The sequence below is a fragment of the Hemitrygon akajei genome, chromosome 23 (assembly GCF_048418815.1).
Source record: "Hemitrygon akajei chromosome 23, sHemAka1.3, whole genome shotgun sequence".
NCBI classification, from domain to species: Eukaryota; Metazoa; Chordata; class Chondrichthyes; order Myliobatiformes; family Dasyatidae; genus Hemitrygon; species Hemitrygon akajei.
In genome coordinates this window covers 27,253,065-28,406,497 of record NC_133146.1, presented here as the reverse complement: position 1 = coordinate 28,406,497, position 1,153,433 = coordinate 27,253,065, and the positions used below count along the sequence as shown (strand labels likewise).

Below are 1,153,433 nucleotides of genomic sequence, written 5' to 3'. Positions count from 1 at the left end.
TTCTTAAATAGTAAGGATGTCAAAGGTTACAGGGAGAAAGCAGGAGTGGGATAATAAACCATCCATGATGGAATGGCAGAGCAGACTTGATGGACCAAATGGCCTAATTCTGTTCCTATGTCTTATGGCCTTTTAGTCACAATGAAATCACATCAAAATCCAAGTCCGCCTTTCTATTGATATACAACAATCTCCTGGTCATAACATAAGTAATACAGACACTGGAAATCTGAAATAAACATGAGTTAGAGGCAGCTGTTCTTTACATAAATAAACAAATAGAGTATAACTATAAACAAAATATCCTTTATTGAAAACAGTCTCTGAACTAAACTGTTTCAGCACAATATTTCAAGTCATACCATGTGATACAAACCAGGTCTTAAACCACACACCCACTGTAGCAGTGTCTGTAGAGGGACAAACAGCTAACTGTTCAAGTCAATAGATTTTCAATAAGGTAGATGTCATTGACCTGAAATACAGTAACAGTGTAGTAATCCAGCATTCCAGTGTTGAAAAATCCTGATATGTTGGCACCTGGCTCACACACTGGTCTGGAATGTGAGTTGGTGATCTACAGTGGAAGTGGGTAGCCAGGGTTGTGAACTGTGGGAGGGCTGGGGTCCAGAACATCAGAATGAAAGAACGTGGGTAGGTTTGCAGCTGGAGTCAGGGTTCTGGAGTGCTCGTGACTGGCTGCTTCCTACTCAGAGTTCAGTGGAAAATTTATTAAACTATTGTGTAATATGTAAATTGAAGTGAAATATGATTTAAAAACATTTTTTTAGTAACATCCAGTAGTCTGGAAAATCTGCTAGTCTAGTCAGAACCAAAATCCTTGGGGATGCTGGATTATAGAAAATAGAACACATAGCACTACAGCACAGTACAGACCCTTCAGCCCATAATGTTGTGCTGACCTTTTAACCTACTCTAAGATCAATCTAACCCTTGCCTCCATTTTTCTATCACCCATATGCCTAGCTAAGAGTTTCTTAGAAGTCTCTAACGTATCTTGGACTACCACCATTCCTGGTAGGGGGTTCCAAGCACCCATCACCCTCTATGTAAAAAATATCTCTGACGTAGCACCTATACTTCCCTTCAATGACCTTATAATTATGCCCCTCGTACTAGCCACTTCTATCCTGATAAAAAGTCGCTGGTTATCCACTTGGATAGTTATCATCAGAACTATTTTTTACTTTTGCTGAGTCAAAAACATTGGGATCAAAAATGACAAATGACAAAATATGTCCTGATAGATAGAAATCTGAAAGATAAAGAAAAAATGGTAGAAAAACTCTGTGGATCAGATAGCTCTGATAGAGGGTTTTCAATTTAAGTATTAACTCTATCTCTCTTTCCTCAGATACTGCCTTTTTTTTGCTGGTTTTGTCTGATCTTCTGGTTTAAAATGGTGCTACTGAAGTTGTGCAGCGGCTTACTGGTAGATCAGAAGGCAAAAAATATGACTAAGAACATTAGTAATGACAGCTTTCCTGAAGTACATTATGGTCAAGTATCACTGCAAACAATGAAGAAGCAAGTGGAGGCAAAGCTGATTCGAAGTATGAGCCATACTGGTGTATCACAAAGCCGGAACGCAACGTGGTCAAGACACGGTTGCAAACAGAGTTGGTATCACTGTCGCTGTTGGAGTGAATGATTTGGAGAGGATTCGATGCAGAAGAGTTTCGATGCCCATCCACCTAACCTGGTTGTGAGGTTGGATCGCTACAAGTACTGAGCCAATTTGGTGAGAACATGCCAAATTTCTTTAGCCTTCTGAGGAAGTACAGATGTTGGTGTGCTTTCTTGGCCACAGTGTCCTTGTGCTTGAGCCAGAAAATAGTGTTGGCAATGTTTAAACCTCATAAATTGAAACTCTCAGCCCTCTTCTCCTCAGCACGATGGATGCAAACAGGCAACCAACCTGTGGAGTCCTGCCTCAGGTTAGTTCCCACTCAGTGACATATTTATCCAGATAAACAGCAGCCCCACATTCCTCACTAGTCATTCCAGATACTGACCTTTACCAACTTATCAATCATGTGACATCTCAGCTAGCTGCATTAACCAATAATGTTGATCTAACACAGTGTTGTACCTCTACACCTCCACTAATCCTATGACCCCAACCTGTCCACTTAGCCACTAATTGCACACCCACCTCAATCAGTCCCCAATCATTCATCAATCCACACCATCCTCAGCTGGTTGACAAATTCCTTTCCTCTTTCATCACTGATTCTCTCTGACCCAAATAACTATTAAACCCCTCTCACAACTAAAAATCACCCCAATGTTATCAGCACCCTCTGTTCTCGCAATCCCTGGCATGTGACTTTCATCCTAAACTCTAATCCATTCACCTTTAGATGGAGCCTAATACTTTTTCAATCCCTGATGCTTTCAAGAATCTTGAGCAATCCTGTGCAACTCCAAGACCAAACCTTAACTCTTGGACATCATCCTGAACAAAGCAATTCACTTAATTGGCACCTTATCCACCTTCCCAAATACTTATCTTCTCTGCCACACTGTCCACTATATAAGCTACCTACAAACTGCACTAAGTTTTATCTCAGCAATTTTAATAGTAACTCTTAAACCAAGGTTCCATACTAACAAGCCATCTGCATCTCCAAGTCATATATCATCTCAATTTGGAACTACATTGCTGTTCATTCATTGTCTGTGGGCTTAAGATCAGGAACTACCCACACTGTGGGAGCACCTTTACCAGAAAATAAGCCAAGAAGGTAGTTCACCACAACCACCTCAAGATTAGTTAGCGACAGGCAACAAAAACTGGCTTTACCAGTGATATTTAGTACTAATTACTTATGTCCCAAAAATGAACAATATAAATAAAATCACATTTCATTTGGCAGAGAATGAGAAGGTTGTGATCACATCATTATAGGAAGGATGTAGCTTTAATCAGGGTGCAGAGGAGATTTGAGGATGCTGCCTGAATTAGAGAGCATGTCTTATGAGGGTAGGTTCAGCAAGCTAGGGCTTTTCTTGTTGGAGTAAAGGAGGATCAAAGGAGACTTCACAGAGATGTACAAGATGATAAGAAGTATAACTTGAGTAGACAGCAAGAGACTTTTGCCCAGAGTGGAAATGGCTAAAACGAGGGAGCATAATTTTAAGGTGATTGGAGGAAAGTATAGGGAGGTATCAGAGGTAGATTCTTTATACAGAGTAATGGATGCATAGAAACATAGAAAATAGGTGCAGGAGTAGGCCATTCGGCCCTTCGAGCCTGCACCGCCATTCAGTATGACCATGGCTGATCATCCAACTCAGAACCCTGTACCTGCTTTCTCTCCATACCCCCCGATCCCTTTAGCCACAAGGGCCATATCTAACTTCCTCTTAAATATAGCCAATGAACCAGCCTCAACTGTTTCCTGTGGCAGAGAATTCCACAGATTCACCACTCTCTGTGTGAAGAAGTTTTTCCTCATCTCGGTCCTAAAAGGCTTCCCCTTTATCCTTAAACTGTGACCCCTCAATCTGGACTTCCCTAACATCGGAAACAATCTTCCTGCATCTAGCCTGTCCAATCCCTTTAGAATTTTATACATTTCAATAAGATCCCCCCTCAATCTTCTAAATTCCAGTGAGTATAAGCCTAGTCGATCCAGTCTTTCTTCATATGAAAGTCCTGCCATCCCAGGAATCAATCTGGTGAACCTTCTCTGTACTCCCTCTATGGCAAGAATGTCTTTCCTCAGATTAGGGGACCAAAACTGCACACAATATTCTAGGTGTGGTCTCACCAAGGCCTTGTACAACTGCAGTAGAACCTCCCTGCTCCTGTACTCAAATCCTTTTGCTATGAATGCCAACATACCATTTGCCTTTTTCACTGCCTGCATGCCCACCTTCAATGACTGGTGTACAATGACACCCAGGTCTCGTTGCATCCCCCCTTTTCCTAATCGGCCACCGTTCAGATAATAATCTGTTTTCCTGTTCTTGCAACCAAAGTGGATAACCTCACATTTATCCACATTAAATTGCATCTGCCATGAATTTTCCCACTCACCTAACCTATCCAAGTCACCCTGCATCCTCTTAGCATTCTCCTCACAGCTAACACTGCCACCCAGCTTCGTGTCATCCACAAACTTGGAGATGCTGCATTTAATTCCCTCGTCTAAATCATTAATATATATTGTAAACAACTGGGGTCCCAGCACTGAACCTTGCGGTACCCCACTAGTCACTGCCTGCCATTCTGAAAAGGTCCCGTTTACTCCCACTCTTTGCTTCCTGTCTGCCAACCAATTCTCTATCCACATCAATACCATACCCCCAATACCATGTGCTTTAAGTTTGCACACTTGCATGGTAAACAAACTGCCAGGGGTGGTGGCAGAGGCAGATACATTAGGGGCATTTGAGAAAATCTTAAATATGCATGTGGATGATAGAAAAATAGAGGACCATGTAGGAGGGAAGGGTTAGAGTAGGTTAAAAATCTAGCACAGAAATGTGGACCGAATGGCTTTTTCCATGTTCTATAGGTATAGAAACAGGAGTAGACCATACATGTCCATTCCACCATTAAATACTTTCATGGTTGATCATCTACCTCAATAGCATATCCTGCCTTTCCTCAGACCCCTTGATAGTTTTTGCATCTAGAAATTTCTCCTTAAAATTCCTCTTTAAATATTTTCAGCAATGTAGCCTTTGCAGCCCTTTGAGCTAATTTCACCTCATCAGAGTCCCAAATGTCTCGCTCTTTAACTGCACACATTACTTAAAATGTGGTCTCCTCAAGGCCCTGTGTAATTGTAGGAAGACGTTGTTAGTTCTGGAATTATAATACAGGCAGTAACAATGCACTGCAGGATTTGTACAGTACGTGTCCAGGACAGAGAAGCGGGCAGAAAACATCATTACAGACTCTATGCAGCCTGCAAAATGCCTTTTCCAAAAGCTCCCTTCTGGAAAGTGTTATAGTGCTTTTAAAACAAAAAATATTACTTCATGTCATCTTAAATGTTTCATCCAAGCAGTTAATCTAATCAAACTTCTAGATAGCCACTCCACCTCCTCTATCTATAGCTTCAGACACTGCACTGTAAACACTTTAAACCACTTTTTATAATACTGTTTTCATTGTAAATACATGATATTTATGTATTTATGCACATTTTATTCTATATGCGTACTTTAACCTCTAAGCTTATTTTTAATATATTTCTTTATTGTTGTAATTGTTAAATGTTGCTGTTTTTTGTTGCATGTTATGGAGCACATCACATCAAATTCCTAAATATGTAAATGAATATGGTGAATTAAGTTGTTCCTTGATCCTTGGTGCAGTCATTTTTTATCCTGCCTCCTCCTGACTCCCCCTGCTGGTACACTAGCACTAATGCAACCCAAGATGGACAAGAAATTTCAGAATATACCACGGAACCCATATTCTCTGTGTAATAACTAGTCTACACCACAGGTATACCAGTTTAGTGCAATATACTACACATATGTATCAGCTACTATGTGCAGAGTACTTTATTCTAGAAATATCATTAAGGCCATGAAACTGAACAGTGAAGATGATGTGCAATGAGATTTCGTAATTATAGAAAAGGTCTCAAACAATTGTTTCTTTCAAAAGAGATTGAGAAGGATTTACAAAAGACATTCAAAGTAGTGAAAAGTTTCAGAGGGCTAGCAGTAAAAGTTACATCTACTTTACAGCATACTGGTTCATAGTTAAGTTGAATATAGAGACAGCATTTGAAAAAGGTTACCACTTTCTCCTTTCTTGCTTGGCGAGGATAGATTTCACTGGTATATTGAAAATTACTGATTTTTCTAATGAGAATAAGCATACAGGTGTGGCTGTTTCACAGGTTGAAAAGTATTGATTACAAGGAACCCTTTGGCACAATAAAGCTGTAATAAAAGAAGCAAGTTGGAAGAGTTAAATAAGAGAACTGTGAAAACGTTAGGGTAAGGAATGGTTAACTTTGTACAACAAAAGCTTTAAATTAATTGGAATTCTTTCCCCCTAGATCTTCTCCAGTTCATTCAGCCTTTCAATCTGAACCTTTGTTAAACTTTCACTATGCTCCTTGATAACTGGAGACATTTTGTGCTGCCTTCACATGTGCCATCTTCTGAGTCCGTGAGGTGCTGTTCATTTTTCCTCATTATTCATTTTTGTCGCAGAGTAACATCAAGAAGCAGACCTAACAATAAAACGCATGCATGGCAGATGGAAAGGAAAGGACCATCCAACATAGAACATAGAACACTACAGCACAGAACTGGCCCCTTAGCCCATGATGTTCTGTAGACCTTTTAGTCTACTCTAAGATCAATCTAGCCCTTCTCTCTAACATAACCCTCCATCTTTCTACCATCCATGTACCTATTAAATGTTTCTTAAATGTCCGTAACGTATCTGCCTCTACCACCACCCTGGCAAGGCATTTCACGCACCTACCATTCTCTCAAGTTCGAGTTAAATTATCATTCAACCATACATGTATGTAGACAAATGAAACAGCATTTTTCCGGGGCCAAGACATAAAACATTACCAACAGCACACTGCACATAGCAGAAATAGCTCATACGGTTACAATTTCAGAAAAAAACATAGTCACAAAGAAAAAAAGCATAGCACAAGCAATGTCTCTTGCTCTTTAGAAGTTTGCAAAGATTCAGCATGACATCTAAAACTTGGATGACAATCTTAGATGTGTGTTGGAGAGTAGATTGACTGCTTGGATCATGGCCTGGTATGGAAACACAATTGGCCCTGAGTGGAAAAACCTACAAAAAGTAGTAGATACAGGCCAGTCCATTGCAAGGAAAACCTCTCCCCATCACTGAGAACATCTATGTGGATTACCTTTGCAGGAAAGCAGCATCCATCATCAAGGGCTCCCACCAACCAGGCCATACTTTCTTCTCACTGCTGCCATCAGGAGGTGCAGAAGCATCAGGACCCACACCACCAGGTACAGGAACAGTTATTATCCATCACTCATCAGGCTCTTGAATGAGAGGGAAACTTCACTCACCCCATCAATGAACAGTCCCACAATCTATGGATTCACTGTCAAGGACATTTCATCTCATGTTCTTGATATTTATTGCTTATTTATTTATTTTCCCTTTAGTATTTGCATAGTTTGTTGTCTTTTGCACAGTGGTTGTTTGTCCATCCTGTTGGGTGCAGTCTTTCATTGATTCTATTGTGTTTAGAGTCATAGAGAAGTACAAGCAAAGAAAAAGGCCCTTTGCTGAAAACCATTTAAACTGCCTACTCCTAATGATCTGCACTGGGACCATAGCCCTCCATATCCCTACTATCCAAACTTCTCTTAAACGTTGAAATCGAGCTCACATAGACCACTTGTGAGTGGCAGCTCATTCCACACTCAAGCCTCCTTGAATGAAGAAGCTTTCCCTCATATTCCCCTTAAACTTCTCACCTTTCACCCTTAAGCCATGACCTCTGGTTGTTGTCCCACCCAACCTCAGTTGGAAAAAGCCTGCTTACATTTACCCTATCCATTACTCTGTAATTTTGTATACTTCTATCAAATTCCCTTTCAATCTATGTTCTAAAGAATACAGCCATAACCTATTCAATGTCTTGTCATAACTCAGGTCCTTCAGACATCATTATAAATTTTCTCTGCACTCTTTCAACCTTGTTTACATCTTTCCTGTTGGTGTGAGACCAAAACAACTCAAAATACTCTAAGTCAGGCCTCACCAACATCTTACAGTAGTGCTAGAAAATATGTAGAATTTTCTCTATTTCTGCATAAATATGGCCTAAAATGTGATCAGATCTTCATGTAAGTCCTAAAACTAGATAAAGAGAACCCAATTAAATAAATAACACAGAACATTATACTTGTTAATTTATTTATTGAGAAAAATTATCCAATATTACATGTATTTGTTGGAAGAAGTCTAATGTCTTCTACAAAAGCTATTTAGAGTCAGGTGTTCTAATCAATGAGATGAGATCGGAGGTGTGGGTTGTAGAGGTGCCCTGCCCTGTAAAAAAGACACACAAAGTCAGGTTACTGACAGACCCTGCTCTTCTCAAGAAAGATCTGTTTATGTGCACCATGCTTTGATCAAAACAATTTTCAGAGGACCTCAGAAAAAGAATTGTAGAGATCCATTAAGCTAGAAAAGGCTACAAAAGTATTTCTAAAGACCTGAATGTTCATCAGTCCACAGTAAGAGAAATTGTCCACAAATGGAGGAAACTCAGTACTGTTGCTACTCTCCTTAGGAGTGGGCATCCTGCGAAGATCACACCAAGAGCACAACATGCAATGCTGACGGAGGTGAAAGAGAACCCAAGAGACACCAAAACACCTGCAGAAATCTCTAGAACTTGCTAAGGTCTCTGTTCATGTGTCCACTATAAGAAAGACACTAAACAAGAATGGTGTTCATGTTAGGACACAATGGAGGAAACCACTGCTCTCCAAAAAAAAAGCATTGCTGCACATCTTAAATTTGCAAAAGATCACCTGGATGTTTTACAACACTCCTGGGACAAAGTTCTGTAGATAGGTGAGATAAAAGTTGAACTTTTTGGCAGAAATGCATATTGCTATAGAGGAAAAAGGGCACCGTGTACCAACACCAAAACCTCATCCCAACTGTGAAGCATGGAAGAAGGAGCATAATGGTTTGGGCTGTTTTGCGGCCTCAGAGCCTGAAATACTTGCAATTATTGAGGGAACAATGAACTCAAATTGTATCAAGACATTTTACAGGAGAATGTCAGGGTAGCAGTCTGTCCCCTGAAGCCTAATAGAAGTTGGATAACGCAACAAGACAATGATCCGAAAGATGAATAAATCAACAACAGAATGGTTTAAAAAGAAGAAAATTTTTGGAATGGTCGAGTCAAAATCCTGACCTTAACCTATAGAAATGGTGTGGACGGACTTGAAGCAAACAGTTCATGCAAGGAAGCCCACCAACATCCCAGAGTTGAAGCAATGTTGTATTGAGGAATGGTCTAACATTCTTCCAAGCCGATGTGCAGAACTGATCAACGGTTACCGGAAATGCTTTGTTGAGGTTATTGCTATTAAAGGGGTCCACACCTGTTACTGAAAGCAAAGGTTCACATACTTTTTCCAACAAATCATCATAATATTAGATCATTTTTCTCAATAAATAAATGAACAAGTATAATGTTTTCTGTGTTATTTATTTAATTGGCTTCTCTTTGTCTAGTTTTAGGACCTAAATGAAGATCTGATCGCATTTTAGGTCATATTTATGCAGAAACAGGGAAAATTATACAGGGTTCACAAACTTTCTAGCCCCACTAAATACAACTTCAACATAACATCCCATCTTCTTTACTCAATGCATTGATTTATGAAGGCCAATGTGCCAAAAGCTTTCTTTATGACCCTATCTACTTGTGATGCTACTTTCAACGAATTCTGTACTTGTATTTCCAGATCCCTTTGGTCTACCACACTCACCACCCTACCGTTCACCATGTAAGACCTATCTTGGTTAGTCCTACTGAAGTGCAAAACCTTGCACGTCTGCATTAAATTCCATCTGTCATTTTTCAGCCCGTTTTTCCAGCTGATGCAGATCCCTCCACTAGTCACTGGCCTCCAGTCAGAGAGGAAACCCTCTACAACCACTCTCCAGTTTCTCCCACAAAGCCAGTGTCTAATCTAATACCTCGCCTTGAATGCTGAGCGACTGAACCTTCTTGACCGGCCTCCCATGGGGATCTCGTTAAAAGCCTTACTAAAGTCCATGTAGACAACATCCACTGCCTTGCCTTCATCCACTTTCCTGGTAACTTCTTTGAACAATGCTGACTACCTTTAATCAGTCCATGTTTATCCAAATTCTTCCAGTATATATCTGGTCCCTTAAAATACCTTCCAATAACTTTTCCACAACTGATGTCAGACTCCCTGGCCTATAATTTCCTAGTTTCTGTTTTTAAACAGTGGAATGACATTGGCTATCCTCCAATCCCCTAGTAGCTCTCCTGTCACTAAGGACGTTATAAATATCTCGGCTAGGGCCTTGGCAATTTCTGCACTTACCTTGTCGGGCCACGTGGATTTATCCTCCCTGATTTGCCTCAGAGTAGCAACCACCTCCTCCTCTGTGATCTGTACAGGGTCCACAAAGCTGATGCTTTGTACTCACTTTGTACCTGTCTCCTGAGTAAATACAGATGCAAAGAATGCATTTAAGATCTCCCCCATCTGTTTTGGTTCCACATGTTGATTACAATTCTGGCCTTCCAGAGGACCAATTTTGTCCCTGGCAATCCTTTTGCTCTTAACATAGCTATAGAATTCCTTAGGATTCTCCTTCACCTTGTCTACTAGGGCACTTCATGCCTTCCTTTAGCCTTTTTGATTTCTTTCTTTACTGTGATTTACTGCGTATGCTCCAAGAAAATGAATCTCAGAGTTGTATATGGTGACATATATGTATTTTGATGATAAATTTACTTAGAATTTTGGACTTTGAAGTCCCTGAGTGTCATGAATGTAGATTGTCCTGATCCACGTGTTCTTTCACCAAGTGAACACTAGAGAGCAGCACTGAGTGAACACCAGAGGGCAGCACTGACAGGAGGGGCCAACCCCCAACCCAAGTACAAATTCCAGTGTGACCAGCAGAGGCCCCTGCTCTCTCCCTCACCTTCCCTGGCCTAGTCCTTGGCACAACTGTGGTAACACTGCTCCCCGGCTGTTGATCTTGAACCAGTGAACCAGACTTGCACTATACTATATTACCAATGTTCAAAAGGGTCTTGAATTCGCAAAATAACCCCCGAGATAATCAGTCGATCTATTTGTTAGTTCACAAACTGTCTTGGCACAATGGTATACAGCAAGTCCAGGCAGCAACACAACAATGGTACACAATCAGTCCAGCTCCATAATTGTCGAGCAATTTGTTGATGGGATAGTCCTTGATGTTCTTAGTACCATGCTGTGATTTGAGATTTAAAAAAGACATACAAAATGAACAAATGCCCCTTTGACTGAACCCAGATTGGTTGTTGCATCCGAGCGTAAAATTTACCTCTGACATTCTGCCTTCCCCTACCTATCCACTTTAAAATTGTATCCCCTGGTATTAGTCATTTCAGTTCTGTGAAAAAGTCTAACTATCCACATGAAACCAAAAGATTGCAACTTTGAGAATAAAAGAATGAATGGAACAGCAAAGTGCAATAGGAGGTGTATGTACTGGGAAACTACATACATCCAGCCTGTGATTCTCTGTTCCTTTATCTTAATGGACAGAAGATATTGAGCAAGGCAGTTCAAATTTGTTTTTCGTTCTATTGGCCTACAATGGAATTGCTAAAGTAGATAACTTCTAAGCACTTACAGCACACAAGAGAGGCATTCAATTGTTCAATGGTTCCATTTAATTTCAGAGAATGTACACAATATGCACACCTGAAATTCTTGTTCCATGAAAACAGAAGAGTACCCTTAAGAATGAGTGACAGTAAAAAACATTAGAACCCCAAAGCCCCACCTACCTCCCCAGCAGCAAAACATCGACCCTCATCTCCCCTACGTCAGCAAAAAGCATCAACAACCTCCCACCCATCAAGCAAGCAATAGCAAAGCCCCCAAGAAAGACCATGATCTGCAGTACAACAAAAACTATTCATACACCTGACAATTCGACATACCACAGGCTCTCTCTCTCCAATAAAGGGGCAGATAGTGACAGGGGAGACAAAAACAAAACAACACACTGATTTATGATGTTAAGGTATGCTGCGTCAATCTCTGACTTGAGAATCAAAAACAAACTCTTCCCCAAATGAGAAAAAGTGAGAGAGAGTGATCTAAGGAGAGAGGCCTCCGACAGCTGATCCGCTGTTCCTGATATTCCGTTTTCTCTCGTAACGCTTCAGTCAGCAACACCGGCCAGGATTTGGCTCGTTCCCAGGGCCCCAAAGGCGTGCTTGTCATTCAGCAGTTTTTTCCCCCTAGTTCTAAATATCCAACTTTCCTACTAAATGTCATTTTCTTGTTGTTGTGACAAAAAAAGAGAGCAGAGCCAAAAATCAGGAAACAAAATGAGAAAGCAATGAGAAATAATTATGGCAATAGCTTATTGGTATAGAAAGATGGTATAAAGTTGCCTGTGTTGATTACATGTGAGTGACATCAGTATCCTAAATTGAGCACATGATTGTAGTGTATTTAATATTTCAGTAATAGTTAAGTAATGTTGTAAATATATTGTTTGATTAAACATTCTTTGTTTACATAATCCAAAGGTTATATGTAAAAAGTATATAAATGGCATACATCATTACACCACCATATCATACATGAACGCCACACTAAAAAAGGAACAATATCCTGGTCCTGTGTTTTCCTTTCAATTAATTTCTGAAGTTACAAAACATAATGGTAGTGACAAGGAAGCTTTAAAACAAACTTGAGATGACTACCTACCTATTGAAGTGCAGCACATTTCTTTCAGAAGAGGAGAGAGGTGCCCAAGTTTAAAATAAATGCAGAAAGTGGACAAAATTAACATGTGTACAGCCACAGGTTCATAAATGGTGAGTACCGGATGATAATAATAAAAATGGCAGAAATGGCTGGCTATGTAGGAAAGAAAAATGCATTTGATAACACAACGAATAACCAGATGACGTATACTGAACAAATTTAGCAAATGAAATAGTCAATGAAAAACGGGGGCCAGTGCTGCTGAGTTCAATGGGTGGAAAAGCATATAGTTTGCTTAGAAGTTTAACTACTCCAACCAAATCAGCCAAAATTAGCTTTGCTGATATTGTGAATACAGTGCAGGGATATTTAGACACAAAACCATTGTTGAACACAGAACATTTTAGCTTTCAAAAATGGAATCAATAGGAAGGGGAGTCTATTTCAGCTTACATGGCTGAAATGAAGAAATTGGCCGTACATTGTCAATTCCGTGATGGTCTTCATGATGCACTGAGAGATCACTCAGCTTGTGGAATCTTACAAGAAAGTATTCAAAAATGTCTCTGAAGCACAACTCACATATAAAAGAGCAGTTGAAATTGCTGTATTAATGGAAACAGCAGCCAGAGATGCAATTGAGTTGCAGTCAGGAATTAAAGTGAGTGTGAACAAAATTGCAACATCTAAACAGAAACTTGCCTGGCCAAACAAATTCTATTAGCATTGTGGCAGGGGCTCACATACACCAGACCAAAGGCGAAACTTGCAGAAAATATAACAAAGTAAAGACATATACAACAAGCATGTCTGGCAGACAAAAATAAATGGACTGCACAGTAAAGAAATAAAGATAAAAAGTCACGTGGCTATTTCAAAAAGAGCACTAAACTGCATGCTGTTGAAAAACTTGATAATGGTGAGTGTGATGCAGGACTGGGTAGCCTTGAGATTTAAAATGTGCAAATAAACAATATGGTTTACACCAGAAGTGAACAGCAAATTAATTAAAATGGCTTGGCTGTTTCAGTCATTCCACAAACTGAGTCTGAACAGCATTTCAAAGATAATAAACTGAAGCCTTCAAATATTCAACTAAGAACTTTACTAGGGAAAAGATAATTCCTGTGGTAATGAAATCCAACAACCAACAAGCTACATTAGGGCCAGTATTGTGGGAAACCACACTGGGGCCAGCATTGTGGGGTTGTGATTGGCTGAGACAGCTACAACTTGATTGGAGATCCATCTACCATTTGCATGTCACGTCCCCTGCAACAGTGTCAACTGAAAGTGAATTAAGAAAACTACTCGATGATGCCACAGCAGCGTTCAAGGGTGGTATTGAAAACTCAAATATATCAAGGGTAAAGTAGTGTGAAATGAAAATGCCACATCAAAATTTTACAAAGCCCATCCGATTCCTTATACCATCCGTGATAAAGTAGCTGGTGAGCTAGATCACATGGAGGATAAAGGAATTCCTTCCAAGTTTGAGTGGAGCCCTTCGGCAGCAAGTGGTAGTGGTCCCAGTAGTTAAGAAGGTTGTGACTATCAGTACCTGTGGTGATTTTAAGGTCACTATCAACCCTGTACTAAAAGTAGATCAACACCCTCTGCCCAGACAAAGGGATATCTTTGCAAATCTTTCTGGAGAAAAACATTTCAGCAAGGTGGACTTAGCTGAGGCCTACCTACAGATGGAGATGGAAGAGGAGTCCAAAATGTTTCTCATGATATCACTCACAAAAGACTTTATTGCTATAAGAGGCTTATTTTTGGAGTAGCATCTGAACCTGCACTCTGGCAGAAAGCTATGGGCCAGGTGCTAAAAGGCTGCCCATGCACTCAATGTTAGCTGGATGACATCATTGTTACTAGTGAGGATGACAAAGAACATCTCCAAAATCTAAAGACTGTGTTAAAAAGATTAGAAAATTATGGGCTCAGAGCTCGATGTGACCAGTGTAATCTGAGCATCACTTATTGTGGTCTCGCCATGGATACGCAAGTATTGCATAACTATGCTGAGAAAATTCAAGCAGTGGTAGATGCCCCAATGCCAAAGGACATTTCACAGTTGTGGTCCTTTTTATAATAGGTTCCTGCCAAACCTGGCTACTGTGCTCCACCCCTTGAACTCAATAACTACAGATCAGGAAGAAATGGAGAAAGAAAATGGTGACGTTTGAAACTATGCTCACACATCATGACCTACGTCGTCCAGTGAAGCTTACCTGTGATGTCTCGGCTTATGGTATAGGTGCAGTCGTCACGTTATAAGAAATGGAAGTAAACGCCCCAGAGCCTTTACATCATGTTTCCTTATCACGGCAGAGAAAAATTACACACAGGTTAACAGAAAGGCCTTGAGTCTGGCTTGGGTTGTAAAAAAATTTCAACCAGCATCTGTATGGGAGAGAGTTTACCCTCATTACTGATCATCAACCACTAGTGTCCATTTTCAATCCAGGGAAGGGTGCTCCACTAACAGCAGCAGTATGAATTTAGGGCTCTGTTTCTAGGAGGACACAACTACAAGATTCAATTTTTAGAGGACAATTAATAATCAAAATGCTGACGTATGTCCTATTTACCCTTGGAAAAGGAAATATCTGAAAAATTTACAAAAGAGGACACTTCTCTTGACATATTCTCTCTAACACAAACAAAGGTCTCCCTATTACAGCAGAGATGATCCAGAGGGAACCCAAAAAAGACCCCACACTGTCTCAGGACTACATGGCCATGCAATATGGCTGGAATGTGCAGAAGAAATTCCAGTTGCCCCATTATTACCAGCACTGGGATGAACTTGCCCTTGTGGAGGTTGCCTTATGTGGGGACTGAGAATTGTACCATCCATGTTGAGAGCTAAAGTGTTGGAGGAAATATATACTAGTCATTTAGGTGTGGTCAAAATGAAAGTATTGTCTCAAAGCTTTATCTGGTGACCTGGGATAGATCAGAAGATTGAGTAGTTTGCCATGTATTGTTTGGGATGCCAACACATCCAGAAGATGCCAAGAGCAGTGCCTCTCCATCCTTGGCAATCCTTGGCAGAGGATTCATGTGGATTTTGCCAGACTATTCATGAGCACAAATTTTTTGGTAGTAGTGCATGCAGCTACAAAGTGGCCAGAAGTGTCCCCAGTAGCCTCCACTACAGCATCGCACACTGTTGATGTGTTGAGAAGCCTCTTATCAACAACTTGTGCTCCATCCAGAACAGTAAGTCTGTGACAATGGACCACAGTTTCAGTCATTCCCGAAAATGAACGGAATAAAGACATACTACATCTGCATCCAGCTGTAAATGGCTTGACAGAAAAGTTTGCCCAGAGTATAAAAAATGCACTGCGAGCAATGTCAGCAGAACACACTACACTGAATCAGTAGCTTGCCAATTTCCTCTCCACATATCACAATTCAGCACACTCCAGAACCAACAACTCATCAGCTGTGCTGTTCCTGGGCTGTCCTTTGAGCTCCTTTGATCTCCTCAAATCCAATCTCAAAGGAAGTATGCAGGATAAGCAGCTGAGACAGTTTGAGGGTTCCTCAAATAAGGAGGTTCGATATTTCACTCCTGGACAAGTAGTCCTGGTGAGGGACTACACAGATGATCAAAAGTGAGTACTTGGAAAGATAAAGGACAGACTGGACTACTCTCTGACACAGTGGAGACTGTGCCTGATGTCATCTGGAAATGGCACATCAATTAATTGCGAAGAGAAGAGTCAATTGTTAGAGAAGAAAGGTCTGCAGAACTGTCAGAATCACTTCCTGCAACTCTTACAACCATCATGGAGGAGTTCTCAGGGGCTGGGATTGTTTCACAGCCACGGTCTCACCTGCTGAGAAGTGTGTCCCCTCTTGTCAAGAACGATGTTATCCCACAACAGTAAGAAATCCTCCACCGCAATTAAATCTTTAGGTCTGACTGGGGCACTTTAAAATTTATTGTTCTGTGGATGTCTATACAGTCAGAACTCTGACTGGGCCATTCAAGGACATCAACTTTCTTCATTTGAAGCTACTCCATTATTGTTCTGGCAGAATCCTTTCAGTTGTTGTCCTGCTGAAAGGTGAACTTCCTCACCAGTTATTTTTGGCAGAGGCTAACAGGTTTTTATCCAGGATCTCTCTGTATTTAGCAGCATTCAACTTCCCATCAATCCAGACCAGATTTCCAGTCCCTGCAGCTGAAAAGCATCTTGATAGTTTTACACCATGCACACTGCCTAGTGTTGAGGCCAGAAAGTTCCACTCTCGTCTCATCCAATCACAAGACCTTCTTCCACATCTTTACACTATCTTCTAAGTGACACTTTCCAAAGTCTTTACTGGCAAGGATATGTTATTTTTTAGCCAGGGTTTCTTCCTTGCTATGCTTACATAAATATAATTTTTCTGCAAGGCTTTAGAGATTCTGGAGCCATGAACTTCATCTCCAGTTGCAGCCACTGGCTTCTACAACTCACTCAGAGTGACTGTAGGCATCACAGTAGCCTCTCTTATAAGTGCCATTCTCCAGCGACTAAATTTAGAGGGTCGGCCTGACCAAAGCAGTGTTCATATTTTTTCCACTTTTTATTGATTGACTGCACTGAGCTCTAAGGTATGTTCAGTACCTGTGAGATGGTCTCTTACCTTTCCCCAAATTTGCGCTTCTCTGTTATCTTTTCCCTGACTTGTCTTAAGTACTCTTTTGTCTTCATTTTGGTTTGGTCTGTTTAAAACCTAACATGCAGTTGGCCCTTACAGAGAGAGAGCGTATTCATTCTTATGAATTCACTGAGCACAGCTGATCCTCCAATTTTCTACATCAACAAATTGGGTGGGTTGGTAAGGTAATATACAGTATTGCACCTGAGGAAAGAGAATTACAAAGGCGATGAACACTTTTTCAGCCTCACAATTTTGGTTTTTAAGTTTTAGTAAACTGTTATCAGGATTTGGAATTTTTCTGTTGATTTGATATGATGCACAAAGTTTTGTAGATTAGCTCAAAAGTCCTACTTCAATATGTTTTAAATTTAGAAGATGAGACAGTAAAATGTGAAAATAGTTGTGAGGGCTGAATACTTTTTCAAGGCACTGTACTACAGATCAATTGAGAGAGTAGGCAAATACATGGCAGATGGAGTTCGCTGTGGGAAAGTTATGTATTTTGCTGTCAGGAATCAAAAGGTAGGCTGTAACCTAAATGGAAAGAGATTACAGATGAGTGAAATACAGGAAGATCTAATATTTTTTTAGAGATACAGTATGGAACAGGCCCTTCTGGCTCAACAAGCTGTGCCTCCCAGCACCCCATCTATTTAACCCTAACCTAATTGCAGGATAATTTACAATGACCAATTAACCTACTAACTGGTACATCTTTGGACTGCGGGAGGAAACCAGAGCGCCTGGAGGAAACCCACAGGAAGAACATACAAATTATTTGCAGACGGCATCAGAATTAAACTCCAGTGCCAGTGTCCAGTGCCCCAAGCTGTAATAGTGTCGCTAGATTATTCTTCTGTGCAAATCACAAAACCTTAATTGGCACGTGCAGCAAGTAATTAGGAAGGCAGATAGTGCAAAGAGGTTGGAGTTTATAAATAGGCAAAAAATGTTACAATTATATGGAGTACTGATTAAGCCACACCTGTAGTACAGTTTTAGTCCCAATATTGGAGGCAGCCCAAAAGAGATTTACACAGTTAATTTCTGGGATGAGAGGCTTTTCCCTTAGCAGTGGCTAAAAAAGGAATTAGATTTATATTCTAGGGTGCAAGGAAGAATAGATATCAAGATGCTTTCATTAGTGGGGGAATTGTAAAGAAAGGGACATAGTTTACACAATTAGAATGCACTCACATCGGAGTTTCTGCTGGCAGTGTGGTGAGTGTCTTAAGTTCTCTACCCTAGAGAAATCTGATGGCTAAATCAATGGCGACATTTAAGGAGGAAGTAGATAAACTTTTGAAAGGTCAGGCAATTGAGTGCCAGCAGTTGAAGAGAAGATGAGACCTCAGTCACTTCAGCCATGAACATATTGAATGATGGTCAAGGTTTGAGGAGCTTTCTTCTGTTGCTACATTTTAATGTTCTTATGTTCCAACCAGAAGACCAGATAACCCTTACTAATTTGTCTTGGTGGAGTATCATGATAGCATAGCCATTAGTGTGATGCTATTACAGCTCAGGGTGTTCTGGAGGTCAGAGTTCAATTCCGGCACCATCTGTAAGAAGTTTGTACATTCTCCCTGCGAGCAAACGAGTTTCTTCCAGGTGCACCTATTTCCACCTGAGTTCAAAGATGTACTGGTTAATAGGTTAATTAGTCATTGTAAATTATCCTGTGATTAGGCTAGTGTTAAATAGGTGGATTGCTGGGCAGTGTGGCTTGTGCTGGAAGGGTCTGTTCTGTGCTGTGCCCCTGAATAAATAAATAAATAAATGGATTATGACATCCTCTGTAAAAAGTTTGTATGTTCTTCCCATAAGTGTGTGAGTTTCCTCCCACGTTCCAAAGACCATTAGACCGTAAGACATAGGAGCAGAATTAGGCCATCCAGCCGCTCCACCATTCAATCATGGCTGATCCTTTTTCTTCTCCTCCTCAACCCCAGTTCCCGGCCTTCTTCCTGTAACCTTTGATGCCATGTCCAATCAAGAACCTATCAATCTCTGCCTTAAAAAAAACCCAACAACTACCTGGCCTTCACAGCTGCATGTGGCAACAAATTCCACAAATTCACCACCCTTTGGCTAAAGAAATTTCCCTGCATCTCTGCTTTCAAAGGGCAATCTCTATCCTGAGGCTGTGCCCTCTTGTCCTAGACTCTCCCAGCATGGGAAACATCCTTTCCACATCTACTTGTGTCTTCCTTAGTGAAAACAGATCTAAAGTACTCATTAAATTCTTCTGCCATTTCTCTGTTTCCCATAACAATTTCACCCAATTCATTCTTCAAGGGCCCAACATTGTTCTTAACTATCTTCTTTCTCTTCACATACCTAAAAAAGCTTTTGCTATCCTCCTTTATATTCCTGACTAGCTTGCGTTCGTACCTCATTTTTTCTCCCCGTATTGCCTTTTTAGTTAAGTTCTGTTGTTCCTTAAAAATTTCCCAATCATCTGTCTTCCCACTCACCTTAGCTCTGTCATACTTCTTTTTTTTTAATGCTATGCAATCTCTGACTTCCTTTGTCAACCACTGTGGCCCCTTTCCCCCCTTTGAATCCTTCCTTCTCCGGGGGATGAACTGATTTTGCACCTTGTGCATTATTCCCAAGAATACCTGACATTGCTGTTCCACTGTCTTTTCTGCTAGGATATCCATCCATTTAACTTTGGCCAGCTCCTCCCTCATGGCTCCATAGTCTCCTTTGTTCAACTGCAACACTGACACCTCCGATCTGCCCTTATCCTTCTCAAATTGCAGATAAAAACTTATCATATTATGGTCACTACCTCCTAATGGCTCCTTTACTTCAAGATCGCTTATCAAATCCTGTTCATTACACAACACTAAATCCAGAATAGCCTTGTCCCTGGTCGGCTCTCGTACAAGCTGTTCCAAGAATGCATCCTGTAGGCACTCTACAAACTCCCTATCCTGGGGTGCAGCACCAACCTGATTCTCCCAGTTCACCTGCATGTTGAAATCCCCCATAACTACTGCGACATTACCTTTGCCACATGCCAATGTTAACTCCCTATTCAACTTGCACCCAATATCCATGCTACTGTTTGGGGGCCTGTAGACAACACCCATTAGGTCTTTTTGCCCTTACTGTTCCTCAGTTCTATCCACACAGACTCTACTTCTCCTGATCCTATGTCCCCCCTTGCAAAGGACTGAATCTCATTCCTCACCAACAGGGCCACCCCACCCCCTCTGCCCACATTTCTGTCCCTATGATAGCACGTATACCCTCGTACATTCATTTCCCAGGTCTGATCTCCCTGCAGCCATGTCTCCGTTATCCCAACAACATCATAGTTACCCATTCGCACCTGAGCTTCAAGCTCATCCGCTTTATTTCTGACACTTCGTGCATTCAGATATAGAATTTTTAGCCCATTTCTCCTCTCTCTGTTTAAATCGCTGCTTATTGTGCTTAACTCAGCCCCCTGAACTCCCATCGGGCTATACGCCCCTTGAATTTTGTTGTCCTTCCTAAATTTACTTATTCTTTCTGTACATTTAACTCCATGTTCCATCAGACCATCCCTCTGTACATGTGTCCTCCTTATCACTTGTTCCGCCTCACCTTTCTCTACTACACACTTAATATTCCGGAACTTTCCTCATATGATAACCCTTTCATTCCTGGAATCATCCTTGTGAACCTCCTCTGGACCCCCTCCAATGCCAGCACATCTTTTCTAAGATGAGGGGCCCAAAACTGTTCACAATACTCAAGGTGAGGCCTCACCAGTGCCTTATAAAGCCTCAGCATCACATCCTTGCTCTTGTATTCTAGACCTCTTGAAATGAATGCCAACATGGCATTTGCCAAGACATACTGGTTAATAGATTAATTGGTGAGTGTAAAATTCTCCTGTGATTAGGCTAGGGTGAAATAGGTGAGTTGCTAGACAGGGCAGCTCATTGAGTTGGAAGGGCCTGTTCTGCACTCTATCTCTAAAGAAAAAATAAAACTAAAATAAAGACTAGAAAAAAATTGGATTTAGATTCACTGGGGTACCATTGGTTTTGTGGATATGAGAGTATGAACAACGGGTGGGAAAGAAACACGGCCTTTAGTATGCAAGTTCTAACTTTCCTCTGCTGGCTTTACAGAAGTATTGACAAAATCCTTTCAGAAAGCTTTTTGTTGCTTCTTTTATTTTGTCTGCTTGAATTTCTATCACTCAGTAGAGCTTATGAAGAAAAACACTTAACCAAAGCTTGCTGTTAATTAAACATTGTCAAGAACTTGACCTACAACATTGCTGAAGTAGCCTGCTCAGTAAAGTTTTTATTACAATGTGCCTACTGCTCCACTATACACCCAAGTATAAAGGTACCATTGTTTTCACTGAGAATATTAGTACTTTAGAGCATATAAATCCAAACTACAGGCTCTTGTCCTGCATTATAAGCTTCTAGTATATGCATTCTGCATATTCTGCCCAGTGGCAAAAAGAACACCTGTTGGCTCACTACCACCATTTCCGTCTGTATGGGGCCAAGAACCCATTACAAAAATGGGACAACCTAGTTTATCAGAAAGTGCAGCTGAACTGAGCTTTTGGAGACTGATTGCATTTCAGTATAAATTGGCACTGCAAACTACTGAACTCGAGCCAAGTTTTATCTGTGGGACTTGGAAGGAGGCCAGTTTTGAGATGATATCATATTACTGTGTATTTTAGATATTGTGGATTATTTGCTTTCATTGCCAAAAATGTGATAATTCATAATTTACTGTGATGGGAAATGCTTTGAACTGAGTATTTTCCAGTATCCCAATTAAATCTCTGTAATAATACAACAGGAAAGCTTTCTTGAAAATGAAAGATGTCATTCTCAACACCAATCAAATAATACATACAAAGTATGTAGTACAACTGGATGTTACATAGAATGGAGTTAAACTTATACAGGAATTTGCTGAGGTCTTGGAACCTTTGATTCTATAATGACCACCAGAAGCTCTTTATGATTTCACTCATACCTGCCCTTACCTATATAAAAAAAAATCAATGTAGTAATTCTATTGAAATGAAATTAGTTGCATAAATTCTGGAGCACCACTGTTTCAAACATAAAACACCCCACAGAACAGATTTAAACATTTGCAAAGTGGTATATTAACACTCATCAAAATGAGCTTGGCTTTATATAATCAATACTGACCTATCTCTACATGTTCGACTTTCACTTACGGAGAGGAGGAGAAATATCTTTAGCTAGAGGGTGGTGAATCTGGAATTCATTGCTACAGATGGCTATGGAGGCCAAGTCATTGGGTATATTTAAAGCAGAGGTTGACAGTTCCTTAATTAGTAAGGGTATCAAAGGTTATGGGGAGAAAGCAGGAGAATGAGATTGAGAGGGAAAATAAATCAGCCATGATCAAATGGCAGAGCAGACTTGATGGGCCAAGTGTAATGTAGAGTTCTTGTAAATGTAAAGTTCTTGCTATTTCTACTATTATTTAAACTTCATATTTTTCTTCTAGTGCTACTAAAGATGTCTGAGTATCCTCAGTCTGTAGCCCTCACAACTAAAAATTTTATTTCAAAATTAAGTCTCGGCAGGCTAAAGCTGTTACAACACTGGGAGAAGTTCGAAAGGTTGGGAAATACCTTAATGCAAGGCAGATAGATACCTGATCAGCAAAGAGGTGGAAGATCACAATCAAGTCTGTCATGATCTAATTAAACAGTAGAATAGAGGGGCTACGTGGCCTAATGTTTGTGTTCGTATACTTGTTCTGAATAAATTTTGAGAAGATGCTCTGTGGAGGGAGTAATAGGTACCTAAGGGGAGAATAAATAAATATACCTGTACCAAATTGGAACTGGTCTGACAAAATTTTTTCATTGATTTTACATAAGGTTGCAAATTATAATAAACCTACTGGTAGTGATTTCCTCTTGTCCGTGGTTAAGATTTTCTTACTTCTTTTCATTGTTGTTGGAACCAGCTAGGAATGCAAAACCAGCTTAAGCTAATATGCTCTGGAATGGTTTAAAACCAGTCAAATGGCTTATTTTTAAACAAGAAGAAACTTCATTAGAATACAGAGGATATCGAGCTGGGCTGAGAAGTGGCAGATGGAGTTCAATCCAAAGGTGTGAAGTGATCTGCTTTGGAAGGTCAAACTTGAAGGCAGAGTACAAGGTTAGTGGCAGGATTCTTAACAGTGTGGAGGTTATGGGGGATCTTTGGGTCCATGTCCATGTCAAAGTTGCCATGTAAGTTGATAAGAAGGTTAAGAAGGCATGCAGCGTGTTGCCCTTCATTAATCAGGGAATTGAGTTCAAAAGCCACAAGGTAACGTTGCAGCTCTGTAAAACTCTGGTTAGACTAAACTTGGCGTGCGCTCTGAAAGAAAATCACCAAGCAGGGTATAAAACCAGTAACTTTTTTGTTGCTTTTGATTTCCAGAGAGATTAAAATTAGTTCTGAAGATTAAAATTCACATCTTATTATAGGAAGGATGTGGTAATTTTAGAGGCTGTAGAGGAGATTTACTAATATGCTGCCTAGGATAGAAGGCATGCCTTATGAGGAGAGGTAAGCAAGCTAAGGCTTTTCTCGTTAGAGCGAAGGAAGGTGAAAGGTGATGTGATAGAGATCTATAAAATGATAAGAAGCCCAGGTAGATTGGACAGCCAGCACATTTTTCCCAGGGCAGTAATGGCTGATATGAGAAGGCATAATTTTAAGGCGACTGGACTAAAGTATAGGGGTGGAGAATATCAGAGATAGGTTTATATAGAAGAAGTGGTAAGTGCATGGAATTTACTCCTGGGGTGATAGTAGAGGCAGGTGATGAGGAGGAGGCTTAGAGGAGTGAGGTAGATTGGATGGTTGAGTGGTGTCACAACAACAACCACCTTGCATTCAACTTCAGTAAGACCAAGGAATTGATTGTGGATTTCAGGAAGGGGAAGTTGAGGGAACATACACCAGTACGCATCAAGGATTCAGAAGTGGAAGGAGTGAGCAATGTCAAGTCCTGGGTGTCAACATCTCTGAAGATCTATCATGGGCCCAAAATATTGATGTAATTATGAATAAGGCACATCAGCGGCTATATTTTATTAGAAGTTTAAGATTTAATATGTCACCAAGACTTTAGCAAATTTCTACAGATGTACTGTGGAGAGCATTCTAACTTGACAAATTCTATTTGGTACGGAGGGGCCACTGCATACGATTGGGAAAAACTACAGAAGTTTGCAAACACAGCCAGCTCCATCATGGGTACTAGCCTTCCAAGCATTCAAACAGTGATGCTTCAAATAGGTGGCATCAATCATTAAGGATCCCCATCACCCAGGATGTGCTTTCTTCTTATTACTACCATCAAAGCAGAGGTACAGGAACCTGAAGCTACACAGCTTCTTCCCCACCACCATCGGATTTCTGAATGGACAGTGAACCAATCCATGAACATAACCTTTTTGCACTACTTATTTATTTTAATATATATATATATCTATATAAATATATATATATATATATATATATATATACACACACACACACACACACACATATATTTCTTATTGTAATTTAGAGTTTTTTATGTATTGCACTGCATTGCTACTGCAAAAACAACAAATTTCACAGCATATGTTAATGACATTAAACCTGATTCTGATTCTACACAGTAGGAACATTTAAGGGACTGTTTGATAGGCACATGGATGAAAGAAAGAGTGGAGGGAGGGAACAGTTAGATTGATCTTGGTGTAGGTTAAAATGTCAGCCTGGCATCATGGGCCACAAGGTCTGTATGTTCAATGTTTTACTTCTTACCTTCACAGGAATATGCTAACTCTGATCTCTTACAATTTCACTTATAAGCACCTCCTACCAATCAGATGCTACAGAAATTAGTCATCCTCCAATTTAAGATCTCAGCTCTAAGTCCAACCTTATCTTTTTTCAGAGCATCGCACAAAATGCTGGATGAACTCAATAGATCAGGTAGTATCTATGGAGGGAAATGGACAATTGATATCTTGAATCAAGACTCTGCATGTCATGTGATTAGACCTTTTCTTATTAATTGTATCCACAATTGTGGTGTAAGGTTTACTTCCCATTTATCAGCTATTGTTTGATCTTCTTGTGTGGTCATATAAACCATTTTATTATCATAATGTCTGCAAATACAATTAAACTGCATGTAAACATAGAAGTCCAATCCTCACTTCAGATTCAGATTTATTTATCAAATGTGCATACAGTAAAATGTATTATTTGTGTTAACAACCAACAAACTCAAAGATGTGCTGGGGATGGCCTACAGATGTTACCACACATTCTGGTGCCAACATGGTATGCCCACAATGCTTGGCAGAACAACAAAGAACACAACAAAACAGAACATACCAAGCAAAAAGGTGACAGTAGAACATACCAAGCAACAAAGCAAAACAAGTTCTATTCCTCCCCACTCAATGCACATAAACAGCCCTCTCACTCTGGGATTGGCCATCTTCTTTGGCTCTGACTTCTCCAGCAGACTCACAGAATTTGCCATTAAACTTTGACTTCTGGAATTCCGATCCTATGCTCCTGAGTTTATGATAAAGGTAGGTTCATTAATGAAGGAGCTGAAGACAGATTGTAAGAATAATAGGGTTAGTGGAAGATTTTAATTTCCCCAGTATTGACTGGGCTGCACTGAGTGCTGAGGGCATGAACATGGTGGGATTTGTGAAATGTCTCCAGGTAAGTTTCCTAAGTCAATATATAGAGGACCCTACTCGGGAGGGTGCAATACTGGACTATCTCTTAGGGGACAAGGCTGGGCACGAAACTCCAGTCAGGGAGCACTTTAGTTCTAGTGATCATAAGGTTTAAGACAACGATGAGAAAAAATAGGACAGACCTACAGGTTAGGATCCTGAACTGGAGCAGGGCTAGTGGTTTGGAGCCGCCACCAAGCAGGATAGAACCAGACTACAGCGCACAGTGAGGACTGCCGAGCGCATCATTGGAGCCTCCCTGCCCTCTATTGTGGACCTGTACTCTTCCAGGTTGAAGAAGAGGGCGGGGAACATCACAAAGGACTCCTCCCATCCTGCGCACGGACTGTTTGATCTGCTTCCGTCTGGTAGGCGCTTCAGATCCCTCCAGACTAAGACTAATAGGCACTGGAAAAGTTTTTTCCCTACTGCGGTCACTTTGCTGAACAGTTAACCGCCGGTTAACTGTCGGCTAACTATTACTTGGATTGCACTACCTGTATGTATAATCTATATTTTCATTTATATTTATCATTATTATTGTTATGAGCAGAGAGACAACATCTGCCGGAAGTAAATTCCTTGTATGTGCATAGGTACTTGGTGATTAAAGTCTGATTCTGATTCTGATTCTGATTATATGTGGACCTTGCAGAGGTCAACTGGGTGAGGCTGTTTGAAGGGAGAGGAACAAAAGGCAAATGGGAGGCTCTTAAGAGTGAGATATCAAGAGTCCAGGCAAAGTATGTCCAGTTTGTGTGAAGTGTAAACCAGGCTGATGAGAGATATTGATGCTCTGGACAAGAAAAATAAGGAACCATATAAAGAATTTAGGGGATTGTGAATGTATGAATCCTTGATAACTACTATAAAAATGATGAAGAATACTCTTAAGAGGGAAATCAGGAAGTGGATATGAAATGAATCCGGTGGGTAAGGTTAAAAATAATCATAAAAGGTTCTATAGTTATATCAAGAGTAAAAGGGTGGTTAGGGAGAGAGTAGGTCCCCTCAGTGATCAGCAGGGGTGTGTATGTCTCAAGCTACAAAACATGGGTGGGATTTTTAATGAATAATTCTACTCAGTGCTTAGAGGTGGATAAATCCCCAGGGCCTGAATGAGTGCATGCATGAACTTAATGGCAGGCTAGTGAAGAAATTCCAGAGGCCCTTGTGGAGACACTCACTTCATCATTAGGTTAAGTTCCATTTAAGTAGAATAGTAAGGACAAACCAGGAAACTACAGGCCGGTCAGCCTGATATCAGCAGTGGGGAAGTTACTAGAGGGAATTCTGAAGGACAAGATCAACCAGCATTTAGATAGACAGATCCTGATCAGGATTTAGTATGGCTTTGTGTGTGGGAAATTGTGTTTGATGAGAGGTAGCCAAAATGCATATGAGGGTAGGGCAGTGTATTTGAACTATTTGGACTCTAGCAAGGCCTTCAACAAAGTTTCACGAAGTAGCTGGTCTGGAACGTTTGGTCCCATGGAATCCAGGGAGAGCTAAGTCAGGTGGTTTCAAAATTGGCCCTTAGGTCAGAAGCAGAGGGGGTGTGATTGAAGACTGTTTCTTGGAATGGACGCTGGTGACAAGTGGTATGCCACAGGGGTTAGTGTTGGGGCTCTCGTTGTTCATACAAATGCATAAGGCTTGATAAGAAAATTTGCAGATGACACAAAATTAGGTGGTGGTGTTGATAATAAAGGTTATTGTAGATTAATTTGATCAGTTAGGGAAGTAGGCCGAGGAGTGGCAAATGGATTTCAATGCAAATAAGTGTGGGATGATGTATTTTAAAAAGTCAAGTTAGCATTGGACTTGTATTATGAATGGTAAGGTATTGGGGAGTTTAATAGAACAGGGAGGCCTAGGAGTACAAGTATATAGTTCATTGAAAATGGCATTTCAGGTAGACAAAGTGGTGAAAAAAGCATTTGGTACACTGGCTTCATCAGTCAGGGCTTTCAGTATAGAAGTTGGAACACGGTGTTGTAGTTGTACAAGTCATTAGTGAGGTCACACTTGGAGTCTATTGTTTTGGCCACCCTGTTATAGGAAAGGCACGGTCGAACTGGAAAGAGTACATAAAAGATTTACAAGGATGTTGCCAGGATGCAAGAGCCTGAGTTATAGAGAGAGGTTGGCCAGGCTAGATCTTAATTCCTTGGAATGTAAGAGAATGAGGAAAGACCTTATAGAACTGTTTAAGATTATGAGAGGCATAAATAAGGTGAATGGTAACAGTCTTTTCTCCAGGGTACGTGAGTCCAAAACTAGGGATATAGGTTTATGGTGAGAGGGGAAAGATTTAAAAGAGACACAAGGGGCAATTTTTTTCATGCAGAAGGTGCTGAGTATATGGAATGAGCTGCCAATGGAAGTCGTTAAGGCAGGTACAGCAGTGCCATTTAAGAAGCAGTTAGATGGGTACATGGAAGGGCAGGGCTTGGAGGGATATGGACTGAATGCTTGAAATTGGTACCAAGTGGGTGAGAACCAGAGCTGGCTGGAATGGGCCAGTTGGGCCAAAAGGCCTTTATCCATGTTGTATTGCTCTATAACTTTATAATTGGGCCTAGGACAGTGGCCTGCAAATGTCTTACAGCTACAGTATATCCAGAGGCCAAGACTATTGACCATCATAAACCACAATCATCTACTTTAGTGCTAAATATGTTGCCAGCCATTTGAGGATTTCCCTTTAATAATCACTTTAATTTTATTAAAGCTCTTAACACCAAGTACAGCCACTCTCATGCTGTCTCCTGAATTCCTGGGACTTTGCTCTTTTGTCCATTTTTTGGCCCTAGAAATCTGAAACTGAGTGGCGGTCAAAAGAAAATTGAGGATTACTGAGCAAATTATTGGTGAGTGACTCTTTGTTTCTGATTGAGAGTTTGGATAGAGAGGAAATTATCAACTGGTTTTGGATTTGTCCTGCTTCTTTTGAAAAGGATGAAATGTGAAGATGATAAACTGAAACAATATGGCTGGAAATACTGCTAACTCTGCATCACAAGTCATTACATTGTCTTCGTGATATAGGTGAGTGCATAGTCTTAGCTCTGTCCCACTATCCTGGTGTAGAGGTTAAAGTACAATGCTAGCAATCTCTGACTGGAATTCAATTCCCGCCACTGCCTGTAAGGAGTTTCTACATTCTCCAAGTGACCATGTGCATTTCCTTCCATGTTCCAAATGTGTATGGTTAGGGCTACTGAGTAGTGGGCATTCTATGTTGGCACTGGAAGTGTGGCAACACTTGTGGCTGCCCAGCATAATCGTGCTGATTTGATTTGTTGCATTTCATTGAATGCTTTGCTGTAGATGTGACAAATAAAGCTCATCTTTACTTTGCTGGAAGATGATAATGAAATGAAATAATATGACTAGAAATACTGCAAACTCTGCATCACAAGTCATTACATTGTCCCTATGATACCAGTTAGTGCATAGTCTTATCTCTGTCTCTTGTTTCTTGATCTAACATGGAGAAAATAAAATTAGATGAAGACTGGTTCTATGATGGTGAGATAGGTCATCCACATGGCACAAACAGCTTTAGCCTCATCTTTGTCTCTGCCACTCAAGCGGGCTACTTTGGTCATTTAAGCAATGTGCTGGGAAGTAATTCTTCCACAAATATTTTTAAGTTCTTTTTTTTTGTATCTAGCCAGTGAATAAATGATTCTAGGAGGTTAACTTGTAACTGAGATTACACATAACACTGTGGCTTAGGCTACATGGTCTATTCCCCTCTAATTTTCCTGAACTTCCTTCAACTGAGAAGAATTGTGCATCTAGATAGGGAAATTGAAATGTTTGGCTTAACATTTTTAATGAAAGAAGTTTGGATCTGTGGTTTAATTTACATGGGACATCAATAAAAAGAAAGTTAGTTACTCAGTTAGTTAGTTAGTTAGTTTGTTTGTTTGTCTGTTTGTCCATCGATCTATCTATCTATCTATCTATTTATTTATTTATTATTTAGAGATGCAGCATGGGAGCAGACCCTTCCAGACCAATGATCCCGCAATACACAATTATACCCATGTGGCCAATTAACCTCCTAACCCATATGTCTTTGGAATGTGGGAGAAAACCTCCTTAGAGACAGCAATGGGAATGGAACTCAGGTGACTAGCACTGTAATAGCATTACACTAATCACTGCGCTACCATTCTGCCCAGATAGACAGCAACTGAGGCCAGGATTGAATTCATGTCGCGGAGCCGTGAGGGAGCGCACTATTTTCCATACCACTGCTATGCATTGTCCCTCATTGATGAGTTTACAACCTAAGTACAGGCTATTCTATTCATAGACAGCACGGAAACGTGGCCCAACTCGCCCATGCTGACAATATCCCTCATAAGGAATAAGATGAAGGGAATTTGCATGAAAGATGGCATAAAATTAATTATTTAATTGCTCTGTTGCATATGTGTTTATTTTTGAGGATTTTTTGGATAATGTAGAATGAAATCTGTCCCTGTTAATTGAGTTGCTTTATTACTGTAACAGCATTTTTTTATGAGTTGAGACTTTAAAATAACCATTTAGAAATTAATTAATTAGATCAAAAATTCTGAAAGTGTAATGTGACAAACTAAATATAACTTTTTTTTGCATTTTGTCTTGTGATACATCCAATTAGGAAAAAGTGAAATAGTTTGCTCAGTATTTGTAATAAAGTTCACCTGGAATCTATTAATATATCTATCTGGATGAGTGATGAAAAATAATTATTTCTACACCCCACTCAAGAAAGGTTTTGAGGTATGCATGAGATTTAGCTAACAGTGAAAAACCATAATAGAATTTGAGAATCAGAGCTTTCTGAGCCAAGGAAATGAAACAATGCCACCTTGTGTTCACCAACATCAGGACAAATATTCCAATCAAATCAATCAAGCACTTTGCTCTGTCTACCATAAAAGGCCGGTTTTCCCAGTGGCCACACATTTTAATTCTATTTTCCCATTCCGACATGTTGATCTATGACATTCTCTATTTCCATGATGAGACTATTCTCAGGTTGAGGAGCAACTCCTCAAATTCTATCTGGACCTCCTCCAACTTGAAGGCCTGAACATCAATTTCTCTAACTTCTGGTAATTTCTTCCCCTCCTCCTTCTCTCCATTTTTCATTCCCCCTTCTGGCTACCCTCTTCCCACCTGTCCATCACCTCCCTCTGTGCCCTCTCCTCCTTCTCTTTTTCCTATGCTCCACACTTCTATCAGATTCCTTCTACTTCAGCCGCTTCTCATCCACCTATCACCTCTCAGCTTTTGACTTCATCTACCCTCCCCCATCCAACTACCTTCCCCCTCACCTGGTTTCCTCTATCACCTGCAAGCTTGTACACCTTTCTCTCCCCGTACCTTCTTATTCTGGCTTATTACCCTTTCTTTTCCAGTCCTGCTTAAGGGTTTCAGCTCAAAACTTCAACTGATGATTCCTCTCCATCGATGCTGTCTGACCTGCTTGGTTCCTTCAGTATTTCGTGAGCAGTGAAGAGTAAAGAACTAAGTCAAATCAATATTTGGTGTGATACCCTTTGCTTTTAAAACTATATAAATTCTCTTTGGTACACTGCCATGCAGCTCTATAAGAAAATTGGCTGGTAGGTTGTTTCAAACATCTTGGAGAACTTGCCACAGTTCTTCTACAGACTTTGGCTGTCTTGCATACCTCTGTCTCTTCAGCTAGGACTAGACAGACTCGAAGATGTTGAGAACTGGGCTCTGTGGAGGCCATACCATCTGTTGCAGAACTCGTTGTTCTTCTTTTCACTGAAGATAGTTCTTTATGACTTTGGGCCAAGTGTCTGGGGTCATTGTCCAGCTGTAGAAGGAAATTGTGATCAATCAGATGCCTCTGATGGTATTGCGTGATGGATGAGAATCTGCTTATACTTCTCAGCATTGAGGATTCCATTAATTCTGAGCAGATCACCAGCTCCATTTGCTGAAAAGCAGCCCCAAACCTCCAGGGAGCCTCCACCATGTTTCTCTAGCAGCTGCACACTCATCCATGTCACGTTCTCCAGCTCTTCTACAGCCAAACACTTTATTTAATTCTTCTCTTGCATCTAGCAAGTGAATAAATGGTTCTAGGTGGGCAGGGAGTGTTTCACTTGTAATTGAGATTACATATAACACTATGGCATAGGCTACATTGTCTACCCCTCCAATTTTTCTGAAGTTCCTTCAGCTGAGAAGAATTGTGCATTTGGATAGAGAAACTGAAATGTCTGGCTTAATGTTTTGAATGATAGGGGCAAACATTTCAAATTTTGACTCATCGTGTCAGAGAACTTGCTGCAATTGTTCAGCACCCCATTCCTTGTGTTTCAGTGTGTAGGTGAGTCTCTTGGTTTTGGTTCCGCTTTGTAGGAGTGCCGTTTTGGTAGCAAGTGCTCTGGAATGATGAGGCAAGATTTGAAATTTTTAGCTCAAACAGAAGGCAGTTGTCCATAGAAGAGCTGGAGAACGCTGCATGAATGAGTGTCAGCAGCCAACAGTGAAGAACAGTGGAGGATCCCTGCAGGTTTGGGGCTGCATTTTCGCAAAACAAGTAGGCAATCTGGTCAGAATTAATAGAATCCTCAATGATGAGAAGTACAGGCAGATTTTCATTCATCACGCAATACCATCAGGGAGTCATCTGATTGGTTCCAACTTCATTCTGCAGCAGGGCAATGATCCCAAACACACAGCCAATGTCATAAAAAGAACTATTTTCAGCAAAAAGAGCAAGGAGTTCTGCAACAGATGGTGTGGCCTCCACTGACCTCTGATCTCAACATCATCAAGGCTGTCTGGGATTACCTGGAGAGACAGAAGCAAGTGAGATAGCCAAAATCTGCAGAAGAACTTTGGCAAGTTCTCCAAGATGCTTGGAACAACCTACCAGACAATTTCTTACAGAGCTACATGTTAGTATCCCCAAAAGAATTCATGCAGTTTTAAAGGCAAAGGGTAGACACACCAAATATTGATTTGGTTTCGTTTTTCACTGTTCACTACTCTTTATAGAATTTTTTTTGATATTTAGGAATGTTTCATTTCATTACTTTTGAAAGCATCTTTGCTTTACAGAAGTTGTCTTACATGTGTCTAAGGTCTTAGCACAGTACTGTATATCCTCTACATAGAAAAACAATGCTTGACAAAGTCAGTGATAGAGAAATTGTATATAAGGCTGGATGGGTACATGGCCCTGCATGGGTGGCATGGTATGTTAGATTTTGATGATTTTATATCTTTCCCCATCCTGCCAATTGTGACCATTGAGAATCAGCCAAATCTAAAACCTGTGATACAAAATCCCATACCTATTTTGGTTCCCTTCTGCAATATATCTCAGGGAACGTGGCTTTCATTACAAAGCCCAACCAGCAGTTCTTAAAGCTAACGTGACACCCAAGAGAAAAGGACTGCTCTTCCTGCCAGTACAACTGTGGAGCACTGTCAGTCTGTGATCTCTCTGGATGGTTGACTTTGTCCATGGAGGCACCATAAGTTCTACCTGTATATAATGATTCATCATTCTAAGATCAAACTAGTGAGGTCATTAGTTTAGCTTTTTTAATTATACACGCCAGGCATTGTGCCTGTAGGGTGGCAATAGCCAATGGCTGTATTGCACTCAGAATCAGTAGGCATAAACAAGCATAAATTGTTAACTTTGATCCAACACCCAGCTTTTACCACCAAAGGTCAGAAGAAACTGGAGGATTTCCTATTGAGCAAGAGAAAACTCTGTACCTCTGCAGTGATTCTAAACCTCCTGATTGAGGACAGTGGTCAATTACTGGTATGCGCCCTTACGTAGGTGTCTTTAGCCCCCACAGATATACTTCATTACAGAGCATCATCCCCCTAGATGGCATGCACTGGTGATGTATTTCCTCCACAAGGAATTCTCAATGGCACGCAGTAATCTTGCTCTCTGTATGAGTTGCCTGTCTTTTACTGAGACCTTTTAGAGACATGGTCATCTCCAGTCAAAATGCTCCTCGCAGTGAGGTTCTCTGGATGCCCTGGTGCAGGACAAAGGGAAGGACTGGATGGTAGAGGAGTAAGCTTCATGGTTATAACTGCTGACAGTCCAGTTGTGACAGGTTTAGAAAGGGTCCATGTATATGGGGTAATTCTGTCTGAACCAGAATTCTAGGTGTTGTGCAATAAACCAGAATTGATTAGAGAGCTTAAGGTAAAAGAACCCTTAGGGGAAACTGATCATAATATGATAAAATTTACCCTGAAATTTGAGGAGAAGCTAAAGTCAGATGTATCAGTATTATAGTGGAGTAAGGAAAATTAGAGGCATGAGAGAGGAGTTGGCCAGAATTGACTGGCAAAGTACACTGGTAGGATGATGGCAGAGCAGCAATGGCTGGAATTTCTGGAAGCAATTTGGAAGGCACAGGATATATACATCCCAAAAAGGAAGAAGTATTCTAAAGGCAAGTTGACACAACCATGGCTAACAAGGGAAGTCAAAGCTAACATAAAAACCAAAGAGAGGGCATACAATAGAGCAAATATTAGTAGGAAGTTAGATGATGGGGAAGCTTTTAAATACTACAGAAGGTAACTGAAAAAGTAATTAAGAAGGTAAAGATGGAATATGAAAGTAAGCCAGTCAATAATATTTAAGAGGATACCAAAAGTTTCTTAGGATACATAAAGAGTGGATATTGAACCATTGGAAAACAATGCTGGAGAGGTGGTAATGGGGGACAAGGAAATGGCGGGCGAACTGAATAAGTATTTTGTATCAGTCTTCATGGTGCAAGACACTAGCAGTATGGTGGAAGTTCCAGGTGCCAGGGCTCTGTAAGTATGTAAAGTTACCATTACTAGGGAGAAGGTTCATGGGAAACTGAAGGTTCTGAAGGTAGATAAGTCACCTGGACCAGATGGTGTACACCCCATGGTTCTGAAAGAGGTGGCTGAAGAGATTGTGGAATTAGCAATGATCTTTCAAGAATCACTAGATTCTGGCATGGTTCTGCAAGACTGGAAAATTGCAAATGTCACTCAGCTCTTCAAGAAGAGAGAGAGGCAGATGAAAGGAAATTATAGGCCAGTTAGTCTGACCACAGTGGTGAGGATATGGTTTTGAGATATATGGAGGTTCATGATAAAGTAGGCCACAGTCAGCATGATTTCCTCGAGGGACAATCTTGCCTGACAAAAATTTGTTGGAATTCTTTGAAGAAATAACAGGCAGGATAGACAAAGAAGATTTGGTTGATGTTGTGTACTTGGATTTTTAGAAAGCGTTTTACAGGGTGCCACACCTTAACAAGCTACGAGCCCATAGTATTGAAGGAAAGACTCCAGCATGGATAAAGCAGTGGCTGATTGGCAGAAGGCAAAGAGTGGAAATAAAGGGAGCCTTTTCTGGCTGGTTGCCGGTGACTAGTGATATTCCACAGGGGTCTGTGTTGGGACTGATTCATTTTACCTTACATGTCAATAGTTTGGGTGGTCGAATTGATGGCTTTGTTGCAAAGTTTGCAGACGATACAAAGATAGATGGAGGGGCAGGTAGTTTTGAGGAAATAGAGGCCCTACAGAAAGGCTGAGATAGATTAGCAGAATGGGCAAAGAAGTGGTAGATGGAATACAGTGTTGGGAAATGTATGGTCATGCAACTTTGGTAAAAGAAAGGGCTGGTTATTTTCTAAATAGAGAGAAAATATTGAGGCACAGAGGGATTTGGGAGTCTTTGTGCAGGATTCCCTGAAGGCTAATTTGCAAATTGAGTCTGTGGTGAGGAAGGCAAATGCAATTGTAGCATTCATTTCAAGAGGACTGGAAGATAAAAGCAAGGATGTAATGTTGAGAGTTTATAAAGCACTGCTGAGGCTTCAGTTGGAGTATTGTGAGCAGTTTTGGGCTCCTTTTCTTAGAAAGAATGTGCTGAAACTGGAAAGCGTTCAAAGGAGGTTCACAAAAATGATTCCAGGATTAAACAGCTTGTCAAATGATGACCATCTGATGGGTTTGGGCCTGTATTTACTGGATTTCAGAAGAGTGAGGAGTGACCTCACTGAAACCTATCAAATGGTGAAAGGCCTTGTTAGAGTGGATGTGGAGAGGATGTTTCCTATGGTGGAAGAGTTTAAGACCAGAGAACACAGCCTCAGAATAGAGGGGTGTCCTTTTAGATGAGGAGGAATTTCTTTAGCCAGAGAGTAGTGAATCGGTGGAAATCGTTGCCACATACAGCTGTGGAGGCCAATTCTTTAGGTATATTTAAGGCGCAGAGGTTGATAGATTCCTGATTGGTCAGGGCATGAAGGGACACGTGGCGAAGGCAGTAAATTGGGGCTCAGGGGAAAAATGGATCAGCCAGATGAAATAGCAGAGCAGACTCGATGGACCAAATGCCTTAATTCTACTCCTATACCTTATGGTCTTAAAATGCTGGAGTAACTCAGTAGGTGAGGCAACATTTATGGAGAGGAATAGTCAAGATATTTTGAACAGAAACTTTTTATGAGGACACGTAAATTTCCTTGTAAATCTCTTCTACATCCTCTCCAGCTTGATGATGTCTTTTCTGTAACAGTATGACCACAACTGTACACAATACTTCAAGTACAGTCTCACCAATGACTTATTTGACTGCAACATAATGTCCATATTCCTAAAGTTGATGCCCTGACATGGGCTATCTATTGGAAATGCCCTCTGTGCTGTTCCCTACCACATGGGGAAGTTTCCTATATGGGCTGCTCCTGCATACCCTTCACCCTTGGCTGTTGTCCGAACTCCCCATGGTGGTCCATTCTGCTTTCTGGCAGCAACTTGGATCCTTCTTGGAGGTCTTTTTGCACTGGAGCCCTCCCATTTTATATTAGGGATCTGGACAGCAGGATGCTTCAAAGAGTAGCCCTATAGTCGTCCTAGATAACATTAAGATGGTTCATGAATTCTGGGCTCAGACTGCCATTTCTGTAGCCTGGAGGAGTTTGCCTTCCACATTTATATGTAACGTAAGAAGCAGCAATCCCTGCCTCAGCATTTGAAAGGACTTTTCCTTTGGTTCTGCTTGCACATCAGCCCCATAATCCTGATCTTTTCATATGAAGTGGTGAGGGAGGAGCATAGGTCAGAGGACTTCCTCATTGGACTTTTCCTGGGCTTATTCAGTATAGCCATTCACAGGACCAGGTTGTCAAGTATCTTAAGCAAAATACACAAAGTGCTGAAGGAACTCAGCAAGTCAAGCAATGGAGGGCAATAAGCAGTCGAAGTTCCAGGACAAGACCCTTCATCAGGACTCGTTTGAAAGAACTGTTCCTTAGGTCTGGTAGCACTTCAGCCCCACGATCCTGATCTTTTCATATCTGGTGCACTGGTAAGAGGACTTTCCCATTGGTCTCTTATCTCAGTTTGGGGCTCTTCTGCAAATTAATTTAAATTTGTGTTACCACCCAATGAACTATTTTCAAGTTTGTGCATGGACGATAACTGATGATGTGCTCATGTTAAATAATGGAACATGATGCTGAAGTCTTTTCCCTAGGGTAGGGGAGTCCAAAACAGAAAGCAGAGGTTTAAAATGCGATGGAGAAGATTTAGAACATAGAATGGTAGAGCAAAGAAACAGGTCCTTTGGCCCACAGTTGTACAGAACTAATTAAACTAGTAATTAAATACTGAACCAAACTAAATCTTTCTGCCTACACAATGACCATGTCCATATCTTGCACAATTGTGCCTATTGAAGAGCTTCTTGGATAACCTCCACCACCAACTGGCAACATATTCCAGGCACCTACCGCTCTCTGTTAAAAAAAAATTCCCTTCATATCACCTTTGACCTTGCCCTCTTTCACTTTAAATGCATGCCCTCTGGCATTAAACATTTCAATCATGAGAAAAAAGACACTGGTTGTCAACTCTATCCATGCCTCTCATAATCTTATAAACTTCTATCAGATTTGTCTAACCTCTCCTTATGGCACATGACCTCTAATTGCAGCATCCTGGTAAATCTCTTCTGCAACCTCTCCAAATATTTAGCATCCTTCTTATAACAGGGTGACCAGAATTGAAGGTCTCCAGACTAAAGTTCTGAAATTACCTTCAAAGATATCTCCGCTTTTCTATCCACCCTGAAGATCTGAATCTATGAACAGCTTTGTGATTACCTGTCCTAATATTTCCTCTTCTAGCCTGGTGTCAGTTTTCTTTGTCTGATCACACAACTTGGGATGTTTTAATTTGCTTGCTTAATTGATTAGCTGTCCGTCATATCCAATGATAACAGCTAGATTTGTGTAGTTCTTCTCATGATGTGAACTGCATGAAGAAACCTATGCAGGAGAGTTTTTAAAGTGGAAAAACCATTGCACTGGGGAAGTTTCACTCTCTCGACCCTGGAAGACTGGGTCTGGTAGTATGAGCCGTTGGATCCACTGTTGATCTTATCCACCCAGTCTGTCGGAACTGACTTCGCATACTAGGACAGGCATGTCCATCTCAGTAGGGTATGAGGCCTGCCAGCTACTCTATTTGGTTTAACCCGCCTGTCAACGTGGTGTGTCAGAGTGTGGCTGCTGTCACATGTAAGCAGTAACTTGGAGCCACAAGTTGATTTGCTTAAGGTACTGTATAAATGTACGGTAAGTTGTTCTGGTTATCGGTATTTTAAGGATTCTAGAATTTTACCAGGAATGCAAAGTCTAAAACAGACAATTTATTTGGAGGGATCACACTTGTCTTCAACCGTTAACTTTCACTATTTCAAATGCTGTACCATCTCCAATGACCTCATAATGATTCCCATCTGAAGTTTACAGAAATGTGCTTTTAATTGCAGAATTCTAGTGTGGTTTCACACTATACTTAGAGGAAAATTAGCTGCATTTATTTTAAATATGTAAGCTTTATTACATGTAAGTGGGACAGCTGGATTAAACTGCTTTCATTATCTACACATACTGAGTCCAAATTAAAACTCTGCATGATTAAATGATAAAGCTGAGAAGTTAAAATTAACCCAAATGCATTGTTGTAGGATTTCAAAAATCATTTTTACCGGCATTTATTACTTACGGTGGAAATGTTCAAAGTCTAGAAGTGACAAAATACGATATTTTGTTTTACACCAGAATTGAATATAAACCAGTACTTTCTGTAATTCAGATCATAAGTGCTGTAATGACCACTAATTCCTTATTTCCACTCTGACATGTGGTGTGCTCTCTCTAGCCCCTTTTAATCAGGGATTTACCTACAAATGTTAAAAATAAATCTAACATTGGGATATTGTAGCCTCTTTATCCTTCAGGTCTCAATACAGTATTAAGAGATTCCCATGTAATTTAGGATTGTTTTGAACTCAGCCAATTCTGTTGAGGGATTACTTGAACACATTGATGCAATGACAAACGGACTGTCTCTAAATGTTACTATTTTATCATTTTCACATTGCTGATTGTGGGATCTCACTGTACCATATCCATAATATTACATTAGTGACTAAAATATATTTTATGAAAATTAAATACTTTCAGCTGTCCTATTTTAAAAGGTGCCATAAAAAATATAAGACATAAATTCTTTCAATATTTCACCAATCTGTGACTACTTCAGTTAATATTTCAATTTTCTTACCCTATGAATCAACAAGATAAATATGTATCTATACTGATATAGCAGTATAGATTAAAACGGATATGACCAGTCCATGCACAGTCCATGAAATCAGTTCACCACACCTACTTTCCATCACAGAATTATCCTGCGCATTTAACTGCTAACACACACTATGATATTATTACATTGAAATATAGTATGTTAATGTTTTAGTTTATATGCAAACTTTAAATGAACTGAAAATTAATTCCAATTAAACTAAAGGTCATGTCTACAAACATACTGCACATGAAAAACTATTATTCTTAAGTCTCCCAGCAAAAAATATGTTCACTTACATCATGATGACTCCCAGAGGCAAATTAGTTATTTTTTTGCACAGCATGCAAGCTAAAACTATAGGCATAAAAATGTCTGCATTAATTAGTTTGCATATGTACAATTAGACATTGAAAGGAAGGAAAAATGTCTTATGAGACGATGGAATGATTTGAGAAAATGTTAATGTAAGTAGATATAAACTAGTTTGGATTGAGTTTCTTATCCAAAAAACAACCAGGAGGTTCAGGGAGTTTATCTAATTTTGTATTTCTAAAGTTAGAGGGAGTTTCAAAGTTAGAAACATAGAAAATAGGTGCAGGAGTAGGCCATTCGGCCCTTTGAGCCTGCACCGCCATTCAGTATGATCATGGCTGATCATCCAACTCAGAACCCTGTACCTGCTTTCTCTCCATACCCCCGATCCCTTTAGCCACAAGAGCCATATCTAACTTCCTCTTAAATGTAGCCAATGAACCGGCCTCAACTGTTTCCTGTGGCACAGAATTCCACAGATTCACCACTCACTGTGTGAAGAAGTTTTTCCTCATCTCGGTCCTAAAAGGCTTCCCCTTTATCCTTAAACTGTGACCACTCGTTCTGGACTTCCCCAACATCGGAAACAATCTTCCTGCATCTAGCCTGTCCAATCCCTTTAGAATTTTATACGTTTCAATAAGATCCCCCCTCAATCTTCTAAATTCCAGTGAGTATAAGCCTAGTCGATCCAGTCTTTCTTCATATGAAAGTCCTGCCATCCCAGGAATCAAACTGGTGAACCTTCTCTGTACTCTCTCTATGGCAAGAATGTCTTTCCTCAGATTAGAGGACCAAAACTGCACACAATATTCTAGGTACGGTCTCAATTTCAATTTCAGTGGGATTATTTCTGCTTTGAGAGGTTGGTTAATAGCTAGAATTAACTCCTGCCTGAGCAAAGGTCTGGAACTGAGGAAACTTCGCCATCTACAGCAGACGCAATCTCACTGGCATTCAATTCTGCTTTGGAGCACCTGGACAACCACAAGACATACATCAGGCTACTGTTTATCGAATACAGCTTGGTGTTCAACACCACCATTCCCCAGTACCAATAACCAAGTTTCTGGGCCTCCATAATTCTCACTGTAACTGGACCCTTGATTTCCTTTACTGGGAGATCACAATAATGTAGATCAGTAATAACATGTCCTGCTCACTATCAACACAGGACACAAGATCGTGCATAGTAGGAAAATTAGGCCATTTGGCCCATCAAATCTGTTCCACCATTTGATCATGGCAGATTTATTACTCTCTCTCATCCCCATTCTCCTATCTTCTCCCCATAACATTTGACACCCTCTCTAATAAAGTACCTGTCAATCTCCAATTTAAATATACCAAATGAATTGGCCTCTACAGATTCACCACCCTCTGGCTAAAGACATTCCTCCTCATTCTGTTCTAAGGTTCTATTCTGAGATTGTACCCTCTGATCCTAGACTCTCCCACTACTGGAAACATCCTCTACATGCCCATTCTATTCAGGCCTTTCAATATTCGGTAGGATTCAGTAAGATCCCTTTTCATTCTACTAAAATCCTCCAAGTACCGGCCTAGTGCTATCAAATAGTCCTCATATGTTAATACTTTCAATCCCTGGATCATTCTTGTAAACACCCTCTGGACCCTCTCCAATGCCAACACATCCTTTCTTAGATATGGAGCCTAAAACTGGTTCATAATATTCCAAATTTGTTCACACCAATGTGTTATAAAGCCCCAGCATTACATTTTTGCTTTTATGACCTAGACTTCTTGAAATAAACACTGACATTGCATTTACCTTCCTTACTACTGACTCAAACTGCAAGTTAACCTTTAGGAAATCCTGCACTAGGACTTGCAAGTCCCTTTGCACCTCTGATTTCTGAATTCATCCCCATTTAGAAAATGATTTATATGTTTATTCCTTCTGTGAATGTGCATGACCATACAAATCCCTACATTGTTTTCCATCTGCCAATTCTTTGCCCATTCTCTTAATCTGTTCAAGTCCTTCCTCTGGACCCTCTCCAATGAGGACTCCCTACTTCCTCAACATTACCTGCCCCTCCACCTATCTTTGCATCATCCACTAAATTGCCCACAAAGCCAATCAACTTTGGCCAGCTCACTTCTCATGCCACTGTAGCTAGCTTTACTCAACTGTGATACTGATACATCTAATTTGACCTTCTTCATTTTAAATTGTAGAGTGAATTCTATCATATTATGATCACTGCGTCCTAAGGGCTCCTTTACCTTAATCTCCCTAATCAAATCTGGTTCATCGCAAAACACCAAATCCAGAATTCCCTTTTCTCTAGTAAGCCTGACTACAAGCTCCTCTAAAGAAAAAAATTTTGTAGGCATTCTACAAATGTCTTCCCTTGGGATCCAGACTAGCTTACCTGCATATAGAAATCCCCCATGACCATTACAACACTGCATTTTCTCTTGCCTATTGTACTTAGTACACCACACCCTGATGACTGTGCAGAAGCCTATATAACTCTCATCAAGATCTTTGTACATTTGCAATTTCTTAACTCTACCCACAACAATACTACATTTTCTGATTAACGTCACTTCTTTCTAAGGATTTGATTTCATTTTTTACAAACAAAACCACCCCACCTCCTCTGCCCACCTGTCTGTCCTTTCAGAATGATGTATATCCTTGGATATACATTATTATCTCCCAGCTGAGATCTTCTTTCAGCCATGACTCTGTGATGTCCACAGCATCATACCCACCAATTTCTAACTGTGCGACAAATGGATCTACCTTATTCAAACCAAACACCTTCACTCACCTCCTTTTGTCACTACTCTTCTTTCCATGTTGCCTGAAGTTCAATTCTTACCCTTTTCTAAATACTTAGACTTTATCCTGAATACTTCAGTAACCTCTCCAGCACTCTCCTTCCCTTTTCCTTTGTCCATACTTTTCCAAGCTGTTGAATCCACCCCTCTGTTATTTAGTTTAAAGCGCTATACACCAGGATTCTGGTCCCAGGATGATTCAGGTGGAGCTTGTTTTATCGAAACAACCCCCTCCTTCTCTATTTAATGTTACCAATGTTCCAAGAATTCAAACCCATTTTTCCAACACCGATCACTGAGCCATATATTTAATTCTCTGATCTTATTAAGCCTGTGCCAATTTTCACGTGGCTCAGGCTTAATAAGATCAGCATGTATTTTTGATTCTGCATCTCAATTTATTTCCTAACTGCTCAAATTCCCTCAGCAGAATCTATTCCATAATTTGTACCCATATGGATTATGACAACTGAATCTTTTCCCTCCCACTCCAAATTCCTCTGAAGGTCAAATGAGATATTGTAGCAGTGTGCTACACGCAGCGCTGCAATAACGACATGGAGTCGGTGAGCTGCAGTTGCAAAAAAAGGTTTATTCAAACTTCGCGGCCTCGCTTTAAAGCCTTCCTGATCCCGCCCTCCCCAGGTGGGAATGCTGTAGGGGGCGCGTATTCACAGTCCAGTCCCGCTTTTCCCCTTGCTGGTGAAGCAGGCTTGGCGCCCTCTTTGGGACCGGCCTCAATGCCGGCACGCGCCGCTTTGTGAGCTGGTTCGAGTGCGCTGGGAAGTGAGTCGCCACATAACACCCCCCCCTAGAACCGGCGATGCACCCCCCAATTTCCACAGTCTGGGTCGGACTCTATTTGGGAGGTCTGCCTCTGTGCCGCGGTGCCTGAATCTCGACCGGATGCGCCAAGTCCACATGGGCCGGTTTGAGTCAGTCCACCGTGAAAACCTCCTCTTTCCCCCCAATGTCCAGCATGAATGTGGACCCGTTGTTTCTGATCACCGTAACCGGCCCCTCGTAGGGCCGCTGTAGCGGTGCCCAATGTCTGCCCCCCCGTACAAAAACGAACTTACAGTTTTGCAGGTCTTTGGGTACGCAGGTCGGGTTCTACCCATGCTGTGAAGTGGGTACGGGGGCCAGGTTACCGAGCCTCTCACGTAGTCTGTCCAGGACTGCTGCGGGTTCTTCCTCTTGCCCCCTTGGGGCTGGTATGAACTCTCCTGGTATGGCCAGGGGTGCGCCGTACACCAACTCGGCCGACGAAGTGTGCAGATCCTCTTTGGGTGCCGTGCAGATACCGAGCAGGACCCAGGGAAGCTTGTCCACCCAGTTAGGCCCTTTGAGGCGGGCCATGAGAGCCGACTTCAGGCGACGGTGGAAACGCGCCACTAGTCCGTTCGACTGTGGGTGGTAGGCAGTTGTGTGGTGCAGCTGTGTCCCCAAAAGGCTGGCCATGGCTGACCACAGGCTGGAGGTGAACTGGGCACCTCTGTCGGAGGTAATGTGGGCCGGTACACCAAAGCGAGATACCCAGGCGGCAATCAGTGCCCAGGCGCAAGATTCGGAGGTGGTGTCGGTGAGTAGGATCACCTCTGGCCAGCTTGTGAACTGGTCCACGATAGTGAGGAGGTGCTGCACTCCTCACGACACTGGCAGGGGGCCCACGATATCCACATGAATGTGGTCGAAACGCCGGTGGGTGGGGTGGAACTGCTGCGGCAGAGCTTTGGTGTGCCGCTGCACCTTGGCTGTTTGGCAGTGCATGCACGTTCTGGCCCATTCACTGACTTGCTTGTGGAGCCCGTGCCAAACGAACCTGTTGGAGACCATCCAGATGGTCGTCCTGATGGAGGAGTGCGCTAAGTTGTGAATGGAGTCAAAAACGTGCCGCTGCCAGGCTGCCGGGATGACGGGGTGGGGTTGGCCGGTGGTGACGTCACAGAGTAGGGTCCTCTCACCTGGGCCTACGGGGAGGTCCTGGAGCTGCAAACCGGAGACTGCGGTTCTGTAACTAGGGATCTCCTCGTCTGCCTGCTGCGCCTCCGCCAGTGCTTCATAGTCTACCCCCTGGGACAGGGCTAGGATGTTAGGGTGGGAGAGGGCGTCTGCCATGACATTGTCCTTTCCCGAAACATGCCGGACATCCATCGTGTATTCAGAGATGTAGGACAGATGTCGCTGCTGGCAGGACGACCAGGGGTCAGATGCTTTCGTGAACGCAAAGGTAAGCGGTTTGTGGTCCATGAACGCGGTGAAGGGCCTACCTTCTAAGAAGTACCTGAAATGCCGGATTGCCAGGTATAGCGCCAACAGTTCCCGGCCGAAAGCACTGTATTTGAGCTCAGGTGGTCGTAGGTGCTTGCTGAAAAACGCCAGGGATTGCCAGCGACCCTCGATGAGTTGTTCCAGCACTCCACCGACTGCTGTGTTGGATGCGTCCACTGTGAGGGTGGTAAGGATGTCCGTTCTGGGGTGCACTAGCATCCTGGCATTTGCCAAGGCTTCTTTGGTTTTAATGAAAGCGGCAGCGGACTCCTCGTCCCAGGTAATGTCCTTGCCCTTACCCGACATCAGGGCGATTCGGGCAGCTAAAGGGAGGAAGCGGTGGTAGAAATTCACCATACCCACGAATTCCTGAAGGCCTTTGATTGTGTTGGGTCAGGGGAAATGGAGGACCGCGTCTACCTTGGCGGGCAGAGGGGTTGCCCCGTCTTTAGTAATCCTGCGGCCCAGGAAGTCGATGGTGTCGAGCCCGAACTGGCATTTGGCCGGGTTGATTGTTAGACCGTATTCACTCAGTCGGGCGTAGAGTTGACGGAGGTGGGACACATGCTCCTGACGACTGCTGCTTGCTATGAGGATGTCGTCCAAATAGATGAAAGCGAAGTCCAGGTCGTGTCCCACTGTGTCCATTAATCGCTGGAACGTCTGTGCGGCATTCTTTAGGCCGAGCTGCATGCGGAGGAACTCGAAAAGGCCGAAAGGGGTGATGAGTGCCGTTTTGGGGACGTCGTCCGGATGCATCGGGATTTGATGGTATCTCCGGATGAGGTCTACCTTGGAGAAGATCCGTGCACCATGCAGGTTTGCTGCAAAGTCCTGAATGTGTGGCACAGGGTAGCGGTCCGGTGTTGTAGCCTCGTTCAGCCTGCGGTAGTCGCCGCATGGTCTCCAGCCCCCTGTTGCTTTGGGCACCATGTGCGGGGGGAGGCCCATGGGTTGTCAGACCGCCGTATGATCCCCAATTCCTCCATCCTCTTGAACACCTCCTTCGCCAGCCGGAGCTTGTCCGGGGGAAGACTTCGAGCACGGGCGTGGAGGGGTGGTCCTTGTGTTGGGATGTGGTGCTGTACGCCGTGTCGGGGCATGGCTGCCGTGAACTGCGGTGTCAGAACCGATGGGAAATCCACCAGGACTCTGGTGAAGTCATTGTCGGACAGCGTGATGGAGTCTAGGTGTGGGGCCGGCAACTGGGCTTCGCCCAGGGAGAACATTTAAAAGGTCTCGGCGTGGACCAGTCTCTTCCTGGGCAGGTCGACCAGTAGGCTGTGAGCTCACAAAAAATCCGCTCCCAGGAGCGGTTGGGCTACGGTGGCCAGTGTGAAATCCCACATGACCCGACTGGAGCCAAACTATAGCTGCACCGTACGGGTGCCGTAGGTCCTTACTGTGCTGCTGTTCGCGGCCCTCAGGGTGGGACCCTGTTCTCTGTTGCGGGTGTCGTAACTCTTCGGAGGTAGGACACTGATCTCAGCTCCAGTGTCGACCAAAAAGCGGCGTCCCGACTGCTTGTCCCAGACATACAGAAGGCTATCCCGATGGCCAGCCGCCGTAGCCATCAGTGGCGGCTGGCCCTGGCGTGTCCCGGGAGCTTGCAGGGCGGGCTACAGCGGCGGGCTTCTGCGCCCCACCGCTGGTGGTAGAAGCACCATTGTTCGTTGGTCTCCTCACCCCTGCCTCTGGGGTTAGCGGGCTCTGCGGCCGGGTCTGGTCTGGTTTGCTGCTGGGAGCGTGGCCTGGCGATCTGTGTGACGGACGTCCCACTCTCCTACTTGGCTTTCCACAGCACGTCCGCCCGGGCCGCCACCTTCCGGGGGTCGTTGAAATCTGCGTCGGACAGCAGCAAGCGTATGACCTCGGGCAGCTGCTCCAGGAATGCCTGCTCAAACATGAGGCAGGGCTTGTGACCTCCGGCCAGGGACAGCATCTCGTTCATCAAAGCTGACGATGGCCTGTCCCCCAAACCATCCAGGTGCAGTAAGTGGGCAGCTCGCTCGTGCCGTGAGAGTCCGAAAGTCCTTATGAGCAAGACTTTGAATTCTGTGTATTTGCCGTCCACTGGGGGCGATTGTATGAACTCCTCAACCTGGGCGGCTGTCTCCTGGTCGAGGGAGCTCACCACGTAGTAGTAACGTATGTCATCCGAGGTTATCTGCCGAATGTGGAATTGGGCTTCTGCTTGCTGGAACCATAGGTGAGGTCGTAGCATCCAGAAGCTTGGCAGTTTTAACGAAACTGCATGAACAAATGCAGCGTCGTTCATCTCCGGTCCAAATATCGTTTGGGCCATTGGGGTCACCAATTGTGGCGGTGTGCTACACGCAGCGCTGCAATAACGACACGGAGTCAGTGAGCTGCAGTTGCAAAAAAAGGTTTATTCAAACTTCGCAGCCTCGTTTAAAGCCTTCCTGATCCTGCCTTCCCTGGGTGGGAATGCTATAGGGGGCGTGTATTCACAGTCCCGTCCCGCGCACGGGCTTTTCCCCTTGCTGGTGAAGCAGGCTTGGCGCCCTCTTTGGGACCGGCCTCAATGCCGGCACGCGCCGCTTTGTGAGCTGGTTCGAGTGCGCTGGGAAGTGGGTCGCCACAATATCTCATATCCAGACAAATTATGCAGCCTTCAAGATTCTTGATCCTTGTGACAGAGATTTACATCTATTCCTTTTGCTAAACTATTCCCAATTACAACTACATTTTTCTTCTCTTCCCCCTCTTGAATGGCTCCCTGAACCATGGTACCATGTATTGATTGCTTAACCTTCCTATATCCCCTACTCTCATCCTCACAAGGAGCAACAATCTCAGACCAGTTGAGCAGGTTTAACAGCTGAGGCTCCTCCAGCACTACCTCATGGATTCCCTTACCTGCCTCACTCTCCGTCACACCCTCATGTCCCTGACCATAGACCAAATTTGATATAATAGGGGTGACTGCCTATCATAGTCACACCTACAATAGGGCAAGACAGCAGCCTGAGATGACTGCTGGAACAAGGAGTGAAAGGTAATGGACAGGTTGCTCCAGATAGGGCAGGGATACTGAGGTGGAGGTGGGAGATTCTGCCAGGTAGATTAAGAGGAAAAAAATGAAAGGTGGGGTGAGGAAAGGGAAGTGTGAAGATTGGAGATAGCTGTTAGACAGAGATACACAGGAAAAATAAAGTCCACCAGTATTGGAACCTGATAAGTAAAGGAGGTTGTAATGGAAACTATTAGGGGAGAGGAGTCTGGCAGATTCTGCATTTCAGGCTCAGAGTTCCATGTGGGCCAGTGAAACCCTAGGTACTGTCAAGAAATGTAGAGGGGACTTGACCCAAAAGCAGAGCAGTGGAAATGATTCTGTGGTGAATAATAACCTTAATAATAGACCACAAAATTTATGAAGGGCCACAAATCAAGAGAGAAAAGAAACTAAACACAACAGGCAACAATGTAAACCTTGGGCAGGGAGAATGAAAGCTAATAGGAACTGGTTGAGGATGGCTGGTTTGATGAGTGAATGAGGACTGTAGATGACAACTAGGGTTAAATAGGTTGTAGATAATGAGTTTGGAATAAATGGCAGGTAACTCCTTTTAGCTTGGTGGAGAGAGGGAGGTGCCTGTATGTGCAGGGTTGACAGGTACACAAATCAGCAAGACAGGAGTTCAAGGCCTAGAGCTTATGGTTCTCTTCCCAAATCCTCATTCATTGTCATTGACGAGCCCAAGGTTTGATACTGAAGGGTGATTGGAAGTCTGGAAGTGGAGGCCCAATGGCCAGAGCCCTGAGTCGGAGAACTCACTGGGGTAGTCAAAGCCTAATGTCAGTATTTCCACAAGTCCACTGGAGGCACCCTGCTCTGGGGCTGGAGGACAATGTATGTTATTTTGTGTCCTGTGTTCTGTGTTGTTCAGCTGAGCATTGTAGCCATACTATGTTGGTGCTGGAATGTGTGTCAACACTTGCAGGTTCATCCTTAGGTTGTGCTGGTTGTTAACACAAATAATGCATTTTCTGTTAAGTTTTGATGCACGAGATAAATAATCTGAATCTGAGATGGAATCAGAATCAAAACCAAATAGAAGTGGAGGAAAAGCCTCTAAGTGAACTCTGTGTGTAATGGATGCATGAAACCAGGATGGGGTGGGGGACGAAGACACGTGATAGGGACTGAGAATATGGGTGGGTCAGGGGAAAAATGAGGGGAGTGGAGGAGGATTGTTAGAAGAGAGGGGGTTTAAAGGGGGATAAAGTCAAAGTTCCTTTCCAGATGCTCCTAGTTGCAGTGTTAGCAGTCTCTTGTATCTTCTTTGTCTGCAAACATATTGTTTCTAAGTATCTCTACAGATGTCTTCTCCAGGTCCAATTGGTTCAGGAATACAAATACTTTCTTACAAGCAAAGAGCCAAGCAGAACTGGAATCAAAATCAGATTTATTATCATTGGAATATGATGTGAAAATTCTTATGTTGTAGCAGCAGCACAGTGCAGACAGCTAAAATCTATAAATTACAAAAATATTTAGTGCAAAAACCCCCCAAATAATTAGGTAATGATCATGGAACACTCAGAAATCTGACGGTGGAGGGGAACAAGCCATTTCTAACACACTGACCGTGGGTCTTCAGACTCCTCTACCTCCTCCCTGATGGTTTTAATGAGAATATGGCAGGTCTTAGATGGTGAGGATCCTTAGTGATGGATGCCACCTTCTTGAGACACTGCTTCTTGAAGATGGTCTCAGTGGTGGGAAGGTTTGTGCCAGTGATGGAGCTGGTTAAGTCTGTAACCCTCTGCAGCCTCTTTCGATCCTATGCACTGGAGGCCCCATCCAGGTTATGATGCAACCAGTCAGAAAGCCCTCCACCATACATCTACAGCCGGCTGGGTAGCCTCCAACCTGATGGCATGAACATTGACTTCTCTAACTTCCGTTAATGCCCCTCCTTCCCTTCTTACCCCATCCCTGACATACTTAGTTGTTTGTTTTTTCTCTCTCTCTGCCCATCACTCTGCCTGTTCTCCATCTCCCTCTGGTGCTCCCCTCCCCCTTTCTTTCTCCCTAGGCCTCCTGTCCCATGATCCTTTCCCTTCTCCAGCTCTGTATCACTTTTGCCAATCACCTTTCCAGCTCTTAGCTTCATCCCACCCCCTCCGGTCTTCTCCTATCATTTCGCATTTCCCCCTCCTCTTCCTACTTTCAAATCTCTTAGTATCTTTCCTTTCAGTTAGTCCTGACGAAGGGTCTCGGCCTGAAACGTCAACAGAGCTTCTCCCTATAGATGCTGCTTGGCCTGCTGTGTTCCACCAGCATTTTGTGTGTGTAGTCTCAACTAGTTGCTCCTGGCCTTCAGTTACCTTACTGTGTTAAGTATCTGTTCCCTTTTGTGACCCTCATGGCTTATTATTTTGCAGTTTATTATTAAAGTTATGGCTCACAGCTAAAGTCTCCACTGCTCTGCATTTGAGACATGCCACCTTTATATTTCCCGACAGGATGAGTGAGTCACTGACTGACCCAGCAGAGTTTGCTCGCCTAAAAGAAACTAGCAATTGCCATGACATGATCCAGAAGCAACAAGAAGCTATCGACCACCTGCTCACCACTCTCAACCAACTCTGCCTCTCATTACAGCAAATACTGCACCAGTCAACCTTCTCCCTTGGAGCTCCAGATTCCAATGCTCAAACATTTCGATGGATCCCCAACCCAATGCCACAACTTTCTGTCCCAGTGTGTCTTACACCTCAAGCTCCAGCCTTTTGTGTACTCTATGGACCAAGCCAAGGTTGCCTTCATCATCTATCTCTTGATTGAGCAAACTCTGACCTGGGCTGCTGTTAACTGGGACAAAAAAAAACACCATTTGCAAAAATTATGAGGAATTCAACACTTTCTTGACAATTCAGGAAGTGAAAGGGAGGCAGTATCAGGATCAGATACTTCATCTGCATTAAGGCTCATGCTCAGTACTGGATTGCACTGTGGAATTCATGACTGTCACAGTGGTGTGCAGCTGGAATGAGGAAGCATGCTGGCCCAATACCATCACAACATCTCAGAACACTTGAAAGACGAGATGCCCACTGACCTTGAAAGCCTCATCACTCTCACCCTCCATATTGACAAACGTCTTATGGAATGGCCCGGCAGATCATCAGCCAGACCCCCAGTTCCATTCACAACACATTTCAGGCTCCAGAATGCAGGCAGCCATGGAGAAACAACGTACACCTACTATGAAACAGCCAACCACCAACACATCAAATGCTCACTGCATCCAGGAAGTGGCACCATCAGATAGGGATGAGGGGCCTTCTATCTGGCAAGCACCCCTCAGCTCCTCATTTGAGTACTTTCTCTCATTCACTTTCTCTGTCCTCCTCCACACCCCGACAGCTCTATGCACATGAGGCTCTGCTAGATTGTGGCGCAGTAGGCAACTTTCTGGATCGGATTGTGTGTTGAGCTTGGACTCTCTACCAAACTTATTTCTCACTCCTTCTGTATCATGACCATTCTCGGGCATCCCTTGTGGCCTGGGAAGGTCAGATCGCACACACGGTCTGTGTACTTGAGTATTGGAGAGCATGGCAAGACCATCCAATTCCTCCTGATCGACTCACCCAACACTCCTCCCATCTTGGGTTACCCCTGACTCACTACTCATGACTCTCATTTCGTCTGATCATTGGGTTCACTGTCCAGTTGTGGGACCTACCTGCTGGACCACCTACCTGGATCCTCAGTTGGTGTTACCCTGTAAATCTATAGAGATGGAGGAAACCCTTGAGCTCACCAAACTCCCACAGGAATACTACAACCTTGCCTTCACCTTCAGTAAGAGAGAAGCCAGCTCCTTGCCACCTCACAGTCCACCTGACTATGAAATCAACCTCTTCCTGGGCACCAACCCTCCTGGAGCTCATCCATGCTCCCTCTCCCCTCCTGAGGCCCAAACAATGGACGACTACATTGTCAAAATGTTACAGCACAGCTTCATTTGACCATCCCTGTCCCCAGCCAGTGCAAGATTCTTGTCAAAAAGAAATTTAGGTGTCTTTTTCCCTGCATCAACTACCTTGGACTCAACAAGATAACTATAAAGAACTGCCACCTCTCCCCGTGATGGATAGTGCATTCAAAGCCCTCTAAGGGAGGGGTGCGGGGAGCAGATCTTCACCAAACTGGATCAACGAAGTGCTTACAACTTGATTCATATCTGCCAGGGGATGAGTGGAAGACAGCATATATAACACCCACAGACCACTATGAATACTCGGTGATGCCATTCAGACTTTCCAACAGTCCAGCTGTTTTCCGAGTCTTCATTAACAAAATCCTTTGAGACATGCTGCACAGGTATGTGTTGGTCTACTTTAATGACATCCTCATCTTCTCCAAGGACCTCCAAAGTCCACACCTTTCATATCCATTCAGTCCTTCAATGTCTCCTCAAAATCAAATTGTACTGCAAGTTAGAAAATTGCCAGTTCCACATCCCAGTCATTTTCTTTCTGTGTTACGTCCTTTCACCCTAAGGCATACTCATACACCCAGACAAAAGGCACACTACTATTGAATGGCCCCAACCACGTTCCCTCAGCTACAGCACTTCTTGGGCTTCTCCAACTTCTACCACTATTTCATCTGAAACTCCTCTCATCTCACTCACCAAGTCATTTACCTCACCTATTCAGCAGATCTCACATTCAAGGAACTCAAGAGATGCTTCCCCATTGCTCCAATTGTGCATCATCTGAACTCCTCTGGACTTCTGTGATAGAGGTGGATGCATCTGATGTGGACACTAGGGCCATCCTCTCCCAGCGAGGACCAGACGGGAAAACTTCTGCCTTTTTCTCACACAAGTTCAACTCTACACAGCACCATTATGGAGTAGGAGACAGGGAGCAACAAGCCATTAAACGGGCCTTGGAAGAATAGATGGGAAACACTGAGCCCTTCGTTATCTGGACTGGCCACCAGAATCTCATATCCATACAAAAGACCCGCCAACAAGAATTCAGTTATACTGGTGCCTAAGAAGAATGTGGTAACCTGCCTCAGTGACTATTGTCCAGTAACACCTTACAGTGTTTTGAGAGGTTTGTGATAAAAACATATCAATTCCTGCCTGACAAGCGACTTAGATCCACTCCAATTTGCCTCCTAGCATAACAAGTCCAAAGTAGACGCCATTTCATTGGCTCTTCACTCAACAGTGCTACATCTGGACAGCAAAGACGCATACATGAAGATGCACTTATGGACTACAGCTCGGCATTTACAACTATAATACCCTCAAAACTAATGAATAACCTTCAAGACCTTGACCTCAGTATGTACTTGTTTGATTGGATCCTTGATTTCCTTATTGCAGACCCCTCTCAGTTTAGATTGGCAAAACCTCCCCCACAATCTCCATCAGCACAGGTTTTGTGCACCACAAAGTTGTGTGCTTAGCCCCTTGCTCTATTTATTTTACACTTATGACTATGTGCTAAGCACAGCTTCAACGCCATATTTAAGTTTGCTGACAACACGACAGTTATAGGCCGAATCAAAGATGGTGACAAATCAGCATATAAGCGGGAAACTAAAAATCTGGCTAAGTGATATCACAACAGCAACCTCTTACTCAATACCAGCAAGACCAGAGATGATTATTGACTTCAGGAGAAGGAAACTGACAATCCATGAGGCAGTCCTCAACAGGGGTTCAGAGGTGGTGAAGGTCAACAACTTTAAATTCTACAGTGTTATCATTTCAGAGGACCTGTCCTAAGCTCATCATGTAAGTGCAATTACAAAGAAAGTACAGAACACCTCTATGTGAAATGGAAGAGATGCGGGTGAGGGCAGCATTGATGGTGGAGGAAGGGAAGTTCCTTTCTTTGAAGTAGGAAGACATCTCCTTAGTTAGCATCTCTATAATTTTGCACACATCTGTCCTCACTCCATCCTCCTACCACTTACCAAAGATAGTGTTCCTCTTGTCCTCACCTACCGTCCAACCAGCCTATGCGTCCAGCACATAAATCTCTGTAATTTCCACCATCTCCAATGGGATCCCACCGCTAAGCACAGCTTTCCATTCCTCCACTTTCTGCTTTCCACAGGGATCACTCCCTTGTACATTCATCTCTCCTCATGGATCTTCTTCTTGATACTTACCCTTGGAAGCTGCACCTGCTCCTACACCTCCTTCCTCACTACCATTCAGGGCCCCAAACAGTCCTTCCAAGCGAGACTACACTTTACCTGTGAATCTGTGGGAGTCATCTACTGTACCTGGTGCTCCCCGTGTGGCTCCTGTATATCGGTGAGACTCAAGGTAGATTAGGAAACTGCTTCACCGAGCACCTATACTCCATCCACCAGAAAAGGTGAGATCTCCCAGTAGCCATCCATTTCAATTCTACTTCCTTTCCCAATCTGAAATGTCAGTCCATGGCCTCTCCTACTGCTGCAATGAGGCCAAACTCAGGCTGGAGGAACAACACCTTATACTCCGTCTGGGCAGCCCCCAACCTGATGGCATGAACATCAATTTCTCAAGCTTCCAGTCCTGGCCCCATTCCCTCTTCTTCACCATTCCCCATTCCCATTTCCTTCTCTCACCTTATCTCCTTCCCTGCCCATCACCTCCTCCCCCTTCCCTTTCTTCTATGGCCTTCAATCCTCTCCTATCAGAATCCCCCTTCTCCAGCCCTTAATCTTTCACCAATTGACTTCCCAGCTCTTTACCTCACCCCTCCTCCCTCCTGGTTTCACATCACCTACTACCTTGTATTTCTTTCTCTGCACCCCGCCCCCAACCTTCTTACTCTGAACTCTTATCTTTTTTCTCCATTCCTGACAAAAGGTCTCAGTCCAAAACGCTGACTGTTTCCTCTTTTCCATAAAATGCTGCCTGGCCTGCTGAGTTCCTCCAGCACTTTGTGTGCGTTGTCCACAACCTATGGACTCACTTTCAAGGATCTCATGTTCTCAATATTTATTACTAATTTATTCTTTTCTTTATTTTTGTATTGCACAGTTTGTTGCCTTTTGCACATTGGTTTTCCAGCTGTTAGTGTGGTCTTTTATTGATTTGATTATGATTACTGGATTTATTGAGAATGCCCACAAGAAAATTAATCTCAGGATTGTATATTGTGACAGAACAGGTTGGCAAAGCTAATTCTCCTGCTAACTTTGCCTCTTTGTCCAGTTAGTCACTCCTCCTTGTTCTGTCCCTGGTCTAGATTCCCCAGTAGTTCACACACTTTGCCCTCTCATTCTGCAGTTCTTGGGAGTTCATCATTTGCACACCCCAACAATGAAACAATTGCTAGCTTGGCTAATCAAAACAATCCTTTCAGTTAATGTACTCTACTGGTTTTTAAACTCACAAAAATAAGGATTTGAGACACTGGCATTCCAAACGGCTTCATTTATTTTCACTTATATACTGTTACAATGGTTTCTAGACAGCAGAACAGCCCCAAAAGGCCTAAGGAATAGTTTGGGGCATCTTAAAGTAATGCCTAGGTTAGTGGGATCATGTGCATTACATCCTGTGCCGACAAATTTAAACCCTCAGTTTGGCTTTGCTGGGAGGTGTGGAAGTTGAATTTGACAGTTGATGAATGGGTATACAGTATTGTAAAGTTATCGACAAAGTTAATGTGAAAGCCTCTGTATATTTGTAAATTTTTGTACATGTTTGTGCTCTTTTATCTATCTGTAAATACTCTTCTTCTTCACAACTTTTGGGCAGCTTTTGCTCTTTTTCCCCCACCTGGAACTAAATAAAACCCCTTGCACTGACACGCTGTTGCAGCTTGCCATCTGCTTTATTTCCAACTGGTGACCCTGGTCAGGCACGCTTACCTACACCTCATAGCACGATGTGACATATATGGTGACATATATGTACTTTGATAATAAATTTTCTTTGAACTTTGAATTCATCCTGCATCACACTTGTTGGGCCCCATTCTTCGAGCAATTCAACTTCACCATCTCCTACTGATCCAGCTCCAAGTCCACTAAGCCAGACATTCTGCCACAACAGTTCAACCTAGCTTAAATGGAGATTGACCCTCAGCTCATCATTTCATTCTCCATGATCCTCTCCAATTGTCAGGGACCAGATCCTACAGCATGAGCCTGCTCCAGCCCACACCTCAGATAACTGCATGTACACAGTGGTCATGAACTTTGAGGCACTCTAGTGGGCCCAATCCTTACCCCTCTCTGGCTATCCAGATCCACACAGTCACTGCATTTTCTGCAGTGCCAGTTCTAATGGCCCACCACGATCACAGATGTACGTCAGTTCATTGCTACCTCCCCTCAGTGTGCGTAGTCAATTGCTCCAACCAGTGACCTCCTGTAGCTCCTACCAGTCCCTTGATACCCAGGGTCTCACTTCACCATGGATTTCATTATGGCTTTGCCACCTTCCAGTGGGGCCACAATGATCATGACAGTGGTGGACCAGTTCTCCAAGGTGGCACACTTCATTTCTCTCCGCAAACTTCCATTAGTTGCTGAGTCAGTGGGCCTGGCTCTCCAACATATTGTTCACCTTCACAGCTTTGCTCAGGGCATAGTGTCTGACTGGGGACCAATAATTTGTCTCCTGCTTCTGGTGAGCCTTCCACTCCCTCCTCCACACCTCAGTGAATTTGTCCTCTAGCTATCATCTGCAAGCCAACAGGCAGTCAGAAAGAGTCAACCAATAAGTGGAGCAGTTCCTATGATGCTTTCCCCTGGGACAAGCCGTCCCACAATTTACACACTTGTGTCACAAGTTATGTCACCATTTGAAATGCTTTATTGCTGTCAACCCGTTGTTTCCCAAGAGGAGCCGATGGTGGAGGTCCCGTCCACTAAGGCCCTTGTTTGCCACTGCTGGAATGCTTGGTAGAGTGCATGGAAGGCAATCCTAGCTACCAACTGCTCATACTGCTGGCAGGCCATCATTGGTGGCACCCGGCCAGACTGCTCCAACCTGGCTGTCCACCTAAGATCCACCCCTGAGTACTGACTCCTGCAAGCTCTCTCCCCTGTACCAATCTAGTCACCTACCATCTCAAGCTGCCACTGTCCCTCAGGATCACACCTACCTTCCACGTCTCCTGCCTCAAGCCCATTGTCCTTGGACCACTCAACCCACCTGAGCCTGCATCTTCAGAACCTAGAATGGTGGAAGGTGGTCAATGTACATGGTTTGCCAGTGATGGATTCACATCATTGTGGACAGGAAATGCAGTACCTGGTCGACTGGAGGAGAGTTCTTGCGTGCCGTCCAATTTCACCTTGGATTTATTGCGCAGAGGAATTCCACCAGACTGATCCAGATCACTGTAGGCCATCAGGTGCTGACCAAAGACGGGGGTGGGGGGGAGGGGGTGGTCCTGTCAGGCCTGCACAGGCAGCCACCTCCCAGTCTCCACCCAGCTAACTGGAACTAACAGAAATCACCTGCCACTTGTTTCCAATGACTTACCTGCAGCCTACTTAAACCCAGCTCTCATCCACAGCCTTTGTTCACTCATCGAACCAGTTGTTCCTAGCCTTCAGTTACCTTGTTGTGTTAAGTATCTGCTGTCTCTTGTTTTAAGCACAACCACCCCCTCCCCAAACCCCTGTGGCTTGTTATTTTGCAGTTTATTATTAAAGTTACTGCTCACTGATAAACTGTCTTAGCTGCTCTGTATTTGGGTCAAGCCTCCTCTACAGTTCCTGATATGTTGTCAATCAGTGATGGCATTCATGATGCTTACTGTAAGAGGCTTTACTACTACTTTAGATATGTTACTTTTGGTGTTTGGTAAGTGAATGAATCTCCAGGCAAATGAATAATATGAAAATGTGTTTTTTCACTATTGCACTCTCTGTTCTAAAACTCTCAAAGTCTGGTTGTCAAATTAAAATGTTCCCTTTTTGCTCATCCCACTTTCTCCAAACTCAGGGTGTAGCCTTGGGCACCCACATGGGGTCCAGCTATGCTTGCTTTTTTGTTGGCTACATGGCACAGTCCATGTTCCAAGAGTTTCCTGGAAATGCTCCCCAACTCTTTCTGCGCTACATTGATGACTGCATTATGGCTGCTTCTTGCACCCATGCTGAGCTTGTCAATCTCAGCAACTTTGCCTGCAACTTCAACTCTGCCTTTAAATTCATTTGTTCCACTTCAAACACCTCTCCTACCTTTCTCGATCTGTCTCCATTTCTGCAGATACAATGTCTTCCAATATCTTTCATAAACCTAGTGACTCTCACAGCAATCTTGACCATACCTCTTCCCTTTACTTTTAAAGTGAGCACTGGTTTTAGATTCCCCCACAGAAGCAAACATCATTTCCACATCCACCCTGTCAAGGGAATGTAAAAATACCATTCCCTTTTCTCTGTTCCTTCATCTTCACAGAATTTGCGCTCACGGGATGAGGATTTCCTATCTAGGAATGTCTTCTTTCTACAAAGAACAGGGTTTTCATCCCTTCACCAGTGATGCTGCCCTCACCCACATCTTCTCCATTTCCCCAGACATCTGTATTCATTCCATCTTTCTGTTGCCTTAACAATGCTAGAGTTCCTCTTATCCTCACCTACCACCTCATGAGGCTCCACATTAAAAAATAATTCTCCACAGCTTCCACCATTTCAATGAGACCCTACCACTAAACACATCTTTACCTCCCCCTCCCCCACCTTTCACTCTCTCTACAGGGATGGCTCTCTCCATGATTTGTTCATCTCTCCCCCAATAATTTCCTTATTGGCACTTATCCCTGCCAGTAGCAGAATGCACTACACCTGTCCATTCACTGCTCCCTCAACTCCATTCAGGGCCCCATACAAGCCTTCCAGGTGAGGCAACATGGTGTTAGCAAATCTGTTGGCATCATCTACTGCATCCAGTGCACCCGATGTGGCTTCTTCTACATTCCATCCAACTGGATAGCATGAACAACAATTTTTTCAACTTCCAGTAATATTTTCCCTTCCCTTTTCTTCATTCCACACTCTGGCTTCCTCTTACCCCTTCTCCTCAATTGTCTATCACTTCCCCATGGTGCCCCTCCTACATCCTTTTCTCCGATAGTCTACTCTCCTCTCCTATCAGATCCCTTCTTCTCCAGTACTTTACCTTTTCCACCTATCACTTCCAGCTTCTTACTTCATCCCTCCTCCCCCACCCACCTGGTTTCACCTATCACCTTCTAGCTACCCCCACATTCTTATTCTGATATCTTCCCCTTTCCTTTCCAATCCTGATAAAGAGTGGCCCAAAATACCACTGTTGGTTCATTTCCATGGATGCTGTCTGACCTGCTGAGTTCCTCCTGCGTTTTGTGTGTGATGCCCTGGATTTCCAGCATCTACAGAATCTCGTGTTTCTGAAAAATATCACTGCTTTGAAAACAAATAAAATATTGAGAGGAACCATTTAGTGCTTCAAGCCTCTTGTCACTTAACAATATAATGGCTGATCAAATTTAATCACTATTCAGCGTTCTTGATAACCCACTAATCTAGGTGCTCACCTATCTATAGTACCTCTGCCTTAAGCATATTCAAAATTCTGTTTCCACTACCCTTTAAGGAAGGGAGTCACAATGACTCAAGGCCTTCTGACAAGAAGTAATTTTATCTCTTTAATTGATGGCCCTTTACTCTTAAAGTGAGCACTGGTTTTAGATTCCCCCACAGAAGCAAACATCATTAGCACATCCACCCTGTCAAGACGCCTCAGGACCTGGTAATTTTCAGTAAAATCTCTTCTCAACCTTCTAAATTCCAGCTGTGGTGGCACAATAACATAATGCTAATACAGTATGAGCAACTTGGGGTTCAATTCTGTCACTGTCCATAAGGAGTTTGTACATACTCCTCATAACTGCGTGTGTTTCCTCTTGGTGCTCTGGTTTCCTCCAACATTCCAAAGTGACCACTTGGGGGTAATTGAGTGGTGTGGGCTTGTGGGCCAGAAGGGCCTGTTACTGTGATGTATCTCTAAATAAAATAGTCCATCCAAATCTTACTCATTTGATAATCTGCCCATTTCAGGTATTAGAATTGTACATCTTTTCTGAATTGCTTTCAGTGAATTAACATCCCTCCTTAAATAAGGTCAATACTGTGCATAGTGCTCCAGAAGTGGTCTCATCCATGTCCTATATACCTGGAGCAGCAAATTCTCTCTACATTTGTACTCATTCCTCTAGCAATACATGATAAGATGTTAATTTCTCTAATTACTTGCTGTACCTGATAGTAGCCTTCTGCAAGACACCAGGATTCCCAGATCTCTCCCCATTTCAGAACTTTGAAATCTCTCACAATATAGATAATATACTTCCTTTGAATTTTTCCTGACAAAATGGACAGTTTCACATTTTCTCACATTGTACTCCATTTGACAGATCTTTGCTCATTCACCTAATTTACCCCCCCCCCTTTTGTTCATGTCACAGTTTACTTTACACCCTGCAGTTACAGTATACCATGATATTCACAAATTTACAGGAATAAGGAAGACTTGGCTGTTGTATGAACATGGTATGCTAGAAGTTTGATTCTGTGCCACCTTTTCAATACCATGCAATATTTATCGAAATGAAGTTGACTACAAAAAGTAATTAGCACTTGGCTCACACAATGAGAAATTCAGTCACAGTCCTTCATGCAAGTGATCTGTTTCTGTGTGGAAGATGCTGGGTGGGCATCAACAACATTAATCTGCTTGCAAAAAATGACTAAGTTCTGGATATGGGAACCAACATTTAATATGTATTTATTTAGTGATATAGCACAGAGTAGGCCCTTCAAGCCACACTGCCCCAGCAACCCCCCCAAAAACCTGATTAACCCTAACCTAATCATGAGTCAATTTACAATGGCCAATTAATCTACCAGGTACATCTTTGGACTGTGGGAGGAAACTGGGGAACCCAGAGAAAACCCATACATTCCATGGGGAGGAATGGCACTAGAATTGAACTCTGAACTCTGGAATGCCTTGAGCTGCAACAGTATTATACTAACCGCTATGCTACTGTGGCACCTGAATTTAAGAGACAAAGCAAGTCATGGTACTGATATGGAGACCACCATGAATCTCATTTTAAGGATTTTTTAAAGGATTATATGGGTCGGCACAACATGGAGGGCTGAAGGGCCTGTACTGTGCTATAGTGTTCCATGGTTCTATGGTTCATCAATGATCTTAACATCTTCTACTTTCTAGGTAAGGTCCCTTCCTTGCTTCATTAGAAAGTTCTTTGTCTCTGCTACCTACCTACATTTCCATTTTCCAAATGTGACCATCTTTACTTGTTTCTGAACCTGAATTGCCTTTCAAAGGCAAAAAACCCCCCCAAAAATTAGTAACATGTACATCAAAACATGCAGTGAAATGTGTTGTTCGCATCAAATTAAATCAAAGAGAATTGTGCTGGGCACACATGTCACCACACTTGGTGCACCAATATAGCATGCCTACAACTCATTCACCTTAACTGTATAGCTTTGGAAAATGTGGGAGGAAACCAGGGTATACAGAGGAAACACGCTATTATGGGGAGAAAGTACAAACTTACAGACAGCTGCGGGAATTAAACCCCAACCTTCCCTGATTTTACAACCAGTGCAGTAAAATGTTGTGCTAACCACTATGCGACCATGCCACCCCTAGCAAGGCTCTTACTTGAGGAAGCATCAGTTCTTAATGATAACTTACCAAATGGTGCAAAATTTTGAATTTTCATATGATTTTAAAAGACAGTTGCACAATTGCACAGAGAGCCTGAGATTTGGAATTCCTTTAAGCATAATGCACTGCATATAATGTGCATTAGAAAATCATCCATCAGTGATTCTGCTAAAAACTACAAGCACCCCACACATTGCCAGTTCAACATGCATTTTCAAGTTAAATTTACAAGGTGAGAATTTCCAGCCTTATAAATCTTGTCACGTAGAGACACAAATCACTGAAGATGCAGGAATCTGGAACAACACACAAGATACTGAAGGAACTCAGTAGGTTAAGCAGCATTTGTGGAGAGAAATGAACAGACATTTTTGATCAAGACCTTCATCTGTACAGGTTTGGACTTTAGCTTGTGCTTACTTATTGATCGTCTGATTTTTAAAATAGTGGCGGCATAGCTCCATTCCACAGTTCACTATAGAAGTAGCTATACAAGGGCCAAATCAGTTCTAAAGCTCTCTTGCACATCTGTGTTGCAAGTTGAACCAGATGCCATTTTGGTCAGTGCATGAGCGAGTGCACATATTATACAATTGGGTAGTACATTAAATAGACATATTGTGACATCAATCCAAGCTGCCATTTTGAAACTCTGTCCTCCATCTGGCATCTCTTATGGCTTGCACATCTGTCCAACAGCTAAAAATACCCTCCCACCCTCACCTGCCCCAATCCAATCCTTTAAGATGCCATGCAAAACCTTGATTAAACCTCTGGTCATCTGCTTCTATATATTGTTGTTTACAGGTACATTGTCAATACTAATTTGGCTGCTGGCTGTGTGCCCAGGGACCCAAGTTTTTTGGGCACAGAGCTCAGAAAAAGCGACGCAATAGACTTTTTACACCATAAATCAGTGAGTTGCTTTGTTATGTCTGCCCACATTTTTTTCCCTCATTAGGGAGAGAGAAAGCCTGTGCTTTGTCGTATACTGGGTGAACGAGTAGTTTTTGGGGTACTGAAAGTCTGTGTCTTTATCGATGCTTTGCTGCACGCTTGAGTGCTCAGTGGGGGGGGGGGTGCTGATGTTTTTTTCTGGTTGGTTATTGCTTTGCTGCTGCTTATGTGTGGGAGGGGAGAGTTGGGAGGGGCTTTGAGGTTCTAACATTTAACTGTCATTCATACTTTGGGGCACTCCTCTGTTTTCGTGGATGTTTGTGAAGAAAAAGAATTTCAGAATGTATATTGTTTACATTTCTCTGACGTTAAATGTACCTATTGAAACCATCTGTAACAAAGGACTATTCAGCCCCTTGAATGTGTACTGCCATTCAAGTAAATCATGGCTGATCTGTCACTCACCTCCATTCACCTTGTCTTCGCACATATCCCAAGTGTCTGACATGAGGCTCGAACTGACAACTGTCTCATTCAAAATAAAAGGGCTCCCACTGAGTTGTTGCTTTAAGAAAATATTATCCAGTTAACTCTAAAGCACAACTCCATCATTTGTAGGTTTAACTTTACATTGGTGATACATTGATACAAGGGCTGGCAAGAGTTTTGTTATCAGAGCATTGTTCAAAGTCAAAGTCAGAATAAATTTATTGTCAAAGTGCATATATGTTACCATATACTACATTGAAATACATTTCCTTGCAGACATTTGCAGGAAAATAAAGAAATACAATAAATTTATGAAAAACTCTACATTGCAAAGACTGACAAACAACCAACGAGCAAAAGAAGACCATACTGCAGTGGACAGGAGTGCTCTACAGCAGGTAGTTAAAACTGCTGAACACATCACCAGCACCAGTCCACCTACTATCAAGAATATATAAACAGAAAGGTGCCAATTAAAAGCCAGCAATATCATGAAGGATTCCACCTACTCTGCCCATGGACTACTTGTCCCACTCCCATCAGGGAAGAAGCTCCGCGGCATTCATACCAAGACCACCAGACTCAAAAACAGCTACTTTCCCTCAAGCCATTAAGCTGATCAAAACCTTCACATATTAACTCACCCACCACCACTTCATAAACATCACTTAGAGTCTCTTTGATCAGTCTATTTATATAAGTTACTTGCACACTGTGTTTTATAGGATTGAGTTTATATATATATATATGTGTGTGTGTGTGTTTTTAAATTGTTTTCTTTATGCTGCATCGAGTAACAAGCATTTAATTCTTCTTCACACTTCTGTACTGAAGGAATGACAATAAACAATCCTCAATTTTGAAATTGTGCAAATAACAATATATAATACAGAGAACAGGATTTGTAGACTCAAGAGTTGTGCAGTCCTTGGAAGTAAGTCTCTAGGTTGTGGGATCCGTTCAGAGTTGTAGCACAGGGATGATGTTGGCAGTAGCTGGTAAAGTCAACACTCCTGTAAATACAAAGAGATCAGCGTCACTCAAACCTTTGGAGATATCAAGAAAATGACTGCTGCCTAGTTTACCAGAACAGGCAGTCTCATAATATTCCTCATGGAAGCTTAGCATGGAATAAGAGAGAGCAATTTTTTTGGTGATATGTTTCTCCTGAATCCAGAGTATTGTTAATACAACACATCTGACTCCAGAACTTGATGAAACAGTTTTACAGATAAGGAATGAAATCTTCACTCCTCTAATACGCAGCTCAACTGTCCCTCAAAATTAGGCTATGCATGTAGATGTTAATTTCCAGCTAGAAGTCATGACTCCTTCATTCTAATGCAATCCAAATACCAAGATTTAAGGAGAATGCACAGTGAGGGGAAGATCGTGCTTTTAATTATGTCTGATCTAAGTTGGAGACATGTCCCTTGTTTTTCAAAAAGACTACCAGTCAACGTTAAGATTCCCAACATTAAGCAGATTAAAATGGACCCCAAATACTTCTAAGATCTTACAATAACTGTTAAAGAATGGAAACTCCCAATAATAGTTATTTTCTAACTTTAAGTGAGGAATTCATTACTAAAGTTTATAAATCCCCATGGTGACATCACTACTCACTTGATCACATGACTCATTTACATGGTCATCTTCTCAGCTGGTTTCCCAGTGTTGAAATTAATAACTTTCCTTCCAGTTCTCTGGGTCAAGGGTAGATGATGAACCTATTGTGGAATCCACAGACTCTGCCACTGATGAGACAGACAATGCATGACAAATTGGATGGAAGGGTAGTGAGGGAGGAGGTGCATTCTCCCTATTGCCATTGTTGGTTTTTGCAGACTCCCAATGCAATAGGTTCTCTAAAACTCCTTCAAAAAGTATGACATACACCACAACTCAGAGAAAGTCTGCCTCATTACTGCTTAGAATGAAGGATGGCACTGGTAATGACCTGCTTTCCATTTTTAAAGAAAATGCGTGTAAACACTTTTAAAATTGAACATTCTTTACAGATTCAAGCTATTCACTAGTTTCCTTAGTTGATCTGTCCTCTCCATTTGTCTCCGATATGTTCCTTTCTGGAACCAAGTAACTTGTAAACACCTGACTTAATGTTGATCTTTAATTTTGGACTATATAATTGTGTAGCTACAGGTTTCCCCCACTATCCAAAGGTAGAGCGTTCCTATGAAACGGTTTGTAAGCCAGAATGTCGTAAAGTGAATAAGCAATTACCATTTATATGGGGAAAATTTGTGAGCATTCCCAGACCCAAAAAATAACCTACAAAATCATGCCAAATAACACATAAAACCTAAAATAACAGTAACATATAGTAAAAGCAGGAATGATACGATAAATACACAGCCTATATAAAGTAGAAGTACTTTGCTCCAGTAACCTTTAAGCTATGAAGCTGCCAAATCATACTAAATAAAACATAAAAATACACAGCCTATATAAAGTAGAAATAATGTATGTACAGTGTAGTTTCACTTACCAGAATAGGGAAGACAGCGAGCACACTGATGATGGTGTGTCACCCATGACTACCTTTAAGTTTCACTTTCACAACACTTTCATCACCATCATCCAGTGTCTTCTGTTTCAGCTTATTAAAAAGACTAACTGATTTCTTCTTAAGTATAACAGAACACCACGCTTTGTACACCCATCAATCTACTCAAGCAATAGACTTTCCATTTTATCCATTACTGGATGCTGACTAAAAAAGACTACTTTGCTACGAACAGAACCAACAGTAACATCGGCAGCTTTCATTATTCTTTCTCTCTGCGTGTAAATTGTGCAAATGGTGGATGCAGGCAAGTTCAACACACGGACAATGTCCTTACTTTGTTCACCATGATCAAAACGCTTAACTATGTCCCGTTTTACGCTAAGTGTAACACCCTTATGAGCTTGTTTAGGCTTTTCTGATACCTTAGAACTCATCTTGCTAACGAATGCACAAAACAAATCGAGATAAAGCACAGATGCTCACAGGCACGTATTTAAGCTTTGGCAGCTAGAATGCAATTCTCGGGGGGACCTTGGCTGCTCAGGGCGTGCGCTGCCTTTTTTCGTAAAAGCGAAAACACTCTTCAGCTAGCGAAAACAGATAACTAATGTAAGTCTTTCATAACAGCGAGCTGACGTAAAGTGAATGTTCAAAAAACGGGGGCCACCTGTATATAGGACCCCGGTCAGACCCCACTTGGAGTACTGTGCTCAGTTCTGGTCACCTCACTACAGGAAGGATGTGGAAGCCATAGAAAGGGTGCAAAGGAGATTACAAGGATGTTGCCTGGATTGGGGAGCATGCCTTATGAGAATAGGTTATGGGAACTCGACCTTTTCTTCTTGGAGCGACAGAGGATGAGGTGACCTGATACAAGGTGTTTAAGATGATGAGAGGCATTAATCGTGTCGATAGTCAAAGGCTTTTTCCCAGGGCTGAAATGGTTGCCACAAGAGGACACAGGTTTAAGGTGCTGGGAAGTAGGTACAGAGGAGATGTCAGCGGTAAGTTTTTATCTCAGAGAGTGGCGAGTGCACGAAATGGGCTGCTGGCAATGGTGGTGGAGGCAGATATGATAGGGTCTTTTAAGAGATTTTTGAATAGGTACATGAAGCTTAGAAAAATAGAGGGCTATGGGTAAACCTAGTAATTTCTAAGGTATGGACATGTTTGGCACAACTGTGGGCCGAAGGGCCTGTATTGTGCTGTAGGTTTTCTATGTTTCTATGATGAGCAGAGGTTAATGTCAGGAATTCATTGAATATTACACATGTATTCAGTGTTTCTGAGAATGTCTTGCTGAGATCTGATCTACATAGACCTTTTGACATGATTCCTATACAAACTATAAGACCATAAGATATAGAAGCAGATTTAGCCAATTTGGCCTGTAGACTCTGTTCCACCATTTCATCATGGCTGATCCATTTCCCTCTCAGCCCCAATCTCCTGCATTCTCCCCACAACCCTTCATGCTCTGAAAAATCAAGAATCTATCAACCTCTGCCTTAGATATACCCAATGACTTGGCCTCCACTGCCACCTGTGGCATCAAGTTTCACAGATCCACCACCCTTGGGGTAAAGAAATTCTTCCTCATCTCCATTCTAAATGGACGTCCTTCTATTCAGAAGCTATGTCCTCTGATCTGAAGACTTCCCCACCATAGGAAACATCCTCTCAACATCCACTCTATCAAGGCCGTTCAAGTTCAAGAAGATTCAATGAGATCCCCCTCTTTCTTCTTAATTCTAGTTAGTACAGTCCCAAAGCCATCAAACTCATATAAGCCCTTCAATCCCGGAATCATTTTTGTGAACCTCCTTTGAACCCTCTCCGGTGTTAGCACATCCTTTCCTAGATAAGGGGCCTTTCTTAGGGCTCACAATACTCCAAGTGAGGCCACACCAATGACTTATAAAGCCTAAACATTACATCCTTGCTTTTATATTCTAGTCATCTCAAAATGTATGCTAACATTGTATTTGCCTTCCTCACAACCAACTCAACCTGCAAATTAACCTTTAAGGAATCTTGTATGAGGACTCCTAAGTTCCTTTGCACCTCAGATTTTTGAATTTCTCTCCATTTAGAAAATAGTGTACACTTGTACTTCTACTACCAAAGTTCATGACCATACACTTCCCAACACTGTACTCCCTCTGTCACTCCTTTGCCCATCCTCCTAATCTGTCTAAATGCTTCTGCTTCCTCAAAACTATCTGCACCTATCTACACATCATCCACAAACTTGGCCACAAAGCTATCGATTCCATCATCCAAATCATTGACATATAAGATAAAAAGAAGTGATCTCAACACAGATCCCTGTGGAACACCACCAGTCACAGAGAGCCAATCAGAAAATTCTGGCTATTTAAACAACTAAATTGTTTATTAGACCACAGGTTTAGATAGTTTTATTCCAACGTTTATATTTCATGTTCTAATGACTCTCAGAGAATCATAATGTTTTTCCTTTTTAACCTTCATTGTGTTCTGCTTCAGATACTGTTTTTCATTTATCAAGCTCAATCATGAGCAAGGATGACATTTTTTAAAAGCTCTGCTGGAGCGAAAACAATGATGGAGTGTGGAGTCATACAGTATTTAGAAGCTAGAGTAACCCTGGAACACGTGCTCTTCAAGGGTTCATCATAGAAAGGTCTGACATTAATTCTGCTGCTAATCCATATGTAGCAAAAGTACACAACTCTAAAAGTGCATTCCGCTTTTATACAAATACTTTTATATTTGATTTCAATCCATTTTGAGGGTGCTTTGATGAGCACAATGAAATTATACCCTCTTTGATAAAAGTTGACATGGATTCACTGAAATGTTTGACACAACCATTTCTATAGTTTTAACAGTACATTAGATGGTATAACTCTGGAAACCATCTAAGATCAGAACATTATTGACCCAGAACATTCAGTCTAATGTGTTTATCCTGGTAAAAAAAAAGAACTCATTTTGTGTTGACAAGTACATTACCTCCTGTGATTCTTTATCAATCTTTGGCCGATATTCAAATCTACTGGTAATTGCTTTCTGTAGTAACAACCTACAGACCAATCTTAGTGTGCACACTGTGCAAGGCAGCAGCACATTACAGTAGGTCCATGTGCCTGTTTGCCCTAATGTTATTTAATGTATTTATTTTGTTTGTTTTTGTACTGTCTAGCAATGCTGCAAAATGACAATGGACATTAATCTGTTGAACAACATTTTTACCATCCTTCTGGCTCTCTGGATACTTTACTCCATCGAGTGCTTTGACTACAGAAGTGGAGGCAAAATCGTGTATATGAGGGACCAGCTACTTGCAGCCGGGAGCATCCTTTGCTTGACTTGCTGAAGCTTGATATTCTGGACGAGCTGAGACGGAAATACCGAGGCTGCAGATCGGGTAAAAAGTGGTACCACAAGAGATGGAGATATAAACCATATCTCCCATCTATCATCATGGGGAATGTAGGATTACTGGAAAATAAAATGGAGGAACTAAAGGTACTCACGAGGACACAGAATGAACATCAGGAATACTGTATTGTGTCTTTCACCGAGACATAGTTACACGAGCAAAGCCCAGATTCCAAAGCTACTGTGAATGGGTTTAGGATACAAGCAGACAGAGTTAATCTACCGCGCTGTAAGAGGAAGGGAGGTGGGCATGCTGTGTTTATGGGTAACAGATGGTGTAATCCTGGTCACATTTCTGTGAAAGAGCGAATCTGTGAAATCTGAGAGATCAAACTGCTTGCTGTGAGTTTGCGTCCATTTTAAGTACCACGTCAGTTCAGCCATGCCATATTGCTTGTTGTCTACATTCTGCCTTCCCGACACAGTCCCGATGCTATATGTGTGATGTCATACACACTACCACCCTGAGACTCCAGACTCAACACTCCAATGCGTTCGTTGAAGTATCAGGAGACTTCAACCATGTTTCTCTCTTGACAACCCTGCCCACCTTCAATCAGTTTGTCAAGTGTCATACAAGAGAAAATAAAACACTGGATCTCTTGCATGTAAATGTTAAAGATGCATACAGCTCCACAGCTCTCCCCCCACTTGGAAGATCAGATCACAACCTGGTTCACCTCATGCCCCTGTATAAGCCCAAAGTACAGCGACAGCTAGATACCACCAAAATAGTAAAGAAATAGTCTCCAGAGGCCATCGAGGCATTGAAGATCTGCTTTGAGGTTACTGACTGGAATGTGCTTTGTGAACCGTATGGGGAGGACATTAATAGACTTACTGATTACATCACTGGCTACATCAACTTCTGTGTGGACACTGTAATACCATCAAAGACTGTTTGCTGCTTCTCTAACAACAAACATGGGTCACCAGTGATCTAAAAGCTCTTCTCAAACATAAAATAGGGCCTTTAGATCAGGAGACTGGGAGAAATTGAAATGTGCAGAAGGAGCTAAAGAAGATCAAGGTGGTTAAAGAGGAATACAGGAGAGAGCTGGAGAACAAGCTTGGGCACAGTAGCACACAGGAGGTGTGGAGAGGCACTAAGAACTTCACCGGCTTCAATCAGCTTAGCTGTAGTGTCTCAGAAGGCAGCCATGAATGGTCTAATGAGTCAAACCAATTCTTCAATAGGTTTGACAATTGCCCTCCTGTTTAGACCCCTCTCAGCACACCAGTCCAGGTGCCAAGGTACCCAATACTCCCTCAGCACCAACGCCTCCCCTCCTCCCTCCTCCAATTCATTCCGTGTGTGCAACATAGGCTGCCATTGTCTACGTCCCCTCCTTGCCCTGTATCTACCATTCACACGTCCATATACCAACTGCTATTGTACCAATCTTCACCTCCCCCAGCCCCCACCTTCCATCAACTCCCCAGTCATCATGGACTCACCTTCACTACTGAGCAGGTGAGAAGGGCTCTGGGGAAACTCAGACATAACAAATCTTTGGGACTGGATGGCATGAACCCCAAGGTCCTGAAGGAGTGTGCTGAGCAGTTATGTAGAGTTCTCCAGTGCATTTTCATTCTCTGTCTCAGCCTGGAAAAGGTCCCAACTGTGTGGAAAACATTATGTGTGGTCCCAGTACCCAAGAAGAGCCATCTGAAAGTCTTGAATGACTACGGTCCAGTGGCCCTGACCTCACACATCACGAAGACCCTAGAGAGGCTGGTCTTGGCTCACCTCTGATCCCTGGTCAGACCAGCACTCAATCTCCTTCAGTTTGCCTACCAGGAGCACATTGGAGTCGACAATGCTGTCATCTATTCACTGAACAGAGCAGACTCCAATTTGGATAAGCAGGGCAGCACTGTGAGGATCATGTTTGTTTTTCCATTTCTCAAGTGCCTTGAATACCATTCAGCCCTCTTTGCTGGGGGAAAAGCTCCATTCAATGCAGAATGGCACTTCCATTTATATCCCCGATAATGGGCTACCTGACTGGCAGACCGCAGTATGTGCGGCTTCAGAGCTGTGTATCAAAGACGGCTATGAGCAGCACTGGGGCCCCAAAGGGGACTATATTGGTTCCCTTCTGTTTATCCCAGACTTGAGATACAACACTGAGTTATGTCATCTGCAGAACTTCTCTGATGACTCAGCAATAGCTGGGTGTATAAAGGGAGAATGGGAGGACGAATACAGGGCCCTGGTGGAGAACTTGGTCAAATGGTGCAAGCTGAATCATCTGCAGCTCAACATTATTAAGACAATGGAGAAGGTGATGGACTTTAAGAAGACTAAGCCTGAACTGCTCCCTGTTACTATTGACAGTGAGGACGTGGATGTGGTGAGGACCTACAAGTACCTGAGGGTGCACCTAGATGACAGACTTGAGTGGAGCACCAACACAGAGGCTGTGTACAAGAAGGACCAGAGTCACCTCTACTTACTGAGGAGATGGAGGTCCTCTGGAGTATTCGTACTCTCAGTCACTTCACGCCAAGGAAACCAGCATAAGCACCAGCCTGATGAGCCTACAAGGCTCGGGACAGACTTTAACTTTTAACCAGATCATACATATATCAATCTGATCAGAAAAATGGCCTAAACTGTAAATAATTATATCCAACCATTATGCAGTCTTACTAAACCAATCTGTCTATTATCACTTTCACCCACTCTGGTCCACTATAACTAAGGATAATTCAAAACACTGGCTATCATCTCATGAAGTCATCCCTGCCAATCTTTTACCCCAATAAGACTTGTTCTTTCCTGTTGGTAAAATTGTTGTCATAGCTATTCTTGCCCACAATAGAACAGTCCGAAATTAAGTCAATCAATTTCTGTTTTTATTCTACAGCTGCATGAAGATCACAATTTTATATTCTAAATCAAACCTGAGACATTTGGTGTGCAGTATAACTTCCAATATAACTCGGAGTCCTGCCATGTGCAGAAGTTCGCTAATGACACGGCCATAGTGGGGTGTGTCAGGAATGGACAGGAGGAGGAGTATAGGAAACTGATACAGGACTTTGTGATATGGTGCAACTCAAACTACCTGCGTCTCAATATCACCAAGACCAAGGAGATGGTGGTGGACTTTAGGAGATCTAGGCCTCATATGGAGCCAGTGATCATTAATGGAGAATGTGTGGAGCAGGTTAAGACCTACAAGTATCTGGGAGTACAGTTAGACGAGAAGCTAGACTGGACTGCCAACACAGATGCCTTGTGCAGGAAGGCACAGAGTCGACTGTACTTCCTTAGAAGGTTGGCGTCATTCAATGTCTGTAGTGAGATGCTGAAGATGTTCTATAGGTCAGTTGTGGAGAGCGCCCTCTTCTTTGTGGTGGCGTGTTGGGGAGGAAGCATTAAGAAGAGGGACGCCTCACGTCTTAATAAGCTGGTAAGGAAGGCGGGCTCTGTCGTGGGCAAAGTACTGGAGAGTTTAACATCGGTAGCTGAGCGAAGGGCGCTGAGTAGGCTACGGTCAATTATGGATAACTCTGAACATCCTCTACATAGCACCATCCAGAGACAGAGAAGCAGTTTCAGCGACAGGTTACTATCGATGCAATGCTCCTCAGACAGGATGAAGAGGTCAATACTCCCCAATGCCATTAGGCTTTACAATTCTACCGCCAGGACTTAAGAACTTTTTAAAAGCTATTATTAATGCTTTTTGAGATAGTGATTTAGATGCATATCATATTTTTTTACTGAGTTAAGTATTGTATGTAATTAGTTTTGCTACAACAAGTGTATGGGACATTGGAAAAAAAGTTGAATTTCCCCATGGGGATGAATAAAGTATCTATCTATCTATCTATCTATCAGTATTCTTGACTAAATTTTTGAGTATCTTGGACTACACATGACACACCTGTGAATACATGATACAAAAACTATTTAAAGCTGTTAGGATTTTGAATTCAAAGATGTATTCAGCTTTCTTATACAATGTCAAAGAAAGCCATTTAGTCCATTCAGTCTCAATTGACTCTCAAAGAAATTCCATCAGACCTATTTCCCACATGAAAATGAACCAAAGAATGCAGGGAAAACCCACATGGTTACAGGGTGAATGAACATGAAAATGCTAGATGTCAACAGAACCCTGATCTCTGAATCTGTGAGACAGTTGTATCATTGAGGTGCCCATAATCACTCATATTGGTTTCTCCCACTGTTCAATGCATATACTAAATTTATAGCCCTTCCCCCACTTCAAACATTTATGGGCTGAAGTATTCTTGCAACCTCTAAACTACCTTCAAATTAACTAGGTCTTTTGGGTGCTGACTTCTTGAAGCAACATTGTTTTCTCATGTTCTCTCAATGCCTGTATGTTTTCCATGCTGCCTCCTAATTCATGAGTATTATTGCCTATGAAAAGCAGAAAGAAAATAATCAATATGCCTTGTTGTAGACCTTAAGAGTGTATCTGAAGGCCATGTGCCTGAAACATTTTCTTTTTCCACTAAAATGGTAAAGTATTAATTCCTCATATGTTTGTGCTATTATTTTCATCTCGTTCCACTACCTACAGACTTATACCATCTTCTTTGCTTTAATTTTCCTTTAGAAATTGATTGTTGTAGCGTTAAGGATGACTGCTGTTGTTTCACAGTGATCAACAGCTGTCTGGAGCTCTTGCCATCTTACTTACATCTGACTCATGGGGTCTGTACAAAACACATTTATTGACCTTGCAAACTTCAAGATCCACTTCCTGCTGTTTTTACCATATTTACGAAAGGCTATGGAGATTTCAGAATCTGTAAGTTAAGGAAACTACCCTTAAAGATCCATACTGATTTTGTTTCCCTCCTTGCTGATGCATTTTATATTTTCCAATCCCTATTGTCAAATCTAACATATTTTGGGATAGACCTTGGATATCGCTGGAGACTTGGTAAGTTTACTAACAACAACAATTACAAGACACAGGAGCTTCAAATAATCATGTTTGTTCCAACTCTTAACAGCAAGGAACCTACTACATGTAATACTTACATCATACAGACTTTTAAGTGACATCATTACAACCTCCAAATGTTAACCTGCTCAGTTGAGGAAAAAACACAAGAGACACAGATTAACCTCTGAATTCGGTTTTTATTCAGTGGAGAGTTTGCAGCCACACGCACTCCGGGCGTATGGTAGCCAACTCCAAATTTTGGCAGCTTACAGAGGTCATATTTATACTCAAAAGTGGTGCTCCACATTCGCAAATATGGTTGCTGATTCAAATTCATCGTTTGATTGGCTATTGCATTGTTACTAAACGTGCAAAATACTCGGAATAGGTATAGACGCGAGAATCTCAGAATAGACACATAGCTCAGAGAATCCGTCAGACACATTGTTCTAGCAAGCAAGTGGTTACTTTTCTCTGTGGTTGCCGCATCCGACTACACTCTATTTTAGTTACCCGTTCCCTGTCCTCTTATACTTCCCTAGTCACATACCCCGACCCTAGTCATGTACACATATTAACTTGTTCCCTTTACTACACATACCCCTCACCACCTCCACATTCTCAATTCTCTCCTTTTATCATTTCAATGATAACTCTACAATATCGTGGAAATCCCCTCGTGCAGGTTCGAGGAGTTCGGTGGCCTCGACAGTTGCCCGTACTACCATCATTGGCTTAGCCGGCAGCAGGTCCCCTAGTGAGGCCATCATTCTGTTCAGGACACATTTGACAATGGCAATACAAACAAAAATCCCTATAATAGCCATCAGCGTGTAGATATCCCCCCAGCCCCCCCCATCCTGTTCCTTCCTTAACAGATCCTAACTGTTCATCTATTTTGTTCATATACCGTGTTATGTTGGCAGTAGCATCATCCAGCCCCATTATGCATTTGTTCTTTACGATAGCACAGAGCCCTCCCTCCCTGGCGAGGAGGTAATCAAGTGCATAGCGGTTTTGCATGGAGAAGAGCCGCAGTTGGTTAAGGCTGTAAATTATGAGTTTTAATGCTCCCCTGGTGGCATTCCCAAGGCTTGTGAGGCCACAGGCCAGATAGTTCCGATTGTGGGCCGCCAAAGTGGCTCCTGATGCTCCCAAAGAGAAAAACCCGGCTGCCCCGTATCCAGCCACCTGACCTGCGGTGAGGGTAGTCAGGACTTGGTAATCCGCACAAAATTTTTGGGAGACCTCTCTCTTGTACCTCCCAGACCGGCGGGGCAGAGGACCCCAAGTTCCAGGGCAAGAGACCGCAGTAGGGAGGAAGGTGCCATAGGCCACCGAGGAAGGGTATGGGTACTCCAGGAAGTTGGTGGCAGTGCCGTTATAGAAGAAAAAATACCCCGGAAGGGTATACATGGTCTCAGTGCAACCTTTACCCTTTAGGTTTTTGTTGTCGCTCCATTCTCCCGTACCAGCAGAAGTGTACACTCGTTTGGTACCCCTGTGATAGTCAGGTAGTGGGAATACATGATCACTGACTTGGAGGTGGGTACGGTTACCCTCCCCACAAAGGAGTCGCACCCCCTGGGTCAGGGGCTGGCACTTTGTCTCACTGCAAGAGCAAGATATCCCTAAGGGGTCCTTGGTGGAGTGACACTCCCTTTTCCTACAGGGTTTAGAGATGCAGGTGATGTTATTCGAGACATACACGTCTGAACATCCCCACCCTATTCCGAAGTAGCAGTTCTCATAGGCTCAGTCACCTTTCAGGGGTTTGGGATTGCCCTCCCACCAGAGGTCTTCTTGCATCCGTGGGAGGAGTCGAACGGCCTCTATATGATCTGACCGCTTAATGATGGACGGGGGAAATAGGCAGTCCGCAACAGGAACCTTGGAAGAGTCATAGGTGAGTTCCACCCTCTTTCCCTCGGGCAATGTTTCGCTGGCGGGGGCGCATCAGAAGGGTTGATCGGCACGATCCCAGTGTGGGAAAATGGTAAAGAGCGAGGAGACGCTAGTAGGGTGGGGGTAGCAAACAATGGTCGTAGTTCCATACAGTCGTTTGTGCGTGTTTTGGAAATAGTTCTGACTGATAAACCCCGAGGAAGGTCTTTCAAGGGTGGGGCCTTTGGGGAAACTTCAATCAAGTCTTTGTCTTGAAATGTCCCCCTTTGATCTTTCTAGGAGATTTGGTTCCTCGTCCAGAGCTTCCCATAAACACTTCCCCTGGTATAGCCAGCCTCCTAATTGACCCTCTGCCCAATTTCTCTTGTAGGTAAAGTCAAACCTGCAATTCTGGTACCGACAGGGAAGGGCCCAATAGGTTCTCTTGCCTAGGACCAGTTGGCGGTCCGGTTGTGTAAGTCTCCCGGTACAACAATTAACCCTAGTCACATTCCATTTCCCCAGTTGGCCTTCTCCATCATTGTCACATACCAGGACATCCTGATTGCAAAGGTGGTATATCCTACCTTCCTTCACTGGGTGGCATCGATAGATCCGTCCCTCGCCTTTTCCCTATATCCCACTACCCCTAAAAGAATATAGATAACCAATAGCATCCTACCTTCCATCACCAAAGTACAGTTTCAAGGATGTGGGCACCGCAAAGAAAAAAAATTTAACACACAACAGTTCAATCAAGTCCGTTTATCAGTCCTTTCATTTATCTGTAGTCTCTGGCGGGTCCGGGATCCAACGCTTGCAGTCGCTCAGATGGATCCAGCGTTCTTGTCCTTTCACTTTAACAGCTGAGGGGGTCTGCAGGAGGACCTGGTACGGTCCTTTCCACCAAGGTCCCAGCTTGGGTCGATCCCAGTTCCTTATCAGTACCCAATCTCCTGGTTCTGCTCCCTGCCACTCGCCTTCTCTGTCAGGGACAGGTCTTGAAGCTTCTTTCACCTGAATGTGTAGAGACTTAAGAGACAAAGTTAGATGCTTGAGATAACACTGCAATTCCTCACCCATCATTTGTAAATCTACTTGTACTGGCGGGGGGGCGGGGGGGGGGGGGTTTGGTCACTGCCCCATGGGGTTCTATTCGGGCGCCCGTAAACTATTTCAGCAGCAGTTAACCCGGTACCAGTTTGAGGTGTAATGCGCTTGTGATACAGTGCCAGGGGGAGGACTGTAAGCCAATTTAGTCCCATTTCAAGGGTCAATTTAGTTAGTTTGTCTGTCTCATTTTCAGGGAATTCTTTACACATTTTTCATAATGGCGTATTTGGTCCTGATTTATCCAGAGTCTGGCCCATTTTGGTAACTTACTCTTGCATTCACTTCAGTTTCCTGACCTTCGCGTGGCAGATTTCTGCTCTTAACAACCAGTCTAAGGCAGGATGCCGTTTCAGCTAGATGTCGGAACCAGACCTTAATCAAATCAATGTTGTATTTGTCCGGAGCCTCTAACCCCAAACTCCATGCAGGGACTCCAAACCCGCCTCCCAATCAGGGGACTCTAACCCCAAAGTCTATGCAGGGACTCTAACCCTCAAAAACCTCCTTGTAATTCTTACCTGCTATCCGTGTCTCCCAACTGAGTTTTTCTTTGTCCGTGGAGTCCTTAGGATGGTCAGCTGGAGCTGAAGGGGTTGGAATGGGGTGTCAGGAAGGGAGAGAGAGACCGAGAGAGATCTCTCGGAGGGCCCTTCTGTCTCAACCCACTCTTACCTTCCCGCTGATCTCTTACACCGACTCCCGAACTGCCAACCGTTTGGACTCCTGGCTGGCTCGCCAAATTGTTAATCTGCTCAGTTGAGGAAAGAACACAAGAGACACGAATTAACCTCTGAATTTGGTTTTTATTCAGTGGAGAGTTTGCAGCCACACGCACTCTGGGCGTATGGTAGCCAACTCCAAATTTTGGCAGTTTACAAAGGTCATATTTATACTCAAAAGTGGTGCTCCACATTCGCAAATATGGTTGCTGATTCAAATTCATCGTTTGATTGGCTATTGCATTGTTACTAAGCGCGCAAAATACTCGGAATAGGTATAGACGCGAGAATCTCAGAATAGACACATAGCTCAGAGAATCCGTCAGACACATTGTTCTAGCAAGCAAGTGGTTACTTTTCTCTGTAGTTGCCGCATCCGACTACACTCTATTTTAGTTCCCTGTTCCCTGTCCTCTTATACTTCCCTAGTCACATACCCCGACCCTAGTCACGTACACATATTAACTTGTTCCCTTTACTACACTTACCCCTCACACCCCCTCCACATTCTCACAAACACATAGCTTGTGTAGATAATGATGTAAAAATACGTCACTTTCTTCACTCATCTTCCAGTATGGTTTGAATAAGAACTTGTGCTATCTTCATCAGCTCTGATTCCTGAAATCTGCAAGAAAGCAACTGCAGTAGAGTAGAATGTTGACATCTATATTTTGTTGAATGCTATATAGATATCCAGATGTTTCGATAGATCAGGGGTTGTTTATTCTATACAGACCTTCCAAGTTGCATGTTCTTCATTTTGCTATTCAGAGTAGCTTCAGATGGAGAGCAGCTGCCACCAACCTCCCCTTACCTCCATCAATACTAGGTGCACAACAAAGAGGCAGAATGAATTACTGCTGAACGACCCTGAGAGCAACAAATTACGTATATAACAAGTTACTACAGATATCCAAGTGCCTCATCTACTTAAGTATATTTCCTCGTGGATGTAAAGGTTATATCCTAAATGAGTTTAGATAGGTCTAAAGTAAGGGAAACCTACTCTACCACTATTTTCTGCTTTAGAACAAACCGCACTGGTGAATGTAACAAGATGGAAAAACATCTTGTTTATTCGTTTTTTGGATACTGGCATAACAAAAAAGAAATCCACTATGCAGTTAGCCTAAATACCTAAATTCTGGTTAATGCAGGATTTTCATTCTCAGCATGCAAAATTATATAGATCAGTGTTTTTAAGGTGAAATTATAGTCAAAGTGTGGGTCCATTGATGCTGTTGTTACATTATCAATTGAACAGATGAACATTTCAAAAATATGAGGTCATGTGGCAGCAGTTTCATACCTTGGTTTCAGAGATTATATTAACCACAGTAATACAGAAAATGAAATTGTGCAGTAACAGTATGACCTTGACTTTGCAAAAACCTCTATAAATGACAGCCTGACGCAACACATTTTGTATCATTTAACATTCATCAATCCGGCTTTTGCAACTGAGCCAAATTATTCTCGAGAGTTTTCAGAATTGGTAATTACATACAGTAGAGAATATTTTAACTCTTTCTGTTTCATGTAACATAGGACAAATAAGATGCAACAGAATATTCACAGGGCAGTTGAGAATGTTCAAGCAAAGGGAAAATAAGAGGAGCCTACCCGTGTGTGGGGAAACAAGGGGTCATGCACATGCTTGCATATGCTCATGTGTTAGTGAACCTGGTCTCCAGTCACATTGTACTTCTTGCTATGGATCAGAAGTTTGCCCTGTCAAATCTCTGTGCCACTAGGTGCTTCAATATATTAAAAAAAAATCGCATACAGACATCTTCTACTCCTGAGATTATTACATAATCTGACTCTGAGGAACAGCTTAAGGAGAGGTGATTTTGTTCCAAGAGGAAGAAAAGACTTCTGTACAATGAAAGTATCTTGGTTCACATGCCATAATTTTACATGTGAACAGATTCTGGGAGATACTTTGAAAATGCTTGAGCCTTTTAACTACTATATTCACACTGATGAAATTTACATTCCACAAAATATCACGCTTCTTCAGTGGTGAACCACAGTGAAAGCCCTTCCTTGTACTGATTTTATTCTAATAATTCATATTTCAGGGCATTTGACAACATTTATTACTGATTCTTAAATCTCCTTAAAAAGCATTTATGGGCCACTTTACTGAACTTTTGTTGTCCTTCCAAAAAGGACTCTCACAATGGTTTTGATTAGTAAATTCCACAATTTAGAACCAGTGGTGATGGAAGAACAATGATATATTTCAAATTCAAATGGTGTATGACCTAATGGCACATTTGCAGCAGATGGTATCTATGTGCCTACTGTCTTAGTCTATTTTGATGATGGAGATTATGATCTTGCAAATGTCTTTGGGAGTAGACCATTTAAGTAATTGCATTGAATTTTATAGGTTGAACAGTTTGATAATTTATTCATTAGTTCTTAGAAGAATGAGGGGTAATCTTATAGAGAAATATAAAATCTTTAGGGCCATAGATAGAAGAAATGTGCAGTCTTTTTTCCCAAGTTTGGGGAACCAAGAACTAGAGGGCAAAGTGTAGAGTGAGGGGGAGAGATTTAATAGGAATGTGAGTGACTTTTTCTCTTCAGAGGGCGGTCTCTATATGGAATGAGCTGTTAGAGGACGTGGTTGAGCCAGGTACATTAACACCTTTTAATAGGCAGTTAGGAAAGGTTTATAAGGCAATGGGTTGAATGTAGGTAACTGGGACTAGCTTAAATGGGAATCTTGTTCAGCATTGACCAGTTGAGCTGAAAGGCCAGCTTCTGTGCTGGATAACTCTTGGTAAACAAAATGCAACCACTGTGCACTAGCAGTAGAGAGAACTGTTTAGTGTGTATAGGTGCCAAATAAGAATATGATTTGGTCTAGATTCACCTCAATGCAAATACAGCAAATTTTATTACAGTGGGGTTTTACAACAATCTTGTGCTAATCAATATTAAGTCTAGATTTCTGTACTTAAAGGTATTTATTTAATTACTAGAATTTAAGGTCCCTAGCTACCATGATGGGATTTGAATTCATGGTTTGAGATTATGCTGCAAATTGGGGAGTGGTTATAAATTAGTGGCTGTTTCATGAAACTCTGCAAAGGCTATGTATTCAGGCTAGCAGTGAACCTCATCTCTACAGGCTGAGCAGTCCAGGCATGAAGTGTGTGATTGAAGGTAGGTGACAGATTTCAAGCCTTAGGGGGAATAGCATGTTGGAAGGGTCAAGTTCTGGATGCTGCTCATGAATGACTTTTAGAGTCAAGTCTTTCTCATTTGATCCCTGCTCATAACATAGCGGAAGCATCACCTGAACATGAGTAAATATGTTCAAAACAGACTAAATGCCTTAAAACAATGCAGCTCAAATTTCATTATGGCCAAGCCAATAATTGGGTTCTAAACCAATGAATACTGCAAAAAAACAAAGTAATTGATAACCCTTTAAAATAATATGATAATCCCTTTACATTTTGTTATGATCTGACTTCTGCATGGCCCATGCTCTAATTGTATAGTTAACAAAATACTTAACAGGGTAAGTTTAAGTTGTGCTTTGGACAAAAATATAGTCACCATGGAAGGCTTTTCTTACGTTGTGCATATGCACAGAAAAGTGTGACTAAAACTCATTAAGCACTGCATGTGCTATAAAGTACTGGGTGATTAATGTAAATTAAAATTCAGCCTGTCAAGATACAAAAAATTAAATGTATGCAGTATGACTAAATTTTTAGGCTTGCCTTTTAAAAACATAACTTGATTCTTATATCCAGGAAGGCCCTAATAATACCCTGTGAGGCACTTAATTCCCCCCCCCCCCACCTGTGATTCCAAGAATTAATTCAGAGGCAATCTTTTGGCTATGTGAAGCTATGCCTTGTTATACGTACGGTTTTACAGGTATGTCAAATTCAGGGCTTACATTTTAATTGATCTCTTATGGATTTGCCTACAATTATTTCTTTGTCTTTTTTCTTTAAGATAGTAATAATGCCATTGCATCCTATGTTGTTTTAACAGACACATCCTAGGTTCAGCTATTAGCAGTTAGACTAGATTGGGAGGAAAGATAGGGCAAATGCACAGCAATCAATATAATCATCAGGAAGTCATAGCTTTCCTTTTCCTCGGTATGCTTTTTAAGTAGGTTGTTCAGTTGTAATCTTGTTTTACTACAATTAAAAGAGAGACATATAGCTATAGTCCCCCTGAGACATTCCTTACAAGTCATTGGGGATCTGAAATGTAATTTCCAATATAATGGAGATTGATCTATAATTTAAATGAGACAATGAATCAATATATTAGAACAATTTCACTGAAACAATACAATCCCATCTTTAAAAGGTGTAGAGCACATAGTGTTACGAACCCCGTAACTGGGTTACTTACCAGCAAAGATAGAGGTGTCCATTGGAGTCTGATGATACTATTTTTAATAGTATTTATTAGTAAAAATACACAAAAATAATATCAATGCAAATATACAGATAATATACGTCGTCAATACTAAACCTAAAAGTGCGGGTATAATAATAATCAATAAGAAATAAGCTCTATCATTGTCTAGGGGATAATGAATTGTCCGATGGAAATATAAAGTTCGTTTCAGTTTACACAGGCTGCCGTCGTTTGTTTGTCGCTGTGTTGCAATTGTTGGAGAGAGAGAGAGAAATAGAAGAATAACTTGCCGACTTTCCTTGGTATGATCTTGATCCGTATCCGTCCTTTAGCTAGACCGTTCCGTGGAGGACTCGCCACCCAGGCAAGGATGGACACACAAACAAGCCCCCCACCAGTCTCATACGTTTCTCCTGGTGTGTCTAAGGGGTGTTCCCCAGACCCGTCTTTTATCCTCACTCACGGGGTCTCAGATGTCAATCAGGTTGGGATGATGCAATCCCTCAACCAGACCACTCTGGTTGTCCCCTGAGGGGTTTCAATGAATAGTACAGTACTCAATACACAATTCCTTCTCCAAGAGACAATAGCATTAATCAGTGGTTCCGTTCCGCTTATGTCAGGAGACATTCCACCTGGTTGTGTATTCTGCGTCTCTCTCTCTCTCTCTCATTTCCTGACATGCTGTGTATCTCTCTCACTTCCTGGGTCTCAGACCCGAAATAATAGCGATCTTGCGATTCTCAAAAGGGGGGGGGGGCGACTTTGCACCCTTCGGCTCCTCAGAGTTGTTCCACATTCGTAACAATAGCAACAGCTGTACCTATCCACTTTATAAAACTTGCTTAAAAAGGAAGTAATTTCATTTCTTCTCTCTAAACCAATCAGTTGTTGTAGTTACAGAGTGCCTTGAAAAAGTATTCAGCCTGCACAACTATTTTCACATTTTACTGTCTTATTTTCTACATTTAAAACATATTGAATTAGGATTTTTGAGCTAATCTACAAAACACCATGCATCATGTCAAATAAAAAAAAATTCCAAAATCTGTCAACAATTTACTGAAATTTAAAAACCAAAAATGAGGCTGAAAAAGTACTCATCTCCCTTGTAATTACTATGCTAACTTTCCTCAGATGCAATAATGTACATTAACTTAACAACTCACCCAATTTGTTGATGTAGAAAATTGGTAGATCACCTGCTTTCAATTAATTCATAAGAATAAGTACTCCCTCTCTCAGTAAGATCCAACAGTATGGTAGATTTTCAACAGACCAAACCAAAATGAAGACAAAAGAGCATTCAAGAAAAGTTAGGGGAATGATAATAATGAGGCACAAATCTGGGGAAGGGTACAAGACCATCTCAAAGGCATTGAACATACCTTGTAGTTCAGTACAGTCCATCATCAAAAAGTGGATAAAGTATGAAACCACAGCCACACTACCAAGGTCAGGCCACCACTCTAAACTTATTCACCGGGGAAGATTAGCAATTGTAAAAGAAGCTACTGTGACACCAACTGCCAACTCTGAGTGAGCTGCAGAAGTCGGTGGCTGCAACTGGAGATGAGGTTCATGGTTCGACAATCTCTAAGGCCTTGCACAAAAAAGGTACTTATGGAAGAGTAGCAAAGAAGAAGCCCTGGTTTAAAAAAAAACATTTCTTTGCCCATAAAGACTTTGCAAAGTGTCATTTAGAAGATAATATAAAGATGTAGAAGAAGGTCTTGTGGTTGGACGAGATGAAAGTGAAACTCTTTGGCATCAACACTAAGCAGTAAGTGTGGTGTCAATCTAATACTGTGCATCAGCCAGGTAATACCATCCCTACTGGTAAAGTATGGTGAAGGTAGCATCATGCTATGGGGATGCTTTCCAGTAGCAGTGACTATAAATCTGGACAGGATTGATGGGAAGATGAACATTGCTAAACACAGAGATCCTTGATAAAATCCTGCTAGACTCTGCCAGACAGCTCTGCCAGAAGTTCATCTTTCAGCAGGACAATGACCCAAAGCACACTGCCAGTGCAACCATGGAGTGACTTCAAATTTTAAAAAAATTATGTCCTTGAGTGGCCCAGTCAGAGTCCTGATCTTAACCCAATCAAATATCTCTAACGAAAGACCTCAAGATTGCTGACAACCACTGCTCCCCAACTAACCTGGCACAGCTTGAGCAATTTTGCAAGGAGGAATAGGCAAATCCTGCTCCATCATGTTGTGCAAAGCTAATAGAGACTTATCTAAAAACATTACTCGCTCTAATAGCTGTGAGATGTGGTTCAACTAAGTACTGAGCAAAGGAGGATGAATACTTTTGAAATGCTGACATTTCACTTTTTGAATTTTAATTTTTCATGCTTTACAATTTTCCCTATTTTTGGGACTAACTGTCAAAAAAATGGAATGTGTGATTCACAAATAGAAATTCTCAGTTAAATTGATTAAAATCTCATAACACTCATTTATGTAAACGAATGGTTGAGGGTTGAATACTTTTATAAGGCACTGTACATTGAAACAGTATTCCGTCCACTATGCCACTAATTGATGGTTAACATTGTTTATTTGTTTAAAATTGAAGATTTATATTGTTTGTGTCTCAGTCATTCCTTTATTTTTTTTCCCAAATCCATTTTTTACTTCCTGGGTTACATGACAACAACATATTTTTCTTTCCCTTCCAAGTGTGGATTCCAATTCTTCAATACTTATTTTCTAAAATGATTGCTGCATGGCCATTGTGCTCATTGGCTTTAGGCAATGTGTCCAACATTGGCATCAAAATGGCTATAAATGTCTTCCAAGGCTTTAATGGAAATATTATCTCCATTGTTCAAACAACACTACTCAAACAGTATCATTACTTCAGTAAGATTTAAGGAATGACAAATTATACAGACAAGAAAAATCTATTATGTTAAGATTTCTCTTCTCAAAGTTATTTGTAAATTCTTTGGCCTGTTATTTCAGTATATGCTGGGAATTATTGTTCTTCAAAGGTATACTCAGTGGCCTCTTTATTAGGTACCTCCTGGCCACAGAGTATGGTTGTGGTCTTCTGGTGCTCTAGCCCATCCACTTTAAGGTTTGATGTGTTGTGCATTCAGAGATGCTCTTCTGCACATCACTATTGAACGTGTAGTACTGTTACCTTCCTGTCAGCTTAAACCAGTCTTGCCATTCATCTCCAACCTCTCTCATTAGCAAGGCATTTTCACCTACAGAACTGGTCTTGTGTATTTTTTCACACCACCCTCTATAAACTCTAGAGAATGTTGAGCGTGAAAATTGTAGGAGATCAGCAGTTTCTAAGACACTCAAATCTCCCTGTCTGGCACCAACAATCATTCCACTATCAGATACTTAGATCACATTTCTTTCCCTGTTTTAATGTTTGGTCTGAACAACAACTGAACCTCTTGACCATGTCTGCATACTTTTATGCATTGAGTTGCTGCCACATGATTGGCTGATTAGATACTTAAATTAATGAGCAGTTGTACAGATGAACTTAATAAAGTGGTAACTGAGTTAAGTAAATGCTACAACTTTTTACAAGGTTATCCTCTTTAGCTCTGTTGGTAGTACCTTTGTTTTTAAGCCATATAAGTATGGATTCAAGCCCCTTCTTATCAAGTTGATTTTTGGGAGAAAACATATAGATCAATATGGATCAACAAACAATCTCCTGGAAGAACTCAGTGGATTGAGCACCATTTGTGTGTGGAGGGGCTGGAGGGTAGAGGGAAGAATTGTTGTTATTGCAGGTCAAAACCCTGTTCTAGCCCTGATGCAGCAGTTTGACTGGAACACTGACACATCCTTTCATTCCACAGACCAACCTCTGGCAGATTGGTTGTTGTTCCAGATACTGTAATCTGTAGCCCCTTGTGTGTTCAGTGTCCACCAGATGGGTCAAATATTATGAACTGTATGTAGAAAATTGTCTTATCAAAATTGGGGGAATAAAACATTCTTGGAGTGATTCCAATTTGGCAGTACTGGAAAAATGGAGGTTTTTGATTGCAGTTTTCTGCAATTTGTTCATCGCTGACATTTTGAAAGATTAAAACAATCATGCACTTTGTGGGTAATTATGAACTAATTTGTGCTCCTGACTTCTATAAAAATTAGATTGCACCTGTTCACAACCCAAAAAATGAAGGTGAGATTTATCCCTTTAGTTACTTAGCAGATAAGTGATTATTGCATTAAATTAGAATTTATTGTCATATGAATTAGTGATATTTTGGAGTGCTGTATCGTTGAAGTGCAATGCCCCTGAGCCCAGAGTTCTAAATGTAATGCCTTTTCAAGAGGTTATTAAATCGATGCATGCCAAATAAATGACTTTTATCAATGAAGATATATCCATATATGTGATACAAAATAAATCGAATATTCAAATGACAGATAATCGAAGTGGAATTTGTATAGTGCAATTTATCTGTTGAATGTAATGAGATCAAATAAAATCATTTTCCAATAGGTCAGAGTTGTTCTCTGACAGTGCACTATATATTCACTTATCACATTCAATAGAAATACAGTTAATCATCTGTCTCCCCTAACTCGAAAGTAAAATAAATCAATTGTGTACAATTAAAAAGTAGCCACAAGGTTAATGCCATCATCTCAGAAATTAATATTGTATTCAAAGGTATGACTTTTCTTGTAATAAATGAAAATTTAAAGCTCGTCCATTTGCTTTAGACATTAATCTACAAGATTAAATAAAAATAGAACATAATTGCTTTTTGTTTCTGGTACACTGATGTGATGACGCAAACAGCAAGACTCACGTCAATACTTGGCAAACAGTCAAAATAGGCTGGCAGAACATTTGAAACCTGAACCCAGAGTGTTGTAAGCTGCATTTTTTTTTAGCAGTAGGCAGGTGTATCTAGCTTTTCATTGGGTTGAATTAAGATTATAGTTTTAATTTTATTTCACAATAATCCTTTGTTGTCAGCCACTAATACAATATTGAATGCAACAGCATCTTCCTCAAAACAAAAATCGTGAATGTCCTTGAGAAGAAACTCTCATCTTCACCAATCTCTGTCACATGATGCATCTATCCATGATGGAAATGGTAGAAGAATGCAGTTTTTGTAGAAGAGCCCCACCTTTACACTGAAGCTGCCCTCCATTGTATTGTGTAACAATACCATTGTGATCAATGTGATAAATTCAGAACAAATTTAGTGTTGTGGATCATTGTCCCAGCAGAATTGTACACTACCAGTCTGTCATGTCATTGTCTGGAATAACCCTTTTACTATTAATATCAAACCACAGAATCGACCCTATTTCAAAGAGGAATGTAGAAAAGCATACCAGCAGCAGTACCTGACTGACCTTAAAATAATATATCAACATGTTAAAGGTACTAAACACTACTGCATGCAACTTGAACAATAGAAGCAGCAAGTGATGGACTGAACTAATCAATCTGACACCATAATAAGAACATCTAGCCACAATTAACAGAGAGAAGTCTCCACATCTTCAGTCTTGATGATGAAACTCAGTGAAAAAGGTGATATGCATTTCCAACCATCTGCAGCAAAAGTTATGAGCCAGGACAAAATTATGGCAGTTCAACTAGCACAACATGTAAAGATTCCTAACCAATAACAGACTGGGCATCAACAATGACCAGAAACTTAATTGGACCAGCACATAAATATCGTTGCAATAGAACAGTTCAAGATTAGGCCATATTTGGAAAAAGTCTCACTTTTTAGATTTGCATAAACTTTCCAGTAGCTAGAAGGCATGTCAGAAATGTGATGGAATATTTTCATTTGTCTGGACAAGTGTAGCTCTTAACATTGAACCTGATATGGGCCACAGCAGTGGCATCCCATGATTACTTAGAAAATTAATTTTCTTCCTTTTCTTCTTTACTGTAGCCCCAGCGAACATAATTTTAAGGTGCACTGTGGTAAATTGCTAAAGCTTTATTGGAAAAAAAACTAGAAATCCTGCAACTGAGAACAGCAAGTACCTGAGAACTTTATCACCCTCAAATTTCCCTCCGAAACATTTAATATTTTGGACTTCAGGCTATCTTTCTTCCCCTTTGCTGATGCTGCACCAAATTCCTGGAACTCTACCAAATACACTATGGGAGACCCAACATCTTAACATCACCTTCTGAAGGGCAATTTGAAATGATGCATTTGTCAGTGACATGAGAATGAATAAAATAAACAAAAATACACATTTTCACTGCATTTCACAAATACAGACTATATTTAATGATCTCACAGCATTTGATTATCTGGTGTGAAGAACATGAGGACACTAAAATTTTAATTTAGTTCCAATAAAGGGGGAAAAACTATCCAAATATTGTTACAATAATCACACCTATATCGACACTCACAGTACCTTACAAAACAGTCACTTCAAAAGGTTCTCACAATTTCAGAGAATCTTACACATAACTTTCACAGCATTTCATGTACACACAGTGTTTCATAGTAGTTCATGTTTATGCACAGTCTCTCACATACACATGACCCACAATTCTGTTTCACACAATCATTTTAACTTCAACAGAATTTCACATATCTCTGGTTTTGTATCCATAGTTTCTTACTTGTGAGTGCATTCAAATTCAAATTATTTCAAATTTATATGAATCCACATGCAATTTTAATGACTGAATGAGCCTTTGTTCTCCATCTGGCATGTATAAACACGCACACTTAATCACAGAGGCAGAGTCATACAGCACAGAAGCAGGCCCTATGGCCCACTGTATCCAAATCCAAACATCAAATGTCCATCAATACTAATCCCATTTACCAGCACTTGATCTACATCTTGCATTTCAAGTGCTTATTTAGATGCTTTGAAAATGTTGTGTGAGTACCTGTCTCTATTTGATGCCACTCACAAAGTACCACTTGATGAGGATGGTGCTGGAATTGTTCTCTTTACTGCAGTGAAGGGTAACAAGAAACACAGGATCATATTCAAGTCATGAAGCATTTTATTGATGTAAATAAAGAAACAGTTCTGATAACCACAAAACATTAATTTAATGAAATTAGAACAGTGAGGGAGAGAGAGAGAGATGATAGTGCATCAGAATCAAGCTTATTATCACTGACAAATATCTTGAAATTTGTTGTTTTGCTGCAGCTATACAATGCAGTATATAGAATATTCTACAAATTACAATAAGAAATATATATTAAAAATTAAATAAGTAATGTCAAAAGAGAGCAAAATAAGTGTAGTATCCATAGTTTTTTTCATACTTCTGTATAGTAAAGTGAATTTCTGAACAAACATCCTTCATCAAAAGGTGATCAACACTCAGCACATTGGGGCTAATACCGCAATATTGTATAGCAATCCAGAAAGTACACACACTGAATTAGTTACATTTTTAAAACATACTTAGTGTTGTGATCTAGTATGTACTTCCTGGAAACAGATTCAATAAAAATTAGAAAAGGAAAGGTTATTGGATAATCACTTGACAGGGGGAAATAATTACAATTGTTGAGAATGAGCTGGAGATTGGGCCCAACTTGAGAGCTCTAATAAAGAAAGGGCACAGTTGCAATGGATTGAATGTTAAAAAAAATGGCGGCGTGACGGCAGCGCATGTGGCCATTCCAGGAATAAATATCAGTTATCTGTAAGTAGGGGCCGTGCATAATCCTGATTTGATGGGGACGGACGTGAGAAGCACGGAGGAACATCTGGTGAAATTTCTGACATGCCTGTTTCGCTGCTACTGTGCGATCGAGAAATCTCCGGAGAGGAAGGCCCCAAATCCTCAGCTTTGCCTGTTGCTTGGCGGCCGGTGCCGAGGTTGAAGCGCTCAGCACAGATGGTGCTTGGTGCTCGGTGTCGGAGGCTCGAAGTTTTTCGGATGGACTCAGAGTTGGCTGTGGTCGGACGCTTCCAGAGGCTGCATCAGGAAGCTTTGCGGCGCTGGAGGTTCACGGCAGGAAGAATTTTTCTTCCTTCTACCGTCTATGTGAGATGATGGACTATCAAGGACTTTGAGACCTTCATTTACCGTGTCCATGGTCTGCCCTTATCAAATTACGGCATTGATTTGCACTGTTGTAACTATATGTTATAATTATGTGGTTTTTGTAAGTTAGTCTTGGTCTGTCTTGTGTTTTTGTGATATCATACTGGAGGAACATTGTATCATTTCTTAATGCATGCATTACTAAATGACAATAAACGAGGACTGAGTGTCTTCACAATCTAAATCTAGATGTCTCCACCTGTGCTATAAATATAAGAAATTGCAATGTCATTGACTTCAGGTAAGTTATCAACAACATTTTGAATGGATAAAATAAGAGTAACAGTATCCATTTTTAAACTGCTTTGAATTGTGGTGATGGACCATGTTGTTTGCCAATAAAGAATACTGCCAGGGTAAGTTGAAGAACAGTGGGTGACGTGTGGTGAATAATTACTAGCTTAGATCAGTTGTTCTCCTGCATTGTTGATTCAACATAAGTCTACAAAGAAATAGCCACTGCTTCCTGGGAAATGGCACCAGGTTAGTTTAATTCTTCATCTAGTAAAGGTGTAAGGATTCAGTTTCTTCAGGATTTGTTACCAGTTCTTTATAGATCCATTTTTTCATTTTTTTGGAGATTGTAGAATTATTACTAATCAGCTTTTTAATAATCCTGACAATTCTGTTTTAACTTTTTTGTTGATTTCCTCATTGCATCCATCAGCATTAGTTTATTTTCTCTTTTTACTTGGCCCATTCATGTTTTTGACTCTCCCACGTACTGTTAAATCCTCCATTAAGATACTTAAAGAGATGGGAAAGGTTTTGCTGTGTATTATATTTGAAGCCCAGTGTGCTTTGTGATAAGAATGCATTATGTATTCTGAAGAAAGAATGGGCAAATCAAATAAATGCATTAGCAAACCAATTCACAGGAACAGAGCAAGGAATGAATTCATGGAGTGTCTGCAGCATGATTTTCTACTTTAGTATGCTGAGAAATATCTAGCATAAGACTATTTTAGATCTAGGAGTGTGCCATGAGAGTGGATTAATTAATAGTCTTGTAATTAAAGGACTTCATGGAAGAGTGATTATATACAATTCTATCTTATTATGAAGATTGAAAGTGATTTAGTTCAATAGTAATTATGATCCTAAATTTAAATAAAATACATTACTAAAGTATGAGACTTGGGTTGGATACAGATGATTGAAAAACTGCATTAAAAGATACGACAGTGAACAAACAATGGCTAATTAAAGAACAAATACATAGTTTACCAAATATGCCACAAGCTTCCAAAACTCTACAGGGTCCAAGAATGTTCAGTTTAAAACCATATTGGATCAAAGGAAATACCTATAATGCTAGCCATAAAGAGAACCGAGGATTTGGAAACTGTTGGAATTCAGCAAATGAGTATTAAAAACATTGTAAAAAGGGAAAAGAATAACCTAACAAAAACAGTAAAAAGGATAGCAAAATTGAATGTGGGTTCCTTACAGAATGAGATAGGAAAACTGGGAAACAAGGAACTGACAGAGAAATTTTTAAAAAAGGCAGCCTCAAGTTCAAGTTATTGTCATTCAATTGTACATATGTATTCTGTCCAACAATGTTCCTCCAGACCAAGGTACACAACACAGTAGATAGAACACACACACATAACACATAGTAATACTACCACAAATAAATTAACAAAAACTAAGGTGCATTTACAAGTTAAAAAGTAAATATTATTATGTTCTTGCTGTTTCAAGTGTGATAAGACCTGGGTAGGGAGGGGGAGTTCAGTAGTCACGGCCTGGGTAAGGAAGTTGATTCCCATCCCAACATTTTTAATGGTTCTCCTAATGCTACGGTATCTCCTGCCCAATGGTAGGGCATCAAAGAGATTGTTGAATGCATGAGTGGGACAACTGACAATGCTAAGGGTTCTGCATATGCAGTGCTCTTGATATAAAAAAAATCTCTGATGGGTGGAAGAGAGATTACAATGATCCACTCAGCAGTCCTTGCAATCCTTTATAGGGACCTGTGGTCAGATGCCTTGCAGTTCCTGTACCACACAATGATGCAGCTGGTCAAGACACTCTTGATAGTGTTCCCATAAAAATTGGTGGAAATAAGTGGGGGAGTCTCACTCACCTCAATCTCCTCAAGGAGTGGAGATGATGGTGTGCTTTCTTGACCAAAGGGGTTGTGACCAGGTCAGATGGTCCGTTATGTGCACTCCCAGAAACTTGGTACTCCTAATGCTCTATACAGAGAAGCTGTGTATGTGCAGTAAGGAGTGGTCAGCCTACACCTTCCAAAAGTGCATAATCATCTCTTTGGCTTTGACCATGTTGAGACTCAAGTTATTGAGCATGCACAATTCTACCAGTAGCTCTACCTCCCCTCTGTATGCCTTTTCATCATCATGGTTGACGATGTCAACCACTGTTGTCTCAACAGTATACGATGATTTTGTTTGAACTGGATCCAGCAGAGCAGTGATGCATCAACAGCAGACTGAGCATGTAGCCCTGGTGCTCAGCATGATGAGTCAAGAGATGTTTCTACCAACACTGACTGACTGTGCCTTTCTGTTAAAAAGTCCAGGATCCCATTTCAGAGAGGGTGTTGAGGTCCAACAAGGAGAGCATACCCACACGTTTCTGAGGGATAATCACATTAAAAGCCAAGCTGGTCAATAAACAGCATCCTGACACATGAGGCACTATTTGCCAGGTAGGACAGGAAGAAGTGGAGTGTAGAGGCTATGGCATCATCAGTGGCCCTTCCAGCCCCTCGAGCCACACCACCCCAGCAACCCCTGTTTTAACCCAAACCTAATCACGCCAATCTACCAGTCTTTGGACTATGGGAGGAAACTGGAGCACTCAGAAAACAAGACATGTATTCCATGGGGAGGACATACAGACTCCTACAGATAAACAACACAAAATACTCTGCAGATGCTGGGGTCAAAGCAACATGCACAACACGCTGGAGGAACTCAGCAGGTCGGGCAACATCTGTGGAAACGAACAGTCAATGTTTTGGACCGAGACCCTTCGTCAGGACTGAAGAGGGAGGGGGCAGGGGCCCTATAAAGAAGGTGGGGGGAGGGTGGAAAGAAGGCTTGTAGGTGTCAGGTGAAAAACCAGTAACAGGAAAGATCAAGGGGTGGGGGAGGGGAAGCAGTAGGGGAGGCTATGTATGAACATATCCGAATGGGAATGTGAAGCAGAGTTGGAGTGGTTGGCAACTGGGAGATCCTGTCTGTTGTGGCAGACGGAGCGGAGGTGCTCGACGAAGTGGTCCCCCAATCTGTGTCGGGTCTCACCGATGTAGAGAAGGCCGCACCAGGAGAACCAGATGCAATAGATGACCCTAACAGACTCACAAGTGAAATGTTGCCTCACCTGGAAGGACTGTTTGGGGCCCTGAATGGTGGTAAGAGAGGAGGTGTAGGAATAGGTGTAGCACTTATACTTGCAGGGATAAACGCTGGGTGGGAGATCCATGGGGAGGGTTGTGTGGACCAGGGAGTCGCGGAGGGAATGATCCCTGTGGAAAGCGGAGAGGGGTAGAGAGGGAAAGATGTGCTTTGTGGTGAGGTCCTGTTGAAGGTGGCGGAAGTTGCGGAGGATAATGTGCTGGATCCGGAGATGTCAAATGTCCTTTTTCTTTAAGGATTGTGGTTTCCTTCTGCCGTCATCAATGATGCCCTCACCCACATTTCCTCCATTTCCCACACTTCTGCCCTCACCCCATCCTCCCATCACCACAACAGGGACAGAGTTCCCCTTGTCCTCACCTACCACCCCACCAGTCTCCAGATCCAGCACATTATCCTCCGCAACTTCTGCCACCTTCAACAGGACCCGCAGGGATCGTTCCCTCCGCAACTCTCTAGTCCACACGTCCCTCCACACGGATCTCCCACCTGGCACTTATCCCTATAAGGGTAAGTGCTACACCTGTCCATACACCTCCTCTTTTATGACCATTCAGGGCCCCAAACAGACCTTCCAGGTGAGGCAACGCTTCCCTTGTGAGTCTGTTGGGGTTATCTATTGCATCTGGTGCTCCTGGTGCGGCCTCCTCTACATTGGTGAGACCCGATGCAGATTGAGGGACCGCTTCATCGAGCACCTCTGCTGCGTCCACCACAACAGACATGATCTCCCGGTTGCCACCCACTTCAATTCTGCTTCACATTCCCATTCGGATATGTCCCTACTTGGCCTCCTCTACTGCCATGATTAGGCTAAATTCAGGATGGAAGAGCAACACCTCATATAACGTCAGGGTAATGTCCACTCCCTTGGTACGAACATTGAATTCTCCAACTTCTGGTAATTCCTTCCCCTATCCCGGTTTCACTCTGCCTCCTCCTCTAGCTGCCTATCACCTCCCTCATGTTTCTGCCTCCTTCTACTACCCATAATGCTTTTCCCTTACATTCCTTCTTCACCTTTCCTGCCTATCCCCTCCCTGCTTCCCCTCCCCCACCCCTTGATCATTCCCCTTACTGGTCTTTCACTTGGCACCTACCGGCCTTCTTCTCACCCTCCCCCCACCTTCTTTATAGGGTCCCTGCCCTCTCCCTCTTCTGTCCTGGCGAAGGGTCTCGGCCTGAAACGTTGACTGTTCGTTTCCATGGATGCTGCCCAACCTGCTGAGTTCCTCCAGCGTGTTGTGCACGTTGCTTAGACTTCTACAGATGGTGTCAGAATTGAATTCCAATGCCTTGAGCTGGAATATTGTTGCACTAACTGCTACACTATCGTAGCTCCCATTCCAGTACATATATTGCCAAGAACATTTCTTCTCAACTTCAGTTAATGCAGGGGGCAGCTGGAATAAAATGAAATCATTTGTAGCACTACAACATTCAAAAGCAATTGAAAAAGCCATATTTAATCAGAAATCATCACTTGGTAATCCACTATGACAAAAAAACTCAACATTAATAACTGGCAACTGGTTTAAAAGGCAGACAGTAAAACAAAAATGTTTCATTTCTGGAAAGGTGATAAACTGATTTTGGCAGAGGTCACTTACTTTTGAGTGCATATTGAGCAAGCACCCTGTACAACAGCTTACTTATGCCCTGACCTTTGCATTTGTAGCACTACACCTTGTGAATACTTTGGCAAACAAAGTACATTTTTTTCTGCAAATAGGTCAAGCACAATTAAAATGCAAAAGAAAACATAACTTTGGTTTAGCTCACAGAATGGAACAGCAACATAATTCAGAAATCTGACTGAATTGATAATACCTGATGTACTTTACAAAACACCCATTAACTTGAAAATAAATTTTAAATAACTTTGTATACAAACTGAAGAATACCACAAAATTGATGCAAATCTTAGTCATGAAATGGTATACACTAAATGCTCAACATAAACTTGAAAATCAATATTGCTTTGTTTTTCCAATCCATATTCTTCCAATTACATTCCTACTAAACTGCAACAAAGGAACACCCAACCAGCACCCAACCAGCACCCAGAGCCACAAATGCACTTACCAAGTGAAGTAATGATTTACTTGTACTTCTTTTAATTCAGAATATTGTATCTTCCATTCTTAACGTAGGCTTTCCTATACTGGTGAGAACAAATGCACAGTCCCCAAATGTGATATCGAGCTTTAATTCTCCACACCACCTTGACTCTAATAATGTTCTAACAAAGCCCAATGCAAATTCAGTGGACAACACTTTAAACTTCTGCCCAAGTATATTTATAGCCTTTTGGGGGCTCACATCTAACAAAGTCAATTAAACAACATTGGCAGCTGTTGTTAACAGCATGTGTTAACTTTGGATAATTATTCCACATGAATAGGTCAGCTGGATTCTAGCTTTCCTACATTAAACTATTTTGTTATTTAAACTTTACTGCTTTCTACCCCATACACATTGATTGCCTTTTATTTAATGCTTGGTTGCATTTTTATACCACTTTAAAACTCAGCTCAAATGGTCTGCTGAGTACTTCCAGTGTTTTCCATTCTAATTTCAGATTCCATGATCTGCAGTATTTTGTTATTGCATTATATTTCAAGGTATATTTTAGTTCTGGGACATTTTTACATTTACAACTGCATAAAGATGAACCTACAAGTTTGAGTCATTATCCACACTGAAATCGGCCAGTAATTCATAAAACATGCTCGTGAAAACATTTTTTGCCAAATTGTTGAACAATGCTGGCCAATGAGAGCCATCAGTAATTATGCACATGGCCTTGATAATGTTAACAGAGAAAATGCTATATGATTATTCTATAATACAACAAAATCATTTCAAAAATGTAATAGGTTTTACTTATACTTGGCAATTCCATAAATTTAGCGTAACCATTTTCCAATTTTCCTGTACCAATCACACAACCGTCAAAGCCCAAACTGCAAACATTGCATTTTCTCTTACACCCACACTGACAGTGCAATGGGTATAAACTGATTTCACAAGGCTTTACAACTAGAGGGAAGACCTTGTTCTGTCAGCCTGGAGATTTAAACTGATCTGATCACTGCTTATCCTGTATTGAAATACTTAAAAGGGACAAAGCTAAAGGTCATGGGGAAGGGAAGGTAAAGGCAGCACTAATATAGAAACATAGAAAATAGGTGCAGGAATAGGCCCTTCGGCCCTTTGAGCCTGCACCGCCATTCAGTATGATCATGGATGATCATCAACTCAGAACCCTGTACCTGCTTTCTCTCCATACCCACTGATCCCTTTAGCCACAAGGGCCATATCTAACTTCCTCTTAAATATAGCCAATGAACCAGCCTCAACTGTTTCCTGTGGCAGAGAATTCCACAGATTCACCACTCTCTGTGTGAAGAAGTTTTTCCTCATCTTGGTCCTAAAAGGCTTCCCCTTTATCCTTAAACTGTGACCCCTCGTTCTGGACTTCCCCAACATCGGAAACAATCTTCCTGCATCTAGCCTGTCCAATCCCTTTAGAATTTTATACGTTTCAAAAAGATGCCCCCCTCAATCTTCTAAATTCCAGTGAGTATAAGCCTAGTCGATCCAGTCTTTCTTCATATGAAAGTCCTGCCATCCCAGGAATCAATCTGGTGAACCTTCTCTGTACTCCCTCTATGGCAAGAATGTCTTTCCTCCGATTAGGGGACCAAAACTGCACACAATATTCTAGGTGCGGTCTCACCAAGGCCTTGTACAACTGCAGTAGAACCTCCCTGCTCCTGTACTCAAATCCTTTTGCTATGAATGCCAACATACCATTTGCCTTTTTCACCACCTGCTGTACCTGCATTCCCACCTTCAATGACTGGTGTGCAATGACACCCAGGTCTCGTTGCATCTCCCCTTTTCCTAATCGGCCACCGTTCAGATAATAATCTGTTTTCCTGTTCTTACAAACAAAGTGGATAACCTCACATTTATCCACATTAAATTGCACCTGCCATGAATTTGCCCACTCACCTAACCTATCCAAGTCACCCTGCATCCTCTTAGCATCCTCCTCACAGCTAACACCGCCGCCCAGCTTCGTGTCATCCGCAAACTTGGAGATGCTGCATTTAATTCCCTCATCTAAATCATTAATATATATTGTAAACAACTGGGGTCCCAACACTGAGCCTTGCAGTACCCCACTAGTCACTGCCTGCCATTCTGAAAAGGTCCCATTTACTCCCACTCTTTGCTTCCTGTCTGCCAACCAATTCTCTATCCACATCAATACCATACCCCCAATACCGTGTGCTTTAAGTTTGCACACTAATCTCCTGTGTGGGACCTTGTCAAAAGCCTTTTGAAAATCTAAATATACCACATCCACTGGCTCTCCCCTATCCACTCTACTAGTTACATCTTCAAAAAATTCTATAAGATTCGTCAGACATGATTTTCCTTTCACAAATCCATGCTGACTTTGTCCGATGATTTCACCTCTTTCCAAATGTGCTGTTATCACATCTTTGATAACCGACTCTAGCATTTTCCCCACCACCGATGTCAGACTAACCGGTCTATAATTCCCCGGTTTCTCTCTCCCTCCTTTTTTAAAAAGTGGGGTTACATTAGCCACCCTCCAATCCTCAGGAACTAATCCAGAATCTAAGGAGTTTTGAAAAATTATCGCTAATGCATCCACTATTTCTTGGGCTACTTCCTTAAGCACTCTGGGATGCAGACCATCTGGCCCTGGGGATTTATCTGCCTTTAATCCCTTCAATTTACCTAACACCACTTCCCTACTAACATGTATTTCCCTCAGTTCCTCCATCTCACTAGACCCTCGGTCCCTTACTATTTCCGGAAGATTATTTATGTCCTCCTTAGTGAAGATAGAACCAAAGTAGTTATTCAATTGGTCTGCCATGTCTTTGTTCCCTATGATCAATTCACCTGTTTCTGACTGTAAAGAACCTACATTTGTCTTGACCAATCTTTTTCTTTTCTTTCTATAAAAGCTTTTACAGTCAGTTTTTATGTTCCCTGCCAGCTTTCTCTCATAATCTTTTTTCCCTTTCCTAATTAAGCCCTTTGTCCTCCTCTGCTGGTCTCTGAATTTCTCCCAGTCCTTAGGTGTGCCGCTTTTTTTGCTAATTTATATGTTTCTTCTTTGGACTTGATACTATCCCTAATTTCCCTTGTCAGCCATGGGTGCACTACCTTCCCTGGTTTATTCTTTTGCCAAACTGGGATGAACAATTGTTGTAGTTCATCCATGCGATCTTTAAATGCTTGCCATTGCATATCCACCGTCAACCCTTTAAGTATCATTTGCCAGTCTATCTTAGCTAATTCACATCTCATACCTTCAAAGTTACCCTTCTTTAAGTTCAGAACCTTTGTTTCTGAATTAACTATGTCATTCTCCATCTTAATGAAGAATTCCACCATATTATGGTCACTCTTACCCAAGGGGCCTCGCACGACAAGATTGCTAACTAACCCTTCCTCATTGCTCAATACCCAGTCTAGAATGGCCTGCACTCTAGTTGGTTCCTCGACATGTTGGTTCAGAAAACCATCCCGCATACATTCTAAGAAATCCTCTTCCTCAGCACCCTTACCAATTTGGTTCACCCAGTCTATATGTAGATTGAAGTCACCCATTATAACTACTGTTCCTTTATTGCACACATTTCTAATTTCTTGTTTAATGCCATCCCCAACCTCACTACTACTGTTAGGTGTCCTGTACACAACTCCCACCAGCGTTTTCTGCCCCTTAGTGTTATGCAGCTCTACCCATATCGATTCCACATCCTCCAGGCTAATGTCCTTCCTTTCTATTGCGTTAATCTCCTCTCTAATCAGCAATGCTACCCCACCTCCTTTTCTTTCCTGTCTATCCCTCGTGAATATTGAATATCCCTGGATGTTGAGCTCCCATCCTTGGTCACCCTGGAGCCATGTCTCTGTGATCCCAACTATATCATATTCATTAATAACTATCTGCACATTCAATTCATCCACCTTGTTACGAATGCTCCTCGCATTGACACATAAAGCCTTCAGGCTTGTTTTTACAACACTCTTAGCCCTTATACAATGATGTTGAAAAGTGGCTCTTTTTGCTTTTTGCCCTGGATTTGCCTGCCTGCCACTTTTACTTTTCACCTTACTACTTTTTGCTTCTACCCTCATTTTACACCTCTCTGTCTCTCTGCACTTATTCCCAACCCCCTGCCACATTAGTTTAAAGCCTCCTGAACAGCAGTAGCAGTAGGACACTGGTTCCAGTCCAGCCCAGGTGCAGACCGTCCTGTTTATACCGGTCCCACCTCCCCTAGAACTGGTTCCAATGCCCCAGAAATTTGAATCCCTCCCCCTTGCACCATTTTTCAAGCCACGTTTTCAACTGAAATATCCTCCTATTTCTACTCTGACTAGCACGTGGCACTGGTAGTAATCCAGAGATTATTACCTTTGTGGTCCTACTTTTTAGTTTATCTCCTAACTCCCTAAATTCACCTTGTAGGACCTCATCTTGTTTTTTACCTATATCATTGGTACCTATGTGCACCACGACCACTGGCTGTTCACCCTCCCATTCCAGAATATCCTGCAGCCGCTCAGAGACATCCTTGACCCTTGCACCAGGGAGGCAACATACCATCCTGGAGTCTCGTTTGCAGCCGCAGAAACGCCCATCTATTCCCCTTACAATCGAATCCCCTATCACTATAGCTCTCCCACTCCTTTTCCTTCCCTCCTGTGCCACAGAGCCACCCATGGTGCAATGAACTTGGCTGCTGCTGCCTTCCCCTGATGAGACATCTCCCCCAACAGTATCCAAAACAGTATATCTGTTTAGGAGGGAGATGACCTCAGGGGACTCCTGCACTACCTGCCTACCGCTATGCTGTCTAGTGGCCACCCTTTCCCTTTCTGCCTGTGTAGCCTTTACCTGCAGTGTGGACAACTCACTGAATGTGCTATTCACGACTTTCTCAGCATCGCGGATGCTCCAGTATGAATCCAATCGCAGCTCCAGACGCTCAATGCGGTCTGCCAGAAGCTGCAGTTGGACACATTTCCTGCGCACATAGTCGTCAGGGACACTGGAAGTATCCCTGATTTCCCACATGCTGCAGGATGAACAAACCACGGGGCCGATCTCAGCTGCCATGACCTACCCAATACTTGCCTCAACTTTTGAAACTTTCTCCTTTGAAATGACTTAATATTACTGAGTTGTTAAAGGAGTTACAGAAATGTAACAACAGTAGGAGGTAGACAGGCTCCACTGACCAATACAAATCCCCTTAAATCATATTACATTATGGGTCCTTTGCAAACTACTTACTAGACTTGTATGGACAGTAAAATGATAATTACTATATGTATGTCTCTGTCTGTCCTGAACCCTGCAGCCTTATATTTGAGCAATGGGTGAATTGAAAAGAGTCCAATGTAGCAGGAAGACAGGATTTAATGTAATCCATAACCAGTGACTCAAAGCATTTCATTCTTGTTGAGGTCAGTGCCACTGGATGGTGGTTGTTGAGGCAGGTTACTGTTGCCCTCTTTGGCATGGGGATGATGGTGGCTGCCTTGAAGCCTGATGGAACAGTGATCTGTTCCAGAGAGATGCTGAAGATGTCTTTTAGAACTTCTGTTAACTGGACTGCACAGTTCCTCAGCAGTGAACCAGGTACTCTTTACATATAACAAGATACCCAAATCTTCTGGAAATACTGGAAAACAAGGCCGGCAAAAATAAGAAACAAAAAGAAAAAAATCATCAGTAAAAATTGAAAACACACAAATGGATCTGCAACTTGATAGAAGGCCTTCAATAAAGTGCTGCAGACAGGATGAAGAAAAATACAGTGGTGTAGACTGGAGATTGGATAACAAACAAACCATACAGTAGGACTAAAAAAAATAATTTTCAGTTTGGAAGTTTGTACTATAGAGATGGGTGCTGAGGTAATCAAAATCTACATCAATAATCTAGAAAAGCGTAAGTAATGTTTGGTGTTAATATGAAGCTCCATGGCAATAGGTTTTGCAAGGATGCAGGGAGACTTTCAAGAGATATGGACAGGCTAGTTAATGGCCTAGAACATGGCAGATTGTACCTAATGTGAAAAAATATGAGGTAATTCACTTTGGTAGAAAAAAAAGTGTTTATTAAGTGGTGAAAGGTTATAAATAAGTAGTGTTCAAAATGGTCTCAATGTCCTTTTATTTAGAGTCAGAGTCATTCAAAGAGCGACAGGGCAAAGAAACCTGTTGGCCATCATCCATTTTAAACTAATTGTATATTAATCCCACTTTTTATTCTACCCATTTTCTCTTCAAGACTGCACTCTATCTAAACGCTAAGGATAATTTAGTGTGGCCAATTAACCAACCAACTGGCCCATTTTTGCGATGTGGGAAGATACTGGAACACCCAGAGGAAAACCGCAGTGTGATGGGAGAAGATGCATACTCTCCACAAACAGCATCCAAGGTCAAGACGGAACCAGGATCTCTGACACTGTCAAGTACACTCATACCGCGAAACTGCTGTGCCGCCCACTTTTAAAACAAATCACAAAATTAATGTTCCGGGGCAGTAAGCAATTAAACCGTTTGTTGGATTTTACAGCAAGAGAATTTGAGTGCAAATGCAAGGTTATGTTATTAAAATTATATAGACTCAGACCACACCCATAATACAGTATACAGGTCTGCTCTCCCTATTATAAAGAGTAACTGAGATTTACCAGATCAATTCCCAGGATAGGAGGGGCGGAGTTTTGAACTACAAAGAGAGATTAAGCAAATTGTCTCAGATGGAGTTAATCAAGAAAACATTAAAGGGTGAGATCAATATTTTGTTTTGATATTAAGGATTTCGAGTTAAAAAAAAAGTGGCACCTAGATAAAGATGCTACTTCACAATAAGCTGTAGGGGCTGAATGGAAGGATTAGGCTCTATGTTTGAAATGAAGCAAAGAGGATGCAGGATTTCGTGGCGGGAACAAGGTAGTGGTTCAGGCGGTCGTGGCTCACCAACTACCGATCCCTTTTCTCGACGTCTTTGTAAACGGTGTCAGATTGACCAACTCTGATCTATAATTGTGCGCTTAAGAAATCTGATCTAATCGAAGTAAACTAAGGGAACTTGCAGTTATTTCTGGCGTTGGTCGCTCGAGCAAGGTCGGACTCCTCGAGGCGGCAGCTGAGCCTGGCCGCGTGAACGGCCGCGACTCGCGAGACCCGGCGCCCCGTGCCGAGTCCGACCACGTGCGCGACACCCGGGGCTGCGAGGCGAGGCGAGGCGCGGCGAGGCCGCGAGCGGTAGGGAACGGGCGGCGGTTGGGGGGGGGGGGGCGGGAAGGGTGTTCCAGGGAGAAAGTCTCACTCAAGCTCGATGGGGAGTGTAGACCACTGGTATGTCTGGATGGAGAGACGGGTGCAAAACCTGAGGGGAGGGTGAGTGTGTAGTACATGCTTTTTAAGTATTTGTGGGTGATAAATACCTTGGGCGTGTTAATGAGGATGATGAGTGTGCAATACATGCTCTTAAGAGGTTTTGGGTGATGGGTGTGTCTCACAGGTACATGATTTCGATGTGCAACGTTCTAGGGGTTGCGGTCTGTTGGTGATACGTGTGCAATATGGCTTTAAACGTTTTTGGCTGATTAGTGTTTAACACTGGTACATGGTTTGAGATGTGAGTAGAGCACTTGAGGTCATTGTTCCTCCAGTAGATTATTTATTGATGTTGGAATTTTGTAGTTTTAGTTCTTATGTCTTCAGGGAAAGGGGGGGGGGGGAGATGGAGGTGACCCCCCTCCCCCTTTACTGATGTGATGTGTTAATAGAATGTTGGACATTAATGGCAGATGTTCGGGTTTTAATCTTGTGAGCTATTAACTGGGCAAGAAGAAAAGGGCAAGATTACAAGGTTGAATTTGTGGTGAAGAGGAGAAAAAATCCTAATCTGGTGGAGTAGAAAGTTCAAAAGAAAAACACAAAGCTCTAACTGGATGTGGTTAGAAGTGATTTAGGGTGAAATGCCTAATAGGCATGTTCTGACAGGTGGATGGGAGTGACAAAGAAAAAGCAAATTTGTTCTACACGTGTGAAAATTAGTTGCAGAGTTTTCACCGCAGCATCAAAGAATGTAGGATGTGAACCCTGCTCCACCGTCCTAGCATGTGGGATAAAGAGCTTTGGCCCCAAATTCTTGGTCAGTGTCTAATGGGATATTCATGTTGAATAGGTGTGAGTGACTGTTGCTGGGCCTGATGTGAAGTGATGCCTTGTGCTAAGGCTGATGAACGGTGGAATGTTGTACTGAATATGAAGCAGAGACAGTGAATTTGCATAGTACAGTGGGACAGAGGTCCTGATATATGGGAATGATGGAGAGTAAAAATATTATCCTGGAACAGATGAATCATAGAATCATCAAAAAATTTACAGCATTAAAGGCCATTGTATCCCTGCTAGCGGGTGGGGGTGGGGGGGAGTCATATCCTTTCTTGGGTAGAGACCAAAACAGTATATGATGCTGCAGGTGGGGTCTCATCAAGGTTCTATATAATTGTAGCAAGGTTTTCTTCCTCATGTATTTTGATCTTCTCATAATAAAGGCTAACAAACCACTCTCCCTCAATCACTTGCTACAAGAAAACAGACTACAGTGATTCGTATGCAAGTACACCTAGGTGGTCTGTTGGATATTAACACTATCCAGTACCTCACCATTTAATAAATTCTATACTCTTTGTTAAATGCACCAACATAGAAAACCTCACATTTTCCCACATCACCTATAACGTTATCATTCAGCCCTACACACTCACAAATTCTACCTAATACCATCATTCCTAATGATCCCCAATGCTTTCTAACATTTATGCTGTTTGCTACTAGTTGATATATACATGTGATGTTTTTCAGATTTCTTTACTGGAACAAAGTAATCCACACAGGTGGTCTAAAAGCTTCGGCGGGGGGAGGGGGGCCGAGATTCCAGACACCCAAAATTATTACTGTGGTGGCTGACTCTCTGAGTACACAAATATTCCAACTATTAATTGATCAACTATACCTGTGACCATGTTCGATGCACTAAGTGACAAAATCAGTCTGGTCTACAAACTTCCTTGAATTCAGTCACAATGGTGCAAATAACTTACTGTTGTCTGGTTTGATGCAGGCCAGTTAACATAATTCCATTGTCTTATGTTGATTACACGACCTCACTCTTGTTTATAACAAGAAGCTGAGTAAGGAATATTGGTTATATGTTAAGTTTGTCGGAAATGACTCTGACCCTTTGGAAAAATCACGCTGTTGTGCAAGTAAGCTGAGGTTAGCAATAAGCCTCTCAGACCCTGGAAATTGAATATTCATCACAATATAATATCTGCACCCTTCACATAAGTTGTTGAAGCCCTTTGTGAAAAAGAATGAGGAAGACAGACAAAAGTTTGATTAAGTACTGTGTAATTGTAAGTAGAGAGGAGAGATTGAGATTGTATTGTGACTGGACAAGGGACATTTTAAACTGGCTTGATGAAACACAGGATAGAGTATTCATTGAGATTAATTTTGCACCTAATAACATGCAAAAAAAGTAAAAAATTAAAAATTGCTTTTTCAACAATTATAATCACTATATAATTAGCCACACCATTTGTAAATTGAGACAGGGAATTGCAGGTTAGGGAGGTAAAAATGTAGTTGAAGATTGGTTTGGGGGAAAAGACAGTTATATTTCATGGACAATGGCAGTACTACTGGGATTAAAAGGCACTTTATCTTTAACTGTATATTCAGATAAGGCTCCAGCTCAGTTGGGCAGGGAGCAAGGTTATATTGAAAAGCATTAATATAATGTGGTCACAAAGACCTTAATCTAATAAATGAATGAGAATAATAGATTTTAAACTTAAAAGGGAATATTAGAATTTGTATTGTAGATACTGCAGTCAAAGGGAAATTAAAAGGTACAAAATAACAAAAAGGAATGAATAATAAAAATGCAAGTTAAAAATTAAAGTATGTGTTCTTTTTAAAAATAAAAAAGAATTTAAGGAAGACATTGCATCAATTGATTGGTGTATTTTTAACTTCGAGGGTACGGCCAAGTTTACGGCCGCAAAATGGCTGGACTGGGAACTTGGGGGCTAGGGTAGGATAGGCGAGGATATAATGGGGAATAAGCAGGCAGCAAGACTTCTATAGCTGGAATTTTTTTTTAAAGGATTTAAAAAAGGACCACCAAGTAGCAGCTGTGAAGTAATTTCTAATCCTTTAATTTAATTTCTAGTGTAAGTGAAAGGATTATGCAAGCATGTAATTTTAATGAGGGATTTTTAACTTTCATTTGTATTCTCTCAGTGACTCATACTTGTTATGAATTTTCGATGTTCAGAAATTGATTTTGCAATGTAAACTAATCTTGCATGACAAATGATTGAAAACAAGGAAATAGAATAGTGCTGCAAACTGTGTTTTGGCACCGTGGCATCCCTTACATGAAAGACCCATGTCTGTTGTGAAAAACAGTGTTCATTCAGTGTTGGCAGTGCCATTTGTTGCTTATGTGCAAATTCATGCTGTCCATCTTATGACAAATAACAAAAAGTGTAGCCAGCTTAGACCAATTGAAAATAAACCCGTACTACTTTAAGACCAAGTTCTCATTGACTGATATCTAAGTCATAACCTTTTTTTTGTTGGTATTTGAAGCAAGTGATTGGCAGAGCACAATCAAATAGCCAGGCTGATATTTTTGAGAAGCAGCAGTGGATGCTTTATACTACTCAGTAAATATATTCTCTACCCATAAAGCCTGCAGGTCTATTTTAAGTGAAAATAGGAGGAGGTTGGGTCTAATAATGTGAGGCATTTCATTACCCTTCACAAGTGTTCAGTAAATTATAATCAAAACTTGCTTCTACAAATATTTTTGGCAATACACCCCATCTCTCACCTATCCTACTCTCTGGATCTTGTAGATTTGCAATAAGGAATCAAATAACATCTCAACACTAACAATTATATTGATGAAGTGAGAATACAAATTATGTATGTTTCTTGCAAAATGGTCAAACTGGTAAGTTTATTTTATTGCATTGTAGTCACTTGCACTATCCAACATTCACATTTTCCCCTCGCATGTACCCAAAACTACTCCAGATCTCAAATCCACATCTTACAGCTTCCACACATTCCTAGCTAGTCATCCAAAGCAGGCAAATAGTAAGACACTTGATATACACTTTCCTGTCACTTGTAGAAGCTGCTACATTAGCAATTCTAGCAGTGGACTTATGTGATCAGGTCTTTGTGCATTGGTAATAAGTGGTGCAGCAGCACAAAGATTATTGAAGATGTTGGGATTCTCTGAATAAACCGTCTCAAATCTCACTTCCTCATTCCACAATCAATTCTAATTTGGAGACTGGATTTGATGTGATTATACAGTACTGTGCAAAAGTCTTAAGCTCATATCTATATCTAGGGGTGCTTAATACTTTTGTACGATACTGTGTTTGTCAACATGGAGCAGAGAGCGAGTTTGTAAATCTGGCAGGAGCAAAGGATGTTAGGAATGGCAAGGGTAGAGTGCTGCAGAAGGGGTATGGGGGAAGTGTGGCAGAGGAGGGTTGTTGGTGTGGGAATTGTTTGGAATCGAATGGCACAAACTAACGGAGATGGGAGTAGACTCTCACATGGTGGATTGGATAGTGGACTACTTGACAGATAGACCTCAGTATGTGCGGTTGGGAGACTGTAGGTCTGACACGGTGGTCAGCAGCACAGGAGCGCCGCAGGGAACCGTACTCTCTCCGGTCCTGTTCACCCTGTACACATCAGACTTCCAATATAACTCGGAGTCCTGCCATGTGCAGAAGTTCGCTGATGACACGGCCATAGTGGGGTGTGTCAGGAATGGACAGGAGGAGGAGTATAGGAAACTGATACAGGACTTTGCGATATGGTGCAACTCAAACTACCTGCATCTCAATATCACCAAGACCAAGGAGATGGTGGTGGACTTTAGGAGATCTAGGCCTCATATGGAGCCAGTGATCATTAATGGAGAATGTGTGGAGCAGGTTAAGACCTACAAGTATCTGGGAGTACAGTTAGATGAGAAGCTAGACTGGACTGCCAACACAGATGCCTTGTGCAGGAAGGCACAGAGTCGACTGTACTTCCTTAGAAGGTTGGCGTCATTCAATGTCTGTAGTGAGATGCTGAAGATGTTCTATAGGTCAGTTGTGGAGAGCGCCCTCTTCTTTGTGGTGGCGTGTTGGGGAGGAAGCATTAAGAAGAGGGACGCCTCACGTCTTAATAAGCTGGTAAGGAAGGCGGGCTCTGTCGTGGGCAAAGTACTGGAGAGTTTAACATCGGTAGCTGAGCGAAGGGCGCTGAGTAGGCTACGGTCAATTATGGAAAACTCTGAACATCCTCTACATAGCACCATCCAGAGACAGAGAAGCAGTTTCAGCGACAGGTTACTATCGATGCAATGCTCCTCAGACAGGATGAAGAGGTCAATACTCCCCAATGCCATTAGGCTTTACAATTCAACCGCCAGGACTTAAGAACTTTTTAAAAGCTATTATTAATGCTTTTTGAGATAGTGATTTAGATGCATATCATATTTTTCACTGAGTTAAGTATTGTATGTTATTAGTTTTGCTACAACAAGTGTATGGGACATTGGAAAAAAAGTTAAATTTCCCCATGGGGATGAATAAAGTATCTATCTATCTATCTATCTATCGATCTTTCCTGGTGTCTCAGGGCTGGGTTTGTCTGCACCAACACCACTTGCACGGTTCACAGGGCACTGAAAAATATGATAGGACAGTGGGTCTGGGAACACAGATCCATAATTACTTTAAAATGCATCACTGGTAGATAGGATCCTAAAGAAAGCTTTTGCCACATCGGCATATTGAGTACAAGAGTTGGTCCATTATGTTGAAGTTGTTTAAGATGTCGTTGAGGCCTAATTTGGAGTATTGTGTGTAGTTTTAGTCATGTATCTACAGGATAGATGTCACTAGGATTGAAAGAGTGCAGAAAAAAATCTGCAAGGATGTTGCCAGGACTTGAGGACCTGAATTATAGGCAAAGGTTGAATAGGTTAGGGCTTTATTCCCTAGGCATAGGAGAATGATGGGAGATTTCACAGAAGTATACAAAATTACAAGGGATATAAATAAGATAAATGCAAGCAGGCTTTTTCCACTGAGGTTGGGTGAGACTAGAACTAGAGGTCATTGGTTAAGGGTGAAAGGTGAAATGTTTAAGGAAAACATGAGGGGACGCTTCTTCATTGAGATGTTGGTATGAAATGAGCTGTCAGTGGAAGTGGTGGATATGGGTTCAATTTCAACATCTAAGAAAATTTTGAATCGAAATATGGGGGGAGGAGTATGGAGGCTGTGATCCAGGTGCAGATCAATTATTAATAGGCCTATTAATAGTTTGGTGTGGACAAGATGGGCAGGGAAGCTGTTTCTTTGCTATAGTGCTCTATGACTAAGAAAGCTGAATTTGCTGTAAACTATCAGCTGGCAGGCAGCATGTATGTGAAAGAAAATCTGACTTCACTTTACTTTTCTAATTTCTCATTCACTATTTTTCAGCCTGAAATGGTAACACTTCCTTTTTGCACAGCTGCGGCCTGATCTGCAGAGTGTTAACATTTTTCTGTTTGTATTATTCCCTATAAAACTGCTCAGAAATAAACCCAGAAAGAAGAATCAAGTTTAGGCAATTCAGCTCCTCGTACCTGATCAAGCATTCAAAAGGATCATGACTGATTGTTCTTAGCTTCGACTCACTTTCCCACACAAATGCTATAATCCTTCATTCCCATGCTGTCTGAAAATCTATAGATCTGTCCTGAATATAGTCATTAAATGAGCTTCTTCTGCCAGCTTGAGTGGTGAATTAAAATATCTCTAAAAGACAATTGGGATGCTGTCAGTTTTCTGTAGAGAAACCCCAAACTTTGTTACCTTTCCTCCCAACACTTATCTAGACACCCCTCCCCGCCCCTACCCTCCACAATCCTCTTGTGTTTACTTATTCTGTTATTCTCAACCCAAGGAAAATAACCGTTTTTCAGTAGAGAGCATTTGTCATTGACCTAATATAATAGTGGACAACATTTGGAGATGTAATTGAATTGCAAGCCTTAATCTGTAATAACTCAAATTGGGGGAAAAAAAGCTCTTCTCAACTTTTCAGCAGCAGGCAGAGGATTTTTTGCATGGTTATGGCAGCAGAATGTGGTAGATCTCAGTCACCATCTCTTGGAGTCCACATGGTAAATATTTGGTGTAAATATGGTAAGCTGCACATGAACACTTTTTTTTGTGAGATAGTCAGCACCCTTCTCTCTCTTCCTGCCTCTCCTAGCAGATCTGATTGTCTGCTCTTCCTCTCTTATCTTATTAGCTGTTCATGGAAATACCACCAAAGCACCCATCCATGCCCAGAAATGGAGTTGGAGAAAGGAATATAAATGGAATATTAAAGAGAATCCCTGTAGAGACACTGCAGAATAGACAGGATAATACCTTCATTGAATATTTCGCACAAGCACAACCCAATTCCATTTACCAGCATTCCTGGCGGTCTTAATCCAGAGAAATTTTGCATGCTAAATGCCAGTTTTCCCATATATGTCTAATTTGATTCTAGCTGGATCAATGTGCACCAATTTGTTAGAAATGACACAAAAACAGCATTGTATGCTGACATGAATTTACTGATTTCCATATGTTGTACTACATATGTGCATTTGTAACTTGCAGACAAGATTACAAATGTACTTGCACCTATATACCACTGGAGCGGTGGGGGTGGAGGTTCCAGAATGTAGGTGACATGATTAGTAAATTTGAACCTGACTCCAAGATTGATGGGACAGTGAAGAAGGTTGTCTCAGGTTGCAATAGATCTAAAGCAATTGGAAAAGTGAGCAAGGGAATGTCTGATAGAATTGAACTCAGACAAGTCCAAAATGATGATTTGTTGGCATGCTAAATAAAGCCAGGACTTAAAGATCCTGGAAGGTATTATTGAACAGCTAGACCTCGGGCTAGCAATACATATTTCACTGAAGGTGGCAACACAGATAGACTAAGTGGTGCTGCTTTCATTGTCAACGCCTTGGAACATCATGTTACAATTGTATAAATCACTGGTTAGGCTGTGCTTGAAATATTGTGTGTAGTTCCAGTTGCCGTTCAAACTATTCAGCCATGGAGGGTGCATAAAGGATTAACGGAAACATTTCTTGGACTGGATGGCTGAAGCAATAAGGAGAGATTTGGTGGGAACTATTGGAACTATTTTCCTTGGAGCAAAGTAGTCAGCACCTTCTAAAACTATAAAATTACAGATGGCAAGAGGGGTGATCTTATGGAGGTTTATAAAAGTTATGAGGGGCATAGTCAGGGTAGAAAGTTGGTGTTTTACCCAAGGTAGGGGAGTCTAAACTAGAGGATATATAGGTTTAAGGCGAGAGGAGAAAGACTCTTAAGGAGATCATATAGGCGGGTTTTTCACACAGTGGGTATATGGAATGAACTGCAGGAGAAGGTGGTAGAGACAAGTACAGTTATAATATTTAGAAGATATTTGGACAAGTACATGGATAGGAAAGATTTAGAGAGATATGGGCCAACAGGTCAACAGGATCTGCATAGGTAGGCATTTGGTTGGCATAGATGAGCTGAAGAAGCTGCTGTACTGTGCAACTCTTTGATTCTATATCCCAGATTTTTTTTTCATTGGCAAAGTGTGTACTCAAGGATCATTTTGGGATCACTAACTGTGTTTTAATGAGTTAGATGACAAGACAAATAATACTTATGCCTGGTCATAGCACAAAGACGGGGTAAGCAATGTGTATGGATGCATCAAATCACAAAAATGATATAAAATGATTAGGCAATTCTGTGGCAAATGGGGTTCACTTTTGACTTCTACAGAATACTTTCTAAATGGTTGAAACCTAGGAACAGCAGAGATCCAAAGAGAATTAAGATTTGCCTATATCAATAAAATAATCACAAAGGCTAATGGGAATGCTGCCTTAAAGATAGTAGCTACAGATTGTATTTGAGTGGTATGAACCCCATAACTTGGGAAGTATACATTGGTGTTTAAAGGCAAGGGTTTGACAGCATGCTAATAAACTACATTGAGGAACAAGGAGATTTTAGACAAACTCTGGGTATATTACCTACCATTTTAAGGTGTCATAGAGTCATACCACATGGAAACAGCTCTTCAGCTCAACTCACCCATGCCAACTGTAATGCCCAGAGAGTTAATCACATCTGCCCATGTTTGGCCCACACCCTCTGAACCGCTCCTGTCTAACTTAATCAAAGGTTTCAAGGGAGTCAGGGAATGATTGGTAGGTAAAAGAGAAACTCCCTAGTTGGGTGAATGGAGGACTAGGAACCATGGTCTTAAAATTAGATCTGTACCTTTAGAAACAAAGTTAAACAGCACAGAAAGAATATTAGAAGTTTGGAATTACTTTCACAAATTGCATTTGCTGTTAGATTAGTTCAGTTTTTGTTTGATTAGATTAATAGAGATTTGTGAACCATGGTGTTTAGAGGGAAACAGAGCAAAAGTGAGTTCAGGAGCTCAGTCACTAATCAGCCATAATTTATTTAAATGTTAGAAGAGGATTGAGGAGCCAAAGAGCTGACACTTGTCCTCTGTGCAAAGGCAGAAAGAGGCAGGGACTATAGGACTGTAAGAGTCCGACACCAAGGATTGAAGGATTTAAAAAAAACTAATCCTCTGTAGAGGTTGGGGAAGAAAAAGCTGAAAGGAGCCTTCCGCAGTAAACCAATTTCTGTAAGTTTCTTCTGATACTTTACGGAATGTCAGCACAAGCAATGAATGCGAACGCTTGGTGAATCAGTACAGCTCTGTAACTCTGCCCTCTGTAAAGGGCACTCGCGAGTAATCGCAGTGCAGAACGGGGATTGCCAGGTTGTTGTGGTCGCTGACCTGTCGTAACGAATTGAATTGTAGATTGAATATAAAGAAGGTATTTTAGAATTAGGCACACGAATAAGGTTTAGATTAATGAATGCAGCTTGAATCCTGCATTGTTAGCGTAGCTCTGGCGGTGTGTTGCTTTCCGTTTTGCTGATCGTTGCGGTTTCTCTCCCCTGCACAGTGGTATGAAATAGTTGAGTCTGGAACTGTCGGTGACGCTATTCCCCTTCCTCGCCAGTGAAAGCGCCCGAGCAAACTGTACCCGGCACTCAAGGTGAAGGCGGAGAACAAAAAAAAAATCCTCTCGTTAAACTGCAAAATGGATGCACATCTTGCTCACAGTATCAACAGTCCGACCAGCCCCTGTAATGACATGTTGAAAAATATAAGTAATTTGGAGGCCATACAACTGTGTGACAGAGAAGGTAAGGCTGATTATGGAGGAAATATTAAAAGCAGAGTATGGAAAGCTACCCTGTTGGCTAATGCCTGCGAGCGTTCATTGTCAAGTACATGGGATTTAAATTTTCTGGTGGATGTGCCAATTGCTCTGCTTCAGCCGTGTTCCACTGCTGAATGATAGCTGTTATTTCTGCACCGTGGAACTGAAGCGCATTCGTTTGTTATAGTATTCCGTTTGCCTATCTGATCAGTTTAATCATACAGCCTACTCCAACCTTCGTTATCCTTAAACCAAGAGTGCGTAATGGTTCGTCAGATCTGTAAAACTATTTGCAAGATATAACTAAAATTTGGTTATGTTTTCAGCACCATGGACAAGATAGGACAGGGTCGCTCTGTCCGTTGCAGTGGGTCGTCAAACAAAATAAATGCACTGTACTTGTCGGCTGTAGTACACAATGGTTGATTCAGTCAAGGCATTCAACTTGACTTGCCTTTTGTATTAATCAAATTGCTTGGGTTTCTGGAATAAAACACTCATCTGTGCATAAACGAATTGCTGAGATTAATGTTTAGTTGGTAACAGGCGATGTTTTTTGCCACATGGCTGGAATAATTGATGCTGAAGTTCCCTGAGTCACTGTCTTAAACAAATTAACCAAAGTGAATGAGCTTTTATTTTCCAATAGTCACACTGAAATATTGAAACATAACATTTCAAAAGATTTAAACCAATAATTGAAGTTTTCCTTGGAGCCATTTAATTCCATTAGTAGTTTTATTCTAAAGCTAGACTTGCCTATACAGTAGAATATTCTTAAATGCATTTTTGTTGTTTTCTAAATACAACAATATAAAATGGACCAAGTGTATTCATTATGTAAATGTGTTATGCTAAATTACATTTATTGAAATATTATAAATGTGAGTAGTTAACTGCATATTTTCACAAATAGGGAGGAAAAAAGAATATAACTTTAAAGAGCCTTAATATCAGAGAGATGTACGGCACAGAAACAGGCACTTCGGCCCATCTAGTCCATACCAAGCTATTTAAACTGCCTACTCCCATCGATCTGCACCAGGACCCTGGCCCTCCATACCCCTACCATCCATGTACCTATCCAAATATCTCTTAAATGTTGCAGTCGAGCTTTCATGCACCACTTGCACTGGCAGTTCATTCCACACTCTCCCGGCCCTCTAAGTGAAGAAGTTTCCCCTCGTGTTCCCCTTGAACTTTCCTCCTTTCACCTTTAAACCATGATGCCCAGTTGTCGTTCCACCAACCTCAGTGGAAAAAGCCTGCTTGCATTAACCCTCATAATTTTGTATACCTCTATCAAATCTCCTCTCAATCTTCTATGTTCCATGGAATAAAGTACTAACCTATTCAATCTTTCCATATAACTCAGGTCCTCCAGACATAGCAAAATCCTTGTAACTTTTCTCTGTACTCTTTCAACCTTAGTTACATCTTTCCTGTAGGTAGGTGACCAAAATTGTACACAATACTCCAAATTAGGCCTCACCAATGTCTTATACAACTTCAATGTAACATCTCATCTCCTGTACTCAATACTTTGATTTATGAGGGCCAAAGAGCCAAACATTTCCTTTATGACCCTATTAACCTGTGATGCCACGTTCAATGAATTGTAGATTGGTATTCCCAGATCCCTACCACACTCCTCAGTGCCCTACCATTCACTGTGTAAGCTGTGCCCTGGTTGGTCCTACAGAAGTGCAACACCTCACATTTGTCTGCATTAAGTTCCATCAGCCATTTTTCATCCCTTTTTCCAGCTGTTCCAGATCCTGCTCAAGTGTTGATAGACCTCCTCACTGTCCACTACACCCCCATTCTTGGTGTCATCTGCAAATTTGCCTACCCAGTTAACCACATTATCATCGAGATCATTGATACAGATGACAAACAACAGAACACGCACAAAATGCTGGAGGAACTCAGCAGTTCAGACAGCATTTGTGGAAAAGAGTAAGTAGTCGACTGTTTTATTCTTTTCTATAAATGCTGCCTGGCCTGTTGAATTCCTCCAGCATTTTGTGTGTGTTTTTTGGATTTCCAGCATCTGTAAATTTTCTGCCTTTATGCTACAAACAACAACGGACCCAGCATCGATCCTGCATCATTCCACTAGTCACAGGCCTCTAGATGGAGAGGCAACCATCTACTACCACTCTCTGGCTTCCCCCACTAAGCCTATGTCTAATCCAATTTTTGAATGCCAAGCGACTGAACATTCTTGACCAACCTTCCATGTGGAACCTTGTCAAATGCCTTGCTAAAGTCCATGTAGGCAACATCCACTGCCTTGCCTTCATCAACTTTCCTGGTAACTTCCTCAAAAAAGCTCTATAAGATTGGTTAGATTTGACTTACCAAGCGCAAAGCCATGCTGACTATCCCTGATCAGTCCCTATCTATCCAAATACTCATATATCTGGTCCCATAGAACACCCTTCCAATAACTCTCCCACTGTTGATGTCAGGCTTACTAGCTATAATTGCCTGATTTATTTTTACAGCTTTTCTGAAACAGTGGAAAAACATTGGCTATCCTCCAATCCACTGGTAGCTCGCCTGTCACTAAGGATGATTTAAATATCTCTTTTAGGGCCCCAGCAATTTCTGCACTTGCCTCCCATAGGTCCGAGGGAACACCTTGTCACATCCTGCGGATCTCTATTTTGCCTCGACAGCAAACATCTCCTCCTGTATAGTGTCCATAAAGTTGATGTGATTTGCCTTACTTCTGTACACCCTGTGTTTGTCTTCTGAGTAAGTACAGATGCAAAAAAATGCATTGAAGATTCCCACCCCCCTTCCTTTTGGCTGCATGCATGGATTACCATTTTGATCACCCAGGGGACCAAGCTTGTCCCTTGCAATTCCTTTGCTCTTAACATATCTACAGAATGTTGGCGCATGGCCTAGTGGATAAGGCATCGGTCTAGTGATCTGAAGGTCACTGGTTCGAGCCTCAGTTGAGGCAGCGTGTTGTGTCCTTGAGCAAAGCACTTAACAACACATTGCTCTGTGATGACACTGGTGCCAAGCTGCTTGGGTCCTAGTGCCCTTCCCTTGGACAACATCAGTGGTGTGGAGAGGGGAAGGCTTGCAGCTTGGGCACCTGCCGGTCTCCCATACAACCCTGCCCAGGCCTGCGCCCGGAAACCTTCCAAGGCACAAATCCATGGTCTTACGAGACTAATGGATGCCTATATATATCTGTAGAATCCCTGAGGAATTTCCTTTACCTTGTCTGCTAAGCAATCTCATGCCTTCTTTTAGCCCTCCTAATTTCTTTCTTAATTGTTCTCTTACATTTCTTATACTCCATAAGTACCACATTTGTTCCTACCTGCTCAGAGCAGCAATACACCTTTTTTTTCTTAACCAAAGCCTCAATATCTCTTGAAAACCAAGGTTCCCTACACCTGTTACTTTACCTTTTATTCTGACAGAACGCATACAATCTCTACTCTCAAAATTTCACTTTTGAAAACCTCCCACTTACCAAGTACACCTTTGCCAGAAAACGGCCTGTCCCAATCCTTTCTTGCCAGATCCTTTCTGATACCAACAAAATTGGCCTTTCTCCAGTTCACAATCTCAACCTGCAGATCAAACCTATCTTTTTGCATATTTTCTTTGAAACTAATGGCATTATGGTCACTATATATAAGGTGTTCTCCTACACAAACTTCTGTCACCTGCCCTGTCATATTCCCTAATATCAGATCTAGTATTGCACATTCTCTCATTGGGACTTCTATGTGCTGATTAAGAAAACTTTCCTGAACACATTTGACAAACTCTATTCCATCTAGTCCTTTTACAGTATGGGAGTCCAATCAATATGTGGAAAGTTTAAAATCACCTACTATAATGACCTTATGTTTCTTGCAACAGTCTGTGATTTCTCTACAAATTTGTTTCTTTAAATCATTCTGACTATTGGGTGGTCTATAATATATCCCTGTTAATGTGGCCATACCTTTCTTATTACTCTTCTCCACCTATAAGGCTTCACTAGATGAGTTCTCCAGTCTATCATGGCTTAGCACTGCCGTGACATTTTCCTTGACTGGTAATGCTACCCTTTCTCCTTTAATCCCTCCTACTCCGTCACGTATAAAACAACGGCATCTTGAAATATTGCACTGCCAGCCCAGCCCCTCCTGCAACCAAGTCTCACTAATGGCTACGATATCATAATTCCAGGTGTTGATCTATGCCCTCAGCTCATCTGCCTTTTCCACAGTATTTATTGCAATGAAATATATGCAGCTAAGGACGTTAGTCACACAATGCTCAACCTTATGATTTCTTACTTTCTCTGGGGTCTTAACTAAATCTTGACTCCTCAACCTCTCCACTATCTGTTCTGGCACTCTTGTTCCCATTCCTCTGCAACTCTAGTTTAACCCTCCCCCCCCCCCCACCACCCCAGTGCAGCACCTGCACACCTTCCTGCTGGGATAATAGTCCCTTCCAGTTCAGGTGCAAATCATCTCTTCCGTACAGGTCCCACTTTCCCTAGGAGAGAGACCACTCTCTAGGTGAATAGTTTTCTCCTCATATTCCCTCTAAATCTCTTGCCTTTACCTAAATACATATATGTTCTTTTGTTTTCTTCACCTTAATATGGGGAAAAGGATTCCCTCAGTCTAGTCAATCTATGTCCCTCATGATTTTATATTTGTCATTCCTGTGTCCTCTTAACCTTCTCCACTCCAGGTTAAAAAATGGCCTCTCCATTCCCTACTTGTAACTAAAATGCTCTAACTCTCTATTCTGTCTCTGTAACTAAAATTTTAGGCAACATCTTGGTAAATTCCCTCTGCACCCTCACAAGCATCATTACATCCTCACTTGAGTGATCAGAACTGCATGCAGTCCTCCAGCAGAAGTCTAACCAATGTTTAATGAAGTCAGATCACAACCAACCTGCTTTTGTATTCAATTCCCTAACCAATGAAGACCAGCATCCCATGCATTTATCTGCTCTGCCATCTTCAAAGTTCTTTGGACTTGTACACCAGCGTTCCTCTGTTCCCTAGACCCTATCATTTACAGTGTATTAGCTAGTGTCATCAATACTCATGAAAGCATTAATCAGGATTAAACTTCATCTGCCATTTATCAGCCCATTTCACCAACACACCAATATCACTAGACCACTCTTCACACTGCCAACAACACCATTAATCTTAGTGTAATCTGTGAATTTACCAATCATGTCACCTACATCCCCACCCAAATAATTCATGTATTATTACAGATGGCGAGGGTCCCAGCACCATTATCACTAGTCACAGACATCAATGACAAAAACATCCCCCTGCTATTATCCTTTGTTTTCTATTGCCAAGCCTGTTCTGGATCTAATGTGTCAAATGAACTTGAATCATGTGGTCATCATTTTTTTTGGACTAGTTTCCCATTTGCAACCTTCTTTTGGTATGACTGCTTCAAATAAGGCCACACTAAAGTACTCAGGAAAATACTCTATACCATTAGATTTTAATATCTGTGAAGTAATAGCATTGATACCATTTGCTTTCCTTACACACATTCTTATATACTTTCTGTGTAGTCTGGATCCTCAACAATACTTCAGGCTTTTCGTCTACAGCACTCCCAGTAAATGTGACAAATGGGGGGGAGGGAGACTCCAGTGATCCTCTCAGCAATTTTTACCATCCTCTGTAGTGTCTTAAGGTCTGATGCCATATAGCTTCCATGCCATTCAATGATGCAGCCAGTCAGGCCACTCTTGATGGAGCTCCTGGAGAAGGTTGTTATAATATGGGTAGGGAGCCTTGTACATCTCGATCTCCTGAGAAAGCGTAGATGCTACCGTGCTTTTATTACTAGTGAGGAGGTGTTGAGAGTCCAGGTTAGATTGTGTGTTCTGTGTACACTGAGGAACTTCATGCTCTTCACTCTCTCCATGGCAGAGCCATTGATGTGCAATGGAGAGTAGTTGAACTGTGCCTTCCTGAAGCTCACTATCATCTGCATGTATGTATTTACAGTTACTATAAAAAAGTATTCACCCACCCCCCAGAAATTTTCATGTTTCATTGTTTTACAACATTGAACCACAGTGGATTTAAATTTTTTTTTGACACCGATCAACAGCAAAAGACTCTTTCATGTCAAGGTGAAAAGAGATCTCTACAAAGTGATCTAAATTAATTACAAATATAAAACACAGAATAATTGAATGCATAAGTATTTACCCCCTTCAAGTCAATATTTAGTAGATGTATCTTTACAGCCTTGAGTCTCTGTGAATAGGTCTTTATCAGCTTTGCACATCTAAACACTGCAATTTTTCCCCATTCTTCTATACAAAACTGCCCAAGCTCTATCAGATTGCTTGGGAGTCATGAGTGAACAGCATTTTTCAAGTCCAGCTACAAATCCTCAATTGGATTGAGGTCTAGATTTTGACTTGCCACTCTAGGGCATTAACTTTATTGTTTTAAGCCATTCCTGTGTAGCTTTGGCTTTATATTTGGTGTAATTGTCTTGCTGGAAAACAAATAAGCTTCCCTGTATTTTGCTGCATTCATTTTACCTTGTACCTTCACAATCTTTCCAGGGCCTGCTGTAGTGAAGCATCTCTACAGCATGATGCAGCCACCACCATACTTCACAGTAGGGATGGTGAGTTTTAGGTGATGTGCAGTGTTTGGCTTATGTTAAATATAGCATTTAGTGTGATGACCAAAAAGCTCAATTTTGGTTTCATCAGACCACAGAACCACCTTCTAGCTGACTTCACAGTCTCTCACATAACTTCTGACAATCTCTAGCCAAGATTTCATGTGAGTATTTTTCAACAGTGGCTTTCTCTTTCCTGCTCTCCTATAAAGCTGCAACTGGTGAAGCACCTGGGCAAACAGTTGTTGTATACACAGTCTCTCCCATCCCAGCCACTGAAGCTTGTAACTCCTCCAGAGTTACCTACTATGTATGACTCAGCATTCCATGATTGGTATAGGAAGGGCATTAGACATTTTGAAGATCTTTTTATTGATAATCACTTCGCTTATTTTCAACAGCTCTCTGCTAAGTTCAATCTGCCCAATGCTCATTTTTTTAGTTATCTCCAAATTAGGCACTTTATTACTCCTTTAATTCCTAACTTCCCTGAAATGCCTGAGAAAAATGTTATGGACTTATTTCTTTCTATTAAACCACTAGGTAAAGGTTTAATATCATTTATTCATGATAAATTAGCAGCCTTACGATGTGGCCCTGTGGATAAAATTAAAATGGCATGGGAGCACGATCTAAATACCTCCCTATCTGATGAGACTTGGGACTCAATTCTCAAATCGGTTAATTCAACCTCTCTTTGTGCTCGCCATTACCTTTTACAGTTTAAGATTGTTCATAGAGCCCATATGTCTAAATCTAGTTTATCTCGATTTTACCCTAATATTAGTCCGCTTTGTGATAAATGTAAAAGGGGCGAGGCCTCTCTCATTCATATGTACTGGTTTTGTCCTAGCTTGGAGAAATTTTGGAAAGATGTCTTCATAATGTTATCATGTATTCTGAATCACCACCTAGAACCTAACCCTTTAATTGCTTTGTTCAGTTTCTGGGGCAAGACAGATTTACGTCTGAGTTCGACTAAGTGTCGAATATTATCTTTTGCCTCTCTCCTGGCTAGACGTTTAATCCTCCTTAGATGGAGAGATGTTGCCCCGCCCACGCATGCTCAATGGCTTAACGATATTATGGCCTGCTTAGACCTTGAAAAAATTCATTATTCAGTTCTTAATTCGGATTTAAAGTTCCATAAGGTCTGGGGACCTTTTATTGAGTACTTTCATAACCTTCCTCTTAACTAAGGTTTTTTTTTCGGTCCCTTGCTTTCAGCTCCTTTTTTTGTTGGTAGTAGGCATTAATATCTTCTGTTGCTAAGTGTATTTACAGTTTTGGGGGTTTGATTGTCCTGATTTATATTCCCTATATTGTGTTGTGGTTGGTCTGGAGTTTTTTTTTGTTTGTTGCGGGGCTTGGGGAGGATACTAATTTTACATGTCCTCAATTTGGGTGCTTTCTCAACTATCTTTGTATCATTATTATTGTATGTTTATTTTTGCACTGTATCAATGTTCTTCATTTCGATCTGGGGGTTTTGTCTCTGTAGTTATGTAGAAAATGTATAAAAAAAAACTAATAAAAAAACTCCTCCAGAGTTTTCATAGGTAGCTTGGTGGCCTCCCTCACTCGTCCTCTTCTTGCATGGTCACTCAGTTTTTGAGAACTGCCTGCTCTAGGCAGATTTACAGCTGTGCCATATGCTTTCCATTCTTGATGATTGACTAAACTGTACTCCAAGGGATAGATATTAAGTGACTTGGAAGTTTTCTTGTATCCATCTCCTGACTTGTGCTTTTCAATAACTCTTTCGCAGAGTTGCTCAGTGTGTTCTTTTGATTCCATGATGTAGTTTTTGCCAGGATACTGACTCAACAGCAGTTGGACCTTCCAGATACAGGTGTATTTTTACTATAATCATTTGAAACACCTTGATTGCACACAGTGATCTCAATTTAACTAACCACGTGACTTCTTAAAACTAATTGGCTGCACCAGTGATGATTTGGTGTGTCATATTAAAGGGGGTAAATACTTATGCAATCAATTATTTTGTAATTAATTCAGAAACATAGAAAATCTACAGCACAATACAGGCCCTTCGGCCCACAAAGCTGTGCTAAACATGTCCTTACCTTAGAAATTACCTAGGGTTACCCATAGCCCTCTATTTTTCTGAGCTCCATGTACCTGTCCAGGAATTTCGTAAAAGACCCTATCACATCTGCCTCCACCACCATCGCCAGCAGCTCATTCCACATACTCACCACTTTCTGCATTAAAACAACAGCAACTTAACCCTGACATCTCCTCTTTACCTACTTCCAAGCACCTTAAAACTGTGCCCTTTCATGCTAGCCATTTCAGCCCTGGGGAAAAAGCCTCTGACTATCCACACAATCGATGCCTCTCATCATCTTGTACACCTCTTTCAGGTCACCTCTCATCCTCCATCGCTCCAAGGAGAAAAGCCCAAGTTCACTCAACCTATTCTCACAAGGCATGCTCCCCAATCCAGGCAACATCCTTGTAAATCTCCTCTGCACCCTTTCTATGGTTTCCACATCCTTCCTATAGTGAGCCGACCAGAACTGAGCACAGTACTCCAAGTGGGGTCTGACCAGGGTCCTATATAGCTGCAACATTACCTCGTGGCTTCTAAACTCAATCCCACGATTGATGAAGGCCAATGCACCGTATGCTTTCTTAACGACAGAGTCAACCTGCGCAGCTTTGAGTGTCCTGTGGACTTGGACCCCAAGATCCCTCTTATCCTCCATGCTGCCAGGAGTCTTACCATTAATACTATATTCTGTCATCAAATTTGACCTACCATAATGAACCACCTCACACTTACCTAGGTTGAACTCCATCTGCCACTTCTCAGCCCAATTTTGCATCCTATCAATGTCCCGCTGTAACTTCTGGCAGCCCTCCACACTATCCACAACACCTCCAACCTTTGTGTCATCAGCAAATTTACTAACCCATCCTTCCACTTCTTCATCCAGGTCATTTATAAAAATCACGAAGAGTAGGGGTCCCAGATCAGATCCCTGAGGCACACCACTGGTGACTGACCTCCATGCAGAATACGATCTGTCTACAACCACTCTTTGCCTTCTGTGGGCAACCAGTTCTGGATCCACAAAGCAATATCCCCTTGGATTCCATGCCTCCTTACTTTCTCAATAAGCCTTGTATGGGTTACCTTGTCAAATGCCTTGCTGAAATCCATATACACTTTAGATTACTTTGACACAAGAGTCTTTTTCTGTTGATCAGCGTCAAAAAAAGGCAAATTAAATCCACTGTGATTCAATGTTGTTAAACAGTAAGCCATGAAGACTTCGCATGGGGGGGGGGGGCGGGGTTGGCTGCTTTTTAGAGGTACTGTATTTAGAGACACAGCATGGAATAGGCCCTTCTGGCCCCTTGAGCCACGCTGCCCAGCAACCCACTTTTTCAAACCTGGTATAATCATGAAACTATTTACAAAGACCTATTAACCTACTAACAGGTATATCTTTGGACTGTGGGAGGAAACACACGAGTATATAAACTTGCTTACAGAGGATGCTGGAATTGAACTCAGAACTCAGCTCCAAGTTGTAATAGTGTCGTGCTCACCGCTAAACTACCGTGGTGCCCTATTGCTTTTGTCTTGTCCACATTGAGACTCAGGTTGTTGTCCTCACACCATTTGACAAGCCTCTGCCAGCTCTCTGTATGCTAATTCATCATTATTGTTGATGAGGCCAGCCACTATAGTATCATCAGAAAATTTGATAATGCAGTTTGAACTGAACCTGGTAATACTGTCATGAGGCAGCAGCATGAACAGCAGTGGTTCAATTGAAGATTGCTGTTGCTTTTTTCTAAAAGTTCTTTTTGGCATGAAATGCTCTTTGACAACTCTACAAGCCTTGGTGTATCTTGCTAAGTTGCAATTTTGCTCTTCTAGCATTGACAACCCTTCAAATTTCTTCCAAGTTGCTGCTAATCATTTGGTTAGTGAATCTTTTTTCATGTTCTGGTCCTTAAACTTTTTTTCCCCACTTCTTGCAACTGCTTGTCCAGGACCATAAATTCTTTATTGCTTAGCTCTTATGCTTCAGATTTAAGTAAGTCGATGACATCATCCTTATTAACCTCAAGCTAAAGCTGAATACCCAGGGGCACCATTTTCTTCTTCACTTCTCCAACCATCTTCTTGAAAGGTCCTTGGAAACTGTGAAGCAAATGTTTTTTCCATACATCATTGATATTTTGTCCTGACCAAGCGTCTACAGTATTCTTCACTGCATTGTAGCTGTTGTATAACTTCAAAAACTCCCTTAATTATGCTTACTGCTCCTTCAGTTACTTTAATAACATGCAAAAATGTCTGGCAATTGCGAAATTGCAATTGCTCTTTGATCCATTTGCTGGAGAACTACTGTTTTGTTCCATGACAAGTACACAACCTTGACATTTGGGTGAGAATTAACCAAAATGCAGGATGCCTGACATCGTTATTGAGAACCAATGAAGTCATGAATGCCAAACTCGTAGAAGCATAGTATCACTTGATGTCAGGAAATGGTTGATTAACCAGTCTTCATGAAAGGTCATTGTCACCCAAGCCATTCTGCTGGACTTTAAGTTGACCAGAAGAAATGCATTCTGAATTCCTTTAAGAACCCAGGGTTTCTCAAACTGATAAACAACCACAGGCTTAAGTTTGCAATCTCCTGTTGCATTTCTGCTAAGTAATAGGACCTGTCTCTATTTTGCTGCTTAATGTCCTGGAACATTCAATCATGGCTGATTTATTTTCCCTGTCAACCCCATTCTCCTACCTTCTCTGCATAACTTTTGATGCCCTTGCTAATTAAGAACCTATTAACCTCCACCTCAAATATATCCAATGACTTGGTCTTCACGGCACTCTATTCCATAGATACAGTAAACTCTGGCTAAAGAAATTGCTCCTCATCTGTGTTCGAAAGGGACATCCTTGTATTCTGAGCCTGTGTCCTCTGGTCTGAGATTATTAGAAACATCCACTTCATGTCCATACTATCTAGGTCTCAGCATTGCATTCTTACTTTAAAATCCCTTTGCACTTCCAATTTCTGAATTTAGCCCCCATTTAGAAAATAGTTTATGCCTCTATTCCTTCGACCAAGTACGACAGTACACTTCCTATACTGTATTTCATCTGCCACTTTGTCCAGTCTGCAGACCTGTCCAAGATTTTCTGCAGACTTTCTGCTTCCTCAACACTAACTGCCCTTTCACCTATCTTTGTATCATCCATAAATTTGGCCATGAAGCCATCAATTCCATCATCTAGATCATAAGTTGAAAATTAATAGATCTAGCACCAATCCCTGCAGAACACCACTTCTCTTAGTTGCACTGCCATGTTCTTTGCTTTTGGGAGGCTTGATAATGTTAAAGTATTGTAAAAAATATTATACAGCACAGTATCTGTACAGTGTGTAAAGAATCACAAACATTGCTTTCAATATGGAATCTATTCCTTTGCTTTCACAGATGTTCTCTGACCTGCTGAGTTCCTCCAGGTCTCAACATGCCAGTCTCAGGTTGTGAGACTGGGGTGGTGAGAAACCCTCGTTTCCTATCAGATGCTCTCAGTTGCTCAGTGCAGATGGGAAAATGCCATTCATGGGAACTAACGTGTGAACATAAATTGGGCTTTTAATCTATGTATGCTTACTCATTCCTGTGGGATGAACATAAATAACCTGAGACTGACCTGGAAATCATTCACCATTTTCTTGCTCATTTAATTAATTTGCCTGTTTTCTCTGCCTACTGCTTGCTTCTTAGCCACACCTCATTTTCTCACCTAGCTATCTATAATCAGCAAGCTTGCAACTGCTACCCATGTAACCCTGTAAATTTTCATTTCCATGTATTCTTTCTTGAATCAGTCTCTTATATGATGGCATACCAAAGAGCCTTTTGAATGTCTAGACATACTGTACCAATAGCTCACTGTCAATTGCTAAATTCTCTCTGATCAGATTAGCTTGAAAGATTGTCTTTTATCCCTGTTTATTCACTTTCTGTCTGTTTTAAAGTTACTGGTATAACAATATATTTGTTAATATCAATTTTAATGTATTTATAATATATAACCATATAGCAATTAAAGCACGGAAACAGGCCACCTCGGCCCTTCTAGTCCGTGCTGAATGCTTACTCTCACCTAGTCCCACCTACCTGCACTTAGCCCATAACCCTCCATTCCTTTCCTGTCCATATACCTATCCAATTTTTTTTAAATGACAAAATCGAACCTGCCTCTACCACTTCTACTGGAAGCTCGTTCCACACAGCTACCACTCTCTGAGTAAAGAAGTTCCCCCTCGTGTTACCCCTAAACTTTTGCGCCTTAACTCTCAACTCATGTCCTCTGTTTGAATCTCCCCTACTCTCAATGGAAAAAGCCTATCCACATCAACTCTATCTATCCCCCTCATAAATTTAAATACTTCTATCAAGTCCCCCCTCAACCTTCTACGCTCCAAAGAATAAAGACCTAACTTGTTCAACCTTTCTCTGTAACTTGGGTGCTGAAACTCAGGTAACATTCTAGTAAATCTCCTATACTCTCTCTATTTTGTTGACATCTTTCCTATAGTTTGGTGACCAGAACTGTACACAATACTCCAAATTTGGCCTCACCAATGCCTTGTACAATTTTAACGTTACATTCCAACTCCTATACTCAATGCTCTGATTTATAAAGGCCAGTATACCAAAAGCAAATAGCATATAAACACAAAATGAAAATTAAACTTATTTAAACAATATATTAAAATTTAAAATGTTGATGCTTAATATCACTGAGTAGTGTGGAGGGACTGTCTAGAATCAGAAACAGATTTAATATCACTGGCATATGTTGTGAAATTTGTTAACGTTACAGCAGTAGTACAATGCAATACATGATAAGTATAAGGAAAAAAACTGAATTACAGTAAGTATGTGTGTGTATGTATGAATATATACATATACACAAAATAGTTAAGTTAAAGTAAGTAGTGCAAAAAAGACACAAATAAAAAATGTAGAGAGGTACTGTTCATGGCTTCAATGTCCACTCAGAAATTGCATGGCAGAGGGAAAGAAGCTGTTCCTGAATTGCTTTTGTCCCTCCTTCCCAACAGTAACAATGAAAAGAGGGCATGTCCTGGGTGGTGGGGGTCCTTAATGATGGACACTGCCTTCCCAAGGCACCGCTCCTTGAAGATGTCTTAGAGGCTAGTACCTATGATGCAGCTGACTAGTTAAACAAGTTTCTGAAACTTCGAACTTGTACAGTAGAGCAGTCCCCCGCCCCAAACCAGACAGTGATACAACCAAATCGCTTCAAACTCTTAATGAAGTATAGCCACTGTCTTGCCTTCTTTATAGCTGCATCAAATGTTGCGTCCTGCTTTGATCCTCAGTGATACTAGCACCAGGAATCTGAAATTACTCACTGTCTCCGCTTCTGATTCCTCTAAGGATTGGTTCGTTTTCCTTTGTCTTACTCTTTTTGAAGTCCACAATCAGCTCTTTGGTCTTGCTAAAGTTGAGTGCAAGGTTGTTGCTGTGACACCACTCAACTAACTGGTATATCTGGCTTCTGTACACCCTTTCATCACTACCAGAAATTCTGCAAACAATGGCTATATCATCAGCAAATCTGTAGATGGCATTTGAGCTATGCTTAGCCATACAGTCATGGGTGTAGAAAGAGTAGAGCAGTGAACTAGACACACATCCCTGAGATGCGCAAGGGGATTGAATTCTGATGGCGTTCTGAGAATTGGCATCTGGAAATAAAACAGTGGTCAGATTGATGAATCTTCAAGTTAATTGCAGTTGCTATTAAAGGTAATTGGTGTGCTAGGTTCAGATGGAGACATCAGAATAAGCTCAGAGCAGAGCTGGAGACCTGAATGATGCCTTTTGTAAGGTGGCTAGATTAATGGTGAGAAATAGCTTAGAAACCATTACAGAAAAATAAGTAAAATATATATTTGTAGACTTTCATTGGACTAGAGACCTTTCTAGTAAATTAGGAAAATTTTCAGACATTTACAAATTGAAATGAATATTCCCTGCATGAGTTTTGACAGTTATAAGCTTTTTTATGTAGTAGATTTTAAGGGTGAACTAAATATATTAGAAATTCCTTCAGTGTAAGTGTTCTGTAATCTTAAATAATTCATAAAATTTAATATATTGCTCTTACCACCTGCTACCCTTGTACACAAAGAATCTGCAAGTGAAGTTTGAACCCTGAAGCAGGTGTATTTTCCTAATCACATCAAAATGGTGCTTTGTGGCAATTGTAATAGCTTCTGCAATTAGTATATTTGCATCAAAGCAACAGTAGCCATTGGTGCACAATTAAATAACTCATGGTGTCATTAAACATTAAGGCGTAGTTTATACACTGGTACTCATTTAAATAATGTTGTGTATTCTGGACATTGGTTTTGAATATGCGTCAGAGTAAATATTAATGCATGATTTGCTATGACATATATACAAGTGACTTAAGATGAGATTGTTGAATGCTATTTTATATAGTGAAGAAAGTACATATAATTTTGAAGCTGCCTTGCTGTCTTTATATTACTATTTTTCTCTCCATTTAATAATGAAGGATTTTGTGAAAAATTTTTCACATGCTTAACAACCATTTGCACTGCCAGTTGTTAGCTTGAGTTCAATGGTCTGCAGTTTGGACTGCAGCCAAGCAGAACTCATTGTATTGCTTGACTGGAAAGTTAAGTTTCTTATTAGGAACTCTGAAAGTTCTTAGCTATTTGTATCAGCAGAACTGTCTCTCAGTACATACAAATTTTAAATGTTTTATAAATCTGCAGGGAAAACATATTCTCTAAATACTTGAGTGAACTTCATCTGGGATGTGAAATGTCCAAAGGAACTAACAAATCATCTTGACACATCGTAAGTCAGGTTTGATGAAGCAGTAGACTTCTATTGCATATGAAGATGGCTCTCTGTATTCATTATCAAGTTAAATTTTAGCTGCAAGTCCGCAGCTATGTTTTCGGATACAAACTATTTTGCTCTATTGCTAAATTCAGTTATTGATAAATCCAGTATGATCATAGAGGCCCTCAAACTGTGAGCTAACTAAGAAAACCAATAGCAAACCGAAGAACAATATTTAATATTCCACTTGGCTATCCTACAACCAATGGTAGGAGTATTGAATTTTCCAAATTGAAGTAATCCACACCCAGTGTCATCTTTTCACATTCATACTAGTTCACCCAGGTTATCTCTCCCTTTGTTCACCTTTTCTATCCTCATTGCTTAGACTCATTATCCTTTCCTCACTTGGTTCTATCTGCCCATCACCAGCATACCTACCTACCTGGGCTACCTATCTCTTGGCCTACTTTTCCTACCCCATCTGGTTCCATCTGAATATCATCCTCAAGCCTTTTTCTCTACCTTACCCCTCTCCCCCCCCAGCTCCATCTGCCCAATTGTTTTCCTCCTTTTCTGTTTCCATCTATCACCACCAGCCTTTATCTTAAACCTGCCTCTTCCATCCCCTCAGCTGGTTCAATCTGCCCATTATCCCCCACCACACTTGGTCCAACCTGTCACTTACAAGCCCTGTCTCATCTCTCCCTCTCACTTCTATATACTTGCTATCTTTCTTTTACACTCCCAAACTTAATGCAGGGACTTGATCCAAAATGTCAACCATTCTTTTGCTTCCACAGATACTGACTGGCCTGCTGAATTCCCCCAGCAGCTTAATGTTTGCTGATTTCAAAATTGTTTAAATACCAATGATGGGGAAAGTGGAAGGCCTGTTTTCAGTCATACTGATACCAATGTTCTACCAACTATGGAACTAGAGAAATAGAGAGGATTTAAAATTAAATAATGACAATAGATTGAAGTTATAAAGAAGTAGTGTATCAAAATGTAAAGACAAGGTTAAGGGAGAATAGTATTAGCATGAGAAATGATAAATTGATTATGACCTGAAAGGATAAAGAGTACAAATCTAATAACAATCCATTCAATAAGAAAATAGGACATACATAGAACAACACAAGTACATGTCCTTTGGCCACTATGTGTACAGCAACTTTGATGCTAGTCTAAACTAATCCCGTCTGAATCCTTGCCTATTCATGTGTCTGTCTAAATGTTGCTATATTCCTGCTTCTACCACCTCCCCTGGCATTGCATTTCAGGCACCTACCATTCTTCATGTTTAAAATAAAAAATCTTGCCTTCACCTTCAAATTTTCCTCCTCTCACCTGAAACCTATACCATCTAGTATTTTACATTGCCACCTTGAGGAAAAACAGATTCTGATTCTCTACTCTATTTATTCCTCTCAGTTTTTATATATATTTCTATCATGTTTTTCCTCTGCCACCAATGCTCCAGAGAAAACAATACAAGTTTGTGCAAACTCTATTTATCGTTAATTCACACAACATCCTTGTCAACCTCTTCTGCACCCTCTTCAAAGTCTCTACATCCTTCCTTTAGTGTTGCAATTGGAACTGCATACAAGACTCCAAATATGGCCTACCAAAATTTTATACAGCTACAAAATGATTTGCCAACTTTTATATTCCATGTTCCAACTGATAAAAGCAAGCATATTCCTTCTTTACTTGCTTTCCACTTGTATTACTACCTTCAGAGACCTATGGACTTGGACCCCAAGATTTTTCTGGACATCAAAGGTGCTAAGAGTCCTGTAGTCTCTCCTCTTATTTGGTTTCCCAAGATGCACAATTGCCAGGATTTAATTACATCTACCCTTTCTCTCTGCAAAGTTCCAACTGGACTATACCCTTCTGTATCCTTTGGCTTGGTTAATTATTATTGTACTGTATACTGAGATACAGTAATAAACTTCTGATTGCCTGTCATCCGTGCACATAATTTTATACTTAAGTACTTTGAGGTATGTTATGATCCCAGCCCCCTCCTTCCTGAGAATCGCAAGATCGCTATTAATTCGGGTCTTGGACCCAGGAAATGAGAGAGAATCCTCAGAAAGACAACACAACTGATTTGACCATTGTTTCTTGGAGACACCTTTGTGGATTGCGACCCTATGCTACGTGCCAGCTATCAGGGCTACGTGTACACCCTCGGGCAATGTGGGGTGGGGATTGTATCACCCCACCCTGATTGACAGCTACAACTCTGCAAGTCAAGATAAAAGAGGGGCTGCAGGAGGCAGTCCCCTAGCGACGCACCAGAAGGAGACACCATCGCTCATTGCTCCCGTGATAACGGGAAGCTATTCGGAAGCCACGTGTGGTCCATTTCCCCTGGCCCAGGAAACGGGTGGCTGATAACACTGAAAAGGACTTTGAACTAACAACGGGGAACCCACGTTCCCGATTCAACGGTTTGCGTCCTAAAGATTGGGCAAGTTTCTTTTCTCACCAAAAAAATCTCTCTCTCTCTCTCCAACAAGTGAAACCCAGCGGTCCCCAAAAGGCTAAAGCCTGTGTGAACTGGCGAGACTTTTATATTTCCATCGGACAATATTTTTACCCCTAGACAAAACGATAGAGCCACTTCTTATTGATGATTATTACTATACCCGCGCTTTAGATTGAGTATTGACGACGTAGATTATCTGAATGTTTGTATTAACCTTACTTTTGTGCCCCTTTATAAATAAAAACATTTAAAAATAGTACCATCAGACTTCAACGGACCTCTCTATCTTTGCTGGTAAGTGACCCAGTTACGGGGTTCATAACAGGTACTAAAAAGAATAGTGGTTGCAGAGAATGTTCAATGCAAGTAAACAAATAAGGTGCAAGGGCCTATGACAAGCAGGGTTGGAGATCAAAAATTTATCTCTAGTATATAAGTGATCCATTCAAGAGTATGGTATCAATGAGATAAAAGCTGTTGATAAGTACTTGAGTCTGTTGATAAGTGTTTTCAATCTTTTGTATCTTCTGTCCTACAGGAGAGGGAAGAAGAAATAATTCTAGTGTGTTATGAAGGGGCTGCCCTTCATTTATGTTGGCTGCTTTCTTGAGGCAACAGGAAATGGAGACAAAGTCAATGGAGGGAAGGCTGGTTTGCAACACAAGCTGGAGTATGTTCCCTGCAGCTTCTTGATGGCCTCGAGCAGAGCAGTTACCATATCAAATTGTGATACATCTAGATACAGTGCTTTCTATGGTGTATCTGTATGAATTGGAAAGAGTAAAAGAGAATGTGCCAAATTGATTTAACCTTCTGAAGAAGTAGAGGTGTTGGTATACTTTTTTGGCCATAGTATCAATGTGGCTGGACCAGGACAAATTGCTGGTAATGTTTACATCTTTTCTCACTATCCACATTTCCATCAATTGTCATGTCAGGCTAAAGGTTATATGAGACTACAGAAATTCTGAGCCAGTACACATTTAAGAATCAGGTGAAGCAAGTCAGCTACTTTAGTTCCTCGGTGTTTTCATTTCAGAAGATCTCACTTGAGTGCAGCACTTAAATGCCTCTTCTTTCTTAGAAGTTTGCAAAGGTTTGGCATGTCGTCTAAAACTTCAACAAACTTCTATAGATGTGTGGTGGTGAGCATATTGACTGGTTGCATCATGGCCTGGTATGGAAACACCCAATGCCCTTGAACAGAAAATACTACAAAAAGTAGTGGATACAGCCCAGTCTACCCCGGGTAAAGCCCTCCCATCCATTCAGCATATCTGCATGAAGCATTGTCGCAATAAAGCAGCAGTCATTATCAAGGACCCCCACCATCCTGGCCATACTATCTTCACACTGCTGCCATCACAAAGGTGGTACAGGAGCCTCAGGAGCCACACCACCAGGTTCAGGAACAGTTGTTATTTCTCAGTCATAAGGCTCTTGAACCAGAGGGCATAATTTCACTTGCCCCACCACTACACTGTACCCACATCCTACGGACTCACTTTCAATGACTCATCATCTCGTTCTTGATATATATTGCTTCTTTATGTATTACTATTTTTGCTTTCTTTTTATATTTGCAGAGCTTGCTGTCTTTTGCATATTGATTGTTTGTCTGTCCTGCAGGGTATGGTCTTCTGTTTACTGTGAATTGTTGTTGTTGTTGTTCCTGTCTGCACCTTGTGGCACATCAGGCGGCAACATTGCCATTTCTTTAGCATTTGTTTTTTTTTTGTGTGAGGCTGAGTTGCTAGCTCGACACTCAACCCAAGATAGATGGAAAAAGTGCAAAGAACAGGCCAGATTCAAACCCGGGACCACTTTCCTCGAAGTCTGGTGCAGATGCCACTACACCGCCAGCTGACTACTTTACTGTGAATGTCCACAAGAAAATGAATCTCAGGGTTGTATATGTACTTTGATAATGAATTTATTTTGAACTTTAAAAGGAGATGATAAAAGGCTCTGTATCAATGAAGAGAGAGTGCAAATAGAAATAAAACTATAATCTGATAGCCATTATAGAAATTTGGTTGGAGAGTGATATAGTTTGGAACCTAATTATTGAAAGGTGTTTCACATTTTGGATGGTCAAGAACCTCAGAAAAGCTTGAGGAGTGGCTGTTAATTAATCTTGGTCCTGGAGCAATAGAGATGAATGTCATAAGTTCAGTAAAGAGCATGTAGAAGTGGTTTGGATGGAGAAAAGAAATGTTAAAGGCAAGAAAAAGGTGAGATTTGATAGAGATATACAAAATGATGAGAGATGTAGATAAGCAAGATTTTTCCACTGAGGTTGGGTAAGACTAGAACTAGAGGTCATGGGTTAAAGTGAACTTCTTCACTCAGGGTAGTGAGAGTGTGGAATGAGCTACCAGCAGAAGTGGTGATTGGATGTTTGATTTCAATATTTAAAGTATGGATATGTACATGGATAGGAGGGGTATGGAAGGCTTTGGTCCAGGTACAGGTTGATGGTCTGAGCAGAATAAGTTCAGTAGGGACTAGATTGGCTGAAGGGCTTGTTTCTGTGCTGTAGTTCTCTATGATTCTATGGCAGTCATTTATTGTAATAGTGTACAATAGCCCTCACAGAAACTAGATGGTAAGTTAGAGTTCAAAGGAAGAAATAACGAGAATTGGTCAGAAAAATATAACCATAATCAAATGAGATTTAAAGTTACATATAAACTGAAAAAAGTCGGGCCAGCAAAAGAGAAATCTGTGTTTTTGGGATAGTTGCTCAGAACAACAGTCTGGAGCCAGCCACAGTGCAGGTTATACAAGACCTGTTATTGTGCAATGAGGTTCAAAGATCAACTTTATTTGCCATATACATTTATATCTTTTAGGATTTGCTGTTGTGTGCTAGTAGGACGTGCATCAAAAACCAACAATATTCATCAATTATAAAATATAAAGAATTATGTAAAAAAAAAGAGGTTAAGGAATGAATATGGAATAAAATGTGCCCAAATTCATAAATATCAGCATGTATTTACAATGTAAACAACATTATAAAAATGGTTTAAGGCATTTACAAAGCAGTGCATTGACAGGGATAAGAGATGGTGGGGTGGCTAACTAGAGTGGTTGATCAGATTAACTCCCTAGGGGATTAAACTTTTAAAATGCCATAATTTTTTTTTGTTTTAATAGCCCTATAGTGCTTCCAGTAGTGTGCTTTTTGGAAAACGTAGTTTACGGTATGGGTAAAGTCTGCAGTGATTTTTCCTGCCTGCTTCTTTGTTGTGGATACGTACAAGTTCTGCAGTGATGGTAGACTGCAGCCAATGACCTTTTCTGCTGACCTGGCAGTTTGCTGTAGTTTCTGTATACTGTGAGAGGATGTTGCACCAAACCTGAGAGTAATGGCTGTTGTGAGGATACGGGAACAGGCACAAAGAAAGCATTTGACAGGTTGAAATGAATCAATATTCTAATAAATAGTAAAGATAAAATTGTTTTCATAAGTGACTATTTATGGTTAATTTTGCTTTTAAACTTTTATCATAAGGTAATGATTACAGTATTTTTGCCTTTTTACATGCTTGGTAGCAATATCTACCCTCCCAGTTTTAATCGGACATACAAATCAGATTTGTGACAAGCGCACATATTGCCTCATTCCTTCATCTAATAGTGCACCCCACTCATTTGATTCTCCAGTTACCTTAATGGACAGCAAATTAGTGAGATTTTTAAAATGTGTTCTCAACATGAACCAACTGATTACATTTAATTAACATCAGGCCTTGAGGTTTGACAAGAGAATTAGGACAAAAAGACCTCCAATTCACTGATTGTGGCTGTATGCAATTTATTCCTCGTTACCTTAAAAGCTTGATTTTTAGTCTGCATTACATTTATACATTATATGCAGTTCTTATCTACATACCAAGCTTTGTTTTAAAAATGAATGTCTCCATTTCTGCAATAAATTTTCAATTGATTTAGTCATCTATTCTTCAGTCAGAACTGAATTGTGTTTTCAAAGCCTATTAGGAAATTTGCTATGAAAAAGGAAGTTGAATGTACTCTCATGGATAGGAAAAGTCTTCAAATAGGACTAGCTTGCATAGACATTTTAGTATGGTCTAGGTGGGTAGAAGGTCCTGTTTCCTTCAGATCATTCAGGTACGATCTCAGGAAAGCCATCTCATGGGCGAAGTGGCAATTCTGGACTAAACTTGAATCAGTGAAGGATGCTTGATAGCTTTAGCAGGGCTTGAATGCCTCTTATAAAATTAAATCAGGGTTTTGCTTCCAGATGAGCTCAATGCCTTTTATGCTTGCTTTGACCATCAAAATATGGAGGAGCCTTCACCAACTTCCACATCCCCGGTAACTTTGTGATTCTAGTCTCTGAACTTAATGTGAGAGCATCCTTCAGGAGTGTGAACCCACTATAAGCATCCGGTCCAGATGGAATACCTAGCTGAGTACAAAAGACCTGTGCAGATCAACTAGCTGAGTGTTCACCGATATCTTTAACCTCTTGCTTCGGCAGTCTGAGTGCTTCAATTAGGCCTCAATCATACCGGTGCCTAAGAAGAACAAGGTAACCTGCCTCAATGAGTATCATTCAGCAGCACTTGCATCCACAGAAATGGTGTTTTGAGAGGTTGGCAATGAAATACATTAATTCCTGCCTGAGAAGTGACTTGGATTCATTCCAATTTGCCTGCTAGCAAAACAGATCCACAGCAGATGCTATTTCATGGCTCTTCACTCAGGCCTGGAAATCTGGACTGCAAAGGTGCACACATCGGATGCTCTCTATTACTCCAGCTTGGCATTCAATACCATAATCCCCTCAAAACTAGTCAATGAGCTTCAAGACCATTGCCTCAGTACCTCCTTGTTCAATTGGTTCCTCGATGTCCTCACTTGCAGATTGGCAACAACATCTCTTCCACAATCTCCATCAGCACAGGTGCACCACGAGGTTGTGTGCTAAGCTCCCTGTTATACTCACTTTAGGCTTATGCACAGCTCCAATGCCATATTTAGTTTGCTGATGACACCACAGCCATTGGCCGAATCAGAATATAGCAGAGAGATTGAAAATATGGCTGAGTGGTGTCGGCAAGACCAAGGATCTGATTATTGACTTCAGGAGGAAACCGGAGCTCTATGAGCCAGTCCTCATTGGGGGATCTGAGATAAAGAGGGTCAGCAAATTTAAATTCCTTGGTGTTATCATTTCAGAGGACTTGTCTTGGGCCCAGCACAGAAGCACCTCTACTTCCTTAGACATTCGGGAAGGTTCAGCTTGACATCTACTACTTTGACAAATTTCTACAAATGTGTGGTGGAGAGTATATTGACCAGTTGCATCACAGCTTGGCATGGAAACACCAATGTCCTTGAATGGAAAATCCTACAAAAAAGTACTGGATGTGGTGCAGTCCATCACGGATGAAGCCCTCCTCTCCATTGAGCACATCTACATGGAATACTATTGCAGGACAGCATCATCCATCCTCAGAGACCCTCACCAACCAGGTTCAAGCTCTCTTCTTGCTACTACTACCAGAACGAAGGTACAGGAGCCTCGGGGCTCACACCAGTTTCAGGAACAGTTATTACCCCTCAACCATCAGGATTTTGAACTTCACCCAATTTTACTTGCCCCATCCAATGCCTCAACCTATGGATTCACTCTTCATCTATGTTCTCTATTAATTCTTATGTATTTATTTGTTTATTTTCTTGCCTCTTGCACATTTGTTCTTTGTCCATCTTATTGGGTACAGTCTTTCATTAATTCTTTTATGGTTCTTGGATTTATTGAGTATGTCCACAAGAAAACAAATTTCAGAGTTGTATAGGGTGGTATGTGTATTTTGATAATAAATTTACATTTGAACTTCAAACCTCCTGTATATATGATTTAGCTATAAGGCCAGGTGAGATGTGGGGTGAAATCTATCAAATCTCATAGAAACCTTCCAAATATAAAAAGGCCGAAATAGACTGGACATGGAGATGATGCTTCCAATAGTGAGATGGTCTAGAACCAGAAGGCATGACTTCAGAATAAAGGGATGTCTATTTAGAAAAGAGAGGAGAAGGAATTTCTTAAGTCTAATGGTGGTATATCTGTGGAATTCTTTGCCACAGTTGGCTGTGGAGGCTAGCCCATTGGGTATATTTAAAGTGGAGGTTGATAGGTTCTTGATTAGTAAGGGTGTCAAAGGTTGTGGGAAGAAGGTAGGAGAATGGGGTTGATGTGGAAGATCAAATGGTAGAGCTGACTCAGTGGGCTGAATGGCCTTATCGTACACTTATGTTTTATGTATGCTTCATTGGTGTCCTGCAGTAAGTGATTCACCTTCAACATCCCCAACTACAAGGCATATCAGGAAATCACAGCACGGTAGGGTATTGGCTTGGACAATGCTTTACAATGCTAGTGATCAGCAACTGGGGTTCAATTCATGCTGCTCTCTGTAAGGAGTTAGTATGTTTTCCTGTAACCATGTGGGTTGCTCCAGGTGCTCCTGTTTCTTCCCACATTCCAAAGATGTGCAGTTTGGTAAATTGTGATCATGCTATTTTGGCATTGGGAGCATGGCGATACTTGCAGGGTACCTCTAGCACATCCTCAGACTGTTGATCATTGATACGAACAATGCATTTCACTGTTTTTCAATTTATATGTGACAAATAAAGGTAGTTTTTAAAATCTTTATTGATGAACTATGACAGACTGTGTCCTGTCTTACAAAATGCATTACAGATACTCACCAAAGCTATTCTGTTAACATCTACCAAAGTGATACGAAGAATGGCATGGACCTATTCGGCAAACTGTGACCGTGCTGTCTCTTGTAGGTGCCTCTCCAAGTTTCACAGTGTTACAGCTTGGAAATGTAATTCAAGTTTATTGTCATGGGCATATATACCCAAGGTATAAATGTCATGAAAATTAGCTTTTTGACTTCCTTCCTCATGTTTGTGCCTATCGTATATCCTGGAACTCCCCACTTAACTGTATTTTTCAGATACCTACACCAGAAAGACTTCCATGGTTTAAGAAGGTGGCTCAACAACACCCCCTTCTTGTGGGCATATAGGGTTGGGATAAATGTCAGCCATCCCAATGATGTCTATATCCTGATCTAAATAATATAGTAATTTGAAATACTGAAAAAATCAGTTAAACGAGGCACAAATAAGAGAAAATCTGCAGATGATGGAAATCAAAGCAATACACACAAAATGCCAGAGGAACTGTGGAAAAGTGAACAGACGAAGTTTCAGACGGAGACCCTTCATCAGAGTCTCATTACATTTTGTGCGTGTTGGTTTAATTAAAAAGAGATGCTGATGTGTGGATAAGATGTTCACCAGTTCCTACAAATAGCATGAAAGAATGGATTATTTCAGATGAAGAGGTGTTATTTCAGGAAATAAGCCAAAATGGGATTTGGCTTGATCTGCAATCTAGTTTGCATGGTATGAGATTGTACAGTGTTTTAATGATGTGCCTAACATGCAAAGAGATCTAAGTATGAACAAAAAAATTTACACTTTTGAGGCCATGTATCGAGCATTATTAATCAATTTTCAAATATAAAGTGTGGTTTTGGATTCAAGCCTGGTAAAAAGATTTAAAAGGAGATTTAACATCACTGAAACAAAACAGTTAATTCAGAATAGGAGTTGCACAAACAGGAGAAAATTTGCTAATGACAGAAATTAAAGCAATGCACACAAAATGATGGAGGAACTCAGCAGTTCAGGCAGTATCTATGGAAAAGAGTAAACAGTTGACGTTTCGGGCAGAGACCTTTCATCAGGACTGGGGGAAAAAGATGAAGTTAGATCAAGAAGGTAGGGGATGGGAGGAAGAAGTACAGGGTGGTAGGTGATAGGTGAAACTGGGAGGGGGAAAGGTGATTCAGATTCTCAGCTCTTTACTTCATCCCTCTCCCTCTCTCAGTTTCACCAATCATATAATATAACCATATAACAATCACAGCACGGAAACAGGCCATTCCGGCCCTCCTAGTCCGTGCCGAACTCTTAATCTCACCTAGTCCCACCTACCCGCACTCAGCCCATAACCCTCCACTCCTTTCCTGTCCATATACCTATCCAATTTTACCTTAAATGACACAACTGAACTGGCCTCTACTACTTCTACAGGAAGCTCATTCCACACAGCTATCACTCTCTGAGTAAAGAAATACCCCCTCGTGTTTCCCTTAAACTTTTGCCCCCTAACTCTCAGATCATGTCCTCTCGTTTGAATCTCCCCTACTCTCAATGGAAACAGCCTATTCACGTCAACTCTATCTATCCCTCTCAAAATTTTAAATACCTCAATCAAATCCCTCCTCAACCTTCTACGCTCCAATGAATAGAGACCTAACTTGTTCAACCTTTCTCTGTAACTTAAGTGCTGAAACCCAGGTAACATCCTAGTAAATCGTCTCTGCACTCTCTCTAATTTATTGCTATCTTTCCTATAATTCGGTGACCAGAACTGTACACAATATTCCAAATCATCTACCACCTTGTACTTCCTCTCCTCCCTCCCACCTTCTTGCTCTAACTTATGTTATTTTTCGAGTTCTGGGGAACCGTCTTGGCCCAAAACGTTGATTGTTTATTCTTTTTCATAGATGCTGCCTGACCTGCTGAGTTCTCCAGCGTTTATGTGTGTTGTACAGAAGTGATTGAGTTCAAATAACAAAAATAAACATAATAATTCATGCAATTTTAATACTTAATTTGTATAGTAAATTATTATACATGCTAAAATACTAAATTAACACAGAAAGGTAACTAAAATAGAGCAAATTAAGTCCAACTGATAGCTTAATAATAAAAGACATTCAGCAACAGAGGTAAATATGTTGTTGCTACAAACTAATCATGGGGTTGAAAAAACATAAATTTTAGAATTACAAAACATAAATATGTGTAATTAATGAGATTGTCCTGGTTGACTATAATTGTAGTCGCTGTATATTCCTTAAATTAGTGCATGAGGAAGGTAAAAAGATTTATTTATTTCATTCTAGAAAATAGCCACGTGTACAGAAATAGCATATAGGTGAATGATTATGTGACATTTGGGAACTTCTGGAAATTAGCCTTATTCGGCTGTACATATACATAATACAATTAGAATGGCCAGAATGCTCTTCAAGAAGCAAAAGGTGGCCCAAGACAGTCAGCATCACCTATCCGACTAAAGAGTATTTCAATTCAACTTAAAAGAAACATGGAAACAGAAGTATAGATTCAGTTATTATGCCTTAGATCCTTCTGATGTGATTCATGGCACAGATTAAAACATAGGAGGGTCTGTGGAGAGTGTATCAGATGTTAAATTAGAAATGAATTTACTCCAATAAAGCAGGGGAGGATGATGAAGAAAATAGCAACCTAAAAATTAATTGATAAGAAATGAGATTACTACTATTGGCAAAAATTGACCAAATTTAGCAATTCTTCTTTAAAAAACCGAGGAACATAGAGACTTAGAACACTACAGCAAAGAAACAGGCCCTTCAGTTCACCTAGTCCATGCTGAATGATTCAGTAGTTCCATTTAATATAGAGAATGTACAGAATATACAACCTGAAATTCTCACTCTCCACGGATAACCTCCAGAAAAAAAAACCTAAAGGATGAATGACTGGGAAAAAAAAATCCCTAACCCCTTCCCACACACAAGCAGCAGCAAGCCCTCCCCCACTTATTCCAGCATAAAGCATCAGCATTCCCACCACCCACCATGCCAGCAACAGCAAAGCCCCAAATGAGAGACCATGATCTATAGTACATCAAAAACTAACTGTTCACTCCAACATTTGCGACATCCCACAGGTACTTTCTCTCTCACTAACGAGGGAGAGACGGATATCCTCCTTCCACAGCAATAGGGTAAACAACAGTTGCTATTTCGATGTCACAGTCAGTCTGAAACGTTGCTTTTTATTTTGAGTTCCCCAACTTGAGAATCAGCAGCAAACTCTCCCTCGCCATTGAGAGAGAGATCAATCAATTACTAAGTGCAGGACTCTCTGATAGACACTCTCGCTGTCTTCAATGTTCTGGTTCCCAGTATTTTTCAGTTCACGACACTGGCAATAATTTGTGCACAGTACCCCAAAGTCACCTGACTTCAAGGCAGACCTGGACATATTGAACCATGGCTGATTGGCGAACTCCAAGAATGGGAACACGCTGTCATGCAGAATCACAGTTTTGAGTGCGGCTGTAGATGAAAGATCTTGATAGGACACCAGTCACCCTGAAAAGGAAAATAGAGATATCAGAATAGGAAAAATTTAACTGTTTTGCTGATGAGCTGGGAGAAGTTACCCTCTGGTGTCATCTTTAGCTCCACCAGTCTGCCCAGTCCCTGCACCTGCCCATAGACCTCTGTACCCCTCCTATCTATGTACCTATCCAAATTCCTCTTAAATGTTAAAATTTAACAAATATCCCCCATTTCTGCTCGTTCTACACTCTCAACACCCTTGGGAGGGAGAAGTTCCTGCTCATGTTCCCCTTAAACATTTCACCTTCCACTCTTTAACTCATGATCTATTCTCACCCAACCACAATGGGGAAAATCCTGCTTGTATTTACCTTATCTATGCCTTCCATAATTTTGTATACCTCTATCAAATTTCACCTCAATCTCCTATGCTCTAGGGAATAAAGCCCTAAGCTTATTCAATCTTTCTCTATAACTCAGATCATCAGGGCCTGCAGCGTCCTTTTAAATCTTCTCTGCACTCTTTCAATCTTATTGATTTTTTTTTCTATAGTTAAGTGCCAATAAATGCACACAATACTCCAGATTGGGCCTCCCCAATGTACTATAACATCCCAATTCCTGTACTCAGTACTTTGATTTATGAAGGCCAATGTGTCCAAAGCTCTCTTTATGGCCCTATCCACCTGTCTTGCCACTTTCAAGGCGTTAAGGATCTGTATTCCCAGAGCCCTCTGTTCTACTGTACTTCTCAGAGCCCTACTGCTCACCATGTTTGTCCTCCCAAAAGTGTAACACCGTATATTTGTCTGCATTAAATTCCATCTGCCGTTTTCTCAGCCCATTTTTCTAGCTGGCCTAGATCCCGCTACAAACTTTGATATGTGACTAAATAAAAACTTTAAAATTATGGAAGGCTTGACATGATAGGTTTGAAGAAAGTTGTGATTTAATCCGAAATTAACAGACATAAATAAAAGTTATGTAATCCAATGCTGAAATAAAGATTAATTTTAAACACAAGTTTCTGCAGATGTTGGAAATCCAGTACAACACACACAAAATGCTGGAGGAACTCAGCAAGTCAGGCAACATCTATGGAGAAGAATAATCAGTCAAAGTTTCAGGCAAAGACCCTTCATCAGGACAATATTGGTAATATCATTGCAGTTGAATAAAGAATGCCAAGAAGGGTTACAATGAGTGCGACTAAGGAACAGCAAGGGCACTTAGAAGAGAATTGTTGCCTATATCTGTAGGTGTACAGGGGAAAGCTATAGAACAGATATATGTAGCATATTCATCACTAATGTGAGCGAAAAGATGGCAGATGCTGGCAATCTGCAGCAACACAAAATTTTTAGGAGCTTTCAGGTCAGGAAGCATCTAAGTAGGAAATAGACAATGAATGTGTTGGGTCGATATCTCTCATCAGGACTGAGGGAAAGAGAGTAAATGACCAGTATAAAAAAAAGTGAGGTTAAAAGGGTGGTGCAAAATCTTGCAGATACCAGGTAAAGAGGGTGATAGACAGGTGAGGGAAGGGGGACAGTATGTCCAGGTGAGAGGGTGATGGGGAAGGGGGGAGAGTCCTTGTCCCTCACCTGCCTATTCCCCCCACCTGGACATACCTACCACCCAGCAGCTCCTTCTCCTCCCCCTTCATCCATTACTGACCATCACCCTGTTTTCTTTCTGGTTCTGATGAAGCATCCCAACCTGAAACAAAGGCAGCCTATATCCCTCCATAGATGCTGTCTGACCCACTGAATTCCTCCAGCTTTTTGTGTGTTGTTCTAATCAGATATGTTTTTATGGAGACTAAGAATCTTAATAGCTTAACTGGTAAGGGAAACGAGTGCTTGAGAGTTTTCTATAACAATATATTTATGAACCTACAAGAGAATTTTTTTAAAAAATTGCCATGTAATAAATTGAATACAGATTTAAGTGAGTTAAATGTCAATTTTAATAGTCGTTAAACAAGTAGCATCTCACATTTAATCTATCTTGTCCCTACTCGCTATTTGGATCCCCAACTCTCTTTGTCTCTCTCTCTCTCTCTCTCTCTCTCTCTCTCTGTCTCTCTCCTCACAATCAGTTACTATAGTGCAGTGTATAATTAATGTGATAGTGAAAAATGATACTGATTTTATGTATTTTTTTCTTTTTTGGACGCATCTCAACAATAGATTCCCTTGTCTGAAACTAGGCAGCTGAGGCACAGGATTGGCAGTGGTCAGTTACATAACAGCAAAAACTCCATTTATTTTCAGTTGGGGCAAGTTAACAAGGTTAGTTATTGAACGCAGTGGAATTTAGGAGCACACACGTATGATCTGACTTCTTTTAAACAATGTTTGGAACTCTGAAAGAAATGTAGTTAGGGCTCCCAGTAAGTGACTGCCTGCAGGATCTAAGCTGTGAGAGTGAGTAGAATAATCTTTTTAATCCTTTATAAATGTGTGATTGTGTGTGTATGTCAATGGGAGCAAAAGAAATTAAAATGATACATTAATATGCCCTTGTTATTGTGTTCACTAACAATGATCAATTAACAGGCCAAGATAAAGGCTCTCTTTATTATCCCCCCTCTCTAGATATTGGCAGTATCAAAATAAGTTTAGATAAAAATAGAGTATTCTTGGGGCATATTGTGAATACTGATCATAAATGGCTAAATTTGATAAATTTAAGTAAAGGAATGCAAAATAAAATGATCTTAGTAAACTGAATTGGGTTTCATATTGTTTATAATAGACAAAGGATGACAGAATCTCTATCTGAGTTATTGTTTCTTAAATAATCCTTTGTCATCTGACACAAAAAGAGTTTTGAGGCAAGTAGAATTTTAGATCTAACTTGTTTTAAAAAAAAAGTGTTTGGAATCCAGGGAGATGAGTAAACTGGCAATGTAGTCAGGACCCACAGTGAGTGACATTTTGAGATCTAAGATGGGGCTGTGGTTAGAGTACTCTTAACATTTCATGTAAATGTGTGATTCTTTGTAAGCATTGGCAATGGGTGCAATTAAAGCAACTAAAAATTATATAGCAGTGTCCCCCTGTGATATGCCTGACCTCAACCCTGAAGACAAGATGTTGATTAGCTTTATCTCTTGGTAAGTTCAAATACATCTGGATCACTGGCATTTGTGGAAACAAAGTGGAAAATTGCTTTGTTGTGTCCTATGGAGAAATAGCAAGATGAAGCCCAAATTGATCTGTTAATGTCCCTTTATTCATAAACCAAATGATAGCACTTATTCACCCAATAACCTGCTCTTTGATACTCCATTTTGTTTCTGTTAAAGATGCTCATTCAGATTTCACAATGCTTGGTCCAAACTTGGACTAGAGTTGAAATCTAGAGTTCAAGAAATCTAGAGGTGACTGCTTTGATATCAAGGCAGCATTTGACCAGAGTGTGGCTACAAGGAAATCCAATAAAATTGAAGTCATTGTTAATGAGGAGGAAGATTCTACTTTTTGGAGAACTTGATTTTATTTTTGGTGAGTTATCACAGCTGCCTGGACCTTACTACAGAGATTTCTCAGGACAAAGTTCCTAACACCTGATTATTCAATCAATTTACCTCCATCATAAATTCAGAATGCCGGCCAGTGGTGTAGTGGCATCCATACCAGACCTTGAGGTGAGTGATCCCGACTTCATATCTAGCCTGCTCCTTGAACGTTTTCCATCTCTGCTGAGTTAAGCATTGAGCTAGCAACTCAGCCTTGTAAAAAAAATACAGACAAATGCTAAAGAAATGGCAAGCTTGCCACACAATGCGCCACAAGGCATGGAAAGAAACAACAATAAATTCAGAAATAAGTGTTCACTGTTAATTGAATGATATTCAGTTTCATTTTCTTTCCTTAAATATAATGAAGCTGTCTGCTTGTATGAGGAAATAGCTGGTCAACAATCACCTGATAACCGTTCAGTAGCATTTTAACCAGAGATGGAAAGCAATGACTTATTTTGAATGTGGAAGATCCTAGCAAACTTCCACTGGTATTAAATGTTAGTGCCATTATTAGATTGTTTAAATTCAATATCCTGGAGATTACCAAAGATGTAACAGGATGAGTAGATGATGGTGTGGTTATTAGGGGATCTGTGGTTGGAACTTCTGAAATGCATGACTGTCCCTAAACCTCTTCCACCTGCATTTCACTTTTTAACTATTGTTTGTCCCACCTCTTTGAATCACGTCTACAGATACGTCATTCAACAGGATGCTTGCAGCAGCCTGCCATAACTTCTTTGATAAAATGTCTCAAACATGAGACCTTCTGGATTTAGAGTTGTGTGTCACCTGGAACGTTACCATTTTCCAGGTTACACACTAACCCAACTTAGAAACATATGGCTGTTGCTGCATCATTGCTGTTTGCAAAAGTCATGGAAATCCCAAACCCAGAGTCACTGTAGTTGCACTTTCATAAACATTTAGAAAAGTGCTCTCCATCAACATTTCAACTGTATTTAGAATTGCACTGTAAACATCCCATTCTTTTAAAACAATATGGCTGTTTATTACAAATTGTGCTTCCTGCTTTGATTTTGTTTACAACGTTTTAACTTTTTCAGAGATTCTGTCTTTCAAAATGAGTTATTTTCCCATATACTATTTAAAAAGCATTAAAAGTAGAAAAAAAAGTGCATTGATAATTGAATGGATTATTGTTAGTTGTACTTGAATATAGCATGGATTTATTGTAGCACTAAATGGTAATGACTAAACTAACCAAGCTGGTTGATGGTGTTATAGGTGGAACTGAGAGGAAATTGAATTTAATTAATTAATGATGTACTGCATATTTTGAACTTTACAAGAATGTAAAGTTTGCCCTAAATGACTGGTGATCCAGGTTTCTTAACTACCAACTGATTGTACTTAATTATTCTGGCAAGACAGTACCTTGCAGCATTTGTAAAACAGCACAAGCATTAAGTCCTCTGCTGTGGTGTGTAAGGAAGCATTATTTAGCCATACTAATGTAACCCTGTTGCATATGAGTAATTATTTATTTTTCTAGCACAATACTTTATTCTGAATGGTAACTGAAAAAAAATGTTCAAAATATTGTACTGCAAAATTGTGAAGCAAGATAAATTATTACAGGTAGTCTCCAAGTTACAAACGTCTGACTTACGGACAACTCGTACTTACGAACCAAGGAAGGAGAATGCCGTCCACCATTTTAAGTTGTTGCCGTTGACACTGTGTTGAGTGTGTAACTTTGTATTTGGCTTAAATTTTTCTTAACAAGATTCACCCTGACCCCCCCCCCCCCCCCCCCCCGTTCCGGTCAGCTGGTGGCGCAGTGAGATCAGCGCCGGGCTTGAGAACAGAGGTTTCCGAGTTCGATCCAGTGACAGACCGCTCCCGTGCTGGGTTAATGTCGATCCAGTGACTCCCGTACCATCCATGCCGGGTTGATGTCGAACATGCAACTCGACCTCGTAAAAAAAAACAGTCACCTCCAGTTTAAATTCCCACACGGAATATTGTGGAGGATCAAATACAGTACCCAAACCCAGCACAGCACACACTTGTCCCATTTAACCTGACTTTCGGACCCGGGGAATTCAGCGCGGTGGTCCTTAGGACTCAGCAGACCTCGGGAGCTGGCGCAGGTCGGGACTCGCCACCCGCAGTGTTCCTGTTCCATTGATGGGAAGCGATCGCGATTGAAAATACAGTGGAAATAATAAAGCGTTTGGAAAGAGTTGAAACGCCATCGGTCATTGGAAAAGCGTTAGGCTACAGTCAGCCAACGATTGGAACAATTTTAAAGGATAAAGTGAGAATAGTGGAGCATGTGAAAGGCCCTGCCCCGATAAAAGCTACAATTATTACTAAGCAACGCAAGGTGTGGTGTATTTTATGAGTTTGTATTTGAAAGCAAGATTTTGGTGAACAATGTTTGCTGCTTGATTTTGCCAGTGCAAGTAATTAGATTGAGTTAAACTGCTGCAGGATCCTATAATGGGTTGGATTGTTTGATTTCTCTTGGCATTTTCTGCATTTATCAACTTGAATTAGAAGATTATAGCAGGGAGCTTAACATTCAAGGATACACATTGTATCAAAAGGACAGGCAGGTAGGAAGAAAGGGTGGGGTGGGTCTGTTGGTAAAAAAAAAGAATTAAATCCTTTGAAAGAGCTATAGAAGGTGTAGAATCTCTGCAATCCTTCCAGTAATGGTACTCCCACACTGATGTTGTGTAGGGTTTCAGGATTTTAGTGATAATGTAAACAAACACTAAATACATTTCCAAACAAAATGGTTTGTAGCCTGGAAAGAACCAGCAGGTGGTGATATTGCTATACTCTGGCTGTTCTTGAATTTTATGATTACAAGTTTGGAAAGTGCTGAAGAAATAAATATTGGTGATTACTGAAAATAAGTAAAGGCACTATTGAGTGGAAATATTGGTCTGTGTAAATCTATTAGTTGATTAGCAGAACAAGGCAGCATTTAAAATATATTGTGGAGAAACTTAAAGCACAAGGATAAAACAAAAACAAGAAACTGGTGTTAAAAAGAGAAGTTAAAATACCAGGCAAACCATAGATTGAAGCATTTGCAAAAATGTTCAGTGATGAAGAAAATTGGATATTGAAATACATTATGTCAACATTTAGCCATTAAGGTCATGGGTGTAATTGCACTTAGCTTCCATGGTACCAGAACTGTCAGAATGAATGAGTAGTAGAGGGAATGGATTCTGAGCAATGAAATTGTAAATGGATCATCGTCTCAGTAGAAATGGAAAACACTGAAAGATCATTTGATTTTTGTATTAAGAATATTAAAGGGATAATACTTCTTCCATTAAGTCCAGAACAGTAAAACTAGGAGTCAGTTTCAGAGGTGCAAATCCCTAAATAATCAATAGAATTATTTATATTGTGGTGAGTGAGTAGTAAATCAATGAAACAGACTCCCTGCAGAGAACATGGAAACAAACTTTGTTCATTCAAATGTAAATTGGATTGATCTTTTTAAGAAAATAATGTAAATAACAACATAAGAATACCTTGATTCCTGACCTAAGCACGAAGCCCTCGTATACCTTATGTCTAGATCTATTGTTCGTAGAGATTGATTGCCATAATTAATTGTATCATGGGACTAGCAGGATGATGGGAGCTGAACCAGCTGGACTGTGATCTGTTTTCACCAGTTTTATTATGTTGATGTGCTCATATGCTGTGAATAGTTGTTATAGACAGTACAGTTTGTAGAGAGTGTACTACAACATTTAACTTCTTTATGACTTGAGAGAAGAACTGTTCAATTGGGAACAGAAACACTGGGCTCATTACTGATGAATGTAAATTCTTTACTGCTTTTGTTATTTGATGACACAGCACCAAGAGGCTCCAGATGCTCTGTTTGAGGACTGCAGTAATGTTACTGCAGTAAGTCAGAAGCAAACATGTTTCTCCCCTTGGACTCTGAGAATGTATCAGTAAGTATGAATGTGATGTTTTTTTTTGTCAGAAATGATGAGGGCCTTTGACATTAGTCTAAACTGTATTCGTTCTTGCTTTTGAATTCTTCCATGAGACAGCTACTGAGCAGAATTCCATCTTGTGAATGGTCAGAACGTTCTCATTTTTGTCAGCTCTTTCATTACAGAAGATTTTTATTATTTACTACTATTGTAGACAGTAAGCAAATCACATGAAGTTTAGTTTCAGATTTTGCTGGTTGGTCTTGTAATGAAAGATTGAATTAATATTTTCTCTTACAGTACTTGGAAAGATCTTCCTTGGTTACTCTTTTTTTTCTGAAGTTAAATCACAATTTAGCTTCTTGTGTTTTCAAAGGTCATTAATCTGAAATTTGTTATGAAATTATTTAGTTAACCATGAATGATATAAGTTTTAGCATACATATTTGTTTTGCCAACATGAACCAGCTGCCAGCAGTCATCCGAGTAGTGCTTAGCTTGCTGATTAGAAGTACCTTGGGGTCCAGCAATGAAGATATGAATGACAGCAGGATCAAAAACAATGCAGAGGAGAAGGCCCATCTCCACAAGTTCCCTGACAGCCTTGACAACCCTGGCCCCCATCATTACTGGCTGTTAAAGCTTTTAAAAACTAAAAAAACACTGACATCAATTATAATTTAAAATATTAAAGGATTATTATAAAGATAGAAACAGGAGTAGACCATCTGGCCCCTTGCACATACTTAATTGAGAGTGCGGTTGATCTTTTACCTTAGTACCATTTACCTCTACTGGCCCCTTGTCCTTTGATTCCTTTCATCTTTAGAAATCAATTTATCACTTTGATTTGAATGCACTCAGCAACTGAGCTTTCACAATGTTGATGGGTGGAGAATTCCAAAGATTTATTAGACTCTGGGTGAAGAAGTTGCATCTCATTTCACGCAGAACACATAATTTATAAAGGAACTTCCTTTCTTTCCCCACAGTCCTACAATTACAATGGGGGCATATAAATATAGAGTAAATGGTAGGATTACAGGGGGATTTTGGAGAACATGTCCAATAGTCCCAGGAGGTATCAGAACAGGTTGAAAAGGTGATTAAGAAGGCAAATGGGATACATTCCTCAGGTAGGGTGTAGAATATTACAGTATGGAAGTCATGCTGGGAATGTGAAAACTTTGAGTTTGTTGCCAGAATGGGAGAATTATGTTATGAGGAGAAATTGTCTAGGTTTGATTTTTTTTGGAACAGGAAATGGAGTAATAGTGTATTTAAGTGTATGAAATTTAAGATCTAGAATGTATGACAGAAAGGGCCTATTTCTCTTGGGAGAGACATGAGATTGAAGTTGATGGAATTTGGAATCTGAATTGATAAACAATCTGCTGATTTAACACTCACTGGTCAAACAGCATCTGTGGTGGGGAGGAAGGAACTCAGGTCAAGACTGCTCAATTGTGGAAAAAGACTGGAGAGGCTAAGTCTATCTTCCTCAGAAACAGAAGAGGTCAAATAGGAACATGATTGAGGCATATAAAATAATGAGGAGTACAAATAGGTTGGACTGCAGATGTCTTTTCTCATATTAGAGATAAAATTAGAGGAAAGAGTTATAGTGAAGGGGAAGAAAATTAGAGGAGTCTTGAAGGGCCCTTTTATACACAAAGAATGTTGAATATCTGGAATGCACTTCCAAGTGGGTGGTGGAAACTGACAGCATTTAAGAATAGTCTGAAAAGCACTTAAATCTAAGCATTGAAGGCTCTGGGCCAAAAATCTGGAAGATGGGTTTAATATGGATGGATGGCCACTGGTTGGCATGGGACAAATGACTTGTTTCCATCCTATATAACTCTATATCTAAATATGTGAGTCCCACGCATTTTAATGCTTATGGGACATTTCTGAAGAGAATCAAAGTCATAATTGTACATTTTTTTTTTGTTTTTGACTCCTTGATCCACATTTGCCAATGTAAAAAATTAAATGTTTAATTGCCTCTGAAATGTTGTGAGACTTTTACACCGCCAGTAATCTCTACCAGTGTCATCGTTTTGAGGTATCTCACCGGTATTAAAAGAGACCATGTTTCTGATATAAACTGTGAAATTACAGATTACTGCAGAAAATTAGCATCTCTCTTGCATTGCCTTAAATGATAACTGAAAGCACAACATTGCATTTTGCTGTAATTCTGTTCACCCATCTGTCAACAATAATAGTTTATTTATTCATCCTTTATAACTTGCTAGTATGTGATTGCTACCTTAAAGTACTATATATAACTAAAATTGTTTCATTATTTTAACTAATGTTTGAAGGATTATTGAAAGGTTCTCCCCACTTCATTAGAACAGTGGGAGTCTATTGTCCTGCATTTCTGTCAGTAGGATAAGTTCTTTCAGCGAGTCAGTTTTTACCTCTTATCACTTTACATACCATAGCGTGCATATGAACATTTAAAAAATACTCTTACATTAAAGATTTTCATTGTTAAGTACTTGAAATTGTACATCATATCAAAAAGATATATGCAGATGAATCAGCAAAAACTTTAAAAATAACTATATAATCGGTACAGAGGTATCCAGTACCAACAAGAGCAGCATCATGTCATGTTTCTATGTGTGACTTTCTGGTAGCTGTTTGCAAAAGTGCAGTGAAGATGTGTTATAAGAATTCAATGTGAAATATTTAGAAACCAAATGCTATATGCAAGAATATTCATATACTCTGTTTATACTAGAATGTATGTTTCTTGATTCCTGTTTTGAATAAAGACCTGAGTTACATCTCTCCACCCTCCAAATGGAAGTCTATAAACTGTATTTCTCTTTTTATTTCCTTTCTTGGCTCCTCCTGCTCTTCTAGCCTATCAACTAAAGTCAAGAATGATGCAGCTATGATGGACATTTGGCTCTTTGCTCGTGTTAACTTTTTGATAGAAGTTATTTCTTCAATTTTGAGTATTCTGTTTCTCTAATTTCTACTGAGTCTGGTATTACTACTCTGTGTCATAATAGTCTGCTTTCATACAGAATTGAATTTTCCTTGGATAAATAGCTCTTAAACATAAGTGATTTTTTCTGATTCTACCAATACCTCTGACAGTGGGTTCCAGATACTGACTCTGTCTATATACAAAAACTTTTCCTGTCCAATCCCCTTTAAAATTAATCACTTTTCCCTCACCTTACATCATGTACTTTTGTTTTTAATACCCCTACTGTGGGAGAAAGATATTGGTTACTGACTCTATTTATGCCTCTTATGACTTTATAGTCTTTGATCAGATCTCTCCTCAGTTCTCCTCAGTCTCCTTCACTTCAGAGAAAACAAGTCCAGCCTGGAGAAGGGGAGAACTTCTGGTAAGATGGAGGCATGTTCGAATGCAGCAGCTTCTCTGGGGCCAACCAAAGGTGCACTTTTGGTTTTTAAAATGTTTTATATGATCGTAAGACTATACTGTACTCCAAGAACAATGGGTACAACAGGTCTATTGCATCAGTGATCTGTTCATTGTTCAGAGCTGCCAGTGAGGTGTCGAAGGAGCCAGCGGACAAGTTGGAGAAGGAGAAGCTGTTGGATGGCCAGGAGCAGGAGAAACCAGTGGAAGAGTCAGAGAATGGGAGCCGGCACTCAGCCAGGAGAAGGCGAAGCTGGTGGTCAAGTTGAAGAAGGTTTGGAGGAGCTGTCCTAGGTGCAGACTGTGCTGCTGCCTGCTACTCGAAGACATCAGCGTTGGTGCGCGAAAGTAGCATGCAGTGTAACCATGAGTGACTTTCTTGAACATTTCTCTTGCTATTGCAAGACCCTGTTGGATATTGATAATGTGAGATGCCGCCGGCCAGTGGAAAGACAGATGACAAGGCAGCAGCATGGCCTCAGTTGTAGCGAGGACAAGGTGTCACTCGGGCTTGCTTGCTGCTGCTGTCCAGGTGAGATGATGCTGAAGGGGTATAGTGTGGAGTCTGTGCTCAGTTGGGAGCTGGCCTCTCTCATCAGTGCTGCCCTCAATTTTCATGTCGCTCTGGGACTTGGACTATAACATGTTTTCTAGTGTAAGGATGTGTGCATTGTTTTTTTTCTCTCTGTATTTTGAATGTATGTTATGCACTTAGGCCCCAGAGGAACACTACCTTGTCTGACTTTATCCATGTATGGTCTGAATGATAATTAAACTTGATTTGATTTGAGCTCTCTCCTCATAACTAAAGTCCTCCAAGCACGTCAATATGCTGGTGAATCTCATCTGAACTGTGTCCAGTGTAGCCACGCCTTTCCTTTGTGTAATGGCCAGAACTGTACAAAATGCTCCCAAATGCAATATAACCAGTGTTTTGTAAAGTTGCAGTACAATGTCCCAACTGTTATATTTTATCCCATGAGCTCAAAGGCATGCATGACAAATGCCTTCTTCACCACCTATCCATCTGTGTTGCACTTTCTGGGAACTATGGACTTAGATGCCCCAGTCTCTGCTTATCAACAACCCTTAATGCCCTTCTATTTATTATATATGCCCTACCGTTATTTTACTTCCCAAAATGCATTATCTTACACATGTTGGAATTAAATTCAATCTGCCAACACTCTACTCACCTCTCTGACTGATCTATCCTGCTGTAGCTTTAGACAATATCATCATCTTAGGTGAAATCCACAAAATTACTAATCATCCCTCTTTCATTTGTATTTAAGTCGATAATATATACCATAGACAACAAGGGCTTCGCACCTTGCCTTGGATTTTATGTACCTTAATTTTCTGGTCCAGCCTACCATGCAGAATCTTGTCAAATTCCTTGTAGGAAAAACTACCGCAGCAAGGTAGACCCATCCAAGTATGTAACTGATATGGTCTTTAAAAATCTTGTTTCAGGATTTAAAGATCAACTTGAAAATATTCTGAACTGGTGACTTGAGAAAAGAATTTCCTAGTAGCTTCACATTTACTTTTAGTTAGAAATCTTTCCCAGGGATTTGGTTTACCGTCTCTTTGCACTAGAATTGAACACACTGATTTGCTGCATGTCATTAGGAATCAGAATTGATGGGTTTTGAGGAGAACAACCATTGTGTTAGAATGTTTCAGGATCATGCAAACACCTCTAAAACCAGCCAATCCATAGGGTACTTAGAAACAATAATAGGATTGGAAAGCGATCAACATAACTTTATGGAAAGGAAATTCTTTTTGATAGATCTGTTGGACTTTGTAGAGATTTAACTAGAAGGATAGGAATGAAATAGTTGGCATGGTGTATGTGAACTTTCAGGAGGCCTTTGGTAAGTTACCATTCATGGTATTATTAAGCAAAATTGGAATGTACAGTAATTGAAAGTAATATACCAGCATGAACTGAGGATTAGATAATGGACAAAAAACGTGAGAAGGACATAAATCATTTTCTGGGTTGGGAGGTTGTGATTGGTGGGATGCTACAGGAAATACTGCTGTGGTGCTAATTATTCACATTCTATATCAATGATTTGGAATGAGGAGATCGCAAGCAATATATTTAAACCTGAGAGTAATGGAAAGCCGGTGGTAATGTGGGTTGTGAGATGGATGTTGAGAAAATTTGGCAGGAAGTAAGCAGATTAAATGAATGTATAAACACATGGAAAATGGAATATAATGTGACAAAATGTAATGTCATTCACTTTGGTACAAAATAGAGGCAGTGAGTTTCTTTAAATGGTGAGAGCTTGAGTGGTACAGTTTATTGATATTCAGAGGGCCTAGACATCTTTGTAGACAAATCATGAAAAATGAATATGTTGATACAACAAGTACAGTGGAATCTGACTAATTGGGCCATTGGTTAATTAGGTCAGCTGCTTATTTTGGAAAATTCATAAAGAACTAAAACTAATCGAAAATAGATAGGATTCCCCTTGTTTATTTGGGACACTGCAGTGCTTAATTGGGACAGAAAACTGTTGCTGAACAACTTCTAACTAGCATCAGTCTCATACACTTGTGCGGCCATTAGACACTATGTTGTGCTTAGAGCAAACAGTTTTAAAATGGTGTCAGTTGTGTGTGTTTGTGTTCAAAAAGTAGTGATTTTTGTCACTGATGATTGGCAGAAAATAAGCAGTAAGACAATTTAGAATTATTTTGCTCACTGCAGTTTCAAGCACTCATGACTAGAGATGCCAGAAACAGCCAGGAGTGAAAATGAAACAATTGACCACTTCAGCAAGTTAGGAACTACAAAAAATTTGAAGGTATCAACCATCATCTTGAATGTTACAATGAAAATGAAGATTTGGAGGAAGCAATTGTCAAAAGCAGTCCATTACCTGCACAAGGTAACTACGATGATTTTGTTCATTTACAGTCAAACAAAAGAACATGGCAGCATATACTGGATGAATTCCTCCATTGCTAACTATTAGGAACTAATACACAGTTTTATAGTACTGTAGTAGTATTGGTAACATTCTAATTTCCTCTTTATTTCATTTAAATACATAATTTGTTACTCAGTTAAATGGTAGTTTGTCTTTTTTATACCTTTTAAACTATCGTCGTGAAACTTTGGCTAATTGGAACAGTCGCATAATTGGATCAAACTGTGCTGATCCCAACGTGTCCCAATTAACTGGAATCCACTGTTATTAGGAGGTTGTGTAGTATATTGGTCTTTCTCACAAAGATTATAAATGCCTCGGTAATCTAGTAGCCTGTTGATGAAGAATCTGGAATACTGTAAACAGATCTGGTCGTCTTTCCTGAGGAAGTTAATATTTGCGATTAAGAGTAGAGTAAAGAGTCACTGCATTGGTCCTTGGGATTTTGGGTTTGTCATATGAGGACAGGCCGACTTAAATGGAATTAAATTTTCTAGTTTGAATGAATAGGTGTAGTATTATTGAAATATAGTAGAGTATATGTCAGGATCATATTTAGCTTGACTGGGTGTCCAGAACCAGGAACCAAGGTCAAAAGATTGATTATTCAAGATGAGAAATGAATTTTTGTAATTAAAGAAAGTGGCTGACTAACAAGTTTTAGGTATTAAGGGATAAGGGGTTAATGTAAGCAAACAGTATCACAGTAAAAGCTCAGTCATAATCTTACTGAATGGATGAGCATCCATGAAAGGTCAAATGGCCTACAGTTGTTTCTGTTTGAGTTCTTATTATTCCTTTAGAATAAACAAACCACTTAATGCTGAATAAATTGTCAGGATTTCTTCACTTATTTAAGTAATGTATTTCTGGTCTAGCTGAAGCTATATTATACAGTCCTCCAATGGCTTTACATGATACAAAATGTAACAGTGGATCTCAAAGCATAAGCCCACAAGATTAAATTCAGCATGGTGATGTCTGTTTTAGTACAGTATGTAGCAGAGCCCAAATAATAAGTAGCCTATCATCAGTTATGCATCCTTCTGGAAGTTAATGAAATTATAATTTCAAGTGGGTTTAGACCGTAAGACATAGGAGCAGAATTAGGCTACTTGGCCCATCAAGTCTGCTCCGCCATTCCATCGTAGCTGATTTATTATCACTCTTAACCCCATTCTCTTGCCTTCTCCCCATAACCTTAGGAGCCCTGACTAATCAAGAAGTTATGAACATCCACTTTAAGTATCTCCATTGCCATCTGTGACAATGAATTCCACGGATTCACCACTTTCTGGCTAAAGAAATAGCTTCTCATCACTTCTAAATGAACTTTCTATTCTGTGGCTGTGCCCTTTGGTCCTGTACTCATTCATTGTAGGAAGCATCCTTTCTGCATTCATTCTTTCCAGGCCTTTCAATATTTGATAGGTTTCAATGAGATTTCCCCTCCTATTCTTCTAAAGTCCAGTGAATACAGGTCAAGAGCTATTAAATGCTGGTCAAATGTTAACCCTTTCATTCATGGAATCATTCTCATGAACCTCCTCTGGACCATCTCCAATGCCAGCACATCTTTTCTTAGATAATAGGCCCAAAACTGCCATAATTCTCCAAGTGTGATCTGACCAATGCCTTATAAAGCCTCAGCATCAAATCTTGCTCTTGTATTCTAGTCCTTTTGAAATCAGTGCTAATATTGTATTTGCCTTCCTTACCATGAACTCAACTTGCAAGTTAACCTTTAGGAAATGCTGCACAAGGACTCTCAAGTCTCTTTGTATGTCTAACTTTTGAATTTTCTCCCCATTTAGAAAATAGTCCACACCTTATTTCTTCTGTTGAAGTGCATGACCATACACTTACCTACACTATACTCCATCTGCTACTTCTTTGCCCATTCTCCCAATCTACTCAAGCCCTTCTGCAGACTCCCTGCTTTCTCAACACTACTTTCCCCTCCACCAATGTTTGTATTGTCTGCCAACTTGGCCACAAAGCCATCAATTCTATCATCAAAATCGTTGACGTATAACTTGAAAAGACCCCCACAGAACACCACTAATTATTTGCAGCCAACAGAATAGGCCCCCTTTATTCCAACTTTTTGCCTCCTGTTTGTCAGCCAATCTTCTATTCATGCTAGTATCTTTCATATTACACCTTGGGCTCTTGTTAAGCAGCCTCATGTCAAAAGCCTTCTGAAAATTTAAAATAAACAACATCAACCAATTATGCTTTGTCTATGTTGCTTGGTATTTTTTCAAAGAATTCCAACAGATTTGTCAAGCAAGATTTTCCCTTGAGGAAACCATGCTAACTAGTCTATTTTATCATGTGCCTGCAAGTACCTCAAAACCTCATCCTTTATAATGGACTTAAATATCTTCCCAACCACTGAAGTCAGGTTAACTGGCCTATAATTTCCTTTCTTCGGCCTCCCCCCACTTCTTAAAAAGTGGAATGACATTTGCAATTTTCCAGTCTTCCAGAACAATTTAAGAATTTATGATTCAGGAAAGAATATTACTAATACCTCCATAATCTCATCAGCTACCTCTTTGAGAATTCTGGGATGTAGTCCATTTGGTCCAGATGACTTGTCTACCTTGAAGCCCTTCAGTTTTCCAAGCACCTTCTCCTTAGTAATAACAACTGCACTCACTTCTGTCCCCTGACACACTTGAATTTCTGGCATACTACTAGTCTCTTCCATAGTGAAGTCTGATGGAAAATTCTTATTAAGTTTGTTCACCATTTCTTTATCTCCCATTACCTTTCCAACTTAATTTACCAGCAGTCCAATATCCACTCTCTCCTCTCTTTTACTCTTTATATATCTGAAAAAAATTGGTATATAATTTTTATTTGACTATTTGGTATACAATTTATAGTTGATATATAAGACCGTAGACATAGGAGAAGAATTAGGCCATTTAGCCCATTGAGTCTGCTCTGCTATTCCATAATAGCTGATCCTGGATCCCACTCAAACCCATACACCTGCCTTCTCACCATTTCCTTTGTTTCCTGATCAGTCAGGGCACCAATCAACTTCCGCCTTAAATATATGCATGGTCTTGGCCTCCACCGCAGTCTGTGGCAGAGCATTCCACAGTTTTACTTTTCTCTGCTTTAAAAAAAATCCTCCTTCCCTTTGTTCTGAAGGGTCGCCTCTCAATTCTGAGGTCAATACTCCCCAATGCCATTAGGCTTTACAATTCTACCGCCAGGACTTAAGAACTTTTTAAAAGCTATTATTAATGCTTTTTGAGATAGTGATTTAGATGCATATCATATTTTTTTTTTACTGAGTTAAGTATTGTATGCTCCAACAAGTGTATGGGACATTGGAAAAAAGTTGAATTTCCCCATGGGGATGAATAAAGTATCTATCTATCTATCTATCTATCTAGTTCTGGATACCCCCACCATAGGAGACATCCTCTCCACATCCATCCTCTCTAGTCCTTTCAACATTAGGTAGGTTTCAATGAGATCCCCCCACATTCTTCTAAATTCCAGTAAGGACAGGCCCAAAGCTGCCAAACAGTCCTCATGTTAACCCTTCCATTCCTGAAATCATATATTGTATGTTTTGAATTTCTGCCATTGTTGAATTATATCTCTACAATGCATGGGGTGGAGAAGCAAGCAAAATCAAAACTGTAAAATAAAGTAAGGTGTAGTGTGTACAGGTCAACGAGGTCTTTTTCTATAAAGAATTGTTACCCCTTGATAACGCACTCAGTGAAATGCAGTCTTAATGTCAAGTCAGAAACTCTTAATTCACTTCAGAAATTCAGCTGTTTGGAAGGTGTTTAAATTTAAAATATGATAAGGTCGTATCATCCTGACAAAACTCAAAATGGCCATTAATGAATAAGCTATGTGTAGGTGCCACTTTATGGTATGATTAATGATGCCATCTCTCATTTTGCTGGTGATTGAGGGTAACCATATTGTATGGTATTAGCGGGAATGAATTTATCTTACTTTTTATGACTCAAAAAGTTTGTTTAATTGTCATTCAACCATGCACATATTTACAGCCAAAAGAAAAGCTTTCCTCTGGGGCCAACGTGCAAAGCGCAGTACCAACAGTCACACACAGCACACTGCACATATGGCTCATATAATTAAGATAGCAGAAAAAACAGTTACAAAAAAAATTATATAGCTCAAGTCACCAAGGGGCATAGGCTGAAGATTGATGGTACTAGGACATTGTCTTGGAGCCACATTTCTGCAAGAACAAGCACGCAGCAGTTCCTTATCAGCCATAGACAAACACAATCCAGCTTGTATGTCATTGAGAAGAACGTTGAAGAGCTGCACCAACGGGAAGGGTCAGCCTCCAACCCGACAAGGACTTAAGCATGCACAGCACATCTCTGTTCTCTCCCACACTGCCTCTGGCCTCTCCTCCCCTGGACAGCTGCAACAGATGACGCTGTGGCATGAGGGCCTAGTCTGGCAAAAACTGAGGCCACACAGCTCCACCGTCATCCATCTCACCAATGAACTGGATTATTAATGTTCAACAGGGTCTTGCGATCATAAGTAAAACATCAAAGACAAACATTTGCACCATTTATTGGACTGTGTTCTTCCTCCATCTTCTGCCTCCGATACCTTCTTCCCAGGATGACTGCAGCAGGCAATGACATAGTATGCATCAAGCCCATGCTGAGTTCCATCACTGTCTAGGAATTCACTAGTGGAGTAGACCTGCAGTACTTAGTGATTTTAATATCCAGCAGTGTCATGTACAAAAAAAATGTAAAGGATGAATAATTTTACCATTGGTTGGACCCGGAGAGGCCGTTGCAACAAAACCTGCTGCCATCTTACCAGAAAACTATAGGTTGAGCACACTAGGACTTTTCTCTTTGGAGTGGAGGAGGATGGGAGATGACCTGACAGAGATGAACAGAATGATAAGAGGTATAGATAGAGTGGACAGCTAGAGACTTTTTTCCAGGGCAGGAAATAAAAAGGGACATCATTTTAAGGTGATTAGAGGAAAGTATAAATGGGATATCAGAAATAAGTTCTTTACACAGAGTGGTGAGCACTGTTCCCTCTAAACTGCTTAGGTGCATAACTACACAGTAACTGAAATGCTCCTGTGCAATTTTATGTTAATATGATTTTGAAATTATACTAATACAGTTTTGAAATCTATGTTGATATAATACCTGTAATTGTGTTTATGAATATAACCCATAAATTTTCTTATTAATAAATGTACTACAACCTTTACTTTGAAACATTTCAGAGCTTAAACATATTTACCTTGTTAGTGTTTCAACTTACTCTACTGTTACAAATTGTAACAATAACCACAGAATGGATGTCAGTAGCTGATTGTTATAAACCGTGAGCTTGCTGAACACTGTGACTGTTCTAGTCAAAACATTTTACTTTTGTCTTCTGTATTTGTTTTGACATGCATATTACAAAAATACATTTAAAGTGCCTTTTATAGTTTTCGGGTCCCGTAAAAATTACTGTGCTGACTCTGTAGAACACCTTGCCAGGGCTAATGGTAGAGGTGTAGGATTTTGCGAATAAAACATGTGAGATTCATTTCATGTGTTTAACAAAAGCCTTTTACTTCAATTATGAACAAATCAAAGACAGTTATCTTACACTGACATCATTACATCAGACCCCATCTGTTAAAGTGAACACAACAACTTGATTACGGTGTTTGTGAATTATGTAGAGTGGTTTCTATTATGAACAATCTGTGTTATATGTCACCCATTACATTACCCTACACAGGCCATCTCCCAGAATTCACCAAAACTGGCATCGTGAGTCTATCCGGAGCTCGTATGAGCCACCTGGATCGGGTCCTATATGCCTTGGTTGGAGTAACAGAGGATGCCTCTGACTCATCCAGAAGTGTACTGACACACATACAAGGGGTGATTGATAAGTTCGTGGCCCAAGGTAGAAAGAGTCAATTTTAGAAAACCTAGCACATTTATTTTTCAACATAGTTTCCTCCTACACGTACACACTTAGTCCAGTGTATGCGGAGCATACAGATCCCTTCTTTGTAGAAGTGGTCCACAGCAGGGGTGATTGATAAGTTCATGGCCTAAGGTAGAACAAGATGAGTTATACAGCTCTCATTGCATGCATGTGCATTTCAACTCTGATTATACAGAAAGTTTGAGGTTAATAACTCATCTCCTTGACGAAGTCCTGATGAAGGGTCTCGCCCCAAAACGTCGACTGTGCTTCTCCTTATAGATGCTGCCTGGCCTGCTGTGTTCCACCAGCATTTTGTGTGTGTTGTTTGAACTTCCAGCATCTTGCAGATTTCCTCGTGTTAGGTTTTCTAAAATTGACTCCTTCTACCTTAGGCCACAGATTTATCAATTACCCCTCATATGGGCATGTCACGAAGCCTAGGCTACGGTAGTGGAACCATCCAGGTCTAGCTGGGTGATTTAAGGCAATCTACAGAAATACATGCAGATTTGTTTGCCCTTCCTATCTACAATAAGTCTTTTCACCCTTTCCAAAATGCAGAATGGGCCATCATTGGGGTGCTTAAGGAGGTGTGGATGTACATCATGGCAGACAAAAATGAACAAGATAGAACATAGGTCAACTGAAACTGAAGAATGCTGTATGCCATGTTGAGAGGTAGGGATAGGTGTAAAAGAGTTGAGTTTACTGGGGAAAGCGGAACACTGTGGAGATGCCGACCAGGCAGTTGTGGCATCAGGAATAAAATCATCCAGAACCTGTAGCAGCTGCCCATACACCAACTCAGCTGTGGAGAACTGCAAGTCCTCTTTTGGAGCTATTCTGAGTCCCAGCAGGACCCAATCGTGCCAACACTCATCTGTCAGAAGGCTCTCAGAGTAACGGTGAAATCAGTCACACAGACTATTGAATTATGGATGATACACTTGGTGTGATGCAATTTGATGTTGTGGCCCAAAAGTCTGAGGTGAATTGGTGACTGCAGTCGGAAGAAATATCAGGTGCGGTGCTGAACCGAGTGACCCAGGTGTTGGTGAATGGGAATGCCCAAGCCACATCCACAGCCATCATCGACATTAGAGGGACAACCACTGGTCACTTGCTGGTACAATTCACCATGTTAAGGAGATGCGTGAAACTGCGGGAGGGAGGGGAGAGGCTCAACTAAATCCACGTTGATGTGGTCAAACCATTGCTCCGGGACTTTGAAAAGTGTCAATGGTGCCCGAGCATGATGGTTAATTTTTGCCCACTGACACACGACACAGTCAACACACCAGTCTTGCATGTCCTTCTTAAGGCCATGCCACACAAACTTTAAAGCAACCAGTTTCCATGAAGCCTTTCCACCCAGATACGATAGGCTGTGAATGGAGTTTAAAAAGAGTTTGCAGGCACTATGGAGTAAGGGTGACCATTTGTAATGTTGCACGAGAGAGGAACTCCCATGTTCCTGAATTTGACGTCGGCCTGCAGGCCCATGACTACTGTCCTGTAAGCCTGGACCACTGGGTCAATAGCTTGGTTTGATCCATGCCAGTATAGTCAATCCCGATGTGAATGGCATCGACGGTGGACCACAGCATTAATTTTCCTTTTGTGCTGTATGTCAGTTGTGAATTCTGAAATGTAGGTCAGGTGGCATTGGTGCCATGCACACCAAGGATCTGATGTGTTAGCCATTCTGTGTACAAGCCATTTGTGATCAACAAATGCTGTGAAACGCTGACCCTCCAGTAAGCAATGAAAATGGCAGCTGGCCAGATAGAGACCGAGAAACTCACAGTCAAGTATGCTGTACTTCCTCTCAGTGGGAGCAGAGCTGCTGGCTGAAGAAGAGGAGCAGTTGCCACATGCCTCCAACCAAATGCTTGTGGTTCGCACCCACAGCATAGTCTGAGCATCTGTAGTGATGCCTATAGGTGTGTTTGGGAGCAGGTACACCTGTAGGCTCGTGTTCGAAAGAGCTTGTTTGGACGATAACCACCATTGGGCTTAGGAACCATGCGGAGAGGTAAAGCCCAAGGGCTATTCTACCTGTGTACAATGCCAAGTATTTCTATATTTGCAAACTCAGTCTTTGCAATGGCCAGCTTTTCTGAGTCTAGTCTACATTCATTGGTGTGGATGGGTGAGCCAGTTGAGGAAATGTGGTGCTCGACCCCATGCTTTGTGACTGTGGTGGAAGATATGGGTTTAATGAGGTTTGGGAATTCACACAGCGGTCGATTGAATTCACATGTGGTAGCGCATACACTAGGGAGAGTTGAAGTGGGAAACTTACTGGGGTACAGGATAACAACCCAAAGTCCTTTGTGTCCAGAAGCCAGCAGTCCATAGGTGACCAGGAAATCTGCACCAGGTGAATGTGATTGTCCGAGCCACATCCAAAACAAAGCTTTGGCCAAGAATGGCTTAAAAACAACGAAGCTAATGTCCTGGAGTGGCCAAGTCAGAGTCTAGACCTCAATCCAATTGAGAATTTGTGGTTGGGCTTGAAAAGAGCTGTTCGCTTAAGATCCCTATGCAGTCTGACAGAGCTTGGGCAGTTTTATAAAGAAGAATGGGGAAAAATGCAGTGTTCGGATGTGCAAAGCTGATGGAGCTTCAAGGCTGTAATTGCTGCCAAAGGTGCATCTAGTAAATACTGACATGAAGGGTCTGAGTAATTAAGCAATCAATTATTTTGTGTTTAATGATTGTAATAAATTTAGACCAATTGTAGAAGTTTGTTTTCACTGACACAAAAGAGTTGTTTCTGTTGACTGGTATCAAAAAAATGCCAAATTAAATCTAAAACATGAAAGTTTCCAAGAGAGTGAATACTTTTTATAGGCACTGTATTTATTACATGCAGGCAGGTCTTCTAGTAGACTCACCACTCTGCTTGCAGTAAAATGACTTATCAATGCTACAAAGTAGTAAAATTTGGTATTGACCACAGTGATTTATCACTGGGCTTCCGCTTTTGCAAACCCCACAGTAATGTGCTGCTCCCAAAACTCTGGCAGTTTCAAATGATTGCATTGGTCAACATGTTGTTGAGTATCTCTGAAATCATCCAGGAGTCATCAATGTAAGAATTTGTGAATAAAACATGCAAGAATGATTTTATGTGCTTAACAAAAGCCAAAGCCCTTTACTTCATTATTACCAAACCAAAAGCAGTTGCCTTACACTGACATCATTATGTCAGACACTGTCTCATAAAGTGAATACCACAACTCAATGAAAGTGTTTGTGAATTATGTAGAATAGTTTGAGGATGGGGATATACACTCATTGGCCACTTTATTAGAGACAAAAGGTATCACTGAGCGTATTTCCGTATGTTCATGGTCTTCTGCTGCTGTGGCCCATCACCTTCAAGGTTCAACGTGTTATGCATTCAGACATGCTCTTCTGCGCACATATTATAAGTGGCTGTTTGAGTTACTGTTGCCTTCTTGTCAGCTTGAACCAATCTGGCCATTCTTCTCTGACCTCTCTTGTTAACAAGGTGTTTTTCCCACAGAACTGCTGTTCAATAAGTGATTTTTGTTTTTCACACCATTCTCTGTAAACTCTAGAGACTGTTGCATGTGAAAATCCCAGGAGAGCAGCAAAGATACTTGAGCCACTTTGGCTGACACCAACAATCATTCCATGGTTAAAGTCCCTGACATCTCATTTCTTCCCCATTCTGATGTTTTCTCTCTCTCTCTCTCTCTCTCTCCCTCCCTCTCCCTCCCTCTCCCTCCCTCTCTCCCTCCCTCCCTCTCTCCCTCCCTCTCTCCCTCCCTCTCTCTCTCTCTCTCTCGTGTTTTACGACAGTTGACACCCAGCTTAATGGTGCATTACCGCCACCTTCTGCTCCGGAATGCGCAATAGACTTATATTCTAAATCCCTTTACCCAATCACACACACACGCACATACCCTAACCTACACTTTATCCTCCCATCTTTGGCCATCCTAGTACCCTATTCCTGTTTATCTGTCATACCCTATAAAAAAAAACCTGTACCCCTTAAGAAAGCTAAAAATACCCTAACCTGTGCTCTTTCACCCATGCCCGGCAACCCTTTTAATGTGAATTCCTGCAATCCCCAATTCTCTTAGATTAGTTCTCATCATCTCTCTCTGTATCCCATACTTCCTGCAACTCAGAACTACATGTTCTACTGACTCCTCTTCCTGACATTCCTCACACAATCCTGTCTGGTGTTTCCCTATCATTTTCAATGTTTTGTTTAATGCACAGTGCCCCAGTCTTAACCTAGTCCACACAGTTTCCTCTCTTCTGTATCCACTGCTTACCCTAGTAGCTGTAACACTCTTTTGTATTTGATATAAATGACTCTCTTTCCCCTCTCTATCCCATCTTTCTTGCCACATTTGGTTGATTTTTTCCCCAGACTACACACTTAAACTCTACTGATACTAATGTGCATTTCTATATTTTCTTTCTTTAATGGCCTCTTTGCTAACTCATCCACCCTCTCGTTCCCCTTCACCCCTACATGTGCTGGAACCCATAGAAATTTTACCTGACCTCCCTGATTTGCAATTCTTGTGACTGACTGAAGGACTTCATAAAATACATCTTGCCGACTGTTTGAGTGAAAAGACCTTAAACTTGCTAGAACTGAGGATGAATCTGAGTATATCAACGCTTTGACTTGTCTAGCTTTCTCTACCCATCGCAACACAACCAACACTGCCAGCATCTCCACTGTATGATGTTCAGTCTGAACAACTGAACCTCTTGACAATGCTGTTATCTATTAATTTGCTGCCATATGATTGGTTGATTAGGTATTTGCATCAACTAGCAACAAGTGTACCTAATAAAATGACCACTATTTGGAGCCACCACCCCTGACTCACTGCTTACAGCTCTAACTTGTTAGCCATCCACTTACACAAGAGGATTTAGTGGGACTTGATTGGCTCCAAGAGACCCCTCCATATCACGGTATTCTGTAATGGTACCCCCACTTTCCCATTCAATCGCATATTATAAGCAGAAGTGCTGCAAAATGGATTTTCTTTTGTGTTAAAACCATTTTATCAGTGTGACCCACCACCATTATTTAACAGCTGATGCCAACGTTAAACTCTGGCATAGTCAAGGCTTATGCAAAAGAAGCAACTTTAGTACTTTGTGTAGTGTTCCCCCCCCCCCCCCCCCCGTTATAAGCTCTATAAGAATGTATTTTATTCTGTATCACATTCTGTGTCACAAAATTTTGCGTAGTGATTTGTGAACTCTGTAAGGGTGAGTTTGTATAACTAGAATGGCCATAATGCAGGCATTACCTGTATTGTATCATGGGCAAGATGCAACATAGTGGAGTTTTTACACTACACCATATATTAAACCAACAGCTTAAAAAGTAGATATTGTAAGATGGATAAGTACCTGAACTGCGACCTAGAAGTGTCTTGCCAATTTTTTGTGATTACATAAATGAGAATTGGTATATATTAATACTTCTACTTTTTGCACAGGAAACAAATCACAGGACAGTGGCATTGCAGAGATGGAAGAGCTCGCTGTTCCTCATAACATAAAAATAAGCAACATCACATGTGATTCTTTCAAAATCTCATGGAGCATGGATTCAAAATGTAAAGATCGTATTACGCATTACTTTATTGACCTGAACAAGAAAGAAACCAAGAATTCCAATAAATTCAAACACAAGGTAAAATTCTATTGTCAATTGTACATAGTTTTATGTTAAGGCCACTGTGCTTGTTTAATGTTTCATATACCAAAGCTTTTACCAAATAATTCTAAATATTCATTTCAGTGAAGTTAAATGTCATAGTCAGTTGACTATATAGTTACTCCTTTTAAAGGATAATTATTTTTCATTTCTACATAATTGAAACAGTATCTGCAAAGATTCTTATTATTCCTAATGCTGTGCCTTAAAGCATCTGATTCAAGGCAGTCCAAAGACATTAAAGAAAAGTGTTCCAAATATACTAAAGAAAAGTGGATCAAGAAATGAAGAGCCCTTGAACAATGTGGAATAATGGCAATATGGAAAAGGGAAAATGAAAGATTCCATTTAAGGGGCAAGAGTAGCCTTTAATTGAACAATGACTTCAAGAAGTAGTCTGAGTTGCCAAACAATAGCAATGATTGTGCATAGTGCGAGGCAAATATTAGACTTTTAAAGTGTGCTAAAAACAGTCCTCATAATATACAGAATAATTAGCCAAATTAAAATTAACTCCAATAGGCTTCGTGTTAAATGCTTAAGCTGTGATGCATAGTATCAAGGTGTGTATCGTGTTGGCATTTGCATTGTTACACAGGCCAAAAGGTTGTTCCGCCCACTTACTACTTCTAATATCTTTTTAATGAAATAAGCAATAGTCTGTGATGGAATGTTTTAAATTTCTGACATTTAAAGTATTAGTGTTTTTGATCATTTTTTTATTAGGTTGACTCAGTGCCTATTTTAAAACAAGATCTGAAAGGCCAATTCACTACAACAATTGCTCCATCAGCATGTAATTACATTTCTCATCAAATATAATAAATACATTACTTGAGACAGCTGTTAACAAAGCATCTGGGATGTTAGGCTGTAACTGCCTAACTCTTATTCGCAAGACAAAAAAAAAAGGACATCTTGGGTTCTGGTGGAATTGCTTTCTTTTTAGCTGCTTCATAATCAACAGACAATACTCAATAGGGATTGGGGTTAATCATAATGACACTGTAATGATAGTGTGCATCAGTTTTTCTGTGATTTCCATCTTCTTGCTGTCAATTAATTTCTCACTAAAGTAAGAAGATATAAGAATTTAGTTCCAGATGTACATGATCAGCTTTCAGGTATAGTAAGTCTACATCTGCACAGCAAAAAGCTTCCATTGCTTTTGAAAAACAGTTGGATAGGATACATGGATAGGAAAGATTCAGAGGATTTGGACCAAGTGCAAACAAGCACGATTAGCTCAGCACACACAAGTTGGGCCAAAGCGCCCATTTCTCTGACTTTTCATTCAGATTAAACCAGCCAACCTTTTGTTCTATAATGTTATTCCAGCTCATTTTTGCCACTTTTGCACTCTTCTGATATACATGTGAGTGCTTCACAGGATTGAGTGAGTTGTGTCACACATTGTAAAGTGCTACTTTGATTGAAGGCTGAGACAACTTTCAATATGATACTTAGCTCTTGCTAAGTTAAATAGAAAAGTTATATACTTAGTTAATTACTTTATTGTCACCAAACAATTGATACTAGAGCGTACAATCATCACAGTGATATTTGATTCTGCACTTCGCGCTCCCTGGAGTACAACTTGAAGTAAATATAATAAAAGAAATTAAATTATCAATCATAATTAGAAAATAGAAAAGGGAAAGTAAGGTAGTGCAAAAAGAAACCAAGAGACAGGTCCGGATATTTGGAAGATACAGCCCAGATCTGGGTCAGGATCTGGAACCCCAAGGAACTTAAAGCTTTTGACCTGTTCCAACTGCGCACCACCGATGTGCAAGTAGATGGGGTCGTGCAGTCCGCTACTCCTTCTGAAGTCAACAACCAATTTGTTTGTCTTGCTGATGTTGAGGGATAGGTTATTGTCTTTTCACCATGCCACTAGGTTCTTAATTTCCTCTCTGTACTCAGACTCATCATTACCCAAGATATGGCCTACAATTGTGGTGTCAACAGCAAACTTATATATTGAGTTCGATGGAAACTTGGCTACACAATCATGGGTGTACAGTGAGTACAGCAGGGGGCTGAGTACACAGCCTTGTGGGGCACCGGTGCTCAGAGTGATTTTACAGCCTGGGTCCTGTCTGTGAGGAAGTTGAAGATCCAGCTGCAGGTCTGAGTGCTAAGACCCAGGTTCTGGAGCTTAGGAATCAGTTTATTTGGAATGATGGTATTAAAGGCAGTGCTGCAGTCAATGAAAAGTATAAAAATATAGTCTTCAATTATATAGAAAAAATGGGACTTTCTTGCTTTAGGTCCCATGTAATCCAGGATGACAACACACAATGAAATTCTAGATACCTTGAGTTTCCATATTCACCACTGAATATATACGATACAAATAATCTTAAAGATATTCAATTCTGAATTCAATATTTTTGTAATTTGAATGCCTTAAAAAAAAGGTAGTTGTAATCATGAGTACTCTGGTGTTTGTATTATTAATGCTTCATTTGAGAGATCAGAATTTAATTTTGTGCTACAGGATGTTCCTACTAAATTGGTGGCAAAAGCAGTTCCTCTGCCAATGACAGTACGTGGTCACTGGTTCTTGAGTCCCAGAACAGAGTATACTGTAGCTGTTCAGACTGCTTCAAAGCAAGGTGATGGCGATTACACTGTGTCTGACTGGAGTGAAGTTGTGGAATTCTGTACTGCAGGTAAAATACTTGAATTTGAATTTCTCAAACATAATCCAACAATAATCCAACAAGGTGGTAAAATCAACTCATCAAGAATACTTCCAACGTGAGTTTACAGCCCTGATCTACCACTGCATCAATTATCAATGAGTGACAAGCAACAGTATATCTGCTCTCCAAACATTTCATGTGTGCTACATCTACTAACAATAGAAAAACTCCTGGACAATATATGTAAAGTTTTAATACCCACAGTTTTCTGGGAGTTGTTGTTGATTCTCAGATAGAAGGGAGATGTTATTATTTTCTTCAAAAATGATCATCTTGTGGATGATTCAGCAGTCAGTAGAGAAAATAATCTACTGTCGATTAGAAGAGTCATGGGATAATGAGGTGGCAATTAAGAAGTTGCAGAAGCAGAGTCAGAGTTATAAAGCACTACAGCACAGAAACAAGCTCTTCTCCCCTTTTAGTTCATGCCGAACTATTATTCTGCCTTGTCCCATCGACTCACACCCTGACCATACCCTTGCTGTCCATGTATCCAAATTTCAAAATTCAAAGTAAATTTATTATCAAAGTGTATATGTCACTATTGAGATTCATTGTCTTGTGGACATACTCAATAAATCCACACCCACGAGATGATTTCTCTTAAATAGTGAAGTCAAACCTGCATCCACACTTCTGCTGGCAGCTCATTCCTTACACTCTCACCACCCTCTGAGTGAAGTTGTTCCCCGGAAGTATTTCACCTTTCACCCTTAAGCTATGACCTCTAGTTCGAGCCTTGCGCAACCTCAGTAGAGAAAGCCTGCTTGCATTTGCCCTATTATACCCTAAATTACTGTTAATCTCTATCAATTCTCCCCTCATTCTCCTGTACTTCAGAGAATGAAGTCCTAACCTATTCCATTTTTCCCTATAATTCTGATCCTGAAGTCCTTGCAACATCCTTGTAAATTTACTGTGTACTGATTCAATCTTCTTGATAACTTTCCTTTAGATAGGTGACCAAAACTGCACATAATACTCCAAATTAGGCCTCACCAGCATCTTCAATGTAATATCCCAGCTCCTGTACCAAATACTTTCATTCATGAAGGCCAGTGTGCCAACAGCTCTCCATTTGACCCTCTCTTCCTATGACACACCAGCAAGGAATTATGAATCTGGATTCCCAGATCCCTCTGTTCTACTGCACTCCTCAATGCCCTACCATTCACTGTGTAAGTCCTGCCTTGGTTTGTCCTCCCAAAGTGCAACTGCATTAAATTCCATCAGCCATTTTTCCAGCTGGTTGTTAATCTAGAAAAAGAACAATGTCTAAAAAGTTTATAAAGGATAACATTGATCCAGTAAACAAATTGGAAGTTGACTCAGTAGCAACTAGATCATCAGCAAAACTGTTCAGTCAAGGAAAAACTACAGGCGATTGACTTTAAAACAGGAGTCAGCACATTATCAGAAACTTCAGAGCTTGTAAATGATGTAGCTGAAAGGAAGATACCAGTGCATTGTAATCCGTGAATCTATCCAACAGCAAAGGGAAGGAACATGTTTACATGATTCAGTCCCTTCTTTCAATAAAAGTGAAATATCAGGCCATGTCTGCAGAAGAGTCCATTACCCAGATATATCACATCGTCAGTTTGTTTTACCCAGATAACAAGTTGAAAATCTGTCCCTCTCTAAAGGTTAAATACAAAAATGTTCACTTAAATCTAGGTACTGATCTATTGCCATGTAAGTTTTATTGAGGAGCCCTGTTGGCCTATTTTACATTTTCCCTAAAATCCTAAGTTCTCATTTTAATAACAGCTATTTGAGTGTGCATGAAAATATTTGAGAAGAAAATTAAAGAAAACATTATGATTTTAGAACATAGCCATTCAGCCCACATTAACCATGTAACAATTACAGCAGGGAAACAGGCCATCTCGGCCCTTCTAGTCTGGGCCGAACGCTTACTCTCACCTAGTCCCACTTTGCACTCAGCCCATAACCCTCCATTCCTTTCCATATACCTATCCAATTTTTTTTTAAATGACAATATCAAACCTGCCTCTACCACTTCTACTAGTAGCTCGTTCCACACAGCTACCACTCTCTGAATAAAGAAGTTCCCCCTCGTGTTACCCCAAACTTTTGCCCCTTAACTCTCAACTCATGTCCTCTTGTTTGACTCTCCCCTACTCTCAGTGGAAAAAGCCTATCCACATCAACTCTATCTATCCCCCTCATAATTTTAAATACCTCTATCAAGTCCCCCCTCAACCTTCTATGTTCCAAAGAATAAAGACCTAACTTGTTCAACCTTTCTCTGTAACTTAATGTTGTGCCAAATCAAAGCAAATCAGAAGCACCCAAACACTAATGCCTCCTACCTACACCATGTCCGTATCCCTCCATCTTCCTTACACCCATGTGCTTATCCAAATGTTTCTTAAAAGCCTCCAGTGTATTTACTATACCACCATACCAGTCATGAATGATTCTGAGTAAAAAAAACTTAGCCCTCACATCCCCTTTGAACCTACCCTCTCTCAACCTTCAGTGCTTGCCCTGTGGTATTAGACATTTCAACCCTGGGAAACAGATACTCTCTGTCCACTCTATCTATGCCTCTCATAATCTTGTAAACCTCTATCAGATCTCCCCTTAGCCTTTGGTGCTCCAGAGAAAACACCCCAAGTTTATGCAGCCAGTTTTCCTGATATTTAAATGTAAGAGAAATGGTTTTGATTAAATTAGTTGTTTTGCAGTTTTGGGCCCTAAATTTAATATTTTACACATGTATTTGACAAAATAATATGTTCTTGTATAGGTATTTTAATATTTAAATTTGAGTTACTGTAACGCTATTAACAGAAAACTTTTTACTTTTCTGCAGACTATTCCAAGGTTCATCTAACACAGTTAATGGAAAAAGCCGAAGCAATTTCAGGACGGATGCTGAAGTTTTCAGTTTTCTATCGTAACCAACACAAAGAATACTTTGACTATATTCGGTAAGAACAAATCATAAGATGGACTACGTTGATTGTTGGTAAATTTAACACAAATTGCTGTTTATATGATAGATTTTTAAAATTTTTTAAAAACTAATAATCAAGATAATCTTAATTGATATTGGGAGAATACAAATATTTATGGCTATACAGTAAGCAAAGCAGTCATTATTTCTAGATACCCAAATTTGCCACTGATGGAGTTACCTAAAAGATTTATTCAATAAATACAAATGAATTTAGCTTTAAATGGATCCTGAAATTACTAAGTATCTGAAAGTGCTATAGGAAATCTTTAAATTGTTCTTAACTGTAAAACTTCTATATTTAGGACATCAAATGCTATGCAGAGGGAAACTGCAAATTGTTATAATTGGGAAAGTTTCTGTTATGGAGGTCTTAATAGCTACGACAATTAAAAACTCTCATAGTTGCCAAAAATACTATAACCCGGGATCCCAGGGAAGGAGGAATTAAATATCCAAGGTTAATTTATGTGAGCATGTAAATTATTTTCACCCTGCAGTTTAATATTAATCTGACCTTTTATTTTATAGACAACAGTGTGAATATGATTAGTAACCACCCCACATCAGTCACTTAATGGCTGCTAGCACCATTCTAACTCAGAGCAGGATTCACAGCCCCTAAATGCTTCATGCCAGGAGGGGACATGACAGGGACCTTTGCTGATGCTGTGGAGCATGGGAGAACTGTCTTAGTCCCAAATCAATCTAATGACATTAAAGGTTTGATTCCATTAGAAACAACTGCTTAGATTACATGTAATTTAGGTAGTGCTGTATTTTCTGGAGGGATTTCTGAAGCAAATATAAGCACTATTATATGAGGGAATCAAACTAGCGTAGCAGCTAGCAAAACACCATTACAGCTTTGGGCATGCATTGGAATTCTGATTTCAATTGTGATGTCCTCTGTAAGACAGTTTGTTCCTTCTTCCCATGTGTGCGTGGGTTTCCTCCAGGTGCTCCAGTTTCTTCCTACAGTCCAAAGACCTACCAGTTAGTCGGTTAATTGGTCATTGTAAATTGTCCTGTAATTAGGCTAGGGTTAAATAGGGTTGCTGGGCAGTGTGGCTCATTGGGCTGTAAAGGCCTGTTCTGTGCTGTATCTCTAAATAAATACTTCGCTCTCTCTCGGTTGTCCACAAGTACCTTTCCCAGTAGTATCATAAGGAATTTTAACCCAATTGTGGATTACTCAACAGTTGCTTCTCACACACACAGCATCCTTCAGTGCCAGTCCTGCTTTGCCCCAACACTCCTGCAATGTTCATAAGATCTTTCCTATTGCTAGACTGTTTAGAAGTTGCCGTAAACATGGTGTAATCAGTTATTAACCCACAGCTCTGTGATGTTATGTTAAGATCTCTAAATCTTCTGCATTTCCGTATGGCCAAGTACCTCTGTATTGTATGAACTCCTTGCTCAGGAAGCACCACTACTCTAGTATGTTTAACTTGGGCTCTGATACTTTTCTCCCTTTCAATTTCTAGAAACAATAAATCTCTTAGAGTTAAATAATTTCTATCTAGTGTTGATCTGCAGAGGAATAATTGCTTTTAATTCACCACGTGAGCCTCATGTTCTGATGTTTCTTCATCCAAAACCTGTTAGAGAACTCAGTCCTTGCTTTTTGGAAATTGCTACAAACATAGAAAATCAAATGGTAAAAATTGAGATGGTAATTTGATGCAGACTCTGTCTAGACCAAAGAATGCAAGGTTGATTCAAATTAAGTCTGAGGTTTAGGGAACTGATTGTACATATAGATTATATAACTGGAGGATAAGTTGTCTGAAGTCAATGTGACAGCTCAGTTCCTCATTAAGACAATTGAAAACGGATTCACTATCTGCAGGTGCAGTTTCAGTACAAATAGAGAAAAAGTGATTTTCAATGTAGTTTAGGATAGGAAAGGTTTAGAGGGTAAATAGACTAACTTAGATGGGAATCTTGATCAGCATGAACCAGTTCAGACAAAGGACTTATTTTGGAACTGTGTGATCTGAAAGATCACTAATGAACCATTATATACATAATGTCCTTCAGGAAATAAATGTGCCAAATTTACTCAAACTGTATGTGATTCCATTCGGGGACGGGTACTAAATACCGACCTTGCCAGCATTGCCAGGAAAATTGAATAAATTACAAAAGTTGAGTTAAGCTGCTTTGTCTTTGATTCACTTTACATTTTCTGACATCTTGCTGGCAGTGTAGTAAGCTACACGACTGTGTATTAAATAGTTCTGCATCCAAGTAGTTTTGATTGGTAAAATGATTAGACAGTGGCAAGAGGGTATAGTCTTTTCATTATCATCATTTTTTGCAGACACCTGTAACTCGAACTATGGAGAAGGTCTGCTATGTTCAATAAAAGATTCAGATGCAATTCTTTTCCAACAATTTAGTAAGAAAGAGCAAACAATTCAACAAATGAAAATAAACAATCTAAACATGTTATAGCGACTGCTCCATTCTTATGAAGGTTAAGTTATATTAATTACATAAAAATCACTTTCAGGGAGAAACACGGGGAAACAATGCAACCTTCTGCAAAAGATAACAGTGGTAGTCATGGTTCTCCCATCAGTGGGAAACTGGAAGGCATTTTCTTCAGCTGCAACACTGAGTTCAACACTGGAAAACCTCCACATGATTCACCTTATGGCAGGTATCGCTATCAGATCCCAGCTAGCAAACTCTTCAACGAAGACACAAACCTCTACTTTGGAGATTTTTATTGTATGTATACAGCTTATCACTATATCATCCTGGTTATTGCACCTGTGGGATCAGCAGGAGATGAATTCTGCAAGCAACGACTTCCTCAGCTAAATATCGCAGACAACAAATTCCTGACATGCACTGAGGAGGATGGTAGGCTGGTTTATCATCATGTTCAGGATGCCATTTTAGAAATAATCTACACTGACCCTGTGGATCTCTCTCTCGGTACCGTGGCTGAGATTAGTGGCCATCAGTTGATGAGTCTGTCCACAGCCAATGCTAAAAAAGATCCTAGCTGCAAGACCTGTAATATTAGTGTTGGCCGTTAACAGTGTACAATTACACACTCTTGACATTATTATAGTTTTCATTGTGTATTCCATTCTTCCCCTTGAAGCATATTATGCAGCTTTTCATCAAAAACTTACAGGTAGTTGTTTTATTTACTGAAATATGTAAATGTATGTTTCTTGTGAGATATTTGGTAAAAGTTGTTGCAAAGTTCTAAAAAAAGCTAATAAACACAAATTTCTGCTTTTGAAAGTTATGACAATGCTTTGCTATAATAGAAGATAATTAATGTTATGTGCTCTCTTGCAAAGCAAAGATATTAGATAAGTAGTGTTCTAAAAGAGATATTTAACAAGAATAAACTACCACCAAATGGAACAAGCATGAAGGTGTGTTTGCAGCATGACCTATCTTGCAGGAGAAATACAGTCTCTGACACTAATTACCAATAAAGTTAACAGTTTAAAAATATTTTAAATTGCTGTATTTGAAGAAAATAAACAATACAATAGAAAAATATTTGTATTTGTACTCTTCAAAGATTTACAGTGCAGTGTATGATTAACTATACATTTTGTAGTAATTTGACAGTTATGAAAAATTAAATGCTTGTAAAATGCAATTATTATCTCTTATTTATTACATTCCAACACTAACTTCATGTATATCATTAACTATTATTCTTCTTACAAACATAGCTATTGTTTGATAAATAGCTAACTGCAACAAAATACATATTGACATTGTGTTAAACAAACAATAATTTATGATTTCTTTCTTTAAAAAATGCATATACAATTTGTATTAGTGAACAGGGTTCCCAGAGAAAGGGATGGACGAATGTTTACTAAACAGCTTTTAAATTTTTATTAAGAATGGCAAATTATCATTGCATTTAAAACTTTCCTTACACATCAGATTTTTAAACTTATGTAATAAGTAACTTGAATTGTAGATTGTGGTTTAAATTGTACAACTGAAGCTGAATCATAACATTGCCAGTATGATTTTGAATAAATGCTTCCATCCAAGGATTAAATTTTGCTTTGTGGTGCTTCAGATAACCTGAACCAAGCAAGGAAATTCATGATTAGTCCCATTTGACAGAGAAATTCCAATTCAGCAATAAGTATTTTTGGTAGACTATTCACATATTATAAAGATTTAACTTCCCTCTACATTCATTTGACTTTGCAAATTAAATGCAAATCAAATTCAGTTCAAATAAACATTAAAAAGGCTTCAAACATATATTTGATACACATTGAATAGACATTGATAACTTTTGTATGGTAGCACCAACAGAATGATAAAAATTCCATTTCATGGTTTTGACACCTATAAGAGCAAAGAGGCACTTAGCTTTTTTTTAAAAAAAGCTAGTTTCAAGCCAATGAAAGACAAGGCTAAGGAAATTGTTTTGAAAGGATGTGTAAATAGGAATCAGCAAGACACTAAATTTAACCAATTTTATCTATGTGCATACAGCTCAGCTTTCGATAAAGCCAAGTGAAAAGGCGGTGCAACAGATGGCTTCATTGGAAGATTTAAAGCAAAGTTAAACAATAATTAAACATAAGAAAGAATCAAACACTGTCTGCCATTAGTTGGATCTACCTTCGCAAATTCTTTTTTTTACAATTTTCTTCTACATAAATCAGATTTCCATGCTAGTGAGGTTGACTGGCAGTAATCAATTTTTACCTTTAAAAATGTACTCAGACTGAAATGGGCAAAAATTTCTACCATGAATTTTGTTCCCATCATTTGTGTAAATAAAGCAATTTAAATATTTTAATAGTGAACTAAATAACATGATATCCTTTTTATGAGACTAATAGTTGGGTAGTGCAAACTACTGTTTTGGATATTTGATATTTTCTGAGCACTTGTTGAATGGGGGAGAATTTGGCTATAGGAGAAAAGGTAGATGCAATTTACTTTGATGTACATGAACTCATCTAATTATGTTTGAGTTTTGTTTATTAAAATAGAGTAATTTTAAATCCTTAATAGAAGAATTAATTTTAGTAGTTACTGAATCTTTTTGAAACTGAAGTGAGAGATATGTCCAAGTTCCTGACAACTAATAAGTCTGGAGACATAGGTTAACCAGATAAAAGAACAGTTCTGAGGTGGAAATCAGTTCTGAGGTCTAAACTGGACAACCCCCCTGCAAATTAATGGAAACCTGTAAAATGCATACAGTACTTGGAACCTGTTCCAGGCAAGGCCAGGTTTAGGAAGGAGGTAACTGCCTAGTTTGCTACTCAGCAGAAGAACCAGGATTGTTGATTATATGAAGATCAGTGATATATGTTCAAAACATTAGACATGGGATATGATTTATGCTGATGAACATGAAGTAAATATTGGGGTGACCCCAGTAAAAAGGGATAAGAATGCAAGGCTCAGCTAACGGTTTTACGTTCCTGCCATTAAATAATGGAATTCATTATCAAGATTACCTGTAAAACACTAACCTGAACAACAGACAGCTGAATTTTCGAAATTCTGTGACAAACTGGCGTACTAAGTGGATTGAAAAAACCTTGTTTCAATGGTTTATTTCCAAAAACCATTAGATAAAAACCTAAATGAAAAGTTGTGGCTTAAGGTAGCAACTTCCTAGGTGTAAAACTAGAAATTAGTGTGAAATTCCTGAAGAAGGAAACATTTGGAGAGGGACTTAAGTGTGGGTAATTGCTCTATTATAGGAATTATTATTTGCAACAGTGGCATTTTAAATTTATGATGCCTATTTGCAGTCAAATTAATGGATATTATGTAACCATGGAGAGCGGAACATGAGCCAACCAAGGAGCCAGCTTTAAAAAAAACATAAATCACTTGAGGTTCTTTGGAGTACTGTAATGAACTAAGATAGGGCAATGCAGTTAGCGCAACACTTTACAGCACCAGTCACCCGGGTTCAATTCCTGCCGTTGTCTATAAGGAGTTACTACGTTATCCACATGTCCGCATGGATTTCCTCCCACATTCCAAAGAAGGGGTCAGTATGTTAATTGGTCACATAGGTGCAATTGGATGGCACGATCTCATTGGACCAGAAGGGCCTATTACTGTCCAAATATGATTGTCCAAATGTCTTTCCTTGTCCACATAAATCTTGTGGAAAACCAGTACTTCAAAATGCAATGGTTGATTGAAGGGATTGATTGGGACATTTTCAATGCATCATACCATAATGCACAAAAAACTAATAAAGCACTGCAGGGATATTATGCATGCAGACATATTAAGAGTCTCAGAATATTACTACTTGTGAAAATTATGCAAGTTACAAAACTTTACAAATATTTTCAGTGTACTATCCAAAAATATAAATGAAAACACAGTTAATAGACGGTATAAAGATAAGGCAATCCCAGGTCATCAGTTGATCAAAAATGATTAAGGGAATTGCATCTTCACCGTGTTTTAAATGGTCTTGAGAAAAACGATTGTGTCCAGACAATTGTGAATTCACTTTGAATTTTTTTCCATTATCAAGCAATGATATTTGTATTTAAACCACAAACTACTTAGTATAATATAAATTGAAAATCAAAAAATATGAGTAATAGGCAGGCTTTTATAACTGTACATAACTCTTCAGTCCAGGTTGATACAAATAAAGTGCTATGGAGTCTCAAACAGAGACCATCGATAATTGTGTTTGTCCTAAACACATCTCCTGCCAAAAATGAATTCATATATTGTTTATCAATGTCAAAAAAGGTCTATTTAATAAAATTCTCAAAGCTAGCTGCTCAAAAATACTGGTGCATATTATAACACATTGTCTTCTGTAACAGTGACTTTGATTAGTTGCTCAACAACGTCTGTGTTCATTCTTGCTGTCACTGTTGGAGTATAGGGATATCAGTAATTAATAAGGTGCAGCCAAGAGTTTCCATGGCACAAACGCAAGCTTGAAACATCCAGGAGCTTTAGAGAGGTTTGGATAACTTCCTCTGTTTGTTGCAAGGACAAGAAAATAGTCTTCAAAGATTTTCTGTTTTCTAAGAACTCAGTAGAGTTTTTGAGCCATCAAGTTTCGTGATAAGAACCTCCAACAGTCGAAGCTTGGCTTTCATATGCTTGTACTCATTGTACTCTTCAGCCATTGGTATGCGATCTTCTTTCTGGACATTCCTACAGCAAAGGTTGGTGTACAATTTACTTTTTACAGAAAATATAGTACGGTTAATAGAAGTTCTAGAATGAGAGAGTGAATTTGCCATTACAATTTTCCCCAAGCACGGTTGCAGGTATCAGCTCTATTAAGCAAATAAGTCAAACAAAGTTAATACACCACTTCATTTGGAGTTAACCTAATTATTGGCCAGCATTCCAGAGGCTGGAATTCTAGAACAAATATACCAAAGATAAAACAATGTGCTGTTAATTCTTACCATCCCTTATGCAAGTTTTACTTACAGGCTGCTGTTGAATGATGATATTTCACAGGGATTGGTGTTGGGACCGCTTCTTTTTGTGTTATGTCAATAATTTGAATGATGGAATTGATGGCTTTGTAGCCAGGTTTGTGACAACACAAGATAGGTGGAGGGGCAGGCAGTGTTAAGGAAGCAGGGTGTCTGCAGTAAGACTTAGATAGATTAGGAGAATGGGCAAAGTAGTGGCAGATGGAATATAGTATATATAAAAAGTGTATGATCATGCACTTAAAGGTGCAGACGTTTCTAAACAGAGACAATTCAGAAATCAGGGGTGCAAATGGACTTGAGTCCTAGTGCAGGATTCCCTAAAGGTTAACTTGCAGGTTACGTTGGTGGGGTAAGGAAGACAAATGCAATATTAGCATTCATTTCAAGTTGAGTAGAATATAAGAGGAAGGATGTAATGCTGTGGCTTTATGAGGCATTGGTCAGCCCACACATCCAGTATTGTGTGCAGTTCTGGGCCCCTTCTCTAATAAAAGATGTGCTGGCATTGGACAGTGTCCAGAGGAGGTTCATAAAAATGATTCTGGGAATGAAACAATTTATGTCTGAGCAGCATTTGATGGCTCGGGGCGGGTACTCACTGGAGTTTAGCAGAGTGAGGGGGAATCTCTTTGAAACCTATTGAATACTCAAAGGCCTAGAGTGGATATTTCCTATAATGGGGGAGTCCAGGACCAGAGGCCACAGTCTCAGAATACAGGGACACCCCTTTAGAACAGAGATGAGGAGGAATTTATTTAGCCGAAGCGTGGTGAATCTGGAATTCTTTGCCACAGATAGCTCCGGAGGACACGTCATTAGGTATATTTAAAGTGGAGATTGATAGATTCTGGATTAGTAAGAGCATCAAAGAAGGCAGGAGAATCAGGTTGAGGGATAGTAAATCAGCTATGGTGGAATAGGCCGATTAGCCTAATTCTGCTCCTATATCATATGGTCTCATCTAGCTATTGAAACAGGAGAAAATGTTAAAACAGTTCCGTCTTTTCAGAAAATAATTTCTTTCTGGATTTGTAATTAGCATAATTTCTAATATAGTGACCTTGAAAATCATGCAGTTCAAACAAATAATTTATCCCTATCTATCCTGTCAGTTACTTTTGTTCATTGCAAGTGCACAGTTAAATGGAACTGCCTTGGCCTGGGGCAAGATATTGTCCTTCCAAATTTGTCTTGTTTCTGAATTATTTTTAAAATTTTGCTGGTCTTGACAGATTAGATGGAAAGATACAGGGTTGGCATGGAGTGGGAGGCATGTAGGGTTAAGGAAACATGATTGTTCCCAAATAGGGAAAGGAAACAACAGTAAGACAAATGTTGAGGACTAATGACAAAATGGTTGTGTAGCTGACATTTTCTATACCAGTAGAATGAGAGAAAGGAATGGGTGAAATTACTTCACTGATGCTTAAAAGATAATGGTCCTAAAAGACTTATATTCCTCTGTTAGGAGTATATCCTAGCAATAATGTGAGTGTATAAATAGGACTAAAGAAAAGGAGAAAGGTGCAAGTTGAGTGGTATGATACATGCGTGCCTGGTACAGAGTGGAGCAGCTTGTGTGTGCAAAGCATGTGCACATGTACTGCACAGGAGCAAAGCATTTTGTATCTTGAATAAAACTGATCACGGAATCCATTGATTAATTAGTAATTGCCAGCTTGTTTCATTGATAATACTTAATTAATAATATCCTCAAAATTTCCCTTCATTAAATGAATGATTTGACTGCTTTATTAGAAATACAAAATTGCACATTTAACTTCCTGGTCTAATTTACCTTCCTGTTTGTTTGTAGAATTGATCTTCGAACTCTCTGAGCGTTTTACGAAGTTTCTTTTTCTCTGCTTTAGTTTCACGAAGGTGTTCCAACAGTTCAGGCCTGTATGAATAATGAAAACATTTATGACATATGGCACCGCAGGTTGTGTAATTATGAATCTGCATAATTAATGACAGGGTGAAGGTACATAGTCCCCAATAAAGGAATGTTGTGCATTTACAAATCACTAAGGTTATCACAAAGTAGTCTTCAGTCAATAAAGCAATTTTCTAGTGATGTCATTTTTGTAAAATAGCAGGATAAACTACCAATTTGTGTACAGCAAGATTCCACAAACAGCAATGAGATAATAATTAGGTCTTTTCCTGTTTAGCGTTATTGGTTGAGAGAGAAATACTGCTCAAGGCCTCAAGAAGAACCACCTGAAACAAATATGCTGATCAGTGGTGTATGCTGTTTCCAGAGACAGCGAAACTGTTAGTACAGGTGCAGCCTATTTTACAAAGGTGGGGGGGGGGGTTATGGAGTTTTGTATTCTTATTCCTAGAAAACACAATTTTCCATATGACAAGACCATAATATCATCTGCACATGCATCAAGAAATTACAGTTGAAAAAATTGTTGATCTTTTCTGCCCCACCATAACTTCCAGGAGAGCAAATTTTATTCTGTACCTCAAATCTTTGGTTCGCGATTTATGAATTCTGTCAGGTCAAATTTCTGTAGTTGAATGACACTTCTGAGAATTTTTTAATAAATGATTTGGATGAGGAAGTGGAAGGGGTAGGTTAGTAAGTTTGCAGATGACACAAAAGTCGAAGGAGTTGTGAATAATGTAGAAAGTTGTCGTAGGTTACAACAGGCTATTGACAGGATGTAGAGCTGGGCAGAGAAGTGACAGATAGAAATCAACCCAGAAAAGTGTGAAGTAATTCATTTTGGAAGGTCAAATTTGAAGGCAGAATACAGGATTGATACCAGGATTCTTGGCAGTGTGAAGGGACAGAGGCATTCCATGTCTGTAGTTGCCGAGCAAGTTGATAGAGTTGTTAAGGTGTATGGTGTGATGGCCTTCTTTAGTCAGGGGATTGACATCAAGAGTTGCAAGGTAATGTTGCAGCTCTATAAAACCCTGATTAGAACACACTTGGAATATTGTGTTCAGTTCAAAAAGATAAATAAAATTACATACATGAAAGCCAACAGTCTGCTAAACTTCCAGCCGATAATGGCTTATACGAACTTAGCTGTGACAGAACAAAATTTGAGCACTAAATTCCCAGCAACCCATTAATCAACCCATTCAATGTAATTTGATTAGAACCATTCAAGTAAAACAGAGGCATTCAAAAGCTTCCGAACTCACATGGAGGCTTCATGCAAATTGGACAATGAACTTGTAAGCTGCCTTGTGTCCTTCTTTTCTTCCAGGGGGATAAATCCTGGCTCACAATCTTCATCTCGATGACCTACATTATCTACAAATTCTTGGAATGGAAAGTCAGCTGCTGGTCTGCAAGAGGTTTCATTGCCCTTCAGGATGGTTTCTTCATCAGAACCTTCTTCTTCCTACAGAAGTGAAATTACCGGCTTTATTTACATCCCACAATCATGCCATATAGAAGATAGCCAATAACTACACAACTTTAAAGTAAGATGACTGAAAGTCTTTACTTAGCATTGTTTATTGTGTTAGACAGTTAATGGCTACTGATAATTGGTATTCCATTGTCAGAACCCGCAGGGGTCATGTTGGGGTATTCTCAAAAATCAAAAATGATATGTAAAATGCTTAAAATCTAAAACAAAACCAGAAAATGTTAGAAATAGCAGGTTAGGCCGCATCTGTGGAAAAAGTAACATTTCATGTTGGAAACCCTTCATCAGAACTGAATAGGAGTAAAAAGCTGCTGAGGCAAAATGGGGGTGGAGGGGGGGAAGGTGATATCTCTCCACAGTTTACCAAGCTTTGTTCATCCCCTTCTCACTTCAGACAAAGAGTGTTCGAACTAAAACGTTAACTCTTTGTTTCCCACAGATGCGACCTATTCTGCTGAGTATTTCCAGTATTTTGTGCTATGGATGGGACTTTTGACTTAACTCAAATCTGACAGTTGATAAGAATCTCCTTGGATTGGAAGAATTCCATGTGTTCTAGTTAGAACTGGGCATAAACCCCAGCATATCACCAGCTGCACCACTCAAGTTCAAGAGGATTAGTGACATGTAGAATTAAAACATCATTCTGATGCATGAGAGGGATCTTGAGAGTCTGGCCTGGAGTTGTACTTGTTCCATTTATGTGGTATCATTCATTTATACCCAATTATCAGCTCAATCAAGCTGATACCTTTTGTGCCTAAAGGCTCCCAGAGAGGTTCCCATTATGCACACTCTGTAAACGTTTCATCCATTACTCAGCTCTCAACATGTTAAATCATTCCAACGTGCCCATCGTCTGGGTACTCACTGATCTACATCAATTCCAACCACAAACAATTTGCTGAAGAAACTTGGTGGGCTGAGCAGCACCTATGTGGGTGGGGTTCAAAGAAATTCGTTGCCTTCTCTTCCCATGCTGCTCAACCTACTAAGTTCCTCCAGAATTGTTGTTCTCGGTTCCAGAACTGTTGTTCTAAGTTCCAGAATCTCCAGTCTCATATGTTTCTGCTGATTCCAAGTTTGACTATTCTTATCTTTAAATTGTCCCTCTCTGCTGAGTGACCTTACCTTCCCTATCTTTGGAAACCCTACCGCCTATCAACCCTCTGAGATGCCATTTATTTTTCAATTCATACACCTACATGGTACCACAGTAACATGTTTTATATTTCAGCTTCAACCTTGGCCACTTCCTTCATCCATTACTGCTGAACATGCTTTCTGCCACTTAAGGCCCTTGCTTTGTGCTGTTCCCAAGAGTCTAATATTTGACCCAATGACATGCTTTTTCAATTATCATCAATAAAAAATATCTTTAAAAGCTTAGAAGCAAACATTATATGAACTTGTAATGTTGTTTGCATTAAAGCCTTTCTTGTTAGCCAGGTACACTATCCGTGGCAGAATAAAATGTCACATATACAAAGTACAATGGTTACGGAAATTGCTCCACTCAGCAATACTGATGTTCCTTGACTTTGCAACAAAAAAAAACATTCAATGATTCTTTATTCTTTCTTTATTCCTTGTAATTGTTGAATATTTTAATTTTTTTGTTGCATTGATCAACACTACAGCAAAATCCTAATACAGTGGATTCCAGTTAATAGGGCCATCAGTTAAGTGGGGCAGCACCTTACTTAGGACAACTTTTAAAGAACAAACACTTTGAGAAAATAGCCTTTATTTATTCGGGACATTATGCTACTTTGGGACAGGAGACTGTTGCCAAACACTTAGTAATTAGCATCAGTCACATGCACTTGTTGTGGCCATTACACACTACATCGTGCTTAGTTTTTAAATAGCACCAGTTACGCGAGTTTGTGTTCAAAAAGTAGTGTCACTGATAATTAGTGGGAAATAAGCAGTAAGATAATTCAGAATTGTTTTGCTCACTACATTTTCAAGCATTCAGGCTTGGAGATGCAAGAAACAGCCAGGAATGAAAATGAAACGATTTCACTACTTCAAGAAGTTTCGAACTATAAAGAATTTGAAGATTTCAAAGAATAATTTTTTTTGAATGTTACAATGAAAACAAGCATTTGGAAGGAGTATTCATTATAAGCATTGTTTGATGGCAGTCCACTGTCTGCACTAAGTGTCTGTGCTGAGTTAGTTCATTTACAGTCAAAAGACCACGGCTGCTGATAAACGGATGAATTCCTCCGTCGATAACCAATAGGAAATAATACTCAATTGTTAGTGGTCGAATTTGTTCTGTATTTCATTTAAATACTCAGTTAAATGATAGTTTGTCAGTTAAATGATAGTTTTTATACCTATTTATCTATTTCCATGAAACTTTGGCTAATTGGGGTAACTGCTTAATTGGGCCAAAATGTACTGGTCCCGATGTGTCCCAATTAACTAGAATCCCATGCACATGTAGATGTATATGGTGAATGAAGTTGACTCTTGATTGCTTTACTTACAATAGTGGGAATTGTAGCTACAGGTGAGAGAAGCTGCCGTATGCTTCGGTATCTGTCATAGAGTGGCTTCATGAGCAGTCTTTCTTGCTTCGATACCTATCCAAAATAAACACACAGAGGTTTGGCAAACTCAGATCTTCAGTAACTCTTCAACTAAGGAACACTACAACTTTATCAGTTGGTAGGGGGTAGTGCTCAGGAAGAAGGGGTTGAGACTCAGGATGGAGGAGGAGGAAAAGAGAAGGGTTAAGTAGGAATGGTGTACAAGGGGAGAAGGAGCATACGGAGAAATATATATATATATATGAGGAGGAGTTTTGTATAGAGGGAGGAGAAAGGGGACAGGGTTGGGATGGGAAGGAATTGAAGATAGTCTCAGTAGTGTTTGAGAAGTGGGGAAAGTGCAATGAACAAATGGTGTTCAGGATGGTGGCGAACAGCGGTATGTTTTGGGTTGGTGCTCAAGAGTAGAAGGAATTTGTACACCAAGGAAGGAAACGATTGCGGTGTTAAGTGGGAACACAGAATTAAATGGTGGAATGTATGCAGTAAAGGTGAAAATCAAAACAAAAACTGCAGATATCGGAATTCAGGGAAGAAAAGGAGACATTTTGGAGGTCAGGCATCATTTATCAAAAGAGAAGCAGAGTTAACATTCCAGATTGAAGACAGAGAGAGAGAGCAAATCAGCCTTAAGTTACAGAGAAGATGGGAGGGGTGAATAGGATGAAGGGAACACCTATGATAGGGATCAATAAGCAAGCTGCTGGATGAACTTGTCATCCAGAAGGGGAACGAAATTATCAACACCAGTCTCAAACATACCCTCCCACCTCCACCCTCCTCTCTAATGTCCCTCTCCATTCTCTATCCTAGCTCATTTACTACTCTTCTGAATGTATGATGAGTACAGCATTGACTTATGATACTCTTGATAAATCCAAGCAGGACATTCCCTGTCCTGCAGATGAGCATTTACCACATCCTTGCAGCTGTCACAACATCCTTGCAAATACCCTTACACACGGTTGACACTCCTGAGCCATGTGACTGCTTTCAAAGTCAAAATCGAGTTTATCATCTGCACATGTATGCACCAGAACAATTAAAAATCTACTTGCAGCGGCATCACAGGCATATCAATTATATGCAACTTTTACAAAAAACACAATTAGAACAATAAGTCCATCTTAGTGCAAAGTAGTCATTGTGTTGCTAAGTACCAAACATGAGTATGTGGGATATTCTGCCATGGGGAACAACATCTCATAATGGGTACTTTTATAATAGTTCTTCCTTAGGTAATGAATAAAGTATGAATAAACACAAGAGATTCTGAAGATGATAGAAATCCAAAGCAACACTCACACACACACAATGCCAGAGGAACTTAGGTCAGGCAGCATTTATGGAGAGGAATAAACAGTCGACATTTGGGACCAAGATCCTTCATCAGGACAGGAGAGGAAGGGGAAAGAAGCCAGAATAAGGTGGTGGGTGGAGGGGAAGGAGTGCAAGCTGGGAGGTGATAGTTGGAAGAGGCAAAGAACTGACTGGAGAGAAGACTGGACTGTGGAAGGAAGGGAAGGAGTAGGGACACCAGAGGAAGGTGATAGGCAGGTGAGGAGAAGAGAAGGGGTATGAGAGAATAGGGAATGAAAAGAGAGAGAAGGGAGAGGGGAGAAATGATGGCAAGCTTTAGAGAAATCAATGTTCATGCCATCAGACTGGAGGCTACTCAGACAGAATATGGATTCTTGTTCCTCCAACCTGAGCGTGGCCTCATTGTGGCAGCAGAAGAATGAGTAAATCTATTGGATTCAGGGTTTGCTGCAATGGAATCAGTAACAACTTCACCTTCAGTGCACATTGTAAACATCATGCCTGTCATCTATCCTTTCTTCCCACCCCCTTCTTTTTATTCTGGGTTCTTCCCCCTTCTCAGTCCTGAAGAAGGACCTCGACTCGAAACGTCGACTATTTGACCCTATCTAACCTCTGTTGTTCTTGTGTCATTTCCTGTGCTAGATACTGTCAATTGGTTTGGTCAGACTGTTAAAACAGCCATTGTTTTATTCAAAGTTGAAATACCTTAACATCTTCTGGAAGGCCAAGCATTTCCTGCTTTTCTTTCAACTTCTTCATCACTATTTGTACAGTCTCTTCCACTCTTGGCTTCTGTTGAAATTCTGAGGAATGCTGATTGTTCTCTTTGTCAGATAGAAGACTGGTTCGATGTCTATGCCGCCTATTATTCTCCTCCTCAGAGATCTTTAGTTTCAGTTCTATGAAACCAGACATAAAAATACTCACAATGAATAATAACATTTTACAAATAGTGCCTTAGTAAGTTATCCCAAACCACTTCAAAACAACATTATCAGACAAACATCGTTGTTATGACGTTCACCCTTGAAGATCTTTTGTAGAAACAACATATGCTGCTTTGCAAGATGATTTTGTACGTATGTTTCTGGTTGAATTGAAATTTTTAACTTTAAAGTAGTGTTTGATGAGACTAATAGATGAATGGTAAAGGTTACAAGCTAGTCAGGACCAGATGTCATCAGTCATTACTGTCTATTTCTATTACTGTCTGTGATAGTATCCTCTCACAATATACAAAAACTGCAGTAAACTGTCAGGTTAGCAGAAAAGGTCATTGGCTGCCATCTACCATCACTGCAGGCCTTGTATGTATCCAGGACAAAGATGCAGGCAAGAAAATTCATTGTGGACACTACCTACCCCACAAACAGCCTTTTCCAAAAGCTTCCTTCTGGAAAGCGTTATGGCTAGTAAAACAAAAACTTCATGCCACCTTAAAGTTCTTTCCCCCAGACAGTTAATCTGATCAACCATTCAAGTTATACCACCCCCATCCCCTCTATTTGTCCTCTGTCACTGCACTCCACTGTAAACACTTGAAACCACTTTTCATAATGCTGTTGACATTGTAAATACATGCTGCTATCCATATAGTTATGAACATTTTGTTCCATATCTATACTTTAACCCCTGATTTTATTTATATAGTCAGGGGTTAATAAATTCCACATGCATTTAGGTGTATATGGTGAATAAAATTAATCCTTGATTCTTGATGTGTTGATGAACCATCCCTGCTCCTTCTGCAGTTTGTTTGTTGAAGACCTGTTGGGATCAGGAACTGGAGCTGCAGCTCATTTGAGGTTGGCCTGTGGGCATGGATGACTCAGAGATTCAATTTATAGATGAGCCAGAATTTCTACTGTGATCCTGAATGACATTCTACCCAGAGCCAACTCTGCTAAAAATAGGTTAACTGATTTTCCAGCAAGTTTTCTGTTTGCAAAATGAAATGGTTTAACCCCATTGTCTCATGTTTTTCAGTATGGATCAAAATGCAATGAAACAGTTTATAAGGAAACTTTGTTTCTTTTTAATCTCCACTTCCCTGGTTTAAGCAAGGGGACTAGCAGAATGGCTGCAACTGGGAAAGTTGCCATTTGGCCCATCAATTCTAGGTCAGTACAAGTACAATCCAGCAAGATCCACTGTCTCCCCCTCCTCAAAGCTGCACACCTTCCTTGAACGCTACAATAGAATCTGCCTCCACTACTAACCACCTTAACTGAACCTGCAAACTTTAACCACTCACCGTGTCAAAATATTTTTCCTTATTTGGTTTTTGAACATTTGTCTTCAATCTTCATCTCCCAGTTGTTAAACCTCAGTCAGCCGTAACATGCTCTGTCTCCCCTGCCTGCACCCTTCACAACTTTAAACACTCATATCGGATTCCCTTCCTTTGTTCTGAGAATATGCATTCTCTCCAAAGCCTTTACATTCTAAATGTGACAGCAATCTGGACTCAACTCAACCTGTTACTGCAACAGTGGTTTATAAAGGCTCATCGTGACTTGAGTACCTTTGTGTTTTAGTTGTCAATTTATAAAGCCTAATTTCTCAAACTGCTCTGTTTCCAGTTACTTGGCTAACTTTCTATCCATGACACTACAATTTCTTTTATTCCATGACCTATAATATGGATCACATGCCCATTATGTGGGATCTTTGGAATTCTATATATACAATTAACCATATTTTCCTCAATGACCATCTCTCTTTCAAAAAAACTCTGAAAGATAATTTGCTTTAACAAATTGATCCTGGATTTCTCTGATCCATCCACACTTGTCCAAGTGACAGCTAACACTGTTCTTGATAGCTTCTCAAACTCCCCCATCACCAAGTTTAAAGTAACTGGTCTATAGTTACTGGGTCTGTACCTACACCTTCTCTTCGCACAAAGATATACCATTTGTGTCTTTCCTGTCCTCAGGCACTACTCTTGAATCTATATTTGCCTGGAAAGTTATGGTCAGGTCCTCTGTAAGTTTTCTTCCTCACTTCCCATAACAAGCTGTATCTATTCCATCTGGATAGATATCGTATCCATTACATGTGGCTAGTTTATCCAGTACCTCCACTTTAAATTTTTAGCTCTTCCAAAATTTCACTACAGCTTTCCTTAAGATTCTATCCTTGATGAAAACTGATGTGAAGTTTCAAATGGGTACTTCAGCCATGCCCTTGACTTGGTTTCCTTTTTGTCATTTCATCACTCTTTTCCTCACAAATTTTTTTATTCTTCTATAGGTTTATTTTATGTATAAGTTTCTATATTTAATGTAAGTTTTCATTGTACCTTTTCATTATGACAATAAAGTCAACATTGCAAGTTGATAGGATGGTTAAGAAGACATATCTTGTATTGGTCTTCATTAGGAACAATGAGGAAATGCCACAGCTCTATAAAACTCTGGTTAGACCACACAGAGTGTTTTGTTCAATTCTGGCTCTTCTTTCTGATCTATTTCACTTTATCTTCTTGGTGCTCTTCACAGTTCTAGTTTTAATTTCCCCACCCTGCTCATTCATGAACATTTCCCTCGAGTGTAACACAAATATATATCTATTATTACATTACAGTTTTGCCTGGCAAGTTTTGACTTCAGTTTTCTGGGCTTGATCTGTTCTCATCCCATTGAAAGTGGCATTTCTCCAACTGACTATACTTACCTTACCATCGCTATTCTAAACATTCTGATGTTATGAGTCCTGTGCCCTAGATGTTTCCCCAGTGATATTCCCTCCATTTGCAATTACTTGAATATTTTCCAGATCTAAGCAATTGTTCTGATCCATGAAGTTTGGCTGAACCCACTTCAGCAAAAGGCTCACTCCACGCCTGCTCTTTGCTCCTTGGGTGTTGTTATTCTAGTCTAATTGTTGACTATCAGTATGAGTATAAAGATTACACTATATATCAACCAAAACAATGTGTATATTGTATATGCATGGGCCAAAGTAGATTACTGAAGGAGAGTCTTTAACCTTTGGTACTTCAAGATCTAAAAACATCCAATAAATAACTAGATAGATTATCGCTCTGCTTTGGAGTGGAATATTTTGATAATGCAACAACAACAAACATAACCCAGATGATTTTGCTTTTTATGTGCTGTGTGACTAGTCAGCTTTCTCAAGTTTTTAAAAAAGATTTGGTACTAATGGTAATTTTCTAAGAATGGAATGTTTCATCGGTTTGCTGCTAAGATCTCTGCAGAAATTTGCTCTTGGTATAGTGTCACCTGGTGCCAGGTAAATAACCTCTTCCTAGAATGCCATAAGACAAAGGAGATGGTTATTGACTTCAGTAAAACCTGCACCACTCACATCCCCCTTCACGTCAGCGGCACAGCAGTGGAAACAGAGAACAACTTCAAATTCCTGAGAGTGCACATCTCGCACAATCTCTAACAGTCCCAGAACACATCTTTTACAGTCAGAAAGCTCACCAATGCCTTTACTTTCTGAGGAGGCTGAATAGAGTTGGACTATCCACATCAACACTCACAAGCTTCTACAGATGGACAGTGGAGAGGATCCTAACAAGCTGCATCACCGTGTTGTACTGGAAAGCACTGCTGCGGACAGGAGGGCTGTGCAGCAGGTAGCTAAAACTGTCAAACACATCACTGGCACCAGCCTGCCCACCAGCAAGGACATGTATACAGAAAGGTACTGGAAAACGGCCAGCTACATCATGAAGGATCCCACCCACCCTGCTCATGGGCTGTTTGTTCCACTCCCATCAAGGAAGAGGCTATGCAGCATCCATGCCAGGACCACCAGACTCAAAAACAGTTACTTCCCTGAAGTCGTCAGGCTGACCAACACCTTCACCCATTAACCCTGACGAGGGAAATTAGGGATAGTATCAAGTCCAAAGAAGAAACATATAGGGTAGCAAAAACAAAAGCGGCACACCTGAGGACTGGGAGAAATTCAGAGACCAGCAGAGGAGGACAAAGGGCTTAATTAGGAAAGGGAAAAAAGATTATGAAAGAAAGCTGGCAGGGAACATAAAAACTGACAGTAAAAGCGTTTATAGATACGTGAAAAGAAAAAGATTGGTCAAGACAAATGTAGGTCCTATACAGTCAGAAACAGGTGAATTGATCATAGGGAACAAAGACATGGCAGACCAATTGAATAACTACTTTGGTTCTGTCTTCACTAAGGAGGACATAAATAATCTTCCGGAAATAGTAAGGGACCGAGGGTCTAGTGAGATGGAGGAACTGAGGGAAATACATGTTAGTAGGGAAGTGGTGTTAGGTAAATTGAAGGGATTAAAGGCAGATAAATCCCCAGGGCCAGATGGTCTGCATCCCAGAGTGCTTAAAGAAGTAGCCCAAGAAATAGTGGATGCATTAGTGATAATTTTTCAAAACTCCTTAGATTCTGGATTAGTTCCTGAAGATTGGAGGGTGGCTAATGTAACCCCACTTTTTAAAAAAGGAGGGAGAGAGAAACCGGAGAATTATAGACCGGTTAGTCTGACATTGGTGGTGGGGAAAATGCTAGAGTCGGTTATCAAAGATGTGATAACAACACATTTGGAAAGAGGTGAAATCATTGGACAAAGTCAGCATGGATTTGTGAAAGGAAAATCATGTCTGATGAATCTTATAGAATTTTTTGAAGATGTAACTAGTAGAGTGGATGGGGGAGAGCCAGTGGATGGGGTATATTTAGATTTTCAAAAGGCTTTTGACAAGGTCCCACACAGGAGATTAGTGTGCAAACTTAAAGCACACGGTATTGGGGGTATGGTATTGATGTGGATAGAGAATTGGTTGGCAGACAGGAAGCAAAGAGTGGGAGTAAATGGGACCTTTTCAGAATGGCAGGCAGTGACTAGTGGGGTACCGCAAGGCTCAGTGCTGGGACCCCAGTTGTTTACAATATATATTAATGATTTAGACGAGGGAATTAAATGCAGCATCTCCAAGTTTGCGGATGACACGAAGTTGGGTGGCGGTGTTAGCTGTGAGGAGAATGCTAAGAGGATGCAGGGTGACTTGGATAGGTTAGGTGAGTGGGCAAATTCATGGCAGATGCAATTTAATGTGGATAAATGTGAGGTTATCCACTTTGGTTGCAAGAACAGGAAAACAGATTATTATCTGAACGGTGGCCGATTAGGAAAAGGGGAGATGCAATGAGTCATTGTACACCAGTCATTGAAGGTGGGAATGCAGGTACAGCAGGCGGTGAAAAAGGCAAATGGTATGTTGGCATTCATAGCAAAAGGATTTGAGTACAGGAGCAGGGAGGTTCTACTGCAGTTGTACAAGGCCTTGGTGAGACCGCACCTAGAATATTGTGTGCAGTTTTGGTCCCCTAATCTGAGGAAAGACATTCTTGCCATAGAGGGAGTACAGAGAAGGTTCACCAGATTGATTTCTGGGATGGCAGGACTTTCATATGAAGAAAGACTGGATCGACTAGGCTTATACTCACCGAAATTTAGAAGATTGAGAGGGGAATCTTTTTGAAATGTATAAAATTCTAAAGGGATTGGACAGGTTAGATGCAGAAAGATTGTTTCTGATGTTGGGGAAGTCCAGAACGAGGGATCACAGTTTAAGGATAAAGGGGAAGCCTTTTAGGACCAAGATGAGGAAAAACTTCTTCACACAGTGAGTGGTGAATCTGTGGAATTCTCTGCCACAGGAAACAGTTGAGGCTGGTTCATTGGCTATATTTAAGAGGAAGTTAGATATGGCTCTTGTGGCTAAAGGGATCGGGGGGTATGGAGAGAAAGCAGGTACAGGGTTCTGAGTTGGATGATCAGCCATGATCATACTGAATGGCGGTGCAGGCTCGAAGGGCCAAATGGCCTACTCCTACACCTATTTTCTATGTTTCTAACCCACCCCACCTACCCCCATCACCACTACATACACATCACCTAGAGTTAATTTATGTAGTCTATGTATATCATAGTTCCTTGTACATTGCATTTTATAGGATTACTTTTATATTTATATATATATTGTGCTCCTTCTATTTTTTCTATTGTGCTCTTTTTATTTATTGTTTAATAATGCTGCATCGGATCTGGAGTAACAATTATTTCGTTCTCCTTTACACTCGTGTCCTGAAGAATGACAACTAACAATCTGGAATCTTGATGCATTGAACCTCACCACTGAAAGTTACTAATTCACAATGAATTCACAAATTGCATGCAACCACACTGAGGCAGTAAACTTATGTACCTTTTAATTGCTTACGGGCCCTTGTTAGGTCATTCATCCACTTCAAGACTTCTGGATCAGCAACTTTATCACTATGGGAGGGCTAAAAACATAACAATTGGGAGTTATCCTACAATTCTTAATTACGTGCTCTATGTAATACACAGACTTCTTGTAACAGACTTAAGGACTGTTAAACATTTGCTGAAACATAGTGGAATTAGATAAATGACTGTAATGATTATGACTGTGTGGCTAAGCACAGCTCTAGTGCCATACTTAAATTTGCTGACAACACCATTGTCAGGGTTGGCCAAATCAAAGGTGGTGACCAATCAGCATATAGGAGGCAGAGTGAAAATCTGGCTGAGTGGTGCCATGACAACAGCCTCTCACTCAATGTCAGCACAACCAAAAAGCTGATTATTGCCTTCAGGAGGACAAAACTGAAGGTCTATGAGCCAGTCCTCATCAGGGCATCAGAGGTGGAGAGGATCAGCAAATTTAAATTCCTTGTCATTATCATTTCAGAGGTTCTATCCTGGGTCCAGTATATAAATGCCATTTCAAAGAGAGCACAGCAGCATCTCTACTTCCTTTGACGTTTGCAAAGATTCAGTATGTCATGTAAAACTTCCAATAGGTGGATTTAATGTCAGAGAAATATATACAATATACATCCTGAAATTCTTTTTTTTTGCATACATCCACGAAAACAGAGGAGTGCCCCAAACATTTATAAACTTCTTTCGCAGACCTTCATTGACTCTATAGGGTTATTTTTAGTATTTACTGTGAATTCCCATAAGAAAATGAACCTCAGGTTGTATATGCTGACCCTAAATTTGCTCTGAACTTTGGAAGGGATAATCTCACAAGTAGGACAAATTATATAAGTCTTTTAAAGAGGCAGCTTTTACACAATTTACCGAGAGGTCTTCTGTCTTACTTGATTCTACGATGTCAGAGCCTCATTAATTCTATTCAAGAAAAAATGTAAAGTTCTGCTTGTATTAAATTTCACCCTCAAATTCACCTTTTGGAAAATCAGATCTTCATGGAAATATTCTCAGGTCTGAATATCTCTCATAAGTGTGAAACATTACCCAAAGAGCAGGATAGTAACAAGATATAGGAATATAGAGACTCAAAAGTGTGCAGACAGTTTAATGTGGTTAAGTGTGAAGTTGCTTCTTTTTGAAAAATCACGGGAAACAGTATTAGTTTTGTGGTGCAACATTTAAATTTCTGTGGCTTGCTGAAAAAGCTGAAGACTAAACAGGCATACTGGATCCCTCGACTTCGAGGAAGCATGGAATTAAAAAAAGGCAGTAAATGGTGCTACACCTTTATATACTACGCCAGCAGGAGCACTACAGACAGTTGCGGGCACCAAAGTTTTAGAATGAAGTCAATGTGTTAGAAAGTACAGAGACAATTCAGAAGAACTCTACTGTACATTAATGATTTCAGTGATGCTGAGAGACAAGAGAAGCTGAGTTTATTGTCCTCAGAAGATTTGCCAAGGTTTTCGAAAACCCTGGAAGAGTTTGATACTGATTTGTTATGGGCAAACTAACGGAGGGATGATGAGAAGAGAACACAGATTTAAGATTAGCAAAAGCAGCAGCATAATACAAAGTTGATAGCAGGAAAGGACGTTGTTGATGGAATGGACCATGAACCCATAAACACTGCCTCACTTTTTGCACAACTTTTTTGAATATTTCTTATTGTAGCAAAGTAATTTCTTATGTATTGCACTGAACTTCAGCTGCAAAACAACAGATCTCACAACATAGGTCAGTGATAGTAAACCTGATTCTGATGATAACGGCACTGGGAGAAAGATACACAGTGAATGATAATAGCAGGAAATGCTCTATCTAAGTCAGTGCATTCAGTAATTGTTATCAAAAGTGAATTTAATAAATATTTAAGGGGAGAGATTTAAAGGTCTGAGGAAAAGAGCAGGGAATGTAAGCTCTGACAAAGAGTCAGTGAAAACATATTAAGTCAAACGGCCTCTTCCATCACTTTATCACTCTAAAACTTTGTGAGTGTGGCATCTGTTAGTCTCGCGAGACCATGGATCTGCGTCCTCTCCAGGGCACAGGCCTGGGCAAGTTTGTATGGAAGACCGGCAGTTGCCCATGCAGCGAGTCTCCCCTCTCCACGCCACTGATGTTGTCAAAGGGAAGGGCAAGGGCCGATACAGCTTGGCACCAGTGCTGTCGCAGGAGTTGCCAGAACGAGGTTGAAGGCAACGTCAGACTGCCTTAGGGACTCCAGCTCTGGATTTGTCCTCAGGGTTTATGTATTTTGTGTACTGATTTTCTTTCAATAGTCAGTAAAAAAAAGATTTTTGATCAGACTCATCTGTTTGAAAGCCACCAGTACTGGGTTTACACAAATACTTTGGGTATTGCATCCCCAAAATTATTATTAAATCTAATTTATTTTTAAAATCACATACCCGATATTTCTTCTCTTGCTCAAATTTTTCTTCATACTTCCGGATTTTCTTTCTCAGATTCTGGATCTGTTTGGTTAGTTGCATAACCAACACTGGACCATTTTCAGTCTCAGAATTAACTAATGAAGAGTTTCTTGGCCTTTAGAGAACAGTAAAATAAAGGGGAAATGCTTGGTCAGAGGTTAGGAGTACTCTTCGTGCATACTCAAATATCCTTGTCACCAATTTGCTCATAATCAAACAAAATAATAAACATCTTTTCAATATGTTCTGCATACAGGAGCAAACTCTGGTTTTTTTACAAATGATTACAGGACTCAGAATATTTTATTTTTAAGAGAGATACAGTCCTCTTAGCCCAATGAGCCTTTTCTGCCCAATTACACCCATGTGATCAATTAACCAATACCTTTGAACTGTGGGAGGAAACCGAAGCACCTGGAGGAAACCCATGTTGTCACAGGGAAAATGTACGAACTCCTAACAGACAGCAGCAGGAATTAAGCCCTAAATGTTGGCGCTGTAAAGTGTTATGCAAATGTGCCGCCCATTTGGTTTCAGTCGTTTAGAGGAGGCCACATTGTGTGCATTGAATGTAGTAGACCAGGATGGCAAAGGTGCCAGTGATCCTCTGCCTCATCTGGACAAAATGTTTAGTTCCTGGGGAAGGTGACACATCCTTTGGTTCCAATTAGACGTGCCAGGGAGGAGGGAAAGGTGAAGGGAATGAGGAGGGATGAGGGGACTAAGGAGTAGGAGATGGGGGAGGGGGGATGTGTGTCAGAAACAAAGGGGGGGGATTATGTGCTTGGTGGTAGAGCTGGCAGAGGATGATGTGATGGATGCAGAGAGGTGAAAGACAATGACCATGGAACAGAAAGGGACAAAGACTCAGCAGGCCAAGCTGCAGCTATACAAACAGGTCTGGGACCCTTCGTCAGAAGTGTTCCAACCAAGGGATACGGACCTGAAATGTTAACTGTTTTGTTCTTTATTGATTGGTGGGAAACTGAAGGCAAAGCTTTAATGATATTCAGGATGAAGCAGGAAGCTGCAACACAAGAATCACACAGAAACAATAGCAGTAGGTCCTTAGCATACTTTTGAGGACATACAGTGAGCGAGAGGAAGGAGTTTAAGGCTAGTAAGGGATGGCTGGCTAGCTATGTAAAGTGCTACAGCCTCAAGAACTTAAAGATCACGGGAGAAGCGGGATCGGCTGATGCCGAGGCGGCATCAGTGTTCCAAGAAGAGCTACAATGGTTGCGTCTGTACTGAACATGTACAGACTATTTTTTCTTGTCATTATTCCCTAAACAATAGTATAACAACTACTTACATAGCATTAACATTGTATTAGGTATTATAAGTAATCTAGAGATGATTTAAAGTATACGGGAGGATGTGCGTAGATTATATGCAAATACTATGCCATTTTATATAAGGGACTTGGGCGTACACATTTTTTGGTATCTGCGGGGGGGGGGGGGGGGTCCCGGAACCAATCACCCGCAGATAAGGAGGACCGACTGTATGTATAAATTTCTGGGCAGAGAATGGTAACTAGAAAACAAATTGCTTAAACATGGGGAGCACCCACAAAGGAAGAAACAGAAGCAATCGCTGCCTTCCAATGAGAACCAAATGGAACTGGAGAAAAAATTATCTACAAGGTCAAAGCAGCAGGTGAACATAATTGAGCAACATGCTCAACACAAATCCAACAGAAGCTCCAAGGGGTTGAATGTGCAACAATTCTATAAAAGAGTGTCACCAAAAGAGAAATGAGTCACTGCAAGAAATAAAACACATTCCAAAGGAGCAGGGAAGTGCTGGGAAAAAACCATTATGTTCATCAATGGAACTGCCAATGACCTTTAAAACAGAAAAACAATGCATTCTGGGAAAAGTGAGGTTGCGTCCACAATGTATTAACAAACTACTGGAATCCAAATGACCTTTGATCAACCATCTGTGAGGTATCTGGAGGTTGTGTGAGGATCATTCTGAATGGGTTTCCTGGAAACTGAGTGGAATAAGCTCAGACTTCTTTAAATCAGCTGACTTCACTAAAACTCTCAAACAAGTTTCAAACTAATGTTTCTATCTCCAGACTGTAAAAATAGAAAACTGAACGCGTGACGTGTCAAAGGCAGATTAAGCAGGTTGCTGACAGTGAGTTTACGTCAAAAGGAGGATTTCAAGCCAAGCAGGCCATGAGAAATGAGCTGAACAGACCTAAAGCTGCTCAGATGCTTGAGAAATCAGTGCTGGGATCAGTCATACTGCAGCCGAAAAGGTAGCTATCAACACCCACACTAGAGACAAGGCACAAGAAGAACTATCTAAATAGCAAACAAGAGAAAATCTGCAGGTGCTGGAAATCAAAGTAATACATACAAAATGCCGGAGGAACTCAATAGGTCAGGCAGCATCTATGGAAAAAAATAAACAGTTGACATTTTGGGCCAAGAGTCTTTATCAGGACTCAAAACTACTCAAGTGGATCAAGTTGAGAACAAGGAATCAGACGACTGCCAACATACTCATTGCCTGACAGGACTTGTAGGGTTGTAACCTAGGGCTATGACAGTCCACTGAGTTGTTATCTCAGGGGTTCTCCTTGCACTGCTTGCGGGTGGAGCAAGAAATAGATAGATAGATAGAAATAGGAATATACTGCAGTTTAATGAGTGGTTAAAGAGCTGGTGTGGGGTGGAGGGTGGTTGTTGGGCTTCAAGTAACATGGAACATTCAGGGGATGTGGAACCTATACAAGGATGGGTTCTATCTAAACTAGTGGACAACCAATACCCTCACAGAGAGCTTGCTAATGCTACTCAAGAGTGTTAAACAAGTGTGGCAGGGATTACTTTGCTTTGGCAAAATAAATAAAAATCAGAGTAAACTTATTATCGAACTACATGTATGTAGCCATATACTACCCTGAGATTAATTCTCTTGCAGGCATTTATAGGAAAATAAAGATACAATAGAATTTAAGAAAATCTATTCATAAAACAAAGACTGACAAGCACCAATATGATAAAGACAAGTTGTGCAAATAAAATAAATGAACGAATAAAGGAAGGGAAAAATGAATGAACAAAGAAACAAAATGGAGAACAAGTTGTAGAGTCCTTGAAAGTGAGTAAATAGGTTGTGAAATCAGTTCAGAGGTGAGGAATGTAAAGGAAGGAGAAAAACAGGGGATCAGGAGAGCTAAAAGGGGCCATGAAATGTCCTTGGCAAGTAGACTGAAAGAGAATCCTCGGGCATTTTATACTGTGCATAACTAAAAAGTAAGGTAACTAAGTCCCCAGGGCTTGATAGGATCTACCTCGGGTTATTGAGAGAGGCAAGAGAGGAAATTGCTGGCACCTTTGACAGAGATTTTGTATCTTCTTTAGTCACAGGTGAAGTCCTGAAAGAGTGGAGAATATCCAGTGTTGTTCCTTTGTTTAAGAAGGGAAATAGGATAAACATGGAAATTATAGGACGATGAGCCTTGCACCAGGGATCAGAGTCGGGATCAGGTTTATTATCACTGACATGGCATGAACTTTGTTTTGCAGCAGCAGTACAGTGTAATACATAAAAACTTTAGTGAGTTACAATAAGAAATACATGTATATAAATAAATACTGCAAGAAAAGGATCAAAATTGTGAGATCGTGTCCATGGATTTAGAAATCTGATGGTAGAGGGGAAGAAGCTGTCCCTAAAGTGCCTTCAGGCTCCTGTCACTCCTCCCTGATGGTAGTAACGAGAAGTTGTTATAAGTGGTCGGGAAGTTATTGAAGATTCTATGGGATAGGATTCACTGACAACTGGAAAAGCACTGGTTTATTAGGGATAGTATAAGAGTCAGTATTTGAAGGACAAACTGTACTTCTCATGGGGGGGGGGCAGTGTAAATGCTTCAGTCACAGAGTAACAAATTAGAAGGACTCTAGATCTATACAAGAGTAATCCAGCCATCCTCATGCCACTCCCTTCTCATCATAGGCCTGCAAATATATCCCTTTCACATGGTTATCAATACCCTTCTGAACACAAACATTTAATCTGCCACCAATGAAGCCCCTGGCTGAGCATACCAAATTCCACCAGGTAATTGGAAGGCTTATCAGATGTGGAGAGGTAGTCTTCATATTAAGCTGAGGATCTATGACTTAACTGTATGGTGCCAAAGAAGATTTCTCTTCAATATAGCATTACTACTCACAAACAATAATTGACAATTACTCAGGTGACAATTCCGACGATATGTAAGTGCTTTGACTCGATTTCATGGACGATCTGGTGCATACATTGTACAGTGCCTGACATATCATCTACCTAGATGAATTTATCAGGTCTCTTTCCAACTGCATGATTTTATGCTATAATTGCTAGATTAGAAATACAATTGGCAACAAATTGAAGGCATTTAATATGTTCCTAACTGTCCAAAAAGATTGATGAAATGATCGTATGTACCAGAACAATGAGAAAAACATTAATATTTAAATAAAGATTCTCTTTGTGTTCGACCCTTTTGGAAACTTCTATTTCACTGCCTGGTTTGGCACTACACTGGGAACAAATTGTGCCACTACTTAAACGACAAAATTATTTAAAAGAGCACTAGATTCAGATTGATTGTTTTCCAGCAAAACCCAACCTGAACACTGGTGAGTAAGTTACTGGTAAACAAGTGCTCTCCATTATTACACTGATGTCCAAGGGCAGACTGATGGAATTGATGTCTGGCCAGATGTCGAGCCCAGAGGTGGTGTAAGCTGATAAGTGTGGATGCAAGTTTTCACAGCAGACTTAAGGCAACGTTGAGGTACTAGAAGTCAGCGGTCTTTGTCATAACCTGCATATGTGATCCAAAGATCACTTCAGTATCAAGGTCACAAATAGTCTGTTTCATATACTTGCCAGGAAAATGTGGCTGAAAAATGATGGCTTCAGTGTTTATCCAATGTAGTTATCTGCTTATCCTATACAAGTGAGAAACAATAGATGCATCAGGAGAGTCTGTGGTTAGGTATAATTGGGTACTGCAGTACTGTCAGTATACAAGTGGAACCTCCAGTGGGTCTGGATGATATCTTAAGGCTGACGTGATTGATTGGTTGTCCATCGTTTGCAACAATGGCAGATTCGTGCAGTTCTGAAGTGCAAACATTTTTGCACTGGGGCAGTTCCACTCTGTCAACTGTGGAAGTCAGGGTCCAGTGGTACAAGTACTCATCACAACTGGAGAATTCCTTATACAAGGCTGGTATATATGGTTGAGAAGTAGAGGTGACCGAGAATGGTCCCGTAGGGGCAGGTGCAGGTCAATAAGATATTGCAGAATTTCTGGCTTGACGGAGCAGGTAACAGTGGGACCAGGTACATGAAGTAATGCTGGAGGATGGGGTAAACAATATCTACCATGAGTAGAAATAGATCTGGGAGAAAACAGCAAGTTCAAGAGACTGAGGTGAAAATATGGTTGGAGATGAGGCAGTAGTTGACAAGGACAGGGTTGTTTTTCAGGGGAGAAGTTGAAGAAGAGTTCAGAGAAAGAAATCAATGGAGGAAGTTGGGTCTGTTAGGTGATAGACAAAGTGGAGGCAATCGATGAGATATTCTCATTCTCAATAAGCCTGATTTTCTTAATTGAGAGTGAATAAAGGCGACGGAGCAGGCACCATGGTGACAACATGAAGTCCAAAAACCAAACTTTGCAGCAGAAATAGAACTCTTAGCTTTTTGAAGTTAAAGCCAAGGCTTTATACCAAGACATAGTTGATATCAAACACTGCTCATTCCCCACTCCGTATCCTGTAGATTATCAGATTTCTGCAACTTGGAAAGAAATGTAACCAACAATGCAAAACCAAACACATTCCAAAGCGTTTTTCCAGAAATGCAAAAATGCATAGATCTTTCAAGGTAGCATTTTCAGTAATAACAGCTTACTTACATACCAAGGTCTCACAATAAGCAGTATTATGACCAGATATTTTCTGAATCACCGTGGTGCAGAACAGATGGGACTGCTTGCACCCCCACTCTCACTTGGAACAGTGTTTAGTGGGGCAAGTGATTTAGCCCATGGTTTCCCAACTCAATCCAGCCCAAGGCAACTCTGGGCACCCAGCAATCCTTCAGTATTGCCCCTGGAGTCTCAACCCAGATTTGGGAATGGGAGCCGACCTCTGAGACTTCTGACTTGGGGACTAGTGTTTTACACACTGAGCCTTGAGACATAGGAGTAGAATTAAGCCATTTAGCCCATCAAATCTGCTCTGTCATTCCATCATGGCCGATTTATTATCCCTCTCAACCCCATTCTTCTGCCTTCTCCCCATAACCTTTGATTCCCCTACTCATCAAGAACTTATCAATCTTCACCCTAAATACACACAATGACTTCGCCTCCAAAGCCATCTGTGGCAATGAATTCCATAGATTCTCCACCTCTTGGCTAAAGAAATTCCTTCTCATCTCTGTTCTAAAGGGATGTCCTTGTATTCTGAAGCTGTGTCCTCTAATCCTAGACTCTCCTGTTACAAGAAAAATCCTCTCTACGTCAGCAAGGCCCTTCAGTATTCAATAGGTTTCAATGAGACCCCTTACATTTTACTAAGCTCCAGTGATATAGGTTCTGAGTCATCAAACACTCCTCATATGTTAACCCTTTCATTCCTGGGATCAAGTTCATACAAAATCATGCAGTTTAATTAGGATAGAGAGAAGGATATTTTGAGGCGGCACCCTCTGCTTCTTGACTCCCCCACTATAGGAAACATCCTCTCCATGTTCACTCTATCTAGGCCTTGTGAGCCTACTACCAAACACATCTTTACCTCTCCCCCACTCTCTGCTTTCCACAGGTCTCATTCCCTTGTCAATTCGTCCCTCCACAATAATTTCCCTCCTGGCACATACCCAGGCAAGCTACCAAAATGCTACACCAACAAGAGTAATCTGAGCAACACACACAAAATGCTAAAGGAACTCAGCAGGCCAGGCAGCATCTATGGAAAAGAGTACAGTTGATGTTTCGGACCAAGACCCTTCAGCAGGACCCTACACTTGCCCATTTACCTCCTCCCTTTCCTCAATTCAGGGCTCCAAAGTGTCCTTCCATCTGAGGTAGCAACTCACTTGCGAATGTTTTGGGGTAATCTACTGTATCCAATGCTCCGAATACAGCCTCCTCTACATTGGTAAAAATCCAATGTAAATTGGGGGACCGCTTTGTCGAGCACCTCAGCTCCATTCACCAAGATCAGAATATCCTGGTGGCCAATCATTTTAATTCCTATCCCCATCCCCATTCTGATGTCAGTCCATGGCTTCCTCTTTCAGCACAATGAGGCCATTCTCAGTTTGGATGAGCAGCACCATCCGGGTAGCTTCCAAACTGATGGCATGAACATCGATTTCTCCTTCTGGTAAAAACTTCCCTTCCCCTCTCCTCTTCTATTCCCCACTCTGGCAACTTACCTCTTCTACTCACCAGTCTATCACCTCCCCCTGGTGCATCTCCCTCATCCCTTTCGCTCATTAGTGCACTCTCCATTCCTATCAGATCCTTTCTTCTATAGCCCTTTACCTTTCCCATCCATCTGGCTTCACCTATCACCTTATAGCTAATCCTCCTTCCATCCCCCCCACCTGTTTATTCTGTCATCTTCCCCTTCCTTTCCAGTCACGAAGAAGGGTCTCAGCTCGAAGCATCGACTGTTTATTCATTTCCATAGATGCTACCTGACCTGCTGAGTTCCTCCAGCATTTTCTGTGTTGCTCTTCTTTTAATATTTGATAGGTTTCAATGAGATTCCACCCCCCCACCCCCAAACACATTTCCTGCTTGCTTTCTCAGAGTGGCTGATATATGAAAAGCCAAAACACGTCTTTTAAATTAGAGTTGCTTTGATAATGCTTATATTTGTAATGCATAAATTAATGTAATAAGCTTTAGCTGTCCTCACATGATAAAGAGCTGAGCACTTGGTGGGGATGGAGCAGCCTCTGTATCCAGTACAAATCTTTGACTCTTACTAAAACTGGAGCAGCGCGGCGATATCAGCGGATTGTCTCCTTCAGTGACATGATGCAGCAATCTGCCAGCCCCCAGTGATCGATGGGCTTCCCTTCCACTCTCTGGCTCACTCTGCCAGCTCTCAAAGGCTGGGATCGGCTCTGCAATGTTACAAAGACTGGGTTTAGTGCTCACTCTCTTATCAAGTCATTGGATTAATCATCACCATGCAGAGGGGCAAAAGCAGCAATGTGTCAGCAGTGTCAGTAATCATATGACACATCATGATTCAGAAATGCAATGATCACCATGTAATCCTGAACAAAATGCAAATTCCCAAGGTTACCTGGCATGCAAGTTACAAAATATTTACTGCTGAACACAACTATTCTTAATTTTGATGAAAGTGACTTTTTAACTTTTGACACTTGTGCTTATAGTTACAAAATGCAGAGCAGAGCTGAAAAGTGGTAGATGGAGTTCAACCTGGAAAAGTGTGAAGTAATTCATTTTGGAAGGTCACATTTGAAGACAGATTACAGGGTTAATGGTAGGATTCTTAGCAGTGTGGAGGAACAGAGAGATCTTGAGGCTCATGTGCGTAGATCCCTCAAAATTGTGCAACAAGTTAATAGTTGTTAAGAAAGCATGTGTTGTGTTGGCCTTCATTAGTCAGGGAATTGGGTTGAAGAATCATGAGGTAATGTTGCAACACTTTAAAACCCTAGTTAGATTTGGAATAGCGTGTTCAGTTGTGGTCACCTTATTATAGGAAGGATGTGGAAACTTTAGGGAGAGTGCAGCAATTTACCAGATTGAGGGAGCTAGAGCTTTTCTTTTTGGAGCAAAGGAGGATAGGAGGTGACTTGACGGAGGTGTACAAGATGATAAGAAATATAGATCAAATGGATAGCCAGAGGCTTTTTCCAAGGGCAGAAATGGCTAATACAAAGGGCATAATTTTAAGGTGATTGGAGGGTATGTCAGAGGTAGTTTGTTTTTTTAAACACAGAGAGTGGTTGGTGTGTGGAACTCCCTGTTAGGTGTGGTGGTAGAGGCAGATACATTAGGGGCATTTAAGAAACTCTGTTAGGCATTATAGGCACATGGATGAAAGAGAAGTGGAGTGGCACATAGGAGAAAATGGCTAGATTGACCTTTAAGTAAGTTATAAGGTCGGTACAACATCGTGAGCCGAAGGGTTGTATTGTGTTGTAGTGTTCAACATTCTATACAGCTGTTACCATCTAATTAGTAAGCACCAGTCTTGGATCAAAGTATGGCTCTCTCATCTTGCCATCAAAGTGCTTTGGGTTCAAGCCTCAGTCCAGGGTATGAGTCACACTATTATTTGACACAAGTTTGCAAAGAGGGTGAAGAGAAAGATGCAAGGGCCTGTGTCATGGTTCATCCTGAGCAGCTGTGTAACATAGGACTTTTTGATCTGAAGACAGAGGCCTACACCAGCCCCCACCCTCGCACTTTCTACTGAACTCTGATGAGGTGTTGGTTCAAATCCTGACAAGACCAGGTTTGTCAAGTCAAGTCACTTTTTATTGCCATTTTGACCATAACTGCTGGTACAGTACACAGTAAACACGAGACAACATTTTTCAGGACCATGGTGCTACATGTGTCTCATTCCGAAGGGATCCAGGATAAAGAACACAACAATGATTGATCCTAGATGAAGAGCTTGAAGTCCATCAACTCTCCCTCACCCAAGCTGTCTACCAAACTCTTGGATCTCACCTATCTTAAAATACCGCATGGCAACCAGTCTTGGGATATGGGATGAAAAGTCACCAGTCAAGAAGGTAAGAGGTAATTCAGGTAAATCATTACCAGCATTTGATTCATTTTAATATAATAAAATATATTAAAATTTAATTAGATGAAGTTTAAAATTTCATTTTATACTTCTTGTCTGTTTTAAACCTATGGATTCTTGTTAGAATTCCATGCCTACCATTTATATATCTGTTCCCCAAAGAAAACAGCAATATTCCATAATGAAATTCTATTGTAAATGAGGCAAGTTAGTAATTGCTAAAAGATGATCCAGCAGTTCATAGGGCTGGAGACATTTAATGAGGGGGTGAACAAGATATAGTTTGGAATATCATCCAAAAGGACCCAAAGCCAGTCATTGTAAGGAAATTTACATCTCGGTTCCAGCTGTAGGGGGATGGGTAAGGTTCTCCTGGAACAGAGGTACCAAAACAAAAAGTCACTCAAGTGCAGATGAGTTCTGTTCATGGTATTAGGCACATTCTCTTCTGTAAAGATGGGGAGACTGGAATGGATCCAAATGCCTTTAAGGCACCAAGGATACAGAGATCAGAAATGCCTTTAAGCTCAGACAATACACTTGTGCTATTGGTGATATTTCCTGGTCTGTGCTAAATTTAGCACTTTGAAAAACAAGCAGCAGGCAGTCGGTTACAACAGCCCAAGCCAACTCAATGAACTAATAGACACCAGGGACAGGGTGAGAAACTCAATCTCGTACTGGATTCAGGTCCAAACTATTAGACACTCCCCTCAGAACTTCAGCCAGAGCGAGGGTACTCCCTAAAGCCACATTTCTGTAACTTATTTTCTTTACAAATGGTTTAAACTAATTCTATCATGAGTAGTATTTCCACCAATTTCTGGTTTATAGGGGACTTTGTACAGAATCTTCATCTTAACTATCTATCCCAACCCCTCTGATTTTGAATCAGAATCAGAATTATTATCACTGACATAGTCACAAAATTTGTTGTTTTGTGGCAGCAGTACAAGGCAATACATAAAATAGGCTATAAATTACAATAAGAAAAAACATAGCTAAATAAAATAGTGAGGCAGTAGCTACAGGTTCATGGTCCATTCAGAAATCTGATGGAGGAGGGGAAAAAGCTGTTCCTAAAACTCTGAGTGTGTCTGTTCAGGTGCTTGTGCCTCCTCCCTGATGAGAATGAGAAGAGGCCACGTCCTGAGTGAGGGGATACCTAATGGTCCTTGCTGTTTTTTTGAGGCATCGCCTTTTTAATGCTTTCTTGAAGCTGGGGAAGCTAGTGTCCATCGTAGAACAGGCTGTGTTTACAACCCTCTGAAGCTTTATCCAAGTGACCCCTCCATAGCAGACAGTGAAACAACCAGTTAGGATGCTCTCCACAGTATATCTGTAGAAATTTGCTAGAGCCTTTGGTGACATACCAAGACTCCTCGATCTAATGAAATAAAGCTGTTGGCGTGCCTTCTTTGTAATTGTGTCCGCATTTTGGGCCAGGACATACCTTTCATTTAATTTTTTTTTAAACTTTAAAGATACAGTGCAGAATAGGCCCTTTGTGCCACGCTGTCCAGCAACCCCCGACTTAACCCTAACCTAATCATGGGACAATTTAACAATGAGCAATTTGCCTACTAACTGATACATCTTTGGACTGTGAAGGGAAACTGGAGCACCCGGAGAAAACACACACATTCCACAGGGAAGACATACAAACTCCAGATTGAATTCCAAATTCCGAGCCCCCCAAGCTATAATAGTGTCACGCTAACCGCTTTGTTACCATGGTGCTCAAAGATGTTAATAAAGGATGTTAACACCTATGAACTTGAAACTGTTCACCTTTTTCACTGCTAACCCCTCAATGAGGACTGGTGTGTGCTTCCTTGGCTTTCCCTTCCTGATTGACAGAAGCATGTAATCCCTGTAGGACCCTTTGCTCTTTTAAATATCCAAAGGTTTTATGATAATGGAGTACATTTGGTGTACCCATGCTGTAACATAGCTTTTGCCTTCTGTACCAGATTAAATATCAATTCTCAGTGCACTACTGAAGTACTCTTGAAATGATAATTCCCATCACTCACACCAGAGTCCTAAAAAACCTAATAGCTTTAGTTGCATAAATATTACATGAAGTCAACAAACACTAAATGCACTCTCTCCAATTGCAAGTGGAAGTCTACAATAAGATAATTCTTCTTTGTAGCCACAGGCTCCAAATAGGAAATACTGTCTCTCAAATTAACTTCCCTTCAAGTCATAAGGTAGTTCCCTGTGTATTTAGGTCACAGTATTATTTTTGAGCATTCTTTGTCCAATGTTCAGTCAGTCAAATAGCATCTATTCTTTCCTGTGCTTTAACTAACCATTTTGAAAGGAATGGGAAATTCTGGCTTCTTTTATCAAGGAATTTTATTTTCCTTTGAGAAGCTGAATGCTTCAAAAGAGTTTTGAAATAGAATTCCTGTCCTGCACAATGGATTACCTCAAAGCAGTGGAGAGACACTACCAATGTTGTCCCCACAAAGGCAGCACACAGAGACCAACATCAAAGAGGCGAGGCCCAAACCACACTCATCTACCACCGACAGGCACGCTGACCCCAGATTCCATTGGGGGACATAACCCTGAGCTTCCTCATAACACGAGATAACCGGACAGCCGAAGGAAGCGGTTCAAAGCCACCCAGCAAATGCGGAATATCGGCACCAATCCATAAGGATCCCTGACTTAACCACAAGAAAATGCAAAGTTGAACCCCAAATCTCTATGCCACAAGCACACAGAGGCACAGTGTAAATTTCGGATGTGCACTACCTCCGTCTACCCAGCCACCCGCACATCCCCATCCCCACCCCACCCCGCCCCGAGCATGATCTGAGGGTAACCACGATGGAATTAAGTCAGCCTCCTCCCCATGGAAATACCTAAGACAGTGATGCAATTGACAAAAGCCATTACCATGTCTGAGCCGAGTTTACAAATCTATCCAATGGGATAAAAACAGCCAATTTCAGTCAAAACTACGTGGTCATTATAACTCAATTAAGAAAAGAGGTCAATTTTAATCAGAGGTGACAATTTGAAAAAAAATCGCCGTACGTAAGGGAAATATCAGTGAACAAACCGCCACCATTCATTGATTGCGAGTGTTGTGTTTGGAATAAATGAGGTATTTCCTCACACGCAGTTCTCACTAGCTGTGACAAGCTGTTAAAAGCTGTTAATCGAAGCGTAATTAAAGGGCAGATCTCAGAAAAGCGCCTTTTAATTGAAAGTGTGAAAGCGTACTTACCGTCACTATCTCGCTGCTGATGCATTAATTTGAAATCAATAATAGGGGCAATGGTGGTGGTGTGCTCTGACAAAACAAAACAAAATGTACAAAATAAAATAGAATGCAGCAACATTATTTATAATAAAGATGGAAATTTAACATTCACTTTTATTATGGAAAATTAATTGAACGTAAAATGAAATGACAGTGGTTGTTTTATAGTAGTCTCTTAACAGGCGCGTTGCACAGCGAGTACAGGCTTTTCTGATTCACAGTTTACGGTTCGATCTTTAACTCTCTAGGATATCAGATATCTTACCGCCGCTGCTTCCTTCATCGGCTGCCCCATTTCGACCAATCTGGGGGGCTTGCTCCTTGCTACACTGCGCCGCAGATCTTTCCTCCGGGCTTGTCAGAAAAGATGAACACAGGTCGACGTCAAGCGTTTGCAGCTTCATCAAGGAGTTCTGCAGACAAAAGCAGAACATGATGCCATGAAACGATAGCACGCTCGCTAGCTCAGCCACCAGCTGCCTCAATGTCCCTTCAGCGAACAATATCGGTGCCAAGACCCTTGAACACTTATGTGACGGCCAGCGGCGCTGATCTGAACTTAAAGCCATCTAACCAGGATGACTAATAGGCTACCGTTTTGTTCTGGGCTCCGCAGTTGAAGCACATCTCGGATTATAGTTTAATCGTGACCCCAGTCCAGTGGCAACATTCATTCCGTCAGCAGCCCATAATTTGTTCGTCAGCCAATCTGACAAACCAGCGCGATAAAACTCTCCTTAATGGCCAGCCTCCGTGCGATAGTTTCACCCAGGCTGCTGACATCATCTCTGGTGACAATTTGCCCCTCCCAGTGCAGTTCATTCATAAAAGCGTAGATTGGGCGCAGTTAAGTCTCTGCGAATAAATAATTTGTAGAGTACGTATGCATGAAACGTTATCTTCCTGGGCAGAATTACCAGGCATTGTTTGAACTCAGGTTTAGCCCGCGTCAATTGCAAATGCCAGTCAGCAGAACATTTCCCCATTGAATTATAGCACATCAGAGGAAGCTGGTACACTTGCAACCGCTTGCCTTTCATTGTGCAAAAGACTCGGGTTACTACAGTAAAAATGTTCTTTTTTGAAAAAAATAAAAAACATTGGTTTGTCGGAAAGAAGCGAGTAACCATTCGACAAAATATATTACTGTAGTGTAAAGTGTTCTGAGCGTCGTGCGTGCTCCCGCTATCTTCAGCCTCTGGGTGGGTGTGGAGAACCTGCCGAGCAGAACGCATGTCAATGTGTACTACAGCACGTCTTCAAACTGGTACCCGCACCAGACCGCATTCCAAACAATTCCAGCCGGCATTTGTACTCAGCTTAGAGCGTGCTTACACGTTTGTCATCTTTGTAATAAAAGAGCTAATTAAATTGGAAATGAACAAAGGATTGGAGATACAGATTTAATATTTTACTATATAAGGTTTTCTGCAGGTGCTGGAAATCCAGAGCAACACATACATAAAAAAAACGCTGGGAGGAACTCAGCAGGTCAGGCAGCAACTGAGAGTCCTGACGAAAGTCGACTATTTATTCTTCTACACAGACCTGCTGAGCTCCTCCAGCGTTCTGTGCCTTTGGCCAATGTTCAAAAATCAGCACAAGGCAATGATAGGTCGGGTACCTCACTGAAAAGTAACCAGCAAATATTGACCACAATCTTTAAAGTGATTTTTAAATTGTATTTAATTGTTGGGTCTGATGAATTTGCAGAGGTTGGGCATTGCATTAGAACTGATTGTGCATGCACTGTTGAATTGTATCGTCATCCACCCAGTGGGGTGAATTTTTAATGGAAATCTTACAGCTGAAGCTTGCTACTGCTTGTAAAACATGGCTCCATTTATTACAACCAGTAACAATCCATTGATGTTGACTTTGAGGGAGAATGGGACTGCAAATTGGTTGATATCCAAGTAGGAGGTACATCACTATTAATAACAGCCAATATCTGTATCAATCCATCAATTTCCATTATAAGGTTCAAGATCGTTTAATGTCATTTCCAATACACTAGCATAAAAGAAACCAAAATAATTGTTCCAAATTCAATGCCACACAGAAACACAGTAAGATAATAAACAAAATAAAAAACAATACATACATCAGATTGCTTACATACTAGAATGATTGTATGTACATAAAGTGATACTAGGTACAGGAGTGTCTGTACATAAGGTTTTATACAAGAAAAATTTCAAAATTTAATGAATAGTGAGTGAATCATGCTAAATAAGCCACCCTCACTGGTCACAAACAATAGTCTTGTGGGGAAACAACTTTAAAGTGGAGTAGCTCCATAATGTGAAACACTCAACATACATACACTCAGTGGCCATTTTACTAGGTACACCTGCTTGTTAATGCAAATATCTAATCAGCCAATCATATGGCAGCAACTCAGTGCATAAAAGCAACATAGTCAAGAGTTTCAGACCAAACATTAGACTGGGGAAAAAAGTAATCTAAGTGATCTTGACTGTGGAGTAATTGTTGGTGCCAGTCGTGATGGTATGAGCAGTTCAGAAACTACTGATCTCTGGATTTTAACGCATAAGTCCCTAGAGTTTACACAAAAAGTTTTTCTATGACCAAAAATGCCTAGTTAATGAGAAAAGTCAGAGGAGAATGGCCAGACTGGTTCAAGCTCTCAGGAAAGCAACAGTAACTCAAATAACAACATATTACAACACTGGTGTGCAGTCAAGCATCTCTGAATAAACAACACATAAAACTGTGAAGTAGATTGGCTACAGTGTCAGAAGACCACAAATGAAGACCTTTACAGGAGGTACCTAATAAATTAGTCACCCAGTGTAATAACAATGTCTAACAATGTTGGTTAAATGTACATATTTTGTTTAAAACATGTGTACCTTGAACACAAAATAAAAGCAATAAAAGGCAATTCCCCAAATACAGATTCAAATGAATCACAAATGATTTCAGTCAAACAGTCACATTGTAATTGGCATTTGCAATATCAAAACAGATTGGCAATTTTCCAAGAAATTAAGTGCATAAACTGAGCGCCAGACTCAATTCACTCACTGAAATTAAATTTTACCCCTGCACGCAATAAAGCTCCTGTGCACAGCCTAATTCAGTTAAAATTATTATGGCTATAAACAGAATTAGAGTCACATTGCTGCAAAATTTAAAAAATCGTGAATGAGGTGAACAAAACTTTTTTGAGATCACTGATTGCATTATCAGTGCAATGTTTTTGTATGAATTCAAAATTTACAGAGAACTGATCTCTGGCATTTGTTGACATGTATTTAATCTTGCCTACAGAAAGTAGAATTATGCCCCTCAGAACTGTGTAAACTGTAGTTTTAGGAAGTTTCAGATTTGTGGCCCTGGAGGCTGCCCGACTTGCTGAACATCTCTAGCATTTTCTGTTTTTAAGGTTGAAAGGTTAAAGAGTCATATAGCACAGAAAGAGGCCCTCCAGTCCATTATGACCAAGATACCTATCTGCTCCAATCCCTTTTTCCCCACGTTTTGCTTATTTCTCTATTCCTGTCCTACCCATGTGTCTGTCTAATTTGTTTTTCAAATTCTGTAATTGTTCTTCCCTTTATCACATCTTCTTGCAGTTTGTTTTCCATGCCTACCACAGTGTGGGGAAACTTGCCATTCACATTACCTTCAAATATTACCCATCTCACCTTAAATCACCTCCAGATTAGACTATTCTATATGCTAGACTATCGTGGTAGGCACATAAAATGCCCTGCCAGGGGTGGTGGAAGAAGCAGATAAATTAGGGGCACTTGGATAAGAGAAAAATGGTTTATGTAGGAGTGAAGAATTAGAATGATCGTAGAGAGAGTTAAAAGTCTGCACAACATCATGAGCCAAAGGACCTGTACTGTGCTGTGGTGTTCTATGTTCTGCTTCGAGAACAAGTCTGTGACTATCCATCCTATCTCTGCTTCTCAGTTTAATTAAGCACCAAGGTGCTTGCTATGCAAGGATATAAAAGACAATTAGAAGTATTTAGTCACAATCCAATTCATAACTTGAGGCTAGACAGACAGACATACTTTATTGATCCCGAGGGAAATTGGGTTTTGTTACAGCCGCACCAACCAAGAATAGTGAAGAAATATAGCAATATAAAACCATAAATAATTAAATAATAACAAGTTAACCATGACAAATGGAAATAAGTCCAGGACCAGCCTATTGGCTCAGGGTGTCTGACACTCCAAGGGAGGAGTTGTAAAGTTTGATGGCCACAGGTAGGAATGACTTCCTATGACACTCAGTGTTACACTGAGCGGTCAAAGGACCAATTTTTTGTCCCAATAGTCAAGAAAAAAACTCATTTGTTATCTTTGAGTTGGCAAGATAGAGGAATAATATCACTGTCCGCTCTGGAGCTAGTTTATGTTGATTCTAATGCCCCTGGGCCTGAGACATCGATTTTGAATTAGCTGTAAACATTTTTTTTTGTTTCCCCCATTTAGAATGAACAACACAAGAGACAGACCATTTAACCACTATTGATGTATATACATCAATGTTTATCCTCCACATCAGCTTTCTCTAATTTCTCTTCACATAATTCAAACAAAATCTTCTATTACTTTCTCCCTTGTGGGTTTTATATATTTATAGCTTCCTCTTTAATGCATTTATGACTTGTGGATGAGAGTTCTAGATTTCAGCCATTCTGTGTAAAGTGGTTTCTTATGGATTTCCTATTGAATTGCAATTTCCAACTGTATTTATCCTTGGTTTGGGATTAAGTTGTTTTCTTTGCATCTTTCCCAAGTGATTATCTTTCATGGTTTTCATATTTACTAGAAGAGAACTTAAAATAATAAACCTTTTGCATTTTTTTTAGTGTCACCCGAAGTGAGTAAGCAACTGAGAACTCAGGTCCCACCTGAGATCTGAGTATGTCACCCAGTCTGTGAAAGTTATCAGAGGTGTCGCTTTTTGGTTGCATTGCCAAGCTGGTTAAATGCCCTTTGGATGTGCTTTCAGGTGGGTTAAACTATAGAGGTTCTTCTAGTAACCTGGTCAATAACTATGCTATACAAAAGAAAAAATCATCTTTCTTTGGTTTAGAATATTTTGACAAAGAAAATACCTTAAGAACCTGAAGTAGCCAATTGGATGGCTATTAAATCAAGGCCCTCCAAACACAAATGAGCAGGTTTCAGTTGTGTTGACAAGATCTTGCCTCAACATTGCTGGGTAGGAGGCAATGGGCCAGCTAAAGAACTCTCCCCTGTTGAATGTTGACTTTTAGGTTATTCCTTCAGCTGATGAATCAATTCAAACATGTTAACAGCATTCTTTGCATTGCCTGAACCACACAACTGAAAATCACTCTCATTGATATAGCCTCTTGGTTAGAAATAAATTGCCATCGACTGCCACCTCAATAAAAGCTTCAAAATTAAAGCATTCACCAGATCTTAGCACCATGTGTTTCAGACTTTGCAAAACCCAATGAGTGTATGAGGTGACAATAATCATCCTGCATCATTTGAGAGACTGTCCTGAAATGACCAGCAGACTTGGTCATTTGGCAGCCCAAAAGCTCTGGAATTCTTACCTCATTGTCTGTTAAACAATAGCTTTTATGAAAACGAAACGAACAAGCTCAATGATCAGACATCGTTTTCCTGAATGGTGATGTAAGGGATATGAAGGATATATAGAGCTGAAACAGGCCATATGGTCCAAACAGATGGGAATTGGATTATTATTGTGACATGCACCAAGATACAGTGAAAAAATTGTCTTGCGTATAGTTCATACAACTCAAGTGTTGCACAGTGCAGCAAGGTAGGAAAAAAGTGAAAGAATAATATGCAGAATAAAGTGCAATAGTGCTCCCACTACCTGTTAAATGCTCCCAATAACGTGCATCTCAAATAGCCTCTGACAATACTGTAAGTGCAGCTCCTGGCATTCAAGTTTGGTTTAGGTACGAAGCCCAGTGCAATAGTTCCTGCTGACAGGAGAAGGGGCAAATGCTGATTTCTAGCACATTAAAACCAGTTACTTTGGGCAGATGGAGTTCATCAGCCATGGTTGGCAGCTCATCTAGGAGAAGGAAAACTCTGATCTCAAACCTCTGCTGCCTTGAAGCTATACCCACTCATGGGGAAGGCTTTGGGAGTAAGCCCCAAGGATAAATCCAGAGCTGGAGTCCTTAAGGGAGTCCTACATTGAATTCAATGCTGACTGGCAACTCCTACAATGCCACCAGTGCCTTAGTATATTGGTCTCTGCCAATCCTTTGGATTCATCATCTGCATGGGCAACAACTTGATCTCCATATTGTACTGCCCTGTGTATCAACAACATAGACAGCAAGAATATGGTATTGATGGTTGACTCTGACCAAAGGAGGGCATCAAGTTTCCATCATCTGCTGATTTGTGTCCACAATTCTCTGTGCCTCGCGGTCACAGGCAGAGCAGTTGCCATGCCAAGCGATTATGCATTCAGATGGGATGCTTTCTATTGTGTGTCAACAGGAAAAGGCAAAACTTTTGTAGCCTCCTGGGAAAGTGGAGATGTTGGTGAGCTTTCTTGGTGTACAAGTGGTTGGACCAGCACAGGCTATTGGTAATGCTCACTCCTACGAGCTAAAAGCTCTCAACTTCAACAGCATTGATGTAGACAGGAGCATTTTCCACATCCCTCTTCCTAATCACAATGACCATCTCTTTTGTTTTGTTGGCATTATTGGAAATGTTGTTGCCTTTACACCATGTTACAATGGTCTCTATCTCTTTCTTGTACTCCGGTTCATCATTACTTGAGATGCAGCCCACTACCACGGCATCACCTGCAAACCTGTAAATGCAAGGGATGACCCTCTCCACCTTTTATCCCCTGACTAGGATTGGATCATGATGAACCTCTGGTTTCCTCGTCCTGAAGTCAATAATCAGCTAGTTGGTCTTGCTGATATTGAGTGAGAGGTGGTTGTTGTGGCACCACTCAGCCATATTTTCAATTCCTCCTCCTCTAAGCCGACTCATCACCACCTTTGATTTGGCCGGTGACAGTGGTGTCATTAGCAAACTTAAATATGGCACTGGAGCTGTGCTTAGCCACATACTTGTAAGTATAAAGTGAGTAGAGCATGGGGCTTAGCTCACAGCCTTCTGTTGCACTTGGGCTGATGGAGATTGTGGAGAGGATATTGCCACCAGTCAGAACAGACTGAGGTCTGCAAGTGAAGAAATCGGGGATCCAATTGCACAAGAAGGTATTGAGGCCAAGGCCTTGAAGCTTATTGATTAGTTTTGAGGGGATGATGATATTGAACGCTGAGTTGTAGTTGATAAAGAGCTTTAACTACTTGAGAAATAATCTAAAGTAATTTTATGGTTACAGTGAAGTTACCAATAGATTTCTGAAGACAACAATTATAAGGCACCTGTCCTTCATCTTTTAAATTAGATTTTTAATACTCCTAAGCTAATCAGTTTCATTTAGTATTCCATGCAGCTCATCTGAGTGACACTTTACCTCATAACTACATAATCTTAAACATTAGAAGGTCTGCAGATACCAGAAATCCAAAGAAACGCATTCAAAATGCTGGCAGAGCTCAGCAAGTCAGGCAGACTCTATGGAAATGAATAAACAATCGACATTTCACACCAAGACCCTTTTTCAATACTAGAAACAAAGGGGTGGATAGGAATGATAAAGGGATGGAGGGCAAGGAATCTGGTAGGAGAGGAGAGTGGACCATAGGAAAAAGGAAAGGAAGAGGTATCCAGGAGGAGGTGGTAGGCAGGTGAGAAGAGAAAAGAGGCCAGAGTGGGGAATAGAAGAGGAGGAGAATTTTTTTTTACTGGAAGGAGAAATCAATCTTCATGCCATCAGGTTGGAGGATACCCAGATGGAATACAAGTTTTTTCTCCTTCACCCTGAGGGTGTCTCATCTTGGCACGACAGAAGGCCGTGCACTGACATGTCGGAATGGGAATGGGAATCAGAATTAAAATGTTGGGCCACTGGAAAGTTCTGCTTTTGACGGATGGAGTAGAGGTGCTCAACAAAGCCATCCCCCAATTTACATCCGGTTTCACCTACGTAGAGGAGGCCACATCAGGAGCACCAGACATAGTAGATGACCCCAGCAGATTTGTAGGTGAAGTGTTGCCTCACCTGGAAGGGTTGTTTGGAGCCCCGAAGGGAGGAGAGGGAGAAGGTTAAATGGCAAGTGTAGAACTGAGGCCACTTGTCAGAATAAGTGTCGGGAGGGACATCAGTGGGGCGGAGTAAATGGACAGGGGAATCACAGAGGGAACGATCCCTGTGGAAAGTGGGGGTGGGGTGGAAGGGAGGAGGTAAAGATATGCTTGGTAGTAGGGTCCCATTGGAGATGGCAGTATTTGCGGAGGATGTGGAGGTTCATGGGGTGGTAGGTAAAGACAAGGGGGACTCTGCCCATATTTTTGCTTCCTCAACAGTGACAGAGTGTAGGTGTTCCCGAAATAGAGGAAAAGCTGTTGGGGCAGCATCCTGTTGTGTCAAGATGAGTGGCCAGAGGAACGGAAACCCCGTTCTTTGAAGAAAGAGGACATCTCTGGTGTCTTGGAAAGGAAGGCTGCATCCTGGGTAGGGAAGGAACTGAGAAAAGGAATAGCATTCTTACATGAGGCAGGGTGGGAAGAGGAAAAGTCAAGACTGTGGGAATCTGTTGGTTGACAGAGATTGAGAAAAGGGAGTGAAGCGTCAGAAATAGACCAAGTGAATTTAAGGGCAGGGTGGAATTTAGAGGATAAATTAATGAAATTGACAAGCTCTGCATAGGGGCTTGAAGTTGCACCAATGCAGCTGTGAAGGTAGCGGAGGAAGAGCTGGGGAGCATTACCGAGGAAGACTTGGAACTTGAATTGTGGCTAACAAAGAGGCAGGCATAGCTGGGGCCTACGCATGACTACCCCTCAAGTCTGGAGAAAGAGAGAGGAGCCAAAGCAAAAAATGTTGAAGTGAATGCCAGTTCTGCCGGATGGAGGAGGGTGGTGGTGGTTTGAAGAGGAGAGAGGAATGCTGAAGTTGATACGGTTGATGTCTCGTTAGCAATTCGAGATAAAAAGATCCGGTCAATTCCAACTCTAAGGGTAACCCACTTTCCCATTTATTTCCTGTAACCTCTCTCATATATGACCTTACTTTCCTTCCGCTCACTCACACCAGGAGTATTCCACTATCCAATAACCTACCATTGAGGTGTGAGAGGAACCATGTTCTTACAGGGAGAATGTCCAAATCCCACACAGACTGTAGAGGGGATCAGGACTGAAGTCGAGTCACCAAAGTTGTGAGGTAACGTTGCTAACTACTGTGTCACTCACTCATTTCCATAACCCAGAGAAGCAAAATAAAATTAAGCATTCCTCACATTGCAAATGAAAAGACAAATAGTGGACAGTACAAAACATTCATTCATTTTGTTTTCTACATCCGTTACATGTACATGAAAGCAAATGAAGTAATTTTCTTTATCCTTTCATCAGAGAAGGTTGTCATTAATGTGGGCTTTTTGCCAGTACAGCATATTGCTCATCCCTCTGATGGGATCGAGGGAGCACTATGCAGAATGCACCAGTGATCTGAAAAACAGTCTGAACTTTACATTCTAAAATGGCTTCTTAACAATTTGGAAGTGGTAAAGTACTGAATGATTTTAATGCTGGTGACCCACCTCACTGGAGTCTTGCTTGGTCCTCAAAGATTTTTGTTCCTCTACTACTGGTGACATGTTGCTCTTTCTGAAATGGAGATGAGGTTAAATTAATAATAAAAATACTGAACTGATTCCACAACTTATAGATTCATTTTCAAGGAATATACAACTCATGGTCTCAGTATTATGCACAGTATTTATTTGCACATTTTTTTCTTATTTTGCACATTGGTTGTTTGTCAGTCTTTGCTTTTGCATAATGTTTTTCATAAATTCTGTTGTATTTCTTTATTCCTATTAATGTCTGCAAGAAAGTAAATCTCGGGGTAACCTATGGTGACATACACATACTTTGATAAGTTTGCTTTGAATAGATTTGCTTTGAACTAATAAAGGGATAGCATTACTAATATGTTGTAGAATGCTGTGTACAACTGATGAACTGACAGATATTAATAGAAAGATATAAAGCCATGCATTGGAAGCACATCTACTAGAGGAATGTATGTAGGTTGATTTCTTGAAACACAAATAGAGGACTAATTTTCCAAGGCCTCAAGAGAGATAAGTTCAGGTCCACTGTGAAGTTAAGAGACACAGAGAATAGCCCTGAACTGGAGCTGGTTGTACCTGGAGTGGATCTCCTTCAGTTTGGTTGATAAAGCAAAGCTCAGTTTCTGACTGAACTACATGTACAAGATCCTTGGCCTCTACATTCCAGTAGCCTCAGGATTTCTGCAAGCTTCCCTCCCAGCTCCACGGTTGCAGCTGCACTCGGATGAACCCCAATTCATGGCTATTCTTCCAATCTCTTCCAACCACTAGAACATCCTATTGTAGCACTTTCAAATCTCAGGGTGACATCCAAAAGCAACAGGTTGAAAACTATTGTTAAAAGTGCTCTTCTGTTCAGCCAAGGTGGCATGCAGAGGGTGAGAAACATTGTTCAGAATTGCCAGGATTTTCCATAGGGTCCTTTATCCTACCACAGCCTCCGGTGTGTCCAGTTTGACTCCCATAACAGAGCCAGCCTTTCTAATCAGTTTATTGAGCCTGTTGGCATCACCCGTGTTGATGCTATTGCCCAAGCACACCACCGCATAGAAGATTGTACTGGCAACAACAGACTGGTAGAACATGTGAAGGAGAGGCCTGCAGACTCCAAAGGACCTCAGTCTCCTCAGGAAGTAGAGGTGACTCTGAACCTTCTTGTACACAGCCTCTGTGTTGGTGCTCCACTCAAGTCTGTCATCCAGGTGAAACCTCAGGTACTTGTCGGTCCTCACCACATCCACGTCATCACGATCAGTAGTAACAGAGAGCAGTGCAGATCCATCATCATCTCTTTTATCTTACTGATATTCAGCTGTATATGATTCAGCTTGCACCATTTGACAAAGTCCTCCACCAGGACCCTGTATTCATCCTCTCGTCTTCCCTTTATACAGCCAACTATTACTGAGTCATCAGAGAATTTCTGCAGATGACATGACTCAGTATTGTATCTAAAGTCCGAGGTGTACAGGGTAAACAGGAAGGGAGCCAATACAATCCCCTGTGGGGCCTCAGGGCTGCTTATAGCCATGTCTGAAGCCACACGTACTGTGGTCTGCCAGTCTGGTAGTCCATTATCCAGGATACAATGGAAGTATGAACCTGTAGTGAACGGAGCTTTTCCTCCAGGAATGAGGGCTGTATGGTATTGAAATATCAAAAAACATGATCCTGACCATGCAGCCCGGCTTATCCAGATTGGAGTAGGCTCTGATCAGCAGGTAGATGAACTAGCTAGGACTTTATCCCCTGAAGCATAGGTGAATGAAGAGAGATCTTACAGAACTAGACAAAATTATGAGAGATACAGATAAGATAAATAAATGCAGGCTTCCCCACACCTCCTCCCCCCAAGGCTGGATGAGACTAGAACTAGAGATCATAGGTTAAAGGTAAAAGGTGAAATATTTAAGGGGAACCTGAAGGGAAACTTTGACACTCAGTGGGGTGTGTGAGTATGGAACAAGCTGCCAGCAGAAATATTGAATGTGGGTTTGATTGCAACTTTTCAGAGAAGTTTAGATAAGAACATAGATGAGAGGGATATGGAGGGTTATGGTCTCGTGCAGGTAGATGAAACTAGGCAGAAAAACTTGCAAGGACTTGATGGGCCAAAGGCCTATTTCTGTGCTGTCGTGTTCTATCACTATGACATGTTTGGAGTTGTTTTATACATAGAGCATTTTTCCCATCTCTCTATGGTGTCATACACTGTGTGGGGTGGCGTGGTTTCATATAGCAGTTGTGCAATCACTGATCAGGGTTTGATTCCTGCTGCTGCCTGTAATGAACTCACGTATTCTCTCTGTGACCACATGGGTTTTCTCCAAATGCTCTGGTTTCCTCCCACATTCCAAAGATGCATGTGTTAGGGTTACTAGGTCACGGGGGAATGCTACATTGGCACTGGAAGCGTGGCAATACTTGCAGTCTGCCCCCAGCACAATCCTCGCTGATTTGATTTGACACAAATGACGCATTTCACTGCATGGTTTGATGTACATGTGACAAATAAAGCTAATCTCTGCTGAGAAGGAAGTTCAAGTTCAAAGTAAATTTATTATCAAAGTACACATACGTCACAATATACAAACCTGAGGTTCATTTTCTTGCGGGAATTCATAGTAAATACAATGAAATGGCAAAAACAAAGAAGCAAAATGATGATATCTAGATTACATAGATCCCCTGAAATTGATAACACTGAGGAATTTAAAGTTGCTGACCCTCTCCACCTCTGATCCCCTGATGAGGACTGTCTCCTGAAGTCAATAATCAGCTCCTTGGTCTTGCTGACATTGTTGTTCTTGTGGCACCACTCAGCCAGATTTTCAATCTCCCTCCTATATGCTGATTTGTCTCCATCTTTGACATGGCCAATGACAGTGATGCTGTCAGCAAACTAAAATGTGGGAGGGAGGCAGAAGGAAGGAACTTATAGGCCAGTTAGCCTGACTTCAGTGGTTGGGAAAATGCTGCAGTCCATTATTATGGATGAGGTTTCAGGGTACTTGGACTAAATAGGCCAAAATCAGCACAGTTTCCTTAGGGGGAATCTTGCCTGACAAATCTGTTGGAATTCTTTGAGGAAATAACAGGTAGGATGGACAAAGGAGATTCAGCAGATGCTGTTTACTTGGATTTTCAGAAGACCTTTGACAAGGTGCCATACATGAGGCTGGTTAACAAGATAAGAGCTCATGGCATTACAGCAAACATTCTAGCATGGATAGAAGATTGGCTGACTGGCAAGAGTGGGAATAAAGAGGGCTTTTCTGGTTGACCAGAGGTGTTCCACAGGGTGCTCCAAACTCTGCTATGGGTCTATGTTTGTTTTTAAAAAAACTTTTAAAGAAAGGTCACTGAACTAAAACATTGTTTGCTTCTCTGCAAGTCCAGATTGGGCCACCTACTTTACATTTTTTTGCAATTATTTGAGTTTTCTTGCAGCCCTTGGATGATGTTGTTTACAGTTTAAAAAGCTTTAAGTTATTAATTCAGAATAACATACCAAATTTCCTCAAACTCCTGATGAAATACAAAGATGTTTATGTGCTTCATCCAGCACTTACCACCAGACAATAGTAGAACAATACTTTACCAAGTCTAGACTTCATTTATATTTAGAAATAAACAAATGAATGTGTATAAGACAGATAATCGTGTCATAATTCTGGAGAAATCTGTGGGAGAGATGTCGGTTGCTATATTTTCTGCTTTACCACTGTTACGTGGTACAGTGATGTAAAGTGCTTTCAGAAATCCTGGCTCTGTCAAAAGCTTGAAAGTGTCTTTTAGAACATAGAAACATAGAAAACCTACAGTACAATACAGGCCCTTTGGTGCTGAAGATGTCCCTACCTTAGAACTACTGAGGCTTACCCAAAACCCTCTATTTTTCTAAGCTCCATGTATCCATCCAGGAGTCTCTTAAAAGACCCTATCATTTCCGCTGCCGGCAGCCCATTCCACGCACTCACCGTTCTCTGCATAAAAAAACTTACCCCTGACATCTCATCTGTACCTACTTCCAGCACCTTAAAACTATGCCCTCTCGTGTTAGCCATTTCAGCCCTGGGAAAAAGCCTCTGACTATCTACATGATCAATGCCACTCATTATCTTGTACACCTCTATCAGGTCACCTCTCATCCTCCGTCGCTCCGAGGAGAAAAGGCTGAGTTCACTCAACCTATTCTATTAAGGCATGCTCCCCAATCCAGGCAATATCCTTATAAATCTCCTCTGCACCCTTTCTATGGCTTCCACATCCTTCCTGTAGTGAGGCGACCAGAACTGAGCACCCTACTCCAAGTGGGGTCTGACTCGGGTCCTATCTAGCTGCAACATTACCTCTTGGCTCCTAAACCCAATCCTACAGTTGATGAAGGCCAATGCTCCGTATGCCGCCTTAACCACGGAGTTAACCTGTGTAGCAGCTTTGAGTATCCAATGGACTCGGACCCCAAGATCCCTCTGATCCTCCACACTGCCAAGAGTCTTGCCATTAATGCTATATTCTGCCATAATATTTGACCTACTAAAATGAACCACCTCATACTTATCTGGGTTGAACTCCATCTGCCACTTCTCAGCCCAGTTTTGCATCCTATCAATGTCCCGCTATAACCTCTGACAGCCCTGCACACTATCCACAACACCCCCAACCTTTGTGTCATCAGCAAATTTACTAACCCATCCCTCCACTCTCTCATCCAGGTCATTTATAAAAATCACAAAGAGTAGCGGTCCCAGAACAGATCCCTGAGGAAAGCCACTGGTCACCGACCTCCATGCAGACTATGACCCGTCTACAACCACTCTTTGCCTTCTGTGGGCAAGCCAGTTCTGGATCCACAAAGCAATGTCCCCTTGGATCCCATGCCTCCTTACTTTCTCAGTAAGCCTTGCATGGGGTACCTTGTCAAAGGCCTTGCTGAAATTCATATACACTACATCTACTGCTCTTCCTTCATCAATGTGTTTAGACACATCCTCAAAAAATTCAGTCGCCTCCCTCACTTCCCACAGTAGCCTGGGGTACATCCCGTCCAGTCCCAGTGACTTATCCAACTTAATGCTTTCTAAAAGCTCCAGCACATCCTCTTCCTTAATATCTACATGCTCAAGCTTTTCAGTCTGCTGCAAGTCATCCCTACAATGTCTGAGATCCTTTTCCGTAGCTTTTCTTCAGAGTTCATTAGATTGTTACATCTATTTCAATTATTAACTTGTGACAACTTCAAAGTTTAACAAGACAGGTGGTACGTTCTTAATTGAACACTGAATAAAATATGCTCAGCCTGCAGGATTGTTTTAAGCTCATTGCTTTTGCAATGGCTTCTTTGTGAGATCCACACCACAGGCATTAGTTGTTACCTAGCAACAAATAAGCTAATAACTAAAATAGTATTATTCTAATGAAACTCATCACCAAACTCTGGATCCTGGGAGTTAATGCCTCCCTTTGCACATGGATCTTGACATTCTAACCAACAGACCACAATCAGTAAGGGTAGACAAAAGTCACCGCGATTATTCTAAATACACAACATTGCACTTTCACCTCCCCTTAAGGCTGATTTATACTTGTGCATATGGGCTACGCCGCAGCCTACGCCATAGGCCTGATTTTCACTCCTGCGTAGGCTCTATGCCATAGCGAGCATGCGTTGGTGTGCGCCAAAACGCTAGTTGGCGATGGGGTTTCTATGCCACTGTGTTGAGTTTCTTCATGAGAGACATGGACGAGGAAATGCATTTCAAACATTTTCGCATGTTGGCAAGTAGATTTGAAGATTTGGTTCATCTATTTCACATCGGTGTACAGACATGGCAGAGAAGAAGCAACTGGAAATGCGTAGGAGGAAATGCGATGCTACCAAGTGGACCAATCACAGTTGTTGCAGTCTGCATCGCGGCGATATGTGAGTTGCTTTTTTGGGGAGGTGCACATCACCCTACGGCGTAGATACGGCGTAGGGTACATGGTACTTACTGTGTAGATGCGATGCAGAAGTATAAATCAGGCTTTACTCTACTCCCTATATTCTCTTAACTATGTGGCTGGATTCTGCCTCATCTGCCTGGATTAGTCTCATCTACAAGTTTGTAGGTTATAAAATCTCAGATAACCATGATTTGGAGTATAGAAATAAGATAGAGAGTGTAGTGACACAGGTGTCACAACAGCAATCTTTCTCTCAATGTCAACAACACAGAAGTGCTGACCATTGACTTGTTGAAAATGGATGGAGCATGTGGGAATGTTAAGCTGCTTAAGAGCTAAATGAAGAGTACTCTGTCACAGTTCATGCTTGTGCCTTGCAGCAAATTGAAATGCAATAGTAAATCAGTCTAGGGGCTTGCTGCAGGAAACCGAGTCTCTGATCCGATCAAAGTTCAAAGAAAGTGCTAAGTGAAATTTATTATCAGAGTACATATATGTCACCACGTACAACCCTGAGATTCCCTTTCTGCAGGGGTACTTAGTAAATCTACAGAACAATAACTGTAAACAGGATCTGTTAAACTGTAAACCTCAGGAAGTGTAAACAACTGCAAATGCAAATAATAAATAAATAGCAGTAAATGACAAGCATGAACTAATGAGATAAGAGTCCTTAAGTGAGTGCAATTAACCCCTTTTGTTCAAGAGCCAGATTGTTCTTGAACCTGGAGGTGAGAGTCCTGAGGGACTTGTACCTTCTATCTGATAGCAACAGCAAAAAAAGAACATGGCCTGGGTGGTGAGGGTCTTTGATGATGGATGCTGCGTTTCAGCAGCAGTATTTCATGAAGGTGTGCTCAATGGTTGGGAGGATTTTACCCATGATGCACTGGTCTGAATCCACCACCTTTTGTTGTATTTTCCACTCAAAGGCATTAGTGTTCCCTTACCAGGCCGTAATGCAGCCAGTCAGTTCACTTTCCACCACACATCTATAGAAGTTTGCCAGGACTTTTGATGACATGCTGAATCTCTGCAGACTCCTGAGGAAATAGAGGTCACTTATTTATATTGCTGGTATAGTCAGGTTTCAAGTCAATGAATGCGGAATGGCGGAGGATTTAGTGATGGTTAGAACTCTTGGAATGGGAAAGCAAGTTATGGAATGTGGCACTAACGTTACTTGGCATTGTAGGATTATAAACTGGAGAAAATCTACAGTTCCTGGAAATCAAAATAAAACACACAAAATGCTGAAGGAACTCAGGAGGCCAGACAGCATCTATGGAAGAGTAAAATATCGACATGTTGGGTCGAGACTTTTCACCAGGACTGGAAAAGAGAGCTGAGAAGTCAGAGACGGGTCATGGAGGCTCATCATTCCATGAAGAGCAACAGTCAAAGCAGCAGCTTGACATGTCTTCTCAAGGGAGAGTTTCAGGTTGGGTAATTAATGATGGGCTCTCCAGCAAAGCCCATGGCTAATGAATAAATAACTATTAAATCAATGTTCCTTTTAATGCTGAGAGACTAAAAGCAGCAGATATTTGAGGAATTTTTTAAACCACCTGCAGTATGTGATTTGAAATAGTTCTGTGAACAAAATCCTTCCAAGTCCCTGTGACTTGCAATGGGGGATTAGGAATCACCTTGTTCCCCAAATGCTCAATTAATGCCTCACAACAAAAGACTTTAATCAGTTGCGTGTGGTTCCACCACGGCCAACATTGTGATTCACTGTTACCAGAAATAGCTGTAAGAAAGAAGTGAAGAGTTTGCACTTGTTACTGGAATTTAGTAGCTCCACCGCTCAGTGATGTTCAACATTTAGAATAGTTAATATAACCAGTCAGAATCAGAATTAATATCATATTGTTGTGAAATTTGTTGTTATGTCAGCAGAACATTACAATCCATAATAATAATTTTTTTAACCTACAAATTGCAATAAGCACATATTAAAAATTATATTAAATAAGTTGTAAAAAAGAGAGCAAGAAAAAATTAGTGAGGTAGTATGCAGGAGTTCATTATTTATTCAGCAATCCTATGGCAGAGGGGATGTTTGCGAAGAAAAAGAATTTCAGGATGTATACTGTATACATTTCTCTGACATTAAATGTACCTATTGAAGAAGCTGTTTCTGAAATGTTAAGTGTGTGTCTTCAGGTTCCTGTACCTCCTCCTTGGTAGCAATGAGAAGACTGAATGTCCATTTGATGGGGGTCCATAATGATTGATGCCACCTTTCTGAGGCATCACCTTTTGTAGGTGCAAACACGAGGAAATCTGCAGATGCTGGAAATTCAAACAACACACGCAAAATGCTGGTAGAACACAGCAGGCCAGGCAGCATCTATAAGGAAAAGCACTGTCGATATTTCGGGCCGAGACCCTTCGTCAGGACTAACTGAAAGCAAAGATACTAAGAGATTTGAAAGTAGTGGGGGGAGGGGGGAATGCAAAATGACAGGAGAAGACTGGAGGGGGTGGGATGAAGCTAAGAGCTGGAAAGGTGATTGGCGAAAGTGATACAGAGCTGAAGAAGGGAAAGGATCATGGGACGGGAGGCCTCGGGAGAAAAAAAGGGGGAGGGGGAGCACCAGAGGGAGATGGAGAACAGGCAGAGTGATGGGCAGAGAGAGAAAAAAAAACAAACAACTAAATATTGTCAGGGATGGGGTAAGAAGGGGAGGAGGGGCATTAACGGAAGTTAGAGAAGTCAATGTTCATGCCATCAGGTTGGAGGCTACCCAGCCAGTATATAAGGTGTTGTTCCTCCAACCTGAGTGTGGCTTCATCTTGACAGTAGAGGCGGCCATGGATAGACATATCAGAATGGGAATGGGATGTGGAATTAAAATGTGTGGCCACTGGGAGAACCTGCTTTCTCTGGCGGACCGAGTGTAGGTGTTCAGCGAAACAGTCTCCCAGTCTGCGTCGGGTCTCACCAATATATAAAAGGCCACACCGGGAGCACCGGACGCAGTATACCACACCAGCCGACTCACAGGTGAAGTGTCACCTCACCTGGAAGGACTGTCTGGAGCCCTGAATGGTGGTGAGGGAGGAAGTGTAAGGGCAGGTGTAGCACTTGTTCCGCTTTCAAGGATAAGTGCCAGGAGGGAGATCGATGAGAAGGGATGGGGGGGAACGAGTGGACAAGGGAGTCACGTAGGGAGCAATCACTGCAGAAAGGGGGTGGAGGGAAAGATGTGCTTGGTAGTGGGATCCCGTTGGAGGTGGCGCAAGTTACGGAGAATTATACGTTGGACCTGGAGGCTGGTGGGGTGGTAGGTGAGGACAAGGGGAACCCTATCCCGAGTGGGGTGGCAGGCAGATGGGGTGCTTGATGCTGGGGAGGCTAGCACTCACGATGGAGCTGGCTGAGTTTAACACTTCCTGCAGCTTTTTCTGACCCTGTTCAGTGGTTGCTCCATACCAAGCACTGATACAATCAGTTACAATGCTCTCCACTGTACATCTGTAGAAGCTTGCGAGTGTTTTTGGTGACATACAAAGTCTCCTCAGATTCCAATGAAGTATAGCTGCTGTCATGCCTTCTTTGTAATTGCATCAATATATTGGGCCCAGGATAGATCTTCAGAGACGTTGACACCCAGGAACATGAAACTGCTCACCCTATCCATTCCATTGGTGATCTCTCGATGAACACTGGCGTGTGTTCCCTCGACTTCCCCTTCCTCAAGTCCGCAACCAATTCTTTGGTCTCAGTGATGTTGAGCGCAAGATTTTTGTTACAACACCACTCAAGCAGCTGATCTATCTCACTCCTGTGCACCTCCTTGTCACCATCTGAATTTCTGCCAACAATAGTAGTATTGGCAAATTTATGAGCTGTGCCTCACCACACAGTTGTGGGTGTTAGAGAGTACAGCAGTGAGCTAGGTACCTGATGACTTTTAGAAAGTCTGTAATACACCCAGCAATGTGACAACAGCCTTTCCACCCATATGGTCTTGCTTGAGAAGCCAGCTAGGATATCCTCCCTCAATGCTGAAGTAATGGATTACCTGACCAGAAGTGTAACAGCAATTCTTGTGCAACCCCTTGCTTTGCCTTATGTTTCCAAACCCCGTGAAAGCAAGAAAGAGGTCACTGGTTGGCCTTTGATAATCAGCTTTAAATGGGTGGCATGGTTGCTTGGTGGTTAACGTAATGCAGGGGTCCCCAACCTTTTTAATGCCACGGCCTAATACCATTAAGCAAGGGGTCCATGAACCACAGGTTGGGAACCCCTGGCCTAACGCTATTACAGGGTTCATCTGCAAGGAGTATGTATGCTCTCCCTGTGACCATACATGTGTATTCTCCGAGTACTCCTGCTTTTTCCCGTGTTCCAAAGATGCAAGGTTAGGATTAGTGATTTGTTGGAATGCTACATTGGTGCCTGAAGTGTGATGACATTGCAGGCTACCCAGCACTACCTCAAAATAACATTAAAAAATGCTGAAGGAACTCAGCAAATTAGGCAGCATCGATGGAGAGGAATAAACAGTCGACGCGTAGAGTCAAGACACTTCATTAGGGCTCACAATTTGACTTGACCCAACACATTTCATGGTATGTTTCAATGTACAAGTGACAATTACAGCTCATCTTTAAATTTAATCTTTTTCCTGACTATTCATTTCCCTCAGCAACTTACAAGATTTAAAATTTCTCAAACACGGGGTGCTTAACAATATAATGGATTGGTCAATATGGAAAGTATCACTGAATGTGTCATAAAGAAACGAGTACTGGTCCATTGCAACTCTGCTTGTATTTATCTGTATATGAACTACCTAGGCTGGTCTATCACTATACAGGAGCAACCAAATCTTACATCTACACTCCCAACCCCAACTACCCGTCAACAGTGCCAGAGAAAATCTGCCAGCAATATCCAAGGAATAATTGAGCACAATCAAAGAAATTTCCAAGCATAAACAATTATTTCATTCCTTTTCAACAGGACATCATTCACTGGCATGGTCATTTGAATTCCTAACAAGTTCAATTAACATAATGTCAGCAGCCAGAGAAATTTTCCCAGGGTGGAGATAGCTATTTCTGTGTATGGGGGGGGCAGGGCATAATTTAAGGTGGAAATATGTGGGGCAGAATGTCAGAGACAATGTTCCCTCTAATTTGTACAAAAATCTTGCGCTGTGCAACATTTTGCCCAGTGACAATATGTGCACACTGAATTTTATATATAGAGGTATTCTTTTTAACAGCTAGCAAAACACTGTCAATAAGAACTTTGATCTCCTCTGGGTTTGATTGCTTTCGCTCTCATTCATCTTCACTCACAAAACATACATAGCAGGCCAGTAGCAGGTAATAAAGGGTTTTCTTGCCGGAGCTTTTGCACACCATCCATATGTGATTTGCTTGTTCAATAACACTTTAAAAAGTCAAGTTTCCCAATATCATCCCACTTGAAAATTCTCCAGCAACATTTGCATCACGATAGTACATGCAGATAACACCAGATTCTGTATTGTACATAAATATTTCTCGTCGATGCACGTTCTTGACCTCACGAGCTCTCGGCGTAGCATTTTCTACTGTTTCATTAAGCTTCATGCCCTTTGCTTCTTTGGAATTTGACATAGTGAGTCAATAATTTCTTCAATTAAATCAGTATAAGTATGCCAGTTCTAAAACCTGCAGACAAATCATCGTAAACTCCACATTGTCAACATCGTCTGCACCAGAAACATGATTGTGTACAATGGTGAAATATACTTAACATGCCAACAAGGCAGAAGATGACAACCTTTTGTGTGCAGTTTAAATTCCTTTGTGTGCGTGCACACTTTAGAGGCAACATTGGTCAGAGGTAAGTTCTTTACACAGAGAGGGGTGGTGTTAGAAGCAGATACAATAGGGGCATTTAACTCTTAGATTGGCACGTGGTGATACAAAAGTTGGAGGGCCATGTGGGAGGAAAGGGTTAGATTGATCTTAGCCTAAAAAGTTCAGCACAACATATGGGTTGAAGGGTCTGTACTATGCCGTAATGTTCTGTTATATTATAAACAGTCAGTGCTACAGATTCAACGACTATTACATGCACAGCAGCAACTCATGATAAACACCACACACAAAATACTGGAGGAACTCAGCAGGTCAGACTTCAGCTATGGAGTGTTAATTTATCTGATTAGCAGGTTGTGCCTTCTAATTAATAGAATTGCCCAATTATTTTCCCAGCCTAATGGAATTTTCCCTGAATCAGAAGAATTTTGGAAAATTAGGACCAGCACATCAGCTACCTTAACAGGCGGAAAGAAACAAACTGGAGGAACTCAGCAGATCAAAGAGGATGTGGTAGCAAAGGGATGGATAATATTTCAGGTCAAAACTATCAGGATTAGAGTGCACATAGAACACTACAGCACAGAACAGACACTTTAGTTCATGATGTGTACCAGCCTTATAACCTGCTCTGAGATTAATCTTACCATTCCCTCCTACATAGCCCTCTACTTTTCTATCACCCATGTGCCTATCTAAGAATCTCTTAAATGTCCGTAGCGTATCTGCCTCTATCACCACCCTGGCACAGCATTCCACACATCCACCATTTTCTGTGTAAAAAACCTATCTCTGATATCCTTCCTACACTACCCTCCAATCACCATTAAATTATGCCCTTTGGTATAAGCCATTTCCTCCTTAGGAAAAAAACCTCTGGCTTTCCATTCTCTCTCTGTCTCTTACTATTTGTACACATCTATTAGGTCATTTCTCATTTGTCTTTGCTCCAAAGAGAAAAATCATAGCTCGCTGAACCCATCCTTATAAGACATACTCTCTAATCCAGGCAGAATCCTGGTAAATCGTCTCCGCACCCTCTCTAAAACTTCTACATCCTTCCAGTAAGGAAGCAACCAGAACTTTTCCAAGAATGGTCTGACCAGGGTTTGATAGAGCTACAACATAACCACATTACTCTTGAACTCAATTCCTCGATTAATGAAGGCCAACACACCATACACTTTCTTAACAACCCCATCTACTTGTGTAGAAACTTTGAGAGATCTATGGATGTGGATGCCAAGATCCCTCTGTTCCTCCACACTGCTAAGACTCCTGCCATTAACTCAGTATTCTGCCTTGTAGCAGGAACATAGACAGAATATAGAGAGACAAGTCTGGTAGTTGATAGGTGGACTCAGCCAGTGGAAGGATGATGACAGATTGAATTAGGTCAGAGGAAGATAGGAAAGAGAAACTAAGGGAGAAGAAATCCAGGAAAGGTTTCTATATATTCCTGTCAACCTAACAGCCTGTAACATACCTACAACAGTGTTCCCTTCGCTTTAGTGCAGTCTCTTCAACGCATCTGGCAACAGCTTTGTCAGTGTTCCCTCGATGGTCTGTCAGTGAAAGAGGTCCCCCCTCCATTCTCCTGCAGAATGAAAGACCATCAGTTTTTTAATGCCTGCCTTACCAAGCTTCACGATTCCAAGTCCACGCATTTCAATGTCCAAGTAGCATTTCTGGATGCACTCAAAGTGCAGGGACCAAGCTATGAGAATTGTTTCCGTGGATTGCTGACATGGCATGTCCCATCTGGATTGGAGCCAAACTGCTGTTGCTTCTCTGCTGACACGCAAAACAGAAACTTGCAGCATCTTGTTCTGTAATCGTTCAAAATTTCAGTGTACAAAAATGCTCTGCGTAACATTTAAAGTCACATCTTAATTCGGATCAGATTGACTCCTGAGGGTTTTGAATGCTGCGTAATGGCACACTCATTATTATCATCTCAGTATTATATATTTATTTATTTTTTTTGTATTTGCACAGTTTTTTTCCCTTTGTACTTTAATTGCTTGTCAGTCTTTGTGAGTAGTTTTTGATTCTGTATTTTTGTTCTATTGTGAATGCCTGCAAGAAAATGCATCTCAGGGTTGTATAGGGTGACATATATGTACTTTGATAATAAATTTGCTTTGAACTTCAATCTTCTTGAACATTATTCTCATATCCTTTCATTTCATTGGAGGAGGCTCTTCAGTCAATGTCATGTCTTTGAACTACCCCATTGTTCCTATTTCCCTTTTATTTCCTATTATCCAGTTGTCTCACATGGTCACTGATCTTCCTGATTTACCTCCAACAACAGTGAGGGTAATTTGCAGGAACCAATTCACCTACAATCTAAATAAGTGGATGCATGCTAGACGTTTAGAGGGCTATGGGACAAACATGAACAGATGGGATTTGACTGCTGGGACAAGTTGGGCAGAAGGGGCTATTTCTATGCTGTATGACTCTACCCAGCAGCAAGCCTTTGCGATGTGGGAGGAAACCAAAGCCATTTCCACCATCGGATTTCTGAATGGCCCATGAACATGACCTTGTTAAGAACATTAACACTACAATACAGTACAGGCCCTTTGGCCCATAATGCTGTACCAAACTTTTAACCCACTCTTAAGATCAATCCAACCCTTCCCTCCTACATAGCCCTCCATTTGTCTATCATCCACGTGCTTAAGAGTTTCTTAAGTGTCCCTGATGTATTTATAGAACATTTGTCTTTTGTGTATTTATTTTTGCAATTTATAATAATTTTATGTCTTTACACTGTAACCACAAAACCACAAATTTCATAATGTGTCAGTGATGATAAATCCAATACTGATTCACCTCTGCAAAATCCAGAGGGAGAATGTGAAAACTGCACACAGAGAGGACTGAACCCAGGTCACTGGAGCAGACTAGCTGCAGATCCACTCACAGTACTGCCTGTACTATAAAGATAACTTCATTTACCATATGTTCATCAAATCCTAGACTGAAATCCATCATTCATGTCAAATCAAATCAGTGAGGATTGTTCTAGGCAGTTCTCAAGTGTCATCACACCTCCAGTGCAGTCATAGTTTATCCATAATTCACTAACCCAAGCTGTACATCTTTGGACTGTGGGAAGAAACTGGAGCACCCAGAGGAAACCCACATGGTCAGAGAGAACGTACAAACTCCTTACAGACAGCAGCGGGAATCGAACCCTGATGTTACAACTGACACTGTGACCACTACACTGCACTGATACAATTTAATATGCTTTGAATAAATACTTCTTCTGTGTCAGTTAGACTTCTGTACAGGCCATACACAGAGGGAGAATGCTCAAAGAGCCATCAATGATCCACAGTTTTGAAGATTCTAACCACTAAGATGCAAGACACAGCATCCTTTCCTCCATTTCCTTTCAAGCAATAGTGAAGTCAAATTCCATGCTCCTAACAGCCGACATTACTAAAACCACCCCAGCCCCCAAAACTCCCCACATTTATATGTCATTCCCAACTCAGTGAGTCAACGACAATATCTTGAATACTGCTCCTACAACCTCAGGAACTTCGGCCTAAGAGGGATATTTTCTGTTCCAATCTTCTCGGTGAGCTGTCTCCTTGGTAATATCACTGCTTGACAAGAGTTGATGGGATCCTGGAGTGACTTATGGAAGAGTTGAGCCATTGGGAGAAAATTACTGTGACTAAACATTCTGAACACGAGAGGTGGCAAGTATCTCCAGTGTTCATGTGTTGCCTCCCAGGTCCAGGAAGTTGTCACTGAAGTTATAAGTATTCATTTTCTATCTCTCCCTCCATACAGAACATGGTACCTCAGCTCCCTTTTGTTCCCTCACCACTCAACTTTCTGTTATACATCACTTCCTTGTCTGGTCACATCTCCTCATACTCTCACCATGGAAGTCTTCAACTTTTCCTCGATCTGTTTAAGGCAGAATTCTTCTCTTAAGTAGCATCTCTCACAGCCCTTCATGAATTTGACACTCAACATCAGTCCATGTTACTTCTTGTTACTTCCTTGTTCAGTGAATGCACCATTAACAAAGACCGCATATACCTGCTACTCTGCTTTATCCAGCAACTCACTGACACTTACTCTCACTTCCTGCTACACTTCAGGAGGATACACTACATCATCAGAAATGGCAAGACTAGGGCTATCAAACAGTTTTGCTCTTCAGTCAGGTCAACCAGTACTGCAGAGCTGCTGGAGCTATGAAAATTGAGCATTTCAAGTCTAGACACCACATATTTTTATTTTTCCCAGAACTCAAGTACCCAAGTAATAGACAGATCACCTAGGTACCACAATAAATGGCACTGTGATTCATGCAATGTACCTCCAAGAGGACCACAACCTTAATGACCCGGAGAGCTATGTTGGCTGGAGTCAGGATTTGAGCTTTGGCTCTTGGTAGGGTCACCCATGCCAAACACGTCAAAGGGTAGAGGTCCACAGCAATGAAGAATCCTTCTATTTGGACAGAGATGGAGGACTGTCATTGCTGCCCTAAACACCAGCGGTGTAATGGGCAGTAAGTCGTGCAATGTTATAAGCTCAAAATACCATCCTAATTCCTGCCCCAATTTTCTTTATACTGGGGGGCTTAGCAACTTTAAAGGTGGCAGTGAAGACCCACAGGACAGCTCACCAAAGCGCAAGATCATCTCCCAATTTAACTGAGTACAGAGTTATTCACCACAAATTCAAACTCAGATTCCTTTTTTCATTCCAGTCCTGATGAAGGCCTGAAACATTGATACGACCTGACCTGCTGAGTTCCTCCAGCATTTTGAGTGTTGTCTTGGATTTCCAGCATCTGTGGAATCTCTTGGACTTGTCTCAGGTCACAGATTCTAGGTTCAAGCTATTGTTCTGCTTTAAGGTGATCTATAGAGCAAGAAGTCACTTGTCTTCTACAAATTTGTGGGGTTGACTCATCTGTGGAAGAACATACAGTTGCCATTTTGCCCTCATCAGCCACTTCAGAATCCACAAAGATATAAGTATACACAATGATCTTTCCTCCACACCCATCAGTGGTAATAAATTTTACAGTTTCACCATCCTCTTGTTAAAAAATAAATTCCTCCTCATATCTGTTTTAAAGGGACATCCTTCTACTCTGAGTCTGTACCTTCTGGTCCTAAACACCCTAAAGGTGTTATAGTTGAATGCACACAGTATATGGAATAAGGTAGATGAACTAGTGGCACAGTTACAGATTTGCATGTATGATGTTGTAGGCATCACTGAATCAAGGCTGAAAGAAGATTATAGCTGGGAGCTTAATACCCAAGGATAGACATTGTATTGAAAGGACGGGCAGGAAGGCAGAATAAGGATGTGGTCTACAAATTACAATGGGAGATGCATGCCAAAAGGGCAATGTTACAATTGTTATGGAGCATTTCAATATGTAGGTAGATTGGGAAAATCAGGTTGGTGCTGGAGTCCAGGAAGGGGAATTTCTAGAGTGCCTACGAGAATACTTTTTAGAGCTGCTTGTGATTGAGCCCACTCAGGGATTGGTTATTCTGGATTGGGTGTTGTGCAATGAACCAGAATTGATTAGAGAGCTTAAAGTAAAAAAAAATTGTTTGGGACAAGTGATCATAATATGTTCGAATTTACCCTGAAGTTTAGGGAGGAGAATTGAAGTCAGTATGACAATGGAATAAAGGGAATAAAGAGAGGGGTTGGCCAGAATTGATTGAAAAAGAACACAGGCAGGGATGATGGCAGAGCAGCAATGGCTGGAATTTCTGGAAGTAATTCGGAAGGCACAAGATATATACATTCTAAAGTAGTAGTAGTATTCCAAAGGAAATCTGACACAACCATGGCAAACAAGAGAAGTCAGAGCCAGCATAAAAGCCATAGAGAGGGCATTTAAAAGAACAAAAATTAGAGGGAAGTTGGAAGATTGGGAAGTTTTTAAAAACCAACAGAAGGCAACAAATAAAGTCATTAAGGTAAAGGTGGAATACAAAAGCAAGCCAGCTAATAACATTAAAGAGGATACCAAAAGTTTCTTCAGATACATAACGTGCAAGAGAGAGGTAAGGGTGGATATCATCTGCTGGAAAAGGATGCGGAGATGTAGTAATGGGGAACAAGGAGATGGCAGATGAACTAAATAAGTACATTGCATCAGTCTTCACTTTGGAAGACACTAGCAATATGCTGGAAGTTCCAGGTGGCAGGGGTCAAGAGGTCAGGAGTCCCACTCTTAAAGAAGGGAGAGGGAGAGAAGAAAGGAAACTATAGGCCAGTTAGTCTGACCACAGTGGTTGGAAAGATGTTGGAGTTGATTGTTAAGGTTTCAGGGTACTTGGAGGTACGTGATAAAATAGCCCGTAGTCAACATAGTTTTCTCAAGGGAAAATCTCGCCCGACATATCTGTAGGAATTCTTTGAAGAAATAACAAGCAGGATAGACAAAGGAGAATTGGTTAATGTTGTGTACTTGGATTTTCAGAAGGCCATTGACAAGGTGCCACACATGAGGCTACTTAGCAAGCTACAAACCCATGATATTACAGAAAAGATACTAGCATGGATAGAACATTGGCTGATTGGTAGGAGGCAAAGAGTGGAAATGAAGGGAGCCTTTTCTGGTTGGCTGCCAGTGACTAGTGGTGCTCCGCAGGGGTCTGTGTTGGGACCGATACTTTTTACGTTATATATCAGTTCTTTGGATGATGGAATTGATGGATTTGTTGCAAAGTTTGTAAACAATATGATGAATAGATGGAGGGTCAGGTAGTTTTGAGGATGTAAAGAGGCTACAGAAGGACTTAAGACATATCAGGAGAATGGGCAAAGAAATGGCAGATGGAATACAGTGTTGGGAAGTGTATGGTCATACACTTTGGTAGAAGAAATGAAAGGGTTGACTAAATGGAAAGAAAATACAAAAAAACTGAGGTACAAAGTAACTTGAGACTCCTTGTGCAGGATTCCCTAAAGGTTAATTTGCAGCTTGAGTCTGTGGTGAGGAAAATCAATGCAATGTTAACATTAATTTCAAGAAAGCTAGAAAATAAAAGCAAGGATGTAATGTTGAGGCTTTATAATGTACTGGTGACGCCTCACTTGGAGTGTTGTGAGCAGTTTTGGGCCCCTTATCTTAGAAAGGATGTACTGAAACTGGAGAGGATTCAAAGGAGGTTCACGAAAATTATTCCAGGATTGAATGGTTGGACATATGAAGAGTGATTGATGGCTCTGGGCCTGTATTCTCTAGAATTCAGAAGAATGAGGAGTGACCTCATTGAAACCTATCGAATGGTAAAAGACCTTGATGGAGTGGAGAGGATGTTTCCCATGATGGGAGACTCTAACTCCTTACACTCCCTCAGCTTCATTGGGCAGGCCAAGTAATTTTCATGTCCAACATCAGATGGACTCTTTATTCCAGCTCTGGGAAGAGATTAGCAGGAAGAGAGAGGAAAACATTCAAGAATATGCTTGAAGTTTCTCGGAAGAAACACAACACTGACCTGACTTCAATGACTGCTCAAAGCTGAGGAGCAATACTCAGAATGGTATTGAAAACCTCATGTCCATTCACCAGAAACCCTGCATAAGGGGTAGGAGGAGTGCACCAGATCAGCACCGCCCGCCCACCCACTCGCTCATGGAGCTTAAGCTGACCCATCTGTGGAAGGACATACAGTTCCTGCTTTAACCTCATTGACCACTTCAGATTCCACAAACTAAAAGTGAAAGGAAATCATCTTCCCTCCCAAGGGACCGCCTACGATAAAGAAAATATTGCACGTACAAGACTGAATTGACTGCGTCCTTGCAAGCAGAAAAATCACAGTCTTTAGATAATCCTCAATTTCACTTTTAAAGCAGAAGAGATAATGAACATTTTGATTCTGTGATTTGGAATTCTTCTGAAGAAAATATTTTAACTCCTAGCTTTCTCAATTTCTTTCTTCCCCACCCCCCCCACCTTTCTCCATTCTGGCTCCCCTCTTACCCCTTTCTCTTCTCCTCACCTAACCATTACTCCTCTCTCTGGAGCCCCTCCTCATTCCCTTTCTCCCACGGTCCACTCATCTCCTATAAGAATCCTTCTTCTTCAGCCCTTGACATCTTCCAGTTAGCCTCTCACTTCATTCACACCACCACCCCCACTAACCTGGCTTTACCTATCACCTACTTCTTCCCCTCCCCCACCTTCTTACTATGGCTTCTTCCTCCCTTTCCAGCCCTGACGAAGGGTCTCGGCCTGAAATGTGAATGACTTATTCCCTTCCACAGATGATGAGTTCTTCCAGCACTCTGTGTGTGTGTGTGTGTTCCTCTGGATTTCCAGCATCTGCAGAAACTCTAATAGTTTAATCCCTATAAGCATTACCAAGAAACTTTCTCAGATCATGAAAAATGGAACGATCTGCAGTGAGAATCTGCATTTAGTTTTCCGATCAAGCATTTTCACCCAAGCAAGCTAAAAGTTCAATTACTAATCCCAAGCTTTACATAATACCAAAGCTATCAGATGATTCCGATTGAATAAAAGACCAGCAGGATAACTCTGGGAGTTATCTGCCTTCCAACTTATTTTAGATGACCTTTGCATTTGAGTTGGATTCACATTATATTTTTAAATAAAACTACTCTAAAAATATCTCACTACTCACCCAACAGACCTTTTTCCTCTTTATGCCCCAGCCATGCTACAGGAACTGGTACTTGTGCCAATCTTTAATCCATACACCAAGACACACAAGAAGAAATCAAAAAAAGGGAACAATCATGAAGTTTTTTTAAAAATGTCATCATGGAGGAGTGGAGAACTTTAGAGGGAGTTCTCAAGCATGGGACTTGGCAGCTGTAACTTCAATAGTCTAAGATAACAGCAAAATTTAAAAAAAAGAACTGAAGGATGTGCAAAAGGCCATAGCTGGAAAAGCAACAATAGCCAAGAGCCTTTTAGGGTTGGAACAGATCACAGATGTGAAGAGGCTGTTTTACAAAGAGATTTAACAATAAAGTAATGAATTTTAAATTCAAACATTGTGAGAGCAGTGATATGGGTCAATGTGGAGTATAGCTGAAGTTGAATACTTATAAGAACAAGTTTTTAAAAAAACTTTGTATTAATGATCCAATATAAACAGAAATATCAATAACAAACACCAACAATATTTGGAAAAGTACACAATGCTAATGACAAATCATTGAGATCTTCTTTCACTTTGTTCCTATTGTCCAAAAGACAGCGACATACCAGAACCACCTTCAGCTAATTCAGTGACAGAGGATGGCAAGGGAATGCAGGGAAGAACTAGCTGAAGCCTGATTATGATCAACCAAATTGTTTGGAAACGAAAATCGTCCCAGAGGACAGGAGATACTAGCTGGGCAATCATCAGAATTCACAGACTTTGGCAGGGTCAGGAATAGGTGGCCAAGCTTGATATAAGTAAGAATGCTCAGGAACATTATTGCTGAAAAGTTGTGATGGGAAAAGCAAAAATTTAGGAAGAGAATTCCATATTTTATGGCTAAGGGGTGGCACAGTCACATAGCAATTAGCACAACAGTTTCCAGCACGGCTATAAGATCATGGATCATTCCTGCTGCTGCCTGTAAGGAGTTTGTATGTCTTGCGTTGTCTCTGGGTTCTTCTCTCCTTCCAGGTGACATACCAGTGAGCACCTCCTGCACCCTTTCTAGAGGCTCCATATAATTTCTTTAGTGGGGTAACCAGAACTGAGATGTGAGGCCACCATTTCCCACGTTAACATTATAGAATTTACCCTGCTGCTTGAGAGCAAGAAGCTAAAATCAGATGCATCAGTATTATAGTGGAGTAAAGGTCATTATATAGGGCTGAGCGAGGAACTGGCCAAGGTTGATTGATAGGGGACACTAATAGGGATCTTGGCAGAGCAGCAATGGCTAGAATTCCTGAGAGTAATTCAGAAGACGCCGGATCAGTTCAACCAAAAAAAAACATTCTCAAGGGAGGATAAGACAAACAGGGCTAGCAAGCAAAGTCAAATGCAGCATGAAAGCAAAGGGGAAGGCAAACAATATAACAACAAACAGTGGGAAGTTTTTAATGACCAACAGAAGACAATAAGGAGAGAAAAGATTTAATATAAAGGTAAGCTAGCAAATAATAAAAAAGAGGATACCAATAGTTTTTTCAGATATATATAAAAGCGTGGACATCAGACCATTGGAAAATGACGCTGGAGAGGTAGTAATGGGGAACAAAGAAATGGCAGACAAATTAAATATGTATTTTGCATCAGTCCTCACTGTGAAATAGACTAGCAACATGTCAGAAATTCAAGAGTATCAGGGGGCAAAAATGAATGCATTTGCTCTTACTGAGGAGAAGGTGCTTGGGAAGCTGAAAGGTCTAAGTTTAGATGAGTCATCTGGACAAGATGAACTACACCACAGTGTTCTGAAAGAGGTAGCTAAAGAGATTGAGAATGTAGTATAGTGATCTTTCAAGAATCACTAGATTCTAGAATGATCCAGAGACTGGAAAATCACAAATGTCACCCTGCACTTTAAGAAGGGTAGGAGGCAAAGGACATGAAACTATGGGAAGTTAGCCTGATTTCAGTGGTCGGCAAGATGTTGGAGTCCATTAGTAAGGGTGAGCTTTCAGGGTAGTTGGAGGTACATGATGCCAAAATCAGCATGATTTCCTTCAGGAAAAATCTTACCTGACAAATCTACTAAATTTGAATCTATTGAATTTGAATTTATTGAAATCTTTCTTGAGTTTTTTGAAGAGGTTACGAGGAAAGTTGACGAGGATAAAGTGGTGGATGTTGTCTATATGGACTTCAGAAAGGCCTTTGACAAGGTTCCGCATGGAAGGTTAGTTAGGAAGGTTCAATCATTAGGTATTAATATTGAAGTAGTAAAATGGATTCAACAGTGGCTGGATGGGAGATGTCAGAGAGTAGTGGTGGATAACTGTTTATCAGGTTGGAGGCCAGTGACTAGCGGTGTGCCTCAGGGATCTGTACTGGGTCATATACATTAATGATCTGGATGATGGGGTGGTAAATTGGATTAGTAAGTATGCAGATGATACTAAGGTAGGTGGCACCTTCTCCTCAGTAAGAGCAAATGCATTCATTTTTGCCCCGATACTCTTGAATTTCTGACATGTTGCTCATTTCACAGTGAGGACTGATGCAAAATACATATTTAATTTGTCTGCCATTTCTTTGTTCCCCATTACTACCTCTCCAGCGTCATTTTCCAATGGTCTGATGTCCACGCTTTTATATATATCTGAAAAAACTATTGGTATCCTCTTTTTTTATTATTTGCTAGCCTACCTTTATATTAATGCACAATTGGCATATTGTAATATGTTACATGGTTACTATTTTCTAAATGAGGAAGAATTCAGAAATCAAAGGTGCAAAGGGACTTGGGAGTCCTTGTGCAGGATTCCTGAAAGGTTAACTTGCAGACAGAGTCGTTTGCAAGGAAGGCAAATGCAATGTTAATATTAATTTCCAGTGGATTCGAATATAAAAGCAAGGATGGAATACTGAGGCTTTAAAATGCACCGGTCAGACTCTATTTGGAGCCCCGTATCTAAGAAAGGATACGAGAGGATCCAGAAGAGGTTTTTGAAAATGATCCTAGGAACAGGGGTTGCATCCCCTTAGACAGAAATGAGGAGGAATTTCTTTGGCCAGTAGGTCATGAATCTATGGAAGTTATTGCCCCAGGCTCCTGCTGAGGATAAGTCATTGGACATATTTAAAGTGATGGTTAATAGGTTCTTGATTAGTAAGGGTATCAGAGGTTATAGAGTGAAGATAAGAGAATGGGGTCAAAATAAACCAGCCATGCTCAAATAGCACAGCAAACCTAATAGGCCAGATGCCTAATTCTGCACCTCTGTTTTATGGTCTAATATCTGAGGTGTGAAATGTGCTTACAAGAAGTTTGAAAGGAATTTTATCATTGGCTTAATAATAGGAAGAACTAAGATTAGATTTCTTTCATCCAAGTTTCCAAACCAGACAATATTTAATACATGACTTAGTGAGAAAATAGGGTGTCAATTTTAATCTGGGACTTCAGGGTTAAAGTGAGAGTTGTAATTGCAAATGTAAATTATTTGGAAGATACTAGCAGTGAATTTCTTAGAGGCAAAAATATCAAAGAACAAACATGACTTTATAATTCACAAGTCTCGTCAAAGTCACTGGATGTGCTTAGGGTGCTCCATGTCTCATTATCAGTTAAAAGTCTGTGTAGCCAAAATGCAGAGCAAAATCATACAAACATTTGGATAAATTATTAATTGTAAAAATATGTCCTGGGATTTATTCCATCAACCTAATAAGGCTGATTGCACTCTAGTTTAACATCTTCAATGAGGTCAAGGCTTCTATTTGAAACTTCATGCTACAGCTGAAACAAACTAATGCAACAAACAAACTTCTATTTTCAGGAAAGCTTCAAGATATTCAATAACCGCAGTAGAACCACTTTAAGATCATTCAAGTTGTACATTCAGCTCAAACCCTTTCCATTATTTGCTTTCCCACCTTTTTCTACATAATCATTCTTGCTCAACAGGTATTTTCCCAAATTCCATTTAAATCATAATGTTTATCTTGTGGGAAAGCAATTTCATGTTGTAATGCTATGGTAAGCCCTTTTGGATCTTCGGTTTGAGATAATGAATCTATACTCTTTTAAAGTGATGTTAGCTGATGATAACCCAACAGTGTTTATTCTCCAAAGAGCAACATGTGGCAGAGATTCTCACACAACTTTCCTGAGTGCTGGTGAAGTCTGTTATAACCGTGATTTACCTCTAAGATTCTTCTCCAATCTGGAGCCATACAGAACATTAGCCCAAGATCTCTCTCTGCTTCTCAAATTGGTCAATTTTGAACTCTGAGAGCATGGATCAAATGACCAGAAAATGGTCAGCAATATTGATTCTCAGATATTTACACAGTATCTCACATTGTGCTGAATGAGAGTGGCTTTACAGAGGTATTGATCTGGAAGAGGCATGGATCTGAGCTTAATGATTTTTATTAATAAAGAAAACGTTAAAGGCCATTTGTTGGTTTAGCTGTGATCTGAAATTCTTATTGATGAATTTAATTCTCTGATGAGACTTCGGGAAAGCTTCTGAATCAGCTAAATTTACTACAGTTGGTTATGTTAGGCAACAAAGATAAGCAATTTCAGATATCTGACTCAGAAAGTGCACACTTAGAAGTGCAAACCTCAGCATCTGAATTCACAGGGAGAAAATGGGCTTCTCATTCCATTTGAGGCAGCTGAGATTTTATCTTGAGATGTAATTGCTGAATATGCAATTGGGAATCAAATCCAATTATAAGTCTAATTAGAAAGGCATGCTGACATTGATTTAAAATATATTGCTACATATTTCCAAATCACATTAGTCTAACATCTGCCTCTGCATTCCTGAATCTTGATGCAGCCCTGCCCATGTCTTAGGGCTGAGTTTTGGCCACTTTGGGCTTTGCCTTCATCTTGATTTTTTGCCTTCATGGGTATTTTCTGTGGGTTGTAAAGCACCTTATGCTGACAGACGTCTTACTATTGGAGATTCTCTGTGAAATGAAGAACACACTCCAGCAAGCATTCCAGAAGGAATGCAACAAGAGGTTTTAAGAATTTAAATGCACTTTGCTAAGTTGTTCTGAAAATCTTAAAGCGAGACAAGATAGATGGAATTCTGCAATGGGTCAAGCATAACTTGTAACCTCAATGCTGCCCCTTATGTAAAGGTTCTTTGAAAAAGTTGACAAAGGACCGATCCCCATAGTGATACAGAAAACTCAAAGCAATGGAAAGTTATCAAAGTAAACTATGCAAAGCCCTTGAAAAGCACTGACTGATGCCAGTGCACCACCACCACCGCCCCCCAGCCATTCATCGGACCCTAATTACATTCGAGTCAGCTTTATTAGGTGGGCAACATTATTTCAGCCCAACACCCAGTACCCAAAAAGACAGACATTCAAGATCCTTTATAAAAGTGATTTCTTGGGGGACAAAGTAAAGGACTCAAGAAAAAACAGAGACACCTCCTTCTCCCTTATTAGGGAGAGAGAGCCTATGTATGTCGAATGCCGGGTGAAACGCGAAGTCGTTGGGGGTAACTGCAAGTCTATGTCTTTGCTATTGCTTTGCTCATGCTTGAAGTGCTCGGTGGTGGGTGCTGATGCTTTTTTTTGCCAGTGGGGGCAGGGGGGAATCGTTGCTTGCTGCCGCTTACACGCAGAAGGGAGGGGAGCTGGGGGGGACTTTGGGGTTCTTATGTTTAACACTCATTCATTCTTTGGGGGCACTCCTCTGTTTTCGTGGATGGTTGCAGAGAAAAAGCATTTCAGGATGTATATTGTATACATTTCTCTGACATTAAGTTGGACCTTTGAACCTTTGAATTCAAAATCTCCTTGAAGAAATAAAGCCTCCTCACTAACTACTGGGAAGCTCTGACCCAGGACGAGAACACAGAACAATACATCACTGGAACAGGCGCTTTGGCACACAACATCGTGATGAATTAATTAAAGCAGAATCAGAATCAGGTTTATTATCACCGGCATGTGTCGTGAAATTTGTTAACTTAGTGGCAGTGTACTATGCAATACATGATAATATAGAAAGAAAAAAAATTAAATAACCAAGTAATTCAATTACAGTAAGTATATACTGTACGTATATTGAATAGATTAGAAGTACTATAACAGAAGTAATCTATATTTTAAAAAAAAGAGGGAAAAAAAAGTGAGGTGGCATTCATGGGTTCAATTTCCTTTTAGGAATCACATGGCAGAGGGAAAGAAGCTGTTCCCCAATCATTGAGCCCTCAGGCTTCTGTATCTCCTTTCCAATGAGAAGAGGGCATACTCTGGGTGGTGGGGGCCCCTTAATAATGGACGTCACCTTTCTGAGGCACTGCTCCTTGAAGATGCCTTGGATACAATGGAGGCTTGTATCCAACATGGAGCTGACTTATTTTACAACTTTCCATTGCTTCTTTTGGTCCTTTGCAGTAGCGCACACCCCTCCCCCTCTCAAACCAGACAGTGATGAGCCTCCACAGAACATCTGTAGAAGTTTTCAAGTGACAAACCAGATCTCTTCAAACACCGTTGCCGTTGTCTTGCCTTCTTTATAGCTGCATAAATATGTTGGGATCAGGTTAGATCCTCAGAGATCTTGACATCCAGGAACTTGAAATTGCTCACTCTTTCTATGAGGATTGGTTCAATTTCCCTCATCTTAATCTTCCTGAAGTCCACAATCAGCTCTTTCATCTTACTGACATTGAGTGCAAGGTTGTTGCTGTGACACCTCTCAAGTAGCTGTTATATCTCGCTCCTGTATGCACTCTCACCTCCATTTGCGATTCTACCAACAATGGTCGAATTATTAATCAAATAACCAACTGTTAACCCTTTCTGCCTGAAAAATGACCACATCCTCTCATTTCCAGAACATTTATGTGCCTATCTCTATGAGGCACGTGAATTCCTCCAATTGTTCCAACTGGAGAAAAACCATTCAAGACGGTACTGAGAGGCTTGAGTCAATGCATTAGGTACACACAAAAAACATGTCCGTACATATCCACTTCGTCAGGCGCTGCCTGCACAATCCACAGAAAAGCACATTCTTTCTGCATTGTGCTAAGAACCCATAGAGAGGAAATACCAAAGACAGAGATAGCAAGCACATAGTTTATTCAGTCTTTGTCTTGATACTGCCCACAGCACTTGGATTCTATATGAACTCATGGCAGATGCTTGTCCAACAAGTTGAATCATTTAAAGGTCAAAGTTCCTTTATATGGAAAATATTTCCTGCTCAGTAGCAGCAGCAGGACTAACTTTTAATGCCAGGCAATAATTTTACTCAAGGGAGCGTGTATGAATATAAATCTCTATTACTCACCAATTTCAGAGTTGGGATGGTAGTTACTATCACCACCTCTCATCACCCCTTGTCTAATTCCTGGCATCTTTGCTCGTTTGTCTGACTATAGTTTTTCATAAATTGTATTTCTTTATTTTCCTGTAAAATCTTGAAAGAAAATGAATCTCAAGGTAACATTTACACACTTGGAAAATAAATTTACTTTGACTTAATTTTTTTTTACTTAGCACCTACAAACAGATTATCTCAGTACCTTTCAAGGAAACTTGCTGTATCAAGTTTTTCTATAACAGTCTTTACATTGCAGAACTTCATTGGCTGAAAAAGTTGTGAAGGGTGCTAAGCAAATGCAATTTGTTTTTCTCACTGTAAAATAACCATCTTGTCAACTTACACTGACTATGGATTGTGTATATCTTTAATCATTGTGTATTAGAGGGTAGAAGCTGGACAAATGGCAAAGTGTGAGTACTTGTGCCATGTTCAAAGATCAAGGTAAATTTATTTACAAAGGATGTATAAGTCACTGTTTACTCTACCTTGAGATTCTTTTATTCTTGCAGGCATTCAGTTATTGAAGAATAAAGAAATACAATAAAATTTATGAAATACTATAAATAACAAAACGTCAGCCAATGGTGTAGCGGCATTTGCACCAAGGTGAGTGTTTCCAGATTTGAATCTGGCCAGCTCCTTGTACACTTTCCATCCGTGCTGGGTTAAGCGTCAAGCTGGCAACTTGGCCTCATAAATAAACATACACAAAATGCTTAAGAAAAGACAAGGTTGCCACTCAACATGCCACAAGGAGCGGAGAGAAACAACAACAACATAAATAACAAAGACTGACAAACAACCAATGTGCAAAAGGTGGCAAATTGTGCAAATAATAAAAACAAATAATACTGATTGTATGAATTGTAGTGTCCTTGAAAATGAGCCTAGATCGTGGAATTAGTTCAGAGTTGAGGAGAGTGAAGTTATCCATGCTGGTTCAGAAGCCTAATGGTTGAATGGTAATACCTGTTCATGAACCTGGTGGTGTGGGGCCCTGGGCTGGTGGTATTATATCATGCAATGATAGGACAGAAACTTTAAGTACCTGATGGTAAATGGGATTCAGGGTCTGCATGCAGGAGAAACTTATGACAGGAAAACAGAGGGAATATCCAGTATAGATCTGAAACTAGCACCAAGACATATTCTTACATTTCTCTGAACCTGCATCATGATCTTTTTGGTGCCGTGATTGTTACTGTTCCCTCACAGACAGAAAGAGAAGAGAAAGCCACGGTCCTGAATCTGGATCTTCCAAAAACTATCAGCCATACACTAATTAGCAGAGTTGCACAATGCTCTTCGAGCACACAAAAAAACTTGACTTCCAAGCCTTCATCAGAAAATGAAATAAATTCATCAAAATTCTAAGGCACTCACGCTAACTTTTGGATTGGTCCCATGACTGGAAACAGATGATGTGAGCTACTTGGAAGACTGAGTTTCTGAACTTGCACTGGCATAGTAACTGGGACCTAAGCAGCTAGTCAGCTTGATCATTCATTGCATATTTGCATATTGTAAGCCTATTGGCTTAGACAATTTAATGACCAGTAACTAATGGAATGATGTCATATTGGACTGACTGATCATCTGAGGGAGAAACTGCTGCCATCAGTATCACTGAATTAATTACAAATTATAAAATTATAGAACTCAATATTTTAACAATATTTAATTGCATACATCTCAGTCATGTCTTGTAATAGATATTATTACTTTTATACTTTACCTCAAAATGGAAAAAGATGCTAGATATTTCACTTTCTGGAAATTCATAGCAAATTGAACTAAAAAGACAAAGGAACAGGTCAGGCAGTAGCTATGGAGAGGAATAAACAGTTGATGTTTAAGATTGAGACCCTTCATCATGAGTACACAGCTGATTTATCTCCCAACTGTTCAGCAGTCGTCTCCATAGATGCTGCTTGACCTGCTGAGTTCTTTGGGCATTTTCTGTGTGTTACTCTAGATTTCAAGCATTGGCAGAATCTCATGTGTAAGCATAAAGGCAGGCTTGCTACCCACATTTTCAGTGTTCCCAGATCTGCCACAAACCCTGTACAATAATCACGAGCCTTTGTAATCTTAACCAAATAGAAAGAGGGAGAGCAAGAGAGCGAAGGGACTGCCTGAACACTGATGGTTCCTTTCAGCTTCTTGATTTTCAGGTTGACAATCATTATTGAATTGCCAAAACTTGCTGCTCCACCAATGTAATTTTGACACACCAATGCAATTAGCATAATCGAGGACCTGGAAAACACCAACATTAATTTGCTAAAAGTTGTGTTTTCCACAAGCACTAAAGAATGTAAAATATTTATTTGCACTATTATTGGTGTTAAAATATTTTGAGAGGAAATGCTTGCTTTGTGCAAGCCGCAAAGTTAAATTGCATTCCTCCCAAGTTAGAGTTAGCAATGATTTGATTCTCATTAATTGAAATTGAAGAGAGAAGCTCTACATTGTTTACTCAACATTGACCTTTTGTTCTGCTGACTGAGATACTTCCAACCCTGCTTAAAAATGGCAAGAGAACATGCAGTTCATTCCTACTCATATTGAGCTTTACAAAGTTGACAGCAGAGACAATGGTCTGGTCACAAACATTAAAGACAACTACAGTATCTGAAAGAAAGTGATCAAATTTCTTCAACTGAACAGTTGAACAGCTAGCCCAAACCAAAAGAACTCATGTGACATGACCTATTCAACATGCTAGAGTTGGAAGCAAGGTATCTTCGACCCTGCCCAAGGTGACGACATTGACTGGGGCTTTGTTGCAACAACAGAGGGCCCTGACTAGAAGGGTGCCTGACATTGTTCATCTGTTAATAATTTCCTGCAAAGTAAGCAAACCCAGCAGCTTATAGAAATAACCTGGATATACTTCAGCTTTAGTAAGGCTGGATGACAAGAAATGAAATGAAAGATAAAATGGACTTGCTTTGCAAAAGTTCCCAAGTACAAATATACACAGAGCTCAAAATGCAACGAGCATAACCATTTTAAACAAACGTGCTGAATGTTCCAACAGATAAAGCAGCAATAATGCATGTTAATTTTTTACTATGCATTGGTTTTCTCCGTCAGGATTATGTTTGCATTTAACCCCTGTTGTACTAAAATAGCTGAACTAGTAGCACAAGTCCTAGATTTTAACATGAGAAAGTTTGGAGACGTTGGAAATCCAAAGCAACATACACAAAATGCCCGAGGAACTCAACAAGTCAGGCAATGTCTATGGAAGTGAACCACCTTTTTATTCTTGCATCTTCCCCCTTCCTTCTCAGTCCTGAAGAAGGGTCTTAGCCCAAAACATTGACAGTTTATTCATTTCCATGCATGCTGCATGACCTGCTGAGTTCCTCCAGCATTTTGTGTGTACTGTCCTAGATTTAAATAGAGTTAATATCTAGTTGTATGGTTGGTGTATTAAAAACACTCAAAATCTCTATTGCGCTATTTTGAAGACGGCTGACATTTAAACCTCAACCTTCCAACCTAATGTTTCACTGCTTTTGCCAGTCTGACAAGCCACTCTGGCTGCTGGAGCAGATCTGTATCATTTGTTTTCTTAGCTCCAGAATAACATGAACCAAAACTGCAGCAATGTTAACTTTTGACGTGACAGCAAGGGGAAATAGTGGCTAGCCCATTTCTCTCAGATGAGTTTAACACAAATGCTCCAGCTTAAAGCAGTCAGAAATAAGGTGCTTCTTTGCACCTCCACATTTTCAGACCTCAACACTTACATTTGGATTTGAAATTAAATTAGATCATGCGTGAAAAAGCAAAAGGGAGGGAAAATTAACCCCAAATCCATCAATGTAGGATCAGGCATTTGGTAATGTGGAAGATTGGCGTTACGCTATTAGAATACAAGTCATCTTTTATTTAAAATTGCTTTTATTACAGTGATCCAGCACATTAACAGGCCCTTCTGGTCTAGGTTTCTTATAGAAAGTGGTGGGAATTGAACCAGGGTTACTGGCGTTGTAATAGCATTACACAATTGTGCTCCCTCTTGGGGCATCACCTCCAGGATAACAGAATCAGGGCAAGATAATGAGCTGTTAGCAAATTTTACTTGCATGCCTGAACACATCAAACACTGATCCGTAGAATCTTTGCATTCAGTATCAAAGGCGTAGATCTCATCCCTGCGAGCAGACAGCAGTTGAAAAAGTCACTTGCGGAGTTGCAGATCTCCAAGTTCAATTCAAAGTTTAATTGTCATGCAACCATACAAACAAATGAATACAGCGAAATGAAACAGTGTTCCTCTGGGGCGAAGGTGCAAAACAGAGTACCAACACTGCAGAATATAATTACAACAGCAGCAAAATCTACAGTCACAAAACCCTGAGTGTCATGGCTTGTAGACTGATGGTGCATGGGATGTTGTCCTGGTACAAAAAGTGACTCAAATCATTGGTAATGTACAGTCACTGGTTACATTAGGTAAAGGAGGCATTATCTAGGAAGTTGATTAAAATGTAAATATTCATTGGGGAACAACATAGATTTGTAATGATTTTGAAGTTCATGGAAAATAACTGGAGGGAAAAGAATGAAGTGACCACTAATAAACAACTTGGCAAACGAGGACATGCAGTTCATTTTTAACATGCCAGATTATTGGAGTATGATTATCACATAATTATTGATGCAAAAATCAATATTGTATGAAAACAGGATGGATCCTTGGGGAAAATTAAATACCTGGGGAAAATGCAGTAAAATAGATTTAGAATAGATCACTATTACAGTTCAGATGAAAGGGCATTCACTTGAAATATTAATCTGGGCCTCTTACCACAAATGAAACTTGGCCTTTGATTATCCTCAGCATTTAATTCCAATAGATGAGCACATTTGAAGAAATAGCACTGACAGATGGGCTGACTGGTCAACCTGTAACGATGAAACTTCCACAACAACCTTAAGCTTTAACCCTTGCTAGTAGCTTTAACTGTTCATTTGGATAAACTTTATCCTGACTGATGCAATTTCATAGCATATAATAACACTTTGTTAAAATGATTTCGCCTTACATAACTTACAAATGCAGCTTGCACTTTGACCAGTAAATATCCAAATAAATCACAGCAAATGCTCTATCCATGTAATATGTTTGTTCATTTGGTTACTTAAGGATTATTAATGTTCAAGGTTCTGAAGATAAAAGTTATCTACTCATTAATTCTTTCATTTATTAAGTGAGTGATAACATTTACTTTAAAACTCTTATCACTATGTTTGACCTCCAGGCTTTATTGGTATTCATTTCTTGAACACAGGCAATGAAACAGAAAGCTTTATTAACAGCACTAGGTTACTGTACTCAATTTCAGGCACAGGAAAACATTTGTACAAAATCCAACTTCAAAAATGCTCTTTTGAAGTTTTAATTTGATTCTATTAACACAAGTACTGTAATAATTCTCAACAACACAAGAGATCCCGCAGATGCTGGAAATGCAGAGCAACTAATTTTCAATTTGAAGTCTATCTCTCCTCGTCAACACCAAATCTCATGTTCAGAAATAGAGCCTAAGTAATTTATTTGAAACATCCATTTCATATTCCATTGAATTTTTACAGTCAAATGACTCATTTTAATACTGAACAAACTATGCAACTCCATTTACACTCAGAACTTCTCATATATTAACAGCAACCCTTCCATAGATTGGTTCTCCCTAACTTAGTAAGAACTGTAATACAGTACCAACAGCAAATCAAGCAAAATGCCGATACAGTCAACCTCAAGATCATTTTCCATGTCACGTTAGAATATTAATCAGCAGAAACTAGCAAACATAAAATGTGCAAGCATTTTAAAAAGTTCAGTGTTTAAAGAACTAAATTTCATCAGCACACCTGTCAGTTTGAGTTTTCATTTTTCACACATTCTCAACCTGCGAATGTCCTTTAAGATTAAATCCCTCCGCTGGCTTCTGATCTCTTCTGAGGCAAGCAAATTTGGGTTGGCTCATTTCCTGCTTCTCATTGACAGTTTCTATTTTTCCATGAGGGTATTTAAATAATCTTTTACATGAGGAGGTGTCACATGCAATGGGCACAAATAGATTTCCCTGCCAATGTTAAAATATTTTCAGGCTCTTCCAAACTTGGAAATAACATGATGTAAATTCTCAGTGTGATACATCAAAAAAATGGAATGCAACTTGGATTTAGTTGGCCATGTTTAGCAAGGGTTTTCGTTAAAGTATAAATGCCATCTCCAGTTCTGAATTTAAACAGGTAGAAGCTAAGATATCTTTAAGATTGAAATTGCATTCCACTTGCAAAATGGATTTATCTCACATGGAAGGACGTAGTTATCAAAATCAAGCCAGGACTCAACTTATTATGCATGTTCAACCTTGGAGTGCTGTGCTTAGATTTATGGTCTTTCCAGTTATAACATTTACCGATGCAGACCATCCGAGGTAATGCACAGGACTACTCTGCTCAGAGGTGCGAGAATCCTCCTTTCACACGTGTTAATTAATTAACCTGGTCCTATCAGCCCCATTCAAATAGGAAGTATCATGGAATCTTATATGAAAGGATTGACATGGTTACCCTTTAATTATCAGCTTAAGACAGTATGACATCCTTTTTCCATACTGCTGCTGTACAAGAGAAAATTATAGTACATGGTTCAGTACATGTAAAATCAGTTTCAAGGAGACTATAAGACATAGGAGCAGAATTAGGCCATCCAGCCAAGAGTCTGCTCCACCATTCCATCCCCGAAACGTCGACAGCGCTTCTCCCTATAGATGCTGCCTGGCCTGCTGTGTTCCACCAGCATTTTGTGTGTGTTGTTTGAACTTCCAGCATCTGCAGATTTCCTCGTGTTTGCTTTTTAATTCTGCTCCTATGTCATTATGATGTAAAAGTGGGCACACATCAGAAACAAGGTGGCAGAGGAAGCAGGAAACTGCAGAGTCAGTGGAAAGAACTTACAGAAGAATATGAGAATCAAAAGAATTATTGGAAATAACTATGTCAGGATGCAAGACTAGGTTGAGTGGTGTGTCAGATTCAGAATTAAAAAGGAAGCAGAGATTTTTGTCAAGCTCCACGGCATCCAGATATCCAACAAGTACAAGTTTGTAGAAGATTTGGTAGTGAAGTTGTCAGTCATACAAAGTTCAAAGTTAAAGTAAACATACAATCAAAGTACAAATATGTCAGCATATACAACCCTGAGATTAATTTTCTTGTGGGCATACTCAAATTATCCTCTTGTGGTTCAAGGGCCTGATGGAACGTTATAGAACTATAAGTTAGTATAACGATAGGTTATTTCTTCAGCAGTTTGATCGGGGCACGACTATGCAAGTGTGTGGACGTCAGCCAGTGAGAACAGCGAGAAGAGTTTAAAAGGAGAAGATTATTTCTTCAGCAGTTTGATCGGGGCACGACTATGCAAGTGAGTGGACGCCAGCCAGTGAGAACAACGAGAAGAGTTTAAAAAGAAGACAGCTTTATAGAGCGGGTGGATGAGTAGAGGGAGACAGAGTATGCGGGCTTTGGCTCAATGGGGCTTCAGCGATAACGGGTCAAGGCGAGGTAGGTAGCCTATGTAGAATAGGAAGTATGTGTGTGAGGCCAGTGTTCTGTGCTCAGTGTCAGATGTGGGAAGTCCTGGAGACTCCCGGCCTCCCGGATGGCCACATCTGCACCAGGTGCGTTGAGCTGCAGCTCCTTAGGAACTGCATTACGAACTGTAGATGCAGCTCGATGACCTTCGGCTGGTCAGGGAAAGTGAGGTGGTGATAGATAGGAGCTATAGGCAGGTAGTTACACCATGGCCTCGGGACATAGATAAGTGGGTAACAGTCAGGAGAGGGAAGGGTAATTTGTAGATACTAGAGAATACCCCAGTGGCTGTCCCCCTTAACAATAAATACTCCTGTTTGAGTACTGTTGGGGGGGGGATGGCCTACCTGGGGGAAGCAACAGTGGCTGCACTTCTGGCTCAGAAGGGTAGGGAAAGGAAGAGGATGGCAGCAGTGATAGGGGACTCTATAGTTAGGGGGTCAGACAGGCGATTCTGTGGATGCAGGAAAGAAGCATGGATGGTAGCTTGCCTCCCAGGTGCTAGGGTCCGGGATGTTTCTGATCACGTCCACGATATCTTGAAGTGGGAAGGAGAACAGCCAGAGGTCATGGTACATATTGGTACCAACGACGTAGGTAGGAAAAGGGAGGAGGTCCTGAAAACAGATTACAGGGAGTTAGGAAGGAAGTTGAGAAGCAGGACCTCAAAGGTAGTAATCTCAGGATTACTGCCTGTGCCATGCAATAGTGAGTATAGGAATAGAGTGAGGTGGAGGATAAATGCGTGGCTGAGGGATTGGAGCAGGGGGCAGGGATTCAGATTTCTGGATCATTGGGACCTCTTCTGGGGCAGGTGTGGCCTGTACAAAAAGGATGGGTTGCACTTGAATCCGAGGGGGATCAATATCCTGGTGGGGAGGTTTGCTAAGGCTGTTGGGGAGATTTTAAACTAGAATTGCTGGGGTGTGGGAACCGAACTGAAGTGACAGAGGAAGAGGTGGTTGGCTCACAAACAGAGAAAGCTTGGAGACAGTGTGAGAGAGAGGATCAGCAGGTGATAGAGAAGGGACATGCTTGGACTGATGGCTTGAGATGTGTCTATTTTAATGCGAGGAGTACCATGAACAAAGCGGCTGAGCTTAGAGCGTGGATCAGTACTTGGAGCTATGATCTTGTGGCCATTACAGAGCTTGGATGGCTCCGGGACAGGAATGGTTACTCAGAGTGCCAGGCTTTAGATGTTTCAGAAAGGACAGGGAGGGAGACAAAAGAGGTGGGGGGTGGCACTGTCAATCAGAGATAGTGTCACGGCTGCAGAAAAGGAGGAAGTCATGGTGGGGTTGTCTACTGAGTCTCTGTGGGTGGAAGTCAGGAACAGGAAGGGGTCAATAACTCTACTGAGTGTCTTTTATTGACCACCCAATAGTAACAGAGACATCAAGGAGCAGATAGGGAGACAGATTCTGGAAAGGTGTAATAAAAACAGGGTTGTTGTGGTGGGAGATTTTAATTTCCCAAATATCGACTGACATCTCCCCAGAACGAGGGGTTTAGATGGGATGGAGTTTGTTAGGTGTGTTCAGGAAGGCTTCTTGACACAATATGTAGATAATCCTACAAGAGGAGAGGCCATACTTGATCTAGTATTGGGAAACGAACCTGGTCAGGTGTCAGATCCCTCAGTGGGAGAGCATTTTGGAGATAGTGATCACTATTCTATCCCCTTTACCATAGCATTGGAGAGGGATAGGAACAGACAAGTTAGAAAAGTGTTTAATTGGAGTAAGGGGAAATAAGGCCATCAAACAGGAACTTGGAAGCATAAATTGGAAACAGATGTTCTCAAGGAAACATATGGAGGAAATGTGGCAAATGTTCAGGGGATATTTGCGTAGGGTTCTGCATAGGTATGTACCAATGAGACAGGGAAAGGATGGTAGGGTAGAGGAACCGTGGTGTACAAAGGCTGTTGTAAATCTAGTCAGGAAGAAAAGTAGATCTTATGAAAGGTTCAAAAAAATGGGTAATGCTAGAGATCTAGAAGATTATAAGGCCAGCAGGAAGGAGCTTAAGAATGAAAGTAGGAGAGCCAGAAGGGGCCATGAGAAGGCCTTGGTGAACAGGATTAAGGAAAACCCCAACACATTCCACAAGTATGTGAAGAGCAAGAGGACAAGACATGAGAGAATAGGACCAATCAAGTGTGACAGTGGAAAAGTGTGTACGGAACCGGAGGAGATAGCAGAGGTACTTAATGAATACTTTACTTCAGTATTCACTATGGAAAAGGATTTTGGCGATTGTAGGGAGGACTTACAGCAGACTGAAAAGCTTGAGCATGTATATATTAAGGAAGAGGATGTGCTGGAGCTTTTGGAAAGCATCAAGTTCGATAAGTCACCAGGACCAGATGAGACATACCCCAGGCTACTGTGGGAGGTGAAGGAGGAGATTGCTGAGTCTCTGGCGATGATCTTCACATCATCAATGGGAATGGGGGAGGTTCTGGAGGATTGGAGGGTTGCGAATGTTGTTCCCTCATTCAAGAAAGGAGTAGGGATAGCCCAGGAAATTATAGACCAGTGAGTCTTACTCCAGTGATTGGCAAGTTGATGGAGAAGATCCGGAGAGGCAGGATTTATGAACATTTAGAGAGGCATAATATGATTAGGAGTAGGCAGCATGGCTTTGTCAAAGGCAGGTCGTGCCTTATGAACCTGATTGAATTTTTTGAGGATGTGACTAAACACATTGATGAAGGAAGAGAAGTAGATGTAGTGTACATGTATTTGAGCAAGGCATTTGATAAGGTACCTAATGCAAGGCATTATTGAGAAAGTAAGGAGGCATGGGATCCAAGAGGACATTGCTTTGTGGATCCAGAACTGGCTTGCCCACAGAAGGAAAAGAGTGGTTGTAGACAGGTCATATACTGCATGGAGGTCAGTCACCAGTGGTGTGCCTCAGGGATCTGTTCTGGGACCGCTACTCTTTGTGATTTTTATAAATGACCTGGATGAGGGAGTGGAGGGATGGGTTAGTAAATTTGCTGATGACACAAAGGTTGCGGGTGTTGTGGATAGTGTGGAGGGCTGTCAGAGATTACAATGGGACATTGATAGGATGTAAAACTGGGCTGAGAAGTGGCAGATGGATTTCAACCCAGATAAGTGTGAGGTGGTTCATTTTGGTAGGTCAAATATGATGGCAGAATATAGTATTAATGGCAAGACTCTTGGCAGTGTAGACGATCAGGGGGATCTTGGGGTCTGAATCCATAGGATGCTCAAATATAGCAGCTGCGCAGGTTGACTCAGTGGTTAAGAAGGTGTATGGTTTATTGGCCTTCAGCAATCGTGCAATTGAATTTAGGAGCTGAGAGGTAATGTTGCATCTATATAGGACCCGGGTCAGACCCCACTTGGAATACTGTGTTCAGTTCTGGTCACCTCACTACAGGAAGGACGTGGGAACCATAGAAAGGGTGCAGAGGAGATTTACAAGGATGTTGCCTGGATTGTGGAACATGCCTTATGAGAATAGGTTGAGTGAACTCGGCCTTTTCTCCTTGGAGCGATGAAGGATGAGAGGTGACGTGATAGAAGTGTACAAGATGATGAGAGGCATTGATCATGTGGATAGTCAGAGGCTTTTTCCCAAGGCTGAAATGGCTAGCACGAGTGGGCACAGTTTTAAGATGCTTGGAAGTAGATACAGAGGAGATGTCGGGGTAAGTTTTTTTTTTACGCAGAAAGTGGTAAGAGCATGGAATGGGCTGCCGGTGGTGGCGGTGGAGGCAGAAACGATAGGGTCTTTTAAGAGACTCCTGGATGGATACATGGAGCTTAGAAAAATAGAGGGCTATGAGTAACCCTAGGTAAGGATATGTTCGGCACAGCTTTGTGGGCTGAAGGGCCTGTATTGTGCTGTAGGTTTTCTATGTTCTAGAACTTAACTAAGGTACAGTAAGGTGTTAAGTGCAGCTGGAGTGGGTTGGTATTAGGGGCTAGAACAGTGAGTGAAATCAAAAGGATTTGCGATGCTGGAATGCTGAGTTACAACACACCCTGTCGAAGATCTTTAACAAAAAAGGCATCATGAAAAGTAGGAACTGTACTAATAAGGTGTCAAAAAGGTAGTTCAAAGCCTGAAAAGCTGAGGTGCTTTCAAAGGAACTTTTCATTTTAGAAGAGTTTTTAATGACATATTTACTCACCAGATGCAGTTAAGCTCATGCACTAATTAATCAGAGGCCTGGTCTTTAGGTCCAAATCCCACCAGGCAGGGAGGAATTCAAATTCTGATAATTAAGTGAAGCTCAGAATAAAAAGTTAGCATCAATGATAACAGGAAACCACTGGGCTGCTCAGCAATGACTTTCTAGTAAAGTTGTTTCTCAGACTGAAACACCACAGTGATTACAATTTTGCCTTATTAGTAAGTGCCACTAAATTCAGCAGGAATTGGGGATCAACACTAAATGCTGGTTTCACCAATGACATTCAAAGGTCATCACAAACAACTTGGTGAATTTAATCAGTGTAGTATGATCTAATATGCAAATCATTCACTTAGTGATCTTTTTTCTGGAGCGAGGAGCTACAAACAAGTGTGACTATAAAAAGCTTTTTCTAATCATGAAATCATTTAGAGCAATGGTACACTGTTTATACCTGCAAAATTATTGCTTTGTTTAGTTAGATATTGCTTCCATATCTTTGCATAGGCAATTTATATTTAGTTAGTTTCTTGCTTGATGAAATTTGATGAAATACAAAATATGGTATGACTTTAAATACTGATACATGCACCGTTGAAATTTCTCTCAATTGCCTTCTTTCTGTTAAATACTAATCCCAAGAGTTGTCTAGCTTCTTATACTACTCAGTTAAAAAATTAAAAGACCGTCGGGGCAACATCATCCAAGAGAGGCCCACAAGGCATACTTGGGTAAAGATGTTCCCTTTATTACGTACTTCCTTAATTAAATAACAGAACAGGTACTTGGTGTACAGAACACAAAAGGTACCATGCCATTAAAAATAGTCTTGTGCAGTCATGGACAATCTTTAGTCAAACACTCTTTGAAAAAAAAGTCAACTTTGTTTTGCTTTTGATACAACAGCAAACAATAGTAGATGAGGGTCTTTTCTCTGCATTTAACATGGACCTGTATTTACTCGACAATTTATGATAGGTCAAGCATGAAGACTGAACTGCATGTGTTCAGCATGACTTAATCGGTGTACTGATCAGCTGGCCCTCAATTCAAAAATTTAATGCATGTCAAAAAAAACACGAACTAGGAAGCTTTCCCTTTTTATTGGATTCAGGCAAGGAATAGAACATGCTTTAGTAAAAAGTCAAAACGCAATTACCCATGTTTTAAAGATTGATAAATATACTCCTGAAACTTTTTAGCAACTGAGAACCAGCAAACGCTGTTAGAACATAACAGCACACTACAGGCCCTTCGGCTCACCTTTTAACCTCTTTCGCGATCAATCTCTTTCCTCCAACATATCCCTCAAATTTTCTCTCATCCATGTGCCTTTCTACGAGTTTCTTGAATGTCCTTAATGTATCGGCCTCTATCACCAGCTCTTGGAAAGGCATTCTATGCTCCACCGCTCTTCCTGTAAAAAAACACTTACCTCTGACATACCTCCCCCACCCCCTACTTTCATCCAATCACCTTAAAATTATGCCCCCTCATATTAGCCACTTCCAGCCTGGGAAAAAAGATTCTGGCTAGCCACTCAATCTATGCCTCTTATCATCTTATATCGCCTCGATCAAGTTTCACCTTCCTTCGCTCAGAGGAGAAAAATCCTAGCTCATTCAACCACGTATTGTTGTAAAAATTAATCTGTTCTTTAACTGAACTGAAGGTTGCTGGCAAATCAGCAGCTTTAATAAATACACACGCAGTAACATATTCCTTCTTTCCTGATTATAGTCACGGTGTGTGGCGGGTTAAAGGGGAAAACACTACATTTTGGCCCAAACATTTTGAGGAGTTGAGGAACCCTATCAAATAGAATGATTCATTGCAGAATTAAATGGCACAACTAGCTGACCAAAGCCTGTTCCACACTAAATGTCATTCATCCATGTGGAAAGGTGGTTCAGGTGACATGAGTCTGCCAATTTGATGCTTTGGTTCAATTACCAACCTGTCCTACAATTAAGACAATTACTCGAAGGAAGTATGCAGTATGTTTGGAAATAGGTGACTTTCAAAAGGAAGTAGGTCACTTTAGACTCAAGACTCCTAACCACTTTATCACTGGGGTTACCAAACTCTTCTCTGAGCTGTAGCAGATTCAGTGATGCTAAGCACTATTATGGTTCATTATCACTGCAAATAATTTGACTCGATGACAGAGATCTCAAAACCAGCTAAAGTGAAGGAGATGTGGCAAGAGGATCCAGTATTTGTGATCCATTTTGAGGCGAGAGGTCTAGCTCAGTATAAAAGTGCACAGAGGTTTAAATTCAAGACTGGACCTCAAAGTGTATAAATTGTGAATTATTAAGACAGCTCAAACTGTTAAAGTTGGAGTTATTGCCACACTCACATACATTGGTGCAATGAAAAACTTACTTGCAGTAGCACATAGCATTATATAAGCAGCAATTGCTAGAAAAACAAATTAAATATAAAGTATATGTAGTTTTGTTACAAAAAAAAGACAATTAGAACAAAAGTATTTTAGTACAAAATGATCAAAGAGATGCCAAGCTGTGTTCAAGGATCAACTTTATTTTCCATGTACATTTAACAAATACATTGTTCTATTTACGTCCATTGGTTCAAGAACCAAATTGTTGAAGAAAAGTGGCTATTCTTGAACCTGGTGTTACTGAATAGACAGACTGATAACATGATGAGGAAGTTAAGCATGGCTGAAGGAATGTTCTGAGAAAGTGGGTCACATTTCATGTAACAACAGTTTCAGTGCAGGGCAAGGTGGTCCATTTGGTACAGCTCCTATCCAAATAACAGCAAGGACCAGAGCCCTACAGAAATAAACAAATAGATGAACCACTGAAGGTTGTGAAACGAGGACAGGGGAGGGCAAGATAAATAGTAGTTTAAGAACAATTAAAAGGAACAAAATGAGAGAAATGATACTGTCAACACTACATGCAAAAGGGAAATGGGAAAATTGGTAAATAATTAAACCAGTGGCGTAATACTGAGAACAGATAAGAATAGGATTAGCTTTATGTCACCTATTCAAAACAGAGTGAAATGTGTTGTTTGTGTCAAATCAAAGCAGCAAGAATTGAGCTGGGGACGATTTGCAATTGTCACAATGCTTCTAGTGTCAACAGAGTATGCCCACAACTCACTAACCCAAACGGTGAATGTGTTGTGTTTAAAGGACAAGCAGGAAAAGGGGCCACTGCTGAGTTAAAAGGGAGCGTGAAAAAACAAATTTCCTGAACCAGATGCCAATTACTAGGTAGCAACATTTTTTGCAGTTTTTCTTGAGAGGTGACTATCATAGATCAGAGTGTGGGCTCAATCGTCTCTGCCATTGAGGGCGTCTTCAACAGGCCGTGCCTTCAGAAGACAGTATCTATCATTGAAGACCCTCCCATCCAGGACATGCCTGCTTCTCATCATCACCGTCAGGGTGAAGGTACAGAAGCCTGAAGACCCTCACTCTATATTTTAATAAAATCTTCTTCCCCTCTGTCATTAGATTTCTGAATGGTCCTGGAGTTGCCTCTCCTATGTCTTATACTGTATTGCTATTGCAAAACTAATTTCATGGTATACAGTACATCAGTAATAATAATGGGTGCCATGGCAGAGTTGCGGTTACTGTAACACTATTACAGCACCTGCGACCTGGGTTCAATTCCTGCCACCGTCTGAAAGGAGTTTGTGATTTCTCCCCTGGACCGCATCGGTTTCCTCCTGTTGCTTCTGTTTCCTCCCACCTTCCATGCACTTGCATGAAATATGGGTGTATCTGGGTGGTACGGACTCGTTGGGTCAGAAAGGCCTGATACTCTGCTGTATCCCTAAATAAATAAAAACACATCCAAGCTGGGAAGTTTGGCCAAGTGACTTGTTTCTGAAGAGCTGATAAAAGCATACAAGTGGACATCTGCGTATACGGACCACAGAAATGCTGATAAAAAAAACTTCCAAAGGAGATTACTGGCTGAAATTGAAATTCACACAAATGAAATCAATTTATTAGCTTAACAAGGAAGCTGTCAGAGGAGGAGGAGATGACAAGATTAACTGGCTGGCAATCAATTTGGCAGGATGTGATGCAAGTGGGGCAACTGCCCCGTATCGGACTGCAAAGCACTCCAGCGCGTGGTGAAAATTGCCCAGCGGATTATCGGCACCCAATTGCCCACCATTGAGAACATCTACTATAAACGCTGCCTGGGCAGGGTAAAAAAGCATTATCAAGGATGCATCTCACCCTAACCATGGACTTTTTACTCTCCTCCCATCCGGTAGGCACTACAGGAGCCTCCGCTCCCGCACCAGCAGGCTCAGGAAGAGCTTCCTCCCTGAGGCTGTGACCCTGCTGAACCTCACATCACAGCACTAAGCACTATTGCACCCATATTGTACTGTCTCAGTACTTTTATATTTGTGTGCTGTAGCACTTATTTTTATTTGCAGTTATTTTGTAAATAACACTATACTTTGTATTTCTGGCTAGATGCTGACTGCATTTCATTGGCTTTGTATCTGTACTCGGCACAACGACAATAAGGTTGAGTCTAATCTAAGTTGTGTTATATCACATCTGGGTGTCCTGAGCAACTTAGGCAGCCACATGTCAGAAAGGAGGGATTTGCACTTTGGTTGCACGATTACAATACCCAGACTAGACTAAAAATGAAAAACTGCCCTTTCAGGAATTGCATTAGGAGAAACTTCTGCATTGAAAGGATAGTAAAACCTTCAGAACTTTCCTCCACAAATTCCAACAGATGCAGGTTTCCTGTTGATCTGAAATCTGAAGTTTAATAGCTTATTTGAGTTTAACCATAGCTGTTGAAGGAATGCAATGTACAAACGTTTGTAAATGCACCATGATTCAGGTCACAGAAAATCAGTGATCTCATCAAATGACAAATCAGGCTCAAAGAGTTGAATAGCTTTTCTCTTGCTCCAATCAAATGATCAGACCGACTTTCCTATCTTGCAATCCCTCTGCTACAGGTTCCTCAGTTTGATTATGCATTTCAACCACACAAGCTGTCCAGGTTAGATCTGTACTCACTGGAGTTTAGAAGAATGAGCGGCAATCTTATTGAAACCTATTGAATGTTGAAAGGCCTAGAAAGAATGGACGTGGGGCCATTATTTCCAATTATGGCAGTCTTGGATGACTGGACACAGTCTCAGAAGACAAGGACTTCCCTTTAGAACAGAGATGAGGAATTTCTTTAGCCAGAAGGTGGTGTAGCTGTGGAATTCATTGCTGAGGCAGATGTGGAGGCCTAGTCATTGGGTTCATTTAAAGCAGAGCTTGATAGGATCTCAATCAGTAAGGGCATCAAAGGTTATGGGAAGAAGGCAGGAGAATAGGGTTGAGAAAGATAATCAATCGGCCATGATCAAGTGGCAGAGTAGACTGCCCTAATTCCGCTCCAATGCCTTATGGTCTTTGATCACACCCACCCAGTGCAATGAAGATAGTGAATGACCTTAGATGGATTCTTCACTTGATCCAGCTCTGCCCACAACAGCACAGCACAGCTGTGTCTAATCTACTTCCATGACATATGCTGGGTCACATGAATTAACAGTAATTCATAACCACTGTGCACTGTTCTTAAGCAATTCCAGAAAAGCCAACAATGAACTGAGAAAACATCTAAATGCTATTGTGCTCTGTTTTAGTCACTAAGTTTACAATTTCACCAGTCTTCGTACATACTGTACCAGGGAAACTGGTGTGCAATTGCATCAAAACTGATCAGTCGTGCGTGATTTTACCCACGGGATATGGAAAAGCTCCAGACTTTTTCCTTCTCCTGGGTACTGGTCCACATCCTGCTGGACCATTTGTCCCACCACAAAGTCCTTCTACATTAAATGCATGATTTATAGTGCATGTCTAATCGATTTCACTGAGTCAGTACTCCCTAACAGTTCTGTTGCATATTATGAAGCCTAAAAGACAATAAACACCAAGTGCTTTTTTAAATAGTTGCCGGGAAACTGGAGTTTACCTTGTTAATGCTGCACTCAGTGAATATCACATATTGGATGAGCATCCAATTGGATAACAGGGAAACAAAAAGATTCAGGCAATGTGGGAAGAGCTACATATCAAAAACACAAGATGTTGGAAATCCAGAGCTTCACACTAAAATTGCTGGAGGAACTCAACATCTCAGGTAGCATCTATGGAGGGGAATAAATAGCCAATGTTTCAGGCCAAGGGCCTTCATCCGGCTAGGGGGAAGAAGACAGAATAAGGAGGTGGGAGGAGGGGAAGGAGAGGTAGCAGGCAGGTAGAAGTGAAGCCAGGTGAGGGGGAAGGAGGGTGGGTGTGGGAGGGGGATGAAGTGAGAAGCTGGGAGGTGTTTGGTGGAAAAGGCAAAGAGCTGAAGAAGGAATCTGGTATGAGTGGAGAGAAGACCATGGGAGAAAGGGAAGGAAGTGAGGCATCTGAGGAGAAGGGGTAAGAGGTGAGTCAGAATGGGGATTGGAAAAAAGGGAAGTTGAGGGGGGAGAAATTAACAGAAATTAGAGAAATCAATATTCATTGTATCGGGTTGGATGCTACTCAGACAGAATAGGAGATGATGTTCCCTCAGCCCATGGCAGCAGAGGAGACCACAGACCAACAAGTCAGAAAAGAATGAGAAGTAGAATTAAAATGTGTGTCACTGGGAAATCCCGCCCGTCGTGGTGGTTGGTGCGAAGGTGCTCGATGAGACGGACCCCAAATCTACGTCAGGTCTCACTGATAAAGAGGGAGCCTCATGAGCAGCACTGGATACAGTAGATGATCCTGACAGACTTGCAGGTGAAGTGGTGCCTCAGCTGTAAGGACTGATTGGGAGCCCAAATGGAGGGGGGAGAGAGCGGGAGAGGAGATAAACTGGCAAGTACAGCACCCGTGCTGCTTGCAGGAAATTAGTGGGGAGGGATGAATGGACAAAGGAGTCAAGGAGAGAGAAATCCCTGTGGAAAGTGGAGAGTGAGGGAGAAGGAAAGTTATGTTTAGTGACAGGGCAGAAAGTTGGGGGGTGGTGGTGAGGGAAGAGCTAGTTGAAAATAGCGTGCTCTACATAATGAAACATAGAATAAAACTTTATTGTGATAACAGCTGTATCTTAACTGTTTGCAGACATCATTGCTGCTAGGTCATTGATGCATTAACTGCTAGTTAACTAGTTGACTTGTACACACTGCAAGGCAGCCACAGCCCAGCAGCAGAAAGCAGGCAAGAGAAAGCATGGTGCCCCACTGGGCTCGCCGTTCAGCAATGGATCCCCATGCAGTAGAAGGCTGAGCCGCCATGGGCAAGGGGCTTTTCAGATGGTCAGTGGTTGCAGCAGCAAGCACTGAGTTGCACACTGCAGAGATGTTGGAGTCATGGCCAGTCACGCTTGTGAAATGGAGCACACAGAAAAATGAAGCAGAAGCTCTGGACAAAACATCAATGTCCCAGTCAGAGCCCTTTACGTCTTCTTGCCAAATTGCTTCTAATTTTACTGCAAGCTCTCAAATAAAGTTGTATTATTAATGGCCAGTTTAGCGGAGAAATATTAGATGTGCTAAGGTGAAACGTGCATGCAAGTGAAAGACTAAGATTCAGAGCTGAAACCATGCCTTCAGCCCATTGTCCATGCTGATCTTCAACTACCCATTTACACTGGCCTATATACGTTCAACTCACTTTTCTCTGTCAAATGCAGGGTCAGTTTCACAATCATTGTTAATTGATTCAAAATTATTGCTACTGCAATCTACTGACTGTTAAATTATTTTTGCAAGTGCTTTGCAAATAAAAAAAATACACCGGCCTGCAACCCTTGCCTAATCATAGAACAATTTACAATGACTAATTAACCTACTAACCAATACATCTTTGAAATGTTTCACCTCAGGAATCAACTAAGTGAACCTTTCCTGCATGGCCTCGAACTTGGTTATTCGTTCCTTTAGCATGGAGACCTAAACCATAGCAGTGCTCCAAGAACAGTTCCAGCACATCCTGTAGATTGACATCAAATCATTCCTACCTTCAATTTCATACATGAGGTTTTCTACACATCTTTGTACTGACTTGATTTAATTATATTTTTCTCATTGTTCCTCTGAATAGATAACCACTCTTTCTCTGCACGATGCTCCATCTGCAACCCTGTTCACACATTTAACCCATATCCTTTCACAGACTGTGTCTTCCTCCTATTTGCAGATCTTTCTTCTCTATACGCAAGAAACAAATATGGCCGCAGTACACTTGGTCCCTTCATCCAAATCACTAATATAGACCACCGATAACTGAGGCTGCACACTGATCTCCAAGGCACCCCACTAGTTATTGATTGCCGATCTAAGTGTGACCCATTAACTTTCTGCAAGTAAGCCATTCTAACCAGAACAATACCTTGCACCAACCAGCTGATTGGTAGAAATACTGATATAGGGCTCGTACTTCAGAATGTATAAGTTAAATTCTCTAACCTGTGGAGGTAGCACATCATTAGCCGCCTTCTGGTTAGGTTCTGGCATCAGTCCTTTATCATCTGTACAAAATTATCAAGCCAAAATTAAATAGTGGAAGTTCACTTCTGATTACGATAGTGGTTTTGCAAAGCCAATAGCAAAGGTTAATTGGTTTGCAGTAAATCAATAAACAGCTCAAGTTTAAAATGTCATATATGGACACAATGGACACATTCAAATCAGGGTTACTGCTTGCTCATTAAACTGCTACGTGTCAATGTTTTGGTAATGAAACTCGATCAAACGTTCTTGTAGCTGAATGCTGAGATATGCTTAAACTCAATAGTCTGCTGTACCCTCTCTGCTCTGACTGAAAGATGGTGCCAGGTTACTTACTGATATCATACTCTCACAGAAGTTTCCTTAAATAGATATACATATACAAGGTCAAAATGCTTCTTTTGAGGGTTAAAGTGCATCTTAGTTAATTATAATACACTTTGAAGTTAATTTTAGAATGCATTGTGATTTTCTAAATAATGCCATTAATCACGGCTTCAAATGATTTTAGCACTATGAAAATGAAAACAAGAACACTTTTGAGATTACTTATTTACAACTGACTACACCTAGATTAATCAGAGGTAACGCTTAGAATACTTTCCTAAGCTTTTGGACAAGCTTCAGAAATCCAAGCAGAACTCTCCTACTTTTCCCCTTTTGTCCTTGAAGATCAGTTGCACCTCTGATAGGGAAGGTGTAATGGTGTGGCAATTCCATTTTATTTACAGTAGCCCTTCAAGACCAGGTCAAAACTCTTTGAACTGTCATTGAGATGCTAAGCTACATGATCTGAAACACAAGTTAGTGTGATATCTCACCGTCTTCCTGATGAGAATGAAGAATTGTGTATCATCCAAGTTTAAACTCAAGCCAAAAGACTGTACATCATTCAAGGTGATCCTTTATGTGCAAATACAGGCTGGCTTAGGTACCATAAACTGCATGAGTAATATACACAGCCATAATAAATAAATAAATAACAAAGTCTGCCAAATTTTCCGGTCCTGTGTGTTATAGCTTCCTTGTGGTTCTTGGAAACACCTATTATTAGAAACCACCTTACATAGCATAACAAAATACCTGGGGTCACACTTTAACTCGGAGTGGAAAGAGACATCCTGCCAGCCCATTAAGAACCACGTAGCCCACAGTTATCTGAAATCATAAAGCTTGTTGGATTAAGCTGTGTGGAGGAGGGTTGGAGGGCAGAGGATTCACACCAAGAGTGCAAGGGAGTACAGATGAAACCAAAACTTTCCTTGATGTCTTGAGTCGTCAATATCACTCCTGCCCAAGACAAGTGAAGATCTTACCTTACAGAGGCGCTCCAGTTCCTGATCCTCTCTCCACTTGGCGAGTAACCATAGCACCCGGGCCAGTGTCAAACTTGCAGCCGCACTGTCAATGATGCCACTAGATCCTCATTTGGACCTGCTCGTGAGGTCAATCATTCAGAGCACGGAACCCAGCTGCTGTTCCAGAGGCTGTGTCAACTCAGATCTGAATGGATCCACGGTGAGTGAGCAGTTCAGCTGGCAGTTACCCAGTCACTGCAGCTGGGCAGGGTTATCACCAGTGTTTCATAATACTGGAATTGTGCAATGCACAGAATACAATCAGGACCATTAATTGCTTACCTGACTTTTGACCTGTATGTACCAATTCTGTTAATTACACACTGCTGAACAAATCAGACGGTAATGGTTAAAATGCAACAAAATGCTGAAGCTTACACACACTGAATGTACTTATACACATACATTACACTGATTTTTTTTGCTCTGAAAGAAAGCAACTGCTTTTGAAGGTCACTGTTTACATGAAAATCTTTCATTACAACAGAACTGTGAATGTGCTGCTTGTGGCCTGTGGAGACTTTGTTGAAAATAGAAGTGAAATATAAAATAGTGTTATAATCACCATGCTCGCTTCTCACTACCGCCATCGGGAAGATGGTACAGGAGCCTCAGGACCACCAACACCAGGTTCAGGAACAGTGATTACCTGTCAACCATCTGGCTCTTGAACCAGAGGGGATAACGTCACTCAATCTCACTTACCCCATCACTGAACTGTTCCCACAACCTATGAACTCACTTTCAAGGACTCTTCATCTCATGTTCTCGACACTAGTTTGTTTATTCTTATTATTTCCTTTTTTCTTCTCTTCCTGCTTGTATTTGCACAGTTTGTTGGGTTTATTTTTTGCACATTGATTGCTGTCCATCTGTTGAATGTGGTCCTGTTGATTCGATTGAGTTTCTTGTATTTACTGTGATTGCCCACAAGAAAATGAATCTCAGGGTGACATACCTGTAATTTGATAATAAATTGACTTTGAACAATGATTTTCTTGAACTAATGTGGCCTGTTTTAACAAAGCACAGAGGAGAATAGTAAACTGATACTAATTCCTCAGCAATGAGCTGGCTGTGAAGGCTTATTAGTTCTCAGTAGCTTGTCCCATCACTCTCACAGATACAACTTCGGTGAGGGAATGATAGTGTCTCCCAGCCTTTGACTGACAAGTCTATTTTCTCATCTTGTTCTCCTGACATTACTCATAACACTACAGTACAGAAATAGGCACTTTGGCCCATCCAGTCCATGCTGGACTATTAATCTACCGAGTCCTATCTACCTTTCCTCGTGTGTAGAAATGGGTACTTGACGGCATTCATCAACATGGTGGATAGAAAGGCCCTTTTTTGTACTCTATGATTCTGACTCCAAACTGGGGAATCACCAAGCAAGTGGAATGTACAGGCGGATATCTTGAGGTGTTAAGTGCTGGAGACGATCAGAGGTAGCTGGTCATTGAGGGATTTGAGGGGGGGAGACTACAGTTCTAAAATCAACCTGCTGCTTAGTCATGAGCTGGTTGGGTCAGCAAGCACAGGAGAGATGGGTGGACAGGACGTGGCCAAGTCAGAACATGACCAGTAAGAGCATTGGACTTCAAGGATGGAATGTGAGGGCTCAGCTACGAGTCTATTGGGAAAGTCAGGTCCTTTAGTGATAACAAAAGTATTGTTGAAGATCTCAGTACAGACATGTGGAGGCAGGGGAAGAGCAAAGAAATACTACACAGGCAGAAGAACTCAAGGCCTCAGGCATATCAATGTGCTTTGAACCGACTCAAAGTGATAAACCCTTAAAGGAGAAGGTTCGCCACCTTGTTGTGGTGGAGAAGTTTGTGAGTTCCTGAGATCCCAAGAGCAATGTTGTCTGGAGCTTGGCTCCTGGTGGGGTCAACTATGGTGGGAAGGTCAAGGGGGAGACTGTAAACCTAGGGCTATCCAATCAAGACCTCGACAACAGAGCTGGCACTGTCATCACAGGCAGACTGCAAGCTTGAGAATGACTGCAGTGCTAAAAATGTGTTACGATATGTCCACCTTGGCAAACAGACCAAGAGAAACAACCTGGTGAGTGAATCTCATCGAGCAATTTGAATATGAACGCTGCAAGGCTTTACACAATAGGAAATACATCTAAAAATTTAAAAAATGCAGATGGACTCCACTTGTCTAACAAAAGGTGACCTTCAGATCCAAAACTAGATGCTCTTCCATGTCATTTTTTAATAACGCAGCCTCCTATTAGTAGCCCTGAAGATAAGCTATTAGAGACAAGTGGAGATTGCTTTACATTTAAGGATGTAATCACTACAGTGCAGCTATTAATTTACCACATATGAGCGTCAATTAGTACCTTTGTGTTGACACAAGCTAATCACTATTCACAATAGTAACATGCCAAGGTTATTTGGTTACAGACACCCTACTAAAAAAGGTCTTGCAGAGATTTAGCTCAGAGTGAAAATTTCTTTCTTGAAGTACAAAATGATGAATTCCAAACAAATCAAGGATCTTCAACAGAGGAATTAAATCTCTTTGATTCTGTGTTTTTAAAAGAGGTATAGTGGAAAACCTAATTGTACTAACTCCAACAAAAACTGAAACATATCTGCAGTTGATTTCAGCTAGCATTTTCCTAGGTTACCCAAATTGATTTCCAGATGTTAGAGAATATGAAATTATTCCTGTTGAAGGTATCTTCTACTGTAACTAAACAGAGAACCATCATTAAAAGATTAGAAAATGCAATAATGACATGTCAGGCCTCCATATCAAAACTGTCCTGAATATCAAAATACCCGGTTGTTGTGTTATAGTTTCTATTCCCTTGTATATTACCAGTGCTAATCATTTACTGAGCAATGCTGAGGTACTGATAGTTATCCAGATTAATTACATTTAATTATGGTTGTGATTGACCTGTGTGTTTAGGAACATTGACAAGGTGCATGCTTCGGAGTGTTGGAGTACCTAACACATGCACATATTAATACCATTAAATGTAACCACGCACATAACCATCCCATATTGATGAATGCTACAATCTGAGTGAGTCTAATAAACCTTCCTGTTGAAGAATATAGGGTGGTCCTCATTAGCCTCATGTGAAATTCTAATACTCTCCCACATTAGGACTTCAAACTTTTCACACAGGAGAGATTTGTAATTTGCAGTTGTCATAAGGCACAGGAGCAGAATTAGGCCATTCAGCCCATCGAGTCTGCTCTGACATTCCATCATGGCTGATTTATTATTCAACTCAACCCATTCTTCTGCTTTGTGAACTACTTGTCATGTGAAAGACCATTGTTAATGCCTCCACAAACTCTTCAGCAACCTCTTTCAGAACCCTGGGGTGTAGTCTGTTTGATCCAGATGACTTGTCTAACTTAAGAACTTTCAGCTTTCCAAGCAACTGCACTTGCTTCTGTCCCCGACACTCTTGAGATTTGAAATACTGCTAGTGTCTTCCAGAGTGAAGACTGACGCAAAATACTTATTCAGATTGTCTGCCATTTCCCTGTCCCCCAATACTACTTCTCCAGTGTCATTTTCCAGTGGTCCAATATCTACTTTCACCTTTCATTTACTCTTTATATATCTGAAAACAACTTCTGCTATCCTCTTTGATATTATTAGCTAGCTTACCTTCATATTTCATCTCTTCCCCCCTTATGCCTTTAGTTCCCTCCTGTTGGTTTTTAAAACTTCCCAATTGCCTAACTTCCCAATAACTTTGGCACTATTATATGCCCTCTCTTTTGCTTTTGAGGTGTCTTTGATTTCCCTTGTTAGACACAGTTGTGTCATCCTGCTTTGAGAATACTATTACTTCTTTGGGATGAATCTATCCTGTGTCTTCCAAATTGCTCCCAGAAACTCAAGCCATTGCTGCTCTGCCATCATCTCTGCTAGTGTCCCCTTCCAATCAACTTTGGCCAGCTCCTCTCTCATGCCTCTAATTTCCTTTACTCCTTGTAATACTGCTGCATTTGACCTTATTGTCTCTTTCTCAAATTGCAGGGTGAATTCTATAATATTATGATCATTACCTCCTAAGGATTCCTTTACCTTGAGCAAACATATCCAGTTCGTTACACAACACCCAATCCCGAAAAGCTGATCCCCTAATGAACTCAACCACAAGCTGCTCTAAAAAGCCATCTTGTAGGCATTCTACAAATTTCGATCTCTTGAGATCCAGCACCAATTTGATTTTCCCAATCTATCTGCATATTGAAATCCCTTATAACCTACTTTATCATGCACTTCCAAATACCTCGAAACCTTATCCTTAATAATGGACTCTAACATCTTCTCAACCACAGAAATAAAAGCTAACTGGCCTCAAATTTCCTTACTTCTGCCTCCTTCCTTTCTTGAAGAGTGGAGTGACATTTGCAATTTACCAGACCTTCAGAACCGCTCAAGAAACTAGTGATTCTTGAAAAATCATTACTAATGCCTCTACAATCTCTTCAGTTACCTCTTTCAGAATCATGGGGTATGGTCCAGCTGGTCTTGGTGACTAATCTATCATCAGACCTTGCAGCTTCCCAAGCATCCTCTATGTAGTAACAGCAACTACACTCACTTCTGCCCCCCTGACATTCTTGTATTTCTGACATACTGCTAGTATCCTCAATAGTGAAGACTGATGCAAAATACTTAAATCCACTCCTAATTTCTTTGTTCCCCATTACTGCCTCTCCAGCGTCCCTTCCCAACAGTCCAATATCCACCCTCACCACTCTTTTACTCTTTATACATCGCAAGAAACTTTTATTTTAATTATTTTGCGATATATTGCGCGGAGTAGCCCCTTTTGGCCCTTTAAGCAGTGTCACATCAGCAAACCCTAATACCCCGAATTAACCCTAACCTAATCACGGGATAATTTACAGTGACCAATTAACCTACCTGGACATCTTTGGACAGCGCGAGGAAACAGGAGCCTCCAGGGAAAACCCATGCGTTCCATGGGAAGGACCTACAGAGGATGCCGGGATTGAATTCCAAACTCTGATGCCTTGAGCTACAGTAGCATCATATTACTACACTACTGCCGCACTCTTTATGATCCTCTATTATTGGTCAGTTTATTTGCATATTTAATCTTTTCTCTCCTTATGGATTTTTGATTGCCTCCTGTTCATTTTTAGAAGTTTCCCAATCCTCTAACTTACCAGCAATTTTTGCTCAATTATTTATTATTACTTCAGTAATACAGTGCAGAGCTGATCCTTCCAGGTCTATGAGCCATGCTGGCTCAGCAACCCCCAGTAAACCTGATTAACCCTAATCTAATCACAGGACTATTTCAATGATCAATTAACTTACCCGGTAGGGTTTTGCACTGTGGGAGGAAGCCAGAGTACAGGATGAAATCCATGCATTTCACAGGGAGGATGTACAGAGACTCCTACAGAACAGTGCTGGAATTGAACTCGGAACTCCAGAAAGGCCCGACTGCAGTAGTGTTGTGCTAACCGCTACACTATCATGGTGCCCCATGGTATATGTTCTCTTTTTTGATGTTATCCTGTCTTTGGCTTCCCTTGTCAGCAACAGTGGTCTCATTCTCACTGTAGAATACTTCATCCTGGGGTTGTATCTACCTGCACTTTCTGGAATGCCCCTGAGACTCCAGCCATTGTTTTTTTTTTTTGCTGTTAACCCTCCTAGCATCCCCTTCCAATTAACTTTGGCCAGCTCCTTTCTCATGCCTCTGTAAACCCCTTTAACTCAGCTTTAATATTCATACATCTGACTTTATCTTCTCTCTCTCTCTCTCTCTCAAACTGCAGGGTAAATTCTATCATTTTATGATCTCTGTCTTCTAAGGGTTCCTTTACCTTAAACTCCGTAATCAAATCCGGTTCATTATACAACACCTAATCCAGAACTGCCTTTCCCTAGTGAGCTCAACCATAAGCAGCTCTGAAAAGCCATCACACAGATATTCTACAAATTGGGATCCAACACCAACCTGATATTCCCAATTTACTTACACATTGAAATCCTCCATCACCATTGTAACATTGTCCTTATTAAATTCCTTTTCTATTTCCTGTTGAAAGTTATATCCCACATGGTTGGGGGTCTGTATACATCTCCCATCAGGGTCATTTACCCTTGCAGTATTTTAACTCTACCCAGAGGATTCTACATCTTCCGATCCTAAGTCACCGCTTTCTAAAGATTTTATTTAATTTTTTTTTACCGAACAGCCACTTCACACTCTCTGCTTACCTGCCTATCCTTTTGATACAAGTGGTATCCTTCAACATTCAGCTCCCAACAATGATCTTCTTTGACCTACAACTCAGTGATATGCTCAACGTCATACCTGCCAATCTCTAACTGTGCTACAAGATCATCTACCTATTCCATATCCTGCATGCAATCAAATGTTACACCTTCAGTCCTATACTCATCACCCTTTTCAATTTTGACCCTACATTACACTTCATCTCATCGCACTGACTGCAATTTTGCCCTGTCCTTCCTCTCAGTCTCACTACGCACTGCATCGACTTGTAAACCAACAGCTCCATCCTCAGTCCTGTCACTCTGCGCCCCTCCATGACAGTTCTAGCAAACCTGACTGCAAGGATATTGGTCCTCCTCCTCGTTCATGTGTAACCCATCCTTTTTGTACATGTCACACCTCCCCTGGAAGACATTCCAATGACCCAGAAATCTGAAACCCTGACCACTGCATCACTTCCTCAGCCATTCATTCATCTGTACTATCATCCTATTCCTGCCCTGTGGTACTGGGAGTAATCCAGAGATCACTACCTTGGACATCCTGCTCTGCAACCTCCTCCCTAACTCTCTATGCTCACTGCTCAGGACTTCTTCCTCCTTTCTACCCACGTCATTGGTGCCAATGGGCATCAAGATCTCTGGCTGCTCACCCTCCCTCTTTCACAGCCACAGAATCTCCTGTCCGTCCCCTGAACTATTGAGTATCTACCTGACTTTACCCTTTTCTGCTGAGCCTCGGAGCCAGCCACAGTGCCACTGCCCTGCCCTGCCCTGCCGCTGCTGTGCCCAGATAGGGCATACTCCCCAGCAGTACCCGAAGCGTTATAATTGCCGAGGGGAATGGCTACAGGGGAATCCTGCACTGTCTGCTTACTGGTGGTCCTTACTACTTTTCCTGGTGGTCACCCATCTACTATCTGAAGCCTGCACTCTGGGTGTGACCACCTCAGTAAAATTCTCATCTGTGAAGTTTTAAGCCTCCTAGATGTTCCCGAGTGCTTTTAGCTCCAGCTCCCTGACCTTGTCAGTTAGGAGCTGAAGTTGGATGCACTTTCTGCAGATGTACTCATCAGGGGGACTATTAGGTACCCTGAAATCCCACATCTCACAGGAAGAGCATTCTACTGCCTGTATTACCATCCTGCCTACACTTGCTATTTCTCTAACTTCTCAAACTGAAGTTCGAGTCTGTGTCTGTTCTCACCCAAACCTGCGAAGCCAAAGCTTGACCTCTCTAACACTGGCCTGATCACTCATTGGCTGCTCCATTTACACCTCACTTCTATACATTGGCCCTTGCTAAGTTACTATTAACCCAAGCAATCTCCCGCTCCACAGACGCGCCAACAGGGCCCCCTTGCTTTTCAAAACTGGCACATAAAGTCCACAAGGAACTGTCTCCAACTCACTCCACTATCTCCTCCCAGCATTAACCCGGTCAAGTCTGCCCTGTTAATTTAGGAATCTAGTATAGTCTTATACAACATCAAAATCACAACTTCGATGACTCAGAAAGAAAGTAATTATAATTTTCCAACTTCGGAGAGAACATTTATGCTTGCATCCAAAGAGGAAGACTGTGATTGAGCGTGGGTGGGGGGAGGGGGAGTGGAGAGGGAGGAGGAAGATGATCAGCAGAGGACAGTAATAAGTTTGTGAAAGGTTAATCCTTTTGATGTTCAAGTCAGAAACAATATAATGACTTACAATTAATATGTCAGCAATTCTTGGCAATGATTCCCTGGTCTAGGAAAACTACCACATCTACCATGACATCACAATATGACCACATCTACCACAGCATCTAGCTCAATATCGCAATATATATACTCCAATACATATACCTTTCACAAATACAATTACTACTCTTAAAATTGGACAAATCTTTTTACAAAGCGTTGTTGATAAAGTAGAAAAGTTTTTTATTCAAGTGATTATTCAATGGCAATTTTAAGAAAACAGTAAAAGAAAACAATAAATTATCTGAAGGCAGCAGTCTGAGAGCGATTTATAAAATCAGCTGCCAGTGCACATCTTTGACTAAATGTCAAACTAATTGTCAGCGCTGGGTTAATCAGTTCCATAGAGCTGGTAACTGACATCAAGCAGCAATTTCCTTTTTAAAACACAAAGGTGCAAGAAATAAAATGGCAATTAATTCATTAATACATAGGTCAGAAGAAAGTATTATATGGCCTAAGGGAGGGGAGTACTTTGTACTAAATACCATGCCATGGCATTTATTTTCACCATATATAAACAGGAATGTGGAGAACTGTTTTGTTCAGTTAAAGAAATAATGAGTAACACACAAATGGTGGAAGAACTCAGCAGGTCAGACAGCATCTATGGAAGTGAATAAACAGTCGACATTTCAGGCCTAGAGCCTTCTTCAGGACTGGAAAGGAAGTGGGAAGATGCTAGAATAAAAAGGTGGGGGAAGGCGAAAGAGGACTAGCTAGAAAGTGATAGTGTAAGCCAGATGGGTGGGGAAGGGGAAGGGCTGGAAAGGAAGGATCTGATAGGAGAGGTGGACTATGGGAGAAAGGGAAGAAGGGGAGGTGATAGACAGGTGAGAAGAGGTCAGAGGCCAGAGTGGGAAATAAAAGCGGAGGGTTGGGGGTAAGGAAAACAAAATTACCAGTAGGAGAGATCGATGTTCATGTCATCAGGTTGGAGGCTACCCAGATGAAATCTGAGTTGTTGCTCCTCTATCCTGAGAATGGCCTCATTGAGGCAAAAGCGGAGGCCATAGACCAACATGTCAGAGTGGGAATGGGGAGAGGAATTAAAATGCTTGGCCACTAGGAAATTCTGCTTTTGGCAGATGGAGCAGAGGTGCTCAACAAAGCGAATCCCCAAATTACGTCGAGTCATAGCAATATAGAGGAGGCCACATCAAGAGCACCAGATACAAAAGATGACCCCAACAGATTCATAGGTGAAGTTGTGCCTCACCTGGAAGGACTGTTTGGGGCCCTGAATGAAGGTGAAGTGAATGGCCGTTGTAGCATTTTTGAAATTGGCAGGTAGGTGATGAGTTGAGAGAGATGAGTGGACCAGGGCATCACAGAGGAGTGATTCCTGCAGAAAGTGGAGAGTGAGGTGAGGTAAAGATATTGTTTGTTTAGTGGTAGGATGCTGTTGAAAATGACGGAAATTGAGGAGAATGATCTATTGATGTGGTGGCTCATGAGGTGGTAGATGAGGACAAGAGAAATTGTACTTGTTAAGGCTACTGTGAAACTGTTGGGGTCATCTGTTGTATCTGGTTCTCCCAATGTGGCATCCTCTACATCAGTGAGACCCAACATAAATTGTGGGACTACTTTAGCGAATCTCTCCCTCTCTCTGTACCTGCCTACCACTTCCCATGGGTGCTCCTCCTCCTTCCCTTTTCCTCATGACCCACCCTCCTCTGTCAGATTCCTTCTCCAGCCCTTTTCCTTTCCCACGCACTTGGCTTCACTCATCACCTTCTAAGCTAGTCCTCCTTCCCCCCAGCTCCCACTCCTTTTTATTCCGGTATCTTTCCATTTCCTATCCAACCCTGCAGAAAAGTCTCAGCCTGAAACGTCGACTGTTCACTCACTTCTCCAGTGTTTCGTATGTATTGTTCTGGATGTCCAGCACCTGCAGAATATCTTGTGTTAAAATAATTATTATTCATTTACGATGGGGAGTGATGTTGTCAAGGTTAGCCACATGTCCTATGTGAAACGGAGACACCTCTTTCTGTCTTATTAGGGAGAGAGAGCGCCTGAGGTATGTCGAATACCGGGTGAACAAGTAGTCTTTGGAGTACTGCAAGTCTGTTTCCTTGCTCATGCTTGAGTGCTTGGTGGTGGGTGCTGATGCTTTTTGTTGCCAGTGGGAGGAGGAGGTGGGATTGTTGCTTGTTGCTGCTTACGCGTGGGAGGGAGGGGAGCTGGTGGGGGGGAGTTTGGGGTTCTAACATTTAACTGTCGTTCATTCTTTGGGGGCACTGCTCTGTTTTCTGGATGGTTGCGAAGAAAAAGCATTTCAGGATGTATATAGTATACATTTCTTTGACATTAAATGCACCTTTGAACCCTTTGATGTCCATCTCTTAGAGATGGTGGTGAAGTATCTTTTGAACATTTGCACCCTGTGCTAAAGATAACTGGAACTCCAGTGATTAGACCCAAAGGCTACGAAGGATTTGCGTTAGGTTCATAAACAGGATTGTATAACTTGGAGGAAAACCTGCAGATGCATGGTGATGATGCATGGTTGGGGTCATGAGGTTGGGAGCAGTTGTTAGAATAGATGAGCTGAATAATTGCAGTGCATTTTGCTGACAGCACAGTTGTTACCATGGTACCTTATTTCTGAAGGGAGATAATGCACCTGCGCCTGCATGTACTTAAGCACGAGAGAAGAGACTCAACTTTGACATTAAGGATGGCGGCAGGGGTGACAAACAACCACGCAAATTTGTCCAGGATGGAGTCAAATTTCTCGATTGTTGTTGGTCCTGCACAAAACCAGGGAGCATTCCATAATGCTCCTGATGGACTTTGTTAACAATCGAAACATTTTAGCAAGTTTGGAAGTCAATCACAGCCTCTGGCCTGATCTTGTAGACATGGTTGATTCAGGTTAATGTTTCTGGTTAATTATCATGTCAAGGATCATGTTGCAAAATTCCAGTTTAACTTCCAGTTTAAGACGGCACTACCGAGCACACACAACAGCTTACTGATAGTTTAAAAGGCAAGGAATTCTGCTAAAAAAACATTATGAATAACACCTTTCCTGAAGTAGATCGTGGTAAATTATCACCATAAACAATGAAGAGGCGAGCGAAAGAAATTCGAGGGATGGACCACGCTGCTACGTTGCAGAATCGATGCAGATGGAGTGAGCCATTCGAAGAGGAGAGGTTGAGGCAGAGGAGTTTCGATGCCCTTGTAACTGGCCTGGGCACCGAACCAATTTGGAGAAATCGAGAGCAGCGGCTTCGGGCTGGTGGTGAAATCTTGGCCAGGAGCGAATCGCTGGGTGGCATGTTCTAGGCCCGGAGCCTTTCACCGCAGCTGTGCCCGAGTTCCACGCTATTTGGGCAACCTAAACGATATCCTGGAAAGACAGGGCATCGGGGTCAGAGCTGAGTGCTGCTTTCACTCAGTCTCCCACAATGTTCACTCCTCTCTCTCTCTCTATGGTGCCGAGGCTATGAATGCTGCCCCCGGGGGCTGTTCTCCAAGCCTGCTAATATGATGGACTGATACCAAGGCTTGGGCCTACTCCAGGGTTTGGATCCAGGGACTCATCTTGGTCTGGAATGTTGTTGTTCATTTCTATTGTCTGCATGATGTGTTTTCGCCCCCCTTTCTCTGTGTATTGGGTGTTGGCCGTTATTTTATTATTTTTTTTAAACTGGGTTCTTTCGGGTTTCTTGTGGCTGCCTGTAAGCAAACAAATCTCAAGGTTGCATAATTTATACATTCTTTGATAATAAATGTACTTTGAAATCTTTGAAGTTGGACCATACTGTTCAATGTGAACGATAGGTGATCAGATCTTTCCTTGTTAGTTTGGGCAGTGGCAGCCACATTTTGGGTACAATATTGCTTACCACTCAGCCTGTACATTATTGTTAAAGTCTTGTTGCTTGTCAGGCCTTCTACTAGCAAATATCTTGGAAATTCATGACTTTCTCCCTATTCACTGAAGATCTTGGAAAATAATCTTCGATGCCAAGAAATTTTATAAATTCTCTCATAAGCTCGGTTCAAAAAATGCCCTTAGGCCAGTACCATCATTTTTTAATCGCTATTAGATCTAAATATTGTGGAACACTCAAGACTTAATTTAATTCACTTGTGGACATTTCAAATTACAAATCCTATAGCCAAGGTGGCTTAATTTCATATCATTAATAAATACTCAAGCACACTACAGTGAAATTATATTTTTACCAATGTTATGAATACAGAATAATATCTTGCTGAATCTGTTGAAGATATCAATCTTTTTTGTTAGAAAGATTCTGCATAAAATATACATATAGACTAAAACTCTCAGTTTTATTTCTCTTTGGCTTGGGAATGTGATTCTGGGTACATATCGGCCCTGACTTTGCTGTGAGGATTCTAACCCTCAAACTAGGAGTGGCACTCTTATTTAAATATAAAATATACTGGGGATTTCACGGACAGAAGCTGAGAGGTTGTTTCCATTCTTGGGGCAAATCTACAACCAGCCTGAGGCATGGAGAAATACCATTCTCCAAGGGTCATGTGTTTTTGGAAGTTTCCATCCCAGAAACCAGAGTATACAAGTCATCGAGTATATTCAATGTCGATATTTGGAAGGCAGAAGATATTTGGACTTTAATAGAAGAGCATTAAGTATTTTGTTTACTTGCTCCTAATCATACGGCAATTGTATTTGCAAAACTCGTCCGACCTGTATTCTTTTTTAAACCTTCACAAGTTTACAGGAAGATTTCTCAGGAATCCTGGAAACTTCCCGTTTCCCCAGTAAGAATTCCGAGCAGGAGGAAAGAGCCTGGTTAATGACCCAGCTTGATTTGGGAATCCATACTGAATTAGGTCCCGAAGTGGATAACTTTGTGTGCATGTGGGACTTTCCAGAGTAAGTGCAGTGGGCCGTGAAATACACTAACAAAGTTGGAGCTTTAATCAGAGATCACATCATCGTGGTTCAATAGCATGATTGAATATGGCAAGGTCAATTAGAAAGACTATGAAGAATTAAAATGAACATTAACACTCACTTGTTAGGATTACAGTATAGGCTCCCACAAGCACCCAACTGTCATATTTACTCCTGTCACATCCTGATTAAACCTTGTGATGCTAATCAGGCTTTGCCCTTTTACTGAAATTTATTTCTAATTTAACTAATAAAACTAATTTAATTTTATGTTCCAATGACCTGTTGGTAGATTAATTAGATGCTGTGAATTACCCCTTAGTAGAAGTTAACGATAAAAATAAGGATGAAAGGGGAACTGATGGACATGTGAAATAGATGAGCTGAAATTGTACAGGGGAGATGGAGGGAGGTGAATGGGTCTAATCAGATTCTGGACCATGGACTGGTTTTCCTTATTATTGTTACACATCCCATTCCAGTGACGAGCAAAATCCAGACTGAATCACTTTCCATGTTAAAGGACTCCTACACTATTAGAAACCTTTGAGGTGAAGCATTAAGCTGAGAGGCTATTAATTTCAATTCCTGGATTCAATACATCTCTTAGTGCTACTCGGAAGAGCAGCTGGAGACTATTCCCCAGCATGCTGGCCAATATTCATCTTTCACTCTCTGAATAATGAACACGTTGCTGCACTACTGGTTGACAATAGTTGTGTATAAATAGGTTGTTAGAATGATCTCATCATAAATAGAAACTACACTTCAAAAACAGTTGCTCGCATCATGAAAATAGTTATCTATATTATTTGCAGTTTTAAACTTCATGATACCAGAAGCTTTAATAAAATATCTGGTTACATCCAATCCATTAATTATTAAACATACAGTAGTAATTAAAGGCATCTTGCTAACCTTAAAGTAATAACAGTTAGCTCCGGAAAGAATCATGCATTTCAAGAATCTTACATCCAGCCATCATCATTGTCAAGGAGTTGACAGTTTGGAAATACCAGTTTTCAGCTGAACTTCTGCAGTTCTGATGCATTATGTGGTCTAAATATCAGCCTGCACTCTGGAAAAAAAAAGGTTGATCTAAAGTCTGAGCAAAAGTACCTTTCAGTGCTTGAGGGCATTACTTGTGGCTCTTTGTAAGTTTAACACCTCCGCTTTGATTACTGTGCTGTATGTCTAAAGATGAATATACATTTGATGAAGTGAACACCTCCACTTGTTCTTCAAATGGACAATAGCTCAACACACAAAATTCTTCCAAAGTAAGATTTTCAATGACTAGTTTTTACTAATCCAGACGCCTTGAAGCTATGTTACATAGAGACAAACTGCACTCTTTGTCCTTGTTGAGATTGGTACCCATAACTGAGATTTCATTTAGAGATACAGGCCCTTGCAGCCCAAAGAGCCCATGCTGCCCAATTACACCCATGTGACCAATTAATCTGCTAACCTGTACAGCTTCAGAATGTGGGAGGAAATCGGAGCACTCAAAGAAAACCCACAGGGTTACGGAGAGAACTTACAAACTTCTTATACACAGTGTTGAATTTGAACCTGGGTTGCTACCAATAATAACTTTACACTAACCACTATACCACTGTGCACCCCGAATCTGTTTCTTCTTTGTTTTTATATTGTTCCAATTCTATTCTTTCTTGTATAACTTAAGCTGTTCATTCACAATTTTAATGTGAATGATGTGCACCTGTAATGATGCTGCAAGTTTTCCATTGCCTACATGCACTTGTGCAAATCCATTCAACTCAATCTTGACATTCTACAGACTCAGATATGGTCTTACACATTAACCTTCTGCAAACTCAAATAGTCCCACATGTACTTTAATTTCATTGCATACAGGGTCCCAGTCCTTCTCAGCTTTCGGAACATTGTAAGTAGCTTTTGTTGATCTCTGCCGCATCTCAGTTTCCTGCTGCATTCAGGTGGTCATCCATGCTCCAGAATCAAGGAAGGATACCATTGACTCATCTCAACAGACTAGTATGGCACAAGGATTTGCCTGGGCCTAGCATGTTCAAAGGGCAGGCTATTGTAGACTACTTGCACCTTTTGAGAGACCTACTCAGCAACCTCCAGACAGGAGGTCTGGAAGGTCTCCATGGCCTTCCTGCACAAAGGAATGGTCTTCTGGAATGGAAGCCAAAGGGCATGAATAGAAAAACAGTGAACAGGGGTTGAAAATATTGCGAATGGCTGTATAAGTGGCTGAAAAAGAATGTACTTTGTGGATTGAAAATTTGTTTCCACCAATGTTGCCACAATGAAGATGGCATTAAAAGCCCATGGAGTGGGGAGATAAAGCATGCAGTGATAAAGGCAAGGCTAGATTCGCATAACCTATTGAACACCAAGCACCTGATGCCAAATTAATACAGCTCCAAAGGAGGAAGGAAGATCTAAGAGAAGTATTCATGCCGTGACATCAGTGCAAGGTAACTAATGACATTTCAACTTGACTGAGGAGCAACCTGTAGTATGCTGTTGAAGCAATCTATCAATCTTGAAATGGTCATTTGCTATCAATGTACAACAGGAGTGAACAGAAGCCTCCTCAGCGTCACTTCTCATCCACGGTGATTTCAAGCAGTCAAGAGAACCACTATGCAAATGCCTTTGTAATACAGTATTTCAAAGTTGTTAGTATAGCAGATGAGACTGAAAAGAATATCATAACAAATTCCTGAAGATCACTTTAACATTTGCTGCCACGGCTCACAGGTGAAATTGCAGACACTTTTCATGGAACAGGGAAAGCAGAAATTCATCAAGTCCAGAAAGACAGCGAGAGCTGATGTAAAGCTGAGGGGCCAGATACCAAATGCATCCAATCCCTCAGCTCAATAAGTATGGAATTACCCCTGGGCTCAATGAGGAGACCAGGGATGGAAAGGGAGACTACATCTTCTTTTCAATGAAACTGCCAGTCAGCTGTCAATGTGTTGTGGCCTGTGATTTAAGGAACGTAACAGGTGTTATTTATGCAATATCATGTTGACACTTTTCTAAGAACTGCGCCATGTGACCAAGTACTCATTGTATATAATATTGCATCATTGTTTAGGATGAGATATTTCACAGAGTGCCTGTGGCTACAGAAAAGTGCTTTCATCTGTGGTATGAGGCACATGACATAGGAATGCCCCTTTGTGTCATTGAACCACACTTATATAGCACCTTTGTTTAGTTTAGATAAAAATATCAGCTCTACTTCAGTATCTCAGTGAAGGAGAAAAGCACTGAGATGCTTTCAGCTGCTAAAATAATTGAACATGTTACATTTGTCTTGTGCCTGCGGTAGACACATGGTCACACTTAACCTTTTGCAGTTGGGCAGGTCCTAACCTCACATTAGTGTCCCAGCAGCAGCCCTGTGTCACAGTCACACACAGCAGAAAGTTTCCTTACAGATTGTACCGCAAATGCTCTTTCCACTGTTTTTGCATCGAAACAGTTAAGACATAACAATTATTTATATCTTAAAAGTGTTATACTTGCCTATAACGATATCAAACATGCAAATTAACCATAGAACATAACAGCATAGAAACAGGCCTTTTGGCCCTTCTTGGCTGTGCCGAACCATTTTTCTGCCTAGTCCCACTGACTTGCACCTGGGCCATATCCCTCCAAACCCTTCTCATCGATATACCTGTCCAAGTTTTTCTTAAATGTCAAAAGTGAGCCTGCATTCACCACTTCATCTGGCAGCTCATTCCACACTCCCACCACTCTCTGCATGAAGAAGCCCTCCCTAATGTTCCCTTTAAATTTCTCCCCCTTCACCCTTAACCCATGACCTCTGGTTTTTTTCTCCCCTGGCCTCAGTGGAAAAAGCCTGCTTGCATTCACTCTATCTATACCCATCATAATTTTATACACCTCTATCAAATCACCCCTCATTCTCCTACTCTCCAGGGAATAAGGTAAAATTAAGAAAAATCCCAAGAGGTTCTAGAGCTACATTAAGAGTAGAACGAATAGCTATGGAGAGAGTAGATCCCCTTAGAGATTAGCAGGGTGGCCTACATCTTGAACCACAGGAGATGGGTGGGATGTTATTAACTTCAAATTTTCTGCATAATCACTCAGAGTTGAACTGCACGTGCATGTGAGGAGAGCTGTATAACTCATCTCCTTCTACCTTAGGCCACAAACTTATCAATCACTCCTGCCGTGGACACTTTCTGGAGGTCGAAGATCTGTATGCTCCACGACCGCTGGACTAAGTGTGTGAATGTAGGAGGGGACTATGTTGAAAAATAAATGTGCTAGGTTTTCTAAAATTGATTCCTTCTACATTAGGCCACAAACTTATCAATCACCCCTCCTAAGAACAAAAAAAAAGCATTGTGCAGCTTGTTCTTGTAATTCAGAATTAGAATCAGGTTTAATATCACCGGCATATGTTGAGAAATTTGTTAGTTTAGTGGCAGCAGTACAATGCAATACATAATAGAAACAAACCAAATGAAAGTAAATACATGTTAAATAATTAAGTATTACAAAAAAATAGAAACAGGAAAGTGGTTTATTTTGACAAAAATTAGTTTGTTGATGAGGTCACACTTTCAGTACTACAGTATATGCTGTTTTGGTCACTCTTCTGTAGGAAAGGCATGATTAAACTGCAAAGAGTGCAGAACAGGTTTGTAAGGATGTTACCAGGATGAGAGGGCCTGAGCTATGGGGAGAGAGGGAACGGCAGTCAAGGCTACACCTTTATTCACTGGAACACAAGAGAATAAAGAGTGGCCTTATAGAACTGCTTATGAGAGGCATAGACAAGGCGGAGAGCAGAGTCTTTTCCGTATTGCAGGGGAGCCCAAAACAAGGAGGTACAGGTTGAGAGTGAGGGGTGGCGGGTAAGACTTAAAGGTGCCCCAGCAGCGTAGCAGTTAGCAAAAAGCTATTACAGTGCCTGCAATTGCCAATCAGCTTTCAATTCCTGCAACTGTCTGTAAGGGGTTTGCATGTTCCCCATGTAACCAGGTGGCTTTCCTCTGGGTGCTCCTGTTTCCTTCACGTTTCAAAGGCATGTGGTTCGAGTTATTGAGATGTGGCCATGGCATATTGACAGCAGAAGCTTAGTGACTCTTACCCAGCACAATCCTTGCTGATTTGATTTGATGAAAATGATGTATTTCTCTGAACGTTTTGATGATGTGACAAATAAAGGTAGTCTTCATCTAAAGGACGATTCTTTTCCACGTAGAGTGTGGTGAGTAGGTGGAATGAGCTGCCAGAGGAAGTGGCTAGGACAGGCACAATAATGGCAACAGTTATTTAAGAAGCTCTCTGATAGGTATATGGAGGGATGAGGTTTGGAGGGATATGAGCTAAATGCAGGAAATTGGAACTAGCTGAGTGGACAATGTGGTCAGCACAGACTGATTGGTCCAAAAAGCCTGCATCCATGCTGTATTGCTCTGTAACTCTATAATAACTAGCTCTTAAAATGAAGTGAAATTATTTTACATCACCTTCCTTGTTAAAGTAACATAGGTATCAACAACATGCAAAGAAAAACATTTTGCTATGAATTTATGCGGCCCCTTTAAACAAAACTATTGTACCCACTTTATATGCTGGACTACTTCAGAAAGCCACAACAGTGTTATGTTTCTAATCACTTACACAAAATTTATAGAGAAGCCAGAAAGATCTACTTCTAATCTACATGCTTTAACCTCTCCAAGCAATTATTTCCACAGACCGTGAACACTTGGCACTGCCAATAACCTGCCCCTGTTTACTTGTTCTAATAAGCGATTTGACAACTGATATGCTGACAGCACCACTGTTTACAGTTTCCAGTATTGCAAAGTATGTGGACAGAGTGGGATCTCAACCTCTAACAAAGTCATTGTAAGATGTACAGGCTTGGACATGGGGCATGGTGACCTTAAACAAAGTGTGTGTGGTTAATTTAAGGGTTCTCCACAAGCTATTTATGGATCTTTTCCACAAGCATTGCTGCCAGCAAACAACAAGTCAATCACGTGATACAGTCCTTAAAGGGGTGACAGCATTAAAATAGACACCATCAGTCACAACCAATGTTGCAGACACTGCAAATATATTTTTGCTGGAAAATCCAATATCAATATAATTAATGATATACATTTTCTAGTTTTCTGAGCTTCCAGATCTACACCCATATTTTAGTTTTCAATCATAGGAGCGTAAGCCCTGCTGGGTGCATTAGGGATTTAGACACCACTACAGAGCATCAGAATCGTTCACTAAAATCCAGATTACAGAAGATACAATCCAATTGCTGCATGCTAAAACAGGACAAAAGGAATAAGATAGCATCTAACTACTCGGGTTATGCAAAAAAAGGTCTTCCCTCTAAATCTGAAAGATGAATTCTGAAAGGACTACCTTGATTAAAGCAAAGACATCCCAAAAGCATAATGAGGTGGTAAAATTACAATAACTTGGAAACAAACCAAGTTATAGAGCCATAACACACACAAAATGCTGGTGGAATACAGCAGGCCAGGCAGCATCTACAGGGAGAAGCGCTGTCGACGTTTTGGGCCGAGACCCTTCGTCAGGACTAACCGAAAGGAAAGATAGTAAGAGATTTGAAAGTAGTGGGGGGGAGGGGGAAATGCGAAATGATAGGAGAAGACCGGAGGGGGTGGGATGAAGCTAAGAGCTGGAAAGGTGATTGGCAAAAGTGATACAGAGCTGGAGAAGGGAAAGGATCATGGGACGGGAGGCCTCGGGAGAAAGAAAGGGGGGGGGGAGCACCAGAGGGAGATGGAGAACAGGCAAACAACTAAATATGTCCGGGATGGGGTAAGAAGGGGAGGAGGGGCATTAACGGAAGTTAGAGAAGTCAATGTTCATGCCATCAGGTTGGAGGCTACCCAGCCGGTATATAAGGTGTTGTTCCTCCAACCTGAGTTTGGATTCATTTTGACAATAGAGGAGGCCATGGATAGACATATCAGAATGGGAAAGGGACGTGGAATTAAAATGTGTGGCCACTGGGAGATCCTGCTTTTTCTGGCGGACCGAGCGTAGGTGTTCAGCGAAACGGTCTCCCAGTCTGCGTCGGGTCTCACCAATACATAAAAGGCCACACCGGGAGCACCGGACGCAGTATACCACACCAGCCGACTCACAGGTGAAGTGTCGCCTCACCTGGAAGGACTGTCTGGGGCCCTGAATGGTGGTGAGGGAGGAAGTGTAAGGGCAGGTGTAGCACTTGTTCCGTTTACAAGGATAAGTGCCAGGAGGGAGATCGGTGGGAAGGGATGGGGGGGGGGGGGACGAGTGGACAAGGGAGTCGCATAGGGAGCAATCCCTGCGAAAAGCAGAAAGGGGGGGATGGAAAAATGTGTTTGGTAGTGGGATCCCATTGGAGGTGGCGGAAGTTATGGAGAATTATACGTTGGACCTGGAGGCTGGTGGGGTGGAAGATTAGGACAAGGGGAACCCTATCCCTAGTGGGGTGGCGGGAGGGTGGGGTGAGGGCAGATGTGCGGGAAATGGGACAGATGCGTTTGACAGCAGAGTTGATGTTAGACGAAGGGAAGCCTCTGTTTAAAAAAGGAAGACATCTCCTCCATCCTGGAATGTAAAGCCTCATCCTGAGAGCAGATGCAGTGGAGACGGAGGAATTGTGAGAAGAGAATAGCCTTTTTGCAAGAGACAGGGTGGGAAGAGGAATAGTCCAGGTAGCTGTGAGAGTCTGTAGGCTTATAGTAGATATCAGTAGATAGGCCGTCTTCAGAGATGGAGACAGAAAGGTCAAGAAAGGGGAGGGAGGTGGTGGAAATGGACCAGGTAAATTTGAGGGCAGGGTGAAAGTTGGAGGCAAAGTTAATGAAGTCAATGAGCTCAGCATGCATGCAAGAGGCAGCGCCAATGCAGTCGTCGATGTAGCGTAGGAAAAGAGGGGGATGGATACCAGTATAGACTTGGAACATGGACTGTTCCACAAAGCCAACAAAAAGGCAGGCATAACTGGGACCCATATGGGTGCCCATGGCTACACCCTTGGTTTGGAGGAAGTGGGAGGAGCCAAAGGAGAAATTATTGAGAGTAAGAACTAATTCCATTAGACGGAGGAGAGTGGTGGTAGAGGGGAATTGGTCAGGTCTGGAATCCAAAAAAAGCGAAGAGCTTCGAGACCATCTCAGTGGGGGATGGAGGTATATGGGGACTGGACATCCATGGTGAAAATAAGACGGTGGGGGCCAGGGAACTTAAAATCATTGAAAAAATTCAAAGCATGAGAAGTGTCATGAACATAGGTGGGAAGAGATTGAACAAGGGGGAATAAGACAGTGTCAAGGTATGCAGAAATGAGTTCGGTGGGGCAGGAGCAAGCTGAGACAATAGGTCTACCTGGACAGGCAGGTTTGTGGATCTTGGGTAGGAGGTAGAAACGGGAAGTGCAGGGTGTGGGAACTATGAGGTTGGTGGCAGGGGATGGGAGATCCCCAGAGCTGATAAGGTTGGTGATGGTATAGGAGACAGTGGCCTGGTGCTCCTTAGTGGGGTCATGATCAAGGGGTAAATAAGAGGAGGTATCAGAGAGTTGTCGCTGTGCCTCGGTCAGGTAGAGGTCAGTATGCCAGACAACAACAGCTCCCCCCCTTATCAGCGGGTTTTATAGTAAGGTTGGGATTGGTGCGGAGGGAACGGAGAGCAGAGCGTTCGGAATGAGTGAGGTTGGAATTGGAACAGGGTGTGGTGAAGTCAAGACGGTTGATGTCCCGTCAGCAATTAGCAATAAAGAGATCCAGAGCAGGCAGAAGACCAGAGCGGGGTGTCCATGAAGAGGAGGAGGGTTGAAGATGGGAGAAGGGGTCATCGGTGTGGGTAGGAGTGTCCTTGTCAAAGAAGTAAGCTCGGAGACGGAGCCGGCGGAAGAAGAGTTCAGCGTCATGGTGCACGCGGAACTCGCCGAGGTGTGGGCGAAGGGGGACAAAGGTGAGACCCTTAATGAGGACAGAGCGCTCTGCCTTAGAGAGTTGAAGATTGGAGGGAATGGTAAAGACCCAGCAGGGATGAGAAATGGGATCAGAGGTGGGAGGGAGGCTGGTAGTGTCAGTGGAGAGGGAAGGGTTGGGGTGAGAGGAAGATGGAGCCTCTGATGGCCCAGGAGCTGACGATGGGATCTGAGGCAGAGGGAATTGCAGAGTGGTGGTGGGGGAAGGGGAGATGGGAGTCACAATCGCAGCATGTGAAGACCCAGCCTGGAGTTCAAGGCTGGAGTCGCAGTTGGTGGTTGCGCAATCGCTTTGAAGCTGTCTATGGTCGTTGGAACCCGCGTTGATGGTGCTGGAGTCTGGGTTTTCAAAACGCCCTGGGTCGCTGGAGCAGCCGAGATCGACAGCCGGGGCGAATCCATGGCCGTTGGAACACGCGGAGATGGCGCTGGAGTCCGGGTTTTCGATATGCCCTGGGTCGCTGGGGCAGCCGAGATCGACAGCCGGGGCGAATCCATGGCCGTTGGAACACGCGGAGATGGTGCTGGAGTCCGGGTTTTCAATATGCCCTGGGTCGCTGGAGCAGCCGAGATCGACGGCCATATATATAGAGCCATATATAGTATTAAAGCACAGACACAGGCCCTTCAGCCTATACAACTATACCAGCCTGATCTTCTACCCAGTCCCATTGTCATAGTTAAGCAAAAAAAGGAATATTAACTGCAAGTTCTAAAACACTGAAATGGAAGGTTCTATCATCTTGGATCTCAGAAGTTGTGAAGAGCTACTGCTGATAGAAGTTACCACTGAGAATTGAAAGCACCATGCCAATAATGAAATGCACTCAAACAACAGGAATCTAATCCAAATAGGATCAAAATGTAAAACTGCTGATGCTGGAAATCTGGTCTAGTCCAAATGTATCTAGAACAGGGGTTCTGAACCTTTTTATTACCATTAACCAAGGGGTCCCAGGACCTGAGATTGGGAACCCTTGATCTAGAATGTTTTGATGAAATGGTCGAATATTGCTCTCTGGTAATTTATGCCAGTCATCCACCCCCTCACCCTATGTACAGAGCCAATCAGCTTAGGAGAAAAATTGAAAAGGAAATCCCAGAGACGGAGCAGAAATGATGGATAGTGGCCAAGGTCACTAAACTTACTGATTCTGATGAACGAGAAGTCAAATGGATGGTCAAGGACCACCATCTAACTTTAACTTCAGAAAAAATTACAGAAGCACTGGCAGAGGCCACATTTTTCCAGCAAAAACTGTTAGAGAAATATGAAGCTCACAACATTTAACACGATGCAAATCTGAACATCTACCAACTGGCACATTTCAACAGAAAGTAGACAAGGAAGCAAAGGAGCAAGATATTATCCAGAGCTTCAGAGTGGTTGAGAAATCAAATTATAATCTCCATAAAGCTGGAAGAGGTCAACTCACACTACAGGCTGACAAATTACTCTACGGGAGAAAGAATGCCAGTTCTGTGACACGAGAAACACAGCAGGCAAAATTAAGCCAAACCGAGAAAACAAAATGACAGCTTCTGTAAAATAACAAATTTCACAACATATGTCAAGGATAATAAACCTAATTCTGATTGAGAAGCAAAAGCACCAGAAGGTAAGAAAGAGCTGAAGTTTTTTCTAGGGCTAATCAAACAACTGAATTACTTCGTTCCTCACATGTCTGAACATATGGCAAGCCTAATGAACTAATGAGAAAAGATGCTACAAATCAGTGATCATAATCTCATGAAATGATCTTTAATAAATTTAAAGAGGCAATGCATGTTGAGACAAACTTCCCAAATATCAAAAATAGAAGATTTTTTTCCCTCAATGTAGATACCATCAGAAAAGGCCTGTGAGACTTAGTACAAGGTAGCAAACTAAAAGCATTTGCAGCTAAAACACTCATGCAAACAGAAACAGAACATGCCAACACAGAAAGTTAGTTATTATTTCTACAAGTTCATTTTTTGTGCAGGGAGGAGGGCTTTGGGGCATTGATGATCGTGCTGCCTTTCTTTCTTGGTTTCATGGCTATCAGGAGAAGAATTTTGGAATTGATAACAAATGAAACTTTAAGGGATGTGAGAAGTTCCACATAACCATGGAACTAAGCTTCTGCCACCAAGTAATCAGTAATCCCTGGAGTGATTCTACAAGGAAAAAAGCTAAGTAAAGCTCCAGCAAGTCTGCCAAGTTTATGACAGCTTCAGGATTATGATTTTACTTTGAAATGCATTCCAGTAAAGAAACAGTGCTTGCCTTTTGTCAAAGAAACACAAGGTGGACAATTTACATTTTAAGATATATAAATAAGTAAATGTGATACTGACAAAGTTGAGTTGTAACAGAGAAAAACTCAATAGAACATTACAGCACAGTACAGGCCCTTCAGCCCACAATGTTATACTGTCCTTTTAACCTACTGGAAGTTCAATCTGACTATTCCCTCCCACATAGCCTTCCATTTTCCTATCATCCATGCACCTACCTCAGAGCTTTGTGAATACCCCTAATGTATCTGCCTCTATCAGCACCCCTAACAAGGCACTCATTACTGTGAAAAGAAAACTTACCTCTGATATCCTCCTTATACTTTCCTCCAATCACTTTAAAATTATGGTCCCTCATATTATCTATTTTTACCCTGGGGAAGATGATACCTCTCATCCTCCTTTGCTCCAGGGAGGAAAGCCCTAGCTTGCTCAGTCTATCCTTATAAGACATGCTCCTTAATCCCGGCAGCATCCTGGTAAATCTCTGTACTCTCTCTAAAGCTTCCTATAATGAGACAACGAGAACTAAACACAACATTCAAAGTGTGGTCCAGTTTGGGTTTAAGAGAGCTGCAACATTACCTTGTTAATCTGACTAATGATGGCCAATTTACCTTAACAACCCTATCAAATGGTAAATTAATATTCCAGTAAGATAAAAGGACAGTATAACATTGTGGGCTGAAGGGCCTGTACTGTGCTGTAATGTTCTATCGAGTTTTCCTTTGTTCGTACCCTATCAACTAGCTTTGAAAGATGTCTGGAGATGGATACAGAGGCACCCCTATTCGTCCACACTGCCAGGAGTTCTGCCATTAACCCCATATTCTACCTTCAAAAAGGAATCAATTCACACTTTCCCAGGTCAAACTCCACAGTATTGATGAGGTTTAGGTCCTCCTTCAACATAAAGCTCTAGTTAGGGTACCGCATTCAATTCTGCTCACTAGGAAGGATATGGCTGTTCTGGAGAGGATGCAGAACAGGCTTGCCAGGGAGTTGCCTGAATCAGAGGACCGGGCAACAAGGAGAGACTGGACAAATTTGCACTGTTTTAGGCACATGAATGTGCAGAGAAAGGAGGGATATGAACATTCTGCAGGCAGAAAGGATTAGTTTAGTTAGACATTTGGTTACTAACTGAATTAGTACGGCACAACATAGTGAGCTGAAGGACCTGGCCCTATGCTGTACTGTTCAATGTTCTAACTCAACAGTGACTGAAAAAGTGAAACAACTACAGCCAGTAATAAGACTGTATAGGTTAACCTGGAATGGCATTTCATTTGAAGGTGGTGACTCTTCCTGCATGCAGATCGATTCTACTCAGAAATGATGCAAAGAGAAACTTGGTGACCATGTAGGCCCCGAGAAATGCAAGTTGAGAGCTCAGCCATAAACACAAAGAGATTCCGCAGATGCTGGTAATCCAGAGCAACACACACAAGATGTTGGAGGAACTCAGAGTCAGGCAGCACCTATGGAGAAAAATAAACAGTCGACTGCTAAACAGTTGAGAGGTAAATAAGCTGTGTACTTTTACTAACTATAGAAAATTAACATACACAGCATGCTTACGACCTGCAGAAAGAAGAAAAAAGGAGATGGAGTCTCCCCAGATATCATCTAAAACTACTGAACACAACCAGAAACAAAATTTTATAGACGCAGGCTACAACTTTAAGTTCACGTCTATTAGAAATATGAAAAATAAATAGATGCAAAGCCCTAGATGAACTGACGGACTAATGAGGTTTTTATTGGGCAAGCAGCAATCTGAAGAGTGAATGGCCACAGTGCAAAAAAAAAGGCTCACAAGTTAATTTTAAATTGAAGAAAATAATTTGAGAATTACAACAGTTTGCAACTTGGATGCAGAATAAGTGATCCTGAAGGAACTATTATGTGACAAGTCATCTCCAGAAAATCTAGAGAGGTTGCAACGCAGTAAGGGTTCCCCAGTCTGAACTCCACAATATCTGTTAAGCACAGGGCTTCGTGGAGTGAAAGACCCAAATACTAGGCAAAGACCAAGGAAAGCACAGAAATTGCCTTATTACTAGGTAATTAACTAATGTACAAGTCAGAATAAGCAAACTCTAAAACAATAATGCTAAAGTACTACTCTGGTGTTTGACAGGGCAGTCGGTGGCAAGCATGGACCTAGTTATGAAACAAAGATGGAACCCAGCACAAGTAGCCAATAAGTCTGTCCTCTAAAGTCACACAAATCAAATTCTGAGAAGGACCAGCAGATGAGACAGAATAGGAGTCAACTCTAACCTGCATTCCTCCACGACGACCATGCTGTAGGGTTTGGAGGCTTATGTGCTTCTATGAATTGCAGAGCTACAGAATGTTAGCTGGAGTCAGGGTTTTGTGCTTTGGTTCTCGGTAGGGTCACCCATACCAAACAGGTCAAAGGGTAGAGGTCAGACTGAGTGGCCCTTAAGTCCTCCAGATCCGGGGGTTCAGTTCAGGGCCAACAACCCCGAATGGTAAAGCAAAACTGTGATGAAACAGTAATGAAGAATCCTTCTACATCTGAGTGCAACTCTATTCCTGAGTCTCCACGTGGAACTTGCATGGCAGTTGTGCAAACGAGCTACTGACACGATGAAGGAAGCACCAAACACCGCCAGAGATAGAGGACCTTCATTGCTGCTCTAATCGCCAGTGGCGTAATGGGCAGTAACTAATTCGAGCCTACATTAGAAATAATAACAGAAATTATCGACATTGTATTGGGCACAAGGAAACACTATGTATTGCTCAGCAGCACACAGCCTGTGGTCTGAAAATGAACAATGTAGGACTCAGATTTGTGTATTAATCTAGAACTTTCAAATCAACCTCTGATAGCTTTATTTGAAATATCTCCCACAATATAAATATATTCTTCCATAATGTAGGTTATGGGTGATTAGCTATAAATGTGGAAGAATCACACAAGCATGGTTCCGTTCACAAGGATTACCCAAGTGTGAAAAACATTTTTAAAAATACAATTGCAAGGGTAAATAGAAGAAAACTATAATCATCTGGTTCAAGTGTCCCGGATTCAGGGCACCAACATAAATTAGGGGTGGCCATAGAAGTTAAGAAAACCCTTTAACTGCAAAATGTGATAGAAGTTTGCTAAAACCTCAGCATGATAATTGATGACTCAATTAATTACTAACTTTTACATACTTGTTAGCTAAGAATAGTCAAAGAAATGTGGGAGTTTGGTAACTGATCAGCCAGAAGCTCAATAAATGGTAGAACAAATTCAAAGAATTAAAGGGCATCTTCCTGCTTCTGAGTCATCCAAACAATTAACAATGTCACTTCCAGGTTCCTGCTGAATAATACAGTTGTGCAGTTAAAAATCAGGCCCTTCAGCCTTCCTCATCTACACCTACTGTGATGCCTACCTGCTCTAATTCCATGAGCCCACATCACACCCATTCCTCTCCATGAGCTTGTCCAAATGCCTCATAGCTGCTGTGATTGCATCCACTTCCACCACTTCTTCTGGCAGCTCATTCTATATACCCTCCACCCTCTGTGTGGAAAAACTCGCCCCTCAGATTTCATTTTAAATTTCTCCCCTCCCATTGTCAGCTGACATCTTTAGTTTTAGATTTCTCCACAACAAGAAAAAGACCATCTATTTTATCCATGCTGCTCAGACTTTGACAAAACTCTATAAGGTCACACCACAGGCTCCTCTACATTCTATTAAGAATAAATCTCTGCCTATCCAATCTTTCCTAGGTCAAACATTTTATTCCAGGCCACATCTCAGTGAATCTCTTCCTTACTCTTTCTAATGCTAACACATCCTTCCTGTAATTCTGTGATCAAAGCTGTTCATAATATTCTAAGTGCAGTGTCATCAGTGTTTTAGTAGCTGCAATGTGCCTTTCCAGTTCATATACTTTAATCTTATTCAGAGCCACATATGTTTCTAGACCAAAGTCATTTTGGTAATCTGCATTATTTGAAGGCTGCATAAAACAAGAACTCCATTTGACTTACTTGGAGACAAGTCTACATGGATCACATTCAAGACCGGCTTGGTGGCAGTCATGACAAGGTCAGGAATAACTACTATCCATCCTACAAATTAACTCTGATTCAAGGCTGGTTTGGGAGCACTAGTCTGGGACTTCCAGCTTCTACACTTGTCCAGTGCAGCTCACCTATCCATTTTATTATCGAGGACACCACAGTCTGGGACCACTAAAAGTTATCTCCTCTCAGCATTTTCATGTTTTTGATTTTTTTCTACAAGAACAGAGGGCCAATTTTAAATATTGACTCTCTCCTGCTTGCCTCATTCTCCTCTCATCTTGAAACTAACTGATCTCAAATCCTTCCCATAACTGACCAAAGGCCATCCTTCTGAAATTCTAACAGAATACACTGGGAGTGTTAGTCATTACACTACAGGAAATGCTTATACTTAAGAATACGATATTTGGAACCTGTGTTTGAAGGAAAAAGATGAATAAGAGGCTGCCTTGAAACCTTTTATCCCCCCTAAGTCCTTAAACATATTTTTAATAACACTCTTTATGGCACAACTGGCCTTTTCTGATGTAAGTCATGATATTGGCTTAGCTTCCCTCTCCATTAACAAAGCTTGTTCTGTTGTGTATGTCCAATTGCTCAGCATTCCACAACATTTCGCACGCTCTTGTTTGTTTTATCACTCCCTAATTGCCTCCAACAACCTATGAACCACTGTTTATCCCCACAAAAATCCTGGTCTTATCCCCACCTCAAATACCTTTCTCTTATCAATTTCTTCCTGCTCTGCAACCTCAAAAACATTTATTTATCCTCTATTTACCAGTTCTGATGAAGGATCTTTGACCCAAAATACTTCTCACAGATGCTCCATGACCTGAGTTTTTACAGTGTTCTCTGCTTCAATAATCTCTAGCTTCTGCAGATTTTTTGGTGTCCTTGAACATTTTGCTGCCTTTCTGATACATGCCCAATTGGTAATCAACACTTCCTCACAATTCCTTAATTTTTCCCGACAATTGTTGCACATCATCCTTGTCTCCTTGTACACACAGCCCGTCACCAACCCCCAGTCAAATCGGTCCAATTAAACATATGAACGACTTAATTCCGTCCGTGGCCTTTCTTTTATCCACATCCCTGTAACTTTTAACAGCATTACAGTCATCAATACTATCCTCTCTATCCCCAGATCTAGTTCTTGTCCACTATTCAACCAACACACACAAAATGCTGGATGAACTCAGCAGGCCAGGCAGCATCAGTGGAAAAAAAGTACGGTCGAGGTTTCGACTGCTGAGTTCCTCCAGCATTTTGTGCGTGTTGCTCGGATTTCCAGCATCTGCAGATTGTCTCTTGTTTGTGACTTGTCCACTATTCCCTCAGTCCTTTGCTGGTGACAACCCCATTTCTATTCCTCAATGTCAACACCTTCAGCTGATCAATGAAAACAACCAACAAACGGGAAGTTTAACTTGACCTCATTTCTATGCTCCTCCACCCCCAACCCTATGCCTGACTGAAAAGCAAAGAGCGCCACGGTAGTGCAGTGGTTAGCGCAATGCTACTATTGCTCGTGGCGGAGTTTGGAGTTTAATTCCGACGTTGTCTGTAAGACATTTGTGTGCCCTTTCCGTGAGCGTGTGGGCTTTCACTGGGTGTTCCGGCCTCCTCCCACAATCTAAGGATGTACACTGGTCAGCAGGTTAATTGGTCATTGTAAATTGCCCTCTGACTAAATAGTTAAGTTGCTGGGTGGCATGTCTTGTTGGGCCAGGAAGGCTATTTCCACACTGCATCTCTAAGAGTAAATTCAAAATTTGCAATTACTTAGGTATCTGTTGTGCAGTGGAAGATTCTAAAGCTGTAGAGAGGACTTATTACTCAGGCAGGTGAAGGAAGAACAGTTTTGGGTTGGATGAAGGCAGTCAAATGAACTCAGTAGTTTGGAGAAGGTCAGAGATGCTAAGGACCAAGCCCTTGGAGGGATTTGAGCACAAGGATAATATTGTCAACTGTATATGCTGCAGGCAAGTTCAGTTAGTGGACAAAATAGCCATAACAAAAGCAATTAAAAGTAATTCTCTCTCCTGTGGTTTTGCCTGATTCAAAGTCAGCAGCATGAAGTTGAGAGGTGAATGGACCTTGGTGAGAATAATTGTCAGTAAATTACCTTCGATGCAGGAAGCTGGAACATTATGCAAGTATCCATAAAAATTTACAAACATTGCAGTTGGACCTGTCACCATTCCTATCATGAATGCTCCTACGACCTGCGAATAATGGGTACAAAGACCCAAGTGCCAGTCTGGCTTATTTTTGAACGTAATATAGTTAATATGTTAACATGTTACAGAATGGACCAGATTTCATTGAAAAGCTTGCCAAATGTTGCCCAACCTCATGATGAAATTGTTACACTTGCAAAAAGCTTGATGAAACAGTAATCTATTGTTAAGGTTTCCCACTTCGGTCAATCGTACCAGAGTAATTTAGCAAACTCCAGTGGAATAAACTGTTAAGGAAAGAGTGAAGGTTGGAGTAGTAGGTTACATTAAATTGGATCTTATTGGACCTGCTTGCATTCTCCCACCAGCTGTCCACCTCAGCTTCTCCAGCTGCACATTTATCTGGAGTCCTCCTGGCATTTCTGCCACATCCCTTCCAGGGTGCGGAGCGGGCCTGCGGAGTAGTTAGGTGAAAGCTAAGACCCAGTCCATTGACAGTTCTGATGGCCTTCTGACTGCTTGTGCTGTCAAAGCCGTTCCCAGTTTTTAATCATCCAGAAATTAGTGAAACATGCAAAATAAAATAAAATTAAATTTAGTTGAAGTGTATTTTCAGTTATAGAAATTAGTAAGCACAACAAACTTCTGTTTAGCAAAGGTAGACAATCATACTAATGGAATTACCATCAGTGCAGCAGCCACCACCTCACACATCACAGTGAAGAACGAATAAACTCTTCTCGGCTTTCAGCAGGGTACAGGTATCGATTTGAACCAATGTTTCGATGACAAACTCTGCCATCTTCATCAGGGATCTTTTCACCGACACTAGATCCTTTTTCATCATAGTGTAGATTTTTCCAGATAAAACAAAGGGAGGCATTTTGGGTTTAATGAAACCAGTAATACATCGTATTGAACTCCAAAACCTGAACACAAAAACGCGCTAAAAATCTTTACATAACAACGTCATCACAACAAACCAGCCTTTTGAAGCGAAACCCCAACTCAACATCGGTGGTTGTGAATTATGTACATTTCTCCCAATTGTGTTGCCCTACAATAGAACACTCCCAGTCCCCATGCTAAGTCCAGGGGCAGAGTGTGAGAGATTGCAAGCGCTCACATTTGCTCTCTCCTGTGTTTCCAGATGCCAAGCCAAGAGCGCAGCGAGGTACACAGTGTTGTTATCCAGCTCTTCCTCTCTGATTCCATTAGAAGGCAGCACCGTATTGCATCACTTTGCTCCTGCCAAATCCAGTTCCACAGACTTTAACACAATATGCCCGGCTGGCATTTAGGGAATCCCTTTGGGAGTGCAGCCTCTTGTACAAGGCCTGATAGATGCCTATTACCCCAGGGCACTTTATGAATTTTGTGATTTCATTATTTTTTGAATAACTTCATAGTGGCCTAATTTAATACATTTCCTGAACTGCCATGACCCTGTGACTTTACATTTTGTTTCTCCAAGCATTCTTGGAAATCCTGCAATAACAAGATTTTCTTGGGTTTAGACAAAGCCTTTCAGGTTGTTGGAAGGAAGGTGGGTGGGTGTAGAGCAGCCAACATCGGTGACACGTCAGTTAATTCATTTTCTCCGTTATGTTTATAGACGACTGAGGAACGCTCACGTTGCATGGAAGGCAGCACAGTAACCAACCGTGTGCAGACCGAGTGGTAATTGATCCATAAGTGACAACAGAGACAGTCAGCACGTTTGCAGCTCCCAAGAATTCACAGAGCACCGGAACTTACCAGAAAATGGAAGCCTCGTCAGAAACATTCTGGGATGAACTCAAATGGGTATCAGTACTTGGGGTGGGAATCTTACTGAATATCTGAAATTCAAAAGCAAACACCTTACGGAATGATTTTGCAGCCTTCACAAGCTCAAAATATCCAAATACTATACAGTGAACTGTACAATTTTGCATAAAACACTGAAAAGGCACCAAACGTCCAATATTCCAAGACTTGCTACAAAATAGAACAAATGTGGAGTGGGAGAGGGAAAGGGCAGGTTCAACGTCAAGCAGGTTATACTGTTGTATCTCCGATGCAGATGCTCTGCTGACCTCATCCCCAACATCAGTTTTTGCAACTCCAGTCTCTGCATGCAACTCCTCCCTCACCCAAATGCAAACTAACCCCCACCTCTCTTTGGATTCAGGGCACATATCACTGGATTAGCTCCTTAGACCATTATACATAGGAGCAGAATTAGGCCATTCAGTTCATCAAGTCTGCTCTGACATTCCATCATGGCTGATCCCTTTTCCTGCTCAATCCTCACCATATCATTGGATGTCCTGACCCTTCAGGAAATGATCAACCTTCACCTTAAATATATGCACAGACTTGGCCTCCACCGCAGTCTGTGGCAGAGCATTCCACAGATTTACTACTCTCTGGCTAAAAAAATTCCTCTGTACCTCCGTTCTAAAGGGTTGTCTCTCAATTTTGAGGCTGTGGATATCCCCACCATAGGAAATATCCTCTCCACATCCACCCAATCTAGCTCTTTCAACTATCTAGTACTTATATGGAGACCAACCACTAAATGCTGTTTTGCCCAGTTTCCTTTTAAATGGAACAACGTGGCTACTTAGTAGTCGGCCCTCTTTGCTCTATGCTTCAGCCATCAGATTGAAATGGAGGAACAGGGTTGGGTAACATTCTGACTAAAAGCCGAAACAGAAAATGGCCCAGGGCCAATTTCCAGTTGGGCAAACTGCCAGCCCCTTGGTGCCCCTCCAGTGATTTCTCAGCCAAACCCAAAACCACACCTTGAACTGCCTTTGTTGTTGACAACAATACCTTTTGGAGCATTTTACTTGCCTTCATGTCCACAATCTGCGAATTAAGTCCCGAGGCAGAGCCAGATGTTTGACAGGACACCACAAAGAGGTATTACTAGAAAGCAATTCTCCACACTCACCAAAAGCAGGCTGATCAGGGAAGAGCCTCAAGTGTCATCACTCCAGATTGATTGTAACACGGTAAAATTAACAGTCTTGAAACAAAACTACTCGTTTCATTGCCTGCCTAGGCAAGAGGCTCTGAGTTTGGAGTTCTAACTTTTATCTACAATAGTCCACAAGGCTGCTGAATCCCACATTCCTCAATTGATTACATTGAATGCGCCTTTGTATCTTTCTGCATAATGCATTGACTTGACAAACACTGCAAAAAGAAAACAGTTTTATTGGATCTATTTGGTTAGGTTCTGCCAGTCAAGGTTAAACACTGAACCTCTGGCAAACTTGAATATTATTGAAAAGCTTTTCATCTACCACAAATCCTCCCACTTCCAACTATCGTGGTCGTGCTGAGCAACACACACAAAATGCTGGAGGAACTTAGCAGGCCAGGCAGCATCTATGGAAAAAAGCATAGTTGACTTATCAGGCCGAAACCCTGGTGCTGCCGAAGTGTGTGTGCGTGTCTCTCTCTCTCTCACTATCCAACTATCCCACTACCCAAGTGCCATTTCCATCCAGTTCCATCTACTTCTTCAGAAAAGAAAATCCACTGATATAAAATGGATGGCTATTGCTTGCATCCAATTGACAGCCTAAATTTCTTACATCTGTTTAAATTTAATCTACAGATTAATCTTTCCAATCTTGTGACTTGTTGCAACAGAACACTTTCTATTAAATATAAAAATCTGTTACCCAAGAGCCGTTTTGAAGCATTCAGTATGCACATGAGAGCAGCCACTGGAGCACTTAAAGCAGCTGCTGATTTAAAAAAATGTCAACAGACCTCATTGTGATCGTTGAGTTCATAGGGTCATACAGGTAGATCCAGTGGATAGAGACTTCTACGTAAGGGCAAAATTGCTAATATGGGGAGGGGGCGCGCATGATTTTTAAAGTGATTGGAGGAAAGTATGGGGGGGGTGGCGATATCAGAGGTAAGGTTTTTACACAAGTGGTGGGTGGTGGATAACCCTGCCAGAGTTGGTGGTCGAGGCAGATACATTAGGAGCATTAAAAAAGCACTTAGACAGACACATGGATGATAGGAAAATGGACAGCCATGAAATAGGGAAGGATGAGATTATAGGGTCAGTACAATATCATGAGCCAAAAGGTCTGCATTGTGCTGTAGTGTTCTGTGTTCTATCGCCATTCCCTGTTGCAATGTTCATCAACCTTCCTTGTACATTTAGCCTCTCATTCCCTAGAGTTCAATTTTTTTTATTCATATATTGTGTTCCTATTGCTGGTTTCCAAGTTATACCTTAAATCTTTTGGCTCTTGCTGTGGGATGAGTCCAACTCTACAAGGCCAACACTTGTTTACAGTCAATAGGATCTTTGTATTTATTCAAACCTTGACACACTTTAAACCAAAGAGCACCCTACAGTGCTGTACAACACAATCACACCACTGGAACAATGAGTAACGAACCCTTGTTCCACATCACAGAAGGCTCATATGTCCCCCTCCCTGCCTTGAGTGCTAATAGTTCCACTTAATGGGAAAACTCAAGGATGCAACCCTAAAATATTTTGTCTTCAAACATCTGAATAAGACAGCTTTGTCTGAATTCTGTTATTTGGATGTTAGTTTTCTAAAAAAGTGTACAATAAGCCTTCAAATTATTCTTCTCAAATCTCAATAGAAGATCCCGTGCAGATCGAGCAGACCTCATTAACCAGATTAAAGATTTGGATCAAATATATGCCCAAACTAAGAACCCTGAATTATACAAGAAGCGCGTTGAACTCCAAACTAAATTTAACCTTCTGTCCACTCAACCTGTCGAACGCCAACTTCTCGAAAGCAAGAGCTGCTTTTACATTCATGGGGATAAGTCTGGTAAATTCCTAGCCAATCAGCTGAGGCGTTCCAAAGCCAAACAACATATTACAAAGATCCGGAAGGAGAACGGAGACTTTACATCGGATCATTTAGAAATTAATGACGCATTTAAAAATTTTTATTCTCGGCTTTATTCCTCTGAATCCCTGAATGACAATATCTCTGTGGATCAATTTTTACAGAATCTGAATATCCCCTCACTTTCATCTGATTTCAAAGCCAAACTCAATGCGCCTATATCACCAGAAGAAATATCTTTTGCAATTTCTGCACTGTCCTCAGGGAAATCTCCTGGACCTGATGGGTTCCCTGTGGAATTTTATAAATCATTCTCCTCACTTCTTTCTCCTCAGTTACTTTCAGTATTATCTGACTCGTTTAATTACGGCAAATTGCCACCCTCTTTCAATGAGGCATCTATTATTCTTCTTTTAAAAAAGGGCAAAGACCCAACAGAGTGTTCCTCGTACAGGCCGATCTCTCTGCTCAATGTTGATGTAAAGATCTTAGCTAAAGTGTTGGCTCATAGATTAGAAACCGTTATTCCCTCCATTATCTCTGATGACCAAACAGGCTTTATTAAAAACCGTCTCCCTTTTTTTAACATTCGGCGTCTATTTAATATTTTATACTCAGTTCCAACTGGGACTCCTGAATGTGTTATCTCCCTTGATGCGGAGAAAGCATTTGACCGTATAGAGTGGAACTACCTTTTTGCAGTCTTAGAAAAATTTGACCTCGGCCAAAGTTTCATCTCTTGGATCCAATTGCTGTACCTGTGTCCTACTGCTTCTGTTCTAACTAATTTTCAGAAATCCCAAGTATTTAATCTCAAATGTGGCACCTGTCAGGGATGCCCCTTAAGTCCCTTTCTCTTTGATTTGGCTATAGAACCTCTGGCGATAGCATTTCGAAAGTGTCCTGTATTGACCGGGATTTGGAGAGGGGGTGTTGAGCATAAAGTTTCTCTCTATGCTGATGACTTATTACACTTTCTCTCAAATCCGTCTACATCCTTACCTCTAATGTTTTCACTTCTTGACCAGTTTAGCCAGATCTCTGGCTATAAACTCAACTTACATAAGAGTGAACTTTTCCCAATTAATAAAGAAGCACAAGAACTAATATTTCGTGATCTCCCTTTTAAAGTAGTCCATAATCAATTTACTTATCTTGGAATTACAGTCACAAGGAAGTTTAAAGATCTCTTTCGTGAAAACTTTGTCAATCTTTCATATGCTATAAAACAGAGTCTGGTACAATGGTCACCTCTATCTATGTCCTTGGTAGGTCGTATTAATGTTGTTAAAATGTATGTTCTCCCCAAATTTTTATACTTATTTCAATCTATCCCAATTTTTATTCCTAAATCTTTTTTTGATTCCTTAGACTCTATTATTTTGTCATATCTGTGGCAGAATAAGCGCTCTAGAATTAATAAAATCCACCTCCAAAAATCTAAAAAAGAGGGTGGCATGGCTTTACCTAACTTTCACTTATATTACTGGGCAGCTAATATACGTTGTGCTGCCTTCTGGTCTTTCTTCCACGGCCAACCCGAGTGCCCTAACTGGGTGGCAATGGAGTTGAGCTCCACTAAAGAATTATCTATATCTGCACTTCTTGGCTCTGCACTCCCTAGCAGTCTGCCCAGATCAATAGCTAATCCTCTGGTTAGACACACTTTACGTATATGGGCTCAGTTCAGGAAATGCTATGGTTTCCAGGGGTTTTCCGTTTCTAGCCCTGTCGCACATAATCACCTTTTTTTACCTACTATGTACGATTCAGCATTCCATGTTTGGTACAGGAAGGGCATTAGACATTTTGAAGATCTCTTCATTGATAATCGCTTCGCTTCTTTTCAGCAGCTCTCCTTTAAGTTCAACCTGCCTAACGCTCACTTTTTCAGATATCTCCAAATCCGACACTTTACTGCTCCTTTAATTCCTAACTTTCCTGAAATGCCTGCAAAAAATGCTATGGACCTATTTCTTTCCATTAATCCACTAGGTAAAGGTTTAATTTCAATTATCCGAGATAAACTAGCAGCCTTACGACGGGCCCCTGTGAATAAAATTAAAATGGCCTGGGAGCAGGATTTAAATATCTCCTTATCCGAGGAGAGCTGGGACTCAGTTCTCAAATCGGTTATCTCAACCTCCCTTTGTGCTCGCCATTGCCTCTTACAGTTTAAGATTGTTCATAGAGCCCATATGTCTAAATCTAAGCTATCTCGATTCTACCCTGGCATTAGTCCGCTCTGTGATAAATGCAAGAGGGGCGTGGCCTCTCTCATTCATATGTACTGGTTCTGTCCTAGCTTGGAGAAATTCTGGAAAGATGTCTTCACTACATTATCGGGTATTCTGAATCAGCACCTAGAACCTAACCCCTTAATTGCTCTGTTCGGTTTTTGGGGCGAGACAGATTTATGTCTGGGTCCGACCAAATGCCGAATACTATCCTTTGCCTCTCTCCTGGCGAGACGCTTGATCCTCCTTAGATGGAGAGATGTTGCCCCGCCCACTCATGCGCAATGGCTTAACAACATTATGGCCTGCTTGGACCTCGAAAAAATTCATTATTCAGTTCTTAATTCGGATCTAAAGTTCCATAAGGTCTGGGGACCTTTTATCGAGTACTTTCATAACCCTCCTCTTGACTAGGGTTTTTTTTTCTTTTTTTTTCTTCTTTTCGGTCCCTTGCTTTCAGCTCCCTTTTTTTTTCTGGTAGCAGGCATTATTATCCTCTGTTGCTAAGTGTATTCAGAGTCTGGGAGTTTGACTGTCCGGACTTATACTCTTTATACTGTGTGGTGGTTGGTCTGGAGTTGTCGTTGTTTTCTTCTTGTGTTGTGGGGCTTGGGGAGGACACTAAGCTCACTTGTCTTTAATTTAGGTGCTTTTTTGTTAAATTCTCTTCCTTTGTAGCATATTGTTATTGTATGCTTAATCTTGCACTGTATTAATGCTCCTCATTGGGATTTGGGGTTTTTAATTTTGTAAAATGTTTTGAAAAACTAATAAAAAAAAATAAATAATTATTCTTCTCATTACCAGCCTACCTGCCATCAATGACATATATACAGAAAAATGCCAGTAAAAGGCCAGAAATATTATGAAGGATCCCACCCACCCTGCTCATGGACTATTTCTCCAACTCCAATCAGGGAGGAGACAACACAGCATCCACACCAGCGCCACTGGACTCAAAAACAGTTCCTTCCCCCAGGCTGTCAGGATGGTCAGCACCCCCACCCGGTAACCCACACCACCACCACTACATCACCTAACATCACTTTATGTATGTATAGTCAGTCTACGTATAACAGTTACTTGTACATTGTGTTGGTTGTTCTATAATTATATTTGTTTTTTTCATTTTTAAAATTGTGTTCTTCATGCTTAGTGCTTTTTTTTAATATACTGCATCAGTTTTGGAGCAGAGTACTGAGGAATGACAGCAAACAAACTTGAATCATGAATGCCAAGAAAGTCTGCAGCCTTTCTGACTTAGACCGGGACCAAAGAGCCTCTGATTAGGGCAGAGTCGTTTGCAGTGAGGCAGCTACCTGCTGACTGACCCATCCAGCCTCATCTGTCCTCATGCTAGTTTTCAATTAAGGAGGGGATCCTGGGCTTGATAAAAATCATGCACCAAGTCTTTTAGGAAGTTTGACCAGAAAGGCTGTTAAAACCAATGGTGCATGCAGTTACAGGAACCACATTGATGATCATTGCACACATAACCTGAAGATAAAGTCCTACTGACCCAGATCAATCTTTATACTCTTGAGGAGGACGTGGCACTTACTGATAACAAACTTAGCAACCTGGCTAGGGAATTACTCTTTGTAATAAATGCAGCAAATACTAGCTCAACATGTACCAATTGTGGAGAAAAGATTGAAGTCTTCAATCCCAAACTGAGGACTTTTCATAAGAACCTGACTAAAGGTCGATTGACAGAAACATGAGCTCTTTCTGTAGAAATGCTGCCTGACCTGTGTACCTGACATCCTTTCCATTTCAGATTTCCAGCACGTGAGGTCTTTTGACTTGGAGTTGGTCTTTGCAATCTCAGGCAAAAGCATTTGCTCAAAGATGTTTGTTAGAAGAGAGGTTACAAGCACAAGGCATTCCTCTCGCCCTGCTAGAACTTCTAGATCATTAAATTACCCATTGGATTGTCTTTCTCAAACAATCCTGAATAAGACCTTTGGGCCTAAACGTAGGTGTTTCTTTAAAGCAGGAGCTACCAACCTTTTTTATGCCACGGGTACTTACCATTACCTGAGGGGCATGTGGACCCCAGATTGGGAACCCCTGCTTTAAAGTGCTCCCTTCTCCCAGTGGACAAAATACAAATAAGGCCATAAGACCGTAAAACATTGGAGCAGAATTAGGTCCATTGAATCTGCTCCACTATTCAATCATGGCTAATATATTATCTCTCTCAACCTTACTCTCCTGCCTTCTCCTCGTAGTCTTTGATGTCCTAATCAAGAACCTGCCTATCTCTGCTTTAAATATACCCGATGACTTGGCTTCCACAGACATCTGTGACAATGAACTTCATCACACTCTAGCTAAATAAATTTCTTATCTCTGTTCTAAAGCAACATCCTGAGACTATGCCTTCTGGTATGAGCACTGTTAGTAACATCCGCTCCGCATCCATTGGCCTTTCAATATCTGATCGCTGTCAGTGAGATTCTTCCTCTTCCTTCTAAGCTCCAGCAAGTACAAGCTCAGAGCCATCAAACACTTTCCATAGGCCAACCCTATCATACCTGGGATCATTTTCGTGAATCTCCTCTGGATCCTGTACATGCAGCACATTCTCTCTCAGCCAAGAGGGCCAAAACTACTATCAATACTCTAAATCTGATCGGACCTATGCCTTATAAAGCCTCAGCATTACAAATGACCAGGCAATCTTCACATAGCACATCCTTGTTTCAATAAATATATTAAAAGCATTCTTCAGGCTTATACATGCACTTAGCACTCACACTGAGTCTGTGTCAAAATGTTGATTGCAGATTTAATCTCATTGTTCAAATCACCCTATTCCTGAAATTACCCAGTTTCAGGCTTGGCAATTTACATCAGCAAGTTATCCTTTGTACAGCTGGAAAAATATTTACTGCTTAATGATTACTTAAACCTGACAATGATTGTTTATTAATCCAAACAAATCAACACTCATTCTAAAAGCACTGAAATGATTGGCTGGTGAAGTTACACTAAATATAATTAGACGGGAACAGATTGTTAGATTTGAGGTACAAATTTGGACTGAAGGCAGAAATGATCTCCAGGTTGAAACATCTGAAGCCACACAATTCTGGCCCCTTGCCCACTGCACCAAACATAACCTCTGTTTGGTAGATGGCGAAACGAGGAGAACGTTTTTATGAAGCACATTACAATGATTTGGAATGTGGTGTTTGGACAGATTGGATAAATACTTGCAGGAAAATTTTGGTTTGGGACTATGGGGATAGACAAAGGCAAATAGGACCCAAAAGAAAAGTTGACTGCTGCAGTCTTTTTCTCATGAATAAGTATCGGGTACATACAGCTTCTGGCAGTGTCTAAAAACCTGATCTCCTTAAAAAAATGACCAAACAAGCAAGGGGTACATTGTCGTCTAAATCAAAGAGCTAGCACAGGGAAAATGGGCCAAATTGTTACCAGCTGTTTTGAATTGTTCAAAAATTTCACGCAAGTTACATTTTATAGAGGTCCTCGTGCCAGTGAGATAAGGTGGCAGTATTAGGAGGTGTTGTTACAGCAGCTTACAAGGGATTTTGGTTAGCTAGAGAAATGAGGCCAACAGCGGCAAATGGAATTCAACACCAGTAAGTGCAAGGTGATACCTTGTGGAAAGTCAAACCAGCGTAGGAGTTACACTATGAAAGGTAGGGCACCAGGGAATGTAGTGAAATAGAGGGAGCGAGGAGTATGAGTACATAGTTCATTGAAAGCAGTGTCACAGCTAGACAGGGAAATGAAAAAGTAAACAGTATGCTGATCTTCATCAGTCAAGGTACAAGTAGAGAAGCCAGGACATTGTGTTGCAATTGTACAAGTCTTTGGTAAGGCTGGACTTGGAGTACTGTATACAATTGTATACTGTATACAATTTTAAAGGAAAGATGAGATTAGATTGGAAAGAGTGCAGATTTACAGGAATGTTGTCAGGACCAGAGAGCCTGAGTTACTGGGAAAGGTTGGCCAGGCTAGATCTTTATTCTTTGTAGAAAAGTTTAAAGTTATACGAAGCGTAGATAAGATCGATTGTAATAGACTTTCCCCAGGGTAGGGGAGACCAAAACGGGAGGGGGGGGGCCACAGATTTGGGGTAGGAGGGAAAAGGGTTGAAAAGGACCTAAGGGGCAATTTCTTCACAGAGGGTGATGAGTATATGGAGTGAAGTGCTAGAGGAATGTGAAGGCCCGAGGCAGCTACAATAGCATTGCTACAGACAGGGATGGGTACATAAAAGGGCAAGGCTTAGAGAAAGATTTATTTTTATTTAGAGACAAGGCATGGTAACAGCCTCTTCCAGTCCAATGAGCCAGCATCACACAAGTGCACCGTTGTGACTGATTAATCTATTAAGCCAAATGTCTTAAGAATGTCAGAGCACCCAGAGGAAGCCCATGTGATCATGGGAAGAGCATACAAACTCCTTGCAGACAGCAGCAGCATTGAACCCGGGCCGCTGATGTTGTAATAGCGTTATGCTAACGGCTGTACTACCATGCTGCTAATACGGGTTGAATGCAGGAGACGGGGACTAACTGGGTGGACACCAGGGTCAGCGTGGACCCAGTGAGCCAGAGTTGTTGCTCTATTTCTGAGATCTTTTACATCCACCTGAGGGTAAAGGGGAATAAATATTTTCTAGACCCTTCGACCTGGTGTCCACTTACACTATTCCCATCAACTCCTCTATCGTTCATCTGCATCATAGGGGCACTGTCATTCTCTCCCATTAACCTGCCAATGCGCACTTCCTTTGGAGGAACCTGGAGCACCCAGACTAATCCATGGGGAGAATGTGAAAGCTTCATGCAGACAGCAAGAGATCAGGATTGAACATGGGGCGCTGGAGTTGTGATGCCACTACCAGAATGGCTCTGGAAACAGCATCTTCGACAATACAGTGCTCAGTACGTCATCACACCAATGATTTGGCAAAGAGTAAACATTCAACATTTCAGGCTGAGACCCTTCTTCAGGATTGATGGAGAGTCTCGGCCCAAAACGTCATCTGTTTACTCTCTTCCATAGATGCTGCCTGGCCTGCTGGGTTCCAGCAACTGCAGATTTTCACTCGTTTGTGACACCATTGATTTGGTTTGTTTCTTTGAATGACATTTGAATATCCTGGGCCCAAAATATTGAGCACAATTACGAAGGAGGCATGCCGGCAGCCATATTTCATTCGGAGTTTGAGGAGATTTGGTATGTCACCAAAGACGCCAACAGATTTCCAGAGATGTACGGTGGAGACTGTACTGACTGGTTGCATCACTGTCTGGTGGGGAAGGGCCAATACACAGATGGGAAAATGTAAATTCAGCCAGCTCTGAGATGGGCATCTCAGACATCAAAAGGACATCAAAAGAGAATACCTCAGAAAGGCAGCATCCATCATTATAGATCCCCACCACCCAGGACAAGCCCTCTTCTTCTTATCATCAAGGTGGCAGCACAGGAGGCTGGACACACACTCTCAACATTTTAGGAACAGTTTCTTCCCCTCCTCTATCAAATTCCTTAATGGACCATGAACCCGTTAACACAAATTCATTAACTAGTGCAAAGGCAAAAATAACTTTTATTCACAGTATATTTCTTATAGTAATTTATAGTATTTCTATGTAGTGCACTGCTCCTGCAAAACAAATTTCATGGAATATGTCAGTGATGATAAACTTGATTCTGCTTTTAAAATTTGAACTTTTCACTTCTGTAGGCACAAAAATGTTAATCCAGCCAAATCATATATCATCATTTCCTATCATTTAAAATGCACATGCATTAATCTCAGTTGTGGTAATGGACAAAACTGTAACAAGTAAAATGGATGGGCTGTCTGTTTTCCCTGGAGCAAAGGAGACTGGTGAGGTTTATAGAATAAGAGGCCAAGAGAGTAGTCAAAATCTGTTTTCTCCATCGTAATGTTAACAAAAGCATATGTTTAAGGTGGGGAAAAGGAGTTTCAAAGGGGATTTAAGGGGTAGTTCTTCTTACAAAGAGTGGTTAATATCTAAGCCTCACTGCCAGAGGAGGTGATGGAGTCAAATACAGTCACAAGGTTAAAGAGACACATAGACAGGCACTTACACAGTCTAGACTTAGGATAGATCTTGTGCAAGCAAATAGGATTGGGGTAGATAGGCCCAAACATTAGCAGAAACCTGGTGGGCTATAGGGTCCATTTTGGTGCTGTATAACTCCACAAGTGCATGAAAGAAACCTTAAAAGGAATTGCCCTGGTGCAGAAAACCAACCAAAATTTTGACGAACTGAATAGCTGAGAGCAACCATTTAAAACAGGGGTTCCCAACCTTTTTTTAGTCCAAGGATCAATACTATTAAACAAGGGATCCATGGACCCTAGTTTGGGAACTCCTGATTTAAAGGCAGTCTATTAAAGTTGATTGCAGAAACGGTTAATGTCAGTCGTGGGAAATAACATTAGAAAAATAAAGAAGAAACAAAACTATTCCTGGCTCTGTTTAACAGTGAAGTGGCTAATTTTATAGCACTCTCCAAATATAAAATATGTTGATATTTATTTTGTGCCATTTTCCCACAGCTGGGTCTTTAGTGTGAGAACAACTTTGCTGCCGAGCTCATAAGACACGATTCATGTTTGTATATTAATGTTGTCCTTGGACAGGTATGAACAGATATCTGTACCACTGCTGGCACGAACACAAATCATCAACAGAAAACAAAAGATAGTCAGATAACTAAGAGCCAAACAAGGTCTTACACCCCATGACCTCTGTCTGTGCAAAACAATCCCTGGACTCAAATAAAGGTTGTGCACACAAAGTCCGATAGATTATAGTTACTGAGGTTCATCAGTTTTAAAGGTACCACTGTCAAAAAACACGGGTACATATTGACAATATTGGAGGAGTCACTGACGAGTAGGGGTGGGGTTGGGGTGGGGAAGTGGGGGGCAAGGATAAAAAGTTCACCAATTGGCAGAAATGTGTTAAGGCCCAGCATACAGAGACAAAATGTATTCATGCAGAACCAAAGGACCAGTGTCACCAGAAGTAATAGGAGCCTTTGACCATTTCTTCCCTGGGTCAGGATACCATCTGTTGCTGACTTACAAAGGGAAGCTCGAGACTCTGCTGATCTGAGTCATGTACTCCACTGGGGATGGGGACAGGGAAAGAATTGACTTTATTTCTTACTCCTTCACATACATGAGGAGTAAAAATCTTTTTGTTTTGTCTCTGTCTGAATGTGCAATTTATAGTAATTTATAATAAGTAGTATGTACAACTGGACAGCCAATATAGTGTAGAAATACATTTGTATCAGCATAAATGAATGGGTCTGATGGCCTGGTGGAAGAAGCTGTCCCAGAGCTTGTTGGTTCTGGCTTTAATGCTGGGGTATCATTTCATGGATGGTAGCAGCTGGAACAATGTGTGGTTGGGTGAAATGATCATTCGGGCCCTTTTTATGAACCTGTCTTGGTAAATGTCCTGAATAGTGGGAAGTTCACATTTACAGATGCACCGGACTGTCCACACCACTCTCCGCAGAGTCCTGTCATTGAGAGAAGTATAGTTCCCATACCAGGCAGTGATGCAGCCAGTCAGGATGTTCTCAGTTGTGCCCCTGTAGAAAGTTCTTTTGGGGATCAATTCCCCCATCCCACCCTTCCCCCCAACGTTGTTACCCTACAATGTGCAGGGCTCCTTTGAGGGCAGGAGTTTAGATATCCGACCTCTCTCACTCCAAAACTGTCACTACTTATTTAAGCTTACATTGTTCAACATCCTGGCCACTATTGATGAGCAAAATACAAAAATGATTAATTAATTTGTCCTTTAATGCTGATACAAACTTTGTGATTAAGAAAGTTAAGGACTTCCCGTCTGATGTACACATTAGAACTAATGCCCTTTGAGACTTCTTCCTGATTATATGACCTTGAGTTGTTTATGCAAGTTTAATCTGATAAAAAAAATACTCAGGCATCGTGTGTCATATCAGAATTTGTGCAACTACTCACTTGGCACATACTGGGGCACTGCAAGATAGCCGCTAGCATATTAATTTTGGATGCAAAACAGATTGGCAGCTTGTTTTACATGCCAACAACTTTCCTCTCCACTGAAAGCAGTGGAAGATATAATAGGTTGAAAAATGGACTGAACACATCTGAATTTGAAATCTGGGGCTAAGTAAATCTCCACTGCCGTATTTAAGTTTGCTGATCAACACTACCGCCATGGGCCAAATCAAAGGTGGTGACAAATCAGCATATGGGAAGGAGACTGAAAATCTGGTCGAGTGGTGCCACAACAACAACCCCTTACTCAAAGTTAGCAAGACCAACAAACTGATGACCGATAGGAGGAAGACAACACCTGAGCACATCCTCATTTGGGGATTGAACGTGCAGAGAGTCAGTAGATTTGAATTCCTTGGTGTTACCATATCAGAGGATCTATCTTTGAAGTTTGCATAGATTCAACATATCATCTAAAATTTTGACAGACCTCTATAGATGAATAATGGAGAGCATCTTAACTGGTTGTATCATGGCCTGGTATGGAAACACCGAGGCCCAGGAACAGAAAAGCAAACAGAAAGTAATAGATACAGCCCTGTTCATTACATGCAAAGCCCTCCACATCATTGATCACATTTGCAATGAGCATCTACACAAGAAAGCAGCATCCATCATCCAGGCCATGGTGTCTTCTCACTACTACCATCAGACAGAAAGTACGATCTGTTCGGTCTCATACCACCAGGGTCAGGAACGGTTATTAACCTACAATCATTAAGCTCCTAAATTGGCAGGTGTAACTTCACTTCACCTCAACTCTGAACTGATTCCACATCCTATGGACTTACTTTCAAAGACTCTACACTCATTTTTTCAGTATTATTTGTTTTTTATTTACACAATTTGTCTTCTTTTGTACATTGGCTGTTTTGTCTTTGTTTCTTTTCATAAATTCTATTACATTTATTTTCCTGTAAATGCTGCAAGAAATTGAGTTTCAAGATTATATATGGTGACATGTATGTACATCGATAACAAAATTTACTTGACTTGAATGTACACCAAATTAATCCGCCGTTGGTTCAAGACATTTTACAAACTCTGCCTTTACATTCAACCATAAGCTGCAAAAGCCTGCTTAAGCTCCATGACCCACGATCACCCGAGAGACGTGGGAGAGGAAACCACCATTATCGACCTGAATCTTGTGCTCTCAGGTGGGGCAACTTGAGTGATCTGAGCAGATGCTTGTTACAAAGCACAATGTCATGATGCTCAGAGCTGACAGCCAGAGAGTCATCTCCTGCTTTCACAAATCAATAGCATTAAATGACCACTATAGAGGAAAATAATTGATGTCCTGAGATCAGTTAACTTTTCAGTAACGGCTTGTGAAATTCACACCAAATCTCAAGTGACAAATGGAATGAAGATTGGGATCTTGATAACTTAGACCAGGGGCTCCCAACCTTATTTATGTCCTGGACTCCTACCATTTATTGAAGGGTCTGTGGACCCCAGGTTGGGAACCCGTGGGCTTAGAGACACCTTAACGTAGACCAGTGTAGAACAGGAGCAGACCCTTCAGTCCACAATGATGCCAAACTAAACTACACATCTGCATGTAGATAGTCCGTATCCCTCTATTCCCTGTCTGTTCTCGTGTCTGTCCAGTCATCTAATCTCAATACATCCACATTGGAAGTGGTGTATAGAATTTTACATCCAGAATCCTGGCCAAGCTCGGTTCTGCCCATTCTGACTCCTCTTCAGCTGGGAACTGACCATCTCATCCATTCCAGGCAACTACTTTGGGGCTAGTACTTCATGCACGCCAAAAGTTAGCTGGTTATCTGCTTAATTGAGAATATTAAGCCAAGTAATGTTTAAAAAGTTCTTTGAAGGAATTGTTTAGTACAGAAGGAATAGTCTTGTCTGGTAAATTAGTAAAATGTTACCAAAACCGCCAGAGCTGTTCTAGGCTTTCGTAAATAAAACAGTGGAAGTAATGGGTGGAAACTTATGTATAACTCACAGCCACCAGTATTGAAATGGGGTTTACTTTAAGGGGCTGGTCTGACATAATCGCGTAATTAGGTGAATTTTTTTTTCCACTCTTTATGTTCTGAGTTTGGAGGACATTAAGAGTTGTTATGGTTTCCCTTAAACTTAAAACGCCCCTGCCATTTTATTTACAAAAGCCTACATTGGCTACCCCTACGTGATGACAGTGGTTATGAATTATGCATACGTTTCCACCCATTACATTACCCTATGCTGTCTATGTGGTGTTTGCATGCTTCTTCTACGACCACTGGGCACTCTGGGTTCCTCCAGCACTCCAGTTATTAGGTTAGATGGAGACTAAGTAACCCCTGGTGTTGCTGGCTGAAAGAAGAATTGGTGGGGGGCAGGGTATGTTAATGGACAAATCAGAGAGAATAGGTTACAGGGAACTCAGTGAGAAAATTGGATTGTTCTGAGAAATAGCATGAACCTGATTGGCTAAAATTATCATGTTACATGGAAAAATATTACATTTAGAAATTATTCCAGTGGAAGATGTCAAGATTACAGAATGGCAAATTACAGTGATGATTGTTTGGAGAAGCAATGAAATGGCATTGGGAAATATTTAAGTGTGTCTAGCCTATTGGAAGTTTGTTTACTCTGTTGGCTGACACTGTCAAGGTCACAGACCATCAGGTTAGTGTTACAAAATGCAGAGCAAGGTCTTTTAAGCAAAGTTTATAGTTGGCCAATAAATGAAATTCATGCTCTCAAGTGTGCTTCACTGTATTTTAAGTGCAGGTTTACATGAGGGACAGGTACACAGTAAAAACAACAAAGTAGAATTAATGGAAAACTGTAGACGAGGGATATACAGTATGTAATTCCTTTGTGAATAGGATCATTGGAAGAACATACGGTAGACAGAATATTGTGCCAGGCAATCCTTGGTGAGGCCACGACTCAAAACCTAATGCATTACCATTCCTTCTGGATTTCTGGTTCTCCCAGGATCGCTGCAAACACCTGCAATTTTAATTGCGCTGAGAATGTGGCAGACCTCCTGTGTATGCATGGATTAGCAGGAGATGGCCTGCTCCACCATTTAATAATCTCGCAGATGATCTGAAGATTCCCTCAGCTCTGCATTCAAATCAATCAGGTTAAGTATTCACCTCCTTACTTATCAAGTACCTAAAACAAAGGCTCTGTTTTCATCACCGTTTGAGGAAGAGTTTTCCAAAGACTCACAACACAGAGGGGAAAAAAGATACACTTCTGCATGAGCAACCCTTATTTTCCAAAGCACAAGTAGTTCTGTAGATGCTGGAAATCTAGAGCAACACACGCAAAATGCTGATGGAACTCAGCAAGTCAGGCAACATCTGTGGATGGGAATAAATTGAACTGAATTGACTTTATTTCTTACATCCTTCATATACATGAGTAAAAATCTTTACATCTCCATCTAAATGTGCAATGTGCAATTAATAGTAATTTATAATAAATAATATGTACAATGGAACAGTCAATATAACATAGAAATACAATTATATCAGCATGAGTTAATCAGTCTGATGACCTGGTGGAAGAAGCTGTCCCGGAGCCTGTTGGTCCTGGCGTTTATGCTGTGGTACCGTTTCTCAGATGGTAACAGCTGGAACAGTTTGTGGTTGGGGTGACTCGGGTCACCAATGATCCTTCAGGTCCTTTTTACACACCTGTCTTTGTAAATATCCTGAATAGTAGGAAGTTCACATCTACAGATGTGCTGGGCTGTCCACACCACTGTCTGCAGAGTCCTGCAATTGAGGGAAGTGCAGTTCCCATACCAGGCAGTGATCAGCTAGTCAGGATGCTCTCAATTGTGCCCCTGTAGAAAGTTCTCAGGATTTGGAGGCCCATACCAAAGTTCTTCAACCGTCTGAAGTGAAAGAGGCACCATTGCGCTTTTTAAAAAAATCACACAGCCGGTATGTACAGACCACGTGAGATCCTCAGTGATGTGTATGTCGAGGAACTTGAAGCTGTTCACCCTCTCTCAACCCCAGATCCAATAGGGGTTTGCCTGTCTCCATTCCTCCTGTAATCCACAACCAGCTCCTTTGTTTTTGCAACATTGAGGGAGAGGTTGTTTTCTTGACACCACTGTGTCAGGGTGATGACTTCTTCTCTGTAGGCTGCCTCATTATTATTTGAGATTAGGCCAATCACTGTAGTATCATCAGCAAATGTAATTAGCACATTGGAGTTGTGGGTGGCGACAAAGTCATGGATGTACAGAGTAAAGGAGGGGGCTTAGGACACAGACCTGAGAGACACTTGTGTTGAGGGGCAGAGGTGAGGGAGCCCACTCTTACCACCCACTGGCAATATGACAGGAACTCCAGGATCCAGGTGCACAAGGCAGGGTGAAGGCTGAGGTTCTCTGAGCTTCTTGTCGAGCCTAATGAGAATTATGGTGTTGAATGCTGAACTGTAGTCCAGGAACAGCATTCCCACATAAGCATCCTTCTTCTCCAGATGTGTAAGAATGGTGTGGCTATTGCATTGTCTGTCGATCAGTTGTGTTGGTAGACGAATTGTAGGGGGTCCAGTGTGGGTGGCAGCATGCTGCAGACGTAATCTTTGACCAGCCACTCAATGTATTTGCTTATTACTGAGGTGAGTGCGACAGGACACCAGTCGCTCAGACATGTTACCTTGGTCTTTTTAGGTACAGGAACAATGGTGGATGTTTTGAAGCAGGAGGGCACTCTACACTGGAAGAGAAAGAAATTATTGAATGCTTCAAGCTGAGACCCTTTTGTTATCCCCTCTGCACCTTATAGATCATCAGGCGGCAATACTGCCGTTTTGTTAGCATTTTGTCTGCTTTTTTTTTTACAAGGCCGAGTTGCTAGCTTGGTTGGAAAATGTGCAAAGAGCCGGCCGAGTCAAACCTGGGACCATTGGCCTCAAAGTCTGGTGCTACACTACACCACCAGCCGGCTGGTGAGACCCTTTATCAGGACTGAAGAGGAAGGGAGAAAGAAGTCAGAATAAGAAGGTGGGGTGATGGAAGGAGTGCAAGTTGGTAGGTGATAGCTGGAACCAGGTGAGGGGAAGGTCGGAGGGTGGACGAGCAGGGGGAGGGAATGAAGTGAGGAGCTGGGAAGTAATAGGTGGAAGAGATAAACGGCTGAAGAAGGAATCTGATAGGAGAACGGACCACAGGAAAAAGGGAAGGAAGGCACTAGGAGATGTGTTTTTCTGCAATGACCCTTGGTTCTAGATTCTTTCACAAGAGAATCAGCTTCACATCCACCCTATCAAGATTGCTGACGACCTTATATGTTTCAGTCGAGCCTCTCTCATTCTCCTGAACTCCAGCAGATACAAGACCAACCCGTACAGTCTTTGCACACAAGACAACATGCCCATTTCCATTATTGGTGCAGCAATATTTCCAGTGCTTCAGCATCCTTGCTAAAACATGAGGACAATATTGTACTCAATACAGGTCTGCCTCAGGTTATCAATGATCAACCTATGTACAGGCTGTACACGAGACCGGCGGGCTGGAATTGCTGGCCACTGTGAGGCTGCAGTCATCTTCTGCTATGTAGGAACTCGGTTCATAGCAATATCGGAATGATTGAGTTAAATACTCTGGGCTAACTAAATGTTAAATAGGGCATTAAACTCAACCATTGACATTGGCTGACCTATGCCTTTTTAAAAATAATATTGACAGATTGCCACATTTCTGGCTTGTGAACTGTTTAATCTCTCAGGAGTGAAACCCTGTGGTAACCTAAAAATTGGGTCTCACCAATCCCCAGTACAACCTCCTATCTTTTGTATTCAATTGCCTTAGCAATCAACAAGTTTGTTAGCGTTCCAAATTATTTGATGTACTAATGTAATAGACTTTTGCAAATCAAGCACAAGAGCACCAAGCTCCTTATGAATCACTCAAAATGCTAGAGGAACTCATCAGATTAGGCAGCATCTATGAAGAGGAGTAAACTGTTGATGTTTCAGGCTAAGATCCTTCACTGTGACTCAGGTCAGCCCAAAACTTTGGTTTATTTCTCTCCATAGATGCTGCTTGATCTGCTGAGCTCCTCCACCAATTTATATTTGTAACTCTAGATTACCAGCATCTGCAGAATCTCTTGTGTTTACACCCTTTTGAATCTCAATAGTTTTGCACAACTTAGAAAATAAGCTTCTATTTGGTATTTTCCGAAATAATACTGTTGTCAGATCTTTGCTCACTTAATCATCCTACAAAATCTCCATGTAACATATTTCAATAACTTCATTTGTCATCAGCAGGTTTGGCAATCAAGCCTTTACTACCTTCATTCAAGCCTTTATAGTTGAAGGTTGAGGACCCGGCACCATGGCAAACAACTTATTACATATCGCCCCTTTATTTCTACCATTTCCTGTCAGCCCCTTGATTTTCCACACTCACCAACATTACTGATTCAAAGCTTTACAGCACCCGAGTTCTCAGACAGATAAATCCAAGACATTTTAGGTCACTGCACCTTTCCATTGGGAATTGATACCGAGCAGAGGGACAGGATTAACACTGAGTAATGTGATACTTTAAGACACATTAGGTGGTGGTCCAAGCAATGAGAAGTGGGGATAGAGAATAGCTATTTGCAAGGTCTTCAAGGTGTGATGGAAAAGCTTTTGAAGGAGGAATATTTCAGGTAGAAATTTTCAAAGTTCAAACTAAATTATCAAACTACATACATGTCACCGTATATTACCACAAGATTCATTTTCTTGCAGGCATTCACAGTAGAACAAAGAAATACCCGAGAACTGATGAAAAATCACACACAAAGACAAACAACCAATGTGCAAAAGACAAACTTAAATATAAAAAACTGCAATTAAAATAAAACAATAATAAATAATACCTAGAACATGAATTGTAGAGTCCTTGAAAGTGAGTCTGCAGGTTGTGGAATCAGTTCAGTGTTGAGGTGAGTGAAGTTATCCACACTGGTTCAGGAGCCTGATGCTTGAAAGTTCCAAGTGCTCCTGTCACGTTTTGTCACCCCGTAACTTTATCCTTCAATCTCTCTGAATTATGGAGGACAGCATATGTATACATGTCTCTCTCCAGCAGACTTCATCATGATCATCATGATTCCAGTATTTCTACTTTTTTTACAAAAATGTTTCTTAATTGTACATTTTTTTTAATGTTCTATCACTGAGCAACAGTGAACCATCTGATTGGCCTATCAGAGTTCTCTTTGGGAACGAGTTGACTTGATCAGCATTTCAAATCCGGCTATTGTTCACGATTGCACTTAATTTTAAAAAGAAGGGTAATAACTGTTCCTGAACCTGGTGGTGTGGGACCCAAGGTTTCTATACCTCCTTCCCAAAGGCTGTAGTGAGAAGAGAGAATGACCTGTATGGGGGCAGAGAAGAGGTCTTTAATGATGGATGCTGTTTTCTTGTGGCAGCACTCCACGTAGCAGTGGAAGCAATCTGTCATGGAGGGGGTGGGGTGGGGTGCAATATATACCACCATTAGAACTTGTTTAACATCCCTCCCTTCCACTCAATCTATACCAATTCTCCCCACGTGAAACAAACACGTGGGGAGATTAATGCACATCTCATTGCCAATGTCATGTCACCATTATCACTGAGACATCGATGTTCTTCGAGTTGGACAGGAACTTTGGAAAAACTTCTCTACTTTAGGTCAGGCGGGATTGAGTACGCAAATGGCTGCACATTACATGAGGGCAACATGGTGAAAGCTAATGCAGCCTTGGTCACAGATAAATGAGGGAGCAAATGATAAATTGGGATAAGTTTCAACAGAATCAGGTTGAGAACAATGTCTTAACTGAAAGGAGAGAAAGGATCTAGGCTAAAAGGTGCAAGGAGTCAAATCCCACCACTGAATGTAATGTGGAGACCATTGCAAAAATCTAACCATAAACAGTGTGACAGAGATAAATATTCTAGACTTATTTTAGTAAATGATATTGAAATTTATAAAGTAGTCAGAGGACAAGGACTTCACAACAGCATTATAAAACATTTCAGTGTAGATGAGTAGATAAAGCAACTGGACGAACAGAATATAAAATGTTGCAAGATTTTGCTCATTTCAAGTAATTCTGATAAAGTAGCAATAAATCTGGACATCAGGCAACCTTAATGTAAAAAGAATATTTATAATGGGAGACTTTAATTTTCATAAAGACCAGATAAGGCAGAACACCATGTTCCAAAAACATTTGGAGATCAGGTTATCTTTGATAATGATTAATAACCCCGAACTAGTGAATACCATGGGTTCCAAGCTAACGCAGCGAAATATCATTTTATAATCAATTAGGCAATCAAAGGAGAAGAGAAACATGTCACACAACAAGGATTTCAGTGCAGATAAGATCAAGCAGAAGGATGGGCAAGAATTGAGCATAATAAACTGAGCAAAACTATTCCCATAAATGGATGAAAAATGCATTTGGCAAAATACTAGGATCATACATAACAGTCAAGAGCTATAATTATATTTAAAGAAGTGCACCAGTAAAAAGAGTTGGCATGAAGATGAAGTTCATTTACTGGAAACAGCAACTCATTTCTCTCTCTCCCCCCCTCTCTCTGCAGTTGCTGACTGGTCCACTGAGTTTTTCCCCAGCTTTTTTGCTCTTATTTTCTGCTTTGATTAACGATCTGTGAATTGGAAGTTAAAAGAATAATGAGGTAAAAAAAAGTGGTTTGAACTTGAAAAAAATAAAAAGCTTGCTAGAATGCTAGAAATATCAAGGTCAGCGGTAGAGTCTCTTACTAATAGATTAAGCAATACAAAGTGGCCAAGAGAGAGAACATGGACAATTTCATAATTAAAAATTAATACAAAGCAGATTTATTAAATAGCACTACATTACACGCTACAGGCTGCATCCGCAAGGCAAACAGCATTATGAAAGGACCCCAAGCACCCCTCATACAAACTCTTCTCCTTCCTGTCATCTGGGAAAAGGCACCGAAGCATTCGGGCTCTCATGACCAGCCTATGTAACAGTTTCTTCCCCCAGGCTATCAGACTCCTCAATACCCGGAGACTGGACTGACACCAACTTACTGCCCTCTACTGTGCCTATTGTCTTGTTTATTATTTATTGTAATGCCTGCACTGTTTTGTGCACCTTATGCAGTCCTGGGTAGGTCTGTAGTCTGGTGTAGTTTCTTTTTTCCCTGTGTTGTTTTCACGTAGTTCAGTGTAGTTTTTGTACTGTTTCATGTAGCACCATGGTTCTGAAAAACACTGTCTCGTTTTTACTGTGTACTGTACCAGCAGTCATGGTCGAAATGACAATAAAAAGTGACTTGACTTGACCAACTACTTTATGTTAGTCTGCAAAGTAGGGGATAATGATAAAATATCAGAGACAGAAGCAGAACTAAAACAGATCAGAGAAACTAGCTACAATGATTCAGATTACTATGAAATAAAAGTGGTAAAGTTTTGACTAACATTGTTAAAATAAAAGGCAACTCTTCTGGATACAACTTACCCTTCACTGGTCAGGGTCAATATTGGATGTTGCGTCCTGGCTGTCTTTATAATACACAAGCCAGGGCATAATGATAAGGAGAGCAAGCTGGTGTCCATGCAGCTGAAGAATCCAAAGATACAGTTTGGCACCAGCGGTGTGGCAGGGATTAGCATCCGGCGTTGAGCTCAACATAGGACCTGCCTGAGGGACTCCAGCTATGGAATTTTCCTCGGGGATTATTCCCAAGCACTTGCCATGGATAAATACCTCAAGGCCGGAGAGGTTTGAGGTCAGAGATTTTCTTCAGAGGCAGAGGCTGACGAGTCTCATCTGCCCGAAGCGGCCGGCTTTAAGGTGCCAGCCAGTAACTCACCTTTGTCCCTTCTCCCTTTGGTGAAATTGTTCTGCTGGGCTTAGTAGCTAAGCCCCATGTGAAGGCCAGAACATAGACTTGGTTGTCAGAGGCTATTTGAGATGCACGCTTTTGGGAGCATTTAACAGGTAATGGGAGCTCATTTCCACCAACTCACCCCCGCCAATCCGGCTATAAAAACCTTAAGGAACCTACAATTTCCCCACAGTTTTATAATAGATGTGGAGGATTATCCCCAAAACTCTCAATTCAGCAATTATCTATTTGCCAATGCCGTTAGTAAGGAAATAGGAAGATAATTTATAACATTGTAGCATGGAAAAGAGGACACTCAATGTTTCGGACTGAAGCCCCTCATTAGTCTTTTCCGCAGATGCTCCCTGGCCTGCTGAGTTCCTCTAGCATTTGTGTGCCCTGCTTGGATTTGCAACATCTGCAGATTTTCTCTTGTTTGACATTGTAGCCATAATTATTCTGTCAATCATGTAGAAGTTACTGAAAACTATTTTTAGGACAGATACCTCAATCACAAGGCAGGTCTAATATTTCTCTCAAATCAATACACAAAATGCTGGAGGAACTCAGCGGGTCAGGTAGCATCTGTGGAGTGGAATAAACAGTCAAGCCTGATGAAGGATCTCAGCTCTAAACATCAATTGTTTATTCCCCTCCATAAATGTCATCTGACCTGCTGAGTTATGCCAGTACTTTGTATGTGTTGCTCTGGATTTCCAGCATCTCATATGTTTATAATTTCTCTCATGTCCCCTTCTTTCTATTGACTTCATTTTCCCTTTGAATGTTCTTGCAGCTCGTCTCTTCCGCCTATCTAACCATCTCACACAGTCGGTGCTATCTGCCTCATTTCTCCTTTACATTATGGATGTGGGGCTGCACTGATTTTTCCACTTAAATTTCAGATACCCACTCCAAAGCTCTGTATTGGAACTGTTAATGCATAAAACCAACCCAAATAAATATTTAGTTTCTCCCATGGGTTAAAAGCTCAGAGTAATTATGTAATTGGCATCAGAACCAAATGGTACCCAAGGGAATGCTTTGCACCAGGTTCTCTGCACCCATTTGCATTTCTCTGCTGCCGAAGAGTGGGGAAACCGTTATATAATTAGAATATAGCACACTACTGCACAGTACCTTTGGCCAAAAATGTTGCGTTTTAACATATTCTAAGATCAATCTAACCCTTCCCTTCAACATAGCTCCCCCATTTTTCCATCTTCCATGTGTCTATCTACAATTTTCTTAAAAGCCCCTCATATCTCTATCCCACCTCTGGTAGGGCATTCCATGTACCCACCACACTGTTTAAAAAAGTTACCTCTGATATCCCCTCCCCCCCCCCCCAATACTTTCCTCCAGGATGATAAGAGGCATAGATCCAGTGGATAGCCAGAGACATATTCAACGTGGAAATGACTAATACTTGCATTCACTTCCTCAATTTCCAATCAACATATTGGTCATCAATACAAGGCCATTGAATTCTCTCATTTGTTGAATATTTAATACATTAAAAGACCATTCCCCCACTCATGTTATTTTATTTCTCATTTCCAGTCACAATGAAAAAATAGTTTTGCAGGGCAGTAAAACTCCCAATGCAAATACAAATCCTTCACAAAAGTGACAAAGTAAATTTGTTTAAAAAAAGAGGAAAACCGTCCAGAAAGAACAGCAAGCTGTCAAGAGAAATGAAACTGTATAATGCCAGCAGGATCTCAGTAAGATGTGAGCTTTGGGGAGAGGGTGAGTGGGGGAAGGGATCATCAAAATGTTTCCAGTGGACACTCTGCCTCCATCTATCACTCACCTGCTACTGTCTCCCAATCCCACCCTCTTCGCCTACCCAGCACACCCATCCCCTGTCCATCAATCATCTTGGACTCCCATTTTATCACTCCCCTTCTCCACCTTATACTGCAAGGTGTCAGATTGCCCTGCAAGTTCAGCTTATTTATTAAAGTTCTTTAGAAAGGAAACCTGCCATAGCTACGTGCCTAAGCAATCTGAATCTTCAGCTTTGTGGCTCACTGGGAAGTGGGTTCGTATGCCTCTGAAATGGGAAGTTGGGAAAGGAATGCTGATCTTGTTGGGAAAAGGAAGAAGTTGAGAACATTTTCGACAACTGCAAAAGTCCATGGCCTCTCTTATAGAGCTGAAATCATTACCAAGACAGTCAATTAAATGAAGGATTGTTTTTGACAAGACACAAGCTTTTACATCAATAACCTTTCTGCTCAAGTCCTCAATAATTAACTTTAAATTAATTTATGCAATTGCTAAAACCAAGTGCTGGTAAAGAATATGGAAAGTATTTTAAATAATTACTACGGTAAAATTTAGAGTCACGGCCAGACCAAAATATTATTATTTTAAAATGGAAACTCCCAGAAATACACAACAGGCCAGGGTCTTCTAAGAGAAACATTTTAGGTCAATGATTTACACGCAGGGGTGTCAAACTCATTTTAGGTCATGGGCTGGATTGAGCAAAATGCAGTTTCATGTGGGCCGGATCAGTCGGACGCGTGCGAACGCAGCTTTTGTTGCCTCCGTTTTTTCAGCCTGCTCTCATGTGTCTCAGTCTCTGCTATAACTACAAAGTGTTTCACTTTACAAATTCCGTTTCTTATGAAGAAGACTGCCGAGCAAGACTGCCGAATAAACACTAAAAACCCTGAAAACCTGGTACCTGAATAAACTCAGCATTAGCCATATCATACGCCATAGGCGCTTCGATTACTGGGGCCAGCTTTAATAGAAATTAGATATTATCTCACGGGCCAAAGATAATTCCACCGCTGGCCAGATTTGGCCCGCGGGCCTTGAGTTTGACATATATGATTACAGAATCACTCTGTACCTAATTTTGAGACTGTTTACTAATTGCCATAATCAATTGCAGAAAACCATTTCATCTACAACACAATCAGATGTGGAAGGAACATCTCCGTGAAAAGTCACCCATAACTCTCAAAGAACATATACTTTTTGGATATCATCTCTCTCAAGTTACTCAGATACTGAGTAAAACAATAATTTTATTCATTAAACTGAAGATATTGTCAACGGATGCGCCATTAGTCTACTCAGAAGTCCAAAATTTAAATCCATTTGTGTCATAAAAAAAACACCTGTTCTACTGTGAAACTGTTTAAACTTGCAAATTACATGGTAGCTCAATAGGTCAATGGAAGGAATCAACATCTGGATTGTCACTGCTACGTTCTCTGGCTCTCCATTACTGTTGGCACGCTAGGTCTAAAGTTGCAGAATAAAGTTCAGAACTTTGTGTGTGAAGCCAACCTTTCAGGGTGGGAATGCAATTGGCAAGGGAGGGTTGCAGTACATTCCCTAAACATGTTCCTCTTTAACCAACAGAAGCATGATCAATGGTCTCAGGAGACATGTGCTATACCAATAATGTACTAGGTGGATTGCCACGAGAGGGGGAACGACAGAGGCAGAGGTAGGGTAACTAAACTGCTGGAAATGTACATAATTCACAACCACCAACATTGAGTTGAGGTTTCACTTTAAGAGGCTGGTCTGATGTGATGATGTAAAGGACTGTTGTTGTGCTTTGTGTTCAGTTTTTGGATTACAATAATTTGCTGCAGTTTTGTTTAAACATAAACCTTTCTATTTGTGAAAACTTACATTTGTGACCCCAATACTTTAGGATGATTCCAGAGTTATTGCTTTAAAGCTACTGGAGTTTTGGGAGCAAAATGTCATTGCTTGGTTTGTACAAGCCAGAACCCAATATGAGAAATCTTGACCGACAACAGCAAATACTTCGAAGTGGTAGCATCACTCAGCAGCTCCATGGCTGTGAGAGTGGCAGGTCTACTAGAACACTCGGCTGAACATGATAAATACCGAATGCTGAAAACTCACCTTTTACAGGGACTATCAGAGTCGGAGTGTGCCAAACCGTTGCTCTCCTGACCTGGACTCAGCGATGCTAAGCTGTCGGAGTTAATGGACCACGTGCCATCTCTAATTAACATCCTTGTTTTATTTTAAAGAACTCCTGCAGCAAATGCTTGATCAAGTTCGCGTAGCCCTCACTAATGCACCCATGAAGGACTATAGGAAGCTTGCTAAAATGGGTGATAGTCTACACTCAGCCAGGCAGAGAGACATAATTCCTCATTTCCCTGCCTCAATAAGGCTAGGGAAAGCCCCCAGCATAAGGCAAAACAGATGATGCCTGGCCTGTGTTTTCACCATGCTCGTTTTGGTATGAACACTAGGAAATGCTGACCACCTTGCAGGTTTAACAATGTCAGTGCATCAGGAGAGAGGCCAGTGAATACCATGGGTTCCAGCTGCCAGGGTTGCTGTGTGACAAGGGTGTTCAAGTGCATGTGCTGCTAGCATCATCTATTGAGCAGAAGGCAAAGAGCGCCGAAACCTCTCTGCAGGCCGCCAACAGTAGCAGGATCCAGACTTACCGACACAATGGGCAACACTCTGCTTCAAGTGGGCAATGTTACACATGGGACTTTGGTTTGGCTAAAGTGGCTAGGCCTCTGCTTGGAGCAGATGTCTTGTGTGCCCAAGGGTGGATGTCAAGGAATTTGGGCCGTTACCCTGCTCCCCCCAGTAAATTATCCACAATGACTCTGTCAAGCGCATGCACCATGGCATGTGAGTTTACTTGAATTCTGGGTGAATTCCCAGATCTCACCAAGCCCACATTCTCCACTACAGTCACAAAACATGGGATCGAGTACCATATTTCTGTAACTGGCCTGCCAGTCCATGCCCAGGCACATAGACTGGCAACCACCAAGTCTGTGTTTGCCAACATGAAAAGGCATAGCATTGTATGCCGGCTGAGTAGCCTCTGGGCTTCACCCCTCCACATGATCTCCAAGTCCAATGGTGGTTGCCACCCATGTGGCAATTACCAATGCCTTAAAGGGGCCATCACCTCCAACTGTTACCCAGTCCCACACATCCAAGACTTTTTGGCATGTTTAGCCAGAAAGTTAATTTTTCCTGATGTCAATCTGTGATAACCCCACTTGGCCTCTGAGTTTCTGAACATGCCGTTTGGGCTGAAAAATACAGCGTAGACTTTCCAACAGCTGGTGGACTTTGTGTTAAAAGACCTAGATTTTCTGTTTCCTTGGACGACATGCTTGTTGCCAATGCATCCAATTCCGAACACATATCTCATCTCTGCTCACTTTGAGCACTTAAGCCAAGATGGTTTGATTATTAACCCTGCGAACTGCCAGTTGGGTTGTCAACCATTGACTTTCTCAGCCATTGCACTTCCACAAGAAGGTGCAAATCCCCTCTTATCGAAAGAAGCTGCTATTATGGATTTCCCACTCACTACTAATAAACTACAGGTGAATGGTGAATTTCTATGACCGCTTCACTCCATGAGCTGCTGAACTTGTGCTCCCCCTGTATAGTGTGCTTAAAGGCAATACCCAAATCAACGTTGGACTGGTCAGTGGACATGACCAGGGTATTTGATGACACCAAACAAACCCTTTCCAACACGACCCTACTGGTACACCCACTCCCCAACGCACCTATAGTCATTGTTACTGATGCCTTAGACTATGCTGTGGGTGTTGTGCACGAATAGTTGGTTGGAGGTGTGTGGCTGCTGTTTGCCTTCTTCAGCCGGCAGCTCCGTCCCCCAGAAAGGAAGTAAGACCCCGAGCTTCTTGGTCTGTATCTGGCCATCCACCATTTTCGTTTTCTTCTAGAGGGGGATCATTTCATAGCGTTCGTTGACCACAAAATATCAAAATATATTGCTTGCACAGCAGGAATGCCAACTGGCCTACATCTCAGAGTTCACAACTGATATACAACATATTAAGTGGAAAATAATGCTGCGGCTGATTGCCCCGCACGGTCAGCTGTTGATGCCAAACACAAGGGATTGACTACGCTGGCATTGTAGCTGACCATGTGACTGACCCAGATGTCCAGGCTTGCCAAATAGCAGTCGTGAGTCTGCAGCTGGCTGGCATCAAGTTCAGGGAAGCTGGGGTTGCTCTCCTGTGTGATGTATCAACCAGTCACCCTTGCCCCATTGTGCCCGCAAACTGGAGGTGCACTGTTTTGACTCCATTCATGGTCTCTCACACCCAGGCGGAAGGCCTCACAGAAACCGGTTGCATTAAACTTTGTGTAGCACAGCCTTGGAAAGGACATGTGTGATTGGGTTTCAGCCTGTGTGGAGTGCCAGTGGGCAACAATTAACTTGTGTTCAGGCACCATTGGCTCTTTTTGAGGTTCCTGAGTGAAGGTTTAACCGCGTCAATGTGGGTTTTTTTTTGTTCTCCTCCCCCCCCCCCACAACCCCCATGGCTTCCCACTCCTTACCATGGTGGACTGTACCACCAGGTGGCCAGACGTCACCCCCCCCCCACCCCCCAGCATTGACAATGGCTGCAGACGTGCTCGGCGTTCATCCACACCTGGGTTGCCCGGTCTGGCACCCCATCTGATATTTCTTCTGACTACGGTCTCCAATTTGTATCAGACCTCTGGGCTGCGATGGCCCAGAACCTTGTAGTTAGGCTAAATCACACCAAGTCCTATCACCTGCAGTCCAACGGAATGTGTGAGTGATTTCACCACTTCCTTAAAGGCTGCTCTGAGGGCTTCCCTGATAGATGATAGTCTCCCATGGGTCCTGCTGGGGTTCAGAAAAGAGGACCTGCAGTCATCAGTGTCTGAGATGGTATACAGACAGCCATTATGAGTGCCAAGTGATTTCATTCCTGCCACCACAACTGCCTGGACAGCCTCTCAACAGCGTTCCACCCTCCTACGTAAATTTCTTTTCTCATACCAGGTGCAAAAACCAGAAACAAATGGAGAAATATCACCAAAGATTAGCAAACATGACATTTAAACAGCCATAATATAGTGTGGATTAAATTAACTGCACAAAATTATTTGTTCATTCATTTTTACAATTAGCTTTGCCACATGCTCATCAAAACAAATCTATTATGCATCTCTTTTCCACCAAGATATCTGCGTACCCAACTAAAGCAACAGAAACATATTCCATCCTGCCCCTACCCGTTTCAGTAATCACTCCACGCCGTTCTCACTGCTTTCAGGAACTAATTGTATGCAGTATTACCACACTTTGACTCAAAGTGTGAAGTGCTTTGAGACATTTGGGAGGCAGGTCAACAACATATGCATTTGTAATTCACTTTACTATTTATAGAAAGATACATTAAGCCTTTCATTAAGCCAAATCTTGCCCAAAGGACAATTGTTGAGAATGTTAATACTGCACTTCACTCAGGGCAAAGAGTTCAAGGCTGATCCTTTCTGGAAAGATTGTCATGAATTGTAGTAATGTTCCCCCTGCTGGTTATCTGATGTATGTGCAAATTCATCTAAATAGTGCAGTATTCAACTTGCTGACTGATTGGTTTTTAAACCCTTAACTCCAAGTTTCAGAATTTTGCACGTGTTGGAAATACGGTATTGTGATCAATACTGTGTCTGGACAGTGAGATGACAAAGGCATTCAATAATTTAAGTTTGTGAATGTTTATTTTCCCAATAGTTATGAAGTGTTGTTACTGAGTCACATTTGAAACAAGGAACAAAACTGGTGTTAAGATCCCCCTTTCCTCCCAACTTTGATTCTTTGCCTTCCATCCAAGCTGAGTGCGTGGTCCCAACTAGACGATATCGCACATCCTCAACATGGTTGCTGCACAAATTCTGCTTACGGGGACTCACATTGATGAGCCCATTGAAAGTAGACACTTGGGGGTCATACAGAAAATGACTTCAGGGATTGGAACAGTTCAGTGTCATCTGGTCATATAGATTTATTTACATTATTTATTTAGCGATACAGCACAAAACAGGCCTTTGGGCCCAGGAAGCCACACTACTGTATTTGTCCCTAGCCCAGCAATTCCCAAAGGAGGCAGTTGCATGTCATAACTGGGGCATTAGGGGAAGAGAAATCGTCGGGGTGGGGGGGGGGGGGGGTAAACAGCACCCTAACTTGAGGCACCAGACCTGACTACCTGTGTCAACTTGCTGCTATTGGCAACATCCGATAGACATTCCCAGTTTATTTTATTTTAATTTAGCCTCGTCAATGATGGATAAATACCTCCATGAGTCTGAAGGTAGTGAAGCCTTGAATTCTCATCTTGCTAAGAAACAGAAGCTACAGAAAGTGCGTCAATACAATGTTACATACCTGGAGTATGGTTTTATTCTGTTCCCGTCAGATCAGCGACACCTTGTGTGTCTTATTTGTAATATTAGACTGTCTCCTGAAGCCATGAAATCATCAAGATTGTATGAACATTTCCATAAAAGACACTCTAAAAAGGTTATTTATGGTGTTACTCAGTTCCAGAAGATGAAAGAAGCATTTAAAAATCATTGCACATTTGTCAAGAAATCTAAAAGTTACCTTGATTGTGGTCTCATTGCTTCTTATAACATTCCCAAGATGATAGCGAAGTGTGGAAAATCTCACACAATTTCTGAAAGATTAATCATTCCTGTTGTATCAGAATTACCGTTGTTCTTGAAATGGATACCATTATTTTAAAATCAATTCCTCTGAGTAATAACTGTAGCTCATTATACTGACAAAATGAATGAAGACATTGAGTAGTAAATACGTGCAGAACTACAAAAAACAGAATTTGGGATACAACTGGATGACTCAACTGTGTGAGACGATGAGGCATTGCTATTGGCATATGTACGTTTTATCAAAAATAGAAAAGTTTATGAGATTCTCTTGGAAAAAGTTGAAAACATATGGACAATGGAGAATCAATCTACAATGAGCTCAAAATATGAGGATAAAAATTATTCCAATTAGGAACATGATTTCTTGTGCAACAGATGGAGCACCATATATATATGTTCATGAAAATAAATTCCAAGTCTATTTGCAATCCATCGTGTAATTCATCATCAACATCTCACAGCCAAATGCCTCAGCCAGTGGCTTTTGTCAAGCATAACTCTTGTAATATCTGTCATTAACAAAGTTAAAGCCCGTCCATTAAATAGCAGAATATTTCACCAGTTATGCCAAGAAAACAATGAAGAGTTTAAACACTTGTTTCTTCACACTGAAGTTGTTGGCTGTCAAATGGCTGCTGCTTCAGATGTTTCTTTGATCTTTTTAACCCTGTGGTTGAATTTTTGCTCAGTCTTTCTTTCTTTTCTTTTTTTCCAATTTGATTTTAAAATAAGTGTGTAAAAAACAGGAGGAGAATATTTCTGGTATATCTGTCAATAGCAGTACATACAGAAGGTAAAATAAACAATATCAGAATCACTCAGTGCTGATCTACAACGTATGAATTTGATATAGAATGTATAATTCTCCTCTTATCAATTTATGAAGAAAGTAAGGACTATTAGAAATTTTTTATAAAAGAAAAAAAAACACTATTCTAAACAGAAAAAAAAAGACTGGGCAGTCCATCCTGAAAGAAAAACCAAGAGAAGAGAGACTCTCTGTTCAAATGCAAGGTTCTGAAAAAATAGCTGGAAGAGAATCAGTACAAAAAATCAGATCATATGAAAATATTGAAAAGGTTACCAGATTTCTTCAGATTGAATGGATGTATCCAATGTCCAACTTCTTATTTTCTCTAGACTTAAACAGGACATGATAGAGGAAAGCCAATAAAAGGGTGATAGGAGGGTTAGGGTCTTTCCATTTAACTAAAATGGCTTTCCTAGCCAATAAGGTTGAAAAGTCTATCATCCGCTGAGCGGAAGCAGGAGTATATCCTGCTTCCGATGGAATAATCCCAAAAATAGCTGTAAATAAGATTGGTTGTAAATCCAGATACAGCACTTTTGATAAGGTTTTAAAAACATCTTTCCAAAAATTCTCCAACTTTATACAAGACCAAAACATGAGTTAAATTGGCCACCCGAGTATTACATCTATCACAAATAGGATTAATATTGGGGAAAATACGGGCTAATTTATCCTTTGACATATGTAGCCGATGTACTACCCTGAACTGTATCAAGGCATGACAGGCACAAACAGATGAAGTATTTACCAGATGAACAATTTTACTACATTGATTATCTGAAAGTAACTTGAAATTCCAATTCCCAGGCAGCTTTAGTTTTATCGTTAGATATCATTCGTAAATTCAATAACCATTTATAAATTGTAGCTATAGATCCTTTTTGGAGTGGCTTAACCTGGAAGAGGGTATCTATTATATTAGATGGATAAGCGGAGGGATAATTTGGAAGCAAAGTACATAAAAAATTCCTTATTTGTAAATATCTAAAAAAGTGTGCATTGGATAAAACAAATTTATCTGCTAGCTGAGTAAAAGACATTAAACAATCCCCTATAAACAAATCCAAAAAAATTATTATTCCTTTGGTTTACCAAATTAAAAAAGCCTAATCTAAAATTGATGGTTTAAAAAAAATTACGATAAATTTTACTAGAAAGGACAAAATTATTTAATTCAAAAAATCTGCAAAACTGAAACCAAATTCTTAATGTATGTTTAATAATAGGATTAAGGTCTTGTCTACCAAACTTAGAGAGCAGGAAAGGCAGAGGAGCTCCCAGTAAAGAGGCCAATGAATACTCCTTCACTGAGGTTTTATTCCAATTCCCTCCATAAAGGACAGTCATGTATATCTAAATAATGAATCCAACAGGTAATATATCTAATATTAATTGCCCAGTAGTACAATCTAAGATTTAGTAAAGCCATACCACCGTCCTTTTTTAAATTTCTGCAATAAAGATTTACTCAATCTAGAGTTTTTATTGTTCCAAATATAGGATAAAATTTTAGAGTCTATTCTGTCAAAAAACCGTTTAGAAACCAATGAAGGAACTACTTGAAATATATATAAGAATTTTGGTAGAACTATGATTTTAATAGGATTAATTCGACCATTTAGGTGGTATTTGTTGGGTATACAGTAATCAATTAACGGGAGAAAATTATTATACAGATCTTTAAAATTCTTAGTAACTTTAATACCAAGATAAGTAAATTGATTTTTAGCAATACTAAAAGGTAGTTGCTCATAGTGATCCAAATGATTATTAATGGGAAATAACTCACTTTTGCATAAATTTAACTTATATCCAGAAAAACTACTAAATTCGGAAAATATGGATAACATAGAGGGAATAGATTTCCTAGGATCCGAAATGTAGATTAATAAGTCACCTGCATACAACGAAACTTTATACATTTTATCCCCTCTCTTAATACCCTAAATACTATTGGAATTCCAAAGAGCAATAGCAGGAGGTTCTAGAGCCAAACTCAAAGTCTACAAGGGAGACAAGATTGAACTTTGATGTGGAAATGTGGCACACCTTGCCAATCTGTATGACAAAATAAACATTCTAAATATGAAACTGCAGGGTGAGAATTTCAATTTAATCCAGGCAAGAAGTGCAGTGCCCACTTTTATCAGAAAATTGGAAATATATAAGCAAAACACTGGGAGAATAATGTCCTCAGTTTCCTTGCATGGAAAGTATGGTATTCTCTTTCACAGCAGTCACCGAAGGATTTTCAGAGACAGTAGAGTCATTCTTCATCACGGACTCTGTGGCCAACGTAAATAAGAATGTCACCGTCATCACTGACTTTATCAGCAAGTGTGTATAGTGCTACATACTAAAGAGCTCAATACAGAGAATTACAATAGAATCAATAATCACAAAGACTGACAAATAACCAATGTGAAAAAGACGGCAATTTGTGCAGATACAAAAAATATATAAGTAGGTAAATAATTCTGAGAGCATGAGTTGTGGAATCTTTGAAAGTGAGTCCATAGGTCCTGGAGTCAGTTCAGTGTTGAGGTGAGTGAAGTTATCCACACTTGTTCAGGAGCCTAATGGCTTAAGTGTAATAACTGTTCCTGTGACTGTCCTGCAGCCATCGGTCTCCTGGACTGGCTGCAATGCTGAACTGGCTCTGTGGCTGTGGACTCACTTTTGGGGTCTCAACCATTTATGTTCTGTTATTTGTTTACTTGTTTATTGTTTGCCTGATTTCTTCTTTCCCTTGCAGTTGGGTGTTTGATTGTCTTTGTTGGGTGGGATTTTTTAATGGGTTTGATTGTGTTTCTTTGTTTTCTGGCTGCCTGCAAGAAGTCGAATTTCAAGGTTGCATATACAGTAGTGTATGTATTTTGAACCTGCTGGTGTGGAACCTAAGGCTCCTGTACCTCCTTCCTGATGGCAGCACTGATAACCTATGGCCTGGGTGATGGGTGTCCTTGTTAATAGAAGCTGCTTTCCTGTGGCAGCAATCTTTGTAGATGTGCTCAATGATGGGGAAGGCTTTTCCAGTGATGGACTGTGCTGCATCTACCACTCTTTTAGACTTTTCTATAATGGACAAGGAAGCTTCCTATTTATTAACTACAGTTCTGCCCTCAAACCTACTTCTAACTTCTCTCCAACTCCTAGACATAGGACTCAACAAAAACTCCCTTTGCAAATGACTTCATCACCAACAGATCACCATCAGCAAGGACAGACAACACCTCTGCCACAATTATCAACACCTTGTCCCACAAGTCTGCATGTTCAGACTGTTACTGTACTCTTTGTACACTCATAACTCTGCTCTAACTATCTGCAAGTTGGTAGATGACAACCATAGTGGGCTGGATCCCAAATGACAAAATAGAGTACAGGAAGGAGAAAGAGCCTTGTGACATGGTAACAAGAGGACAACCAGAACTACAGAGCAGGTTATTGACTTCAAGGAAGCTGAGTAGAGTACACACCTGTCTGTATCAATGGTGCTGAGGTGAAGAAGGCTGAGGAGTTCAAGTTTCTATGTGTAAAGATCACCAACAAATTGCCCTAGCCCCAACACAATGGCTGAGAGAACACGGTAGCATCTTTACTTCCTCAGAAGGTTAAAGGAAATTCAGCATGTAGCCATTGACACTCAACTTCACCAATTTTCATAATGCGTTAAAGAAAACATCCTACTCGGATGCATCACAATTTGGTATGACAACTTCAAGACTGCAAAACTGCAAGAAATTGCAAAGCTGTGCAGATGGCTCAGTTCACCACAAAAACATTTCCCCCCTCCACTGACTCAGACTATCTTCCCGCTACCTCAGGAAGGCAGCCAACAATCAAAACCACTCTCACCTCAGACATTCTCTAGTCTCTTCCCCACCTGCCAGACAGAAGATAAAAGCTTGAAAACACATACTGTTACGCTGAAGACAGCTTCTATCCTGTTGTTACAAGACTCTTGAATGGATTTTTTATGATACAGATGAACTCTCATCTCTTGGTCTACCTCATTCTGGCCCTTGCACTTTGTCTCCCTGCATTGCACCCTCTTCCACTCATGATCACTGGAATATATTCTGCTTTCTGTTATTGCTTTTCCCTTTGTACCACCTCAATGCGTTTGTGTTTTGGAAAGATCGATATGGATAGAATGTACTTCAGTAACCTATGGCAAAAATAAACCAAATACCAGCCTATTACCAATTCCAAGAGCAGCCCCTGAAGGGCATCTGGAACCTTTCAGAACACGGCAAGCAACTGCACATCTGCTGAACACCAAGTGAGATGTATAGGCTGAGCTAGTAAGTTTTAGAAGTTAATTCAACAGGTGTAACATACCTGAGTTTATAGAGGGAAAAGTTAATTTTTAAAAACCATCCATTGCAATATTTGAAATCTAGAAGAATGAGACTGCACTTGTAATATTTATTTTTCACTATCAGTGAGGAAGTTTCCAATAAGTGAAACACAATGCATCGAAACTTTTGTTAGCTTGCATGCGCCGTGTTGTATGACATGGGCCGATCATTCTTGACAATTGAAACTTTACTTGTACTTAAATGAACACGCTTTCTGCCAGTGGGTTTAATGAACATTGTGAGCAGGTGCAGTAACTTTATCTTATTGTGTTCCAATATTGATTCCCTTGTGCATCGTCTGAAAAACTCATAACAGCTCCTTAATTTCCATGTTTAATTTTACATTCTCATTGCCAAAATTTGCAGCTCAATTTTCCGTTTCATTATAGTGTATGTTAAGTTAATCCATTTAGGTTAAAAATAATCTGGACCAATATTGAACCAAATATGCTGACACGTCAAAATGTTTTTGCACTCTGAGAAATGCCCAAAAATAAAGTTAATTGCCAAATGTAATTCTCCTTCCCAGATATATTGACCCTGAAGTGGTAGCATTGAAGATTCTTAGCTGCTAGGATTCATTGTAGTTCTACTTTCATTTAAAGTTAAGAAACAAACTGCACCATGAAAAGCAATGCATCGTTACAAACTTGGCATAATCAGGACATTCACTACAAAGCATGATCTTTGAAGTGAGTGATCAACAAAACTCAAAAATTAAAATACATTTATTGAAATAGATGTTAACCAAGTAGGTAGCATTTTAGTAAGCCATGTTACCAAGTAATCTTGTAATAGCATTTCTGTTAATACAATAAACTAATTTCTAGTCCTTTGTATGTTTAACTCAACTAAATTACAGAAGGAAATATGCCATTCAGCCAGAATAAAACTGCCAATACACTACCTTACATTAATAGAGAATGAAGTTATCAGTGTTCCTGCAAAATTTTATTTTTCAGTTACAAAAACACTCAGTTCATACATAGGTTTTCTTAATGTGTCAGCTACACAAGGGGTTTGTTAATTTAATACATAAACCCTAAAAATACTGCAATTCAATTGGTGCTACTTAAAAGACCATGTTGAAAAACTAACTCAACAAAACGAGCAAAGTTTAGATCAATTAAAAGGAGGTAACCAGATGGAATTGAGCACATTTCCTGTTGTAAATCCCAGTAATTTAGAGATATACAGACGTAAGCCAAAGTCATTTGGGGTTTAATCAAAATGCAGATGAATGCATTATTAATACATCTAAAAACTTCAAACACGAGAAAGTCTGCAGATGCTAGAAATCCAAAGCAACCCACACAAAATGCTGGTGGAACTCAGGAGGTCAGGCAGCATCAATGCAAATGAATAGACAGTCAACGTTTTATGCCGAGACTCTCCTTCAAGACTAAGGAAGGGGAAAGATGCCACAATTCAAAAGTTACGAGGTGGGCGGTGAAGAGGCTAGCTGGAAGGTGATAGGTGAAGCCAGGTGCGTGAGAAAGGTCAAGGGCTGTTGAAGGAGGAATCTAACAGGAGAAGAGTGGGGAATTAAAGTTTTAAAATTTTTAAATTTTAATTTTTAAAGCCAACTAAAAATTACACTTGCAATCTTCATCTATAAGTATATTCAGCTCAGATCATACCTTACACAGAATTATGCAAGAAAGATGTCTACTTTGCCCTAAAGTGTTTAAAATCTCTATCTTTAAAGGCAACTTTGAAAAACCTTCAGACCAATAGCTATGCAATTTCAACACTTCAACATGTCAGCAAATGTCAGAATTTGTTGCTTGTCTAAATGCAAATTTGGATGAATTACATATAAACTCAAACTTAAAATGCTACTAGAAATTTGCCTCATCTTGAATTTACCCAATGGACAGAAACAAGCAGTGATATTAGTTGCCTCACACTAACATGGTGGGGAGGCTGGTGGGATATTCTGCATGACAAAGTTTAATACTATTCTTTGAGCTAATCTAGTATTGTAGCCATTGTTAAAGTTGAGGTTATAAGTTATCTTTAATGTGAGTTTAAAGTAACTAGAATTAAATTTAACTAATTAACTGGTTTAATTCTAACTTGTTATATAGCTAATTATAATATTCTTTCAAGATGGAGATAGCTATGAAATTACATGCTAAGTGAATAAATCTAATTTCAGCAAAACAGTTAGGAACTTCCATTTTATTTATCAACATGTACATGAATGAAAAGGAATTAGGGCAGTTTCACATGGCAAAAGCAGTCATGGTTGCTTACTAAAAACAAGTTAAATAAAAGCTTCTGTATTTCAAAGAACTAAATTTAGCTGAAATATTTTCACCACTATTTGTTTGAGATATCTGAAGTAGAGTGCTCAATTAATAGCACACTATTTGAGATCTTTTAGGTTCAGTGTAAAGGTCTGAAGTGAAAAATGCAGATTTAAAATACTATGACTAGTAAATCAAATAGTTCATGCAGGTACAAAAGACTTAAAGATCAGATCTTTGGTCAGATTGCATTTCTTACTGCATAATAAGGTGGACCACTTACATTTTTAAACAGATTCTAATACCATTCATCTAAGGCAATAACAAGCTTCAACAAAAGCAGACTTCAAAAGTCAATCGTTCTGCTGGACATTTGCCTGCATTACAGTAGTAATGCAGTTCAATTGCTTGTGAAGCTTTTTGAGACCCTCTGAATGTTGCATAAACTACACAAATGCAAGTTTATTTTATTGAATGGTAAACAGATTATTAAACATGTCTTATTTTCTTTACTATTTATCAGCAAGTGAAATACTTTGTTTTTAACTTGAAAAAAACAATGCTCTTATTTATGAAAGATATTTACATTGTTAAATGCATGAAGCCTTCAATTTTTAAGAAATTGAGGTCCATTTAAAAACTGCATACAATTAAGTTTTGCAAAAGTGAAAAAATGGTCAGAAAGATTAAGACATATGGGTGCCTAGATCAAATTAAAAAGAATAACCATTTAGAGTGGGGGGCATTAGTTAAATTTGGAATTTAAAGCACAATCACTCAAAATTCCAACCATTTTCGTGACAAAGTCTCAATGGGATACTCTATGATAAAAATTGACTCAACTACCTCAAAAATTACTCTTGCAGGATCATGAACAAAGACTCCAAATCCCGAGGGCTAATCAACAGTATTTAATCTTCCATTTCTTTCCCTTACCTTGCCCGAAATGAAATGGACCATTAGTCTCAACAGAAAGTCCTGATCATAATATAAATTTGTGATCAGGACAATCAAAAATATGACCTTTTCACAATTACCAGTCTAAATATAAAAAAATACAAAAACAAAACACCTTTGGTGATCACTTAAATAAATCCAATTAGGTACCGTAGATTCCGGACTACAGAGCGCACCTGATTAAAAGCCGCTGGCTCTAATTTTAGAAATAAAATCAAATTTTTAATTGTAAAGGCCGCACCGGATTTTAGGCCGCACCGCTACTTTTAAATATACATACGTATCGGTAACACAAATTACGTTGCATATACTTTTTTACTGAACAGCACGAACAACATTCCAATATCTCCTAGCGACTGGTAAAAATATATATACTGCGAGCCTTTAACTTAAAAGCAGCGTTTTCGTTTGGGTCTGACGCGCTTGCATAACGCGATCGGGTCTGACGCGCTTGCGTAACGCGATCGGGTCTAATCGGGTCTGACGCGCTCGGGTCTTGCTTTTCTTCGAGTATTTTCCATGTTGATGAGGGTGAGTACAAATGACTGATTTACAATAATTTAATTGTGAAAGTGCGCTTGATTTATCGTACAATTTCATTGGACCTCTGTGAACTACTCATCAATTTTATTGGTCTACTGTTACGAGGCAAAATGTTTACGAGGCGGCATGAAAAAAAAACCATGTATTAGCCGCTTCGGATTAAAGGCCGCAGAGTTCAAAGCTGTTCAAAATGTGGGGAAAAAGTAGCGGCTTATAATCCAGAATCTACGGTAGTTTCAATGGTATATAAAAATTCTTGCCAGCTACTGCATTGGCTTGATTCACCCTCTCCATTTTCTGAAGGATGGGCAAAACATTTAAAAAAATCTAACAAGTGGATCACAACATGGCATACTAAATTGAACTCAAATTTTCATTTGCAGAATTTCTTGTAATACAAGTTTAGAATCAATAGTTGCAGTCAATTTTGCACCCAAAATGAAGGCAAGGAATATACAGGTCTTTTGGGGATGAAAGAAGAGATTGATAGTTTATACCCAATACTCTGCCCAATTCCCATGTAATTAATACTTGACCTTCAGCTTTTAAAATTTCCTTCTTGTAGTTCTGCATAGTTCATACCTAACACCAATGATCAAATAACAACTGCTATCACGGTGCAGACATGGTCTGGTTGAGCTGATAAAGGATCACCCTACTTTAATCTTGGCAGAATGCAAGGGATTTTGCAGGCAGGGAAATATTAAATGCGCATGTAAGTAAATGAAATACATCTATAGATCACTGGAAGCTCAAACAATCCTATTCAAATACCAAAGTACATCATGAGCTTCAAGTCAGCTTTCAACAATATGTTCAGTTTCTCTCACACCACAACCATAAAACTGCCTTTTAAACTCTAACAAAATTGAATCTTGCATTAAGAGCTGAAACTTCTGTAATTCATTTTAGGAGGTGCAGAAGAACATGAGAAAGAATAATGTTTCTACATTTACCTTCCTTTGTGGAAATTCAACATTCAAAATTTTGACCTGATATTGTGTTGATAGGTAAACTCTGGGCCTGATATTAAACTACACAAAAATATGGGGGGAGGGGGGTGGAATCTGCAGGTTAGAAACTAAAAACTCCACACAACGAAAAAAATGTCAGGAATCTGTCCAAACAAAACAGTACAGTATACCTACTGTATACTCCTGACAGCAAAGAGGAACAGGTACAATAAAGTTGTTTCCGGCATTTCTTTGTTTCAATTTGCCACTCTATAGCATGGCAAAATCCACACAAAAATGTAACATTTTACTTAGTTACAGGAAAGTATCCTTGAATATATTGACAAAACCTCTCGGGAATTAAATTCTTAAAATGGCTACTTGGTGCAATCAAACTGTTGCAAATTACCAATGGATAGGCTGAAAATATGAGGCCAGTAATGTTAATGTCCCAGTACACCTGCATGTCCAATCCAACTAAAAGTGGCTCAGCTTTGGTAGTACTTGCACCAAAGGAAAAAAAAACTGGTGGCTATATATCTATCTCCACAGGTGCAAGCATAGAAATCCAAGCCAACACTCCAGTGAAACACTAACGAACAGTTGCATCCTGAAGGTGCCAATTTGTCAGATGACACTTTAAACCCTCAGCGCTCTTGCTGGTGCAGTCAAGCAGACAAAAGAGATTGATGGTATTATTTCAAAGAGAAGCAGGGAGTTATCCGATGTATCCAGAAAGGAATCGTACTGATCAGCACCAATAGCAAATTATCACACCATATATGAGAAAATGACCTGGACAAACTGATTATCACATTTTCTTTATTACAAGAGGCACTGGAGAGTGATGAAAACGATGCATGGGAGATATCCTTCATCTGCAGCGTCAGAATGTCCTCCAGAATTCATTTAAGATGGCAGTAGGATTCATAGTCCAAGGAATTATCAAAAGTTTAATGGCCTCATGTGTGGTCATCATCCATGAACAGTGTTTTGTGCCATATTCTATCAATGGCTTATCAGCAGGCACTACTTAAAAACTACAGCCTATAATTTTTATCAATAACCCCTGGCATTCAGGATTCTCGTCTAATGCTGAAATCTTCCTGCACAATCTCACATACAATGACGGGGAAAGTTTCCAACTTCATCTCCTAGTTTGGAGGCAGTTCCAGCTGTTTTACCAGTCACACCATCACAGACTACCTGATGTTCACTTCTACAGTGGAAAGTCAAGACACTACCAGAGGCAGATGCAGATGCAGGCACTGAGCCTAGTTGTATGAATTAAACTCCAAGGACGATGGAAATTATTGGGACAGCATTGACAAAGGCCCCAGTCATAGTGCATCTGAAACAAAAGATTGTGATGCACCTAGTCCACACTTACTAATCTCTACTTCAGTCTGTACATTCTGACTTACAAGCTGAAGCTAGTGCAGACAAATACATATTCACTCTCATTCTTCCCCACCATCTTTTTTTTAATTTCAGTTATCAGTTATAGAACAAATGATGGCAGAGATGGAATCTGTATGGGGTAAGACATCACTGACAAGTTGGCTGCAGCCAGGCAATAAGGACCACAGTTTTCCAGTGGTAAACAAGCTCATTGATCAATAGTCAAAGAAAATAGAGTTAGCTTACCAAAACACAGGCAATAGGTTTGCACAATGGATCACTTGGTTAAATTGAAAAACCTGCACTTGCTGTTACAAAGATGGTACCAACATGACTGAAGACCTTCTATATTATAGTGAACTCCAGTCCTCCTCGTGTGGAAGTGGTGCCCAACTCTGATCAATAGTATCCAATGTCACAGACTATGAATCATGATAAACTAGAACTAAAAGTGTTGTGTTTTTATACAAATCCCATTGTTCGTCATCTCAGCTGTCACTGGAAATGGAGCCCCTGCACTGTTTCAAGGATGTGATTATGGTTAGAATAGCTGACAGATTTCAGTGATGAGAACTTTGCTACATCATTGCCAATTCTTTGGTCCTCACCTTTTGAACACTAGGGCAGATAGGACACTCAGCTGCTAAAAATCTATCTTCTCCAACCCCGTCCCTTTCTCAACTGTTCTTGCGTCTTCCAACAGCTTACTATTCTCTCTGCTCCTTTTTCCTCACTTCTCGGGGAACACACATAAATGAATTCTTAGGAGTAGATGGTTCATTCAGAAATCAGGACAACATCACCCTCTCTAGACTTCTGCATGCAGAACCACAGCAAGAGTCAAAAGTACTGGACAATCCCCCTAAATAATGTTACACTGATGCAAGAGCATCCAGCTACAAAAATAAATGTGGATGGTGGCGAGAACATTGAACTGTACAAGTAGCCCTCTCAGATTAGCATTGCATATTGGACATCATAATCTGTCTGTGCTTTAAATATCCATCACTGTTTGTCTTCATAACCATTTAACTAGCCCCTGTTGGCCCACAAATATGTGCAATTTAGTTGGAAGAACAGATTACATAAATGTAGCCATACACAACACCCAACCTAACTTCAGTGCTGATCTGATCAGATTGCATTTATATCAGCAAATCTGAGCGGTAACACAATCCAACTTGTTTTATATTGAGAACTTGCTCAGGGACAACCCCTCTGGTCTCCAATCATTGCTCCTTCTTAAAAGTAAAATCCAAGATTGTCACTATTAGTTTATCCACAAAATATTAATGGGTTCAGCAGAGCTTTGGAACGCTACTGTTAAGAAAGTATGTCTGATAAAAAATTAAGTCAATAAAAGAAGCAGAATTTAACTCAAGTTCCTCTTAGGACACCTCAATATACTTTCAACTTAGTAGTGGGAGCAAAGCTCAATTAATTATGGCAACAATGTACCGAATACAAAGGAGTGAAAGTTATGCTGAAAAAGAGATAAAATTTATCAGACAACATATTGTGCAATTTCTTCAAGTCTGGGTACTTAATGGAGGCCAAATTATGAGAGCTAATAGACTAAATCTTTTATTCACCAGTGATACAATATCAGGAAGTGATCTAACATGAAGCACAAAGGATTTCAAAAGAATAAACCATGCCTGCTACGATGAGTCAGAACAATGGGGGATAAAATTAAAAGTCTGATTTTTCAGTTGTCGAGAAGCACAGCTTCATGAAGGGTTTGTAGGAATATCTGGAAGAGCCACTGTTGCTTTAAAAATTAAATGACAATGCCAGACAAAAACTATTAAAGAATTTACAAACAAATTGGGTGAAACCATTTAAGATACACAAGTCAATGGTAGAATGTGCTCAAACAACTAATGTCTAATTTTTGTTCCTTTGCTCAAGGACAGCAGATGGATGCCAAATTTGAACATGTGTCAGCTTCAGTAGCAGCATAAAATGGTTGGGCTAAGTGTACAAATTCCTTCAATATTCTACTCACTTCCTTAAAAGCTTAAAGTTCTTGTTGGTGTATGGTCTCCAGTAACTTTCCATTGGAGGATGATGGCAATAAAGCAGGAGTGATGGGGGCACAGAGGGAAAGCAAAAAGAAAGATCGCGCACAATCTTAACCCACCTAATTTCTATTAAAATTTCAATAAAGATTGACTGAAGTTTAATTAGCAGCATGGAATCAAACCAACTCTTCCTATGTTGGTGCGAAATCAAACTGCAATCATTGTTTTCAGCATAGCCCAGAAATGGAATTTCATACCTTTGTGGTTTGGGTGGCTCGGCCAGCAAAGCCTTCAGGGATTCATAAACCTGCATTACAGAGTAAACTAAAAGAGTCAAGTGCCTCAATGCAGATGAATTACAAGATCGATCACTCATTCCCTTCTTATTCTTCCCACACCAGCATTCTCATTTTTTTGAAAAAAGGACTCTTACATTATTAATGCTGCTGCAAAGCCAAACCAAACAATTTATTTTTGTTGGAGGAACTGAAAACTGTATTTATGATTTCTCCCTGTTATACAGTGGACTGGTTCATGTATTATTGAAATTTTCATTACAGCCAGGAACTTGCGCTCTCCACAGCGTGTCCCATATCTACCAAGCAGTACAGAATTATTTGGTTATGACAGCATTATACCTTGAAAACTGAAATGTTACTACCTGGGTTAGCAGATTACATCACACAAAAAGAAACATCTGCTCAAAACAATTTTCTAATTTTATCTCTTCAAACCCCTCTGAAAAGTTGAGTTGGCAGCAAAGACAAACTTTGTTCTTTTAAACATAAATTTGCAGGACTCAATATTTCAGCTGATGATTTCTTGTCATCTAAAGCAAGTATTTTACAGCAGACAACATTCGCTTGAAACACGCCAGCTTGTTCGTCTAATGATTCACTATCTACAAAGCCCACAGACATTAAAACCTATGCAGGTTACAGTTTACATCAAGAAATGTTGATCTTAGATTGAAATGCAAAAAGGTTTACTTCAATTTGCCATAATTTGATCCATACTAAATCAAAATTCTTAAATTTAGAAGTAATCCCTGCCAAATGGTGTAGATTTGCCAGAACTAAACCCTGGAATTCTTGTTTAAAAAACAGCAATCGCACCACATCACAGAAATTCAACACTGAATCTGCATTAAACTTATCTGCTGCTTATTTGGACATAAATTATACACTGGTAAACATTAGATTCAGTGACAGTGCTGGATGCGTTTGAATGATACCGTTAAAACATTTCCCCATTATTCTGTTTCAAAATGTAGTGCTAATTCTGTAAATGCTTGGCAAAACCCAACAAGACACTAAAGCATTAACACACTGAAGCATAAACACAGCCTAGAAAACAAGACACATCATGCTTGTAGTTACTGCAAAAATCTGTAATGAAATAATTGGTAAGTTTTTTTCTTTTTACAAATCTGTGGAAAGAAGCTTTGGAGCTCCCTAGCCGACAGAACAATCAAATCATGTATTATTACCAAATGGATGCAGCAGATACTTAGCAACAAAATGAGGATTCTGCATGAGGTTCCAGTCAACACTGACAAAATGTAGTAAATTAGTGTTGTGGACAAACAACACTGGCTGCCCTTCAGACAAACATTTACAACACAGTTAGCGGTGAAGCCGATATAATCTCAGTGCAAATAAGTCAAATCCAAAAGATGCCAGTTAAGCCTTTGGCTTCAGTAAACTGCTTTTTATGTCATCAGTCCACTCCAGATCAGCTGCGTCACAGCACGTGCACTTTATGGCTGAGGAGGAGGAGGAGGAGGGTATGTTGAAGGCTGGGACTGGGCTGGTTGGGATGGTGGAGGTGGTGGCGGTGGCAGCTGAACCACTGTCTGTGTGTTTGGGGAGGGTGGAGGTGTTGGGCGTTTAAATTTGTCAGGGCTGTTGCTCCTCCTTGGGGAAGGCCTCTGAAAAACAGATGCAAAAAAAGGTTCAGGCTATGTTTTTAACATTAAAAGCAGTTCAAAATTACTGAAAAGAAACCCCACAAAGAGGTTACCCCATACAATTGATTATGAAAATGTAGGCAAGGTCAATTGAAAATCTGGACACGTTAAGTTTGGCAAATCTTAACAGCTCAGCGAAAGATGAATGTTGTATGTAATCCAGAATTTTAAGTGCTGATACAATGCAAATCAGATTTTCTATTGATTGTTCAATTAATGGGCCAGATTTTTCTATCAGCAGTAGTTACCACTGACATGCAGACCCCTCACCCAAATGCTGATCTACTAAGTGCTCCCCTATCATTAATTTTAAAACAATGTAATAATGTTACAATGGGCAGGTTGGAAGCCCCATTAATGAACCAACTGTAAAAAAGAAATACTATGCATCGCAGAATTTGCAAATCAATGGCTTTCAATGCTTCTAAACTATAACAACACTTGAAAGCTATTAAGTAATGAAAGATTACACGATGAAGATTAAACCGCAAAAACGCCTTCTGGCACTTCAGAAGTATGTTAAAGCATTTGCCCTTTTCCTTTGCGATCATTCCTCTCCATTGAAATGAATGGACTTCCTTTTAAAAGGGGAAGTTGGGGGTGGGGAGGAGTTTGATAATAAGAGTCTTCCAGCAAGTTCTGGCCCAATTAAACAGATCAGCTACATTTTCTCCATAGAGCTCACATATGCTTTGTTGAACGTATTTGTCAAGTTGGTGAAGCTTAGAAAAGCAAGTCTCACACAGGTACTCTTCTTAATATTATCTTTCTAATATCATATTTTAAGATATTTCTGTAATTGAGTATTTTGCCAAGCCATTGGTATCAGGAATCAGCCAAGGAAACATAATTCATTTTCATACTTCCATTGACAGGTGAGACTCTCAGGGTTTACTTGGTTACTAAGTTATTGTATCTTAGTGAGCCAAGAAATGAGTGACAAAACTCGAGAAAATAGAATAACAGAATTAGTGGCAATAATGCTCTCATTATCTAGATAATAGCTGAAGGCAATGACCTTATCGCAGTCATTGGAACCGAGTAACCTGTTACATATCTCATACACATGGTAATTTCTTTTAAGTTTCTATTAGTATCGTAGTTGCATAGTTGAGGTTCATCTTATACTCAAATATTAATTATCTGAAGCTGTGTATCAATTACAATATTTTATTCAGCTTTCTGCCACACACTGAAAATTTCACAACTGCATCTTTTGAAGTCATGTAGATGTGATTGCTTTCTTGGTTGCTTGATTCTGTGAACAATGTAACTGTGTGCCTGTATCCTATTGGTCTTCTCGGCCAAGTCTTTAAGCATTGTAGTTTCGAGAGCAGAGCTTTGAATTTACCCCTTACTCGCTCATCCTGCACTTCTTTCTCAAGTGCCAAAATTTTTCAAACAGAGTTCAAATTCACACACGAGACTCCAAGTGATTCCTTCTAACACAGGATGAAACTCTCTTGTTCAACATTATGGTCCAGCATGTCTTTAAAATCTGCAGTATAAATCTGTACTACTTAACTCTAAGATTTAAAGTTAACGAAAGTCTGTAGCAATGTGTAACTAATTAACCTGCCAGTGCAACTTTGCAATCTCAGCCAAGTGTTTTGGTATGGAAATTTGGGCTATAGTGCAATGGTATTAGGTTTACTGACCACAAAGTTTAAACTCAAACACAGATCTTAAGCCCTATTCAACATAGATAACTATGGGTACCCACACTAAAGGGAGATTATATTGGTGGCTACCTACTCTTCAAAACCTAGATCACTTCCCTGTTTCTCCTCCACTGTGCATTTAGCTGTCAATACCTAGTAATTGAGCTGTGGGTTCCCACTCCCAATCAAGGAGACACTTCCAGCTTACAAAGCAGTTTAACATTGCTCAAATTTTTAAAAAGTGATACATGTTTAAATTTAGATAAAATTCTTAAAACACATTTAAAACTCAGAAGATTTGTATCTTATAAAAGATCTCAAAATTCCAAACAACTTCTAAGACAAAGGATTTCCAAAACACAGGTACAATTCCTACAAGTTAAAAAGACATCAGCGAGTTGCAGATGAACAAGTCGTCCATCACCGAAATCGATGGCAGAGGAATGGATTCCAGATCACTCCATCTTTGTCACTCTTCTTAATGTTTCTTGACAAGGCTAACTGCTCTCTGACGTTAACTGGTTTTTGCCACTTGGATGGCTTCATACAGATGTGATATTTTTCAATTAAGATGATCTAAAGACTACTGGGGACAGAGTTCACAGATACCCACAATTAATGGTGTGAATGCTGAGTACACGAACCTTTGAACTATTAATAGAACAGCTATTTGATGTGCTAATTGATAGTATCTATCTAATCTGCAAGATTTCTTGAACAACTTAGCCAGTGTTGTCTGGTTTGATACAAGCCCAGTAAACATAACCCCATTGTCTTCCACTGCATTTCTTCAGAGGTTTGAGTGGGGCACGACTGTGCAAGTGCGTGGAGGTCGGCCAGTGAGTACAGCAGGAAGAGTTTAAAAAGAAGACAGCTTTACAGAGTGGGCATCAGAGATGTGGGCATTTGGATTAGAAGGAAACAGTAGTAAGGATTTGGCTCAACGGGGCTTCGGCGATAAAGGGTCGAGGCGAGGTAGGTTATCTGTTTAGAATACAGACAGAAAATATGTGAGGCCGGTTGTCTGTGCTCAGTGTCAGATGTGGGAGGTCCTGGACAACCACATCTACACCACATGTGGTCCTGGACAACCACATCTACACCACGTGGTCCTGGACAACCACATCTACACCACATGTGGTCCTGGACAACCACATCTACACCAGTTGCGCAGAGCTACAGCTCCTTAGCGACTGCGTTAGGGAACTGGAGATGCAGCTTGATAACCTTCATCTGGTCAGGGAGAGTGAGGAGGTGGTAGAGAGGAGCTATAGGCAGGTAGTCACTCTGGGGCCTGGGGAGACAGATAAGTGGGTAACAGTCAGGAGAGGGAAGGGCAAGAAGCAGATGCTAGAGAGTACCCCAGTGGCTGTCCCCCTTAACAATAAGTACTCCTGTTTGCGTTCTGTTGGGGGAGACTGCCGACCTGGGAGAAGCAACAGTGGCCGCACCTCTGGCACAGAATCTGGCCCTGTGGCTCAGAAGGGTAGGGAAAGGAAGAGGATGGCAGCAGTGATGGGGGACTCTATAGTTAGGGGGTCAGACAGGCGATTCTGTGGACGCAGGAAAGAAGCACGGATGGTAGTTTGCCTCCCAGGTGCTAGGGTCCGGGATGCTTCTGATCGTGTCCACGATATCTTGAAGTGGGAAGGAGAACAGCCAGAGATCGTGGTACATATTGGTACCAACGACATAGGTAGGAAAAGGGAGGGGGTCCTGAAATCAGACGACAGGAAGTTAGGAAGGAAGTTGAGAAGCAGGACCTCAAAGGTAGTAATCTCAGGATTACTGCCTGTGCCACGTGACAGTGAGTATAGGAATAGAGTGAGGTGGAGGATAAATGTGTGGCTGAGGGATTGGAACAGGGAGCAGTGATTCAGATTTCTGGATCATTGGGACCTCTTCTGGGACAGGTGTGACCTATACAAAAAGGACGGGTTCCACTTGAATCTGAGGGGGACCAATATCCTGGTGGGGAGGTTCGCAAAGGCTACTGGGGAGAGTTTAAACTAGAATTGCTGGGGTGTGGGAACCGAACTGAAGTGACGGAGGAAAGGGAGGTTAACTCACAAATAGAGAAATCTTGAAGACAGTGCGAGAGGGAAGACAGGCAGGTGATAGAGAAGGGACGTACTCAGACTGATGGCTTGAGATGTGTTTATTTTAATGCGAGGAGTATTACGAATAAAGCGGATGAGCTTAGAGCGTGGATCAGCACTTGGAGCTATGATGTTGTGGCCATTACAGAGACTGGGAGACTAGTGCAGGGCAAGGAATGGCTACTTCAAATGCCAGGCTTTAGATGTTTCAGAAAGGACAGGGAAAGAGGTGGGGGCGTAGCACTGTTGATCGGAGATAGTGTCACAGCTGCAGAAAAGGAGGAAGTCATGGTGGGGTTGTCTACGGAGTCTCTGAGGGTGGAAGTTAGGAATAGGAAGGGGTCAATAACTCTACTGGGTGTTTAAAAAAAAATAGACCACCCAGTAGTAACAGGAACATCGAGAAGCAGACAGGGAGATAGATTCTAGAAAGGAGTAATAATAACATGGTTGCTGTGGTTGAGATATTAATTTCCCAAATATTGATTGGCATCTCCCAAGAGTGAGGAGTTGAGATGGGGTGGAATTTGCTAGGTGTGTTCAGGAAGATTTATTGACACAATATGTAGATAAGTCTACAAAAGGAGAGGCTGCACTTGATCTTGTATTGAGAAATGAATCTGGTCAGGTGTCAGGTCTCTCAGTGGGAGAGCATTTTGGAGATAGTGATCACAATTATATCTCCTTTACCATAGCATTGGAGAGGGATAGGAACAGACAAGCCAGAAAAGTGTTTAATTGGAGTAAGGGGAATTATGAGGCTATCAGGCAGGAACTTGGAAGCATAAATTGGAAACAGATGTTCTCAGGGAAAGGTATGGAAGAAATGTGGCAAATATTCAGGGGATATTTGCATGCGATTCTGCGTAGATACATTCCGATGAGACAGGGAAAGGATGGTAGGGTACAGGAACCATGGTGTACAAAGGCTGTTGTAAGTCTAGTCAAGAAGAAAAGAAGAGCTTACGAAAGGTTCAAAAAACTAGGTAACGATAGAGATCTGGAAGATTATAAGGCTAGCAGGAAGGAGCTTAAGAACAAAATTAGGAGAGCCAGAAGGGGCCATGAGAAGGCCTTGGCGGACAGGATTAAGGAAAACCTCAAGGCATTCTACAAGTGAAGAGTAAGAGGATAAGACGTGAGAGAATAGGACCAATCAAGTGTGACAGTGGAAAAGTGTATGGAACCAGAGGAGATGGCAGAGGTACTTAATGAATACTTTACTTCAGTATTCACTACAGAAAAGGATCTTGGCGATTGTCGGGATGACTTGCAGCAGACTGAAAAGCTTGAGCATGTAGATATTAAGGAAGAGGATGTGCTGGACCTTTTGGAAAGCATCATGTTGGATAAGTCACCGGGACCAGACGGGATATACCCCAGGCTACTGTGGGAAGCGAGGGAGGAAATTGCTGAGCCTCTGACGATGATCTTTGCATCATCAATGAGGATGGGAGAGGTTCTGGAGGATTGGAGGGTTGCGGATGTTGTTCCCTTATTCAAGAAAGTGAGTAGGGATAGCCCAGGAAATTATAGACCAGTGAGACTTACTTCAGTGGTTGGTAAGCTGATGGAGCAGATCCTGAGAGGTAGGACTTTTGAACATTTGCAGAGGCATAATATGATCAGGAAAAGTCAGCATGGCTTTGTCAAAGGCAGGTCGTGCCTTATGAGCCTGACTGAATTTTTTGAGGATCTGTCTAAACACATTGATGAGGGAAGTGCTGTAGATGTAGTGTATATGGATTTTAGCAAGGCATTTGATAATGTACCCCATGCAAGGCTTACTAAGTAAGGAGGCATGGGATCCAAGGGGACATTGCTTTGTGGATCCAGAACTGGCTTGCCCACAGAAGGCAAAGAGTGATTGTAGACAGGTCATATTCTGCATGGAGGCCGGTGACCAGTGGTGTACCTCAGGGATCTTTTCTGGAACCCCTACTCTTTGTGATTTTTATAAATGACCTGGATGAGGAAGTGGAGGGATGGGTTAGTAAATTTGCTGATGACACAAAGGTTGGAGGTGTTTTGGATAGTGTGGAGGGCTGTCAGAGGTTACAGAGGGACATTGATAGGATGCAAAACTGGGCTGAGAAGTGGCAGATGGAGTTCAACCGTGATGTGAGGTGGTTCATTTTAGTAGGTCAAATATGATGGCAGACTGTAGTATTAATGGTAGGACTCTCGGCAGTGTGGGGGATTAGAGGGATCTTGGGGTCCAAGTCCATAGGATACTCAAAGCTGCTATGCAGGTTGACTGTGTGGTTAAGGAGGCATACAGTGCATTGGCATTCATCAATCATGGGATTGAGTTTAAGAGCCAAGAGGTAATGTTTCAGCTATATAGGACCCTGGTCAGACCCCACTTGTAGTACTGTGCTCAATTCTGGTCGCCTCACTACAGGAAGGATGTGGAAACCACAGAAAGGGTGCAGAGGAGATTTACAAGGATGTTGCCTGGATTGGGGAGCATGCCTTATGAGAATAGGTTGAGTGAATTTGGCCTTTTCTCCTTGGAGCGACGGAGGATGAGAGGTGACCTGATAGAGGTGTACAAGCTAATGAGAGGCATTGGTCGTGTGGAAAGTCAGAGGCTTTCTCCCAGGGTTGAAGTGGCTAGCACAAGAGGGAATAGTTTGAAGGAGCTTGGAAGTAGGTACAGAGGAGATGCCAGGGGTAAGTTTTTTTTTTAAATGCAGAGAGCGGTGAGTGCGTGGAATGGGCTGCCAGCGGCGGCGGTGGAGGTGGAAACGAAAGGGTCTTTTAAGAGACTCCTGAATGGATACATGGAGCTTAGAAAAATAGAGGGCTATGGGTAAGCCTAGGTAGTTTTAAGGTAAGGACATGTTCGGCACAGCTTTGTGGGCCGAAGGGCCTGTATTGTGCTGCAGATTTTCTATGTTTCTATCTGTTGAGGAGTCCACTTTGTACTGTGGGACCAGCAGTTTGTGCTCTATAAACAGTACTGTTTATTAGCAAAGCTGTCCCATAAACTTCAGATTGATTATTGCTTTCCATTTACATTAAGAATTGAAGACCAGCTCCCGTTTGCCTAAGAAACTGAAAATAAGCTTAACTTACTCAAAACTAACTGATCTTTAGTAATATCACCTGTTACATTAAAAAGGTGAGCCTGGTAAAAAGGCCCCTGGCCCTAGGTAGTGAATATCCATCACAACAGAGTTTTCAGAACCCTTTTGTGACTCAGAAAGCCTTCCCTTCCAGTTCACCTGAATTGAAGATAGTCAGGGGCAATTTCTGTTGCCTGAATTTCCTGTGGTATAGCATGAATCAGCTCACAAGAGTGCCTGACTAAAGATTTTCAAACCTTAAGAATTAGCATGTCAAATATCTGCTTTTAACCTTTACTCTTATTTGTATACAACTATTCACCATTCAGAATGGCAATCTTTAACCCTACTTTAAACTATATCAAAGTTCATTATTGGATAAATGTGTTATTCATCACTTCTTACCGCAATGCCATGAGAAGTTCCCATATGCTGTACATGAAGACCAGGTGAGGTGTAATAGGACATTCCAGCACGTGTCAAAGTAGTGGGCGGTGTAAACCCAACACTGTGACTTGCATAAGATAGACCTATAAATAATATACAACAGGTCTGGTCATTTTTCTTTACATTTAAAATCAAAATATTGCTTCTAGTATAAACTCACTTCACTTTTTTGAACATTATGTTTCTCCCCTCCACTACCCAGAATGCCTTGACAAATTTAGAATACACTAATACTGTAAATTTAAATACTTTAAAACATATGTCAGACTGCTGTTTATTGATTCCAGCTTAGCAGTCAATACCATCAATCCCTCTGTACTTATCACCAAACATCAAAACCTGCGTCTCTGTACCTCCCACTACAACTGGATCCTCACAGTCCTCATTGGGAGACCACACAGTTGGTGGTGATACATAATAACATCTCCCCCTTGCTGACAGTCAATCCAGGAGCTTCTCAAGGATGCTTGCTCAGCCCACTACTCTACTCTCTCGATGACATTTGGCTAGTCACAGGTCAAACACCAAGTTTGCAGATGACACTATTTGTACTGTTCTTGGTAGAATCTCAGATGGTGATGAGGAGACAGACAGAAGGGAGACAGAATAGCTGGTCAAGTGACAGTGCAACAACCTGGCAATCAACACCTATAAAACCAAGGCAAGCACGAAGAAATCTCCAGATGCTGGAAATTCAAGCAACACACACAAAATGCTGCTGGAACGCAGCAGGCCAGGCAGCATCTATAGGGAGAAGCGCTGTCGACGTTTCGGGCTGAGATCCTTCGTCAGGACTAACTGAAAGGAAAGATAGTAAGAGATTTGAAAGTAGGAGGGGCAGGGGAAAATGCAAAATGATAGAAGACTGGAGGGGGTGGGTGAAGCTGAGAGCCATAAAGGTGATTGGCAAAAGGGATACAAAGCTAGAGAAGGGAAAGGATCATGGGACGGGAGGCCTAGGGAGAAAGAAAGTGGGAGGGGAGCACCAGAGGGAAATGGCAGAGTGATGGGCAGAGAGAGAAAGAAAAAAAGGGAGTGGGGGAAAAAAAACAAAAAACTAAAAATATCAGGGATGGGGTAAGAAGGGGAGGAGGGGCATTAACGGAAGTTGGCCTCCTCTACTGTCAAGATGAAGCCACACTCAGGTTGGAGGAACAACACCTTACATACTGGCTGGGTAGCCTCCAACCTGATGGCATGTCTCTAATTTCATGTCTAATTAGAGACATGTCTCTAATTTCTCTAATTCTCCTATCATTTCGCATTTTCCCCTCCCCCTCCTACTTTCAAATCTCTTACTATCTTTCCTTTCAGTTAGTCCTGACGAAGGGTCTCGGCCTGAAACTTCGAAAGCGCTTCTCCCTATAGATGCTGCCTGGTCTGCTGCGTTCCACCAGCATTTTGTGTGTTATAAAACCAAGGATTTGATTGTGGCCTCCAGTAAGAGGAAGTTGGGAGAACACACACCAGTCCTCACTGATGAGTTAGCCAGAGAAAGAGAACAGCTTTATGTTGCTGAACATCAACACTGAGAAGGATCAATCATGGAAACTCAGCACATTTAATGCAATCAAAATTCCATTTCATTAGAAGCCTGGGGAGGTTCAATGTGTCACTAGACTTACAAATTTCTATAGATGTACAGTGGAGAGTATTCTGACTGGTTGCAGCAGATTCTTGTATGAAGGCTCCAAGGCACAGGATCTCAAGAGGCTGTAGAGAGTTGTGCACTCAGCCAGCTCCATCACAGACACAACCCTCTCCAATATAAAGGACATCTTCAAGAAGTGGTATCTCAAAAAAGCAGCATCCATCTTAAAGGGCCTGCCCTCTTCTTGCTACTATCATCAGTGAGGAGGCATAGGAGACTGAAGACTCACACTCAATGACTCAAACAGCTTCTACCCCTTGCCATCAGATTTCTGAGTCCATGAACACTACCTCACTATTCCTTTCAGTTTTGCACTATCTTTATAATTTCAGTATTTTTGTCTTTGCACTGTACTGCTACTTCAAAGCAACACATTTCATAGGATAAAAGTGCTAACAAACCTGATTTGGATTCTTTTATCTCCTTGCACAGTTCATTTGCCACAAAACAACAAATCTCACATCCTCTACATCAGTGATAATAAATTTGTTTCTATTAAGTGTAGAGAAAGTTGGTCATTTAAAATATTGGGAGTAGCATTCAAGTCCATTCCCAAATGAATACAGCAAGCTTGTAATGTAGCTGTCAGTGAGACAGATCTTTGATATGTTTCTCATTGCATTAGGTATTCAATACTTAATTTAACAAAATCCTGCTTTAACCAGGAAAGTAGCTATAAATATGAGGCTCACAGCTGTTCACTTAACAACTTTCATTTCTCCCCAATTATGAAGTTAGTAAAGTCAGATAATCACAAACCTTGGATACATAAAATTAAAGATCAAGTTTTCACAACCATTGAAGAAACGAGATTGTTTATCTATTATGTTATGAATATATACATTCCAAACTATGCTCAAAGTAAATCAGCAGTCACTATGAACTGACAGAAAATATGCACTGAACTGACAATTTGCATATTTCATTAGGAGCTTGAGGAGATTTGGTATGTCACCAAAGATGAGCACATTGCTACACAAGTATCATGGACAGCATAGCTATGTGGTATGGAGGGGCAAATGCACAGGATTGGGAAAAAGCTGAAAGGGTTGTAAACTCAGCTAGCTCCTTCATGGGCACTAGCCTCCCCAACATCAAGGGCATTTTCAAAAAGTGATATCTCAAAAAGGCAGCATCCTTCATTAAGGACACCCACTACCCAGGACACGCCTTCTTCTCAATGCTACAATCAGGGAGGTGATACAGGAGCCTGAAAAGATAATGTTTCAGGAACAGCTTCTTCCCCTTCCACCATCAAATTTCTGAAATGTCCACAAATACTACCTCACTCACTTTGCACTACTTACTTTTAATATTTATTTCTATTGCACTTTACAGCAATATTTATATATTACACTGCACTGCTGCCACAAAACAATGCATTTCACAACATGTCAGTGATAATAAACCTGATTCTGGTCTTGGCACTGCTCATGTTTCAGATGAAAATTCATACAGCCAACTATTTATCAGAATGCGCCACCAAAAAGGGAAGATAATACGATAGCATCATTGTTCCAGAGAATATAAATGAAGAGTATAATACATGCCAGGAGATATAGGCCTGCTGGAACTTGGAGATGGTGTGTAGGGAATAGGGCTGGATACAGTACGAGGTCTGAGTCCTTGAGCAGACATCTCATTGAAGTATCTGGAAAACAAGTATTGACTTAAGTAACTGTGACAAATGACAATGATAACCAAATTACATACATCCAATACACATCGGTTTTGATGGGTATCTTGCTCAGCAAGTTAAGCCAAAAGGCCCATTTCTGTACTGTACGACGATCTATTACATTCAAATCAGAATCCTTCATTTATACCAAAATTCATCTGAGCAAATTAAAGGTGGCATAATTTATATTTCAGGTTTCATCAAATGAAAATATGCAACAGGTACTGCTCATCAACTAAACAATAGGCAAAAAATGAAGTTGGCAGATTTTCAAGAATGGACTGTTAGTGACAAACAATGGTGGCCTCCTTTTCTATCTGAAAAAAATTTCTGGCATAATTTTTGATATGGTAAAAAGAGGTGACAGAGGATCAGAAAATGTAGCATCTTTGTGGGTAGGGTTAACAAATTACACGAGTAAGAAGACCCTGATGGGAGTTACCTACAGGCCTCTGAACAGCAGCCAGGGTGCAGTCTACAAAATACAGTGGGAGATAGAAAAAGTATGTCAAAAACAATGTTATGTTGTTCATGGGGGATTTTAATATACAGATGGATTGGGAAAATCAAGTTGATGCTGCATCCTAAGAGAGAATTTGTGATATGTCTCCAAGATAGCTTTCTAAGAGCAGCTTGCATTTGAGCCTACTAGGGGATTAGCAATTCTGGAATGGGTGTTGTGTAATGAACCGGATATGATTAGGGAGCTTAAGGTAAAAGAACCTGTCGGGGAAAGTAATCATAATATGGTAAATCTCACCCTACAATTTGAGAGGGAAAAGCTAACAAGCAGGAAGTATCAGTATTATAGTGGAATAAAGGGTATGACTGAAGCATGAGAGAGGAGCTGGCTAAAGTTGATTGGAAGAGGACACTAGCAGGGATGACAGCAGAGCAGCAATGGCTGGAATTTCTAGGAGCAATTTGGAAGATGTAGGATAACACAACCATGGTTGACAAAGGAAGTCAAAGACAACATAAGAGCAAAAGAGAGGGCATATAATAGAACAAAAATTAGTGCGAGTCAGAGGACTGGGAAATTCTAAAAAACCAACAGAAGGCAACTAAAAAAAACATTCAAAATGGGGAAAAGATGAAATATGAAGGTAAGCTAGCCAATAGTATCAAAAATAATACCATAAGCTTTTTCAGATATACGAGTAAAAGAGTCGAGAATAGATATTGGATGGCCGGAAAACAATGTTGGAGAGATAGTAACAGAGGACAAGGAAATGGCAGACAAACTACCATTTAGGCTTCACTGTGCAATATGCCAGAAGTTTGAGAGTGGCAAGGGGCAGAAGTGAATACAGTTGCTATTACCAGGGTGATATTATGATGCTTGGGAAACTAGGTTTCAAAGTACACAAGTCACCTGGATCTGGTGGATGATACCTCAGGGTTCTAAGAGGTAGCTAAAAAAATTGTGGGGGCATTAGTAGTATCTTTCAAGAATCAACTGATTCTGGTATGGTTCCAGAGGACTGGAAAATGGTAAATATCACTCCACTCTTCAAGAAGGGAGGGAGGCATAAGACAGGAAATTGTTGGTCTAACCTCAGCGGTTGGGAAGAGGTTGGAGTCAATTGTTAAGGATGTGGTTTTGGGGTCACTGGAAGCACATAACAAAAAAGGCCAATGGCTTCCTTAAGGGAAAATGTTGCCTAACAAATCAGCTTGATTTGTCAAACCAGTTGGATAAGAGTATTGATTGATTGGCAGGAGGCAAAGAGTGGGAATAAAGAGAGCCTTTTCTGATTGGCTGCCAGTGAGTAATGGTGTTTCACAGGGGTCTGTGTTGGGAACGCTTCTTTTCACATTGAATGCCAACGAGTTTGATGATGAAATTTATGGCTTTGTGGTCAATAAAAAGATAGGTGAAGGGGTAGGTAGCGTTGAGGAAGCAGAAAGGCTGCAGAAGGACTTACAGTAGGAGAATGTGCAAAGAAGTAGCAGACATGTACTACAAGTCTGCATGGTTGGGAAGTGTATGGTCATACACTTTGATAGAGGGAATAAAAGGATAAACTTTTCTAAACGGGGAGAAAATTAAAAAAAATATGAGGTGCAAAGGGATTTGAGAGTTCTTGTGCAGCATTCCCTAAAGGTTAATCAGTGGTGAAGAAAGTGAATGCAAGGTTAGCATTCATTCATTTCAAGAGGCCTAGGACATAAAAGCAAGGACGTAATGCTGAGGCCCCTCTTGGAGTATTGTGAGCAGTTTTGGGCTCATTACTTAAGGATATGCTGACATTAGATTTGGGTGCTTTCAAGATTTTGATCAAGCAAAACTGAAGCATGGAACAGCAGAGGATTGTTTACTATTTCTCAACTGAGGGATAATAACAATATTAACGGAAGATAGAAAACTTAAAGTAGCTGAATGAAAGTGAACATTCAAGCATCTTTTATGTAAAAAGTTGTAGTTTTGGAATTTTGTAAAGGAATGTTTAAGTATAAAGACACAAGATTGTCTCAGTCTGGACACATTTCTCCTTTTTGGCAGCCAAGGAAAAGATCAATGGAACAAGAGGCTCAATTCACTGATCACTTGTATAATTTTTTTATTATAATAAATGGCTTCACAAACTTTTTTTAAAAAGCAACAGACAAATCAAATATTTCAAAATATATCAAAAAGGAAGCTCTACGCAAAGCATTATTCATCAGATCACAGAACAGACAGAAGTGGATTATTTTCAGCAGCCAAAGCTCCTAAATGGAAGACCAAATACATAAATGCATAGAATTAAGCACAAGAGACAAAATTTATATAGCCAGCTGTATATTTAGCAACTTCACTTTCTAGGCTTACATTCATTAAAAATCACAACTCCTTTTCATTTAAATGTTAATCCACAATTGCACAGTATGACAACGTTATGATTTTCCTTCCCCCCGAAAAACAAGACTTAAAACAATTAAGTGACTGGTGTTTTTTTGGGTTTACTCAAGTGAAATAAATAAACACTTAGGGATGACTTCCAGTTCACAAACCTCTCATCGTCCATTTCCAAACTGGACTCGCTTTCAGACAGCTGTCTGCAGAGTGCTTCTCTCCTTTCCATTTCCCTTTGTAGTTTACGTTGAAGCCTCAGATTCTCTTCCCTCATGTGACGTTCCTCTTCTAAATACTGTGCCATTTTCTCTGTATCTGTTAATTTTTGAAATGGGTAATATATTAATGGAAGACTTGAAAATTTAGAAACAAAATGTGCAGATGGAAATCAAAATTCACTAATCTTGGGAATGAAAGATGAAAGCATCAACTTGTGCAGCGACAAAATTAAGTGAAGATCTAAATGCAAAAGAATATTTGAGGTCAATAACAACCATTTTACAAACGAGTTGAAGACTTCAGAACTTTAGCAAAGATGCTGGCAAAGTTAACTGTAAGACATACCCAATGATAATTAACAAGGTTTATAAGGATTCAGAAGTTAATTGAAGCAGAACTGAATCAGGAGAAAACGAAATAAGAAAATGCTGGAAATATTCAGCTTTCATGCAACATCCATAGAAGAAAAGCAGATTTACTATTTCAATCAACAGCTTTTGTCAGAAGATGCTAGCAATCAAACACTTAAATGTTGTGAAGGGGATATTTTCGTAGAGTGAAGAGGAAGGAAAAACCAAGCAGAATTACATTTGGTAGCAATGCTGGCTGGGACAGGATTCTGAAGAGTTCTTAAATGTAAGTGATCTGTTTGAAAGAGATGGAAATAGAAGGTGGCAGAACAAAAAAAAGCTGCTAAAATTGTGATTCAAAACACTGCAGCAGCAGAAAACCTGAAAGTTAATAAAAGAAATACTCAGTTTGTCAGCCAGCATTCATGGAGAGAGAAAAAATGGCAGAACAGGCTCAGTAGGCCAGATGGCCTACTTCTGCACCTATTTCTTATGTAAAAAGGGAGGGGGTGGTGTGTCATATTGAAGATGGTAGAATTCATGGATTCATCCACTGACTTTGGTAGTTAAGGGCTGCAAGCTATTGTTAAGGATAATTTCATCATGGTCCTTGATGAGTTACATAGACTACCCTAAAACTGGAAAGCTCAATGATTATTCCATTGAGTTGTTGACTACTCAGGCATTATGAGGTGCTGTTTTACTAGTATGGATTGGGTGGCAGGGTGGAGATACATCTCTACCAAAGGAGGTGGAAGGCACTTCTTCCCTCCGCTAGCCTGCAGGTCACCCCTAGACAAGGTATAGCACCTGTTTAGCCCCCCTGATCAGGGTCACATGAAACAATGGGCATGGGTGGTGGATGGTTGTACGAGCATATGATGCTTATCATAAGTTCTGGTTAATTGATCGCTGACATCAGACAGAAAATCTCTGAAGAGTACTGATAATGGCTGTGGTCACCCATCTTGTAAAGATACTGAGAAGGCAATAGCACTGAAGGAAGAGAATGGACAATTTTGAATGGGAACAGGAATAGGAGTTGAAATGGCATGCAAGAGGGAATATGAGATGGCCATTAGAGACAGAGCACAGATGCTCTGTCAACTTGTCATCACAGTTAAAGGCAGAACAGGATCACCAAAAGGGGTAAGTCAGGTTGGAGGAGATTACACATGAATCTTTGCCTCACCCTTGGGACAAGAACAGTGTACTGGGACAATGCTGTTTGTGAAACTTAGGGTGGGAGGTAAAGGTGGACTGCTTATGGCTGGAGGACTGTGATACTATTGCTATCATTAAGGAAGAAAATGCGACATCCAGACACAAATGGTTTCATCAGGAAGACAGCATAGACTTAAAGCACAGATCCTGTTTGACAAACTTACAGCAGTTCTTTGAGGACAGAACAAGCCCAGTAGATAGAGGGAACAGGTGGATGCTGGAAATTTGGATTTCTAGAAGACGTTGCCACATAAAAGCATTATCAATAAGGTTTATGCAGAATATACCCTTCCAGACCTTTGAGCCACACCACCCAGCAACCTCTGACGGCCCCGATATAATCCTAATCTAATCACAGGACAACTTACAACGACCAATTAACCTAGCCAGCATGTCTTTGGACTGTGGGAGGAAACTGAGGACCCTGAGAAAACCCACACATTCCATGGGAAGGACGTACAGATATTCCTTACACAGGGTGCTAGGATTGAACTCCAATGCCCTGCGTTGTAAGAGTGTCACACTAACTGCTATACTACCGTGGCACCAGCAGTAGTTGCAGATTAATAGCGTGGATAAAGGATTGGTTAACCAATAGAAGGCAGAAAGTTGGGCTAAGTGGTCATTACTCTGATTGACAATTACTGGTAAACAGAGTACTACGGATCCGTTACTATTTACGAATATTTCAGCCTAGAAGGCAGATGGTAGTGGGTTGTAGCTAGATCATGAATTCTGAAAAATACTTCCCATACCACAAAATCATTGGTCCTTTTGTAGTGGTAGAAATCTCATACATGCTAATGTACTTTTACTGAATCAAATGACAATAATCAAAGTAACTTGCAGTACCTTGACGCTAAACTTAGGTTATTTTGATGCAAAAGGGTTCAAGCCAACTTGGGCACTCCTTCAGAGACTATAATCCATAGATGTGGAATATACACAAGGTTAGATATTGCTCTTCATGAGTTAGGGCAAGGACAACACCTAATCCCATACATCTTACATACTGAAAAACACATACATTTTTTCTAAAGCAGCAAGAGATGATTAAAAAGAAATATTTCAGTCAATGACCAAACTGATTGTAACTCAATTAAGTGCACAGAAAACGAGGGGGTTAAAAATAACTTACACCTCTGACATAGGGAACTTACGCTGTAACTGGGCTGCTCTGAGTTGCTTTTTTAGCCTCTCCACCTCATTCTTCAAAAACCTGATATGTCGCATCATGTTTTCTGGTGAGTCTATTTCCATGGAAATGTCCCTTGGTGAAGGTGGGGCTGACACAGGCTGGTCTAATTTTTCCTGCAGAATTCTAGATAATAAAGACTTAAGTTAGCCACAAATAAGTATACTTCAATTAAAACAAGATACATAAAATAACCTTTATTGAACAAAGAAACAGAAAATCAAGCTAAATCAAGTCACAGAATATTGAATAATACAGCACTGTACAGGTCCTTCAGCCCACTATGCTGTGCCAGCCCTTTAACCTGCTCCAAGATCAATCTAACCCTTTCCTTGCACATAGCCCCCCATTTTTCTTTCATCCATTAAGGTCACTGGCATTCCCATACCAGGCTGTGATGCAATGAGTCAGAATACTGGTGCTTCACGACCTGGGATGGAAACACCAATATCCTTGAACGGAAGACTAAAATGTATAGGATACAGCCTAATCATCACAGGTAAAGTCCTCCCAACCACTGAGCACATCTACAAGGAGCAATGGTTTTCTCTTTATATGGAAGGTACAGAAATGACTTCCCTCACCTTCTTCAAAGAGATTAGTTATTTTTGACAGATTAAGCAAATTCAATATAGTAATTCCCTCTGTTCCAATCTAAAGAATCCTACACCTAACCTGTTTTTGCCTATAGTTTCTGATGAAATATTAGTGCAAAGCAGGGAGTCAGGAACATACCGTTTCTCAGCTTCCAGTTTATCCATGCGTTTCCACAGTCTATTTACTAATGCTTCTTGTTCTTGTTCCAAGGTATTTTCAAGGTCAATTTTCTCACGACGCAGCTGCAAAGGAGGTGAAGAGCTTATTTTGCTAAATGAACAACAAATCTACTAGCTGAATAAGCAAGCACCTTTTGACATTTGATTGCATAAGCAGTGAACATTACTCATTCTGGTCTCTTTTTAGACTTCAACACTCTATTGGAATGGAGACACACAGGATTTACAATTATAATCTACTCTCCTTTATCAGATTGCTTCTTCAATCCTTTAACTTTTCCACATCACCTCTTAGTTTCTCACTTCACTCTTCCCCCACCTACCCACTTTCCCCCTCACCTGATTTTACCTATCAACGCTGGAATTAAGGAGATTGAGAGGGGATCTGATTGAAACATATAAGATTATTAAGGGATTGGACAAGACAGAGGCAGGAAATATGTACCAAAGGGCATGGTTTGAGAATAAGGGGTAGGTCATTTAGGACAGAGTTAAGGAAAAACTTCTTCTCCCAGAGAGTTGTGGGGGTCTGGAATGCACTGCCTCGGAAGGTAGTGGAGGCCAATTCTCTGGATGCTTTGAAGAAGGAGCTGGATAGGTATCTTATGGATAGGGGAATCAAGGGATATGGGGACAAGGCAGGAACTGGGTATTGATAGTAGATGATCAGCCATGATCTCAAAATGGCGGTGCAGGCTCAAAGGGCTGAATGGTCTACTTCTGCACCTATTGTCTATTGTTATTCTGCTTTCTTTCCCTTTCCTTTCCAGTTTTGACGAAGGGCCTCAGCTGTTTATTCCCCTGCATAGACACTGTCTGACCTGCTGAGTTCCTCCAGCATTTTGTGCTTCACAATTATGATTCTATTTCTTTGGCAGGGTGGGGGGGGGGGGGGGGGGGGGGAGTTCACACGTAGGCTTCCCCTCAAGATAGAAATTTAAAAGCAGACAGAAAAACAAAGTGATAAGAAACTGATATTTCCTCCTCCACCACACTACCATTTCAGTTCCCAATGGAACACGTACAAGTATATGGATTTTCAACACCATAATTATTGTTTATTGGCAGCCCTTACCATTTCCAATCAAGCTCATTATAATCATGACATCTGAAGCTATCTCCATTCCAGTTCTCATCAGACATTCTGCACAAAAGCATCAGCCTAAATTACCTTAAAGCTGGAAACAATGGATGTGGCCAAGCATGTCTTCCATTGCAACCTTGGGGAAAAATATGCTGGCCCACATCCCAGAGGGAGACAAACTGATCTGCCCAAATGACCTCAAAGCCAGGTTTATAGAACAGTTCTCTGGCAAGAAAGTGTACGGAAAGCTAACTCCTCCTGAAAAAGGGATAGAGCAAAGCCTTGTAATTACCAAAACTCTGCCTCACCAGGAGGCAAAATAAGACCATGTCCAGGCACTGACACATGTTAGATGACATTATTGTCTGAGTGACAAACTACAGGCTGGCTTGATGGACAAAATGACCATGAACCCATCTGCTGTGAGATGAAAACAGAAGCGAATATTTTAAGGAGAAGGTCACATGATACTTGAAATATTGCTTGGGAACCCTGATTTACAGGCATAATGGCCATGATCCTCACCACCTCTTCAATTACATAAAAAGCAGGGATTACCCTCAATTACTCTCTACAGCCTTTCACTCCATCAATGAGACTGGACAATTGAATTTTGAATTTGTCTGCACACAAATTACTGTCCATTTAACTTCAAACATGTTGATTTTGAAAATGCAATCTGAACCAAATCCAATCTCAATGCAAGCACAATTAGATCACCTCAACATTCCTCTCAAGTTGTTTTCTTGCAATGCTGCACCTCAGCTATAACAAGCTTCCTGCCAGAGTACAGTTAATCTACTGGACAAGTGAGAAACTGTTTAGCCAATGCCACCTTCAACCCAGAAATAAAGTCACCCTGACTTTGGTACGCAAATGGCTTCTGTAAATAGCCATACTTCAGGCAGGACTACAAGCCATAGCCAAGTTATTCTCCAGAAGATATAAGAGAACATGCCTTATACTTTAAAACCCTCTACTATCCTGTCTCCGTTGAAAGCACTACTCTGACAGAAAACTGTATGATAAAAGTCTGAAAAATATGGATTACTTTCACAAAATTTACTTCCGGGCAAAACTATTGATGAAATTTGCTATTAACTTCAGTGTGCAAGTACAACCTTTGGCGATCTGATGAAACAGAAATTGTTTGAAGATCAACACCTCAAATCAAGTGAAAAGCACATCGTGTACTGGCCAGCAGTAAACCTTGTTCTTCCATACAGAACTAAATCATTGACTATCTAAAAAAGTACTACAGTGCACTGTAAAAACATTATCAATGCTGCCCTTTCAAAATCTTCCACATCTACAAACAAGATAAGCAAACCAAAATAGTCTTCCCTTCGGTCAACATCTCAGCATTAAAATGTACCCATTACATTATCAGATCTAAAGGGCAGGCCCCATCATTCACATGTTCATATTTATAATCTATTCCGAGCTCCATCATTGAAAGTTATCAGATGGACAATGGAAAACAGCTGAGAGATGTTCTTAAAAGTCTCCCTCAGAAAGTGCAACATCACCATATAGGTATTTGTGGGAATCCCTGGCCCATGGCCACTCAAAATGGAGGAGCATTTGCAGTGGCATTGTGAATCTCTAGTCCATTCTGAAGGAAATGAGAGAGACACCAAAGGACTGAAAGGGAGATAGCTTGGAGGTCCAAAAGCTTTTCAGCCAATTCCCTGGGAAACAGATACAAAGAAAACTGGCTTAATAGGTCTCTTTTTTGGGGTAGAGTGGTTGTATTAAGATCCACAAGCTGTTTCCCCAAACATCTACATTGGTAATATGATAAAATTCAGCACAATTATTGCATTATAAAATAAATGAAAATCATATTCTTTATTTTAAAGAAAGAATCCAGGAACAAAATTATGGAGAATCAAGCTTAAACTGAAGTATTTTCTACTGGTTTTAAATATGCATACCTGTTCAAGTGTAAATTGTTTGGAAAGAGTATCATTTTCCAATTTCTTTATCTTTTTCATTAGTTTATTTACTTGAAACTCCTGCTCCTGCTCCAGTGTCTGTTCCAGTTCAGCCTTTTCATGCTGCAACTGAAGAGGAAAAGCAATAGCAAGCAAAAAGGGAATAATGGTGGAATGTATCGAGGCAATTATACAAACCCGAACAGCCACTACAAATACTTTGCAAGCCAAGACTAAACACAAATTATAGTGTACAGTGTTCTATCCACTTAAGAGCAACATCAGGAGGCTGAAATTTTAATGTCAATAAAAGGGATGGAGATTTAACTAATCTGGCCATTTCTGCTATGCCTCCCTAATGAGCAAAATACTGAGACAAATCACAAATTCATTAAATTTCAATAATTTACTGGTGAACATGTTACTTCACTAAAATAAAGCAACAGTTTCAATCGATCTGAATGTCACTTTTGGAACTAAGCTCAAGCTGATGCAAGGCAAACCCACCAACATTCATTTTGCCGTGTGCAGATAAAGTGTCAAAATGTCCATTCAATTGCTTTAATTTCCCCAAAATCTAGCTACAATTAGGTTTCAATGCATTTCAATAGCCAGATGATATATTCATTGGAAGGGAAGGAGCCACATGTTTTGAAATTTAGCAAAAACTATGGCACTGGAAGACTAAATTAATTCAAAGTATTTGGAAGCTTTTGTTGATCTTCATGTCCAATTAATAATTACACAACTACAATAAAGGTGGCACAGTAGTGTAATGCTTAGCGTAACTTTATTATAGTGCCAGAAGCCTGAGTGCAATTCACGCCATTGCCTGTAAGGAGTTTATAACATCTGCCCGTTGCCATGTGAAATGACAGGTTGGATCACCGGGAACTGCACCATCAATTTGTGGGACGCGTTGCTCAGGGTCTTGGACTATATACGTGTTTTCTCACTATCTTGAATGTGTTGTGTATGCTTTGCACCTTGGCCCCAGGCGAACAATATCTCGTTCGACTGTATCCATTCACAAACAAGAGAAAATATGCAGATGCATGAAATCCAAGCAACACTCAAAAAATGTTGGAGGAACTCCAGCAGGCCAGGCAGCATCTCTGGAAAGGAGTACCTGCTGAAGGGTCTCCACCCGAGACATTGACTATACCTTCCCCCCACAGACGCTGCCTGACCCACTGAGCTCCTCCAGCATTTTGTGTGTGTTGCCCGGCTGTATCCATGCAAGGTTGAATGATAATGAAAATTGAATTGATTTTGACTTGGTGTGGGTTTCCTCCAGGTGCTCCAGTTTCTTCCCACATTCCAAACATATGCGGGTTAGTAGGTTAATTGGTCACATGCGTGTAATTGGCCAACATGATTTTGATGGACTGGAAGGGCCTGCTATTATGCTGTATCTCTAAATATAAATAAAGACACACACACACATAAATAAACAAAAGCAGCACAGAACATGTTCTTGGATAATTTCAGACAGGCCAAACTCATTTGAGAGAAAATAAAGAATATTTAAAAATCTGCTACTTTTTCCAGTAAATAATGTGAATGTTAAACATTAGTTACAATAACATTCTCTCAAAGAGCACGGGTAATTCTACAAGGTTGAGCAATTACATGTCTCCGGGAGGATTTAATTTAAAAGAACCCTAATGAATTGTGCCCAAATTGTCACATGTATACTGACATGACAAAGCTTAAGGGGAAAAAGAATATTCATATTTGAAATGCTTATTTAGTATTAAGGGTTCTGATTACCACTCCCTTTTGACATGCATAATTATTCATACAACCCTCTCAAAATTACTTGATTTCTGGGGGTAGTTTGCTGCAAAGCACAACACATTAAACACTTGAGAAGCTTACCTGCATCAGCTTGCGGGAGAGTTCATTTGTTAGAAATTCTTCTTCTTTCTCATAATTTACAGCCAATGTTTCTTTTTCTTTTTGTAAAGCTTGAATCTTCTTAAACAAGGTGTTACTGATAAATTCTTCCTCTTGTTCAGCCCTTGCTTGCTGAGGATCAAAAGAAAATACAATAACAATTTGAGGTGAGCGATTTGGCATTGTGGCTAAACAGCGTTTTGCAGTCAATTGTAATGAGTTGCTATTGATGTATTTTGATTAGACACTGAGCTAATTTTCCTGACACTACCTTCTAGAAAATAATTTTCAATTCCCTGTTCAAGTCCTATTTGCATTGCAGGGTTTTCTGGATTGGCCATGTTGTGCTTGTGGAACTAGGTTTGTTCTGTTAATATTATTTTATTTCAATGAAGATGATGGAGGAGTGCACACAAAGTTTGTGCCTTATTCCTTGTTATAATGCCTGCTTAATCTAATGCAAGGACATGAAATTAAAACTAATGTGTACAAGTCACATCATCCTCAGCTTAGGAGAAACCTATCAAATAGTAAAAGGCCTTGAAAGAGTGGATGTGGAGTGTATGTTTCCATTGGTGGGAAGAGTCTAAGACCAGAGGACACAGCCTCAGAACAGAGGGGCGTCCTTTTAGAACAGAGATGAGGAGGAATTTCTTTAGCCAGAGGTGGTGAATCTGTGGATTTCTTTGCCACAGGAAGCTGTGGAGGTCAAGTCTTTATGTACATTTAAGGCAGAGGTTGATAAGATTCTTGACTGGTCGGGGCATGAAGGGATATGGGGAGAAGGCAGGAGATTGGGCTTAGAGGAAAATTAGATTGCTATGATGAAATGGGGGAGCAGACTCAATGGGCGAAATGGTCCAATTCTGTTCTTATATCTTATATCCATTGACATTGTAATAATTACTCCCAATTTAATATGTACTTTAAACAGACCAATCTTAAGGCCACCCATATTGACACAACCATGATGAAAGCATGCCAGTGGCTATACTTCATTAGGAGTTTGAGGAGATGTGGAGTGTCACCAAAGACTCGGGCAAACTTCTACAGATGCATCAAGAACATTCAGACCGGTTGCACCACTGCCTGGTATGAAGGCTCCAATGCACAGGATTTTGCAGTCAATCGTAATGAGCAGCTATACTTTACTAGGAGTTTGAAGAGATTCAGCATGTCCACAAAACACTCAAAAACTTCTATAGTTGTACCATGGAGAGCATTCTGACAGGCTACATCACTGTCTGGTATAGGGGTGGGAGGCTACTGCACAGGGCCGAAAGAAGCTGCAAAAGGTTGTAAATCTAGTCAGCTCCATCTTGGGCACTAGCCTACAAAGTACCCAGGACATCTTTAGGGAGCGGTGTCTCAGAAAGGAAGAGCCCATTATTAAGGACCTCCAGCATCCAGAGCATGCCCTTTTCTCACTGTTACCATCAGGTAGGAGATACAGAAGTCTGAAGGCACACACTCAGTGATTCAGGAACAGCTTTTTCCCCCACTTCTTCCGATTCCTAAATGGACATTGAAGCTTTGGACACTACCTCACTTTTTTAAAAAAATATACAGTATTTCTATTATTGCACATTTTAAAAAATCTATTCAATGTACTTAATTGATTTACTTATTTATTATGTTTTATTTTACTCATTTTTTTCTCTTTCTCTGCTAGATTATGTATTGCATTGAACTGCTGCTGCTAAGTTAACAAATTTCACGTCCCATGCCGGTGATAATAAACCTGATTCTGATTCCGAAAAAGGTTGCAGAAGGATGTAGAGCCAGCCAGCTCCACTGTGAGCACCAGCCTCAACAACATCTAGGACTCTTCAAAAGGCAGTGCCCCAAAAACCTGATCACCCAGGGACATGCCCCCTTCTCATTACTACCATCAGGGAGGTACAGGAGCCTGAAGTCACACTTTGTTTTAGGAGCTGCTTCATCCCCTCTGCCAACAGATTTCAGAATAGTCCATGAGCATTACCTCACTAGTTTGCTCTCTTTTTGCTCTACAGGCAAACCCCAGGTTACAAACAAGTTCCGTTCCTGAGTCCGTCTTTAAGTCAGATTTGTACACAAGTCAGAACAGGTACATCCGGTATTATTTAGAGTCAGTTAGTCAAACGTTTGTCTTAATATACAGTATATATTTTACCTTTCTATGTATATAAAACACTTAAGAAACTATGTATTTCTTAGATATTTGCAAGTTAGAAATTTCTTGAATAATATGTTACAGTCTTTTCCGAAATTATGTCTAATGGACATTACGGAAATTTTTTTAGCTCTGAATCCTTGCCAGAAGGGTTTAGTAGCCACCATTTATAATATGATCATGAAAATACAGCCAGAAGTATCAGAAAAAATTAAGAAGAAATGGGAAAAAGAACTTCATTGTCTTATACCCACTGAGCAGTGGGAGAAAATTTTACAATTAGTCAATTCCTCTTCTATTTGTGCTAAACATGCCTAATACAATTTAAGGTTGTACATAGGGCTCACATGTCCAAGGATAAACTTGCTTGATTTTACTCTCATGTTAATCCAACCTGTGACAGATGTCATTCTGAAGTAGCTTCATTGACCTACATGTTTTGGTCTTGCCCTTGTTTGCAAAATTATTGGAAAAATATTTTCGGTACTATTTCAACAGTTCTGAATATCAAATTGCAACCGCATCCTATTACTGCAATTTTCGGTTTACCAATGGTGGATGATATGTGTTTATCCCCCTCAGCTCGACGGATGATTGCATTTATTACATTAATGGCTAGTGTTATGAATGTACCACAGCTCTGAGAGGCCGAAGGGTCCGGGACCAGCCCCCTCCTTCCGGAGAATCGCAAGATCGCTATTAATTCGGGTCTTGGACCCAGGAAATGAGGGACAATGCAACGGATTTGACCATTGTTCTTAGAGGCACCTGTGTGAATTGCAACTCTATAGTACGTGCTAGCTATCAGGGACATAGACACCCTCGGGCAATGTGGGGTGGGGATTGTATCACCCTACCTTGATTGACATTTTCAAATCTGCCAGTCATGATAAAAAGGAGACTGCAGGAGGCAGTAGCCCAGCGATGCACCAGACGGAGACACCGTCGCTCCCGTAAGGACGGGAAGCTGTTCGGGAGCCACGTGTGATTCGGTTCCCCTAGCTTGGGACACGCGTGGCTGATAACCCCGAAAAGGATTCCGAACTGACAACGGGGAACTCACGTTCCCGATTCAATGCTTTGAGTCCAAAAGGCTAGCAAGTTTATTTTCTCTCTCCAACCCGTGAACACCCAGCGGTCCCTCAAACAGCTAAAAGCCTTCATGAACTGGCGAGACTTTTATATTTCCATTGGACAATAGTTTTACCCCTAGACAAACGATAGAGCTACTTCTTATTGTTGATTACTACTATACCCGCGCTTTAGATTGAGTATTGACGACGTATATTATCTGAATGTTTGTATTAACCTTACTTTTGTGCCCCTTTATAAATAAAAACGTTTAAAAATAGTACCATCAGACTTCAGCGGACCTCTCTATCTTTGCTGGTAAGTGACCCAGTTATGGGGTTCATAACACTAGAAGATCTATCCTATTGAACTGGAAAGAAATTAATCCTCCAATTATATTTCAGTGGTTTTCTCAAACTATCTCTTGTTTGAGTTTAGAAAAAATTAGAAGTGTTGTCTTTGATTCTTCAGTTAAATTTGAAGAAACTTGGAGACCATTTATCCAACATTTTCATATCAGTTAAACTAACTTTTCCTAAACCCTGCTTCTATTATCCTTAATTATTTGGATGGTGGTGCGTAGTTATTGACGCTACTGTGTATATTTGACATAATGCAATGGCCCATGTTGGTTAGGTTTTTTTTTCCTTTTCTTTTTTGGGGATTTTTTTTTCTCTTCTTATTTACTCCCTCTTTTCACAATTACCATGAGTTTGGGAGGTTATTATATATGGATTATCATCATGAATGTATACTTAACCTATTAATTATGTACTTTCAAACTCTGTATTCATGCTTCATTTATGTTTGTTTAAAATTAATAAAAAGATTTAAAAAGAAAAAGAAACTATGTATTTCAATAATTAAACCACTGCGTTGCTTAGTAACAACTGTAGCTTTCATCGGGGCAGGGCCTTTCACATGCTCCATTATTCTCACACTATCCTTTACCTGTATCCTTTAAAGTTGTTCCGATCGTTGACCGACTGCAGCCTAAAGCTTTTCCAATGACCGATGGCGTTTCACCTCTTTCCAATCGCTATATTATTTCCACTTTATTTTCAATCGCGATCATTTTCTGTCAATGGAACAGAAAACTGCCGATTTTATGTTCTATCGCTGAGCAGCAGTGAACCGTCTTATTGGCCTATCAGAGTTCTCTTTAGGAACTAGTTGACTTGATCAGCATTTCTGATCTGGCTATTGTTCACAATCGCACTTAATAAAAAAAATACAGCAGCCGCCACGGGCGGTGGGTCGCTCCAGGTCCTAAAGTCCACCCGCACTGAGACAGGTTAAATGGGACAAGTGGGGGCGGTGCTGACTGGAAAAGGGGGATCAGGGCGAATCTTGCTGAGAAATACTTAAGCCAAATACAAAATTACACACTCAACAGTGTTAATGGCAATGACTTAAAATGGTAGACGGCGTCGTGATCCGACTCAAAATGGCATTCTCCTCCCTCTGTTCATAAGTACGAGTTGTCCATAAGTCGGATGTTCGTAACTTGGGGAGTGCCTGCATATTTCTTACCATAGCCAACAGTAATTTATGCATTAATATATAATGTATTGTACTGTACTCCTGCCACAGGACAACAAACTTCATGAGATGTCAGTGACAATAAAACTGATTCTGAAATAAAGCCATATATCGCTCATTTTCTTTTGAATAATTATGTACATCAGGAAATTTATACAAACTCAAAGCTTTGCACAGCTAATGAAGTATGGTCACTTATTTTGTGAAGCAGCACTTGCTTTTACATTGCAATTAGTGGAGCTTTAAATATTGATCACTTTGTGTCAAGGAATCTCTCATCCAAAATGTAGGATTTTTGACTGTACTGCACTCATGTTTTTCAGGTGCCCTAGCCTCTGGAAAGGGATCTAAGAAATATTGTGATGAATCTGATGCCAAAATGTAAGTATAATTTGATTAACGTGATCAAATTTCCTAACCACCCAACTCCTCCAAGCTTATTTTGCTTCAGATCCCAACACATACAATCTTGTTCTTCTTAACAGATTCAATGAAAATCAGCAATGCAATTTTTAAAACATGGGTGTTTTCCATGTTTAATGTATTCCCAGACATTATTTAACCCAGCATCTGAACCACTGACCATCACTTTGCCTCCACAGATCCTGGTTAACCTGCTAAGTTCCTCCAGATTCGAGTGTCTATCATGTCACTACTTTCATACTGCCCATGCCTCTCAGTCTAACAATGCAAACCAAATTAGTTACAGAAAAATCCACGAGGCATTTAATTTCATTCCCATTCAGTAGAACACAAATCCAGTTCTCGTATTCCTCTATCATGATGATACATTGTGCCTAAGATGACAATTCCCATCAATGCTACAATATCAAAATAGATGCAGGCCAAATGGAAGAGCAATTTGAAATCCTTCTAATACATACAAAGACAATGAGATTGGCAGAGGACACCACATGACTCCTTAGGCCTGGTCTACCATTTGTCTTAATGCTCAAATCTAAAACTTATTCTATTCAATAATTCAGCTTCCACATTCTGAGGCACAGAATTCCAAAGATAGAAAATCCTCAAGAGGGGAAATTCATTTTTATATACACAACTTAAAGAGGGTCATACAATATTCTGAAACATAACTTCTAGTTGTAAATTTTCCCATGATCGGTAACAGCCCGTCAGCATTCATACCATCAAGCCCCCAAAGGATCTTATCATTTTCAAAACAAAATTTGTATAGTCCAAGCTGCTCGGTCCAAGGCAACCCTCTTCACCCTATGAAACAACCTTCAACTTTCTACTGATTCGGTGAATGTGTAATCGCTCCTTAAATGAGAAAACTCCAAGGAGTACTCAAGTGGCAACATTGATGCTACAGAACAGTAAATATATAAATGTTGCCAAAGTAACTTCATAAGCCTCTCAAAACAAAATTCCATCAGTTTATCTTTCCTTTCGGTTAGTCCTGACGAAGGGTCTCGGCCCAAAACGTCGACAGCGCTTCTCCCTATCAATGCTGCCTGGCCTGCTGTGTTCTACCAACATTTTGTGTGTGTTGTTGTTTCCATCAGTTTATTCATGATTTATACACACTCAAACTTGAAAAGTTGTTACATTGACATATGCACACCTAAAATTGTTACAGAATCAAATTCTTATCTTTAAATTAAGTAAGTTTGGAGAATTGCATGTTGTACTATGTAGCAGCAGCAGTGTAATGGAGTATGATAGTCTCTTAAGGGATTGTCTTAAAGTGGATGACTGTTTAACGTGAGGAGGGCAATGCATGACAGATTAGAGTGACAGTCCAATGGCATGGAATGCAAAACTGGGGATCCTTCACCGTTGTTGTGATGTGTTATCATCTTCCGCTAGGTCCACCGTTGAAGTGTTGGTTGGATCACTTCGTCTGAAACTTCCCCTTTGACCTTACTGCTATTGGTAAAGCAGCAGATGACTAAATTCCAGTTGGCATCGCTCTCGGGATCTCAGGAACTCACTAGCCTCTCCACTGTGAAAAGGTGACAATCTTCAGAAAAGTACACGATATACAGCTATCTATACAGTACCTATACAGCTTGTGAAACTTTGTGAATAAAAACCTACTTTGACTTTTAGATCATTTTTAGGTACCAACTTTTGGATGTATGAAATTCAGGGCTTGTATACCAATTCAAGCAATGTCAAACAGCAATATTCACAGAGGGCAAAGAGATCTCACCTGGTTACCTGGCCAACATTTACCCCTCAAATATCATGTAAACACATTAACTTACCCTTTCTCATTAATGAGAAAGAGGCTCCAGATTTCCACACTGATATTTTTCCCCTCCCAAATTGCTTGGGAATGAAGGAGCAGGGAGTCTTTTTTCAGTTCTGCTTTAAAATTTTAGTTTTGACCTCCCTTTTCTCATCCTCTTGTGCCCATTTCCAAATTTGACCCCATTTTCTCCATTTCAAAAGACTAAAGGCAATAAAACAAAGTGTTAACATACAATACATTGCAGAGAGGATTAGAATTTGCTGTCTGTCTATTCAGGGATGACATTGGAACTTGATCAATCTAACCTGACCAATTTAGACACTCAATACTTAACCAGAAGGCATTTCTCAAAAGGACAGTGACATTGAACACTGCACAAGTAATACTTAGTAAACCACCATAACCTGGACAATGCATTTGCAGGGCTACCTATACAACTCCAACTTGAATAGATAGTCAGATTTTATGGAGTTAGGTCACTCAGTTCAGTGCCAAAATGAGGCTTGAGATTTATTCAAAAATATTAAAAATGCAAACTTCAGCAAGTCTTTTGACAGTCCTGCATGGTAGGGTGGTCTAGAAGGTGAGATCGCATGGGATCCAGAGTGAGCTAGCCAACTGGATACCAAAATTGGCTTAGAGGAAGGAGTCTGAGTGAAGGAAGCAGTGCTTCAGGGATGGAAATCTACTAAGAAATGGAATTCATATTCCCAATATAAGATAGACTGCTGTATACACTATGTTAAAATTGCTTGATTTTTGGACAAACAAATGAAAAGAGACATTTCTAATTTAAAGGGTTCCCTGTTCTTTGTCATATTAATTTGGATGAGAATTTGTTTAGTGGGTGACACCAAATTTGGTGTGGTGCAGTGAAAAAAGTTGTCTAGGCTTGTAACAAGATCTGGATCAACTTAAAAAGTGGGTAAAGAATGGCAAAGAAACTAAATTCCATAAATGTCAAGTGATGCAGTTTGGAAGTACAACCAGGGCAAAACATACACTGTGAATGACAGGGCCCTCGGGGAGTGTTACGGACAAAGTACGTATTACAAGTGCATAGTTCCCTGAAAGTGGCAATAGAGACAGGCAAAATGGTGAAGACAGTGTATTTGGTACACTTGCCTTCAAACGAGGCAATGACTACATGAGTTGGGTTATTTTACAACTGTATCAGATTTTGCCTCAAGTATTCTGTTCACTTCTGGCCTTCATCCTTTAAGAAAGATGTGATTAAGCTAGAGAGGATGCAGAAAAGATTTACAAGGATATTGTTGGGACTGGAGGGTTTGGGTTAGTTACAGAAACTGAATTGGCTATTTTCCTTGAAGAGGATGCAAAGGAAATTACCTTAGAGCTTTACAAAATGGTGCTTTATGAAGTGTCATAGAAACCCTCTCTTCGACAGGGTAGGGGAGTCTCAAATTGGAGGGCGAAGGTTTAAGGTGACAGGGGAAGATTTAAATGGCATCTGAGGGGCAAATTCTTCCACACAGAGGGTAGTGGGTATATAGAACTAAATGCCAGAGGAAGTAATAAAGTGGCAAAATTATAACACTAAAAAAAATTTGCAAAGGTTCATGGATAGAAGGAAAGTGTATAGACCAAATGCTAACCTAAAGACCTTGGGTAGCATATCAGTTGGGCCAAAGGGCCTGCTTCCACACTGTATAACTATGACTCTAAATACCTTTCCTTATTTCAGAAAGCTCCATTGAGCTGTGAAAATCAGCTTGAAAAATAAACGTCAATCAGCTAAATTCATTTTAAGGTTCACTGAAAAGAGTGCAGCAATTCAAAAATAAATTGTGCACACATTAAGGGAAACCCAATCTTATTACTGGATGCGCACTAAAAGGCCCAAGTAAGTGATGGATCAGCATACCCTTGGTGCAGTGAACTATAACTGCTGCAATTATCTGAAGGACAGAAAGAAACTACAGCACACTATGATAACAAGTCTTAAAACAATTCTCTAGTTCTTGTTACAGCTGCAATGTTAAACGCATAAGCACATATACAAATTATTAGTACACACGCAGTACAAATATTTATGGCAATAAAATCTTTAAATCTGAAACATTTTATTTAAATTTGTCCTCAAACCAGGCAATTTTAACATGCTGTATTTACAGCAGTCTAATTTGCATGCAGTATGAATTCCATTTATTTTATAACCAGTCCACTAAATGATGAAACACTACATTGCAAAACCATCATTCATCGGGTACAGTTTGAAAATCCTGTTATTCTACTACAAATATTTGATCAATGCATCACCCCAAAACACCTAGAGAGGTAGAATATCCTGAATCTATGTGGTAAAGCAGCACTTTGTCATTAACAGAGCATCAGATCTTTTGGAGTGAAGGGAGCTAGTCCTGAAAGAGAGGACTTTCAGAATAGGACTTGAACTTTAAACTAATATACAAGAAAAGATATCTATCAGCCTGCCTGGTTAAGATAAATATTGTTGCTGTCTTAAGCTTTTCAATGAAAATCAAGTTCCAAAGAGAGACAGTGCTGGATTATTGCACAGGTCCCAACCTATAAATTAATATTATTCTTTAATCTCTTAGCATAGTTTCAATTCCAGTATAATAGTTATAACAGCAATAGTTAAAACTCATTTTGAGGAATCAAACAAAAGTTGTGTTTTTTTTTAAGAGTACACACATGCAAAATGTTGGACAAACTCAACAGGTCAGCAGCATCTATGGAAATAAATAAACGGTCAATGTTTCAGACTGAGGTCCTTGTTCTGGACTGGAAAGGAAGGTGAAGAGGAAGGCGGACTAGATAGAAAATGACAGGTGAAGCCATGTGGGTGGGAAAGGTAAAGGGATTTTTATTTTTTAATCAGGAGAAATCTATCTTCACACCATTAGGTTGGAGGCTACCCAGATGGAGTAGGAGTTGTTGTTCCTACACTCTGAGTGTGGCCTCATCATGGCAAAAGGAGAGAACAAGGACTGACATGTCAGAACTGGAGTGGGAATAGAATTTAAATGGTTGGCCACCGGGATATTCCACTTTTGGAAAACAAAGCAAAGCTGCTCAACAAAGTGGCCCCCAAATTTATGTTGGGTTTCACCGATGTCGAGAAGGTCGCACTGGGAGCAAAGGATACAATAGATGACCCAAACAGATTTACAGGTAAATGGGCAGGTGTACATACAGTTTTAAATTCAGTTTCACAAAATGTGACAAGCCAATATGGAGAAATCCACATTCTGCAGAATATGGCAAGCTTGGAAAAACAAACCTACCACTTTTTAGCTCAGACTTTCATTTTTCAGGTTATTATTGAGTATTTGAGTGGCGAGTTAATGACAAACTGAGCAAAATCAAAGCAATGGATATTATGGACAAAAAATTCACAAAAATTGTATTGTACATGGGCAATGTTTTGCTTAAATCTTTGTGCGCCTTATCCCTTTAGGAGGCTTTTAAGTTGCATAATTTTTTTTTGAACTTACTGGAGTTTAAAAATAAATTTCTTGCTCATTCCTTTAAGAGAGTGAGTTAAACGTTGCAAGTCATAAGTAGCATTTACAGTTGCAAGGAAGTTTATGAACCCTTTGCAGTTATTAGGTTATCAAGTTTTCTGCATGAATTACGCATAAAACATGGTCTGATTTTCATCTAAGCACAATAATAGACGCACACAATCTGCCTAAACTAGTAACAAACAATTGTACTTCTTGTCATTAATGAGTACACCAGTAACGTGAACCTCTGGCTCAAAAGCTAGTTGGAGGTGTAGGTTGTAGAGCTGTCCTGCCTTTAAAAAAGACACAAAGTCAGTTTACTACAGCACTTGTGCTTCTCAAGAAAGATCTCTTTATGTGCACCATGTCCTAATCAAAACAACTTTCAGATTATCTTAGAAGAAGAATTGTAGAGATCCATGAAGCTGGAAAAAGCTACAAAACTATTTCTAAAATCCTGAGTGTTCATCAGTCCATAGTAAGAGAAATTGACTGCAAATGGCAGAAATTCAGTACTGTTGCTACTCTCCATAGGAGTGGGTGTCCTGCAAAGATGGCACCAACAGCACAATGCGCATTGCTGAAGAAGGTGAAAAAGAACACAAGGTTAACAGCAAAAGACCTGCAGAAATCTTTAAAACTTGCTAAGGTCTGTTCATGCGTCCACTACGAGAAAAACACTGAATAAGAATGGTGTTCATAGAACCCACTGAAACCACTAGACACTGCTCTCCAAAAAAAAAGCATTGTTGCATGTCTCAAATTTGTAAAAGGCCACCTGGATGTTCTACAATGCTTCTGGGACAACATTCTGTGGACAGAGATAAAAGCTGGCAGAAATGCACACTGCTATATTTGGAAGAAAAAGGGCACTGCATACCAACACCAAAACCTCATCCCAACCGCGAAGCTTGGCGGAGGAGCATCACAGTTTGGGGCCGTTTTGCTGCTTCGTGGCCTGGATAGCTTGCAATCATTGAGAGAACAATTAATTCAAAATTGTATCATGACATTTTACAGGAGAATGTCAGGGTAGCAGCCTGCCACCTGAAGCTCAATAGAAGTCAGATAATACAACAAGCCAATGATAAGAAAGGAAAGAGTAACTCAACATAATGGTTTAAAAAGGAAAATTCATCTTTTGGAATGGTAGAGTCAAAGTCCTGACCTTAATTCTACAGAAATGTTGTGGAGGGACTTAAAGCAAGCAGTTCATGCAAGGAAGCCTGCCAACATTCTAGAGTTGAAGCTATTTTGTAAGGAGATTGACCTAAAATTCCTCCAAGCCAATGTGCAGAACTGATCAACAGTTACCAGAAACATTTGGTTGAAGTTATTGCTGTACAAGCAGAGGTCACATCAGTTACTGAAAGCAAAGGTTAACATACTTTTTCCAACAAATACATGTAATATTAGATAATTATTCTCAATAGATAAATGAACAAGCATTAATGTTTTTGTGTTATTGATTTAATTGGGTTCTCTTTATCTAGCTTTGGGTCTTGCATGAAGATCTGATCACATTTTAGGTCATATTTATGTAGAAAGAGAGAAAATTCTAAAGGATTCACAAACTGTGTCAACAATACAGTGCCAAAAGCCACAGCACTGTGGTGAAAATCTAGGCTAAAGTAGATCATTGGCAACTGTTAACTCATCTAGAATTTGGATGGTGGAGACTGTGGATTACTAAATACAATCAGCTGTTAAAGTAACCTACTGGAAACAGTCATTGTAAAATACACTCATCCAGTGGTCAGGATTTCTCCCCAGCACAAAACCCTGAATTTACCCCAATTAACAGTATGGTAGAGCTGAGGTTTTCTCTTTGTGCCATTTCATTGTTAGGAGAGATCTTCTGCATCGACTTTTCCTGAACAACCTCTATTTCTTCACCCCAAAGAAACATTTCCTGGGCTTGTAACAAGCCATGCAGACACTGATTTGAGGAAGGACAGTTTTTTTGCTTTGGGCACTTATTTCTATAGTTCAACCTGCTTAGGAAAAGCAGCATACAGTATTTGTTACTACCCTTCCTATCTGTTGGAAGGGATCAAATAGATACTGCCAAAATTGCCTATATTTTCTTGTTAAGACTTAGGTCATCAATTTTATCTCTATAAAAGGAGTACCCTTTGCAAACATTGTTTGATGACACTGGAGAAGCCGAGAAACTCAAGGTGCAAATAGCTAAGAAAAACATTCCCCATGCACAGTACTTTTTTTTGTGAATTTTGTATCCATAGCATCCACTGGCTCAATGTTTGCTCATAGCAGTTTGCCATTAAAACTTGCCAGATACTCAATAATAAAGTGTGTAGGAGCTCACTAAACTAAACCTTGTGGGCTCAATCAGCAAGGCTCTGATAAACATCATATATATTTGAGTCAGCCAGATCAACCCCTGCCCTTGAACCTGCTGAACAAAACATTGACAGAGAGCAAGCTACCAGGCTGCAAGAGGGTTAAATAAAGCTACATTTTAAAGAATGTGCCCAAATGCTTATCACATTGACAAACATTTAAGAAATCACTAAGTTTTAGCATTAAAATTTGAATAACTTAAAGCACTGTCACTCAATGCAATGATCAATTAAAAGGACAAATTGATTTTATCCCTACCTTTCTTCCACACAACTGCAAGATTACCACACAAGAAATAAGAACATGAATCACGAGCCTGGTATAAGGAACCACAAACAGATTCTACAATGGGAATGCTTAGGAATACCAAGATGTTTCAGCTCTGCCATAGTGCCTGGCAGAAAAGTTAGTTCTTGGACATTCAAATATGCCTTTGGTCAACCTCAAATTTGCTGGCATTTACATGGGATATTAAGCAGGTTTATTTTGTAAAACAGAATCCTTCTCCCAAATGAATTTACTTTTGTTATATTGTATTAACAAAGGCAACCACACCCATAGTTACTGAGCAAGATTTATTTTACAAATTCTGAGACCATCACTAAGCTTACCTTAGAGGCCTAAGTACTCATACCTTATCCTCTCCTATTGACATAGGAGAAATTAAAATGTAAATAATTATTTCTTGATATGGAAACTAAGTCCTCCTGAATAAATATTAACTTCTTGTATTAAGATGCTAACAAACTTGAAATGGTGTGAATTGCTTTCTCTGGTATATAAATTAATTCAAAAGAAAAACTTTAGCAATTACTTCACATGGCAGCAATTATTAATTCAAAGCAAAATCCCAGGCAGTTTTCCTCTTTTTAGAAGCCAAGACTTTGTTGACAGATTCTAACTTAATTTGGTAGGCACTGTGGCAGTGGGGCAGGCAGGACTGGGCTTTTCCCCAAACCACACTAAAACCCGCGGAAAGGAGAAGCATCAACTGGTTCAGGGCAAGATACGAGTAGAAGTGGAGGAAGAACAATACAGCAAATGGTCGGCATGTACAAACAAGGCACCTGGACTAGATGGGAGCATGCGGAACCTCACAAGTTCATCTGGACAGGGCTCTGGAGAGCTGAACCATTGCACATCAAGTTTCTCATCCAATCAGGCTATGATGCTCTCTCAAGCCCGGCCAACCTGCACAGGTGGGGCATGGCAAACAGCATGCCAACTGTGCCAGAAGAGGGGCACTTTGAAGCATATCTTCAGTTGCTGCCCAAAGGCATTGCGGGGGGAAGGGCGATACCGCTGGTGCCATGACCATGTCCTAAGGTCTATGGTGGACGCAATCAGCACAGCGATTCAAGACAGCAAAACTCAGCACGCTCCCAAACAGTCCGTCACCTTTATTAGAGCGGGGGAGAAAGCTCAATATCAGCCTAGCTCCTCAGGAGGGCTCCTTGCCACTGCACGAGACTGGTAGCTCCAAGTCGACCTAGGGAGGCAGATCAAGTTCCCAGAGATCATCGCAGCTACTCCGCTCCGCACAGACATGGTGTTAATATTGGAGTCTACAAAGCAAGTGGTCCTGCTGGAACTTACTGTCCCCTGGGAAGACTGGATTGAAGAAGCCAATGAGCACAAGAGGGCTAAATACACAGATCTTGTTGCAGAATGCTGGAACAATGGCTGGAGAGCTCGCTGTAAGCCAGTCGAAGTTGGGTGCTGTATTGGCCATTCACTACAGCGGACTCTTAAACTAAGTATAAATAATGAATTAAACTACATCCAGGAGTGTAACACTTGTGGAATCATAATAGGATTATTATGATCCTGTTTTGCTAGATATGAGAAGAAACTGAGGGTAAAGGAAACAATTCCATGACTGCAGTTAATAGAGGGTAGAATGATTCATATCAAAGAGCAGCAAAGAAGCTAAGAAGCAAAAGGGGTAAAATATCACAGTAAAATGGGAAATAGAGAGGAAGAGCTAAAGGAACTTTCTCAGAGCTAAAGCTGAAAATATCCCACGATGATTCTATGGTAAGACCACCACTGTTCATCCTAGGTGAATAGATTACAAATAATGAGGGGGAGGAGAGAGAGAAGAATAGAATTAAAATCAGTATTTGATAACAAATTGGGGTTTATAAGACAAGTAAGATAGCAAAAAGGATGAATGAAGAAATCAAATCTAAGATAACAAATCTGAAGTGGCTAACAAAGGGATATGGAAATACACGATATGAAATATGCAGTGAAACTGATCGGTTCAATCTAATATTCATGATATTAATTACATTCACTAGAATTGAGCCGTTAACTTAGATCCATCATTTTATATTGACTACAAGCAAGCCCTTTTCACTTCTAAAACATACACATGCCAAGCAGCAGTTTGAACACTGAGAAACAACCAGTGCAAACTTAATATCCAGAGAGCGGAAGTTATTCCTAATGTTATCTAAAGGCAACTGAGCATCATTAATACACTGATTTTACAAAGAAATGCATCCATTCCTCTTGATCTTAGAGACATCTAAGAAACCAGGGGAATAAAATTGTACAACTTTGTTTCAATAATTCAAAATATGTAAATTTGAAAAGGAAAAACTCAATGGATGAACAGTTAACTGGAACCTCCCATATAACGACATGAACCCAGAAAAAAAAGTGGCTAAGATTGGAAAATATTCTTGCAAGAACTCAGTTAATCATGGAGGCAGTGAGTTACAGTCAGATAGAATGGAAAGAGGCCCCTTGGCCCAGAGTCCAGGCCAACCATCTTATCAACTTCCCTCGTGTCTACCATTCAATTATACACAGGATATTTTTAGTGGTCAATTCAACTACAAGTCTACACTCTATGCAGTGCTGGAGGAAATTGGAGCACCTGAAACCCATGCGCCACAAGGAAATGGTGTAATTTTGCAGAGACAGCATCGCAGATCAAGACTGAACCCAAATCGTTGAAATCATTAAGCAGCAGCTGCACAATACTGCTGACCTCATTATTAATTTAATAAAGCCTGGTTAAGTGGGAAAACATCTAAACATTTCAAAAATCTGCTCAAAATCAGTACTTGCAATACAATTAAATTCCTGTAGCAAGGGCAATGATTTATTGTCTTTGTTTCAAATTTGAGGTCTCCTTGATTACAGCTGAGAGGCAACTTAGATATATTTTCACTTCAATGGCCTCTGGAGAAGTGAGTAGTTATATATCCAAAAACAAACATGTATGCAAACATAAAGACATCAGATTCTGATTTTCCTGCAAAGATTAGGGGTGATGCAGTCACTTCTTTGCAAATATATGGTCAGGTCAGCTTCTAAGTCTAGGCTAGCTTCATCATTCATGTGCTCAACACTAGCATCTCAAAATAAACAACATTCTCTGAACATTCTCGTGGATGGACTAAAAAATATTCAAAGGGGAGTTTAAAGTTTCCTTGAGGTATGATATCCCCACTGACTGCAGAGAATCTCCAGCCCAAGACCTCAAAGTAGAGTGTATCCAGAGAACCTCAATGTCATGCACAAGGAATACACAAATCATGCATAATCAGCAGAGCACACCACCTCAAGAAAAAGACAACTACCCATCCTGAGATCCACTTCCAACCTCACCTTCGGAAGAACCTACTTCTACACTGGCCTTATTAACCATCTCAGAACCAACAAAACCAGAGTGGAAATTGAGGCACAAACAAGAGATTTTGCAGATGCTGGAAATCCAAACAACACAAAGTGATGAAGGAGCTCAGAAGGCCAGGCAACATCGATGGAAAAAAGTACAGTCGACGTTTTGGGCTGACGTTTCAGTCCTGCCGATGGGTCTCGGCCTGAAATATTGACTGTAGATGCTGCCTGGCCTGCTGAGCTCTCCTAGCATTTTGTGTAGAAATTGAGGGACTAGTTTTAACAACTACAGTCAAGTTAGTTCACTCATAAAATACCACTCACTCTATATCCCCATAAACTCCATCTCCTCAATGCAATCCAAGTTCAAGCCTATCTAAAAGCTTTCACCATATTCATGTCCTCTGAAAACAAAACCCGATGAGGCTGTTAACCATGCTGCTTGAAACGCTCACTGCCTCATGGTCAACTGTTCGATTATGCTGCTCTGAAGTACCCTGAAATGTCTTATTATATGAAGGACTATATGAAGGATCATATCTTACTGGGAAATTGAGTCGCTCTGTGCACAACTGGCACTAGTACAGTTGGCCCTCCTTATCCAGGACCCCTCGCAGATACCAAAATTCACGGATGCTCAAGTCCCTTATTCAACCTGTCTCAATGCGGTGGAACTTAGGACCCAGCGGAACCCCAGACCTTATTTAACCTGTCTCAGTTCGGTGGACATTAGGACCCGGCGCCAGAGCTCTGAATCCGTAGTGTTTCTGTTCATGAAAATAATCACGATCACGATTGAAAATAAAGTGGAAATAATAAAGCAATTGGAAAGAGGTGAAACGCCATCAGTCATTGGAAAAGAGTTAGGCTACGTCGGTCAACGATCGGAACAATTTTAAAGGATAAAGTGAGAAAGGCTCTGCCCCGATGAAAGCTACAATTATTACTAAGCAATGCAGTGGTTTAATTATTGGGTTTTGGGTTTTTGATCCTCCACATCAACCCGGCACGGTGGAGAGTACACTCGGGAGCAATCCATCCTGAGTCCCGAGAACTTCCGTTCCCGAGCCCAGCACTGAAACATACGTTCTTAAGTGTTTCATATACATAGAAAGATAAAATATATACTATATACTAAGACAAACATTTGACTAACTGACGCTAAATAATACCAGATGTACCTGTTCCAACTTACTTAGTAAGAGAACTTGCAATTTTTTTCGATCCCAATGCACGATAACCCACACACATCCTCCCGCATACTTTAAATCATCTCTAGATTACTTATAATACCTAATACAATGTAAACGCTATGTAAAATGGTTGTTATACTGCATTGTTTAGAGAATAATGACAAGAAAAAAAAGTCTCTACATGCTCGAACAACAAGTGCTGGAAGAGCACTTCCAGGTTTTCACAATTCGCGGTTGGTTGAATTCGCGCATACGGAATCCGTAGATAATGAGGGCCAACTGTATCAACAATTGAGGGATTCCCACAGAGAAGTCCTGCACTTGCTGACTACCCTTCACTAATAACACTAATTAATTAATAATTTTCCAACTGGGTTTCAATGCTGGGTGTTAAGGTACAACACCTAGGATTATGTATCACGTGAACGGAGAGGAAAATAAGCATGACTGACCTTGACCAACAGAAGGCCTCAACATAAAAGTTCAACATTAGATGCCATTTCATTGGGTCCTCACTCAGCTCTGGAAGATGTGGACAGTAAAGAAGCATACATCCGGATGCTCTCCATTGACAAATTCAAGTTTGCAATTACTATCTAGGTAATTATCGTGTAAAGATAACATGACATTGTCCACAAGTTCAGGTCCGATATTAAGGTTCCAGTCTGCCTCTCCCAGGAGCTTACACCACCGCAGGCCTACCTGTAAGATGGCACACTGGATAAGGAATACCAGCTGAGAGAAAATCATCAGACATGAGTTTAATGTGACAATGCTGACAGGCCAGCTGACCTTTTCCTTCCTGTTTACTGCACCAACTTTTACTTATCAGAAGCATTTCCCAGTTCAGACATGCACGGAACAATTGTAAACTGGTTCAGTGGTGGTCACAAGGAGAGGGTATTTGAAGCCTTAAAGGTGCATTAAGATGGATAAATCCCCAGGCCTGCCCTAGTGAATTTTTAGACTTCGTGGAAAACTAGAAGAAACTGTAAGAGGCCCTTGCAGATATTTTTGCTTCATCTCCGGCCACAAGTTACAGTGGATTGGACAGTCGCAAAAACAAGCCAGGAAACTACAGGCCAGTGAATCTGACATCAGCGGTGAGTAAAATGCTGGAGGGTATTCTGAGGGACGGGACCTACCAACATTTGCAGAGATCGGATGTGATTCAGGCAAGTCAGCTTTGTGTGTGGGAGGTTATGTCTGACAAATCACTTAGAGTTCAAGGAAGTAACCAAGAGAGCATTTAAAAGTAGGGCAATGGATTTTATCTATGACTGTCTGCAAGGCCTTTGACCAAGTCCCTCATGGCAGGCTAGTCTAGATTAGCTTGCATGGGATCCTGAGGGAGATAGTTCATTCAATTCATAATTGGCTCAGTGCTGGGAAGCAGAGGGTGATGGTCAAGAGCTGTTTCTTAAACTGGAAGCCTGAGTCTAATAATGGTGTGCCATGGGAGTCTATGTTGAAAACTTCATTGTTTGTGATTTATACAAGCAATTTGGATGTGAATGTATAAGGCATGGTTAGTATGTTTGTGGATGATACTAAAAGAGCTAGCATTGTAGACAGTGTAGGTTAGGAAAAACAGGGGATCTTGATCAGCTAGGTGTGTAGGCTGAGGATTGATTGGCAAATGGCTTTCAGTCCAGGTAAATGTGAGGTGCTGCATTTTGGGAGATCAAACCAATGTGAATAGTAGGAGCATTATGGAATAATAATACGAGTACGAACCACTGTATCTATCTGAGACACTGATTTCAGTGAACAAAATCACTGAAGGCACTTGGCATGCTGCTTTTGTCAATAAAGGAAGTGGGAAGTTATAAAAAGACATTGGTGGGAAGTCACTTGTAGTGCACAGTTTTGGTCATTCTGTTATAGAAAATACGCTAATAAACCAGAAAGCATGCAGAAAAGATTCATCAGACGTTGCCTGAACTAGTGGGTCTGAGTTACAAAGAGAGGTTGCAGAAACGCAAACTTTATTCCCTTGAACATAGAAAACTGAGGGGTTGACTTGAGATGTATACATCATAAGGATCATAAACAGGGTGAAAGCAATCCTTTTCCCCCAGTGAGGAAGCATTTTAAAAAACAATGTTTATGATCAGAAGCAAGAGATTTAAAAGGGACTTCAGGAGTAATTTGTTCACACAAAGTGAGAGGCATTATTCGTAATAAGCTGGAAGAAACAGTGATAGAGGTAGACACATTAGCAATGCTGAAAAAGCCATCTAGGCAAGTACACAAATAGGAGAGGTTTAGAGCTCTATGTGCTAATTGCAGGCAGTTAGAGCTAGTTTGTTAAAGCAACACAGTTGGCATGAATGAGTTGGGCCCAAGGGCCTGTTTCCATGTTGTAAGATTATTACTCCTTGGTGGAATTCAAACGGAAATTGTGCATGATGATTTATGCCCAGATTATGCACAAAATTTCTCTCGGGGGATTATGCAATCATTTAGTGGGTTAAGGCGGCTATCTGCTAAGCAGCATCTCAACTTTAAAATACCTATCCATGTTTTTAAAATACCTCCATATCTCATCCAATACAAACTTTCAAAAATATCAAATCTTTCGTAACTATGGCTTTTCGCTCATCCTTGAAATTAATTATGAACTAAACACTCTAGCAATTTCTTCTCCAAATATTTCTGGTTCTCTAGCACATTTATCTTGTTGAGGCATTTGTTTCTTTGATCATGATATTTTGCATTAGCTCTAATGCCCCCTTTTGTAGCTCTGCACTTTGTTTTGCCTGATGATGCTCCTACAAAGCAGTAATGTTGATGCTGTACAAATAAAAGTTGTAACAGTCAGGGACTGCTGTATTGCTCTCAGACTATCTACTTATTTATACAAGATGGCAAAACACTATAAGAAAATCCTCCTACTCTGATTTCTTCTCCAACAACCAAAATTAATTATTATTTTGTTTACTGTCTGACCTTGCTGCATACAAATTAACTGGTGTGTGCGTCTATGAAAGCAAAACCAAACTGCTCCCGAGCCAAGGGATTTCCAAATGAAGTGAGAAACTGCAAGTGTATCAAGTCAATAATTATGTGATCCGAACTATAATGTTAATAAAATTTCATTGGGGGGGAGGAGGGGAGGGAATAATCAAACAGGACAGTAATTATCATTGCTATGCTAAAGTGTGCAATGTTAACATTCTACTTTGTTGTTCCTTTTTGCAACTTGTAGTGTACTGGGCAGCATTTTTGCCATTTCCATAGCATTCGACTTTTTTTTTTTACAAGGCCAAGTTGCAAGCTTGATGCTCAACTTAGCATGGATGTAAAGCGTGGAAGAAGCCGGCCAAACTTGAATCTGGGGCCATTCGCCTCGGTCCATTGCTGACGCCAGTACACCACAGGCCAGCAACAGTCACTTTCTTGGCCTACAAATTCTCAATTGATAAGTCAGAACTCAATCTCAAACAAAATCGGAGTTCTGTGGAACACCCGGAAGAAACCCAGGCACACGCAGAAAAAATGTACAAACTTTCTTAGAGGACGCTGAAATTAACACCCTGAGCTATAATGCTAACCACTACGCTACTGTGGAGCCCTCAGTTAATTTTTGACAGTACTAATTGGATATTTGTGATATAGTTCACATTTTAATAGAATCACAGTAGCAGACAGAGTATTTGCCCACTTGTACTTTGACAACAATCCATTCCATTTCATTCCCAAGTCAGCAGCTCTGTAAATGTTTCTCCTTCCAGTAGTCATCAACTTCCTCTTTAATAGGTCCATTTTAAACCAGCTTCAAGTAGGAAAATTTAAATCATTACCACCTTTTCAGTAAAATAATTTGTTCTATTCCTGGGATCTTTGTCCATCACTTTTTTAAAAAAACAAGTGCCAAAGAAAGAGATCAAAACTGAGGAATAATTATATATTAAGGTCAACCAAATATATTAAGCACAACCAAATAAAACAGAACAAAAAATAACAAGCTATGGCTCATAAAAAGTGAAAACAAATCAGAATAGCCTGTTTTATATATACAAGTTAACTTGTTGCGACTGAGAAAATTAAACTGAAATTGATTTGGAGCCAAAATACTTTGACTTGCTCTTTATTTGGTCATAATGGGCCTCCAATGTTTAGAAATACTTTAGGTCCCACAATAAAAAGGCCAAAAATCAATACCCTAAACTGCAGAGGAATAATTGGGGTTTGGGTATCAATCATGCCAGAAGCAGATGATTCCTGGTTCAAGTTCCGTTCCAGAAGCTCAGACTAAAAACGAGTCAAAGTTGAATTAGTATGGTCCTGCATTTTTGTACTCGCTCTTTAAATCAGGCCCTGGTTCTGCTAGAACTAATGTAAAAGATATCAAGTTATTATTTGAAGAGCAGATGAGCATCTCCCATTGCCTTTACAAATATTTGCTCCCCCAATCAACATTAAAACTAATTGTATCCTTTTTTTGGACATTACAGCAAATACCGATGTTACATCAGTCAATACACTTCAAACAACTTCATTAACGGTAAGGCACTAAGAAATCCTGAGGTGGTGAAAGATGATATACATAAACATGAATGCATCCAATTACAGAAGCAAACCTCCCTTCGCTATTAATATTCTTCCCAGTAATTCAATTCCTCCACCTGCTCATTCCCTAGCACCAGGAAGCCTTTCAATGCAATCACAGACACTTACAGCAGTTTCAGACTAGTTGATGCTTCTCATTCCGCCTTCAAACAGCTTCTTTTCCCTTTTCCTCTATAGTTTTTTCTCTCTAACTCAGCTTAACTTCCCCAGCAGCCACTCAGTGTCTCATTTTTCCTTTCAAAAGGCACAGTGAATTCTCAACTGATAGCCTGTGTCCAAAGAACTTTCATTGTTCAAAGTACATTTATTTTCAAAGAATGTATACATTATACAATCTTGAGATATGTCTCTTAACAGGCAGTCATGAAACAAAGACATCCAAAAAGAACACACATACACACATATACATACATAGAGATAAAATTCTCATCATGCCTATAAAAAAACTGATAAAAAAGACTGTCGAACACCGAATATGCAATAAAAAAACATCACGCAAACAGTAGCCTCAAGTAAATAGTGTTTCTGAAGTCCACAAGCGAGTCCGATAGTTCATCGCAGTGCCAATAAAACATGCTAGAGCAGCAATATGAACCAGCCTGCACCTCACCTCGGCCCCTACAGCATAACCTTTTCAATCTGGCTTGGCGATTAAATCTCTGTCCGAATAAGAGGTTTTGCTGCTTGGAATCACTGGACTTTGCTGCCTCGATATGCTCTGGGGCCATTTCTAGGCAACATTTCTGTAGGAGTAAAGTGAAGGCGCCCTCAAGTATTTTTTTTGTCAAAGATTGCCCTGAATATTGTTTCAAGAAACTCTTACCTATATAGCAAGAATGACTCAGCCAATTGGCTCATGCTCATGTTTAAAATGTACATAAGCACTAGCCATAATACCTACAACTAGCTCCATTTACAAATCTTTGTATTAGCTTTCTCACCTTATCCGCCTGTCTCCAACCTATTCCAACAAGTTGATGAGCTCCATTTCATTCACCAACTCCATTAGTGTATTGTACACACACAAAATGCTGGTGGAACGCAGCAGGCCAGGCAGCATCTATAGGAAGAAGTACAGTCGACGTTTCGGGCTGAGACCCTTTATCAGGATTGTACTTCTTCCTATAGATGCTGCCTGGCCTGCTGCGTTCCACCAGCATTTTGTGTGTTGCTTGAATTTCCAGCATCTGCACATTTCCTCATGTTAGAACCATGGAACACTACAGCACAGTACAGGCCCTTCAGCCCTCCATGTTGTGGCGACCCATATAATCCTTTAAAAAAAGTACTAAACCCACACTACCCCATAACCCTCCATTTTTCTTTCATCCATGTGCCTGTCCAAGAGGCTCTTAAATACTCCTAATGTTTTAGCCTCCACCACCATCCCTGGCAAGTCACTCCAGGCACTCACAACCCTTTGTGTAAAAAACTTACCCCTGATGTCTCCCCTAAACTTCCCTCCCTTAATTTTGTACATATGCCCTCTGGTGTTTGCTATTGGTGCCCTGGGAAACAGGTACTGAATATCCACCCTATCTATGCCTCTCATAATCTTGTAGACTTCTATCAAGTCCCCTCTCATTCTTCTACGCTTCAAAGAGAAAAGTCCCAGCTCTGCTAACCTTGCTTCATATGGCTTGTTCTCCAAACCAGGCAATATCCTGGTAAATCTCCTCTGCACCCTCTCCATAGCTTCCACAGCCTTCCTATAATGAGGTGACCAGAATTGAACACAATACTCTAAATGCAGTCTCACCAGAGATTTGTAGAGTTGCAACATGACCTCTCTACTCTTGAACTCAATCCCCCTGTTAATGAAGCCTAGTATCCCATAAGCCTTCTTAACTACCCTATTAACCTGTGCAGCAACCTTGAGGGATGTATGGATTTGAACCCCAAGGTCCCTTTGTTCATCCTTAAGGTACTCTTAAGTACCTGACCATTAATCCTGTACTCAGTCTTCTGCTTTGTCCTTCCAAAATGCATCACCTCACACTTGTCCGGATTGAACTCCATCTGCCATTTTTCTGCCCAACTCTGCAGCCTGTCTATATCCTTTTGTAACCTTCGACAACCTACAGCTCCATCCACAACTCCTCCAATCTTCCTGTCATCCGCAAACTTACTCACCCATCCTTCCGCCTCTACATCCAGGTCATTTATAAAAATCCCAAATAGCAGGGGTCCCAGGACAGATCCCTGCAGCACTCCACTAGTCACTGACCTCCAGGCAGAATATTTTCCTTCCACAACTACCCTCTGCTTTCTTCCTTTAAGCCAATTTTTTATCCAAACCAAGTGTACTGTACGACCTGTTAAGTAAAACTCCTTTTTATTACACACAATTTCAATTGTCCTATGGGCCACAGACTCAAATATGTACAGGAACACTGCACTGCCATTACTACATTGTTGGATTGTGACTTCGCTGCGCAAAAAAGGATAACGTACTGCAATTTTACAAGCAACAAAGCCAGGCTCAAAAGAAGCAAGATATCAAATAAACACTACAGCTAAAATGCTTAAAGCTGCAATATTCCACTCTTCACATTGTATGGGCAAATCTTAAGAATAAACTTTGGGCTCCATCTATTGGTCATTTTGTCAAGACCACTTTTGGATTTGAAATCAGATTTAACTGACCATAGAAGTATACATCCAACTTCACATGTAGCAGCTTTAATATGATCAAATCTATCAGGGGATAACTAGAGATTAAAGGGATCAGTATACTCTCCACCCTGCATCTAAAGAAGTCTGTCAAAGTTTTAGACAATATGCAAAATCTGCGCAAACTTCTAAGTAGAGACACTGTTGTGCCTTCTTTGTAATGGCAGTTACATGCTAAACCCAAGACAGATAATCTGAAATGATAATGCCAAGGAATTTAAAGTTGCTGACCCTTCCACCTCTGATCTCCTCATGAGGACTGGCTCATGGACCTCCAGCAGTCAATAATCAGCTCTTTGGTTTTGCTGACATTGAGAGGTGGTGGTTGTGGATGATTTTCTCCCAGTTTGGCTGACGTCACATTCGCTGCAGTCCCCGTATTGATATCAACAGCAACACTGAGGAGAGTACTCTGCAGACCTAAAGAACAAACCAAGCTATTGAACACGAGCTATGTGGTCTACAAAATCCAATGCAGGGACTGCAGCAAATGCTGCATTGGCCAAACTGGGAGAAAACCATCCACAAGGATCCATGGACATCACCTGGCTGCTAAGCAGCATGACTAACTCTCCATAGTCTCTACCCATGAAGATCGAGTGAAAGTCATGGTGCAAATGAGCAAATACAAGAACGTTCTTTGATGTGTGGTTTTCTGCAAACAATTCTATAAACAGACATTCAGACCTCGATCCCATTTATAAACCAATTCCAGATAACGCACAGAGTTCACCATGCAACTAATCAGCGATGAAACCCCCTCCCTATGTCACAATTGAGCTTCCGTAATGACACCCAATAAAAGCATTTGGAGGACACGTCACAAATGAACAGCACACTGATGGTGTTTCCCCATATGGTGACAAAACATTTGCAGATGGATTGAGAGGCATTGATCTTGTGGATAGTTAGAGGCTTTTTCCCAGGGCTGAAATAGCTAACATGAAAGGGCAGAGTTTTAAGGTGCTTGGAAGTAGGTACAGAGATGTTAGGGGCAAGGTGTTTGTTTTTTTTTTGTGCAGAGTGGTGAGTGTGTGAAATGGGCTGCTAACGATGGTGGTGGAGACAGATACGAAAGGGTCTTTTCAGAGACTCCTGGATAGGTACACGAAGCTTAGAAAAATAGAGGGCTATGAGTAACCCTAGGTAATTTCTGAAGTAAGTACATGTTCAGCACAGCATCGTGGGGTGAAGGGCCTGTATTGTGCTGTAAGTTTTCTATGATCGGAGAACAACTCAATCCAACCACCTGAATTACACATTTTGAGTTATTTCCAGGAGTTGATGTGTTTCATCGCCTCACATACTCTTACAGTAGATGCAAATGCTACTGGATGATGGTCATTGAGGCAGGTTACCAAGTTCTTCTTTGGCAAGTAAAGCCTGCTTGAAGCAGGTAGATACCTCAGACTATCGAAGCGAAAGGTTAAAGATACAAGTGAACACTCCAGCCAGTTGAACAGCACAAGTCTTACTCAAACAGGTACCATGCCTGAGCCAGACTCATGGGTTCACCCTCAAGGGTGCTCTCACATCGGCCTTGGAGACTGAAATCACAGGGTCATCAGGGAGTTCATGAAGGTGCCTCCACGTTTTGTCGGTCAAAATTAGCACAGAAGGCATTGAGCTTATCTGGGAATGTAACCTTGTTGCATCACACACAAAATGCTGATGGAATGCAGCAGGCCAAATAGCATCTATAGGAAGTAGTACAGTCAACGTTTCGGGCCGAGACGTCGACTGTACTTCTTCCTATAGATGCTACCTGGCCTGCTGCATTCCACCAGCATGTTGTATGTGTTGCTTGAATTTCCAGCATCTGCAGATTTCCTCTTGTTATTGCATGTCGCTTGATTTCACTTTGCAGGAGGTGATAGCATTCAAGCATTGCCACAGCTGTCAAGCACCCTTCAGTGATTCCAGTTTCATCTGAACTTGCCACTTTGCATGTGGGATGGCTTCCAGAGATTGTACCTGGACCTCTTGCATTTTACTCGATCACCAGACCTGGATGCCACTGATCTGGCCCCCAGTCAACTGCAGATCTTTTGGTTCATCCAGGCCCTTTGGTTGGGGAAAACTAAATGATTTTGTTGGGACACAACTGTCTTTATATGCTCCAGATCAGAAAAACAAGAGTGCAACAAGACTGCTACGTCCAAACACCATGAAGAGTTTATCATGAAATGCAACACCCAACTTTTGCCTTCCCAGAACATTCCTGCAGATTGATCTATCCAGTTGACCATGAATCCCTCGGGTATTCTCACTATATCCAGGATGTCTTGAGTGAACCAAGTCTCAGTCAATCAATGAAGCAATCCCTTTAATTCCCTCTGATATAGCAATCTTGCCCTTAGGTCCTCTACCTTGTACAGTCACTAAGAACATTTGCAAAATGTTCCAAAGATACTGGGTAGAGTTTAACAACCTGTTTTAGTCTAGCTTGGAGACCTTTGTCTCCTTAAAAGTGCCATACCTGTAATCCTGAGAGTTATATCCATTAGAAGATCCTAAAATTGCTTCTTAATTTAGCTGGTTTAAAAGTATGTTACTTAAAAAGAAATCATAGGCCTCAGATTTCAGCGATAATAATTCAGAAGTAGCATATAGAGAAGTATTGTGAGCTGCCTGCAAAACGTCACGAGGTTTTGCCAGCACCATCTCGACTCAGGTTGATTAGAGGCGACAAGGAGTGACAATAAATATAAGGATAGATCTAATTATTATTTAAGAGCCATTAATGCCATCCCCTTCACCTGTTTCACAGGCTCCTGTACGGTTTTATCTCCTGAGTAGCACAGTGGCACTGCTAGTAGACCTGCTGCTTCACAGGATTCATGTGGATTTTTCCAGATGCTTCATTTCCTCCCACATCCTAAAAACATTCATTGGTAGGTTAACTGACCACTATAAATTGCCCTTAATGTGTAGGAATGTGAGCATAAGAGGTTTCAGGACAAACTCTGGTGGGGGGGGACTAAGGCTCAGTGAGCCGGCACAGACTCAATGATTCAGAAGGGCCTCCATTGTCATGAGGAAATACATGTTAAAATAAATGGCTGATTGCAAAGCAAACTCTGATTCAACCTTAGTCCAAAGACGTACCGGTTGGTGTATTAATTGGACATTGTAAATTGTCCCGTGATTAGGCTGAGAGGAAACCTGAGCACCCAGAGGAAACCAACGCATTCCACAGGGAGGATGTAGAGTTCTTACAGAATTGAACTCCGACACCCAAGCTGTAATAGCATTACGATAGATACTACACTACCATGGCACCCATTCCATTACATAAACTGCCAATAAGCAATGGGTTCACATTTCTTCTCAATTTTAGTTAATGCAGGGGTCAGCTGAGACAAAATTAAATAAGTTATAGCACTATAACATTCAGAAGCAGTTCAAAAAAGTCACTATATCAGAAACTATCATTTGGCAATTCACTATGACAAAAAACTCAACATTAATAACTGGTCACACAAATGCTGGTGGAACACAGCAGGCCAGGCAGCATCAATAGGGAGAAGCGCTGTCGATGTTTCGGGCCGAGACCCTTCGTCAGGACTAACCGAAAGGAAAGATAGTAAGAGATCTCTTACTGTTGTTTGAATTTCCAGCATCTGCAGATTTCCTTGTGTTTGCTCATTAATAACTGGTAACTGATTTAAAAAGGTAGGCAGTAATACAGTTCAAGGAAAGGTGATAAACTGATTTTGGCACAGGTCACTTACTTTTGAGTGCTTATTGAGCAAGCACCCTTACAATGATAGCTTACTTATGCCCTGACCTTTGCATTTGTAGCACCAAACCCTATGAATACTTTAGCAAATAAAGTACATTTTTCTGCAAATAAGTCGTGCACAATTAAAATGCAAAAGAAAACATTATCACTTTTGTTGAGTTCACAAAATGAAACAGCAATATAATTCAGAAATCTAATTGAATTGATAATGCCTGATGTGTTTTGCAAGACACCCATTAACTTGATAAAATTTAAATAATTTTCTACACAAACTGAAGCATACAAAATTGATACAAACCTTAGCCATGAAATGGTACACACTAAATGCTCAACATAAAATTTAAAATCAATTTTGCTTTGGTTTCCCAATCCATAAAGTATTCTTCCAATTACATTCCTACTAAACCGCAGCAAAGGAACACCCAACCAGCACTGCCCAGAGCCACAAATGCATTTACCAAGTGAAGCAATGATTTACTTGAACTTCTTTTAATTCAGAATATTGCATCTTTCATTCATAACATAGGCTCTCCTATACTGGCGAGAACAAATACACATTCCCCAAATGTGATCTAGAGCTTTAACTCTACGCACTACCTTGACTCTGATGATGTTATAACAAAACCCAATGCAAGCTCAGTGAGCAATACTTTAAACTTCTGCCCAAGTAAATTCATAACCTTTTGGGGGTTAACATCTAACAATGTGAATTAAACAGCTCGAGCTGTTCATGTGTTAACTTTGGATAATTACTCTACATGAACGTGCCGTCTGGATTCTAGCTTTCCTACATTAAACTATTTTGTCATTTAATCTTCCCTGCGTTCTACCCCATACACATAGCATTCTACACTATAATTCCCTCCAGACTTGACAGGAAACTCATTGACCTCGGCCTGCATGCCACCTTGTGCAGCTGGATCCTAGACTTCCTACTGGATCACCAACAGGTGGGAAAGATGGACTCCCTCACCTCTGTGCCTCTGACCCTCAGCACAGGAGCCCCTCCAGGGTTGTGTTCTGAGTCCCCTGCTCCACTCCCTTTACACCCACAACTGTGCTGCTACACAGCCCCGATTTGCTGATCAAATTCACAAATTAAATGACTTTGATCAGCCTTATTTCTGGTGGTGATGAGACAAAGACAGAAGAGAGCTCAACACCCTGTCACAGCGGTGCCAAGTTAACAACCTCCCCCTCAATGTCCGAAAAACAAAGCAGCTGATTGTAGATCGCAGGAGGAGCAGAGAGAGGCTCGCCCCAATCAACATCAATAGGTCTTCAGTTGAGAGGGCGAGTAGTTTCAAGCTGTTTGGGTATACACATCACTGATCTCACTTGGACAGAACACACGCTAGCTTTGTGGCAAAAAAAAGCACAACAGTGTGTCTTCTACCTCAGGCATCTGAAGAAGTTCAGCATGTGCCCCCAAATCCTCAAGACCTTCTACAGGGGCACCACTGAAAGCATCCTGACTGGCTGTATCACCACCTGGTATGGGAACTGCACCACCCTGACCGCTGGGCACCGCACAGAGTGGGACAGACAGCCCAGCACATCTGTGGACATGAACTTCCCTCCACTGAGGACATCTATAGCAGCAGGTGCAGAAAGAAGGCCCGGAAGATCATTGGGGACACCAGTCACCCCAACTGTAACCTGTTTTGGGTTCTTCCATCTGGCAAACTGTACCTCAGCATAAAAGCCAGGACCAACAAACTACAGGACAGCTTCTTCCTACAAACCATTAGACTTTTAAATTCACGTGACTGTACACTGTGACAGAATCCTAACAAAGATTTTTATTCCCTCATGTTATAGGATGGATTTAAGATTTAAATAAATTCTACTCTGTTATCTAATGCTCTGTTCCATTTTTATACCACCTTACAGCTCAGTTCAAATGGTCTGCTGAGTACTTCCAGTGTTTTCCATTTCAATTTCAGATTCTATGATCTGCGGTATTTCATTATTGCATTATATTTCAAGGTATATTTTAGTTCCAGGACATTTTTACATTTGCAAATGCATAAAGATGAACCTACAAGCTTGAGTCATTATCCACACTGAAATCAGCTAATAATTCATAAAAGATGTTCTTGAAAACACAATTCCAAACTGTTGAACAATGCTGACCAATGAAAGCCAACAGTAATTATGCACATGGCCTTGATAATGTTAAGATATACAACAGAAAAATATTATATGATTATTCTATAATACAACATTTCAAAAGTGTAACATTTATTCTTGACAATTCCACAAATTTAGCATAATCATTTTCCAATTCGCCTGTACCACACAACTGTCAAAGTCCTAACTGCAAACATCCCATTTTCTCTTACACCCACACTGTCACTGCAATGGGTATAAACTGATTTCCCATGAATTACAACTAGAGAGAAAAACAAACTTATTCTGTCAGCCTAGAGATTTAAACAGATCTGATTACTGCTAATCCTGTACCGAAATAGTTAAAAGGGACAAAGCTAAGGTCAGGCAGAAGGGAAAGCAAAGACAGCACTAATGATTTAATACTACCGAGTTGTTAATAGAGTTACAGAAATGTAACAACAGCAGTAGAGCTAGGACAGGCTCCCGTGACCAACATATTATATCATACAACACATCAAGGGTTCTTTGCAAACTGCTTACCACAGGAATTGTCCCGAGGTACCACCCTTACTCAATCCCATTCCAGAAAGTTACATTAATGAGCTGATCTTTCTTACGTCCAGAAAGTAATCAGGCATGGGATCCAAGGGAATATTGCTTTGTGGATCCAGAACTGGCTTGCCCACAGAAGGCAAACAGTGGTTGTAGACAGGTCATATTCTGCATGGAGGTCGGTGACCAGTAGTGTGCCTCAGGGATCCGTTCGGGGACCCCTACTCTTCGTGATTTTTATAAATGACCTCCATGAGGAAGTGGAGGGATGGGTTAGTAAATTTGTTGATGACTCAAAGCTTGCAGGTGTTGTGGATAGTATGGAGGGCTGTCAGAGGTTACAGCAGGACATTGATAGGATGAGAAGTGGCAGATGGAGTTCAACCCAGGTAAGTGTGAGGTGGTTCATTTTAGTAGGTCAAATATGATGGCAGAATATAGTATTAATGGCAAGACTCTTGGCAGTGTGGAGGATCAGCGGGATCTTGAAGTCCAAGTCCATAGGACACTCAAAGCGCTGCGCAGGTTGACTCTGAGGTCAAGAAGGCCTTCATCAATCATGGGATTGAGTTCAAGAGCCGAGAGGTAATATGGCACTTGGACCTCACATGGAGTACTGTACTCAGTTTTGGTCGCCTCACTACAGGAAGGATGTGGAAACCATAGAAAGGGTGCAGAGGAGATTTACAAGGATGTTTCCTGGATTGGAGAGCATGCCTTATGAAAACAGATTGAGTGAACTCTGCCTTTTCTCTTTGGAGCGACAGAGGATGAGAGGTGACCTGGTAGAGGTGTATAAGAATGTGAGAGGCATTGATCATGTGGATAGTCTTTTTCCCAGGCCTGAAATGGCTAACATGAGAGGGCACAGTTTTAAGGTGCTTGGAAGTAGGTACACAGATGTCAGGGGTAAGTTTGTTTTTACGCAGAGACTGGTGAGTTAGTGGAATGGCTGCCGGCAACAGTGGTGGAGGCGGATACGATAGGGTCTTTTAAGAGACTCCTAGATAGGTACATGAAGTTTAGAGAAATTGAGGGCTATGGGTAACCCTAGGTAATCTCTATGTTCGATACAGCTTTGTGGGCTGAAGGGCCTATATTGTGCTGCAGCTTTTCTACGTTTCTATGAATTACAAAGATAAATAACAAAAGCACAACTTTCCTGATTTGCATACTGTACAAAACATTGATATTTTTAAACATAAACTCAATCATTTATGAAAGGAAATGGTAGATTACCATGGTGTTTCACTTGGCTACCTCCATTTAAATTGGTCATGTGTAGAAAAAAAACCTCATGGGCCTGAGAGCATTACACTTTTGCATGTTCATCAAAACTCAAGCAAGCGACGAATGAAGGAAATTATCTCTACAGATAATCAAGATTTGCAGCACTTCTCCCATATAAATAAAAAAAATCTTTTGGCGACCTTAACAGGTATTTGAGTTGCCTCCAACAAAAGAAAATTCAGTGCAAATTTGGAACAATGAAAAAATCTGAGCCCAATAGTTCCTCAATAGGAAGTGATTTTTCTAATTGCGATGCAGAGTCTCAACTCAAAATGTCGATAATTTTCATATCCTTCTCCCATAAATGCTGGTTGACCCACTGAGTACTGATGAAGGGTCTAGACCCAAATCACTTTCTTCCTGAGATGCTGTCTGATCCGCTGTATCTCCAACATGTTTGTGTTTGTTTTCTTTTCGCTCCAGATTGCACCTTCTGCATTCTCATTCTCTTCAAAGACCAGAGAATAAGACACAGAAATGATTTAATATTTGTCAATAACATATTCAGCAATGCCCATTCTGGGTTTTATTATGCCTACTCATCTCCAGATTTCATCATAGTCTTGGTGCGAAGAGCTAACTCTGAAAGTTTCAAGGGCAAGCATGAGAAACTGCCTTAATATGACAAGTGTTTGCAATTAAGCAGCTATGATAAAAGCTTACATTTATAGGCATAAGAGGAAAACACTCCATTCAATGAAATTATAGTCAGAACAAGGAGCATGGTTATAGTTTTTGGAGGTCAGTCATCTCTGACTCAATGCAAGAATTCTTTAGGACAGCATCCACAGCCTAGTCAATTTTAGCTCTTTCATAGTACCCTTCTCTCCTAAGATCAGAACTCAGAATGTGTTGGCCAATGAATACAACATTTACAGCCCGAGAAAAAAAACAAAGCAAGACATACTTGCACACTGCAAGGTCTCAACAAATTGCAGGCACAGGCTGACAAAGTGGCAAGTAATGTTCACATCACAAAATCACAATGATGGTCATCTGCAACAATATATAGCCATATATTCTTGTCATTCTTGCATCAATGAATCCCCCCCCCCCCCCCGCTGACAGAATCCTGAGAATGCACCACTTAGCTGAATTAGTTACATAAATACTGTGGCTACATGACCAGATGAGAGTTCGGGTATTATGCACCACTTGACATCCTAACATTTTTAAACCATCTGCATGATAATCCAACTACCTGCAAGATATGCAAGGCACACTCCATCCTGACAGATTAAAGAATCATAATGTATTTTCCATCAGGTCTAAAATTGGAACTTCCTTCCCAACTGCATTGTGGGAATACCTTCAGAAGAACTGCACCAATTCATAGCAGTGACTCAACATAACTTTCTCAAGGACAATTAGGAGTGGAAAACAAATGCTGCCCTTGCCAGCAATGACTGCATCTCAAAAATGTCAATAAAAATTATTTTGATCATCCAGTAACAAAAGTAATACCTACTCGTATCATAGGGTAAATTTCAAGAAAACAGCCTGCATTATGATTTTGTGTAACATGGAGCTGCATGATCTGTACATGTATTAAGAAATGAAGTTGAAAAATTTCTTTATATATTTTTATATGCTCCAAATACAAATTCCTTAGAGCAGATGTTACTCTATAATTCATATATATGGACAGTGATTTATAAATTCTGCAGTGTTGAAGTTCTATAAAAGATGAAGATTTGCTTTATTTGTCACATGTACATCAAAACGTACAGTGAAATGTGTAATTTACAAAAATAACAGTCCAAATATGTGCAGGGGGTAGCCCACAAGTGTCGCCATGCTTCCAGTGCCAACACAGAATGACCACAACTTACTAGCCATAACTATGTCTCACAATGTGGGAGTAAACTGGTGCACCCGGGGGAAACCCACAGGATCATGTGAAGAATCTATAAAACTGCTGACAGACAGAACCCCAATATTCCACGCTGACATTAAAAGTGTTATGCTAATTGCTATGCTCATGCGCCACCCTAACAGAATTTCCACAAAGCAGGGATACATCTGCAGTCGTGAAGGGGGAAACAGGTACATTATGACAAGTTACATGACTGAAATGCAACAGTTGAGAAACAAACAAAATGACTGCAATACTGCAAACAAACTGATTTAGTATTTTAGACATTTTATCCAATGTGATCAATTAACATCTTGAGATTGCAAACACACTGATTCCAAGCAAAGTTCTCAAGCTTCTTATTCCACATTCTACAACCATACATAGGAACAGAAGGAACTTAGGTAGGATTGAAACTGATCAATCTGCCTTTTCAATTGTAAATCTGTGCTTAGTTTCTAAATATACATTTTATATTATGAAAGCCTGATGAAAATTCAAGAGTTTGCCTTTGATCCTTGTGGAGCATTTACTCTCACATTTCAGACCAACTTGGTTAAAATTAGCTCATTTGTGCTTAATTTTAAAACTAAGGCATTTCAATTTAATCAGCTGTATATAAGCTTTAAATAGCTGTATGTAAGGAGCAGAATTTTACAGGCTATGTTCATACATTAATAATTCTTATAATTAAAGGAGTCAAGAGATTAGTTAGAACAAAATTATTTTGATTAACTTGAGTCCAGCATAAATTAGACTATTCATGCATGACATGTGGAAGCAATTGATCAGACAGAAGGTTGGGAAAATACTACAATTTGGGAGGCTAAGTCAGATAAAAATGTTAAATACTCAAGTGATGGGGCAAATATAGGCTTAATAATGGTGCTGCTAGTCAGTGATCCATAAAGTTATTTAAGCAGAACCATTCTTTTTGATTTATGGAACAGAAAAAACTCAGAACAAGTTGAGGGATATTTACATTTAATTGGCTGGACTGTACCTAACCCAAGCTGAAGGTCAGACACCAGCACATCTGGGCTCCCTCTCTGTCAATAAGCACACCAGCAAGTCCAACTGTGAAGTAATAATGTGCTGTGCTGTGCTGAGGAACCAGATGTACTGCGTACATGTTTTACGATAGCAGGCCAACATTTATTGAAATTAATCACTGACCCTGAATAAAAAGGCAAATGCAGAAGTAACTTTTCATTTATAACTTTCCTTTACTTTTAAGATTGCAGTACTTCAAGTTGCTTTAATTATTCAATTTTTTAAAGTTTTATTTTATTGAGATACAGTGTGGAATAAGCCATTCCAGCCCTTCAAGCCATGCACCCAGCAATCCCACAATTTTAATCCCAGCCTAATCACAGGACAATTTGCAACAACCAATTAATCTACCAACTGGTACGTCTTTGGTCTGTGGAGAAGACCATGCAGTTACAGGGAGAACGTACAAACTCCTTACAGTCAGCAGCGGGAACTGAACCGAAGTCACTGGCACTGTAAAGTGTTGTGCTAACCATGACACTACCGTGATGAAAAGCGAGCACCCAGCTGATCAATACACTGTATCTGGAGATGGCTAGTGAGGGTGACCAGTTCAGGTATTCATCAGACCCAGCCCAATTTGTTTTAACTGATGAGTTGTACACTTTAGGTCAACAATAGCAACATCTAAAAATCAAAGACAGGCAAGCAGAAACAATGCAATATAAAATAAATTTTATATATAATATATATCACATTCAGGAGCGAGATCGAGGAAGAGTAGCAGAGCAGTCAATAAAGATTCCCAAGCACTGAGGTTTACATTGTACTGTTGGGATTATCCTAGTGAAACACAGATTTCGGGGAGGTGTCCAGCTTCCCATATTAATAAAGGGATGATAAAACACCACCTTACTTAAATTCCAAGATCTAATATTACCTATTTTAAAATAAAATTGCAACATTTAAAAATCAAACAGCTACTAAATATTTGAAATGACAGTATGGACAGAGGATCTCTTAAAGCTCTCCAGTCAGTTTACAATTAGCCCACACATTACAGCAGCTATTTAAGCTACACCTCCCCTCACTCAGATTCCATTCCATTCTTCCAGTTTCTTACTTTATTCAATCTGTTCAGATGACAAGATTTTACACAGTATATGCTCAGAGGTATCTTTCTTTGTCCCTTTGATAATCATTTCTCCTCCAATTTGCACGCCTGCTCTTATCCTCTCCTCTCTGTCAGAGCAAACGTAGAGGACCCCTTGTCCTACCTTTAACCCACTTTCTGCTATTTCAAGCTTCTCCAAAAAGGATCAGAAGAAGTGCAAAGCCAACATTTTACTTCACCCCTTTCTGCCAACCAGGAACCCAGGCAGCCCCTCCTTGTAAATAAATAATTCTCTTCTAATCTCATGCAGTATATTCTGTCCAGGCACACTGCAGTCCAATGTGGATGGTCTGATGCATGATAGTATACTTTGACTCTTCCTCTCTCTCCACAGCTGCTGCCTGATCTGCTAGGTATTCCTGAATTTCTACCAACTGTTATGATCTGTTTCCACCAGTTCAAGCATGCAGTTTTGCTTTTCTTTCATCTTCTAACTATGCTTACTCATCTATTAATTTAGACAATTTTGAGAACACTGTATCACTGGGACAACCTTTGTCTCTGGGTCACAGTCATTCACTTGTTTTCTCCACCGCATGTTTCTTTGCAACTGATCTGATTTCTTCAATTCCTAAGAGTCTGGAATATTAACTGTTGCATGCTCCACAGAATGCAGCCTAAGCTGCTGGTATTTCCAGATTTCTAGCATCTGTAAGTTTTGATTTTCATTGTAGTTACTGAGATACCATTGGTAAAAGCATCAATTTGCATGCTGCAAGGTCCCAGAAACAGGAATGAAATGAATGAATATAATCCATTCTAACAACGCTGGCTGAAGGCTAAATGTGGCTTCAAAGCCCTGAAAAAAATCCATTGTTCTTATCAGAATCCAGTCACAAAATCATTTAGTCGGCCTTCCTTATCCGCGAGGGATTGGTTCCAGGACCCCTCGCAGATACCAAAGAACATGGATGCTCAAGTTCCTTATTTAACTTGTTTCAGTGCAGTGGACTTTAGGAACCAGCAGAACCTCTGACCTTATTTAACCTGTCTCACTGCGGTCTTTAGGACCCGGCAAAGCTCTGAATCCACAGTGTTTCTGTTCACGAAAATAATCGTGATCACGATTGAAAATAAAGTGGAAATAATAAAGTGATCGGGAAGAGGTGAAACACCATTGGTCATTGGAAAAGTGTTAGGCTACGTCGGTCAACGATCGGAACAATTTTAAAGGATAAAGTGAGAAAGGCTCTGCCCCGATGAAAGCTACAATTATTACTAAGCAACGCAGTGGTTTAATTATTGAAATACATTTCTTAAGTGTTTTATATGCATAGAAAGGTAAAATATACACTATTTTCTAAGACAAACATTAGACTAACTGACACTAAATAATACTGGATGTAGCTGTTCCGACTTGCTTATTAAGAGAACTTCTGATTTTTTTCGATCCCGATCCACGATAACCTACACACATCCTCCCGTATACTCTAAATCAACTCTATATTACTTATCATACCTAATACAATGTAAATGCTATGTAAATAGTTATTATACTGCATTGTTTAGGGAATAATGACAAGAAAAAATTCTGTACATGCTCCAACAATGAGTGCTGGAAGAGCACTTCCGGGTTTTCTCCATTTGCAGTTGGTTGAATTCACACATGCGGAACTCGCGGATAAGAAGGGCCGACTGTATATTCCAAAAGGTGAAGTGGGAGCCTTGCTTGGTTTTAGCTTTATCCTAGATAACAATCCTAAATCCTACAATCTTTAGTACAAATACATCAACAAGCGATGATATCTTAGTGAAATGAACCAATATCAAGTGTTACTTGCTTAATGATAAAAAGCTTAAATGTAAATATAAAGAGATTTGCAAGTGACTGATGGTGATGCTGTAACTTTGATCTATCATTATCTATTTCTGAACTTGAAGTGCTTTAGATTTTGTCTAGGGCAAACAAAGAATTACAAACTAAACTCAGATTGCTTTGAAGTTTTATTTATGCTATTTTATCTTGGAACGGTTTTAAAAGATCACATCACCCTGCATTCTCAGTGGTTCTAACAAAGTTACTTGATTTTCCCCTAACATAGCAGCATCCTTTGATCCTTGTGAATATCTAGTGTACCTTTTCCGCTCAAGTCCTAAAAACTTCAAGAACACCGTCCTAGGGTTTGAAACAAGTTCAATATACATAGTGACTTTTACACTCCACTTCTCTTAATACAATGCTTTTTTCCCCACTTGACATGGTCTTTTAATGTCCCCTATGCTCAAATCTCAACTGTGCCCTCTCCCCGCATTCCTCAAATTTATTGCTTGTCTTTTACAAGCAAAATGAATCAGATTAACTGCAATGATTCCTCAGTACTCAGTTTTGATTTCTTCAAATGAAGATACCAGTCCCTCTTTGCCCAAAACTAATTAATGCACTCAATCTGGAACAGACTTCAAACATAAGCTATTTCACACAACTCACCACGGACATTACATCAAGTCCATGGTGGTTCTCAATATGTAACCTTATCAGTTCCATTCCCTGCCCTGTCCACATACATTTGCAAATTAATTTCCCTCAAGTGCATCCCTTTCAGAATCATTGAACTCCACTTTCACTACCTTCATAGGCAACAAGTCATTACCACCTGTCAAACAAGTTCTTCCTCAGTTCCCCTCCCAATATCTGCTGCTCAGAAATCTAAATCTATGTTCTCAGGATCTTGTACTAACTTGCTTGAGAAATTACTAACTACAAAAGCTGTTGGCAAATGAGTGGGTTAAGTAAAATTTTATCTTTTACCTAACCAAAGTTTTAGCTTTGGATTTCTAGCATCTGCAGGCTTCGTGATAAAAGATTATCATTGTATTTTTTCTACTGGGAACCATACCATAATCAAAAGCAAATATTTGCTTCTCCAAGTGATAGTGGAATTAAAATATTTACCAACAAAATGAAATCCCGTTTAATATTCAAAGAGTGTTTGATGTATTTGTTAATCTACCAAATCTCACACATTAAATACAAGCATTTCATACTTGATTTGAATCAATGCTTAGAGCTTATTCTGAATTTAACAAGCATAATGTATTTTTTCTTTGTCTGAAGTTTTGAGAAGTATTGTTAGTCTTTCCTTCAAGTGAAAAGTCAATAGAAAACCCAAGAGCACCAGATAGATCAGAGATTGCATAAATCAACAATTGGCTTAAGGACTGTGTGTCCAGTCTACCTAGATAAAATGACTTAAATGTTAGAAGATAGTTAATGCGAGATACTGCTGTAAAGTTACAAGGTGTCATTCTTTCCATTCATTAATACAATTATTAATTAACACTTCTAGCATTTGCCACAATTTAATGACACTTCTGTTCAACAGATTCCTAAAAATCAAAACTAATCAAGACAAAATACAAATATCCAGAATGAAAAAGGAATTTCCTTTCGGCAAATAAACAATTGTGATATAGAACAAACTGTCATATCAGTTATCAGAAATCCATCACCCTACTGGGGCACAGGTTACCGATAGCAGCTCACCACAGTTCTCAGCCCAGGGCTAAAGGACTCGTGATATCATGGAATGTTCCTTAGTTCCCAGATTCTTTGACAAGGTTCAAATAACTCATTCACTTATTCCAGCTCAAGCACCAATACAAAATGATCAAAACATCTGAAAGCTATCAAGCTTTTGGCTTTTTGAAATTAAAAGAAAATGATCTAAAAGTATCAAACTAAATTAAAGCAGTCACTTTGGGCAAACATCACCTTTCATTAAAGGAAGTTTCATGCATTTATACCAAACATTCTAATCACATCTTCAACCACAAGTCTCAGTTTTCAGGAACCATTCTCATCCAGATCAGATCTGATGAGACTATTCCCTTGGTCACCTTTTGTAATTTACACCTTCATATTAAGAAATCTCTTAATACGAAGGTGACTAAAAGACATTCTGTCACTCCAATGTTTTAAAATATTTACTTCAGTGCATTAAGGCAGACTGAAATGCAAGGACAATGAGTGATCCCAGGCAGAAATATTCCAGCCTGTTTTCCACGCCAAGTATATATTTGAATATCGTGCATGATATCAGTGTGGACACCAAGCCAAATGACCTGTTTCGATGCTGTGATTTGAATACATCAAACAAAAACATTGCATTCCTTGTTCTCCCCCTCCCTACCCAAATGGCAACCCCAAAAATCAAGCCCAACACTAATGCTTGAGATCGAAAGCTGTGAACATTACCACTTTCAATGCATTTACCCTGAGCCCTTAAGTTCATGCATCACAATCCTGAGTGTTGTTACACTATAAAATATCAGATTCAAGGACATATTGAAATATAAACTGGTGCGCCCTACCTCATTTTTTAAAAATATGGCCCAAAACAAAATGATTTCCTAACATTAAACACGAGGAAATCTGCAGATGCTGGAAATTCAAGCAACACACACAAAATGCTGTTGGAATGCAGCAGGCCAGGCAGCATCTATAGGGAGAAGCACTGTCGACGTTTCGGGCCGAGACCCTTCATCAGGACCTGAAGGGCCTCGGCCCGAAACGTCGACAGCGTTTCTCCCTATAGATGCTGCCTGGCCTGCTGCATTCCACCAGCATTTTGTGTGTGTTGCTTAGAGAACCAAGTGGTCTGTTAACTTTGTAGTTTATTTTTGTCTGCTACATAACAGCCACTCACTCTATTCTTCAACTCTTTCTCAAAGTTTTCTCTCATCATTAAGACACAGGAGCAGAATTAGACTGTTTTCCGGCATACGATCATGGCTGATTTATTTTCCCTCAAACCCATTCTCCAGCCTTCTACCCATAATCTTTGACATTCTTACTAATCAAGAACCTATCAACCTCTACTATAAATATACCCAATAACTTGATTCCCACAGACATCTGTGGCAATGAATTCCAGAGATTAACCATGCTCCAGCTAAAGAAATCCCTCAACGCTGTTCTAAAAGGACGTGCCTCCATTCTGAGGCAGTGCCCTCTGGCCCTAGACTCTCTCACTATTGGAAACATCCTCTGCACGACCACTCTGAGCCTTTCAACATTCAGAGGGTTTCAATAAGATTCCCCTGCACCATTCTTCCAAACCCCAGCAAGTACAGACCCAGAGCCATTAAATGTTCCTCATACATTAATTGGTTCATTCCTGGGATCATTCTCGTAAATGTCCTCTTAAACTTCTCCAACATCAGCACATCCTTTCTTTAGATAAGGGGCCTAAAACTGCTCACAATACACCAAATGTGGTCTCAACAATTACTTATATAGCTTTATCATTACATTCTTGCTTTTATATTCTGTTTCTGTTGAAAATACTAACATGCTATTTGCATTCTTTACTAGCAATTATTGCAGGATTCCCAAGTCTCTTCATACCTCTGATTTCTGAATTTTCTCCTTCTTGAGAAAATGCCTTTATTCCTTCTACCAACCTAAGTGCATGATTATACAATTCCCTACACAGTATTCCATCTACCACTTCTTAGCCCATTCTCCTAATCTGTCCAAGTCCTTCTGCAGCCTCCCTGCTTTCTCAACATTACCTGCCCCTCCACCCATCTTTACTGACTGCTACTGGATCACTATATGAATTGATGCAAGTGCCTTCGGATAATTTCTGTGGCAAATTGGTCAGTCCCGCAGAAAAGCTACTCATTTAAGGGTAATCAAAGAGATGCCAAGTTTTAGATTGATCTTAGAATAGGCTGAAAGGTTAGCACATCATGTGCTATAATGTTCATTGGCCATATTTAAGAGGAAGTTAGATACGACCCTTGTGGCTAAAGGGATCGGGGGTATGGAGAGAAAGCAGGTACAGGGTTCTGAGTTGGATGATCAGCCATGATCATACTGAATGGCGGTGCAGGCTTGAAGGGCCAAATGGCCTACTCCTGCACCTATTTTCTATGTTTCTATGAATACACAAGCAAATGAGACCAAATAAAACTAAATTTGGAATCATGGTGAAAACACTGCAGTTATACCTGGAACATTGATTATTGGAGCCCATGAACTCAGTCTGAATATCAATACAGAAGTTCTTCAGAAGACTAGCATCAGATCCCCCCCCCACCCCCCCCCCCGTCCTCCAACAAGACTGAGTAACCACTTCCTTCTCGTGTTCAAAAGCATTACCCACAGGTAAAGGGGAAATCTTATATGACCTCATTTGCACAAATTTACATCCATAGGATATTAGCAAAATCAGCCTGTATACCATCCATGGGATGATACTTCCATTGTGTTCTGTGATAATATCTCCAAATCTCAACATTAACATCCCGGGGTTATCATTAGGCTGAAACATCATGCATTCAGCAAATAAACAAGATGAAGGATAATATGCCGCAACATCTTCTCTTCACATCTTAAGAAGGGCAACAGAATAACATGTCCTGCTGAAGGACCGATAAGCCAACTGTACTCTATTTTATAGATGCTGCCTGGCCTGTTGAGTTCCTCCAGCACTTTTGTTTGTGCTGCACAGAATAATCTGCATTTGGTTGACTATATATGACGCAAATCATTGCTCTATAGCATCCATGATGAAGCAAATGATTTGGCATGCAATCTACAACGGTAGACCAAGATGCAATTTATATCATCAACAAAGGCTTCATCATCATCTGTAAAAATCATCACACGGAAGTACAAGGCTGCAAACAGGAAACCAACTGATCCAAGTGACACAAATATTAGGTGGAAACATACAGCAATTTAATTGACATGACGGGGTCAAAATCCTGGAACTGCCGGTCAAGGAAGTAGGAGTATCTTCACCATGAAGATAGTCACAACTCAAGATTTCACCAGCAAAATTAAAGACAGGCATTAAATAATGTACATACTAATATCAGCCAAACTTCACCACTGAACAAAAGCAACACACAAAATGCTAGGGGTTCAGTGGGTCAGGCAGTATCTATGATCTGACTTGCTGAGTTCCTCTGGCATCTTGTGTGTGTTGCTTTGGATTTCCAGCATCTGCATAATTTCATGTTTATGATCTGTGAGCTGAAACTATGCTGATACAAAACAATAAGCTGGAATGAGAGTGTGAGCTTTTTATTGACACACTTGGTGGATCAAAAATGTACCAGATAAATGTTACTGCAGAATTTGTCAATTTGTGCTCTGAACGGAGAATGAATGGGGCTACATAGAACATGGGGCTACAGTACAGTGGATTCCAATTAATAGAGACACATCGGGACCAGTACATTTGACCCAATTAAGCTGCTGCCCAAATAATTGAAATAGTTAAAAGGTATAATAAAAAAGGACAAACTATAACTGAGCAACAAATTATGTATTTAAACGACATACAAAACAAGTTAGAACACTATCAATACTACCATGGTACTATAACACTGTATTAGTTCCGAATTGTTATTGGAGGAACTCATCCAGTGTACCTGCACACTGCCGCATTTTTTTTAATTTACTACAAATGGACAAAAATCTGCACAGACACCCAGCTTCATATCAACAATTGCATCCTGCAAAACTTCATTTTTAATGTAACATTCAAGATGACTTACAATACCTTCAAACTCTTACTTGGGGTGAATTTGTTTCATTCGGCAATTTCTGGCATTTCCAAGCCCGAATGCTTGAAACTGTTCTGAATTGTCTTACTTCTTATTTCTCACCAACTATTAGTGGCAAAAACATCACTGCTTTTTGAACACAAGTGCATGCATCTGACACTACTTAAAAACTGTTCACTCCATAACATCCAATGGCCTGGACGCTAGTTAGAAACTGTTCAGAAACAGTATCCTGTGGTAATTAAGCAGCAGAGTGCTTCAAATAAATTAAGGGAACCCCGGCTATTTTGTCGATTAGTTTTCGTTCTTTTAAGATTTGTCCCAAACAAGTGGCTGCCCCAATTAACTGGAATCCACCGTATATTAAACAAAAAGCAGAGCCCTCCATAATTAATGTCACATTCTTGGGGTGTACAGCATTAAGCTTTGTATTTTAACAATATCTCAAGGCTTCTTTGCATGCCACACACTTTGACACTGTGATCACCAGCACAGAATTGAGTGCCAATGTTGCACACAGTGAAAAGTTCAAAGTAAATTTATAATCATATATATATATATATATTTATAATCATATATATATATGTGTGTGTGTGTGTGTGTGTGTGTGTGTGACCATATAGAACTGTGAGATTCACTTCCTTGCAGACATACTCAGTAAATCCAAGATCCATAATAGAATCGATGAAGGACTGCGCCTAACAGGACGGACATACAACCAATGTGTAAAAGTCAACAAACTGCAAATAAAAGTAAAGAAGAAATCATAATAAATAAATAAGCAATAAATACTAAGAACATGATGAAGAGTCCTTGAAAGTGAGTCCACAGATTGTGGGAACAGTTCAGTGATGGGGCAAGTGCGGTTATCCCCACTGATGGTTGAGGAGTAGTAACTGTTCCTGAACCTTGTGGTATGGGACCTCAAGCTCCTATGCCTCCTTCCCGATGGCAGCAGCGAGAAACAAGCACGGTCTGGGTGGTGGGGGAAGCCCTGATGGTGGATGTTGATTTCCTGCAACAGCAGTCCTTGTAGATGTGCTCAATGGTGAGGAAGCCTTTACCTGTGATGGGCTGGGTCATATCCACAATTTTTAAAGGATTTTCTGTTCAAGGGCATTGGTGTTTCCATACCAGGCTGTGATGCAGCCAATCAATATACTCTCCACCACACACCTATAAAATTTGTCAAACTATTAGATGCAATATCGAATTGAAGTACCTTAATTAGTACTGATCATCTGGTAAGCTGGACTAAACAGGCAAATTTAATATCCTTGTGATAAGTTCTCAATCATGTTAGTGGAGAAATCATAAATACTTCAGTCTTTAAAAGAGTTAAACATTGAACAAAGTCAATCTAATCTCTAACCCAAATAGAAGTTAACAGCCTTGAAACCAGGAACATCAGATACGACTGCCATCACAGGTAAACAAAGACGGACTTGTGTAGGTGTACAGAAAGACCATAAGATATAGGAGCAAAATGAGGCTGTTTGGCCCATCGAGCCTGGTCCACTATTTCATCAAGGCTGGTCCATTTCCATCTCAGCCCCAATCTCTTGCCTTCTCCCTATATCTCTTCATGCCCTGACTAATCAAGAATTTATCAAACTAGCTATCAATCTATCAGGAAAGCATGCAACTACATTCTGAATACCATGACAATGGAGTCTTTAATGATGAAATGCAAAGCTTCAATCACCTTTCGGCCAAAACATGGACTGTACTCTTTTCCATAAATATTGACTGGCTTGCTGAGTTCCTCCAGCATTGCTTGTATTATCAAGAACAGGCTAATCTTTAGATATTACTTACTAAAGGAAACCCGAACACAGACTAGGCAAACCATAATTACTTGCAAGCGGTAGCTACAGTTTACTGCAATGCAATCACGTTCAGTTATTACGCATTCTAATTCTTTCTGATTGCCTTTTAGAAGCACTTGTGATAAATCAGAAACAACATCAATGTATATAATGTCACAAAAAGCCTACACGACAGAATAGTTTATTCACAGAACACCTGTTGCCATTTTTGCTTTTCTTAGAGATAGATTCTAGGCGAGCCACTGTACTAGAAGATTAAACGAAACAGGCAAAATGATTCCAATAAAGGCATTTTCTGGGCAACCTCCATAGGCAACACGAGGAACGAATTTCACCATGTAACACCCCACCCTCGTAACTCCTTCTCCCTAAGAAATACGCGCAACTGAGCAACATGCAGCCCAGGGTATCTGCACCTACACACGCACAATTCCACGGGAGACACTACCACCCCGTACCTAACCCTCACGATACACACTCAGCACGCTCGAAGACCAGGCTTATAACGACCACCACCATGCGCTCAAAACGGGGACCCAAACCAGGAGAAGGCGGCTGGGCGCCGATCCCTGGCCAGCCGCGGGCCTCGAGCTCACTTACGATGGTGACGCTGGCCTTGCGCAGGTCGCGGTTCTCCTCCTGCAGGGCCTTGCATTTCAGCTTGTAGGTCTCCAGCTCGATCTTCAGCACCTTGTTCTCCTGCTGCAGCGATGCAAGCCGGTTGCTCAGCTCCTCCAGCTTGGACGCCGAGATCACGATGCCGGCCTTGGAGGAAGACGCGGCTGAGGAGGAGTTGGGCGGCAGCGCGGACGAGCTCCCCGCCGCATCCGTGTCACTCTCGCTAGCGCTGTCCGCCATGTTGCGAGCTGCTGGCCGCCCAAGGCCGGCTGGTGCGCCAGTACGGGGGGCGGAGTCTGGCTCAGGATACGGTGGAGCGCCGAGGGGGCGGGGCCACCGCCAGGGAAGGGGCGAGGCCTGGGGGGGGCGGTCAAAAACCGTCTGGAGCAGGGGCGAATGGGTGGGGTTTAGGGCGGGGCGTGGGTTGTGATTGGGCGCCGATCCAGCCTATGGTGGCACAGAAAAGAGGCGGGGCCAAGGTGAAGGGGCGGGGCTAACCTGGTCCGCAGGATTTATCGACTGTAAGGTGCCCATGTGGTCATCTATGGGAAGGAACTTGGTTTCGATTGGGGAGGGCCAGTCTGTTCTGAGAGTTAAAAGGAGGCGTGGTTTACCCTGGGAGGGGCGGGTCCAGATCAAGAGGGGAAAATAAAAGGGGCGTGGTTTACATAACCGTGGTTAAAGAGAGGAGGAGCTACGTTTGAGGGGCGTGGCCAGTCTATAGTAAAAATTGAAAGGGCTTTGATTGAGGAAGGGCGAAGTCACCCTATGGAGGGGTTAGAAAGGGGATTAGGGAGAGTGGGGTAGGCTAAAGAGGCATGTCTGAGGCAAGGCATAAGTCTTGGGCAAGGTTTAATCAATGTGGGGTTGCACCACCACCCTGACGGTGGCCTATTGGCCATAGACTGATGTGTCAGAGCTCTGTAGTTCATGTTATGATGGGTTTCTATTTGCTCCTTTTTTATTGCTATCCTGTGTGAATTTGATTGGGGTGGACTGCATCTGTGGCTTGCAGTCAATGAATGTCACAGTGCAAGATCGAACTGAACAGAGGTGGATTGAATACGTCTGTGCTGTTTTGATAACTTTGTACTTGATGTTTTAAATTTTTTTCTTGTTTTTTTGCCATTTGTGTGATTTTTTTTTGCACTTTGGTGTTTTGACGTTTTTTTCTTTGAATGGGTTCTTTGAGCATTTACACTAAAAACAAAATACTGCAGTGCTACATTTATTCTATCCTGACTTATGGAAGTGAATGCTGGACCATTTCCCCAGCAATGGAAAAGAGACCAGAAGCAGCTGAATTATGGTTCTACAGGAGAATGTTAAAAATATCATGGACTACATACACATCAAATGAAGAAGTTCTCAGAGGAGCCCAAGCAGTTAGATCACTCATACCAACTCAGATTCCTAGGACACATCATGCGGAAAGATGAACTAGAAAAGCTCATACTCTCTGGAAAGATCGAAGGGAGCAAACCTAGAGGAAGACCTCGGCTTATGTACATCAAAAGCCTAGGCAGGTGGCTACACATTGAGGAAATGGAAATCATCCAAAGAACGAGGGATAGATCTATACAGAAAACCATGGTCACCAACGTCCGCATCAGATATGGTACCTAGACAGACAGACAGGGTCCAGTGGCTTCTTTGTTTTGTGGCTGCTGGAAGACTAATCTCAGGGTTGTATACTGCATGCATACTTTGAATCTTTGAACAAACTGTTAGCATTTCAGGCTGAGACCCTTCTTCAAACACCTATGTCAGGATGGTATTCATCGATTATGGCTCAGCATTTAACACCATCATTCCCACAATCCCGATTGAGAAGTAACAGAACCTAGGCCCCTGTACCTTGCTCTGCAATTGGATCCTCGATTTCCTAACTGGAAGACCACAATCTGTGTGGATTGGTGATAATATCTCCTCCTCGCTGATGTCAACTCTGGTTCACCTCAGGGGTGTGTGCTTAGCCCACTGCTCTACTCTCTCTATACCCATGACTGTGTGGCTAAGTATAGTTCAAAGACCATCTATAAATTTGCTGATGATACAACCATTGTTGGTAGAATCTCAGATGGATATGAGAGACATATGCCAACTAGTGGAGTGGTGTCACAACAACAACCTTGCACTCAACATCAGTAAGAGGAAAGAGCTGATTGTGGACTTCAGGAAGGGCAAGATGAGGGAACATGAACCAATCCTCATAGAAGGATCAGAAGTGTGGAGAGTGAGCAGTTTCAAGTTCCTGACTGTCAAGATCTCTGAGGACCCAGCCTGGTCCCAACATATCATTGCAGCCATAAAGAAGACAAGACAGTGACTATACTTTATTTGGAGTTTGAATAATTTGATATGTCAACAAATACACTCAAAAACTTCTATAGATGTACCGTGGAGAGCATTCTGACAGGCTGCATCACTGTCTGGTATGGAGTGGGGGGGGGGGGGGGGTGCAACTGCACAGGACCGAAAGAAGCTGCAGAGGGTTGTAAATTTAGTCAGCTCCATCTTGGGCACTAGCCTACAAAGTATCCAGGTCATCTTCAAGGAGCAGTGTCTCAGAAAGGCAGCATCCATTATTAAGGACCTCCAGCACCCAGGGCATGCCTTTTTCTCACTGTTACCATAAGGTACAGAAGCCTGAAGGTACACACTCAGCGATTCAGGAACAGCTTCTTCCCCCGCCATCCGATTCCTAAATGGACATTGAACCCGTGAACATTACCTCACTTTTTTAATATACATCAGTTTCTGTTTTTGCATGATTTTAATCTATTCAATATATGTATTGTTAAGTATTCAGGCAACAATAAATATAGATGAGTTAGGCAAGGGTTTTCATAACAAATAACACCTTTATTAAACACTGAAAACCAACCCCCCAAAAGTAAACAAACATTAGCTCAACTGGAATTCAGCTGCTGTGCGGCAGACTCAGTTCTTAATAGCGCTGCAGTTCAAACAGTTCTTAAAACGGTATTGAAAAAAAACAGTTCTTTAAAGCGGTATGCCGAAAGTAAATGTAACCCCTGGGTCACCTCAGGCATCGCTCAAACTCGTTCTCGTCTAGGGGGAGCAGCCTTCGGCCCCGCCAAACTGGGTAATCAGCTGGTGTGGATGCTGTGTGATGTCCCCGCCTCGCCCAAAAAGAGACAGTACACCTTATGCGATTAAATGAGTACAATTTATAAAGATTACTATAACTAAGCGATTACTAATGATACAGTATATATGAATAAGAGAAAAAAAGAAAAGGCGCCAAACTTATCAAAGTCCAAACCACTTCGTGCACAACCGTTGGAGCTCAATTACTGAAGTCTTCTGGTATTCGATCCCCTCCGAGCTCCTCGACCCGCCTCCTGGGACCCCCACGGTGGTCGATCAGACGCTCCACACTCCTCTGTCTCCGTCTCCTCTCCTCACCGAAAACCTTGGGCCGGGGACCCCCGCTCGGGGTCCGTACCGTCGCCCAACTTCCAGCACCCCGTCCTCTCTCTCTCACTCCATCGCGCCGACTCCCCAAAACCCCCACCAACAATCAGTTTATAGTCCCAAACAAGCTTCCAGCACTTATCATAACAAAGACACTAGCATTCCTACTATTAACACAGGCGCCAGCATTCCTACTTTTAACAAAACAAAGACGCCATTTTGATTACATACACAGTAACAAAGAAAAAGAAAAAAACCCCCGTTACACTAACAGTTCTTTAAAGCGGTATGCCGAAAGTTCAAAAGCTCACAGTCCATTTAAAAGGAGAGACTTTTTAAAGCGATTTAAATTCTCTTCCACGTCGATGTCCTTCGATTCCCCGGCGTCGAACTTACCCACGAAGAATTTTATAAAATATAACGGCTTAAAAAAAACTGACCTTTCTTCCACACTCTGCCCTCAATCTCCCGCTATCCCAGCGGAGATTAACACGAGAACAGTCAACGAAATCCTTCCGAATGAGGATTAAATAAGGTCGAACTTTCCACCGTCAAAAATCGATTCTCCTCGATTTTTATCTTCCAAACTTTTCTTCACTCTCCACCAGCAAAGAAACCGCTGGCAATGACCTTTTAAACTTTAGGCATTATATAAAACTTCATTTTTCAACTAAACTGCATCATCACATTAAATCACGCAGGGACATGAAGTCATCTTGGCAAATTCCGCCACGAACTGCCCCACCTGACAGGGTGGGTCTTTCTTTTATACCCTGTAAAAAAAACCTATCACATGACATCTACTGGCGGGAAAATGACATCACTCCACCATCACAAGACCATTACCTCAAGTCCAGTATAACTTCAACCCCAGTCACGTGACAAGGGTACCACTGTCACGTGTCACGGGTACGTAACAGTATACTGTAAATTGATTTATCTATTTATTTTTATAATTTTATTTTTTCTCTTTCTATATCATGTATTGCATTGAACTGCTACTGCAGTTAACAAATTAACAAATTTCAAGACGCATGCCAGTGATAATAAACCTGATTCCGATTCTGATTCGGGACCAGAAAGGACGGGGGAAAGGCGTAGGAATAGGAAGGTGGGTGGAGGGGAGGAAGGATCGCTAGAAGATGACAGGTGAAGCCAGGTAGATGGGAAAGGTAGAGGGCTGGAGATGAAGGAATCTCTTAGGAGAGGAAAGTGGTCCAAACAAGAAAGGGAAGGAGGAAGGGCACCAGGGGGAAGTGATAGGCAGGAGAAAAGATGTAAGAGGCCAGAGTGGGGAATAGAGGAGGGGAAGGAGAGTTTTTTTTTGCTGCAAGGAGAAATTGATATTTATGCCGTCAGATTGGAGGCTACCCAGATGGAATATATGGTGTTGCTGCTCCACATGGCACTTGGATTGATGTGTCAGAACAGGAAAGGGGATTAGAATTAAAACGTTGGGCCACTGGGAAGTTTTGTTTTTGCCATATGGAGTGGAGGAGCTGGGTAAAGTGGTGCACTAATTTATGTCAGCTCCCAATAGTGCCCCTCCTCCCTCCCTTTATCCTGTGGTGTCTTCCCCTTTCCTTTCCAGCCTGAAATGTTGTCTGTTTGCTCATTTCCATAGGTGCCTGGCCTGCTGAGTTCCTCCGGCGTTTAATGCATGTTGCTTTGGATTTCCAGCATCTGCAGAATTTCTTGTGTTAAAGATTGGGAATTAAGTGGGCCTTTTCCATTGGCCTGCTGGCGGCTAGTGGTGCGCCACAGGAGTCGGTGTTGGGACTGTTCCTTTTCACATTGTATTTCAATTACTTGGATGAAGGATTTGATGCCTTTGTGACCAAGTTTGCGGATAAACTGCAAATAAGTGGAGGGGCGGGTAGCGTTGAGGAAGTAGGGTGTCTGCAGAAGGACTTAGACAGATTGGGGGAATGGACAAAGAAGTTGCGTGTGGAATACAAAGTAGGGAAGTGTATGGTCATGCACTTTGGCAGAAGGAATGAAGACCTGAACTATTTTCTAAAGTAGGAGAATATTCAAAAATCAGAAGTGCAGAGGGACCTGGGAGTCCTTGGGCAGGATTCTGTAAAGGCTAACCTCCAGACTGAGGTAGTGGTAAGGAAGGCAAATGCAATGTTTGCATTCATTTTCAATGGACTAGAATATAAAAGCAGGGAAGTGATGCTGAGGCTTTATAAGACCACATGGAGTATTCTGAGCAATTTTGGACCCCATATCTAGGAAAAGATGGGCTGGCGTTGGGGAGTGTTGAGGGGAGGTTCATTAGAATGATTCAGTGAATGGAAATGTTAACATTTGAGGCTCTGGGCCTGTACTCGCTGCAGTTTAAAATAATGAAAGAGTTCTCATTGAAACTTGTCAGATAGTGAAAAGCCAAGATAAAATAAGTGTAGTGAGGATGCTTCCTATAGTGGAGGAGTCCAGAACCAAACAGCACAGCCTAGAAGAGAAGGATATCTCTTTAGAACAGAGATGAGGAGGAATTTCTGTAGCCAAAGGGTGGTGAATCTATGGAATTCCTGCCACAGATGGCTGTGGAGGCCACCGACATGGGGTATATTTAAAGTTTTGATAGGTTCTTGATTAGAAAGGATGTCAAAGGTTATGGGGAGAAAGGATTGAAATGGATAATAAATCAGCCATAATGGAATGGCAGAGCAGACTCGATGGACTGAATGTCCTAATTATGCTCCTACATCTTATGGTCTTGTTGCTGATAACTCTGGCAAAGCATTTTCCAGTTTTGCAACTATTCCCACACCTCCCAACCTCTTTTCCTTCAATGTCTTTGAATTCAACTTGATCAGAGCTATGTGTCCAGTGTAACCATCATCACTTACTTGATCAGTAAGTCTGGGACGTTTATCAAGGTATATGGATTAAGTACTGGAATGTGGCAATGGAGTTGGTAATTTGTGAGGTTGTGAGCCATTTTCCTAGGATCAGAATCTGAATCCGGTTATTTATCACTGACATACATTGTGAAACTTATTCAGCAGCATTTATCAGATGCCACTTCTCCACTCTGAGCTTTCATAGACTGGGAATATGAAACAGTGAGATGACATAGATGTGGTGGGCGGAGGAACTTGTTTCTGTGCCATGTGACTCAAGGTCTCTATGACACCAGCCCATATGACCTCAAAATGGAGAAGAGCCAAGGCCTGTCCTGCCCCGCCCATCCTGTCCCATAAGTCCCACTCTTTGTCTTCTGCTATTCAATTAATCTTCTAACCATGCTGGTATCCTTCCCGTAATACCATGGGCTGTTACCTTGTTTAGATCTTTCTGTGACATTTTGTCAAAGGTCTTCTGAAAATCCAAGCATAAAACATCCACAGACACTTCTTTGCCTATCCTGCTTGCTATTTCTTCAAAGAATTCTAACAGGTTTGTCAGGGAAGATTTTCCCTTAAGGAAACTATTCTGATTTTGACTTCAGCCTATTTTATGAAATGCCTCCAAATACCTTGAAACCTCAGCCTTAATAATGGACTCCAACATCATCTTCCCAACAACTGAAGTCAGTCTATATGGCTGATGATTTCCTATCTTTTTTGCCTCCCTCCCTTCTTAGGAGTGGAGTGATAATTGCAATTTGCCATCCTCCGGCACCAATCAAATACAAATTCCAGAACTAAGTGATTCTTGAAAGATCATTGCTAATGCCTCCACAATCTTCTCTTTCACCCTTTATCTGGGGGAGAAAAACTTTTGGTATCCTCTTTTATCTTATTGGCTATCTTATCTCTCCTTATTGCTTTTTTAGCTGCCTTCTGTTAGTTTTTAAAAGCCTCCCGATCCTTTGGCTTCCCATCAATTTTGGCTTTGTGTTATGCCCACTGTTTTGCTTTTGTGTTCTCTTTGACTTCCCTTATAAGCCACAGTTACCTCATCCTCCTTTTACAATGCTTCTTCTTTAGGATGAACACATCTTGCACCTTCTGAATTGCCCCCAGAAACTCCAGCCTTTGCTATTCTGCTGTCATTCCTGCTAGTGTCCTTTTCAAATCAAATTTGTCCAGCTTCTCTCTCTGCCTCTGTAATCCCCTTTACTCCACTGTGATTATGATGCATCCAATTTTATCTTCTCCCCCTCAAACTGCAGATGAATTCTATAATGTTATGATCACTGCCTCCTAAGGGTTTCGTTACCCTAAGCTCCCTATCTAATCAGGTTCATTACACAACACCCAATCCCTAATGCTTTCCAACCCCAAGCTGCTCTAAAGAACGATCTCATCAGCATTCTGTAATGTAGTGTAATTTTATGTAGTGAATCTTCAGTTAAAATATTTTGTAATTCAAATCAAACTGTGATTTCACATAGTTGGTCCTGCATAATTATTGTAATGCATAACTCAATATAAAATGCTTACTATTTTTATTTCTCTTGCTAGTGCCATGATGGAGCTGGCTAAGTTCACATCATTAAGGACTACCCAGGATGTGCCCTCTTCTCATTGCTACCATCAAGGAGGAGGTTCAGGCACCTGAAGGTACACACACAATGTTTCAGGAAGTTTCCTCTTCTCAACCATCAGATTTTTGTGGCCTTAGATAGAAGGAGATGAGTTATTAACTTCAAACATTCTGCATAATCACTCAAAGAGTTGACCTGCATGTGCCTGTAACAAGAGCTGTATAACTCAACATCTCTACCTTAGGCCACAAACTTATCAATCATCCATGCTGTGGACACTTTCTGGAGGTCCAAGATCCGTATGCTCCACGACCGCTGGACTCAGTGTGTAAATGTAGGAGGGGACGACATTGAAAAATAAATGTGATAGGTTTTCTAAAATAGACTCCTTCTACCTTAGGCCACAATCACCCCTTGTACAGGTTTCCTCCAGGTGCTTCAGTTCCTCCCATATTCCAAAAACGTATGGATTAAGGTTAGTAAATTGTGGGCATGCAATGTTGGTGTCAGACAAATGACATACAGTATTTCACTGTATGTTACAATGTTTCAATGTACATGTGACAAATAAAGCTAATCTCTAAAAATCTTCAATCCCAACTACATTCCTGACATTACTTTTTGGTAACTTTATAAACTGGTTTATAGATTGGTAGCAAGGTAGAGTGAAATCCTTGTCTTGCATACTGTTCATACAGATCAATAACATTAGACCACTGTATTGTTGTAGTACAAGGTAAAACAGTAAGAGAATTCAGAATAAACTGTTACATTTGCAGACAAAGCGTAGTTCCGGTAGACAATAAGGCGTAAGGACATAATGACATAATGAAGTAATCAAATATCCATCTTATCGTACTAGGGAACCGTTCAATAGTCTTATAACAATGGAATAGAATCTGTTCTTGAGCTTAGTGGTGAATGCTATCAGACTTCTGTATCTTCTGCCTGGTTAGAATATACCTTATATATACACACACACACACACACACATATATATATAGTAATTTAAAAAGTAGTGCAAAAAGAGATGGAAAAAAGTGAGGTTTTATTGATGGGTGGGTTTATTGTCCATTCAGAAATCCGACGGCAAGAAGGGTAGACAGAGTCCATGTTGTGTTGAGAGCTGTGTCCACAACTCTTTGCAGTTTCTTACAGTAATGGCTGGAGCAGTCGCACGCCAAGCTGTGATGCGCCTGGATCGGGTGCTTTCTATGCTGCATCAATAATTACTGGTGAGGGTCAAAGGGGACAGCCAAATCTCTAACTGAGTCTGCTGAGTCTTTGAACATGGACCGGTCTACTGACTCAAAGCAGTAAGCTAATCCATTTCCTCAAGACCAGCTGATCCTCACGTTTCAGCTTCTATGTGAAAGCAGGGAGAAGGAGCACTGCTGGTGGTCAGACTTAGTAAAGCGCGTGCAGGACTGTGGTTTGGTAGGAATCTTTGATAGTTGTGTAGCAATGATCGAGGCTGTTTGGGCCCCTGTGGGACAGGAGTCATGTTGGTAACACACTCTTGTCGTTGGCCTGATTGAAGTCACCAGCAATGATGAAGAGGGTATCTATTTCCAAAATTGTTGGCCATAGAGCACAGCCTTCACAACAGCCTGATGTAGATTGCTACCACGAGTACAGATGAACTCTCGTGGCATCGTAGTATGGGCAGAATTTCACCATTAGATATTCTAAACTGGGAGAATGGGGACTCGCCACGAGGAGGTGATTGGGAAGCAGACCTCTCTACCTCTGACTTAGCCCAAGGGTCCCAGATGGTTCAGCTTGTGAATTGTGAACCCTTCAGGTTGCATGGCACAGTCTGTTGAAGCAGATGTAAGCCACACCTTGGCAGTCAGATAAAGTCATCCACACCTTGGTAGTCAGATAAAGTTCACAATTTGAATTGTGAACCTTTCAGTTCGTTTAGCACAGTCGCAGTAAGCCATGTTTCAGTGGGACACAGCACATAGCAGTCCCTCAGCTCTCTTTGATAAGTTAGTCTTGCTCTTGCTTCATTAATTTGGTTCTCAATGTCCCCTCCCCCCACATTCTTATTCTGGCTTCTTCCGCCCTCCTTTCCAGTCCTAATGAAGGGTCTCAGCCTAAGGCATTGATAGTTCATTCTTCTCCATACTGCCTGACCTGCTGAGTTCCACCAGCAATTTTGTGTGTTGATCAGGACTTGAATTCACATTGTTTCAGTCTCACGTGCAGTCCAGCCTCTTACCATGCCTCCAAGGTACGTGGCTGGGCCTAGTCGGTGCTGTAAGTCCTGGACTGGAAGATAAATGACTGCCTAAGAACAGGCCTGGATAACCTGGAGTGGACTCGGCTGTCCCGTAAGGTAAGCTGCTGTTCCCATATGAGTCATTAGGAGTGGCTTCACCAGCAGGAAAGTGGAGGTGTCTAGGGAGACTCAGTGTTGTGACTCAGTCCCAGGTTCTCCCAAGGGTTGGGCTTGCTTCTGTATGTGGCTTTGTTGAAAACTTGTTCCTGCTTTGGTCCTCCATTGACTAAAATGATACTGCACCTGATATACTCAGTCTCACGATACCCTCATCCCTATTAACGTTCCCTCATTCACCTTATCGGTACCCATGGTTGCTCCCCATCTTTCAAACTATTTTTGTTTGTTTGACATGCTTGGTGCATGTAAAGATTAAAGTAGCTCAAGATCTTTTGTGATCTTTGTTATAGACCCTGGTTATTTCTTGATCAAGTGTTCAAGGATGCACAAACTACGCCCATCATTCTATATTGCTCTTCCTGTGGCAAGATTACAGATTTCATATTTCCTTACCATTAGAATATCTAATGGTGAAGTTCTGCCCATACTATTGTTATTAAATACCATTGGCAAACCTAATAAATAGAATCAGAGTAAAGGTAGAACTTCTGAGCTCTAATTGCATAAATCCACAAAGAATTGCGAACATTTGAACAATTTGAGACACTTCTCTTTTGGATGTTTTCACAGAGGTGAAATTTTCATTAAACATATGGGGAATCGCATGGCAAGGACTCAGCAACAATTACCAGAAGCTGTTTTTTTGTGTTGTTGTATTTTCATTCCTTCATATTTATAAGTGGGGAGTATTGGTGGAGAGCAGTTCACTGCTGTGTGCGGGAGAATAGTACTGTAAGGACGTGTACTTCAGAGATCACAGATTCCACTGATATTGGGCCTTGTATCTCAGTTCTAATGAATCTATGGGTGAAAAAAATTAGGAATGTTTGTTTGCATGTTTTATGATGTTTTTATTTTTGCTTTGAATTTTGTGAACTCAAAAAAAAGCAGATTCATTTTATATTTTCTACAAAATACAAAGGTATTTTCTAAACTGACTTTAGAATCATCTGCAAACGTGCTTTCTCTGGGGAATCATTGATCTTATTGCTGGTTTAGACATATTTTGTAACTAATAGAAACTGTCAGAATATTTCATTTCCTTAGTTCCTACTTTAGGAGTGGAGCAACAGAGGGCATGGTGAAACTTCACGTTGGAATGGAGAAGAGAGTTGATCTATTTATGGAGTTAAATTATTAACACAAGAAGTTTTTTCAACTGTTGAACCATAAGTTATGTTTCAATTATTCTCAGAATAATAAGTTGCATAAGTCTGGGCCCAGCCTGTGCTTACAAGTGGCCCTTCCACAAGCCATATGGCTCCCTAGGGACTGTTAGAGAAAAGCCTCATGTTTTGATGTTTTGGAGCAAGCCAAATAAGATTTTTTTTCCATATTTCCACATCTGCACAATCATAGTCTACCTTCATCCTTTGCCCACATATCATTTTCCACTTTAATAATTCCACAGTTATTCTTCCTTGGTGAGACGTGCAGTACTTTATCTCATACTGTGTGGAAGTTTGATACCTTTCTCTTCCCGCCACGCAGTGTCCTTGCTCCCATCCCACAGGAGGAGCTGAGGGATGGACTAACATTTAATATTGCCTGATGGATTCTTTTTCCATTCCATTTCCAGTTGAAATGGGGTGAGTCTGGGCTCAGCTCAATGATCTGCCTCAGGATTTTGTCAACGTGAATCTGCACCTCCAACATCAGTTTCTCAGGAAACCAGGTAACGAGATAAAAAGCTTCCAGATCCGACAAGTTTCTCAGCTTCACTGAAAAGTCAATACAATCTCTACTACAAACCCCTCAAACTAACTCACATTAGCGCATATTCTACCCCAGAGCTTTGTAGTTACTTTACGCTTACATATAGAACCCTCTCATGTGCACCATCATGGTTTAACACATTCTTGTGAATGAGAGGGGCAGTGCAAGGACTCAAAACACATGACAATTTGCAACCATACTTACTCTCTACAGCAAGTGCGGCAAGCCTCACGTTGCAGATCAGATGAGACAAGTTTTACAGGGAAGCAATACACATAACTGCTTGAGGAACTTAGCAGGTGAGACAGTATCTATGGAGAGGAATAAAGAGTCGACGTTTCAGCCCGAGACCCTTCATCAGGACTAGAAAGGAATGTGGAAGAAGCCAAAATAAGGAGGTGGGGATGGAGGGGAGGGGAAGATATACAAGCTGGAAGGTGATAGGTGAAGCCAGGTGAGGGGGAAGGTAGATGGTGGGGGAAGGAGGATGAAGTGAGAAGCTGGGAGGTGATAGGTGAAAGAGGTAAAGGGCTGAAGAAGAACAAATCTAATAGGAGAGGAGAGTGTATCATGGGAGAAAGGGAAAGAGGAGGGGCACCAGAGGAAGGTGATAAGACCATAAGAGATAGGAGCAGAATTAGGCCATTCAATCATCAAGTCTGTTCTGCCATTTCATCATGGCTGGCCCATTTCCCTCTCAGTCATTCTCTCCTGCATTCTCTCCATATCCTTTCACACCCTGACTAATCAGGCTGAGGGCACAGAGGGGATATTCTCCAACGTCAGCACATCCTTTCTTGGAAATGGGCACAAAACTGCCTACAATACTCAAAATGTGGTTTGAATTATGTCTTATAAAGCTTCAGCATTACATCCTCGCTTTTCTATTCTAGTCCTTTTGAAATACCAAAGTTGCATTTGTTTTCCTTACCGCTGACTCAGCCTGAAAGTGAACCTTTAGGGAATCCTGCACAAGGACTCTCAAGCTCCTTTGCACTTCCGATTTCTGAGTTCACTCCCCATTTAGAAAATAGTGTATGCCTTTATTCTTTCTGGCAAAGTGCATGCCCATACACTATCCTATATTGTCACCAGAGAGACTATGGATATAGTGGATATTCAACAAAACAAGCAGAAGGCATCACACTGAGACACTCTTGGAGGAAGAGATCTGTTCGACCCAATATTACATGACATTTTATATGCTAAGCAGCAGGGCAATTCTATAGTCACAATGCCTCCTTTGAATTTCATATAATTTTCACACACCTTCTTCTTTGCACCCACACTCCAGACAGCATTGTCTGGTTTTCAATCAACTGGTCTCCACAGTTCCAGGAAAACTATTGTTCAGGGGTGCATTTTAAGTTTAATCTACAATCCATGTTCATGTCTGGAGAATGGGTGCTGTGAACTTAATTATTTGTTATATATCCTAACTCCAGAATATGCTCTAACATTCCATTGTCACTTTGTTGCCCATTCTCCTAATCTGTTGAAGTATTCTGCAGACTCCCTGCTTCTCCAATGCTAACTGCCCCTCCATCTATCTTTGTATCTTCCACAACTTTGGCCACAAAGCTATCAATTCCATTACCCTGATCATTAACACATAACATGAAAAGTAGTCGACCCATCACAGACCCCTACAGAACACCAGTAGTCATCAGCAGGCAACCGGAAAAGGCTCCCTTTATTCCCACTGTTTGCCTCCTGTCAGCCAATATTTTATCTATGTTCATACCTCTACTGTAATACCATGGACTTTTATCTTGTTTAGCAGCATCATGTGCAGCACTTTGTGTGGTGAACTACATATACCTGTCTGGACACGCCCCCTGCTGACTGCTCCTGTGGCTCCTCCCACAGACCCCTGTATAAAGGCGATTGAGGTCTGAGCCCGGCCTCATTCTCCAGGATGTAGTGTTGTTCCTTCTTCCAGTCAATAAAAGCCGATATCTCACCTTTACGTCTCAGAGTGAGTTATTGATGGTGCATCACTTTGTCAAAGGCCTTCTGAAAATCCAAATAAGCACTATCTGCAAACTCTCCTTTGTCTATCCTGCCTGTTATTTCCTCAAAGAATTCCAACAGATTTTCAGGCATGATCTCCTCTAAAGGAAAAATGCTGATTTCAGCCAATGACATACTGTGGCATTAATCAATAATTATCTGGGCATCTCTCAATAAGAACTTCAGCAAATACAATCCCTTGACTTGGAGGAAGTTCTGAAGAAGCTTTATTGGTCATAGACACCAATGGATCAAATAATTTATTGTACATAGTCAGAGAAACAAAGTTAAGTTGAAGTGAAGGCATGTGTCACCTTAGAGTCAAGCCAGCCAATAGTGAAGAGGAGCTTGAAGGAGCAGGCAAGATCCATCATCAAGTCAAAGCAACACACACAAAAATCTCGAGTAACTCAGCTGGTCAGGTAGCATCAATGGAAAAGAATAAACAGTTGATATTTCAGGCCGAGATCCATCTTCAGACTGAGAGAAATCTTGTTTCTATTGACCTCATAGGAAGTAAAAAGAAAACTGCCTGTTTTAAAAATAATGCTCTAGTTGGAATAGTCAGAGCCCTCTATTCCAGGCACCTGAACTTAAGCATTGAGCTGCCCCAAGACCCCAATGACAGATTACATTGGCTATACAGATTTCCATTTTCATTATATCTTTGGCGACTGGAACATATCTAAGTACACCTATTACCAGCAACATTTTTCCAGTCTAATCAAGTGGAGCTTGTAAATCTTCAAGACAGGATTTCACCCCTCACCCACACAAAGATGCCAGTTTCCAATTTCTCAAATTATATCCTACTATGCACTGGCAAATACCTAGAGAATGAAAGGAGAGGCAAGGGAGATAATAAGTTATTTTATTTTCAGTAAATCAAGAAAAAAATTCATTAAGGAATTAGGATGGCTGATGTAGAACATTTGAATATGTTGAATATGTATAAGGAATTGAGACCTATAGTAATTATGTTAACTAGCAAAGAAAAGCAGTTATTTTAGCATTACCAAGTACTTGGAAACAGTACATAAGGATCTCGTCACCTCCTGTTCCCCACTCGGTTTGGGTTATCGGTGAAAGGGTGGTAATCTAGTTCATAGTTTGATCAATTCTTCCCATGTTGAAAAGATCTAAAGACAAATACTTCCCTATGTTGTTGTTGTTGTTGAGTGCCATTGAGACATCGTTGACCCTATGGATAGTGTAGTTGTCCGTAGGGATTTTGTAGCAAGATACTGATAGATTGCCAGGGCTCTACTGCACAGATTCTGCTGCTGCCCAGGTTGGATTCGAACTCAGGGCTATCCACCTCGAAGTCCAGTGCTGATGCCACTACACAACCAGCCAGCCCAATCCCAGAGTTACCCCGATAAAATTAATAAATTATTGATTTTAAATGATTGGGTTAATCAGAATCAGAATCAGGTTTATTATCACTGGCATATGACGTGAAATTTGTTAACTTAGCAGCAGCAGTTCAATGCAATAGATAATCTAGCAGAGAGAAAAAAGAAATAATAATAATAAATAAACAAGTAAATCAATTATGGATATTGAATAGATTTTTAAAAATGCAAAAACAGAAATACTGTATATTTAAAAAAAGTGAGGTAGTGTCCAAAGGTTCAATGTCCATTTAGGAATTGGATGGCAGAGGGGAAGAAGCTGTTCCTGAATCACTGAGTGTGTGCCTTCAGGCTTCTGTACCTCCTACCTGATGGTAACAGTGAGAAAAGGGCATGCCCTGGGTGCTGGAGGTCCTTAATAATGGACGCTGCCTTTCTGAGACACCACTCCCTGAAGTTCTCCTGGGTACTTTGTAGGCTAGTACCCAAGATGGAGCTGACCAGATTTACAACCCTCTGCAGCTTCTTTTGGTCCTGTGCTGAAGCCCCCCTCCCCCCCAATACCAGTGATACAGTCCGTCAGAATGCTCTCCACGGTACAACTATAAATCATTTTGTGTTGTTAAATCAAATATTTAAAATTTTCCAATTTACTACAGTAGTCAAAAATTCCTCTTAGATAGGAAAATGGAGCGGGATTAGGACACCTGCCTCCACAAGCTTGCTCTGTCATTAGATCTGCTCAGCGATTTCATTGTCATCTCAACTCTGCAATCCTTTCACCCTTTGTCTCTTAAGAATCTATATTGACAGGTTAGCTTTTTTAAAAGCTCTTAAGGTCAGCTTCTAAACTGCAGAACTCAATACTTGAAACTGTAAGGGATGCAGACCTGGCTGACATTTTTAAATGTCAGCTCAAAACATATTTAAAATATGCCTTGGTTTTTAACCAACATCATTTTGATTTTTATGTTTGTACTTTATCCCATTGTAAAGCACTTTGAACCAGATTGTCCATATGATAAGTGCTCTATAAATAAGTTATTATTATTATTATTATTATTATTATTATTATTATTATTATTATTATTACATCCCTTCTCACTTTTCTAAATTCCAGTTCCTGCCCTGCTTAGCTTGTCCTCATTAGAAAACCAGTTCATTCAGGTATCTGAAAAGTCAGCTTTTTCAGAAACACTTCCAATGTTTTTCTTCTTTAAATCAGGAGACTAAGTTGTTAAAGATGAGGTCCCACCATTGCCCGACAAACTGTAAGTGAAGAATAACTACTCTAGTTTTATATTCAGTTCCCTAGTGGTGTTACCAAGGAGACACAAGAAAATAAATGGTGACATATATATATACTTTGATAAGAAATTTACTTTGAACATTTTTACCTTTCCTAATCACTTGCTATGTGTGTGTACCAATCTTTTCAGAATCACATTCAAGGACACTCATATCTCTCTGCCAAACACAGCACTGCGAGCTCTCACCAATTAGATATGCTTTTATTTCACTTTGTGCCTGATGCACCATCAATAACTCTCTGAGACGTGAGGCGAAATATCGGCTTTTATTGACTGGAAGAAAGAACAAGCAGTAGTTGACCACCATACTACATCCTGGAGACTGAGGGCTGGGCTCAGGCCTCAATCGCCTTTATACCGGGGTCTGTGGGAGGAGCCACGGTCAGTGGTCAGTGGGGGGGGGGGGGGGGGCGTGTCCAGACAGGTATATGTAGTTCACCACAGTGCCAAAGAGGACAGTTCAACATTTTTCCAAACTATGCTCCATTTGCCAGATCTTTGCTCAGTCACTTAACTATCGCCCAGTGCAATCTCCTGGTATCCTCTTTGCAATCCACTTCTGTAACTACCTTTGTGTCATCAGCAAATTAGGCAACACTGCTTATGATGCCTTCATCATAGCCTTACAACAACTGAAAAGGCAGAGGTATAGTACTGTTTGATGTAGCCCCACACTTATTACGTGCTGACAATCAATAAAAAGCCTTGTTGCACATTCTTTATTTTCTGTCTTATATCCAAGCCAAAATACTACAATGAGCTTTTATTTTCTCCAACAGACTTTTATGTACCAATTTATCAGATGTTCTCTTAAAACCTATGCATGGTACATCCACCTGTTTGCCTCTATTACAGCACATGTTACTTCAAAGAGTCTTAAGCTCAAACACTGATAACCTTTAAGGAGAGAAAAAAGTGCCAAATAAAAAAAAGGATAAAGGAAATTTTTAAAGGTGGTGAATGAAGAATATTAACAGATAAGGAATTGGAAATGACCAAAAATAGTCTTACAGCATAGTATGGTGAATGCATAATAAGGAAAAACAAATATAAAAAGATCAGAATATACATGATTGAGAAGACCACATATGTAAATGCTGTGCCATGTGAGGGACTAATACAACAAAGACCAAGAGAATTGCAGCCTCAAAAAACTGTTCATAAATGGAATAGAAAATTACCCTAGAATATTTGATCAAGACATCATTATTACATCACTACACAAACTTTAATATTGTGAGACCTTTTCACTATCAAAGAGTGCTATATTTCAGTTGAGATATGAAAACAAGCATTTGTTTTCTGAGGTATAATTTCCAGAACACAATTTCAAGTCAAAATAGGGGAGTTCAATTTTGTATCATAGCTAGTTAACCCAAACTGACAACACTTTAAATAAACATGAAATTGCATTGTCATTATCCAATTTCTGCTCATGAGAACTTGAAACGTGCTTATTTGCTCCCAAGGGCTTAATGTTGCAACAAATGAGACAGGATTTGAGAACTGATTAAAAGATTCTTTCAGTTTTTGAAAAACCTCTAATTACTGTTTATTTAGGAGAAAAACTGTTTTACAATCTTTTGTAATGTGAACAAATTCATTGGAGAGACACTGAATCTAATGGATATAGAAGTGTTTTAATCAACAAAAACAAGCAGCAGGCATCATAATGAAACACTCTTGGAGGAAGAGGTCTCCCAAACCAACATTACATGACATTTTTACCTGCTAAAGATCAAAAGGTAGCATTGTAGTTACAATGCATCTTCAATGCTTCCTTTGAATTCCATATGGCTTTCACACACCTCCATCTTCGCACCCACACTCCAGACACCCAAAATGAATGTTAATCAGCATTGCCTGGTTTGTAATCAACTCCAGCCTACAGCTCCAGGTAAACGATTGTTCAGGGCTGCATTTTAGATTCAGTCTACAATCAATATTCATGTCTGAAGATTGGTTGCTGGTGAAATTAATATTTGCTATAAGCACCAACTCCAAAATATGTCCTAACACAATTATTTGTTCAACTTCAGTTTCATTTCAGAAGCACTGTCTACCGAGCACCTTCAGAGGATTGCCATCACTTGATTCACTTAAGTTCCACCAAAACCTTACCAGAGCAGCAACAGTAATGAAATCATTGGCTACAATTCATAGGCAAACTGTGATGGCATTGTGAACTTGAAAAGTGTCAAGCCTGTTTGAAACCTTTCTCCTGAAGGGAGATGGATGGTGGTTATTTGAAGGGAAGGAATTCTGCATCTGTCCACAGCATATCATTATTTGTTCATCTTTGAGTAGGTCCTGGATCTTGGCTCTCCAATGTACAACTATGCATCTGGCAAGAAAGCAAGATCAGAGAAGGAGAATTTTATGCCTTCAATTTAATAATAGAAGATAATGATGCAGAATTTAAACAATAGACCCTAAGCTTCATCTCATAAGGTTTCAATAATACCATGTTTTGGTGAACTGGTATAATCTACAATAATTTGGATGTTGTCCAAGCATCTTGCAATGCAACAAATGAGAAGGAATGTCCATTCAAACAGGGCTCGTGGAGTGTTCTTCAAAAGACTGTATAACTGCTTTAATTTAGTTCATTGCATTATATGATCTCCACCAGCAGAGGTATACCATAAAGCTGTGTATTTAGCCCCCTGCTCTTCTCACTTTACACTTATGAGTGCATGACTAAACACAGCTCCAATACCATATTCACATTTGCTGATGACACCTCTGTTGCAGGCTGAATCAAAGGTGGTGATGAATCAGCATATAGGAGGAAGATTGAAAATCTGGCTGAGTGGTGCCATAACAACATCCTCCTACTCAATGTCAGCAAGATGAAGGAGCTGATTGTTGGCTTAAGGAGAAGAAAACCAGAGGTCCATAAGCCAGTTCTCATTGGAGCATCAGGGGTGGAGAGGGTCAGCAACTTTAAATTCCTTGGCATTATTTCAGAGAACCTGTCCTGGACCCAGCATGTAAGTGCAATTATGAAGAAAGCACAGCAGCATCTCTACTTCCCTAAGAGCTCGTGGAGATTTGGAATGATACCTGAACTCGACAAACTTGTGTAGTTAGTTACTGCCTGTTACGCCACCGGCATTTAGGGCAGCAATGAAGGTCCTTCATTTCTGTCTGTCCTTGGCCATCTTCTCCATAATGCCCAGGCATGGTTCAGGGTCCTCATGTAGGTTGTAACAATGCATTCCTGTAGTTATTTGTGTTAGCTGGCCAGTGTTGGACCCGGTTCATACATTCCAAAAACCAAGGTCTTGGCTTCCTTCATCGTGCCAGTAGCTTCCTCTCAGTTTTCACTCCTGTCAGTCTAGCAGATCTCGGTGGCCACTCAGGAACACCGTCGCACACAGGTATAGAAGGATTCCTCATTGCTGTTCCCGTAACTTTTTTTTGACGAGTCAGGGTTGTTAGTCCTGACCGGAATCCCCAAACCTGGGGGACCAATGCACTACTCTCAGCCTGGCCTCCAACCTTTGATATGTTTGGCATGGGTGACCCTACTAAGAGGCAAAGCATGAAGCGCTGACTCCAGCCAACATAGCTCTCCAGGTCATTGAGGCGCACAAGCCTCCAAACCCTACGACAAGGTGTGGCCCTCTTGGAGGTATAGATCTGTAGTGGACAGAATATTGACTGGCTGCATGACAGCCTGTTATGGAAATACCAATGCTCTTGAATGGAAAACCTTCGAAAAAGTAATGGAGTCCATCATGGGTAAAGCCCTCCCTTCCATTGAACACATCTACACGATGAACACATCTACATGAAACACTGTTGCAGGAAAGCAACATTCGTCATCAGAGACCCCCACCACCCAGGACATGCTCTCTTCTCAGAGCTGCCAGGAAGAAATACAGGAGCCTTAGGACTCACAATACCAGGTTCAGGAACAGTTACTACCCCTCAACCATCAGGCTCTTGAACCAAAGGGGATAACTTCACTCAACTTCATTTACCCAACTGTTATGGATGTTATTCTATGGATTTGTTCAGTATGCCCACAAGGAAATTAATCTCAGGGTTGTATATGGTGACATATGCAGTATGTACTTTGATAATAATTTTTTTGAACTTTTGAAAAGCTTTTTATACTTTGTTTCTTGAAATGTGATTGTAAGGCAACATGCAGTGAGACTGCTAGCAAGAGAGGCTGATGATGGGACAAAATGACAGTCAATAGGATGAGTTGCAATGTAAAAGGCAGGCAAAATTGAAAAGGGTGAATACAGGACTGAAAAATTACAAAAAAGAGAAAGAAAATGTTATATTTGAATGCACGCAGTATACGGAATAAGGTAGATAAACATAGCACAGTTACAGATTAGCATGTATGACATTGTGGGCATCACTGAATCATGGTTGAGAAAAGTTATAGCAGGGAGTTTAACATCCAAGGGTACGCGTTGTATTGAAAGGACTGGCAAGTAGACAGAGGGGGTCGCATGGCTTTATTAGTAAAAAATGAAATCAAATCATTAGAAAGAGGTGACATAGAACTAGGTGGTGTTAAATCGTTGTGGGTAGAGCTGAGGAATTGCAGGGTTAAAAAGACCCTGATAGGAGTAATATACAGACCTCCAAACAGTTGTAAGGATGTGGTCTACAAATTACAATGGGAGATAGGATATGCATGTCAAAAGGGCAATGTTATGATAGTCCTGGTGGATTTCAATATGCAGATAGATTGGGAAAATCAGGTTGGTGCTGGATCCCAGAACCACAGGCATTTCAGAAGTTGCAGGATAGATACATTCCAAAGAGGAAGAAGTATTCTAAAGGCAAGAGAACATAAAAGCCAAAGAAATGGCATATAATAGAGCAAAAGTTAATGCGAAGTTAGAAGATTGGGAAGCTTTTAAAAACCAACAGAAGGCAATTAAAAAAAGTCATAAAGAAGGAAAAGATGGAATGCAAAGATAAGCTAGTTAATAATATTAAAGAAGATACCAAAAGTTTCTTCAGGTATATAAAGTGTAAAAGAGAGGTGAGAGTAGATATTGGAACACTAGAAAATGATACTGGAGAGGTAGTAATGGGCGACAAGAAAATGGCAGACGAGCTGAATAAGCATTTTGCATCAGTCTTCACTGTGGAAGATAATAGCAGTAAGCCTGAAGTTTGAGAGTGTCAGGGGACAGAAGTGTTTGAAGTTGCCATTACTAGAGAGCAGGTTCTTAGGAAACTGAAAGGCTGAAGATAGATAAGTCACCTGGACTAGATGGTATACACCCCAGGGTTCCAAAAGACGTGGCTGAAGAGATTGTGGAGGCATTAGTAATAATCTTTCAAGAATCAATTGACTCTGGCATGGTTCCAGAGGAATGAAAAATTACAAATGTCATTCCACTCTTCAAGAAAGGAGAGAGGCAGAAGAAAGAAAATTATAAGCCAATTAGTCTGACCTCAGTGGTTGGGAAAATGTTGAAATCGATTGTTAAGGATGTGGTTTTGGGGCACAAGATAAAATAGGCCATAGTTAGCATGATTTCCTTAAGGGAAAATCATGCCTGACAGACCATTTGGAATTCTTTGAATAAATAACCAGCAGGATAGACAAAGGAGAATTGGTGGATATTGTGTAGTTGGATTTTCAGAAGACCTTTGACAAGGTGCCACATCAGGCTGCTTAACGAGAGCTCATGGTATTACAGGAAAGGTACTAGCATGGATAGAGCATCGCTGATTGGCAAAAGGCAAAGAGTGGATAAAAAGGGAGCCTTTACTGGTGGCTGCTGGAGATTAGTGGTGTTACACAGAATTCTGTGTTGGGACTTCTTCGTTTCACATTATATGTCAATGATTTGGGTGACAGACTTGTTGGCTTTGTGACCAAGTTTGCGGATGATATAAAGCTAAGTGGAGGGGCAGGTAGTTTTGAAGCAGTAAAGAGACCAAGGAAGGACTTAGACATATTAGCAGAATGGGTGAACAAGTGGCAGATTGAATAGAGTGTCAGGAATTGTACGGTCATGCACTTTGGTCGAAGAAATAAAAGCATAGACTATTTTCTAAATGGAGAGAAAATTCAAAAATCTAAGGTTGAAAGGGACTTGAGAGTCCTCGTGGAGGATTCCCTAAGGTTAATTTGCAGTTTGAGTCAGTGATGAGGAAGGCAAATGCGATGTTAGCATTCATTTTGAGAGGACTAGATATAAAAGTAAGGATGTAACAGTGGGCTTTATAAGGCACTGGTGTGGCCTTGCATGAAGTATTGTGGGCAGTTTTGGACCTCATCTAAGAAAGGATGAGCTGACATTGGAGAGGGTTCAAAGGGAATTCACAAAAATGATTCTGGGATTGATTGAAAAGCTTTTCGTGTGAGGAGTGTTTGATGGCTCTAGGCCTCTACACACTGGAATTCAGAAGAAAGAAGGGTGACCTCGTTGAAATCCATCAAATATTGAAAGGTATTGATAGAGTGAATGTGGAGAGGATGCTTCTGATGGTGGGAGAGTCTAAGCCCTGAGGACACAGCCTCAGAATAGAGGGGTGTCCTTTTAGAATGGAAATGAGGAGAAATTCCTTTACCAGAGAGTGGTGAATTTGTGAAATTCATTGCCACAGGCACGCTGTGGAGGTCAAGTCATTGAGTATATTTAAGGCAGAAGTTGATTAGTCAGGGCTTGAAAGGATATGGGAGAAGGCAGGAGATTGGAGCTGAGAGTGAAATAGATCAGCCATGATGAAATGTAGCAGCAACCTCAATGGGCAAATGGCCTAATTATGCTCCTATATCTTATGGTCTTTTGACTTTCTGTTACTTTTAACATTTTTAGTACCCATTCCCTGGTACAAATTTTGGAACTCCCTAGCCGAAGACACTGTGGGAGTTTCACCATAGGATATAAAGTATAAGAAGGTGATTTACCACTATCACCTCTATAATTCTTCTGTACAATCCAACACAGTGTAATAATCATTTATTGCAATCACATCCAGATGCTGGAAATCCGAGCAACATGCACAAAACACTGGAAGAACTCAGCAGGTCAGACGGCATCTATGGAAAAAAGTAAATAGTCAATGTTTCGGGCTGAGACCCTTCACCAGTCCAAATAATCTCAGTCCAAAATATCGACTGTTTACTCTTTTCCATAGATGCTGCTTGACCTGCTGAGTTTGTTTTGTGTCTGTTGTTTGTCAAATAATTGTTTTGGCACAAATAGTTACAAACATACCGAAAGATGTGGAAACCACACAGGTTGAGAGTGGAGTGTGTTCTGTCCTGACCTTGAGGATGGCGGATCGTCTTTGGTGACGCAGCAGGTGAGCATCACTGCAGGATGCTGGCATCTGATCTGCAGTTGCAGTCCCAGTACTGTTGTGGTTGGACCTGTTTCAGGTCAACATTGACTTCAAAGTATTGATGGTCGTCTGGCTCAGTGCTGATAATGCCACTGAAATTTCAAGTGTTTGTACTTTGATCTTCAGTAACTGTGCAGAAAACAGCTAGAGGAACTTATCAAGTTGAGTAGCATCTGTGGGGGGTGTGGGGAGAGGGGGAAGGAACTCTTGATATTTCAGGTCAAGAACTGCGTCTTCACCTGCATCCAGCAGTTGCTGCCTGGTCCGCTGAAGTCCTTCAGCAATTCATTCTTTGCTTGAAATCCAGCATCTACAGTCTCTGTGTCTCCAATACATGGTGTTAAAACCATTCTTTTTTTTTGCTTATATTGGAATCAAGTTTTATGTAGAACAAGAGATGGAGCTGTGGCCAAGAGGACAAGACCAGCCATGATCATGTTGAATAGTAGAGGAGGCTCAAGGGGTCATAGACCCCACTCATTTTCCTACCTTTTTTTTTTACAGTGATAAACAAGATACTGTGACTTCATGTTTGCTTTCTCTAATGACAGCCAAGGGAGCTGTGCAACTACTCATTTGCCCCTTTGATACTGGCACAAAATGACCATTTTCTCTTGCAATGAAAAATATAGTTACATTTCAAAGGATCCAGTTAGGGCATGCTATGGAGATGTGAGAATGCCATTATTCCTCTAGATTTATGAAATGACCTAGGCTTTGAGCAGGGATGCCTTACTTTTGAAAAAGTGTACAGATTAGTTTATAAAGTTCATGCACAAGATCAGCTGTCTGATCAGTTACTGTATACTCAACATCACAATTACAGGAGCATCATACCTCAAAACTTTTTAAAGGCCTTGAGGAAATTGTCCACAAAGACCTCTTAATCTCCATCTGAACTTTCCCTGTCTGTTGCTATTAGGAATCAGTTTATGACAGCGAGAAACTTCAGAACCAATACCATTTTTTACAGCTTGGAGAACAAAATGAAGATTGGGATAACCAGCTGTTGACATGTATATTGAGATATTGTTATAAAAGTAAAAGGTTCTTTTTTTTTAAAACAAGTGATTTTGGATTTGGGTGGCAGGGTGGAGATGCGTCTCTACCAAAGGAAGTAAAAGGCACCCCTTCCCTCTGGTAGCCTGCAGGTCATCCTTGGGCAAGGTGTAGCACCTGCTTAGCCGCTCGATCAGGGTCCTGTGAAGCCATGGGAGCTGATAGTGGATGGTCGTATGAGCAGCTGGTGCGTATCACAAGTCCTGGTTATGCAACCACTGACGTCAGGCAGACACTCTCTGAGATGTATTGATAATGGCTGGAGTCATTATCAATGACTCCCAGAAGGCAATGGCAAACTACTTCCGTAGAAACATTTGTCAAGAACAATCACAGTCATAAAGACCAGGATTATATGATACGGCACATAATGATGATGAATTTGGGATTGTGAGAGAATTACACAAAAAACTTTTAGATTGATTGTTGAGCTGTTTTATAGTTTAGTTACATTGTTAAAAATGTATAAATTTCATTTCATTCTCTCATTTTTTTCAGTTTTTGTCACTTGTTTGACATTGACAGATTATGCTGAGAATGTTAAGTCAGTGAATCCTATGATGGAGCACAAATTCACTAACAACCATGGGTTTCAGCATCAATCCAGGTAAAGTTATTACACTCCCTTCACCTTAGCTGAGGAATAATAGTCTTATTATTACTCATCAGAAATTCTGCATCAAATTCGGTTAAATAATATCTTTTCAACACTGTACATTTCAGATTCTATACACAAAGCTTTCATGTTCAATTAATCTTTTGATAATGTATACATTGGACAAATGTTTCTGAATAGCTCTGCAGCTGTGAAAGCAAAGTTCAGGATATTACTGTGTTCTTGGCCAGAAATGTTGACTGTCTTCCTCTCCATAGATGCTGCCTGACCTTCCAAGTTCCTTGAGCATTTTGTGTTTGTTCCTCTGGATTTCCAGCATCTGCAGTATCTCTTGTGTTCAGGATATCACTGCCTTTGTTTGGCTTGACAGTTAAATGTATTTCCTGCTTTAATCAGTCTTACACTCTACTGAATGATTAACTTAACAGAAAGTTTATATTGTTTGCACAAAAAGGTGTGATCGCAACTGTGACTGAGATGAAGATTTGTTGTTAAAATATAAAAGAGTTAATTATTTTAAAGGAGGAATCAGCTAGTTTCACCTCTACAAACGACAGGATATTTTACATAAAGAGCAAGCTGATAACTTCTCTTCTGTCTGTGACCTTGAACACTGGAATAGGAGACTTTAAACTAAAGTGAGTAGAGGGCTGAAGAGCCAAATTTAAAATTAATAGGCAGCACACTCCCTTATCTGGGTCATCTGGGACACACTGGCAACAGAGCACTTTGCTGAAATTATTCCAAGATCAACAGATTAACTAAGGAGCGCGTCACATGTACAAATACTGAAAGCATCAACAGAGGCCACCCTGACAATCTGACCAAAGAAACATGAAATGCAGCCCACTGGAATAGGCATGAAAGAAACACTTTCTAAGAAAATGCACAGAAGGTTAGTGATTTAACACAATTTATTGTTGCTTGAATAATCAATTAGATCATTCAGTGGAGTTTTGTTTTCATACATATGTTATAAGAGCTAGCTTCAGTGGCTGCTTAATGTTTTCATATGAATATAATCAACAAAGGAGAATAGTTCACCAAACTGAAATGTAGAATGTCCTTTTAACCACAGCAGGCCTTAGCAACCTATTATTACACTGCTAAAAAAAAAGATTACAGATGATCGGCTTATGGAAAGACTTCTACATCTTATTGCCAATACACATGATATAGTAATAATTTTACAGCATTTTGCCAGTCTACAAGCATGTACAACTTCATTGTTTCAACTCATTTAATACTGTGCTTGCAAGAGAATTAGTTCAACTATTGAATTGCAAGCATAAATCCCTCTAGAAGCAAGAACTTGAAACATTTCCCCTTTGCATAACGTATGGCATCTTTTAAGATCATTTAGTTATAAAAAAAAGCAAGAAAGAATAAAAGGGAAATATGTGATAAAGTGTGTTATATTCAACAGTGTCTCCAAACTTAGAAAAAAATGTTTAATTCAAATGAGGGACACATGCATCAAAATAGTGGTAGTCTGAAGAAACCTTGTTTTGAGATTATTTTTCACAGAATTACATTTTTCAAAATCATTTTTAAATTCTGCAGTGTAGTCTGAAAGAAAGCTATCTTAAAATGAAGCCAGTGTTTTTGCATATACAAAGATTATACCTTTTCTATTAATTGTACAAGAAATCGTGGAGTCACACTCAAAACGCTTTAGTAGGTGGAATCAACTTCGAAAGCGTGAATCAGACACTAAAACTGTTGAAGTGCTTGGAGAGCACATTTGCGTTTCTTCCAAAAACGCCACCTGATCATAATTTTTTTTTTTTACAGAGTTCTTTATGTACAGCAAAACCATTTATGATTTTTTTGATGTGTGTTTTTATTTTTTTTTAAATAAGCAAGTAATTTTTTTATACCCTGACACCATGGGTTCAAGAAAATTATAAGGCTAGATGTTGTGAATAATCAGTGATTTGTACACTCCTTGCTGGAACTGGATACATTATGATTTGCTGTCAACATCCTCGGTCACAGGAAAGGTATCAAAGGCGCTACAGAAAATCTCTGCTCGATGGCACACTGACAGTGAAAAGTCACTCATACTGAAAGCGCCTGTGTCACTTGGTGCGCCAATTGCACTCTCTTCAGATCAACGAATGAAAGTGATTTCCCATGCGGTTTTAAAGTTGCTCATGCTAAATTAAAATATCCTGTTGTATCTAAACCATGCTTTTAATGTGTGAAAGCAGCAGGCACACACTTCATCTGCAGTCGGCTCCTCTCTTCCAGCCTTTTCCTCCTGGATACTGGCAGTAGCAAAACGTGTTCCTGTAAAAGACAGACAAACTTGTATTTATATACTGTTTTTCACAGCCCAAAGAGCTTTAGAACTGATTGAATTACGGTCACAGGAATAGGAGGTAGCCAATGTACACAGAGCAAATTCCCAAAGCAGCAATGCGAAAATAACCTTATTATCTATCCTAGTAATGTTTATTGAGCAATCAGCATCGACCATTGCCCTCTTCTTGGAGCCTCTTGAAGAGAGCAGGTAAAATCTTGCTCAACGGCTGGTACTTCTTACAGTGGACACTACCAGTACTGTAATGGGGTGAGCCATTGTGGGAAATACGAAGGGCAGACTGACACAGGGTGCATCAGAAGCATTAAGCACATGAAATACAGTCTGACTGAAGCCAGAGCCAATGACAGCTATCAACCTTAAAAGTTAACTCTGCTTCTTTCAACACAGACACCGACTGATCAGCCGAGCATTTGCAGCATTTGTTTATGGATTGTGGACTTTTTCCATTTGTATGGTTTTTATATTCTATGTTTTTTGCCCAGTCCTTTCTGTTTCATTGTGTAAGGGGATGGGGTTGATGATCTTGTTGCGTTCGGTTAGTTTATTTTGAGTGGTGTGTTGATCTTCTTGTTGCATTTTGTGTGGGGGAGGGAGGTTTGGGGGGGGTTGATGATCGGGATGTTGTTCTTTTTTGTGCGTGGGGGGTGGGTTTGACGTTTCTCTCTGAATGATTGCCATGGTTTTGCTTTGTTTTGTGGCTATCTGGAGAAGACAAATCTCAGAATTGTATTCTGCATATATACTTTGGTAATAAATGAACCTTTGAACTTTTAATGATTAGAATAAAAAATTGACATTCAAATCTGAATTTTTAAAATTCCTTCAACTTTTAATTTATAAGTTTATAATTTAAATTGTTTTGCATTTTCAAAACAATTGCCAATTGACAGTCACACTCTAATAAAAAGCAAAGTGGCTCATCTATGAGCAAAGTTGTTCAGTTCCATGTCACAACGTAACACTAAGCACTGGCATTCTTCCCTGCTGTGAATTGTAAAGCAGTTTTATACAAAACCCTAACAGGAGTACTATACCTGAAGCTCCATTTTGTCTCCAACACAATATTAATGAGTCTTCTTGTCTGCCTGTCGAATTGTCTCCTTTTTCACTCTGACAACTTTATATCCTTCAACCTGCCAAGGTAAAAATAAATACTTTGGTTTCTGAATAGCCCCAAAAAAAAAAACTGGGATAGTTGCATTGGCTTCTCGAATGAAATTCCTGCTATAAAAGTATTAAATGTTAGTATCTTGAGTGAAAAAGACTGTAAGCAGTATTTTAAAAAATATAATTTATATCCCACATGAACAATTTCAGTTTATGCAAGCAGCAAGAGAAGATTCTGCAAGAAGAGTCAGGTGTCAGTTAGCAGAGCAAGGTCAGTGACAGAAAAAGCCAAAGCGTGTTAGGAGAATCACCACACAAGATGGAGATCTGAATGGAAGCTTCCCCAGTAATCTGGGACAACTTCATATCTACAAATGTTCCATTTTGGAATTACTGTGATGGTGCATTTAACAAAAGCCAGTGAATAGTGATGTCAGCCAATATAAATTATTTCAATTATTCACACATCAACATTCATCACCCAACTCCTAAACCTTTGAAGCATATCAAATGATGTAAGGACAATATTCACATTAAGATCAGGATGAGTATCAGATGTAGTTTTTTAAAAATGGAAATAGTCCAAACAATACATTCTTTTTTACTACGTTGACCAGTCTGTAAGAAAGGCTTTAGAAGTTGGAGATGTAAGCTGAGGCCTTTATCTAAGTGGCAAATACAGGTACATTGTGAGAGAAAGTCAGTTTGTTACGGGAAGCACTTTTAGTGTCAGAGCACCTTAAAAACATTTCAAATACTCAGCAAACAATTCCAGACAGAGCAGAATTAACCATTAGCTGCAAGACAAGGAAAGTCAGTTCCCAAAATAATACAAACCCCTCCATCCTCATCCAAACAAATCATTCAGGTGAATGAAAATTCTGCAGAAACATAAGCTTGGATTTTATTTACTGTGGACATAATCCTGTAATGCACTACTAGAACTCTTTCCACTTCAAATATTGAAAATACAAATACTGGTTTTTACCCAATAGCCAAAAGGAAACTAGCAGGGAAGTCTGCTCATTAACATTGTGCCAACACTACATTGAAAAGGATTCAGAACTATCAGAAAGTGAGAGACTGGTGGTAAGTGCAGAGAACTGTGAGGACAGTAACAGATTTCAAAGCAATATGGACAGGCTGATTTAATGGGTAAATAAGGAGTGATTGAAAACTGGTGTTGAGAATTTTGTTTTGTCATCTTACAGTAACAATTTAAAATAAGGAAACATAAGTGGTAGGCCATTTGCTTGCTTCAGTAATCAGTCAGAATATTGCTATCTTTTACCTCAGTGCCGGGTTCTTGTACTAACCCCACATATTCAAATAATTTCTGATATCTGTCTTGAATATACCTACAATTGAGCTTCCCCTGCTTCCTGACCCCTTTTCTGAGACAGTTACCCATGGTTTGAGAAACTCCTACGTCTACACTATCAAGACCTTCGAGAATTTTGTATGCTTCAGCGAAGATCTCCCTCACTTGTCTAAAATCTAGAGAGAATGGGCCCAATCTCTTAAACTATGGTCCCGGGGTAATCCCCACATTCCAGGAAGCCATCTCGCAAGACTTTGTTGCACTCATCTTGTTGCAAATATTGTAAGTAAATCCCTCCTTATGCAGGGAAATCATTTCTGTACAGAATATTGCAGGTGCAGGCTTGAGAGGGCTGATAACATTTTTAAGATTGGCTTTATTTGTCACATCTACATTGAAACCTGCATTGAAATGTGTCATTTGTGTCAAATCAAGTGAGCATCGATTGTGCTGGGGCAGCCTGCAAGTGTTGCCATGCTTCCGGTGCCAACATAACAAGCCCATAAACTCACTGACCTTAACTGTACATTTTTGGAATGTGGGAGAAAACTGGAGCACCCCGAGGAAACCCACGTGGTCACGGAGAGAACATACAAACTCCTTACAGACAGCAGCAGGAATTGATCGCCAATCTTGCGCTGTAAAGCGTGGCGCTGATTGCTGTGCTACAGCGTCAATATCCGCAAACCAGCAGCAAAAGTAATACGAGTGAAATCTTTATTCTGCAGCCTGGTTAGGGTTTGGAACGCACTGCCAAGGGTGGCGATGGTGGGAAATTCAATTGTTGCACTCAAAAGGTAGCTGGATAGGTAACTGCAAGGTTAAGGGATGAGTGTCTGCATAGGGGACTGGATGGATTGCTTTATCACAGAGCTACCACACACTCTGCATTGAGTACCCCACCATCTGTAGTGTAACGAATTTGTGAATCTGCAAACACTATCCCATTATAAAAAGAGATTTGGCAACTAATTAATGTTACTTAACTAAGTAAGTCCCTCCCCTGCGTAAGACTTAGTTCCAGGTTACTAGTTACACATTTATACCAGAGATATTGGTTTTTGTTGCAGCATTGGAATTTATATTCATGGTACTCATTTACAAAGAACAATGCTGATTTGCAACTAATTTATAGACAAGTTGGTGGTTTTGCTTCTTAATATTCAATGGAGGTAACTGATGATGTATCTGGAAACAGTGCAGAACTATGGGGAAAGGGCCAGCGTGTGGGACAATTGGAAGGATGTCTGAAAGACTAATGGGCTTGAAAGCCTGAAGGGCTATAGAGTTCAGTGAAAGACTTTTTCATTCTGGTTGTATGCAGCAATAAGAAAATTTTAGGTCAATTTCAGCAAGAAGCATTTGCCCAAACTGGAGCTACACTGCACTTTCAACTGCCATCATATTAAAGACATTCTTAACCTCCACTGGGACAACTACTAATTTGGTTTGGGAAAGAATTTAGAGCTTATGTTCGCTGCTCCTATTTGTCTCCTGGGAAGCCCATCTCCCATCATCACAAGCACCTAATAAATAATTCTGCTGTTATTCTCATTCTTTTTTTTAATGCAGCTGCAAACCTCCTCTCCCATGAAATCACATCCAAAACACTTGGCACCCTCCTCATCGCCTTGCCCTTCCCTTTCCAGTTCATTAGCATCACAGTCCCTGCTCGAAGGCAAAAGAAGGCGCTTCACCACAGTGTGGGTTACCTAAGAGAAGAGGAAGGGGATTGAAAGGAAATTCAAGAGTTTTAAAAAATATGCGCTTGATGGTTTCAGCCCCAGTTCACGAGCAAAACTTGAAAATATTCATTTAACAAAAAAAAAATGGGTCAGTTGCAGCATTACTTTTTTGGTGACAACATTTCCATCTTCATCGAAGAACTGCTCTTCCGTAACCATCTCTTCAGGGACTGTTTTAGCATCCTCTTCCTAAAGGGTGTATTACGTGAAAATTAGGGCATGATTTTAACATCGGAATTCACATCCCTATGAGCACAGCCTGTTGAGCACACCATTATCATAAATCAGCATTTCATATTTACATGCATCCCTTGAGAACAGCATTGCCTGTCCTTCACAACAGCCCTGGATTCCTCACCAGTCAAAAGGTATGTCTGCATACCACTTCTGCAATCAACAGATGGAGAAAAGTCATGTGGGCTTTATGTTTTGGGGAAAATGGCTGCCTGAATAACAGAATCAGAACCAGGTTTATTATCATCGGCATGTGACGTGAAATTTGTTAACTTAGCAGTACCAGTTCAATGCAATACATAAAATAGAAGAGAAAATTATCCAAATTAAAAAATTAGTAAATTTGCTTTCTAGTTGTCGAGAGATGGTCGGGCTCTGTAAGCCAGGTTGAGAGGACAAGTTGAGTTGCAGACAAGTGGTCATGTGACATTACATTAAAGATTATTCATAAACTAAAGTTGGCAACCCTAGCCTTGTGGCATTTTTGCTTTTCTCAACAAGTAAAACTTTAAAAATATTCATATAAATAGAACTTCAGATGATTTACAAATACAATGGCATCAGGGTCCTGTTAAAGGCAAATGCTGCTTGAATTATACTTTGTAGTTAGATAGCTTACAAGTTGCCAGAACTCCTCACTGAAAAAGGAACCGCTAATTACTTGCACTTACACATCTGATAAGAGAAGACACTATTGATAATGAATCAGGAAGGCAGGCTCAGTGACACATGAGCAATGATAGTGCCACTAAGTACTTTGCAAAGTTGACTGAAGCAGTTGTGGAATATTCCAAATCCTTCATTTGGTTTCAAATTTTACTTACTTGGCAAAGCCGCATTTGTTTGCAAATTGCTTAGCTAGACACTGCCTGACTTTGCTCTGTGACATCGTTCCATTCCCTTCACCTCCTCTATCCCGACTCCCACCAACACCAACAGTGAAGCCTGGAACGAGAAACCCCCTTCTGCTCCCCAGCAACCTTCCTGGAAGCATCCCTTTACAGCAGAAGCCCCTCCCTCTCCTCTAGCATGGGATATTCTCTACCTCCAATGATGCAGCCCACCCAATTCATGGTTCGAGCAGGTAGGATTTGGATCTCATGACCCCATAAAGTTTTGGTATGAAGGAAGGCCACTGGTTTTCCTCAGTCTTTGCCCATTTCCTAATTACTTCACCAAGCTTCCAAATGACTTATGAGAAACATGGCCTTGAAATTCAGGTCCATCCTTACAAAGGAATCTCACATTCACTGAAGGTCCTGTCACCCCTCTCAGCTAGCTAAAGCCAGAGGATTATTACTGAAATGCATCACCATTGCGGATTATTTTTGTCAGCAGTTTTGCACCACACCAAACTTGTTAACATGCATTTTCATATCAGGCCAACTGTGAACATTTAAAATAATTCATTTTAACAAACTAAGCAGGCTGAATTAATGGGAAAAAAACAGTACAGGAAAGACAGGAGAAGAATTGTGCATCAAAATACAGAACGGAAGACCTGTAAAGTTTAACATGCTTTCTTTTCATTTGTACCATAACAGCTTGTACTTAAGGAAAATCAACCAAAAAGTCGAAATAATGCCAAAGTTTACTCACCACCCAAGAGTGCAGCAGTAGTCAGAACATGCTTTCTGTTTGCTGTAAAGTTTGATGGACTTTTCCCCCCCAGTTTATTTATTGTTTCCTTCTTTATATTTTCATAGTGAGAACAGCAGGGTGCGAGACAAAATAGTCAACTGCTCCTCTTGCGGGATGTGGGAAGGCAGGGAGACCTCCAGTGTCCCTGACAATTTCACCTGCAAGAAGAGCATCCAGCTGCAACTTCTAACAAACTGCTTTAAGGAGTTGGAGCTGGAACTGGATGAACTCTGGATCACTTGGGAGGCTGAATGGGTGATGCACATTTGAGAGGTACTTACATCCAAGGTGTAGAACACAGGAAACCGGGTGATAGTCAGGATGGGGAAAGGGGTTGTGCAGAGTACCCCTGTGGCCACCCCCCTCAGCAACTTTGGGTGGCGTTGGGGGGGATGACCTGACAGAGGAAGGTCACAGTGATCAGGTCTTTGGCACTGAATCTGGTTCTGTGACTCAGCAGGGAAGAGGAGAAGAAGAGGCAAGCTGTGGTGATAGGGGATTCGTTAGACAGGGGAACAGAGAGAAGGTTCTGTAGACGAGAATGAAATTCCTGAATGGAACGTTGCCTCTTGGGGCATCTTGGATCGAGTCCTCTGCGTAAGTGGGAGGGTGAGCAACCAGAGGTCGTGGTCCATGTAGGCACCAAAGACATGAGTAGGACAAGTGATGAGGCTTTGCAAAGTGAGTTCAGGGAGTTAGGTGTAAGTTAAAGGATAGGACCTCTAGCATTGTGATCTCAGGATTGCTACCTGTGCCACACGCTTAAGAGGCCAGAAATAGGAAGATTACACAGTTTAACATATGTGAAAAAATAAAACCCCTTGTTGTGTAGCAAGGGCTGCCAACTTCATACCAGTTGAGCTCTCGTATGTGTGCGTTTGGAGAGAGGGTAGGTGATGGTTTAGCTCAGGCGTGGCCCCATAATCACAAACAATTCAACAGGTCTGAATTCAGTGGATATATTTTCATCACAGCTATGAGGGTATAGATAGGGTGATTGCAAGTGAGCTTTTCTCACTGAGGTTAGGCGAGACTAGAACCAGAGGTCATGGGTAAAGGGTGAAAGGTGAAATGTTTAAGGGAAACACGAGGGTGAGCCTCTTCACTCAAAGAGTGGTAAGGGTGTGGAATGAGCTGCCAGCAGAAACAGTGAATGTGACTTTGATTTGTGGATAAGGATTTGGAGCACATTCACCATTTTGCCAGCAGAAATGGTGAATATGACTTTGATTTGTGGATAAGGATTTGGATGGGAGGGGTATAAGGGCTATTTATTACAACATTATTGTTCTTGCTCAGGGCAACAATTGCAGTGCTACTCCATCAATGCAAAGCAGCATACTGGGAATTCAGCTCCTAAAAACACACTGACTAAATTAAAAATAACACCCAAGTTATCTAGAGCGACACCTAAGTTACAAATTAAAAACAAACAAGTCTAACATTAAAGAAACAGTGTCTGTCCCATTGCACAGGCACATGTTATAATATACAATGATTAACTATAAAATAGCATCAAGAATTAAAACTGAAATTTTAAAAAAAACAAAGAGCTCTGAAAGGAAGATAATTGCCCCATTTCAACCCAGATATTGCAAATGTCCATTAATTGGATTTAGAGACTGACAGTGGTACCTATGGGGTGGGCGATATTCATTTGTACAATAACTCTGGGGAGAAAGCTGTTTCTCAGTCTGGATGTCCGTGCAGAGATGTCCTGTATCAGCTGCTGGTTGGTAGGAGATTGACCAGGTGATTACTGGGGTGGGATAAGTCCATCACGATATTGAGAGCCCACCTTGAACCATGTGAGTTGTAGATTATTTCCCTACCCGGTAGTTGTGTCCCAGTGGTGTTCTGTGCAGTTTTGATCACTCATTGAAGTACCTTCTGGTAATGTTGTTGCAACTAGTGTATCGTACTGTCACGTGGTAGGTCAATATACTCTCAACAGCATATCAATAAAAGTTTACCAGCAGGTTTTCAGGCAGATTTGCTCTCTAAACTTCTAAGATAGTATAAGTGCTAGTGAGCCTTCCCTACTATCAAGGAGGTGTTGGTGATCCAAGAGAGCTCCAAGAAGGTAGAACAGTAGTCAATAAAAAGCATTCTGGCGCAGGTGTCTTTATGCTCCAAGTGTTCCACTACGGTGTGGAGAGCATCCTCGGTTGATCTGTTTGCCTTAGAGGCAAACTGATGCTGGTCCAGAATAGCAGGGATGGCGATATTAATGTGGGACATAACCAGTCTCTGCAGGTACTTGGCAGCTTTGGGAGTGAGGGCAACCAGCCTGTAGCTGTTGACGCATGTTACCGCCAACTGCTTTGGGATTGGTATGATGGTTGATGCTTTGAAGCATGCGGGGATCATAGCACGGGACAGAGTGAGGTTATAGATTTCAGTAAAAGCCTCTGCTAGCTGGTCATTGAGGACCTGCCTGGTATGCTGTCTAGTCCAGCTGCTCTCTGTGTGTTGGTGCTGCTGCAGAGTACGTCTCGCCCTGTGTACTCAGTGTCAGCGCTGTGTCTTCCTCGGGTGTCAAGGCCTTTATCACTGGTTCATTGTTCTCCTTATCAAATGGAACAAAGAAATTGTTTAGCTCCTCAGCTAGTATGGTGTTGCTTTTTGCAGGAGAGGAGTCCTTTCCTTTATGGTTACTGATGGACCTGATGGCTTTCCACATGTGTCGGGGGTTGGTGACATTATTGAAGTGTGTCTCCAACTGTTGCTTGTATCTGTACTTGGTGGTTTTAATGCCTCTTTTAAGGTTTGACCTGGCTTTGTTGTGTGCAGCAGCATCTCGAGCCCTGAGAGGGCTCCAGACTTTGTTCTTCACCCATGGTTTCTGATTTGGGAATACAAATATTTTTATTGCTGGTGACTTTATCTACACAGTATTTGATATAGTGCATGACCGTGGTGGTGTATTCCTCCAAGTCAATTCCCAAACATCGTGTTGCTTGGCATGGAAATAGGTTCAAATCTGTGCACTCGAAGCAGACTTGAAGCTGTGAGACACCTCCTTCGGGCCATACTGTCACTGACTTGGTAATTGATTTTGCTTTCCTCATCACTGATCTTTATGCTTAGATTAGAAATAAAGACAGGTAGTCATACAGTCCATGTGAAAGCATGGATAAAGCCCTGTATGCACTAGTAATATCGGTATAAACCAGGTCCAGTGTATTGTTGCCAATCTTCCTATCATCTGCAAACTTGGCAACAAAGCCATCTATTTCATCATCTAAATCATTTATATACAGCATAAAAAGAAATGGTCCCAAAACCGAGCCCTGTGGACCACTGGTCTCTGGCAGCCAACCAGACAAGGATGCTTTTATCCCCACTCACTGCCTTCTTCCAATCTGCCAATGCTCTAAACATTTTAGCAACTTTCCTGTAATACCATGGGCTCTTAACTTGGTAAGCAGCCTCATGTGTGGTACTTTGTCAAAGGCCTTCTGGAAGTACAAATATACAACATCCACTGGATCCCCTTTATCTATCCTACAAACGTACTTGTAATCTCCTCAAAGAATTCCAGGTTTGTCAGGTAGGATTTTCCCTTAAGGAAACCATGCTGACTTTGTCCTATCTTGTCCTGTGTCACCAAGTACTCCATCACTCTATCACCTCATTCTTAACAATTGACCCTAACATTTTCCTAACCACTGAGGTCAGGCTAACTGGTCTATAATTTCCTTTCTGCTGCCTTCCTCCTTTCTTAAAGTGGGGAGTGACTTTTGCAATTTTCCTGTCCTTTAGCACCATGCCAGAGTCCAATGTTTTTTAAAAGATCATTTCTAATGCTGCCACAATCTCTAATGCTACCTCTTCAGAATCCTAGGGGGCAGTTCATCTGGTCCAGGTGACTTACGTACGTTTTGGTCCTTAGCTTTTTGAGCACCTTCTCCCTTGTAATAGTAACTGCACCCACTTCTCTTCCTTCACACACTACAACACCTGGCACACTGCTAGCATCTTCCACAGTGAAGACTGATGCAAAATTCTCATTTAGTTCATTTGCCATCTCCTTGTCTCCTGTTATTATTTCTCTTGCTTAAGGAAAATCAACCAAAAAGTCGAAATAATGCCAAAGTTTACTCACCACCCAAGAGTGCAGCAGTAGTCAGAACATGCTTTCTGTTTGCTGTAAAGTTTGATGGACTTTTCCCCCCCAGTTTATTTATTGTTTCCTTCTTTATATTTTCATAGTGAGAACAGCAGGGTGCGAGACAAAATAGTCAACTGCTCCTCTTGCGGGATGTGGGAAGGCAGGGAGACCTCCAGTGTCCCTGACAATTTCACCTGCAAGAAGAGCATCCAGCTGCAACTTCTAACAAACTGCTTTAAGGAGTTGGAGCTGGAACTGGATGAACTCTGGATCACTTGGGAGGCTGAATGGGTGATGCACATTTGAGAGGTACTTACATCCAAGGTGTAGAACACAGGAAACCGGGTGATAGTCAGGATGGGGAAAGGGGTTGTGCAGAGTACCCCTGTGGCCACCCCCCTCAGCAACTTTGGGTGGCGTTGGGGGGGATGACCTGACAGAGGAAGGTCACAGTGATCAGGTCTTTGGCACTGAATCTGGTTCTGTGACTCAGCAGGGAAGAGGAGAAGAAGAGGCAAGCTGTGGTGATAGGGGATTCGTTAGACAGGGGAACAGAGAGAAGGTTCTGTAGACGAGAATGAAATTCCTGAATGGAACGTTGCCTCTTGGGGCATCTTGGATCGAGTCCTCTGCGTAAGTGGGAGGGTGAGCAACCAGAGGTCGTGGTCCATGTAGGCACCAAAGACATGAGTAGGACAAGTGATGAGGCTTTGCAAAGTGAGTTCAGGGAGTTAGGTGTAAGTTAAAGGATAGGACCTCTAGCATTGTGATCTCAGGATTGCTACCTGTGCCACACGCTTAAGAGGCCAGAAATAGGAAGATTACACAGTTTAACATATGTGAAAAAATAAAACCCCTTGTTGTGTAGCAAGGGCTGCCAACTTCATACCAGTTGAGCTCTCGTATGTGTGCGTTTGGAGAGAGGGTAGGTGATGGTTTAGCTCAGGCGTGGCCCCATAATCACAAACAATTCAACAGGTCTGAATTCAGTGGATATATTTTCATCACAGCTATGAGGGTATAGATAGGGTGATTGCAAGTGAGCTTTTCTCACTGAGGTTAGGCGAGACTAGAACCAGAGGTCATGGGTAAAGGGTGAAAGGTGAAATGTTTAAGGGAAACACGAGGGTGAGCCTCTTCACTCAAAGAGTGGTAAGGGTGTGGAATGAGCTGCCAGCAGAAACAGTGAATGTGACTTTGATTTGTGGATAAGGATTTGGAGCACATTCACCATTTTGCCAGCAGAAATGGTGAATATGACTTTGATTTGTGGATAAGGATTTGGATGGGAGGGGTATAAGGGCTATTTATTACAACATTATTGTTCTTGCTCAGGGCAACAATTGCAGTGCTACTCCATCAATGCAAAGCAGCATACTGGGAATTCAGCTCCTAAAAACACACTGACTAAATTAAAAATAACACCCAAGTTATCTAGAGCGACACCTAAGTTACAAATTAAAAACAAACAAGTCTAACATTAAAGAAACAGTGTCTGTCCCATTGCACAGGCACATGTTATAATATACAATGATTAACTATAAAATAGCATCAAGAATTAAAACTGAAATTTAAAAAAAAACAAAGAGCTCTGAAAGGAAGATAATTGCCCCATTTCAACCCAGATATTGCAAATGTCCATTAATTGGATTTAGAGACTGACAGTGGTACCTATGGGGTGGGCGATATTCATTTGTACAATAACTCTGGGGAGAAAGCTGTTTCTCAGTCTGGATGTCCGTGCAGAGATGTCCTGTATCAGCTGCTGGTTGGTAGGAGATTGACCAGGTGATTACTGGGGTGGGATAAGTCCATCACGATATTGAGAGCCCACCTTGAACCATGTGAGTTGTAGATTATTTCCCTACCCGGTAGTTGTGTCCCAGTGGTGTTCTGTGCAGTTTTGATCACTCATTGAAGTACCTTCTGGTAATGTTGTTGCAACTAGTGTATCGTACTGTCACGTGGTAGGTCAATATACTCTCAACAGCATATCAATAAAAGTTTACCAGCAGGTTTTCAGGCAGATTTGCTCTCTAAACTTCTAAGATAGTATAAGTGCTAGTGAGCCTTCCCTACTATCAAGGAGGTGTTGGTGATCCAAGAGAGCTCCAAGAAGGTAGAACAGTAGTCAATAAAAAGCATTCTGGCGCAGGTGTCTTTATGCTCCAAGTGTTCCACTACGGTGTGGAGAGCATCCTCGGTTGATCTGTTTGCCTTAGAGGCAAACTGATGCTGGTCCAGAATAGCAGGGATGGCGATATTAATGTGGGACATAACCAGTCTCTGCAGGTACTTGGCAGCTTTGGGAGTGAGGGCAACCAGCCTGTAGCTGTTGACGCATGTTACCGCCAACTGCTTTGGGATTGGTATGATGGTTGATGCTTTGAAGCATGCGGGGATCATAGCACGGGACAGAGTGAGGTTATAGATTTCAGTAAAAGCCTCTGCTAGCTGGTCATTGAGGACCTGCCTGGTATGCTGTCTAGTCCAGCTGCTCTCTGTGTGTTGGTGCTGCTGCAGAGTACGTCTCGCCCTGTGTACTCAGTGTCAGCGCTGTGTCTTCCTCGGGTGTCAAGGCCTTTATCACTGGTTCATTGTTCTCCTTATCAAATGGAACAAAGAAATTGTTTAGCTCCTCAGCTAGTATGGTGTTGCTTTTTGCAGGAGAGGAGTCCTTTCCTTTATGGTTACTGATGGACCTGATGGCTTTCCACATGTGTCGGGGGTTGGTGACATTATTGAAGTGTGTCTCCAACTGTTGCTTGTATCTGTACTTGGTGGTTTTAATGCCTCTTTTAAGGTTTGACCTGGCTTTGTTGTGTGCAGCAGCATCTCGAGCCCTGAGAGGGCTCCAGACTTTGTTCTTCACCCATGGTTTCTGATTTGGGAATACAAATATTTTTATTGCTGGTGACTTTATCTACACAGTATTTGATATAGTGCATGACCGTGGTGGTGTATTCCTCCAAGTCAATTCCCAAACATCGTGTTGCTTGGCATGGAAATAGGTTCAAATCTGTGCACTCGAAGCAGACTTGAAGCTGTGAGACACCTCCTTCGGGCCATACTGTCACTGACTTGGTAATTGATTTTGCTTTCCTCATCACTGATCTTTATGCTTAGATTAGAAATAAAGACAGGTAGTCATACAGTCCATGTGAAAGCATGGATAAAGCCCTGTATGCACTAGTAATATCGGTATAAACCAGGTCCAGTGTATTGTTGCCAATCTTCCTATCATCTGCAAACTTGGCAACAAAGCCATCTATTTCATCATCTAAATCATTTATATACAGCATAAAAAGAAATGGTCCCAAAACCGAGCCCTGTGGACCACTGGTCTCTGGCAGCCAACCAGACAAGGATGCTTTTATCCCCACTCACTGCCTTCTTCCAATCTGCCAATGCTCTAAACATTTTAGCAACTTTCCTGTAATACCATGGGCTCTTAACTTGGTAAGCAGCCTCATGTGTGGTACTTTGTCAAAGGCCTTCTGGAAGTACAAATATACAACATCCACTGGATCCCCTTTATCTATCCTACAAACGTACTTGTAATCTCCTCAAAGAATTCCAGGTTTGTCAGGTAGGATTTTCCCTTAAGGAAACCATGCTGACTTTGTCCTATCTTGTCCTGTGTCACCAAGTACTCCATCACTCTATCACCTCATTCTTAACAATTGACCCTAACATTTTCCTAACCACTGAGGTCAGGCTAACTGGTCTATAATTTCCTTTCTGCTGCCTTCCTCCTTTCTTAAAGTGGGGAGTGACTTTTGCAATTTTCCTGTCCTTTAGCACCATGCCAGAGTCCAATGTTTTTTAAAAGATCATTTCTAATGCTGCCACAATCTCTAATGCTACCTCTTCAGAATCCTAGGGGGCAGTTCATCTGGTCCAGGTGACTTACGTACGTTTTGGTCCTTAGCTTTTTGAGCACCTTCTCCCTTGTAATAGTAACTGCACCCACTTCTCTTCCTTCACACACTACAACACCTGGCACACTGCTAGCATCTTCCACAGTGAAGACTGATGCAAAATTCTCATTTAGTTCATTTGCCATCTCCTTGTCTCCTGTTATTATTTCTCTTGCTTCATTTTCTAGTGGTCCTATTTCTGCTCTCATCTCTCTTTTATTTTTTACATACTTGAAGGAGCTTGTGAAAGACATGCTTGAGCTCAAAAAAGTCCAAATATTGCAGTCTGGACAAGAAGACAGTCACAGTTCAAAACCTTTTCCAAGCGATACACAACAAGCCAGGACAGTATGGATACCTTCAGCATCACCCTGTGGTGAAGCACCCTGACTGTGGCAAACTCCTCTTCCACACTAGACTCATTCTCCCCAAGTACCTAATTGAGGCACGTTAGCACATCACGTTAGCACAAAAAGTTGAATTTCCCCTTGGGGATGAATAAAGTATCTATCTATCTATCTATGTTAAGAAATGGCATGTTGTAGACATCCCACCTCTTCCCGAAGTTCCAAGAGTCTTCGCATATCGATAGCGGCTCCCTGACACCCGCAAATTATATACAATATCCCGGAAATCGATTTTTTTTGAGAGGGAGAGGGAGTGGAAGAGGAAGAGCGAGAGCGAGGGCAAGAGGGAGCATCCTGATTGGTCTCTCTTTGTGCTAAGTAGACCTATCAGTTTTCTCTGTGGGCGGGCTTTACAGTCGACCTCAAAAACAATGACTTTTCTATTGCCCATGGTGGGTTAAAATGTAAAAGACATATTGGGGTGAGTTTAACAGATGTCATTCGTTCATGAGCATCGCTAACGTTATTTAAACTAGCTGGCTAGCTGCTAAGGAGCTACTCTATTGATGTCCTATGTGATGAGGCCAAACTCCCTGTAGACTTGGTTTAAGTTGTAATAGAATAAAAATTGACTCCATGATAATATAATTTAAGTACATATTTTAATGTCACATTTTCTGCATATACCCAACTTGGTTTACAGATTAGACAAAATCACTAAACAAAGTATTACATACACCCTTGGAGGTCAACTGGGGGGGGGGGGGGGGGGAGATATGGGGTTGTTGGGGGGCGGGTGCTAACTCCCTGAAATGATTTTTTGCAGGGTGGGATGTCTGATATAGCGTCATAGCTGATAAAAACAGATATACATACATACACTTACCTAGCCTGCCCCCCACAGGACTGACCGATCATTGGGTACTAGGTTTCATATAGTTGCATCAGTGACTGAGACCAACAACTAAAACTCTTCTTTAAAGGAAAGAACAATATACAACCCATCAAAGTTGCCATGGCAGCTCCTCGGATGTTTCCAAATAACTGCAAACTTAATCACCTCACCCAAATATTTCACTATTTAAGTGACCAAGGCAGACACTTTCTTTCCCAATGAATGCAGCTTTTTGTGAGTTGGTCAAGGTCAGTAGTTCTCTCCAGGCAATTAGATCTGCTCACTACAGCTTTTGAAAGAAAAACTTTAGGAATTTGGGGATTAGGATTCTAACATAAGCATGTGTTACCAGGAGCAGACTTTAACTCTATAAAGTTCATGAGTGACATATTAGCGAGGAGCTGCCAGTGTGTGAGTGGATCAGGGTAGGAGTGGAGCTTTGAGGCTTAGGCTCGAGAGGCTTCTGTGAGCAGAGGCTGAGGACGAGTTTGCTCCCAGTGAGGTAAGGCTGGGTAAGTTCCTTTAATTAATTTAATTAACTTAGGAGTAGGTAAATGGAAGCAGCACAGTTAGGGCGGTCAAATGCTCCATATGCAGTATGTGGGAAGTCAGGGACAGCACAATTGTCCCTGATGACTACACCTGTAAAAGGTGCATCCAGCTGCAGCTCCTGTCAAACCGAGTTAGGGAACTGGAGTTGGAGCTGGATGAACTTTCATGAGGCAGAGGCAGAAATAGACGGGAGTTTCAGGGAGACAGTCACCCCTAAAAGTCAGGAGGCAGGTAGCTGGGTGACTGTCAGGAGAGGGAAGAGGAATACACAGAATGAGCAGAGCACCCCTGTGGTCGTTCCCATCAACAATAAGTATACCGTTTTGGATACTGTTGGTGGGGATGACCTACCAGGGACAAGTTGTAGTGATTGCGTCTCTGGCACCAAGACTGGACCCTCAGCTCAGAAAGGAAGGAGGGAAAAGAGGAGAGCAGTAATGATAGGGGATTTGATAGTTAGGGGGACAGATAAGAGGTTCTGTGGGAGAGATTGAGAATCCTGGATGGTCTGTTGCCTCCCTGGTGCCAGGGTCTGCAATATCATGGATCAAGTTCTCGGTATTCTCAGGAGGGAGGGTGAGCAGCCAGATGTCATGGTCCATGTAGGGACCAATGACGTGGATAGGAAGTAGGAGGAGGTCCTGCAAAGAGAGTTTAGGGAGTTAGGTACAAAGTTGAAGGACAGGACCTCCAGGGCTGCAATCTCAGGATTGCTACCCGTGCCACATGTTAATGAGACTAGAAATAGGAAAATAATGGAGCTAAATACGTGGCTAGGGAGATGGTGCAGGAGGGAGGGCTTCATGTTTCTGGACAATTGAGCTTTGTTCCAGGGAAGGTGGGACCTGTTCTGATGGGACGGTTTGCACCTGAACTGCAGGGGGACTAACATCCTTGCAGATAGGTTTGCTAGTGCTGGTCCAGGGGGATTTAACCTAGATTTGCAGGGGGAATGGAACCAGAGTGTTAGAGCAGATAGTGAGGTGGAGGAGGATAATGGTCATACGAGGACCGCATGTATAGACAGAAATCAAAGGTTTGTACATGATAGAAATATTCTCAGGTGCATCTATTTCAATGCAAGGAGTATTGTAGGTAAGGCAGATGAGTTTAGGGCGTGGATTGGCACGTGGGATTACGACATTATTGCTATTAGTGAGACTTGATTGCAGAAGGGGCAGGACTGGCAGCTTTACATTCCGGGGTTCTGTTGTTTCAGACGTGATAGAGGGGAGGGATGAAAGGGGGAGGAGTGGCATTACTAGTCAGGGAAAATATCACAAAGCTGTGTGTAGACAGGACAGCCCGGAGGGCTTGTCTACAGAGGCCATATGGGTGGAGCTGAGGAACGGGAAAGGTGTGACCACACTAACAGGATTGTATTATAGACCGCCCAATAGTCAGAGAGAATTGAAGGAGCAAATCTGTAGAGAGATAGCAGACCGGTGTAAGAAACAGAAAGTTGTAATAGTTGGGGATTTTAACTTTCCACATATTGACTGGGACTCCCACACTGTGAAAGGGCTAGATGGCTTGGAGTTTGTCAAATGTGTTCAGGAAAGTTTTCTAAATCAATATATAGAGGTACCTACAAGAGAGGATGCAATACTTGATCTCCTATTAGGGAACCAGACAGGTCAGGTGATAGAAGTATGTGTAGGCGAACATTTCGGGTCCAGTGACCATAATGTCATTAGTTTCAAATTAATTATGGATAAGGACAGGTCTGGTCCTCGAGTTGAGGTTCTAAATTGAAGAAGGGCCAATTTTGTGGAAATGAGAAAGGATCTAGGACGAGTGGATTGGGATAAGTTGTTTTCTGGCAAGGATGTGTTCAGTAAGTGGAAGGCCTTCAAAGGCGAAATTTTGAGAGTGAAGAGTTTCATGTTCCTGACGGGATTAAAGGCAAAGTTAACAGGCATAGGGAACCTTGGTTTTCAAGGGATATTGGTGATTTGGTTAAGAAAAAGAAAGAGGTATAGGCAACAAGGAACAAATGAGGTACTTGAAGAGTATAGAAAATAAAAGAAAATACTAAAGAAGGAAATCAGGAAGGCGAAAAGAAGACATGAGGTTGCTTTGGCAGATAATGTGAAGGTAAACCTGAAGGGTTTCTACAAGCATATTAAAAGGATAGTAAGGGACAAAATTGGTCCCCTGGAAGATCAGAGTGGCCGTCTATGTGTGGAGCGTCACGAGATGGGGGGAGAATCTTAAACAGTATTTTTGCATCAGTACTTACTTGGGAAACTGGCATAATGTATATGGAAGGATGGGAAACAAGCAGTAGTGTCATGGAACATATAGAGATTAAAGAGGAGGAGGTGCTTGCTGCCTTACAGCGAATAAAGGTAGATAATTCCCCCGGGCCTGACATGATATTTCCTCGGGCCTTGAAAGAGACTAGTGTAGAAATTGCAGGAGCACTGGCAGAAATATTTAAAATGTCCTTAGCCACAGGTGTGGTGCCAGAGGATTGGAGGGTAGCTCATGTTGTTCCGTTGTTTAAAAAAGGCTCAAAAAGTAAACCAGGTAATTACAGGCCAGTGAGCCTGACATCAGTAGTAGGTAAATTATTGGAAGGTGTTCTGAGAGATCGGATATACAAGTATTTGGACAGCCAAGGGCTGATTAAGGATAGTCAGCATGGCTTTGTGCATGGTAGATAGTGTTTAACGAATCTTGTAGAGTTTTTCAAGGAGGTGACCAAGAAAGTACATGAAGGAAAGGCTGTGGATGTTGTCTACATGAACTTTAGGAAGGTCTCTGACAAGGTCCCACATGGGAGGTTAGTTCAGAAGGGTCAGACACTAGGTATCCATGGAGAGGTTGTAAACTGTATTTGAAATTGGCAGTGTGGGAGAAGACAGAGAGTGGTAGTGGATGATTGCTTCTCAGATTGGAGGCCTGTGACTAGTGGTGTGCCTCAGGGATCTGTGCTGGGACCATTGTTGTTTGTTGTCTATATCAATGATCTAGATGATAATGTGGTAAATTGGATCAGCAAATTTGCTGATTACACTAAGATTGGAGGTGTTGTGGACAGCAAGGAAGGTTTTCAAAGCTTGCAGAGGGATCTGGACCAACTGGACAAATGGGCCAGAAAATGGCAGATGGAGTTTAATGCAGACAAGTGTGAGCTGTTGCATTTTGGATGGACAAATCAAGATAGGACATACACAGTAAACGGTAGGGCACTGAGGACTGCAGAGGAACAAAGGGACCTAGGAGTTCAAATAGATAATTCCCTGAAAGTGGTATCACAGGTAGACAGGGTTGTAAAGAAGGCTTTTGGCATCCTGGCATTCATAAATCAAAGTATTGAGTATAGGAGTTGGGATGTTATGGTGAGGTTGTATAAGACATCGGTGAGGCAAAATTGGAGTATTGTATACAGTTTTGGTCACCTAATTATAGGAAGGATATCAGTAAGAATGAAAGAGTGCAGAGAAGATTTACTAGGATGTTGCTGGGTCTTCAGTAGTTGAGTTACAGGGAAAGGTTTAGGGGGAACATTAGGGGAAACTTCTTCACTCAGAGAGTGGTGGGAGTGTGGAAAGAGCTGCCATCTGACGTGGTAAATGTGGGCTCACTCTTAAATTTTAAGAATAAATTGGATAGATACATGGATGGGAGAGGTCTGGAGGGTTATGGACTGGGTGCAGGTCAATGGGACTAGCGGAATAAAGTTTCGGCACAGACTAGAAGGGTCAAATGGCTGTTTTTCTGTGCTGTGGTGTTCTATGGTTCTATAGTGCAATAAAATTAGCTGGAGTATATTACTGGAATAGTAAATGTAATATTTTCCAGTTCAAGTTAACATTTTCCACTTCTCCTTCAGTTTAATCTGGATAGCTGTATTAAATGTGAACTTCCTTGAGCAAACTAAAGCTAGCACATCAGTTTGAAAGAAAGCCATGGGCTATACGTCATGATATCTCTGCAGGTAAAACACTTAAGATGTATGCCAAATATCACTTAGAAGCAAAGAACAGTTCCCAAAAGACTAATTAATTCACTGCTGACAACAATAAAATGCACAGGACTATAATCCTGCCATATTTTAGCAGATGGTTCAATGATATATACATATCTAATTAAGCCATGAATGATTATTAACACCTATAATTATCAGACGTCTGAATCTGCTTTTGTTCAAATACAAGGAATTCATCATATCTTGTTAGACTGTACATTCAGTTTTCCTTTGGCGATGGCTAACCATAGTCGACTACGTAAATGAGTGAGTAGAGGACTGAGACAGGAGTGAGATGGGTACTATTTCTGTGGGTTATCTTTCTTCCGAGAGACCTGTTAATGGCGTTCCAGACTTGGGGTTAATCTGTCTATCCCTAGGAACACTTGATTTTGCATTAATCTCACAAAATGGATCTGATTTAGCCACACCTTTCTCATTTTAAACCTGTCATCAGAGCAGATTTATGGAGAATTATTTTGCTTCCATTAGGAAGAACTCATCTGGCAGGAAAGGGATTGCTCAATGTAATTAGTTAATAATAAAAGCACAAAACAATCACTTTTGCAGAGGCAAAGTTTGGCTTCTAAACTATAGAGGATTAAGAAGATAGACCCAAGGTTCCAACAGATAACACTGAAGTATTATTGTTTAATTAGAACATAACGTGTACATGAAGGAAGGTTCTTTTACCTGAGCTTTGTGTTCTGCTGGTAGAGGTCCTTCAACCCTGATGTTTGTTCCTGATTTAATCCCCTCTGGTGTGCTCCAGCTTGGTTTCTTCTCCACACCAAACCCACCGGCTCCATGCTCCTCTGCGCCCATCCGCCTGGTGTCTGCCTGCATCTCCTTCACTGACTCCACTTGCTCTGTGATTAACGCCGAGCGTTTCTGCACCTTCCCATTCACCGTTTTTCGGTCATGTGACGTTATGAGCATGTCACCCGTCACCTCCTGAATCAAAGGACTTGACTCTTTTTGACGTTCCAGCCTGTGCAAGTCAAGCTCCCCATTCTCTTCTGGTTTTAAAACGGGTCCTTTCAAATGAAACTTGACTGATCCAGCAAGTTCATTTTTGATGCTTTGTTCCTGAAGTCTGCAAAATTATGAAAATATGGTTAAAATGTCTTTTCTGCTTGGAGCCACATATCACATAATTTAATTATTTTTGTCTAAATTTTGAATGTAAATATTAATCTGCACTAGTGCACTCAGGATATATACGTTTTGAAAACAAGAGATTCTGCAGATGCTGATGGTCCAGTGGAGCAAACACAAAATGCTAGAGGAACTCAGCAGGTCAGGCAGCATCTATGGAGTGGAATGAAGAGTCAACATTTCGGGCTGAGATCTTTCATCAGCTCTGGATCTTGGCCTGAAACATCAGCTGTTCATTCCTCTCCATAGATGCTGCCTGACCTGCTGAGTTCCTGCAGCATTGCGTGTGTGTATATTTAATGGCCAGTGCTGGATGCCCTGAAGAGACAATGCTGAGCTTTGTTCTTGAACAGCTAGAAGCAGTTTTTATACCATTGGGAGCTCGCTAGGCCATTTCAGAAGAAAGTTAAACTTCAAGAACTTTGATACCAGAGTAAACCCTTGTACAGGGGAGACTGTGTGAGGATAGCAGGTCTTAGAGACATAAAGGCACTGCAGCAGAGAAACAGGCTCTTCGACCTACCCAGTCAGCCCATTTCCACTAATTTGAACCTGGACCACAGCCCTCCATACTCAACCCATCCAGGTACTTACCAAACTTCTCTTAAACATTGAAATTGAACCCGTATCCACCACTCATGCACGCAGCTTATTCTACCTTCACACCACCCTCAACTAACCTGATGACATCAGAGGACCCATTGGGTTCTAATGATTCCATAGAACCATAGAACATTATGGCCCTTCTTGGCTGTGCTGAAACATTTTTCTGCCTAGCCCCACTGACCTGCACCTGGACCATATCCTTCCATACACCTCTCATCCATGTACCTGTCCAAGTTTTTCTTAAATGTTAAAAGTGAGCCTGCATTTACCACTTCATCTGGAAGCTCATTCCACACTCCCACCACTCTCTGTGTGAAGAAGCCCCCCCAATGTTCCCTTTAAACTTTTTCCCCTTCACCCTTAACCCATGTCCTCTGGTTTTTTTCTCCCCTAGTCTCAGTGGAAAAAGCCTGCTTGCATTAACTCTAGCTATACCCATCATAATTTCCCCTCATTCTTCTACACTCCAGGGAATAAAGTCCTAACCTATTCAACCTTTCTCTGTAACTCGGTTTTTCAAGTCTTGGCAACATCCTTGTAAACCTTCTCTGCACTCTTTCAACCTTATTAATATCCTTACTGTAATTAGGTGACCAAAACTGCTCACAATACTCCAAATTCAGCCTCACCAATGTCTTATACAACCTCACCATAACATTCCAACTCTTATACTCAATACTTTGATTTATAAAGGCCAATGTACCAAAAGCTCTCTTTACGACCCTATCTACCTGTGATGCCACTTCAGGGAATTTTTTATCTGTTCTACTGCACTCCTCAGTCTCCTACCATTTACCTTGTATGTTCTACCTTGGTTTGTCCTTCCAAAGTGCAATACCTCACACTTGTCTGCCCATTTTTCCAGCTGACCCAAATCCCTCTGCAAGCTTTGAAAACCTTCCTCACTGTCCACTACACCTTCAATCTTTGTATCATCAGCAAATTCTGCTGATCCAATTTACCACATTATCATCCAGATCATTGATATAGATGACTAATAACAATGGACTTAGCACTGATCCCTGTGGCACACCACCAGTCACAGGCCTCCACTCAGAGAAGCAATCCTCCACTACCACTCTCTGGCTTCTCCCATTGAGCCAATATCTAATCCAATTTACTACCTCTCCGTATATACCTAGCGACTGAATCTTCCTAACTAACCTCCCATGCTGGACCTTGTCCTAGGCCTTACTGAAGTCCATGCAGACAACATCCACTGCCTTCCCTTCATCCACTTTCCTGGTAACCTCCTCGAAAAACTCTAATAGATTGGTTAAACATGACCTATCACGCACAAAGCCATGTTGACTCTCCCTAATAAGTCCCTGTCTATCCAAATACTTGTAGATCCTATCTCTTAGTACTCCTTCCAATAATTTAACTACTACTGACGTCAAACTTACCGGCCTATAATTTCCCAGATTACTTTTAGAGCTTTTTTTAAACAACGGAACAACATGAGCTATCCTCCAATCCTCCGGCACCTCACCCGTAGATACCGACATTTTAAATATATCCGCTAGGCCCCCTGCAATTTCAACACTAGTCTCCTTCAAGGTCCGAGGGAATACTCTGTCAAGTCCTGGGGATTTATCTACTCTGTTTTGCTTCAAGACAGCAAGCACCTCCTCCTCTTCAATCTGTGTAGGTTCCATGACCTCACTACTTGTTTGCTTTATTTCCATAGACTCCATGCCAGTTCCCTTAGTAAATACAGATGCAAAAAACCCATTTAAGATCTCCCCCATTTCTTTTGATTCCATACATAGCTGACCACTCTGATCTTCAAGAGGACCAATTTTATCCCTTACAATCCTTTTGGTCTTAATATACCTGTAGAAGCTCTTTGGATTATCCTTCACCTTGACTGCCAAAGCTACCTCATGTCTTCTTTTAGCCGTCCTGATTTCTTTCTTAAGTTGTTTTTGCACTTTTGATACTCAAGTACCTTATTTGCTCCGTTTCCTATACATGTCATTCATCTCTCTCTTCTTCTTTATCAGAGTTCCAATATCCCTAGAGAACCAAGGTTCCTTACTCTTATTCACCCCTGCTCCACTATCTGCTCTGTCACTCTGGTTCCCATCTCCCTGCAAGTCTAGTTTAAACCCTCCCCAATAGCACTAACAAACCTCCCAGCAAGGATATTGGTCCCCCTGTAGTTCAGGTGTAACCCGTCTCTCTTGTACAGGTCCCACCTGCCCCAGAAGAGGTCCCAATGATCCTGAAATCTGAAACCCACGGACACATCTGATTCATGGATACTTATTTGATATCTGATTTCCATTTTCACAAATTTTAAAATAAATTCCTAAATCATGACACTGAATCCCATTTTTTGGATTACACACCCAAACCTCTGAACTACTAGTGCAGTGTTTATAGCACTGCACGATCACCATCATTACAGTTTCCAATGCATGTCAAATATAAAATTCTCTAGTCCTTGTATTCTGTTATCATGGGGTCAATCAGCTCATTTTCCTTCTGGGGATGTCTGGGGAATTGAACACATCAGCATTGCTGAAGTTTACACAAGAGAAGCACACTTTGGTGCAGAAATCAGCCTACCTTGTTATTGGGACCAGTTTAAACACAAATTCTATAGATTGTTGTTACTGCTGAAGGCTTTATTTCTTTCTCATTACCATGGCCACCACAAAAACAGATTAAACTCTCTAGAATTTTGCTCTTGTTATTTCTATGATCTCTTTCTGCACTTGATGCAGAATCACAAACACTGACATTGTTGGATCCTGTCCAGATGGGTCAGCTGGCCCACAGTCTGATTCAGGCGGCTCAATGTGCTCAAGGGTTTGCAAGTAAATTAAATAAATTGAATATAAACCATACCTTCCTCACTTCCAACCTATAAAATAATCGTTCCTCTTGTGATTCTGTCACACTTTTTTGCCAACTGTCTCCGTCGTTTTGTTTTGAAGCCTGCATTTATAAAAGAAGCTGCCTGCATATATATCATGGACACCTCTTCCTTGCAAGGACCCTAACACACTTCATTGTGAAGGCTCCCAGCTCACTGACCTGCACTGCGAAAAAAAAATCGACACAGAAGACAACTAGTTTCTTACTTCTCAAACTATTGTTAAAAATACAAATATGGAAAGAGTATAGCTTATGATATAGGGGTGGGATTACATGTATGTGACACTTCCCACCACTAAATTGCACAGTGCAGATGGTGTGACACAAAACTTGCTTTGTAAGTGTCTAATGTTGCTGCTGGAAAATCATAAAGTTCCTGTTCCATTAAGTCCCTGCATTCACACCCTTAAGCATAGGGTTGGCACAGATTGAAAGTCAACAGGACACTACTGCGGGGGTCTCAGGGGAAAAGAATCGGAGCAAATGCTGACAAGGGAGTGAAGATGCTGAATAAAAAAATGCATCCCTCAAAAAACATTTGAATAATGTGACTTCTCACACACTGTTGTATTAATGCAAAGTACTCATAGTAATCATCCTTTAGGACAGGAGTTCCCAACCTGGGGTCTACAGACCCCTCGGTTAATGGAAGGAGTCTATGGCATAAAAAAAGGTTAGGAAACTTCTGCTTTAGGAGAACTAACTAGCCAAAACTTTCCATTTCTGTTATGGCAGTAAAAACTAGATGGACTGTTCACAGTTGTTTCACAACTAACAAACAAAAGAGGAAAATCCCATCACCTGGTAATGTTCTCCTTTCCTGACCCAGAAAGTTATGCATCCAGGTCCAATGTCAGAGACTTGAGCATAAAGTCTAATACGTCAAAATGAGTGCAGTGCTAAAAAAGAACTGCATGACTGGAGTTGTTGTCTTTTGCTTGAAACATTAAACCAAGGTCAAACCTGCTCTATAAAGTGAACGCAAAGCAATCCAATGCAATATTCTGAAGAGCATTATTCCATCCCCAGAGTGCTGACCAACATTTATCCCTTGACCAATATCAATAAGCCAGATAATTAGGTCGTGACTGCACTACTGGTTATGGGATTCTGCTAAATGGCATGTACGGTAGCGTAGTGGTTAGCGTAACATGGTTACAGCACTAGCTGTACGAGCAGAGTTCAACTCCCACCGCTGTCTGTAAGGCGTCTGTACAATCTCCCCGTGACTGGCTGGGTTTCCTCTGGGTGCACCGGTTTCCTCCCACAGTACAAAGTTGTACAGTTAGGGTCAGCGAGTTGTGGGCATGCTGTGTTGGCGCCAGAAGCATGGTGACACTTGCAGGCTGCCCAGCACAATCCTCACTGGTTTGGTCTGATGTTCCCATGTACATGTAACAAATAAAGCTGATCTTTAGCCACTAAATGCATGTGCATTGCAAAGCACAATTGCCATATTACTGGAGTACTTCAACTGAAAGCACCTTGGAGATACAAATGGCACTGCAGCAACTGGGTTTTAGGGTAGGAGAGTGGTGTGACCACCTTCTGCAACACGTAAGTTTCATCGCGACAGCGGTATGAGAACATCCCACTTACTTGGCGCTGCCTTCATCCAGATCATCAGTACTCAGGTGACAGCCCTTCGGAGTCGGTGGCTCCACGTCTACACTGGATGCGTCGCTGCGCCAACCTGGAACTGTAAAAAATTCTTTCTGGGAAATCTGGGCAGGGTGAAGCATGTGGACTTCTTCCTTTGTCACCTCCTCATCCTCTGAACCTCTGGAACTTCGCCTTGGCTGCACCACCTCCAGGTCTCTTATGGACCCTTCAAGATCCTCAGTACTGGGTGTATCAGGTCTTCCTTCTTGCTGCGCCTGATTGGGAGACACCTTTTGTTCGGCCATGTAGTCATCCTTCTGTGGCTGGACATGATCCACCTGCTCTATATTAGTGGACAGATGAGCAACACAAATGGTACCACTCTCGGGCTGGAAGTCAGAGTCACATTTGGTACCTTCTGGCTCATCCACTTTCCCAGGTGAGGAAGCGACCGCCTCATCTGTCACCAGAGAGGGCCCAGGCAAATCAGCATGAGCAAATTTTGCTGAAATTTCCTCAGCTTCGCTGAAAGGTGATAATTCTTTTGTTGCCATACTAACTTGATGGGGAGTTGGGGAAGTTGATTGTACACTGAGGTAATTACTAAAATAATCATCACAGTGAAGAGGGGTGGGTGGCAAGTAGCTTAACGCAGCAGGTGTCAGCAGCTCCGCATGGATGGAAGAGTAGCCTGAGTGAGCAAAAACACAATGGAACAAACTACAGACAACATGCAGGATCACATACAGAAACACAACAAGTAATGGTAACACAACATGAACTTACTCAACACTGATGGTGAAATGTAACTGTGCAGAAGCAACTATCGTATAGTTACATTGCAATCAACTACCCTACATAAACACAGGAGATTCTGCAGATGCTGGAAATCTCAGAGGAACACATACACCCACAATGCTGGAGTTACTCAGCAAGTCAGGCAGCATCTACAGAGGGGAATGAACAGTTGATGTTTCAGGCCAAGACCCTTCATCCGGACTGGAAAGGAAGGGGGAAGAAGCCAGAACGAGAAGTGGGTGGAGGGGGAAGGAGTGCACGCTGGCAGGTGATAGGTGAGTAGGTAGGTGGGTGCTGGAGGGGGAATGAAGTGAGAAGCTGAGATGCGATAGATGGAGGAAATAAAGGTCTGAGGAAGAAGGAATCTGATAGGAGAGGAGAGTAAACTATGGGAGAAAGGGAAGGAAGAGGTGGTGCACCAGAGGGAGGTGATGGGCAAATAAGAAAGGAAGGGCTAAAAGGAGAGCCAGAATTGGTAATGGAAAAAGAAATCAATGTTAATACTGTCAAGTTGGAGGTGGTGTTCCTCCAACCCGCCAGTGGCCTCATTGTGGCAGTAAAGGCCATGGACCATCAAGTCAAAATGAGAATGGGAAATGGAATGCCCTAAAGTAGTTTTTTTGTGAAAGACACCATTAACTTAATTTTATCAAATTAATTAATCCAAACTGACTGTGTAATTACCTGAAACCACCTCCATGGGAGATGTCGATAACAAAGTTTCACAAATAAACTGCCACCAATATGCCCAGCCCCCACTTGCCTAATAAATGTTTTTTAAAAATGCTGCACTTTGAATTTTTACTGCTTATGACCATGCAGCTCAGAAATGTTTACACACTCTATTACTAAAACTTTGTTTCATTTGGCACTCTTATTTAGATTTTTAAAAAGGGACAATAAACAGGGCATTCTTTAAAAAGACAGCTGGCAGTGATTTTCACTGAATGGCAATGGATGGGAAAGGCAAAATTGCAACATCAGGTTAATGTAAAATCCCATCACAAAACCCTGGCAGTGAGATAAATGAGTGGCTGGGGACCTGGTGGTTTCACTGTGGCAAAGCAGCGATTTTCTTTTCTACAATTAACACCAAATCTTCACATCTACTCTCTAAATCCAGCCTTTAACACTGGCATGGTTCACCTCAGGGCCATGAACGTTATGGGCCTTACAGATGAGCCAGTAGTACACAAAACCCAAGTTCCTTGAGGTAGATACTAACTTCAGGTGACCCTGAATTCTTGGTTTCTTTTGCTTCTAAGAGTACAACAATGAGACACATTGTGTCATGTAGCATCATGAATCCTTGCTCTCCAGATGGCTGTTTTTCCTCGTCCTGTGTTAGCCAAATTCTGCTCAATATGCATCTGTCTTTTCTTATCAACCCCATCTGACCAATGATAACTGTTTCTGCTTTTTTAATTGGCTGTGTGAAATAATACATTCAAGGTTATTATTTCATGTCTAAAGCAGCACCACTTGCTGAAGGGAAGGTTTGTGGATCTTTCATCCAATGTTTGGAAGTATGATCTTTGGTTCTCTCTCCTAATCCACTTACACTTGTTGTCTCTTGGTAATATATTCTGAAGGCGGGTGTGGCTCTCAGTACCTAGCTGTGCAATAATCTACTCCTTTCATCCAAGTGCTGACTGCCATTCCTTCAGACATTTGGGCAGGAGGTCTTATACGCCCTGTACCGTATCAGATTGATTATGAGATTGTGGCGGGTGCACGTTTGGCCAGTTAATCATGTAGTCAATCAAATGGTGCTCCTATGTGTGGGAGGCACTCAGACTTTCAAGTGCCCACGTTTTCATTTTGGTGGACCCAGTTCGTAGCGTCTGAACTGTAGGCTTCCCAATGTGTACCGGAACTAACATGACTCAGTAAAAGTGTTTGATCATACTGCTCATTTGTTGTTCTTGCTCCGCACATATGTAACATACCCCATCTCCCTTCTCTGTGAAGACTTTCTTTAAAACTTCTTCCATCTGGGCTTTAACCATCTCCCCTATACCATCTCTAGATCAGTGACTGTTACAGCTTTGTTTTGTTTTTATACCTTAAAGTGTGCTGTTGTTGGTTATTTTGCTGGTAAATTACTGCCACTGTTTAAATCAAATGCCACACAAAGTCCAGGTGAAGATGAGTAGAGTTACTGAGCTATAGAGAACTAGCCAGCCAGCCTGCCCAACCAGTCAGCCATTGATGCTTAGTTCATCGTTGACTTCTGTGCCTGCTCACAATAGTGAGCACGCTTGAACTCCCAAACTGGCATTGGACTCAGATGCACTAGGCATCCAGCCCCTCAATGTCATGAAGAACTTCAGTTTATATTTATTCATTATTTCACATCAGGCTCATAATTAACTGAACGTTGAACGCAACTGAACTTAAACCTAACCACATTCGAATCTATTCATACAAATGGTGAATGTCCCTAAACACCAATTTCAATTAAAAGCAATGACACATGTCTGATAACTTTTGAAGACTTTGGGATGTTCTTGAGGTTGGAGTTCAGACTGAATACAAGGGTTGAGTTGAGCACAATTTGTCCCAGTGCTTTCCTTGCATAAAGGTGAACATCTTGTTTTCCAATGTTGACACGCTGTATTATGGTACACATTGATTGGAATTCTTGTTATATTGAATGCACTATTGCCCCATTTAAACTATTATCAAATTACAAGGCTCCACATTCCTTTTTTTTTTACTGACTCTTTGGATTAATTCTTAGGCTTGCAAACGCAGCATTTATTCCCACAGAATTTCGACAATGACTGAAAACAATGATAACGAGACAAGGTGGAAAATACAGAAGAAAGCTTTTACAAGATGATTTCAGATCTAATGGATTTTATTGACCAGGATGAAGGCAAAGAGAGGAAAGATTCATGTGAACACAAGGTCAAATGTACAGATAAGCACACTGATTAAAAAAGATAAAAATTGATTTCAAGTGATCAACATTGTGACAGCACATAAACAACAGAAATATTCATGTGACCGAAGCTGCTTTAACATGTGACCCTGGGAATGGGAAAGGCCTGGAGTGAGACTGGGATAGGCGCAGTAAAAGGAGATCCAGTTTGCTAATCAGTGAGCAGAGCGCAACCAGCGGAGTTTCCCAAAGTCAGCCGAGAGGAGAGCAGAGACAGTTTGATCTTGGCAGAGGAGGAGTGCCGGCAGGTTCAGAGAGGACGAGTGACAAAGAAGTAGTTACAACTGTAAAGAAGCATCTGTACAAAACAATTGTAAGAAAAGTGAAATAGCAGGAAAAAAGAACCTACAATGCAAGGACACTCATTTTACCTGGCTGTAATTCTACACTATTAATGTATAGGTTGGAAACTTCAGCTGAACAAAGTGTTCTCTGCATTTGAATTCTCACACATCTATCAGTGAACTGCATCATCAGAATAATATATTCTGCGGCACAAAAATTAGCGAATAACCTTCTTAGCTTCAAAGCATTACTCCGGCTTTAATCTATTAACATTCTGCATCAATTTATACTTCAAGAAATTAACTTGGTCTGGTTATTGTCAAAGACAATAATTTACTGAAACAAATTAAATACAGTGCCTTGTCCTTTGCATTAATTCAGTGGACTACCAACTTCCCCCAAACAGAAGTGTAAAAACGGGAAGTTACCATCAGACTGATCCAGGAATACACTGCTGTCGTCAGCAAAACTTCTTGTGCCAGAAACATTACCATAGTCAAATATTGGGCCTTCTAGTAAGGTCACGATGTCCATTCGATTGATCTTTTTGAGGACTCCGCTTAAGGCATCAGCTGCAGAGAGAGCAAAAAATATGCTGACTGAACATCATGATCCAAAATACTCCGACAGAACCAGTAGTGTTTTTGTTAACAGCTAATCTGTTCCAAAAGTTGTCATCCATCCCATCAGAAAATGCAACTTTTCACAGGACACACTGTTAATATTCTCCTCAGATAAAGTAGCCTTTCTTATCTGAAAACTAATCTTTTAAAAGGTCATTGATGACTAGTTCTGAATTTGAAGTAGGCATGCTGATCTGCTAAAGTACGGTCAAGAAGTGGATCAGTTTTACATCTGCTTGGAAATGGCAAAGGTGAGTGAGTCCAAAACAAAGAAGCTGAGAAGCATTTTCCAGCACCACTGTCGTGATGAGGCTGCACTCCGGTTGGAAGAACAACACCTTATATATTCTGTTTGGGTAGCCGCCAACCTGATGGCATGAACATCGATTTCTTGAACTTCTGGTAATGCCCCCCACCTCCCTTTTCCCTCACTATTCCCCATTCCCTTTCCCCTCTCTCACCTTTGCTCCTTGCCCACCCATCGCCTCCCTCTGGTGTTTCTCCCCACTTTTCTTTCTTTCATGGCCTTCTGACTCTTTCACCAATTTACTTCTCAGCTCTTTACTTCATCCCCTTCCCCTTCAGGCTTCACTTATCACCTTGTGTTTCTCTCTTCCCTCCCTCCACCTTTTAAATCTACTCCTCAGCTTTTCTTTCCTCCGGTCCTGCCGAAGGGTTTCAGCCCGAAACTGCGACTGTACTCTCTGCCAGGAATCTGCCTGCCTGGCCTGCTGAGTTTTGAGTGTGTTGCTCGGATTTCCAGCATCTGTAGATTTTCTCTTGTTCCTGCCACCCTGCCCTCCAAAAGCTTAGTTGAAGTTTTCAGAATGAAGATCTATGGACTTCTGATAGGGTAGAGCATCTAAGAATATAGAGGGGAGGGGGCAAAATGGATTGAAGATGCAGGTCACTTATGAATAAACCTATCTGAAGGAGAGAATGATCAATGTCTGTACTCACTCATTCTCAACACTGTTAACATCTAATAATGGGAGTTCATCATCCTGTTTAATCTGCCCACCAAAGGGGCAAAAGATGCAGAAATCACTATCTGAAATTCTTCTTCAGTAACACATTTACTATATTACAAAAGAAAGATCATTTTTTTTTAAATCACAGGAAAATGATTACAGTTTTATCTCGAATTGTTTTTCAAACATTAAGGTTTTATTTCAAGTCCCCAGCCTCCCAGAAGCCTGAGGTATTGCAAAGAGTGCTATGATTCTGTATATGAAGAATGTGAGAGCGTGTCAGAAAGGTGCTGGCAGAGAAAGCAAAGTCCATTGATTATTCTTCTGTTGTGTTATAACATGAACTCAGCCTTAAGTGAATGAGATAAAGCAACATTTTAATGGGGCTTATTTACAAAAAAAAGTGAAATTTGAGGTAGACCGCCTCCCTGCTTCTCTCAAATGACCAATAACAATAGTATCTTTGCAGGAAACTGACCGAGTTGAAATGGATTTCCCAACGTCATTGTCTAGCTCCCATCCCATAATTAATGAACTAAACTTTCAAAATTCTTATCCTTGTAGAACTTTGTTGTTAAAGTTTAAGATGTTGAAAGGAAAGTTTATCCAATTCAAATCTAACACACGTGGGGAGACCAGCAAAACTACTGCTGTGTGCAGATGGGAAGATTCCAAACCCAATATTCACACGGTACCCTCTGAGATGTCTGGGAACCTCTCCAAAGCAGAGACACAGCTAGCACAAAGGAATACTTTGTGGTTGTTCAGTAATGCAGCTCAGTCCCAGGGATCTCTGCAGAAGCTCACTAAGGCAGTGAAGTTGGACAAACAGCTTTCCTTCAATGTGCCAGAAGAGGAGTTGTCTAAACAATGTTCATAATTCAACTCTGCAGATAACAATTCATTCTGTGCCTGGATGCAACACTTAAATAACATTTAAGCTTAGGTTGATAATCTGTGAATTGCATTTACACCAGTAATGGCCATCCTTTGATGTCCCTGAAATCACCTCACCGTGACATTCAACAGCATTGCCATTGTCATGTCCCCATGCTTCTCTTCACCCAACAACTTCCTTTGGTTGGGTTGCCACTGACCACGATTTAACACAACTAATCACAAAACCATGCCTGAGGCAAGTGACTTAGTTAATTTTCTGAATTCCTTCTATCAGCTACCAGCCAGGAATGCAATGGATTACTTATTGCTTTTTGCTTTTCACTTGCTTGGACAGGTACAGCTGAATAATATCCAGAACAAAACAGCTCTTATTAATAGCACTCCATGCATTGCCATAAATATTAACACTCTTCATCACGAGCTGTAGCACATACCACCGGAAAGATGCACAGAAACAAGTCACCATGGCCTCCTTGACCCATGATCTCTACCCGTTTAGACAATAAGGGGAAGGAATAATCTCGAGCCTTCTGCATTTGAATGTTCTTTTTCAAGGATACATGATAAAAAATGTATTGTCATTCCTTAATCATTCCTGGGTCAAAATGCAGAAAATCTCTACAGAAAAATGCCCTCAGACACTTTCATCACTTGGACAGTGGCAGCCTGCCAATGCTACCTCAAGGGCATTTGGGGTTAGAGAAAATATCCTGAACTATCCACTAAACATCATTGTTAGAGATGAAACATCAAACTGTGAACACTATGCGATGCACACTGGGAATCTTCTCCAAATCCAGACATTGCCTGAGACCCCTTTCACTTCTAACACATTGGAATCCAACAAGCAAGCCTTATGTTCCAAAATAGTTCAGCTCTGTTTTCCACATTTCTACCAAAACCTTTTTGTTTCCATCCGATGTCAATCAGATAAACCTCCTACACCAGCAAATCCCAGGACTATTCCATATTCATTAGTGCTATCAGATCTGAAGCTTAATTCCCAATGCAGATAAACTCCAAACTTTTTCCTGAATCAAGTCACTTATTTAGATCCAGACAGTGCTTTTTGCCATTGTATCTTAAAACTTTCACAGAATTATTCAGATTTATTTATCACAATACAGTGAAATGCATGATGACACTCAAACCCCAGAGCACCAAAAAAGAAAATCTCAGAAAGCTAAAATAAGAATCCATAAAACATAACAATTTCTTTTAGAAAGACATTATCTGAGAAGGGGGCAGAAGTACATTCAGTATTAACTTCTTAAAAGGGTCTTGAAAGTACTTAAAGAAAAAACGGTCAAGTATCAGATTAATTGGAAGATCTTTCAGAAAACCAGGTGGACAAATAATGGGCCACAGTCTCCTACTGTGTTATGGTCGTATTGCTCTAAAACCCTATAGCTTCATGATTTTAAGAATTGACTCTGTGAAGTTGATATTCATTATGTCTATTAACAGCTCAAGGCATAACTGTGAAAAGATTACACAGACTGTGTATGTTACAAATTGTGCACATCAGTTGTTAATCCTCTGTACAAGAAATGAGACAGAACGCACAATCTACGTTACCATCTTTTACAGATTCCCTATTGTTGAACTGCTTCTACAGTACTGCCCTTCAGCCAAGTTTATCATAATATAGTTGCAGACACATGGAAGTGCTCCACCCACAAAACAAGCTGACAGCCAGCTAAGCAATGTCCCAAGTTTCATCTTCTTGCGAAACTCGTCAAATCCTTGAAATTTTCTGAATGTCCATTTCAAAGCAATCATAAAATATATTACAAACCAATTGTTAGTTTTCAGCATTTTAAAATATTAGCTAATTGTATTTTGACAAATTAAAATGTTCAATATCTATTAACATACTAAATTGTTTAATTAAAACACCTTTTGGAAAGTAAATAAGACACAATTAAGGTTTTTAAAAAGTGGTAAATTATTGAATACCAGGAGACTGACTGTCATTCCTCACCTTTGAAATGAATGGACTTGCTGTTACTGCATTAGGTCTAACCAGTGTAAGTACTGGGAAATACTGCAAGTCAGGGCTCTGCCCATGAACTCCTCATGTTTAACTTCAGAGTATAGTTGGGAATTTGCCAATGCAGAATAGCAAACAAGTTTAAGATTGTGGAATTTGTATAGGATTCCCAAGTGCCATGAAGGGAAAAACGCGAGCATTTTCCAGTAAGTTCTAACCCAAAATGTGTCATCCCCTTATCCACTTAACTCACTTGTAGCATTTTTTCCATCTCGAACAATCCATTTCTTCAACAGTATAAAGCTCTGAGTGGTTAAAGAGTTTGGATTTTCAACCCGAATCTGATTTATATCATCAACAGAAAAGTTCAATTCTCTTGCCAGTTCTGGAAGAAAAATGGAATGCAAAATGTTACTTTCTCATTTATTGCAACACAGCTATTGTCTGCAAGCCAAATATTGAGTTTATGGAAGAAGGCAATACAAGATTTATAAAATACAGACACAGCAAAAAGAGAAAAAAACATTTACTGTATATTACAAGTTTAAATTCTCTCACTCTAGTTTTCTTCTGATTAGACTGGCCAATCTGCTTAACTCATTACTCCTCTCCTGTCTGAGATTCCCTTGCATAGCCACTATACCTTGTCGCCTCCTTCCCACATCTTCGAAAGCTTAACCCACCACATAAAAGTACTGACTGGAATATTTTTGACCCCAAACTCTCACCCCATCACTATAGAAATATACCGGGACTTTTATAGTTTTTGTTCGGTCATATTAGGTAAGTTAAATATCAAGCTAATGTGGGAACACAGCAGTTCAGGAAGCATTTGTGAAGGGAAACAGAGAGTTGACTTTGCAGTTGAGACCATTCAAGTGGACTGGGTCTTGACCCAAGACACCCACTGTCTGCATCCTCCAAAGATACTGTCTGACTCTCTGAGCTTCTCCAGCAACTTGTTACTTTTGCTCCAGATTTCAGCAACCGCAGTTTCTTGTGTCTCCAACCTGCACGAGTTACTCAGAATCTGAAACAAACCTACACTCAATACTGTGGATTTCAAAGCTTAGCGTTCAAAGTAAATTTATTATCAAAGTACCTATATGTCACTATATTCATTTTCACGCAAGCATTCGCAGTACAACAAAGAAACACACTCGAATCAATGAAAAGCTACACACAGACTGACAACCAATGTGCAAAATAAGTGCAAATACCAAAAAAATAATAATACATAATTAAGTTAATAAATAGTACTGAGAACTTGAAAGAGTCCTTCAAAGTGAGTTCAAAGGTTGTGAAATCAGAGTCATGGTTGAGGTTATTCATGCCGGTTCAGGAGCCTGATGGTTGAAGGGGAATGATTGTTCCTGAACCTGCTGGTGTGGGATTTGTTACGGGAAGACCCAAAAACAGAATACAAGGAGTTTAAAGACTATTGCAAAGCAGACAGGCAGTACCTTCATTTATTATACTTCTGTGACTCATGAACAAAGCCCATGGTGAGGGAAAAACCTGTGTGGCATCTAAGAAAGACCCTCTTCATCCTTTCTCAGAAAAGAGATGGTACCGTGATAAACAGACACGGCTTGATATAGTTCATTTGTTATTGCCTTGTATAACAGCAAAATGATTTATTCTGCTCTAATACTTCAGTAAGGACCAGATATTTTGTGACCTTTTAACTGTGTGAACTGTGTAACTGTGTCTTTGAGTACCTTCATTCCAGACAGTAAGCAGTGCAATATCGTCACACATCAAGCACCAGCATCTGACGCTAACAGGACTTTTACTAAACATCAGCAACATGCACCAGCCTTATCGACGTGGTCACTGGTAGAGTGAGCAGCTTCAAATTCCTGGGTGTCCACGTTTCAGGGGATCTGTCTCAAGCCCAGCAATGCAATCATGAAAACATGCCAGTGGCTCTACTTCATGAGAAGTTTGAGGAGATTTGGTACGTTACTCACGACTCTAGCAAATGTCTACATCATGTTGCCTGGATGGGGGAGCATGCCTTATGAGAATAGGTTGAGTGAACTTGGCCTTTCTCCTTGGAGCAGCTGAGGATGAGAGGTGACCTGATAGAGGTGTATAAGATGATGAGAAGCATTGATCATGTGGAGAGTCAGAGGCTTTTTCTCAGGGCTGAAATGGCTCACATGAGAGGGCACAGTTTTAAGGTGCTTGCAAGTAAGTACAGAGGAGATGTCATGGGTAAGTTTTTTTTATACAGAGTGGTGAGCGCGTGGAATGGGCTGCCGGCAATGGTGGTGGAGGCGGATACGATAGGGTCTTTTAAGAGACTCCTGGATAGGTACATGGAGCTTAGAAAAATAGAGGGCTATGGGTAACCCGAGTTAATTTATAAAGTAAGTACATGTTCGGCACAGCATTGTGGGCCAAAGGGCCTGTATTGTGCTGTAGGTTTTCTATGTTTCTATGTGGCCTTTCCTGCAGATCAAGGATCAGCTTTTTTCCCCATATACATTTACACGTATTAGGAATTTACCGTAGAGTTGGTGCGGTGTGCAACAAAAACAACAAAATTCAACAATTCTGAAAGATAAAGAATTATATACAAATGTTAGAGTTTGTATATGGAATACAACGTGCATAAATACCAGCATTTATTTACGATGTAAACAGCATTCTAAAAACTGGTTTACACTGCACTGCAGTGGCTAAGGTATAGATGGGGCGGGAGGAAATGAGGGGAGGGCAACTAGAATGATTGCTCAGACTAACTGCCTGGGGGGAGGGGGATAAACTTTTATAACTTCATCCACTGACAATAGTGAACATTTATAATCATTCAGCATTAAATGAGATGAAGCCACTGAAAAAATAAACTGGGCAAGTTAATGGCATTATTATTGAGAGGCAAAGTATCTTAAACGAGCCCTGTGCTGCATAGTGGCAGGAAATTGATTGAGAATGCATGGGATTGTGATAGAGAACATGGTGCAAGATTGTAAAATGTTACTCCTGACACAGCAGGAATAGGTTTATAAATGAGTTTTATTTACAAGTGGAGGAGGAAAAACACACTGCCATTTAACACACAAATTAGCAGAGCTCATAAAACTTCTTCATTATTTTATATTTTAGCAATAAACTCTGCTGGTGGCAGAATCAGGTATAGAATCTCTGGAATTTATAAATAACTCTGTGAACACAATCAAAAATAAAACTGAAGAAGTTATTCAGCTGGAAAGTGAATCGACAAAGTGAGAAGCCGCTTGGAATCACAGTATTTAAAAAGATAAAAAGATCAGATATCAGATATTTAAGTGGAAAATGGTTTATGAAGCATGTTCATATCTGAGTTAAACATAGATACAAGTTTGCTTTAGAGACCTCAGCAGACATCTTGAGAGTGGAAGAGGATGCGAGAGAGGGTGGGAGGGCGAAGGGTTAAACTTCAGTTACGTGGCGACAGCAGAATGACATATATTCTCAGTTTCTGATGACACCAAATGACAGTGCACAATAAACAGTGCAAATGGCAGGAAAAAGTTGTAAGTATAAATTAATATGCGACGTGGCTGTCGGAGTTCAATATGGAAACGTGCGAGATGATCCACACTGAAACATAACATTAGACTTTGTTCTAAATGTAAGCAACTCAGAGTTGTGAATGATCAAAGAGAATCAGGGATCCAATATACAGTAGAAAGAAAAATGACAAATGAATAGATGGCTTTATCTCAAAAAGGTTGAAATAACAAAGGACAAAGTGATATTACAACTGCACAGAGCTCTGACTAATCCCATCAGGACAACAGCATTCAGATATGGATATGACTTTCAGAAAGAGTAGATCGGGATAGCAGAGACTGAATGGATCAATGCTGCAGCTAAGGTAATAATAAAGAAAGATAAGCTTTATTTGTCATGTGCATATTGAAACATACTATGAAATGTGTTAAGTTTTGCATTGTATCAAATCAGCAAAGATTATATCAGGCAGCCCATAAGTATCGCCGCGCTTCCAATGCCAACATAGCATGCCCACATCTCACTAACCCTACTGTATGTCTTCAGAATGTAGGAGGAAGCTGGAGCACCCAGAGGAAACCCATGCGGTCACGGGGAGAACATATAAACTCCTTACAGACAGCAGCAGGAATCAAGCCCTGATCTAACAGCTGTAAAGTGTTGCGCTAACTGTGCCGCCCATGACAGGTTGTAGAGACTGAGATTATTTCTTTGAGCACAGAAGGTTAAGAGAATGATCTAATGTGCTTATACAAGGTACCAAAACGGATTTGACAGAGAAAAAGCATTTGATTTAGTGAAGGAAGAGAACACATGATCATCAACTCCAATTTAGAGAAGGGTATTCAGAGTTGGCATCAAAAAACATTTCTTCATAGGAAACATGAGGAAATCTGCAGATGCTGGAAATCTTCATAGGAAATCTTTTAGAAATCTGAGCCCCCTTCATTTAAGAAAAATGATGTTGCATCTGGGTGTCATTACAAAATTTCAAAACTGATATTGCGAGATCTTTGTATATTAAAGGATATTGAAATAAGAAGTAGAGGTATAGTTAAGGTACATATCAGCCAGGACTGAATGGTAAGAAGTGGATTAACTTGCAGCTGTCCCTACATCGTTAAGAATTTTGAGTTGGCTATTGTACCTTTTTGCAATGAGTCTGCTTTCATTCAGCTATAAAAAATTCCCATGATGTAACAAGAAGAGCAAGAGATATACCTCCATGCACTGGTCAACCTGTATTCCTCAAACACTAGAATGAAGAGACATTAGCTGATCATTACATAACTGTTTGCGGTAATTTGCTCTAAACTGGCTGCTGCTAATTCACTAGCTACAGAATGGTATCTCCACTTTGAAAGTACCTTGTAGGGCATCTCAATAATTCAAGTTAACATGGAACAGTGCAGCACCAAAACAGGCCCTTCAGCCCACAATGTTGTGCCAAACCAATTAAATTATTAATCAAATGGCCAACCTAACTAATACCTTCTGCATACACTATGTACCGTACTTCTTTCTCTCCAATGTACAAAAGGATTAGAATGGAGGGATATAGGCCACATGCAGACAGACGGGCAGTTAAAATTGGCATCCTGGTCAGCACAGACATAATGGGCCAAAAGGCTATTGATAGGTTCTATTTATTTATCTATCCCTCACCATTAATGCTGGCACGCTTGCTTCATAATTCCATCAGCATGTTGAAACCAGGATAGATCGTCAGAGATATTGACATCCAGGAACTTGAAACTGCTCACCCTTTCCACTGTTGACCCCTCAATGAGAACTGGTGTGCCTACCCCTCGACTTCCCCTTCCTGAAATGTCCAATCAATTCTTTGGCCTTACTGACGTTGATTGCAACATTGTTATTGTGACACCATTCATTTAGCTGATCATTCTCACTCCTGTATGCCACCTTACAACCATCTGAGATTCTGCTGACAAAAGTTGCGTCATCGTCAAATTTTATAGATGGCATTTGTGCTGTGCCTAGCCTCGCAGAGTGTGAAGCACACATCCTTGAGGTGTGGCACTGTTGATTGTCAATGAGGAGGAGGTGTTATTTCTGATCTGCACTGACTGTGGTCTCCAATGAGAAAGTCAAGGATCCAGTTGCAGAGGCCCAGGCTTTGAATAAGCTTCATGTTTTGAAACTCACTTGATTGGTACTGAGGGAATGATGGTAATGAATACTAAGCTGTAATCAATGTAAGACACTACTCTTGCAGTTCACCTACTCCTTTCAAAGAACATGCAGGTACAGATGATTATTTTGGAGTGAAGGCATTATCACTGGTTCCTCTCTATGATCTTGTACTACAGACGATTACCGCAATAAATTAATGTAGGAATCCATGATATTGGACTGCTGGATCAGTAAGTAATTAACTTGATATGGTCTGACGAATAAAGCTGAAAACATGGCTATTAGCAAAGGCAAGTACAGTGGCATAACAGTTAGGAATGCTAACCCACAACTCCCAAACCTTGGGAGGTTGAGAAGGTTCTTCCTTGAATTTGCATATTCTTTCAATTACCATATGCATTTCGGACTGATGTTTCAATGTGCTGGGAGCTGAATGGGCAATTGTAAATTACCCCTTTGTGTAACTAAACTTCAAAAAAAATTCAAAGGGGTGTGAGGGCACGAGAAGGGATACAGCAAATAAAGAAGGGGAGCCGGGCTGCTGGGAGCTGGCATGAATTTGATGGACCAAATGCTTTTTCAGTGTGGGGAGAAGTGATGGGGACGTTCAAATTAATAAACTGATATATTTCATAAACACAAGAATGTCTGCTGACACTGGAAATCCAAAGCAACACAATGATGTATATTTTTTACTGGAACTTGACTAATATTGCTCAAAATGGGACTGAAATATGTTGTTGGCAATGCTTTCCCTATAATATAGATCAGAATCCAGCAGATGGCATACATGCTACAGTTTTCTGGGTGAAGAGAGGCCTGGAGGAAATATTTCAAATTCTGATTTAATTATCACATGTACATTGAAAAGACATCTACTGTGAAATGTGCTGCTTGTGGTAACAACCAATGCACCCAAGACCTCCGTGGTCATCCCCCAAGTGTTACCACACATTCTGGCACCAACCGTGCTCAATAGAACAACATAAAACACAACAAAACAGAACAAACCAAAAGCAACAAATCAACAACAGCAAAAGAAACCTCATTTCACCCTCCCACCCACATACTCAGTCCTCCAACAACAGCGCAAGCAATCTTCGGCCTCCAACCAACTCGTGGTTTTGCAGATAATGGACCTTTGATTTCCCCAGTGGACTTGAAGTGACTTGCAGATCGGGGTTGCTGTGTATTTAATATTAATGTAATATTTGAGTAATAATGTAAATGTATTGTTTGACTACTTTGTTGTTCACAGAATGCAGAATGCATCGCTGATTATAGGTAAAAGTGCATAAATGGCATATGTCATCACACCACCAAGCGAGTGCCTCAAAGTCAATACAAAGTTAGACTCACATTCCCAGCTCTAGCTCTTTTGCTTTTAATTAATTTAATCTCTTGAGGTTACAAAGCATAGCAGAGGCAACGAGGAAATTTAAAACAAACCCAAGATGACTATCTGCCCATTGAAGCACAGCGAGACGTTCGAGTAAAAAAATATGCAGCAAGAAATGGTCGAGGGAAAAAAACACAGCATGTGCTCTTCAGAAAAGGAGACAGACAGGGTCGAGTTTTAAAAAAAGCAGAAAATTCACAGATTCATAAACAATGAGTACTGGGCGACAATAATCCTAAAACAAACAATCAGAATGGCCGGCCACATTGGAAAGATTGATGCGCTCAACTTAAACAAATAAAATAGCCAATGGGAATCGAGTACCAATTTTGCTATGTGCATTGGGTTTAAAGGCATACACTTTGCTTAGAAATTTCACTATTCCAACCAATCCATCTGAAATGAGCTTGGTTGATAGCATGAAAATAATGCAGGAACATTCAGAACTGAAACTATCGTTGATTGCAGAACGCTCTTGGTTTCATAAACAAAAAGAAAGGGAATCGAAAAGGGGGAGTCCTCCAACCTGAGTGTGGCTTCATCTGATAGTAGAGGAGGCCATGGATAGACATATCAGAATGGGAATGGGACGTGGAATTAAAATGTGTGGCCACTGGGAGATCCTGCTTTCTCTGGCGGACAGAGCGTAGGTGTTCAGTGAAACGGTCTCCCAGTCTGTGTCGAATCTCACCAATATATAAAAGGCCGCTGGGAGCACCGGACGCAGTATATCACAACAGCCGACTCACAGGTGAAGTGTCGCCTCACCTGGAAGGACTGTCTGGGGCCCTGAATGGTGGTGAGGGAGGAAGTGTAAGGGCAGGTGTAGCACCTGTTCCGTTTACAAGGATAAGTGCCAGGAGGGAGATCGGTGGGAAGGGATGGGGGGGACGAATGGACAAGGGAGTCACGTAGGGAGCGATCCCTGTGGAAAGCAGAAAGGGCGGGGGAGGGAAAGATGTGCTTAAGCATACTAATCTGTATGCTGTTGGTGAAAAATTTGATAATGATGAGTGACACAGGACTTCCTAGCCTTAAGATTTACAATGTGAAAACTAACAATAGACCAGCAATATGGCTTATACCAGAAGTGAACAGAAAATTAATTAGTACAGAATTTGACACTGGCTCAGCTGTTCAGCTATTCCACAAAATGAATTTGAATGGTATTTCAAAGACACTAAATTGAAGCCTGCAGATATCAAAGAACCTATACTAGAGAAAAGACAACTCCTGTGGGAAAGACACTCATAACAGTAAAATCCAACAACCAACAAGCCACATTGGGCTTGTAATGTGGTAAAAACAGGAGGGCCAGCATTGTGGGGACATGAGCAGCTGACAGAACTACAACTTGATTGGAGATCCATCCACCAGTCACATGCCACACTTGTCTTTAATGCTGCACACCATGAGCCGCTCCCCAACGGAGGGAAAATTGGTGTTGGTGCCAACCTCTGGGCCTTTGGTTGGAAGCATATTGGACCAAAGAAGGAGCATGCTGCTCAGGGAAATCATGAAAGTGACGAATTTCTGATGTATTAATCAGGCAGTCACTTGCAAAATGTGGCTTGGTTTTAAGCTGGAAGAGAGTTCATGGAGCTTCAGTGAAGTTGCAAGCGCCTTGCTTTTGTGAGTATAAAGAACCAGAATCTACTCTTTATGCTTTAAGATTACTGCATGAACTTCAAGTGGGAGACAAAAAACTGTCTGTAAAAGTAGATGCAAAGACCAAAGCTCAGCAGGATGAATGGAAGGCCAAAATAAAAGTATTCGATGGAGAGATAAAACCAGGATTCAGGAAACAGAAACTTCACCTTGGCACCATCTTGCCTGGATTGTTCCCGTGGAGTGGTGCACATTTACGGTCAGCCTACTGCCTTGTAAACACAGTCGATAAATTCCAATGCTCTAAAACACTTCATGTTTGCCAGCTTTAGAAACATAGCTACAAAAGCATTCAACTAACTTAAAACATTACAAACTTATTTCATTTAAAATTCAAAAGATGTTGCTTCACATGTGATCACAACAGTTCTCACTTTCCTTATGTTGTGGGAGAAGTTTAGATAAGACAGATCATCACCACTTTGTGTACGGGAATTTAAGACTAGAGGGTATTGGCTAAAGATGAGAGAGGAAAGATTTAAAGTGGATCTGAGAAGCGAGGTTTATTTTACACAGAGGGAATGTGGATATGGAATGAGCTGAGAGAGGTGGGTAAAATTACAGCATTTTAAAAGTACTGTATTTGGAAAGGGACACAGGTAGGAGAGGAATAGAGGGACGCAAGTCCAATGCAGAAATATGAGACTAGTGTATATAGACATCCTGATCTGTATGGATAAGCTGAACGGTCTGTGTTTGTGCTGTATAACTTCAAAGCCTATTCTGAAATAATTCCATTAATCCTGTAACTCCAATTATCACCCAGTAACTTATTCTATCTTGGGCCCATCAAGATTTACCAGGATGCTGCCTAGATTAAAGATCACGTCTTAAGAGGATAGTTTGAGCATTTTTGTCTTTGGAATGAAAGAGGATGGAGGTGACTTGATAGAGTTGTACAAGATGATCGTGTGGACAGCCAGAAATCTTATCCCGGGGTCGAAACAGCTAATACCGGGGGGGGGGGGGGGGGGGGGGATAATTTTAAAGTGATTGGAAGAAAGCATGGGGGGTTATCAGAGATAAGCTTTTTTGAAACAGAGAGTGGTGGGTGCATGAAATGCTTAGCCGGGAGCAGATATATTAGAGACATTTAAAAAACTCTTAGATAGGCATACAGTATTAATGATAGAAAACCAGAGGGCTATGCCAGAAGGAAGTGTTAAGATTGATTTTAGAGTAGGTTAAAAGATCGCCACAATTTCACAGGTCCAAGGACCTGTATTGTGTTGTAGTATTCTATGTTCAATACTCTAAATCCTACCACCTGATTCTCCTATTATCCACCTGCACTAGTGGTAATTTACAGCTTATCAGCCAGTACGTATTTGAGACATGACAGAAATCTCAGCGCTCAGCGGGAATCCCGACAGTCGCAGGAAGAACATGCAAACCTGCGACCCCATCTGCTGCACAACTGTGCCATGACATTTCACAGTAAGATGAAAAACAGTCACTTAAGGTAAGGGGAGCAATAGCCAGAAGACTTCACTAACTTCCTGTTGTTAATTAAAGACTCACTGTAGTATTTTAAGACCTGGAATAAATACCACTATATTAAAATGAACTTGAGATTAGTTATTTATAACTGTATTTTCCATCAATTGTTATCTCAGATTAGGTCATGAACACAAGTGTGATTTTTGAGCTCATTCAAAGTGTTTATTATCAAACTGTGTTTATGTCACTATATACCACCCTGAGATACATTTTCTTACAGGCATTTACAGGAAAATGAAGAAATATAATAGAATTTGTGAAAAAGGTATAAATCACAAAGACTAACAACCAACCAATGTGCAACAAAGACAAATCGTGCAAATAATTTAAAAAATACTGATTTGTAGAGTCCTTGAAAGTCGTTTGTGGAATCAGTTCAGTATTGAGGTGAGTGAAGTTATCCACGGGTTCAGGAGTCTAATGGTTGCAGTGTTATAACGCATCCTGAACCTGGTGGTGTGGGACTTAACGCTCCTGGTGGTGTGGGACTTAAAGGCTCCTGGTGGTGGGACTTAACGCTCCTGGTGGTGTGGGATGTAAAAGCTCCTGGTGGTGTGGGACTTAACGCTCCTGGTGGTGTGGGACTTAAAGGCTCCTGGTGGTGTGGGACTTAACGCTCCTGGTGGTGGGACTTAACGCTCCTGGTGGTGTGGGATGTAAAAGCTCCTGGTGGTGTGGGACTTAACGCTCCTGGTGGTGTGGGACTTAAAGGCTCCTGGTGGTGTGGGACTTAAAGGCTCCTGGTGGTGGGACTTAACGCTCCTGGTGGTGTGGGACTTAACGCTCCTGGTGGTGTGGGACTTAACGCTCCTGGTGGTGTGGGACTTAACGCTCCTGGTGGTGTGGGACTTAAAGGCTCCTGGTGGTGTGGGACTTAACGCTCCTGGTGGTGTGGGACTTAAAGGCTCCTGGTGGTGTGGGACTTAACGCTCCTGGTGGTGTGGGACTTAACGCTCCTGGTGGTGTGGGACTTAACGCTCCTGGTGGTGTGGGATTTAACGCTCCTGGTGGTGTGGGACTTAAAGGCTCCTGGTGGTGTGGGACTTAACGCTCCTGGTGGTGTGGGACTTAACGCTCCTGGTGGTGTGGGACTTAACGCTCCTGGTGGTGTGGGATTTAACGCTCCTGGTGGTGTGGGACTTAATGTTCCTGGTGGTGTGGGATGTAAAAGCTCCTGGTGGTGTGGGACTTAACGCTCCTGGTGGTGTGGGATTTAACGCTCCTGGTGGTGTGGGACTTAATGTTCCTGGTGGTGTGGGATGTAAAAGCTCCTGGTGGTGTGGGACTTAACGCTCCTGGTGGTGTGGGATTTAACGCTCCTGGTGGTGTGGGACTTAATGTTCCTGGTGGTGTGGGATGTAAAAGCTCCTGGTGGTGTGGGACTTAACGCTCCTGGTGGTGTGGGACTTAACGCTCCTGGTGGTGTGGGATGTAAAAGCTCCTGGTGGTGTGGGATGTAAAAGCTCCTGGTGGTGTGGGACTTAATGCTCCTGGTGGTGTGGGATTTAACGCTCCTGGTGGTGTGGGATGTAAAAGCTCCTGGTGGTGTGGGATGTAAAAGCTCCTGGTGGTGTGGGACTTAACGCTCCTGGTGGTGTGGGATGTAAAAGCTCCTGGTGGTGTGGGACTTAATGCTCCTGGTGGTGTGGGATTTAACGCTCCTGGTGGTGTGGGATGTAAAAGCTCCTGGTGGTGTGGGATGTAAAAGCTCCTGGTGGTGTGGGACTTAACGCTCCTGGTGGTGTGGGATGTAAAAGCTCCTGGTGGTGTGGGATGGTAAGATGGTAGTACTGAGAGGAGACCATGGCCCGGATGGAGGGGGTTCTTTGATGAGAGATGCTTCTTTCTTGTGACAGCACTTCATGTAAATGTGTTCAGTGGTGAGGAGGGCTTTTCCTATGACAGACTGGGAATACTCTTTATTGTTAAACGTTAAGTAATACTAATGATGAAAATCGCAATAAAAACAGAAAAAGTTGCAAGTACTTGAGGGTTCGGGAACCAACTGTGGAGGGAGAAGGAGCTACGAATACAGACTAACACAGAAATTCTGGAAGAAAACAGCAAGTCAGGGAACATCTACACAGGGGAAAAGACAGATGGTGTTTCAGGCCAAGACGCTCCATCAGGACTGGAAAGGAAAGGGGGAGGAATGTGTGGCTCTGGATTTACAGCATCTGCAAGATCTATTTCAGACTGAGGTCCTTTCATCAGGGCACAATTCTGATGAAAAGTCATCAATCTGAAATGCTTATTTCACTGATGTACGCTGTAATACTGCAGACATGGAATCACATTAACAACCTGCAACTAAATGAAAAGAAACTTCACTCTCGCATTTAACTAGTTCTTTTTTGTTAAATGCACAGAACATTCAGCAGGTCAGGCAGAATCTGTGGAGGGAGCAGGAGTGTTAATATGTCACGTTCACGACCCTTCGTCAAAACAAGAAAAGGTTAGTTTATTGTCATCCACACCAGAGTGCAATGAAATTCGTTGCTTGTGGAAACCCGCAGAGTAAACAATGACACATGTCATTGACAAATACGGCAATGAGTTCAAAGCAACATAACGGCACGAAGATTGTAACAGATTGGAATGTCCAAGAGATGTGGAAGGAAGAGTCTGAGAACATGGCAGCACCGTCAGTGATGGGATGTGAAAGACGTGAGTGTTTCAGAAGTCTGATAGCGGTGGAAAAGAAGATGTTCTTGACTCAGGACATCTGGGTTTCTTAAGCTCCTGTATCTTTTCCCAGAGGGTAGAAGACAAGAGAAGGGAATTCAGGGCGGCAGGCATCCTTGTTAATGCTGTGACCATGTTTCATTTTAGTTGTGAAATATAATACTGTACACCTAGTGGCCAGTTTATTAGGTACACTTGCTCATTAATGCAAATATCTAATTAGCCAATCATGTGGGAGCAACTCAGTGCATAAAAGCATGCAGACATGGTCAAGAGGTTCAGTTGTTGTTCAGACCAAACATCAGAATGGGGATGAAATGTGATCTAAGTGACTTTGACTGTGAAATTATCGTCGGTGCTAGAGGGTGTGGATTGAGCATCTCCAAAACTGCTGATCTCCTGGGATTTTCACACACAACAGTCTTCAGCGTGTTGCAGAGAATGGTGTAAAAAACAAAAAAAATCCAATGAGTAGCAGTTCTGTGGGTGAAAATACTTTCTTAATGAATAGTCAGATAAGAATGGCCAGACTACCTCAAGCTGACAGGAACATGACAGTAACTCAAATAACTACGTGCTACAACGGTGATGTGCAGAAAAGCATTTCTGAACGCACAACACATCAAACCTTGAAGTGGATGGGCTACAGGAGTTACCTAATAAAGTGGCTACTGTGTGTATCTGGATTTTGGTCTTCTGATTCCTGATAAGAAATGGAGAGAGATACACTCACAAGACCCCAGAAGCCCCGGTGAATGAGTCACAGAATTTAAAAATGAACATCGGAAAAAGTGAGAAAACAATTGTGGTTTAAGAGCGGAAGGGCAGACTGAACAGAAGAAATGTCTGAGATAGGTTGTGGACTAAGATTGCCCAGCCGGTGCAATGCTTGTGCTGTGAATGAGGGCAGTTGAAGAGAGAACTAAAACTAAAAAAAAGATTCTGGAACACTGAGATGTAAATTGAAGAGTTACTGGAAATCTAAAACAAAAGAACATGCTAGAAATACCCTGAAGATTAGTCAGAGATGGTCTTACATTAGAGCCAGGGAAGATTGGTGATCTGAATGTAATTGACATGGAATCCTGGGGATTCTGTTGGGCCTATTGGAAGATGAAGCACTGTACCTCAATCTTATGGTAGGTGTTATTGGAATGCTGTAGGAGGCCAGATGGTAAAATCCAGGAATCTGAAATGCAGAGGGACTTGGGATCCTTGTGCAGAACACCCTGAAGGTTAACTTGCAGGTTGAGTCGGTGGTGAGGAAAGCAAATGCCATGTTAGCATTCATTTCAAGAGGTCTAGAATACAAAAGCAGGGATGTGATGCTGAGGCTTTATAAGGCACTGAAGTCTCACCTTGAGTATTGTGAACAATTTTGGGCCCCTCATCTTAGAAAGGATGTGCTGGCATTGGAGAGGGTCCAGAGGAGGTTCATAAGGATGATTCCAGGAATGAAAGGGTTATCATACGAGGAACATTTGATGGCTCTGGGTCTGTACTCGCTGGAATTCAGAAGGATGAGGGGGGATCTCATTGAAACCTTTCAAATGTTGAAACAACTAGACAGAGTAAATGTGGAAAAGATATTTCCCATGGTGGGAGAGTCTAGGACAAGAGGGCACAGCCTCAGGATGGAGGGGCGCCCTTTCAAAACAGAGATGCGGAGAAATTTCTTTAGCCAAAGGGGGGTGAATTTGTGGAATTTGTTGCCACATGCAGCTGTGGAGGCCAAGTCGTTGGGTGTATTTAGGATAGATATTTTGTCTGGAATAGTCATAAGTGATCACAGCATACACAAAGCTCACTTAGTCCACTATGCCTGATCCAGCTTTTCAAAACTATCCCCCTAAGCTTGCACAATTTCTAATATTCTTTGGAAAAGTTATCAGATCTAGGGTCTACTTAGGGTCTTGTCAGATCTACCTGGGTTAATGCATTCCCAGATATGAAATGCTACCTAATAACCCACAGGTCTTTTGCCAACCATCTTGTATCTGCATTTGATTACCCTTTACCAATGGAACCAATATGAAAATACTTTGATTTTTAAACATCTCTGTTGTACCTCCCCTTTAATCTTCTTTCTTTAAAATGTTCACAATTCCTGCTTCATTAATCTCCTATGTGACTCAATTCTTCATCCCTGGTACCAATCTAGTGAATTTTCTCCGCATCATCTCCATGGTCTTGCCATTCTTCCTAAAGCACGGCACCTAATCCTGGACACCGTGTACTGAATGACATCTAACAAGTACTTCAGATTTGTTTAGCATAACTTACTTACTGGTTTACTCTTAGCTTCAGCTATAAGGCCCAGGTTAGAAAAATGTCTCATCGATTTGTTTCAGCACTTGCAGTATTTTCAAATAGCAGCTGGACTTGAACAGATCTGTCTTAATTGTTTCAAGCATGCATCAGGATGTAAAACGTCAGTCAGGATTTCCTTTGTTCTTGAGGGCGTAAGAAGGTAACAAGTTCATCTTACCTGTCCAGCTCAGTCCCAGATGATCTGCTACTATGGCTGTCCTTATATCTGTCCTTTCACATGGACTCTGAGGGCCTGCAGTTTTTAAACATGGAATTAGAGCAACATTCCAAGTAATACATAAAACATCCAAACTTAGGTCAAGAATCTACTCGTGCCCATGTTAAACAAATAAACACACCCTCGTGACCTACACAATTGTAAATTCTACTGCAATCAGTGACAAGGTCCAACTTCAAATTAATGTAAAAAAATGTATGTGTAACATAGATAATGAACTTGAACATGCTGAAAACACCCAAGAACTTTGCTAAATGTTGTGTAACTGGAGGCAATGAATAAACTGGATATGCAGTTAATAAAAGTTCTAATAAAAGTGTTGCACTTGCTCGTCTGACTTAAGAGGAATTGTTGGACGGCAGCGAGGATGTGGCTTAATGCCTTTTGCTAGATGTTGGTTGGCATGCTTTACTATAACTACTGGGATTACACTGGAGAAAACGGGGGGTGGGGGGGGATACGAGACAACACAGACGACAATGACAGCATGGCAGCTAAGGGTAAATCACACCACAGGCAATCACAAAGAGTCATGCACTAAAGATCAACAAGTCGAAAGTTTTACAAACTAGGCTTGATCTCCGCGGTGCGAGCCACGCGAGGCCCAGAAACCTGACTGTTCTCCTCCCCACCAGTCCTTTTACTGTTCCTTGTCTCACTGTAGACCTTTTCAACCTTTGATTTTAAAGATGCTGCCTCTGGTCTCATATCTCTAGACCTCGATGCAATGGAGGGCAGGCCGGCTTCCGATAAAGATCCATTTCTCGGCGTGCTGTCTTCATCAGAGATCTCTGGCTGCCCTTTTTTCTCTTCATTGGCATGTCGATCCACAAGTTTCATTGCCTCACTGCTAATCCCTTTAAAATATCCAAATGAATGTTTACAAACCTCACTTGCCTGCCCTTTGCTTGTTCTACTTGATTTAGCTGTGGTACTGCTAGATCTTACCTTAACTGGCAATCTGGAATAAGATTGCTTAGACTTTACTTTTGCTATCTGCCCTTGCTCTATACTGGACTGGGATACTGTCAGTGGAGGCATATTAGTTTTGTCATTATTTTTAATAGGAATTCTAGATTTTGTCTCACAACATTTAGGAGGATCTGTTTTTGCCTTTAACTCATTCTTCCTAGGCTGTTTCATCTTGCATGCTGCCATTTTCTGATCTGTATGAGGAATTGACAGTGGGGCCATGGTTGCTTTTACTGGAAGTCTCGATTTGGGCTTTTTTACTTGTTCAGCAACTTGCTTAACAAGTTTTGCTACATCAGCTGTTGGGGCTGTCAAGGAACCTAGATTTTTCTCTTCTGTGTGGACAACTGGTTCAATTGTTGGTTTGGCTTCAGACTGACTAATATCCATAGCGCAGTCAGTTTCTGGGACTGGGGCATCAAACTTGTCTATATTATAACTTAAAGGCAAATCAGTGCTGTCATTTTCTATAATATATTCCTGACTCGTAGCTCTAGTCTCAACTGTAGCTATTTCTAGCACTGCATGTTCTGAAATCTGATAATCTAACAGCACAGTATCAGCTTTAACTTCAACCAGCTCAGTTGCACCCGTATCTTTCTTCATCGTCATTGTAGAAGCAGAAATTCCCATTTTAATTGGCGTGCGTAACTTGGGATCAACTTTTGCAGCCGTGGCTGATGAGGATTTGTCCGCTGCGTTGCCACCGGATACCGATTCCAGACCATTTCCGCTAGTCTGGGTTTTCTCGTGCTCAACTGGTGGTGCATCTGTTGATGCCTCAGTTGTGTTTTCCCCTGACTGAGGCAATGTTGTGACTACAAGTGTGTTTTTAACCCTTTCCCCCTTGTCCCCTGACTTCCCTTCAGCAGTATGCTCACCAATTTGGAAAAATTGGAGCCTTTCTTCAACAAAATCCCTCTTGCTCATGTCAATTGCACCACTGCGAGTCATCTCAAACATCTTCCCTTCATGAAATGGGAAGGGATTAGGCTCACTAGTTGGAGTGCTCTCATCTGTTGGGGTTCTGGCTGGGGTTGTATCTGGTGTTGTTGCTTGGGACCTGTCCTCTACTGCTAAGCCAAAGGCTTTTTGCTCATCCTCTCTCAACCTAGCATCAAAGACTTCATCGTTTCCTCGGCCGTTAGACCATGGATCAAAGTCAAGGCCTTTGGTAGCAACAGTTTTAAACGGGGTTGCAAATTCTTCCTCTAGATTGTAACTAAAATATGTATCATTAAACCCGGTTCTGTCAGGATGCCTGCCTTCCAAAGTGAAGATCTCGGGTCCTTGTTTACCATCAGTTTTCCCTTCGCCTTTCTTTTCAGAAGTCTGAGCTTTAGACTGCAAGGGTGTTTCTTCTTCAGCGCCTACCTTTCCTTCTTCCTCAATTACTGCAAGTTTACCCTGGCTATAGGAACGATCCCCCTGCTTCAATATCCCTTCAGTGACCCAAACATCCATTTTGCTTTCTATTCCCTGATTCAAGGACTTAGAGTCTGTTTCAGTTAGGCCATCATCTTCATCCTGCAGGTCATATCCATCGAGAGAGTCAACTTCTGTAGCGTCGGTGTCATGGGAGAACTCCGCAGTCGTCGCTATGGAGCACTCAGTGACCGACTGATCATTGTTGCCATTCGGGACTGCATCCCCCTCAGAAGTATCATCCAAAGCAAACTTTTCATCGCCATCTTGGGGATCGTTGTCTTTGCCATGCTTCTCATTTGGTTTCGGCTTTGATGAGCCGGGAGGGGTGTCGTCCTGAAGTTTGAAGGTGTACTTTTTCAAGGGGGCTGGCTGGAAGATGGATTCGTCACTGCTTGAATCACTGTCATTAGCCCCAGGCGGGATAGGGGAGGGTGGTTGCACTCTGATGACAGGCTCAGCCATGAAGTGTTTATCATGCTCTTCCTGCAAGTTCAGCTCAATTACGTCCAGCTCATCCTCCATGGGTGCACAGCGGTCTTTTTTCCTGATTTCGGGCACCTCTGCATCCAAGGTGTTGATAGGAGGGGGCGGAGGGAATTCGATGTAGGCTACGCGATTTTCCTTCGGGCGTTTGTCACTTCCGTCTAAATCACTCTGCTTTGGGGATCTTGTAAATCCACTCACATCTTTAACGGAGGGTATTCTGGCCAGCTCTTCTTCCTCTGATTCTCCGGGTACTTCAAGAATTGGACTAGGTTTTCCATGTATGGATGGCACCTGGCAAGTAAGTTCATAGCTGACTTCCTCGGAACTGGGTGTTTCCGGCGTAAGAGGACTTTTACCAGAACTCTCTATAAGTGATACTTGTTCCAAGGTGTCATCTTCTGGACTACCCTGAGGAGAGGGGGACGGCTTATGTTGGCGAACGGTATAAAAAGTGCCCCTCGTCTCCTGCACTGTCCTACTCTCTTGGCTGACTATTCGCTTTAGACTTCCTTGTTGAGGGCCTGTTGCTTCTTTCTCATAGTGTTTCCCCATCTGAACAACACTGACGTAGACAGGCAAAGCCTTTATTTCTTTAAAACCTTCAATGCTTGCTAGAGGTGCTGCTTTGTCCAAACACTCAATTGGACTCTGATCGAAGAACTCGCTCAGCGAAGAATCTTTAACAGGACTAAACTCCAGAGAGTCAGGAGATTTGACAGGGGAGGTTTCCGGTTCTTCCCGCCAACTGTCTGTGCTTTCCCTAACTCTGGACTGACTATCCTTGGATTCACTGGTCTGGATGTTGGCTGCTGGTGCTTCATTGAACTGTTGACCCTTTCTGGCTCTACCACGAGACATGTTGATGACGGCATCAGTCTCGTGGAGTTTCACCTGGCCACCGTTACATGGCTGGATCTTTGACATCACTTTTGGTTTTTCTTCAGGAACTCTGACTGGGATCTGTGACGGACCTGAATTCTCCTTTCTCGCGGGCTTAGCTCCAGAACTCTCACCGTCTCTGATAATTCGCTCTGTGCAACCCACTTTCTTGGACGGAGACCCCGTCTCCTTTATCAAGTGCCTGTTATTTGACAGGTGCTCCTTATCCATAACAGGGCCGAACTTTTCTCTCGTCAGCCCGTCGGATCTAAGCTCCGCCTGAGCCACATCATGTTCCACCAGGTTGTCGTGCACAAGAACATGCGTAAGTGATTTGCGATTGGAATTTCCACAGTTCTCCCAGGTTCTGTACACCTTTTTCTCTTTATCCGATTTTACTTGAGGTTCAGGATCTTTTCTCAACGGTGCTGCCGTTTCAGAAGGCTGAACTGTGCCTTTTGTGCCAAACACCAGCTGCTTTGGAGTCGTGGCCACATGCGACGTGATCTCCACCACCTTCTGAAGCACTGGCGACACAGTGTCAGTTCCCATGTTAAAACCTCCGAGATTGCTTAAGTCCTTGAACTTACTGGAGTGCACTTCCTTCACCGTTGAAATGGCCCCTTCCGCTGCGTGCTCCAACTTCTTCTGATTGATCTCCTTTAAAGAGAATTGGTAGATTGGCAGCTTGCTTTCGTGCAGTCTTTTAACAGACACACTTAGTGGATCATCTCGCAAGTTCCTTTCTGCAAAATTTGCTTTCACCTCCTCAACAATTTGAGTGCTAGAGCAAGGAGCAATCATTTTTCTCAGCTTGCTGTCAGGCTGACTGTCCTGAACACCATCTTGCAAGGGGACGCATCGAGAGGATTTGCTGCCTTTCTGCGTTACAGCCGGCTCGGACTCTGAATACGGAATATTGTTTATGGTTTGTTTTAAATGAAATGATGTTTGTGAGAGATCTTCACACTGCTTCATTTTATGTTTCATGTCATCTGAGAGGGGCAGGCAAGTCCTTTGAGCAGAATCCAGCAGTGCATTGGCCACTCTCTTCTCCTCGGCACGGACCGAATATTTACGGAGACACTGCTCATTCAGCCTCTCCTGGCCCCATTCGTCACTGGCTATGTCAGACAGCCGCAGCTTCTCTGGACTGCTGCTAGCAGAACTGAACCCCGAATGGTTCTGCACTCCTTCCCTCTTGTGTGGCTTTTTTTCTGGCGACTGCAGTTCATCATTTAACTTCTCTGTTTTGTCTCGAAAAAACTGAGAAACTTCAGTCAGCTTCTCTTCTGCCTCCTTCACCGTTCTGTCAACCCTGTCTTCATAAATGAGCTTCTCTCTGCCACCGTCCAGTCTGTCTTCACTAAAACGCATCCACAGAGCGTGCTTTGGACTGCCAGACTCTGGCGGATAGTGTAGTACTGCAACCTTTTCGTAGCGACTCCCCTGACCAGTTGATTTGTCAATGTTATCAGGTACCATTTTGTGCAGCTTAGCAAGTTCTCTCTCCTGTGAGGGATCACTCAGTCTCTTGTAATGACCAATGGCCTGTGAGCCCAGACAGAAGGCCGAGGTCTGTTCAGTGGCAGAATCTTCCGTATCAGAATGAGGAATATCCATTTTTTCAGAAAGAAGCATCTTCTCTGCAAACCTGTAGGACTCTCCCCTCAGCTCGGAATATTCATCATCATGGTACTCGACTGACTGCTGAGTCAGAAGCTTCAGCGTCTTGTACGAGTCATCGGAGATGAGCTGTGCTGAGCTGGGACGGCTCTCGTCTTCCTGGGAGACAGGAGTGTTCACTCTTGAGGATTCCATGTAGGAGGGAAGGGATTCCTCGGCCGTGAGCTCCTCCTCTTCCCGCTGTGCCTGCTCATCCTGACCAGCATCAAACCTCTCAGGGAGAACTTTGGCTTCTCTTACTTCACTGTCCCCCAAAAAATCTTTCTGATAAACGAATAATTCTCTTTCGGGGTGTTTTTTCGTCTCCCTTATAATGACTTCTGTCGGCTCTATTTTATTTCCCTTTTCAATATGAAACTCATAAGTTCTTTCAACTTTTGGTTTCAAGTTAGAGTCTTTATCAAGGTAAATCGACATTGATTCTGCAGCCTTGTTGTTTTCTGAAGGAACTGTCGACTTATGCTCAAACAGGCCAGCTAGCTCTTTGGAAGGATCACGGCCTGACTGAAAAGCCTTCATTATATCACGAACTGACATGGTTTCTTCTATTCTCTCACTCGTGTTGCTTTCGGTACAGGGAGGTGTGTGATAAACCATCCTGGTGGTTGTCGTAATTTGAGTTTCTTCTTTCACACGCACTTCTTTGCTCTTCAAGCACTTACTTTCTTCGTCCTCTGATTTCATTTTAATTTGAAAAGCTTTCATCTTGTCTTTTATTGACCCAATTGGCTTCTCTTCCACTTCCGAGAACATATCTGCATTTTGCAATGCAGCTGACCCCTCGGCTTTGGGCTCCTGCATTTCACCTAATGAAGGTTCGTAGCTTCTAATGACGCGGACTACTTCTGTACGTGTTTCTGTGATGACTGGAGGTATGGGAACATCGTGAAAGAGAGGTTTAGGCCCAGTGCTCTCTGCACTTTGAGGGGCAGAAGGCGTCTTTTCACTCCTGGTCTCAAACCCACTGTCTGACAGAGGACTCTTATCCTGATCATGTTGAGAAAAATCATCAGGCGACTCTAGAATAGCTTCGGTCGCCATCAATGCATCTGCAAGCTTGCTGAGTTCCTTCTCCGATGCCGATGGCCGCATGGGAGGCGGAGGCATCTTAAGTTTATGTTCTGGCAAAGGCATGGTTGGCTTATGAGTTCTTTTAGAGAACATCTTATCTTCACCTTCCTTTTTGATATCGGTTTGGCGATATTTATTGTCACCCATTTTTCCCAACGTATCAATTCCAAGATCGTTTGTTAAATAGTCAACGACTCTTGCCAAACTGAAGTCCTTTTCTCCTCCATTTTTTACTTTTATTGGTACATATGTGCCAAAGTGCTCATTAGCCTTTTGCTTTGCCTCCTCAATATCATCGTAGTCGAACATGACCCATTCACCCTCACCTGAAAGCTCCCCATTTGTCTGAGCTCCTTTTACACCAGTCTTATTCTCCGTCAGCCCATCCTTCTGAAGGATCTCACTAACTTTCACCAAGTCTTCCTTAACTTTCTCCACAAGCTTAAAAGGTTCCTCACTTTCGTCCTCGCTCTTTACTCCTTTTGCAGTCATTTCCGACGGGAATGCCTTGTCACTAGCAGAATCCGTCTGCAGGATGGCTGTCATCTTCATTAAGTCTTCCTTCATCTCAGCCACGTCTTTCAGAATTTCCTGACTTGAGGACAGAGAGGCGGCAGATGAAAGTTTCAGTGCGGAAGGAGCTAGGCTCAGGGAGTTCTTCAGCGGGGACAATGTCTTGGTAAACTGAGACTGTACTTGCATGCGAGACTCTGTAGTCAAGGATTTTACTGGTGATAACAAGGCAGCAGCTGACTTGGTTAATGGTGTAGTCTCTGAAAGTCTTTTCAGTTGTGGTTCTGATAACACATTTACGACAGAGTACACAGGTACAGTTATTGTTGATGATGTCACGGATGTGGTGGTCACAGACGAAGACCTCAATGAAGAATACAAGGAGCCAGCAGAAGGTAATCTTATTGTCTGAAAAGTAGAAGGGGCTGCTGATGCAAAGGATTTAAGTGGGGCAAACGTGACGCTATTACTGGTGGTGTAGGCTTTCTCCATTGCATTTTGTACAGTTGTGATGCACTTGTTTGCCAGCATAGCGGCTGATGCTTTCTCAGGAGACGAACCGGATGTCTGACTGCTGAAGAAAGCTGCAGCTGAGGGATACTTGACTGGAGATACCACTCCATTAGCAGATATCTGGCCATTCGATGAAGTAGCCAACTGAGAAGGAGGAAACGAGGCAGCAGGAAGTCCTTGGGCTGCTTCAATGACAGATTTAACAGGAGAAGACCCCGAAGATGACATGGATTTCAAAGGCGAGGACAGGACCGTGGGTGCTGTTGTAATTATGGACTTGAATGGCAAGGTGGATGAGTACATGTTAACAGTAGCTTTAGGGGAAGCTGGCGGCGTCATGGTAATGGAGGATCTCTCCAGAAGCGATCCTGCTGTTGATGCCGGAGAAAGCCGTGAAGAAAGCAATGACGAAGTTAGTCCTTTTACAGAGGATGATTCAGGCATTACTGATGCTTTCACTGGTGAAGAAACCAAAGCAGAGGAAGATTTAACAGAATACGGAGTCTGTGTCACTACAGTTTTTATAGGTGAAGATGTGGACTTAAATGATCTAAGTGGAGATGCTAAATCACTCATAGATCTTACTGAGGAAGTTGTGGAAGCTCCTATGGTTGATCTGATAGGTGAAGCAGAAGAGACAGACCAAATTGATTTTAGTGGGGAGGCTGTAGGCGTGTTGGACGTTGAACTTGAAAGAGAGGTAATTCCAGACTTGGCTTGTCCAGCTACCGAAATGGGTGTTGTTGCCCATGATTGAAAAGGCCTTGTTGAAAAGAGTGGCTTGTACGAGTAGGGTGCAGGGTAAGACCTGGTGGTTCCTGTACTTCGTTCAATGATTTCTTTTTAAAAAATTGAGAAATAAAATCCAAATTTTAAATAAAAATCAACAAGATAAAATTAAAGAAATGGAGAGACCAGAGAAAAGAGAAATTAGTCAGTAAATATGGTTAAACAGTTAGAAGAAAGTTCAAAACATACAACAATAAACTCAGTGAGAATAGTGATTGACCTGCTTGATTTGAAAAGAATATTTTAATTTGCTTCTTTTCAACTGTACAATAGTTACGAAACTAGAAAGCAATCAAAGCAGAAAATGAAGAAACACAAAAAGTAAAATGAAAGAACGGAAATAGGGTAGAAAAGACAAATGAAACACAAACAAGAAACAAATAGTAAAAAATACAAAGGAGTTTCTGAACTACATACTTCACTACATATCAGTAGTTATGACTAAATCTAGCAGTTCTATACATGCCACCAGGAAAGTAATGAGGGAGAATGTATATTTTATCCAGCATTATTACTATAGAAACTCATTTCTCTGATGTAAATTGAAGTTTGTAGTAAAAGTAAAATCGATTAGTCTTATGACACACAATAATATCTAACAGATGTCATTTGATGTGGAAACTATGCTGCAACAGAAGTGAAGCCAACAAATTCATCCATTCTGAGTCAACATGACACACTGCCAACAATGTTGTCAAGACTTCCTTCCACACCAGCACAATTTAAAATGTACTCTCAAGACCCGTTTGAAAAACGACCTCATTATGTTATCAGCTGAGCTCCCCCTCTCTGCGAGTTAGAAAGTTGTGCATTCAAGTTTCATTTCAGAGACTTGAAACAAAGTACAGATGAATGGCCCAAGGTAGCAACAGGAGAACACTGCATTTACAAGGATGTTGCCTACTATCTAAGATATTAAACAAATATCTTGCTGTCTGGTTAAATAATATTGATGATTAGTTTGAAATAGAGCAAATGAGATTTCTCGAGTACACTTCAGTACCTAAATTAAAGTCAATATAAGTAATTATCTGGTCTCAACATCACATCACTGTGTACGGGCAATGCTGTCCTTAACTGCAAGGACCTAGTAGCCTGTTTGAATTCCTATAATGAAAGACTTAGTTGATAATTATATAGTTCTAAAATACTCTGGGAGATCCCACGTTCATGAAAGATGCTTCAAAAATACAAGTAATTTTCCTTTTGTTTCAATATCCCTAATGAGTGCTCTAACCCTATAGAACATTACAGAATAGTACAGGACCTTTGACCCACAATGTTATGCAGACCTTTTATTCTATTCTGTGATCAATATAACCCTTCCCCCCACCCCCCCATACATAGTCCTCCATTTTTCTATTATCCATGTGCCTATCTAAGAGTTTCTTAAATACCCCTAATGTATCTGCCTCAACCACCACCCCAGGCACCCATGTTCCATGCACCCACCACCCTCTGTGCAAAAAAAACTTCCCTCTGACATCCCCCTGTATATTTTCCTCCAATTAAGCCCTCTTCTAGTACACATTTCTACCTTAGAAAAAAAAAATCTCTGGCCATCCACATGACTTATGCCTTTTCTCTACTTGTACACCTCTAAGATAGATGGAATTTTAAAATTAAAAGTCCTTTGAAACATGACTGAATCTAGAGTAACTTTAATATTCCTGAACAAAACAGCAGCCGATCCTGGACAAGTGTTGCCTTTCATTTTTAATGGAGCTATATTAAGGAATGGATTACAATCAACATGAAAAATAAATCTCAGCAAAAAAATTATATATGCATCAGAAAGAAATGAAAATGAAAATGAAAGAATGAGTGGGTTTGCAAATCAAAGCTAGTTCTTGCTTTCCAGCTGCATGTTTAATCAGCTAACACTGGTAAAATGTAGTACAGGTTTATTTGTTACAGAGCATTTCATTTAAAAAATTTTTAAAAATCATTAATGAATATCAAGCAAGACCGATATTGCTTGGAGAGATTAATAAAGAATAGACTCACTCATTCCAGGCTCAGCAAGGTAGCTGTAGCGCTTACGTAATGCCATAGATGCAAAAGTTTGACGGCGGTCAGAAGCTCTCTCGACCTTGAAGAAAAAGACGTGTTGATATTTTGTTATTTTTTCCCTATGTGATATATTTTTATTTGAATTTTAAGTTTAAGTTTTTATTATAATATTCTGACATATGTACAAACCCAACCAAACTAATGCAATGTTCTTTCATATCTTGACTGAGAAGTCAATTGCCCCTCCCTTATTTTTCATTGCACACATTATAAAAATAGAAATTCAGAAAAAACACTACACTCACCATCTAGGATGTTTTACAAAGGTAGCTACATGTTGCTTCCAATTATTATTTTCTGCTTTAGTAATTTCACCATTAATTCCTCTTTCAGACTTTGCCATGTTTCCTCCTCCTGGTGGGAGGAACATACAGAACAGGCCACGAAACTCATGATGCCACCTCCAGCTAAAAGACTAGCGGGATGAGGCTGCTCTTGCATCCGGGACTGCCCGGCTGCATCTAACAGTCCAATGAACGAAGGCAATCAAGCTGAAATGCTAGTCACACTCTAGAAAGTGAACCTATCCTCAAATGGTCAGGGACTCCTGCCACATTGATGAGATTCACAAGAAGTCAGTGTGGACACAACCATGGACAAACGTAGCAAGAATGGAATTTGTAAATGCAAGCACACAACACACAGACTCACGTAAAACATCTCACCACAAGTACATAAGAATCAGCTTCCTAAGTGATTAAAACACATTAAAGGTGTATGTTATAATTTTGAATTGTTGCACTCTAGTTAGTGGCTTTTAGTAAACGGTTACAATAAATATTCTGGTGTATAATGCTGGTAAAGGGGGCACGGAACTAATTAAATTTCATGGGGCAATAGGTACTTCAGCTGACTCATAGACTGCTCTAATCCAGCATAAGATACAAAGGAATGTTTATTGTGACCACAAGCAGACACATTGTGATGCAGCTATTGAGCTATGGCAGTTGACACAGTTGTCGGCAATAAAATTAATGTTTTCTTTCTCTGCTAACAACTCAAATTACATTATATCACACTGTACCAAACACCCAAAAAAACACATGTAGACATAAAGACTCCATTGAACAATTTCAGAGATCCTATATACTACTTTTAGCTTGAAAAGATTAATTAAGTAGGATCATAAATTACACTATTTCCCGGTTACATCCAAAATTAATTTAAATAGAGAAATAATTTAGTTCTATTGCATTTGGCAAAGGAAGGTTGGCGGTTAATTGAACCTGAAAATCATCAGGTGATTTTCATCTTTAAAGACCAAATCCAACTGCAAAAATGTCCACTGCAATAACTTAATAGTCATCACTAAGTTCAGATAGATTATCAGATTTTCCTTTACCTCTTCGTCTGGATCTGATTCGGCTTCCTTATGGTCCCAAGAAGCATTGCAGAGACAAGGAGTATTATAATGGACAGCAGGGAAAAGAAACATCAGGATATGAAAAGGACCCAGTGGGAGTACAAGAAGGAAGCTAATTAGCACAAGATCAAAACAAGTCCAAAGCCAGCAAAACCAAAAAAAAATCAAACTTGATTTCACATTTACCAAACAAAAAAAAATCACAACAAATGATGGAAAATATTGCAGGACTTTTGGCCTCTAAGTTACCAGCCAGAGCTGGTAAACAAACCACACTATAATCTAGGAAACTGGTTTTAATGACTACTTGTAAAAGAACGCAGTATGTTTTATAAAGTAAGTGTTTATAGCTTCAAAAAAAAAAATAACAGGTTCTTAGAAAATGATGTCATTTATCTAGCTTCTTTCAACAGAAGACCAGCTTATGAGTCTTTTCACATACTTTTTTGTGAGCCGGCAGTGTAATGTTCAGATTACAGATAGCTGCTTGTGGCAATCCTTTGGAAGTCTTTGGCTCCTTAAGGAATGACAGACGACCACAGGGCTCCTGGCCGTTGTCTCGAACCTAGAAACAAGAACCATTCGGATTTATATGAGGTCACTTTGCTGAACTCTCTGACCCGGATGACCACACACCAACCGTTGACAATCTTTCTCATTTGCTCAGAAACACAAGAGATTCTGCAGATGCCGCCTGCTAAGTACTCGTCTACGAAACCGGATACAGCAGCACGTTCAGACTGCTTAAAAATATTTGGAGGCATCTTCAAGAATTCATTAAGTATATTTGGTATTGGGGTGGACAGCAGGTTGGCATCTAACCTTTCATCTCAGGGGTCTGGTTTCCAATTATGGCTGCAGGTATTCTGCAAGAAACAGCATTTGTGCAATAGAATTTGCTCACATTTCCATGTCGATGGTCTCAATTCAGTTCTTTTTTTTAATTAGTTTTTCAAAACATTTTACAAAATTAAAAACCCCAAATCCCAGTGGGGAGCATTAATACAGTGCAAGATTAAGCATACAATAACAATATGCTACAAAGGAAGAGAATTTAACAAAAAAGCACCTAAATTAAAGACAAGTGAGCTTAGTGTCCTCCCCAATCCCCACAACACAAGAAAAAAACAACAACTCCAGACCAACCACCACACAATATAGAGAGTGTAAGTCAGGATGGTCAAACTCCCAGACTGTGAATACACTTAGTAACAGAGGATAATAATGCCTACTACCAGAAAAAAAAGAAAAAGGGAGCTGAAAGCAAGGGACCGAAAAGAAGAAAAAAAAAGAAAAAAAAACCCTAGTCAAGGGGAAGGTTATGAAAGTACTTGATAAAAGGTCCCCAGACCTTATGGAACTTTAGATCCGAATTAAGAACTGAATAATGAATTTTTTCGAGGTCCAAGCAGGCCATAATGTCGTTAAGCCATTGCGCATGAGTGGGCAGGGCAACATCTCTCCATCTAAGGAGGATCAAGCGTCTCGCCAGGAGAGAGGCAAAGGATAGTATTCGGCATTTGGTCGGACCCAGACATAAATCTGTCTCGCCCCAAAAACCGAACAGAGCAATTAAGGGGTTAGGTTCTAGGTGCTGATTCAGAATACCCGATAATGTAGTGAAGACATCTTTCCAGAATTTCTCCAAGCTAGGACAGAACCAGTACATATGGATGAGAGAGGCCACGCCCCTCTTGCATTTATCACAGAGCGGACTAATGCCAGGGTAGAATCGAGATAGTTTAGATTTAGACATATGGGCTCTATGAACAATCTTAAACTGAAAGAGGCAATGGTGAGCACAAAGGGAGGCAATTCAGTTCTGGTGGGGATTAGAAAATTGTCAGTAACTAGCAACATTACTAATACCTAGTAGTTTTAAGGAAAATGCACTCTGGTGCATGAAAGAGAGCTCATTTGAAGCTAAGTGAGGGAGACTGATGCACAACTGAGCAAATGACCCATCTACGCTGATCTGCACAAATTCACTACAGGTTTCTTATATGATTTTCAATCTGAATATTCTTAGGATGATAAACAGGAACTACATTGGACTGGTTGCTAAACTTAGATAAGTGAAGTTTATAATTAAGATCATTGACCCATCAGCTTAAAAAAAAGGTTTGGAAAAGTGGTTTATATTTAGGCAAAACATACAAATTCATTCTCCAGTCCTGCTGAAGGGTCTCGGACAGAAATGTTAACTGTACTCTTTTCCATAGATGCTGCCCGGCCTGCTGAGTTCCTCCAGCATTCTGTGTGTGTTGCTTGGATTTCCAGCATCTGCAGACTTCCCCTTGTTTGTGAAGATCATTTTCTGCTCTTTTATAAAACACTTTTGTTCTGTTTCACTTTGGATACAGTGCTAGAATGTGTTCACCACCAAACCTTTCATGAATCAAATTCACCTCTAAACAAATAAGCTAACAAATCGATGACTGATTGACTATCAGTTTATATTGGGGCAGCACGAGAGTGTCACGGTTAGTGTAACGCTACTACAGTACCAGTAATCACTGATCAGGGTTCAATTCCCACTGCTGTCTGTAAGGAGTTTGTACGTTCTCCCTGTGACTGTGTGGGTTACCTCCAGATGCTCTGGGTTCCTCCCACATTCCAAAGACATATAGTTAGGTTAGTGGGCTGTGGACATGTTATACTGGCGTCAGAAGGTGGCGACATTTGTGGGTTTCCCTAGCACAATCCTGACTGATGTGATTTGATGCAAACAATACATTTCACTGTATGTATTGATGTTTTGATGTACATATGCCAAATAAAGCTAACCTTTAATTTTTCTTTATCCTCTCTTTCTCTCCTCCCTTTGTCCCTCCTGAAACCTCTCCTGTTTTCTTACCTCCATTAAGATATTTGTTCAGATCTATGTCAATGTCAGAGGTGTAACTGTGGTGCAGTTATTAAAGCTACAGGCTCAAAACTCAAGCAGTTCTAGCTCAGCCCTAACCTCTGGCGTTGATGGTGTGAAGTTTGCACAATTTCCCCTAAACTGCAAGGTTTTGACTGCACAGATTTGTTGAAACAGCTTAAGCACATTTCAAGGCAAGGTTTTAGCGGATGTTATCCAACACCTGTTCAGAATCCGCTCTGCTTCATGTGAGAGCCTTCCAGTACTGAAAATCAGCTTGATTAATCTTAAGTAACAGTATAACTGGCCCAATGTCTCTGTAAGCAGAGGTTGCCCGTTGAGGGACAGATGTTTGCAAGAAATTGAGAGATCTTGCTCTTTTTTTGGAAATTGCCATGAGATCTGTAATGTCCTTTTGAGCTGGGAAATGAAGCCTTGGCTTATGATTCTATCCAAGAGATAGGAGGCAATCCTACACACTCTCCATATGGAATATCATGTCCACCTGAACCTGGTGCTGAGTTCTATATTGAGACTTGAATCCGTGACCAGAGACTTGGAGACAAGAGTACTCCCAAGTGAGCCAAAACGACACAATTTCATGACCAATCATTTGTCTCCTTCGATGAGTACTTTCTGTTTCCTAACTGGATTATGAAGTGCTATCGAATGTACAATCAAAGCAAAGTTCTCTTACCTTCACGCCAAAGGGCAATCTATTTTCTTTAAAAGCGTAGAAGTTGAATACAAGCTGCTGGCCCGCTTTGGCTAGAGGAACCAGGTTTCCATAGCAATCCACAAAGATGGGTTTACCTTCTAGCACCTGTTGGTTACCATTGCAAAGTTACATAACCATTGACTAAAGAATTGTCATGCGTTCCGATACATTTATTTCTGGATAGTTATCAAATAAAAAGGATTTATGAAGATGAACATATTTAAAATCCCTTTAAATCCGTGTTCCAGAAAAAACAAAGCTTACTTTTAATTACGTCCTTGCTCATACACTGGAATGCTCCCCAGTGAAGGTTCCAGCAGTGTCAGGGTATCTGTAGGTTGTGAGCTGATCAGGGCTGAGGTGCAGCACTAGATGTGTTGGGGTATGGAAGGGGCCAGCAGAATGAATAGAAAGTGAGAAAGGATTTCCTTTTTTCCCCTTTCGGTCAACGTGCTGAGATACCACTAATCTGTGACCTGACTAAGCACACTCTTTCCAGAGTTCTCTGGGGGGCTGCTGGGGGTTGCAGTGTTATAGAGAGTGAGACTACAGTTCAGGAATTATAAGCGGCACAAGTCATTCACTCATTCATTAGATCATAGTTGATATCTCATCCCGACCTTGGCGCTTTTTATCCCTCTCAATATTCTCTCTTGACAAAATATCAATCTTGGCCTTGACAGCTCCAAACATTACTCCCTGCCCAACGGCAGTGGAGATGAATCCAAATTGCCTCTACCCTTTGTGTGAAAGTGGCTTTCTCTATTTCCCTCCTCGTTGGTGTCCATTTCAAAGGAAAATCCCATTTTTTTTTTGTTTTCCCATTGTCAGAAAGGTTTTCCCTGTATGCAAACTGATACGAAATAGAATCAAAGCCATTGAACCGAACTAATTATACACACTACAGAAAATTCACACGACAGAACGGAAGTGGTAGCACTAGACAGAATGTAGAAGGGATGTTGCCTGGTACGGATGGCCTTTGTTTGGAAAGGGTGCGATCAGAATCCCTTGAGTGCAGGATACTGAGGGGTGACCTTAGAGGTTCATAAAATTATGAGAGGCATACATACTGTAGACTGATAGAAACAGTCTTTTTCCAGGTGTATGGGAGTCTACAACATAGATTTAAGGTGAGAAGGGAAAAATTTAGTGGAGATCTGAGAGGCAAATTTTTTCACACAGAGGGTGGAGATTATACGAAATACACTACCAGAAGAGGTTATAGACAAGTAATAATCACAACTTCTGTCACCTTCTCTGGCAGTTTGTTCCATATAACCATGTCAAAAAACATTTGGATTTGTACATGGATAGGAAAAGAATAGGGCGAAATTCAGGAAAATGGGATTAGTGTAGACAGACACCTTGATCGTGGGGACATGTCAGGCTGTTTCTGGGCTGTATAACTCCATGATTCTATCTCAAAGCTGACATTCAGCAATCAGTTACGAGCTGACAACCAGAAAGCAACCACAGCACCGAGAATCTGCACGAGTGTGTACCTCAATGTCTTTGCTCCGTGCCACTTCTGTGAAGTTTTCCTGCTGCTCTAACGTCTTGTCAACTTTATCATCCGTCATACAGAAACAACGCAGACGGGCCTCCACTGGGTCGTGCATTTTGGCAAATACAACAAATTTAGCCATGTAGGGGACACAGATCAATTCTCTGTACAGCTGCGTGGCTAAACTAACAGTTTCTGGCACCTGATGACAGTCGACAAGCCAAAACCTGTGCAAAAAATTACAAACATGTTCAAAGACATCTCAAGTTTTGCCTGTGTTAATATTGACACACTAGACCATTAGAATTGGAGATCACAAATCACTTATAAAACTGCCTTTATGAATATTTTATTGTCCATTGGTTGTTATTTTATTTCCTGACAGCTGGTGAATATCAACACACAGGATCGACAGAACAATCAATCCGGTTAAATAACTTATGGAAGTCGCAATATTTGGGACTTTCTCCCCAGTACTTGATTCAGTTCATGAAAACTGTCGTGACTTTTGTATGACAGATGTACAAATACGGTGGGTGGGGGGGGGGGGGGGGAGTTGCATAAACAGTTTACAATCTTTTCTGCCTACTTGCGTCTGCACCATCATCATTATGTGCTGTGTCGTACGACGAGGGAGATTATGGTCTCATGACCATGATTGCTCTTGGCAAATTTTTCTACAGAAGTGGTTTGCTATTGCCCTCTTTTGGGCAGTGTCTTTACAAGACGGATGACCCCAGCCATTATCAATACTCTTCAGAGTCTGTCTGCCTGGCATCAGTGGTCGCATAACCAGGTCTTGTGGTATGTGCCGGTTCCTCATCCGATCATCCACCACCTGCTTCCTTGGCTTCATATGACCCTGATCGGGTGACCTGCAGGCTTACGGAGGGAAGGAGCGCCTTACATCTCCTTTGGTAGAGATGTATCTCCATCCCACCAGCCACGTTTGTACGGACATTCACTCCAGGCCACTCAGATAAATTAATGAAAAAATTACAAATATTATTGTTAGCATATACATTTTTTCATAAGCTTCCTATCAATAGTAAGCAATTGTATTATCTGCACTAGAGGAATTTTCTTCAATTCCTTGCAAATAAAGGTTCTGTGAAATAAATCAATTTTGTCTAACCACCCTGTAGAACTCTGAGTGAGTGAAGGGTTGTGGAGCACTATATCTTGTCATTCTGCAGAAGAAAACTGTTGCTAAACTTTTTAATTCTTGTGGACGCCAGGGTGGCAATGGCTAGTAACATTGCTGCCCCACAGTTCCATCCCGACCTCGGCTGCTGTCCGCGTGGAGTGTGCACTCTCCCTGTAACTACCAGGGTTTCCTCCCACATCCCAAAGACTTGCAGGTTAGTCCAGCATTAAAGTAGTGTGTAGATGAGTGGCAGAATCCAGGGTGAATTGCTTGGTATGTGGGAAGATCGAAAGAAGTATCAGTATTATGGATGGCTAAGTGGGCTAAGGGGCTTGCTTCAGCTCTGCGCAACTCTGAAGCACCCATCTCTGGTAGAAGCAATAGAAACATAGAAAAAAGGTGCAGGATTAGGCCATTCGGCCCTTCGAGCCTGCACCACCATTCAGCATGATCATGGCTGATCATCCAACTCAGAACCCTGTACCTGCCTTCTCTCCATACCCCCTGATCCCTTTAGCCACAAGGGCAATATCTAACTTCCTCTTAAATATAGCCAATGAACTGGTCTCAACTGTTTCCTGTGGCAGAGAATTCCACAGATTCACCACTCTCTGTGTGAAGAAGTTTTTCCTCATCTCAGTCCTAAAAGGCTTCCCCTTTATCCTTAAACTGTGACCCCTCGTTCTGGACTTCCCCAACATCGGGAACAATCTTCCTGCATCTAGCCTGTCCAATCCCTTTAGAATTTTATACGTTTCCATAAGATCCCCCCTCAATCTTCTAAATTCCAGCGAGTATAAGCCCAGTATAATAACAGAGTAAAAAGAAGCAAATATAATAACTTCATTGATAGAGCAATTTTCATACAGATAATGTAGTTCAAAGTCCTTTATAAGTGTAAACATGAAAAAAATAAGCATGAAAGTTAAAGACAAAAAGATGTTAAAAGCAAGATTAAATAAATAGCTGGATTTAAAAGTATTAAGCAAGTCTGCATCTCTAAATGTTTTAGGTATTGAATTTCACAGTTCAATGACATTCCGGTACACTTGATGTAGTTCAGATGAAAGGAGTCCTCTGACATGAAGCTTGCAAACAGTGTGACTACTAAGCAACTACTATTACTAGAAAACGGGGGAGAGAGAGAAACCTTAGAGATCCACAACTAATAACTGCATGGTATAAAGCAGAGGATTTACAGTGGTAGATTCTGAAGGGCACATTGTAAAGGGGGCATTCCAGGATTAAGATTTTGTAATTAAATCGTAAAAATCTATAGGAGCAATTGAGGACTGACAAACATGAGACCCACTAATGCCCCAAACCATTCTGAAAATCCTTGCAGGCCGCAGAGGAGAGAATTAATTGAAGGATTTGGTCATTCAAGTGAAACTGTTGTATCAAGGACTTGAATGAAGTTTTGACTGTACACACACACACTCAGAGGCCACTTTACAGGTACAACAGTGAGGGGCAGTTCTGTGGGCAAAAACACCTTGTTAATGAGAGAGGTCAGAGGAGAGTGGCCAGACTGGTTCAAGCTGACAGGAAGGCGACAGTACCCATGGGTTACAACAGTGATGTGCAGAATGCACAACACATCAAATCTTGAAGTGGATGGGCTCCAGTAGCAGATGACTACACGGGTTCCACTCCTGCACCTAATGTAGTGTAAATGCATTCACATATTGGACTGTATTTTTGTGTTTGTAACGTTAAAGAATTTCTATTGACCAACTGGATACCTATCTGTAACAGTCCTGGCAGATCAGCACGGCATCACAATGCCAGTTAAACTCTGAAGATGATTCTCAGAATTCAGGCACAGAACTCAGATTAACTTAATTCCTTTTATGTTGCTTTATTTTGGTGTCCCTATTTTGACAATTAAATCATTGTACTGCGTTAGATATTTCAGAGTTGCTGCATTCTTAGTTGGTAATACTTTAAAAATTCAAAACCAGTCCTTTAATTGGATTTGTGAAAGTAAAGATCAATAATCTGAACCCATTTCTACAGAACTCAGGTGAGGGACGTCAGTTCAAGGAATGTAGCTTGCTTCTCCTCAAGCAGAAACAGAAAAACTTGAGGAGATTCAGCAGGCCAGGGAGCATCACTTTGCAGGTACTCTATTTTTACATCAGATTTCCATGGTCTGTATCATTAACAATCATTTATATCATTGGCTACTACATGCGAAGTCTGAACCTAATATGACTACAAGGTATCCATATAGCCATTGAATTCACTGAAAAGTAAACCTGTAAACAAAATTGTCTGTGTTCTTCACTTTTAATAAGTCAACATTAAAACAGCTGGGTCTTGGGGTGAAAGGATTATGCAAGCTAAAATACTGAGAAACATTTACTGACAACCCTTCTCTTATGGTGGTAGCTGAATGATGATAGAATACAATTTTGTATTCACTGATCCTCTAGATCATACCTGAATGGCCAAGTATACTTTGCTCTTGACAAAAACCATCATTGTGCAGAAATCTGCAACTCCTTTTTACTTAGTACTGAGTATGCACTGATGGGTACACACTCTGTGGCTGTTTTATTAGGTACCTAATAAAATGGTCGCAGAGTGTATGTCTGTGGCCTTCTGCGCCTATGGCCTATCCACTTCAAGGTTTGGCATGCTATGCATTGAGAGATGCTTTTCTGCACAACCCTGTTGTAACACCTGGTTAATTAAGTTATTCTTGCCTTCCTGTTAGACTGAACCAGCCTGAACTCTCTCATTGAGAAGTCCTTTTTGTCCATTGAACTGCTACTCACTGGATGTTTTTTGTTTGTCGTCCCATTCTCTGTAAACTCGAGAGCAGTTCTGTATGAAAATATCAGGATATCAGCAGTTTCTGCGACACACAAACTACCACATCTGGCACCAACAATCATTCCATGGTCAAAATCACTTACATCACACTTCTTCCCCTTTCAGATGTTTGGTCTGAAAAGCAACTGAACCTCTTGACCATGTCTGCATACTTTTATGTATGGAGACTACAATGGGATGAGGGAGTATTTGGCTAGTGTCGACTGGAAACACAGGCTATATAGTGGGACAATTGAGGAACAGCGGAAGACTTTCAAAGAGATTTTTCATGGTACTCAACGAAAGTGTATTCCTTTAAAGCAAGGACAGTAAGTATGGAGAGAGCCAGCCTTTGATAACTAAGGAAATAAAAGAAGGCATCAAACTAAAAGCTTGTGTATACAAAGTCATTAAGAGTAGTGGGAAACTGGAAAATTTGGAAAACTTTAAAAAGCATCAAACTACCACTAAGTGAGCAATAAAGAACAGGAAGCTAGTTTATGAAAATAAACTAGCACAAAATATAAAAACAGATAGTAAAAGTTTTTATAATAATATAAAACAGAAATGGGTGGCTAAAGTGAATGTAAGTCCTGTGGAGGACAAGAAGGGGGATTTGAGATAGAGTAATGAGGAAATGACCGAGGCTTTGAAGGACTTTTTTGTGCTGGTCTTCATGGTGAAGGGCACATGAGAGATTTATGGATGCATTGGGAGGCAAAGACCTTGATACAATAGCTATCACTAAAGAGGTAGTGCTGAGCAAGCTTGTGGGCCTAAAGATAGACAAGTCTCCCAGTCCTGATGGAATGCATCCCAGGGTACTAATAAAATGGCAAAAGCTATAGCAGAGGCTTTGGTGACGATTTACCAAAATTCTCTGTACTGTGGGCAAGTCCTGGCAGATTGGAAGATGGTGAATGCCACGCCACTATTCAAAAAAGGATGAAGGCAAAAGGCAGGTAACTATAGGCCAGTTAGTTTAACATCTATAATTGGGAAAATGCTTGAAGTTCTCATTAAAGAAGAAATAGCGAGGCACCTGGAAAGAAATGGGTCCATCAGGCAGACAGAGCAGGAATTCAGCAAAGGTAGGTCCTGTTTGACAAACTTACTGAAGTTCTTTGAGGACATAACAGGCTCAGTGGGTAGAGGGGAACAGATGGACATTATTTACTTGGATTTCCAGAAGTTGTTCGATAACGTACCACATAAAAGACTTATCCATAAGATAAGGATGCATAGAGTTGGTGGTGATGTATTAGCATGGATAGAGGATTGGTTAACTAACAGAAAGCAGAGAATTGGACACATGGGTGTTTTTCTGGTTGGCAGTCAGTGGTGAGCGGTGTGCTGCAGGGGTCGGTGCTGGGCATGCAGCTGTTCACGATGTACATTCACAATCTGCAAGAGGGGACCAAGTGTAGTGCATCTAAGTTTGCTGATGATACTAAATTGAGTGGAAAAGCAAATTGTGCAGAAGATACAAAGAGTCTGCAGAGAGATGTAGATAGGTTAAGTGAGTGGGCAAGGGTCTGGCAGATGGAGTACAATGTTGGTAAATGCAAGTTCATCCACTTTGGAAGGAAAAATGAAAGAGCAGATTATTATTTAAATGGTAAAAAATTGCAGCATGCTGCTGTGCAGAGGGACTTGGGAGTGCTGGTGCGTGAATCACAAAAGGTTGGTTTGCAGGTGCAGCAGGCTATCAAGAAGGCAAATGGAATGTTGGCCTTCATTGCTAGAGGGATTGAATTTAAGAGCAGGGAGGTTATGCTGCAACTGTACAGGATACTGGTGAGGCTGTAGCTAGGGTACAGTCTTAGTCTCCTTCTTTGAGGAAGGATATACTGGCTTTGGAGGCAGTGCAGAGGAGGTCACCAGGTTGATTCCAGAGATGAGGGGGTTAGACTATGAGAAGAGATTGAGTCGCCTGGGACTGTACAATGAAATTCAGAAGAATGAGAGGACATCTTATAGAAACATATAAAATTATGAAAGGGATAGATAAGATCGAGTCAAGAACGTTGTTTCCACTGGTAGGTGAGATGTGAAGTAGGGATATAGCCTCAAGATTTGGGGGAGTAGATTTAGGATGGAGATGAGGAGGAACTGCTTTTCCCAGAGAGTGGTGAATCTGTGGAATTGTCTGCCAGTGAAGCAGTGGAGGCTACCTCAGTAAATATATTAAGACAAGGTTGGATAAATTTTTGCATAGTAGGGAAATTAAGGGTTATGTGGAAAAGGCAGGTAGGTGGAGACGATTCCACGGTCAGATCAGTCAAGATCTTATTGAATGGCAGAGCAGGCTTGATGGGTCAGATGGCCGACCCCTGCTCCTATTTCTTAAGTTCTTACATTTTGATGAGTTGCTGTCCCATGATTGGCTGATTAGATATTTGCATTAACATTTAGGTGTACAGGCATACTTAATAAAGTAGCCACTGAGTGTATAACATGTGTAAACTGATTAAAAGCAAAACCTCCTCCTGAATTGCCCATATTCCAGTATCAGAAGCACTTTCTCATGCATTTTGCACTACTGAAGATGATTGGCTTGATGAGGTGGTTTGACCATTTTCAGCACTGACTAGACTGAAGAAGCAGACAGTACCAACTATGGATGTTAGGTGTGGAGCTGTGTGGGAGGCAGGATGAAAAATTTTGGATAAACTGTACCTGGCGGAGACATTTGTTGTGAAAGAAACCCCTTCACTGACAAAGGTTAATGGTGTCGTTCCAGTTATGTCTTCCCACTGTGCAGGCGATGTACCTCCTAATCAATGAGAAAGAAAATGGCAAGATCAATTCTAGTCAACAGGGAAAAATTAGGACATGTGAGTGGCTATACAGGAATAATAATGTTAATCAGCAGACATTAAATCCTAATGTTTTCCCCAGCTAGTATTTATGTAATTGGTGCATTGATATAGAAATACATAAAGTCCAGCATCACCTTCATCACGAGTCATCAATAATAATTAACAGAATACATTTCCATACGTAAGAGGAATAGAAAGCGAACGAAACCTTTGGAAGTCTCAGAATTCTTTAAGACAGATTTACTGTATACAATTAGTACAGATGGGCATCTGCCGATCATCATGGATGTGGTGGGTGAAGGGCCCATTTCTACTGCAATTATATCATAGCCATAGCACAGAAACAGGCCCTTCATCCCATCTAGTCCATACTGAACTATTATCCTGCCTATTCCCATCAGCCTGCACCTGGACCACAGCACCCCTCCCCCCCAATAGCCCTTCCATCCATGTACCTTTCCAAACTTCTCGTTAGACGTTGGAATTGAACCTGTATCCACCACTGGCAGCTCGTTGACTTTATTCGGAGAAACAGTGTGAACCAGGCCCTTCCAGCCCAACAAGCCTCACCACCCGGCAACTAGTCTAAACACAGGACAACTTACAATGATCAGTTAATCTACAAGCCAGTACATCATCAGGCTGTGGGACGAAACTGGAGCATCCGGAGGAACTCCACACTGTCACGGGCAGAACATCCAAAAGGGGCCTGGCACTCATCACCAGAATTGAACTCTGAACTCCAGAGTGGCCCGAGCTGTAATAGTGTCGTGCTAACTGCTTATGCTTGGAGTTGTCCTCAGTTACATTTTGCATGAATTGGTTGCTACACTGTGGATCAACAATAATGTTCATCATGGACCTTCGCTCCAAGGAAAAAAGCCCATTCAACCTATCCTCATAAGACATGCCCATCCTGGTAAATCTCCTCTGCACCGCTCAAAAGCTTCCACATCCTTCCCATAATAAGGTGACCAGAACAGAACACAATATTCTAAGTGTGGTCTAACCAGGGTTTTATGAAGCTGCAACATCATCTCAAGGACATCAATGAGTACATGTTCAATTTGGAAAACAGCCAGTGAGCAAAGGTCTGAACCCAAGAGGAAATTTCCTTCATGAGTGCATTTTCCCAGCACCACAAAGAGACTATGGCTACAGCAAGTAACACTTACAGAATCCAATGCAACAACTTGACCAAGAGCATCTTCTTAACACGCAACCTTCGCTTCCACAAAAAACAAAGGAAGAATGTGCATCAAAGCACCACCACCTTATTCCCAGCCCCAATTATATCTTGAAAAAAGAAAACATTGCTATTCCTTCATTATCCCTGGCTCTAAATCGTCAAGCTCTATACTTAACAACCCTGTAGGAACACATTCACCACTAATGACGGCTGTTGGTGCCTTATTTCCACACTCCATAGCACAGCTGAGGGTGGACAACAAATGCTGGGATGATCTTGCTGGTGATATCCAAGAAAGATAATGCAAAATGATACATAGCTGATTGAGCAACCATTTCATCGAACATGCTACACTACAGCACTGTATAGACCATTGGCCCACAATGCTGACCTTTTAACATACTCCAAGATCAATCTAACCCTTCCCTTTTACGTAGCCCTCCATTTTTCTATCATCTTACTTAGGAAATCACAGGAATGGTGACAGAGGGAGATACATTATGAACACTTAAGAAACTCTTAGATAGGCACATGGATGATAAAAATTGAAGGGCAATGTAGGAAGGAACGGTTAGATTGATCTCAAGGTTAAAAGGTTAGCACAATATCATGGGCCGAAGGGCCTATACTCTTCTGTAATGTTCTATGAATCTGTCAAGGAGGTCCAACCAACCTGTTATACTACATAGCAGTCGGAGGCTTGGAGCATCTCTGTTTCCATTCGATGCATCTCCTGATGCAGATGGTACTGGAATAGTCATGGTAATAGGCTTGTGGAATTTCCTTCTTCTTGGCTCCACAGTTACAATAGGACTAAACGTGGCTCTGTTCCCGAGAATCTTTTTGACAAGTTCATCTGGGATTGGCTGTGCCTGCGGAACAAGCACAAAGCATATTTAACACCAGATAATAAACACTGTGTGTGCTATCACAATCAATTGGAAGCGAGGAAGAGAGGGATCCAGAATTTGAAAGTCAAGGCAGTTCAAGCCTCAGCTTCAGTCAACTGTGCAGGCATTGTAAATCAAAGAAAACTAGAAGTACATCTTCTTTGTTAGACCAATAAATACAATGGCCAGGAATATGAGAATGTCAATTTATCAACAGTGTTTTCAAAACATTATAAATACATTCTCTTCTCACTACTACCATCGGGCAGGAAGTACAGGAGTCTTAGGTCCCACACCACCATGTTCAGGAACAGTTATCACCCTTCAACCATCACGGATAACTTCACTCACCTCAACTCCGAATTTATTCCACAACCTATGGTCTCATTGTCACGTTTGTCAAAACTGGAAAAGGCAGATACCTCCCAGTCTCCACACTGCCAACAGGATTCACCTGTCACTTGTTTCCAGCTCATCACGTGCAACCGACTTAAACCCAGCTTCTCACCCAGTCCTTTGTTCACCCATCAAACCAGCCAGACTCCACCGGTTACTCCTAGCCTTCGGTTACCTTGTTACGTTAAGTATCGATTCTCTCGTTTTGTGGCTCCTCTTGGCTTTTTATTTGTAAAATATAATTTTCTGCCAATTCATCTCCATTGCTCTTGCTTTTGGGTCAAGCCTCCTTTACATTTCATGACAACGTTCTCTGTTATAATTTATTCACAATCTGTCTTCTTTTCCACATTGGCGGTTTGTCAGTCTTTGGTTACCTGGCATTTTTCATAAATTGTATTGTATATCATTATTTTCCTGTAAATGCCCGCAAGAAAATGAATCTCAAATGATGAGATATATGTACTTCGATAATAAATTTACTGTGGCTTCGATAGATCCGCCTATCCATACTATTCTCACAATGATAATGTTAAATCCCATTTGTTGACAACATCTGTCTAGTTCCTTCTGAAAGCTTCTCGTTCCACCACTTTTGCCAAAAACCTGTCACATAACTGTATACTAATCATAATTTGGTCAAAAGGAGAAAGACTCAGGCTGGCTAGTTGTGGTGGCTGCAATTACCAGCCGCACCATCAACCGGGCATATTAAAGTGTCCTGTAGCCGACCATCCTCCTGATAATCTGGTAAACGCTTGAGCTGTTGCATTACACCAGCCTAAGTAGATGGGGCTAGATAACTGGATTGTGCCATTCTGCTACAGCCATTACAGCTGCTTCATTTATGCCGTTATCTTTTTAAGGAGAGGAATGTTTCCTTTCCCCTGCAATTTACTATGGACTGGCCAGTACTGAATATAAACCCGCAGTCAGGAGATGAGTGGTGTCTCTTGGTTTGGGGAGTATTTATTATGTTGTTGTAACCTAGTTCTGTTCTGTTTAGCTGATTCAAGTTTGGACTCTAGAACAGTTCTGTTGAGTTTGTAAATATTTTGGGTAATAAAACCCCTATTTTTTTCACCTTTACCAGCTCTCCCAGTTTTATGCGTACCCTGGTCCTTCACATTAGTCCAGATGAGTAATCTAATGCATCAGCAAAAAAAAATGTCATCAAAGGAATGCTGATTTTTAAGGCTGAAGATTCAATGTTACTGTCACCTCAAGCACCCCAGGACAGTTTCAGCAATCAGTTTTCAGCAACACACACACAAACTACTTTAGGAGCTCAGCAGATCAGGCGGCCTGTATGGGGAGGAATAAACAGCCGGTGTTTTGTGCTGTGAACTGTTGCGCTGATTCCTAACTGGGCCTTCCTCTGGGGGTGTGTGATTGGTGAATTTATCCTGTGGCACGGAGAGAGATGAGATGTAAAATACTTCACAACTGAATAAACTGGGAACCAGTTTGGGATCAAAGGGAAGGAAAGGGGGAAGAAAGTCTTGGGCAAATAGAGATAGCTAGACAGACTTCTGCACATTACTTACTTGTCAACATGGAACAGAGAGCGAGTTTGTAAATCTGGTGGGAGCAAAGGATGTTGGGAATGGCGAAGATGGAGGGCCATGGGAGGGGTGTGGAACAGGTGGCTGTTCCAGGGGCAAGGGTTGGTGCAGGTGCAGACGCACCCAGCCCTGAGACACCAGGCAAGATCAGTAGATTCCACAGAATAGGTTTACTGATCATTACAGAATGTCTCTCTGGTGCTTCCTGCTCCCTCCCCTCTTTCCCAACCAAGGTTCCCCTCTCGCTGACCCCTTCCCACTCTCAGTCCACAACGGAGGCCCTATCAGAATCAGGTTTACGACCACTCACATCCGTCATGGAACTTTTGTGGCAGCACTACAGTGCAATACATGAAACTACCGTGCAAAGGTCGCAGGCACCATGGCTTTCTATGTTTAAGACTTTTGCACAGTACTGTAAAGGGCTAAAGAAGAATAATCTGATTAGAGAGTGGAGCACAGGAGAAAGGAAAGTGGAGAGGTACCAGAGGGAGGTGATGGGCAGGTAAAGAGAAGAGAAGGAGCAAGAGGGTGGTGAATTTGTGGAACTCATTGCAAGGATGGCTGTGGAGGCCGAGTCATTGGGTATATTTAAAGTAGAGGTTGGTGAGTTCTTAATTAGTAAGGGCATCAAAGGTTATGGGGAGAAGGAAGGAGAATGGGGTCGAGAGAGGTAATAAATCAGCCACAATGGAATGGCAGAGCAGACTTGATGGGCCAAATGGCCTAATTCTTCTCATGTCTTAAGAAAGCAACCACATTCAATCAGGAATCCTGTCAGCACCAGCAACTTCACAAACAATTTGTACAAATAACCTACAGAAAGTAATTTGAAAGTGTTAATTTATGGATCTTCTACTTCCATCGGGATGGGGGGGTGGGTCTCTTGAATGGCTGATGAGTGAGCCAAACTGTGTGCTGATTTTTAACTCGGCCTTCTCCAAGGAAAGCTTTCCTCTGGGGGCGTGAGATCAGTAAAATGTATTTTGTGACACAGACGGGGACGAGGTGTGAGATACATCGCAACTGAATAAACTACACGGTAAGCTAGCAAGCAGTACTGGATCACTGGGAAGTCTTGAGCTTTGCACTTTACGACCAATTAAACATCTAGTTACACAAGATTCGAGTGATGAAGAACAGTGCATCACTCCAGAAGTTGCAATCCCAAGGAAAGATGGTCTAATCATCAGTAACAGCTGTGCATAGCTGGAATTGTCAGAATGATGAACTCATTATCAGAAAGGGTCCTCGTGGATTTGCAAGCAATTGCACCAAAATTGCATCATCGTAAATGTAATGGGCTCAGTAACACTTTAAAGAAAGATAGTAATTGCACTGTGAAATCCAAATACTGTTAAGTATTTTTGTGCACTTCTTCTGGAATTAGGAATACGGAAAACCAGGGGTTATGACAGAAATGAAAGGGCAGACACACAGTCAGCTTCCACTGATATTAAACCTTTGCCATTTCACAACAATCTGTGAATGGTAGAAATATTACTGTGCCTTCTGGCACAATAGGAATGCAGTAGTTACATTATAGAACTAGCAAATCCAGAGACCTAATTAGCAGTACAATGACATGAGGTCAAATTCTACCCAGGCAGGAACTGATTCATTTAAATATTCTGGAATTTAAAAAGAACTGAACTCATTTACGGTGACCATGATATTATCAGGCTGTCAGAAAAGTTTATTTTAATTCTACTTCCCATTTCTATAGCAATGTGCCAGTTCATGGCCACGTCCATTGCCACGACAAGACTACCCTCAGGTTGGAGGAGCAACACCTCATATTGTCTCGGTAGCCTCCAACATGACAGCACGAACATCGATTTCACTAACTTTGGGTAATTTCTTCCCCACCCCCCCCACCCTTTCTCTATCCCCATACTGGCTCCCCTCTTATCTTTTCCCTTATCTTCACCTGCTCACTACCTCCCCTCTGGGACGCCTCCTCCTTTCATTTCTCCCATGGTCCACTCTCCTCTCCCGCCAGATTCCTTCTTCTTCAGCCCTTTACCTTTTCTACCTATCACCTTCCAGCTTCTCACCTCATCCCCCCTCACCTGGTCTCACCTATCACCTGCCAGCTTGCACTCCCCCCCCCCCCCCCCCCATGTTATTTTCCTGGCTTCCTGCCCTTTCCTTTGCAGTCCTGATGAAGGGTCTCAGTCCGAAATGTCAACTGTATTTTCTCCTCTACAGAGGCTGCCTGACCTGCTGAGTCCGTCCTGCATTTTATGTGTTGTCGGAGAAGTCCATCTGGTTTACCAATGGGTGTCCATGAAGGAAACTGTTAATCAGATGTACAGGAACTGAGCAACTGTTCAGTTCCATCATATCTGCTCTGTAAAACTACATGAAGTAAGAATCAAACTGATTTCAAAACGAGGTAAAAATGGAGCTTGGATAAAGCAAAGTTGTCTCTAGCTGAGTCCACGGTGCAAACTCTTTCTGTAAGTGTCTAGGGATTTGAGAACTTGTCAAGCAACAACTAGTGGTCATTACCAGCCATAATGACAGGTGGGCATTATACAATCCCTCATGACTGAAGATGATTTTTTTGTGGGTCTGGAACCAATGTGAGGACTGTAAACACTTCCTCAGATGAGGCACAAGGTGTCTGGATGGAACCGACAGGTAGTGGTCCATAATCTGGTCCATTTCTTCAACTAAATAGGGCCTTTGTGCACTTCCAATAAATGAACTAAAAGTCCACACTACCATCCTGAATACACCTACTTCATTTTGAGCTATGGTAGGCTAGAGCCCCCCAAGAATCAATGGGGATGCCCACAGATACTTTGGCCACTCCTTCTCTCACCCAAAGTCCTACTTCATTCTTCCAGTTTCTTTACCTCTACCACACCTGTCCTGCTGACAACACTTTTCTGCACAAAGTGATAGGTGAAACCAGGTGAGGGGTGGGGGAGGTCTGACGAAGTGAGAAGATGGGAGGTGACAGGTAGAAAAGGTAAATGACTCTCGAAGAAAGAGCCTGAGAGGAGAGTGGACCATGGGAGAAAGGGAAGGAAGAAGGGCATCAGAGGGAGGCGATCGGCAGGTGAGGAGAAGGGAAGGGGTAAGAGGGGAACCAGAATGGGGAAATGAAGAAGAGAGAAAGGGGGGGGGAAGGGATAAATTACTGTAACATAGAGAAATTAATGTTCAAGTTTCAGGCTAGAGGTGGAATGAGATGTTGCTCCTCCAACCTAAGAGTGGCCTCATAGGGCAACAGACCAACGTAACAGTGTTGTGATCATAAAGATTCAGTAGACACTGTCTTTATAGGTTCAGCACACTAAATGACCAGCACTACCCGAACTAAAACAAGACATTCACAACTGCATTTAATTTGGTTATGATTTCGTTCAGAGATACGTATTAAGTACTTCAAAAATATGTGACACCATGCTCGTGCGATCCACTATGGTTCGTACAGTTTTGCATGGGTTGTTCTAATGTAACAGAGGGTGGTAAAAAATCTAAATCTGCAGCTGGGTTTAAGTGACATCTCAGAGGAACTGATTCTTCCCTGAAAAGTCATTACAGCAGTTTTGGAAAATGCAGTCCCTTGGCCAATATACATAAACTGACCAGCACATAACCACCCACTTAAGTGGCTGAATGGAAGTGCTAATTCTACAACCTTCTGTTCCCAGGGCAGTTACACTCAGAGGAAGAGGGAGTTAGAGAATTGGTATGTTGTTATCCGATCTCTTTCCTGAGCTGCCTTTTAGTACAGATTTACTGCTAGCAGCAAGAGACTTTGGAAACAGCTTAACATTTACATTGCTGAAAAATGTAATATACTATTTAGTATATAAATTACATGTACATACTTCATTACATAGAACAGAGGACTTAACAACACCATACAGGTCCTTAAGCCCATGATGTTGTGCCAACCTTTTAACCTATTCTAAGACCAAGCTAACACGTCCCTCCATTTTTCTATCATTTACATGCCTATGTAAGAGTTTCTTAAATGTCCATAATGTATCTTCCTCTAATACTACCCCTGGCAGGATGTTCCACACATCCACCACTCTATATAAAACTTACCTCTGCCATTCCCCCTAAGCTTTCCTCCAATCGATTACAACTATGTCCCCTGGAATAAGTCCATTTCTGCCCTGGGAAAAAGTATCTGGCTATCCACCTTGTACACCTCTGTTAATTTCACCTTTTTATTTTGGCTAACAGTTTTACAATCTGTAGCCAAAAGAAAAGGAAACTCTGCCAGAACTCTATGGTTTTATAGCAGAGATACCTTTTCACAACAGTTGTTTTTTGGGGCCCTACAACAAAAAACAATGCACGTCACTCGGCATCAGATTTCATTTAGTTTTCTCTCAAAAGATTTGATAGTCTTATTGGTAAACTGTGCCTGTGACTAGGTTTTCCATTCTACAGGAACACAATTCTTGTGGAATAAATCTTTTTGGCAGTCCTTCTTGTGCTCCAACTGACAACCTGAAATTGATAACCCCAGTGCCCCACCCACATAGGTCAATAGTGTAGAAGTAGCCCAAGGATAAAGCCTTCTCATTTTACCCAATTAAAACCCTTCACAAGTGCCTATAAAAGGTATTTTCAACCCCCCACCCCCCGAAAGTTTTCATGTTTTATTGTTTTACAACATTGAATCACAATGGATTTAATTTAGCTTTCTTTGACACTGATTAACAGAAAAAGACTTTGTGTCAAAGTGAAAACAGATCTCTACAAGGTGACCTAAATTAATTGCAAATATAAAGCACAAAATAATTGATTGCATAACTATTCACATCCTTTACTATCATCACTGGTGCAGCCAATTGGTTTCAGAAGTCAAGTAATTATAAATGGAGATCACCTGTGTGCATCATGGTGTTTCAATTGATTATAGTAAAAATACATCTGTATCTGGAAGGTCCAACTGCTGGTGAGTCAGTATCTTGGCAAAAATTACACCACGGAAACAAAAGACCACTCCGAGCAACTCCGCAAGAAAGTTATTGAAAAGCACAAGTCAGGAAATGGACACAAGAAAGTTTCCAAGTCACTGAATATATCTCGGAGTACAGTTAAGTCAATCATCAAGAAATGGAAAGAATATGGCACAGATGGAAATCTGCCGAGAGCAGGCCGTCCTCAAAAACTGAGTGGCCGTGCAAGAAGGAGACAAGTGAGGGAGGCCACCAAGAGACCTATGACAACTCCGGAAGAGCTACAAGCTTCAGTGGTTGAGATGGGTGAGACTGCGCATACAACTGTTGCCCGGGTGCTTCACCAGTCGCAGCTTTATGGGAGAGTGGCAAAGAGAAAGGCACTGTTGAAAAAAAAACTCACATGAAATCTCAGCTAGAGTCTGCCAGAAGGCACGTGGGGAACTCTGAAGTCAGCTAGAAGAAGGTTCTATGGTTTAATGAAACCAAAATTGAGCTTTTTGGCCATCAGACTAAATGCTATGTTTGGCTGCATCATGCTGTTGGGATGCTTCACTGCAGCAGGCTCTGGAAGGCTTGTGAAGGTACAGGGAGATAAATGCAGCAAAATACAGATAAGTCCTGGAGGAAAACCTGATGGAGTCTGCATGAGAACTGTGATTTGGGAGATCTGTTTTCCAGCAAGACAATGACCCCAAACAAAAAGCCAAAGCTACAGAGGAATAGCTAAAACAGCAAAGTTAATGTCCCAGAGAGGCCAAATTACAGTCCAGACATCAATCCAATTGAGAATTTGTGGCTGGACTTGAAAAGGGCTGTTCGCTCATGGTCTTCATGCAATCTGACAGAGATTGAGCAGTTTTGTAAAGAAAAATGGGGAAAAATTGCTGCGTCCAGGTGTGCAAATCTGATAGAGACCTATCCACACAGACTCAAAGCTGTAATTGCTGCCAAAGGTACATCTACTAAATACTGACTTGAAGGGCGTGAGCAATTATGCAATCAATTATTTTGTGCTTAATAATTGTAAAAAATTTAGACCAATTTGTAGAAATTAGTTTTCACTTTGACATGAAAGAGTCTTTTCTGTTGATCAGTGTCAAAAAAGCCAAATTAAATACAATGTGATTCTACATTGTAAAACAATAGAACACGAAAACTTCTGGGGGGGAGTGTGAAATGAATACTTTTTATAGGCACCATATTTGAAAAACTGCACTTTAATTCTCCCCTCCACCACACCTTTTCTGGAATAACCACCTTTCTTCTGCCATGTCATATTTTTGTAAGCAAAATTAATACCAATCAACAAGATTGATATTTACGTTTAGATCTTATTCAGCCACTAGCCAACATTTCCAACATGCCCTACGCAGAGTACAATATAATCAACCACCAAAACAAATGTCCAAATTACCTGCAGCCCCACTCGGATTCTTTTGGTCAATGCTCCGTCAGGGAAGGATGCTTGCACGCTTGGAATGGTTGTGCTGCTTAACATTCCTCCTTCAGGCCCCATTTGATTACTTTCTTGCTTGATCCGAGACACAACAGCAAAATACTGAGGAAAATCCTTGGTAACAACACGACAGATGCGCTTCTTCTCCAGTTCTTCGACGCTATCGAGTTCTAAATCAGAGCACATTTAGGTGACTGGTTGTGAGCACTTTTTGGCTTTGATGTCTGACTTAAACACAAATGTTATTGTTCAGCATTGTCTTCCAAAGGGGATGTTTATAAATTATTTCTTCCATTTAAAAATTTTAAAACTGGTGAATATTACAATACATCAGGGCACTAGATTGATCTGAATTGATCTGAAGGCCTGAGACTGAAATCCACTACAGTATTTAAATAAATCCAGAATAATAATGTGAAACTACCTGATTAACATATTCTGTATACTTATCTAGTTTGCTGATCACCTTAAGAGAACACCTGTCTTTTTTAAACATCTGTCCATTTAAATCTATATCACCCAGCATGGTTAATTCTCAGGTGCCTCTGAAATAATTCAGTAAACCACTCAGTCCATTAGGAAAAGCTGACAAGTCCCCCAACCTACACATGAAGAAATCACCACTTACATGATCATACAACCCATCCTGCTTCTTAAAAGCTTTCTAATTAATTCCACTTCCACTGCTCTCTTCCCAATTTCCTTCATTGTTTATCCCTTTTCAAATATTTATTGAACTCCATTTTGAAAGTTATTATTTAACACTGAAAATTCATTGCTCACATTCCAGATCATAACAATGACTGGGTAAGATGTTAATTTTCCATTGTTGTTTTGCTAATTATCTTAAATCAGCTCCCTGGTTTTCACCCGCTCCAGTCAATGGAATCAGCTCCAAAAAGTGTACTTTGTCAAACATCTCTATTAAATCTTGTCTGAGTGCATAATCCAAGTTTCCATGATGTTCTGACACAATCCAAATTTCTCATAGCTGCCAGAGTTGAAGTGTGTCCTGCAGCCAAGTCAAACCTTTGACACACTTTCTAGTGTGCATTGCAGTAGGGCCTGACCAGTGATTTGGCCATCACACTTCTGCTTATTATCCCACTACCTTTTCCAGAGCTCAAGACTCTTTTTTCACTAACACAAGAGATTCTGCAGACGTTGGAAGTCCAGAGCTACACGTACAAAATGCCGGAGGAACTCAGCAGGTCAGTCAGTAACTACGAGAGGAATATTGATGAAGGGCGACAGCATAAAATGTCCTGTCAACCTGCTGAGCTCTTCCAGCGCTTTGTGACTGTTGCCTGTTATGTCATTGCCGCTATTCTTTTCAAATGATTTGTTTCCAAATCTGAATTTCCCGTTAAATTATTATTTTCTAAATTGTTATAACTATTTAGTTTATGTTCAATAAAGAACTGATAAAAAATAATCCAAAAGCATCACACAAAATGTCATCATGAAGGGGCTTGGCCCAAAGCTTCAGCTGCTTAATCTCTTCCATAGATGCTGCCTGACCTGCTGAGTTCCTCCAGAACTATGTGTGATGCTCTAGATTTCCGGCTTCTGCAGAATCTCTTGGGTTTATAATTCAAAAGCATGGCGCCAAATGCAGAGTTACTCCTGAGCAGCCTCCTTGTCAGATGATCAAGAATTCCACTCCAAGGTTCAAGCATAAATTCGACATTGGCAGGAAACCCAATTGCAATCCAACAAAATAATTAAGCTACTGCAAAATACTTGGCTTGGTCCTAAAGGCGTGAAAAATACTCTGCTAATGCAAGTTCTTTCTTTGATGAAAGGATGGATGCAATAATTGAAAAGAAGAAAGATGATGCAAAAAGAGGAAAATGCACATTTAAATTACAGAAACTAACATGTTCCTGTCACTTCATAAATTTAGAGTCTAGAATTTCCAGTGCTCCTCAACCATAGCTAGTTATAAATAAGTGAGGTATAAAAGCAGATGAATAAGAAAGTAGAGAGAGAAAAAAAACAATGCTGCCACTGTGAGACAGAGAACACTGACTGCGAGAAGTGTTGAAATAGTTCTCTGTAAGAAGTAAAGGGATGTCTGTCAGCAGCTGTGAGGAGATAGAAGGAGTTAATCTAAAAGTTGATAACTTTTCGTTAGAATTGGCCAAATTTCTTATAAACTGCAGTGCTGGCTATCTGCACATGCTGAATTCAATTTATTTATCTCCCTTTTGCTTTCTGACCTACACTGGCTTCAATTTTAAAATTCTCATTTTGTTTTGAAGTTCTTTCACAGTATTTCTCATTGACATACCTGTAATCTTCTCCATCACCACAATTCTTTTCCATTTTTGGCCTCTTTAATACCTAATCAGTCACTCATTGGGATTGGCACTTCAGGTGGCAAATCATAAGCTCTGATAGTTACTAGATAAGCTAGTTCTTTATCTATCTTAGGAGCACTCTTTAAAACTGACTTGTCTGACCAAGGCTTTGGTCATCTGCCTTCCTTGAGAGGATTTAGGAGTCTGATATAATTTAGGCCATTACTGTCCCATTTTTTGGAGTCAGAGAGGAATTAAACAACTAATAACTCCTTTGATGGCCCGTTGTCAATTTTCGTCTATTAAGACTTCTGTTGAACACTGCAGAGTGTTACGTGAAATATTTGGGAGAAGTATAAAAGCCAGTATTAATAAAAGCTGAAAATAAAAATGTCTAGATGGTGTAAATCTGAAAGCAAAATGTGTTGGAAATACTCAGCATGTTAGACAGCATCTTTGGAGAGAAAAAGAAATTAACTGTGGTTCTTTTTCCACAGAATGCTGCTGGACCAGATGAGTGTTACCAGAATGTTGTTTTTATTATAAATACAAGCAGCTTTGCTATGCACTGGTGATGTAATTGTTTTGTGCATTTGATATCTCATCCATTCTGACTCTATCTGCACCTTCGTGCATTCTCTGACTATCCTCCTGTTGAGCATAAGGAAGTGCCTTTAACATACTCAAGTTACTCTAAAGCACTTTACAGCTATTCAATTTTATTTTCCTTAAGTGTGGTAGATTTTGGCTGTGAAAAAGCAACAATTTACATCACAATCTTTTACACATAGTAGTGAAGTAAATGATAATATAACCTGTCCTAATGGTGTTCAAAAAAAGGAATGGATGAATGTTGACCAGAACTTAAGGATCTCCAGGCATTTTTGTCACAAAGTATGCGCTGAGTTATAAAACTTGAATAAAATATTCACATTAGCTCTCACATACTATTCTAGATAAGTAGCTTTTATGCATCACTATCTTGGCTGTTTGTAGGTCCTTCTGTTGCTCAGTCCATTTTCTTAAACTTGAAATTAGTCTTTCAAAAGTGATAAACAGCATAATGAAACAGGGGCTCAGGATTTCAGAATACTTTGAATCTCCGACCATAATGAATTTGATTATTCTGTGCCCTGATTCTCATAGCTGAGTTGCTCTCAGAATCACTATTACCACACTAAGATACACCCTGACACAATAAATCAAAAAAGAATTAGTCTGTGATACAAAGCACTTTGTTCCAGTCAAATTATTTGTAACTGACTAAAATCACATGCCGTGGTACCCACATACACTGATCTCTTCAGAGAACAAACTGAAATCCGTATTTTCTGATCCAGCAGTGAGCTGCGTATTCCTGCTGTTAATATCATTTTTACTATATGACAGTTCATTTTATATCTGTAGGTCTATGATTGACAAGTATTTGTATTCCTGTCCATTCCATACTTCTTAGAAAATTGCAATCACCATTCTCTTGTGCCATTGCTATTTCTGAAGGTTTGACTGCCGTGACTGTCTCCAGCATTGCTCAATTCCCGCTGCTTCTCCCTGTGAACAATTTTTGCCATTTTGTCATCTCATTTGGAGTCCAGTTATTTTTTCCCCTCTCTGACCTAACGAGGTTCATTCATTCTACACAGCTGCCTCGCTCTTTATCTCAATTCTGACTCCCAGCCTTGCAACATACTTCTTGGCAAGCTCTGCTCCCCTACCAAATATCTGACATGTTCAAGGAAACACTTCCTTTGGCTCAAAGAAGCTTTCTAAAGGATTTCATTTGGATGTTTTTTTAAGACCTCACCTCATGAAACCTGGCCAGAATTGTAGCCACAAAAATGATTAACTGCTGTGTAAATTGCTGAAATGTGCAAATACCATCCACTACAGTTGCATTAACAAATCTTCTTAGATGCTATGCAAGATCCTGTGCATACTACTTGCGTTCATTTCAGACTGAAGGTTAACAAATTTGGTTGGAATGATGCACACAGATTTAATGTGTGTCAAATGTTTGTTCCCAGTTCTGTACAAACAATGTAAAAATAGAAAGCCTGGTGGATCATAATGTGTAGGGAATTTGTTGCTGTAGTCACATTCCATTTGCTATCTTACAACAGAAAACTGGATGCTTTTAAGTTACTAGCTACGTCCCTAACCAGTGAAATCAAAAATGTTTTTGTTATCTATCATGAATCAGATTAAGTTCAAAAATTAAACATAAATATCAAAGCAGGCTGCAAAACTTATACCAAGGAGTGTAATATCATTAGTCTAACAAGAGTTAGTTTGAAATAACTGGAAACATTCTTGACTCCAAGTTAGAAGTTTCTCTCCAGCTAAGGGAATTCACAATGGAGACTCTTTGTTCCACAATATTTATGCCAGTTCTTTGCTTAAGTAATCTCTTACAAATCACTAGGATTAGTATAATGTTATTCAAGCAAACTGTATTTATCACCTTTTCAGATTTTCATTATAATGATGAATAATTATTCTCTGCCTCAACAACTTGTTTTGTGTTTTTGTTTTGGAAATGTTCCGTGAAAAGAGAAATTGTTCCCATCCCTTCCACTATTGCTCATTTTACAGCATACAGGCAGCCCATTACACTTGTATCATTTTTCCAACTAACATTTCTCTCAATATTGAACTCTCTTCAAATCAGGGTCAGAATCAAGACCCTGATTAAACATCACATCTGAAGGTTTGCACCTCCCTCCATGCAGAACTTCACCAGCAATTTAGATTATATGTTAACCTCTCTATATTGGGGTTGAATCTGTAATTTTCATATTTACAGATAGTATATTACCACTCAGACAATCTTTGCCCATATGGAATTCCCAGCTGTGTCCTTGGGTCCTGTGTGGATCAACAGGCAGGGGTATTTCCAGGTATTTTTAATCTCTCCCTACTCAGAGATTCCCACCTGCTTTAAGACCATTATTATAGTGGTACCCACGCCTTTATGACTACTGCCTGATGGCTCTGATAGCAACCACTGTGAACTGTTTCAAGAGGCTGGTCATGGCTCCAACCTCCCAGACAACCTCGACCCACTGTGTTTCGCCTACCGCCACAGCAGGTCGACGGTGGATGCCATTTCTCTCATCCCACATTCACTTCTGGAGCGTCTGGATTTTTAAAAAAAGGCACCTATGTCAGGTTCCTATTTATTAACTGCAGCTTCAACTTCAAAGCCATAATTCCAAGTAAACTGACAATGAACTCTTAAGGTTTGGGACTCGGCAGCTCCCTCTGCAACTGGATTCTTGACTTCCTGACCAACAGAATGCAATCAGTAAACAATCATCCTCAACACTGGTGCCTCACAAGCCGACAACCTCAACTCCTGACTCTATTCCCTATGTACTCACGACTGGGTGGACAGATTCTTTCCAACTCCATCTGCAAGTTCTCACATGACACCACCGTAGTACGCTAGATCTCACAAGATGGAGATGGAAAGCCAAGTGAGCAGAGAGTTAGGACATCAATCTAACCTTCAATGTCATGAAAGCAGCATAATCAAAGTCATCCTGGACCTTCCATTTTTTCCCCTCTTTCCATTGGGTAGAAGACACAAAACTTGGTAAACATGCGCCTCAAGGCTCAAGGACAACTTCTATCTTGCTGTTAGAAGATTGCTGAGCAGTCTTCTTGTATGTTAAAGGTCAACTCTTGACCTCACTATTTACATTGCTATGACTCTTGCACCTTATTGTCTATGAGCACTGCACTTTCTCTGTTGCTGTACACTGTGTAGTTTGCATTCTGTTATTGCCTTTCCCTTGTGCTGCCTCAATGTACTTATGCTTTGACATGATCTGTATGGGTGGCTTGCAAAATTCAACTTTATCATTGTATCTCAGTACAATAATGAACCCAATCCAATCTAAAGCAGAAGAACCACTTCCAGGCAATATGATAAAAATAAACTAGTGAGAATAATATCACAGATCACAACAGGTTTTGGTCAAAAAGGAGCATTTTAACTAATGGTGCCTTATCACTGTACATTAGTGGAGTAAACATTTTCCATTTTGCTCAAACTTCTATTCAAAAGAACTGTACTAATTTTATATTTGGAGCTCTGAAACAGAAACCAATAAAAGAAAGATTTCCAGGAATTAAATATGAAAACTATAAGTTTGATCAACAATCAAAATGAGACTATTTTATTGAGGAATAACCAAAATACCTGCCAAAAATGGATGCTCACCTTCATCCATACCATTTAATATATCACTGAGATCCTGTTCTTTACAGTCATACTGGTGCTCCTTCCAGACTTCCCCATTTTCACTCCGGAGTATAATAAGCTCCCGTTCTTTGCCTCTCATTGAACCAAAATGTGGTATCTCCACAATCACTGGGCTATAAAGAAGAAAGACTGATAGCTTTATCACTGTTCAGCAGCTCACGGTAAGATTTTAGTAAATTTAGAAAACTGTATTCCAAGAGCTATTTGAATTCATTCTTTACAATGAGATTGATAACTCGTTTTAATCCATCTTGTTGCAATCCTATCCCCCACACCACCCCCACCAAACAATAAAATCAGTCACTTTAATCCCTTTTGGTTGAGTACGGGTTGAGAACTCCTTATCCCAAAATGCTTGGGGTCAGAATCAGAATCAGGTTTATTATCACTGGCATGTGATGTGAAATTTGTTTGAAATGTTTTGAATATTTTTCAGATTTTGGAATACTTGCATCTATATAATGAGTCACTTGGGGATGGGATGCACGTCTAAACATGAAATCCATTTACATTACATATACAGCTCATACATATACCCTGAAGGTAGTTTTATATAATATCTTAAATTATTTTTTGCACGGAAAAGTAACCATCAGAAAGGTAAGCTATCACTACCTCGGCTGCCCAGATGAATAGTCAGTGGCTGTTTGACATCACCATCATTCTTGACTCTGAATTTATGTGCTATGGGTGAGCAGTCTTGTCTTACACTTGCTCATCACACACATGTACTGAGGTAGCTGCTCAGCATGTTACATTTTCATCAGCAACAATCTTGGCAAATTCATCATCGTATTTCTCTGCTGCTTCGTGATCAGCAGATGCTTTATCTCCACCAATCTTCAAAATTTTAATGTTGTGCCTCTTCATAAGCTTCTGCAACCAGCCTGCTGAATATTCACAATTACATCAATTTTCAGTTCGTTGTGATAGATCTTTGGTTATTTCGTGATCAGCATACTGTAAAGTTGCATGTGTTCACTCTGACGCTGGCGAGTCCACTCTTTCAATACACATTCGAGATCTTCATATTTTGCCTTATGCAGTGTTTTTCTATTTTTCATTAAATTCTGTTCATTACATATGTAGGGTCACTTCTTAGAACTGTCTGTGATGCACAGAGAGTTGCAAAAAAGTTGGATTTCAGAGGTTTTCAAATTTTGGATAAGGGGTACTCAACCAGTACTGCCAAACTACAAATAAACCTCTTTCATTCTTGATTTAGGTTTATTCCTCTGCTGGAAATTTATTAAAAAAAGGTTTCACTTCTATACATTTCATGGCCTTATATGCTTCTAGGAGGATAGTTTCTAAACTTAGTCAACCAGCAAGATTTCACAACCCACAGTCAAAAAGTTAGAAGGACAATTTAAACACAGAAATTAAACAAAATCACATTAGGATATATTTACATAGCCCTCAAGAGAAACATCAAAAAGACAGTTTGTTTTTCGGTCGTCTATACAGGCTGTATTACACAATCAAAGATCAAATCCACAGAGCTATTGCCAAAGTACGGAGAAAGTTGCTGGAAGGTGAAACATTTAATTGACCATGCAACTTAGACATTTAATTTCTTTATTAATAGCAACCAAAAAAAGGAATTGAGTGTGAATTAACTTTGTAGCTATTTTCAAAACTTTTAAATAAGGTTTCCATGTATTGAAAGGTATCTTAGCATTGTTATTTTTGTACCTAAACAATTGACAAAAAAACAAAATGCAAGATTCCCTGTAACACACCCCAGACCTTACTTCCCCCCTTTTGGACAGAAATTTGGAAATTAAGAAATATTTCTGGGTTCTAACATTTCTAACATTCTACTTCATAATATTCAACACTGGACACACACAGAAAACCATATTTCGTTTTGCAAATGTGCTGATAAGTGTGTGTGATCATTGAAGAGTGTTACGGAAATTCAACATTCTTTGGTTTCCCCACCATGGAAATACAGCCTTATACGGCACCGAAACTTACACTGTCCATTAAAAATTGATCAATTCCCGTGTGTAGTGCAAGACATCCAGAATGAAAATATGGATATAGAGAATGTACCATACTGCTGGTATTTTAGGGGAACATTTTACACTTGGACCTTTTCAAACAGAAATAACACAATGAGGCTTTTGAGTAGCTCATTACTAAACACCAAATTAATATTTTTGACCAGAAGTCCCTGAGTAACATTTTCAGGATATGCATATTCAAATATCAATTTAGGTACTTTTAAGAATATGTAAAGCAAACAACCTGAAATAAATTATGGAGGATTCATCATTATTTTATAAATATAGCCCATGAACATTCAGCAGTTCTTCAAGCTCGTTAACTTAGGAGATATTTTAAGCAGGGTTGGTAAGAAAGTTAACTTTGCTGATTTTCTGACTTCAGTTGACTTCTCATTATCACAACCCATCCTTCTGAAAGCTGTCCTAATTCTGCTGATACCTTCTCTATACCAATATTGAATGTGAAGAGCTGTCACTTTTTACTGAATGCATTTGATGTGGCTGAAAGAGATTCCAACAGGTGAAGTACAGAGTAAAGCAGTTATGGAGGCAGAATGCTTGCAGTGAATCATAAACATGCCTGTTAGCGCCAAGCGTAAAACAACAGAGCTTCAAATATAGATCAAGCCGGTATGATTTTCTCTCAGCAACAGAACTGAAAGTTGTTTTTTCAAACAAAAACCAGAAAAACATGGGGAATGACTAAAATAAATACCAAAAAAAATCTGCCGTGACAGTTTGTATCTTTTTAATAAACGGCCTACCCAATAAATTTTGTTCCTCGAGGCCCCAGCTGCAGGATTCGGCTAACCAAGCTCTCACCCTCATTGAGAGGGGGAGGGTTGGTAGGAAGGTGAAGTTTACTGAAAAAAACATCCATGCAGCAGTAAAGGGAAACAAAAAGTGAAAAAAAAACAATGAAGAAACTGTCATTCCCAACAGTATCCAGATTTGAATGGAGCATTTCCAAAACGTAATCCAACAGAATGTGCAAAAAAGTTACCAAGTATTGCAAATTATTTAGAGCCAAGTGGCAGTTGTTTAAACAGGAATCTTAAAATTGGGCATTTGCAGATGATCAAACAAAGATGTCCAATTTTACTTCCCACCAATGGAATATTATGGATTTCAATTTGGCCATCAATAACCCTTTCACAATTATTCTGCACTGTGACTGGTTTTGGGAAGATACCTGGTACATGGTATTTACACAGAAACAGCACACAAGTCTTAAATCAGATTTTAATGTCTGCCCCCCCCCCCCCCACAATCTAAAGGCTCACATTCAAGAATTTGTGACCAGTAGTGTTAATCCACACAAAAAAAAAGGAAAAAGGGAAGGTGAGCATTGTGGAATGATGAGGTGGAGCAGAACAGCAACTTACCCCAAGAACTGAGCACCTGATGGCCCAACTTCAACCAGCCTACTGGCCAGCCCTTCCCCTTCTACCATAGGTGGCGGGCTTGCCAGCTTGTGCCTCTTCACCAAACGGCAAGTAATGCGTGTGGGCGCGGTGCATTTGCGGGGCGGGATGATGATACGCATTCCATTGTGGCGGCTGCCGCGCATTGAACCACCACGGGCATCCACCATGAAACTGACAAGGAATCTAGAGAACAGCAAAAAGACACCAAAGATGAGCAAGTTTCTCCAATTTGAAGTTTAAAGTTCAAAGTAAATTTATTATCCAAGTGTCTCCAAATACTACCCTGGGATTCAGTTTCTTGCAGAATCAGTGGAATTCATGGAATCAGAGTTATTTTTGCAGAGTTCAAGGACATTTTGGCAAATCTCCTAAACTTACCGGAAAAGCATATTAGAATTTCTAATGATCTATCTGCAAACCACAGAGACATAAACATTTGTAAAAGGAAACACTTGGCAGTCTATGGTAAAACAGCTTGAAACAGAACCCATCAAATAAATCCGTCAAAGGGGCAGTAGTGACACAATGGCACAAGTTATGTTCTACTCCATGCCATGTGCTACATCAGGCAGCAACTTTACCATTTCTATAGGATTTTGTCTTTTTTTTTTTATGAGGCCGAGTTGCTAACTCAACACTCAATCCAACATGGATGGATGCGAAGAGCTGGCCGGATTCAAACCCAGGACCACTCGCCTCAAAAGTCCGGTACCTGTGAAAATAATATTTGCATTTTAAAAGTATAAAGAACCCATTGACGTGATCATTCACAGATAACTCAGTTTGAACGCCGGGAAGTGTATGAATGATCACATCAATGGGTTCTGGGTGGAGTACTCCCGAGTACAAGGGTGGATGACAGGTGGGAGGGTAGAAGCTGATTTCAACCAAATTCAGCATTGGAAGCTGGTACATTCACAAGGAAACATGGGCAAGTTCTAACTTTAATACTAACACTGGGGCAGAAGATGGCTTTACATACTTATAAGTGATCTGCTTGATTTGATAAAAATCCTTGCATTCTTATTTACCAAATAGCACAGGTATGAATATGGTATTATAGAGCCACCCTCTTATTTACCATAGGTATTATCATACATTTGCAAAGAGATTTAAGTGAATGGCAAAACTGTGGTGAAATGACGTTAGACTTCAGCAAATATGGAGCCACCCTCTTCAGACATAAAACAGCAAAACAAGAGTACTCTCTAAAAGGTGGGAAAGAAACAATGGAAATCCAAAGAGACGTAGAGGACATTGGAAAGTCATAGAACAGATAAAGAAAAGTCATCGAAAGGGCATGCCAAAATGCATGGAAAACAAAGTAACAGATGGGATGTCAATGCCTTGGAAGCATTTCAGAACAAGTTTAGTCATCTTCCACCAGGAATGGATGGGTTGTATTAAGAGGAAGGTTTGCTCAGACTAGGCTAGGCTGGAGTTTAAAACACTGAGAAGAGATTAGATTAAAACATGATCTCTTGGTGGGTCTTTTCGAAATGGAAGTGGAGAGGATGATTCCTCTTGTGAGAAATTCTAGAACTCAGAGCTGCCATTTAAAAATAGGAGATCATCTATTTAAGACAAAAAAGAATCTATTTGTTTTCTCTTAGAGGATTGAGGGGTCTTTGGAACTTTCTTCCTCAAAGATTGATGGAAATAAAGAGTTGTTGAATACATCTTTAAGGCAGAGTAACAAGATGCTTGATAAGCAATGGGGAGTGACTGCTGGGGAAGGGAAACGCAAAGCTGAGGTTACAATTAGATCAGTCATGATTTTATTAAATGCTTCAACAGGCTTGACGACCAAATGACTGAAGGAGGAGTTGAGAGACTAAGCCTAAAGGAGACTGAAGCAAGGACTATTCTGCATATTCTTGAAAGAGCCAGTCAGCTCAGATCTATGTGTTCTACATCTCTGATCTGGGGAATGTGAGTATAGTTGAGAGAGAAATACTCAATGCAAGAACTAGTTCAGGTGGGCACTTCAGAGTGGTGGGGCAGAGGGACTGGCTGTTAAGGAAGGAAAAGAATGGCTGTCAGGTCATTCTGCTATCAGGTAGAAGTGATTCTAAGATACCCTCGCTGATCTTCAGCTACAGCTTCCCCTCCACCGTAGCTGCTAGACTATGTGCCCTTTCCATTACATCTGCACTCACCTTTTTGCTCTAACAACCTTACCTTCAAACGGAATACTCTATACAATTTCTGCCACCTTCACTGGAATGACACCTTATTTGCAAATCCTTCTCCTCTCCAACCATTTCACAGTGATTGTTCACTTCACGATTCCCTGGCTCACTTTTCCTTCTTCAGCAGCCACTCTCCTTCTCATAGAGTCATAGACAAAAACAGGCCCTTTGGCCCATCTATTCCATGCCAAGCTATTATTCTGCCTAGTCCCATCAACTTGCACCAGAGTCATATCCCTCCGTAACCTTCCCATCCACACACTTATCCAAATTGCTCTTAAATATTGAAATTAAACGCACTTCCACTGGCTGCTCATTCTAACTCTCACCAACCTCTTCTCATATGACTTTCCAAAGAGATGCAGCACCTGCTCTTCTCCCTCCGCCTATCCCACCATCCAAGGACACAAATAGCGGTCCCAACACAGATCTCTGTGGAATACAACTTGTCACTGGCAACCAATCCAAAAAGGATCTCTTTATCCCCACTGTTTGCCTCTTGCCAATCAGCTAGTGCTCTTTCCATGCTAGTATCTCTCCTGTAATGTCCTGGACTCTTACTTTGTTTAGCAGCCTCATGTGCAGCACGTTGTCAAAGGCCTTCTGAAAATCCAAGTATGTAACATCTACCAATTCTCCTTTGTCTGTCCTGCTTCTTATTTCTTCAAATAATTCCAACAGATTTGCTTTAATTTTTTTAACCAGAGCCACATTACCCCCTCTGCCTACCTGCTTGTACTTTCAATATGATGTACCTTCTCCTTTCAGTCACAACTCGGTGATCCCCCACCACATCATACCTACCAATCTCTAAAATCATCTACCTTATTCCGTATACTGTACGCATTCAAATATAACACCTTCAGTCCTGTATTCATCACCCCTTTTGATTTTGTTCCCATGTTACATTACAACTCATCCCACTGACTGCAATTTGCCCCCAACAGTTTCACTACACACTGCGTCTAGTTGTATATCAACTGTCCTATCCTCAGCCCTATCACGCTGGTTCCCTTTCCCCCTGCCAAATTAGTGTAAACCTACCTCAAGAGCTCCAGCAAACCTGCCTGCATGGATGTTTGTCCCCTTTGGATTCAAGCGAGAAGCTAGACTGGACTGCCAACACAGATGCCTTGTGCAGGAAGGCACAGAGTCGACTGTACTTCCTTAGAAGGTTGGCGTCATTCAATGTCTGTAGTGAGATGCTGAAGATGTTCTATAGGTCAGTTGTGGAGAGCGCCCTCTTCTTTGTGGTGGCGTGTTGGGGAGGAAGCATTAAGAAGAGGGACGCCTCACGTCTTAATAAGCTGGTAAGGAAGGCGGGCTCTGTCGTGGGCAAAGTACTGGAGAGTTTAACATCGGTAGCTGAGCGAAGGGCGCTGAGTAGGCTACAGTCAATTATGGATAACTCAGAACATCCTCTACATAGCACCATCCAGAGACAGAGAAGCAGTTTCAGCGACAGGTTACTATCGATGCAATGCTCCTCAGACAGGATGAAGAGGTCAATACTCCCCAATGCCATTAGGCTTTACAATTCTACCGCCAGGACTTAAGAACTTTTTAAAAGCTATTATTAATGCTTTTTGAGATAGTGATTTAGATGCATATCATATTTTTTACTGAGTTAAGTATTGTATGTAATTAGTTTTGCTACAACAAGTGTATGGGACATTGGAAAAAAGTTGAATTTCCCCATGGGGATGAATAAAGTATCTATCTATCTATCTATCTAAGTGTAACCTGTCCCTTTCATACAGGTCATACCTCCCCTAGAAGAGATCCCAATGATCCAGAAATCTGAAGCCCTGCCCCCTGCACCAGTTCCTCAGCCACACATTGATCTGCCAAATCATACTATTCTTAGCCTCACAGACATGTGGCACAGGTAGCAATCCAAAGTTTACTATCCCAGAGGTTCTGCTTTTCAGCTTTCTACCTAACTCCCTAAATTCTCTCTACAGGACCTCCTCCTTTTTCCTACCTATGTCATTGGTGCCAATATGTACCAAGACTTCTGGCTAAGGAGCTGGTGGTGGACCTGATGAGGGCTAAGGCACTGGTGACCCCTGTTTCCATCCAAGGGGTCAATGTGGACATGGTGGAGGATTACAAATACCTGGGGATATGAATTGACAATAAACTGGACTGGTCAAAGAACACTGAGGCTGTCTACAAGAAAGGTCAGGGCCGTCTCTATTTCCTAAGGAGACTGAGGTCCTTTAACATCTGCTGGATGATGCTGAGGATGTTCTACGAGTCTGTGGTGGCCAGTGCTATCATGTTTGCTGTTGTGTGCTGGGGCAGCAGGCTGAGGGTAGCAGACACCAACAGAGTCAACAAACTCATTCGTAAGGCCAGTGATGTTGTGGGGGTGGAACTGGACTCTCTGACGGTGGTGTCTGAAAAGAGGATGCTGTCCAAGTTGCATGCCATCTTGGCCAATGTCTCCCATCCACTCCATAATGTACTTGTTAGGCACAGGAGTACTTTCAGCCAGAGACTCATTCCACCGAGATGCAACACTGAGCATCATAGGAAGTCATTCCTGCCTGTGGCCATCAAACTTTACAACTCCTCCCTCGGAGTGTCACATACCCTGAGCCAATAGGCTGGTCCTGGACTTATTTCCACTTGATATAATTTACTTTTTTATTATTTAATTATTTAAAGTTTTATATTGCTATATTTCTACACTATTCTTGGTTGGTGCGACTGTAACGAAACCCAGTTTCCCTCGGGATCAATAAAGTATGTCTGTCTGTCTGATGGACCCACTCTGAGTTGCCCCTGGCCCTGGTACTTAGGAGGCAACATACTGTACCATCCAGGTGTCTCTTTCACATCCACAGAATCTTGTGTCTACTCCTCTAACTATGAAACCCTTTATCACTACCGCAGTTCTTTTCTTCCCCCCTTCCCTTCTGAGCCACAGCTCCAGATACAGTGCCAGAGACCAGCCAATGTGGCTCCCCCCAGTTAGGTCATTCCCCCCTCAACAGTATCCAAATTAGTCTACTTATTCTTAAGGAAACAGCACAGGGCTACTCTGCCCTGACTACCCATTTCCTTTCCCTCTACCGACAGTCACCCAGGCACCTGCCTCCTGCAACATCTGGGTTACTACCTCCCTGTAGCTCCTATCTATCACCTCCTCAGTTTCCTGCATGAGCGCATGTCCATCTGGGAGTAGGTGAAACTAATCTTTGGTTTTTCTCTGGATCACATACATATGAAGTTTAACAAACATTTGAAGAAATCCCTGTTGGTATGCAGTCTGTGAAATAGCAGCTGAATTGTTTTCGATGCCAAACTCTGTCAAAGTGCTCAAAGGGGCCAGGCAATTTCTAGATTTTAGATTGGAGTATTTTTCTAAATGAAGCCTGAAAATAATTCACAATACTGTTTGAAAAATATTCGAATGTTATTTTGATATGGAATGCAAAAGTATCAGCCATTTGTTAATGGATTAAGCCAAATTGTACAAATTTAGACAATTTTTTCTCTCCTCAACAGTAGGAGAGTAAGGCATCATTTTTGCAAGGCTTTTGATTGTTCATTCTTTATCCACTTCATTTTAAAATATTTTTATTCCTTACTTTAGCAACGATGATGCTCTATCTCACAATGCACTGAAGAAAACCAATCCACAATTCTAGATTTTGAAGGCTTATCAAGGCGGAACTACAGGAGCCTGAAGACACACACTCAATATTTCAGGAACAGCTTCTTCCCCTCTGCCATCAGACTTCCAAATGGACAATGAACCCATGAACACTACCTCACAATTTCCACCTCTCGTTTTTCACTACTTATTTTTTCCCCCATTGGACTTGGTTTCATTTATTGGTATTATTATTATGTATTGCAATGTACTGATGTACAATGTACCAAAGAGCTGATTGTGGACTTCAGGAAGAGTAAGTTGAGGGAACACAAACCGATCTTCATAGAGGGATCAGAAGTGGAGAGAGTGAGCAATTTCAAGCTCTTGGGTATCTACATCTCTGAAGACCTAATGTGGACATAACATATTGATGCAGCTATAGTGGAGGCAAGACAGTGGCTATATTTCATTAGGAGTATGAGGAGATTTGGTTTGTCAAATAAAACACTTGAAAACTTTTACAAGTGTACTATGAAGAGCATTCTGACTGGCTGAATCACCGTCTGGTATGGGGGGGGGGAAGGGGCTACTGCACAGGATTGAAGTTAAATTGCAGAAACTTGTAAAATTATTCAGCTGTCATGAGTACCAGCCTCCATATTATCCAAGACACCTTTGGGGAGCGGTGCCTTCGGAAGGTGGTGTCCATCATTAAGGACCCCCACCACCCAGGGCATCCCTCTTCACACTTTTACTGTCAAAAAGGAGGCACAGAAGCCTGAAGGCGCACACACACAGTGATTCAGGAACAACCTCTTCCCCTCTGCCATCCAATTTCTAAATGGATATTGAACCCATGAACACTACCTCACTACTTTTTTATTTCTGTTATTTTGGACTACTTATTTTAAATTAACTATTTTATATATTTAATGTAACTCAGTTTTTTCTCTATATTTATTTTTCATGTATTTCATTGTACTGCTGCCATAAAGTTAACAAATTTCACGACATATGCCAGTGATATTAAATCTGATTCTGATGTATAGCTGCCATGAAACAACAAATTTCATGGCACATGCCAATGATATTAAACCTAATTCTGATCCCAATGTCCAGTCTTCTACAGTAAACAACAATGCTTCTTAAAAACTGTCCATTCTCATTTGCTTCCTGCCTTTTCAAGCATCCAATCGTGCTGGAGTGGAGGCCTCATCTGAGGAGATCACCAAGGTGATCTGTTTTCCAGCTTGGTAACACATGAATCTGTTCATCTGATAAGTTCTCATCCAAACTTTTGCTAGTTTAAGATTTAACTGAAACTCATCCCTTCTCTTCCTTGCATAAATTATCTTTAAGACCCATGTATATGATCAAGCTTTTGGTAATTTTGGAATATCTTTGCATATAGCTATGTGTCAATATTGTGTTGGTGATGCACGTGAATTGATTCAGTTTCACACTACCGTGGGGTGGATTCAATTTCTGTAATACACTGAAAGAAAGAACAAGACCAAGACTTATAAAGGTCTTACTTGAGCCAATTAAATATTTCTAAAGCTTTACACACAAATTGCTTAAGGAACTCGCAAGTCAGGTCAGGAGTCCCGTATGGAGTGGAATAAACAGTCAATGTTAGTGAAGGCTGAGATCCTTTGTCAGGTCTAGAAAGGAAGGGGGAAGAAGTCACAATAAGAAGGTGGAGAGAAGGAAATCACATCTTCTCTTCTCCACACCTGCCAAACACCTCCCTCTGGTACCCTTCCTCCTCCCCTTTCTCCCATGAGCCTCTCTCATCTCAAATCAGATTTCTTCTTTTTCAGCCATTTACATTTTCCACCTATCACATCCCAGCTTTTCACTTCAACCCATTCCCTGTGCACGCTCTCCCTCACCTAACCTATCTGCTGACAGCTTGCACGCTTTCCCCTCGCTCCACATTTTATTCTGGCTTCTACCCCCTTCCTTTCAAGTCCCAATGAAGGGTCTCAGCCTGAAATCCTGCCAGTTTATTCCCCTCCACAGATGCTGACTCACCTGCTGAGTTCCTCCAGCATTTTGTGTGTGTTGCTCTAGATTTCCAGCATCTGCTGGAAATGTCCAGAACCTCTTGTTTTTACCACTTCTAAAGTTTTAGCACGACTGCAAATTAAGCATGGATATTTGCTACAGGAGACATTTCACGCATCATTTTGGAAAATGCAAACTATAACTCACCCTGAATGGATAGGGCTGGAAATGAGGTTGACGTTGTCCAGCGTATCGGCGGTCCAGCTGAATCTTTTCAAAGAGTCGCTGTCATACTCTCGAGAAACCGCAATGTGCTACCAGAAAAATATTGACAACAGAAATAAATACTGAGTTACAACCAGTACATGTGTTTTTGTGTATAGGACCCAGAGCCAATAGAAACCCCTGTGATTTCCTCCATCCACATTTTGGGATCACAGAAACAAGACTAAGCTACCCACTCTCTCAAGTTGCTGTACGATTCAATAAAAATATGGTATGGCTGAAATTCAATTCCATTCCTTACCTCGCTCCACATCACTTGAAATCCTTACTCCACAAAATTAAATGCAACCAACTTCAGAGGTACAAAATATCCTGTAAGTACTGGGGGTTAAATCCTACAACATCGCATACAAGGAGATACGTTTAAACCAGAACTGTGATATGAAGCCCAAACTACACAGCATTTAACAGCTTGTATTTACAAAAAGGCCCAGCTAAATATAATTGCAATTGTAAAATCCACAAACAGGTCTATGTTTGTGCAAGAAGCACCCAAACTGGAGTCTCAGGCACTTTAAGAAGGATCAGGAAAGCAAGATAATAGCATTACTGTTGAAGGGTGGCTAATCACAGGAGCTGGATGCTGGGTATGGCAAATCACCGCTTCCAGAGAGGATTAAAGGGTGTTATTGCTATACTACTTGTAATGGTAAAATACCAGGCAGCAAATAATCAGAGATTCTTTGGAAGAGATAAGAGGCAAGTTGTCAATATTCCTCACCAAAGCTGGAGAGCATACTGAGAACCATCTGCCGATGAATGAAAATTTACTAGTATTACGCTGGACCTGTTTCCAAGGAAGCAATATAGTAACGTACAAGGAGATATCATCCACTGGTCACTAAGGCGTCACTGAGAACTTAAGGTCTACAAGACTACGATTCTTAAAGAAGGCAGAAGTATGAACAATAAATGGACACCTCAAATGCTGCATTGAAATCCAACAGTTTTTCAGGAAGAGGTGGAATTTATGGGATGTGCATGTAAGAACAGTACAGAGAAACAGAGGAATAAAGAGAAATCTTGAAATAAAACACAAAGGTAATCTAAATGCAAAACAAGTTGAGGGCAGTAAAACAGTTTGGGACTCTAAACTTCTAGCAAAAAGGAATCAGGAAAAGAAGAGGACAAAGAAAACAACACGGGCACACCAATGAAAACATAGCCAGTGCTAGGAACAACAAACATTGCTTAAACATGCCAAGAATAAATACAAGGGAGTAAAGGGGTATTAATTCACTAAAAACTGGTAATGGCTTTCTTAAAGGCAGAGAAATAATTGAAAGTTTTTCACTGACACTTTCCAAACAAAGTAAATCTCAAGTTAAATACCAGAATTAAAGTACAGTTAAATATGGCATGAAAATGTTTAAGGAGATAACACTTTGGGAGGATTGTTAAGGTTTGTATAAAAGACTTTATTAGTTCTTTTAATGTCCTTTTTCAGGAAACCCAGAATCACTTAAACAGCTAATGAAGTACTATTGAAGTACAATCAGTTTGGTAATAGAGGAAACAAAACAGGATGTTTGCACAGAGTGCTATCCCATAAATATCAATTAGTACCCAGCTAATCTCTTTCAGTAACATGATGTATATAGGACAAGGATACCACAGAAAACGTTCATTTTCTTCAAAATGATCCAATACAACCAGATATGGGAGCAGTGGAGGCCTAATTTTGTTTATCCCAAAATGGGCACACCTGACAGTACAGCACATTTTCAGAGATACAACTGAACCTTCCCTCCGTGATTCTTTCCTGAATGCCAACTTCTTTTTTGCTGAACGAAGGGTCTTGGTCCAAAACGTCAACTGTTTCCCCTCAACAGATGCAGCCTGACTTATGGAGCACCTCCAGCTTTTTGTGTGTGTTGCTCAGTAATTCTTGTTTGTAGAACAAAAATAACTTGTGGTCAAATTTCAAGATTCAAGGCTCCTGTCTCCAATATATATCATCCCAGGATTCTCAAGGAATCCACTTTATTTGGACAACATTTCCAGAAAACTCCAGATTTGGCTTCCAAACAAGTGAATATTACCCAGGATAAAATAGCCCACTTAACTATTACCATATCCTTTGCCCTTTTGCTTCCTCGTTTGAATGTGCCACAGTTGCAGAACCATCAAAGTTATTGGGTATATTTAAAATGCAAGTCAGGTCTCTGTGTATCTACAAAATATAGTCTGATGGGTAAGAGTGTCAATGGTTACAGGGAAAATGGGGTTGAGAGGGATAATAAATCAGCCATGATTGAATGGCGGAGCAGACTCAATCAGCTGAAGGGCCTAATTCTGCTCCTCTATCTAGGGTCTCACTGACAAAGTGCACTGCAGTTATTCACAGAACATCGTTCGAGTGCACCTTTGAAACGTGCAGCCTCTACCACAATGCAGGACATGGGCAGCAGGTGCATGGGAACATCATCACCCACAGGTTCGCCTCAAAGTCACACACCATCCCAACCTGAAAACACAATTCTGTTCCTTCATATTCACTGGCTGTCAATTGTGAAGCTTTCCACCTAATTAAGAATAAATTTGTTGAGAAAAATGATATGAAAACAGATAGGAAGAAAATGTATAGCAATCATAACACTGACAGGCAAAGCATGCCACAAATTTCCCAGTAAAGTCATGGCCAATTGCCACCAATAATAAAACCATGCATTCAGTAAATGCTTACGTTGCACATTTTCATCAGGATAGGAAGTAGGTTACTGGACGTAGGCTAGGTGTTTCAGAACAATCTGATAGATTGTCCCATTTTTGAGAACGTAAAGAAACAAGTTTTCACTCATCAGTGTGTTAAAAACAAATTTAAGCTCATTAGCAAAGAAACATAGAAGGGTTTAGAGCTTTCAAATGAAAACAAGGAAGCATTGCTTGTTGCTCCATTAGAAAACATGGCATGAGAAAATTAAAAATAGTTATTGAAAGAGATGTCAATAGATAATGGGAAGAGTAAAGCTGGAAGCAACGGTTCAGGGATAAGGCAGAACAATGGGGTTGACCCCCAACATGCTTAGTGGCTACCTTTTGCCATAAATACAAGCATCTGGAAGCTAAGAGATTTAAAACTAAGTTGAACATTAAGACTGGCATGTTTTAGAAATGCATTTGTAGGAATAAGTAATGGTAACTTTAATCTCCTGGCTTTAATTAGCAAGCTGGCAGAAGATAATTGCTTACCTTCAGAGAGTTGCTCACTATTGGCCCACCCATGGAATGCGCAAGCTCTGGATGGAAACCCTGATAAACCAGGAGGAAAATCAAAGATGCCCTTTAACCTCAGAAGATACTTTCAGGAGCCTGGGAGCTAGCAAGTATGAAGGCTGTGTTGGCAGATCAAAGTGATGCCAAGGTTTTTTTTAAATTAATGGAAGTATAAGCCTTCATCGTAGCCAGTCCCTTTTTTGAGTTTGTAAGTATGCCTGAGATTGGAGTGATAAGATTTATACAGTTTTTCTTTGTGCAGTAATTTATATAAACACATGAGCAATTTTAATAAAAGTGGGGCATGGTTTACCCAAAGTACTATTTCTTTAAAACTGAACTGCCCACTAACTTTACATTTCAGTTGTTTTGGACTGTTCTCCTTCAACCTGGTGAGGCCATGAAACTTGCTTCCATCGACAGTGTGACAAATCCATTGCTATTGATTGCATTACTATACAATAAGGTGGTAAAAGCTTCCCACAATCAACCTCACAAACACCACAGGACGCTACACATCAACGAATCAATGTAAGTAGCCAGTTATCTCTCAGATAAAAAATCATTAATGACTGTTGAAACTGTACAAGTCATCTTTTGTTTCCTTTCAATTCCCATAGCTTATCAGGAAGACATGCAGACCAGTGCAGTGATACTCAGGAAACTGAAAATAAAATCTGCTTCTCCTTCCAGTCCTTCAAACAAAACTAATCCACAAGGTCAAATATTAACCAAAAAAAACCTTACATTCTAGATTAAAACCACCCAACATGATTAGAAATTTTGGGTACTGTGTATTTGGAATTTGTATTTTCAAGTGCAGCCAGATCTACTTGTAATAGTGTGAAAAATAATGGCTTCAGGTTTTTTCCCAAGCTTAGCCTGTTGTGATTCACAACGGGGATGAAAGAGAGAAGAGCAAGTAGGTTCATAAACCAGCTGATTAAATGCTGATTACTTTCAGCTATGCCAGTCAGTTCTAACTTGGAGCTTAATATTTTTGTCAAGTATCAAATATTCTGATAAGTTGGTCTCAACCTGTATTTTAACAAAGTTACTTCTCAAAGAAAACACACGATTAATAATACAACTTACATGGTTGTTATGGTATAGATCCAACACTCAAAAGTTATAAGTTCAACTTTTAACATAAAAAGTTGCAAATCAGAGTTTCTTTAAAAAAAAAGAGTATTTGGCCTGGCACCAATTGGGTCCTCGGAGAACGAGGACCTGCTACGATTTTCTTAGTGCAACTACCACCCCAAGTTCAGCTCCACTCAGTTATCAACCCTTTGTCACTTCGGGCTAACTAGCAATAAGTACTGAAATTCAAAAAGGAATATCGTTGTCCAGCACAGAGACACTGTCAGTGGTGGGCAGTTAGGAATTTGCATCAATGTAAAGCAACAATAAACAGGCACTGGAAGTGCTGAGGCTGTTTAAAGTGACAATGCGCACCGTGCAATTGAGATTTCTGTCTAAATGTCACTACTTAATGTCTTCTTTATATTTTAAGTCTGTTCAGCTAAGTTTATGATGGCCAATGAATGTTATGGTTCATTATTTGGCTTAGTTAAGGGTTTTTAAAAGTGAGTGCTACAGTACACATGCAGAGAAGAAATAAGGTATATCCACCAAGAAGAAAATGAATGGGAAAGAGGCTGGGAGAGAGGAGGACAGGAGAGGAAATTTCACCTCCTTGGTGCATTCGTGTAAATGGTACTTTAGCATCTTGCTCCCAAATTGTCAACAGAAGCAGGGAATTATCTTAGCCTACGTTCCTTATGTCACATCACAGCAAGGAAAAGGTCTTTGATGAACAATGAACTTCCATCATTCTTAGATTCGTAGCAACAATGCAAGGGGAGTCGATTTCAGAGGGCACAAGAGGGCACGATTTCAGGATTGAAGGATGTCCATTTAGAATAGAGATGCGCAAAAAATACTTTAGTCAGAGGGAGAAGGTAGGGGAGTGGGGATTACTGAAAGAGTTGGATCAGCCCATGATTCAACGGCAGAGCAGACTCAATGGGCCAAATGGCCTACTTCTGCTCCTATATCTTATGGTCTTAAAGAGAGAGAGAGAAAAGAAAGGTGTTCTTGTTGAATGTTAAAGGAACAAGTGCTTTCCATATGCCTGCAGATGTTCTTGGAGTTACCTAAACATACATCAAAGGGTACATGAGGGTGTACTACAAATCTTCAAATTGATTAATGTTTTCTTTCTGATGTTTAATATTGTGAAAGGCTGTTTAAAGTATTCAGTATCTGACAAGTTCCAGAAAAACTCATCACATGTGCACTCATACATTAAAAGCAAAGAACCAGCCCGTGAAAATTTACAATGGGAGATGATTGTTAAATAAGGGGCCTGATAGAAAGCAGAAAAGCAGCATCAGTATTTTTAAATTTATTTTTTTATTTAGAAATACACTACAAAACTGGCCCTTCTGGCCCAAAATGTCCCACTGTCCAAAAACCCACCCATTTAACCCTAGCCTAATCATGGGACAATTTACAATGACTAATTAACCTACTAACTGATACGTCTTTGGAACATGGGAGGAAACCAGGACACCCGGAGGAAACCCATGCACTCACGGAAAGTATGTACAAACTTCTTACAGACAGCAATGGAAATTAACTTTGACCCCCCCCCCCAAGCTGTAATAGCGTCATGCTAACTGCTACACCACTGTAGCATCCCAAATTTAAGTCAATGCAATTAAATAGTGAACACCAGAGCAAAAAAAAATCCTTTTCTTTAGGTTGTTCTACTATTCTGGCAACCAAAGAGGTACAACTAGACCCAAAAAAAAAGCAGCATCATTTAACAACGATGCCTAAAGCAGGCAATAAGACAAAACCGCACAGGTAACAAATCTCCACTTACCGGCTCTTTGGTCAGCTCTTCAATCATGATGCTGTCCCTGGCGTACGGACTCCTGTTCAGCGAGTATGACCTATCCGAACTGAAGGAGCGGAGGCTGTTGTGTTTACAAGTTACCAGTGAAGGGGGTAAGGTAGGGGGGAAAGAGCGGGAGGGAAAAAAAACTCATTAATGCATGCAGCTTCCAGGGGGCAGGGAGGGTGGGGGTCGTGACAGGAAACCCATCGACAGCACCCAAAAGAAATCCAAACAGGAGCAACAAAAAAGAAACTGTTTTTGCAGAGTGGTAATTTAAAACAGATCAAAGGCAAAAGTCAATGTTCTGAAGAACTCAAATAAAAGATTGCAATTACTAAAGAGGGACTGAAATTGAAGTGGAAAACCTGACTGCTAGGTTCAAGTATTCCAAACCAGTTGCAAAAGGCAGCTGAAGCTACTCCTTAGCTTATGCTCCAACAGCTTACATCCATGTTCGGCTTCACTGAGATAATTAACAAACAAACTACCAAAAGGGACACTGGGCCAGCTCGATCACAGAGATATCTTTTCAGAAGTATCTTAAATGAAGAGAGGGGCTGAGAGATGCTTAAAGACAAAGGTCAAAATATTGCCACTGGTCCCAGTACAACTGCTGCTCATTAATAGTAACTTACACAATTTATTGGGTAATAAGATTAACTCAAAACCCTCCACAACCTGGGATAATTAAAAAAATTAGCGCAGTTTGTCAGCATCAGTGACGGCAAACTAGAGCATAGATTCAATCAGGAATGTTGTCAAAACTTTTTAAATCTTTGACCGTTCACCTAAGGATGATCACAAAAATATGTAAACATTCTTTTCAGTATATGGTCATTAGCAAAGAGTGGACTTTTTTTGTTGAAAAACTAAGTTAAGCTAACGAACACAATGTGAAGCTTTTGGAAGGGGCTTGCTCTGTTTGAATTGAAGTTACCATGTGTTGGCAGCTGATTCTGCTTTAGGAATGCTCGGGTGCGTACATGCACATCTCAACTCTAATTTTGTTTTCTACCTGTAGCATTCACAGTCTACAAAGTACAGCAGAGAAATTCTTTCTAATCACAACCCAAAAGAGAATCAAAAAGGCCGCACTTCTGTGGAATTGTTCAGGACCACAGTAACTCCGAAAACTACATAGATAATCAATTTACGGTAGATAGAATAGGGGCATCTAAGAAACTCTCAGATTGTCACATGGATGATAGAAAAGTAGAGGGCTACATAAGAGAAGGTGAGATTAATGTTAGAGCAGGTTTAAAGTCGACAGATCATCACGGGCCTGAGGGCCTGCCTATATGTCCTGTTCTATCTGATTTGGTCACTATTCTATTGCAGAAATTGACAGCTACTAATTTGCAATGTGTGCACACAATGCAACCTGATGATAGCTTGCTTCTCCTGCCATTGTTGGAGGGAGCAGTGTTGGCTAGAACAGCAGAAGAGATCCTCTTGGTCTGCAGTTCATTGTCTGAGATTTTCACCTAATTGTCACCTAATGGACAATTTCCTCAACTCAACAGCACAGCATCTCTTCACAATTATACTGCCAAGCTTAAGTTTTCTTATTGAGGCCACACTCTAAAGTGAGAGAGCTACTCAATGTGACAACTGATAGATCAACCCCAGTGTCAAGTGGCAGAGCAAGAATAAGTTATTTTGAATGCAACTCCTTGATGGGATGATATTCAAATTTCACTTTTATGAAGGCAAAACCTACATAATAATGCAAAAACAACTGCAGTCTAGTGCAAAAAAGACACGTTCAGTCAAGGTAACAATGGGGTGGGGGTTGTTAAAAATGGTCTTTGTATCTCTATCTTGCATAGCTAGAGAAATTCTCTTAGTGCACATAACATTCCAAGTCTGCTACTCAACGGCAACCATCAAACTTACTCGAATGCAAAAAAGTCTCCAAACATTTAAATAAAATCAAACATGATAAACATAAATGATCATTAAATTATAAGCCAAATGATATCAAGACAAAAGGGTGCAAAAGTGATCACTCTGCCTTTCAGAATCAACAGGACCCCTGGAAGTTACATACAATTGCAGGTTTTAAAAGTTATTAACCATGATGCAGAAGCGACAGCAAATCAAACGGCAATAGGGAATAAACAGCTGAGACTTAAGCCTTACTCTACCCAAGAGATACCAAATAGTGTTAACAGGATATATCGGATTAGTGCTTCAAGGGTTAACATCCTCGCCAGACTAAAAGCAGCAGTACTGATCATGTAGGTCTGCACAGTCTTCTGTTATAATTGTGGAATCAACCATTCATTGGTACCTAGGAGTTCACTGCCAAAATCTGCACCAAATTCGTTTAACAAATGCATTAACATCAGTGACACTAATGTAGTAAAACTGAAATGAGTTTTGGTTTCAGCTACTGAATTTATTTAAAGCTATTTCAATTCATTTTAATTAGCTTGTGTGTTGAATGATGTCAATGGCTTTGGCTGACACACTACAGTCTCGGCCACTGGGGTTAGGGTCAGTAGGTAAAGAAAGCAATTAACTAATTATTTCACTCTCCCTTAATGTGAGAGAGGAAGTGCAAAGACATATTTTTACAGGTCAGGAGCATTGTTAAAAAGCTAGACTGTCATGTTTTAGCAAAGACAAAGATGAAGAAACATAAAATTAAAGCCTGTAGCTTTTTTTTTCCAGGTGAGATGGGATTATTGCCTATGAAATGTGAGGCTATTCTGGCATTCAATCATTAATTATTACCAAAATCTGTCAGAATGAAATTGCATGAAAAGATGCAAAAAAAAGAACAGATTTAAAAAGAACAGACTTCGAGAAAATGCACAATGAATTTTAAAAATATTAATCACTTTAAAATTAGTGTGAGACTTGCAGAAATATTTAAGCCCAAACAGATTTAAGAAACAGATGCTATGCCAAACAAGCATCCTTCAGTGACTTACAAACAAGGAACAAGCAAGCTCTCTAAAATACTTGAGATTTCCTCTTACTTATTTTTATATAATTCTTTATAATTATTGGATTTTTTTAGCTGCATGTTGCAGCAACACACCACAGAATATTCCAAATGTTTATGGTAAATAAAGTTGATCCTTAATTTCCAGAAAATATTGGAATGGTATTGCACATTGGCGCGAAAAGGCCAAGGAGTCACAGGATGAAAGGTAAAATCAAGGCTCAATGGAAGAAACAGAGAAAGTTATTGTGAATGGGAATGTGTCAAACAGAAATGGAGTGAAGAGCAAAATATCCCAGGAGCATACGTCACATACCTCTTGGAAGATCAAAACCATATGTCTCAAATATCAACATTTTGAACTGTTTACTGAATTTACTGCCACAAATATTCAGAAAACCTAACATCAGCATTTTTGTAATACTGTCTCTAATGATTTGTTGCAGTTTTTACAAATAGGGGAATGAAGTTTTAATCTCAGTCAGATTTGTGCTCCTCTGCTCTCCAACCCCCCCACCCCCATATTTCTCATTCAAAGGGTAAAGAAACTAAAGAAATAAATTCTATCCATTCATGCAAATGATTTGAAACTCCTGTTACACTTTAATGCCTCTCATAAAGTTAATAAACGGCAACGGAACAAAACCCTGTTTGCATTTTTGAAACATTCTCATTGTTATCCCTTCCTTCCCAGACGGTCTCACAGGATCGAGGATAACTTCCTTCCACTTTGGTTTGCAGGGATGGAACAGTTCTGTGTGTGAATTCTTTTAATGTGGGTGGCTGCTGCACACTGGGCTATCACATGGTGATGATAGAGTGCGGTCTTGGTTTAACAGAAAGGAGGCCCCAAACGAATATCGGGCTCTGCCACTCAAACTTAGCAAAAGAATACCCTAGGTACATCCCAAGGAATTGCGTGTGGGTGGGTGAAATGATTGCTCTAAATTGATGGAAATGTAGGGAGAATGTAATTGAGGGTTGAGGTTCAGAATGGACCCAATGGGCTGAAGGGCCAGATCCATATTGTATGGCTCTATGACTCAGAAATGTTCAGGGCCACGTGCACACCCTCTCTCAGCAATCCGCATAAGACAAAACCCAAAATGATCCCATTTCTGAGCTCCTCCTCCTTCAATCTCCCTATTCCTCTCCCCATCCATCCTTCCCTCAGTTTTCCTCTTCCTCAGTTTCCTCCATCTTCACTCACTTACCGATTAGAATCATAATTAGATTTAAAATCACTGGCATATGTCGTGAAATATGTTTCACAACATAATGCCAGTCATGTCTTCCTGTCTCTTCCTTTCCCTTTTGATACCCTCACTCGCCCTCAAAGAGAATGCAACAGCTGATTAATATTTGGAAAGATTCCTCATATACCCCTTGATCAGATCATAGGAATCGAAGGCAGCTATTGAGCTCTTTGAACTCGTTCATTCATTCACATCCTGGTCAATCTGCATCTCCACTTCTATCCAAATTGTTTTTTCCTTGAGCGTTAATATCCTTAACTAATATAAAATCTTTTAATCCTAATTTTGACATTTTAATTGAATCGTCCCCTACCCCCAGACTAATGAGCTTTTTGGTAGAGTGAGTTCCCAAATGCCTTTATCCTTTGTATGAATGGCTATATATGGAAACACCAATGTGCAGGAATGGAAAAGTCTACACAAAATGGTGGACACAGCCCAGTCTATCATAGGAAAACCCCTCTCCATCACTGGGTACATTCACATGGTGCACAAACACAAGAAAGCAGCATCTATCATCAAGGACCCCCACCATCCAGGTCATGCTCTCTTCTCACTACTACCATTGGGCAGGAAGTACAGAAGCCATCAGTCCACCTCAACAGGTTCTGGAACAGTTATTATTCTACGACCATCAGGATCCTGAACCAGCCTGGATAACTTCACCCAGAGCTCTTAACTAATTCTAGAAACTCAGACTCACTTTCAATTACTCTACAACTCGGTTTCTCGGTATTATTTTTCTCCTTATTTGCATGATTTGCCTTCTAAATCCATGGAAGGGAAGGTTATGGAGAGCTATGATTCTGGTGTGGGTTGATGGGACAAGGCAAAAAAAAACAGTTCAGTATAGACTGGATCAGCCAAAAGGCCTGTTTCTGTTCTGCAATGCTCTATGACTCTAATCTCTGCCAACTGATTTCAATAAGTTTCCCACAATATGTACTTAAACTAGATGCCCTTTAATTTCTCAATTTTATCCCTTCCTCCCTGTTTAAACAACTGTATAACATTAACAATTCTTCAATCTTCTGGCAGCATTCCCATAGCTGGGGAAGATTGAAAAATTATGTTCTGAACCTCTGCAATTTCCTCCCTTGATTCTTGATCTGCATGGAATACTTTTTATCCTGGATTGGCAATTTATATACACTGAAAAATAGTAGAAACAATTAATAATACCTCTCTTACTATGCTTTTTTCCCTCTAAACTTTCACTGTTCCTCTGTCACCACAATATTGGCATTACCTCCGATTTTGTAAAGAAAGAAATGAAGTTTTCACTAAGAATTTTAACCACAGCATGTGCCTCTACACACACATTACTTCTCGCTGCCTGAGAGGCCCTTCCCGTCCCTCTGTTCCCCGTGTTATTTGTGTACATAAAACATGGTCCAGCACGTTAAAACATTTTTTTTTGTATCAGGAAAGTATACACAAAGACATCTACTTCACCTAGTTAGTTGTTGAAGTAAGGGATACATTGATTATACTACTTAAAAAAGATTACTTCAGCAGGTGCCATACGCAGTGCACATTTGGGAGAACTCATTTTCCGAAAGTTCACGGCCAAGACACTCCAAGTCTGCTAATTAAAATGGAAAGATTGCTTGCAAATGCATACTGTAAAGGACGGGGGAAAAAACGTGCCTGAATTGTGATCATCATCCAACAGATATCTATCACCAAATTCTCTTTCTCAAACTGAAACATCAACAATTCCAAAGGGTCAGAAAATCAGAAGCACCCAACTTCATCCAAATGATAAAACAGAGTGCCATAATTTAATAGGCAGGCTATCTTTGAGGACAAAAATACACATGTATTTGTGACTGCTTAAGTCAGACCCAACGATCAGACCAAGTGAGAATCTGCTTATACTGACTGGCAGGATAATTTGGCCCATTAGAAAATGCGAGCTCATATACAATCTTGATGCCTTTAAGCAATGAAGGTGATTAGCTCCTGTGTGTATACTAGGCATTTATACATACTGGAACAATTCTTTCAAAATGGCAAGAAAGAATGCAGTTTCAAATAAACAATCATAGGCCATGCCAATGCTCATCTTGGATGGTGAACTCTGCAGGGCTAACTGGGCAGGTGTGCAGAGATGATGGGCAGGACTCGATCACGGCTCAAGCAGCTCAGAAACCTAAACGCACATCACATCACTACCAACTGGATTAGAAACTGCTAAAAAGTAAAAGCTTTGTATCTCCTTACCTGATTTTAGGACTTTTTTAACAAATTGTGCAGAAAAGAAAGGAAACAGGAGAAAACAGAAGTGATTAAAGAATCAGAAGAAGCAGAAACAAGTAATAATTATAGTGCTGTGGCCCAAGTCTATGGTTTCCTTTTTAATCTACATAGCTCACAGAATACATCTTTGTTCACATATTTCTAAATACTTAACATTCAGAAATTTTACATTGACACAATATTCATTCATGCATTCATTTGGGAGATGCCAGTTTAAAAATTAGCCCATATTTCAATCTCAAAACCAAGTGTAATTATCCACTAGACATCATTAACAGCCCTAATGCATTTATACTTAAAACACATTATTCTCTGGTGCAAAACCCCTCTTCTATACACAAATGAGAAGTAAATGTTTAAATAACAAGTCGGTCTAATTTACTGCTGCCGGACAGTTGCAAGGTGGTCAGTTGGAAGAACCCTGCAGTGGATAAACTACCAAGTTGCCTGCTGGTTCTACTGTTACGCCAGTATCTCCCGCTGGCGTCAACTTGGTTACATTGCAACTACAGTCCAGTTCCCAGCCCGTTTAATTGGACAGGTGTGAGCACAGTCCCGGGAGTTAAGTTTTTCCTCGGGGTACCTTTTTGATCCTCCTTCACTGTTTAAGTAGCCTCACTAAAATATAATTAAACATAGTATGGCGAAGGCAAGGCAGAACAGAATTAAGATCATAACGTACCTTGGCAGTCACAACTCACTAGTTAGGTAACGACAGAGCCCGATTCAAACTGTATACACGTTGGAATGTCAGGGATTGAATACCATGATTAACCCAGCTGACCACGCAGCATTTATTTAACAAAGTCCTATTGTTGTGGAAAACTACTCGAGCAACAATATTTTCATAAACAATTATAAAAACATTTATTAGGAATTTAGTTTCTGACACAGATTTGATTATGAGTCAGAATGTTTAATTAAATCTGAGGAGATAATTGAAGCTATAGCTCTATCTATTGTAAATAAATGCAGTGGGATCGGAGAGTAACATAGCAAGATACACCCATACATCTTAAGGAACTGCCAAAGGTCTCTCATTAGACACTGAAGGAATGGATTTGAAAGCAAACTTAACTAACTGATTAGGAAATCTTAAACACAATTTTTGATAAGTTTTTTTTAAATCTTGAAAGCACTGTTTAAAAATAAAATTCAAGAATTCAAATAAGGCTCAAAACTTTTGATCTTTTGTGCCTAAGGGGCATGAGAAGAGGCTCTCTACCCAATCGAATGCAGCAGTTTCACACGAAGTCCAAATCAGCACCTCTTACACAACAAACCACTTAAAGCAAAAGGATTGGGGGGGGGGGGTGTTTTAAGGTGGTTAAATAACAGACGCCCGCTTTTGTTCAAATAAAACCTGCCTCACACATCAAAGCTTTGCCTCAGGAATGTATACACTTGCAGCAAAAGAAATGCAGAAGCATTTGGAAAACTAAACAAGCTTCAGAAACTCAAAGCAGCAAAGAAAAGAAATCATAAATTGATCATGGATCACAAAATAGAGGTCTCCAAGGTAACCACTTAATTAATTTCTGAACCAAAACATGTAAATGCATGCAACTTATGGGCATGAAGGAAGATAACAGAATAACTAGGCGCTCCCAAAGAGAGGAAGTGAGAGAACTTGTGTCAAATCATCATGCAGGCCAATATTTAAGTAAACTTTTAATCAGAAGTGATGATTTGTAGCAAAAGACAGCTTAATAGCTCATTCCCAGTCTACTTAGGTAGGCTATCCAAGCAGACAATTACATAAAAAGCTAGAAGCACTCCAGTAAGTTGGTTTCTGGGTGGTAGGGAACAGAACAAAGGACAAGCTTTGACATTTTGTCATTGGTTTTGACAAATGGATTGATATTGTTGACCAGAAACTCAAATTGATATTTTGCTCCATAAGGTTAATGCAAAGCCCACTGCCCCAAAACCTTTTCAGATTATGTATATATTCTGGTCAGATCAGTTCAACATTTTAAACTCAAGACCAGGAATGGGAAGTAAAATCACAGAAAAATTCCAGAGTTTCAATCCAGCTCCACAAATCTGTGAATGTGAACCCAACTTAAATTAGCTTTGGTTTTATTAACACAAATAATAGAGACCAGTTTGATTATTTGCTATAAACAAAACTAAGAACATAGCCATATGATTAAAGCTTGCTGGCAGAGGTGATGCCGGAAAGCACTTTTTCTCATATAGAGAAATTGAGAAATATTTCCAGACCAAAGTTTCTCAGTCAGTTGTAAAACAGATCTGTAGATTTTCTTTTAGGTGAGAGTATTAGAGTTACACCTTCAAGGTGGTATCCAGTTGACATGCAGATTGAGCATGATAGAACAGGGCTGAACTGGATGTCTGAGCTCCCACATCTGTTACTGGGAAACAAAATGGTAATCACTGAAAAGTACATTGAGGGGATCTATGTAAACAGTTTCCTTTGGGGCAAAGAATGGGATTACTTAGTCTAACCCTGGTAAGTGGTTTATGAACATAGTGTCATGCTATCCTTCTGGACTGTAGGTACTGTTCACAAAGCTAACAGATGCTGTGTTTGCTTATCCCATGAGCTTACGAAACCCTATATAGCTGCACTTTGTCACTAGCTTTTTGAATTTACAAACATTGATCAAAAACATGCAAATCATCCCTCTAGTTGTTTGGAGCATATTAATTACGTACATAGTCAAAATATATGTAAATAATCAATGATTCATAGAGAAAATGCAAATAACCTTCACCAGCACAATCCAGATGAGGCCTGACCACAGGCTCTATGCCTGAGCAGAAATTCCAGAAAGCATTGGTTGATGGCAGGTCTGATTTTAGAAAAGCAGCAATTGTCAAAAAAACGTACTTAATGTTTATGCTATTAAAGTTAATGATTCAAATGGGTTGTAACTCTTGAAAACAAGCAGCGGTGAGGGTGTTAGGTTTTAAGAAAAAGACTACAACACTGTTTAAGAAAAAACTTATCACAATGCTGTGGACTCTGCCCAAATCTCTTAAATAGAAAGTAGAGAATATTCTCTCCCAGTCTTATTTTTCTAATGTATTCCTGAGATAATTTTGCATGTGTATTGATACTTTTAAATTAACAAGGTTTCCACACAAAGTTTATTTAAAATTTTAAGAAGCATTGAATGGTTAGCAAACTCAAAGTAAACATTAAAGACATCTTTCAAATTTATTTCCATCAATAAAATGACACGATGTAAATTATATTACCTTGCAGATCGAGCTCCAAGACTAAAGCCCATGTAACTCATATTTCCTTCCACTGGCAGTGAATCATCGCCCAACTCTTTTAAGTCTTGTGGTCCAAGATACTTATCTGTATCCCCAGTCATTGCATCGTCACCTGTTAACAAGTAATTGACAGTGGTTTTAAGTCATAGGTCCTATATTGCAAGTACTTCACATCAATGATCCTCTAGTGACTTCCTTCCTCCCACAAGAGTAGAAAAGCACAGAAGAATCACTGAGACAGCTCCTTTGAGGGTCAATACACCTAGTTCCTCCTCTCTACTGCATTTCTGTGCTTTTCCCCCTCCTTCCAATCCTTTTTCAATCCTAACAAAATCCTTTTTAAAAGTGATCATGTGGCCACTACCCTATCAGCCAGTCATTTTCAAATCATAATCATGCACTGTTTAAAAGTGCTTTTTAAAACTTTTCCATGTTGCAAAATGATTTAGAGTACAAAAACTACTGGAGACAGGTTTTACTGGGATATCATTTAATTGTTTTGATTTTAGAGCTTATTCCTACACTGTGCATTCTACCTAAATCTCTTGTGTAAGGGGGTCTCTCAAGTTCACCAAAACAACATCACCTTCTCTCTGAAATACGAAGAATTCAATACAAAGGTGGAGGCTGAAAGGTGAACTTCTTCACTTAGAAAGTGGTGAGTGTGGATTGAGCTACCAACAGTGGAGGTGGTGGATGTGGGCTTGATTTCAACATGTAAGAAAAATTTGGATAGATCCATATATAGGAGTGTAGAGGGCTATGGTCCTGGTGTGGGTCAGTGGGACTAGATAGAATAATGGCTTGTCACAGATGAGATGGGCTGAATGGCCTATTTCTGTGCTGTAGTGTTCTGTGACTCTCATTGTTCAGAAGGGACTTAATGCTTCTTAAGTGGAGGAGAAACTGCTGACTTTCCTACAAAGAACAACTGTGTCCAATACATCATATTTCAGAGAGGACATGAAGGCTTTTCAGTGGAAAAAAAAGAGGAGGGAGCTCTTCCTGAGTCTCGGGCAGACTGAATAACATAGGAATAAAATTCAGTATCTTGTCTGTATCTGATTTCCACTTAAGGTATTAATTAAGAAAACAGCAACAAGCATCCCGGGTTGTGTTAGGAACTGTGATTGAGGATGTCCCTGGGGTTCCGATCACATGACCATAGTTCCCATCCTCTACTACTTCTCCCCTTCTCCTCAGCATCAACTGAATTGCGGTCAGAAGCAAAGATCGCTGGCTGGATAATTCTCTGAGCCAAATGGTACTTTTCTTAGCTCTGGTATCCTGGTAATAATTTCCATATTTTTCCCATCCCACTTCATAAAGCATACCATTGCCCCACTAATTTTCCATAAAATCTATTTTCCCTTACATTCCCGTCACCTCTCCCTCCTCACTCTTTAACACACGCTCTGAAATCAGAATCTTAATACCAGCGACACTGGAGCAATTTGCAGCGGCCAAGTCTCCGAGATGCGGGAGAAACCGGACCACCCCGAGGAAACCAGCGCAATCACAGAGAGAAACACACGGACTGCGCCGGAGGTCAGGGTTGAACCTGTGTCTTGAGTAGGTTTTACCGGACTCGCACCCTGTAATCGAGTATTCCGAATTAAACAACAGCAGACAGGAGGCCATTGGGCCCACTGTGCGTGTGCTGATCCTTTACAAAGCAGTGCAATCAGTCCTATTCCCCAGCACTTTGAAAATTATTTTCCTTCAGCTGCTTTGAAAGTGCTGATTAACCCTGCTTCCACCTCATTTCGACTCAGCAAGTTCCAGACCACAAATGCTCTCTGCGTAATAAAGTTACATATGTCTGTGAACTTTCTCTTCGGTTGCTCGCAGCTGAGTCTTGTAAATTAACCTTTGATCCACCACAATTCTGAAGGGTGACCAACTTAACCCAAAGATGGTTGATTGAAAATGTCAAATCACCATTGACGAAAAGTTTGCTCGTCACTTTAAAAGTTGGTCGCCTTGTGACCGCCTCAACTGAAGATTCTTTCGAGATGTTTTTTTTAAATGACGGAGGCCAGGGACTGTTTGTAGCCGAACAATCCAACCACACTCACAGCGCACCCTCAGTACTGTGAAAACTGTCTCAACCTGTTGAAGTTCACGGTGCCTCCTTTAACGTCGGTGCACCGCGTCTAAAGTTCGTATTAAACAAAAGGATGTGGGGGGGGGGGGCTTCTCCTGACTGCAGACTCTGCTGGATAATTTCAGTCTTGGCCATTAACTCCTCGCCAGAGCGAGCACAGCACAGAGGCTCGATTTCCCAAACCAACGCCAGCTCCCATACGCTGGGAGACAGGACTGAGTCTTACAGGCTCTAAAATAAAGTCGGTCACGTTTACAGGTACTTTGCAACACCCCGTAAAATTACAGAAGGAAACAAAAAAAAATTGCATTTCACCACCCGAAGGTCGGCAGAAGGGGGATTTCTGCCCTGAGAGCGCTCCTTACATTTTTGAGAAGCCATCTCTTTCCCACAGCAACAGTTTCGGTGTCACAGTAACAGGCGAGCGGTCCCGGAGCCGATCAGCCGCTCATGCAGCGCGGGGCGAAGATGCCGGAGACGGAGATAGCCTCAAGAATCTACTTCCCCTCCGCCTTCCATCAGGAGGCTCCCGGAATCCCCTGCTGGAAGCGCAAGGCCCCCCACAAAAGCGAAACCCACTAACGAGGGAACGGAATGCAGCGGAGAGTTTGCAAATGAATGGTTGGGAGGTGTGGCTCAGTAACACTAGAGCGGCCGAACCCATCCCATTGCATTTCACAAAGAGCATCTGCACTACAAGCGGGGAGCTCCAATCCAGGCGGCTCGGCGGTCCGGGCTCGAGGGAAAAGAGTTTGAAAAAAGGCAGCGGCTTGGATTGTGAGAAAGCCGAAACCCCAGTCCTACAGTAAATACTCGCTGCTCCAGTCAGCGCTGAACCGAACCTATAGCTTGCGAAAGGAATACAGGAAGGAAATGGAGAATCCTTAAACCACTAGAGTTTTGGGTGAAAGTCGTGCTGAGGACCCATATGTAAATCATAACTGATTTTTCAGTCGTGAACCCACCTATAATATTTAACTACTTTTTTTTAAAACGTCTCCAACACAATTTTTACCTGACTTAAAAATACAGATTAAAACATTGCAAAAATCTACAGGACGGTCATTGAACAACAATCCTGGCTATACGCTGCACTTTCTCGGCGGCAGCCCCTTAAATTCAAAGCCGACTCGCTTCAGTCAATGTTCCGAGAATTCGGGAGAGAGTCCCGTGCAGGATCGGCGGACTCTGCCGCAGACGGAGCTCGAGAGAGCGGGAGGGTGTTCCATTGTGTAACCGGAAACTCCTCTAGCGGTTTGCACCTGCCTCGGGTGCGCTCTGAAGGGAACATCGAGGTGCTTGGGACTTCCCTGGATGTCTCTCTGCTTGCCTACACAGCCTCTGAGCTGGGATTCCCAGCAGTTGGTAAGAAGACTACATTTTGTTTCAAGGAGGTGTACAGGAGAACCCTGAAGCCTTTTCCTGTCCTCCTGGAAATTATGTGCCCTGCATGGAGAGGAGTGCTTTCCGGTATGCCAAACTGGTTGAACATAATCACAGTCTTGATGTTGGCAATGTTAACACTCACATTAGTTCAACCTGCCCTACCACTGGTTTTGCAGAAGCATAATTAATAGCATTTCTATAAGCTGAGGAGTCCAACATAGGAATCTCATTGTCTACTCCACACAGGAGGGTGAGCATTACTCCAGCTCAGTAACGACTAGCGCCGCGTTTGCATTCTTGGTTATTGAGCACAAAATGGAGTAGAGTAGACGTGAGAGGGTTGTGGAGCTGCACGTTAGTCCTTTATGGAGAGCGAGGTCATAGTGAGATATCCACTAGGAGGAGATCGTTGAAATCAGATTATTGCTGGTTGGTGTCAGACAGGCCATCGGTGAGTCGGTGTAAGCTACAGGCAGCAGAGTTTTGAACAAGCTAAGGTTTATGTAGGCACAATTTCTCCATTCTCACTGGTGGCATAACTTTGAGCAATTTGGGTCCAAATCTTTCATATTATCTCAAAATTTCTGCTATCTTTCCAAGTTAAAATGCTTCTCAAAAATCATCTCAGTCAGACCATGTTTACTACTTGTCTTCCTAACTTTGATCCTGATGACAAAGCCATCTAAGCACTTTTTTTAAAGTTACTAAATAAATGCAAGTAATTGCTATTTCCCATAGTTGGATGGATACACCAGGTCCACAAAATGCTGAGACTGGCAGATTACATTACAAAACTTGGTTGTAGTTTTCCAAAAAGCAGGTCAATTTACAAATTTATTACATTTTAGGAACTTAATGTTTACACCTTGCCCTACTGTCCTGTTTATTATTTATTGTAATGCCTGCACTGTTTTTGTGCACTTTATTCAGTCCTGTGTAGGTCTGTAGTCTAGTGTAGCTTTCTGTTTTTTTTAAACGTAGTTCAGTATAGTTTTTTGTACTGTGTCATGTAAACCATGGTCCTGAAAAACGTTGTCTCATTTTTAATATGCACTGTACCAGCAGTTATGGTCAAAATGACAATAAAAGTTGACTTGACAAATGTTTTATTAAATTTTAGGAACATCAGGCTATATTTTAATCAGTTGGTGATTTAAATATGTGTGGTATTTAAGAGGCAAAAAGTTTGATCGCACCAATTCCCAAATTTCTGCACACCCACTGTGCTTCCACATCCTCTGTACACACCCATCCCACTGTTAATGGCAGTGGGCATTGTCTAAGCTGCAGTTCAGCAGATAGATTTTATTATCAAGTGAGATTCAGCATAGTCTGAAAATGCTGGCTTTCTGATAAGAATTGAAATCATGACACAGACTATAATGAATGTGAAAGATCCCAGATTATTCAAAAGTATTGCCTGCACATACGGGAGAACCCTGAAATGTCAATGAAATATATATATGAAATAAACATGTGTTTATTTATCACTTTTCCATTTGAGTAATCTTGCTCTGAGTAAACTATCTGCTGGGTCTCCTACATTACAGAAATGACTATACAGCAGGAGTGTATATTTTGGCTATAAAGCCTTTAGGGATATTTTAAGGTCCATAGTGTAAAGACTTCATGATTCAAGTTTATTTATCACATGTCCATCAAAAATTACAGAAATATGCGCCGTTTGCATTAGCAGCTTAAGGACGTGCTGCAGGCAACCCACAAGTGTCACCAAACATTCTGCTGGCAATATAGCATGCCCGCTATGCTCGGCAAAAGAATACAGAACACAACAAGCAACAACAACAAGCCCTGTTCCTCCTTCCCAGTAACACTCATACACAGTCCTTTAACTCAGGATCAGCTGAACATGAATAAGTTGAAATGAATAAACTAAAGGATACATTAAAAATTCATTCATAGTAGATTTTGATTTTGCGGAAACGGTGAAATTTTTGCAACAATCACTGCAATGATTGATGTAATGCACTGAGGTGATGAGCATAGTGCACAAAAGCTCACTCCGAGCTCCAGATTATGCATCAGGAATTAATGTTTACTATGGAGTGGACTTGACAGTGAATGTGTTAAAAGCTTGGATATTGGGAAGCATGAAAATTCCCCCACAAATGCAACAATTTAAGCAGACTAAACTTGTGCAGTTAGTATTAGCGTACTGGATACAATATCTAAAGACATGCATCATACATCGGAATCTGCACAACTAGTTAGGATTTTACTGGAGTTACTCCTATAGGAGCTGCACCCATAGAGAATTCCTCTCCCAAGGGGTCTCTAACAACCAGCATGAACTGCGGTCTGGGGAAGCCATTTTGGTTTTGAACGATTTGGCTCTGTATTAATGTGCACAAGCTGTGGGTGGCCCTCAAAACAAAGGTGTCGATTTTGTTTACAAAGCAGTCAAAAAAAAAATTTCATTCATTAATTATAGCTGCAGACTTCAAATGAAATACTCCTTACACTTTTATCTTCAAAGCATTCCATGTGATTTTTTCCCCCACCCAGGTGCAGTATGCTGGTTCACTTATTCTTGCAAGGATGCTTGTTGGGCATCTGGGTGTTTGGGTACCTGCTCTATAAACTTTCTACCTCTCATCTCTAATCTCTGCTAAAAATGCAAACTGGCTTACATAGAAAAAATTATAAGGAAACTTTCTCAATTCTAAACTGTTGGATACTTAATCTGTATGCACTGATCGATATGAGTACAAGATAAATCGTGCTACAGTGCAGGTGTCATCTAAAGGTCTGTCATATGCTCCTCCTTTTGTTGCACAAGCCCCTTTAAGACCATAAGACATAGGAGCTGAATTAGGCCATTCGGCACATTGAGTCTGCTCTGCCATTCCATCATGGCTGATTTATTATCCCTCTCAATCCCAAATTTCCAGCCTTCTCCCCATAACCTTTGACACCCTTACTAATCAAGAACCTTTCAACCTCTAAGCAACACACACAAAATGCTGGAAGAATTCATCAAGCCAGGCAGCATCTATGGAAAAGAGTATAGTCAAAATTTCGGGCCGAAACCCTTCAGCAGGACTGGCAATCTGTTGTTTGCGATGGAACATGTCGACCTCCATTTTAAATATATACAATGTCTTGGCTTTCACAACCATCTGCGGCAATGAATACTTGAGAAGAACTGACAGATGATCTCTGGACGATAGAAAAGACAAGTGTTTTAAGGTGACTTGTGCAATCTCTAACAAACTTACATTTTTGTCTAAGTGGTGCCATATAATCCCAGAGTTCATCTGAGAAGGGCATTTGAAGTTTAGATGTGACAAATAAAATGGGAGAAGAAATGCTCTGTCATAAAGTATTACTTAAATAGTGAGAAATTATATTCGCCCTGAGGAATAGGATAGGGAAGAGTTAACAACAGACAAAAGGCACCAGTTGGGAGTGGTTTACGAGCCCCCTTAAAGCAGCAAATTATTGCTGAGTGAATTAAAAATAAGAGAAATTGGTAATAACGGTAATATAAAAATCATGGGGAGCTTTATCCTTCATATGGACTTAGCAAATCAAATTGGCAAAGATAATTGAACAAGTTAATCAAATTCATTGGGACTATATAACAATATCCCGTGCAACCAGACATAAAATAGGTTCTCTTGACTGTAATGAGAAAGGGTGAATTAACAATCTCTTCCCCAGGGAAAAGTGATCACAATACAGATGAATGTTGTCAAAAGACAAGACAGTGTTGTTAGAATTTTGTTTCTTCACCTTAAATAAAGCCAGTTATACGCATGATGCTAGATTGAGCAAGCTAGGGCTTTTCTCTCTGAGTGAATGCAGATGAGAGGTGACTTGATAGAGGTGTACAAAATGGTAAGAGGCATAGATAGAGTGGATAGATATTCACCCCTCCCCAGGATGGAAATGGCTAATTTTAGGGTGATTAGAGGAAAGTATATGGGGGGGGGGGGGGGGGTGTCAGATGTAAGTTTTCTAACTCAGAGAGTGGTGAGTGCATTTGGGACATTTAAGAAAATCTCAGATAGGCACATGAACGATCAAAAAATGGAGAGCTATTGTAAGAGGGACAGGTTAGATTGATCTTAGTGTAGGTTAAAAGGCCAGCACAACATTGTGGGCCAAAGTGTGCTGTAATGTGCTATGAAAGATGCATTGGCCAGGGCATATTAAGACACAGAGAAGAACAGAAAAGAAACACAAACAAGACACAGAAAAGTTGTCTGATCAGAGCTAATGTTAGAAGCAAAAGATGCGATCACAGCATAAGAAGAGTCTTGTAAGAAATGTGGCAAACCTTACGATTTAGAGAGTTTTCGGTGGCAGCAACTAGTTCATCATTCCAGTTTCTTCTCTCCCATAATCTTAAATGGTTACCCTCATACCTTGGGTGGCAGGGCGGAGAGACGTCTCTACCAAAGGAGGTATAAGGCACTCCTTTCCTCCACTAGCCTGCAGGTCACCCTTGGGCAAGGTGTAGCACCTGCTGAGCCATTCCCTCCCCCGATGAAAGCCACATGAAGGCATGGTTGCTTGAGCAGCTGGTGCAGATCACAGTCCTGGTTATGCAACCGCTCTGAGGCAAACAGTCTCTGAGGAGTCTCTGGGCTCACCCATCTTGTAAAGACACTGCCCACAAGGCAATGGCAAACCACTTCTGTAGAAACATTTGCCAAGAACCATCATGGTCACAGAGACCATGATCGTCCACATCCTATGACATGGCACATCAGAAACAGGTTTATTATCACTGGCATGTGGCGTGAAATTTGTTATCTTAGCAGCAGCAGTTCAACAGACAGACATACTTTATTGATCCCGAGGGAAATAAAGTATTATACATAATATAGCAGAGAGAGAAAAAATAATAAATAAAATAAAACATAATAATAAACAAGTAAATCAATTACGTATATTGAATAGATTATTACAAAATGTACAGAAATACTGTATATTTAAAAATAAAGTGAGTTAGTGTCCAAAGCTTCAAAGTCCATTTAGGAATCGGATGGCAGAGGGGAAGAAGCTGTTCCTGAATCACTGAGTGTGTGCCTTCAGGCTTCTGTATCTCCTACCTGACAGTAACAGTGAGAAAAGGGCATGCCCTGGATGCTGGTGGTCCTTAATAATGGATGCTGCCTTTCTTAGACACTGCACCCTGAAGATGTCCTGGGTACTTTGTAGGCTAGTACCCAAGATGGAGCTGACTAGATTTACAACCTTCTGCAGCTCTTTCGGTCCTGTGCAGTAGCCCCTCCATACCAGACAGTGACGCAGCACACACATAATAATGATGATGAAGATAATGAAATACCTTTAGAGAGAGTTCTAAAATAGAAGGAATTTTGGAAGATGATCACTAAAACATTTCTGCAGCCATCATCTTAAGCACCCAACAGCGTTGACCATCAGATCCAAGAGAGTGATAAAGCGAGAAATGATAGACTGGGACTAAATTAGCAAGAATCACATCAGAAAAGATTGTATGTGCCTCTACAGTTATAAGAGTACCAAAATTAATGATGGGCCCTACGGTGACTATTAAAAGAGAAATTACAACAGTGAGAAAAGTACTTGCTGAAGCATTAGGCAAATATTTTGTAATAGCCTTCACTGGAGTAAGTACCTTCCATGTTGTGGGAAAGGTCAGGAAACAGAGGTCTATGACAATGAGGATCTAAGTAGAAGTTGCTGGAGAAATTAATAATGGCTAAAACCAGACGTATCTCCTGGATCTCTCTGGTTCAAAAGAAATGTATTATTGATGATCATTCAAAAATTTCCCAGATTGGCTTTCAGCCCATTGAGTCTGCTCCATCATTATATAATGGCTGGTTCGTGGCTCTCAAACCAGATGAGTTTAAAGGTAATAGGAGACTGGAGATCCAGCGAGTGGACAGGGTATTTGAAATTTAGGGCCCCAGTGAGTGAACAAAGAGCACAGGAATCAGAGCTCCAGCTAGTGGGCAGGGAGCATAGAATTTGGGCCACTAGCGAGTAGGGAGGGAGGGTAGGAAACAGGTGGGTGACTGGGGACAGGGCAACCAGTGTCCAGGTGAATGGATACTGCAAAAATCACCAGGTGAGCCAGGTGCTGAACCATCAGTTTTTCCAAATGGTTAGGTAAAGGAGGTTTGCTGGAGTTTTACTGTGAGTACTTTCTTTTCAGAAATGGAGGAATTTATAACTTAAGCAAAGACACGTCAGAATAATACAATCATAGTTATGTCCCGATTTCATAAAGATAGAAATACTCTCCCAAAAACTTTATGGAATCAAAGATCGAGGGACGGAGGAAGAGTATAGACTTCAGGAGAAGGAAACCAGAAGTTTATGAGCCAATCTTCATTGGAGGATCAGAGGTGAAGAGTGTTAGCAACTATTAATTCCTGGATGTTATTATTTTGCAGGACCTGTTGTGGACCCAACACGTAAGTGCAATTGTGAGAAAAGCTCAGCAGTGCCTTTACTTCCTTAGGAGTTTGCAGAGATCCTCAGGACATCTATATCTTGTATGAAAACACCAATGCCCTTGAACAAAAAATCCTTCAAAAAGTAGTGGATATGGACCATTCCATCATGGGTAAAACCCTTCCCACCACGGGACACATCAACATGTTGCAGGGAAAGCATTATTCATCACTGGGGACCCCCCCCCCCCCCCCCCCCCCCCCCCAGCACCCAGGCCATGCTCTCTTCTTGCTGCTGCCATCAGGAGGAAGATACAGGAACCTCAGGACTCACACCACCAGGTTCAGAAACAGTTACTAACCCCCAACCATCAGGCTTTTGAACCAAAGGGGATAATTTCACTTAAGTTTACTTGCCCCATCATTGAATTGCTCCCACAACAAATGGGCTCACTTTCAAGGCCTCTTCATCTTGTGTTCTCAATGTTTATTCCTTATTTATGTATTATTACTGCTTCTCTTTGTATTTGCACAGTTTGTGGTCTTCTGCACAATGGTTGAACACCTGAGTTGGGTGGTCATTCACTGATTCTGTTATAGCTAATATTCTATAGATTTATTGAGTATGCCCACAAGAAAATGAATCTCAGGTTTGTGCACAGTGACATATATATGTACTTTGATAATAAATTAACTTTAACTTTAAAGGAATTCTGAACTGGGAAAGAAATATAACCAGGAAATTAATGGGGCTAAAGGCCAACAAATTTTGAGAGCCTGAAAACTTGTAACCCAGTGTACTAAATGAAGTGGCTCTGAGAAGAGTGGATGTAGTCCAAAATTTCCTTAGATACTGTAGCAGTTTGTAGGCATTGGAGGATGGCAAATGCAATCCCACCATTTATAAGAAGGGAAAGGCAAACTCACAGAATTGCTGATCAGTAAACCTAACATGAGCAATGGGAAATGCTGAAGTTTGTCATTAACTATGCAATGAAGGATCACTGGGAAACTATTGTGGACAGCGTGTGCTTACAAAAAGGAGCTATGCAGAATATAGAACTTTTGGAAGATGTAACTGGTAAAATAGATAAAGTCAATGTGATGAATTTGGATGTTCAGAAGACAAGTGATGCAGCATGTTAGGATGCTCTCTACTGTACATCTGTAGAAGGACGTGATTATAGATGTGCGTAGTCTAGCTCTCTTCAGCTTCCTCAGAAAGTAGAGGCACGGTGAGCTTTCCTGATTGTGTTGATTGTGTTCTGAGAAGTTGTGTGAGATGTGCATTTCCAGGAGTTTGAAACTGCTGCCTAAGAGGGGTAATAACTACAGAACAAATTGTAAGACAGTTATATATGAGGTTAATCTGGAGAGGTGATCCACTACAATTACCAGTATTTAGAGAAGATGCAGCTTGCAGTGAACAAAGATACCAAGTGTATTAATTTACAGTTGATTGAATTTAGATTTGCCTGTAGATGATGGTTAACTGTTTGGATAACTATGTATGCAGACAGGTAATGGCTTATTTTTGTTTGGAAGGGTATGTAGTAGAGTGTACAGAAGTACAGAACCTGAGTGTGCCACGTGATATAATCTTGACACTCTATTGTATCAGTCAGTGCTGTTTCTGAGGTGTTATCACCTTTAGTAAAGAATATTCTGTCCACAGCTCTATCTGTGTTCTTTGCTTATACATCAGCAACATAAAAGAGCCAAAAGGTACTTCAATATTGATCATAAATACATATTATTTCTTTAATTTTTAAAATTTCCCACTAATCAACAGAATTTGCTTCTCTCTGTCTCCCCACCTTCATGAGCCCTCTTCACTAAGATGCCACAGTCAACATTCTGGCTGATCTCCTGACTGTCCATTATTCCTGTCCTCACTGAGAGCAAATACACTGCAGCCGTTGCAGAAGATCTGCTTGTGCTGGTCTTTATTCTTCTTTGTTTCTCCTGACGCTACAAACCATGGTTACACTAAGCACATCTAGATTCTTCATCACCTTATGAAGTATGACTGAAGATCGATTCGGTTACAGACTGCCTAGATACTTCAAAAAATTGAGGGAAGGAGGTGTGTCTCTACCTTGTGCCCCAGGCCAGCATCTGAGTATAACACCCTGGTTCACATTTTCACTGCTATGCTGTAGGTATTTCATTTAGCAGCTCTGTAAGAGCAGTCTGTTCTGCTGTCAGCCTGTTTGGGTTATTGTTGAAGATAAGGGATGCTGAGGAACGTGTGTCATCCATTTAGGATGGTGGAACTGGGAGAAGGTTCGAGAGAACACTGTGGGGGGCACTATGGTTGGTCTTAGGTTTTTTCCTGTTTGGCAGGAGTTGAAGAGAGAAGACATTGGATAGAACCAGTCGTAGGATTCGACCCGGTGAGGAGCCGTGATTCGATGGAGCCAGGTGCTGGAGTCTACTGAGGATCGGTGAATATGTCTTTTGGAAGAGTTGAGCTCCAAGCTTGTGCACATTTGATTGTTTATTTATAATGGGCCCTTTTTGCTTTTTTCTTTACTAACCCTTTAATTGAGATTCACAAATATAATTCCTTTAATCGTATGCAGTGTGCTGTCTGTTATTTCTTGGCACTGACTTGTAGCAGGGTAACAAATTACACAGTATCCATACAAACTGGGGTTTGGTAGGAGAGCCATCTCAATCTCACGGGTTCAGTGGGACTGGAGTGTGTATTCCCTAGACTTATGTAGCCAATGAAACCATTGGGGTTTCATGAGTAAAAGAAAATCCAGGTAGAGACATTTTCTGAGGATGTAAATTACCTGAGTAAACACATTGTCAAGTTTGTCGATGACATGACAGTGGTGGGTGGGGCTCATCACCTACAATGATGAGACAGCGTACAGAGAGGAGGTGTAAGAGTTTGAGGCCTGGTGCCAGGCAAATAATCTCTTCCACGATGTCAAAAAGACAAAGGAGGTGGCTTTTGATTTCAGGAGAACTTGTACCACTCATACCCCTCTTTACATCGGCAGCACAGTAGTGGAAATTGCAACTAGTTTTATATCCTGGAACTATACACCTCTCCCAACTTCTTGTAGTCCCAGAACACATTCCACACAATCCGGGAAGTTCATCAAAGCCTCTACTTTCTGAGGAGGCTGAAGAGAGCTGGACTATGTACATCGGTACTCACATCTTTCTACAGATGAGCTGTAGAGAGCATCCTGACACGCTGCATCAATTCATAGTACGGAAACTGCACCTGGTCATATCTACCAATGCATCAATGGCACCAGCCTGTCCGCCATCAAGGACATATATATATATAGGAAAGTGCTGGAAAAAGGCCAGTAACATCACGAAGGATCCCACCTACCCTGCTCATAGACTGTTTGTCCCACTCCCATCAGAGAAGGGAGTATCCATGCCAGGACCACCAGACACAAAAACAGTTACTTCCCCAAGCAGTAAGGCTGATCAGCACCTCCACCCACTAATCCACCCCTCCACACCCCACACACCACTTAATAATAATTTCCTGTCTTATAAAAGCAATCTAATGTATTTATTTTTATTGTTTGTTTTATTATTATTGTGTTCTTTATCTTTGGGTTTTTTTGTGTTGCATCGGATCTGGAGTAACAATTATTTTATTCTCCTTTCACTTTTGTACTGTACTAGAAATGACATTAAACAATCTTGAATACATTTGCTCAGGACAGTCTCATTATTGACAAACTCCAATATCAGTTTGGACAAATAACTTGCTCACTAGTATCAATGCTTGTATTTTTGAACAACTAAAACACTAGAATCCAGTAAGTACTGAAGGCAATAAAGTTAACCTCTAGTCCTTCTGTATTGTTTCCATTCTTAAAACTTCAGTGATTGTAAACAACTGTTGATTTAGATACAGCTATTTGAATTAAAGTCAAATTATGGCACTTTTGCAGTTTTCTGCTCATAGTGATTGATAACTGTTAACTGTGAATGATGGGCAGCTTCTGCTGAAATGTTTTACAGTTTTCATCGTTCTAAATTCCAGTTTGAAATCTGTTCGTCCATTATTTATCAGATGATTCCCTGTATCCTCGAATTTGTATTCTGTTTAGGTCTGTCAGAACCATACTGGGCAAATCTTCTGAGGCGTATTCATTGTTAGATCCATCATCCAGAGCAGTTTGCTGCAATCCTACGATGGGCATTGACCAGAAACTTACTAGATTTGTCATACAGTTGCTGTGAATACAAGTACCTGACAGAGGTTTCAACAGCTGCAATAAATGATTCCCCTCCTGACAGCCAAAGCCTTTCCACCATCTCCAAAGCACATCAGGAGTGTAATGGAATACTTGCCACTAACTGGGATAAACGCGGCTTCAACAGCGTCTAGAAGAAAATCGTCCAGTTTAGCATCAACCCATCAACGTGAAGCCATTTGTTCCTTCAAGCACGGATGTACACCATCTGCAGGTTGTACCCTCTGCAAGGTACACTGAAGTAGTTCACCAAGGCTTCTTCAAAGCTCTTTACATCCAAACAATAAAGGCAAAGGGAGCGGGCATTTGCAGCACCACCACTTGTTGGCTTGACATGAGTGCCTTTCACTTCACCTTGCTGGGGTAAAATCTTAGCGATCTCTTTAGCCGGTACATGTTAAGCCTGTCATTATCAGATTGCTGTAGTTCAAGAGGCCTAGCATTATCTTCTCAAGGGCCTTTAGGGATATTCATTTTCTTGTCATTGAGTCCAAATCTAGTATATTAATAGAATTTAAAAAAAAGAGAGTCTAACTTGGATTTTGAGGGAGTGTCCAGATCCGACTCCCAGGAATAAGCAAATTCAGAACATTTTGAATCAAGTTATGCAGTTTCAAGATTAATTTGTGCCTGTAGAATTATTTTCAACTTCTTATTAGTTAATTTCCAGAAATACTGCCTTAAAAAGTTACTAATGGCCAACTGGATTCTGGAAGCATAATATTCCATAGACCATAAGACATAGTTAAGAATTAGGCCATTGCGTCTGCTCCACCATTTCAACATGGCTGATTTATTATTATTCTCAAATCCCCTCTCCTGCCTTCTCTCCACAACCTTTGACAGTCTTTACGACCTCCACAGTGGTTGTGTGGCAATGAATTTCACAGATCGGCCACCCTCTGGCTAAAGAAATCCCTCCTCATCTAAAGGGGTGTGCCTGTATTCTGCTGCTGTGCCCTCTGGTCCGAGACTCCCCCACTATTGGAAGCATCTTCTCAATGGAAAGTAAGAATGTACGTTTTTGTTTGTAGTTTTCAGAACGAATTGTGCGGCCGATGTTAGACGACATTAACCTGTTGTACATAAAGATTAGTTAAGACTGGAGTTGCAGTTATCCACAATGGTAGCCCAGCAAGCAGCCTGGCCAAATCACACTCTGTAAAGTTCCCAGCTCTGCACACATTCAGGTTTAGGGTTTAGTTTTAGGCATAGCAAGCAGAACCTGGGCAGCCAGCAAGGAAGTGGCGTCAGTGCATTAGTAACGACTTTAAACACATACGCAGTACATTGTTAAACCACCAGAGCAACAAATAAAAAAATACCTTCTTCACCATCTGACAAATACTCGGCTTCAATGAAATTTTCAGGAACACTGGCTTTATGAACTGTGTGGTTTGAACAAAGATCATGATATTACCAAAACCATTCTGAGCTCTTACTAAAATATGGCTACAGAGCCTGTAGAAATCACAGAGAGCAATGTGCTTGAAGAAACAGTTCTTTTAATTTAACCCTGGGTAAATGTTTTTTCCAAATGTAGTCCCTTCAAGCAGTGGGTTTCAATTTTTTCCCCAAAAGCAAACATTTCACTTATGCCACCCAATAACAAGATAAAGATTAATAATAAACACAGGAGACTGCAGATGCTGAAAATCCAAAGGAATATGTGCAAACTACTAGAGGAACTCAGCAAGTCGGGCAGCATCTATGGAGAGGAATAGTTGATGTTTCGAGCTGAGGCCTTTCAGGACCTGATGAAGTGTCTCAGCCCGAAATGTTGACTCTATTCCTTTCCAGTGATGCTGCCTTACCTGCTGTGCTCCTCTGTATGAAGATTATGTGTTTAACAAGCCCATGGACCAGTTTTATTTAAAGGAGTGGCAATAATCCATTTTGTTAAACATTCAGCGACTCACCTGAGAGACACTACCTCCAATTATAAAACCAATAAAGGATTACTGCAAGCGTAAATATAGATTAAATATTGACTATCAGGAACTTCAACAAAGACTTGCAATGAGAGGTGGAAATTGTACCGCTCTGAGAAACGGCTCATTATCAAGGAAGAGGATAAAGGATCAATATTCAGGAAACTTGGGAAATGTGGATGAGAGAAAGAGAAAAAGCCAGTCGATGAGAACCGTAAAGGAACAAGGACTATAATAGATTGTGATTGGCTTACCTTCATCATCTGACACATCCAGAACCTCATTCATAGTTTCAGGAACATTCAGTTTATGTTTCTCTGTCACAAACTGTGGAAGATTACAATGTTTTAGAGAGAGAGCGTTAGGAAGTACTTCGAAGCAGTTCTATTATTTTATATTCAACTGCACTATTTAAGATGGCACTGTAATAAAATCCAAGACATATATGTATGATTACAGTCTAAGATGTAAAATGCTGAAATTCAAATTGAATTTACCATTGTAGTTGTCATAGTTTCCTCAGTAACCACCTTCAATGTATCAACCACCGAGATATAACCTAGCCGCCTAGCAATGGCCAAAGCAGTATTTCCATTCTAAAATAAAAACAGATTAGTACAACACAAAAGAGAAAATTTAAATTATGATCATTCAGAAACAACTTTTGAGATTATAGTTTTGTAAAATACATCATTATCTCCTGATAAATTCACAGGTTTATCTCTGTATGCACTAAAAACCAAATTCCACAGCATGGTTTCCTATGAAAAAATATATTGAAATATTTTCTGTCATCAAATCATCTTTCATCAAGACTAAATAGAATCAGAGATTAGAGCAAGAGATTATGTACGAGAGAAAGAGAGGGAGAGAGAGATTTCAAGAGTTCACGTGTGCCTTCTTTGCACAATCAACTTACAGAAACCAGAATTTAAATTCTCCCAATATTGCATTCTTTCTTCAAAACACACATTTAAACTCAAACATTCTGACTAATATAAAAGTACTATTTTTTTTTCTATTTGTCCTACTGCTGCTATTTGCAAAGCTCTAATTCTTTACCATTCATGAAATTGGCGTGCAATTTTCCAACGAATGTGCATAGTAAGAAACTCATGCCATTTGTGACTCCTTTACAGAAACTTAACATTTATTTGAAAACAAAGTACTTCGGGGTATCAAAGGACAAGTAGAGGGAAAGCCATGTTTCCGAGACTTTGCATTACTATGGATCTATGGTACAAGTAATGCTTCTGAACTCCTCTTCCGTCCACTGAGCCCTCACGTGAGGAAAATGCCAAGTGTGAGAAAGTTCTTGAGTATCCCAATTGAATGTTGTCTTTTAATTGATCTATGGAATAAATATTCTGTATCCTTTCATCAACTTTTCATAAATGGGATAATTCCTACTCCAGCATCCAGCACAGTCTAATAGACAGGACTCAGAAATAACAAACTGTTAAGTTACATTTGACAAACTTCCTATTCCAGGGTGCTAAGACACTGATTGTACTTAAAGTGTTCAATGCATAGCTGCAATACCTTACTGCAGGGGTTACCATCCTTTGTTATGGACCCCTGGTATTAACCCAGGGGTCCATAGACCACTGGTTGGGAACCCCTGCTTTACTGAAGCGTTATTCATTAATATAACATTAATAAGGAAAAGGATCAACTGTTTTAAAGGTATTGGGAATTTGCCGTGGTGTTGGCATGACATGCAACAAAATACAACACTCAACCATTATAAAGAATTATAAAACTTAAGTTAGAGATTAAAGTATGGATATGGAATAAAATGAGCATAAACCAGCATGTATTTACAATGTAAAGAGCTTTGTTGAAAAATGTTTACAGTGCAGTGTAAGCATAGAAAATCTACAGCACAAAGCTGGGCAGAACATGTCCTTACCTTAGAAATTACCTAGGGTTACCCACAGCCCTGTATTTTTCTAAGCTCTATGTACCTATCTAAAAGACCCTATCATTTCCACCTCCACCACCATTGCTGGCAGCCCATTCCATGTTCACACCACTCTCCGTGTAAAAAAACTTACCCCGACATCTCCTCTGTATCTGCTTCCAAGCACCTTAAAACTGTACTCTCTCGTGCTAACTATTTCAGCCCTGGGAAAAAGCCTCTGACTATCCACACGATCAATGCCTCTCATCATCTTGTACACCTCTATCAGGTCACCTCTCATCCTCCGTCGCTCCAAGGAGAAAAGACTGAGTTCACTCAACCTATTCTTATAAGGTATGCTCCCCAATCCAGGCAACATTCTTGTAAATCTCCTCTGCACCCTTTCTATGGTTCCCACGTCCTTCCTGTAGTGAGGTGACCAGAACTGAACACAGTACTCCAAGTGGGGTCTGACCCGGGTCCGATATAGCTGCAACATTACCTCTCGGCTCTTAAACTCAATCCCACGATTGATGAAGGCCAATGCACCGTATGAGAGTCTTACTATGTTCTGCCATCATATTTGACCTACCAAAATGAACCACCTCACACTTATCTGGGTTGAACCCCATCTGCCACTTCTCAGCCCAGTTTTGCATCCTATCAATGTCCCATTGTAATCTCTGACAGCCCTCCACAGTATCCACAACACCCCCAACCTTTGTGTCATCAGCAAATTTACTAACCCATCCCTTCACTTCCTCATCCAGGACATTTATAAAAATCACGAGGAGTGGGGGGTTCCAGAATAGATCACTGAGGCACACCACTGGTCACCGACCTCCATGCAGGATGTGACCTGTCTATAACCACTCTTAGCCTTCTGTGGGCAAGCCAGTTCTAGATCCACAAAGCAATGACCCCTTGGATCCCATGCCTCCTTAATTTCTTAATAAGCCTTGCATGGGGGTACCTCATCAAATGCCTTGCTGAAATCCATATACACTACATCTACGGTTCTACCTTCATCAATGTGCTTAGTCACATCCTCAAAAAATTCAATCAGGCTCGTAAGGCATGACCTACCTTTCCCAGGTCATGTTGACTATTCCTAATCATATCATGCCTCTCCAAAAATTCATAAATCCTACCTCTCAGGATCTTTTCCATCAACGTATTAACCACTGAAGTAAGACTCACTGGTCTATAATTTATTGAGCTATCTCTAGCCCTTTTCCTGAATAAGGGAACAACATCCGTAACCCTCCAATCCTCTGGAACCTCTCCTGTCCCCATTGATGATGCAAAGATCATTGCCAGAGGCTCGGCAATCTCCTTCCTTGCCTCCCTCTGTAGCCTGGGGTACATCTCGTCTGGTCCCAGTGACTTATCCAACTTGATGCTTTCCAAAAGCTCCAGCACATCCTCTTCCTTAATATCTAAACGCTCAAGCTTTTCAGTCTGCTGCAAGTCATCCCTACAATCACCAAGATCCTTTTCCATAGTGAATACTGAAGCAAAGTATTCATTAAGTACCTCTGCTATCTCCTCCAGTTCCATACACACTTTTCTACTGTCACTGTCCTATTCACTCACGTCTTATCCTCTTGTTCTTCACATACTTGTAGAATGCCTTGGAGGTTTTCCTTAATCCTGTCCACTAAGGCCTTCTCATGGCCCCTTCTGGCTCTCCTAATTTCATTGTTAAGCTCCTTCCTGCTGGCCTTATAATCTTCCAGATCTCTATCATTACCTAGTTTTTTGAACCTTTCGTAAGCTCTTCTTTTCTTCCTGATTAGATTTACAACAGCCTTTGTACACCGCGGTCCCTGTACCCTACCATTCTGTCCCTGTCTCATTGGTACTTACCTATGCAGAACCTCACGCAAATATTCCTTAAACATTTGCCACATTTTTTCTGTACATTTCCCTGAGAACATCAGTTTCCAATCTATGCTTCCAAGTTCCTGCCTGATAGCCTCATACTTCCTCTTACTCCAATTAGATGCTTTCCTAACTTTGTCTGTTCCTATCCCTCTCCAAAGCTATGGTAAAGGAGATAGAATTGTGATCACTGTCTCCAAAATACCCTCCCACTGAGAGACCTGACACCTGACTAGGTTCACTTCCCAATATCAGATCAAGTACAACCTCTCCTCTTGTAGGCTTATCTACATATTATGTCAAGAAACCTTCCTGAACACACCTAACAAACTCCACCCCATCTAAACCCCTTGCTCGAGGGGGATGACAATTGATCTTTGGGAAATTAAAATCTCCCACCACACAATAGACATAGCAGGTAGTGGGGGAGCCTGAACAAGGATGGTTGATCAGATTCACTGCTGGGAGGAAGAAACATTTAACGTGGCATGAAGTTTTTGTTTTAATAGCTCTGTAGTGTTTCCCAGAAGGGAGCTTTTGGAAGAAGCAGTTTGCAGGGTAGATAGAGTCTGCAATGATTTTCCTGCCCACACCTTTGTCCTCTTCACCCAACAAACGAATCCGATTACTAGTTAGTAGTGTGAAAAACATTCAAATGTAAAACAGGAGCTGGGGAATTGAAATCCAGTTAATCAAATGAATATGAAGTAAAATGCTGGAATGTATTGATAATCCAGAAACTACATGTTTGTTCCAAACAATGCATCCGGTTTACCAGGATTATTTCAGGAAAGAAATTTTTCATTCTTGTTTAGTGCAATGTGGTCAACTCAGAAATGGCTCATTAAAATTGCCTAGTAAGTCACAATTCAGGGGGAGCTGGGGGTGGGTATTAAATTTCAGACATGCCACTTGCATCCACATTGCAGGAATAAACAAGTAAAAAGAGACTAGACCAGATACGAACAAGATAACACTATAATACAGAATGTGTCCCATGCAGCAAGCATCTGAGTTGGATTAAATAGCTAAATTAGTTGGAATGACTGCACCTCTAACTTATTAAAGATTGAAGTTTAGCTTTATCTGTCACGTGTACATCGAAACACTGAAACAGTGAAGTGCTTCATCTGCATCAAGTCAAAACAGAAAAGATTGTGTTGGCCAGCCCGTAAGTGTCACTACTCTTCCAGCGCTACATAGCACTAACCTTAACCATACATCTTTGGAATGTGGGAGGAAACCGGAGCACCCAGAGGAAACCCATGCAGTCATGGGGAGAACGTACAAACTACTTATAGGCAGTGGTGGGAATTGAACTCTTATCTTACTGATGGTGCTGTAATAGTGTTACTACTAATAACAATATAATTATTACATTACTAATCAATATAACATAATGGCCCTGGTGTACACTGGCCAGATGTGGTTTATAAAACCTTTTATATTTGGTCAAGATCAGCTCGCCAATATGTTAATATTTTTGATATTTAATTTCATATTCTCTTTCATATTTAACGATTTATTTTACACCGCCTTATTTATCCAGGATTCTGTTAATTTTAGGGAAGCCAATTCCCTGCAAGTGAATGCCTGCTTACCACTGTGACTTCATTGGGAGATGCACCATGCTGGAGGAGGATGTTTATAATGTGAGTATGGCCCTGCTGTGCAGCCTGGTGAAGAGGGGTGTATCCATTCTGAAGAAAGGTAAGAAGAAGGGGTGTGTTAATGTGGCACAAGATAAAAAGCTTTAGTTGGTTTAAAATTATATCAAATGTAAACACTCAGGTAAATTGAACCAACCTTTGTCTTGGCATTCACTTTAGAGTTATGTTGCAGAAGAAAGTTGACCATCTTCACATTCCCATAGTGGGATGCTACATGGAGTGGAATATAACCCATCTACAGAACAAAAGCAACACTATTTAATCTTCCACTGGGAAATTCAGCAGCAGGAAGTACAATAGATAGTGCGGCTCAATTGCACTGCGATATCATTGTTTCAAACAGGTGAACGCCCTTGTTAATATCTCTGATTTGTCAAGGTGTTTTATGCCTCGAGCCATTGATTTAACCCAGAGCTGAGAGAACTTTGCAAACGTTTACCCTCCACACCTAAACCCAATTTAATGTAAGAGCAGCTGGTGAACTGTCCCTTTGTGCTGCTGGCCAGAAAGAAAAAGTGATGTATGATTCTCACAGAACATAAGCAAAAACAATTGTTTTTTTCCCCCCCAGAGTAGCTTCCTCCAAGAATCTCAGCTGTGATTTGAAGTCTTCTCAAGTACCTGCATGATACTGTGTTAAGCACAAATGGCAGTGTAAGGTTTTGTCTTGTCACAAGTTTTTGTGCCATCTATGAGACTCTAGCTTCCTCCAAATTGGTCATTGTGCTTGCATATTAAAAGAGTGATTACATTTCAAAAGCATTGGACAACTAGTAAACACCTTAGGGATTGATGTCTTTCTTTCTTCAGATGGTGCTATCTTCTCCCATAATTAAACATTTTATGTCCTGCACGCTAATAGAAAATGACAGAGAGCTGGCAGAAGCTTGATGCTCTGTAGCACTTTCATGTGAAGTGTCAGTTTCAAACTTGGCAACTCGCACAAAATGCTGGTTGAACTCAACAGGTCAGGCAGCATTTATAGAGGGGAATGTACAGTTGACGTTTCAGGCCATGACCTTGCGTCAGCACTAAAAAGGAGGGAGGAGGAAGCCGAAAAGAGAAAGTGGGTGGAGGGGAAGGAGTACAAGCTGGCAGGTGAAGCCAGGTGAGGGGGAAGATGGGTGGGTGGGTGAGGGGGATGAAGTGAGAAGCTGGGAAGTGACAGGTAGAAAAGGTAAAGGGCTGAAGAAGAAGGAATCTGATTGGAGAGAACAGTGGGAGAAAGGGTAAGAGGAGAGGAACCAGAGGAAAATGATGGGCAGGTGAGGAGAAGAAGAGGTAAGAGGAAGACCAGATCAAAGAATGTAAAAAGAAGGGAGAGGGGGAGATTACTGGAAGTTAGAGAAATCAATGTTCATGCCATCAGTTCGGATCCTATACAGACGGACAATGAGCTATTGTTCCTCCAATCTGAGAGTGGTTCATTGTGACTGTAGAGGCCATGAACAGGCATGTCAGAGTGGAAATGGGACGTAGAATTAAAATGGGTGACCACCGGGTATTCCTGCCTTTTGTAGCAGACAGAGCAAATGTGCACGATGATGCCATCCCCCATGCTGCAAGTTTTTACCTTGGTCTGTGGATCAATAGCAGCTCCCTGATTAACTAGTACTTCAGCAACGTTCACTCGATCCTCTTGAGCAGCCAAGTGGAGGGGTGTCAGACCACTCTGAAATCCAAGTTAGACACTGTTAATGGAGCAGCCATCAGATCTTACAGCGATTAGCTACACCAGCACGGGTTGTGTACAGTAAACTGTAAACAAATTTCCACTCTAACTGCAACTCTGTGGCAATGAATATTTGATATTGAGCCAGGATATCTTTTTTCCAATTACACCAAAATCAAAAACTAAGACACAGATGTATCAGTGGTTTGTCTCTATCAGTTTACAGAGGGTTCAATTAGTAAGAAAACTGGTTTCCGGGCAAGTGAGCTGTATTTATATTTCACCACTGTTATGCCTTTATTTATTTTGAGATACAGTACAATAATAGGCCCTTCTGGCCCAACAAGCCTGCATGCGCCAATTAACCTACTAACCCCTACTTCTTGGAATGCCAGGAAATGCAAACATCCAGAGGAAACCGGCCTTCATGGGGAGAACGTTGAAACTCCTTACAGATAGTGGCAGGAAATGAACTCAGTTTGCCGGCACTGTAAAAGTGTTACACTAACCATGACCATGCTGCCCTAAAAAAGAAATTCCCCTTGAACCTGTGCGCGAAGACCGACTCCAGATCCCGCTCTGAACCGCTCAACGTAAGGAGTCCCCAGTCTCCCTCTCGAGCTAATGTTTAAATCACCAATTCTGTGCACTCAAAGGCAATCCTCGACAATGGGAAGCCGCCACCCTGCTGACTTGACCCGCGAGCCTCTTGAAGACCCTGCCTTAAGGTAAACTTTCCCTTCAACAGAGGTAGACTGAAGAATGTAACTTTAAGTCAGTATCTTTAATGCATATACAGCAACACTGTTCCTGCATTGAGCATTAATTGCTGGGGCCATACGCATAAATTGACTTGTGTGCAGGATGTTGACACTCAAGACAGTCAACAGAAAAATCACGTGGAATGAGCAGTATTTAGTGTGACAAACTTACAACCACATTCTATTATTAACATCAGTGGATGAACTTATAATGGGAAAAAAAGAACAGGAAATGGGTATATAGGTGTAGAGTTAAATTAAATGATTGAAGAAACCAACACAGCTGAAAAGATAAATTGAATGGGCAGGTACCTGGAAGCCATTTTTGAAGTTTTAGGTCCTGTCACTAAAGTTGAATCTTATCCCTGTGATTTTTAGCATATGGTGGATAAATGTTTTGTTCCCCACAACACCTCTCACCTATTTTCTGATTTCCCAAACTTATCAACATCTTTTACTTTAAATGAAAACTGGCGATTCCTTCTCGAAGTCCAAGTAAATTTATTATCAAAGTACCTATATGTCACCATATACTAGCCTGAGATTCATTTTCTTGCAGGCATTTACAGGAAAATAATGAAATGGTACAGAACTTGTGAAAGACTATACATAAGGACTGACAATGTGCAAAAGAAGACAAATTGTGTAAATAAGAATAAATTTTAAAAATACTGAGAACATGAGTTGTAGTGTCCTTGAAAGTGAGTCTGTAGGTTGTGGAATCAGTTTATTGTAGAACCTATCTGCTACAGCACTGAATCATTATCGATCATGGTGTGAGTCACTGATTGTGTCTCTCCGTGTAACAGGACAGGATTGATTTTATAGGCCCTATTTGTGTCTTATTTATTCATCAGCTGTGGGTTTCATCGACAATGCCACCATTTATTGCCCTTCCTTCATAATCTGAGTGTTTATTTTCCATGGTGGGGTTCAAAGATCAAAGTAAATTTATTATCAAAGTATGTACAGTATATAGCACCATATATTGCCTTGAGATTCATTTGCTTGCAGACATTTGTAGGAAAAATAAAGAAATAATAATAGAATTTGTGAAAAACTATACATAAGGACTGACAAACACCCAGCTGCTCTGATTCCAACATTGCTGCTCCATTTGGCAATTCTTGCGATAAATTCTATTTAGAAACACGTATTGACCTTTAATGTAAACACTAAATATGCCACCACGTAATGCTTGAACCAAAGTAATAATACAGTGCAGAATATGGTTTTACACTTACTGAGGAAGTGTAGTGCAGGTCGGCAAACAAGGTGCAAGGGCTAAGAAGAGGTAGATTCAGAGATCATGAGTTCAATACTGTGTAAGACAGGGATTCCAACCCTATTTTATGCCATGGACCAATACCATTAAGCAAGGGGTCTGGGACCTCAGGTTGGGAACACTGGGTATAAGTCCATTCAAGGGTCTGAGGTTGTCCTTGAGCATATTTCCAGGCTTCTCTATCTTCTACCCAAAGGGCGATGAAGATAGAATGTCCAGAGGTGGGTAGGGTCTTTGATTATGTTCACTGTTTTCCTAAGCCACTGGGAAGTGTAGACAAAATTAACGGAGGGGAAACTGATTTTTGTAATGGACAGGGCTGTGTTCACAACTCTCTGCAATTCCTTGCAGTCTTGGGCATACCAAGCTGTGGTGCATCCAGACAGCATGCTTTCTAAGGTTCATCTACAAGAATTGTCAGGGAAAGTTCCTCGCCTTCAGAAGATACTGGGCATGTGAAGTGGTAGAGACAGGTAAAAGGTATTTGGATAAGTTCGTGGATAGGAGAGGTTTAGAGGGATATGGGCCAAATGGGATGAGCTCAGCTAGGCACCATGGTCTGTTTGGATGAGTGGTGCATAACTCTATGACTAAGGGGAGGTAGCAGGACTGTGGCAAAGATGGCATCATATAATATAAAGGAGATTGACTGATTACACAGTCAATATGATGACGGGGGATCGAGAGGAAATCCCACAAGAATCTTGCTGATCTGCCCTCAGATCTGCCACTGTTTCTTTGCCTCTCCTGGGAAATGGTTACCTGTTAGAAGTTTGCACAGTTGGAAGACAAAAGGACAAGTAAATCTGCTCCCACTTTGTTTTACTTTTCTGTGTCCTTTATACATTCTGTGGATGATGACTTACTGTAGGGTACATCTGGAGAGTGATTAAAAATTCTTTTTATGCGCAGTAAGGGATGAGCAGGAGCTGGGTCATGAGGAAGAGAAGTTCACGGACCACTGACCTTGTTTCCGAGGTTTACGTCTGCATTTCGAGTCAACAGCAAGGATACCATGTCAACGTGACCCTCCTGGGCAGCAAGGTGTACTGGTGTAATGCCTTGCTTGGTCACTGTGTTGGTGTCAGCACCATATTCCAGTAGTGTGGTTGCGATATCCATCTGATTCTTCTTGGCAGCAATGTGTAGGGGTGTGTAGCCATTCTACAAAAGAGTAAGAGAAAGAAAAAACGAAACCTTGCTAACTGGATTAAAGAGCTAACCATTTCAAAATGTACCCTTCCCTGTGGTAAATTTGGTCTTCAGCTTCTAAAATGTGCAGTATATCATCTGTTGGAAGGTAACAACTACTACCAATTTATATTTTAATAAACCTACAAAACTGATCACTTAATTCACCCCCTTGTACCAAATACATAAATAGCTGGGTTTTTGCTGCAGAAGGCAAAATATCCCCCAGGATTGCCCTGGTATTTCCAAGCAGGAAACTGCCACCAGTAATCTGGGAGTAAAACCTGCAGCTTGGAAAATAATACAAAGATTTCTTTAAAATGTTTTTAAAGTTTTATTTACCAGTTACAGAAGTACCAGAGAGAGAAAAAGACTTTGAATGACATTGATTGTTATCCACAAGGCTGATGAAGAGTCCACTTGTTGTGTCGTTGAGAAAAAGATGGTCCTTCACAGACACGATGAACAATCATGGCAAAAGTGTGGGAGGTAAAGCGATGAAATCTTCAGGAATACATCTGAACATAGCTGGCAGCTCTAGCAATGTGTACTTCATCAAACATCACCCATCACAATTCATTTATCAGTCAGACAACTTTCAGCTGGACGTATTGATGAATTCATTTTAAAGACAAATGAAACAGGGACAAGATAAACAGATAAACTCTTTCTTTTATAAATATAACCTTTTAAAAACTAGCTTTAACTTTTTGGGTGGGTTATTAAGACTTGGGTGTGAGAGGGAACAGAGTGATAACAATATGTTTATTACTGCCAGTCAGATTATAAAATAATATTGATAAACAGATTTCAACCTAAGACATAACTGACAAGAGAATAAGCCAATGATGTGAAAAGTATAAGCAGAGAACGTCCATCAGCTAGCAAATTGTATTTGAATAAATCTCCCATCCCACCCCCCACTTCCCCTAGTACTGCTCTTGATATTGCATTATCATTGAAAACTACACCAGTCTTAATAAATACCAAAAGGTTGAATATATTTTATCAGCAAACAACCTGCAGAAATGCTCATCATGGTTGATCTGGACGAGGCATAGAAATAGAGAAGCATACTTTAAGAGTTGGAGACTGAAAGAGCAACCAGTCTTGGAACCGAAGACAGAGTTTGGTTGAAAGCCCCTTACGAGGCTGATTATGTGAATATGAAAGTAAACATGTAATCCAAATCAAATCGGAGTACTGTAGCTTCCAACTTTTGCAGATGACGCATCAGAGTGGGAATGATTTTAGCCCAAAGGTCAGAAGCAGCCAGTAAATACAAAAAAAAGCTACATGTTGTAAAAATCCTATTCCAAGTCAGACTGGGAATAATATGCAATTTCCCTGTCAATTAAATCCCATGATTATACTGTTCCAAGAGTTTTGGGATGGATTCCTGTACACTGTCGTTCAGTTACAGTGCTTTCACCAAAAGAGTACTGTCATTTCATTAAGAGAAGCTGGCGCAGTTTCGGCCATTAGTTCTGCCAAGTTAAATGAGTTGATCCAGCAAGTTTAAAAGACTATTCAGGGTATTGTATTAGTCACTGCAATTGTTCTTCAGAACAAGGTCCGTAATTCTTGATTAAAGCAATTTTTGTCAAACATTGTTAATTGCTTTCTTTTTTTCAGACTCCCAAGTACTAATCACTTTGCTATTTTTATGCTGATATAGTTTATTTTTAAATGAACGCAAAATAATTGTTTTAGAATGATGAGATGCTAAAGATCTCTGAGACACAAAGAAAGCCCAAAACTATACAAGATATTTGCTCTTCACAGTTCTTTCATTATTGTTCTGCCACTGTCATTTAAAAAATTTTTTTAGCCGTGGATTGCTGGTATAATTGATCAGATGCTTTAAAAGACTTGGTAACAAGCAAAGTCCAACAACTGAGCTGCAGGACATTGAGGTGGGCTTTGTAACAGAGAGCTATAAAGTGGTTTGAAGAAAAAGTAGCAAATTTTCTTTGATCGGAACAGTGCTTCTAAATTTTTCCCCCCCCCAATTCAATGTTTCGTGAAAAGGTAAACAAAGCCAGCGATAACATGACTCTCTCTTCAATCACATCTGTATTTTATTTTAAGTATATTGAACAAATAGACTTGTGTTTAAGAATACGTTGGCAGATTTTGCACAGCTAAGAGCATAAGGGGATAAAAAAAAAACAAAGTTAGAATAGATGAAATTAAGAATAAGATTAGCCAAGATCCAAGTTAATAGTGTGTCAAGTTTCACCAGAGAACATGGGTAATCTCAATGTTAGTACCTGCGTTATAATGTACGTTGTTATAATTCAAAGGGCCATGAGTAACGGGCATTGCAGTTGGGTAGATGAATCTGTCGATTGAATAGTTAAAATCAAACACACAAAACTGTTGATTAATTTAAAAAAATAATATTCAGCTGGTCTTGTCTGTGTGTACTATCACCATTTTTCACTTGTCTCTTGTAAAAAGTGTCTCACCTATAATTAGCAGCAGGGGCAATATTGTCCACTTTTACTTCAGTCGGGTAACATGAAAGGGCCAGACTGTGACATATGATACTTGATGTGCTGAAAATGTTAACTTTGCACCCATGACAACCAGATCAGAAAACCAACTGAAGGGCAAGGAAAGAAGTGAAGGGCCAACTGGGAAATTTGGGTGCCTGCTGTGTGACAGTTTCGTAAAGTTCTTGCTAACCCATTCCTGAAGTGCTGGTTTCAATCAGGGCACTATACCTCAGAAAAGATTTATTGGCTGTAGAAGTGGTACAGTTTGATCAAGAGTGATGATGAGGCTATAAGGGTAAATGTAATCATGTATATCCCTGGATATATAAAATAAAGAGTTGATCTAATGGATGCAATTCAGACGATTAAAGAATTTGAAAGGGTAACTATTTCCACTGCTGGACTACTCTAGAACTAGTTAGAGATACACTCAGTGGCCACTTTATTAGGTACACCTGCTCATCAATGCAAATATCTAATCAGTCTATCGTGGCACCAGTTCAATGCATAACAGCATGCAGATACTGTATGGTGAAGAGGTTCAGTTGTTGTTCAGACCAAATATCAGGATGGGAAGAAACATGATCTAAGTAACTTTGACCATGGAATGATCGTTGGTGCCAGATGAGGTTGTTTAAATATATCAGAAACTGCTGATCTTGTGGGATTTTCACACACAACAGTCTCTAGAGTTCACAGAGAATGGTGTGTAAAACAAAAAAACATCCAGTGAGCGGCAGGTAGATGGGAATGGGGAGACTGATTGAAGTTGACAGGAAGGTGACAGTAGCTCAAATAACAGTGGTGTGTAGAGGAGCATCTCTGAATGCACAACACAGTGAAACTTGAAATGGACGGCCTACAGCAGCAAAAGTCCACAAACATACATTCAATGGCCCGTTTATTAAATGCAGGAGGTAACTAACAAAGTGGCCACGCAGTGCAGGGTTTTCACTATTTTGAAGCAATCATTCCCATAAATGGCAATGAAATCTGGTGCTTCCTCCCCTGGGCAAATGAGAATGTAGGGAGTCCGGTGATAATTCTGGAAGTGAAGTTTGTAGATTTACATAAGGGGATAAAGAACCAAAGTTAGAATAGTTGAAATTAAATATGATTAGGCAAGATCTAAGTTAATGATGGAATGAATTCAAGGAACTTAATGGCTTCTCTAGTCCTGTAAATAACAACATCTTATGGCAGAAATTGGGAAGGTGATTGGAAAGAGGCTCACAGGGCAAGAATGAAAGGCACACAATAAGGTATCATGTTTAAGTTGAACTGATTTATTTGCATCCATCCAAGTTGCATCCAAAAGCTCTTTATAACACTGAGCTTACACCAAGGAACCAAAGTATTCTGAGCTGCATACAATTGGGAATCTACTGAGCCCAAATGATGTTCCTGCTCTGTTCGACATGACTTCAAAAGCAACGTATTACTGCCCTGTTCATATTTAACTGATCAATAAAACTTTTTGACCACCAAAATCCCTTATGCATCACCAAAATCCACATGCAGCATCCATTACAACATCCAGATTAACAATCCAGAGATACCGATTGCCAAATGCTGAAAATAATGAAGATGACGGAGTTACAGAATACAATATTTTCCGGATGAAATCAAACACTAGTCAGACTGCACCTTGTTATTTTGTTGTTGATTTTGATATCCCATCACATCAGGTTTAAATCAAGAGTGACATTGACCATTAATGAGATGAGAGACAAATCTGAGTCTGGATTCAACTAAGATTCATGTAAATGAAGGATATGTGAAGCGATGACAGAGTTACACAAGATAACAGAAAATGTTCCCACACACATTAAACAATCTCATCATGTTCCACATATACAACATAATTAGCAAGCGTTTGAAAAACAAGAAACACATATCCATTCAATTTAATCCCCTTGTTTTTTTTTTCCAAACATCATACCACAAACATGGTTAAGCAAACCATCAGTCACTGACTTCTAAAGACATTGCATTGGAGATATTCAGCACATTCCCAACAAGTAGCCTACTGTCTAGGTACATACAAGCAAACCAAAAGCAATTCTGGTCCCAATATACAAACCCGACAGTGATTACTCTCCATACAGGTTGCTACTTCCTGTCTCTGGGCTGTCTGTACACTGTACCTTTGCTGCTGCATGAGGTGATGCTCCTTGGTTCAATAACAACAGGGCCACCTTCTGGTTATCGTAGTGGGCTGCCACATGTAATGGAGTTAGCCCGCTCTGGGGAGAAAAAAATGGAGGAAAAGCAGGAAATTTCAGTAATTTCAAACTATTACCCTCGTTGATTTAACATGCATTTCATATTCACCTGGCCATTCAGTCACCTAGCCCAAAAAATACACTCTTAACTCCTCACGTGGCCAAGTAGTTAAGCCAGAGACCAGAGTGGTTGGGGAATCACACACAAACTAGTGGAGAGACACTGAAATAGACAAAGAGGGGAAACTGTAGCAGTGGCTCCACTATCAGAACCAAGAACAGTTCCCATGTCCTTACTGTGGATGTCTGTGTCACTCACAAGTTGGACTCAACAGCCATCTTTGAATGCACAACAGAAGAACTGTCTCAATCTAACTGTTCTTGTTGGATACATGGACAACTAACCAACCAACCATTACGCCACACAAATCCAGCTTGTTAAAATCAAATCAATCTCTGCTTCAATGCCTTGATTGATTTCAATGGTATTTACCTCACTACATTGTGACTAAAATGTATTAACCTGACTACATTCACTGAATCAGAGATACACGAGGCCAGAGAAGGAAAATACCAATGTCTCAAAGTGTTTAAGGTAAGGAAGGGCATTGTCATTGAGATATTCGAGCAAAGGGAGAAGAATTAAAATATGTGAGCTTTTACTTCCCCAGAAGCAATATCATTCATTAAGCACATTGCAGGAGGCACTTCAGCAGGTCAGGCAACATCCATGGAAGTGAAGGGATATTCGACACTTTGGGTCAAGACCTGCTTCAGGACTGAAATTGGAGACGGCCGGTATAAAAAGAGTTGAAGTGGAGGGATAAGGCAGGAGCTGGCAAGTAATAGGTAGATCTGGGTGAGAAGGAGTTGATGTGCAGATAGAGGGAGAAGTTGATCATGACAACAACAAAGGGCAGTTTTCCTTTTGCCTAACACTCTTCTCACATCTGGTTCCACACACCACTTTTCTTTTTTAATCAGACTCTATCTTCTGCAGCTCTTTGTTGTCTCCACAATAACAACCTAGCCCCTTGCCTCCGAGCTGCTGTCTTGCCCTGCCCTCCCTCTCATTTCTTTATGGTGGCCATTCCCCCTTTAGACTCTCAGTCCTGATGCAGAGACACATCTCAGAACATGAACCATCCCTTTTGCTCCACAGATGATGCCTGACCTACTGGGTTCCTCCAACAGTTTCCCTTTTGCTCTGGATGCCAACATCTGCTTTCTTTTGTGTCTCCACAGTTGGATGTCTTCTGGATGACAGAGATGGAACAGGGCTAAATTATTACAGAGACTTCATAAACACAAGAGATTCTCCAGATGCTGGAAATCTTGAGTAACACACACAAAAATACTGGAGAAACGAGGTAGTATCTCCAGTGGGGAATAACCAGTCAACGTTTTGGGCTGGAACCCTGCATTGGGAGTGCTGAAGTGTCTTGGCTTGAAACATTCCCCTCCATAGATGCTGCCTGACTTGCAGAGTTCCTTAAGCACTTTGTGTGTGTTGATGGAGTCTTTGGGCAGTTTCAAGCAGCTGTCTACATTGCTAACAAGTATGAGAGACAATCACAAAGTAGTGATGTCAACAGCTGATATATTTAACATGACATCCTGCTACAACATGTATTTCTACTTTTGTCACTCTGCTTCTACCTGTTTATGCTATAAAATAAGGTGCTCTTTGGACACTGCCATAAAGAAGAAAGATAGCTAAATTAAACAAAACCTGAAGCGGTCAAGAACAATTTGGTAGGCCTGCACAAGATAGGCACCTCCCAGTCTCTACCCAGCTAAAAGGAGTCACCCGTTACTCATTTCCAAGTCATCACCTGCAGCCTATTTAAACCAAGATTCATTTTCTTATGGGCATTCACAGAAGACCTCCAAGAGGATCACAACCTGGTCATGGTTTGAAGGCTTGTGTGCCTCAATGACCCAGAGAGCTATGCTGGCTGGAGCCAGGGCCTTATGCTTTAGCTCTTGGTAGGTTCACCCATGCCAAACATGTCAAAGGGTAGAGGCCAGACTAGAGTGATCCACCAATCCTCCAGGTTCATGGTTCAGCTCAGGGCTAACAACCCTGACTGGACATATGAAACTGTTATGGAAACAGCAATGAAGAATCCTCCTACAACTGTGTGCGATGGTGTTCCTGAGTAACCACCTGGAACTTGTACGACTGAGAATAAACTGAGAGGAGGCTACTGACATGATGAAGGAAGGCTTTAATGGCCCCAGGGATGGAGGACCTTCATTGCTGCCCGAAATGCCAGTGGCATAACGGGCAAAAGTAAAAGAAGAATTCACGGAACAAAGAAATGCAATAGAATCAGTAAAAAACTACGCACAAAGACTGACAAATGACCAATGTGTAAAAGAAGGCATACTGTGCAAATACAAAAAAAACCTAATAATAATAAGTAAATAAATAATACAGAGAACATGAGTCGTAGAGTCCTTGAAAGTGAGTCCATAGGTTGTGGAATCAGTTCAGTGTTTACATGAGTGAAATGAATGGAGTATAAAGGAGGACAAAATGATATGAAGCAGCATAAATAAGTACATAATAAACATAAAGAACACAATAAATACAAAGAGGTAAGATTAAAGATTAGCTTATATACATAACCTAAATTATATACATAATTTATATACATAAATTGACATTAGGTACAGGTGTATCTGTACACAAGATGAATCAGACGGGAAATTTAGTGTATCACAGGCTCTTTCAAATCAATTTGCTGAGACTATGAGACACAAGAACAGAATTAAGTCTGCCCCACCATTCGATCCTAGCTGATTTATTATCCCTTGCAATCCCATTCTCCTCTCTGCTCCCCGTAACCTTTGATGCTCTTTTGAGTCAACAATCTAATCAAGCCAGATGATGCATTAACTCAGTCACTAGATGACCTGTATATCTAAAATGAAATAGCTTGTATTAACATAAGCATCTTTCATAATGCCATTAAGTCCCAAAGGATCTTACAACCAATAAATCACCCCTCAAGTAAATTTACTATTGTAATTTGTGCACAGTGCGGTCCCATAAGCAACATTGGGCGAATGACTGGATCATCTGTTTTTAGGTGTTGTTTGAATGATAAACATTGGTCGGGATATCAAAAATTCCCTTGCTGTTCTTCAAATGAAACCTTTAAATTCAAAGTCAATGTAAAATTTATGATCAAAGTAGTTACCATACACTGCACTACCTTGAGATTCATTTTCTTGTAGGCATTTACAAGAAAATAAAGAAATATACAATAGAATTTACAAAAAAATATATAAACAAAATATGACAAATAATCAATGTGTAAAAGATGATAAATTGTACAAATAAATAAGTAAATAATATTGAGAACATGAGTTGCAAAGCCCTGGAAAGTGAGTTGGTAGGTTGTAGAATCAGCTCAGAATTGCAGTGACTGAAATTATGTGCTGGTTCAGGAACCTGATGGTTGAAGGGTAATAACTGTTCCTGAACCTGGTGGTTTGGGACTTAAGGCTCCTGTACCTCCGGCACAATGGTAGTACCAAGAAGAGAGCATGGCCTGGATGGTGGGGGTCCTTGATGATGGCTGCTGCTTTCTTGTGGCAGCCCTCCATGTAAACGTACTCAATGGTGGGGAGGGCTCTCCCTGCGATGGATTGGGCTGCGTCCACCACCTGTAGCCTTTTCCATTCTTGGACATTGCTGTTTCCTTACCAGGCCTTGATGCAACCACTTATGATACGCTCCACAGTGCATCTATAGACGTTTGTCAATGTTATTAGTGATATGCTGAGCCTGTGCAAATCTGTAAAAAAGTAGAGGCGATGTCATGCCTCCTCTATGATGACACCTATGTTCTTGTCCCAGGACAGATCTTCTGATATAATAATACCAAGGAATTTATAGCCACTGACCCGCTCCACCTCCCGTCTCCTAACGACTAGCTCACGGATCTCCAACTTCTTCCTCCTGTAGTTGATAACCCCTGTTCACCTCAGTGAGGAGGCAAAAGCTCGGTCTGATGTTTCATGTAGCTCTCTGGATCATTTCATCCCAGATTTTGTGTTCAGAAGTGATTTGGAATGAATTGTGAACTGACAATCTTCAAAGGAAGTCTATTACTGAACCATGCTAACATAAGCAGTTTAGAAAACACACTACAATTACCTTTCCGGAGGCATTGGGAGACGCAGACTTCTGAAGCAAGAGATTGGCTACCTCCATTTTCCCATACTTTGCAGCCACGTGGAGTGGAGTGAACCCTTTCTGTAAAGTGATTGCAGTACAGCATTAAATATATACCACTACTTCAGTCCCAACTCTTCTGCATTGCCAAGTTCACATACTTGTACAGCAAACTCTCAGAGGTGATTTAGAGTGGGCCAACTCTTCCACTAAATTAGCAATTGTAACTGTTGGATCTGGATAAGATGATTCACTCCCTCAAGCCTACTCTGCACTCATTTAGATCATGGACAAAATGTACCTCATGCCTATTTGGTTATTCCAGCTCTGTGTCCCTTGCTAAGCTTTAACTTTAACATTGCAATACCTTTTGGTTGAAACAGATCACCACTAATCTTGTGGATATTATTAAGAAGGTAAAAACTTTTGTGGATTAGGTTTTACATCTAATATAGAAGGTCATAGTATGATGATACAAATTATTCTTAATACTTGTTAGGTTAGTATAACAAAGGGGCAACTTTCTACTTGATTATGGCGGTCATGTAAACTCAGAAGGTGACCTGAAACTGGCACTTTGAACTGAGTTGCTCTTGGCGGCATCTCCGTTTGGGTCAACCACAATCTTGGTGTGGTTCAACACTCATTTTGCCCAAGCCAAACCCTCCTAACATAACTTCATTTTGAGATTTCACCAGTTGCATTGGTCGAAGGAAGTTCGTTACACTGGTTCATATCCACAGGCACACACACCGCCTTTGGTATCAAATATATATTCAATTTATAGAGAAACTGACTGGGGTCCGCAAAGTCATAATCAAATATTTCAGATGATTTCTTCGTCACTTATTAGAATAATTTTGCGGGAGAAGTAATGCACAACTTCTTAAAGTGCTCATTTTAGGTGATAAATCATCCTCTAACTGTATTAATAAAATGCTAACAGTTACCATGCTTAAAAACTTCAAGAAATACAAGGAGTTAGAAAAGCACCTAGGAATAATTATGTTCCATTGCAGAGTACGATGCCACCGACAAATAGTTGAGCTGCAAGTATGCAAACTCATTTTAACAGGAGCTTAAGGTTATTATTCAGTATTTACACCACCTCATCCTCGAGTTATGGTACACACATTCTTCTGTCAATGTATAGCTGAAGAATCTGGACAATATACAATCCATTTCCCAACCAATACAATTTCAAGTAGATTACTAATGCAATTTCCCAGTCATCCCCTATTTGGGAATACCACACATAACAAACAATCTGCTGCAAGAACTGAGCGGGAGAAGCAGCAGCTGTGGGAGATGTTTCAAGTTTAAGCTCTGCATAGGGTCAATGTTTCAGGTTTAAAACCTGCATAGCAACACACACAAAATGCTGGAGGAACTCAGCAGGTTAGACAACTTCAACAGAGAGGGATAAACAGTCAGGGTTTTGATCTGAGACCCTTTATCAGAACAGTTCCTCGCATTTTGTGCGCATTGCTCTGGATTTTTGGCATCTGCACAATCTCTTGTATATATTGATGAAGGTTTCAATCTGAAACATCGGCAATTCCTTTTCTCTCACAGATGCCACTTGACCTGCTGAGTTTCTCCAGCAGAATTGACTTTACTTCTTATATCCTTCACATACATGAGGAGTAAAAATCTTGAAGTTACATCTCCATCTGTATGTGCAATGTGCAATTTATAGTAATCTGTAATAAATAATATGTACAACAGGACAGTCAATATAGCATAGAAATACAGTTGTATCAGTGTGAATTAATCAGTCTGATGGCCTGGTGGAAGAAGCTGTCCCAGAGCTTGTTGGTCCTGGCTTTAATGCTGTGATACTGTTTCCTGGATGGTAGCAGCTGGAACAGTTTGTGGTTGGGGTGACATGGGTCCCCAATGATCCTTTTAAGCACCGGTCTCTGTAAATGTCCTGAATGGTGGGAAGTTCACATCCACAGATGCACTGAGCTGACTGCACCACTCTCTGCAGAGTGCTGCAATTGAGGGAAGTGCAGATCCCAAACCAGGCAGTGATACAGCCAGTCAGGATGCTCTCAATTGTGCTCCTGTAGAAAATCCTTAAGATTTGGGGGCCCATACCAAACTTCAACTGTTGTGCCCTTTTCACCACACAGCCAATATGTACGGAGCATATGAGATCCTTGGTGATGTGTATACTGAGGAAATTAAAGCTGTTCACCCTCTCAACCCCATATCCATTGATGTCAATAGGGGCTAGCCTCCTGTCCACAACCAGCTCCTTTGTTTTGGCGACATTGAGGGAGAGGCTGTTTTCTTGACACCACTGTGTCGGTGATGACTTCTTCTCTGTAGGCTGCCTCGTTATTATTTGAGATAAAGCCAATCAATGTAGTATCATCTGTAAATTTATTTAGCAGATTGGAGCTGTGGGTGGTGACATTGTCATAGGTATACAGAGAGTAAAGGAGGGGGCTTAGGAAATAGCCCTGGGGGGGTTCCCGTGTTGAGGTCAGAGGGGCAAAGGTGAGGGAACCCACTCTTACCACCTGCCAGTGATCTGACAGGAACTCCAGGATTCAGCTGCACAAGGCAGGGTGAAGGTTGAGGTCTCTGAGCTTCTGGTCAAGCCTGGAGGGAATTATGGTGTTGAATGCTGAACTGTAGTCCAAGAACAGCATCCTCACATGAGCATCCATCTTCTCCAGATGTGCAAGGATGGTGTGTAGAGCTGTGGCTGTTGCATCATCTGTCAATTGGTTGTGTCAATAGGCGAATTGTAGGGGGTTCAGTGTGGGTGGTAACATGCTGCAAATGTACGAGCTTGTTGCTCCTGATTGAATATTTCAGGCTATTGTATACATATGGGAAGAGATACAAATATTCAGATAATATTCAAATATTGTGTATATACAAATATTCAGCTGTAATACCTTGGTATTCACAGAGAGCGAAGCCCCCTGTTCCAATAGGACCGATGCCACATCTTCATGACCTTCCCGAGCTGAGATGTGTAGTGGTGTATAGCCAGAGGTCGTAGCTGCATCTGGAGATGCCCCATGTTGCAATAACTGCTGCACAATGTCAGCCTTCCCCAAGCGAGATGCAATATGCAATGGAGTCTGGTCATCCTGCATATGATAAAGAAAGGCAGAAGGAATTTTTGATGAACATCTGGCTATAGGGGAAAGCAAAGCTGCCAAGCAAAACAGCAGGTACAGTATATGCAGAGCTTACATCACCTGAAATTTGTTCTGATTAAATATATAAAATGGGCTTTTGTGCTTGATATGGAAATAAATGGCCAACATTCAGACAATTAGCATTCTAAACTTTTTAAAGAATTTGTTAATGTTTCATGAGCTGGGTGTAAGTGACAAGACATGAATACGAAGATGACTGATTGATTGGTTGGTTGTCCATCGTATCTGACGATGAGATTTGTGCAGTTCTTCTGTTGTTGAACCGAACTACATGAAGAAACTTGGGTGGGAGAGTTTCCAGAGTGGAATTGGGGTAGGTCCACTCTCTTGACCTCAGAGGTCCAGCTGCAGTGATACAAGAAGTCATCACAATGGGGGCATTCCTTGGTCGCAGTGGATTGTATAAGGGATTTGAGGATTTGGATCCAGCAACATTGAGGGAACAACAATATAGTTCCAAGTGAATGTTGGCTTGTGATTGGAAGGGGACATGCAAACGGTAGTATTCCCACATGCCTAAAGCACTTGAGGCAAAAGTTGCAGGGTTGGGGGTTGCGGTCAGAATAGCCCAGCTAAGTAATTGTGCATATATATTTTGCACGTAGAACACACTGAATCCTCTTGTTGGAGGGAATAAATGTGCAGGGTGATGGATAGATACCAATCAAATAGGGTGATGGATAGATACCAATCAAATAAAGTTTGGTGTATATTCTATACCAATAAATTTAGTCAAAAACTATTACAGAGCAAAATGGTTTGCCAATCTCCTATTCTAAAAACAAGTTTCTAACCTAATAGCTCTTCTTTTCCCACCTCCTTTCTGTCCTTTTTCTTGTTGGGAAAGGATTAGAGTTGTATCAAAACTGTTGGAACTGCTGAAAACAATACGAGACATGCTCAGGGGCACAAACATCTTTTCACTCTCAGAGGAATGGAGCACAAGGTCCTGGACCTGAGGTTCAGGCCAAGAACAGTTAGAATCCTGAGTGAATTATTGCTGCTTATATCATGTCAACTCAAGATTATCGCACAGAACTTTACACATACTGAAGTGCATCAATTGCTGTTTTTTCCATGTATGAAGCTGACAGAAATATGTGAGGACTGTTTAAACAAAAAATGTTTCTGAAGTAGAACTCTGTAAAAGAATTTCAAACCACAAAGATTCCACTGTGGTTTGGGGTTGGAGATATTGTAGAGGCAATGTGAGGATGGTGGGGAGAGGAACTTATAACTTGACACCAATGAACAACATTTTCCAAACACTTGAGGTTTAATCAGTAGGTAGATCCACTCAATCAAGTAATTATTTAAATTGAATTTTATATCCCAGTAATTGAGAACATTACAACATTCAAAAAAGGATTTTATCTCCTTGCTCCCATTGCCTTCTCCCACCCTGATCAAACCATTGGAAAAGGGCTGGTGGAAATCATTATGTGTTACAGACAAGAAACACGGGACAATCTGGAATTAGACTGTTTCATTAGCAGTCTGTAGAATCATTCCAATATGAACTTCCCAGTCTTGAAACCTGCTCACCTCTTATACGGAGGAACAATAAACCTTTAACCCATCAGGGAAATACTAGTAATTAATTCTGCTCGTACCTGGGAATGAATATATAATCAAAGAGGAAAGGCTGTCCAGGTGCAAAGGCAAATGACAGGACCAATTTAAAATAATTTTTTAAATAGTTAAATGATCATCAAAGGCTAAATAGTTTTCTTTATGTGTTGTATGATTCCATCTCTATGATCTTCAGTCTATTTATCTGCAAATATTGTTGTGTAATGAACTGGATTCGATAAGGGAACTCGAGGTAAAGGAGCCATTAAGAGGTAGTGACCATAATATGATAAGTTTTAATCTACAATTTGAGAGGGAGAAAGGAAAATCAGAAGTGTCAGTATTATAGTTGAACAAAGGGGACTATGGAGCCATGAGGGAGGAACTGGTCAAAGTTGACTGGAAGGATACTCTAGCAGGGATGATAGTGGAACAACAATGGCAGGTATTTCTGGGAATAATACATAAGGTGCAGGATCAGTTCATTCCAAAGAGGAAGAAAGATTCTAAGGGGAGTAGCTGACAAGAGAAGTCAAGGACAGTATAAAAATAAAAGAGAACTATAACATAGCAAGGATGAGTGGGAAGCCAGAGGATTGGGAAACTTTTAAAGAGCAACAGAAGATAACTAAAAAGGCAATACGGTGAGAAAAGATGAGGTACGAAGGTAAACTAGCCAAGAATATAAAGGAGGATAGTAAAAGCTTCTTTAGGCATGTGAAGAGGAAAAAATTAGTTAAGACCAAAGTTGGGCCCTTGAAGGCAGAAATGGGTGAATTTATTATGGGGAACAAGGAAATGGCAGGCGAGTTGAACAGGTACTTTGGAATGACACAGACAATCACTAGGGAAGACACAGACAATCTCCCAGATGTAATAGTGGCCAGAGGACCTAGGGTAACGGAGGAACTGAAGGAAATTCACATTAGGCAGAACATGGTGTTGGGTAGACTGATGGGACTGAAGGCTGATAAATCTCCAGGGCCTGATGGTCTGCATCCCAGGGTACTTAAGGAGGTGGCTCTAGAAATTGTGGACGCATTGGTAATCATTTTCCAATGTTCTATTGATTCAGGATCAGTTCCTGAGGATTGGAGGGTAGCTAATGTTATCCCACTTTTTAAGAAAGGAGGGAGAGAGAAAACAGGGAATTATAGACCAGTTAGCCTGACATCAGTGGTGGGGAAGATGCTGGAGTCAATTATAAAAGATGAAATAGCGGCACATTTGGATAGCAGCACAGGTTTGGTCTGAGTTAGCACGGATTTACGAAGGGGATTAGTCATGCTTGACTAATCTTCTGGAATTTTTTGAGGATGTAACTAAGGGGCAAGGGAGAGCCAGTGGAAAGCCTTTAATAAGGTCCCACATAGGAGATCAGTGGGCAAAATTAGAGCACATGGTATTGGAGGTAGGGTACTGACATGGATAGAAAATTGGTTGGCAGACAGGAAACAAAGAGTAGGGATTAACGGGTCCTTTTCAGAATGGCAGGCTGTGACCAGTGGGGTACCGCAAGGCTCGGTGCTGGGACCGCAGCTATTTACAATATACATTAATGATTTAGATGAAGGGATTAAAAGTAACATCAGCAAATTTGCAGATGACACAAAGCTGGGTGGCAGTGTGAAATGTGAGGAGGATGTTAGGAGAATGCAGGGTGACTTGGACAGGTTGGGTGAGTGGACAGATGCATGGCAGGTGCAGTTTAATGTGGATAAATGTGAGGTTTTCCACTTTGGTGGCAAGAACAAGATGGCAGATTACTATCTGAATGGTGTCAAGTTAGGAAAAGGGGAAGTACAACGAGATCTAGGTGTCCTTGTTCATCAGTCACTGAAAGTAAGCATGCAGGTACAGCAGGCAATGAAGAAAGCTGATGGCATGTTGGCCTTCATAACAAGGGGAATTGAGTATAGAAGCAAAGAGGTCCTTCTGCAGTTGTACAAGGCCCTAGTGAGACCACACCTAGAGTATTGTGTTCAGTTTTGGTCTCCAAATTTGAGGAAGGACATCCTTGCTATTGAGGGAGTGCAGTGTAAGTTCACGAGGTTAATTCCTGGGATAGCGGGACTGTCATATGTTGAAAGATTGGAGCGATTGGGCTTGTATACACTGGAATTTAGAAGGATCAGAGGGGATCTGATTGAAACATTTAAGATTATTAAGGGATTGGACATGCTAGAGGCAAGAAACATGTTCCCAGTGTTGGGGGAGTCCAGAACCAGAGGCCACAGTTTAAGAATAAGGGGTAGGCCATTTAGAACGGAGTTGAGGAAAAACTTTTTTTCACCCTGAGTGTTGTGGATCTGTGGAATTCTCTGCCTCAGAAGGCAGTGGAGGCCAGTTCTCTGGATGCTTTCAAGAAAGAGTTAGAGATAGCGGAGTCAAGGGATATGGGGAGAAGGCAGGAACGGGGTATTGATTGTGGATGATCAGCCACGATCACAGTGAATGGCAGTGCTGGCTCGAAGGGCCGAATGGCCTACCCCTGCACCTATTGTCTATTGTCTATAATATTGATCCATTTCCAATTTAGAGGTGCCCTGGTGACTTAACATCAAACCTTCATTTGAAAGTGGAATGAAGCTTGTATAATCCTAACCCTTCTTTGAGGTTTATAAGATTTCTCTTCATTAATGTCCATTATCTAACTGATATTTTAATATTGGATATTGGGATCTTTCATTATTTTAAAGGCTGGATCACATATTTCTATAATTTCAATATTTTTTAATTTGAGGAATAGGTAAGTTTCATGAAACTTCTTTCAAGCTATAACACCCTAAAGGCTTCACAATTAGTTTGAAGCAAGGCCTTTCCATTCCATTGCTCAAACAAATTACCCATAGAAAATTTTTATATTGACTTATGCCATTGTATTGAGGTATATGGTGTGTCCAAGGAGGGGTAGCAACTCTAGTGAAGGGACTTGTCATGTCCATTCCTGGGCAGGTGACTCTCCCTTGGACCCTATTGGACACTCAGCTCTCACCTGTGGCTCCAAGTAGCTGATGTACGCGACAGCGGCCACACCCCGATACACTGCTTCGACAGGTGGGCTAAACCAGGTGAGGGTAGCTGGTGGCTTCATAACCCAGAGAGATAGGGACATGCCTGTCCTAGCACATGAAGTCAGCTCTGGTGGACTGGGCGGATGAGATCTACAGTGAGATCCAGTGGCCAGGAAGGTGGTACTGCAATGCTGCATGGAGAGCGAAGGGCAGGGCAAGGCAAAGAGGACATCAACCACTGCAACCAAGGAAGACCCCAGTTTGTGATGCTTGTTCATACCATTGGACCCCAACTTCCAAGATCGAGAGAGTGGAACTGCCCCAGTGCAACAGCTTTTCCACTTCAGAAACTCTCCTGCACAGGTTTCCTGTCATTGTCGGACATGATGTACAACCACCAAAAATGCCATTGTGAAGCCAATTATGATAGCGTGATCTCTGAGTTGGCAGTCAGGGCATGTAGTCTGCAATTACATTACCATACTTGTCTAATTGTTATGAATTAATGGTGGTATTAATTAATTATTGTTACTTTTGTATTTGCATAAATTGTCTTTTTTGTACATTGGTTGTTCATCAGTCTTTGAGTGTAGTTTTTTAATAATTGTATTGTATTTCTTTGTCCTACTGTGAGAAAACGAATCTCATAGTATCTGGTGACACATATGTACTTTGATAATAAATTTACTTTGAATAACAGCTTAAAGGCCAGATATTTTCAGTATATGGCTGACAGTCATTTCCAAATCCCTTTCCCTTTCTGAAACTCAGAAAATGCACTGCCAATGCATTCCGCTAACTGTGATCAGGTTGATTGGAAGCTACATGTATCTGTGTCTCATCATCAATAGCTTGTATAATCTCTTTGACTGCTTGCCTTCGTTATTGGTGTCCCTGTGTCTTTGCATATCAATAATCTATGTTTACTGGCTCACAAGATGTCAGCGCTGATCAATGGCACTTAGGGCAATTTTATAAAGATTGTATTTATCATTTATAAATATTGATTGAAGTTGAAACATCTTAAAACAGTAACAGAAACCCATTTACAGAGGGAAATTTGAAGCTTCCGTAATTTTCTATTGACCCATCATAAAGTAGAAATCTTTCATATCAATGCTGTAGTTTTAAAATTTAAATTGAAACATGCAGTGAAATGCTTTGCTTGCATTGGGGATTGTGTCGAGATCAGCCTGCAAGTGTTGCTACACTTCCAGTGCCAACATAGCATGCCCTACTAGCCCTAACCTGAACATTTTGGGAATGATGGTCACAAGGAAAGTTACAAACCCCTTATAGCCAACAGTGGGAATTGAACCTTGGTCTTGCAGCCGGCACACGGTAATGTGTTGAGCAAGCTGTTACACTATCATTCCATCCCATTTTGGAGTTGTTATTCCTTTTAATTTAAGATACCTAATCACTTAATGCTTCCCAATGGTTCTGTGCTTTGCTCTCAGTCAAAGAATTACAATGGCTCATTGTAAGGGGAATTAGTCCCCTTTTGTTGGGTGTCAACTTCCATTATCCTGTTGCTGTCAAAAGGCAAGGAAGTGTAATTAGGATTGTTCATTAAGAACAGTGGCAGCTTTAGAAGCAGCTGAGTTCTGAGCCCTGTTGAATAAGCCTCTAGATTCACTGAGAACTGATATATGTAATGGGACAATATCGCCTAAAGTAATGTCATGGTACATTACATGCAGCACAACATAAACACAAGCGATTCTCCAGATGCTGGAAATCCAAAGCAGCACATGCAATATACTGGAGGAACTCAATAGGTCAGGCAGCATCCAAAGGGGGGAATTAACAATTGACGTTTCAAGCCACAGCCTGCTGAAGATTCTCAGCCCGAAAGGACAGCTATTTACTCCTCTCCGCAGACGTTGCCTGACCTGCTGAGTTCCACCAGCATTTTGTATATGTTGCACCTGCAGAAAAAGCTGGAGAGGACTCTACTCTGCCTTTGTTCACCTCCTTTAATGCATGATTTCGCTGAGACAGAAATCTGGTTCCAGGCTTTCTGAGTAAGTGGCTCAATTTTATTTTGACTTTACCTTGGCTTTGGCTTCCACCTGAGCTCCATTCTGGACCAGATGACGGACCACATCTGCCTGGCCCGCCCTGGCAGCCATGTGCAGTGCAGTTTCTCCTCTCTGAAAAATAGTACATAAAGGACACAGAATAAATTTTATACCATTTACAATTTAAAATCAAATTCAGCAGAATGCCTGTTTCAGAGTATAGGCTTCCCCCACTATCCGAAAGTAGAGAATTCCTATGAAACCTTTCGTAAGCTGAAATGGCGCAAAGCAAAGAAGCAATTACCATTAATTTATATGGGAAAAATTTGTGAGCGTTCCCAGACCCAAAAAATAACCTACCAAATCATACCAAATAGCACATAAAACCTAAAATAACACTAACATATAGTAAAAGCAGGAAGGATATGATAAATACACAGCCTATATAAAGTAGAAATAATATATGTACAGTGTAGCTTCACTTACCAGAATTGGGAAGATTCGGCCAAAAACCGATTTGTAGAAAAAAACCGGCATGTACACGCATGTGCATGTCACACATGTGCACACACCTGCCCGCGCAAGGCTTCGCGGTCATGATAGTCTTCCTCGGGGTAAACACAAGTTTAAGGCAGGCGCCTTTTTTCGTAAAAGCGAAAATCCTCTGGATTTCTTTCAGTTAGTGAAAACAGATACTAATGTAAGCCTTTTGTAAAAGCGAAGTGGCGTAAAGCGGGGGACACCTGTACCATTTCTCCAGCCCATATCCTGACTGTGTAGGAAGCTGGCACCCAGCTATTTCTCGGCTCTGGCATCCTGGCAGCAAGGTGGCACAACTGGTGGAGTCACTGTCTTACAGCATTAGGGGCATGGGTTCAATCCTCAACTCACATGCTGCCTGTGTGGAGTTGGAATATTTCCCCTGTGACTGTGCAGATTTCATCCAGATGCTCTAGTTTCCTTCCTCATCCCAAAGACAAATGAATTGGTAGGTTGGTTGACTGGAGTAAACTGTCTCCCATGCTTGTGAGTGAAAGATTAAATGTGCTGGGGGCCTAGTGTAAATGGACGGTCACAGCAGCCCTGGTGGGCTAGAGCACCTGCTCCCATGCTGGATCTCTTTATGACCCTAAACTCCAGGTCTTACAAAGCAGGGGCATAGGCAGGGGTTGCAATTTTATATTGCTTCTGCTAAAGCAACTTTTCATTGTGTCTCCTGAATCCATCAGTGCCCCAGTAGTAAATTTCTTGCCCTGGTCTTCCAACTGTTCATGGCTGTGTCCCCATCCTTCAGGGAGGGGAAACTGTTATCCATGCCTCAGCCCAGTCTACGTGCAAGTCCAACTCCCCACTAGTGTGAATGATAATGTTCTGAAGGTGGCCTGTACAAACACATTATTGTGTCCAACACCCTCAACAGAATTGTGATGAACAACTTTACCAAATAGATTCATTGCCATCTTCTTGGGTCAATAAACCCTTGCTTTGTTAGCTCATTCAGATCCTAAGAATGAGTAAAACAAAAAAAAAATTCACCTAAATACCATTCTCCCCCAGTGCTCACACTGATTCAATTAACAGATGTTCCAGGTCATAGTGCAGTCACAAATTCCTGTGGTTTGCCTTTAACCTAGTTGTTTTCAAGCTGGAGCAACAAACTTTCTATTTAAAGTAGTCTATGATCTCCAATTTTTGCACAAGGCAGACATTCATTATGGAGGCACAGAGCGTGATTCCAGCTAGGACACAGTCTTTATTGCAGAGTGGACGTAACAGTCTGTAAATACCTTCTGAGGAAGGAGTCCATTCATAATAGCAGCTGACAGCTAAAGGTGTTATGAATTAAACATGAAAATAAACTACTGCTGTTAATGAAAAGTTTGGACTTGGTTATTGATCCACAAAATGGAATCCCACAGTTAAGATGGAAAAATATTCTGTACCAAGCTCTGAAGAAAAGCAAATGCACTTACATAAGATACAGATCACCCCAAAACCATTAAATGATAGAATATTTCTCGTCTTGTAGGTAACAAAGCAGGGCCTCAAATGCATCAAGGAGCTGTGTGGCCAGATCTTTGGTGTTAGTGAATGGACAAATAATGGTCAAGAGAGCTCTCCCTCCCTCCACAATGCTGTGGGATTTTTTATGTTGACTTTTGTGGGGTCATGGGACCTCAGTTTAAGTCAAGACAAGTCACTTTTTATTGTCATTTGAACCATAACTGCTGGTACAGTACACAGTAAAAACGAGATGTTTTTCAGGACCATGGTGCTACATGAAACAGTACAAAAACTACACTGAACTATGTGAAAACAACACAGAAAAAAATTATACCAGACTACAGACCTACCCAGGACTGCATAAAGTGCACAAAACAGTGCAGGCATTACAATAAATAATAAACAAGACAATAGGCACATTAGAGGGCAGGAGTTGGTGTCAGTCCAGGCTCTGGGTATTGAGGAGTCTGATAGCTTGGGGGAAGAAACTGTTACATAGTCTGGTCGTGAGAGCCCGAATGCTTCGGAGCCTTTTCCCAGATGGCAGGAGGGAGAAGAGTTTGTATGAGGGGTGCATGAGGTCCTTTCATAATGCTGTTTGCCTTGTGGACGCAGCATCTAGTGTAAATGTCTGTAATGGCGGGAAGAGAGACCCCGATGATCTTCTCAGCTGACCTCACTATCCGTTGCAGGGTCTTGCGATCCGAGATGGTGAAAATTCCGAACCAGGCAGTGATGCAGCTGCTCAGGATGCTCTCAATACAACCCCTGTAGAATGTGATGAGGATAGGGAGTGGGAGATGGACTTTCCTCAGCCTTCGCAGAAAGTAGAGACGCTGCTGGGCTTTCTTTGCTATGAAGCTGGTGTTGAGGGACTAGGTGAGATTCTCTGCCAGGTGAACCCCAAGAAGTCTGGTGCTCTTAATGATCTCTACTGAGGAGCCGTTGATGTTCAGTGGAGAGTGGTCGCTCCGTGCCCTCCTGAAGTCAACAACCATCTCTTTTGTTTTGTTCCCACCCAGTTGCAATTCAGTAACCCAAATAGTTGACTTAATTTAATGTGTTCAAAACACTAAAGTTTCAGTTACTTAGGTTGTGCCACTGAATCAGAATCAGAATCAGGTTTATTATCATTGACATATGTCCTGAAATGTATTGTTTTGTGGCAGCAGTGCAGAGCAATACATAAGTAATGACTGTAACTTATAATAAGGCAGATAATAAACAGGTAGTACAAAAAGAGAGAAAAATAGTGAGGTAGTCTGCATGGGTTAATGGACCATTCGGAAATCCGATGTTGAATGTGTGTCTACAACTCCTGCACCTCCTCTCTGAGGAGAAGAGGGAACGTCATGGATGGTGAATGTCCTCAATGATGGACGCATCTCATTGAGGCGTTGCCTTTTGAGTATTTCACACGATGGTGCAGACGGTGCCCATGATGGAGCTGACTGAGCTCATAACCCTCTGCAGCTTTTTCCAATCCTGTGCATTGGTGCCTCCATCCCGGACACTGATGTATCAATTAGAATGCTCTCCATGGTATATTTGTAGAAATTTGCTGGAGTCTAGAGTGGCATGCCAAATCTCCTCAATCTCCTAATGAAATAGAGCTGCTGGCATGCCTTCTTCATAATTTCTTGGGCCAGGATAGATCATCAGAAATGTTGGCATCCAGGGACTTGAATCTGCTCACCCTTTCCACTGCTGATCCTTCCACTAGGACATGTTCTCCTGACTTCTCCTTCCTGAAGTCCACAATCAATTCCCTGATCTCACTAACGTTGTGTGCAAAGTCGCTGCGACACCACTTAACCAGACAATCTACCTCACTTCTATGTGCCTCGTCTCCATCTGAGATTCTGCCATCAACAGTGGCAAATGTACCTAACCAGCCATTCAATCATGGGTGTAGAGAGAGTAGAGCAGTGGGCTAAGCTAGAATCTCTGAGATATACCTGTGTTGACTGTCAGTGAGGAGATGTTATTTCCGGCTCTCACTGTCTTCCGATGAGGAAGTCAGTGATCCAGTGCAGAGGAAGGTACAGAGGTCCAGGTTATGAAAGTTGTTGATTAATACTGAGGGGATGATGGTGTTGAATGCTGAGCCCGTAGTCTGTAAACTGCACCTGTTGTACAGGTGGTCCAAACCCAAGTGGGGAGCCACCAAGATGGCAGCCGTTGAGGACCTATTGTAGTGGTAGTCAAATGGCATTAGGTCCAGGTCTTTGCTTAGGCAGGAGTTAACTCTAGCAGTCACCAGCCCCTCAAAGCACTTCCTCACAGTAGATATGAGTGCTAACGGGTGATTAGTCATTGAGGCAAGTTACGCTGCTCTTCTTGGGCATTGGCATAATTCATACCATTTTGAACTAGGTGGGAACCTTTGACTGCAACTGTGAGAGACTGAGAATGTCCTTGAGCACTCCAGCCAGTTGCCTGGCACAGATTTTCAGTGCACTACCAGGTACACTATCGGGGCATGACGCCTTGTGTGAGAGTTCAACCTGTTGAAAGATGTTCTGCCGTCAGCCTCTGAGACAAATATCACTGAGTCACCAGATGCTGCAGGGGTTCAGACAGGTATAGTTTTATTCTTTTTTTAAAACTCTGCAAAAAAGGCATCGAGCTCATTTGGAAATAAAGGACCACAGCTATTTATGTCAGGTTTCACCTAGAAATAATGCCTGTTAATCCTGCTGTAGCTGACATGCATTCAATTCTGTCTCCAGCTTCATTCAGAATTGGTTTTTTTTTGTTTTTAAGATAGCCTCTCATAGGTCATACCTAGACCTCTTGTAGAGGTCTGGATCACCAGTCTTGAATGCCACAGATCTAGCCCTCAGCAGACTGCAAATCTCATGGTTCATCCACTGCTTCCAGTTTGGGTTTGTTCTCGAAGGCACACACTCCTACATACAGGTCTTGATGAAGTCACTGACAACTGTGGCATATTCACTCAGATCCAAAGATGAATCCTTGAATATTATCCAGTCCACCAATCCAAACAGTGCTGAAAGCGCTCCTTGGCCTCCTTGACTGAATCTTCGTGGTCCTCACCAGTAGTGTTAGTTTTCAGACTGTCTGTATGCTGAGAGTAGAAGTACAGCCAAGTTATCAGACTTGCAAAATTGTGGTGGTTGGTTGGTTGGCATGGCAGTGTTCCTGATGGCTGTGGTCACGTGTGTTGGCTTCTCTGGTCCCACAGGTGACACGTTGGTGGTAATTGGTGGAATCATCATAGGGAATGCCAAATCACAAAAGCATAGGCAGAGGAAATTTCAAAGACTAGAAATTCCACAGCTGCACCTAATTCTCTGATCCATGCTTTCAGGAAGTGAGACATTAAAAACGCTGGGAAATTCTTCCAAGATGTGTTAGTGATTTTAACCTCCTTGAATCTACAGTTCAGGCAACATATCAAATACAGAACTCGGCTTGATCAGAATTCCCACAGATGGCACTCTGATACATTCCTTGTAAATTCAATTATTCAATCCGAGCTTAACAAAATCTGGTGTGGGGCTGCATTAACCAAAATAAATCAGGGAACTTCAAAGAGACAACCTCGCTGCATAAAAATATTTTACCTGCAAAATGCAATTGGCAATAAAAAAAATTCTTTGTTTTGTTATAGGGAAAGGTTGAATAGGTTAAGATTTTATTCCCTGGAGCGTAGGAGAATGAAGGACAGATTGGTAGAGGTATACGGAATTATGAAGGGTATAGATATGGGAAGTGCAAGCAGGCACTTTCCACTGAGATTACAACTAGAGGTCATAGGTTCAGGGAGAAAAGTGAAATATTTTAGGGGAGCATGGAGGGATCTTCTTCACTCCTAGGGAGTTGAGAGTGTAGATTGAGCTGCCAGTGTAAGTGGATATGGGTTTAATTTCAATATTTCAGAGAAGTTTGGATAAGTATGTGGATGTGAGGGGTATGGAGGGCTGTGGTTCAGGTGCAGGCTGAAGGCTATGGTCAGAACAATAGTTTGGCATGGACTAGATGGGCTAAAGGCCCTGTTTCTATGCTGTTGTGCTCTAAGACTCTGACCTTTAAGTTATCTGATGGTTGCCTGGTGACATTTAATGAAACTGTGGGAATGAGAAGAGGAAATCGACTTTCACATTTTCTTTATGTTTTTACATAATTATAGAAATATGCAGCATGGAAGAATGTTCTTTGATTCATTGTTGGTCCAACAAAACTATGCAGAATACTCCCACATCCCAGCTCTTGATCTGAATCCATTTTGGTTTCAGCTCAAGTGTGCACTGAGGTCCACTATAATCTCATCTACCCTCTATCCTTAATACCAATTAATTTATCTCTCTGCCTCCCAATTATTAATATCACTGCTGAGAAATGGTTCTTCCCATTCTCTGTCCATTAGCTTTTCATATTTTAGATACCTCAGTTAAATCTCCTCTCAAGTTTCCTTTGTTCCAAATAGAGACTGCTTTCCAATCATTAATAGTTTAAGATAAAGGCTTGCATTTATATAGCACTATTACTGACCCTGTCAGAATGCCCCTCCCAAAGCATTGCATCTAATGAAGTATTTCGTCATACTATAGAAAAACATGACATCAAACTGTGCAGGGTAAGTGCCTCATCAAGGGGTCAGCAGGTGAAAGAGTGAGCAGTTTCAAGTTCTTGGGTGTCAACGTCTTTGAAAGTCCTCCTGCGCCCAACATATTGATGCAATTACGAAAAAGGCACCGCAGAAGCCATATTTCATTTGGAATTTGAGGAGATTTGTATGTCACCAAAGACTCCAGCAAACATCTACAGCATTCTAAATGTTTGCATCACCATCTGAAACAGAGGGGTCACTGCACAGGACTGGGAAAAGTTGCACAGGGTTGTAAACTCAGGCAGCTCCATCATGGGCACTAAGCTCCCCAGCATCGAGGACATCTTCAAAAAGGCATTATCCATCATCATATCCACCACCTAGGATATTCCCTCTTCTCATTACTACCATCAGGAAGGAAGGACAGGAGCCCAATGACACACATACAGCATTTCAGGAACAGATTTCTGAATGGTCCATGTACCCATTTGCACGATTCATCCATTCATTTGTTAATTTATTATATATCTCTTCTTGTAACTTATAGTATATTTTATGTATTTACTGTACTGCTACCGCAAAACCATAAATTGCAAGACATATGTCAGTGATAATGAACCTGATTCTGATTCTCACAAAACAGATATGTGAGAATCACTTGCTAGTCTATCTTCACAAATGCTGATTGAGAAATAAATATTGGTCAGGACAATGGGGATATATTTTCTATTCTTCTCATGGGATATTTAATGTCCTTGTGAGAAATAGTGTTACTCTATTTAATGTCACGTCCAAGTAATGGCATTGCTGATGCTATAGTATTCTCTCATTATTACACCCGGTCACATTCCATCTTTATTTTAGAAAAATAAGTTACTTTAAATGTATTTTGCATTATTGCAAGAATAAGATGGAAAATAAGCATTATTTTCACCTCCCTCCATTTAAAATGTTTTATGATACAACAGTAATGGAGACATTGACTAGTCATAGCAAGCCATCACTTAGCGATCCACCACCACAGATCAAGACAATAGCAATAGTGGCAATCAGCAGTTATTTTCCTTTGGGTTTGAATAATAAAATAAAACATTTTCCCACATTTCTCTTGATACAACATCTAAAATTTCTTATTATGGGTACAGCTATAACATACAAAATAGCCTTTCCTTGTTCTTAAACAACGGACAAAGTTTTTCCTTACCACATTTGTTGTATTTGGTGATGCTCCACGTTGCATTAACTGTGTCACAATATTTGCATGCCCCATGAATGCAGCAACATGGATAGGCGTTAGGCCCGACTGCAGAGAACAAAATGGGCCACACGTATCACAAAGAGCATGCTCTTCTGCAAGAGTATGTTCACCACAAACAATACACACAAAGTCACATGCACACATGCTCAAACAAATCACACACTAAATTAGTCCAGATATACATGAATACACATGCACAACAATGGGCAGACGGATTGCCACTTTCAACAGCATGTAAAGACTTATTTTGGTATCAAAATAAAACTCGAGCCAACCATAGCCAGCATGAACCTAAACTGACCTGAACCTAGGTACTTAGAATATTTTGTAGCTCAGCCAGGATCAGAGGCATTGAAAGAGAAGCAGAAGACCGTGTGTTTGTTGCATGAGCACTGCAACTGATTAAGATCAGAGGAGACATGCAATTATTTGAGCAAATAATCAAGTCCCAAACCAAAACCAATCATTTAATCAGAACGTACACATGGTCGGTTCATACTGGCTTAATTTGGGTAGCCATGGTCTACGAATAAAAAAATATAAAGCAATCATGAAATTATATAAAGAATGTGTGCACGGACACACATAAACAATGATCTATACGTGTGAACTGAACAATCCACAAAATCTGCATCAGTACACATACTGTACAAGCACACCAGACACAAGTGCAAACTGGCAATCATATCAATACACAACCACACTGATATATAAATGCAAAACTGCATCAATACATAAAAATATGAACAACAATACACAATTTAGCCTTACTGACGATGCATAATCACATCAGTACACATCGTAAGCATATGCACAATCAAAAACAACATGCATTCACAGAATAAAACTATAAACGAACAAGAACAGCTCTCAAAATACTGATGCACAATTTACAAAAAGCCCCACAGTAAGAAGACAATATACATGCATGCACACTAATGCACCAATTTAAATACATGATGTCACTAATACCCAAAGTGCTCACAAAACTATCAAGAGCCAACCACATCAATACATGGAAATGCATACATTTAAAAGTAGCAACGCAACAAAACACAACAATATATAAGAAACTGCAACAAACACGCATACGTCAATACCCATGTGATACTTGGATATGTTGGTGTTACCTCAGTAACTGCCTGTATTGAAGCTCCGTACTTCAGCAACAAATCCATTACTTTAATCCGGTTCTTCTTACATGCGATATGAAGTGGAGTGAAACCATTCTACAAAAAATTCAAGATTCTTTAATTACTCAGTACTCTGCAATCACAACTTTGCAGCTGACCATTTCAAAATGGTAGTTTCCTCTTTCATCAAAAACGTCACCTTCTTGGTGCTGGTTTTGACTGTACCAGAATGTAACAAAAGACATGAAGGAATGAAGAAGTTTATATTGCCCCCATCTCCTATCTTTTAAAGCTTTATAAATATCAATTTCCACATATTCTGCATTTTTAACTTTAGCAAAACACTCCAAGTAACTTTATAGAAACATTACGGAGCACAATTTCATGACAAGCAAAAGGCAGCTAACAAAAACACAAGAGACAGGTTTTCACTAGCAACTTTAAGGAAGAGAGTACAGAAGAGTATTGTTTAGGGAAGGAATTCCAATTTGTCATCTGAAAGCATGGCTGCCAGTAGAGAAGCAACGGAAGTTGAAGTTGTAAATAGAACTTAAAAGAAATGATTAAACACAGGGACATACTTGGAATTGTATAGTCAACTCTGATTCTTTTCTTTCCCCTTATACTTACTTAAAAAGCTCCTTTCATCCCTGGTCACTTAATTTCCAACATTCAATTTCTAAGGGAATCGGTGGTAACTGATATAGGAGCACTCTTGCCCCTCTTGCACAGTGACATGGATTCCTTCTCTATTCCTAAAGGTATCATGCAGCTATCAGTTTCTTTCCTGCTTCCCAGGCTGTGCCTGTCCCTACTTTTATTTGTTTAGAAATCTGAGGAGCATCACAGGGCAAATTTACATTTAAGCGTTACACAGAAAGCCCCATCCACTAAGGCTGGCTTAAAAGGATCATTATTTGTGTCAAATATTTTACTTCTATTTTTCTATTTGAATGTTAACATTTGTAGGGCTTGAAAATGGAACTACATGGGATTCGATTTCAGCCTATAAAACCACAACAAACTATTTACACCTGTTTTAACATTAAAAGCATATTATTTGTTGATTGGTTTTTTTTTTGTAGAAACAAGACACAATTACTGATATTGACAGAATTGTGATATACTGAAGACTCTGCCCCTTCCATGCATCACTCTGAAAAGTCTTCACATTGGAATAATTTTGGAGACTAGTCAATGGCCAGTAATATTTCCGTGAAGCGACTTCAGATACCTAACCTATAAACTCTGTTTTTAAAAACAAAGGACCCTGAAAACTCTACACCTGATAAATGTTTGACAAAAGATAATAGACTTTTGTCTGGGTAGCCTCCAACCTGATGGCATAAACATTGATTTCTTAAACTTCCAGTAATTGCCCCCCATTCACCATTCCCATTCTTGTTTCCCTCTCACACTTTCTCTTCGTACCAGCCTATCACCTCTCTCGAGTGCTGCTAACCCTTCCCCTTCTTCCATGGACTTCTGTCCTCTCCTATCAGATTCCCACTTCTCCAGCGCTTTATCTCTTCTACCAATCAATTTCCCAGCCTGTTACTTCAACCCCTTCCCCCTTCCAGTTTCCCCTATCGCCTGCCACCTTGTACTTCTTAATCCCCTCCCCCTAGCTTTTTATTCTGACTTCTTCCCCCTTCCTTTCCAGTCCTGATGAAGTGCCTTGGCCCAAAATGTCGACTGCTTATTCCCATCCATTGATGCTGCCTGGCCTGCAGAGCTCCTCCAGCACATTGTGTGTATTGCTCTAGATTTCCAGCATCAAAGGTTAGTCATCAACTTCTTGCTTCTATTAATTGGAAGAGAAGTTGGTATGATGCACGTCATTTGCCACTAGCTGTCCTCACCGCATGCATAAATTGCATTTTGTTAGAAGATGGTAATATTGTTTGCATAATAATTTCCATAGGATTGCTTTGCTTTTATTTCTGCAAAGAGATCCCAAATTGAATTTCTGTTTAAAATTAAATACCATATAGAAATCTTCTCAGTAAAAAAGGACGTGTTTTTCTGGTAGATTTGATATGTATTCACTGTTGATCAATGGAGGCCAAGCCATTTGGTAAATTCAAAGCAGAAGTTGATAGATTCTTGATTAGTAAGGGTGTCAAGTTACGGGCAGAAGGCAGGAAAATAGGATTGAAATAAATCAGCCATGATGGAATGGCAGAACAGACGATGGTCCACATGGACTAATTCTGCTCCTATGTCTTATGGTCATAAGCAGCAATCAATTTATACACAGCAGGGTCTCAGCTATGATATTGGATGAAATCTAAATCTTGACCTCTGCTCTTTTGAACAATACATCCGAGCTTTTAGACCAACCAAAACCAACAGACAGAACCTTGACTTGATGGATAGAATTCATACATTCATCTGTGGAAGAAGATCCAAACGCAAGTGTTATTAGAAAAACATGAGTAATTGCAAGAAGGAAGGACAGAATGGGACTAATTTGATGACACTTTCTAAATACTTATAGAGGCAGGATAGAGTCTGTGGCAATAGTTTTTTCAATGCAGGAAAAACCTTAACTGTGCAACCTTAGCTGTGACGTTGGTAAGGTGGTGGTGAAGGGGACAGAATTGTCAGTTACACTCGGTGCTTACCAGTGCTTTGGCATTTGGGTTTGCTTTCTTTTCCAGCAGCACCTTGGCGACTTTGTAATGCCCGCAGTGTGCAGCAACGTGCAGTGCTGTCAGATAGTCATTGGTCACATCGTCCACAGGCACGTCATGCTGAAGCAGCAGCTTCACGGAATTCAGGTGGTCTCCCTGCGTTGCCATGTGCAGAGGGGACAGGCCATTCTAGTAGGGCAGAAACACATCACCAGTGAACACAGAGCCACTTGCTTCACTACATTCCATCAACAATACTTTATTTAGCAATACAGCATACAGTAGGCCCCTCCGGCTCTCCTACTTCACCCTAATCTAATCACAGGACAATTTAAATGACCAATTAACCTACCCAGTACATCAGTGGACTGAGGGAGGGAACAAAGCACCTAGGGAAAACGCACACATTCCACAGGGAGGATGGACCGAGGCTCCTTACAGAAGGGCGCCGGAACTGAACACCAAACTGGAACTCCCCAAGCTGTAATAGTGTTGCGCTAACTGCAGCGTTGCCGGCCGGAGGTGTCGTGGCATCCGCACCAGACTCTGAGGCGCGTGGTCCCGGGTTCAAATCCGGCCGGCTCCTTGCGTGCCTTCCAGCTGTGCTGGGTTGAGCATCGAACTAGCAACTTGGCCTCGTAAAAAACACACAAATGCTAAAGAAATGGCGAGGTTGTCGCACAAGGCACGGAGAGGAACAAAAAAAACCCGTTACACTAGTATAGCACCCAATACAATAGAACAGAATCAGACATTTTGTCCCAGAGTATTTCATCTAGTATTCACGGGCCACCTTCATTACTGCAGTCGCATAACTTTAACTCACGTGATTATCAGCTCTAATCAGCTTTAACCTGAACTACTTTTTGCAGTACTGAGATCCACATTCTAATTATTTATTAATGATCCGGGGATCATATGCTGAAATGTCAATGCTTATTCAGAACTTGCAATGACTGTCAGTTCCCAACAATTCCAAACAATAATGCTAAAACAGTTGTACAGCGGTTAGCACAACGCTACTACAGCTCGGGGTGTTCTGGAGTTTGGAGTTCAATTCCGGTGTTCTGTAAGGAGTTTGTGCGTTCTCCCTGTGATCCACATGAGTTTCCTCCAGGTGCTCCGGTTTCCTCCCACGGTCCAAAGGCACACTGGTTAGTAGGATAATTGGTCATTGGAAATTGTCCTGTGATTGTGCTAGTGTTAAATAGGTGGGCTGCTGGGTGGTGCAGCTCATTGAGCCTGAATGAACTGTTCTACACTGTATCTTCAAATAAAATTAAAATAATTAAAATTAGATAAAGTAAACACCGGTAGCTGGTAATACAAATTAAACAATGAAGTTAATTTTTAAAAGACAGCCAGGTAACTTGAAATCAGAGTAACCTGAATAAGTTGAAATCTTTACAAATAACTTGGAAAATTGCAAAATCCAATGCAGGTTGAAAGACAAGTTCTCTCAGTGAATTCGGCGTGACATTTTTCTTGACACTGAAAGGAAATACGATCCTCTGGGTTCGCACCGAGTTTTGTACCGAGCATCACAATGCAAGATATCCTCACCATAGAATCCAAGAGTCACAGCATTTAAAATGACCATAGGAATGGTATCCAGACATAACAAACTGTAACACACACGCAAAAAACAGCTCTTCTATTATCCAGTTCACTCTAATTTTCTTGCTTGTTCTCCTGGAGGTGATGATGCAGGATTTGCAGCAAATGTTGCTACCCCCCACTTGTAAGTCTGAGTATTGATGATGGTGTCAGCAGGTTATTATTCTACTGAGTGAGTCACCTTGAGTTAGCCTACTCATGGGAACTGGCTTGCACAGGCTCAGCAGGTAATGCCTTCATATTAACAGGAAGCAGGATCTCCCAGAATTCTCTTCTCATTTCCTAGGGTTGTTGATACTGCTTCTAGTGTCATCAGGCCATGACACGGGTTAGAAATATCAACAATTAATAACCATGAGAGATACCGGAATTCATCCCTTTTCACGGAACATAGAACATTAATTACAGCACAGTGTAGCCCCTTTTGCCCAAGATGTTGTGCCAACCTTTTAATCTACTACTCTGTGATCAACCTTACCCTTCTCTCCTATACAGCCCTCCATTTTTTCTATCATTTATGTATCTAAGAATTTCTTAAATGCCCTGAATGTATCTGCCTCTACCACCACCACAAGGGCTTTCCATGCACTTACCTTTCTCTGTGTAAATAACTTACTTCTGACATCCTCCCTGTACTTTCTCCCAATCACCTTAAAATTATGCTTCCTCGTATTAAGCATTTCATTCCTGTGAAAAAGACTCTGGCTATCCATTGATTTATGCCTCTTATCATCTTGTACACCTCTATCAAGTCACCTCTCATCTTCCTTCTCTCCAGAGAGAAAAGCCCTAGTTCACTCACCCTATCTTCATAAGACATGCTCTCTAATACAGACAGGATCCTGGTGAATCTCCTCTGCACCATCTCTAAAGATTCCACAACCTTCCTATAAGGAGGCAACCAGAACTGAACATAATATTCCAAGTGTGGTCTAACCAGGATTTTATAGAGTTGCAATATTATTTTGAGGCTCTTGAACTCAATCTCTCACCAACCCTATCAACTTGCACAGTAACTTTGAAGGATCTAAGGATGTGAACCCTAATATCCCCGTTCCTCCAGAGCAATAAGAATACTGCCATTAATCCTGTATTTTGCCCTTCAAATTCAATCTTCCAAAGTGAATCACTTCACACTTTTCCTAGTTGAACTCCATCTGCCAGTTCTCAGCCCAGCTCTGCATCAGGTTAATATCTTGTTGTAACTTTCAACAGCCTTCTACACTATCCACAACTCCACCAACCTTCATGTCATCTGCAAACTTACTTACTCTTTCACTTTTTCATCCAAGTCATTTATAAAAATCACAAAGAGCAGGAGTCCCAGAACAGATCCCTGCGGAACACCACAGGTCAACAACCAGCAGGCAGAATACTCTCCGTCTACAACCACCACCTGCCTTCTATGGGCAAACCAATTCTGTATCCATGGCCAAGTCTGTAAACACAACCAAGTTTTCCTGGATCATATACTCCCTGACTTTCTGAATGAGCTTACCATGGGGAACCTTATCAAGTGCCTTACTAAAATCCATATACACTGATTCCACTGCTCTAACTCATCAATATCACATTCTCAAAGAATTCCATCAGTTTCATGAGGCATGACTTGCTCCTCACAAAGCCATGCTGACTATCCCTCATTAGACTACGCTTATCCCAATGCTTGTAGATCCTGCCTCTAAGAATCTTCTCCAATAACTTGCCCACCTCTGAAATAAAACTCACTGGTCGAGAATTCCCAGGGTTATCCCTACTCCCTTTCTTGAACAAAAATATAAATGAGAATTGGCCCAATTCCAGAATTAAACTATCACTCTTTTAATTAAGTGGAAACATGTTCAAATATCATTTCACCCTACCTCACCCTAGTTAGAAAAGGGATAGAGCTCTCTTGGTCCTTGCCCTTTCCTATAGCTTTCATCCCACCACCCTATACATTCAGCACATCATTCTTCAACATTACCACCAGCTACAACAGGTTCCCACCACTAGCCATATTTCACACCCTCACTTTCCATGGTGACTAATCCCTCTGTGATTCACTGGACTACTAATCCCTATCCACCCATTCCTCCTTCTCTGCAAGCACTCTTCACGTAGGAAGCAAAGCACCTAAACCTACACCTCCTCCTTCACCAGCATCCAAAGACCCTTTCTGCTGAGGCAAAGATTCAGATGGGCTTTCGCCAAACATGTTTATTGCATTCAGTGTTTTCAATGTGGCCACCTAAATATCGGTGAGAACAAGCATAGACTAGGTACCCACCATGCAAAGTATGTGTGCTTTGCCCACCAAGACCATCTGGAACTCCCAGCTGATGGTCCTCCCCCATTCCCACAATAACCTGCATATTTCCAGCCACTCCCACAGCCAGGGTGAAGCTAAATGCAAACCAGAAGAACAGCACTTCATAGTCCACCTGGGTAGTTGACATGACAGCAAGGACATGGATTTCTCCATTCTCAGATTGCCTACTCCCCTTCTGTCATTTTTCTCTCTCCTTCTGCTCTAACTAGTTCCTCCTCCACCCAACCTTGCCTTCCATCACCCTGTTTCTTTCCCTTCTTTCACACACTCCTCTCACTGAATCCCCTCCTCCACTGTTACCAACTGCCCACCCCACCTCACTTATTTGGCTCCATGGTCCATCCTCCTTTTCTGTCGGATTCCATCATCTGAAGCCTTTGTTGCCTCCACTTATTACCTCCCGAACTCTTGCTATTTTCACTCTTCCAATTCCATCTACCCATCAACGTCCTCACCTGGATCTACTTGTTGTTTTGCTTATTCTTGGAACCTCCACTCCCCACCTCTCTATACAGCCTACTCTTGCAACCCAGCTGAAGGGTCTCAACACAAAACGTTGACTGTTCATTTCCCTCTACAAATGCTGCCTGACCTCCAGCAGTTTGATCTTTCTTCAAATATCAACATTCCTTTTAAAATCAAATTGTCTGTTTAATGAAAAACATTTTGCCTTGTCCCTGCAACATTATAATGAACATAGGATCCAGGCCAATTGCACTATGTTTATTGGCAAATCCGTTGTAAATATTTCAACCAGGAAATGAGAACATTTCTGGATTTCTCTTGCTGCTCTCAGTAATGTTGCCAATGTTTTCACCCAATACTATGCAAACAAAAGAATGCATTTTAAGGCATGTGTTTAAGCTAATAAAACTATTGCAGGTTGAATGAAAAATAACCTACTTTTGTCTTGGAAAGGATCGGGGCTCCTCGATCGAGCAACATTTCCACCACCTGCTCGTGCCCACTCCTTGCTGCACAGTGGAGAGGTGTCAAGCCATCCTAGAAAAAAAATTACAGCATTATTGCCACATTTTATAACAATACATCGTGATAAAATAGCATAATGCTTTTACCATGCCAGTGACTGGGTTCAATTCTTGATGCTGTCTGTAAGGAGTTTGTACGTTCTCCCCATGACCACAAGGGTTTTTATGGGGTGCCCTGGTTTCCTCCCACATTCCAAAGACGTACAAGTTACTAGATTAATTGGACACATGGGTGTGATTGGGTGTCATAGGCTCATCGGGCCAGCAGAGCCTGTTACCGTGCTGTATCCCTAAATAAATAAGTAAAATCTGCTTATACTATAATCTCTACTTTACCACAGTGGCCACTTATCAACAATATGCATTGCACATTGATCACCACTGATTCACCATTGCTCACCAATCACCACTGAAAATGATTGCAATTTCTTAACACAGTAATTTTAGGTGAACATATTACATAATAAGTAATAACTAGTGGTTGAGTCCAGCAACTGGAAGATGGCGATAGCCTCGATACAAGATGCACAAACAGCAAGGATTCGTAGATACAATAGGTCTCATTGCATTTGACTACGCTTTGGCATTCAATTCCTGTGGGATGTTCACAGTCACACTTCCACATATACAAGGCTTCCAATGTCTAAGGCCTTGCTGCAGCTGTTCTGTGAGACAACGATTAGCAGAAGGACTTAGACAAACTAGGAGTACGGGCAACAAAGTGGCAGATGAAATATAGAGTAGGGAAGTCTTGTCAGATTAAATTCTGTAAAATATTGGATGAATGCCTGAAGGATAAAATGACAACTTAGCTCCTTCTGATCTTGTAGCATATGGGGTCTGATAGTGGGTAATGTTTGTGACGTGTCTGTACAAAGTAAGCACTGTAGATCTGTTAATGTCTGTAGAATGTTTGTTAGAGACTAAATGTCTACTGGTCACTTTGAGAGCTGAATTGATGAATTCTTTCTTAGTGTTTGTCTACATTTGGGCTTATCACTTATACGCAAACATTAATGCCCTTCTATAAGTCCAAAGGACAGTTGTGTGCAAAACCTCGGTGGACTAATAAATACGGAGTGACCATTACAATGTCTATTTGATTTTTGAGGGTATGATGAACACCGTGTTAATGGACACCGGATGTGTTTGAAAAATGACACATGAGGCAAAAGATCAAACAGTCTGTTTATCTCTGTGTGTCTGTGCCTTGTGAATATATTAGCTTCGTTGGACTTCACCCACACCAAGATTGCGATCAGTGCCTGAGGCCCAGGGGTGGTTTCATGAGTGAGTTGGAATTCAGATTTTGCTCAATGCTGTCAACAACCAAGTGGTAACAAAGAATCGTGAGCCCTGAAATCTTGTGCCTTGCAGAAATCTTTATGGAAATATTTGTGTCTTGCTATGTAGTATTTTGTGTTGTTTAATTGTGCTAAATTAGGCTTAAGTTACTTTGTTGTGTTTGTACACTTAGTACCATATCTCTTGAACACTCAAATAGTAGGGCCTAAATAATCCAGCCCATTATACTTTGGCGCTGCGAGCAGGGTCCAGGAAAAGGTGGAGATGGACAAGCAAGTCATGCAAAACTATACCTGAAACATACCCAAGAGTTCTGAGTAAATGGGGCTGTCTCAAATACTGGGAGAAGGTATTGGCTGAAATGTCTGTCGTTAAGCTTCCACATACAGTATCACAATGCCTTAAGCATTTGTATAGCTTTTGTCACTAAGAGGGATTCTCCGCCTTTCGGGTGAATTTTTATGACTGCATTGTGGCAGTTAAATATTGAAACAGCTAAACTCTGAGGAACTCAACTGCAGCACGAGTTGGCCTCTGAGTTCTGAGAGCACTACTTCAAGCGAAATGGCATATGCAGTACAAGAGCGCGCTGAGTACTCTTAAGTTAAGCAAGTTGCCATGGCACGTAGATCGGCTATGGTAATGCAAAAGTGCCGCATGCATTGAGCTGCATGACGGTGGATGCAGAAAAGGTCCGATCTACAGCCCTGCAGGAGGATCGGGACCCAGGTACCTGGGACGGAAATATCTGGTATGATGATGTTTTGGATGGTGACAATACAATGTAACTGAGGCGTGCCCCCTCAAACATGTAAAAGTTAAAGAGGAATGCCGGAATGCTAATGAACAAAATCAAGCTCTAACGGCTGTCCTTACAACCGCGGAGACCACTACCTGTAGCTACACTACCACTGAGTTACAGGAAGTAACCCAAAGGCTACGTCAGTGCCCAGGGAAATCCTTGCCCAGCTGGCTCACCTGCCAGTGGGATTTAGGAGCCTCCCAACTGTTTTTTAATGTGCATATATTGATTCAGTTTGCATCATCACTGGTCCTGGCTGAATTGTGGGCTGGATAGGCTGATGGAGATGAACGCTCCCTGTAAGCAGCAGTAATACAAGTTGTCTGTGCTCGCTACTCTGCCTCTTTGGATTGGGATGTGTCTCCTCATCCCTGGAAAACCCTCTTGGAGGGTTCCATGATGTGGCAACACAATCTGCCGTTTATTATAAAGAGGCTGTCCCCTTTTCCCTTGATATCTGCACCTGATTGATGGAATGGAGACCCTCACAGTGGAGGGGCCTTGCTGGCTGTTAGGGCCAGCTGGGAGCTGGACTGTTGCAAAGAGTAAGAATCTATTGGCCCAACTTGAAGGGTCAGATGTAGATCAGAACGGACGCAGGTTAAGGATGCTTTAAATCCCTGCAGTAGCATTAAGCACATAATGAATGGAACTCGGAATGCCCTAGAGTGGTTGACGACTGTACTTCAGCAGTCAGTACATCTTCCCATCTTAGTAGAAAGGAAATGTTTCTGTCCCAGCTAAGGAAAAAAATTGATGGTGTACCTACAGGTGTTCTTTACGTGCTATATACTGTAAGCTTTGTAACCCAGGTGGGTTGCGATCGATAGCCCAAAGGGGCTGGTCACCTTTCCTGCCCTGACACTGTACCATAATCCCAAAAAGCAGGATGTTCCCAGTTACAACTAGACTTGGATGAATTGGACCCTGTATGGCAGGTTACTCAACCCATTGCCTAGGGGTATGGCCAGGGTTCTGGCATTGCTGCTGCTACTTTGGCCACTCATATTGCTGGCATCCCAGAGGGAAACCCGAGGCCACAAGTACCTATTACCCTTTGGTGGTCACGTGGCAATAAGTGGTGGCGAATTGCCCTAGAGGGCACTGGGGCTGAGGTTACCTTATTACGTGGGCATCTGGATCTTTATAAAGGGGAGCGAGTGTGTATTCAGGGATTGGGTTATGAATGCTCTATGAACAAAAGTCCACCTTGCTTTTAATGAGGGGCATCCTTGGTCTGTCCCCACGCTCATCTCCCAGGTACCTGAAGCATTTTGGGAATTGATTTGTCAGCGGGAACTCCTTACATGATGTCCACTGGGAAATTTGGTTTTGATATTAGGGAAGTAGTGTCTATTCTGGTTGGAAAAGCTAAATGGGAACCCGTCTTTATACCCTTGCCATCACAAATAATAGTTGCCAAGCAATATCATATCCCAGGAAGGGCATAAGGAAATCAATGAGATGGTCAAGTCCCTCCTAAACTTGGGGGTTCTTCGTCCTGCCTCATCCCTTTATAATAGAGCTTCATGGGCAGGTTGGAAACCTTACAGTTCATGGCGCATGACTATTGATTACCGCTATTTAAATCGGTTTGCCCTCCGCTGGCCACAGCAGTTACAGACGTTGTGACCCAGATTGAGGACCTTTCTAGCGGACTGACAGTTATTATGCTGTTATTGGCTTGGCTAAAGCTTTCTTCTCCATCCCTAATGCCGAGCAGTCCCAAGATCAGTTTGTTTTTACATAAGAAGAGCCTTCTGTAAACCTCTACATACTTCCACAGGGACACTGTATGTCCATAGTCCTATTTGCCATGATATGGTGGCACAGGATTTTCGTGAATGAGTCCTGTCCACCAGCATTAAAGTAGCTCACTGTATAGATGATTTACTATTGTGGGAATCCTATGAAAAGGAGGTTTCTGAAGCCCTTAATACTTTGATTGAGCACGTGCAATTGAAGGGACAGGAAATTAACCCCGATAAACTACAGGGCTCATCTATGGCTGTTCATTTTCGAGGAATACATTGTACTAAGGGTGACAGGATAATTTCCAATAAGGTCATAAAGAAGATCCCACTCAGCAACCCATCCGACAAAACAAGAAGCCAACAGTTTGTTGGCCTATTTGGATACTGCTGCTGCCACATACCCCATTTAATTATGCTCCTCCGACTCTTATATGCTGTGGCCAGCAAGAAATTTAGATTTGTATGGGGGCCCCTGAGCAACAATCGGCTTTTGAGGCTGCAAAGGAGGCCTTCACTAGGGCCTTACCCACACCTCCTCAGCGAGAGGGCCTCTCCCCTTCGAACTGCAAGTTTCTGTTAAAGATGATGTGGCTGTCTGGAGTCTGTGGCCGAAGTATAGAGGAAAGAACGCACCCCTAGACTTTTGGTTCCGAAAGCTTCCTGATGTTGCCACCAGATACACTGCATTTGAGAAACAACTTTATCCTGCTACTGTGCTTTAGTGGAGTCTGAAACACAGATGGGGATTCAATCATCTCTCTCTCTCTGCCCTGACCTCCCATTACAGGACAGGTACTCTCTGAAACACTCACCCATAAGGTAGGGTGTGCAAAACAGAGTTCAATTGTCAAGTGGAAGTGGTGGAAGTGAATGAATAGGTAGAAGGAATAAAGGCTTAGACCATTTTCTAAATGGAGAAAATACAGAAATCAAAATGTGCAAGGGACTTTGGAGACCTCATGCAGGATTCCCTAAAAGTTAACTTACAGGATGAGTTGGTCATTAGGAAGGCAAATGTAATGTTAGCATTCATTTTGTGAGGACTAGAACACAAAAGCAGGGATGTAATGCTGAGGCATTATAAGGCATCGATTAGACCACACGGAGTATTGCGAGCAGTTTTGAGCCCTTTATTTAAAAAAGGGTATGCTGGCATTGGAAGAGGGTCCAGAGGACGTTCATGAAAATGATCCCAAGAATGAAAGGGTAAACATACAGGGAGCGTTTGATGGCCCTAGGCCTGTACCCTCTGTTGTTTAGGAGAATGAGGCAGGGATCTCACTGAAACCCATTTAAGATTGAAAGGCCTAGACAGAGTGGATGAGGAGTGGAGGTTTCCTAGAGCGGGAGAGGCTAGAACTAGAGGGCACAGACTCAGAATGAAAGGATGTCCCTTTAGAACGGAGATGAGGAGGAATTTCTTCAGCCAGAGGGTAGTGAATATGTGGAATTCTTTGCCACAGACAGCTGTGGAGGCCAAGTTATTAGGCATATTCAATACTGAGTTTGATAGTTTCTTGATTAATAAGTATGTCAAAGGTTATGGGAAGAATAGGGTTCAGAGGGGTAATAAATCAGCTATGATGAAATGGTAGAGCAGACTCGATGGGCTGAGTGGCCTGATTCTGTTCTTGTGTCTTATGGCCTTATGGTAAAAGCTTTAAAAATAAAATTTGAATACCTTTTTTATTCAATACAATAAATTATTTTAAAACCACATTAACTTTTGCAGTCAAAATAATTGCTTCCACAGCAGATATGTCAATTTCTGGTTCAGGAAAAGTAGAAGGAAAAGAGACAGATCCCGATTTAGATTCAGATTCATTCAGGATAAAGAGCTTCATCCTATGTCATTAGCTCTATAGTTCGTATTCGTACAAATCCGACAGGAGCCTGACATTTACTAAGCAAACACACGTTTCACTGTGTTCACACATCCTGATGTGCAGGGAGATACCAAAGGAATTTTTAATTGTCAATAGACAGGGCAAGACAACTATTAAATTACAGGGTCACCATACTGATTTACTGTTTGACGGTACCCAAGATGGCAGCCATGGTGTTTTGGCATCATTTTGTTGAATGTTGTTCTTGTTGCGTGGTCACCTTGACCAACACACCACAGCAAATTCCTAATACATGTAAATGTGTATGGTGAATAAAGTTGATCATTGATGCTTCATTTCTAAAACAGGTCTTTCATGAAAAGCTTTCTGTAGAAAATCACGAGAAGCAAAGTAAAAAAAACACAACTTTGGGGGAAAAAAGCAAACTTCATGGATTTAGAAAACAAACTTTAAACAACTACAGGTGTAAGAAATGTTTGCAGAGCAAGACTCACAAACAATATTGGGATAATGACCAGCTATCCATTTCTTGTGACGTTTGGCAAGGGAAGACTAGACAGGACATCAAGTAGAAGTTCTCTGCTCAACTTTAAATGGTACCACACAGTCGTCAGACATCAAGGATGGAGGATCAATTTTATTTGCAATATACCTTTTTAAAAAACATGTCATAGGAATTTGTTGTGGTGTGTTGGGCAGGATGTGACATGCAACAAAAGAACACCATTCAACAATTATAAAGAATAAAGGATTCTATAAAGATAAAGAATTATATATAAATAAGAAAATTAATACATTTAGAAGTTAAAGGACAGATGTTGAATAAAATGTGCATACCTACACAAATACAGCATGTATCTACACTGTAAACAGGAGTATAAAAAGTGGTTTAAGGAGTCCACAATGCAGTGCAGTAACTGAGGTAATAGAAAGAGGGGAGTGGAGGGCCATCTAGAAGGTTGATCAGATTAACCATCGTCATGGGTGTCCATTTGTATGAAAATATGGGACATCAGTTTAAAGTCACATCTAAATGACTACACATTGACCAATAATCAGTGATTAGTGATCTCTTAGTTGGTCTAACCAATAGCATAGAGTAGTTATCACTCACTGGAACTAACCATTAATGAAGTCTTGTGCTCATTCAGCACAGAACAGGGAATTGTCAATGGAACTAACCATTGGCACAATGGGATTAATCACTGGCACTAACAAGTGACCAGCCAATGCAACTAATAGGAGTTGGTTGCATACCCCATGAGTGGTCAGAAGGTAGGCACAATATTGAATATATTTCTTGAGCATTCACAGCTGGCTTGCTTTTGTTACATTTTTAAAGTGCACAATTAATGTGTTAGAAATATTTGCAAGCTTACCCTGGTTTTGGCTTCAATTTGAGATCCTCGGTCCAGCAACAACTTAACCATGTTGGCATTCCCTCTCTTTGAGGCCACATGCAGCGGGGTGATGTCATTCTGGGGACAAGACCAGTTTTTAATTACTCTGACCTGCACATGTAATGGACCGACTGCTGGCACAAATATCTGATTCTTTACACATTTCAGATGTTTTTACAGCACTTGCTCTGGTCAGAATTTACACATTTGTTAACAAATCTCTGATGCAGTTTGCGTTTTATATTAGCCACCAAGATCGGAGTCAAGTGTTGCAGCTTCTTAACAACTCGTTGGCATGAAGCTATTGGACTAATATAAAACAAATTCACGAATCCCATTCCAGGAAAGGAAACACATCATCCTTAACTGGCTTTCCAACTTTTCATTCCCTTCCTCCTGCCCAGAATTCCAAAACACCCAAACTCAAAGCAACATGATTAACTCTTACACTGCACTCTGAAGCAGCTTGTTAGCCTATTCAGAGGCAAGATGGCGGAGGAAATAAAAACTCGCCTAATCAGCGATGTGCACATTTTGTGAGTGAATGTAAAAGAATTGGAATCACTATCACAGTGGGGATAAATACAAATGTAGATATTGACCCCTAACATTTACAATAAGGCATTTCTCACATAATCCTAAATACAACAGATTCTGCAGATGCCACAAATCTTGAGCAACACAAACAAAATGCCAAAGGAACTCAGCAAGCCAAGCAGCATCTATGGAGAGGAATAAACATTCAATGTTTCTGCCCGAGACCCTTCATCTGGACAGAAATACGGCCCTGACATCCTTTAGCATTTTGTGTGTCGTACACAATGTTAACTTCTTTGTTTTTGAATACATTTCAGGCATCTGCAGAAATCTTGTACTTACATGGTATGCTTGTTTTCCTTTGCCACAATATTCTTGTCAAGCTCAGTATACATCATTTCCTACTTTATAATTGTTATAGAATTAAAAACAGGAAATGATGAATCAGAGGAGGTGAGAAGCTACTGACAGAGGTGTTCAAGGTGATAAGATGCACAGATCAAGTGGATAGCCAGAGACTTTTTCCCAGGGTAGAAATGGCTAATATAATGGGGCATAATTTTAAGGTGATTGGAGGAAAGCATAGGGGAGATGAGAGAGGTGATTTCCCCCCCACAAACACACAGAGTGATGGGTGCATGGAAATAGAGGCAGATAGATTAGGGTCATTTAAGAAATTCTTAGATATGCGCATGGATGGTAGAAAAATAGAAGGTTATGTAGAAGGAAGGGTTAGATTGATCTTAAAAGGTTGACACAACATCACGGGCCAAAGGGCCTGTACTGCGCTCTAGTGTTCTATGTTCTATGCCAATAATTCCTATTCAAAATTTGTCAGATCACCTGGAAGAGTACATTTCTGAAACTTTCTTGTGATTTGATGATTGTTACCAGCACAAAGGTTGCTGGTCAGATGACCTTGAGCAACAGCAATTCTCAACAGTTTAATAGTTTAAATAAAATAAAGATAATAATACGAGTAGAGCCTTTACGAAGGAAAGGTCCTTTACTTCACAAGCCGTTAAGATTTATTCTAAATGTAATTTTCATGTTAAAAAGGGCATAAGAGAAGTGCATAGAGGTGAAATGTAACACAACCTAAATCACAATCTGGAACCTTACCCGGGCTGTGAAATCTACAGCAGCACCACGATTCAGCAACAAAGTTGCTACGTTTATATTCCCATAATGAGCAGCTATATGAAGCGGGGTAAAGCCACTCTGAAAGAAAGAGGAGATTTAAGCATTAATTTTTGCTTTTTGTGTTTTACAATGTCACTTATTCTCCTAAGGTTTGTTAACAATCACTGTTTAGTTGAGGCTCTTTACCCCAAAAGACAAAAAAAATCTTCCATGTCACATCCACGCCATTTTATTCTTCTTTTTGAAACTACTTTTGCTTAAAAAGCCGCATTGCCCAAGTTCATTGAATGGTCTTTGAAATGCAGGTGGTCTGAGGGCAGCACGGCAGAATAGTGGCCAGCGGAACGCTTTACAGTGCCAGTGAATGTTAGATCAGGGTTCAATTCCTGGCGCTGTCTGAGAGTAGTTTGTACATGCTCCCCATGACTATGTGGGTTTTCTCCAAGTGTTCTGGTTTCCTCCCACATTCCAAAAAAGACGTAAAGGTGAGGTTTAATAAACTGTCGGCAGGCTATGTTGGCACCGGAAACACAGCAACACTTGTGGGCCGCCCCCAGCACATCGCAAATGTTGACGCAAAAGATGCACTTCAATTTAAGTTTCGATATACACGTGACAAATAAAGCTAGCCTTTATCTCATCTAGCTTTATGTAGTCAGTGCAAGTTTGACCCTTTTGGCAGCAATTATCTGAGGTAGCGCGTTACAGACTTCCCAACCCAACAGGAGGCTTGTACGCGACTGATAAGCTCTTGCAACATCTCCACAGGTGAAGTTTGCACAAAGCGAATTGGATGGAAGTTCCAATCGCATGCAGTCTGCGTCGAAGGTTTAAAAAGGCTGGTGATTTTGCCTGCCAGTAGCAATTCTCTTTCAATGGCGCCTACCGGACTTGGCGTGCACCTTTTAGTTTTCCCGCTCTCTCTCATACATACACTCAGAGACAAAGATACAAACACACAGAAAACAGCAGGAATTTGTATTCATATAACATTATTAACAAAATAAAACTTCCCGAAGGTTGCTCCAGCGTAATTGTTAAGCACAACTTGACAGCAAGCAGATATTAGGGAGAAAGCAGAAAGCATTAGGGGGCGAGGTAAGTTTTAATGCACATCTTAAAGAGCAATTGAAGAAGGAATTGCAGAGCTTGGCAACTGAAAGCACAGTCATCAATGGCAGAGTTATTAAATTCAGCGGGGCTTAAGAGGCCAAGACATATGGAGCAGTCATATTTTAGAGCAACTTAGACAGATATAGTGGGACAAAACTATGAAACGACATGAAAATAGAAAAACATTTTAAAACAGGAACACTGTCAATGTAGGCCATTAGACACAGGAATGATAGCTGAGCACAGGGAAAGCAGCTTTTAACAGTCAGAAACACACATACAGACCCACGCTCTCTCTTCTTTTTCAGTGTACTTCTCACATTGGGCAGTTTTACATATATAAAAATCAGAGAAAATCCTTTCTCCAAACTAAGCCATAATTTCCAGTTGCATCGCATTCCACGCACTGGAATTGTATAATGAATTTGTGCTGAATTTCGGTATGCATCACAGCGTAGACGGATGGAGTTTTCACTCAGACCTCAGACTGATGCGTCTGTTTGCACATCCAAGATGCCAAAGTTTCACAACAAAATTTCCATAATTAAGTGACTTGTAAGTGTCCATTTTCATAAATTAGCCCCACCAGGATCCTGGGGTCTTCTAAACTGCAACTGGGGAGGGATGTACTATAGACAACTAAACGAAAATCAGAATTACCTTGAGTAAAGCCCAACTGCATTTGTCATTGTATGAGGCTGACACCCAATTTCTGACTCAGCAGTACTGCACAGAATCCATTCCCCAGAGAATGGTCTGCTTCTTATCCACACAAGTAAGACTGCACTTCATTAAAGATAGGCATGTGCACGTTAACCTCTTGGCTTCACACAGCCAGGCCATGACCTGCATAGAATTTACAGCCATTTCCAAACATGTTCGAGGAACAACTTGAGGGGAAGCATCTATTACCTAGCTGTAAATAAAAATATTGCTACAAAACATATAGATCTGCGTCACCATTCTTAAGCTTGGTAAACATTGGATGTTAGTCAACAGCAAAATTATACTCGTGAATTAAGAGTTCCTCCAGCATTTTGTGAGTATTGCCATGAATTATATATTGTGCATACGACAGGGAGAGTGATTCAGAATTGGAACTTACAATCAAACCATATGGCATACTTTTAAATGGCATCACCTGCTGTGGGTGCAAATGTGCTCAAAGGGAATATGCCCTTACAGCGGAGAGATCGGCCTTGAAGCACAAAGTAAACAAGAGCTGTAGAAGCTGTTTCTTGCCTGGTGGTGCCTTCTGCTTCAGTAAAGGTCACAATATAGAACTAGTAATGGAGCTGTTATCCAGCTCTAGAGAACATCGCGACAGACACAGCGTCAACAGGTCTAGAATATTTGCTATGATGACTCATGATCTCACCAGCCAGATATATGGGCTGACATGCACTCTTTAAGGAAGTGGCAAAGAGTATAAGGTGAGGATCCAAGAGACATATCCATAACCATGCTGCTTCAAACATTCCCCGAACGCTAAAGTGATCAGTGTTCCAATTAATAAAACAAGCCACCCTTTCTCAGAAACAATGTCATTATCAATACCTATCGCCTTTAGGAAACCAATGCATTTAGATAGGTTCACCTGCAGTGCTGTGTGGGGTTTAAACAAGACCCCCATGTCTAGTGCTTAAGAACATGCAACTACAATTTGGGCCCTACACTTCCAGAGATCTGGAGGCATTAGATGCATTTGCAAAGATGTTCAGCAAGCCTGTTAGCCATGCTTCCATTGGAGTGATGGGGAAGGTGCTGTGTTTAAGAGAGGCATTTCAATATTTTTAAGGATCCAAAGAATCCCTCTTTTCTGACACTTGCAGGGTAAGTGTCATGCAGCAGTCTGGGAAATTCAATCCTAGAAGCACACCTGATCAGGGCTGTCTGCAGTTCCCAGCACCTGCAGTTCACCGTAACTCTGACAAGGGCCCAACTGGCTCTTTCAAGTACGATGGAACTTGGGTTCTGACCAGAACAGATTACAAATGGAAAATTAATGATCATCACCAGCTTCTAAAATGACAAAACATAAAAGGGTGAATAGTCTGTCCCTAAGGCTTCCAGGTCCAACTGCAGAAAGCCCTGCAATTTGATCTATTTCTCCAGATTTGGGCATGCTACAGTTTCAAAAATAAAATAGAAAGCATAGCCAGAAATAAGAGATGAAGCAGCAGCAGCAGCACAAGGATTATGAGTGGCGTGGCATATAATATGTATACCTCTGTGGTCCTATTCACCGTCATCTACGATAGCACATTGGGCAGAGAAGAGAAGGAAAGAAAAATGAAGGATTAGTTCACCGGCGGGTGACAGGCGTTCCACAAACCCTGTGATGAACGAATGACAAGAAAGCAATGATCCAAGCAAAATGGGAAGTAAGAGGCGGCAGCAAGAAAAAAAAAGAAAAAAAGGGAGGAAATTGAAGAGGAATTGCACACTGAATAAATGTTATTTAGAATACTTTCTCATTATATTAAAGCATTTGCACACAATTTTAAAAAGGAAAACCATCATTCACATTTTCCTGTAAAGCAAAGTCTTTGACTTGGTTTCTTAAAAAAAAAATTCAGGATAAAGTTTTCAGTCTTGGCTAGACATATTCCTGCCTCCAATTGCCCAGTCTGCTCACTCCCACTACTTATGGCACAATACATCCAGCCTCAGAAGATCCTTTTTCCCCAAAGCTAGATAGAAAATAAAAGTTGTTCGGCTCCCTACAGGATGATTCTTGACTCTCTGGCAAACAACCATCCAGCCCCCATCCCCTCTTCTCTCCTTCCATTCATTTTCTCTCACTCCTCTAACACCCATCTACCAATCCATTATGGCCATGCCCTGGAGATTACTCTCTGGATCCTAGAAGACACAATAAAAGGGCTGACAAACCGATTTCAGAGGTTATGTGGCAAAAAATGAGAAAGGTCACACCAACTTTTGGCATGTGTTTTGGGCCCACACCACCACTGGATATCACAATAGTGAGACTGCCATGTCTTAAACAGCAGAGCATGAGTTAGAGGGCAGGCAGCATAGTTAAGTGCAGGCTCTGAGCTGGGGGAGGAGGGGGGCAGGCCGCGAGCTGGGGAACAGGCCAGGAGGTACACCGATGCCCACAGGATGTCAAGTAAGGCCTACCTTCGACTCCACGTCGGCGTTGTGGTCATTCTGCAAAAGCAATGCTGCTGCTTTGGTGTCGTCTTTGCGAGCAGCAATGTGCAAGGCTGGCAATCGGACCTTCCCTTTCGTGTCGTTCTCCAGTAGCAGCGAGACCACCTGGTCGTGGCCTTGCTGCAGCGCAACGGCCAATGGAGTAAACCCATCCTGCACAGGGAAATGAAAAAGTAGTGATTATACCCCAAGCATCATAGCTAGAGACATCAACAACACACACAAAATGCTGGTGGAACACAGCAGGCCAGGCAGCATCTATAGGGAGAAGCGCTGTCGACGTTTCGGGCCGAGACCCTTCGTCAGGACTATAGCTAGAGACATCCTGCCTTTACTCCACCTCCGGCACATCCAGAGATAAATACCATTTTACAGGGAACATCATTAAATACATCAAGAGTTTAAGAATAAAAGGCGATAGTAAACACAAGAGTTTCTGCAGATGCTGGAAATCCACATCAACACACACAAAATGCTGGAGGAACTCAGCAGGTCAGGCAGCATCTATGGAGAGGAATAAATAATCAATGTTTTGGGGCGAGACCCTTCACCAGGAAAGGGAAGGGAAGGAGAAAGAAGCCAGAATAAGAAGGTGGGGGAGAGGAAGGAGTACAAGTTGGCAGGTGACAGGTGAAGCCAGGTGAGGCGGATGTCAGGAGGGTTGGTCAGTGGATGATGTTTACTTTTCCTTTCTCAGTAGAGGAAGCCATGGACTGACATATCAGATGGGAATGGAAAGTAGTTATAGTAATTAAAAGTTAAAAGTTATCATAGTGTAGTATTTAAAAGGTTATTGCAGCAAGTTTGGATGAAGTATAGAAGAAAGAAATTCTTAAGGGATAAAAACACTAGCATTCACTAGATCAGTTTTGGTATAGTACCATATATAACAAAACAACCTGCCATTCATCAGCACTTCTTAAGTTTCACCATCAGCAGAACCATGAGCATCTGTCTTGGCTGCTAAAGCAGAAAGATTCAGCTTTGGTACAGAAAAAACTATGCCCAGTTCTCTAGATATGGTCTTATCAAAGCCTGGAACGTTGTAGCAATACTTCTACACCCATTCCTGAATGCTATTAGCCTTGCTGACCAACTTGCTGTACCTTCAATTAGCTTTGTGCTTTGTTTACAAGGATGCCCATGTTCCTTTTTGAATAGTTTCTAAGCATTCAAAAAGTTCCTCTTTTTCTATTCGTCTTTCCTCACATAGCACTTCACCAGCCACCTTTTACAGATTCTTTGTGCCTTTTTCCATACTTTTCTTTCCATCGTCAGCAAACTTAATACATTACTCATGGTCCGTTCATTTTGAAGATTGGCCCTGGATTGAGACCTTGGCACTAATCCTCCTGACAATGCAATAGCTTTCCAAATCCATTCCCATTTTTCTATCTAGGCTGCCCGTCACCTGCCCCGACCAGCCCTTTTTTTGAGTAACTTTCTGTATGTCACCTAACTGAATGTCTTCTGAAAATCTAAATATACCATGCACTGCTTGTTAAGAACTAAAAAAAACACACACAGAAAAAAAAACTACCAGTGGCATGTTCTATTTTTCTTTGGTAAAATAATTTTGCCTCTACCTACCAACTTAGGACTTTATAGTCACGAATTATCACTTTCTAATAAGAAAATTCAGCATTTATCCAATAACTTATTCCACTACCAGCTTATAATGGATTGTACTATCTTCCCTTTTTGTTTACCAGTCATTGTGTTTGTTACCTTGTGATATAGTTGGACAATTATAGGATCTATGGAAATTTGTAAGATTTTTAGAATAATAGGAAACCCCTTTCCAAGAAGCAAATGAGACACACAAAATGCTGGAGGAGCACTGCAGGTCAAGCAGCATCAATGGAGAGGAATAAAGATCCCTGCAAGTGGCCAAAGTGTTACATCTGCCCATGTACCTCCTCCCTCACTTCAATTCAGGGCCCCAAACAATCCTTCCAGGTGAAGGAACTCTTCTCCTGCGAATCTGCTGGGGTCACCCACTGTGTCCAGTGCTCCCAATGCAGCCTCCTCTACATTGGTGAGACCCGTCATAAATTGGGGGATCACTTTGCTGAGCACCTTAGCTCTATTTTTAATTCCGATTCCCATTCCTGTTCTTACATACCTTCTTACATGGCCTCCTCCTGTGCCACAATGAGGCTACCCTCAGGATGGAGGAGAAACACCTTATATTCTGTCCGGGTAGCCTCTAACCTGATGGCATGAATATCAATATCTCCTTCCAGTAAAAAAATCTCTACCTCTCCCCTCGTCTTCTATTCCCCAATGTATCCTCTTACCTCTTCTCACCTACCTATCACCTCCCCCTGAGATGACTCCTTGTTCCCTTTATCCTTTGGTCCACTCTCATCTCTTATCAGATTCCTTCCTCTCCAGCCTCTACCTTTCTCACCCACCTTCTAGGCTTCACCTATTACCCTCTAGCCATCCTCCTTCCCCTCACTCCACCTTTTTCTTTCTGGCATTCTCCCCTTTCCTTTTCAGTCCCAAAGGAAGGTCTTGGCCTGAAATGTTGACAGTTCATTCATTTCCATAGATGCTGCCTGACCTGCTGAGTCCCTCTAGCATTTTATGTGTATTGGTTTGGATTTCCAGTATCTGCAGAATTTCACATATTTAGGAATAAATAGTCAATGTTTCATCAGAGTCTTCATCTCAGCCTGAAACGTCAATTATTCCTCTCCATAGATGCTGCCTGATCTGCTGAGTTCCTCCAGTATTTTGTGTGCTGATCTGGATTTCCGGCATCTGCAGAATCTCTTGTATTTACCAAATGAGAATAATGGCAGTCTGCATAATTGCCAAGCTGTTGATAATAAAAGATCTGGGTCATCTCGATTTGTATTCAACACACAATGATGAAACAGACCCTCTCATGCCATAAGATCCAACCAAAGAGGGAATACAGGTCCAATAATCCAACCCATATTCTTGTGCAGTGAAGGTCAGTTTGCCAAAAGAGTAGGTTCAAATTAGACACAGTTCACACCACTGGGCATCTCATTGTAAAGAATAGCTCATCCACTGAATAAGGCAGGACAATCTGCCTAAAGCCATTAAAAAAAAAGCATGTGACCGTGGTTTTTTTTACAAATGGAAGTAAAGAGCACAAAAGCCAGAAAGTTATGCTGAACTTTATAAAACATTATTTCATCTCCAGCTGTAATACTGCATTCAAATCCACACACCGTGCTTCAGTAAGGATGTTAGTGTATAGAACAGATGTACTGGAATATTTCCAGGAATGAGGGCAAGTCTTAGAGCATCATTACAACTCAGAAGTCTGTACTGGTTCCTTGTCAAACAGTCCTATCAACCCACTCCACTGCTCTTTGCCCACACATCTGCAAATTATTTTCTCCCATGCCAGTCCTAAACTCTTTTGAAAACTGGTAAATAACTTAGAAAATGGACTGTAAAGGGCAGCGTTGTTCTCTCTAGACTAGAAAAACCTGATGGTATATTTTGCCAAGTTACTTAAAATATACACAGGTTTGGATAGAATAAATATTGGCTCACGATCGTTAAAGTGGTTTATAGTTATGAGGAGAAGGCAGGAGAATTGAGGTTGAGAAAAAAAGTTCATGACTGAATGGTGGAGCAGACTAAATTGTCTAATTCTGCGGGTTTCTTATGGTCTAAAGCTGAAGAGATGATAAGAAAAAGGCAAAGATTTAAAGCAGGGGTTTCCAATTTTTTTACCCCTTGGACCAAGGGTTAAGCCAAGGGTCTGTGAAGCCCAGGTTGGGAATCCCTGATTTAAAGTGATCATCAGGATCACCAGAGGTGGTTTCAGAAGAAAACTTCATTTTTCACAGAAGTAGCAGCTGAGGTTTAAAGCCTGATAATGTAGTGGAACTGGATTCAGTTGTAAATGTCAAAGGAAAGAAAGATGTATGAACGAGCAAGATGTGACAAATTTTAGTTTTAGTGAATGCTGTAGAACTCAGTGGCCACTTTATTAGGTACACCTATAAAACTGCCTGTTAATGTATGATCAGCCAATCACATGACAGCAATTTAATGCATAAAAGCATGCAGACATGGTTAAGAGGTTCAGTTGTTGTTCAGATCAAACATCAGAATGGGGAAGAAATGTGATATAAGTGACTTTGACTGTGGAATGAGAGACGGGAAAGTTTGAGTTTCTCAGAAACTGCAACAGTCTCTAGAGTTTACAGTGAATGATGTGAAAGACAAAAAAAAATCCAGTGAGCAGCAGTTCTGTGGGCGAAGGTGCCTTGCTAATGAGATAGGTCAGAGAAAAATGGCCAGACTGGTTCAAGCTGACAGGGAGGTGACAGTGACTCAAATAACTACACGTTACAACAGCGGTGTGCAGAAGAGCATTCTAAATGTACAACACATTGAAGCTTGAATTGGATGGGTTACAGCAGCAGCTGAAGAAGATACACACAATGGCCACTTTAATAGGTAGAGGAGGGACCTCAAAGGTTACAAGGTTCATAAAGTTGATCACTGAGTGCATATTCATTTCCCATCAATGCTACATATTAAAGGATGTTCTGTAAGCCCAGCTCCCAGTGCCAAGCCTTCTTTCAGAGAGGCACAGATTACAGAACATTATACAATCCCATCAATTACCTTATGTTCTTGCCTTGGACTTAACTAAGAAACACAGTCTGATTGGCAAAACATTTAACTGTTTGATAAAGTCAAGTTTCTGAAAGGCAACTTCAATGATTATGGTTGAGGGATAAATACTGACCAATACATCATGCGATCTGCCTCACATTTCTTCAAATAGTATTGTGGAATTCTTTATGCAATAGCAGAAAAAGGCCCTTGTTGACCAAACCTCACAAATAACAGCATCTATGACAATTCATGACTTCTTCAGTACTCGAACTGAGTGACAATCTGAATAATGTGTTCAAACATCTTGGCAGTGTGCAGGAGCCTGAAGACACAGACTCAATGTTTCAGGTACAGCCTCTTTTCCTCTACCATCAGATTTCTGAATGGGCAATGAACCCATGAGCACTACCTCACTATTTTTTCCTTCTCCTTTTGCACTACGTAATTTAATTTAATATTCTTTTTCATATATGCCTATTGTAATTTATAGATTTTATTATCATGTATTGCAGTGTACTGCTGTCACATAACAACAAATTTCATGACAGATGCCAGTGATATTAAACCTGATTCTGATTCTCCCAACCAGGCAGTCTTTTGTTCTGTGAAACCCAGCTGGCCACAGACAGCAGCTGCAAATATCTTGAACTAATTAAATTATAGAATCCTGTGTGGTCCCCCAAGAAAAATCTTGAAGTTTTTTTTAACACTCACTTGCTTTTAATTGATAAATATGCACAATATGAAGACAAAAAGATCATTCCTATGATGTTACCTCAGTTGCAATGCTCTGACTTGCCCCATTGTCGAGAAGAAACTTTACAACTTCCAGGTGATTCTCCTGAGCAGCCATATATAAAGGAGTGAAGCCATTCTGCAAAAGAAAGATAAATATTGTCATCATACATAGGGAAAAAGTGTAATTTTGCTTCACTTTACAAAGGTTTATTCTGGTCTCTTCTTCTTAAAGAATAAATTAGCCCTAAGGGGGATTTTTCTTCCATATCCACATTTAAGGCTCTTTACTACCACTCTCCTCTGCTTGCTTCAACTTGTTGACATACTTAAACAACACCTCTACACACCTGAGCCCCAACAGAAGAAAAATGGGAAAATGCAAAGAGCCTTCAGGGCCTTAAGATCAAGATCTAATGCGAAGATAGAAAGATAAGAGGGTCTAAATGGCCCACATTCATTTAGCAACCAATTCCATCTCCTTGCCACCTTTCTATTGGGTAAAAGCCAGGTGAGAACATTCAAAAGCACAACCAGTTTTAACCAAAGAGTCAAAAAAAAAGGCTATCTTAATTTACTATAAATGTATCTTCTATCTGATAGTTAGCTAGTGGTGTAGTGGCATCTGCAATGGACTTCGAGGTGAGTGTCCGGCCGGCTCTTTGCATGCTTTCCATCCATGTTGGGTTGAGCTAGCAACTCAGTCTCATAAAAAAAGACAAAAATGCGAAGAAATGGCAAGGTCACCACCCGTTGTGGCCCAAGGTGAAGAAAGGAACAACAAACAACAAAACAAACAACTATCTGATAGTGCCTCAATTGCTGTCCAGCAAGGGCTGACTGAACCCAATCTGAATCCATAATTAATACACAAGAAACTTAGATGTACTGTCCCCAACTTGGGGAGGGGGACTCTTTGGGGCTCAGGCAGAATAAAATGTTCACTTTTAATTCCAATGGAAATACATGTGCTAATAATACATTTTTGTCATCAAAAATATTTGTGGAATGGCAAGGAGTTTTGTTAAAATAACCAAACTTATTAAATTACTTTTAAGTTATTTTCATTTTATTGAGGTTCATCTTGAGTTAAATGAGTTAAATATTATTTTCTCTTCAATCATATTACTTAATTACCTCTATTTGTGTCCTCCAATACAAGAAGGGCGTTATGTTCAAGGTTAACCTGAAATATTAATATAGCTTCTGCATAGAAGATGTGAGAGTCAGCTAGTTCATTTTTCTTCATTTTTATGGAAAACCGATCTTCAATTAATGAAAAAAAGATGTATCTGACTGTGAACGTGTTAGTCAATCAAAAGCATTCCTAGCTTCATTTCACGTCAAAATCCATTTGCTTCAAGGCCATCTTGTGAAGCTAAGACACTTCATTAAGCATTCAGGACACGTAACATTGTAGTTAGTAAGACACAAGCACATTGATCCAAGGATCAAGGTTAGATTCTTAGTGCTTTTAAAATAGCTTTAATCATAGGATGCTGGGTAGAGTAGGATTCAGAGCCAACTTTTTGTATTGGCCAGCAAAAGTATGTACAGTCAAGACCCTAACTTTTAAAGTCCACTGACATTTCAATTGTCCAGTGAGTACTTTATAACTGCTCCAGCTTTGAGGCATCCATTGGTCAGGGTCGACCATGGATGCTGAGTCCTAGCTGTCTACATATATGCAAGTCAGGGCAGTATGATATGGAGAGCAAACGGTTGTTCATGCAGCATGCCCTGCCTCTCCACGCAGCTCATGAATTCGAAGAAACAGCAAAGACCAATACAGTTTGGCACTAGCGATGCCTGAAGCTTTCCCCATGAGTGGGTATAGCTGCAAGGCAGTGGTGAATTGAGATCAGAGTTCTCCTTCTCTGAGGTGAGCTGCAAACCACAGCTGACGAGCCCCGTCCATCCAGGCTGCTCCAGCATGTGAACAGGAGGGAAGGGGCAATACTGCAGGGTAACGATGAGTACGTATCAGGAAGGGGCACAGGAATAAAAATAGATGTGTAAAATTAAATCACACAAAATACTGGAGGAACTCAGCAGGAAAAGAGTACAGTTGACGTTTTGGGCCATTAGCCTTTGGCAGAACTCTTTTCCATAGATGCTGCCTGGCCTGCTGAGTTTCTCCAGCATTTTGTGTGTGCTGCTCAGATTTCTAGCATCTGCAGATTTTCTCTTGTATGTAAAGTTAAATCCCCTTTTTTATCAGTGGTGTTCAAAACCATCAGATGAGCAACAATGAAGTGACTAATGCTAGGGATTGAATATTCTGCATTACATATTATTTTGGAAGAACAAGCAAATAGAAAAAAAAGAGGTGGTGTAGATCTGTTAATAATCTTTACTGCAGTGTTGGTTCAGAAGCTTAAGATGTAAAATCAGTTCTGATAGAGATTAAAAGGAAAAATAGGGTAAGGAGTCACTGGTAGATGTGGTATGTACCTCCCTTAATTATACTGTTGGACAGAATATCAATCAAGAAATAATTGGGAGCTTGAATGAAAGGATCTGCAACAATCAAATGCAATTTTCAACTAAGTTCAAAGTAAATTTATTATCAACATACATCTACATCACCGTATACAACCCTGAGATTTATTTTCTTGCAGGCATACTCGATAAATCCAATAACCATAATAGAATCAGTGAAAGGCAGCACCAACAGGGTGGACAACCAATGTGCAAAAGACAACAAACTGTAAATACAAAAGAAAGAAAAAAAATAGTAAATAAGTGATGAATATCAAGGACATGAACTAAAGAGACCTTGAAAGTGAGTCCATAGGTTGTCGGAACAGTTCAGTGACAGAGCAAATAAAGTTGAGTGAAGTTATCCACTCTGGTTCAAGAGCCTGATGGTTGAAGGGTAATAATGTTCTTCAACCCGGTGGTATGAGTCCCGAGGCTCCTGTACCTTCTTCCCGATGGCAGCAACAAGAAGAGAGCATGGCTTGATTGTTGGGGTCCTTGATAATGGACGCTGTATTCCTGCAGCAATGCTTCATGTAGATCTGTGCAATGGTGTGGAGGCCTTTCCCTATGATGGACTGGGCTGTATCCACTACACTTGGTAGGATTTTCTGTTCAAGGGTACTGGTGTTTCCATACCAGGCTGTGATGCAGCCAGTCAATATACTCTCCACCACACTTCTATGGAAGTTAGTCAAAGTTATAAATGTCATGCCAAATCTTCACAAACTCCTAAGGAAGTAGAGGTGCTACTGTGGCTTCTTCATATTGCAGCAAGATTTTCAGTCTCTCTGCTGTATGCTGATTCATCACCACCTTTGATTTTGTCTACGACAGTGATGTTGTCAGCAAACTTAAATATGACATTAGAGCAGTGCTTAGCCACAAAGTCATAAGTGTAAAGTGAGTAGAGCAGGGGGGTAAGCGCACAGTTCTGCAGTGCACCTATGCTGAAGATGTTGTGGAGGAGATGTTGTTGTTTTCAATACGAATTGGGGTCTGCAAGTGAATGTATCATGGTTGAGAACTCAATTGCACAAGGAGGTATTGAGACCAAGGTCTTGAAGCTTATTGATTAGTTTTGAGGGGATGACAGTAATGAATGCAGAGTTGTACTTGGTCAAGAGCATACTGATATGTGCATCTTTGCTGTCCAGATGTTCCAGGGTTGAGTGAAAAGCCAATAAAATGGAAACCTGTTGTGGACCTGTTGTGCCAGCAAGCAATTTGGAGGCGATCAAAGTCATTTCTCATTCAGGAGTTAATATGTTTCATCACAAACCTTTCAAAACACTTTATCACTGTGGATGTAAGTGCTACTGGACAATAGTCATTGAGGCAAGTTACCACATTCTTCTTAGACAGTGGAATAATTGAACCTTGCTTAAAGTAGGTGGGTACCTTATCCTGCCCAAGTGAGATGTTAAAGATCTCAGTGAACACTCAAGCCTGTTGATCAGCATAAGTCTTTAGCACTCGGCCAGGTACATTGTCTGGGCCAGATGCTTTCCACAGGTTCACCCTCCTGAAGGATGCTCTCATGTCGGCCTCAAAGACTGAGATCACAGTATCATCAGGTTCTGTAGGAGTTCATGATGGTTCTTCCGTGCTTTGATGGTCAAAGTGAGTATAGAAGGTGTTGAGCTCATCTGAAAGTGAAGCCCTGTTGTGACCTACTGTATATTGCTTTATTTCACTTTGTAAGAGGTGATAGCATTCAAGCCCTGCCACAGCTGTCGAGCATCCTTTAGTGATTCAACTTTAGTCTGGAATTGCCACTTCACCCAAGCAATAGCTTTCCAGATATCGTACCTGGACCTCTTGTAACTTCCTTGGTCACCAGAATTGAGACTTGAACACCTCTGCCCTGCCCTAGATCTTATAGTTCATCCAGGGCTTCTGGTTGGGGAAGACTGAATGATTTTGTGGGGACACACTCATATAGCACTGTTTTTATAAAGCCTATGACAACCGTGGTATATTCATTCAGATCCACAAATGAATCCTTGAACACTGCCCAGTCTTTGACTTTGATTCCACCGACTCGAAGCAATCGCATAGCCACATTTCTGCCTCCTGCAACCACCCATTTGTAGTCCTAATCTTTGGGGTTTTGCTCTTTAGCTTCTGCTTGCATGCAGGTAGGAGGAGGACTGCCAAGTGATCTGATTTATTGAAATACAGACAGGGCATAGAGAGGTAGGCCTTCCTTATCTTAGTATAACAGTGGCCTAGGGGGTTGGGACCTCTGGTGCTACAGGTTATATGCTGATGGTAATTGGTCAGGGAGTTCTTCAAACCAGCCTGATTGAAATCCCTGACTTTCAGCTGAAATGCTTCGGGGTGGACAGTTTCTCGTTTGGTGAATGCATCATGCAGTACCTCAAGTGTCAGATTACAGTTGGCCACTGGTGGTGTGTAAACTGTGGTCAGGATTATGGAGGAGAAACCACTTGGCAAATAGGGTAGTCAGCATTTGGTTATCAGGTGCTCAAGGTTGGGTGAACAAAACTGTCACGTCAGAGCACCACAGGGATTTTACCATGAAACACACACCTCCACCGTTTATCTCTTCTCAATCAGCAGATTAGTTCATCCTGTGTGTCAGGAAGCCTTCAGATCTGATCACTGTAGTTTGTGTACTCTGAGTAAGCCACATCTCAGTAAAAACCAAAAGACAACAGTCCCTCATTTCCCTTTGATACAGCAATCTTGCCCTCAGGTCCTCAGTTTTGTTTTCCAGCAACTGCAGACTTGCTAACAAGATGCTGGGTCGAGGCAGCCTCATCCCTCTGCATTTCAGCCTGGTTTGGAGTACCCCTCCCTCCTGCTTTGCTTCTGGCCATGGCAATAAACCTTTGTATGCTTAATGACGACACACCTGCTTGCCTGGGAGTTAAGTTTGCCGAGTCTTTCAGAAGATTGTCAAATCTGTAGTTCATTAAATCGATTTAAAAGTATGTTTCTTAAAGGGAAATTACATGTTGCAGATTGCAGTGAGAGTAATTCAAAAAAAGTATATTTAATAGTATGTAGCCTGTAGAACATCACCATGGGGGTTATGGTCACCATTGTGGCAATATCGATCATCCTTTAGATTGAACAATTCAAATGTAGCCTTGAGATAAAGTTGCATTTCAGAATATTTCCTTTACCAACATGTTGAGGAACTAATCAGGGTACTCTACATCAGACACCGTGTAGTGAGACAAGATTAATAAATGATCTCATAGCAAAGGTTCTCCTCAGAAACTATTTGTAGAACAGCAGAATTTATAATCTAGTTCAAAGCTGAGAAATGCAGGTCTGAAACTAGGATTCTAAACTTAGCATAACAGTTAGCAAAACATCACTACAGCACCAGCAACCTGGGATCAAATCTGCTACTGTCTGTACGGAGTTTGCACGTTCACCCGTGAGCACGTGGGTGCCAATCAGGTACTCCGGGAGTCTCCACCTACATTCCAAAGACGTACAGCTAAGCAGGTTACTTAATAGGTTCATTGGTCACATGGTTGCAATTGGGTGGTGTGGGCACGTTGGGCCAGAAAGATGTGTGAAAATGTCGTAAGTAAAAACATAAAAACAATTGCAAGAGTATGAAGTACTCATTGCAAGAGGATGAGTATGAAGAGTTGGCTAAAGTGGACTGGAAAACTACTTTAAACTGCAAAACAATAGATTAGCAGTGATAGACACTTATGGACATTTGTAGATGCATTTCATACATTGCAGCAAAGATGAGGACCAAAGGATATACACCATCTATAGTTAAATCTTAAAGATAAAATGAAATTGAAGTAAAAAGCAAGCCACATTTTGGAGATTAGTGGCAGGCCAGTTGATGAAGACATTTTTAAGAATGAATGAGAATTCCATAAAGGGTGAGCAGAAGACGAATGAAATTAGCAAATAATATGGAAACTGACAATAGAGCTTCAATTGTTATACACAAGGGAATGAGTGACTGAGACCTTTTGAGAAGGAGATTGGGAAATTAACAATGAAAAACAGAAAAATAACTGTTTCTAAATATTGATTTTGGATTAGTCTTAATATCAAAGAACTCAAAAGACATTCCAATAATAATATTAATGATCAAGAGGCTATTAAGGAAGGAGCAATTTAAAACAACTATGATCACCAGAAAAGTATTCTAGGCAAACTGAAGCCCAGCAAGTTGCCTGCACCTCAGGTTTTTAAGGAAATGGATGCTGAGATAATGAATACATTTGTTGTAATTTATCAAAATTCTCCAGCCACTATACAATGAAGATGATAGTCCTAAGTTCAAAATAAATTTGTTATCAGAATATGTACTTGTCACCAGATACAACCTTGAGATTCATTTTCTTGCAGACATTTACAGGAAAAATAAAGAAATACAATAGAATCTATGAAAAACCATACATAAACTGTGCAAATAAAACAAAATACTACTGAGAACAAGTTGTAAATTGTTTTTGAAAGTGAATCTGTAGGTCACAGAATTAGTTCAGCGTTGTGGTGAGTGAAGTTATCCATTCCAGTTCAAGAGCCTGATGGCTGTTCCAGAACCTGTCGTTGAGAGATCTACGGCTTCAGTACCTCTTGCCTGATGGCAGTAGTGAGTAGAGAGCATGGCCTGGATGGTGGGGGTCTTTGATGATGAATGCTGCTTTCTTGAGGTAGTGCTCTATGTAAATGAGCTCAGTGGTGGGAAGGGCTTTGCCTGCGATGGACAGGGCTGTTTACATCACTTTCTGTAGCCTCTTCCATTCCTGGGCATTGGTGTTTTCATACTAGGCCATAATACAACCAGTTAAGATAATCTTCACTGTGCATCTATAGATGTTTATCAAAGTTTTTTAATGACATTCCCAATCTACACTAACTTCTAAGAAATTAGAAGGACTGTTGTGCCTTCTTTGTGATGGCACTCATGTGCTGGTCCCAGGACAGGTCATCTGATATGAATATGCAAAGGAATTTCAAGTTATTGATTCTCTCCAGCTCCAAACCCCTAGTGAAGACTGGCTCATGGATTTCCGGCTTCTTCCTCATTTAGTGGATGATCAGCTCTTTGGTTTTGCTGACAATCAGTGAGAGGTTGTTGTGGCACCATCAACTAGTTTTTCAATCTCCCTCCTAAAGGCTGATTTGCCACCTCCTTTGATTCAGCCAACAACAGTGGTGTGGTCAGCAAACTTACATACAGCATTGGATCTGTATTTAGCCACACAATCATAGGTACAAAATGAGTAAAATAGGCCTAAAAGGGGGAAAAAAAACAATGAGCTGATGTTGTCATTGAGAAAATGATGGAACCCTTTATTAAGGGATATTTAAAAAAAAAAGACAATAAAGCAAAGTTAATAGTGATTCAATGAAAGGAAAATCATGAATTTGTTAGAATTCTTTGAGGATGTAACCAATAGCTTGGATAAAAAGGAACGGGCATATGTATTTGGGTTGGAAAATGCATTTAAAAAGATGCATAATTTGGGTATAATATGTTGATGCTGACAGGGAGATGGTCACAGAAGAGAGGTGGAATAAATGGACCATTTTGAAAATGGCAATCAGTAACTTGTGGGATCTCAACTACTTATCACCCACATCGATTGTTTTGAGTATACTGGAATATTGCCAGATCTGATGATCATACAAAAACAGGTGAGTTAGCAAGTTGTGTGGAAAGGTCTGAACTGGGATATGGTTAGGCTATGTGAGAAGCTGGTAGATGGAGTCTAATGTGCAGAAATATTATTCACTTTTTATTATTCACTATTAATTCACTTAAATAGTCAAACAATAAAATGTTGAGGTAGAAAGGGATCTGGGGGTCCTAGAGCATGAAGCATAAATATTAGCATGCAGGAAACAACTGTGAAGGCTAATAGAATGGAGGCCTTTATTACAAGGGGCATGGAATATAAATGTTAGGAGGTCTTAATGCAACTTTGCAGGGTTCTCGTGAGACCACACCCAGAGTTCTGCATGGAGACTAGTCTTCCATATGTAAGGAAGGATGTGTTTGTAATGGAGATAGTGCAGAAAAGGTTAAATAAGTTCAATAAGTTGAATCCTAGAAAGAAAAGATTGACATATGATGAAAAATTGAGCAGGATGTCCCTAAACTTATATGAATTTAGAAGGACCATATTGAAACATAAAATTCTGCGGGAATTAAACAGAGTAGATACTGAGAGGGCATTTCCCTGGTGGAAATATTAGAACTAGGTAGCGTTGTTTCAGAATGAGCGCTTGCTTATTTCATCAGGAATGAGGCAAAATTTCTTTCAAAGAATTGTGAAATGTTTTATCCCAGAGAATGGAGGAGACAGAATCATTGTATATATTTAAAGCGGAAATCAGCAGCTATTTACAGTATCAAGGAGTGGAGAGGTTTGGGGAGGGAGCAAGAAGGTTTTGTCAAGATAAAGAATGGCAAGTCAGGCTATCTGGAGTACTACTGCTCCTGTTCCACATGTTCTTCCACTAAGAAGGAAAATGGTATTTCTAATTCAGTACAATATTCACAACAAAAGACCATTTACTGCTGGATCTGCTCCGTATTCAACTGGATGATAGTTAAATAATTCACCCTCCTCAGAAGCGGTAGGTAGAAAATAACAATAATCAGTTGGGATTTCAGCAAGGGAAACCACAAATCCATTGGAGCGTTGGTGAAGGTGAACCAGTTGGTATCACATATTATTAGAAGACTTTAGTGAAGTGTCATACAAGATGTTATTAAACAAAATTCCTGCCACTTTCTGAAGATTATATGTTCTCCCTGAGATCTCATGGGTTTCCTCCCACAGTCCAAAGACATACCAGTGGGTAGGTAATAGGTCCTTGTAAATTGATCCATGATTAGGTGAGAGTTAAATTGGGGATTGCTGGGTACTGTGGCTCAAAGGACTGGAAGGGCCAATTTCACACTGCATCTCAATTCAAAAAAAATTAGATTGGATGGTATTGGGGGCAATACACCGTACATGACTAGAAATCCCAGAGTAGAAATAAATGAGTATAGCATATTTGGTGCTGGGCCTCCAATTGTTCACCATCTATATCAATCATTTTGAGGAAGAGATAATTGTAATACATACATCCAAGTTTGCTGATGACAAAGTAAGATGAGCTGAGAGGGATGTAGAGTGGCTTCGAGGAGATATGGGCAGGTAAGTGAGTTGCTGAGGAAAGGCAATTGGAAAGTGCAACACAGAGGTCAATCACTTTACCAAATAAAAGAAACAAAGCATTTGTGAATGGCGAGAGTCTGGAAGGTGCTAGAAAGAGATCTGGCACCCTTGTAACAATTCACTGTAAGTTAATATACAGGTTCAATAGGCAATATATTCAAATAGGTTTGAGTACAAGAGTTGAAATGTCTTGCAACAATTATACAGAACTTTAATAAGAACACATTTAAAATATTGTATACAGGCTTGGTCTTTCTATCTAAGAAATACTATATTTGCAATATATTGTGTATAGCAACATTTGCCAAACTGATTCACTGGATTGGTAAGTTTCTTCAACGAAGACAATCTGAGAAGATTGGCCTCAACTTCTTTGACTTTAGAAAAACAAGAGGTGATCTCATTGAAATGTACAAAATTCTTACAGACTACTCAGGATAAATAAAGAACATAAGAGATTCTGCAGCTGTTAGAAATCCAGAGCAAATGCCCAGAATGGTGTATAAACTCTGTAGATCAGGCAGCATCTATAGAGTTGAAGTTTTGGGCCAAGACCCTTCATCTGGATACTGTAGATATAGACTGAGGTGTTCAGAAACAGCAGTTACTGTGTCAGAACAAGGAATTGGCTATTCAGGGCAGAGGTGAGAAAATGTTTTCACCCAGAGGCTACTGAATCTTTGGAATTCCCTACCCAAGATGGTTGTGGAGGTCCCAGTCACTGAGTCCACTCAAAACAGATATTGATAACTTTTTAAAACTGAGTCAGACTGAGTGTAAGAAAATGGACATTTAAATATTGACATAAAAAATCAACCATAATCTTAATGAGTGACAAATATGACAAGAGAAGCCTAGCCCCGCTTCTATTTCTTTGTTCTTTGTATTCTGTCACTCTTAATATCTTTGCTTTACAAAAGTATATAAATCTCAGTTCTGGATTTCAAAGTGATATGTTCACCCACTGGAAAACTTTTCTTAGATCATAATTGAATAGCCTGGCTTGAATTTTAATCTTTTGTGATTTACTCTAGATCCTCCAACAGAGTAGATAGTTTCTCTCTATCCTATCAAATCCTTTAATCACTGACATTATATTAGCCTCAATTGAGGGAATGGATATTAGTTTTTGCAAAGTTGTGATTTTGTCTCCTTCCCCTGGTCCAAGTCTGCATTGCAAGTTCATATATAAACCAACAGAGATTGTAAAGAGGAGGTATAGAAATGAATGTCTTCTTGTACCGGGTCTAAGCTAATTTAGAAGATTTGCTAGTGTAAAAGCTGGGGGAATTGAAACAATTCTATGCCACAAATACACAAGGAGTCTAATGCTTATGAACAGTTAGGAAAAAAAGTAAAGATGAACGACCAGCAGTTTTGGGAGTTTGTTCTCCAAGTAAGTTGGATCCACCCCATTGCAATTCTACAAATAGGGTGCCAGCACAACAGCTGGTCAATCACATGGCATCTGCTGGGAGACATTTAAGCTGGATTTTCATAGATTCATACTGTATATCATAGAAATGTACAATACAAAAACAGACCTTGGCCATATCAACCACAATACCAAACTACACCAATCCCACTTACATACATTAGTCCCATATCCACTGCACTTTTCCTTTCCTGTTCAATGCTTTTTAAACATTGCAAGTTTTTAAAAATCTGTTTTGTCAGCTTTCAGTTTTTGGCTTGAAATTCAAAGCTAACAACCTGTTTTGGTACCAAAGAATAGCTGAAATGGAGATTTAGTTAAAAAAAAATCATGTCCTTTGTCACACAAGCTAAAAGCATCAAAACTTGCTGTGTTAACCAGTGTAAAGAATCAATATTCTAGATGACAGCCTCAATGAATCTGGCTGATGGCACTGTACTGGATAACTACATTGCAACTATAAGATCATGTAGTATCTAGGTTTGCTCACAAGATAAGATTGATTGTACGGAGTGAGTGTGTTCATTATTACTCACATGATATGAATTTAATTCTTCACATCTTTGCTCCAATGTGTGCCTATGTGCTTATGATGCATATGCTAAATATTTCAGCCTACCCATAAACTTGCCTTTTAAGCAAACTTACAGATGGGCTATCAATGAATTATTTGTTACCAAACTGATCTATTCAATAACTTGGCTCATTCACATGGTCATTTGAGCATGATTTGTCCTTATGTTTTAGCTTGATGACAACACCTTTGTAAGCCAACTCCAAATTTTGGAAATAAATTTGTTCTTTTGCATGCATAATAATTTTAAATCATGTAAATTTCAAAGAAATTGCACTTTCATGGCCTATGATTACATTCAAAGAAACAAAATTATTTAGAGCGTTCAGCATTTTGGCTTAAATCTTACCTGTGACTGGGCGTTGATATTTGCACCATTTGTTACAAGGACATGGACAACCTCTGCTTGCCCAGCTAATGACGCAATATGCAAGGCAGTATTTCCTTTCTGAAAGCAAAAGGTAAGGCAAATCAGTAATTATTGGTATGAATCTGGTGCACTCTGATCAGAGTTAAAATACAAAGTGAGTGAGATTCTAGCATTATCTTGATTTACCTGTATCTGTGGTAGACCAAACAATGAGAATTGACTGTTACTATCAGACAACAATTCCATTAGTTCTCTATCATGGGGCTTCCAGGATTATAGGTTTTGATTCAGATGGATTTTAGTCCTTTTACAACTAATTCCATAATTCCAAAGGATAGATCAACATACATATTATAAATGTCTCCAAACTTCAGTTGAGCTCAGCTGTGAAATTGCAGAGGACTTCATTAATCTGAATAAATTAATGACACATAAAGTATACATTCAGATTTAAGAAGAAGTCAGCCGGGGAGCAGGATTTTTTTTCCTAATAACAATTCCAATACATCAAGCTGTTGAATTATCTGGTTTATGCAATTTCAATTCCCTTTCCCTTTGCCGAAATCCAAACCATCTGTCCTCGGCCTTTTCCACTTCTATGATGAGGCCAAACACTGATTAGAAGCATAGCACCTCATGTTCTGTTTGGGTAGCCTACAGCTCAAGGGCATCAACATAGAATTTCCCCAATTTGAGGTACCTAATCAGCCTGATTTATTTTCCCATTTCTATCAGTCTGCCCCTTTTTCCATCCTCCCCATCCCTAAACTCATCACTCATTACCCTTCCCTTCCCACCGTTAAGGACATCTTCAAGAGGCAATGCCTCAGGAAGGCCACATTCATCATTTAAGACCCTCACCATCCAGGACACTTCACATTACTACCATTAGGGAGGAGGTACAGAAGCCTGAAGACACACACTCAATATTTTAAGAACAGCTTCTTCCACCATCAGATTTTTGAACTCTCCATGAACCCTTGAACACAATTTCATTATTCATCTTTTGCAGTGTTTATTTTGTAAATCTTAGTACTTTTTATGTCTTTCACTGTACTGCAGTCACAAAACAACACATTTCACTACATATGATGGATAATAAACCCGATTCTGATTCGCTCTCCCTCATACCTATAGTATTTTCCTGGGTTTCTTTTGGCTTGTTTAACTTTTCATATCCTTTCCTCTCATTCCATCTGCACATCACCCTTCTTTTATCTGGTTAAATCTATCACTGAGAAGCCCTTTCACCCCTCCATCTCACCTCTCTGTACTAGTCCTCCCCCTCCAAGTCATTTTGCAGGATTTTGACCTGAAATGTTGATCATCACTTTGCCTCCACAGATGCTGCTCGACATGGTGAGTTCTTTCAGTGTTAATGTTTTGCTCCTGCACCTGCAGTTGCTTTTGTCTCCAAGTTGCTAGATTACATTTGGTTTATTTAAATTGATTTGAGGTTAGAAGCTTACTCTTCAATGAACAGAAATGTACAATGCTTGATCTACTGAATGATCCAAGATGGCGGCGCGACGCAGCTTGCAGCAGCCACTCCGGAACTGATTATCTGTTATTTGTGAAGCAGGGTGCCATGTGCAATCATAATCGGTTGAAAATGGATGTGGGAGCATGGAGGAACATCTGGAAATCTCCAGGAAGACCTTCTTCGTTGCTGCTGCTGCTGTGAGGTCCGGGTCTCTGCTGGGAAAAAGGCCCCCAGTCCTCGGGGTCCCGTTGCCGATGGCCGTTGGCGGGGGTGTCTTAATACGCTCAGCAGAGGATGGTGCTCGGAGAAGCTGTGCTGGAGGGGATGGTCGGTGGCTCGGAGGTTCGACGGAGCTTTCATTGTGTGCTGCGTCTGCGAGGCTGAGTTGGGCGGTGCCGTGTAAGTCCATAGCGGGGGTATTCCCTTCTGCCACCTGCATGGGATGACGAGTCTCTCGGGACCCTGAGGACTTGTGGAAACTGTGTAGTGGTTTCTTTTGAACTTATAGTCTTTTAACATCTGTCCATGGTCTGTTTTTTTATCAATTATGCTATTGTTTGCATTGTTGTAACTATGTGGTTTTGTGCAGGTCTTGTAGCATTAGTTTTTGGTCTTGTTTGTCTGGTGAATTTGGAGCTCCTTTCTGGGGAACACGAAAGCAGCCTCTCTGGACTCTGGATTGGAGATTGCCAAAAGTTATGTGGATTTTCTGGTGTAGTCTGTTTTGTCACATGCTTTTATGATATCATTCTGGAGGAACATTGTCTCATTTTTTAACTGCATTGCATTTGTGGTTTCTAAATGACAATAAACTGAATCTGAATCTGATATACACTAATGACGTCACACACAAAATGCTGGTGGAACACAGCAGGCCAGGCAGCATCTATAGGGAGAAGCGCTGTCGACGTTTTGGGCCGAGACCCTTCGTCAGGACTAACCGAAAGGAAAGATAGTAAGAGATTTGAAAGTAGGAGGGGGAGGGGAAAATGCAAAATGATAGAAGACCGGAGGAGGTGGGACGAAGCTAAGAGCTGGAAAGGTGATTGGCGAGAGTGATACAGAGCTGGAGAAGGGAAAGGATCATGGGACGGGAGGCCTCAGGAGAAAGAAAGGGGGAGGGCGGAGCACCAGAGGGAGATGGAGAACAGGCAGAGTGATGGGCAGGGAGAGAGAGAAAAAAAAACAAACAACTAAATATTGTCAGGGATGGGGTAAGAAGGGGAGGAGGGGTATTAATTGAAGTTAGAGAAGTCAATGTTCATGCCATCAGGTTGGAGGCTACCCAGCCAGTATATAAGGTGTTGTTCCTCCAACCTGAGTGTGGCTTCATCTTGACAGTAGAGGAGGCCATGGATAGACATATCAGAATGGGAATGAGAAGGGAAAGGATCATGGGACGGGAGGCCTCGGGAGAAAGAAAGTGGGGGAACACCAGAGGGAGATGGGGAACAGGCATCCCACCCCCTCCGGTCTTCTCCTATCATTTCGCATTTTCCCCTCCCCCTCTTTCAAATCTCTTACTATCTTTCCTTTCGGTTAGTCCTGACGAAGGGTCTCGGCCCGAAACGTCGACAGTGCTTCTCCCTATAGATGCTGCCTGGCCTGCTGTGTTCCATCAGCATTTTGTGTGTGTTTTTGTTTGAATTTCCAGCATCTGCAGATTTCCTCGTGTTTACACTAATGACATCTCATTTATATAATGGTAATAAATCAGCGATTCATTAAGTCGGCTGACTGGGCAGAGTGGGTCCTATCCGTAGCACGAAAATAACAAGCAGCGGTCACTCCACGGTACATTTACTAAACCCCAACATAATGAATGGATAAACTATGACAGAGTTGTATAAATTTCAGTGACTGGCCTATTGCAATCCCCACTACACTTACCACCAAATGACATAATAGCAGCTACAATGGGCTTGGATCAAACTATTTTGGGACTGGTCCAATGAGTTCTTGTTTATGTAAGAGCAACAAAGAATGGATTATGCAGTTTGATGTTTACAACAAATGTAAGAACTCTAAAACAGGAGCAAACAATTCAGCCCATGGACCTTGATACACCATTCAATTTTAGCACAGCTGATCTGTGCCTTAACACACAAAATTACCTGTCATAGGGCTAAATCTTTTTAAATTTTTACTGATCAAAAATATCGTCTTAAAATTACAATGCCTTATACAGTCTTCAGCTTCAGATTAGTGGTACAAAATACAGTGGAAGCTCTCGAAACTGTAATTGAAAACTATCCACAAAGCAAAGATATTATTGAGTAAAGAGCATGACTTCAAACTGAAGAGTCTCACATGATCAATGTTAATGAATTATTCTAAATTGTATGAGAAAGGGTAGACAAATAATGTTGCTGATGTAATGTATTTAGATTTAATCAAGTACTACGTACAATGTTCCCTCTAAGGTGTGCATGTTTGTGCACACACACATCTTCTGCTACTAGCGCACAAAAGGTTGTCACCCTCTACCTCAGTGGCACGTTAAGTAGACTTCACAATCGTACACAATCACATTTCCTTTTCCAATGCAGATGGTCTTGACAATGTGGGGTTTGCGATAATTTGTTTGCAGATTTTAGAAATGGCTTACTTATTGTTTTTATTGAAGAAATTATTCATTCACTATGTCAACTTCCAAAGGATCAAAGGGTGTGAAGCACAAAAGAACTGACTGTTCATTTAGAATGGAACGGCTTAATGAAACAGTAGAAACTGTTACACTGAAAGCTCACGAGGTCAGGAACGTACAGCTAAGAGAAATTTTTATGTACAATACAGAAACTGGTGTGACCTTCGTGTATGATCACGATGCAAATGTTGCTGGTTAATTTGCAAGTGGAAAAGATGTGATATTTGAAAACTTGACTTTTTAAAGTGTCATTTAGCAAGAAAATCACATATGGACAGTGTGCAAAAGCTACGGCAAGAAAATCCTTCATTACTTGCTACAGGCCTGCTACACATTTTGTGAGAGTGCAAATGAACAAGAGCAAAAACAATCAAACCAAGAGAAGATCAAAGTTCTTATTGACAGTGTTTTGCTAGCTGTTAAAATGAATGACTATATATACAACTCAGTGCATACCTCTGGGCAAAAAATTGCACAGCACAAGATTTTTGTGCACACTGGTTATTAAAAATTAGAGGAAACATTGAACACATAGTAAATTTGCAACGAAGGTCAGGTAACATGGAGTCAGTGAGTGGGTACTGAATGGATGTCAAGGTCATTACTAAGCACAAAACAGAGAGTTGCAAGTTAAAGACAGGTTGAAAGAGTAAAGTAGTGCCTTTCTGGGATTATTGTTGTTCATGACTTCTAGTAACAATTTGAATTTGGGAATCAGGAGTCCAGTTTCTAAATGTGTATGACGCCCTGGTTAAGATTTTTACTGCTATGCTGTAGGTATTTCATTTCAGCAGTTCTAAAGAGCAATCTGTTCTGCTTTCTGCCTGTTTGGGTTTGAGCTGAGATAAGGGTTAGGGGCTTTATTGTTCAACTTAGGAATGTGGTGTCAGCCAGTCAGGATGGTGGAATTGGGAGAAGGTTCTAGGGAACACTGGACGGAGAGATTTTGTGGGGGATGCTGACGTGGGTCGAGGTCTTTGTTCGCGGGAGCTCGGAGAAGACAGGAGGGAAGATGGCTGAGGATGCCATCCCTGTTGCACAAGCTGCTTTGCACAGATGAATGGCTTAAAGGGGGAAGGACCAATACTCCCATGGGAGAGATGGACTTCCGGTGTCATTCGGAAGGTGCAATGTGTACATCGAAAACAATGGCTGCACTGTGCACATGTGACTGTTTAAATATAAAGGGCCCTTTCTTTCCTTTAGTAACTGGTTGCTTAAGTTAACATTCTTAAATATACTTCATTATAACCGCATACAGTGTACGGTATTTCTTGTCGATGGGCGATTGCTGAGGGCAGTAACTCACACAGCATTCACACAAACCAGGGTTTGGGTGGATGAGACATTCCAACCTCACGGATTTGTGGGACCAAAGTCGTATACACCCAAGACGTACAAAGCTGAGAAAGGGGGGTTTCTCACTGCAGAATCCAGTGGGTGTTTGCGAGGGGCAGTGAGCCGTTTCTAGAGACGCCCAGTAAAAAGGGATTTCTTCTGCAATTGAGTCCAAATTGGGAGAATTTTCTGTTTAGATTAAGTCAGAGACGGTGCAACTTACTATGCAGAATAGAGCATCCACATATGACCATAAATGCAACAAACTAACAAGGTTTTCAGGAGCAACATACATAAAATGCTGGAGGAACTCAGCAGGTCAGGTGGTATCTAAAGAAGGAAATAAGAATTGATGTTTCAGTACAGACACACAGTCACTGAAAGTAGCAATGAAGGTTAATAAGATCATAAAAAGAAAATGAACCTAGAGGACTTGTTCTTTATTTCTAGAGGAATACAGTTCTGAAACAGTGTAGTCATCAAAACTTCATTTTGATCATATTTGTAATACGAAGCACAATAGACGTGAACAACTAGAAAGAAAAGCAAAATGGTAACCTGCTGGGATCAGTGTTGAGGCTCCTGCTATTCATGAGGGGACTTTACAGGAAGTGCAAGGAAAGATTCATGTGAGTAATTCTGGAATGAAGATGGTTACAATTATCCAGAAAACAATATTCCCTTGCTGACCATTTCTCTCTCGAAGATAATGGTTGGGAGGAGATCTGATAGAGTTTTCTGAATGATGGTATTTCATAGGGTAAGAACTGTTTCCACCCGAAGGACACATAAAAATTATGAGCTATAAATATAAGGTATCACTAATAAATCTAACCGGGAAGTCAAGAGAAACGCATTTATTATTGACGGATACCACTGTGAAATATGCAGCAAAGGGAATAGCAAAGATGCATTAAGGGAAAATTGGACGAGCATGTGATAGAAAAAAACAGAAGATTAAATGATGATGGTAGAATGAATTCCACCTGGGACATTAAAAAATGGACTAATTAAGTGCCTATTTCTATGCTGTAGGCTCTGACATAAAGCGATTTTGTCCCAGCATCCACAACTACAGAGCAATTTAATAGTACAAATATTTCAGGCTTTTGATCCTGTATGGCATAATTTGTATTTTAAAATTATAACCCCATGATCTTGACAGAATAATTTCTTCACATCTACCCCAAGGAACTTTTGAACGTTTCATCTGCCTCGATCAGGCTTGTATACTCAGAGGAGTAAGAGCCTCAGGAAATGTGGATCTCATTTAAGATGAGCTGCTGAAAGTTTAATCTTATCAGTAAAGTTAGACTGTAACTCAATGCCTTTTTTTTAATGACTAATATGTCACAATCCTTCCTGTAGAAAAGCAATGCAGAATCACTTCACAATTATGTTCTTAAACACAAGAGATTCTGCAGATGCTGGAAATCGTGAGCAATATGCACACAAAGTGCCGGAGGAGCCCAGCAGGTCAGGCAGCATCTTTGGAGGGGAATAAACAGTCAACGTTTCGGGCTGAGACTATTCAACAGGACTGGGAAGGAAGGGGGCAGAAGCCAGAATGAAAGGAGTGGGGGAGGGGAAGAAAGGGAACCACAGAAACGTGGTGGGCAGGTGAGGAGAGGAGAAGAGAAGGGGTAACAGGGAAATTAGAATGGGGAATGGCAACAGAAAGGGGGGGGGGGGGGGAAGATGACCAGAAGTTGGAGAAATCGATATTCATGCAGTCAGGTTGGGGCTGGCCAGACAGATAATGAGGTGTTGCTCCTCCAACCTGAGAGTGGTCTCAGCATGGCCGCAGAGGAGGCCATAGACAGACTTGTCAGAATGGGAATGGAAAGTTGAATTGAAATGGCTGGCCACCAGGAAATATTGCCTTTTACGACACGCAGAGCAGAAGTGCCTGACAATGCAGGGTCTAAATCTGCACCGGGTGTTTCAGTTGTAGAGGAGACCACACTAGGCCTACGGGATGGAATAAATGACCCAACAGACTCACAGGTGAAGCGTTGACTGAACAGCAGTGATAGAAGAGGTGTAGGGGCAAGTGTAACACCTGACGGTAACAGTGAGAAAAGGGCATTACCTGGGTGCAGGAGGTCCTTAATAATGGACGCTGCCTTTCTGAGACCCTGTTCCTTGAAGATGTCCTGGATACTTTGTAGGCTAGTACCCAAGATGGAGCTGACTAGATTTACAATCCTCTGGAGTTTCTTTTGGTCCTGTGCAGTAGCGCCCCCTCCTCCCCCATACCAGACAGTGATGCAGCCTGTCAGAATGCTCTCCACGGTCCATCTACAGTTTGTATATAAATTCTTCAGTGTATATGTTAATGCTGTGGCAAGTGTGAAACTTTCATCTGGTTGGGGAGAGGAGGAAGAAATGGGCTGAGGGTGGGTTCAGACCCGGATCTTAAGGACAGGGAGAGGCTGGTTTGGGGATACGAGGGAGAAGTGAGTGCAGAGTGGGTTCAGACCCGTCTGTGAAGAGCAGAGAGGCAGAGATTTTGAAGGAAGCACGATACTGCAAATCTTTGGAAAGGTGAGAGGATTTCAGGAAATATTAGTGATAAAAAACACATTATCTGTCTGTGTCTGTGATAGTTTGTTGTCAGTGAAATAAACATCGAACGAGAAAATGAGGGAGATGGGGGAGGGGACTTTGATAATACAAAATGAACAGAGATTTCAGTGTGATTAGAGACTTAAATACTGCTGCAGTGCTCCTCACAGACACACTGATTGATTTGCATTCCTTTTGGAGACTTATCATGACTCCTAGCCTCCTGAAGATTGTTTCCCTTAGTGTATTATTACCACCTCCCCTTCAAAAGATGTGCTACCCTTCGGGTCATTCCGTGATTTCAAGCTCATTCCAAAGGGTTTCTTTCAAAGGACAGATAATATGTAACTTTCCATTCCAAAATTTACACTGCAATCCATCCAAGGCACTTAGCATAATCAACTCTCTGCTCCCAGAATATACTAAACTGAATGGCAATGTTACCTGATTTAACAACGGTACCTGAACGATTTGCCATTTCATATAGAAAAGTCCTGTTTCTTTGGATTGTACAAAGCAGCACAATCAGTAAAGCATTTTTGCAAAACTGAAACATATGTCATCAGAACAGATCTGCTTGTAATGTTGTTGGGAATGGGTTTGATGTCAATATACACACAAGGAGTGCGAGTGTATAGCTCATTGAGACCGGCGTCACAAGCAGACAGGATGGTGAAAAAGACATTTAGCTTGCTGGCCTTCATCAGTCAGGGAACTGAGTACAGCAGCTGGGACTACAAGTTGCAAGCGTGTAAGTCGGTGGTGAGTTACCGCACTTGGAAAACTATATTCAGTTTTATTCACTTCGTTATAGGTTGAACTGGGAAGAGTGCAGAAAAGATTCACAAGGATGTTGCCGGAACCAGAGAGTCTGAGATACAGGGAGATGTCAGTAAGGCTGGGTCTTTATTCCCTGGAACATGAGGGGCTGACCTTATAGAAATGTTTAAGATGATGAGAGACACAAATAAGGTGAAAAATAACAGCCTTTTCATCAGGGTAAGGGAGATCAAAACTAAGGGCATAGGTTTAGTGTGAGAGGAAACTGGGACTAGCTGGGTGGGCACTGTAGTTAGCATGGATTAATTGGGTAGAAGGGCCTGTATCTATTCTTTATGGCTCTATCACTCTATAATAGGTTCCTATCAACATGAAACTAAGATTTGTATTTGTGACATCATTTGATGAATAAACACCCCTGGGGCACTGAGAAAACATCCATTCTTCTGAAGAGCACCAGGGTCCACCAAAGATGGCAGGAGGGTCTCAGCTTGATATCTTATCCAGAAAATGGTCGTTTCAATGATCCTCTCCAAGTATTCTAGATCTTTTTCCTCAAATTGTTGGACCAAATGAATCCAATACTTTCTGCTGCATCATTAAAACCAAAGAACTTCTCTCTGTCACAATATCAACTGACAACTATCTGGACCTCAGTCTCGTTAAAACCCACCATGCAATAATTCATTTGCTCAGCTTTAAGTTACAGATCTTATAAATGGTCCTTTCTGCTTAGTAAATCTCTCTCTCCCTTCGATATGCCTGCGTTTGCCATTCTTATGAAAACTGGAGAGGATTTGTAATCACCTGGTATATCTTTCTCAATTACGACTCTCTGACCAGATGGCCCAGTGTCAGTGGGGCTTTGCAAGGAATGAGGAATTTCCCTTTTTCTTTCGAGACTTGTTAAACACATGAGCCTGGAATTTGGATTCATTCTGCTGTTCATGTTCCAAATCACATCATTTCAGCATACCTATTATTCACTGGGCTCCACGGGTTCTTGTTATCCTACCTAATCCATCAATTTTCATTAGTTCATTTGTTATTCCAGTCACAAATTGCACAGCCCACTCCTACAAGTTCAGTCTCTCTTGCGTGTAACCAGCTCTCATGGAGCCAGGCCCAGTACACATTCCCTTCACATATCTTTGGTCAATCACCCCTTCCACCGCCTGCTTCTTTCACTCAGTGTCACTTTCTCAAAGGGGATTATTCCTCTTTTTAACTGCCTTGGGTTTATTTTTTGCTATTTTAGTCTTACTTTTTTTTTTGATACCCTGATGTGCTGCTTCAAGATAGATTTTTTTTTACATCAGAGGGCACGGTAGAGGCTATAAACACAAGAGATCCTGCAGATGCTGGAAGTCCAAAGCAACACATGCAAAATGCTGGGGGATCTCTGCAGGTCAGTCAGCATCTAAGAAAGGGATAAACAGTCTATGTTTCAGGCTGAGACACTTCATCAGGACTGGAAAGAAAAGGGGAAGAAGCCAGAATAAGAGGAGGAGAGGGGAAAGAGTACAAGCTAGCAGGTGATAGAAGAGACCAGGTGAGGGGGAAGGGGGATAAACTGAGAAGCTGGGAAGAGATAGGTGGAAAAAATAAAAGGGCTGAAGAAGGAGGAATCTGATAGGAGAGGGGAGTGGATCTTGGGACAAAGGGATTGAGGAGGGGCACCAGAGGAGAGGTGATGGGCAGGTGAGGAGAAGGGGTAAGAGGGGAGCCAGAATGGGGAATGGAAAAAGAGAGAAGGGAGAAGGGGCAGAAATGACTGAAAATGAGAGAAATTGACCTTCATGCTATCAGGCTGGAGTCTACCCAGGCAAAATATGAGGTGTTGCTCTTCCAACCTGAGAGTGGCATCATGGCAGCAGTACAGGAGTCCATGGACTGACATGTCAGAATGGGAAGTAGAATTAAAATGGCTGAACCATTACATATCTTTGGTCAAACATCATAAGCCCTTCTGCTTCTTCTACTCAATGTCAGTTTTATTTGATCAAGCCTTTTTGTAATTGTTTTGAATTTATTTTTGCTATTTTAATGTCGCTTTCTGTTTTGATAAACTGCTTCAAGATCTTTTAATTACATTGGCAGACACAGTATAGCTACGACCTTCAGGAAAACAATGTAGAACTGAGGGATAAAATGTAGTGGAGGAATAAATTCAGGACCAAAATCAGGTTTAAATTCACCAGTATATGTCGTGAAAGTTGTTAACTTTATGGCAGCAGTACAATGAAATACTTGATAAATAAATATAGAGAAAAAACTGAATTACATTAAGTATATAGACAAATGTCTATTAAATAGTGAAGTTAAAATAAACAGTGCAAAAGAAAACAGAAATGAAAAGGTAGTGTTCATGGGTTCAACGTCCATTTAGAAATTGGATGGCAAAGGGGAAGAAACTGTTCCTGAATTTCTGAGTGTGTGCCTTCAGGCTCCTGTACCTGAAGATGGGAAAAGGGACAACGTCAGTACCAGACCAATTATTTCCTCCAGTTGAATCCTCGCAATTTTACTCCTACAGTGTATCCCTTTCTAAAGCCTTAACCATATTGCCCCTGCCAGCATGCTAAAAAGGAAATGAAAGGAGTAACAGTACCAAAGAAAATGAAATAATACCTTTAAAGGGTTAAAACTAATGAGGATAATAAGTGAAAAGGGAAAACTGAGAAGAGAAAACCCAGACAGAATACAAGTGAGAGTGCAAGAGGGAGACTAGGCTACAACTAACAACCATTTTTCTTTTCGATAATGAACTGTTGCACTCTGACATGAATTTTGCTTTTTGCTGTCTTCCTGTCTCATAGGCTGACCAGATGTGCAGCCTGTTTGATGGTTCACACAATAATTCCTACATTTGGGAAAACTTATTCCTGTATATCTGAAGTCAGTTTTCAAAACTGATGAAACGAGATTATTTTTCCCAACATGATCTCATATCTCAGTCACAAGAGGGACTGCAGATGCTGGAAATCTGGAGCAAGACACACAACGTGCTGGAGGAGCTCCGCAGGTAAGGCAGCATCTACGAGTGGGAATAAGCAGTCAATGTTTCGGGCCAAGACTCTTCATCATGACTGGAAAGGAAGGGGGAAGAAGTCAGAATAAGCTGGTAGAGGAAGGGAAGGAAGAAATACAAGGTGGCAGGTGATAGGTGAAACCAGGAGAAGGGGAGGAGGCGAAGTGAAAAGCTGGGAAGTTGATTGGTGGAAGAGGTAAAGGACTGGAGAAGAGGGAATCTAATAGGCGAGGACAAAAGACCATGGAAGAAAGGGAAGGGGAAAGAGCACCAGAGGGATGTGATGGCCAAATAAGAAGCGGTGTGAGAGAGAAACTAGAATGGGGAATGGTGAAGGCGAGGGGTAGAGGGTTAATTTCTGGAAGTCCGAGAAATCAATGTTCAGGCCATCAGGCCATCTAGGTAGCCATGGAGGTTACCTAGACGGAATATGGAGTGTTGCTTCTTCAATCTGAGTGTGGCCTTATTGTGGCAGTAGGGGAGGGCATGAGCTGACGTTGGAATGGGAATGAGAAGTAGAAATTAAATGGGTGACCACCAGGAAATCCCACTTTTTGTTGTGGACAGAGTGAAGGTGCTCGATGAAGTGGTCTCCCAGTCTACATTGGGTCTCACCGACATACAGCAGGCCATGCCGTGAACACTGGATACAGTAGATGACCCCAACAGACTTGCAGGCAAAGTGTTCTGGTATCATATTGGGAAGAAAAATTTTAAAAAATGGAGCAGAAGTTGCTTTGTTTGACCATAAAAGCAATGTAGTCTTGAGTTGTCTCACAGCAAGACCTTTGAATAACAGAAGTGTGCATTAAAATCTATGGCAGTCATAGTCTCAGTACTGCGTGTGTTGACCAAATTACTGTTAAGTGCTGTCCTAATCACTTCTGGTATACTCATTTTTTATTCCCCCACAGATCTGCACTTTACAAGGGTTACAGCCATTGTTTTGTATGTGTTTCTCATGTTACACTTTCTGATCCCACTTACTACTACATGCCACACTGTGCAAACACCATCTCCACTGTAACATACTCTCAAAGGATTCCAGCACTCACAGAAACAAACAATTTTTGTTCTTATGTAAATACCCTTCTGGCATTGAGAATCACATTTCAGTAAGAACAGAGTGAAGCTATGTATTATGGGAAAGAAGTAGCAGTTATCGTATACCCAGAAGAAGTTGGCTACTTTTGATGCATTGTTCCAAATAAGGTCAAACAACAGAAATACTAGATTGTCTTTTGAATGTTCTCTTCCTCAGACAAAAACAGGTTATGGCACTGTCTCATCAGTCTGAAAAATTACTTCATGTATATTGGCAAATTCTCCCCATTATCGCTATCTTTATAGTATTATGTGGCAATCATGTCTGTACAATCTAAGAGGTTGTAGCCAACAATCTAATATCACAAAAGGGATGTAGGGACAGAGCTTGATATTGTAAGCGTGACTGACAACTACAGATTCTTCAAACACTTCAATCCATCCTTTTTATATCCAATTCCACTGTCCAAATATGAAATATTTTGGCTTAGTATTTCATTGTTGAGAATGCAATGCCTTTTGATACTGCAACATTAAAGTAAATATTGTGGTTAAGAGATCTTGGATTTTTGATCTTCTAATTCTGCAATGAAAATTCTATCAAATGAAGCTTGAATGCAATTTCTTTTCCCTAATACTGCAAAGAGAGAGAGAATCATGGACATTCGACTCAATGACATAGAAACGTGCCAACACAGCCATCTGTAATATCCACTAACTTAAGACAGAATCATAGAAAACACAGCAGAGGAAAAGGAAATCTAGCCCAACCTGTCAATGTTATCTCTTTTCTGGAGCAACTCACAACTTGCAACACCTGGCACCATCTCAGTTGCCTTGCAATTTTTATTTTCACCATTTATATAATCCCCTCTTTAAGGTCAAAATAAAATCCACCTCAAAAACACTTGCAGCTAGAAATATTAAATTTTTTGCTTCTAGGATTCAAGGGCTACAGGTTATCTCATTTTTTGCTGTAGCCCTCATTCCTGCAGGCAATCCACTAATCTTCATTAAGGACTGGAAACACTCACTTGACTTTTTGATTTATTCATCAGTCTCCATTTTAGGAGCTTTCTGCATACCCAAGCATTGAAAATGAACGAGAGGGCAAGTCAAAGACATGGAGTTGCTGTTCACAAGGACACCTGAAAGTGCTGAAGAGACATGCGTATCGCTTTTACTTTGTCGACAATTGGGAAATAATCTGAGTAATACCACGATGATCTCAATGAATTATACATACAAATCAGAGATCTGTTCTGCCATGCAACAGTGAACAGTATTACTGAACAAAGGACTGAGTCATACGCCTACCTTGGTTGCAGCATCCACATTAGCACCTAGCTGGATCAGTTCAGAAACAACTCCTATATGACCTTCCTTTGAAGCAAGATGGAGAGCATTCAACCCATTCTGAAAAAGAAACAGAAGTATATGGTTCAAGTTCAGTTTATCGCCGTTCATCTGTACTCATGTATCCCGCCAAACTAAACAATGTTCTTCCAGACAAAAGTGCACAACACGGTACATATAACTCACTCACATAACACCTAAGGAAATACTACCATAAATTAATTAGCAATTAATAAATGCAGATATGATACAAGTTAAGAAGTAAGCAGTGTAATGCTACTGGTGCTTCATACATGATGAGACCATACGATGAGATTCCTGTGTGCTGGCAGGAAGTTCAGTAGTCTTACTGCTGGGAGAAGAAGCTGCTTCCCCTTATAACAGTTCTTGTCCTACCTTCTGCCTGATGGTCGGGGGTCAAAGAGGTTATTGGACGGATGGAATTGACAAATGCTAAGGGCCCTACGTATGCAGCGCTCCTGATAAACATCTCTAATGGGTGGAAGAGAGACCCTGGTGATTCTCACTGCAGTCCTCACAACAGGGATTCTGGATGAAAAGTTCTCAGTTTAAAAGGATATTACAAGGACTGGCTATTGTACTGTACCTTTTATTGTTAGCAAGTGACAGAAGATTTAAAGAGGATTTGCTGGTGTACCTGAAACTAAATGCAATCTATTCCATCTTCTGCTGTCTTCCTTTCAGATGATACCATCCCCATTGGTGCTGTGTATATGGGATTACATGGCTCTTGATCTATTGATTAAGTGTTACCTCCAATTTAAAACTGTTTTCAAAGCCCCCCGTTTGCATACTTCTAATTGCCTAAACCCTCAACCCACAGAAAAGAATAGGTATTGAAGGAGAACTGATTGACAGGTAGAAACCAGGAACGAATGAGTCTTTCACAAAAGGGAGATCACAGGGATCAGGGCAAGGATCTCAACTATTTACACCACACTGCATTCATTTGGACTTGGGAACTGAATGCAATGATGAAGTTTGCCAATGATGTGGAACTGAGCTTGTGAGCAGGATGCAAAGTGCTTTCAATGCAACTCGAACAGATTGAATGGGTGGGAAAAAACATGGTGGATGCAGAATAACTATGATAAACCTGAAGTCAATTATTTTAATAGGAAAAGCAGAAAGTTGGCACATTACTTAGATTGTGAAATGCTGATAAACAAATAGACTTGAATGTCTTGATATGCCAGCCGTAAAAACCAAACATGTAACTACAGTAAGCAGTAGAGAAAGCGAATGCTATGTTAGTCTTCATTGCAAGAGGTTTTAAGTATAGGAACAGGTTTGTTCTGCCACAGTTATACAATATAGTGAGACATACCTGGAATAGTGTGTGCAATTTTGGTCTCCATACTCATGAAAGGATACATCTGCCATAGAGGAAGTACAGTAAAAATTCACCCAAATGATTCCAGGGACTGTGAGACTACTGTACATGGAGTGATTATGTTGACTACAGTTGTATTGTTTACTGTCTGTGGAGAGCATAATTCCTGTGTCTGGAGTTTTGAGAAGGAGAGTGTCACAATCTCAGGTTACAGTGCAAAATGTGAGAAGAAATGTCCTCACTCACAGGGTGGTGAAACTGTGGAATTCACTACCAAAGAGTAGTGCAGAAGCACTGAAGGATCTGGATAAATATGTAGGTAAAAATGCATCAAAGTATATAGGTAAAAATGGAAATCTGGTAGCTCACTTTCATGTTTTGCCTCACTATTTATGACTGTGAACAGTAATAGAATAATAGTGAAAACATTAAATTATACAGAATACTTATTTTCCTAATTCCAGTGTGGGGGAGCATACTTTCAAACAGAGTTGAACTGCTCCAACTCTAATGATCAACACAGTGTGCTGTTTCCCAGCTGCAACTGAACTATATCTTCACGGAAGACGATGCATCTAACCTCGCACAGACTCCTGTCAGTAATCACCACCATCACTGACCTGCAGCGGTGCCCTATCATGTGTCACATCTCTTCTAACTATCTGACTCTAGTGCTGTCACCCATGACTTGACTCTCGCTAACCTGCGCAGGCTCCAAGCCTCTACCTTGTGCAGATTAGTGAAGGTGTGGTAGTGAGTAATTAAATTTAAAAAGGCTCAATTTCATTTTCCTGTCATCAACCTGTTCCAGTTCTGGACTCTTTCCCGCCCACACACTAAATCCGATGACAGCGCAGAGCGATAAAGTAGACCGCACCAATACTCTCAAGAGTGATTGCATTGAAATTTACAGAATTCTTGAATGACCAGAGAAGCAGTAGATGCAAATTCACTTCACCTCTATAAGATGTAAAAGATTCTGAGAGGAATAGAGAGAGTTGACAGCCAGCATCTTTTTCCCAAGTTTTGGGTGTGTTTTTTTCCAGAGAAAGCAGTGGATGCCTAGAAAGCACTGCTAGGGATGGTGGTAGAGGCTAATACAACAGGAACATTTGAATGTCTCTTAGACAGGCACAGGGGTGTAAAAAGGGCTGTGTGGGAGAGAAGGTTAGATTGATCAAGGAGTAGGTTTATATACTATGGATCAGCACTACATCACAGGCCGAAGGCACACATTCCAGCTACGCTCGGTGGCTCCCCCAGCAAACCCTCGGGTGCGTCGTTTGTACGTTTCAATGTGCACGTGAGAAATAAATTTGAATCTATCTGCATTCTTGGAGGAGTACATAGAAATGCTGATGGGACAGCGAGCATCTCCATCTCAAACAGGGTACAGGGTGATCAAGGTACATTGCGATTGGCAGAAAAGCTGAATTGAGGAGGATGATCGTACATAATATTACCAAATGCCAGAACAGGGACAATCATTCACGTTGATTAATGCTAATTCTATTTACATTTTCAAATAAAAAATGCATTTGTAATATACCCAATTCAGCATCTAAGGGAGGTGAACTACAGTGTCTCTACTGTCAAACTCCTATCTGACAAAATTTACCAAAAGGTTTCTCAGAACTGACAAGTCCATTAGCAAACATTGGCCATTTAGAAGTACCTCCTATGGAAATCTTAATGACCTTTCCTCTACAGGCTGATGAAACTTAAATACCGTAGATTCTGGTTAATTGGGCAGCTGCTTGTTTGGGACAACTCTAAAAGACCAAAAACTAATCAAGAAAATAGCCGGGATTCCCTTCGCTTATTTGGAACACTGTGCTGCTTAATTGGGGCACGAGGTTGTTTACAAGCAGTCTCTAGTTAGTGTCAGATGCATGCACTTGTGTGGCCATTAGACATTACACTGCGGTACCGTTTTTAAATAATGTCAGTTGCATGTGCTTGTGGTCAAAAAGCAGTGATTTTTGTTACTGATATTTGGCAAGAAATAAGCAGCAAGACAATTCAGAACTGTTTTGCTCACTACAGTTTCAAGCATTCAGGCTTGGAGCTGCCAGAAACAGCCGCAAATGAAATGATTTTGCTACTTCAACAAGTTAAGAACTATGAAGAATTTGAAGGTATTAACTATCATCTTGAATATCACAATGAAAATGAAGAGTTGGAGGATGCAATTGTCAATACCATTGTATGAAAGTAGTCCATATCTTCACCAGGTGTCTGTGCTGATTTTGTTCATTTATAGTCAATCAAAAGAACACAACAGCGGCACTGAATGAATTCCCCCATCAGTAACCATTAGGAATTAAAGCACAGTTTTATAGTACTGTAGTAGTATTGATAGTGTTCTAACTTGTTCTGTATTTCATTTGAATTAATAATTTGTTACTCAGTTAAATAGTAGTTTGTCCTTCTATACCTTTGTAACTCATTTCCATGAAACTTCAGCTAATTGGAGCAGCCGCTTAACTGGATCAAAATGTATTGGTCCTGATGTGTCCCAATTAACTGGAATCCGCTGTACTTTGAATGTTTGTAAATGGTTCATTCAAAAGAAACTCCTCACATATTTAACACTGTACTAAAGTCTTAAAAAAAATTAAATATTCAGTTTACTTGCTTCTATAATAGGCTCCATTCATTTTGCATTGTAGAAAACTATCAAGGAAATGAAACTATGAGAGTCAATCAAGGGAATTAATTTTGTGAGACAAATGGCATGACAGCAGAGTTTAATATATAGCTCTGTACATATTATTCTATAGTTACACTAAATGTCCCTTAAATCTGGACACATTGATTCCTGCAATGGTCCTGCATTTGTCCTGATGAGAGATTAAGCAGATTCCATTTGGGTCAACACTCTATGTTGTTTTCCAGTTATATAAGAGTACAATATTGAGGATGCTGGAAGCTTGAAATAATAGCAAAATTCCATGAAGGTGTAGTATCTGCAGAGAGCAAAACAACCAAGGCTTCAGATAAGACACTGAGGGATTTGGGACAGAGAATTCAATGAGTCAAGCTTGGTTAGTTGAAGATCTTTGTAAGCCAAGAGATTTGAAGGTAAGACACTAAGAGAAGTAGATGAAATTAAAACAGACCAATTGTAATGTAGAGGTGTTTTATGGGCTTTACGTCCCTTGGGAAAAAATTGGCTCTGCTGCGATAGCAGGTGCAGGTGTGTTATTGTGTGCTTCCAATTTTTCACATCAAGTTCCAAAATGTTAAAAAATATGTACGTTGAGGAATGAAAAAAAACATACAATATATATACAGCATTATATTTACACAGATCAACCAATAGTCACTCCTTCCTCAACCTCGTTCACAAAGAGGGTCTATCTCCAACCACACCCTGGGGGATACACTGAGCTCCATCTTGTATCTTTAGCCTCCCCCAACCCAATTGTCCCTGGTATGTCCCTTCTGCACACTGCATACGTGCAGTTTCTCACAAATAATGCCAGCCTGCAAGCAGCACTTCGGTTTTGCCAAGACGTACCTGGAACTGCCAAACCACAAAACAAAAGAACAGACAGCCAGTCCAATGGAGCGCTCAACAAACAACAAACATTAAACAAATAAACATTTATCTATTAATAGACTTCCTGTTATTCCCTGTATGTGCTTGTGTGTGTTACTTTGAGGTTGTAAAGTTATTGCAATGCTGCACAAGGCCAGTGACAGGGCCCTCTGTCACACCTATTTAACCTAACTGAGTGAATAAACAGGCTTGAGGGTCTCTTGTTCATATGTACTCACCCAAGGGCAATGTAGCATTTATGAATTTATAGCTTTGAAGTAGGATATGGAATTAATGTGGCTGATAGAGGTACCCATGCACAAGGGTAAGAATTTTAAACGTAAGGAGACAGAAGGACTGGAAGTCAATTGAGGTCTGTAAGAATAGATGATGGTCAATTAGGGCTTGACGTGGAATGGAAGATTTTTGGCTTGGAAGATGCTGAAGTTCAGAAGAGATGGAGCACTGAAGGTCAATTAGGATTACACAAGTGTACTTAAGTATGCAGAGATAAGGCTATGAATAATAATGAAGTACAAACCATCATTTGACTGAAGGCTTTTGTCCTAAAGAATAACAATGGACCTGCTACAACATGCATTGTAGTTTTTGGTTCAAATCCTATTAATATACATGTTATATTAGTGACATCATTGTGTTCGTCTCACTCCTAATATCACTAGACTACATGCTCATAATTTCCTGCGATTCAACATCTTTCTTTACAAACATTCAATCAATAATTTTGAATGTATATACTTAACTGACTATGGTCCTAGCTGCTCATTGCAAGCATGAATACTTTTCCCTAATCATTGGCCCAAACTTGCTATAAGTCAATAAAGATGTTACTTTGTGGTATCTTCCTTATGCATAGAAATTTCATGGAATTTCATAGAGAAATGGTGAATTCTTATCAGGAAGTGGAGCTTTATTTTTTTTTAAATTTTAGAGTTATAGTACGGTAACAGGCCTTTTGGACCAACAATCCTGCATAAAGCCTGCTGAGGCTTTAGGAGGCATTTGTCAGACCGCACTTTAAGTACCGTGAGCAGTTTCAGGCCACTTATCTAAGAAAGGATGTGCTTCCATTGGAGAGGGTCCTGAGGAGATTCATTAGAATGATCCCAGGAATGAAAGAGTTAATGTATGAAGAGTGTTTGATGGCTCTGGGCCTGTATGCTGGACTTTAGAATGAGGGGCAGATCTCGCTGAATCCAGTCGAATATTGAAAGGGCTAGTTAGAGTGGATGTGGAGAGGATGCTTCCTGTGGTGAGCTGTCTAAGACCAGAGGGGACAGACTCAGAATAGGAGGATATCCATTTAGAACAGAGATGAAGAAGAATTTCTTTAGCTAGAGGGTGGTGAATCTGTGGAGTGCATTACCACAGTAGGATGTGTAGGCCAAGTCATTGGGTATATTTAAAGAGGTTGGTGGGTTCTTGATTAGTAAGGGTGCCAAAGGTTATGAGGAGAAGATAGGAGCATGAGGTTGACAGGAATAACAAATCAGCCATGATCAAATGGTGGAGCAGACTCAATGGGCTAAATGGCCTAATTCTGCTCCTAGGTCTTATGGCCTCATGACTTCTGTGGAGGACGATTCGTTTCTCTGCATGATTTCTATGGCTCTTTAGTTTATAGAAATTGTACCCGTGTTTTGGAAATGGTTTGTGCTTTAGAAACAGTTTGCAATTTGGAAAATGTTTAAGATATAAATTCTCTGAGTTATAAATATGTTTTAAGAGTATTGTGTAGATTTAAACATATATCACTGAAAATAAATTAACTGTGCTTTAAACTTCTTTGTTAGATGGAAGTATCTTCTCCGTGTTAGGGAGAGGGCACCCAATGCTCAAATAGTGGGTATTGGCAGTTTAACTCAATGTGGAGAATAAACAGGGAAGTGAACTAGTCTTTGAAGATCTGGTAGTTACTGTATCATCTCCCTTTAGTGAGATTACTTGTTACAATTGAGTACAGAACTTTGAGTATAGCCCCAATAGCATCACTTTAGACATTTCAGCCCTAGGAAAAATATACTGTTTGTCTATTCTGTCTGTGCCTCTCATAATCTTATAAACCTCTATCAGAACTCCCCTCAGTCTCTGCCGTTCCAGAGAAAACAACTAAAGTTTGTCCAACTTCTTGTTATATGCCCTCCAATCCAGGCAGCCTTGTGGTAAGCTTCTTCTGTATTCTCTCCAAAGCCTTGACATCCTTCCTAGTCCAGTTAGGGATGCGTATTATGATTAGTTGGAAAGGCAAGCATTGAATTGGGAGATTTATAGAGGAAAAAGGAGAAACCTTAAGAAACACATAGGAGGGTAAAAGTGAGGCATGAAATGGCCCTAGGCAGTGCAATGAAAGGGGATTCCAAAACCTTTTATAATTGGAAGCAAGAGGGAGGCTGGCAGAAGAGGAGGGAAGTCTTTGAGAGGAGCCCACAGACATGTGTGGTGTCCTTGGCAACAGTATTCACTGGGGAAGAGGATGGAGAGTCGGGAATGGTTTATGCTGCTAGTAAGGAACCTATGTGTATCAGGAAAGTGTTGGAAATATTGGCAAACTTTAAGGGGGACAAATCCCCAGGGATTGATGAAATTTATCCCAATGTTATAGAAAGCAAGGGGGGGGGGTGGTTTTGCTTGGTCTATGGAAGCTGTTTGCATCATTTATGGCCAGAGGCAAGGTACTAGATGACTGGAGGTGAACTAATATGGCTTCCATATTCAAGAAGCACAGTAGGGATAAGATAGAAAACTGCAGGCCAGTGAGCCTTACATTAATAGTAGAAATTAATTGAAAAAGTCTTAGGGATGGGTTTTATGTTTATTTGGATAAGCAAGGACTGAATTGGGAGATTCAGCATGGGTTTGTGTATGGTTGCCTCTCAAATCTGATTGAAAGTTTTGAGGAAGTTACAAAGAAGAGTACAAAGTCAAAGTGGCAGACCTGGTATACATGGACTTCAGCAAGACTTTTGACAAGGTCTCACATGGTAAACTGGTCCTGAAAGTTAGGGCACTTGGGCTCCAAGGTGTATTGGTAAACTGGATCCAAAATAATAGGCAGAGGGTTGTTTATCTGAATACCTGTAAGAATTGGTGTACCACAGGGATCAATACAGAGGCCTTTTGTTGTTGCCAGGTTGTCTGTCATGTATATAAATGACTTGGATGAGAATGTCTGTGGTCTGTTAAGTATGTTTGCTGATAACGAAAAATTTGGTAAAGCAGAAGTGGAGAAGGTTGAAGAATAGGGATACATAAATCATCTTGGGTGGAAAGGTGGCAAATGGAATTTAATCCAGACAACTCTAAGGAAATGCATTTGGATCATTTAATATTGGCAGGGCATGTATAGTAAAGGTGGGTCCTTGGAATCATTGATGTACAAAGGGACTTAGTGGTGCAAGTTCACAGCTCCTTGAAGATGAGGTGGATGGGGTAGCGTAGAATATGCTTAGCTTGTTAACATTCATAGACAGGAGATATTGATTAGGCCACACTTGGAACATTGTGTGCAGTTTGGTCACCACACTACAGAAAGGATGAGGCAGCACAAGAAAGATTGCTAAGGACATTCTCCAGAATGGAGGGCTTTAGTTACCAGGAGAAATTAGATAGGGTGAGATTGTTCTCACTGGAACGTGGGGATAATGAGGGCTTACCTTATAAAACTATAAGGGACATTGACAGGCCCGAAAGTCAGCTTTTTTTTTCCAATGGAAGGGAGCCTAAAACTAGATGACATAGGTTTAAGTTGAGAGTGGACATATTTAAAGGAAATCTGAGGAGTAAGTTTCTCACACAAGGTGGTGGGTATTGGAAACAAAATGCCAGAGGTGGTGGTAAAGGCAGTTATGATCACAACACTTTAACAGCATTTGATTAGGAGGTCAGATGGGAAGGAATAGGTGGATATGGGCCAAATCAGGAAAATGGGATGAGCATAGAGACAGTTATCTCAGCCGGCATGATCAAGTCAGGCTTAATGGCTTGTTACTGTGCTATGCAATCCTATGACTCTAATGAGCCCGACCCTCAACGAGCTTCTCAGAACTGTCTGAGGAAAAGATGCTGGCTGTTCCCCAGAGCTTAATGAAACAAAGTCCCATCTGTTTCCAAGACAACTCTGAGACAGAGAATGGTAGGGGGACCCAACTGAAAATTGAAAGTGAGGAAAGAGATGGGCAGAGAGACTGGCAAATCATGAGTTAGAATGCTCAGCAGCAGAGTAGAGGTGAGGTGCAGAGAGCAGGATAATCCCATGGCCTTTCACTTTCCTTCCTGCTTTTTGGAGAATCATTTTTATGCAAATAAAGAGTGTAGTAGTTTTGTCAACTGGCTGGTGATCTGTAAGGCCTGGAAAATTCAAGATTCAAGATTGTTTATTGTTGTTTCTACAGTATATGAGTAAAAAGGAGAACAAGTTGATTGTTACTCAGGCTCCAATACAGTATATAAAAAAAACAATAAGTATAAGGAACAAAATAAAAAGCATTAAAAAAACACAAGAAATAACCTGATCGAAGTCTCCTGCAATAATGAGGAGACCACCCAGATGCTTGTTTTGTTTGGAGCTGATGATACAGTACTGCTCTCCCAGTGCACATGGATTCAACTCCAGTCTTTCCATTTTCAAAGATTGGTTTCAGGTTAAAAATATTAACTTATAGTTGGATTGTTTAAAAATTGTTTGAAAAATCATCTTTTCCTACACAATGTAGCCTGTATGTGGCTCTACTTCAATAGCAATCCAGAATACTTAACTCTTAGTTTCTCTTTTAACTGGCCAGGTGGAAAAAAGGTGAAAGCAGATTTCCCTGCAACTCTTGCATTCTGAGAACAGCTCCTCAAAGAAAAGTGTAATACTCTCAGAACAATAGTTTAATTCCAACTGCTCTCTGTAAGGAGTTTGTACGTTCTCCCCGTGACCCTGTGGTTTTCCTCTGGATGTTCCGGTTTCTTCCCACATTCCAAAGATGTATGGGTTCAAAGGTTAATTGGTCACATGGGTGTGACTGGATTGACCATAAGACCATAAATTACCATTGAGTCACTGAGTCTTCTCCACCATTCCATCATGGCTGATTTATAATTCCTCTCAACCCCATTCTCCTGTCTTCTCCCCATAACCTTTGACACCATTACTAATCAAGAACATATCAAGCTCTGCTTTAAACATACTCTTTGACTTGACCTCCACAGCCATCTGTGGCAATGAGTTCCACAGATTCACCATCCTCTGGCTAAAGATATTCCTCTTCATGTCAGTTCTAACGGAATGTCTTGAGTCTGTGCCTTCTGGTCCAAGACTCCCCAATTATATGAAACATCCTTTCCACGTCCACTCTATCCAGGCCTTTCAATATTAGATTGGATTCAGTGTGATTCCTCTCCCATTCTTCTAAACTCCAACAGGTACAGGCCCAGAGCTATCAAACACTCCCCATATGTTATTCCTGGGATCATTCTAATGAACCTCCAATGGACTCTCTCCAAAAGCAGCACATAAGGGGTCTAAAACTGCTCACAAAACTCCAAATGTGGTCTGACCATGGCTTATAAAGCCTCAGCGTGATATATTTGCTTTTGTGTTCTAATTCCCTTAAAATGAATGCTAACATTACTTGGCTTCCTTACCAGTGACTCAACCTGCAAGCAAGTTAGCCTTTAGGGAATTCTGTTCGAGAACTCCCAAGTCCCTTTGTATGCCTGATTTCTGAATTTTCTCTCAATTTTATTCTTGCTACTAAAGCACATGACCATGCACTTCCCTACACTATATTCTATCTGCCATTTCTTTGCCCATTCTTCAAATCCTTCTGCAGGCACCCTGCTTTCCTCAACACTACCTGCCCCTCCATCTATCTTTGTTTCATCCACAAACTTGGCCACTAAGTAATCAATTCCTTCATCCAAATCATGGACATATAACGTGAAAAGAAGCGTTTCCACCACCAACCCCTGAGGAACATCACTAGTCACCAAGAGTCAACCAGAAAAGGCCCCCTTAATTCCCACTATTTGCCTCCTGCCAGTCAGTCAGTCTTCCACCCATGCTAGTATCTTTCCTGTAAGACAACGGGCTCTTATCTTATTAAACAGCCTCATGTGCGGCACCTTGTCAAAGACCTACTGAAAATCCAAATAAACAACATCCCTTGACTCTCCTTTGTCTATCTTATCTGTAATTTTCTCAAAGTATTCCAACAGATTTGTCAGACACAATTTCCCTTATGCTAACTTTGGTCTGTTTTGTCATGTGCTTCCAAGTACCCTAAAAACTCATCCTTAGTTCCTTTCCTCACATTTTCAAACAAAATCCAGCATTTTTCCAACCACTGAAGTCAGGCTAACTGGCCTATAATTTCCTTTCTTTTTTCCCTTTCCCTTTTTAAAGAATATAGTGACATTTGCAAGTTTCCAGTCCTCCGAAATCCAGTGATTATTTAAAGATCATTACTAATGTCTCCAGAATCTCTTCAGCTACTTCTTTCAGAACCCTGGGGTGTTGTCCACCTTGTCCAGGTGGCTTATCTAAATCCAGACCTTCCCTCTTCCCAAGTATCTTCTCCTTAGTAATAGCAATGACACTCACGTCTGCCCCTGACACTGTTGCATTTCCAGCATTCTGCTCATGCACAGTGAAGACTGACACAAAATACTTACTAAGCTTGCCTGTCATTTGTTTGTACCCCAATACTACCGCTCCAACGTCATTTTCCAGCAGTCCAATATCCACTTCCATCTCTCTTTTACTCTTTATATATCTGAAAAAAACTTTTTTGTATCCTCCTTTATATTATTGGCTAGCTTGCTTTCATATTTCATTTTTTCTCTCTTTGTGTCTTTTTAGCTGCTTGCTGTTGATTTTAAAAGCTTCCCAATCCTCTAACTTCCCACTATTTTTTGCTATATTATATGACCTCTCTTTTGTTTTTATGCTGTCTTTGACTTCCCTTGTCAGCCACAGTTGCCTCATCCTCCCTTTAGAATATTCCTTCATCTTTGTGATGTATCTTTCCTGTGCTTTCTGAATTGCTCCTACAAACTCCAGTCCTTACTGTTCTGCTGTCATCACTGCTAGTGGCCCCTTCCAATCAACTTTGGTCAGCTCCCCTCTCATGCCTCTGTAATACTCCACTGTAATACTGATACATCTGATTTTTGCTTCTCCTTCTCAAACTGCAGGGTGAATTTTCATCTCATTAACTGCAATTTTGCCTTTTCATTTGCCTCTTTCCTCACAGTCTCGTTGCATCTACTTGTATACCAATTGCTCATTCCTTAGCTTATTACTCCAGTTCCAATGCCCTGCCAAATTAGTTTAAGCCCTTGCCAACAGCTCTAGCAGATCTGTCTGCAAGGATATTGGTCCCCTCAGGTTTAGGTGTAGCTCATCCTTTTTCTACAAGTCATTCCTTCTCTAGACTTCTGGCTGTTCACCTTCCCATTTAGGATGTTGTGGACCCAATCCGAGACATCCCTGACCCTGGCACCTGGGAGGCAACATACCATCTAGGTGTCTCTTTCAACAGATTCCATAGAGTCTGCTGTATGCTCCTCTAACTATGGAATCCCCTATCACTACCACACTCCTTACTTCCCCCTTCCCTTCTGAGTCAGAGACAGTCTCAGTGCCAAAGACAGATCACTGCCACTTTCCCTGGTAGGTCACCACCCCCCACCCCCAAATGGTATCCAAAGCAGTACATTTATTATTGAGGGGAACAGTCACTGCACTCTCCTGACAGTCACCAAGGTGCCTGCCTCCTGCAACTTAGGGTGACTACTTTCCTGTCGCTCCTATCTATCAGCTCCTCATTTTCCTGTATGAGCTGAAGGTCATCCAGCTGCAGCTTCAGTTCCTTAACGCTGTCTCTGAGGAGCTGCGGTTCGATGCACCTCATGCGGATATAGTCATCAGGGAGACAGGTCTCCCCAGAGTTTCCATGTCTCACACAAGGAACATACCACTTACTCTGGACCCATTCTCAGTGCACTAGCTATTTACTAATAGAGAGAAAAACAAACTTACGAGCAACTCATTGATAACCTCCGCCTGGGCTTGCCCAAGCCTGTTCCCACCTAAGCCTGTTCAGCCAAAGAGCTGGAATTGGACACAGTCAGAAAATGTTGACGAAACTTGCAAGATTTTTTGTTGTTGTACTGTATTACATTATACCCTTTAATTAATAAATTAAATCAAAGGTATGTGATTTTTCAATTTTAATTCTAAATATTCATAGAATGCATATTACAAAAATAAATATTTAATATGCCCCACAGTTTTACATTGTGTAAAAATGTCCGGCTCAGAGCATGGTTGGCCTGTGCAGCTGTAAAAACAACATTACAGGGAACATTGCTATCAGCCCTGTTATGCTCCTCCATCTATCTCTGCCTACTCTGCCCTCTAGATGTGCAGGTGCCATTCACTACAAATCCTTCTTGCTCCTCCTGCAATGCTGTAATTTAGGTCTCACACCCCTGCGTCTCTGGTTTAAACCATCCTGAGCAGCACTGACAAACCTCCCTGTCAGGATACTGGTATCACCCCAGTTTAGGTACTACCCAACCTTCTTGTAAAAGATACCCCTGCTAACTTTGGCCTGTTTTGTCATGTACTTCCAAGTACCCTGAAAACTCATCCTTAGAAGAGATTCCCGTTACCCAAATATTTGAAGCCCTTCTCCTGCATCAGTCTTTAGCTACATATCTACCTTCCTATTTCTAAACCCATTATCTCAGCCACAAAGACTAATGTCAAGCTTACAAACTACTTGTTACCTAACTCTCTAAATTGTCTTTGTAGAATCTCACTTCTCTCCTTACGCAAGGACCATGACTTCAGAGAGGGGTCAGTGGTTGAAAAGGTGAGCGACTTTAATGTCCTGGGCGTCAACATCTCCAAAGATCTGTCCTGGGCCCAAAATATTGATGCAATCACGAAGAAGGCATGCCAACAGCTCTACTTCATTAAGAGTTTGAGGAGATTTGAGGAGATTTTGTAGATTCTTGCATGTTTCTACAGATGTACGGTGGAGAGCATTCTAACTGGTTGCACCTCAGCCCAGTATTAATGTACAACATCACAAAAGATTGCAGAAGGTTGTAGACAGCTCCATCATAGGCACAATCCTCCCTATCATAGAGGGTATCTTCAAGAGATGGTGTCTTAAGAGGATGGTATCCATCATTAGGGACACTCACCATCCGGGACATGCCCTCTTCTTGTAACTATTATCAGAAAGGAGGTACAGGAGCCTGAAGAACCACACGCAACTATTCAGGAACAGCTTCTTCCCCTCCGTCACCAGATTTCTGAGTGGTCCATGAACACCACCTAATTATTTCTTTTTATTGCACTATAACTTATTTTGTAGTTTATGATAATTTTATGCCTTTGCTCTGTTTTGCTGCTACAAAACAAGCTTCACATCATATAGTAGTAGGCAGCCATCTATCTCAGGGGATCAGGGTTGGCACTTCTGGTGGTCTGTGTCCTCTCCAGGGCACAAGCCTGGTGGGAAGATTTGAAGAACTGGTTGTTACTCATGCAGCAAGACTCCCCTCTCCACATCACTGATGTAGTCCAAGGGAAGGGCAAGTGCCGATACAGCTTGGCACCAGTGTCACCACAGAGGTTGCCAGAGTGAAGTTGTAAACAACATGAAACTGCCTTAGGGACCCCGGCTCTGGATTTCTTCCTCAGGGTTTACTCCCGAAGTCTTTCCCACGTGTGGGTATGGCCACAAGGCAGCAAAGAAATCAGAGCTTTTCTTCTCCTAGGCGGGTTGCCGTCCAAGGATGATGAGTCCCAGCTGCCCGAACCTCGTATAAGACAGTGATAATACACCTGATTCTGACTCCACATTCTCCCCTTTCAGAATGTCCCACACTAACTCAGTGATATCCCAGACACAGGGTAACACACCATCCTGTTGTCATGCACACAGCCACAGAAATGCCTGCCTGACCTCCCGACTGTTTAGTTAGTCTTTGAGCTTCCTATCTGCAAAACACAGCCAGTCACCAGGCAGCCTCACTTGTCAAAACCTCTGCACTTAGATGTCAAGCACTTGGACCTCAGAAAAACGATGCTACTCTCAAAATCACCCCCAACAAATTGAGAACCCAGGACAAGTTGTAGATCTTGAGATCTGGAGACCCGTGAGAGGGAACACCCATCATCAAGCCAGAAACTCAATGAAGTGACTTATACTAGTTAAACAGTTCTTAATTTCTAATAAACCCAATTCATCAACAAGTTTTAAAAAAAGCAGGCTTTCCTACCCAACTGTTTCCAAATTCATTCAATTGATGTCTATATCCTAGAGGAGGGGTTCCCAATCTTTCTTTGAATGCCATTAATCATGGGCCCATGGACTCCACGTTGGGAACCCCTGTCCTAGAGTATGTTATTATTCCAAAATACTTAATCAAAAATGATCAATAAAATTTTCAAGAGAAGGCTGTTGAGAAAGCCAACAATAAGAAAAACGGTTTCCTGACAATGTCTTGGAACCATTAAGAAATACAATGTCGAGACAAATCTCAGCATTCAATGTTTAGATAAGACTGACCTTCCAGGAACTGTAAACAACGTGAAGATTGAATGTCTGTTGTAGTTAGAATCTTTATATTTGTAGGGGCATAGTGAGAAAACCCAGCAGAGCAGAGGGATCACAGCGTTGCAGGGAAAAGGAGGGACTGTGTAACTTATGTGACACTTCATACCATTGCAATCCACTCCATAAAACTTAGTATCTCTTCACCTTCTTTGTTACAGACTGAAAATTCCCAAGAGTTACTCAGCATTATTGACAATTGCGTATATACTTTTTAAAATCCTGGAAGTTTTTCTAATGTGAAAAACATGGGTAGTACTGTAGCATAGTGGCTAGCACATTGCTTTACAGTGCCAGCTTTTAGCAATCAGGGCTCAATTCCCACCAATGACTGCAAGAAGTTTGTACGCTCTTCCTGTGACCATGGGGCTTTCCTCGCATACCTCAAAGACATAGGGCTAGAGTTAGACAGATGTGGGCAGGTTATGTTGGAGCCAGAAACATACAACATCTGCAGTCTGTCCAACACAATCCTTGCCGATTTGAGTCAAATGACATATTTCACTGTGTGTTTCGATGTACGTGTGACAAATAAGACCATATGAGATAGGAGCAAAATTAGGCCATTTGGCCCATTGAGTCTGCTCCACCATTTCATCATGGCTTATGCAATTTTCCTTTCAGCCCTAATCTCCTGCCTTCTCTCCATACCCCTTCATAACCTGACCAAACAAGAATCTATCAACCTCTGGCTTAAATATATGTAAAGACTTGGCCTCTGAAGCTGCCTGAGGCAAAGAATTCCAAAGATTCACCACACTCTGGCTAAAGAAATCCCTCCTCACCTCTGTTCTAAAAGGATACCCTTCTATTCTTAGACTCTCCCACCATAGGAAACATCCTCTCTACATCCACTCTATCAAAGTCTTTTACCATTTGATAGGTTTCAATAAGATCATTCCTCATTCTGGTGAATTTCAGTGAATACAGGCCCAGAGCCATAAAAAGCTCTTGATATGATAACCCATTCAATCCCAGAATCATTTCTGTGAACCTCCTTTGAACCCTCTCCAGTTTCAGCACATCCTTTCAAAGATAAGGGGCCCAAAACTGTTCACAATACTCCAAGTGAGGCCAATCCAAAGGCTCATAAAGTCTCAACATTACATCCTTGCTTTTATATTCTGGTCCTCTTACAATGAATGCTAACATCGCATCTGCCTTCCTTACCACAGTCTCAACCTGTAAATTAACCTTTAGGGAATCCTGCACAAGGACTCCCAAGCCCCTTTGCACCTTAGATTTTCTGTATTTTCTCTCAATTTAGAAAATAGTCAACTTTTTCATTTCTTCTACCACAGTGCATGACCATAAACTTCCTGACACTACATTCCATTTGCCCATTCTCCTATTCTAAGTCCTCTGTAGCATCTCTACTTCCTCAAATCTACCTGCCCCTCCACCTATCTTCATATCTGTAAACTTTGCAACAAAGCCATCAATTCCATCATCCAAATAATTGACATATAACGTAAAAAGAGTTAGTCCCAACACGGACCCTTGTGAAACACCTCTGGTCACCGGCAGCCAATCAGAAAAGGCTCCCTTTATTCCCACTCTTTCCCTCTGGCCAATCAGTCACTGCTTTATCCATGCTAGAATCTTTCCTGTAATATCATGGGCTCGAAGCTTGTTAAGCAGCCTCATGTGTGGCACCTTGTCAAAGGCCTTCTGAAATTCCATCAACCGATTCTCCTTTGTCTATCCTGCTTGTTGTTTCTTCAAAGTATTACAACAGATTTGTCAGACAAGATTTTCCCTTGAGGAAACCATGCTAATAACGGCCTATTTTATCATGTGCCTCCAAGTACCCTGAGAACTCATCCTTGATGATCAACTCCAACATCCGCTACTGCTAGTGTCTTCCACAGTGAAAACTGATGCAAAAAACTTATTCAGTTTGTCTACCATGTCCTCCATTACTAGCTCTCCAGCATCATTTTCCAATAGTCTGATATCCACTATCATCTATTTTAGTATCATTTTACTTACACTTTAAGTATCTGAAGAAACTTTTGGCATCTACTTTGATATTGTTGCCTAGCTTACTTTCATATTCCATCTTTACCTTCTTAATGACTTTGTTAGTTACCTTCTGTTGGTTTTTAAAAGCTTCCTAATGCTCTAACTTTGCTCTATTATATGCCCTAAATTTGTCTTTTATGCTGGCTTGGACTTCTGTTAGCCATGATTGTATCATTTTTCCTTTAGTATACTTCCTCCACTTTGGGATGTATATATCCTGTGTGTTCCGAATTGCTTCCAGAAATTCCAGCCAACTCCTCTCTCATGCCTCTGTAATTCCCTTTACTACACTATAATACTGAGACATCTGACTTCAGCTTCTCCTCAAGTTTCAGGGTGATTATATTATGAACACTAACCCCCAAGGGTTCTTTTTACCTTAAGGTCTCTGGTCAATTCTGGTTTATTGCACAACACCCAATCGAAAATAGTTGATCCCCTAGTGGGTTCCACCACAAGCTGCTCTAAGAAGCCATCTCATAGACACTTTTGAAACTCCCCCTCCCGGAATCCAGCACCCACCCGATTTTCCCAATCTACCTGCATATTGAAATCCCCTATGATTATCGTAATTTTGCCCTTTTGGCATGTAGTTTCAATTCCGCTGTAATTTGTAGCCCAACTCAACACCTTCTGACCCTAAGTCTCTTCTTTTTAATGATTAGATTTCATTTTTTTTTTACCAACAGAGCAACACTGCCCCCTCTGCCTTCCTGCCTGTCCTTTTGATACAATGTGCATCCTTGGGCATTAAGCCCCCAGCTATAATATTTTTTCAGCCATGATTCAGTGATGCCTGCATCATCATACCTGCCAATCTGCAACTGTGCTACAAGTACGTCTACCTTATTCCGTATACTGCACACATTCAAATATAACACTTACAGTCCTGTATTCACCCTTCTCGATTCTGTCCATCTTTTACATTGTGACCCATCCTGCTGACTGCAGTTTTGCCCCATCAACAGCCTCTCCTCACTACACATCGCCTCAGTTTGTAAAACAGCTACCTCATCTTCAGCACTATCATCCACCTTTCCTACGCAACTTCCTGCATTGAAATATATGCAGTTCAGGACTAGTTGCACCATGCTCAACCTTTTGATTCTTAACTTTGTCTGAGGTCTTAACAGCATCTTCCTCCACAACCCCTCCACTAACTGTTCTGACACTCTGGTGACTATCCCTCTGCAGCTCTAGTTTAAACCCCACCATGCAGCATTAACAACCTTCCTACTAGGATATTAGTCCCCCTTCAGTTTAGGTGCAAACTGTCCCTTCTGTATAGGTCTCATCTTCCCTGGAACAGAGCCCAATGATCCAAAAACCTTATGCTCTCCTGTTTGCACCAACTCCTTAGCCACGTATTAAACTGTATAATCTTCCTAGTTCTGGCCTCATTAGCACGTAGCACAGGTAGCAATCCTGAGGTTATAACCCTGGATATCATGCCCTTTAATTTAGCACCTAACTCCCCGAACTCTCTATACAGAATCTCCTCACTCATTCTACCCATATCATTAGCACCTGCATGGACCACGACTTCTGGCTATTCACCTTCCCACTTAAGAATGCTGAGGACTTGAACAGCGATATCCTAGACTCTGGCACCCGGGAGGCAACATACCATCTGGGAATCTTGTTCTCACCCACAGAACCTCCTGTCCATTTCCTTAACTAATGAATCCCCTATGACTACAGCATGCCTCTTCTCCCCCTTTCCCTTCTGAGTCACAGAGGCAGACTCAGAGCCAGAGACCCGACCACTGTGACTTTCCTCTGTTAGGTCAACCGCCCAAACAGTATCCAAAGAGATGTACCTGTTATTCAGGGGGGTGGGCACAGAAGTACCCTGCACTGGCTCCTTAATCCCTTTCCCTTTCCTGACTGTCACCCGTCTAATCTAAAAGAATCTGACAACTGTCAAAAGATTATTTCAGGGGAAGAGTGAATCATTGACAGTTTGAAAACCTTTGTATTGCACAGCAATCGTCAATCAGCCTGCCTTCAGGAGATTCCACATGGCAACATGTCAGGAGCAACAGCACACTCCCAACAGCTCAGTCCACTTGCTGGTCAGAGGAAAATCTTGCCAGATGTCTTATCTGACAGAAAATACACTTCCTTAAATCACATAATGCAATGTGAGCTCAGATTTCATACTCAAGTCCATTGAGAAAGAATTGTCAAGTGTTTTAGTAACAATATTAAACAGAGGCCAATTGATTTTGATGTGAAGCACAGGACCAGTTTACATACGAGGTCAGGCAGATACAGGCGATACCCACATTATTGGAGGGTAGGGAGGGGTGTTGGTTGCTTTCCTAGAAAACAGACTCTACTGAGATTTTCCATAACACGAAGCCACATCCTCAGCGCACGCATCAATAAGAGCAGTTTTAAAAAATAAATATGTTGATTTGCTTAAATACTATTAGAGCAAATTTTATTTCATGTCTCGATTTCTCATGATCTGTGAATTCTGTAAGGCATTTTGAGATTTTCTTTTGTGATCTAATTAATTTTAAGAAAGGAAACAAAAGTGTCATGTATTACTAATTTTGATCCATGCATTACATGCTGTCCAGCATGTAGGATATTCCAAAAGTCTTGATTTTCTAAAGGAATTGAGAATTGCTCTACTTAAACTAGTGGAATAATTTAATTTCAGATTCCTAACCAAGAGAGTGATGCTTATCAACTTTTATTTTACTTTAGTACTGAAGAAAAAACACAACGTATCTTAAATGTGTAGTGGTTGACAAACCTGGTTGCAGATGTTTATGTCAACTCCAGATTTGATATAATCAAGGGCTTTTTCCAAGTTGCCTGCGCGGGCAGCACGTAAATAGCTTGCATTGGTGTCAGTCTGTTTAAAAAGAGAGAAAGTTAAGTGTTACATTAGACACAAGTGTTTGAATACCAAGTGAACACATTTCACACTGGATCAACAATGAAATAATAAAAGAGAAAGCACAATTGACTCTGGTAAAATTTCATTTTCCCAGGGCTCTCCCTTCTATGACCTCAGTAGAACGTCCATTATATATAAGCCAATATAGGCAACTGCTGCATGACGCTGCAGTAATTTCATGCATGAATTGCAGCTGACATTTGTGATTGCTTTACTTCTGCACTGCAGATGGAAAATATGAAGATTCTGAAAGGTCACAAGTTAAGCAATACTTGCATAGGATAGAAAATTTTGGAGGATTTAAGATATAGCCTTACAAGCAAACTAAAAGGCGTAGATGAACAGCTTATAAAATTGAGATAAAGGCAGACACAAGAATGAACTGCTATTGACCATACATATTAGAACACTACAGCACAGTACAAGCTCTTCAGCCCTTCTACTCTTAGATCAATTTACCCTTCCCACCAACATAGCCCTCTACTTTTCTATCATCCATATGCTTATCTAAGTATTTCTTGAATGTCCCTAATGTATCTCCCTCTACCACCACCCCTGGCAGGACATTCCACACACCCACCACTCTCTGTGTAAAAAAAACTTCCCTCTGACATCCCCCTATACTTTCCTCCGATCACCTTTAAAATTATGCCACTCATGTTAGTCATTTGTGTTGGCGCGTGGCCAAGTGGTTAAGGTGTTGGTCTAGTGATCTGAAGGTTGCTAGTTCAAGCTAAGGCAGTGTGTTCTGTCCTTGAGCAAGGCACTTAAGCACACATTGCTCTGCGACCAGTGCCAAGCTGCATCAGCCCTTGCCCTTCCCTTGGACAACATCAGTGGCATGGAGAGGGGAGACTTGCAGCATGGGTAACTGCTGGTCTCCCATACAACCCTGCCCAGGCCTGCACCCTGGAAACTTCCCAAGGCGCAAATCCATGGTCTTTCGAGACTAACGGATACCTATTATTAGTCATTTCCACTGGGAAAAAGTTTCTGGCTATCCACTCAATCTATGCCTCTTATCATCTTGTGCACCTCTGTTAAGTCAACTCTCATCCCCCTTTGCTCCAAAGAGAAAAGCCTTAGTTCACTCAACCTCTCCTCTTAAGACATGCTCTCTAATCCAAGCAGCATCCTGGTAAACCTCCTCTAAATGGATTGAAAATGGTAAATGGTTACATGACTGATGTGAAAATAATGATAGAAATTAGCAAAATACAATCATATAAGATCCAGAGAATGCATGAATATCATAGCAAGTTGATTTAAAAATCCCAATAAGTGGAGCCAACTCTAGTTATTATAGCATTTTCATTTCAATTAAAAGCTGGTGCACATGTCTCTCCTAAGCAGGTATCAGACACGTTGATCTATCAGCTGGTGGGTTAGACATATTGTAGGCAAACAACAAACTGCTGGAGGAACTCAATGGGTCAGACAGCATCCAGCACCATATTGTAGGTACTGATCTGGAATGTGGCATCGACAAATGAGATACAATAGAGTGCATGGGAGGACAGAACAAATACCTGTGTTGTTTGTCCGACCCAGAAATGGAAACAGTGAAGGGAAAGGGCAGGTTCGATTTGCCATGTGTGAAGGCCAAAAAAAATAGCAACGATGACAAAAAAATTGCATAATGTTCATGGGGCAGACATTGATGTATCAAAAGACAAGATCTGCATACAACAAAGGATGCACCAAACATTACGTGGAAAAGGAGGCTTAGGGTGGAGAGGGACGGGTTAAGTTTCTGGTCAAGAAAGAAGCCAAGTGTCCCCAGAAGGATGAAAGCACAGAAGGACCTGATGTCCACTGTTGAAGTGAGATGGAAACTGTTCAAATGATGAATGGAAATTGATTGAAAGGAAATGCATGCATAAGTGGAAAGATAACAGTTTCCTAGGACAAAAACAAGCCGAGCCTCTGGGTCTACCAGGCCAAAATTTTATCGTCTGCATGTTGAAAGACATAGAGCCCCATTCCCCTAATCCCTGCTGTGCTAGTTAAATTCCCAGTTCAGCAAAAGCTGAGTTTTAAAATTTTCATGCTCTGCTACTCCCCAATTCTGAAAGCTACATCAGATCTAGACTCAGAGAAACCTGCGCTCCTCTAATTGTACACCATCTAACAAAGGCTGATACTCTCTCCAGTCTCTCCTTAGACTTGGAATTCACCATTTAATCTTCTCTCTTTCTCTCCCTGGTGAATAACATTGAATCAAATATCACAGTTCCAATGCAGCCTGAAAGCAAATTTTATTTGTGAAATCTTCTGTAAGACACCTTAAGGTATGTTATAAAGTCAAAGGTGATATATAAATCTGAATCAGACTCAAAAATAGTAACTTCCCCAAGCTGTCCGGTTGATCAACACCTCTTCCTGTGCACCCACCGATCACCACTGCTTCAGAATTTCCTGACAGTAACCTTATGTACAGTTACTCCTGTACCTAATGTCACTTTATATACATAGAGTCAGTCTATATATAGAAGCTCATCTTATGTACTTATATTCATTGTGTCTTTTAATTGTGTTCTTTACACTGATTTTTTTTAATGCTGCATTAGATCTGGAGTTACAACCATTTCATTCTCCTTTGCACTTGTGTAAGGGCAAGTGAAAGTAAACAATATTGAACCTTGTGTGGATATTCCTGTTAAGGCTGTACTTCTGTTAACATGGCATATAATATTTCTTGTGAGAATGCTTGGTAATGTAGCCAGTACCATAGGATATAACAGTTGCTCGTTAGTCAGTTATTTTAGATTGACACCAAACAAAGAGTTAGAATCACATGAATTGATCAAGTTTAGGAGAGGTGACCTTGTATTACTGGATGAGAAAAAATAATTGATAAATCCTTGCAATATGGTTTTGATAATGTTTAAAAAAATATAAATTGACAACTGGTAGGCCATGTCGAGTGGCGGCGATTCGTTAATTATCTTTCAATCAAGCTCAATGAGTACACTCCCCCAGGTGATTTTACACACAGTTTCTATTTAACAAAGATGATGCCAGGACTTGAGGACTTGCATTAAGGAAATGTTTAAAAAGTCAGTACTTTATTCCTTAGAACGTAGATGAATGAAGGGATATTTGATGGAAGTATACAAAATTATGAGGAGCATTGATAGGGTAAATGCAAGCAGGCTTTTTCCACTGACGTTGAGTGAAACTGGAACTAAAGGTCATGGGTTAAGGGTGAAAGGTGAAATATTGAAAGGGAATTTAAAGGGGAATTTCTTCATTCAGAGGGTGGTGAGAGTGTGGAATGAGCTGCCAGCAGAAGTGGTAGATACGAGTTTGATTTCAATATCTCCTTCTACCTTAGGCCACAAACTTATCAATCACCCTTGTTGTGGACACTTTCTGGAGGTCCAAGATCCGTATGCTCCACGACCACTGGACTAAGTGTGTAAGTGTAGGAGGGGACTATGTTGAAAAATAAATGTGCTAGGTTTTCTAAAATTGACTCCTTCTACCTTAGGCCACGAACTTATCAATCACCCCTTGTATTATAAAATTCACAAGTATGCTTAAATACAAACAATTATTCCTATGAACTGCAGAAACAGGCCCTATCTTTCTCATTTGGTCATCTTGTCTGTTGCATTTGGAGCTGTCAACATGGCCTCCTTTATATCGCTGAGGCCAAGAGCAGACCAGGCAGCTGCTTTGCCAAGCACCTGCGCTTTCGCTGCAATGACCATTGGACTTCGCTGTTGCAGGCTATTTTAATTCCCACTCTGACCTGCTGATCATTGGACCTTCTCCATTGCCAGTGTGAGGCCAACCACAAAATTGAAGAATAACATCTCACATTTTGCCTGGCTTGAACATTGAACTCTCTAAGGCAGCCTTCTCTCCCTCTGTCCCTTTCTCTCTCCTGATCTACCTAAGTTCTCTCACACATACCCTTCATTCCAACCTATGCCACCCGCTATCCTTTCTACTCATCCACCTTTTCCATCTGTCCATCACAAACACACTCCTCAGACTAGGTACCTTATCTTGCCCTTACCCTCCCTATCCCATCCACTTTCCTTTTATCCCTTATTTGGTTCCGCTCTTCACCTTCTTATCAGATTTCATCATCTGCAGCCCTTTGTTGCCTCCACCTTCCAGCCTCTGTTGTTATCTCTACCCCTCCCTCTGCTAATCCTGCTTCACCTGTCACTTGCTAGCCATCACCTCACACCTACCCCCCACCTTTTTATACTGGCCATCTCCCTCACTGCTGTTTTTTTCCAGGTGAAGTGTTTTGGCTGAAATGCCAACTGTCCATTTCCCTCCACAGATGATGTCTGATCCTTTGAGTTCCTCCAGCACTGTGTTTTTACTGCAGATTCCAGCATCTACAGTCTTGTATCTCAAGCAGCAATTTTTATTTACTTATTATTTTTGTCCTTGACAATACCATCAGTGTTTGCTATACATGGATCACTAATTTGTTTCTTATGTCATTCCAGTTTCTCACCATTGACACATATACACCCAGATGTCACAGCAATAATTCAATGAAGCAAAACACAGATAACTCCTGTCAGCTCAGCTCACTAAAAAAAAATTATTGTGTTAATTATTTTTAAGTTAACTGTGTTCCACATATGGAAAACAGAATAGAGATAACCGTTTAGTTCCTTAAAGCGTGGATGGTGGAAAAGAACACTAAAAGTCCTGGAGGAACTCAGCAAGTCAGGCAGTAACTATAGAGAGGAATGAACAGTAGATGTTTCAGGTTAAGATCCTTCAACCCCTCCATAGATGCTGCCTAACTTGCTGAGCTCCTCCAGCATTTTGTGTGCGTTGCTCATGATTTCCAGCATCTGCACAATCTCTTGTGTTGATGGTGGAAAAACAACATTACATTTTCCTTTTTCTTCCATTCTGTTATGGTACACATTTAGAATTAACTGAATGTTTTGATGTTTGCTGTACTCCGAGTAATGCTGGTTATGAACAAGATTGAGCTTCGTGCTTTTAAAGGCAACAGATATAATTAATTATTGAGAAAAATGTTATGCCTCAGTCTATGGAAGGATGTGGTGGTGTTGGAGAAGGTTCAGAGGTGATTTGCGAGAATAATCCTGGGGATGAAAGGATTAATGTGTAAAGAGTGTTCTGTGGCTCTGAAGAAGAAAGTTCCACAGATGGTCTAAAAATAGACCTTCAATAAGCTTAAACACGCTTTGTACATTCTGCATAGACTCTGTTAGAGGTCAAGAACCCACAGTGCACATAACTCAAAGTTTCCTTTGTCAATACCATACTAGAGCCCTTTTGCTGTGCTAAATGAGAATCATATGCCCCTGTTGTCTGACGACATGGTAATAGATCAATAACTACAAACATTGCATAATAGCTGCTGCTGAATTTTAGCAACCATGCTGCAGAGAAATTCCATTGTATTACCTGTGTTAAAATTTTATTTTATATTGATATAAACTAATAAAATATTAAATAAATTTATCCTGCCCCACATACAATCACCGTCCATGACAGAATTGGATGCAAAATTAAAATGTGTGCCAAGAGTAACTCACAGAAGCCAGCCTACATACCTATCTATGTTGGACATGAGAAATGCATATCTACAACAATACTGTCAAGTTTATTTTAACTTAACTATACACATATATACTATCAAATAAGACATTTCTCTGGACCAGGGTGTAAAGCACAGTAGTACACAAAAACACACATATAACACACAATAATTTAGGAAAATCAGAATAAAATCTACAAATGAATTATGTATGAACAAAGTAATGTGCATAAATTAAATATTGCCAGACCAAGAACAAATTAGCTGGTGACACAGAATGTGATGTGGCAGCGAGTTCAGAAGCCAGATGCCTGAGGGGAATAAACTGTTTCCCATCCTGACTGTTCTTGTCACACAAATTATTTTAAAATGGCCAATTTTTTGATGGAAGCCCTAACATGAAGTTTGCAGAAGGCTGATCTCTTCTAGATGTTGTTGAGTTTACAGTGCTATCTGCACCATTTGCCAATGAAATTGATGGGACCACGGAAATTGACGATGGATAGCCAATAACTACAGCCACCCATCTGAAAATATGACTCATAACAGTGGAGTGTTTTTCTCTTGATTCCTATTAACTTCAACTTTACAGTTGTTTAGATGGCATGTTTATGTCACATCCATTCAGTTTCACCATTCCTCTGGAAAACGCCTCTTTGCTCAAGATTAGACTGAGGCTTTGATGAGATCTGGAGAGAAGCATTCCTGGTCAAACCCAAAATGAGTACCAAATAAATGTCACAAAAATCCGCAGATGCTGGAAATCCAAGCAACAAACACAAATTGCTGGAGGAGCTCAGCAGGCCAGGCAGCATCTATGGAAGGGAGTAGTGACATTTCAGGTCAGGACCCTTCAGCAGGACCAAATAGATGTTTCTTGATTGCCCTGTTAATAATAGCCTACATCAGTTTGCTGATAATTGAGCATGCAATAATGCAGGAATTTTTTTGGATTGGATTTGTCTTCTTCTCCAGGAACAGGACATCCAAGGACAATTTCCTTCATTGTTAAATCAATATCAGCGTTAAACTGTATTGTAACAGCTTTCCAAGAGGCAAGTAGCTCTAGAGCAGGTCTTTGGCACTAAATTAAGATCCTGTTGGTTCCTATAACCTTTGATATTTCCAGTACACTGAGCTGCTTCTTAATATCACATGGCATGCATTGAGTAGGCACACATCTTATCGATGATGATGACGACATCTACAGGAAGCTTAAGTAACTAGCATAATTTGTTGAAGTCGGTATTAGATTTGCCTTAAGCACTCTCCGGCTGAAGTCTTTTGATATTATTTTACGTCTGGGATGTGTTGGAACTTCTGCTTCTGTTTAGTTTCTACTGTCAACCATCATTCAGAACGCAGTCCCATCCGTGGCTTGCTTGTTTTTGTATGCAACATACAATGTCTCCTGTTTAAAGAAGGTGGGTGAGTCAGGTCGACCTCTAGAGTGGTGGATAAACGCTGGGTGAGGTGGGAACACGAGTGAGTGACACACATGGGTAAGGGTAGTGCCAGATGAATGCGGAGTGTTAGCAAATGAAAGGTCCGAGAGACTGGTAGGATCGGATGAGCAAAAGTTAGGAGTGGTTAAGAAGAGTCTGGTAAGCAAATGGATGAATCAGGATCAGATTTATTTATCACATGTACATTGAAACATGCAGTGAAATGTGTCACTTGCGTGAATAACCAGCACACGAGGGTACGCTGGGGCAGCCCACAGGTGTTGCCACACATTCTGGCGCCAACACAGCATGCCCACTATGCTTGGGAGAATAACATGAAAAACACAACACTGAGTGAGAGAATCTCAAGACAACACAGAACATAACACTGAGTGAGAGAAAACCTCTCACTTATTGTCAGCAAGACCAAGGAACCTCAGGAGAGGCAAACCAGAGGTCCATGAGCCCCCTCATCGGAGGATCAGAGGTGGAGAAGATTAGCAACTTTAAATTTCTGGGTGTTACTATTTCAGAGGACCTGTCCCGGACCCTGCACCCTGGACCCTGGAGTGGAGTATATATTGACTGGCTGCATCCTAGCTTGGCATGGAAGCACCAATGCCTTTGAATAGAAAATCCCACTGAAAGTACTGGAATTGGCCCATACATCATAGGTAAAGCCCTCGCAATCATTGAGCGCATCAACATAAAATGCTGGTGTAAGTACGCTTTATTCATCATCAGAGATCCTCATCACCCATGCCATGCTCTTTTCTTGCTACTGCCATCAGGTTGAATGTACAGGTGCCTCAGGACTCACACCACGAGGTTCAAAAACAGTTACAACCCCCTCAACCATCAGGCTTTGAACAAAGGGGTTAACGATACTCAATTGCCCATCCATTGAGATGCTCCCACAACCAATGATCTCACTTTAAGGACACTTTATCTTGTTATTTCATGTTCCCATCATTTATTGCTATTTATTTTATGTTTGCATTTACATAGTTTGTTGTCTTCTGCACTCATTGATCCTGTTATAGCTACTATTCTATAGATTTCCTGAGTATGCCTACAGAAAAATTAATCTCAGGGCTGTATATGGAAACATACTGTTTATGTACTTTGATAATAAATTTACTTTGAACGTTGAACAAAACAACAGCAAAATAAGCTCCTTTCCTCTCTAAATCCCACCCAATCACACACAAGGAGAGTTCTCCAACTCCAGGACAGGCCTCAGGCCTTCCACAGTGCAAGATACTTCTGTGGAGGGAAGAGGACATTTGCATGGGAACAATTTCAAATTTATCAGAAATGATTCTCAAAGAGCAACACACACAAAATGCTGGAGGAACTCCGCAGGTCAGGCAGCATCAGGATTTCCAGCATCTGCAGAATCTCTTGTGTTAATGATACTCAAAGATATGCCTGTTGGAAGATATGAAGGTGACAGAGGAAAAAAATAAATGGGACTTTTTGTGAGAGTATCATTTAGAAAGCATGTACCATTCAATCACTCAATTGTCAGCTGACATCACAGGTTTTCCTTTCAGCCAATCTACTTCAAAGCAGGATTCCTTTCCTGGCAATGTCATCCGGGGGTTGGGGGGTGGGGTGGGGTGTTCCCAAGTTACTCCATTACACAGAGGAGGAGCAATTGAGAGAGATACTCAAAATCAGAACCATTTCGTCCAATTTGAATCACTGACAACTCTCAGACGTGCTGCGAGAAACACCATTTTGGCCACTTGCCCTGATTTTAGCAGGAAAGACCTCACACAATACATGCACACCAAGTTACTTAACAATCACATGGCACCAATAAGTACTCAACAAAATAAAGCAGTCGCAAAGATGAAAGGCAGCATCAACACTGGACATTTCATCTACAATTACTCAACGTTATGGTGCGTAGCCCACAATATATGAATACAGATAATGAGACAACAATAAAATTACCATAAAATGCCTAAAACTAATACTTTCAAATTTGCTGATCAGAAATATGATCAGCTGCATTAGATTTCATTTAGATCTGCAGCCTGCAGCAAATACACACACAGAGCCACATTGCTTTTAGTAGTTTGCTGGTTTACCAATGAACTCAGAGCACAAGAGCCTCAGAAGAATGTTTAGTACTTAAAATATATTACCAAAGTTTTTTTTTGCAGTGTCATTGATGCAGGAATTGTCATCACCGGTAAGAGCATCACTAGTTTGGTCAGCTAGTGCTGAGGACCTTAGCAGCAAAATGAGGAAATCACACACCTTCAGGAACAAATAATCAAGAAGTTTTTCTGAATCTTTTCTCCAATTAGTTAGTCAGAAAACCTTAAATTTTAAAGCACAGCATCTTTATACTTATGACTGTGAAGTTAAGCACAGCTCCAATGTCATATTTAAGTTTGCTGACGACACTACTGTCGTTGGCCGAATCAAAGGTGGTGATGAATCAGCATATCAGAGGGAGATTGAAAATTTGGCTGAGTGGTGTCACAACAAAACCTTGTACTCAATGTCAGCAAGACCAAGGAACTGTTCATCGACTTCAGGAGGAGGAATCTGAAGGTCCGTGAGCCAGTCCTCATCAAGGGATCAGTGGTGGAGAAAATATTGACTGGTTGCATCAGAGCCTGGTATGAAAATACCAAAGCCCTTGAATGGAAAAATCCCACAAAAAGTAACAGATACAGCCTAGTCCATCCTGGGTAAAGCCCTCCCACCACTGAGCACATCTATATGGAGTGCTGTCGCAGGAAAGCAGTATATATTAAGGACCCCCACTTAGGTCATGCTCTCTTCTTGCTGCTGCCATCACGAAGGTGGTACAGGATGCTCAAGACCCACGCCACCAGGTTGATGAACAGATATTATCCCTCAACCATCAGGTTCTTCAACCAGAGAGGATAACTTCAATTGCCTCATTGCTGAACTGTTCCCACAACCTATGAACTCACTTTCAAGGATTCTTTATCTCATGTTTTTTGATATTTATTGCTTATTTACTTATTTTATTTTATTTTTATTATATTTCTTGTCTTTTGCACATTGGTTGTTCGTCTGTCAGAACTGATGAAGAGTCTCAGTTCAAAATGTCTTCGGCTTATCTGCCTCCCTAAATATTGCCTGACCTGCTGAGTTTCTCCAGCATTTTGTGTGTGTTGCTCTGGATTTCCAGTATCTACAGAATCACTTGTGTTCATAACATGTTTTCACAATCTTTTGGATAAAATACAGAAAACACAGAGCAAACCTGTTAGTCCTATCCACCCTTTCATTTCACTGAAAAACTGCAATTTATTCTCTCTGATATATGACTATTAATTTCTTTTTGACACCTGTCAATATTAAGAGGTAATTTTCAGTGGCCAACTAAGACGTCTTTGGAATGTGAGGGGAAACTAGGAGACTCAGAAGAATCCTGTATGTGAGAGAAGGTGAAACTCTCTACACTCAGGGGATCAAAGCTTGATCCCTGGAGCTGAGAGATAACATTGTTAACTCTAGGTGGCAACCTAACTTACATGAGACAGTAGGCTGCTCTCACCTTGGCTTTTAACTAGCCATTCAGACTTGCTGGATATTCTTAAATTCTCCAGTTTTCTGGTACAGTTCAACACTGGGCATTCTTCAATGGCTTTTCTCTTACAAACTTTGTACATTCGATTAAGGAAATGCAGGAAATTCACAGCAACGCCTACAAAATGCTGGAGGAATTCAGCAGGTCAAGCAGTATTATGGAGGGAAATGAACAGTCAACGTTTCAGGCTGAGACCCTTCAACAGATCTCAACCCAAAATGCTGACTGCTTATTCCCCTCCGAAGATATTACCTGACCTGCTGAGTTACTCCAGGATTTGGTGTGTGTTGCTCTTAAAGATTTTCTTTTGTCACGTGCATTGAAGCATACAGTGAAAGATACAGTCAAATGCATCATTTTGCATCAACCAAAATCAGTGAGGATTATGATGTGGGCAGCCGCAAGTGTCAGCACACTTCTGGTGATGACGTAGCATGTCCACAATTCTATCATTATTCTCCACAAGGAATGAGGACTTAGACCATAAGATATAGGAGCAGAAGTAGGCCATTCAGCCTATCAAGTCTGCCCCACTATTCAATCATGGGCTGATCCAATTCTTCCAGTCATCCCCACTCCCCTGCCTTCTCCCCATGCCTTTTGATGCCCTGGCTAATCAAGAACCTATCTATCTCTGCCTTAAATATACCAATGACTTGGCCTCCAGAGCTGCTCGTGGCAACAAATTCCACAGATTTATCACCCTCTGACTAAAGTAATTTCTCTGCATCTCAGTTCTAAATGGACGTCCTTCAATCCTGAAGTTGTGCCCTCTTGCCCTAGACGCCCCTAAAATGGGAAATAACTTTGCCATATCTAATCTGTTCAAGCCTCTTAACATTCGGAATATTTCTATGAGATTCCCCCTCATTCTCCTGTACTCTAGGGAATACAGCCCAAGAGCTGCCAGACGTTCCTCATATGGTAACCCTTTCATTCCTGGAATCATTCTCGTGAACCTTCTCTCCAATGTCAGGATACCCTTTCTAAAATAAGGAGCCCAGAACTGCACACAATACTCCAAATGTGGTCTGACGAGTGCCTTATGGAGCCTCAACATCACATCCATACTCTTACATTCTATACCTCTAGAAATGAATGCCAAGATTGCATTCGCCTTCTTCACAACCGAATCCTGCACAAGGACTCCCAAGTCACTTCATGTCTCTGCATTTTGAAATCTCTCCCCATCTAAATAATAGTCTGCCTGTTTATTTCTTCCACCAAAGTGCATGACTGTACATTTTCCAACATTGTATTTCATTTGCCACTTCTTTGCCCGTTCCCCTAAACTATCTAAGTCTCTCTGCAGGCTCTGTTTCCTCAACACTACCTACTCCTCCACCTATCTTTGTATCGTCGGCAAATTTAGCCACAAATCCACTAATCCCAAAGTCCAAATTATTGACATACATCGTAAAAAGCAGCCGTCCCAACACTGACCCCTGTAGAACTCCACTGGTAACCAGTAGCCAGCCAGAATAGGATCCCTTTATTCCCACTCTCTGTTTTCTGCCATCAGCCAGTGCTCCACTCACACTAGTCACTTCCCTGTAATTCCATGGGCTCTTATCTTGCTAACCAGCCTCATGTGCAGCACCTTGTCAAAGGCCTTCTGAAAATCCAAGTACACCACATCCACCTCATCTCCTTTGTCTACCGTGCTTTTAATTTCCTCAAAAAATTGCAGTAGGTTAGTCAGGCAGGATTTTCCTTTCAGGCTTTGGCCTATCCTGTCATGTGCCTCCATTTACTCCGTAATCTCATCCCTAACAATCGATTCCAACAACTTCCCAACCACCGATGTCAGGGTAACAGGTCTATAGTTTCCTTTCTGCTGCCTCCCATCCTTCTTAAAGTTTCTTCTTAAAAGTTAGATTTCAAGTTAGACTTTTAGTTCTGGGATCAACAATGCTGTTAACAAGATGTGGAAGCAACCAGTGACTGTCATCCTGAAATAAATGTCAAAGATTTGGATGTAAGAAAATGAACAACTGCTGAAAGTTTTTGGACAGTTCCAAACAAATAACCCAACAGAAGAACATGTAGTTTTTTTTTCTTATATATTAGTTATCTTTTTTATATTTTTCTTCTTTTTTGCCTGGATGGTTGGGGAGAGACTCATAGCAACATGAAGAATTTTAAAGAGTTCCCAAGGCACTATGAATGATTAATTTGCTTAATGGACATACCTTTTTTTTTTACAAGAAACGCATTTAACAGAAACAGAACATAAGAAATTAAAGAGAGATTGGGTTGGAAATGTTATTGCAGCTTCATTTAATTCAAAATCGAGAGGAGTTGCAATTTTGGTTAATAAATCTTTACCAATTAAAATACAAAATGTAATAATTGATTCTGGGAAGAGATATGTAATTATACATTGTCAATTTTTTTCAGAATTATGGACTTTTATGAACATTTATGCACCAAATGAAAATGATGTAAAATTCATACAAGAAGTTTTTTTGAAATTGGCTGATGCACATGATAAAATATTAATAGGTAGAGATTTTAATTTTTGTTTGGATCCAGTTTTGGATAGGTCAACTAAAGTTGCTACAAAATCAAAAGTAACAAAATTAACTTTATCATTAATGAAAGATTTAAACCTGATTGATATATGGAGAAAAATTAATCCAAGAGAAAGAGATTATTCATTGTATTCAAATAGACATAAAACTTACTCAAGGATTGATTTTTTTTTACCCTATCAAAAAATATTCAAGATAGAGTGAAAAGTGTGGAATACAAAGCAAGAATACTGTCAGATCATTCTCCCTTGATAATGACAATGATAATGATGAACAAGGAGGAATCGATTTATAGATGGAGATTTAATTGAATTCTATTAAAACGTCAAGATTTTTGTGATTTTATGAAAAAACAAATTCAATTTTTTTTTGATACAAATTTACATTCAGTAGAGGATAAAATTGTATTATGGGAAGCGATGAAAGCATATTTAAGGGGTCAGATTATAAGTTATACATCTAAAATTAAGAAGGAATACGCAGCAGAAATAGATCAGTTGGAAAAAGATATTATAAAGTTAGAAAAAGAACTCAAAGACACATGACAGAAGAAAAACGAAGACAACTTGTTAACAAAAAACTACAATATAATACACTCCAGACATATCGTACAGAGAAAGTAATTATGAAAACTAAACAGAAATATTATGAATTAGGTGAAAGATCACATAAAATTCTTGCTTGGCAGTTGAAAACAGAACAGGTTTCTAAAACAATAAATGCAATTAGAACAAGTGTAAATAAGGTTACTTATAAGCCTTTAGAAATTAATGAAACTTTTAAGAAAGTTTACACTGAACTATATCAATCAGAATCAAAAAATAAGATTGCGGAGATAGATAAATTTTTATCACAAATAACCCTTCCAAAATTAAATTTGGAAGAACAGAAAGGATTAGATATGCCCTTTACATTAAAAGAGGTTGAAGAAGCTTTAGGATCATTTCAGAGTAATAAATCTTCAGGAGAAGATGGGTTTCCTCCTGAGTTTTATAAAAAATTTAAAGATTTATTAATTCCTCCTTTTATGGAATTAATATATCAAGTGGAAAGAATGCATAAACTCCCACAATCTTTTTTAACAGCGATCATAACTGTACTGCCAAAAAAAGATAATCCTTTAAAACCAGCATCATATAGGCCTATTTCTTTGTTGAATACAGATTATAAATTAATAGCAAAAATTTTATCTAATAGAATATCTAAATATTTACCAAAATTAATACATATGGACCAAACAGGTTTTATTAAAAATAGACAACAATGGATAATATAACCTGGTTAATTAGTATAATTCATTTGGCACAAAAAAGAGAGGAAATGAGTGTGGCAGTTGCTTTGGATGCAGAAAAAGCATTTGATAGATTGGAATGGGATTTTTTATTTAAGGTATTGGAAAAATATGAATTAGGAAAATCTTTTATACAATGGATTAAAATTTTAAATACTAATCCTCAAGCTAAAGTAGTTACAAATGGTCAGATTTCAACACCATTTTGTTTAACGAGGTCAACTAGACAAGGCTGCCCATTATCACCTGCTTTATTTGTATTGGCAATAGAACCATTAGCTGAATTAATTAGAACAGATTCAGGTATTGGGGGCTTTAGAGTTAATCAAGAAGAATATAAGATTAACTTATTTGCTGATGATGTTTTGATTTACTTAACAAACCCATTGCAATCTTTGCAAAGATTATCTTTTAGATTGGAAGAATATGGGAAAGTATCGGGTTATAAAGTAAATTGGGATAAAAGTGAAATTTTACCCCTTACCAAAGGAAATTATAATCAATGTCAAATAGCAACTCAATTTCGATGGTCAATAAATGGGATAAAATATTTCGGTATTAGAGTTAATAATGATGTAAAAAATTTATATAAACAAAATTATTTGCCATTATTAAAAAAAAAGAGGATCTTGATAAATGGATGATGTTACCAATAACATTAATAGGTAGAGTTAATGCTGTAAAAATGAATATATTTCCTAGATTGCAATATTTATTTCAAACTTTACCAATACAATTACCTCAGAAGTTTTTTCAAGAACTGAATAAATATGTAAGGAAATTTCTTTGGAAAGGAAAGATGTCAAGAATATCATTGGAAAAATTGACATGTAAATTTGATTTAGGAGGGTTACAACTTCCAAACTTTAAGAATTATTATAAAGCAAATCAACTTAGATTTATTGAGTCTTTTTTTGATGAAGAAAAACCAGCATGGATTAGAATAGAATTAGATAAGATAGGAGAAAATACACCAGAAGATTTTATATATAAATGGGAATCCAAATGGATATGGGAAAAAAAAGAATCTCCTATATTAAGACATTTGATTGATCTATGGAATAAGGTAAATATGGACGATGAGATAAAGAAATCTTTATTAGCAAAAAGGACTTTAATTCAAAATAGGCTTATTCCTTTTACAATGGATAATAAACTTTTACATAATTGGTTTCAAAAGGGGATTAAATATATAGGTGACTGTTTTGAAGGAGGTATATTGATGTCGTTTGATCAATTAAAAAATAAGTATAAAATATCAAATAACACTCTTTTCTGTTATTTTCAATTAAAAGCCTATTTACGAGAAAAGCTGGGACAAACAATGTTGATGCCAAAACCTAGTGAAATAGAAATATTAATTCAGAAAGGAAAAATTAAAAAAATTACATCTTGTATGTATAATTTGATTCAAAAGCAGACAATTAAATTAGGAATTCATAAATCAAGACAAAAATGGGAATCTGATCTGAATGTTAAAATTGATGGAAAAAATTGGTCAAGATTATGTTCTGATAGTATGAGAAATACAATAAGTGTTTGACTTAGATTAATACAATATAATTTTTTACATCAATTATATATAACACCACAGAAAATAAATAGATTAATTTCAAATATGTCTGACCAATGTTTTCGATGTAAACAAGAAATTGGTACTTTTTTACATTCTACTTGGTCTTGTTTTAAAATCCAACTATTTTGGATTAATTTAAGACTTTTACTGGAACAAATTATTGGAGTACAACTCCCACATAGTCCATTATTATTTTTATTAGGAGACATTGAAGGGACAATAACGAAATTTAAATTGAATAAGTATCAGAAAAAATTTATAAAAATTGCATTGGCAGTAGCCAAAAAAGTTACCGCAGTTAGTTGGAAATCTGATATATATTTAACTATGGATCATTGGAATAATGAAATACATAGTTGTATTCCATTTGAAAAAATTACGTATAATCTAAGAAATGAATATGATATATTTTTGAAAATTTGGTCCCCATACTTACAAAAGATAGGATTAGATACATAGGTCCTTTGAAGATAAAATTATAGTAATTGGGGAAAGTGAAAATAAACATCAAAATTATTTTGAACTCCATGGAACATGTGGGGATCCTCCGATATCCAGGCAATCTTTCTTTTCTTTCTTTTTTTTTCTTTCTTTAGATAAGGGTTAAGGGGGGGAGGGTTAAGGGGAGGGGGGAGGGTTAATATCATTTTTCTTACTATTTTATCACCACATTTATTCTTTGTAATCTCTAAAATTTAATAAATAATATTAAAAAAAGAAGAACGTGTAGTAATTTGACTTGAAATGAACGTGTCATGACTAACTTCAAAATAGTAATGTCTCTTCCAAGTGTTCCAGCAGCTTCACTGAGAGACCCCAGAAGCGTCAAATGGGAGACTCAGGAGAGACTATGGAAGATCCAAGAATTCCCTCCCCCTACCCCCCCCCCCCCAGTTAGTTCATGCAAAGATAGCATGGGGGTCCCAAATGTAGTGTATGACACTCAAAGGGAAATTAACTTAAATCTTTAAGTTTATAATGACTCCTGGAACAAGAGTTGAAAGATTTCTAGAATAAATTTACTGATCAGTCAAGAAAAATCAAAATATTCTGCAAGACTTGTGTTTTCATAATCCTTCACAACCTGAAAATCTCCACAAACTCTTAACCTGGAAAAGTGTGAGGTGATTTGTTTTGGAAGGTTCAATTTGAGGGCAGAACTCAGGGTTAATGGATTGATTCTTAGCAGTGTGGAGGAGCAGAGCGATCTGGGGGGGGGGGGGGGGGGGTCTCCATCCACAGAGATCTCACAGTTGCTGTGCCAGTTGATAGGATTGTTAAGAAGGTGTATAGTGTGTTGGCCTTCATTATTTGAGGGATCAAGAATGTTGGGGTAATGTTGTAGCTCTACAAAACCCTGCTAATACGAGGGGTTATAATTTTAAGGGGATTGCAGGAAAGCAAAGGCGAGATGTCAGAGGTAAATTTTTACACAGAGAGTGGAGGGTGCATGGAATATCAGGTGATGGTAGAGGCAGATACATTCAGGGATTTAACATGGATGACAGAAAAATGGAGGGAAGGGTTAGATCGATCTTAGAGTAGGTTAAAAGGTCGGCACAACATCAAAGGCTGAAGAGTTTGCACTATGATGTAATGTTCTATGCTCTCCATTCCAGTTAATATGTAACACACAGTCTTTAGAACAATATAGGAAACATAGGAGCCAAAAGGTACATCTGAAGGTCTCACAAACAACATTGATAACCAGACCATCTGTTTTATTGATTCACTGGCAGTAAAGGCAAATCCTCCAAATTGTTTCTTGCACCTGACAGGGCAAACCGGTTCTTAACAGATTATTGTTCAGAGATAACAATTTCAACAGTGCCATGCTCCCTCATGTCTGCTCTGATGTGTTGGTTCAGATTATATACTATAATTGTTTCTGCAATGAGATTTGAACTCACAACCTTTCAAATCTTAAATGAGAATGCTGCCATTAAAGCATAGAAAAGCTACAGTAAGTCATTAGTTAACCTTTACAAAGCAATATCCCATCCAGCCTAAATATAGAGTTCTCACTGAAACTACATCTACTTACTTAATAAACAGCCTTATTTTAAACCAGGCTGGTTCTAATCCAACTACAAGAGAGCACAATAAAATATTGGATAATACCATGTTAAATTAGAATTCAAGAATAGGAAACAAAGCTTTTTTAATGGCATGAAAAATATCCATTTATTATTCCACTTATATAATAAACTCTCCATACAGAGAATACAGTTTTAGCATGCGGTGATGTTAAAACTTTAATCAGAATTAATGGTATTTAGGAAAGGATGAAGGAGTTAAAAATACATTATCTTATTGTTATCTAGAAACACTCTGCACATTGTTGAAGAGCACTGTACAAGTTCAACTTAGGTCCGCCCTCAACAACAGCTTCAGACTCGTCACCAACTTTACTAAAATAAATTTATATTTAATCAACAAAGGCAGTAACAAAAATTAACAATGATAGTAGGATACTCAGCAACCAAAAACTATTTGGACACTGCCTCTTGGCTTCTTATTTTACCAAGAAAACACACAAAAATATAAAGGCACAAATCTGGCTATTGAGATCACAGTTCGGAAGCTGATATTTATTACTCGATGTTTATTTACCAATTTTCTATAATAGTTGCATCTACCACTCTTTGTGTAAAAACTTATCTCTGACATCCTCCCTATGCTTTCCTCATTCCGCTTAAAATGATGCTATAAATGTATAATAGTTGCTACTGTGTTTCTGATATTAGTAAAGCACTGGCATTTCAAAATATACTTTACAGGTTTAATGCATTTTGCAACATCTTGACGACATGAAAGATGCTATATAAATACAAGTCCTTCTTTCTTATATATTAAACATGCAGCTTTGTAATGAACCCCACATATTACAATTTGGGTATCTTTCAATGTCTGAAGTTGCACTACGCATCTTATATGTTACGCGCTCAGAAAGCTTTACATAGCAAGCTTCTTACAGCAGAGTAGTGTGACTAAGTAGATGAGCTTTCACTCGGAGAAACGCTGTACATCTTAGCAATGCTGCCATTAGTCAGCGACCCATAAACTCATCGTGAATAGAAGAGTGATACGGTAAACTGCAACATAATCAAACAGAAACCAAACTGAGTTGCAAGCCGTGCAGCCTTTTTAATCTTTGAGCACTTACTTGCTCTCGCAAGTCTGCTTCCTCCTGCACTGCCATGTCCTCCAGATGAAACCAGCTAATCCAATTATGAATGCTTTAATTTCAAAAACTCACTGTGGCATTACATCAGGTCTAAAAATACCAGCCAGAGTTGTGGCGTTAAAAACATTATTAGTTGTTTTGGGCAGAAGTTGTTTTGGCCTGTGCAACAGAAGCCTTACCTAGATTGCCCTCACAACACTCATGTATCCCTTCCCACAGTTCCTAGCTAGCTTACCATATTTATAGGGTCCCCTCACACAGGTTCCATGGAAACGTGATACAGATTTACCAGAATAGTAGCAGCAGCTGCTTCATGGCTACTCCTGTGCACTTGCTTATCAGATCCTCTTTTCTAAACTGCGTGACATTACTGGCTGCCCAAGTTAAAGACACATTTAAAATAAATCATCCATACTTAAGAAATAGTGTCCTAAAGCATGCCTTCTTGAAGAGAGGCTAAGGGAGCTAGGGCTTTCCTCTTTGGAGTGAAGGCAGACGAGAAATGACTTGATAAGTGGGCGAGAAGTGGAAAGCGGCCAGTGAGTGGGCGGGCCAGTGAAGGAGTGGAGATTTGAGCCTTCAACGAGAAGAGGCTGAGGACGAGCTTCACTCCAAGTGAGGTAAGGCCGGGTAAGTTCCTTTCAAAGGAGAAAGTTTCAAAAGTTGAGGCAAGTATTGGGTAGGTTATGGCAGCTGAGATCGGCCCCATGGTTTGTTCATCCTGCAGCATGTGGGAAATCAGGGATACTTCCAGTGTCCCTGACGACTATGTGTGCAGGAAGTGTGGCCAACTGCAGCTTCTGGCAGACCGCATTGAGCGTCTGGAGCTGCGATTGGATTCATACTGGAGCATCCGCGATGCTGAGAAAGTTGTGAATAGCACATTCAGTGAGTTGGCCACACTGCAGGTAAAGGCTACACAGGCAGAAAGGGAAAGGGTGGCCACTAGACAGCGTAGCAGTAGGCAGGTAGTGCAGGAGTCCCCTGAGGTCATCTCCCTCCTAAACAGATATACTGTTTTGGATACTGTTGGGGGAGATATCTCATCAGGGGAAGGCAGCAGCAGCCAAGTTCATTGCACCGTGGGTGGCTCTGCGGCACAGGAGGGAAGGAAAAGGAGTGGGAGAGCTATAGTGATCGGGGATTCAATTGTAAGGGGAATAGATGGGCGTTTCTGTGGCCGCAAACGAGACTCCAGGATGGTATGTTGCCTCCCTGGTGCAAGGGTCAAGGATGTCTCTGAGCGGCTGCAGGATATTCTGGAATGGGAGGGTGAACAGCCAGTGGTCGTGGTGCACATAGGTACCAATGATATAGGTAAAAAACAGGATGAGGTCCTACAAGGTGAATTTAGGGAGTTAGGAGATAAACTAAAAAGTAGGACCACAAAGGTAATAATCTCTGAATTACTACCAGTGCCACATGCTAGTCAGAGTAGAAATAGGAGGATATTTCAGATGAATACGTGGCTTGAAAAATGGTGCAAGGGGGTGGGATTCAAATTTCTGGGGCATTGGAACCAGTTCTGGGGGAGGTGGGACCGGTATAAACAGGACGGTCTGCACCTGGGCTGGACTGGAACCAATGTCCTAGGGGGAGTGTTTGCTACTGCTGTTCAGGAGGCTTTAAACTAATGTGGCAGGGGGATGGGAACAAGTGCAGAGAGACAGAGGGGTGTAAAATGAGGGTAGAAGCAAAAAGTAGTAAGGTGAAAAGTAAAAGTGGCAGGCAGGCAAATCCAGGGTCAAAAAGCAAAAAGAACCACTTTTCAACATAATTGTATAAGGGCTAAGAGTGTTGTAAAAACAAGCCTGAAGGCTTTGTGTGTCAATGCGAGGAGCATTCGTAACAAGGTGGATGAATTGAATGTGCAGATAGTAATTAATGAATATGATATAGTTGGGATCACAGAGACATGGCTCCAGGGTGACCAAGGATGGGAGCTCAACATCCAGGGATATTCAATATTCAGGAGGGATAGATAGGAAAGAAAAGGAGGTGGGGTAGCATTGCTGGTTAGAGAGGAGATTAACGCAATAGAAAGGAAGGACATTAGCCTGGAGGATGTGGAATCGATATGGGTAGAGCTGCATAACACTAAGGGGCAGAAAATGCTGGTGGGAGTTGTGTACAGGACACCTAACAGTAATAGTGAGGTTGGGAATGGCATTAAACAGGAAATTAGAAATGCGTGCAATAAAGGAACAGTAGTTACAATGGGTGACTTCAATCTGCATATAGATTGGGTAAACCAAATTGGTAAGGGTGCTGAGGAAGAGGATTTCTTGGAATGTATGCGGGATGGTTTTCTGAACCAACATGTCGAGGAACCAACTAGAGAGGAGGCCATTCTAGATTGGATATTGAGCAATGAGGAAGGGTTAGTTAGCAATCTTGTCGTGTGAGGCCCCTTGGGTAAGAGTGACCATAATATGGTGGAACTCTTCATTAATATGGAGAGTGACATAGTTAATTCAGAAACAAAGGTTCTGAACTTAAAGAAGGGTAACTTTGAAGGTATGAGACGTGAATTAGCTAAGATAGACTGGAAAATGATACTTAAAGGGTTGACGGTGGATATGCAATGGCAAGCATTTAAAGATCGCATGGATGAACTACAACAATTGTTCATCCCAGTTTGGCAAAAGAATAAACCAGGGAAGGTAGTGCACCCGTGGCTGACAAGGGAAATTAGGGATAGTATCAAGTCCAAAGAAGAAACATATAAATTAGCAAAAAAAAAGTGGCACACCTGAGGACTGGGAGAAATTCAGAGACCAGCAGAGGAGGACAAAGGGCTTAATTAGGAAAGGGAAAAAAGATTATGAGAGAAAGCTGGCAGGGAACATAAAAACTGACTGTAAAAGCTTTTATAGGTACGTGAAAAGAAAAAGATTGGTCAAGACAAATGTAGGTCCTTTACAGTCAGTAACAGGTGAATTGATCATAGGGAACAAAGACATGGCAGACCAATTGAATAACTACTTTGGTTTTGTCTTCACTAAGGAGGACATAAATAATCTTCCGGAAATAGTAAGGGACCGAGGGTCTAGTGAGATGGAGGAACTGAGGGAAATACATGTTAGTAGGGAAGTGGTGTTAGGTAAATTGAAGGGATTAAAGGCAGATAAATCCCCAGGGCCAGATGGTCTGCATCCCAGAGTGCTTAAGGAAGTAGCCCAAGAAATAGTGGATGCATTAGTGATAATTTTTCAAAACTCCTTAGATTCTGGATTAGTTCCTGAGGATTGGAGGGTGGCTAATGTAACCCCACTTTTTAAAAAAGGAGGGGGAGAGAAACTGGGGAATTATAGACCAGTAACTCTGACATCGGTGGTGGGGAAAATGCTAGAGTCGGTTATCAAAGATGTGATAACAGCACATTTGGAAAGAGGTGAAATCATCGGACAAAGTCAGCATGGATTTGTGAAAGGAAAATCATGTCTGATGAATCTTATAGAATTTTTTGAAGATGTAACTAGTAGAGTGGATAGGGGAGAGCCAGTGGATGTGGTATATTTAGATTTTCAAAAGACTTTTGACAAGGTCCCACACAGGAGATTAGTGTGCAAACTTAAAGCACACGGTATTGGGGGTATGGTATTGATGTGGATAGAGAATTGGTTGGCAGACAGGAAGCAAAGAGTGGGAGTAAACAGGACCTTTTCAGAATGGCAGGCAGTGACTGGTGGGGTACCGCAAGGCTCAGTGCTGGGACCCCAGTTGTTTATAATATATATTAATGATTTAGACGAGGGAATTAAATGCAGCATCTCCAAGTTTGTGGATGACACGAAGCTGGGCGGCGGTGTTAGCTGTGAGGAGGATGCTAAGAGGATGCAGGGTGACTTGGATAGGTTAGGTGAGTGGGCAAATTCATGGCAGAAGCAATTTAATGTGGATAAATGTGAGGTTATCCACTTTGGTTGCAAGAACAGGAAAACAGATTATTATCTGAACGGTGGCCGATTAGGAAAAGGGGAGATGCAACGAGACCTGGGTGTCATTGTACACCAGTCATTGAAGGTGGGCATGCAGATACAGCAGGCGGTGAAAAAGACAAATGGTATATTGGTATTCATAGCAAAAGGATTTGCGTACAGGAGCAGGGAGGTTCTACTGCAGTTGTACAAGGCCTGGGTGAGACCGCACCTAGAATATTGTGTGCAGTTTTGGTCCCCTAATCTGAGGAAAGACATTCTTGCCATAGAGGGAGTACAGAGAAGGTTCACCAGATTGATTCCTGGGATGGCAGGACTTTCATATGAAGAAAGACTGGATCGACTAGGCTTATACTCACTGGAATTTAGAAGATTGAGGGAGGATCTTATTGAAACGTATAAAATTCTAAAGGGATTGGACAGGCTAGATGCAGGAAGAGTGTTTCCGATGTTGGGGAAGTCCAGAACGAGGGGTCACAGTTTAAGGATAAAGGGGAAGCCTTTTAGGACCGAGATGAGGAAAATCTTCTTCACACAGAGAGTGGTGAATCTGTGGAATTCTCTGCCACAGGAAACAGTTGAGGCCGGTTCATTGGCTATATTTAATAGGAAGTTAGATATGGCCCTTGTATATTTAAAGGGATCAGGGGGTATGGAGAGAAAGCAGGTGCAGGGTTCTGAGTTGGATGATCAGCCATGATCATACTGAATGGCGGTGCAGGCTCAAAGGGCCAAATGGCCTACTCCTGCACCTATTTTCTATGTTTCTATGATAGAGGCGTACAAACTGATAAAAAAGCATGGATCGAGTGGATGGCTGGAGACTTTTTACAAGGGTGGAAATGGCTAAGAAAAGGGGGCATCATCTTAAGATGATTTGAGGAAGGTGCAGGGGAATGTCAGAGGTAGGTTTTTTTTACACAAACAATAGTAGGTGCATGGGAAGCCCTGTCAGGGATGGCAGTAGAGGAAGATACATCAGGGGCATTAAAGAAACTCTTAGATAGGCACATGGATGAATAAAAAAAATGGAGGGCTATGTTGGAGGGAAGGATTAGATTGATCTTATAGCAGGTGTGGTGAACTAGATATACCTGTCTGACTGCTCCTGTGGCTCCTCCCACAGACCCCTGTATACAGGCGACTGTGGGCTGCTGCTTTCCCTCATTTTCCCCAGGATGTAGTGCTGTTTATTCTTCCAGTCAATAAAAGCCGATATCTCGCTTCCTAAGTCCCAGCGTGAGTTATTGATGGTGCATCAGCAGGTTAAAAGGTTGCTGTAATGGCCTGTGTTTGATATTCTACGTTCTAAGTCACCTCACTGCTTTCTGTGGATGTGCAAATTCCTCGTACATTCCTTCCTGCAGAGTTTTGAACATTACACTGAATATTAAACAAGGAGAAGAAACAACAGCATGTGTTTACTTCGCACTTTTAGTGTAATAAAATGTCATGGCATTTCACAGCCATGCAAATAGATCAAATTCCACGCAGCGGTATGCAATGAATATTAGAGTAGGTGGCCAAAAATCTTGGTCAGAGAAAACAGATTTTCTAAAGCAGAAAGGACAGGTAAAGAGGCAGAGAGTTTTAAAAGGGAAATTTCTAAGCATAAGCCCTCCACAGATGAAGGTCGGACCTCTAATAATACGACAACAGAGATGCATGAGGGCCCAGAATTTGCAGAGGTTGTGGAAATTACCTTTGGGCAAATGTCCAATGACCTTATGCATCACAGTCATGATCTTGCACAGGTAGTGGCAGCTGTTGAGTTCACCTGAGGGTTTTCTTTATAAATAGCCAGTTCACAGAACAGCCAAAAATTGCTTATAAACTCCCAAAATGTATCATGGGTAATAATTAATCAGGCTATGGATTTCCATTCAGCCCACAAGTGCATAACTTTTAAGAAATTAATTTCTGGTTTGCATGCCAAAGAATGGTCCTCTAATGGACAAGACAGAAGGATGGCACAGCAGCAAATAGCGCAATGCTGTTACAGTTCCAGCAAAACCGGTTCAATTCTGCTGCTGTCTGTAAGGAATTTGTACGCTCTCCCTATGACCAGGCAGGTTTCCTCCCTCAGTCCAAGAGATGTGTAGTAGGTTAACTGGCGTGGCCCAAGCAGCATCCTTCATCAGGAACTTCCACCATCCAGGCCTGCTTTCTTCTTACTACTACCATCAGGCAGGAGATACAGTAGCCTTAGGCCCCACACCACGACGTTCAGGAACAGTTATTACTCTCCAGACATCCTGAACCAGCGTGGATTACTTCACTCACTTTAACACTGAACTGATTCCACAACCTAAGGACTCTACAACCCATGTTCTCAGTATTATTCATTTATTTGTACAATTTTTACAATTTATCAGTCTTCACCTGGAGTTTTTCATAAATTCTATTTTACTTCTTCATTTTCCTGTAGATGCCTTCAGGAAAACGAATCTCAAGACAGCATATCGTAACATATACAATATGCATTTTGATAATAAATTTACTTTATCGTTGACATTGACATGGGTGTAACTGGGTGGTGTGGGCTGACTATTTTATTTCTAAATAAAAATAAAATCCGGATCAGAATCAGGTTTATTATCACCTGCATGTGTCGTGAAATTTGTTAACTTAGCAGCAGCTGTTCAATGCAATACATAATATAGAGAAAAAAAAATAATTAAATCAATTACAGTATATATACTGTATATTGAATAGATTAAAATTGTGCAAAAACATAAATAATATATATTTAAAAAATGAGCTCGTGTCCAAGGGTTCAATGTCCATTTAGGAATCAGATGGCAGAGGGGAAGAAGCTGTTCCTGAATCACTGAGTGTGTGCCTTCAGGATTCTGTACTCCTACCTGATGGTAACAGTGAGAAAAGGGCATGCCCTGGGTGCTGGAGGTCTTTAGTAATGGACACTGCCTTCCTGAGACACTGCTCTTTGAAGAATTCCTGGGTACTTTGTAGGCTAGTATCCAAGGTGGAGACAACTAAATTTATGACCCTCTGCAGCTTCATTCCGTCCTGTGCAGTAGCCCCCCCACCCCCATACCAGACAGTGATGTAGCCTGTCAGAATGCTCTCCACGGTACATCTATAGAAGTTTTTGAGTGTATTTGTTGACATACCAAATCTTTCAAACTCCTAATGAAGTATAGTTGCTGTCTTGCCTTCTTTATAACTGCATCGATATGTTGGGACCAGGAACAGAGATCTTGACACCCAGGAACTTGAAACTGCTCACTCTGTCCACTTCTGATCCCTCAATGAGGATTGGTATATGTTCCTTCGTCTTACTCTTCTTGAAGTCCACAATCAGTTCTTTCATCTTACTGACGTTGAGTGCCAGGTTGTTGCTGTGACACCACTCCACTAGTTGGCATATCTCACTCCTTTACGCTCTCTCGTCACAACCGGAGATTCTACCAACAATGGTTGTAATTGGATATACTCAATGTTTGTCAATATCCTGGAGAATCTCTTCCCCAGCAACAGAGACATTTTCAATCTTCCCAGGATGTGTACATCATAGGTAAATCCAGTACAGTATTCACCACCTGCCTTAACTTCTCTCAAGGAAGTTATTGGTTTTCTCCTTGAACTACTGAGTTTATCATGAAGGCATACCTGCAAAACTGTTTCTGCATCTATTTCTGTCGATAGATCCGCAATCCTTAATCAGAATGCAGTGTAATCTGAAGGGCACATTGGTAATGGTGGTGTTTTAATGCAACATTCCCCTTGCCCCTCCTTCCTGCTCACCATGAAGATGCGCTGCCTGTAAACAGAAATGACTCAACCTTCAAAAGTGAATGCATTTATACATGTACCTGGGAAAGGTGGAGTGGTATAGTTATGAAAAAAAGATTAGTAGGGGTGCTTGCACTTCCACAGAGTTGGCGTGGGCAGATTTTTCAAACTGTATAACATTATGGATGAGAAAAAAGTGAAGAGGTGTAAAAATATGTTTTCACCCAGAAACACTTCACTCCTTTTTATTGGGTGGTACATTGGAATATTCTGAGACTCAATGAGACCACCAAAGAAATAAAGCATAATTGATTACAACAAAAAAATTACTTTGTCATTTTGAGTAATCTGTTCCTTTCCAGCATAAATCAAATATTGTCATCCTTAGTTCAGTGGTAGCAATCTCATAGCTACCACTGTGATTTGTGCTCACAGCCTGGGAAGGAAATACCAATGCCCTTGAACAGAATATCCTACAAAAAGTAGTAGATATGGCTCAGTTCATCGCAGGCAAATTCCTCCCACCACCAAGCACATTTACAAGGAGCACAGTCACAAGAAAGCACCATCCATCATCAGGAACCCCCACCTTCCAGGCCATGCACTCTTCTTACCACTACCCTCAGGCAAAAGGTACAGGAGCTTTAGGCCTCAAACCACCAGGTTCAGGAAGTAATTACCATGCAACCATCAGGCTGAGCCAGTGTGGATAACTTCAATCACCACAACTCTGAACTGCTCCCACAACCTACAGACTCACTTTCAAAGACTCCACAACTTCACAAGTCCTTGCTCGGTATTATTTATTTTTTATTTGCACAGTATCTCTTCTTTTGCACATTGGTTGTTTGTCAGTCTCTATTTTTGCATAGTTTTTTTTTTGCAAATTCTTGCATTTCTTGTAAATTCCTACAAGAAAATGAATCTCAAGGTAATATATGGTAACACATATGCACATATGTAGCTTGAGAATTTACTTTGACTTAGTGCACTGATCCCAAGTGACTGCAGGACAGGTAAATTATAGTGATTTATGAAACAGAAAGATGCTTTACTGTTGTATGCAGAAAATATAAGAGCAGGGAGATTATTATATTATTATTATGGGCCCTTGGTTAAGAACTGCAGAAATCACGTCACTGAAATGCAGTGTGGTGAGGTAGCAGCTGACAGGTTTCAGAGGAGAATATGAGAATATTGCCTTGAGTGGAGCAGTTTAGTTAGAAGAAAAGATTAGGAAGAGTTTTTTTTTACTTGAATTGGTCTGGGAGGAATTTGTTGAGTTTTATAATATCACGAATGAGCCAAAAGAGTGGAGAGGTTAATCGGAGGCATTAATTTTAGGTACTTGCAGAAGAATTAGAGGAAGATTAAAAAAAACTTTTCACCTAGAACATGGTTAAGTGTTCAGAACTCACAGCTATTATGGGTGGCAAAGCGGAGCAGAAGTCATCAGCATTTTTTCAAAGTGTTGGATGAATGCTGAGATCAGGGTAGATCTCGTCTGACGGCATGCACACAAATGCTACAATTTGCCACTGCGTCTCATTATTATACTGGTAGGCAAAAATTGCCTACAAAATACTTTAAAATGTTCCAAGTTGGTAAAAGGCTTTATTTAAACGTATACTTCATTGTTTTGCACCACACCAGCATGAAAAGTGATGGAAAACAGCTAATCTGTTCTCCAGCTGTAAACTAAAAACAGAACATTTAGCAATGAAAGATACGAACTACATGATGAATGGCCAGTTAGTTTGGTGTGTAGGTCATGAAAACAGCACAGTCAGCTCCAGGAGCACATAAACACTGTAAGAAGAAATCTGGGTCATGAACGACACTACATTTGGAAATCTCTCTGTTAAATGATGCTGCTTATCATTCATCAGTATGGAAATAATTCGGAAAATGTGTAGCTTGGGTGGTTGATGGTTGAGTTGAGTTGTTCTCCAATCTTGGCAATTCACTTGCAGACGTTTCGTCACCATACCAGGAGACATCATAGGAGAACAACTCAACTCAACCATTCATCAGTATAATTTGTTCCATATTTACTCAGTCATTCACTGCCATGCTGAGGTTTTATTTGCTGTATCATGTTTTTTTCTAACCTTGCCTTGTGAGGCATTTAAAGTGTGGCATCCATAAACAGTAGAAATAGCACAAATGAGCATCTTCTCACAAGCCAGACAGAATAGCTTCTCCCAATGCCAAGTGAAAACGTACACAGTAGAATATCAAATCAGGAAGTGTAATAATGCCGTGCATAACACTGTTTACAGTCACATTGCTTGTGTTCAGTCCTTACGCACAAATTAATGTTACACTCTATGGCATAATGTACAGTTAGTTATTTTACATTGATCAAATTATCCTGAAATAAAAATGGAAAGATCTCAGGTATGAAGAAACTGCACAGGTGCACACAATGGAACATCTCTTTTACATTCTGTCAATGTTCTCATCTGTATTTCCACACTAGTTCACAGCCTTGTGCCTTTTACCTCTGTAACCCTCCTCATCTCTACAATCCTCCTTACTTACTGAGTCCACATCTCCACAATCTTCTTTATTTATTGAGGCACTATGTTAATGACTCACACGGCTCATGAAACTGTTTGGGTAGCAAATTGGGGATGGTGAGGGAATGCATAACAGACCTCTGGGAATTCAAGCAATTAACACAGAAATTTTACCTAATCAAAATGAATGGAAAGTACTGCAGCTAATTAGGAACAGACCAATGACTAATATGGATATTTTGTAAGATCACATACAAGCTCACAAAAAAAATCACTTCGGGACGCAGAGTAGCTTGCTTGCAGCCGTAAGTAGAGAGGTGCTAGAGTCGGTGCACTTCACTGGAGTGCTGGAGGCGGGGTGGTGCGGTGTCCAAGCTGGAGTTGGTGCTGTCCTCTCGTGTTCACTCAGAAGACAAGCTGTGTTGTGTTCAATACAGACTGTTGTAACATGCACGGACTCGGGGTCTTGGTTTATATATTTTGTGTGACTGTATTTTACTGTTATCTTATATGTGCTACATGTGCCTTGTGCTGTGTGTGACTGTTGGGATTGTGTTTTGCATCTTGACCCCTGAGTAACGCTGTTTCGTTTGGATGTATTCATGGGTATTCGTGTATGGTTGAAGAACAGTTAACTTGAATTGAATTGATTGTAGGATGTCGAAGGATCACTAATATTCCCATGAAAATTTCACTTAACCTTCCCATTAAACCACGAGTAATATTTTAGAAGAGAAAGGAGTATCCAAATACCCAGTGTATTCCACACACCCAATGTTGCTCTATGATCATAAATGGCATGATTAGGGTGAAATTTAGTGTTAAAATACAATCAAGAGTGCCACTTGACTACGTTGTAGAATTGCTCTCAGTGCATCAGAAGATCACAGGTTCCAGTCCCACTCAAAGCGTATCTCAGTTCTAAAGGGTGTAAAACTGTTAAAGATCCTATCTTTCAGCTGAGATGTTAAACTAAGGTGTGATTTGCCTGAGCAACTGGACTTAAAAGATCTCACAGTTCTACTCACAGTAAAATCCCCCCAAATTAACCCCTCAAAAACCAACTTCAATATCAATAAATCTCAACAGTATTGTTTATGGGATCTTGGTGAACTCAGCATTAACCTTCAAGCCACACACTTGTTGTAGCAAAAACTCATTACATACAATACTTAACTCAGTAATAATATGATATGCATCTAAATCACTAACTCAAAAAGCATTAATAATAGCTTTAAAAAAAGTTCTTAAGTCCTGGCAGTTGAATTGTAAAGCCTAATGGCATTGGGGAGTATTGACCTCTTCATCCTGTCTGAGGAGCATTGCATCGACAGTAACCTGTCGCTGAAACTGCTTCTCTGTCTCTGGATGGTGCTATGTAGAGGATGTTCAGGGTTTTCCATAATTGACCGTAGCCTACTCAGCGCCCTTCGCTCAGCTACCGATGTTAAACTCTCCAGTACTTTGCCCACGACAGAGCCCGCCTTCCTTACCAGCTTATTAAGACGTGAGGCGTCCTTCTTCTTAAGGCTTCCTCCCCAACACGCCACCACAAAGAAGAGGGCGCTCTCAACAACTGACCTATAGAACATCTTCAGCATCTCACTGCAGACATTGAATGACGCCAACCTTCTAAGGAAGTACAGTCGACTCTGTGCCTTCCTGCACAAGGCATCTGTGTTGGCAGTCCAGTCTAGCTTCTCATCTAACTGTACTCCCAGATACTTGTAGGTCTTAACCTGCTCCACACATTCTCTATTATTATTATTAATTAATATTATTATTAATTAATATTAATATTAATTAATTATTATTGATTAATAACAAGGTAACTTAAACTATGACAACAGACGGCCGAGAAGGCCAAGTCATTGGGTGGAGATTGATGGGTTCTTGATTAGTTAGGGTATAAAAGGTTACAGGGAGAAGGCAGAAGAACATGGTTGAGAGGGAAAATAAATCAGCATGATCCAATGGCAAAATGGACTCAATGGGCTAAATAGCTTAATTCTGTCCCTACGACTTGTGGTCTTAAATAGTTTTCTGTTATTCCATGGGATGTAGGTGCTACTGGCCTCACTACCATTTGTTTTCCACCCCTAATTGCTCTGGAAAAGAAGCTAGTGTGTCTCCTTTTGAAGCACGGAAGCAGATGCAATCAGGTAGGAAGTTCCTGAATACAGACCTGGCGTTAATGCAAAACCAATAATGTAGTTCCGAGTGTGACTTAGTGGGTGAAGGGGCTTTAATGACACAGTGGTACAGTGAATACAATCGCTGCCTCGCAACACCAGAGACCCGACCTTGATGCGGTCAGCATGCCCTCCCTGCGATAGAAGCAGTTTTCCTCCCAGTGCTCCAGTTTCCTCCCAAATCTTATAACTATGCAAGCTGGTAAGTTAATAAGCCACTATAATTTGACCAAAGTGTGTAGATGAGTGACATCTGATGAAAACATAATTAATGTGGATTATGTCAATGGATGGTTCATGGTCAGCCTGGAACTCATGTGCCAAAGGGACTATTTTTTGTGTCGTGTGTTTTCTATTCTATGAGCTTTGTCTATGGAACTTGCAGGTGACTCCATCCCTGTGTTGTTTCTGTGCTTCAAGAGGAGACTCACTAACACCTTTTCCAGGGCAATTAGGGGTGGGCAACAAATAGTAGTGATGCCAGTACCACCTATATCCCATGGAAGAATAGAAAACTATTTCAGACCACAAGTCATAGGGACAGAATTAGGCTATTCAGCCCATTGAGTCTTTTCCACCATTGGATCATACTGATTCATTTTCCCTCTCAACCCCATTCTCCTACCTTCTCCCTGTAACCTCTTACACCCTTACGAATCAAGAACCAGCCTACTATGATTCTTCACTCTATTAATTCCAACCAGTAACACAGCACCTCAAATTTTTCCCCTGTGCTTACTCACTCTCATTTACCCCTTCTCAGCCGGCAGAGCTTCACTCACTAAGGACCACCTCCAATGTTGTATTCAAACCTGCCAATAAAAACATGGCTTTTGTGGTTTAGAGTTGAAATTAAACAGTACTGCTCATATACATCCTCACATTTCACCACGGGCCACTATCCCACAAGACAATACAGTACCATGCCATTATCTCTCAGTTACTGACTTCATTTTCACCGGTCACCTTTTTTCCAAACCCTCTAAGTTCATGCAGCTCACTTCTCCATCCTGCCAAGATCTACCAGCAAGACTCTCTTGGAACTTTCGCCTGATCTTGCTTTCACTACACATATTTCTTCCGAACCTGACCCTATTCCTTCTGTCCTTGTCCACTTCCTTCCCACTTAGGGCCATGGCACAGCTGATGCCCTCTGTGACTTTGCCACTTTCCTGCCCCCAACTGGTTCATCTTCATCAACAATGATCAATTCCTCTACAATTCTATCCAACAGCATAAAGGCCTGGAGATCTTTCAGTGCAAGATTCAAGACTTCAAGTTGATTTATCACACGTACCTCAAAACCTACAGTGAATTGCATCATTTGCATTAACAACCACCACCCAAGAGTGTGCCAAGGGCAGCCTGCAAGTGTTGCTACACATTCCGGTGCCAACATAGCATTTATACAAAGGTCGGCTTCTTCCTTGAACAGAGAGCCAACCAGTACTTCTCCACCATCATTCTCGACCTCTTGGGCAAACTCATTCTTACATTTGCCTTCCCTTTTGACTCTACTCACTTTCTCTCAGTCGAAGGTGCAGTGATGGAAATCTGCACTCTGTACAAGGATAGAGATTTCCATAACTCACCTTCGACCCCACCTCATTCAAGAGATCATCCTGAGCAATTTCTGCCACGTTCAAAAAGGTTCCACCACTACTCACACTTTCACTTCCCATTTCAGCATTTCAAAGGGACAACTCCCTGGCCTGCCCTTATCTCCACCACCCATATCACAACATTTTCCCTTCAACTACAGGAAATGTACCACCCTTTAACTCTTCCCTTCCCACCATATAGGGCCCAAACAACCCTTCCCAGGTGAAGCAGCACTTGCTGCTTTCCCAGGTGAAGGACCATTACATTTAGTAGACCCCGAGATGGGAAAAATCAGAAACAAATTATACCATAAAACCATAAGACATAGCAGCAGAATTAGACCATTTGGCCCATCCAAATTGCCCCACCATTCAATCATGGCTAATTTATTTTCCCTCTCAATTCCATTCTCCCACCTTCTTCCTGTAACCTTTGACACCCTTACTAATCAAGAACCTATTAACCTCCACTTTAAATATACCCAATTACTTGGCCTCTACAGACAACCATGGCAATGAATTCCTCAGATTTACCACCCTCTGGCTAAAGAATTTCCTCCTCATCTCTGTTATAAAAGATCAACCTCCTATTCTGAGGCTGCACCCTCCAGTCCTAGACTCTCCCACTATTTACAACAGATTGAGTCACTGCTTTATGGAACACATCTGCTCAATCTGAAGGGATGACCATATACGTTGTTGTCTGTCACTTTAATTCTCTATCCCATTTCCCCCTCTGACCTACCTGTCCGGAAGACTTCTACACTTTTTAAGAACACATGTTTATCAGATGACTCCCCAGTCTCCACTCGGTCACAATGCATCCTTTGGGACCCCATGCTAAATTCAGCAAAGCTTGCTGTTTCTGTATATTTTAGAACAGGCTAGCTCTGCTGTAATATTAATTCTGATTTTTCCTCCACAGACAATGACTGATCTGTTGAACATGTTCAAAAATGTTGATTTTACTACTCAACAGCACTTCTAACGTGTATTCACAGTTTTACATTACCCGGTACATGTTTTCTTTCTAATATCCCTCATTAAACTGTCAGACAGAAGGTTCTGTAAACAATGGGGTCATCTGGGCATCCCCGTCTTTCACTTTTCCACTCTGTCCCTTTTTCAGCCTCCTGAGAATTTAAAACTAATTTGTTTTCTCACTCTTGTTGCATCTCTGCTTTTAACTTCTCATTCTTAGGGTTCTTCCAGGAGTCAAGAATGGCGATCAATCTTAATTCCAAGATTACAGCTTATTTTAGAGTACAAAGAAACGTACAAATACTAAGCAAACTAAATAAATAACCGAGAAATGATGCTAAGAGGGGCATTAATGCTAAAGGGTGTAAGACAAAAGAACAAAGTTAAAGTTAAGAGAAGATGGCGCTTCTGAAAAATCTTTCTTTTTTTTATATAGATAAACAAAATTCCTTAGATAGTGATGAATTAGTTAATAGGCTACATAATTAAAACAATTACATCACATGGGTAATGTTCTAATGCTTACCAATGAAAAATGAGGTCATAAACTTAGTTTAGCGGCTATATCACTTTCTGCCAGTGACTGTGAAAAATACATGAAGTTGTTAAAGATCTTATAAGAAGTATTATTAAAAAACAGTGGTTTCCAACACTCATGATGGAAGATATTTGACCTGAAATGTTAATTCTTTTGTTTGGTAGGTGCCGTCTGAACTGCTGCTTTTTATTTGAAATTTCCAACATTTGTTTTACTTTTGATTTTCAGCAATGTAATCTGTGTACAAATTGCACTGCACATTCCCATTCAGAGGAAGGCCATCTAAGGGGAAAAAGAACCCGCTGATCTACAAGTCACTATAAATCACTCTGCTTTTAAACTACAGGAATGTCAAAAACTTACACTTTTGTAGCATCTTTAATGCTGTAAGGCCTACTTTGTTTGCTGATTGTTCCTATATCTAATGGTCGTATTTGGGAGAAAGCAGGGGAATAGGGTTGAGAGGGATGGAAAGGCAGAGCTGAATCAATGGTCCAAATGGCCTAACTCTGCTCCTGTGTCTTATGGTCAGAGAAGAATCACAGGGCAAAAACTGACCTTCAGCCATTTAATTAGATTTTAGGTCATGTGATCAAAAATGAACTGTTGGGGGTGGGAGAACAGGGAAAGGAAAAGGGAGGAGGAGGCAAGGGGGAAAGGGTAGGGGAAGAGGAGTAGGAAAGGGGAAAGACATAGGAAATTAAAGAATCTAGGTGAAGTTGGGCTTGGGGAAAAAAAAGAGAAATCTCAGTTCTATTTTCTCATTGCCTATTCTCCCACATACCACCAAAATCATAGTGGTACTCCACTTTTGATTGCTTGTGCATTTTCAACTTACAAGAGAATTTAAAGTCAAGGAGTGCTTTCCTGGGAATTGGGATAGGTTAATGAAAATAAAGATGCTGGTTGACTGGCATGGTACAAGTTCGGATTTCGGCAGCTGAGTCGGCAAGAGCTGAAATTTATCAAGAATCATTTACTGCTCATTGATCAGAACAGCCAAACATTATCTGTTTTGAACACAGTCAAGGTCAACAACCACAGCATCATAATTTATTGGCTTTAAACAAACTAGTTGAACATACAAGTGAAATGAAATTATTATTTCCTTTTGTGGAAAGACCTTTGAGAAAACTAGAACTTCCACATATATCAGTAAGGATCTTAATCGATAAATCTGTGAAATTGTTTGAAATATGATAGCCATGGAAATAAACAGTTCCTAAATCATAACATTGTAAAACAGTTGTATTATTTTGAGATATTAATGCCATAAATACTGAAGAGGTTTTGCAAGTTAAATCCCTCAAGTACTGAAACTGAATTCAGTAGTGTACAAAGTAGTTGACAGTCTTTTAATGAAGTGACTTTATTTAAAATAGATGGAATGATGACAGTAAGTGATGCTTCGAAAGTTAGGAGAATCCAAGGTGAACATCACAGTTTGCATTTCTATACACTGTGTGGAAGATCTATAACTGGGAATCATTTCTATAATTACTCCATATTGACAACAGTTCCCCAGTAACGACTGGTACTGTGCACTTGATCCATGCATTAGAGCCTCAAAGACTTTCCACAATCCACGAGACACTAATTTTAAGCCTTTGAACTGTGCTTCACATTTCCAGATGTTGTCTAAATGATTATTCAATAAAATTTTAAATTCGGGTCAATTTTCACTGAAGATACTTTCTAAAATTAATTTCCATTAACACAGCATATATCGATGCCACAGAAGAAACTGCATTTAAAGATTAAAGTTACTAACTTTAAGTGATTGTGCCATGGTAGCACAGCACACTATTGGCAGTGTTCAGAGTTCAATTCTGGTCTTGTCTGTAAGGAGTCTGTACGTCCTTGCAGTGAAACGTGTGGGATTTCCCCAGGCACTCTGCTTTCCTCACACAGTCCAAAGATGTATCAGCTAGGTAAGTTGGTTGCTGTAAATTGCCCTGTGACCGTTGTTCCTTTTTGCACCGTGTGGCACACCGGGCAGCGTGTTTTTGTTACAAGGCCAAGATGCCCAACCCAGCATGGATGGAAAGTGAACAACGAGCCGGCCAGATTTGAACCCGGGACCACTGGCCTCTGCAGTCTGGTGCTGATGCCACTACGCCACCAGCCGGCTGATGTCCCATGATTAAGTTAGGGGTTAAAATCAAGGCTTTCGGGTGTTGCTGGGATGGCATGGCTTAAAGGGCCAGAAGGGTCTATTCTGTGCTGTATAGATAAATAAACAAATAAATAACTAGAAACCTCCAACGCTTGACACAGAATGCTGAATTGTGTCCGATACCCCGAATACTGCAAACAATCTAGCATTCTGCTGGATTTGGAGGTCTTATTCCAGCTGATGATCAGATCCACATGATCAGATGTTTTTTTCATAGCTCCATTTTTCAAGTTAAAAGCACAAGTGAAATAACGTTTTCAAACTCAAGTTCATTGTTATACGACTGCACATATATACAACCAAATGAAGTAACATTCCTCTGGACCAGGATGCACCTAAAATACATAGTTCACACGCAGCTCATAAAACAAAATATTACCACAAATAAGTTAAAAATATAATTCAAGATACATGTTGTGCACAGCGCAGAGAAACAGCAAACTGCTCGCTGTCCCAGTGATGAGACCTCGGAGGTGGCCGGGTATTCATTAGTCTCACAGTTTGACGGAAGAAGCTGTTACCCAGTTTGGCATTCCTCGTCCTGATGGTCCTGTACCTTCTTCTTGATGGTACTCAGTCAAAAAGGTTACGGGATGAGTGGCAGGGATCCTCAACAATGCATAGGGCTGTTTGGATACCACGCTCCTGGTAAATGTCACAGCTGGGGTGGGGGAAGAAAGAACCTGGTGACCCTCACTGATCTGCAAAAAACAGTTTTGCCAATCTGTTAACAGCTTGTCCTCGCTGGAGCACAATAACCCGCTGTTTCTGATATTTGATTTTCACTACAAGCTACAGCAATCAGAGGGAGTAACTTAAACTGGCATCCAGTTACTTAGCAGTCACTCTTGGAGCCATCAAGCTGATACCTGTGACTGGGAAAGAAAGAGTTTAGAGTCATAGAGAAATATAGCACGGAAACAGGTCCTTTGGCCCAACTGGTCAAAGCCAACCAAATCATCCTCCAGACTAGTCCCTGTCATCCATGTTATGCTCACAACCCTCCATGACCCTCCCCTCCATACACCTGTCCAAATGCCTCTTAAGTGTTGCAGTTGTCCTGCCTCAAGCACGTCCTCTGGATATTCATTCCAAGTACTCACTCCCGTCTGTGTAAAGGAGTAATCTCTAAGGTGTCTTTAAGATCATAACCTTTATCGTTTATCTGTGCAGTCTAGTTTTAGATTCCCCAGACCTGGAGAAGACATTATGACCATCCACTTTATCCATACTCCTCTTAATTTTATTTCTGTGAGATCACCCCTCATTCTCTCGTGTTCCAGGGAATAAGGATCCAACATGGCCAACCTGTCCCTAAAACTCAGGCCCTCTAGTTTGAGCTTGAACTTTGGATAAAATGACAAAACTGGCTTATGTAGAGCGAGCTTCACCATTTGTTATTAAAATACCCAATCATCTGTTTTAAATCTTGTTTAGCAAGCTCTGGGGAAAGCCTTCCTGCTCTTGTGTGCAATTGTGGGAGTAGCTTAACGTGACAGGAATAAGATGGTGTAGCATCCGTTCAGTACTGCACTAGATTGTCAGTTTACACTCAATAGACACTTTATTAGGTACCTCCTGTACTTAATAAAATGGCCACTGTGTGTACTTTTGTGGTCTTTTTCTGCTGTAGCCTGCTACTTCAAAGTTTCATGGGTTGTGCGTTCAGAGATGCTCTTCTGGACACCATTGTTGTAAAGCGTGTTTATTTGAGTTACTGCTGCCTTCCTGTTAGGTTGAACCAGTCTGGTTATTCTCCTGTGAACTCTCTCATTAATAAAGCATTTTTTTCCCCACAGAACTACCATACACTAGATGCTTTTAGCTTTTTGCAAAATTTGTCTGTAAGCACTAGAGACTGTTGTGCATGAAAATCCTAGAAGATCAGTAGCTTCTGAGATACTCAAACACCCCGTCTGGCACCAACAAACTGTTCCATGGCTAAAATTGCTTAGATCACATTTATACCCTAATGTTTGGTCCGAAGAACAACGGAACTTTTTAACTATGTCTGCATGCTTTTATGCTTTGAGTTGCTGCCACATCATTGGCTGATTAGATATTTGCATTAACAAGCAGGTGTACAGGTATACCTAGTAAAGTTGCTCCTGAGTGTAAATTGGAGTGGAACTAATACCTTGCGTCAATACTGAATACTGGTGTTCTTCAGAAATTTAACTCCATTTTAAACAGAATTTCAGTGAGACTATAATGCACAGCAGTCACTGCCACGTACATTCTGCATAAGCATGTAACGTCACGATCCCTGCCTGAATCAGAAACAGAATCCAATTTATTATCACTAATGTACCTCATTAAATTTACTGTCTTGCAACAGCAGTACAGTGTTACCATAAGTTACAATAATAAATGTATATATAAAAATAAATAGTGCAAAAATGAGATAATGTTCATGGTCTGTTCTGAAATCTGATGCCTGAGGGAGAAACATTGAGTGTGTGTCTTCAGGCTCCTATACCTCCTCCCTAATTTTAGCAATGTGAAGGGGGCATATCCTATTGGTGAGTGTCTTTAATGATGGATACCGTCTTCTGGAGGCACCGCCTTTTGAAGATGTCCTCAGCGATGGGGAGGCTAGTGCCTATTATGGAGCTGGCTGAGTTTACAACCCTTTGCAGCTTTTCCCAATCCTGTGCATTGGTCCCTCCATACTAGACAGTGATGCAACCAGTTAGAATGCTCTCCACAGTACACCAGTAGAAATTTGCTAGAGTCTTTGGTGATGTACCAAATTTCCTCAAGCTCCTAATGAAATATAGCCGCTGATGTGCCTTCTTCATAATTACATCAATATGTTGGGTCTAAGATAGATCTTCTGAGATGTTGTCACCCAGGAACTTGAAACTGCTCACCCTTTCCACTGCTGGCCCATTGATAAGGACAGTGTGTGTTCTCTTCAGATCCCCTTGCTGAAGTCTATAATTCCCTAGACTTACTGACATTGTGTGCAGGGTTGTTGTTGTGACACCACTCTATTAGCTCATCTATCTCACTCCCCATGACTCTTCAACACCATCTGAAATTCTGCCAACAATAGCTGTGTCATCAGTGAATTTATAGATGGCATTGAGGTGTGCCTAGCCACACAACCATGGGTGTAGAGAGAGCAGAGCAAATGGCTTAAGATGCGCCTGTGTTGACTGAAAGCGAGGAGATGTTAATTCCAATCTGGAGTAACTGTGGTCTCCCAGTGAGGAAGTCAAGGATCCAGTTGCAGACGGAATGCTCCATATATGGTCATTCCCAATCATTGACAATTAGATTTTTATAATCATAAACAAGTCATTCAAAGTGAACCAACTAAAAGAGCATTAAGGAAAATAATTCTGGATGGTGGTACTCCAACAAAAAAAAATGCAGCACAAGCAACGTTCCCTCTAATTTTTAGTAGCCAGTGTGTGCAAAAATCTTACATTGTGCAAAATTTTTTCCTGTAACAAAAATATGTGCGCACTGAATGCACACATGGCACAGTTTTTGTAGGTTTACAAAATACTTGACTTAAAACTGCACAGAATAGCAACAAAATAACACACATATTTAAGTCACTCAGTTATATTTTCTCTCTCCTGTCTTTGGCATTTACCCATTTTTTGTAAACTCTATCTAGACTAATAGAACTTCCATCCAATTGATAGCTTTTGATTCTCATTAACATATCCACATAACATTCACCTACACGGTTTCTCAGCTTGTTTTTGAGTTGATTCATTAGGCTAAAACCTCACTCACAGACCACACTAGACACAAGAAAGGTTCCCCCAATGTCCATCAACTGTGCAAGTTCGCAAAACTGTTCATTTTGAAGTCAATTTCCTTGCCAAATCACACTTCAAAATATCAAGTTTCCAAATATCATCCCACTTCTTTCCACTAGCAAATTCTCCAGCAACTTTCGCATCACGATAATACAAACAGGTAACTCCAGTTTCCGAATCATACATAAATACTTCTCGTAGTTGAACGTTCATGACCTCATGAACTTTCGGTGTAGCAGTTTCTATTTTGTTAAGCCATTCAACTTTAAACAAATATGCATTTCTTTTGTGCTTAACGCCCTTCGCTTCTTTTGAATTTGACATCGTGAATCAGTATTTTTTTCAAATAAGAACGTGATAAGCTATCTACAAGATTTGAAACAGATCTTTGTAAACTTTACAATATGAACACTGCCCGCCAAAGATGGCTGCCTCTGTGACGCAGCTGCACAAACCGGAACAGGAAAGCTGAGGTGACGTAAATTAGTGACATGAATTGTGGTATTTGAAAAACCGACTAACTAGTTAACAGAAACGTTTAGCTAAAAGACTATTTTCAATAAATATAATTATTAATTACTACATTATTTTAGGTAACTAACCTTTTGTGCGCACATTAATTTCCTTTGTGCGCTGGCTGAAAAATGTGTGCGCGTGCACACGTGCACAGCTTAGAGGGAACATACAGCACAGGTATTTATTTTTCACATGGTGAGACAAACTGCTGCAAGTCCCCTAACATCACGCGGGACCAAAGGATACGTATTTGGGCTACACAACAATAGGAATAGCCGGAACCTGAGTACTGTTGTTCTTCGATTCAGAATGCAGTAAAGCCTCTGAAATTCGTGAACATCACATGCACACATGCATATACACAAACTGTTTGATGGTTTGTTGAAGGGCTTAACAGCAATGTCACACAAGAACACAAGAAAATAGGAATACACCACCTGGCCCCTCAAGCCTTCCCCAGTATTCAATATGATCAAGGCAGACTTACTTGAAGTCTCAAGTCCCCTTCTGCTCCAGATCCCCATAACTCTCAATTTCCCATCTTTCAAATATTTGTACCTGCACTTTAAGTATTTTTATTGAGCTCAACTCCACAAAGGTCTGGGGTGTAGGTTTGAAGAGATTCACAAACACCTGCAGGAAAGAAATCTTTATGTACTGCTGCTTCAAATAATTGGCCTCTTCTCTTGAAACTATATGCCCTTCTTTGAGGCTTTCTCTCGAGTGAATACACTTCTACATCTACCCTGTTGCGACCCTTTAGGAACTTTTATGTTTCAATAAGATCAATGAGTCCGCCGCTCATTCATGTGTACTTGCAAACTGTTTAGCCTCACCCTCGTGAATCTCCTTTGGACCGCTTCTCATGTTATTATACATGTTATCACTTAAAGGGACCAAAACTATGCTCAGTACACCAGATGTGGCCTCATCAACACCTTATATACAGTAACTGTTAAAAAAATACTTCCTCAATTTTAAACTTAAACTGCTTTATAATAAAGGTCGACACGTGTCATTTGCCTTCTTAACTACTTGCGGCATCTGACTGCTTTTTTGAGATTCATAACCAAGAATACCTCGATCCCATGGTTCTTCACTTATTCTGTGTCTTTCCACTTAGATCATCTGCTTTTTGTTTTCTCTTAGCATTTACCACAGTGCATGACCTCACACCTTCCCACACTGAATTCCTTTTGCCAAATTTCACCCACTCACTCCATCAATCTATTTCCAGTTGTAGAGGCTCAATATCTTCATCAAAACTTGCCCTTCCATTTGTCTTTGTGTTATTGAGAAACTCGGACACCATACATTCTAACCCCTCCTCCAAATCAGTGATATAAGGAGTAAATAGGGCACTTTGAGTGGCTGTGTACATATGCACTTGAGCTCAATGTGTATTGGTGAAACCTCTCCAGACCGAAGGTCACCACAAGCATTCTTTCTCAATTTAGTGTAGTACATCTCCATACTGGTCAGAATTCTGCTGTGTACAATGTCAGCTTATGCTCTGTAAGATCAGTTTGCGAAGATCCTTCTCAAAGGCAACTGCTTACATCACAACATAGACTCTATCGTAACAGTTCCCTTAACTTGTTCTGACCATTGGTTAAGAGCAAGTGACTGCTCTTCTACATCTTGACCAAGTATTTCATATATCTGAGGGTGGAAAATTTCTCAGATTGTTGACCAAATGCTGGGAAGCACTACGCTCTTTCTGTCAGTTCTATATCTTCTTCAGGGCTTCAACTTCTGTGGAATCCGGCTTCAGGCCATTTCTAGTGACCACGTGACCAAAAAGAAGACTTCCTTACAGTGAACACCTTGACTCTTCCAATATTGCCTCTTTGTCAAGAATGTCTCTGTCATCCGCTGTGATCCACTATTCTCTGGAACTTCATGAAGACGTCTGGATAGGTTTTCAACTTGATACTTAAATTCTCAGTACATCAGGCTAGACATGCAGGAGTTATATCTGTCCCAGTGGCAACTCTCAGTGCCTCTGTCAATCATTCCAGCTCTGCTTTTTTAAAGTTTTGCCTTGAGTGTCACTGGAAAACAATTTGACAGAACAAAGGAAAAAGCAGCACACACAAAATGCTGGAGGAACTCAGCAGGTCAGGAGTAGCTATGGGGAGGAATAAAGAGCCAATTTTTTGGGCCAAGACACTTCATCAGGAAAAAGCAGCTGTGGCACATGCTACTGAAAACTAAGAAGCTTCTAGAAAAATACAGTAGCAGCTGTATTGCAATTACTGGAAAATTTACTGAATAATTGGATGTATATGGATGATTATATCAAAATACAAGCAAGAATAGAAAAGCTAAATTACAAGAAAAATAACAATTTTATATTCTAGTCCAACAGGAATTATCAGATGCTGCTTCTACTTAGGACTAGATGTCATTCGGCTATTAGTTTACCGATGTCATGCAAAAACACTGCAAAAAACACGAGCTGTGCAACTATCGTTTGCATTGAAACAACTCTTGTGATTCTGACATGATGTAACATTGATGGCTCTGGGCCTGTATTCACTGGAGTTTACCAGAATGGGGAGGGGGCGGAATCTCATTGAAACCTATCAAATATTAAAAGGCCTAGACAGAGTGGTTTTGGTGAGGATGTTTCCTTTCGTGGGGAGTCTAGGAACAGAATTTCAGAATACAAGGACGTCCCTTTACAGCAAAGATGAGGAGGAATTTCTTTAGCCAGAGAATGGTGAATCTGTGAGATTCATTGCCATATACGGCTATGGAGGCCAAGTCATTGGGTGTACTTAAAGCAGAGGTTGACAGGTTCTTGATAATAAGGACATGAAAGGTTATACAGAGAAGGCAGGACAGTGTGGTTGAGAGGAATTTATCATTCACCCATGACAGAATGGCGAAGCCAACTCGATCGGCTGAGTGGCCTAATTCTGCTCCTTTGTCTTATGGTCTTTATCATCTGTTGACTGTACTAACAAATACAGATGTGAGCATTTCTGGTCTACATGTGGAAATCCACATTAATAGCTTTCCTAACCTTTTGGGTTTATCACGCTCATTATGCATCACCTAGACATTTTAGTGTTGTCCAATTTATATCATTAGCACGTGTTTCAGTGATTTCAATTCCATCACATTGAAACTGATGGCTCATTAAGGGTAATTCTAATTGCTCCCATGTCAAGTTAAAATGAAACAGGCTCCCTTTCACCAAAGTTTTGCTGCAGCTCTATCTAGCAGACATTTCTTCCACAAAATTCTCCTTTAACACCAAGTACATTGAGACTAACTAAAACACGGTTTCTGACCCTGTCTTAGTCTTCACATATCCCATCCTCTCCATGGATTTCCCATGTCCTCCTCATCATGTACTGTTTATAAAAAGGATTTTCCATTTCATTTCCCACACACTTTTTCAAATTTCCTTTCCAGCTACTCATGTTTCAGATCGCATTACTTAAAAAGGCCCAAGCCAACTTGGCTGTTTTACCCATTTTACCTTTGCCTCACACTTTGCTTCATTTTCTAAGCCATTTCCTGCCGAGTTTTGGATAGCTCTACAGTTTTGCAAATCTGTATGTACTTTTCTGAAGTTCACTCTGGCTCTTATGTTAATCATTCCCTCAGAGCTGGACTTCTGTATTCTACAAACAATCTGATCTCTGATAAGTGAGTCCTTTGCAATTATTTGCTCCCAGTTTTAATTCCATTAAAGAATTATAAAAAGATTCACCTTGTAAAACAGGGGCCAGCAACCTTTTTGTCTCTGTGGGCCAGATCGCATATTAATGAGCGGACAGTAGGCCGGATAAATGCCATAAAAACTTGAAATATGGGAATTATCTATTTAAATACATCTAGTTATGTTTTGCCTCAACTTACTGAATAACGCATGCTAGGAAATCATTGGTGCTTAACCAGGATGCCAATTAGTAATCAAACTCAGTTTAGTTGCAATTTATTTCAATCAAGGCATCTTTTGAATCTATTAAAAGGACACAAAGAATCTTTAAACATAAAATGTATGAACATGATGCAGTGAATGGTGGTAAATTAAGTATAATAAAAAAGAAAATTTTAATGCAGACAGTCGATAAATCAATGTGAAACTTGATGCTGTTTGTTGCTTGAAAGCTTCTCAATACTGGGTGTCAGACTTGATGATGCCAAGAGCAAGACATTACCCAGATGGGCATCAGACAATCTTGTTCTCAAATAGTTCTTGGTGTGCTTCATTTTTGAAAATAATTGCTCACACAAATAAGTGCTGCCAAACAGTGATGCCATCTTTTTTGCGTGGTCCACTAAGTTAGGATACATCCCACTCGGATGAATATATTTTCTATAGAAGTCACGCACTGACACGTCTTCAGAATGAAATTTCGATCTCAATATGTCATCACACTGCATCTCAGTCAATTCCATTTGAAAAATTTCTGACGCAGTGTCCACTTACTTCCACATCAAACGGAGTAGCAAACAGCTTGAACTCATTTGCATGCAAGCGAAAAATCAGCAAAACGAGATGAAAACTCTTTTCTCAATGCTTGGACCATATTCACAAAAATGCCTGGATCTTGTGCTTTACTTTTTTGAAAAGTGGGTTTCCCAGCTTGGTCAATGAAGAAGTGATCTAGTGTCCAAGCGTCTTGGAAATTTCGGCACTCAGTGTCTACCTTCCTGTGTTTTGCATTCATTGCCATTGGAATTTTTTTCTTCGATTTTATTTCGAAACGCCAGTTATTCAAAAAGTATCATAGCACATGTAAATATCTGGATACTTAGCGTGGATTTCTTGTTAAAACACAGTGACGCTGTTTCTGTTTACAAATTTGAACGATCCCATCTGAAAACCTGCGCGTGCACGGAGAGCATCTAATACATTTTAATAAGGTAGTCTGCCTTCCCGTCATTTGTATATAGCAGTGTTTGGTTTGGAACAAAACAGAACTTGGGGCCAGTGTAACAAGACACCATGCATGTCTGCACCTCACAGGATCCATCTGTTAAACTCCTGAAGTTTGCAGACGACACAACTGTCATTGGCCTTATCCGAAACAGTGATGAGTCTGCATACAGACGGGAGGTGGAATGGCTGGCCCTCTGGTGTGGTCAGAACAATCTGGAGCTAAATACGCTCAAGACTGTGGAGATGACAGTGGACTTCAGGAGGAGCCCCCCAATACTCCCCCCACTCACGAGACTCAACAGTATTGTGTCTGCTGTGGAGACCTTCAGATTTCTGGGTGTCACAATCTCCCAGGACCTGAAGTTCCAATGCAGACACTCTTATCAAAAAGGCTCAGCAGAGGTTGTATTTCCTACGTCAACTCAGGAAGTACAACCTGCCTCAGGAGCTGCTGACTCAATTCTATTCAGGAATAATCCAGTCTGTTCTCTGTTCGTCCATCACTGTCTGGTTTGGATCAGCTGCCAAACAAGACAAGAATAGACTCCAAAGAACCCTCAGTGCTGCGGAAAGGATTATTGGTGTGAAGCTGTCCTCAATCCAGGACTTATATGCATCTAGAGTCAGGAAGCAAGCAAGCAGCATTATTGTAGACCCATCACACCCTGGACATCACCTGTTCCAACTCCTTCCTTCTGGTAGGCGCTTTAGATCACTGTATGCCAGGACAAATAGGTACAAGAACAGTTTCTTTCCGTGAGCCATCAGTCTTATGAACACTTGATTTTTAGTTTATTATAAATCAAGTCCACCTGTACATTCAATGAGGTGGACCTCATTGTATATAGTTTATGATTATTTGCACTATTGTTTTTGTTTGCTTTTAATTCAGTACAGAGAGAGCTCAGGGAAACCAGCATCAAATTTCCTGTATGTGTCCTCATACTTGGCGATAATAATCTGATTCTGATGTCCATTAGTGTGGTCGCATGAAACACTCAGAATAAGGAATAATCACTCGCGGGCTGGATAAGCATAGTATCCCAATGTTTGCTCGCAGGCCGGATCTGGCCTGTGGGCCGTAATTTGCCTACCCCTGCTGTAAAACATGCATCTTATTGTAGAAAAATAGAACGTGAACAACTACCGTAGATGTCGGATTATAAGCCGCTACTTTTTTCCCATGCTTTGAACAGCATTGAACATAGCGGCTTATAATAAGGTGCGGCTAATAGAAGGTTTTTTCCCATGCCGCCAAAACATTTTGCCTCGTAACAGTAGACCAATAAAATTGATGAGTAGTTCACAGAGGTCCAATGAAATTGTACGATAAATCAAGCGCACTTCACAAATTATTGTAAATCAGCCATTTGTACTCACCCTCATCAACATGGAAAACACTCGAAGAAAAGCATATGATGCAGCTTTTAAGTTAAAGGCAATCAATCTGGCGGTTGAACAAGGAAATCGAGCTGCTGCGCGTAATTTTGGCATACATGAATCGATGGTGAGACGGTGGAGACGCCAGCGCGAAGAACTGAATCAATGCAAAAAGACGACAAAAGCTTTCAGAGGTAATCACAGCAGATGGCCCGAACTTGAAAACTTTCTTGAAGACTGGGTTAACACAAGAGAGCAGGCGACCGCGGTGTTTCCACCGTGCAGATCAGACTGAAGGCTAAAGCAATCGCCACCAAAATGAAAATCGAAGATTTTAGAGGTGGGCCATCGTGGTGTTTTAGATTTATGAGACGAAAAGGCCTGTCCATCAGGGTACGCACGACTCTCTGTCAGCAGCTCCCTCCCGACCATGAGGAAAAACTTGCTAACTTCCGCACATTCACTCAAACAAAGATAGCGGAGAATTCCATCGGGCCAGATGAAATCATAAATATGGATGAAGTACCTTTGACGTTTGACCTGCCTCTCACTCGGACTGTTAATAAAAAAGGTGACTCGTCCATCATACTGAAAACAAGTGGCCATGAGAGAACGCATTTTACTTGTGTTCTGAGCTGCACAGCATCTGGACTAAAGCTTCCACCGATGGTGATTTTTAAGCGGCTGACAATGCCAAAGGAAAAATTCCCAAAAGAAATCATGGTGAAAGTCAATAAGAAAGGTTGGATCGAAAAAAAGCATTTGCAATATGTATTTGTTTATGTTACCATACGGATTTAATTAAAAGTTTAAAAAATCCTCACGTGTGTTAGGATTTAATTTGGGACTGCCGCTTCAGGTCAGGAATGGCTCACGTGATATTAGACAGCAGTACAAGGGAGGGAGGGAGCGAAACTGAGGATTCCGCTGCACCGAAACTGCTAGCGATTCAGTAAACAAAAAAACAGTAAAACTCGTGTGTGAATGGTATCGGGCCAATAAGGACACAAGTGTCCGATGTTACCAAATACCGGTAGGTATAACAAAGTTTAGCCTTACCAAATATGTGTAGCGAGGGTTTGGTTTGGGGGAAAAAGGAGTATAAATAAGAGCAGAATGTAAGGGGAAGGCAAAACGCGTTCTGCAATAAAGCCACGCTGCACTGTAATCCGGTGTTGGTTGTCTCTCTTCCAAAACGAACACAGGGCAGAATTTGAAGCCCAACACGTGTAATATCTTTCTGTGTAAATATCTCATATTACAAGCGGCCGAAAATCCGGTGCGCCGAAAATCCAGTGCGCCGAAAATCCGGTCCGCCGGAAATCCAGTGCGCCGAAAATCTGGTGCGGCCTGTACAATTAAAAAATTGATTTTATTTCTAAAATTAGAGCCAGCGGCTTTTAATCAGGTGCGTTCTGTAGTCCGGAATCTACGGTAACTGATTCACTCCCAAGTGGATTACATTCCTTGATGTCTGTATGGCGTGGTGCAATGTCTGTCCTGCGGCACAGAAGAGTACATCAAGCTCTCACAGACACTAATAATGTAATAACCACCAAATAATCTGTTTTAGAGTGGTTAGTTTAGGTAAGTGATAATCTTAGATTAAGAAGAAGGAATTTTTCTCATCCATCTGAAAGAACAGGCAAGACCTCAGTTGAGTGTCACGCGTGCATGTATTGTTATTGGAAAGGCTATGGCTTAGCTTTTCCAAGGGACCAAATATTCTGAGTCCATAACTGAAAACTCAATGAAATATACAGAATAATCATTCACTCTGTGTCGCTCTGATGATGCACGCTGCTGGAATCTTGTGTTGCGAAGGAGGGAGTGGGGTAGAACGAGATGTGGGAGGCAATAGGGAACGTCTAAATGATGTGCTCCAAGTGCGGGTCTTGGTGAGTGGTGTGTGGACAAAAAGAAAGCTTGGGTTGGGAGGAGAGGATGATTGGAAAGTCTCACGGCACCGTGCTTTTCAGTGGTACTTAACTTGATTCATGGTTAGTTAGAGTTAAGCTGAATTACCAAAAAGAATCTCTATCTTCATGTAAAACACCCCGACCCATTACTACACCCAGCAGTGGAGATAAAGCTGGCAAAATGGAGGCATGTAAATGCCCTTTCTATAAACATGCCAGATGATTCTGTTTTTTTCAACATGGAAAGCAAATAATTGGAAAACACAGAAGAGGAAATCCAGAGCAACACACTGGGGAACTCAGCAGGTCAGGCAGCGTCTACGGAGAGGAATAAACAGTTGACATTTTGGGCCGAGACCCTTCATTAGGACAAATTTGATTAGCTGTAGACGTGCACCATACCCTTCAGACTCAGGATATAATGACATGTATTTGCTTTGAATTTCTATTGTTCCTCTCTTCAATTTCTAATGTTTAATCCACCACCTTCTATCTCTGACTGTAACACAAATAAGCTGAAATATTTCTGCATTGGTGGAGACTAACAGCACTCAGATCTCTCAAACCTGCTGCACTGTGTGCAGAGCTCAGCCACACACGTGCAGGCACACAGCACTGCAGTAATATTACATCATGCCATCCTGCTGCTTCTGTTATCCACACTTACCATCACCCACATTTTAACCAAAAGGCCTGTATTGAAGATTGAAATCAATCATTTATTACATTAATAAAGCCAGCACAATGTTATAATTAGAGACAAAGATACAGAGGGAAAGACCATGAGATCTGAACCAGAGAGAGATATAAGCAAGGATACACACAGAGACAGGCCGCAAGTTTCACTTAAAAATCATGTTACATCTTTACTCCTCATTGCAGTGTTGTGTTTACATTTCAGCGCCACTCATGCACATTATTTCTGTAACAAATACTGTTTCGAACTCTGGCAGTCCGTGCCAGGTATATATTCTGATATGATATTCCTGGCATTGGTAGGAGGATTTACAACAACGTCAATTAAAGCAAATCATTTCAAAAATGAAGCCACAGAGAACGTGAGCTCTATCAAGCTTCAGCTTCCCAACACTGTTACGTTCATGGTTCGATAGAAGAGAATGCAGAGCTCCACCCACACAGCTCTTCCCATCAACCCAGAGATCCTGACTTTACTCCTGTTCCACTGTATGTCACTCTGCCAACTAATCAGAAAATATCTTGTGCTGCCGACTTCTCCGATTCCAAGAATGTGACCACAGTCCAGTTGGAGTTAGCTTTATGGAAGTAAGCAACAAGATGTGGTCTGACATTCCCTTTAATGCTCATTGCTGCAGAGATGTTGAATTATTCATCCTGTCTTTCTCCTCACATGTTTTTGCATTGCAGCAGAGAAGGAAAAAAAGGCACACATACTAAAAACGTACTCCACAATTCTTTCTCCCTCCACAGTTGATCAATGCCAAGACAAAGAAATTATAAAGGAAATGATAAACACAAGAGATTCTACAGATGACAGAAATCCAGAGTAGCACACATAAAATGCTGGAGGAACTCCGCAGGTCAGCAGCTTCAATGGAGTAGAAAAATGAGTCAGCATTTCGGGCTGGCAGGTTGACTCTTTATTCCTCTTTATAGATGCCGCCTGACCTGTTGAGCTTTTCCAGCATTGCGTGTGTGTTATAAAGGAAACGCACTGATTGGCTATCATTTGGCAAAGGAAGAACTTGGGAAGCAGACTGCATTTCTTTTAAACCAGGTATCAGTGAGGTTTCGAGCACAGTGCATGGCCTCCTGGCCAAGAAGCTTGGAGACGGGGTGCAAGCCCATGATCAACTCCTATGGATGCTGCCTGAGTAAAGCGTCAAGAAAGATTGAAATCATCGAGGTGAGAGTGGAAGTCAGCACAGTCTACCGGTCTCTCACTCACTGCTGCCAGTGGAAGGTCCCTGCGTTCAAAACTCCTCTCCCTTCCTCCCTCTGCCGGAGGATGGAGCAGGAGTCCTGGGTCCACAGCAAGGTGTAATCGATGCAATTTGCAGATTAGACTCAGTAGCTCAGGTTACGATGTGTTACTGGTTTCTCATCGGTCCTTTTTTTTGTAGCGGTTTTGGGTGAATTTGATCAGAGCGGTGTGCAGGTAACAAATGACCCAGCGCGAGATTGAACTGAACTGAGCCGAGCTGAACATGCTGTCGATGACTTTGTGGGTTGGTATTTTATATTCCGTGTTTTTCACACTTTTTTTTTGCTATTTGTGCAAATTGCATTTTTTTGCACATTAGGAGAGTTTGATGTTTTTCTTTGAACGGTTTTTTTCTGTTTTGTGGCTGTCTGTGGGTAAACAAATCTCAGAGTTGTATACTACATATATCAGATTCAGATTCAGATTATTTGTCATTTAGAAACCACAAATGCAATGATATCACAAAAGCATATGACAAAACAGACTACACCAGAAAATCCACATAACGTTTGGCAATCCCCAATCCAGAGTCCGGAGAGGCTGCTGCGTATTAATGTTGCGCTACCATCTTAGTGCATTCCCCAGAAAGAAGCTCCAAATCCACCAGACAAAACAAGACCAAAAACTAAAGCTACAAGACCTGCACAAAACCACATTGTTACAACATATAGTTACAATAGTGCAAACAACAGCATAATTGATAAAAAACAGACCATGGGCACAGTAAAAATAGTCCAAAGATGTTAAAAGACTACAAGTTCAAAAGAAATCACCACACAGTTTCCACAAGTCCCTAGGGTCCCGCCAGACTCGCCATCCCATGCCGGCGGCAGAAGGGAATACCCCCGCTATGGACTTCCACGGCACCGCCCGACTCAGCCTCGCAGATGTAGCACACAATGAAAGTGCCGCCGGACCAGCCTCGCAGACGCAGCTCACACCAAAAGCGACCTGACCGCAGCGAACTCTGAGTCCATCGAACCTCCGAGCCGACGACCATCCCCTCCGGCACAGCTTCTCCGAGCACCATCCTCTGCCGAGCGTATTAAGACGCCCCCGTCAACGGCCATCAGCAACACGACCCCAAGGACTGGGGGCCTGTTCTTCACAGCAGAGACCCGGACCTCACAGCAGCAGCAGCAACGAAGAAGGTCTTCCTGGAGATTTCCCGATGTTCCTCTGTGCTCCCACGTCTGTTTTCAATTGATTATGATTGCACACGGCACCCCACTTCACAAATAACAGATAATCAGCTCCGGAGTGGCCGCTGCAACCTTGGAATATTTGAAATATTTGAAGTATATATTTGAATATACTTTGAAAATAAATGTACTTTGATTCTTGGATCTTGAATCATTCTAGCTCTACAGAAATTAAAGTAGATTATTGTTAGGAGAACATACAATGTTCACTACTGAATTCATTGGACTCACACAGTGACCTTCAGCTCACTAAGACCACAATGGCCATCAAACACCTCCGTACACTATCCAACCCTAATTGTATTATCATTCTCCTAACATATCGCCATTCATCTACACACTAGAAGCAGGTTACAGCAGCAATATCACCTCACATCCTGTGTAGGGAAGTGGGAAGAAGCATGTGCAAACATCAGACTCCATGACCAAACCCAATTCGCTGAGGATGATTAGCATTACTCGGAAAATTCAAGTGGGCCCACTTGAATTTTCAGAATAACGCTTGTATTTCTGAGAGTCATGCTTGTAAATCTGATGCAACGCTCTAAAGCCAATGCACATCAAGAGACACCTTTACGAGCACAGCGGGGGAATTTAGTTCACATTGCCATTGATCACCCTTGGATAAACTTTGCTTTCATGGTGCAATGTTGAGTTGGAACTATACTTATCCAAGGATTTACCCCTACCTCTCAGTCATAGCAAGCAATACCGCACCCACCAATCACATCATTCAGTTTCTCCAGCCGTTCTTGCCTTTAGCTTTTCAACCCACCCACACTCCAAAAACAGACTCAAAACATAGTTTCTCCCTCCAAGACATCAGCCTGATCAACACCTCCCTCATTAACCCAGCACCACCATATCAGCCAATTCTTCCCAAGGACTCTCAGCACCCTTCACCCCTCCATGCACTGGCACTTTACGCTTACACTCCAAACCTCATACCGGCATCGACACAGGCACTATCCCACTGTGTTTTCATTTGTCCTGCTGCTCCCAAGAAAAATTTCTCTTGCCAAGAGTCATTTTGTCACTTAATCATTTCCTGCCACTCATCTTATGCTCAGATACACCTGAATTTAGCATTACCTATGTACAATCAGTCTATGCATATAAGCTAATCTTATCTACACTTGGAGGCCACTTTACTAGGTACTCCTGTACACTTGTTTGTTAATGCAAATATGTAATCAGCCAATCATGTGGCAGCAACCCAATGCATAAAAGCATGGAGACATGGTCAAGAGGTTCAGTTGTCATTTGGAGCAAACATCAGAATGGGGAAGGAATGGGATTTAAGTTACTTTGACTGTGGAATAATTATTGGTGCCAGATGGAGCGGTCTGAATATCTCAGAAACTGCTGATCTCTTGGGATTGTCACACACAACAGCTTTTAGAGTTTACAGAGAATGGTGCAAAAACAAAAAAAAACATCCAGTGAATAGCAGCTCTGTGGGTGAAAACGCCTTGTTAATGAGAGAGGTCAGAAGAGGATGGTTAAACTGATTCAAGTTGACAGGAAGGTGACAGCAACTCAAATAACCATGCAGTACAACAGTAGTTTGCAGAAGAGCATCTCTGAATTAACAACATGTTGAACCTGAAGGTGGATGGGCTACAACAGCAAAAGACCACAGACATATACTCAGTGGCCACTCTAATAGGTACAGGAGGAAGTACATACAACCACACTAAAACAGTTACCTGTATACTATAGTTCATAGGATTGCTTCTATATTTGTATTTATTGTGTTTTATTATTGTGTTCTTTATGCTTATTGTGCTTTATTCATGCTGCTTCAGTTCTGGAGTAACAGTCGTTTCGTTCTCCTTTACACCTGCTGTTACGTTCCCCAGTAACTGGGTAGTTTTCCAGCAAAGATAGATGGATGTACCGAAGTCTGATGCTACTATTTTCAAACGTTTTTATTTATAAAGGGGCACAAACGTATGGTTAATACAAAACATTCAGATCATATACGTCGTCACCACTCAATCTAAAGCACAGGTATAGTAATAATCAATCAGAAATAAGCTCTACAGTTGTCTAGGGGTAATGTAGATATATATTGTTTACTGGATATTTAAAAGTCTTTTTGCGGTCACTGCAGTTCCACCAGCCGCCGTCGGTTGTGGTGTCGCGTTGGTGCACTTTTGTTAGAAAGAGAGAGAGAGAGAGAGATGTCATTAAACAGCTTCACCTGCCCGGGTCCCTACGGAGCACCGCCGTGGAATCAGAAGAGCAGACTTCCCGGTTGTTAGTTAAAAGCGATTGTCCGTGATTCCCTCCAGACTCCCGATCCGGAGTCTAACGCACGTGGTTTCCTTCAGAATGGCGTCCCGCTCCGACGGGAAGCACTACTGTGTCTTCTTCGTGTGTCTCCTTGGTGCGTCTCAGGCCCCGCCTCGGCAGCCCACCTTTTTATCTGGACTGGCAGGGTTGTAGATGTCAATCGGGGGGGGGGGGGGGGGGGTGAGGCGATCTTTCCCCCATTCCCTATCTCACATGACCCTGAAGGTCTGCACGTAGCCCACGTCCTGATTGCACAAAAGGTGTCTCCCAAGACAATGGCTGTGTCCAAGGCTTTGTCTTGCTGAGCGGCCAATCCACATTCCAGACCGTAAGTCTCTCTCTCTCTTGCGATTCTCCCAAAGGAGGGGGCTGAGGTCATAACACTGTGTATTGAAGAATGACAATAAACAACCTTGATCTTGAATTGATGGAGCGAAGAGAATATAATGTATACCCATTACAGTGAACTGCAAGTTCTCAGCCATGATTTTAACTTCTCAAAAGTCCTTGATAAACTGCAAATGGGAGTTCTTACATACCGAGTGCAATTATTAATAGCAATGCTGATGAAGTCTACCGCAGGCTGCTGCTGGCTGCTATTACGTTGCTAAAGTTTAACAGTGGAGATACACAAGGTGGTCTTTTACCCTCAGGCCTGCTCTATACTTCCATTTCATTTTACTGTCATCCCTCCATAACTGTTGAAGGCCCTTGCCTAATGAAAAGACCTATCAATCTCACTCTTACAAATTTTAATCATTCCCCCATCATCTACAGTTAATATGCACGTACAGCAAACAGTGAAGGAGGCAAGTGCTATGTTGTCTTCTTTTATGTAGCAGGCCAGGATACTTTAAGTGACAAATTATGAGATTGTAGTTTGTATAGCTAGATCCTTAAGATAAGTTAAAAGTGTTTTATAATCAAAGGGTCTAGATGCTTTCCCAGCATATGATGAATAAACTCTTCTGGAGCTTCTAGCTGGGTACAGGTATCAACTATAACCGATGTTTCGATGACAAACTGCCATCTTCTTCAGGATGATGCCTGGGTGGTATTTATTCCCCCATAGACCGACTCTCCTGATTGGTTAGTCCTCATCCAATCAGGTTTCTGCTCTTGTTTATAATTCAATTCTAATTCATACTTGGACTGAGACCCAATTCTTTATGCTCTAAGTAAGGCCTGAAATTCGATTGTAAGCAAAGTGGGAGAGTGTTAACCTGATTTGATGAGGACTAACCAATCAGGAGGGATGGACTACGAGGAGTATAAATACCGCCGGATTAGACATGCCCAGGCATCATCCCTAAGGAAGATGGCAGAGCTTGTCATCAAAAAGTTGATTATAATTGATAGCTGTGCCTAGCTGGAAGCCCGAGAAGAGTTCATTGGTAATTGATATACATTAGATACATGGTGACTGATAAAATGCAGAACAGGCCAGAACTAATTCATGGGCAGGCTCAAAAGATGATGACTAAGCAATCTGTGCCAGTTTTATTAACTGAGAAAATAAATATATGGATGGTATTCGATAAACTCTCCTGCTCGCTCATATTCAAGCAGTACCGTGTGGTATCGTATGTTTGCTTGGAAGAGCAAGAGTGCATCTGAAAAACAGCGCCTCCAACAGTTAACAATAACCTCAGTACTACATTTCAATAGTTAGTATGAGCGTTAGGATGTTTTACTGGGCCAAGGTTGCTTTCAAAATGGAAGTTGCTGCTATTGTTGGAATGTCAGAGAGTGTTTTTTTTTTACAGAGAGCGGTGAGTGCATGGAATGCCCTGCCAAGGGTGGTGGTAAAGGCAGATACATAGGGGCATTTAAGAAACCCTTAGGTAGGCAGACAGATGATAGAAAAATGAAGGGCAGTGCAGGAGGGAAGGGTTAGTTTGATTTTAGAGCAGGTTAAAAAGTCAGCACAACATTGTGAGCCAAAGAGCCTACCTCATGCTGCAATGCCCCATGTTTATGAATCAAAATGAAAGAATGATTGCTATCTGAGCCTAGGAGAAATATATTATTTTTTAAATAAAGCACGTATCATTTTTATCCACATTAAATTGCAAGAAACAAAACATAAAAGGAATGTAATAATTTTGGGCAGTTACCAAATTCAGGATAAATCATTGCTTAAAGATCAAGGAAGAAAAATCAGTGAATTCTCAACTACAAGCACAACAAAGATGCAGAAGTTAACAAAATAACTGGACATGTTAAGCTGTTAAGCCATCTGCCCTGCTCTACAAAATCTTTCCTCTCTTTATTCTGTCCGCTGGAGTAGACACATTCCAATTATGCATGAATGCAGTGTTGCAAAATAAAAATCTAGCAAGGGTCTTTGATCTGAAACTTCTAACTTTTTCATAGACGCCACCTGACCTGATTTGCTTTACAAGCTTTGATATTCGAAATATTTCTGTGAAGTCTTCAAATGGCAGGAACAAAACCCACAGTGTGTCAAGCAGCTGCATTTTAAATAAAGTGCAAAAAGAAATTAATAATTTTTGCTACACCACTACTGCACTTTGGAAAGAGATCTCAAGTGCTGGATGAGGGGATGAAGCAGGTTTATTTACATTTCTGCAGGCTTTTAGAGGCCACTGAAGTAGTTAGCAGTGACCTCATGATCTGTTCGCTCTACTTTGAGTCAACTTCTTTTTAGACTCACCATGATTTGGAGATGGGCAACAGTGTTTACTTCCTGTGTGTTTTCAAAACCAGGAGATGACGGAATACTGCATGCCCACCGCAAATGACATTCTAATTGCGTCTGCTGTGAGTGAAGGGTTGCAACTTCAGCTGTGTCATGAAAGCTGCGAGTTCTAGCCTCATGCCAGAGATGTCAGCACGTAACATCTATGGTGATATCTCAGTGAAGAAGAGCCAGCTTCTGTCAAATAGTGACCGTCTGTATTTTCAGCTGGATATTAAAGAATCCATGACACAAAATTTAAAACAAATGGAGACTTATTTTAGTATTTCGTCCAACACTCATAGCCTACCGATATCTTAAAAGTGATAATCTGGCTGTTCACTTTCTCACAGTTTACAGGACCTTGCAGTGTGCAAACAAGTATTTTCTACAACAGTAACCCATCAACAGTGTCCTCTTGGCTCAGAACTGCTTTGGGAAATGCACAAAATGCTGGAGGAGCTCAGCAGGTCAAGCAGCAACTATGGAGAGGGAATAAACACTCACACTGTTTATTCACCTCCACAGATGCTCCCTGGCCTGTTTAGTTCCTCTGGCATTTTGTCTGCGTCGCTCTAGATTTCCAGCAGTGGCAGAAACTCCTGTTTATCATTTACTTCGGGACATTATCACTTTTGCTGTACGCATACAATTCCATCCTTTCTTAAAGTGCCTTCCGAGATATTACCAAATTAACCTTTGTAATCCTTCCCAGAGATGGGATTAGTACCACGGAAATTATTGTGGTTAAATTTAGCAACAGCCTTCAACCCATTTACTGCCAGAAAAAGAATCAGATTCATAGACGTACAAGTGCCAGCACCTTATTAGTATGGTCTAGGCCATTTATAAAAATGTGTTTCATATACATGCTTTGCAAGAAATTTCTGCAGATTAGCCCATTTAGTAAGGTGGAAATTAAAATATCTTATTGACTATTCAATACTTTATAAAAGTTTTCCTGAAATTTTGAGATCAGAAAGCACTCATTCCCAAACATTCAATACTTTTCAGATTTATAAGTAGCTTTGTCACATGTACATTGAAACTTACATTGAAATGTGTTGTTCTGCGTTTAATCACATTAGTGAGGACCATGTTGGGTAGCCCACAAGTGCTTCCAGTGTTAATATAGCATGATCACAGCTTACTAGCACTCACCGTACGTCTTTGGAATGTGGGAGGAAACCAGAGCACTTGGAGGAAACCCAAGTGGTCATAGGGAGAACGTACAAACTCCTTACAGACAGCAGCAGAAATCAAACCCTGATCTTATGCTGTTGCTGTAAAGCAGTTGTACTCGCCTTTATGCTTCCTCGCTGCCCCCAAATTTTCAGCTCTGCCTGAATCAAATTAAATCAGAAAATGCTTTCAACAGTCAGTACACCTGGCAGGATCTTCTCAGTATTTATGACATTTACTTGTTTTATTTCAGACTGTCAACATATTTAGGTTTTTAGATTTTCATCTACAGTACAAGACTGAAGTTGTCTAGCCTTGTTGACAGCTGCTGAGAATTTATACAAATAAACCTTCACATTTATTTAGTGCCATTCACAAACTCAAGGTGATACATACATTTGATATGTTGTCGTTGTTGCAAAGTAGAGAATGAGTACCTAGTTCAGAATAACGTTCAACCTCCTTAATGAAGAGGTGGCCCGTGATTGGAGAGAGCGCTTCCATATAGTGGGGGCCAGAGAACATCATCTTTATAAATGTTCTGATTAAAAATTTAAAAACTAACTTATTTTTAGTACATTCTTGGCACAGAATCCAGATATAACTCTTGAAAAATGTTTTACTATGGAGAAGTTGACATCATCTTAATTAAAGTGCCAAACTTAGAAAAGGTATGAGCATTAATTCTTACAGCACAAGTAATCATCTTTGGCAAAGGATTTAGCAGGAATTTACCTCACCCTTCCCAGAGTTCAATTACTTTAACGTAAAAATAAATTCTGAAACTGACACACAAATAAACAAAACAACTAAATTATTTTTAAAGAAAATTCTCTCCTCGTTTATTTCTTATTTTTCTATTCTTCTTCCCTCATCTCATTTGTTTAAATCTTTGTGTTGCAAAGGGAATGTCATTGTTCTTCAGGAAAGGTTATGTCTATTACGCATTCACTGTCTCCTCAATTAATTAAATAATTTCACATAAAATGGAGTACCATCAACAATATTAACCAGTGTTAAAATACATATAGTATGTCTTCTGAAAAGATGAAGTACATTTGCTGTTTTAAATGAACTATGTGTGGAAATTGAATATACAGCTTCCCATCCTATTGAGCTCATTACTCTTACAAAATGTGCCAATTCAGGGGTTGGATGCAAAGAAAGTAACTCTCACAAGCATGACAGTGCAGGATAATGACACACTGATAATGAAGTACACACGTGAATTGTTAGATCTTCAGCAATGGTCCAGGTTTCTCAGACAGTAGGTACTGTTAAGACCATAACACGGTAAAAGATAGGAGCAGAATTAGGCCATTCAGCCATCGAGTCTGCTCCGCTATTCAATCAAGGCAGATTTATTTTCTGTCACAACTCCTGCCCTCCCCCTGTCACCTTCGACGCCTTTACTGATCAAGAACGTGCTTTTAATATAACTTTGGTCCCTACTGTGGTCTGTAGCAATGAATTCCACAGATTCACCACTCTCTAGTCAAGTAAATTCCTCATCTCTGCTCTAAAAGATGGTCAAGTTAAAAGAAAGGCAGCACAGCACACTTCTTCAGAAGGGAACACAAAACAGAGTTTTAGAAAATGGAAGAATTCATGCGTTCATAAAGAGCGAGTATTGGGTGATAATAATCATAAAAAGATTATCATCATTTCTGAAATGGCTGGCTACATTAGAAAGATTGGCATGTTTGATTCCACAAGAGAATACTGGATTTTATGTACTGAGCAAATTCAACAGTATTTTGAAGCAAATGAAATAGCCAAGCAGAAATAAATCCCAATTTTGTTGGGTGCATTCGGTTTAAAGGCATACAAGTTTGCTTTGAAGTTTGACTGCTCCAAGCAAACCAGCAGAAATGAGCTTTGCTGATATTATCAAAGTGATGCAGGAACATTTAGTATTAAAGTCATTGTTGATTGCAGAGCACTCTAGGTCTCATTAGTGGAATCAAAAAGAAGAAGGGTCCATTTCAGTGTATGCGGCTGCATTGAAGAGATTGAGCATTGTCAGTTTGGTAATGGGCTTAATGATGCACTGAGAGATCACTTAGTTTGTTGAACCTTTTAAAGAAGCATTCAAAACACAATTCTGAAGTGAAGCACAGCTCACATTTTAAAGGAGCAGTTGTAATCACTGTTTCAATGGAAATCACAGACAGAGATGCAATTGAGTTGCAGTCAGGAATGAAGGTGAGTGCGATCAAAATTGCAACAGCCGATCAGAAACTGGCTTGGCCAAACAAACTGTGTAACCATTGTGGTAGGGGCTCACATACACCAAACAAGTACAGATTTAAAGGTGAAACTTGCAGAAAACGCAACAAAGTAGGACACATACAAAGGGCACGTCAGGCAGACAAATATCAATGGACTGCACGTGGAAGAGCAAAAGATAAAAGCCAAGTTGCAGTTTCAAAAGGAGCACTAATCTACATCTTGTTGGTGAAAAATCATGAGAGTGATGCAGGACTGGGTACCTGTGAGATTTATAATGTGAAAGCTAGCAACAGACAGGCAATATGGCTTACACCAGATGTGAATGGCAAATTAACTAAAATGGAATTCGATGCTGGTTCAACTGCTTCAGTCATTCCACAAAATGAGCTTGAACAGCATTTCAAAGATACTAAACCGAAGCCTGCAGATATCCAACTTACATAGTGTAAGAACTTATACTGGAGAAAGGATGACTCCTGTAGGAATGACTTCTGTAACAGTGAAATACAAAACCAACAAACCCCACTGAGCTTTATATGTGGTAAAAACAGGAGAACCAGGATTGGGGGTAGGATTGGCTGCGACAACTTCATCTTGATTGGAGATCCATCCAGCATTTCAATGCCACATCCCCTGCAGTGAAGCCATATGAAAGTGAATTAAGAAAGGATGCTGCCATAACTGTCTCCATGCTGTATGCCGTGAACTATTCCCCAAAAGAGGGCAAACAGGTGATGGTGCTAACCTCTGTGCTTCTGGTGGGAAAGCATATTGGACCAAGGAAAGACCATGCTGCTCAGAGGAAGCATGAAAGTGACAAAAGCAGTGGTCCAACTACAACCGTTTTCATAGGTAACATATCTAAGAAAGCTTCTGATGTGTTAATCAGGCTGTTACTTGCAAAACGTGGCTTGGTTTTAAGCTGGAAGAGGGTTCGAGGAGCTTCAGGGAAGTTGCAAGCACCTGGCTTTTGTGAGTATAAAGAACAAGAATCTTCTCTGTGTGAATTAAGGTTATTGCATGGGTGGGAGACAAAAAGTAGGTGCAAAGACCAAAGCCCAGCTTGATGGATGGAAGACCAAAAAGAAAGGAGTCAATGAGATACAAAAACAGAGGATTTGTCAGATGATGCGGTGGATGAGGAAACCAAGAGGAGAGATCAGGTTGTAAAGGGAGCAATAGAAGGATTAATAAGAGAATACTCCAGTGAATTAAATGCACCTTCCCAAGATCAGGAGAAGAAAGGTGTCCAGAACTGTCGGAGCCACTTTCTACATCTCAGAGTCAACTCCTACAACTACCACGGATGAGACACCAGAACCTGAGACAGTTTTCACAACCACGAGTCTCACTTGCCAAGCAGAATGATTCCCCTTGTCAGGAAAGATGTTATCCCACAAGAGTAAGAAGTCCTCCATAGTGGTTAAATCTTTAGGCCCAAATGGGGCAATTAAAAAATTTACTAAGCTGTGTATATAGTTGAAATGCATTCCCTATTGAGCTGAAGTTTATAGCTTAGCAGGGATGAGTGTTGTGTATTAAATATTTAAGTAATATTTGAGTAATCTTGTATAAATATTGGCTAATTAAGCTTTCTTGTTCATTTAAGTAGTTCATTATGAGTTACATGTTGTCATGTTACCATCTGATACACACGCGCCTTACTTAAAGTAAACCCCAAGTTAGAACCACATTCCTGGACTCCGTGTCTTTCTCTGAATTAGTTTAATGCTCTGAAGTTACAAAACATAATGCACTCTATCTAGGCTTTTCAAATGTTCTAAAGGTTTCAATGAAATCCCTTCCCCATTCTTCTAAATTCTAGCAAGTACAAGCCCAGCATAATCAAACACCCCTCATACTAAAACCCTTCAATTCCCAGATCATTTTCCTGAACCTCCTCCAAATCTTTTCCAGTGTTAGCACACCCTTTGGAAGATAAAGGGCCCAAAACTACTCACAATATTCCAAGCGAGGCCTCACCAGTGCCTTATAAAACCTCATCATTACATCACTGCTTTAATATTTAGTCCTCTCGGAACGAATGCTAACATCGCATTTGCTGTCCTGACCACCAGCTTAACTGTAAATGAATCTTTAGGGAATCCTGCACAAGAACTCTCAAATCCCTTTACGCCGCGGATTTTTGGATTTTCTTCCCATTTAGAAAATAGTCTATGCTTTTATTCCTTCTACTAAAGTGCATAATCATATACTTCCCGACACTATATTCCATCAGCCACATCTTTGCCCATTTTCCTAATCTTTTTAGAGTCTTCTGCAGCCTCCCTGCTTTCTCAACACTACTTGCTCCTTCAACTTTGTACTGTCTGCAAACTTGGCCACAGAACCACCAATTCCATCAACTAAATCACTGATGTATAACGAAAAAAGTAGTCGTAACACTGACCCCTGTGGAACACCACTAGTCACTGACAGCCAACCAGAAAAGTCTCCTTTTATTCCCACTCTTTGCCTCCTGACAATCAGAGAATTCTCTATCTATGCTAAGGTCTTTCTTGTAATACCATGGGCTCTTTTCTCGTTAAGCAGCTTCATGTGAGGCACCTTGTCAAAGGCCTTCTGAAAATCCAAGTATCTTGGAAATGGATTTGGAATCCAAATATTTTGGCTTAATTAAAGTATTTGAAGAACAGCATCTCAACTTCCACCGATGAATGAACTGGTCTGCTGGTTTTGGATTGCCTGTTCTTACTGATGGCGTGGGATTTGAACTCTGATTTAGCACAGAAGGAGCTCCCAAACAAATCAATACTTTATTGGTCATTAGAATTGCAACGCAGCAACCCATGGGTTATCCCGTGACATTATACTGCATACAAATGGTATCTATAGATTTACCCACCTATGATCCTTGTCTTGGAGTGTCACTGTCTTAAGCCAAAACTCTATTCTTTAATTTTTATCAAGGACCTATAAACACAATTATTAATAAGGAACAAATGACAAGAAACAGTCTTCAAAAATTTCAAACCCAGTCTGGAAAATGTAAACTGGCTTCCAGCATCCAAATCATTTCAGGAGCGAGGATCCAAATTGTAATCTAGATGTACATGCAAACTGTTTACTGATTTCACCCTGAATGACTTAGCTTAGAATTGCACTCATTTCCTCTGGCTCCCAAGCCCAAAGGAAATCTCTCCCTGCCATTCTGAATTGCTATCATTCTAAACAACTTAATTAGCTCAGTGCCAATTTATGGGGAAAAAAAAACACATTTTGAGTTTAAATAAAGCACATTAAAAGCAGAAATGAAGGAATTATTTCAGACATTGATATTTTTATCATTTCCAAATCATTTGCAGTCAAGGGACAGACATAGGAAACAAGCAATAATTAATGCAGTGAAGGGTGAAATGATGCATTGTAGGACAGAAGCTAAAACTAAATGGTACAATCTTAAATGAAGTGAGGAAAAGAGATACAGGACACAGATATTAATCTGAAAAGTTGATGAAGCTATGTCAAACGGCACACAGGATTCTGGGTTTTATAAGGAAAGGAACAGAATCGAAAAGTAAAATAATGTTGTTATACATTTATAAACCAGAATTAAACATTAAATGAAATGTTGTATCTAATACTGGAAATCACCCAATAGAACGATGATCTTGGAGATGATTCTTAGAAGCCAGAGGGCCATAATGATGCCAATCCTCATTAGAGGTTTGAGGATGGAGAGGGTCAATAAATTCCTTGGTGTTATTATATCATAGGATCTGTCCTGGGACCACCACATAAGTGGCATCACAAAGAAGGTACGACAGCACCTCTACTTTCTTAGAGGGTTGCGTAGAAGGCACGTCATCTCAAACTTCTGTAGATGCACAGTGGAAAGTATTCTGACTGGTTGAATCACAGCCTGGTAAGGAAACGGCAATGGTCTGAAAAGGAAAAGCCAACAGAAAGTGTGGACACTGCCCAGTCCGTCACAGGCAAATCCCTCCTGAGCATATTTACAAGGAACACCCCCACAAGAAAGCAGCATCCATCATCAAGGAAAATCACCATCTAGGCCATGCTCTCTTCTCGCTATACCATTGGGCAGGAGGTACAGAAGCCTTAGGTCCCACTCCACCAGGTTCAGGAACAGTTATTATTCTACAACAATCATGTTTCTGAACATGTGCGAACAACCTCACTCACCTCAACTCTGAACTGATTCCACAACCTACAGACTCACTTTCAAGGACTCTATAACTCACATTCTCAGTATTATTTATTTTATTTGCTCAATTTGTCTTCTTTAGCATATTCGTTGCTTGTCAGTTTTTATTTATGCTGTTCATAAATTTCATTGAATTTCTTTATTTTCCTGTAAATGCCTGCAAAAAATGAATCTAAAGAATATGGCGTCACAAACGCACTTTGAAAGCACTTTGGCTTTAAATGGTGCAAGGACTGAGGATCTTCATTTCTGTCAAGAGGCCATACAAGTTGGGTTGAGGCAGAGAAAGGTGCGAGGCCTGGTTTAATGAGCAGGATAACTCATGTCCTCGTAAGTAAATTTCTAAATGTGCTGCCTCCAGCAGGAATTCTGCTCCACTTAGAATGATTAGCTTTATGCTGTGTGTAATATCATTTCAGTTTATTGCAGATGGTTATTACTGGTTACTACTGGGTTATTACTGCAATCACAGTTTCAGTTATCGGCTACATTACACTCCAATATAACTGTTCCATTTTTGAGGTAAAGTTCAACAGAAACCTCAATCAGAAAAATAACACCAAAGTAAATACTGGTAATTTGAATGTGGGAAATCAGAGATAAAAACAGAAAATTTTAGAAAAAGCAATATGTGAGATGGAACTCAAACTTCTTGAATCTCATCCAATCTAATCTTACGTTCCCTTTCTTAAACAAACACCACCTCTTAATAACTACTATTTCAATGTATACAACTACCCTTTTGTCATTAATGTCTTGTTTTCCATCTTATCACAGAACTTCCCTTTACTCTCTTCTCCCGTCTCCCCTTCTTAAAGCTTGATACATCTCTTCACATTTTCCTAGTTCTCTTGTAAGTGTCTACCACATTTCACTCTCCTCAGACCCTGACTGGTTTGTTGAATATTTCCTATACTTTGCTTTTATACAGGAATGAGAAATTTTCTGCTGCAAACCCTGGTAAAGTACAGCAATGTCATTAATTTATCATTCATCTCTCTACAGGCAAATAATTGGTACAATCATAATATGTTACATAACAAAATGACTTCATAGCTTTGCACTATTAACTTCGTTCAAAGCTAAATAAGCAATGAATTTCATAAAGGCATAGTAGCCTTCTTGCGTACTTTTCGCAAACAATTTATTTTCAACTGAATAAATCACACGCAAAAAGGCACCATCATTTTAGAATGCTATGTCATTAAAGTGACACAGAGAAGTAAGGTTATCAAACGACAAATAAAAAGCTCACTGCCCACCCTTATCCCCAGTTCGACTCCCAGTTGTTATTGTTGAAACACTCCAATATGCCACTTCCTGCAATTAAACTTTTTCTTCTGCTTTTGCCAAAGTTTTAAGCAGCTTAAAAGAAATGGTTCTCTTTTTCTAAGCAGCGTAGTGAAACAGGGTAACAGTGCACTTGCATAGCACCATTATAAGATTTGAACATCTTGAATTGAGAATAATTCAGTACGCACTACTACAAAAAAATGATTACATCTCATGTACAAATAGCCCACTTCTCTAAATTAATTATATATCACAAACCTCCTTCAATGTTTGATTTTAAACATTCAAATGGCAAAAAGTACAGGTGAAAAACTGACTACTTATACAATCAAAATCAGTGCAGACAATAATCTGAAATAAAACATGAAGTACTCGGGAGTTCAGGCCATATCTGTTCAGAGTAGCATAGAGTTAGAGTCAAAGTTTAAGGTTAAATGTCAGTCCCCCTCTCTCCTTCCACAGCTGCCATTCAACCTTTCATGCATTTCTAGTGTTACACTGTTAATGTACTTTTCAATAACTTCTTTAGTATTTGACTACACCCAGTGGCCACTTTATTAGGTACAGGTGTAGAACCTACTATGGTCTTCAGCAGTCGTAGCCCATCCACTTCAAGGTACAATATGTTGTGTATTCAGAGATGTTCTTCTGTACTCTACTGTTGCAAAGCGTGATTACTTGAGTTACTGTCTCCTTCCTGACAGCTTGAACCAGTCTAACTATTTACTTCCGACTTCTCTCATCAACAAGGGACTTAGGTCCACAGAACTACTGCCCACTGGATTTTTTATTTGTTTTTTTTGCATCATTCTGCCAGCTGTAGAGACTGTTGTGTGTGAAAATTCAAGGAGATCAGCAGCTTCTGAGATACTCAAACCACCCCATCTGGCACCAGTAAACATTCCCCAATCAAAGTCACTAAGATCACATTTCTTCCCCCATTCTGATTATTGGTCTAAACATCTGAACCTCTTGATCATGTCTGCATGCTTTTATGCACTGAGTTGCTGTTACATGATTGGGTAATTGGATATTTGCATTAACGAGCACGCGTACCTAATAAAGTGACCACTGAATGAGTATCCACTTAAAAATGGTTTTAATTTGTTTCAGGAACAGATCTCGACAAATTTCAAGAGTAGTAATCAGAAACATAAGATCTATTTTCCTGAAGAAGGACCTTGGGCCAAAATGTCAACCGTTTACTCTTTTCCATAGATGCTGCCTGACCTGTTGAGTTCCTCCAGTGCTTTGTGTGTATTGCCCATGTTTGAGACCAATTTTCCTGTTGCGTTACTAATACAGCCAGACGACATGGCTATGGACTAACAGTTATGCCTCAACCCTGAACAGGCTCAACTTAGCTTTATTTTTGGCTTTTAGAAACGACTGCTTATTTATATTGGCAAGTTTGGCTTTAAATGTCACTGAAGCATAGCCTATTATTATCTAGAAAATTACAAAAATATATAAGACAAGTGAGTCATTCACCGGCCTTCACTTGAGCAGCAAAACGAAAATACCATGGGATGTTTTCCCTTATAAAACTAAAATATAAAAGGAAGTAACTCTTATTCTTCAATGCAAACAGTGCATGATAATATTACAGACCCTTCCATAATTGAAATGACATTATTAATCTGCATTAAAGAAAATCAGACCTGTATCAATAAAGTGTACTTAATTCATGACTCTTTTTAATTTCAACACACTTCACTTGTAGTTACCTCTGTCTCTAACATATGTATCCTAACTTCATCCCAAAGAAATTTTGTAGTCCCTCCCTGCCACCAATCCAGAAAGACACATTATTGGTATATGGTTTTTAAGACAAGGAAAGCATTTCTTTGAAAGCGGCCAGTATCCCTGTTACAGTTCTAAAGCTTGTTAGAGAAGAAAGGCCCATAAATTCAGGCTTAACTCCCAAATCTAGGAAGGGAAGGAGACTTACTTAAATCAAATTCAAAGATGAAGACCATTCTAGCTGCAGTAAACGCATGTCCCATAATAGAAAGCTGCATCACCCACGCATTTGCCAAAAATGTTAAGTTTTGTATTTATTTTATTTCTCCACACAAAATTTCTGTGACAGCAAATTTTATACCATACCTCAAATTTTTGAGTCAGAATTTGTGAACTCAGTAAGCGCTAATTTCCCTTTCCTGAATGGCCACAAGCCAGGGCTCACCTGCATGAATTCAGCCCACTTAAAGGCACAGTTAACCCTAACTTCATAGTGCATCTCCTCAAAGAGAAATGCAAGAAATATTTTGTGAACACGCATAAATCATGTAATCAACTGGGTGGGTCTGTGCAGTATCATTCTAAAATCTGATCAGAGATCTTACAGAGGTTTATAAAATCATGTGGGGTATAGTAGGGTAGTTAGTCTTTCTTTAAGGGTAGTGGAGTCTGAGGCACGCAGGGATAAGCTTTAAGGTGAGGGGTAAAGGCTTAAAGGAGATCTGAGGGGCAAGTTCAGAGATACCTCAAAGATGCCTTGCAATTTGATAGGGTTGTTCTAGTATGTTGGTCTTCATTAGTCAGGGGATTGTGGGATTGAGTTCAAAAAGCACAAGGTAACGTTACAGCTCTATTAAATGTGGCTAGACCACACCGAGAAGGTTGCGTTCAGTTCTGGTTGCCTCATTGTACGGAGGATGTGGAAGCCTTAGAGAAAGTGTACAGTAGATTCACTAGGATGCTGCCTGAATTAGAGAACATGTCTTACGAGGATAGGTTGAGCGAGCTGCAGCTCATCTCCTTGGAGGAAAGGAGAATGACAGGCGATAGAGGTGCACAAGATCATTGATAGAGTGGACAGCCAGCAACTTTATTCCAGGGCAGAAATGCTTAATGTGAGGGTGCATAATTTTAAGTTGAAAGTATAAGGAAGATCTCAGAGATGTTTTTTTTTACAGAGAGTGGTGGGTGTGTTGAATGTCCTGCCAAAGTTGGTAGTAAAGGCAGATACAGTACATTAGGAACACTTAATAAACTCTTAAATACTCACATGGATGATGGAAAAATAGAGGGCTATCTAAGAGAGAAGGGTAGATTGATCTTAGAGTAGGTTAAAAGTCAGTACAGCATTGTGGGTGGAATGTACTGCACTGTACTGTTCTACGTCTATGTAAGTTTATCACTCAGATGGTTCTGGGAACCGTCTTCCAGAAGTGGCAGAGGCAGGTACAGGTTTAAAAAGGATTTTTTGTTGGACATGGATAACAAAGGAAGAGCGGGATGGGCCAAACGCAGGAGAATAGAGTTAGCCAGGATGGCCAGGATGAGTTAGACTGAAGGAATTGTTACCTTGTTGGATGATTCTAAAAACTATCTCCAACACCAGCTTGTGGAAACCCCTGGCGCATCATCACTCAAAATGGAGGCTATTACTGTGGCACTGAGAATCTTGAACCCTTTCATTAGAAGCTTGCATAAATGGCAGCAACTGCATACTGTCACCCAGACTATTCACCCATCAAATGCACCCCACCACCTTACCCACAGTTCAATTCTGCCCTCATTAGGTACCTTAGAAACCACAGAATTGGCAGGGAAGCAAGCAACTCCCACCTCAAGGTTTCGCCTAAGAACAGGAGACAACAGTAACTATAATTCAAACGTGCTTCAGCTGTAGAGGGCTTTGGACAGCCTGGAGTCATGATATGAAGCATGTAAATTAAAGTCTAATATTAGCTGAACGCACATTCAGTCATAACCTGCATTAAGATAGAAGCCTTAATGTAAAAGTGTGAATGCAAGAAGCTGAATTAAGACACAATGGAAGATTAGTCGAAAGGAAATTTTAAAGTTTTGTCATAATGACTTTGAAATGGTCTCTCAAAGCAGAGTTGGAGGAATATTGAAGTAAAGTATTCCAGAACACAAGACCAAAATGTCAATGAAATCACAGTTATCAACATGGGGGAAGGAAGGAGAGTGCACAAGACCTACATATTAGATGTGGGGCTGGAGCAGGTTACAAAACTAAGTACAGATGTGATCAAAGTATAAATGTGTAGATGAGAATCTTACAACGGAAACACTGGAAGAGATGGAGACAATGTATGTCAGCAGAGTGAACGGAATACTAAAACTTGGTGGAGGTTATGATTTAAGCAGACAAGCTCTGGATGAGCAGGCCTGGATATTATGATCATGGATGTAGGCTGCCTTTTGAGGTAGAGAGGACTGCCAACAATTTGGACTGGGGTAAGACTTCAACCTAGAAGACAAACAATTTCAAGGTTGTGGAACCTATGGCAAAGTTATATTGCAATTTTGCAGGGATTTGTTGACACCAACATTTACTTTGATTTCTGTGCAACAGAGATGAACAAAAACGGCTTCTGGGAAAGAGGACTGGCATTTGAAGAGAGGAAGTAAAATTAACCTACAATCATAGATCATAGAACATAACAGCATAGTAGAGGCCCTTTGCCCCATGATGTTGTGCCAACCTTTTAACCAACTCTCAGATCAATCTAACACTTCCCTCCTGCCTAGCCCTCCATCCCTCCACTTTTCTTCCATCAATGTGCCCAATTAAGAGTTATTTAAATGCCTCTAATGTAATGGGCAGGGCATTTCACGCAGAAAACCACTCTCTATATTAGAAAAAAACTTACCTCTAACATTCCTCCTATACTTCCCTCCAATACCATAGAACCATAGAAAATTACAGCACAGAAACAGGCCTTTTGGCCCTTGGCTGTGCCAAACCATTTTTTTGCCTAGTCCCACTGACCTGCACCTGGCCCATATCCCTCCATACACCTCTCATCCATGTACCTGTCCAAGTTTTTCTTAAATGTTAAAAGTGAGCCCACATTTACCACTTCATCTGGCAGCTCATTCCGCACTCCCACCACTTTCTGTGTGAAGAAGCCCACCCCCCATGTTCCCTTTAAACTTTTCCCCCTTCACCCTTAACCCATGTCCTCTGTTTTTTTTTCTCCCCTGGCCTCAGTGGAAAAAGCCTGCTTGCATTCACTCTATCTATACCCATCATAATTTTATATACCTCTATCAAGTCTCCCCTCATTCTTCTATGCTCCAAGGAATAAAGTCCTAACCTATTCAATCTTTCTCTGTAACTCAGTTTCTCAAGTCCCAGCAACATCCTTGTAAACCTTCTCTGCACTCTTTCAATCTTATTAATATCCTTCCTGTAATTCGGTGATCAAAACTGCACACAATACTCCAAATTTGGCCTCACCAATGCCTTATACAACCTCACCATAACATTCCAACTCTTATACTCAATACTTTGATTTATAAAGGCCAATGTACCAAAAGCTCTCTTTACCACCCTATCTACTTGCGATGCCACATTTAGGGAATTTTGTATCTGTATTCCCAGATCCCTCTGTTCTACTGCACTCCTCAGTGCCCTACCATTTACCTTGTATGTTCTACCCTGGGAATTGTTTCCCTCATACTAGTCATTACAGTCTTTTACACTTGTATCAAATCACCTCTTGTCCTCCTTTGCTGCAGAGAGAAAAACCCTAACTCACTCAACCTATCCTCATAATACACCCTCTCTAATCCAGACAGCATCCTGGTAAATCTCTGCACTTTCTCTAAAGCTTCCGCGTACTTCCAACAATGAGGTGACCAGAACTGAACGCAATATTCCATCTGTGGTCTAACCAGGGTTTTACAGAGCTGCCACTTTTCAAATCAATCTCGACTCATGAACTGAGAAAAAAAATCAAGAGAGTTGTGATTAGAACTCACAGAAAAGATCTGACAGAACTGAGAGATTGTTTCCTTTAACTAGTGAGTCAATATCTTTGGGACATGGGCTTAGAATATGAAATCAACCATTTAGTATAAAGATGAAAAAATTCCTTGCTTCAATATTTATGAACCTTTGAGTGCTATAAACAGTTTGTGACCAAAGCAACACTTACTTTATGAATTCCGACCAGTACTCTACGATGATATTCCACTGTGAAAAATCAAAGGCAATACATAACAGCGTTTGTGAAATGTGCTTCATGTGCATATTCCCACATGTGGAACATGGATGAGCAAAATGACCTCCAACAAGGTGGGACAGCAAACTTTCATAGACACACACACACACACACAAATCATAATTGCTAATTCTATTTCCCAGTGGCTCAGTGGCTGGCACAGTTACTTCTTCATCTTATACAGCAGATGGCGCTATACGAAGGCTCTCTAGCTAAGCTTTGCTGGAAGAATGTAGTGATTCAGTAAAGCCTATCGTTCCAAATATTACAATTTTGCTATTAGATTAAATGACATTTGGTGTCCTTAATGGGTAAATAAGTGATATAGGACCAATCTAGCAACATTTGCCATCAGCTATGAATCAAAGATATGCTCCATCATGGGCACTAGCCTCCGTAGTACCCCGACATCTTCAAGGAGCAGTGTCTCATTAAGGATTCTGATTCTGCAAATACTGAAATAATCTATTTCAGTAGTCACAAGATCACCATAAACAAACTTGAATAAGTTACAATTCATTCCACAATCTGCAGCTGAATGCTGTAAGACACAATCTTAGCCAGATGAGTTTCAAGAGCTCGAAAGCTTAGTGAGATGGTATCATGACAATAACCTTGCCCTCAATGTCAGCAAGTGCAAAGAGCTGGTCATTGAATTCAGGGAGGAGGGCGTTGCACATGCTTGTGTTTACATAATTTTGCTGAGATTGTGAGGAATGATAACTGCAAATTCCTAGAACATCACCAATAGTCTGTCCTGGTGCAGCCATATAGATGCCACAAGAACATTCACTAGTGCCTCTACTTCCTCAGGAGGCTACAGAAATTTGGCATGTCTCCTTTGACCCTCACAAATTTTCTTATTGATCCAGAAGCATCATAGGCAACCACTCAGCCTGAGGCCACAACAAACTGCAGGGAGTTGTCAACAAAGTGCATCATATCACACAAACCAGCCTCTCCTTTGTGGGCTCCCGCTACTTCAATAAAGTAGTCAGCATATTTAAAGGGATACTCTCTCTGCTCCCACCTTTCATCGTTCCGAAGATACAAAAGCCTAAAGCACATACCATCTGGCACAAGGACATTCTGTGCTACTGTTATAAGACTTTTGAACTGTTCCCAGTACGATAAGATGGACTCTCAATCTCATAATCTACTTCATTGCGGCTTTGCACCTCATTGGTAATAGAGCCATAGAGCACAACCATATAGAAACAGGCCTTTCAGCCCAATAAGACTATGCTGAACTATTATTCTGCCTAGTCCCATCAACCTACACCTTGACCATAGCCCTCCACACCACTCCCTTCCATGTACTAATACAAACTTCTCTTAAATGTTTAGGCCGAACTTGCATCCACCAGTTACACTGGCAGCTCATTCCACATTCCCACTGCCCTCTGAGTTGATATGGCCTTGATGCTTCACTAAACAGTTGAGACTGACACTGTCGCTGAAGCACGTTCCATTGAAAGCTCTACCTTTGAGTATTTCAACACAAAGAAACCTATATATACTGTATATCATAACGAGGATATGCAGAACTTCGTGAAGTAGATTGAAATCACAGAAGCAGCTTTTTAAAACACATCTCCTCGTTTTGGTCAACAGGATTCAAGATTCAGGATTGGTTATTGTCATTCTTCAGTACACAAGTGTGACGGAGAACAAAACGATCGTTATGCCAGAACCAATGCAGCGTTAAAAAACACAATAAGCATTAAGAACACAATTAAAAACACAATAAGCATAAGATTAACTTATATACACAGACTGATTGTATGTATATAAGGTGACAACAGGTACAGGAGTAGCTGTACATAAGGTGACTCTAACAGGAAATGATAAAGCAATGGTGTTGGAGAGCGTAGTGGGGTGGGTTAATAGGTGGAGGTGTTGATCAGCCTGACAGCTTGAAGGAAGTAACTGTTTTTGAGTCTGCTGGTCCTGGCGTAGATGCTGTGTAGCCTCTTCCCTGATAGGAGTGGGACAAACAGTCCATGAGGAAGGTGGGTGGGATCCTTCATGAGATTGCTGGCCTTTTTCCGGCACCTTTCTATATATATGGTGGGTAGGCTGGTGCTGGTGATGTGCTGGGCAGTTTTAGCTACCAGTTGTAGAGGTTTTGTTACCCTTTTTAACAAATATTTTACCAAATAATTCACAACAGAATTTACTGCTGAACACATGAGATCTTCCAAATGCCCATAAGGTAGCAGCAATGAGCTCTTGGCAGGGAGGGTCGCTGAAGGGTGCCAACTCTGGGCATCTGGTCCAGCAGATTTGCATAAAGTGCAGGCTGCAGGGACTCATGTCACTCACTATACTTAACAGGCGTTCAAGAGAAAGCTTTGCACTCCATCTGCTCTGAATAGAGTCACGACGCCAGTTTTCAGCAGGAAGGGGATTATATTCTGAACAGCCATGTTTACCAAGCCCGAGCACAACATTCAATACAGCTCTGTACAGGAGAACACAAGTGTGACCAATTCACCAAGGGGGTCTCCAACTTAACCAAGAACTGACCACCTCATTATTAGGTCTATATTTTAGCATCAGTCATAAACCCTAGAACTCGGCAAGTCAAACTAAATTAATATTTTTTGACTTTACATTGTACTCTACTGTCAGAATGCACCCTACCCCTCTTAACAATCCATTGAATTAAAATAACCACACACTTCACAGCTAGCTCTTCTTGAAGAAATAAACAGACTCTTGTATTCCAGCTGTCTTTTTGGCAGAAAGATCCTCATCAATGGATTTATTAAAAGGATAAATATAAAAATGTTTCACAGGCTCATGTCAAAGATGAGGTGTCTTTCTTACATCATGTGACATATACCTTGCCCAAGTCACTTCTAATGGTTTTTGCATTTGTCTGTAATTAGCTCTGTAAAACAGTGATTCAACAGCCAATTTTCTCTCTCCACCATGAGTCACTGCTAACTATAATAAACAGCATTGTTTTTAATATCTGAAAGGAGCGATTTTCTTTCAGTTCTTCCCAATACCACACTCACATACTGTTGATCCAATGCTAGTTGCCAGGAAAGTCGTTATTTAAACTAAAGAAAGGGAAGACACATGTGCTTGTTGAACAAGGGTCCTGATGAAGTGTCTTACGCTGAAACACCATCTAGTTATTCCCCTCCATAGATGCTGCCTGACCTGCTTGGCGCCTCCGGCATTCTGTGTGTTGTTGTGGATTTCCAGTATCTGCAGAATCTCGTGTTCAATTTGTTTGGCCAATTCTCATTACAGGACCCCCAGGTCTGCGTAACGGGACCAATCTCCTCCTTCAGTGCCATTGTCCCCACGGTAGGAATTGAAAAGTCCACGCGTGGAGAAGTGCAGGTACTATGAATGCTCCACCAAAAGAATTTCCCCGGTATGGGGTGTGAGAGACTTTTCAGCACTCACAACTGGACTTACTTTCTGCCTTTTCTGTCACTGCTATCTCATACTTATGGCCTTTCCCCAGAGGATTGTTCATGTCTGCATTGTTATGTCAAGGTTCTGTAAGCATCTAGGACAGATTATTCAGATCAATTGACCTTTTCTTGTCCACAATTTCTGTATATTTTCATTAAAATGCACATAATAAAAGCAAATACACCTCTAACAGCAAAATATCACTGGGCAATACACAGGAAGACCATAATTCAGTATTATATAAAATCAAAACAGTTGACAAAAAATGTGGTACTGCAACCTTTGAAGGTGAAATGAAAGTATTCCACCACACATTACCAGAAATAAGACAGAACTGCTTCAGCAGACTACCAGCAAACTCATCCTCACTCAAGCCATCATTTTTGTAGGGATCCATTACTGCAACTGGTGTTGGATCAGGTTCATTTAAACAGTGCTAGTTCTTGTCTACAGAAACATCCGAGCTGCTGTGTTAGGCCTAGCACCGAGCTTTATCATCGTATTTATTTAAGAGCGAGAGGACACTGTAAAATTGTATCCCATTCCTAAACACATACACTTGCTGCCACTGTGACTCATCGGCTGCTGAGATTAATGGCAGTGTGTGAGGGATGGGCCTGAGAAACTGCAGATGGGATTTTCACGGATGGTATCGTCGCTCCATTGTCAATGAAATCCTCTGAATAAAGGACACCATTCCAAACTAAGCCGTCCTCATGAGCATATTGAGCAACTTCTGACATTAAAACAGCTCCCATTTTTAAACCAGTTACAGGAAGAAAATTTTCAAATGAAGGGAAAAAAAAGGACAGATTAAATTGCTTGCATTACTTTAAAGCCAAAATTTATAATAGATCCAGTCTGGTCAAGGGATAGGTACTCACTTGAGTCAGCAACATAACCTACTCTTGAAATCTCAGGTGGTCTTTGTATCTGTTATAATTAGCACAGCTTCATTATAACTGATGATTAGGGAATAATGACTCCCTTTCCTATTTGTTAATGCAGAATAAATCATTGTAAATAACCTGGTTCATCACACACAGTCCATCAAAAATTTCTTTGTAATTCCTGACACAATACTTATTCTAGTGCAACTTCTATTGTAAAATGGACTGTGGTGTATTTAGACAAACAGACGGTACCGATTCTTTTGAAGTTACAAAGAACGTTGACCGTTCCAAAAATACAACAACAATATCAGGGTTGACACTCCCAGTACAGTAGGGATGAAGAGCTATAGTGTTTGTTGGGAACTATCTTTTGAAATCCTGATAACATTCCATAAGACATAGGAGCAGAATTAGGCCATTTGGCCCATCGAATCTGCTCCACCATTTAATCATGGCTATATTATTTTCCCTCTCAGACCCATTCTTCTGCATTCTCCCCATAACATTGACTCCCTTACTAATCAAGAACCTATCAACCTCCACTTTAAATATACCCAATGGTTAGGCCTCCACAGATGTCTGTGGTCATGAATTACACACAGTTACCACCCTCTGGCTGAAGAAATTCCTTCTCATCTCTGTTCTAAAGGGACCTCCTTGCATTTTGAGGGTGTGCCCTCTCGTCTTGGATGAATGTGAATGATTTCATAACACCCCAACAAAAGAGCCAATATTTATCACTCAATTAATTTCATTAGTCTCGAAGAATTTTATCAGTTATTATATTTCAATTTGTGAAGCCTTGTTGTGCTCAAACTGACTACTGCATTTTATTTACAAGATTGGATTTACGTTTATATATCACACGTACATCGAAGCATTCAGAGAAATGTGTCATTTGCATTAACAACCAACACACCGAAGGGTGCACTGGGGGCAGCCCGCAAGTGTTGCCACACATTCCGGCGCCAACATAGCATGCCCGCCATACTCAGCAGAACAACTCAGAGCACAACAAAACAAAACATACTAAAAGCGACGAAACAAGCCTTAATTCCTCCCTCCCACACACACAGTCCTCTAACCCCAGGTCAGACTGCCTTTGGCTTCCAGCCTTCAGCGGACCCACGGATTCACAGGCATTGGGCCTGCAACCGACCTCTGACCTGTACACTTGCAGAGGTTCACAGACAACAATCCAAATCGGCTGATCAGACCGGCTTCAAAAGTGACCAAGAAGTTACAACGGTTTTCATTCCATCTTATTGTCAAACCACACAATTAGCATTTTGTGCACTGCTTCTCTCCCTCCTGGAATGCAATCAGCTTGTTCTCTTGGCCAGGTAACAGACACAACTCCTGTGGTAATAACTCCTGCAGGCCATTTATTGCCTTGCCCTGAAGTCACTCCTACTTTGTAATGCACTGCGAACATACCAACGACTGTCCAACATACCAACACCATGCCCATCAACATGCCTTTCCTTCCTAACAAGCAGGTCTTGGGACTTGGCATCTTATTTCTCTAATGCAACCTGAGTGAGGTTCAAAATAAAACCATACAAAGAAATTTTTTGCCACTTTAGAAAGAAATCCTCACAGGGCAGCAAGCAGGTCATCCGCACTGAACACTGACTATCTTTTGTTACAACAGATTTTTATTATCAGTGGTATTATTATTCATGTTTGAATAAATGCTCTGCTTCTCAATTCATTTTGACTTCTAAGCACTTAAGAATAATATTTTCTAACTGAATTCAAAGCACTTATTGGCTCATTATAGCAAACCCCAAAGCTCTAGTACATGAGCCTTTTAGGCCTCTCCATTCATATATTGGTACTATTACCGTTCTGCATGCATTTCTCGGTCTAAACGGCAGCTGGAAGTAAACCAACCTAAACTGGTTAATGGTGAGTACCATTGTTGGCGTGTGGCCTAGTAGATAAGGCATCGGTCTACTGATCTGAAGGTCACTGGTTCGAGCCTCAGCTGAGGCAATGTGTTGTGTCCTTGAGCAAGACACTTAACAACACATTGCTCTGCGACGACACCGGTGCCAAGCTGCTTGGGTTCTAGTGCCCTTCCCTTGGACAACATCGGTGGCGTGGAGAGGGGAAGGCTTGCAGCTTGGGCAACTGCCGGTCTCCCATACAACCCTGCCCAGGCCTGCGCCCAGAAACCATCCAAGGCGCAAATCCATGGTCTCACAAGACTAACAGATGCCTATAAAGAGTACTCCCAACTTCTGTCCATTTTTGAAATGATTTCTGATCTGCAATTTTTAATAAAAGTTGACTGAAGTACAGAATCACTATACAGAAGTACAGAATAGCACAGAATACAGAGGCTCTGTACAAGAAGGGACAGAGCCGACTGTACTTCCTGAGGAGGCTCCAGTCATTCAACATCTACAGTACGACACTGCAGATGTTATATGACTCAGTGGTGGCCAGCATTCTGCTCTACGCTGCAGTCTGCCGGGGCAGCAGGGTGAGAGCAGCTGACGCCAAGAAGATTGATAAACTCGTCGGAGGCTGGGTTTGTTCTGGGGGTGGAATTGGATTCACTGGAGGATGCTACAGAAGCTACGGAGCATTATGGACAATCCCTCTCACCCCTTCCATGACGTACTGGACGAACAGAGGAGCACCTTTAGTAACAGACTGATTCCTCCGAGGTACAGCACTGAACGCCACAGGAGATCCTCTCTCCCTGTGGCTATAAGACTCGACAATGCCTCCTCTCCAAGTATATGGCTTCATTGCACATCTGTATTTTGCACTATTGATTTTTAATGCACATTTTGTATTTTTCTGTACCTCAATGTTTATATATTGTTTTTTAAAGTATAGATTTCTGACTAAACAACAATAACTTCCTTTGAGATAAATAAAGTGTTTTTCTTATTGTATCTTTATGAGTTTGAGTTTTATTCTGTGAAGCCTTTTAATCCAAGTTCCTCATAACATTTTCATTTTATGTTTAAAGGAGAAATAAAGATCTAGACAGTAATAGAAAGGGAAAACACTGAGACCTATTAGCATTTTCTAAGACTTACAAATAACCCATTAACAAGTAGGAATATCATATGTAACATCTTACTGAAAAAAATGAGCATCCATAAAAGATATTTTTGCTATTCACACAGTTCCATGAGCAAATGAAAGCAACCATCTACTATGAGGGCTGTCAGTAACATTCATCAATTGATGAAGGCATACCCAAGGCTGCGAATTGGCCAGCCAATGATTCTTCTCCAGAATACTTTTTAAAAAAAATGTCATGTTAGCAAACCAATTAAACTGAATTTGTGTAAGTGTTGCTTGATTTCAGACAATTTTAATACATACGTATACACAAGGCAACAGAAAACTACTCAGGATCAGATTTTAGCACATAACTCATTCTAATCCACCTGATGAATTCTATGGTGTTTGCATCAAGTTTTGCTCCTGGCGATCACTATCAAGTAAAGCAAGTGTTGTGACAAAAATGTCAACATCCCAGCCTAAATCTATCAATATTGAAGCTCTGGATAGAAGGGATCATTTCTGGAACCTTGGCTCTATTTTTACCTGCAGAATTAGCTTTGAGAGGCAACAATGTGAAAATCAACAAAAACCCCATCACCTTCTGTCAGACCTACGACATTATTATTCTAACTTATGGCTATGAAATAGATCTCATACTCCATTAAAGCCAAAGCAGAGAGCTGCAGATAAGCAAAGATGTAGTTAGTGCTCCTCTGTGTGGTGTGGAGCCTCAGCCATCATCTTGCTAGCTGCTGCCCACATATCAGGTACTTTCCCCATGCTACTCACTAGCATAACTCATTTAGATGACTTTGTGGAGTCTCCACTCATCTCGTCTTTTAAGGTTTCACTGCCTTCATTTCACACTGTTAATGATGAACAGAAAGCACTTATCATTTAAAGCGCATGAATGAAACATATCTATTCCACAATTTTATGATCCGAATAGCCAGGCTAGATGGATTGAAAAGGCAAGGAGTTGGGACCAGAGGTGAGAGTTGGGCCAGTTCTACTTGCTGCTCCGCGAAGTTTGCTCCGCTCTTCGCTGCACTGAGGCCTAGGCTGTGGGCCTGCTCCTGCTGTCCTGGTCTTCATGTCTACAGTGTTTTGCTCCACTGTGTGATGAACTGAGGCTTAGGCTGTGGGCCTACTCTGGGCTTCGTCTCTATGGACTCACTTTCGTTCTAGAAGCTGTTTGCTTGCTTTTAATGTTTGCATGATTAGGCTTTTTTTCTCTCTCTCTGCTCATTAGGAGTTTGTTGGACATTTTTTTAAAAATGGGCTCTTTTAGGTTTTTTGTTTTGTGGCTGCCTGTAAGGAGATGAATCTCAAGGTTATATAATGTATACATACTTTGATAATAAATATTCTTTGAACATTTGCTTGGTGAGAGAGCACATCAGAGAGGTAGCACAAGGATGATAAGACCCTATTCACAAGTTACAAAACCTCCAGAGGCTAGAATTACTGTGAGGATTGTGCACAAAATCCTCAAATGCCAGATGGGGGAACTGGGACCAGAATCTCAGCAACCAGCCTTCAGATGCCAGGGCTTCATTCACCTCCCAACTCACTAGACTAAAATTAAATTTTTATTAATGCTGATTTTTTATCTAACTCCTCATTCATTCTTGTCCTGTTGCTCTTAACTATTTCTGTTCTCCTGTCTGAATCTTCAAAAATCAGATTGAGCAACCTCAACATGTTCAGACATGTGCAGAAGTTGCTTTATTTCCAAATCATTTCCCTATTCTCAAAATAATTTCTTCAGTGTCTGTAAGGAACTAATTAAGCTCTGCTACGGAGCTTTATCTTTTATGGTTCTATTTAACATTCTACATGCGGTTTTAACATATTTTGTTAATTTAATCTCGTTCCTTTTTCAAAACTGCAACCTTTTGTGCCCTTTTCTCGGGGGGGATGTTGCCTGAGACTGAGAACGACTGATGTCTACTCCAGTTCTCTGGGTTCTGACACCACTGCGGACACCGCACCCTCTTTCATAAATGGAACAGCAGGCACGTGATGGGGTGAGCAGGCCAACAGTGGTGGTGAGCTCCTTCTGCTGTTTGCACTGGGCTTCTGTGTGCTCCCGAGGCACGGACTCAAAGTTCAAAGGAAATTTATTATCAAAGTACAAGTTTGTCACCGTATACAACCCTGAGAGTCATTCTCTTGCGGGCATTCACAGTAAATACATAGAATCAATGAAAGACTGCACCCGACAAGATGGACAAAACACCAATGTGCAAAAAACAACAAACTGTGCAAAAGCAAAAAAATGGGAAAAAGTTGATAATAATAAATAAATAAACATTAAACATCGAGAACACATCCTCTCACACGCTCCATTTTCTTGCAGGCCTTCATGGAACAAAGAAATACAATAGAATTAGTGAACAATTACACACAAAGACTGACAAGAAACCAAGATACAAAACAAGACAAATTGCAATTACTGTGAACATGAGTTGTAGAGTCGTTGAAAGTGAGTCCATAGGTTGTGTTCAATGATCTTTCAGTGTGGAGGTGAGTGAAATTAGCCATGCCGGTGTTTTCTCCGGTCTCACCCGAAATCCTCGTTGTCAGAGGATGGTGTCGCCCAGCAGCGACAGACTGGCAGAGGGTGGGAGAGAGGAATGGGGCTTGTTTTGCTGCGTCTTGTAAGGACACTACATTGGTGCTGGAATGCGTGGCGACCTCTGGGGACTGTCCCCAGGCACATCCCTTGGGTGCGTTGGTTGTTAGCGCAAACAACGCATTTCACTGCATGCTTTGACGTACATATGATACTAAATCTGAATGAATCAGAACACGTACTTGATAACTGCAGGGCGTACCTTCTCATATGCTTCAGTGAAAGAGCCAATGATGCACTGGAGCCCAGAGTTTGAGCACAAGGAAATGCAAGCATCATCTGCATACTGTAAGCTCAACTACTGAGGTTTGAGGTGAACTTAGCTTTGGAGCGCAGTCAGCATCGTTTGAATAATTTCTCATTTCTTCTGAAGATTAACTTAGCCCCTGGACTAGAATCTTCAGATACCTGAGTGACAAACCTAAACTACAATCCACAGAGCAAGAAACATGGACTGGAATAATCAGAAACTAGAATGAAGAACTTTGGCTAGAACTTGGCAATCTCATCATTTCAAAAAGCACCTCCTTCCACATTTTGCTTAGGGTGTGGTAAATTATGGTACAATGTATCGCTTCAAATTTTAAATGTCCTCTCCACAGTCAGATAAGAATATTTGATAATGTTTAGTATCTCCACTACACGCTCCATTGCCTGTCATTTCATGTGGGTTGATATCTGTGCTAAAATGACAGCTTCAGCAATTGATTATGAATGGAATAATATATGAAGCCAGCAATCAGGATGGAAAATAGTGATGTTTCAGTCTCTGAAATTACATTCTCAAAATACAAAATCAATTTCATGTAAATCCATCCTTAATTTTGGAGGTAAAAAATAATTCCTGCTTGTCCACTGCCTGTTATATTTACACAGTTTTAAAGGTGGATTTATGTTGCTTTACCCGCTTCAGAAAAATTTTGAACAGCCTCTCAGTGCCCATTATTTGTAAATTCATTATGAGCAATGAACTGCAGTAATCTTCCCTCTTTCTGATATTCTAGGGAAATGACCTTGCTGCAGGAAGCTAGGATTGTGCAGTGCTTGCTGGTTTGGATTTATAAACTGACATAACAATCTGTTCCACCCTCATCGCTGAATTGGAAATCTGTGCTCTGAATTCTCCTCAGGAAGCAGTTAATCAAACCTGCTTAATGCTCACTGCACTTCCACTCATGCCAGGCAGTAGCTGATTACGTGTGGAATCAAAGAGGCTATTTCTGATAGGAGGGAGAGGGGAGAATCAATGTAGAACCAGGGGCTTTTTACAAACAAAAATAAAAAACACTTTGGAATTACAACTTGCCACAGTCATATGAATTAAGGGAAATAACAGCTACCTCTCCTAGGCAATCTAAAGCAGTATGATCTCTGATATATCAGTGACCTTTTAAAGGTCATTACTTTTATCATCAGATCAGATGCTGTCTAAAAACTGGCACTAGATTTAGTGCAAATGGACATTTTTACTTCTTCATTTTAGCAACAGGGCATACTTATTAATTTCATTACTCACGGATGTCAACATGGAACTCTGGTGACTTCAGTCACTGAAGTCCTTTTATCATTGTCACTCATCCTGTGTCCCTAATCTCAGCCTCTCCCATTCCCATCAATACCCTGCTCCATTTTATTCTCGCATACTCATATTAGCCAGGTTATTTTCAGGCACCTTACCCATGATCCTATGACTAGACTCAAGAGGGACTGCAGATGCTGGAAATGTAGAGCAACACACACAACATTGACTGTTTATTCCCATCCATACACGCTGCCTGACCTGACGATCTCCTCCAGCACATTGAATGCATTGCTCTAGATTTCCATTACTTCTTCATTTCACCAAACCTGTTCCATCCAAGGTTTTTCTACTTTTGGTGTTCTTCAATGATGCAAAGAATAGGAGGAAGAACAACGAGGATTAATATTGTCTTTATAATTACTGGAAAAAAAAGGGTGGCATTTATGCAGCTTTACATTTCCATTTTGGGATGCCCAAAACTGCATTAGTCTTAAAGTATCATCACTTGGCACCCAATATGTACACAGCAAGCTCATTTTTGTATTAGTTGAATATTGACTAGGATGCCTGGCAATTTTCCTAATATTTACATCTGAAAGAGCAGGGAAGTGTTGGTACAACATTTCCTCCTGAAAAAACACCAATGAATGGATGGAATAATTTTTAGAGAATGTGGTAATGAGAGCGTGAAATCTAACAGAAGTCACAAGCTGAAGACCAAATATACAAGAGTGTTAAGGATCGAACACAATGTTCTAAATAGATTTTCCTACTGAGGCAGAGTAATGATGATAGGATGAAGGAACCACAGATGACAAGACGAGTGGAACATTTAGTCATAAAGAAGAAAGAAACAAAAGTCAGGCAGGGCTTTTGAGAGTGTTAAGGTAGCCAGAAAGGAGCTTAAGAAAGGACTTAGGAGAGCTAGAGAGGGATGCAAGCTGAGGAGGATTAAGGAAAACACCAAGGTGTTCTACACGAACATGGTTCAAAGTAAACTTTATTACCAAAGTTGGGATACTCAACAAATCTATAGAATATTAACTATAACAGAATCAATGAGAGACCTCCCAACTAGGACGTTCCACCAGAGTGCAGAAGACAAAACAAACCGTGCAAAAGCCAATAGAAGTAAGCAAGCAATAAATATCAAGACAACGAAGAGTCATTAAAAGTGAGTCCATTGTTTGTGGGGACATTTCAATGATGGAGCAAGTGAAGTTACACATTTTTGTTCAAAACCCCGACAGTTGAGGGGTAGTAACTGTTCCTGAACCTGGTGACGCAAGTCCAGAGGCTCTTGTACCTTCTTCCTGATGGCAGCAGCGAGAAGAGTTCATGACCTGGGTGGTGGGGATCCCTTATGATGGATACTGCTTTCCTACAATAGCATTTCGTGTAGATGCACCCAATGGCAGTGAGAGCTTTACCTGTGATGGACTGAGCTAAATCCGCTACTTTTTGTAGGATTTTCTGTTCAAAGGCATTGGCTGTGATGTAGTCAGCTAATATACTCTCCACTATAGAAGTCAGTCAAAGTTTTAGATGTCATGCCAGAACTCTGCAAACTCCAAAGGAAGTAGAGGTGCTGTCCTGCTTTCTTCATAATTGCACAACAGAAGGATGTTGAGTATGAGGGTAGGGCATTTCAGGGATAAAGAGGGCAAATTGTTCTGGAGGCTGAGGAGGTAGGGAAAATGTTTAATGAATACTTTAATATTCACCAGGATCAGGGATCTTAACAAATTAACAAATACTATGGGAAGTGAAGAAAGACATTGTTGGGGTATTGATGATGATATTTGCATTCCCCCAGCCATAGTGATGGTACTAGAAGATTGAAGGATAAAAAATATTCTGTTGTTCAAGAAAGGTAATATGGGTAATCCTGGAAATTATAGACCAGTTACTTCCACGTCAGTAGTGGGCAAACTTTTGGAGAGGATTCTTAGCGACAGGATTTATGAGCATTCGGAGAAGCATATTTTGATTAGAGATAGACAACAAGGTTTTCTGAAGGGAGGGCTGTGCCTCACAAGCCTGAGTTTTTCAAGGAGGTGACAAAACAAATTGATGAAGGTAGAGTGGTGGCTTTGGAGTATAGAGTTCAGTAAGGTGTTTGACAAAGTTTTCCGTAGGCTCATCCAGAAAGTCATGGAACATGGGATCACTGGGAATGTGGCTGCATGGATTTGGAACTGGCTTACCCACAGACGGCAGAGGGTTGCTGTAGGTTAGGCCATTTAGCCCTACGCATCCATTCCGCCATTCTCAAGCCATTCTCCTGTCTTCTCCCCACAACCTTTGACACACTTACTAATCAAGAACCCATCAACCTCTGCTTTAAATATACCCAAAGACTTGGGCCCCACAGCTGTTTGAAATCCACAGATTCTGTGGCAACGTCTGTAGAGAGAGGAACAGTTAAAATTTCAGGTCAATGACCTTTCGTCAGAACTGGAGAAAGCTAGAAATCAAACATGTACATCACGGAGAAGGGGAAGGGGTGCAGGAGAGAATAAAAGGGGATGTCAGTGACTGGGTGAGAACCAGGGTGATGGGTGCTGCTGGCTGAGGGATGTGTGAAGGTTCACCTACATCTTAAAACATGTTTGATTTCTAACTTTAATGCAGTGTTTAAATGTCATTGAATTTGTTTCCTCTCTCAAATGCTGTCTGACATACTGCTTTTTTTCAGTCCTCTGTTTGCGTTAATTGGGAAATAGATCATTAGGTCTATCATCTATATAAACCAATTGATCTAAACTTGCTCAACAAGAATGTGACCACAGAATCTGCCCGATAAGCTGTAGTGGAGCGTGTATCAAGCTTCAAATTCCTTGGTGTCCACATTTCCGAGGATCTCACCTGGTCCCTGAACTCCTCCATCCTGATCAAAAAGACAAAACAGCGCCTTTATTTCCTGTGGAGCATCAAGAAAGCTCACCTGTGTCCTAGGATACTGATGGACTTTTACTGCTGTACCATTGAGAGCATACTCACCAACTGCATCTCAGTGTGGCATGGCAATTGTCCCGTATCAGACCACAAAGCACTCCAGCGTGTGGTGAAAACTGCCCAGCGGATTATCGGCACCCAATTGCCCACCATTGAGAACATTTACCATAAACGCTGCCTGGAGCGGGCGAAAAGCATTATCGAGGATGCATCTCACCCTAACCATGGACTTTTTACTCTCCTCCCATCCAGTAGGCGCTACAGGAGCCTCTGCTCCCGCACCAGCAGGCACAGGAAGAGCTTCTTCCGTGAGGCTGTGACCCTGCTGAACCTCACATCACAGCGCTAAGCAGTATTGCACCCATATTGTACTGTCTCAGTACTTTTATATTTGTGTGCTGTTGCACTTACATTTTATTTGCAGTTAATTTTGTAAATAAGACTATTCTTTGCATTTCTGGCTAGATGCTGATTGCATTTCATTTGGCTTTGTATCTGTACTCGGCACAACAACAATAAAGTTGAATGTAATCTAATCTAACCTAATAATGTTCTTCTCCTGTTGCAGACCAGCAATGAAACCTCGCAGGATTTCCCTTCTACTCAGAGACCTCATAAATAGCGATCAGATTGGGCTAGTCATGCACCGATTTGCACTTAAGAATAATTCCCTTGGAAGAGCAAGGAATTATGGTGAATTACAAAATTGCTGTTTAACTCTAAATGATCTACAGATCAGACATACATCTGAACTCAGAGAAGCAAGGGATCACTGGGTTCTTCAAGCCTGCTCTGTCACTGAACAAGATCTTGACTGACATGACTATAACCATTAATCCTGATTCTCTGTGGTACCTTTCACCACATAGCTCATCAAGAATCTCTACTTCTAAAATAATCAAAAACTCTTCATTCACAGCCCTTAGAAGAGTGTCAAAGACTCAGAATCATCTGAGAGAAAAAAGAAATTGCACCCCATCTGTCTTAAATGGTTGATCTCATATTTAAAGCAATTATCTTTAGTTCCAGATTCTCTTAAAACAGGAAGCAACCTCTCCACCTTCACCTCTTCAAATCCCTCCAAGATCACCTGGAGGGATCTTGTTTCTTCTCATTCTTCAAACATTAGCAGATGCAAGCAAAATTGGTCCAAAATTTTCTTTTAAAAAGACAGCTTATCCATTCCAAGTATTAGTCCAATAAATGTTTACTGAACAGCTTCTGAAGCATTAACATCTTTCCTTTACAAGGAGACTAGCTTCGTACACAGTGCTCTGCATATGGTTACATCAAGGAAGAATCTGAATTTGATGTCACTGAAATATGTCATAAAATCTGTTGTTTTCTGGCAGCAACACAGTGCTATACATAATATATCATAAATTACAATAATATATAACAAAAAATAAATTAGCACAAGAAGGAGATCAAGAACCTTGTCAAAGCCTTGTATAACTGAAGATTTAGCTGTCTACTTTTGTCATAGAGTCAGAATAACACAGCACAGAAACCAGCCCTTTGGTCTATGAAGGTCATACTGACCATCATACGCGCATTAACACTAATCCTATTTTACTTTTTATTCTCCCTATATTCTCATCAGTGCTTCCAAGAGACTATCATTCACCTGGTTACTGTGGTGATTTGAAATGGTCATTTGACGTACCAGTGTGCACCTCTGCGAGTTTTGTAAGGAGACCAGAGCGCCTGAGAAAACCCAAGACGATTAGATTCAGATTCAATTGTCATACTGTACGTACATCAAAACATACAGTGAAATGTGTTGTTTCGTTAACAAGGATGTGCTGGAGGCACCCTGCAAGTGTTGCTGGATATTCCAGTGCCAACACAGCATTCCCACCAAGCTCGACTGAACACAGACCACAGAGCAACAGCAAAACAAGCCCCCCATGCACACACATACAGGCGACTAAGGTGAGAAAGTGTTAACTCCGCACAGACAACACCAAAGGTCAGGACTGAACTTGAGGTATTAGAGCTGTGAATCCTCAGATGAAATGTTCTGCTGTCACTGTATGCAGTTTACCCTCCCTAAAACCAATTAACGTTCTCCTCACTTTCCCAATGGTTCACTGTTGAACATCATAGTGTAAAGGGGATTTCTTCTTTTTCTTTGTTACTGTGTATGTAATCAAAATGGCTTCTTTGTTTAGTTAAAAGTAGGAATGCTTCTTTGTTGCGAGAGAGTGCTGGAAGCTTGTTTGGGTTAAAATTTACTGATAACGAGAATTGTATTCCTTTGTAAACCAATTGGGATTAATGTTGTTCTTTCTTCTGAGTCTGTGAGCTATTGTTGGCGGGCTTTTGGGGAGATCAGCGCGAGGGGGTGAGAGAGAGAGGACGCGATGCTGTAAACGGGGCGAGGAACGGACCCCAAGGGGTGGGGGGTCCGAGGCCAGGAGGTACCCCGAGGAGAGGAGACGAAGATAGATGTGCTTGGTTGACCACTTCGGGTGGTCCTGAGCTGCAAGTTGAGGAGTTCGGAGGGGATCGAATGGTGGCCAGAAGACTTCAGTAATTGAGCTCCAACGGTTGCGCACGAAATGGTTTGGACTTTGATAAGTTTGGCGCCTTTTCTTTATTTTTTTTCCTTCATATATACTGTATTGTTATTAATCACTTAGTTATAGTAACCTTTATAAATTGTACTCATTTAATCGCATATGGTGTACCTTCTGTTTTTGGGCGAGGCGGGGACATCACACAGCATCCACACCAGCTGATTACCCAGTTTGGCGGGGCCGAAGGCTGCTTCCCCTAGACGAGAACGAGCTGAGCAAGCCTGAGGCGACCCAGGGGGTTACAATAGATTTTTGAAAATCAGATGCTTTTTGAAAGTAGATGTAGAGAAAATCATTCTCTACATCTTATAGCTATGTATTAGCTCAGCATTCACACCAGATATTTCCCTCATGTTTCCTGTCATAATGGACAATTTCATATTTAGTCATAATGTACTCTATTTGCTGGTGTCAAAATGGTTGTTGTGATGTGTCTAGTGTGGTAGTGTAGTGGGGAGTGCTTGTCGCTCTCACTTTCAGCTTCCACCACTGGCTAGCAGTCTTGCGAAAAAGGAGAGCTGAATGTATAAGTCTCTCCCTGCCTGTACATAGTCTCTCCAACAGCAAGCCTCATATAATGCCTCCTCGCTGATGACACACGGAAATTGAACTCTTTTCGGACACAGACCCACCAATGTGCAGACGCAGCCCAGGTGATGCACCATCTATAACTCACTCTGAGACATAAGAAGCGAGATATCGGCTTTTATTGACTGGAAGAATGAACAACGCTACATCCTGGAGAATGAGGCCGGGCTCAGGCCTCAATCGCCTTTATACAGGGGTCTGTGGGAGGAGCCACAGGAGCAGTCCAGACAGGTATATGTAGTTCACCACACCAGGTACTCATGAACCAGGTCCCCAGCTGTGGGTAAATAACCCCACTGCCTTGTGGGCAGCTTGGGAGAGATGAAGGCTATGGGAGTAAACCCAGACAGCAAATCTGGAGTGGAGCCCCTCAGGCAGCTGGATGCCATCAAACATTCTTCCAGCAGCTCCTGCACCCAAGCTGGTGCCAAACGTATTGCTTCACAAGCTTTCCTTTGGACTACAGTGGTGAGGCTGAGAGGAGGATCTTGACGACTGGGCCTCTCAGGATCTTCATACCTTCCGCTCAGGCTTGTGATGATGATTGTCCTTCAAGACATACGGATGCCAACCAACTCTATTTGCTCTACTTCTGCCAATTCACTTAATCTATGTATTTTTATCTGTAAACGCAAGAGATTCTGGAGATGCCAAAATGCTGGAGAAACTCAGCAAATCAGGCAGCATCTATGGAGGGGAATAAACAGTCAACATTTCGGGCCAAGATCTCATCCTGAAACTTCAACTGTTTATCCCCCCTCTCAGATGCTACGTGACTTGCTGAGCTCCTCCAGCACTTTGTGCGTACAGTATATCTCTCTGTAGTCTGTCTGTTTCATTATGGTGTAGGAGGTCATTCAGCTCATCAAGGTTATGCCAGTGCCCAGAATAATTCATTCCCCCCCCCCCCATTTATTTCCAGGTAACCCATTCTCCTTCATGTGTCCACAAACACCTATTCTCATACACTTACATTAGGGGAACCTTGCAGCAACCAAGTAACCTACCAACTTTGCAACTTACTTTCCTACCTATTTTTGCACCATCAATAAATTTAGCAACTGTTCTTTTGTGTCCTTCAACCAGGTCATTTGTATTAATTGTATGAAGTTAACTGATGCTTCAGCACTGATCCTGCGGCACAGTCATTACATACTGTCAATCAGAAACAGGCCAATTTATATGCCTACTCTGTCTCTTCTCAACCACCCAATCTTCCTTCCACACAATGAGCTCTGAGTTAGTACAATAAACTCTTTATATATTATCTTATCAAATCTTATCTGGAAATCTGCATTCAGTACATCCAGTAGGTCCTCTTTATGTAGAACACATGCTGTGATTTCTGAAAACTCCAAAAAAAATCATTTCTCCTTTCTCAAAACTTAGTTGATTTTATCTATCTTAAAATTTTCTTACATGTGCAGCAACCTTGATACTAAACGGAAAGTGAGTTTTGGATTCAGCAAGGTGAATAGAAATTTAGTAAAATGCCCATTGGCTTCAATATGACTGAATCACTGATAGAATAAGCTACTGGTCAAATTAGGTAGAATGTACATCATGAAGCTGATAACTGAATTAACACAATTGCGCTATTTAATTACCTATCAAATTGTATTGCTAGTCAGCTTTCACCTCATTATTATTACTATTAAAACCTCCAACCATAGGTGAATGACAGATTCAAATTTCATTGTTAGCATCCATAGATGTTAAATTACATCTTTAACACTAAGACATGTCAAAGTGTTTACAACCAGTACAGAAGTAGCAGTCAACTCACAGGACAGATGAAGGGTCTTGGCCTGAAATGTCAACAGTTCATTTGACTTCCTCGATGTGACCTGATCTGCTGAGTTCCTCCAGGACTTTGTGTGTGTTGCTCAAGTATCTAAAGAATCTCGTGTTCATTCAGCTCCTAACATGGATCCCTGAATATGGCCCAGTTGGCTGATTGAAGGAAGTTTTGTAAACACTCCTCTGCCTCTAGTCCTCAGCACTGGAGCTGAGGTCTCCAGTCTGCCTTTCTGTCAGGACAAATGACTGGACTTGTCAAAGTGCTGGACGGTAACAGAAAGCATTCTTGCTGTGGTGTAGCAGCGACCGAGTGTGTTGGCTGCCCTGGTTTCATGGCAACATTTGTGGTAGTTTGTCAGAGACTTCAGGCTGGCCTGGTTGGAGCCCCCTGCAGTGATGGAGGCGGCATCAAAGTGCACTGTTTCATGACTGTTGATCATGGTGTTCAGCTCCTCCGATACCTGCCTGACGCTTGCTGGGAGTGGAATGTACACTACTACCAGGATGTCAGTGGAGAACTCGTTATTAGGTAGAATGAACACTAGACTGCCAGAGGTTCTGGTTGGGGGAACAGGGCTGAGGTGGAATTGCCATGTCTGAGCACCACGATGAGCTGCTCTGCCTTTAGGTGATGCTGTTGTCTGGCCCATGTTGTGGATGTGAAACCTTTGGGCTGGAGTGCTGGGTGTAAATAATCTCACTGTGAAGCAATGTATACAATAGTCCCTGGTACTGCAGCCTTGCTCTCAGGTCTTCAATTTTAATTTCCAGAGCATGAGAGGGAGGGGTCTAGTGCCTAGATGTTCTGCCATATGGTCCCAGTTCGTCTGAAATTCCACATTGAGGAATTCACATTGAACGTAAACGGGCAGCAGTCCATATCAGAACTCAGCGGGGTGAAGGTTGATCGGAAGTTCTGAAGTCAAAGGACGATGGTTTAAGCCTGAGGCTAGAGGACTGTCCTAGTATTGGAGGTGTCCATGTGGGTGGGTGGGAGGAAGGAAGCAATGGGGTTTGTTTTGTTGCTGTTGTTTGTTGCTTATTGTGGCCTCTGTTGTTCTGCTGAGCACGGTGGCCATGCTATGTTGGCACTTAAATATGTGGAGACACTTGTGGGCTGCCCCCAACACATCCCTAGTTGTGTTGGTTGTTGATGCAAATGACACTTTCCGCTGTATGTTTTAATAAATAAATAGGAAACTTAATCAGTATGGACCACTATTTCATCTAAAGGACAGTACTTCCAAATGTTCAACAGTTCCACCGCATTGGAGCAACATCTCAAATTTTGTACTCCTCCCTGGACTTTGGCTTGAACGTCTAATTCAAGGGTGAAGGAGGCTACCAGGGAGACATGGCGAATAATGATAGATATAACTGCAGTCAGCTATTGTGGCATTCTCGATTTTCGGATCCATCTCTCACACAGCAGTAACAGCCGAGTGGGGACATTTAAAACCAGTATCCTGCTGATCAGTTGCTGAAACAATGAAAGAATCAAGCACACCGATGATGATCAAAGTTAATCCAAAGAGCTGATAGTTGTATTTTACATGTGTTCACTGAAGTCACCAGACAGGTTATCTCAAGGGCAAAAGTAAAACGATGACAGTAATAAATGGAGAGTAAGATGCTCTGACACAAAAACAGAGAACACTGCAAAGATCACCAGGCCCGGACGAATCCGCTGAGGTTCTCTGCGTTATTTACCTTTGTTATGTATAGCTTTACATAAACTATTGTATCTTTTATTTGCAACAAAAATAAATCTTCAGCACATATGCATACTTTGATAATAAGTGTATTTTGAACTTGTATATTGTTTGACTACTTCTTGCTAACAGTTTACTCTAAAATCAGAAACATGAAATAGTATCTTATATCAAGAATACAAAAAGACTATGACACAGAATAAGTTGGTGCTTTATTCCCTATAGCCCCACCTGCCAAATTCTATCTGACCATAAGACAGGTGTAGAACTAGGCATTTGGCCCATTAAGCTTGATTATGGCAGATTTATTTTCCCTCTAAAAACCACTTTTCTCCCTTCTCCCTATAACCTTTGACACCCTTACTCATCAAGAACCTATCAGCCTCTGCTTTAAGTACACTCAATGTCTTGGCCTCCACAGGCATTTGTGGAAATGAATTCCACAGATTCTCCACCCTCTGGTAAAAGAAATTCCTCCTCATCTCAGTTCTAAAAGGGATCCTTTTAATCTGAGGCTGGTCATTCTGGTCCATGACTTCCCCACAATGGGAAGCATCCTCTCCATATCCACTCCATCTAGGTCTTACAATATTTGTTAGGTTTCGAACAGATACCCACCATTCTTCTGAATTCCAGCAGTTACAACCCAGAGCCATCAAAATCTACATATACTTTATTCCTTTCATTCCTGGGACCATTCGTGTAAACCTCCTCTGGATGCCCTCCAATGCCAGGGTATCCTTTCTGAGGTAAGGCATCAAATTCTGTTTGCAATACTCCAACTTGCAGTCCAATTTGTGCCTTAAAAGCCTCAGCATTATATCCTTGCTTTTATATTGCAGTCCTCTTGAAACAAATGTCATTATTGCATTTACCTTCCTTATCACCAACTAAAACTGCAAGTTAATCTGTAGGGAATTCGGAACTAAGATTCCCAAGTCCCTTTGCACCTCCAATGTTTGAATTCTTCCCCATTTAGAAAACAGTCTACACTTTTATTCATTCTACCAAAATGCATGACCAAACACATCCCTACAGCTGTATTTCATCTGTCACTTCTTTGCTAATTCTCCTAATATGTCTAAGTCCTTCTGCACACTTCCTGCTTCTTCAGCCCTCCCTGCTGCTCCACCTTTCTTTGTATTATCTGCAAATTCGGCCACAAAGCCATCAATTCCCTCATCTAGATTATTAACATAACGTAACAAGAAGCGGTCCCAATACCGACCCCTGTGGAACACCATTAGTTACCAGCAGCCAACCAGCAAAAGCTCCCTTTATTTCTACTCTTTGCCTCCTACAGTTAGCCAATCTTCTGCCCAAGTTTTATCTTTCCGGTAACACCATGGTCAGCCTCAGGTGTAGAACCTTGACAAAGGCCTTCTGAAAATTCAAGAAAATGACCTCCACTGTCTCCCCTTTATTTAGCCTGCCTGTTATGTCTTCAAAGAATTCTACCAGGTTTGTCAGGCAAGGTCTCCCCTTAAGGGAACCATGCTGACTTTGGCCTATTTTATCATGTGCCTCCAAGTACCCTGAAACCTCGCCCTTAATAATGGATTCCAACATCTGACTGAAGTCAGGCTAACTGGCCTATAGTTTCCTTTCGTTTGTCCCCCGCCCTTCTTTGAGTGGAGTGTGAGTTGCAATTTTCCAATCCTCCCGCACCATTCTTTAAAGATCACTACTAATGCCTCCACAATCTCTTCATCTACCTCTTTCAGCACTCTGGGATATAAACCATCTGGTCCAGGTGAGATCAATCTTCAGACTTTTCAGCTTCTCAAGCACCTTCTCCTTAGTTTTAGCAACTACACTCACTTTTGCTCCCTGCTACTCTCAATTTTTTGGCAACTTTCTTGTGAAATATGAAGGCAGGTGTATGGGGTTGAGTGGGATCCAGTTTCCACCATGATGGAATGGTGGAGCAGACTCAATGGGCTGAATGGCCTAATTCTGCTCCTATTTATGGAAATGACAGTCGACATTTTCAGCCAAGGCGCTTCATCAGGTCTCACGAACAAGGGTCTTGGCCTGAGATGTCGGCTGTTATTTCTTTCCATAGATGCTGCCTAACCGCCTGGGTTTTTCCTGCATTTTGTGTGTGTTACTCCTATGGACTATTTTCTAGTTCATGAATAGTCTGTCCAAGACTGTTTGCATAGATTCGGCATGACACCGAAAACTTCGACAAATTTTTATAGATGCTCAGTGGAGAGTTTCCTAACTGGTTACGTCACAGCTGAAAATGGACACACCAATGCTCGAGAACAGAAAAGGCACAGAAAGTGGAGAATGCAGCCTAGTCCATCACAGGCAAATCTCTCCCCACCATTGAGCATGTTCACATTGACTGCTGGCATCCATCATTCAGGACCCCCACTACCCAGGCCATGCGCTCTTCTCATTACTACCATCGGGCAGCAGGTACAGAAGCCTTGGGTCCCACCACACCAGGTTCAGGAACAGTTATTACCTTACAACTACCAGACTCCTGAACTGCTGAGGGTAACTCCACTCACTACAACTGACTCTACAACTCAAGTTCTTGGTGCTAATTTTCTATTTGCAGCTTCTTTTCTTCTGCACATTGGCTGTTTGTCAGTCTCCATCTATAGTTTTTTTCATAATTTCCACTGTACTTCTTTATTTTCTAGATATGCCTCCAAGAAAACAAATCTCAAGGTAGTATATAGTGACATACATGCAATGTTGATAATAAGTTGACTTTGATTGTTGCTTCTAACGTATAATGAATGGGGCAGCTAAGCCTGATAGCAGCTGAAAGATCCAACTTAATCCCAGTTTTTCTCAAGTACTTAAAGTCAGCTAGATTGAGGAATTAGTCGAGACAGGTCAAATTTTATTAAGCTACAAATTCTTTTACTCTCTTTCTTGGTCCTCAATGCTCACCTACCAGTTGCAACTGAAAAGAATGTTTTTGCTGAAATCCAAGATCTTGCCTTAAAAACCACAAGATCCATTGGAGATCTTTTTCATGGCATGTAAGGAAGCCACACAAGAAGCCTCGTCGCCTCCTTCAGCTGTCCCAACACTCAGTACAATCATGGCCAATCTTTTAGCTCAGATTCACTTCTCTGCTTTAGACCATAAGGCACAGGAGCAGAGTTAGGCTAAGTGGTCCATTGAGTCTGCTCCACCATTCAATGATGGCTGATTTATTATCCCTCTTAACTTCGTTCTCCTGCCTTCTCCCCTTAACCTTTGACACCTTTAACAATCAAGAACCTCTAGACCCTCACTCTAAATATAACCAACAGTAACACCATTTTCTTTGATAATATTAATATTAAAAAACTATCAGTCTCTGCTTTGAGTTCCAATTATTCATTACCCTCCTTAAAAGTTTCCTGTGAAACTCGTTCAGCAGAGCCAATAAAGATTTCAGTCTGTCACGATGACCACAGCCGTAAAATTGGTCTGTTCTGGAGCATTTTCTAATTAAATGTCAGGTTGTGTCACATACACATTGCTATGCACACGGTGTAACTGGACCCTGCCACAATGCTACTTTGAAAGGAAAGCTATTCAAGATCAGAGAAAACCACATACCATCACTTAACGTTATCAGTGTTTTAGTTAACAACCACGAGACACCACATTACTCTTGTTGTACACTGTCCCACTGATCGACTGTACTGAGGAGCGCCTGAACACAGACCTAAAACTGCATCGGCTTCTGCCAGCTTTGGCTATGAACTCATTACAAGAGTGGTGAGGGGTGAGGAATCTCAACGGCAACGTTAACTGATCCAAGTCCAACAAATCCCCAAAAGATTCGTGCAGAGGTAATGTTAGGAAAGGGGGAATGACCTGGGTTCATTCCTGACTGGAGTTGCTTTCTGTGTGGAATTTAGACATTCTCCCTGTGACTAAGTGTTCCAAATAACATAGAACATAACAACACAGTACGAACTCTTCAGTCCACAATGTCATGCCAACCTTTTAACCTACTCTAAGATCAATCTAACCCTTCCCTCCTACATAGCTCTCCATTTTTATATCATCCATGTGCTTATCTAAGTTTCTTAAATACCCCCACTAGGGTGTTCCAAGTACTCACCACTCTCTGTGTTAAAAATTTACCTCTGACATATCCCTATACTTTCCTCCATCTACCTATACTTATGCCCATTTGAATTAGCATTTCTGCCATGGAAAAAGTCTGGCTATCCACTGGATCTATGCTTCTTATCATCTTGTACACCTCTATAAAATCACCTCTCATCTCCCTTCATTCTATAGCGAAAAGCCATAGCTTTCTCCTAATTCCCTAAAGACCTTTGGACTAGTAGTTTACGTGGCCACTGAGAGTTGGTAAGTGGTAGAATCTGGGATGAGTTGATGAGGACGTGGGAAAGATTACAAAATTGGGATTAATATTGGATTAATGTAAATGTTGATGGCCAGTGTGGATGGCAGGTTGAAGTGCTATTCAGAGCAGTATCTCTTCATGACTCCACGAAAGGTAGCAATGTACTCACACAATTCCTCATCCTGGAGGTAAATGCTTTACCCACAGTGAAATTAGCAAAGCTAACAGTGGATCTACTTTTTCTGGCTGAAAGCAAATCCAGAAAGCATCAGCGATTTTACAGATATGATTTACTATATGACTGTTTGCCCACTGAATACTTGCAGTAGGATCTTGCCCCTCTCCTCTCATTCACATTCAGATTTATTTATCACGTGTATATTATAACAGAGTGAAGTGTGTCACTTGTATTAACAACCAACACACCCAAGGATGTGCTGGGGAGGGGCAGCCCGCAAGTGTAGCCACACTTTCCAGTGCAACGTAGCATGCCGACAGAGGTTACGGGGAGAAGTCAGGAACGTGGGGTTGAGGGATTATAAATCAGCCATGATTGAATGGTGGAGCAGACGCGATGGGCCAAATGGCTTAATTCTGCTCTTATGGACAACCTAATTTAAAAGTATTGCAAATGGGATATCATAGAAAAATACTGCCACGATGAAAAATAAAGGATTAACACAGAAAATCTGCATAAAAACCTGATCTTATGCAATAACCAGAAACTGGTAAGGAATACGCCCAGTGCCCTGGCAGAGATTCAGAGTCCAATCATAAACAAGAGAAAATCTGCAGGTGCTGGAAATTACAGTCGGCCCTCCTTATCCGCGGGGGATTGGTTCCGGGGCCCCCCCGCCGATACCAAAAAACACGGATGCTCAAGTCCCTTATATAAAATGGTGTAGTATTTGCATATAACCTACACACATCCTCCCGTATACTTTAAATCATCTCTAGATTACTTATAATACCTAATACAATGTAAATGCTACGTAAATAGTTGTTATACTGTATTGTTTGGGGAATAATGACAAGAAAAAAGTCTGTACATGTTCAGTACAGACGCAACCATCATAGCTCTTCTGGGAACGCTAATGCTGCCTCGGCATCAGCCGATCCCAATTCTCCCGTGATCTTTAAGTTCTTGAGGCTGTAGTGCTTTACATAGCTAGCCAGCCATCCCTTACTAGCCTTAAACTCCTCCCTCTCACTCACAGCACAAGTAGCGAACGAACGAGACGCAAGGTGAACAATTTCAAACAATGAATAATACTCTTAATCATCTCTAGATTACAGTACTTATAATACCGAATACATGGAAATGCTATTTAAGTAGTTGTTACACTGTATTGTTTAGGGAATAAGGACGCTTTGGAGGAGGCTCAATAATACTAAAGTCAGGATCATGGAAGGTTGAGCGCTGAGGACCAATTTGGCAAGCAACATGCCACTTCTCAAAAGATCTAAGATTTCTACTTTCTCAGCGAGAGATAGCAGTTCCTCTTAGTCTTTGAGGAATTGCTTTGATCACTTAATTACTTTTTAGGAGCCATTTTTTCACAGAAACAAAGTAGCGACTGAATGAGACGCGAGGTGAATAATATTCAAACAACAAGTGCTGGGAATCGGGAAACTTCTGGGTTTTCCTGATCCGCGGTTGGTTGAATCCGCGCATGCGGAACCCGGGGATATAATCAAGTAAGCCTCACCCTTTGGAGGGAATTTGAATTCGCTGTTAATATTTTCTCTAAAGCACAAGTTCTTTCCAACATATTTATTGGGTGTAACTATTGTTCCTTTCTCAATCCTATCATTCTTTCTCTGCATTGTCTCCAACAATGAAGTCTCTCATTATCAGCATTGCACAGAAGCTGTGAGAGCTGGAAGTTGGAGCTCAGCAAGGTGCTGCTGCACTCTTATAGACGTGTATACGCAAGACAGTAATGCCACTTCACCTCCATCAGCCTGCATCATGCTTACACAGTAAGAGTGAGCCCCCTCAGGCGTTTAGCCACAGTCTCAGCTGGGTGGAACAGAGTACGACTGATGATTCACATAAGTGAACTTGTCATCTTTATGTTCTCCCATCTGCACCAACATTTGTCTGGGTGGCAATACCGTGTAGACTTGATTATTCAAAAACTCTCCTGATGTGCCTCTCATCTTCCCTGTCACACTAATCTGAGCCCTTGCCAAACTCACCTTGCTGTATTCTGTAAGGTATGAGCTCCTTACCACTACCTGTGTCCTACACGATCTGGATTGCCTCCTTTATTCTAAGCTCTTGAATTTTTTCCACAAACCCCTTGCCCTCCCCTGCTTAGAATCTATGTTGTTGAAAAAATGCATTTGGTCATCCACCTGAAAGATTCCCCATAACTCAGGATCAATTGTTATCCGAATAGACTCCAGTAAAGAATCACGGTGCATTCTACATCGCTTGTTAAGTCAATCTGCTTCTGATACATTATTCAATTTCATAAAACCATTCACAATGTTCTTCAGGGCTGAAAGATTTAAGGGGAGAATAAACAATATGGTGAATAACAAATTCAATCAAGTGAGGAGTGGCCACAGATCTCTGTTTCTGTTTTTACTACAGGTTATAAAAATTGGACACATTATTTTGTACTGATTTGATGCAGCAAGGAAACAATCCGTGGTTTCTTCTGTTAGTCAAAAGATTTTCACGTCAACTCACCCTGAGCCAAGTGCAATAAATAAAGCCTCTGAAGAGGCAGGCTACAGAACAGATGCAGCCTTTACAGGCTTTGTAAACCCTGACCGTTCAGTGTGATCTCTTGGAAAAAAACCAACAATGAGTGCTTTCAACACTGCGGATGACAGTCAAGAAGTCACCTCGGAGTTTACTGTAAGAAAATCAATAGGTCCCTTGACAGATGGTGCAAACACAATGAACAGCATAATCTACGCCCCACTATTTCAGCAGAACCACCACAGCGCAAATCTGTAGTGAATACTCAAAAAGACACTGGACCATGAAAGAGCATTCAATTTGTACAACCCTGACCTATCAACTGAAGATTTGTATTAAATTATATTTTTTGTTGTGAAAATCACTTTATAATTGAGCTCTGAGACTAGACCATATAGAATAACCTTCATAGTATTGAAGAACCTAATGCCATAAAAGCAGGAAAATGGTAGCACTCTCTCCTACCATTTGCTTTAAACGTTGGATAGCATGACCACATAAAAATAACACAGACAAAATGCCGGAGGAACTCAGCAGCTCAGGCAACATCTACGGAGAGGAATAAATGATCGACATTTTGGGGAGGGTCTTGTCCCTAAATGGTTTATTCCTCTCCACAGCTGCTGCCTGACCTGCTGAATTTCTCCAACATTTTGCATGCGTTACTCTGGATTTCCAGCTTTCGCAGAATCTCTTGTGTTTACCATACAAGCTTTCATGTCTTCTCTTCTGTTGCTTCTATTTCCTCCATATCTGAGCTATCATTTTTATTAAAAGTTCCTTCCTATTCACACATATGAAGTTCCAGTTAAAATTTTGGTCTTGAAGTTCACAATAGAAAGTTCATGCTCTGTTCATAAAATTCAATCTTTTTTTAACTTGAATTTACTCCTTTTATGGAAATAGGCCAGCAGGATGGAACTTATCAGAGAAGATTCATGAAATAACAACAAATTGTACTGGAATGAAAGAATGGGTTCAACTCTCGAAGCCACAGAGTAGTAGTATCAACACAGCTTTTCTGGTGAATTAGTTGATGTTGTTCAGAGATACAGTACGGTAACAGGCCTTTCTGGCCTGTGCTGAAAAATTACACCCATGTGACCAATTAGCCTACTAAGAAGCATGCCTTTGGATTGTGGGAGGAAAGCAGAGCACTCGGAAAAAACCCACCCAGTCACGAGGAGAATGTACAAACCCCTTACAGACAGCAGCAGGAATTGAACCTAAGTCACTGGTGCTGCAATAGTGTTTTGCTAACCGCTATCCTACTGTGCCATCTTTTGTGATTCTTATAACATTATCAGATAAAACATGCCCCCGATTGCAGGCTACCCCTGAATGAAGTAGGAAGTCACAGAGAGAGTCACGCCTGTACAGAGCAGAAGGGTGGGGGGGGGGGGGTGGCTGGTAGTAAGAGAAAGATGTGTCAATTGCTGAGATGCAGTTGGAGCTGATAGAAATGTGAAGGATGGTGCTCTGGATGCAGAGGCTAGAGACATGAAGGCCAAAGACCAAGAAATTCTATGCCTGATCTCTCCAGGGAGAGAGAGGTAGGTGAGAAAAACTATGTGGAAAATCGAGGAAATGTATGTGAGGGATCCGTAAGTTGGTGAGAAATTTCTGGAAAGAGGAGGACATTTCAGAAGTCTGAGAGCCTAAACATTGACCACTTATTTGTCTGCACAGATGTTGCTCGGCCCACTGAACTCTTCAGTGGTTTATATTTTGCTCCAGATCCCTGTGTCTCTTTGTAAAATATTCTTTTATTACTGCTTGATAACAGAAGAATCAAGTTTCAATTGAAGGAGCTATCACTGAATCTTAGACACTTAACAATTTTTAATGCCTTTGGCTCACCAAGTGATCTATAATATTCAACTGATAATTTTGTAAAACATTTAAGCCAGCCAGAGACAAAATGATTCCTTCCTCTTCAGCTCTTTATCTCTTCTACCTATCTCCTCCCAACTTGTTAATTCATCAGCCTTACTACTTGGTCTCATCTATCACCTCCCAGCTTGTACTCCTTCCACTCCACCCACCATCTTACTCTGGCTTCAGCCTCCTCTCCGTTCTACTCCTGATGAAGGGTCTTGGCCTGAAACATCAATTGTGCTTTAGATGCTACCTGACCTTCTGTGTTCCTCCAGCATTTTGTGTGTTGCTCAAGATTTCTAGCATCTGCAGAATCTCTTGTATTTCGAATGAGAGGTGGAGAAGTTTAGGTGAGAATTTTCAGTGAATAAGGCCTGACTTTGGAAGTGAGCTGCCAATGTTGGTGCAATTAAATTTGGGAAGGAGCAAGAGGCTAAAATTAGAGTGGAGATATTGCTGAGGATTATCAAACTGGAGAAGACTACAGTATCAGGGAAGGGTGAATTCATGAATAGATTTGGAAACAAAAATGATAATTTTGAAATCAGAGCATAGCTTAACAGGGAACCAATAAGGTCAGTAAGTAGAGGTGCAAAGTGTGTGTAAGATCTTAAGCAGTTTTGGATGACTTCAGGTTGTGGAAGTCAAAGGAGGCTATTTAATGAAATAGTCAAACCTAAAAGGAAAAAAACACACGCAAGAGTGTATTACCCACAGTGGAAACAGATGGTTTTAATGACGATGCACGTTTGTGGTCTGGAGCTCACCTTGAGGGGAGGGGGGAATCTAAGGCCAATAGAAGTCTGTTCAGTTTCAGACCATTGCAAGGAAAAGGGATGGAGTTGGTGGTTACAGAATGTAATTTGTGAAGGTAGACATTGGGAAAATTGACAATGATTTTGGTCTTCCCAATAGTAGACGTTCTACTCATTCCATATTGATGCACGGAAAACAACACAAGAAATTAGCACTAGAAAAGGATCAAAAGGATAATTCTGGTTGGGTGTCATCAAGCTACGTGTAGAAATCTACCACATTTTCAAATTCTAGTGCAGAATAATAATAATTAAATGAGAAAGACAAGACAAGGAAAGGTGTTTGCATAGACTAGAGGTAAAAGCTTTGCTAGGGGTTCTCCATTGATCTTTCTTTTTCATGTCCATTCAACCAATGTCATGATTAGTTTCCACTTTCAAGTATGAAGGTACTGTTTTGCTTCATCAACACTGATAGCAGGATCAGCAACCAGAGATACTCCCAGTGATGTGAAGTGTACGCTCACCAGATAGGTAATAAAAATCAGGCTGAATACATCCCATTCAGCAGGATGACAATGAAGAACCCCAGGAAATGACCCTATTAAAAGTTGCAAGTCAAAAAGGAATAATACATTCCAGCTGTCACAATCACTGTAAGACTTTAATTACTTTAAAATTTATTTAATATAATTAAATTATTCCAAGTCACTCCACAGCAGGATAAGTGGGCAGAATCTGACACCTTGATGCAAGCAACCTGAAGCCTCAAAGGTAAATTTTAAGAAAGCTCCTAAGACAGATCAGGTAATGAGGCAAATAAATTCAGGAAGGAAACGGAACAGCCTGGAGACAGAGCTGCTGACTGCACAGCCGTCAGTGATAGGGGAGAGAGATCAGTGATTCACAAGCAGCCAGAACGAGAGGATGCCAGGTTCTCAGAAGATTGCACGGACGGAAGAGATCACAGAGATAGGGAGTTGCAGGCCCATAGACAGATTTGGACAGAAATCTCAGTTTATAAATACTCAGATGAAAGTTTTGATGTACCCAGAGCCAATACAGGCATGATTGATGAATGGGTCTTGGCACGTGGATGTACGTGGGTCATAGAGTCTTGGATGAACTGAAGTCTACAGAGGTTAGAAAGCAAGAACCCACTACGTCACTAAGCTGAAACGAGGCCTGCCAATAAGCCCCTATTTGAAGTTAGGACTAAATTAAGCAGAGTCCTACAGCTCTGTTTTGTTCAGGGATTCCATGGAGAATGACACCATAGTGGAAGTATGAGGGAGGAGGGAACAGCAGTTCATAAGGAGAGATTCACAGTCATTTTTTGATCCCATTTCTGAAAAATAAAGATAAAAGGCCTCGAGACGAAATGTTTGATTTGTTGAGAAGATTCACAAATCAGCAGAGTAAGAGTAATAACTCTTATGGGAGCTTATTTCAAATGACAGTAATGCTTAGAGAAAACAATACATTAAAATACAAATATATTCAGAAGCATGAACACACCATTCTCCATCTTGATGTGCAGTAATGAGTCATGAATAATTGAATTAATGGTCCAATGCTATTGAACAGCTATCTATTCCAAACAATTCAGTTTTGCTTCTGTACTAAAAAAATTAAGAGAAAATTATTAACAATTACAACCACATTTTTGACTCAAACAGCTCAAAGTGGTAGATGCCAATGAGATCAAAATGCAAATACAGGTTACAGCCAGCACAAAACAAATTGAAAGGACTTGCACTTCACAATACAGAAACAGGACTGGATTATTTGCACTTTTGCACATTGTCTTTGTCGTGTGCAATTTTTCACTGATTCTCTTGCCCTTCTTTGTATTTACTGTGAATGCCCACAAGAGAAAGAATCGCAGGGTAGTATATGGTGACATGTATGTGCTTTGATAATAAATATCCTTTGAACTTGGAGATCGGACACAAGGGGTATGAAACACATTTGCTGGTGGATACTGCTGCTTTCATACTTCATGAAGGAAATTCTTTGCCATCACAATTGTATTCAATTTTGAAAGACAGAGGGAAAACAAGCACAAACGGCCTCAACAAGAAGCTCAGGAAACCCATGCACTTTTACTCTGTGTCAGTGCAACATATACAAAATGCCAGAAGAACTCAGCAAGGCCAGGCAGCCTCCATGGAGGGGAATAAACAGTCACCATTTTGGGCCGAGGCTCTTCATCAGAACTGGAAAGGGGGAAGAAGCCAGAACAAGGAGAAAGGTGGAAGGGAAGGAGCAAAAGGTTGGTAGGTGAAGGATGAAATCAAGTCAGGGGAAAGGTGGACGGGTGGGGGAGGGAGATAAAGTTCGAAGCTGGGAGTTGATTGGTGGAATTGGTAGAGGGGTATAGAAGAAGGAACCTGTTAGGAGAGGAGAGTGGGCCATGACAGAACGAGGAGGAGGAGAGAGAGGTACCAGAGGGAGATGATAGGCAGGTGAGGAGTAGAGAAGGGGTAAGTAATAAGAGGTTGCTCTGGATTTCCAGCATCTGCAGATTCTCCCTATGTACTGGTTAAGACCTGTAGCTGTTCTTATTCAACCCACCGTATGTCAGGCTTCCGTGTTGTCATTTCTCTGCCACTCAAAAAGGTTAATTATTCAATAAAATGAGACAGAAAAGCTTAATTACCCACTTCAAATTTTTTAAGCAGCAGGATTCAAAGAGCACAATCAGCATTAAAGACAGCAACTAGGAATTATTATTAATTCCTAAAAGTTCTCTCACAAAATTATCTTTCAAGTATCTAACTTATAAACGGAACCAGGCAATCTCTTCCTTAATATCAACAAGACAAAGGAGATGGTTATTGACTTCAAGAGAACTCCCACCACTCTCATCCCCTTTAACATTGGTGGCACAGTATTGGAAACGGCAAGAAGCTTCAAACTCTTGGGAGGCTACATCACACGCAGCATCTCACGGTCCCAGAACACATCCAACGTAATCAGCAGAGCTCACCAATGCCTCCGCTCTCCGAGGAGGCTGAAGAGAGCTGCTCTTTGCACATCCATGGTCACGTCATTCTACAGGTGTGCAGTACAGAGCGTTCTCACAAGCTGCATCACCGCGTGATACAGAAACTGCACTGCAAAGGGTAGTAAAAACTGCCCAACACATCACTGGAACCAGCTTACCCACCATTAAAGACATACTGTATACGCAGAAAAGTGTTTAGAAAGGGCCAATAACACCATGAAGAAACCCACTCACCCTGCTCATGGACTGCTTGTCCCATTCTCAGGGAGGAGTATCCACACCAGAACCATCAGACTCAAAAACAGTTACTTTACCCAAGCAGTAAGACTCATCAACACCTTCACTCACTACTTTATTATTTCTTGTCAGTCAACCTATGTGTAGCCTAGCATCACTTTATGGACATACAATCAATGTGTATAAGTTAACTTATGTACTTGTATTTATTGTGTATTTTTAATATTATTATTGTGCTCATTATCATATTGTGTTTTTTTTTGTGCCCCATCAGATCCGGACAACAATTATTTCATTTTCCTTACACTTGTTTACAGGAAATGACATTAAACAATCTTGGGAATTTATAAAAGTAACTATTACAGCATTTTAGTTATGCTATGCATAAGACATTTTAAAACCACATGATCTACACTAAACCTACACTATTATTCGTTTAGTTATACATTATAGACATTGCATCCTGTAAGGTTAATTATGATATTAACACTAGATGATATACAGTGACATCAATTTAATGTTTCTGGCCTCTGTCAAATCATTGCTACATTTGTTCTGGCTATAAAATGGATTTGAACTTCTGCTCATTTCATTAAGTATACTACGTTTGCCAAATCCCCACCTTGTCACACACCAGCCAGATTACACAGGCTACACACCAAATATGATAATTGCTAGTAAAGTTTACAAAAAAACAGTCACAGGATGACCAAGTAACCAATGACTAAACTTACTTTATACCCAAATCCAGACAAAAAAAACACCATGTCATTTATGGCTAGACCCCTTTGTAGACAGGTGCAGTTGATGTTTCAAGCAACACTTTTCATCTCTGACCAGAAGTACCAAAATGCGATAAGACACAGGAGCAGAATTAGGCCATTTAGCCATTAACTCCGCTGTCATTTCATCATGGCTGATTAATTTTCCCTTCTGAACCCCATTTTCCTTTACCCCATAATCTTTCATTCCCTTACTAATTAAGAACTTATCAACCTCTCATTTAAGTTTAACCAATTACTTAGTCTCTATAGCTGTCTGTGGCAAAGAATTTCATAGAACCTCTAGCTAAAGAAATTCCTTCTCACCTCTGTTCTAAGCGGCCATCCTTGTATTCTGAGGCCATTCCCTCTGGTCCTAGTCTACGCCAGTAGTGGAAACAGCCTCTCCACATCCACTCCATCTAGGCCTTTCAATGTTCAATAGGTTTCAGGACATTCAAAGGTTTTAAATCCCTTTCATTCTTCTAAACTCCAGCAAGTACAGAACTAGAGCCATCAAATGCTCCTCATACGTTAAGCATTTCACTCTTGGGATTATTCTTGTGAACCTCCTCTGGACCCTCTCCAATGCCAACGCATCCTTGATTAGATAAGGGGCCCAGAACTCCTCGCAATACTCCAAGTCTGATCCAAACAAGGGCTTATAAAGCTTCAGCATAACATCCTTACCTTTATATCTGGTCCTCTCAAACTGAATGCTGGCATTGCATCTGCCTTCCTTACTGCTGACTCAGCCTACAAGTTAACCTTTAGAGAATCCTACATGAAGACTCCCAGGTACCTTTGAACATCCAATGTCTGAATTTGCTACCCGTTTAGAAAAAAAAACCCTTGCTGTGGCTTTTCACTGCTCCTCAAAACAGAAATCCAAGTGGCTTCCAGTCCGATTCTGGTTTTCAGGCTGGAAAATGAATCATCAGGGAATGCACAGTTCAAAGCTGAACACAGCCCCTCCTGGAAGCGAGGAAACTTCAGGCATTCCAATTCAAAATGGGCAGAAAGCAATGGGAAAGGGTGCGTGTAGAGAGGGTAAGGAAGTTGGCTGGAAACAGAACAATTGCAATTGTGCAGCCATTTGAAAAAAGAATGGCAGCTACATCTTTCAGCCGCTACAATGAAAATGGATAAAAGTAAATGGGGAAAAAAGTTATCACTACTTAACCGATCAAACTCTCTATTATCCATTAGGAGGCAGAAGATCGACCGGAAGTCCGGAAGTTGAGACCCAGTGACCGGAACCCAGAGTCCACTGGCGAACTCGAACACCTGCAAATCCATGAGTCTACTGGGGGCCGGAGGTCGGGGACAGTCTGTCCTGGGGTGGGAGGACTGCGTACATGCGTGGAGGTGGGAGGTGGCTGGGAGGGATATAGGGAACTTATTTTGTTGTTGCTTGCTGTGTTCAGAGGGCCAGAATGTGTGGCAACACTTGCAGTCTGCCCCCAGTACATCCTTAGATGTGTTGGTTGTTAATGCAAGTGGCAGAATTTCACTGTATGGTTTAGTGTAAATGTGGTAAATAAGTGAATCGGAATTTGAATTTGGTCACATCTTGAAATTCTCATGGTAATACTTTATCATTCCTCCCCATTCCACAATGCAGGTGCTGTCAACACAAATATATGGTTCCTCTCTCTTTTCTAAAGCAGTGGCCACTTTCTGTATGCAATCCTTCATTGAGGATATTTGTGGATGAACTAGCCTGTTCACATTTTCCATTGATGTCAGAGTTGGTGGTGGACAAACCAAGAAACAGAATCTTGGCAAGTTTCCTTCTTAACCTAACTATAGCTCAGATAATTGCAGTGACCTTAGTGGCCTTGATAAGATGAAAAAACTGACCACTAGCTGGTAGTTATATCTGGGACCATCCTGTTTCTTGTGGTACACGTATTGATGATCAAATTCAAAGCTTTCCTTGTTTCATCACTGTATCTCAAAGTTACTGAGTGTTTAGAAGCTCAGTTAATTATGAAGAGTATGTTTCATAATTCTGAAAAATCATTTTATACAGTTCTTTTTTGTTCTTCAATAGCATGTTAGATTATTCTTAAAACCATCATTAGATCCTGCTATGGTCATTTATAATGGGAGTGCTAAGGCTGCGTCCACCACAAGCAAATCATTTTCCACTTAGAAGGGACCTAATCCCTTGCCAGACAGCCACTAAAAGTGGAGACTGGAATTCCCTTTCTGAATTTCACAGACTTGATGAAAGTGGGGAATTCATTACTTCACGGAGTGGTTGAAGTGAATAAGAAAGATGCATTTAAAGGAAAGCTCAACATGTGGTAGGAAAGAATGTAACAATATTTTGACAGAGTTCCTTAAAGTAAGCAGGAAGTGTCTTGTGTGGGGCATAAATACTGTCAATTTCCTCTTGGGCTGAATATCCTATGAATGTCTTGTATCTACAGTGTGCATGCATTGTCTCACCTTAACTGTGTAAACTGAGTGATTAAGACAACAAGACATAGGAGAAGAATTAGACCACTTAGTCCTTCAACTCCACCATTCCATCCTGGCACCCTTACTAATCAAGAACCTATCAGCCTCCGCTTTAAATACATCCAATGACTTGACCTCCACAGCAATGAGTACCACAGATTCACCCCCTCCGGCTGAAGAAATTTCTCATTTTAAACCTTCTTGTCATATAAGAAAAGCTACATCATTATTTGCCACAGAGGCTTCAGCCAAGGAAGGATAAATGATATTCTGCCTGCGAATACTTGCATTATTGTCCAAAAGAACAGTGGAGTGAACTGAAGGTAAACTGTAATATTTTTCAGTTTAACCGCTGCCTGCTGTGGGATGTGATGTAAGGCAATACGCATATTTTCCAGTTCAGAGGAACAATCCAGCCCTGATGGTACTTCCTAAAATGTAAACTACTCAGCTTCTCTTTCATCACCAGCTCATCAAGAACACTATCAAATGACCAAATCCAAACATAACAGGCTTGGAACCAGGCAGGTTCAGGAAAGTACTGCCTGATCGTGAGTTTGCAAACAAAATACAGTCAACATGGAGAACACAAATGCTGAATTGCGATGAAAATACTTGAAAAATATTCACAACGCTTAATATTTTCACAGATCCGTTATCTTTTTCTGAAGGGAATTTTATGATTACTTTCTTTCATCTGTGCAAGCTCTCATTGGTTTGGTACATGTAACAATTTTAACACCACTGCACCCCCGCTAGCTGAAAATTAGTGAAAATATCCAAATTTGAAAGAAGAGTCAAAATAACAATGTGGATGTAATCGATCATTTCCTTTTATACTGGCCTGGCACCTCTCCCATGCATCCAATGTGATATGCTTGCAATTAGAACAATCCAAGTTAGGTCAGAAAATATTTCTGACACAGCAAGCCCTTGCAAATCTAACAGTGCATAGCTGATATCAAGTTCTGAATGCCCCAGCTGAGAGGAACACGTTAACATACCTTCTGGTTCACAGAGCTTACTGACAGAATCTCTTGTGTTCATGGTTACCCAATGTATTTTTAAAACTCATTTGAGAAGACAGTGCAGGATTGGACATATGTGAATGGGCTGCTCAAGGAGCCAGGCAGTCTCAAAATATTTGACAAACAGCTTAGATAACTGAAGGAACATACAATTAAGTGATAGCAGTCCTTCCCAGTTCTGTATTTTCATGTCTTTTTACAAGCGTATCTCATTTTGGCTGAGCTGACAACAGGCCTGCCTCAGGAGCTCATATTTCACACAATCCCAGGAAAACAAAGGCTTTTAAATGCTTGTGATAAAAATACCACCTCCCTCTTAGGAGTGTATGTCTCTTCAATTTGGCTTGTTTTGTAAAGAAAAAAAAAGTTGGAGAATGGGAGCAGCTGGATAATTTTGAGTTAAAAGTCAGAGATATTTAAAGCCTGTTAAATTCCCTTACAACAGACAATACTAATTACCTTGCACCACCCACCCCAACACTACCCTCTCTCAAAACTTGCCAAGGTCCTTCTGGGAGCAGGAACTCAGCACTATGTCAACCATGATCTAACACCTTCCCTCAAAGGAGCAGAGAGGCAGCATGGTCACCTCTTCATATTTGAAAAAGGTGAGTGTAGACCTTGGCCAGCAGGCTGGCTCCAGCAAAATCCAACCCACTGTGCTAAGGTGTTTGAGATTTAACAATCAACTTCAATTAGGGTCATTGCAAAACAAACTGGATGCCCATTGCATCACCTTTCAGTTCAATGGACCAGGAGCATTCAGAGTGTTAGAACACTATGTCCAGGCTACAAAAAAAAACTCCAGGTACATTGGCAAATAAAAGAACATCAAGATAAAATACTATTCAGCACAACTGTCAATTTGCATGTAATAATTCTTACAATACCTAAAGCTGCTTGATTATGGATATTAATATTTTTGGCACCAAAGAAGCACATATTTTATTTACACAATTTCACTGGATTTCTTTTGATCCACAGCTTGAAAAAGGGCTCAACTTCAATATACTAATTCAGGAACAAATGTTTCAGACTGTGGAAAGGAGAAAGTTAAAAATAACACAAGGTATCTGGAATATGACACTATAATGGCTGATGATCTTGAAAGGAATGGAATTCTGCTAATTTTTCATTTCACTCTTCTCTTTTCCAGCAGCTTCCCGAGATAATCATTTATTGTTCAATTGCCTTTACCATCACTTTCCACCTGGCCTCAGCATCAGTTTTGACATTCTCTCAACACAGACCTTTCCTATTCATTCACTCCTCCCCCCCATTTATTCTTCTGCAGCTTAAAACTTCTTTACACCTCCAAATTTCTCCTGCTCTGATGAAATTTCAGTTGGTATATTACAAACATTGAAAATTTCAGAGCGTCCACTGACATCATGATGTTTTGTTTGCTGCTCTTCTGCAGCCAGGCAAATTCCTCCTGCTTCATTCCAGTGGTTTCAGTTCTGACCTCGGACTTCTGTTCCTTGTACTGCCACCTCATCTAACTTTCCTCTCCCCAGTTGCTCAGGAGGCCTACTTTCATCACTACGTGATCAAGAATTTCACTTCAACTTAACAAGAATTAGTTAGAGGACAAATAAGTTATAGTCATAACAATACCTCCACCTACAATCAATGGCCACTTTATTAGGTATGCCTTCAGAACCCAGTGTGGTCTTCTGCTGTTGTAGCCCATCCACTTCAAGTTTCAATGGGTTGTGCATTCAAAGATTCTCCTATGCACACTGCTGTTGTAACACGCGCTTACCTGAGTTTCTGTCACCTTCCTATCAGTTTGAGCTGGTCTGGCCATTCTCCACTGACATCTCTCATTAACAAGGCATTTTCACCCACAGAACTGCTGCTCACTGGATGTGTTTTTTTTTTAAGTTTCTCGCACCATTCTCTGTAAATTCCAAAGACTGCTGTGCGTGAAAATCCCAATAAGTCAGCAGTTTCTGAGATACTCAAACCACCTCATCTGGCGCCAACAATCATTCCATAGTCCAAGTCACTTAGACCACATTTCCTCCCTGATGTTTGGTCTGAACAACAACTGAACTTCTTGACCATGTCTATGTGCTTCTACGCATTGAGTTGCTGCCACTTGATTGGCTGATCAGATATTTGCATGAATGAGCAGGTGTACATGTGTACTTAATGAAGTGGCCATTGAGTGTATATTTCATTAAATGTTCTAGGTGCAGCAATTTTTTGTTGAGATTAGTAATTAGATTGCTGCCAGGTAAATGAGATAAGTTAATATAATATGAAGATGAATACCAACTTCAGAAACTTAGCAGAGAAAATTAATTTCTTAATCACATTTTCCAAATGTGCCAATGAGACTGTGGGAGAACAGAATCAAAACCTCAGAAGAGGCGGCCACTCGGTCTTTCAAGCTCCTCCACCATCCAGTTCATTCAGAGCCACTCTTTCTCCATACATTGCCTTGATTCCTTAAGCTATCATACTCTCAATTAATAAAACGCTCATGATATCAGTCTTGAAATTTGGTATCCCTTTGAAATATTTCCTGAGTTCACCTCACATTTGTTTTAAACACAAGAGATTTTGCAGATGCTGGAAATGCAGAGGAACTCAGCAGGTCAGTCAGTATCTATGGAAGGAAATAAACAGTTGACAGCTTGAGCCAAGACCCCTTATTATGACTCACTTGTTTTAATTTTACACTTAATTTTAACTTTACTAGAAGGAATAATTAATTGCCATCTATCCTACTCTAAATATTGCAGACACCTGAATCACACCATCCCTAATTTTCCATACTCAAGTGGTAGGATACATAACCTGCCATCAAAATATAACCTGGTTATTCCTGACATCACTTGGAGAATTTGAAGTACACCTCAATCTGAATTCAACTGATTCTTCTAGAGATGTAATGCAGCCGTCCAAATGGAGTGTTTCTATAACTGTGACATAATATCTTCCCTTTGCACTTCAGCTTCAAGTTAAAACCAACGTCCCTTATAACGAAGGGTCTTGGCCCGAAATGTTGACTGTTTACTCTTTTCCATAGATGCTGCCTGGCCTGCTGAGTTCCTCCAGCATTTTGTGTGTATCCCTTATTGTGTCTTTTTAAAATGCCCATCCAGTAGCTTCTTTCCTTCAGATCATTATGTCACTGTTTGTCCACAAAGTTCTAATGGTCAAGCAAACACTTTAATTTTTAGTTCAAAGCAGATGATCTCTTGCACAGTATATGGACCAAAAGCATCCATTGGATGTACCAAAGGTTAATTGGTTTATTGGATTAGAATTAGCATTTTCTGTTCCACAGAAACAAAAACCACCCAAGCACATTGGCTATCCCATTTATTGTCATTTCCTGAAACATTTAAAGTACAGTCACTCACTTCAGAGGTTGCTGTTTTCCATTTATATTCAATTGGATTGTAATAGAACAGTTCTGTCAGAATGCTAACTAGACACTTTATCACATTATATCTCAGGGATTAGTTGCAAAGAATTTCCCATCCTAAGTAACCAAAAGCTGATCAATGTGGATTTATTCAAATAAATTTTAATTTGGGAAGACACAGGCAATTAAGAAGCAAGTATAACACTGTTACAGCACCAGCAACCTGGGTTCAGTTTCACCATTATCTGTAAGGAGATCGTACATTCTTCCCGTAACCACATTATTTTCCTCCAGGTGCTCTGGTTTCCTCCTACATTCCAAAGACGTACGAGTTAGTACCGTAGGTTAATCGGCCACATGGGTGTAATTGTGCAGCATGGTCTCATTGGTCCGGAAGGGCCTGTTACGGTGCGGTATCTCTAAATAAATAAAAATAACACTACTAACCCACAACTTGAACTACCCAATTGGCTGAGCCAGTAAGAATGACTGCAGAAAAAGTATGTTACCACATTATAGTTAATAAATGCAAAACTGTCGTTGGTGACCAGAGTGTTTCTGAAAGATGCATCACCAACCATACATACATTTATACATGAATACTCTTCTCATTTGTAGAGATGGTCCTTTGAGTAACAATCCAATCAAAAAGTGTTACTCTTAGAATTAACACGTAACACAAGGATGAAAGGAGCACACAAAAGTCATTCCTGCAATTTAGAAAGTTAAGAGATGACTTGCAAGTGGAGACTTAGAGTGCCGAAAGGCCTGTTCTTGTGTAGTACTGTTCTATGCATGCTCATTGAATTTTCAAGATATCGTAGGAAACTAAAAGAATAATTATGAAATCTGGTCTGCTGATGGGTGAAGGGAAAATGGAGATCAGTAATTATTTAGATTGGTAGTGTCGGAGTATTTTGCAGAGAATGTCAGGCCATGCGGCTCTTAAATAAAAAATGCAATGGATCACAAGGCAGAAATGGTGCATGCGGATCAATTTCAATACTTAGATAGATAGATAGATAGATAGATAGATACTTTATTCATCCCCATGGGGAAATTCAACTTTTTCCAATGTCCCATACACTTGTTGTAGCAAAACTAATTACATACAATACTTAACTCAGTGAAAAATATGATATGCATCTAAATCACTATCTCAAAAAGCATTAATAATAGCTTTTTAAAAAGTTCTTAAGTCCTGGCGGTAGAATTGTAAAGCCTAATGGCATTGGGGAGTATTGACCTCTTCATCCTGTCTGAGGAGCATTGCATCGATAGTAACCTGTCGCTGAAACTGCTTCTCTGTCTCTGGATGGTGCTATGTAGAGGATGTTAGATCCTCTTAAGAGAAAGTTGGATAAGTACAGGGATGGGAGGGGAATGGAGGTACAGTTTGATGGGACTAGGCAAAATAACAGTTCAGCATGGACTAGGTGGGCTGAAGTGCTCTATGATTCAACGGATAATTTTTGACAGGAGGTCAAGTTTTCTGAGAGACAAGAAACAATTCAGATGTGGTTGTAATCATGTTTAGCTATGAGGGAAAATAGTTTAATTTTATAACACTGAAAAATAGTTGAAATCTGGTCTTTACTTAGACTTTGCTAATGTTCAGTTATCACTTTGGAGTTTGGCTAAATCATTGGATCTACATTCAGAGAGAAGAACAATTGATCCTACAAGACATGAACTCAAATCCCATACTGGTGGCAGGAGAACTTACTTCCAAGAAATTAAATAAAACCTGGAATTAATGACTAGCATCTGTGATGGTACCAATCAAACTATTCGATTGTCATATAAGTGTAGCATGTTTACTATTCTGCCATTTTCTAGTATGAAAAAATGTGACCCACAACCTAACTATGCTTTTGAAATGGATTTGGACATTCACATCGGGGACAAGGCAGGAAGTCAGGTATTAAAGTCGACAGTTGTCTATACCTTGAGAGCAAATTTTGAAAAATCTTCTCAAAGATGCCAAGAATCAGTGTCTGGTTTAATATCAAGTACCCCAGCAACATCCCTGTAAATTTTCTCTGTACTCTTTCAATCTTATTTACATCTTTCCTGCAGGCAGGTGACTAAAACTGCACACAATACTCCAAATTAGGCCTCATTAATGTCTTACACAATTTCAACATAACATGCCATCTCCTGTACCCAATACATTTGTCCATGAAGGCCAATGTGCCAAAAGCTTTCTCTACCACCCTGTCTTCCTGTGCCACCAGTTTAAATGAATTATGGAGTTGTATTGCCAGGTCCCTTTGTTCTACCACACTCCTCAATGGCTTACCATTCACTATGAGCAACCTACCCTGGTTGGTCCTCCCAAAATGCAACACCTCACGCTTGTCTACATTAAATTCCATTTGCCATTTTCCAGCTGGTCCACACCCCACTGCAAGCTTTGATAGTCTTCATCGCGGTACACTACACCCCAATCTTGGTGTCATCTGCAAATCTGTTGATAAAGTTTACCACATTGTCATCCAGATTATTGATATAAGTTACAAACAACATCAGACTGAGCACTGATACCTATGGCACACAACTAGTCACAGGCCTCCAATCAGAGAGGCAGCCATCAACAACCATTCTCTGGCTTCTTCCGTAAAGCCAACGTCTAAGTTAATTCACACCTCATCTTGAATGCCAACCTTCTTGACCAACCTCCCACGTGGGACCTTATCAAAGATCTTGCTAAAGTCATGTAGACAACATCCACTGCCTTGACTTCATCAAGTTTCCTGGTAACATCCTCAAAAAACACTCTAAGATTCATTAGACGCAACTTACCACGCCCAAAGGCATGTTGACAATCCCTAATCAGTCCCTGACTATCCAAATACTTATGTATCTGATCCCTTAGAATACCTTCCAATAACTTTCTCACTAGTGATATCAGACCCACAGGCCTTTAATTTCCTGGCTTATCTTTAGAGCCTTTCTTAAACAACAGAACTATAGTTATCACCAATCCTCCAGCATCTCAACCATGGCTAAGGATGTTTTAAATATCTCTGCTAGGTCCTCTGCAATTTCTGCACTTGCATCCCACAAGATCCAAAGGAACATATCAGCCCAAGGATTTATCCACCCTTATTTGCCTCAAGGTAGAAAACACCTCCTGCTCTGTAATCTGTGTATGCCCATGACCTCGCTTGCAGCATTGTTCCACGTTTGCAGACTCTGTGTCTTTCTCCTGAATAAATGTAGCTGGAAAAAATCCATTTAAGATCTCCCCATCTCTTTTGGCTCCATGCATAAATTACAGTTCTGATTTTCCAGCGGACCAATTTTGTCCCTTGCTTTTACTTTTAATATATCTCTAAAAGTCCTCAGGATTCTCCTTCACATTGTCTGCTAGTGCTACTTTTAGCTCTCCTGATTTCCTCCTTAAGTGTTCTTTTCCATTTCTTATACTCAAGTATCTCATTTGTTCCTGCCTGCCTATACCCACAATGCACCTTTTTTTTTCTTAACCTGGCTGGGTTTCATTATCCCTCAAAAAACAATGTTTTATAAGCCAGATACTCTTGGTTTTTATTCTGACAGGAACATACAAACTCTATACTCTCAAACTTGCATTTCCACAGGCATCCCACTTACCAAGTACACCTTTGCCAGAAAACAACCAATCACAATCCACACTTGCCAGATCCTTCTGATGCCATCAAAACTGGCCTTTCTTAAATTTAGAATCTCAACTCGAAGGCCACACCTATCCTTTTCCATAATTACCTAGAAACTACTGGAATTAAAATAACTAGATGCCATGTTCCCCCACACAAACACCTGTCACCTGCCCTGTCTAATTCCTCAATAGAAGATCTAGTATTCCATTCTCTCTAGTTAGAACTTCTATGTACTGATTAAGGAAACTTTCCTTGAACACATTTGCCAAACTTTTCCATTCAGCCCTTTTACAGTATGGGAGTCCCAGTCAATGTTGAAAATTAAAATCACCTATCACAAATTTAACTTTCTGCAACAATCTGCAATCTCTCTACAAATTTGCTCCTATAAATTCCACGGATTTTGGGTGGTCTATAATATAATCCCATTAATGTGGACATACCATTCTTATTCCTCAGTTCTACCCACAAAGCTTTACTTAATGAGTTTTCCAGTCTGTCCTGACTGAGCACTACCGAGGCATTTTTCTTAAATAGTGATGCCACCTCTACCCCCTTTAATCCCTCCTGCTCTAACGCTTCTAAAAAAAATGGAGCCTAGAACACCAAGCTGCCAGTCCTGCTCCTCCTGCAACCAAGTCTCGCTAATGGCTGCAATGTCATAATTGCATGTTCTGATCCACACCCCAAGCTATTCCACCTTTTCTACGATACTTCTTGCATTGAAATATACGTGCCTCAGAACATTAGTCCCACCATGCACAAACTTTTGATTCCTGAATCTGTATGTAGGGATCTTTCTCCACAACCACTCCACTATCTGTTCTAATGCTCTGGTTCCCTTTCCCCTGCAATTCTAGTTTAAACCCCTCCCCTCCCCCGTGCAGCACGAGCAATTCTTTCTATTAAAATGTAGTTCCCCTCCAGTTCAGGTGGAAACTGACCGTTCTGTACAAAGTTCTTCAGAACATCTTTTAGTATGTCTTTAATCTTACATTTCCTTACAAAGTAGTCAGAAGTAATCCATCAGAAGACTGGCGTATGCCAAGATTTTTATATCCTATGGCTTTAAGCTAATTGGATTTAAAAATAATAATTTGGAAAAGATTGGGCCAAGAAGTTATAAACCTACACTTTTACATTTAATATACACATAAACTAACATTCAAAGATTCTAAAACCAAATCTGCAAACCTATTATTAACTGGTGTGCCCATGGAAAGGGATTATTACTCCAACTGCACCTTTTCCTACTTGGTGTCAATTTTTCTATCTCTGGATTTCAAAGGTATTGAAGTACCTGTAGGTTTTTTCTGTGTTATAATAACAAAATCATGTTATTCAACTTCAATTCTATTTGGAGATTTAAATGCTGACGTCTAAAAATTTAAACTATCTAAGTATAACTTAGCAACATTAAAAGGTTTACAAGAAAGAATTTTATTCAGAATTCAAGTTACAGATAAAACAGTGAAAGAAAAATAACTTTTAGAGAAGATACTGTTGCCTATGGTTTAAAATACATGGTCATCATTCCCTGTGCAATGCTCTCCACTTCAACAAACTGCCAACCTCCACTTCCAAACTCCCACATTATACCGATTCTGTTCATGAATAACTGCAGCCAATATACATTGGGGTAATGAGGTCACATTTTCCACTCGTAAAAAAAAAATGAGGAGGAGATGAAGATCACAATCATGATCACCAGCAGCACAGGTCCGCTAAGGGGTTGTGTGCTCAGCTCTCTGCTTTATTCGCTTTACACGTATTACCGTATGGTTAAGTTCAGCTCCAAAGCCATATTTAAGCTTGCTGATGACACCACTCTTGTTGGCCAAATCAAAGGAGGTGACAAATTGGTAATCAACAAATTGGAGGGAGATTGAAAACCTGGCTGAATGGTGTCACAACAACAACTTCTCACTCAACGTCAGCAAGACCAAAGAGCTGATTATCACTGTAGGATAAAGAAACGGGGAAACCAAGAGCCATCCACATCAGAGAATTGGAAGTGGAGAAGATCAGTGCCTCCACTTTCTTAGAAGTTTGTGCAGATTTGGCATGTCATCTAAAACTTTGACAAACTTCCATAGATGCACAGAGGAGATTATCCTGACTGATTTCATTATGGCCTGCTACAGAAAACCTAATGCCCACAAATGAAAAAAATGGACAAAAAGTGGTGGATCCGGCCCAGTCCATCACAGGAAAAGCCCTCTCCATCATTAAGCACATCTACAAGGAACGCTGCCTCAAGAAATCAGCATCCATGATCAAGGACCCTCACCATCCAGGCATTGCTTTCCTTTCAGAAATGAGGCACAGGAGCCTTGTGTCCCACACCACCAGGTTCGGGAACAGTCATTACGCTCCAACCATCAGGCTCCCGAACCAGCGTGGATAACTTCACTCACCTCAACCCTGAACTGACTCCTCAACCTGTGGAATCACTTTCTAGGACTCTACAATTCATCTTTTCGGTGCTATTTGTTTATTTAATTACTTGCTATTATTTTTGCAGTTTGTATTCTGTTGCACACTGGTTGTTTGTGTGTAGTTTTCATTGATTATATTGTATTTCTTTATTCTACTGGGAATGCCTGCAAGAAAATGAAATGAATCTCAGGGTAGTATATGGAGACATAGACATATTTTGATAACAATATTTAATTTACTTTGAAGATGGATGTCGAGTTCTGAAACTGAAAGCAAAAATTATTAATAATTGTCACATGCAGGATCTACTGATGTCATATCAAGTTCTCCAATGAAGGTTTGCTTTAATTGGGTTTCTGTCAATTAAGAATGCCGGCTCTTGGTGAAGTGGCACCCGCACTGGACTTCGAGGCACGTGGTCCTGGGCTCGAATCCAGCTGACTCCCTGCACACTTTCCATACATGCTGTGTTGAGGGTTGAATGTCGAGCTAGCAACTCGGCCTTGTAAAGAACACAAAATGCTAAAGAAATGGCAAGGTTGCCGCCCGATGCACCACAAGGTTTGAATCATAATGGTATGTGACCAAGTTTATTTTCAAAGCAGTCTATGGATTAATCCATGTTTCAGAGATTCATATTACAGAAATGCTCATCCACAGTGCTTAGTGCTGTGTGAGCTCCAGTGGCATTGCTCATGGTGAGTCAAGGATACAATAGATGCAACATAACTAAAAGTAAATGTATGACCAAAAGGAAATGTTATGTTGTAATCAAGGGCTCATGTGAAATGTCCTAGATGACCTCTTTTAATTAATATTGAAATCAGTGAGTAATTATTCATCCAAGTATTATTTTCTCTTCCACAGTTTCATTATACAAGTACAAGACAATTTTTTGCGAGAAAATGAAAACCGTAACATCATCGTCCTGAAAAATTTCCTCAATGGACAAGATCCAACTATGGGATGAAATAATGCCACAGCAGAGCCTTTACAGAAGATCACATTTAATACAGCAAACGTCCGTGGTGCAGATGTTCACAACTTCACCTTCTGTAGCAAACACACCATCAAAAGTCTCAGTCAAATATTTTCCAATCACAAACCCATGATATGCTATAAGGATGAAGAATTAACTTTATTTGCCATATACATTGACATGTATTAGGAACTTACTGTTGTGTGTTGGGCAGGGCGCGATATGAAAAAAATGCAGTAACATTCAACAGATATAAAGAATAAGGAATATATAAATAAAGTTAGAGAATAAAATAAGGAACTAAATAAAACCTGAAGTCTTGAATACATGATTTTTCTGTTGGTTTCACATTTAGTTCTAGTTGTATCCTTTGACTCACCACAACCAATAACCTGGGAGATCATGTGGTGTTAAATGAGTAATTACTGAATAAAACATTAATTTATCATGGACTGCTTTAAAAATAAACATGCTGACAACTTTGCATTTGACTGAAGTCCACAGTATGTATGGAAGTTAATCAGTAACATCTGCACTTGGCAACAATTAGTTGTTCTTTCTTTCAGGTTCATCAGTGAATTTACAGATTCCATTTCTTCATGTGGTCCTCTGGGAACTTGTGTGTGGGGATCAGCTTGCATAATTATGTAAATAATACTACATTCACTTCATATTACAGAGCAGTGATGGCTTTTTACTCCTGGTCTACCTAGTCATTGCCCTACCCTTGGAAACACAAATCCTCACCAGCTTACAGAAGCTTGACTTGCATACAGCCCGTACATGCCAAGGAGTGTTTGGAAGACCACATTTGCTGCCTGCTGTGGGCATCTTCTGTCACCTAGGAATTTGGGTTGCATCTCCATTTCCAACTTATGAACTATAACCTGCCATAACTTGGGGAGGACCTGAATCTCTCTCGTAGACCAGCCATAAAGAAATCTGGCCAAGAAATTGTTTGGTGAGCTAAATAAGCATTGCTTTACACTTATCAGAGTGATCCATGACTTCTTTCTTTATATATAAAAAAATCAGGAAATTGCGGAAAATTCAATATCAAAGAGAGTGAATTGGGGTGAATTGTCTGTCCAGGGAGGGAGTTCATTATGTCCATTCTTGGGCAGCTTACTCACCTCTGGTCCCCACCAGACACTCAGCTCTCAACTGTGGTTCCAAATAGCTCTTCGTAAGACAGTGGTCACATCCCATACAATGCTTGGACAGGTGAGCTAAACCAGGTGAAGGTAACTGGTAGGTCTTATACCCTGGTGAGAGAGGGTCATACCTATCCTAACATGCAAAGCCAGCTCCAGCGGAGTGGGCAGATAAGACCAACAGTGAGATTCAATGGCCAGGAAGGTAGTTCTGCCACACTTCCTGGAGAGTGAAGGGCTTGACAAGGCACAGAAGAAGCCATGGTCATCCACTGCAACCAAGGAAGACCCCAGTAGTGATGACTACTTGTACAACTGGAACTGTCCTAATGCAAGATTGTCCACTTTAAAACTTCTCTCTCACAGGCTTTCTGTCATTGCTGGATGCAATGGACAACCAATCAATCAGATGCTGAATTACAATAAAATATTATCTTTAATGTTCCCCTTTACAGTGATTATATATTTCTATATAGTTACTGTATTGCAAGGGCATAACGTAGAGGAACTATGAACATTGATACTGTTGGTTATGGTTCAAACTGAAGAACAGAAGAAGTGTCTGAGAAAGACTGTTGACAAAGCTTCAGTGTCCCAATGGACAGCTTATAAATTGTAAACACAAGTGATTCTGCAGCTGATGAAAATCCAGAGCAGCACACTCACAGTGCTGCAGGAACTCAGCAGATCAGGCAGGATCTATTGAGAGTATAAGCAGTCGGCTTTCCAGGCTGAGACGAGTCCTGATGAAGGGTCGACTGCTAATCCCTCTCCATAGATGCTGCCCGACCTGCTGAGTTCCTGCAGCATTTTGTATATATTGGTCCTTTAATTTACTTCCTTTTGCCACCTTGTCGATGAGTTTGCAGGTTTTGTACAGTATACCAGTAAATGTAATGGTAGGTGTTGAGCACCAGACAACACCATTAAATGTGCTCTGATACAAGACAAGTTTCAGATACACAAAGATGAATCATATCCAAAAAACTGCCAAAGCAACTTCCCAATGGTTACCAATAAACTTAGATATAATCAATGGTGCATCCTATCATGTGTTTTATGTGCAAAGTGAGCATTAGGTCCTATTTATTGCGATCTATATCTTCATACACTGCCCACAGTGCTTCAGAAAGAGAAATTACAATGCTCCCATGATATTATTCAATCCAAAACACATTGAGAGTATTCTATCACATTCCTAATTTATGCCTAGTAAATGGTATCAAAAAAGTCTTTGGTGTATCAGGTGGTGAGGCATACAGACTTTGACTGGAACTTTGGTTATGGTTCCATGAGGTATGTTTTTTTAAACTGGATAGAAGGCAGCTGGAATGGGGTGGGGAGAACGTGCAGAGTCACAACAGCGAGGAAATGGACCAGAGAGACAATGTGTGCTGCTTCTGGTCTGTCTAAAACATGGGAAGTGGCTGAGGAGTGAACTGGTTAAGGGCCTGTCATGGCCTGTGGGTAGCAGACAGTGAATGCAGGAGACAGAATTAGCTGTGATGAATGGCAGGGGTAAAGTGGGGGGGGGGGGGGGAGGAGGAGAACAGGAGCACAAAGTCATCCTGCATTTTATCCACTTCCTGCACCCTCTGCTCCAGCATCCAATGACTTGTTTATCCTTTGCAGGAAAAAAAAGTTTATGCAACGCTATGAGAAAATAGTGCAATGTTAATAACTGTAAGAGGAAGAATAATTAGTTATTTAAGCAAGTACTGGGTGAATAGCATAGCAAGGATTGTCTCCATGTATCAATCTGACAAGGTACTAGTTTGGTAAACCTGCCATGGAACAAGGCTGACAGGTCAGTATGGTTAATACCTGCAATATCAGTTCACATTCTATCTTGATCCACATCACAGTTTGGTTGATTGGTTAAGTTTATTTTATGATTTGCCATAACCATAACCTGGACATCCAACTCAAGACTCTAGTAATGCCAGCCACAGCTGTTGCAATCTCAAAATAATTATTTTGAGGGAACTGAGTTCCCTCAAAGGCGCGTGAAGGAGGCCTGGGAAGGAGGGAAGATATAAAAAGAACGCAGCCTTAAGCAGCGGGCAGCTTCGTTTGCGGGCAGCGGAGTGAGCCGGGAGCAGAGTGTAGGGCTTGGGCTCAGAGGGCTTAGGCGGAAGAGGGCACAGTAGGCTTATCTTTTAGTTCTTGTTATTTTCAGTTATTCGGGAAGTATGAGTGTGAGGGCAGCTTGTTGTTCTCGGTGTCGGATGTGGGAGATTCTGGAGTCTCCGAGCCTCCCGGACGTCCACATCTGCGCCAGGTGCGCCGAACTGCAGCTCCTGAGGGACCGAATTAGGGAACTGGAGCTGCAGCTCGATGACCTTCGCCTGGTCAGGGAGAGTGAGGAGGTGATAGAGAGGAGTTACAGGCAGGTGGTCACTCCGGGGCCACGGGAGGCAGATAGGTGGGTCACGGTCAGGAAGGGGAAGGGGCAGGTACTAGAGAGTACCCCAGTGGCTGTACCCCTTGACAATAAGTACTCATGTTTGAGTACTGTTGGGGGGGACAGCCTACCTGGAGGAAGTGACAGTGGCCGGGCCTCCGGCACAGAGGACGGCCCTGTAGCTCAGAAGGGTAGGGATAGAAGAAAGAGGACCATAGTAATAGGGGACTCGATAGTCAGGGGTTCAGACAGGCGGTTCTGTGGAGGTGATCGGGAGTCCCGGATGGTAGTTTGCCTCCCTGGTGCCAGGGTCCGGGACGTTTCTGATCGCGTCCAAGATATCCTGAAGTGGGAGGGTGAGGAGCCAGAGGTCGTGGTACATGTAGGTACCAATGACATAGGTAGGAAAGGGGAAGAGGTCCTGAAACGAGAGTATAGGGAGTTAGGAAGGCAGTTAAGAAGAAGGACCGCAAAGGTAGTAATCTCGGGATTACTGCCTGTGCCACGCGACAGTGAGAGTAGGAATGGAATTAGGTGGAGGATGAATGCGTGGTTGAGGGATTGGAGCAGGGGGCAGGGATTCAAGTTTCTGGATCATTGGGACCTCTTCTGGGGCAGGCGTGACCTGTTCAAGAAGGACGGGTTACACTTGAATCCTGGGGGGACCAATATCCTAGCGGGGAGGTTTGCTAGGGCTACGGGGCAGACTTTAAACTAGTAAGATGGGGGGGCGGAAATCAATTTGAGGAAACTATGGGAGAGGAGGTTAGTTCACCAGTAGAGCAAGTAAGTAGACCGTGTGTGAGGGAGGACAGGCAGGTGATGGAGGAGGGATGCGCTCAGCCCGAAGTTGTAGGGGAGAAGAAAGAAAAGGATAATAAATTTGAATGCATTGCTAGGGATGAAAAGAGAGGAGGAGGTGGAGAGTATCTTAAATGTATCTATTTTAATGCTAGGAGCATTGTAAGAAAGGTGGATGAGCTTAAAGTGTGGATTGATACCTGGAATTATGATGTTGTAGCTATTAGTGAAACATGGTTGCAGGAAGGGTGTGATTGGCAACTAAATATTCCTGGATTTAGTTGCTTCAGGTGTGATAGAGTAGGAGGGGCCAGAGGAGGAGGTGTTGCATTGCTTGTCCGAGAAAATCTTATGGCGGTGCTTTGGAAGGATAGATTACAGAGCTCCTCTAGGGAGGCTATTTGGGTGGAATTGAGGAATGGGAAAGGTGTAGTAACACTGATAGGAGTGTATTATAGGCCACCTAATGGGGAGCGTGAGTTGGAAGAGCAAATGTGTAAGGAGATAGCAGATATTTGTAGTAAACACAAGGTGGTGATTGTGGGAGATTTTAATTTTCCACACATAGATTGGGAAGCTCATTCTGTAAAAGGGCTGGATGGTTTAGAGTTTGTGAAATGTGTGCAGGATAGCTTTTTGCAACAATACATAGAAGTACCGACTAGAGATGGGGCAGTGTTGGATCTCCTGTTAGGGAATGCGATAGGTCAGCTGACAGATGTATGTGTTGGGGAGCACTTCGGGTCCAGTGATCACAATAGCATTAGCTTCAATATAATTATGGAGAAGGACAGGACTGGACCTAGAGTTGAGATTTTTGATTGGAGAAAGGCTAACTTTGAGGAGATGCGCAGGGATTTAGAGAGAGTGGAATGGGTCAAGTTGTTTTATGGGAAAGATGTAATAGAGAAATGGAGGTCATTTAAGGGTGAAATTATGAGGGTACAGAATCTTTATGTTCCTGTTCGGTTGAAAGGAAAGGTTAAAGGTTTGAAAGCGCCATGGTTTTCAAGGGATATTAGAAACTTGGTTCGAAAAAAGAGGGATGTCTACAATAGATATAGGCAGCATGGAGTAAAGGAATTGCTCGAGGAATATAAAGAATGTAAAAGGAAACTTAAGAAAGAGATTAGAAAAGCTAAAAGAAGTTACGAGTTTGGTTTGGCAAATAAGGTGGAAGTAAATCCGAAAGGCTTCTACAGTTATATTAAAAGCAAGAGGATAGTGAGGGATAAAATTGGTCCCTTAGAGAATCAGGGTGGTCAGCTATGTGTGGAGCCGAGGGAGATGGGAGAGGTTTTGAATGATTTCTTCTCTTCGGTATTCACTAAGGAGAAGGATATTGAATGGTGTAAGGTGTGGGAAACAAGTAAGGAAGTTATGGAACCTATGACAATTAAAGAGGTGGAAGTACTGGCGCTTTTAAGAAATTTAAAAGTGGATAAATCTCCGGGTCCTGACCGGATATTCCCCAGGACCTTGAGGGAAGTTTGTGTAGAGATAGCAGGAGCTCTGACGGAGATCTTTCAGATGTCATTAGAAACGGGGATTGTGCCGGAGGATTGGCGTATTGCTCATGTGGTTCCATTGTTTAAAAAGGGTTCTAGAAGTAAGCCTGGCAATTATAGACCTGTCAGTTTGACATCAGTGGTGGGTAAATTAATGGAAAGTATTCTTAGAGATAGTATTTATAATTATCTGGATAGACAGGATCTGATTAGGAGTAGCCAGCATGGATTTGTGCGTGGAAGGTCATGTTTGACAAACCTTATTGAATTTTTTGAAGTAGTTACGAGGAATGTTGACGAGGGTAAGGCAGTGGATGTAGTCTATATGGACTTCAGCAAGGCCTTTGACAAAGTTCCACATGGAAGGTTAGTTAAGAAGGTTCAGTCGTTAGGTATTAATGCTGGAGTAATAAAATGGATTCAACAGTGGCTAGATGGGAGATGCCAGAGAGTAGTGGTGGATAATTGTTTATCGGGATGGAGGCCGGTGACTAGCGGGGTGCCTCAGGGATCTGTTTTGGGCCCAATGTTGTTTGTAATATACATAAATGATCTGGATGATGGGGTGGTAAATTGGATTAGTAAGTATGCTGATGATACTAAGGTAGGAGGTGTTGTGGATAATGAGGTGGGTTTTCAAAGCTTGCAGGGAGATTTATGCCGGTTAGAAGAATGGGCTGAACGTTGGCAGATGGAGTTTAATGCTGAGAAGTGTGAGGTTCTACATTTTGGCAGGAATAATCCAAATAGAACATACAGGGTAAATGGTAGGGCATTGAGGAATGCAGTGGAACAGAGAGATCTAGGAATAACAGTGCATAGTTCCCTGAAGGTGGAGTCTCATGTAGATAGGGTGGTGAAGAAGGCTTTTGGAACGCTGGCCTTTATAAATCAGAGCATTGAGTACAGAAGTTGGGATGTAATGTTAAAATTGTACAAGGCATTGGTAAGGCCAAATTTGGAATATTGTGTACAGTTCTGGTCACCGAATTATAGGAAAGATATCAATAAATTAGAGAGAGTGCAGAGACGATTTACTAGGATGTTACCTGGGTTTCAGCACTTAAGTTACAGAGAAAGGTTGAACAAGTTAGGTCTCTATTCATTGGAGCGTAGAAGGTTGAGGGGGGATTTGATCGAGGTATTTAAAATGTTGAGAGGGATAGATAGAGTTGACGTGAATAGGCTGTTTCCATTGAGAGTAGGGGAGATTCAAACGAGAGGACATGATTTGAGAGTTAGGGGGCAAAAGTTTAAGGGAAACACGAGGGGGTATTTCTTTACTCAGAGAGTGATAGCTGTGTGGAATGAGCTTCCTGTAGAAGTAGTAGAGGCCAGTTCAGTTGTGTCATTTAAGGTAAAATTGGATAGGTATATGGATAGGAAAGGAGTGGAGGGTTATGGGCTGAGTGCGGGTAGGTGGGACTAGGTGAGATTAAGAGTTCGGCACGGACTAGGAGGGCCGGAATGGCCTGTTTCCGTGCTGTGATTGTTATATGGTTATATGGTTATATGAGTTTAGTGATCCCAATAAAGCCCTTGCCAATCACCATCAATGACTGAAGATTAACACAGTTTTCAACCAAATGTCCGAGACAGAGTCAGCATCAGCACAAATGTCTCTCACTTTAATTATACTTCATCTCTTTAAGCCTCAGTGGTTTCGTGCTCCAGAGAATTCACTTAAAATTGTTCTACATTTCCATACATGGCTTTGGTTCACCCGACCGTAACTGACTCCTTCAGCCTCAAGTCTTCCATACAACTCTCTGACAATACTACACAGGAGCAGAATTAAGCCAATTGGCCCATCGAAATTGCTCCACCATTTGATCATAGCTAATTTGTTTTTCCCTCTCAACACGATTCTCCTGCCTTCTCCCTGTAACTTTTGACGCTGTGATTAATCAAGGACTTAGCAACCTCCGCTTTAAATATACTCAATGATTTGGCTGCCACAGCCATCTGTTGCAAGGAATTCCACAAAATCACCACTCTCTGGCTAAGAGTTTCCTCTTTCATCTCCGAAGTAAAAGAATGCCCATTTATTCTGAGTCCTAGACACACCCAATATAGGGAACCTCCTCTCCACATCCACTCTTCATTTCAATATTCGATAAATTTAAATAAAATCCATCCTCATTCTTCTAAACTCCAGCAAGTACAGGCCCAGACCTATTAAACACTCATCATACATTAATCTCCTCATTCCCAGAATCATTCTTGGGAGCTTCTTCTGGACCCTCTCCAATGCCAGCACATCTTGTCTTAGATAGGGGGCTTGAAACTGATTACAATAGTCTAACTGTGGTCTTACCAATGGCTTATAAGGCCTCAGTATTACATTTTTCCTTTGTCTAGTCCTCTCAAAATGAAGGCTAACATTGCATTTGGCTTCCTTACCACTGATTCAACCTACAAATTAACCTTTAGGGAATCTTGCACAAGGACTCCTCTAATATTTGTATTTTCTCCATGTTTAGAAAATAGTTCTTCTACCAAGGTGCATGACTATATACTTCTGTACGCAATATTCCATCTGCCACTTCTTTGCCCATTCCCCAATTTGTCCAAGCGCTTCCACAGACTCCCTGCTTCTACAACACTACTTGCCCCTCCACCAGTCTGTGTATTGTCTACAAAGTTGGCCACAAAGCCATCAATTCTGTCATACAAATCATTGACATATAACGTGAAGAGAAGCGGTTCCAACACTAACCCCTGTGGAACACCACCAGTCACCAGCAGCCAAGCAGTCAAGGCCCTCTTTATTTCCTCTCTTTGCCTCCAGCCAGTCAGTCAATCTTCTATCCCTGTATGCATCTTTCCTGTGATATGATGGGCTCTTATCTTACTAAGCAGCCTCATCTGCGGCATCTTGTCAAAGGCCTTCTGAAGATCCAAGTAAACAACATCCAACAGATTTGTCGGGCAAAATTTCCCCTAAAGGAAACATGCTGACATATGATGGAATTGAATGGTGGGGAAGACACTACTGGTGGGAAGAAAGAAGCTTGGTAGATAGAACAAAACTATGCCACTCATCACAGACAACAGCAAAATATTCTCATCTTCTTTGAGAGAAAGTTTTCCCAAAGCTTGAGAAATTTACCAAGCTGAAGATACATGTCCACTTATTATGTTTAAATATCAAACTTGCTCCAATCCCAGCTACATTAGATCTATAAGTGGACTTATTATTGGATCTATGATTGAAAAAATATTTTCCACCCAATTTTTTGGAATTAAGATATCCTTGTTGAGTTCGTGTGGGCTCTCCCCTCATTTTCTTTTCCAGACCTGCCTTGGCTCCATTGTAAGGGATCTCGCGTCTATCAGAATGAAGTGGCTTTGAATCAGCCTCCAGCACATTGACCACATCATCTGTTCTGAGGGTCCACTGCAGTATAAAGGAGCAATGCTCCGTTTGGAGAGGCATCATTCAGCTGAAGCTTCAACAGTGCTTACCTGTCCACTCTGTTGGTCATATAGATCTAGTGGATTGATTTTAAAGAACTACAGTTAAACTGCTGATCATGGGAGATTGTGTGAATTGGCTGCTGTTTCTCCTATATTATCATGTTGATTACACTTCCAAAGTCCTTGGTTGGATGCAGAGCATTTTGTCCCATCATGAGGTCATGTATACATACAAGTTTCTTTCCTTGATTGCTACAAACTTTTCATCCAAGGTAACATCTGATCAGTCTCCACTCCATCCTCTGCAATGCAATCATTTCTTTCCTCTGTCAAAGTAAATTTATTATCAAAGTACTGTATGTAGTAGATATCAACATAAACTACCTTGAGATTCATTTCCTGCAGGCATTTACAAGAGAATAAAGAAATACGATAAAATTTATGAAAACTATAAACAATGACTAACAAACAACCGATGTACAAAAGGCAAATGGCGCAAATAATAAAAAAGCAAATAAGTAATAACGAGAACCTGAGTTGCAGAGTCCTTGAAGTGAATCTCTTGGTTGTAAATCAGTTTAAAGTTGAGGTGTGTGAAGTAATCCATGCCAGTTCAGATGCCTGATGGTAGCTGGGTGACGTGAGCCTGGTGGTGTGATTTTGTGAGCTGCCAGCCAGTATATTGCCAGTGCCACCTTGGTTTCCTATTGAGTGGTTACCAGAACTGCACACAACATTCCATCTGAGGGTTAAAATCCTATCATACAGTAAAGGCAGTCAGCACGGGCAGATAGTGATCAGCCAACAACTCTTCTTTCAAATTAGGTACTTATAATTTATTACAGCACCTCAATCCTTATACTTCCTACTGTACTTCTTGGGTAGTGCTTTCCACCTCTGCATTATGACTAAGAATTCAGACTCCCATCAAGGAACCTGCTAATGGAAGCTATTCCATGTCCTCACCCAGATTAAGATTCAGCACGCTTATTTCTTATGGGATAAAGATACATCTGAAATCTGTGCATTGCATTCAGTGCAGTGAGCTCTCAATCACATCCCTTGCAGCAACAAATCTGTTGCAGGACTTCAGGCTCAAAACTCAGTTGCTTCTCAAAGAAGACAGGCATCTGCGACAAAATTAATCACATCTCCATTACACCAGCACAGCCTTTGGCGATCTCAAAGTGACCAAGACTCAACACTAAACCTATGGACTACTCGTCAGCGTCGTCCTTGTCCTCCAGTATGTTTCAGAGACCTGGACTAGTTATAGTAGGCACCACAAAGCACTGAAGGAACACCACCAATGCTGCTTACAATAAATCTTCCACATTTATCAGCAGGGAATGCAAGCTAATGCCTGGGTCCTCTCCCAGATCAATATCATAAGACTATAAGATATACAGTGCCTATAAAAAGTATACACCCGCTTTGGAACTTTTCAAGCTTTATTGTTTTACAATATCGAATCATAGTGGATTTAATTTGGTGTTTTTTGACATTGACCAACAGAAAAAGACTCTTTCGTGTTAAAAGTGAAAACAGACCTCTGCAAAGTGATCTAAATTAATTACAAATATAAAACACAAAATTATTGATTGCATAAGTGTTCATCCCCTTCAAGTCAGTATTTGGTAGATGTACCTTTGGTAGCAATTGCAGCCTTGAGTCTGTTTGGATCGGTCTCTATCAGCTTCGCACAACTAGAATCCGCAACTTTTCCCCATTCTTCTTCTCAAAACTGCTCAAGCTCTGTCAGATTGCATGGGGATCGTGAATGAACAGCCCTTTTCAAGTCCAGCCAGAAATCCTCTGTTAGATTGAGGTCTGGACTCTGACTTGGCCACTCCAGTTAAATTTGTTGTTTTTAAGCCATTCCTGTGTAGCTTTGGCTTTATGCCTAGGGTCATTGCCTTACTGGAAAACAAATCTTCTCCCAAGTCGCGATTCTCTTGCAGACTGAATCAGGTTTTCCTCCAGGATTTCCCTGTATTTTGCTGCTTTCATTTTACCCTCTACCTTCACAAGCCTTCCAGGGCCTGCTGCAGAGAAGCATCCCCACAGCGTGATGCAGCCACCACCATGCTTCATTGTAGGGATGGTGAGTTTTTGATGATATGCGGTGTTTAGCATATACCAAACAGAGAGTTTAGTCTGATGGCCAAAAAGATCAATTTTGATTTCATCAGATCATAGAACCTTCTTCCAGCTGACTTCAGAGTCTCCCACATGCCTTCTGGCAAACTCTAGCTGAGATTTAGAAACATAGAAACTTAGAAAACCTACAACACAATACAGGCCCTTCAGTCCACAAAGCTGTGCTGAACATGTCCTTACCTTAGAAATTACCTAGGACTACCAATAGCTCTCTATTTTTCTGAGCTCCACATACATATTCAGAAGTGTCTTAAAAGACCCTATTGTATCCACCTCCACCACCATCGCTGGCAGCACAGTCCACACACTCACCACTCACTGCGTAAAAAACTTACCCCTGACATCTCCTCTGTACCTGCTTCCAAGCATCTTAAAACTGTGCCCTCTCATGCTAGCCATTTCAGCCCTGGGAAAAAGCCTCTGACTATCCACACGATTAGTGCCTCTCGTCATCTTATACACCTCCATCAGGTCACCTCTCATCCTCCATCCCTCCAAGGATAAAAAGGCCAAGTTCACTCAACCTATTCCCATAAGGCATGCTCCCCAATCCAGGCAACATTCTTGCAGATCTCCTCTGCACCCTTTCTATGGTTCCCACATCCTTCCTGTAGTGAGGCGATCAGAACTGAGTGCAGTTCTCCAAGTGGGGTCTGACCAGGGTCCTATATGGCTGCAACATTACTTCTCGGTTCCTAAACTCAATCCCATGATTGATGAAGGCCAATGCACTGTATGCTTTCTTAACCACAGAGTCAACCTGCGCAGGTACATATCAGTTTTTTCGACAGTGGTTTTCTCTTTGCCACTCTCCCATAAAGCTGTGACTGGTGAAGCACCCGGGCAACATTGTTGCATGTGCAGTCTCTCCCCTCTCAGCCACCGTAGATGGAAACTCCTCCAGAGTTGTCATAAGTATCTTGTTACCCTCCCTCACTCATCCCCTTCTTGCAGTGTCTCTCAGTTTTTGAGGAATGCCTGCTCTAGGCAGATTTACAGTTGTGTCATAATCTTTCCATTTCTTGATGATTGACTTAATTGTACTCCAAGGGATATTCAGTGACTTACAAATTTTCTTGTATCCATCTCTTGAATTGTGCTTTTCAATAACCTTTGTGCAGAGTCACTTGGAGTGGTCTTTTGTCTTCCTGGTGTAGTTTCTTACAGGATACTGACTCACCAGCAGCTGGACCTTCCAGATACAGGTGTAATTTTTCTATTGAAACACCCTGACTGCACACAGGTCTCCAAAAACAGATGTCCATTTAACTAATTATGAGACTTTGAAAACCAATTGGCTGCACCAGTTATGGTTGGATGTGTTATATATTAGGGAGGGGTGAACACTTATGCAATCAACTATTTTGTGTTTTATATTTGTAATTAATTTAGATTACTTTGTAGAGATCTGTCTTTACATTGACACAGAAGAGTCTTTTTCTGTTGATCAGTGTCAAAAAAACCAAATTAAATCCACTGTGATTCACTGTCGTAAAACAGTAAAACATGAAAACTTCCAAGTCCAGTGAATACTTTTTATGGACACTGTTGAAGCAGAACTTGGCCTTCTGGCCCATCAAGTCTGATGGCTGATTAAATTTTTCTCTCAGCCCCAATCTCCTGTCTTCTCCCCATACCCCTTCATCCTCAGTGTCAAGGTTCTAATTACACTCAGGTATCCCGAACACGTCAGCTACATCATTGAAATACCCAACACCAGATTCCCAAAACAGGCATTTTACTCTAAGTTCCATTATAGCAAGAGATTTCTTGGGAACACTTCAACGATGTTCTCAAAAGTTCCTCAAAATGTAATATTTCATCTGACTCACGAGAACATCCAGCCAGTAAAAATCAAAAGGGAGAATGGGCATCCCAAAAAGAAAAAAACTGTTTATCTGGAGCACATAAAAGCCCACTGAAACTAGCTGAAGGAGCATACCACATCTCAGGTTATCCAGATAGCCACCCCAAATAACACACCTCCTGACCCACTTGGTATATTCTGGAAATATTGGAATAACATCTACATATCTATGTGCCAATGCTAATTATTGGAATAATGTATTATGCCAAGATAATGTGTATGCCTCTTCCTTGCACAATCATTATCAAGGTTCAAAGTAAATGTATTAATAAAGTATGTGTACATCACAATGTACTACCCTGAAATTCATCTTCTTGTAGGCATTCACAGTGAAATGAAGAAATACAATGGAATCAATGAAGAACTACACACAAAGACTGATAACCAATGTGAAAAAGAAGGTATACTGTGCAAATACACAAAATCAAATATATAGGCATCCGTTAGTCTCGAGAGCCCATGGATTTGCGCCTTGGAATGGTTTCCAGGGCACAGGCCTGGGCAGGGTTGTATTGGAGACTGGCAGTTACCCATGCTGCAAGTCTCCCCTCTCCACACTACCGATGTTGTCCAAGGGAAGGGCAAGGTCTGATACAGCTTGGCACGGGTGTCGTCGCAGAATAATGTGTGGTTAAGTGCCTTGCTCAAGGACACAACACGTTGCCTTAGCTGAGGATCGAACTAGCGACCTTCAGATCACTAGACCAACGCCTTAACCACTTGGCCATGTGCCAACACAAAAACAAATAATAATCATAAATAAGTAAATGAATAATACTGAGAACATGATTGGTAGAATCCTCGAAAGTGAGCCCACAGGTCATGAGTCAGAGCAGTGTTGAAGTGGGTGAAGTTACCCACGCTGGTTCAGGAGCCTGATGGTGGAAGGGGAATAACTATTCCTCAACCTGGTGGTATAGGACCTGAAGCTCCTAAAGCTCCTATACATCCTTTCCAGTGGAGGCAGTGAGAAGAAAGCATGGTCTTGATGGCTGGGGTCCTTGGTGATAGATGCAGCTTTCTTGTGTTTACACTCCTTGCAGATGTGCTCCAAGACTCCAAGGGGAATCAAGACTCCAAGTCACTGCCTCTATCTCCTAAGGAAAACAATTATTACTTTTGTTAAGCTGCATGAAAATCTTTCCTGACCATCGTTTCCGTCAAGCCCTATTGTACATGGTTGGAATGAAAGGCTTGTTTCACTGCAACTTTCCGTTCTTTGTCTGTCTTCATTTCAGGTAGAGATAAAATGTTAAAATTAGAATCAGGTTATTCAGAAATGTGTGAGGAATGGCTTCCTGACGTCAGAAATATTGAATTTACTCCACAAGAGTGTGTTAACATATTTTCGTGACTGAAATTAGATTTTTGTTTGTCGTGGGTTTTGAGAAACATGAATCAAATGTGGGTAAAAAGGTTTAGAGGTGCAGAACAGCTGTTATCTAATTAAACAGAAGAACAAGCTCATAGAATTAACAACCTATTCAACACCATGAGGACATCCAATTGATTCTTCAGTTATGACTTAAAAACACAAATCGCAGTTGATTACATTTGCCAATCCGAGTTCAGGGAGGGTCATGTTGATCGCTTGAAGCATGTCAGGATTAAGAATGGGGTAGCAGATTGATGGAACATATGATAGTGGATAAAAAAAACAGATGAGAAATAGGATAGGAATAGCTGGGGTCTTGACAGAGAGTTCTGCATCTTCAGTAATCACAGGTAAGGTACCATAAGACAGGAGGACAGCTAATGCTGGTCCTTTAGTTGAGGAAGAACAAGCCAAGGAACTACAGTCCAATAAGCCTTCAATCAGTGGAAGGAAACTTACCATTATATTCTAAAGGCAGAATATAGGTACATTTGAAAAGGCAGAGGGTGTCTCTGTGCTATAGTGTTCTATGACTCCAAGACTAAAGATGAACAAAGCTCCAGTGATAACAGTTAACCAATAAAATAGCCAGATTCACATAGTGTGACACCTACAGTACTACAGAAAAGAAGCTTCTAGAAAAACACAGAAGCAACTGTACCATAATTGCTGGAAAATAATGTGATTATATAAAAAAACAAGCAAGCACAGGGAAGTTAAATTTCAAGAAAAACAACAATCCTACGCCCCAATGCAACAGCATTAAGGAATATTAACGAACTCAAGCTATGGGGTTCAATTGGTGGCACGGGTACAGTAGACTGGGTGGCAGCTCAGGCATATGGCACCTTTATTTTCATAGGTTGAAACACAGAATATAAAAGCTGGAATACTGTGCTGCAATTTTACAAAATATTAGTTAGACTTCACTGGAGGTGCTGTATACTGTTCAGTTCTCAACACACCATAGGCTGTGAAGAGAGTGTAGAGGAAATTCATCAGCATGTTGTCTTGATTGGAGGATTTTACTTATGGGGAGAGGTTTGATAAACTGGGTTTGCTTTCCCTGTAGTGAAGGAGCCTATGTGGTGACCTGACGGAGGTATAAAATGTTATAAGAGTCAGAGGGATGATCATCAGAATCTTGTTCCACCAGTTGGGGTAGTTGAAATAAGAGGACATACATTTAAGTGAGCGGAAAGAAATTTGAGGGGAAGGTTTTATACATAGAGGGTGGTTGATATCTGGAACACTGGCAGAGGAGGTATGGAATCAGATACAATCAACCCACTGAGACATTTAGGCAGCAACTTTAACGAGGAAGGCATTAAAAAAGCAGACCCAGTGCTTGCAAATGCAAGTAGCTTAGATGGGCAAAAGGGTGTGTATGACTATGATGGGCTGAAGGGCTGGCTTCATGTTCTACTGTTCTAGGATTCTATGAATGAATTATAGAGGAAGCCCATTTTGTGAAAGCAGCGCTGTAGTATAGCATATGGATACAGGAAGGCACAGGCTTATCAATTCTACAAGCCCGACTGACAATAAACTGGATCTCCTGGAATAAAGCTTGCTGAAAATGATGAAACAAATTAAGACATTGAGATAAATTAAAAATTTAGTACATTGCCATGTGAACCACAGCTATCTCTATCTTGCCCCCTTTGCAAAGAATGCTGTGTGGAGTTTGATCATTGCAGGGTGAAGAAAATGATGGAGCAATTGAGAATACTATCTGGAGTCTGTGGAAGAGAGTTTAAGAGGATGGAAGGATAAGATGATAAGGAGTAATTATATAAATTGGTCACTTGGGAATTGAGTAGTTGTAGAGGTGAAAGCAAGACCACAACAGTCATGATAACCTGTTTCATATGGTTTCGAATTGCAAACCAGATGTCAAAAGTGGGAAATTCATAGACATTTCCCAACAAAACTGAAGCAGAAATATATATTAATTCAAATGTACATAAAGATATTATTTCAATCAGGAAATAATATTTCAGGAAATAAAATCCAGAGTGTTTCAATATCTTTTGGTAGGAAGACAATGGAGAGAGTATGCACACACAAAGCAGTAACATTTTAAATAGTGCAACGAGCGTTGGAAATGGTTGTACTAAAATCTTTAATGGTTGCATTACAGTTACAGAGTTAAAGTGCACGAGCATTTCTGGGCTTCAGATTCAGAAGTGTTAGATACAAAAGGTATACAAGTATGTAGAATTGTGTTTATTTCCAGGCACCATGCTTTACAGAGCTGCAGCCGAGATTTCCTGGAATAACTCCAGAACTGAGAGATTTGCGATATGTGGATAAAGAGAAAAGTTTTGTTTCTTCTTAAAGCAGAGAAGAGATTTCATAATAAAATGATACTGACAACCAAAGGGCCAATTTCCAGAATGTAAGTGTTTAAGAAAATGAACAAGAAAACTTGAGACAACATAGGGAAATAAAAATTCATGAACAAATAGTAAGAGGCAAAAAGGTATCAGTTGACTCATGTACTAGATAGAAACTCAGCAGTAGCCTTCACTTAAAGGAGCTAAAATTGCAAAGATATGGAAATAGCAAAGTAACACACAAAATGCTATAGGAAGCCAACTGGTCAGGCAGTATCTATTGAAAGGAAGAAAGAGCCAATGTTTCAGGCTGAGACCCTTCTTTGCGATTAGAAAGGAAGGGGGAAGAAGCCAGAATAAAAAGATGCGAAAGATGCGGGGGGGGGGGGGGGGGGAAGGGAGGGTAGGAGAACAAACTGGCAGGTGATAGATGAAGCCAGGTAGGGGAGGAAGGTGTAATCCAAGTAGGGTTTGAATGAAGGATAGACATTGGGACTGACTTTTCTTTGCAACAGCCATATAATATCAAGGCCCAAATGATGCACTTTTTTTTGTTTACTTATCTATAACATAGAAAAGGTTCCCAAATTTCTGAGCCACTGGAGCTTCCCTAGCTTCACAATTGGATACAAATAGTGATTGACAGGGATCATTTGCACAATTGTCAAGTTAAATAGAAGTTCAAGTTCAAGGTAAATTTATTATCAAAGTATATATATGTCACCACATACAACCTTGAGATTCATTTTCTTGCGGGTGTTCACAAAAAAAAAAACAAGAATCACAATAGAATCATTGAAAGCCCACACTCAACAGGATGGACAACAACCAGTGTGCAAAATGGGCAAATACAAAAAGAAATAAATGAATAATAATAATGACAATCCAACCCATTACAGCAGTTTAACTCAGTCTGATTACTTACACTTGCACAATCAAGTGGCAAACATCATTCACCAAAATCTTGCTTTAAGATACTAATTCGTAAAAGACACCATACCTTACTATAAATACAAGCCTGAACCAATTTTAGAGTCAGAGTCCCACAAATTGTATTACGAGCAATCCATCATTACAGATAGGATAATCCATAATAAACACCCGGATACACTAATACAGGAAAAAGAAGCAAGAACAACTTACTTAATAGATATAACCATTCCAGACGCACAGAACTTACAGAAAGCAGTAAGTGAAAAACACCTGAAATATTATGAATTAAAAGAGGAAATTGATAGACTATGGAACATGATCAGGGTATACACTGTCCCAATAGTAATATCTACAACTGCTGTCATCACAAAGTCACTACACAATAACGTTAAACAATTAAACAAAGCAACACAGTAATAGTTATGTAAATCTCCAGAAAGCCACGATGTTAAACACCACTAGAATAGTCCAAAAGTTCCTAGCAATTGAGAAATGAGTGTGCTTGGCTCGGCCCATAGCTCAGGTTTTACCAGCTTAAGCTGAGAGAAAAATAAATTAAAAAATAAATAAGCAATAACTATCAAGAACATTAGATGAAGAATCATTGAAAGTGAGTCCATAGGATGTGGGAACTGATCAGTAATGGGGCGAGTTAAGTTGAGTGAAGTTATCCCCTCTGGTTCAAGAGCCTGATGGTTGTTTACTGTTATTATTGTGATTATTGTTTCTGAACCTAGCGGTTTGTGCCTGTACTCCCTATTGATGGCAGCAATGAGAACAGAGCATGTCCTGGGTGGTAGGGGTCTGTGATGATCTTTACTGCTTTCCTGTGACAGCGCTCCAAATAGATGTGCTCTATGGTGGGGAGGGCTTTCCTGTGTCAACAATTGTTTTATCTTTGTATTGATGTATAAAATAAACTGGATAGACAACATCTTTTGACTATCAATTACTAAATTCAATAATAAACTGGTAAGATATTGAGAGCGAATATCAAACAATGGAGGTGCTGACAGCTGCTAGATGCAGGGCTAACAGAAGATTTTTTAAAAATGTTAGTTAGTATAGAATTAATTATATGATAAGGAATGCTTGTTTTCTGCACAAATGCCTTAATATCCTCTCAGGTTTAGGCTGGAGTACATTCCACAGTAGTTAAGTAATTTAAGCCCAGAAGCCTGTTCAGTATGTGAGCCCCTTACATATTTCTGATTTGAGGATACTGTAATATTCAGCAGTTTGAAATGAAAGTGAACATAAAAATGATTGGAATGGGCATTTTCTGAGAAAGAACACAGATAAAGAGATGAGAAACTGCTGCATTCTGGTTTTCACTGAAACGTGGTTAAACAACAACGTGCCCAACTCTGTGTTTCAACTGAACAGGATGACTCTGTTCCATGCTGACAGGGACTCCCTGTTGGGAAATCCAAAGGAGGTGGAATCTGCGTGTATGGTAACAAAGGTTGTGCACAAACTCATCTGCATTGCCACATCTGGGGAAATTGAGCATCTTACAGTTAAATGCCAGCCACATTACCTGCTCAGGGAGTTCACTGTTGTGCTCATCAGCACTTTCTGCGGCTCTCTGAGCATGAACGCCAAGGTCAACTGGGAGAGCTTTACAGTATCATCAGCTTTCTACAACAAGCATGCAGATGGACTTTTCAGACTTCAATCACGTTAACCTGCAGGATATTTTACTCAGATTCCACCAATACATCACCATGGACCATGTTTATACAGACATGGTCCTTATAAAGCCATTCCGTGCCCTCACTTTGGCCTCTCTGACCACATTTACAGAATGTTAATCTCAGCATACTAACCACTGCTGAAAATGGAGACACCAGTCAAAAGGACCATCACTATAAGGGATAATTAAGCAATCTCTCTGCTCCAGGACTGTTTTGAATGGACTAAATAGCGGATGTTCAAGAAGGCCACCATAGATGGAAAAGAGATCAACTGCAAAGAATTTTCCCTCATCAGCCATTGGCTATATTGGTAAGTGTGTCCACGGCAACAGTACGTCAGGACTATTTCCTGTCTGACATTCTATGTACAGCTTAGCACCACTTTATGGACATACAATCAATGTATATGAGCTACCTTAATCATTTATATATATTGCGTCTTTTTACTATTATTGTGTTCTTTATCTTTTGTGATTTTTTTGTGCTGCATTGGATCCGGAGTAACAATTATTTTGTTTTCCTTTATACTGGTGTACGGGAAATGACATCAAACAGTCTAGAATCTCAGATCTTTTGGGGTAGAGCTTGGGCATCGGTGAATTAATAATCCAACTTACTTCAAGTCCAGTGGAATCTAAAAGCTGCTGCTAACGTGCTGTTGCCTGTTTACCCAAGATAAATTTTACTAATTCTTCCCAAACTGTTAAAATGAAGGGTATAAGCATCAGATGTACTCTTGTCTACTGAAATGGATTTACATTTTGCAGTTAAACATTTGCTTCACAATCACCAATGCTAAAAAAGATATTGGACTCCAGCCCAAACTGAGTGAGGCAAAATGAATCGAATTGGAAGAAATCCAAAGGACCACTTAAACGTGCCTTGGCTGGTGAACCAGTGTTTTCCTTTCTTACTCCTCATTGTATCATGGAGTATTTTAAGGATGCAATGAGGAAGTGTAGACTTATGATAGTTTGACGGTTCAGTTAGAAACACATCCTACTCCAGGTGGAAACAAGTAGTGCTGATCTGAAGCTTCACAAAATCGTGAGCAACTGATGTTACTTTTAGTGCAAATATGTTTCACCAAGGCATCAGTTTTGAAATGTAACTGCCATTACGAAGAAGACATGGCACTGCCTTTCTTAGATGTTTGCGCATATTCAGCATGTCATCTAAAACTTTTGACAAACTTCGATCCATGTACAGTACAAAGACGGCCAAACAACCAATATGCAAAAGATAACAAACCGTGTAAATATGAAAAAAAGCAATAAATATTGAGAACACGAGTTGTGGAGTCCACTGTGGAATCAGTTCCGTGTTGGGCTGAGTGAAGTTACCCCTCTGGTTCAGGAGACTAATGGTTGAGGGGTAATAACAGTTCCTGTTCCTGGTGGTTTATGACTTTTCTACTGTGAATGCCCACAAGGAAATTAATCTCAGGGTAGTATATGGTGACTTACATGCACTTTGATATCAAAATTACATTGAATTTGACCTTTGAAGGCTGTATAAATGACAAGGTTCAAGGAAGTAGGGACAACAGAATTTTCTTCCTTATGCATGGCATTAGGGTTACCAATGGTGGCCCAACATATTCCTAGTAGTATGAACACATAATCCCTCTACCTCCAATCTTCCAATTCCAAAGTTCTGTGTTACCTGAGACTCCCAGTAGTACTGTGCCTCATGTCCATTCCAATCAAAAAAGGAACACCCTGAATTACTTGCTTTTTGATTGTTACACCCATTTCCCAATTAAATGAAGGAAAATTTCAATGAAAATCAATGAATAAAATATGCCCAACATATCGATGCATTAAAAAGGAGGCACACCGGTAGCTATACAGTATTTAATTAGGAGTATGAGGAGATTTTGTATAGCACCAATGAAAAAATGATAAAGTAACTCAGCAGGTCATGCAGCGTTTATGGAAAAGAGTAAACAGTCAACATTTTGGGTTGAGACCAGTCCTGATGAAAGGTCTCGGCCTGATCTGTCGACTGATTACTCTTCTCCATAGATGCTGCCTGGCCTACTGAGTCCCTCCAGCATTTTGTGTGCGCCCTTTGGATTTCCAGCATCTGCAGATTTTCTCAAGTTTGTGATTTACCAAAGACTCGAGCAAATTTCCACAGATGTACCATGTAGAGCATTCTGACCGGTTGCATCACCATCTGGTACGGAGGTGCCGCTACAAAGGATCAGAAAAAAACTGCAGAGTCCATCACGGGCACTACCCTCTCCACCATCAATGACATCTTGAAAAGGTGGGTGTCGCGAAGGCAGTATCTGTCATGAGGACCCTCACTGTCCAGGTCGTGCCTTCTTCTCATTACTATGGTTACGGAGGAGGTACAGAAGGCATTCACTTACTATTTTAGAAACAGATTCTTCCCCTCTGCTTTCAGATTTCTGAACTTACTGTATCTTATAGCAATTTTTATGTCTTGCACTATACTGCTGCCGCAACCATATAACAATTACAGCACGGAAACAGGCCATCTCGGCCCTTCTAGTCAGTGCCGAACGCTTACTCTCACCTAGTCCCACTGGCTCGCACTCAGCCCATAACCCTCCATTCCTTTCCTGTCCATATACCTATCCAATTTTACTTTAAATGACAATACCGAACCTGCCTCTACCACTTCTACTGGAAGCTTGTTCCACACAGCTACCACTCTCTGAGTAAAGAAATTCACCCTCATGTTACCCTTAAACTTTTGCCCCCTAACTCTCAAATCATGTCCTCTTGTTTGAATCTCTCCTACTCTCAATGGAAAAAGCCTATCCACATCAACTCGATCTATCCCCCTCATAATTTTAAAAACCTCTATTAAGTCCCCCCTCAACCTTCTACGCTCCAAAGAATAAAGACCTAACTTGTTCAACCTTTCCCTGTAACTTAGGTGCTGAAACCCGGGTAACATTCCAGTAAATCTTCGGTGTGCTCTATTTTGTTGACATCTTTCCTATAATTCGGTGACCAGAACTGTACACAATACTCCAAATTTGGCCTTACCAATGCCTTGTACAATTTTAACATTACATCCCAACTCCTATACTCAATGTTCTGATTTATAAAGGCTCTGATTTATAAATTTACAAATCTATAAAATTTATAAATTTGTAACAACAAATTTCACAACATATGTCAGTGATAATCAACCCCGTGCTGAAAATGAAATTAAAAAATTTGAATGCCCTCCTAGTTACTTGATGTGCACAGAAAATCCCCCTTTTGCATTGGTGGCCCTATGCAGCAGGCTCAGCATAATGCAATGCTTCAAAATGAATCAGCACAACTCCTTCCAATCGGAGCCAGAATTTGGCCTGGCAGAGAAATACTTGCTTCTTCAGGCTGGCTCAGCAGTATTCTGTTCCAGGAATATTTTACACGTAGTAATAGAAGAGAATTCTCTCACACATTCCATCTCACATAAACAACACAGCAAAACAAAGGATTCTATAGTTCTTGGGCCATAATGAAGACCTAATATATGTAATGTCTTCTTTGTATTTCACTGAATGAAACTAGGATTACAGATGGACTTCACTGACCTGTACAAAATGAAGTATGAATCACCAACAGAAAAGGAGCCAATTAACTTACTAATAAGGTTTAATAATAAGCTTTATCAACTCTTAAGTTCATAAAGCTTATTTGTTCCAAACAAGATTTTATTGTCAATATTTTTTAACTTGATAAAATGATATTATATTTGATGTTTCAATTTTCAACATTGAACTTTACCCTCTATAAAAACAGTTTAGGCAGTATTCAAGTTGATTCATAATGAATGCATTATTCATCTTTGCAATTTAGCTTTAAAACCTACAACATATATTAAATCCCCATTATTATTTTTCTGTCAATTAAATTTCTCCCCCACTACATTTTGTTGGTTGTCTTTTAAGGAAATCAGGAAGTACCACATCAAATCAAGAGTAAAACATACAAAAAACAAAAAGGAAGAAAACATCAAGGAAACATCCAGTAATAGTTACAAACACAAGAGGTTCTCCAGATGCTGGAAATCCAGAGCAACACACTCAAAATGCTGAAGGAACTCAGCAGGTCAGATAGCTGACGAGGGGGTCTCAGCCCAAAAAGTTGACTGCTTATTCTTCTCCATAGATGCTGCCAGGTGTGCTAAGTTTATCCAGCATTTTGCGTGTGCTGCTCCAGTGATAGTCAATATTCCAACCTCACCAACCTCAGGTATTTATATGCCTGTATACTTCATGACCGCATGAGAAACAACTAATAACGTAGATGCTGGAATCTGAAACAAAAACAGCAAATTCTGGAAGAACTCAGCCAGTCAATCAACATCCGTGGATAGAGAAGTCCGGCACCTTTTCTGGTCAGTAACTCCTCATCAGAACTGTTGCTCTTTCTAGAGATGCTGCTTCAGTCATTCAGTTCTTCTTGCATTTTCCATTTTTATTTTACACTGTCAATTCTTCAGCTGTCCCTCCTCACCTGCACCTGTTCATAGCATCAATTGCCCTCACTTCCTTGCACACACACACACACTCTGAGAAATCTAAATTTGCTGACCCTCTCCACCTCTGATCCCCCAATGTGGACTGGCTCATGGACTTCTGAATCCTCATCCTGAAGTGAACTCATTGGTCTTGCTGACGTTGAGTGAGAAGTTGTTGTTGTGGCATCACTCAGCTGGATTTTCTCCCTCCTATATGCCGATTCGTCATCACCTTTGATTCAGGCAACAACAGTGGTGCCCTCAGCAAACTTAAACATGGCATTGGAGCTGTGCTTAGCCCCACAGTCATACGTGTAAAGCGAGTAGAGCAAGGGGCTAAGCACACAGCATTGTGGTGCACCTGTGTTGCTGGTGATTGTGGAGGAGATGTAGTTGCCAATCCAAACTGACTAGGGTCTGCAAATAAGGAAATCCAGGATCCAATTGCACAAGGAGTATTGAGGCCAAGGTCTTAAAGCTTATTGATTAGTTTTGAGGGGATGATACTATTCAATGCTGAGCTGTAGTTGATAAAGAGCATCCTGATGTATGCACCTTTGCTGTCCAGATGTTCCAGGGTTGAGTGAAGAGCCAATGAAATTGCTTCTGTTGCAGACCCATTGCGCCGGTACGCAAATTGGAGTGGATCCAAATTGTTTCTCAGACAGGAGTCGATATGTTTTATCACCAAACTGTCAAAGCACTTCATCACAGTGGATGTAAGCATTACTGGACGACAGTCATTGAGGCAGGTTATCAGGTTCTTCTTGGGCTCTGGATTAATTGAAATCTGCTCAAAGCAGGTGGATACCTCAACCTGCTGAAGTGAGCAGTTAAAAGATACTGGTGAACCCTCCCCCTAGTTGACCAGCGTAGGGCTTTTGTACTCAGCCATCTGGGCTGGATGCTGTCTGTGAGTTCACCCTCTCACATCAGCCTTACAGACCAAAATCTTTGGCTGTTCCAAATAATAGGACTGGTATAATGAAAAACTATGATTGCTAATGCAATGATTTTGAATATTTTGGATAGTTTATAATCTTCCTCAGTTGAGATGGGGGTTTTCCTACTAATTTTCTCTTTTGAAGACTAAAATTAGTGTGCTCCCAGTCTTAAACATTTGCTAAGATTGTGGATCCCTCCAATCTACTGCCCACAGCAGAACACTCAGTCCAATTACAGTGCACCAACTTACAATAAATACATTACACAATGCATGATGATTAAGGACAACTACAAACAAATTCTTCACACTCATCTTTGTTCCTCTGAACCAAATGTTAGCTGAGGCCATATGCCTGACCCAAGCTTTTTATCCACATCACTTCATATTAAGCCAGAGGTTTATGAAGTAAGACCAAGAGGGAAAGAGAAGGACTGAAAAAATATGACAGTTGTTAACTTGTCATGCTCTTATTTAAAAATGTTATTTCCATTTGACTTTTTACAAACATTCTGTACACCGTTTGCCATCCCTTTGAAAATAAAGGATAAAAAGGTTTAAGATGCTTTTTACTTGGGGTAAAAGGGAGGGGGTGCTGATTGAGTAATTGGCTAATCCCTATCCCAAAAGTGTAGATGGGCATATAGATGATAGAAAAATGGAGAACCATGTGGGAAAGGAAAGTCAGATTGATTTGAAGTATATTATAAGTTTGGCATAACATTTTGGGTCAAAGAGTCTGTACTGTGCTATCCTATGTTCTATCAGCCCAAACAGAGCAGATCTTCCTGCTCACTAGGACTTTTGTCCATTCCTGCTTCCTTCCCTGAACCTCATTGTCTCAGATCAGCCTTACGTCCCTATCTACACTCATCAAAATATCTCAACGAGATTTAGACGTAAAGTTTGCTCTTTTCAAAACAAATTAATTTGAAGTTAACTTTTTGATGATCTTGCTTTGATGCAAGTAACCATTTTGGAGGGCCAGAAAAATAGATTACTTTTCTCATAACAGAAAAGAGAAGGGAACATTGAAAAGAACTTGAGTGCATTTAATACTTTTCATAACTTCAGAATGCCCCAAACTGCATTACAGAAAGGTAAGAATTTATGCAGTGCCCTCACAGTTGTAATGAGGAAACATGGCACCAAATTTTATACACAATAAGGTGCTAACAGCTAATATGACAATGACCAAGTATTCGAACTTTAATATTTGAGATTTAAAATTAGGCCTGGATGACAAGTTAAAATATTCTGGATACCAGGATACTTCTTGTGTCTTATTTTATTTATGTAAATGTTTATTGGTATTTTCAAAGATATATCCCACTGCATGGAAATGCGCTTTTCTCCCAATGTAGGATACACACATTAGTGCTCTGACATTAACCTGTAATTATCCATCTATTACAAATGCACTCATATTTTAAATAGATTACAAATTCTCCCAAGAAGGCATCAATGCTTTCAACTTTTCCATTAATGTCCCAATAACTGAGTAAAACTAAAATATTTCTAATCACTGCCTTTAAATTAGATTCCATTTATTTAGCTTCAGCCTTTACAGTAAAACATCCCAAAGGGCATTTGGGCATTGGTTAACCTTATATTAGCTCGCAGTTGTAGAATCCTTAATTTCAAGAAAATCTGAATATTTTGAACAGCAGCTTTTTCCTTCCCTATTTGCTGATAATTGGATAATTTCCCACCTGGCTAGTGACCAGAAATATCTTTAATTGGCTACAGTGTTTCACCAACTAAACTAAAAGTGGTCAGTATTGTGTTCTTAATAAACAAGTTATTTGAAAGAGTCATGATTGTCTTTTTCCTTATGGATAAGTAGTAATGTTCAAGGCATCTGAAGAGACAATGTTTGAGTTATGGTATAGTACATTAATATGAGCTGGAAGTCATAGAATCATAGAACTCTAATGCACAGAAATAGACCCTTCAGCCCATCTAGTCTGTGCCAACTTATTATTCTGACTCGTCCCATCAACCTTCACCTGGACCATAGTCCTCCACACCCTTCCCATTCATACATTTATTCAAATCTCTCTTAAATGTTGAAATCAAATTTGCATCCATCACTTCAGCGGGCAGCTCATTCCACACTCTGACGAAGAACCTCCCACTAGGTTCTCCTTAAGGATTTCACCTTTCACCCTTAACCTATGACCTTAGTTCTAGTCTCACTGAATGGTAGTGTAAGATTTTTAAGTTATAGGTAGAGTTTAATACAACACATTTTTCCTAAGCATTAATGATGTTTGGCTCCTCTCAGAATTGATGAAATACTTGGGGTGGCACGTTTACAACCGAATGATATTTTTGTTGTTTCTGTCATACCTCATTGCTGCCATTGCAAAGTGAGAGGATCAGATTGGAAAAGGAAATCAAGGAGCCTGAAGAGATTATTTTAATAATTGTTTAGTAGTAAATATTTAGTGTGGGATTTAGCACCTCAGCACCTAGAAACAACACAACTGTGATGAATGCTTAACACATTAGTGTAAAATTGCTCTATTTTAAAATGATTGATTTGGGAACTGCATTTGTTCACTAATCTAAAACAATACATTATTGGCCATCAGTGTTACACAAGACATTTCTAAGATTAGGGACTGAGATTTACCAATTGTTAAAAGCCTTACAGTCTTAGCAACTGATCTGTTTCAAGTAACAAACCCACATATCTGACCTCAGTCTCTCCTGATAGAAAAAATATACAATTAAAATTATGTACTCTGATTTTCAGAGCCTATCGAGCTCATCTTTTTTCAGAAACACAAGAGATTCTGCAGATGCTGGAAATCCAGAATGGCACACACAAAATGCTGGAGGAACTCAGCAGGTTCGACAGCATCTACGCAGGGGAATGAACTGATGATGCTTTGGGCCCAGGCCCTTCATCAGGACTGGAAAGGGAAGGGGAAGAAGGTGGGAGGTGGGGGAGGAGTAAAAGCTGGCAGGTGATGGAGAAAGAGGCTGCATCTTTTTCTCGTTTTGGTCATAATACATTTTTGGTCACCCTTTGCAGTGCCTTAAAAGCAATCGTGCCACTGCCTTTGTTTATCTTTCTTCATAAGTTCTAATAGAATGGGAGGGTGGGAACCAAAAGATAACAATAGAGTGAGAAATTGTACAGTATTGTACAAGATCAAAGGGCAGAGCTTTGCTTTGTGTAAATTCACAGTGTAATAATTAACGCAAGTATTTTCCCAAGTACAAATAGCCACGTGAGGATTATTAGGTATTCTTCAGGTCAAGCTTTGCACATCCATACTCACATCATTCTCCAGACGTACAGTAGAGAGCATGATAACAAGTTGCATCACTGCGTGGTATGTAAATTCCACTGTGGCTGACAGGAAGGCTCTACAACGGGTAGAGAAAATTCCCAACATACCACTGGCATCAGCCTACAGAAAGGTGCTGGAAAAGGGCCAGTTACATCATGATGGATCCCACAAACCTTGCTCATGGACTGTTTGTCCCACTCCCTTCAGGGAGGAGAATACATAGCCGGGACCAGCAGAATCAAAAACAGTTACTTTCTGCAAGCAGTAAGATTGATCAACACCTCCATCCACTAACTCTACCATCACTTTAATATATCCCATCAGTCACCTTATGAACAGCTTAGCATCACTTTATGTGCATATAAACAATCTATATACATGAGCTATCTTGTGTACAGGCAGTCCCTGAGTTACGAACGTCCGACTTACGAATAACTTGTACTTACGAATGGCCTGCCATAAAGCCTATTATATTATAAATTCGTCAGTGTCCGCCATTTAAAGTCGGATCACATTGCCATTAACACTGTGTTGAGTGTGTAACTTTGTATTTGGCTTAAATTTTTCTTAGCAAGATTCACCCTGGCCCCCCTTTTCCAGTCAGCACCGCCCCCACTTGTCCCACTTAACCTGTCTCAGTGCGGGTGGACTTTAGGACCCAGGGGAACTCAGGACCCGCCGCCCGCGGCTGCTGCTGAATCCGCACTGTTTCTGTACCGTTGACAGAAAACAATCACAATTGAAAATAAAGTGGAAATAATAAAGTGATTGGAAAGAGGTGAAATGACACCGATCATTGGAAAAGCGTTAGGCTACAGTCGGTCACCGATTGAAACAATTTTAATGGAGCATGTGAAAGGCCCTGCCCCGATGAAAGCTACAATTATTACTAAGCAATGCAGTGGTTTAATTATTGAAATACATACATTTCTTAAGTGTTTTATATGCATAGAAAGGTAAAATGTATACTATATACTAAGACAAACATTTGACTGACACTAAATTATACCAGATGTATCTGTTCCGACTTAATGTACAAATCCGACTTAAAGATAGACTCAGGAATGGAACTCATTCGTAACCCTAGGACTGCCTGTATTTATATTTATTGTGTGTCTTATTATTATTATTGTTGTGTTTTTTATCTTCAGTGTTTTGTTTTTATGCTGCAATGATCTGGAGTACAATTATTTCATTCTCGTTACAGTTGTGTACGGGAAATGACATTAATCAATCTTGAATCCTGAAGATGGTGCCGAGCTGCAGTCTTCATCAAGATCATGGCTCAGTCTTAATTGTTATTTTCGGTATACAGGCATGGTTTTGGCAACAGAGAGGGGAGTTAGGACTGGAGACTGTAGGCTTGGAGTTGGAGGACCATCCGTGTGTGTGGGAGGGTGGGAGGGATAAAAGGGGCTTATTTTGTTGTTGTTGTTCTGTCGGTTGTTGTGTTCTGTATTGCTGTGTCTATGTTGTTCTGCTGAGCACGGTGGCCATGCTATGTTGGCACTTAAATATGTGGCGACGCTTGTGGGCTGCCCCCAACACGTCCCTAGGTTGGTGTTGGTTGTAAATGCAAACAACACATTTCACTGTATGTTTCGATGTACATGTGGTAAATAAATCTAAATCTCTCAGACAATGGTAAACAGGTTCAAAAAGAGGGATGGTGTAGATACTGCTGTTCCAGGAATAAATATTCCTTAGCATTAACTTTCCAGCAAAGACAAGGAGAGATGGAATAAGAAATAGACTGGAGAAAAGAAAATATTACATTCCGGAGTGAGGCTGGAATCTAAAATAATAATAGAAAATGCTGAAAATACTCCCATCTGATGAAAGGCAACAACAGTGAATATAAAAATTACAAATATTTATCAATGGTGAAGTTCAACAGCTCATTGCAAGAAGAACGTTCTGACCCAATGCTTGTCCTCAGTATTTCTATCAAAATATATTGGATTTTTCTGTCTTTGTGTTAAATTTTATCTTGAAATGATAACTCCTTCTCTCTGGCCATAGATGCTTTCAGCTTGCTGTGTATTTCCAGGGTTTTAGTAACAGCTACTTCCCCTCTGCATTACATCAAGTTCCTGAACAATAAACCCATGAACACCATCTCACTATTTTTGCTCCTTTTCCACACACATATATACATATATATATACACAAAGGTACTTTATTTCTTAATATAATTTATAGTATACTATATGTATTGCACTGTATTGCTGCCGCAAAACAAACTTCACGACACAAGTCAGTGATAATAAATCTGATTCCAATTACCAGCATTTTCTGTGTCGTTCAGATTTTCAACACCTGCAGTTTTTGATTTGTGCAAGGCAATTGGTGTAATTTACTTGGGATTTTGGAAAGGCAATTGAGCAAACGTCACAGAACGAGCATATGTAGAAAGCTGAAGCCAGTTATGAAAGAGGGTCATCATGGAGAGAAGCGCTTATGAACAGGAAAAGGAGTGAACAGTTGTTCTAGACTTGAGGAGTCGGTGTTCCAAAGCATCAGAACTGAGAATATTGCTCCACTCGGGTGTAAAAGCGCCCTTCAAAAATCTGCTAATTATACTCAATTTGGGACCACAAACTGTGAAAAGGAAGGTGATAGACTTCAAGTGAACATAGACAAGCCAATGAAATTACTATTTTTAAAAATTTACTTTTCTCTTTTTATTTGTATGATTGGTCTTCATTTGAACATTAGTTGCTTGTCAGTCTTCATTTATGTATAGTTTTTCATAAATTCTATTGTATTTCTTTATTTTTCTGTATATGTCTACAAGAAAATGGATGTCAATGTTGTATATGGTGGTATATACTACATTGATAATAAATTTACTTTGAACTTTTTGAACTTTGAATTGGGTCAGTGTGCAGCAGATGAAATTTAACATAGATGTGAAAATTAATACATTTTGATAGGAATAGGAGTGGCAAGGATGGACATTGGTGGCATTGAGTGCCCAATACTCACCATGGTTATATACTATTTATCTGTTACCTGTGAATCTACATTTGTTAGCTTATTACTAGGTAGTAGCCTAACCTTGAAAGGTGAAATTCTGCGTGAGTATTGCAAAATGTTTGTCTTCATGTGGGAGGCCCTGACATTCAAGGATTATATTCAGAAGTAATGAAAAACTGTTAAAAACAACTAACTGGAAAAAATGATTAAAAATAAAGATTAAATACATTGTAAAACACAAATACAATGAAAATATTTTAGTAAACTGAATAATTATTTCAAAAACTACAAGTGTTTTGTAGCCATTCCTCTCCATTAAAAAATCATGGATTTCTTGTTCCGAGTCCAGGTCTGACCTGGGCCACTGCTGGGGAACATCTATGTTATTTTACTGTTCTGCTGGGAACCACGAGTCCAACCATGATCATAGTCAGGAAATTGACTATGAATCCTGGCCACAAAGTTGCAAACATGTGGACATCCAAATATCACAGCACTTAAATGGAGCAATGTTGACAATCCCCTGAGAAGTCAACATTTCCAGACAAGCAGTGCCTGGATATAATCTAAAGCAGGTGCAGAACCTTAATGAATTAAGAATCCTTGCTACAGATCTTTGATGGTGACAGGAAAGTAAGGTGGATTAAAAGATGCATTTAGGACCTTCAGCTTTGTAAATAGAGATATGATGTACAAAAACAAGGAAGCTTTGTGGAATGCTCACAAAACTATGGTTCGGCTTTACTGAAGTAATGTCTTTCAGAAATCATTTGAAAGTCTTGGAGGACATGCTGTAAAAAGTGACTCAAATTGGCCCAGGGATGAGAAGCTTCAGTTTCATGGGACAATGGGAGAAATTAAACTTATAGAAACATAGAAATCTACAGCACATTACAGGCCCTAAGGCCCACAATGTTGTACTGATCATATAGCCTACTCTAGAAATTGCCCAGGATTTCCCTACCACATAGCCCTCTATTTTTCTAAGCTCCACGTACCTATCTAAGAGCCTGTTAAAAGACCCTATTGTATCTGCCTCTGCCACCATCACTGGCAGTGCATTCCATGCACCCACCACTCTCTGTGTGCAAACATTTACCTCTGACATCCCTCTTGTACCTACCCCATCCAAGGACCTTCACATTAGCCATTTCAGCCTTGGGAAAAAGCCTCTGGCTATCCACATGCTCAATGCCTCTCATCATTTTATGCCTTATCTTCAGAGAAGAGAAATGCATAGAGAGATTGATAGAATTTGCAAAATTATAAGTTAATAAACTGTTCCTATTAGCATGTTATGAACAGAGAACACTCACGTAAACAAAAAATAAAATGCTGGAAATAGTCAGGTTAGGTTTCACAGCACCTGGAATGAAAGAAACAGTTCATGTTTCAGACCAAAACACTATCAGAAATGCTGGAAATACTTTAACCTAATGATAGCTCAGGTTTATCAATACTAACCATTTTAACAATTGTTAATCATACATGCAATACCTATCAAAACTAAAAGTAAATATTTGAAAATTTAAAATCAGTCGAAACAATTAAATTGCTTAAAAAGTAAGGAAATACTTAAAGCTATTTCAAAAAACCCATAAGGTTGGCTTCACTGTCACATTATATTCTCAACAGGGCAATCCGCACCAGGTTGGGCTTTACCCATTAGGTAACACACACAAAATGGTGGTGGAACGCAGCAGGTCAGGCAGCATCTATAGGAAGAAGTACAGTCGACGTTTCGGGCTGAGACCCTTCGTCAGGACTAACGGAAAACAGAGATAGGAAGAGATTTGAAATTGGGAGGGGGAGGGGGAGACCCGAAATGATAGGAGAAGAGAGGAGGGGGAGGGATAAAGCTAAGAGCTGGAAAGTTGATTGGCAAAAGGGATACAAGGCTGGGAAGGGGGAGTATCATAGGACGGAAGGCCTTGGAAGAAAGAAAGGGGGACGGGAGCACCAGAGGAAGATGGAGAACAGGCAAGGAGTTATTGTGAGAGGGAAAGAGAGAGAATAAAAGAAAAAATATATATAATAAAAATAAATAAACAAACAAATAAATAGGGGTGGGGTAAGAAGGGGAGGAGGGGCATTAACAGAAGTTAGAGAAACCTTGCCTGTTCTTCATCTTCTTCTGCTGCTCCCCCCCCCTTTTCTTCTTCCAAGGCCTTCCATCCTATGATACTCCCCCTTCCCAGCCTTGTATCCCTTTTGCCAATCAACTTCCCAGCTCTTAGCTTCATCCCTCCCCCTCCTGTCTTCACCTATCATTTCGGGTCTCCCCCTCCCAGATCTCTTACTATCTCTTTTTTCCGTTAGTCCTAACGAAGGGTCTCGGCCCGAAACGTCGACTGTACTTCTTCCTATAGATGTTGCCTGGCTTGCTGCGTTCCACCAGCATTTTATGTGTGTGTTGCTTGAATTTCCAGCATCTACAGATTTCCTCAAGTTTGCATTTACCCATTAGGTTCTGGCTTTGGTGACCAAGTTCTCATCACAGCCTAATAAACACTACCTCTCATTTTTGTTCTGCAAATTTGATCACTTTACAGAAATCCCAATATATAACAATGGGAGCAGTCAAGCAGAGTGAAAACTTTATTGTATCACAGCTTTCAAATCAGCTCTCGGGCAGGGAAAAACCCTCACCAAAACTCTACTTGTGTACAAAGAATAGATGGCATTGTATGGGAGGTACAAAAAATAAAGTAGTACAGATGAGTCTATGTGGCAGGTAAGCAAATGCCTTTCTGTACAACGGCAACAAAATGCACTGTGTCGGACTCAGAAAGGCTATACCTTTCTCATGTTAAGAATAAGTGTAGGGTGCTTTGCACTGCACAAATAATGAAAATGCAACAAAGAAGATTTGAGGAGTCTTGGTATGTCACTGAAGTCTAGCAAATTTCTGCAGATGTAATGTGGAGAGCATTCTCATTGGTTGCATCACCATCCAGCATAGAGGGACAGCAACACGTGATTGGAGAAAGCTGCAGAGGCTTGTAAGTTTAGCCAGCCCCATCATGGCATGAATCTCCCCATCATCGAAGACATCTTCAAAGAGAGCTGGCAGAAAAAGGGCGGCTTCCATCATTAAGGACCCCCAACACCAAGAACATGCCCTCTTCTCATTACTACCATCAGAGAGGAGGTACAGGAGCCTGAAAACACACACTCAGTATTTTAGAAACTGCTCCTTCCTCTCTGCTATCAGGTTTCTGAATAGACAATGAACATATGAACACTGCCTCTCTAATTTTGCTGTCATTTTACCCCATTTATTTAATTTTTAAAATATATACAATGGGTTCCGGTTAATTGGTTCATTGGTTAATCGGAGCTGCCACTTATTTGCGACAACACTTGAAGAACAAAAATTAATTGAGATAATAAACAAAGATTCCCTTCATTTATTCGGGACACTATGCCACTTAACTGGGGCAGTGGACTGTTGCCAAACAGTTTCTAATAAGCATCAGTCATGTGAACTTATGAGGCAGGTAGCTACCACCCATCCTTCAGGCAAACACTTTTTAAATAGTGTCATATACATGTATTTATGTTCAAAAAAGCAGTGATTTTTGTCACTGATAGTTGGCGAGAAATAAGCAGTAAGACAATTTAGAATTGTTTTCCTCACTGCGGTTTCAAGCATTCACGCTTGGAGATGCCAGAAACGGTTGGGAGTTCAAATGAAATGATTTCACTACTTCACCAAGTTAGAAACTACAAAGAATTTGAAGGTATTGACAATCATCTTGAATGTTACAATGGAAATGAAGATTTGATGGACACAAATCATCAGAGGCATTGTATAAAAATAATCCATTATCCTCACTAGATGTCTGTGCTAATTTTGATCATTTACAGAGAATCAAAAGAACACAGCAGCATTTTGGTTGTCCATTGTATCCGAAGATGACAGTGAAACTTTTTAAAGTGGAAAAGCCATTGCACTGGGATAGTTCCGCTCTCTGGCCCTCAGAAGTCTGGGTCTAGTGGTACACGTACTTGTAACAAACCGGGGTCTTCTTTGGTTACAGTAGACAATCACGACTTCTGTGTCTTATCATGCAATTCAGTCTTCAGAAAGCTCTGTAGAATTGCCTTCCTGGCCGATGGCTCTCACCGTTAATCTCATCCGTACAGTCTGCTGGAGCTGACTTCACTTAGTTCACTGGGGTATGAGGCCTACTGGCTACCCCCATCTGGTTTAGTCCACCAGTTGAAGCAATGTGGCCACTGTTGCATGCAAATACCTACCTGGACCCGCAGGTGAGAGCTGAGTGTCCGGTGGGGACCAAAGGTGAGTGAGCTGCCCCAGAATGGATATGACAAGCCCTTCACCAGAGGTGCCACCCCTCCTAGACACTCTATACACAGCAGCGTACACCTGAATTCCTTTCTTGTTAACTATTAGGATCTAATACACAGTTTTATAGCACTGTAGTGGCATTGGTAGGATTCTAATTTGTTCTGGATTGTATTTAAATACATAATTTGTTACTCAGTTAAAAGGTAGTTTAAATTTTTTATACCTTTTTAACTATTTAATTTCAGCTATTAATATTGCAATTTATAGTATATTTTATGTATTACATTGTACTGCTGCCATAAAAGAATAAATTTCGCAACACATGTCAGTGATAATCAACCTGATTCTGAATTTAAAAGTTTCAAGATTAGTGCCTGTGGCTACTGTTACAAGTTCTCTAAACAAATCTCATTACACAAAATAAGTAACACTCTTATTCTCATGTCCCCTTCAAATAAGTGCCCATTAATAACTGTTTGTTTTCATTAAAGCTAACTTCCTCCATTGTGTTGTGGCCCATACAGAACACACAGCAGTCTGTCATGAGTAAAGACAAAATACATACCAAAATACTTTCAACTCAAAACGCAGCCAAGTCCACGCATCTCACACCCTTAAGGCTAAAAATAAGACTGGATTTGTTCTAGCAGTCCAAAAACACATGACAATACAAAGAAGAGACAAATCCCATGAATCAGCTCACATCCATGTACAGCAACAGCGTTACAAAACACACAAGTTCACAGGGGAATGTTTTGGATTCAGCCATGACCTCTAACAACAGGACCCAAGAACCTACACAGAATCCTTTACTCTGCTCACCATTTTCGCATTTAAATAGAGCAGAGGCCTGTAGCCCATCTGCAAGCCATGGTTATACAGCATTTAATTTTAGAAACAAAACATGCACACACTCTCAAATCTAAGATGCTTCAGTAATTTAGGAACACATTCGAAATGACTAGTGCTGGGGTTACATCTTAATACATTCCAAACACAAAAAAGAGCATCTGTTACATCTGATGTAACACAGACAAAATGCTGGAGGAACTTCAGCAGGTCAGGCAGCATCTATGAAGGGGAATAAGCAGTCGATATTTTGGGCTGAGACCCTTCATCAGGACTGGAAAGGAAAGGGGAAGAAGCCAGAATAAGAAGATGGAGGGAGGAGGGAGTGGTAGGTGACAGGCAAAGGGGAATGTAGGTGGGTGGGGGGGGGGGGGGGGAGGAGTGTGACTGAATTGAGAAGCTGAGAGGTGATAGGTGGAAAAGATAAAGGACTGAAGAAGAAGGAACCTGATAGGAAAGTGGACCGTGGGAGAGAGGGAAGGAGGGGGGGAACCAGATGGAGGTGAGGGGCAGGTGAGAAGGGGTAAGAGGGGAGCCAGAATGGGGAATGGAAAAAGAGAGAAGAGGGTGGGGGGAGGGGGTAGAAATGACCAGAAGTTAGAGAAATCAATGCTCATGCTATCAAGTTGGAGGATACCCAGAAGGAATATGAGGTGTTACTCTCTCATGCTGTCAGGTTGGGTCACTGTGACTTAGCAATAAGTTGAGAGGACAGAAGAGTGAATGAGGCAAAGGTATGTTCTGCAGACTTTGCTGGCATTATTTATGGTAACTGCAAGCTGTTCAGTACTAGCAGCATCACTGTGAAGATGAAACCCCTAACTACCTGTCCCCAAGAAAAGTTACAACAGAGCAATGCAGAGAGGTACATCCCAAGCTCCTACACAGCGGACATAAGACACTGGACATAATAATACATCTAAGTCAGTCAATACAATCTAGTGAAAGGATATCCAATGTTCAAAGCCGGATTAGAATTTACTTTTAGAATCAGCCTTACGCTAAACAATGGAAGCTGCTACGAATCTGCTGATGCTGAGAATTATGATATAGAAAGCCATGTCAATTCTATCATTCCGACAATTTAAAAAAAATGTCAAATCACAAAACTGAAAAATCCACTCCACAGCAAGATAATCATTCTGGGAGTGGATGGGTTAAGGTCACACAGAACACGATGTGTCTACAGCTAATTATCTCCTAAAAATAGAAGAACCCTGCTCAAAATGAGGGCAGCAAACTAAATGGTTACATCTCTAACTCAGTATTCATTGTTCTTCTTGTTTTTCATTTACACATGCTTAGGAAATACTACTCCTTGTGTGTGTGACAGATATAATTTAATTGACAATGGCATATCCATTTTACTCCAAGACATCTGAAATTTCTGGTAATCCCAGGGCATCAATTAAAACTAGCTTCAAAAATACAGAATGGATAAAAAAAAAGGTAATATTTGCAGCGCCAAATGGCTCCCCTTTCAGTGAAATTAAAACCCACCCTGACGTCGGCACCCTTCTTCCTGAAGCACATCCCACACTAACACTGCAGTCCACAATGAGGAATTTAACAGAGGCAAATACCCTGCAAGCACAACATTTGAAACCCCAGCAAATGGAAGTGATCCACCAACAAAAATTTACCAAGCAGTGTCTTGAGTTACAGAAGGCTCCATCATGCAGACTTAACAATTAATCTTTAATTTACAGTGCTCCATGTATTGGAATTAGAACAATGGAACGTGCCAATGGGTAAATCTGCCAAGGTACCTTTTTCCTTCGATCCCGAGAACGTTTTCTGTGCTTTTTGACGACTTTCTCATCCTCGGTCACAACTTCCATTTCCCGGTTTTTCTTGATATGGGAAGCAGCGTGAGCCATCCTGAATGTGTATGATATCTGACCAAATGTGACGGCTTAGGAAAGGTATGATCCTTGGCAACCTGATACAACCACTGTTCTGAGCAATTGTTCCTCTCACTGTTTTAAATCACTGCCGAAGAATTAAAGTTGTGGGAGGTTATCATTACTGGAAAAGGGCAGTCGATCGTGAAATATTGTACACTCATTTCCCTCATCAATATCTGCATCTCCAGAAGGAGAAAATCTTCACAGAGTGCAGCCTCTCTGATGCATGAATATAGTGAAGAAGCTAGCTGGGATAGTGAAGGCAGTATTATGGATATATCGCCTGCCACCAACTGGAAGTGCCTAAATGATTTCAATATAGGGGGGGAGGCTAGAAGGGAAATCCTGGCAAGAGTAATGGTCAGATACCAAGAGCTGTATAAATGGATGTCTATTATTATACCGTAACAGTCAATTTTTTACAAATTATTAAGTCTTGTCATCTCACGCAGATGCATTATTTTCCATTCAAACCAGCAGGCATAAGGACACACATCAAACCTGCAGTACAGTGGAACGGGTCTTTCCACACTGCTGGTGCAGACAGAGGCAGGGAAAAAAATACATTAAATTTCCATTTGTCCATATAGGCCAAACATTTCGTTGTGAAGAAATGGAGGAGCCGAGTCCCTGGACAGCCGCATTGTCCCCTAAAAGATTCCACCAATGTATTTTAAAACATTGCTCCTGTTAGCTGTGGCAGAGTTTCCCCTTGAGGTTTGGTCTTTACTGTGTACTGCATGACAGAACTAAATATGTAATCACTCTAGCTCACAGTACAATCACTACAGTAGCAAGGGCCGTCCCTAGGGCTAACCTCAATTCACTTTCTTTGACAAGAAGGGTAAAAGCAAAAAAAATTCCTTATTTCTCTACAATCATTCCACCCGTGTTAACATCCATTTCTGGAGCCGTGAAGAGATTTATATCATTTGATTGTATTTTTTTGCCACCTGCGCTCTTGGTGCTACTGACTGCAGCTTTTGAATATTCATGATGGGTGGGAGAGAGAGAGAGAGGGAGGGAGAGAGGGAGAGAGAGAGAGAGAGAGAAAATACACGGCAGCCAGTATAGGGCTACAACGTAGTAACATCTGAAATTATAGATAGAAAATGGAGCCTTCCCCTTGGAATAATAAAAAAGCCATGTCGCACCAAATATTATAGGAGCATCTCTCTCTGCTGACTTTACACCAATGGCCTGAGCTGCAACAAATATTTCTGTAATCAGAAATATAGTGAAAAGGCTATTGTTCAGTCTGAAACAAAACCAGCTATTAATAACTTATATGAAAGAATTAGTATTTAATCATTTTTTTACCGAATAGAAGGCTAATGTAAATTTAACGCTTTTCAAAATTTTCAAAAGAGATTATGGAAAACGCTAGATTAGGAGCAAATGTCAGAAGTGGAGGTAGGCCCGGGGGCTGGGATTCCTTATTTGCTTATAATGCGGTCTTCGGTTTATGTCGGAGAGGGAAATTTTCACTCTCCAGTTTGGCTGCATCAGTTTCTTTAGTTTGATCCATTCCATGGGTTGAGTGTACGTGTGGTTACATTTCTAGTTAGAGACGGAGAATAAAATAATTTTACAAAATAAACTATAAGCACCATTATCAGCATTTGACAACGTGTGCAGGGTAACAGTAGAGATGATCTTTATCTTTCCTTCTCCTGGTCTAAGTAATATTGATGTCAGTTAGCTCCCCCTGCATCAACATTTGGAATAATCGCATCAATTGACTATGAATGGTTAAAGCGTGACACGTATGAACCTGATCTATTTCAGTTTCCTTGAAGCAGATGCAGAGAAAATGAAAAGCCAATTATGTGATTGGGTGACAAAGGTGGAAAATCCTGACTTTAACGTGAGCCAATCAAAACTGATAGTCGTAGGTGTAAAACTAACCTATTGTATACAAATGGATATATGACCCAGAAATGGAACCAAGCCAGATCACTTTTGCATCCAAAGTTCAGATCTGTTCCTTTTTTAAATCTAAATTAAAATATTGAAACCCAGCCAGTAATCAGGATCGATTAGTAAGTTACAGTACCGCTGGTGCTCACATACAAGGCTCACAATAGCAAGTGTTCTGTGCAGTTCCAAGGATTACACAATATGTGCACATTGGTACGGTGTCACCTGTTCTCTCAGTCAACCACCAACATCCGAATAGCTCTCCTCAACCTCGTCAAGCTAAAGACATCTCCGAGAACAAGCCTTTCTTTTCTTTCTTGCTTTCGTGGCTACTCGGAGAATTGAAGAATTGATCATAAATCAACCTTCCGACCTTTGGAGTTGGAGTATTTGGAGCCTGTGTGTATCCAGTGCGCCAAATGCCACCTTATCTTATTAAGTACGAATATATGACCTAATTCATCATGCATTCGTCTGGTTACATTAGAAACACAACTGCATTTCTCTACACTTTATGACTTTAAGATCTTCCAAAGTGCTCAGATTCAGGTTTTTTCATCATATGTACATTAAAACATAAAGTGCAAATTTGCTGTTTGATTAAAACCACATGCCTAAAGATGTACTAGGAACAGCTAGCAAGTGTCACCAACATTCTGGCTCCAACATGGCATGCCCACAATGTTTAGCAAGACAACACAGAACACAACAAGCAACAACAACAGCTAAACAAGCCCCATTCGCACCCACACTCATATAGTCATCTAACCCCAGGGCAGACAGACTTCAGCCTGCAGCGGGCTTGGACTCACAGACATTGGACCTTCGAGTTCCCTAGCAACCTCACAGAGATTCGCAGGCTTGGCTCCAACCAACGGGCCTAATCTTCCAGACTTCTGATTCAATCCTCGGCATTGACCCCAGCATCCAATGATAACTGAACATAAGGCCTCGAACTCCGGTCTCACTGATTCATGAATCCAGGGAGCAACACCCGACCACAGCTGTCCCATATCCACATGGAATAACAGGTTAACAGGATTCTTGTCTAAACCAGATGATATATTGTTCAAGATAGCCTCACTTCATTTCAATAAAGACAGTGGCTTTATTCATGCCATTAACTGTGCAAATCTGGGCAAATTCATAAACCAAAATACAATTAACTCTGGCCAGTGGTTCTGTAGAGCATCACCAGCTAAATACTCTGAGGGTCAGCTCAGTGCCAACTCCCATGGCTGTGCATTTGTCCTCTCTTCTGCTGCTAGGATCACCTCTGAGTCCAGGAGTGCAGCATGGAATTTGCAGCAAAGTAAGGGGTAGGTAATGTCCAGGTAAGGATACTTTACAGAGAGTGTGCAGTCAGCCCAGGTAAGGATGTTTCACAGAGAGTGTGCAGTCAGCCCAGGTAAGGATGTTTCACAGAGAGTGTGCAGTCAGCCCAGGTAAGGATGTTTTACAGAGAGTGTGCAGTCAGCCCAGGTAAAGATGTTTCACAGAGAGTGTGCAGTCAGCCCAGGTAAAGATGTTTCACAGAGAGTGTGCAGTCAGCCCAGGTAAGGATGTTTCACAGAGAGTGTGCAGTCAGCCCAGGTAAAGATGTTTCACAGAGAGTGTGCAGTCAGCCCAGGTAAGGATGTTTTACAGAGAGTGTGCAGTCAGCCCAGGTAAGGATGTTTCACAGAGAGTATGCAGTCAGCCCAGGTAAGGATGTTTCACAGAGAGTGTGCAGTCAGCCCAGGTAAGGATGTTTCACAGAGAGTGTGCAGTCAGCCCAGGTAAGGATGTTTTACAGAGAGTGTGCAGTCAGCCCAGGTAAGGATGTTTCACAGAGAGTATGCAGTCAGCCCAGGTAAGGATACTTTACAGAGAGTGTGCAGTCAGCCCAGGTAAGGATGTTTCACAGAGAGTGTGCAGTCAGCCCAGGTAAGGATGTTTCACAGAGAGTGTGCAGTCAGCCCAGGTAAGGATGTTTCACAGAGGGTGTGCAGTCAGCTCAGGTAAGGATGTTTTACAGAGAGGGTGCAGTCAGCTCAGGTAAGGATGTTTTACAGAGAGTGTGCAGTCAGCCCAGGTAAGGATAGTTTACAGAGAGTGTGCAGTCAGCCCAGGTAAGAATGTTTTACAGAGAGGGTGCAGTCAGCCCAGGTAAGGATGTTTCACAGAGAGTGTGCAGTCAGCCCAGGTAAGGATGTTTCACAGAGAGTGTGCAGTCAGCCCAGGTAAGGATGTTTCACAGAGAGTGTGCAGTCAGCCCAGGTAAGGATGTTTCACAGAGAGTGTGCAGTCAGCCCAGGTAAGGATGTTTCACAGAGAGTGTGCAGTCAGCCCAGGTAAGGATGTTTCACAGAGGGTGTGCAGTCAGCTCAGGTAAGGATGTTTTACAGAGAGGGTGCAGTCAGCTCAGGTAAGGATGTTTTACAGAGAGTGTGCAGTCAGCCCAGGTAAGGATAGTTTACAGAGAGTGTGCAGTCAGCCCAGGTAAGAATGTTTTACAGAGAGGGTGCAGTCAGCCCAGGTAAGGATGTTTCACAGAGAGTGTGCAGTCAGCCCAGGTAAGGATAGTTTACAGAGAGTGTGCAGTCAGCCCAGGTAAGAATGTTTTTTGAAGAGTATAGCTTCTCTTTGCACAGCAGGGGACTGGAGCCATTTGGCATACGGAGAAACCATCAGGATGAAAACGAAGGGCTCTAGCGTGACACTATTGGTCAGTTATTTTGACTAATTCTTTAGTATTATTATCCTTTAACATACAGATTCTATTGGCTACTAATACTGGTATTATTGTAGTGTGACTGATGATTGATTATGCAAATAAAGAATTTGAACACACACAATGTAACCAATTGATCAGTACTTGTACCCGCTGGTCAATTTCTATGTAAAAAATGGGCAGAATGTGTGGTGCCACTTGTGGGCTGCCCCCAGCACATCCTTGGGTGTGTTGGTTGTCAACATAAATGTTGCTTTTTGCCGCATGTTTCAAAGTACATGTGATAATAAATCTGAATCAGAATAATTCGACTTTTCATGGCCGCAGGATAACACAAACCTTTCCAAACTAAGTGGGCTGTAGCCTTTGCTGCAGTATATGGCGCACAACAAGGAATAATGTATGACAATGATTGACCATTCACAAGACCTGTCATACTCTTTTCAAACAGTGAGACTCTCAGTGACAATCTGCTAAGAGTTTCGGCAGACTCAGCAAACTACTGCTGATATTGTGCAAACAAGAAGTTTACAAACAATTGCAAGTATTCAATTCAAATACAAACATACAGATAAATCAAGTGCAGAATGTTTTACTCTGCCGTTTCAAGCTTTTTAAAATTTCATCTTGCCTGTTTTTTTGCTGAACAAAATTACTTAAAAGATGCCAATGTATTTTTTTTAAACTACAGGTTGATAAAAGCTGGAAGTTTCTTCAAAACTAGACAGGCAGCAAGTCTGAAACAGACAGTTTTCTCTCATTTTCAAAAGTTCCAAGAGTTAGTCAGAAATGTGGATAGACAAGAAAAATAAAAGGAAAATGATTTCTACTATGTTACAGAACAGCTTACTTCATTGGAATTTACGCAAAATATTGAAAATCCCTCCAGTTCCTAAAGCCTGTACAGGAACAGGAACCTTTCTGCAATTTGTAGCCTACAAGGTCACAATTAAACATACAGCAGCAACCTATTTAAGTGTGCTAACTTGATACCACTTAGCTATGAATCATAGAATTGTTACAAGGAGGCAGCTATGGACCACTGAGTCCATGCTGGTGACGAACAGAGCAATATTATTACTCCACTCTTTCCCCATGGTCTTGAAAATTATTCTCTCTTGATTACCTTGCAGTGAAGGCATTGATTGATTTTGTTTTTAGCACCCTCATACACCATGAATTTTCAATAATCACTGCTCTCTGAGTAAAATACTTTCCTCATATCACCTTCTGAATCTTTTGTGATTGCGCATGCAGTTACTTCTGGAAGAGAAAAACACATTAAATTTAAAAAGCAAGTTGTTTCTGTCGGGACTTCCTGCAGAGCTTGAGATAATGCAAACTATTAGGCACTTGGTAAGAGCCAATAGAATGAAGCTATATCTAAGTAAAATGGCCATTGTATTACTGGGAAGGGGCAGTGGAGAGCTGAGGCTTTTCCTCAAGAGGCTTTGGTGAAAAGGGTGGAGACTAAGGATAAGTTTCTTTTTCTCTCTCTTTATTTCTCTGTTTCGTTTATTCTCTCTTTCTTACTGCACAGTTAGAGCAGTGGCGATGACAGTCAGTACAGCTGTGTGCTTCTCTTGCAGATGTAGGAAGACAGGGAGATCTCGAGTATCCCTGACGACTACACCTGCAAAAAGTGCATCCAGCTGCAGCTTCTTTCAGACCGTGTTAAGGAACTGGAACTAGAGCTGGATGTACCCCAGGCCATGGAGATGAAAGGGTTGATTGACAGGAATTACGGGGAGGTAGTTAAGCATAGAAGGTAGGACACAGTTACCTTGGTGATGGTCTGGAGAGGAAAAGGGAAAGGCGGCCAATGCAGGGTACCCCAGTGGCCATTCCCCTCAATAGTAAGTACATTATTTTAGATACGGTTGGGGGAGCAATGACCAAGCAGAGGAAAGCTGCAGCAATCAGATCTCTGACTCTGTGACTCAGAAGGGAAGGTGGGAGAAGAGGTAAGGAGCAGTGATAGAAGATTCGTTGGTTAGGGAACAGACAGGGTGGTCCTGTGGACAAGAATGATATTCCTGGATGGAATGTTACATGTTGATGAGGTCCTGCTAAGTGAGTTCATGGAGTTAGGAATTAAGTTAAAGGGCAGGATCTCCAAACTGGTGATCTCAGGATTGTTACCCATGCCAGTGAGACTAGAAATAGGAATATAATTCAGATTATCATGTGGCTAAGGAGGTGGTACAAGGGGGAGGGTTTCAGACTTTTCAATCATTAGGCTCTCTTCTGGGGAAGGTGGGGCGTACAAACAGGCAGCTTGCACCTGAACTAGAGGGAACCAATATCCTTGCAGGAAAGTATGTTAGTGGTGCACTTGGGGGGGGGGGGGGAAGAGTGTTAGACTAGAGTTTCAGGAGGATGAGAACCAGGGTGCCAGAGCATAGTGGAGTAGTTGTGGTGAAAGTAATTGTTAAGCCTACATACAAAGACGAGAATGAAAGGTTGAGCACGGTGGGACTAGTTTGCTGAGTTGTGTCTATTTCAATGCAGGAAGTACTGTAGGTAAGGCAAATGAGCTTGGAGCAAAGCTCAGCATGTGGAATTATGATATTGTAGCCATGGGTGACACAGTTACAGGAGGGGCAGGAACTGGCAGCTCAGTGTTTCAGGGTTCTCTCGTTTTAGACATGACAGAGTGGGAGGGGTTTAAGGAGAAAGGGTAGCATTACCTGTCAGGGAAAATGACATTACAGTGCTCAGCCAGGACAGACTGAAGAACTCATACAGCCAGGCGTTATCGGTGGAACTGAGTAATCAGAAAGTATGACCATGTTAATGGGGCTACATTACAGAACACCTAACAGTCAGAACGACTTAGAGAAACAAATTTGCAGAGAGATCGCAGACTGTTGCAAGAAACATAAGGTTGTTATAATAGGGGATTTTAACTTTCCATATATTGACAGACTCCCATTCTGTAAAAAGGCTGGATGGGATAGAGTGTGTCAAATGTATTCAGGAAAGTTCCTTTAATCAGCATATAAAGGTCCCAGCTAGAGAGAATGTTTCTCCTTTACGGGAACGAGACAAGGCAGGTGTCAGAAGTATGTCTAGATGAATACTTTGAATATAGTGATCATAATCCTATTAATGTCAAGATAATTATGAAGAAGAATAGGATGGGTCCTTGTGATGAGATTCAAAACTGGGAAAAGGCCAATTTTGATGGCACCAGAAAGGATCTGGCAGGAGTGGATTGTGATTGGTTATTTTCTGGTAAAGGAGTGCTTAGTAAGTGAGAGGCCTTCAAAACTGAAATATGGAGAGTACATAGTATGTTCCTGTTAGAGTAATTAGACAGACCAACAGTTTTAAGAAACCTTGGTTCTCAAGGGATGTTGAGGTCCTGTTTAAGAAGAAGGAGGAGGTACGTAGGCAGCAAGGAACAAATGAGGCACTTGAGGAGCACTGAAAGAGATGAGAGAGATCTGAAATGGAATTTTGACATCTGTATTTGATTAGAGGATGGACACAGAGTCTATAGAACTGAGGCAGAACAGTAGTAAGGTCATGGACCTTATCTGTATTACGAAAGAGGAGGTGCTTGCTGCCTTGAGGTAAACTAGGGTGGATAAATCCCCAGGGCCTGACGTGCTGTGGGAGCTTGTGGGAGGCAAGTACAGAAATTACAGGGGACCTGGCAAAGGTATTTAAAATGTCATTGGCCAGGGGTGTGGTGCGGGAGGACTGGAAGATAGCTAACGTTGTTCTGTTATTCCAGAAATGCTCTAAGAATATGTTGGGAATTTATAGGCCAGTGAGCCTGATGTCAGTAGTGGGTAAATTATTTAAGGTTTTCTAAGGGACAGAATATGTAAGTATTTAGATAGAACTGGCCTGATTAGGATTTAGTCAATGTGGCTTCGCGCATGGCAGATTGTGTCTAACTAATCTTATAGAGTTTTTCAAGGGGGTTACCAGGAAAGTCAACTAAAGAAAGGCAGTAGATGTCATCTACATGCACTTTAGAAAGGCCTTTGACAGGGTCCCGCATGGAAGGCTGGGTCAGAAGGTTCAGTCTTTGACAATCAGGATAATGTAGTCAATTGGATTTAACATATGTTTAGTGGTAGAAGTCAGAAAATGGTAGTAGATGTTGAATCTCTAACTAGAGGCCTGTGACTAGAAGTGTGCCACAGGGATTAGTGTGAGTTTCATTGTTGTTTGCCAGCTATATTAATGATTTTATTGATAATGTGTAAACTGGATCAGCAAATTTGTGGGTGACACCAAGATTGGGAGCAGATAGACATTGAGGAAGGTGATCGAAAAATAGCAGATGGAATTTAATGTAAACAAGTGTGAGGTGTTGCACTTTGGAAGAACAAACCATGGTTGGTCTTACACAGTGAATGGAGTGCACTCAGGTGTGCAGTAGAATAAGGGGATCTGGAAAGACAGGCCGATAATTCCTTGAAACTGGTTGATAGGATGATAAAGAGAGATTTTGGCAAATTGTCCTTCATAAATCAGAGTACTAAGTACAGGAGTTGGGAAGCTATGTTGAAGTAATATAAGACATTGGTAAGGCCAAATTTGGAAAACTGTGTAATTCTGGTCACCAACCTACAGGAAAGGTATCAATAAGATTGAAAGAGTATAGAGAAAATTTACAAGGATATTGCTGGGACTTGAAGACTGAGCTACGCGAAAAGGTTGAATAGGTTAAGACTTTATTTCCTGGAGCACAGGAGAAAGAAGAGAGACTTGATAGAAATTATGAGGGTTATAGATAGAGTAAATTTAAATAGGCTTTTTTTTCCACTGAGATTGGGTGAGGCTAGCACTCAAGGTCATAGGTTAAGGGTGAAAAGTGAAATATTGAAGAGGAACCTGAGGGGGTGTTTCTTCATTCAGGGATGCTGCAAGCGCGGAAGGTTTGGATATGTACGTGGATGGGGGGAGTATTGAGGGGTATGGTCCAGGTGCAGGCAGATTAACAGTTTGGCATAAACCAAATGGGTCGAAGGGCCCCTTTCATGTTCCATGACCCGATGACACTATCTGTCCTTTAGCCATTTGCTAACGAGAGCAGCTTCTCACTATCAACTATCAGAAAAACAGTCACTATCAATTACATTTCTGTAAGTGTCCTCTCAAATTTCATTGCTCCAAGGAAAACAGAATTCTGCAGGTGTTGGAAGCTGCAGCAAATAAAACCTGCTGGAAGAACCTAGCTGGCCAAGCTTAATCTGTGGAGGCAAATGTTGACCAAAGAAGAAAGGAGACTTAACGGGCAAATCACGCAAAAAAAAATTGAGTTCCCTAGGTTGGAGAATCTGCAGCTCTAACATGCCTGGACTGAAAGAAGAGGTGTTTTCCTTTATATTGTGTTGGACCTTGCTGGAACAGTAAGCCAGAGAGGGAGACAGATGGCAATTTTACAAAAATGTTTTCTTTTATTTCAGAGGGTCTGGATATTCCTGGTTCCTGCTCACCATCCAATCTTCTACACATGCCAGTAATATTACCTCCTACACCGTGAACTTTTACTTTTTCCCCAATAACTTTAGATCTGGCACCTTATTGACTGAAAATACTGGCCAAAGTTTGAGGAATGCATTTTCTCGGAAGTACATCATAAACACATGAGATTCTGCAGATGCTTGAAATCCAGAGCAACACACTCAAAATTCTGGAGGACCTCAGCAGATCAGACAGAACACATTTTGTGTGTGTAACATTCTCAGAAGGTTACATGGAGATAGAGAGAACGAGAAAGGCAAGGGCATCAAAGGATCCAACCAAAACCGTGTGCATTTTTAAATCCAGGTACTGTTGCACTGGGGTTAGTGTGGGACAGTACACAGTGCTTGAATGTGACTATGTGCAGGTTGGAATAAATGCAAGAACATTTTTAATTACGTTATGTTTAAGGAGGATGGTTGGAAAATAATGGAACAGTTAAGTATAGAGGGGAGAAAAGCTTGGATGAAAATTTTAGCAACAGGTGAACTGAGGCAGATGGACTGTGTTGCTAAGGTAGAAATGGTTCAAAGTATATTTATCATCAAAGTATACAGCCTTGCAATTCGTCTTCTTGCAGACAGCCACAAAACAAAGAAACACCATAGAACCCATTTAAAGGAAAAAAACCCCCACAAGACCATCAAACATGTGAATATCAAAGAACAAATCACACAAACAACAAAAAGCGAACAAATAACACACAGAACATTAAACATCAAACTGCAGAATCTCCATAAGTGAGTTGACAGCCATAAGCCGCTGAAGCAAGTGAAGCAGGCCCAGGTGCCAAAGGCCGCGGCCACAGTCACTGAGTCATCCGTTCAGCGCCGTGTCAACGGCTGCAGATCACATCAAAGCGCCTCGATCAAACTGCGCAAGTTGTAAAGAACATTTAGCATTTACCATTTGGTAAGGCAAGTCATGATGATAACGGATATACTAAAGATGCTATGTGAATGCAATATATTATTGCCAACAAAGAATTAACAAACCAGACTTTATTTGAAAAGTATTCATTGAAAAATGTGTAAAATGTGCAAACATCAGGGATTCAATCCAATATAGCAGAAAAATAGCAAGATGTGAACTATTTAATTTCACAGCCAACTACAGGAAACACTGTTAAAAGCAGGTCTACCCCTTGAACATCACGATAGGAACGTGCTGGGTGCAAGTCCATTATTAACGAGGCTCACTTTTACATACAATTAAACAGGCCAGAGGTGGTGTATAGGCAAGGGGCACAAATACTTATAAAAGTTATTGGGTATCACAGTAGCAGAGCAGTTACTGTATCAGTTTACAGCATCAGGTGTAAGATCAGGGCTCAATTACTGTCTGTAAGAGGTTTGCACATTCTCCCCGTGACCACATAGATTTCCTACGGGTGTTCCAGTTTCCTTGCACATTCCAAAGACATACAGTGAGGGTTGGTGAGTGTGGGATGTCACGATGCTGCCAGAAGCATAGCAACACTTGTGGACATCCCCCAGAATTCTTGCCGATTTGATTTGACACAAACGATGCATTTCAATGTGTGTTTTGATGTACACATGACCAGTAAAGCTAATCTTTAAAAAAAAGTGCACCTGCACTTTCTTCCAATAACATTACAGATACACATATCCCACTCCAAAAAGTGAGTTCTTGTACTTGCCCTCAAAGCAATCTATACAAGTGCAAGTTCAGTCCACTGCATGCAAGAGAGAAGCCATGGGTCATTGGGGGCTTTGAACTTGGACTATGAAGTTGAGGCTCCTGCACCAATTCCATCCTGTGCTCAAGGATCTCAATGTTGGCGTGCTCCCAAAGTGGGCAGCAGAAATGGAAAGCAAAACCACTGAGCACCGAGCCTCCAGAGAACACAGAGCACACAACAGCGCAATACAGCCCTTAGGCCCACGATGTTGTGCTGACCTTATAACCTACCATGACCAATTCTTTCACACAGCGCCCTCCATTTTTCTATCATCCATGCACCTATCTAAGAGTTTCTTAAAGTAGTTATTGAGCTACAACGAGGAATCGGCTCTTTTGGCCCTTCAAGCCATGAGGCCCAGCAATCTCCCAGTTTAATCCTAGCCTAATCACAGAACAAGTTACCAAAGAGCAATTAAACTACCAATTGGTATGTCTTTGGACCGTGGGAGGAGGAATCTCATGCATCACAGGGAGAGCGTACAAACTCCTTACAGGCAGCGGCGGGAATTGAACCCGGGTCGCCTGTACTGTAAAGCATTGTGCTAACCACAATGCTACCATGTCGCCCCAATATATATCCCAAACGTATACATGGCAGGGCATTCAATGCACCTGCCACTCTATGTAAAAAACTTACCTCTGACATGCCCCTATACTTTGTTCTTTAAAATTATGTCCCCAAGTATTAGCCACTTCTGCTCTGGTACAAAAGTCTCTGGGTATCCACTCTATCTATGTCTCTTATCATCATATACACCTCTATCAAGGCACGTCTCATCTGCCATCACTTCAAAGAGAAAAGCTCTCGCTCTTTTCCTAATTGAATACAGACATCCTTAATCTCACGATTGTATATAGTATACATGCTTAGATAATAAATGTACTTTGAACTTTTAAGGAGGTGATCCACTCACTCTCAAAAAGTAATGGTGTAGATTGCATGAAGTTCAAAACAAGGCAAAGATAAAAACAATCTGAAGGTTGCAGTCCCTAGCTTATTGGGACAGAAATAGCTCAGTAAAAGGACCCATATTCTTTATTAGGCTGGAATCTAGAACTAAGACACAGAACTTCACTACACAGTTTAAGAAATCCTTTTTTTTCCCCCAATAGCTCTTTAAGATACTTAGAACCAAGTAAAAACAAACAGCATACTTGCTTCAGGCAAAAGGCCTTTCTCTTACCTTATGTAATACCAAAATGCTAAAAAAACAATATTCTGCCAGAACAAATAAAAATCATTTTCCCCTCCCTGGGTAATAGTGCCTTCTTGTGACAGCACTGCCACACTGCCCGTAATTGGGAAATTCCCTCTCAGCTGCTGCTCAAACAGTATCCTAAATGATTAGATTTCAATAGTAGGCAGCTCAACACCAGTAACGGCACACAATGCAAGAATTGCAGGGCGAGTACTGCGTCAGGAATGTGGATGGAGAATGAAGCATGCTGGTAGTCACTGTCAGACGCCATGTGTTTAGTTACAACTGTTATCTTCATCTCTCCACAATTTCTTCTTAGCTACGAGACAACGTTGTGACTATTGATCAACTTCTACTGCAGGAACACACTTTGCCACCATTATTAATGTTCATACATCATTCTTACTGGACTATTAGAAAATAATTTAGTCATGGGTCGTTTCAGATGTCAGCAGTTTTGTCATGTTTTTGTAAGCAAATGTGGATAGCACATATGCACTATTCCATCGCATCTACAGGGATTAAAATCAACAGTAATATGACTTTAAATTCCATGTTTTGGACAAAATGCTTCAGTTTTTTTCCAATACCTTTCACAATTTATTTGAATCTAAATGCCCTCGTGATACATCTACATTCTATTTGTGACCCCACTTCTACTTCATTAGAACTATCCAATTAAAATACCTCTTCTTCTCCTACTAACATCTCTTTCATTTTCTTGTCTTTTGTTTCCTCCAATTCTATTTCTGTCAATCACTTTGGAGCATTTTTCAAATTACGGACAAGTGGTTGTTGTTGACAAAGAAGGCTGAAATGTTCATTCTCTGTTTTAAGCAGATGGTCTGAGAATCCTATGAGGCAGAGAATCTGCTAGTCTCCTGCACTTCAAACTGGGGCCACCTTCCTGCATTGTTGTCCCCTCTCTGCTCCTTTCCTCAAGGTATTAACTCCTGTTATGTTTTGTAACTCCAAAACATAAAAACTATTTGAGAGGAAAAAAGAAAGCTGGGAATGAGAGTTTAACTTTGTTTTTTTGTTGTTCTTTAAGCGAGGCGAGCACATATCACAAAAGTGGCGTGATGACGTATGTCATTCACGTACTTTGCACATTTAGCCATAATCAATTATTTAAACAACAAAGAATGCTTAATCAAACAATATGTTTACAATAGTACTCAAATATTACTGAAATATTAAATACACAACTCCTGCCTTCAGTATGTGACACTTGCTGGCTTACATACACACACTTTTTTATATATTTGATGATAGGAGAAATCAGATCAGTTCCAAATCTTTTCATGCATAATTCCAAAACCAGTTAATCGTTTTGATCATCACCAATTCTGGTAGGCCCACACAAGAATGATCAGCTCTGACTAGGGAGACATGTTGGGTGGGGTGGGGGGGCACGAGGTGCAGGAAGGAAGACAAGCGGAAACCCGAGGAAGAGGAAAGCAGAGTGATATTGTTCTGAAGTGAGTGAAGGAGGAGACCAAGGCAGAAACGAACCAAGGAGATGGTGTCGATTTGAAAGGATGCAGAGTATTTTTTTTGTGAACTGAATCTAAAGTGTGTAGGGTATTTGGCCCATAGATATGAAAAGTGTTGATATGAGAGACCAACCTGGGAGATATCTGTTAGACTGGTTAAATTAAAATCAGAACATCTTCAAATGAATCACACAGCATCAGATTCGCCTGAAAATTTATCAGCAGTCGGACTTCTCTTTCAAACTCTAATGTATTTCCACAGCTGCCTTTCAATAAAAAGGTGAAACAATACTAGTGCCAAAAACCAGCAGAGCTTTATTCCCGAATCAAAGTTATTCTCAAATTATGAATTCTGAAAGCAGTTAGCGAGCTGCTTCTGGTCTCACCGTTTGTGACCTTAGTCTGATTTCTGGGTAATCCGCGCATCTGATTTCCTTTGTAATCTTATTATTTGAAACTGGCTTCAAAAATCAATAATGCTGATTTATTTTAGACATCATCATGTATTATATGTTATGATGTTCAGTTATTCTCGCAGACCAAAATTACACTGGTCACTCAGAAAGCACCAACAATTGCTTGATACATAAAGACTTAACGGATGAAGGATTATAATATTAAAACATAAATCTGCTTACAAACAATACTTTCATGTATTGAAGTTTGGAAAACCAGCCTCAGACTTATACTGTGAAAAAGAAGTGGCAGAGGGTGGATATATTTGCCTTACACCACAAGTTTCCAACTTTTTTCATGCCATGGAGCCTTACCATTAATCGAGGTGTCTGTGGACCTCAGGTTGGGAACCCCGCATTAGACAGACAACAAGACAGATTCACAAAGTTATCACCAGAGCTAAAAGGGTTAAAGGTAGAAATAGAAAGAGGTCATTTACCTCACACACTCCAATCCCACTGGAATTTGTTGTGATTTTCAATAAACGATCTGCAGCTGAACATCCATTAATATGGCTCACAAAAAATGCCAGCTTCAGAATCAAAATCAGATTTATTATCTTTGACACAGGTTGAGAAATTTGTTGCTTTGCAGCAGCAGTACGTAAAATAATTACTATAAGTTACAATAAAAATATAAAATAAATAAATAGCGCAAAAGAGGGATTCTGAAGTAACATTCATGGACTGTTCAGAAATCTGATGTCAGAGGGGAAGAAGCTGTTGCTAAAATGTTGAGAGTGGGTCTTCAGGCTCCTGTACCCCCTCTCTGATGGTAGTATTGAGAAGGGGGCATGTTCCAGATGGTGAGGGTCCTTAACGCTGGATGCCATCTTTCTGAGACACCACTTTTTGAAAATATCATCAATGGTGGGGTGGCTTGTGCCCGTGATGGAGCAGGCTGAGACTATGACCCATTGCAGTCTCTTTCAACCCTCTGCATTAGAGCCCCATACCAGGCAATACCTTAGATTAGGAACTAACAATTCACCCATCCCCATTTGCAAAAGAGAGCTACAAATGTCTACCGTCCTTTGCATGTGGAAATGTTTCTTAACTTTGCTCCTGAAAAGTCAGGCTCTAATCTTTGGTTTTAGGCCCTCAAATCCTCAATCGGTGGAAATGTTATGTCTTAATTAATACCTTGAAATAACTGTCTCAATCATCTAAATTCCAGGGCATGCAACATCAGTTACTGCAATTCATCTTCCAACTTTTAAGCCGTAATGTTCAGGAATCCTTTTGGTGAATTTACAGTCCAAATCCTCCAATATCAGCATATCTTGATGTTCAGGACTGAAAACAATTCTCCAAAAGTGAATGAGCTAGCAGTAGCATTACTTCCAAGCTCTGATAATTGTTTTGCATTTCAATGATTAATGTACAAGGACTGTTAAGTCCCTCTAGATGTCCACTGCTCTAACTTTGATGAAGCCACACTCAGGTTGGAGGAACAACACCTTATATTCCATCTGGGTCGCCTCCAACGTGATGGCATGAACATTGATTTCTCTAACTTTCGTTATTGCCCCTCCTCCCCTTCTTTCCCCATCCCTGATTTATTTATTTACCCCCTCCCCTTTTATTTTCTCTCTCTGCCCATCACTCTTTGCCTGTTCTCCATCTCCTTCTGGTGCTCCCCTTCCCCCTTTCTTTCTCCCTAGGCCTCCCATCTCATGATCCTTTCCCTTCTCCAGCTCTGTATCCCTTTTGCCAATCACCTTTCCAGCTCTTAGCTTTACCCCACCCCCTCCTGTCTTCTCCTATCATTTTGGATTTTCCCCTCCCCTTCCTACTTTCAAATCTCTTACTATCTTTTCTTTCAGTTAGTCCTGACAAAGCGTCTCAGCCCCAAATGTCGACAGTGCTTCTCCCTATAGATGCTGCCTGGCCTGCTGCATTCCACCAGCATTTTGTGTGTGTTGCTTGAATTTCCAGCATCTGCAGATTTCCTCGTGTTTGCTGTCACCATTTAGATAATTCTCAGATCTGTCACGTTAAGGCCCAAAGCGGATGGGCACTTGTCTACAGGAGTTCTATTCACTTAATCCATTAAAATTGTCTTCATATTTTATTGACCCCATCTACATCAGTGGTGCACAGGTGGAACAGGTCAAAAGCTTTAAGTTCCTCAGGGTGAATATCACAAATGACCTGACTTGGTCTAACCAAGCAGAGTCCACTGCCAAGAAGGCCCACCAGCGCCTTTACTTCCTGAGAAAGCTGAAGAAATTTGGCCTGTCCCCTAAAACCCTCACTAATTTTCATAGGTGCACCGTAGAAAGCATTCTTCTAGGGTGCATCACAACCTGGTATGGAAGTTGTCCTGTCTAAGACCGGAAGAAGCTGCAGAAGATCGTGAACATAGCCCAGCACATCACACAAACCAAACTTCCATCCTTGGACTCACTTTACACTGTATGCTGTCGGATCAGTGCTGCCAGGATAATCAAGGACACGACCCACCCAGCCAACACACTTTTTGTCCCTCTTCCCTCCGGGAGAAGGTTCAGGAGCTTGAAGATTCGTACAGCCAGATTTGGGAACAGCTTCTTTCCAACTGTAATAAGACTGCTGAACGGATCCTGACCTGGATCTGGGCCGTACCTTCCAAATATCTGGACCTGACTTGCACTACCTTACTTTCCCTTTTCCATTTTCTAATTATGATTTATAATTTATTATATTTACTTCAATTTGTACTTCAGGGAGCGCGAAGCGCATAATCAAATATCGCTGTGATGATTGTACGCTCTAGTATCAATTGTTAGGTGACAATAAAAGTAAAGTAAAGATACAGTGTGGAATAGGCCATTCTGGCCCTTTCAGCCACGCTGTCCAACAATCCCCCTATTTAATCTTACCCTAATCACATTTTAGGACAAATTACAATCACCAATTAACCTACCAACTGGTACGTCTTTGGACTGTGGGATGAGACTGGAGCACCCAGAGGGAACCCACGTGGTCACAGGGAGACCATACAGACACCTTACAGGTAGTGTTGGGAATTGAACCGTGGTCACTGGCACTGTAACCAAGCACTAGTGCTAACCACTACGCTACCGTGCCACCTATAATGCTCATCATACTGCCGATCTGTTTGATACAAAACAACTTTGAATTTTCCAGCCAGTTCAGCTAGCTCATTAATAAATGTGATGAGTAAGTGAGTGTAACACTAGTCAGCCAATTACAGACACAACTTCTCTCCTCCGTTTCATTATATGCATCTAATGTAGGACACACCTACGAGCAAGTTTATTGAATGCGTTCTGGAAATCCAAACAAATAACATCCATAAACATAGCTCCAAATGCACTACTTTTAATCACCTTCTTAAAAAGTTCAAATCAAATTCATCAGGTATCACCTACCCTTCACAAATCCCTGATGATCTGTTTTTGAGGTGTCTGATAACAAATCAATTGTCTTCGAAAACACATCGGCAACTTTCTCACCACTTTCTTTGAAATTGTTGGGATGTGAAACATGGCCATGGGGATCTGTCACCCTCTGGGAACTTTATTGTGGTTAGAGGATATATAGTGACAAATCCCTCCCCCCCAAGCACTGATTGAATAGTTTCCTTAAGATGTCCTAAGGAAACATGCTTTTACTTCCTTTGATATACCAGTACATACTAAAACAGTATGTGTTGGCACGTGGCCTAGTGGATATGGCATCGGTCTAGTGATCTGAAGGTCACTGGTTTGAGCCTCAGCTGAGGCAGCATGTTGAGGCAGCTGAGGAAGCAAGACACTTAACAACACATTGCTCTGCGACGACACTGGTGCCAAGCTGCTTGGCTCTGAGTGCCCTTCCCTTGGACAACATCGGTGGCATGGAGAGGGGAAGGCTTGCACCATGGGCACCTGCTGGTCTCCCATACAACCCTGCCCAGGACTGCCAAGGTGCAAATCCATGGTCTCACGAGACTAACGGATGCCTATATAACTAAAACAGAGTAATTATGCAACATACATAAAATACTGGAGGAACTCAGCATGTCAGGCAATAGACAGTTGATATTTCCACTGAGACCCTTCATCATGACTGGAAAGGAATGAAGAAACAGCCAGATAGATGTCTGCACTGCCGATTTTCACTTATAATATCACCTAAACATTATCTTTACTTTCATGTAATTGTAAATGAAAGTGTTGGGTTTGATATTCTTTACTTGTTTCTTTTCATATTGTCTTTCATACCCTTTCTTGCCTTTTGTCATCTTGTGCTCTTAGCATCTAAGGAGGTGTGCCAATTTTTGCACTGCTCCAATTTTTCTTTTAGTTTGATGATGACTTTTAGCCCTTTCTAGGGCTTCAGAAACAAACAACCCAGGTAATTCCTTGCCCTCCCTTATGTCCATGGGTCCAACATTTCACTCTTGTTTGATTATCAAGTGAGTTTTGAAGTGGAAACATTTCATTGCATACGTTCCATCATTCCATCAGCTTGTGACTGTACTGCTGTTCATAAGTATTAACATATTCACAAAGCAATCTTCCCAAGTGAAATAATGATTCCCACATTTCACTTAATCTGGTATATGATATTTGCTGCTCGCAAAGTAGTCACCTCTACCTTGGGAGACAGCACAGATTGGATAATACCAACTCTGTCTGCTAGTGCTTTTATTTCCATTGCATCAATCCTCTACCTGACTCTGACATCTGTCCCTGGCATTCTGAACGATCCCAATAAAGATCAATACAAGATCAGCAACAAAAAACATCCAATTAGGCACATCGAAGCTTCCTACATTGAACAGAATCTCCTTGTTTTCTATCCTGTTGTATATAGTACTTCTCTTGTTCCTTTGTTAATCCTCTCCTCCTGTTCCCTGGATGCAAAAATTGTTAGTCTGGAACTTTGTTATAAGCTGCTTTTCAATTAATTCTTCAAGCGTCATTACTAAAACTAATGACACCATGTTAACAGATTATTTCAGAACAGGTTTAACAGATTCTTGTTAAATATGGGCCCTGATGTTATGTATCCGGGGAGTGGGGGGGCAGGGGGTGGTGGAGTAGACAAGATCAAATCAGCCTTTTAGTTGAATCTTGAATAATCTGAATACCCCTGCTCCTGTTGCACCGTTTCAATAAGGAAGCAAATTTAAAAGTCGGCAAAGTTAATGGCACAGAGATTTGAAACTCAATTTGAAACACTTGATTTAAGTAAATTGGACTTTATGTATTTTAGATCCATTTTGGGAAAGAGAGAATATAACCTCTTTATAACCTCTCCCACTCTTTCCCATCCATTCAAAAAAGGTCAGATTAGTCCATTCATGTTGTCAAGATTGGGTTGATTCTGTTCCCTAGTCCAATTTCATTTTGCTCCCTCTCACAATACCATTGTGGCAGCACCTTCACCTCACAGATTGTCTTGTTTTAGGGTGATGGCTCATCAATACCTTCTCAGGGGATATGATGAAATGGCAATACATGCTGGCTTTCTGAGCAAAGCTAGATTCTGAAAAAATGAATTTTAAAAACTTCCAGCCACTAGCTTAATGATCATAGAAAGTTCACAAGGGGATATCAGTCCAAAGTTCAAAATAAATTTATTATCGAAGTATGTGCACCATATACAAACTTAGAATTCATCTTTTTGCAGCCAGCCTCAAAACAAAGAAACACAACAAAGTCCTTGAAAAACTCCACACAACAAAGACCGACAAAATCCAATGAGCGAAAAAAGAAGATTGTGCAAATGATAAAAAAGGAAACAAATACTCCACAGAACATGGGATGAGCTCAGGTGGGGAATGTTAGCCGACAGGGAGAAGTGAGCAGAACACCAGTTCGTCCTCCACCCTTGGCCTCTATGCCCCAATCTTTTTAATCTAGCTTGGAACTTAAACCTTCTAAACATGGGCTCATTTTTCGCTATTGGACCCCAATGCTTCAATCTGTCCCAAATTCCACCCCAGTAATGGCTCCATTCTTGAGAGTCTAGTTTGCTGAGTCCTTCGGTAGGAGCTGCAAAAATGCCAGATCGTTCAGACGGTTTAAAGGCTCACCTCCCAAACAGAAATTACAGGCTGCAAATTTGCAGTGCTTGTAGTCCAAAAGAAGCATATTTAGTAGAATAGGTGGTAGCTTTGTGAGCTGTCCACAAAATGTCACCACATACCACCAGACCCTTCACACCATCTACAACTTATGTGTTCACATTTCCGCATACACATGCCATTGATTATTAAAACTGTAAGACCACAGAAGTTTATGGTAGACCCAGTGTGTATGTGCTTGCTTTGTCGTAACAATCAGAAACCACACTCCTGCCATTGCTCAGTATTATTCCATCTTTTATTTCTGTATATTTATCTATTCTGGAAGTGTTCTTTGATCTCTGCCCTACCTACTCCCGGGAACATAGCATTTCATGCCCCAGGAAGACATGTAAAGATGTTTTAGTGCCCTACTGCCTGGTCAAAATTGCACACTAATGTAACAGTTCCCAGTGTTCACAAAGAGATGAACTACCAATGCACCAAGAATTTCCAAAGAAATGCACTATTAGCAAAAAGATTCACAAGGGAATTTCTGATCACTGAAACAAACTTTCCTTAGGGCATGCACTATTGACACAACACAGAGAAATTAGTGATGCTAGGATCAGCAGAAAGCAATGGCAGCCATTCAGGTGCCCTTAAAAGAAAGGTAAAATACAACAAATGAGACCTGCACTCTGTTGTCCATCAGGAATAGTTTGGAAAGTCTGTAGATGTCACAGTGATCATTAGGAAAGGCATCAACGCTTAAAAGAAACCTCTCCCTAGCAACAATAAAACAACTGTGTACAAAGTTGCCATGAAGTTGAGGGAAAATGTGGAAGGGGATAAATAATATGAGGTATTGTACAAGATGGCTGAATGTGCACACCTTTTAATTCCACACAGCATTGGTAGAAAGTATTAAGAGTTATTTTTCTGAGTTAAATAATGATCCGAAATTTCTTACAAACATTGGGTCAGGAATAAGATATTCAGACCTTTAAGGCTGTTTCACAATCTAATGAGATCTAAAATAATCAGCATCCAAGACACAAGAGGTACTGCAGATGCTGGAAATCTAGAGCAATACACACAATGTGCTGGAGGAGCTCCGCAGGTCAGGTAGCATCTGTGGATGGGAATAAACAGTTGAGGTTTCAGGCTGAGCATCTTTCCTCCAATTGACTATGACAGTTTTGAAGACACTTGTTTAGCAAAAAAGTTCAATTTCAATTTTTGCATTTTGAAATGACCACTCTCAGTCCCCAGGGTTATTTGGAGATTACAAGCAGATTATTTAGTATAAGCAAGGTACAATGGAAAAATACAGTACAGATTAATATTTTATGCCTTAAGTCGGTGTTCATGATGCCTCACTGACAATTCAAGTCACAAAATGATTTTGCTGAACAAAACAGAATGTTAGCTAGTGATTCTTTTTTTTTTTGTCAGCGGGGAATAGGTGCAACAATACTTGACCGGGAGGCAGGCACGCTTTTAGAGAACAGGAGAGGGCTCTTGTGCAACCAGAACATGGTGGGAAGGAATTGTATGAAGCTCCCATCACCAGGGAGCCTGTTTCAGGGGTGCTACCAAAAACAGGAGAAAGTCAGCTTTCTGCAATGCAGTCAAAAGTGAAGGTCACTGCTGCTCTTAGATTTACTGCCAACGCTCACACAAGCACCCACACGGGACTCCTCTGGAAGAAATCGTTTGCTTGCTTGCCTTCTGAATCGAAATTTTATTTTCAACATGAGAGGATCACAGACAATAAGGTATGTTAAAATGAATCCATGCTATGCATTTGTACAGTGGAAGAGATTTAATCTTAAGTAGTTATTATTAACATGTCCTTAATTTGTCACTAATTTAACATGTTGGTCCAAGTTACAACTATTAATGTAATAATGATATTGTACATACCCACTAATATTAGTCTGTCTACTGCAATGAAAAGCTACGTATGTGGATCACAGCAGCTTTCCTCTCTGGGATAAGCATGCTGCGTGTTTTACATGCCTGCTTGGCACATAGATTAATTGTTTGCATGTCAATAATCCAGTGATGTTACACTTTACATTGGCACTGAAACTCTAAGGTTCTCATAAGGAAGTTTAGGCTCGGATGGATTCAATTTCTGAAAATTAGTTAATGTTCATAATTGTGTATTTCAGCTTATTCTAAGAGTTTATTAAAATATATATATTTATCGCTTGATTAAAACTACTGGTATGTGCTAAGTGAAATGAGTGAAGCAGGTATTTACTTGTCTCGCTGGAAGTGCTGATGCCGGGGAGGAGCTGCGAGCTGTTTATTCTGTGTGTCATTTAATTACGCTGGGGTACAGCACATCAGGGTTGGAGTTGAGAAAGATCTTTCTGCAAAGTTACATGTCTTTTGACAAGCCATTACACCCTAGTAATATGCTTCTTGTTGCTGCAGCCCCTAATTTTGTGGAACTCCAAAAAATTTCAAATTAATTGAAGTTGCATCAATATTAAGTGGATAGGCAGAACAAAAATGATAATACAAGGAGGAATAATTTTAAGGCGATTGGAGGAACTATAGGGGGGATGTCAGAAGTAAGTTCTATACAATAAGAGTGGTGAGTGCAAGGGTGGTGGCAGAGGGAGATACATTAGGGACATTTAATAAACTCTTAGGTGGGCACACGGAAAATAGAAAAATGGAGGGTTATGTAGGAGGGTAAAGTTAGATTGATTGTAGCATTCTGCAGATGCTGGACATCCAGAGCAACACACACACAGAATGCGAGAGGAACTGCGCAGGTCAGGCAGCACTTATGGAGCAAAACAAACAGCTGACATTTCAGGCTGAGATCTTTCATCAGGGCTAGAAAGGAAGAGGGTAGAAGTCAGAATAAAAAGGTGGGTGGAGGGAAAGGAGGCTGTGCTGGCAGGTGATAGCGAAGATGGATAGGTGGCGGGGGGGTTGGTGGAAGAGAAGTGGGAATGATATGGGAAGCGTGGAGGTAATCAATGGAAGAGGCAAAGGGCCAAAACTAATGGAACCTCACAGGAGAGAACCTCGAACTTCTCAATCAGTCCCATTACTCCCCTCCTCCCCTACTTGGATACACCTATCACCCACCAGCTCATGCTCTGCCCCTCCTGATGAAAAATCTGGCCTGAAACGTCAACTGTTCATTTCGCTCCACAGATGCTGTCTGACCTACTGAGTTCCTCCAGCGTTTTTCTTGTGTGCACTGCACCATTCCAGCATCTACATTCTTTCTTGCATGCTCTGATTTAATTTCCATTTCTGAGCTGTAAGCCCTTCTCATGACACACCCTCCCCCACATGACTGCACACTACATCGCAACAACCAGTTCCTGAGCAAGAGTACAGTGTGAAAGAAAAAAAAGACTGTAAGTAACCATGCAGCAGTGAATCACAGTGCTTGTGGCTGTTGTAATGTTCAGTATCCCCACACCAGTCCAAATCTCATGTGGTCCTTTTGCAAGTCCAAATCTACTGAGTGACAAATGTCACTGTGACAGATGGAGACAAGCAACAGAGCCCAATCTTGCAACAAATCCCTAGCCATATTAACTGTTGACAGGGGAATTACGATCTTTAAAAAGATCATCTTAAACTCATCTAACATTTTTTATTGACTTTTGTTAATATGCTTTCAATTAACTTTGTTTTCTTAAATGACTTTTTAAAAATTGGTTACAAATCCTCGAAGAATTTTTAAAATATCAGTGACAGTTTTAAATTGTGAAATAAAAAAAATCCTCATGGGCTTTGGCAGGGAACAAATCCTAACCGCAGGTTTGCCATCTGTCAAAGTGTTCTGTGAGCTTGACCTCAGCTCAAAGTTACCAGACCTCCTCTTACACCCAACCCACAACCCTCTACGGTCTTGGTAGTGGAGAGTCAGCTCATTAAAGCCCTCCACACCTAGCCCAGGTAAGTACAGGTGTGGGCTGTGGGTGATGAGTGACAGGCTCAGCTTCCATATTCACAGCATCCAATGTGGCTTCAAACAACCTCAAATTGATTCACCCACCAATCAAGTTCTCCTGTGATGCTATCACTTTCATAATTTAGGAAATGAAGAAGCCACTCGCGCAGAACAACATATGAAACATGAGGAACGCAAGAAATAGAAACAGGAGCAGCAACACACACAAGATGCTGGAGGAACTCGGGAGGTCAGGCAGCATCTATGGAAATGAATAAACAATCCGCATTTTGGGCTGAGCCCTTCTTCAGGACTGAAAAGGAAGGGGGAAGATGCCAGAATTAAAAGGTGAAGGGAGGTGAAGGAGGCTAGCAGGAAAGTGATATGTAAAGCCAGGTGGGTGTGGGGGGGGGGAAGGTAAAGGGCTGGAGAAGAACAAATCAGATAGGAGCGGCGAGTGGACCATAGGAGAAAGGGGACACAGAGGGAGGAGATAGGCAGGTGAGAAAAGGTAAAAGGCCAGAGTGAGGAATAGAAGAGAGGGGAGGGGGATTACCAGAAGGAGAAATTGATATTCATACCATAAGGTTGAATGCTACCCATATGGATTAGAAGGTGTTGCTCCTCCACCCTGAGTGCAGCTTTATCTTGGCATGGACCGACATTTCGGACAGGAATGGGAATTGGAATTAAAATGTTTGGCCACTGGGAAGTTCCACTTTCGGCGGACGGAGCAGAGGTACTCAATGAAGCGGTTCCCCGATCTATGATGGCTCTCACCAATGTAGAGGAGGCCACATCGAGAGCACCAGACACAATAGACAACCCCAGCAGATTCAGAAGTGAAGTGTGTCCTCACCTGTGAGGACTGTTCGGGGCCCTGAATGGTGGCGAGGGAGAGGTGAGTGGGCAGGGGTAGCACTTGGGATTGCACCCTTGGGAATGAACAAGAGTAACCCACCTGGATGGTCTGTGGACTCAGCTCCACCTATCTGCCTTTGCTAGATGGTACTGGTGAATCACAGCGACATGTTGCAAGTAGCTTAGAAAACATCTAAATGTACTTCTTCTCAACTATTCTCTCCGTAATCTGCAGTCTGTAATCTCCCTTAAATAACATACCTTTGAACTCTCTTAATGAACTAGCGATTTCATGATTTTCTGAATAACTTGGCAGACTTAACTCTTAAGCGTGTAGGTACGGCAGCTTTAAAGGGCCAAAAGAGAGGGAGGAGGGAAGGACTCCAAGCCAGATGAAAAAGTTGGGATATGAGGCTTCCTCCACAAAAGCATCTTGTTAGTAAATGTACAGTCACTGGAGAACAAGTTTGAGGACCTAGGGCAAGATTGCTGAATTGGAGAGAAATGACGGATTGCTATATTCTTTGTTTCATGGAGACATGGCTCACTCTGGACACGCCAGTTACATCGGTAAGAACCGAGGGCTTCTTGATACACAGGATGGACCAGACTGTTGATTCAGAGAAGGCAAAAGGTGGGGGTCTGTGTTCATGATAAACTCTTTGTGGCGTTTGGACACAGCGGTCTTGTCACACTCTTGATCCCCCGATCTGGAACATCAAATGAATAAGTGCCGACCATTCAACTTACCAAGAGTGTTCTCTGCGATTCTAACCACAGTTTATATACTGCCAAAGGCCAACATTAAGCAGACACTTGAGGTACTGAGTTCTGGCATCAGCAAACAAGGAACCTAACCCTACCATGGTGCCTTGTTTGAAGAAATCTTTCCCAATTACCATCAGCATACTACCTGCAGCACCAGAAGTCCCAACACACTCGACCGCTGCTATACTATGATTAGTAATGCCTAACATTCCATTGCGAGACCGCATTTCAGGAAATCTAGTCACTTGGCTGTTCTCCTCCTACCTGCATGCAGGCAGAGACTAACAGCAAAGATCCAGAGATAAGAACAACAAAGAAGTGGTTGTAGAAAGCAGAGAAGTGGCAAAGGAATTACTGTGAGTCAGTGGACTCACTGTGTTAAAGGACTCATCAGAGAAAAAATCTGAACAAATACATAACGGCTGTCACAGACATCATTAAAAAGTCATGGACAAGTGTTCCCTCATAAAACACTAACCAGAAGCCCTGGATGACTCACGAGATCCACAATCTGCTGAAGATGAGATCACTTGCATTCAGGTCTGGTGACCAAGTAAAATACAAGAGGTCCAGGTACAATCTCCAGAAAGCCACCTCACATGTGAAGTGGCAATTCCAGACCAAACCTGAATCACAGAAAGATGCTCCACAGTTGTTGCAGGACTTGAAGGCTATCACCTTCTACAAAGTAAAACCAAGCAACATAGGTACAACAAGGTTTCACTCCCAGGACAGCTCAATACCTTCTACGCGCATTTTGACCGTCAAAATATGGAGGCACCTTAACAAACTTGCACAGCCCCCAATGACTCTGTGATTTCAGTCTCTGAAGCTGACATAACAGCATCCTTCAGCAGGCTGCACCTACTGAAAACACCCTGCCCATACGAAGTATCTGGCTGAGTACTATAGATCTGTGCTAATCACTGGTTGGAGTGTTCACTGACATCTTCAAGTTCTCACTTCAGCAGTCTGAGGTACCCACCTTCAAGCAGGCTTCAATTATATCGGTGCTTAAGAAGACTGTGCCCAATCAGTGAGCAGGAACACGAGAAGATGTGGTGATTTCACATGGGTTTGCGGCTGAAGATGAGAAAAGGCAGTGCATCGTGGCAGTTGACTTCAGGAGGAGGAAACTGGAGATCCATAAGCCAGCCCTCATTTGGGGGGGGGGGGGAGAATGTTCAGAGGTGGAGTGTGTCTTCAACTTTAAATTCCTCAGTGTTATCATTTCAGCGGATGTGTCCTGGGTCCAGCACGTTAAGTGTCATTATGAGGAAAGCATGGCCGTGCCTCTGCTTTCTAAGTAGTTTGTGAAGATTTGCCATGTCATCTTAAACTGATCTTCAAATTTTTTACTTCCACAGTGGATGACCTCATTTACAAACATTGTACTCCAGCTGCCAGACCCCCAGTAACTCACTTCATCTTTCTATAGTAACAAAAGCAAAATGCCCTTCACCTCCCCACCACCTCCCTCTGGTGCCTTTCCTTATTTCCTTTCTCCCTTGGTCCACCATCCTCTCCTATGATTCCTTCTTCTTCAGCTTTTTACCTCTTCCACCTATCACCTGCCAGCTTCTCACTAAATCCCCCCTCCCCTACTTTCCTCATGGAAGGACCAGGTTGTCCCAGGAATGTCTAATGCCAAGCATTCCCAGGACAACATGCCCTAAGTTTCCCTCCAAAGCTCTAAAAGGATATCTGTATCTGGAATAAAATCATTCCGATTGCCCCGGCATAGGAATCACAATTAAATATTTTGTTTATTAGCTTTATCTGTCACATGTACATTGAAACATACAGTGAGGTGCATCATTTGATTCAGGGATATGCTGCGGACAGCCTGCAAGCATCCGGTGCCAACAAAGTATGCCCATAGCTTACTAAACCCAACCTGTACAGTTTTGGAATGAGGGAGGAAACCCACCCATGGACATGGGGAGAAAGTACAAACTCCTTACGGTGGGAATTGACCCCTCAGTCTTACAGCTGGCACGCTGTAAAGCTCTGTGCTAACCACTACACTGTCATGTCTCCCAACTATTACTGCAACAATTACTAATGTCCATGAGTATCCGGTTGAATATTTTGAATTCTAACTTAAAACCAGTAAAAAGCCAAAATCACATTACTCACCAGGGAAAAAAAGGTCTATTTTCATTTCTACAACATTGTGAAAATAAAACCCACAACTGAATCTCTGGAACGTCATTTTTTTCTCTTCACTACTACTTCCAGCTAGTAGCCAGTGTGCGGTGCCATAGGGCTCTTTTGGTACTGCAGTTACAATGGAAACTATATATTATAACATTTATTTATCACATTAATGTCTATCACAATTATAAATGCCTTTTTTCAAAAATAATTTGCAATTAGATGCAAAACAGAAACAACTGTATTTTTGGCCTTTTTATAACTCCCTCTGATTTAACTCGGCCAGCCCCTCACAGCTGCCAAGATGAGCGGGCAATCTGCCAACATCCTCTGCACCCAGCTGCCACAAAGTGCTCCATATTACCGACGGTGGCTTTCCCCACCTGTCGTCCTTCTGCCAACAGATTGATGTCTCTCAAATCACAGCAACACACTCCTAGATTGGCCAAGTCAGGAAACGGACCTTATTACACCTTGGGGCTATACGCTTGGCATAAATTGCTCAGGGAAGGAAACTGATGAATATCTCCAATGTATTTGGCATGCTTAAAGACAAACTCTAGGAGGCACTAATAAATCTCACGGGAACTAGGCAACATGTAGCGCTGCTCTACCCTCTGCACGTTATTGCATCAAACATAAATGTCAGCTTGCCATTCTTTAAAGAACAGGAATACCACTAATGGATCAGTAAGCAGACCAAACCCATCCTCTTCATAACGAAGCAGCATTAAGAAACCAAATAAATGGGTGCAACAAGTCTTCCACTTATAAATAAATCAATTTCAACTGCTTACCATCTCCCTGGGACTCCAAAAATATAACAATTACTCTTCAATCCTTTTGTGGAATTCTCTTTAGATTCAAAATTCTACCATGTTTATCAATGGCATGACTGGCTTTAGAGAATTAATTGCCTTTCACTAAACGCGCAATCCAAAAGCAAAATACTATAAATGCCTAAAATACGATCCTGAAAATGCTAGATGAAATTTTTTAAAAACTCTCGGTGAAACAGAGAGACAGTGTTAGTGCCTCCAATCATTAAATGGAGGAGCCTTGAATTCAATGAATTACAAAAGATCAGGCCTGGGAAAATTAGGGTAGAAGAGCAGTATTCAGAAATACAATAGAGTAATCAATTTTTACACTCACAAGGTTTGGGGGGCTGGGGGAGGTGCAAACCAAAACTGGAGCTCACAGGACATCCAAGTAATTAGAGAGTGCAATGAAGAGGAAAGTGGGAGTGTGACAGATACTAGTTTCAAAACATAAAGGGGGAAGAAAATCAGACTGAATGTAAAAAGGAGGCAGAGGTGAAACTGGAAATTTCAGAGACAAGGAGAAAGAACAAAGATGGACTAGCAGTCAGCATAAAAGGAACTACATGAGGTTATTTGGTGTTGTATTTGTTATGATATTAGGTTTGCTGACCACAAAATTCTAAACTCAAACAAAAACTTTAAGACTTATCCAACATAATAGTGGAGACAGCCCAGTCCATCACAGGTAAAGCCCACCCACCACTGAGCACATCTACACAGAACAATGTCACAGGAAAGCAGCATCCATCAAGTACCCACACCATCTAGGTCATGCTCTCTTCTTACTGCCGCCATCACTAAGAAGGTACAGGAGCTTCAGGATTCACACCGCCAGGTTCAGAATAATTATTACCCTCAGCCATTAGGCTCTTGAACCAGAGGGGATAACTTAACTCGTCAATCACTGAACAGTTCCCACAATCTACAGGCTCACTTTCAAGGTTTCTACAACTCATTTTCTTGATATTTATTGCTTATTTACTCATTGATATTTTTTTCACATTTTGTATTTGCAGTTTGTTGTCCTTTGCACATCTGTTGTTGTCCATCTTACTGCGGGCAGTTTTTCGTTGCTTCTATTGTGCTTCTTGTACTTACTGTGCATGGCACAGAAAATGAATCTCAGGATTGTACCGTATATGGTGACAGATATGTACTTCGATAGTAAATTTACTTTGAACTTTCAAATAGCTACAATATTACCAGCTAAACTTATTGTAGGGGATAAACAGGGAAGTGAACTGGTCTTTGAAGACTGGGTAGATACAATGTGCCAAAAGCTTTCTTTATGACCCTATCTACTTGTGAAGCCACTTTCAAAGAATTATGGACCTGTACTGCTAGATCCCTTTGCTCTACCACACTCCCCAGTGCCCTGCTGTTCACTTTGTAAGACCTACCCTGGTTGGTCCTACCAAATTGCAACACCTCACACTTATCTACATTAAATTCCATCAGCCATTTTTCAGCTCATTTCTCTAGCTGGTCCAGATCTCGCTGCAAGCCATGACAGCCTTCCTCACTGTCCACTACACCCCAATCTTGGTGTCATCTGCAAAGTCGCTAACCCAGTTAACCACATTATCATCAAGATCATTGATATAGATGACAAACAACAACAGACCCAGTTCTGATCCCTGCAGCACTCCACTAGTCACAAGCCTCTATTCAGAGAGGCAACCATCTACTACCACTCATTGGCTTTTCCCACAAAACGAATGTCTAATCCAATTTACAACCTCATCCTGAATGCTGAGTGACTGAATGTTCTTGACCAACCTCCCATGAAAGACCTTGTCAATTGCCTTGCTAAAGTCCATGTAGACAACATCCACTCCCTTACCTTCATCCGCTTTCCTGGTAACTTTCTCAAAAAAATTGATAAAATTTGTTAGATGTGACCTACCACATTGACTATCGTTAATCAGTCCAGGTCTGTCCAAATATTTATATATCTGGTCCCTTAGAATACCTTCCAATAACTTTCCCACTACTGATGTCAGGCTTACTGGCTTGTAATTTCCTAGTTTATTTTTAGAGCCTTTCTTAAACACAGGCTATCCTCTAATACCTCACCTGTTGCTAATGATTACGTATCTCTGCTAGGGCCCCAGCAATTCCTACACTTGCCTCCCACAACATCAGAGGGAAAACCTTGTCAGGCCCTGGAGATTTATCCACCCTAATTTGCCTGAGAACAAAAGCACCCTCCTCTTCCATAATCTCTACAGGGTCTATAAAGTTAATGTCTCTTTGCCTCACTTCTATTGACGCTGTGCTTGTCTCCTGAGAAATGCAGATGCAAAAAATTCATTTAAGATTTCCCCTATCTCTATTGGCTCCACACATGAATTGTCATTCTGATCTCCCTGAGGACCAGTCTTGTCCCTTGCAATCCTTTAGCTCTGACCATATCTGTAGAATCCCTTTGGATTCTTCTTTGCCTTGTCTGCTAGGCAACCTCATGCCTTCTTTTAGTCTTCCTACTTTCATTTTTAAGTGTTTCTTGCATTTCTTATACTCCATAAGCACCTAAATTACTCTGCCTATAACCTGCTATCACCTCTTTTTCTTCTTAGTCAGGGCCCAACATCTCTTGAAAACCAAACTTCCCTAAACCTGTTAACTTTACCTTTTATTCTGACATACAAGTTTTATACTCTCAAAATTTCACTTGTTAAACGTGCTTCATCATAATATCAATCTAGTCTTCAACTCCCTTGAACTAAATAATTTAGCCAGCATTGTCTAGTTTGAAACAGGCCAAATTAAATAGCCCATTGACTTATTGACCTCTTCAGCAGTGTGACCCAGCGTTGAGACTCAGCAGTTCTGTGGCTCTGGAGACAGTAGTTGTTTGCAAAGTTGTCTTCTCAATTTCAAAATGAGTGTTGCTTGCCATTTAAGTTAAGAACTGAAGACTGGCTCCCATTTACAACCAGAAACTGAACAAAAAATATTAGTTGTAAGTTGCTGCATTTAGAAAACTATAAAGCAAGGCCCCCTGGCCCAGAAGCAGTGAATATCCATCACCTATTAAGGGTAAGAGAGTTGTTAGAATAACAATGGAGCCAATTAGGGACCAAAACTGACATCTTCTGGCAGAGGTAGTACTTTGCATCAGTGAAAACGATACTTTCCAAGCCAACTGCGAGAAAGGAGATCGTCAGGACAGATGATCAGATAAAACAGGAGAATTAGTGGAGAGTTTTGTGAAGTTCTCAAATAGCCTCAGACAGCTGGTCCAGATAGGAACTACCTTGGATTGCTTAGAGAAAGTGGAAACTCCACAGTCAGCTACAATCTTTCACTCCACATTATTAACCAAAGGACTGAAGGAGAGAAATGTTATACCTTTGTTCAGAAAAGATGACATGGTCAAAAATGGTAATTTTTGTTTAGGTACATTAGCATCTGCTACATGAAATCTTCCTCTTCCATTCTTACACATTGGCGTTGATGGGAAGGCTGGCCTTTTTGTGTATCCTTAATTTTCTTTGAATTTAATGGTACACAGACAATTTCAGAAAGTATTTAAGAATTCCCTTAGCCTGAAGTCACAAAGAGGCAAGATGGGCAAGGTGGACAGATTTTCTCTCATGGTAAACATTAGTGAACCAGATGGGCTTTAATAACCTTTTATTGGGTATATATTCACCACTAATGAGATGGGCTTTAATTCCAGCTTTAATTTTATTTAGTTAATTGAATTTAAATTGTGCAGACACCATAGTTGGATTTGATGTCATAACCTAAACCATTAGTACAGAAATCTACATTACTCGAAACATATAATAGAAAGAAGTAGTTTTTTTTCATTGATTCTGTTATATTTCTCAGTTCTATTGTGAAAGCCGGGTAGAAAATGGATCTCAAGGTAGTATATGATGACATATACGTACTTAGATACATACTGTACTTAAATAATAAATTTACTTTGAACTTTTACCTCTTTGTTTAAGAAATCCAGCTAAAGTGTAGGAAGGAGAGGATTTAAGAGAATAATTGCATTTTTAATCTGGAGTGAGATACACAAGTGTCTAGAGGTTTGCAGTACTGAGCCATTGCACTTTCTCATTTTGATTAATAACTCAGACTTTGGGACACAAGGGCACTATCAACATTGATTAATGGCACATAAATTGAAGAAAGCAGCAAAAAAGTTGGTGAAAGAATTGGAATTGGATTGTTATTGTCGCATGTAAAGTGAAAGGCTTGGCATGAATAACATTCATACAGAACAAATCATTACACAGTACATTGAGCGAACCGTCACGTCAGCAGAAAAGGTCATTAGCTGCTGTCTACCATCACTGCAGGACTTGTAAGTGTCCAAGACAAAGAAGCGGGTAGGGAGAAAAATCAATGTGGACACTACCCACCCTGCAAACTGCCTTTTCCCAAAAGCTCCCTTCTGCAAAGCGTGAGAGGACTATTAAAACAAAAACTTCACAGCATCTTAAAAGTGTCTTCCTCCAGGCAAATAACCTGATCAACCATTCTAGTTACCCCCTCTAGATCTCACTCTATCTATTACCCCTGTCACTGCACCATACTGTAAACACTTTAAACCACTTTTTGTAAGAAAGAATCTAGTGCTTTCCTGTCATATATGACCATAAACTTGTCTCGGGCTTCCAGCTGGGTGCAGGTATCAATTATAACCAACATTCAATGACAAACTCTGCCATCTTCATCAGGGATGATGTCTGGGCATGTCTCGTCCGGTAGTATTTATACCCCTGTAATCACAGAAACATAGAAAACCCTTCCGCCCACAATGCTGTGCCGAATATGTACTTACTTAGAAATTACCCAAGGTTACTCATAGCCCTCTAGTTTTCTAAGCTCTATATACCTCTCCAGAAGTCTCTTAAAAGACCCTATCGTATCTGTCGCTGCTGGCAGCCCATTCCATGCACTCACCACTCTCTGTGTAAAAAACTTACCCCTGACATCTCCTCTGTACCTATTTCCAAGCACCTTAAAACTGTGCCCTCTCATGCTAGCCATCCTTTCTGTCTGGTTAGTCCTCAGCTAATCAGGTTTCCCCTCTCCCACCATGCTTACAATCAAATTCCAGCTCTTACTTAGAACGAGCCCTTCACCTTTGTTGAAGTTCTTTTCCTCTCATTTTAGTTTCCTTCACTAGGCTGTTCCAAAAGCCACTGGCATGGCACAGTAGTTTTGTGCCGTCGAGGTCAATCCTATGGCTATCGCAAATGCAATGCTCTGCTACCACCAATTTCTCCGGGTAACCCAAACGGATACACCTCCTGTGCTCCTTGATGCTGATTTCCACCGTGTATCCCACCTGGCTGGTATATGCTGCTCTGCATTCACAGGAAATCCTGTGAACACCAGCTGGCCCAAGTCCCACGTCACCTTTGACCTGGTAAAGAAAGCCATTGGAATGGCATCAGTTACGTGTGCTTGTCTTCAAAAAGCAGTGATTTTTGTCACTGATATTGGCAAGAAATAAACAGCAAGACAACTGAGGATTGTTCTGTCACTGCAGTTTCAAGCATTCAGACTTGGAGATGCCAGAAACAGCTGGGAGCGTAAATGAAACGATCTCACTACGTCAACAAATTAAGGACTACTAAGAACTCAACAATCAACGAATGTTACATTGAGTAAAGATCTGGAGGATGCAATCATCAGAAGTATTGTATGATAGTAAGCCATTATCTGCACTAGGTGTCTCCACTAATTTTGTTCATTTACAGTCAGTCAAAAGAACACTGCAGTGTGTCGGCTGTCTGTTGTATCCAATGATGACAGTGAAACCTGTGCAGGAGAGCTTTGAAAGTTGAAAAGTCATTCCACTGGGGTAGTTCCACTCTCTTGACCTCTGAAGTCTTGGTCTAGTGGTACAAGTAATTGTCTGAAACTGGGGGCTTCCTCAGTTGCAGTGGATAATCATGACTTGTTTTGTACTTCATCCTATGCTTCACTTGCCACAAAGTGTTGCAAAACCATCCTTCTTGGCCATAGGATCTCATTGTTGATCTCATCCGCCCTGTCGACTGGAGCTGTCTTCTCACGCTAGGTCAGGCTTGACTGTATTTCACTGGGGTATGAGGCCCGCCAGCTACCCTCACCTGGTTTAGCCTACCTGTCAAAGCGGTGTAACAGGGTGTGGCTGCTGTCATATACAAGCAGCTTCTTGAAGCCACAGGTAAGAACAGAGTGTCTGGTGGGGACCAAAGGTGAGTGTACTGCCCCAGAATGGGCACAACAAGCCCCTTCACTAGAGCTGCTACCCCTCCCTGGACACCCCATACACAGCTGTGTACACCAGATAAATTCCTCAGTTGATATCTATTAGGAATGAATACAGAGTTTTATAATACTGTAGTACAATTGATACGATTGATTGTGTTGTAATTTGTTCTGTATTTCAGTTAAATACATAATTTGTTACTCAGTTAGACAGTAGCTTATTTTTTTTATACCTTTTTATCTATTTCCACAAAACATCAGCTAATTGGGGCAGCTGCTTAACTGAGCCCAAAATGAACTGGGCCTGATGTGCCCCAATTAACCAGAATCCACCGTACATTTGAAATGTACATGGCGAATAAAGTTGATCCTTGATCCTTGAGATAGAACAAGATAAACAATAGCAGTATCAAATAAAGAGTCTTTAAACTGCAGGCACTGCAATGAAAATAGAAAATATTGGATCCAAAAACCATCGTGCAGCCTCTGTGGACAGAGTAGCAGCTGAGATTTAAGAAAAATCAACTCTCATCTTTGTCTGCAGATGCTGCTTAATCTCCTGAATATTTGCACCAATTCCTGTCGCTATATTAAAGAGGAATTTTGAAGTTTAGGGCAGGAATCAATTGGAAAAAATAGTCAACTCAAATTGAACTTGAGCTCTCCCTACTGGCTGGGCATAGAGCCGTACAGCAAAGAATTAATAGTTGTGGATTATTATTGCTACATGTGCCAGACACAGGGAAAAGCTTGTCTTGCACACGGTTCATACAGATCAAATCATTACACAGTGCATTGAGCTAGAATAAAGTAAAACAATAACAACGTGGAATAGAGCGTAAAAGTTGCTGAAAAATCCACCTCATTGTACAAGAGGCCAACTCAAGAGACTGGAAACAGTGGGGTAGAAGGTGTCGTTGAGCCTGTGGTGTGTGCTTTCAGGTTTTTGTATCTTATTGCTGATGGGAGAGGGAAGAAGAGAGAATGTCGGGTGTGATTGGGGTCTTTGATTATACTGACTACTTTGCCAAGGCTGTAAGAAATGTAGTCCAGATAGGGGAGGCTGGTTCCCGTGACGTGTTGAGATGCGTCCACAACCTCTGCTGTTTCTTATCATCACGAGCAGAGCAGCTGCCATTCCAATTCATTATGCATCCAGATAGAAACTTTCTGTGGTGCATCAATAAAAATTGATAAATGTCAATGGGGACATGGCAAATTTCTTTAGCCTCCTGAGGAAGTAGAAGCTTTCTTGGCTGTGCCAGGACAGGACAGGACAGGCTATTGGTGATGTTCACAACTAGGAACTTGAAGCTCTTAATGTTCTCAACTTCAATACCAGTAATTTACCATGGAACCTGCATGTCTACCTTCCGAAAGGACCACAACCTTACGTAGGGTTTGGAGGTTTGCATGCCTCAGTGACCTGGAGAGCTCTGTTTGCTGGAGTCAGGACTTTATGCTTTGGCTCTTGGTTGGGTCACCCATGCCACATAGGTCAAAGGATAGAGGCCAGACTAAGAGTGGTCCATTGGTCCTCCAGATTCAGGGGGTCAGCTCAGGGCTAACAACCCTGACTGGTCAAACAAAATTGTTATGGAAACAGCAATGAAAAATCCTTCTATATCTGTGTGCAACAGAATGGTCAGAGATAGAGGAGCTTCACTGCTGTCCTAAAGGCTAACAGTGTAACGGACAGTAAGTTACATGACTCGGGGGGAGAAAAATTGACAAGGTGGTAAAGGGAGTTGGTAACACAAAATAAAATCAAAAATGTATTATTAGTTGCATACATCGAGGTTTCAGTGTTAGACCTTTGCTAAAAGATTCCAAATCAAATAAACAATTAAAGTTGTAGAAACACAATATACATTGAGGATAGTGAATTTGAAATATCAATGTTTAGGAGTGCACAAAACTGCATTTAAAGCATATACACTAAAAAAGGTCACTTTCTACATTAAAATAAGATGTAATAAACCAAAAGGAAAATATATTCCAAGTTTACTGAAAAGGGATTAACACTTAATTAGCCTAAAGCAAAATATATCCATTCTACTCCCCAAAACTTCGAGATGTTTATAGATCTGTGCCAGCACTGAAGACAAACTGCCCTGCTCTGACTCACAGTGCCCTCCAGTGGCCAACCGTGTTAGCAATGTCATGTCTGCAAAGCCCACCTCACTAAATTACAAATATAAACAGATACACGTTCCAATTATTTTTTTTAATGGTACTCACTTCCGTTGGACAGGTGACCCCAACATTTTGGGATAAGGGGGTCGCATTCTTAGAAAACACTCCATATCATGGTTTTCCCTCAGGTGACGCTGCATGGTCTGCACAGGTGTCAAGAAACATGACTAGAAAAAGAAGTGTTGACTGACTTATTTACCTGGTTTCCCCACACAGAAGCCACGAGAGTGAATATTACTCTGCATCTCAAATTTTTGGGTAGTGATTTGTGAATTCTGTAAGCTAAGTAGCTATAATGTGGGGTTGCCTGTTGTTGACTAACACAAGGGGCTTCATGATCTGCAGTCAGACAATTAAATTCCACGTTTCATTTAGAACTTAGTTACTTTTGGAGAGAAAGCAAACATTATCAGAAGTTGGTTGTTGCTAGCAAGGCTATAATTTTTCATCTATCTAAAGTTACCCCAAAGAAACGTAGCTTCCTATGCCACTGCATCACAAACTAGAGGCCCCAGCACCAATTCCTGCAGAACACCACTGATTATGGACCTTTAGCCAGAATAACAGCCTTCCACCTCTGCTCTTTCTTCTATGGCAAGCTAGTTCTGAATCAAAACTTGCAATTTACCCTGAATCCCATGCAATTTATCTTCTAAACTAACTTACCTTGAGGGACCTTTTCAAAATGCCTTACTAAAGTTCATGTACATAATATCTACTGCTTCACCCCTCAACAAGCTCCTTTGTCAGCTCCTCAAGAAATAACTCAATCAAGATTGTAAGGCACAAATGCTCCCTGCACAAAGCCATACTGACTATCCCTAACCAAGCCATGCCTTTCCACACATGAATCAATCCTGTCCTTCAGTATCCTCTCCAATAGTTTCTCTACCACTGGCCTGAGCATCACTGGCCTATAATTACCTGGGTTATTCCTCTTTCCTTCTTGAAGAATGGCACAACAGTTTCTTCTGCCTTGACCTGTTGCTAGTGAGGATATTTGTCAAATCTCCTCACTTGCTTCTTGCAATACTTTGGAAAATATGCCATCAGGTCCCAGAGACCAATCCACCATGTTTCTCAGAAAACCCAGCACTACCCCTTCCTTAATCTCAAAATGCCACAAGTGCATTAGTATGCCCCACTCTGCCTTCACTATCCTCAAAATCATTCTCCTCAGTAAATACTAACACAAAGAACTCAATTAGTACCTCAGCCACTTGCTCTGATTCCAAGCACAAATTCCCTCTTTTATCCTGCTCACTAAGGACATTTCATGGCCCCTTTTGGCCTTCCTGATCAGGTGCTTGATCACTTCTCTGTTATCTTTATATCTCACAAGACCGCAGTCTGATTTTAGCTTCCTAAATTAAATCGAGCCCAGGCCCAGGCCCTGCTGCTCCATCCCCAGTGTTCCCGCCACAGCTGCCGGCCGCTGCAACACCCGGCTCAGAGCATGGCGCGGCGAAACGTCCCAGGTCCAGCTGACCCAGCTGGTAGCACCTGGTGAGGGTCCCTTGCTCGGGGTTACGAGCGATGGCCAATGGCGGACCCAGCAGGAGACTGGTGGGAAAGACGGAACAGCTATGACCTTGGATGACAATAGTTGCTTTGCAAGCAGATGATCTACCAAGAAGAGAGGTGGTGATCTCTTTAAACTCACCTGGAGAAGGCAAAGAGAAACCACTGCTGTAACCTGCCGAGTACGATATCCCAATACGTCAGTCTCAATAAAAGATCAAAACAACAACGTTAACGACAAGTGTCGAGACAGAGTAGCGTGGAGGGAAATCGTCTGCCAACTGGAAATTCCAGATGCGACCTAACGACGACGATGATGAAATCTTAACTACTTTTCTATGACTCCATATGCTTCCTTTCCTTCCTAACTAAACTTAGCACCTCTCAGGTTATCCAAGTTTTCCCTTGCCTTACCATCCTTGTCCTTACTTCTTACTGGGATAGGCTAATGCTGAACTCTGATCAGCTGGTCTTTAAACAACTCCCACATATCAGATGAAGACTTGTTTAACAGCAGCTGCTCCTAATCAACACCACATAACTCCTGTCATACCTGGTCATAAATTGCCCTTCCTGAATTTAGTACCTTCCCGCAAGATCCAATTTTACTTACTTATATCTATCTTAAAACGTAATGAGTTGGGCACACTATTCCCAAAATGTTCACCCAGTATCAGGCATGTCACCCAGCCTGGCTTATTTTCCAAAACCAGGCCCAGTATGCTTTCTCCTCTAGTTGTACTCTCCGCATACTGTACCAGGAATCCTTCTTGGATGCACTGAAGAAATCTCACTCTATCTAAGCCTCCTGTATCAAGAAGATTTCAATTAATAGTGGGGAAGTTAAAATTTCCCCTCTTGTTCCTGCACCTTTCCATAATCTGATTACATATCTGTTCCTCTACCTCAGTGGCTACAGGGGGCCCAACAATTTAACATCATCAGCATTACTACACCTTTCCTATTTCAGAGCTCCACCCAAATGGTCCCTGTTGACGAGCCCCCAGTGTAACTTCTCTGGGTAGTGCTCCAGCATTCTCTCTCATATCAGTAGTGCAACCCCTCCACCTTTTTTTATTGTCTCTCTTCCCCCCCCCCCTCATTATCATATCTAAAACAACAAAATCCTAGAACATGGAGCTGCCAGCCCTGTCCCTTAGGCAACCAGGTCGCCGTAATGGCAACAACACTATAATTCCATGACCTCGTCCAGGCTCCAACCTCATCTTCCTTACCTGTAATATTCTTCATTTTATTTTATTGAGATACAATGCAGAATAGGCCCTTCAAACCACAATGCCCAGCAATCCCTGATTTAGCCTAAACGCGGGACAACTTACAATAACCAATTAACCCTACCGACCGGCACATCTTTGGATTGTGGGAGGAAACCAAGCAATCATGGGGAGAACGTACAAACCCCGTACGGGCAGCCGCAACCAGGAATTGAACTCAGGTTGCCTATACTGTAAAACGTTACACTAACCACTACGCTATTGTGCCGTCCTAGCATTGAAATAAGTACATTTAAGCCTTTCAGTCCTATCATGTTTATTAGCCTTCGCTTGCTGGAACTTCCCTTCAGTCTTATTTGTCATCCTATCTTTCTTGCCCTCAAGCTGTGGTTCCAGTACCCCTTCCTACCTCTTGCCCTGCCACTGTGGTTCCCATACCCCTCCTAATCAAGTTTAAACACCTCTTGAGTAACACTAGCAAACCTCCCAGTGAGGATATTGGCTCCACTCCAGTTCAGATGTGAGCCTACTCATTTGTACAGGTCCCACCTGACCTGGAACAGAGCCCGATAATCCATAAATCTGAGGCCCTACTCCCTGCACCACCTTCTTATCTACACACTGAACTGCAATACATATCTATTTCTCACCTCATTAGCATGTGGTATGGGCAGTAATCGTGAGAAGATAGGAAAAAAGAAACAGCAATTCAGCCCATGAATCTGTGATTCTATCCAGCTAGGACATGGTTGATTCTATCGCTCAGAAGAGACTGTTGGTTAGGTTCTATGTAAATCACATACATGCTTACTGTTAGAGGTGTGCTCAGGTGTCGGCTATGCCTCATTCCTGAATCAGGAAATGTGTGGGTTCAAGTCCCATTCTGGGCACTGACATGTTGGTGTAGTGCTACGGCCACAGTTGAGACTCTGGGATGATGTGTTGCCTCCCAGATGCCTGGATCAAGAATGTCTTAGAGCAGCCACAGGACTTTCTGAGAGGGGAAGGTGGGCTGCCGGAGGTCATGGTCCATAGAGGTACCAATGCATAGGCAGGAACAGGACTTCCACAGCTGTAATCTTATTAACTGGCTCTTGCTTTTTAGATATTAAAGATTAGCTTTATTTGTCATATGTACTTCAGAACATACAGTCAAATGCATTGTTTTGTATCAAACCAAATCAGTGAAAATTGTACTCGGTAGCCTGCCAGTGTCGCCACACTTCCAGGACCAATATAGCATGCCAACAACTTACTAACCCTAACTATACATCTTTGGAATGTGGGAGGAAAGTGGAGCACCTGGAGGAAACCTACATCTTCATAGGGAGAACGTACAAACTCCTTACAGCCAGCGGTGGGAATTGAACACTGACCTTACAGCGGCCTGCTGTAAAGTGTTACACTAACCGCTATGCTACTGCGCTACACCTTGGCACTTCAACAGCTAGTGCTGAACTTGCAGCAGAGTACATCAGTTTCACAACACCTCAGACAACAGTCCAAGTTTGGCTGAAAGGAAAAGTTGGCTCCAGTTCCTAATTCCAATAAAATCTATGTGATCAGATTCTTCATCTTTAGTTATCCAATCTACAAAGGCAGAACATGACCGAGCAACTACCATTTCCAACCCACCAAGCGATGCCACTGATGATAGATGGTTAGCAATCAGAGTTGCCAACTTTCAGCTTCTCCAGGAGTCTCCAAGAATTGAAGATTAATTACCACTGGGCATCACCATGAGCAAAGCAAAAGAAACACCAAGGGACAAAAGTTTCTTTCTTTACTTTTCATTGGCTTTAAAATGTGATAGAATAAAATGAAATGTCTCGGAGTGCATCCAGCCAGACTAGCAGCCCTGAGCTGGGTTTGAATTGCTGTTGATCAATGCAGTCACTTCAGACATAGCAGTGGGGAACACAAGCTTGGAACAAAGCACTGGGACCTGGACATACATCTAGTTCCCCATTAACAGGAATAACTCTGGTTCTTTGCAAATGGGGAATGAGGATGTCATCCAGCAGATGGGAGAGAGCCAAGAAGGCATAGAAAACCTGGTCAAACTAATGAGCAATAGACTAACATTAGAAACTCAATATCCAACAATTTGGTGTTGCCTCTTAAAAATCTGTCTGCCATTCTGTCGGACGATGGCTAGCCTGTATCTCAAATCAATTTCTTTTCCCAAACCACTATCCAATGTGCTTATCTGGTAAAAATCTAATGAACTTGAAATCTTCAAATGCAGCCTGCAATAACAGCTGCCTGATGGAGGAATGAGTGAATGAGGCAAAGCAGTTTTAAAGAGCATTTCAAAAGAAGCTTCATTTGTCACATGCGTATCAAAATATTGAAATATAACAGCGAAACGTGTCGTTTGCATCAACGACCAACACAGTCCAAAGATGTGCTGGAGCGGTACATGTCACCATGCTTCCGGTGCCAACATGGCATGCCCACAACTTATTAACCCTAACCTGTGTAATTTCGGAACGTGGGAGGGAACTGGAGCTACCTGGAGGAACTGGAGGAATCATGTATGGTCGTGGAGAGAACGTACAAACTCTTTACAGACAGCAACAAGAATTGAACCCCAACCTTCTGATTGCTGGTGTTGTAAAGCATTATGCTAGCCACTACACCACTGAGCCATCTTCCTATGCTATGGTACTGCCATTATAGTATAGGCATCATTATAGGCCATCACGGCTGGTAGTATAAAAAAGGTTCCTGACACAATTTAGTTTTTTAATAAACTTTGCCTGTGGTGTCCGACAGTCATATTTATGGGCATGGGTTTAGAGTAACATATAATAACCAAGAGATTCTGCTAGTAAGCAGTCACCCAAATCAGCTCTTGATTTAACCTACCTTCTTCATTCAGTGGCTTCCCAGTGAAATAAGGCTTGGAATTATGCAAGGATTCCCAGCACAGCTGAGGACCTTTCCAAGTATTACTGGCATCATGCTGTGGAGGCTGAATAAGTCCTAACCACAAAATTGCTTTGCCAATCCCTGTCCCACAATTTACTGGATATCAAGGCTGGCAACACATACTGAATACTTCGGTACGATACTGACATATACAAAAATTATAAAATAAATTACTTACACTTGCCCGCACTATTTCAAGGCATTCATATGAATGGAGTTGCCTTCTTGCACAAAGACCAAGATGGCATAAGTTCAGAGTGCAATTTTCCCAGAATAAACACTGGAAAATGTATCGAGGTTTGCATCCCTCTGACACGGGAGCGTAAGAAGAAATTCCAATGAGTCCTCAGAATGGAAGTTCTTATTTTATACATCTAACACAACAGAAAGAAGCTGTTCAGCAAATCAGGTCCATCAGTTTCCTGGGGAGGAATTCTATCAGTCCGTTTCCCCTTCTGGCTATCTCCCTGTACCTCTAAGTTATTCTCTCTTATATCCATTAACTCAATTTTGGTTCCTTTTGCTATGCACCATCACAAGGGAAAACTTATAGCAAACAATTAACCTACCAGCACTTCTTTGTTAAACTGACTCCACAATGAATAGACTCACTTTCAAGCATTCTACTTAGTTATTTACTTTTTTAAATTATTAGCACAATTGACTTATTTTGCACATTGGCTGTTTGTCAGTCTTTATTTATGCATAGTTCTCATAAATTCTGTTGTATTCTTTATCTTCCTGTAAATTCCTGCGAGGAAATATATCTCAATGTAGTATATGGTGACATATACGTACTTTGATAATAAACTTACTTTGAACTTCCCGAGAGGAAGATGGAGCATCTGGAGGAAACCCAATGGAGAGAACGTGCATTCACTGCACATGCGGCACTGGAGGTCAGGATTAAACCTGGGTCCCAGAAGCTGTGAGGGAGCTATGATGGCACTAACTGCCGTGCCATCAGGCTTCTTACGTGCAAATCTTTCCCCTAGTTATATAGGTACACGCCGACAGAACTGTCAATACTAATTCTGAAAATTCACAGATAGTGCAGACAAGGACAAGGTCACGCAGCCTTCACTTTTGCAATCCACAAATCTTTTATTAGACGGACTTGTGCTCCCTGGGAAACAGTGACACACGTGCATAAAATTTCCAGCATCATCTTAACAAAATATTACAGACATAAATTAATGGAAAGTTGAGCAAAGGAGAGAAAAATGCAGTAGAGCTAAAGACTGAAGGTGGAAAGATGGAGCTTCAACCTTCAGCTTCAAGAGTACACCTTGATACCTGGTGAATGAGGCAAGGCCCAGGAAACATGGCTCTTCATTAACACACTGCTTCCCAGTTTCCATTTTGGATGATGTATTTTTTACACTCATTTATAATGCTATCAATTTTATTTTAAGGAGTATATATTTCCATGGTTAACTGCAGAAACTGCTTTAAAGAAAACAGAAAGGAATCATTTAATTTTTTTAGTAACTGACTACTCAGTTTCAACTGATGCTTACAGAGACGTGGAGAAATCAGACTTCTTGTTTGACTGGACATTAATTACTTAAGCTGGCTGTTAGAGTGTGCCTGTTATTTTAAGGTATGACAAACATCCTGTGCAAATTAGATGGTTAGCCAAAGAATTAAAAGATATATCTTTCAGAGCTGGTTTCCAGGTAAAAGGAGCAACAAAATAAAATGCCATTCATTTAAAAAGAGTTCAGTCAATTAGCCTGGAAAAGCAAGAAATGAAGCAGGTCAAGGAAGAAAATAATGGAATCCATCAGTTCTAACGGCTTGGACTGAGATCAGCTGCTTCAGCAAGAAGCTGAAGTGTTGAAAACTTCTTCAAGAATACAGAAGCACATCTTTGTGATAAATCGGAGTGCAACGAAAAATCACAACAGCAATTGGGTTTTAGCATGAACTTGCTGTATCGACAAACTGAATATCTTGCAATTCATTAGTTCAATCCTCAAGCTATGGAAAAAAATGCAGGCTTCATTCAAGATGTTTCATAAAACTTTATCTCTTAGTCTGGGGAAGGGCATAGTGCCTATGCCATTGTTGTCAAGGAAACATTTTGTACACTTCAATAAATGCCCTGTCACAAAATGATCTACAATGATTACAGCTGGAATAGCAGTACGGTGTGATGCAACATAAACAAAATGCTGGAGGAACTCAGCAAGTCAGGCAGCATCTACGGAGAGGAATAAACAGTCAATGGCTGAGACCCATCCTCAGGACTGGAGGGGAAGGGGGGAAGAAGGTGGAGGGAGGAGAAGGAATACAAGCTGGCAGGTATCATCTGAGAGCAAGTGAAGGGGAAGGTAGGTGGGTGAGTGAAGCGAGAAGCCGGGAGGTGATAGGTGGTAGAAGTAAAAGGCTGAAGAAGGAGGAATCTGATACGAGAGGACAGTGGACCATGGGAGAAAGGGAAGGAGGAAGGGCACGCTTGATCTCAGCAAACTTGCACCATGAAAGAGTGTGAGAGCATCATCACCAAATCTCTCTCTTGCCAGCAATCTCTGGCAGTCTCTCCCTGACCCAATCGAAATCCTTAACACAACCTTCTCTATAACTTAGAACTTTTTTTTTACTCTTTTCCAGAACGGATGGAGGATCTTTGACATAAAATTTTAATCCTATTTTTCCCTTCTCATTGTTGCTGACCTACTGAGTGATTCCTAAATTTTCTCTTTTTATTTCAGATATCCGGCATCTGCATTTTTTAAAACATCTTAATTTATGTGTGAACAGCTTTAACTCAAGGCTTGATAACATTGTGACCAGTTTCCTTTCTGAAAATGCAATATTCAGTATCAGAAACAAAGACAAATGTCAAGGGTCAACTTTATTCACCATACGCATTGACATGTATTAGGAATTTGCTGTGGTGTGTTCTCATGACATGCAACAAAAAACATTCAACAATTACAAAAAATTGCTGAACTAAGGACTGGTCAGCTCAATAACACGCAAGCAGTTGTTTACTCACAAAATAACTCAAAGTATCCTCTTCAGCGGATCTGTTGCAGCAATACAAACTTCACAGATTCTACATTATCTTGGGTGGCAAACTCACTTTGCGTTCAGAATAACTAAGGCAACCTTTGGCATTGCGAATTCAAAAGAAATCAGACGGTGCCAAGTAAAGATGACGAAGTCAGTGATCACTAATGGTCTGATCTTGTGTTGGAATATTACAAATTGGCGGTGGCGATACACAAGCATCGTTTGCTTCAGAGACCTTCAATGTGCTAAAAGATCAATCAAATCTCATTCAACTGCTGAACTATTGAGCACCTAGCCATTTGGCCTCTTGAACTGCAGGCCATTTACATTACAACAGAGCATAAAGATCTAGGTGACATTGAAGCAAGGGAACATAGAATGTTACAGTACAATACAGCCCCTTCAGCCCACAATGTTGTGTCAAGCATTTAAATTACTCTAAGATAAATCTAACACTTCACTCCTACATAGCTCTCCATATTTCTGTCATCCAGAGTTTATTAAATGCTCCTAATGTATCTGCTGCTATTTAGCAGGGCATTCCATGCACTCACCACTCTCTATATAAAACAAAACTTACCTCTCACATTCCCCCTTATACTTTCCTCCAATCACCTTAAAATTATGCCCCTCGTATTAGCCAATTCTGCTTGGGGAAAAAGCCTCTGGCTGTCCACTTTATCAATGCCTCTTGTACACCTACAGTATATCTTGTACACCTCTATCAAGTCACGTCTCATCCTCCTTTGTTCCAAAGAGAAAACCCCAGCTTGCTCAACCTATCCTCCTCATAAGACGTGCTCTTTAATACAGGCAGCATCCTGGTAAATCTCCTCTGTACCCTCTCTAAAGCATCCACATCCTTCCTATAATGAGGCGACCAGGAAAGAACACAATACTCCAAGAATGGTCTAACCAGGGTTTTATAGAGCTGCTATGGCTCTTGAACTGAATCCCTTGCGTAAAGAAGGCCAACACACCATACACCCTCTTAACAATCCTATCAACTTGCATAGCAAAGATACATTAATTTGATATAGTTCAAATTTCAGACCAAATCCATCTGCAGTGTTATTGCGCTAATCACCAGTAGTTCTTACAATGATCAAGTGCATAATACTAACCAAAAACCTAAAAGTGAATTCAACAACACAGCACTCCCACTTTCCTTTGAAGCTACCTTATAAATCACTCCAACTTTCTGATCCACATCTTTTAACTCAAGCATCAGAAATTTAGACTGCCCAGGTTAGTGCTTATTAAGAACTTCAAAATAAACACTTAACGCTAGAGTGTGAACACCTTCACAACAACATTCAGCAACAGTCAAGTGTTGTTTGTGAATGAGAACAATATTAGAACTTTGTTATTTTGGTACTCAATACTTAGCTTTAAATTTCGGTTTTAGGTCACTGGTATATGTCAACACTGGCTCCAGTGTTCTGATCAGGAGACACTCACAGAATCTTCATCAAGCCATATTTTCCAAAATGCAATGTTTCACACAGCGGCAGGGAATGTTGATGATTAGAGTTCCAATGCACTTACCTAAGGGGAAGAAAAAAGACAGTGTTTCAATGATCTAATCAGGAAGCAAGCTCATCACTTCATGCAATCAACACACAACAACTGGCTGAGAGAGATTTGCAAAGAACAAACAACACGTTTCAGCTCTTTTGATTTATATGGGCCTGTTTCAGAGGATGCAGTTAAATAAAATGTCGGAGGGCTTTGAGAATGAACTGATGGTTCAAAGCAATCTTTTAAAGTAAATATTGTTAGACTATATTGCTATTTGATGAGTCAATAGCTGGAACATTTGGACGTAGTGGAGAAATAAACCTCACACATGACTCCAGTCTGAATGGCTTCTGAGTGAAAGCCCTAGCAGATTAATAAGTTAATGAGATATAAACCCCAGTGGGATAATGTCAGTGATCACCTCGGTAACAGGTGTCATCTCTCAAAAGCTCCCTCCTAATCTCCTTTTAAACAGAACACAGCACAAAGTTGGTCACTATTTGGCCATTTCACATTCCATTTGGTTTGTATCATGCTAACTATGGAACAACATTAAATGAGAATTAACAATTATTTACCATACACTTCAGACATAATTCTAGTAGAAATAATAAAAAAACAAAGTTCAGGGTTGTATCATACAAAGGGACAATAGTGAATAAAGTCTTTTATCATTTCCTGTCAGAGTCACCTCATGTACAGACACTCCTGTGTCTTTATGGGCATACAATCAATCTATGAACGTAAAGCAGTCTTATGTCTTTATATACTGCGCTCCTTATCTTATTGAGTCTCTTTCTATGCAGCATCGAATCCAGAGTAACACTTAGTTCATTCTTCTTTAGATTTGTGTACAGGAAAAGACATTAAACAATCTTGAATCTTGCTACAGTTAACACACATTTGTGTCCTCTTAAGATGCAACCTCTGTGCCCTTATTCATAGCCAAGAGTCAAACTTCGCATCTTTGACCTAATCCCTCCTGTGAGGTCATCCTTCCAGCAATAATGCAAGAAGGGAGTTAGAGTTACAGACTCAGAGTTGGCGTCACAAGGCACAGAAAGAGGCATTTCAGCCACTGTGCCCTTGCTGACTATCGTATTGTCTGCATTAACACTGTTTCTCTCTCTGTCTTTCTTGTTCAAGCAACTAGCCAGGTTCAATGTCCCTTAAATGTTTTCTTGCATCCACCACCATCTTTAGGTAGATAGTAGCAGCCATCGATCCCAGGAGATCAGGGTTTGCACCTCTGGTGGACTGTGTCCTTCCAGGGCGCAAGCCCGGGTGGGAAGATTTGAAGAACCGGCTGTTGCCCATGCAGCGGGTTCCCCCTCTCCATGTCATTGATGTAGTCCAAGGGAAGGGCAAGCACCGATACAACTTGGCACTGGTGTTGTCGCAGAGGTTGCCAGAGTGAAGTTGTAAACAACATCAAACTGCCTTAGGGACCCCGGCTCTGGATTTCTTCCTCGGGGTTTAGCCCTGAAGCCTTTCCCATGGGTGGGTGTGGTTGCAAGGCAGCAGAGATTTAAAATCAGAGTTTTCCTTCTCCTTAGATAGATAAATACTTCATTGATTCCAAAGAATATTATTGTCACAGTAGCATTAAAAATTCACAGATATGCACATATACAAATATTAAAAGAGGAGGAATAAAGAATAAAAAATGTTCCCTCAAGCAGCCTAACAGGAGGGGGTTATCACTTCCCCGGCTATAAGTTGACTCATTATAGGCTAATGGCTGAGGGTAAGAATGACTTCATATAAGCACTCTTTGGAGCAGCGCAGTTGTCTACTACTAAAAGTGCTCCTCTGTTCAGCCAAGGTGGCATGCAGAGGGTGAGAGACATTGTCCAGAATTGCCAGGATTTTCCGTAGGGTCCTTTGTTCTACCACAGCCTCCAGTGTGTCCAGTTTGACTCCCATAACAGAGCCAGCCTTTCTAATCAGTTTGTTGCGCCTGTTGGCATCACCCGTGTTGATGACATTGCCCCAGCACACCACCGGCACCATACAGAAGACTATACTGGCGACAAATGACTGGTAGAACATGTGAAGAAGAGGCTCGCATACTTAAAGGGCCTCAGTTTCCTCAGTAAGTAGAAGTGAATCTGGCTCTTCTTGTACACAGTCTCTGTGTTGGTGTCATCCAGGTGCACCCCCCGTTATAGGCCCTCACCTCGTCCACGTCCTCACCATCAATAATAATAGGAGGCAGTGCAGGCTTAGTCTTCCTAAAGTCCATCACCATCTTCTTTGTCTTACTGATGTTGAGCTGAAGATGATTCAGCTTGCTCCATTTGACAAAGACCTCCACCAGGGTCCTGTGTTCATCCTCCCGTCCTCCCTTTAAACACCCAACTATTGCCGAGTCATCGGAGAATTTCTGCAGATGACATGACTCAGTGTTGGATCTAAAGTCTGAGGTATATACAGGGTAAATAGGAAGGGAGCCAATTCAGTCCCGTGTGGAGCCCCAGTGCTGCTGATAGCCATGTCTGACACACAGCTCAGAAGCTGGACAAACTGCGGTCTGACAGTCAGATAGTCCATTATCCAGGATACAGTGGAAGTGCGAACCTGCATTGAACGGAGCTTTTCCCACAGCAATGAGGGCTGTATGGTATTGAAGGCACTTGAGAAATCAAAAAAAAACAAACATGATCCTACCCAGTATGGTCTTTACACTGTGGGAGGAAACTGGAGGACCGGGAGAAAACCCACACAGTCCACAGGGAAGATGTCCAGAACAGCAATGGAATTGAACTACAAACTCCGGAACGGCTCAAGCTGTAATAGTGTCATGTTAACTATACACTACCGTGACACCTGGGTTAAATCAGGTGTTGCTGGGCTATATGGCCCAAAGATTAGAAGGGTTTATTCCACACTTTATCCCTAAATAAATAAATAAACACACTTCTATACAACTCATGCCCTCAGCTCTATTTATTTATTTGCACCATTTGTCTTCTTTGGCACATTAGTAATTTGTCAGTCTTTGCTTACGTATAGTTTTTCATTAATTTGATTGTAATAATTGTCCTGTAAATGCCTGCAGGAAAATGAATCTGAAAGTAGTTTTTGGTAACATATACGTACTTTGATAATAGATTTATTTTGACTTGACTTGACTTGACAAATAGGACATTGGGAATAACTTCTTGTCAAATAGTGCCCTGAACACTTAAGAAAGGCTTAGCCTTAGAATGCATGGATCTTGACCCGTTATGTTTTTGGTCAGTGCAGATACCCATGGTATTAGTGGCATGGAAATGGTGTTGATAATGCTGTTGAATGTGAAGAGTAGGTCATTAGACCAGGGAACTGCAGGTGGAATCTTTAAGGCCCTTTATTTGACCTACTCTCCAATGGCAAGACCAAACATTGCTGTGTCTGCAGCCGCCATCTTGAGTTTCTTTCTGCTGGTCCTTCTCAACTTACTTTTCCCATTCCAAAATGATGGCTCTGCTCAGCCTTCTTCATTGCCACGGTGAGGCCAAATCCAAGAACTAGAAGAAAAGCACCTTGGATTCTGCTTGGGTGCAGTGGCATAAACATCAAATTTCAGGTAACCCACCCCCAGTCCACCCAGGGTCTCTCTCCATTTGTTCACTTTTTCCATCCCCACCGTTACACCCACAGACCTGACTACCGAGGTTTCTTCCCCCTTGGTTCTCCTTACCTATTCCCTCCCCCATCTTCTTCTCAGTGCCTCAGTAAAGTGTGCAGCAGAATCAAACACCCTGCCCACACTGGAAATTCTCTCTCCTCACCTCTTCCATTAGGCACAGATACAAAAGCCTGAAAGCACATATCACCAGGCTCAAAGACAGTGTCTTCCCTCAATAAATGACTGTTCAATGGTTCCCTACTACAATCAGATGGACACTTGACTCTCAGTCCACCTCATTATGATCTTGCATCTTACTGCCTACCAGCACTGAACTTTCTCTGCAGCTGTTACACTTTATTCAGCATTGTTATTGTTTTACCTTGTTCGATCTCAATGCTTTGTGCAATGATGTGATCTGTATGAACGGTATGTAAAACAAGCTTTTCACTGTATCTTGGCATAACAAGCCAATTCCAATTCTTGTTCCCTTATCACTTACCAGACCCTGTCTCACCCTTAGCTGATTCCATCTGCCATCATTCCCTTTCCCCTCTCATCTGATTCCACCTGTAACCTATCAACATCTGTCTCACCACTCCCTCTCACTCCTATATCCCCAGCCACCTTCCCTCTTACCCTCTCAATCCTAATGTAGTCTTGAACCGAAACATCGACCGTCCCTTTGCTTTCACAGAAGCTGCTAAACCCGTCAAGATCTCGCTGTGGTTTGTTTGTTTGTTGTGCAGATAGTTACCCGGTAGTTATTTTTGCAAGAGCCACTGTATTTTGTCTTGCAGAAGTGACACATGGTTAGACTGCCAGTATTCTATCACAAAACTGAATTAGTTATTATGTCATACACGTTAAGTTGCAAATTAAATGTAAATCTACCAAGACACATCTAGAGCATCAGGCTAGAAAGCCAGCTAATAACAGGTTTTACAGTTGCTTGGCTTTGTCAATACAACCGATCTAACCTTTGATTTACAACTGTTGTCTAAACCAATACATGTCCCATGCAGTTTTAATAAATTCTTAAGAGTTTATCCCCTCAGTGGAGAAATTAAAATCGTCCACAAGCATAGGGTATCAACTGCTAAAGGTAAGCTAATTAAGGGCAATGTTTGGAAGTGTTCTTCCAAAAGCCACAGACACTTACCAGTTTCTTTTGGATGCTCTTAGATCTAGGGCACAATATTAGAAATCCATTAATGAGACCATTTGCTCTGCAGATACTGACCAAAGTCCTGGTAAATACAGTTACAAATGAAAGCCATGATCTTTACCCCAATCAGAGATTTAGAATTAAATAGCACAGTGTAAGGATAGACCACCCATTTAAGACTGAAATGAAGGCGACTTAGACCCTTCGGTACGAATGAATGTGGGGAATTCACTATCCCACAGGGTTGTGGGTGCTGAATTAGCCAAGCCTGAGGTAAACAGATTGTCTGATAGCGATGGGGATCATGTGGGAATATGGAATGGAGGCTAACAAGCAAATCAGCCCTGGTCTTCTTGAAGAGTGCAACAGGTGCTCAGAGTCACACGTCCTACAGCTCTTTCATATGCTCTCATAAGATCTGCTGATTCTTTTAATGTAAGTTACATAAAAATAAAACAAAAGCAGAAATGCCAGCGAAGCAGCCTCTATGGAAAGAGAATCGGTTAAGGGTTCAGGATGAAGACCCTGCATCAGAACTGAGAGGGTAAGCAGCTGATCCAGCGAAGGAATGTCTGTAAGAGGGTGAATGGACATTCAACTCCTTCGTCTCATATTTAGATTAATTTATTTATCAAATGTACATCAAAACATACTGAGAAATGCATTGTTTGCATTAATAACCAGCACAGCATAAAGATGTGCTGGGGGCAGCCAGGCAAGTGTGGCCACACATTCCAGCGCCAACACAGCACGCCCGCAAAGCTCGGCAGAAACACACAGAACAACAGCAGCAGCAAAACGAGCTCTGTCCCTCCTATAAACACACACTGCTTGGGGAAAGTAATTATTTTTGAGTCTGGTGGTCCACAGTCACCTCCCTAAGTGGGGCAAACAGTCCATGAGCAGACAGGATATATTTAGGATACAGTGACAGTGCACTAATGGTTAGGCAAAGTTAATGAAAAGAAAATATTTGACAAATCTAGTTATGATTTTTAGGAGAAAGTTTGAAAAAATAAGGAGAATGACATGCTTTGAGATTGCCACAAAATGTAAGATCGCATGGGGTCGGGGTGGGGCAATATGTTGGCATAGATTCACTTTGTAGTTTGTGGAACTAACTCTCAGGCTAAATGTGGAGATCAAATGTATCCTTAAGATCTCAAACAATGACTCACCAAAGCCCTGATCACAGTAGCAAGACTTCCTTACTCGTGACAATCCCTTGGACTAAAGGCTATCCATCATTTGCCGTTACAATTACTTGCTGTACCTCCTTGCTAACTCAATTATGCACAAGGACGTAGAGTTCTCCATACACCAATGTTAAATCTTTGTCCCCATTTTAAGAAATTCTTGTTTCCTATCCATATACCCTTACAAAGGTCCACATTGTTCTCCATTTGCTATTTTCTCACACACGCACGTCATTTTACAACCTACAGAAAGCCTATAGGTTTAATCCTCATGTGTTTAGCATGTTAGTATTAAGAATCTTGTTCAAAGCTACAATGAACAAACATCATAATAATTACCTTGTCTCATTCCACAGCATTTCTGGAGAACATTAATTACTGAATATTGTCCATAAAATACTGCTGTTCTCAAATAAGGTTACAACTCAATTAACATGTTCTGTTTTATAATGAGAAGTGGAGAAGAATGTAATTAAAATGCAGCCTCTTTGGAATACTTGGATCAAGGTTAACAAAGCTTATTTAAGAGCATGTTGGAGCTCGGCAAGTCAGATTATTCTCTTCCATAAATAGTCTAAAGCTTCCTTCAAGTTCATAAACCTTGAGAGGAAACAGGAAAATCATCACTGGTAATGTGAAAATTAACACAAATGCAGGTTGATGATCATCAGAACAAACATGTTGGCTCTTCCATTTAGGATGTTTACAGAGCTGAGTTGAAACATTAACTCTGTTTCTCTTTCCACAGATGCTGTCTGACCTGCTGAGTTTTCCCAGCATTTTGTTTTCAGATTTCCAACATCTCTGAATTTTTAACAATTCCCAAATGCTCCCCGTCTATTGTTTACACTGTAACTCATAAAGTGCCTCAAAAATAATCAGACCACAAGACACAAGAGCAGAATTTGAGGCCATTCGGCCCAAGTCTGCTCTGCCATTCGATCATCATGGCTGATTAATATCCCTCTTCTGCCTTTTCCCCACAACCTTTGATGCCCTGACTAATCAAGCACCTATCAACCTCTGCTTAAGTATACCCAGTGGCTTTGCCTCCATAGCTGTCAGTGGCAACGAATTCCACAGATTCTCCACCGCCTCGCTAAAGAAATTCCTCCTCATCTTTGTTCTAAAGGGACGTCCTTGTGTTCTGTGGCTGTGCCCCCGATCCCAGACACCCCCACTATAGGAAACAATCTCTCAACATCCACTGTTTCTTGGCTTTTCAATGTTCAATAGGTTTCAATGAGAATCCCACTCATTCTTTGAAGTTACAGTGATTACAGTTCCAGGACCATCAAATCCGCTTCATATGTTAACCCTTTCATGCCAGGGATCATTTAGCTGTTTGTGATTCTATAACCTGGATAAAGTAGTCAGTTTGCTAGTCAACCACTACAAGAGTGCCAGTGCACCATTGTTCCCTGGAGATTTCCCACATGAAAGTGGATCCCTGGTTACTAAAACCCTCATGAATGAAGAAATGCCAGCGACAATGAGAGTCAGGGAGTTCAGCTGTCAGCACAGACAGATAGTAGTCTGGGTAAGTGGTCAGTGTCACCTGGGGAAAATGAGTTGACTATCAATGGGGAACAAGAGAAATCAGAAATGGGAAATATGGTCAATGAGGAAGAGGTTTTGTTTTACATGACAGAATCCTTTCAATGAGTTAAGGTGAATGGAGGAATGTATGGGGGTGGGGGGTATGTCAGAAGTAACATTTTTTTTTACACAGAGAGTGGTGGGTATGGAACATCCTACCAGGATGGTGGTAGAAGCAGATCTATTAGAGACATTTAAGAAACTCTTAGAGCGGAATATGGGTAATAGAAAAATGGAGGGCTCCATCGATATTAATGCAGGTTAAAAGGTCTGAGGGACTTGTACTGTGCTGTCATGTTCTATGCTCTATGATTCCCCTGCTCAGATCTGTGACTTCTACTGCAGACTAAATACCTCTGATGTAACACTGGCACATCAAATGACTGCTGTCCAAAATAATCACATGATGTTTCAACCAATGGAAATGCCTCAGGAAATCAGTGGGTGCACACGGTTCTCCAGCAAAACGGGGAGAATGAGAAGATTGTCAACACCATACACAGAAATGAGGGCCATGTCGCTGGGGAGAATGAAGTCAACACTAAATCTAATAAGAGTGAGAGGTTTTCAGTCACAGATCAAGGAGAGACAAATGAACCAGGAAAAGAAACAGGCATGTGCATTCAGAATAGGAGAAATGAGAATGAACAAGGAGGATTCCAACATGAATTAGCCAGAGCCGAAAAGATGAGTGAGGGAGGGAAAGAGGGAACGGGGAAAGAGACAAGGGAGGGAGAGAGAAAGAAAGAGAAAAAGATGAAATGGAGGGCAGGAAGGAGGAAGAGACAAGGGTGGATGAGAGTGAAGGAGGAAGAGATGGGGAAGGAGAGGGGGAAGGAGGAGATGAGGGAGGGAGAAAGACAAGAAGGAAGAGATGAGAGAGGTAGAGAGGAACAGATGAGAGGGACGGTGGGAAGGAGGTTGAGACAAGTGATGCTGTGTCTTAGTTTGGAGAAAATTAGAAGTCGAACCTTTGAACCTTTATTTGATTTTGAGAAGAGATGGGGCTCGTTTGCTCGTTATTATCATTTCAGTTAACTGATAGATTTCCTCCACGATCTAAATGTAAATTTTTTTGATATATCTTTTTTTCTTGTTGGTGGTTTGATGTTTATTTTTAGAAGCTTTTTGTATGACGCATGGCTCCGGGGTTGTACTTCCAATGGGTTTCTTTTTTTCCCCCCTCACTTTTCTTGCTTAGTAGGATTTTTTTTTATTCACAAAATTTTCAATCCTTAAGATAATTTCCTCCTTTATGAGGTATTGTAAGTGTTGTTACTTCGATGTACTTGTGCTATTTTTGAATAATAATAATAAAAAGATTTGAAAAGAAGAAAGGGAGGGAGGGAGGAAGACAGAGAAGGAAAATATAAGCGGTTAGCATTACATTTGGTGATTTTCCCTCATGCAGAGATGTTTCTCAGAGACAGACAGACAGACATACTTTATTGATCCTGAGGGAAATTGGGTTTTGTTACAGCTGCACCAACCATGAATAGAGAAGAAATATAGCAATATAAAACCATAAATAATTAAATAATAATAAGTTAATCATGCCAAGTGGAAATAAGTCCAGGACCAGCCTATTGGCTCAGAGTGTCTGACACTCCGAGGGAGGAGCTGTAAAGTTTGATGGCCACAGGCAGGAATGACTTCCTATGACGCTCAGTGTTACATCTCGGTGGAATGAGTCTCTGGCTGAATGTACTCTTGTGCCTAACCAGTACATTATGGAGTGGATGGGAGACATTGTCCAAGATGGCATGCATCTTGGACAGCATCCTCTTTTCAGACACCACCGTCAGAGAGTCCAGTTCCACCCCCACAACATCACTGGCCTTACGAATGAGTTTGTTGATTCTGTTGGTGTAAGCTACCCTCAGCCTGCTGCCCCAGCACACAACAGCAAACATGATAGCACTGGCCACCACAGACTCGTAGAACATCCTCAGTGTCGTCCGGCAGATGTTAAAGGACCTCAGTCTCCTCAGGAAATAGAGATGGCTCTGACCCTTCTTGTAGACAGCCTCAGTGTTCTTTGACCAGTCCAGTTTATTGTCCATTTGTATCCCCAGGTATTTGTAATCCTCCACCATGTCCACACTGACCCCTTGGATGGAAACAGGGGTCACCGGTGCCTTAGCCCTCCTCAGATCCACCACCAGCTCCTTAGTCTTTTTCACATTAAGCTGCAGATGATTCTGCTCGCACCATGTGACAAAGTTTCCCACCGTAGCCCTGTCCTCGGCCTCATCTCCCCTGCTGATGCATCCAACTATAGCAGAGTCATCAGAAGACTTCTGAAGATGGCAAGACTCTGTGCAGTAGTTGAAGTCTGAGATGTAGATGGTGAAAAGAAAACGAGACAGGACAGTCCCCTGTGGAGCCCCAGTGCTGCTGACCACTCTGTCTGACACACAGTGTTGCAAGCGCACGTACTGTGGTCTGCCAGTCAGGTAATCAATAATCCATGACACCAGGGAAGCATCCACCTGCATCACTGTCAGCTTCTCACCCAGCAGAGCAGGGCGGATGGTGTTCAATGCACCGGAGAAGTCAAAAAACATGACCCTCACAGTGCTCGCCGGCTTGTCCAGGTGGGTCAAGTTAAAAACATGAGCTGAGAAAAATATTTGTTTACTTTTCCCGCCCCACCTCCCCCAATCACAGCGATCCAAGAGAGTAAATTTTATTCCATATTGCAAACTAGTGGCAGGTGATTGGCAAGTTCTGTAACTCAGGTAACACATGGTGTTCACTGCAACACCAATTAACCATGACTCATCTGGGTCTACGTATACCAAGCCTCCTGGGAGATATACTCAGAGAGGCAAAACACACCAAAGAGAACAAGGTTTTGAAAAACAATGAGTGAGAACAGTGGCAGCACTAACCAACAGGAGAGCATTGGTGAATTATTGCTGAACTAGACCGAAAACTAAATAGGCATGAAATTGGCATAAAAGGAGTTTAGAATGGAGAGAGTGAATGTTGGATCAATGAGTTGTCTCCTCGTCAATAAACATCAGTGTTTGATCAATTTAATTATAATGCAGAGATGCTCCTTTACCAATTGTTATCTGACAACATATCAAAAAAAGAATTAATTTGAGGCAGACAGCTTCAGGAATAATTGTAGTCGGAAATTTGGCTTCAAGGTGTGAATGAATTGTGTATATAATGCTGGTTTAAGCCATTACAGATTTTCATGTCTATTCAGTCTTGGATTATACAGAATCACTGAAATGAGCATTTTACAATTAGGTGTCATTAAATAAATTAGTTTTATCTAGACAGGTATGCATCTTATTTTTTCCAAATCTCTTCGGCTCACTGAAAGACTAAGATTGATCCCAGTCCAAACTGTTGCCATGTTACATTCCAAATGCAAACTTTAAGCATGGTATCTATCAAGACTAAAACAACATCATCAAGACCCAATACTCACTGCAGTGTGAGGATAAAAAAGATTCTTCCTCATTTGAGCTGAACAACTATCATCTGCCTTTGTCCCTCTTTTTCACTGAGGTTGGCTGAGACTAGAGCTAGAGGTCATTGATTAAGGGCAGAAGATGAAAGATTTAAAGGGAACATGAGGGGGAACTACTTCACACAAAGGATGATGGGAGTGTGGAATGAGCTGCCACTGGAAGTGGTGGATGCAGGTTCATTTTCAACATTTCCAAATACAGGTCGATAGAACACGGCAGAACAATAGTTTGGCATGGACTAGATGGGCCACAGGGCCTCCTTCTGTGCTGTGGTGCTCTATGGCTCAAAAGTCCTGTCAGAACTTAATACCTGGCTGAACAGTGAAAAGAACCAGGAGAATTGTGTACACTTGATAGGGATTGAGAGAATTGGCTCATGGTTCTGCTACCATAATTACATCACATTATCTGAACAAACCATTGCTACCTTCCCTTTCCTGTAAACATTCAGAAACCATTCCATGGAGTCTATTTTATGTGTTGTATGAACAAACCTCACCATTCAACAGCAGCTTTAAAACATCATAGAACAGAAGAGAGAGCATTCTCCGGGCATGCAAGTCATTATCTTGTTGCTATTTTGTGGACCTTTCTACTTGCAAGTATTACAATGTGACGCACACATGGGTTAATCAATGCACTAGGGCATTCCAAAGAGTGCACGCATCATATAGACAACACTCCATAGAAAGAAAGTGAATTCAAGTTTAACAAAGAATGCTGAGTGGAACAGCATGGACTCAACAAAATGAGCTAAATAGTCAGAATATTTGCAGAAGTGGATCAGACAAGAGTGAAATCTCAACTACTCTAGTACAATTGCTACATTCCAACACCAGAGACTTGGGTTCAATTCTGACCAAGGACCTGAGTTCAACCCAGACCTTGGGTACTGTCTGTATGGGATCTCCTTGTGATTCTGTGAGGTGTTCATATTATCCTGGTGACTCTTTGTCCTTCCACACCCCAATGACCTTGGTCACTGGTTTATTGTTGCAAGTACTGAGATGCAGTGAAATATTTTTGTTTGCTTGCCATGCAGACGGATCATCCTGTACACAGTTCATCCACATAGTACAAAAGGGAAAAATGCAGAATACAGTGTTACAGTTACAGAGACAGTGCAGTGCAAGTAAAGAAATAAAGTGCAAGGAACTTGAGAAGGTAGACTGAGAAATCAAAAGTTTATCTTCAGTGTATTGGAGGTCCATTCAAGGTTAGATAACAGTGGGATAGGCAATGTCCTTGAGCCCGGTGAGCCCAGAAAAAAAGAGTTCGAAGAGAGAATGCCAGCAGTAAGTTACTCCCAGTGTGTAGGTGACTGGTAGATTCCTAGGGTTGGGCTGAGGTGGGGGCAGTAGTTGATAAACGATAGTAGAGGGCTCAGTGTCTGCGAGGATGGAGGTCAAAGGCGGCCTGCCCTGGGGTTAGAGGATTGTGTATGTGGGTGGGAGGGAGTGAGGAATGGGGCTTGCTTTAACCGTTATTGCTTTGCTGTCTGGTATGTTCCCTTGTTACATTGTGCTGTTTTTCCAAGCATCGTTAGCATGCTACATTGGCACCACAATGTGTGGTGACACCTGCGGGCTGCCCAAAGCACATCTTTAGGACTCTCGGCTGTTAATACAAATGACTGAATTGAACTGAATTGACTTTATTACTTACATCCTTCAAATACATAAGGAGTAAAAATCTTTACATTATGTCTGTTCAAATGTGCAATGTGCAATGATAGTAATTTATAATAAATATTCTGCACAACAGGACAGTCAATATAAAAAAAAGTACAGTAGCGTCAGCATGAATTAAGCAGTCTGTTGGCCTGGTGGAAGAAGCTGTCCCCGGAGCCTGTTGGTCCTGGCTTTTATTCTGCATTACCATTTCCCGGATGGTAGCAGCTGGAATAGTTTGTGGTTGGGGTGAATCGGGTCCCCAGTGATCCTTCGGGCCCTTTTTACACACCTGTCTTCGTAAATGTCCTGAATAGTGGGAAGCTCACATCTACAGATGCGCTGGGCTGTCCACACCACTCTCTGCAGAGTCCTGCGATTGAGGGAAGTACAGTTCCCATACCAGGCAGTGATGCAGCCAGTCAGGATGCTCTCAATCATGCCCCTATAGAAGGTTCTTAGAATGTGTCAGTATTTCAGTGGAATAAACAAAATTATAATGGCATGAGCGGGGAACAGGCCAAAGTTGACTGAGAGGATTGGTGAGTTTTTAAAAACTTGCAGAAGGAAACTAAGAAGGTCATTCAGAAAGAAAAGATGAATTATGAGAGGAAGCTGGTGATCAACATCAAGGACGATACTACAAGTTTTTTTTAAAGTATATAAAGGGTAAAAGGGAGCCAAGGGTAGATATAGGACCAATACAAAATGATGCTGGAAATATTGAAATAAGAGATGCAGAGATAGCAGAGGAACTGAATGCGTATTGTGCATCAGTCTTCACAGTGGAAGATGTCCACAGTATACCACACATTCAAGAGTGTCAGGGAAGTGAAGTTTGTGCAGTAAAAATTACCACTGAGAAGGTGCTCAGGAAGCTTAATGGTCTGAGGGTGGATAAATCTCCTGGATCTGATGGAATGCACCCTCAGTTTCTGAAGGAAGTAGCTGGAGAGATTGCAGCAGCATTAACGATGATCTTTCAATAATTGATAGATTCTGGCATTATACCAGATGACTGGAAAACTGCAAATGTTACTCTGCTATTTAAGAAGGGTGGGAGGCAGCAGAAAGGAAACTATAGACCTGTTAGCCTAACATCAGTGGTTGGGAAGCTGTTGGAATTGATTGTTAAGAATGAGATTACGGAGTACCTGGAGGCACACAACAAGATAGGTCAAAGCCAGCATGGTTTTCTGAAAGGAAAATCCTGCCTGACAAACCTACTGCAATTCTTTGAGGAAATTACAAGCAGGGTAGACAAAATAGATGCAGTAGACGAGGTGTACTTGGATTTTCAGAAGGCCTTTGACAAAGTGCCGCACATGAGGCTGCTTAGCAAGATAAGAGCCCGTGGAATTATGGGGAAGTTACTAGCATGGGTGGAGCATTGGTTGATCGGCAGAAAACAGAGAGTAGGAATAAAGGGATCCTATTCTGGCTGGATGCCGGTTACCAGTGGAGTTCCACAGGGGTCGGTGTTGGGATTGCTGCTTTTCATGATGTATGTCAATGATTTGGACTACAGTATTAATGGATCTGTGGCTAAATTTGCTGATGATACAAAGATAGGTATAGGAGTGGGTCGTGTTGAGGAAACAGAGAGCCTGCAGAGAGACTTAGATAGTTTAGGGGAATGGGCAAAGAAGTGGCAAATGAAATACAATGTTGGAAAGTGTATGGTCATGCACTTTGGTGGAAGAAATAAATGGGCACACTATTATTTAGATGGTGAGAGAATTCAAAATGCAGAGATGCAAAGGGATTTGGGAGTCCTTGTGCAAGATACCTTAAAGGTTAACCTCCAAGTTGAGTCAGTTGTGAAGAAGGTGAATGCAATGTTGGCATTCATTTCTAGAGGTATAGAATACAAGAGCAGGGATGTGATGTTGCAGCTCCATAAGGCACTCATGAGACCACACTTGGTGTATTGTGAGCAGTTTTGGGCTCCATATTTTAGAAAGGATATACTGACATTGGAGAGGGTTCCGAAAAGATTCACGAGAATGATTCCAGGAATGAAAGAGTTACTGTATGAGGAACATCTGGCAGCTCTTGGGCTGTATTGCCCACAGTTCAGGAGAATGAGGGGGATCTCATAGAAATATTCCAAATGTTAAAAGGCCTGAACAGATTAGATATGGCAAAGTAATTTCCCATGGTAGGGGTTCTAGGACAAGAGGGCATGACTTCAGGATTGAAGGACGTCCTTTTAGAACTGAAATGCAGAGGAATTACTTTAGTCAGAAGTTGGTAAATCTGTGGAATTTGTTGCCACGAGCTGCTGTGGAGGCCAAATCATTGGGTGTATTTAAGCAGAGATAGATAGGTTCTTGATTAGCCAGGGCATCAAAGGGTATGGGGTGAAAGCAGGGGAGTGGGGATGTCTGGAAGAATTGGATCAGCTCATGATTGAATGGCTGAGCAGACTCAATGGGCCAAATGGCCTAATTCTGCTCCTATATATTATGGTCTTATGGCTTAGTACACAGCCCTGAGGGGCAGCTGTGTTGAGGGTCAGAGGGGCATAGGTGAGAGAGCCCACTCTTACCACCTGTTGGCTATTCTGACAGGAAGTCCAGGATCCAGCTACACAAGGCAGGATGAAGGCTAAGGTCTCTGAGCTTCTTGTTGAGCCTGGACAGAATTATGGTGTTGAATGCTAAACTGTAGTCCAGGAACAGCATTCCCACATAAACATCCTTCTTCTCCAGATGTGTAAGGAGGGTGTGTAGAGCTGTGGCTATTGCATCATCTGTCGATTGGTTGTGTTTTGATATACATGTGATAAATAACTCTAGAAAAGGGGATTTCATTAAGGATTGGTATAAATTGGTGATCGATTGCCAGTACAGGGCTGTATGGCTCTACGGCATCAGTTTACTATTGTCAACGTGTACAGAGACACATTGAAAGGGTTGTATTGCATAGTTTTCATACAGATCAAATCATTACAATGGTTTCCACATAAAATGCCCCAATTCTTTTTATTAGCTGAATGAGAAGTCACAGAAATAACAGTCAGAAACATCAGTTTGAACAAATTGAACAAGTTAGGTACAAATTCAATGCATACAAATGTCAAACGTGAACTGTCAAGCCTCAATTGAGAGGAAGGAAATGTATCTTGCTTCACCTCAACAGAAGATGGCAGCAGAGCACTAATAAGTGCCCCCATTATACTGTAACTATAATGGAGACAATTATTCCAGCATTTGCGTGACAAGATTTTTTTTTCCATTATCAACATTCCATTGAGATGTCCAGAGAGGGTGACGAAGACGGAGATGTCAGACCATACTGACTTTAATATAGGATTGCCAACACTGGTTGGATAGATATCTGCAGGTTTAATTACATCTCCTTCAACATCGCATCAGAATAAACAGCTTTCTCCTCATTTCTTACTGAGCAATAAAATTGCTTGGGCGGCGTGGTAGTGTAACAGTTAATGTATCGCCTTACAGCACCAGCGATCGCTGATCAGGGTTCAATTCCCGCTGCTGCCTGTAAGGAGTTTGTACACTCTCCCCCAGGACCGCATGGGTTTCTCTGTGTGCTCTGGTTTCCCCTCACAAAGACATACCGTTATGGTTAGTGAGTTGTGAGCAAGCTATGTTGGCATTGGAAGCGTGGTGACACTTGGGGCTGCCGAGCGCAATCCTCGCTGATATGATTTGACGCAAACAATGCATTTCACCGAATATTTTGATGTACACATGTCAAATAAAGCTAATATCTATTCTTGTTCTTTATGGGTTTTTTTTAAAAAGATAAAATTTCTGTTGATGGCTTTCCTCTTAGTTTGCTTGTTTGGAGGTTTAATCTTAACCTCCCTGCATGATCCAGTGCTCTTAATAAATATTCTTTTTGTTCAATTTCAAAAGATTGATAAACTCTACAGTTCTATTCCTGGAATAGAATTTATATCCCTTTAGCTAAGGATATTTATATACTTTCATACTGCCATCAATTGAATTACATCTGTTTCCCTGCAGATGATCCCTGATCAGTCTCCATTAGTTAATATTATTCAGTTCTTCCATTTTGTCTCTAGTTTGCAAGATCTTGCATTTGGCCCATAATTATTCCAAGCAGGACGAACTATAATTAACTCGTTCAAAGACCACAAAGAATAACTGATAATGAATCAGCAAAAGCAACCTCACAATCAGTGTCAGCAAGACGAGGGAAATGGCTGCAGACTTCAAGAAGTGGGAGCTGGGAGAACACACACCAATCCTCATTAAGGGTCAGCAGTGGAAAGAGTAAGTGTCAACGTCTCTGATGATTGTCCTGATCCAAACACATGCATGCAGTCATGAAGTCACAGCAGTGACTCTACTTTGTTAGGAGTTTGAGAAGGTTTAGCATGTCACTAGAGACTCTTGCAGCATTTTACAGATGTATGATGAAGGCCATTCTGACTGGTTGCACCACAGCAACACAATGCACAGGAACGCAAGAGGTTGCGGAGGGCTGCAGACTCAGACATAGACACAACCCTCCTCACCACTGATGATGACATTAAGAGTAGTGCCCCAAGAATGCGGCGCCTATCACTAAGGGCTCTCTCACCATCTAGGACATCCTCTCTTCTCATTACTACCACCAGAGAGGAGATACAGAAGACTTAAAGATCCAAACTCAACAAATCAGATCAGCTTCTGTCTATCACCAGATTTCTGAACAGCCCAAGAAGCCATAAAAACTGCTTCATTATTCCTTTTCTGAACAATGTGTTTATTTGGTAATTTATAGGGACTTTACGTCTTTGCACTGTACTGCTGTCATTAAATTTATGTTATATATGACAGTGATAACAAACCTGATGCTGATTCTAAACACATTTTACACCCCATCAGACTCACTTGATTTCACTGGAGGACGAAGTGAACACACTGTAATTCAACAACACTGGTTTTTAACGCAAGTAACTCGGAAAATGTGTAGCTCGGGTGGTTGATGGGTGGGTTGAGTTGTTCTCCGATCTTGGCAACCACTTCTCAAGCGTTTCGTCACCATACGTGGAGACATCATCAGTGTGCTGCTCATTATGTGGTGTGTCCTCTGAATGCTTGGCCTTTATATACTTATCAGTTGATTGGTCGTCATTACGGAAACTCAATTGTAACGTAGGGGAGGGGTCTTATCGCTGCTTGGTTGTGTGGCATGCTCTGTGCTTATGGTCTGGAATTTTGCCCACATTGGCTTATAAATGCGATTGAGGTCTACATGTCTTCTACAGGATTGTTCGCGGGAATTTCTTGGAATTCTCTTGCATTCCGTGTGTTTGCTTGTGCCATGACTTTCACCGATGCCCAGTGGAATATGTGTCCCTCTCAGTCTTTGTGGGGAGAGAATAGGGAGGTAAGTACAATGAAGGTCAAGCATTTGGAGAACACACCACAAATTAACAGCGCACTGATGATGTCTCCTCGTATGGCGACAAAATGCTTGCAAATGGATTGCCAAGAACAACTCAACCCAACTTGCTTTTAATATTTGGTAAATACTAAATAATTGGTAAAATATATGTGAATATATGTCACAGAAGTATGGGAAGGAGGAGAAGACTACCTAAATTATTTTCATTTTTGACGATTATTTTAGTGGAGATTAAGTTATGCTCTACTCAAAAAGTGGCTCACATACAAAAGTCAGCACAATATTTGAAGTTTCGCCCCATCCTATGCAACTATGAATATTTCTCTAATTCCAAGGTTCTCAAACTACTTTCACGTGTGTCAGATTTTCATACAGCCATATGATAGATGTTTTCTCTGTGACACTAGTTCTCTGTTCACAATAGAGGTACAATGTTAATAAAATGTCAGAATACTAAGAGGTGGTGATATAGTTTTAAAAATATTTAGAAGTAATCAAGGTTAATTAGGAGAGATTCCCAGGCAGAAATAATTTTAAAGAACAGTGGATTTGCTTGGAGCAACAGATCCAAATGATGGAGATCAAAAAATCCAAATCCAGCAGATCAGGCAGCATCTATGGCAAGGACTAAAGAGTCGACCTTTCAGAATGAGACTCTTCATCGGGATTGGAAGGGAAGGGGGCTGAAGTCAGAATAAGGTGGGGGAGGGGAAGGACTACAAGCTGGAAATTGATAGGTGAGACCAGGTGAGGGGGAAAGGTAGGTGGGTGGGTGGGTGATGGCAGGAGGGGGGGGGGGTCATGAAGTGAGAAGCTGGAAGGTGATAGGTGGAAAAGGTAAGTGGTTGAAGAAGGAGGAATCTGATAGGAGAGGAAAGTGGACCATAGGAGAAAGGGAAGGAGAGGTATCACAAAGAGTTGATAAGCAGATGCGAAGGGTAAGAGGGGGGCCAGAACTGGTGTGGCTGGAAGAAGATGCATTCTGGAAAGCAAGACCAGATACTTATTCTGTTCAACCAAGCTCAAAATTGAGATTGCTGTAGATGATTAAGGCTTTCAGTGTGTTGAACTAAGGACTGACTGATCTATACATTAAATAGACCCCTACACTCAAATTTTTCTTTATCTCATTTCATCTCCCACACAAACTTGACTACATTAGATTGGGTTGTGCTTTTTAAGTTTTGAGCTAACAACCTGAATTCTTGTTTGTATCAGGTTCACGTGAGTCATTCAACCATATACATGAATACAGCCAAATGAATCAGCATTCCTCTGGGGTCTAGAAGCAAAACACAAATTCTTCAGTCACACGCAGAACACAGCACATTTAGATACAGTAGAAGAAAACCATACAAAAAAAATTAAGTAGTAACAATATAGTCCAAGTCCCTCAGCGTCCTGGCCAGTAGGTCAATGGTACATGGATGTTGTCATGAAGCCATGTTTCTACATGAACAGCCCATAGTAGTTCCTCATATTGCTGAGTTCAGCCACGTGTGAATGCAATCGAGCTTGTCACCCTGGCAACATACACCAACGACAGGGATCAGCCACTAAATCCAATGTGGAATGCAACGCACTGAGCCAGTTCTAGTGTCACCCTCTTCAGCTACCATAGCAGGTAGCCATGAGACATGAATGAGGGCCTAGTGAATGCCACAAGCAAGACCATGCAGCTCCCACACCGCTGGCCTCCCCAATGAACCAGTGAATCGGACTTGCAGTACTCCACATTACCAATGTCCAACAGGGTCTAGCGATCACAACAAAAATGTCTAAGACAATCACACTTACCATCTGTTGGACTATACACATCCACTGACGCCTTCTTTCCTGGATGGGTGAAGCAAGCTGCAACACCGTACACAAGTCCAGTTCCACCGCTATCAAACAACTCACTACTAGGATAGATCTACAGTACTTTGTGCTCTTAATGTCCAGCACTGCCTTGCAATTATGAAGACATAAAGGACAATCACTCTTTTCATTGGGCCTCGAGAGGCCACTATGTCTGAGTGCATTGCCATCTTACCAGAACTCAAGAAAGCATTATAGCCCCACATTAATGCTGCTCCTTCTGGAGGAATGAATTGGCACCATACAAAACTATTGCATAAGAAAATTGGCACAACTGCTAGTTAGAATCAATAAGAGTTTAAAAATCTCAATGTTTTATGCTGATGTTACTTGTTATATTTTGCAAATGATGATTAATAGATCTATCCAATATCATAAATGAAGTATGAACAAAGACATGGAGTTATGCAGTGCAGAAATAAGCCCTTCAACCCAAACACATTGCCTATCTGGGCTAGTTCAATTTACCTGTGTTTGGCCCTCCTAAACATTTCCTACCATGTATCTATTCAAATACCTTTTCAATATTGTAACTGTAATCGCATCCACCTTTGAGAGATCATTCCAAATACTCAACTCCCAATGCAAATGTAACTTATATCTTTACTGGAGCCCTCTGAGACTTCAGAACATCCCAAGTGCACTCCTCGCTACCAATCAATATTTGCAAGCTGAGTCACTTGTAATACAGGGAGATGTTGAAGCCAGTGAGTGTGTGGACGGCTGAATTCCCATAAGCAGCAATGAGATAATCTCATATTATCTAGTCATTATGGATAAGATATTGCACATAATACAGAGGTCAGGTCCCCTGCTTTTGAAAACATTGCCATAGGATATTTAAGCATCTGAAAGATAGAAGGGAGTCAGTTTATTGCCTTAACTAAAAGATTAGGAGCAAAGAATTTGTCAATAAGACCATAAGACCAAGTCTTACAGCACTGCAATAGAGAAACAGGCCCTTTGGCCCAACTAGTCCATGCTGAAATATTATTCTGCCTAGTCCCATCGACTTGCACCTGGACCACAACTCTCCATACCCCTACCATCAATGTACTTACACAAACTTCTCCTAAATGCTGTATTCAAACCTGCACTCACTATTTCCACTGGCAACTCTTCCATACTCTCAGCAACCTCTAAGTCAGGGGTTCCCAACTTGGGCTCCACTGACCCCTTGCTTAATTGTATTGGTCCATGGCATAAAAATTGTTGGGAACCCCTGTCCTAAGTGAAGAAGTTCCCTGTAAACATTTTACCTTTCACCCTTACCCGTGACCTGTAGTCCAAGTCTCACCCAACCTCAGTGGAATAAGCCTTTTCTATACCCCTCATAATTTTGTATAGCTCTATCAGATCTCTTCATTCTCCTGCATTTCAGGAGGAGAAAAATTTGCCCATTCATTCGAACAGAATTTGTCTATTCGGTCCATCGGACCTGCTCTGCCATTTGATCATGGCTGATTTATTATTCCCTCTCAATGCTACTCTTCTGCCTACGCCTTCTAACTTCTGATTTCTTACTTGTCACCAACCTGTCAAACTCCACTTTAAATATACCGAATGACTTAGTTTCCACAACCTTCTGTGGCAATATGGCAATCAATTCCACAGATTCACCATTCTCTGGCTAAAGAAATGTCCCCTCATTTCTGTTTGAAATGGACGTTCTTTTATGTTTAAGCTGTGCCCTCTGCCCTTAGACTCTTCTATGACTGGAAACATCCACTCCAGTCTATGCTACACTGGCCTTTCAATATTGGATAGGTTTCAATGAGATGTCACCCCCTCCCCCACCACCATCCTTCTAAACTCCAGACAGAACAAGCCGAAAGCCATCAAAAACTCTTTGTATGGTAATCCTTTCATCCCTAGGATACTGCAACAAAACACCAACCTACATTATGCCAAGATAACTCAGGAGTGGAAATTGAGCCGTCAAACAAGTTACCTTGTGGTTCAATGCCACCACAAATCTGAGGAATAATTACCCAGTTCTGTCGTGATTTTGTTCCCTTCTGACTTTGAGGTGTGAGGGCAGCTCAAGATCACGAATGTCCTTTTACTTCTGATCTGTGGAAGTGTTCCCTTTTGTGGTCTTTATAAAACAAATTGAGAGCAGAACAGCCAGTACATTCTGCCCTGTGCTTTGTGCAGAACAAAACACTTTGGAATGAGTCATGAATTCATGTTTAATGTAATATTTCTTCATCAAACATTATGCACCACATTTGATCATGCTTTTACTAATTCTCCAGTTGGTGTGAAATGGTTTTGTTGAATTATATTTGGATATAATAATCCAGATTCACAGTACTGCATTGAGAATATTTTGATAAGAAATTAAAACTGTTGTGCCGTTATCCATGATGATATGCATACAATAAATACAATTTCATTGAATGCAATATCTCTTATACTGCTCACTAAAGAGAGCACATAATTTAGAAACTAAACAGTAAAACTGGAATTCCTATATTAAACAAATGTCCATTAATTATAAAATGTAGCTTTCTGGTAATCAAAAGATTCTCTTTTGAAATCAGAATTCACGTTCAACAGGGGATTCTATTCAACTCTCCTTGACATATTATGGCATTAACACTCCATCCATAATCTGGGGCTACTTCTGACAAGAAAGGTAAGACCAGCACATTAAAAAGTATGGCTACAAAAGGTTCATGGGCCTGGTATCCAGTGGCAAGTGAATGGTCTCCTACCTCCCATAAGCCTTTCTACCATCCACAACGTACTAGTCAGGAGTGTGATATAATACTCTCCGCTGCTTGGATGAGAGTAGCTCCAGTAATGTTCAAGAATCTCAGAAGATGATGTTGCCAACATACCGTCACTTTGAACATTCAATTCATTTCACCACTCTGTGTAGCAGCTACAAGGCTGACTGCAGCAATGGTCAAGGTTTCATTACCACACTTCCCAACCCCACATTGAAATAATGGACAGTTTGCATACGGCAGAATTTCATCATTTCCAAATTCCACTCAGTCACACTTAGAAATATAATAATCTGAGCTGCTCAACCTTTGGTTTCAAACACTGGAGTTAAACTTCAAACAGCACTGCACGAGGGTCTTCAGCACACAGATTGCAGCAGTTCAATAGACTGATTCTATCAACTTCTTGTAGGCAATGTAGGTTTGCCGATAAATGATAATAGCAGCTGCAGCCAAATCCTGTAACTGAATGCAAAACAAATCACTCATCACCAGCTATCCGATTTCTGAACGGTCCATGAATGCTTCCTCACTATTTTGCTCTCTTTCTGCACTACTTATTTTTTATATATTTCTTGTTGTAAATTTTACAGTTTAATGTATTGTGCTGTGTTGCTGCAGCAAAATAACAAACTTCATATGTCAGTGATAGTAAACCTGATTCTTTCACTGGTTCTTCAATCTCGAATCTTAGATGAGGTGTCTAGGAGGAATCCAAGGATGAAGAAACAAGCTGTAACAGGTATACTGTCCCGCCTTGTTGCATCTGCCCTCGCAGACACAGCAACATCTGCTGGATCCTTACATACAGCTATGAAATATCACCATGCACTAGAGCTGCACTTTTGTCCCATCGCATTTCCAAGCCTCTGGATCCTTCAAAAACATCTACACAACTGTAAATGTAATAAAAATTGATAATGCTAGAAATACTCATTGGACAGTATCTGCAAAGAGAAAAAGTAGTTAATAGTCCAGACCAATGATCTCCTAGGTCTCACCACAGACGGGATCTGGAGCAATACACGAAGTGCTAGAGGAACTCAGCAGGTCAGGCAGCATCTTTAGAGTGAAATGGACAGTCAGTGTTTCCACGTGACACACACAAACTGCTGGTGGAACACAGCAGGCCAGGCAGCATCTATAGGGAGAAGCACTGTCAACGTTTCGGGCCGAGACCCTTCGTCAGGATTTCCAGTCAGGGCCCTTCACCTGGACTGAAAGAAAGAGGGGAGCTAGTCAGTGTGAAAAGGCGGAGGGAAGAAGTGGAGCCTCATCTTCAGCCCTTTACCACTTCCAACTATCACCTCCTAACTTTTGACATCATTCCCACTTCAACAATCTCCTTTCCTCACCTAGGTGCTGCTCGACCCACTGAGTCACTTTGATATTACCAAGACTGAAGGGCTGGAGTTATATGGAGGGACTGGACGGGTAGGGGTCATTTTCCCTGGAGCGGAGGAAGTGAAGGGCGACCTTAAACAGAGTTATAAAATGATGAGTAGCTGAAGTATGGTGAATGGTCACAGCCTTTGTCACAGAGTAAGGGAGTCTAAAACTCAAGGACAAAAGCTTAAGTTGACAGGGGAAAGATACAAAGGGGGCCTGCAGGGCAACTTTTTCCTCACAGGGGATGGTGGGCACACGGTACAAGCTGCCAGAGGAAGTGGTCGAGGCAGGTATAATTTTAATATTTAAAAGACATTGGGACAGGTATGTGGATAAGAAACATTTAGTGATATGGACCAAATATAGGCAAGCAGACCAGCTCATGTAGGCAACGTGGTTGGTATTGGCGAGTTAGGCCACAAGGCCTGTTTCCATGCTGTGTAATTTTATAATTATGAGTTGATTCCATAACTTTCATATAAAAATAATGTAAAATAATAAAACACAGACCAGAGCACTTAAATCAGCTCCTAGCTCTATACTAATGTAAATGCATCAGTTTTGTGAGTTGTGTGCCTTGAAGCAGCAGAACAGAGGATTTTACATTATTTCCCATATTTGAAATCATCTAGCCATCACTGCAAGGAACTAAACAGAGACCAGATGGATCCCCACATGAAGGAAAGGTTGTAAAGGAGGAACATTCCAGCCAGTTTGGCAGATTAGTGACACTCAGCTTCAACAGTATGGCAAGGAATTAAGAACAAGTTACCATTTCTGTGTTTCAGTTAGAGACCAGTTTATTAAGGGAAAAATTTACACAAGCATAGCTGATGGCCCTGCATCAGCCAGTTTTAAAGCTACATCTCAGGAAGGAGAAGCTGATCTTGGTAGAGGTACAGATGATATCTGGGCTAAAATGTCAACCATCCCTTTGCCTCGACAGATACTGCCAGAGTTACTGAGTTCCTCCAGCAGTTTGCTTTTAGCTCCAGATTACAGCATGGTACAAATTTATCTACTTTACTAGCTACACACCTTGCACTAAAACAGGTTCAACATAGCTATTAAATTCCCTTGATGCTCGCTGACTCACTTGTTCACCCTACTGGACTTAATATTTCTCCTCCAGGTGAATGTACCCCATCGTCTGAACAAATCCTCTGAGTCCCATCACTCTGCCAGCTCAGTTCGAACCTTCCCCAACAACAGCAGCAAGGATGTTGGTTCCACTCTACAAAGTGTACAACTTATCCCACTTGTACACGCTCCACCTTACTAGAAATGGTCTTATTGATCCAGGACCTTAAACCCATCTCCTCTGCAGCCATGCGTTCATCTGATCAATCCTTTTCCTATATGCACCAGTTCATGGCAAAAGAAGTACTCCAGACCTTTGAGCTTCTTCTTTAGGTGGTTACCTTGCCTCCTGAAATCAGGCTGAAGGACCTCATCTCTCCTCTTATCCTGATTGCTCAACTGGTCTGTTGTATCCGACAATGACAGTAAGATTAGTGCAGCTCTTCTTTGATAGGCGATCTGCGTAAGGAAACTTGTATAGAAGAGGTTTTGAAGTTTAAAAAGCCATTGAACCTCAGAAGCCCAGGTCCAGTAGTATGAGTAGTCATCACAACTGGGGTCTTCCTTTGTTGCAATAGATGACCATGACTACTTCTGTGCCTTTTCATGGCCCTCACCCTCCACAAAGTGTTGCAGAACTGCCTTGCTGGCTATTGGATCTCACTGTTGATCTCACGTACCTAGTCCCATGGAACTGACTTCGCATGGAAGACAAGCAGGTCCCCATCTCATTGGGGTCTGAGACCCACGGACAACCCTCACTTGGTTGAACCCACCTGTCAAAGTGGTGTATCAAGTACAGCTGCTGTTGCATGGAAACAACTTCCTGGATCCTCAGGTGGGAGCAGTGAATGAGCTGCCATCTCAGAATGTCCTGCAGCCTCTCAAGAGACATGCTTGACCCTGGGATCCAGGATGCAAAATAACCATGCTCGAGTCCCTTTTGCAGTTAGAGAAACACCAATCTGAACTACTTACAAAGGCATTCCCACCACTGACTCTCCTCTCTCCATGTCTTACCTCCCCTCCAGCCGCAACTCCGACTTCTCTAAAACATCCTCCCCCTGGGGTACCACCACCCCATCCTCTTCCAACAATATCCAACATGATACGCTTGCTAGGTGCTCAAGTCAATAAGATCGTCATCGAGAAGGACACAGAACCCACCCTTTTAATCTTAAAATTAATACACACTTTTTACATATCTTTTCACATAGCAGACAGTGAAAACATGCCTTTGCCAGCACATGCCTCCCCACTCTCCCAAAACAGAGAATTCGAGACTGAGGTCAATCAAACATTTCACAACTTAGGTTTGTATGAGATAAGGATTTGGAAGCAAACCCAATAGATGGCAGATTATAATTATTATATAATCATTTATATAAGTCTTCTATAATGTATTATGTTATAACTGGAATACACTTATATTTAATATATAACGGAATAATTATGATATAGTGTGGCACGTGGCCAAGTGGTTAAAGCGTCAGTCTAGTGATCTGAAGGTCGCTAGTTCGAGCCTCAGCTGAGGCAATGTTTTCTGTCCTTGAGCAAGGCACCTTGCTTAAACACACATTGCTCTGTGACAACACCGATGCCAAGTTGTATGGGTCCTAATGCACTTCCCTTGGACAACATCGGTGGCGTGGAGAGGGGAGACTTGCAGCTTGGGCAACTGCCGGTCTTGCATATAACTGTGCCCAGACCTCAGACATCATCAAAAATCGAGGAACAGGAGAGCAAGAGAAGAAGAATTATGATATAGTATAGTCCAAGATATTTGAACTAAGGTAGAGATTGGTCATTATCTAATGAGAGAACAGGCTCAAGGAGCTGAAGAGCCTATTCTTATGTTCACTAATTGTTTCTGGTTTAGAATAAGAAGGATGCCAAAACAATAAAATAAAACTTTGTAAATGATCAAGATGCAAATGCAAGGAAGTGAGAGAGGAAATGACAAGGAGAATGGGATGGGCTGGGTGGGACCCACAGCAGCTATCGTCTCTCTGAGCAGCAGGACGAATTCTGCTTGGAGTTCCCAAGCCAGAGATGGGAGTTCCATCTGTTGACTTAGCTAGGCATTTTTACAGTGTAATCCCAAAAAAGGCAGAAGAATGAATTCAGGCAAGCAGACTTCACAGAACTCAAACCAACTACCATCTGGTTAAACTGGAGGCACTCTGCCAATTAAATACTAGATTGTACAACATTTGAAAGATATACAATCTTTGTTTTGGATAGGTTAATGATTTACAATTACCAGACCACATCAACAATCATCAGGATATCCAACAGTGACTCCTTAAAATTGTAACATTCCAGATAATGCCAAAACAATTCAGTAACATTGTCAAAATTATTTTACAGTTATGTCATAGTACTGAATTGTTTTAGCAAAAGCAAATTTCGAAGTAGCGCTTGCAATTTTTTCCTTTAATGTAGAAACATCCCCAGGTACTTGATAAGATCAGAAACTGGCACTAGGCCAAAGAAACAGACAAAGGAAGAGATGCAACAAAGTTGTTTGTGGTTTAAATTTTAAGCAGCGATCAGATGGAGAAAGTTGGAACGGTGAGAACATTTTGGATGACTTTATCATAAACACAAGAGATTCTACAGATTCTGGAAACCCAGAATGACACACACAAAAGGCTGTATGAACTCAGCAAGTCAGGCAGTATCCTGGCTCTTCCCCCTTCTTTTCCAGTGCTGATGAAGGAACTCGGCCTGAAACGTCCTTTCCATAGATGCTGCCTCACCTGCTAAGTTCCTCCAGCACTTTGCGGATGGCTGTTTAGCTATGTGAAAATAGAACAGGAATAGGAATGTCCTGGATGATTGAGTTGAAGAGACTTTTGGCCGGATGCATTCCTCGATGAGATCAGGTATAGCAAGTCAAGGAAGGACAGGGCAGGAGATAAGAAACTAAAGTTGATGCATTGATAGACTGGGATTCATTGATGATTGACAGATAAAATTTCAATTAAAAACATTCACAGTTGGGTGAAATTGGAAACTAGAACTTTCTTGGTTTATAAAAACACATGGCAGTATAGAAGAGAAACCACCCTCCTACTCAGTCAGCCATCTTCTTTGGCCTCTAATTTCTAGCAACTTGTGGATTTGCAGACATAGAGCTCCTGACTTCCCCAGTAGACTTGCAGAGATCCATAGACTTTTGCCACTGGGCCTCAACTTCTAGATTTGTAATCAATCTTTGAGTTTTGATCTTTGTTATCAACCCAGAACTCATAAATTTAAAAAAATGTGGACCCTGGATGAGGAACCAAGCTCCAGGCTTTGAACTCTGGATTCACCAGTGATTGGACTCCAAACTCATAGTTTCATGAAATATTTCTTCAGCGTGTAGAAACCCTTGCCCAATCATTGCAGCTTGATGATTGACAAGACAGGGGTCCTGAACTATGATTGATGTTGCAGGGAAGACAGTCCCGATTGCCAGCTCACAGAATCATCCCTGTTGTACAGAGATTCAGTGGTTGGCTTAACCCAGCTGCCTAGGAGCAACATCTTAATACAGATGCCCTAAGGCAACCAGTGCATCTAATGTGCTAACTTGCCAAGTAGATACAATAATACCTGATCAATGGCATTTTACAGAACACAACCAAATTAGGTTTTGCTGACTGATGCTTGTTCTGGCGATATTAATATAGCATTGCCAGAAGTTTGACATACTGTTGTTACAAAGAATAATTCAGCAAAACAGTTAATCATTCTTCTTGAGGAATTCAGGATATTCTCATGTCACCGGCTGAGAATAAAAAGGCAAGCGATTCATGCCCACCTCATTTCATTTGTCTCATTCTTCACCTGAAGACAAAAAGCTAAGAGAAAAAGCAAAAATTACCAAAAGAGGGTGTTGAAGATCTCAACAATTGCAGACAGCTGAAATAAGATCAGTATGCAAATAAATTTAAAGCTGTTTAAAGAATCGCCTTTGTTGGATCTTCAGATTTCCTTTCATATATACTTCAGCAGTAAGGGACTATGGTTGTACAGGTATGGTCATTATCAGAACTTGTTGTTACATGATAGATAAAATTACACTGGAGGTATTATTAAACACTGAAACCTCTGAAGGAAGACTCAGCAAGTAATTTCTGGGACAACACACAGAAAATGCTGGAGGAACTCAGCAGGCCAGGCAGCATCTACAGAAAAGAGTAAACAGTCTGATTTCTCCCTTCCCTTCCAGTCCTGATGAAACGTCTCAGCCCGAAACATTGATGTTTACTCTTTTCCATAGATGCTGCCTGGCTTGCTGAGTTCCCCCAGCATTTTCAGTGTGTTGCTTTGGATTTCTAGCATCTGCAGATTTTCTTGCCTTCATTAAGTAATTTCTGGGTCCATCAAAAGTCACAAGTGTGTGAAAATCCACCGAGGATGACGTTAATATTTTGATTTATCCATTCAGTCGATTTCCAGGATGCAGAGGAATTCAAATGCAATGGTTAATCTAGATCTTTCACAGTGAAGATGTCTGGTCCACGTGGGATTCCAATTGCTCATGACTGGAGCTGATCGTGATGAAAGGATCAATATGTCAACTGTTTATTCCTCTCCATAGATGCTGCCTGACCTGTTGAGTTCTTCCAGCATTTTGATGTGTTGCTCTGGATTTCCAGCATCTACAGAATCTCTTGTGTTTAGGAGTTGATCCTATATAATCAATATTATTCTCATCCTTAGAGCAGCAAGAGACAGGGACTCTAAGATCAAACAAAATATAATATAAACTGAACTTTAGATTTATGTATACAATTATTCTTAGTTTTCATATCAAATCTGCAAGACAATATATTTCACGATTCAGGGAACATAGGGGTTGATGAACACCAAGATCTGACTCCACATTTCAATCCAGTCCAACCACATTAAATGAGCATGCACCAATAAAAATCCAGACATGAAAAACTCGGAAACAAAACAAGTCTTATGAAGATCTTAAGTTGATGAATTATATTAAAAATATCCATGAGTTCAAGGGCAGGTCATTCCACTTTTAGCTTTAATCACATGACATGCTGCAATCACCTAAAATGGTTAACAGTTGTCTTTTAATAACTCTTTTAAATGAACATGATTACATGACTCAGTTGATAGCTCCCTTGCCTCTGAACGCTGGATGAATGTTTAATCTGGGTTTATGTTTCATGGAGTGTAAAGTTCAATGAGAAATTAAACCTTAATCTAATTGGTGGCAATGCCAACTAATTACTTGATAAAGCAGGAAACACTGTAAATGCTCTAGGCAACATCTTTCCTTCAACCAACAGTTCCAAAAAGCAAAATAAAATAGCTGGGTTTTTAATCTGAATGTTTCTTTTCAATAAGATGTTACTACAGGCTAATTAGCCGCCAGGTTTACTAAATAACAGTGACAGCAAAGTCAATGCTTACTCAGTTTACTTCGGTTAGCTCACTGCTAAATGTTCTGTTAATCTGTCAATTTAGCATGACTGGCTGATTTAATAATTGAAATACAGCATATGCAGAATAGCATTGAGTGTTATAATTGAGTTAACCAAAGGCTGAGATTCTGTGTTAAACACCAGAGGTCAACAGCTGTAACCCTGCTCAATAACAGGTAGGACCTGTAAGCTACCAACAACAGATTTATGTACAGACAATGTATTTATATTTATTGTGATTTTTTAAAATTGCATTCTTTATCCAGAGTAATAATTAGTTTGTTCTCCTTTAAGCCTGTATACTGGAAATGAGATTACACAATCTCAAACCATGAACAAATCATTTAATACACACCACTGAAGTTCTTGCCACAGTCTGCTCATTGCACAGATTACTGGCAGACAACTCAGTGCCACTAAATTTTCACTCGGATTAGGCGAATCGGTTGAAATTATTACATTTCATGTCATATCATTGCCATGTGTGAGAACCGTGGAAAAATTTTCAGGAGTAAATGCACTAATTGAGACCAGGGATGTCAGTGCTGTGAAAACATTGCCTGGGTACCGCTGCAGCAGACTCCAACACGGTAACTCAAGTCAGAAACGACATGGATCAGACGGTCATCAAATCCCGGCCTTTCGTTAACTCAATTATAACACACAGAGCAATTCTGAATATATTTCAAATATTAAATCAGCCAATCACGCTGAGTCAACAAATTAGCGAAGGAGTTACCAATGAAGCAGCTTTGGCCAGAGTTTATGTGCTTGCAAAAAGATTGTTTATGGTGAATGCCAAATAGATTCAGCACACCAGAAATATAAAATTAAAAAATTGATCTGGGATATAAGTGGGAACACTGCATGGTTAAAGTTAGCATCTATTAAACAAAGATATTAACTGAGAACCCTGGCTGCTGTCTCAGGTGGATATACAAAATCCTATGGAACTATTTCAAAGAACAGGACGACTATCCTCACTATTAACCAATAGTTATCACTCAACTTCCATTCGCAAATAAATAAGAACTGTACTGTTGTGGAAGTTCGCTATGTTTAACTCCCCTGCCACTCTTCCTGAATTACATTCAAGAATATTAACTCTGTGGCCATTTTATTAGGTACAGCTAAAGCAAATATCTAATCAGCCAATCACGAGGCAACAACTCAATGCATAAAAAGCAAGCAGACATGGTCAAAAGATTCAGCTGTCGTTCAGACCAAACATGTGATCTAAGTGACTTTGACCGTGGCATGATTATTAGTGCCCAGCAGGGTGGTCTGAGTACCTCAGAAACTACTGAACTCCTGGGATTTTAATGCACAACAATGTCTAGAGATTACAGAGAATGGGTGTGAAAAACAAAAAAAAAAATCCAGTGAGTGCCAGTTCTGTGGGTGAAAATGCCTTGTCAATGAGGGAGGAGAATGGCCAGACTGGTTCAAGCTTACTGGAAAGTGGCAGTAGCTCAAATAACCTCATGTTACAACAGCGGTGTGCAAAAGAGCATCTCTGAATGCACAACACGTTGAATTTTGAAGTGGATGGACTACAGTAGCAGAAGACCATGAACATACGCTCAGTGGCCACTTTATACGTACAGGGGTACATGATGAAGTGACCACAGAGTTACTTCACAATCATTCCTTAGTGACAAAATGGCTTTGGGCAGGTACAGAGCTGTGAAACTGGCTATATAAATGAATGCTTTTTTTTCCAATCAGATTTGTTTCAACAAAGTAGCTACCAAATGTTCAAGTGATTAATGGTCACCGCGCACTATTAATTAATCCTGATTCTGTTCTTTCATCGTTTTATGTTGAGAGTTGCAGCACGCTATTAGAGTTTGGAAATTATGCTGAGTGATATTCAGCTCAATGTGTCATTATCATCTTCACTTGTCATCTGTCCCAATGGAGCCATTACAGTTCAGTTTAACACACGTATCTCTGCATTATTGAGTCAAAGAGAAGTACAAAACAGAAACAGGCCCTTCAGTCCACCTAGTCCATGCTAAGACCATTTAAACTGCCTACTCCCAATGGCCTACACCAGGGCCATAGCCCTCCATATCCTGACCATCCAAACTTCCCTTAAACGTTGAAATCGAGGTCGCTTGGCCCACTTGTCCTGGCAGCTCATTCCACACTCTCATGACGCTCTAAGTGAAGAAGTTTTCCCTCACACTTCCCTTAAACTTCTCACCTTTCATCCTTAAGTCATGACATCTGGTTGCAATCCCATCCAACCTCAGTGGAAAACGCCTGTTTGTATTGACTCTGTCTATACACTTCATAATTTTGTACACGTCTATCAAATCTCCTCTCAAACTTCTACATTTAAAGAATTCAGTCCTAATCTAGTCAATCTTCCTTACAAGTCAGATCCTCCAGACCCGGCAACATACTTGTAAATTTTCTCTGCACTCTTTCAACCTTGTTTACATCTTTCCTGCAGGTAGGTGACCAAAACTGCACACAATACTCCAAATTAGGCCTCACCAATGCATTATCCAATTAAATAAACTGATTTGGAGGGGGAAAAAAATCTTAAGATTCTTTGACACACATCACAAAACACATTAAAGCTTGGAACACACACAAAATGCTGTTGGAATGCAGCAGGCCAGGCAGCATCTATAGGGAGAAATGCTGTCGACGTTTTGGGCCGAGACCCTTCGTCAGGACTAACTGAAAGGAAAGATAATAAGAGATTTGAAAGTAGGAGGGGGAAAGGGGAAAATGCGAAGTGATAGGAGAAGACCAGAGGGGGTGGGATGAAGCTGAGAGCTGGAAAGGTGATTGGCAAAAGGGATACAGAGCTAGAGAAGGGAAAGGATCATGAGACGGGAGGCCTAGGGAGAAAGAAAGGGGGAGGAGAGCACCAGAGGGAGATGGAGAACAGGCAAAGTGATGGGCAGAGCGAGAGGAAAAAAAGGGAGGAGAAAAAAAACTAAATATATCAGGGATGGGGTAAGAAGGGGAGGAGGGGCATTAATGGAAGCTTGGAATATGACCAAAACTAAATATGAAAGGCTAACATATTGGGCTCTGGCAAAAGCCTAATATTATATATAGCAATTGTTAGAAATGTTAAAAATCAGTTGTTTACCATTTTTAGTCTGAGAGAACATGTGACTGGGGAACAACAATAGAAGACATAATCTGAAATTAAAGATTATGGAATGTAATTACTAGTTATGAGAAGAGTGGTCTGCTTTCCCTGGAGCACATATACAAGGAGCACTGCCGCATGAAGCAGCATCCATTCTGAAGGACCTCTACACTATCCAGGCCATGCTCTCACTAATACCATTAGACAGGAGGTACACGAGCCTTGGGTCCCACACCGCCAGCTTCAGGAACAATTACTATTCTGCAACTATCAGGCATCTGAACCAGCGTGGATAACTTCACTCGTCTCAAAGATCTCGCAACCAATAGACTCATTTTCAATGACTCAACAACTTATGCTCTGAGTAGTATTTATTTATTGTTCTTATTATTTGCATGATTTGTCTTCTTTTGTACATTAGTCATTTGTCAGTCTTTGTTTATGAATAGTTTTTCATAAATTCTATTGTATTTCTTTATTTTACTGTTAATGCATGCAAGGAAATAAATCTCAGGGTAGTAAATGGTAACATATAGATACTTCAATAATAAATTTACTTTGAACTTTGAACTTGAGTGAAGGAGGTTAGGAGAGGATAAGATCAGGACATATTAAGAAGAGTACAAATAGGGTTGAAAGAAGGAATCATTTCTCCTTATCTAGGATAAATAAAAGTACAGGACAGTTATTTAGGGAAAGGGGAATGGGATTTAGAAGGATTTGAATAAAATCTTTTTCACCCAGAGGATGATGCAAACTGGGATGCACTACCAAAGCCAGTAGTCAAAGCTGAGCTGAAAATCGCATTAAAAATGTCTGGATGAGCACTTCAGGTGTCTAGGCTGAGATGGTTATGGACCAAGATTATTACAGATGGATGCCCACCAGTAAGGACATGATGGGCCAAATGGCCTATTTCAATGCCGCATGACTCTGTGACTGCGTTTATGCAGTGAAGGTTTGGGTACTGGCTAATTGAAGTTAAGGAAGAACTCTCCTATCCATGCAATTGATCTGTTGAACACTTGATCACAATATTTAAGAAAAAGTGAAGAAAACAAGAATACAAAGAAAGGACTTGAACTTCCATTTTTAGTCTCCTTTAGAGCTGATGGTGATGCGACCACAACGGGAAACACTCAAATCAGTTTCAGCCTGCACTAACAACAATGCCCAGATTGTCAGTTTTAATGGAGATGGGTAGTCACTGGTCAAGATATTGCAACAAACTCCCTTATATGTGGACAAGCTCATCCTCCTAATATTAAATGGTAAAACAGAGATAATTCTCACATGTTGATGCATCATGATATTGCAGCAATTCCAATTATCCTTAACTCTTTCTCAGTAATGACAACAAGCCCATGTCTGGAATAATGCGCAATCTAAAGTAAACTGGCCACATCTTACCAAAAGGGGGAAAGCTGAGTGTAGCCTCAGCTGGAAAAAGCAAAGATATTGTCAGGGAAAATGAAGTGAAGGAATGGCTGTGACAGTTGAAGTAGTGATGGAGCCTGATCATTCAAATTCACAGATCAGAAGAAATGAATTTGAACAAAGAAACAAGTTCTTGGTCTTGGCATCCAAGAGAAAAGAAGAAAGAAAAATTCAAACAAGAGGACATGATTTGAGAGTTAAGGGGCAAAAGTTTAAGGGTAACATTAGGGGGAATTTCTTTACTCAGAGAGTGGTAGCTGTGTGGAATGAGCTTCCAGTAGAAGTGGTAGAGGCAGGTTCGGTATTGTCATTTAAAGTAAAATTGGATAGTATACGAACAGGAAAGGAATGGAGGGTTATGGGCTGAGTGCGGGCCACTGGGACTAGGTGAGTGTAAGTGTCGGCACAGACTAGAAGGGCCGAGATGGCCTGTTTCCATGCTGTAATTATTATATGGTTATAAGCAGAGGCATGTTTGATATACATGTGCATGACAACCCAAGCCTCCTGGACAATGTCACCAAAAGACAGCTTCAAGTAGAGGATCTACAGATGAATGCCAGAAGGAATATATAGCTAAATCACTTTGATGTGCACATGAAACTTCAGTCATCAACAATGAACAGCAAATGAGGTAACAGATAATAAATTAATCCTTAATCTGTCTTACGTCTTTCCTATTACAAATACCAAAAAAACCCAGCTGTAGTGAATGTAATACACTCTTAAATATCCTCTAATTTTATTTTGTGAACAACTGGAGCTTTTTGAAAATAAAACAGGAGTTAGATCTACCTCCTAGATCTAATAGAGACCAAGTGTATCTTTGTGGTCTTCTTTTGCTGTAACCCATCCACTTCAAGATTCAATGTATTGTGCATTCGGAGATGCTTTTCTGCACATCACTGTTGTAACACATGGTGATTTGAGCTACTGTCGCCTTCCTGTCAGCTTGAATCAGCCTGGCCATTCTCCTCTGACCTCTCTCATTAACAAGGCATTTTCACCCACAAAACTAGCTCTGTAAACTCTAGAGACTATTGCACATGAAAAAAAAACGCAGGAGATCAGCAGTTTCTGAGATACTCAAATCATCCCATCTGGCACCAACAATCATGACGTAGTCGAAGCCACTCAGATCACATTTCTTCCCCATTCTGAATTTTGGTCAGAATAACAATTGATCATCTTAACCATGCATTGAGTTGCTACCTCATGATAGGGTGATTAGGTATTTGCATTAACCAGTTGTATAGGTATACTGAATAAAGCGGCCACTGAGTGTATTCCGAAACAAGAGAAAATCTGCAGATGCTGGAAATCAAAGTTATACACACAAGACACTGGAGGAACTCAGCAGGCTAAGTGGCATCTATGGAGAAGAGTAAACAGTTGATGTTATGGGCTGAGACCCTTCATCAGGACTGGAGAAAAAAGATAAGAGAAAGCTCTCAGCTTTTTTCTCCGGTCTTGATGAAGGTCTTGGCACACAACATTGACTGTTTACTCTTTTCCACTGATGCCGCATGGATACACTCAGTAACATGTTACTGCACGGATGCCCATACAAACCCAAGTCTAGTTGTCCAATTGTAGTCTTGTGTGAATACATTTCATCAATTAACATGTTCAAAATAACTCTCCTACTTCAGCTCTATTTTAGTCACAAATTCCACATTTGGGATGTAACAGGGAATTGAGCTTCCACAGCACATTACTACAGAGTTAGTATGATAAAATAGAGCCAGATCAGTCTTCCTGGAGGCCGTCCACCAGGTTTATACCTATCCCACACGTGAAACCACTTAGCCCATTGCTTCTGACCAACTCCCAGGGGAGATCTCCTATTATACCCCTTCCTCTTACTTTCCTTATATCCCTTTAACTACTTTGTCTTTTTTACCAGAAACTATGCAAAGGAGTCATTTACAATAGCAAATTAATGTAACACAGCTCATCTTCAGCACTTGGGAAGAAAATACTTGGAGCAAACTCATGAAGTCCCAGAAAGAACACACACTTCACACTGACAGCACACCCAAGGTCAAAATCGAAAAAGCTGCACTAATCGCTGTGCCACCACGTCACTCAATGAACGTGATTTTATGTTTTTAATTAAAGTACTTACCCTGGATTTGAACTCAGGATCTTTCTAGCAGTAAAGCAAAAATGGATCCTGCCTATCTGTTTTTGACCAGTCCTTGGTTAGTCTATGGTCACCTCTCCAAATGCCTCTTTATGTGACTTCTGAGAAGGACTTTGAATGTTTCTATGGGCTAAAGATATTATGATTTTACAAATCATTGTCATTCTGTAGAGTTCTTTTACCCCAGGACAAGCTCAAATACAAAAAAAAACAATGGTGAGAATTCACATCTGACAGCTCCTTGGCTGTGTCTCTGGTAGATAAATGGATGAAAAATAATTATACTGAAAGGCTTTATTTCTCTGCATTTTGGCTCTTTTACAAAGGATTAGCTAAGTCAGTGTGGATAATTGATTAAGTCATTTTAAAATTAAAACAAAAATAAAATTAAATCTAACTGATTTTCTGATCGCTTCCTAATTTCTTTTAAGTTCATTGCATGAGAGATCAATTCTAATCAAGTTAATTACATTCTGGGGTTAGAAGTCATGGATTCAAACTCAACTCCTATGATAAGGACATTTCTGCTGACACTAATGTGATACTGGGGGAATGGTACTATCGTTAGTGTTGAAAAGGTATTAAACCAAGACCCCATCTACGCCTTTAAGTGATTATTCGAAATTGTTAGACATAGCCTAAGAATGTGAAACGACTGTAATGTAACTGATATTTTTGGAGAATATTGACTGCACAAAGCAATCTAACAAAGGTAAAGTTACCCGATAGCATGTCTACAAAGGCAATTAACTCCGAATATCTTGGTTTGCAACTCTACCGCTCAAATTTAGGTTCCTTGGAGAAACACCACGCAGAGAATACATTTTTGTCAGCTATTCCAAAGCCTCCTCTCTATTCACCACCTCTCCAAAAGTAAGCTTTTGGAGCATTATTTCCTCAACTGTACAATTATATATACATTTCTAACTTGCAGGTGGTAATGAAATAATAAGAGGTAAGTTCCCTTTTATTTGAATTCAAATAATACATTTCACAAGTGCAATTCACTCCCCTAATAACATTCCAGCTCAAAGCTCTAGATATTATAAATTATGAAGCCACTACACAGAATTTATGGCACCAAATTGGTGATTCAGCTCAGATGGTATTTGTTTTTAAGCCTTCACCCACTGTCACCTAATAATTTGAGTGTTTCCTTCTATTTTTTCCTCCCTCTGTACAACCTCCAATTGAAATGCATTGCATCAGTTGGCAAGATCAACACTCCAATAACCCCTGATTTTTCTGAATTTATTGGATTTATTAGAGATGGTCTTATATTTGTGGCCCCTAGTTTTGATCTCTACCATAAGCCCTCTGTTGAACTCAGAGAGCATGCTGAATTAATAAATACTTGCAACATTTTCATAATAAGCAGCGAGTCAAAATAATTGCACCTTAAGTCAAAAGCCTGTACAACTGAAGCAGTATTTTTAGGAAAACAACTCAAGTCATTAGATCAGAAAGACTTGCATTGTTTACCAAAGCCCATGAACACATTTTAATTTATATTAATTGGCACCTCAGCAAACACAAGCTTCACTACACATGACTTTCGTAAAGATTTTTAGAAAGATTAATTTATTTGTCACATGTACTTTGAAATGTACAATGAGATACATTACTTGCATCAAATCAAATTAGCAAGGATTGCATCGGGCAGCCCGCAAGGGTCACCACACTTCCAACACCAACATAACACACTCACAACTTACTAAGCCTAACCATACGCCTTTAGAATGTGGGAGAAAACTGGACATTCCGAAGGAATCCTATGTGGTCACTGTACAAGCTCCTTAGAGACAGCAGCAGAAATCAAACCCTGATCAGCAATTGCTGGTGCTATCAAGTCATGCACTAACTCTACACAACCAAGTTATCAAAACCACTGCACGAATTGCTTGAAAAGTTGCATGCAGTTGGTGCTGCACTGTCACACCTCCTTGGATCCTGACATGGGATTCCGCACGAGCAGCACTTCCCTATATACATGAGTTTCCTCTGGATGCTCCTGTTCCATCCCAAATCCCAAAGATACTCTGGTAGGTTAACTGACTACTTTAAGTTATGCTTAGCTTGTTGCTGGAAGAGAAAATCAAAAGGGTGTTCACGGGCATATGCCCAAGGAAGAGGACAGAAGGGTTATAAGGCGAGAAAGAGAGGGTGAATTGGACAAACAGGAGCTGACATGGCCACAAAAGTCCAAACGACTTTCTTCTGTCACAAATATTTAGTAGAATTGATTATGGACTATTTTTATTTGCACAATTTGTCTTCTTTTGCACATTGGTTGTCTGTTCACGTAGTTTTTTTGTAAAATTTTAGTACAGAATTATACTGCATTTCAATTTTCTTGCAAATGCCTGCAAGAAAGTGTATCTTGAGGTAGCATATGGAAAATAGATGTACCTTGTTAATGAATTAACTTTGTATTTTTAACAATCATTGATAGTAACTTGTAAAACTAATCTCATAAACAAAAGGGACAAAATTCACCCTAACTATTTGTTATGATAAGTTGGGAAGATCATTTTCGTCAGTTTTATTTTGTCAGTGGTCAGCTTTAGTTCATGCACAGCCTCTTGCATGTTACTCTCGACAACCCAAAAACAAGATAATCAGATAATCTAAGTCCTCCAGAAAGTAGCAAAGATCCAACATATTCCTCGTAATTGATAGGGTTTCTTTCATAAGAAAATCCGCGACTGTTACAGTTTTCTAACTCCACAAACTAACAGAATGAAAAACACGCGAGCCGGGATAACTCATGTACTCTTGGCTACTTTTAGTGAAGCGCGCACATTTGATGTCCTTCATCTGTAATGAATTATGTAAATAAAGAATGCTTAATCAAACAATATATTTACAACGTTACTGAAATATTAAATACACCACAATGACAACAATGAAGAGGGTGGATGGATGAAGTGAAAAGCTGGGAAGTGATAGTTGGGAGAGGTAAAGGGTTTAAGAAGAAGAACTCTAATAGGACAGGACAGCGGATCTTGGAATAAAGAGAAAGGGTGCAAAGAGGGGAAAGAGGGAGAAGGGAAAGAGAGAGAAGGGAAAGAGGGAGAAGGGAAAGATGGAGAGTGGTTCAGAACAGGGAATGGAGAATGGAAGCAGAGAGAAGGGGTAAGAGGGAGAATTTACCACAAGTTAGAGAAATCGATGTTCATGCCATGGGACTGGAAGCTACCCAGACAGAATATGAGGTGTTGCTCTTCTAACCTGAGTACGTCTAGTAATGCTCTCCCACCCCACCACCCCCAAATGGTGTGGATGCAATCCGAGAGGTCCCTGACAAAGACATTCATGTCCACCTAATCTTCTGTCTGTTTTCGTGACTATTTGTCCCCTATCATTACTACTCCCCTCTTCTCCCTCTTTCCCTTCTTCACCACGGACCCAAGCTCAATGCCAATAACCTGGTCTCTGTGGCATTCTCCTGGGAGGTCATGTCCCACAACAGTATCCAAAACGGTATAGTTATTATATGACATTCCACCCCCCCCCCCAATACTTTCTTCCAATCACCTTAAAATTATGCCTTTCATATTAGCTATTTCCACTTGGGAAAAAGTCTCTGGCTGTCCACACAATCTACGTCTCTTATCATCTTGTACCCCTCTACAAGTCGTCTCTCAGCCTCCTTCATTCCAAAGAGAAAAGCCCCAGCTCACTTATAAGACATGCTCCCTAACCCAGGCAGCATCCTGGTAAATCTCCTCTCACCCTCTCTGAAGCTTTCACATCCAAAACTGAGCTGAACAAATATGCATCCCCAGCCACCCCCAAAAGAATTTACTTTATCTAAATGTACATTAATAATTGAAAATGTTAAATAAATGCCTTCCAATACTTAAATTATATTACAGTCAGAATGAAACAAGCTCAGTCATGAAAATGGGTAAAAGGATTAGTCAGTAAGAACAGATTCATGATTTCCTACACAGTACATCTTGGCAGAAGGTTGTGCTAATTTTGAAGTTGAGAAAGTGCTGGTAATATTCCAGCAGCTACATATTTAAATTTATTTTGCATAACTTGGCCATATTGCAGTTGCTGCTGGCTTCTACAGTTCCATTCCTCTCAACTAGTGAGTTTCTATTCCAGAGTCTAAAAGGGAAAAAAGATGTAAGCCCAGACAGATAAACTCTGGAGCTGGTGGGTGTGGGGGGTGGGTGAGGGGTGGTTGCTTGAGGGCATTCTGTGCACCTGACAGCTCCTTGTACGGGCTATCTTTTGAACACATTTTCATTTCTCTGCTTAAGCACTCCCTGGCATAACAGCCCTCTGCTTTGTGAGGGAAAAGTCATGATATATCTTCCCTCATCCTCTTAAGTGATTCCTGCCAACTTCCAAATCACTAACCATTGGCAACACACACAAAATGCTGGTGGAACACAGCAGGCCAGGCAGCATCTATAGGGAGAAGCGATGTCGACGTTTTGGGTCGAGACCCTTCGTCAGATGCTGCCTGGCGTGCTGTGTTCCACCAGCATTTTGTGTGTGTTGTTGTTTGAATTTCCAGCATCTGCAGATTTCCTCGTGTTTGCTCTTTAAACTAACCACTGGCTTTAGTCTTCCCGTATTTATCTTACTAATAGCACTTGTCATTTTTAATAAGAGCAAGATTCATTACAAGTTCTATATTACAATGACTTAAATTTTCCATTTTAATTGCTGACTAATAATCCCTTGCGCTGCTAAGATTAATTAACACAGTTATTTCTGCATGGATCTATTTTACTCTGTGTATGATTGCTCCTAGCTCTGTACCTGGCAAGTGCTCTAACTTGCTCAAGATTCAAATTACAGCTAAATCGTATGAATGAACTGTTGCGTACACATGCAGTGAAATTGAGCCACTTCCATCAAGGCTAGTGTACATTCGATAGCCAATCCTTGCACTCATTTCATCCATTCAACAGTAATTAAAGTCACTATTGTTTCCACCTGGCTGTCCCATGGTGCATCTGTAGTTCTTTTCGAGAGATTGGTCACATTGTTTGCTTCTTAAGGAGCAGAGCATATCACACCAGTTACATCAGACGTGGTAATATTATGAGGAAGCATTTCTTCTTTCAAACACTTCCTTAATTATAAGCAAGCCAAACAGGGAGCAATTATGTTCCTTTAAATATCTTAGCAGAAGAAATTTATACTGTGTAAAAACAAAAAATCGGCTGCTGACAGAAGTCTCTGGCTCTTAGTACAGCTTCTTTGAAACAGACTACAGCAAGTGCAACGCTTCCAGATGGCATTCAATTGAAAGGTCGACCAGAGTTTTTATTGACGCATTCTCAGCCTACAACCACAGTGGGAGAGTTTTTAAAGCTTTTCTGTATTACAACTACAAAGCAAAGTAACAGTAACATCAAAAATGCCTTTGGAAAGAATTAAATGAATTTATGTTATCACAAGCTTTGTAACCTCCACAAAGTTTCTCCAATCAGGAGTTGGCCATTAGGCCCCTTAAGCCTGCTCCACCAGTGAATGTGATCATGGCTGATCTATGCTGGTCTCAACTCTGCTTTTGTGCCAGTTCCCCCCCGACTCTCAAAGCCTTAAAGCTTTCAAATAGTTATCTCTGTCCACCATAAATATTTCTAATGATCTAGTCTCCAAGATTCCCTGGTGTAGAAAATTCCAGAGAGTCATCACCCTCAGAGAGAAAAAAATTGATGCATCTCAGTTTTAAATGTCTGGCCACCTTTTTCTCCAGTAACTGTGCCTTGTTTGTGACTCTCTCACTACTGAAAACATCTCAACATCCACTCTATTAAGCCCACTTTGGATCTTGTACATTTGAACTAGGTCACTACTTATTCCTCCAATTCCCTCATATCTATCTTAAACTCCAATATCTATGAATGCTCCTATATCCTTTTTAGGGTTAAAAGTTCTCCCACTACTGCACACGCAAGCACTTGGGAAGATCTGCTGGATCTTCTAACAAAAGAAAGTATTCTAACAGAGCTAAGCAATGGTGGAGGGAGATCTTTAAATCAGTCACTCCATTTTAAGTTTAATCACAGTAAACAGCTTCCACTTACCTAGTGAGACATTAAAAAAAGGATCTCCCTTTAAGAGAATCATAAAGCGTAATGAGAAGGATTTTGAGAAAGAAAAGCACATAAAAGCTTAAGATAATTTATGCACCACCCTTTCTATCTCAAATTTTTTAACATCTAATCTGAACATACTACTTTAAACTCTAATGAATCTAAACTTTATAATTGATCACAAACCTTATGTCTTATGAGGGTAAGTTAAGTGAGCTAGGGCTTTTCTCTTGAGAGCAAAGGAGGATGGCAGGCGACTTTATAGAAATGTACAAGATGATAACAAGCATGGATGGGGTGGATCGCCAGAGACATTTTTCCTCAAGGTGGAAATGACTGGTACCAAGGGGGCATAATTTGAAGATGATTCCTTAAAAATATAGGGGCAGATATCAAAGTAAAGTGTTTTTTTTTAATACACAGAGAGTGATGAGTGCACAGAAGGCCCAGCCAGGGTTGGTGTTAGAAGTAGATATATTGAGGGCATTTAAGAAACTCCTGGATAGGTACATTGAAGATAGAAAAATGGAGGGCTATGCAGGAAGGAAGGGTTAGTAGGTTAAAAGGTCAGCACAACCACCCTGCACTGTGCTGTAGTGTTCTATGTTAAACACTGATTGTGACATTGTCAAATATTCAGCTAGAATGTAATTTTGTGGTATTTAATTATTACACTCTCTGGACATGAATGGATTTACACTGAGAGAGGCCCACCAAAGACTGTCATCAGTACCAGCACTACGTTTCACCACTAATCGATATTCCAGAGACTGAAATACATTTACTCTACAAATGCTATTAAACCAGGAGGCCAAACTCAGCTCCATGAATAGAGAAGGGTATGCCAGGAGCAGCACTGATTGTATTGAAAAATTAGGCACCCACCCAATGAAGTTATACCACAGAATTATCAGCATACTCCAGGCACAACAGATTGAGTCTTCACTGCCATCAACAATGGGGAACACCAGAATGCACACACCAAAGCCAAGACCATGAACCATTCACATTCATCTTCTTGTTTGCACTTGCTAGCTCCAATTGTGCAAGTGAAGGTGACAGATATGCCCTCTAGTTCTATAAATCTATTTTTTGTTCATCCAGTCACTTGGATGATTACTGGACAAGAATTGGAGGATTTCAATAAAATCCATGATCTTTATTTTTTAATTAAATGAGTATGTTAGCAATAGATAAAGACAGTGAAATTCAGGTCCATTGACTGAAATATTTATGAAATGTGATGGACATAAGACCATAAGACATAGGAGCAGAATTAGGCCACTCAGCCCATCAAGTCTTCTCTGCCATTCCAGCTTGGCTGATTTATTACCCCTTTTAACCCCATTCTTCTGCCTTCTCCCCATAAACCTTGACACGTTACTAACCAAGAACCAAGCAAATCTCCTCTGAGGCTCTTAGACTCCATCATTATAAGAAACATCTTGTTCCCTTCCACTGTGTTTCAGCCTTTGAATATTTAACAGGTTTCAATTAGATCTCCATTCATTCATCTAAACTCCAGCAAGTACAGGCCCTGAGCCATTAAACACTCCTTACATGTTAACCCTATCATTCCTGGGATCATTCTCATGAATCTCCTCTGGACCCTCTCCAATGCCAGCACATCCTTTCTTAGATAAGGAACATGTGATCACATTACAGCAAATCAAGGCAGTAAATTTAACTGGAAAATAAACAATTAATAGGTATATAGTTTCTGAGGAATAGTTTTTCACATGAAAACCATATTCCTCAGAAGTCTGTGAATGAGTTTTAATTTCCTATCAGAGACAACTTGCAGTTCCATGTCAAAACTCAGGTTCTAAACAGAAGGTAACAGGACTATTTAGAGATATGATACAAATTAATAGACTTGAAAGCATGGAGGGTGGAGAATTGTAAAGTTAAAATGAAAGCCCACAAAACAGTACAAAATTGGTTAGAGGTTCATCAGCAATGATCATGGAGGAGTGAGGAAGTATTAGAAACTTCAATCTCAGAGGAGCAAAGTACACTACTAATGGAAAGACAGTTTAGGTAGGGCAAAGGTGGATCTGAACTTGAAAATGCAAAAATCTTAAGATAAGTTCACCAGCAAACAAGGAACCAATAGACCTTATCAAAGACAAAATGGTAGTGCCAAACAATTTTCTGTAGATAGGAATTTGCATTAGGGCCATGACAGTATAGTGGTTAAGTTACCACATGAGCTAGCAGAACTCTCAATTCTCCAGAGAGTTCAGCTTGAACCCCACCACATCAATTTGAAAAATCAAATTCAAGTAATAGTTTTGGTAATGGCAACAATTAAAATTCTGGAATTAATATGAAAATCCGACTGGTTCAGGGAAAGAAAACCACTCTCCTTGCCCAGTCTGGTCTACGTGCATGAAAATATGGCTGACTTTTAGCAACCTTATGGCTCAAGGGGCAATTACAGATTAGGAATAAATGCTAGCTTTGCTAGTAATACCACATTGTGATTTAAAAAAAAGCTATTCCGTGAGTCATTGTCACGGAGTTTTACAGCATGGAAACATCCCCATCAGCCCAATGGACCCATGCCAACCACATAGTCTACCCAAGTTAATCCATTTGCCTGCATTTGGCTCTTATCCCTCTAAACGTTCCTATCTATGGATCTGTCTCAATGCCTTTTACATGTTGTAACTTTTCTTGCCTCTACAGCTTCCTCTGACAGCTCTTTCCATATACCCTCCACCCTCTGACCAAACTTGCTCCTCACGTCCCTATTAAATCATTTCCTCTCTCATCTTAAAACTATGTCCTCATATTTTAGATTCCCCAAATCTGGGGGAAAAACTATGAAAATTCACCTTTCTATGCTACTCATGACTTTATATTTCCCATCAGATCACACTTGACCTTTAACACATAAAGGAAAGATCCATTTTTACTTAAACCCTCCAGCCCACTAACATCCTTGTGAATCTTTCTGCATCCTTTCCAGCGTAATAGCATCTTCCTGTGCTAGGGAAAGAGAATTGTACATAGTAATCCAAATGTGGTCTCACCAAGAACTTGTAAAGTTGTAACATGACCTCCCAGCTTGTGCACTCAATGCTCTGACCAATGAAGGCATGTGTGCCAAATGCTTTCTTCACCATTCTGCCTGCCTATAGCTTCAGGAGCTCCATACCTCTGGTTTCAGGAACTTCACAGACAAAGATATGCTCCTCAGAATTACCTGCCAGTGACTAAACACCGAACTGGCTCTCTATGTAAGGACATCGGCATAATTGCTAAAAGACATCAGGAAAATGCATATCTTACATCTACCAAAGCAAATGACTCTCAGAGGCTTTTCCTGACATCCTAAAGACATGAATATATCACATAATGAATGTTATGGCCCTGTATTAAGTCCAGATTAAATCATGAAAATGATGTTATGTTAACAAAAAAGCAATTTAGGCTTAAATGACCAAAAAGGCTTCTTGTAAGATTAATTGATAGATAATGGAGCAAAAACTGTCAAAAGGAGGTTTGACTCAGGTAGGTAATGATCTATTTAAATGTCACAGCAGTCTCAAAAGGATTAAACAGCCTACACCTCTTCCTTGTGAAAATAATTGGATTAGTGTTGGATCCTCAAACTTATGCAATCCAGTTTCTTCAGAAATCAAGAATGAGGCATAAACTCATTGCTTATTGTCATCTTATTAAATGATACAAGAAGTGAAAATGAATGATAGCTGAGAAAACAAAGAAGCAATGAAGGCAAACTCTGACGTGGTTGCCTCATACTAAGACTAGGAGTAACAAAAATTCCAGTAATAACAATTAAGCTATAAGATAGACAGGTTCAAGTAGTGTGACGCCTGCTATGGAAAACAGAAACTTCTAGAAAAAGACAGAAGCAACTATACTGTAATTACTGGAAAATTCACTGAGCAATTACATGTACAGAGATGATTTTATAAAAATACAAACAAGCATAGAAAGTTAAAGTACAAGAACAATAATTCTACATCCCAATCCAATTCCATGACTGTTCTTTAAGTAGAAGGTATAATGACAGTGGATCATTGGAAATAATAAACTCCATAATGGCAAGGTAAAGGAAAATTTGGATTTTGGTAACAGTGAGAACATTAATTCTCTGTAGATTTAATTTGTACAGACAGCACAATATCGCTCCAGACTCAGTTTCACTCAGTGGAGTCAAACGGCTTTTCGTCAAATTAATGGGCTGATTTATTACTTGGCAAGTTCACAAGCCACTTTGGAGTATTGGTATCCAACAAACAGGTTGCTGCAAATCTATAGCAAAAGGTTTGCTTCCACTCCCCCATAATTAGCTACAAGCTACAACTCCTTGAAAAACCATGTCTCAAAGCAGAAGTTACTTTCACCTTCCTGTCAGGTTGAACCAATCTGGCCATTCTCCTCTGACCTCTTTCATTAACTGCTGCCAGACAACAAATGCCACAACATATTTCGGTGATAAAAACCTTATTCTGAGGAGGAAGATTTTCCCCATCTCTCAAGTGCCACTTTTTGGGTGTACTCCTCCCTTAAGATTTGACTTCCCTGTGGTCATTCGGTCTGCATAACACAACAAGAATGAGGATGATCTCTATACCTTTAACTCCAAAAGCAGAGATTTTGGTCCGTGTGAAAACTGCAACATTTTGCTCAATATGAAAACCAAGAATATTCAGAATCAGGTTTAATATCACTAGCATTTGTCATGAAAGTTGTTACTTTGTGGCAGCAGTACAGTGCAATGCATCAAATACAACATAAATTACAATAATAAATATGCATAAATTTAAATAAGTCATGCAAAAAGAGAGGAAAAGTAGTGAAGTATCATTCAGAAATCTGACGGCAGTGGAAAAGAAGCTGTTCCTAAAATGTTGAGTATGTATCCTCAGGCTCCTGTACCTTCTCCCTGATAGTAGCAACAAGGAAGAGGTGAGGGCTCTTAATGATGGACGCCTCCTTTCTGAGGAATCACCTTTTGAAGATGTCCTCGATGGTGGGGAAGCTAGTACCCATGATGGAGCTGGCTGAGTTTACAACCAACCCTCTGCCTGCAGTTTTTATGATCCTGTGCAGTAGGACTTCTCAATTGTTGCTTTTTCAGCCTCATAGCCAGGGTTTTTACTTCATTTATGTCCACCAGTGGTGTTTTTCCCTCCTTGGAGGTCGAAAAAGCTATTCATTCTCCCACTGCCATTCCAACCTTTCTTCCTGCTCCCTTTTCTGTAACAAATTTACTTTAAAATACCAACCCTAATGTCACAAGTCCCACACATCCGGAATGACACCAACGTGGTTTGCCTTTGGTGACGCAGGCTTGGAAATGTCTGGTAGTTCATTTGTGTAAAGCTAAAATCTGGAGGTCCTTTGCTTGCCCTTGGAGCAGAAACCAAGATCACAGCTGATACAATTATGATTTCCGTTTGGTGATATATGAGGCAGACAGCTGAAAGATCAACTCTCAAATCTCCAAGGGAGGAGCACAGGAAGTATCAGGATTCTTCTTGGCTCTAAATTTAATCATTGAACAATAACCTCTTCACCTCTTTCCTCTCCCTAATCTCCATTATTTGAACCTGCTTCAGTGATCTCTCAACAAGCCCCAGAGCTGACCTTTGATGTACTAAATGAACTCCCAAGAGAAGCAGACTAGTTACAAATCCCCCGGCACTTCAGAGAGAGGATGGTGGGTCTGATGACAGGAGCAGAAAGAATGCAGTATGGATATCACCAAATTACTTACATTTTACATGCATTTCCTTTAGCCAGGCGGGAATTACTTTCGCAATAGGTTAACATGACAATTTTTCCCCTTCAGTTACCTCAGATAATTCCAATACCATGAAAGTCAATTCATGTAGAGTCTATTCACATATTCATAGAAGAAAGGAACTTTAATCTTGATGAGATCATTGATTGTCTTTGATATTGACATTTGTATCCTGGTGCACACAGGCCACTGAGTCACAATGTTAGGTCAGAGCAGCTCATACATATTTAACCTTTCGAGCATTACTCACTTTCACCTAGACATTTTTCACTACCAGAGATCAAGGGAAAATCTCTAAATATCTAAATCTCAAGAACAGAAAGCGGCTACAAAAAGTAGTGGATACAGCCCAGTCCGTCACAGGAGAATCCCTCCCCGCCATTGAACAGAATTACAAGGAACACTGCCACAAGACAGTATCCATCATGAAGGATCACCCCCATCCAGGCTTCTCACTGCTGCCATCGGAAAGGACGTATTGGAGCCTTAGGTCCCACACCAGTAGGTTAAGGAACAATTATTACAGTACACTTGTAAAGGAACCAGCAGAGTAACTGCTCGGTGAATGGAGTTTGAAATAACCAAGAATAAAAAAGGCAATTGGTGAAGAGACTGAGAGATGAAAGTAGAGAAGGCAGCACAAATAGAAATAAACTGATTTGCTAATGTAGCAAATATTACTTTGTAATATTTCACGACTGTAACTTCACAACCCCAATGTTTCCCCCTAGCAGCATCTCCAACCAGTGTTTTAGAGAGGATGGGAGTCCTGCTCATTCTCTTGCCCAGTGGCACTGGCAGCCACTGGGGTGTCTCACCCACTCCCCTGGGAAAGCAGATTTAAACTTCGAGATCGGCATCATGCCTGATGATACATTTGCCATGGTAAACAGAAATGAATAAATAGAAGAGGAAACATGAGGAAATCTGCAGATGCTGGAAATTCAATCAACACACACAAAATGCTGGTGGAACACAACAGGCCAGGCAGCATCTTTAGGGAGAAGCACTGTCGGTGTTTCGGGCCGAGACCCTCCGTCAGGAATAGAAGAGGACTTGAAGACCACTATCTGACCTCCAGAGGATTTCATAACCATGAGTTATTTACCAGACTGGTTGGGACAGGGCTTTTTCTCAGTGCAGTGAGTACTGTGATTGATTACCCATTCCTATACGACTGAGCACATTGCTGATGATGTTTAATTTTCTTCATCCCAAAGGAAAGAGATAATATCCAAAAAAGAGAGTCAAACCACATCTCATATTCAAAGCATTACCCTCATTCCATTTCTCACCTACATCTTGGGGCTAAGCAAACAGAATTAAATGGATCAGATATAAATATATTGGTCACAAGGTAAAATGCTAGGCATCTGCAGCAAATGACACACCTCAATGTCCTTCAAAGCCTTTGACTCATCTACAAGACAAGTGTGAAGGAATATTCTGCAGATCTAACAGTTAAGCATAAGATCATGAGACATGGGAGCAGGATTAAGGCCATTCAACTCAGATTCTGCTCCACCCTTCGATCATGGCTGATTCACCTTCCCTCCCAATCCCATTCTCCTGCCTTCTCCCCGTTATGTTTGCACCCTAACTAATCAAGAACCTAGCAACTTCCACTTTAAATATACCAAATGACGTAGTTTCCACAGCTGTCCGTGGCAATGAATTCCACACATTTGCCACCCTCTGGCTGAAGAAATTCCTCCTCATCTCTTTTCTAAAGAGATTCTGTATCCTTGTATTCTGAGGCTGTGTTCTCTGGTCCTCAACTACCCCACTATAGGAAACAGCCTCTTCATATCCACTCTATCTCAGCCTTTCAATATTCAATAAGTTTCAATGAGATCCCCCTCATTCTTCTAAACTCCAATGATTATAGGCCCAGAGACATCAAACACTCCATATACTTTAACCCTTTCATTTGTGGGATCATTCTCATAAACCTCCTCTTGACCTTTTCCAATGTCAGCTCATCCTTTCTTAAATTATGGAGCCAAAACTGCTCACAATACTCCAAATATGGTCTCACATTTGGCATTTCAAAAGCTGATCAATAACCATTTTGCGTAATACTGTACTTGGGAGTATTGTGTTCGGCTGGCGTTCTTTTCTTTCTTGGTTTCGTGGCCATCTGAAGAAGAACTTCGGAGTTTTATACTTTGATACTAAATGAACCTTTGAGCTCTAGTTGCCTCATTACAGGATGTTGCCTGAATTAGAGAGCATGTCTTACGAGGAAAGGTTAAGTAAGTTACGGGTTTCTCTTTGGGGCAAAGGAGAATGAGACTTGATAGAAGTGTATAAGATAGGAGGCATAGAATGAGTGGACACCCAGTGTCTTCTTCCCAAGGCTGCTACCTGAAGACATCCTTTCAAGGTGTGTGGAGATGTTGGAGGCAGATTTTATTTTTAAACCGAGATGGTGGTAGATGCCTGGAATGCACTGCTGGAACATGGTGGCAGAGGCTGATACATGTATTTGGAATATTTCAAAAACTCGTGCACAAGTGCAGGGATGAAAATAAAATGGAAGGTTATGGGCTATATAGGAGGGGAGGGTTATATTGAGCATGGAGCAGGTTAAATTGCCGGCACAATACTGTGGGCCAAAGTGCTCATACTGTTCTATGTCCGAATACAACCCTGTTATTGACATTTTTCTATCAGTAACTGCACAGTATACCACCAACAAAATGCATGGCAGTTACACGCCCAGACTAATTAGTCAGCATATTACAAATCATCTAGAATCAGAATCAGGTTTATTATCGCTGACGTATGTCATGAAATGTGCTGTTTTGTGGCAGCAGTACAGTGCAATACATAAAATATACTATAAATTACAACAAGAAATATATGCAGTGCAAAAAGAGAGCGAAAATAGTGAGGTGGTATTCATGGCCTGTTCAGAAATCTGATGGCAGAGTTGCAGAAGCTGTTCCTAAAAAGTTAAGTGTGTGTCCTGAGGCTCCCATGCCTCCTCCCTGATGATAGTAATGAGAAGAGGGCAAGTCCTGGGTGGTGGGGGCAGCAGGTGAACACTGTAGATTATTACTGAGCTTAAATCCTACAATAACTAAATCCAGGGGACTGTAGGAGTGCATCCACAAAGACAGCAACTTCTCAAGCTGTTTGTTATTATCTCCTCAAGAGCAATCAAAGAGGGACATGAAAATTCAGAGCCTTGTGTTTCAGACAAAAGAAGTTTTAAGCTGCACAGACAGAGAGGATGAGACTGGTGAAGAATGTACTGCAAGGCATGCAAATCATGAGAGTGGGGTTTGAAGCCTAGTGATCAGGCCCTGTTGGCTGCTAGTCCAGACCTCTAGGCCTGGATTTTAGGTCTTCAACTAAAGACTTTGTTCTTTGTTATCAGCAAGTCTTTTGTCAACACCATAGATCAAAACCTGAATTTCAATTGGAAATCCAGATCAAAGCCTAAATGTCGATCACAGGTCCAGAAGTCAAGGCTGGAGCCCAAGTCTGTAAATCTCTGCAAGTCCACTGAAGAAGCTGAAGGCCCAGTTTCTAAGATTCCACAAATCCACTGGAGGCTGGAGACCAAAGAAGGCGGCCAATCCTGGGGTTAGAGGACCATGTATGCACATGGGTGGGAGGGAGGGAGGTAAAAATGGGAAGGGAGAACAATTAGACTAATTATTAAACTTGTCCATCTGTGGCAATGTTCACTCTTCTCTCTGCGACACCAAGGCTGTAAGACTGTCCTAGCTGCTGAGCTTCACAGCGATTTGCCCCACTCAACAGACAATAGCTAATAGGTGCAGGAGTAAGCCATTTGGCTCCTCAAGCCAGCACTGCCATTCACTGTGATCATGGCTGATCATCCACAATCAGTACCCCGTTCCTACCTTCTCCCCATATCCCTTGACTCTACTATCTTTAGGAGCTATATCTAACTCTTTCTTGAAAGCATCCAGAGAATTGGCCTCCACTGCCTTCTGAGGCAGAGCATTCCATCAATCCACAACTCTCTGGGTGAAAAAGTATTTCCTCAACTCCGTTCTAAATGGCCTACCCCTTATTCTTAAACTGTAGCCTCTGGTTCTGGCCTCCCCTAACATTGGGAACATGTTTCCTGCCTCTAACATGTGATAAACTGAGACCAAGGCTTGAGCCTACTCTGGGATGCTCTAAGGATTCGGATCTAAGGACTCCATTTGCTTGCTTCTATCGTTTGCATGGTGTTTTTTTCCCTCTCTCTTTCTCTCTCTCCCTCTCCCCTCCACCCACATTGGGGTTGGTATTCTTTTTTAAATTGGGTTCTTTAGGGTTTCTTGCTTTGTGGCTGCCTGTAAGCAGACAAATCTCAAGGTTGTATAATTTATACATTCTTTGATAATAAATGTACTTTGAATCAAAACAAATACAAAATTCTGCACATCAGAAATCACAGATAAAAAGTCATAATACCTGATTTATTCAGTGAGTCAGGCAATGCACACAGAGAGCAAAATAGAGATTAGATTTTACCTTGTTCAACTTCTGTGGAACATTTCACAAATGCTTGACATGCTGGGTGCTTCCAGGAATTACAAAAGTTTTTATTATTCTACACTATGTTCTGTCTGAACAACTGTGATGTGATAAGCCAGGAGTTGAAGTGCAGCTTCTTGTGTTTGGAAAAGTGTGGGAGGTGCAGTACAGAGAGATCAGAGGAGGAATGAGACAGTTAAAATGACAGGTAACTAGAAACTGTTTTTCACACTTTCAGACTGAAACGCAATATTTCATGCAGTTATTCGGTACCTCTCTCCTCTTCCATGCTGCTGCTCTTTCCTCCCACCATCTCTCTTACTGACTGCATGCTCCTGCAGAGTTTTGCTCATAACGCTTTATCTCCAAAGGGGAACTTGTCATTTCATACTACGACATGAAGCTTGTCAGAATCAAACATTGAGCTTTTACTCTGTAATAGACACCAGCAAACCTTATCCTTCAGCCCACGAAGTTTGACAAACTATGCAGGGGAAAAGAACTGTAAGGAGTCCCAGTCTGCTATAAAAATTCAGAAGCTTTTGCCCAAAGGGAGAGACAAGAAACTATCAGACCCAGTGCTGAAGCCCCTATCTTGTAAAATCATTAGAGAGGACAGTACCTCACAGTGGGCACAATGACTTTTGTCAAAGGACTTCAACAGAGAATAATAGTTTCTTTTATACAGTGCAATGTAGAGAAGTATTATTTCAACCATTTCTCAATCAATGAGCACTTTCACCTGGATGAAACTCCATTTCCCACAATCATGAGGTTCTTTATAATTACAATCAAAACTTTGGATCAATGTAGATTTATTTAACTTTCAGTTATTGAACTGTAAACAAACTCAGCTGTAGGAAGATGAATGTGCACCAAGCGGCAGCACATTTCAATTAGTAGTGAAAAAAAACACCAATCAATCATTTGCACTGTCAATAAACTGTCCAATGTCTTCCTTTAACCTTTGCACTCTGCTGCCCTCCCAAGCCAATCTATACAAAAAAAAGCCCGAACAACCACACCACCTGCCTCTGCCTCAATAACCATGTGCTTTGTACTGAGGCCAAATGGAGTTGATCATTTGGTTAGCAAAAGAAAATAAAAGGGGAAAAGGAAGAAACAACAGAACAAAGCATCAAACTTCTATTTAGTGATGAATTGAAAGCCAACTCTATACAGCAGAAGGACATTCAGTCTCCTGTGTGACATTTTAATGGAGAATTGTAAAGACCAGAAGTAAGCAAAGTAATTTTCATTCTTATTCTTCAAGTACAATTAAATATCTTCTCAAAGTAATCCAAATTGATTTCCGGCCCATTCCAGGTACATAACTGTTACATTGTACCAAATTACGTGTTGTACTAATATCTTCTATACTTTGCGTCATATTCTCCGTCATGCTGAACGAACCATTAAATTAGCGTTTTAGGAACTGAATATGCAAGTAATTTTCCTCCCAGGGAACAGAACCAAAAGAGATTTCATTGCTCCTGACTTAACACGTGATCTGTCACCGTGCAGTATGCTTGATAGATCCAGTTATTTTTGTGGATTACAATTAATGGACATGACTTTACCTCTGAAGCATCTTTGTTGTTTTAAAATGCTTAGTATAAAAATATTTTTTTAACAAAAATATTCTGTAAATTAGTGTAATAGTTAAAATCTTGGAGCTGTAATAATGAATACTTATATTTCAGTGTTGGGGATTGGCTTAAATGCTGTTTGAAAATTGTTTAAAAAAATTTTTAAACATAAAATGATTTGTAACTTTTTTTTTAAAACACAATTCTAACAAGAAAACAAATCACTGTTTTCTATTGCTATCAACACCCTCAACTCCAATTGAAAATCTCACTTCCCTTCATAAGATTAAACAATGATGGAGAATTCCAAATCTCAAATCATCCCAACGTAAAGTCCCTGTACTAGGTCTTGTAATACTCCATCCCAGTACAATTCTGACTAGTACATGGCAGAAATTGCTAGCCTCTGTCTCGTTCCCCGATAAAATTAGTTACAGCATGAAGGTCCAACACTTCTGGAGTACGAACGTGATTTCTGGTTGACATCGGTAAGGAAATGACAGCTTGTACCCAGAGCTGCAAATCCCCTCACACTGCATTAAGATGAGCTATTATCAGTTCACATGAAGATGTAAAGTGGACAGCACCAACAAGGGACTGGGCCTGGCAACCATTGGAGTTTATCCATCCTCACGGTTGATGCAGATTGTCCTAACCTATTCAATATTTAAAATGATGCATGGAAATATCAACTGGGTCTTCCTACAGGAGTTAAATCTATTAACCGCAAGGACACTAGCAGAAGTAAGCGATTAAGGTAGAAAGGGTGCAGAAAAGGTTTGTATGAATGTTACCTAGATTGGAGAGCTCGAGTGATAGGCTGTTTTCACCGGAGTGAAAGAGACTGAGAAGTAAGATGAAAGATGGGTATATAAAATTACTTTTGTTTTTAAAGACACAGCATGATAACATGCTGTTCCAGCCAAACAAGCTTAAACCAGCCAATTACACCCATGTGACCAAATGGCCTACTAACCCTGCACATCTTTAGAATGTGGGAGAGATCAGGAGCACACGGAGGAACCACGTGGTCACAAGGAGAACGTACAAACTGCTTCAGAATCAGGTTTAGTATCACCAGCATATGCCGTGAAATTTGTTAACATTACGACAGCAGTACAATGCAATACATGATAATATAGAAAGAAAAAATATATAAATCAATTACAGTAGATTTCTATATACGTGCATTCAATAGTTAAATTAGAAGTGCAAAAACAGAAATAGTAAAAGTGAGGTAGTGTTTAAGGGTTCAATGTCCATTTTGGAATCAGATAGCACAGAGGGGAAGAGACAGTTCCCGAATCACTGTGTGTGTGGCAGCAGCAGGGTTATAAAAGGCAAAGACAGGGTAGACAAACTATCTCTGGGATGTCTTAAATGGGGGGGGGGGCACTGGTTTAATGTGAGAGGGGATCAGTTTAAGGGGATAACGTTTTCCACACAAAAGAACGGTTTGTGTCTGGAATGATCTGCCAGAGCAGTGGTGGAGTCAAAACAGTAAGAACATTTAAGAGGCATCTTGACAAGTACTAGGCTGAGCAGGATATAATAGGGCATGAAATTATCACAAGCAAGTGGGATTAGTGTAACCAGGCATGATGGTTAGTGCAGGCGCAGCAGAACAAAGAGCCTGCTTCTATGCTCAACAATTCTATGACTCTATTTCAGGACAAATCTGTCTGTAGACAAGGCCTGGAACTCTATAGCTCATCAATCCATCTGCATCTTGATAACCACATCCCATTCTGTTCACCAGTGTGCAGAGATGTTCAAGCAGGAGAGGCAGATCAAAGGAGTAAGAAGTCTCAAGCTCTAGTGGATCTGAGATTAGAGACTGAAGGGACAAGAGACATTCAATCTCAGAGACGTATCTGACAATCTTCACTTTAATGTTGCAGCAACAGCGCTGGATGGTGGGTTAAGGAAACTCTGTCAAACCTTTGGGTGGGTGTTGGATGCATAAGACGTCAATGCAGTCTGATCTGAAACACAAGAGATTCCACAGATGCTGGAAATCCAGAGTAACACATCCAAAACACTGGAGAAACTCTGCAGGTCCTGATAAAGGGTCTCAGTCTGAAACATCAACTCTTTACTCCTTTCCATAGATACTGCCTGTCCTGCTGAACTCCTCCAGCATTTTGTGTGTGTTGGTCTGATTTGGAGCCCGGTCAGCCACTAGTGTGACAGTTCTGTTTAGCTCTTTATAGTTGAATTGTATCATTACCAATGCTTCATATAATACATTATTATATATAATAATATAATGGCTCATATTCTACAGAAAGGGGTGGATGCAGCCCAGTTCATCACAGGCAAAGGCCTCCCCACCATTATACATTTACAAGCAGCGCCCATCATCAAGGCCCCCCACCCACCCAGATCATGCTTTCTTCTTGCTACTAACATCGGGCAGGAAGTACAGGAGCCTAAGGACCCACACCACCAGGCTAAGGAACAGTTATTACCCCTTAGCCATTAGGTTCCTGAATCAGCATGGATAACTTCACTCACCTCAATATGGAACTATTTTCACAACCTGCAGACTTGATCTCAAGCTTCTATGGAAAGAAGCAAAGAGTTGACGTTTACAACTCACAATCTCAGTATTTACTTTTTGGTTTCCTTCGCATAATTTGTCTTTTGTACATTGGTTGTTAGTTGATCTTTGTTTATGCATAGTTCTTTTGATATATTTAAGTATATTTCTTTACTTTCTTGTCAATAACTACAAGAAAATGAACCTCTACCTTGCATCTGGTGACATATGCATACTTTGATAATAAATCTAGTTTGACCAAATGTAATATATATGACTCTTCGCAAACATGAGAAAATCGGCAGATGTTGGAAACTCAAGCAACACACACACAATCCTGATGAAGGATCTCGGCCCAAAACATTGACTGTTTACTCTTTTCCATAGATACTGCCTGGCCTGCTGAGCTCCTCCAGCATTTTTTTTGCGTTGCCCATATATAACCCTCGATACCCAATGACACCAAGGTAATGCATTTTAGTTGACAGCTATTGCCTTCAAATAGAACAAACATGAGGAAATCTGCAGATGCTGGAAATTCAAACAACACACACAAAATGCTGGTGAAACACAGCAGGCCAGGCAGCATCTATAGGGAGAAGCACTGTCAACGTTTCGGGCCGAGATCCTTCATCAGGACTAACTGAAAGGAGAGATAGTAAGAGATTTGAAAGTAGTGGGGGGAGGGGGAAATGCGAAATGATAGCAGAAGACCGGAGGGGGTGGGATGAAACTAACAGCTAGAAAGGTGAATGGCGGAAGTGATACAGAGCTGGAGGAGGGAAAGGATCATGGGACGGGAGGCCGGGAGAAAGAAAGGGGGAGGGGGGAGCACCAGAGGGAGATGGAGAACAGGCAGGGTGATGGGCAGAGAGAGAACAAAAACAACTAAATATGTCAGGGATGGGGAAAGAAGGGGAGGAGGGGCATTAACGGAAGTTAGAGAAGTCAATGTTCATGCCATCAGGTTGGAGGCTACCCAGCCGGTATATAAGGTGTTGTTCCTCCAACCTGAGTGTGGATTCATCTTGACTGTAGAGGAGGCCATGGATAGACATTCCACGTCTCATTCTCATTCTGATACGTCTATCAAAGACCCTGACAAAGGGTCTCGGCCCGGAACGTCGACAGTGCTTCTCCCTATAGATGCTGCCTGGCCTGCTGTGTTCCACCAGCATTTTGTGTGTGTTGCCTTCAAATAGAACTTCAGGTTTATAGCTCTGCCATAGTATATATGCAAATACAACATAAAGGAACCTGTGGGAAACACACTTCCAAAGGTTAGGGTCCTGAACTATACCCACATCAAGCTCCTAATCTTTCTTCATTATGCTACTGTTATCCTCAGCCCCAGCCCCACTAGCTATTGAATCTTACAAGTTATGGCTTTCTAATCTACAAGAATTTTTTTTTGAAATAACACCAGCTAGCTGGACATAACAATTAATTATCGTTATAGAGACTACAGAAAGTACTTGATAGATGTTCTATATAAGAAATTAGCAAAAATTCTAATTTGTAATTGGAGGCATCCCTCTGAATGAGCTAGTAGATGGGAGAGAGAGTCCATGATAAGTTGTTTGACTTGTAACTCGCCGAGTGTAACACGTGGCGCCACCTGCAGGTCAGTACTGTGACCTTAGATTTAAGGGGAATATACTAATCATCTCCAAGTTGAGAGAGGCACAATCTCAAAAGTCAACAAAACGAAGTGGAAGTCAAATCTGGAAAAACATTTTCTACACAATTTATAAAGTGATCTAATTTATAAATTTATAAAGTGAACTAATGCTTACAGATGATATCAATTCCAGATGAAATAAAGTTTCTATTCTTGTGTTTGGCTGTAATTGTTGCTCACTAAAATCTTAGATTAGAGAACCATGACTGATCTGTTGTCATAAGCCAATAATTACCAGTGCACATACAGTAAGTTCCAATGTCATCAATACCAATCAATATTCTTGCAAATAATCCGCTTTTGCAGTTGCCAAGTAAATGAAAACCTGAAGCCTGTCATTATTGCAATGTTTTCTGCATGTGTTAGCTTTTAAGAACATTTAATGGTTATGCAAAGGTCAATAATTATGGGACAAATATTTAAAAGGATTTGAAGATTTTATGTACATTATGCATTTATTCGAAGGTCGATGGAGTTCTGGAACTCATTTCCTAAACAGAGTGGAAACAGAACCACTTACTCATTTCAGAATGTGAGCAAAACTCAGCCTGAGCTGTGATGTAAAATAATCTAAACAGCTTTTTTGTTTCTCCTTGTCTGGCCATAACAAGCTAAATTAACACTTTCGGTGCACTAGATGTCTATCTCTTTAATATAATAAGCAACAGTAGATCTACATATCAGTGAACAGTGGTGCCAGGACAAATCTCTCCTCTAGAGGTGAAGTTTATTTTGCAGAGGGAGGGTGATGGAATGCAGAAAGCCCATGCACGGAATTAAAGGAAGAACACGTAATAAAAAAAAATAGGAAATAATCTGAATATTCATTTCAGTAATAAAGCTAACTGTTCATACACATTGTACAGAATGCAATGTACAGGCAGCTCCCAAATGACAGCAGAGCTCTTTTTCTGAGAACAGTTCGTAACCCAAGCTGTTCATGAATCAGATAGGAAGCCACCTGGAAGTAACTGGATGTCCACCAAAGCAGAAAAAGATGGTGCTGTGGGGGGGGGTCGGTCTTCATGCCAGACTGCAGCGAGGGGGAATATGACCACTGCCACGATCATGATAAGTCTATCAAGCAAGCAGATACCACAGCCTCTGCTCTTTTCTGATGCCCCTCGAGCTGGAGCAGCATGTCAGGAGAGTGGTGGGAGGAGTGTGTCATGCCCTAGTGACACAGAGAACACAGCAATCCCTTATTTCCCTCTGATTCAGCAACCTTGCCCTTAGGCTCTCTATCTTGCTCTCCAGTGACTGTACTTCAGGCAAGAGGATGCTAGCAAGTGGTGATCCCTAACATCGATAATAACTGTAATGCACAGACATAATGTGTGGGGGAGGATCACAAAAACCTACGGACAGGAGAGCAAGCTGGTCCGGGAAGAGATGCCCCCAGCCGGTCTCACTGACTCGGTGAGTCTGCTCAGGACTCCCAGCTCTGCTTGGCTTGACCCTGCTCTCAACTGATGCAGCTCAGGCACGGGGAGAGAAGGCACAGGGAGGTAGCCCCATTCCCAGCAGACCACAGAGCAGCTTGTACCCCTTCGCCATCCATCCCCCAAACATTCGCACGCACAAACAGAGAGTCTGTAAGTCATGAGTTCGCAATCCAAGGAGGGCTACAAATGTGGAACCAAACACAGAGTTGAAAAAGTTATTATACCTTCACAGAATCTGGCTGCATGCCGGATGAAATATTAACATGTTGGGAAACAATTTTGATCCCCCAGTGCACTGCCACTGTTGTTTAGTTTGATGGGCAGAAGGATCCATTCGGTTTGCAAACAGAACACCTCAATATGAATATAAACCACACATTGATAAAAGTCACTTACAGGAGTTTGAGTCAAGCACAGAGTTACATCACAAGGAGTAGAGGAAGCATATAATAAATAAATATATATTCTGAAGTGCTTTTTAGAACCTTTGATGGCAACTCAAGAATCCTTCTCTTATATTTACTCAATAATCTTTTTGATAATCTATTAAAATTGACTTTATTATCATACTATATAACATTATCGTTATGTGTCAACGGAGTATAACTTGGGTCAAGAGAGAAGGGGCACCACGTCTTATACAGAAAGCATGCTTAAGAGAACTTTACAAAATATATGGGCTTCCCCCCCACCCTTTTCGCTTTTTCAATTTCCCATTTTTTTTGTAATTTATTTTTATTGAAGTTCATCATCAAACAAACATTTCCATAACATTTCAGATATTGTACATATATATCATATAGTCATATATGCCACAAATCTCCACATAATATTTATCTGAGGTATACAGTTATAAAAAAGAGAGGAAAGAAAGAACAAGTGAAAGGAGAAAACTATGTACAAGCAGGGAGTGATTTATTTTTACTCAATTTCCCATTCCGGCTCCACTCTGAGCCTTTCTCTTCTCCTCACCTGCCCATAACCTTCCTCATGTGCCCCTCCTCATTCCCTTTCTCTCATGGTCTACTCTTCTATCAGATTTCTCCTCCTTCAGCCCTTTACCTCCTCCACCTATCACCTCTCAGCTTCTCATTTCGTCCCCCCTCACCTGGCTTCACCCATCCCCTGACAGCTTGTACTCCTTCCCCTCCCCCTGCTACCTGATTCCGGCTTCTTCCCCCTTCCTTTCCAGTCCTGATAAAGGGTTTTGGCCTGAAACGTTAACCGATTATTCCCCTCCATAGATGCTGCCCGACCTGCTGAGTTCCTCCGGCGTTTTGTGTGTGTTGTTTTGGATTCCCAGCATCTGCAGAACACTTGTGTATGTGGCTGTGTGACTCTGAAGAGAGCAGAGATGGTGATCGCAGCAGATCTGCAATTTTTCACAACAGACTTTATTTTATCATGTGCACTCTGTTGTGTGAAAGCTGGCAAAGCTGTAATGCCAGCTGAATGGTTTTGAGAACACGATAAAAATCTTTCCCCTCCTGATATAAACGGATATTTCACAACAGTTCTTATGTGCCTTTGTATTAAATCTTTTACAACATCACAAAAAGAAACACAGGGAACTACATTGCGGAAAAAATAAACTTACATGTACCCATTTCAGGCCAAGATCCTTTATCAGGATTGGAAAGGAAGGGGAATGAAGCTAGAAAGAAGATGGGGGAATGAGTACGAGCTCGCAGGTGATAGGTAAAACTAGGTGAGGGGGACGGAGGATGAAGTGAGAAGTTGGGAAGCGATAGGTGGAAAAAGTAAAGGGCCAATGAAGGATTTTGTCCAATTAAATAATTATATATTTCTTACACCTCAACCCTGAACTGATTCCACAACCTATGGACACACTCTCAAGGACTCTACAACTCATGTTCTCAGTATTATTTATTTTTTTATTTGCACAATTTGTCTTCTTTTGTACATTGGATATTTGTCAGTCTGTTACATATAGCTTTTCATAAATTCTGTTGTATTTCATCATTTTCCTGTAAATGCCTGCAAGAAAATGATGGTGACATACAAATACATTATTAAAAAATTTACACTGAATTTGAAATAACCTGAGGCAATTATACTATTAACAGGGTAACTGTCTCCAATGCTCCCAGACCATCCCAAAATGATGTGCATTTTGTGGTCACTCTTCACGAAAATCTTCAGCTACAGAAGAGTTGTACACAGGAAGAGGCCCCTGTGCAGGTTCCTGCAAAGCAACCACATCAGCATCGTTCCTACGTCTATGAAATGCCATTTTCTCCTTAAGATCATCATGAAGGTTATTTTCAAAAAAATCCCAATTTTATTTCTAGTCGATTTCCATCAAAGTCTCCAAATGCTCTCTCACTGGTCAGTCCTCCCAAACCTGTAAACACATTATTCGCTTCTTTCGGAGATCCTCTTATTTTGCATTGCATTCTATAGAGTAGTATTTCCCATTCCATTCCATCTATAAGAATATTACTTGTTTCTGACCCAACGCCGTTTAATCTTTAATTACCTTTTGCAGAAGACAACATTAGGCTGGGGATTGTAGATGGAATAAATGATAATCAGTTCAGTTCAATTCTCGTTCAACTAAGCATTAATACCAATGAATACAGCCAAACCAAAAAAGTGTTCCACAAACAAAACAAATGCAAAACACTGTACCAACAGTTATACAGAGAACAAGGCGCATACAGCGTATATAATAATGACAGAATAAACATTCCATCACACACAAAAGAGTAATACAGTCCCTGGGTATCATGTCCTATAGATTTATGGTCACGCGACATTGTCAGCAAGTACACGCCCACAGCAATCCGATCATCGTGGGCTAGTGCAGCTGTAGACGAACACATTCCAGCTCGTCTTCCACCAAACACCGGAGAGCAGCACTGACGGGAGGAGGCAGCTCTCAACCTAGCACGCGCGCCTCGCCGCACCGCTCTCCGGCATGTCCTCCCCTGGGCAGCCGCAAAGGGCACGAGAACCTGGTCCTCACCAGAACCGAGGCCACGCTGCTCCTCCGCCATCAGTTGTGCCAATAAATCATTGAGTCGGACTTGCAGTATTACCAATGTCCAGCAGGGTCTTGCAACCACAAGAACAACATCAAGACAATCTCTCTGTCTGTATGTTACACTGCACAGTGCTTTCGCACACAGACTCCAACACCTTCCTGCAGCAGGCAGCAACACAGCCCACACCAAGTCTAGCTCTTCCGGATTCAAGCAACTTGTTGATGGGGTATATTTATAGTACTTGATGCTCTTGATATGCAGCAGTGTCTTGCAAAGGCAAAAAAGACGTAACGGACGAACAATTACACCTTTGGTTCAACCCTGAAAGGCCGCTGCATCCACACGCACTGCCATCTTACTGAAAACTTCAGTCAATTATCATTGGCTTGTCAAACCATTTGATCTTCATGTGCCGTTAATTCCGTATGTTCACTGCAGGCAGGAATGTACATACAAGTTTGCTGACGACACCACTGTAGTGGGCTGTATCAAAGGTGCTGATGAATCAGTATACAGGAGGGAGATTGAAAATCAGTCTGAGTAGTGTAATAACAACAAGCTCTCACTCAATGTCAATGGGACCAAGAAACTGATAGTAGACTTCAGGAGAGGGAAACCAGAGGCCTATGTGCAAACCAAGTGGTAAAAATGCTGGAAATTCTCAGCAGGCCAAGTAGCACATGTCGAGAGAAAAAACAAGTTAGTGCTTCAGGCCGTTGCCAGCACGCTGTTCATTTCTGTACAGATGCTGCCTCATCTGTTGTGTATTTCCAGCACTTTTTAAAATTTGTAATTCATAAGTAGAGCATCTGCACTATTTTACCCTGGCATTAAGTAGTGACCAGCAAGCTGTCTTAGTGACACGGGAAGCCAAGTGTTTCTGCAGTATTCCACTGTTATCTATGGTTCCAAAGAAAGGCAGAAGAACGTAAAGCATATGAACACCATTTTTAAAAAAATCAAAATATACTTTATTCAAAAATAAAATTAGGTACAATAAACCATTCCATGACTCTCAGTCCTTTACAAATGTTTCCATTACAGTCTTTACATTCCCACACTTTTCCCACCCAGGTGGCACTCTGTTATTCCATATTTACATACAGTGGTTTAGGGGTATACACCCCGCCACCCACCCCTCAACTCCCACGGGAGAAGAACCCTAGACTGGGGTCCTTCCCCACCGGGCCTTTGCGGTGGCTGCACCGAGTTTGAGTGCGTCCCTCAGCACGTACTCCTGCAGGCGAGGACGTGCCAGTCGGCAGCATTCCCTCACGGACATCTCCGCGTGCTGGTAGACCATCAAGTTTCGGGCCGACCAAAGAGCGTCTTTGACCGAGTTGATGATCTGCCAGCAGCACCGGATGTTGGTCTCGGTGTGCGTCCCCGGGAACAGCCCGTAGATCAGAGGGTCCTCTGTTACGCAGCTGCTGGTGATGAACCTTGACACTGCCCCTTCCATCCTCCTCCACACCTTCTCCGCGAACCCACAGTGTGCAAAGAGGTGGGTCACCGACTCCTCCTCACTGCAGTCCTCCCGTGGGCAGAGGGGTGTGGAGACGACGTTCCCGACGTACAGGAGGGATCGGACTGGGAGGGCCCCTCTCACCGCCAGCCAGTATGTCGTGATCCTATACTTGACTTGAAAGCTCAAGATGCAAGTACCACCAACCATTCTCAAGGATGGCACATTTGGCATACAGGTTCCTTGACACAAATAAAAGGCCAAACCTGCTATTTTTCTTCCCTCCAAAATTAAACATTGAGGTTGTGTCATTTGAAAATTCCAAAATAAATTGAAAAATCTTTCTTCGACAAGGGGAAGTCAAGATATGTAAATGAAGTTCAAGTACAAATCTGCCATAACTTCATGTAATGATAGAAAAGGCTCAAGGATCAAAAGGGCTCATTCCTGTCCCTATACAGTATACCAATATTTTTCCCGTGGATCCTTTTTACTAGCTGAAAGTACTTAATTATAGACCCAGCTGGATTAGGTTTCTCTTATAATCGTCTCATTTGTTATTGCCTCCTGGAAAATGGCTATTTTAATTTGTTCCAGTTATTACACACACAAGTGGGAGGTGGGGGAGGGAGATCATGTTTCTCTTGTAGGTACATGATATAAAGACAGGTTGAACTTTCCGTGAAGTTTACTACAACTAAAACAGATCAGCTGTCATGAAGCTGGGAAAGATTTTGAAATTTAAGATACAAGTCAGGCTTGCTAAACCAAACTAGTTTAAAGTTCTTAATAGCCCAGACTGTCCAATTTGCCTCCGAATCCTCCCTTTATACTTCTGCATGAGGAATGGTAGTAGCCCAGCCAAGACCCATGTACATTGCAAATGTGAGAAGGAATGGAAAGTTGAAAGCCAGTGATCAAAGATTTGTGGTTTCTGACAAAGTTCAGGTTTTACACCTCTCCCATCATCCCAACCCAGATACACACAATGCCATAACTGCCAAAAATCAATTGCCAAGACAGTCCAGATCTGTCACAAGCTTGGGCCTTTTCCTCCCTGCAGCAAAGGAGAGTGAGAGGATACTTTATAGAGGTGTATAAGATGATAATAGGCATAGATCGAGTGGATAGCCAGGGTATAAATGGCAAATACAAGGGGCATAATATTAAAGTGATTAGAGGAAAGAATAGTGGGATGTTAGAGGTAAGTTTTTTAAAAAAAAAGTGATGGGTGCATGGAACACCATGCCAGAGGAGGTAGTAGAAGCCGATACATTAGGTTATTTAAGAAACTCGTAGATAGGAATATGGGTGATAGAAAAATGGAGCGCTATGTAGGAGGGAAGGGTTAGATTGATCTTTGAGTAGGTTAAAAGGTTGGTAGAATATTGTGGACTGAAGGGCCTGTATTGTGCTGTTATGTTCTATGTTCTAAATTGCACTCTCACTTCGTTGCAAATTTGCAAACCAGTAACTACTGATAAAACTTCCAAGTGGAACACAAGGAAATGTCAAAAATTAACTGTAAATTCAGTTGATCATCATTTATCTACGTCACATCGTACATGTGGCATCTACAGCCCATGTTTAATCACAGCTAAAAGCGGTTCACAAAAGCACAAACCAGCAAAATATCCAACAGCCCAATATCTGCCTAGTGGCCCAAAGCGAGAAATTCTATATATATTCAAAATCCAAGACAAAGTGGAAGGACAAAAGAACTTGGCAGCCCAATGCTATGTCCAATTGCTCGAGGGTTGTATTATAATGCCCGAGCTACAAATCTTTTCCAACATCTTAAATTATAAGGACCACAATTGCACTTGAGTTCAGAACACCAAGTTGTTTTTAAAATCATTCGAGATTACAAACACCAGAAAATCTGCAGGTGCTGGAAATCCAAAGCAATACACACAAAATGCTGGAGGAACTCAGCAGGTCAATTAGCATCAATGGAAAAGAGTAAACAGCCGATGTTTTGGGCCAAGACCCTTCTTCAGGACTGAGAAGGAAGGGGGAAGAATAAAAAAAGGTGGGGGGGAAGGGAAAGAAGCTAGCTGGAGGGGTGATAGGTGGTCAAAAGGGTGAGAAAGGTCAAGGGCTAGAGAAGAAAGGAGAGGAGAGTGGACAATAGAAGAAATGGAAGGAGGAGGATATCTGGGGGAAGCAATAGGCAGATCAGAAATTATTAAAATTCAAAATTAGACTGGGGAAAGGAAATTCATTTTATTTGGGTGGGAGTAAATAATAAAGACCTGCATGTTAAAATATTAAGGATTTTAGAAGTGCTATCAGAGGTCTTTGATCAACACAAAGATTAGAAGAATATTGGAATTTATTTCTCCTTCAGCCCCCAACCCCCTAATTCAATTGGAAGAAAACTCAAAACTATAATTGTTACAATGTTCAGCAAGAATTTAGAGTCAAGAAAGCAAGATGGATGAATGGGTTTAACATACAGATCAGCAATTATCTGATCTGAAGGAACGGCTGCCCTAATGTTCTCAAGTGCATTTGAACACAAAGAGTTAATATAGCAGTTATAATATTTTATAATATTTCAGAAAGCCAACCGACAGTTTTATTTAAACATCCTGAGATATCACATCTTTGGCAGGTGAATCAGATGAGTTTTGCCTTGTTTATTTAAAGGTCTCTAGTCTCCAAATGCATCTTTCAGATGATTACCTCACAAACGTTAGCCTCAAGTACCAGGCTGCCTTGTGTGCCTTTGACAGAACGGCCAGCACTGAACAATTCATGTCTTTTTTCCCTTCCATAATGCTGTCATTCAACAAATCAAAAGGCATATTCACCGAGACATCACCATGATCAAGATCATGAGAACAATTACATGCCACAGAAAGTATCCAAGTTCCCTAGACCCACATTACTAAGTGAAAAAACAACCTGCTGGACACTCCAGCTGAAAAGATGAGTTTAAAGTTCAAAGTTTATTATCAAAGTATGCATATGTCACAGTATACTACCCCAAGATTAATTTTCTTGCAGGCATTCACAGTGGAACAAAGAAATACAAGAGAATCAATGAAAACTACAAAGAGAGACAACTAATGTGCATCAGACAACCGCCATTACAAAAAATAATAATAAATAATACTTACAGCATGAGTTGTAGAGTCCTTGAAAATTAGTTCATTGTTTGTGGAATAATTCAGTATTGGGGCGAGAAGTTATCCACTCTGATTCAAGAGCCTGATGGTTGAGGGGTAATAACTATTTATGAACCTCATGGTGTGGGACACGAGGCTCCTGCATCTCCTTCCCAATGGAAACAGTGAGACAGCATGGCCAGAAGGGCTGAAATAGGGACTGAGAAGAGACGTGTAGAACCAGGTGAGGTGGGGGATGGTGGCAAAATGGAGAGGGGATAGGAAGGGTTGGCAAGGGAGAGAAAAACTCAGATGGCTAGATGCATGGGTGAAGGAAGTGAGAAAGGTGAACTGAGGAAGAAAGAACAACTAGGAGGGGGAAGGGATGTGGGGTACACAAAACTGTAAAATGTTCATCTCCAAAATTAAATTTATTATGAAAAAAATATAATTCCTGATGAAGTCTCAACTCAAAATGTCGACTATTTACTCTTGTCCATAGATGCTGCCTAACCTGTTGAGTTCCTCCAGCATTTTGTGTGTTGCTTTTAATTCATTTCATACCTGTTTAAAAACAGCTTCATTTTACCACATATGTCAAAATGAGTGTGCCATATCATGTACTTTGCCATCCCATCACTAGCCTCCATTTTGTACTTAGTGTTGCAAGCGGTCTGAGCAGTAGAAGCAGGATGGGCTCAGATGAGATATCTGCCTTGCGCCCTACGGCATTCAGTTTCAGCTCATCTGATTCTTGCTCAGCAGGTTAATTACTCCATGGATTGTGTGGCGCAGATAAAATTAATAAATTGAAGAGACCTCTGTTAAATCCTTAAAGGTGATGGGAAAAGTGATAATGTGGGATAAAGGGAGAGGTACGCAGAGTTGGAGGTGGTTTATGCAAAGCTTAAGTACCAGCACAGACCAATTTGGCTGGAAGTTTATATCTGTACCATAGATACTTTGCATTTCTACATAACTTGTAACCAGACTTAAGGTTAGAGCATTAAGAAATCACAGAACAAAGTGTCCATGTGACTCAAAAAGCATGTTCCCTCCATTAACATTTTTATCAAAATTTCTCCCACATGCTAATCATGGCAAATACAGCAGCCTGTATGTACCTCATGTTTTCCATGACACAGCACAACCTATGCCAGAGTGCCTCAGTGGTCAGAAGGTACAAAAAAAGGAAGCTAGAGTACGAAAGTACATCATGATATTAACAACCAATCTTGTTACAGGTTTTTGTGAAATCTTTATTCAATTAAATACTGCACTTCCAGTCTTGAGTTTTCGTTCAGAATCCGAAAATAATAAAAAGGTTTTGCTGTCATAAATACTGGGAAAACTAACAACAGGATCTCAAAATCCATCGTTTGAGCTTTTTCGTGCAACATTAACTTAGAATTCATCCAATGCAAACTAGTATGAAATCACTTTTGTTCCTATTCAATTGCATCCTGCATAAGACTGAAATGTCTATGTGAAAACCACACCCAACATTTCGCCTGGTATGAAGAGATTCACACTTTCATGATGCACAATATTATCTATGCTTTTTCACTTCCAAATATATTAATAAAGACATAACTTGTCAGATAATGTGGATATTACGCTGTTATTTATTTCTAATGGGAAATTAATAGAATGCAAGTGTGTTGAATACATTATCAAGTACGCACTGAAGGTCTTCCATATGTCTCAAAAAAGAAACGGAGTTTTAAGAAATACTGCATATAAAACAACAAAATAAATGCCATATTTATTGAGATAGAAAATAGGAAAACATCTGAGCTGATTATAAATTAACCCTTTAATGGACACCAGCCGAGCTTGGAAAACTTTGCTCATTATTCCATAGTGTTTCATAATTAATTTTATAATAGGATTACAAAAAGAAAATGATGACTAATGGATATAGAAAGGAAACGCCCATCAGCGAGTCTGAAAATGATGTCCACTGAATTGCTGGTAGCTTTACGGTTAATAATTCTATCAGGTAAAACACTTCGCCCTTTGCAAGAGCATTGGAAATATCCAGCAGAATATACAATTCACCTAGAAGACATATATGGAGGTTTTTTTTACTCTTGGATGAGCTCATTATTTTCAAACTGCAAACAATGAGATTGCCATGGTTCGGGTTCAATGGTTCTTCACGATCTCGGTCACTAAAACGAGATCATTAGAGGTTGTTGGGATAAAGGATGGGTGGAGTTTTTTTTAAACGGAGATGTCCTTTTTGGCATTCCAAGTGCTAAGTACAGTAGGAATTGCTATTGAAATCCACCTAATTGAAGCAAAAATCTCGGTTTCAAACCACATTCCAAATTCAGTAAGGCAAATACAATAAACTCGAAGGACGAATCTTCCAGTACCTTTGTCTATTCTGATTATTAACCCCTGCTGCGCCGACTTCATACCCTGTTTAGTTCCTCAAAGTCAACCATCATTCCAACTGGGAAACGGGGAAACCACAGATCCCCATGAAACAGCCTCAATTTGTTTCTCACGCTAGAAAGACTGGATGACTTGGGCAAAAATCTTATTCTCAATTTACTTTAATTTTGCTCTGACAACAATCGACGCTCTCAGTAGAAATATTGTCGCTTTCTCGTATTGATGTGAGCAGCAACGCAACAAAAGGCTATCCAGGCAAGACATTGCAATTACCAATAAAGGCAGAACCGGCGAACAGGTGGACATATTGCACCGGTTTAAATGCTGATCAAATGAATCTTATAACGTTGCCTCACACAAGTACCATTCCTACTAGAGTCTTATTTAAAAGCCCTTCAGCGAACACACCCATCAGCACCAGGCGTAAACAAAACCAGCAACCATTCTAGCAAGTTCTTTCTCCGAATTTAAACTGTATGGTCTATTGGATGCGCTAAACTTTGTCTTAGGAATTCAACAGGCAAGTGGACAATAAATCGAATGTGTATATGCGTGTATATATATATATATATATATATATTTAAGTCCCGTTTACCTTTTTACCCTTCTTCTTCCTGTGGGAGGGCTTTGAACCATTTTTCTTTGCTTCCTCACTCATCCTATGTTTAGTCTATTAAAAGAAACGAGGGCACTCCAGTTATTCCGAAATCCAGGGCGGTCGGCATATAATCGAGATACCATCAAAGGCTGAATCCATGTGACGACGTCTCAGAGACAGATAAAGGCATGTCTGCTGGTTAAACAGCAACTCCAGGTCGATTAGCACCGCTGGTCCAGATCTTCGGGTCCTTTCTCCTTCCACACCAGAAACTGACCGCTCCAAACTCCAAAATATATATCAGACACCGCTTTCCAAAAAACAAAAAAAAAATCAGTATCCAGTCTTCATTTTACGGCTTGATGCTACTTGTTTTTTCTCTCTCCCTCTCTCTCCACTGCTCCGTAATCCCCAGGATCCAAACCCCATACAGAAATTAAACTAAAGACTACAGATACAATCCCTGAAGCTTTTCTCAGTCAATGAATTTCTCCTCTCACAGCCAAGAACAGAGGGAGGAGGAATATTTTTTTAAAAAGCACCAGCCCCCTGTAATTCTCTCGTAGTGCCACTAGGTTGGGACAGACTAAAACACACAGTTAATAGTTCCGCGGGAAAAGCAAGCTCGAAAAAGTGTTGAGAGATTGACTTCCAGTCATCTCAGTCTGAGACCACTCCTGTCAGTGCGCATGACTGGACGAGGAATAAAGGGCATCGCTATTATACAAGATATGAAGAAAAATAACATGGAGAATGTCTGTTAATAGTGTACCCTGTTTGACATTTTAAAAAATGGCTGGAAAATAGACCACACAAGCTGAATGCGCGAATATTCCTCGCATTAAATAAAAAGAGTTGAGCATTTTCAATTTTAACCTAATCATATTAAACAAATCCAATCAGCTAATGTGCCCTAAGTAATCAATAGTGGCAATTAGTCATCTAACACATTAGGGCAAAAACTTCTGTGATGATGTATATTGAAGCAACGTTGTCTCTGCTTATCCAAACACCTGCCAGTATTCCTACAAAAATAAGAAAGTACTCATGAGACCTTTTAAATTTCTGATCGAACACAGTGGCAGAGTCGTTTGTAAAGGCAGTTCTCCCCTAGACAGCTGCTGTCAGTAGCTGTGAACTATGCCCTCCACCGCCCCTCCCCTAAGGCTTTCTGGAAAAGCGATCTGACTGGAACATGGCGAATACTGCATGTGTCCGCTGACTGTATGGAATGACCTTATAAAAATAAATTAAATAGTCCATCACTCTAATGGAAAACATACAAATTCTTTTAAGCAGTCATTTCACACATTCTACTACCAACACTGGGAATATACTATCGGTTCAATATGAAACTCCCAAGCTGTACTGGATTCCAATGAAAATCAGTAAGTTAATACAAAAGTGACATTATGCTGAGGTTTTAGGATGGATTATTTCACGTAATGGGCAGTAAACTATAGTTTTGCAACAACTATTTACCAAAACAGCTTAATAAAAACTTGTTTTTTTGAAAAAAAGATGAACCAATGATTTGAATTTAAAGTACCAGAGGGGTTCATTAGATTTGCTGAAGAGGAAGGCAAAACTAGAAAATATATTTGTTTCTAAAACTTGTACTATTGTTGATATCAAACACTAAAAGCAAACTTCTACAGATTCTGAAATTCTTCTTAATCTCTCTCTTAGGGCTCCTAAATTTCACAACAATAAAATTTGATATATTTTGCAGGTCACAGTTCATTAAGAGTTCCCTTTAATCCATGCAAATATACAAATTACAAGAATAAATCTGACAGTTATCAATATTTAAAGTAAACCTGCAACGTGTAACAAATGGAGAAGGAAACAACCAGAGGGCACTTTTTACAACCTGACAGAGACTCTTGAAATAATTAACTAAGTGAGGTGGGAAAACATTTTGGATTAAACTATAGCTCATTCATTTGGGAGGAATGAATGACTGACACAAAAAACCAGACAAGGTTAAAAATTTAACCCTATAATTCAGAGGGAAAAGTACCCCATATTTTATGTGACTGCTTCACTGATATTGACTGGTAATGTGCTAAGAAAGCTCAACATCTCCTGACCAAGCCAAGCATCTACTTTGAAGTTCAAAGTAAATTTATTACCAAAGTACATTTATGTCACCAAATCCTACCCTGAGATTCATTTTCTTGCAGGTGTTCACGATAGAACAAAGAAATACAATAAAATCGATTTTAAAAGCTATACACCAAAACAATATCCTTGCTCAAAGAAACTTGAGGCCTAGAAATTTTGTAACTGGCACTATTTTTGGTGCAGTTTACAAAGTAATTTCATCATAAAATGTAAATGTAAACTCCAATTGGCTCTTGATATGTGGTTGGTGTCAAACACTAAATTTGTTCAATCCTTTGGATGCATCTGATCACACGACCATTCATTTGCATTACAACCAACAAATCTGGCTGTCATACAGAATCAATCATTGAAACTTGAGTTGGTACAACTTAAATCAGACCAGTTGATCTGCTCCATAGCCAGGGGATCTAATGCTTGATTCTTGCAATGGGTTGATTCCCTTTAAAGATTTTTACCAATCCTTCATTCCCACCCACCTTCCCTCATGAGATACCTTAAAGGTCCCTATTGGCCAAATTTCACATTGAACACCATGTCAGATCACAGCATCTCCTTTAAACTTGTCTCATTTTAAAATGAGGGTTAGAAGTAAATGTGTGATTAGTAAGTTTGTATATGGACACTTGCATCATGAAGGCATTGAAGGCCAAGTACCAAATGCTGGTAATTAGGATTAAAGTAGATAGGTACTTGCCGGATATCATAGCTATTGTGATCTAAAGGACTGCTTTTGTGTTGTGTGACTCAAAAAAAAAGAAAATAAAACCCAACGTATAGGGGTATTAATCAGAATAACATGCAATAATCTGGAATATGTGCCAGTCCATTTTGCAATTGTGTTTACTGAAGTTACTCCTAGGAACTGACTACTTTGGGACTTTGAGGTGTGCAAAAGTTAAAATTCAAATTTCAAAGTAGCTATCACCGTATCAGTTCTTCACGATATTATTACAGTGCACAAGGCTGTAATCAAGCAAAATCACTTGAAATAATGTAAGTTTATGATATTTATATTCCTCTGCTGCAAACCTTATTTTGTTACGTTTAATCTAAGTCAATTTAGTGACGTGCCATGCCATAATTACTGCTTATAAATAATCTGATTTTATGTAAATACTGTGTATATTACAATTTCCGCAATTATTATGTACCATAAGATATTTACTTTCATCTGAATTATTTGTGATACTTCAGAATCTAGTGGTACATGTTGCAATCTTTATATAGCACGTTGCATAACAAAATTAATTAAAAATTGTCCTTTGTTCCTTATCACAGATTACAAACACTTTACTTACGTACAGCATGAACAAGCACTTGGGCAACCTAGCCACTGGACTTGTTGGCTGCTGCAGGTGACTATTCTTGAATTTTGGCACATCAAATCCAGAAGAACACATTCTAGTTAACACGTTGATATCCAGTTTGTGAATCCAGTGAAGGGACACAATGCTACGGTAGCATAGTGGTTAGCACAATGCTATTACAGTTCAGAGTGTCAGAGTTCTGTGTTCAATTCTGAAGTTATCTGTAATAAGTCTATATATCCTCCCCAGGAGATCCAGTTTCCTCCCACAGTCCAAAGACATACTGGTTAGTAAGTTAATTAGTGATTATAAATTGTCCTGTGATTCGGCTAGGGTTAAATCGGGAGTTGCTGGTGAGCACAGCTTGAAAGGCCAGAAGGGCATATTCCACACTGAATCTCAACATAATAAATTAACAAATAAATAAATAAATAATCCGGGCCAACATTATTCTTTTTATTAACCATCTATAGCATTTAAAATTTTGTCTACAATAAATCTTTTTAAAATATATTATTGTCCCAAAATGGGCTTTATTATTTCAGCTTTATTTCAGCAATATCAGCTTTATTATTTAGAATATCAAAAAAGATTCAAAGTTTAAAGTAAATTTATTATCAAAGTACATACATGTCACTATATACAACCCTGAGATTTATTTTCTTGCTGGCAATCACAGTAAGTACAAGAAAGACAATAGTATCAATAAAAGATCACATTCAACAGGGCAAACAACAACGAATGGGCAAAAAAATCTGTGGAAGTTCAAAAATAATTAATAATAATAACAAATAAATAAGCAATAAATATCTAGAACATGAGATGAACAGCCCTTGAAAGTGAGTCCAGATCAATGGGAACAGTTCACTGACGGGGCAAGTGAAGTTATCCCTTCTTTTTCTGAGCTTAATGGTTGAGAGGTATTGGTGGTGGCATCCGTTGGTCTCGAGAGACCATGGATCTGCGCCTGGAGTTTCCAGGGCGCAGGCCTGGGCAGGGTTGTATGGGAGACCGACAGTTGCCCAAGCTGCAGGCCTTCCCCTCTCCACACCACCGATGTTGTCCAAGGGAAGGGCACCAGGACCCATGCAGCTTGGCACCGGTGACGTCGCAGAGCAATGTTAAGTTGTTAAGTGCCTTGCTCAAGGACATAAACACGCTGCCTCAGCTGAGGCTCGAACCAGTGACCTTCAGGTTACTAGTCTGATGCCTTGCCCACTAGGCCACGCACCAACTATTGAGAGGTATTAACTGTTCCTGAACCTGCTGGTATGGGTCCCGTACCTTCTTCCTGATGGCAGCAACAAAAAGAGAGCATCGCCTGGATGGTAGGGGACCTTGATATTGGGTTCTGCTTTTCTGCAACAGTGCTCCATGTAGATGTGCTCAATGGTGGACAGGGCTTTACCTGTGACGGACTGGGCTGAATCCACTTCATTTTGTACGCTTTTAGGTTCATGGGCTTTGGTGTTCCGATGCCAGGCCATGATGCAACTAGTCAATACACTCTCTACCACACATCTATAGAAGTTCCTCAAAGTTTTAGATAACATGGCACATCTTCACAAACTTCTGAGAAAGTAGGGGCGGTGCTATGCTTTCTTTGTAATGGCACTTACATGCTGGACCCAGGACAGATCCTCTGAAATGATAACACTGAGGAATTTTAAAGTTGCTGACCCTCTCCACCTCTGATCCCCTGATGAAGACTGGCTCATTGACCCCTAATTTCCTCCTTCTGAAGTCAATAATCATCTCTTTGGTCTTGTTGACATTCAGTCTGAGGTTGTTGTTGTTGTGCCACCATTTAGCCAGATTTTCCATCTCCACCCTATGTACTGATTTGTCATCACCCTTGAATCAGCCAACAACAGTGGTGTCATTGCCAAACTTAAACATGGCATTACAGCTCTGCTTAGCCTTGCAGTGATCAGTGTAAAGCGAGTAGGAGCGGGGGCTAAGTACACAGCCTTGTGGTGAACCTGTGCTGATGGAGATTGTGGAGTAGACGTTCTTGCTGAACTGAACTGACTGGGGCTTGAAAGTGAGGGAATTGAGGATTCAGTTGCACAAGAAGGTATTGAGAACTGGAACCCATTTCTAAATGCATCTCTTGGCTTTCATGAATGAAACCCTGCCATAACCCAGGGAAGACCTGCACGCTGTTAGAATTTGTTATTGCAATTTACTTCTGAGCAAGCATAATACAACTTATGGATTCTAAGAATCTTTCACAAATCATACTTCACAGCAATGGGTATATTAAAAAAAGGGAAACTTTCATCAGAGGATGCGTTATTCGGCAAAATAATTCAGGTCCCAATATCCCAGGCCTGTGCAGCATCATTAAAGTGCAAGTCAGGAACATCTGTACAGCTGGAATAGTGCAAATCCATCTATGGAATTGTTGATTTACTAGTTAATCCATCAACTTTAATTCTAATCCACCCAGTCAAGTATCTTTTCAGTTTCCTAAAATGCAGCCTTTCTTCAGCTGGAGCCGAGTCCACTGGGGGAGCTGAAGCCCAATGCCTGCAGGTCCGAGTCTGCTGGAAGCCAAAGATGAGAGCCTTTCCTGGGGTTAAAGGGTTGTGCGGGTGTGAATGTGGCTTGTATTGCTGTTGTTGTTTTGTTGCTTGTTGTGCTCTGTCCGACACTTGCGGGCTGCCCCCACCACAATCTCGGGTGTGTTGGTTGTTAATGCAAAGCATTCTAGAATATGTTTCGATGTACACGTGATAAATAAACTTGAATCTTCCCTAAAGATTTTCATCCCCAAGTGAATCAAAATATTGCTCCTGGTCCATTCACTAAAACTATATTTTCTAAATCTATTTCAATGTAACCTGAATGTATATCACGCAGCCCATATAACGATAAGCATACAACTGGGTATGATCAAGCAGCCATACACAACTCACAGAATTTTAGAGCTAATTAATTTTTCCACAATCACCCTCCCCATAAAGAAAATAAAATTTAAAAGCTCACACATGATTTTTCAACAGAAACTTTCACAGGACTCTACAGGAAATTAACCTTCAATTTCTGGAAGGTCAGTGCAATCCTAGAGGACAAGGAACCCTAAATGGGTTGACAGAAGTAGTGAACTGGTTCACCAGTAAAGATTCCAGAGCTATTTTTTACTCTTGTGGTTTTAGAAATACAGTCCTGCAGAAATGGATGTAACACGTGGAGAAATGCAAGCCATACAACTTGCTAATCTAACTCCAAATGTTATTCATTTTACTATCAATAAGATTTGGTTTGACAGAAAACACCTACATTTTGCAAATTGCCTTCACCTCCATAATAGGAACTTAACAAAAAGCTCTCAGGTGAATTTCAACCACTTCATCAAAGCTAATCTTGGTATTCTTGGTAGAGTCCCAAATGTCTTTTCACAGCTAAATTGCCAACAAGGACACACAAATTTGTGGTGATAAATGCCCATGTGATAGTTAAATGAGTAAGCACATTGATGTTAAATTCCTTGTCTCCTGACTACTAAAATAAATAAAAGAAACAGTCCTCTGGGGATGTTTCATTGAAATAATGGCTGATTAGTACCGTAACTCCTTCTAGTTTACCCTGCACCATGTCTGCTGATGTCCTTATTGAAATTAATCCATTTACACACCATTGCTCCTTGGCTCATTAAATCATTACTGATAATAAAATCCAATGGTTTCAATCTTAAAAAGCTTCTGCCAACAAACATTTAGAGCATCAATCATCATATGTTGCTGAGTTTAAGATTAAAGAGCACGGTATAAAAATATAGCCAGCTGCTTCAGTGAAGTTAGGGAATACATCTACGTACAAAGAGTGATGGAGGTTTGGAAGTGATGGTCGATAAACTGGTAATTTAAAATTGGGTTTTTGCTAACTAATGGTAATTTATTGGGGGGGGGGGGTTTTGTGTTTTAAATGTGAAATGCTATCACTGGCAAGGCCAGCATCTGTCATCCATCAACAAGCTGAAGTTGCAAAAGGAGAAACTGAACAACCAAAACACTCAACTACTAACCACATCCACCATTACTCTTGCCCACACAATGTCCCGGATCAGCCTCTGCAGCCACTTGAGGATCCACCAACAGACAACCCCTCCGGAGAACTCCACACTCAACTCAAGTGACTGCACTGCAGTTCTACTTATTGTCCGTCACTATTTGTGGCAGACTAGGAGCAGCTTCTTCCCCTCCACCATCACATTTCTGAGCACACAATGAACCCATGAACACTACCTCACTAGTAAGTGTTTTATATAATAATTTATAGTACATTTTATGTATTGCACTGCACTGCTGCCATGAACAAACTTCACAACATATGTCGGTGATAATGAACCTGACTCTGATTTCAACGATGAGCTATTGCCTTGAATCGTTGACATTCTTGCATTGAAGATACTTCAACACTGATGTTGGGTTGGGAATGCCAGGATTTAGATCTAGTGACTATGGAGAAACAGTGCTATATTTCTAAGTTAGGATGATGGGCAACTCAATGTGGTTACTGTATTTTATTATAACCAGCAAAGACCAGGTTACTTGCAGAGTGGTATAAGACACAATCATTAAAAAATGCTAATCTTTGTAAAGATAAAAATGTTCAGATGTCTCAATGAAACTACATCCAGAAGATTTTGAAGTCAAGATTAGAAAAAAAGATGTAATGCTAGCAACACACACAAAATGCTGGAGGAAGTCTGCAGGTCAGGCAACATCTATGGAAATGAATGAACAGTCAGTGTTTTGGGCCAAGACAGTCACACCTCAAAACGATGACTGTTCATTTTCATGGATGCTGTCTGACTGACTGAGTTCCTCCAGAATTGCTCTGGATTTCCAGCAGCTGCAGAGTTTCTGGTGTTCCTAGTTATCATCATTAAGTGCTTGATGGAACGTTTAAAGCAATTTTATTTTATTATTAAGGAATTGTCTTGTTTTTGTGATGCTTTGCATATTTTGTGGTCAATCGAGTTTGAAAAGAAACTGAAAAGAAAACCTCAAAAATCCCTTACTCTCATTCTTAAAACCATCATACACAACAGTCTGTATACCATAATTTCAGCTCATAAGAGCTTGCTCTTATTAATCAAACTAATGGAGAAAACAAATTCAGCTTTTAATTGAATAATTATGAATCATTTGTGTATCACAAATTTATTTAAGCCACCTGACAGCTCAGACCTGACATATGATTAATGACTTGAGTGCCTTTCTAATGTGACATTATTTGAAGGATTCTCAATAATGCTATTTTAAAAAACTCCTTTCTGACACAGGCTTGGGCTCAGTGACGCATTCATTCCTGCAAGTGGAAGCCATAACCTTTACCAGCCAGTGTAAATGCCCACAGTCCAATACCTAACAATAGAAAATGCAATGCAAATTAGGAAATGAAGCTGATATTAATTTCTTTTAGATACATTGCTCCAAAGATTTTGGAGATAAGATTAGAAAAAAAATGCAATACAAATTTTGATTAATTAAGTTATGATTGTATTCATTTTGTACTGTTTGTCTTTATAACATAATACTAAGTTAATAAATACATCTTGCTGCACCATATTAGATGATCATGTTAATTAAAAAATAACCCGTACTTTTGTATTCTTTTTCTAGAATCTAATCAAATGTCATCTTTATAGCCACATATTTTTGAAACACAAGTGACCATTTTTCTCTGTCTGGGGTGTGCAGGTAAAGAAATAACATTTCAAATATGCAAACACAAAGTACACTGCAGATGCTGTGATCAAATCAAATATGATTTGATATGTGTTGATTTCAAATATGCTCCCATCCAAGCTGTGGGACCCTCAATGGGAAGACAGCAAAGGGTCGCCAAGCTTAAGGACCAATCATCAGTAACTGGAATACAGAAACATTTATATTCTGTTATAAATCTGTGGTGACCATCACGATATAACAGTATGTGCTACTTTATAATAATATAAACAACAGAAAAAATCTGTGTGAAAGGATGACAAGAAGTTGTGAAATGTACAGTACATGCACTATACATACAGATGGCTACAGCAACTGAAACATTTCATTGGTTGAAAAGTGCCTAGAGCTAATTTTAGGTCATGAAATACAACTTATGCAAATCTAAACTTTCTTTATATCAGGAATCTATTTTGGAGAAAACTCTCAAAAATATTGTTGGTACCACAATGGAATTGTTGTAAGTAGAATGATTCTCCGGATTTTTTGACAGTAGGTTGTTTTAATCTGGTTGGAACAAATAGATCAATGTTTAATTAGCGATACATGTATTTAACGAGCGTTATCAATACATTTTAATGCAAAGCCTCAGATAAGACATCAGTACAAATGACCAAAACAAGACAGGATGGCTTTCCCCCTCTCAATAAAAAAGGAAAAAATACAGAGATGGACAAACTGTGAAGTCTTTTGATAAGATCCTGCATTTTCCTTACAGAAGTGCTAGTAGTATCTTCTTCCCAGGTAAAGTATTAACTAAGGAGATGCCCTCTTTCTTCCAAGTAAGAGGCTTCCCTTCTTCCACCATCAAATTGCCCTCAACTGCATCTTTTCCACTTTGCACACATCTGCCCTCACCCCATCCTCCCACCACCCCACCAGGGATGCGGTTCCTCTTGTCCTCACCTACCACCCCACCATCCTCTACGTCCAGCCCATAATTCTCTGTAACTTCCACCATCTCCAACGGGATCCCATCACCAAGCACATCTTTCCCTCCCTTACACTTTTTGCTTTCTCCAGGGATTGCTCCCTCTGTGACTCCCTTGTTTATTCGTCCATCCCCACTGATCTCCTTCCTGGCATTTACCTTTGCAAACAGAACAAGTGCTACACCTGCCCCTACACCTCCTCCCTCACTACCATTCAGGGCCCCAAACAGTCCTTCCAGGTGAGGCGACATTTCCCCTGTGAGTCTGTTAGGGTCATCTACTGTATCCAGTGCTCCTGGCCTGGCTTCTCGTATATCGGTGAGACCAACATAGATTGGGAGACTGCTTCACTTATCACCTATGCTCCATCCATCAGAAATCGTGGTATCTCCCAGTGGCCGCCCATTTTAATTACATTTCCCATTCTGACATGTCAGTCCATGGCCTCCTCTGCTGCCACAATAAGGCCACACTCAGGTTGGAGGAGCAACACCTTATATTCCGTCTGGGTAGCCTCCAACCTGATGGTATGAACATTGATTTCTTGAACTTTTGGTTAAGCACCCCCCCCCTCCCCTTCACCATTCCCATTTCCCTCTTTCACCTTATCTCCTTACCTGCCCATCACCTCCCTCTGGTGCTTCTCCCGCTTTTTCTGTCTTCCATGGCCTTCTGACCTCTTCTATCAGATTCCCCCTTCTCCAGCCCTGTATCTCTTTCACCAATAAATTTCCCAGCTCTTTATTTCACCCCTCCCCATACCTGGTTTTACCCATCACCCAGTTCATCTTCTAACTCTGACTTATCATCTTTTTTCTCCAGTCCTGATGAAGGGTCTCGGCCTGAACAATCGCCTGCTTACCCTTTTCCATAGATGCTGCCTGACCTGCTGAATTCCTCCAGCATTTTGTGCGTGTGCTGCTTTGGATTTCCAGCATCTGCAGATTTTCTCTTGTTTGTATAGAATTAACTTAGCATCTTGTTAATTGCATCTGTCTCCATGAGAAGTTTTCCTTCTGTTTTCTGATCAGCCTCCAACTTTCATCTGCCTAACTGCGTGCTGTTAACTACCATAACCACCCTAGTTTCCTCCCGTATTGAAAGCTACCCAGAGTGCATCTGAATAATCTTAAAGGCTTTCCAGTGTTATTTTATGGATTTGTCTGCCATGTCATTTATTCTAATATAGGAGAGCCATCACTCCTCCAATCTTACTTTGAGTTATTCCAAAGATAATTCAAACCGTATGGTATTACTGATGACTCCCTGATGTACCCCACTGGTACGTGCTCCACTGAGTCTGCCTCATTCATTGCTGCCTGACGTGACGATTTTGAACATAGAATATAACAGCACAGTACAGGCCCTTTGGCCTGTGATGTTCTTTTGACCTTTTAACCTCAGATCAATCTAACCATCTACGTGGACCTTCATTTTTCTATCATCCATGTGCCTAACTAAGAGCTTTTAATTGCCCACAATGTATCTGGTTCTGCTAGCATCCCTGGCAGGGAGTTCCATGCACTCACCACTGTCTGTATAAAACACTTACTTCCAACATTCCCCCTGTACTTTCTTCTAATCACCTTAAAGTTATGTCCCTCCAGCATTTTGTGTCTGCTGCTGAAAATTTCCAGCAGCTGCTGTGTCTCTGGTGTCAACAAACACAGTATTTTTCACTAGGCGCTTCCATTCAGTTCTGCGTGGGCAGAAGATGTGTGTTCCAATTACCTCCTGGGTTTGCAAACCAGCGAGACAGGAGCTTGAGGTTTTGTGTTCGCGGTTTCATTTATCAGCAAGTCCAAAGTTCGTAGCTTGGTGTTTGGCGATTTGTGTGTCCTGGGATTGTTGCTGAGGATCGAGGCCCAGGGGTTGAGTCGGAGGTTCAGGGTTTGAGGTTGTTGGCTGGAGCAGAGTGTGCAAATCCACTGGGGAGTACAGAGCAGGTCACTGGGGAGTACACGGTGTGTGCAGAAGGATGGAAGTTGGAGGCCAATCCTGCAGTTAAAACACTCGGTGCATAGTAGGGAGGAAGGAACAGGGCTCGTTTTGTTGATTTTTGTGTTCTGTATTGCTGTGTTCTCTGTTGTTCTGCCAAGCATTGTGGGCATGCTATGTTGGCACCGGAATGTGTGGCAACACTTGTGGGCTGCCCCAGTACAAACACGGGTGTGTTTGTTTTGTTAGACAAATAACACATTTTACTGTATGTTTTGATGTACACATAGCAAATAAACTTGAAGGTTGAATCATACTCCCCCTCATGACCTTCACCCCTTCACATTCCTCTGACACCATCGCTTTACTGACAAGATTGGAGTTGTTGTTAGGTCGTATTAATGTTGTTAAAATGTATGTTCTCCCCAAATTTTTATACTTATTTCAATCTATCCCAATTTTTATTCCTAAATCTTTTTTTGATTCCTTAGACTATTATTTTGTCATATCTGTGGCAAATAAGCGCCCTAGAATTAATAAAATCCACCTCCAAAAATCTAAAAAAGAGGGTGGCATGGCTTTACCTAACTTTCACTTATATTACTGGGCAGCTAATATACGTTGTGCTGCCTTCTGGTCTTTCTTCCACGGTCAACCCGAGTGCCCTAACTGGGTGGCAATGGAGTTGAGCTCCACTAAAGAATTATCTATATCTGCACTTCTTGGCTCTGCACTCCCTAGCAGTCTGCCCAGATCAATAGCTAATCCTCTGGTTAGACATACTTTGCGTATATGGGCTCAGTTCAGGAAATGCTATGGTTTCCAGGGGTTTTCCGTTTCTAGCCCTGTCGCACATAATCACCTTTTTTTACCTACTACGTACGATTCAGCATTCCATGTTTGGTACAGGAAGGGCATTAGACATTTTGAAGATCTCTTCATTGATAATCGCTTCACTTCTTTTCAGCAGCTCTCTGTTAAGTTCAACCTGCCTAACGCTCACTTTTTCAGATATCTCCAAATCCGACACTTTACTGCTCCTTTAATTCCTAACTTTCCTGAAATGCCTGCGAAAAGTGCTATGGACCTATTTCTTTCCATTAATCCACTAGGTAAAGGTTTAATATCAATTATCCGAGATAAACTAGCAGCCTTACGACGGGCCCCTGTGGATAAAATTAAAATGGCCTGGGAGCAGGATTTAAATATCTCCTTATCCGAGGAGAGCTGGGACTCAGTTCTCAAATCGGTTATCTCAACCTCCCTTTGTGCTCGCCATTGCCTTTTACAGTTTAAGATTGTTCATAGAGCCCATATGTCTAAATCTAAACTATCTCGATTCTACCCTGGCATTAGTCCGCTCTGTGATAAATGCAAGAGGGGCGTGGCCTCTCTCATCCATATGTACTGGTTCTGTCCTAGCTTGGAGAAATTCTGGAAAGATGTCTTCACTACATTATCGGGTATTCTGAATCAGCACCTAGAACCTAACCCCTTAATTGCTCTGTTTGGTTTTTGGGGCGAGACAGATTTATGTCTGGGTCCGACCAAATGCCGAATACTATCCTTTGCCTCTCTCCTGGCGAGACGCTTGATCCTCCTTAGATGGAGAGATGTTGCCCTGCCCACTCATGCGCAATGGCTTAACGACATTATGGCCTGCTTGGACCTCGAAAAAATTCATTATTCAGTTCTTAATTCAGATCTAAAGTTCCATAAGGTCTGGGGACCTTTTATCGAGTACTTTCATAACCTCCCTCTTGACTAGGGTTTTTTTTTCTTTTTTTTTTCTCTTCTTTTCGGTCCCTTGCTTTCAGCTCCCTTTTTTTTCTGGTAGTAGGCATTATTATCCTCTGTTGCTAAGTGTACTCACAGTCTGGGAGTTTGACTGTCCGGACTGTTTGACTGTCCGGACTATATTGTGTGGTGGTTGGTCTGGAGTTGTTGTTGTTTTTTTCTTGTGTTGTGGGGCTTGGGGAGGACACTAAGCTCACTTGTCTTTAATTTAGGTGCTTTTTTGTTAAATTCTCTTCCTTTGTAGCATATTGTTATTGTATGCTTAATCTTGCACTGTATTAATGTTCCTCATTGGGATTTGGGGTTTTTAATTTTGTAAAATGTTTTGAAAAACTAATAAAAAAAATTAAAAAAGATTGGAGTTGTTAGGTTTTGGTGAACTGATCTCTGCCTCACCGATGCCAAATGTTCAACCCTTGTACACATCCTCATATCTCCCCCTGAACGATGATCCCATCATGAAACATTTAGCCATTGTCTCTGAATTAGGTGTGCGGATCATTGACTAAGAAGATCTCATCTCCACAATTTCCAACCGTGTAGCCTACAGGCATGCACATGCCACCCCTACTTCCTGCCCATGATCCACCATCGGGACTGCTCTTGCAGAGGATATCAGGACTGGATCTCAGTGATGGAAGTGCAACAAGCTCAGAACAAGGTAGATAGAGTGAGTGAGGGGAATGGAAAGGTCAAGGTAGTGAAAGTTGTGGCAGCAATTAGCAATGAGGCCTGAGAAAGGGATCTAGGTGGACTGGATTTCAACCTGTTCTTCTTCCACCAAACCTACTTATGTTTCCTACCATGACCTAATCAATTATAATTATAATTGGAGTCAATTATAAAAGAGGATATTACGACACATTTGGATAGCAGTAGAAGGATCAGTCCGAGTCAGCATGGACTTATGAAGGAAAAATCATGCTTTACTAATCTTCTGGAGTTTTTTGAGGACGTAACTATGAAAATGGACAAGGGAGAGCCAGTGGATGTAGTGTACCTGGACTTCCAGAAAGTCCCACATAGGAGATTAGTGGGCAAAATTAGGGCACATGGTATTGGGGGCAGAGTACTGACATGGATTGAAAATTGGCTGGCTGACAGGAAACAAAGAGTAGTGATTAACGGGTCCCTTTCGGAATGGCAGGCTGCGACCAGTGGGGTACCGCAAGGTTCGGTGCTGGGACCGCAGCTGTTTACAATATACATTAATGATTTAGATGAAGGGATTAAAAGTAACATTAGCAAATTTGCTGATGACACAAAGCTGGGTGGCAGTGTGAAATGTCAGGAGGATGTTAGGAGAATGTAGGGTGACTTGGACAGGTTGGGTGAGTGGGTAAATGTATTGCAGATGCACTTTAATGTGGATAAATGTGAGGTTATCCACTTTGGTGACAAGAACAGGAAGGCAGATTACTATCTAAATGGAGTCAAGTTAGGAAAAGAGGAAGTACAACGAGATCTAGGTGTTCTTGTACATCAGTCAATGAAAGCAAGCATGCAGGTACAGCAGGCAGTGAAGAAAGCTAATGGCATGCTGGCCTTTATAACAAGAGGAATTGAGTATAGGAGTAAAGAGGTCCTTCTGCAGCTGTACAGGGCCCTGGTGAGACCCCACCTGGAGTATTGTGTGCAGTTTTGGTCTCCAAATTTGAGGAAGGACATTCTTGCTATTGAGGGAGTGCAGCGTAGGTTAATTCGGGACTGTCATATGTTGAAAGATTGGAGCGACTGGGCTTGTATACACTGGAATTTAGAAGGATGAGAGGGGATCTGATTGAAACATATAAGATTATTAAGGGATTGGACACACTGGAGGCAGGAAGCATGTTCCCGCTGATGGGTGAGTCCAGAACTAGAGGCCACAGTTTAAGAATAAGGGGTAGGCCATTTAGAACAGAGATGCGGAAAAACTTTTTCACCCAGAGAGTGGTGGATATGTGGAATGCTCTGCCCCAGAAGGCAGTGGAGGCCAAGTCTCTGGATGCATTGAAGAGAGAGTTAGATAGAGCTCTTATAGATAGCGGGGTCAAGGGATATGGGGAGAGGGCAGGAACGGGGTACTGATTGTGTATGATCAGCCATGATCACAGTGAATGGTGGTGCTGGCTAGAAGGGCCAAATGGCCTACTCCTGCACCTACTGTCTATTGTCTATAATCCTTTCTTCCCTGATTTAATCCCATCCCACACTAAAACATCCATAATAACAGATACCTTTCTCCACTTTTCTCTCCTCCCAATTCCAAGGTCATCTTCACCATATACATATAACTTTTCTGCATCTCCATCTCAGAAAATAATACAAAATGTAAGAAATAGGGACAGAGGTAGCTCATCTGGTCCATCGAGCCTACTCTGCCATTCAATAAGATCACAGATGATTTGGCTGTGGATGCTCTCCAGCTACCTGCTTTTTCTCCATAACCTTTAATGTCCCCGCAATGCAAAAATGGATCAAACTTTGTCTTAAATATATATAAAGAGGTAGCCACTACATCCTCCCTGGACAAAGAATTCCAGGCACACGGACAGCCCTGTTGCTCTCACTCTAACGGCAACATTATATACAGAACCTGCATTATGAATCTCTTGACACAGGTAAACAGTTCACTCTATGTGTCAGTGAGAAACAAGGCTACACGATGGCAGACTTGACTCAAGACTATTGGCTATTCTGCCAATTGATGACATGAGCATGCTCATTCTCAAACTGCAACACAACTCCTTCACCATGGCTCAATTTCTCCAGGCCAAAGGTGCATTCATGGGCAAAACTACACCTGTCTTTTTCCAACACATGCCAAAGTCTTTATTTCAAATCCTACTCCTCCCTGTGTCTTTCACTGTACATCATCAGCCATGCCACTGCTGCAACTGCAATCATCTACAAATGGAAAGTTTCATTACTTTTCTGCCAGGTTTTGCCCTGTCCTTGCCTTCATAAAGCTTACCTCTGATTTGTCCCTCCTTGGAGCTCTCTCTATTTCAGGGATAGGCTAGTGACAAACATCCATTACAAGCCGATGGACTCTCGCAGCTACCTCAACCATACTTCCTTCTCCACCCCATTTCCTATAACAACTTAATTGACAACCACTAAGTTGAACTCTCCCCAATTATATCCATCAACCTTCATCACACCACATTCTTTCTGTTGCCTCCATCCCTCCCTCCCTCACCTAACTCTATCTGAAAACTCTGGCCCCTTATTCCCTTCTCTTTTCCCTCCCCCACCTTCATAACCTGCCCGTCACTCCCAGCTTCCTCCCTCTCATTCTCTACTTCCTTATTCCGTGATCCACTCACCTCAACTATCAGATTCCATCTTCTTCAATACTTCTAGTTATCACTTCCCAGCTTCTCACATCATTCCTCCCTCCACCTGGATTCACCTATCCCCCACCAGCTCATGCTACTCCCCCTTACTCCAATCTTTTATTCTATCTTTCCAATCCTGATGAAGAGACTTGGCTTGAAATGTCGGCTGTTTGATTCCCTCCATTGATGCCTCCTGACCTGCTGAGTTCCTCCAGCATGTTGGGCATGTTGCTCCAGATTGCCAACATCCGCAGCTGTTTCCACTCCTAGTCTAGCTGTTTTTATCTGCCATTTCTCTTTATTTTTTCCTTATTGGTATACGTTGACCTGCTGAGTATATGTCAATATGGACCATGAAGCATTACCCCAACCAAGGAGCTTTATCAACCTTGATGTCCATATTATTTCACCTATCCAAGGAATTCTTTATTCCATCCATTGCTCTTTACACCCTCTCTCCTACCTGGATTAACTTTTCCCCTTTTAATACTGGTTATCATCTCAGATCTGGAACGGAAAATAAAACATTCTTTCCACAGATGCTGCCTGAACTGCTGTTTTCCTTCAGCAATTTTTTTTCTCTTTTTAATTTCCAAAAACAAATAGATTCTCTTCTTGAATATTCAGGGGTACCCCCTCACTCATTAATTTTCCATGTAACCTATTCTTTCTGTAGTCCCATCAACTGCCCCCAGATTTCACACTTACCTACGCACAGTGAGCATTTAGAATGACTAATTTATCCACCAACCTACACCTTTGCTTGAATTTAATTTGAAGATACACTCAGTGGCCACTTTATTAGGACCTAATGAAGTGGCCATTGAGTGCACGTTCATGGTCTTCTGCTGTTGCAGCCCCATCAACTTCAAAGCACGACTTGCTGTGCATTCAGAGATACTCTTCAGCATACCACTGTTCTAACACGTGTTTCTTTCAGTTACCGTTGCCTTCCTTTCAGACCAGCCTGACCATTCTCCTCTGACCTCTCTCATTAACAAGGCATTTTCACCCACAGAACTGCCCCTTACTAAATGTTTTTTTTGTTTTGTTTTTTCACACCATTCTCTGTAAATACTAGAGACTGCTGTGCATGAAAAAAAATCACAGATGATCAGCAGTTTCTGTGATTCTCAATCTATCCCATCTGGCACCAACAATCATGCTGCAGTCAAACTCACAGATCAATCTTCTCCCCCATTTTGGTGTTTGATCTGACTAACAACTGAACCTCTTTGCATTGAGCTGTTGCCACATGATTGGCTGGTTAGATATTTGCATTAATGAGGCACACAGGTGCACCTAATAAAGTGGCCGCTGAGTGAATTCCATTATTGCCCGGACATCCAGGTGAGCCCAAGACTAGATGTCCAACTCTAACCTTGTCCAGATACATTTCATCAATTAACAGGGAGAAAATATGTTCAAAATAAATCTCCTACTTCAGTTCAACTTTAGTCACAAAACCCATATTTGGGATGTAACAGGGAATTGAGCTTCCAGAGCACATTATTTTATCATACTAACTCTGTAGTAGAGTCAGATCAGTCTTCCTGGAGGCCATCCACCAGGTTTATACCTATCCCACACATGAAACCACTTAGCCCATTGCTTCTATACTAACTCCCAGGGGAGATATCCTATTATACCCCTTCCTCTTATTTTCCTTGTATCCCTGAAACTACTTTGTCCTTTTACCAGAAACTAGGCAAAGGAGTCATTTACAATAACAAATTAATGTAACAGCACATTTTATTTTAGTTACTGTCGCCTTCCTGTCAGCTTGAACCAGTCTGGCCATTTTTCTCTGATCATTCTCATTAACAAGATGTAATCCTGCTGCTCACTGGATTTATATTTTTGTTTTTTTCACACCAATCTCTGTGAACTTTAGAGACTGTTGTGTGTGAAAATCCCAGATCTGCAGTTTCTGAGATACTCAAACTACACCACCGGCGCCAACAATCAATCCACTGTCAAAATCAGTTGGATCACATTCCTTCCCCATTCTGATGTTTGGTCTGAACAAAAACTGAACATCTTGGCCATGTCTGCGTGCTCCTATGCATTGAGTTGCTGTCACATGATTGGCTGATCAGATGTTTGCATTATCGAGCTGGTGTACCTAATAAACTGACCTTGAGTATATATTAAACTCCAAGCAAAAGTGAACAATTTTAAGTGAGACTATTTTCAATGGCAGTATTTGTACTTCTGTTTTCATCTTCCGAGATGCAGGAGCTAACTGGGGAAAAGTGCATCACTTATTATGACACCCAAGACTGGATTGTCTATCAGGTCCATTCTAGCTCCCAGCAGGAATCCTTTCGGCCACAATCCCCCCTTTTTATTTCTCTGTACTGCAGTAACCTCAGGTTTGATAGTCACCTCGACTGCTGTCCGTGTGGAGTTTGCACGTTCTTCCTGTAGTTTCTGCTGGATTATGGATTCGTCCCACATCCTACAAACATGCAGGTTGCTGGGTTGATTGGCCACAGTAAATTGTTTCTAGTGCGTAGATGAATGAAGTTAATGGGATTGTGGGAGGAATAAAGTACGATTAGCTGTGAATGGTGCTTGATGGTCGCTGTGCAATCTGTGGGCTGAAAGGCCTGTTTCCATGCTGGGTGACAATGCAATGACTTGAAACCCATTCCCTTTCATAGGCCATCAATGCCCCTTTGATTCCTTGGTGTAATGCCCTGGTAGAGGTTTCCCTGCTGACATAATGGTCTTTCTGTAGAAGCAGTGTTTGGGTTATGTTTAGAGATAATGGGGGCTATGGAATGTGAGCAATCCAATCCGGGGAGTGGGGTTTTTTTTTTGTGTGTACCTGACATCGGTGTGAGCTGGGGGTCATTGTTCAGCGGGAGAAGAGAGAAGACGCTGGGGAGAACCAATCATAGGATTCAACCCGGTGGGGGACCGTGGTTCGATGGAGCAAGGTGCGGGAGTCTACTGAGGATCGATGAATGTGACTTTTGGAAGAGTTGAGCTCCAGCTTGTGCACATTTGACTGTTTAATTATAATGGACCCTTTTTGTTTTTTTCTTTCTTTTCTAATCCTTTAGTTATGTTACCATTCGTAAATATAATTCCTTTAATCGTATGCAGTGTGCTGTCTCTTACTTCTTTGCACTGAGTTGTAACAGGGTAGCAAATTACCCACTGCATCCACACAAACCGGGGTTTGGGGTGGGGGAGCTGTCTCAATCTCACAGATTTGGTGGGACTGGAGTGACTCAAGCAGCCCAAGGAAACAGAGGTGTTCCACTAACGAGACTACGGGCAATTTACAGATGGCAAATTAACCTACCATCATATCGAGTGAATCTGGGAGCAAACCAGAGCACTCTGCAGTTGCCCAGGTGAAGTACAAACTTCACTCAAGGTCAGCATTCAACACCATCCCCAGAACCAGAGGTTCTCAACTTGTTTTAAGGCTTGGATGCCTACCATTAACCAAGGGGTCCACGGACCCCACATTGGGAATCCCTGCCTTGACCTATGAGGCAGCAGCACTAACTGCTGTACCATTATGCCACAATTTACTTGTTGCTATATTGTTGAAATACAGTTTACTTCAATGTGGCAGATACGATGTGCAACTTTCCTTGCAAAGAGCACTGATGGATCACATGCAGAATGGAACCTGCACCAGCTGATCCCACTGCTAATGACTTTAGCTGCTGCGTTCTTTGAAATTACTCCTCTCACTACAAACTGAAATAAATCAGTCTCCAATTTCAGTCAGGTGACAGCAAGTAAATACCACAGGCTTTGCTTCTAATATTACTTCAAGATCCCCACACAGACCAGAAGCCTATGGACAGGAATTCTGCAAAATAGACGCACATTTTGCATATAACATATTCCCAATTTGTGCCAAAGAAATTACTTAGAACATAATTGGCAAGGAGGCATTCTAGCTCCTTTCAAGTTTTCTGCACATTCTATGTACGAACATTTATAATTATATTTTCTATTTATGTATTAAGATACCTCCAACCATTTAGGGATTTGTTTCCAAGCAGTAAGCTGTGATCAGCCATAACATATATAGGTTTAGAAATTAAGTGTCAGTCTCTATGAAAGACGTTCAGTGCAGTAAATTGCTGGGGTTGCCTTTTGGAAGAAATCCTAAAATATTACTCTATATGTTATTTCAGGTTGATGACAATACTTGCAAGAAGAGCGAGGAAGTTCTCAGATGGCCTTCTATTGTTTATTCATCACCAACACTGATAAGATAGACTCTTATCATTTATTTCATTCCCATCATTGTATTGTCATAAATTTCTTACGATATATGAAATGGCTTTGGGATATCTTGAGAAGAAAAAAAATCTATGTGGACATAAGCATTTTGCTTTTCTTTTGTTAGAATTGTATATACCGTAAATAACATTAACACTTGTTAATATCAGAATAATGCATTCAGTCCACATCTTACTGTACATTGATTCCTTTAGGTTGTCATAGCTGGGGGGTCGGAAGTAGTTGGGATAAGCCTCCATAGAGTATTAAATGCTCCCAATAGCATGCATCTCAAATAGCCTCTGACAACCAAGTCCAGCTCCTGCTTTTCACATGTGGTTTAGCTACGAAGCCTGGCAGAACCTTTCCTACTGACAGGAGAAAGGGCAGTGGCAGGTCACTGGTGCCTCAGGTAGATGGGACTTGTCAGCCATGTATGGCAGCTCATCTAGGAGAAGGAGAACTCTGGTCACAAACCTCCACTGCCTTGCAGCTCTACCCATTCATGGGGAAGGCCTCGGGAGTAAATCCTGAAGGAATACCCAGGCCTGGAGTCCCTGAGGCAGTTCTACATTGAGTTCAATGCTGACTGGCAACTCCTGTAACACCGTTGGTGCCAAAATGTAATGGCTACTGCCATTCCTTTGGATTCATTAGCTGCATGGAGAGGGGGAGCCCACTGCATGGGCAACAGCTTAACGTACTGCACTGGCTTGTGTAGCAATATCCATGGTCGACCCCGATCAATGGAGGGCCTATCTACTGTACCTTTCTGCCTTTCCTAATGATTCTCTGTAGGAATGACCCATGTTGTCCTATTCCACACACTCCTTACTCATCGATCTGTAATTAACCAATTTGGTTTTGCTCATCTCCAAAACAGCCCACCTAGTATCATTCTACTTTAACAAATACACTGAATTGTTTTATACTCTTCATTTTTTAAACATCCAGTTCTTCTTTTAAAAGCATAATAATGTGTTTCCAATCAACAAACTGCCCTAGTATTTTTTTTCTCTTCAATCATCTCTAAGGAGACCACACTAAGGAGGAATGTTAAATCACTAGAAAGGGCGTCACACTGGCATAATGGTTAGTGCAATGCTTTGCCGCACCATTATTGTTGGATCGGGGTTCAGTTCTTGCCGCTGTCTGTAAGGAGTTTGTACGTGACAGAACAGGTTTCCTCCAGGTGCTCCGGTATCCTCCTTCATTCTAAAGACTTACAGTTAGGATCAGCAAGTTGTGGCCATGCTATGTTGGCCCAGGAATTGTGGTGACATTTGCAGGCTACTCAGCACTATGCTCACTCATTTGATTTGACGTAAACAATGCATTTCACTGTAAGTTTCAATGTACATGTGACAAAGTTCATCTTTGAGGTTGAGGGAGGGTACGCCAACACTTTGTGCCTACATACTGCAGCTTCAGCCCGAGCTAACAAAACAAGTGGAGGCACAATAGACCGCTGCTGAAGGAGATACAGTTGTTCTGGTGGTTTTGACAGCCAATACAAACCCGATGACATGAATGGCTTAAGTGATAAAAAAAAATTAGAAATTAAATACTCAGCATCTGAACTTTCAAAAACTTACAAATCCTTGCAATGACTCCATCTCTTCCTTTCAACATTTCTGCAGTTTTATCCAGCCACAGCCCTCAAAACATTTATGGAAGCCATTCAGGGATTTGGAAACAAATTTCAGGCCTTGTGTCAATGGAGTTAACACAAGGAAAACGGCCGCTGGATGTAGTATAGTGTTTTTTTTAAATGATATGGCAGATCACTTGAACCAAAAAACAATCAATCCAAATTTATTGTTAATATTTCTTTTTTTCATTTGTACTTGCACAGTTTGTTGTCTTTTGCATACTGGTTGTCCGCCCTGTTGGGTACAGCTTTTCATTGATTCTATTATAGTTATTAGTGTTGGCGCGTGGCCTAGTGGGCAAGGCATCAGACTAGTAACCTGAAGGTCACTGGTTCGAGCCTCAGCTGAGGCAGAGTGTTTGTGTCCTTGAGCAAGGCACTTAACAACACATTGCTCTGCAACGTCATCAGTGCCAAGCTGCATAGGTCCTAGTGCCCTTCCATCGGTGGCATGGAGAGGGGAAGGCCTGTAGCTTGGGCAACTGCCGGTCTCCTATACAACCCTGCCCAGGCCTGCGCCCTGGAAACTCCAGGCGCAGATCCATGGTCTCTCGAGACTGACGGATGCCACCACATTATAGTTATTGGACTTATTGAGTATGCCTGCAAGAAAACACACCTCAGAGTTGTATACGGTGACATATACAGTATGTACTTTGCTAATAACATTACTTTGAACTTTGAAAAAAGGATAGATAAATAGAAGTTAAACTTTAAAAGTAGAAGACTCATCATGAAGGCATGTAATCGCTCATGTTAGACATATTAGTGCACAAAAAGCATCTTGCTGGGACATTATGTCATACCCTCAGATTGTATGTAAACGTGGTGTGAATTATAATAGCAGGCTGATGGAACTTGCAGCTTCAGAAAAGCTTTTAACCTGTCAAATGTAGCACCTTTCAATGAAATATCAGAACACCATCTGATAATTGTGTGGGAAGCATTTATAAAAGCTGCGAGTCAGATCACTCCACGATTAACCACATTCTAACCGCCATTTTCGCTAACGTGCATTCCGCTGTTGCTGTGATGAATCCGGCAGCAGGAGAATGTGGTGCAATTCAGGCAGCAACAGTGCCAATGCAAGAGACTGTGACTTTGCAGTTAAATGGTGTTGGCTGCTCTGGCATCTCATGGTCTCTGGCACCCACTGCTGCCTCCAGCTACTGATGTTTTGAATGGTGCTATTTTAAAGGCACTGCCAGGGTAACAAGACCCAAGAGGAGTGCAAAAAGTAAACAGCCTCACAACTATATATATAGCAACAGCGCCTAATCAAGGAGAACGCCAAAAGCTGTTGTTGCAGAGGCCGTAAACAATTTTAACATATGCAGATTTACAACTACACACAAGCACACAGACTTCTTTTTAAATTTGCTCGTATTGATTAGACTGCATGAGTTTTTTGGGCACATTATCCAAGGCGCGTTGAACCAAAGGTATTGGTCCAGGGACCTGCAAATATCCCATGATCCCATCCTTAGACGAGCTGAGTTGCGTTCTGGTTTATTGCTGAATATAGGCCCAAACTACAAGATCAGTTAAAGGAAACTGACAAAAAAAAACCTAACCATTTTTCTTTGCAAGACAGGTGCCCCCGCTTTACGAATATTCGTTTTACGTCACTCCACTTTTACAAAAGACCAACATTAGTAACCTGTTTTCGCATTACAAAGAGGATTTTTGCTTTTAAGAAAATTTTTCCCATATAAATTAATGGTTCTTCGCTTGACGCCATTTCGGCTTCAGAAAGGTTTCATAGATACGCTCTACCTTTGTAAAAGGGGGGGCACCCATAGAATAATTTTATAAATAATAAATCTTGTTCATTAAAAGACCAGGATGGAATGAGATAAACTTCATAGCTCAATTTCAGGATTATTTTTTTTGTCTTCAGAATAGCTTTGATCTCAAATTTACATGCTTATGCTGAGATTTAAAAATTTTAATTATTTAATGGGGCTGAAAATCAATACGCTCTTTCCTCACCTCTGGTCAGACCCTAAGCTTTCCAAAAGGCACTTAACAAATGCACTTTGTTTAAAGAAAAATGGAAATGAGGCCTGGAAATGTGACAGAAATGAAAATTCACACTAAGGATGATGCTGGCACGTAAGTGTTTTGCCCATTTACACAGGTCACACTGATCTGCTTTCCACAGAAGGGATCAAAAAGATGATCACAGCATGGAACTGCTTATTCTTGAGTCAAGGGTATCACTACCATGTGTAGTTTGTCTTGAGAGTTTAGTGATGGACTATTTGCATGAACTGCAGCTGTCTGCACAGAGAAGGTGCTCTCATAAAGTAGCCAGTCAGAGGTAATTATTTTCACCCAGTGACTTTGTAGGAATAACATCAAATCCATTGGGCATGCAATTGAAAGGAGTTCCTTATTGTAGGGGATGGCATTAATTGGTTTGACATTATTTAAAATATCAGTTGCTTTGTCCTGAAAACATGAGGCATTGCCCTCCAAATTAATTCATGGTGCAAAGGACAAAGACTTTAAATGGTGAGGTGATAGCTGCTAGAAAATCTAAACCTTTGCCCATCTTGCATTTGATTTCCAATCGTCCCTCTCCTCTGCGATTTTAAACATATGTCCATTAAATTACGCAAATATTCACAACCAGCTCATTGCTCAGATTTAATTCCCACTCCACTTAATATGGAAAAATTTTAAAAAAGGATCAAAATGTTACCTGTGGGAGGCCTTATTGTGATGTGACCTATATATTACAAAGTTGCGTCTTTCAGAGGTATTGTTTCACAGAATATCACTGTTGTACATTTTAATTTACACTGAGTCAGCTCCTACATAGAGATTCATTATTAACAGATATAACACTAGAGGAAGAGCAGCTTCGTTGCTATAGCAACAAACAATTCCAATTCAGAGATGTCCCCAGAGGCATTCCATATAAATAGCTATATTAAGCTATAACAAGGTTTCTTGTAGATCAGATGTTTCACTTTTTGTACCAAAAGAAGTGCCAAGATCTAACTGCATTATATATATTTATATATAGCTTGTTCAAAAATGAATGAATAAACACACAGAATGACTACAAATTGAACTACAGATTTTCCTCAAACATTGTCTCTGTATTCAATTCCAGAGCAGTGTCAATAAAGATGTAAGATATTATAGCTACTGGATTTTCTTCAGTATACATCTCCGCAAAAATTGCAAATGCCTTGATTTCTTTTTAAACAAGAGTCACAGGCAATAATGAAACACATCTGCGAGATATCATTAATCCTAGAACCATGACCTTTCACAAGCCCAAAAGGAAATTACTCCCTCAGCTCGCCATCATTTTTTATATCAAATGGATTTGGTTTGCATCAGTGTACAAGCTTGCTCTTTGGAGAGCAACAAAGCCTTGGCTTATCAGCTGCATTTTCATCGTCAAGTTATAAGGTGTAGAGGTTTCAATAGGTACATCTAATGTCAGAGACGTATACAATATACATCCTGAAATTCTTTTTCTTTGCAAACATCCATGAAAACAGAGGAGGTGCAGGGTTTATAATTCAATGCAGCCAATCAAAGACTGGAACTATTGTAACTGGATTAACAATGAACAATATATAATGGCATGGTATTTCATGGGATAAAGCCATAGCTTTCGAGTTGCATAATATTCCAATGGACTTAACACTGTTCCTTTTCAATGTTAAGAGAGAAGCCAGATCCAAAGGTTCACAACTTCTTCAATACTGTACAGGAGAAGCATTAGATCTTATGCTTGCATATCTTGAATCTTGGAAACACAACACCAAGAGATGAGTGCTGCCAACTGAACCACAACATTTAACATGACGCACACCAGTGAATGAAATAAAAGTTTACTTACTTTTAAATAGGCTAGCCTTTCCCTTAAAATAGTTATTTTTCAAACATCTTTGAGAAACATAAATCCATTGATGCCCGTTATTACCCACGGAGAAGAAGACCCACCACTCTCTTGTATATACCAAACGATCACATGCACGGAATTACTTTGGAACATTGCCATTAAGGCTCCCAAGCCAGCTTGATAGTAAATAGCAAATGATAGGAGGAGGAAGACCAATGATATTGGGGAACGTGTGGGAATATGGTACTGAGATAGAGATCAGCTGTGAATGGAGTGAAAGATGGAATAGGGTCAAAGGGATAAACAAACTACACTATTTCTGTGTTTCTGGGCTTCTTTTTAATCTATTAGAATAGAATAATTATTTATTTAACTGGATATCCAAGTTACCTACAACTGCAAGCTGATGGGGCTTTGTTTTACCCTCTTGTTCGAAGGAACAGCAGCTCCAAAACTTTGCAATATTGCATTGGAATAAAGATAAAGATTAGCTTTGCTTGTCACATGTACAGTACATCAAAATATACAATGTGTTGTTTGTGCTAAATCAAATCAGGAAGGATTCCGCCATCAACACAGCATGCCCATAACTCAGTAATTCTAACGTGGAGGTCTTTGGAATGTGGGAGGAAACTGGAGCACCTGGAAGAAACACATCTGCTCATGGGAAGAATGTACAAACTTCTTGCAGACAGCAATGGGAAATGAACCACTAAGAGTGATCACTGTAAAGCGATGCACTAACTGCTACGTTACCATGCTGCCCCTCACCATCACATCTCCCAACTCCCAAAGCAATGTTCCCTCGGATCCCCATGAAAGACTTATTGAGAAAGTAAGAAGGCATGGGATCCAAGGGGCCATTGCTTTGTGGATCCAGAACTGGCTTGCCCACAAGAAGGCAAAGAGTGGTTGTAGACAGGTCATATTCTGCATGGAGATTGGTGACCAGTGGTGTGCCTCAGGGATCTGTTCTGGGACCCCTACTCCTTGTGATCTTTATAAATGACCTGGATGAGGAAGTGGAGGGATGGGTTAGTAAATTTGCTGATGACACAAAGGTTGGAGGTGTTGTGGATAGTTGTGGAGGGCTGTCAGAGGTTACAGCAGGACATTGATAGGATGCAAAACTGGGCTGAGAAGTGGCAGATGGAGTTCAACCCAGATAAGTGTGGTGGTTCACTTTGGTTGGTCAAATATGATGGCAGAATATAGTATTAATGGTAAGACTCTTGGCATTGTGGAGGAGCAGAGGGACCTTGGGGTCTGAGTCCATAGGATACTCAAAGCTGCTGCGCAGGTTAATTCTGTGGTTAAGAAAGCATATGGTGCATTGGCCTTCATCAATCATGGGACTGAGTTTAGGAGCTGAGAGGTAATGTTGCAGCTATATAGGACCCTGATCAGACCTCACTTGGAGTACTGTGCTCAGTTCTGGTCACCTCACTACAGGAAGGATGTGGAAGCTATAGAAAGGGTGCAGAGGAGATTTACAAGGATGTTGTCTGGATTGGGGAGCATGCCTTGTGAGAATAGGTTGAGTGAACTCAGCCTTTTGTCCTTGGAGCGATGGAGGAGGAGAGGTGACCTGTTAGAGGTGTATAAGATGATGAAAGGCATTGATTGTGTGGATAGACAGAAACTTTTTCCCAGGGCTGAAATGGCTAGCACGAGAGGGCAGAGTTTTAAGGTGTTTGGAAGCAGGTACAGAGAAGATGTCAGGGTTAAGTTTTTTTGTTTTTTATGCAGAGAGTGGTGAGTGTGTGAAATGGGCTGCTGGCAACGATGGTGGTGGCAGATAAGTTAGGGTCTTTTAAGAGACTCCTGGACAGGTACATGGAGCTCAGAAAAATAGAGGGCTATTGGTAACCTTAGGTAACTTCTAAGGTAAGGACATGTTTAGCACAGCTTTGTGGGCCGAAGGGCCTGTATGGTGCTCTAGGTTTTCTATGTTTCTAACTGCAGGAATCTTTCAGTTGAAATCACAGCGCAGGATAGACCAGAGGCTAGGATTTCATGCTTAAAAATGTAAGTGAGTATCAAATTCCAGTGAACAGTGTTCACGAAGTAGACTTCCAACAACATTGTAGAATTTCATCTACTATGTAGAACAAAATTATTACAGCACAGGGGTCTGTTTGGCATCTCAAGAATGTGCTTTTGCTTTAGGCGAATCCTACTTCTCTATTCTTTTTCTGCCCTAAAACTTCTTGCTGTCAAATTATACATCCTATTTCTTTCTGAATCAACATCCACTGCACTTTCAAGCAGTCTAATCCAGATCATACTTATCTATTGTATTAATAAAATGCCCCTCAAATCACACAAGGGCAGGGATGGCCAACCTATGGCACATGCGCCAAAAGTGGGGCACTGGATGATTAGAAGTGGCGCACTGCACCCCAGTGATAAGAATAAAAAAGTAAGCCTACTCATGCAAAAATCATTAACCAAAAACCGATTTGTAGAAAAAAAAAATCAGGAATTCAAGTAGCTTCGATCTAGAAATATGTTTTACAGAGAATAAATCTAAAACTTAGCAATTATTTTTAGCGAATTTATTATTTCATGCACATCTCTTGGTGAATGTTATCTTCTTTAACATTAACATGAGGAAATCTGCAGATGCTGGAAATTCAAGCAACACACACAAAATGCTGGTGGAACGCAGCAGGCCAGTCAGCATCTATAAGGAGAAGCACTGTCGACGTTTTGGGCTGAGACCCTTCGTTAGGACTGGAGAGAAAATGATGAGGAGTCAGAGTTAAAAGATGGGGGAGGGGAGGAAGAAACACAAGGTGATAGGTGAAACTGGGGGAGAGGAGTGAAGTAAAGAGCTGGGAAGTTGATTGGTGAAAGAGATACAGGGCTGGAGAAGGGGGAACCTAATAGGAGAGGATAGAAGGCCATGGAGGTGACGTGCAGACAAGGAGATAAGGTGAGAGAGGGAAAAGTGGAGGGGGAATAGAGAAGGGGGGTGACATTACTAGAAGTTCGAGAAATCGATATTCATGCCATCAGTTTGGAGGCTACCCAGGCAGAATATAAGGTGTTGCTCCTCCAACGTGAGTGTGGCATCATCTCAGTCTTCTTCCATGGCCTTCTGACTCCTCATTTCTTTTTCTCCAGGCCTGCTGAAGGGTCTTGGCCCGAAACGACAGCTGTACTCTTTTCCATAGATGCTGGCTGGCCTCCTGAGTTCCAGCATCTGCACATTTTCTCTTGCTTGTGGTCGGAGTAACAAACGTTTTGTTATCCTTTACGCTGTGTACTGGAAATGACATTAAACAATCTCAAATCTCGAACAGTGGCACTATCTGCAAAGTTTGTGTTCCTAAACTCTGAGTAGTTACCACAAGCTCTAGGCTATAATGGCTGAGATTGAAAATAAAATAGCAATCAATGTGGTGAAAAAAGACCTAAATATTGTAACATCCAATGGAGTATGCTCAGTACATCCACAGCTTATACACTTTACATATGTTAGATATCGTAATCTTTAGCATCCAACAGACAACTTATTTTGTAATATGAGATACACATATGGATAAATGAAGATCTTGATTTCATAGTATACTGTAAACTATGGCATGAAACAGATTACTTGTACTCTAATCCATGGCATGTACGTTACATGTACTTTGCTATATGACAGTATTGTAGGCAATACACTTGCCAGAAGCAAACATTGCATGTGATTGTAAATCTGAAGACCACACTCACTCCCATTACATTTTAAGGAAAATCTATCATGTGTGTTTATTTTCCAATATAATATCAAGTAAACGGAACCTAAAATTGTGCACTTAGAGCTTGGACATGGATTTAATCTAGGACGAGAATGGTATCGAGCAAGTAAAAGGAAAGTGCCTCGGAGAAACTGCTACTTATCCTGCTCTAAGATATTGAGTTCTCCACAGGCAGAGCTGGACAGAATAGTAACCACGAGTGCACGAACAAATGTGTTGAATTTCCTTGAGCTGGAAGACCAATCAATAACGACAGAGACAGACTTCAGGACCACACTTCTCGCTTCAACAAAATCATGCCAATGCCAACCTTGGCCATATCTTTGAAGATCAGAACTGGGGAAGCAACAGTGGCTCAGCTTGTTTACTCTGCACGTTCTTGACCGTGCCAATTAGAATGGAAACAGCTTCTATAAGTAATCAGTGCCAAGATATGATTTTGGCTCTACATCCCAGATTAGAGAAGATGATCTCTCATCATTTAGAAACAGAGTTTCCAATAGATGTGGCTTGTCAGATGAGAACAGATCTGCCCTAGCTACTATGCTCAAATAGTTGATCTTGGAAATCAAATGCATTACAGTAAAAGGATTTACTTCACTCCAGAATTTACCCCTCAGTTTACTCCAGAAGATCTCTTTGCTACAGTGTGACTGTGGACCAAGAAAGGATTCCTGCTATTTGCCATTAGCTGAGGGATATGTAAATGACAGGTAAATTGGAACAACCTGCTGAAAAGACCAAGGAAGATCCTGATGACAGAACATTATTTTTTTAAGTTTAAGTTCAAGTTTAATTACATTCAAACATGCCTGAATGCAGCAAACAAAACAAAATTCCTTGGGCAAAGAAGCAAAGCACAGTACCAGTAATCATACATAGCACAAGACTCATATAGCACATATAAGACAGAAGTAAGCATAGGCACACAAAAAATATTTACAGCCCAAGTTCTAAGTGACATGTCTGTAAATTGATGGTGCATGGAGTGTTGTTGGCAAGAACAAGCAGCTCTCAACAGTCCTCAAATGAACGTGTGCACACAACCCAGCCTGTCTTCCATCGAGCAAACACTGGAGCGCAGTGCTAATGGGTAGGGCCAGCTCCCAATCCAATATGGATACTGCAGCACACCAACTATGGTGTCTCCCCTCCTGGACTGCTACAACAGGCAAGCCTGCAGCATTAGGCCTATTCCTTACTACAACCAAGGCCGCATGCTCCTTTAGAGACTTCCTCATTAATAATTGCACTTTCCTGCCTAGGAAAAAAAAGAGCATAACATGTAACATCGGTACTACATGTATTATTGGATGATAGAACTCTAAACGTTACACAATGTGAGCAATTACTCCGTGTGGATATTGTAATGTTTATGTAAAATCTTTCAAAGAGAAGCTGCTCACCTTTATTTGTGGCCACACAGTAACATTGCCTCATTCTGTAAAGTTATTCAGCTCCTGACCTCATTACAACATTGTTTGAAACATAGACAAAAGAGCCAAATGTGAAATAAGACCATAAGTTCATAGGCTGTAGGAGCAAAATTAGGCCATTTGTCCCATTGAGTCTGCTCCGCTATTTCATTATTGCTCATTTTTTATCCCTCTCAACATTTATTCTTCTGCCTCCCCCCATAAACTTTGACACTCTTACTAATCAACGATCTAACAGCCTCTGCTTTAAATATACCCAATGCATTGGCCCTCCTTGTCGCTTGTGGCACAGAATTCCACAAATTCACCACCCGCTCGCTAAAGAAATTCCTCCTTATCTCTATTCTAAGGGGACGGTCTTCTATTCTGAGGCTGTGCTTTCTGGTTCAAGACATCCCCCCTATAGTAAATATCTTCTCGACAGCCAATCTAGGCCTTTCAATATTCAATAGGTTTCAATAAGATCCGTCATTCTTCTAAACTCCAGAGAGAACATGCCCAGAGCCGTCAAACACTCCTCATATGTTAACCCTTTCATTTGCAACTTAATTTTCATGAATCTCCTCTGGACCCTCTCAAATGCCAGAAATTTTCTTAAATAAGGGGCCCAAAATTGCTCACAATACTCCAAGGGCAGTCTGACCAGTGCCTTATAAAACCTCCCATTACATGCTTGCTTTTATATTTTAGTCCTCTTGAAATGAATGCTACCATTCAATATGCCTTCCTTACCACTGACTCAGCTTGCAAGTTTACCCTTAGGAAGTCCCACACAAAGACTCCAAAGTCCCTTTGCAGCTCTGATTTCAGAATTTTCTCCCAGTGGAAAAAATAGTCTTCACCTATATTCCTTCTACCAAAGTGCATAACCATACACTTCCCAACATTATGCTCCATCTGCTACTTCTTTGTCCATTTTCATAAATTGTCAATGTTCTTTTGCAACACACACAAAATGCTGGAGGAACTTAGGAGGTCAGGCAGCACCCATGAAAATGAATTAACAGTCAACATTTCTGGCCAAGACCCTTTCTCAGGACTGGAAAGGAAGAGGGAAGACACCAGAATAAAAAGGTGGGGTGGGGAGGGGAGGGGATGGAGGACTAGCTAGAAGGTGATAGATGAAGCCAGATGGGTGGGAAAGGTTAAGAAGGAATCTGATGGGAGAGAAGAATGGACCTTGGGAGAAAGAGAAGGAGGTGTATCATGGGAAGGTGATAAGCAGATGAGAAGAGGCAGGAGACCAGAATGAGGAATAGAAGGAATTACAGAAAATTACAGAAATGCCATCAGGTTGGAGGCTACCCAGATGGAATGTGAGGTGTTGCTTCTCCAACCTGAGAGTGGCATCATCATGGCAAAAGAGGGGGCCATGGACTGACATGTCACAATGGGAATGGGGAGAGAAATTAAAATGGTTGGTCACTGACAGGTGGAGCAGAGGTGCTTGACAAAGTGGTCTCCCAATTTACTTTAGACCTCACCAATGCAGAGGAGCCACATAGACAACCCTAAAAGATTTGCAGGTGAATTGTTGCCTCACCTGGAAGCCCTGAATGGAGGCAAGGGAGAAGGTGAAAGGACAGGTGTATAATTTCTGTTTCTTAAGGGATATGTGCCAAGTGGGAGACTGGTTGAGAGGGACAAATGGACAAGGGAATCAGAGAGGGAGTGATTTTTGTATCCTTGTGAAAAGTGGAGGGGGGGGGGGAGTTAAAGATATATTTGGTTGGTGATAGGATTCAGCTGGCAGGATTTGTGGAGAATGAGGTGTTGGATGCAAAGGCTACAGGAAATGTATCCTTGGATGTTGAATTTCAAAAAAATGACCTGTCAATCTCTAGCTCTCAACAAGATCATCTACCTTATTCCAAATACTGTATGCATTCAAATATAATACCTTCAGTCCTGTATTCATCACCCTTTCAATTTTACTCCCACATTACACTTAGACATTTCCCACTGACTGCAATTTTGCCTTATCATCTGCCTGTCCTTCCTCACTGTCTCACTACACACTTTATACCAACTGCCTCATCCTCAGCCCTATCATTCTGGTTCCCATCCCCCTTCCCACCTGCCAAATTAGTTCAGGGGGAACCCTCACCAACAGCTCCATCAACCTTGCCTGCAAGGATATTGCTCCCCCTTGAGTTCCCATGTAACCCGTTCCTTTTGTACATATCATATCTGCCCTAGAAGAGATTCCAAAGATCCAGAAATCTGAAACCCTATCCCCTGCACCAATTCTTCACCCATGCATTCATCTGCCAAATCATCCTAATCCTACCCACAGTGGTGCATGACATAGGCAGCAATCCAGAGATTACTACTCTGGAGGTCCTACTTCTCAGCTTTCTATCCAACTCCCTATATTACTTCTTCAAGACCTCATCTCTTTTCTTACCCATGCCATTAGTACCAAAATATACCATGACTCCTGGCTGTTCACCCCTCCCCCACCCTTTAAAATGCTATGTACCCAATCTGAGACATCCCAGACCCTGTCACCTGGGAAGCAACATACCATCCATGTGACTCTCATGTCCACAGAATCTCCTGTCTGATCCTCTAACCATGGAATCCTATCACTACTGCATCCTCTTCTCCCTCCCCCTTTCCCTTCTGAGCCACGGAGCCAGGCTTAATGTCAGAGACCAGGTCGCTGCATCTTTCCCCCAACAGTATCCAAAGTGGAATATTTATTATTGAGCGGAATGGCCACAGGGATACTCTAAACTGGTGACCTATTCCTTTCCCCTCTCCCCACAATAACCCAGCTACCTGCCTCCTGCAACCTAGGAGTGGCTATCTCCCTCTTCCTCCTTTCTGTCACCTCTTCATTCTCCTGCATGAGCTGAAGTTCATCCCGCTGCAGCTCCTCAATGCAGATTCTAAGGAGCTGCACCTTGATGCATTTCATGCAGATGTAGATATCAGGGTGACAGCAGGTCTCACAGAGTTCCCACATCTCACACAAAGAACGTACTACTAACCCAGGACTGCTTGTGATGATTGAAGCCTGCTGAAAAGCCCCAAATGGCCCTGAGCTCTTTATAAAATCTGCACCACCTCAGCCAAACAAGCGAAGATTGAAGCCCGGTGAAAAGAATGTGAGTTACTGCCCTTGACTTCAAAGCAGGATTTGATTGAGGAAGACTTGGCTAATTGGCAATCAGGACCAAACCCCCCCCCCCCCCCCACCCCCGGAAGCTGGAATCATATCTAACACAAAGGAAGGTGGTTGTGGTGGGTGAAGGTCTATCACCTTAACCACAGGACATCTCTGCAAGAGTTCCTCAGATCCAGCCACCTTGAGTAGCTTGATCAATGATCTTCCTTCAGTCATAAGGTCAGTAGGAGGGACTTCTGTTGATGATGCAGTGTCAACACTATTTGCCACTCCTCAGATAAAGAAGTGGTCATCCAGGCCTGGGTCGATGTGTGGCAAGTAACATTTGCGGCACACAATGATGATATCGTGAGGAAAACATCCAGCGGTCAGCTCCCTGACATTCAATGGCATGACCAACACTGAAACCCCACTCTTGAGATCCTGGGATTACCGTTGACTGGAACCTGACACGGAGCAATCATATGTTGCAGCTCTATAAAACCCTGGTTAGACCACACTTGGAACGTTGTGTTCAGTTCTGGTTGCCTCGTTACAGGAAGGATGCAGAAGCTTGAGAGAGGATGCAGAGGAGCTTTACCCAGGATGCCGTCTGGATTAGAGAGCATGTCTGATGAGAATAGGTTGAGTGAGCTTGGGCTTTTCTCTTTGGAATGAAGTAGGATGAGAACTGACTTCGAAGAGCTATACAAGATGATAAGAAGTATAGATCGAGTGGATAGATGAAGACTTTTTTCGGACGGTATAAATGGCTAATACAAGGGGGTTAAAGTGATTGGAGGAAAGTATGGGGGGGAATGTCAAAGTTAAGTAATCTACACCTCAAGGACAGCAACAGTTCAAGGTTGCAGCCCACCTTTGAGGGCAACTAGGGATATGCAATCAAATGTTGGCTCAGCTCGTGAAACCCAAATCCTTTATGCCATATGTCATTTGTGAATGAATAAGTAATAAATCATGTAAGGAAATCAATAACCTGCCAAACACAACTGTAATTGAACAGCCAGCATGTTGGTAGATCAAATTTAACAGGATGGTCTGTAGGGTTTATTTATCAGCTGTCTGTTACTCCCAGGTAGAAATTGCTCCTATTAATGCATCTGAAAATCAAAATCATCTTAAACTTTTTGGCTTATGGAAAGAAGCTAGCAGCAAAGCAGGCTTGAGAAGGTCATCAGGAGAAAAGAAAGATTTACATAGAGTGACATAAGATCTATATGAAATAATATGAAGCATTGACACAGGACATTTGGCCCACACTATTCCTGCATCTACAATTCCACTTGCAGGCTCTTTTCACTCAGCTTAGAGAGCAGCTTGCTGGTGGTGGGTAGCACAGCCAGTAGGAGTTAGCATAACCCTAATATAGCACCAGCAACCTGGGTTCAATTACTGCCACTCACTGTCTGTAAGGGGCTTGTATATTCTCCAAGTGACCTCGTGGGTATCCTCACATTACAAAGGTGTACAGGTTCATAGGTTAATTGGTCATGTGTAATTGGGCAGCAGGAGCTCGGTGTGCTGAACAGCTCATTACTGTACTATATCTCCAAATTAATTAAAATCTTAATTTTATTATTATTTAATTATATTTAGAGATACAGCTCAAAACATACCCTTCCAGCCCAAAACAGCAACACTGCCCAGAAATCCACCTATTTAACACTAGCCAAATATCAGGACAATTTACAATGAACATTTAACCTACTAACTTTGGACGGTGGGAGGAAACCAGAGCACTGACCTACAGATGTAATCATTTCAACTGCACTTGCCTTTCTGGCAGTTCTTCTGTGCAGTTCAGCTCGTCTTTCAACTTCAACACCTGCTACAGGTCAGTTGTGACCTCTGAGTGGACAACTGAGAGAAGCAGAGCACAGGTTGAGCTGCAGGGCCAGATTCAATTGGCATCTGGCCCCTCGTTCTTATGCCCTTCGTAAGTTGTGAATGGATCAGCAACTGTCATTTAGAACAAAAGTCCAGGTAAATGGCCTAATTTTCTTATTTTTCCTTCTTTATTATATTTCTAAAATTTTCTAAAAGTCTAGAATTTAAGTAATTTATTTCATATTATGTCAAACTGTTTTTAAATGGCCCTACTTATCTGCAAACTATCAAAAACCAAATTGCACAGAGTGGTGGGTGGGTGGAAAGCACTGGCAGGGTTCATGGTAGACGCAGATACACCGGGGGCATTAAAAAAAACTCAGATAGCCAAATGGATGATAGAAAAATGGAAGGCTACTTAGGAGGGAAGGATTAGATTGGTCTTCAAAAAGGTTAGAAGATTGGCACAACATTGTGGACCAAAGGCCTGTAATGTACTGTGGCGTTCTAAGTTCTAAAATCAACAGGATGCTCGGGGGTAGGGGATGGGTTGGCCACAGGGTCAGCATCCAAAGTATAATTCCTGCTTGTCACCTGCTCCACAACCTGAGATAGCAGCCAAGTCTCAAGATCAATAAGTGACACTGAATTGCAAATAAACGCATAGTAGCAGCAGTAGAGCGATCACTCGAGTTGACTGTGATGTTCTCTGTCTATCGGTGTGTCTCCTGATCACTGTAGAGGCCGATCCAGCAACCACATATTTTGGCACACTACGCAACTTAAACCGGGATGTTAGGTGGATCTCCTTACTGGAGAACGCTTGCGTATGACATTTGCACAGGCAGCCGCTACCTGCCCTTGACAGATTGGGGTCAGAGTGCAGTAGCATGGAGTGCAAGACGACTTTCACTGCTACAGCCTTTGTTCACCTTCGCTGCTGTTGTGATGTGTCATCATCATCTTCCAGCTCTACTTCTGAGATCTTAGTTGGATCACTTTATCTCCCACTTGGCCTTACTGCCAAGGTGACCCCATCAGGAACTAGGCACCAGAAGGCTAAACTCCAGAGGGAAAGAGAAAAGCACAGAGCCTCAACGTTATATTCCTTATTCCCTTCTTTTTTGGTTAACTTTCATTTAAATTCTGTATGAACTTTGTATTAAAACATATTTCTGAGGTTTACTACTTGCTTCAAGGATGGTGACAGAGACCAAGTATTCCCACATTGCGATGTCTGGTAAGTGCAGATTAAACGTGGAGTAACCCGGAAAATTAGCTTTCACTCCACTAGGTTGAGCTGCTTAAGACATAGATCATATTTGAAAGAGAGGACAACATTGGTTAGAAAAATATATATACGCACAACATTGAAAGAATAAAAATGATGCTGTCGCTAAGATAATATTTTAATATCTGCAGATGCCTTATTTAATTGGGAGCAGCTGTGCCTGAAGATTCCAAGCCAGTTGTACTTATCTGATTTGTTCGTATTTTCATGGCAAATGAGAAATTAACTGGATTTCAAAATATTCAAATCAAATTCAGATGTTGCTGGGGCAACGTGCTGATACTGGTCTGTTAATTATGAAGACTACACTTAATTTTTTTTCTTAAAATAGTCTACCTTTTCTGTTTGGGGCAAGCTTCACAATGCGACAAAAGTGTATCACGTGGGTATGACTAACAGATTTGCTTGAAATAGTTATAAAAGACAGAGGACATGCCAAGCTTGGTGATGCGTCATTTGTAGGTTTTTCTCCTGACAGTCATCAAAAGTGGATTGTGAATCTTTATTGTATTAAGGCTACCCTCTTTCCAAAAGACGAAAAGTACGAGGTAGATACGTAACAGGAGATGTTGTTCAGATAGATACCTGAATGACATCCCTCTGTGGATGTGTCACTGTTGTTCAAAATAAAGATAATAATCCTCTCGTCTGATCCCTGTCGTGCACTTCCCATTTGTCTTTCTTTTCCCCATTTCTGTCCTTTTCACCATCTTTAGATTTCAGATTACGTTGTATGCCTTCTTCGAAATAAAATCTGTAAATAAAACCTAATATTGTAGCTGCTGCTCTGGGTTTTAATGTCTTCAGTTAAGCTTAAGACTTTGCTGGGCTAAGCAATGATGGGCACCAAAGAGGAGAAAAAGATTAAAACTGTTTGTTAAATACGTAGAATTTACATGTAAAACACAGGATATTCTTCATAAACTATACGTGTACTTAAACTCAGCGGCCACTTTATTAGGTACAGGAGTGGATCCCGCTGTGGTCTTCTGCTGCTGTAGCCCATCCCCCTCAAGGTTTGACATACTATACATTCAGAGATGGTTTTCTGCACACCACTGTGGTAACATATAGTTATTTGAGTTACTGCTGACTTCCTGTCAGCTTGAACCAATCTGGCCATTCTTCTCTGACCTCTCTCATTCACAAGGCATTTTTGTCCACAGAACTGCTATTCACTGGATGGTTTTTTTGGGGGGTTTTTTGCTGTAAATTCTGGAGACTGTGTGCATGAAAAACTCAGGAGATCAGCAATTTCTGAGATACTCAAGTCTCCCCATCAGTCATCAACAGTCATTCCACAGTCAAAGTCACTTAGATCACATTTCTTACCCCTTTCCAATGTTTGGTCTGAACAACAATTGAACCTCTTGATCACATCTGCATGTTTTAAGTATGAGCTGCTGCCATATGATTGGCATTAATGAGTAAACAATCAACGTTTCGGGCCGAGACCCTTCTTCAGGACTCTGTAAGTTCTCCAACATCTTGTGTGTGTTGCTTTGGATTTCCATCATTGCAGACTTTCTCATGTTTGAGGTTACTACTTTATTAGGTGTACATAATAAAGTGGCCACTAAGTGTATATTTCATTTCTATTTACTTTAACTCACATTACCTTATGTAGTTAGTTATCTTTCTCTTGATTGTTTCTGTGGTATTCATCACAACCAATACATTTAGCAGCTAGTTAAGAACACAGCAACAATTGGAAGTTCTACTCCAGTATTCAGTAAGATCACCAATGGTCCACATCTTCATATTGCCCACTTGCCGAATAAAACCAACCAATAGCAATTGTGGATTTTTTAAGTTGTTCCAACGTCAATATTTTCTTAGCAGAGTGTTTCAGGGACACAAAGAAATGAAAGATGGACAAGGAGATAATGGAAATAATATCTTGTCCTTTAGTATTAAGTTTTTATTTCTGAGTCCCTTATAAAATAGTTTCAGTCGATCATCTTGTTTTTGAACTACTTTTGTAAATATGCCTGAAGAGTAACAATACAGACAGTTGTCAGCTGAACAGAATCAACGAGCCATTTGGATAGTTCACAATGATTTAACGGCTCTGTGGCGATTCTTACAAACAGGATTTTTTCATTTCCAGATGTTTTAAATAAAAAGATTAAATTCATATCCTCAAATTTTCACGGTGGGATTTGAAGTAATAGATTTTGATCCTTCTAAAATCTATTCATACTAGCATTCAAATACCTAGTTTTTACATCACATAACAAAATGAAGGGTACAGCTAACAGAGAAAGAGAAATTGTTTCCTTCGATGGTAGGGTCAAGAACCAGAGATAATAGAATAAAGATAAATGGCAAAAGAACCAAGTGTGACGAGAATCTAGAAGGTACTGCTGTGTGGAGAGTGATGGGAGTTGGTTTGTAGGGATAAATCCAGTTAGAGTCACTCAAAAGATAAATGGATAAGTTTTCAGATAATGGCTGATGAACTTCTAATCAAACAGTTAAATAGCAAAACTCAGTTGTTCAAAAGTATTTCGAAGAAATCGCTGAAACATGGCACTCTCCACCTTTGTCTTGCTGCTTGGCTCAATGAAAAGGGATCATGCCACGTTCAACCTAAAAATCACATTAGCTAAAGGTAGAATTTCAACCTCGTTGCTAACCAATTAGCATATGTCGAAAGAAAATTAATCTTTACTGATCTTCAACATTTCATCTCCCAAAAAAGCTTTTAGTCTGATTAACCCTGACACTGGAGCCAATAGTAAAGAGGATTCATTCCCTTTTACATCACCGCAACGCACAAAGCATTTTTAAACTGCTGAAGTGAATGTAGCAGCATTTGAAGTTGAAGCCAATATTATTACCATACAATTCCCACATAAATAAGTTCCTTCTTGGACTCCTTAGCAAATCATGCTTGCCACTGAGGAATTATTCCTGATGTCCAACAAGGGGCCAGTGAATGGACAGGACTGTAGGGCTCTCAAAGTTCAAAGTAATGAGGCTACCACTGAAAAGGACAGCTCAAAGTGAAACCTTAATCTCTACTGGTACCACAGGGGAAAAGTGATATTAGTTTCCATTTATACCCATTCAATGCCATATTCTCTCAAGTAGGGCAAACACTGAAAACCCCAGATTATAAAAGATCTCCCTTAATTCTTAATTTATAACCAAGCTGACAATATCAGAACCAGATTGTGATTATAAGGTAAACAAGCATTGATTGCTCTGGAGAATATTCAATTTAGGATAAAAATTAATTTACCAATTAAAATTTATTCAATTGCAATATTGTTCTACAATTATCTCCATGTAGAAAACCAATAGGAATTGAAATTCTGAGTGTATGTGAACATTGGAATCCAGATTTACCTGATATCTCTGCTCAGACATTAGTGCACAATGGGTACCAATTGGTTTGAAACTTATCAAATCACATGATGGATGACAGGATCATATAGTCTGAGATCAGTGGCACACAGGATATGTCATACGATGGGTTACTGATAGTACATGGGGTTGTAAAGTGTGCCAGTCAATAATCAAGGTCGTACTGCAAGGTAGTAATACATTGGGCCATACAGTTGGTTAACAACTGTACACACACTTTTTATACTCTGTAGCTTATTGACAATAATGGATCATACAATCCATAAGCAAGAGTACACAGGTGGGTTACAAACAGTACAAACACTGCAATTAACAGTGCACAACTTGGATCACACAGTGGGTAATTGACAATACTCAAACTAGACTAGTGACAGTAGACGCATTGGCATATGGAAAAGGTTACTGACAATACAAGGGATGATCTCATGCTGTAACTGGAGGATTGAACTGTAAATGTGTGGCAATGAACAATTCAACTGATTTGTATCATTCCGTTTCTAATGGAGCTTGCAATTCCTGTTTGGTAATCTGCCAGATGGATTTGTCTTTCTTTCTTAATCCAGCTACGTTCAAGAAAACTGAACATCCACAGAGCCAGCAATTTAAAAAAGGGAAGAATGGTAAAATTAAGTCGTGCTGAAAACTGCTTGTACACAGAAAAGGTCAAGGGTAATTCTAAGCGAGAGCCTGGCCGGGAAAGAAAATGTAGTTATTTAAATCCTTTGTTTATTACCACTTCCTGCTCAGTTGTCATTTACGCTCCTTGTGTGAAAGACCTGTTAGGACATCCCTGAGTCATTGACATTTATGATTAGTGTCAGGAGACAAGAGCACCAAATAAATTGCATGAGACACATCACAAGGGACTATTGTCATAGCAACAAAGCACAGTAGCATGGTTTCTCCATGGAAACCAGTCATCCCTGAGAATACTAATACATACCAGCACAACATGAAGTTAGAAGAAGTCGTAAAAGATAACCTTGCATAAAAATATATTATTTTCCCATTCCATTTAGTATGAAAATATTTACTGAAATTGTCAGAGATGGAACACTCAAAATTTCTGTACGATATATATATGATAAAGAAAATGGGAACATTTACGCAGTTATACTGAAAGAGCAGAGAAATGTGATTTATCAGACAAATAACCAAGAGCTAAGAAGTACAAAGGTACCATAGGCCTTTACTATGATGGTGATATTTTCGATTAGGCAAGCATATTCCCAAGAAATTCATTCCTGGTTTGCAGCAAAAAAAAATAGTATTGGAGAGCTGCTCACAACCTTTGAAATTAATTCCACTGACTTTAATGCAATCAACTTCAGAGGCAAGGTACAAGGAGCTGACAGAAATGCATAGAATTTTATACAATGACCAGGGATTTATTCCTCTGCACATAAATCTTAAGGGCGCGCGCACGCACACACACAAAATCTTCTATCATTTATTGTTGCAAAAGGCATTTCCCTTGAAGGAGACAAGACAGAATCAACAGCACTCAACAGCTTTATTTCTTTATTCCACCCCCCACACCCCACCACCAATTTCTAACAGATCTTTCATTTTACCCTTATGATAGAACATTGTACTGTGTTCAGTTTTGGTCTCCAAATTTGAGGAAGGATATTCTTGCTAGATAGATAGATAGATAGATACTTTATTCATCCCCATGGGGAAATTCAACTTTTTTTCCAATGTCCCATACACTTGTTGTAGCAAAACTAATTACATACAATACTTAACTCAGTAAAAAATATGATATGCATCTAAATCACTATCTCAAAAAGCATTAATAATAGCTTTTAAAAAGTTCTTAAGTCCTGGCGGTAGAATTGTAAAGCCTAATGGCATTGGGGAGTATTGACCTCTTCATCCTGTCTGAGGAGCATTGCATCGATAGTAACCTGTCGCTGAAACTGCTTCTCTGTCTCTGGATGGTGCTATGTAGAGGATGTTCAGAGTTATCCATAATTGACCGTAGCCTACTCAGCGCCCTTCGCTCAGCTACCGATGTTAAACTCTCGAGTACTTTGCCCACGACAGAGCCCGCCTTCCTTACCAGCTTATTAAGACGTGAGGCGTCCCTCTTCTTAATGCTTCCTCCCCAACACGCCACCACAAAGAAGAGGGCGCTCTCCACAACTGACCTATAGAACATCTTCAGCATCTCACTACAGACATTGAATGACGCCAACCTTCTTAGGAAGTACAGTCGACTCTGTGCCTTCCTGCACAAGGCATCTGTGTTGGCAGTCCAGTCTAGCTTCTCGTCTAACTGTACTCCCAGATACTTGTAGGTCTTAACCTGCTCCACACATTCTCCATTAATGATCACTGGCTCCATATGAGGCCTAGATCTCCTAAAGTTCACCACCATCTCCTTGGTCTTGGTGATATTGAGACGCAGGTAGTTTGAGTTGCACCATATCACAAAGTCCTGTATCAGTTTCCTATACTCCTCCTCCTGTCCATTCCTGACACACCCCACTATGGCCGTGTCATCAGCGAACTTCTGCACATGGCAGGACTCCGAGTTATATTGGAAGTCTGATGTGTACAGGGTGAACAGGGAGCTATTGAGGGAGTGCAGCGTAGGTTCACGAGGTTAATTCCCGGGATGGCGGGACTGTCATATGATGAAAGATTGGAGCGACTGGGCTTGTATACACTGGAATTTAGAAGTATTAGAGGGGATATGGTTGAAACATACAAGATTATTAAGGGATTGGACATGCTAGAGGCAGGAAAAATGTTCCCGATGTTGGGGGAGTCCAGAACCAGAGGCCACAGTTTAAGAATAAGGGGTAGGCCATTTAGAACAGAGTTGAGGAAAAACTTTTTCACCCAGAGAGTTGTGGATCTATGGAATGCTCTGCCTCAGAAGGCAGTGGAGGCCAATTCTCTGGATGCTTTCAAGAAAGAGTTAGATAGAGCTCTTAAAGATAACGGAGTCAAGGGATATGGGGAGAGGGCAGGAACGGGGTACTGATTGTGGATGATCAGCCATGATCACACTGAATGGCGGTGCTGGCTCGAAGGGCCAAATGGCCTACTCCTGCACCTTTTGTCTAACAGGGAAAACTGATAACATTTTAAACCAATTTCATTCTGTTCCACCATTAACCTCATATCAGGCCTCATATCAGGCTCCATAGAATGTGTCCATCTAATTGGTTACTTTGATTGGGATAAACACTACAAATTTTATCAAGGTGAAACCAGTGTGAAAGGCTACTCATCTATCTCAACTCCACTGATCTACTCATAACTTTGTGTGCTGATACCTTTATTTCACTGACATCCCAGTATGATCTCCAAATTTGTCCTCTGCTTATTTGAACATAATCTCCTTCTTTGTGGATTGAGGCAATGTTCTAGATTTATCTGATTCACACTATTCATTGTCTCATATATTATTTTTTATCTAAATACTCTAAGATTTCATAGTCTTTCCTGCTCTTCATAGTCTGGTACCCAAGCAGCTGTAACCGATGAGAAAGTGAAGATGTGAAATGGGGCTGATGCAGTGGCAGAGCCAGAAGAACTTCTGCATCACAGCTCCAAAAACGAGTATCAGTCCTCATCTCTGGTACCATCAGTGAGGAGTTTGCACATTGTCCCTGTGACCTTGTCAGTGTCATCTGAGTGATCCAGTTTCCTTCCACACACACACACGTACACACAGAGTCATATTACATTATTTGGCCTGTACTGTTGTGCCAACCTTTCAACCTACACCAGGATCAATCCAATCCTTCTCTCCTACACAGCCTTCCATTTTTCTATCATCCATGTGCCCATCTAGAAGTCTCTTTAATGCCACTAAGATATTTGCCTCTACCACCACCCTTAGCATGGTGTTCCACACACCCACCAATCTGTGTAAAGAACTTACCTCTGATACCCCCCTCCATTCTTTCCTCCAGTCACCTTAAAATTAGGCCACCTCCTATTAGCCACTTCCACCCTGGGGAAAAAACCTGGCCATCCTTTTGATCTATGCCTCATCTTCTTGTACACCTCTATTAAGTCACTTCTCATCCTCCTTCACTCCAGACAGAAAAGTCCAGTTGAAGAGAATGTGGGAAGAATAAATAATGGGATTAAATACGATAGCATAAAATAGGTGATTGCTGACATCTGCTGACTCAGTGAGATAAAGGGCCTGTCTCTGCACTGTCTCTCTCTTTGAAGGCTTCAAGGCCTGGCTCCAATGAGTAATTCTGGTCAAGTATGGACCAACTCATTCAGGATATTTCAACTCCTCCAAGTATCTTCAACACACACAGTTCTGACAAGGCTACCTGCCACTTTTGGCATCTCACAGGTTAAGGCAAAAAGCCAGGTGATATGCTTAGTATCCCCATGTCACCAGTGCCCTTGGCATCATCCAAGCTATTCATCCATCCTCTGGTCTATTCTTAGGTGATCTGTTGGGCACAGTTCTTTTCCAACACAAGAGGAAGAGGTGACCATGTCCAAAACTATGATTAGTCCCAGTAATAAGACAGGTAGCTTCCTCAGACAGATGTGGCTAATGCTTGCTGACCAAAGCTGTATGTCATTATAAAGCCATGCACCCAGGGGTAAAGGAAAATACATTGCTGATGCATGTCATTTCAGCAGATGTTCCAGGTATAGGTATTTTTCCAAGGGCCAAAGCAAAGAGTCAGAGCTAGGGTAAGGACGTACACATGCACTGATTGACCTCCTCAAATCAGGACAGTCAGATGTGCACCAGAAACCCAATGCTTTCTCTTAACCCAGATTTTCCTCCGTAATTTGGTGATAAATATAGATGGTGGTGTCAAATAAACCAAAGAGTACTACAGCATCAAGCCCATCAGTTGATTTATAACCAGTGTAAGTCCCACAGAGTAGTACTTGGAGCAGTCATGTCCAGCACCTCAAGATTTTTCAGATTTAAGCTTCTTTAATGGGACTCCCAGAAAGAAGAAGTGTATTGTTTTTTATCTGGAATAAAACACATTAGTCTGATTGAAAATGTTAAGTTTTCTCACGGTTCACTGCAATGCACATAGAATAGTACAGCACAGTACAGGCCCTTCGGCCCACAATGTTGTGCCGACCCTTAAACCCTGCCTCCCATATAACCCCCCGCCTTAAATTCCTCCATATACCTGTCTAGTAGTCTCTTAAATTTCAAAAATTTCACCAGTGTATCTAATAGATGGAATATTTTATATTTCCAAGCTTTACATTTCACCAAAGACAGAAATTCACCAGTGACTGTCTGAAATCATGAACCATCACTATGAAAACAGAAAATACATGGCAAGGGAAAAGTGCCGTCTAGATTTCATAATATAGCAGCAGAAAACAGTTCACAAATGCAGCAGTTTGCTGGATCCCACAATAGATCGGCCTGTACTTAGTTATGATGGCAGAACAGCATAAAGACACCAACTGGTGACAACATTAAAAGTTTATTGCAAACAATCATTACATCCTGGGTCATTGTACACTGAGGTTAGATACTCTACATCCCAAAAACAAAATGCTGGAGAAACTCAGAGCATCAGTCAGCACCTGTGGTGGCAAATGGGCCATCGACATTTCAGGTCGAGACCCTCCATCTGGACTGAAAGAGTAGAGAGAAGATGGTCAGTATATAGAGGTCATGGAAAGAGTTGGCAAGCATCAGTGGATACGGTGAAGTGGCTGGCAGATGGAGGAGAGATGAATGGAGCAGCTGCGGATAATGGAAAGCAAGGTGAAGTGTGGAACCAAGGGAGTTGGGGAGGGGAGCGGAGAATATTGGGGGGGGTGGTGGAAAGACCTCTGGCATGATCCCGGAGGACTAAAAGATAGCAAATGTCACTCCACTCTTTAAGAAGGGTAGAAGGCAAAAGAAAGGAAATTATAGGCCAGTTAACCTGACTTCAGTGTTGGAGTCTATTATTAAGGATGAGGGTTCGGGGTACTTGGAGAGTAATGACAAAATAAGTCAAAGTCAGCATGATTTCTGTAAAGGGAAAACTTGCCTGACAAATCTGTTAGAGTTCTTTGAGGAAGTAACAAACTGGGTAGAAAAAGGAGAGGCAGTGGAGGTCATCTATTGGATTTTCAGAAGGCATTCGATAAGGTGCCGCACATGAGGCTGCTTCACAAGATAATATCCTATGGCATTACAGGAAAGATTTTGGCAGGGATAGTAGAATGGCTGACAGGCAGGGGGCAGTGAGTGGGAATAAATGAGGCCTTTTCTGGTTGGGTGCTGATGACAAGTGGTGTTCCTTGGGGGCTAGTATTGGGACCGCTATTATTCACATTGTTTGTCAATGATTTAGATAATGGAATTGATGGCATTGTGACAAAGTTTGTGGATGGTATGAAGATAGGTAGAGGGGCAAGTAGTGCTGAGGAAGCATTGCAATTGCAGCAGGACTTAGACAAATTGGAAGAATGGGTAAACTGGGGCAGATGGAATACAGTGTTAGGAAATGTACGATAATGCATTTTGGTAAAAGGAGCAATAGTGTGGACTGTTATCTAAATGGGGAGAAGGTTCAAACATCAGAGGCACAGGGAGACTTAGGAGTCCTTGTGCAAGTCTCCCAGGAGGTTAATTCACAGGTTGAGTCTGTGGTAAAGAAGGCAAATACAATGTTGGCATTTAGTTCAAGGGGAATAGAATATAAAAGCAAGGAGATAATGCTGAGGCTTAGTAAGACACCAGTCAGGCTGCACTTGGAGTATTGTCAACAGTTTTGGGCCCCATATCTCAGAAAGGATGTGTTGTCATTGGAGAGAGTCCAGAGGAGGTTCATGAGGATGATTCTAGGTATGAAGGGGTTAACATATGAGGAGTGTTTGGCAGCTTTAGGGCTGTACTCACTAGAATTTAGAAGAATGCGGGGGAATCTTATTGAAACCTGTCGAATGTTGAAAGAACTAGATAGGGTGGATGTGGAGAGGATGTTTCCTATGGTGGCGGTATCCAGAACTAGAGGGCACAGCCTCAGAATTGAGGGGTGATCCTTTATAACAGAGGTAAGGAGGATTTTTTTTTAAGTCAGAGAATAGCAAATCTGTGGAATGCTCTGCCACAGGCTATGGTGGAGGCCAAGTCCGTGTGTATACTTAATTTGGAAGTTGGTCATTTCCTGATCGGTCAGGGCATCAAAGTTCATGGCAAGAAGGCAGGTGTATGGAATTGAGTGGGATCCAGGATCAGCCATGATGGAACTGTGGAGCAGACTTGATGGGCTGAATGGCCTAATTCTGCTCCTATGTCCTATGGAACTCAGTGGAAGTTACTTGTGCATGATGGGCAGATGGGAATATGGGGGGGCGGTGGGGGGGTGTGGAAGGGACCCAGGCAGATGAGAATATTGGTGGTGGGGGTGAAGGGGACCTTGTGAAAGGTACTTGTGGGTGATGGGCAGGTGCAGTAGATGTAAGAAAGAAATGTGGTGATTGGGAGCAGAGAGAAGTGTTGGGTGAGTGAATGTAGGAGCAATTGGGCAGATCTGGAGGAGAGAGGGAGAAAAGTGATAGGGGAGGTTACTTAAAACTAAAGAATCCAATGCTCATACAATCCAATTTTGGTTTGTAAACACCCCCCCCCCCCCCCCCGCACCACCCAAGTGGAATATAAAGTGCTTTTCCTCAAGTTTGCATTTGGCCTTCCCCTGGTAGTGGTGGAAACTGACAATTATTAGGCTGCTGTTTCCCTGGGACTTCTAGAACTCCCAGGGACTCGTAAATGTTCACGAGTGCATTCAACATTCAACCTTTCATGTGAAGAGTTAATAAAATCAGCTGTTCAAGGTAGGTACTTGCTATCCAGGAATCCATACACATACACAAAAAATTAAAAGCTAATATTGTAATAAGAAAAGTCCACGTGATTAGAAACAATTTCATGTTAAGTAAAGGCCCAGCCTAAATTTTGCAAGGGAATACTGCCATCTATAGACAGTTTTAATCCCAATCCCAGTGAATAACAGTGAACTAACAAAAGACAAATTGCCGAAGGAAGTTGAAAGGGTCAAGCAGCACCTGTGGAGGCAAAAAATTTCAGGTAAAAACCCTGGAACAAAATACATAAAGTCCCAAAGAATTGCCAGTGATGAAATAAAAATAGAAAATGCTGGAAGTACTCAGCAGGTCAGGTAGAAAGTAGAAGAGATTTATGTTTCAGATGAAAGACCCTTCCATCGGTTTGGAAATAACAACTCTATTTCCTTTTCCATATGCACAATCACACCTATTAAGGGCTTTAATTGTTTGTTTTTATTTGCATGTACTTATCATATTTATGAAAGCACTCCAGTGCCGGCAGACAGAACTAATCACCAACTTTGATAAAGTTTGGCATTCAATTTCAATTGTTTTTTAAAATCAAAGTATGCATCTGTCACAATATACTACCTTGAGATTCATTTTCTTGCAGGCACTTACAGGAAAATAAAGAAATAGAGCGGAGTTTATGAAAAAACTATATAAAACAAAGACTGACAAACATCCAATGTGCAAAGGGCTGCCAGTGAAATGTAAAAAGTAAATAAATAATACTGAAAACATGAGCTGTAGAGTCATTGAAAGTGAGTCCTTAAGTTGTAGAGTTCAGTTCAGTGTTAAGGTGAGTAAAATTATCCATCAACACACATAAAAAGCTGGTGGAATGCAGCAAGCCAGACAGCATCTATAGGAAGAAGTACAGTTGACGTTTCGGGCCGAGACCCTTCGTCAGGACTAACTGAAAGAAGAGATAGTAAGAGATTTGAAAGTGGGAGGGGGAGGGGGAGATCCGAAATGATAGGAGAAGACAGGAGGGGAGGGATGAAGCTAAGAGCTGGAAAGTTGATTGCGTATTGCTTGAGTTTTCAGCATCGGCAGATTTCCTCGTGTTTGCATTTTTATATTCACTACTGCAAAGCCTCTTCCAGTGATGCCCACACTGAAGTAGTTTAAATCTTCTCTTCGACAGGAGTTTAGTGAAACCCTCTCCCACTGCTCCCCATCTATAATTTCTTCGGCCCTTCAACTTTTCGACACCCTTTTGCCAATCTTCTCCTATCATTTCGGATCTCCCCCTCCCCCCACTTTCAAATCTCTTACTATCTCTTCTTTAAGTCAGTCCTGACGAAGGGTCTCAGGCCAAAACGTCGACTGTACTTCTTCTTATAGATGCTGCCTGGCCTACAGCGTTCCACCAGCATTTTGTGTGTTGCTTGAATTTCCAGCATTTGCAGATTTTCTCGTGTTTGTGTAAAATTATCCATGTTGGTTCCAGAGCTTTATGGTTGAAGGGTAATAACTGTTTCTGAACCTGTGATGTGGGCCTCAAGGCTCCTGTACCTCCTGCCCGATAGTGGTAGTGAGAAGAGAGCATGGCCTGGATGGTGCAGGTCCTTGATTACGGATGCTGCTTCCTTGTGGCAGCAGCGCTCCTTGTAAACGTGCTCAGTGATAGGGAGGCCTTTGCCCGTGATGGACGAAGTGTATCCACCACTTTTTGTAGATTTTTCCGTTTCCAGGCCATGATGCAACCAGTCAGGATACTCTGCACCATGCATCTATAGAAATTTGTCAAAGTTTTAGATGACATGCTAAATCTATACAGAGTTCTAAGAAAGTAGAGGCACTGTCATGTCCATTGTGATGGCACTTATCTGCTGGCTTTAGGACAGATCCTCTGATATGGTAATACCAGGGAATTTAAAGCTACTGACCCTCTCCACCTCCGATTCCCTCATGAGTACTGGGTTTACAGACCTCTTTTTCCTCCTGTTGGCAATAATCAGCTATTTGATTTTGCTGACATTGAGTTGTTGTTACACACCATTCAACCAGATTTTCAATCACTCTCCAATATGCCAATTCATCACCATCTTTGATCTGGCCAAAAACAACAACATTTCAACACTTAACACATGCAAGATAAAAAATAAATCCTGCTGGATTTAGGCAGTCCTCATGACCTTTCTGGATAGCAGGTTGAAAATCAGAACTAGTGTGGTCCCAACTGCTTCAAAAGAGGCAAGTGAAATGAGTGATTTTAACAATACCCCTATCAGTGTTAAACTAGTTTTGTGCCATTACATAGGCCTAGTTATTTGTTAATTGCATTCAGTTGCCTGGACTCGTATTAATGGAATCCAAAGAGTTTACGCTTGTATTTATTACAGTCAAAAGGCCTATGCCAGTGTTAATGTCACCCCATAGGGCGACCTGGTATTAATGCTGTACACTATGGCTCGACAAATGTTGACGACACATAGAGGCTCTCTTACAGTACTAATACCTTTCAGGTCCATGCCAAGAATAATGTCATTCTTTAAGTCTGTAACTGACACCATATGTAAGTTTATCTACAGTTATTTAATATTTTACTCCATTATTGTCTTCCGCGGTGCAAAGCGGAGGGCAAACATAAATGGAGATGTGGAGAAAGCGAACCAGCTGAACAACTTCTTCAATAGGTTCGACAGCACAATCTCATCCTCACCGCAGAACTCCACACCAGGCTTGTCTTTCTACTCGTCCTCCCTCTTACTTCCCTCACAGGAAAATAGCCACTCAGAGGAGACCTTGCCCACGCCCAGGATTACGGCTGCACAGGTGGAAGGTCAACTGAGGAAGATCTGTACCAGCAAGGCGGCTGGACCGGATGGAGTATCCCCACGATTACTGAGGGCCTGTGCGACTGAGCTGGGAGAACCCCTACAGCGCATCTTCAACATGAGCCTGGAGCAGAGAAGAGTACCCAGACAGTGGAAAACATCCTGTATCGTCCCGGTACCGAAGAAACCACAACCAAAGGAGTTGAATGACTTCAGACCTGTTGCCTTGACGTCGCACATGATGAAGACCATGGAGCGGCTGATAATACAGAATCTGAGGCCACAAACCAGGCACGCCCAGGATCCTCTTCAGTTTGCGTATAAGGAGAAGGTGGGAGTGGAGGATGCTATCACGTATTTGCTGCACAAATCCCTCTCTCACCTGGATGGGGTCAGTGGTGCTGTGAGGATTACATTCCTGGACTTCTCTAGTGCCTTTAACACCATCCAGCCCAAGATCTTAAGGCACAAACTAACGGAGATGGGAGTAGACTCTCACATGGTGGATTGGATAGTGGACTACTTGACAGATAGACCTCATTTTGTGCGGTTGGGAGACTGTAGGTCTGACACGGTGGTCAGCAGCACAGGAGCGCCGCAGGGGACCGTGCTCTCTCCGGTCCTGTTCACCCTGTACACATCAGACTTCCAATATAACTCGGAGTCCTGCCATGTGCAGAAGTTCGCTGATGACACGGCCATAGTGGGGTGTGTCAGGAATGGACAGGAGGAAGAGTATAGGAAACTGATACAGGACTTTGTGATATGGTGCAACTCAAACTACCTGCGTCTCAATATCACCAAGACCAAGGAGATGGTGGTGGACTTTAGGAGATCTAGGCCTCATATGGAGCCAGTGATCATTAATGGAGAATGTGTGGAGCAGGTTAAGACCTACAAGTATCTGGGAGTACAGTTAGACGAGAAGCTAGACTGGACTGCCAACACAGATGCCTTGTGCAGGAAGGCACAGAGTCGACTGTACTTCCTTAGAAGGTTGGCGTCATTCAATGTCTGTAGTGAGATGCTGAAGATGTTCTATAGGTCAGTTGTGGAGAGCGCCCTCTTCTTTGTGGTGGCGTGTTGGGGAGGCAGCATTAAGAAGAGGGACGCCTCACATCTTAATAAGCTGGTAAGGAAGGCGGGCTCTGTCGTGGGCAAAGTACTGGAGAGTATAACATCGGTAGCAGAGCGAAGGGCGCTGAGTAGGCTACGGTCAATTATGGAAAACCCTGAACATCCTCTACATAGCACCATCCAGAGACAGAGAAGCAGTTTCAGCGACAGGTTGCTATCGATGCAATGCTCCTCAGACAGGATGAAGAGATCAATACTCCCCAATGCCATTCGGCTTTACAATTCAACCGCCAGGAGTAAGATATGTTAAAGTGCCGGGGTTAGGACTCAATGTATTTAAGTAAACTACTTAAGAACTTTTTAAAAGCTATTTATTAATGCTTTTTGAGAGGGTGATTTTAGATGCATATCATATTTTTACTGAGTTAAGTATTGTATGTAATTAGCTTTGCTACAATAAGTGTATGGGACATTGGAAAAAATGTTGAATTTCCCCATGGGGATGAATAAAGTATCTATCTATCTATCTATCTAATAGGTTTATGCTACTGTTGGGGCAACGGTGGGCTGGTCTATACCACTCACATCCATACCAGTGTCAGTGCCACCCACATCTGTTGCCATTCCACAGGCTTCAGCCAGCATCGATCCAATCAATAGATTTCATCCATTGTTAATGATATTAAGGAGGCCTATACCAGAGTCTCAGCCTAACTGTTTATTCCCCTCCATAGACACTGCCTCTTTTACTGATTTTCTTCAGAATTTTGTGCATTAACCTTCAGGTCCAGTCCAGGTTATTCAGTAAGCCCCTGCCTGTGCTGATTTTATTTCATAGAAACACAAAAAACCTACAGCACAATACAGGCCCTTCAGCCCACAATGCTGTTCCGAACATGTACTTACTTTAGAAATTACCTAGGGTTACCCATAGCCCTCTATTTTTCAGGTTCCACGTACCTATCCAGGAGTCTCTTAAAAGACCCTATCGTATCCACCTCCACCACTGTCACCGGCAGCCCATTCCACGCACTCACCACACTCTGCGTAAAAAGCTTAACCCTGACATCTCCTCTGAACCTACTTACATGCACCTTAAAACTGTGCCCTCTCGTGCTAGCCATTTCAGCCCTGGGAAAAAGCCTCTGACTATCCACATGATCGATACCTCTCATTATCTTATATACCTCTATCAGGTCACCTCTCATCCTCCGTCGCTCCAAGGAGAAAAGACCAAGTTCACTCAACCTATTCTCATAAGGCATGCTCCCCAATCCAGGCATCATCCTTGTAAATCTCCTTAGCACCCTTTCTATAGTTTCCACATCTGCCTGCTTCAATCCCTCTACCAAGCATTTATCCTCCACCTCACTCTACTCCTATACTCACTGTTGCGTGGCACAGGCAGTAATCCCGAGATTACTACCTTTGAGGTCCTGCTTCTCAACTTCCTTCCTAACTCCCTGTAATCTGTTTTCAGGACCTCTTCCCTTTTCCTACCTATGTCGTTGGTACCAATATGTACCACAATCTCTGGCTGTTCTCCTTCCCACTGCAGGAAAATGTGGACACGATCAGAAACATCCCAGACCCTGGCACCTGGGAGGCAAACTACCATCTGCGTTTCTTTCCTGCATCCACAGAATCACCTGTCTGACCCCCTAACAATAGATTCCCCTATCACTGCTGTCTTCTTCCTTTCCCTACCCTCCTAAGCCACAGGGCCAGACTCTGTGCCAGAGACGCAGCCACTGCTGTTTCACCCAGGTAGGCCATTTCCCCCAACAGTACTCAAACAGGAGTACTTATTGTTAAGGGGAAAGCCACAGAGGTACTCTCTAGCATCTAACTCTTGCCCTTCCCTCTCCTGATTGTTACCCACTTATCTGTCTCCCGAGGCCCCAGTGTGACTACCTGCCTATAGCTCCTCTCTACCACCTCCTCACTCTCCCTGACCAATCGAAGGTCATCGCGCTGCATCTACAGTTCCCTAATGCTGTCCTTAAGGAGCTGCAGCTCAACGCACTTTACACAGATATGGCCGTTCAGGAGGCTAGGAGTCTACCAGACTTCCCACATCTGACAACCAGTACAGACATACTTCCCGTTTCTAGTCCTCACAGGTAACTTACTTCACCTTGACCCGTTATCGCTGAAGTCCAAATGAGCCAAAGACCTACCACTCTGCCTCAGATCACTCCATCGGTGACCGCTCCGCTAGGCAGTGTCTCCCTTTAATGCCTGAACCTTCCCTGCTATCTAACTTACAATTGGTGCTCTATTTATAGCTGCTGATAGGCCATGGACTAACGCTCTTGAAGCTCTCTTTTTAAATAACCACCGCCAACCTGTGAGAAGTTCCTCTTGATAAAGATCTGCTGATGCCGCTGATAGGCCACATACAATGGTGTATTGTTGTGTTACTGCCATTCAGTGGGTCAATATCAGTACCAGAGAGTCCATTCCACCTGCACTTACATCACCCTTCCAATTCACCTCCCCACTTCTTTCTCCTTCACTTCGACTACATTTTGAATACATGCATGTTATTTGTTTAAACTACTTTCTCTGAGGGCAGGGATCCATATTTTAATCCATTTTACGATTACAAACTTTGTCCAGAATCCCTTTTGCACTTAATTGTGACCAAGTAATTCAGACTTCTGGATCTAGACTTGCCATAAGCAGAAGCATTTAAATATTTATCCCATACCTTTAAAGGTATCATGCTTTAAAGGAATAGACTGATCCACAAGTTAAAATCCTAAACTGGGGAGAGGCTAGTTTTAATGGTATTGACGAAGATCAATTAGGAGAGGGTGTTAGCAGGTAAAGAGAGGAGGCTTTTGAAAGTATGATAGGGAGAGTTCAGGATTAGGAAATTCAAGTTGTGGTGAAGGGCAAGGCTGGTGGGATTAGGGAGCTGTGGTTGACGAAGGATACTAAGGCTCCAGTCAGCAAAAATGAGGCATGTGTTAGGTAAAAGGAATCAAGCAAATCCCTTCATATGGGAAGTAGGAAACACTTAACAAAAAAAGAGGTGGATAAAAAGGAGACAAGATGTCCCTGGCAGTTTGGTTAATGGAGAACCATTTAAAACAAATCCTGAAGTGCAGTATATTAATAACAAACAGGCAACCAGGGAGAAAACAAGTCCCTTACGGAACAGTGTGGTCATCCATAAGTAGAACCATGGAGATGGGTGAGAACAGTGATATCCTGCAAGATAACAACATTACAAAAGAGGGGCTGATAGTCTAGAAGTGTATAAAAATGGATAAAACACCTGGCCTGACCAGGTATATCCTAGTACGGTGTGGGAAGTGAAGGAAGAAATTGCTGGGTCTTAATAGACAGTCTGCATCTTTGTTGGCCATGGATAAACTACTGGAAGACTGGAGGATCGATAATGCTGTGCCTTTATCTAAGAAAGTCTGCAAGGACAGGCTGGGGAAATACAGGCCAGTGAGGCTATTATCAGTGGGGATAACTTACTTGAGGAAGTTCTATGAGACAAGGATCTTTCTACATTTGGAAAGACAAGAAATTGATTCAGTATAGTCAGCATGGCTGTATGTGTGGGAAAATGTATCTCAAAAATTTGACTGAGTTTCTTTGAAGATATGACCAAGAGGACCAACAGGCTCAGGACAATAGACTTGTGGACTTTAGCACAGTAAGCTGGTCTGGGAGCACATGGGATCCAATGTGAGCTAGCCAACTGGATATCAATTTGCCTTGGTTGTAGGGAGCAGAGATTGACAGTGGACATTTACTTTTCAGCTTGGAGGCCCATGACCAGTGGTACGTCACAAGGATTGTTGCTGTGTCCTCTGTTGTTTGTCAGAAGTATTACTGATTTGGAACAGAATGCAAGGCACATGATTAGTCAGTTTGCTGATGACACCAATTTGATGGTATAATGAACAGGAAAGAAATTTGTCTAGGCTTAGAACAGGATTTAGATCAACAGAGACGGGGCAAATGAATTGCAGTTGGAATGTAACTCAGCCAAGTACATTTATTTTGGGATATATTTTGGGAAGTTAATCAAAGGCAGTACTTACACAATGAACGAGAGGGCTCTGGGAAGTATTGAACAGAGGCACATTGGAATACAATTATGTACAGTAGCTTCCTGAAAGTGCTGTCACAGTTAAACAGGCTGGTGAAGGCAACATATGGCATCCTTGCCTTATTACCCAGCTATAATTCTCTCAACTTCCAATGGCTTTGAGGCTTGCCAGCACTCAGATGGAATACACAACTATTTACCAAAGCTACTAACAGGTACTTACTTCTGGCGAGCTCACATTGCAGGTTTCTAATTGGCTTGAGCTCAGAGAGGTTTGTAAACCACATTGACCTCTCAGAGTGGATATGAGTAAGGGTGAACTCACACAGCAACTCATTAAGCAATGAGATCACAGACTGGGCTGCAAATAGTCAAAATGTTGCCATTTTGCTTATGCAGAACAGTTGAATTAGTTCCACAAAACAACTGTCATGGACATGATTGCCCAAATGGTCTCTTTAGTGTTGGAAACACATTTGATCAACACCAAAAATTGCAGACTCAGAAGTTCCTAATTACCTTTGAAATGTGTTTCTCCCTCCTCTGGATTACTCATTCACTCATCTCAATCTCCCTTTGTTTCAACTCCTCCAAAATACAAAGAATCCATTTTCTGAGAGGCAGTTTTTCTTAAATAGAAAGAAAACCTGCTGTATAACCAGAAGTTCAAGTAAATAACACACAAGAGCCTTTTAGAGTACATCTTGCTCTCTTGTCATGCTCTATCATCTGACAAAGGACCTTAAACCAATAGAATTACTCATCTGTAACTCAGAGAACCACAGATGGAAGGTGGCTCCACAATCCAGGTCCCATGTGGAAATCTTTTAACCTTAAACTTCGTCACCAAATAAATACATCTCTCCTTTCCTCAAAATAAGAGCCTTCTTCACTGTAGGTGAATGCTAGTCTCCCAAAAATACATCCTAGTCAAAATGGGGATTAACTCAAATTCTAATAGAGGATTTTGCTTCCTAAGCAAAGAGTTTTGCTGCAGTCAGACCAATTCAATACTGGCAGATTACTGTATGACTGGATGGTAAAACCAACGTGGGTAATAAAATATACTTAGACCAGCAATTTCTTACGTCAACTCACAACATTACTTCACTTGGCTGAAGCATGAAGTGCCCGTGCCATATGTTCTGGAAGTCCCTCTGCAAATTTCCTGACCTCTTGCCATCTAATGAACTTCTTTCAAAACTATTATTAATACTTCATTTATTCCAGATAATTGGTTTGTTGCATAACTTTGCCCAATCTTAATTTCGCAAAAGGTCTTGTGTGGCTGCAGTTGCTTAGATAACTGCAAGTTTTGCTGCCAGCACAATTCCCATTGATAATTAGTAGGAAGTCACTGGCAGCCCAAAATCTAAGATTTCTCTAAGTCATGTCTACTTTAACTGGGAAACAGCTTTTGTTTCTTTGGCATCAATCAATATTCTGGAAAAGGCTCCAGCAGCAGTTGGAGGTGTACAATAAATGCAGTGATGACAATATTTGCAAATTCTGAAGTTCAAGCTCTTCAGTCCAAAACCAATTCAATATAGCGAAGCAAATGACAACTTTTTTCCCTGAAACCATGGCACTCAAGGGAAACTCAAAGAGTCAGAGGAAAAAACACATCAAGCTCTGTACAGAGGAGACACAAAAGACAGCAGATGCTAGAACATGGAGCAATGTTGGAGAAACTCAGCAGGTCAGGAAGCATCCGTGGAAGGAAACCCACAGTCCATATTGTTTTGGGTCAAGAACCTTGGTTTCTTCCTGCATTTTGGTTTTTTTTTTGCTCTAAACCCCAAAAAGACAATACTGGAATTCAAGACTGCACTTGTTTGGACTGGACTTCTTGTAGCACCATTATACTGTCCTTTTGTTGGAGGTGAGGGAAGCTTCGTCTTCCCCTCACCAATAACCATCTTACCATGGAAGAGTCATTGGGAGAGCCCACCCAGTACCAACTCTCTCGAGCAACTTCTCCACAGCAGAGTCACAATTTGTGCCAAGTTTTTGGCACAACAGAATGGCATTAACTTCTCGCTACATGTAGCACTGTTCCTATGTGTACTTTAGATTCTGGAAAAAACATCTGCAGTGCTGAGTACCTGGAACAAGTTTTAGTTACCTTGTCTTTTTTTTTCTTTTTATTTTGATTTTTTGACTGATTGATTTAGATACAGCACAGAATAGGCCCTTCTGACCCCTTGAGCCACGCCGCCCAGCAAACCCCCGATTTAATTCTAGCCTGATCATGGGACCAATTAACCTACTAACCAGTATATCTTTGGACTGAGAAGGGAAACCTGAGCACCCGGAGGAAACCCTCGCGGTCATAGAGAGAAGATACAAATTCCTTATAGGCAGCGTGGGAATTGATACCGGATTGCCTGTACTGTAAAGCATTGTGCTAGACACTACACTACAGTGCCGCTCCCTCCCTTCTCTGGAGGTCAATGACAAGTAAAAATGACTAACCGCTGGCCACAAACGTTATCCCTTTAGCTTTATGGTTCATGGGGATTATACCAAACCTTGCTTAAATACCACGCTTGCATTCTTGTGATAACTAACTTTATCAATTCTTCTTGAGCAGGAGCACGGGTAGCAGAATGATGGACATAGCATTTCAGATCTGTCAACAACCACTCACACCCACGACTGAAAAACCTCAAAAATTACTGCCATGATGTCAACTAAACCTTTCATTTAGACTGCTAGATCATGATCACATACTTCCAATCATTATTTTAAATATGGTGGTTTTGCTTCATTTGTTTAAACACTCCTAATAATTTCACAGACAATTAATACTCTGGGTGAGAAAAGACAGTTTTAGCGGGTAAGATAATTTGACAAACAATAATATGGACCCAACAAAAAGAAAATGACCAATTGATGATAATTGATTTGAGGAATAATTTTTGTATTCATTTTGACCTTTGTACCCCTGCCCAAACAGGCAGGTTTGGCTTCAGTTTACTGTATCAATCAATTCACCATTACAGCAAAAATAGAAAATTCCAGAAGTACTTAAGCAGGTCAAGCAACATCTGAGGAAAGGGAAATACAGTTAAGTTTCAGGTTTAAGACCCTTCATCAGTTAACGCTGACAGACTGAATGCAGCATTCATGGTTCAAGATACTTCATGGCAGGATTAATTAATGCCAAGTTGCATAAAGAGCCATTAGATCAGATGGCATAAGGTGTGGTCAAAGAGGTAGATATTAAAAAAATCTTTTGATAGAGTCAAAAACATTTGAGGAACTGGTAAGAGAGGTTCTGACTTTTGCTGCTAAAGCCATTGTTGCCAATGCTGGAGTGATTAATGGAGATATTCAAGAGGCCAGGAATCAAGGCTTGTTGGGCCAGAAGTGATTACAGAAATGGGGAGGGACGAAACCATGCAGAAAATGGAAAATAGTTTTTCACTTCAAAGTTTTATGAGAATTTGTGTAGTTCAGGATTTCGTGTAGTAAGCCACGACAACAGTTTTGGATCGAGAAGTGGTACCCTCTATACTGTAATCAAATGGCCTTCTAACATTGCATGCTCAGGCCTCGTGTGCTTCAGCCCACGCCCTTCTAGCTTAAGGAGGTCTGAGGACAACTGAACAAGCCTATTTGCATATTATAGAATCAACAACGAAAACCTTGGAAAGCTGAAAAATAGGACAAAAACTTTTTTACTGGAAGGAAATACAAGTCCTTAGTAATTAAGTAAACACTGAAGCACACCTCAGGGGATTCTGGTCAAGAAAACACCACAAAGAATTTTTTTTTTAAAGTCACCTTTCAGAAGAGAAGTCATTTTTATACATCATGTAAAGGTTGTCTGGTAATAAGCAGTGAGCTGCATAAGCATTTCTCAGAACTAGATGGACTTTGTACTGAATTTGATTCCCCTTTCAGAATAATTTATGCTTTGCTCTTGTGACAATGTAGGATTCCCTTCCTGAACAGCGGTCCTTGTGTCTATCTGAATCAGAGCCTGACTGGCCTTTAATCACTTGATTTGTGCTCTCCCAACCAAGCATTTTGTTGTAATTCCACTATATAAACTATAAATTCTAATAATGGATGGTTTTATTGGCTTAACCACAGTATACACTCCAGCATCCCACATTCATGGGGAATGGGGTGGTCACTGGTTGTATGAGAATTGCTCAGAAACCATTACTGCACATCGCACAACAGTATTCTATGTGTGAACCTTTGACAAAATGCTGCCTGCCAATTTATTCAATCTGTGTTTATGAAGAACTCTAAGCTTTGCACGTTGTGATTTAATGTTATATATTACAGAGGAACCAATAATGAATTCTTACTGCTTTCAACTTCTTTCAGACTTTCACATATTGTCATTTCCTGTTTCAAGGTTAGAACAATATGTCCTGAAGAAGAGTCTCGGGCCGAAACGTCGACTATTTATCCTTTCCAGAGATGCTGCCCGACCTGCTGAGTTCCTCCAGCATTTTGTGTGTGTTGCTTAGAACAATGCTTTTCCACTTTATATCTTTGCTGGGAGTATTCCTTTTGAACATAGTGGATAAATTAAATGAGAGGAACATAGTAATTGGAACCAGTTACCACTGGGACATACACAGGATGAAATGAGGTTGAGCTGCTATGCCGTAAGCTGGTGGGAGACTGTAAGTGAAAAAAAAAATCACTTCAGAACCAAGTTCAAATTAATATCTTTGAAAAAAAATTATGAACCTGCTTAAATTTCTTAGAAACTTTTTCTGGTTTTATAACATTACAGATATCTGAGAATTTCCTGCATCCGAGTGATATTAGAGTATAGTGGATTCCAGTTAATTGAAGCACATCAGGACCATGCCATTTTGGCCCATTTATGCAACTACTCCAATTAGCTGAAGTTTCATGGAAATCGTTAAAAAAAAGTATTAAAAAAGAAAATGAGTAACAAATTTTGTATTTAAGTGAAATACAGAACAAATTAGAACACTATCAATATTTCTGCAATACAATAAAACAGAATTAATTATGAATATTTATCCACGGTAGAATTATGCTGCTAGACTATAAATGAACAAGAACAGTGCAGACACTTAAGTGTCAATAATGGCCTGCCATCATTCAATTTTCAACAATTGCATCCATCAGGTCTTTATTTTCATTGTCACATTCAAGATGATTGTCGATACCTTCAAATTCTTCACAATTCTTGACTTGTTGAAGTAGTGAAATAAATTTTGCACCCTTTCCTCAATCAGCAATGTCTGTATTCAAACCACATTCTGCTCTAACAAAGAAATGGAAAGTTTCATGACCTCTTCTGGCAATCTCCACAATGTTCTCATTTTCATATACTTTATCTCTGACTTTTCCCTTCCTTTTTTCAACCCTGCTACCTTCATTTCAGGGGCAGATGAGCAAACAGCAGCCACTATAACCCATGAAGTCCAACTGCTGACTTGATGATTTTCGTTTCCACTCTACTTATGCTAAGGACATTATATTCTTTCGACATTCCCAGCTCTGTGGCACCTAACTTAATGATGCCATCCTCCACACTAGTGCGTCTAGATATGTCCTTTTTATTAACTCAGCACTGGTGGCACAGTAATGTTGCAGGTAGCGTAATATTTTACAGCGGCAGCAAACAGGGCTCAATTCCTGCTGCCTTCTGTGAGGAGCTTATATGTTCTCCCCGCGACAATATGGGTTTCTTCTGGGTGCTGCGATTTCCTCCCACGTTCTAAACACGTACAGGTTAGGGTTAGTAAATTGCAGGCATGCTAAGTTGGTGCGGAAAGTATGGTAACATTTGTAGGCTGCCCCCGGCACATCCTAAAACTGTGTTGGTCATTGCTGAAAACATTGCATTTCACTGTACGTTTCAATATACACGTGACAAAACAATAATCTTTTTCTGATATGGCTATGCCTTCACCATAACTCATAGATCTCTCAACCTGATCCGTTCCATTTCTGTTCTGATTTGCCTCTCACCCAGAACACAGAGTGGATTCCTAATGTCTTGTGAATCCAAACAACCTGTTTCTGCAGGTTGCCCTCATGATGCCACCACCAGACACATCTGCCCCTTCCTTCCCTCCTTACACATTTAAAAAAGTGTCTGTTCCTCTGCAGTAGTCTGTCTGCATGCTTCCACCTTCACCAATATCCCCTTTTCTCAACACCTTCCCAGACAATTGCAGGAAATCCATCCTCTGCTTTTTTTTTAATACATACTCTTTTTCTGCCAACTGAGGACCCAAACACACTTTCCAGGTGAAGCAATAATTTATTGCTAAGAACATTTAAATAAATCTGCACATTTATTTCTGTATTAAAATATTCAAAGTAAATTTAGAATTCTGCATTTTCTGGTCACAACATGGGTTCCTCTACACTGGAGGAATCAAACACAGATTGATGACTTCTTTGCAAAATACTTCAGTTCATTCCACAACAATGACTAGTAATTTTCCATTCCCCTCCTATTCTTACCACCTCACTTCCCCCTTAACTTTCTACATTGTCCTAATTATGTTGAACATGGGAGCTCAAGGAACAGCACTTCATCTTCCGACCTTCTGGATTTTTCAAGGAATTCAACAATTTCAGGTAATCAGTCATTCTAGTATCTCATATACTGTATTTAGTACTCGGATCTTCCTTTCCCTTCTCCTTCTGGCAATTTTATTCAACTCATTCTACTTTTATGTACCTTAAATGTATATCTGTTTAACTACACAGCCACCACTTCCACCTTCAAATCTGCTGCACTTCTGAATCATAGACTTTCATTTCTTTCTGCCCATCTCTCTTTCCTCTGCTGCTTAGAACTTGTTTGAATTTCTAACTTCTCTCAGTTATAATGGAAAGTCATGAGTCTTTAATGTTAATTCTACTTAATGCCACAAAGAAACAGCCAGATCAGGGTAGTGTTTAAAACTGAATATTCTGTCTTCAAGCTCTATGGTACCTCAAAGGACTGAAGAAATTTCATGATTCTGGGCCAGGTATTTATAAACACCTCAAGAAGTGAAAGTAGATCATTGTTTCGTTCTATTCTAATTTAAAGTTAAGTAAACTTATTATGTTTTCATTAATTGAAAAGAAGCACCTAGTAATTTGTAGTGTAATTACTTGATTATTACTTTTACTCTAGCACTCTCTGCTGCAGCATTCCTTCAAATGAGTCACAGTAACAAAAACATAGTAAATTCAATGCACAGTAGGTTTTGAATACGCAGCTTTAAAGTTACCTTCTCCCAACAGGACATAAACAACAAACAAGATGACAAATTTTCCATTACATTTCATAGATTTATCCATTTTAGTGATAAGCATTTTCCAGTTTTTTTTTAAGACTGAACCCAACATCACTCTGACATTGCTGTTTTTACAGAGTAAGCAAGCAATTGTGGCAAGTCCCAAGAAAACCGGAGACTGACCAAACTTGTAGGATTTAATGGTATTTATCTGATGCCAGAAATTTTATCGTGGTCATATTTTACAGGATCTTCATGACAAAAAGAACCAGGTTAATTTTTGATGGTGTCAATGTCTTGCAAATGAATACAATTAGAAGAAACTCCAAAGTGGTGATTTTTTTGTAAGTGGCTTCCAATACAATGACTTTTTTTTGAAATGCACAAACATTGCAGAACTTTATTTGCATTCTCACATAATTAGTGCTTTAAAATCTGCTCTTATTGCACCAGCCATGCTGATTTTAGGAGAATTAAACCAAAATATCAGTGCCTCAAAACAAAAGTTTTATCCCAATATCTTTTGATTCTTATTTGTCCTTCAAATGTAGATTTACTATTTTACTAAAGGACGGTTAGCATAACATGAGGAGTGTGGAGGGATTTGGTCCTGAAGCAGGGAGGTGGGAGTGGGCTCAGGATCAGACAGGCATAGACAAGATGGGCCAAAGGGCCTGTTTCTGTGATGTAGTGCTCTATGACTATTACAATGCCAACAAAGCGTGTTCAATTCCCGCCGCTGCCTATGAGGAGTTTGTATGTTCTCTGAGTACTCTGGTTTCATCCCACATTCCAAGGACATGCCGGTTCGTAGGTTAATTGATCACATGCGTGCAATTGCATGGCTCATTGGGCTAGAAGAGCCTGATACCGTGCTATATCTCTAAATAAAAAGTAAAATATTTTAAAATAAAATTTAAAAAATTGTCAAATGTGTGACATCACAGAAAGCATCCTAAAATATAAATCTTGTTCAACCATTACATTAACAGTGGCACTACCAATGATAAGTTGGGTCAGGGCTTTTGTTTTGAATATTCACAATATGGTCGTAGTTGGTACTTCACAAATGAATTCCTCAAAACCTTCTGATAGGCAGTCTGCAGCTTCATAATCTAGCATCAAAACTAAATCTAAACAAAAAAAATTGCAATTCAAGTTTGTGAACCAAAAATGCTTACTCTAAATAAAACTATGCAAACATCCTGAAACAAATTGAAGTGGACATTTTGTGAAAATTAATTGCTTATCTTTATTATGGGCTATCTCACTCTCCTGATAATAGTCATTAAAAGCAATGACAAAATTAACCACATGAGAAAATGCTCTCTGAAACATTTTGAAACAATCACAAGGCAACTGCCAGGCAAAGGTTTACACTGAACTCTGGAAGAGATATCAGGACCAGTGACCAAAATCTTGAATTATCGGGAATATTTTGAGAAAGATTCAAATAGGTTTAGAGCAGATATTACAGAACCTGGTGAAAAATCAGTCTGTACTTCTCTCTAGCTACTCCATTAAGTTACCCCTTCAACTCAAGTACTACCTTGCCTATTCTTTTCCTTTAACCATAAAGTGTGACAGCAAAGCAACATCACAACTTGATCATCAAACCTGCAAAAACATCCATGGCAAACTTAAATTGAAACCCAGCTGTTGAAACACAATAACTTTTTGAAGAAATAAACCAATGTAAAAATTGACCAGTCCACTTGCCACTCCTACAGTGCCAGGTGCCAAGAAAAACAACATGTACACAGCTATATATAAAATGTGTGAGCCATGAACTAGAGACTATTTAGTACAATTAAATATTTTTAAAGCAGTAATCTGTTATGATTCTGTCCACATGTTAGATACTCAAAACCTTTGGCATTTGTTTCCTCTCCATTTATTTCACAATGGCATTCATACTTTCAGCTATCTTTCTAATCAATCTCCAAGCTCAACTCTCCATCTTCAAACAGAACATTTGGACAGTATTTCTGCTGACTCATTTTGACTCAGTATCCAATCTAGTCCAACTGCACCCATTAAAATCCTTGTGAGGTTTTGTGGAATTCACAGAAAGTTAGAATGCAAGAGTTGATTATTCAACCATTGTGTTCTTGTAAGTGAAAAGAGCTATTCAGTCTCATCCAATTTTCTGTCTCTCAGTCCCAATCACTTAATTCACCAAATTGGGTGAAGACACCTACCCTCCAGTTCCTTCTACTGAATTACCAACAACCTTTGTCTGTATTATTAACTGGTCATATCTTGGAAAATTGATCCATTCTATTCCCTCAACTTTGTCACTTGGTCATTTTATGTACCTCAATTAAATATTTCCTGCCTTTCTTGATTCTAAAGAACACAATTATAGCACAAACGGCATATCTCTACAACTGCTTCATTCTTTGCGACATTCATGCAAGTCTAAAAGCAAAGTGCTATAGATGCCAAAATGCCCAAATAATGAAGTTGGAAATACATTAAGTAGATTAGGCCACATCTATGGAGAAAAATACAATATTTCCAGCATCTTTATTCTCTTCCCCCAGATACTGAATATCTTGCAATGTTTCTCCATCATTTTTATTTTGCTTTAGATTTCCAGCATTTAATATTTAATTCAAATAATAGATGTCATCCAGGAATCAATTTCTTGGGTATATCTTCCTCTTAGCAACAGGTGTTCTGCCCATTTCTTTTTTCCCTTGATCACCCCAAGTGTTTAATCTGCAAGACGTCTTTGACCAAAACTTATTTCTATGGCGATCTCTTTCCTTAGATAATGTCTCCAGTTTCAACTTATCCCTTGTGGATTCCATCTGAAATTCCACACAATATGGACCAACCAACACCATGGGAACACTCCTCCCATGGAGTGTGTAATGGAGTCATTGTAATCACTGCATCCCAAAATCCAAACTAAAAGCCATGCTTTGGTTGCATATTATGAAAACTCTCAGCAACAACACCAACTCACCCTGTCTCAAAGCTACGATGAGCCACGATTCCACTTCATTGATTGCTATATTCAATGCTGTAACAATTGACTATCCTTCTGTTCAGGTGTCAAAGATCAAATGGCACTTAAATTCCATTAGCTTTCCTGACCTATTTCTCCTTTCAATTTCCTCTGGTCCCACCTTTCCTCCAGACCCATGTCCTGCTCATTTTTATTATCCCTTCTGATCTTCCCCTCTTTGATCCCAAAGGATCAATCCTCAGCTTTGTCACCTTATGTCCTCATTATTTTAAACGCTAACCATATTCTGAACTTTTCTTCTGCTACCTTCACATACCAATCTTTGACCAGAAGTCTTAACACAGAAAACAGATCCATTCTCTTGTCCCAGAATTCCTGATCTATTTGAATCTTTCCCTCTTTTTCCTCAAATCTTTGCTTACCTCTTTGTTTTTACTATTCTATTCCCTCACTCATTCTAATATACTCTTTTCCAAACATGTGGTGCTCCTTTAACGAAGAACCAACCCCAATATTATCAAACCCACTGTCAAGGGCAGTGCAGTTGTGATCTGCTGAAGTGACCTCTATTTCCTAAAGGCCAAACAACAGCTCTCATGTGCATCTTCATATCACACCACCCTTCTCCCAACTTCATGACCCTACCAATGAACATCAAGCCATTTTTTTCCCCCCATAGTCATGAAACTCATTTTTTGGGAGATCTTCTCTCCACAGCTTTCAACGCTGCAGTATGTAGCCCACTTCCACTTCATGTCCAAGATCCACACAGGACTATCCAGATTTAGCTTTATTTTTCACATGTACATTCAAGCATTCTGTGAACCTCTCCACAGATGTTGTAAGATTTACAATATTTCCAGCATTTTCTTTTATCTCAGATTTCCAGCATCAGTATTTTGGTTTGTGTCTCATTAGCTATTATGCAATACAAGTTACAGGGAGAAAGCAGGAGAATGAGGTTGAGAGGGATAATAAATCAGCCACAATCACATAATAGAGCAGACTCAATGGGCCGAATGGTCTAATTCTGCTACTATGTCTTATTGTCTTAATGGAATGACAAGGCAACAGAATACTAGTCCTTTGCCCATGTTAAATTGCCACTTTTCTTTGCATATAAATCGCCTATTTGCTTTTGATGGATTATTTCTTAGAAACAACTTTAAATTTCTTAAGTCAATAGCCCTATTGTTTCCTCTTAACATTGCATGTTCAACTTGGTTTAATATGCATGACCAAGCTGATACTTCACTGCGTAGAATAACTATAATAGTTCACATGAAACATTGAAGTTACGCCATGGCTCCACGCACAAGTGGATGCAAAAGATCCCCTGGAACTAGTCAAAAAGAACATTGAGTTCTGTTGATATCCTCGCCAATTTTCTTTTATCATCACTACTAACCAAAACAGATTAACAAATCAATCATTCATCTTATACAATAAATGCAAAGACTTGAAATATTGGAGCTGTTGCCGTCTGAATAGAGAGAACTTCAGGGTGATTTGACTGAGCTATTTAAAATTGTGAGAGGTTAGACCACAGTGGAACATGCTTCCCATGGATGAGAAGCCTTGAATAAAAGGACATTGATATACAATTAAATACAGAGAAGGAAAAAGCTTATTCATGGATTGAAGCAGAATCCATGTCAGCAATTAAGTTAGGGAGGTCAGAGAAGGATATTCAAATGAAGGAGTTATAACTACCTGAGAACATCAACAGCAGCACAGAAAGTGACAATTTCAATAATTGCTGTTTGAGGGCCCTCCTATGAATTACATGCCACACTGTCTGCATAATTTAATCACACTGCTCATATTCATCCCTCTACTTAGTGACCTATATTTGTTCATAATTCAGCATGCCTCAGTTTAAAGTTTTCACTTGTTTTCAAATTCCCCACATTCCCATCCCTTCGGTCTTATCATACTCCAAGATATCCGTGCTCTTCCATTTCTGACTGTTGAAGACTCCCACATTTAAATTATTCCATCACTGTTGCCACTGTTTTAAGTTATTCAAGCCCGAAGTTTTAGATTCCCCTCCCAAAACCTCACTGATTCTTCACCTCCTTTTTCAGTGTTCTAAATCTGTCTTGGATCAAAGCAATTTACCAAAGCAGATTAGTGCTGCCTTGAGCTACTTTTACTAGTTTGAGCCTGCCTGTAAATGGAAGCTGTTTTTGTTGTCTATACTTCAAAAGAAATTAATTGCCAGTTCTTCTATGAAATTACGTATTAATTTATTACTGCAAATCTTTTCTTATTTCTATCTACTTTTAAATTTGTTCCTGCATTGAGTACAATCTTATCCTATTGTACTTAATTCTCCAATTCCACCTTTTTCTCCCACCATGCCTAGAAACTGTCTGCCCACGTGGCTACAAGAATGCTTTCAGCTCCAAGTCATAAGACATAGAATTAGGCCATTCAGCCCACTGTCTGCTCCATCATTCCATCATGACTGATTTATTATCCCTCTCAACCCCATTCCTCGCAACCTTTGATGCCCCACTAATCAAGAACCTATCAACCTCCAGTTTAAGTATACTGAACGACTTAGCCCCACAGCTGTCTGTGGCAATGAATTCTACAGATTCATCACCCTCCAGCTAAAGAAATTCTTCCTCGTCTTTGTTCTAAAGAAGTGGTTCCCAACCTTTTTTTAATGCCATGGACCAATACCATTAAGCAAGGGGTCCAATAGACCACAGGTTAGGAACCCCTGTTCCAAAGGGACATCTTTGTATTCTGAGGCCATGCCCTCTGGTCCTAGACTTTGCCAGCAATATGAAACATCCTCTCCACGTATACTCTATCTAGACTTTTCAACATTCAACTGGTTTCAATGAGATTCCCCCCCCCAAAAAAAAAACCCAGCAAGTATAAGCCTAGAAACAATAAATGCTATTCATACATTAACCGTTTCTTTCCCAAGATCATTCTCGAGATCGTCCACTGAACCCCCTCCAATGTCAGCACATCCTTTCTTTGAAAAGGGGCCCAAAAGTGTTCATAATGCTCCATGTGTCTGACCAATACCTTAAGTCTCAGCATCCTTCCTATTTTGGCCCTCTCAAAATGAATGCTAATATTGCATTTGTTTTCCATACCACCATCTCAACCTGCAAATCCTGCACTAGTACTCTCAAGTCCCAAAATAAAAGGCCCCTACAAAAACTGTGATCTAAAGAAGTTACAGAAAGGGACAATCACAGCTAGTTCATATCAATAGTTTGCATTTTTTATCTGAAATAAATTACTAGGAATTCCTCACAAGGGCATAATCAGAGAAGGAAAATGGACCTAGAGGTGAAGATGGCATGAGGAGAACTAACAAAAAGATTGATGAGAGAGATAGATCATAAAGAGTACTTTTAAAGGATTAAGAGGCAGATTCAGGACCGGTGAGATACAGGGAAGTGTAGGAGACACAGACACCAAACAGGAAAGGATATTTGGCAAAATTCTGCAGGACTGGAGATTGGAAAAAAAAGGCATAGGCACCAATGACTTCAAGTACAAGGATACAAATTTTAAAATGGACGCATTGACACTGGGAGATGAACAAGAAATGATAACACCCAAAACTTGGAGAAAAGAGTCCAAGGGTTTCGGGCAGCCCAAAATTCTGAGAGACAGGAGATGGTCATCAACAATTTACAAGTAGCTCTCCAAGGCTACGAAGTGGTATGATGTGGTATTTATCAAGGCAGAAGGTTGGTTTCAAAAAAGGTAGTTAAAGAAGTGAGATATTTCTCATTGCAAAAACATAAGAACAAAAGATAGGTCAGTGGTCAATTAGAGCACTAAGAATGCTTAATCAGGGGTCAGCAAAAGAAATGGATCCTGAGTCAATGAGACTATGTTTGTTGCAAGGGACCAAGATACAAACAAAGTGGAAAAGAGAATTTAATGGCTTGAGAATCCACAGTTCGATGTACTTGGCAAAGCTCCCACGGGCTTTTCTCCAGCACTGCAGGGGCAATAAACTATAGCCCCTGCCAAGCTTTGACAGACAATTACAAAAGCCCAGTAGCTCCCAAACATTGTACTGAAAGCTAAACTCCTCCACAAAGTGGGAAACCTTCCTAAAAGAGGGATTCATTCTTTGCACAGAATTAAATTATCACCTCAGAGGGGAAAAAATAAGTCCGTAGTTCAACGAGAGTTCAACAGCAAATCATTTCAAAGAAAAGAGAATGAGCCCTTCAGTGCAAAACGTTTTTTTGTTTATTAATCAACAGAACAGCATTAGTCTCAACTAACTTCCCTAAAACAGCACTTAACACTTCTGGAAATACTCAAATCTTTTTTTTAAACTGTAAAAGACTACGGAAGTTCTTAGTCAACTGAACAGACTGCTGTTTGGAGATAGGCTTCTAGGCTACAAGCACAGCATCAAAGCTTCAATTCATAATGCTGCAGAAGATGGCTTTTATCTTATAAAATGACCTTGCTGATGCCCAATAGAACAAATGGATGCCATTTTCATTTAGATCACACTGGATCGATATTTTATCTTCAATAACCTACTTTGGATTCCTTATCTCATAATGCTAGATTTTTTCAATCACTTCTTTTTTTTAAATTGTTTGAGTTATTTGAGAAGAGATTTTTATTAATCCTCATATCAAAAATTCTTTTTCAGATCACCCAGTGGCTGAGCATTTAGATTATTTCATCTTGCTCAGTCACTGTTTCCCCTCATTACACTATTAACATTATTATGTCTCAACATTTCAGTTGACCATAACCTATTATCTTGTTCACTACTCATGTGCCATTTGCAAAGGCTGTCAGTCAAGCAGATATCATTAACATTCATTCATTTCCAAGTGCATCATGCAACCACCACAAGTGTTGGTGTTAAATTTGAGAGAGAGCTTTCTTTAGACTGACACTCCTTGATTTCCAATCTCACTCAATTTTAAGGGGACACGTACAGATGACAGACACAATAAAAGGCCCAAAAAGCACTTCCTTGTGGAAAATTTTTTAATGGCTGAGCCAAAGATTAAGCTAGCGTAAAGATTTGTTCTAAGAAATAAGTGTTAAGGTTTTAGGAAGTAGAAAGGCAGAAAAAGTTTCAGGATAGAATTGTAGTTCACAAGCTCTGACAACACAGCAAATGAACTTTCTTTGTCTTAATCTTGTTTTAGAGACTCGCACACGCACATCTATTATGCAAAGCAGGTATTTCAAATATGCAGTAGAGTTTGGGAAGGAAGAGTTATTGGTGGACAGAAGTGAACCTCACTTCAGTGACAAGTTCATTGTTACTCACTTTGGTCAACAAGACAGATATCTAAGATGTATGCAATAACGAGTTCAGACACTTTGCAGAACATCATGGCTTAAAAAATAACCTCGAATATTTTTCACATAGCTGATTAACAAAGTTATACGAGCACGGCTCACTGAAAATTGCTTCTCAGTACAGCATTGGACCGTGCAAAGAATTCAGTGCACAGGGTTGATTTACTTTCCAGTGTCAATTATAAACAGCATGATTTTCTTTAAATTCACACCGAATAAAAGGACAGCTATAGCACTGAAATACCTGAATTACAATAAGTCGCTTACAATAACCATGGAAAACTTTACTCTCAACACTGAACTGATTCCACACCGATGGACTCAATTTTAAGGACTCTACAACTCATGTTCCCAGTACTATTTATTTACTTATTATTATTTTGTACTTGGCACAGTTTGCCTTCTTTTGCACATTTATTGTTTGTCAGTCTTTAATTGATTGTATTGTATTTCTTTGTTCTACTGTAAAAAAAAGTGCCTACAAAAAAAGAGAATCTCAGGATGGCATGTGATGGTATATCTGTACCTCGATAAGGAACAATAAAATCCTTACCTCAGAGCTCGAATGGGTCTCAGTGGCACCATTTCATATCTCAGTGAGATGGTGATAGGTTCAAGTTTTCCTCCATAAACATACAACCTGGGGAACATACGCGGCTCCTGGACTCAAACCCTCTTCAAGAAAGTTCTCCTCATCTCAGTTCTGTCATTGATGCCTACTCTGCGACCACTACCCTCAATTTCTTTAAGTACTCAAAAGAATCATACTCAAGTTCTCTCTCTTGTCCAAGTCAAATTTCATTGTACTTCATTGTGAACAAATTGGGTGCCTCATTTCCTTAGACAGACACATTGACTACATTTAAGATATTTGCGGTAAGGCCCACCATCCTAAAGTGAGAAGTTTCAACAAATTTGAAATAGAATTGAAGGACCTCATTAGCTGCAATTGCGCAGTAGGATGTCCTAAAGACATGAATGAAGAACCTGCATTCAGATCTAAATGTGCTTTACAAAAATTGGTACAGTATTTCAGTATACAGTATTCTAATAGCTGTTGTATTTCAAACTCTCTACAACATTTTCCTTTAATAACAAATAAAAGACATCCTGCCCATGACTTTTGTGTTACATGTGCCCTGTCAGGGGCCCTCTCACTATCGGTTACCAATATGCAGGTGCCTAGAATATCATGCCACAGTGAACGAGTGCAGAAAGAGGAATGGATCTTGGAACATGAGAAAAGGACCAATAGCAGCTAGGGTTCATGAGAGCTCCAAAAGGTGTTGCATAACTTTCAGACAGAGATGTTAGGTGGTGTGGGAAGTAGCTAAGTAATTTAAAATCAGACCGCAACTTCTTCCTGCAAACTGAAGCCAAGTAACCTGACTAGACGAAAAAGGTTGGAAATCCCCTCTATTCTGAGGCAGCAGCAAGTCATGCATGATCACCGATAATCAGCACAAGCCTGAACTAGAACAAGTATTTTGTAGATCCACAGCAGAAATGACAATGTGCTGATAATAGAAATTTCAAACACAGCATCAGAAACTGACATTTTAAAATGGCAATGGAAAACGTGTTGGGTTGTAGCTCTTTCAAGTTGTTACAATGAAGAGTGTTAAGCACAATATTAAATAGGCCACTCACTTTGCCATCGTACTAATGCTCAGCAGCCAGTTCGACCGCACTTTAATTCAACTGCTGCATTCTCCATATTACAACAATGTCAGCACTCTTAAAAGACTCATTACGCTCAAAAACACCTTGGATTATTGATCAAAAAAAAAATAGATTCCTCCTTTATGATTTTTTCATGATGTGGTTATCACATACAAGATGCACCTTCTTAAACCACTGCAGTTCTTTTGGTGATGGTACTCCTGAGCAATGGTGGATGGGGAACTTTAGGCCTACAATGATAAAAGACTACTGCCTCTGTTCTTGGTTGTTGAGGCTCCTGATGTGGTCTGATGAGTAACTGCAGCATGCTTTGCTGATGGCATACATTATAGCCAATGTACACCACCAGAGGGAATAATGTTTGTTTCTGAGGTACTCAAATCCATCGAGCTGTTTTGCCTTGGTTTCCTAACTCTTGGTGTCCAGGATCCACTGATACCATTAGATCTGAATATTGAAAGATTTTTTTTCCCCAAAACATCTTAAAATGATGCTGCTTACTTAAGTATACATGGCTGTGTCTGCAGAATTCAGCTACAGTAGTCCTAAATGGGAATATTCGATGACTCCCATCGGAGATGCAAGCAAACAGTCACTACCTATTGGTGCCATCTTGAGAAAGTAAATATAATCTTATGAACTACTACAGTATCAGTCCGCTCTCAATCAACATGACTGATGGTATCAACAGTAATATCAAGTATCACTTGCTTTCCAACAATGTGTTCACCAAAGATCAATGTAGCTTTCAGTGAGAACATTTGATTACAACATTCAGAGCAACTTTGATGTGCAATTTCATTGTCTGATCAAATAACCTAATTGACCGAAAGAAGCTGCAGCTGGTTGTAAATCTAGTCAGCTCTATCTTGGGGACTAGCCTACAAAGTACCCAGGACATCTTCAGGGAGCGGTGTCTCAGAAAGGCAGTGTCCATTATTAAGGACCTCCAGCACCCAGGGTATACCCTTTTCTCATTGTTACCATCAGGTAGGAGGTACAGAAGCCTGAAAGAACACACTCAGCAATTCAGGTACAGCTTCTTCCCCTCTGCCATCTGATTCCAAAATGGACATTGAACCCTTGGACACTACCTCACTTTTTTAAATATACAGTATTTCTGTTTTTAGCAGGCTTTTTAATCTAATCAATATACGTATATGTAAATCAATTTATTTATTATTATTTTTATCTTTTTTCTCGTCTATATTATGTATTGCATTGAACTGCTGCCAAGTTAACGAATTTCACGTCACATGCCAGTGATAATAAACCTGATTCTGATTTCCAGAGTTGAGAATGACTACCCATGATATTAAGGCATCATTTAATGCATCAGTAAGCCCTAGTAAAACTTAAGTTAATTGATATCAAGATAGAAATATCAGAATTACGTTTATCATCACTCATATATGTCATGAAATTTGTTTTATTCCCCCACATTAGCAATACAGTGCAATACATAAAATTACTACAGATCTGTGCAAAAGTCTTAGTTAGACACTCTCGCAACAGATATACACATCTTTGATCTTTGTTTCACTTTCTTTCTTACCTTTGTATAAATGTACCACCCAGTCAAACATCTTTATGTCATCCATGTTGAAGTCTAGAAAGTGAGGACTAGCATGTAATTTCAATGAAGCAGGTGCAAGAGCCCTGTCCAAATACACTCTCCAGGAAGGAAGAACCAAAACCAAATTAAAGAGAAAATCCTCAATTTCATCCCATTTCTTAGCCCAGGAAAATCCAAAGCAGTTATCATCTCTTCATTCCCAAAGTGTCAAAAATGAGTTGACTCAGCAAAATGAAAACTAAAACTTCCTGTATTCAAATCAGCGTTCACCTGACTTGCTGCGTGTTCATAGTGTCACTGCTCTTACATGATATTGCGCCAAGAAAAAAAAAAAAATCGCTTGCTAATTCACAATGCTATATATATTTTTTCCCCCTCTCGATTAGATGATTCTCTGGTAAAAATTAAGGTGGACTTCATCCAGGCTTGTGCACAGCATTCAAAGGTCACGATTTGATCTCCTCTGCATTAGAGAATCTGAAACTGATGGAGACAGCTTGGTGGTGTGTCTGCAGGGGCCATTCTACACTTGTTGCCTGTAACTTTAGTTCTCTATCCCACTTCATTCTGACTTGTTTGTGGCCTCCAACACTGCTACAATATGACCCAATGTAAACAAGGAGGAACATCACTTCAGTTTCCACCTGAGCACATTACAACTTCCAGCAATATTACCAGATGTAACAATTCCAGTTAAGTCACTTTCACTGTATCGGGACTAGCAATCATTCATCTGTAAAATATTCTCTCACTCATTCTCCTCTCCCTCTCGCAGCGTGGGCTGACTATCTGGCAGCAACCTAGCTAGCTCCTATGAGATTGTCCTAGCCATCCCTTCACTTTGTAACTTAGTAATTTTCAACTTCAAGCATCGACTCTTCTCACAGATGCTGCCTGACCTGTGGAAGTTTCCAGTACTTTCCGTTTTTATTCCTGATGTCCAACATCTGAAAATCTGAAAAAAAACAGCATTAATTAGTTGCAATCTGGAAACCAGAGCAACGATTTCGGGTGAGAGGGAAGGTGATTTCCATGTGGTTTCTTCTGATGTACAAAAGCTTGATCCAACTCAACTAAGTTCCAGCTGGCCACTTAGTGGGTCATGGTTAAAAGCACAGAGATGAATCAGAAATTTCCAGAACCCAATTATTCAATGTTCCAGTAGCACTTGACTCATTTTAAGCCAGCAGTAAAAGCAGGATTGCTTTTTTTTGTAAACTTGCATTTAGAAGGTAAGCTTAGAAAACAAAGTAGGTACACAGGAACAGTACCAAATACTTCCAGTGCTAGCTGTGCCACAATTACCATTACAACTCTGGTATTGACCTAACAATGTGAAAAATTTCCAGCTCTCCGACCAAACAAAAAAGACAAATTCAATCTAGCCCATGACTGCATAACCTACTCTCGATCAGCAAAGTAATGCAAGCTATGATATTACAACATTAGAGTTATCTTAATCATTCAACTTTGTGGTGTGTGTGTGTGTGTGTGTGTGTGTGTGTGTGTGTGTGTGTGTGTGTGTGTGTGTGTGTGTGTGTGTGTGTGTGTGTGTGTGTGTGTGTGTGTGTGTGTGTGTGTGTGTGTGTGTGTGTGTGTGTGTGTGTGTGTGTGTGTGTACACACGACTGCATGAGAGTGCATTATATACACACAACCAAATGAAATAACATTCCTCTGGACCACAGTGTACCCACAAAACATATCACACACAGCATTCAAAACAAAATATTACTATAAGGAAGTAAAATAGAATTAAAAATGCATGGAATGCACAGCGCTGGTAAACAGTTAACAGCAAACAGCTCGCTGTCCTAGTGGCAAGACCTCGGTGGTGGCAGGGAATTCATTAGTCTCACAGACTGAGGGAAGCAGCTGTTACCCAGTCTGGCATTCATAGTCCTGATGCATTCTGCACCTCCTTCCTGACAGTACTTGGGTCAAATAGATTTTAGGATGGGTGGCAGGCATCCTCAAAAATTCTCAAACACGAAAATAAAAATACACATTATATTCTTAAAACTAATCTACACAGAGTAATCTGGATTGGGATGCATCAGGACCACTCTTGCCCAAACTTCATCACAGCCTTCACTCAGACATGGACAAATAACTAAATTGTAGAGCCGAGGTGAGAATTAGGGCTCTGGATATCAAAGTAACAACTGACCGAGAGCAGCATCCTTGATCCAAGTATCTCCAGTGCTTCCAACGCAAAGTCATGGTGCTCAACTGCAAATGAAGCAGTTCATGCCTTTATACAGTAAACCCCTAACAAGGAACATTCATGCCACAAAAGTGACAGGCAGTATCTTCAACAACAGAGCATCTATTTAACTACTCAAGGTAGAAGGGTACTTCTGTGGCATGAATGCTCCTTGCCCCTTGTTAGGGATTTACTGTATAAAGGCATGAACTGCTTCATTTACTGTCACACGTCCTTTATTATCAACATCCTGAGATTCAACACTGACCAGAAACTCCAGGACAAGCTACATAAATGGCAGGTCAGAGGCTGGATATCCCACAGCACTTATCGACCAACATCCCAAAGCTTTCCGTCATCTATAAACACAGGTCAAGTCCATGGTGGAATACTCCCTTCATGCCTAGCAGCTCCAACTACTCCTAGGAAGCTGGAGAGCATCAAGAACAAAATAGCCCACTTGACTAGCAATTCTATCCATCACTGGCACACAGTATGTGCAGAATGTAGCATCTATAAATGTACTTGCCCAGGCTATGCTGACAGCAGCTCTTGAACCTGTAATCACTTGTGTCATCAAGGATATGGGCAGAGGGTACGTGAAAACACAACCACTGGTAGGCACCCTTCTAAACTGAAGACGATTTTGACTTGAAAATGTATCACTGATCCTTCATTGGCACTGTGTCTAAATCCCTGGTATCTCCCCAACAGCACCGTGGAAGTATCCTCACCAGGGGAACTGCCATGAGTCAAGGAGGTTCAGCAACATCCACTTTTCATCTGCTCTTTGTTTTACCCAAGCAGTCTTAAATCGTTACTCTGTTGTGCTTGTACACTTGAGAATTCACAAAGCAATTAGATATAATTCTAAATAGAGTAGGAGGACATGATAATGAAAGAAGGAGTTGAAATGAATCAAGCAAATTGTCAAAGATCACCCAATAGAAAATAAACATGACAGCTACTGGAATATTCATTTGGTAGCTCAGTGGTCAGCTGCCTAAAGAACTTCTCTGCTTTAAATAATGAGTATTTACAGTATTGAGCAATAGACAGATAGAGCGAGCAAGCTAGGGTCTTTAAAACCTTTGCACAGTACTGTATTTGACAATGTGGATCGGAGTTCCAGCTTGTAAATCTGGCGGGAGCAAAGGATGCTGGGAATGGTGAGTGTGGAGTGCCGCAGGAGTGGTGTGGGTCAGGTGATAGAGAAGGAGTGCCAGGGGCAGCAGTTGGCACAGGTGCAGACACACCCAGCCCTGAGACACAAGGCAAAGTCTTTTGATTCCAGACAATTGGTTCATTGATCATTACAGAACGTCTCTCTGCTGCTTCCAACCCTCTCCTTTCCCCCTTTTCCCAACCATGATTCCCCTCTCCCTGGCCCCTTCCCACTCTCAGTCCACAACAGAGACCCGTATCAGAATCAGGTTTATTATCACTCACGTATGTCATGAAATTTGTGTTTTATATACAGCAGCAGTACAGTATTTCTATAAAATAACTGCAGTACTGTGCAAAAGTCTTAAGCACCCTAGCTATACACATGTTCCTAAGACTTTTGCACATTACTGTATTTGTTTTACGACTATCCCTCCTTAAACCTCAATATACATGGTCAGCTGAGATGAAGACACACTGCTTTCAAGCAATGCAGTAATGAAACAGATATTAAATCCTTCCCATGCAAGTTTGTTTGTTGCCAAATAGTTTTATTTTGGTAATATGATTAAATGCACCTTGCTAGCTGGCTACGCTAACCTTTATGCTGTTTATTTTCAGGAATATTCTGAATCACTGGTTCATCGTCGTGGGTGTATGCAACAAGGATATAGATGTCTGCCCCCCCTCTGTTTTCCTAAGGGGTTGGTTGTGGGCCACCGCTTTGAAATTATGCAATACTCATACTCAGCAGTAACTGTATTTCATGTTTTAAAACATCATTAACTGAGTGGCTGTCAGACCCCGCCAGACTCAGAGTACAATAAGCTTTTTTAGTTATAAAAAGATAAGGCCTGAACTATTGACACTGCATGCTGCCCATCCCAACACTTCTGAAATAGTATTCCAGCAGTTTTAAACTTTTTAAACTGTTAGCATTCTATAAGTCACTGATTTATCATCTTCAATTCGATAATCTGTAATGGTAAGATTTGAACTACTGACCTGTGTCAGCTAGTCAAACGCCTTATAAACTGAAGATAATTACATCAATCAGTTTTGTAGTATCCTCCTCACATCAAGCACTGGAAGCACTGTTTAATGCTTGCCTTCCACACCCTCCCCCATGTAAAATCTCTTTACAGATAAGAATCATATATAGACCTGTAAAACTTGGTTCTGGAATCAGATTCATTTCAATGCCCTTGTTGCACAAAACTTAATTAAGCTCAAAGGCATGTGTAGGGGCCAAATTCCAGCTACCTCATAACTCTCTGCTTTCAAAAACTCACATGACTTGTGCAATGATCCAAAATGAAACGGCCATCGGTATACGACAGCATAAACAAAACAGAAATTATTGAAAGCACATTGCTTTGATTTTTACAATTAAAACACAAGTTCATTTAGGATTTTCTTTTGGAAATAAGTGGCATCAATCTACTTTAAGAACAAAAAGAACATTTTTTATTGAGCAAGGCTTGTTTTAAACAACTACAGGAACAGTACGCACACACAGTGACTGCAGTTTAACTGAATAACTGAAAGAATGCATTTACTTTTTACAATCATGTTTTCTAGGTTAAAGTGTTCATCACATGACATAAACCTTACATTTGTCAAGGTCAATGCTCAAGGGATTGCAGTACATTCCAAATTATCATGGGGACCTACTGGCCATAGATGATTAAAATACAAGGCATGCCATAGCCTACGCAATGTGGAGTTAAGCACATCTTTTGGGAGCATCAGTTAAAGTAAGGGCAACAAATTTGTCTTTTTAAAAAAAAATAATTCCATAATGTGACTATTTTTGGTTAAAAGCCAATTCTATATCAAAGCTCTATTGAGCAGTATCAAGTTAAAATACAGACAACTTACTGAAGGTCAAACATTACAAGTTACATTTGTTATGGAAATAGACAATGTAACAGATTGCAAATTAACCTTGCAGTGGGTTCTTGCTAGAACCAACCAGGCACTCTCAGGTGATATTATATAGAATTTTGTAGTACTGTCCACAACTTTGGTCTCCAAATTATGGGAGTAAGGTGACAATGGAGAAAAAGAATTAAAATACAGTGCCTATAAAAAGTATTCACCCCACTTGGAAGTTTCCATGTTTTATTGTTTTACAACATTGAATCACAGTGGATTTAATTTGGCTTTTTTAACACTGATCAACAGAAAAAGACTGTTTTGTGTCAAAGTGAAAACAAATCTCCACAAAGTGATCTAAATTAATTACAAACATAAAACACAAAATAATTGATTGCGTAAGTATTCACCCACTTTAATATGACACACCGAATCATTGCTGGTGCAGCCATTTGGTCTTAGAAGGCATATACGTAATTAGTTAAATGGAGATCTGTTTTTGGAGACCTGTTGCAGTCAAGGTGTTTCAATTGATTGTAGTAAAAATACACTTGTATCTGGAAGGTCCAACTGTTGGTGAGTCAGTATCCTGGCAAAAACTACACCACGAAGACAAAAGAACACTCCGAGCAACTCTGCAAAAAGGTTATTGAAAAGCACAAGCCAGGAGATGGATTACAAGAAAATTTCCAAGTCACTGAATATCTTTTGGAGTACAGTTAAGTCAATCATCAAGAAATAGAAAGAATATGGCACAACTGTAAATCTACCTAAAGCAGGCCATCCTCAAAAACTGAGTGACCGTGTGACCATGCAAAGGGACTGGTGAGGGAGGCCACCAAGAGAACTATGGCGACCCTGGAGGAGTTACCAGCTTCAGTGGCTGGGATGGGAGAGACTGCACATACAACAACTGTTGCCCAGGTGCTTCACCAATCGCAGCTTTATGGGAGATTGGGAAAGAGAAAGCCAGTGTTGGAAAAAAAAACTCACTTGAAATCTTGGCTAGAGTTTGCCAAAAGGCATGTGGGAGACTCTGAAGTCAGCTGGAAGAAGGTTCTATGGCCTGATGAAACCAAACTTGAGCTTTTTGGCCATCAGACTGAACGCATAAGCCAAGTACTGCACATCATCAAAAACACACCATCACTACCGTGAAGTGCGATGATGGCTGCATCATGCTGTGGGGATACTTCACTGCAGCAGGCTCTGGAAGGCTCATGAAGGTAGAAGGGAAAATGAATGCAGCAAAATACAGGGACATCCTGAAGGAAACCCTGATGCAGACTGCAAGAGAACTGTGACACGAGAGCAGATTAGTTTTCCAGCAAGACAATTACCCCAAGTGTAAAGCCAAAGCTTAAAAACAACAAAGCTAATGTCCTGGAGTGGCCAAATCAGAGTCCAGACATCAATCCAATTAGGAATTTGTGGCTGGACTTGAAAAGCCCTGCTCATTCACGACCCTCATGCAATCTGACAGAGCCTGAGCAGTTTTGTAAAGAATGGGGAAAAATTGTAGTGTCCAGATGTGTAAAGCTGATAGAGACCTGTCACACAGACTCAAGGCTGTAATTGCTGTCAAAGGTGCATCTACTCAATACTGACTTGAAGGGGTGAATAATTATGCAATCAATTAATTTGTTTTATATTTGTAATTGATTTAGATTGCTTTGTAGAGATCTGTTTTCACTCTGACATGAAAGAGTCTTTTTCTGTTGATCAGTGTCAAAAACAAAGCCAAGTACATTCCACTGTGATTCAATGTTGTAAAACACTAAAAGATGAAAACTTCCAATGAGGGGTGAATACTTTTTATAGGCACTGTCCATTTGGAAAAAAAAACAGATCATAACAGAGAGATAAAAAAAAACGTTTATTTTTGACATTAGCTTCCTATACCACTTAATCTTGCCCCATCAGGAAACTCTTCTGTGTCTTCTCCCTTCATGTACTTATCTAGCTTCACCTAAAAAAATTGTGTTGTTCACCTCAATTATTCCACATGGGTTTAAATTCCACATTTGAACTTTACTACAAAAGAATTTTGCTGCAATTTCATTTTTGGATGGATGGCCCTGATTCTGCTCTCCATTGGAATTAGGAACATTTGTCTATCTTTCCAAAGTTATTTTCAAGGTCTTAGAAACCATAATCAGATCACACACTCAGGTTTCTAGAATGGGGTTCAATAGGCAGTATCCATCTCAGATTAAGAATTTGTTCAATACAGTGGACACAAATACTTTGAATCATAAATATGAAACTGAAAATCAAATAAAACTGCATTTGTTGTGAAGCCTAAATGTAGGATGAATACTAATAAATTCAAGGAGGAATTCAGGAGAAAATTCTTTACTGAAAGAATAGATTGGCACTTAATACCACACAGAGTCATCATGGTGAATAGCACTGATGCCTGTAAGAGAAAGATCATGTGATAGTGAAGAAGGAAATTATGATGAATGAATATAAACAATCCTCAACATTATTTCAAGGTTGGAAAAGCTCAGCCAATGCTCTGGCCAGTTTACTATATATCCTTCAGTTGATATTGCTAAATTAGTTCATGGCAATTGTATACAAGTTCATTATATAGATGACAGAGGAAGTTAGAAAGTAGGATGGTAACCAGAGATTACAGGTTACCAACTAAAGAACAAAATGGATATGAAAGAAGTTATAGTGCTTCACATCATGAGGCCCTCTGTTTGTTGGGGTTGACCACGAATGTTGCGTCTCAGCTGTCTACGCGATATGCAGGCAGTATGATATGGGGAGCAAGCTGTTGCTCATGCAGCAGCCCCCTCCCCCATGCAGCTGATGAATCAAAGGAACAGCAGAGACCGATACAGTTTGGTATCAACACCTGTCACAGGAGTTGCCAGTCAGCACTCAACTCAACATAGGACTGCCTTAGGGACTCCAGCTCCGGATTTTTACTCTAGGTTTACTCCTGAAGCCTTCCCCATGAATACGTATAGCCACAAGGCAGCAGAGGTTTGAGATTAGAGTTTTCCTTCACCTAAATGAGCTGCCAACCATGGCTGACCAGCTCATCTGCCCAAATAGACTGGTTGTAAAGCACCAATAACCTGCTTTTTCTCCTTCTCCTGTCAGTAGAACTGCTTCCACCTAGTAGATAAGCCACAGGAGAAGACCAAGAGCTGAATTTGGTTGTCAGAAGCTATTTGAGATGCACACCACTGGGAGTATTTAATACTAGTGGGAGCTTATCCCCATTACCACCCCTGACTATAATACCATTAAGGAACCTTGCTTCACAAAGACTTAAGATTTTGGCACTTTTTCCTTAAAAACTTAGTTATCACAAGTTCCATTTACAAAATGCAAATGAACATGTACTTTTTAATCCGATTTATTTTCAGAGAGACACAGCATAGTAACAGGCTCTTTCGGCTCAAAGAGTCAGTACTGCCCATTTACACCCATTAACTTACTCACCTATATGCCTTTGGAAATGTGGGAGGAAACCAGAGCACTTAGAGGAAACCCACACAGTCACAGGGAGAACATACAGACTCCAACAGACAGTGCAATTGAACCTGGATCTCTAATAGCATTACACGAACCGCTACATCACCACTTCATCCCACAGTAAATGACACAGGGTTTGGGGAAAAGGTGACATGTCAGCTTGACTGGATAGCTCTTAATTGACCTTGGCTTAACAAACTAAGCATAATCCTCCATAGTCCAATATTTAGAGATTCTTAAATTGGTAAGTGACGACACACTTTAAAAAAAATATCCAATTGGATATAAAGGAAACATAGGACTTTGTGAAGTTACAAATCTGCCATAATGATCCAAGTTCTTTTCCTTCAAAAAGATCCACAATACAAACTCTGAATGCAGGTTTTGTTGGAGAACCAATGAAATTTCTGCAGGAAAACCTGGAAGACTGCTGCTATTCTTTCTTTAGCAAACAAAATTGCAAAGCCCAAAACACAGGCATGAAAGTGGCACAAACAACACAGTTGGGTGCATACCACTGGAAGAAAAAATGGGTACAAGAACCAGTCCTTCCCCAAATTTTCAGATATCCCTTCATAAATTTAACACCAACGATGTTGTACAAATCACATGAAAAATATGCCCTTTTGTACTGAGTATTTAAGTACAAAATCTCTCAAGCATTAACAGACGAGGCTCTGCTAATTAACTCTCTTCTAGAGATTGGCAGAATCTCTCATGACCTGTTTTTTTATTGTACCTTGGCAAGAATGAAATTTGTCATTTCCTGCACGAGACTGTTGCTGACACTTTATAAAAATACAGAAATCAGGTGTCATGCTATCTTTTGTTTTGGTTGTCAATAAATGTTAATGCACATGCTGATGGTTGCATCTTTCAAATAGGTCTGCAGGCTTAACAGAGACCAATGGAAAAAAATGACAAAAGCTCTGGTGAACTAAGAGCTGTCCAAACGGATCAATGCTTTGTGTAAACATGAGTACCACTCAGCACTTCATAATCCTCTATTACTGCAAATCGTTTTCCATGGCTTGGCTGAATTAATTGCAGAATCATTTTACTCCACAATTTTAAAAGTTAATTTGTTAGCATTTTTATTAATAAAGGGTCTCTGACAGCTTTTCAAGATGAAATTAGTCCACATGACATTGGAAAGTGGGCCTGATTTTTTAAGACACTGATGAAGTGTTGGCAAAACTAATAGTACTCTTGATAGAATCAAAATAATTTACCACTTTAAAAAGATCCAATGGAATTATTTCACAAAAAGGACTAAGATGTTCTCCCTGGTATTGGAATCAATGATTATTCACACAACCAACATGACACAAATAAATGGAAACACAAAAGACTGGAATTTGGATCAGTAAACAATTTGCTGGAGGATCTTACCAGATCAAGCAGCATCTGTGGAGAAAAGCAACTGTCAATGTTTCACATCAAACCCCTCAGTGTCAGTCCTGATGTAGGACTTCAACTCAAAACATCGAGAGTTCCTTTCCTCCCACAGATGCCACTTGACCCGCAGAGTTCCTCCAGCAGATTGTTTGTTAACACTAATTTATATTTTGTTGTTCACTTAAGAGTGCATGGGACTTTGTTACAAGCAAATTATGTGATTAGTTAATAATTACAAGTAGTTATGACTGCACAAATGATAGCGCACCTATAGTTCTACTTCTATGCACTAATAAGTGATGAGATTAAAGTTAATAAGTTGTTAACTTTCCAGTTTTACCCATTCTCTTGTAATTTGATAACTGAATTGATTCAGTAGTTCAATGAGTATAAAGCATCTAGAAATGTCCCAAGGTTATTGCAGACACATCTATGGAGGGTCATGTATTACTTTCAATTGCAAGACCAGGCTAGGGCTATCAACTTTTTAGTTCTACCCTAGAACTTTCAGAGATGGACATCAACTTCCCAACAAACTGCCCCAGAAAATCTGAAAGAGTCGTCGTTAGGAAACTCTTTGAAAACTTTAGTTACAAAATAAGATACCAGATGCATACATGATGAACTAACTCTGGACAGATCTAATACACTACAAATATCTGATTGCTAGTGCAGTGCTTTGGGATATCCCAAGATTGCAAAGGGTACTATATGAATGCAATTTTTATCTGGCCATCTTCTATTACACACCAGAAATAATATTTTGTAGATGGAACATGTGTCTTAAAAACTATAGAAATTAACTTTCAGCAGTTTAATAGTATGTGTTAAATTAGGAAATGACAGAATCTTTTTCAAAGCAAACATATTCAAATGTCTTCCTCAATTTGGTCAATGAAAACCCAAATTCCTAATACAAGGGTTGTTCTAGGGTTTAACTCAGTACCTGTCCATTTCCATCCAGAAGTATTCACTAAGTGTCAAGCTCTTTGAAATGAAAGGCATATCATACAAAATGTTAAAGCTTAACATCTACAGAAATAGAAATATTTGCTGTGCTATCATTACTACTTGTAATTATTAACAATAATATATTTATTTTGTTCATTCAATATGTCCTAAAGTACTTCATATTAGTAAAATTTGACAAAGTCCAAACTCAGGCAGCTGCAGGTTGTCAAAAGCTTGGCAAAAGAGGGAAGCTTAAAGGGGGAAAAAAGGAGAAAAGATGCAATGAGGCAGAGAGGGGAGCCTACAGCATTGAATCGCATCTGCTCAAGAGATATCCAATAAATATAAAGGTTTCTTTAAAACGTGCACAATTGAGATTTCACAAATAAAGAATCTGTTGAGGAATTTGAAAACTAAAGGTTACTTAACCAAGAGGCAAAGGTCACAGCTAATTTAGGACAGAAGCAACATAATTTTGGAAGATATCAATTTTATGTCAGGTAGAACACCCGATAAAGAGGGTGTCCAGAAATGGTTAAGTCCTAATGCAACTAAAGCCTGGACAGGAAGTTCAGCAGACAGACAGAGGCAGAGTGGAGGTGGACAAAGTTAGTAAAGCGTTAATATGTGTTCTTACTGATGGCATGACTATATGGCCCAAAGCTCGTTTCATGGTCAAATATGAGCACCAAGGCCTAGAAATATTTTTCCACAATGCTAAAATCAAAAGTATTGTGCAGTTGAAAATTGAATTAACCCTGGTATAGAGCACCCATTATACTTGGATTGGGTTGACATTGGAACAATCCTCAGGGGATCTTGTGGCAACATTGGGTTAACTTGCATTATTTGATGAACTAGTACCTGTCAGGTTTGACACATGCCAGTTAACAAATTTTTTTTGTACCAATTAGCTTCAATAGGTTCTAATAATGGTTAGAACTTAAAGCTGCCAAGCTCCTTCCAATTAACTGCATGGGTTTGAGAATTTAGGGTACAATTATGAAAATTTAAATTCATCTATTTTTTTTATTCCTGACATCCATTTGCACCACACTAAACAAACTGGTATATTTTTCTTTCTCCATCTCAGGGGTAATGCTGATAAATATCCATTATTAGATGATATAGATAACGCTACCACATCTCTTGCTTCCTGTTAGGATTCCAAACTCCATCTTCCCAGTTCCCATGACTCCACTGAATGAATTCAGATGACAATTTCCACACAAGTGTATCTGAGAGATCTTACTGCCCTGAACTTGGCTTCTCCTCCAGCAGAGCTTACTGAGTTCTCAACTATGTAGGCTCCATTTCCTTTACTTCTGTGCCCTTGGACATGTTGAAAACATCCCGAAATGAATTCCTCTGCCCACAGCAGAGCCTGGCAAGTACAATGTAGTGAACAGAGTAAAACTGGAGACTTGTTTTTGGATATTTACCTTAGAGAGGAAACTTATGTTGGATCACTTGTCCCGTCAGGGAGCAAATCCAAAAAATCTCAGACACAAAGGGACTTGTGAGTCCTTGTGCAAAACACCCTAAAGGTTGAGTTGGGGGTGAGGAAGGCAAATGTAATGTTAGCATTCATTTCAAGAGGTCTAGAATATAAGAGCAGGGATGTGATGTTAAAGCTGTATAATGCACTTGGGAGGTCTCACCTTGAGTATTATGAACTGTTTTTGGGCTCCTTATCTAAAAGATGTGCTGGCATTGGAGAGGGTTCGGAGGCGGTTCACAAGGATGATTCCAGGAATGAAAGGGTTATCATACGAGGAACATTTGATGGCTCTGGGTCTGTACTCACTGGAATTTAGAAGGATGAGAGGGGACCTCATTTAAACCTACTGAATGCTGAGAAGGCCAAGACAGAGTAGATATGGAAAGGATGTTTCCCATGGTGGATTAGTCTAAGACACAGCCTCTGGAAAGGAGGTCATCCGTTTAAAACAGAGACGTGGAAAAAGTTCTTTAGCCAGAGGGTGGTGAATTAGTGGTATTTGTTACCACAGACAGCTGTGGAGGCCAGGCTGTTGGGTGTATTTAAGGTGGAGACTTGATTGGTCACAGCATCAAAGGTTACGGGGAGAAGGCTGGGGAGTGGGACTGAGAAGAGAAAAAAGGATCTGATAAGATTGAATAGTGGAACAGACTCAATGGGCCAAATGGCCTAATTATGCTCCTATGTCTGATTTGGAGGTGTTTATAGTGGCAGTATTTTTCCAGTACCTTGCAATGCCTGCTCTAGATGGTCCAGGTCTTAAGATCATAATAAGAGAGCAGGGATCATTACTGCTCAGTAGATTCAGAATTTTGTACCGAGCCCAAGGTCTTGATCGTCAAATACCTTTTTCCTCAATCAACAAAACTCTGAATTGGCATATTGTTGAAAGCAATGGTCTGTGTTTACCTATACATGGTTCACCTGACATGAGAACTAGTCCATATTTTCCAATATCGCACAGAGAATCTTTATTGTCAGAGGGCAGTGTGTGCAGCACTTTGCAGTGGGAGATGTTGAACCAAGCACAACCTCAAGAAAAAAGTGTGATTGATTTTTAGCAAGCCTCTGAACATATAGAAGCACAAGTGTTATCTGCATATTGTGCATGCAAATACCATTTCCTTTGCAATCCCCAACTCATATTCCATTTCCACCAGTACTGATTTTCTCAAAGCACCTTCACATACAACCGCAGGAAGGACTATATGTGCCCATTTCCCTTTCACACTGGGGCTACATCAACATGGAATATCAAATCTGTTTCTGTCTCCGTGGATGCTACCTGGCTTATTGGATTATTTGTTTCATTTCCAACCTCCAGCAACTGCTGCTATCTGTATCTCACAATCCTAATGTTTTACTTTTCTTTTTCCTCTAGTTTCCTTCTTTTATTTATACCTCCTCCAGAGAGATTAGCTGCCATGAGCAAAACTTGACCATTCTCTCTCTCTGTTCATACCAATCTGTATCAAACACTTGTTCTTTGTCTCCATCTTATAATTGATGTTTATTTTATATTTCCCATACCTTGTCCTCTTCTCCCATGTATCCATTTTTAATCTTTGTCCCCATTTGTTACAGAAAATCATAAATCTGTAATATTAACTTTATTTTTCTCTCTCTTGGGTGCTGTCTGAATGGGTGAGTTTTTTCAGTAATCTTTGTTTTTAAAAAGCAAAAAGTCAGGCCGGCATTTATAAACAATAAAAAAGTCAGAAAGAATTATAAATGTACATGGGCAAATAATAGCAAGATTTCGACGAATTTTAACATGGAGCTTGAAAGGTAGGTCCAAATTTTCACTTCATTGCTCATTTTCAGTCTTCATGTAACGAATCCCTCATATCATACAGAGAATGGTTTCACAAAACAGAGCACTCCTCAAATTCTTGATCCCGAGTTATTTTTCATGTGTAAAAAAAGATTGTAGAGGGTGCAACTTATCTTTCAATGATAGCACAAATGGATGATTTCAAATCTGAAGTCCCTTTTATAGTGCACCCATTCAGGCCAAATCATGGGTATATTTCAAGCAGAGATGGATAGTAGGGCATCAAAGGTTAGGCAGGGGAAAAAAGGAGAATGGGGTTGAGAGGGTAATAAATCAGCCATGATGGTATGGGGGAACAGACTCAACTGGCCGAATGGCCTAATTCTGCTCCTATGTTTTATAGTTTTCTTTAACATTGGTGGAAAATAAAATCTAGTTTGAGTATAGAAATGATTGCCCTTTGCTATCACCCAACTGAGGTTCAACCCCAATAGGCCTTGCAGCAAAGATATAGAAACTCATGTGAAGAGATCACCAGGCAGCGATCAACAATTTCCATTTTGAACAACTTTAATACTCGCTTGTCAAAGGGTACCAAGCCTGATTGTTGGCACCCCTTCCTGCTCTTCCTCACTGATTGCATTCAACGTGAAATGGAGCAGAAGATGGAGCATGCAGACATGGATCACATTATCTACATCCTCCAGAAAACCCAATTTTTGCTTCATTTTTCCAAAACATGAACAGCAAAGGTGCCGAGACTTATTGTGCCATGTCCTGTGATCTACGGTACACAATTGAATCTTATTCTTCTCTCTTACGGGTAAACACTTTACATTGAAGAAATCAATCTGGTAAAACAAACTAAACAACCTGCCTTTATAATTTTAACTAACACAAACATCCCTTTACCTCAATGAATCGCAGATTACCACATCACTTCTAAAATAGCAACACCCTCCCCATATTCTCCATTGCTCATAACAACAACAAAAAAAATCACAAAAGGAAACCAACATTAACCTGATACTTTCCCAGGGGTAATTGATAAACGAGCCAGTCTCACCAGGAACAAAAGTCATGCAAAATGCCAGGGTCACTATTCAAGGAGCTAAAGTGTTGTTCTGAAATGCAATCATGTGTCACAAATGAAAATGAACAGTACAGGACAAATTCAGTACATGATCTGGCTACCACTAACCTCATTGAAAAGAGAGCTTTTGTCATTGTTCTACTGCACACTTTATGATGTCAGATCAGGGGACTAATAGCAATTTAGTCAGTAAAAGAAAACCTGGATAATTATAACATCTGTAACAAAATTCCATTTGAATGCTTTGAAAGGAACAAGTAGGTTCAAGGCACAGATTCTCGCCCTAGATCCACTGTCACAATCCAGGTCTCTGCTGCACAAATGTACTTTGTTACATCATTCCGTCCAGATCTCTCTGCACATAAGATAGCAATGTTCATCCTCTTTGGAAATGGTCCCATTGGAACAGTAGCCAATGACATGGCCCAACACAGCTGTGCTGGTATCAATGATTCACTGTTAGTCTCAAGCATTTTACATTTGTTCAAATATTTGTCATACATTAAACTCAAAAATAAAGGCTCAACCTGCATTGGTAGATGATACCAATGTGCACATATTCAAACTGAACATACAGTAAAGACCCCACCTTGACCATTAAACTGTTAATCTAACCGAGCCTATATATAAAACCCAAAACCTACTGATGAAGGCAAAATCTAGTACCAGATATAGACAAGCTTAAGCAAGATACTGCAGTACAGTATTAAATTGCTGACAATTAGGCACAATTTTCTTTAGTCCACTAGAATTCCTATTCCATCATTTAGAAATTTCACCACTATCAGAGGCCAGACTTGATGGCTTTGGGGATTTATTAGAGTTGCTCAATATCTACATGTACTAAGGGGAATGTTTGAATGGGAAGATGGGTCAGAAATCAGAAACGCACGTTTTTTTAAAAAGAAGTAGCAATGAAGAGATTTCTGTATTTACAAACAGAAAATCAGCAAGTGATTATGAAATGGTAATTTTAAAAGTTTTATTATTTACCTCTGAAAAAAGGAGAGAATTATAGCGCAACAGGTGAGAAACTCGATGGACTAAACTTTCAAGCAGCAGGCACCAGCACAGTGAATTGAATGGTCTCCCTCTGGGTGTATGAGTCTCTGAAGAACAATCAGATCCTACAAAATGTCAATACTGCACACAGGACAGAAGGTAAACACTGCAAATTCAATCATCCATAGCAATGGTCAAACACAATGCTCCAGAAGTCAGGACCCTGAGAACAACCACTACAACTCGTCCACAGACACAATGAGGCCTGATATGTACTTCAAGTTCCCATTGAATAAAATGCATTTAAAATGTACTTCAACCTTTGGTATAATGCTTAAGCTATGCCCACATGACATATCAAGATGAAATTGTTATTTTGTAAGTATTATATCTGATCTGAAGTGAAAACTTTCACTTATAACCAGCAGGTTCTTTGCAGGGTCACATGGACTTCAAAATAATGCGACACCCTCAAATAAGAAATTGCTCTTATTCCATGGAAGCATGATCAGAAATGGCTCACTTTATTTGGAAACACAAGAGATCCTGCAGATGCTGGAAATCCAAAGCAATACATGCAAAACGTTAGCAGAACTCAGCAGGTCAGGCAGCTTCTATAGAAATTAATAAACAGTTGCTGAAGGGTCTTGGCCTGAAATGCCAACTGTTCGTTCACTTTATGTTGGAGCACAGTGTAACATTTAATACTTGCATCTCACTAAACTATACACTTCTTAGAAGTTTGAACCAAATCATTAACATTTCTCTCCGAAAACTCATTTATGTTATGCTAAGCAGATGTGATAGTGAGCATAGACATAAATAAGTTTATCATTGTGAACAATTATAAATCACTGATCAGACCAACAGAAGTTCTTGGTAATTCTGGCCATCACTTTTGGAAGGATTTCTAGAAGTTATACAGACAATTTATTAAATAACGTTAAGGATACTGAACTTCTGTGATGTGTAAAGACCAGAATATTTTCTTGCTCTGGAATGCAGTAGGGAGATTCGATAGAGATGTTCAAAAACAAATAAACAATTAGTGGAAGGCTAACAGCAAAATAAGCAAAGGGATTATGAAGAAATAAATCTGCACAGTAGTCATGTTCTGGAACACTGCCTGAAAAGCTTTAGGAAGCACAATTCATAACAACTTTTACAATGTTAAGTGGGTAAGTAAACTCTCGAAGGAGACCATTTACAGCACTACAGGGATAGAAAAGGGGAAAGGTATTCCAACTAGCTGACATGGAAATAATTGACCAAATTGCTTCAGTTTTGCTATGCAATTGTTGATTTTAAAGATTTGCATTCAGGCTTGTGTTAGTTAAAATACAACCTATTCAATCTTCACAGCATAAACAGTACAGCACAGGAACAGGCCACTGGGCTCACAATGTTATGCAAGTCGAAAACACCCAAACTCTAATCCCTCCTACCTACATAATGTCCATATCTTTCCAACTTCCTTACATCCATGTGCCTATCCAAACATCTCTTAAAAGCCACTAATGTATTTGCCTCTACCACCATACCAGGCAGCACATTCCAGGCACCCAATACTCTCTGAGTAAAAAAAAACTTACCCCTCATATCCCCCACCCCGCCTTCAATGCATGCCTTCTGGTATTAGACATTTAGCCAATGATAACTTAAAACTTACCACTCTGAAAAAAATAGCCAGGGGATGGGGTTGTGTGAGGGGAGAAGGTGACAGAAAAAGAGAGGAAGAAATTTCTGGTCATAGCTTTCCACAATCAGGTTTCCATCGCATGCCCACTAAGTAGCCACAATAAAAGCAACTAAAAAGACAAACTAATGTAAATAAATGAAAAGACTTGCCCTTTGCCCAGCATCCAATGTCATCCATTCGTTTTAATGCCAACTGCACCAGATTTAACATGACAGCCGAGAAGCAGCCTGACAGCTCAGGATGTCAATTCAGTTCTGTGCAGTGCTGAAGATGTGCTTACTAATGCCAACTTCCTTTTGATCAGCCTCATTTGTTCTCAGATTTAATCATTTCAACAACCATAGTACTGCTTTCTGCAAGGGCCCTAAGCTCTGAAATTCCCTTCCTAAATCACTCCACATTTCTTTACATATTTTAATTATGTTCTTAAAACCTGCGATCAAGCATCTGAACTGATAGTTCACATACTTTCCTAATTTTGCATGATAAAACTGCTCAAGTCATACAACACATAAACTTGCCTTTCAGCCCATGACAGATAATTCCATTTACCTGTCCGTAGCATTTTCTATCATTGTGATTCAAGTGTTCCTTTTTCTTCTTCTTACCCTATTGCCCCTACTGGGGCATAGGCTGCCTGCAGCAACACACTGGAGTCCCCTCTCCTGGCCCAGTCCTTCAAATTTCCCCACAACTGTAGCCAACCCTCAAAGATCCTTCCTCTCCCAGGGATGAGGTCTCTGGAGCCTCTGTAGAACTGGGTTTTGATGGCATGGGGTTGTTATCCCCTTGCCCAACTCTTCTTTTACAGCTGGCTTAAGACCATCCCCAGCGGAGTTGATTCAAGTGTTTGGAGCTGCTTAAGTGTTGTGAGAGAACTTACCTCCACCACCGCCTCAGGCCATGTGTTTCAAAATCCAGCCACTGGGTGAAAACTTCCACCTAAGGTGCTCACTAAATCTTCTACCTCTTATCTTGTACAACACACTCTTGTTTCAGACATCCACCTTGGGAAACAGATTCTTATGATATACTCTCTCCACTCCTCCCCACAATTTTCTGTGCCCCTCAGCCTCCTATGCTCAAGGAAAAACAAACCAAGCCTATCCAATATCCCTTATAATTGAAATGCTCCAATACAAACAATACCTTGTCGAATCTCCACTGTAATGTCCATAATTTACTATGCTAAATTATATTTATATAGTATCTTTATTGTTGTCAGACTATCACAGATGGAGCTCTGGGATGATTAAACAAATACGATGCTATTTAAACAGCAGGGAAGTTTCACCTCAAGCACCAAGTCAAATACAAGAATATCCGCACTGAAGCAAGACTGACATCCTGCAAGTTCATGAGTAAGTCAGTCATTACTTGCTGTAACTGATCAACAATAATTCAAACAGAACTGTTTCTCAGGTGAGTTTAAATTAATGCTTTTTACCGAGAAGGCTAAAATGTAGGGATGTTGGTACACTGTTGAGCTCCAAATATGGTAGAACCCTGATTTCAGTTACCAATGGCTGTGTAAATGAGGCTCCTGCTGCTTGTCCACTTCCTTTTTCCAACTTTTCTCTAAAGAACGAGACATTATATTAATTATAAGTTAACTTAACGAATCCTGTGTCTGTCATTATGACTGACAAGCTGGCAACATATATGCTTGTAAAGGAGAAACAATCAGAGGCTCTCACTTTCATCTGATGAAGGTGTTGGGAGGGGAAACATGTACACACTTGCACTCAAATTCCTGAACTTGTTTTTGGAGAATTCTTCAACAACAACTTACCAAGCTAAAATTTAAATGTTGTTTCTTTCCCAAAGACCTTTAAAACATTTTAGCATTCCTCGTCATTATCATTACCTGGATCCTCAATTGTATTCAGTTTTATTTTCCCTCAGAAGAGACTGAACAGAGAGCACAGAGCAAAACAGTTCCAAAATGAAGATAAATAGCACTAATCCTCATTTGATTGTAACACAACATTTTAGATCATTTGTGTGTAAATTACAAGCTACAATTCACTGTGAGCATATGGAAAACAGTTACTATCCTGGCCAGTTAATTCTTGAGATCAAACATCATCAAACAGGTTACAAAACTGAAGTTCTTATAAAAACCGAACACCAGACTCTGAAAAAATGTGCTTGACTCTGACAATTGTTCAATATAAAGGAAGCATCCAGGCAATTAATACCTCAATAATGGGAGCACAAAGACATCATTTCCCAAGAGCCACACAGCTTCCAAAATGACTTACTCACCTGTCAAAGAGTCTGGAGATCTAACACGGAGAATTTTGGCTCTTTAGAACACATAGAATCGCTAACAAAAGCCAAAGGTTTATTTACATAGAATGCCAATAGTTATTCTGAACTAAGCTCACTTAAAACATAGATGCCTGCATATCTACGCATGGAGAATCAACGTGGGCAAGTGAATGCTGTATTCATGCTACTTCTTTGGCTTCGAGATGCAGAGCGAATAAATAACAGCCACAAATCAGTTATTTCTTTTGTTGATAATTTACAAAATTAAGTTGATTGTTTTGACTGAACCAGTAAACAGAAAAAAGTGTACATTTTCTGGAAAATATTAGAAGAATATTTTTATGCACAGCAACGAACTCAAAGCTGCAAGTTGAACTAATCATGGGTACACTTTTTGAAATTGGTTCTAGCTATCATCATGCTTTCTGGCCCAACTGCAAATGGGTAATTCCTATTAATGTTTATAATCAGTGTATTGAAGTACTGAGTTCATCCAGTTTCCAAAGATATGGAGCTACATAACGAAGTCATATCTTCTATGAGCAACTGAGACAATTTTTGTATAAAAGACAAAGAAATTTACCTTTATTTAGCATCTTTCACAACTTTGGGAGAACACAATAGCAAGTATCTTAAATGTGGTCATTTCTCTCAGGAATAAAAACATTGCTGGAAGTCCATATACAACAAAGTCACAGGTCTTACTGGTTACGCATTAAATGTTGATTAAAATTAAGCACAGTTAAATATTTTATTTCCACTTGAGAGTAAGAACCATCTCCAACAATCCAACACCTCCACAGTGCCAGCATAGAGAATTAGAATCACTATCCGAGGTGTGACTTGGATTCACTCAAATTTGCCTTCCGACACAACAGATCAGCAGTGATTTCATTGGCTCTTCACTCATTCCTGGAACATCTGTACAGTAAAGATACATACATCAGGATGCTCTTCATCGACTACAGCTCAGCATTCAATACCATCATCTCAGATGGTGATTCTAATTCTCTATGCTGGCACTGTGGAGGTGTTAGATTGTTGGAGATGGTTCTTCAGGCTTAATATTAGATGTACCATCACTGACACAGTTTGAAATGAATAACCCATCTCGGTTTTCTACCAAAACACCTGCAACTTTTCAAGAGCATGTAGGGATGGGCAAAAATACTGGGCAAGAGATTTCAAGAGGACAACAGCTTTCACAGCCTCTCCTAATGTGTCTATAAATGCATAAAAGTTTTTACCCATGGTCGGAGATTAATTGCACACTTACACAATGTAAAGGAAGGTGTAATATGGCCAGTGTACAGTCAGCACTTTGGGAAGTCCACCTCAACAATAATGCTACAGAGCATCTCTGTGTTGCTCTCCCTTTTTTCTATGACATACATACAAACTGCAAGAAGGCACCCTTATCTACATGATAAATTATGCCTTACAAACTTGTCAATTTGGCTAACATTTCTCAATGGAAGGAATCCTATGAAATCTTGTTTAGCCACTTTCCTCCACAAGTCATCAACACTCAAGGAATCTTCCAAGTCTAGCTGCAGGACTTTAGAGTTCTGTCCCAGTCAAAGTTGAAAGAAAATTAACAAAGCACACATATGTAATCACACTGTGGTGAACTACATATACCTGTCTGGACACGCGCCCCCCCCCCCCCCCCCCCCCCGCTGACTGCTCCTGTGGCTCCTCCCACTGACCGTGGCTCCTCCCACAGACCCCGGTATAAAGGCGATTGAGGCCTGAGCCCCGCCCTCAGTCTCCAGGATGTAGTATGGTGGTCAACTACTGATTGTTCTTTCTTCCAGTCAATAAAAGCCGATATCTCGCCTCACGTCTCAGAGAGTTATTGATGGTGCATCACACACTCAACTCTGATGTTCATTTTCTTGCAGGCATTCACAGTAAATACAAGAAAAACAGTAGAATCAATAAAAGACCACACCCAACAGGACGGACAAACAACCAGTGTGCAAAAGACAAGAAAATATTAAAATATTAAATAAGTAAGCAATAAATAGAGAACATATGACAAAAAGTCCTTGAAAGTGAGTTCATAGGCTGTGGGAACAGTCTGTAATACAACCAGTCAATCTACTGTCCACCACACATCTATAGAAATTTGTCAGTTTTACATGACATGGCAACCCTTCCCAGGCTTCTAAGAAAGTAGAGGTGCTTCTATGCTTTCTTTGTAATGGTACTTATGCGCTGGACCTAGTACAGATCCACTTAAATGATAACACCAGGGAAGTTAGTGTTTCAGACCTTCTCCACCACTATAAGGACTGGTTCATGGATCTCCGATTTCCTCCTCCTGAAGTCAATAATCAGCTCCTTGGTCTTGCTGATATTGAGTGAGATGTTGTTGTTGTGTCACCACTCAACCAGATATTCAATTTCCCTCCTATATACTGATTTGTCACCTCTTTTGATTTGGCCAACAACACAGGTTTTATCAGTAAACTTAAGTAAGGCATTCAAGCTATGCTTAGCCTCACAGTCTTAAGTATAATGCAGGTAGAGCAGGGGGCAAAGCACACAGCCTTGTGGTACACCTGTGCTAATGAAAATTGTGGAGGAGATATTGTTACCATGGTCTGCAGTGAGGAAATAGAAGGTCTAGTTGCACATGAAGGTATTGAAGCCAAAGTCTTGAAGCTTATTCATTAGTTTTGAGGGAATGATAGCATTGAATGCTGAGCTGTAGTCAATGAAGGGCATCCTGATCTATGCATCTTCACTGTCCAGATGTTCCAGGAATGAGTGAAGAGCCAATGAAATCACTGCTGACCCGTTGTGCCAGGAGGCAAATAGGAGCGGATCCAAGTCACATCCCAGGCAGGAGTTTATATTTATCTTCACCAACCTCTCAAAGCACAACAGTGCCTCTTTTACCTCAGACAGTTGATGAAGTTTGGTATAGGCCCCCAAATCATAAGAACTTTCTACAGGGGCACAATTGAGAGCATCCTGACTAGCTGCATCACTGCCTGGTATGGTAACTGTACCTCCCTTAATCACAGAACTCTGCAGAGAGTGGTGCAGACAGCCCATGCACCTGTAGTTGTGAATTTCCCACTATTCAGGACAGTTACAGAGACAGATGTGAAAAATGGGCCCGAAGGATCATTGGGGACCTGAGTCACCCCAACCATGGTCTATTCCAGCTGCTACCATCAAGGAAATGGTACCACAGCATAAAAGCCAGGACCAACAGGCTCCAGGACAGCTTCTTCCACCAGGCCATCAGATTGATTAACTCATGCTAATTTGAATGTATTTCTATGTTACATTGACTGTTCTATTTATTATAAATTACTGTGATAGCATATTGTACATTTAGTCGGAGACGTAACGTAGAGATTTTTACTCCTCATGTACGTGAAGGATGTAAGAAATAAAGTCAATTCAATCACAGTGGATGTAAGTGCTACTAGACGATAGTTTCTGAGGCATGTTACTACGTCCTTAGGCACCGGTACAACTGAAGACTGCCTGAAGCAGGTCAGACCGCCAAAGCAAGAGGTTAAAGATCTCAGTGAACATTCCAGCCAGTTGATCAGCACAGGATTTTAGTACTTGGCCAGGTACCCCATCTGGGCTGGATATCTTCCTTTGGTTCATCTTTTTGAAGGATGTTCTCACTTCAGCCTCAGAGACTGAAATCACAGGGCTCTCAGGGGCTAGGGGAGTTTGAGAAGGTTCCTCCATATTTTGACAGTTAAAGGCACGTAAAAGGCATTGAGCTCATCTGTGAGCAAACACTTGTTGTCATCTATGTCTCTTGGTTTCACTTTGTAGGAGGGAATAGCATTCAAGCTCTGCCATGGCTATTGAGCACCCTTCAGTGATTCAGGTTTGGTCTGGAATTGCCACTTCACATGTGAGGTGGCTTTCTGGTGATTGTACCTGGACCTCTTGTATTTTACTTGGTCACCAGACCTGAACATCACTGATCTGGCCCTCAGCAGATTGAGGATCTCATGGTTCATCCAGGGTTTCTGGTTCTGGAAAAGAACGAATTATTTTGTGGAGTACGCTCATCTACGGTTGTTTTCATGTCATCTGTGATAACTGTGGCATATTTGTTCAGATCCTCTGATGAGTACTTGAACACGGCCCAGTCCACTAACTTGAAGCAATCCCATAGCCACTCCTCTGCCTCCTGTGACCATCTCTTTGTTGCCCTTATTTTTGGAGCCTTTCTCTTTAGCCCTTGTCCGTATTCAAGAAGGATAGCCAAACGATTTGATTTCCCGAAGTGTGGTCTAGGCATTTCTAATTATAGAACAGTCATAATGGATAATCTGCAGATCCCCATGCAAGGATCTCCTCACTAACACTGATACAAAAGCTAGACTCTGTAAATACAGATGAGCTTCGGTACTTTGTGATCACAGATGGTTTTGATTGCCTCCAGCCTTGACATGTCTACTCTGACCCATCCCCTCCTCCTTCAGAACCAGTCTTCAAAGAGGGATGTTCAGAGGGATACTCAAAGCAGGTCATCGTAAGCACACACAAGGGAAGTCAACTCAGCAATTTTAAAAATACCCTAGTGTTAGAAACACATCAAGCAAAGGAACCGAGTGGAACAGCTGAATGTGACACGCCACATAGCTGCCCACTCCCCCCCTTAATGGTTCAAAATAAAGACAATCTGACGCAGATGGCAACTGAGCTTCCTAGTGCAATATCACAATCAAATTGTACAGATGCTCTGCTTGTGCCAGGACACTGGGCACTAACCACATTTTCCACTCTGTCCGCTTTATTAGGTACCTCCTGTACCTTTTATTGTGGCTACTGACCGTATGTTCGTGGTCTTCTGCTGCTGTAGCACATCCACTTCGAGGTTCGATGTGTTGTGCTCTACTTCACACCGCTCTTGTAATACATGATTATTTGAGTTATTGTTGCCTTCCTGTCATCTTGAACCAGTCTAACCATTCTCCTCTGACCTCTCTCATTAACAAGGTGTTTTCACCCACAGAACCACCTCCCACTGGATGTTTTTATTTCTTGCACCATTCCTTGTAAACCCTAGACTCTGTTGCATGAAAATCCCAGGAAACCAGCAGTTTCTGAGATACTCAAATCACCCCGTCTGGCACCAAAAATCATTTTATATTCAAAGTGACTTGGATCACACTTCTTCCCCATTCTGCTGTTTGGTCTAAACAGTTGAACCTCTCAACGATGTCTGCATCTTTTTATGCATTGAGTTGCTGATTAGATATTTGTATTACTAGATACACCTGTACCCATGCATTAAATTGGCCACTATGTGTAGCTTTTCTAGTCTCAAGATCCCATTGCACAGCTTACATTCAGAAGGAAAAGATAAACCTACACATCATAAAGTGCCTTTCACAGCCACAGCACATCCCAACTAACTTTACAACAAGTATTTTGAAGTATTATAACTACAGTACCTGAAAAATCAGGCTTAATTTGCAAAGGGCTAAGAAACCAATACACTGAAAAACTGTTTCACTGATGTTAATTGAGTTATAAATATTGACCCCTTGCCATTCCTCTTCAGATGATACAAAAATTGTTTATTCTTCCGATCACATGGGAGCAGAAGCTGACAAAGTCACATGCCTCATCCAAAAGTGAGAACTGCCAATCATAAACACAGAGATTCTGCCAACATGGAAATCCCGAGTAACACCTGACCAGAACTTTGTGACATCTACATCGGCATGGAAATTGTAAATGTTCTCAGCTGCACAGCAAATCTGAGAGATGAGATGGATTGTTGCCATGGCTCCTCAAAAGCCTAGTTTACATTTTCAGGTCCTTTCCTTTCCTTACCATCCCCACTCCCCAACCCCCCCCCCCCCCCCACATCCTCAAGACCCCATGGCTATAGTTTGCAAAACCACAGGATCTCTCACTGGAATACATAAGCTGAAAGACAGCATTTCATGTAATGCAACAGCATATCACAAAGCAACTTCTGAGCTTTAGTATTTAAATATGTTCATCATTTGGGATAGATAGATAGATAGATAGATAGATAGATAGATACTTTATTCATCCCCATGGGGAAATTCAACTTTTTTTCCAATGTCCCATACACTTGTTGTAGCAAAACTAATAACATACAATACTTAACTCAGTAAAAAATATGATATGCATCTAAATCACTATCTCAAAAAGCATTAATAATAGCTTTTAAAAAGTTCTTAAGTCCTGGCGGTTGAATTGTAAAGCCTAATGGCATTTTGCCTAATTGTAAAGCCTAATTGACCTCTTCATCCTGTCTGAGGAGCATTGCATCGATAGTAACCTGTCGCTGAAACTGCTTCTCTGTCTCTGGATGGTGCTATATAGAGGATGTTCAGAGTTTTCCATAATTGACCGTAGCCTACTCAGCGCCCTTCGCTCAGCTACCGATGTTAAACTCTCCAGTACTTTGCCCACAACAGAGCCCGCCTTCCTTACCAGCTTATTAAGACGTGAGGCGTCCCTCTTCTTAATGCTTCCTCCCCAACACGCCACCACAAAGAAGAGGGCGCTCTCCACAACTGACCTATAGAACATCTTCAGCATCTCACTACAGACATTGAATGACGCCAACCTTCTAAGGAAGTACAGTCGACTCTGTGCCTTCCTGCACAAGGCATCTGTGTTGGCAGTCCAGTCTAGCTTCTCGTCTAACTGTACTCCCAGATACTTGTAGGTCTTAACCTGCTCCACACATTCTCCATTAATGATCACTGGCTCCATATGAGGCCTAGATCTCCTAAAGTCCATCACCATCTCCTTGGTCTTGGTGATATTGAGACGCAGGTAGTTTGAGTTGCACCATATCGCAAAGTCCTGTATCAGTTTCCTATACTCCTCCTCCTGTCCATTCCTGACACACCCCACTATGGCCGTGTCATCAGCGAACTTCTGCACATGGCAGGACTCCGAGTTATATTGGAAGTCTGATGTGTACAGGGTGAACAGGACCGGAGAGAGTACGGTTCCCTGCGGCGCTCCTGTGCTGCTGACCACCGTGTCAATGATTAATGATTACTTGCTTCAACTGCATTGTTTTGTAGGTTTAAAGATGACTGATGAGACCAACACAGGAACAAAAGATCCCTCCACAGAGCAGGCAGGAAGTACTTGAGGGAATGTGTGGATGAACAGTTTGTGAGATGGTTCACTCCTTCCACCGCTCACATGGGGCCTCTCTGTGCTCCCAATGCATCAAGTTGAGATCCTCAATCTCATCACAAAGAACCCTCTCCACCTTGAGCAGCCATGGGCCATGGATTGCCAAGAGTTGGTGGCAATGTTCTCCTTTTTTTTCCCCCAAGGAGAGTTTGAGGACACACTTTAATCGTTGTCTCGGTTCACCTAGTGATCTCATTCCATGAATGCAGAGAAAATAGTGTTTGTTTCAAGTGTATAATATCTATCAGGAAAATGATGTGCAAAATACACCCTCTATGGAATCAACTCAGTGCAACTGGAGCCTCAATGTGGCAAGTGCTGGCTGGGAGGAGTACATGAACATTGGTTCACTTATTCTACCAATGTATTTGAAGATTTGTGCATATTCCACAAATCAGAGTTCCTCAATCTAATGAAAGTAAATGTAGAGAGCTATGAGCTAGTTTAAACAATATCTGAGCTCGTAAGTTATTGTGTGAAATAGTTCTTGTAATGCACACATGCACAATTTCAAATCTGTCCAGGTGATATTATATCAATTGAAATAATAAGCTGCTCCAATGTTTTTTTGGAATAAGGAATATTGGCCAGAGCACATAGAACTTCCTGCTTCTCATTGAGTAACATCGTTACATGATCTCATGCATCACAGGAGATGATCTAAGCTTACAATCTCAATAATAAATTACACTGACATGTTCTAACTGGAAATACTCAAATGGGACAGTAAGTAAATATAAATTGTATACATTATAAAATAAATATGAAAATGTTTGTTTGAAATTATGATATTTATGGCAAAGGATAGCTATCTGGCAGCTATGTATATACTCCAATCATTTTTATTCTCTTACATATGAAATGTATTTCATTTTTGTACAATTTGAAATAATGTTGTCAATACTATCAAGAGGACTTTAATGATTGCTGAAGCTCACCAACCATTTAAGATGCAAATAAGTGTTCATTCACTCGTAGAATTAACATCTTCGTATATTTATTGCAAAATAGAAAAAAGAATTGTATCCAAAACAACATATTAACACAAGATTCAGATTACACTACTAACCTGCTAGCAACCCACAATGATGCTATTACAGCTTATTTGCATATCCTACCAATGAATAGATCTCTTACTTACAAGAATGGATATTTCATTGTCTTTTTATTGGTTTATTATTCTCTTGTCCCTGAAATATGCATATCTTTTTCAATATTAACAGCAATATAAATGTGAAATCATCTCAATCTAGCAAATTTCCTCCCAGATATGCATGGAAGACCGCTTTGGCCATATATTATGCGTAATAGCAGCTGTGTCAGATAACAATAACAACACATGTTACCTTCTGTCAGCCTTATGCAAAATCTCTTTCGATTTCCCAAAGAAACCAACAAATGAAGTGTGCTCTCTCTTTTTTAAAAAAAAGCATAGTCACTCTTGCCATGCAGAAAATAAAGCATCTGTGTGGCAATATTGAGATAATGTTTGCGTCTGAGGGATGAGGGATAAAATCTGTATAACTGTCTGGTTGGAGGTACAGAAGCCTGAAGACCCTCATTCAGTGGTTTTTCACCTCTGTCATCAGATTTCCAAATGATCCATGAACACCTCCTCATCATTCCTTTTTTTGCATTATTTATTCTGTAATTATTCTGCATTTATTCTTTATGTTTTTGCACTGTTACTACTGCCACAAAATAATAGATTTCACTTCGTACAAGAGAGTGATAATAAACCTGATTCTGATACTGAAAACAACAGTTAAGACAAGGAAGTCTATGTTTAGTATGGGTCTTGAACTCACAGCACTATGATTTGGAGACAAGCAAATTATTATGTTTGGCACCACTCAACAAAAGTCATCAACATTGGAAAGAGATCATAAGACACAGGAGCAGAATTATGTCATTTGGGCCGTCAAGTCTGCTCTGCCATCAATCCTGGCTGGTTTATTTCCCTTTCAATCCCATTCTCTGTAACCTTTGACAGCCTTACTAATCAATAACCTATCAACTTCCACTTAGATATGCCCAATGACTTGGCTTCCACAACATCATTCCAGAGATTCACCACACTCTGGCTAAAGAAATTCCTTTTCATCTCTGTTCTAAAGGGATGTCCTTATACCTCTTGGTCCTAAACTCCCCCACCATTGAAAGCATCCATTCCACATTCACTATCTAGACCTTTCAATATTCAAAAAGGTTTCAATGAGTTCCTTCCTCTAAACTCCAGTGAGTACAGGCTCAAAGCCATTAAACACTCCTCATATTAGCACAGGGTTCCCAATATTTTTAATGCCATGGACCCCTACCGTTAACCGAGGAGTCCACAGACCCCAGGTTGGGAGTCCCTGCATTCCTGGGATCATCCTTATGAACCCCTCTGGGCCCTCTCCGATGCTGGAAAGAAGGTGTAGGACTGGAACAACTCAATCCCAAACATTCATTTCCTCTGCCACCTGCAGAAGGATTGCAGCATGTGGACCAAACATAAGCTGTACTATAGGAACTCTCCCAAACTTCTTCAAAAGCATCAAAATTCCCAGCGGCCATCATCAAGGATAATCAGTACTAATGTGTTAATACTACCACACAGTCCTAGTTTGAAATATAATTGGTATTCCTTCATTATTTCTACAGATAAATCCTTCCTTCGCCCAACATCACTGCATACCTCTAAAGTTGTAAGTAGGGATGAAGTGGTTGAAGGTAATTTGGGATAGGCAAGTAAAGCTGGCACTGCCAGCAACATCCTTGTTGCATAAATGAGTATTTTATTCCAAAGTAATAGGCTACGTATAGAATTTTGCACAAATAAAGAGACATGATTTAATATGAGGGTGACAGGAAACAACAGCTTGTCAACAGTACTCAGTTCTTTACTTTAAGTGAGTAGCATATTCCATTCACAATCACAGTCAAATTTACACTACTATGACACACACTTAGTACTTCTTGTTACTGGTGAAAAAAGCTGCTGCTTTTAAGAACAAATAGAAAAATCATCATGACTCTTTCAGATTCTAATTGTGTTCAGCCATAGAGAACAGTGTCACTTTTAAAAAATCAGCTACTATAAAATTGTGTTTGTACACACATACTTCTGATGAAAGGTTCCATACCTGCAAAGTCAATTCAATTTCTTTCCCTCCCAGTCATTGGCTGACCAGAGAATTTCAGGATTTTATATTTTTATTTCAGATACCCATTTGTTTAGGCATCAGGAGTAGAAAGCTTGCAGAAAATAGAGATACATAGATTTTTTATCATATATGAGCACAATACAATGAAGTTTTCTTTCTCAGATTTGCTTTGGGCAGTAACATTTAATCTCTAACTTCGGTAGTGGAAGCTGGTTTGAAAATGTTTACCCCATAAAATTTTTTCCTAACTTTTCAATATTCGTCAAAAATAATGAAACTGTCGTTAATTCATAATTCCACATCTATGGCAAGTGATGTAAAAACGGATTGCCCGGTTATTCATGAATCCTAAACCACAAGCAGGTATATGAAAACTGTCTACGCAAACGAACGCCCATACAAGGAAAATTAACATTCATCCAACGGGTAAGACGCTCAATGTAAACATATTGAATTCCACTAGGATAAAAGATCCCATAACCAGAGAGGTTGGCGCTGCGTGGAACCAGTTCTTTTTCAGTTTGTAGTCTATTTCTTGACGATAATATAATTTACAATCAGTGGCAAACCAGTCCACGGAACTTGACGCACAGCTTTAGTAAAATCTATCTGTCGTACCTTAATAGAAAGCAACAGTGTAAAGAGGGAATAAAACTTTCTCAGATGAAATTTAGTACAAAACAAACGAGCCGTGCCATGAAATACTTTCAGTATTTTCACATTCAGATTTGCAATATCGCTGTGGGGCAGTGTAGGATACACATCAATCCTTTAAAGTGGGTCGATGAGATTAAAAATATCTAAAACTGAGTGAATTTTAGCAGGGTGGGAGGCGTGGAATGAAAGGACGGATTCTACTAAAGAGCGATATTAATCTACTCATTCTGGAGGCGTCTCTTATGGGTATGCTGTTGATCTGGCGACAGGATTGCGCAAATCCAATGCTGCACACCTGGATTTCGAGCTCACTCCCCTTCCAGGAAATGCTGAAAACCTGTTGATTCTGACTACATTCGCTTAAAATATGCGCGCTGCACAGCCATCCACTTCCAAACAAGGTGGGTCAGAAAACGAATAAGGATTTAAATATGACCACAAATAAATTCTTATGCGTCTGTGTTTAGGAGAGGAACGCACTGCAGACCAATAAAACCAAGGGGACTTGTTACATTGGCCGCAATAAACCAGGACATGCACTTCTTGCAATCTAAAAAAAAGTCAGTGGAAACTAAGTTTTAGGATAATTTTGATTTTGCACGGTTTATACATTTACCGAAGACAGGAGTTAACTACATACCGAAGAAACAAACTATATAGGCGCCACAGCGGAGACGGGTGCAAATGGTCAGAAACAAGAAGAAATGGATTTATAGGGATCAACGGCCCTTTCTCACCTGTTCGGGGAGTCCGTCCGTGTCTCCAGTAGGGGAGGAGGCCATGTTTCTGCTCTTCAGGCTCAACCCAGTCGCCTCTCACTCGTTTCACTTTTAGAGTACGTAAATATTTGACAGGAGAAGAGGCCTGGGGGGTGAAGACGGGAGATTATTCGGAACACGACAAAGTCGTGCGCTGAGGTTTTAAAGAGGCGGCAGCTCGTCCCGTTGTGAGTAGACCAGCAGGACATGCACTGCAGGTAGCAACAGAGTGGTGCCTCCTCCCCTGCCACAGTAATGCAAATTCATAGACTAGATGGCAGCAAAGTGTTGAGTGTAGGCGAGTTTCCAGCACACGTTGGGCGCTCTGGATCGAACCAAATCCGATTCCCCGGGGAATCCCGAGTACTATTACTACTACTAAACAACGCGGCGACTACTGACTGAAGACGATCCGGGTAAATAATCAGTAGTTGTTGCAGAGTGGGAACAGCAGTCTTTGGTAATCGAGCACAAACGGCTATGATTCCAATATGGATTGAAATACATTACTGTGTTTGTATCCAATTCTAAACGGAGAGAGAGCGCAACCTAATTTAAATCAAACTTTATATTTTCTGTTTAAGTTGTAGTCTCGTATTTAAAAATGAATTGAACCTGCCGTTTAAATTTAGCCAAATGGTTCTAGGCAAGTTTGTTTACTATATGGTTACCAACTTATTCCCCGAACCCAGTTCACCTTTCACCTGTTGCTGAACTTTTCGTCCAACTTTTGTCCTGGTTGTAGAAGCAACTTGACCATCTTGCATCAACGGATCTAAATAAAATGCCAGGCCGGCTGCCTTTCATCAGTCTTTGCCGACAGTAGTTTAAAAGGTTAAACTTAACGTATTAATTGAGTAGTTGCAGGTAATCAGAGATTCCTATGTGGATAAGGACAAATATTTGTAAATAAAATAAAGACATTTTTCACATGCTGTATACGGGAACTTTAACTTTATTGGCAGAGCAAAAATCAAAATTTGAGTGTTTTTTAAAGGAGCTCTATTGCTTCCTTGTTTACCTGCTAAACCTGCAATTGTATTTTGCTCTCACAGGAGAATGGCTGCGATAGGGGCAACTAGGCGGCAGTGTGACGTCACGGGAAGGCAGCGAGACACAAGGTGGAATGTTAAATTAACCCATCATTTAAACAAAGTTTAACCAAATTTAATACACGAGATAAATAATTCTATGAATACTAAACTAATTATTAAGATAATAAGAGAACAAGAAATCGGTTGCAATATGCGAGAACTCGGTTTGCCCAGGAATTTAGCATCTGCTTGAATGCCACTAGCTTGAAAAATCTCCTTAATGAGGAACTGAAACCTCAAATGCATAAATCGCGAGGCATCAGGGAGGGAGGGAAATTACTAAGGGTTTTGCTCACCTTTAGAGTACTGCAGCTCACCAACTTTTCGGAGAGGTGACTTAGGAAATCCGACTTTATTCTTAACACTCCCATAACTTGAATTTTTTAAGACAGGGAAGAGAGTTATAGAAATAGAAACATGTTCAAGAGTCATGGGAAAAGGTAAAACCTAGTTCATTCAAAGGACAACCAGTCTTCAAAAGAAAACTTGTAGTCACCACTGTCTGTTAAAGACACAGGTGTAGAATCATGCCAGAAGGCCACTTGCCGAATTTTGCATTGGTAAATGGCAAGGCAATCATTTGGACTGATACTTGTAAAATGATTTATCAAACAATATAACATTGATAATTTAAATCCATCAAAACAGGCAGCTGAATGTGGGACATTCAGATTCTATAGCATTGTAATGACACGGAGAAGACAGATAAATGTTCATATTAATTAACCCTCACTGAAATTGTTAAGGACGTAAGGAAAAAATAGTTAATGGAATGGTTCCCAGGAACTGAACCCTTATGTAACCCAGAGATAGGATATCTGGTTGAGTGGTGCTGAAACAGAATCCCTCAACCAATGTCAACAAAATTTGCTGATTGTTGACTTCAGGGAGGGAAGGAGAGTAAAAATGTGCAAGCCTACACAGGGGGATTGGAGGGGGAGAGTCAGCAGCTTTAAATTCCTAGCCATTAACCTGTCAGATGACCTGTCCTGGGACAAGTACATAGATTCAATCAAAAGGGAAGCCCACCAGCACCTTTATTTTCTTTGGTGGTTAGGGAGGTTTGGCTTGTCATAAAACACTCTAGCAAACTTTTACAGATGTACTGTTGAAAGTATCCATCTCAGGGAAAGTATCTATATAATCTATAAGAGATGCATGTCAAGGAAGGCAACATCTATCATCAAAGATGCCCATTATCTGGGCCACAACATCTTCAATTACCAATGGACAGGAGATACAAAAGCCTGAAGTCCAACACCAGATGTTTCAAGAACAACTACTTCCCCTTGACCATTCAGTTCATAAACCAATCAGCAAAACCCTAATCACCACAATTGAGGAATGCTGATTACACTAAAATTAACTTTTTATTGTTCTATTAGTAGTTTCTTGTAAAAATTGTGTAATATTTGCTTTTTTTCTTGTGAACCCTGATTAAATGATTCTATATGTCTGTGATGTTACTACAAGTAAGTTTTCAATAGCGCACGTGCATGCACATACTTGTGCAAATGACAATAAACTTGACTTTCACTGCCTGTAATTGGCATATGATCAACAATAAGAGAGAGTGACTGCTTATGATGCAGATTTAGGGATCCAGAAACTATTATCTCAGGAACTTCAGATCCTGAACTTGTCCAATAGACTTGAAGTTCTTATATGTGTGGACATTAGACAGAGGACAAGCAAAGTAGGCACAGCAGCATAATATAAGAAGCCATTCAAGTGAAATGGCTTCAAGATAAATGAAAGGTGGTTGCAGCAGAGGACAATGTTGCTGGTGAATAGTCAATGTAGTCTGCATTCAGGGGCATATGTCTCGAAGGCTATGCTGTTTGACCAGTGCCAGGGTGAAGAATGATATACTCATGCTGGAGAGGAACATGGAGTGAATTAGATAGGATACAGTAGCCATGGTCTTCGTATGTACTATCAACACAGGCCAAAGAAAAAGTTCCTGCTAATATTTGGAACTAAATGTATAAAAAGAAGCACTAAAGATATTAATCTCTGCATTATTTCCTGATCCAATTGCAAGTAGGGTTAATAGGACTAGGGATATTGGTGTGGGGGAACTGGGTTTTGATCTGCGAGACTCTGTCATTAGTATTGGGAAATGGAGCTGATCCATTGGGACAGACCATATCTGAACCATGCTGGGACTAAATTTCTGGATGTCAACAGGGCTTTAAACTAACCGTGGAATGGAATGTGAGGTTGGTGGAGAGCAATCTAGAATGAGAAAGAGAAAAAAATGAAGTAGAGCATGAAAGGATTGGGAATAATGATAACCAATTTGGAAGGAAGTAACAGCGAGTTCAAACAAAAGTACACCAATAAACGGGGTCTGGGTAAGCTAAGTACTAATAAGCTTCAATATTTTAATGCAAAAAACATTTGTATTAAGTTGGATGAATTAATAGTGCAATGGATGTAAAAAAAAATATAATATGACTGCAAGTTCATCAAAACTGCCAGCTGAATATCCAACGATATTCAATATTTAGGTAGGACAGACACAAAAGACAAAGAGGTAGGGTGCCAATATTCAAGGATTAAAGCTGAGTAATGGTAATAAAGGATATAGAACCAAGGTCCAGGTGGAGCTGAGACACATGAAGGGACAGGAAAATTTTGGTAGAAGTTGTCTATGCATCGCCAAAAGGTCATGTAATGCTGGGAATGGCATCAAGCAGGAAGTCACAGATGCAAATTAAAAGGGTATCTGGATGTCCTTGTACATTAATCTTTGAAAGCAAACTTATAAGTGTAGCAAGCAGTTAAAAAAGGCAAATGGTTTGTTGGCTTTCATTGGAAGAGGTTCTAGAAAGAAGGATTTCTTGCTACAATTATACAGGGAATTAGTCAGGCCAAACCTGGAAGTGTGCATAGTTTTGGTTTGTTTACCAAAGAAAGGTGAAGCTTGTTGTGGAGAAAATATCTCTAAGGTTCAATAGTCTGATTCCTGGGATTGCAGTTCTATTGCTTATGAACAGTTTGACTTTTCTAGTCCTGTATTTACTAGAGGTTAAAAGATAATAGAGGATCTCATTGAAATATACAAAATCCTGGCATTGCTTCCCCTGAGGATGGTGTCCATAACAGTCTTAGGATACAGGGCAAGGCATTTAGCACTAAGGTTTGGAATCCTCTTCCACAGAATGTAGTGGAGACCAGGTTTCTGACAATGTTTAAGAAATAGTAACACAGATTTGTAGACACAAAAGTCCCACCATGACACATACCATCTTAAATACATCCTTCTCTGGCCAATTCTAATCTAATCCTTATTTATATCTCTGTCCAGAAAAGTTATGTCACTCTTTTGGTGTAAATTTACCACCTCTATTTACTCAATCATTATCTCTATGTTAAATTCTCTGGTTTCCAAAATATTGCACCTACCCAACCAAACAGAGTGGTGTATATCATGATTACTTTAAGCTTTTTTTGGAATAGTATAGGAAGCAGAAGACAGAAATGAAGATGGAATGGGAATGCAAAATTAACACAGGTGATCAGAAACTTGGTGTTACACTTGAGGGTAATTGGAGTGGTTCAACAGAACCTTAGGAAATGGAGGGGCACTGCAGTACCAAATAGATGCCAAGATTTGTTATGAGATTCTGCATGTTACACAATAATGAGCAAACAGTTCCCAGATGAGAAGCAGAAGTACAAGGAGGAAGAAAGAGAAGGGATGCTACAGGTCATACAACCCCTTTTGTCCAGGCCCCTCTTGCACAAGTAATTCCTGACAGCTTCTAGTAACCTCATTCTCAGTACTCCCAGTCACTAACTTGCCCACCCTCTTTGTCACTATGCAATACATTTGTTGCAATGAGCGACTGAAGCGAACCCAAGTGCAGGACACAGGCATGGAGACTGAGTTTGGATGTTTTACACGGGCGTAAACGTCGAATAGCAAGCAGGAGGGATCTTGATATGGAGCCCTGATATGGAACCTTGACCCGGAGCTTTTGACTCAAAGACTTGACACAGAGCCTTGACTCAGAGAAACAGAGTCTCACAGGTAACCCTTGAAACTGGAGCTAAACTTAGAACAAACGGTTCTAAGCGATCAGGAAATGCCGTTTACTCACAGGTAAAAAGACCAACAAACTGGTGACGTGATTGTGATGTAGAGGTTCTTATACTGAGTCTTTGATGGAAACCAGGTGTGCCATCATTAAAGAGAATTGGAAGCAATTGGGGAAATTAACAATCGGGACCATGGCATAATCAAAGAAAATTAGGAGCAAGATAGGGAATTAACAATCAGGACCATGACAACATTGTACTTTTGCCCATGGTGATGCCCATAAAGCCATCACAAGCGGCACACTAAAACCCATTGCTATGGATTAACTGACGCCTAAATAAATGCAAAATAATCATCCTTGCATTTTTCCTCACACCTCTTCTCTGTATCTTTCTCTGTTTCTATAAGGGTTCATATAAGGTGCTACCCTCATGGCTACTGCATGGTTGTTGGAAGGTTGTCAGAGCAAATTAATGGGAAACAATCTAGAGCAACTCTGTGCCAAGAAAGCCCAGTGAAAAACAGTACCACCTTGCTCTGGCAAGAACAGTCATTAGTCTAATATGGTTACCCCAGTGCAGAGGGGATCACAATGTGAGTAGTGTACGCCAAGTATTAAATTGTAAGTACAATTGGAGTTTTATTTCTTATTAAAAGGACAGATGTCATTGGACATGAAAGAAAGGTTAGCAGGAATACAGGAGTGCATCAGAGTGTGAATAAGAGAATAATCCCTTTGGAATGCTGAAATGGGAGGGGAAGGCTCTGGGTCTTCTGGTTGGTGATTCTGTCAGTGGAAAGAGTTTTTAATGCTTTGTATAAATCTTAAATAATTTGTTCAAAGCACATAATTTGTTTAAGTATTGCGTTCTTTGTACCAAGGAGAATAATTTCAGGTCTCCATTTTTTATATGGGCTAAAACAGGATGTCAAATAAATTAGAAAGAGGAGTAATATGATCAGCAGGAAAAGAATGCTCTACTGTTCAATTATAGTATAATTGATATTTTACTCAACACCAAATTTCTGTACAAATCCTATCCCGCTGAATCCCTTAATATTTGGAAACCTACCAACCTCTCTTTCGTATCTAAATCAGTAATAAGCCTACAAAGCTCCCATGTGTAGACACCTTTTTGAGAGCCATTTCAATAAATCTTTTTTGTATCCTCACAAGTTCAAGTTTATTGTCATCTGACTTCACATGTACACAACTAAATGAAACATTCCTCAGGACCACAGTGCACACATACAATATATATTATACATAGCACATAAATCAAAAGATTATATGATAAATAAGTTAATGAAATGTAATTCAAATTATGTTCTAACTGGAAGACCACAATCTATGCAGATTGGAAATAACATCTTCACTTCGCTGACAATTAACACTGGCTTTTCACAGGAATGTGTACTTAGTCCACTGCTCTATTCTCTCTACACTGATGACTGTGTGGCTAGGCATAGCTCAAACAGCATCTATAAATTTGCTAATGATAACAACCGTTGTTGGCAGAATTTCAGATGGTGACAAAAGGGCGTACAGGAGCAAGATATACCAGTTCATTGAGTGGTGTCGCAGCAACAACTTTGCACTCAATGTCAGCAGACCAAACAGCTGATTGTGGACTTCAGGAAGGGTAAGACGAGGGAACACAAACCAATCCTCATAGAGGGATCAGAAACGGAGAAAGAGAGCAATTTTAAGTTTCTGAGTGTCAATATCTCTGAGGACCTAACCTGGACGCAACATATTGATGCAGATATAAAGAAGGCAAAACAGCGCTATATTTTGTTTGACGACTAAAACACTTGAAAACTTTTACAAATAGACTATAGACTATAGAGAGCCATTCTGACTGGCTGCATCACCATCTGGTGTGGGGGGAGGGGGTGCTACTGGACAGGATCAAAAAAAGTTGCAGATACTTGTAAAATTAGTCAGTTCTGTCATGGGTACCAGCCACTATAGTATCCAAGACATCTTCAAGTATCGGCACCTAAGGAAGGCTGCGTCCATCATTAAGGATCCCCACCACAAAGGATGGGCCCTCTTCTCATTGTTATAATCAAGAAGGAGGTACAGAAGCCTGAAGGCACACACTGAGCGATTCAGGAACAGCTGCTTCCCCTCTGCCATTGAATTTCTAAATGGGCATTGACCCCATGAACACTATCTCACTACTTTTTTATTTCTGTTATTTTGTACTACTTATTTTAACTTAACTATTTTATATATTTAATGTAACCCTGTCTTTTCTCTATATTTATTTAACATGTATTTTATTGTACTGCTGTTATAACATTAACAAATTTCACAACATATGCTGATGATATTAAATCTGATTCTGATTTTGATGCATGAAGTAAAGTGCAGCACAGGTAAACTGTAAACAGCTCACTGTCTCATGACGAGACCTTGGTAGTGGCCGGGTATTCATCAGTCTCACAGCCTGAGGCAAGAAGCTCTTACCTATTCTGGCAGTACTAGTCCTGATGCTTCTCTACTTCCTTCCTGATGGTAGTGGGTCGAAGAAATTGTGGGATGGGTGGTAGGAATCCTCAACAATGCTTTGGGCCCTTTGTCTACAATATTCCTGGTAAATGCCACAAATAGGGTGGGGAGGGGGGAAGGAGGGAGACTCCGATTATCCTCTTGGCAGTTTTTCCTGTGCTCTCTGGGGTCTTGAAGCTTTCGTACCACACAATGATGCAGCCGGACAGGGTGCCCTCAATGGTGCTCCTGTAGAAATTTGTTAGAATGGGGGCAGGGAACCTTGTACACCTCATTCTCCTCAGAAAGTGTAGACACTGCTGTGCCTTCTTGACTCGTGAGGAGCTGTTGTGGGCCCAGGTTAGATCGTCTGTTCTGTGCACACCAAGGTACTTTGTGCTCCTCACTCTCTCCATGGCAAAGTCATTGACATACAATGGAGAGTGGTCAACCTGCGGCTTCATTAAGTCCATAATCATCTTTATTTGTCTTGTCCACATCGAGACTCAGGTTGTTGTCCTTGCACCATTTGATAAGCCTCTTGTGGTGAACTACATATACCTGTCTTAACTGCTCCTGTGGCTCCTCCCACAGACCCCTGCTGACTGCTCCTGTGGCTCCTCCCACAGACCCCTGTATAAAGGCGATTGAGGCCTGGGTCCGGCCTCATTCTCCAGGATGTAGTGTTGTTCATTCTTCCTGTCAATAAAAGCCGATATCTCGCTTCTCACGTCTCAGAGTGAGTTATTGATGGTGCATCACCTCTCTACTTCCTCTCTGTATGCCGACTCACCATTATTGCTGATGAGGCCAACTACGGTCGTATTATTAGTAATGATGAAGTTTGAGCTGAATCTGGTAATGCTGGGTCAAAATCATGAAATTCCCTCCCTAACAGCACTGTGGGTTTACCTACACCTCAGGGACTGCAGCGGTTCAAGAAGGCAGCTCATCAGCGCCTTCTCAAGGGCAACTGGGGATGGGCAATAAATGCTGGCTTAGTTAGAACATAGAACATCGAAAACCTACAGCTCAGTACAGGCCCTTCGGCCTACAAAGCTATGCTGAACATGTCCTTACCTTAAAAATTACCTAGGGTTACCTAGCTAGTGATGCCCACATCCCACAAATGAATAAATTTTAAAAAGTCACGAGTCGTCAGTGTGAATAGCAGCAGACTGAGCATCCAGCCCTGGGGGACACTCGTATTCAGCAGCAAGGCGTTGAAATGTTGTTGCCAACTTGGACTGACTGGGGTCTTTTTGTCAAGAAGTCCAAGATCCAGTTACAGGAAGGGGTGTAGAGTCCCAGTAAGGGCAGTTTACCCACAAGCCTCTAAGGGATGATCATATTAAACGTTGAGCTGAAGTCAGTGAACAACATCCTGGTGTACAAGGTATCACTTTCTAGGTCTGACAGTACGGAGCTTACGGCTGAGGCTATGGCATCATCAGAGGATGAGCAGTAGGCAAACTCAAAAGAGTCCAATGTAGCTGGAAGGTGGGATTTTATATGATCCATTACCAGCCACTCAAAGCACTTCATGATTGTTGAAGTCAGTGCCACTGGTCAGTAATCATCTAGGCCAGTTACTGTTGCTCTTTTGGGCACCGTGCAACGCGCCTACAGCCATCGCTGAACCTGGCTCCACGACTGTGGCCATCAGCACTCGCTTCAGTGCTGAACCTGCAGGCTGCCTTGAAGCCTGCAGGGACAGTGGACTGTTTCATAGATATATTAAGTCTGCCATGTGCAGAAGTTCGCTGATGACACGGCCATAGTGGGGTGTGTCAGGAATGGACAGGAGGAGGAGTATAGGAAACTGATACAGGACTTTGTGATATGGTGCAACTCAAACTACCTACGTCTCAATATCACCAAGACCAAGGAGATGGTGGTGGACTTTAGGAGATCTAGGCCTCATATGGAGCCAGTGATCATTAATGGAGAATGTGTGGAGCAGGTTAAGACCTACAAGTATCTGGGAGTACAGTTAGACGAGAAGCTAGACTGGACTGCCAACACAGATGCCTTGTGCAGGAAGGCACAGAGTCGACTGTACTTCCTAAGAAGGTTGGCGTCATTCAATGTCTGTAGTGAGATGCTGAAGATGTTCTATAGGTCAGTTGTGGAGAGCGCCCTCTTCTTTGTGGTGGCGTGTTGGGGAGGAAGCTTTAAGAAGAGGGACGCCTCACGTCTTAATAAGCTGGTAGGGAAGGCGGGCTCTGTCGTGGGCAAAGTACTGGAGAGTTTAACATCGGTAGCTGAGCGAAGGGCGCTGAGTAGGCTACGGTCAATTATGGAAAACTCTGAACATCCTCTACATAGCACCATCCAGAGACAGAGAAGCAGTTTCAGCGACAGGTTACTATCGATGCAATGCTCCTCAGACAGGATGAAGAGGTCAATACTCCCCAATGCCATTAGGCTTTACAATTCTACCGCCAGGACTTAAGAACTTTTTAAAAGCTATTATTAATGCTTTTTGAGATAGTGATTTAGATGCATATCATATTTTTTACTGAGTTAAGTATTGTATGTAATTAGTTTTGCTACAACAAGTGTATGGGACATTGGAAAAAAGTTGAATTTCCCCATGGGGATGAATAAAGTATCTATCTATCTATCTAAAGATGTCCGTTAAGGCCAATGTTAGCTGGATCTCACAGTCCTTCAGCATCTGACGAGGGTGTTGACTGGCCCTGCAGCTTTGCGTGGATTTACCGTGGCTAGGGTCCTTCTCACCTCAGCTGCCGCCAGACAGGGTGCCTGTTCCTCAGGAAGAGAGGGGGCTTTCCTTGATGTCATATCATTCAATTGGTTAAATCATGCATAGAAAGTACTCAGCCTATCAGGAAGAGAGATATCGCTCTCTTTGACATGCATGGTGGACCTGTAATTGGTTTGTATACCTTGCTAAATCCATGTCTGTGGATTTTCTGTGCGTATTCATGCTTTGTCTCCCCACTGGCAGGGGAGAGTGTGGCTTTTGGAGACCTTAGAGATGTGCTGTCCCCCAATCTGAAGACAGCAAGGTTTTGATATCCTTCCTAAACTGTGGTGCACAGTAATGAACATAGCATCATGTTTAAGAATTAGTCAGTGCCATACAAAGGTTTTAAACCACAAGTTCATGGGAACAGAATTAGGCCATTTGGTCCATCAAGTCTGCTCTGCATTCAATCAAAGCTGATTTATTATCCCTCTTCGCCCCATTCCTCTAAACTCCAGTGAGTTCAGGCTCAGAGGCATCAAACACTCCTCATACATTAACCCCAAACAAGAGAAAATCTGCAGATGCTGGAAATCCAAGCAACACACACAGAATGCTGGAGGAAGTCAGCAGGCCAGGCAGCATCTGTGGAAAAGAGTACGGTCGACACTTCGGGCCCATAGGTCTGCTCCAGCAATGGCCCTCATACATTAACACTTTCTTCCTCTGAATCATTCTCTTGAATTTCCTCTGTACCCTCTCCAATGCCAGCACAGCCTTTCTTAGATAAGGAGCCCAAAACTGCTCACAATACGCCAAATGCAGCCTGAACAATGCCTTATAGTTGCATCATTTCCTTGCTTTTTCAGTGAAGATGCCGCTGGTGAGATACGTCGATGCTTTGTAAGCAGCTAACGGAACTACTAATAATTCTACTATACTTTTTGGGACTAGGATCACTACAATCTACAGCGTGTAATTTCCCACTGGGAGCTGTGCTTTGGAACCGTCCGTACTGCCTGCCATTTTTATGGTATCCTGAAGGATTCAGCAAATTGGACGCTTGAGAATGCGGGTATGGTTGTGGTGGCCATTGCTGGAGTAGAGTTGTGGCTGGACTGAAACCAGGCCAAACTGAAGCAGCAGGACCTGAGCACAAGGGCTGATAATGAACCACTGTTTGGCCAATTTAAGCACCGCTTCAGATTAAAAAGATTAAGCTGTCAAAGCCGAAGGTGAAAAAAAAACGGTGTTCAGCTCACTACTCAGTGAGGCTTTACTCGCCTTAGATCTGAACTGACTGTGTAACCGCGCCTACAACCATCGCTGAACCTGGCTCCGCGGCTATGGCCTGCAGCCATCGTGCTTCTGGAATGGCTGCAATGTTGAACTGGCTGTGACCTGCCTTTGAAGACTCTGCAGTTCATGTACTGTGTCGATGGATTGTTGGCTTTCTGTATTGTTTGCACTATTTAAACTTTCTTTTTGTACATTAAATGTTTGACTGTGGTGTGGGGTTTTCATGAATTCCATTATGTTTCTTTGTTTTGTGGCTGCCTGTAAGAAGACAAACCTCAAGGTTGTATATGGTATACATATTTTGATAATAAATATACCTTGAACTTAGATTTGTGTCTATAAATAAAATTAAAGGTTTTTTAAGCAACTAAAACAACCTTATCAACTGGTTCTTCCACCTTAAAATATTTGTGTTTTCCTTTCAGTCAGTACTCAAGCATAAAGAACAATAACTGTTTTGAGTTACGATGCATTATAAAAAAGGTTGGGAACCCCTGCTCTAAAGGCTGACTACCAATTCTAAAGCCTACTGAGACCTCCAACCATTTCTATAGCATTTTCAGAACTTTGAAACTACCTAAGAGATACAATTAGGATGCAACAGAGATGAGGAGGAATTTATTTAGCCAGAGTTTCAAAGATTCAAACTACATTTATTATCAAAATTTATGTATACCAAATACAACACTGAGATTCATCTTCCCACAGTGTTACAGAGATTTACCCCTTAGTAATAATGATCAGTTAGGCACAGAAAGAATATGTATCTACTGATAAATACCTTTATTGGCTCAGTTCACAAGTGTATGAATTTACACAACTGAATACCTGTATGCACCCCTACTAAGTTTCCCTGACCCTCCATGAACAGTCAAAGAATAGAAAAGATAGTACCCAGGAAAGGAGTCAACACTGGCCATGTGTTCCTTGTGATCCCAATCTAATCTCCACATCCACAATCATTGCCTCACATTTTTATACTCTTTCCTCACCAATTCAAATGCTGTGCTTCAATCTCATTGGTTCAATGTCACCTGAACAACCTGGGTCACCTTCTTACTGGCTGTGGTCCAGGACTACAATCAGTGTTGTTCTATGGCCTTTTCCCTCAGCCTCTTGCCTTTTGTTCCTTTCAGCTCTGACTGGTTCAAACCAGGTGACCCAGACACTAACCTAACAACATTACAGATTGCTCCTCCTGAAAGTCTGACACTTTACATAATAAATAGCTACTTTCTGAAGCTACATCCACACTAGGCGGATAATTTTGAAAACACCGGTTTTACGTAAAAATGATAGGCGTCCACATTATGCATTTAAAAAAATATCTCTGTCCACATTAAAATGGATATTTCGGTGAATCTCCTCTTACTGCGCATGCGCAGGACACATCTACCGAAAACAAGCGACATGTTTGGTGTCGAATCTCACTGTGAAAGACTTGGTGCGTGTTTGTTCAGTTACAGACTAGAAAAACTTAAACGACGGGCAGCTGTTGGCTTTCGCACAGGAGGACTTAAAAGTAAAAAAACAAATACTGAAGCGTATGGAGGCAACTGACAGGGAGTTCACGGAGAGTATGACCCAGCTGACGACAAACATTGAAAAACTGACTAACTTTGTTGCATTAATAAAGCACCTTGTTAAATGTATAAAACATGTCCGCATCAGTATTATCCTGTATTTCCATACAATGTTACATTAGGCTGTTACACATCTATTGTCAGAGAAGTACCTGCATAAATAGGTAAACCACCTTCATACGAGCAAGGACAGAAAACAGGGCAAAGTGAGTATACTTATTTATTCAGTACATTATGGGTCAAAGTATTTACATTTCTAACTCTTCTGGCTTCAGTCTCGTTGCCATCTGTTCTGAAATTGTTAGGTTGCATTCAAGAAAACAATGAAATAGGACGCTGCCGTCTGACTGTGTTTTCAAAAGTCTCCGGTTACCCCATCCACACTGATCTGCCCAAGCAGCGTTTTCAAAATTACACACTCTGGAAAGTGTTTCTGAAAAGCTCCATTTTCGGGGGAGGAAAACGCCGTTTCAGTGTGGACGGAGGGTAAAAACGAAGGGAAAAAGCTTCGGTTACGGATTTATCCGGTGTCGTGTGGACGTAGCCTGAGAATGGTCTCAGGTTTAGCAGCTCATTAGCAGAAACTTGTTGTGTCCACATTCAGTTCTCATTAAGTGATCACAGAGCAAGAATCAGTTCAGTTCACAAAATCACAACTGCAAGGACAGTCTCACAAAATGGCTACCTCCATTCCTGTTCACTGATTGTCATTCTTTCTGGCCAACAGCAGGCAGCCACGAAACAAAGAAGCACTATGGAACCCATTCAAGAAAACGTCAAACATCCATCGTATGAAAAAGGAACAACTTGCACATATGGCAAAAAGCAAGCGAGCAACACATAGAATATAAAATATCAAACCAGGGGTCCAGTAGTATTCAGTTCAGCGTCACACTGCTAGCCCACTGCAGGCCGCAGGAGAAAGCATTCTGATGGAAATGCCCCAGACCGCATCGATCGCTCCAATCAAACTACTCAAAAAACAACAAAGAAAAGGTAACCAAAATCCAGGAACACATGCAACATGAACCCCAAAGCCCCCAAAATGTGTCCAGAGCCTCTCTGATCAATCCTTGCAATGTGGCTCCCAAGACTCCTGCACTTTCCTCTGACAGCAGCTAGCAAGAGGGAGAGGAAGACCAGTCCATTGTAGGCAGATGGTGACGAATATTTCCCTGTCCTCTGCTCTCATCCTCGTCGATTTCAAACTTATTCGATGCCTCAATGGAGAGAAACAATGGAGTCAATCATGGGCTTGGGCCCTGTTTCCAGGATTCCAGGCCTCCAGACACTCCACTCCAAACCTCACCGAACTCCCTCAGAGGCAGTAAAGCGGCAGATTGCTCGATCATCAAAATGTAAATTTCAGGTTCCAATCACACACAGCTTAGTGGCAGAATCATATTTGAAGAAAAGTAGTAGTTTTGTGAACCATCTGCAGGACATCACCATTGGTTACATACTTTGCTAGTGCCATCTTACCTGATTTGGTGGTTAAGCTGTGGAATTCATTGCCACAGATATCTGTGGAGACAAAGTCATGGGATATATTTAAAACAGAGCTTGATATGTTCTTGATCAGTCAAAGGTTGTGAAGAGAAGGCAGGAAAAATGGTGTTGAGAAATGTAATAAATCATCATGATGGAATAGCGAAGCAAATTCGATGGGTTGAATGCCCTAATTCTGCTCCTGCATCATGTGGTCTAAGTGACTGTAGATGCTACAGTCTGGAGCAAAAATAAACTGCTGGAGAAAGACACCATCTGTAGAGCCAAAGACATAGTTAGCATTTCGGGTAGAAACCCTACATCACGACTGAGAATATAGACGGAAATAACTAGTGTATAGATATGCCAGGAACATTTACTTCCAATGTAGATCAATCACAGGAATATGTGCAGAATCGATAATGGAAACAGACAAATTGTCAACCAAATGATCGGACTATCAAGATGAAAATGATCTTAGGCATATAAACATCCTGCTGGACGTAAAGGAAACTTCATGCCATCACTGTCCATGATTCCAGTGGATTGTAAATGAGTGCAAAATGGAAACGAATAAGTCCCTTCCCTCTTCTTCTCCCTTTCTCTTAATCTTAAACATTTTTAACATTAACTTTTCCATTCTAATGAAAGATCACTGGCCTGAAACATTAATTCAGTTTTTTGCTCTCCGTCATGCTACCCCAGTTGTTGAGTGTTTCCAGCATATGGTCTTACTTCAGGGGTAAACTATAGAGTTCTCTGGAAGCAGCTAATTCAGTATGAGTCAAGGCTCAGATCTGGGATCCATAAATTTGTCCATATGTTGGATTAAAATACTGAGCCAAAAGGGGAAATTTGGAAAAGATACATTTAAATACATTATATAAACATTTCCTATTAAGCTAATGATTAATAGGCGACAAAGCACTGTGTATCAAACTCACAATTTAGTCCACTAAACTGCTGACCTGTTCTGACTAGAGATATTCAGTTCTGATTTTGAAATGACTAGTTGCCAAATTAAGCTAGTAGTGATCACTTACCAGTGTCCCTTTGCCAGCACATACCTTGTTCAAGTCTCACTTAAAAAAAGGACATCTCCATTTGAAATGTGGGGAAATAATTTTAGTATGATGGTTCCCATGTCCACCTGAGAGAAATAATTCAACAAAACATATTTGTAACTATGCAATAATATCCAATATTATTTAATAAATACTGAGAACCTGCAAACAGAATATGCATCAAGACACATTAGGCAATAGAGTTATATCCATATGTTTAGTGTTAAGTTGCTCATATTTATTGGTATCATTCTCATGTCAATACTAGTGGCAGGTTAGTACCTGAATTATTATTATTATATATTAGTTATAGTCAATGTCAGTAAGACCGAAGAATTGATTGTGGACTTCAGGAAGGGGAAGTCGAGGGAACACACAGAGTGGAACAGGTGAACAGTTTCAAGTTCCTGGGTGTCAACATCACTGAAGATCTATCCTGGGCTCATCATATTGATGCAATTACAAAGAAGGTATGCCAGTGGCTATGTTTCATTAGGAGTTAGCGATTTGTTATGTCACCAAAGACCGTAGCAAATTTCTACAGATGGATGGTGGAGAGCATTCTAACTGGTAGCATCACCACTAGTATGGAGGGGCCACTGCGCAGGATTGTAAAGAGCTGCAGAGAGTTATAACCTCAAACAACTCCATCATGGACATTAGTGTCTCCACCACTGAGGACCTCTTCAAAAGGCAATGCCTCAAAAAGATTGCATCCATCATTAAGGACCTGCATCACCGAGAAAATGCCCTCTTCTCATTATTACCATCAGAGAGGAGCTACAGGAGCCCAAAGACTGTTGGGAATAGCAAGGGTGGAGCACCACGAGACAGGTGTGGGACATGTGGTAGAAAAGGAGTGCCAGGGGTAAGGGGTGGCATAGGTTCAGACACATCCAGGCCTGAGACACCAGGCATGGTCACTGTTGCCAAATAATTGGTTTATTGATCATTACAGAACGTCTCTCTCGTGCTTCCCACTCCCTCCCCTCTCCCTTCCCCTTTTCCCAACTATGTTTCCCTTCTCCCTGCCCTCTTCCCATATCAGAATCAGGTTTATCATCACTCACATATATCCTGAAATTTGTTTTGTTTTGTGGCAGCAGTAGAACACTGTACATAAAATTACTACAGTACTGTGCAAAAGTCATATAGCATATTTTATGTATTGAACTGCAAAACAACAAATTTCATGACATATGTCAGTGATAATAAACCCAATTCTGATTTCAGGTGCCTGCAACAATAACAAATCTGGTAAAACACTATTTCCAGGATCTGCAAGTTTGTCTCACAACATCAGACTTCACCACAGCTTGGCAACCACTGGAAGTAAGCATCATGGCGGGGTGCACCATCTCCCCATTGGTCTTCACTATCGCAATGGAGCTCATTATCAGAGCCTCAAAATGGGTAGCGGGAGGAAAACGGCTACAGTTTGGTCAATGGTTACCACCGATACAAGCCTATATGGACGATATAACAATACTGACGACAATTGTCCCCTGCACCAAGAGACTTCTGGAAAAGCTTCATCAAAACATCACATGGGCGAGGATGAAGATCAAACCCAGCAAGTGCAGAAGCATCTCCGTTGTCAAAGGTCAAGACAAGGATCAAAGATTTCATACTGACGGAACACCTGTCCCAACTGTGTCAGAAATGCCAGTGGAGAGCTTGGGCTGATGGTATGATGCTAAACTCAAGGACACCGAGCAGTTTAACACTCAAAAAGGATACCATCATATACATAGCTCTCATCAACAAGACCTGGCTGCCAGGAAAACTCAAGCCGTGGTGCTTCCAGTTCGGCATACTCCCAAGACTCATGTAGCCTTTAACAGTGTATGAAATCCCCATCAACAAGGTGGAAAAGCTCGAAAGAGTGATCAGCACACATGTGAAACAGTGGCTTGGCCTTCTACGATACTGAAGTCCAGTTGGACTGTACGGGAACAGCAAATTAGAATTCCCAATTGCAAGTCTTGTGGAAGAATTCAAATGCACCAAAGCAAGGTTGGTCATGACCCTCACTGAATCTGAAGATACCGTTACTCGAACAGCAGCCCTGGGTGTGGCAATGGGGAGGAAGTGGACCCCATCTGAAGCCGTTCTGAGTGCTAAGTCTGCTCTTTGCTTCAGGGATGTGGTTGGCCAAGTCCCAAAGGCTCCTCAATGGCACAAGGCAACATCAGTGCAGAAGAGACGGCTTGTGGTGGAGGAGGTGAGGAGGCAGAGCGACACGCCAGACATCTCAATGGCCAAACAGGGGCAATGGACTAATTGAGAGAGCCTGGAAAAGAGCAAACTCAGCTGGCGTGACATCTGGGAGATGGAGGGATCTCAGCTAAGTTTTGTCATCAGAGCCACTTACGACCTCCTACCCACACCCCAGAGCCTGAACCAGTGGTGGGGAGAAGACCCCACTTGCTCTCTTTGTCAAGCACCTGGATCACTAAGGCACATTTTAACAGGATGCACAATGAGCATCATCCAGGGGTGGTAAACTTGGCGGCATAATCAAGTTCTCAGACAGCTGAAATCAATCTTGGAACAGAGGCAAATCACCACAAATATTCTCCCACAAACATCAGCAAGAAATGTTCACATCAGACGATCTGTACCAGTAGGCCAACCTCCAGAGCACCATATAACATTAAAAGAGGTAAGCATTCTGCAGGTTGCTTGGGATTGGAAAATGGACGTGGACTTGGAAAAAAAGCTTGTGTTTCCCCCAGACATTGTCGCTACAACACTCCGGCCAGACATGGTCCTGTGGTCCACAACAGCCAAGCTGGCATATGTTGTGGAAGTGACAGTACCATGGGAAGATGGTGTTGAAGAAGCTTATGAGAGGAAAAAGACCAAGTACTCTGAACTGGCAACTGAAGCTGCCCAGAACGGCTGGAAGATCAAGATTTTCCCTGTAGAAGTGGGATTCAGGGGATTTGTGGCTACATCTACAACCAGTCTACTGAAGAAGATGGAGGTGAGGGGTTATTCATGCCAACAAGCAATCAAGTCCTTGTCAAATGCAGCACAAGAAAGCAGTAATTGAATTTGGATTAAAAGGAAAGACAACAACTGGGCTGCAAGATGAAGACAGGACGGTATGGAACTGAGATGGGTGTATCTGGGGCACCAGGTAGCACCGTTGAGCCCTCTGGAGGCATCATGGGCTTATCAACAAAACATCAAGGAAGGAGGGTGCCCACCTGATGACCCCGTTGAGGTACCTACCTTCCTTGTCACCACTCCAAGCCCACTGCCAACATCGAGAGTGCCGACTTATCATAGGGATTGAAACATCAAGTCCTATTAGCTTTACTATTTATTGCTTTTAATTATCAGCTATTTTATAAATATTGGAAGTGAAGCACTTGGCTCCGACAGGTCCGCAGTGGCAGATTTACCACTGGTACTGGTAAGAGCATGATCAGGAAGTTAAGTGCTGAAGAGAAATGAAACTTAGTATACAACAAGCTACATCCAAGGCAAACATAGCTTTCTGGATGTTTAGTGTATACTTAGTGGCCACTTTATTATGTACACCTGCTCATTAATGCAAATATCTAATCATTAGATGATCATCTATCATCTAATCAACGCATAAAAGCATGCATTTACGATCAAGAGGTTCAGTTGTTGCTCAGGCCAAACATCAGGATGGGGAAGGAATGTCATCTACTTGACTTTGACTATGGAATGATTGATGGTGCCAGAAGGGGTAGTTTGAGTGTCTCAGAAACTGCTGATCTTCTGGGATTTTCGTGCACAACCGTCTCTAGAATTTACAGAGAATGGTGCAAGAACAAAAAAAAAAATCTAGTGTGTGGCAGTTCTGTGTGTGAAAGCGCCTTGTTAATGAGAGGGGTTGGAGGAGAACAGCCAGACTGTTTCAAGCTGACAGGAAGGCGACAGTAACTCAAATAATCACGTGTTAAAACAGTGGTGTGCACAAAATTATCTCTGAATGTACAGCCTGTTGAACTTTGAAGGGGATAGGGTACAGCACAGAAGACCACACCAGATTCAACTCCTGCACCTAAGAAAGTGGCCACTGGGTGTAAGTACACATCTAGTTTATGGAGAATATCCTGTGTCTTTCATGCAAATTCTATGTACTTAACTAACAGTTTTAATCTTCTCTTTTTTTCTACCCATCATCACTTAGTGCAGCAAAGTCTTAAGCTTAACTGTAGATATTAAGGCCCTGAACAGCAACTACTAGGTATTGGGTTCAATTCATAGGTTTTATTTCAGAGAAGGCAGACAACAGCATAATCTGAAATCTAAAGATGGTGAAGAAAAAGGACAGAAATGGGGAAAAGAAAGACAACTGGGAAGTGCACGACAGGGATCAGATGAGAGGATTATTTTCTTTATTTTGAACAATAGTGACACATTCACAGAGGGATGTCATTCAGGTATCTATCTGAACAACACCTCCTGTTACGTATCCACCTCGTACTTTATGTCTTTTGGAAAAAGGGTAGCTTTAGTACAATAAAGATTCACAATCCACTTTTGATGACTGTCAGGAGAAAAACCTACAAATGACGCATCACCAAGCTTGGCATGTCCTCTGTCTTTTATAACTATTTCAAGCAAATTTGTTAGTCATACCCACGTGATACACTTTTGTCACATTGTGAAGCTTGCCCCAAACATAAACTGTAGACTATTTTAAGAAAAAAAATTAAGCATTGTCTTCATAATAGCAGACCAGTATCAGTACGTTGTCCCAGCAACAGCTGAAGTTGATTCGACTATTTTGAAATCCACCTAATGAAGTGGCCACTGAGTGTAAATTGTGGTCTGATTCAAATGTGTTTGGAAATGCACACTGTTTACGCTCTTTTGAAACAGTTTCATAACATCATTGAGAACTTTTGAACATTCTATTAAAATTATGAATTTGGAAAATATGTCAAATATGTCAAATTTGAAGTACGGGATAAAACTCATAGAATTATTTGGGGGAAATAACACAAAATATGAAATAAATTTTGTTTATGTTTTTCAACTAGCGATGCTTGACATGTGCATATAAAGTGACAGTTCTTTTTAGCAAAGTAGATTTATTTTGCTGATAAATCCTCCATATTATTTACCCTTAAGGTGTCTGAAACAGGCCCAACAAGTTTAGGTGCAAGTTGTAAACCTAAAGGACCACTGTTGTCTGTTATGTGTTTTATCATCAAACTATCTTTCTGATATTTGTACTGTTTTATGTTCCACTTTCTATATTTTATATGCAACTCAAATGTGTGTCTCCCTTCAAACTGAAGGCGATAGGTGACTCCAATGGCAGCTGCTAACCACTTAAGCGATTTGTTTTGAAAACTGACAAGTCAATTTCTTAAGATCCCAGCGCAACCCCACCTCATCACAGCAAACCAGCAGCTACTAAACTCATCATTACTGTTGAGAGAAAAACATCCTGCAAGACTGCATCTTCACTTTTTCTGTGTGACTTGATGGGAAATAGGGTTTCATATTACAGAAAATTGTAACAGTAACCCCTCCATATCACAGGGGATACCTGTATTTCTAAAAATGAATACACTAACAAAATTAAAATTGTAAAGTTAGAAAAGTGTTAATCATGGCATGCTATTTTAATTATTGATTAGATGCTTTTCATTCAGCAATTCACACATAACGACTGGGCATGGAGTTCAGTTCTGAGGCACAGGTAGCTGAATGTTGCTGAAAAGGAATTGATTATTTATTCATGTTATAGTTGGTGTAATATATAGGCGAGTAAACAAGGTTAGTTTATATATATTTGGGAAAGCAAATGTACATTGTGTGAGTAAGTTCTGTATTTCAAAGCCAATCCCAAGGAAAGATTTGGTATTCCTCAGTAGGAGTGAGGCAGAATATTCAAGACCGCTGTATTCATTCCTTGGCTGACAGATAGCAACATTGTCTTGAGAGCTTACATTCTTACTGGCATCTTAAACCTCATCTCCTTATTAAAAATGCATTGTGTAGGATGCACAAACTTGCCTACATCACACTCTAATAGAAGTCATCCTAAGTGACTACTAATTAGTAGACCTGTCAACCATGTTACCTGAAGCACTCATAATGTTAATAACAGATAACACAAACTTTCCTTTTGATACAAAATGCATGATAAGGGAGGCAGCTGGCTAATCTTAGAAAAATATGTTAAATGGGATTCTCTTGTCTGCAATACTTCTCTATTAATAGAATAATTTTAATTTCATTATAACAGAAGTAATATTAATTGAGTGAGTATGACTTAAAAAGCATTCTGTTGGTTACAAAGTGCTTTGTGTTGTCTTGAGGATTATGAAAGATGTTATGTATGGACTAGTCTTTTTTTAGTTTTGATAAAATTCTGTACAATTGCCCAGCCTTTGATCTAAACTCCAAAAATATGAAAGATGTTTTTCTGCCATTCTTGAGTGAGAGCACAGTGTTTGCTGATTTTTGGATCAAACAAACGTCATCAAATGAAAGCTCTGCCTAAGCATAAAGTCAATGCCGGATGTGTTCATGAAGGATGATTACTACAATTATTCATTCTCCTCCTCGTTCTCATAGCATCACCATTGAGCACATCTGTAAGGAGTGCTGCCACAGGAAAGCAGCATCCGTCATCAACCCTCACCATCCAGGCCATGCCCTCTTCTCACTGTTGCCATCAGGAAGGAGGTACAGGAGGCTCAGGTTCCACACCACCAGATTCAGGAACAGTTATTACCCCACAGCCATCCAGCTCCTGAACCAGCCTGAATAACTTTACTCACACTAATTCTGAACTGATTCCACAACCTATGGACTCACTTCCAAGGAATCTACAACTCATGTTCTCATTTTTTAACGTTTTATTATTGTGCTTTTATCTGTCTTCTTTTATAGATTGATTGTCAATCTTTGTGTGCAATTGTACTGCTCTGTCTGAAGTGTGGTAATATCAATGGGACAATCAGCCAAACTTCATTTAAAAATGAAATGACAGTCATGATATAGCCTCCTATCTCCTTGGTTTTATTGCAGACTCAATGGCATAACATGGTGAATTAGTAGTGAAACTGAAAAACAACAAAATAGAGTGCAATCACCATGTTGTTCCATTTTACATGAGTAAATATGCACAGATAAGGAAGACCCCAGTTAAGTTTCATGCAGGTAAACATTTTAAGATTTGGACAAGTAAATACCACAGGTAAATAGTATGTGTAAACCATTAGCATCTAGGCTGGTGTCTAATAAACACAAAAATAACATGCAATTTCAGCAAAAATCTTATTAGTACCTTTAGATTAACTTCTAAACAATATAACAGCAATTTACAAGCAATGCTTCAGCTGGGGTAACAACAGGATGGCTTTAGATAGAAACTTCTTTAGCTCCTAACATAATCCTCTGACCTTCTGCCAGCCAATGTGCTCTCCTACTTACTATTTCATGACTGCACAGGAAGTGACATACTGATCTGAACCTACTCATTCAAAATAAAAGCTCAATGTGCTTAATCATATAGAAAATAGATTTATATCAATTTCCTGAAGGGCAGAACACTTCCTGCCCGACCTTTGTGAGGTCACTACTATATTCTTTGCTATGATGTTTAACACCAGTCTTCTATGGGAAATGGAAAGCACTGAGGTTCAGCACAAAAAGTAGTTTCCTAGATAAGGTGACTTAGTTGCTGAGGAAGAGTCTCAGAAAGATGATGCAGTCACAGACTAGTAACCTTCAGTGAAAGCGAAGAAGGCTGCCCAGGCACAAAATGGAACGTAGTACGTAATTTCTTCCCTGTTATGTTTTTAAACAGGTATGGTTAAGCAAGGTTATTGGCCCCTTATTTACTGGGCATTTTGGAACATTTTAAGGTAGAAGTAAAAAACGTCTGAAAGGCATTAAAGAAATTGTACCAAATATGAGGACGGGTAGGATGTGGATTTGAAAATGCTACTTTTCTCCCTCAGAGTAGCCTAAGATTGTCAGTGAGAGCCAGGAGGCCAAGACCTACAAGCATGATTACCCATCTAACTGCATTTTATACATATAAGGGCTCCCAAGGTTACAAAAGACTTCACATGGAAATCTGACTTCATGCAAGTTCTCCATACATGTTCAGCTACAGTATAACCACAATAACAAAGCAATAAATGCTAGTTGTACTGCTTTAGAGAGAGAGGTTACTGTATAGGTTCGAGTAATGAACAGCTGCTTTAAATCTTGCAGTGAGTCCCTCCAGGCCTCCCACTTGTGGAATTTCTCCTCTGGAAGGGGCATCTCCCAGTCACATGTCTGTGAGAAGTTCCTTAAGGTGACAGGAGCCTCCAAACCCAGGGGATCAAACATGCAATTCACTGTGGACAACATTCCAGACTGAGTGAATGGTTTATTACTGCTTGATACTGTAAAGGTGAAGGTGTTGGTCACTATCTCCCACAAGAGTCTCAAACTGTATTGCGTGGGTATGGCTTCTCCACTGATGTACTGGTCCTCAGGTTGGAACGCTTTCATAACAGCTTCACTGTTTGAAGTAAACTTAAGCATCCACAGGTTTGACTCACTGAGAAATGCTTGGGTCCTCAGCAGGAAGCCAATAGCTTCAACATTGATAGGTACAGATAGAAAACTGTCTTCAACATAGAAATGGCGATGCACAAACTGAATGGTGCAAGCTCCATGTTCACCAGCGCCCTCCCGGATTGTTCCTCTGAGCCTGTAGATGGCGACAGCTGTGGAGGGTCTGTTGCCAAAAACGTGGACTTCCATTCTATAGTCAACGCCATCTTTGCTCATATCATTATCCCTGTACCACAGAAACCTGAGGTAACTCCTGTGGTCACCTTGGATGAGAAAACAATGAAATATTTGTTGTACATCACCATGGTTAGCAACCTGCTCCTTCTGAAAGTGGATCAAAACCCGAAAGTGGTATTGGCCTGTGAAGAGCACGTCATTGAGAGACATACCAGAACATGGGTGCTGGAGTCAAATCCACTCAGATCTGACCAGGCTTTTGAAGATGATATAGACTCCAAAAGTTGGTAGGTACCTGCATTCCTCATTTTCTCGCTGTAGTGGTGTTACCTCATCATGGTCATTCTCAAAAATCTTGCCCCTAAAGACAATGAACTGCTCTCTCATCTCTGGCTTTCTTTTCAGAGTTTGCTGTAGGGAGGTAAGACAGGTGAGCGCTGCTGGGGAACTCTAAAGGGGAGAGGAGCAACACAAATATTTGTCTCATTCCTGTAGACGTCCTCGTCTGTTGTTTTCAGGAAGATAGTGTTTTTGATAGATGGGGCAGGTTTGTTGTCAGACTTGGTCCATTTGAACATGGTTTGTCCACGGGTCTCCACTGTTACCTTGCTAAACCTGGACAGACTATCAAGTCACTCCCCACAATGACTGACTTTCTCCTTCAGTCACCTAAAGCTTTTGCAGGGGGTGAGGATAGAAGGACAACCATTCTCCAGCACACTAGTCTTGAATGCTCTATCACTTGGCCTAGGTGCATTTCCCAAGCACGTGTCGCCCACCAGCACCCAGCCCAGATCCATTCTCTGTATGAAAGGGGCATTGACCTGCTGCCTGACCCTCATGATGTCTCTTCCAAGCAAAATGGGGTTGAGTGATGGAATGCATGCTGCCACACTTCTCAGATGTCATTGGTAAGAGCTGCATCTTGTGTTGGAATTTCAGAGCAACTATTAAGTATCTCGTTACACTCAGTTAGTGGCTAGTGGTTAGAGAGAAGGACTGACCCTACATCAAGTTATTCAACCTGGAAGCCTCCTGACTTCCTCCCAGATGTCTCCATTGCACCAGCGCAGGTTCTGAGTGAGTATGAAGATGGGTAGGTTTTAACATTGAATAGCTCAAAGAAGACTGAGTGGTTACTTTGGTTGTCAAGTATGATGTACATGCTGACAGTTCTTTCACACTGGCCATGAGGGTACATTCTAACAAGATAGATCTTTGAGCAAAAATTACATGTGGACCACAGACCTCAGTGCTTTGGGAGTTAACAGTAGTCTTGATAGCAGGGTTTCCTTCTTTCTCCCCGCCATTGTCTGATGAGGACGTAAAAGCCTTGAGGGCTTGAGATACTGAACCTGGGTGCATGGCTGTGTTATGGTGAGTGCTATCACTCAGTATACTTCACAGTAGCTTTGCAGTCCTTTGCCAAGTGAGTCACTGAGACGCAGCACTTAAAGCAAATTCCATTCACTTTGAGAAGGCCTTTCTTTCATTGAGAGTCTTTGCTCTAAAGCCCCTGCATTTCCTGAGTAGGTGTGGCTTGTTATGAATGGGACATTTCTTTCCTGGACCATTGCTTTTTTTTACAGAGGAGTCCTCATGCAAATTCTCAGCTGAAGGGATCTCTGTCTTGTGGATAGATATGGAGCTCTTTGTGCCGCAATCCCTAAAGGTAGGTCTGTCTGATTTCCCAGATGCACCGCTGCTAGTCAGAAGAGTGAAGCTGGGGTCATTTCTTTTGCGTGCCTCATAGCAGATGAACCTGGTAAAGGAATCAAATGGAGGAAAATGGCCACAGTTTTCTTCCTTGAACCTCGAGCCAATGGATATCCACTTTTACTGGAGTCCATGGAGAAGTTTCTCCACTATGCTGCTGGCAGAGTCCAGGGAAGTCAAACCTGGCAAGTACCCCTTTTCCTTAGCACGCTATAGTTACATAAGAAGGTATCCCAGTTCCCCTAACTTGACATGGTTCTTGGCAGAGATTCTAGGAAAATTGTCTAACTTCTTAAATGGAGACTCTTCAATAATTTCTGGTGTGGCGTAACGCTCTCAGAACAGTTCCCAGGTCTTCTCTAAGAGCTATGACAAGGTTACGTACCTGAGCATATCCTCTTGATATGCACATTGGATTCTTTGCTGAGCCACTTTGTCAGTAGATCCAACACTTATGTCACTGTGAGGCTAAGCATTGTTGAATGATGACTGCCACGCTTTGTAGCTCTTGGGCTTGTGCTCACTAAGTCACAGCGAGCCAGATACCGTGCAAGGTGTTCTTTTGCATGTGCCAGGCTGGTGGAAGCCGTCAGGTCCTGGGGAACAAATGACTGGGCTGTAGCATTCAGTGGTGAACCATGCAGGTGGTGAGCTGACTTAGCGTCCATCTGCTGCTCATTCTCCCTGTGATGGACATTTGTATTGCAATCTTCGGGTATGAAGGTATCAATAAATGTATTCATCAGCAACAGGTGGCTTACCGGTTCTGTCGGTGTTGTCAGCATACAAACGTGACTGACAAGGGAAGTCAAAGCTAATATAAAAGCAAAAGAGAGGGCATACAACAAAGCAAAACTTAGTGGCAAGAGAACTGGGACTTTTTAAAAACCCACAGGAAGCAACAAAAAGAATCATTAGGAGGGAAAAGATGAAATATGAAAGCAAGCTAACAAACACTATCACGGAGGATAGAAAAAGAAGTTTCAAGTATATGAAAAATAAAAGAGAGATAAGAGTGGATATTGGACCATGAGAAAATGAGGCTGGAAAATAATGATAGGAGACAAGAGATGGAAGATGAACCTAATGAGTAGTTTGCATCTGTCTTCACCGTAGAAGACAGTAGCTTTGTGCCAGCTATTGAAAGGTGTGAGGGAAGAGAAGTGAGTGCAGTTACTGTTACAAGGGAGGAGGTGATCAAAAAGCTGAAGGTGTATAAGTCACCTGGAGCAGATCTGAAAGAGGTAGTGGTCGAGATTGTGGAGGTATTAGTAATGATCTTTCAAAAATCATTGGACTCTGGCATGGTTCTGGAGGATTGGAAAATTGCAAATGTCACTCCACTCTTTAAGAAAGGAAGGAGGCAGCAGATAGGAAATTATAGATCAGTTAGCCTGACGTCAGTGGTTGGGAAGATTTTGGAGTCAATTGTTAAGGATAAGCATATAGATTACTTGGTGATACAGGACAAGATAGGACAAAGTCAGCATGGTTTCCTTAAGGGAAAATCTTGCCTGATGAACCTGTTGGAATTCTTTGTGAAGATCACAAGCAGGATACATAAAGAGGATGCAGTGGATGTCGTATATTTGGATTTTCAGAAGGCTTTTGAGGCTGCTTACCAAGTTAAGAGCCCATGGTATTACAGGAAAGTTACTAACATGGTTAGAGCATTGGCTGATTGGTAGGCAGCGAGTGGGAATAAAAGGATCCTTGTCTGGTTGGCTGCCAGTGATTAGTGGTGTTCTGCAGGGGTTGGTGTTAGGACCACTTCTTTTTATGCTGTATATCAATGATTTAAATGATGGAATAGATGGCTCTGTAGTCAAGTTTGCAAATGTTACAAAGATTAGAGGAGGGGCAAGTAGTATTGAGGAAAGAGGAAGGCTGCAGAAGGACTTAGACAGATTAGGAGAGTGGGCAAGAAAGTGGTAAATGAAATACAATGTTGGAAAATGCATGGTCATGCACTTTGGTAGAAGAAATAAATGTGCAGATTATTTTCTGAACAGGGAGAAAATCCAAAAATCTGAGATGCAAAGACTTGAGGGTCCTTGTGCAGAGCACCCCAAAGGTTACCTTGCAGGTCAAGTCTGTGGTGAGGAAGGCAAATGCAATGTTTGTATTCATTTCATAGGGTGTAAAATATAAGAGCAGGGATGTGGTGCTGAGGATTTATAAGGCACTGGTGAGGCCTCACCTCGAGTATTGTGAACGATGTTGGGCTCCTTATCTATGAAAAGATGTGCTGGCATAGGAAACCGTTCAGAGGAGGTTCATGAAGATGATTCTGGGAATGAAAGGGTTATCATATGAGGAACATTTGATGGCTCTGGGCCTGTACTCACTGGAGTTTAGAAGGATAAGGGGGGATCACATCAAAACCTTTCGAATGTTGAAAGACCTAGATGGAGTAGATGTGGGAAGGATGTTTCCCATGGTGGGTTCTTTATTGATAAGATCTTGATTGGCCATGGCATCAAAGGTTATGGGGAGAAGGCCGGGGAGTGGGGCTGAGGAGGGGGAGAAAGATCACCCATGATTGAATGGTGGAGCAGACTTGAAGGGCCAAATGGCCTAATTCTTTTCCTTATGGTCTTAAGACCTCAGCCTGGACCATAGCTGCAGCTGTCTCTTGGTAACGGGGAAGTGTACTTTTGCCTCTTCTAATTACAGCTCTGCTTTTCCCTTCTTAAACTTTGCCTCCTTTTTAGCAAATGAAGCAAATGCTTTTACTACCTCTTTCCTGGCACAGGATCTTACTACTGCACGAACTGATGAGGCTGATGTGTGGGAACTATGAAAGCTGGGTACAGAAGCATTATCCCCTTGTGTCTGATTCATGTTGTAGTCTTTAGATGTAAGGCGGTTTTACCTGTTGCTGCAGTTGTTGAAGGACCAGTTGGTCTCTGCCTTTTTAAATGTGCCGCTTTCGCTGAGGTGTTGTAATGTCAACTAGGCAGTCAGCCAAATTCCCTTCAAAAATGAAATGGGAGTCAGAGTATAGCCTTCCAGCTCCTTGAAAATGTCATTGTCAATTGTAAATTGTCATTTACAAATGTCATTGTAAATTCAATGGCATGACAGAGTGAATAAGGAGTGAAACTGAAAAACAACAAAATAAAGTGCAATCACTGTGGGGTTCCATTCACACAAGTAAATACGTACAGGTAAGTAAGAACTTGGTTAAGTTTCCTGCAGGTAAATATCTTAAAGTTTCTACAAGTAAATACTACAGGTAAATAGTATGTATAAAATGATATCTAGGTTGGTATCTAATAAACTCAAAATATCTTATTGATATCTTTAGATTAACTTCTAAACAATATAACATCAACTTACAAGCATTGCTTCTGCCAGGGAAACAACAGGATTGCTTTAGATAGAAACTTACTTTACTCTTAACATAATCCTCTGGCCTTTTTCCAGCCAATGTGCTTTCCTATTCACTATTTCCTGACTGCACAGGAAGTGACCTAATACAGATCTGAACCTGCTCATTTCAAAATAAAAGCTGATTGTGTTTAATCACATTAAAAAATGAGTTAATTGCCCAAAGGGCAGAACAGTATTTTGATTCTGTTGTATTTCTTTGTTCTACTGTGAATGCTTGCAATAAAATGAATCTTCGGGTAATATATAATGATAGTAGTAGTAGGCCTCCGTTAGTCTCAATAGACCATGGATTTGCACCTTGGAAAGTTTCCAGGGTGCAAGCCTGGGTAAGGTTTTTTTTATGGAAGACCGGCAGTTGCCCAAGCTGCAAGTCTCCCTCTCCATACCACCGATGTTGTCCAAGGGAAGGGCATTAGGACCCATACAGCTTGACACCGGTGTTGTCGCAGAGCAATGTGTGGTTAAGTGTCTTGCTCAAGGACACACACGCAGCCTCAGCCAAGGCTCGAACTAACGACCTTCAGATCACTAGACGAACGCCTTAACCATTTGGCCACGCACCAACACATATAATGATATGTACATACTTTGATGATAAATTTCCTACAAACTTTGAAATATCCTGGTTGGAATTGGCAGGACCTATGCCTTTTCTACATGAATATTCATGCACAACTCACAAAAATTACAGTCAAACGCAGTTTCCTGAAGATCATATGTTGGTAATTAATTAAGTGCAACCTCGAATAATTTACTTCAAAATATGGCAGGAGGTAGGATATAAGGACATAAATATAAACCAAAAAAAATACAACTTTTTTACTCAGAGGATAATAAAGGTATAGAATAATCAATCATTTGGGGATCACAAAGTGGAAATAATCTCAGTTACTGAAAATACATGAATTCTACAATAAGCAGAACAAGATACTATTTTGGACATAAGAGACAGCTGATAGTGGAATATGGAGCAATAACAAATTGCTGGAGGAACTCTGTGGGTCAGGCTACAACGACCGAAGGAAATGGACAGTTGACCCTTCATCTGGACTGAACAATAGAGGGGAAATAGTCAGTGTAAAGTGTTGAGGGGAAAGGGGAGAGAAAGGGCTGGTAAGCAATAGGGGATCCAGGAGAGGAGGGGTGAAAGGCTAATGGAGGAAGGAAGAATGGAAATAGCAACAGAGGCTGGGAGGTGATTGGTGGAGGCAACAGAGTGCTGCAAATGATGGAATCTGATAGGGTAAGGACAATGGAGCAAGGAACCAAATAAGGGAGGTGGGGAGTGCTGATGGGAACAGTAAGGGGAGTGGACCCAGTGGGAGCAGTGTGTGGGTGATGGGCACATGATTGGAGGAGGTGAGAGAAAGAGGGTGATGTGGAGAGGGGCGTTGGCGTAGGGTGGGTATAAGAGAAACTTCAGTTACTATTGAGATTTCACTTAGGCAGGCTAAATTACATTAACCATCTCTGTGATCTCCTATTTTAGTCACTTTGTTTCACAATTTATATCAATCTGGACTACATGAGGTTATGGTATCATGGGCAAGGAAACATTCAGTTTTTTGTCACTGGTCAAGCTGAATGGGATCAATTCACGTCAGATGTAATAGCCCAAAGCTGGGCATCTACGAAGTGCTGTGGGCCATCACAGAAGCAGCTGCAGAATTATTTTGCTCCACATTCTGTAAGCTCATGGCCTGGCAGATTCCATAGACTAACATTATCACAAGCCAGGGTCAATACGTGTATATGGGATCATGAGTAACAACCTTGCACAGAATTTCAAGAAGCTGTGAAGGGTTATGGCGTTAGCCAGCTCCATCATGAACATAATCCTCCCCATCATCAAGGACATTTTCAATAGGAATGGGTGTGCACTGTTCTCATTACGACCATCAGGAGGGAAGATCCCGAAGAGCAACACTCAACTCAGAAGCAGCTTCTCCCCTGGTGCCCTTGGATTTCAGAGGGGACCATGGATCCAAGAACACTAACTCATTGTTCCTTTTTATTTTTTGCTATGTATCTTTTGTAATTTACAGTAATTTTATGTCTTTGCACTGTATTGGTGCTGCAAATAGCAAAAATTACATCATTTAAGACAGTGAGAATAAACCTGATTCTGAACCAGATGAAGTTCCAACACAGGAACATCATGTTATAGACATTGCTCAGTGATCCAACTACAACCCAATCAATTCAATAGTCCTGCCAAATCTAGTCAAGGATTCTTCTGGACAATTAAAATACTTTTGGAAGGGAGAACTCAAAATGCAAGTGTAAAAGACAAACCTGAAATTTATTAGCAGGAACCTACTCAACCTCAATTTCCTTATGATGGCTTTTTACAAAAGAATTCAATTCAGTTCACATGATGTCCAGAAAAGACTAAATGCAGTAGAGCCAGGAAAGGTTTGGATCCCCCCAAAATCCAGCTGTAGAAATCAAGAACAAAGTTTGGTTCTTTAGCCACGATATTTAAGGTAACATTATTGTTAAAAAATTGTTTGTCTTCTTTTACAAATTTGTTTTTTGTTGGTCTTTGTGTGTAGCTTTTCATTGATTCTATTATATTCCTTCGTTCTACTGTGAATGCCTGCAAAACATTGAATCTTAGGGTGCATAGGATGAAATATATGGACTTTGATAATAAACTTATATTTAACTTTGTTTATGATGAGTGTACAAGAAACACTCAGGAACTGTTTATGCAAGAAGAACCAGGGCAAAAAGGGACACTCTGACTTACTCTCTTTTTCCTTGTTTCCCATGTGCTCCTGTTGCTCAATTCCTCATCTGCAGGGTGATGTCAACATTATAAACCTGCTTAGCATGCAGAAAACCACAACAAATCTTGGCACCCATTCAGCTGAATAGTACAGTACTTATCCAGAGAAATTTTTGTTGCATGAAATGTATGCTCAACATAGTTCCTATTCTATACATCATGTGCATGTATGCATTGGTTCAAGGGACAAGTCATGAGCTATGTATTTAGTTAATAACTCTTGGCATCATGGTAGTTGATGTGTAGCCAGTAAAGGCAACTGTCACAAAATGAACAAATCACAATGGTGACAGGATGTTTGGTATGCATAATGTGCTGCCTGTAGTCTCACTGAGGGAGCAGAATTCCTTTTGGTTCTGTTAAACTGCCAAGCCCAAAGGAGTAGTGTGTAATCAATGGCACCTTGCATCATGGGAAAGCTGACAAACCTTGTGCTTGCTCTGCCTGTGCCTGACAAGAGTTAATGTGATAATTTTTTTTGTATTGGAACATAGGAACAGGAGAAGGCTCTTTAGGCTCGAGGGCTGGCTCCATATTTCAATATAATTGTGGCTGATCACATTTTCCAACTTTGTCCATATCCCAAATTTCTCGAGTTCGCTGCACATAGAAGAGGCTCACCTGTCACAAAAAAGGTTTCCATTTATTTACCCTTTTCTTTCTCCTCAATATCTTGAAAATAATTAATCTCCCATTAACATTCTAATTCCAAAGAATACAACCCTTGTCAATACAGCTGTGCTTAAAATATAATCATGGTGTTCGAGCATTACTTTAGCAGAACTACGCTGCATTACCTCCATGACTATTATGTCATTTCTAAAGTGTAGTGCCAAGAACTGTCCCAATATCAGAATCAGAATCAGACTTTAATCGCCAAGTACCTATGCACATACAAGGAATTTACTTCCGGCAGATGTTGTCTCTCTGCTCATAACAATAATAATGATAAATATAAATGAAAATATAGATTATACATACAGGTAGTGCAATCCAAGTAATAGTTAGCCGACAGTTAACCGGCAGTTAACTGTTCAGCAAAGTGACCGCAGTAGGGAAAAAACTTCTCCAGTGCCTATTATTCTTAGTCTGGAGGGATCTGAAGCGCCTACCAGACGGAAGCAGATCAAACAGTCCGTGCGCAGGATGGGAGGAGTCCTTTATGATGTTCCCCGCCCTCTTCTTCAACCTGGAAGAGTACAGATCCACAATAGAGGGCAGGGAGGCTCCAATGATGCGCTCGGCAGTCCTCACTGTGCGCTGTAGTCTGGTTCTATCCTGCTTGGTGGCGGCTCCAAACCACACAATGATGGAGGTGCACAGGACAGACTCAATGACTGCAGTGTAGAACTGCAGCAGCAATTCCTGAGGCAGACCGTATTTCCTCAAGAGCCGCAGGAAATACATCCGCTGCTGGGCCTTCTTCAGGATGGAGCTGATGTTCTGCTCCCACTTCAGATCCTGAGAGATGGTGGTTCTCAGGAACCTGAAGTTCTCCACGGTGGACACAGGGCTGCTGAGGACTGTGAGGGGAGACATAGCGGGGGGATGTCTCCTGAAATCCACTATCATCTCTTTTGTCTTGAGCGTGTTCAGCTCCAGATTGTTCCGACTGAACCAGAGCGCCAGTTGGTCCACCTGCTGTCGATATGCAGACTCATCACTATTCTGGATGAGTCCGATGACGGTAGTGTCGTCTGCAAACTTCAAAAGCTTCACATAGGGGTTGGAGCAGGTGCAGTCATTGGTGTAGAGGGAGAACAGCAGTGGAGAGAGGACACACCCCTGGGGGGCGCCGGTGTTGGTGATTCGAATATTTGAATATTTCCTACAACTCTAGAATTACTTTGCGTAAAAGCGATTTGGTATGGATGCAGAAAATTTAAAACAGAAGTAGAAAGTGCCAAAAGTGCAAGTCAGGTCAGGATACACTGAGGCAGTGCGAAACAGAGGAATGAAAAGTGACATAATTCAATGCATAACTGCTGAGGTAACTACATCCGGGTTCAAAGGCGATTTGCAGCCAGAAGGGCCAGTCAGATTTCTGGGGTAACACAATGGGGCGGCACAATGACAACACAGATAGTGCTGCTGTCTCATAGATCCAGTAACTCAGCTTCAGTCCAGATCTCTGGTGTTGTCTGTTTCTACCGCACAGAGAAACAGCAAAGTGCACCGACACAGAAAATGAAATGCTGCCTTAAATGCTTTTCATTTCTAAGCAGGAATGCTTTTTTTAAAATTAAGAATCTAATAAGTGCTCAAAATAGATCAATATTACACTGGAACAGGCCATTCAGCCTTCAATACCTGTGCCAAATACAACGTCAAATTCAATTAAATCTCTTCTGCCTGCATATGCTAACTATATGTCTGTTGAAAAGCCTCTTAATCTCCAGTCATAACCACTTCCACCACTTTCCCTGGCAGCCTGTTCCAAGCACCCACCACTCTCTATTCAAAAAACTTTCCACCTCCTTCTAGTTATTTGATTTTTCTTCCTGGGAGAAAGATTCTTCCTATTCTTTCTATGCCTCACATAATTTAAAAAAAAATTCTATCAGGCCTCTCTTCATCCTCCAATGCTCCAGAAAAAAAACAACTTTTGGTCCTTGGGTTGAGATTCTAAATTGGAGAAAGTAGAATAAAAGGCAAGGATAGCAGGTTTAGGGAACCTTGGTTTTCAAGAAATATTGAGGCCCTAAGGTTTGTCCATTGTCATCGATGAAGACATCGACACCATTAGTACTTTTTACGAGGTTGAGTTGCTAGCTCGACGCTCAACCCAGCACGGATGGAGAGTGTGTAAGGGAGCCAGCTGGATTCAAACTCAGGCCCTCTTACCCTGAAGTCCCGTGCTGATGCCTCTACACCACCAGCCGGCTTGATGATGTCGAGACTAGCGCTGGATTTGGATTTAAGTGAGGAAGAGTTGCACAGCGTCAGCCTCACTCTCTCTTCCCAATTCCCATCTGGATCCAGTGGCAAGACAAGAGTCGAGATGGCTGGAGATGAGACTAGGCGCAGTGGATGACCAGGACATCTTTTGTGTCTTGTTGTGCTCTACGCGTTCCACAACACTTGCAGAGACCGCCTTCTTGACCGTTGGACCTTCCATTGGTCTCGTCAATGAGGCCCTAGCTAAAAAAAAAGAGGTGCATAGCAGATAAGGCAGGTAGGAACAAATGAGGTACTTGAGCAGTATAGGAAATGAAAGGGAACACTTAAAAAGAAAATCAGGACGGCTAAAAGTAGGCATGAGATTGCTCTAGCGGACAAGGTGAAGGAGAATTCTAAAGGCTTCTACAGATATAAGAGCAAAAGGATAGCAAAGGACTAAATTAGTCCTCTGAAATATCAGAGTGGTAATCTATGCATGGAGCCAAAAGAGATGCAAGAGATCTAACATGGATTTTTTTTAATGGTCAAAGATTCTATAGAAGTGAGGGAAAGCAGTAACGAGGTCATGATTCCTATACCGATTACAGAGGCGGTGGTGTTTGCTGTCTTAAGACAAATTAGGGTGGATAAATACCCAGGGTCTGACAAAGTGTTCTCTTGAACCCTGTGGGAGGCCAGTGCAGAAATTGCAGGGGGCCCAGCAGAGATATTTAAAACATCCTTGGCCATGGAAGATTAGAGAATACCTAATGTTGTTCTTCTGTTTAAGAAAGGCACCAGAAATATGTCAGGAAATTATAGGCCAGTGAGCCTGACATCCATTGTGGGAAAGTTATTGGAAGGTATTCTAAAGGACTGGATATACAAGCATTTTGATAGACAGGGACTTATTAGGAATAGCCAACATGGCTTTCTGCACAGAAGATCATCTAAGCGACTTAACAGAGTTTTTCAAGGAAGTTACCAGGAAAGCTGATGAATGCAAAGCCGTGGATGTTGTCTACATGGACTTTAGCAAGGCCTTTGACAAGGTCCCATATAGGAGGTTGGTCAAGAAGGTTTAGTTGCTTGGCATTCAAAATGATGTAGTAAATTGGATTAGACATTGGCTTCACAGGAGAAGCTAGAGAGTGGTAGGAGATAATTGCCTCTGTGACTTGTGGTGTGCTGCAGGGGTCAGTGCTGGGTCCATTGTTGTTTGTTATCTGTATCAATGATCTGGATGCTAATGTGGTAAACTGGATCAGCAAATTTGCGGATTACACCAAGATTAGGGGGTGTAGTGGGCAGCAGGGAAGATTATCAAAGCATGCAGTGAGGACTGGACCAGCTGGAAAAATAGAGTGAAAAATGTCTGACGGAATTTAATGCAGATGAGTGTGAAGTGCTGCACCTTGGGATGACCAAATAGGGTAGGTCTTACACAGTGAGTGGTAGGGTTTCTTAGGAGTGAGGGAAAACAAAGTATTTGGGAATACAGATCCATAAATCCTTGAAAGTGATGCCACAGATAGATACAGTTGTAAAGAATGTTTTTGACACACTGGCTTCATAATTCAATGTATTGAGTACAGGAGTTGGGATGTTATGTTGAAATTGTACAAGACATTGGAGATGCCTAATTTGGAGTATTGTATGCAGTTTTGGTGAACCACCTACAGGAAAGATGTAAATAAGATTGAAAGAGTGCAGGGAAAATTATCAAGAGTGCTGCCTGGACTTGAGGACCTGAGTTAGAGTAGGTTAGGATTTTTTTTCCCAAGTAGAAGATTGAGGGGAGATTGACCCAGGTACATCAAATTATGAGGAGCATAGATAGGGTAAGTGCAAGCAGGCTTTTTTCACCGCCATTGGGTGAGACTACAACTGGAGGTAATGGGTTAAGGGTCAAAAGTGAAATGTTTAAGGGGAACATGAGGGGGAACATCTTCACTCAGAGGGTTGGTATCCACAAAGTTGTCGCCGCCTGTACTCCCGAAACCCTCCATTATTATTCTTTTCTTTATCAGGTCATTTTATGGTGCTTCAATTTCAGATGGAATTAGACTAATTTGATATTACGTTCATGGCCCAAATGTTCCTGACCAGCACTGTTCTGACTTCCATTGAATTGTAGTCTCTTGAAACTGAATGAAAATAACTTGGAATCTGCAAACCACAACTTTATTTCATGTTCACCCTGAATGTTTCCAGCATTACCAGCTTTTATTTTATGTTCTACCTATTCAGGAATTAATGTCCAAATAAAGTTTATTCACTAAATAATATGTGCCCTTTGGGAATTGCATTAAGACTACAGGTAGTGTGTTGGTAAGGTTACAGTTTAACACACTGAGCTACTCTTTTGTGTGTTGAAATTTGAGCACCTTTTGCAAATGAACAGGTGCCAATGCACTACCAGTAATACCTGTAAGATTTTAAATTTGTCTGATCAGAGGTAATCACGTATATACTCGTGCATATCTATCAACTTGAACTATTATAGATTTATAAATGTTTTTTGTTGCCAAATACACTTGTTATAGTTGTTCCTGCTCAGACCCAATCTCCAAGGCTACAACCACTTCCTGCTTATGAGCTATAGCCTATACTAAACAGGCCATGTTGAAACCACTTCTGCTATTCTAGAGTTAGTGGATGAGCAGAACCAATGAACACAAGGTAGAAGTACATTTTAGAGAGTGGCAGTGAAACATGCATGAATAGGGAGTGGGAATGTAAAACATTCCACGTATAATCTTTATGGCAGTTTGGATATGGCTCAGGAAACTTTACACAAATTATAACCCTTGCGGTTTTAAACATTAAGATCATTCCTAGCAAATAGGTACTCTCCAAACAGGAACTCTTGCCTACTATTCCATAAACTGTTGATACCAATTTGTAATATAATGACAATCTCTAATATAATAATGACCTCAAGTTCTTCAATACGCTGTCAAAACAGTTCAAAAACACACAAAATACTGGAGGAACTCAGCAGATCAAGTAGCATCTGTGCAGGGAAATGGACAGTCAATATTTTGGATCACAGTCCTTCATTAAATGTTGTTAGTGTATCAATATTTTGGATCACAGCCCTTCATTAAATGTTGTTAGTGTATCTACTTTCACTGCCTCCTCTGCCAGTTTGTTTCAGATACCCACTATTCTCTGTATGATAAACTTACTCTTCAGATCTCCTATAAATTTCTCTCCTCTCATGCAACTCCATGCCCTTTAGATCAACACTCCTCTGACTAGAAACAGTGGTTCTGACAGTCGGTTCTTTCTATACCACACATTAATTTTATAAACCTTTACATAAGGTCATGCCCTAGCCTCTCATATACAGTACCAGGGAGAATAAAACCAGCCTAGCCAAGCTCCCCTTATACATATAGCCCTAGGTTCAAAGCAACACCCCAGTGAATATTTTGATACAGAACTGAAATTCACCTGAGTTTGATTTGGAGAAATGTAAATTGTGCATTTTCTCTAACCTCTTCCTTTACTTGATCAGCAGGTTCAACATCAAAATTTCTGTTGATGGACTATGACCAGCATAGGTGTTGGTGATTTTATTGCCAATGCGAAGAGCAGATTAGAGTTTACAGTACTAATAAATTAGGCCAGTATCTACACCTTCTTAATCTCATAATGTACAGTATGTATGTGACATTGTCTCAACCTTCTTAGCGTCCTCCTCCTTGATGTTTCCATACCTACTGACAATCTTCTTATAGTAACTCTTTTCCCAGAATTCTTTTGCATTCAGTTTTTTTCTCATTTATCTGTTTTTCTCTGTTTGACTGCAGCTTCCCTTCCATTTCTTTATTCCTTCGCTCCTGCCCTACTTTTTTAAACCCTCCATCTATTGAACTTCACCTTCTCCCTGTATCCACCATACTCCACTCTCTTGTCTTTTATGGCACCCTCCTTGTCAGTGACCTTTGATTCCTTTAAGCCTGGATATCTGACATGTGGGAGGCACAGTTAGCACAATCACTTTACAGCGCCAGCTATAAGATTAGAGTTTGGTTCCCACTGCTGTCTGTAAGGAGTTTGTACTGTTATGCCGTTGGCCCCCTCCTTTGTGAAAATCGCAAGAACCCTAGTTAAGGGGGGTCAACTGACCCAAAAAGAGAGAGAGACCATGTTCTCCCAAGAAGCAGAATGAAGGTGACCTTGACTATTGTCTCATGGAGACCACGTGAAAAGCCCTCGGGCAAAGTGGGCTGGTTGAGAGAGAGATCGCATTACCTGCAACTTGATTGACACCTGCGATCCCGTGAAGAAGTATAAAGGCGGGTCTGAGGGGGGGAAACCCTCAGACGCACCCAGGAGACACCAAGGAAACACGATATCGATTCCCGTGGGAGCGGGACGCCATGTTGAAGGAAGCCACGTGCATTAGATTCCGAATTTGAATCTGTGGTTAGAACCAACGAAAGACTGCTTTAAAATAACAACGGGGAAGTCTGCTCCCCTGATTCCAAGGATTTGCTCTGCCAAGACGACGGGCAAGTGTTTATCTTTTCTAAATCACCTCTTTCTCTCTACAATGTGAAAACCCCAGCGGTTCCCAAAAAGGAAAAGCCTGCAAACTTCTGAGTGACTCTTTATATTTCCGTTGGACTCAGTATTAACCCCTAGACAACTGTAGAGCTTATTTCTGATTGATTATGGTTACACCGGTGTTTTAGATTGAGTTTTGACGATGTATATGATCTGAATGTTTTGTATTAACTATACGTGTGCCCTTTTTGAATAAAACGCTTGAAAATAGTAGCATCCGACTCAGCTGATCCATCTATCTTTGCTGGTAAGTTACCTGGTTACGGGGTTTCGTAACAAGTGGGGGCTCGTCCGGGATTTGAAACCAAACGGGAGGGTCAGTGAATCGGGCTGTAAGTCCAAACTTAAATCTGGTTACGCAGGTAGCCAGACGGGAAACCAGCAAAGATGGATGTGGGTGAATTTATGAGAAACCCGACGGTAGAGGCGCTAGGGAAGGCTACAAAATCAGACTTGGTAAATTTGGCGCAGGCGTTAGACCTCACAGCGGTGAAGCCAGCAATGAAAAAGCAGGAAGTGCGAAGGGTCATACAACAGCATTACGTTGGGAGGAAGGTGTTTGCAGCTGAGGATTTGGAAAATATCCCCGAAAAGAGATTAGCGAGTGGGACAGATCAGTCAGAGTTGGAGAAAGTAAGGCTGGAACATGAGCTTAAAGTAAAGCAGCTAGAAGTAGAAGCAGCTGAGAAGGCTGCAGAGAGAGAGAGAGCTGAGAGGGAAAAAGATGCCGAGAGAGCGCCGCGAAGGAAAGGGCTGTGGAAAGAGAGCATGTGTTCAAACTAAAGGAATTAGAGATAGAACGGGATCGTGAGCTCCAGCTAAAGCAGCTAGAAGCAGAAGAGAAAGAGAAACAAAGGAGCCATGAATTGGAGCTGAACAGGCGAAAGCAAGAGCGAAGAGATCAAGGGGAAGAGAGAGAGGAGGGGTTTGATGTTAGCCGGGCGTTGAGGTTGGTCCCCCCGTTCGAGGAGACGGATGTTGATAGTTATTTCTTGATTTTTGAGAAGGTGGCAAGGAATCAAAAGTGGCCCAGAGAGCAGTGGGTGGCGTTGTTACAAAGTGTGTTACGAGGGAAGGCACAGCGGGTATATGCCGCGCTGCCCCCAGAAAGGGACGGAAATTATGCTCAAGTAAAGGAGGCCATTCTCCGAGGTTACGAGTTGGTACCTGAGGCGTATAGACAAAGGTTCCGAAATTTAAGAAGAGGGTGGAATCAAACATATACCGAGCTAGCCCATGAGAAGGGTGTGCTCTTGGACCGTTGGAGCACAGCTGAAAAGGTGGCCGAGAACTATGGGCGTCTCAGGGAGTTAGTTTTGATTGAGGAATTTAAAGGTTGCGTTCTGGAAGAGATCCGAATGTATTTAAATGAGAGGACGAATCAGTCCATCTCAGAGATGGCTAGGGTCGCAGATGAATATGCCCTAACCCACAAGACAAAGTTTTCCTCGCCAAAAAGTTACCCGAGAGACCGTCGGAATGGTAGGGAAAGTCCGCCGGCTGAGGCGGAGATCCCGCCGGGAGCTAGCAGAAAAAGTGAGGATAACAGACAGGAAACCTGGAGATCTCCTGGTTTAACCTGTTTTAATTGTGGGAGGGTGGGTCATATCGCATCAAACTGCTTTGCTCCGAGAAAGGAGCCAGAGAGGGAGAGAGCAGCGACCCCTATCGGGTGTGCAGTGGTAATCAGGAAATGGACAAGAGGGCCCCAGGTAGATGGAGTACCGGAGGGGTGGGAGACATTTAGTTCCGAAGGAACCGTGTCTTTGAGGGAAGGGGACCCCCCCATCCCCGTACGAATTTGGAGAGACACGGGGGCGGAACTATCGTTAATTAGCCGTAATGTGTTAAAATTCGGCCCTCGCACGGGCGAGGTAGCCCTGAGAGGTATCGGGAACCAGACCGAGGTCGTGCCTTTGCATAGGGTCCTTCTCGATTGCGAGTTGGTGTCGGGACCTGTGGAACTAGGAGTCCTGCCGGAGTTACCGGGGGAGGGCGTGGACCTCCTTTTGGGTAATGACCTCGCGGGTGGGAAGATGGGAACCGCCCTGATAGTTGAGGCCCCGCCCATGGAGTCCCCGAGCTATCGCGCATGCGCGGTCACTCGCAGCCTGTCGAGAGCGGCGGCTGGGACAGCGCGCAGTTTGAAATTGGCCCAGACGTTTTTACCGACCCTACACCACGAGGGTTCAGAGGGTGGTAAAACGGAAGGTAGTAAAGTAGAAGGGGGTAAGGGCGAGGAGATAGCTCCCCCCTTAGTGAAGAGAAAGGTCCTAGAGGTAGGAAATAAAGATGAGAAACGGATAAAGCTGTTAAAACGTCCAGAGTTGGACGTGGTTGATCTGTCTGGTTTGGCAGAATTGTTTGGAGAAGTTGAGAGTTCTAAAGATGTTCTCGATGGTCCCGAGAGTGAAATGAGGGCAGTCTTAGAGGAGAAGGGTATCCTTGCTGTGGAGAAGTCAGCTGACATGGCCGAGGAGGTTGTTTCAGCTCGCAGGGTTGCGCCTTCCCCAACAGGGGGCTGCCTGGAGAGTAACTGGAAGGAGGGGGGGGGGGCGTTAGAATTTGAAAAAGGTACGGGTGTTGAAAGCCTGGAAGAGGCCAATGTCCCGTTTGAGTGTGTCCAAGATGGGGATGCACGTGGTGCTGAACCTAGTCATGGAACTCAAGGGAAAGGGGAATGTGTAGTTCCCAAATTGAATGAAGAAAATTTAAAGGCTGGACTGATATCAAAAGCAACAACCAGGCTACAGAGACAATGGCTTGGTACCACAAAACCTGTGAATCAATTGCAGGTTGAGTTGGAAGGTAAATGGGCCCCACACGCTATTGTTATTCCAGAGTGTGGTGTGAAAAGGCAGAATTTGAAATACTGTCTGAACAAAGCAGGATCACTTGCGGATCTTAAATTGGAAACTAATAGCATGACGGGTCCTGAAGAGAAAAACGACAAATTGCCTAAAATTAAGGAATTGGGTGGTCTAAGTTTGGAACACGCTGATAAAATAACTCCTATGAAAGGAGCGGGCGAAAGCCTATTTCGCCAGGGTGCCCAAGATCGCCACGAGGGAATTAACCGGAAAAGAGGCGAGGGTTAATGGGGACGCGATTTTTAAAATAGCAGAAGCCGGTTTTAAGGGATTTTGACAAAGTATGTGAATAATAAAGACAACACCCATGGAAGCTTGACTGTTAAGTTTGAAAGTAACATAAAAATTTGTCTTTTGCATGAACCTTTGTAGATGTATGTAAGCTAAGATCACACCTCCTTAGTTATGTTGCTGAAGAAAGCAAATAAATAAGGTGGTTATTGAGCTGAAGTTTGATGCTACCAGGCGTTAGCATGGCACGTGAGGTTAAGGTATTAAAGAAAAAGGGGCACCGTACTTGTTACCTATTTAGATACTGACTTGAATGTATAACAGTAGTACTCTGTGAAGAGAAAAGCTTGTGTAGTATGTAGAAAAAAAAATCCTGTGTCAACCTGTTTTTAACCGCTGGTTAAAAACCCATTATGGCGGGAGGTGTTATGCCGTTGGCCCCCTCCTTTGTGAAAATCGCAAGAACCCTAGTTAAGGGGGGTCAACTGACCCAAAAAGAGAGAGAGAGACCATGTTCTCCCAAGAAGCAGAATGAAGGTGACCTTGACTATTGTCTCATGGAGACCACGTGAAAAGCCCTCGGGCAAAGTGGGCTGGTTGAGAGAGAGATCGCATTACCTGCAACTTGATTGACACCTGCGATCCCGTGAAGAAGTATAAAGGCGGGTCTGAGGGGGGGAAACCCTCAGACGCACCCAGGAGACACCAAGGAAACACGATATCGATTCCCGTGGGAGCGGGACGCCATGTTGAAGGAAGCCACGTGCGTTAGATTCCGAATTTGAATCTGTGGTTAGAACCAACGAAAGACTGCTTTAAAATAACAACAGGGAAGTCTGCTCCCCTGATTCCAAGGATTTGCTCTGCCAAGACGACGGGCAAGTGTTTATCTTTTCTAAATCATCTCTTTCTCTCTACAACGTGAAAACCCCAGCGGTTCCCAAAAAGGAAAAGCCTGCAAACTTCTGAGTGACTCTTTATATTTCCGTTGGACTCAGTATTAACCCCTAGACAACTGTAGAGCTTATTTCTGATTGATTATGGTTACACCGGTGTTTTAGATTGAGTTTTGACGATGTATATGATCTGAATGTTTTGTATTAACCATACGTGTGCCCTTTTTGAATAAAACGCTTGAAAATAGTAGCATCCGACTCAGCTGATCCATCTATCTTTGCTGGTAAGTTACCTGGTTACGGGGTTTCGTAACAGTACATTCTCCCTGTAACCACATGGGTTTTCTCCCAATGTTCCCTCTAATTTGTAATGACCAATGTGTGCAAAAATCTGGTGCCGTACAATTTTTTGCCCAGTAACAACATGTGCACGCTGAATTTTAAGTGGAAGTAAACCTGAAGCTATTCTAAGGATAATAAGCTACCAAGTCCAGTTTATTGTTTAAAGCCATTCTGCTTTAAATTAACTAGCAGTCCTTTTGCACTTCACACCCTTTGCTTCTTTGGAATTCAACATTTTGAATCAATAATTTCTTCAATAAAAACTGAATAAATAAGCCATTTCTAAAATCTGCAGACAAATCATCGTCTGCATCAGAAACCGGGAAAGGGAAATTGATTGTGTATGATCGTGCACACGAGCACACCTTAGAGGGAACATAGGCCGAATCAAACGTGGTGACGAATCAGCTTATTGGAGTTAGATTGAAAATCTGTGTCGGTGGTGGCACAACAACAATGTCAGAAAGACCAAGGAACTGATTAGTAACTTCAGAAGGAGGAAACAGGAGGTCCATGGGGCAGTTCTCATCAGGGGATCAGAGGTGGTGAGGGTCAACAACTTTAAATTCCTCAGAGTTATCATTTCGGAGGAACTGTCCTGGGCCCAGCGTGTAAGTGCCATTGCATAGAAAGGAGGCAGTACCTCTATTTCCTCAGAAGTTTGACCAGATTTGGGATGACTTCTAAAGCTTAGACAAAATTCTGTAGATGTGTTGCAGAGAGTATGGAAACACCAAGGACCTTGAGTGGAAAACCCTACAAAATGTAGTGGATATGGCCCAGTCCATCGTGATAAAGCCCTCCCCACCACTGGGCACATCTTACACAGAGTGTTATCACAGGAAAGCAGCATCTATCATCAGGGAGTCCCACCACCCAAGACATGCTCTCTTTTTACAGCTGCCTTCAGGAAGAAGGTATATGAACCTCAGAACCCACACCACCAGGTTTAGGAACAGTTATTAACCCTCAACCATTAGGCTCTTGAATCACAGGGGAAAACTTCACTCAACTTTACTTGCCCCATCATTGAAATATTCCCACAACCCATGGATTCACTTTCCAGGACTCTTCATAACATGTTCTCAATGTTTATTGGTTATTTATTCATTTATTCTTTCTTTGTTTTTTGTTCTTTTTATATTTGCACAGCTTGTTGTCTTTTACACACTGGTTGTCCACCCTGCTGATGCAGTCTGTCCTTGATTCTATTATGGTTATTGTTTTTATTAAGTATGCCCACAAGGAAATAAATCTTGGGGCTGTAAATGGTGATGTATATGTACTTTGATAATAAATTTACTTTGAACTGTTACTTTCTGCACACTCAGGATTTTAAGCATTTGAGCAGACTACAGTCATCTCTGCATTTGCCTAGTTGATCACCTGATGTTCTTTAAATAATGGCAATAAAAGATAGGTAATAAACTAGTGCAACTTGCTCCTAGTTTGACTGAGGTTGCTCAATGATGATTAAAATATGGACCCTTCTGCTCTAATTTATCTCACTATTGGCAGAAATTTATTTATATGACCGATGATATAATTTGGTGTATGTCTGATGCTGGGTAAACTTCAGGTGCTTTAACAATAATGCACAGAAGTGCTTGTTCAAATTCTGATTTCACCCAGAAGTGCTCTCCAGTGTGATTTACTGTGGGTAAAATGGAAATTAGATTGAAAACCAACCATTTTATAGATGTTCAACAATCCGATTTCTAGCCATTGAGCTTCAGGAAGGAAACCATTTATGTTTTTTTTAAAATGGTAATCAGAACAAAAACCAGCAATTCTAGTTTCTATGTCTTGTTTCTATGGAATATTACTGGTTTCCATCATCTTTGCAATGTGGAGACAAAAGGGACTGCAGATATTGGATTCTGGAACAAAAAAACAAACTGCCTGGGAAATCAGTGAGTTGAACAAAGTTTAAAGTAAATTTATTATCAAAGTATATATACGTCACCATTTACAACCCTGAGATTCATTTCTTCTGGGCATACTCAGTAAATTCATGCTAGAATAATAACCATAATAGAATCAATGAAAGACCACACTAACGTGGGCATTCAACCAGGGTGCAAAAAGACAAAGAACAGCAAATACAAAAAGAAACAATAATAATTAATAAATAAGCAATAAATATTGAGAACTTGAGATTTTCATATCCTCCAGGTGATCCAAGGCCATGTGATTCAAATTGGTATGCTAAGCACCTTTGCAAAATACTCTTCATAAAGTTTCCCATTGGTGGCTCTCCCATTTCCAAGATACAGGTTAAAATTCAGCCACTGTGTGGATTAGGCACTTCATACTGTAACATGCCTGGAACTCTGAGGTGATAGTGTCCCCTAGTGGACAACAGATGCAATAAATTTATCAGAATCAGAATCAGGTTTATTATCACGGGCTTGTGAAGTGAGATTTGTTAATTTAGCAGCAGCAGTTCAATGCAATACATAATCTAGCAGAGAAAAAAGAAAATAAATAATAATAATAAATAAAATAAAAAATAATCATAAATAAACAAGTAAATCAATTACATATATGGAATAGATTTTTTTAAAAAGCAGAAACAAAAATACTGCATATTAAAAAAAGTGAGGTAGTATCCAAAGATTCAATGTCCATTTAGGAATCGGATGGCAGAGGGGAAGAAACTGTTCCTGAATTGCTGAGTGTGTGCCTTCAGGCTTCTGTACCCCCTACCTGATGGTTACAGTGAGAAAAGGATATGCCCTGGGTGCTGGAGGTCCTTAATAATGGACACTGCCTTTCTGAGACACCGCTTCGTAAAGATGTCCTGGGTACTTTGTAGGCTAGTATCCAAGATGGAGCTGACTAGATTTACAACCTTCTGCAACTCTTTCGGTCCTGTGCAGTAGCCCCTCCATACCAGACAGTGATGCAGCCTGTCAGAATATTCTACCCTGTACAACTATGGAAGTTTTTGAGTGTATTTGTTGACATGCTTAATCTCCTTAAACTCCTAATCAAGCATAGCCATTGTCTTTCCTTCTTTATAACTACATCGATATGTTGTGACCAGGTTAAATCCTCAGAGATCTTGACACCCAGGAACTTGAAACTGCTCACTCTCTCCACTTCTGACCCCTCTATGAGAATTGGTGTATGTTCCTTCGTCTTACCCTTCCTGAAGTCCACAGTCAGCTCTTGCGTCTTAAAGTCCACATCAGCTCTTTCGTCTTACTGACGTTGAGTGCCAGGTTGTTACTGCAGCACCACTCCGCTAGCTGGTATGTCTCACTCCTGTACCACCTCTCGTCATCGCCTGAGATTCTACCAACAATGGTTGTATCATCAGCAAACTTATAAATGGTATTTGAACAATGCCTAGCCACACAGTCATGTCTATATAGAGAGTAGAGCAGTGGACTAAGCACACACCCTTGAGGTGTGCCAGTGTTGATCATCAGCGAGGAGGATATCACCAGCATATGTCATAAAATTTGTTGAATTTGCACAGCAGTACAATGCAAAACATAATAATAGAAAAAAATCATAAGTAGTGCAAAAAATAGAAATAAAAAAGTATTGAGGTTGTGTTCATGGGTTCAATATCCATTCAGAAATTGAATGGCAGAAGAGAAAAAGCTGTTCCTGAAATGTTGAGTGTGTGCCTTCAGGCTTCTGTACATCCTTCCTGATGGTAGCAATGAGAACAAGACATGACTTGGGTGATGGGGGTCCTTAATGATGGATGCTACCTTTTTATGCTATCACTCCTTGAAGATGTCCTGGATACTATAGAGACTGGTGTCTGGTTTAAGATGGTGCTACTGAAGATGGGCGACAGCTTACTGATGGCTCACAAAGCAAGAGATACAATTAAATTCTTTATTAATAACACGTTTTCTGTGGAAAATTGAGATAAATGATCACTACAATCAATGAAGAGGCACGTGAAGGCAAGGCTGAGTTGAGGGTCAAGGCATGTGGGTGCTGAAGCATATTCGAGGAGAAGTGGTCGAGACACGTTCGAGACAAAGTTGGAGCAAGTGGTGCGGAGGAGTTTTGGATCTGTCCACCTGAACCAGCAGCGAGGTCTGATCAATCTAAGCGCTGGGCCCATTTGGAAAGGTCAGGTACAGGCAAGAACGTGGTGGTGGCGTCTAGGCTGTCCACAATGGTGTGTCAGAGCCCAGGTCCTAGTGTGTGGGATGACCCAAAGTTCAGAGCATTTAAATGCCATGCCAGTTGGATTGAAAAGTCTAGTTGTTGGGACCCGAGGTAAGGGTTGATTCTGTTCTGCCCTCTACAGCACCGAGGCTGAGGCTGTGGCCTGCTCCAGGCGCTCCGAGCTTCGTGTCTGCACGCTCGGTTGTGCTCTGCTGTGTGATGAACTGAAGATGAAGCTGTGGCCTGCTCTAGGTGCTCCGAGTTTTATGTTTATGGACACACTTTAGTTCTGAATGCTGTTGCTGGCTTTTATTGTTTGCATGATTTGTGTTTTTTTTTTCTCTCAGCACATTGGGTATTTGTTAGTCTTTTTTATGGGTTCTTTCAGGTTTTTTGTTTTGTGGCTGCCTGTAAGGAGACGAATTTCAAGGTTGTATAATTTATACATACTTTGATAAAAAATATACTGTGAACTTTGCCCATGATGGAGCTGACAGTTTATAACTCTCTTTAGCTTATTTCAATCCTGTGCAGTAGCCCCCCCACCCCCAATCTGGTGATGTAGCCAGTTAGAATACTCTTCATAGTACATCTGAAGAAGTTTGTGATTGTCTTTGGTGACATAGTAAATCTCCTCAAACTCCCAATGAAATATAGCTGCTGTCTTGCCTTCTTTGTAGCTGCATTGATATGCTGGGCCCTGGATAGATCCTCAGATATTGACTAGGAAATTGAAACTGCTCACTCTTTCCACTTCTGATAACCCTGTGAGAACTGTTGTGTTCCCTCACCTTACCCTTTCTATAGTCCATATTCAGTTCTTTCATCTTAAATTGAGTGAAAGGTTGTTGCTGCAATACTACTTAACTAGCTGATATATCTTGCTCCTGTATGCCCTCTCGTCACCATCTGAAATTCTACCTACAATAGTCGTATCATCAGCAAATTTATAGATGGCATTTATAGATGTCATGGGTGTAGACAGGGTAGAGTATTGGGCTGAGCACATATCACCAAGGTGCATCAGTGTTGATTGCCAGCATGGTGGAGATGTTATTTCCAATCTGCACAGATTGTGGTCTTCGGGTTAGGAAATCGAGGATCCAGTTGCAGAGGGAGGCACAGAGGCCCAGGTTTTGGAGCTTTTCGATCAGAAATATAGGAATGATTGTTAAACACTGAGCTGTAGTCAATAAACAACATCCTGACATAGGTATTTGTATCGTCCAGGTGATCCAAGGCTGCATGAAGAATTAATGAGACTGCATATGCTTTAGACCTATTGTGACGATAGGCAAGTTGCAGTGGGTCTAGGCCCTTGCTGAGACAGGAATTAATTCTAGCCATAACCAACCTCTCAAAGCACTTCATCACCATAGATGTGAGTGCTCCTTGACAATAGTTGTTAAGGCAGCTTACACTATTCTTCTTGGACAATGGTATAACTGTTGCTCTTTTGAAGCAGATGAGAACTTACATCTGTAGGAATGAGAGACTAAAAATGTCTTTGAACACCCCTGCCTGTTGGGATTGGTACAGGTTCTCAGAGCCCTTCCGGGTACTCCATTGGAGCCTGTCACCTCACGAGGCCTGTCACCTTTTTGAAAGGCAAAGATCACAAGGTCACCAGGTGCTGTAGGGATCCTCATAGCTGTAGTATAATTCTCCCTTTCAAAGCGTGCATAAAAGGCATTGAGCTCATCTGGGAGTGAAGCATCTCTGCTATTGATGATGTTAGGTTTCACTTTATAGGAAGCAATGGGCTGCAAACCCTGCCAGAGCTGATGTGCAACAGATTCCGTATCTAGCATCAATCAGGATTGTTCCTTTGCTCTTGAGATTGCCCTCTGCATGTCGTAGCTGGTTTTCTTGTACAGACCTGGGTCACCAGACACGAATGCCCCAGATCTATCCCTCAGCAGACTACAAACTACCTGCTTCATCCACAGCCTTTGATTTGGGTATGTACAGTAAAATCTCATAGGCACACACTCATCCACACAGGTTTTAATGAAGTCATTCACAGCTGTGGTGTACTCATTCAGACTTGAAGATAAATTCCTGAATACAGTCCAGTCCAACAATGCAAAGCAGTCCTGTAAGTGCTTCTGTGCCTCCCTTGTCCAAACATTCTTCTTTCTTACCACTGGTGCTGCAGTCTTCAGTCTCTGCCTATGCTCAGGGAGTAGGAGTACAGTCAGGTGATCAGATTTTCCAAATTAAATGCGTGGGATAGCACGCTAAGCACTCTTGATGGTGGTGTAACAGTGCTCCAGTGTGTTGGTTCCTTTGGTACTACAAGTGATTTGTTAATAATTATTTTGAGACTTTTTCAAGCTGGCCCAGTTAAAATACACCAACATGATGGGGAAGGCATCAGGATGTGCTGTTTCATGCCTGTTAATTACATTGCTCAGTTTGTCTAGAGCCTGTTTTACACTGGCCCAAGGTGGAATGTACACTGCTACCAAGATGATCTCTGAAAACTCCCATGGCAGATAAAATGGACAACACTTGATTGCGAGATGTTCCAGGTTGGGTGAGCGGGACTGGGACAGTACTGCATCATTTGTACTCCACAAAACGCAATAGTTTTTAATGTCCCTCTGATACAGAAATCTAGCTCTGAGATCTTTGATTTTATTTACCAGAGACTGTACATTTGCCAGCAAGATGGTCGGTATTAGGAGTCAAAAGTCACGCTTCCTTAGATGAACTTTTAAACCAAAGAGACATCCTCTTCTGCTATCTGTTCTGCTACCAGTGATCGGAATCCATTTAGGTTCCATCGACTTTGAGTAGTGATAATTTTTTAATTGCCTTAAAATAATGTTACTAACTCTACAGACATTATATGTAGTTGTGGTTCTCAGCTGTAGCACACTGAAACAGGAATATTTGATTGTTTCCGTGGAGCTGCTTGCACAAATTGCCTCCTTTATGGCACCTTGGAAGAGCAAGATTTATGTTTGATAAAGAGTTAGATCTGTGAATCTAAAATATCATCACTTCTCACAATGTTTATATTATGACCTTTGTAAAGGAAGCCTTTTGTGGTTTTATAATTTGTTTCATATCCTGGACACATTTCACCTATGACTGTGCAGCTAGGCACAGTTCAAATGTCATCTATAAGTTTGCTGATAAAACAACGGTTACTGGCAAAATCTAAGATGGTGATTAGGAGACATACAGAAGTGAGATAGATCAGTTGGTTGAGTGGTGACACAACAACAACCTCACACTCGATGTCAGTAAGACAAGGAATTGATTGTGGACTTCAGGAAGGGGAAGTCAAGGAAAACACACAACAGTCCCCATTGAGGGTCAGCAGAGAAAAGGATGAGCAGTTTCAAGTTCCTGGGTGTCAACATCTCTGAAGATCTATCCTGGGCCCAACATATTGATGGAATTACAAATAAGGCACATAGGCAGCTGTATTTCATTTGGAGTTTGAGGTGATTTGGTCTGTCAACAAAGACTCTAACAAATTTCTACAGATGTACCATGGAGAGCATACCAACTGTTTTATATTGCTATATTTCTACACTATGCTTGGTTGGTGCGACTGTAACAAAACCCAATTTCCCTTGGGATCGATAAAGTATATCTGTCTGTCTGGTGACATCACCACCTGGTATGGACGGGTGACTGCACAGGATCAGAAAAAGCTGCAGAAGGTTGCAAACTCAGCCAGCTCCACCGTGGACACTAGCCTCCTCAGCACTGAGGGCATCTTCAAAAGACCTCAAAAAGATGGCATTCATCATTAAGGACCCCCATCACTCAGGACAAGCCCTCTTCTCATAACAACAGCAGGGAGGGGGTACTAAAGAGATACAATCAATATTTTAGAGATAACTTCTTCCCCTCGGCCATAAGATTTCTGAATGGACAATGAACCAACCATTCAATACTATCTCACATTTTTTTGTCCTGTTTTGCATTACTTATTTATTATATATACATATTTCTTATTGTAATTTATTCATTTTTTTACATATTGCACTGCTGCTGCTGCTGCAAAACAACAAATTTAACCACATGCCTTATGAGAATAGGTTGAGTGAACTCAGCCTTGGAGTGACGGAGGATGAGAGGTGATCTGATAGAGGTGTACAAGATAATGAGAGGCATTGATCGTATGGATAGTCAAGAGGCTCTTTCCCATGGTTGCCACAAGAGGACACAGGTTTAAGGTGCTGGGGAGTAGGTACAGAGGAGATGTCAGGGGTAAGTTTTTTTACTCAGAGAGTGGTGAGTGCGTGGAGGTGGATACGATAGGGTTTTTTTAAAGAAGCTTTTAGATAGGTACATGGAGTTTAGTAAAATAGAGGGCTATAGGTAAGCCTAGTAATTTCTGAGGTAGGGACGTGTTCGGCACAACTTGGTAGGCTGAAGGGCCTGTATTGTGTAGGTTTTCTATGTTTCTATATGCAGTTACTATTAAACCAGATTCTGATGGAGGGTAGGCTAGTTTTCAACTTGTACTGGTTGTGTCAACAACTTTCAGCTGTTTCTTGCGGTCTTTTGGGCAAAACAGTTGTTACAACAAGTCTTGATGCATGTCAATAGGATGCTTTCTAAATTGGTGAGGGTCAACCAGGGGTGTGCTATGTAGTTCTTAAAAAGGCAATGGCTCAGAAGGTAGCTACCGCAACCCAACGCATAGCCTCTTCTCATCACTACCGTCAGGAGAGAAGGTACAGGAGACTGAATACATATATTCAACGTTTTCTGAACAGCTTCTTCCTCTTTGACATGAATTTTCAGATTTCTAAATAGTCCATGAACACTACCTCATTATTATTGCTTCCTTTTGCATTACTTATTTAAATGTTTAATATATACCATTATTGTTATTTATGGTATATTTATGTATTGCACCATACTGCTACCGTAAAACAACAAATTTCATGACATATGTCAGTGAAACTAAACGTCCATCATTGGCGTGTTATTTAGCTCTCTCGGGGGCTGATCCTTGTGAATTAAAATACCGTTTAAGATGATCGGGGGGAAAACAAAGTTCCCCAGCGACTTGATAAACTTTACCCGTCCATCAGACGCTCGCTCCTCCCGGCCACTCCACCCCTAACCAAGCACTGCCGCTTTGACGTCTCCCTTCGCGCCCTTCTCTTTGGACAGCTAAGAGCTGGGCGAAGGACCCCGTTCCGCTCCCCGCTCTGATTGGTTCCTTTGAACCCAAACGGCGGCGCTGATTGGTGGCCGGCTTGAATCGGCGAGCGGTTGGACCGCGTTCCTGACTTTCAAACAGCGGCGGGAACGGTAGAGGTGCTCGGGCCTTGGTCGGCTTCGCTGCGGCTCGTCTTTCTTCGTTTCGTGCTGGCAGTCGGTGGGTGCAGAGTATCTGGGTCGTCGGGCTTCGGGTTTGGAGATTTGCTCGGGGGTTGATGGAGGAGAGGGAGCGGGAGGGACCATATTCCTGGGCGGCGGCTGTTTGCCCCAAGGTGGGCTACTTTCGCTCTGGGTGCCGTTGGGCCTCCCAGGTGGACTGGTCCTGTTGTAGACAGATGGGTTCCCTTGAGTTGCTCTCAATAGCGTCAAGGTACCCTCTGCTGGAACGTGGGCTTCACGTTCACTTTAGAATTATTCGTATTACAGGTAATAAATGTAAGCGCAGTAATGCCCGGAAGGATGGACGCTGGAGGTCCTTATATACATAGCTGTCTCATATAAGGGTCCTGCTGTTTCCTGAACGCCCTTGAGTGTGATTACAGGAGTGTAGGAACCACTTTTTTTAGTGGTCCCTTTAACGTATTTTAGTCGAACTGGGTGATGGGAAGTTTGTGGGTGCATCGTCAAAAAAAATTGGGCTAAAATATTTACTTTGAAGGATTTACGGTTTAGTGATACTCGTTATAAAAGTTATAATACTAGTTATAAAAGATGTCTGAGATCTATGACTTTCCCGAAAGCTTCCTGAACAATCAATTTCTGCGCGAGTTTTTGTTTTTTAATTCCCTAATTTTGCTTTATCCTTTGAGTTCCTTTAAATGTCTTGCTTGTAACTGAACTGTAAATGTAACTTCGATGCTCCAGATCCAAATCCAGCAAATGCTCAGCAGGTCAGATAAGATTTGTGGGAGGTGAAACAATTGAAATACTCCCTCAGAATTAGGAAGTGGAAAAATAGAGTTGGGACAGGTTAAGTACCCGTTAGACAAAATTCCAAAATCCAATAAGCTCCCAAATCCGTTTCTTAAGTACTGATGTGATGGGTGGGAAGGTTCCCAGAGGATGTTCAAGTATCTGAGCACCACATATATGTAATGACAAATATAACGAACAAAAGTTGAAGAAAAAATAGAAAAGTGCTGCATAAAGCACAAAATGAAGATCTCGGAGTATTGTGAACATATGCTGGCTATGAAACAAGCAAAGATATTCACACACTGAGATGTCAAGGTAATTGGGAATATTCAGAAGAATGGTTTCTGGAATTTAAGGAAAAGCACAGCAGTGAATTTTTAAATGGTAAGCTGATCATTAAATCTAGCAACATAGAAAGTCACGATGCTGATTGTTTTTCTATCTTGCATAACACCTAAAAACTAACATAACACCTAAAAACTAAAATACAAATAGTGTACTGTAACTTTTAAATGAAAACAGCATCATAGTTGGAGACTGAAACCCTGCCATTGTTAGTTCAACAGCTGATTTCTGGTATTCTCTCCATACTGCTTTTGTTACCATACACACACATTAATGATATGTAATAGTTGTTACTGTTAAGTACATGTGTGATGAAAAAGTGTAAGACAAAGACTACTTACTGGTAGTACATAAATTCAGAGTTGGAAATGATGGCGATCCCAAGCTACCTCATATATTCTACAATCCAAAACACTTCCAGTCTTCAGCATTTTGGATGCCCGGGGGCTGTCTAATGAGGCAATGAAGCCCTCAAAGCTGCTTCGGTACCCTGAGTCCAAGCCTAAATCCCGAGCAATAGCATTCACTGGTTTTTCCACCTTCATATTGTTTAATAATCTTTTGTTTCACTTCCAAATCAATACTTTTCCTTTGCCTCTTGCTGCTGCTATCACTAGGTTGTGGTTCTGCTGCATTTAGAAGCCATGATGCACTTTACGGTAAAATTTTCGATAGAAAATTAAACAGATAACGCTACTACATTCGAGACGTGCGATACAGGAGATTGGTTATGTCTGCTACGTCACATTCTCCGATCGGGACTACAACCGTATATGAGATCAGACATTGTCCAAATGGATGTTAAGCGGTGCACACCTGTATTGAGTTAGAATTAGGATGTTATATTGAAGTTGTATAAGACATTGAGGCCTAGTTTGGAATATTGTGTGCAGTTGTGGTCACCTAACTACAGGAAAGATGCAAGTAAAGTAAAGGGTACATAGAAAATTTACAAGTATGTTGCTGGGACTGGAGGGCCTGAGTTGTAAGGAAAGATTGAATAGGTTGGTATTTTATTCCCTAGAACGTCAAAGCTTGAGGGAAGATTTGAAAAAGGTATACAAAATTCTGATTGGTACGGATTGGGTAAATGCAAGCAAGCTTTTTCCACTGACTCAACTACAGGTCATGGGTTAAGGGTGAAAAGTGAAATGTTTAAGGGGAACATGAAGGGACACATATGCACTCAGGGCAGTGAGTGAAATGAGCTGCCAGCACAAGTAGTGGATGCAATTTTGATTTTTGGATAGGGACATGGTTGGGAGAGGTATGCAGGGCTCTGGTCCCATTGCAGGTTGCTGGGACTAGGCAGTTTAAATGGTTTTGTACAGGCTGGATGGGCTGAATGGCCAGTTTCTGTTTAGCGTCCTATGACGGACCAAACGTGAGCCTTGTGAATATCAGAACTGGAGGCAAGCTGACACCAAAAAAATTCCATATAAGTTTAGGAAAATAATAAGAGTTTGTGAAAACAGTTGAGAAAGCTGGCCTGAATAGGACTGAACCATAAACAGTTCCATCTATGCCACAAAAAATGTTATTGGGCCCAAGTCAACGCATCAGGTTTTTCATTTGGAGAAGGGAGTCGGAGGATCAGAACAGGAGTGCGGCGGGAGCCATCTTGAATTTTTCTTATTCTCATCGGTGTTAAGAGAGGAGGGACTGCGCAGGCGTGTGAAGCGGGGAAGATTTAAAAAGGACACAGCCTTATACAGCAGGCAGTGTCATTTGCGGGCACTGGAATGAGCCGGGAGCAGAGTGAAGGCTTAAGGGCTTGGGCTCAACGGGCTTAGGCGGAAGCGGGCAAGGTAGGTTTAGGTTTCAGTTTTTCCTGTTATTTGAGGAAAGGGGAAGTATGAGTGTGAGGGCAGCTTGTTGTTCTCGGTGTCGGATGTGGGAGGTCCTGGAGTCTCCTAGCCTCCCGGAAGTCCATATCTGCGCCAGGGCTGGGACCGTGTTAGGGAACTGGAGTTGCAGCTCGATGACCTTCGTCTGGTCAGGGAGAGTGAGGAGTTGATAGAGAGGAGTTACAGGCAGGTGGTCACACCGGGGCCACGGGAGGCAGACAGGTGGGTCACGGTTAGGAGGGGGAAGGGGAAGAGTCGGGTACCAGAGAGTACCTCAGTGGCTGTATCCCTTAACAATAAGTACTCCTGTTTGAGCACTGTTGGGGGGGAAGCAACAGTGGCCATGCCTCTGGCACAGAGTCTGGCCCTGTAGCTCAGAAGGGTAGGGAAAGGAAGAGGAAGGCAGTAGTAATAGGGGGTCAGATAGGTGATTCTGTGGACGCGATCAGGAGATCAGGGTTCGGGATGTTTCTGATCGCGTCCAAGATATCCTGAAGTGGGAGGGTGAGGAGCCAGAGATCATGGTACATATAGGTACCAATGACATAGGTAGGAAACGGGAAGAGGTCCTGAAAGGAGAATATAGGGAATTAGGAAGGCAGTTGAGAAGAAGGACCACAAAGGTAGTAATCTCAGGATTACTGCCTGTGCCACGCGACAGTGAGAGTAGGAATAGAATGAGGTGGAGGATAAATGCGTGGCTGAGGGATTGGAGCAGGGGGCATGGATTCAAGTTTCTGGATCATTGGAACCTCTTTTGGGGCAGGTGTGACCTGTACAAAAAGGACGGGTTACACTTGAATCCTAGGGGTCCAATATCCTGGCAGAGAGATATGCTAAGGCTACTGGGGAGACTTTAAACTAGAATGGTTGGGGGTGGGGATAAATTTGAAGAGACTAGGGGAGAGGAGGTTAGTTCACAAATAGAGAAAGCTAGTTGACAGTGTGTGAGGGACGATAGGCAGGTGATAGAGAAGGGGAGTGTTCAGACGGAAGATGTAGGGGAGATGGAAGAAAAAGCTAATAAAGTTGATTGCATCATCAGGGATAAACAGGAAGAGGTGGTGAGTTTCTTAAATGCATCTTTTTTAATGCTAGGAACATTGTAAGAAAGGTGGATGAGCTTAGAGCATGGATTGATACCTGGAAATATGATGTTTTAGCTATTAGTAAAAAATGGTTGCAGGAGGGGTATGATTGGCAACTACATATTCCTGGATTTCGTTGCTTCAGGTGTGATAGAAACAGGGGCAAGAGAAGGAGGTGTTGCATTGCTTGTTATTACAGCGGTGCTTTGGCAGGATAGATTAGAGGGCTCATCTAGGGAGCCTATTTGGGTGGAATTGAGGAATGGGAAAGGTGTAACATCACTTATAGGGATTTATTATAGATCACCTAATGGGGAGCGAGAATTGGAGGGGCAAATTTGTAAAGAGATGGCAGATATTTGTAGTAAGCACAAGGTTGTGATTGTGGGAGATTTTAATTTTCCACACATAGACTGGGAAGCCCATTCTGTAAAAGTGCTGGATGGTTTGGTGTTTGTAAAATGTGTGCAGGATAGTTTTTTGCAGCAATACATAGAGGTACCGACTAGAGAAGGGGCAGTGTTGGATCTCCTGTTAGGGAATGAGATAGGTCAGGTGACGGACGTATGTGTTGGGGAGCACTTTGGGTCCAGTTTCAATATAATTATGGAGAAGGATAGGACTGGACCCAGGGTTGAGATTTTTGATTGGAGAAAGGCTAACTTTGAGGAGATGCGAAACGATTTAGGAGTGAATGGGGACAATTTGTTTTATGGGAAGGATGTAATAGAGAAATGGAGGTCATTTAAAGGTGAAATTTTGAGGGTACAGAAACTTTATGTTCCTGTTAGGTTGAAAGAAAAGGTTAAAAGTTTGAGAGCACCATGGTTTTCAAGGGATATTGGAAACTTCGGAAAAAGAGGGAGATCTACAATAAAATTAGGCAATATGGTGCTCGAGGAATATAAAGAATGTAAAAAGAATCTTAAGAAAGAAATTAGAAAAGCTAAAAGAAGATACGAGGTTGCTTTGGCAAGTAAGGTGAAAATATATCCGAAGGGTTTCTACAGTTATATTAAAAGGATAGTGAGGGATAAAATTGGCCTCTTAGATAATCAGAGTGGATAGCTATGTGTGGAGCCGAAAGAGATGGAGATTTTGAACAATTTCTTTTCTTCGGTATTCACTAAGGAGAAGGATATTGAATGTGTAAGGTAAGGGAAACAAGTAGGGAAGTTATGGAAACTATGACAATTAAAGAGGAGGAAGTACTGGTGCTTTAGGGAACATAAAAGTGGATAAATCTCTGGGTCCTGAGGGAAGTTGGTGTAGAAATAGCAGGGACTCTGACAGAAATATTTCAAATGTCATTAGAAACGGGGATGGTGCCGGACGATTGGAGTATTGCTTATGTGGTTCCATTGTTTAAAAAGGGTTCTAAGAGTAAACCTAGCAATTATAGGCCTGTCAGTGGTGGGTAAATTAATGGAAAGTATTCTTAGAGATGGTATATATAATTATCTGGATAGACGGAGTCTGATTAGGAATAGTCAGCATGGATTTGTGCGTGGAAGGTTTAGGTTTGACAAATCTTATTGAATTTTTTGAAGAGGTTACGAGGAAAATTGATGAGGGTAAAGCAGTGGATGTTGCCTATATGGACTTCAGTAAGGCCTTTGACAAGGTTCCACACGGAAGGTTAGTTAGGAAGGTTCAATCGTTAGGTATTAATATTGAAGTAGTAAAATGGATTCAACAGTGGCTAGATGGGAGATGCCAGAGAGTAGTGGTGGATAACTGTTTGTCAGGTTGGAGGCCGGTGACTAGTGGTGTGCCTCAGGCATCTGTATTGGGTCCAGTGTTGTTTGTCATATACCTTAATGATCTAGATGATGGGGTGGTAAATTGGATTAGTAAGTATGAAGATGATACTAAGGTAGAAGGTGTTGTGGATAATGAAGTAGGTTTTCAAAGCTTGCAGAGAGGTTTAGGCCAGTTAGAAGAGTGGGCTGAACGATAGCAGATGGAGTTTAATGCTGATAAGTGTGAGGTACTACATTTTATTAGGAATAATTCAAATAGGACATACATGGTAAATGGTAGGGCATTGAAGAATGCAGTATAACAGAGTGATCTAGGAATAATGGTGCATAGTTCCCTGAAGGTGGAATCTCATGTGGATAGGGTGGTGAAGAAAGCTTTTGGTATGCTGGCCTTTATAAATCAGAGCATTGAGTATAGGAGTTGGGATGTAATGTTAAAATTGTACAAGGGGAACTCTTGAGGTCTAGGTGGATAAGATTGGTAAAGGAGTCCAGTTATAAAGTTGTACAGCACTGAAATAGACTCTTTGGTTCAATGCACCCATGCTGATCTTTTTATCCATTACACTAACTGCCTACTCTTGGGTAAAGATTCCCAGCCACAGGAATAGTAACAGTGCTAGCAGAAAAATCAAAGTGTTGGGTTTGGAATTTGTTCAGATGTGGATGAAACTGAGGCCTCAAAACTTGGGACCAGGTGAGACTGCTGGGAGAGAGGGTTAGTCAAAATAATTTTGGGGGGGGGGCAAATGTTTTGAATATAATGGTCCCACCACTAAATTCCAGCACATCTGCCTTGCCCAAGGAGACTTTTTGTTTAAAAAAGCACTGGTATATTGAGTGCTTTTATAAAATGCTGGAAGAAGTTGGGGCAAAGGAGTAGGTGTTTTGTGTTGAAACCCTGCGACAGAAGAGACTAGAGGGAAGCTTGCTAGTACAATGGAGAGAGGAGTAAGATGGTCCATACAAGTGATGAGTAGATCAAAAGGAGAGAGAAGGGATTATGAATTACCTGAACTACTGCTAGTTTATGTTGTAGCTGGAATATCAGGTGAAGGTCTTGGACTTTTTATAAATACAAGCTTCTGTAGATGCTGGAAATCCAGGGTATCGCATACAAAATGATGGAGGAACTCTGCAGGTCAGTCAGCATCTATGGAGAGGAATAAACAGTCAATGTTTTGGGCTCCAGTCCTTCATCAGGACTTGTGTTTTCTTTCTGCTGGATTTATTGTGATCTCTGTGAAAAATGTGGCCACAGTATTTAATGATACTAAGCAAAAATTAAATGACGGGAGAAAACACAATAGTGTTCTGTAGTGGCACTGTGTACATTCCCAAGGCAGTATCAACATTTCTATTTTCTTTTTAGAACTTTTGATGGGCAGTTGAAACTTTTTTACTTAAAAAATGAATTTGTCTAGTGTATAGCCCAATTTTATCAGAGTATTTTCTTTAAATGATGAGCAGCATTGATTTTAAATGGCAGCAACCAAAATGGATGCCAACAAAATTGTTTCTGTCACAAAGTTTGGGCATCACCATTCTGACTGTGAGAGTAATTTGAGTTTCAAAGTAAGCAATTGCTACAAACATGATGCAAAAAAAAAAATGGAGTGAATGTTTTTCAAAACATTCCTTAATCCTGTTTCTTCCCAAGCATACACCACTTGTATTCTAATGTTTACCCAAAATTTGGTGGAAAGGCTTTTTTGAGCAACTTGAGGCTCTGACAATATTCAGCATTAGAAACTGATGCCTCTATTTGAAAAACATTTAATACTTTGTTTCATTAACAGGCTGAAGTGTGAACGCTAGAATGGATGATTATGTGAAGATAGAGAAAATTGGTGAAGGTGAGGATTATTTTTAGTTTCTCTGAACATCTGCAACAAACCCAATGCTTGTTTTTGCTAAAGTTGTGATTTGAACTGATTACACTAAGTTTAACGAAGTTATGAAATGCTTTAATTTTTTGGATCCAATTTCTCCCACAGTCAGCTCCAGAAATGAGCTTGAAAGATGCAATCTACATTTTAAGTATTCATTTTGCTGTAGTAAACTAAGCTCCTTAGTATTTTCAAACAGAATTTCAATGCTAGCCACAAGGTGAAGTTGGGGACACATGGAAAAATAATTGGTCAAATTTTTTAAAAAGGGCAAAATGAACATAGTAAACTGAGATGAAGGTGGCAAAGAGTGGATTAATTAATATCTATGGTAATCCTGTGGAATTGAAGTGACATATCTTTACTGTAATTCAGGGAGAAATGGGCACATTTAGGAGGCATGTGGAGAAGAATGGAATTAATAACCCAGTGCAATCGTCTGGAAAATTATAGGAACTTTTTTGCCTGATTTTACTAAGCATTTGTAAATGTTTTCTTAATGTGAATTTTTTTAGGTACCTATGGGGTTGTTTATAAAGGCCGCCATAAAACTACCCAGCAGATAGTGGCCATGAAGAAAATCCGACTGGAGAGTGAAGAGGAAGGGGTTCCCAGCACAGCAATCAGAGAGATTTCTCTTTTGAAAGAACTACAGCATCCTAATATAGTGTGGTGAGTGCAATGGTTTAATCTTCAATACAGTCGGCCCTCCTTATCCGCAAGGGATTGGTTCCGGGAACCCTTGAGGATACCAAAATTCGTGGATGCTCACATCCCTTATTCAACCTGTCTCAATGCGGTGGACCTTAGGACCCAGCGGAACCCCAAACCTTATTTAACCTGTCTCAGTGCGGTGGACATTAGGACCCGGCAGTGGAGCTCTGAATCCGCAGTGTTTCTGCTCACAAAAATAATCACGATTGAAAATAAAGTGGAAATAATAAAGCAATTGGAAAGAGGTGAAACGCCATCGATCATTGGAAAAGTTAGGCTACAGTTGGTCAACAATCAGAACAATTTTAAAGGATAAAGTGAGAAAGGCCCTGCCCTGATGAAAGCCACAATTATTACTAAGCAACACAGTGGTTCAATTATTGGGTTTTGGGTTTTTAATCCTCCACATCAACCAGGCACGGTGGAGGGCGCACTCAATAGCAGTCTGTCACTGGATTGAACTGGGGAACTTCTGTTCCCGAGGCCGGCGCTGAAACATATGTTCTTAAGCGTTTTATATGCATAGAAAGGTAAAATATATACTATATACTAAGGCAAACATTTGACTAACTGATGCCAAATAATACCAGATATACCTGTTCCGACTTACCTAGTAAGAAAATTTCCGATTTTTTTTTTTTTGATCCCGATCCAAGATAACCCACACACATCCTCCCAATACACTTTAAATCATCTCTACATTACCTACACCTAATACAATGTAAATGCTATGTAAAATAGTTGTTGTACTGCATTGTTTAGGGAATAATGACAAGAAAAACGTCTGTAGATGCTCGAACAACAAGTGCTGGAAGAGCACTTCTGGGTTTTCATGATTCGCGGTTTGTTGAATTCGCGGATAAGGAGGGCCAACTGTACTAGAAATTCGTATCTGGTGTGATGAAAATATTGATGTTCAAACACCTGAGATGGCTGCAGCAAGTATTTTTGGATTATTTCAGTCTTAAAGCATTTTAATTCTTTTTCAGGGGTCAATAAAGTGGAGCAGAAATGTGTTTTGTCAATTGTGTCACATCTGTATTTAAATGGGCAGAATGAACCAACCCCTAAGAACAAGCTTTGGCGGTGTTTTTCAGTTTAAAGATGGCCAACATGTATTGTGGAAAACTGAAATTGTTCAGATGTTATGGTGGTACCGTACCATGATTTTGAATCAATAGATGTGCATCAAAACTGAAGAGTTTACAGGTTCAGTTATGGAACAATTGGTGGAGGAATAAATGATTCCAGTGGCTATTGAGTGCTGAAAATATACTTATGGCTGAAAGCTGATCCATTGTGGCAACAGTGGATATTTATAGAAATTAAATCATTTTGAGCTTCTGGGTGGTATATTTTAATGTATAGCATAATTTTTAATATAACATTGATGGATAATGGATAGAATTCCTGATGTTGAGCTGAATACAATATTCCAGTGCAGTACAAACAAATAGATTTGTTTTAGACTTATTAGAGCAGGGAAGAGTTTGTGGTATTACCATTTGAAGAACTGTCATTGCTTGATGTGAGTTTGATAACAGCCATTTGTGCAGCTAAATTCAGTGTTTCTCTCTTGGTTAGGAGGAAATACACTAGTATTCTCAAATTACTACTTTGTTCAGTAAACATGAGTGTTTTAGACCTTAAGATATAGGAGCAGAAGTAGGCCATTTGGCCCATTGAGTCTGTTTTGCCATTCAATCATGGGTTGATCCAATACTTCTAGTCATCCCCACTCCCCTACCTTCACTCCATACCCCTTGATGCCCTGACTAATCAGGAACCTATTTATCTCTGCCTTAAATACACCCAATGACTTTTCCTCCACAGCCACGCGTGGCAACAAATTCCACAGATTTAAACCCTCTGACTAAAGTAATTTCTCCGCATCTCAGTTCTAAGTGAATTTTTTGGATGTTTAAAAAAAAATGGCAATATTGAAAGAACAATAGTTTATTCCTGTTCTATCAACCACTGCAAATGCATTGATTATTGTGTCGCTATGTGGAATTGGGTGCCCTACTTTAAAGTAGCCAACCAACAACTGGTATATGTCAGAACAAAACAAGAGGTCCTCTGCTGTGTTCTCAGTATGTTCAAATATGAATTGATATTATTGCCTAAATGTATTTTGACTACTGTTGCAACCATGGGATTTTAGTGACGTTGCAAAATGTCTTTAATGGAGTAGTGTATTGAGTCTGATAACAATTTTTTTCTTTCTTTAGCCTTCAAGATATATTAATGCAGGATGCAAGGCTATACCTTATATTTGAATTTCTTTCAATGGATCTAAAAAAGTACTTGGATTCCTTGCCTTCTCGTCAGTTGATGGACCAAATGCTGGTTAAGGTAACTGTAGTACATGATTATTGAAAGCCTTTAATGTGTTTGGTGGGAAGATTGGAAAATTATTGCAGTGCTCCTATTTAAATTGTCACATCCAAATTTTAGAGCTTAGGCGTTTGCTATTCCTGGCTATTTGGCTGATATATCTTTGATTCTACATGTTCTCTGCTTTATTCATCCTAACCTTTGTCTACTAATAATAGTAACACAGAAATAACCTGTGTTGCTGATGCTATTATATTCATCAAACTTTCAGATCTCCATGCTTATCATTGGTAAAGCTGAAGGTTTTTATCTTCTATCCTTGGGTGAGTTTTCTTGAATAAATTCTAAACATTTTAAAATTTTTGTTCCAACTATTATTATTATCCTTGTTCAAACATGAGGAAATCTGCAGATGCTGGAAATTCAAGCAACACACACAAAATGTTGGTGGAACAGAGCAGGCCAGGCAGCATCTATAAGGAGAAGCACTGTCGACGTTTCGGGCCGAGACCCTTCATCAGGACTCAAAGAAGGGTCTCGGCTCAACGTCGACAGTGCTTCTCCCTATACATGCTGGCTGGCCTGCTGTGTTCCACCAGCATTTTGTGTGTGTTACTTTATTTTCTTTGTTGGTGCTTTGCATTTTCTTTCATATTCCATTAGACTTGGAATCAGAATTAAGTTTATTATCACTATCTTGGATGAAATTAAGCTTACTTTAAAACAGCTGTATGGTGCACAGACATAAAATTACTATAATTTTTTTTTTAAAGTGCGAATTATGAGGTAGTGTTCATGAACTGTTCAGAAATCTAATGGCAGAAGGGGGATAAAAAACTTGAATCATTGAGTGGGAGTCTAGGTTCCTGTAACACCTCCCTGATGAGGAGAATAATCAGAAAAAAGAGTTGTGCCTGAATCTATGACCCTCTGTTGCCTCTTGCAATCCTGTGTATTGGAGCCTTCATACCTAGCTGTGATGCAATAAGTCAGAATGCTCTCCATGTGTATATAATTTGTCATAGTCTTTGACATACCAAATCTCCTCAAACTCCTAACAAAGTAGAGCTTCAGGCATACCTTCATAATTACGGTACATCAATGTGTTTGGCCTGCGACACTCAGGAAGCTCATCCTTTCCATTCCTGACTCCTCATTATGCAATGGTGTACCTTCTCCAACTTCTGCTTCCTGAAGTTTGCAATCAATTCCTTGGTCTTGCTGGTGCTGAGTGCGATGTTGTTGCAACACTACTCAACCTGCCGATGGTGTCTCATTGCTACATTTGTCATTGTTCCCATCTGAGATTTTGCCGACAACACTGGTGTCATCTGCAAATTTGTAAGCAGTATTTGAGCTGTGCTTAGCCACACAGTATGAGTGTAGAGAGAAGAACAGTGGGCTAAGCACATGTCCTTGGTGCACCTGTGTTGATAGGAAGAGACATTATCACTGACCTGTGCTGACTGGTCTCATGAAGAAGTAGAGGATCCAGTTGCAGAACACATCAATAAACAACAGCCTGACATGTTCTGCTGTTGCCTTGGTGCTCCAAAGCAGAGTGGAGCCAAGTTCAAAAATTACTTTCAAAAATATGTTTTATCTCTTATTCCAAACACGAAAATCATGAATTTTGTAAAGTTCAATTATCCACGTTACTTTTGATATCCTAATCTTAGGCAGAATATTTTAAAATATGCTTTGTAATGCAATGAATCCTTTTTAATTTGATTTATTTTTACAAAGCTGTCATGGTAGCCTTGAACATCTTGAAGACATGGTCATGTTTCTTGACCCACAGATATCAGATGTTGCATTCTTTACCAGTGTTTCTTGTTTTAACTCATTCTTCTCAAAGGACTTTTTCAGTCTTGTCATCTTTCTCCTACAATTGTCAGACTTATTAATTGTTTCTTGATTTGTCTGCTCATTTATCACTGCTTATCTCATGAAGTCGAATGACCTGAGTTTGGTTTCCCTGTTTTAAAAGGGAACAAATCCTGCATTAAATGAGTCGATTTGCCTAGTTATTTTAAATTATTGTTTAAAAACTATTTCCAGTGCAATTTCCTTTGATTCTGATCTGAACCCTGTAAGATGAATAAGGGAGTAGGATTGATGTTTGTTCATTTTTTTTGGAAATTTGGTATATATTGACAAATAACTTTGTACTGTCCTATCATTTCATTTGTGGCATTCATTTGTTTTAAAAGATGTCCAACTGCAAATGTACAGTAGCTAGGGAGGCCTGCATTCATTGTCAATCCCTAATTATTCCTGAACTGAATAGCTTCCTGAATCATTTTGATCATAATTGTGTGTATGTGGCACAAGCTGGAAGAGGATGGCAGATGTGCTTTGCTGGGGGACATTAATAAACCAGCACTTTGCATTTCCCATAATTCATTTGTTTTGTTACTAAAATGAAAGTTTCACAATGGATTTTGCACTTGTGCCCGACTGTTGGTTTAGTAACGCCCAATGTCATATACAGACATTCAGTCTATTATTTAATTCATTCCTAGCTGATTTAACAAAGTAATTTTAACTTTTGAAGTAGGGCTGAGTTTTTAATCTGTGGATTGAGATTTGAAAATCTTTTACCTAGCTGTTCTTAATGATTGTATGTTGTTTGCCCTTTTTTAGAGTTATCTATACCAGATCACACAAGGGATTGCCTTCTGTCACTCAAGGCGGGTTTTGCACAGAGACCTGAAGCCCCAGAATCTACTGATTGATAGTAAAGGAGTTATTAAGTTGGCTGACTTTGGTCTGGCTCGTGCCTTTGGAGTCCCTGTCAGAGTTTATACACACGAAGTAAGTCCAGCCATATACTTTGTTCTGTTATAGGTAACTTGCTGTGTTTAAAACAAAGCTTGCCTAATAGGATTTGTATGTTATTGCTTTGATATGAAGTTAAGTTTACCAGCTTCAGCTATTATTAAAATACAGTTTTGGACTTCCGGTTGGCAGCCAAATGGAGCAGTCGCAGAGAACGTGCGCTCTGTCCTACTTTCTATTTTCACACTCCTTTCCTCCTTTTCTCATACCAAACTGCTGAACTTCTTTGCCCTTCCCCCTGCTTGTGACTTTACTCACTCCCGGGGGAAAAAGACAATTTGGCAGCTGGCCTGACAGTAGGGGCTATCTCCACGCTACTAGATCAATACCGCGTGGCGTTAGTGGCCGAATTTAAATCTTCTTTCAGCCTGCTGGAAATGAAACTTGATCAAATCTAATGCAAAGTGAAGGACCATGGCCATTGCTTACTCTCTCTCTCTCTCTCGAGCTCGCTATGGATGACCTGAGCCAGCGTGTCAGTGAGCTGGAAAACGTCTGCTCCAGCTTACGTGAAAACAATACCAAGCTAAAGTTACTAACTTGAAGGGCCGGAGCAGACGGCAGAACCTACACATCCTGGGCCTGCCCGAATCTATTGAAGGCAGGCATCCTACTGAATTTTTTTCCAATCTGCTTGGTGAGATCTTTGGGAAGGAGATGCTCCCATCCCTGCCGGAGATTGATAGAGCCCACCGTTCACTAGCAGCTAAACCAGCCCCAGGACAGAGACCACGCCCAGTCATCCTTCGACTTCACCGCTACCAGATTAAAGATCTCCTGGTTAGAGAGGTCAGGTGGAGAGGGAAGTTAGAATACCGTGGCCAGCAGATTCGGGTTGTGGAGGAATATTTTCCCGAAGTTTTGAGCCTGCGAGCCGAGTACAGAGAAGTAATGATGGAACTATACAACTGAGGATTCAGGCCTTCCCTTCTATACCCTGCACGGCTCTGCATTACACTTCCCAGTGGTGAAGAGAAGTGGCTATGCTCGGTAGATGAAGCACGGAAATACATCGATAGCCTCCCCACTACACTGGATTCTTCATAAAATATTTTTTCCCATACCCTCTGCTAGGTAACGTTTGCAGTTCTTGGATGGTGAGGTCTGGCCTGACTTGGTCGTGTTAGGTACTGACTACCATGGTAGGTAGTAGCTTGGATCTGATGCACTGTTTGTGGAATCACTTCGCTCCATGTAGTATGGTGTTTGTAATTTGGCATGCAGGTGGCCCTGCTTTGTAGCAGAGCCAGGCTGACTGCTCAGCTTGAGCTATACCTGGTGCTGCTCCTGGTTTTCATTTGTCCTCATTGAATCAAGGTTGATCCCCTGGATTGGTGGTGGTCAAGTGGAGGAAACAGCAGGCCACATTTTGTGGTTGAGTACATGTGTTGATGGTCTATATTGTGTCATGAATGCCCAGTACTGAGTTGCTGGATCTGTTTACAGTCTGTACCATTTTAGCATGTGGCAGTGCCATGTGGTGTGGATTCACCAAGGCTAATCACTTGTGGGTGTGGGCAACAGGTAGATAAATAAGGATGAGATAAAGTAGGTTTTTCTTCACTTTTACGGCAGAATAACCTAACTTTGAAATGCAAGCTTGTTATGGTTTAGAGATGAAAAGAAAATTGTATTGAGATTTTAATATTTTTGCACATTTGTTCAATATTTTTTGTTTGTCAGAGATTGAACTGTTGGAATGTAGCATTAGCCATCCAAGCTGAAGTGTCTTGGGACTCCTTTTATTCTTATCACATCTTAGTTTGAGGTTCCATCACTTTAGATAGGAATTTTATAAGCCTGCAAGTAATTTTTAATCTGACTTGATTTAAAAGGTGGTGACACTGTGGTACAGAGCTCCTGAAGTACTGCTGGGCTCTGCTCGCTACTCAACTCCTGTGGATATCTGGAGTATTGGTACAATATTTGCCGAAATGGCTACCAAGCGACCTCTCTTTCATGGAGACTCTGAGATTGATCAACTTTTCAGAATTTTCAGGTTTGTGTATAAAATTGATCCCCAAAATGACTTGCATAGTCTCTGCCACCTTCTGTGTTGTATTAATCTTCCTCCCCTTTAAATTCTATCTTTATTTAGTTTGTCTTTGAAAGATACAATTAAATTTCTTCTCACTTCTACCCTTTGCTGTGCATTCCATGCCTTAATCATTTTCTGAGCCTTGTGCTCTTTCTTTTTGGAACTAACTCAGAAAACGTGCAACTTGGGTGATTGATAATTGGGTTGAGTTGTTCTCCAATACTTGGTAATGATTATGTCTCCTCTTATAGTGACGAAACATTTGCAAATGGATTGTCATGATCATAGAACAAATGAACCCAACCATCTCTTCCTTGTCAATTTTTTTGGTTAATTTACCATCAGTTTCATTCTGACCTGGTTCTTGAATGCTCCATCAATAGAAATGCAGTGTTTACTCAGTATACCCTTAACGATTTTGTGTACTTCCATTAGATCCATAATTAATGTTCTGAAGATGAGAGCCCCAGCTTCTCATGTCTTTACACCAACTAAACGTTTTATCCCTATCATTTCAATAAATTTCTTCTGCCAATCTTTAACATCTTTTATAAGAGTGTTGTGCACTCTAACTGTCCTGGATCCCTTGATTCGTAACTTACTTTTTAAAACCCAACCTACTTTCAGTAAACTATGTGCACACATATTCAGAACTGTTTGTGTCCTCAATACTGCTGCATCAGTGCTTAAAAGTCTATTACTCTTCACAGGACAATGCCTCCATGTTTAGGCAACTGCAAATTTGGAAATTAACTAAGTTTGCCCAATTCCAAATGATTGTATAAAAAGTTGTTGTATGGATCTGTAGTATCACCACTATGCTTTTCAATGTTTCCTATTTTAGAATTTGTACGCACGCTGTCCCAGCCCTATTTTATTCTGTGGCCTTCAATCTTTAGGTGATTATTGTTGCATTTTTAAAAACAAAAAGATACTTCATCTGAATTTCTCTCAAACTCGCTGGGTCATTTGGCCTTCCCTTTAGTAAATCAGTGCATTCTTAAATCAATCCACACTTATTTAAGTGACTGCTAAGTTGGTCTCTATTTCTGTACACTACCCTTGGGTCTGTAAATATTTAAACTTTATGCTTCCTTCTAAGGCCTAACTTGATTCTGATCTGAATCAAAAGTGGTATAGAAAGCCAGTCTTTCTACTACCACTTTGTCCTGTCCATCCAGCATGTCTATTATATTTTCCTTAAAAGTTCCACTAATGTTACCTTTCTTGGTGAAAACTGATGTAAAGCTTTTTAACATCGCAGACATGCCTCAGCTGCCATTAATGTATTTCCTTCCTGGTGTCTGAAAAGCTCTCTTGCAAGTGTTTTACTGTTCTGTTCACCTGCCTATACAGTATTTTCAGATTAGTTTCTGTTGCCTGTCAATCCTTGATCTTTGTATAAAGCTCCTGATGATATGGGAGAAATGGGCCCTTCTAGCCACCACATACTTGACTACCACTGAAGAGATGACAACTTGCATTCTGCACATGCACGCTGAATGATATAGGAGTTAACAGTCGCACAGGCAATGTTTTCCAGATGCCACACACCTGCTATGTAGAGAGGGAAGTTCTTGCTTAGGTCCCTTCTGAACAGTGAAGCATCTTTACAGAAATGCAAAACATTGTTTCTCTTGCTTTCAGGACTCTAGGTACACCAAACAATGACATTTGGCCAGATGTTGAAACATTACCAGACTACAAGAATACCTTCCCCAAGTGGAAACCAGGAAATTTGTCTCAAGTGAAGAATCTAGATCAGAATGGCCTTGACCTGCTAGCGGTATGTGATGTTGCAAATATCAACAGTGCATTTTTTCCCTGTTTTGATTAGAAAAGCATAAGTTCATTCTGCAGTGGGATCAGATCACATTCTCCCATAATAATCAATTCTGAATTATTTCTAGGCTTTGCCTTTCATCTAAAGGAAGGTAATCCTGACTGTGCTCACTGATGCAGTTAAATGTGATCGTTAATTTGCCATATTTCTACATTTAAGCAAGCTTGCATTGTAAATGTTGCTAATTGGATACAGTTATACTGTTCTGATCATTTCACAATTTCAATAAAACCAATTTGCATTGAGATGAGTAGACTCTAATTGACATCATTGGAAGCAATGAAAAGCTTGCACTGAAATAATTCTAAAATACAATATGGAATGAGCAACACGTGTTCAGGTACGCCACTGTTCAGCAGTTAGTGCATTGTTGAATTGGTTGCTAAAATGCAGAAAGCATCTTATCAGTTTTACTGTCCTTGAAGTGGAATGATTATTTCATGCATAGCTTGCATTTTTTTAATGTTCAAAGTCCTATGAAATTCAGTGATCTGCATATTTTATAATTCCTACTGTTATTTAAAATGGTATTCTTTCATGATATTTTCTAATACAGTATCTTGTTTGATTTTACTAGAAAACATTGACTTATGACCCTACCAGAAGAATCTCTGCGAAGGAAGCTTTGTATCACCCATATTTTGATGACTTGGATAAGTCTAGTCTTCCTGCCAATGTTTTCAGGAAGTAATTCCTGAAGGTGGATTACTGTCTGTCTGATAGCAACATTACTGTCAATCATTGAGAGTTCATTTTCAGATTTAATTCTGGTTACAACTATAACTGTATTGAAGTTGTACTGTAGACGTGTTTGTGTGTATCCATGTATTTTTTTTTCCTTTCTGGCTATCCTCAACCTCACAATTGTTTTTGTACTTGTATAATTGTAAATATAAATAAAGTCAAATTTGCACCATAATCTTGGATTTATAAAATAACTGGAGAAATAGTTGCAGTGTGAATTTTTTTTATATATAGGTTGGCTGAAGACAACCTTGGGAACTCTATTTGAGATCAATGCATTTGCCTCATTGGAGATCTCCAGTGCAATTTGCACAGTTCAGAGTTTATAAAACAATTGTAATTTAATATGCATTTACAGGTATCCCTCGTTTTCAAACGTTCGCTTTACGACACCTCGCTGTTATGAAAGACCTACATTAGTTACCTATTTTCGCTAACAGAAGGTGTTTTCACTGTTACAAAAAAAGGCAGCGCGCGCCAAGCAGCCAAGCTCCTCCCCCGGAACTGCATTGCTTAAACACGTGCCTGTGAGCATTAGTGATCTTTTAGTGATGAGTTCTAAGGTATTGGAAAAGCCTAAAACGGTAAGGGTGCGTAAAACTGGACATAATAAAGCGTTTCAATCATGGTGAACAAAGTAAGGATATAGTGAGTTTGGCTAAGGGTTTGTGGAAGTTGACGAAGATGATGTTGAAGAGGTTTTTGGCATCCCATGACCAAGAACTGATAGATGAAGAGCTGATGAAAAGGAAAGGATAACAATCGAAACTGAATGTGGTAGTGAATGGCCCAAAAGTGAAGTAGTCCAGGAACTGAACGTGAAGCAATTGCGTGAGATTTTCGCTGCGATTGACAATGCTGCAACGATTGCAGAAAAGTATGACTTTAATTTTGAAAGGGTACGTAGGTTTAGGGCATATTTGCAGGTTGGTTTTGAAGTGCTTACAAAGAACTGTATGGTAGAAAAATGCGCAAGGCTAAGCAGTCAAGCATACTGTCGTTTTCAAGCTTTTCACGTCAACCACAGCAGACGACGAACCTCGACCTTCGACATCAAGGTAGGCAGACATAGAAGGTGACTTGCCTGCCCTGATGGAAACAGACGATGATAAGATGACACCCTAGTGCCCCACCACCCCAACCTCCGATGACTCATCTTAACACACCATCAGCGTGCTCGCTGTCTTCCCAATTCCGGTAAGTGAAACTACACTGTACATACATTATTTCTGCAGTTGTTCACTGGTAGATGTTGGAAGGGTGTACATGATGTTGAATTGTTTTAGCTTGAAGGTGTCCCTGCCATCAATTCTCTAGTTTTGGTTAGACTGTGTAGCAACCGTTTTCATAATTCAATACCAGAGCTCATGGTGTGACAGGCAATTTGCTTACTTTCATGCTTTACTTTAAAGTGCCAGTGATTACTGTTATGATCCCAGCCCCCTCCTTTGTGAGAATCGCAAGAGCCCTAGTGAAGGGGGGGGGGGGGGGTCAATGACCCAAGAGAGAGAGCGACGTGCTGAATTGCACTCAGGAGAGTGAGGGAGAGGCCTCAAGGTTTTGGAATGTGGTCTGGCCTCTCAGCCAGACAAAAGCCACGGAAATGGCCATTGTCTCTTGGAGACACCTTTGTGGAATGGGGACTGGGTTACGTGCAAACCCTCAGGGCAATGTGGGCTGGGAGATGAGGAGAGATTGCCTCACCCCACCCTGATTGACAGCTACAACCCTGCAAGTCCCGATAAAAGATGGGCTGCCGAGGCGGCCCCTCAGACGCACCAAGGAGACACACTAAGAAGACACAATAGCGCTTCCCGTCAGAGCGGGAAGCCATTTTGAAGGAAGCCACGTGCGTTGGATTCCGGATCGGGAGTCTGTGGCTGAAACCAAAGGAAAAACCGTTTTTAACTAACAACAGGGATTTGCTTTGCAAAGACAATGGGCAAGTGTTCCTTTCTCTCACCAATCCCTCTCTCCAACATGTGAAATGCCAGCGGTTCCCAAACGGAAAAGCCTGCAGACTTCTGAGTGACTTTTATATTTCCATTGGACTCAGTATTATTCCCTAGACAACGATAGAGCTTATTTCTGATTGATTATTACTATACCTGTGCTTTAGATTGAGTATTGACGACATATATGATCTGAATGTTTTGTATTAACCATACGCTTGTGCCCCTTTATAAATAAAAAAACGTTTGAAAATAGTACCATCAGACTTCAGCGGACCTCTCTATCTTTGCTGGTAAGCCACCCAGTTACGGGGTACGTAACATTACCAATTAGGGTTCAACTCCTACTGCCTGTAAGGAATTTGTACGTTGTTCTAATGACCACATTGATTTCTTCTGAGTGCTCTGGTTTCCCACCATATTCCAAAGATGCATGAGTTTTAGTTAGTCGTGGGCATGCTATGTTGGTGCTGTTGACTGTTTTGATATACCTGTGACAAAGCTAATCTGTTAAGAGTTTTTTTAAAAAATAAATAAATAAATCTGCAGAAGCCATTTGTGTGGGCACAAGTAAGCAGTCCACTTCCATTTCTGGCTGGGTGAGGTTCGAGGAAGAGAAATAAAGGGGCCTTGACATGACACTAAACCCGCTTCACTTTCAATAAGTCTTGTTTCTTGGTTGAGGCTTAAATATAAGATGACTTGGTCTAAAATGTTCCTACCTCAAACATGACTACAACTTCAAGGTGAGTGTTGACTTTAGATAGATATTTTATTGATCTCAAAGGAATTAGTGTCACAGTAGCTTTACGTGTTCCTATATACAAATATTAGAGAAATATGAAAGAATGAAAATGTTACCGCAGTCTAACAGGAATTGATCATTACTTCCCCAACTGTAGCTTGAATTATTATAGTGCCTAATGGCTGAGTGTAAGAATGACCTCATAGCGCTCTTTGGAGCAGTGCAGTTGTCTTAGTCAATTACTAAAATTGCTCCTCTGTTCAGCCAAGGTGGCATGCAGAGGGTGAGAAACATTGTCCAGAATTAC

General features: G+C 40.9%; 5 protein-coding genes and 3 long non-coding RNA genes across 52 annotated transcripts; 5 read left to right on the top strand and 3 right to left on the bottom strand.

Annotated features, from left to right (window-relative positions):
* Nucleotides 1-112,398: 112,398 nt before the first annotated feature.
* On the top strand, nucleotides 112,399-176,359 carry phyhiplb (phytanoyl-CoA 2-hydroxylase interacting protein-like b). Of its 2 annotated transcripts, none has more exons than XM_073027272.1 (6): nucleotides 112,399-112,525; nucleotides 112,854-113,097; nucleotides 166,802-166,998; nucleotides 169,526-169,700; nucleotides 172,576-172,693; nucleotides 175,241-176,359. In XM_073027272.1, the coding sequence occupies exons 2-6, from the start codon at nucleotides 112,992-112,994 to the stop codon at nucleotides 175,773-175,775; spliced, it is 1,131 nt and encodes a 376-aa protein (XP_072883373.1). In that variant the 5' UTR covers nucleotides 112,399-112,525; nucleotides 112,854-112,991; the 3' UTR covers nucleotides 175,776-176,359. The 2 variants fall into 2 exon arrangements, with proteins under 2 accessions (XP_072883373.1, XP_072883374.1); XM_073027273.1 differs by lacking the exon at nucleotides 112,399-112,525 and adding an exon at nucleotides 112,631-112,721.
* Nucleotides 176,244-269,749, bottom strand: fam13c (family with sequence similarity 13 member C). Of its 12 annotated transcripts, none has more exons than XM_073027259.1 (14): nucleotides 269,489-269,749; nucleotides 268,131-268,192; nucleotides 233,313-233,423; nucleotides 220,013-220,079; nucleotides 210,575-210,722; nucleotides 210,274-210,339; nucleotides 205,146-205,356; nucleotides 197,164-197,302; nucleotides 194,709-194,790; nucleotides 188,185-188,378; nucleotides 186,094-186,189; nucleotides 183,360-183,562; nucleotides 181,990-182,091; nucleotides 176,244-179,895 (listed from the first exon to the last, which is right to left on the bottom strand). In XM_073027259.1, the coding sequence occupies exons 2-14, from the start codon at nucleotides 268,148-268,150 to the stop codon at nucleotides 179,763-179,765; spliced, it is 1,572 nt and encodes a 523-aa protein (XP_072883360.1). In that variant the 5' UTR covers nucleotides 268,151-268,192; nucleotides 269,489-269,749; the 3' UTR covers nucleotides 176,244-179,762. The 12 variants fall into 12 exon arrangements, with proteins under 12 accessions (XP_072883360.1, XP_072883368.1, XP_072883361.1 ...); XM_073027267.1 differs by lacking the exon at nucleotides 233,313-233,423 and adding an exon at nucleotides 226,948-227,040 and having other exon boundaries at nucleotides 269,489-269,748; XM_073027260.1 differs by lacking the exon at nucleotides 268,131-268,192.
* A 77,572-nt stretch (nucleotides 269,750-347,321) lies between these two features.
* On the bottom strand, nucleotides 347,322-417,891 carry ccdc6b (coiled-coil domain containing 6b). The gene is made up of 9 exons (XM_073027254.1): nucleotides 417,579-417,891; nucleotides 370,969-371,118; nucleotides 369,088-369,216; nucleotides 366,026-366,129; nucleotides 365,256-365,416; nucleotides 362,461-362,617; nucleotides 359,336-359,436; nucleotides 356,093-356,217; nucleotides 347,322-348,817 (listed from the first exon to the last, which is right to left on the bottom strand). Exons 1-9 carry the CDS (start codon nucleotides 417,834-417,836, stop codon nucleotides 348,647-348,649), a joined length of 1,356 nt encoding a protein of 451 aa, XP_072883355.1. The 5' UTR covers nucleotides 417,837-417,891; the 3' UTR covers nucleotides 347,322-348,646.
* Nucleotides 417,892-443,935: 26,044 nt separating this feature from the next.
* On the top strand, nucleotides 443,936-557,604 carry LOC140715307 (uncharacterized). 2 transcript variants are annotated; one of them, XR_012096102.1, is made up of 3 exons: nucleotides 443,936-444,187; nucleotides 551,473-551,639; nucleotides 557,118-557,604. It is a non-coding gene; the product is annotated as an uncharacterized lncRNA (long non-coding RNA). The 2 variants fall into 2 exon arrangements; XR_012096103.1 differs by lacking the exon at nucleotides 557,118-557,604 and adding an exon at nucleotides 551,729-551,942.
* On the bottom strand, nucleotides 444,189-1,078,782 carry ank3b (ankyrin 3b). 31 transcript variants are annotated; one of them, XM_073027286.1, is made up of 49 exons: nucleotides 1,078,463-1,078,782; nucleotides 690,478-690,579; nucleotides 670,109-670,207; nucleotides 655,880-655,978; nucleotides 643,891-643,989; nucleotides 638,463-638,648; nucleotides 637,547-637,570; nucleotides 634,185-634,283; nucleotides 632,505-632,603; nucleotides 625,332-625,430; nucleotides 620,492-620,689; nucleotides 617,862-617,960; nucleotides 616,678-616,776; nucleotides 608,927-609,025; nucleotides 602,014-602,211; nucleotides 599,081-599,179; nucleotides 594,832-594,930; nucleotides 589,959-590,156; nucleotides 586,848-586,946; nucleotides 585,411-585,509; nucleotides 585,206-585,304; nucleotides 580,315-580,413; nucleotides 580,072-580,144; nucleotides 579,212-579,274; nucleotides 563,716-563,848; nucleotides 554,002-554,095; nucleotides 551,085-551,144; nucleotides 547,815-547,921; nucleotides 539,757-539,981; nucleotides 539,136-539,234; nucleotides 536,318-536,472; nucleotides 529,748-529,959; nucleotides 521,216-521,414; nucleotides 519,211-519,307; nucleotides 512,563-512,791; nucleotides 511,037-511,162; nucleotides 507,916-508,038; nucleotides 507,453-507,479; nucleotides 506,045-506,129; nucleotides 497,554-504,087; nucleotides 495,641-495,715; nucleotides 480,496-480,627; nucleotides 476,184-476,327; nucleotides 471,723-472,416; nucleotides 466,167-466,569; nucleotides 449,900-449,983; nucleotides 449,630-449,761; nucleotides 446,656-446,754; nucleotides 444,189-445,584 (listed from the first exon to the last, which is right to left on the bottom strand). In XM_073027286.1, the coding sequence occupies exons 1-48, from the start codon at nucleotides 1,078,505-1,078,507 to the stop codon at nucleotides 446,686-446,688; spliced, it is 12,810 nt and encodes a 4,269-aa protein (XP_072883387.1). In that variant the 5' UTR covers nucleotides 1,078,508-1,078,782; the 3' UTR covers nucleotides 444,189-445,584; nucleotides 446,656-446,685. The 31 variants fall into 31 exon arrangements, with proteins under 31 accessions (XP_072883387.1, XP_072883384.1, XP_072883401.1 ...); XM_073027283.1 differs by lacking the exon at nucleotides 1,078,463-1,078,782 and adding an exon at nucleotides 969,988-970,495; XM_073027300.1 differs by lacking the exon at nucleotides 1,078,463-1,078,782 and adding an exon at nucleotides 850,153-850,582 and having other exon boundaries at nucleotides 471,723-471,822.
* LOC140715306 (uncharacterized) lies at nucleotides 566,408-576,225 on the top strand. The gene is made up of 2 exons (XR_012096101.1): nucleotides 566,408-567,208; nucleotides 575,992-576,225. It is a non-coding gene; the product is annotated as an uncharacterized lncRNA (long non-coding RNA).
* On the top strand, nucleotides 872,791-1,031,994 carry LOC140715308 (uncharacterized). Of its 2 annotated transcripts, none has more exons than XR_012096104.1 (3): nucleotides 872,791-873,046; nucleotides 973,399-973,475; nucleotides 1,031,865-1,031,994. It is a non-coding gene; the product is annotated as an uncharacterized lncRNA (long non-coding RNA). The 2 variants fall into 2 exon arrangements; XR_012096105.1 differs by lacking the exon at nucleotides 1,031,865-1,031,994 and adding an exon at nucleotides 980,920-983,742.
* A 53,336-nt stretch (nucleotides 1,078,783-1,132,118) lies between the features above and the next one.
* Nucleotides 1,132,119-1,150,604, top strand: LOC140715305 (cyclin-dependent kinase 1). Its single transcript, XM_073027315.1, has 8 exons — nucleotides 1,132,119-1,132,222; nucleotides 1,139,823-1,139,879; nucleotides 1,140,428-1,140,584; nucleotides 1,142,858-1,142,981; nucleotides 1,145,610-1,145,780; nucleotides 1,147,640-1,147,803; nucleotides 1,149,490-1,149,628; nucleotides 1,150,263-1,150,604. Exons 2-8 carry the CDS (start codon nucleotides 1,139,843-1,139,845, stop codon nucleotides 1,150,374-1,150,376), a joined length of 906 nt encoding a protein of 301 aa, XP_072883416.1. The 5' UTR covers nucleotides 1,132,119-1,132,222; nucleotides 1,139,823-1,139,842; the 3' UTR covers nucleotides 1,150,377-1,150,604.
* Nucleotides 1,150,605-1,153,433: the final 2,829 nt, after the last annotated feature.

Excerpts from the sequence above, each read along its gene's own strand:
- ccdc6b (XM_073027254.1), bottom strand. The coding sequence starts at position 417,836 with ATGGCGGACAGCGCTAGCGAGAGTGACACGGATGCGGCGGGGAGCTCG. Across the intron at positions 366,130-369,087 it reads AACAATTTACACTTGAACAG|CTGCGTCGTGAGAAAATTGA; the intron begins GTATGCATATTT and ends CCTCCTTTGCAG. Across the intron at positions 348,818-356,092 it reads GAACTTCTCATGGCATTGCG|AGGCCTTCCCCAAGGAGGAG; the intron begins GTAAGAAGTGAT and ends TCTGTTTTTCAG.
- LOC140715305 (XM_073027315.1), top strand. The coding sequence starts at position 1,139,843 with ATGGATGATTATGTGAAGATAGAGAAAATTGGTGAAG. Across the intron at positions 1,145,781-1,147,639 it reads TCAGAGTTTATACACACGAA|GTGGTGACACTGTGGTACAG; the intron begins GTAAGTCCAGCC and ends TTGATTTAAAAG. Across the intron at positions 1,149,629-1,150,262 it reads ATGGCCTTGACCTGCTAGCG|AAAACATTGACTTATGACCC; the intron begins GTATGTGATGTT and ends TGATTTTACTAG.
- ank3b (XM_073027278.1), bottom strand. The coding sequence starts at position 850,263 with ATGGCTCACGCTGCTTCCCATATCAAGAAAAACCGGGAAATGGAAGTT. Across the intron at positions 609,026-616,677 it reads CACCAAATACAACAAATGTG|AGAGGAGAAACTGCACTGCA; the intron begins GTAAGGAAAAAC and ends ACTATTTTTCAG. Across the intron at positions 585,510-586,847 it reads CTATTGATCCACAGACCAAG|ATGGGTTATATTCCACTCCA; the intron begins GTAAAAACTTGC and ends TTTGTTCTGTAG.
- fam13c (XM_073027259.1), bottom strand. The coding sequence starts at position 268,150 with ATGATGTGCTACCTCCACAG. Across the intron at positions 197,303-205,145 it reads AGTGCTCAGCTCTTTATCAT|GCCAAGAAACTCTTCATTAG; the intron begins GTGAGGACAGCT and ends TGTTCTCTAAAG. Across the intron at positions 186,190-188,184 it reads GCCTTCCAGAAGATGTTAAG|GTATCGAAGCAAGAAAGACT; the intron begins GTATTTCAACTT and ends TATTTTGGATAG.
- phyhiplb (XM_073027272.1), top strand. The coding sequence starts at position 112,992 with ATGGATGCACATCTTGCTCACAGTATCAACAGTCCGACCAGCCCCTGT. Across the intron at positions 166,999-169,525 it reads CCAATAAATTCAAACACAAG|GATGTTCCTACTAAATTGGT; the intron begins GTAAAATTCTAT and ends TTTGTGCTACAG. Across the intron at positions 172,694-175,240 it reads GAATACTTTGACTATATTCG|GGAGAAACACGGGGAAACAA; the intron begins GTAAGAACAAAT and ends AATCACTTTCAG.